This window comes from Bos mutus, chromosome 12, assembly GCF_027580195.1.
Source record: "Bos mutus isolate GX-2022 chromosome 12, NWIPB_WYAK_1.1, whole genome shotgun sequence".
In the NCBI taxonomy this organism is placed as follows: domain Eukaryota; kingdom Metazoa; phylum Chordata; class Mammalia; order Artiodactyla; family Bovidae; genus Bos; species Bos mutus.
Genome location: NC_091628.1, coordinates 79,718,055 through 80,623,809, shown reverse-complemented (window position 1 = coordinate 80,623,809; position 905,755 = coordinate 79,718,055). Strand labels below are relative to the sequence as shown.

Below are 905,755 nucleotides of genomic sequence, written 5' to 3'. Positions count from 1 at the left end.
CCATCCCCCCCAACCTATTGAGCAGCTGTGGCCACCGAGGCTGCTGTCAGTGTGCGCAGGGTAAATCATGACCTGTGGTTTAAAAACCACGGTTTTTCTGCAGCCGGAGCCCGCTTCTCAGAACACTGAAATCCAGGAGGACTGCTTGGAGGCAGAGGGAGGCTTCCTGTGATTTTGTCCTGCAGTATAACACCATCAGGATATCAGAAGCACTTGTTGTTCAATCGTTCAGGTGTGTCCGACTCTGTAATCCCATGGACTGCAGCACGCCAGGCTTCCCTGTCCTTCACCATCTCCTGGAGTTTGCTCAAACTCATGCCTATTGATTGGTGATGCCATCCAACCATCTCTGTCATCCCCTTTTCCTCTTGCCTTCTATCTTTCCCAGCATCAGGATTTTTTCCAGTGAGTCGGCTCTTTGCATGAGGTGGCCAAAGTATTGGAGTTTCAGCTTCAGCATCAGTCCTTCCAATGAATAGTCAGGGTTGATTTCTTTAGGATTGACTGGTTGGATCTCCTTGCAGTCCAAGGGACTCTCAAGACTCTTCTCCAACACCACAGTTCAAAAGCATTAATTCTTTGGTGCTCAGCCTTCTTTATGGTCCAGCTCTCACATCCATACATGACTACTGGGAAAACCATAGCCTTGACTATGCGGACCTTTGTCGGCAAAGTAACATCTCTGCTTTTTAATATGCTGTCTAGGTTTGTCATAGCTTTTCTTCCAAGGAGCAAGTGTCTTTTAAATTCACGGCTGCAGTCACCGTCTGCAGTGATTTTGGAGCCCAAGAAAATAAAGTCTCTCACTGTTTCCTTTGTTTCCCCATCTATTTGCCATGAAGTGATGGGACCGGATGCCATGAGCTTAGTTTTCAGAAGCATAGGCAGAGCCTGTCTTAAACAAAAGAAGGTGATAAAAGGCTTTCTTCGTTCTTTCTACAGGCAGCCCCCATTTCAATGCGGCTACCCTGCCCATCCTCACAGGCTGGTCCAGGTTAACCTCCCCCTAGCCCCAGGTTTTGACAGCATGAAAGGGAGACATCCTCATTTTCACCCCTGTTACATAGGCACCCCCCAGACCTGATAGGTGGACCTCCTAGAAACTGGGGGTCCTTGAGAGCCAAGGCCCCCACTCTAAGGGACCCTAGAGGCCAGGGCAAAGGCATACAGACATGGAGAAAAGCAATGATCTCAGCAGGATCTCCAGGTGGTCCTTAGAGCCGGGCCTGGCGAGGTCTTCCCCACCGCCATCCCCAGTGGGATCACAGGTTCCCAGACTTCGGGCCATATTGGACTAGTCACCACACCCTTCATCTCAAACCACACTTTGTTCCAACAAAACCACTTTGTTTTTTAAGTCTCCCTAAGTATCAGATTTATCATCTTTCTCATAACCCCAGGGTCCCAACCATGGTAAGCTCATGACACCAGGACCTACTCGATTCAAAATTCTGGGCCAAGGTCCCCACTCTCTGAGCACATACTTTAATGAGGGACCCAGAAGAGGGCTGAGTCAGGGTCAAGGAAGAACAAAGATGTTGGGAGGCTAGAGGTATCCCCACTGTTTTCATACCCACTTCTCTTTGGTGCCTCCGTGGGTTAAGGTCATACAGGGTGGGTAATGGGAGCTGGTGAGCTCACCCACCTTGGCACATGACAACGTCCAACCTGGGAATTCCTCCCATCTAGGCATGGACTGGCTATCAGAAGAGAACATTGCAGTAATTTGATTAATTAAAAACCATACCTGTTTCTATTTTATGCAGCTCATCACAAGCTGCTTTGCCATATTACCCCCCTGTTATTAATTCTTGGGGGCTAAATTATGGGTAACACTATTAAAACATTATCAGAACTAATGAGAAACAATTACTTAGAAAATGAGCCAGGACAAGATTGAGTTGAGAACATCAGTGGTGATCACCGCAGATTAGTTTAATAAATCATCAGGTGTAAGGCAAGACTGACTATGTATGCAAAGCCCCGTCACGGGGAAATGAAATTGAGATATTTTTTTTGCATAATTTTTTCATTAATCTCAATAGGACCCGTGTGGTGTAGATGGTTTTATCCCCTAATACCTTGCCTGAGGGGGGGTGCCCAATAATGTCTTCATTGTTTTTCTGAGGTCTTAATGACAATCTGTGACAACCTCATTTTAATGTATAGAGAATTATATCAGTACAATCATGTTTTATTGAAATGGTGAGGGGGACTCCAGCGGAGTCAGGTACAAGTTGGGAAGTTCCTGGACATCAGATTTACAAGTATTGAATCCCCAGCTGCCTGGATATCCTCTCCTCCAGGGACTGACTGGGAAAAGTGTCTTCTAGAACCAAGACTTGCCGCTGCCAGTTTGAATTTCAAAGTAACTCCTTGCCTGGCATATTTTGCTGAGTAAATGGAACAGACCATGTAGGGTTTTCTTTTTCTCTTCTAAAACATGCGTGTTATTATCATGAACGCCTCAGCCCCTAATAATTCTTTGGGACGTCAGGAAAATGATCTTCAACAGGGAGGATGAATTTTCTAGTGATGTCTTGAGAGCAGTTAATACACGTTTTTTCTTTTGAAGGGCATTCTGCTTTTTTTATCTTGGAAAGCTAAGTGTCTTCCGTTTTGATTTTGACTTTTTACCTCTGGTACTTGGAAGGCAGTTGATGCTACGAAAGGGGCCCTCAGAGTAACAGCAGGATCTTGTGCCTGCTAATGCTGCAGACGGTCACCGAACCTTCTGTAACCGCAAAGCCCGAACCCCAGGCTGGCGGACACTGTCCTCCCGGCGCGAGATCCATCCCCGCGAAGTTTCCGCGTTGCAACTTCGGGGGAAAGTAATTGGCAGACTTCAGCATTAAAATGTTAAAACCTTAGTCCTTCTTTCCGCACTTTATTTTAAATCGGAATGGGGTGAGGGTTAAGAGAATGAACAAAATGGAAAATAAATGACTTGCAAAGACCTTAGTACCTGAAAGCCGGCGCGGTGGGAACGGGCAGCTTTTTACTGCTCTGTGACGAATGGTGGTGGTGGTGGTTAGTTGGTTTAAATTCCAGTAACTATTTAGCAGCATATTTCCTTACGAATCTATAAGAGCTGCCAGCGACGAAAAGAAAGTGATTTGTAGGAGGAAACCGAAATCATCGTTAGCCCCTTCCGATCGAGCACAGATTTAGCTAAACGGGCTGAAGCCTGCAGAATGTTTCTTTACAATTTTTAATGTTTTACAAAATCTTCGAGGATTTGTTTGTTGCTCACGCATTTTTTTTTTTTAAATTTGATTTTCTTCCACTCTAAGCGACCCGCTAGGTTTTACTGTTTGCATCTTGCGACAGAAAGGGCGGCCCATATTGCCCCGTCGGAAGGACCTGCGCGCGCGGGTCCACAGCGCGCTGAGTCCGCGTCCCCGCCACCCGCGCTTCCCGAAGCCTGAGGTCCGGGCGCACGGCGCGGGGCCCGACCGGCGGGACCCGGCCGGCGAGGCCCGGCCCACGCGGTGGCCGCTCCCAAGGCTGCGCCGTCGGGCCGGCGGGCGGGGCGGGGGCGCGCAGTGGGCGAGTGAGCCGGCGAGCCCGTCGCGCAGCCCCGCTGCAGTGGTGGCAGATCAAAGGCTGCCCCGTGTCCCCGCGGAGCCCGGACAATCCCGCGCCTTTGTGCGCTGTTGCTAGGAGCCCGAGAAACTAAGAGAAAGTGTCAGGAGCATGTTAATCAGACTCGTTACAGTGCAACAATAACGTCTCTCTCGGGTCTCCCAGGCCCCCGCGCACCCCCGCCGCACCCCGCGCACAGGCCCGACACCTGCGCGGGGCCCTCGCGCCCGCCCCGGGGACCCGCCGGCCCCTGTGCTCTCCTCCCAGGTCGGCGCCGCGGCCGGGCGCCGGGACGAGGCCCTGGGGGCCCTGCTAGCGCCAGGCACGTCCCTGGTCCAGGAGTCCGTGACCGAAGCCCAGAGACCTGAGCCTGCCCAGCGCGGAGCCCATCCCTAACCGGGGGACCCTTGGCCGATCGGGGTCCCCTTGCTTTTCAATCATTGCAGGGGGTGGGAGGGACTGCCCTCTTATTAAGCACGATATTAGAATCAAGAGAAAAAGGAACATTCCCTTTCAGAGAGCTTTTTAGTGACTTGCTTCAAAAGCCTCTTTTTTGATTTTCTTATCAGATTCCATAGAGGATACTTTAAGTGATAATTCCGAGTTTCTGGAAGAAAAATAACCCAATCTTTGCTAAAGGTAAAGATTCCTCATAACTTTTTCGAGAGAATCACTTCATTCATTCACTTATTCATTCAACAAACACCTCTTGAGCCCGACTGGACGCCAGACAGCTAGTCTGAAAGCCGCAGGACTGGTTCCGGACGCACTTTTCTTTTAAAATTAAAATGTTCTTCTGTGAAGTGAAAAAAGGAGTAAAGGCATAAAATAATGTCAAATGTCAAAACAAAAAGAAGTGCCACTGGCTACTGCAGTGACAGTAACAAGAGAGGTGCGAATTAAGAATCTGAAGCCTTTGAAAAACTACACGCCATATGCTTTGAAAACCAGCCACTTTCCCCCCCACCTATTTCATCTCCTTCTCCCCAATTCTTTTGGCCCCTACGAGTGCAGCCAGGCTGCAGTCCTGACACCAGAGTCCTGCCTGAGGTCTGAGGAGTGAAGTCAGCCTTTCCGCATGTTTGTAAACAGCCTGTCAGATTTGCTAAGAGATCAAACACACTGGGTCTTGGCCCCGTTCTGCCCTTGGCCGGACACCGGGAACTGGAAAGCTGCGCTCAGTCTTAGGGCCGAGTTTGGCCAACTCAGGGTGTTTTTCTCCAATACGAGTTCTTGTTCGGGAATCAGAACAGACGTTCAGGAAGGGCAGAGGGGACCAGACTTCTTGGAGTACCACTGCCAAACCCTGAGTCAAAGACAAAGCTTCTCATCACCAGGAAGAACCACCCAGGCTCAGATCACCTGTGCCTACCTATTGACCCCAGTGGGGAATCCTGCAACTGCATCAGACTTCTCGGTTGCTCAGAATCAATTTCTCTGTCACACTGTGTGCAGCATGTAGACATAGAGAAAATGGGACGTGGTCCCAGAGGTTAGTCTAAGCCCTAGAAGGAACTTCACAGATACCCTTCATTATATCAGTAAGAGAGTTGATACACTGAACACCAGAGAAGACCAAACACCGACTATATCCCAACGTTAAAGTATCTAGCTAATGCTGATGTATGGCAGAAACCAACACAATACTGTAAAGCAATTATCTTTCAAGTTAAAAATAAGTACATTTCTTAAAAAAAAAAAAAAACCAAAAAAACCTAGCTAAGGAGGTGAACTCAGTGAAAAGAAAGCTGGGTGTTTTTTGTTTTTGTTTTTTGTCTAGATAGTGCCACATAGCTGGTTTGGGTTTTGTTTTGACTTGAAACAATCCATCCAGTTGCTCTGGTGATTCAGACACAGAAAAAGAGTCCAGAGAAAACTGAACGTTCCATCTGACATAGCTTTGTGGTGTGGAGACTTCCTTCAGAAGACTACGCACTCTCAGCATCTTACTTAATTTTTTTTTTCTTTTTAATGGGCTCTTTTGGGTTCCATGGAAGGAACAACATTAAACCAGCATGAACTTCTGGCTTAGAATCTCTGGGAAAACTGTTAATAATGCAAACTCCCAAATTCGGAGAGGAACACATCCGTTTCCTCCTTGGAATTTCCAGGGACTGGAATTCAGGCAGCGGCTTCCAGGGCTGCTCGGTGATGCTCCTCCCAGCGTGGTGCGAGGGAGCACCGGCTACCAGGAGCCTTGCCGGCATTCCCACACAAACCCAGCAACACGCTGCCTGCCCCTGGGGGGGCCCTGCCCCTAGTGCCCTGGCCACTGGGCAGCTGGACTCTGTCTGCCTGGTTTCAGGGCCTGACACTCCAGTGCAAAGGCTGTGCATGAGCCGTCACCCCTGCCTCTCTATGGTACCTAACAAACTCCTAACCATTTTGCAAGATGCAGCTTAAAGAGCACTTCTGTGAAGTCTTCCCAGCTCCCCAGAGACAACGTGCTGGCCCTCCCCCAGTTCTCCACTGCACTGGGTCAAGAGCTCTGTTGTAATACTTTGTGTGCTGGGGTGGCTGGGTGGCGTGGGGCGCTGAACAAAGGACACTGCCACACATGTCCAGATCCCTCTCCTGCCCATCGCTCAGCCCCCTGCACCCCCATAAGAGCTCACTAAAGATGTTTTCACTAAAAGTAGGCCCCGAGACCTCAGTTTCCTCCACCAGACATCCTGCCTCCCAGATGTGTACAAATATTGGCCCTTCCAGTGGACTTGCTCAAGGTCACACAGCTGGCAAAACCAAGAATTCGACCACAGTCTGGAAATGAAACCGCCGAACCACACGGGTGCACAACCGTGAACCCCCGTCATGCTCCCCACAAAGGAAGCGCCAGGGGAGTTTTTCGAAGCAATGAGAACATGGCTGAAGCCTCTTTTTCAACAGCTGCCTCCTTCAGAGATGGTGCCTGACCCTGGCGAGCGTGTGCGAGGTCCTCACATTTCAAACAGCCAGGGAGCCCTGCCACCACGCAAGCCCTTCCTCTAGGTAGGCTTCGTGTCCCCCCGAGCCGCTCCCAGACTAAAGAGCCCTGCACACATTTTGCCAGGATGGCCCCCTGAGAGGACTGGTGCAATGGCTGGACGACGTCTTGGGTGGTATCAGGAAAGGGGTTCTAAGAGAGGGCTGAAGGAGCTGGACCTGGACCCAAGAATGGGGTCTCCTCTTGGCCGCCCCCCACTCCTGCAGCACCCTCGTGGCCCCCACCCTTCTGTGCATCACCTCGCATTCCATCCAGCCCCTCCATCCACTGTTCTCCTTCTGTTTCCCTTTTTCTTATAATTTTTGACCTTCCTTCTTCTTCTTGCAAATTTGTAAACCAAAAAATAATGAACATAGGGAAGAAAACAAAAGTGGGTAAAAATTAATTTTTCCAATGACGTGTCTGTGTTTGGGAAGTGTTAAGTCGAGTGTCCTTAAGCTGTGAACTCCCCCCAGGACCCTCTGTGGTCCTTCATTTACTGTGAACCTGGCAGGGGGAGTTTATTGGCCCATTTCACTGCAGAGAGCCGGAGTGCAGAGGAGAGCTAACACTGTACTTTGGAACTCCATGGAGAAATGTCAGTGAGGCTGCTAATTACTCAGTAAACTAAACACTGCTGCCAAAGCTGCTATTTCTCATGTCCGGCATTTTGATCGCACCGTCTTAAAGCAGGGCCAACATTCAGATTCTCGTTAAGTGATCGAGAAGATGAGGATCTGGCAAACTGGTTACTCGTTCTTTATGTTTCAGGAGACATCATGTGAGTGTGCAACCTGCAACTCACGTGGGAACCCAGAAGGCTGCTTACGAATCACAGAGTTTAAAGAGATAAAAATCTGCTTTCTATCCCGTTCTTAACTTTATTTCTTCGGGGGAGGACATTAACAGAAACGTAACAGTAAATGATTATTTATAAAAACAGGTATTTTCAAATTATGATGAACATTCCACTCTGGATGACTGAGGGTGGAGTGCCCCCAAATTATTTTTTTCCTCCACAACTTGGCTTTGTAAAGAACTTTGTGAAAACCAGTCCATCTTCACATCATCTAAGGAATTTTAAATTGTGGCATTTATTTATGAGACTATTTCAGGCGAATATTTTCAAAATAAGTAGCAAATAAATGGGTCATGAATTTGCATGCACTGCCTGTGAAAATCAGCACATTTGAAAACAGTTTGCTCCAAAGGCACCATTGGCCTTTTTCCTTCCTTCTCAGAGAGCATATGTGTTGCATTAGTACTCAGAAAAGAGCGTGTTTCCATAGCCTCCAGTGCTGCGTTTATAAAAATCATGATGATTTTAGGACTGCACCTTCATTTTTTGAATTTTCAAAACTTGTCCCTTTTTGCTCTTTTATTTTCTTTCAACAAAACAAAGACCGGAGAACCCCTTTAAGAAATTTTATACATTCCCACAGAGTCGCAGTTTGTTGACCTTCAGGCCACAGAGTAAAACCTTCCTTTTAAGTCAAGCATTCCCCATTGGGAAGCGCTCCAGCTTTTTCTTTTTATGAGGAATTTTAACTGCTGGACTTAATTTAATTATTGTATTTTGTGCATACACCCAGAAGCCCCAGGGCATGAGCTTTACTTTTTTTCAAAACTTTCAAATGAATATCTTTAGAAATGCACATTTCTGATGGTAACCTTCCTTCTTCACTTGTATTTCTAATCTAAATACCAGATTTGGATGGTTCTGTTTCCTGACTTATTCGTGGAGAGGCTGCAATGTCACATGTCTTTGCAACAGACACTCTTCTCTGGTAGACACGGAATATGGTCATTTGAGTCCTGAACTTGAGATCCCAGACTTCATACCAGGAAAAATAAAAACCATCTCCAGTTGAGCTATATTTGAAAACTTGATGGTTCTGGGGACATAGTCTTCAGTGAAAAGGGTTCCTAGTTTGAAACCAGTAGCACGCTGGCCCCATGGTTGCAGTTTGTCCCTTTAGTTTCTGTGACAGAGTCCCCCACATCAGCTGCTCCTCCCAGATCTCTCTCTCTCTCTCTCTCTCACACACACACACACACACACACACACGGAATTGTCATCTCAAGCTACCGGCAAAGATTCAATATCTTCATTTCTCCTCTCTTATCCATAAACAGTTTCACTTGAGCCTTCTGATTTCTACTTGGAAACACTTTGACCACATTCTGACTCTCAAAGACAAAAAAATACTTTTTATTTTTTGGTATTGACTTAAAACTCATAGAGGAATATTGGAATCTGGAACAAACATAAACTTGCCAAATTCATAAGCTCCACCCAAAATATTTCATGAGGGTTGGACCACTTATTAAGTAAGTTTCATTTTAGGATTTCTGAGACCTCTGAATTTAGGAAGATGTTTTCAAGCAGAATTATCTGCTACATGAATCTGATTCTCTTATTTATTATGACTTAAAATTGTAGAAATCACAGCATTTTGGTGCCAAAGAAGGACTTTTAAGATCACCTTAGGCAAAGATCTGGACCCTGGCACATATTAGAATTATCAGGTGAACATTTAGTAAATACCCAAGTCGAACCCATCATTTTGCAGGTTAAAAAGAGAAACAACCAAATAAAACTCTGAAAGACACAATATGGCTTTTATATTAGAGGTCTAAGGTACAATATCGTAACATGATTTGGCAACTCCTGGCCATGCTAAACTTTAAAAAGCAAACTTAGGTTTCCATAACTACATTTTGGGCCACACGGCTTGAACAATAGTTGACTAATTCTTCCCACGATACACTTGGGAATTTTATCCACATGCACATCCCTGACTGGTCACAGAATAGGTTGGAATGGTCACAGCCTTGAGATGTCTCACTTTTAACTTTTGAAATAAGGTACACTTGTGTGGATGTCTGCCCTTCCTGTGAACTCACTTAAGTTGGCTCTTTTCAGTGGCAATGTCATGCTCCATGACTGATATTCTGCAAATTTATTTTTCCTACATATATTTAAAATATCTCAGCAAAAGCAGTATTTCTCCCAGTGTCATCTGATGATCTCAAAACACTCGAACCATAGAGCTTTACAACATACTGGTTTTATAAAAACAGAAGCAAAGGGATGTCTAATAACAGCTCATCCAAGTGAGTCCCAGGGTCCCTCGAAGGCAGAAGTGAGCTTAGCTGTCACCTCTGATGGCCTCAAGAGAGCAAGGGAAACCACGCTGAGAGCAAGGGCTCCTTCTAGGAAAAAGTCTCAGCTGAGGTCTCCTCGGCCCTTTGAGCCAGTTTGGTCAACACTGGCCGTCACCCCGCCTCCCCCAGGTACGGCACCCCTCCCCCTTCCCACACCTTAGCTGCCTCCTATTTCCCCTTCCTCATGCATCGGAGGTGGCATGCTTGCAGGTCACCAAGGGAAAAGGGGCACTCCAGTCTTTGGACTAGAGGGCCACGGACCTCCCAGGAGAGATCCAGGGAGCTTTGATCTCAATTATTTGCCTTGGGCTGAAAGACCTCTATTTGGCCACTCCTCAAGGATCCTAATAAGGCCAGGACCTGGGATCCCAGATGCAAACCTTTTTTCTTTTTTTTTTTAACAAAAGGAATGCCGAGATGCAATGATTAAAGCTATAGAGTTACGGGAGATGGCACGTTAATATGTGGCATACCTACATAGAACACGCTCATTAGTTCACTCCTCCGGCAGATATTAATTGAGCTTCTACAGTGTGGCTGCATAAGTGACGTCACTGTGTCACTGATGGGCTCAAAGGGTCATCCTGAGGCTGGCCCCAAGGCCCCCAGTCCAACAGATCCCTCAGAGTGAAAGAACGTGGGTGGTTAAAGCCTTTCTCATTCTGGTTCCCCAGCCCCCATCCTGTTCTAATTACTCTTCCTTATCCTTTACAACAAACGTGCACCAAGATCATAGCTCCAGGCCTGAGACCAAAAAATAAGGAAGAAATCAAGAGTATCTTAGAGGCAGATTCTCATGCAATCATAAAAAAAGAATGTTTATGAAAAGATTTTTAAAACATTTAATGACAAGAACTGTTGAAACATTTGCCCTTGCTTGGTTATTTCACTTTCTGCCCCTTTACACTTTTCTGTACCTTTCAAATTGGCTACAATGAACTCATATCACTGTGATAGCCAAGAAGTAAGATGAATGATAAAATTGTTGTTTAGTCGCCTCAGTTGTGTCCGACTCTTGTGACCCCATGGACTGTAGCCTGCCAGGCTCCTCTGTCCATGGAATTTCCCAGGCAAGAATACTGGAGTGGGTTGCCATTTCCTTCTCCAGGGCATCTTCCCTCTCCTGGGGTTGAACCCAAGTCTCCTGCGTTAGCAGGCAGATTCTTTACCATCTGAGCCACCAGGGAAGCCCAAATGTGGGATTTGGGGTTTTTCCTTATTTTCTAAAATGGATGTAAGTTTTGTAAACAGAAAAATGTTTGTTACCATTTAATTTTGTTGTTTTAAGTAAGGATGACTAGAGGTGAGCAAAATAAATCTAGGCAAAAATGGGAGAGGGAGAGGGTGGGGAGATTTGGGAGAATAGCATTGAAACATGTATAATATCATGTATGAAACGAGTCGCCAGTCCAGGTTCGATGCACGGTACTGGATGCTTGGGGCTGGTGCACTGGGATGACCCAGAGGGAGGGTAGGGGAGGGAGGAGGGAGGAGGGTTCAGGATGGGGAACGTGGGTATACCTGTGGCGGATTCATTTCGATATTTGGCAAAACTAATACAATATTGTACAGTTTAAAAATAAAATAAAATTTAAAAAAAAAGAAAAAAAAAGTAGTCAAAACTTTGCAACAAATTAAAAAAAATCAGAATTTGTTTTTTGTTTCTTTTTGTTTGTTTGTTTTGTTTTTTGTTTCCCACTCAAAGCTAGTGGGATCATAGTTCCCAGACCAGGGATCGAACCCAGGCCCCCACTGTATGCTGTGGAACCATGGAATCCTAACCACTGGACTGCCAGGGAAAGCCCCGAAAATCAAAATTTGGATGAGAGTGAAAGTTCATTATTATTACGAGTAGTCAGAAACTGGACCAGAGAAAATTTAAAGCAATAATATACGTTTTTTCACTGCTGCTGCTGCTGCTGCTAAGTCACTTCAGTCGTGTCCGACTCTGTGCGACCCCATCGACGGCAGCCCACCAGGCTCCCCTCTCCCTGGGATTCTCAGGCAAGAACACTGGAGTGGGTTGCCATTTCCTTCTCCAATGCATGAAAGCGAAAAGTGAAAGTGAAGTCGCTCAGTCGTGCCCGACTCTTAGCAACCCCACGGACTGCAGCCCACCAGGCTCCTCTGTCCCTGGGATTCCCAGGCAAGAGTACTGGAGTGGGGTTGCCATCGCCTTCTCCAAGTTTTTTGACTAGCAAACTAAATCATTTCTTGAGTGCAAACCTCCAAGGCCAAAGCCTGCCAAGGCCGGTGGCAGTGTAACTAGGTGTAGTCCTCCTGGAAACTATTTGGCAGTGTGTGTCCACAGACTTACTGTTATTTACTTTTCCTTTTACCTCTGGATCTGGGAAATCCTGTGATCCTAAATATAGAAAAAGCCTCATTCACAAACACAACTCACAGTTGTATCATTTAAATTAGAGAAGTAGGAAACCATGATGGAATATTAAGCAGCCACTTAAAGCTTGTGTTTCTGAATAAAATAAAGAAAAGCTTCATTTAACAACAGATACCAAGCTGTACATGTAGAGTCTGGAGCTGAACTGTCTGACTTCTATCTACTTCTTACATTTGAGGAACCCTGGGCAAGAAACTAGCCTCTCTGTGCCTCAGTTTTATTCTCTGTGAAATGGGGGTAATAGTGGTACCTATCTCATAGGATGGTTATGAGACTTAACAGAAAAGATGAGTACCTGACACATAGTATGCCCTCAATAAGTGTTAGCTGTTATTATTATTACAATGTGATTTCGTGTGTGTGTAGTCGATAAGTCGTGTCTGACTCCAGGCGAGATATTCTGGAGTGGGTTGCCATTTCCTTCTCCAAAGGTGTCAATAAGAAATCACAACAAAGAAAATTCACCAAAATGTTAGCAATTACTGTGTTTGGAGGTAGAGCCTATTGCTGATTTTCATTTTGACTTCTTTTTACATTTTTGTGTTTCCAAATTTTTCATGAAATATATATCAAAAATTAAAAAAACAAGTTGGAGCTAATTATAAACAGAATCTATGAAACACCGCTTTTGATGGTGCTGCAGTCACCTAGAAGGCCCTGGGTAGAGAGACCCCGGCAGGAAATTCTCATACGATCTAAAGCCTCCTGCTGCCAGGATGTGGGCACTGGGAGGATGGGCTCAGCTGCGGCCAGTCATGGACCGTGCCCAGGACTGGCATGAGAGGAACCTGATCCCCACCCCCAACCCCCGCCTTGGCCACCCACTCCTGGTGGGTTCTGGAGAAAGCCTGCTCCTTCTCCATTAGGAGGATCTTAATGCCATTAGCAGCCTCAGAGAGCTGGAAAAGCGGGTCGAGGGAATGTTTGAGATACTGCGGGAGGAAAAGCGATCCTGAACGCCGCTCCTTTCCAGCTGTCCACCCTCGGAATTCCCTCTCCCGGGGGGAGGCCTGTCTGCTCTGTTTACACACCTGGACCTGGTGCGAAGGGCGGTCTGCACGGTGGCTCCCAGACCATTTGTGGAATCGTTCCTGCTTCCAGGCAGCAGGCCACAGGCAAGCCTTCAAAGAAATCCCAGAAGCCAAGTGCACTCTCTGTCATCACTTAATAAGGCTTGAAGCTTTTCATATAACAAAAGGGGATGACGCGGTTCCCCCTCGCCTTGTGGGAACCCAATCACTCTTCCGCAGGCTCTACACCAAAAGGGCTCGCTCTTACCTTTAAACATTAGATCTGACTAACAGTGGGCTACCAGGGCTGCTGGTCCATAAAAGAGGAAGTAAACAACGGTTGGCGACTTGACTTCATCACACAGTATGGAAAGGTAGGAACTGCAAGTTACCATGACAGATAATCTAGTATTATTTCTGGCAAAATGCACAAACGTGTCAAAGTTAAGGAATGTCGGCATCATTTTTTTAATATCTGTTCTTGTGAGGTTGGAATTAAGCCACAGAGACAGAAATTTCTTCTACTTTGTTCATTCCTAGCACTAAGCATGATGCTTGTTCTTAATCAACTTTTGTTGAATGAGCTAATGGATTGATGAACTAATGAGAGAGGGTCTCCTCTCTATTGTGTTAGATCATGGGGATATAGAAAGAAATAACTCACAGTCCCACCCCCAGAAGCTCACTCTAGTGGTGGAACCAGACACACTAGTAGAAAATGACTCAAATACAAAATGACTGATTCCCCAAATCATACCACTAATAGTAGACATGTTTCAGCTCCTCCTGTGTGTCAGATACTTATACACAGTAAAATGTCATCCTAAAACAAATTGTATTTTAAAAAATTAAGAGATATCCCCAGCAGTCCAGTGGCTAAGACTCCACCCTTCTACTGAGAGGGTTCAATCTTTGGTCAGGGAACTTCAATCCTGCATGCTGCACAGTGTGGAGAAAAAAGAAATTAAATTAAATGTGATCCCTTCCTTCAAAATTCACAGTCCATTCTGGAAAACAAACATGAAGCATAGAAGGCACAATACCACAAGGAAAGCAAAACAGAAATGTGGACTCAGTTGATTTAATCAGGCAGACTGGCATCAGACTGCTTGAGTTCACAAAGCTATGTGACCTTGGACAAGTTGCTTAGCTTCTCTGGGCTTTAAAATGAGGTTAATACTAGAATCTATCTTTTAGGGTTGTTATGAGGAGTAAATGAGTTAACATCTGTAAAACTCAGGATTTTTTTTATAAGCAAGCTTGTACGAAGTACCATATAAATAAATATGAAATAAACTTTTCTGTGTTCTATGAATTTTAAATTCTCATTAAGAACTCTGTTTGACTTTCTCTTCGTGTATGCCTGATGACTGTCCCCTAATAGGACTTGTGACGAGGTGTAACTCCAAAACCGTGGACTCACTCAGGTTAATCAGGGAAGGAGAGGTAAGATTCCTGTTTGTGGAAAATAATAAGCATTTAAAGTGAAGTTGCTCAGTCGTGTCTGACTCTTTGTGACCCCATGGACTGTAGCCTACCAGGCTCCTCTGTCCATGGGATTTTCCAGGCAAGAGTACAGGAGTGGGTTGCCATGCCCTTCTCCAGGGAATCTTCCCAACCCAGGGATCGAACCCAAGTCTCCCGCATTGCAGGCAGACACTTTACAATCTGAGCTACCTGGGAAGCCAGAATAAGCATTTAACCAAAAGAAAAACATTCTCAAAGCCAAGACACATCTAAGTGAGGGTTGCAAATGCATTCTGAATAACTACTACTCCCTCTCCCTTGGTCCAGGGCAGACATGGCTAATCAACCTCAGAATCCTTTCCAGCTGAGTCCAGATGCAGGCTCAGAACTGCTTCCAAACAGGGCCCAGGCAGTGACTGCTAACCAGGGCCTGTCTTGTGTCTCTACCTCTGCCTCTCTGGCCTAAACCTTACCTTTGGATCAGCCTCAGGGTCCTTTTTCTCATTGAACATACTGGGTGGCTTCCTGTCCCCCAGAGCCATGGTGTGACTGCTCTTCTCCTAGGATTGAAGCCTGGATCCCATAGTGACCTGCCTAACCCCGACTCCTGAGAGATCACCACTGTTGTTGTTCAGTCACCAAGTCGTGTCTGACTCTTTGCAATCCCGTGGTCTGCAGCACACCAATCTTCCCTGTCCACTATCTCCTGGGGTTTGCTCAAACTCATGTCCATTGAGTCAGCTTCAGGGTCTTTTCCAATGAGTTGGCTCTTTGTATCAGGTGGCCAAAGTATTGCAGCTTTAGCTTCAGCATCAGCCATGAAATTAAAAGATGCTTGCTCCTTGGAAGAAAACCTATGACAAACCTAGACAGCATATTAAAAAGCAGAGACATCACTTTGCTGACAAAGGTCCGTCTAGTCAAAGCTATGCGTTTCCAGCAGTCATGTATGGATGTGAGAGTTGGCCCATAATGAAGGCTGAGTACCAAAGAATTGATGCTTTCAAACTGTGGTGCTGGAGAAGACTCTTGAGAGTCCCTTAGACAGCAAGATGAAACCAGTCATTCCTAAAAGAAGTCAACCATGAATATTCATTGGAAGGACTGATGCTGAAGCTGCAGCTCCACTATTTTGGCCACTTGATCACCAGTGGGGCCGGCTCTGTTAATACTTGGCCCTCCCTGTGGGTCCATGGTCACTGGCTGACTGTGACTGCAGCCAAGCAAGTCACTTACCCCTTCTCTGAGCCACCAGCTCCTTCTAGGTAAACAGACCCTCCCTCGGGTTGCTGTGAGGATTGAAAGTGATCATGTGTGTAAGTGACGCCGGCTCTCTGTCAAAAGTAGACGCCATCTTCCCACCAGCCGCACACAGAGCCTTCATGACTTCACCCCCAGGGTCCCGCAGAAAACAGGGCTGGGGCTTCTGTCTAAGCCACCAGTGTCCCATTCAACATAACTGTCAGACCCAGGGATCAAACCCGCATCTCCTGTGCCTCCTGCATTGCAGGTGCGTTCTTTACCCACTGAGCCACCTGGGAAGCCCTAAAAAATGTTAGTCCTTCAGTCATGTCCAACTCTTTGTGACCCCATGGACTGGAGCCCGCCGGACTCCTCTGTCTATGGGATTCTCCAGGCAAGAATACTGAAGTGGGTTGTCCTTCCCTTCTCCAGGGGATCTTCCTGACCCAGGGATCGAACCTGGGTCTCCCACATTGCAGGCAGATTCTTTACTGTCTGAGCCACCAGGGAAGCACCTAATTCAGACCAAGCCCCTCTATTTAGGAGCCTCTCTCATTACCTCCTCCAACTAGACCTCAGTATGGATGACTCAGTGATGAGCTTCTGTCTCCTCTTCAACTGGGAGGGTCCTTTGCAGTACTTGGATGCAGTCTCAAAAACGACAGAATCATCTCTGTTGGTTTCCAAGGCAAACCATTCACTATCACAGTAATCCAAGGCTATACCCCGACCAGTAACACTGAAGAAGCTGAAGTTGAACGGTTCTATGAAGACCTACAAGACCTTTTAGAACTAATACCCAAAAAAGATGTCCTTTTCATTGTAGGGGACTGGAACGCAAAAGTAGGAAGTCAAGAAACACCTGGAGTAACAGGCAAATTTGGCCTGGGAGTACAGAATGAAGCAGGGCAAAGGCTAATAGAGTTTTGCCAAGAGAATGCACTGGTCATAGTAAACACCTTCTTCCAACAACACAAGAGAAGACTCTACACATGGACATCACCAGATGGTCAACACCGAAATCAGACTGATTATCTTCTTTGCAGCCAAAGATGGAGAAGCTCTATACAGTCAACAAAAACAAGACCGGGAGCTGACTGTGGCTCAGATCATGAACTCCTTATTGCCAAACTCAGATTTAAATTGAAAAAAGTAGGCAAAACCATTAGACCATTCAGGTATGACCTAAATCAAATCCCTTCTGATTATACAGTGGAAGTGAGAAATAGATTTAAGGGACTAGATCTGATAGAGTGCCTGATGAACTATGGACAGAGGTTCATGACATTGTACAACATACAGGGATCAAGACCATCCCCAAGAAAAATGAATGCAAAAAAGCAAAATGGCTGTCTGAGGAAGCCTTACAAATAGCTGTGAAAAGAAGGGAAACAAAAAGCAAAGGAGAAAAGGAAAGATAAAAGCATCTGAATGCAGAGTTCCAAAGAATAGCAAGGAGAGATATAAGAAAGCCTTCCTCAGCAATCAATGCAAAGAAATAGAGGAAAACAATAGAATGGGAAAGACAAGAGATCTCTTCAAGAAAATTAGAGATACCAAGGGAACATTTCATGCAAAGATGGGCTCGATAAAGGACAGAAATGGTATGGACCTAACAGAAGCAGAAGATATTAAGAAGAGGTGGCAAGAATACACATAAGAACTGTACGAAATGGAGAAGGAAATGGCAACCCACTCCAGTGTTCTTGCCTGGAGAATCCCACGGACCGGGGAGCCTGATGGGCTGCCGTCTATGGGGTCGCATAGAGTCGGACACGACTGAAGCGACTTAGCAGCAATAAAAGGTCATAATAAACTTTGTGAATGAAAAAAAAAAAAAAAGAACTGTACAAAAGAGATCTTCATGACCCAGATAATCATGATGGTGTGATCACTGACCTAGAGCCAGACATCCTGGAATGTGAAGTCAAGTGGGCCTTAGAAAGCATCACTATGAACAAAGCTAGTGGAGGTGATGGAATTCCAGTTGAGCTTTTTCAAATCCTGAAAGATGATGCTGTGAAAGTGCTGCACTCAATATGCCAGCAAATTTGGAAAACTCAACAGTGGCCACAGGACTGGAAAAGGTCAGTTTTCATTCCAATCCCAAAGAAAGGCAATGCCAAAGAATGCTCAAACTACCGCACAATTGCACTCATCTCACACGCTAGTAAAGTAATGCTCAAAATTCTCCAAGATAGGCTTCAGCAAATCATGAACCATGAACTTCCAGAAGTTCAAGCTGGTTTTAGAAAAGGCAGAGATCAAATTGCCAACATCTGCTGGATCATCAAAAGAGCAAGAGAGTTCCTGAAAAACATCTATTTCTGCTTTATTGACTATGCCAAAGCCTTTGACTGTGTGGATCACAATAAACTGTGGGAAATTCTGAAAGAGATGGGAATACCAGACCACCTGACCACCAGAAACCCATATGCAAGTCAGGAAGCAACAGTTAGAACTGGACATGGAACAACAAACTGGTTCCAAATAGGAAAAGGAGTACATCAAGGCTGTATATTGTCACCCTGCTTATTTAACTGATATGCAGGGTACATCATGAGAAATGCTGGACTGGAAGAAGCACAAGCTGGAATCAAGATTGCCGGGAGAAATATCAATAATCTCAGATATGCAGATGACACCACCCTTATGGCAGAAAGTGAAGAGGAACTCAAAAGCCTCTTGATGAAAGTGAAAGTGGAGAGTGAAAAAGTTGGCTTAAAGCTCAACATTCAGAAAACTAAGATCATGGCATCCGGTCCCATCACTTCATGGGAACTAGATGGGGAAACAGTGGAAACAGTGTCAGACTTTATTTTTTCGGGCTCCAGAATCACTGCAGATGGTGATTGCAGCCATGAAATTAAAAGATGCTTACTCCTTGGAAGAAAAGTTACGACCAACCTAGACAGCATATTAAAAAGCAGAGACATCACTTTGTCAACAAAGGTCCATCTAGTCAAGGCTATGGTTTTTCCAGTGGTCATGTATGGATGTGAGAGCTGGACCATAAAGAAGGCTGAACACCGAAGAATTGATGCTTTTGAACTGTGGTGTTGGAGAATACTCTTGAGAGTCCCTTGGACTGCAAGGAGATCCAACCAGTCCATCCTAAGGGAGATCAGTCCTGGGTGTTCATTGGAAGGACTGATGTTGAAGCTGAAACTCCAATACTTTGGCCACCTGATGCAAAGAACTGACTCATTGGAAAAGACCCTGATGCTGGGAAAGATTGAGGGCAGGAGGAGACGGGGACGACAGAGGATGAGATGGTTGGATGGCATCACCGACTCAGTGGACATGAGTTTGCGTAAACTCCGGGAGTTGGTGATGGACAGGGAGGCCTGGTGTATCGCAAAGAGTAGGACACGACTGAGCGACTGAACTGAACTGAACTTCCCTGCGATGCTCAGCCTCTGGCCGTTTCCATCTCTTGCCTCCCCTACTCTGCCTCCTCTGACTCTTACCAACAGTCCTACCAAGTATGTGTGTGAAATCCCCCCACCCCGCTCCATCACACAGGGTCTGCTCTGGTCCCACCCCCAAATCCAAAAAACCAGCCTCGACCTCTTAGGACCCAGCCAGCATTCCAGCCCAGCGAGGGAATCAGGAGCCTGCACCCCTGACCCTTCACCCCATACCCACCACTCTTCCGGGCTCAGCCTGAGAGGCAGCTCCTTCAGTGCCCTTCTCTTAAAGCCTCCATCAACATTTTCAATTCAGGCTTCTGTTCAGTTTACAAGTCAACTAGGAAACACAATAAGCCCAGGCGGAAAGGTGCCTTTTACCAGGGAGCAACCCAGCCCAGAGAGGACCCAAGGAGGCCACGCGGCCTTGAAATCTCAGCCAACTTAATATCTACATTAACCACAGATTTGCGTGGGGAGCAGCCGCTTCTTTTAATTGCTCTGAATAAATCTGCTGGGTGATTTTCAGAAAGACGTGGCCTGCAGCAGCACTAGCCTGTATTACCAGGAAGTGCTTTGGGGGTATTGTGTGCTGAGAAAGGCGTTACATCAATTGAAACTCCTTTTTGCTTGGAGCCGAGTCCTGAAAGTTCATGCAGTGAGAAACACTTCTCACCATGCACAAACTGTGAATTGTATATAAAATTAAATTTTCTGATTAAAATCTGCATTGTTGGGTCTCCTGCTGCCCGCCACCATTTCGCCGAAATCAGATACTATTTGTGGTAATGGCAACAAGGGAAACCTGTTATCATTGATTGTAAACTGGCTTCACTCCTACGGCTTAAAAATCGAGAGCTTTAGTGTGCAAACATTGCATTTTCCGTACAAATATTACTGAGCCGAGTTTTTACTCCTGATTCATCAGCCAGGGTGCCAGCAGGTTTGCAGCCCGACCCCGACAGCCTTAAATCTCCTGCTCACCCAGCCGTGGGCTGCAGGCAGCCTCTGAGAGGTGGGAGGTGCCTGCAGGAGGGTGAGACAGGCATCCAGAACCTTCTGCTGGGGTTTTATTTAGGATTTTTTTATGTGGATCAGTTTTTAAATTCTTTATTGTTACAATATCACTTCTTTTTTTTTGTTTTTAATGTTTAGGATTTGGGGCCATGAGGCATGTGGGATCCTAGCTCCCTGACCAGGGATTGAACCCACACCCCCAGCACTGGAAGGCAAAGAGTCAACCACTGGACTGCCAGGCAAGTATCCCCCTCCTTTTTTTTTTTTTTTTTGAGATTTTTTTGTCTGTTGTTTCTTAATTTTTAAAATACCTTTCATGGCAAGTCTCAACCACTGGATCAGGAGGGGAGTCCCCCCCTCCTTTTTTTTTGGTCAGTTGTCCTTTAATTTTTAAATACCTTTCTTGGGAATTCCCTGACAGTCCAGTGGTTAGAGGTCAGGGGTTTTCACTGCCAGGACAAGGGTTTGATCCCTGGTTCAGGGGAACTAAGATCCCTCAACCCTGGTCAAAGAAAACAAAAATCAATAAAAGAAAAAAAAAATTAAATCTTTCTTCACAAGGGCATTATTATTTGAGAGAGGAAGGAAGATAGAGGGAAAAATGGGGCCTAGGAAGATTTGAATTTAAGAGCCCACTCTCCCCCCACCCCTGGCCGAGGAAACTGACAGGACTGCCTTCTATGGATTTACCTACCTCCAGCCCACCCTCAGCCCCTCTCCCTCCACCGCCAACCTCCAAGCCCCCGTTCTGAGAATCAGCCTCACAGAAATCAACTACAGTTCTGCACAGCATCACCGATAGAGGGGTGCAGGCTAATAACTTTTGTTTGACACATGCAGAATCTGAAACCAAAAAACAAAGATGGTTTTTCCCTTAGAAGACGTGCCCTCAGAATTAGAACCCTGAGAGCTGGTTTTCAGTTCACAAGTGAACGCTCCCCAGAAGTCAAGATCGGCCAGGTGCACTGAAATATTTTTTATTGCTTTCCAACCATTAGAATAGATTGTCCCTCTCTTTCATTTTGCAAATCATTTTGTGGCATGGGTAACACAAAATAGCTTTGACTTACAAAGGAAGACACGGTCATGGCAGGGGGAGGATTTAGCAAAATGATTGATCCAATTCGGTGCATCTCATATTTTGACAAAACAAAGCCAAAACGAACTGATTTCTTAAGGAACAACCCAGTGTGAAAGCAGTGAGCTTCACCAAATCTTTTTTGTAGGAAAGATCATGAAGGTTACTGCAAAGCCAGTGCTATAGAAGCTGTTGTTTAGTTGCTCCGTGTCCCACTCTCCACCACCCCATGGACTGCAGGACGCCAGGCTTCCCTGTCCTTCACTCTCTCCTGGAACTTGCTCAAACTCATGTCCATTGAGTCAAAGATGCCCTCCAACCATCTCAGCTTCTGTCGCCCCTTTCTCCTACCCTCAATCTTTCCCAGCATCAGGGTCTTTTCTGACAAGTGGGCTCTTCTAATTAAGTGGCCAAAGTAGTGGAGTCACTTCCTCTGAGGGAGGAAATGCACGGGAAGTGAGTTGAGGTGAACGGGTACTCAAAGAGCCCAAGTTCAAAGGTGAAATGGGTAGGATCCCATACACACCCCACGTGGGCTGAGTGTCCTTTTGCAGCTTCTTTGCCCTAACAGTCAACCCTAGGCATTCATATGCTTTCATCTAAGCTGTCCCACCTGTGAGGGAAATACCTCGGGGTTGAAACAGGAAGTGCCCAGTAGGGTTCCTGACCCAATCCACGCCCCCCCCTTATCTGTATTCCTACAGATAAGAGTTTGGGGAAACCACTATTATTATGCCTACTTCTCTTTCCATTGCATAGTTGCATAATGATTCAATAAATTGAAATAATTTGCAAATCTATGAATTAACTATCTTTGGAAAAGATTCCATCGGCTTTCTCTTTCTCCCTCTAAACCTCCCTTGTTTTCTAGTCCTTCGTCGTTTCCTTGACTCTAGTTAGCACCAACCTGAGTTTCTTATAAAGTCATCGTTGTTTGTTCAGTCGCTGTGTCACATCTGACTCTGTGATCCCATGGGCTGCAGCACGCCAGGCTTCCCTGTCCTTCACTATCCCCTGGAGTTTGCTCAGATTCATGTCCATTGAATCGGTGATGCCATCCAACCATCTCATCCTCTGTCACTGCCTTCTCCTGCCCTCAATCTTTCCCAGCATCAGGGTCTTTTCCAATGAGTTGGCTCTTCACACCATGTGGCCAAAGTATTGGAGCTTCAGCTTCAGTCCTACCAATGAACACCCAGGACTGATCTCCTTTAGGATGGACTGGTTGGATCTCCTTGCAGTCCAAGGGACTCTCAAGAGTCTTCTCCAGCACCACAATTCGAAAGCATCAATTCTTCAGTGCTCAGCCTTCTTTATGGTCCAACTCTCACATCTGTATATGACTACTGGGAAAAGCCATAGCTTTGACTATATGGACCTTTGTGGCAAAGTGATGGCTCTGCTTTGTAATACACTGCCTAGGTTTATCATAGCTTTCCTTCCAAGGAGCATGCATCTTCTGGTAATCCCCAGAAGGGATGGAAATCTCAGTCTTCAATCAAGGAAGAGATGGGTCCTCAGATAGGCATCTACAATTCTGATGGACGACCATCACCCAGTTTTCTTCCCCCATTGGTTCTCCAAAGAGAAAAATCAGGGCCTATTCTCCCATGAACCTCCTCCTCCATCACAGATCACAAAGGCTCCAGGTTGATCAGGCCAATAGCCCGGAAATCACTCTCTTTCTCAGCCAGTATGGGGAGTTGAAAACCTGTCACTCACCAGCAAGAAGAGGTGGGATCCATATCAGGTTCATGCCCCTTCTTCTCTCCCCATTCCCTCACCTCCCCACCCCTCCCTCTTGCTCTTGGTATGGAGTGTCTTCTTTCCATTTTCCTTCTACTTCTTGTCCCCTTCGAGTTCTAGCTCTTTCTTTGGGGTTGGCAGACACCAGAGGGCAACATAATCTCACCTACTTGTCAGTTCTTTCATTTCACCGGTAGAGGGAAGAATTTGAGAGAACCTACAAGAACTAGAAGGTGCGTGGAAATGATTTCTAAAACATGGAATTAGCTGGTGCAATACAACTGCTCTCTCAAAAGCATCTCGTGCCAAGGCATTCTGTTCCCGTTGGTAAATAATCTGTTATAAAACTGTTGCAATGCATATTAACTCACCAGAGCACGACACTGGCAAAATTTCCCTCCAGGCTACATTTTGCAAGGAGGCAACATTTTATGTGATGTGAGACCTGAGGTTAAACTAACAGAAGTCATGCATTATTCAAGGTAAAGCTGACACTCCACTCCTTCCTCACCACTTAGTCTTTTGAGATCTGGTTTTTGTTTTGTTCCTGAAATAATTGGTAAGGCATTTAGCCCTGAATGGCTTGTTTTGAGTACTTGTTGTGGTAGGAATCTAGGTGTTTTGAGGGTGCATAGCCCTGAGCTGGGCAAGTGAAGCTGAGTCACTCAGAACAATTGATTACAAACCAAGCAGCAGAACCTCTCAGGGTAGGAAGTGCCCAAGGAGCCCCTGTTAAACTTGCGGGAGCCGGCTTCCCCAGGGCCAGCCCATTCCCCCATACATACTGAGAGAATTCGAGAAGGTTCCTTTGGAAAATAGTTTGGAAGGGAAGGATTCTGAAATGAAATTTGTGCCTCTGCACTGACCGTTTACCAAATAATCACGCTGACCAAGTTAGCACTAATACCTTTAGAAAGTAGACAACATGGAGCTCAGCAATCTGCTCAACCATTGCAATCTGCTCAATTGCTTGGATCTAATTACCTGGACTGGATATTTTCTGCTTGGTGTCCCCAACCTTTGAACCATTTCCAAAGCGAGGGCTTTACAGACAGGGTCTTTGAAAACCCTTTTAGGTAGAGTTTGTGGTTCTGTCCTTCTTTAGATGGATTTTTTTTTTTTTTAATCCGAGTGTTTTTCCCAGTTTATCCACATGACTGTGCCTCCATTTCTTCATTAACATCCTTTCTTTAATTACCCAAAGGGAGGATTCTTATCCTGAGGTCCAGAAGTGGACTTGAGCACTTCATGAAGCCCTTGAAATTGTGAGTAAAATTCTATGTGTATGTACATGATGGAGGGCTTCCCAGGTGGCGCTAGTAGTAAAGAATTTGCCTGCCAATGCAGCAGACGTAAGAGACTTGGGTTCAGTCCCTGGGTTGGGAAGATCCTCTGGAGAAGGGCATGGCAACCCACTCCAGTATTCTTGCCTGGAGAATCCCATGGAGAGAGGCGCCGAGTGGACTGTAGTCCATGGGGTTGCAGAGTCGGACACGACTGAAGCGACCTGGCATGCATGCATGTACGTAATGGTTTTTCTGGGATGAGGGTCCATAAACTTCATCAGATTCTCAAAGGGCTCCATGAGCTCCATTCTGCAATCATGATGTTCACTGGGCCAGAATTTTCCCAGTCAGTGTGCAAGAATGGGTTCCAGGTGTGTGCTTGAACCTCTGATCTCCTCAACCCTTAGTGACCCTTAGCTTCCCAGGTGGTCTTCTCCTGCCAAGAGCTGCCCAGTTGCCATAAAAATATTATCTTCTTGGGACTTCCTGGGACTCCAGTGGTTAAGACTGTGCTTCCAGTACAGAGGGGCATGGCTTCCATCCCTGGTCTGGGAACTAAGATCCTGTATGCCTCGCAGTGCAGCCAAAAAAACTTTGAAAAATAAATAAATGGATAAATAATACTATTTTCTCTGTGTGCCACCATAAATAAAAGATGGGAAGCACTACCATAAACTTCTCACTTTTATCTCATCCACCATCTCTGCTCTGGGCATCTCTTCCTTCATCTCCATGGTCTGAATTATCTAGAGGGAAACCTGGCATTGATCCAGCCACTTGTGGTATAATCTGCATTTCGTGTACTTTGCCAGGAAAAGAAAGTGGTGTGGTCATCCGCTCTTCCTGAAAACACCGCCCCCGCTCCCCGCCCTGCCCTGCCCTGGCTACTACAGCTTGGAATGTGCCTTGCCCGCCACAAGGCAGTCAGGAAGATTGCCTCATTCCCCCATTTCCTGGGCAATTCCTTTGCTAATCCCAGGCACCTGCCCCTTTCCTGCAGTAGCTCGTCCGTGTGTCCAGAAGTATTTCTACGCCAGCTCCCTAAGTGGCTCCCAGCTTCATTACCAATATTCCTCAAAAGTGCTCTCATGCAAAGATTCTAGCCAACCAAGAAGGACATTCAAATCTTACACGGAACCCACATACAGCCAAAAACTCAAACATAACAGACAGGACGGGCAAATCCCTAGCACTCCTGGCTTACACAGCATTCCCGAAATAGGGTGACCGTCCAAGCCCTCCCCTGCCTAGTCCAAAACACACAAAATTCCTCGTGTTCCACGACCAGACTGGCCATCCACGATCACATTATTTTCCTATCACTAAAGTCACCATTTTGGTAAACTGAAGAAGCATGCCATTCACTTAGATTTAATTTCTGATTCAGATTTTCATCTGAATGACTTCAACAAAATTTGGCCACGCCTGCTGCACTTCCCCCAAATGTTAATCCCCTAATTCTTAAATATTCTTCTAGCCCACCTCGCATTTCCATTAAGAGAAAGAAACTATCTTGCCTCCTTTCTTCCAGTTAGCCAAGCTGACAGCCTGAAATGGCAACGACAGTTTCTAACATCTTCAAAACTTTCTTCCTCCTTTCTTGCCTGAACCACCGAATTCAGACACATCCCTTACCCTTAATTTTCTTGTCAATACATCATTTCAAAAATGTCTTAGTTCTGAGAGGAAAGAAATTGCTGCTACCCCATTAGGAACTGTAAGTGCCTGTTTCTTAAATATGTAAGTGTAGTGTTCCTGACCGGGAGGTCACATAGGATAAAGTAAGGAATGTAAGTAAGACGATCCGGGAGCCACGGGGGCATCCACACGCTGTCACCAGCCCAGAGCCCCAAGATGTGGGGACTTCACTCTGCTCTCCAAGAAAATCACAAGCCCACAGAGAAGTCTTTTCTTCAAACCTACCACCGCTAATTCTAAAATAAATTATTTAGAATATTTCCAACTGTAGTTTGAAGGCTTCCCACTGGGTGCTCTGGGCCAGACTGTCACACAGCACCGTTCACGAATATTTATACTAAGATGAGCTACTTCCTTCTTAATCAAACTGACAACCGGACTGAATTCAGGATCCCTTTGCTTGAAGACAGTAATCCGGGGTAAATCCTTTAAGAAAGCAGTCGTATCACTTTTCCATGTATTTCAGAAGCAGGGAAATATTTGAATAAATGCCTGAAAATCACCAGTGGTCTTTTTTAAAACCTATTTTTTTAAGACAATATCAGGAGTTACAAAAAACTTAGTGATGGATCCCTAAAATAAAAAACTAGAAAAGGTCACCTTTTCTTTTTAAAAATAAAATAGTGTGTAGATATACAAAATACCAAAAAAAAAACTTTGAATCTTGATTTTAACATATTTGTTGAGTTGAAGAAAATGAAATGCTTTGCTCCTGTCTGCAGCCATTATAACAGTGGGTTTACTAGCTATTATTCCCTAACCTTAAGTGTGTACTTTTTTTCTTTTTTACCTTTGTTTACTTTTAAAATTTTTTATTCTTCTAAGTGTGTCCTAACTTTTGAAGGGAGAGATGAATACACTTGGTGGGGAAAACATATTGTATTTTTTGATTACTCATGAGTTTAAAGTATAATGTTTTAACATGTTTTCTTTTTGATCAATCAAAGAGCTAAAGCTTTCACGTATACTTCTGTTGTTCGACCCTCTCTAAGTAAATATTAGTAAGAAGTACTTTCTACTTGATACTAACAAGTTTTTTCGATGTAAGATTCTTAAAGTTCTTTGAGCATCAGTTCGTTAATCCCCCACAGTCCCGGGATGGAGAAATGATAGGAAAACAGGTAACCCAACTGCTGTCCCCTGATATCCCGCGTGAGGAACGGGACCTGGAACCCTGGCTGGTGTAGTTCTCTCTTAAAACAAAAAACACCATAGGAAAATTAAGGAGAGAAACTTAAATTCCATATATATAATAGCAAGGTGGGCTCTGGACTCTGACACCTTTCAAACCCCAATTATTTGATACTGCAGCCAAGGTGAGTGAGCTGGAGTCACCTCCTCTTTGAAGCCTTCCCTGAGCCATCCCCCCAGTTGTTTCTGCATCCCCCAGACAGTGTACGATCTTCACGGCAGCACCTGGCGCATTTAAATTGTCCACATCCACTGGCTTCTACGTTTACATCCCTGGCCACACACCAGACTCCTCAACAGGAGGGGAAATGCCTCCATCACCTGCGTCTCCACTGACTGCCACAGCCATACGACCGAGAACGCGCTCTTAAACATGCAAAGGACATAATCTTGTGTTCTCCAAAATCCTCCTTTTATTCTCTAAACCCTACTTGGCACATTTAGCCTGAAGCTACTTGTGATCTAGAACAAAGATGAATCAAGCCTTTTAGATTTTCTAGTTAAGCTCCAGGTGGTGAGAAACGCAGGGACTAAAACTCAAAGTGGGAGGGAGCTGGCAAGTGGAGACACGAATGGGGGTGCAGTTCAGGACAGGATGGAAAGGTGAACAGGAGAGGAGACTCCAAAAAGGTCCCAGAGAGAGTGAGTGTCCTGGTTCCGGATGAAGCCACACGGGAGTTCTGACACCGACAGGAGAGAGGACACGTCCCCGTTCAGCCACTGACCCAGGAACAGAGGACCTGGTCCTAGGCCATCCCCAGCCCTTCCCTGCCTCTCCAGGCTGCCTGGTTTCCAGCTTCAGATCGTCTCCCTGCCTTTTCCCAACAGGATGGCCTCGGCCCGCCTTCCTAGGACTCCGTGCCCGGTGCCAGCCATCCAGGGCACTCACACAGACAAGCAGGCCACTCCGCCCAGCACCGCGTCTCCAAATCAAGAGGTAACCTTCCTGCTGGGGACGTTGGGCACCACGCCAGCCTGGTGAAGACCACCTTTGGGGCCGGATGGACATATTGATGCCCATAAAATCCCACTGCCAAGGTGGGCCACTGGTCTCCAAATAGCGCCTACCCCAGAGAAAGCTAAGAATCTAGTGAGCTGAGATCGCTTGGTCTGACGCACTCAAACCGCTAGTGCCTTAAAGGAGGGGCAGTTCTGAAACATTCAGCACACGCCAGGCACTGGGCCGGTCGGACCTTTTGTTTGATGACTGACTCTTTAATGATGCCATGAAAATCATTCCTCCACAAGGAGATGCCACTTCCCACCCATTAGGATAGATATTATTTTTTAAAAAAGAAAAGAAAAAACAGAGAATAGGTATTGGTGAGGAATAGTAAGTTAGAACATGTGTGCACTGTCGGTAGGAATGTAAAAATGGTACAACTACTACGGAAAACATTATGATCATTATTTTAAAAAATAAACCATAGAATTACTATGTGCTGTGCTTAGTCGCTCAGTCGTGTCTGACTCTCTGCGACCCCATGGACTATAGCCCTCCAGGCTCCTCTGTCCATGGGATTTCCCAGACAAGAACGCTGGAGTGGGGTGCCATTTTCTTCTCCAGGGGATCTTCCCGACCCAGGAATCAAAACTGCGTCTCCTGCACTGGTAGGCAGATTCTTTACCATTGAGCCACCAGGGAGGTCCCACATGTCACGTAGTGTGGCCAAAAATTTTTTTAAAAAAAGAAGAGAAATTTCAAAAACAAGTGGTTAAAATGGTAAAAATTTGTGTTTTGTATATTTTACTGTGGTACAATTAAAAAAAAAAAAAAATCAACCTCTTTCCTGCCATTCCTGAAGCCCATGCTGACCCATCCATGCATTCCACAGAGCAACCTTCTGGGGCTCGAACCCCACCCACAGCCTCGCGCTGTCCCTGGCCTGCTTCACGCGGGCCTGGGAACCCTCGGCTCCCAGCCTGGGGCTGCTGCATCTTCTCCCCAGTGTCTGAACCTGTGTTTCCAACACTGACCTCGAGTGCCTCGGCCTTCCGCCTTTCTGTGACCCGTGCTTGCGCTAGAGCTCCTGCAGCCCCTCTCCAAAAAAAAAACAAACCAAGAATAAACCTTACACTCCCCCAAGAGGGATAAGGGAACAAAAGAAACATCAAAAATCAACTTCCATCTTCATCTTTAGAAACACTCTGCTAATACAGTAAGTGCTGATTACATGAGCCAAGTACTGTGCTAAATGGTTTGTCAATCATGTCATTTTTTTTTTTTTCTTTTGGCTGTGCTGCAGCTTGTACGGCCTTAGTTCCCCCACCAGGGATCGACTGCAGGGAATTTCCAGTCACGTCATCTTACTTTCTTTTTTTTCCTGCTGAGTTGCACTATTTCTGGGTCTTAGTTCCCCTACCGGAGATTGAACCCATATCCCTTGCAATGGGGGGCCGCCAGGGAAGCTCCTCCCCTAATCACGTCATTTAATTCACACAACAATCTAACAAGTTAGTTCTTCTTGCTACCATTTCCCCCATTTTATAGAAGAAAAAGCTGAGGCTTGGGGATGCTAAGTAATTTGCCCAAGGGCCCAAAGCAGGAGAGATGCAGGTTTAGGACCTGAAACTGTACGGATTCACAGATCGTGTTCACCAGAATCCTTTTCTAAACCTCAGTCCTGGATGGCACCATCTTGATTCCCCCCATTCCCACCCAAGGTCAAAGTTAATATTTGGGGGAAAAGAGAAAATGTTTGCTACAATCTGACTGCTGCTCACCTCTGGAAAAGGATCGACAAAGGCCGGATGTCAGCTCCAGGCCCCACTGGGTGTAAAAAACAGTAAGAAAAATCCCCACATGACTGGATCATAATAGCCCATCCTAGAAAATTCTGAGACCCGAGGTTCAAAGCAGACTATTTCTGAGTTTTTTAAACAACAGCTCTGTCAGCCTGCTAGCTTCAAACTCGAGCATCTAATTTGAGATCCTTCGAAAGCCTGTTAGGAGGAGTTCCATCTAAAAGCTTCCAGCACAGTCACACTCTGGCCTTTCCCGAACACAGATCCACAGGACCAGGCTGCGTCGAGGTGTGTTTAATTTGGAATTTGATAGCTGCCTAAATTTCAAGATCTCCTGTGGGTGCCGCACACACAGAGTCCTCCATGGCCACTGGCAGAGATGCTTAGGAAAACAACCCTCCCGGTTGCTGGAATCACAGTCACCACTTTGACTGCCCACCTCCCTGTCACGGAAGAGGCTGTTGTGACTTGAATTACAGGGGCCCGTGGGGACTACCTGCGGTCCAAATGTGCGCGTGACAATGGACACTCCTCCGCCAGCCGGCGTGTTATTTCAGGCACTGTTGGACAGATGGGCTCCCTTGTGAGCGGACAAGAGCCACACCTCAGAGGGGACATGTTTTCTAGGTCTGTCCCCTCGCCGCTCACGAGTATCCTCATCACTTTGCCAGGGTGGGGGCGGAAGGGGGGCCAAGAGCCGGACCCCAGTATTTGCTGGTCTTCCCCCAGCGTCCTCTCTCCAGTCTCAGGGCCCGGATGTGATCTCGGGGATCCCAGTTGCTGGCCGGGCGCCCCACCCCCAGCCCCTCTGTCTGCCATGTGTGGGGCATATGCTTGGCCCTCAGCAGCTGTTGGAACACAGTAAATCCATTCACATACTGACATATCCCAGTGACTAACGCGGGCTTAGCGAGGGAACAGAAGCGTTTGGCAAGCAGAAACAACTGAATTCCTTTTAGAGGGGTGAGGAAATGACACCCCCAGTGGGCTTGATCTCGCCATTTGGTTTGGACTAGGGGGCTCACTGTGGGAGGCCAGCCGGATGTCACCCCAGCCACCCACCCTCATTAATTCTGAGCAGAAGAGGAGTCAGGCTGGTGTTTGGGGAACAGGAGCGAGAGGTCTACAGAGATGCCTCTTCATGCTGGACATGAAGAATCACTCAAACCCAAGACGTGCAGTGAGAGGTAGTCTCACTTTACAGTTTGGAAAGTGGGCTTTGGAATCAAGACAGAAATGGGTTCGAATCCCGGCTCTGCCACTTGTTCCATGATGAGCTGTGAAACTCCTAAGCCTCTGTTTCCTCCCTTGTAAAATGGGGATATGATCTTGGGGTTTCTATCTAAGGGAGCTCTTTAGGAATGAGTGAGACTGTTGGATAAAGCATTTAGTTCACTACCTGTGGGTATAAAGCCTGGTATATAAAAAGCACTTAACATAATGTGCTGTGCTCAGTCCTCAGTCATGTCCGACTCTTTTCGATCCCACGGACCCTCCAGGCTTCTCTGTCCATGGGAATTCTCTGGACAGGAATACTGGAGTGAGTTGCCATGCTCTCCTCCAGGGGATCTGCCCAACCCAGGGGTTGAACCCAGATCTCCCACACGGCAGACAGATTGTTTACTGTCTGAGTCACCAGGGAAGGCCCACAATACTGGAGTGGGTAGCCTATCCCTTCTTCAGGGGATCTTCCGGAACAAGGAACTGAACTGGGGTCTCCTGCATTGCAGGCGGAGTCTTTCCCAGCTGAGCTATCAGGGAATCAGAATAACACATTTTAAAGAAAGGACACTGAATTTTGTGTTTGTTCACATATGCAGGCAGATAACAGAATTCACCTTCCACTAACTGATGTAGCTCCTAAAGCAACGTGGAATCAAAAGGAAGCTCGACCCTTTGCTTCAAAACACACTTTCTCACCAAGACCCCCTCCACCCCTTGCTTCAGAGCCTGGATCATGAGGTGAGTTGGAGAATCATCTAGGGCTGGAAGATGTTGGGGTCCCTTCAGACTTGAACCTGACCTCAGTAAACACTCTTGCCTAATGTGGAACACCATTAAGAACATGTCCTCACCTTAAACCATAGAGCAACAATAAACACATGGATCTTCAGCCACGGCTTTGGGGGTTTCATTCCACAGAACCTCCTGGGTGTTAATAACAAGTATTATACAAATGGGCTTCCCTGGTGGCTCAGATGGTAAAATCTGCTTACAGTACAGGAGACCCAGGTTCAATCCCTGGGTTGGAAAGATCCCCTGGAGAAGGAAATGGCAACCCACTCTAGTATTCTTGCCTGGAGAATTCCATCAACAGAGGAGCCTGGCGGACTGTAGTCTATAGGGTCGCAAAGAGTTGGACATGACTGAACAACTTTCACTTCACTTTACTTCACTTTATTATACAAATAAAGGCTTCCAGGTGGCTCAGTGATAAAGAAGCCACCTACCAATCAAGAGTTGCAAGTTTGATCCCTGGGTGGGGGAGATCCCCTCGAGGAGGAAATGGCCTCCCACTTCAGTGTTCTTCCCTGGGAAATCCCATGGACAGAAGAGCCTGGCAGGCTACAGTCGATGGGGTTGCAAAGAGTCGGACACGAGTTAGGGACTAAACGACAACAATACAAATTAAGTACTCTAGACTACCTCAGTGCTCCATCAAGTGCACACAATTTTATTCCCGTTACTACAACCTCCACTTGTGAAGTGCACCCACTGACGATGTCCCTTTTGGACATCATAAGTCCACCATCGGAACCTAACAGAGCCCCCTCCTCCAGCCAGCAGAACAGGGGAGAATGACTTGTTCACCCCAACTAGCTACCCCAGGAAGCCAGCCAGGAAGGCCATGGCTGCGGCACTTTATAACAAACACTGAAAGAATGAAAATGAGGGTTACCCATGGTTGAGATCTGGACGGAAGGGAGAGAATATGACAAGGAGAGAAACATAAATCTGATGATACAAAAGGATGAAAGTGGAAAGCTCTGGGAGAACGCGTTTTGCTTCCTGGGTAGTTTTCTCCTGTGACCTCTTCCTGAGGCCACACGAGGGAGGGGCTGTGCTAAGCTGTCTACCAGCTAACACGAGGATGACCCTGCTTATCCTTCCCTGGTCTTCCCTTGGGCCTGTGGTCCAGGCATCAGGATTGCTTCGGTTCTTCCTTCAAAGTTCATCACTAAAAGGCCTCTTTTTTCTAGATGCCACAATTATGCGTTAATACACAATATCTGTTTTTCTCTTTCTTACTTCACTCTGTATGACAGGCTCTAGGTCTATCCTCATCTCTACAAATGACCCAATGTTGTTCCTTTTGAGGGCTGAGTAATAATCCATTGTATATACGTGCCACATCTTCTTTATCCATCCTCTGTTGATTATTTAGTTTGCTTCCATGGCCTGGCTATTGTAAATAGTGCTGCTTTGAACACCAGGATGCATGTGTGCTTTTGAATTTATGGTTTTCTCAGGGTATATGCCCAGTAGTGGGATGATGGTAGTTCTGGCTCATGTGGTAGTTTTATTTTAATTTTTAAAGAAACCTCCATATTGTTCTCCATAGTGGCTGCACCAATTTACATTCCCACCAACAGTGCAAAAGGGTTTCCCTTCATCCACACCCTCAGTGGGTAGGATGGGGAGGGTTGGGAGGGAGATCCAAGAGAGGGGGATACGCGTATACATATATTTAGCTGATTCACTTCATTGCACAGCAGAAACTAACATAACAGTGTAATTATATTCCAATAATTCCAATATATTCCAATAAAAAATCCCGCAAAGAGGTATCTTGCTTCCCCTGCCATGTTGTAGTTGAAGCTCGTATATTCTCTTAACGACACAAGTATGAAAACAGATGTCCGTCAGTGGCCCTCTCCCCCCGTCAGGTCCCAGCAGATACCCAGCTCGCTCTCTGGATGGGGCTCCCTGTCTCCTCCTCCCCCATCTCCACTGCTGACGTTCCTCACTTGCTCTGGCAGCTGAACACCCAGGGAGCATTCAAGTCTTGCTCTGAACGAGGATGACACAGGAAATACCTAGAGCTTCCAAGTTTCCTTCCAGCCTTCCCCCTCCATAGTTCCAGCCTCCTTGACTAGTTATAGAGACCAATGAGTGCCCCACTGTCTGAAGATGCAGGACAGAAGAAATTCTGAGGGCTGCCGCTTCCTTATACCTCCCTGAGAGGTGTCTTTGAGGATTGAAGGCAAGAGAATTATTGAAACATGTTTCCTTGATTCATTACTCATTGGATGGGCACAGAAAGTAGCGAGCATAAGAAGGCTGCCCACCCTGTGGTCACTGAAAAGCTTTTGGCCCAGATCCCGAATTTAGGCCACGAACGGGGGAGGGGGGGGTGGCCCAAGTGAGGAAACAAAAGGCCCAGAGATGAGACTCCGAGGTGAAGAGGAAGGCGCTTGTTGAGGACCGGGTGCGGGGACTAGGAAGCTGAGCCGGGGGGCAGGGAGGAGGCCTTCTTAGAAGCACAGCCGAAGTCTACTGTCCTGGGTGGGATCCAGAAAAATCTCGCTGGTCAACACGAATAAATGCCCACCGGCAGAAAGACAAACACTGCTTCTGGCCCAAGAAACAGAGGCCTGGATGACCAAGGAAAGCAGATTCGTATCTTTCGGGCAAGGGCCCCGCGACACGCCAGCTTGGAAATGCATCCCAGAGAAAGGGAGCATTGTTTCTGGCAGCTGAGCATCCCAGAATCTCCATCCGTGGAGGAAAACAAGGCATGTGGGGATGAGAAATTGGCACGTGCACACGCTCAGGCACTCACATGCGTGCATGCACACACACACATACAAGAAAATACAAATGTCAGCCTGCTGCCCCATCACACCCAAATAAGGCGGGCGTGCCCCAACCACATGTGCTGGGCCCCTTCCAGAGAACTCACTTGTTGTGGGTCGATTCCTGTATCTTAGTGGAATTTATTTAGGAAAGGGTGCCTTTCATCCTTGATATTCTGTGAATTGGCCAGAAGCAGGCAGATGATAATGAACATCACAGACCTGATTTTGCAGAATCTGATAAGCACCCAAGACTGTGGGTCTCAGTACTTCCTTTCTGCTCACCCAGAGTCCTTCTATCCTTTACTGATCAGCACAGGCATCGCTTGAGCCCCTTCTTAGGGCGCAGGACTGAATCCTACAAGAGATACCATGTGTTTTCATTCCCCAAGGATTTCACAGGTAAGTTCCAGGCTGTGCTGGGGAGAGAATGGGAGGTGATTATTTTTTTCAAACAGAAAGACAGTCCAGGTGCTTTTTCTGCTAGCATCCTTTACTCATACTTTGCCTGATCTGTAGATCAAACTCAGTAGCGGGCCTTTTAGGTAACTTGTAAAACCTAGGATACTGTCAGACTATTGGATGAACATGGGATACATCAGCTATTAGAGAAGAAAAAAGATGTGGGTGTTCTGTGAGATATGTGTCTTCAAGTAGTATCACTGATCCTCCTCTGAATACTGCCGCTGCTAAGTCGCTTCAGTCGTGTCCGACTCTGTGCGACCCCATAGACGGCAGCCCACCAGGTTCCCCCGTCCCTGGGATTCTCCAGGTAAGAACATTGGAGTGGGTTGCCATTTCCTTCTCCAATGCATGAAAGTGAAAAGTGAAAGTGAAGTCGCTCAGTCCTGTCCGACCCTCAGCCACCCCATGGACTGCAGCCTTCCAGGCTCCTCCGTCCATGGGATTTTCCAGACAAGAGTACCGGAGTGGGGTGCCATTGCCTTCTCTGCCTCTGAATACTAATTTTGAAAAAAATAAAAAAGACCCAGAAATTCTGATCAGCCTCTGACACAGGAGTATTTAACCGAACTATGATTTCAAAAGCAACCTGCTAGGCTGGAATGTTCATGTTATCAGGAAACTGAATTGTCTTTTGAAAAATTAAACGATGGTGGTTGCCAGGGGCTGGGAGGGTATAGTTGCTATTTCACGGGTATAGATTTTCAGGTCCGCAAGATAGAAAGTTCTGAAGATGTCTTTCACAACACTGTGAATATACTAGTGAAATGTGCAATTAAAAGTACTCAAAGATGGGGACTTTCATGGTTAGGGAAGTGGTCCAGTGGTTAGGACTCCAATCTTCCATTTCAAGGGTGTGGCTTTGATCCCTGGTGGGAGAACTGAAGATCCCACAAAAGAAATTTAAAAAGTGGTCAAGATGGTAAATTTCATGTTAACAATAAAATAAATGCAAATATTTAAACAGTTAAATGATCAAGAGGACCACAGGAAAGCAAATGTGGAAAAAAAGTGGAAACAACAGTGGGACTGTTTCCTTGCTTGTTTTCATGGCCAGTTTTGACAGCTATAAACCCCTGCCCACAGAAGTCAGGAGTACTTTCTCCTGGAAGGCATTCGGAAAGGCGATGTCACTAGCAACGTCCCCATTAGTCACCACAAGTGGTTTTGCTGATAGATGGCTACTGCCCGGCTTTCCCCAAACCACCGCCCTCCAGCAGGACATCACTGTAGCTTCCAATCAGAAAGATGAAGATTGGAGGGTGGAGAGGAAGCAGAGGAGGAAGCTGGCATTTACAGCTGGTGCTGGATCCTCATAGAAGCTATTGCATTTAATCTTTACAACAAATCAATGAAGTGCCTATTTACTACAGCCTTTCCATCCAGAGACACTGAGGCTCAGAGAGAGCGAATATCTTGTCCAGAGTCATGTAAAAACGACCGGACTTGTCTGTCTCCAGACCCCAGGCTTTTCCACCACTGTTTTGCCCTTGATCTATAAAACTACAAAACCAACCACCTAGAACTGAAGCCAACAGGATTTTTTTTCCCCCCTATGCCCTCTTTGAGAGCTTAATCAGAATATAACCCGACTTTTTCTGGAAAAGCGACCTCAGGTGTCCTCTCCAGACCTGAGATCCACCTGCCGCCCAGCGGCGCTGCAGAAATGGGTCCGGGGGGCCCCTCAGCCATCAGGCTGGCCAGGTTGCAGCCCGGGTCACAGCAATCCTTGAGCCAGGGCCTTTCAGATGGTGAGCAGCTTCGTCATTTACCCTGCTGGGTCCTAAAACGTCACTTCCTGTGAGCACCAGCAGTGACGAAACTTAGGAACCGCTCTGCCTTGGGTGTAGAAGCAACCCGAATTAAAACCCCAATCCTACTACTTCATAGCTGCACAAGTTTACCTGTGTGTGCCTCAGGTTCCAATCTGTAAACTGGCAATGGAAATAAAACTTTCCTCGTAGAGAATCAAATAATACAAACTATAATCAGAGCTCTCAGTGAACCTTCTAGAAGAAATCACCCAGCAACCATTAGCTGAGCCCATGGGTACAGCCTCAGACTGTGCTGAGAATAGCGCTCCCTGGAGTTGAGCAACTGTGCACCCCTGCCAGCTAGCTTTGCCATTTAATGAGCGTCTCCTACAGTCAAGCTCCAGCTTACTTCCTCTGCCACTAACCCCATCCCACTGACTGTCTTACCCATTTATGACCCCTCAGATTTTCCTCTGTGCTCCTCGTGACTGAAATGTTTCCCCTACTCTCCCCTGTTTCCATTCTTATTCAACGTTGTTTAAGACCCAGATGAAAAGTCACCTTCTCTCCCAAGCGTCCTCTGATAGCCCAGGCAGAGGTGCCTGCCCCCCCCCAAACCCCCCCTGCCATCAGTGTTCTCAGATGGCACTCCACTCCAGTATTCTTGCCTGGAGAATCCCAGGGACAGAGGAGCTTGGACAGAATCTCCCTCTTCTTGGTATGGACTTGGGTGACCCACCCTGCTCTGGTGGGCATACATGTCTGCAGAAGAGGAGGATGAGAGGCATTCGTGTTGTCAAGGCAAGGTGGCATGCAGCATGCAAGACCAACTTGGGAATACACGAAGTTGACCATGTCTGAGGGAGGTTCAGTTCCCCTGAGGATTGTCTCTGAAGGAGGGACATGTGGCATGAAGTACCCGGTCTCCTGGTACAGCCCAGGCACCAGGGTGCCAGCGGTTATCTATGATGGTAGGTAATCAAATCTGATTTGAGAGCAATAACCAGGAAATACAGCCCCGGTTTCTTTTTTGAAAGTCCTCCCTTCGTTAGTTTCGAATCTCACGTCTCGTGCTTTGTTTCAAGCTAAATATCAAAAGTCTTTTGCGTCTGTTATCTTCCTGACAGTTCTTCCATATACTGTATTAAAAACTCTCTGGGGACACACAAAATGCACTTTCAAGTGGTGTTTAGGAACTGGCCACCCTCGCCTTTCTTCATTTCTGAATCTCTCGGCTGTTTCATAAAACAAAGGAGGGAAGTGCTGCTTCTGTGCTAAATGCTTCCCCGGGACTTCTCTGTCTTACAGAGAAACAGTACAGACCAGCTGTTGCCCAGTGTCACAGAACTCACACCTGCCGACCGACCACCACTCGTGTTTGCACGAACTCTATCGCACAGACTCTCCGTGCATGGCCATTAAAGAAAATGGCATTCTCCTTGTCAAAATGCCCTTTCCTGTCTAGCCCACCCCACCAAACAACCACCACAGGACCCGAATTTAATAAGATAATGTTTCCTTTGTGTATACTCAGAAGTAGCTCTCTTGGGTTATTCAAACACTTCATTTATTTATTTAGTATTTCCTGAGTATCTACATCACTGTTGTTGTTTAGTTGAAAGGTTATGTCCGACTCTCTTCGACCCCATGGACTGTAGCCCATCAGGCTCCTCCGTCCATGGGGATTCTCCAGGCAAGAATGCTGGAGTGGGTTGCCATTTCCTTCTCCAGGGAAACTTCCCGACCCAGGGATCAAACCCGAGTCTCCTGTATTGACAGGCGGATTCTGTACCACTGAGCCACCAGCGAAGCCCATGCACCCTGCATAGTCATGGATTAAAGAGGTTCCTGCTTAGCTTCGGCAACAGGATTTCTCAACCTCGGTACTACTGCCACGTTTGAGTCAGATAATTCCTTGTCGCGGGGCTGTTCCATGCCTTATAGGATGTGTTTAGCAGTATCCCTGCCTTCTACACCCAAGATGCCAGGAACACCTACACCCCCAGTTGTGACAGCCAAAACCATCACCAGGAGACAGTGAAAAGAATTAGGAAAGGAGAGAGGGATGAAAAGGCGGAGCCCCGAGGATTTCTGGAGCAGCGCAACTATTCAGAAAGATCCCATCTCGGGGCTTATGTGTCATTACACAATCGTCAAAGTGCGGAGAATGCAGCAAGAGTGAACCCTCACGTAAGTCTCCTGCCCTGGGGACTTGGGGTGATAATGATGTGTCAGTGTTGGTTCATTAGTTATAACAAATACGCCAGCAAGTCCCGAGCAGGCGGCTGAGAGTGGGGGAGGGCAGAGGGTAACAAGAGAACCCTCCTTACTTTCCCCTCAGCTTGGCTGTGGGCCTCAAACTTCTCTAAAAAATGAAGTCGACTAATATTTTTTAAGTGGAAAAATAATTTCGTGCATTGCTAAATGCTTTTTATTTTAATGCATTGCCAAATTATTTGTTTTTCTTTTAATTTGAAAAGTTTTGGGATTTTTTCTTGGCATCCGGTGCTTGAGACTCTGCCTTCCAGTGTACAGGGTGCAAGTTTGATCCCTGCCTGGGGAACTTAGGTTCCCCAGGGACGTGGGGTAGGGTCAAAATTTTTTTTTAATAATAATAATTAATTAGATGAACCCAGGATTTAATTTTCTTAAAACATTTAAAAAATTGTATTGATGTACAGTTGATTTACAATGTTGGGCCCATCTCTGCTGTACAGCAAAGTGACTCACTTATACACATGTAGACATTCTTTTTTGTTAGTCTTTTCTATTATTGTTTATCACAGAACACTGAATATAGTTCCCTGTGCTAGACCTCGCTATGAGGACAAATTATTCTTCATCCTGTTACAGACATTATTTTGCTCACAACAGTACTTTTTAAAACATTAAGGTAAAATATACATATTATAAATTGTACCATTTTAACCATTTTTAAGTACCTGTTTCAGTAGCATTAAGTACACTCCCAATGTCCCCATCCATTCCCAGAACGTTTTCATCATCTAAAACTGAAGCTGTGCCTGGTAAACACTAAGTCCCCTCCCCCTCCCCCCGGCCCCTGATAACTTCTACTTCCTGTCTCTGTGAATTTGGCTCCTCTAGATACTACATTTCAGTGGAATCATACACTATCTGTCCTTGTGTGTCTTGCTTATTTCACTCGACATAATATCCTCAGGCTTCATCCATAGTGTAGCGTGTGTGAGAATATCCCTCCTTTTTAAGGCTAAATGATATTCCAGTGCCTGTATACCTCACATCTTGCTTATCCAGTCCTCTGTGGATGGACACGTGGGTTTCCAGCTTTGGCTCTTGTGCGTATTACTTCTAGGAACATCGATGTACAAGTATCTGTTTATATCTTCTCTTCAAGGTTGTCCTATTTTATTGGTACATAGTTGTTCATTGTAGTCTCTTTTGGTCTCTTCAGTAAGTGGTGCTGGGAAAGCTGGGCAGCCACATGCAGAAGAATGAAACTAGAATATTCTCACCCTGTCTGGCTCGTGAGTGAGAAACGAGGCAGAGGGTCCTCATGGAGCCCCACAGTCCAGCTGCCTATGGCAGAAGTCCCTCCTCAGGCCTGAAGCGGTCAGACTCACGGATGTTTCCAGTCTGGGTGGTACTCCCGGGCACACGGAGTAGCTAGGGCAGACCCTGTGTGGTTGCTGCCCAAGGTCTAGTCCCCTTACCTTCTTCCTCTCTCACCAAATCCTGACCGGGCTGGAGGGCCACCTGCTCAGTAAAATATTCCCTTCCCACACGTCCTGGCAGCTGGGTGTGCCCACGTGTGAAAGTGAAAGTGTTAGTCACTCAGTGCAGTCCAATTCTTTGTGACCCCATGAACTGTAACCTGCCAGGCTCCTCTGTCCATGGGATTTCCCAGGCAAGAATACTGGGGTGGGTTGCCATGCCCTCCTCCAGGGGATCTTCCCGACCCAGGGATCGAACCTGGGTCTCCTGCATTGCAGGCACATTCCTCACTGTCTGAGTCACCAGAGAAGTCCTGGCCATGTGACCCAGTTCTAATCAAGGATTTGGCTGCCCTGTGCAGTATGTGGGATCTAAGTTCCCAGACCAGGGATCAAACCCTTGCCCCCCTGCTGTGGAAGAGTGGAGTCAACCACTAGAGCACTGGGGAGGTCCCGAGGCTTCTTTTCTTAAACATTTTTTTATTTTCGCTTTGGGATAGAAAACATTACATGATTTGAAAGTCAAAAGTATGAACTAGGGTACACGCACAGTGGTCTCACCCCCATCCCTGTCTCCCACACTTTTTCCTTCCTCCCTCTTTAAATGTAGATGTGTTTGTTTCCCTTGCAAATAGAAGCAAATGTATGTGTATTTCTTTGCTTCCTTTCCTTCCTAATAGGATTTATATCAACATATCCATACATTGCTCTCCTTGCTCTTTTTTTAACATTTCATATTCTAGAATCTTGGAAATTATGCCATACCTCTACATATAGTGCTTTCTCATTTCTTTTTTACTGCATAATATTTGATTGTATGCCTGTGGGTCAGCCAGTAAAGAATCCACCTGCAATCCAGGAGACACAGGTTCGATCCCTGGGTTGGGAAGATCCCCTGGAGGAGGGCATGGCAACCCACTCCAGTATTCTGCCTAGAAAATCTCACGGACAGAGGAGCCTGGGGGGCTACAGTCTGTGGGGTCGCAAAGAGTCGGACACGACTGAAGCACCTTAGCACAGCACAGCACATTATGAACTATCCAAACAGTCCCTTATTGATGGACACTTGGGTTATTTCCAATTTTTTTAATTATCAGTAACGCTGCAGTGAATAATCTTTTACATGAGTCATTTTCTGTTTATTCCTGATCTGGAGTGGGGTCGATTCCTAGAAGTGGAATTGTTGGGTTGAAGGGAATATAATAATAGTGGTCTATCTTGCCAACTTCTCTGCTCCAGGAGTTGCACCATTCTGACTCTGCAAAGCTTTTTGTTTGCCCTTGGTTCATTTTCCATCTCCATCTCCAGTCCCCCCACTGCCCATCAGCCCTTCTCTTACAGGAGAAACATAACCCCTCACCTGTGTAGCCAGCTATTCAGCCAGCCTATTACTCACAGCCAAAGACAATCATAATAATTTAGATATTGGGTAAATCTAATTGAAATTATGTTAATTGAAAAGCTTGTAACTTTTTAGTAAGTTGGTATCCACTACAAGCCCCCATGGGCTTTCCAGGGGGCGCTAGTGGTAAAGAACCTGCCTGCCCATGTAAGAGACATGGGTTCAGTCCCTGGGTCCGGAAGATCCCCTGGAGGAGGGCATGGCAACCCACTCCAGTATTCTTGCCTGGAGAACCCCATGGACAGAGAAGCCTGGCGGGCTACAGTCTGTAGGGTCAGAATGAATAGGACACGACTGAAGGACTTAGCATACATACACACGCACTCCCCACGTGGCCATTTAAATTCAATTTAAATAAAATTAAGACATCAGCGCCTCTGTTGCACTGACCACCACCATCGTCACAGAAAGTTCTGCATCACATATACACGATTCAAGGTGGCCCTGAGGGGTCACTCTAGTGCATTCTGATGCCCTCCTACATCACTTTTTTTTTTTTTTTTAACCTTGGCTTGCAGGATCTCAGTTCCCCAACCAGGGACTGAACCTGGGTTATAGCAGTGAAAGCCCAGAATCCTAACCACTAGGCCACTAGAGAACTCCCTTCATCTTCTGAAGTATTACTAGAAACATAACTCTGTGTGAAATTAGACTTATCTATCAAACAGTTAATCCAGTGTCACCATATAAGATGTGACCTGCCTTGGCTTCTTCCATCATGGAAAACCCACCCTCTGTGGCTTTCTGTCTTCTCTCAGGGGCATCTGTGCTATGAGAGACAGCCTGGAGCGATGCTCCCCTCTAAGGTGTAGCCTCATACACAGTGTAAATGCCCCTTTTAGGAATAGAATGAATAGCCCTCCTGCTTCCCAGGTGGGCTAGTGGTAAAGAATCCGCCTACCAATGCAGGAGATGTAAGAGACGCAGGTTCCATCCCTGGGGAGGGAAGATCCCCTGGAGGAGGGCATGGTGACCCACTGTAGTGTTCTTGCCTGGAGAATCCCATGCACAGAGAAGTCTGGCAGGCTCCAGTCCCTGGGGCTGCACAGAGTCAGATACAGCTGAAGGGACTGAGCTCACTCCCATCCCAAATGTATCGATGACATCAGAAAACGCAGCAGAAGGACAATCAACATGTTTTGAAGAAGAGACAAGTTCATCAGCAATGCAGAAGAGAGCCCAGCACTAAATATGAAGAGCACCAAAGAGGTGAGCTCAGAGGAAATTTCTAAGTAGAGCCCAGAGCATTTGAGAAAGGGCCTTTCCGCCTCTACTTCAGTTGTGAAGGGAAAAGCAAGGGCTGAGAGGCAGAAAGCAAGGAGGACGTGTGCAAGTTCCCGAAGCTTCGGGGGATTTCACGCAGTGTGGATGCCCATATTGTGTGATCAGATAAAGCGGCATCATCTGTCAGCCTGCCTGCTCGCATCGCTGTGCTATTCACAGAACACGTACCTATTTCCCCAAATAAGCACCATATGCCTCTCCCCTTACCTCGCTGGGCGCGTGTATCCCAGGGCCCCGCAGTGTGCAGAGGGATGGGATCATGCCAGGTGACTCAAGTGGTGACTCATTCTGGGCTCTTCTGAAGAGCATTCTCCAGGATGAGAAGCGCAGTAGGGAACCATATGAATGACTCAATCTGAAGTGAGGTTTGACTCCTGCCATGACGAGGAAGGAAGAGAAGGAAGATGGCACCATCTCTGGGGCTCCAAAGATACCCTTCGGTCACTCTTCGTGACCCCCTCCAACCTCCTGGCTCATCCAGCCTGAGTTACGGGGTGCCCCATTGTAACTCTCATTTTGCAAGCACCCCTAACTCCCTTCCTCTCCTTTTGATCTCCAAGGCTGTGTGTCTCAACCATTCACCCGCTCCTTTTCTACACCCGAACACCGCTGGGGTGAAACACATCTGCTGTGGTTCCCAGGGGCTGAGAGGAGGGGTAATCAGGAGTTAGCGGTTCATGGATGCAGAGTGTCAATGTGAGACAACAAACAAATTCTGGAGAAGGATGGTGGAGATGGCTGCACCACAATTGTGAATGGACTTAAGTCCACTTGAAAGTAGTTAAAGTGGTAAGTTTTGTGTCATAGACATTTTACTACAATAAAGAATTAAAAAAAAAACTCCAAGTTGTTGGCTTGTGTCACTTCAATTTCAAGTACACAGATAGCTAGTAGACAACTGACACTGGCTGTTCCTGTGTCAGGAAGATCCCCTGGAGAAGGGAACAGGCTACCCACTCCAGTATTCTGGCCTAGAGAACTCCATGGATTGTATAATCCATGGGCTGCCAAAGAGTCGGACACGACTGAATGACTTTCACTTCACTCATCAATCCTAATATACTTCCCTGGCTTTTTCACTTTCCCACTCTCCAAATGACTGCTTCACACTTCCTCCAGGCTCCTCCTCCACTCTTAGGCCTCTCCTCACCTTCAGGCTTCAGTGAGAAAATGCAAGCTGGCGGATAGAAACCCCTGATCTTCCCATCGACGCTCCCACCTCTTGTCACGGTCTGCCTCCCCTCCTCTTACTGATGATTAGTTTCCAAGTCGTGACCTACTCTTTGGCAACCCCATGGAGGGTAGCCCACCAGGTTCCTCTGTCCATGGGATATTCCAGACAGGAACACTGGAGCGGGTTGCCATTTCCTATTCCAGGGGATCTTCTTGATCTAGGGATCGAAGCCTCGTCTCCTGCATTGGCAGGGGGATTCTTTACCACAGAGCCACCAGGGAAGCCTCTCTCTAGCAGGTACCTCCACATTAATGACTTGTCCCAAACCAGCTGAAGCCTTTATTTTTTTTAATGTTTATTTACTTGGCTGTGCCAGGTCTTAGCTGAAGCACACGGGATCCTCCACCTTCACTGTGGCACGCAGGATCTTTTAGTTGCGGCAGGCAAACCCTTAGTTGCGGCAGGCAGGATCTAGTTCTGTGATCAGGGATGGAACCCGGGCCCCCTGCGTTGGGAGCACAGAGTCTTAGCTACTGGACCACCAGGGAGGTCTCTCTCTTAAGACATTCTGATTGCCACAGTTTAGAGGGGAGGAGGGGACTACTGGCATCTAACGTGTAGAGGCTGGGGTGGGGGGTGCCAGGAGACTCCTAAACGTCCCACAAGGCACAGGAAAACCCCCAGACAAAGAATTATCTGGCCCAAAAGTGTCAACAGCCTTGCTGTGGACTGAGTATTTGTCTACCCCCAAGTCCACGTGCTGAAGTCCTAATCCCTAGTGTCATGATATTTGGAAGTAGAGCCTTTGGGACATAATTAGGCTTAAATGAGGTCATGAAGGTGAGGCCCCCATGATGAAATCTGTTCCCATAAGGAAGAGGAGACTCTCTCTTCTGTGTGAAGACACAGCAGCAAAAGGAGTTTTTTTGCAAACCAGGAAGAGGACTTCAACAGATACCAAATCTGCCCGGACCTTGATCTTGGGACTTCTCAGCCTTCAGAACTGTGAGAAATAACTACTCGTTGTTTAAACCACCATGAACATTTGTTATTTTGTCGTACTAGCCCAAGCTGACAAGTGCTGAGGTTGAGAAATCCTACAAATTGCTAAAGGAAGCAGACACCAATCTCCTTCCTTCCCCAGGGCCTTTGCACAAGCTATTCCCCTGGCCTAGAATGCCCTTCCTCTGCTCTCTGCACAGCTCACTCTTTGGCCTCCAGAGCCCACCTTAGGTCTTATTTTCCTAGAGGTCTTTCTGATCACCCATCCTGAAGTAGTACCTCCACCCCTCTCACTCCCTACCATAGCCCATGTTTGTTTTCCAAATGGACTCTCTAATTTGTTGTTCAGTCGGTCAGTTGTGTCTCTTTTCGACCCCATGGACTGCAGCATGCCAGGCTTCCCTGTCCTTCACTATCTCCCGGAGTTTGCTCAAACTCATGTCCGTTGAGTTGGTGATGCCATAGTTTTCTTTCTTTTTTTTTTTTTTACTTCATAGTTTTCTTATTATGTCTGTTTGTTTACCATCTGTTTCCATTAAAATTAAGTTTCTTAAGAGGAAGAATCTTTTCTGACTTGCTCACCAAGGCCAAATAGTGCTTGTGGCATAGTTTGTACTCAATACTTGGAGACCAAATCATTTTCCAGCTGATTAAAGCTTGATTTGAAAAATATGTTTATCAAGTATGTACACTGTATAAGCAACACATACTACATGACACTTAAAACTGACGGCACACAGTCACCCGACTCAAGCAGCTTGAGAAGGATGAAAATGTGATTTACACACCTTAGACTAATAGGAAACACACCACAAGGAGATGGTGTAGCATCATTCGATAAAGGGCATTCATCGCCTTGTAAGATAATGCATGCAAGATGCCTAACTGTCTAAGGGTCGAAAGGCAGTATCATTTAAGGGTCAGGAACAGACTCCAGAGTCTAAAGTAGACTCCAGAGAGTCTAGAGGTCCGAATCCCAGCTCAGCTATTTCCAACTGTGTCACTTTCAACTCGCTTCTTAATCTCTCTGTGCTTCAGTTTCCTCATCTGTTACATGGAGATAATGAAAGCATTTGCTTCATGTCCTTGCCATGGATTTAAATGAGTTACATTAAGTAAAGCATGTGGCTACAGAGGCTCCTAGGTATGGCCACTAGAGAAAGGAGTGATCACATCACATAGGACTAGAGACAGATGATGGAAGGGCTGACTTTTGAGATAAGGTGCATTTCCATGGAAAAGATGATGAGAGCCTTCTTGATGGAAGGATTATATTGCACATTAAAGAAGATACACCATGGCCAGAGTGCTACCTAGGAAGAAGTTTGGGCAAAGATCCACTTTTTCTGTTCATTCATGTGTGTAAAGAAGGATGCTTTTTTGAAGGAGAGCAGTGGATGGAACTATGCTCATACATCGATTCTGTTATATCAGAAAATGTGAGAGATCTGGTCACCAAATCACCTATCACTATCACTTTCTTTTTTTAAAAAATTTCTATCCATTATGTTTTGGTTAAAAAAAAAAAAAAGTGAACTTGACTCATTTGGGCTTTCCACTTACTACTGTGTGAGCTTAACCTTCTGAGTCAACTTCCTCACCCCTGAAACAAGAATAAACAAATCCCACCCACTCTACTGTAGAGAGGTAGTATGTTCATCAAATCGGTTCATACATGTGCCAGGCTTAAGAGTGTTAGGTAAATATAGTTAACAGCGATGTAGAATATTTTTATTTCTATGTTCCTTTCTCTAAAAACACCACGGGGGGGTTTACTCAGAAATATTATATGCATTTCAATGCCGAAGAAAAGAATGAAAGAACTTAAAAAAAAAAAAAAACTCTTTCTACCTGCATGTTTCAGAAAAGAAAACAGAAGGTAGGACTAAGAGGGCTGCGTTCCCAGACTCAGGCAGAGGCAGCCACAAGTGTCTCTGCAACAGATCCTAGAAGACTAGACACTGCTTCTATGACACCCTACCTTGGTGACATCTGTGTTCACCCTTTTAAAAAAGCCAAGCCAGACACAGGATCTACCCCCAAAGGGAAATGCCAACAAAATAGCTTCTATTTCTTGAAAGAAAAAATGGATTCCTTTTAGAATCTAATAAGCAGGAATCTGGGCAGCTCTGGCTCCATCCTATGCATTGTGATGTTGGGGGAAGATTTGAACTATCAAAATCCTAAAATCATTATCCCAGAAAGGCAAACCTGGGGTGAAGTGTGACTGTGAATCTCTTTAACTTGTAGATATTTCAAGACACCTTAATCCATATTTTTTTAATCCCCATAGTTTTCTTTCTCCTGGAAGCTAGGACTAAAGGAGACACTCTCCCGGAAGACTACCGGGAGAGCGAAGGGATTGAGCAGGTACGAAGGGAAGAACTCGGGCCTGGCCAGGCATGCTCCTGGTCTCTGCCTCTGGCAGGGAAAGCCCGGCGGAGCCGGACCAAGGCAGAAGGCAGGTTTACAGCCGGAGCTGAGCCCGCTTCTCCCAAAGCCCTGGGGCTGCGCACCCCTGACGCTGCCTTAGTCTGGTCGGGGGCAGGTGCGGCGGAGGTGTCCCCGAAGGAGAAGGGGGCGGAGGGCAAAGGTCAAAGCCAAGCTTCCGGCGGGCCGGGGAGCCCACACCCAGGGCAGGAGGGAGGGGTTAGGGCCGGCCGGGGCCGAATTGGGCCCCCAGGGCGGAATCGCGCCTACGGAGAGCAAAGCCTCTGTTATCTAATCGAGAACCAGATTAACAGCCGAGGAGGAAAAAAAGGCAAGAAGGTACCGCTCTCGCAGCTCTGGGAGGCGGAGATGATGGGGGCGGGCTGTCCGAAAAGATGGGGAACCCAGAGGGAGAGAGAGTTGCAAAACAAAACAAAAAAAATGCAAGAGTCGGGAGGGGAGGAGAGAGGGAACGGAGAGGGAAGCGAGGCCCGAGGGCCGTGGGGGAGGGGCCCTCCCCCCAGGCTGGAACCCCAGGAGCCAAGCGACGCCCCTGGACCCTGGAGAGGAGGGGAGACCGGGGGCCAGGCCCAGGGGCCCCGGAGGAAGGCGCTCTGTGTTTGAAGGGACTCCCGTCTTGGGCCGGTTCCCCAGTTTTTGTTCCCGGTTTAAAAAGAAGTTTTATGTCACCCGTGAGAGTCTGCATTTTTGTGGGATTCAAATATTCCTTAATTAGGTGTTGTCTCTTTACAGAAAGAAAATACGCCTTTTATTTCATTTTACTTTGCCGTTTTAATTTACTCCCTTTCGTGTTTAATAACTAGGTAGGGAAATGTTAAACAGCTGCTGTAAAATATTACAAATCCCGCTCCCTGGGAACGCGGAGAGTGAACTTTCTAGTGCGGTGTCCTGTCCCAGAGACGGGGCCCTTGGGAGGAGACCCACAAAGCCCAGCTTGGGGGTGCGGGTGGGGGTGCAGGGGGGTCGGTGTGCTCTCGCCCTCCCCCCACCTCGCGCCCCTCCCCCACTTCTGCCCCTCCCCCCATCGTACAATGTCATCTCCTCTTTCGGTTGCCACTGGGGGTGGGGTGGAGGTGGCACGGGTTGGAATGAGGAGCTGAGCGACACCCATCCGTCTACTCCAGGGGACGCCTTAAGCACCCTCCCCTACGGTTCTAAGCGGGGCTGAAACGACTTCCCCAGATCTAGAGAGCTTGCCCAGTGAAACTGGCAAATCAGGGGCAAAATCAATCCAACAGGAAAAGTAGAGGCGGCCAGGAAAATGTCTGGCCTTGGGCTACTGGATCCTGGCTTGCTTCTTGAGTTTTGAGAGAAGTGAGAAAGAGAAAAAGGAGCCATAGTTTTTCTACGGCTAAAAATGCAAGAGTGGGTGGGGTTTGCTATCTGGTTCCGGGCCGACCCTTTAGCAAAGGGTCAGTATTTGTCTGCAAACTGCAGAAACTCCCCAAGGGATCTGGAACACGAATTTGCAGGGCAGTGGTTTCCGTCTACTGAACTGTGTGTGATACCGGTACGCTCATTTTGCTGGCAAAAGAGCCTGTCATAAAATGTAATACTGACTATAAAACAAATCAGCGCTTTGAAACGACTTGCTTCAGATGTTTTCATAAATCCCTAATGGTTAAGGCACTGCCTGCTATTGATAATATTAATGTGTTAATAGTTCCTCTGAAGCAACAGCACTGGGTAGGGCCGGACACACACACACACACACACACACACACACACGCACACATGCACACACAGATGGGAATACCATGGAACTGGAAAACAATGCTTTAATACTCCCTTGAGATCCAGCTGCACTTTGTTGACCTTAGAAAACCAGATCCAAGTGAGAAATCAGATATTCTCAATTCTTGGCTGAAGCTCCCCTTTAAAGTGTTTTCCTTCGGTTCACAGAAAAGTATAATACACAGGTACATGGGTACATATAAAGGCCTGTGAGGACACCCATGTTCCTAGCAGCATTATTCACAATAGCCAAAAGGTGGAAACACCCCAAAGGTCCATTGACAGGTAAACAAAATGTTATGGATCCATGTATTGGAACATGACTCAGTCATGAAAAGGAGTGGAGTCATGAAAAGGAGGAGAGGAAGTGGAACAGAGGTTATCAGTGGCTGGAGGGGGATGGGAGGTTAGTGCTTAATGGGGACAGAGTCTGTTTGGGAAGATAAAAATGGTCCAGGAATGGATGATGTTGACAGCTGCACAACAATGTAAATGCACTTAAAGTCACAAAACTGTATATTTAAAAATGGTTCGGATGGTAATTTTTATGTCACACATATTTTACCAGCATGTTTTAAACAGAGAGAGAAAAGCACGTGAGCAGTGGACATGAGTTCTCCGCCCTCCGTCCCCTACTAGTGTCTCCTCCACCACGGGCTCACAGCGGCCTCCCCAGGGCCTTGGAGGGAGGCTGCCCCGCTCCCCCAGGGCGCACGCTGGGCTTCCTTTGCTCTTAAAGAAATGGGAAGTTTTATGTCTACAATTCTCCAGACAGGCATGCAGTCCAGGGAAGCCTTCCCATTAAAGGAATGTAAGAAGCCGGAAGGATATTTTTCATGATATTCCTCTGCCCTTTCCTAACAGGCATTCTTCAGATTGGAGGAATCTTAACTCAACACCCCAGTCTCCTTGCCAGTGGCCAAGGACACTGGTTCTTTTCAAGGCACGTTTCTACCTCTGGACCACCTCAGCCCTTGGATTTATGCGGTCCCTAGAAAGGTCTAGAAAGTCAAAGGTGAGGAAAATGGCGTCGGCCGGGGGGGCGGGGGGGATGGCACTTGCTGGACTGCAGCGTTTACCTGCACTTGCCGTGAATCACGTCACGATTTTGCCCCTCACAGATACACAGGAACCACCCATGCTGTCGGGTCTGAAAGCAGAAAGGGTGCCCAGATACTTCTCTCAGTAACACAGCAGACACTCGACCTTGAACACAGGTTTTCTAATGCATCAGTTTATGTAAGACATGGCCAGGGCGGTCAACAAGGAGACAAACAGTTGGCATAAGTTCGCAATTCCAAGTATCCCCTTAAATTTCCCTGGCCCTCCCTTAAATTTCCCTGACGTGCTATTACCCCAGAGCAGGCTCCCGGGAGCTTCCGGGTCAGTCACATGGGCCTCGGTCAGCTTTGTATCTACAGTCTGTCATGGCCAGCTCTCTTCTCCCTGCAGGTCAGGAAGAGGCATCCTGCGTCTGGTGAGGGAGCCTGTTCAGAGCCCTCAACGGGGACAAGGACACAATGTGAGCAGACTTCTATTCGTTTTCAAGGTGATGGGCCCAAGGGCGAGGACCCCAGACAAATAAGGGGAGTGGGCTTGGAGGGTCCCATACCTGCCAGGGAAGGCCCACTGGAAGGAGGTGGGGAGCAAATGCAGGGCTCCCACTGTGAAGCCACGGCCTTGGACAGGGCGGGGTGCCTGTGACACGCGACCCGGTAAAGACAGAAGCAGAACAGAGTGTGAGGTGTGAGCCAGCTGATGGGCTTGAAGCTGTCAGGACCTGGAGCAGGCAGAGAAGCCAGATCTGCCTATCTAGGAGAACTTTGCAGCCCAAGCATCCAGGTTTTCTACATCAGCTGCTTCACCCAAGTCACTGCCAGCTCATAAAGTGCTTGCCTGACTCACTGGCTTTTCTCCCTACAATGATGCTGTTTTATTAAATGTTGTTGAAGCTGGGGGAGGGCGGGGGAGGGGTCGCCGCAAGGTTGAGGGGAAGAAGCAGAGAGAGACAAGTCAGGGGTGAATTCCATGTTACTGTTATTTTCAAAAGGAGTCTTTCTCAGTTTTGCTTCCTTCAAGGCTGTCCCAAAATTTGGTTAGATGGGATGGGTAGGCCCTGATCATATACAAGGTTGTGTTTAAATGTGCTGGAACTCTGTGTCTGTTTGTGTATAGTCTTGAAGGATCAAACATATATTTAACCTGCATAAGTGTTCCTTATATCAGAGCAGAAACATGGCCAACAGGTTCTAAGGAGAGCTGGTGTTTACAGTGTTTGGAGATATGTGTGAGAAGATCGTGTTTTGCTTTATGCATACATATTTGCTTTGTCTGGTAATCCTTCTGGAAGCCTGACCGTTTTGACTACTTCAGCGTGGATCGCCTTGGGGGGTGGGAAGAAGTATGCCAAGTTGCAAAGTGCTCTTCTATTTTAAAAGGTGCTTCTCCCCGTGGCTGCCCTGCCAGGGGATGGCAGGCTGTTTTCTGGATACACTTCCTGTTTTTCCGGTTGACCCAAGTTCTCAGATAATCCAGGGTGGGTCAGCATCAGCTTGGGGGGGGTGTCCGTGGGGGTCTCTGCACCTCAAGGTGGTGTCATGGGTACAGGCTCTCCCAGCTGGAGGCCCCAGGAGAGCCCACCTGAAGGTCCCAGGCAAACAAAGCTGCCACTCCCAGGAGACTTACCACAGCCAGGCCCTGGGGCCACCCCTCAGCGTCCCTCCCCACTCCCCAGGACAGATCTCATCACCAAGCCCCCACCCACTGACGCACCAGGTTCTCTCTGCGCTCACACTGAGCCAACAGGGTAAAAACCACTGCCTTCACGCAGCCTCCAGATACCAACCTGGATTAAACAGGCCTGGCCACAAAAGCCGGTGGAGAAATTCAAGACCCTCTCCTCCAAAGTTCAGACAGGAGGGCCACCTGGGAGACGAACCTCAGGGACCCTCTGGGATCAGGGCTGCTTCTGGAAGCCCACTCCTGGGGTAGGGGGAGGGAGGGTCCCACGAGCCGGTTGCTAACCTCTGAGCTGTGCACACTGGCGGGCTCCTGAGAACCCGAGCCGGATCGTCAGTGACCCCTCGCCTCCCCCGCCACCCCCCCATTTCCTGCGCTGGGATCTCCCGCTGTAGTCGAGCGTGAGCGTTTCCTGTGCCGGAGGGACTTATGAAACCGCGAGCGGAAATCGGGTGCCCGGCGGGGGACGCGGCGACGTTTCAGCGTCGCCCACGTTTCTGGCCCCGGCAGCCAAGACCCCCACGACCTGCCGGCTTCTCGGCCGGCGCTGCGACGATGGGGAACGACAGTTACACCCGAAAGGAATCAACAACTCCTCGCAGGGCCACGACTCGCGTTGCTCCGCACGCGCAGGTTCGGGCCCGGCTTTCAGCAATACCCACCCCACCCGCTCCCGATCGCTAATCACTCGCTCGCAATTTGTGGGCTGCGATGGAGCTGCGCCCCGGGCTGCAGTCCCCCCCAAATGCAAGCCCTTTGGCAGCTCGGACACCCAGCGAGGTGTCCTCACGCACGCCAGGCCGGCACCTCCCGCTGGCGCTCGCCTCTCCCCGCCCTGTTCCCAGCAGCTGAAATGGATGTGATTTCACGCACACCCTGCGCGCGCACACACATGCACACGCACTCTCCCGCCGACGCCGCCGGCACACGCGCACGAGCCTGGACGTTTCCTTATTGCGCTCGCTTTGCGGGACATGCTTTCCGGCTCCGGGTTCCCTCTTTTCGCTCCTTCACCTCTTCTTCCTTCGCCACTTTCCTTCTGAGCTTCCCGCCCTCCCCGAACCTGGCCTGCCTCATTCCCCTCCAGCTGCCCGGTGGGGTCCCTCGCCTTCTCCGCGGGATGGAGAAGGGGCGACGGAGACGCGCCCTGAGCGCGCGGCGCGAGGGCCGTGCTACGCGCGCGGCCGGGACCGCAGGGCTGGCCTCTGGCCTGCGCCCTGTTTGTTTTCCCTTCGCCCTCTGAATGCTAGATTAAGACGTAAAGATTACCGGGGCCGAATAATGCCGGGAGTCAACACTCGAGCAAACAAAAGTGCTTGCACAACTCCGCCAACCCCGCTGGGACCCGGGCCGCGGGGCTCGGGGAGAGAACGCGCTCCTCGCTGCTAATTACAAATAAATGATGATGTGCTCACTAAGTAATTGATTTAATGAAGTTCCTATGAAACTATTAAACCCGGGTGGAGGTCAGGCTGGAGGCGCCCCAGAGCGCCCATTGTGGGCTGTTTAACTCCACCAGGCTCCTCGGAAAGACATCGGGGCTAATAGGTGAAGTCACAGCTGCTCACGCTGACTTCTCGGAGCGCCCGGCCGGCCGCGGGCACCCTCGCGCCCTCCTCCTGTCGCGCCCTCGTGCCCCGCCGCCCGCGCCCCGCGCCGGCCAGCTTACCCACGCCACTCCCAGCCCTGCCGCCAGCTCCCGAGGGCCTCTCCAAAGGGATCTCGGGTCTCGTTAGGAGCGGGAAGTTGAGCACTGAACTTGTGCGCACCCGCCAGCAGTCGGCGGCGCCCACCGCCGCCCACCCCCTCCCTCTTTACCCCACCCCCGCCACTTCGTGCAGGAACTTCAGCCAGTGTGCCACGCAGGGTGCTCGCGCGTTCTTGGCAAGGTGCCTGGAGCCCGGGCGTGTGCCCAGTGCGGGGGCGGGGGAGGGGCGCGGGGGGCGAGTTGTGCCTGAGCGAGTTTGTGTGTGTGTATGCGCCACCCTGGACAGTGTGTACCGGGCCAAAAGGCCGCGTTTTTGCATCTCTTGCCCTGACCTGCGGCCTGTTTGTGCAAAAAAAAAAAAAAAGTAGAGTCAGGAAGAAGGGGACCGAAAAAAAGATGAAGAAAGATGGCCCAGGTCAGCAACTGAGCACGTGAGCCCCAGTGTCTGGTTTTGCAGACCTGTTGCGCGAGGGGGCGGGGGGTGGGGGGGTAGGGGGGGGCTGGTCTGGCCCAGCCCCTCTCCTCCCCACCGCCCACATCGGCCCCCACCAGGCGGCTCCCCACCCTAGAGCGAGGCCTCCAGCTCCCGACTAGGTGGAGGGCGCAGGCCGCAGGCTCGAGTCTCCAGGCAGACTGATCCCAGCTACCCATCCCCACACCCTGGCTTGAACTGCTTCTCCTGCAGCATGGCTTTCTGGGAAATGTGACCTCGCCTTACCTGGAGGACCTAGGGAGCTCTTGAGGGGCACATCCCCAGGAGAATCAGATAATGTAAATGAATCCAGAGTTAAGGGTGCCAGACGCCTGTGCAGTACATCTAGGGTCCAAACCCCTCTCTCTCTCTCTCTCATACACACACAGACACAGACACACACACAGACACAGACACACACACACACACACACACGAAAGAGCATGTAACTGAGTTTCTTCCCACTTCCAAGGGACCTTGTGATAAAAGAGAAGGCCCATGTCCATCTGGAGCCCCACACCAGGAGACACGGGCCCTCATGGGGGCAATCTGGCTGCAGAAATCAATCCCCCAGAGTCTTCTGCCCCCTTCTCCGCAGCCAAGTCTTGTCTCTCCTTATGGAGAACTGATAGCAGAGTTTCTTAAAACACGCACTGCGTTTATGCCACAGTTAGTTGGCAGTAAAGGTTCATTTTTTTTTTTTTTTAATGTTAGGAATTTCCAGCTGCTGAAACCAACTTCCATTTGCTTTGAATCAAATGCCTGGGACTGGGGAGAAGGGGATCTTTGGCGTGGATGTTGGCACTCTTAAACAGAGCTCCTCCCAAATCTGGGTCTTCGGTCTCCATGAGGGCCTCTGCTTTCCACTCTTGAGCGGGAAAACGGACAAGAACCCTGAGCGTGGCCTGAGGTCTCAGTTTCACCGTCTGTAAAATTGGATTGGAGGTCCTGGGCCGAGGCCCTTGGGCGCTTTATTTGTGATCCGCGAAGGGGCGGGAGGGGGGAGGAGGAAGCCAGGAATGAAGCCGGTTTGTGCCAGGCCTTTGTCTTTCTTTGCAGAAGCTACTCCCTTTGTAAGAGAACTCCCCGCCAGACTGCCTACTCGAGTTTTGGAGGGCTGGGGTGTAGATGGTCCCCACGCAAGAGGAGACTTTGGAAAGGAGACTGGGTGTCCCAGCCCAGTGAGGCCCGCGCGGCCGATGTTTGCCGAAAAACCCTCTCCGAAAGGTGTCCAAAGCCGTGCACGCTGGCGGCGGGAGCTCGTCCCTGGCCCAGGGCAGCTGTTCCCATTGAGTCACCGCCTCCCCGCCCCCGGCCCCCAGCCCCTCGTATTCCTTTAACGCCTGCTGCCTACTACATCCCTGCCGCCCTTAATGCAGGATGGGCCCTTCACTTCAGCCTCCAAATGAGAAGTGACATTTGCACTCGGCCCAGCCAACGCGTGAGCAGAGCGCGGGGACACAGGCCCATTGACGGAGCGCGGCCGAGGGGCCGGCGGGCTCGGCGTCACCCGAAGCCGCCTTAATTAATACCATCTTAAATAGTCCAGCAGCCAGCGAAGACAAAGTTGAAGAAAGACTTTAAGGCTGAGTGCCCCCTCGACAAGCTCTTTTTCCCGTGTCATTCAATATTTAATGCGCCCGCTTCTAATGCTACTACTGGTGTTCCTTTCTCAGCAAGGACATTATTTTTTCACGGTGCCCATAGCCAGGGAAAGCCCTTTAGGCAAAGAAAATCAAAATGTTTGTTGTTTGGGATGACTTATAACTCTTGTTTAACACAAGCACTTTCAGGAAAGTGTAACAGGCGCAGCCTCCAAAGCAAACAACACAATCCTTGTGACAGAGTCAGACACAAAAAGCACATTGTCTTGCGGGCTCCCTCTTTTCTCTGGTGCTAGATGGGGGCCTGTCTCTCAGTGAACGCCGCGATGCCATTTCACTTTTGAACTATTGTTTTTGAGTTATGCCATGTGGTCAAAAGGAGCGAGAAGGGGGTTGTTTCCAGGCTCATAAGACAAACGAGTTGCCTTTTCATTGAAATCCCCCCGCGAGCCTTGAAAACGGAGTTTAAATGTCACCTCCGCCTTTCTAATGGGCGCAGGGCTGGAGGCGACCCTTCAAAGCGCCTGGGTGATAAACGACCCTTATTAAATATGGCCCGGGCCGCTGGGAACATCCCAGGCCCGGCCCGCGCGCGGGAGAGCGCCCCTCGCTGGAGTGCCTGGGAGAGGCCGGAGCTTCCCTGGCCGCCGGGGGTGGGGGGCCCGGGCCTGGGCTCAGGGGTCGGGGTGGGGGTGGGGACCGAGGGTGGGGGCCGTTGTAAGACAACTTATTATCTGCCGCCCCATCCCGCCCGGTGCGCCCCCGTCCGCGGGGACCCGGCGTGAAAGGTTGGTGCGTTTCCCCCTGACTTCTTTTTTGTCCGTGGCCCAGTGGCGTCTTCAAGTCTGAGCTGCAAGGTTACTGATTTGCAGGCTGCATGTTAAGGCAGCCCATGTAAGTAATTTCTGCGGGCACCCCAGCAAAGGAGAACAAATCGCTGACAAAGGCGAGCGCTTTCGATTCAGCGGCGTCGTTAAGGCAACCCCGAAGTATTCCTCCTATAATAAGTTCCACTTCAAAGGGTTTCTCATTCAGCGGTGACTGCTTCGCACTTTTATTAAGTCCGGGCTTTTTCACTCGGAGGAATCATCTGTTTGGTTATTTTTCATCGTGTTTATTTTTCACCATTCACACAGTACTTGTATTAAATAAACAAAGAACAATCGCTCTGCAAATAAAAGTACTTAGGTGGGGAGAGAAGGAAGAGGAACCCGGGCTGAGGCGCTCCTGCCCCCCTCCCTGCCCCCCTCCCCCCGCCCCCGGCCTCTGCCATCACCCACCCCCACCGGCCTTTCTCTCCTCCTCTCCTCATTCTTTCTCCTTTCTCTCAAGCTGGGAGATTCTAAGGGGGAATCTTAACAAAAAAAAGTGGATGGAAAGACACATATATGCCTGTACATATATACTATTACAAATAGGCAATGCGATATGGAATATGTATTTCTGATCAGGTGAAAATCGAGGGAGCTAACTTGGAATGAAAGGAAAGGTCACTGCAACTGTATCTTAATAGAGTGTCTCCAATACTGTGGACCCTCCTGCCAGACTCCCTGGCCCTGCCCATTGCCATAGCAATGCCTACACTCAGCGTGGATGTACCATAAAAGCAGTACTTTGAATTTCAAAGAACATGCCTTTGAACTTATCTGTGCCTGCTTAGGCACTCCCCTATGTGAATGTGTGCTCCGGAGTGTGAGTGGGCGTGGGAGATGACAAGAGTGTGAGTTTTTTGCGAGATTTTCCTCACAGAGGCCAAGCGTGCTGGCCACCCCAGGGCCCTGTCACCGTGGACCTCCTTCCCAACCCTCCAGCCCTGGAAGGATGGCTTTCTTGGCCACGTGTCTGTTTTGGTAGACTGCTGGTGGAGGGACCAGCGGGCAGTGTGGTGTGACCGGCTGAAAGTATTACTGTACGTCTGGGTTGTTTCTCTGTGCAGCTTGCTTTTCCTGTGACTTAAGGTGACCACTTGAGAAATCAGATTGTCTCTGCAGCTGCCACCCCAGTTGTAGTTCCCAGCCAAACTGGAATAACAAATAGTTCAGGTGAACATCTCTTGTTCCTTTTCATAGAGAAAGAGATAGATGATAGATGGATAGAGAACCAATATGGTCTCTGAAAGCTTCCAAATGCAATATTTGGGATAAATGGCAAAACTGTGATGTCACAGATCAGTTCTGACTTGGCTTTCAAGGAATTTGGGCGTCCTCTTTTCCTGTCTCCAGGGCCTCCTCTTTTCCTATCCCTCTTGTGTGGTCATCTCCATCTCTTTAAAAGAATATAATGCCTGCCCACCAGCTCTTTCTCTTTACTCTAGCATTTAGGAGCATTAGCTTTACCAAAGAGCATCCTAAATGGGGAAAAACACATATAAACAACAAACACTCCTGTGTTTGAAGATCCTCCCAGCCTGGAAAACAAAGGTAGATGATTTAAACAGCGTTCGCAAGGGCCACGAGGGCCACGTTTTGCCTAGGAAAGATAAAGTCTTTGATGATAGCCAACTTAGTGTCAATAGTGGCTTTCTTTGAGACATATTCAGATGGGAACCTCTTGCTTGCCAATTGCCATAGAAATCTTAACACACCATGAAGGTTGTCCAAGCGCCAAGCCTTCCGTTCTGGACTAAATTACTTTGAAGTGGCGCAGGACGAGCAGTGGTCAATTTCAACTCTATAGACTGGACAGAGACACTGGGAGTGGGAGATTGTGCGTTTTAAAAGCAGAAAATAAGAAGGGGAAACTTGTTTTATACACTCTATACAAGGTTCTGCTCATTGTCAGATATCTTTTATCTTTTATATTTCCCATGAATGATTCATGTCTTGGTGGCTTTGTGTCACCCCCCTTTTCACGAGAAACTTCATTAGAGAGCTATAAGTTTTTCCATTGACTGGGGACTTCATTTGAGTGTTTTTCTCCTTCGTCTTCTGGTTATTGTCATCTGGCTTCAAATAACCCCTTGCAACCTGTTTTCCCCTTTACTACGTTTAACTGAACCCGACTTTAAAAAAAAAAACAAGCCCACTCTAACCTTTTGGAGAACTGTTTATTGACATTACTACCGATTGTTTTTGAATAGTTGCCTTTTATCAGTTTTGTATCAGTCAGCTTAAAAACAAACAAGGATTCAGCCTTGTTAATATGGACAGCCAATCTTACTGCTCTAAGCCACTTGGGCATTTTGTGGCAATGAAGCAAATTTCTTCATAACACCTGCCCCAAAAGGCTAAATTACTTATCTCCACTCAACTTCCAAGTAAACCACAGTATAAGTGGGTTCTGATTCCCATCACCTAATAAATAGGTGTTTGGTGCCCACTACTCAGCTTCATTCAGGATGTTTTGAACTCCATACCCACCTTAGCTCCTGATTCTTTCAGCTTCTTTGTATCTGCAAACATCTCACTTGTCCTTTTCTCCATCTTTTCCTCGTTGTTATCCTTTTTCTTTAGAAAGAGGCTGGACAGCAAAGAAATGATAAAATTTGCTTTTCAGCTCTCCACTGATGAGGATCACTAAGGCTATTATTAATTTTAACAAATGGGCACAGTAACCCCTGAGATTTATGCCACTGTGCTGTGCAACCTGCAGGGCTTAGTCTTCATAAATATACTGTATTCTTTAGATTAGATTGTAAATTAGACCAAGCTGTAAACATATTTTATTGCTTGGGGAGGGTAAAGAAATAAAGAGATCAAGGGAAGAGAATCGAATGGTTACTACATGAGCAACCTGTTCTGTTTGGAAGAGAATGGCAGAGATGTGCCATCATGTAAAACATAAGCGATACATAGGAAGAATACTTTTATTAAACTCTTTACTTCATAATCATTCTTGCTTTCTATCGGAGGTACACATTTTAAGTTTTTACTTTAAGTGTATCAGAAACCAATAAATCTGTGGCAGAGTTAACCTACGCATGGCAAAATACATAAAATACATATTCCTTTGTTTCATAATAAATAAACCTGTAGCATAATAAAGAATAGTGCAAACTACCATTGAAAAAGTTGTATAAATAAAACAACTCATTATAAATCAGGAATATTTTGTTTGAATAAGTTTACGATACATAAATTATCCCCCCAAAGTTCATACCTCATCTTGTCTATTTGAAAGAGTTTTGAAAATGAATAATACGAAAATCAAATAAACTTTAAAGATGTAGAATTGTTTTATATTCAAGTTTTATGGTCTTTTTCTTTATAAAGGAGGGTCTGCATGTTTCATATTCACCATAACAATCTGAAGACAACATTGAAAGGCTTTCAAAGTGACAGCACCATGCACTGTACTAGTAATAGAATATATCTATAAACTATATATAATCTCATCAACACAATGCAAAAAAGAGACATGCAGGAAGAGTCCTGGTTTTCACATTACGTTGTTCATTCAAGTAAGCTTAAAAATATATTTTTCCCATTTTCTTTCCTTTTTTTTTTTTTTTAAATAAATCGTAGGTCATAAATGACCATCTCTCACCAAAATGTATAATATAATTCTTTGGTGTGCTTTGAACTCTTCCAGGAAAAAAAAAAAAAAAGGATGATGTCTGAAAATAAATTAATTCAACTGTACAAAGAATAGTGTTCACATACAAGTTATTAACAATGACAAGACTACATCCACCACTCACAGCACACAAAACAAATTTCTACAAACCCTGGGGAAGGGGTGTCTTCAGGGTCTCTGAGGATAAATTAGTGCTCTTTAGTCTATTTGTATGATGTTTATGATGGACTACGTTTTGCACATGAGATGTGTTGTACCAACCAAAAATAAATTGACTAAGAGTTATTGTCCTAGGTCCTTGACCTTTTTTATCCTAGCTTGACAGCTCTGGCAAAGGTCACACATTCATCAGTGTTTGGTGGTAGCTATAAACCTTTTAACAATTTTAATATGTATAGCAACTCCCTCCCCTCTTTTAATGTAAATCATACAGTGTAATTTTCAAGTGGGATAGAGTTCTGTATGCTCAGGTGGAAGAAAATGCATTAAAATGCAGTTTCCAGCGGTGAAAAATAAAGACTTTTTAAAAGGTCGATAAATAGTATAAAAGAGGGGTTGGCCTGTTTTTAAAACAATAGCTTTCCTAAAAAATAGGCATGTTGCCAACATCACACCTCCTTACACTTGCCTGTGAATTTTGGCATCCCAAGAACTTAGGATCTAAAACATAGTATTTTTATTACACAGGAAGTTTAGACAGAGTAAAGAGGCAGCAGCTGAGATTTTTGATTTAAAAAAAAAAAGAAAAAGCACTTGAATTTCTTCTATTTTATAAAATATCACAGTTTCACAGTTGTCTACTGCAGCAGTTCTTCTCTCCAGTTGCTTGAACAATCACAGTAACACAATACATGGAGATGTACTAGGCTGCTGCATCTCTTTTTTTCAATCATACAAGCAGGGTACTGAAGGAATAATCCTGTATAAAAATACTGTGTTATGGTGAGATCAATAATAAAAGAGTGGGAATGAAAAATTACAAGTATTAGAACTGAAAGGGTCTTTACAAATATTTTCAGACACAGGTACAGTCCAGGATCTGTTGGTGATGCAGCAAGTGTGAGTGGTTTACAATCAAGAGGCCTTTGCAGAATTAGGGCCCAGGCGGGAAGCAGAGGGGCTCCATTATGGTGTCAAAGGCAGTCCCGAGGCACTCTGGGAAGTGCAGAGGGCCTGTCGCTGTGTTGAGTGCTGACTTAATGCTCTTTTTCTCACCCTTGTAAAGAACTACATCTATTGCATTGGCAGTGTGTGTCTCGATGAACTACGATCTCTCCATTTATCTTCCTTGGCACAGTTTGCTCCCAGTCCTGTCCCCCTGCAACATACAAGTCCAGCTTGGTTGGGTTTGTTGTTGTTGTTTGTTTGTTTGTTTTCTAAGGGGGGGGGAAAGCCCAAATATCTTAATTAAATTAATTAAATGTACCAACACCATAGGGTTTCATACTAAATAAATAGGGCTAATTAGACCTGGTGGCAAGTCTGAGTCGAGGGTTTGTCTCAAGCTCGGCATTGTCTCAGGTTAGGATGCGGTCCAAGGGCTCCCACTTATTACTTTACTGATAGTGATGGTGACTGATCGAATCTAATGTATCGTCCGCACGACTTCAGGGTTCGCGTAGATGTCCTCGTCGTCAGACTCGGAAGTGGTTCCGTTGCTCGAAGGGGCGTGCAGGTGGCTGGGGGCCCCGCCAGCCTGGCATACGTACCACTCATTGAGGTTGGTCACCTGAGGGGACAGAGTGCTCGAGCGACTCCTGGTGGGGTCTAGCACAGGGGACAAGGGGTCGCCCACTGGAGTCCCCACTGATGAGTAGCCCAGGGCTCCTGGAGAAGGTGGCGGGGACTTGCAGTGAATCTTCATGTGTTTCCTCAGGGAGCTCGGGTGGGTGTAGGACTTGTCGCAGCCCCGGACCTTGCAGTAGTAGGGCTTATCGCTGGTGTGGACGTGGGAATGTTTCTTCCGATCGCTGCTGTTGGCAAACTTCCTGTCACAGCCATCAAATTCACATTTGAAAGGCTTTTCCCCTGCAAGAAAGCACAGTGGAGGTTAACAGGGGGTCTTCAGAGTCCTCTGAACTTGAGAGAATAATCTTCAAGCAGATGGAAGGATGCAACTTCCCATTCTCTTGAAGACCGACTCCCAGCCTAATTCCCAATTCCCAGGTTCCAGAATGCTACAGGGAAGGGATACTTCCAGGATGGGCCTGGTGTCCCCTGGCCTGGAGGCTCTCCTTGGACTTGGGTTTTGGGAGAGGCTGGATGTCGACCCTGAAGTACCATAGGGGTCAAGGCGAGAAGGGCTAAGGGCTTGGATCAGGCAATAACGCTGAAATTCAACGGGGACCCAAATACCTCCATCCTTGTCCCCCTCGGGTCTATACACACAAAAATTCAAACAGATCCCCCGTCAAGATAAATGCTGTTGAAATAACTTCCAAAGCCACAGCTTAGGTGAAGACCGTAAAAAAAGGAGAAGGAAAATAAACAGATACTCAAGTAAAAGTAAACTGGGATTGATCAGTAAAATTATAATAATGGCATTTTGTTTCAGAGAGTTCCCCAGGATTTCACTGATGGAAAGGAAAGGCAATACACCAAAACCCCGATCTCCCCAGAAATAAAGACATCTGTGAAAACCACGATCTGACCACTAGATTTTTTACAAGCCTAGCTGGGCACAGAATAGGCTCTTGGCCTCTTCCTTCTCCCAGCTCTTCTCACAACTTACTGGGCAGTTAAGACCCTAGCAGAACAGAACCTTAACAAGCATTAATAAAGACCACATACCTCAGCCAGAGGCTTCTTCTAACATACTGTTTGATAGTAAACAGGAAAAAAAATGCTATTTATCAGAGTCTTTGGGCCCACTGCCCCTTTAAGCTGTCCTACCCACCCCAGGAACACAGGGCCTTTTAAACACAAGGTCCTGGGTGCAGGCAGTAGAAATGCTAAGACAACTAGATAACCCAGTAGAGTTACAGTAACCTACACTCTACACTTTGGTCTTAAAAAGCAAGGACAGAAAGACAGCAGGTAGCAGTTATGACTTCCCCCCTCACCTTAGTATCCATGAACTTGATGTATTTGAGTCCATAATTGAACGTTATCTCATACATACTGTGGTATAGTAATATATTTATTCCTTATATTTAAATTATTTTAAAAGGAGTTTCTCTACATTTCAGCAGCTACTCTGCTGATATATAAGATACAGTCTTTTCCTTGTTTTTCAACAAATTGTTTTTAAAAAGCCAAACAACTATTAAGACAGCTTAGTGTACATAAATTTTCTGTGGTGGATTCTCCTATACAGGTATTTCGGTGTAATTTTCTCTCTTTTAACTTCAGCAATGAATAACTACTTCAGTGCCAAGAGTATATTAGCACATCTGAAAAGTATTCAGATGCCTGTAACATAACTTACCCTACTTGGAAGTATTGTTTAAAAATTGAGTTATTATTCATATACCTCCTACACTGGCCTACAAAGAGGGAAAAACACAACATAATGCGATGGTAGTGACACCCTTTAAAAATTCTCTGTGGAGGGGCTGCAACAGAAATCAAGTTTTATCAAAACACTGGTTATTTGTCCTGATTCCATATTCCACTTTAAGTTGGAGATAATACTAACTTAATATAGCATTCTTCCCCCTAAAAAGCATAATCAGCTTTTCTTCAACATGGAGGCTTAAGTGGATTTATTCACCCTATGCAAATGTTGCTTTTTAGAACATTGTGTTTCTGCACAGGCTAAGCATTTATTGTGCAAAATAAACGGCTTGGACGATGCAAGCTTCACCACTGCTCACGATAAAGAGAAGCATTAAGAATCAGGCCCAGAAAAGGCAGATACCATATGGAAAGAAAGGTAGAAAAGCCAGCACAAGGGGAGATGGAGGAAGAAAATAGAAAAAAAGGAAAGGGTGATAGAATTGCCTATTTTATTCGCGGGGTGGGCAGGTGGGAGAGAGCCAACTCTACCTGAGTAGGAAGGGTGAGAGGCCCCAGTGTTTACATTTCAGACGCTGACAGTGGGGTCACGTCGGAATTTAACTACTTATAGGGTTTTAGAGAGTGAGGGAAGCTATGTGTGAGAACTCCAAGTCAAGCTCCAAGAAAGGTTATAAATGGAATTGGGGGCACGTGGGTCAGGAAACGGGCCTTCTGGAGTGGTCGGGGGATTATTCCCTTTGATCAGCCTGTCCCGCGATCCCCGGATAACTGCCCGCTCCCCCCGCCCCTCCAAAAAGGGACAGCGTTGCGGTGGGGAGGGGAGTCCGGGCTGGCCCCCGCTGGACACGAGGATCGATGGCTCAGCGGCCCAGGGACCGCCAAGAGCACCCAGCGCGGATCCGAGCATCAAGGGGCGGGCGCTCGCATCCCTGCCGCAGGGACCCTGCGAGGCCCAGGCCGCCGCCGCGAGCCGTGCGGGGACGTAGTCCTGCGCGCTGGGAACCCGAAAACCAAACGGCCCGGGTCCCCGCCCCCGGGGGCGCGCCCTTGAGGCGGGCGGAGGGAGGCGGCCCGTCCCGGGGGAACCGGAGGGCCGGCACCCGCGCCGTGAGCTTCCAGCTCCGGGCGCGAAGCGGTAGAGCACGGCCCCAGCCCGGGGCAATCTCCGGGCCGGGAGGGAAGGTCCCCTCCCCTCGGAGGTGAAAAGGCCGCAAGGGCCCGAGGTTGCGGGCGCCGTCAGGGGGTTCCCCTTGCGGGGGGCGCTTCACCGCCACAACCCCAGGCCTCCGTCTGGTCGGGAAGTGCTGGGCCCCGGGGCCAGCCGCTGGCTTAGAGGGGCCGGGGAGGTTTTACGAGAGCCCGGTGGGAAATCTCCTTTTGGAAACATTTAAGGCGGGCCGATCCCGATGAGAAAACAACGTGGCTGGCAGACCGGCCTCCGGGGAAAACGGGCTCCCAGCCCGGGGGCATCGGCCAGGCCACAGGAGGCCTGGCGGTTCCCGGCGGCAGGAGGGAGGCCTGGGATTCCAGACTCGGGCCTCCCGGGCCCGGCTCCTCGCGCAGATTCCCCGCCCCTCCCCGTAGCCTCGGCCGCTGGCCAGGTGTTGGGGCCCCCGCCTGGCGGCTGCCTCCTCGCCACCGCCGCCGCCACCGCGCCGATAAATCAGCCAAGTAATTGCCAAACGTAAACTCCAGTTACTTAAGTGTCCTCCGAGGGATAATCTCGTCTGTCCCTATAAATCCCGACCGAGCTCGCGCTCATCGGCGCTCCGGCCCTGCGCGCGCGCCCGCTCCAAGGGGGCGCACGGCCCACCGGAGCCCACCCGGCGCCCGAGGCCGCAGCTGTCCTCACCCCAAAAGGGGGCACACCCCCCCCCCTCAAGGCAGGGGCGGGGCGGGCGGGAAGGGGCCCCACCGCGGGCCATGGGCCTCAAGGAGCCTCTGCAGCCCGCTCCGTCCTCCTCTCGGGAAAACCTTCTCCAAAATGACGGAAACCAATTTCTCAGCACCCTCTAGGGCCCGTGTGATAAAACGTGTGACGGCGCGTGTGAGTATAGGTGTGTATGAAGGCGTGTGAATGAGCAAGTGTGACTGTGTGATCAGGGCCCAAGAGTGTCCCAGCTCTGAGGAAGGGGTCAGGAAGAACACGGGTGTGTGAAGTTGTTGCTGGTGTGATGTGTGCGCGCGTGAACGTGTTCGTGTGGGGTGTGTAACGGTGGGCGACTGTGTAAGCGCGTGCGTGTGTGTTTGTGTGTGTAGGAGGAAGGTCTCCGGGGGGCGCATTCCTTTCGCACTCTACACCCTGCCCGGAAGGGACAAGACTCCCTTTCCTGTCCCGTCCCGGAGGGGTCACACCGCGCTGGGCCCCCCGCGGCCCCGATGTCACCGCTAACCCCCCCCCACCACGCGCCCCAAGCACGCCCGCTCTTCGGACACCGCGCGGGGCCTGCCATGCGGTGAGGGGGCAAGTGCCGCCGGAGCGGCTCCGGTCCTGCGCTCCTTCCCCATCGCCCTCCCCAAGTTTCTGGAGCCGGGCGGATAGGGGCTGCCGACCGTCCTGGGCGCCTTCCTGCTCTGGCGACGGCGGCGGCTTCTGCTCCGGGGCGGTGGCGGCGGCGGCGGCTGGAGCGCGTGGCCGGTCCCGGCGGAGCGGGCTGCGGGGAGCGCTGGAGAGTCGAGCGCGTAGGAACGGAGCGCGGGGGCCTGTGTGTGTGCTATCGAATTACTTATTCATAGAAAAAAAAGGGGGGGGGGAGGGAGAGAAAAACAAGAAGTCACATGTCCGGGTTATACAGATGCGAAGAGAAGCAGCGGAAGGAGGGGAAAACAAAAAAATGAAGAGCAGGAGACGAAGGAGGAAGAGAAAGCGGCGGCAGAAGCGGCGGCGGCGGCCGGGGACAGACACCCACCTGTATGAGTGCGCTTGTGGATCTTGAGGTTCTCGGAGCGCGCGAAGACCTTGCCGCAGCCCGGGAAGGGGCAGGGAAGGGCTTCTCGCCGGTGTGCACGCGGATGTGGTTGATGAGCTTGTATTTGGCCTTGAAGGGCTTGCCCTCGCGCGGACAGTCCTCCCAGAAGCAGACGTGACTGCTCTGCTCGGGGCCGCCCACGTGCTCCACGGTGACGTGGTTCACCAGCTCGTGCATGGTGCCGAAAGTTTTGGAACAGGGCTTGGAGCCGCCGGCCGGAGGCGGCGGCGGCGGCGGCGGCGGCCCGGCTAGCTCCTCGGAGTCGATCCACTTGCAGATCAGCTCCTGCTTGATTGGCTGCCGCATGTAGCGCAGGAAGGCCCCGGCCGCCCCCGGGAGGTGGGGGGGCTGTTGCGCTGGCGCCGGCGGCGGCGGCGGCGCCGGGGGCGGCGCGTGGTGTTGCAGGTGGGGCCCTGGTCCGGTGGCTGCGGCCGCCGCGGCCGCAGCCGCGGCCGCCGCCGCCAGGTTCAGGTTTAAGTTCACGGCTCCGTAGCCGTGCAGGGCGGCGGCCGCCGCGGCCGCCACCGCCCCGTAGTGCGCGTCTCCCGAGCGCGGCGCGAAAGGCGGCTCGGCGCGGCCGTACAGCTCCGCCGCCGCTGCCGCGGCCGCGGCCGCTGCCAGCCCCAGGCGCATCTGGCCGTTGAGCGGGTGCGGGTGGCCGCCGGGGCCTCCTGGCGGCTCGTGCAGCGAGGGGAAGAGCGCCGGGCCGCCGCCGCCGCCGCCGTCCGGGCCCGCGTAGGTGCCGCTGGCCGAGATGAACATGCCACCCGAGGCGGGAGGCGGGGCCGGGTGCTGGGGGGAGCCGGGGCCCGAGCGCGGCTCCCCTCCGAGCGGGGCCCCGTGCATGGCCGCCGCGGGGGCCGTGGCGGAAAGGTCCCTCCGGAGGACGAAGTCCCTGCTGTGGCCTTTGCCGCTGCTGCCGCCGCCGCCACTGTTGGTGGTGGTGTAGCCCGAGAGGGCAGGAGGAGGAGGGGTGGGGAGGAGGGGAGGAGGAGGGGGGGAAGGGGAGGGGAGGAGGAGGGGCCGGGGCGGGGCGCCGGGGACGGCCCGCCGCGGGCGCCCCCGCCGCCGGGGGCGGTGCGGGCGCCGGGGTGCACAGCCGAGGCGGCGGCGCGGGCGGCGGCCGCCGGGGACTCGGGCGGCGCCGGGAGCGCCTGGGAGGGAGGTCTGGGGCCGGGCGCGCCCGCCTGGGCCATGTGCTCCGGTCTGAGCGGAGCGCGGGCCACGCCGGGGTCAGCGACCGGGTCCCGCAGGCGGAGGTGCGCGGCCGAGGCGCGGACCCGGGAGTGGGCGGGCGCGCTGGCCAGCGCCGGGAAGCCTGTCATGTTCTGCAGCGGCCAGGCGCGAGCCGCGGCCGGATCCGCTAATCTCGGCGCGGGCGGGTTCCTCTTGCTCAAAGGGGGCTCCATCAGAGCGACACAGTCAGACCCATGGACTCTCCCTGGGGGTACTTTTTTCCCTTCTCGGCCCGCCCTCAAAAACATGTATGTGTTAGGCGCTCTTTAACTTCTTTGTCCTGGCCGCCTAACTCCGCTCATTCCCGTTCCCACTCGGTCCTCCAGCGATTGGCCGAGCGGACACCACCTCGGAGCTGCACAGTGGGACCGAGATTTTGGAAATGGCAAGGGTGGGATTGGAGGGAGCCGCGTGATTGGCAGCAGGCGCGGCTGCCGGATTGGCTCCCTTTCCGGCCTTCGGCCCAGCGGGCACGCGCCCCCGCGCTCGCGGCCGCCTTCGCTTTCGCTTCGCGCCCCCTCCTCCCCCGGAGTCCCGCGTCCCCGCCTCCCACGGGATGCCCAAGTTGCACTTGCAGAAAGTTTGCGGCCGGCCTGCGCGCGCAGCGCCTAGCGTTCCCAGTACGCGCCTTGCGGAGAGCGTGCGCCGGCACGCGGCCGAAGGGCGCCAGGCGGCCCTGGGCTGGGGGACCCCTTCGGGGAGCAAAAGGCGAGGGGAGGGGGAGCCCCCAACTTCAAAAGCATTCTCTCACGGCACACCGCGTCCCTTCCAGCATCCAAACACTTTCTTACCTCCTCCCTTGGAAGAGCGCCGGGCTGTTCTCTGGGGGAGGAGGGAGTGAACAGATGTATGGCCTCCATCGTGCTCGAGGACAGGATGGTGGAAACTTCTTATTTGGGAAGGCACTCAATCTGCCGAGCGCTCGCGGAGGGCGCACAGACAGTAGACGGAATGAGAAAGGATATTAAAATCTTATTGGTTGCAAAACACCAGGTGAAGTTAAAATACATCTTTCTCCAAAGGAACCGTCTTACCTAGACTTTTTAGCTCATGGAATCCTTTTCAGCATGGTTCAAAGGAGTCAGCTCGAAGTGTAATCTCACTGCTCATCGGTTCTAGATCTGCCACTTCCAATTAGATCTACGGAGGGGGAGGGGCATCGGGCAGTGATTCTAACTTTTGCTTCTCCGAGATACACTGGCAGGGCAGGACAGACAGCATCTGTCCAGGGGGAAGCGGCTAAAATAAACCATATCTTTTAAACAGAAGTTCTCCTTCCGGTGCAGAATGCAGTCCGCATGGGTGCCTCATTTTTTCCGAAAGGACCACAAGTTAGATTGAAGCCAATAAAATAATTATTTTAAAAGCAAGCAGTATCTTTGCACTTTATGTGCTAATAGAATAACCTGTTACCATTTTTCTAAAAAGTTCATCAAGCAGGAGAGATGCTTTCCTTGAAAACCATAAAAACTGGCTTTCAAAAAAAGTAAGCCTCACCCCCTTTCAAGCGATTTGCTATCAAATCTTTTTGAAGAGAGAAATAGGTCTTTGCATCACTTGGGAGGGGGCAGTGAAATGTGACATCCCTCACACTTAAGGGTTCTTATTGCCCTAAAGTGCCATTTAGTTTTTAAAAAGAAAACATCTTAAAATTTTGCCATATGCCATGGTGCTCAAAAATTAAAGTCAGGTTTTTAAATTGTTTCTGCTGCCCTACATAAAATTATTTTTTAAAAAGAAATCATGACTAAAATTCCCCCCCTCCCGGTTTGGGATACAGTAAAACATGTTACCCACTTAATTCGTTTGCTGTCCAAGTTAAAAAAAAAAAAAAAGACTCCATAAAGCCATCATCTGTGAGATCATCCTGAGAAGTGGGAAGAATTATTTTGATAAGAGCTGATTCCATAGCTGCATTTACACTGGTGTGAACAATGTTTAACAGGGAATTTCCCTTCGAGCCTTGAGAATGTCATTACTCTTATAAAACTGACAAACCAACAAAGAAAATAGTACAATCAGATTTCAAATGGGTATTTTCTTTAAGCTTCAGTGAAGCTCAAATAAGGTGAAATAAGCAAGGCTTGAGTGCAAACACAACAAAAAACAATTTAATAAACAATAGAGACAAAATCCATATCTGTATTTGGAGAGGAGGAAGTCTTTCACAATGTTTTTTCCAAGACTTAAAAAGTCTCAAGCCACCCAGGCAAGGTGAAGGAAGGACTGTGTCATCTCTATGAATGGTTTATGAAGAAAGCATCTTATTTGTAATTGTCCACTGTCTTCACTTCCTCTCAGAACCTTGCAAATGAGGCTCCTCTATTTGAATTTTTTAGCGATAATCATCAACAAGTCCATAATGGCAGCGTGGCATGCAATCCTGCAGGTTATAAGTAAAAACAAAGCAAAAAGAATGAATAAAGAAAGAAGAAAATAAGCCCAACCTAGCCTTTAATATAGACTGTTGAGCATTTTTATTGTGCAATAAAATGGGTACCTCCACCTCTTTCAAAATAGCTTTTCCTCAAAATTATAACTGCTTTGTTTTATTGAATTGCTGAAATTTAATGGTTTAATGGGTGAAGGCATGAAGGAGAGGCTGTAAAAATGTGAATAATGGTGCAGCAGAGCCTTGCCGGAATCTGGAACCCGCCTCCTTGTACAACTCTTGTTAAACACAGCGTGATATGTATCTGTCATCGATTTAATATGTCTTAATTCAAATATAGCTCCCTGATCAATTTCTTTTTATGGGAAGCTTTAAAAAAGAAAATCTTACTTAGGAAATGATAGAGGTTTGGATAGCAATGAGAAAGAGAGATACTTGTGAAATGTGTTTAATGAATATTTGCAAACTTATGACCAAACTCAGACCCTAAAAAAGATAATTGACTCAGGTAAATCGACTTGAGACGCTAATTCTTAAAAGAAAGAACTGGAAGCAAAATTTCAATCAACACCAATAAGGCGCCAATAAACCGCCTGCCAATTAAACCTGAGAATAGGCCTGGCTGGATGATCATCAGGAAGGCTCGCAGTGGATTTCCGGATTGCCTTTCTTTATAAAAGAGCTTTTTATTTTGTAGAGGCGCTTTTTGTTATTGTGATGACCCGCCTGACCCCAGGTGCGCTGGTTCTTTTTCAAGCCATTTTGAGAGCCAAATCAAAACCCCTTCACATCCCGAGTTTCTAAGGACCCAATAACTGTGTCACACTTCCTAAGTAAACACCAACAATTTCCAGGGGGTTGAAGAAAATAAATACTAGTGTGGTTTTTTTTTGTTTGTTTGTTTTTGTTTTTTTTTTTTTAAGCAAAAGGGTGTAGAAGTCGTTATGCCAGTTCCCCTGTGGATTTAGCCCCATATTTCCGCGGTGGTGCTGGTCGCCAGGGCAGAGCCTCCAAACCCTTGCTCCTCTCTGCGCGTTTGCAGCGGAGGTGCTGGTGTGGGGCCAGCAACGTGGCGATCCATGGAGATGTCCTTTCTAGGGTCAACAGGTGCTCCTCGGGGAACGTGGATTTCCAGACTTCTCTGCTGCACCCCGAACCCCAACCGGTTCCCGGCCCCAAACCAAGGCGCGAAGAGGGTGGGAAGACGCCGTCAACGCCGAGCCGGCCAGGCCGCGCTCCGCTGCCTGGAGGCGGCCGAACCCGGTCTCGGGGTGCCCAGGCGGGCGCTCATGGCTCCCCGCTGTTCCGAGGGCCGGGAAGGGGGTGTACTGCGGCTCCCCGGTACCCTCCGGTCGTCCCTGGACTCAGCCAAGTCTCCTCGCGATGGGTGTGGGCAATTAATAAATTCTATGGGAAGTGAATTGGACATTTCCTGGCTTTTGAGCCTTTGTCTGATTGTTTCGGCAGGCGGGGGTAGGGGGTGGGGAGCAGGGGGTACGCCGGGGACGGGGAGGTGGACAAGAAAGGAGCTGGGGGACCCACTGAGCTGGCCTTTATTGCCTTTGCAATTGCTTTATGGCTACCCCATCCCGCGTGGTTTCCGCAAGGGCGGCCTCCTTGCAGAAGGGCTGGGTGCCCAGCGGTTTGGAGCACCTTGCGCCATCTGGGCTGCGCCAGAGGCAGGTTCAAGGGCGGAGAGGGTGGTCGGAACCCCTCGAAGGGTCAGAGGACTTTTGTAGCTCAGCCCAAGTGCTCCCCAGTGGGTGCTCAACTGGGAGAAGGGTTTATTAGCAGACAGTGGCGGGGGTGGGGGGGGGTGGGGGGGGAGACCTCTCAAAAGCTGGGGCGAGGGGAGCACGGGGACCCGCAACACTGCGTTTCAGTTGAGCTCTGTCGTGGCCGGAAGTGATGAAGACTTCGGATTCAAGGGCTTTTCCCGAATCAAGCTCTCCAGGCCACTAGGCAGTGAGGTACCCGGCCCTTTGCCCTGCTCGCACTCGGCGGGTACCAGTTGCCCAGCCCCCAGTCCTCACCACTGGCGACCTGACTTGATGGGACCTGCGACCCGGCCCTGGGGCCTTGGGTGCCAGGAAGCAACGCTCAGGTCTCAGTTCTAAGAGTTTCTCCGAGGGTTCCCTCCGTTTCCCGCCCTTCTGAGCCGCAGCTGAATCCTCAGACTCCTCGAACATGTGTGAGGCTGAGAGTAGACAGATGAGTGCTTCTTGATAGTTTTTGATCCCTGTCCCATGAACATGGACTTCATGAGGATTCAAAACCAAACCAAAAAACCCAGAGGCCTGGGGTGGGAAGCCATCACTGGAACCTTGGGATTTGTTTATTCATTTGTTTTGGATACTCAAGAACTGGACTCATCCCATTTACACCTGACCTTAGTACTTAAAAACCTTGAAAAATTCTGCCTCTTTCGAAAAAAATCAGTAAGATTGACCTGTCATCAAATATTATCATTTGGTTATCATTTGTTATCCTGAGGGGTGGGCATTGTTGAATGGCCTTTGACCCACATTCAACTGTTAAGATTGGTAATTTCTTGCAAAATCCCTAATTGTCGTCTTTTAAAATATGTTCAGAAGGTCTAAACAGTAAGCAGAAACCCCCTTACCTGTTCACAGTTCATGTAACCACCCAATACTTCTTTATGTTGGCTCCAAGATGTATTTCTCCTCCTCCCTCATGCTTTACTCTTTAGAATGTTTTTGGATGGGGAATAAAGGAGAAGCAGAAGTTCTTTTATTTCTAATCTCAAATTTTGTGAGTAGTTTCCCCTCATTCCATACCCCTTCCAATATGTATACTTCAATATTTGAAGAAGCTGTTGAGATAAATCAAATACTGACACATTGACGGATTTACTTGTGTAAGCAATATGGTTGACATATGGCATTGTTATTTATGAATGACAGCATAAATTGTATTACAAAGTCTATTGCAATAACACTGCAGTTTATTGGAAAGCTGCTCGCCTGTCACCGGTATTCAGCCTCTCTGGCTGTAGTTTGCCTGGGAGCCCAAAGGATAACTGCCCTCAAAATAATTAAACACATTGATGTAAGCCATTGCCTTCTGTTTTGGGGGGTTAGTTTTGTTTTTGTTTTACAGCAGTAGAAACTCTCCCATCAGGAAAGGAGACAAAGTAAAGACAGTTAGTCCTCTCGTTTTGCAAAAGCACAACCACTGTCACCCAGAAATGTTGGCTTCTGTTTTTTTTTTTTTTTCTTTCTGAGTCCCTAATGACAAATATACAAACATTTGCATCTCTCACTAAACTGCTGGTGAACATATATTTTATAGAGAGAATTTTTATAAGCCCGGTTACAGAATAGTAAATTTTAACTGTAGAAAAGTTCTTTTAGCAGGCTAGAGAGGGCCTTATCCCCTGATACTCCCTGCTTCCACTAAAGCTCCCCCTTTTTAAAAATGGTATTTAAAAGTTACAACATTGGCTGAGATTTTCACAATTTCCCCTTCTTTTACATTACACTTCTCTAAACCTCGGACAAAGCTCTTTTGTTCTAGGTGGGTTTTACAGGGGAGGGGGTCCCCCACCACACATGTGGTCCTTCATGGGTCAGGGGTCGCCCAGCCCAGGAGTGACTGAGAGGCTGAATCAAAGGTGACCTGCAACTTAATATCCTGTTGATGATCTTGTTGAATTTATGAGTGTCTGTGATGCAGAGGACAGTGCTGAAATCCTGTGAAATCCCCCCACTTTTTTTTGGCCCAGTGTATATGGACAGTCAATTCCACATTTTTTCTCCCATCTCTTCCTCCATTTCCATCTTTTCCCTTAAGAGGAAAATTAGAAGGTTGAGTGGTATGTTCACCCAGTGTTTCTGCTTTCCAATATAAAGATCCCTTTTGTTTGCTTGTTTGTTTTTGGCTTCTCCTGGCCAACAAGATGTACCTGAGCATGTGAGTACCCTGTGTGTGCCTCTGCATTGTTTGTAGGCATATGTACACAAAATACTCAGCATACGACAAAAGAAGCCAGTCACCCGTTTACAGAGGCCCACAAACCGCAACGAGGTGTTCAGTGAATGAGTGCCCGGGTGTTTGATGGGATTTACTGGTGTTCTTGTGTGTTTTTTTTTGTTTTGTTTTTGTTTGTTTGTTTTGAAGACAATCCGAATTCTCTACTACACTGCCATTCTCTCCACTTGTTGGGGAAAGGGTTGCCAGCCCTGGGACCATCCATATACGGAGAAGCCTGGAGTCTCGCTGGCCTAGCCCTGTGCTGGCCCCAGGACATCTGAAAAGCTCAATTTTGGAAAACTTAGAAAGAGAGCAAACGTTTGCCCGATGGAGATGGTTAGGGGTCCCCGGGTTCTGACACCAACACGGCGGGCCCTTCTAGAAACCTGTTGAAAAACTGAATTTCACTCTCAGGGTGCGGAAGTCGGCTGGGTTTTTTTCCTTGGCCAAGGACCTCAAAGGTACTTTTGAGGCAATGACTCTGAAAGCCTTTCAGGTTTTTTTTCTTTTTTCTTTCTCTCTATCCCTTGCTTTCTTGATCTCTCTCTCTCTCTCTCTCTCTCTCTCCCCCCTCTCCTTCCCTTAAAAACAAAAACAAAAACTGTGTCTTGAAGCGAAGGAGTTCCGCGGTTTGTGGAGAAATAAAGCACTTCTAAGAGGAGACGGCGACGTGACTTTGAACTTGGCTCAGCTCCTGCGTGTCCTGCAGAGAGAGAGAGGTGAACTGGAGCCGGGAACGAAGAGCCAGGAGCGCCCAGGCCGCCGGATCCCCAGCGGGGATCAGCCGTCCGTCCCACCGCCCGGCCGCGCGGCCCCTGGATCCTGGGCCCGCGAGCGCCCAGCGGCTTCGGCCCGCAACGGGCGCCGAGAAGGGGGAATCCAAGCGAAAGGAGAGAACGGGGCGGGGAGGAGGGGACAGAGGAGGGCGGCGGGGGCGAGTCCGTGGGAAGGAAGGAAAACTTGGAGAAGTCTGATGGTTTGGAAGAAGAAGAGTGAGGTTTGCGGACATGCAGGATTGTTATTCTCACGACCATTATTTCTAAGAAAATATTTTCTTTGGGAAATACTTTCGGGGTAAGCTTTGCCAATTCTCCCCCCTCCTACCCCTCCATACAAATTGATGAATACAAGAAACAAGTGTGAAAGGCTGTGCCTTGGGCAGATTCACTGTATCAGGGCAGCCCTTCTGCCTGGCGTATTTCTCTCTCTCTTTCTCTCTCCCTGGTCCCTTTCTGCCTCGAGGGGCAGTTTGACATTTGCCTTCCCCTCCCCCCTGACAGAGGGAAAGGTGTGCGCAGAGAAGGAACATTTCCTTCTTTCAGAAAAGTCGAGAAGCCCCAGCTTCCGAGCAAAATCCCGGGCTTTCAGACAAGATGCCCGAGCTTTCCTCCTCCTCGCCCCCAGCCCCGGGGCAGGGGCAGGGAAGGCGGGCAGCCGGAGGGCACCGGGCCCCTTGTGCGCGGGGCTGCGGTCAGCTCGGATCTTTAGGGACCCGCTCAAGCCGGGAGAGGCTGCGTTGTGCGAGCGCAAGGGCCGGGTTCTGCTCCAGATCGCCTGCTGGAGTTCTCTTCCCGCGTTTTCTTTTTCTTTTTTTTTTTTTGATGGCCTTAATTTCAACTTGAAAATTTGAAATGCGTGTTGATTATTTTCTTCCTTGAATTTTATTTCAACTCCCAGAGATTTTTATTTTTAAAAGCAGTTCTTTCTGCTAGCTAGGCGAAGAAAGGCGCTGGCCTCGGGCCTTCCATTCGCACCTCCGCAGCCTCCGCGGCCCGTCGCTTCCTCTCCGGTTACCTCCGGAGCGCGAGCTTTCGGCCTCGGGACGGGAAACGTCCTCAGCGGCCAACCGGGGACCTGGGACCCAGAGAGCAGCCTCGGGCCCCGCCATCGGCTAGAGCGGAGGGCTGCGGGGGTGGGGGTTCTCGCTTCTGGAGAATGATTTATAAATATCTTCTAGGTTTGAGCCCTACCAGTCTGGAGATCTCTTTTCCCGGGACTCTGATGAGCCTGACCCTCGGCCGAACTCCAGCCTGAGCCTGGCTTGGCCGGGCGCCTCCAGCGTCCCCACACCTCCCACCCTACAGTGGCAGAGGCCCGGACTTATGGGCACCCACCCCGAGGGTGACACTGTCTTTAAACCGCTTCCAAACAATCCCCTCCCTCGCGGGGGCCGCTGCCCAGTGTTTACAGCCTTAATCAGAGAGGGACGCGAGCGGCCGGAGGAGTGGAGCGCGCCGAGCGCCGGGTGGGGGCCGCGGCCGGGGAGGGGGCGGCGTTTGGGTGAGTGTCCAGAAGGGTGGGAGGGAAGGGCACGTCTGTTTTTTCTAGCCACCCCCCTCCCCATCCTGCACCTGTGTGTTCACTACCCCAGGACAAGTCGACAAAAGTGTGTGTTGGGGAGGTGGGCGCGGATCAGGAGCGTGCCAACACGTCCGGAGATCTGCCCCTGAGCCGCGCGCCCCCCGGCGCCCTCCAGGCGGGGCACTGGGGCTGTAGCCTCCCGGCGCACAGAACCTCCCACCTCGCGGGCCCGGTCGCTAGCCACGTTCTCGAGCAACCAGAGGTGCCCGCTTTCGGTCCCCGGAGAAACGGTGGCTTCTACGGGAGGGCGTGGGCGCAGAGTACGCAACCAAGGGCACTGTGACCCCACCCCACCCCCGCGGCCCAGACCCTCGCTCGGCCGGCCACCGGGCTCGGGGGAGCGCCTCAGCCCGCAGGACGAGGAGCCGTCGCGCCCAGGCGCACGGGGATGCGGAGGGAGAGGCCGGCGAACCCGGAGGGCTGCCACCATCCGCGGCGGCTGGGGCCGCTGGGAGCTGCTGCGGCGCCCGGGCGGAGGGGGCGGGCCGGCCTCGGGGCGGGGGCGCTGGATTGACGGCGCGGCAGCGGCCAATGGTGGCGCCGGGCGAGTGGGAGGGCGGGGCTGGAGCCGCCGCTAAAGGGGCGGTGTGAGCAGGAGGCCGGTCCGGGAGCGCGAAGGAGGGAGGCTGGGGCGGGAGACGCGGGGGCGAGGGGGAGGGGAGAGGAAAAGGAGGAGACAAAAAAATAAAAAAATAAAAGGCTGCGGCTTTGGCTGCGCCCCGTGAAATAAACAGAGGCGGAGGCGGTGGTGGTGGCGGTGGCGGTCGGAGCCCACCGCAGCCCAAAGCGGGGACACGCACTTCGCCCTCCGCTTGGGCACTTGCTCCGAACTCCGCTCGGTTTTGGCGGGTGCGGCCGCCCCTCCAGGCCCGGGATTCCCGGGCCGATAGGAGAGAGAGAGGGAGGGAGCGAGCGAGCTGGAGAATACTTTTTTTTTTGGTATTGTTATTGTTTTTGAGTCCAGCCTCCCCCTCCTCCCCGCCTTCGCCTTCTCCCCTCCCACAGCCCCCCTTCTCCCCCGCCTCCTTCTCCCGCACAACTTAAAGAAAGACGGAGCAGCGCGGCAGCCTCCTTCATCTGGGGGAATCCGGGGCCGCTCGCGAGTTTACTACGTGAGGCGCAGCCAATGCCAAGCGCGGAGGACGCGGAGGGCTAAACACCGCGGCCGCCGAGCCAAACAATACCCGCCGCGCGCGGGGCGGCGCGGGCAGGGCCGCGGGGGAGGGAGCGGCCGAGCGAGCGCGCCGTGGAGAGGGCGCCCGGCCTCCGTCCGCCGCTCCCAGCACCCCTGCCGCGGCCGGGTGGAGCCGCGGGCCCCGCCGGGCTGGGCCGCCGAATCGCCGAGGGCTCCGCGGTCCCCGCCTCGCCCGCCTGCCCGTGCCGCGCGCGGCTGGCGCGCTCGGGCACCTTGGCCCTGCTGCGGCGGTGATCGCATTCTGCAGGCGCCGCTTGGCGCTGCCGGGCCCCGGGACCGCGGGGCGGGCGGGCGAGCGAGCGAGTGAGTGCGTGCGCGCGCGAGTGCGCGCAGGGGTGGGGGCCGCGGCGCTGCGCTCGCCCCCCGCCGACCCCCCTCTCTGCTCGGTTCCCCACGCCTCCCTCCTGCTCCCTCCTCCCGCCCGCCCTCCCCTGCCCTGCCCGCCCGCCCCCGCCGCAGCTCCTTTAATACACTTTGGTTCTCCGCCTGGCTTTGGACTCTTCTCCACCACCTCCTCCTCCTCCTCCCGCGCCTCCTCCGCCGCCGCCGCCGCCTCCTCCTCCTCTTCCTCTCCGCGCCTTCGCTCCGCGTCCGGCCGCCCGAGGCACATCCAGGCGGCGGCGGAGGCGGCGGGCGCAGGAGCGCCGCTCGCGGGACTGAAGCCGCCGCCACCACCGCCGCCGCCGCCTGCGCTTGGAGCCGGGCGGCCTTTGGACGCAGCCCCGCGAGCGGGGCGGGAGTGGGAGCCGAGGAAGCGCGGGGTTCGCCGGGGCCGGCGGGGCGGGCGGGCGCGCTGGCCATGCTCCTGGACGCGGGGCCGCAGTTCCCGGCCATCGGGGTGGGCAGCTTCGCGCGCCACCATCACCACTCGGCTGCGGCGGCGGCCGCCGCGGCCGCGGAGATGCAAGACCGCGAACTGAGCCTGGCGGCGGCGCAGAACGGCTTCGTGGACTCAGCGGCTGCTCACATGGGCGCCTTCAAGCTCAACCCGGGGGCGCACGAGTTGTCCCCGGGCCAGAGCTCGGCGTTCACGTCGCAGGGCCCCGGCGCCTACCCCGGGTCTGCAGCGGCCGCCGCGGCAGCCGCCGCGCTCGGGCCGCACGCCGCGCATGTCGGCTCCTACTCCGGGCCACCCTTTAACTCCACCCGGGACTTCCTGTTCCGCAGCCGCGGCTTTGGCGACTCGGCGCCCGGCGGCGGGCAGCACGGGCTGTTCGGGCCGGGGGCCGGCGGCCTGCACCACGCGCACTCGGACGCGCAGGGCCACCTCCTCTTCCCCGGCCTCCCGGAGCAGCACGGGCCGCACGGCTCGCAGAATGTGCTCAACGGGCAGATGCGCCTCGGGCTGCCCGGCGAGGTGTTCGGGCGCTCGGAGCAGTACCGCCAGGTGGCCAGCCCGCGGACCGACCCCTACTCGGCGGCGCAGCTCCACAACCAGTACGGCCCCATGAATATGAACATGGGGATGAACATGGCAGCGGCCGCGGCCCACCATCACCACCACCACCATCACCCTGGTGCCTTTTTCCGCTACATGCGGCAGCAGTGCATCAAGCAAGAGCTCATCTGCAAGTGGATCGACCCCGAGCAGCTGAGTAACCCGAAGAAGAGCTGCAACAAAACTTTCAGCACCATGCACGAGCTGGTGACCCACGTCTCGGTGGAGCACGTCGGCGGCCCGGAGCAGAGCAACCACGTCTGCTTCTGGGAGGAGTGTCCGCGCGAGGGCAAACCTTTCAAGGCCAAATACAAACTGGTCAACCACATCCGCGTGCACACCGGCGAGAAGCCTTTCCCCTGCCCCTTCCCGGGCTGCGGCAAGGTCTTCGCGCGCTCTGAGAACCTAAAGATCCACAAAAGGACCCACACAGGTAACCGCGTGGGTCGGGTCGGGGTCTGGGAGCAGAAGGGAGAGAAGCCGTGGTTAGCTGGCGGGGAGAAACGCGCCGACCGCCATCCCCTGCCCTGGAACGGGAGATGTTTTCGTGTGTGCGAGAGAGAGCCAGCGGCTTGTTGTTGTTGGCGAATGAAAGAATATTATTATTGGGCTGGGTTTTTTCCATGTGCGGAAATTGAGTTTTAAATGATCGAGGTAACATCAAATGCATGCTTCGGGTGATGCAACTGCTTCGTTGGCTCAGCTTCGGTGAATAATTTCCGTCCTAAACAGAACGCAGAAAATAAAAGTAGCCTCCAACTCGGTGCCCGGGAATCGAGCCTAGAGAGGATTTTGCCAGCTTGTCTGAATGTGCTTTTCTGCTCCGGGTGTGCGTCTGCGTTTTGAGTGGCTTATGTGTTTTTCCACTTTTTTTTTTTTTTTTTTTTTACTACGGGCCCAGACGTCCTTACCCGGACTGTTTCCCATTAAAAAATGAGTCTGGTGTGAGCCGAAGCTGTAAAGCGTTTCTCGTTTTTAAAGTGTTTTTAAAGCCCATCTCGAGGTGGGTCGCGGAGCTTTACGGTGGGTTCGCAGCAGTCTGTGAAATTCTCTTAAGGGGCACCAGAGGGTTTGCGATTCCAAACTTGGACCGACAGCCGGGTCAACGAAAGCCCGGGGCGGCGCGGCCCCGCGGGGCAATCGCGTGAGAAGAGAGCGCCGAGAAAGAACGCGCCTCTCGCCTCATAGATTATTCATCTATGACCAGGTCCCAGCCAAAATCGTGCCAGACGATTTCCTAAAAGAAAGCCAAATGTTTTAGCAACTTCCCCCGTCAATATTTACTCCGAAGTGGGGGTGCGCCAGCGGCCTATTGTTCTCTTCCGGGAAGGGAGGCAGCCGAGGTGCGAGACAAGCTTTTAACAAGGTTTAAAATTTGAGAAATATATTTGCATGAAATGCTCGCTTTCGAGTCCTGCGTCTGAGCGGATGTCTTTAAGAAACAATTTAGGTGCTAATGGAATTTAACGTTAAATGATCCCCTCTCCAAGTGGAACAATGTTGGAGTTTTCACACCTCTAAATGACTCCAAGCATTTGGAATTCTGGCAACAGAATGCGGGGACCGCCAGAAAATTTAAACAGGGGAGTTTCTGAAAGCCTTGGCTGATCCCCCCACCCCCACGGCCCAGCCTGCGCCTCTCTGCAATCTCTCTCAAGTGCTGCCTTATCTCATATTTCTCTCTTCCCCCAAGTTGTCTTCAAAAGGCTAGGAGTGCACCGAGAATTATTGGTTAATTCAATCTGCAGAATTTTGGATGGGAAAAAAAAAAAATGCTGGCTCAGTCGCTATCCACAGTACGGTCCCCAAACAACACACAGCATCTCCAAATGTAATTGCCTACTGGCCCCAGAGAGAAGCCGACAGCAGCCTGTGTGATTCTGATAATGCCCCAAATATTTTGTCATAATAACAGCTTCTCCATGGCGAGACCAACTTGTTAGAAGCCGCGAGTCCAAGAAGCCCTGTAAGAAAGGCAGTTAGGCAGGGCTGGGGGGTGGGGTGGGGGCTACCCCAACTTGATCAGAGATGTGAGGAAACGCGAGTCAGCCTAGAAGAAAAGTAAAATAGGAAGTAAAAGCGCGGCGGTCAGGTGGGAAGGCGCAAGGGAGCCCCAGGCCCTTGTCGCCCCTCTTTTCTCCTCCCGGAGGCCTGGTCCCCTTCAAGGCCAAGGGGTGGGGTGGAAGGTAGGGGTTCCCGGGGGCGCGGGGGCTGGTGGTGGTGGTCTCCGGGCGCGCCGGCAGCCAGCGCGCGTGTTCGTGTCCACAGGGGAGAAGCCCTTCCAGTGTGAGTTCGAGGGCTGTGACCGGCGCTTCGCCAACAGCAGCGACAGGAAGAAGCACATGCACGTGCACACCTCGGATAAGCCCTATCTGTGCAAGATGTGTGACAAGTCGTACACGCACCCCAGCTCTCTGCGGAAACACATGAAGGTACCGCCGGGCAGGCGCGAGGAGGGCGAGGCGGCCGGGCTCAACCGCCGGCCCCGGGGTGGTGGGGGAAAGCCGAGTGTCCCGGCCGGGCCCCCAGGGGGATAGGTTGGGGGACACTTCTGGGGATGGGGGGGCACTTCTGGTGGTGGGGGAGGCCCGGCCCCACAGCAGCTGCACTCACACCCAGTCCCCTTTGGTCTCCCCTCCCGGCTTTTGTCTTGCAGGTCCATGAGTCCTCCCCGCAGGGCTCCGAGTCGTCCCCGGCCGCCAGCTCCGGCTACGAGTCGTCCACGCCCCCGGGGCTGGTGTCGCCCAGCGCCGAGCCCCAGAGCAGTTCCACTCTCTCCCCGGCGGCGGCAGCGGCTGCAGCAGCGGCTGCGGCGGCGGCGGCCGTGTCCGCGGTGCACCGGAGTGGAGGCGCGGGCGGCAGCTCCGGTGGAGGCGGCGGGGGAGGCGGCGGCGGCGGGGCGGGCGGGGGCGGCGGCGGCGGCAGCTCCGGCGGGGGCAGCGGGACAGCCGGGGGCCACGGCGGCCTGTCCTCCAACTTCAATGAATGGTACGTGTGAGAGGCCGGGGCGGGGCTGCCTCGGTCCCTCTACTGGTAACAGCGCCGAGAGCACCCCGGTGATCGGTGTTAAAATTCCCAATCTGATTTTTATGATGATGAAAATGATTTTACCAGCAGAAGGATTTTTAAAAGTTCTTGTTGTTGTTGTTGGTTTTTTTTTTTTTTTTAAATAATCTAGGCATGAAAAGCAATGATATCCCTTCCGGAATCTTTAAAGCTAAAAATATAAAATAAATAAAAATAAAAATCATTTTAAAAAACCCATAAAAATATTGACCCAAACCTCCCCTTTGCCTCCCTCCACGCCCCTTTCCCTCCCCACGCCTTTCCCAGTCTTCTGACAAACTGTACATAGCGGACTCCTCTCTTCTCCGAGGTGGTTTTAATGGCTTCTTGGTGTATAGAAGTTTGTCCATTTGTAATTCTCCGGGATTTTGTTCCTCCTGCCTCTCTCCCCTTCCCTTCCCCAAGCGATGGGCTTCTTTCTTTTTCTCTTTTTAATTTCCCCGGTTTCTTTTTAAGTAATGTGGAAGAAAATGGTTTCTTTTGTATTGTGGTATTGAATATTGTGTTCCTTTTTATGAGGCAACTTGATTGTAAACTTCATGCAACTATAGACTGGAAAAAAAAAAAAAAAAAAAAAGCCGTGCCAAAGTCTCCCTTCTGTTTCTTCAACATGCAGATCCACAGCACTCACATCCACATCACCGCCACCAACGCTTGTGAATGTATTTTTCTGTTAGCTGGGTTTACATGTGATGTTTTAGTGCTTTTGCAAGTTCAATTTGTTAGTTCCTGTATGAAAGATTGTGGGGAGGGGGGGAAGTAAACGTCGTGCCGTTAGCTTTTTCCGTAATAACACCCTTCCTTCTGTAAATACCCGTTACCATATTTATCCATTTGTAATTAAATTATGGTATTAACTTGCTACAGAGGAAACAATATTTATAAAGAATGTTTCTTAACTATAAATATGTACAATTGTGGGCATAAACTGTTTCAGATTTTTTTATTTGAAGGTTTTAAGTGGTTTGATCATTTCTTGTGATATGTTTTGAGAGTAATGCATACAGAAATATAATAAAATGTGTTGAAACTGCACGAACATACTTTTTTTTTTCCTAGCAAAGTTACTCAAGGAAATGGGCAGGAGTAAGCAGAGGGCTGATAGGGGTCTGGGTCAGCTGCCTCATTGAATGGGAGGCACCACCTCGAATTCAGGGGGAAGGTGTATGCCTAGAAACTGGGCCAAACTGCCTCTCTGGCAGAAAGTCTCCAAATTATTTTGTATGTCCTTTGTTTCTGTAGCTGAGAGTGAATTACATTTTTGGACAGCCACTGCAAGGACCCGCCTGCAGGAACCTTCCGAGCTTCTAATGGCTCCATTATCTGAGGCGGTGCCTTTCTTTCGGCTGTTTGGACTGGACTGAAGAGCACTAACCATTTCCTTATTCTTTGTTTCCTCTCTTCCCTGCCCCCTTTCCTCTCCCTCCCTCTGAAAAGCGGAGGTACAGTTATTTTTAATTGCAGGTTTAAAACTGAGCTGAGTCCTTTGTTTTTGAACTTGGTTCAATGATGATAGTTTAAGGGCCCCTTTCTACTAAAAGTTTTTTTTTTTTTTTCCTTCCTTGAAATTTTAAACAGCTTGCTCAAGGCATCCTGCTTATCTGCCCAGCTACTGCTCACCCATAAGTGCGATGTTCAAGGGAGGAAGGTGACAAATAGACTACACTTTGATTTAGGAAAACCACCAACCATCGGCCCCCAATAAAAGAGAACCTCTTCAAGAATTCCGTGAAGTCAAATAGAATAAGCTGCAGAGACTGAAACGGCCAGGTGGAAATGAGTGAGGCAACAGGACCAACCACCAGCTTTTCTCTAAGGTTTGCAGCCTCACTCCCCTCCCCTGAAAGAGTTTCACAAGAGTTTTCAAACAAGATGCTCTAAGGGAGAAGGCAAAAATAACATTCAGAGTCAAAGGGTAGGAGTGGGGTCATTTCTTTTTTGAAATCCCTGAGGCTTCAGGACATTTCCATCTTCCTGGGGATCCGTGTTGCTCAGAGAGACCCTGGCAGGCCCGGAGTCACCACCCAGTGGTGAAAAGGTTTGGTTGCCAGGGGGGCGACACCCCCAGAGGATCCCCCAGCGGCGCGCAGGGCTCTGCTGGCTGAAGCTGATGGTGATGGGCGGGTGGCTGTGGCTGCTGGCGCTCCTCTCCCGCTCTGGCCCTGGGCTGAGCCGCAGGGACAGGCAGGGGAGGCTGAAGGGCCGCTTGGGGAGAAGGGCAACTCTGTCCTCCCAGAGGCCATGCTACCTATTCAATGGGGAAGGAAAGACATTAGCCTGGGGGCTGTGTGTGTGTCCAGGAGGGTGACAGTGGCCACCGGGCTAGCCCTCCCCAGTGGCCCAGCGAACTGCCTGCGCACCAGCTCCTGAAGAAATCAACCCCCTATTAAAATGAAATTTATAACCCCTAATAATATTAAGGAAAATTATTAAAATAATTGGCATATGTTACTGATCCTTGGGAGATTTCATTGAACACATTGTAAGCTGTGAGTTTTTTCAAAGCCCCCATCCCTGGGGGAGGGGGCGCATGAATCAGATTAAATATTCATCATAACTGTGCAAGAATGAGATGGTCGGTTTTAGATGTTTTAATGTTTTAGACTTTTTTTTTTTGGTGGGAATTATTGGCTTTGAGACACCTCCCAAACCTAAGGAGAATGTTGGTGAGGACGGTGCTTTTATTTTTTAAAGTATTAACTGGAGGCCTTGGATTTTTCCCTTTGGGGAAAGAAGGAAGGCCGGAGAAGAGGACAGTCTCCCAGCTTTGCATTGGCCGATGGCTTTGCAGAGCTGAAGTCAGAGAGCTACCTGGGGGCCTTTTAGGTCTGGGGGTGCTGATGCTGGTTGTCAGCAGGAAATAAAACTGGGAAGGGGCCTGGCCCTGAGGAGGACCACAGCCTGGGAGTGGTCTCCTGGTCCATCCTAGGATGTGAAGGGCAGAGAGGGGCGGCTTTCCAGCAAAACATCCCTAGGTTCTCCAGGCCTTGCTCCCACCGCTCTGTCCAGACAAGTCACAGATCCGACAGTGGGGCCGGGTCTTGGCCTTTCACGTCGACCCTATGCAACCCGGAGAGAGATGGGGGAGAGGGATAGTCAGGGTGTGAGACCATCAGAGATAGGCGTGGGGGGCAGGGCGCCCAAGATCTTGAGTGGCCCCGAGGTACCTGGGCTTGGGATGGAAGAGGGGTACTGGCGCCCTCACCCCCTCCCCTGCCTAAACAGACCCGAATCGAACCTGCCCTCGCCTGGCCTCCGGAAACACCGAACGGAGCCCAGTTTCCGCACCCCCTCAGGGGAACCAGAGCTGCACCCTTGGTTAGCTGCCCGCAGGGACCGGGTCAGGGGCTGGGGTGGGGTGGGGGACACGTTTCTGCGAGTCAACGCCGTCAACTTGAACTTCAGATCTCCCAAAATCGCTCCTTTGCCGCTGCGCTCCATCCACCACCACCGAATAAAACTCCCCGCCACGCGAGACTCGCTTTATCTGGAGGCAGCTGCAGCCCCCTCGGGAGAGACCCATCGTTATTATTATTAATTATCGTGATCCTCATTGCATTATTAATGACCGCAGTGATAACTGGCATCTCGGCATCTGTATCTCCGGGTTCAGTGATGGGACATCAAGCTCCGGGCCGGTGAGGCGGGGTGGAGAGGTCGGTGCTGGGGGGAGGTCACTCCAGGAGCAAAAGCCCAGGTCAGTTCTCCGGCCGAAAGGAAGCAGGTCACAGGCCCAGCAGAACCCGTCCCACGCTGTCCGCGCCCCGCTTTCTTTTCTTGGTGGCACCTTCTCTCTTCCTCCCCCCTCCCGCCCCGACCCGGTCCCTTTGTCTCTTTCTCAGACGGATGTTTTCAGTCTCAAGTGGCGTTTGTATTTTCCGCCCAAAACTGAGATCAAGGGCAGATCCTAGGCTGGACCGGAGATTCGGGTTTCCCTGGGCTCCCTGCTGTCCTCCGGAGACCTGGGGTGGGCTAGGAGGCCCCGGGCTTTCCAGGCGACCGGTGGTCCTCCCGGCTCGGCGGGCCTGGCATCGGGAGGGGGTTCTGGTAGGTCGTTGATGAGCTCCCCCGGTGGCACAGCGGGACCCGAGGGGATCCACCGTGTTCTCTCACTAGGGACTCGGGTCCTAAACCCCCAACACCATCACGCCGCGGAAATAACCCAAAGGGAACGCTAGGCCTGCGTCCAAGAGCTGGGAAATAAAGGCCTCAAAATAACACCCCACCAAGACTCCAGTCGAACCATGGGATGCATTTTCACTTTAAGGGACACGTGCCCCGTAAAGCGACCCTAGGGATCCAAAGTAGGCGTTCAATAAATACTTGCCGATTGATGGATTAGAGTTTGGTATCGCTCGCGTTCCGCGGGAACTTGGAGAGCCTGGGCCCACAGCTACCCCCAGCAGACCGCAATGAATGGTTTCTATTTTTAACTGGCAGCTCAGAACAGGGCCTGAGAAATGTCTCCCTCTTTTCTACCCTCCTCCACCCTACCCCACCCCCACCCCGATCCCCACCCCCACCAGGCCTCCAACAGATTGTTGCTGGGTTTTTTCTTTTAGGGAAGAATCTAGACCCTTCCAGACTGAATCGGGAATCTGGCATAAACCCTCAGGCGCGTCCAGCTGGGCTCCTGAGAACGAAAAGGCAGCGCTGGGCAATCTGAACAGGGTGTTATCAACGAGAGCTTCTGCAAACTAGAACCCGGGCAGCCCGAGGGTTCGAGTTCACGGTCAAGGCGGTGGAGCGACTGGGGCCGCAGCGCCCACGCCCCGCCCCGCCCCTGCACCGCCACATCCCAGATCTCGGGAGGGGTACCCGGGGGCTCGGGTCCTCCCCTCCCGCCCCGCCCCAGCAGGGCCCAGTCGGGGAAAGGTCGGTGCTGGGGCCCCCTCTTCGCCCTCGCAAGTTTCCCTTTTTTGTTCCCAGGGGTCGACAAGCTTTTGCAGAGCTGACACCTCCTGCGTCTTGCCCGCATCCCGCATCTCGCCAGCCCCTCACTTGGGATGAAGTTTGGCGCAGCCGCCAGGCTGGAGCGAGGGGCGCCCCTTCCCTCGCGCGCGTGCACACAAACGGGCAGGCTGAGTCTCTCTCTCTCTCTCTCTCTCTCACACACACACACACACACACACACACACACACACACACCTCTCCTCTGACATCCCCGCAGCCCCCACTGCGGGGCTCGCGTGAGCACGATGAGCCACTAAGATTTGGGGCAGGTGGTCTGAGGACCCCTGCAATGGATGCTCTCGCCCCTCGGAGCATTCCTGGCTCCCCCCGCTCCTCCTCCAGCCTCTCTCCGAGGGGACCCGGCTTGCCAGGCCCCGAGGCCCCCTCCTCAAGCCTCCAGCCTGACACTAAGTTGGGTGGGAGCTGCCGCAGTCCGGGTCCCTCGGACCCACTCCCCTGGGAATGTGATGGGCGACAGGGTCCCGCCTGCCTTCTGACCGCCGGGGGTGCGTTGTTGGGGGGGCGCCCCCGCACCTCTCAGTTAAACCAGGGGGAGCTGACTTTCCCCTACACTCACACAGCTCACCTCTCCAGCCTCTGCCTCAGTCCTCTCTTTTCCGAACCTCTGAAGCCAGTTTTTTGTTTCCTATCCCTGAGGCCAAGCCGGTGGTTCTGGGGAACAGATTGGCGCGCAGCGCCCCTAGAGAAGGTGGAAGGGGGTGTAGAAATAATACAATAATAATAATTTCAAATATAATAGTTGTGGCTAAGGCTCTGACACTGAGATGCCCCTGGGACGTCGGCCGAAGCCTGGGGAGGCTCCAGACCACTGTTGGGCTGGGACTGGCCTGGGGTTCTCTTTGGGAGGGGGGGCTTCGAAGAGGGCTCTTGTGTTGCCCCCCCGCTCCCCACCCCCAGCACCAAAATGTGGGGTCTGGAACCAGGCCGAGCCTGCAAGGGCCTGGCCGGGAGCGGCCCTGGCACTCCTGCTGCAGAGGCAGCTCGTTGGTTTTCTTTTCTTACTCCTGGCCCACTGGGCCCGTGGTGGTTGGTGTGGCCGGCTGTGGTTTCTCTAAACTCTTTGGAGTCGGTTGGGTCTGTTTGCCCACTGCTCCCCGCCACCCCCCGCCCCGGGCCTGTCCCCCCTCCCGCTCGTCGCTGGCAGATGAATGGTGGCTTTAATGAGCAGGGGCGCGGCGCTGGCCGGGCGGTTCTGAAGATGCTCTGACCTGTATGGAGGGCGAGAAAGGTCAGGCGCTCGCAGGGCCGGGCTTGGGCTCCTCCCAGGCCCACGCTGCTCGGATATTGATCCTGGGAGAAAGATAAACAGAAAAGCTGGACATTCGGTCATGAATACTAATGAGCCGGGGTAGGAGTTTTAATTGCTCTGGACTTCCTTTTTTATTTTTTTTTTTCCAGTTAATCTTTATTGCAGACTTCGGAGTCGGTCTTTCCGAGCTTCGTTTTGTCTCCTCTCTCCGCCTTCCTCCTTATATTTTCATTTGAATTGTTCAGGCGAAAGAGACCCATGTCAACTTGACTTTTTTCCCTCTCGCAGGGCTGGTGTGCAAGAGCCCACAGTTCGGGTTCCCAGCGTGGGGCTTCTGCTGCTCGCTAATTCTGGAATGTAGAGGAGCCTATAAAAGAAATTGTTTCAGTGTGGTTTTGGTGAGCCAGCTTCTTGACTTCCTCACCCTCATTGTTTCAGAGACTTCGTGTGTCCTTGGCCTTTAAACTTCCTCTTGACAATTGCATCTTTTCTCCAGGCATTGAGCCCCCTTTTTACTCCAAAGGGGTGGCTTCCACCTCCAAGGTTTCCCTTTTCTCAAGTCTCCAGCATTTGACACCGGCTTTGCCAACCACGGGGTCTAAGTGTTTCAATCTAGCAGTGAATTCCTAGGCAAGTGAGTCGACCAGATTACATAAAAGTAGTACTTTTCTTTGGTACCTATAAGCAATAGTGAAATCTGAGATGGGAACCTCAGGTAATTTCCAGAGATTTCTGCCTCTTTTCTTGATATGTATTTGATAACTTAGACTTTTTTTTTTTTTTTTCTGAAAATAAAAGCCATTCTTGAATTGAGTTTTCTCCTGAAGCTGTATAAATTGACTGGAAATCCCATAAAGCAGCTTCAGCTGTGTGATCAGGCGAGGAAAAAAAAAGTGCAAGCCCATTTCTATAACAGACTATGTAGAAATGTATTGAAAATGAAGACAGAAAAAAAAATTAGCTACACTAGAATAATTTCCAGTGTTATTCTGATTCTCAAAGTTTTGGACAAACTAAACCCATATTTCACATCATTGCCAATAGGTCCCAGTGTTGAAGTCTCCTGAGGATTCTGTTTCACTTACACTTCAGTCCAAACTTTTTTCCCTTCACACAATGATTTATTATGTAGGTAATTTTAGGGGATACAGTTTACAGCTTGAATTATTAGACTGAACACCTCTGGCTGACACTACGACGCCTTTTTTTTTCTGCCTGCAGCTGTGAGTCACAACCCCATTTTCATACCCAACTGCTGCACATTCCTTCACAATGTATATTTCCTTCTTGCAGAGATCAAACATGCTTTGGTCAAAGTGTTTATTTTAAAATACAGGAAAATTAAAACTAAACACAGCTTTACTGAAAAAATCCCCAAATGTATCATATTTTCCTCCTCCTCCGGTGCCCACAAAAAAAAAAAAAAAAAAAAAACAAATTGCACCACTTTCTGGAATAAAATTTCAAATCCAAGGAGAACACACAGGCACCTACAGACACAATTTTCATTTTACTATTGAAACACATCAGGAAACCTCTCTCTTCTCTTCATGTTTGGATTCCTATTTGGATGTCTTTAGTTTTTCTCTGTAAAAATGTCACATGTTAAAAACAACAAAGACAACAGATCCTTAAGAAGATGCTGACAGGCGTCTATTTTATTCACCAACCCACACACTCATTTCTGGTTCAGTTTCCCATCCTGGTATTTTTCTTTTAATTGTGTCTCCCAGAATATAACTTCAGGGGGAGAAGGATATTTTGAAGTATTTGCCAAAAGGAAGCAAAAAAAAAAGGGGGGGGGTGGTATTTCAGAAACAAGTTAACACTTCCCCAGCATCTCAGTAGCTCTTTGGTATCTGCATTTCCCTTCAAATGAAGGTGAACAATTACCAGGTAGAATTGCTCTTTGTCAGCACCTAAAGTAGATAAAGTCGATGTCAAATCTGAGGACAAGTTGTCCTTCTGCAGTTCGCTATCCACTGCTTTTTTTTTTTTTAGCTTCTCTCACTAACCAGCTGAACAGGATCTCGACCTCAGCCACCACTTCTCATAGGCAGTTTATACAGCTTCCCAAGTCTCACAGTTCTTTAGCGTGGCTGAGACTGTTAGGCTGTTTTTAATCAAGTTTGGAAGCTGAATCTTTTCCCTCTGATGACTTTGCCCAGGGGTGGATCCGGCTGAAAGTCTGGCGCTGCGGGCAGCGGGCTCGGCCACCCGTTTTTCAGACACAACACCAGAGAATGGCATTGAAATAACTGTGTGTGGTAGAACTGTTTCAAAAATGTTAACCTCTTTTACTATCCATGCTTCTGAGCTAAAGGGCAAGAGAAGCTAAAAGGAAATCTGAAATGATATTCATTTACCTACCTAAGGCAGATCAAGAAACTGAAAAGAGAAGACGCTTTGGAAATGTATGTTACAGAATCTTTCAAATTAGATGCTGCTTAGGATGAATGGTAGTAAAGATTTTTTAAAAGATTTGATTGGTCAAAAGTCTTCCAGATATGAGTGATAAATGAATAGTCTAGAGGTCTCCTTTGAGAAAGAATTTGCGGGGTATATGGAAAATAATCTATATATGATCTTCTTCCTATTCTTCATGGGGAGGCAATTATAGTACAAACTATTTGGATTTTTTTTTACTTTAGATAAAGAAATGAAAATATTTAGACTTTATGTATTATTGAAAATTTTTTGCAAGAGTGGAGAATCAAGGATTTTCAAGACCAATAACAAAATAAGGCATCAAATTACAGTCTGCCTCTAAGATACATTTCTTCCTCTGCTGGCTTTTCAAGTGATCTCTTTAGTGATTCTTTGTTTATTTGAACAATCTTTCCAAATTAAAATCACTGAATATTCTCCCCTAGATAGCTTGATTTTTGTCACGCAAATGTTTTTAAAAGTTCTATATGAAGAAGCAAAGACTTTTTATAAAGCCTTAGTAACAACACTTCATATCATGGCCAAACCAATTTATTGTGAACGTCTTTCATCTTTGGTAGATTATTTGATACATCGGAAAATCTCACCTTGAAATTGTCAAACCTTCTGTCAATCTTATGTGAGACTAATTTTATAGTATGCAGTTTGGGGTTTATGATTTCATTTCTATTTTTTTAACTCTAAAGAATTAGTTCAAAAACTGATTTGGTCTAGGAGGAGACTATCGGTGAAAAGTCTTAAAGTATAAATCAAACACATCTCAGCCACCTCCTGGCACATACATATAAACACCCTTTTTGAGGAAAAAAATCATCTTAACTGCAGACAGAAGTCATATCAGCCATTTGACTTCCAATGCCTTCCAAAAATGTCTAATGCAGCTATTTCACAGGATGGCAAAATACTGATCCAAAGTTTCAGGGTGACATGTTTCTAATTCTTCATCTGATAATTAACTAATTCAAAAATGCAAAAACAATTTAATGGGCAAAATATTGCTTCATCTATTTAACACAGACATCTTGCATAGCATGCTATTGTAATCTGTGTAGGTTCTCTTTTGTGGACAACTGAGTTCAATTGTAGACTGCGTACTATTCTCTCATGCCCTTAACAATTTTGCACTTGAAAGTGAATGTTGGGCACTCTGAGGTTGGAAACTGAATCGATTGCCTTTCCTGGGAGCAAAAGATGTCTCCTTCTGACAGATGCTACTTTGGGTGTCTTTTCTGCTAAGTGGATCTCAGACGTAAATTAGCTTCATCATTTGCGGCTCTGTTTTCCTAAGATTTGTGGTCCAAGTGGCAGCCCTTCCTGAAACACACCAAGGTGTCTTGTCTCATAGCCGCGAAGCCGCTTGTTTCTTTGCTTCAAGTTTCGTTTTGTGTTTAAAATGCAATAACCTAAGTTAAAAATCATTTTAAAGAGAGCACTTTCCAGAAGCACTTCCTTTCTTACTGCCAGACAGCGTTGTTCCCCAACGTCTTGGCTGGAACCCTTGCTTTCGATTTGTTTCACGCATTTCCCTAAAGAACCCGGTGCTTTGCGCTATTTAACTCTGCTTTAAAAATGCATCGCTTCTGCCCTGAATCCTCCTCTGAAACAAATTGCTATCGAAAGTGTATCAGATTCGTTCCAAATATGGGATTTGAATCAATATTCCCACGCTAGAAATATTTTAAAAATTGTTTTTGTCATAGGATTCCATGCTTTTGCAATATATTTTCAATTTAAGTAGGGCTGCCTCTATTTCTCGTGATAAAAAGTGGCGATTGCCGTCTGCTTAGACTTTCCTTTATTATTATTCTTAGCCCTGTGTGTCATTACCTAACTGGTATGTGTTCTTCTATCCAGCTCTTGATGATCTAGTTGAATTCTAGACATAGTGCCAAGAAGCGTATTTGAAGCAGATAAGTACGGATAATACAAATGCGTTTTGTTAGACCTGATGGATGCTATTTTTCTTTTAATAGGTTTGTAGCAAACTAACACAATAACACAATGTATTCCTTTTCAAGGTACATTGTTGAAACAGGTCTATTAAGAGCGCGTTGAGCTATTTCTCGCTTCTATTGAACAGTCTGTTGCTCAAACACAACAGCCAACAAACGCCAGCTGCCTCGACAAAAGTAGAAACCTAACCCTTTTATGTAATGTTTTAACAGAAAGGGTAGCTGTTTAATTAAAAACATTGATGATTCAGTGAAACAATGGAAACTCAAGTTCAAGTGGTGCTCTATTGATTTAAGATGATTTTTACTAGCAATGGGTATAATTCATTTTTTCCCCCCAGCTCTCTCTTGTGTAAAGGGGTTCCTTCTTGGGGCATTATCTGGGTGAATAGGAAAAGAGAGATGGCTATTGCCTTAGAAACCTGATGAACGTACACTGCTTTGAGGGTAAGGTGTTTAATTTATAAGTGCACCCCATATTTTTTGTCAGTTTATTCGCGGCGGGGAAGCTTTGAAAGTAGCTCCTCTCAGCAGGTTAAAAAGTGAAGTCTGCGTCCTGGCATTTAAATGTCTTTGTTATTGTGTCAAGCAAGTTTTTGAAAACCACATGCCCAGAATACTAAGGTTGGGCGGCTAGATGAGGCAAGTTGTGTGTGAGAGAGAGAGAGAGAGTGTGTGTGTGTGCGCGCGTGCACGCGCCCCTGGGCGCAGGGTTGTGTGCGAGGACAATTATTTTCATCAGCTGCTTGCTCGCCCGCGCCCGACTGCTCCTCTTTGCAGAACCGACGGCCTCCGGGGCTTTCAACTCTGCGAGCAAAGCAGGAGGAATTCCTGTATTGAGATTCCCTCCTTGAGAGCGTCCAACTCTGTCGGCCCTGGGGAGCCGAGAGAGGGAGTCGAGGGTACCCGGGTCGCCCCCCACCCCAGGCAGGGCAGCACTCGAGGACTGCAAGGCTCCGGGTTCAGGCCCCCGCGACCTCCGCGAGGACTGCCCGCGAGCGGCGGCAGCAGCCCCGGGGCCCAGGTGGGCGGGAAGCAGGTGCGCCCCTCCGCCCCCGCAGCCGGCGCAGTCCAGGCGGCGCTCGGCGGCCGCGGTTCACCCTCCTTCTTTCTGGTCGGGTCCGCAGGCCCCGCTTCCCAGCTCCCGGCCCCGGGCGTGCTGGGACTCGGGAAGACGCCGCTCGCGTCCACCTTCCCCGCGCACCACGGCGGCCACCAAGGCCAGGGGTCCGCCGAGCCGGCCGACAGGCGGCCGCAGGGCCTCCCTTCCTCCGTAGGGCGCCCTTTCCCGCCCGCTGAGGGGGAAGCCGAGGAGAACTGAAGGCCCGGGGCCATGGCCTCCCGGGGCCTCCACAGGGGTTAGAACGGTCCCCGGCGTGAGGCCGGCGACAGAGCACCTCAGGTACCGTTTGCCTCCCTCAGCCACCCCTGGAACGCCCCCTCCCCCGTCCAGGCCGCGACTGGCCGCTCGCGGCCCACTTCCGCCTGCTCCCGGCGTGCTGTGCGTCCAAGGTCAAAGGGCGCGGGCCCATCTTCCGGGGTCCGATCTCTCCATGGAGTCCTGAGCAACCGTGGGCCCTCAACACCGGGGGTGGGGGGGGGCGGGGGCAAGGCGGCCAGGACGTCTCAAGGCCACACAATGTCCGCTCCGGGCTGCCATCGCGGCCACCGTCCAGGCCGAAACCCGGGGGAGAACGTGGCCAGAGAGGGAACCGTCCGCATGGGCCCCGCAGGCCTAGAGTGAATTATTTAAGCTGTTCCTGGTGTTTAAAGAGGTTTTGCAGTTTTTAAAGAATGTTGTAAAAAAAATATCAGCCCTTGTTAACTCCCTCATTATATGCTTTTTTCCTCCCCTCAGCTGAACAAGCCATATTTCCTGAAACAGAGGAGCTATGTTAGGTGTTTAAACATGTGTCAAGTGTCTTATAAATAATGCAAATTCATAAAGAAGGGGAGGAAATTTCACTGATACCTAAAGTACTTGGCGCAGCCACGTTTCACTTGAGTTGGGTTATTTTTGGCTGCGGAATTGTAGAAAGAAAACTGTTCGGAGATGACTGGGCACCTCCTGGAGCCCTCTCCCTTTCTTAGCCTGCTCCCTTTGAGTCTGTGCTCAATCCCGTCTAGAAATGCTTTTGTCTCCTCCACGAAAGAAAGAAGTTCAGATGCTCTGCAGAGTATGTTTGGTTCAGGGTTAATACTCAATGCAGTATTTTGGAGTCACCTTTTCTGTCTTCTCCTCTCAGCCTCCTCCTATTCAAAGTTTCTGCTGCTGTAACATTTTGCTATGACACCCTCCCACCACCCTCTCAGTTGGAAAGAAAGTGCTGCTTCTGGCAAAAAAAAAAAAAAACACACAAAAAACCGGTAGGAGAGATGAGATCTGGGCTTTAACTTGAGATATGGGCTAGTAAATCATTTCAGTTTTTGTATTCATTCTCTTACCTAGGAAACCTGGAAAAAGGTGTTGCCCTAACATAATCTGAGAACCTCTAAGGAAGGTAAGTCCAATGGATCATTTTATAGTAAAATGAAAAATACCATTTTGAAATTGGATTTCACTTTAGAGTTAACTTATGTACTTTGGTTCCTTGGATGACATTTTTCATCTTGGTTGTCGTTCTGTGAAAGATTTCTTGGGCCTTCTGTTTCTAGCTGTTGTAAGTTGTATCCAACTCTTTGTGACCCCATGGACTGCAGCTTGCCAGGCTTCCCTGTCCTTCATTATCTCCCGAAGTTTGCTCCCGGAGTCATATCTTTCTGCCTTTTCATACTGTTCATGGAGTTCTCGAGGCAAGGCTACTTGAATGGTTTGCTCTTCTCTTCTCCAGGGGACCACGTTTTGTCATAACACTCCATTATGACCTGTCTGCCTGGGTGGTCCTGCAGGGCATGGCTCATAGATTCATTGAGTCATGCAAACTCCTTCCTGATGACAAGGCTGTCATCCATGAAGGGTTTCTAGCTGTTAAAATGTGTAAGCTGCAGGAAAGAGTAGGCATTTTTAGTTATTAAAATAGTCAAATGTTTTCATGAAATCAGAAATGTCTTCATTTTAAAATATCATATCATTGTGAGTGTCATTCAGAAAAATCAACTGCATTGCAAATTTGAGGAGTAGGTTACAAATTGACTTTCCCGAATAGTAGTCTCTTAACATTCTCAATTTGAGGCTTTGCGCTTCTGTCGCGTGTATGCACGCTAAGTCACTTCAGTTGTGTCTGACCTTACTGTTAAGTTCTCCCTGCTCCTTGTGCTGTATGCACCTGGTAAAATTCCATCCAAATGTTTCTAGGGTGCTCAAGAGGTACTGTAGGTATTTTCAATAACAAACCTGGTAAGCTGCCAGATTTAGTAGCTGAAAGTATTCTGTGTTTTCTCTCAGCTCTCTGATGATTTACCTCCCGTGGGGTTTTTCATGCATTTTGGTTGCTAGTTTTGCCGGGTGTTGCCCGTCTTGTCAGGCTCTTCTGTGTGCATTCTTTGGGATACAGTTGGTGAGGAATGCACTGGCAATGTGGAGAGGCCAGTCCTCTGCAGTGTTCATTGTTGATTACCTGTGATACACTCTGTCAGAGGGTTCCAGAATGATCTGCAGTGTGTTCTGTCAATGGTTTTAATAGAAAAAGGTATTTCCCCTTTGTGTTTACAGCCCTCTGTCTCCTTAGAAGCTAGATTTGAATCCACAGTAGTCTGAGCTAAGAATCCTGACCAGTCTCAACAACTATGGTACATTCACAATTACTCATCTCCTCTGAGCACCAAGACTTTGTTTCAAGATCAAGCTACCTAATCTTCTCTTTGCTCAAGATAGTAAGTTTACTTCCAGGAGTCTTCTCAGTCTTCCATGTAGATAGATTTCTAGTGGTGGTTTTCCTGTTCTTTCAAAAATTGCTCAGCTGTGTCTGAATGCCAGTGATGAAAGCAGCTTAGACTGTACATTTAGGAAATAGTTGGGACTATTCCCCAACTATTCACTCAGAGGCAGATCTATATACACACTGTAAATGACCATATTGGCAGATGAAAACTTTGCTGAACTTAGTGAATACCTTTTTGATGTTTAAACAATTTTTAGTAAGAATGCCTGTCATCCATTGAAAGCCAAACAATAAATTGTGCACATAATGGTCAATACATAGATAATGTACTCACTTGCTGTTTATACTTAAACATTAGCCAGTTGTCAACAAATTGATATCTAGGCACTCCCTGAAACAGGCCTTTGTTACTAACTCAGATAAGGCATTTTGATCTATGTCTTTTTTTTTTTTTTTCAATTGTACCACTCCCCATTCCACAAGAGAGCATGGTGCTTCTTCATAGGAAAAGATGCATAGCCTTTTATACACCATCAGGTAGTTTGCTCTCTAATGGGGAAGTCAAGGCAATTGTGTAAAATGACTAAACAATATGAGGTGGTGGTGGTGGTTTAGTCACTAAGTTGTGTTCGACTCTTGTGACCCCATGGACTGTAGCCCGCCAGGCTCCTCTGTCCATGGGATTCTCCAGGCAAGAATACTGGCATGGGTTGCCATTTCTCTAGGGGATCTTCCCGACCTAAGAATTGAATCTGGGTCTCCTGCATTGCAGGGAGATTCTTTATCAACTGAGCTATGAGGAAAGCCCTAAACAGTAGGAGGTAAGTAATACTAAAGCACGGGGAATGACTAAATACTATAAAGGATAGCATGTACCTTAAAAGAAATGCCAATAAATTCTTTTAGAGTCTTCAAAGATGAGCAAGATAACATCAGAAACTGTAAAAGATTATATACAAAGAAACAGCATTTAAGTTAACGGCATACTTTTCAACATTAACAAGACACATCTGAAGATAAAGAAATAATATTTTGAGAGGGCCAAGAGAAAATAGCTATAACTCAGAATGCCATATACCCAGCGAAGCTCTTATTTAAAAGTGTGGGCTTAAAAAAATACTTTTAGACAAAAAAGTGTGGAAATTTACCACTCATCTTGGATAATCATAATAAAAGTTGTAAGAGGTACAGGAAGAAGGAGTCTGTTAAACCTCAAAGGAAAACAGTAGATGGCAAGAAGAAATGGTGCATAAAGAAGTTGATGATCAATATGTGGGAACACCAAAACAGTTATTGCATGCATAAAATAATAATGATAATGACTAGTGTTGGGTGTTTAAAACATCATGGGAACACAACTGAGAGAATATAGTGTAGAAAATAAATAAGAGTAGTTCATGATAAACATTCTCAGTAAATTTAGGAGGCGTCTTTCTCAACTAGATTCTGCTGCTAAGTCGCTTCAGTTGTGTCCGACTCTGTGTGACCCCATAGACAGCAGCCCACCAGGCTCTGCCATCCCTGGGATTCTCCAGGCAAGAACACTGGAGTGGGTTGCCATTTCCTTCTCCAATCAACTAGATAAAGACAGCTATAAAAAAAACCACAGCTAGGGGCTTTCCCCGTGGCTCAGGGTTAAAGACTCCGCAGCCCACCAATGCAGGATACTTGAGTTCGATCCCTGATCGAGGAAGATCCCATGTGCCACGGAGCAACTCAGCCTTTGGCTGCAACTGTTGAGCCTGTGCTCTAGAGCCTGGGAACCGCAGCTATTGAGCCCACGTGTCGCAACTACTGAAACTCGGTGCCTGTGGTCCGCAACAAAAGAAGCCACTGCAATAAGAAGCCTGCGCAATGCAATGAAGAGTAACCCCCGCTTGCTGTGACTAGAGAAAAGCCTGTGCAGCAACAAAGACCCAGCACAACCAAAATAATTATACATTTTAAAAATTATAAAAAAACCGCAGCTAATATAATACTCAAAGGAAAAGACTGAACACCTTTCCCCTTGAGATTGGAAACAAGGTAATGATGTCAGTTCTCACCAGTTCTCACCAGTCTGTTCAACATGGTACTGCAGCCTCATCTATTCTTTATCTGATTCATTGCTTTAAGAAGAAAGAGAAGAGCATACAACTATTAAATGTAATTATTTACTTAAAAATTTCCATAGTGGATGGTGGGGGTGGTTCCCAGGTGGCACTCCTGGTAAAGAACTTACCTGCCATTGCAGGAGATGTAAGAGATGAGTTCCATCCCTTGGTTGAGAAGATCCCCTGAAGGAGGGCACAGCAACCCACTCCAGTATTCTTGGCTGGAGAATCCCATGGACAGAGGAGCCTGGTAGGCTAAAGAGTCAGACATGACTGAAATGACTTAGCATGCATGCCTGCACCATAGTGGAACACACCAGGCTGATGATGCTTTTAAACCTTTAAAGGCTCATGATGATTTTTAACTTTCAAGAAACAGGAAACTCCCATTTTATGCCAGCAGTTTTAATAAAAATTTAAAAAATAAGGCAAGTTTCCCAACTCATTTGATGAGGGTAGTAAAATTTAACAGGGATTATAAGAATTATGGTCTGGTTTCACTTTGTTTATAATGGAAAAATCCTAAATAAAGCATGAGCAGATCGAATATGTCATGTCTAAAAACCACTATCTTAAAAAAAATAAATAAAAACCACTATCTTAGTTAAAGAGGATTTATTGCAGGAATTCAAGGATGGTCTTCCATTAAAAAATTGAAGGCTATAATCTACCACAAACATTAGAGGAAGAAAATGATGTAATCATCTTAAAAGATTCAGAAAAAAGTTTTGATGAAATTTAAAACATACTTATAAGTTTACTAAGTAGGAACAATTAAAGAATTCTGTTAACATGACAAAGAAGCATTAGAAAGTGTTTCTCTTTAAGTCAGGAACAAGACTAGGATGCTTATCTAAATTCTGTTCCACATTTTACTGAAGAGTCTATCCAGGGCAATAAGAAAAGCAAAAGGAATGAAAAACTTGAAGACTAAATAAGAAAATTAAAGTTGTTATTATTCACCATGATTACCTACATAGAATATCTAATAAGACCAAAACATAAGGGAATCCCTGGTGGTCCAGTGGTTAGGAATTCTGTGCTTTCACTGCTGAGGGCGCAGTTTCAATGTCTGATCTGGAAACTAAGATTCCACACAAGCTGCTTGGTGTGTCAAGAACAAAAACCAAAAACATTAAAATTAATGAGAATTTTGAAAAATTGTAGATTATAGCATAAGTATTAAAGAAAAGAAGAAAGTGAAGTTGCTCAGTTGTTGAAGTCGCTCTGACTTTTTGTGACCCCATGGACTGTAGCCTACCTGGCTCCTCTGTCCATGGGATTTTCCAGGCAAGAATACTGGAGTGGGTTGCCATTTCCTTCTCCAGGAGATCTTCCCTACCTAGGGATTGAATCTGGGTCTCCTGCATTGTAGGCAGACGCTTTACCATCTGAGCCACTAGGGAAGTCCAAAGTATTAAATCCAAGTATTAAAAAGACCGACAATATTCCCACATGCCAACAACAGACAAAGTTGAACATGCAGTTAAAAAAAAATGCCATAAAAAAAAAATGCCATATGAAATGGCCCAAAACCTAAGGGGCCTTGGAATATATCCAACAAAAGATGTTGAAGATCTTTATGGAGAAAATTATAAAGATGTATGTACTACAGAGATGTAACATGCTCATGAGTGGGAAGACTCAGCTTTGTAATGATGTGATTTCTTACTCTGTTAGTTCATGAATTCAGTGCATCTGTATCATAAATCCTAATAGTTGTATATGTGCGTGTGTGTGTATAATTTGATAGATGAATGTTAAAATTTAGATGGAAGAGTAAAATGTCAAGAACTGCCAGGATAAGTTTGAAAAACAGTGAGGGATTTGTCTACTTGACTATTAAGATTTAGTATAAAGTTTTAGTAATCATAGCAGTGTGACAGTGGCACAAAGTTATAAGCACAGATCAGTGGAACAGAAGATCATCACGTGTCTCTGCTAATTTGGTAAATAACAGAGGTGATTATAAATCAGTGGGATGATTCAATAAGCAGTGCTGAAACAATCGGCCAATCTCATATGAAACTATAAGTCCTTACCTCACCTGTTCACAAACCACATTTCAGTATGAAAGCCTGTATTTGAAAAACAAAACTTAAAATTTATTTTAAAAACTCAGGAAGAATTTTTCTTATTTATAAAAAGGAACTTTATATTGTATACAAAGAATAATCAGCCTAATATAATTGCTATTGGTTTGTAGGGCTTCCTTGGTGGCTCAGTTGGTAAAGAATCTTCCTGCAATGAGGGAGACCTGGGTCGATCCCCGCTGGGTTGGGAAGATCCCCCAGAGGAAGGCATGGCAACCCACTCCAGTAGTCTTGCCTGGAAAAGCCCATGGACAGAGGAGCCTGGCGGGCTACAGTCCACGGGAGTGCAAAGAGCTGGATACAACTGAGCAACTAAGCAGAGCACAGCACATTGATTTGTTATGGTTTGTTATCTAAGAAATCCTTCTTAAACGTATTTGGCATATTTGACCAGGTATCTGTTAAAAAAAAAAAAGATACCCCAAATGCAGCAGCAAATAAGACAAATTAATTTCTCTTTGATCTAATGGTTCAGGGTAGGTTTATAGGCTTTGTTCTATGAAGCCCTCTTGGAGACCTAGACTAGTTGGGTAGCTCAACATATAGCTTGCAGTGTTGGTCTAGATTTTAACTTCAGCACGACAGTGTCAAGGAAGTTGAAGAGACAAGTGATCAAAAACATGCATTATTTTTAAGGCTGCTCCCCAGCAGCAGATACATTACTACCAGGTACATTCCAGTGTTGGCAACTTAGTCACCAAGCTGCAAGGGAGGCTGGGAAATACAGCTTAACTGAGTAGACATATCTGGCCCCCATTGTCATTGTGGAAGAGAGAGACAGTGAATTTTGGTGGACAACTTGCAGTCTCTGCAATAGCTACCTTAAAGTTAAAATTTTCTCATAATAGAAGATAACCATTTAAAAATGGAATACTCACACCAAAGATTGGTTGAAATTATTTTCAAAGCAAATAAATATCAAGAATATGTGTAGATCCCTGCAGTAAAGGGTGTGTAGGTGGGCCTCCGTGGTGCTCCAGTGGTCAGGAGTCCTTCTGCCAATGCAGGGACACAGGTTTGATCCCTGGTCTGGGAAGTTTCCACATGCTGGGGGCAGCCAAGCCTGTGCACCGCAACTACTGAGCCCATGCACCTTAGAGCCCACGGTCTGTAAGAAGAGAAACCACTGCAGTGAGAAGCCCTACTGCAGCAGTGAAGGCCCAGTGCAGCCAAAATTTTTTTAAATTTGTAGGTAACCAATTAGAAAAATGATGAAATAGTCATTTCAAAAAATAGGAAACTAGAATGGTTAATAGTGTTTATACTTGACAGTAATCAAGGAAATGCAAATTGAAACAACAGGGAGATACTATTTTACATCAGTCAGATTGGTAAATTAATATATTTGATAGCCAAAGTTATTGGAGAACATGTGGGGAAATTGGAACTCTTACTCATTGTTGATGGGGATATAAATTGGAATGACCTCTTTGAAGTTTTCAAAGAGATTTGGAAATACTTAAAATGGCAGCAGCTGTTGGTTGCTAGTTGCTTTCCGCAATACCAATATCTGTTTTTTCCTTCTTCCTTGGAAATGGAAGCCCTAATTTTTTGTTGGGTACATGGCCATCTAGAGTAAAGACTGCATTTCTCATTCTCTCTTGCAGGTGGATGTGGCCATATGACTTAAGTTCTAGCTAAGTTCTGATACAAATGTGTCTGCTTTAAAGAAATTTTTATACATCTGTGCAAGGAGACATGTTCAAGGATTTCATTACATCACTATTTGTAATAGCGTATGCAGGAAATATCCTGTAAATCAATAGGAAAATGAGAACATAAACTGTGGTTTGTTCATACAAGGGGCCACCATACAGCATTTAAAGTAAATGAACTGCATGTATATGATCAACATGAATCTCAGACAGATATGTGAAAAAAGTAGCTTTTAGAATGATACATGCAGTATATTATTCATATAAATTTCTAGAACATGATAGTCAACATGTGAAAGCCAAAAAATGCATGAGGAGAATACACAAAGCTTTAAGATAGTGGTTGAACTTACGGTTACCAGTGGGGAGGCAGGGTGAGGGGATAAACTGTGAGATTGGGATTGACATATACACTACTATATATAAAATAGATAATTAATAAGGACCTACTGTATAGCACCAGGAGCTCTTTTCGATAATTCTATAATGATCTACACGGGAAAAGAATTTAAAAAGAGTGAATATATGTATATTTATAACTGATTCAAGTTGCTGTACAGCTGAAACTACAACTCCATTTGAAGTCAACTATATTCCAGTAACGGAGAAGGCAATGGCACCCCACTCCAGTACTCTTGCCTGGAAAATCCCATGGATGGAGGAGCCTGGTAGGCTGCAGTCCATGGGGTCATGAAGAGTTGGACACAACTGAGTGACTTCACTTTCACTTTTCACTTCCATGCATTGGAGAAGGAAATGGCAACCCACTCCAGTGTTCTTGCCTGGAGAATCCCAGGGACGGGGAGCCCTGGTGGGCTGCCGACTATGGGGTTGCACAGAGTCGGACACGACTGAAGTGACTTAGCAGCATGCTCCAGTAAAAACCTTAGTGGTTATCTCTGTGGAGATAAAGAGTATACAGGTAAGGTAAGACTTCAGTTGTGGGAACTTCCCTGGTGATCCAGTGGTTAAGACTCTGTACTTTCAGTGCGGGGGGCGGGGGGGGGGAGGGGGTGTGGGTTCAATCAGCGTGAGCAAAAAATCTGTAACATTCTTTCCTTTTTTAAAAAAAGGTGATATACAAATATACAAAATATACAAAATGGTAATATCTTTAGGTATCATTTAATTTTCCGATACTTTATATATGTTTCAAATAACTCACAATTAAAATACTTTAAAATATTATAGAAATAGTGATAATTGTAAGCTGTTATGCTTTTGAAATGTATTTCATAGGAAGATTCAAAAATCACAGATACAGAAAACAAACTTAATGGTTACCAAAGAGGAAAGAGGGGAAAGGGATAAATTAGGAATTTGGGATTAAAAGATACACATGACTACTATATAAAACAGACGAACAAGAACCTACTGGATAGCACAGAGGACTGTATTCAGTATTTTGTAATAACCTGTGAAGTTATAAACCATATATACATATATCTGAATCACTTTGCTGTACGCCAAAGCTAACACAACATTGTAAATTGTACTTCAAAGAGAAAGTGCTTGACAGCTAATTTAGTGTGAAAAAGCAAAACAGTGCAAAATAAAATTGATGAGACAAAAGATGAAAGAATGATCACAGATTGCAACAGAATTCAGAAGGAGCTGTGGATTTTGGAGGAAGAGATGATGCATTCAGCTTAGGGGCATCAAAATTCACATTTTAGTTCTTTTGGGGTATCCTAATGGAAATGTCAGGAAGGCAGCTGGAAGTGCGCATCTGCTAAGGGCCGGTCACAGACTTCAGGGTCACTTTATGGCCATTGACGTCACAGGAGTGGATGAGATGCTCGATGCAGCTTGTTGTGTTCTGGGTCAAGCCCCCCTTTACTAGTCTCAGTGCCTGGTGGCCAACATTCAGTAGACCGTAGTAAAATTGGGCCCCAGTGCAAAGGCTTACATAGGCTTACTCCCAAGAACCATAAAAAGGGCTTTTTTTTTTTTTTTCATACGTAGCTATATAACTTTATCATCAAATAGCATTTGCAAATGATTTAAAAAATCCCCACAACTATATCAACACTCTTTGGAAACCTTAAGTTTGAAAGTAACTTTGTATGAAAAGAAAACATAAGGAACTTCCCTAGTGGTTCAGTGGTTGGGACTCCACACCCCTGACGCAGGGGACCCAGGGTTAATCCCTGGTCAGGGAGCTAAATCCCATCTGCTGCAACTAAGACCTTGGGCAACCAAATAAGTAAAAATTGTTTAAAAAGTAAGCACAATGTTTAAATTGTAAACAAAATAGTTTTTGTGCAAAATTACCTAAGTTATTTAGCTCCCATATTTTGAGTTGCTTGAATTTCTATCCTAATTAGTAGTAACTCAGGTGTTGTTGCTTCATTGTAATACGTTTTAATTAAAAGAATGCCTTAAATGACAAGATCCTAATGTATAGCACAGGGAACTGTATTCAATATTCTGTGATGAACAATAGTAGAAAAGAATATTAAAAAATGTAAAAAAATAGCTTAAACTTTAAAAAAAGAGAAAGAATGTCCTGCTATAAACACAGGTATAGATTTCTCAAAAATGAAATTCAGAAGAATACATGTGGGATAAAAAATGTATTCATGTAATAATTTGTAATTCTCAGCAAATTTATGGATTTTTAAATTATTTTCATGAATTTAAGTAAAGCAGTAAAGTTTGCTAAAATTGTGTTACATTACCTAGAATTTTATTTTGCCATCTTCTGTGTCTTTCTCACACTGGTATTTTCCTCCATTTGAAGTATCTGTACAGAAATAGAAGGCAATGGCATCCCACTCCAGTACTCTTGCCTGGAAAATCCCATGGACAGAGGAGCCTGGTAGGCTGCAGTCCATGGGGTCGCTAAGAGTTTGACACGACTGAGTGACTTCACTTTCACTTTTCACTTTCATGCATTGGAGAAGGAAATGGCAACCCACTCCAGTGTTCTTGCCTGGAGAATCCCAGGGACGGGGGAGTCTGGTGGGCTGGCGTCTGTGGGGTCTCACAGAGTCGGATATGACTGAAGCGACTTAGCAGCAGCAGCAGCAGTGCAGAAATAAGAAAGAAAAACAAGTTAACCACTACATTTGGCCCTTGAGATTAGGAAGCAGTCTTACTGGATTATTGATAATACTGAAACAGGCCATGCTGAAGTTTTTTGAATATGCAACACATATAAGAGGAAAACTTTGAACATTAAGTAAAAATAAGTTCAAATAATAAAGACTTAAGCATGACAATAAATAATCATCAGCAGTGTAAAAAGAAAAATGACCAAGTGGGAAAAATATCTGTAATTCATATTATAAAGAAGTAAGACCCATGAAATAGAAATTTTTAGGAGAAAAAACTAAAAACAAAGTAATAACACAGGAAAAAAAATTAGGAAAGATTTTATTTCATTTTAAAAGTTTTTATTGAAGTGCAGTTGATTTACAGTGTGTCAATTTCTGCTGTACAGCAAAGTGACTCAGTTATACATATATATATATGTTATTTTTTGTATTCTTTTCTGTTAGGGTTCCTCCCAGGATTTTGGATATAGTTCCCTGTACTATTACACAGTAGGACCATATCCATCCATTCTATATGAAATCGTTGTTGTATCTACTAACCGCAAACGGGACTTCACAGGTAGTACAGTGGTTAAGAATCTGCCTGCCAGTGCAGGAGATGCGGGTTCGTTCCCTGGGTTGGGAAGAGTCCCTGGAGAAGGAAATGGCAACCTACTCCAGTATTCTTGCCTGGAAAATTCCATGAACCGAGGAGACTGGTGGGCTACAGCCCATGGGGTTGCAAAGAGTCGTACATGAACTGAGTACACATATACACACAACCCCAAACTGCCAGTTCATCTCTCCGCCCACCTCCCCCCACGCCTTGGCAACTACATGTCTGTTCTCTGTGTCAGTATGTTTCTGCTTTGTTGATAGGCTGAAAATATTTTAACAGATAGTTTCAGCAAAAGATATCATATATATCAGCCTCACTGGAGAACTAGAACTATTGAGATAAATCATTTCTCACCTACTCTATGGGCAAAACTTCAAAAGTTAGATACCACATTTTGTTGGAGACATAGTTGAAAAATAGGCACATTGCTTGTAAAAGTACAAAAAAGTGCAAACTTTATGGAAGGGGATTTGTTAACTTGTGGAAAATTTGCATCGTATCTACCCTTTGTATTAGTTTCTGATTGCTACTGGAACAAAATATCACAAACTTAGTGGCTTAAAATAGCACAGATTTCTTATTTTTCAATTCTGGAGGTCATAAATGTAAAATGGGTCTGTAAGGTTATGTTCTTTCTGGAGTGTCTAGAGAGTATTTTTTTCCCTGTCCTTTTGAGCTGTTTCAAATCCTAAAAGATGATGCTCTGAAAGTGCTGCACTCAATATGCTGGCAAATTTGGAAAATGCAGCAGTGGCCACAGGTCTGGAAAAAGTCAGTTTTCATTCCAGTCCAAAGGCAATGCCAAAGAATGTTCAAACTGCTGCACAATTGCACTCATCTCATACACTAGCAAGATAATGCTGAAAATTCTCCAAGCCAGGCTTCAACAGTACATGAACTGTGAACTTCCAGATGTTCAAGCTGGTTTTAGAAAAGGCAGAGGAACCAGAGATCAAATTGTTAACATCTGTTGGATCATTGAAAAAGCAAGAGAGTTCCAGAAAAACATCTACTTCTGCTCTATTGATTATGCCAAATCCTTTGACTGTGGATCACAACAAACTGGAAAATTCTTAAAGAGATGGGAATACCAGACCACCTGACCTGCCTACTAAGAAATCTGTATGGTGGTCAAGAAGCAACAGTTAGAACTGGATATGGAACAACAGACTGGTTTCAAATCAGGAAAGGAGTACGTCTAGGCTGTATATTGTCACCCTGATTATTTAACTTATATGCAGAGTACATAACTTATATGAGAAATGCTGGGCTGGAGGAAGCACAAGCTGGAATCACGATTGCCAGGAGAAATATCAATAACCTCAGATATGCAGATGACACCACCCTTATGGCAGAAAGCGAAGAAAACTAAAGAGACTCTTGATGAAAGTGAAAGAGGAGAGTGAAAAAGTTGGCTTAAAACTCAACATTCAGAAAACTAAGATCATGGCATCCAGTCCCATCACTTCATGGGAAATAGATGGGGAAACAATGGAAAAAGTGACAGACTACTTCTTTGGGTTCCAAAATCACTGCAGATGGTGCCTGCAGCCATGAAATTAAAAGATGCTTGCTCCTTGGAAGAAAAGTTATGACCAACCTAGACAGCATGCTTAAAAGCAAAGACATTACTTTGCCAACAAAGGTCCGCATAGTTCAGACTGTGTTTTTTCCAGTAGTCATGTATGGATGTGAGAGTTGGACTATAAAGAAAGCTGAGCACCGAAGAATTGACGCTTTTGAACTGTGGTATTGGAGAAGACTCTTGAGAGTGCCTTGGACTGCAAGGAGATCCAACCAGTGCATCCTAGAGGAAATCAGTCCAGAATATTCATTGGAAGGACTGATGCTGAAGCTGAAACTCCAGTACTTGGGCCTGATGCGAAAAACTGACTCATTGGAAAAGACCCTGATGCTGGGAAAGATTGAAGGTGAGAGGAGAAGGGGACAACAGAGGATGGGATGGTTGGATGGCATCACTGACTTGATGGACAAGAGTTTGAGCAAGCTCTGGGAGTTGGTAATGTTCAGGGAAGCCTGGTGTGCTGCAGTCCATGGGGTCACATAGAGTCAGACACGACTGAGCGACTGAACTGAACTGCCCTTTTCTAGTCTCTAGAGGCCATCTGTATTTCTAGGTTCATGGCCCCTTCCCCCATCTTCAAAGACAGTCATATAGCAGCTTTCCTCCTCACTGACCTGGCTCCTTCTTGTAAAGATCCCTGTGATTACATCCAGCTCACCCAGGTAAGTCGGGGCAGACGTAAGGAGGTTCCTATTTAGTCATAGTTGTAAAGTTCCTTTTGAATGTAAGGTAATGTGTTCAGTTTCTTGAGATGAGGTTGTCCGCCCCTCATGAGGTTTGGGGGCCCCTTATTCTGTCTGCCACACCCTTTGATCTAGCATTGTCAGTTCTAGGCATCTACCCTACAGATGCATCAGCATACGTTAGGATGTGTGCTAAGTGTGCTAAGTTGCTTCAGTCATGTCCGACGCTGTGATATATTAGGGTATCATTGCTTATAATACATAGTGAAAGGCTGGGAACAATGCAAGTGCCTGGTCGTAGGGGACTGGTTAAATAACAATGGGATTATCTACAAAATACAATATAATGCAGGTGTAAAAGACAATGAGGAAAAGCTCATCATACTGGTGTGTATAGAGATGTCTAGGATATAATGAAAAGTGAAAAAAGAAAGAAGCTGAGAAGTTTATATATTGTTCTACCTTTTTGTAAGGGGGAAATACATTTTGTCTATGTTGCATAAAGAAATACTGGATTGAAATATAGGAAATTAATAAAAACGGTTATCTCTATAGACTAAGAGGGACTGGAGAAGTAGCTGAGACTTCTCAGTGAATTTTTTTTTTGCATTATTTTGGTTTTTGAATCAGGAAACTGTATAGTAAAAATAAGACCTTATGAAGTAGACAGCTTTTTTTTCCTAGACAAATTTTTTACAAGGCTTAGCTTTAAGAAGGTTGTGAGCCACTGGCCTGCCACTGAAGTACCTGAAGTTTCTAATTTGAGTCCCTGACCTCAAGTAAGGGGTTATGTTTAGTGGTTCCTAGTTAGAATGCTAACACAGATAATTACGCATTTGTAATTTAATATACTCTAGAATCTAATGTTTTGTTCTTTAGTTTCATGGAGTACTCAGGAAAATTCTGATGAAAGTCAGGGGTTGGGAAACGTCACAGTCAGGGTCCACAGTATGTTCTAGGGGACTGCTGGGCAACTGAGGGGCCACAGGAAAGTGTCTGGCTGCTTGGGGCTTGGGATAAGACTGAAAGATGTCAAACTCAAGGTTTATCTGAGAGACAGTTTTCCCTGTACGTTAGTTTTGGTTTAGTCCATACTTTTATCTTTTGTTTTCTCCTAATCTTTAAAAAAGTATTGTTGATTTACATTGCTGTGTAAATTTCCGTTACACAGCGAAGTGATTCATATATATATATTCTTTTTCATATCCCTTTCCATTATGGTTACATAGGATGTTGTATACAGTAGGACCATTGTTTATCCATTCTGTGTATCATAGTTTCATCTGTTAATCGCAAACTGCCAATGCACCCCTCCTTCAATGTCCCGCCCTCTTGGCAGCCACAGTCAGTTCTCTGGGTCTGTGAGTCTGTTTTGTAGGTAAGTTCATTTGTGCCGTGTCCTAGATCCCACGTGTAAGTGATAGCGTGTGCTTTTTGTCTTTCTGATGTAGTTTACTTAGTAGGATAATCTGTAGGTCCATCCATGTTGCTGCAAATGACGTAATTTCATTCTTTTTTATGGCTGAGTCATATTCCATTGTATATATGCCACATCTTCTCTGTCCATGCATATCTGTTGATGGACATTTAGGCTATTTCCTTGTCTTGGCTATTGTGAATAGCGCTGTTATGAATATAGGGGTGCATGTATCCTTTTGAATTTTAGTTTTGTCTGCATATATGACCAGGAATGGGACTTCTGGATCATATGGTAATTCTATTTGTAGTTTTCTGGGGATTCTCCATACTATTTTCCATAGTAACTATACCAGTTTACCCTCCCACTAGCAGTGTAGGAGGGTTCCCTTTTTTCCACCTTCTCCAATATTTATTTGTGGACTTTTTATTGATGGCCTTTCTGACCAATGTGAGGTAGTTCCTCACTGTAGTTTTGGTTTGCATTTTTCTAATAATTAGCAACATTGAGCATCTTGTTATGGGCCTATTAGCCATCTGTATGTCTTCTTTGGAGAAATACCTGTTTAGGTATTCTGCACATATTTTGATTGGGTTGGTTTTCCCCTTATCTTTTATCTTGAAAGTTTTTAAACATATTTGGCTGTCCTAAGTGACATCATGAAATTTTACCCCTAAAAGTGTCAGCATGCCCTTGCTAAGAATAAGGATATTCTCTCATATATATTACCATTATCACAACTTAGCTACTATCTGATATTTAGTTAATATTCAGATTTCTGTCATTGTTTCAACAGATATCTTTTATAGCTCAAAAAAGATAAAAAGTGAAATGTTTCCACATTGTTATATCACTTTATTTTTATTTGTTAATTTAGAGTAGTCTGTCACTTCTGATTTTATTACAGTAAGTTTTTGAAAGTTCCGGCTACCTTTGTTGTAATACCTCTCACATTCTGCGTTTATCTGATCTGACTGTTTCTTCATGGTGTCACTTAACTTGCTGTGTCCTTTTTCTTTTCTATAAACTTGATGTAGGTCTAGAGGCTTGATTAGATTTAGGTTCCATATATAATGTCAGCTTGTCCCATTATTAGTGATGCAGCATTTGGTCACTTGGTTAGGTTTGCTATTGCCAGTTCTCTCCTCATTTTCTCCATTGTGGTTGCAATTAAGCTGCAGAGTGATGCTTCTGCTAAGTTACTTCAGTCGTGTACAACTCTGTGCGACCCCACAGACGGCAGCCCACCAGGCTCCCCCGTCCCTGGGATTCTCCAGGCAAGAACACTGGAGTGGGTTGCCATTTCCTTCTCCAATGCATGAAAGTGAAAAGTGAAAGTGAAGACGCTCAGTCATATCCGACTCTTCATGACCCCATGGACTGCAGCCTACCAGGCTCCTCCATCCATGAGATTTTCCAGGCAAAAGTACTGGAGTGGGGTGCCATTGCCTTCCCTGGAGTGATGCTTCAGTACTGTGCAAATCCCTCTTCACCCAGTGAGTAAGCATGCATTTACCTGTCTTATCTGTCTTGCCCTAGTGTGGAGTTGGATTCATATTTCTAGGCTCAAGATCAGAAGACACCCCCATCTAGATCAGTGGTTCTCAACTGATCTCAAGTTGATTTTGCAACTCAGGAGACGTTTGTCAATGTCTGGAGGTATTTTTGGTTGTGACAATTGGGAGAGGTACCTGTTATTGACATGTAGTGGGTAGAGGTGAGGGTGCTGCTGTGTATCCTACAATGCACACCAAAGCCCCCACAAAGAATTTCTGGTTGAGGATATGAAGAGTTTCACTGTTTAGAAACTTTGATTTAGATATGTAATTAAGCTTCTCTCACTCACACAGTTCACTTCCATTTTGGGAGATGCCAGTAAAGTTTTAGAGCCTGTCTTCAACAATAGTGGAAACCAAGCAGATGTTAGAGTCCATCAGGATTTTCCAGTGTTTCAAACCATGCAGGTTTTTACTGCCCACCTGTTCTGTCTTTCTGTTTCCTTTTTTTTTTTAAATTTTTATTGGAGTATAGTTGATATACAATATTTTGTTAGTTTTAGGTGTACAACAAAGTTAATCAGTTATACGCCGATTGTTTCTTAAATCAGTCTGGTGGTGATGGTGCTCAGTTGCTCAGTCATATCTGACACTTTGTGACCCTGTGGATTATAGCCCACCAGGCTCTTCTGTCCATGGAATATTTCAGGCAAGAATACTAGAGTGAGTTGCCATTTCCTACTCCAGGTTTCCATTTCTTTATAGGTATCTTCTCCAGAAGGATTTAACTTGTTTTCCTCTATTCTCAAGAAACTAATAAAATAAGAAATTAAAAAAGCCCTTAGAATTAACACATTGAGGCGTTTTTGTCTGCTTTTGTGTTTCCTAGAAGATTTTGGAATGTCATCTTAAAAGCCCCAGAGCTAGGGAAAAGAAAATGGAGAAAGAGAAATATCAAGTTAAGAACTCACTGTTACAAAAATGGCCCAGAGAGAGTAACCAGAGTTCAGGAAGGGGCAGAGGAGTGCAGAGGGCATTTCCACTCTCACACCTGTAAGTTATTAATGACCTTTGAAGTGGTTGTTGATGGAAGCGCTGGTGCATTTGAGCTGCTTCATGTGTATACTTAGTGTATTCAGAGAGCTGCCCAGCTTCAGGAGCCCCGAAATATCTTCAGGCGGCATCAGAGATCAAACGGCAGAATCCATGACTTGGGAATATCATGTAGCCATGTGACATGTGGAAGGTTCCAGAGTGTGGGAACTGATGCCTAAATAACTACACTGTATATGTTTAACTCAGCGATTTCCTATTGCTTTTATAACTTTTAAAATGGCAGTCTTGGAAAATAATGGTCCACAGTTTCAAAATAAGGTAATGAGAGGTAAAGTTTTTACATATTTACTTCAGGTTCCTATTCTGGAAAGATTAGAATATAATTAAACCTATTTTCATTCAAATTGTCACTACATAGTTTATACAACGTTTGTTTGGTTTAGGTTTTGAACTGCTGGGCCAAGGACATTACCTTTCCCGTTGAGAACTGAGTCTACAGTCTTGTTTGTACTTAAAAAATAAAACTTTCAAGTCCAACTTTCACTTCAAGTCCAGCTTTCCTCTTGTGTACTGTGGAGCTAGCACGTGAATGCTTTCAGCAGCTGCAGTTAAACTTTTCAAGGAAGCAAGATATGTAGGTCTTTGCCTTTATTTTTTTCTATCAGTATTTCTTAAAATTATTTTTCATGCTTATTCATTGACATGTCTTCCTAAGTGGAATAACATATTAACTCTTGGCATGACATGGTACTAAGAAACAGTCCTAAAGAATTCAGTGGAAAATTATAGAGCACCATTTATTTCCAAAGTGCAGTTTTTACTCCTATTTAGTAGGCAAACTGTTTTAGGTAGATAGTTTGATTAGAAATTAGGAATTAGAACTTATGTATTTAATTCTATCATTATTTACATTTTTTTCCTATACTTGCTCAAATTCTACATAATATGAAAGCTTGAAGAAAAAGATGTAACATAGTATACATCATTATTCTTTTATATTATTCTCTGTAAATAAGAAGAGGGAATAAAAAAAGGGGAGTAGGATGATGGTAATTATTATTCTAATATAAGAGAGTAATTATTTTAGTATCAAGGATACTGTTTATTGTCACTCTCATTACTGTTTCTCTATGAAATTTTCATTATTCTTTATGAAAGAGATTGAGTTAAAGCAGCCCCCAAAGCTAACAAAGACAAGAAGTTAACAAGAGAAGAAACTTATAGGTGCATCTCATTTATAAATCCTAGAAAGGATCTTAGCAAACTGAATCCAGTGATGAATAAAAATGACAAATACATTATGACCAAATTGGACTCTTCCCAGAAATGCAAGTTAGTTTGACATTCAAAAATCCATTTTGTTACAACTAATATATGTAACTTACTAGATTAGGAGAATAAAGGATGAAACCCTTTATTATTAAGATGATCATATCTTAATTGCAGAAAAATAAACAGAGAACACTCTTAAAAAAAAAAGAACACTCTTAACAAGCTAGTAATATGAAGGAACTCCCGTAGTCCAATAAAGCCCTTCTCCAAAAACTGACAGCAAATATACTTAATTGTGAAATGTTAACATTTCTTTTGTATTAGGAATAAGACAAAGATGTCCCAAATCATCATGTTCATTCACATTTTGTATTGAGGGTTATTCTCAAGTAATGTGAGAAGAAATATAACATTTGCAAAAAAGAAGCCAACATTTTTAGAAATGATATGATTGTCAATTAAATAATAAATAATAATAATAAACAATAAATAATAAATTAATAAATTAATAAATAATAAATAATCAGCAGATGAATTATTAGAATAATGTTGAGCGAGGTCACTGGATACTCCAGCACTAATAAGAACTCAATTACTGTCAAACACTAGGAAAAAATCTATTAGAAATATAATTTTTTAAAATTCCATTTATTATAACACCAAAAATTATGAACTACCTTAGAAAAATGAAGAGTTTATTCAAGAGATCTAAATAAGTGTAGAGCTATTTTATGTGGATAAGCAAGATTCAATATTGTGTGAGAATGCTAATTCTGCCCAAAGAGTCACTGAAATTCCAGTTCCCCAACAGAATTTTGCTTTGAATTTGAGATGCTAAATCTGTAATTGATATGAAGGAGCAAAGATCCAAGAATAACCAAAACATTCCTAAGGAAAAATAGTAAGGTTACTACAGTGTCTTAAAATTTACCCTAAAGGCATAGTAATTGAGACAGTGTTGAACTGACACAGGAATAGAGAAATAGATGACGGGAACAGAATCCAGAATCAGACCCCACAGGTATATGGACAGTAAGTGCACTGCAAAGCAGTGACAGCAAAGACAGTTGTTTTAAAAAATGGCCCAAGAACAGTCCAATTGGAACAGCAATGTTATTTAAGAATGACTAAAACATAGAAGCAACACCATGTTCATCACTGGTAAGTTGGATGCAGAGACCATGGTATAGTCATACATTGACCTACCTTACAGTAATGAACATTAATGAACTTTAGCTGTACTCATTACTGTGAATGAATCTCAGAAATTTAGTGTTGAGTAAAAAAAAGCAAGTCATAGAAAACTAAATATATCATTTTGTTTTAGTCCATTCAGGCTGCTGTAACAAAATACTGTAGACAGTGGCTTATAAACAGCAGAAATTTACTGCTCACAGTTCTGGAGGCTGGAAGTCCAAGATTAGGGTGACCTGCATGGTTGGGTAAGAGCCAGCTTCTGGTTGCAGACTTATAGCCTCATATGGCAGGGGGTCTGGGGAGCTCTAGGGGTCTTTTTCATAAAAGACCAGTAATCCTATTCATGAGGGTCCCACACTCATGACCTAGTCACCTCCCAGAGGCCCCACCTCCTAATGCCATCACCTTGGGGGCTAGGTTTCAACATAGGAATTTGATGGGGGAGGACACAAAATTTATACCACAGTACCTTTTATTTGCTTAAAATGTAAAAGAGGCACATTTAAATTATACCTTGTAAAACTATACATACGTTTGTGATACAAAACATGAGGAAAAGAACAAGCATCACAAAATTCAGGATAGTGGAACACATGTATACCTGTGGCGGATTCATTTTGATATTTGGCAAAACTAATACAATTTGTAAAAAAAAATAAAATTAAATTTTAAAAAAATGAAAAAAAAATTCAGGATAGTGATTACTTGGAGTAGACTGATGGAGGTGTGGCTGGGAAAAGGCACGTGTGGGTGTGTGCTCAGTCATGTCCAACCCAGGGATGCAACCTGCGTCTTCTGTGGTTCCTGCGTTGGCCGGCGGACTCTTTACCCCTGAGCCCCTGGGAAGCCCACATGTGGGTGAGGGAGTGCCTAAAATATTGACAGTGTTCTGTTTGGTTAGATATGTCCTAGGTGCACAGGATTCATTTGTGTATTTTTCAAACCGAGTTTTCATAGTGATGCTTTCTATTTGTATGCTGTTTTTTTACATTAAAGTGATTACAAAGAAAGATTTGTTAAAAATCAGATCTGTGACTCTTGATCCCTTTACTTTTCACAGGGTCAGCAGTGAGACTTAGAAGAGAGCAGTTTTTTGTTTGTTTTTTTTTTAATAAAAAGCTTTTTATTTGGAAATACTTTCAAACTTATAGAAAAGTTACAGGAATTATAGAAAAAAAATCACCTATTTACCTTTTATCCAGATTCAGTTACTATAAACATTTTATAGTACTTAATTTTTTGTTAAAGAGAGATTTATTATCCTTCTCTATATTTTTCTAAATTATTTAAGAATAAACTGTAGGCATTATACCCCTTTGTTTCCAGATACTTCACTGAATATTTCCTGACGAAAAGGACATTCTCTTACGTGGCCCCAGTATAGCTGTTAACCTCAGGAAGATTTTTACCATTAGCAGTACTTTAAAATAATCTTCCATTCACTATCCAGTTTGTCAGCTGACTTCATAATGTCCTTGACAGCACTTGTTTTTTCCTCCACTAGAGGTTGCAGTCGACGTATTGCATTTAATTGTTTCTTTCGTCTCCTTTATCTGGAACAGTTCCTGAGCCTTTCTTTGTCTTTTATAATAATGATGGTTTTGAAGAATACTGTAAAAAAATTTTTTTAATCCAAGAGAACAGTTCTCATTTTGAGTTTTACTGTTCTCTCATGATTCTATCCAGTTTGTGATCCCTAGTCAAAATGCCACAGTAATGATACATTTTTTTCTTAGAGTTATCACATCTAGAGTACCTATCTATCTGGCTCTCATTGGTTATATTAATTTTGATAATTTGTCCAAGGTGTTGCGTTTTCTCCAGTTTAAGGGAGAGGAAGTTTTGAAAGGATTTCTTTGGAGAGAGCTGTTGGTGAGTGTGGACCCTGCTTCCTTCTCAACGGAGACAAGCAGGCATGTGATATCTCCCTCACCTCAAGTCAGAAGAGAGACGCTGCTTGGAAAGCTTCCTGTGTGTCCTCTGAAGTTATCAGGTCACAGCTAGTGCACTGATGGGTGCCTCCTTTTAAGGAAAGCCAGAGATGGAGGGCTGAAGCTGGCTTGCTGCTTGGAAGGGCGCAAGTAGTAGACTGTAACCAGCCTTTTCTTCCAGAGTTTGTTAGGCAATCCATGCACGAGTATTTCCCATGAATGAGATGTGGCGAGAGCCTGACTGGGGTCATTGCATAATCTGACCTAATGGCCATGGAAAGGGTGAAAGGCTCATTGAGGAGAAGTTGGCAGAGCCCCATCACAGTTCCAGTGGGTAGAAGTGAATAGACAACTTAAATAGAGTCCCTCCTTTCAGGTCAGGGGAATTGCTGGTGAAAATCCAACAGTGATCTGTGGGTAGTATCTTCTCAGGACGCACGAAGAGCCCCCAAAGGGGAAGAGCTTTAAATATCTATGAGCACAGAAAGTGTGAGACCGCCTCATGACTACTGGTGAAATAACACTTCTCTGTCCTCAGGGTGGAGTTGAGGAGGGAGGTCAGACAAGAAGGTTAGTAAAATCCCAGTGAGGAGGGGTGGACACCTGCAGAGGGGAATGGGGCCGTGCTCTCCTCCAGCATTGAAAGGGTATGCCCACCGCAGAGGTCGTCTGTGAGATGAGATCTCACCTGGTATTAACTTTGAAGCTCTCATGATTTTATGGGTTAAACATTTTATTTGAAATGGAATTGAGACTATGTGATTTAAAGTGACTACAGGACCTTTAATTATGTAAGCATGGTCAGAAAAATCATGTGACTGCTTTCATTTTCTTTGAGGGGCAAGGAAGAATATATCTGAATAATTTTTGCTTATTGTTTGAAAAATATATTCATTTTAAAAGATTTAAAAGAAAATTTTTAAATTTAAAAGATTTAAATGAAAATTTAAAAGATTTAAAGAAATCTTTGTTATGAAAAATATATAGCCACTATGAAGAACAAAATGGATTTTCCTTAAAAAGCTAAAAATAGAGTTACTATATGATCCAGCAATCCCTATCCTGAGCATATATCCAGAAAAGACCAAAACACTAATTCAGAAAGATACTTGCCAGTGTTCATAGCAGCACTATGTAAAATAGCCAAGATGTGGAAGCAAGCTAAATGTTAATTGGCAGATGAATGGATAAAGAAGATGTTGCACATATATACAGTGGAATATTACCCAGCCATAAAAACAATGAAATAATGCCATTTGCAGCCATATGGTTGGACCTAGAGATCCATAGTAATTACCTCCTAGTAATTGAGGTAAAGCCAGGCTAGAAAGACCAATATAAAATGATATCCCGTATATGTGAAGTCTAAAAAGAATGATACTAATGAACTTATTGCCAAAACAGGAATGGACTCATAGACATAGAGAACAAACATACGGTTACCAAAGGGGAAAAGGTGTGAGAGATAAATTAGGACCTTGGGATCGACAGATACATAGCACTGTATGTAAAGTAGATAAACAGTGAAGTCCTACTATGTATAGGACTGGGAATTATATTCAGTATCTTGTAATAACCTATAATGGAAAAGAACCTGAAAAATATATGTATAAATGTATAACTGAATCACTTTGCTGAATACCAGAGACTAATACAACATTGTAAATCAACTCATTTCAGTTCAGTCACTCAGTCGTGTCTGACTCTTTGTGACCCCATGAATCATAGCACGCCAGGCCTCCCTGTCCACCAACTCTCGGAGTTCACTCAGACTCACGTCCATAGTCAGTGATACCATCCAGCCATCTTATCCTCTGTCGTCCCCTTCTCCTCCTGCCCCCAATCCCTCCCAGCATCAGAGTCTTTTCCAATGAGTCAACTCTTCGCATGAGGTGGCCACAGTACTGGAGTTTCAGCTTTAGCATCATTCCTTCCAAAGAAATTCCAGGGCTGATCTCCTTCAGAATGGACTGGTTGGATCTCCTTGCAGTCCAAGGGACTCTCAAGAGTCTTCTCCAACACCACAGTTCAAAAGCATCAATTGTTTGGCGCTCAGCCTTCTTCACAGTCCAACTCTCACATCCATACATGACCACAGGAAAAACCATAGCCTTGACTAGATGGACCTTTGTTGACAAAGTAATGTCTCTGCTTTTGAATATGCTATCTAGGTTGGTCATAACTTTCCTTCCAAGGAGTAAGCGCCTTTTAATTTCATGGCTGCAGTCACCATCTGCAGTGATTTTGGAGCCCAGAAAAATAAAGTCTGACACTGTTTCTACTGTTTCCCCATCTATTTCCCATGAAGTGATGGGACCGGATGCCATGATCTTTGTTTTCTGAATGTTGAGCTTTAAGCCAACTTTTTCACTCTCCACTTTCACTTTCATCAAGAGGCTTTTTAGTTCCTCTTCACTTTCTGCCATAAGGGTGGTGTCATCTGCATATCTGAGGTTATTGGTATTTCTCCCGGCAATCTTGATTCCAGCTTTTGCTTCTTCCAGCCCAGCGTTTCTCATGGTGTACTCTGCATATAAGTTAAATAAGCAGGGTGACAATATACAGCCTTGACATGCTCCTTTTCCTATTTGGAACCAGTCTGTTGTTCCATGTCCAGTTCTAACTGTTGCTTCCTGGCCTGCATACAGGTAAATCAACTATATGTCAATAAATAAAATGATATGAATAGTGTACACTGAGAAAGCCTTCTCACATCTGTCCCCATCTCCCCAGTTGCCATTCTCCTCTTGTTCAGTCACCAAGCCCTGTCTGACTCTTTGCGACTCCATGGACTGCAGCACGCCAGGCCTCCCTGTCCCTCACTGTCTCCTGGAGTTCGCCCAAGTTCATGTCTCCTCTTGCAGGTAAACATTTTTATGTGTTTACTGGTTCAGTATTTCTTTATGCAGTAAGCAAATATGAATCTCCTATTCTTACAAAAAATGTAGCATACCTTTCAGACCTTTTTTTTTCTTTGCCATAAAACATGAGTCATATAAAATTTACCTTTTTAACTTAGACGGAGAATGATGGGGCGCTTGGTAAGTGTGTGTTTACCTTTATGAGGAACCGCCAGGCTGCTTCTCTAACAGTGACTGTACCATTTTACCTTCTGATCAGCCAGACAGGAGGGTTCCCGTTTCTCCACATCCAACACCTATTTTCTGTTTGCTTTTGATAATAGCAGTCCTAATGTTTGTGAAGTGGCATATCATTGTAGTGCTGATTTGCATTTCCTAATGACTGATGCTGTGCCTTTTCATGTGCCTTTTGGCCATTTGTCTTCTCTGGAGAAATGTTTATTCAAGTTCTTTCTCTGTTTTTGAACTGGGTTAGTCATTTTGTATTGTTGAGGTGAAAGAGTACTTTATATATTCTGGATATTAACCTTGTATCAGATATATAATTTGTAGACATTTTTCCCATCCTGTGGGTTGTCTTTTCACTTTCTCAATAGTGTGCTTTGATGTGTGTGTGTGTGTGTGTCTGACTCTTTCTGACCCCACAGACTGTAACCCATCACTGTGCATGGAATTTTCCAGGCAAGGATACTGAAGTGGGTTGCCATTTCCTTCCCCAGGGGATCTTCCCAACCCAGGGATTGAAACCATGTCCCTTGGGTCTCCTGCATTGGCAGGCGGATTCTTTACCAGAAGCCTGATGTACAAAAGCTTAATTTTGATGAAGTCATATTCTATTTATTTTTGTTTTTTTTTGCCTGTACTCTTGGTATCACATCCAACAAATCATTGCCAAATCTAATATCGTGAAGATCTTCCCTGGAATGTGGGCTGTTGTACCCAAGGCTGTTTGCTGAGGGGCTGAGGCGTGGTAACTGCTATGCAAGAGGTTAAACCACCAAAATTTACCAATCCCTTTGTCAAGCTCTGCTGCGAGTGTTGCAAGTGTTTGACTGAACTCCAGAGTTCCAAAATATTTACCTTTAGACAATTCTTGCTGGTCCAGTAGTTGTTAGGTAGAAGGATGGATTCCTGGATATCTTCTGTGAAGTCACGTGTGTGTGTGTTTTTTTTTTAACTTGGCAATGTAACTGGGAGATCTTCCTATATATCAGTATGTAGAGATCTTCTTTCTCTTTACAGTTCCATAGTATTCTAGAGTTCACGGTAGATGTACATAGTTTATTTAACCTGTACCATATTTAACCTGTACCATATACACCAGTACAGTTTATTTAAATATACCATAGTTTATTTAACCTGTTCCCTATTGCCAGATGCTTGGGATTTATAGTCTTTGACTATTACAGAAAGTAATGCAATGAAAACTGTGTGTGTATGTGTGTGTGTGTATAAATTTGTACATGTCAGGTTACATACACAGGTATATTGGTGGAACTCATTTTCTGAAAGTGGAATTTCTGGGCCAAAGGTTAAGTACATTTGGTAAATATTGCTAAAAGACCCTCCAGAGGAGTTGTACCCTTTAAACCCACCCGTAACGTATGAGAGTGCCTATCTTCCCAAAACATCAACAGCAATGCATTTTAAACTTCTGGCATTTTACCAGTTCAATAGGTGAGAAATGGCATCTCAACATAATTTTAATATTCATCTTTCTTATTATGAGAGAAGGTGTGTATCTTTTCATAGACTTAAGGGTCATTTCTGGAGAAAAAATTAAGAGGACACAACACAAATAAAATTACCTTCTAATTGGCATCCCTGAGTCTTGCTGGTTCAGTGTAGTGGGTATAGTTTTCCCTGGGGAAGCTGTCACTGGGAGCTGAAATTTGTTGCTGCTTCATCGTAGAAGACAGAACATGAGGTGAGAGGAAGGAAGAGCCAAGTGACGAGATGGGGTAGCAGAGACTTTTTTTAACACCAAATAAATATTGTAGAATGTATGTGAGGCTGCTGCAGAACTGGAATTGGATGGTGTTTCTCAGTTTCCCCCCTCCTTTTTAAAAAGAGGCTTTGAGAGAAGACCCAGTATGATTATTTTAGGGAGTAAATTACAGTAGGTTTTACCTGGGTTCCAACTGCACAGGATATTCAGGATTCTTCAGTGAGCCACGTACCATGGGTGTTCTAAGCCTTCTTCTGAGTGCTGTGGCTTTCCATATAGCCTGGATTGTAGCTATTCTCCTATTTTTTTTCTGGTGTTTTTAAAGTGTGTGTGAATTCTATTTTATTAATAAATAATAAACATTATAAAGGATAATTAGTTTGCCTACTTTTCTGACAGCATGACTACCCCCGTGCCCCCCACGCCCATAACCGCCCACCCCGAGAGCTTGGTTAATAAGAATCTGAAACAAGATGGGGGTTGGGGCACTAGGCAGATGAGAGGTTGAACGGGGATGGGGAAGAAGCAGAGGGACACACACAGCACATTCCTTGGGGTGGATCTGGCCAGGATCTGTCTGTATAGCCAAGGGAGGGAAAGAACAATAGACCCGGAGCCACTCCCAAGAAGACAGTGTCCTCATCAAGGAGCATTCTCTGCCTGCAGAGAAGATCCCTGCAACATCACCTTGCTGAACTCCCAAACTGCTGCTCTGAACGAGTAGCTATCCTCTGTCTCCCATTCTTCTCCTGTATGGATCCTTTGTGCTTCTCACCATGCGTGTTGGGTGTACGTGAGGAGGGTGATCTCAGTTCCTCAGTCGGTCGAGCAGCCGCACCAAAGGAGCTGCACCAGATCTGATAGAGCTCACAGAAACTGCACTCTGAGCCTGATACTGTAATTGGATAAAATAGCCAGATCTCAAAGCACCACATATTATATGGTTCCATTTATAGGAAATGCCCAAGGAGGCAATCTGTACACAGAAAATAGATTAGTGGATTGCTTAGTGGATATCTAGGACTCCAGATTCAGAGAAGGCAATGGTACCCCACTCCAGTACTCTTGCCTGGAAAATCCCATGGATGGAGGAGCCTGATAGGCTGCAGTCCATGGGGTCGCTAAGAGTCTGACACGACTGAGTGACTTCACTTTCACTTTTCACTTTCATGCATTGGAGAAGAAAATGGCAACCCACTCCAGTGTTCTTGCCTGGAGAATCCCAGGGATGGGGGAGCCTGGTGGGCTGCTGTCTATGGGGTCGCACAGAGTCAGACATGACTGAAGCGACTTAGCAGCAGCAGCAGCAGCAGGACTCCAGATTGGAGCTGAGTGTGTGCATGGTTGTTAATGGGTACCATGGTTTTTTAGGAGGTGATGGAAATGTTCTGAAATTGATTGTGGTGGTGATTGCACAAGTCTGAATGTACTAAAAAACTTTTTTTGTTTTACCTTTTTAAAAAATATTTTATTTTATTTTTTTTAATTTAGTTATTTGGCTGTGCCAGGTCTTAGTTGCGGCGTGCAAACTCTTAGTTGCTGTCTGTGGGATGTAGTTGCCAGACCAGGGACTGAACCTGGGCCCCCTGCTTTGGGAACATGGACACTGTACCACCAGGGAAGCCCTATTTTTACCTTTTAAAATAGATAGATTAGATAGTATATGAATTGGAATTCAATGAAGTTGTTATTTTTAAAAAATCAATTTCAGACTGGCGGCCAATGGTTGGTATAAAATACGTATAAAACATTTATCTTATAAAGGATTTCTATAGGTGAATACAAATTTAAGTTTATTACATATTCATTCAAATTGGTACTTTTATCACCATGAGTATCTGTCTTTATCTTCAGTAATATTTTTTTTTGCCTTAAAGTCTACTTGTCGTATCTCAAAATAAAAAGAAAAAAAAATATATATATACATACTTTTTTCCCCTCTAGCTGATCTGTATCATGATTGGAAATCAAATTTGTAACCATAGAAAGGGCTTCCCTGGTGCCTCAGATGGTAAAAGAATCCGCCTGCAATGCAGGAGACCCCAGTTCGATCCCTGGGTCAGGAAGAGCCCCTGGAGAAAGAAATGGCAACCTACTCCATTATCCTTGTCTAGAGAATCCAGGGACAGAGGAGTATGGCAGGCTACAGTTCATGGGGTTATAGAAAGATGTGTTTGCAAAAGTGAAGGAAAAAGAATACAGTATTTCTGTAAAGTTCTTTGTATAATTATGCAATATAATATTTTACATGTATTGTTATGTTTGTTTAGAATCCTCAAAAGGAGAATGACTTAGCTTTTAAAAACATCTTTCACTGAATAGTTTATAACTCTGATTTTTAGACTGTTTCTTTTATATGGTTTTATTTATAATCAGTTAAATAAAATCACTTTCATAATTAAAGAAGTTTACTTATCAGATATTAATATGAGAATACAAGCTTTATTTTAGCTAATGTTTTCATGCTTTTTCATACTAAATCACTACAGATGGTGACTGTAGCCATGAAATTAAAAGGCGCTTACTCATTGTAAGGAAAGTTATGACCAACCTAGATAGCATATTCAAAAGCAGAGACATTACTTTGCCAACAAAGGTCTGTCTAGTCAAGGCTATGGTTTTTCCTGTGGTCATGTATGGATGTAAGAGTTGGACTGTGAAGAAGGCTGAGCACCGAAGAATTGATGCTTTTGAACTGTGGTGTTGGAGAAGACTCTTGAGAGTCCCTTGGACTGCAAGGAGATCCAACCAGTCCATTCTGAAGGAGATCAACCCTGGGATTTCTTTGGAAGGAATGATGCTAAAGCTGAAACTCCAGTACTGTGGCCACCTCATGCGAAGAGTTGACTTATTGGAAAAGACTCTGATGCTGGGAGGGATTGGGGGCAGGAGGAGAAGGGGACGACAGAGGATGAGATGGCTGGATGGTATCACTGACTCTATGGACGTGAGTCTGAGTGAACTCTGAGTGTTGGTGATGGACAGGGAGGCCTGGTGTGCTGCGATTCATGGGGTCGAAAAGAGTCGGACACGACTGAGCAACTGATCTGATCTGATCTGATGTTTTTATATTTAAACTTAACTTGTAAATAGCATACAGTGTATTTCATCCAATCTGAAATCTTTGAATTGGACTATACAGTCCTTTTACATATAGCATAGTTACTATTATAATTGAATTTAAGTATATTGACTTTATTAGGTTTATTTCTGTTGGTTTTCTATTGATTCTGTTTTTGCTCCCATTTTTTTCTAGTTTTTTGCCTTATGAAATATTTGTGTTAATCTGTTTTTCTATTCTCTGTTTTACTGATAACTTTTTATTACTCTTTTAGTGATCACTCTAGAAGTGACAGCTTACATCCTTGACTTAGTATAGGCTATTTAAGTTAGTACTTTGAAGAACCTTACCAACAGTCTTTTCATTTACCTTTTCCTGCTTTTTGCCATTTTCAGTTCAGTTCAGTCGCTCAGTTATGTCCGACTCTGCGACCCCACAGACTGCAGCATGCCAGGCTTTCCTGTCCATCATCAACTCCCAGAGTTTACTCAAACTCATGTCCATTGAGCCGGTGATGCCATGGAATCAACTCGTCCTCTGTTGTACCCTTCTCCTCCTGCCTTCAATCTTTCTCAGCATCAGGGTCTTTTCAAATGAGTCAGCTCTTCACATTAGGTGGCCAAAGTATTGGAGTTTCAGCTTCAGCATCAGTCCTTCCAATGAATATTCAGGACTGATTTCCTTTAGGATTGACTGGTTGGATCTCCCTGTAGTCTAAGGGACTCTCAAGAGTCTTCTCCAGCACCACAGTTCAAAAGCATCAGTTCTTCGGCATTCAGCTTTCTTTATGGTCCAACTCTCACATCATTACAGGACTACTGGAAAAACCATAGCTTTGACTAGATGGACCTTTGTTGGCAAAGTAATGTCTCTGCTTTTTAGCATGCTGTCTAGGTTTGTCATAGTTTTTCTTTCAAGGAGCAGTGTCTTTTAATTTCATGGCTGCGGTCACCATCCACAGTGATTTTGAAGCCCCCCCAAAAGTAAAGTCTGTCACTGTTTCCCTTGTTTCCCCATCTATTTGCCATGAAATGATGAGATCAGATGCCATGATCTTTGTTTTCTGAATGTTGAGTTTTAAGCCAACTTTTTCACTCTCCTCTTTCACTTTCATCAAGAGTCTCTTTAGTTCTTCTTAGCTCTCTGCCAAAAGGGTGGTGTCATCTGCATATCTGAGGTTACTGAAATTTCTCCTGGCAATCGTCATTCCAGCTTGTGCTTCATCTAAACCAGCGTTTCGCATGATGTACTCTGCATGTAAGTTAAATAAGCAGGGTGACAATATACAGCCTTGACGTACTCCTTTCCTGATTGGGAACCAGTCTGTTGTTCCATGTCCAGTTCTAACTGTTGCTTCTTGACCTGCATACAGATTTCTCAGGAACTTGATATTTTACTCCATGTATTTTAACTTCCACAGATTTTATTGTAGTTTTAAGCAATCAACATTGGCTTATACTTACCTGTATCATGAAGCTTAACATATTTGAATCGAGCAGATAGAGCAGTATATTAATATTTTATGTCTTTGTCTCTTCTAGCAGTTTTATTCTTTCATCTGAGATCATATTCTTTCAACTTGAATAACTATTCTTAGAAATCAAGTCTGCATATGACATATTCGTTCAGATTTCATTTGAGAACATTAAACATATTTTTTTATTTGTGATATAAAACAGAACATAAAATTTACCGTCTCTACCATGATCAAGTTTAACAGTGTTATGTATACTCACATTGTTGGATAATGGATTTCCAGAATTGAAACTCTATGCCCATTAATCAATGACTGTTTATTTGCCTAGACTCTAGTCCTTCATTTAATTATTGTTGTTTGGTGGCTGACTTATTTCACTTAGCATGATGTCCTCAAGGACACCCATGTCATAACTTGAGAGAATTCTTTCAAAAATGATGAGTAACATTCTGTTGTGTGTGTATGCATTTCTTTTATCTGTTCATCCATTGATGGACATTTGGGTCGCTTCTACTTATTAGCTGTGTGAATAACGCTGCTGTGAACACGTGTGTGCAGATATCTCTTTTGAGATTCTGGTTCCAATAATTTGAGTATACATCCAGAAGTTCTTGCAATAGATTTTATTTCTGTATTAAACAAATACTGTACCAGTCAGAGTGTGGCTTAGATTGGTATATCTTTTCTTCCCCCTTGACTTTTTTTTTTTTTTTAAAGGAAGGGGCTCTTTAAGAGCGTGAAGGAGAAAAATTAGCTATGTATAACATATTACTGTATATATTCAAAGCTACCTTCTAAGAAATCTTTTATTTCTAAAAATTTTAACTGAACTTTTTATTTTAAAGTAATTATAGATTCATGTGCATGGTAAGAGATGATACAAAGAGATGTGCCATAATTTTAACCAGTTTCCTCAATGATAACATCTTACATAGTTATAGTACAGCATTCAGATTCATGTATCTTCTCCAGTTTTATTTTTTAAAAATTTTTTATCTTGTCTAGCTTTTATTTTGTGTTGGTGAGAAGGTGTATGTATCTTCCTTCACAACAGGCAGGGCACTTATCATCGACTTGTACGATTGCCCCTCAGTGCCTTCAAGATGAAGGTTGGGCATGTTGTACAGTATGTGTTTGTATACTCTGGTTAGTTAGGTTGGTCAAATGTGCTAAGTCACACTGCTGTGGTGTTATTGATATAGCAGCGTAGGCTTTGTGGACTCAGCACCGCTTGAGGCATTTCAGTGTTGAGCAGTAGCTCTCTATGTGTGTACATACGTATACACAGCAGTCACTTTGATGCTTGTTATATATTGTACAGATATATCGATTCATTCAGGAGGCTGAAGTACTGGTTAACTTTCTTTCAGTATCTGGGTTTGGGTGTATGCTTGATTGTTTTTATTGGCAGAAAGTTGGGTATATCATTAGTAGTATAGCTGTCTTCCAACAATATCTGCTGAAATTGAGTATAGAAATAAGCTTTCTTAGAATATACAGCAAATAGTTGTTTATTCACTACTTTGAATTTTGAGACTCATAAAACCTTTTTTAAGAAGTGCAGTATTCATACAGAAAAGTACATTCAGTGGTAAGTAAGTGTACAATTTTATGAATTTTAACAAAGCAGGCATACCTATGTGACTAATGCCCCAAACAAAAGGAGGATACTTTCAGTACAGCAGAATCATCCTTTGGCCCGCTCTCAGTTTTTATTTCCTCAAGGGTAATCACTGTCCTGACTTTTAACGTCATAGATTTGTTTTGCCTTTTTTAAAACCTAATGTAAATAAGATCACACTGCATTCTCACTTTTATCTGGCTTCTTTTTGTTCAGCCCAAAATTTGTGAGATTTTTTTTTTCCTTATTGTGTGAGTAGCAGTAGTTCATTCATACTCCATGAAAAGCCTTACACATGCACAGAAGCATACAGAATAGTGTATGCATTTTCTGTTCATCTTCAACAGTTATCAACTCATGGCCAGTCTGCTTTTAGTTACTCTCCTACCTGCTGTCGTTAACTCTCCAGATTATTATGAAGTTAAGTCCCGGGCATATTTTTGCCTGGGCGCTCAGTATATTTTTTTTTCTTACGTATTTAATAACTTTACTAAGTTGTGTCTTGGAGTTGATTGTTCTGAGTTGATTTTCTTACATATGCAGTATACCTTTTCAGTATATGACTTCAAGTCATTTTTTTCTCATTGGGACAGTTTTCTTGAAGTAGTGTTTTTAGGGAATTCCCTGGAGATCCAGTGATTAAGGATTTGCTTTTACTGCTGAGGACCCAGGTTCTATCCCTTGTGGGCAAACTAGGATCTTGCAAGCTGGGTGGTATGGCCAAAAAAACAAAAAAACTGTTGTTAGTATTTGTTCTCTACTGCTTTAGTTTTCTTCTTTGGGGACCCCCCTCTATGACCGTCTTATCCACCACTTTTTTCTCAAGTCTTTTAAAATCACTTTCTTATTTTCTTTTTGATACTAAACTTTTTCATTTCACCTTCTATTTATATAAGACTTCTTTTTAAATACTTGTTTTTATACTATTTCTAACATAATCTTGGAGAAGCAATGGCACCCCACTCCAGTACTCTTGCCTGGAAAATCCCATGGACAGAGGAGTCTGCTAGGCTGCAGTCCATGAGATCACTAAGAGTCGGACATGACTGAGCGACTTCACTTTTACTTTTCACTTTCATGCATTGGAGAAGGAAATGGCAACCCACTCCAGTGTTCTTGCCTGGAGAATCCCAGGGACGCGGGAGCCTGGTGGGCTGCCATCTATGGGGTCGCACAGTGTCGGACACGACTGACTCGACTTAGCAGCAGCAGCAGCAACATAATCTTCATTTCTGAAGATATAATTTTTGGTTACATTTGTTATTTCCTGAATTCTATCATCTCATTTTTAGTTTCTCTAATTTTCTTTAGTCCTGTTCTCTCAAATCTTCTATTATTTTGTTACTTTGTTTTAGCTTATTTAAAATTATCAATTTGTGGTTTTCATCTGTTTTGTGAACATGTTTTAAGAATTGCTTTTACCGCTTTTATTGTTTTGTGAACATGTTTTAAGCTTTGCTTTTATTGTCTTTTATTGATGTCACCCTAACATCTTTTTCCTCATAATAACTCTGAGATTTGATTGCCTCCCCTTTTGTTATTAATTTTCATGTGAAAATAACTTGCCCAAACTCTTAGATGGGAGAGATTAGTCAGGATAACTTTTGTAGCTTTATGTGTAAAGCTCCCTTTTCTATTATTTTTACAAAGTGTTCAAAAAGTATTGCCTTGTCCTTTCTGAGATCTCTCAGCTTCCCTTTTTATCTGGACAGTCTTTGACTTTTGCCCTCACGTCCCTGTTCTGGGCAGTTCGGACTCTACTCCCTGCAGTTTCGCTCATTGTGAGTCTTTATTCTGTCCTCTGGCTGATCTTTGCTGTTTCCCTTTTCTCAGGCCATAAGATGCCTTTGCTTCTACGTGCTTCCTCCTTCACAAATGCTGGTGCCATGCAGCTCTGTGACCTCTCTTGCTTTTGCCTGCCCACGTCTACTTTGGCGTCTGTGGGCATACGTGCTTCCTCCTTCACAAATGCTGGTACCATGCAGCTCTGTGGCTTCTCTTGGTTTTGCCTGCCCACGTCTACTGTGGTGTCTGTGGGCATACGTGCTTCGTCCTTCACAAATGCTGGTACCATGCAGCTCTGTGGCTTCTCTTGGTTTTGCCTGCCCACGTCTACTGTGGTGTCTGTGGGCATACGTGCTTCCTCCTTCACAAATGCTGGTACCGTGCAGCTCTGTGACCTCTCTTGCTTTTGCCTGCCCACGTCTACTTTGGCGTCTGTGGGCATATGTGCTTCCTCCTTCACAAATGCTGGTACCGTGCAGCTCTGTGACCTCTCTTGCTTTTGCCTGCCCACATCTACTTTGGCGTCTGTGGGCATACGTGCTTCCTCCTTCACAAATGCTGGTACCATGCAGCTCTGTGGCCTCTCTTGCTTTTGCCTGCCCATGTCTACTTTGGCGTCTGTGGGCATACGTGCTTCGTCCTTCACAAATGCTGGTACCATGTAGCTCTGTGGCCTCTCTTGCTTTTGCCTGCCCACGTCTACTTTGGCGTCTGTGGGCAGCTTGTCACTTAGTTTTGTTGCAGGTGTTTTTTAATGCTCTTGAGTTTTGTTACCCTGATTTGTCTCTTTGGGTGGATTTGGATTAAAAACTACATCACTGGGGGATTCCCTGGTGGTCCAGTGGTTAAGACTCTGAGCTCCCAATGGAGGGAGCACGAGTTCGATCCCTGGTTGGGAAACTAAGATCCCACATGCTGTGTGTCCAATAAATTAAAAAAAAAACATTAAAAAAAAAAAAAAAAACTACATCACCATCACCACCATCTTCTGTAATAGATTTGCAAAAGAATTGTTCTTTTGAATTCTCCTTACTGGGCTCAATAATTTGGTGCTAACTGGTGAAGTATGGATTTTTCTCCTTTGTTTTATCAATAAAACCTGTCGGTCAGAAATTAGCCAATCTCAGTTTTAGATTCCTTTAATTTCATGAATCTTTTTTTTTTCCTTTTATCAATAATACTTCTGTTAGTTGGTCAGTGATTAGCGAATCTCAGTCTTAGATTCCTTGAATTTAATGAATCTTCAGTATATAACTCACTTTTAAATTGGTGTCTCTGCTGGAGATTCTACTATCCCACATATTACTCTTGGGAAAGACAATTACCTGACTTTACCTATAATTCCTTGTGGGCTCAACTCTGTTCTCTCCTTTTCTCGTTTTAGTCTTCTTCCCCTGACTCCCCTACTTTCTTAGCACCATATACCCAGTCTCACTGCTTTCAAAAGTTTATAGTCTAGACAGTGCAGAACACATACCCAGAAATATATAAATATTATAAGAGAGATTTTATGTTATCACAGTGAAGAGGAAGTAATAATTTTGGCCAGAGAAATCTTAAGAAGGCTTCACACAGAAGTAATAACTGAGGGAGGTGGGTTTTGAGGAACAGACAGGAATTTAATAGATGTGTGAAACAACTTACTCCAAGAAACTGAATCTCCTGTGACAGTATTTCCCTATGGCAGTTGAACTCATATTGATCTTAAATTTATTTTCTCATAATCGCATAATGAGGTGAATGTGTCTAATAGAAGCCAGGGGAGTGTATGGTTTCACTGCTGAGAGTGGGCAGTAGATTAAAAAGAGTAAATGAGGAATGGGAACTACCTGTATTAAAAGGACAAGTAGAAGAAGACGGCCTAGTAAGGGATACTGAGATGTGAAATCAGAGACTTGACTTAAATGGTAAACCAGGAGAGACTGGTCTCAGAGAAGCCAAAAAGGAAGAGAATTTTAATAATGGGTCAACTATCAGCAATGTCAAAGGCAAATGAAGTTGAATGTGCCCGGAAGCAGGGCGTTGCATTTAGTAGCTAAGAGGACACTAACTGATTTTACTTGCTCCATTTTATTTTGGATGCTTAGAGATTTCTAAAATTTGATTTTGTTTTAGATCTATGTAGAATATTTACATAGTTTCAGAGTCAAGTATGCAAAATGTGTCTAGCTTCTGTCTCTGTTTCTTCCATCCTAATTCTTCTTCCACACCACTGGTAACCATTTCTTCTCAATTTTTTCTTTTTTCTTTTTTTGATGTGAGACTTTCATGTTTTAAATATTTATTTACTTGGCTATGCCAGGTCTTAACTGCAGCACATGGGATCTTTGATCTTAGTTGTGGCATGTGGGATCTAGTTCCCCAACCTTGGATCAAACCCTGGCCTCCTGCATGGGCAGCCCAAAGTCTTAGCTGCTAGACCACCAGGGAAGTCCCAGACTTTCATTTGTTTTTATGTCCAAGTAAGTCTGGGAGGTTGAGCCTCACTAGTACTCCTTCACCCTGCCCCCAGTCCCACCACCCGTCACAAGTAGAAGAAACACTTAGAGTCTGCAGCTTCAGTTCAGCTCAGTCACTCAGTTGTGTCCGACTCTTTGCAACCCCCTGAACCGCAGCATGCCAGACCTTCCTGTCCATCACCAGCTCCCAGAGTTTACCTGAACCCATGTCCATTGTGTCGGTGATGCCATCCAACCATCTTATCCTCTGTCGTCCCCTTCTCCTCCCGCCCTCAATCTTTCCCAGCTTCAGGGTGTTTTCAAATGAGTCAGCTTTCTGTATCAGGTGGCCAAAGTGTTGGAGTTTCAGCTTCAACATCAGTCCCTCCAATGAACACCCAGGACTGATCTCCTTTAGGATGGACTGGTTGGATCTCCTTGCAGTCCAAGGGACTCTCAAGAGTCTTCTCCAACACCACAGTTCAAAAGCATCAATTCTTCGGCACTCAGCTTTCTTTTTAGTCCAACTCTCACATCCATGCATGACCACTGGACAAACCATAGCCTTGACTAGACGGATCTTTGTTGACAAAGTAATATCTTTGCTTTCTAATATGCTGTCTAGGTTGGTCATAATTTTCCTTCCAAGGAGTAAGCGTCTTTTAATTTCATGGCTGCAGCCACCATCCACAGTGATTTTGGAGCCCAGAAAAATAGTCAGCCACTGTTTCTACTGTTTCCCCATCTATTTGCCATGAAGTGATGGGACCAGATGCCACGATCCTAGTTTTCTAAATGTTGAACCTTAAGCCAACTTTTTCACTCTCCTCTTTGACTTTCATCAAGAGGCTCTTATTTCTTCTTCACTTTCTGCCATAAGGGTGGTGTCATCTGCATATCTGAGGTTATTGATATTTCTCCCGGCAATCTTGATTCCAGCTTGTGCTTCCTCCAGCCTGGCGTTTCTCATGATGTACTCTGCATAGAAGTTAAATAAGCAGGGTGACAGTATATAGCCTCGATGTATTCCTTTTCCTATTTGGAACCATTCTGTTGTTCCATGCCCAGTTTTAACTGTTGCATCCTGACCTGCATACAGGTTTCTCAAGAGGCATGTCAGGTGGTCTGGTATTCCCATCAGAATTTTCTACATCTTAGAGAGCACCTAAGCTTTGTCAGCTGACTTGTGAATAGGTCGAGGTGCAGGCAGAAAGGTCAGTGGCATTGATCTGCTTTGGCATCCAGGAATTGATCAGCCTCTCAGGCTGGCCTGGGTAGTGGCATGCAATGATTTGAGAATAGCAATGGCTGTCTTTAGTCTTAGGAGGACTGAAGGGACACATTTGTCCTGCAGTAGCCATCCACTGCATCGTCAACCTGATGTTCAGTATATTTTTGTAAAAACCTAAACCAGAAATTCTCTTTAAAAAAATAAAGATTTTATTTATTTATGTTTTTAGTTGTACTGGGTCTTCGTTGCTGTGCACAAGCTTTCACTAGTTGCAGCGAGCAGGAGCTACTCTTCGTTGTGGTGCTTGGACTTCTCGTTATAGTCGCTTCTCTGGCTGCAGAGCAGAGGCTCTAGGTGCATGGGTTTCAGTAACTGCAGCACATGGGCTCAGCAGGTGCAACACATGGGCTTAGTTGCTCCTAGGCTTGCGGGATCTCCCCGGAGCAGGGATCAAAACTGTGTTCCCCATATTGGCATGAAGATTCATAACCACTGAACCACCAGGGAAGCCCCCAAACCAGAAATTCTTCACCGAAGATATCCCATTTCTGAAGTCTGATTTTGGTCACTTGGGGATCTCTTTATATATTAGGCTAGAGTCCTTAAATATCTCTTTCAGGAAATATTTTCTATCCTGTTCTTTGGTATTCTCATTTCTGGTAGTAGAGACAACTAATAGGAAGGAAATCAATGATCCAGGAATAGGATCTTCAGTTCAAGGCAAGTGGGCAGCAGTAGTTTGATCTGTGTGTAGAACATCAGACAGAGTTCCTTCAGACATCTCTTACTCTGTTTCTTGGCTTTCTTTCCCAGAATTTTTTTTTGAAAACATATGTATCCCTGTGTAAGTCTGTCTGAGCCTTCTCCAGAGAAGATCACCGTGGCATCTGTGCTCTTCCAAAGGTGCTTGGAAGTTCATTATCTCAGTTCATGTCTATAGAAGCATAGACTGCTATAATGTCATAAGTTTCCAAGTAAAACAGTACTTTGTGCAGGATCTGCATGCCTTACTCAGAGTTAAAAAGGACTTCATGGTGTTTCCTCCCGTATGATTTGCCACCTTTTAGCAGCCAGTAAATTGAGACTGTCTTCCAGGCAAGTTGCCGATGTCCGGAGCATACTCTACTGGGTACCTTTTAGCTGCTGCTGCGGCAGGGTGGCAGCAGCAGAGAATCTGGAATCCAAGTCTCCTGATTAAAAGCATCCAGTCCTTCTGTCTGTCATCAAATGTTTCTTAGTAGTGTTGACAAAGGATCCAGAAGTACGCCTGTATATGAAGCAGAAAAAAATAACGTGAACAAATTCGTTTCCCTAGACAAGCATTAATTGCTGTATTCCAGTGGAATCATAGCAGATGTACGTTGTTTGAGTTTCAGTTGTCAGCACTGTTTCCTGTCTCTTGCATCATCAGTTTTTCCCATCTTGTGGATCACTCATAGTATATGCATATCCATACATGCTGTAATGTTTCTGTTCTGTTTCTCACTCTCCTTTATTGCGAAAGTCCTTGAAATAGTTGTCCACACTTGCTGTCTCCAGTTCACCTTACCTGTCTTGGAAATTTCTATTTCAAAATCTGATAACAGTCTCTCTACACTGTTATAGAGGGCAGGCCGAAGTTCATCTCTATGGATGCAACTTTGCCATTTGGCTTTAAATCCAAAACTGTGTGCTGGGAAAAAAGGCTCCACTTTGAAAAAGGAGTTGTGGAGTGCTTCAAACTAGCAAGACCTTTAGCTTCTGAACACACAGCCCCAAATCCATCTTCTGTTGTGGCCATAAAGATCTGACTGCACAGGTGTCTCTCTGCCTAGCAACACTTTCTTATTGGTAGTATCCAAAAAAATAAATGTGTACAACCCATTTAACATACAAATTGTCTGCTCAGTTCCTCCTTTGCCATAAAGATAAAGGATTATCTCACTATCTGCTTTGGTCCAGTGATTAAATTTAAAATGGTGTTTTATTTCCTTGTGGTGAAAGATCTCACCATTGTAACAAACCTACAATTAAGGATATTTCATTGCTCAGATTGGCTGCTTTCCAAACGGTTGCTCAACTACTACCAGTCAGTGAAATCCAAAGCAGCAGCTGGTGTAGCCATTGACATTCTAAGGAGGAAATGCATCTGGACCTTTGTGTGCAATTTTCCTATTGGTCAGACACTTAGCAGAGGAGCAGTCATCAGAACCGAAGAGAATCCGAATGCCGCATGTGGTGCAGTGGACCTACGGGACCTCCAGCGTGCCCTGCGCAGGCTGGCACGAGCAGGGGCAAGGGTGGCGGACTGTCTGCATTGTTTGTTTTTCATATAAATGTTATCTGTGTATGTATATCTGGCTTCCCAGGTGGCTCAGTGGTAAAGAATCCGCCTGCCAGTGTAGGCTACTCGGGTTCGATCTCTGGGTTGGGAAGATGCCCTGGAGGAGGAAGTGGCAACCCACTCCAGAAGTGGCAACCCACTCCAGGATTCTTGCCTGGAAAATCCCATGGACAGGGGAGCTGGCGGGTTACAGTCCATGGGGTTGCAAATAGTCAGATATGACTGAGCGTGCACACAGGCATCTATCTATATCTACAGTTGTTTTTCTTAGATAAATGCTAACAACTTGTACACAGTTTATTTACCTGGATTTTTCTCTCTCAACGATATATCCTGGCAATCATTCCCCTGCTGTATATAGAGATTTTCTTAAAATTCTTATGTATGTATTTATTTTTGGCTGTGCTGGGTCTCTTGCTGTGCGCACTCTTTCTCTTTGCCGGGCGGGGGCCGCTCTTCACTGTAGTGTGTGGGCTTCTCACTGCAGCGGCTGCTCTTGTGGAGCACAGGCTGGGAGCCTAGAGTAGTTGTGGTGCATGGGCTTTGTTGCCCCACAGCATGTGGAATCTTCCCCAGCTGGGCTCGGACGCATGTCCCCTGCACTGTCAGGCAAATTCTTAACCGCTGGACCACCAGGGAGTCCTCTTCATTCCTTTTTACAGGTACAGAGTTCCCCATTTTATGAATGTTCTGGTACATTTTAAGATGGAATAAGATGGAATAAGGCTCTTAGGAAAGATTCAAAGCAAGGGAAACCTTATGGAAGAGGAGGCCTTTTATTTTGCCAACCTGTGGGACATGCAAGGGACCCATGGCAGCTAAGATAATGGTGCCAACAAAGAGAGGGCTGAACACACTAACACAAGATTGCTTTTGGTCCTACAAAATTAAGCCCCTTTGTTCTCTGAGCTAAAGAGGAGCTGGAAGGGTTTGAGGAAAGAAACTGGGTTTTCCTTTCCTCCTATATTTCCTTATTTTATATACTTTGTTATGCTGTTAGGTTTTACGGCAGGCCTGGAGTTAACCTGGAGTTTGGCTATCTCACAGACAGACAGCTGACAGTATCAGAGAAGTCCTGCTTTCACCTTTGGGAAACCACTTTCCTGATGCTTGGTATTCCTCCTTTGATTCTTGCTGGAATCAGCTCATTGGGCAGAAGAGATATTCTTTAGAAGTCTCTGAACGGAGTATAAAATGGTCCAACTCCAAAGCTCTGTTATACACTAGATCCAAAAATTCACTCTCGTCTATTTCCCGTTGTGCTTTCTGCTCAGCCACATCGTCCAGTAAAGCTTACTAAAGACAACGTTTGAGTGAGTGCTGCATAACAGCATAGCCAGCGATGTACACAAGCACAGATCTTCAGGGGGGTTCATGGAACTAAGATCAGGGAAAGCAGGACATAGGAGATGTTTGCTCTTCTGTTGCCCTTTCTGTCAGTCCACTTCCTCACCTGTCCTCATAGACATGAGTTGCTGATATGATTCGTCATAGTCAACTGACCTAGTCACACAGAACGGGGTCACTGTGCTTTGAAAGATTATGCACAAAGCCTATATGGGGAAGGTTTTGAAGCAGTCTTGAATGATCACAAAAGTAGGGTTCAACAAAAATAAAAAACACATTCCTTGTTCTTAGATAGAACCATTTAACATCATAAGTAAGTCAAACCTCCTGAGGTTAGTATATAAAATTAACATAATTCCCCAAAAAGATACTAGCAAAAATTTTCCTGGCACTGGATCCTAAACTTCAAATGGAAAAATAAATAAGGAATTTATTTGTATCATTCCTCCTTAGGAGTACCTATGAAAGGGGCTTCCCTGGTGGCTCAGTGGTAAAGAATCTGCCTACCGTGCAGGAGTCACAGGAGACACAGGTTCGATCCCTGGGTTGGGAAGATCCCCTGGAGGAGGGCATGGTAACCCACTCCATTATTCTTGCCTGGAGAATCCCATGGACAAAGGAGCCTGACGGAGCTGCTGTCCATAGGGTTGCAAAGAGTCGGACAGAACTGAAGTAACTTAGCATGCACCCACACACACACTCACACACCTTTAAAACTCTTCAAAAGGAAGAGCAATGAGAGGCGGCTGCCTTTACTCCATATTAAAAAATACTATAAAGACCCTATAATTCAAACAGTGTGGTGTTGATGCCTGGCTAGATAGACAAACCAGTGGAAATAGTTCCAAGTACCTATGGAAATTTAGCATTTGACAAAGGTAGCATGTTATATCATTAAGGAAAGAGATTAACTTAAAAAGTTGAAAATGGTGTTAACATGACTGGAGAGCCATTTGGAAAAATATATGTATTTAGGTTTACATTCCCTTTATACGTATATGTGTATGTGCTCAGTTGCTCAGTTGTGTCTGATCCTTTGCAACCTCATGGACTGTAGTCCACCAGACTCCTCTGTCCATGGAAGTTTTCAGGTAATAATACTGGAGTGGGTTGCCGTTTCCTACTTCAGGGGTTCTTCCTGACCCAGGAATCGAACCTATGTCTCTTGTGTCTCCTGTATTGGCAGGTAGATTCTTTACCACTGAGCCACCTGGGAATCCCTACATTCCCTTTAATTTTCGTTAAAATACACTCCAAATAGATGAGTTATTTCAGTGTAAAAAAATGAAAATATGCATTTAAGAAAAAAAAAAGTCCATCTGTTTATAACCTAGATATGAAAAAAGCATTTCTATTGTAATTTAAATCCAGCAGATTGATACATTTACATGCTTAGAGTGAGGGCAACTTGTGCCTAGTAACGGACAATTGGGATCACTCCCAGTTGTGGGAATGTTAGTTTTTAATGACAGAAATTAAATGCCTAGGCTGGTGCTGAGTTGTGCAGGTTTGTGCTGACAGGCGTTGATACCTGCCTTCTGCAGGCAAGATTGAGAAATGGTCTGCATTTCCCATCTACCTCCACTGAGAAATATTCTGCTTTGGAGCCAAACAAGGTATAAAAGGAATTAAGAGCTAGTTTTCAGCCCAAAATTTTCATGGGAAGTAAGTGTTCTCCTCGTTGAATCACTTGTCAGCTTGGTCCAGCGAGTGAAAGTCACTCAGTTGTGTCCAACTCTTTGCAACCCTGTGCACTATATAGTCCAGGAATCGAACCAGGGTCTCCTGCATTGGAGGTGGATTCTTTACCAATTGAGCCATCAGGGAAACCCCTTTGGTCCAGTGCCAGTGACTGAATTCATAGTAGAAAAATCATGAGCTAGATGTGAAACGAAAGAGCTCAGAGTTAAGCTTGAGTGATATGCCAGTCTCCTAAGGTGTGTAAAGGAGAGATAACCCCTGAATATACACCATCTGTTTCTTCATTTATTTAAAAATTTATTTTATTTATTATTATTTGTTCATGAGAACAAATCTCATGATTCACTGGGTCATAGAAAAATCCTTGGATCATAGAAAAAGCAAGGGAATTCCAGAAAAGTGTCTATTTCTGCTTCATTGACTACACTAAAGCCTTTGACTTTGTGGATCACAACAACTATGGATAATTCTTAAAGGGATGGGAATACCAGACTACCTTACCTGCCTTCTGAGAAACCTGTATGCAGGTCAAGAAGCAACAGAACTGGACATGGAACAAGAGACTGGTTCAAAATCGGGAAAGGAGTACGTCAAGGCGGTATATTGTAACCCTGCTTATTTAACTACTATGCAGAGTACATCATGTGAAATCCCAGATTGGATGAATCTCAAGCTGGGACCAAGATTGCCGGGAGAAATATCAGTAACCTGATATGCAGATGACACCACCCTAATGGCAGAAAGTGAAGAGGAACTAAAGAGCTTCTTGATGAAGGTGAAAGAGGAGAGTAAAAAAGCTGGCTTAAAACTCAACATTCAAAAAACTAAGATCATGGCATATGATCCCATCAGTTCATGGCAAATAGATGGGGAAAAAAATGGAATCAGTGCTCGACTTTATTTTCTTGGGCTCCAAAATCACTGTGACTGCAGCCATGAAATTAAAAAATGCTTGCTCCTTGGAAGAAAAGCTATGACAAACCTAGACAGTGTATCAAAAAACAGAGACATCACTTTGCCAACAAAGGTCCAAATAGCTATGGTTTTTCCAGTAGTCATGTACAGATGTGAGAGTTGGACCATAAAGAAGGCTGAGTGCCAAAGAACTGATGCTTTTGAACTGTGGTGTTGGAGTAGAGTCTTGAGAGTCCCTTGGACATCAGGGAGCTCAAACTAGTCAATCCTAAAGGAAATCAAACCTGAGTATTCATTGGAAGGACTAATACTGAAGCTGAAGCTCCAGTACTTTGGCTACCTGATGCGAAGAACCAACTCATTGAAAAAGACCCTGATGCTGGGAAAGATTGTAGGCATGAGGAGAAGGGGGCAACAGACTCAATGGACTCAATGGACACGAGTTTGAGCAAACTCTGGGAGATAATTAGGACAAGGAAGCCTGGCGTGCTGTAGTCCATGGGGTGGCAAAGAGTCAGACATGACTGAGTGACTGAATAGCAACAAAAACGTGAGAACAAACTTTACTGCGCATTCTGGATCACAAAATTTCCCCAATTCTCCATCTTTTATTTAAGACAAGAGTTATTGAGAGCTTGATGTGAATGAAGAAAATGTTTTGTTACACACTGAACCTTGATCACATTTCACATTCCTCTTTTCCAATCTTTATTGAGTTCTGAGAAAAGACAAATATTAAGGAGGAATAAGGAGAAATGAGAAGATTTGAAGAGAAAGTGGAAAAGTTGAGAAGTGAAAGGCCCAACATACAGATGGACGATAGCCAGATCACACTGAAAAACAGAAATCTGACCCACAAGCTGCTTCTTTGTAAAAAAAAAACCCCATTACTGTGAAAGTTTGGGCCTGCCTTGGTGGCTCAGCAATAAAGAATCCTCCTGCCAATTCAGGAGACTCGGGTTCGATTCCTGGGTCAGGAAGATCCCCTGGAGAAGGAAATGGCAACTCACTCCAGTATTCTTGCCTGGGAAATTCCATGGACAGAGTAGCTGGTGGGCTACAGTCCATGGAGTTGCAAAGAGTAGGAGACCACTTAGCAACTAAACTACCATGCAATTTTAGTTATTAAGACTGGCACCTCTTAAAGGTCCACAAGTGGATTCAGGAATCTCCCTTTCTAGTATAATATGACTGGAGAAGGCAATGGCACCCCACTCCAGTATTCTTGCCTGGAAAATCCCATGGGCAGAGGAGCCTGGTAGGCTGCAGTCCATGGGGTCGCTAAGAGTCGGACACGACTGAGTGACTTCACTTTCACTTTTCACTTTCATGCATTGGAGAAGGAAATGGCAACCCACTCCAGTGTTCTTGCCTGGAGAATCCCAGGGACGGGGGAGCCTGGTGGGCTGCCGTCTATGGGGTTGCACAGAGTCGGACATGACTGAAGTGACTTAGCAGCAGCAGCAGTACAATATGATGAGAGTTTTTTGGGCTCCAAAATCACTGCAGATGGTGACTTCAGCCATGAAATTAAAAGACACTTGCTCCTTGGAAGGAAAGTTATGACCAACCTGCTGCTACTGCTGCTAAGTCGCTTCAGTCGTGTCCGACTCTGTGCGATCCCATAGACGGCAGCCCACCAGGCTCCCCCGTCCCTGGGATTCTCCAGGCAAGAACACTGGAGTGGGTTGCCATTTCCTTCTCAATGCATGAAAGTGAAAAGTGAAAGTGAAGTCGCTCAGTTGTGTCAGACTCTTAGCGACCCCATGGACTGCAGCCTACCAGGCTCCTCCACCCATGGGATTTTCCAGGCAAGAGTACTGGAGTGGGGTGCCATTGCCTTCTCCAATGACCAACCTAGACAGCATATTAAAAAGCAGAGACATTACTTTGCCAACAAAGGTCGATCTAGTCAAAGCTCTGGTTTTTCCAGTAGTCCTGTATGGATGTGAGAGTTGGACTATAAGAAAGCTGAGCACTGAAGAATTGATGGTTTTAAACTGTGGTGTTGGAGAAGACTTTTGAGAGTCCCTTGGACTGGAAGGAGATCCAACCAGTCTATCCTAAAGGTGATCAGTCCTGAATCTCCATTGGAAGGACTGATGCTGAAGCTGAAACTCCAATACTTTGGCCACCTGATATGAAGAACTGATTCATTTGAAAAGACCTTGATGCTGGGAAAGATTGAAGAGGGGAGGAGTAGGGGACGACAGAGGATGAGATGGTTGGATGGCATCACCGACTCAATGGACATGAGTTTGAGTAAGCTCTGGGAGTTGGTGATGGACAGGGAAGCCTGGTGTGCTGTAGTCCATGAGGTCAAAAAGAGCTGGACACGACTAAGGAACTGAATTGAACTGAGGCAGTGGTGTGTTAGTAAATGTTTTACAGGAGATTCTCTGGGAGAGTGGGAGTGACTGGGGCCATGATTTGTAGTGTTTTCTGATTTCCATTGTGTTAATATTTCCACAGGCTGATTTCAGGCTACCAGGAATTTAACATCAGTCTGGCAAAATTCCTGACAGTTTAACAATCGATTTTCTTAAGCTGATTTTTTCTGGCTTTAGCTAACCATTGCTTACAGATAATGAGCTGTTTGCCAACAATTCAGAACCTTAAGCCAACAAAGGTGAAGGAAAATATTTAGGAAAATGAAGGAAACTTACCTACAGATTGAAGTGTGACAGTGTATAGCACCAGTTCCCTAACTGTTCATGTCTGCGGCTGTCTCTTTCACACGGACGTTCGTTTGTTGATAGTCTTCAGTGGAGGCTGTTTTCTGCTTCTGGGAGATTCCTAAGAACTCTCAGGTTGAGGTCTCTGCCAGGAACAGTCTTCTTGATTCAAGAGGGGCTGATTTCTCTTTACTTAAGAAACAAAGATGGAAGGATAGAGGCTGCAGAGTTTAACTGCTATGTTAGTTATTAATAGTGCCTGTAACGTTCTTTCCATTGCCATCAAGGGCAGTCTTTTTTGGATGTCTGTCAGAAGATGAAGCCTCAGTTTTAAAGAGTGAATAGGGTTGTTCTGAAGGATATATTAGAAAAGCTATTCGCATCTGGTTGATACAACTGTGTATTGATTCCACTTACATGAGATACGTAGTCAAATTCATAGGGACAGAGTAGAATGAAGGGTGCCAGGGCCTGGTGGGGGAGGTGGAGGTGAGGAATTGGTTTTTAATGGGTACAAAGTTTCAGTTTTTCAAAATGTAAGATATTCTAGAGATGGAAGGTGGTAGTGGTTTTACAGTGTCATTGTACTTAATGCCACTGAACTGTCCACTTAAAGTGGTTAAAATGGTTAATTTTATGTTGAATATACTTTAGCATAATTTTAAAAAAATTTCAAAACTGAGTATCACATGAGTCATTTGCAATATTTGGCTGTATCAGGCAGAGTCTATAATTGGGGCAACATTCCTAGGTAGATAAGATGCCTTAGGTTCAGAGTCAGTCCTGTCTATGGGACTGACTTCATTAAGACAAAAGGTCAACAAAACAGTTCAGGCCAAGCAAGTGCAAGAGTTTCTAAAAGTTTAACTAGAGTTGAGAATTCTGTTTGTCCTTTCTATATTGCTGGGGTCCAGCCCCAGCTGATCCAGGGTATTCGAAGGGAAGACGGCTTCGGCGACTATTTAAATATTCATCAAAGATATAAAGAGTAATAGAATGAGGATAGCTCAGTAGGAAAATTCAGTGGAGAAAGGAGGCTGAGTAGCTTGGTTTACGCGGGAGACCAATAAAACTTCAGGACAAGAAGTTTGCACCACTTACGTAGGCTGCAGGTGTCCTTCCGTTCTCCTGAAGGAGAGGAGACACTGAGGCCTCCCCGGTCGGATCTTAGAAGCCTAGGCATAATTAGTAAGCATGGCAGGTTCCGTGCTCCAGATGGAGACTCAGCCAGAATGAGAGAGAGAGCGACATGGGGAGACCAGTATTTCGAGAAACTGATCCCAGTTCTTTATTTTCCATGGTCTACTTTTATACGCTGAGATGTTATGCAAAAGTCACGCGGGGTCAGCAGTCCTGACTTTTATCAAAGTCATGTGCTTCATACAAATGTATACAGAGGTCTTAGGGGTGTTACATCATCTTCTGGCCAGGGGGCCTGCTGACAATTTATGACCCTCTCCTTGTGACAGCGGTCAGTCAACCAGGACACTTATTTCTCCAGGGGTGATTATTCTTAAAACAGATGCCACCCAAATAAAGTTACATTCCTATAGGGTGAGGGTGTAGTGGGTTTTAATTAAGGAAAGAATTTACTTAGCCTAAGGTCTAACGTGATTAATATCAAAGGTTAATACTTATTTCTTCTATATATTCATTAATGTGTATAAGGGCAGGGGATATGGAGTCTTAGCAACAAACATTGGCTCAACAAATGAAAAACCCTTCACCAATACAATTTCTAATCAGCCCACTATACTTATACTAATGGTTTTTTAACTTTTCTAAGGAACCTGTTTTTAGAAGGTTTAAAGCATCTCGTGCCTCTCACGGTTGGGAGGTTGTGAGCAATCACAACCGGACAAGCCTGTCAGGCAGGCCAGAGAACCTTCAGAGGAGTTTGTAGGTTGAAACACTCCTATCACGCCCAGGAATTATTATTAACTGGAGCTCTAAGTTAACTCCTCCGAAAGAGGTGGTGGGGGATAGCCCCCGTAAAGTCAGAGGTGTAGGTGAGAGCACAAAGTAGCAAAGTAGGCAGGCTCTGGTTATGGGGGTAGATGCTTGAGGATTTCCAGGGGGACTCCTGAGGCTTGATCCCACCTTTGCGTATGTCGAGCCTCCTTCCTCATGACCTTTGCCCCGGGCTGAGCGCCTCACGCCGGCCCCCAACACTGTATTGCCTAAGGATTGAAGTTCATCTGGGTGGTAAAGTTCGATCCCTGCTTCAGGAAGATCCCCTGGAGAAGGAAATGGTAACACTCCAGTATTCTTGCCTGGAGAATCCCATGGACAGAGGAGCCTGGTGGGCTACAGTCGGTGGAGTTGCAAAGAGTCAGATGTGACTGTGTGACTAACACTTTTACTTTCACGTATATTGTGAAAGGATTTCTGCTGATCTAGGTAATTAACACATCCATTACCTCATATATATATAACTTTGTGTGGTAAGAACAATTAAATTCTTCTCGCTTAGCAAATTTCAATTACATAATGTTATCAACTACAATCACCACGTTTTACATTAGATTCTTATCTTATTGCTGAAAGTTTGCACCCTGTTACCAGTCTCTTCCCCTGACAAATACTTTTCTGCTCTGTTTCTATGACTTTGACATTTTTTCTTATTTTTTAGACTTCACATAGAAGTGACACCATGTTGTACTTGTCCCTCTCCGTGTGGGGTTATTTCTGTTTATATACTGTATCTTTATCCATTCCTTTGTTGATAGACACTTAGGTTGTTTCTGCATCTTGGCTGTTGTGAATAATGGGTCAAGGAACATGGGAGTGCAGATATCTCTTCAATTTTCTGTTTTCATTTCCTTTGAATATATACCCAAAAGTGGCACTGCTGGATCACATGGTGGCTGTATTTTTAGTTTTTTAAGGAACCTCCATACTGTTCTCCATAGTGGCTGCACCAATGTATATTCCAGCAACAGTGTGTGTGGTGGGTGGGGGCTTCCCTTTTCTTCGTACCCTCTCCAGCATTTATTACTTGCTTTTTGACAGTGGCCATTCTGACCAGTATATATCATTGTAGTTTTATTTGCATTTCTCTACTAAGTATCAGTGATGAGCATCTTTTCATGTGCCTATTGGCCATCTCTATGTCTTCTCTGCATAAATGTCTACTTAGGTCTTGCGTTTCATTTTTCAATTTTTATTTTTGTTGTTTTTGTTGAGTATACTCTATAATTTTAAATGGAGAGGGCCAGGACATAAGAGTTGTGTTCTATTGGTTAGAGTGCGAGTTTGGCTACTGTAACAAAGGCAAAAGAGAATGCAGTAACTTAAATACTTAAATACAGTGTTTTTCTCCTTTGCATAAAAATCTGAGCAAACATTCCAGGGCTGACATGGCAGCTTCAGGGTCAGTACCTAGGGAGCTCCTTGAATATAGTTTTGTCTCCCTCAACACCTGACTTCCTTCTTAGCATTTAAGAGGACAGGTTCACCCCCACCCTTATGCCCGCTGTCTGGCAAACTGGGAAGAGGGGAAGGGAGAGTGGAAGGCATGTCCCTTCCCTTTAGGGACACAACCCAGAGGTTGCCCACACCCCTTCTGCTTACATCCCCTTGGCCAAAACTTAGTAAGCTAGCCACTCTTGCTGTGACCGTTGTTGCTTGGCTCAGTCGCTAAGTTGTATTCAACTCTTTGTGGCCCCATGGCCTATAGCCTGCCAGGCTCCTCTGTCCATGGGATTTCCCAGGGAAGAATACTGGAGTGGGTACCTTTTCCTACTCGAGGGGATCTTCCTCACCCAGGGTGCAAACCTGTGTGTCCTGCATTGGCAGGCAGATTCTTTACCACTAAGCCACCTGGGAGACCTCTTGCTGTGATGAAGGTTGGCAAAGGTAGTTCTTCCCTGAAGGCCATGTGCCCAGCTAAAACTGTGAGAGTTCTTTGACTAAAGCAGCAATAGAAAGATGGATATTAGGGGACAGCTAGCAGTCTCTGCCACAGTCCATCCCTTCTTCACTCAACAGAGTTATGCATGACTTCTCACTTTCTCACTAGTGTACCAGTCTAGGTTCAGTCAAGGAAGTGCACTTCCTTAAGACTGCTTTTATGAGGGAACACAATAGCCCTTTGGGTCTCTAGGAATTAGTGTCAATTCAGAGCTAGAAGTATTGCCTGAAAATTCTGGGATTTTCCCTTCCTGTAGTACATACTCACCTTCATCGGTGGCTGTAGATACTGTCAAGAGAAAGAGTGATTACACGAGTCTGCCTGAAGCATTGGTAGACAAGTTGGGACAGGTTGGAGGAACCTTGACAGGTGAGAAGCCAAGCCTGGCTGACTGCCAGATAGGAATTAGAAGAAGGTTCTCATGGAGAGCTGAGTGAGAAGCAATTGCTCCAGACAACTCACATGTCTGTGAGTCTGCAGCCAAGTGTCTGGGGGTGGACCTGGGTTGCTGGTGGTGAGTAGGGCCAGCAGTTGGGAAAAACAAGTTGGATGCAGACTGGAGGCTGAGGACACGTGGTCTTCTTGGAAACTGCTCATTACTTTACAGTAATAACCTGGGAGTGTTGGCTGCCGCTTCGCTCCTGCTTTCTGAGTATCTTAGAAGGCCCTCTTTTGGTTAACTCTACCAGGAATCATGTAGGGCAGAGGATCTGGGGAAACATAATTTCTACTCCTGTTTACCTAGTCTGTCAGTGCTCCCACTTAGGGAGGGCCAAATACATGTACATAGCTCAAAGTTGAGAGTCTCCAACTTTGGAATGATTCATACCATTTGTTGCCCGTGTGGCTGCTCATGTCTCCCTGATTTACACCCCAGCTTCCCTCAGCGCCACACCCACCACACAACAGTAGGGCCGTGTCTTGTAATAAGATATAAGGCATCACAGCAAAGATTGGCACCTGACTTCTCCAGAGCAGCTCTGCAAGTTAGTAGATGATGTAAAATACTTTCCAAATTCTGAGAGATTTATTACTTCTGGCAAAGGCAGAGTAAATGGTACCAGACTGATTGCAGCTGGGGTAACTGGAACCTCCCTACTATAAATAGGGTTTCCCTGGTGACTCAGACGGTAAAGAGTCTGCCTGCAGTGGAGGAGACCTGTGTTTGATTACTGGGTTGGAAAGATCACCTGGAGAAGGAATGGCAACCCCCGCCAGTATTCTTGCCTGGAGAATTTCATGGACAGAGGAGCCTGGTGGGCTACAGTCCATGTGGTCGCAAAGAGTTGGACACGACTGAGTGACTAACACTTTCACTTCACCACTAGAGATAAATAGAAAATTGGACCAAATATATGAAACAACTATTTTCAGACTGTGGTAACACGAAGTGGGTTTTGGAGATGATAAACATCACAGAATGCATGGCATAGCTCAGAGAAGGTACAGCTATTCAGCTCAAAGATGCCAATTATGCTCCTGGGAAAACACTGTAGTAGACTTACAGGCTCTATCAAAGGAGACGACAAGAATATTATTCAAGACTTTGAAAGACCATGGCATAAGGGGTCACCAGCATTCACCTTCTGGTTTGCTATATTGGGGTGGTCACCACTGAGTTATCACCATATAGATCAGGTTTCACATTTCAACGTTTCCCTTATGAGTTGCTGAGGGTACAGTTTTGGTTGCTGCAGTAAAGACAGAAATAGCATTGATTTAAACAAGATAAAAGTTCATTTCTCTGTCACATAATAGTCCACGTATTAAGCAGTAGAAGACTGATGAGATGGCTGCACAGTGTCAGGGACCTTGGCTTCTCCTATCTCATGGGTTAAGGTGGCTGCTCCAGCACTTCCAGGATGTCTTCTTTCAGGAAGGAGGGAAGAGAAAATGGAAGGCATGTCCCTACTCTTCTCTTTTCAGTTCAGTTCACTTGCTCAGTTGTGTCTGACTCTTGATGACCCCATGGACTGCAGCAGGCCAGGCTTTCCTGTCCATCACCAACTCCCGGAGCTTACTCAAACTCATGTCTATCTAGTCAGTGATGCCATGGAACCATCTCATCCTCTATCATCCCCTTCTTCTCCCGCTTTCAGTCTTGCCCAGCATCAGGGTCTTTTCCAGTGAGTCAGTTCTTTGCATCAGGTGGCCAAAGTATTGGAGTTTCAGCTTCAGCATCAGTTCTTCCAATGAATATTCAGGACTCATTTCCTTTAGGATGGACTGGTTGGATCTCCTTGCAGTCCAAGAGATTCTCAAGAGTCTTCTCCAACACCACAGTTCAAAAGCATCAATTCTTCGGTGCTTAGCTTTCTTTATAGTCCAACTCTCACATTCACACAAAGCTGTGGAAAAACCACAGCTTTGACTAGACGGACCTTTGTTGGCAAAGTAATGTCTACTCTTTAAGGGCACAGTTCTTCCACTCTCATCAGGTACACCATGGTCACAAGTCCACACTTTGTTAGGGAGAGCTGATAATGCAGCCTATAGCTGGGTGGCCATGTGCTCAGATCAAGTTCAGGGACTCTTTTACTAAAGGAAAGAGTGGAGAATAGTAATTATTGAACAATTAGTTTCTGCCACTGGTGCCTTTAAAGAAATGTTTGTAAGATAAAACACATAGGATCCAGGGAGAATCCATCCAAAGGGTGAAAAGGGGAGGGATTTAAAAAAAAGTAGGTATCCTGGGTAGGAAGTGAGTCCAGCTTTAAGACATCTAAGTGAGAAAGCCTGTGAAACTGATACTACTTTCTCTTTTGTGTGTCACGACAACTGTCACGACAGTTCCTACTTAGCATGTTAAAATTCCATTAAGTGTCACCTCTTGGTTGTCCTTAAACTGTTTGCATTCCTTTTGGTACTTGCCATGTTGTAAGACATTTCGTGTCAGTCCCAGCTTTGTAAGGCTGTCAAGGTGATGCTGTAGGAGAAGCAAAATAGTTATGAGGGAGCCCTTGACACTGGCACATATATATGTAAGGTGAGAGGATCTCATGTCTGAGATTTGCTTCAGAATACTGCAGCACAAAATAAGCAGGGGGGACAGATGAGACAAGACTAACAGAAGGTTGGTTTGTTGAAGCTGTGTCACATGTGCCTGGGTGACCATAGGGGTCTTTTTTTTCCTTTTGTGCACATTAGAAAATGCCCCTAATGAAACAAAAGTCCTATCCCTGCATATAGTCAGACCTGGATTCAAACCCTAGTTTCACTGAAAAGTGAAAGTGAAAGTCGCTCAGTCGTGTCTGACTCTTTGTCAGACCCCATGGACCCCATGGACAATACAGTCCATTGAATTCTCCAGGCCAGAATAGTGGAGTGAGTAGCCTTTCCCTTCTCCAGGGGACCTTCCCAACCTAGGGATTGAACCCAGGTCTCCATTGCAGGCGGATTCTTTACCAGCTGAGCCACAAGGGAAGCCCATGATATATAGTCTCAGAACTTACTAGTTAAGTAACTTTTTCTCTCTATAAACTCAGTTTCTCAAAATGGGAACTGTGTAGGCCAATAGGGTTCTTGCAAAGATTAAACAAGACAAAATTTGAGGCATCTAGCAAGGTCTAGCCCTTAGCAGTTGTGTTAATAAGGGTGCCCACTTGCAAGCAAGAGCAGTTGACTCTGGTTATGAGTAATTACTCAGACACACATATGTTAGTATTTGCAGCAGAGTTAGGGCTTGAGCTGGGATTTCTTATTTCTAGACCTAGAGCATTTTTTACATACGTTATAGCAGTGGTCCAAATACCTTGGTTTGGTGCTTTGCAATACGCACCTTCAAACATACAGGACCTTAGTTTGGGTACATAACTGGAACTTATTCTTGCCTTGAGAACCCCATGAACAGAATGAAAAGGCAAAAAGAAAGGACACTGAAAGATGAACTCCCCTGGTCGGTAGGTTCCCAATATGCTACTGGAGATCAGTGAAGAAATAACTCCAGAAAGAATGAAGAGACGGAGCCAAAGCAAAAAACAGCCAGTTGTGGATGTGACTGGTGATGGAAGTAAAGTCTGATGCTGTAAAGAGCAGTATTGCATAGGAACCTAGAATGTTAGGTTCAGGAATCAAGGCAAATTGGAAGTGGTCAAACAAGAGATGGCAAGAATGAACATCGACATTCTAGGAATCAGCGAACTAAAATGGACTGGAATGGGAGAATTTAACTCAGATGACCATTATATCCACTACTGTGGGCAAGAATACCTTAGAAGAAATGGAGTAGCCATCGTAGTCAACAAAAGAGTCCGAAATGCAGTACTTGGATACAATCTCAGAAACGACAGAATGATCTCTTCTTCTTTTGCAAGGCCAAACATTCAATGTGACAGTAATTCAAGTCTATGCTCTGACCAGTAATGCTGAAGATGCTGAAGTTTAGCGGTTCTTTAAAGACCTATAAGACCTTCTAGAACTAACATCCAAAAAAGATGTCCTTTTCATTATAGGTGACTGGAATGCAAAAGCAAGAAGTCAAGAAACACATGGAAAAACAGGCAAATTTGGCCTTGGAATACAGAATGAAGTAGGGCAACGGCTAATAGAGTTTTGCCAAGAGAACACACTGATCATAGCAAACACCCTTTTCCAACAACACAAGAGAAGACTCTACACATGGACATCACCAGATGGTCAACACCGAAATCAGATTGATTATATTCTTTGCAGCCAAAGATGGAGAAGCTCTATACAGTCAGCAAAAACAAGACTGGGAGCTGACTGTGGCTCAGATCACGAACACCTTATTGCCAAATTCAGACTTAAATTGAAGAAGTAGGGAAAACCACTAGACCACTCGGTATGACCTAAATTAAATCCCTTATGATTATACAGTGGAAGTGACAAATAGATTCAAGGGATTAGATCTGATAGAGTGAAGAACTATGGATGGAGGTTCGTGACACTATACAGGAGGCAGGGATCAAGACCATCCGCAAGAAAAATGCAAAAAGGTTGTCTGAGGAGGCCTTACAAATAGCTGTGAAAAGAAGAGAAGTGAAAGGCAAAGGAGAAAAGGAAAGATATACTCATTTGAATGCAGAGTTCCAAAGAATAGCAAGGAGAGATAAGAAAGCCTTCCTCAGTGATCAATGCAAAGAAATAGAGGAAAACTATAGAATGGAAAAGACTAGGGATTTCTTCAATAAAATTAGATGGAGAAGGAAATGGCAACCCACTACAGTATTCTTGCCTGGAGAATCCCATGGACAAAGGTGCCTGGCAGGCAATAGTCCATGGGGTCGCAAGAGTCGGACATGGCTTAGTGACTTAAAAAAAAAATTGGAGATACCAAGGGAAGATTTCATGCAAAGATGGGCACAATAAAGGACAGAAATGGTATGGGCCTAACAGAAGCAGAAGATATTAAGAAGAGGTGGCAAGAATATACAGAAGAACTATACCAAAGAGATCTTAATGACCCAGATAATCACGGTGGTGTGATCACTCACCTAGAGCCAGACATCCTGTATGCAAAGTCAAGTGGGCCTTAGGAAGCATTACTACAAACAAAGCTAGTGGAGGTGATGGAATTCCAGTTGACCTATTTCAAATCCTAAAAGATAATGCTGTGAAAGTGCTGCACTCAATATGCCAACAAATTTGGAAAACTCAGCAGTGGCCACAGGACTGGAAAAGGTCAGTTTTCATTCCAATCCCAAAGAAAGGCAATGCCAAAGAATACTCAAACTACTGTACAATTGCACTCATCTCACACACTAGTAAAGTAATGCTCAAAATTCTCCAAGCCAGGCTTCGCAATACATGAACTGTGAACTTCCAGATGTTCAAGCTGGTTTTAGAAAAGGCAGAGGAACCAGAGATCAAATTGCCAACATCCGTTGGATCATCGAAAAGGCAAGAGAGTTCCAGAAAAACATCTATTTCTGCTTTATTGACTATGCCAAAGCCTTTGTGTGGATCACAACAAACTGTGGAAAATTCTGAATAGATGGGAATAACAGACCACCTGACCTGCCTCCTGAGAAATCTGTATGCAGGTCAGGAAGCAACAGTTAGAACTGGACATGGAACAACAGACTGGTTCCAAATAGGAAAAGGAGTACGTCAAGGCTGTATGTTGTCACTCTGCTTATTTAACTTATATGCAGAGTACATCATGAGAAATGCTGGCCTGGATGAAGCACAAGCTGGAATCAAGATTGCCTGGAGAAATACCAATAACGTCAGATATGCAGATGACACCATCCTCGTGGCAGAAAGTGAAGAACTAAAGAGCCTCTTGAAGGTGAAAGAGGAGAGTGAAAAAGTTGGCTTAAAACTCAACATTCAGAAAACGAATATCATGGCATTTGGTCCCATAACTTCATGGCAAATAGATGGGGAAACAATGAAAACTGTGACAAACTTTATATTCTGGGGCTCCAAAATCACTGCAGATGGTGACTGCAGCCATGAAATTAAAACATGCTTACTCCTTGGAAGAAAAGCATTGACCAATCTAGACAGCATATTAAAAAGCAAAGACATTGTTTTGCCAACAGAGGTCCGTCTAGTGAAACCTGTGGGTTTTCCAGTAGTCATGTGTGGATGTGAGAGCTGGAGTATAAAAGAAAGCTGAGCGCCGAAGAATTGATGCTTTTGAACTGTGGTGTTGGAGAAGACTCTTGAGAGATCTCAAGGAGATCCAGCCAGTCCATCCTAAAGGAGATTAGTTCTGAATAGTCATTGGAAGGACTGATCCGGAAGCTGAAACTCCAATACTTTGGCCACCTGATGGGAAGAATTGACTCATTGGAAAAAACCCTGATGTTGCGAAAGATTGAAGGCGGGAGGAGATGGGGACGACAGAGAATGAGATGGACATGAGTTTGAGTAGAATCTGGGAGTTGGTGATGGACAGGGAGGCCTGGCGCACTGCAGTCCATGGGGTCTCAAAGAGTTGGACACGACTGAATTGAACTGAAACTCGGGACACTCAAAACATTACCGCGGCCCTAGGCCGAGGGGTGGTCAAGGGCGGAGGTGACTCAATGATGATCGCTGGTATGACTGCGTGCAGGTTGCCAGGCGGACACTGGTGCAGTCGGGGTTTACCCCAAGCAGGCGCGGATCAGCGGCAGCCAGAACTCTCGCGTGTCCTCCTGGCTTGGTTTAACCCGGGGATCAGGTCGCGTCGGCCGCCACCAGTGGCTGGGTGCCGGCCGGCGGCCGCGTCCTCTTGACTGCGGGCCCAGCCTCCCGGGTGCCTCCTGCTGCAGATGGGCTAGTGGCTCAGGGCCCCGCCCCTGCCCGCCTCGGGGCCGGGGACTTGGATCCCCGGCTCGTGATTGGCCGCAGCCGCGGCGCTCCCCTTCTCCGCCCCCTTCGCTGGGGTGAAAGGTCAGACGAGCTTTGGTCTGCAGGGGCGGCCATGGCGGGGTTCTGGACTGGGGCGGCGGCGCTGGCCACCGCGGGACGGCGCGGACGGCGGTGGCCGCAGCTTTTGATGCGGAGCGTGGCGCTGTGGACCGTGAAGGTGAGGAGCGACGGGACTCCTCATGGGCCTGGGCTTCGCTGGGCTGCCTGCCCCGCACCCCATGGCGTTGGCCGGTGCTGCACCCCCCATCCCCACCCCCGAATTCCTCCTCGCCGCGGAGCTCGCCCAGGCGCGGGTCAGAGCCGGCATCCCTGGTCCCAGCTGTGTCTCCGGGGATCACGGAGGACAGCGCGGCCCAAAGAGCCTGCCGGCGTTGAGTTTCCTGCTTCCTCGGGAGCCGCAGACAGCCACCTCGCTGTACTTTCCCAGCCCTTCGCGCCCTTTCGTTCTTGGGCCGTGCGATTTTGGCTTCTTCTGAGCTTTTCAGGTGCATTTGTAAGGGTCCTTATAGTTACCATTTTCTCCAGCCTTGTTCCTCCTTTGAAGAGACCCTAAACTGCTGCTCAGTTAGGAGTTAGGGTTTTGCGTTTATCTCACCTTTTAAAGTACCATGTCGGGATAGGCTACTACCTTTACTTGAATGGAGAGCATATTTTAATTGCATTACATCACATTATACTGTATACACATCTTGTGAGTTTTTTTGTTTTTGTTTGTAGTGGTTAGGCGGATGTTTGTGGTGTTCTCAGCGTCTCTGCGCTGTATTTCCTCATGTTTCAGGGTGGCAGCCTTAACTTAACACCTTGGAGTGTTTGTGACTCTTAACACTTTCTGTCTTCAGAATGGAGTCTCTTGTAATTTCTAAACAAATGCTACCTAACTGACTTTATTAATAGAGTTCAAGTCACTGGAACAAATTATTTAAAGTATTTCTCTTTTCTTCCTTTCTGTTTTCTTCCTTTAAAAACAAAATAGGCACATAACTTGATTTATTGTCATGGACCTTAGAATTGGAAGACAGTATAGAGATGATCTAGCCCATCCTACTCTACTAGAAGAAGAGAACTCAGGCCCAGGTGAGAAATGATGCAGCTGGAACTGATCGTGGAAGTGAAAGTCAGTCTGCACAGGGTTTAGCTTAGGGTCAGCTTTAGAATGCTGACACTCAAAATCCCTGGAGTTCTTTGTGCTGGTGCACAATTAAGACCTTTGTTTCTTAATCTTGATTGTTTTCTCATGTTTTAATGTCTTTTGGACTCCTCATTTGCAGTTGTGAAGCTCTTAAATGTAATTTATGTAGGAGGCAACATGATATGGAATGGCATGGACTTTGGAATCACACTGATGAAGTTTTGCATATTACACAAGTCACTTCTCAGCTTCTTGCTTACGGGTATTTTTTTTGTTTGTTTCCTAACAAATCTTTCTGGACTACATCCTGTGTTCTGTCTCTATAGAATGAATATAATTTCTCTTTTAGAAATTTTAGTCTGTTAAGGAGACAAGTGTAAAACGCCATTAGGGGAGAGGCTTTGGTGCTGTATCAAGAAAATAAAATGAAGGGATTTGACCAAGTCTAGAGTTTGAGATTTGTAGCTTTGTCCTAGAAACTGCTGTGGTATTCTACTTGAATGAACTTATTCAGTCCTTACAACAGCCATTTATAGATGAAGAAATTTTTTATGTGACTTGCTCAAACTGTGCTTAAGGTTAAGGGATTGTTTTCCTTTGGAAGTGAAAAGTGGCACAGTTTTGAAGGACATAGTGACTTTTTTCCTAGGCAAAAAAGAGAAGGAAGAAGTGTTGTATGTGACAGCAGTACATGCAAAAGGCCTGGGCCAGAGGGAATGCCAGGATAGAAGAACTGGAAAAGTCCGCTGGGGCTTTGGTATGGAGATTAGATGGTGCCCAGGAGGTAGGTAGGAGTCAGACCATGCTGGGCCTTACTGTAGACCCTGCTATCAGGTTTATGGGAAGCCATTTATGTTCAAGTTGGGAGGGATTGTTACACTGATATATGTTAGAGTGGAGAGGATAAGAGAGAAGGAATTTGTTGGGCTATTTACTGCTGTACACTTATTGTGTGACATATAAGCTTTGATTTTTCTTTACGAGTTTTTTCCTTTAAACGTGTTGGCAGAGCCTGCATCTTGTCTATTACTGTTTTCTTAGCACAGTGTTTGACAAAGTAGTGCTGAATGTGTGGCGATACTGAAGGAAGAGTTATTTCTGTGCCAGTAAAGGATTTCTCCTGGAGGTGGGAGAAGCGGGGAACTTGAGCTGCTTAGCTTCTCTCCAGGCTTCTTTTCTATGAACTTGAAACATGCATTACTGAGTCTGTGTTTGAAGCCGAACCTTTTGAAGATTTTATTCCTCCCCTTTCTCCCTCCACCCCTGTAAATTGTTTGGTTGGGTGGAAAGCAGACTAACTCTAGTCTAGAGAGTTCTAACCATTCTTTTAACCAGTTAATAGTTTGTTTTTAGGGGTGTGTGTGTGTGTGTGTGTGTAGGGTGTGTGTGTGTAGGGTGTGTGTGTGTAGGGTGTGTGTGTAGGGTGTGTGTGTGCATATGTGTGTGTGTGTAGGGGGTGTGTGTGTAGGGGGTGTGTGTGTGTAGGGGTGTGTGTGTAGGGGTGTGTGCGCGTGTGTGTGTGCGTGCATGCGCGTGCCCGTGCACTCACTCAGTTGTGTCTCACTCTTTGGACTGTCCTTCAGGTTCCTCTGTCCTTAGAGTTCACCTTTTAGTCTTATTTTGTTTTGGCTGTTTAAACACATTCTATTTAAATAACTAGTTTTTTTTCCCTTCTGTCTGCATTTTTCAGGGGCTCCAGGATGTTGGACTTGTGGTAATTGCTGCAGTTTATTGAACTTTTTATGCCTTATATGATTTTCAGACATTTCCTCTTAGCCTTGTAACAAGTAGGTAAAAAAAAAATTCCAACTTTACAGAAGAGGAAACAAAAGCTCAGAGCAGCTAAGTAACTTGCTTAAGGAAACGACTGGCTGAGGTCGATGTTGAACCTTGGATAGTATGCTGGCTGAAGGTCGGTCGATGTTGAACCTTGGATAGTATGCTCCCAAAGCCCTGCCTTTCCAGTTCGTCTCTCGTTTGGGTCATGGTCTCATTATATGGTGCATTCATGAAGTTCAAAGGCTCAAGCTTTACGTTCCTTAAAGCCCGTGATTTTCTTTTCTAGTCATGGAAGAGAATGTTTAAGCAAATCTGAATGCTTTAGCATTGCCTGGAGGTAAATCTTTCCACCTGCTGATAGATTTCTGACAATCATTTGGGAAAAAAACCTTCTAACATTATTACAGAAAGCAGTTTTTGATGAATGAAAATGTTTATGGACATTTGTGTATTTATACATCTGCGCTTTTTTTGGATTTTATTCTTAAGAGGTTCAGAACAGAGAAGTGATTGGTAAAACCCTTTTCTAAATAAGGGGAAGAGATGGTGACATGTGGATAGAGTGAAGAAACAGAAGTTAAGTGATTCCAGTTTTTAAGAAACTGGGTAAATGGGAGAACAGGGATGAAAAAGGAAATTAGGAAGGAAAAAGGTGTGTTTTTTTTTTTTTTTAATGGGGGTGGGGAGTGGTAGTGTTTCCTTTTAGGTATCTGGACTCAGAGGGTTCCAAGAGTCATGTTGATTTGCTGGTAGCACTGGAGTTGGTGAAAACTGGTAGGACTTGGGATCTGTTTTGGAACTAGAACCAATAGTACTTGCTGTAACCAAAGGGAGATAAAAGGAAAGAGAAGAATCAAGGACCTTTGAAAGATAGACACAAAGGGCCACAGAGTGTATGATCCCATAAGTATGAAATGTCAGGGTGGGCAGAGCCACAGAGGCAGAGGTAGGTCAGTGGTTGCCAAGGGCTGGGGAGGGGTGAGGGGGGAGATGGGAGTGACTGCTGACAACTGAGGGGTGTCTTTCTGGGGTGAAGAGAAAAAATGAGAAAGGGCAAATTAATACATCTCGGGGGGACAAAACTAGTTTGAGCTTCATAACAGTTATGGAAAAGAGGGAAGCGTTTAGGCTTTCCTATAGTAAGAAACATTCATTAATGAGGATAAACAAACCTTGTCCTAGCACTGAATGTGTAGAATTCATTATATAAAGGCAACTAGCAATCCAGTAAAAAAAAAAAAAAAAAAAAAAGAAACTTCTTTGTTACTCTTTTATCAAGGATGCAGTGATAACTCACGTCTCATTGATTGCTATTAATATAGCACTTTGTGAAAGTTACAGTGTGTAAAAAAAAACGTTCTGTACCAGTGGGATGATAAGGTTTCCCCGAAGCAGAGCCTGAAGAGGGATTTCGTGCAGGTGGTAGTTGAGAGGCGTAAAGAATGCAGGCTAGAGCAGGGGTTAAAAAAAATCAAAGCAAGGAAGGGGATCTAGGTGGAAACCAGATTCAGTCTCATCCCACAGGGGAGCCCTGGAGCCGTGGTTCTCAAAGCAGGGGACTCTAGCCAGCAGCAGCAGCATTACCTGGGTACTTGTTAGGAATGCACATTTTCTAGCTTCACCCTAGACCCGCCAAGTTTGAAACTCTGAGGTTAGAGCCAGCAGTCTGTTTTAATAAGCTCCTCCAGGTGAAAATGATGCATAGTCAAGTTTGAGAAGCACTGCCCTAGTGCAATAAAAAGTATAATGTAAGCTGAAAGTATAATTTAACATTTTCTAGCACTCACATTGGAGAAGGCAATGGCAACCCACTCCAGTACTCTTGCCTGGAAAATCCCATGGACCGAGGAGCCTGGTGGGCTGCCGTCTATGGGGTTGCACAGAGTCGGACACGACTGAAGCGACTTAGCAGCAGCAGCATTCACATTAAAAAAAATTTAAAGCAGTGAAATTACTATTTTATATTTACCCAGTGTGGCTCAGTGGTAAAGAATCTGCCCGCCAGTACAGGAGGATCGGGTTCAATCCCTGCATCCAGAAGATCCCCAGGAGAAGGGAATGGCAACCCACTCCAGTATTCTTGCCTGGAGAATCCCAGGGACAGACGAGCCTGGTGGGCTACAGTCCATGGGAGTCGCCAAAGAGACACGACTTAGCAACTAAACAACACCAATGATTTAACCCGATATATTAAAAATATTTTAGTATGTAAATCTAAAACTTTAACAAGGTTTCTGTTTTGTTTTTCATATGAAGTCTTCAAACCTGGGGTGTATTTTACATTTGGCACACATAGGACTTTGGCAGATTTCAAGTGCTCAGAAGCTGTCGGTGGCTAGCGGCTACCATATTGTACAGCCAGCTCTAAAGCACAGATTGCAGTACTAAGTTGAGCCCACCTTGAGGTTGAAGTGGGGGCAGCTTTTTGAACTTCATGATAGTCAAATCAGTGGTTGTGGCCTGGGAGGGATGTAGCTCCAGGCTTGAGAGAGAACTCTTGTCTGGTTGAGGCAGATGGGGCAAAGCAGGGAGCACGTGGGAACCGTGGGTAGTCAGCACACCAGTGGGGGCCTTCCCCGCCTGGAAAACGGATGCTGGATGTACACCCACAGCATCTGCTATAGGTGGGGTGGGAGGAATGGCCTGGCTGGGGGACTGTGTTGGAATGAAGAGGCTTTAGAGTTGATGCACACAGTTCTAGCTTACCGTGGAGGCACAACTGGAGAATCTTGACTTTTTTTTTTTCCCCTCCCTTAGTTTTATTGAGAAGTGAAAGTGAAAGTCGCTCAGTTGTGTCCAACTCTTTGCGACCCCATAGACTATACAGTCCATGGAATTCTCCCGGCCAGAATACTGGAGTGGGCAGCCGTTCCCTTCTCCACGGGATCTTCCCAACCCAGGGATCGAACCCAGGTCTCCTGCATTGCAGGCAGATTCTTTACCAGCTGAGCCACAAGGGAAGCCCAAGAATACTGGAGTGGGTAGCCTGTCCCTACTCTAGCAGATCTTCCCAACCTAGGAATCGAACTGGGGTGTCGTGCATTGCAGGCCGATTCTTTACCAACTGAGCTATCAGGGAAGCCCTAATATTGAGAAATAGTTGATGTAAATCCTGAGATTTTATCATCTCTCTCAAATATTAGGTATTCAGCCTAGCTTGCCAAGTGAAAGTCTTGGCAGACAGCTGAAGATTGGGATAGCTAGTGAAGTCCTGAAGGCTACATAGTCAATGTAAGTGAAAGAAAAGCTGTTTTTAAGTGGTAAGGCCTGACCTCACGGTGAAAAGGCCTGACTTCTGGTGGTGTTTTAAAGAGGGCGTTTTCCCGTGTCATTCTGGGTTTCTTAAAATGTTCAAAGGTTCAGTTGGCTCATGCTTACCAGCTCTGTGTCATGTAATGTGGGAGGAGAGCTTTTCCTGGAAATTTTGAAGATGAATCACTAACAAGTGTTTTGTTGTCCTTGGTAAGCTCATCTTACTCCTCCATCGGCCCATAGTTTTGAGGATGGCTGCTGCTTTGAAGTAGAATGCATTGTGCTAAAGAGTTAGCCTGTCAGTAGAGTTGTTCTAGTATTATTCACTTGAATGCCCCTGTGGTTATGTTAAGAGTTCTGGATTTGGTAGGGTTTAGTTTTTAAATTGTGCTTTAAGCTTGAATTTAGTGGATTTGTGAGTTTGGGCTGCCACCTGAGGCCACAAGCAGAAAAATGTGAAAGTAGGTGCTGGCTTAGGTTAGAAAAGGGTATTTCGCTGTTGGCAATGGTTGGAAGGCCTCTGAACAGTTTGTGTAAAAGCTGTACCCTTTTTTTGGTTAATAGTTAATTCATTCTTACTATAACGTACGCAAAATTGTGCAGGCATTTTACACATTCTTATTTAATCCTCACGTCAGCGTTAAGTCCTAGATAAGTGGTTTTATGCCCAGTTTATGTATGAGAAAAACTCTTGAAGAAATGGCTGAGCCAATTTCCCAACCAGGGCGTGAATCTGAGTCTAGATCGGAGCTCTTAATTACTCCATTATTACTCTAATGGTAACTCCCAAATGGTCTGGGATAATTTTAAGAAAAAAAGTTACAGCTGCATAATGGGATTTAGTTGTTGGGTAATACCTTACATTTCGTTGGTGCTTTACAGTTTATAAATGCTTGTGTGTTTTGGGCTTTTTTTGTTTGTTTTTTAAAGACAGCTCTGCAGGAAAGCAAGGGAGGTGTCGTGTTGTTCATTTTATAGATGAAAACTGGGCTCCAGAGGAATTATTTGCTCAGTGTTGTGTACCTGTGAAGCAGTGGAGTAAGCGCTGACCCAGGTCTTCACCTCTGTGGTGAACTCAGAAGGTCGTACTACTTCCATGTGCTGCCTTGTTAGCTGGTGCTTCTCATCTAAGTGTGGAAACTATAGAAAATCTTCATTCTTGCAGAAGAGAAGCAGAGCAGTATGTTCTCTGGAAGTCGTTTTGCACACACTGACCTTTCTCCTTTTGGCTGTGATAGGCTAAACGGTCTTTATAGATGGACTTGGTTAACATTTTTCCTTTGAACTCTTATTCTAGAACATACCTTTAAAGAATTCTGGACTGGGCTTGTAGCCTGTTTTTTTATATGCCTAACAAAAATAAGAAACATTAAAAATTCTATGTAGAGGTCCAAATTAGCAGATTTCTACCAACTCATTCCTTGTATTTTTTGAAAAAATTATGTTGTGGCTCTACAAAATTATCTGATTTTTGACTGGTGTACATTATAGCTTTGAACTTTGTTGAAGCTCTGCCAGGGGTAAACAGGAGCGTGAGAGAGTAGTGTATGGCTGACTGCAAACCACTTTGGGCTTGCTGTGGGAATGGCTCAGACTCCTGTCTTTCCTCTGTAGTTGTGTTCTGCTGCTAAGGTTCTGACTGGTTGCATCATTTCTTCTTCCAGGTACTTGGCTAATTAGGGGCACCTGTGTTTTTCAATTTTGGGGTCCAGTATCACAAATTCATTTGTATACAAGCTGTATGCTTTCTTTTTTTTTTTTTTTGATAATGGTGGTAAAATATAGTCTGTTAGATCGTCAGAACCAAGTATTTAAAAATAGCAATAAAAAGATGAAAAAACAAGCAAACCCAATTTGATTGATCGATACTGCTATAGCTTGTCTCCTGTGTTTTGGCCAGGTGTAATTTGTAATCGTGGACATGAGTTTGAGCAAACTCTGGGAGATAGTGAAGTACAGGGAAGCCTGGCGGGCTGCAGTCCGTGGAGTTGCAAAGAGATGGACACGACTTAACAACTGAACAATAGCAACGATTTGTAATAGAGTTTAGTTTTAGAGTTAATAGAGTTTGTAATAGAGTTTAGATTTAGTTTCAAGAACTGTGTGGTGTAGACATTTTAAAATTTGAGTTTTATGTTATTGGCAGTTTCCTGAGTAAGTGTAGATTACACTGAGTCAGCTGACCCAGACCTGTCCCAGAGCTTGGCCACTTGGAGATGTCTGATTCTTCTGGGTTAGAAACTGTCCCTTGAGGACCAAGTTCAGTTTAGTCCATTTTTTCATGAGCCCATCTGATGAGAGAATCCTGAGGCTTAATGAACTTCAGTCATTAAGTTCATGACTGAAACTTAATGCTTCAGTCATGTTTATTCGAATCTGTGAAATTAGCTCCATTTCTACCAAACAACTCAGTGTTTGTTGCTCTCGGAGCAGTCTGGCAGTGAGATCTGTGTTACCATCTTCTTGGACCACACGTTCAGTTTGGGTTAACTGCATATTCTTCATAATAATGTGTGTCAGATGTTCACACATGTTAGAATCTCTGTAATAAGCTTTTGTGTTTTGAATGACAGTGGTGTAGGTTAGTAGGGACTTAAGAGGAAACTGGGCTTCCCTGGTGACTCAGATGGTAAAGAATCTGGCTGCAGTGCAGGAGACCCGAGTTCGATCTCTGGGTTAGGAAGATTCCCTGGAGGAGGGAATGGCTACCCGCTCCAGTATTCTTGCCTGGAGAATTTCATGGACTGAGTCTGGTGGGCGACAGTCCATGGGGTTGTACAGAGTAGTACACGACCGAAGTGACTTAGCACGTGAGCACCTAAGAAAAACACCTGGGGAGTTAAAGTGGTTTGCTCTAGTCCTGAAAGTAGTGTCAGACTGAGCTAGGATTAGAACTCAGGCTCTTTGATCTCTTCTCCCAGAGTTCTGTTCTAGGCAGTATGCTGGGAAGTGTTCCCTTCCCCAGACATAAACATCACTGTTTACTCTCCCCAAAGCTTATAAGAATACCTAAAATGTCTACCCCAGATTGTGTTTTGTCTCTGAAAGACTCACATTTGGCTTTTGCCATCAGGAATCAGTTATGCCCTTTATTTGTTAGTAATTAAAGACACATGTATGATTTTTGTAAAATCCTTTCTTGTATATACTTTTGTGAAAGGATATTTTGACATATTCCTACAACTGCCTGTTATGTGCCTTATGATATTAGGGAAAATTGGTAAAACTGTAGTGTTCATTGTATAAAATTGTTAGGAAGCTGGTATGCTCTTTACTTCTTGTGTAAATATCCGAGTGCTGCCTTGCTGCAGACTAAATGTGAGAAATCCCAGGTAGCTTTTGCTTTTTTCTTTGTTGTTGTTGTTTAGTTGCTAAGTCGTGTCCTACTCTTTTGTGACCTCATGGACTGTAGCCCGCCAGGCTCCTGTGTCCATGGGATTTCCCAGGCAAGAATACTAGAGTGATTTGCCATTTCCTTCTCCAGGTGTTCTTTCCAACCCAGGGATCGAACCCGCCTCCTGCATACCGGCCTCCTGCATTGACAGGCGCATTCTTTACCACTGAACCACTACGGAAGACCTTTTCTTTATTCTGAGTTTGCCTTCTGCGTTGGCTAAGCTATAAACACAATATATGGTTTTTAAGTGAGGAGGTGTTACCTTTATCCTGTTAAATCTGATGTGAGAGTAAAGTTGCCAGATTATAGCTATTCTGCTGAGGGCAGTGGAAGACTGAATTTTTTTTTAATCACAAAAAAGTGGTTGTGTACCCCACTTTGTACATTTTTTTTTAAACACCAAATCATCTCTTTGCACAGATGTTTAGTATTAATGTGGAAGTGCCACTATTTATATTATCTCAAAAAAAAATTAATAATGCTTTTACCAGATCTGTGTTTAAATTTTCTTACCATTGCAGCCTAGACTTGACATTTCTGAAAAATTAAAATTCTTGAGACTCAGTTTTCTACATTGGAGTTTGAATTCACAGGGATGCTTACAGAAATGTAAGAGTGTTTTGGTCTGGGAAAGGGAGACAGTAGTGAAGTCAGTTTTCTTCCCATTTTCAGCTCATTATTCATCACCAGTCCTTTTTACTTGGTGTGGTAAGTTTTACTAGGTTTTATTTTGTAAAGTGTATTCACTTCTGCATAAAGATTACATTTTGTAATTTGGCGCTTGATACTTCTAAAAAAAAATAACTGGATTCATTTTTTTCATTTTAAAATGTTGTTATAAATTATTTGCTTCCTGTTTGAGTTGTTCGGCTGTTAGAACGTTCTGAGTACCTGTTGCCTTTTGCCACCACCCTCACCCTGCTTTTTTCTTGATTTACCTTCATCGGTGACTATAGGATAAATTATTTTCTTAAACCTTTGCTATAACCTTGATTAGTGATTCTTCTTAATGTTTTAAAGGCTTAAGATACACTTTTTTCCACATACGTATATGGTAATGAATTAAAGTGAACTTGATTATTAGTGTTAACCTTTTCATTTTTATCTGCCAAGCCACATTAATACCAGAATAAGTAAAATAAGAAATCATGTGTCAGACATTAGCAAATAAAAACTAGTTTGTTGTTTTCTGGGCCCTGTTAAAGTTGAAGCTCTTTGAAAGCCGACGCTTGTTGCATGCTGTATAAAGTTCTGTGTGGTGTGTGACATTCTGATCCCGCTGTGTCTGTCTGCGTGACCAGAAAGACTTCTCTTCAGATTTTATTTGACCCATTGACTCTTACACTTTTCTGGAGATTGTTTTGATGTCTTTGGATTCTCATGTGTGCCAAGGGAATGTGTCTAGTTGGGGTTTACCTTCTATAGTTAAGGTATATTGCTTAGAACTACATACATTGATTGAGGAAACACTGTAGCCAGAAGCATACTGGAAGAATTACCCTGAAAAATATTTTTAAAGCTCATTCAAGTATCTGTCGTTTATTTCACTTTCATTTTTTTTTTTCCCTTTCTTTTGGTAGCATGTTCCACATTATTCAAGACGGTACTTAGTGGTGTCTCGTACTCTCTGTTCAGCTGGATATGATTCTAATGAAAAAGTAAGTATTTCAAAAACAGTTTTGACAGCTAAGTTAAAATGTTTTGTTGTCTCCACATTGTGTTCACCGGGCAGGTTCCATTTTATTGATGCTGTGTCATTTTTTATTGCCATACATCATAGATTTTATAGGTGTTCAGCGTTTGTTCCTTTTTTCATTGTGGACCACAACCTGAGGCTTTAATTTTGTATTTGTACCTATATCGCAAATTGAATAAATTCCCAATGTATTTCCTTTGTTTTCAGCAGGATCACTAATACATTCTTTCTTAGACTAGGCAGTTGAGAGATTTTGATTAAACTATTAGTTTTTTTTTCATTTACTTAATATTTGTAACTATTTTTGAGTGAAGGCAATTATGGGTATTGTAAATTTGGGGACAAGGGAATTCCGGTTAAAATCTTGGTATATGATAATGTCTGAGGCCTGTAATGGAGGAATAAAGGAACTGGAAGTGGTGATTGGAGGTAAAACATGATTTGGTGACAATGAAGGCATCAAAGAGGCAGAAGAAGAGTTTTGGTTAAGAAGAGATGATTCAAATCGAATGTCATTAAAGTAGAACTAATATGAATGATTATTTGAGAATGAAGTGGTCTTCTAAATAGCCAAAGTATACAGAACTACTCAAAAGAATCTTGAAATTTGGAGAATAAAGGATCTATATTCACTGTAGCTCAATAGAAATGTAAAGTGGAGACAATTGGAGGACATATATAATTTTTTATTTTCTAATAGCCACATTGAAAATAAACAGGTGAAATTAACTTTCATATATTTTATTTTATTATTTTTTGTTTTTTGGCCATGCAGAGAGGCATGTGGGATCTTAGTTCCCTGACCAGGAATAGAACCTGTGCCTCCTGCAGTGGAAGTGTGGAATTTTAACCACTTGACTACCAGGGAGGTCCCAGTCCCAGGTCTTTAAATGACTTATAAATCCTTTCTTAATCGGGCATTTTTACCCCAGCTTTATTTGCCACAGTACCCCATACTGTGTTTTTTGCTTGAGCTATCTTAAAAATTACTTGTAGTTTTTTGTGTTACCATCTGCTTTCAATGTCACTGCCTTATTAACACATACTCTTCATTCTCTGCTTTTGCTGCCTTTAACACAGCACTTAACACACTTTGTTGTGATTGTGCTGTATTGTACATTGAAGTTATCAAATGCACTTGACATTTACCTGTACTTATTGATGCAGACGGGAGGTGTAAAGTTGGTTTAGGGAGTGCTCTGGTGGTCCAGTGGTTAAGACTGTGCTTTCTCACTGCCGAGGGTGAAGGTTCAGTCCCTGGTCAGGGAACTAAGATCCCACAAACTGTGTCATGTGGCCAAAAAAAAAAGTTGGTTTAAATTTATTAGTGTATATATTCTTTTATACGCATAGCCTATCTGGAAGAATATTCAGGAAACTAGTAGTAATTGTTGCCTTTGAGGCAAGGACCTGGGTGTCCCTACTATGTGCCCCCGTTTTTACCTTCTAAGATCTGAACCATATTCATTTGTTATTTAGTTAAAATCTTAAGTATGGAAGATTAATTGGTATTAGCTTTATTGAACTTGTGTACTATTGGTAATCCATTAATAGTCCTCTGTTAGGGTTCTCCAGAGAAACAGAACCAGTGAGAGACATATAGAAATTTCTTTTTTTTTTTTTTTAATTGACTCACCTAATTCCTGGGTTTCCCTGGTGGCTCATATGGTAAAGAATCTGCCTCCAGTGCAAGAGACCTGGGTTCAATCCCTGGGTCAGGAAGATCCCCTAGAGAAGGGAAAGGCTCCTCACTCCAGTATTCTTGCCTGGAGAATCTCATGGACAGAAGGGCCTGGCAGGCTACAGTCCCTGGGGTCGCAGGGAGTCAGACACAACTAGGCGACCAACACACCTAATTCAGGAGGCTGAGAAGTCCCTTGCAGTCTGCTGTTTGCAAGCTGGACACCTTGGAAAGCTGGTGTGTAAGTCTAGTCCAGGTCCAAAGGTCTGGAAACCAGGAAAGCTGATGGTGTAAGTCCCAGGTCCAAGGGTAGAAGACCAACGTCCCAGCTCAACCCGGCAGGCAGAACTAGTCCTCTCTTCCTCCACGTTTTAGTCTGTGAGGCCTCCATGGACTGGATGGTGCCTAGCCACACTGGGGAGGGCTGTCTGCTTTACCGAGTCTACTGATTCACACGTTAGTCTCATCTGGAAACACCATCACAGACACCGTCAGAAAAAATGTCTTACCTGGACACCTTGTGGCCCAGTCAAGGTGTGCAGAACACTCACCATCAGGAGCCCTGAACAGAGAGGAGTAGGAATGTGTCAAGCGCTGCAGTCATGGCTGGCACAGATTTGTCCCCGTGAGACAGAATCACACTCCTAGATTTGTAATCTGGTTTGCCGCCCAAAGGATCGAATAACAACACTCTAGCTAACACATACTGAGTATATAGTGCATGCTAGGCCCTACACTAAAGGCTTTACGGTGTGAATTCAGATTCCTGGAACCTCCGTGTCAGGTAGCTCTTACTCCCGTTTTACGAACCGGGAAATGAGTGTCCAGTAGGCTGGCTTGTCCACAGAGGAACACATGGTAGTGTTGGGATTCCAACTGGGCCAGGCTGGCTTCAGACTAGCTCTTAACCTTCATTCTACTCCTTCCATAGAAATTAGGATGGAATTTGTATTCCCTGTAATATTATTATAATTTGTTGTTAATGTGTTGCTTAACGTGTAAGTTCCAGTGTTTGTGCTGCTTTTATCTGAGGTAGTCTGCTTAATATTTAATCAGTGTTTGAAGATACAGTTCAGGGAAGTAGGAACAGGTTTTCTTAGTATATGCTTACTGTTTAGCAGGAATGGCATGCCACTGCAGTATTCTTGCCTGGAGAATCCGATGAACAGAAGAGCCTGGAAAGTGATAGTCCATAGAGTCGCAAAGAGACACGATTGAACACATACACACACATGATTTTACACACACATACATGATTTTACACACACATACATGATTTTACACACACACACACACACACGATTTTATAGCTCCATCCCAGTATTCTTGCCTGGAGAATCCCAAGGACAGAGGGGCCTGCTGGGCCACAGTCCATGTGATCGCAAAGAATCAGACAAGGCTGAAGCGATTTAACACGCACATACACACACTCACGATTTTATAGCTCCAAGCCCTAGGTGGGATTAGGGTGTTTTTTGGACCCAGGTGGAGGCTTGTCTCAGTTGGGTGTGATAGCCCATGTGTGGTATAAAGGTTCACTCAAGACTTTAAAGGCCTTTTGCAGTTCTGAGATTCTGTAATTTGCTCTCAGGTTAACATATTACTTTAAGTTATTCAAGAGTACTTTTAAGATCATATATACCTTTAACTTTTAGTAATATGACTAAAACTTTAAAAAAGAGTCCATTTAACATGCAACAGTTCACTAACCCAGCGATCATTGTGTACTAAAATGTATTGCATCCAAGTTACTTACAATTGTTCGTGTGCATTTCTTTAAAAAGAGTAGCTTGTTCAGTTCTTGAGTCAGGAGAGAACCTTGTTAAATAGTTTCCCACTAGAATGCTATATCAGTTTATTTATGTGGAAATCAAGAGATTGCAGTCCTGAGAGATGGATTTACTTAGAGTGAAATAGGTCATTAATGGCAGAATTGGGCTTAGAATTTAGGTCTCTCACCCTACACAAAATGGAACATCTTTTTCTATTATGTGGCCTTAGCTGTTTCAAAATGTGATTATTCAAACTTAACATTATACTTAATGTTATACTCAACATTTATACTCAATAGCATTAACTCAACATTATACTCAAATAGCATAACCTGTGTGGTCTGGAACTCTTTGGGTAAAAGTATAACTAGTTTATCTGTTCTGAGTTGTTGAAAATACCACTTAATGCTATGCCCCAATCCCAAAGAGATGGAATATAAATTATATCAGACTTGACTTTGAGAAACATAACATTTAGAATTTCTCTGAATTTAGAAAACAAGTAAACTCTCAAGCAATTTTAACTAAAGTTTTTTAGTTTTTTGAAACCTCATTTGAAGATTATCTTTTGGCAAGAAATGTAGTTCCTTTATGAATTATTGAACCTCATCATTTGATACTTTTTTGACAGGGTAATTATAAGGCCAGATCCTGCCAGACGAGTTTAGTAGTAGCCTGGTTGTAAGTGAACACGTGCATAGTATCTGATACCATGTAGGCAGTAGTGCTTGTTAGGGTTATGCCCAGTGGTAAGTGTGGCAGACAAAGCTTGATGTTTTCTGGTCTCATCGTGAGAGTTAACAGTTTCTTATGTGTTTGTTTTCCTCTCTTTAGACTTTTGATAAAATTCTTATTGCTAATAGAGGAGAAATTGCGTGTCGGGTGAGTGGGATTTTAATCTTATTTTTCATTTTACTCTGTGAATTTTACTATTAAATCCCTTTAAACATACATTACTATTGTAGATAACATTAATGTATTTTAATATAGGTTATTAAAACTTGCAAGAAGATGGGCATTAAGACGGTTGCCATCCACAGTGATGTCGATGCTAGTTCTGTAAGTATATTTGCTTTGTTTGAGTTAGGATCTTATTTTGGATCAAATGGAAAAAAGTGAAAGATGGAGGGTTTTGTTGTTGTTGGCCTGAAAAGGTACACAATTTAAAAAATACCTATTACTTTATCTTGTATTAAGCACAGTAGAAGCCTCATAATGTCTTCAATATGTGTCTTAACTATTTTATTTTCAAGGCTTTAAAAGCTTGCTGCTGCTGCTGCTGCTGCTGCTGCTAAGTTGCTTCCATCATGTCCGACTCTGTGTGACCCCATAGATGGCAGCCCACTAGACTCCCCAGTCCCTGAAATTCTCCAGGCAAGAACACTGGAGTTAGACTAGAATAAATAGTTTGTAGAGGGATTCTCGGAGAAGGTGATGGCACCCCACTCCAGTACTCTTGCCTGGAAAATCCCATGGATGGAGGAGCCTGATGGGCTGCAGTCCATGGGGTCGTGAAGAGTCGGACACGACTGGGTGACTTCACTTTCACTTTTCACTTTCATGCATTGGAGAAGGAAATGGCAGCCCACTCCAGTGTTCTTGCCTGGAGAATCCCAGGGACGGGGGAGCCTGGTGGGCTGCCGTCTATGGGGTCGCACAGAGTCGGACACGACTGAAGCGACAGTAGCAGCAGCAGCAGCAGAGGGATTCTGGTCGCCAGGTACATTTAGGCAGAGCATGAGAAAGTTAAAAGAGCTAGTTATTAATGAAATGTTTATACAGTGCTGCCTTATGGGAGCACATTTCCCCATAGGGTAATTCTGTGTCACTAAGGGGATGCTCTGACTGTTTGACATTCCTAAATGCTGTACTGTGTTCAGCTGAAAGTTTGATTAAAAAAATGGAAGACTGATGCTGATTGGACATGAGCAAAAGAGGGTATAGCGTAAAGTGGTGAATGAGAACTAATTTTATTGGAGATATTTTATCACAGCAGGCATTTGTAGCAGTAGTAAACTATGAATGAGGAGAAAAAAATCCCGTAGGAAAGTATATAAATTATTGGAACTGTGTGGAATGAAATGTAAGTAGTTGTACTTTGATAAGTTAACTCTTTCATACTACTTTTGATAACAGGACCTATTGGTAATGTCAGCTTTTATCGTATAGTAATTTAATGCAAAGACTTTTCAGTCTTTGTGACTTTAAAATTTTATTCAGAAGTTTAGTTCAGTTGCTCAGTCATGCCTGACTCTTTGCGACCCCATGAACCGCAGCACGCCAGGCCTTCCTGTCCATCACCAACTGCCAGAGTCTACCCAAACCTATGTTCATTGAGTCGGTGATGCCATCCAACCATCTCATCCTCTGTCATCCCCTTCTCCTGCCCTTAATCTTTGCCAGCATCATGGTCTTTTCCAATGAGTCGGGTGGCCAAAGTATTGGAGTTTCATCTTCAGCATCAGTCCTTCCAATCAACACCCAGGACTGATCTCCTTCAGGATGGACTGGTTGGATCTCCTTGCAGTCCAGGGGACTCTCAAGAGTCGTCTTCAACACTACAGTTCAAAAGCATCAATTCTTCGGCCTCAGCTTTCTTTATAGTCCAACTCTCACATCCATACATGACCACTGGAAAAGCCATAGCCTTGACTAGACGGACCTTTGTTGGCAAAGTAATGTCTCTGCTTTTGAATATGCTGTCTAGGTTGGTCATAACTTTCCTTCCAAGGAGTAAGCATCTTGATTTCATGGCTGCAGTGATTTTGGAGCCCCCAGAAATAAGGTCAGCCACTGTTTCCACTGTTTCCCCATCTATTTGCCACGAAATGATGGGACTGGATGCCATGATCTTCATTTTCTGAATGTTGAGCTTTAAGCCAACTTTTTCACTCTCCTCTTTTACTTTCATCAAGAAGCTCTTTAGTTCTTCTTCACTTTCTGCCGTAAGGGTGGTGTCATCTGCATATCTGAGGTTATTGATATTTCTCCCAGCAATCTTGATTCCAGCTTGTGCTTCCTTCAGCCCAGCGTTTCTCATGATGTACTCTGCATATAAGTTAAACAAGCAAGGTGACAATATACAGCCTTGATGTATTCCTTTTCCTATTTGGAACCAGTCTGTTGTTCCATGTCCAGTTCGAACTGTTGCTTCCTGACCTGCATACAGGTTTCTCAAGAGGCAGGTCAGGTGGTATGGTATGCCCATCTCTTTCAGAATTTTCCACACAGTCAAAGGCTTTGGCATAGTCAGTAAAGCAGAAATCGATGTTTTTCTGGAACTCTCTTGCTTTTTCGATGATCCAGTGGATGTTGGCAATTTGATCTCTGGTGCTTCTGCCTTTTCTAAAACAAGCTTGAACATCTAGAAGTTCATGGTTCATGTATTGCTGAAGCCTGGCTTGGAGAATTTTGAGCATTACTTTACTAGCGTGTGAGATGAGTGCAATTGTGCAGTAGTTTGAGCATTCTTTGGCGTTGCCTTTCTTAGGGATTGGAATGAAAACCGACCTTTTCCAGTCCTGTGGCCACTGCTGAGTTTTCCAAATTTGCTGGCATATTGAGTGCAGCACTTTCACAGCATCTTGCAGGATTTGATATAGCTCAAGTGGAATTCCATCACCTCCACTAGCTTTCATTTTGTTTTGTCTTCCTTTTTTGGCCCCTACATTTAAAATATTTATCTTTTGCTTAAAATAATTAAATCAAGCAATTAAAACTTGTTTTGCATACATATTGTTTGATTTTTTTTTTGACTATTCATTTCTGGCTTCTTTAGTAATAATTTGTTTTAACTGATAGTTTCATTAGTTTATATCTTTACAAAATATTCATAAAATAGTGAGAAAACTATTGCTTTAATGTCGTTCTTGATTGATAAACAAAGGCATTTACCAATAGTAAACTCCTCCAGAAAAAAGCTTGTGTAATCATCAAGCTTGTAGTAGATTTAAAATTCACTCTTCTCATTTAAAAAAAAATTTAATTTAATTTTAATTGGGGCACTCTTGTCATCATGTTTTTATTTTCAGTGTACCTAGCTCAGGCCGTGTTTTCATTCATAGATAAATTGAGAGAGAAAAGTGTCTGAATTGTGGACAGTCACTGTTTTTATTTCAAGCCTAACAGCAACCTTTCACTTATAATTTTCTTTTTCATATCATAGAATAGTTCATTCTTTATGCTGTGTTCTCCTGGAGGTGACTGTTGACGTGGATAGTCCAAAATTACTTATATTTTCATTCTTTTCTATTTATTTATGTTTCAATATTGGTGTTCCACCGTAGTCTGCTTCTGTAAGCTGTTACCTCAAAGAACATGAGTACTTTGTTCACTCATGTTCTTTGAGTACTTTGTTCCTAGCTTTGTGGACACTTTCTAAACTTTGGCAAAACTGCTTTCAAAAGAGTCGGTGTGAGTTTTAAATCTTCGGCATTTATCCTTCCTGAAGTAGAGGTGGTAGTTTTTATATTTTAAAAACTTTTAGCCACTTTTTTTTAACCAAAGATTATGATACATAGTTTAGAATAAGATTTACCAGGCTTCCCAAAGGGAAGCAAGCAATGCCTGCTCAAGTCAAAACTTCCTCTTAATATGACTTTCTGTAAGTTGGTTTCTAGAAAGATACTATAAGTAAAAACAGGATAATAATCATGATGGTTAGAGTGCTCAGAGCTTGATTTAAGCCTCGGCAATAGGGCCACATCCGCTGCTTGGTTTCTGCTCCAGTCCCAAGAAAGACAAAGACATGAATTCCTCTAACAGCATATTTTGCTTTTTTAACACTTGATCCCAAAGGTTAGCATCAGATCTAACCATATCTAGCCAGCTTTACAATGTTGATATTATGAACAAGGCATGCTATTCAGATATATATGTTTCAGTATTTATTTTCAAGAGGTCAGCATTTTGAATATTACTTGGAGTGGAAGAATCTTACATGCTTCATGTTCTAACCACTGGACCACCAGGGAATTCCCTGCCTGATTTTTGTTTTGTGTTTTTTTCTTGTGTATCTGAGTCATTCCATGTCTTAGTTATAGCCTAACTTAGTTTTAAAGTTTCTGTCATATTATTTCAAGTTCCTGCATACCTGTTTCTATTTCTGACTCTTCTCTCTCAATGGATTATTTCCTCATGCATGTAGATTTTGTCTTGTGATGCCATATTTGGTGTCTTTAACGTTGAATTCTGCGTGGTTTGGGTTGCAGATGTAATCCTGTTGGGTGTTGGTTCTATTGGCTTCTGCCGATCACTCCAGGGTGTCACTGACTAATTTTTATATTTGTTTCTTGGCATGAAGGCTGCTGAATTATTAGGATGGGCAAAGCAAGATGAAACTATACACACACACACACACACACACACATACACACATACACACACTCTCTCCCACACCCCTCCTTCTGTTACACAGGCTCATGATTTCTAATTTCCTGAGGAGACTTTTTCCTTAACCTTGAAGCACAGCTTATAGTATTTGTCTACGCCCTACTTAGTAGATTATTTATTCATTCTCCCACCCCTTGATGCCCCCTTCACTGAGGATGTAATCTTTGAGCAGCAAGGCCTTACGTAGGAGTTTTCCTTCAAATCTTCAGCTCACACGTGGTTCCTATCTCGGAGAGTTAAAACTCAAGTTCTCTAGTTTACCCAGATCCCCGCTTGCATTCTCCAAGATTAGTGGTGTTGGTTCTAGTGGATACTGTCTGACGTTTAGCTGCTTCTTTGTTTTTGATCCCTAGGGATTGCTTATGGTTTCTTATAAACCAGACTGTTCATTTAGAGGAAATTTGTTATATTTAATCTAGAATTTTTAGATGCTTCTAGGGAGGGTTTGTGGTTTTTCTGTCTAGTCTGCTTATTATTGGATTATCTTAAAATAGTATGCTATCCTGTTGAAGACAGTCTCTTGCTTTCTTTGAGAAGACTGACCCAGAGCAGTCTCAGAGGCAGGCATCGCCCAGGAGAACAGTTCGTAAGTACTGGTGAGGTTAGTGCAACTGCCTCCAGGGATGAAGCCAGAGTCAACAATAGTGTAAACTCCTCCAGTGGGAAATGGTCAGGACCAGAGAGAGCAAAACAGGGGTTAAGCCTCTTAGCAAGTTGTGAGTTGTCTTCTCTGTGTCATTCTCCAGGCCCTTATTACTTTGAAAAGATTTGTGGAGAATGGTTCATGAGCAGAAAATGGTCCTAGTGGGACACTGTGTCCTGCTGGTATTTCGGTAGGCATTGTGTGGTATCTGTGGATCAATTTGAGGAAGTATCTTTACCTTAACATTTTAGAGTCCTATATGTGAGCATGGACATTCCATCTGATGTTGTTCCACTTACTTATATTGCTTTAATCTCAACAGTTTTATAGTTTTCAGAGAGTGATTTTCACTTACTTGGCTATATTTATTCCTAAGTATTTTAGTATTACTTCTGATCTATTAGAACTGCAATTTCTTGTTTTCTCTCTGTTTTTATTGGTTGCACTGCATGCCTTGCAGGATCTTAGTTCCCTAGATTGAACCCGTGCCTCCTCTCTTGGGAGTGCAGAATTGTAACCACTGGACTGTCAGGGAATTCCCTAGACTTGCAGTTTCTTAATTTCAGTTTTTATTTTAATTGCAGGTATATAGGAATACAATTAATTTTCATATAGTGATTTGGGTCCTGCAACTTTGCTGAACTTCCTTATTATTTCTAATAGTTAAAAAAATAGATTTCTTAGGATTCTCTCTAGAAGATCATGTCATGTATAAAGAGAGAGAGATTTACTTCTTTCTTTTCTTACTGGATGCTTTTTATTTTATAGTCTTGCCTAATTTCCCTAGCTTTAACTTTCAGAATTATTGAAAAGTAGTGGTGAGAGCAGGTACTCTATTTTCCCCCTAAAATGAGGAACAAAACATTCAGTATTCCATAACTAAGTTTGATTTAGGCTCTGGGATTTTCATCAATTCCCGCTATTAGGTTGAGGAAGTGCCCTGCTAGTTTGTTGCGTTTTTATCATGACTGGGTGTCTACCGAGATGATAATGTGGTTTTTATCCTTTATTCCATTGATGTGGTATATTATATTAATTAATTAATTTTTGGATGTTTAGCCTTACCTTCCTGGGATAAATCACACTTGGCCATAATGTATATAGTCCTTTGTATATATTGTTGCAGTCAGTTTGCTGGTATTTTGTAGAGGATTTTTCATCCGTATTTGTAAGAGATACTAGTCTATACTTTTCATTTGATGTCTTTGTTTTGGTATCAGAGTTATTCTGTCTTCATGTTATACTATGGGACGTGTTTCCTCATCTTCTGTTGTTCTGGAAGTTTGTGAGTTGTCGTTAATTATTCTTTTAATGTTTGGTGGAACTCACCAGTGAAGCCATCTAGATCCAAGGTTTTCTCTGTGGGTAGTTTTTTTTTAACATTAAGAAAAGTTTATTTACTGGCCTCGGCAGTCTTAGTTGCAGCTCGAAGGATCGTCAGTCTTTGTTGTAGCATGTGGGATCCTTGGTTGTGGCTTGCAAACTCTTAGTTGTGGCGTGTGGGATTTAGTACTGTGACCAGGGATCAAATCTGGGCCCCATGTATTGGGAGGATGGTGTCTTAGCCACTAGACTACCAGGGAAGTCCCTGTGAGTAGTTTCTTGTTTACTAGTTCCTTCTCTTGATTTCCTGTTTCTTCTTGAGTTAGTTCTATAGTTTATTTCCTTCTAGGGAAGACATTTCATCCTAAGTTACCTAGTTTATTGTTAAATAATTGTTCATAGTATTTCCTTATTGTTTTTATTTCTGTAAGGCCAGTGGTAATGTCTCTTCCATTCCTGTGTTGTTTCTTTGCAGCCCCATGGATTGTAGCCCGCCAGGCTCCTCTGTCCATGGGGATTCTCCAGGCAAGAATATTGCACTGGGTTTGCCATACCCGCCTCCAGGGGATCTTCCCAACCCAGGGATTGAACCCAGGTCTCCTGAATTGCAGGTGGATTCTTTACCATCTGAGCCACCAGGGAAGCCCTTTGAAATTTTAGTTATTTGAGTTTTTTCATTTTTTTCTTGGTCAATTTAACTGAAGATTTTCTGTTTCATTGATCTTTCAAAGACCCAACTTTTGGTTTCATTGATTTCTCTCCTTTTAAACTCTCTGCTTCATTTATATTTACATTAGTTTTTGTTTCCTTCATTCTGCTTGCTCTGGATTTAGTTTGCTCTTTTAAAAAAGTTTCTTAAGATAGAAGACTAGGTTGTTTTGAGGTCTTTTTAATATAGGAGTTTCACCATACATCTTTCTCTTAGTGTTTAAGCTGCATCCCGTGTTTTGACATTTTGTATTTTCATTACTCCTGGTTGCCTTGTATTTTCTGGTTCCCCTGGTGATTTTTTCTTTGACTCACTTATTATTGAGGATTTTTGTTTGTTTGTTTGTTTGTTTTTGGTCTTGTTTAGTCTTACAAGACCTCCAAAAATCGGTTGGGTAAGATAAAATTCCCTTTCTTGGTTCTACTTGACTCAGTCTGCATGGTGGTACTGGAGACTAAGAACAAGCAGGACCAAGAAAGGTTGCATGGATTAGGATTTTTTTTTAATTCACATATTTATGAGTTTCCCAAATTTCTTTCTGTCATTGATTTCTAATTTCCTTCAGCTTTTGTCAGAGAATGTATTTTTTCTTTTTCTATCCTTTAAAAGTTTTTAATGTTTGTTTTATGGACTAGCATATGAACTATTCTGGAGAACGTTCCACGTGAATTTAAGATTATATTCTGCTGTTGCTGGGTGGAGTGTTCTGTAGTGTCTTTTAGGACTGGTTGGTTCATAAGGATATTTAAGTCATCTATCCTGGCTAATTGCCTGGTGGTTTAATACATTATTGAAAGTGGGGTTTAACATACTTTGGAAAGCCTTTAAAATTACTGAGTATTTTGTTTTGCTCAGTTTATAAAATTGGACAAGTAATTACATATAGATAGGCCCACAACCCTGTGCTTGAAAACGCTAAGGTAGAAAAGTAAGGTAGAAAATGACTAAAGAACTCTGAGTGTCTAGGCCTAGAGACTGTCACAAGGAATCTGTGCAATTTTCAGGAAGCAAGAAATTTTGACACTATTTATATTGTTCTAGACTTAGAGAAAGAAAAATAGATTTCCGTTTCTTTTTTCTGAAACCAGCCTAGTCACTTGGAAATCAAAATCTGGACAAAGATAGTAAGCAGAAAATAAAAAATGACTTACTATATATATTGTTAGAAAAATCCTAAGTAATAGGAACTAGAATAAAATTTATTTAAATAAAATGCTGCAGTCATGCAGAGTGTATTTGTGACATTTCAATATGGTTTCAATACTAGACACTATTAATTGAATATACTAATAGGTTAATGGAGGAAAACTGTATGATCACCTTGATAGAAGCCTTCAGTTCAGTTCAGTCGCTCAGTCATGTCCGACTCTTGGCAACCCCCTGAACCACAGCACGCCAGGCCTCCCTGTCCATCACCAACTCCCGGAGTCCACCCAAACCCATGTCCATTGAGTCAATGATGCCATCCAACCATCTCATCCTCTATTGTCCCCTTCTCCTTCTGCCCTCAATCTTTCCCAGCATCAGGGTCTTTTCAAATGAGTCAGCTCTCCGCATCAGGTGGCCAAAGTATTGGAGTTTCAGCTTCAACATCAGTCCCTCCAATGAACACCCAGGACTGATCTCCTTTAGGATGGACTGGTTGGAGCTCCTTGCAGTCCAAGGGACTCTCAAGACTCTTCTCCAACACCACAGTTCAAAAGCATCGATAGAAGCCTAAATGTCATTTAAAAGAAATTCACTGTCTTCCTCTTGTAAAATCCTTAGTAAGACAGGATCAGATAACTACTTCCATCCCAAAATAAAAATTAAGTCATACCTTATAGGAAGCATTTTCATAAAAGTCCAGATGAAGACGCATACATTTACTATCACCACTGATACTTAGTAGCATCCAAGAAGTACTTGGCGATGCAGTTAGGCACGAGTTATAAAATGGAGGACAGGAAAGGCAGAAATAATAAGGTAGTGCTGAGTTTCCAGTACAGTGGCAACCGATTAACTCTTCAGAAACAGTGAGGAAAGCCTCTTTGATAGTTAAAAAAATAAATACAAATAGCTATAGATTTCCTAAATATTAACAAGGTAGAAATACAACTTAAAAAAAATTTAACCTCATGGAAATAGTGCCGAAGATAAAACACTTTACGATATGAATTTAAAGTGAATTTGTATGACTTATATGAGGACTTCTTTTTTTATGGGGAAACAATATTGTAAATGCTACTTATTTCTAGATCTGTGTTTTTGTATTAAATCCTAAAAAATGTAATAATGTAATGGGGAAGGGGAATTGACAAAAAATATGCAAGAATAGCCTAGGAAATTTTGAGGAAAATCGAAGAGGTAACTGCACTGCTGCTGCTGCTGCTACTGCTAAGTCACTTCAGTCGTGTCCGACTCTGTGCGAGCCCATGGACAGCAGCCCACCAGGCTCCTCTGTCCACAGGATTCTCCAGGCAAGAATACTGGAGTGGGTTGCCACTTCCTTCTCCAAGATAAAGACTGCTGCTGCTGCTAAGTCGCTTCAGTCATGTCTGCACTAACAGATATTAAAAAATATTGGGGACTCCCTGGCAGTCCAAGAGTTAAGACTCCAAACTTCCTCTGTGGGGAGTGTGAATTCAGTCCTTGGTCAGGGAACTAAGATCCCGTATGCCATGTGGTGTAGCAAAAAAAAAAGTTGTAATACTTTATAAAGTGGAAATTATTAGGACCATTACATAAAATTTTGGAGCCAGAAGACACAGATTTACGGAATAAATTCATTCGATTTTAGGTAGAGGGCTGATGTGGGAGATTTTATTTGTTTGAGGACCTTATTAATATAATATTGATATAAAAGGCAGAAGTGGATTGTAGGGTTTTATGCCTAATGTGCTATGATTTGAGGTAGCCCCAGAGAAGTTAAGAAATAATAAGTAATGAGAACTATCTGACAGTTTTGGTGACCAAGACTTTTTAAATGGGAAGTCAGATCTTGCTTCAGTAGTTTGGTGAATAGTGGGAACAAATAATTATGAGAATTTAGAGATTGTTGTGTTTGTACTTCTCAAAATTCATGTTAGATAACTTAATTTACTTTTATGATAATTATGTATGTATGAATGTTTTCAGGTGAAAAGACTAGTAAACCTTCCCCTAAGAAACAGCAAAATATTGTTATATTTGTTTTAAACATGAAGTTAGGACTGTGAGGTTTTGTTTTTAAATGGGATTAAATGACTCTGAACTTCAACCTTTGACTGTATTTCTTATCTAGATTCCTAAATTGAACTTACCAATGTTTTGTTGCTTTGTCTGTGTATTGTAACATTGGATTTAAATGAGAAATACCTGATATTTATTGCATTAACACCAAAACCTAAAATCAGGGAAGGAGTCATTATGACTCACATGTTGGCCAGGCAGCCTGCTGTTTGAACTGTGCTTCCTGGTGAGTATTGTAGTCCTACCCTTAGGATTCGGTAATGAGATTGAGTGGGGTGCCCCTGTGAGCGCTCTGGGATGATTGACAGTAAGGTGGGGGGGAATCATCACTTAGCATGCCTACCCTTGGTATTATTTCCCTGCTGTCTGGGGAGGTACTGAGGACAAATAGGACTTCGTGATGTCTATGTAATTAGTGTATGTTGGTTCCAGCTGAACAAACTGGAGGGTAATGATCAGGTAAATGGAGATGGAATATATCAGTACAGGCTAAGGTGTAAAAGACGTTAGAGAAAACCTTTTAAAAATGTTATGGGTTGGTTAGAATGTTTTATATCTTTTCATATATATATATCTTTTAATAAACTTAGACCTGTTAGTATTTTTGTTTGAATATCTTTTGTCCTATGTAAACATAAAGAGTTGAAAGCAATTTAAGTGTCAAAACCTCAAGCATTTACCTTTTCTGTTTACTTCATTTACTTTTCAGGATATTTTGCAACCTTTCTTTCTTTGGAAGAGAGTTAAAGTTCTTAATAAAAAAAAATTTTTTTTTTTTTTTACAAAATTTTTTAATGGACTTATTTGCAACTTGTGTCATTATTAATCTTCAGATAGGAATCAGTGACCCGAGTCAGATTTGTAAACCTTTTTGGGGATGGTAACTGAGAAATCAGATGACCTTTTATCATATGTATGTGTGTAGTTGAGATGATGTATCTAATATTTTCTTCTGTTGTTTTACTAGTACAGAATATTTTAAGATAATGGCCATCATAGTCCATGTTTCCCAGTTGGTCTTAATTAGGTCAGAAACCTTCCCAGTCTTTTAGATTGCAATAGAAAATCTGTAGGATTCTTAATTCATTCTTGCAAAAAATGCTTATAGTTGTCATTGTTCAGGATGAAGTTTTCTTATCGGCAACGTAGAGTTCCATGGCAAAGCCTCTGATAGTGACTGTAATACTGCATTTAATGGGAAGGAAGGAATTGGTTTCATTAATATGATTATGGACCTTGGAGTTCTGGTAATTAGGTAATTAAAGGGTTTTTGAATGGCATACTCTAAAACTTGGTAATGCTCACTTTTCTTAAAACTTAGCTTTCAGTAACCTTTTTGGATTAAGAATACAGTGTATCTACATATGCATATTTAAAACACTAGAGTTTTCGGTGAAGAACAGATTATTCAGAAGGAATCGTTTAAGATGTTTAGACATTACTTTTCCCATCCTTTTTCTTTTATTGTCTTTGAAAAAAACATATTTTGCAGAGACATTGTACTATATCATTTTAAACTGTTTTGATTATCTTTGTCTTGACTAAATTACTTTCTCTACATATTTTTTTGGGAAAATGGAATAGGTTAGGATTCCTGGTAGGAATTTGTTCACATTAATATGGCTCATCAGGGACATTATATTTAATTGGAGATCCTGCAGAATAGTAGCAGGAGGCTGAAGAGAATTATTTAGCATTAGCAATGGCTCGTTTGGGAGTTATGCACTAATCAAGGAGCTTGAGTGTTAGCAGTGGGGATGATGGGAATTATGACGATTATGACATGTAAGCGTGTCTCTGTGCGAAGTGGACAGGCAATGAGTTAATCAAGAAGTATATTAAATGGCTCCCATGCTGATTCATTATTATCTACCATAGTGCCTGTCAGGTTATGTATTTAAAAAATACAATTATGGCTGAATTCAATATGTATAAATTCAACCACCATTTTTTGCTTCTCTGTAAAATAACCTCAAATTACCTAATACTACAAAAATAGAAAAATGTATCAACCCCACTGACTGTGTGATTTGTGTGTTAAAATACATATCTCATTTTGTTTTTAACACTTTAAAGTGAACCTTTAATTTCAGATTCATTTAAACTTTTGTTTGTTTTGCCTTTTCACGTGTTGTAAATACTCTTTGTCTTAGTTTCTACTGCATGAAGGGTTTAAATTCCAAAACAACTTTTACATATCTTTATTTTTCAGGATGAAAAAATAATTTCATTATTTCAAAAAGACATTAATATGTAACACATGAAGCTAATCATTAGACACAAGACAAATCAAAGCATCATTCTTTTCCACCGTCAGAATGCTGCAAAATCAGGGGGTGGGCATGGTGGTGGTAGGAATCGCCTTTGCCCTAGTGGGTGGCCTGTTTGTGGCAGGTAGACCCATTCTGTGCCCAGCATGGTTAGAGCCATCTGTTGTGAAACGACCGGTTAGAAATGCTAGAAATGTACATATTTTGGGGAAATGGAACTAATAAATTGAATTCCTTTTAGAAAATAAATTGAAATGCAGTATAAATTGATGAGCAGACTGGATTATATCAACAGGCAAATTTATAGAGTTCCTATACACGGTTCTTTCTTTCTTTTTTTTTATTGTAAGCACTGCCAAATTTAATAGAACTTTCTACCGAACTGTGACCTTCATGTATTAACTTAATTAAAGCAGTATTATGGGTACTACTCAAAGTGTTAACCTGTGGGTGGTAGTTATTGAAATCCATTATCTATGGAGCCAGTATTAGTGGTCAGCTATATCAGAAGTAAAATTTGCAACCAGGACCCTCCCTTGGGTGCTGGGAGCTCAGCAGGTTATATAGTCAAAACCTGTCAAAGCTGCTTAAAAGACTGATAGTTGAAGCCCTGTGGAGTTGGGGTAAACCAGTCATTCCAGTAAGGAGGGACTGTGACTATTGAGCAGCAAGGCAAAAATTATATTTGGACAGGAGCAAAAAAAAAAGGATTGATATCAGTATCTTTATGTATGAATTATTGTATTCATATGTTTGTATAATTGCTGTTTAACCTTAATAAAAGCATTACAATTCTTTGGAAAGTGACTTGTGACAGTTTTCCTTTCCAAAATTAAAAAGCGTTCCTAAGTCCTGAATTTTTGTTAGTAAGACCTTTATCCTTTCACTGATACTAAAAGTTTAGTTTAAAAACAAAGCACAGTGAAATACTGAGCTTACCTTTTGTTTTTGTATATCTGAAAGTTCCTGGTGACTTTAAACAGCATGGTCTGAAAAAGAATATTATGTGTTTCGTTGTAGGTTAGTACCTGATGTTATGAAAAAAAATACCTGATCGTAGATTTAGTTTTCTTTAAACATCTATTTACATAGGTTTAGAAGTTCTGTAGTCTTACTGAAAAAACATACAGAAAAAGATTTGAAAATATAGCTTACCTTTATAAATACAATATTTTTGATATTGCCACGTTTATGAGACTTTGACTTAACTCATTTCTGTTATAGTCTCATTAATTTAAGACTTCTTAGTAGATGGAGACATATGATCATTCTAAGAACTATTAATAAATGTAACTTATTGAATATCTGCAGTTTCCTAGAGAATCCGTGTTTATGTAAGGGAAGTGTTATTGTCATCATTTTAAGTTGAGAAAATTGGGGCTTCTGGATACAAACTAGGTTGTCAAAGATGGTTTAGCTAGGCCAAGCAGTGGAGCTGAAGTTCTAATTTTATGTCTCCAACTTGTACTATTTCCATTGTAGCATGTTGCTTCCCATGCTAAGTATATGGAGACGTCCCTTTTCTCCTCCAAAGAAAGTCAGGTTTCTTAGGGTTAGATGCTGTGCTAGGGGCTGTTGCAGGCCTGTTGTGGGCCAGATGCCATGCTGGTCACTAAAATTAGAATAGTGACTATGAGAAAACTGATTTTTGCTCTCATGGCACTTGAGTCTAGTGGTAGAGATAGATATAAAATCAGAAAACATGCAAACAAATAATTACAAATTGTCATAAGTGTTATGAAGGAAACAGACGAGTTGCTGAGAGAGAATAGTGGTGATCAGGGAAATTCTTTAAAAGGTAAGATGAGACCTGATAGATGAGAGTCAGCTCTTAACCAGGCAGTCAGCTAGGCAGATGGGGCAGCATGTGCAAAGGTCCTGAGCCAGCTAAGTAGATTGGTTCTTAATATGTAAATCATCATGACTCAGCCTGTGCAGGCGTTTCATTTACTTGCCAGCTCTTGATCTCAAGCAGTAGTAGCCAGTGGCTTGACCCTTCTTGGGACAGCTTCTTTTGCTATTTGCTGCTCCTCTTGCTTGACTGTCATAATGGCAGCTGCCAATTTGGAATAGCGAAGGGAGGAGTCCAGGAGGCATCTTCAGGAAGATATAAGGCTGTCTGAGTGACAATAGATTTATGTCTGATGTATCAATTTATCAGAGTCGAAGCCTAGCCTAAGGAAGAGAGGCTCCAATTCAGGTAAATCCTGTTATTGCCATCTTCGGTCATGCATCCATTCGATGTGTTGATGCAGAGCATTGTCAAGGTACTGGGAGTGGGATGTGGTCTCTCAGTGGAGGCTTGTGGGCTTGGGACAAAAGGCAGGAACCTTGTCTTTCTATGAGGGAGACAGTTCAGGTAAAACTAATACAGATAGTATTTTTAAATGTCTTATTTTATAAACATTTTAAAGTGTCTTCCAGGTCTTCCTGCAAATTAATCATATATTAGTTTACTTTCCAGGTCTATAATGTGTCCCCCAAATTGATACTAGATATTTTAGTGAAAAGGAGTTTATAATTAAATATAGTAGAATAACTTCAGTGAGCTATTCCAATTAAGTGTTATAGATCCCTAGGCTATGTTGATGAAACTCAGCAGGAATGCTCTGTGTAGGGGAAAAGAGTGCAAAACCACACAAACCTATTTGTGAAGGGTTTAATTTTTCCTCTTGATAAATGCTTTCACATATACTTTATTTTTTCTAAATACTTTTTTTAAACTGCAGTTTTAGGTTCACAGCAAAATTGAGAGGAAGTATAGAGTCTTCCTCTATACTCCTGCCTCCACACATACATGGCCTCCCCATTATCAACATCTAGCATCAGAACAGAGCATATATTGCAAATGATGAGCTTACATTGATGTATAATTTCCCAAAGTCCGTTGTTTACATTAGAGTTCATTCTTGGTGTTGTACATTCTGTTGTTCAGTTGCTCAGTCGTGTCCGATTCTTTGTGCCCCCATGGACTGTAGCACTCTAGGCTTCCCTGTCCTTCACCATCTCCCAGAGCTTGCTCACACTCATGTCCATTGAGTCAGTGATGCCATCCAGCCATCTCACCCTATGTCATCCCCTTCTCCTCCTGCTTTCAGTCTTTGCCAGCATCAGGGTCTTTACTAATGAGTCAGCTTTTTGTATCAGGTGGCTGAAGTATTGGAGCTTCAACATCAGTGCTTTCAGAGAGTATTCAGGATTGATTTCCTTTTGGATTGACTGGTTTGATCTCTTTGCTGTGCAAGGGATTCTCAAGTCTTCTCCAGCTCCGCAGTTCAAAAGCATCACTTCTTCAGCGCTCAGCCTTCTCTATGGTACAACTCTCACATCTGTATATGTGGAAAAAAAGTGATAAGTGCAAAGAAATAGAGGGAAACAGTAGAATGGGAAAGACTAGAGATCTCTTCAAGAAAATTAGAGATACCAAGGGAACATTTCACACAAAGATGGGAACAATAAAGGACAGAAATGGTGTGGACCTAACAGAAGCAGAAGATATTAAGAAGAGGTGGCAAGAATACACAGAAGAACTATACAAAAAAGATTTTCATGACCCAGAGAACCACGATGGTGTGATCACTCACCTAGAGTCAGACATCCTAGAATACGAAGTCAAGTGGGCCTCAGGAAGCATCACACGAACAAAGCTAGTGGAGGTAATGAAATACCAGTTGAGGTATTTCAAATCCTGAAAGATGATGCTGTGAAAGTGCTGTACTCAATATGTCAGCAAATTTGGAATACTCAGCAGTGGCCACAGGACTTGAAAAGCTCAGTTTTCATTCCAATTCCAAAGAAAGGCAATGCCAAAGAATGTTCAAACTACCACACAATTGTACTCATCTCACACGCTAGTAAAGTAATGCTCAGTATTCTCCAAGACAGGCTTCAGCAGTACATGAACCGTGCACTTTGAGATGTTCAAGCTGGTTTTAGAAAAGGCAAAGGAACCAGAGATTAAATTGCCAACATGCATTGGATCATTGAAAAAGCAGGAGAATTCCAGAAAATTTCTACTTCTGCTTTATTGATTATGCCAAATCCTTTGACTGTGTGGATCTGGATCACAACAAACTGTGGAAAATTCTGAGAGATGGGAATACCAGACCACCTGGCCTGCCTTCTGAGAAATCTGTATGCAGGTCAAGAAACAACAGTTAGAACTGGACATGGAACAACAGACTGGTTCCAAATAGGGAAAGGAGTACGTCAAGGGTGTATATTGTCACCTTGCTTATTTAACTTATATGCAGAGTATATCATGAGAAATGCTGGACTGGATGAAGCATAAGCTGGAATCAAGATTGCTGGGAGAAATCTCAATAACCTCAGATATGCAGATGACACCACCCTTATGGCAGAAAGTGAAGAAGAACTAAAGAGCCTCTTGATGAAAGTGAAAGAGGAGGGTGAAGAAGTTGGCTTACAACTCAACGTTCAGAAATCTAAGATCATCTGGTATTTAGTCCCATCACTTCATGGCAAATAGATGGGGAAACAGTGACAGACTTTATTCTTTTGGGCTCCAAAATCAACTGTAGGTGTTAACTGCAGCCATGAAATTAAAAGATGCTGCTCCTTGGAAGAAAAGTTATGACCAACCTAGTTCAGTTCAGTTCAGTTCAGTTGCTCAGTCGTGTCCGACTCTTTGCGACCCCATGAATCACAGCACGCCAGGCTTCCCTGTCCATCACCATCTCCCGGAGTTGACTCAAACTCACGTCCATCGAGTCAGTGATGGCATCCAGCCATCTCATCCTCTGTTGTCCCCTTTTCCTCCTGCCCTCAATCCCTCCCAGCATCAGGGTCTTTTCCAATGAGTCAACTCTTCATATGAGGTAGCCAAAGTACTGGAGTTTCAGCTTTAGCATCATTCCTTCCAAAGAACACCCAGGGCTGATCTCCTTTAGAATGGATTGGTTGGATCTCCTTGCAATCCAAGGGACTCTCAAGAGTCTTCTCCAACACCACAGTTCAAAAGCATCAATTCTTCGGTGCTCAGCCTTCTTCACAGCCCAACTCTCAAATCCATACATGACCACTGGAAAAACCATAGCCTTGACTAGACGAACCTTTGTTGGCAAAGTAATGTCTCTGCTTTTGAATATGCTATCTAGGTTGGTCATAACTTTTCTTCCAAGGAGTAAGTGTCTTTTAATTTCATGGCTGCAATCACTATCTGCAGTGATTTTGGAGCCCCCCAAAAATAAAGTCTGACACTGTTTCCACTGTTTACCCATCTATTTCCCATGAAGTGATGGGACCTGATGCCATGATCTTCGTTTTCTGAATGTTGAGCTTTAAGCCAACTTTTTCACTCTCCACTTTCACTTTCATCAAGAGGCTCCTTAGTTCCTCTTCACTTTTTGCCATAAGGGTGGTGTCATCTGTATATCTGAGGTTATTAATATTTCTCCGGGCAATCTTGATTCCAGCTCGTGCCTCTTCCAGCCCAGTGTTTCTCATGATGTATTCTGCATATAAGTTAAATAAGCAGGGTGACAATATACAGCCTTGACATACTCCTTTTCCTATTTGGAACCAGTCTGTTGTTCCATGTCCAGTTCTAACTATTGCTTCCTGACCTGCATATAGGTTTCTCAAGAGGCAGGTCAGGTGGTCTGTTATTCCCATCTCTTTTCAGAATTTTCCACAGTTTATTGTGATCCACACAGTCAAAGGCTTTGGCATAGGCAGCATATTAAAAAGCAGAGACATTAATTTGCCAACAAAGGTCTGTCTAGTCAAGGCTGTGGTTTTTCCAGTGGTCATGTATGGATGTGAGAGTTGGACTGTAAAGAAAACTGAGCGCCAAAGAATCGATGCTTTCGAACTGTGATGTTGGAGAAGACCCTTGAGAGTCCCTTGGACAGCAAGGAGATACAACCAGTTCATCCTAATGGATATCAGTCCTGAATCTTCATTGGAAGGACTGCTGCTAAAGCTGAAACTCCAATACTTTGGCCACCTGATGGGAAGAACTGACTCATTTGAAAAGACCCTGATGCTGGGAAAGATTGAAGGTGGGAGGAGAAGGGGATGACAGAGGATGAGATGGTTGGATGACATTACTGATTCACTGGACATGAGGTCAAGTCTGGGAGTTGGTGATGGACAGGGAGGCCTGGCGTGTTGCAGTCCATGGGGTTGCAAAGAGTCTGACTCGTCTGAGTGACTGAACTGAACTGATAATGACATGTGGACTTCCCAGGTGGTACTGTTCATGAAGAACTCACCTGCCAGTGTAGGAGATGGGAGATGTAAGAGGTGAGAATTCAGTCCCTGTGTTGGGAAGATCCCCTGGAGGAGGGCATGGCAACTCCTTTCAGTATTCTTGCCTGGAGAATCCCTTGGACAAAGGAGTCTGCAGGCTGTAGTCCATGGGGTTGCAGAGGGTAGGACACAACTGAAGCAACTTAGCATACATGCATAATGACATTCATCTGTCATTACTGTATGAGATAGTGTATTTCCACTCCTGTAAAAATCCTCTGCATTCTGTCTGTTCATTTCCTGCCTTCTGTGACAACCACTGGCTTTTTTATGATCTCCATAGTTTTCCCATTTCCAGAATATCATATAATTGAAATCATACAGTATGTAGCCTTTTCAGATTAGCTTCTTTAACTTAGTAGTGTGAATTTAAGTTTTTTTCTACGTTTTTTCATAGCTTTACAGCTCATTTCTTTGTAGTGCTGAACAGTAATTTTGTTTAGATTACTACAGGTTATTTAGTCATTCACCTACTGAAGGACGTCTTGTTTGCTTTTGGTGCTTATGGATAAAGCTGTTAGAAACATCTGTGTGTAGACAAGGGAGTGTGATTGTCAGATCATATGGTATGAACATGTTTAATTCTGTAACAAATCACCAAACTGTCTTCCCAAGTAGCTGTACCATTGTGCACTCTCAGCAGTAAATGAATGAGAGTTCTCATTGTTCCCGGTCCTCATCCCCCTTTGATGTTGTCGTCAGTGTTCTGGATTTTGGTCATTCTAATAGGTGTGAGGTGTTATCTTGCTGCTTTAATTTGGCGTTTTCTTGTTATGTGATGTGGAGCATCTTTCTAAGTGCTCTTTCGCCATCTGTGTATCTTCTTTGGTTAGGTGTCGAAGGTCTTGGGCTTGTGTTTTAGTTGAGTTGTTTTCTTATTGGCGAGTTTGAGTTCTTCATATAAGTTGGATAATAGTCCTTTATCAGATATCTCTTGCATATGTTTTCTCTCAGTCTGTGACTTGTCTTCTAGTTGTCTTGACATTGTCTTTTGCAGAGAAGTTTTTAATTTTAACGAAGTCTAGCTGCTTCTTTCTTTCATGGACTGTGCCTTTGATAGTATTTATCTACTGTAGAAAGTTACTGACATACCCCAGCTTGTCCAGGTTTTCTCCTTAGTTGTCTTCTAGGAGTTTTACGGTTTTGTGTTTTAACTGCTCTTTCTTCTGTGCTCTGTGGACCATTTTTCGCTAATATTTGTAAAGGGTATAGGGCCTACGTCTAGATTATTTTTTTTGCATGTGGATGTTGAGTTATGCCAGGACCGTTGGTTGAAGAGGCTTTCTTTGCTCCATTGTATTGCTTTTTTTCTTTTGTCAGAGATCAGTGGGGTATAGTTCTTGGCTCTCATTTCAGTTGCTTTGATCTGTTTGTTCTTTTGCCAATACCACCCTGTCTTGCTTACTGTAGGTTTATCATAAGTCTTGATGTTGAGTGTCAATACTCTGTTTTTCTTCAATATCGTGTTGGCTATGTGGTCTTTTGCCTCTCCTATAAACTTTAGAATAGCTTTGTTGATACCCACGGAATAACTTGGGGGGATTTTGAATGCACTGAATGTATAGATGAAATTGGGAAGAACTAACATCTTGACAGTATTGAGTCTTTCTATCCATGGAGATAGAAACTCTCTCCATTTATTTAGTTCTTTGATTTCATGAGTTTTGTAGTATTTCTCATGTAGATCTTGTACATATTTTATTAGATCTATTCCTGAGTAATTCATTATTTTGGATGTTCATGTAAATGGTATTGTTTTTCAGATTTCAAATTCCACTTGTTCATTATTGATATATAGGAAAACAAATTAATTTTTCTATATTAATCTTGTATCCTACAACCTTGCTATTGGATGATCATGTCATCTGAACAAAGATAGTTTTATGTTTTCCTTTCCAATCTGTATACTTTTTATTTCTTTTCTTACTGCATTGGCTGAGACTTCCAGTATAATGTTGAAAAACAGTGGTAAAGGGACATCCTTGCCTTGTTCCTGATCTTATGGGAAGTTTTCAGAGTTTCTCATCACTAAATATGTTAGCAACAGGTTTTCTTTTTAATAGATAGTCTGTTATGAACAGGTGTTGGATTTTGTCAAATGCTTTTTCTTCTCTTATTGATATGGTCATGTGAATTTTCTTTTTTTAGCTTGATGATATGATGGATTACATTGATTTATTTTCAAATGTTGAACCAGTCTTGCATGCCTGGGGTAGATCCCACTTGGTTGTGGTGTATACTTTTTTTTCTTTTAAATACATTGTTGAATTCAGTTTGTTAGTATTTTGTTGAGAATTTTTGCATCAATGTTGATGAGAGATACTGGTCTGCGATTTTCTTATCTTGTAATGTCTTTGTTTTGGTGTTAGGGTAATGCTGGCCTTGTGGAGCGATTTGCTTCTGTCCTCCAAAAAGACTGTACCTAAGAGGTGTAATTTTCTCCTTCAAATTTTGGTAGAATTCACCAGTGAACCCATGTGAGCTGGTGCTTTCTGTTGTAGAAGGTTCTTAATCATTGATCTAATTTCTTTAATAGATACATACCCACTTGGATTCTCCTTTTCGTTTGGTGTAAGTTTTGGCAGTTATGGTTTTGGTCCATTTCATCTAGGCTGTTAGAATTGTTCCTAGTGTTGTGGGCATAGAATTGTTCCTGCTGCTGCTGCTGCTAAGTCGCTTCAGTCGTGTCCGACTCTGTGTGACCCCATTGACGGCAGCCCACCAGGCTCCCCCGTCCCTGGGATTCTCCAGGCAAGAACGCTGGAGTGGGTTGCCATCTCCTTCTCCAGTGCATCAAAGTGAAAAGTAAAAGTGAAATCTCTCAGTTGTGCCCGACTCTTAGCGACCCCATGGACTGCAGCCTACCAGGCTCCTCCGTCCATGGGATTTTCCAGGCAAGAGTAGTGGAGTGGGGTGCCATTGCCTTCTCCGAGAATTGTTCCTAGTGTTCCTTTATTCCTTTAATGTCCATGTGAACAGAGATAGTTTTATGTGTTTCATTGCAGTCTGTTTACTTCTTCTTCTTGCATTGACTGGGACTTCCCGTATGATGTTGAAAAACAGTGGTAAGGGGACATCCTTGCCTTGTTCCTGATCTTAATGGGAATGTTAATGGGAATAGGGATGTCCCTTCTTTCATTTTCGATGCTAGTTGCTTTCACTCAGCAAAATGCTTTTGTGATTCATCCACATTATTGTGTGATTCATCAGTCTGTTCCTTTTAAAAATACTGAGTAGTATTGCATTGTATGGTATGCATACACTGTTTGTTTATCCATTCATTGAAAGTTGGATTTGGATTGTTTCATACTTTTGAGAATTATAAATAGAGCTGCTATAGACATTTATGTATCAATTTTTGTTTGAATATTAGTTTTTAGTTCTCATGGATAGATGACTAGGAGTGGGATTGCTAGATCATACGATAAGTGGATGTTTTACTTAGTTGAAAACTGCCATAGTTTTTCAGAGTTTGAGTACATATTACATTCCTGTCAGTAGTATGTCAGAGTTGTGGTGATTCTGTGTCCTTTTCAGCAGTTAGAATTTTTTAATGTTAATCATTCTAATAGGTATGTTGTGGTATCTCAGTGTAATTTAATTTGTATTTCCTTAATGGTTAGAGTGTTAAACATCTTTTCTTGTTCTTATTTTCCATTCTTATATCCTTTTCGGGCTTCCTTGGTGGCTCAGCTGGTAAAGAATCTGCCTGCAATGCAGGAGACCTGGGTTCGATCACTGGATTGGGAAGATTCCCATGGAGAAGGGAACAGCTACCCACTCCAGTATTCTGGCCTGGAGAATTCCATGGACAGAGTAACCTGGCAGGCTGCAGTCCATGGAGTTGCAGAGTTGGAGATGACTGAGCAAGTCACATATCCTTTTTGGTGACATCCTTGTTCAAGGTTCATATGTGTAAAAAAATGTTTGTTTTCCTGCTGTTGAATTTAGAGTTTTCTTTATGTAGTAGTCTTGATACAATTCCTTGTTGGGTATGTGATTTGCGAACATTTTCTTTCAGTTGGATAAATTGTCTTTTCCTTCTCTTGACAATGTGTACTGCAGATCAGATTTTACTTTTGATAGTCATTTTATCAGTTTTTGATTCTGTGGGTTTTGTTTTTTCGTGTCATGTCTAAAAATTCTTTGCCTAATTCTAAGCTCAGAAAGATTTTGTTCTGAAAGCTTTTAGGTCTCTTAGTAATATTTAGATATAAGATCTATTTTTATTTACTTTTTATGCAAGATTTTAAGTCTTGGTTGGGGTTTGTTTGCATATAGATGTTGAGTTGTTACAACACCATCTGTTGAAAGGACTGTGAAAGACTGTCATTTCCCTGTAGTATTGCTTTTGCACCGGTGTGGAAAATCAAATAGTGACTTCTGTGATTCTGTTTCTGAATTCAGTTTTCTAGTCTGTCGATCTGTATGTATGTCCATTTGGCAGTACTACATTGTTTTGATTACTGTGGCTTTATCATCAGTGTTAAAGTTGGATTCCTTCACCTTTGTTCTTTTTTATCCAGAATTGTTTTATCCAGTCTAGTTTCTGTGCTTTCCCATATAGAGTTCCGTCTGTGTTTATTAAAAATCTTCCTAGGATTTTGATTGCAATTGTACAATCAAAATCCCAGAAAGATGTTTACATGTTGATCTTTTATCTTGTGTTTTTGCTAGCTCACTAGTTGTAGGAGTTTTTTGGTAGATCCCTTTGGGCTTCCCCGGTGGCTCAGGCGGTTAAGAATGTGCCTGCAGTGTGGGAGACTTGGGTTCCGTACCTGGGTTGGGAAGATCCCCTGGAGAAGGGAATGGCTACCCACTGCAGTATCCCTGCCTGGAAAATTCCATGGACAGAGGAACCTGGTCGGCTACAGTCCATGGGATTGCAGTGAGTTGGACACAACTGAGTGACTCGTGCTTTCACTTTTTTTGATATTTTGTGAAGACGATTAAGCTGTCTGACACTAACAGTTCTGTTTCTTCTTTTATGATTTGTGTGCCTCATTTTTTTTCTTTTCTTATTACACTAGGTGGGAACGCTCCAGTATGTTTTGCTATAAGAGTGTTGATAGTACATATTTTCCAATCTAGTGGAAAGCAGTCAGTCAGTATTAAGTTTGATGTTATTTGTTGATTTTTGTAGATGCCCTTTATCAGGTTGGGGAAGATCTTGTCTACTTCTGGTTTTCTAACAATTTTTTTTCATCAATACTTTTTTCTGAATCAATTGACATGACTCTCTGTATTTTTCTCTTTTGATTATAGTATGATATTTTGCATTGAGTGGCTGATTTAAAAATATTGGACCAGTCCTTCATTTTGGGTATAAGCCTTGCTTGATTGTGGTGTATCATTCTTCGTTGTTCAGTCACTAAGTCATGTCCAACTCTTTGTGACCCCATGAACTTCATTCAGCATGGCAGGCTTCCCTGTCCTTCACTATCTCTTGGAGTCTGCTGAAATTCACTTCTGTTGAGTCAGTGATGCTATCTAACCATCTCATCCTCTGCTGTCCCCTTCTTCTCTTGCCCTCAATCTTTCCCAGCCTCAGGGTCTTTTCCAGTGAGTCAGTTCTTCGCATCAGATGGCCAAAGTATTGGGGCTTTGGCATCAGTCCTTCCAATGAATATTCATGGTTGATTTCCTTTAGGGTTGACTGGTTTGATCACCTTGTTGTCCCAGTGACTCTGAAGAGTCTTCTTCAGCACCACAGTTTGAAAGCATCAGTTCTTCGGTGCTCAGCCCTCTTTATGTTCCAACTCTCACACCTGTACATGACTACTGGAAAAACCATAGCTTGACTATAGGGACATTTATTGGCAAAGTGATGTCTTTGCTTTTTAATACACTCTCTAGGTTTGTCATAGCTTTTCTTCAAAGGAGTAAGCGTCTTTTAATTTCGTGGCTGCATGATGTACTCTGCATAGAAGTTGAATAAGTAGGGTGACAATATACAGGCTTGACTTACTCCTTTCCTAGTTTTGAACCATCTGTTGTTTCATGTAAGGTTCTAACTGTTGCTTCTTGACCCACATGCAGGTTTCCCAGGAGGCAGGAAAGGTGGTCTGGTATTCTGGTCTCTTTTTAGAATTTTCCACAGTTTGTTGTGATCCACACAATCAAAGGCTTTAACATAGTCAATCATGCAGAAGTAGATGTATTTCTGGAACTCCCTTGCGTTCTCTATGATCCAGCGGATGCTGGCAATTTGATCTCTGGTTCCTCTGCCTTTTCTAAACCCAGCTTGTATATCTGGAAGTTCTTGCTTCACATACTGCTTAGCAGCTCCCTTTTCTGCTTCTGGAGTCAGAAATACAGGGCTTCTGTCTCTGTCAGCACCCCAGTGCCCAGAGGAAAGTGCTGGTCTCATCGCTGGTTCATGGTCATTTGAATTCTGTTCTCCCTCCATCTGCCTGTTGCTGTGTTCTTTTCAGAGTTTACAAGTAGTTGGTTAATGTATTCTGTTCAGATTTCATAGCTGCATTCAGTGGGACAAACGGAATGGAATACACTTACTCCATTTTACCTGCAATTGGAATGGCCAGTGGTGTTAGTTAAAAGTTATTTAAAAATGAGTCTGGGTAGGATTTTGATATACCTGAATTTGTTTTTGCATCCTATATGTTATGCTGTATATCCTACATTATGGGAAAAATTTGGTTAGGTGACGTCAGAGGACGAGAAAGGTCTCTACTTATTAAGCTTCATGTGAGAGACTTGGAAGAGAAAGGAGAACATTTGCAGCTAATTGCTTGGAATGGCCCAACTGCAGCCGCATATAGTAAGCTGCTGTTCATAATGGAGTGTCGCATTCCTCATATGAACGGTTATCTTCTTTCCATGGAAGATAAATGTTGAGAACCACTGACTTCCCGGTTAAAGCACAAACTCTACTCTGGCATTCAAGATTCCTTGCAAGCTGGTTTTCCTGGTAGTCGATCTTTCTCTTCTACCATCCTCCTAGTGACTCCTACTCACCTTGTTTTCAAGCCATTTCACAGATTTCTAAATATGCTGGGGCCTTTCGCATTCCATGATTTTGAGTCTGCCCTGTCTCTGTTGATAGTTCCCTTCTCACTTTCTCCTTTTGATCAGTTATCCAGTTTAATAGTTCTGTAACTGATTTGTCATGAAACCATTTTTTGCATTAGCTCTTTATACATGCTCTTATTTATTTTAATTGCACTTGGTTTGGAAGTCTGTCTTCGCACTGGACTGAATTCCTAGAGGGGAGGAGACTGATTTATCAAATCTCTTTTTATCCTTCTGTGGTAGAGCACCTGTGATGAATGTTGGACAGAGTCAGGGAAGTGTTCAGGGTTTACTCAATGGTAAAAGGGATATGGTGGCTGGAACATGTGCTCTGTCGTGCCCAACTCTTCGCCATCCTTTGGATGAAGCCCACCAGGCTCCTCTGTGCTTGGGATTTCCCAGGCAAAAATATTGGAATGGGTTGCATTTCCTTCTCCAGGGGATATTCCTGATCCAGGGATCAAACCTGTGTTTCCTGCATTGGCAGATGGATTCTTTACCACTGAGCCACCTGGGATGCCCCCTGGGTGGAACATGGAATAGCTGAATTAGAAAAGAGAGTGGGGACAGGGACCATTATTGTGTAAATGGAATTAGGAGCTAACATTGGGAGGGAAATGTTTTCTTCTTTTGAGTTTTGGGTATAATACTCAGATACTCATTTTCCTGGTCTTTTAATTATATATAGTTTTTGTTTTTGGTAGGACAGCTTTTCCTATAGTCCTTCTGTCCAGAGAACGAGCTGCCACATGGTTTTGCTACCTTCTGTTGTCCAGATGTTCCTTTCAATTTGGATATATTTATTTACTCTTTCATACAAAAGAGGCGTGCCGACAGCTGCGCCAAGTGTTCTGTCCTAAGCCAACCAGACATTTGGATTTAGAGAAAAGTTAGATTTTGAAGCAAAAGCCAAGTAGCTTGCAGACTTATGCAGTCATATATATATATATATTTTTTTTTCCTAAGCCCATTGCTGCTGCCAGATTGGGTACCTTTTTACCTCTGTCTTTATAGCATCCTGTCACAAATTCTTTCCAAAATTAAAGATCTAATTCACTGTGAAATCTCTGTGAGATGAAATGAGCCTTTGTACAGGCTCGAGTCTGTACCTGAGTACTTCCGTGCAGCTGGGAAGTTCACTGAAGTTACATGCTCGGGATGTAGAGTGTGCCAGGCTCCTTGGAAGGGGCAGAACTCCGGAGATGAGTAATCCTTCAACTTAGCAGGTGACTTCATCTCTCCTGACATGTATCTACTTTCCCTATGTTTTGAGTCTTCTTACCCTTCACCTTAGATTAGGTGTGTCAGTTCCAAGGAAGGTAGAAGATGGGCGACTCATCTTTGCTTCATTCCTGACACCCTTGCTCTGTTTATCTGAGTTTCTCTGAGTCTCTAGACTAAGTCCCCAGAGAAGCACTTCTCTGCTTTCATTCATTTCCTGGTTGCCAGGCCCAGTCACGGAGTCATAGGAGAATTCACTGAGTGGCAAACTCACTTTGGATAGGTAACTGTCAAGGTGAATTGTTAGGCTTGAAATAGGAATTCAGAATAGTTTTTGGAGCTCCTTCAAAGTACTCGTCCTGTCCTCTGGCGAAGAAGAGTTTTTTTTTTTTTTTGGGGGTGTGTCTTGATGAGACGGAAGGATATTTTTAGAAAATGAAACGTTTCCCAGATTTTTGGGGTGGCTTCCTGTATCTTGTCCCTGTTATCGAGAATGACTATGCTCGTGAAAACCCTGAGCTCCCTGACGGCTTTTGATGCTCGCTGCTTCATGTAAGGGAGCTAACTATAGAGTACCAGGAATTTTCAGGGGAGCAGAGCATTGGGAAGGTTATTTTTGATACTCATCTGAAGCTCTTTGGAGAGAAACCAACCAATCATATGCTGTAAATCAAGGTTTTCATGCCCTTTGTGAACCCAGCCGCAATGCTGGACAGTTTGGGAAGTGGAATCTGAGGTTAGAAAGCCAGCTTTGGGAGCTCCTAGGAATGAGCAGACACCAGGTAGAATGGATGCTATGAAAAAGATACTCACCATTCAGATGCACAAAGAGAGGAATGGTAGCTGTGTTGCCTGCAGCCAGGTTGCATTTGTAGTAATTGAGGAGCTGGATCAGCATTTTCAGATTTTTATTACAAATTAGATTCTGTGTAAGAAACTGTTGATATTTTTCATGACAGTCCTAAAAATAAGTTCTATTAGAAAGCGATATTGGTCACAATTTTTGATTTTTAAATTAAAATATACTATATTTTCTATGGTAAAAAAAAAATACAAAATTTTAAAGGTCCTGACTTCTAATTGAGGCTGGTGGAGTGAGTCAGAGTTCTGTCTTCCCATTCCAAATTCCCAAGGAAGAGAAACAGTTAAGACAAATTCAAAAGAAAAAAGAATAACAAACCAGAATTTTGTTGTGAAACAGAGTGGGGAGTATGGTCCTGGAAATGATGAGGAATTTCTGAAAGACATAGAGCAGATGGAACTGTTCAGTAGAAAACCGCTGTCTACAACACAGACAGGAGAGGATGGCTGTAAAAGATGGGAGCCTTTCCAGAAGAGAGAGATCCAGAGGAGGACAAGACCTGGGCAGTGGACAGCGTGTCTGCTGAGGACACATCGTGATGGTCATCCAGATGGTGATTCCTCATGCTGCGGGTCCACCTGCAGGGAGATGGCTGGCAGACTGGAGGGCCATGTCTCAGAATTCTCTAGCAGTTAAAAAATAATAAGATAGATCTCTACATATTGATATAACATCTCTGAGACATTTTAAAGACTGAAAAAGAACATATAGAATGACATGTGATATGAAAATACCATCAGTGTGGGACTTCCCTGGCGGTCCAGTGGTTAAAACTCTACACTCCCAATGCAGGGTGCGATCCCTGATTAGGGAACTGAGATCCTGCATGCCACATGGCCTGACCAAAAAAAAACCCAACCCTATTAAGGTTTAACCCCCACCCTCCCCACACACACTCTGAAAAGTAGTATATGCATCATGTAAAAGCACAGACCAGGGGTTCTCAGCAGTGGCACCATTGGCATTTTGGGTTAAGTGATTCTTCTTTCTGGGGGCTGTCGTGCTCATGGTCTAATAGAATGTTGCGAAGTGTCCTTGTCCTCTGCCCACTGGACAGCAGTAGCACCCTTCCATCCCACCGTCATGACCAGCAGAACTGTCTGCAGTCGTTGCCAGCTGTGTCCTGCAGAACAGAGTTGCTCCCAGTTGAGATCCCTGGCAAAGGTCTAAGCTTGCATCTTCAACTGAGAAGTGATAACTGGAGAGAAAAAATGTGATGGGGTTGCAGGTGTGGTTGAAACAGTTGTTAGCTTAGCTTTGAACAAGAACAATGTTTTGGTGTTACATGTTGTTTAAAAAAAAAACCCAAAACCCAAAGATGCCTTTGTTTCTTTGTAAGATCTCTCTTAAATTAAAAAATGATCAGTGATCAAAAGAAGAAATGCAGATAGCTCACAAACCTGAAAATATGCCCAAAGGCACTCATAATTAGAGAAATGCAAATTTAAAACCAGTCAGGAGTCATTTTTCTTCATTAGATTAAGAAAATTAGATCAGCAAACAGTAAAAATGTTCAGTGGTGGTGTGGTGTGGAGAAGTTCATCTCTGCTCCGAGTGTTAATAGATGTAGGCTTTTGAGTATGTGGTTTATAGCCTTTACACTTTCAAGTACTTTTCTCATAGAAATATGCATAGAGAAATATGCATACATGTTTAGAGAATCCTTTTGCAGCTTGTAATATCTGCAGATGAGCCATAATATCCATTACTGGAGAAAAGGTTAAGTTATGGTTTACCCAGTCACTAGGAATGTTATATAGCAGTTAAACAAGTTGCAAGAATCATACACAGTGTGATGCAATTTATGGGAAGAAAATCTTAAGCTCAGTATAAAACCGTACACTTTTATGTCTGCTCTGCATATGAAATTAGCCAAGCCTGAAAGGACACATCCACAACCATCGACAGTTCGTTTCAGTGTAGGAAGTGGGACTGAGAGGCCTGAATGGGGATGAGAAGTTATGGTTATCTGTGTTGCTTAAACTTCTAAATTTTCTGTCAAGCCATTCTTACGTTACTTGGGATTAAAAAACTTGAGCACACCTGGATGACTCACTTGGATGTGTAGTCTTTATCAATCAGCAGCACCTCAGAAGCAGTGGTGGTGCTGGCCAGGTTCTAGGAGTTTTCGAGAGCTCCTGGCATTGGTGACTATTTGTATTTAAATTATTAGAACTGACATTTAACTGTTCGTACGGTTTGGGAATGCTTTAAGAAAAATATACTGCTTACAATGGAGGGTATTTCTTAATTCTATTCCTAGACTCTCACTGTATCATTGTTTCAGAAATCTGTACTCAGAATTACATATGTATATTCAAGCATTCATGACTAGAGTCTTAAATGAATGTGTGGTAGCTTTTCTTTAGTAAATGGAAAATGATTACAAGCTAGAATTATGCCACATTCTCATTATTGATATTTTCTTTTTGTGTTGTTTGTGTTTTTCCTCCCATGTTGAATTTTTTCTTCTTGTTGTTTAGTCGCTAAGTCGTGTCCAACTGTTTGTGACCCCGTGAACTGCAGCATGTGTGTGCACACGCCTGCACGTGTGTGTGTGTAGCAGACTATATAAGTTCTGAAACTACATTTTTTACAATTGCTTGTCAGTGATAGCCTGTAAGTTGTGATGAATCTACATAGTTTTTTAAAAGACTGTAAAATTACATAAAGTTTATCACTTTATTTTTAATTGTACAATTCAGTGGCATTGTGTGTTCACACTGTTACAACCATCACCACCTTCTATTTCCTGAACTTTTCCCATTGAGTCTATAAATTTTGTAGAATCTCTTTCCAGGTTGTCTTTTGTCTTCACAGCCGTGTATTTGGCTGCTGATCTTAGGGGCTTCTAGTCAGGTTTGTGAGCCTGGGCACACACACTCACATCTGTTAGGTATTTCTGTGAGGACATCTCCCTGAAAAGCTCTATCAAGCTGCAGTGAAGAAGTTTTATTGAATACCTTGTGTGTGTACTGCATCTTACCAACAGTTACAGAGAGAAGAAGGTAAGATCCTCTTGCATCCCCAACATTCCCTGGCATTACGGGTAAGCCACATACATGAGGCAATGGCACCCCACTCCAGTACTCATGCCTGGAAAGTCCCACGAACGGAGGGGCCTGTGGGCTGCAGTCCATGGGGTCGCTGGGAGTCGGACACGACTGAAGCGACTTAGCAGCAGCAGCAGCACATACATGAAAGACTAGTCATCTTCGGTTTGCCTTTCTTTTTTTGCCTCCCATTTGCTCTTCAACCGAGGGACGCCTGGCTTCTATTTCTGTTGTTCTAGTAAGTCCCCAAAGTTGCCAGAGATCTGGTTCATTGGATCCAATAGCTATTCTAAGTCCCTACCTTCTCTGGTCTGTCTGGAGCACATAGCACTGGTTCCTTCTGCTTTGATGCTTATTACTTCCATACCATTTTCATTCCCTCTCAGGCCTCCATGCATTTGGTACAGTGTTTGTACTGCTGGAATGCCCTTCTCAGTTGGCTTCTGTCTCAGGAATCTTCTTTGTCAGGTGAATCTTAACTTTCTCTTTATTGGTTAGTCATTAATCAAAAATTAATAGCATATTGCACTGTGCTGTGTACCAGGAGTAGTATCTCATTAGAGCTCACAGCACAGTGGATTTAAAATATTTTTATATGAAATTTCCTGATTTTATTTAACAATTTTATTGAATCATGGTGTACTTTTTAGACTTGTGCAACTCTCACCACTGTCCAGTTTTAGAATGTAGCCGTCACCCGGAAAGACCTCTTTGTGTCCGTCTGCAGTCACTCTTGTTGCCAGCTTCACCTCGGTAGCCACTGATACGCTTTGTCTGTAGTTTTGCATTTTCTAAAAATTTTCAGATACATCGAAATATTTAATAGTGGGCCTTTTGTGTCTGGCTTTTTCACGTAGAATAATGTTTTTGTGGTTGTTGTTCAGCCGCTAAGTTGCGTCTGACTCTTTGCGACCCCGTGGACTGCAGCGCGCCAGGCTTCCCTGTCCTTCACTGTCTCCCAGAGTGTGTTCAAACCCATGTCCATTGAGTCAGTGATGCCATCCAACCATCTCATCCTCTGTCACCCTCTTCTTTCTCCTGCCCTCAGTCTTTCCCAGCATCAGGGTTTCCTCCAATCAGTTGGCTCTTTGCATCACGTGGCCAAAGTAGTGGAATTTCAGCTTCAGCATCAGTATTTCCAGTGAATATTCAGGGTTAATTTCCTTTAGGATGGACTGGTTTAATCTTCTTGTTGTCTCAGGAACTCTCAAGAGTCTTCTCCAGCACCACAATTGAAAGGCATCACTTCTTTGGCGCTCAACCTTTTTTATGGTCCAACTCTCACATCCACAGATGACGGAAAAACCATAGCTTTGACTATACAGACCTGTGTCAACAAAGTGATGTCTCTGCTTTTTAATATGCTGTTGAGGTTTGTCATAGCTTTTCGTCCACGGAGCGAGTGCCTTTTAATTTCATGGCTCCATTCACCATCTGCAGTGATTTTTTGAGCCCAAGAAAATAAAATCTGCCACTGTTTCCAGCTTTTTCACATCTATTTGCCATAAAGTGATGGGACCAAATGCCATGATATTAGTTTTTTGAATGTTCAGTTTTAAGCCAGCTTTTCCACTCTCCTCTTTCACCTTCATCAAGAGCTTCTTTAGTTCCTCTTCACTTTCTGACATTAGTGGTATCATCTGCATATCCAAGGTTGTTGTTTCTCCCAGCAGTCTTGATTCCAGCTTGTAGTTTATCCAGCCGGCAGTTTGCATGATGTACTCTGCATATAAGTTAAATAAGCCAGGTGACAATATACAGCCTTGACGTACTCCTATCCCAATTTTGGATTTTTTGAGATTTATGTTACTACATTTATCAGTTTGTGGCCCTTTTTTTGGCCGAGTAATACTCTACTATATGAATCGAATACATTTTGCTTTGTCTATTTACCAGCTGCTGGCCATTTGGGTGGCTTCCAGTTTTTGATACTATGAATAAGCATGTTATGAACAATTGTGTACATGTGTTTGAATGGGCATATATTATCATTTCTCTTGGGTGTGTATGCTTAGGAGTGGAATTGCTGGGTCATTTGATAACTATCCTTTTTAGGTACTAACAGACTGTTTTCCAAAGCAGCTGTACCATTTTATATTCCCACTAGCAGAGTATGTGGGTTCAAGTTTCTCCTCATTCTCACCAATGTTTGTCATTATCTTTTTGATTATAGATATCCTGTTGGGCGGGAAGTGGAATCACATTGTTATTAATAGTGTCTTGGAAGAACAAAAGTTTTAAATTTTGATTAATTTTATCAGACTTTTTCCTTATGGATCAGTCTTCAGGAGACTGACATCTGTGGAGTGTATCTCTTTTTTTTTTTTTATTTCAATTAAAAAAATTTTAATTTATTTATTTTAGTTGGAGGCTAATTACTTTACAATATTATAGTGGTTTTTGCCATGCACTGATATGAATCAGCCATAGGTGTACATGTGTTCTCCATTCTGAAACCCCCTCCCACTTCCCTCCCCATCCCATCCCTCAGGGTCATCCCACTGCACCAGCCCTGAGCACCTGTCTCATGTGTCGAACCTGGCGATCTGTTCCACATATGATAATATACATGTTTCAGTGCTATTCTCTCAGATCATCCCACCCTTGCCTTCTCCCACAGAGTCCAAAAGACTGTTCTATACATCTGTGTCTCTTTGTCTGTCTCGCATACAGGGTTATCGTTATGATCTTTCTAAATTCCATATATATGCGTTAGTATACTGTATTGGTGTTTTTCTTTCTGGCTTACTTCATTCTGTATAATAGGCTCCAGTATCATCCACCTCATCAGAACTGATTCAAATGTATTCTTTTTAATGGCTGAGTAATATTCCACGTGTATATGTACCACAGCTTTCTTATCCATTCATCTGCTGATGGACATCTAGGTTGCTTCCACGTCCTGGCTATCATAAACAGTGCTGCGATGAACACTGGGGTACACGTGTCTCTTTCAGTTCTGGTTGCCTTGGTGTGTATGCCCAGCAGTGGGACGGAGTGTATCTCCTGAGCTTCCTTGACCTCTGCCTTGGGTTGGGTGTTTGAAGACAAGAGCAGGAGGTCAGGCTGCCTCTCCCAGCCCCACTTCCCTACCTTACTGCCCTTCTCACCATGGCCACATTCTTCTAGTTTAGTGTGGGGCCCCCGCGCTCACCAGCTCTCTGTGCCATCCACGCTTTGAGCCCCTCCAGGCTGTGAAGGCCATGGCCTGCCACTGCTGTCAGTCCCTGGAGACCTCGTCAGCCCCTGTTGGTTGTGCGCTGGGCTGAGCTTCCTGCGTCGCACAGCGGCTTCCCCCCCTGGCTCTGGTTTCCCCGTGGTGATGTGCTTATCTCCACGCCGCTCTCTCCGTTCGTCTTGCCCTGTCCTTGCCTCACTGTGTCCAAGTCTGTCCTCTATGTCTGTGGGGAAGAAACATCTTAAGTGCTGCTTGTCTGCCTCAGCTTTCTCATTCTCTGCTAGTTTGGTTTAGTATTTCAAAGCTTTCTTTCCCTAGATAGAGCTGATCTAGTCTATTTTTTTTAGTCTCCTTTTCACCTTAGGTGCAATTTATTTGATAAGATTAGGGCCCAAGCAGAGTTATCTTTTCATCATGTCTCAGGCATCTAACAGACTAATATGAACATTTCCATTAACTCAAAGTCTTAAAATTCAGACATAATTTTTAACCTATCTATGGCCAAGCATTTAATTATTTAAACAAAAAGTCAATAAGGAAGATGATTTTTTCGGTCCCATAAATTTAAAAACACATCTTTCTTCTGCTAGATTGTTATTTGGCCTAATATAAAAGGCTGATACAAGTAATTTTCCCCTATTTAAAGAATCAAAAAATTTCCAAGTGTTAGTCGTCAAATTGTGTCTTGACTCTTTGCGACCCCATGGACTGTAGCCCATCAGACTGCTCTGGATGGAATTCTCCAGGCAAGAATACTGGAGTGGGTAGACATTCCCTTTTCTAGGGCATCTTCCCAACCCAGGGATCGAACCCGGATCTCCTGTCTTGCAGGCAGATTCTTTACCTATATAAAAACTAATGCTTGAGGAGGAAACTAATAATCTTTAAAATAAATAAAACCCCATTTGGGAACTTTTCTATTGGAAAAGTTTGTGAAGACTAACTCCTTGACTTAGTACTTAAAATCTGATTTTCTATTTGAAACTTGCTGTCAGCAATATCCTGGTTAATTCACTAGTTCAGTTTCAGTTTTCCATTATTGTTATATTTTCATTTTACTATTGAAATATAAAAATGAAATTTATATTTTTTCAGGGTATTGACATTTTTAAGACATAAATACATCTAGTCAGTGTGGGTGATGCTGCTAAGTCATTCTTGAGAGGAGAGTCTGCACTGCTTGAATGCAGTTTGTTTTGTATTAATATCATGAGCTTCCCTAGTAGCTCAGCTGGTGAAGAATCCACCTGCAACGTGGAAGACCTCAGTTCGATTCCTGGGTTGGGAAGATCTGCTGGAGAAGGGATAGGCTACCCACTCTGATACTCTTGGGCTTCCCTTGTGGCTCAGCTGGTAAAGAAAATGCCTGCAATTTGGGAGACCTGGGTTCAATCTCTGGGTTGGGAAGATATGCTGGAGAAGGGAACAGCTACTCACTCCAGTATCCTGGCCTGGAGAGTTCCACAGACAGTATAGTCCATGGGGTCGCAAAGAGTCGGACACGACTGAGTGACTTTAACTTTGTATTAATATTATTAAGCCAAAGAAATCACTTTCGTCATTTAGAACAGTAGCAACCAAATTGAAATTGGGTTTTGAAAGTGTTTTAAACTGTTCTTTCCTGGTTGGCTCATGAGTATCTCCTTGGGCACTAAGGCAGCAGAATGTTCCTAGTTTTTTTTCCTCTCTCAAATGGTTTCACCACGTAGTTTTGCTAGTACTGAGCCTGTGCCAGACTGTGGACTTGAGATGCTAGTATATGCTTCTACCTTAAAGCAAGACTTGTTTCTGAGAAATAGAAGAAACCAACCAACCCTTTAGAAACAGCATGTTTTGCTTTTCTTTGTAAAGTCCATAGGCAGTTTTGACCTGCTTTTGATGTATTTATTTGAATGTTTATTCAAACAATATTAATGATCTGCTAAAACATGTTAGGCTTTGAGCTAGATTCTCTGTATGTTTACATGTAAGAGTTTGTGCTAACCTAGGAAGAGTGTCTGTTTTGATGATAGTTGAAAAACAAGGGATGCAACATTATATATGCAGTTTGGTTACAGAAGTATATTTAGAGAAAAGCCTGAAAGTAAACAAGTCAAAATGTTATTAGGGTTCCCCTCCTTTTTAATGCATATTTATTGTAGAAAATTTGGCCATACCAATACACATGGATGCGTGTGTATGTGTTTCAATCCCATCCCCACCCCCTCCACCCCCCACAATACAATCCTTAGTTTCCATATGGATTACTAAAATTGGAGAAGGTTTAATTTAGCATAGCCTTTTACCTCAAAGACAATGGCTTAACAGTGAAAGTTAAGTAGTCATTCAAGTGTATCTATAAATTTAAAAGCTTGTAGCAGTAAAACTGTGCTGGGAGAGATTTTTTTTTTTAAAGGAATTTAAGACAACTTCTGCATTGCAGGACCTTATGATCTGGCAAAGGAGAGTGTATAAATTTTAACAGATGTAATCTGTAAAGCAGTCAAAGTGACATTACTGGGCAGGAGGCGATGAAATGTTAAATTTTGTACCAGGTACTATCGAAGCTCCGATCACAGGAGATTCATCTGAAGACTCTGGTAGAAGTGAAACTTGAAACACCGAGTAGCACCTGGAGGGAGATAAAGGCACAGAATAAGTGTGGATTTAACTTTAAAAACTATCCCCACCTGATTTATGCATTCTTTTTAAAGGATTGTTCAGTATTCAATTTCTTTCTTATAGAGAAAACCCACAACCACAACTACAGCAACTAAATTGCTATTAATAGGGAGTGACCTGGGCAGAAGGCAGTAGAAGAGTGGACATTCTGGTCTGAGAGGAGAAGAGCAAGTTGAAGTTGGCAGTAAGCAAGGCATACAGGAGAGCCTTGCTTTGAGTTTGGGAATCTTTAGGATTCCTTTGTGAGCCCGGCTGCCTTTCCTTGGATATTATTAGAGAAACTGAACTGTGTAGATTTGAGTATTTGATGTTAAGATACTGATCTATGAATCCCTTGAGTAGTAAGTATTTTTAACCTTTCAATACACTATACAGTTTTTTGCATAGTTTGAAAATATTTAATTGAATTGATAAAGATAACTCTGAACTTTCTTCAAGATGACTTGGGTGGGTTGTTTTTGGTGTTTTTTCTTTTTTTGGTCTCATTTAAAACCAAGTGCTTCTTTAAAAACTACTTTACAGCTGGGGAATATAACTTAGCAATACCCAAATGTATTTTCCACCTTAGACTTTTTGGAAGAGGGTAATACATGCCCAGGTATATGGATGTGTTCCAGTTTTTAATGACTGCCTTGTAAAATAAATTTAAATACAGTTCCTTAACCTGGAAAACTGTTAGGAAAAGCCATTTCAAAAACATTATGAATCCCTTTCATCATTTTAAAAGAATAGATTGCTTTCAGAAGTAAGTAACTTACTCTACTCTATGTTGAATGCCTTGTGTTTCTTAAGCAAAAATAGGTTTGAAACACTGTGGACAGAATAGTCTTAAAAATGGAGCACATATTCTTAAATTTGGAGTTGATGTAGAACTTAATGCATGTATTGGTTCTTTTAGGAAGAAAGGTTAAAATGGATGAGGATCGAATGTGAGACTGTTTAAACGATTCTCAAGGTTTTCTGGCGCGTGTGTGGTGGTATTGAACTCTTCAGTCCTGAGCTTCAGTTTGTCCCTGGTGCTGACCTGATGCTGAGCAGGAACACTCACCCCATCCCTTCACTCTGTTCCTCTAATTATCTCCACTTCCTGGGGAGCTTGCTTAGAACTGGGCAAGAGTGCTTGTTATTAGTATATTAGGCTACCCTGGCTACATGTAACAGGGTCGTTTTTGATACAAGATTTATGTGGAGATGAACTGAATATGAATAGGAGGCTAAAATTGTTTGCTGTGATTTTACCTAATCAAATTGGTGTGGAAATTATCGGGTTAGACGGTGAGTTAGGCTTGTAATAAATGAAATCATGGTTAATACAGCCCCTGAGCTTATTTGCCACACCGTAGTTCCTAGTGCGTATTCAGAGAGAGAGGTGAGGACAGCGATGCCCTCGAGTTCGCCGATCTGTATATGCTTGCAGATGCAGGTAGTTCTCTTTGCTGGGAGGCCCTGTTAACGCAGAGATTTCTCCTCAGGTTCACGTGAAGATGGCGGACGAGGCTGTCTGCGTCGGCCCAGCTCCCACCAGTAAGAGCTACCTCAACATGAATGCCATCATGGACGCCGTCAGGAGCACCAGGGCCCAAGCTGTGAGTCCGAATGAATCCATCTGCTGCAGCTGTTTCATATGTAGTGAGCGGAACGCTAGAGTTTGTATTTAAAAAAAAAAAAAAAAAAAAAGAATGATTGAAAGTGCTGTTGCAGTTCATGTCACATGAGAGATGTGGCCGAATCCGCTACTGGGAGTCAGAGGCTTCATGGCATCTGGCAGGGTTGGTCTCTGATCTCGCAGGTGGCTGTTGGGTTCAGCTTTCACACTAGGGAGCAGTTTCAGTTCATTTCCAAATTTGCTAGGAGAAGGGGAAAAAAAAAAGAAATCCCAATTAGTTTTGAGTATTAACCCTTTCAGTGTGATAATAGTTTTAAAAAAGTGTTTTATAAATAGGATCCAAAAGACCCTGTCTTAAATTCTGTTTTAATCATTCATAAATTATCTGTGCCTCTTTATACTTCCAGAAATAAGATTGCAGTTGGTAATTATTTGGGTTTGGTGTCAATGGAATGTACATGATTTACATGGAGAAATTGGCAATTCTCCCCATCCCCAATTCTGTGTGAATGGAGTGGAATCCAAGGGAAAAAAAAGTTTCTGATTGGCCATAGTGTTTTATTAATATTGTTGCTGTGTGTGTGTATGTGTTTATCAGAGAACTAATTACATATAATGTTGAAAACCTCTGCAGAGTTATCTGAAATTGGATAGAAGCAGCCAATACCAGCAATTAGCCTGGAGTGCTCCAATTAGTGGGCACATTTCTTTTGGGAGAAAAAAAAAACTTTTACTAAGATGCCTGTTTGAAGAAAAAACTGAATTCATGAGCCCTTATTATAGATGTTATAATTTATTAGCAGAGTTAGTGAAGGTAAAACTCTGTTAACCTATAAAGATAAAACTGTGTTAACTCATAGTAAAACTATAGATTGCCAGGATACAATCTTTAGTTAAATGTTTATATAAAATGAAATTGTTGGAGTGAAACTCCTCTCATATGATGTAGTAGTGTAAATTACTCTGTACCATGTTCATAAAGCTTAGTTTAACATTTAAAAAATCTCAGATGTGAATATACTTATGTGGCAGCCTGGATGGGAGGGGAGTTTGTGGGAGAGTGGATACATGTATATGTACGGCTGAATCTCTTTGCTATCCACCTGAAACTATCACAAAGTTATTAATTGTCTATGGTCCAAAATAAAATAAAAAGTTGAAAAAATAGATTAAACTTTAAAATTGAGGGAAAAAAGATCCTATCCTTTTATACCAGGTTGATCATGTAATTGCAGAGAAAAAAATAAACATTCAGGTAAAAAAAATCTCAAATGCATAGATACTTCTAGATTAGATTATGATATTAGCTCACTTAGAAATTTGACATGTAGCAGAATTATTTTCCTAGAAATATGTTTAATACTAATAATAGAGTGACTAAATTTACGTTTGGTCAAATTTACTTGGTTAGAAGAGGATGGTAGAATTTAAGTTGTTGCAGTGTGGCTTGTGAGAGAGGAGAGCATGGAGTGGTTGTCACTGGCTGAGTGGAATGAGGAGGGGAAGAGGGGCAAATATTAGAAAAATCCAGAGTATGGTGAAAAAGTAAAGCCAAACGTTGATTTCAGTTAGGTTTGATGAAAACTGATCATTGGGTAGTGGCTGAGTATGTTCATAATATCAGGAATAAAATACATTCATTGGCTTAGTAGCCAGGGTGTTGGAAAGTAGCAGTTTTTCTGGTACTGTAAAGGAAGGGGAGCTCAGAGTTTCTCCTCCATCTTGTGAAAGGTTTCCTTTAACGTAGTTCTTTGACCCACCAAGCTTATGACCAAAGTTGGTCTCAGGAAAAGTGGGGGAGTTTCGGTGGGGTTGAGTAGCATAGCCAAGTGCAAGTGGGCAGGAAGGTGTGTATGTAGCCGGCCCTGGCTGTGGTTAGGTCCGAAGCAGCGTGCTGCCAGTGATTTCTTGGCATTTTGGTTTGAACTCGGAAACTGAGTTAGAGATATTCAGGATGTTAGAGAGGCCAGTAACCTTACTCGAGAGCCCTAAACAATAAATGCATTAACGTTCTCTTTGTTTTGCTTATTATAAAGGTTTTGCAAATCAGTAAAACTGAAAGTGCTTTTTGTTTTCATTTCTAAGGTACATCCAGGTTATGGATTTCTCTCAGAAAACAAAGAATTTGCCAAACGTTTGGTAAGTTTGTAATGAACGAGAAACTGTTAGCTTATAATTCAGAAAGCAGTGTGATTGTGTTGCTTTTGTAAATGTGGGTAGTGGTGAGTTACAGACTTTTAATTGACCCAAAAATGATTCTTTGAAAATAGTTTGGGAAAAGTGAAGACTTATTCTGTAATCTTAAGTCTTGATTTGAAGAGTAAAATATGGAAAAGTTGTAAAATCATCATTACACATAATGAATGATACCTAGTTTATTACACATTGTGTGGACTTTGACTTTTAAAATTAAATATTTCAGACTTTTAGCTAAATATGGCAGGGAGTCCAGTGATTTATTAATTATTGTACCATAAGCAGGAATGTGAAGCCAGAAGTAAGATTCTGGTATTTGTCCCTTTTATTGCCTATTATGGCATTTAATATTAAATCTTACTATGGCTTCTTTATTGTGGGAAAAGTTTTTTTTTTTTTTTTTTTTAATGATTTGAGTATCCTGCTGATACCATCATCCTGACTAGGTATGTGAACCTATATTTGCTTTTCCAAGTGTATTTACATCTACATTCAAGATGGTACTGAAACCTTAGTTTTTGAGTACTAAAGAATGATATTAAATAATGTTTCAAGAAACTCCTTAGATCAGTTAGGTATTAAGTTAACTTAATATTTTAGTACATTATACTTTGTTTCTGCAATATGCTTGTATTTTGTTCTTTTGATTCAAAATTACTTATGAATGCAATTACCATTTTGAAGATGTTATTGTTCAGTCGCTAAGTCATATCTGACTCTGTGACCGCATGAACTACAGCATGCCGGGCTCCCCTGTCCTTCACTATCTCCTGGAGTTTGTTCAAATTCATGTCCATTGAGTCAATAATGCTATCTAGCCATCTTGTTTTCTGCCGCTCCCTTCTCCTTTGCCTTCAATCTTTCCCAGCATCAGGGTCTTTTCCAGTGAGTCAGCTCTTCACCATCAGGTGGCCAAAATATTGGAGCGTCAGCTTCAGCATCAGTCCTTCCAGTGAATATTCAGGGTCAGTTTCCTTTAGGATTGACTGGTTTGATCTCCTTGCAGTCCAAGGGCCTCTCAAGAGTCTTCTCCAGCACCACAATCCAAAAGCATCAGTTCTTCAGCAGTCAGCCTTCTCTATGGTCCAGCTCTCACAGGTCTACATGGTGACTGGAAAAAACCGTAGCATTGACTATTTTCACTTAAAATTCATAAATTTAATTTGGACAAATCTAAAGATCATAGAGTTCTATCTCAAAATGATCTGTTTCAACCAATTTACTTCGCAGATTAAAAACTAAGGTCTAAAGAAGCTGTGACTTGAGCTCACAAAGATGGCTAATAGTAAGAAATGTCTGGAGAGGGCACATGAGGTATAGGTATCTGAGGGTCCAGATCTCCGAGGTTTTGTGCAGTGTATCCACATTTTCCTGTTTATCACTTTTTATTATCTTGTTTGAAATTTTGGCTGAGGTTCTGTCATTATGTAAGAAAATGATTTGAATATATTTTAAATGTATTTGTACAATATGACATATTTAAGTTTGTATGAATGAGGAGTCTCTAAACTATGGTCCATAGGCCAAATGCAGCTGCGGTCTGTTTTTGTATTATAAATTAAGTTTTATTGTCACACAGCCTTGCAGTGTCTGTGGCTGCTTCTGCTTTAGAATAGCAGGGTTGCAGAGCTGTAGTAAAGACTGAATGGCCTGCAAATAAATATTTATGGTATGGCCCTTCATAGAAGAAGTTTGCCAGCTCCTAGTACAGATGAGTCAGAGAAGGCAATGGCAACCCACTCCAGTACTCTTGGCCTGGAAAATCCCATGGACGGAGGTGCCTGGTAGGCTGCAGACCATGGGGTCGCTAAGAGTCGGGCACGACTGAGCGACGTCACTTTCACGTTTCACTTTCATGCATTGGGGAAGGAAATGTCAACCCACTCCAGTATTCTTGCCTGGAGAATCCCAGGGACAGAGGAGCCTAGTGGGGTGCTGTCTATGGGGTCGCACAGAGTTGGACACGACTGAAGCGACTTAGCAGCAGCAGTACAGATGAGTATCTGAGTCTGGGAGAAGTGAAATGCTAATATGTTCATTCATGCATTTATGCAGTCATTAAAAAGGATCAGTTGATATCTTATGTTCAAGGCATTTAAGAACGATATAAAATTGCATCAGATGTGTGTCTTGCTCATGAGCAGCTCACAGTCATGTTGTGAAAAATACGTCAGGTACCACATGACTTCAGGGAGGAAAGTGTTATGAAGAAGATCAGACTCTCTGTTAATGAGGATAAGATTGTGCCATTGGGTGTTTCATGTTAGAGTAAAGAGGATAGAATGTGTGACTAACCCTCCTTTCTCATTTTTCTATTTTTATCTCCTCCATTTTCCTTTTTCCATGCTATGCCTCAGCCAAGCCAGACTGAGCGCTGTTCCCAAATGTGGCTGGTTCTTCCTGTCCCATCCTTCTTACCACTGTCCTCAGTGGTCCTGCCTGTCCCCTCGCTCCACATTTCCAACTACCATCTCTCTTTGAAGGCACAGTTCATGTTACCTCTGCCAGAATAGTTTTCCATGTCCCTCTGGTGAGAACTAATCTTTTCCTCTGTCTTCTAGAGCATTAACATTTTTAAAAAAATTTCTTACTTGCTATACCACCTTCCCTATTATGTTAAAATTGTTTCTGTATTTTAGTCTCTTAAAATAAGTAACTTGGTCTTCTCATTCTTTGATTCTCTTTTGTTTTATCACCTAATGATTTCTGTGTAGTAAGTTCAATGAATGTTATGGAAAGATTCAGGAAATATTATTAGATGAAGAATCATAGAATAACCTGCAAGAAAACTTTCCTCCTATGACACAAGGGATGGTTTTGTAATGGGAAAGTGGTATTGCTGTGTGTTTTTATTCACCATGAAAACATGTAGTTGATGATAACTAACCTTCTCTTTTTGTACATCATGGCAAGATTCTTACTTGGGATATAATTTTCCTAGCATTAAAACTTTTCCCATTGAAGTGTGCCATTTAAATTATTCCTTTTGAAATGTCTGGCTATAGCTGCCAAATTCCATAAAAATAGCAGAATGACATAAAATTGCTTACTGATTTTGTTATGCATATCAACATTGTGTGGTTAGTGATGAGCCATTGAAATCTAATAGTTATTATCTCAAACTGGGTGTATTAGAATCTGTTTTCCAAGATAGTGGTGATAGACTACTATATTGGTGACAACCTTTGGCAAGAAAGATGAGCAGAACACGGAAAAGAAATTTTTAAGATTAATTACTGTGGAGTTCCTTTTACTGTAATAGTGTGAGTTATGTTTGAAATTTAATCAAATGTGGAGGGCCCCCACCCATTAATTTCTGGTTCTGTATTTGTTTTATTGCTGTTCAAAATCAGCATAGTATTTACTTTGTTGATAGAAAAGATATTTGTGCTTTATCATCTGATACATTGTTTTTAGTTTACAGCTTTGGATAAATGATTTCTTAAATTCTTTTCTGATTTATGCAATTTTTTTGCTTTAGAAAGTACCATGAATCAAATGTTAAAAGCATTCTAAACTTTATACATATTTTTTACAAGGCTAATAATTCTTTATGCTTAACTTATATGAAGTGGGATCAGATTATAGAGTATCCTTACTGCATATAATTTAAACAAAATCTTGTTTCAGCCCCTGGAAAGAGTGGTTTAAAGATTAAATGAGATTTAAAGAGATTTCCTGGGGCTTCCCAGGTGGCGCAGTTGGTAAAGAATCTTCCTGCCAATGCAAGAGACGCAGGTTCTATCCCTAGATAGGGAAGATCCCCTGGAGAAGGAAGTGGTAACCCACTCCAGAATTTTTGCCTGGGAAATCCCACGGACAGAGGAGCCTGGCAGGCTACAGACCATGGGGTTGCAAAAAGTCAGACCGAGCGACTGAGCACGCATTGTAAAGATTTCCTGGTATTCTGTTATCTTTCCGTTTTTTATATATGTATATTTTCATGTTATCATATCATATTTTAATGCAGCACAGCATTATAAGTTGCAGTAGTTACCTTTATAAGAAATTCATGTTAGATTTAATAATTTGTGTCTCATGTATGGGTCTTATCCATGTATTTAAAAGATAAGTGTATATATGCATATATACAGATAGTGTATTCTATCCACAATGCTCAGCATTGAGGGTGGAGAGAGGAACTGTGGGAAGCAGTTGAGGTGTGATGATTGTATTTTTTGTCTCTCTTTGTTGGAGACTTTTTAGTAAGATAAAGAGTACAACTTTCAAAAACAATAATGAGGTGGATATTTTAAATCCATTGAATTGACCAAACATTTAAAAAATAGCTATAATATCCAGTGTAGGCAATTGAACAGGAAGTGTCTTCTTGTTCATGGGAGTGTAAATTCTTTCAGCCCCCTTTTTTCTGTATTCCAGAAATTTGCTAGGATTACCAAAATTTAAAGCTTATATATTTTTTAACTCAATAATTCCACTCTTAAGAATTTCACCTACAAAGATATACTTTAAAAATGTTCATTGTAAGGTTGTTCATAGTAGCAGATTTTCAAATAGATCAAATTTTTTTCCTTTAAACTGAAGAGAATGACATCTACCCTGTAGGGTTGTTGTAAAGATTAGAAACCACGTGTATAATGAACTTAGCACAAAGTCTGGCATTACCAGGCAGATCACCTTATCCATTATAGGTGTTAGTAATTATTACTGTAGTCAATAGAGAGAGCTATTGAAGAGTTTTCTTTTTATTTTTTTTGAGAATGAGATAGTTAATATTAGCATTTTGGGGGAAATCTGATATTATTTTCATGTGTATTTTGTGAGCTTAGGTGTTTTTCCTGTTGAGATTAATAATCTGATAATATTATATTCCTGTACACACATGGATGATCCTGTAGTTTGCAAAATACTTTCACCTTGACCTATATGATTTCATTTAATTCATGCAACCATTTAACAAAAAGAAATAAATCTGAGACTCAGATGCAGTGATAGGCCAGCAATCGCACGCTATTGGTAAGGAACAGAATTAGGACTTGACCTCAGTGGGATGAGCGTAAGCACATAGAGCTTAAAAAATCCTGTACTGTGGTTGCTTAGTTGAAAAGCGTCAGAAGCCAAACATTGAAGACCGAATACCTGTAGGGAATCTAGCCAGAACACACAGAAATCTGTTCCCCCAGTTTATAATAACAGAGGTGGCACACAGTCAGCTTGTGTAGATAGAAATTCAAAGAAACCCTTTCGCAAGGTCGTAGGTCTTCAGTTGCAAGATTGTAATCCACAGTGTGTAGGAATTGTGAAGTGTGTAGTAAGTACTTGGCAACTGATACTAAAATTATAAAGCTAGCAAGGTTGCCAATAACTTTGTTTAATAATATTTTTGTTCTTAAAATATTAAGAGTGCATTTAAAATAATCCATTTTATGCCCTGTTCACTCATATTTGAAAAAAAAAAAAAAGCAAAGACCTTGCAAAGCCCAAAGGTGTTTTATAATTCTTATTTTATCTACATAGGTTGTGATCTGGGTAGCTCATGGAAGTATGTTTTGTGTGTGACTTAATTATGTATGTCATGGCTTAAAAAGGTTAATGCTACACTGTGTTTTATAGACATCTAATTTTAACTACACAGCTGCTCTTAACATTATTAGAAATTTCCGTTTTGGACATAGGTCTATGATTTTATTATACTAAAATAAAAAAGTTTTGAGAATGTAAAGTCTTAAGTCACTGTATACATTGAAAAGGAAGGTTTCTTCTATCTGTGAATGTCTGACCCCATCCCCTAGTTTAAATCCCTAGTGGCCACTGCTGCTACCAAATGTGTATTTTTCTAGAGTGCATGCATGCATTTGTGTTAGCCTGCTAGAATTTGCTTATAAATTTGTTATATAGGGCACTCATATTTGCTGAAGTAAGGTTTTGTTTGTTTTTAAGAAGAGAAGTGGGGCTCCCCAGGTGGTTCAGTGGTTAAGAATCCACCTGCCAATGCAGGTGTGACCCCTGGGTTGGGAAGATACCCCGCAGGAGGGCATGGCTAGCTACTCCAGTGTTCTTACCTGGGGTATCCCATGGACAGAGGAGCCTGGTGGGCTACGGTCCGTGGGGATTCCAGAGTCAGACTCGACTGAGCCACTAAACTAACAAGAAGAGAAGTGGCACAGAAATTTTCTTCCCTTCCCAAGACTTTTAGGAATAGATGTGGAGGAGAAGGAAACGGCAACCCACTCCAGTATTCATGCCTGGAAAATCCCATGGACCGAGGAGCCTGGTGGGCTACCATCCATGGGGTCGCAGAGTCAGACATGACTGAGCGACTTCTGTGTTTTTGAAGCTCAAAGGGATATGGGTCACTGAAAAGGATATAAACCAGGGCAGAATTTCTTAAAGAAGTAACAGATTAGTTAGTTACAACATCAAGATAAATGGAATTGAAACAGAGATGCTACCAAGAGAGTTGGGCAGTACTGCTTAAATAATGCTCAAGAGTTTGTATTCTTAAATTGTTTCCTCTTGAGAGAAGATGAGCAGCCCTGGGCCCACTCAGCTCTGCCTTTTCTGTTCCCCACTTTGGTTATGTGTTGTCACTTTCAGAATTGCACTTTTTTCACCTTGTCATAGTAGCTGCCAAAGTGTGTTTTTATAAACATGGGGTTCTAGAGCGCTGGCTTCCTGGGGCAGAGGAGAGAAAGAAATGCGTGTTGTACAAAATCAGTACGTTCATATGTTTAATAAAACAGTTCTATTATTGAAAAAAAAAAAAAGGAATAGATGTGGAACACCTACATGCAGATACTCCTGCAACATTCCTACTTACTCTTTCTGACAATGTGTGGTATCTTATGATTTATATCAAAGAGAACAATCTCAGATTAAGTGCCTTGCCCAATGTCACATGGCCCGAAAACGAGAGCATAGTATCTTACAGAAGTCTTTGTTAATCCCAGGCTCAGTAAATGTTGTGAACTGCTTCTAAGATGAACTGGAACTAGACCCGATTGTTAGTGTTTTGTTTTGAATTGACTGCTTTGGCATCTATTTTAACTGTTGGTGGAAACTGTTTCTCTTTTGACTCCCCTTCCCCCCCTCTAATTGGTGTACCATTGTTAAGGTCTAAAATCAGAATATATCTTTTGGTTTTCTGGTCTCCTGACCTTGGACATCAGTGAAAGTAATTGTCTTGGCTTGGATTTGCTGTTACAGGTAAAGTGAGTTGGGAAAAACTACAGAATAGTCACGGATGTCCGTGTCCTCTCAGGGATCTTTTGTTGAATTAACAATGTCTTCCTGAATTTAGAGGAGAGATCTGGTGACTGTGTCCTTCATAACGGACTGTGTGTGGGATGTTTGAGGACATGGCTGAGAGCGCGCTGGCTTAGAATTCAGCTTCGGAAAGATGACACGGCCTAGACATGCTCTAAATCGGATGCCTGAGAAGGAAAAATCTTCTGTTTTTAGGGAGTCTTTAAGGCAGATTTGTTTAGAATTGTGGGGCTTGGGGAGATTTCAGTAGGAAGGTTTCTTTCTCCCTTTGGCTTGAGGTTAAAACAGTTTGAATTTTATACTCACACTTTCCTCCGCCCTCTCCTTTCTGTCTGCTTGCTTGCTGGTATTACCACTGTCTGGACTCTGAGTTAAAATTCTTAACTCTGCCGCTTCGGAGCTCTGTGATCTTGGACAAGTTGCTTAATGTTTGATTTGAAAGACTGATGTCTTTTATGCTTACTGTTGGCAGGACTTGGTTTTCTCCATCTGACTCATGTCTCTTGTGGCCAGCGTGTAGTCACGCCACTCTTTTTTAATCCTTCTGATCATCTGTATTTTTTAATTGTAGTGTTTGGCCTTTTAAACTTTTTGGTTTGCCTTAGTCTTATTTTCTTTAAAGACAGCTTTTTTTGAGATATAATTTATATCATAACACTCACCCTTTTATAATATAAAAACAAGTTATATAACTATTGCCACTATGTAATTTCTATAGAATCTATTACCATTTAATAAATTACCAATATGACTGGATTTATGTCTAACATTTTATAAAATTTTGTGATTGTCTCTTCTTTCTCCGTCTTTCCTGTCTTCTTTGGGTTATTTTATTTTCTGGAATTCCATTTTAAATTGTTTAGTGGTTTTCCTAGGGATTACAGTATACATCCTTACTTTTTATGGTCTACTTAGACCTAGTACAGTATTATGCCATTTCATGTACAATGCAGAAATTTTGCAGTCTCATAGCCCACTATTTCCTTCTTTCCATCTCCATTCTCTGTGTTGAGTTTTTGTATGTGTTTCATCTGCATAGGCTATAAACTCCATGGGAAAATGTCATAATTTTTCCTTTAAATGTTTTTTGAAATGAGTTAAGACATTTCCTTCATTAATGACCCAAATAGCATTCAGTTGAAATTAACACTGATTTTTATTTTTGTTCTTTTTGTTTTGGTTTTGTAGAAGAATTATTAAGTTCATTTTTTATTATGTTTAAATGTGGTAAAATATACATAACATAAACTTTACCTTTTTATCCATCTTTAAGTGTACAATTTGGTGGTATTAAGTATACTTATTGGTACACTGTCTATCACTGCCTTCATCTCCAGAATTCGTTCATCATCCAGAACTGAAACTCTCAACCCATTAAATAGTAACATTCTGTTTCCCCTACCCCTGAACATTCTGAAATCACCCTACCCCTCCTACTTTCTGTCTCTGAATTTAACTGCTCTGGGTAACTCTAAGTGGAATCATACAATATTTGTCCTTTTATGACCGGCTTACTTCACTTTAGCATAATGTCTTTACTCCATGCATGTTGTAGCGCGGGTCAGGATTTACCTCCTTTTGAAGGCTGAATAATAGTCTGCTGTATGGATATATACCACATTTTGTTTATCCATTATCTGTTGATTATCACCCAGTTGGTACATGGGTAGAAGGTAGAAATTACCCTTTTTAGTTTTTTTGTATCATTCAAGAATCTTTCAGTACACGTTTGTTAACTATTCTTTAGATGAGAGAAGTTGCTGAATTAAAATTTGAAATTTTGAAAATAGAAAGGGTATTTGTGAAGCCTTTCTGTAGTGTACTGTTGTAATGCAGTTTTTAACTTAGTAACTTTGTGATCTCTTTATTTTTATCCATTTATTTGTAACTCTTATACTTAAAATTTAGTGGAGAAGATTGTTGTTCTCATGAAGGTAATAGATTGAGGATTTTGTGGGACTAAATGAAGTAACATTAATTATCATGGTTACATATAGTTAATGATTCTTACTGCCCCACATATATTCTAAAATTAGGCTTTTCAGTGCATGCTTTCTAAAAAGGGGCAAAGAGGCAGAAATAATGAGATGATTCTGGGGCTTTGTTTTCTGACTGGACCTTATCTAAAGATACTGTTACAAAGCTTTTGAGGTGCCATACTGAAAACTGTGTGACATGCTGATTTCCCTAAGCAGAGAGTGTTCCTTTCTTGTGTGTGTGTACTTCCCAACATGCTTAGGGCATGTCTGCAAATGTGTGCACTTTCTTAGCTTTTTATTCAGCCCTTCACATATGAGTTGGTTATTGAATGCAGTTTTTTAAGAGAAATAACCTTAATGACCCAAGTCAAATCCCTTATGATTATTAAGTGGAAGTGACAAATAGATTCAAGGGATTAGATCTGGTAGACAGAATGTGCCTGAAAAACTATGGACGGAAGCTTGTAACATTTGTCCAGGAGGTGGTGATCAAAACCGTCCCCAAGAAGGAGAAATGCAGGAAAGCGAAGTGGTCGTCTGAGGAAGCCTTACAAATAGCTGAGAAGAGAGAAGCAGAAGACAAAGGAAAAAGAGAAAGATATACCCAACTGAATGCAGAGTTCCAGAGACTAGCAAGGAGAGATAAGAAAGACTTCTTAAGGGAACAATGCAAAAAAATAAAGGAAAACAGTAGAATGGGAAAGACTAGAGATCTCCTCAAGAAAATTAGAGATACCAGGGAAACATTTCATGCAAAGATGGGCTCAATAAAGGATAGAAACAGTAAGGATCTAACAGAAGCAGAAGAGATTAAGAAGAGGGGGCAAGAATACATAGAAGAACTGTGCAAAATAGTGACCATGATGCTGTCACTCACCTGGAGCCAGACATCCTGGAGTGTTTAGTCAAGTGGGCCTTAGGAAGCATTACTAGGAACAAAGCTAGTGGAGATGATGGAATTCCAGCTGAGCTATTTCAAATTCTAAAAGATAATGCTGTTAAAGTGCTTCACTCAATATGTTAGTAAATTTGAAAAACTCAGGAGTGTACTGAGAAAAACACTGGAAAAGATCAGGACTGGAAAATGTCCAGTCCTGGACATTCCAATCCCAAAAGAAAGGCAATGCCAAAGAATGTTCAAACTACCATACAGTTGCACTCATTTCACATACTGCCAAAGTAATGCTCAAAATCCTTCAAGTTAGGTTTCAGCAGTAGGTGAACTGAGAACTTCCAGATATACAAGCTAGATTTAGAAAACACAGGAAGCAGAGATTGAATTGCCAACATCCATTGGATTGGATTGTAGAAAAAGCAAGGGAATTCCAGAAAAACATTTGCTTCATTGATCACAACAAACTGTGGAAAATTCTTAGAGAGAGTAATACCAGACCATCTTATCTGTCTTCTGAGAAACCTGTATGCAGGTTAAGAAGCAACAGTTAGAACCAGACATGGAACAATGGACTGATTACAAATTGGGAAAGGAGTATGCCAAGGCTGTATATTGTCATCCTGCTTATTTAACTTCTGTGCAGAGTACATCATGAGAAATGTCAAGTAGATGAATCACACACTAGAATCAAGATTGCTGGGAGAACTATCAACAGCCACACATATGCAGATGATACCACTGTAATGGTGGAAAGTGAAGAGGAACTAAAGAGCCTCTTGATAAAGGTGAAAGAGGAGAGTGAAAAAGCTGGCTTAAAAATGAACATTCAAAAAAACATTCAAAAAGATCATAGTATCTGGTCCCATCACTTCATGACAAATAGATGGGAAAAAAGTGGAAATGGTGACAAATTTTATTTTCTTGGGCTCCAAAATCACTGCAGATGGTGACTGCAGCCACGAAATTAAAAGATGCTTGCTTTTAAATAAAAATATTTCCTTACAAGTACAGTGGCTGAGAAATGTAACACATAATTTTTTCTAATGATATGCTATTTCTCTGGTTGTAGTTCAGTTGTTAAGTCATGTCTGACTCCTTGAGATCCCATGGACTGCAGAATGCAGTTTTCTTTTTAAAAGAAAAACTATGACAAACCTATGGATGTGAGAGTTGGACTGTGAAGAAGGCTGAGCGCCGAAGAATTGATGCTTTTGCACTGTGGTGTTGGAGAAGACTCTTGAGAGTCCATTGGACTGCAAGGAGATCCAACCAGTCCATTCTGAAGGAGATCAGCCTGGGGATTTCTTTGGAAGGAATGATGCTAAAGCTGAAACTCCAGTACTTTGGCCACCTCATGTGAAGAGTTGACTCATTGGAAAAGACTCTGATGCTGGGAGGGATTGGGGGCAGGAGGAGAAGGGGATGACAGAGGATGAGATGGCTAGATGGCATCATTGACTTGATGGACGTGAGTCTGAGTGAACTCTGGGAGTTGGTGATGGACACGGAGGCCTGGCGTGCTGCAATTCATGGGGTCGCAAAGAGTCGGACACGACTGAGCGACTGATCTGATCTGATCTGATGACAAACCTAGACAGTATATTAAAAAGCAGAGACATTACTTTGCCAACAAAGGTCTGTCTAGTCAAAGCTATGGTTTTCCAGTAGTCATGTATGGATGTGAAAATTGGACCATGAAGAAGGCTGAGTGCTGAAGAATTGATGCTTTTGAACTGTGGTGCTGAAGACTCTTGAGAGTCCCTTGGACAGCAAGGAGATCAAACCAGTCAGTCCTAAAGGAAATCAACCCTGAATATTCACTGGGAGGACTGATGCTGAAGCTCCAATACTTTGACCACTTGATGCAAAGAGCTAACTCTTTGGAAAAGACTCTAATGCTGGGAAAGATTGAGAACATGAGGAGAAGAGGGGAATAGAGGATGGGATAGTTAGATAGCATCACCGACTCAGTGGACATGAGTTTGAGCAAACTCTGGGAGATAGTGGAGGACAGACGATCCTGGCATTCTGCAGTCCATGGGATCTCAAGGAGTCAGACATGACTTAGCAACTGAACCATAAACAGAGAAATAGCATATCATTAGAAAAAATTATGTGTTGCATTTCTCAGCCGCTGTACTTATAAGGAAATATTTTGATTAATATAGATGCTGCTGTTGATTACAACAGTAGAAGAGTACAAGCAAAACAACTGTGATCTTGATGTGAATTGATAAGATTTCGACCTTTAGCAGTTTAACTTTTTGGAATACGTATTGTGTGCCAGGCACTATTCCAATCACTATGTGTACTGATTCTTTTGCTTTCCTAACAGCCCTACAGGTGGATAGTACTGTTTTCATAGGTATAGAAGGCAAAAGCAAGGTAAATTTATGCAGATTGCTGAACTAGCTCTTAGTACCTGGGCAAGGATTCAAGCCCAGGCATCACCTACTCTCCTATCTTCAGGGCTGTAGAAAAGATTATACAAATTCAGTTCAGTCAGTCAGTTCAGTCACTCAGTCGTGTCCGACTTTTTGCGACCCCATGAATCGCAGCACGCCAGGCCTCCCTGTCCATCACCAACTCCCAGAGTTCACTCAGACTCACGTCCATCAAGTCAGTGATGCCATCCAGCCATCTCATCCTCTGTCATCCCCTTCTCCTCCTGCCCCCAATCCCTCCCAGCATCAGAGTCTTTTCCAATGAGTCAGCTCTTCGCATCAGGTGGCCAAAGTACTGGAGTTTCAGCTTTAGCATCATTCCTTCCAAAGAAATCCCCAGGCTGATCTCCTTCAGTATGGACTGGTTGGATCTCCTTGCAGTCCAATGGACTCTCAAGAGTCTTCTCCAACACCACAGTTCAAAAGCATCAATTCTTCGGCGCTCAGCCTTCTTCACAGTCCAACTCTCACATCCATACATGACCACAGGAAAAACCATAGCCTTGACTAGACAGACCTTTGTTGGCAAAGTAATGTCTCTGCTTTTGAATATGCTGTCTAGGTTGGTCATAACTTTTTTTCCAAGGAGTGAGCGTCTTTTAATTTCATGGTTGCAGTCACCATCTGCAGTGATTTTCGAGCCCAGAAAAATAAAGTCTGACACTGTTTCCACTGTTTCCCCATCTATTTCCCATGACGTGATGGGACCAGATGCCATGATCTTCGTTTTCTGAATGTTGAGCTTTAAGCCAACTTTTTCACTCTCCTCTTTCACCGTCATCAAGAGGCTTTTTAGTTGCTCTTTACTTTCTGCCATAAGCGTGTCATCTGCATATCTGAGGTTATTGATACTTCTCCTGGCAATCTTGATTCCAGCTTGTGCTTCTTCCAGCCCAGTGTTTCTCATAATGTACTCTGCATATAAGTTAAATAAGCAGGTGACAATATACAGCCTTGACGTACTCCTTTTCCTATTTGGAACCAGTCTGTTGTTCCATGTCCAGTTCTAACTGTTGCTTCCTGACCTACATACAGGTTTCTCAAGAGGCAGATCAGGTGGTCTGGTATTCCCATCTCTTTCAGAATTTTCCACAGTTTCTTGTGATCCACACAGTCAAAGGCTTTGGCATAGTCAGTAAAGCAGAAATAGATGTTTTTCTGGAACTCTCTTGCTTTTTTGATGATCTAGCAGATGTTGGCAATTTGGTCTCTGGTTCCTCTGCCTTTTCTAAAACCAGCTTGAACATCAGGGAGTTCACGGTTCATGTATTGCTGAAGCCTGGCTTGGAGAATTTTGAGCATTACTTTACTAGTGTGTGAGATGAGTGTAATTGTGCGTTAGTTTGAGCATTCTTTGGAATTGCCTTTCTTTGGGATTGGAATAAAAACTGAGCTTTTCCAGTCCTGTGGCCACTGCTGAGTTTTCCAAATTTGCTGGCATATTGAGTGCAGCACTTTCACAGCATCATCTTTCAGGATTTGAAATAGCTCAACTGGAATTCCATCACCTCCACTAGCTTTGTTCATAGTGATGCTTTCTAAGGCCCACTTGACTTCACATTCCAGGATGTCTGGCTCTAGGTGAGTGATCACACCATCGTGATTTTCTGGGTCGTGAAGATATTTTTTGTACAGTTCTTCTGTGTATTCTTGCCACCTCTTCTTAATATCTTCTGCTTCTGTTAGGTCCATACCATTTCTGTCCTTTATTGGGCCCATCTTTGCATGAAATGTTCCCTTGGTATCTCTGATTTTCTTGAAGAGATCTCTAGTCTTTCCCATTCTGTTGTTTTCCTCTATTTCTTTGCACTGATCCATGAATCAAGGCAAATTGGAAGTGGTCAAACAAGAGATGGCAAGAGTGAACGTCGACATTCTAGGAATCAGCTAACTAAAATGGACTGGAATGGGTCAGTTTAACTCAGATGACCATTATATCTACTACTGCAGGCAGGAATCCCTCAGAAGAAATGGAGTAGCCATCATGGTCAACAAAAGAGTCTGAAATGCAGTACTTGGAAGCAATCTCAAAAATGACAGAATGATCTTTGTTCGTTTCCAAGGCAAACCATTCAATATCACAGTAATCCAAGTCTATGCCCCAACCAGTAATGCTGAAGAAGCTGAAGTTGAATGATTCTATGAAGACCTACAAGACCTTTTAGAACTAACACCCAAAAAAGATGTCCTTTTCATTATAGGCGACTGGAATGCAAAAGTAGGAAGTCAAGAAACACCTGGAGTAATAGGCAAATTTGGGCTTGGAATACACAATGAGCAGGGCAAAGACTATTAATAGAGTTTTGCCAAGAAAATGCACTGGTCATAGCAAACACCCTCTTCCAACAACACAAGAGAAGACTCTACACATGGACATCACCAGATGGTCAACACTGAACTGAAATCAGGCTGATTATATTCTTTGCAGCCAAAGATGGAGAAGCTCTATACAATCAGCAGAAACAAGACCAGGAGCTGACTGTGGCTCAGATCATGAACTCCTTATTGCCAAATTCAGACTTAAATTGAAGAAAGTAGGGAAAACCACCAGACCATTCAGGTATGACCTAAATCAAATTCCTTATGATTATACAGTGGAAGTGAGAAATAGATTTAAGGGCCTAGATCTGATAGATTGAGTGCCTGATGAACTATGGAATGAGGTTCGTGACATTGTACGGGAGACAGGGATCAAGACCATCCCCATGGAAAAGAAATGCAAAAAGGCAAAATGGCTGTCTGGGGAGGCCTTACAGATAGCTTGTACAACTTGTTACAGAACAATACAAAACCTATACAAGTTTTCAGCTCTTTTTTTTTTCTTCACCCATCATTATGTTTTCTTTGCCAGACTGTGTGTGCTCTGTCACTTGGTTGTGTCCAACTTATGACCCCATGGACTGTAGCCGCCCCCCAGGCTCCTCTGTCCGTGGGATTTCCCAGGCAAGACTACTAGAGTGGGTTGTCATTTCCTCCTCCAGGGCATCATCCTGACCCAGGGATGGAACCTGTATCTCCTGCCTTGGTGGGCCCATTCTTGACCACTGAGCCACCAGGAAACTATAATAAATTTAATAATTATGATTTTGTTAGGCCTGTTGATCTAAAGCTTATCTAAAGAGTTGTCTGCAAAAGTTAAGCTTTTCTCCTGAAAGCTGGAAGTGAGGAAAAGAAGCAGTTAAAATAAGAAAAGCATATAGGAAAAAAAGAAATGGAAAGCAGTGGTTGTAGTTTGTAGTGGAGTCTGTGGTGTGGAGGTCCTGGTTGAGCCAGTATGTGGCAGCTGCCTCAGCCACTGAGAACACCCATGTTGGCCGACTCCCTTTTCAGATGTCTTGGCCAGTATCGTTCTAGTGATTGGGGTGTGTGGGTCTTAGCAGCTGTAACAAAATTTGGTAGAGGTTAAAAACAGCATTGAGGGTGAGGAAGCTACAGATACTGAAAGATAATCAAGAAATAAGAGATAGAAAATAAAATAATCCTTCCGAGTTGTCAAAAATAACCAATAATGCAGAAGTGTATATCCTATAGAAGGTAGGCAATTGCTTGTGTCCTCTGAGGAAATCACCCAGACAAATGTGTATTTTCTTCATGGAGAAGGAAAGTCAAAAGTTCTTGGATTCCTGATAGATAGGCAGTGTACCTCTGAGTGACAGATGGGTCTGTTAGATAGGTCTCTGATAGGGGAGGAATGAAGACTTGGGTTCCTAGCAAAGTAATGAATCTCTTGTTTGGGGGATTGTTGGTGTTGTTCAGTCGCTAAGTTGTGTCTGACTTTCTTCGACCCCATGGACTGCTGCAAGCCCAGCCTGTCTGCAACCTTTATTCACAATAGTGAATCCTCACTATTTCTGGAGTTTGCCCAAGTTTGTGTCCATTGAGTTATTATCAAATAGTATAAAACGTGGTTGCACATGCTTCCTCCACACCCCTAAGCCGTATATAGGCTGTGGTATCACTATCTAAAGTGTGGATGAAGACACTGAATCTGAAATAAAATGATTTTCCTCATCTTATGCTAGTAGGTTGTCAGTTCTTTTGATTAAAGTTCATTGTGTTTTCAAGCCCTGAGGATTCAAAAAAGCTGGAGTTTAACTGCATGCCATTATACGGAAAACTTAAATTTAACCAGAAACCACAATGAGAAAATAAGCAGATTTTTAATTTTGTAACAAATGATTATTTGTTATTAACCGTTTAGGGCCTTAAGAGTCTGCTGTGCTTTTAGGTTATCAAAGAAAGATAAAATTGTATTCAAATGTGTTAATGTTGTGAGTGCTTACTCGTACTAGAGTATTCTTTGGAAAACTAACTCATAATAACTTAAAATGGTAAATTTAACTAATAATAGCCTTATTTTACTCATTCTCGTGCCACTTTTACTTTGAAATTTTCATTAAAAATTTATAAAGTTTATTTTAGTTATGAAGATTATATTTTAAAAGTTAATAGATACTAGATGTCTGTTCACATTTTGTTTCAGAATTTTCCATTGTCAATCTCCAATTAGATAATGGTTAATAATAATCTTTGCCTCTATATATATTACCCCCTACTCAAATAAACCAAATATTTTGCTTATTTTGAGATTAAATCATTAGCTTATACTTCTTTTCCTGACAAACTATATAATTTTCAGTCTTGCAGAGTCTCTGGTGAGTTTTAGATCACTAAGTCTAGAATTTGTTGACTGAATTAATGAATTAAGCAATAGATTAATAGCTTGTTGGTTTGTTTTTTTTTTAAACCACCAGAGATCTTATTTTCACTCTTCAGAAACTAATGATTCACAAATCTTAACCAAAGTGGACCACATTTACGATAATGTTTTGCACAACATTTTTAGCCGATGAAGTGTAAAAATTTCATGTTTGTCTTAGCTTTTCGGTCCCTGAGGTATTAAAAGTGGTGACAGGGCTTCTCTGTTACTGTTTTGCAGCTAGCTCTTTTAATTGATGTTGAATTGTGGCTTTCCATGCACACAGGGTTCAGTAAAAAGGTTGCAGTCATCTAGCGAGCATTTTTCCTTTAATGTGCTCATTAGTGATGGCAAGTCCAGGTTTCAGCACACGTCAGTAATTTACATTTCATTGCTGAGTGGCTGCCCTTGTTCTAGAGTTGTTTCTAAGCCCAGTGAATATATATTGGGAATAAACAGAGTAGAAGAATTGAAAGCCAGATACCCTGCCAGGCCTTTCAGTTGGTTCTGAAGCTTCCAGTGGATATCTGATTAGCAATGCATGAAGCAGGATGGAAATGCAAAGATGAGGCTTGCAGAAGTTGTCACAGGTAGGCCACTCCCTTAAATCCCCTTTTTGTGACCACCTTTCCATTTCATCTTCCTCAGGTTCTTCTTTCAAGACAGACTAGCTGTCAAAGTGCAAATACTCTGTTAGACCTCAGAGGTGAACAATAGAGGATTGACCTGGTTCCTTTACCCCTTCTGAGTGTTAAGCCAAGTCTGATTGTTATGCAGTGAGTCGATGTGAGCAAAGCCTTGCTAGGCCTTTAGAGCTCCTAGGGACCCCGTTATTGTGAGGGATCTCTGGGGTGATTCCTTCTGGGATTCATTTTCCCTCTTTGCCTGATTGGTAGCAGCTTGTTCTGGCTTTTGAAAGCTGGCTTAGATCATTCAGGGGTAATCTGTGAAGTCTGTGGGTCAGTGTTACTGCACATCAGGCCAGGTCTCTTGTTACGATGTTGTCCTCGAAACTGGGATGTTAGGGAAAATCCAGAAGTTTCCTTCTCGTAGAAAAACCTGCTATATTAGAAAGAAACATTTTTAGACCTTGGGATTTTATTCTAAGTTACTTTATGCATAGAAACAGTAGCATTAGGAAACACTAGCCTCACTGTCTTCAGAAGGTTAATAATGTAATTCTCTATACATTTTATTTACATATACATGGAAATTCAGGTTTCTTGTGAGAAAGTAGATACTAATATTGCCCGTTGGTTGTTAGTATGGTCACCTGTCTACTTATTTATTTTTCTGATGTTTTTCAAAACATTGAATTTAAGAAGTTTTGTTCAGAATTCATGGTTAGAAGCAAAGGTGAGTGAATTTATGACCAACAATACAATATTGAAAGATGATGAAAAATATGTGTTACTATTTTATGGTAAATTGAGTCGGATGTGATTCAGCTCTTAAACATGAACGTATGTTAAGCACGGTTTATTAAATCTTTATATTAGTTTTTTTTTTTTTTAAGCTAGATTTTAATAGAGGAGCAACATGGAACAATGTAGTTTTTGGAAATTTTTTTATGTGTATGAAGGTAAAGATGGGAATCTTGAGGATGTTAGCTTAGAAATGTTCTGATCAGTTTTTGTAGCCTTTGCAAAAATGTAACCATAAATTTACCTTCTAGATGATGACTTGAAACTATTCCTTTTGGATGCTTGCCAGATAAAAGCCCCATGGGGTTAAGTTCTGGAAAATCACTTGCAAATTTGTGGGGGATATCAGTGACTTTAAATATTTAACTGTCCAAACTGTCATCTACGTGCATTCTGTCTCTGCATTGAGTTAAAAAAAATGAGAAGTTTGCTAGCCAGTTAGAATTAAAGGTGACATCTGCTTTTAATTGGTGTTTTATTTTCTTCCAAGTCAGTAAAAATTCAGTAAGACATGAATTATCAAATTTTGCAATGCTAAGCAACTTGTCAAGTGACAGTCCTACCTTGAGCACTTATACAGATGGAAAGTGTTAAAACGTTGATTAATCGTTCTGAGTTCTGATTATGCTTTTAGAAGGCCAAAGCTTCCATAACCATTGCCAGCTTTCTTGTGTCAGTATTCATTTGTTAATTTTGTAGGCTTTTTTCAATTACTGGCAAATTGCCTCTTGTATAATTAGCACTTAACTAGTTTTAGTGATTCTTGGTTTAGTAGACTTGAGGTCAGATAAAGGCATTATAGAATTCTTATGTTTCTCAAGTCTTATTTATTTAGTAAACTTCTTTGTTAAATTGTTTATAGTAAAAAAAAAAAAAAAGAGCTTAAAAAATCTCAAACTGAACTTTAAGATATTCTCTTATATATACTTGTGTTGTTGAGAAGGGAGTATTTGATTCTTGACAAAGGTAGCCTTGCATGGACCCCCTGTTGAAAAAGGAAATTGATTATTTCTGTTTTTGCCATTTCCTAAACATTTTAAGATATAAAACGTAAGAGTAGAGAAATCAGTTCCTTCAAGAAGAGCATATAAAAATAACTCAATACTTCAAACATTCTCAGACCTAAAAGAGACCAAAGAAAATATTTTCATCATAGTGACTACATTTATATTTTCTAGTTACTGAAAATTTCATCATGGTACTGAGTAGTCTGTTTATAGAAAGTGTCCTTAAAAATTCAACCATGAGGATGATTTTTCTTTCTAATCGTTAATATGAAAGTAGATTTCCTCCTTTTCCTATTTGAATAGATCTGTATATTAGAGGTAGAATTGTGTTTAGAAAGTGGTTAGGACTTACAGCAGCATTTCTCAAATTAGTCTCTTAATATCACTAGACTTTAATATTAAGAAACCTTTAATTCAGGTTTCTTTTTAATTGTCTGCTTTAGAATATCTGATAAATGTTTATGTAGTAATGTGTTTTTGCTGCCAGAAGATGATTGCATTGTTTAATATGATTCAAAATCTGTCCTATTCAGTTACTTGGATGCTGTGTCAATTGTATTTCGACTTAATAACTAGAAAAGATGCTTATATAAATTAACAGTTGATAAGTAGCATCTTGAACCCAAAGGCCAAGTTTAGCAGTTTCTTATACATTTTTAAAAAATATGTGAAAAATAGGAAATTTAGCTCTTCTCTTTAAACTGTACAAAACACTTTTATAGTCATTTCAGTGCCTGATAACTTCAAGGTTCATTGCCCCAGTACATTTTTCAAATTATTTGCTTCTCAATACATAAGGCTTTAATTTACCTCCTACCGACAAACCCCAAATGGGTTTTTAAGAATTTTGAAGGTGGATTGCTACAGTTGGGTTGCAGCAACGGCTTTGATTGCTAACATGAGATTCTTTAAGACTCCCCAAATTTAGAAGGATGGATGGGAGGTTCAGGCAGCATCTTCTGGGCAAATGCTAAGGTGTTTTTCTTTTCAGTCACAGAATTCCTGTTTTCTATAATATGTTTCTTTGAAACCCATGTTAATGCCTATTTCTTTGAAAATATAATTTAGATGCAACATTTAGCTGTATTTTTTCCACTGTTAACTTAAATTTTGGTTTGTATGAGCTTTTTTAATCTTGAATTTTACCTAACATTAGTGAAGATAAATACAAGGTTTGTACCATGACGTACCCTAAAACAGTGCTTACTGCTCCTGTAAATAACTCTGATATTATTAGTAAACGTGGTTTATATACTGATGAGTAATACCACCTCGGGTTCTCATTCTCTTAGAGGTGCTCAGTGTGGCTTTCCTGTCATCCTTTCATGCTTGCGCTGCTGTTAAGAAATGAGAATAGTTGATAGATGTATTTTACTGGAAAGAAGACTGAAATTTATGGCTGGTATTTGAATTGGGATAATAATTTATTTCTCGGCCCCTAAATACTTACTCGATCTTTTAGGAAACTTGAGTTCACTGTAGGCTTGATTTGTTAATCATTTCTGTGTTTGTGGCTCAGTTTGGTCATTAATACTGAACTTGTTGCTTAATATTCTTGCTTTTCTTTGCCTCCTTGCTTGCAGTTGCTGTTGTTTAAATTGCCAGGCTCTCTTTATCATGTGAGCCTGTCACTCTGTTGACAGTTGATCAGATCAGGGATTAGCGTCTGACCCAAAGGCAGTCGATCTGCGGAAGGCCCTAGGCCCAGGGTGTGTGGGTGTGGATGGGGTCATGTGTGGTGGGGGTTGTGGGTGGCGGTGGGGTGCAGAGAAGGTTGTGACATTCTGAAAGATGAGAAGGAGCGGCCAGCACATGAGGATCTGGGGGTAGACCCTTTCCAGGAAGAGAGAGTGAGGAGGTGTAAATGTTCTGAGGCTGGAAGATTAGCACGTTGGGTAGAGGAAAAGAGGCCCGTGTGACAGGAGAATGCATGAGGAGGCATGTGTTACAGGATGTGGTTGGAAAGATGGGCTCAGGGCAGATCCGCGAGGGTCATTGTAAGAAGCTGGGATGTTAACATGAGCAGCTCTAGGGAGATGCAGTGGGGAATTTTAAGCATGTAGTGATGTAATGTGGTGTATTTCTATATTAACTGTAACAAATGCATATCAGACTGGAGAATTATGTGATTAAAAGCAGTTATGATAATGGGAGTAGGAAAAAATGTAAACTATATATAACAAGAAACAGCGCCCTAGAAGTTAGAAGTCTCCTGCTGGTCTTTCTGTAGAAATCTTCCCTCCTTAACTTTGTCTTGCTGCTCCTAGGACATATCTCCCTGTGAAAACAGTGCTGTCTTCTAATTTGTACTTTGCAAATCATCCCCTTTTCAGTAAGCCCCCCCTTACTTAGAAATTAGTCTGAGACCAAGAAACATTCCTCTTCCTGCAGTGACTTATTTCCTTAAGTCTTGATTATTCAGTCTTGAAAAACACCTAGTAAGACCATCCATAGTAACCCTTGACCCTTCAAGTCTTAAGGACAGTCAGGGGAGGGTGTGGATACAAAGGGAGTAGATGGTATCATAGTTTAAGGTGGCCACTTGAAATTCTGTCTCCTTTGATATCTTTCTGCCAGTGTTAATCACTGACGTGTGTGCTCGTTTATTTGGTTGTGTCCAACTCTTTGCGTCCTCATGGACTGTAGCCTGTCAGGCTCCTCTGTCCATGGAATTTCCAGGCAAGAATACTGGAGTGGGTTGCCATTTCCTTCTCCAGGAGATCTTCCCGACCCCGGGATTGAACCCGTGTCTCCCGGATTGCCTGCATTGGTAGGCGGATTCTTTAACACTGAGTCACCTGGGAAGCCCGTTAATTACTGATAAACTTCTTTACCTTTCTGTCTGGCTAGCAGGTGATGGTTATACCAAGCAAATGTGCTTTGTATACGGTAGGTGTGGACATGTGCACACAATCACTTAAATTCCAGTGGACAGTTTGCCTCTCTAACATTCTTTCCACCACTGATGATTTGTTTAAGCTACTTATAATCATGTTATCTCTTTTGACAATTATTGATTCAAGGATGAATCAGTGAAGGCTCAAGCCAGTTTGGATCAATGAAACAGAATGTGAGGCTTTTCTGGCATTCCTGGGAAAGAAGCTTTCTCATTCATTAGAGAGGCCGTGGTGCTCAAGCTGCACACCACCCACCCCCACCCTTCGGTGAGTGAGAGGGCTTGGTGCATCTGGCAGCCATTTTGTGAGTGTGAGGATAGCCAGCCAAGGACACAGCTGACTTACACAATGGGCCGGATCTGAAAGAGTGGCAGAGAAACCCAGACTTGGGAGATAACCTTTTAGAAGAGTTTGTCTTGGTTTTGAAGGGAGTGTGTGTTGGTGGAGGGGAGAGTCAGGGTGCTTCATGGGTTGACAGCATTTTGTACTTTGTCTCTCTTAGTCGCTCAGTCATGTCCAGCTCTTTGCGACCCCATGGACTGTAGCCCACCAGGCTCCTCTGTTCGTTGACTTCTCCAGCCAAGATTACTGGAGTGGGTTGCCATTTCCTTCTCCAGGGGATCTTCCCGACCCAGGGATCAAACTCGTGTCTCCGTATCTCCTACATTGCAGGTGGATTCTTTACCCACTGAGCCGTTGGGGAAAGCCCTTTTGTACTTGATCAGATATTTACTGAAAAGTCTTCCTGTCCCACTGTGCTGGACACTGAGAAGTTTAGTTTAGAAATAAAGTAGGGCACAGGACTTGCTTTTTCAGGAATCTTATTTATGGGCATTAGATTTTGATTCCTTCTGTCTCTCGTACTGGTTTTGCAGATTGAGAGAACACTCAGTTATTCCTATTCAGTTGAAACTTTCAGAACCAGAGCTTAAAGCATGAATCCTTAGGTTAATAAGTCAGGGGGCACTGTCAGATCTGTGAGTTGCTTTAACGGTGTTATTGGGCGGCTAGCCCCACAGTGCACATTGTCCATAGGTATTTTGAGGAATCCTGAGTGAGAAGATTGGGAGCTTTGAGGAAAGTATTGGAAACAGAGACTAAACAGCTGTTGGGTCTTTTGCTCTGTGTTCAGGCTTCATTCTTTGAAATCGTGCTGTTTCTGGAGGACCTATGACATCATCCTGAGTTGTTGCGAATAGTGAGTTAAAATATTTAAAAAAACTTTTTTCTATTTTATTTAGAAAGTTATACCTAAGTTGTTGATTATTTTGCTTATGTCTTGACTGTTTAGAACCAACAATGATTATAATTTTTTGTTTCCCAGAACTGTATGGTTTTTATTTTAAACCCATAAAATTATGCTTTTTTTCAGCCTAAGATCATTTCTGTGCTGTCTTCTTATCCAAAAAACCTGAAATCAACTTATATGTTGTTAATTTGCAAAGTCTTTGCTAGACTGGACAACCATCTTGGAAATGGACTGAATCTTTTTAGAGCTTTATTATAGGTAATCTAAGGAAGATAGGGGCTTCCCTTGTGGCTCAGCTGGTAAAAGAACCTGCCTGCAATGTGGGAGACCTGGGTTCTATCCCTGGGTTGGGAAGATCCCCTGGAGAAGGGAAAGGCTACCCACTCCAGTATTCTGGCCTGAAGAATCCCATGGACTGTATAGTCCATGGGGTCGCAAAGAGTTGGACACAACTGAGCGACTTTTGCTTTCACTTTTTCAAGGAAGATAGAAGACTTAATTTCAAATTACTTGCATTTTGTGATGTGTTGGCTTTTTATTTCTTTATAGGTCTTTAAACTATAGTCTAACCTCCTCTTAGGGCTTCCCTGGTGGCTCAGTGGTAAAGAATCCACCTGCCAATTCGGGAGACGTGGGTTCGATCCCTGGATCAGGAAGATCTGTTAGAGAAGGAAATGGCACCCCACTCCATTTTTCTTGCTTGGTAAATCCCATGGACAGAAGAGCCTGGTGGGCTGCAGTCCATGGGGTCACAAAGAGTCGGACACAACTTAGCGACTAAACAACAGCAGCAAGGCTTTTCTTAGGATAGTTGAAATTTGCTTATGATGGATTGGTATTATAGCATGAGAGCACTGTTTTCTGGCTGGTATGGTGGGTGGGTCTTAGCATGCTCTGAAAATGCCTTGACATGTCTTCCCAGGTCATGGAGTTCATCACTGATGACTTGTTTATATCTTCTCCTGACTTCTAATAATTCTCTTTATGCGATTTCTACTGTGGATACTGAACCTAAAAACTCAGACTTTGAAGTTTGTTGTTAAATAGCATTATTAAATCAGAGTTGAAGTCTTTGGTCAAGCTGAGTAATTGCTGTTTCAAAATTCAGTTTTGAAAACTAAAAAACATTCTAAATCACGGAGATTTATAGCATGAAGAGTAGTACTCCAACACACCCTTTTTGTATTAGAAATGAAGTTTTAAGGTAGTAGTAACATGAGTAAACTACTTGAAATCTCCCAGAACTTTGCAGCACTTGGCAGCAGTGATTATACAAGTAAATGTGTTCCCTGGTGGCTCAGCGGTAAAGAATCTGCCTGCAGCACAGGAGATGTGGGTTTGATCCCTGGGTCAGGAAGACCTCCAGAAGAAGAAAATGGCAACTCCAACATTCTTGCCTGGGAAAATTCCATGGACAGAGGAGCCTGGCGGGTTACAGTCCATGGGGTTGCAAAATGAGTTGAACACAACAGCGATTGAACAACAATAACAGTTTTTAAGGTTTCAAGTTCTGGGTAGTTTATCACAGGAAATTGTATTTGGTTTGGTACCTGCCTTACTGAAGACATTTCCATCCCATATAAGAGTGTCTCCTATGGAAGTCTCCCCTGGATGTCCTGCCAACAAGTCACTTATGTGAAACTTAAAATGAAACTTATTCTTGTAACCAAACCTGCTCTTCAGTTCCCTGTCCGAATTAAGTTTTTTGATCTGCAAACCTTACGGTCAACTTTGACTATTCCCCTTCTCTTGCACTTCCGAATTCTGTCTCCTCCCTACATCCGTTGCTGGGTCCACTATTAATTAGTATCATTGCAGCTCTTCTCGCTGCTTTGCTCTTCACTGAATTTCTGCTGCTGTCATATTACTTCCTCCCTCATTTCTCTCGCCTGGACCACTGATGACTTCGTCTACTTCAGCATTCTTCCGTGGCTTACTGCTGTCTGTGGAGCCTGTGTTCCTCAAGGTGGCATGCACAATAGTTGCATTTCTGTCTGCCTTCCAACACTGTCTGTGCTTACTTAGCTTCTCTGTAATTTCTGTTACCAGAGTCAGCTGGCTGCTGTAATTGTGTTTAGCTTTCATCTGAAGAGCATCTTTGCTTCTTTGAGAACAGTGGCTTGCTTGCTTGCCTCAACTTTGGCCATGCGATGGAAGGACAAGTAGATTTACAAGAGAGCAGGGTTTTAGGGTGAGAGGAGGAGGTGAAAGGTGTGGGGAAGAGGTAAGGTTAGCTGCTTTAGGAAGGGTTATACCGTCTCAGGACCAAGACTCTTGGAATAATTTAAACACCCGCATATGGGAAGGTGGGTGGGGAGACCTCAGCAGCCAACAGTTGTGAACTGTGACTTCTGGGTTCCTTCACAGTAGGGTAGCAGCTCCCTAGGGTTCCCTCTGTGCTAGGTGCTTTGCATACTGAGTCGCTTAAGCAGTGTTCAGCTCTTTATGACCTGTAGACTGTAGCCCGACAGGCTCCTCTGTCCATGGGGATTCTCCAGGCAAGAAGACTGGAGTGGATTGCCATTTCCTTCTCCAGAGAATCTTCCTGAACCAGGGATGAAACCCGGGTCTCTTACGTCTCCTGCACTGGCAGACAGGTTATCACTAGCGCCCCCTGGGAAGCCCAGTGCTTTCCACTGATGAATTAATTTAACCCTCCCAGATACAGGAACTGAGGCACGGAGTGGTTAAGTACCTTGTCCAAGGCCAACCATATAGTTGGTGGTAGGGTTGGAGTTCAGGCACCTCCACAGTCCCTGCTCTTAACCATTGTACTCTACTGTTTCTAATTCCTGCCTTCCATTCTTTTTTTTAAAAAAACTATATATTTACTTTTGGGTGTGCTGGGTCTTTGTTGCTGCGCTCGGGCTTTCTCTGGTTGTGGAGTGTGAGGGCTGCTCCCGAGCTGCTGTGCTTGGACTTCTCGTTGTCGTGGCTTCTCTTGTTGGGGGCACAGGCTCTCGGGTGTGGGGCTTCAGTAGCTGTGGCTCCCGGGCTCTTGAGCCTAGTTTCAGTAGTTGTGGCCAGCGGGCTTAGTTGCTGCTCGGCGTGTGGGATCTTGTTGGATGAGGGATCAAACCCGTATCTCCTGCATTGACAGGCGAATTCTTTTCCACTGAGCCATCAGGGAAACCCCTGCCTTTCTTTCGTACAAGAATATAATTTACACTCCTGCCTGACAATTGTTCTGTATGATGCAAGAGCCGTGGGAGGTGAGGGCTTTTAAAGGTGGTGTCAGTCATAACTTGAAAACTTTAAAAGGCCATGCAAGAGGGTATGAGTATATATTTGATGGGACTCACACTGGCTGGCAAAACATTGTAAGTATATAATTTTGCTGAAGTTAATGTTTATGTAGTTGGCATAAAATGATGCTTCATCTATTATATGTGATGTCAGTTTACCCCCTCTTCAGTCACAAGACTTAGACTGAAGGGCAGAGACTGCATTCTCAAGTTTCATTTATCTAGCAGGGTAGAAAGGCCCTGGGTGGACTTTCTGAGAAAGAAATATCCGGTGATATGAGCATGTTAAAATTGCAGCAGTATTTACATCTGAACGGAAGAGGGAGATTCTCTGATGCTGAGGGGAAGAATTTTTGTCTGGAAAGAATTCCCTTGCCTTTTGTTGTCCACGCTGTTGACAGTTGCATCATTGCCACTTTGTATGTAGAAGTATCATCACAGTAAACTTAGGTTGATTTGACTAACAGTTTCCCTGCCTATGTTTTTTATTCTGGTTACCATTCCTTTACCAGAGTATACTACTGTACTTCTGTGTCAAGGCAGCCAGGCTGTTTTGTGACTTTAATTGCTTGTGGTATCCTGTCCTCCCAGTTGGTTTGTCAACTAAAAGAGGGCAGTGGTACGTCTTTGTCTTATCCATCATCCTTTCCCTCGAATTAACACAGTGCCTGACACAGAATGGGTACTTAGCGGGTTTTGTAGAGTGGCCTTACGTGTATACTGAAGTATGCAGTTGGGATCTGATTGTTGTAAGGCTTAAGAGAAGGAGAGGAGACCTTTGGTTGTGTGATTCTCTAGATGTATCGTGATTCTCTAGAGACCATAGAACCTTTTACAGACCAGTGAGTGGGTTGTTCTCTTGAATACGTAAATGTTTGTTTTCCCATGCTGCTTTTTCAAATCCTAAAAATCCAAATTGTCTTTTTTTCCTTCAAATGGTATGCATTTCGTGAAGTCTTCCTTGATTCCCTGGCTAGACTGTTAACCGCGCCTGATGTCTCCTTACATGTTTAGTGCCTCTGCTATAGTCTCTACCATCTGCTGTTTTTAATGTTTGGGATGTATAGTTTGTTCTACTAGACTACCAGACAAGTCCAAACCGGCATGCTTTGGAGAGTGAAAGGAGGTGCTAGTCCTGTGGGTGCTGGGGTGATAGGTGTGTCCTGGAACTGTGTCAGGAGGCGTATGACCCTCCCCAGTAGTCAGCACGTGCCACCTGAACCCAGGGTGTGAGGAAGCAGCAGAGTTGCAGATAAAAAACGCTGGTTTGGGTCTTATCTTGTTTCTGCCATTTCACCTATTTAGGCATGGTGGATATTTGGTTGTATCCCTCAGATCCCAATTTTACTGACATATTAAGTGGAGATGACTAGTTATTTCCTGCTGGTTTCTTAGCCCTGTTTTTTTTTTTTTTTTTTGAGGAAAATGATTAAAGAATACAGTTTGGAAAAGATAACACACCCCAGTATATATAGCAGCACTTTTTACAGTAGCCATGATATGGAAGCATCCTAAGTGTCCATTAACAGATGAATAAATATGGAAGATGTGGTATATATGTTCAGTAGAACACCACTTAGCCATAATGCAGTTTTGTTGTTTGCAACAGCATGGGTGGACGTTATGCTTAGTGAAATAAGTCAGAGAGAGACAAATACTATAATTAGATATTACCGCTTTTATGTGGGTTGTAAAAAATAAACTAGTGAATATAAAAAGATGAAGACAGACTCACAGATATATAGAGAACAAACTAGTGGGAGAGGAAATGGGAGAGGGACAAAGGAGGGGGTAGGGGGTTAAGAGGTGCAAACTACTGCGTGTAAAATACATGAACTAAAAGCGTATATTGTGCAGTGTAGGAAATACAGCCATTATTTTATAATGACTATAAATGAATTATAATCTATGAACATGTGGTCGCTCTTGTGTGCACCGGAAACTACTACAATGTGAATCGACTACACCTCAGTGAAAAAAACTATGGAATGTTAGAGTAAGGTATTTTATTTCATATGTGTAATTCCAGAATAAATTGAAGACTTCCTAACTTTGTAAACCAGCTGGAACCTGATGTGACTGAAATGTTTATCTATAAAATGGTTTGTAGAGTAAAGTGAGCCTTACTACAGTGGTTTCCTAGACAGTGCAAAATAAGGAAGTAAATAAATACTTAGCATTGTTATTGTTGCCCCACGGGCATGGCTGCGGTCCTGGTGTGATTAGATTGACTAGTTTTCTGTGAGTATGGTTTCCTGTGGTCATGTATGGATGTGAGAGTTGGACTGTGAAGAAGGCTGAGCGCCGAAGAATTGACGCTTTTGCACTGTGGTGTTGGAGAAGACTCTTGAGAGTCCCTTGGACTGCAAGGAGATCCAACCAGTCCATTCTGAAGGAGATCAGCCCTGGGATTTCTTTGGAAGGACTGATGCTGAAGCTGAAACTCCAGTACTTTGGCCACCTCATGCGAAGAGTTGACTCATTGGAAAAGACTGATGCTGGGAGGGATTGGGGGCAGGAGAAGGGGACGACAGAGGATGAGATGGCTGGATGGCATCACTGACTCGATGGACGTGAGTCTGAGTGAACTCTGGGAGTTGGTGATGGACAGGGAGGCCTGGGTGCTGCGATTCATGGGGTCGCAAAGAGTCGGACATGACTGAGCAACTGATCTGATCTGATTGTTATTGTTAATATTAGTGCATTCCTCGTTCTTTTACTCTCTTCAAACTTTAAAAAATTATTTCCTACCTAAGTTTATTTCTACTTGGGTCATTCCGCTACATCTTATTGTCACTATCTCTTCATTGTATCCTTGTTAATAACCAGAATAAAGGGTGAAGTAACAGGTTGGCCACTCAGACTAATGCTGAGTAGGGTGAGGAATTACTTAGTTACTCTAGGCAATTAACTGAACATCATGATCTCTGCTTTTTTTTTTTTACATTCCATTCATTATTTGAAATAAGCTTTCTAATGTAGGCTGTACTAGAGCACAGCAATTAAATCTGCTAACAAGACAATCCTCACTGTAGGTAGAGCATGCTTTATTCAAACCATATGACTCTTGTTTCCATCCAGCGGTGGTATTGAAAACTTGATGTGTTCCAGAAAGCAGTAAATTTAGTACAGTATGTGGAAGGACTTCTAGTTGTAGCAAATTTTAAAAGAAATTCGAGTTTTCAAAAGAGAGTACATAATTCAGATAATGTGCCAGACTAATTGAAAAAGTTTAAAAATTAAAGTTAATATCTAATGTTTGGATTAAACACAAAATCTCTAGCCTTTCACAAGTTTTACCAGCTTACTACTAACAGTAAATGTTAATGGCTTATGAGGAATGAACAGGAAGGTGAGCCAGGAGGCATCTACATTAACATTCCCTTATGCTAATTGAAGTATTATTAAATCTTACTTTTTTTTTAAAGACTTAAACTGTAAAATTGCTCATCTAATTCCATAGTTGTTATAAGGTATATTCCAGAATTGAACTGGAAAAATTAGTTTTCAATCCAAAGTACCAATCAATTTTAGTATTCATGAAACAATAAAAAATAATTTGATCAGGGAAAAATGAAAGCAACTCATTTTTAATTTTCAGATTGTTGAGCTATAAAAGTATTTCGTGTGACGTGCAAAAGAAGGAAATTACATTTCATAACGAAATAATTCCTATGACCAGGAGAACCTTAGCAATACACAACCATATTTAATTATAAAGCTTCCGTGCTGGGATTCATGGGGTCGCAAAGAGTCGGACGCGACTGAGCGACAGAACTGAACTGAATCCTCTTAAAAAATACATCTAGAAGAAATACTTTAACATTTGTGTCTGCATCTTTTTTAAAAAAATTTATTTTACAATAACATTTATTAGAAATATTGGAGCACAGACATATTCCTACAGGTAGTCCTGTTAAATAGTAATTAAACTCTATATAATCATTGTATTTAAAATAGAATTTCTTATGGGTTTTAGACAACTGGGACTTCAAATCATGAGTGTCATAGTTTGTTCAATCCAGTACTTAATGATTAAGAGTTCAAGGTTTTACATTAATAATTTTATATGAACAAATTTAAATTTTTATATATTCAAATGTTATTTTATTTATTTAAATTATTTATTTACATATTTCAAACATCACGTAAGAAGATCAGTCTCTATGAAAATTCAACAAGAAGTTCACAATTGTGCCTGCATCTTTAATTAAGGCATTATTACTGTTGTTGTATTACAAAGCAAAAATAAGCTTAACTTCTGGAAAATGCCAGGTAGCTAAATGCTAACAGTTTCATCCAAGCAAATTTAATGTCATGAATTGATCATCAACATTTTCCTAATATTAAAAAGATATATATTCTAATATTAAAACCGGAGTTTCTTGAAAGAAAGAAGGCTAAATTTATCTCAAAGATCGACTTTTTAGTTAATTCTAATTTTCTGTGTTTACTGCTAAAGAAGTTACTGAATTCATTTTCTCTGGGTGTCTTCTCTTTCGCTTTTCTTTGATTCTGACCAGAGCAACCAGTCTGAGATTTTACATGATAAAGGAAGTCTGTGAAACTAATCCTAGAAACCTCTTTTCTGTTTTCTCACATAACACCTCTAGGCACCAAAAAGACGGAATACTTCATCTGCATTCTTAAACATTGGGAATTTAGAATGCTTTTTTCATCTGGAAGTGTTACTGCATTTACATTTCCTCGAAGATTAAAAAAAAAAAAAAGGTTAACAGCCCACTCAGGTTTCTGTTAACTCATCTCTTCTTAGTGTCCTGATCTGCACACAGAGAGTGTAGAATGTGGAAGCTACTACACAGCCTCTCCTTAACAATCATGGAGACTCTGGAAATAGTTATCAGTGCTGATTACCGGGAAATAAAAATAAGAAATCAGATGTGCACAAAAGCATGGCAGACACTAACAGACTTCACTCTTAGTCTTTTAAAATGAAAGGAACACTTCCATAATTAATAGCAGGCGGATTCTTTACCGGCTGATTCACAAGGGAAGCCCAAGAATACTGGAGTGGGTAGCCTATCCCTTCTGCAGGGGATCTTCCCAACCCAGGAATCGAACCAGGGTCTCCTGCATTGCAGGTGGATTCTTTTACCAACTGAGCTATCAGGGAAGCCCAGTACAGAATATAGAAACCTGAATTTCTAAAAGTAGAATGTTTTCCACCTGAGCTTAAAAAGTTTACCCACCCAAACACAAAGATATTTAGATATTTTTAGTTTGTTTATTTAAATGATTTCTATTAAATTAGTACTGAAAACCTCTTCTTTGCCCTAAGAACCTTTGTCAGAAACCCACATCATTTAGTAAAAGGCACTTAACAGTTTTTTGAGTTGACAATAGCTGAAGAATAGAAATGGAAACCATCCCACTCACTGTCAAATATTAGAAATAGAAATTGTCCTATTGCTGTTTTGTCTACTTCCTATGCATGAAAAGCAAGGTTTTATATTCCTTAACTAGAAAACCTGACTTCTGCCAATTGTTACAGTGTGAAAAGTTACCACTATTCTATTTCCCTAACTAAATATTGTACATGGCTATGATCTGGAAGTAATAACATCACTTGAGTGCATTGGGCCAAGTATACACTTAATACAAAATATACATTAGACTGAATGAAATCCGGATACTGGTCATATCACAAGAGAAGGACACAGTTTCCTTTGGTTAAACCAAGTCATAGTGTATACAGTGTACCCTCAGTTAAATGCAGCTTGTAAGCACGTCAGTAGATTTCAGGTGATCTTGCAGTTAGCATCCCAAACAAATTGAAGAACTTTGCTGGTTTATAAGTTTATGTTGAGAATTTTAAAGAGCCTTTTCTTCCCCTTCCACTATCCACCCCCAGCAACAGTCAAGTTCCTTAATATTCTTATCCTAATGAATCACTGTAAATTGGGTTCTTAATTTGCAGTGAACAGACTAGCGCTTGAAGAAAACGACTCCTACAAACGTAGGGGGTGGGGGCTGATGGAACCTTCTTCCGGGTGGTTCTTCACCTCTCTCATGGACGCCCTGCAGTCAGTGTGGAGGAAAGCGAATTAGGGTTTGTATCCTTATCTTCTCAAGTGTGCGCACTGTACAGCCTGGGACTCCCAGTAAATGCTCATGCACACCTTGGACCCAATACTGGGGGTGAAGACCCGGCCGACTGGTGTTTACCCATGACCGTGAACACTACGCTATGAATGTTTTTCCCATCTCTGTGTTCACATGTTCTCCTTTTTATTTCTAATTATTGTTTTGAAAAGTACCCTGAGGGTAGGTTCAAAGCCAACTACCCAGACAGGTTTCAACACTGATGTCATGATCTGAGAGGAGAACCCTTCCATCTTCTACACAGTAACTTGTTAGAGCCCAAGTGCCAACTTGGCTGAAATTCCTTCTTGGTACTGAATTGAGGTCTTTGGTTTTAACTTAAAAAGCTGAGTAACATTGCATCAAAATACCAGAAGTGGTCTCATTGGAAGCAAAAACTAAATAAATCAGTTTGTAGGTTGCATGTGTGACATTTGCAGTATAGTATAATATACTGTGATCCAGTGTTAGTTGCTCAGTCATGTCTGACCTTTTTTGACCCTGTGGACTGTAGCCTGCCAGACTCCTCTGTCCGTGGGATTTCCCAGGCAAGAATACTGGAGTGGGTTGCTGTTTCCTTCTCCAGGGGATCTTCCCGACCCAGGGATAGAACCCGTGTTTCCTGCATTGCAGGCAGATTCTTTACCATCTGAGACACCAGGGAAGCCCCACTGTGACCAAGAATGTAATGGAACGCAGCTTCTGGCACCTGATCCACAGCGAGCAGGGTTTGCCACCGGCAGTGAAGCAGAGGCAGTGAAAGAGAGGGGAGGACGGCTGGAGGACGGGTTCTCCCCGAGGGGTTCTGGTTTCATCCCAGATGGGACAGCAGTTCGGTCCTCCTCCACTGACGGACCAGTGTTCCACTGCTCAGAAAAAGCAGTCCAAGCTCATCTGTGACTTTAGCGGTGCTCATGGCCACAGGAAGGTCTTTTTTTTCTTTGCAAAGAACTAGTCAGACGGAATTCCAAATCAACCCTCCCTCCTGTCTTCTTGTGAGCTCTTCCCGGACCTCATCCATACAGCACGATCTGTGTATTCTGGAAGCAGCGATGCTGCCAAGGCTGGATGCTGTCCGTGTCATCCCGCAAAGGTGATGCTTCTCTACTTCATCACTGTTACTTTTTACCTAGAGTGGCAGCAGTTGCTGACAGTTCATCAGGCTTCAGTTTGTACAAAATAACCATGTACTGAAGCCTTCCAGCCAGACATGAGAATGCCCCTTCCTTCCCTGCCTTTCTCTCCTTCCTTTCTTTATTCTTTTTCTTCCTTTACTTCCCTCCTTTTCTCCCTCCGTCCCTCTCTTTTTCTTCCTCTCTCTGTCTCTTTCTTTCTTTTTCTTCCTTCCTTTTTCTCTACCTCCTTCCCTCCCCCTACCTTTTTTAAAAGCCAAAAACAGGTCCCTGAAGAGGTTAGCAAGCTTGTCTGAGCAACACCTCACTTCCTGGTCCCAGTGTTGGTTTTACTCCTATAAGCTGGTGGCTACTCTGAACACATTCTCAAAATTTTTATTTTGGAAATAAAAGGCAGATACAGAAGAAAACTACACAGAACACACGTGGGCTTGCTTAAGGCGAATAATCATGTAACCATTTTATAGGTTCGGATGTCAGACATCAGCCCCAATAGTAGAGTGCCTGTTTACATGACCCATCCCAATCCCAACCTCCAGTCTCTCCCTGTACGTACAAACTGCTTTGACGTTTACAGTAATCCTTTTCTGGCATTATAAAACAATCGTATTGTCCAAGTGTGCCTCCCTGGACCTTGTGATCTGTCTCGCCCATTTATTTTCAATTTTGATATGTCTTCTAAGTTTCTCTCAAGCCATAGCTTCTCCTTGCATACATTTCTCTTCCTTTATAGTTTATCTGTTGAATAAACCTTGGGCTTTTTGACCCATAAAGTGTCTCTCAGTCTTGATTTAGCTGATGGGATAATCATGGCATGTAATCATGGCACCCTTCAGTGTTTCCTGCAGGCGGGTCCCATCCCTGAATCCAGGTTGCCAGACTTAAGTTTCAGTTCCTTTAACCAAGACTGTAGGAGGCACAAGTCTTGTTAGTGGCTTTTAAGGTCTAAGCAGCCTTTGATGCTTACTGTTCCTTCATTAGATTGCAAAAATGGTGATATTTTAATTCTAACATCTTTTGCATTATTTAATTGGAGTATCTTTATAAAGAAGCTCTTCCCCTCATTGTTTGGTTTCCTAGTGGTGAAATTCATATAGAAAGAGCAAGATAGTGTATAATTCTTTACCCTTGTTTGTAGTTTTTGAGGTAGTAAGTTGGTTCCTTACTCGGTTAACTTCCTTCAAAGTTAACCAGGTCTTTGTAAAAGTATCACTATGAAGTCATAGATTGAGACATGTTCTGTAGGTTTAAGTCTGCTGAAATTACTAGTGAAGCTCCAGTTGCCACTGTTTGGCTGGAGGGTGCCTGAGTTGGCTCCTGATCTTCTTGACTTGACTCTCATAACCTTTTATAGCTTCTCTGCCCTGATAAGATATTGTAGGCTCAAGTACTGTATTTCTTGCTCCAGGCCTTTAATCAGGTGACCTTTTTAGATGCGTTGGTTTCTTTTAATGGTATTTGGAGCAATGGCACTCCACTCCAGTACTCCTGCCTGGAAAATCCCATGGATGGAGGAGCCTGGTGGGCTGCAGTCCATGGGGTCTCTGAGGGTCGGCCACGACTGAGCGCCTTCACTTTCACTTTTCACTTTCATGCATTGGAGAAGGAAATGGCAACCCAGTCCAGTGTTCTTGCCTGGAGAACCCCAGGGACGGGGGAGCCTGGTGGGCTGCCGTCTATGGGGTCGCACAGAGTTGGACACGACTGAAGTGACTTAGCAGCAGCAGCAGCAGAGGGTAAAGCGTCTGCCTGCAATGCGGGAGACCCGGGTTCGATCCCTGGGTCGGGAAGATACCCTGGAGAAGGAAATGGCAACCCACGCCAGTACTCTTGCCTGAAAAACTCCACGGCGTGTCGCCTGAGGAGTCTGGTAGCCGACAGTCCATGGAGTCACAAAGAGTCGGACGCGACTGAGTGACTTCGCTTCACTTTCACTTTCACCTTGTGTGGCAGGCATGATCATCGCTGCTAATAGTTGTTGTTTCTAGGCTTTTTTAATTTATAGGCAAAGCAAATAAAATGTGTATTCCTAGAATTTTAGCATGTTTCATGTTACACATGTTTATTACATATACTTTATGTTATATTAACTGTTATAGTAAAAGAATATATGACATCAATATAGTTAATATGTGTGTATTTAGATATAATGCTGACCTCAACCCCAAGTAGGGTATATATAACACAAATTTAATATCTAATATAGATGTAATAAATATCTACATCAATGAAATATGGAACAGTTTTGTAATAGGTGGTGATATCAAACTATAATTAAATATAGCCTGTATTTTATGTGAGATAGGAATACGAACTGTGATTGTAGTAATACTAGGTTGGTCAAAAAGTTCATCTGGGCTTTTCCATACGATGTTACAGGAAAACTTGAATGAACTTTTTGGCCGAACCAATACTTTCAACTAAAATTCATGATTATAGAACTTTTACTTAACCTCTTCTTTGTTAACTTGTATCTTTATCCTTCCATAGTTAGAATTCTGACTTTCATGGATAGAAGAAATGATATAATTAAAATACCTCCTAATTGTCAGTAGTACACACACAGCAAAGGATAACAATTATAATACCAATATAAAAATTTACTGAAAAATTTAAAAAGTTTTACACATCTCCCTATTCTCCTACACTTCCAAAAATAGTTCCACTGTATTTATAATGCCAGAAAATCCAACTATTGCACTTGCTATATTCATGTTCTCTTCTTAGCCTTCATTTAGGTTTGGTTCAGCGAGTAACTGCAGAGTTAGTCTCCAGGTTAGTCTCTCTGTAGCTGTTTTGGTTTCCTGAAGCTCATTCTCTAGTATGGGCAAACTGTTTCTGTGAAGAGCCAGATAGCAAGTGTTTTGGGCTTTGTATGCCGTGTGATCTGTCGCAAGTTCTTAATCTTATGGTGGGAGTGAGAGAGCGGTCATGCAGCGTGTAAGCTAGAGCGTGACTCTCCTCCAGTAAAACTGTCTTTCCGTTTCATGTAATTTTCACATGTCATGATATAGCACTCCTAAACTTCTTTCCCAAACAATTAGAAATGTAAACAATGTGAAATTGTCCTTAGATTGTGGGCCGGTTGGGAACAGGTCGTAGGCCAGGTTTGGCCCACAAACCAGTGCGCAAACCCTTGTTCTGTTGGATTCCTCAGAAGGCCCTGAGTTCTTGCTTGTTGTTACATTTTTCTCTGCCCTTTATACTTGGCGGTCAGTTGTGTTGGATTTAAAATCCTTGGCTCATCCTTTCTTTTCTTGAATGTCTTATTCAGTGGAGTACATTATTATATTTTGGCATGATTTATTGCTGTCAAATCTGGTGATAATTTAAACTTCTCTTTTGAACAGGTTACTTTTTTTCCTTTTTAAGTGGTCTTGCTGGAATGTATCATGGTACAGTTTGCTCTGGGTCGAATTTTTCAAGTAGGCTGTGATGTGTTTAATAGTTAACTTTCAATTTTAAGAAAATTTGCTTGAGTTTTGGGTTTTAGTATTTTTTCTTAGTTTCTTTTTTCCCCCAAAGACTCCTCTTATTCATATGTTGGATGGTCTCTGTTTATTTTTGATATTTGTCCTTTTATCTTGAATCTTAAATTTTTTTTTTTTTTAAGTTTCTTCCTTTGACTTCCTATCTCTTGTAAGGCATTATTTGTTTTCTTTATTCACTCTAATTTTCCTCTAGTTTAGTCTTGATTTCCAAAATTATTTTCTTTTGCCTTTCTAATTCTGTCTTTAGGTCTGTCACCTCATTTCTGAGCATTTCTGATTCTAATTTATGTTATTTCATGTTTTCTTATTTTAAAATGTCTTTCGGTTTGTCTTGAAATGATAGGTGACACTGATCTGCTGTGTTACCATGTCTTTCTCATGCTTTTTTCCTCCATGGATGTTGTTCTAGTTCTTGTTTTTTTCTCATGAAAACTATGTATGGGATTTTACCTAGACACTTTTATTTTGCTTAGTTTTATGTGTGAAATTAGTTTTCCCATATATTGCTTTTAAGAGAGCTATATGGTTTTTAAAATGGGTGATACATGCTTAAGAAGTTCAAATATTTGACAGGGATAGCAGGAAAAGATTTATTCTGAGGTCATGAAAAGATGAATTAATCTTGTAATTTCTTTTATTCTTTTTGATGCTCATATTGTTATCCACACATTCAGTGGGTAGCCGTTTTTATATAATACGTGCTTTTGAGATAACTATGTTAATTTTTTGAAAGCTTTCTCACTGACTCAGTTTTTTTAATCTCATGTGCTAACTTCTCTGCCCAGTCAGAGAAGGCCCAGAAACTGGCCTTTTCTACGAGAAATTCGTTTTTCTTTTATTAGGAATAAAAATTAAAATCCAGAATCTAGGTACTTTAGGCAATTTGGCAGTTTTTTCATAGCTATGTCTCCTGTCTGTCTGACCCTGTTTTTACAGTTTATCCAAGTAGTAATTCTTTATGAGTCTAAACTGTATACATGAAAAAAAGAATCTGAATTCATAGTATTGCAATTTACTGTCATGGAATTTCTAAGAATGAATTATATATCATACATTCTAATTTTTACAGATGATTATTTCTGTCCTGCATTCGTAACATAAAGCCTATTGTAAATTAAATCTTTTTCCTTAACATATTGCTCAGACTCAACCCTTTTCCCCATTTTTTATCAAAATACAACCAGAACCATGAAATAACAGAATTCAGAAGATGAAAACAATGTTTTGTTTTTTTGCCATTAGGAGCAGTGGTTTCAGCTTTTTGTAATTTTTTAACGTATTACTATAATGATGTGATGATGATGAAAAAAAATTCCTCTTTTTCATGACCATTATACATTTACCTGTATTTAGGTATTATATTTGTCATTCATGGTAAATTTAAATGGTCCTTGAAAAGCCTAGTTTGAGAAGTAAATTTTATTGCTTTGTCATGTCAAACAGGTTTGCTGGTGATTAAGGAAAACGAATAAGAAAAGATACAGGGTTAACAGTGGAGTATTGAAAGCTTATTAGTGCATAAATTTTGGCCTTAAGTTCTAAATCATACAAAGGACTCTGGTCAAAAACCTAGGACTTCTGAAACATGCTTTGCCACTTTGCCATTACCATACATCTTAGCCTTGCTTTTTTGGTCAAAGAATGATGGGGGTCAGGAGCTATGATACTGCTGTCTCAATTTGCCATAATTACATTTAAAGGCTAACCCAGGGAGTACTATCAAAACATAAGAAGATAAAAAGGAAGTTAGTCCCTTGAAACATCTGTTTGAGTAGTTACTCAGCGTGCCACTGGCTTTTTTTCTTTGTGTTGAACGGCAGTAAGAATAGTCACTAAAATGCTTGATGTGCCTGTTCTTTCTTGGTAATTTTGCATTTTGGGGTGAGTAATTTTCCTCAAATTAGAATGCACGAAAAAAGCCTAGTTAGTCAGTGGTTCCTGGCCGTTGTTAATCAGAAGTTTTACTGTATAATCGTAATGTATTTTGGATGTTCTCATTTTATGTCATTTCTTCTGCTCTTTGTGTGGGTATTCTGATTACTTGATTACATCTGCCTGGCACAGTGGTATTTAAAACAATTTATAGTAAAAATTCCTCCATCTTGGCAAGTCAAATGAGAATATGGAAAGACAATTGACAGTTGAAACACGATCGTTTCCTCTTGAGTTAGCGTTTATTGGGTGAGATAAAGAGAAGTGAGCATGACTGTTGCTCTAGTGCAAAGCGACTAGTTGATCCTTCCAGAGACACAGAGTATGTGGGGTGCAGTCCTACCATCACTTCCCCTCGAGCAGAGCGGTTCAGTTTTCTATGTGCTGTACGTTTTGGGGGTTTCACATATGATTTTCTTGCATAAGAAAATGAGTTTCTGTTAAAACTGCATAAAAGCATTCGATGGAGATGTACTTCATGAGCACCAGTTATGGCTGAGGAGATTTCCCATCTGGCATTCAGCTGTAGTGACACCGGGCTTCTCTGGTGGTTCAGATGGTAAAGAATCTGCCTGCAATGCAGGAGACTCGGGTACGATCCCTGGTTCGGGAAGATCCCCTGGAGAAGGAAATGGCAACCCACTCCAGCATTCTTGCCTGGAAAATCCCAGGGACAGAAGAGCCTGGCGGGCTACAGTCTACAGGATCGCAAAGAGTCAGACACGACTGAGTGACAGTTTCGTGGCGACACTAGTGACTGCGGGTGTTTGCATTCCTGTAATGCGCATGGGGTCCTGTGAACCTAGCTGTCTTCCTATTCTAGTGTTCTCTTTATCAGGACTTCTGGGTAAGAGGCAAGAACTAAGAGTTGTGGCACTCAGCTTCCTGTTTAACATTATTTTATTCAGTCCTTCCATCAAACTGGCAAGGTGGTTATTATCCTGTTATCCCCCTTGTCACACAAAAGAGGCTTTAAACTCAGAATCTTAAAAATTCCTCTTTCTTCTGTTTTGCTTTTGGGTCAGAGTGAGTGCCTGTGTTTTGCTTTTGGGTCAGAGTGAGTGCCTGAGTTTAAAGGCATTGGCTTTTCTGTACATTTTATCTGAGTGACTTTATCTACAATCTTTAATTTCCTCCTGTTAGATGCCTTTAAACATCCAAATCTTAGCCTAGACATATAACCTTATACATCTTATAAGGCCTTATAACCTCCAGATGTCTCTGTTTATCTCCTGAACATAGGCACTTGACTATCCCACACTTGACTGGCTCAGCCTTTGTAGAGTTGAAATTGTCATATCATCTCCCAAATATTTATCTCCTCATATATTCCCTTTGTTGATTCCCTGTTATCTTTGGATCTCCTGCTTTTAATGTTCAGTTGCTCAGTCATGTCCAACTCTCTGCGACGCCATGAACTGCAGCACACCAGGCTTCCCTGTCCTTTGCTATTATCTCCTAAAGTTTACTCAGACTCATGTCCATCGAGTCAGTGATGCCATCCAACCATCTCATCCTCTGTCATCCCCTTTTCCTCTTGCCCTCAGTCTTTCCCAGCATCAGGGTCTTTTACAGTGAGTCAGTTCTTTGCATCAGGTGGCCAAAGTGTTGGAGCTTCAGCTTCAGCATCAGTCCTTCCAATGAATATTCAGGGTTGATTTCCTTTAGAATTAACTGGTTTGATCTCCTTGCTGCCCAAGGGACTCTCCAGAGTCTTCTCTACCACCACAATTGCAAAGCATCAGTTTTTTGGTGCTCAGCTTTCTTTATGGTCCAGCTCTCACATCCACATAGGACTGTTGGGAAAACCATCGCTTTGACTACACAGATCTTTGTTGGCAAAGTGATGTCTCTGCTTTTTAATATGGTGTCTAGGTTTGTCATAGCTCTTCTTGCAAGGAGCAGACGTCTTTGGGGTGAATCCTCTTTGCCACGATGGCAGAGAGCAACCAAGCAACACACTGCAGCAGCTACTCTGGATGATATTCCCATCAGGAAAATGAAGCCAAGAGCCTTTTCAGGCTGCAGTGCCAGTAGATAGAATATGAGATGTTAATTATATGATTTATTCTTTATACTGACCGTGGCCAGAGATGGTGAGAGAATCAACAGTTAGGCACCTTATTCCAGTGATGCCCTGCTTGCAATCTGATTTTTGCTTTTTCATATCTAACCTCAATTCTCTACCCAGTGACCACATCCTTTACCTCAGCAAACCCCTTCTTTATTTCTCTAGATTGTGCTCTACAGTGGCACTAACTCCATCATACTCTGTTCTGTTCCTTATTAGTGTCCATGAGCTTTTTGTTTACTTTAATAACATTAACACAGAGAGATGGGCCTATTGCTGGGGAACTAAATGGGATTTTAGTAGCTTTTATTGAAACTGTTAACTCTACCTGGTAAATTGCTACTGTATTCTTTATTCAGTTCTTGTAGTCACAAGGATATTAAAATTCCATACTTTAATTTGTCTGTTTCTCTGAGGTACTGGTGATCTGTTTCATGTCCCCTTGAATTAATTGATATCCTGTGATTTTTGTCTAGGTTATCCCCTCCACTTAGCTCAAAGTCTGACAGAGAGTTGGTGTTCATTGAAAATGCACTGTTCTGTGGGTCATTGAGAATACAGAGATTTGTAAGACATTTGAGAGGTGAATTTACTGTTTAGATTAGGTGGCAGAGTACTAGATACAGCTCCAACACCATAGAATTTGCTTTTCCAAAGAATACTGTTAATATCACGTAGGAGTTCTTTTAATTATTTTTCTCTGACCTCACTTTGTTTCAGGTATCTTTGCACACTTACACTATATGAAATACTGTATCATGTATTGTAACGTGTTGGCTCAAATGCTTGCTTTTAAGTTGTCTGTGGCCTGTGAGTAACTAGTAAGTATACATACGGGTTGTCATTATGAAACTGTGACTCCATATCGAGCACTGTGATGTTTTTGTTACAGATTTCTACTTGCTTTTCTCCACAGGCAGCAGCAGATGCCATTTTCATTGGACCTGATACACACGCTATTCAAGCCATGGGTGACAAGATTGAAAGCAAATTATTAGCTAAGAAAGCAAAGGTTAACACAATCCCTGGCTTTGATGGAGTGGTCAAGGTGAGAAACTATTTTACTCTAATCTTTCCAGTACATGTCCTGAGACCAAACATTTTGTCCAAAGTGTAAGATAAAATGCAGTTTTTGCTTTTTAAAATATTCATGTTGGATTAAAAAAATCCATGTTGTTTACACTTGGATTATTTTGAGTGGCACAAGTTAAAAAGAGGAAGAAGCCACTTAAGCATTGTATTTAATGAGTATTTGACTTTCATAGGAGAAAATTTGGTGATATAGAAATGTGCCGTTAGCTATATGGATTTCGTTAATTGGTGGTTTTTCTTTAATGTTTGAAACATGATGTTGCTGTGTCTTTCCGTTGAGCTCCTGTCCATATGCATAAAACATAAGTCATACACGTGTTTCTGGTGGAGAGTGGTATAGCTGTGTGTCACTGTAGATCCCAAGGACATCTCCTCAACAGCTTCTGCAGCAGCTCCTTCTAAGGAAGAACGGCAGAAGTCAGAGTGTATGTCTTCCCTCCCTCTCTACACTTCTCCCCACCATCAAGGAAAAATTAATTCATTTTTTTTCTCATGAGAAAGGAGTCTCTCTGTAGACTTTCACCTTGCGATTTGAATTAGTCTGCAAGACCTTTTCATCTCAGTGTTTCTTATTACCCTTTCTGAACTGGGCGATTCTTCATCATTGTGCTGGGTTATCTCATGCATAACAGGATTGTTGGCAAGCTGGGCCCCTGATTAGGAAGTATCCTCAACTTCTTGTCCATATTTACCTGTATTTACCTTAATACGTAATCATCCATTTTTTTTCTTCTTTCGTCTTACAATGAGTAGGATATTTCCCATCCTCCATAAAGCCAGATGTCCCAGATGTCAGCTGTATCGCCCTCACGGGCGGCAGTCTTCACTGACGGTGTTTTCTCTCTTCCATGTCTTAAAACTCTCCTTGTCTTTTAGCACCCTTCCATTATCACTGCTGTTAAACGAGCTCAGTCAGTCAGAAAGGTACTGACCCCTGAGCTTAGTGAGTAGCGCGTGGTGATAAAAGAGGCCGGTGGTCCCTCACACCACGGTGCTTCCAGTTTGTGGGGAGAGAAATTGTCTTCCTCCTCTTCTGAGAGCACGGGAACCTCTTGTCGCACCAGGGCTGCCGCCTTAGTTCTCCGTCCTTTCACAGCCTTAGAAGAATTGTCCTCACTTGCTGTCGTTTTCACACTTTACCCCTTAGCTGTGGTCTGCATCTTTTACAATATAAAACTGTCCTCAGTGACTGGTCTATAAAAAGTGTAAGTAGGACACGGATTTCCCCAGTTATTTTTCTGGGCACTTACGCAACAACTTACACAATTTAATTTCAGAGATTAAAGATCAGGAGAACTTTATGTGCTAACATGTCATATCATACATATGTTACACTGTGTTTAGTTCAGTTCAGTTGCTCAGTCGTATCCGACTCTTTGTGACCCCATGGACTCCAGCACGCCAGGCCTGCCTGTCCATCACCAACTCCTGCAGTCTACTCAAACTCATGTCCATTGAGCCAGTGATGCCATCCAACCATCTCATCCTCTGTCGTCCCCGCCTCCTCCCACCCTCAATCTTTCCGAGCATCAGGGTCTTTTAAATGAGTCAGTTCTTTGCATCAGGTGGCCAAAGTAATGGAGTTTCAGCTACAGCATCAGTCCTTCCAATGAGTATTCAGGACTGAACTCCTTTAGGATGGACTGGTTGGATCTCCTTGCAGTCCAAGGGACTCTAAAGAGTCTTCTCCACCACTACAGTTCAAAAGTGTCAATTCTTTGGTGCTCAGCTTTCTTTATAGTCCAACTGTCACATCCATACATGAGTATTGGAAAAACCATAGCTTTGACTAGATGGACTTTTTTTTTTTTTTCTTCCAAAACAAGTGAAGGATTTATATGAAATTCAAACTTCAGTAATGCTCACCATTTAGTATAATCTGATGCAATTTTCATACCACAAAGACAGTATGGGTAATAAAGCCAAAAATATCTACCCCTGGCCTATGACATACAACAATGCCCTTCTAAACTGTATTTTTATAGTATAATAAACTTCTAAACTATAATTTTATAGTTTTACCTATTCTTCCCCCCTTTTCTTCCATATTGGGCATGAAAGTTAAGTAGCTCAGTCATGCCCGACTCTTTGCGACCCGTGGATTATAGCCTACCAGGCTCCTCCCTCCACGGGATTCTCCAGGCAAGAATACTGGAGTGGGTTGCCATTTCCTTCTCCATAGATGGACTTTTTAATAAGCTGTCTAGGTTGGTCATAACTTTTCTTCCAAGGAGCACGTGTCTTTTAATTTCATGGCTGCAGTCACCATCTGCAGTGATTTTGGGGCCCCAAAAAAGATATCACTTTAGAACTGCATATCTAGTTGCTACTTAGACAAGTTGACCTGATGACATTGAGACACCATAAAAGTAACAAGTTGGAAGCCCACCTCATCCTCTTCTCTCTAGCCAGGGACTGCCATTTGGTGGCTCCATGAACACCTGTTTTTGTAAATAAAATTTTATTGGAACACAGCCATGCTTTTTCCTTTACGAGTGTCTGTGACTGCTGTGCCATGACGATGGCCGAGTTGAGTAACTGTGTCAGAGATGCACAAAGCCTGGAATTTTCACTAGCTGGCCTATTCAGAAAAAAGCTTGCTGACTCTTACTATAAGCTTCTCATTTTTCATTCTTTCCTGCCTGAGAAAATGCCAGCATTTCACCAGCTAGAAACTCAGGAGTTCTTGATAAATATTGCTGAAGAGAATTACTTAAATATCTTTCTGATCTATTACCTTTTTTTTTTTTTTTTTGGTCCTCACGCTAACTCCAGGTTCCAACTAACATCATATAGACTGGATTACTTCACCAACCTTCTAAGTCCTCTCCTTGTAGCCAGTCTTGGTCCCGTTCACTTACTTTTTGACACTAAAACTTGAGTGATGTTTCACATATCCTGATTTGATCATATGCTTGTGCTTAGAAACTCTTCAATGATGACTGATTTAAATCCTTTGAATAGTTCTCCTGTGTTTGTCTCTTCAAACTGAAACTGTGTCAGCTTGCTCTTTGTATCGGATGAGCCAGTCTCCTGTGATATCGTTCAGATTTTTGAAACTTTTGTGCCTAGTTCTGACGTGGGTGTATTGATTCTGCTTCAGTCTTTGCTCTTGATTGTCTTCTCCACATAGTTTCGGTCTTGGCTTAAACATAACATTTCTCACAGAGGCATTGCTTGACTGTATGTATTACGTTAGGTCCTCTACTATATATTTTCCCTGAATTACCCTAGTGGAGGTGATGGAATTCCAGTTGAGCTATCTCATATCCTAAAAGATGATGCTGTTCAAGTACTGGACTCTATCTGCCAGCAAATTTGGAAAACTCAGCAGTGGCCACAAAACTGGAAAAAGTTAGTTTTCATTCCAACCCCAAAGAAAGGCAATGCCAAAGAATGTTCAAACTGCCGTACAATTGCAATCATTTCCAATGCTAGCAAGATTATGGTCAGAATTCTTCAAGCTAGACTTTAGCAGTATGTGAACCAAGAACTTCCAGATGTACAAGCTGGATTTCAAAATGGCAGAGGAACCAGAGATCAAATTGCCAGTACCTGCTGGATCATAGAAAAACCATGGGAATTCCAGGAAACCCTTTACTTCTGCTTCGTTGACTGTGCTAAAGCCTTTGACTGTGTGGATCACAGCAAACTATGGAAAATTCTTCAAGAGATGGGAATAACCGGTCACCTGACTTGTCTCCTGAGAAACTGTATGCAGGACAGGAAGCAACAGTTAGAACCAAACATGGAACAATGGACTGGTTCAAAATTGGGAAAGGAGTACGTCAAGGTTGTATGTTGTCTCTCTGCTTATTTAACTTATATGCAGAGTACATCATGCGAAATGCTGGACTGGATAAAGCACAGGATGGAATCAAGATTGCTGGGATAAATATCAGTAACCTCAGATATGCAGATGACACCACCCTTACGGCAGAAAGTGAAGAGGAACTAAAGAACCTCTTGATGAAGGTGAAAGAGGAGAGTGAAAAAGCTGGCCTAAAATGTAGTATTCAAAAGACTGAAATCATGGCATCTAGTCCCATCACCTCATGGCACATAGATGGGGAAAAAGTAGAAACAGTGCCAAATTTTATTTTCTTGGGCTCCAAAATCACTGTGCACAGCACAAAATGAAAAGATGTTTGCTCCTTGGAAGAAAAGCTATGACCAACCTAGACAGCATATTAAAAAGCATAGACATGACTTTGCTGACAAAGGTCTGTCTAGTCAAAGCTATGGTTTTTCCAGTGGTCACGTATGGATGTGAGAGTTGGACCATAAAGAAGGCTGAGCGCCAAAGGATTGATGCTTTCTAACAGTGGTGCTAGAGAAGACCCTTAAGAGTCCCTTGGACAGCATGGAGATGGAACCAGTCCATAAAGGACATCAGTCCTGAATATTCATTGGAAGGACTGATGCTGGAGCTGAAACACCAGTACTTCGGCTGTCTGATGCTAAGAGCTAACTCAGTGGAAAAGAGCAAAGGTAGGAGGAGAAGGGGGCAACAGAGAATCAGCTGGTTGAATGGCATCAGTGACTCAATGGACATGAGTTTGAGTGAACTCCAGGAGATAGTGGATAGGGCAGCCTGGGGTGAAAGACAGCTTCAGACAGTGGTGTTGCTAAGAGTTGGACACAGCTTAGTGACTGAACAACAACAATCCTATACTTCATTTATCGTGTTTAAAACTGTTTACTCATCTATTCAGTAGATATTTAACATAGTACATGCTGTTTTGTGTAACATTGTTTGAAGTGCCTGGATATAGTAGGGATCAAACTAGACCAAAACCACCAAACTATTCCTGCCCTCATATAACATATGCTATAGAAGGAGAAAAACAGTACACAAAAAATAAGAAACACAGGGCAGGGAATGGGGAAAGGGCATGCTCTAGGGTAGAGTTGACTCACAATTTTAACGAGGTTTTGCATGTCAGGTAAGGCCGTCACAGGGCGTGTCATGTGATAATCAGGGAGAAAAGCAAGGTTTACTGAGTAGAAACTGTTCACAAGTGCCAAAGTAATGAGGTTAAAGAGTACTTGATGTTGAACAAGCAGTATGGAATTACATGACTGGAGCGATCAAGGGAGAGAGAAGAGGTAACAGGGGTAAGATGTGTAGCAACAGCCTCGTTTTATAGCCCCTTTTGCCCATTGTAGAGGTGGGTTGAGTATCTACTTCCGGACAGTAAGCTGCTTGCTAACAAGGGTTGTGCTGTTTTTTACTGCATCGCTTGCACATGGTGCCTGGCACAGAGTGAGTGCTGACTAAGTATTTGTTGGATGAATAGTGTTCTAGGAGATACATTTTATACACATACCACTGTATATAAATTATCTGCCATTTAGTGCCTGTTTATTAGACACACTGAAAGAGGAGAACACCTAACTAGTAAAACCAAGAGAAACAGTAAAACAGACATTAGAATTGACCCGCATGTGCTGTCTCTCTAGATACTAAAATTGGCTGAAAAGACTATAAAATAAGTATGACTACTGTGTTAAAGAAATTTGGGGGAAATGTGGAGAAAATAGCTAAACATATAAAGAATTTCACCAGAGAATTTGAACCTACTAGGAAATTAAATAAATCTTCTATAAATGTAAATACTATATATGAAAATAAGAACTTTAGATATGCTTAATAGTAAGTGAAGCAGAATACAGGATTCATGTTGTAGCATGCATGAGTATTTCATCCCTGATTTTATGGATGAGTAATATTCCCTTGCATGACAATGCCACTGGGGTTTTTTTGTGGGTTTTTTTTTGGCTTGTTTTTGTTGCTGTAAGAAATGTATTGGGTTATTGTTTCTGTAGGAAATGTGTTTGTAATTGGTTAGTGGACATTTGAATTATTTTTAGTTTTTGGTGATCGTGGATATTGTTGCTGTGAACATTTGTGTGCAGGTATATTGTTGAACATCTGTTTGAAGTTCTTCTGGATATATACTCAGGAGTAGAATTGCTGAGTCATAATGAACCTTCCAGGCATTTGCGCCTTTGTGTAATCCCCTCTTCTTCAGTTTGCCTCACCTCCTTCACTCAGAGACTATGGCAAAGGGTGATGGCGTGTCACTCCCGTAATTAATTACATTATATGGCAAAGGTGATGAAATATAATTGTGTAATTGTGTTTTATCCAAAAGACTCCTTTCTGGGAGACGAGAGAACAGATTCTAGGTGTTGGCTTGATGATGAAGGCAGCCATATTGAGGAAACCCACATGGCAGTGAATGGCAGACACCTTTTGAGGATCAAAGTGAAGGTGATCTCCATTCTGAGCCAGCAGAAAGGTGGGGCCATCAGTTCCCCAGTCACAAGGAAATAAATCCTGCCAGTCCCTTGGATGATGTTGAATTTGTCCGCATTTGAGCCTCTAAGTGAAAGTGCCATCTGGCCCATACCTTGATCGCAGCCTTGAAAGACCCCAGGAAGAGCATGGTAAGTGTTTTCTTGAGTAGGGGGTCAGCTTTTGGGTTTTAGTCCTTCCTTACATTCTCATCTGAGAGAGTCTGAATGTGTTAGTTACTCGGTCGTGTACTACTCTCTGTGACTCTGTGAATTGTAGTCCCTCAGACTCTTCTGTCCTTGGAATTCTCCAGGCAAGAATACTCAACTGGGTAACCTTCTCCAGGAGGTCTTCTTGACCCAGGAATTGAACCTGGGTATCCTTCATTGCAGGCAAATTCTTTACCATCTGAGCCACCAGGAAAGCCCAGCCTTTGGGTAGTGGTTTTCTGAACCTTGATCTATTCAGCCCTAATACTTCTGCCAGTATAATTGTATGTTTATATACATACATAAATAAATATATATATATAGAGAGAGAACAAGAAATCTGGCCTTCTTGAGATATTCAGTTTGGGCTTGGAGTCCAAATTAATTTTGCTTTGATGAGTAACAGAGTCCTCAGGAGTTCAAGGAAGAGGTCATTAGGAGAGCATTTGATCTAAAAATTCTATTTGCATTCTTTCTTATGAGTCAATGAGTCTAGTGTCTCATAGGAGAAAGGAGAAGTGAAGTTGCTCGGGTGTGTCCAGCTCTTTGCGACCCCATGGACAGTAGCCTGTCAAGCTCCTCCGTCCAAGGGATTTTCCAGTCTAGAATATTGGAGTGGGTTGCCATTTCCTTCTCCAGAATGTTCCTTGAGTAAAGATTCAAAGCTGGTTACTGGCACATGGAAAATGTGACAAGTATTAGAGATACCTGTTATCTGAGTACTTTGTTGACACTCAGAGAGGGCATGTGTAACAATGGTGGGGTTAAGGTTGATAGTGTACCAGCAGTATCAGTAATTAGTAATTAGTGAAATTTCTCCTTTTGAGTTGATGGGTGAAATGGGTACTTGATTCACTTTTGAAACACTGTCTGTTACAGTTTTTTCCTTCATTTTCTTGGCTAATACCGAGCAATTGTTTACTGATTGTCACTTCTGGTTACAAAGTCTGCTGGTGTCTTTATCAGAAGACTATATTAATATCTGGAATGGGAGCATCTGATTTTATCTGTAAGGGCATTAGTTTATTCTGGGCCTTATTCTGCTTTTGTTTTGAGGCTCCTTTAAAATGTATAGTATGAAATTGAAGACCTGAAAATGTGGCTGTTTTCCATCCAGTTTTTATTCATGAAATTTCCCATTTCTGGTTTAAGGCTGCTCACAAAACATGAAGAGAGAGCTGGGGTTGCAAGTGCTTCAGGATCTCCCCTTGATTCCTGTCTTAGGGCATTAAAGAGGCCATCTCTGGTGTCTCCGAGGACTTTGCTCTCTCTGCCAGCAGAACTGCACTAGAGCCCAGCGTAACTTCACAGGCAGATTTTGGTGGTAGTCTCCCAGAGACCTTGCCCATCATGTACGGTTTCTCTAAACCTCTGTTTCTATGTGGTTAGGGGTCTCAAGTCACTCTCAGGGTCGTCTTCTTCTCCCCGTTAATCCACTATTTGCTACCTGAGGCTCTTGCTAGCAGTATGAACCAGGTGATATAAACTTGGGTACCTTAGCTTATACGCTCCTAGAATACTCTGTTTCTCTATAAACTTCTATTTTGTGGAGGCTTTGGGAAATCTTTGATACTGCCTCTCAGTTCAGAATGAGATCGAGGTTTACTTCAGCCATAGGGACTTGCCCTCATTTGACAGGTTTCTGGTCAGCCAGGAGAAAAGGGGAACAAGTCAGGGGAAGGAAGAACAGGGCAGGGGAGAGCGGAGGGACATAGAATAGAGAAACAGGAAGAGCAGGATAAAGACCAGTAGGTTTGAGAGAGTTGTAAGTTTTTTGTGTTTTTCATTTGGCTTTTTCTGTGCCTTTGCTGTTCTCTATGAACCTTGTCTTCCCTGTGAATTTCATAAGGAAACAGATTTGGCATTTGAATTTCTTCTGGAAGCTTCTTCATGTTGATTTAAAAAATGCAAAAACTCTAGATGTTTGAGAGTTTGCCCCCCTGTTTTTCCCTAAGGGGCATCTCAAATGAACCACTGATACCAAAAGCTTTTGAAAGAATCTATTGTAATTCTAAATTATGCTTGGTGAAATCATGCCATGTAGAAAGATAAGAACCAGAGTTTGAGTTACAGATTTCATTTGTTTGAGGAGAAGTACAGTACTCACAGCACAGGCAGCCTGAGGCAAACCTTCTGTGAACATCTTATACTGGCTCATCAAATTGTGGTTGGCCATCTCGAATCAGAGACCTGGCTGTGTGCAGGGCCTTGGTGGTTGAGCATTTGGAAGGGAGATCTACCAGCCCCAGACTCCCAGGGACAAAAAACAGAGGAACGTCCTCAAGATTTTCATATGGGTTTCAATGCAGATTTTATCCTGTTTGAACACCCTTGAAACCTTCTGAACTCACTGGCTCCTGGAGCCTGCATGAAGGTGAATTTCTAGGTCCCATGATCATATGCTTCCCAGTGAACTTGGTCTTATGGACTTTGAACAACAAAAAAAATGTTGATTCTTTTGGAGCTCTCCCCTATGTGAAAGTTTTCTTCATATTGTGGTTGGGGAGATCCCTGGGATGGCCCCCCACTTCAAAAACTGCAGTTTTTGAAGCTAGGATCTGGAACTGTGACTTTTAGCAGGCCTTGAACTGATCCCAGTGAAACCTCCAGAATTGCCTCAAAATGCTAGTGCCCTTTACTGTAGTAGGTGCTATTAATCATAAGCTTGGTTTTGCTTCATCAACGGGTGTTCTTGGTTTTCTTTTCAGGGAGGCGTCATTCGACAAACTGTATATGAATTTCCAACCTCCGTTCATTTGAAAAATAGGGAAAAGTAGAAAGTTGAGGAAAAGAAATCCACTGTTTTTCACTATTGTCTCCTTGTATGCCTTAGGTGATTTTTAAGATCCTCTTAATACTCTTAAATAATGATGGATTTTCATTGCCTGTGTAAGTTTGACTGTGGTGTACAGTTCCCAACACCGCTTGTCTGAATGAATTTGTTAAGCTGCAATCTGTAGGATATAGTTTTCAGATAAATATTTAAAAAATAATTTTATGGAATGCCTTTTTGTTTTTCAGATAAATTTTAATAGTAGTTTTATTTCTAGTTTGCTTTTAATTATTTCTGATATAAGAAGCAATACATTTTTTCTTTTAAATTTGATTATTTTAGAATCCCGTAGTAACTCCACTTTACTTCGAAACTGCACTACTTTTCACATTGTGTAGTTTAGATTTGTTAGGTAAGAGATTGTTTTTGATGGTGTCTATGCAGACAGAGAGTTGCTGATGCAGATAAAAAGTGTAAATTTTTGGAATACCTTGTAGTTTTAGCAGCTGCATTAAGCAGTACTCTTGCATTGGAAGACTGTATGTGCTAATTATAGATAATTCCATCTTTTTAAAATCCATTCTTTCTTCTCCCCATTGATCTGTGGTATTTTTAAGGCAGTTCTTTTTCTTGGCAACTATACTCTACCTTTTTCCCTTCCAAGTGCTTGAGTGGATTCATGTGGTTTCAGTTTGTTATATCTCTCTTTAAAACATTTGTTCCTTTTCTATTCAAATAATTGAATCTTATTTGGAGGTTCCATGGAGATGGTTTACCACATTCTTTTAAACCATTGTGTGTTGTACGTAAGGAGTCTTCTGGAATGATTTCCTTTTGTCTTGTTCTTGAGACTGGAAGAAGCACAAGCTGGAATCAAGATTGCTGGGAGAAATATCAATAACCTCAGATATGCAGATGACACCACCCTTATGGCAGAAAGTGAAGAGGAACTAAAGAGTCTCTTGATGAAAGTGAAAGAGGAGAGTGAAAAAGTTGGCTTAAAGCTCAACATTCAGAAAATGAAGATCATGGCATCCGGTCCCATCACTTCGTGGGAAATAAATGAGGAAACAGTGGAAACAGTGTCAGACTTTATTTTTCTGGGCTCCAAAATCACTGCAGATGGTGACTGTAACCACGAAATTAAAAGACGCTTACTCCTTGGAAGGAAAGTTATGACCAACCTAGATAGCATATTCAAAAGCAGAGACATTACTTTGTCAACAAAGGTCCATCTAGTCAAGGCTATCGTTTTTCCTGTGGTGATGTATGGATGTGAGAGTTGGACAGTGAACTAAGCTGAGCGCTGAAGAATTGATGCTTTTGAAGTGTGGTGTTGGAGAAGACTCTTGGGAGTCCCTTGGACTGCAAGGAGATCCAACCAGTCCATTCTGAAGGAGATCAGCCCTGGGATTTCTTTGGAAGGAATGATGCTAAAGCTGAAACTCCAATACTTTGGCCACCTCTTGTGAAGAATTGACTCATTGGAAAAGACTCTGATGCTGGGAGGGATTGGGGGCCAGAGGAGAAGGGGACGACAGAGGATGAGATGGCTGGATGGCATCACTGACTCGATGGACGTGAGTTTGAGTGAACTCCGGGAGTTGGTGATGGACAGGGAGGCCTGGCGTGCTGCAATTCATGGGGTCGCAAAGAGTCGGACAGGACTGAGCGACTGAACTGAACTGATTTTGATTTGTGATGTGGAAAATGGATTAGAGCAGTGCAAAGCTTGAGTTTGGTGGGCCAATTAGAATACATTTCCTTTAATCTAGACAAGAAATGATGGGGGCCTAAAATAAGGTGTTAGAATGGAGCCAAGTTGACAGTGTGGGGAAACACTGGAGGTTGAAGATTTCATGATCCCTTAGATGTCAGGGGTGAAGCAGAGGGAAGAATCACCAGTCGTTAAATTGCTTTGTTTGGTTCTAATACCTACCTTTTTCCTGGGATATTTATTAAACTTATTTGAGTTTCTGTTGCTCTGTAAGAGAGAACAGTAATATTTGCATCTCAAAGTTATGGTAAGGTAGTTGAATGAGGTTTATACTGTAGGTTCACAGTAGTGATTATTTTTATCACCTCATTAGCCAGATTTTCAGCACTGCACTTTTGCTTTAGTAGAAAGAGCCAAATAATAAGTACAAAAAACTGGTGTGAAGGGAATCATTAAAAAAACGAAAAAAGAAAAGCTCTTTCCTAGTAATCAAAAAGTATACTGTTAGACATCAGTATCCTTTTTCCCTGCTAAACCAAGAGTAACTTTCCTGATGATGCTACAGAGGCTTTATATTTTCGGGAAAAAAAATTTATTCAACCATGTTTATTACACAGCTTTATAATTAGAGAAATGTGTGCTAAAATTTAGATTTGCAAATAAATTAAGCAGAAAGAGTCTTCTGTTTGACTCGGAGTTATCTGGAAAACACATCATCAGTGGGAGCCTATTTCTTGAACCCAGGATTGCTGGAAGTTCTGCTTTATTTTTGTATATGACTTGAGGGTCTATTAAGCTCCAGGAGTTGGTGATGGACAGGGAAGCCTGGTGTGCTGCAGTCCGTGAGGTCACAAAGAGTTGGACATGACTGAGCGACTGAACTGAGCTGAGGGTGTATAGCTTTTTGTACACAGATAGAACATTTCCCCATGATGTCTTGAAGCAGTAATTTTTTTTTTTCTTCAAAAGCAGTGAAGGTTTTGTTCAAAAACCAGCTGATGTAAGTAAACTCCCAAATAGCTTCCCATATGGACGAGTAGCAGGACTTGGGTCCAGTGAGCCCAGAATTTGGGGTTGGTAAGTAGACTATCTGTGGTGAGAGAGGCAGGAGAGGTGTGGTCTGAATCGCAGGTGGTGGAGGTGGTATTTGACACCAACATCACTAGGAAAAAATGGGGTGTTCGGTGTCGGGGAGGACTATTTGAATCTGTCTTTGTTACAGATTTTCCTTCCCTTCTCCACCCAAGACAAGCCCCGCTCACCCACTAGGAAGAATACACAGATCAGCTGATCCACGCAAGTGTGCTGGAGGTTCCCCTAGACACATTTTTTGTGGTGGTGTAGCACCAGAATCCCAGGGATGGGGGAGCCTAGTGGGCTCCCGTCTATGGGGTCGCACAGAGACACGACTGAAGCGACTTAGCAGCAGCAGCAGCAGCACCAGTATTAGTTTTGTATTCTGTATCATGCAGTTTCAGAGTGAGTGATGATCCCAGGATAGAACACCCAGGGCCAAGCAGGAGAGAAGCACACTTGATAGTTGGGGGTGCGGGCTGCCCATTTTATCAGGTTGCCAACCCTGAGTGCTTGCTTGCTTCTTGCCAGACTCTGTTCTAGTATGTTTCATCTGTTACTGATTTCATCTTAATAACCCCTGTGAGATACTGTGTCCATCTTACAGATGAGAAAACCTGATCCAGAGAGGCATACTGGTAGGTAGCACATACACTGTCAGTGAGTCCTCATCGGAACCCATGCCTTTTGGCCCCAGCACCTTTGCTCTTAGCTGCTGGGCCTCACTGCCTCACAGGTGGGTGCTGTAGACCATTAACAGGTGCACTGTGGTTAGCTGCTCAGTTGCGTCTGGACTGTGGCCTGCCAGGCTTCTTTGTCCATGGGATTCTCCCCTGGAGTGGGTTGCAATGCCCTCATCCAGGGAATCTTCCCAATCCAGGGATCGAACCCAGGTCTCCTGCATTGCAGGCGGATTCTTTACTGTGTGAGCCACCAGGGAAGCCCAAGAATGCTGGAGTGGGTAGCCTATCCCCTCTCTAGGGAATTTTTCCTATCCAGCAATCAAACTGGGGTCTCCTGCATTGCAGGCAGATTCTTTACCAGCTGAGCTACCAGGGAAACCCAGCAGGTATATTAGGCTTGCAGAAAAGGCAGCCAGTTTTTTTTTTTTTAGCTTCTTTTTACATGTTTGTGATCTACTTACTTGGGGCTTCCCTGGTGGCTCAGTCGATGAAGTGTCTGCCTGCAGTGCAGGAGACCTGGGTTTGATCTCTGGGTCAGGAAGATCCCCAGGAGAAGGAAATGGCAACCCACTCTAGTACTCTTGCTTGGAAAATTCCATGGATGAAAGAGTCTGTTAGGCTATAGTCCATGGAGTCATAAAGAGTCGAACACAACTGAGCAATTTCACTTTCACTTACTTGGTTATAGCAATATCACCTACCCTTCCCACCATATTCTCTGTAAAACAGAATTTTCACTGTTTTACTCTTGGGTTGGATGATAAAGCTCTCTTAATGCAAGTTGTACTGAAATAGAGGAGTAAAAGAAATGGTTACTGGTTCTGTTGGCTTCTTTCCTCTATCTCCATTTCTTGAACTGCTGCTTTAGAATTTATAGCTTAATGCTTTCCTCCACTGCTTCCCTCATCAGTATTTCCATGCGTTAAATAACTTTAGAAACTGAGTTTAGTTCAAGGCAGATTGGCATTACAGAATGAATGACAGGAATTTTTATTGCTTGAGGAAGAGAATCAAATGATGTCATTGGATTGTTTCTCCTACCTCTTGAGTTGAAGTCATCAGGTTTATTCACTCAGTTCAGTTCAGTCGCTCACTCGTGTCTGACTCTTTGCGACCCCATGAATTGCAGCACGCCAGGCCTCCCTGTCCATCACCAACTCCCGGAGTTCACTCAGACTCACGTCCATCGAGTCAGTGATGCCATCCAGCCATCTCATCCTCTGTCGTCCCCTTCTCCTCTGGCCCCCAATCCCTCCCAGCATCAGAGTCTTTTCCAGTGAGTCAACTGTTCGCATGAGGTGGCCAAAGTACTGGAGTTTTCAGCTTTAGCATCATTCCTTCCAAAGAAATCCCCGGGCTGATCTCCTTCAGAATGGACTGGTTGGATCTCCTTGCAGTCCAAGGGACTCTCAAGAGTCTTCTCCAACACCACAGTTCAAAAGCATCCATTCTTCGGTGCTCAGCCTTCTTCACAGTCCAACTCTCACATCCATACATGACCACAGGAAAAACCATAGCCTTGACTAGATGGACCTTTGTTGGCAAACTGTGACCCTTCATTTTGAAAGCTAACTACCACATAAGGTTTGACTTTTTAAAAAAATTAATGAAATGTTTATTTAAAAATTCTTATGTGGGTAGCATTATATATTTCTTTTTAACAGCAGTTTTTTTTTTTTTGAAAACATAAGTTTCAAAACTTGAAATTGTGTGATGCAGTGAGAAAAGTGCTTGACTGAGAGAGAATTAAGACATGAAGGTGAATACCTGGAGTTGGTTTTGCCTAGTGTTGACAATATTTCATCAAAATGTTATGGCAGAACCCGAGCCTGTCTGGCTCTTGAGCCCCTGCTCCAGATTAATGCAGAGCACCCCCTTTCTGTGTGTCACTTAGATATGGGAATTTGGACAAGCCTCTCCGTCTCCTGGGATACAGGTTCACCCCCTTCTAACATCGATGCTCCTGAGATGAGAAGTGCTGTTGGCACTGGAGTCATCATTCAGGAGATTGTCTTGTCACAACAGACTGATTTCTTTGGAGGCTGATGGATGGTTGTTTATTCATTCAACAAGTAATGTGTTGATTTGCTAAGCTCTGGGGATTCAGCAGAGAGAGCGAGTGAGCTAGTCAGGTCGCTCCTGGAGATGAAGTGTGGCAGGGGCCGTCCTAATGGAGGGGCAGGGTGTAATGTGATCACAGGGCAGTGATGCCTAACCTGGCATAGGACTGGAAAGGCTTTCTAAAGAGAGTGATGTCTGCGTTAAGCTCGAAGCAAGCACCCCTCCCTTTAAGAGAAAATGGTCATTTGTCTCTCACCTAGACTGCCGCTTCCCGGCTGGACTCCACAGATCCCGTTCCCCTCTCTCTAAAGAATTCGTCTGTTCGTTCCTTCATTCCTTCTTTCACTCAACAGCTGTTTCTTGCATGTGCCAGGCATTGTTCTAGGCACTGAAAATATATCGCTGAGCCAGCAAGACAGACATTTCTGCTCTTCTGGAGCTTACATTTTAATGGGATCAGGGGCTACGCAGGGTAAGACAATACAGAAATAATATTAATAAGTAAATTCTATGCTAAAAGTCTGCCAAAGGCTGCCAAAGCAAGTCCCCTCATTTCCTTGCTCTTAAGCTGGAGTTGATGCTTTTTCATGAGGCCTTGCCTCACTGTGCAGTGGGCTGACGCTCAGGCCCCAGTCTCCCTGACTGTGTTCCACCATGATTTCATTTCCTAGGTCTCTTTTCAAAGTCACTGCGTCTGAGAGGCCTCCTGAGACCGTTTTTGAGTTCGAGATCCCCTGCTGTCCCGTGCCCTCTTCACTTCCGCAGCACGCCTCGGTGCTGGTTTCTTAGCTGCTCGTCTGAGAGGCCTCCTGAGACCGTTTTTGAGTTCGAGATCCCCTGCTGTCATGTGCCCTCTTCACTTCCGCAGCACGCCTCTCGGTGCTGGTTTCTTAGCTGCTGTGCAGTCATGGTTAAGATCTGTCTTTTCTTCTAGGCTATAGATTGCACGAGGACTGGGGTGTAATGTTGTAATTTTTTGCTTACGGAGGAGCTTTTCTCGTTCTGTCCTGTGCCTTCAGGGCCTAGTGTGGGCCATACAGTACTATGATTTGGTTTGGTGAAGGTGGTGAAGGAGAATAGAGTTTCTGGCTGAGCCAGGTTGGCTGAGGAAAGGCTGGAGGGAGTGCGTGGCGTTGGAATAGAGAGAGACTAGGATGGACTGGTGGCTCAGAATGACAGGAACAGGTATGGAAACGGGAGTGAAGGAGCTGAAATTTGGTTCTGAGGCAGTGAGAAGTCATGAAAATGTGAAGCAGATATTGGGAATATACTATATTTTGTGGGGCTTGCCTGGTGGCTCAGCAGTAAAGAACTCACCTGCCCGTGCAGGAGACCGAGATTCAGTCGCTGGGTTGGGAAGATCCCCTGGAGAAGGAAATGGCAACCCACTCCAGTATCCTTGCCTGGGAGAAATCCCATGGACAGAGGAGCCTGGTAGACTGTCCGTGGGGTCGCAAGAGTTGGACATGACTGAACAACTAAATCACCACCATCACTGTATTTAGTTAACAGTTAGTGCTCTGGAAATCACTAGTTAGATGATTGGAATAACACCTTCAAGTGTGGCAGATTGGCTTTCTAAAAAGGACTTATTTTATTTATGGCCCCGCTGGATCTTTGTTACTATGCATGGGGCTTTCTCTAGTTCCAGCGAGTGGGGGCTGCTCTTCGTCGTGGTGCTTGGGCTTCTCACTGCAGTGGCTTTTCTTGGTGCGGCTCCCAGGCTCTAGAGCTCTGGCTCTGTAGTTGTGGCGCACAGACTTAGGTGTCCCCTGGCTTGTGAGCTCTTCCCGGACCAGGGATCGAACCTGTGTCCCCTGTATTGGCAGGTAGATTCTTTACCATTGAGCCATCAGGGAAGCCTTGATTTAATTTTTGAATTATGAACGTAGTGTGAAATTTTTATCTTTATGTTTTTTTTTAAAGTTCAATGTGAAACTAAGGGTATGCAATGAGAAGTAAAATTTCCCCCTTTCCCCCAGCTCTCAATCCTATTTTTGAGCAGTTACTCAAGCTGAGTTTTTTAATATGTCTATACGTAGGTTTTTCTAAGCGCTGATGTATGTTTTTCTATCTTAATGTAGATGAGGTCTGTGTACTCTCCTCTAACTTTCCCTTCCTCCCACAGTGTATATTGTAGTTGGCATCTCTTTAGTGTGTGAGAGTTATCTTCTTGAAACCTAAATCTGAACCGTCTTTCTCCTGCCTGGTGCCAAGGCATTTGAACCGGGACCGAATCCCATAAGGTCCTGTCAGAGCAGAGCACAGCTGCTACCTGTATTGATGCTTCCTCCTGCCCTTTTCTGCCACGTCCTTACTGTGCCTCTGCACCAGCTTTCTAGACTAGGGTTTTCACGCATGTTGTTCCTTTTGTCTAGAATTCTTTCTTTTGAATCTTCCCATGGTGGCTAACTGCCGTTCCCTTTGGGTTTCAGTTTAAATTTTACTTTGGAAGTCCCCTGTCTGAGCGATCTTTCTAAAGTGGGTTCTCCCTCTTACTGGCTCCCTCTGTACCATTGGTTTCCATGGAACATTTATTTCAAGTCTCATTGGATTTGTTTACTCTCTTTTCTGTTTCACTTATTTGGCTGTATGTTCCTTGAGGGCAAAATCTATTTCATGTGGTATTTCCCTGTAAATATTTTCCTAATTAATGCACAAATGGATGAATAAGAACAGATGGAGCAATCTCAGTTTTTTAAAAGGCTGTGTAGTATTCCATGTTGATATGTGTACCATTTATGGTACCAGTTTACCAGTTTCCTTAGTTAAGGCCTTTTAAGTTTTTTTTTTTTTCTTCTGATTTTCTTTCCTTACCAAACCACCACCAACCAAGTGAAAATAATAAATGTCTTTATATATGTCTCTTCGTGCGTGCATGTGACTATATCTGTAGAATAACTTCTCCAAAATGAAATTTCTGGGTCGAAAGATGTATGCCCTCAAACTTTTGATAGATACTGTTTCTTTTTAAAAAGATTATACCCAATAGGGAGAGTAGTGCTAGTTCTCCTTCAGGTCACTGCTCTTGGCTCTTCACAGATGCTGGTGGATGAAAAGTACTGTCTTGTAGTTATGATTAAAGTTGAACATATTTTATATGTTACCCTTTTAAATTTCATTTAATGTAAACTTCTTATTTCATCCTTTGCTCATTTTTTCCTGATGACTGTTGGTCTTTTTCTTGTTGGTTTAATTTTTTTTACTAAGAATTGTTTTTCTACCTCTAGCTCTGTAGGGGCTTCCCTGGTGGCTCAGATGGTAAAGAATCTGCCTGCAATGCAGGAGACCTTGGTTCAATCCCTGGGTTGGGAAGATCCCTGGAGAAGGAAATGGCAACCCACTCCAGTATTCTTGCCTAGAGAATCTCATGGACAGAGGAGCCTGGCGGACTACAGTCCATGGGGGTCGCAAAGAGTCAGACACGACTGAGTGACTTATCAACTTCCCTCACTTTCAGCCCGACAAGGAAGTTACACTGTGGGATGTGTCAGTGCCATTGAATTTTGAGCTATATCGGGCTTTTTATCCCTTTAAAAGTAGTTTTATAAATATATGTGCTGAAGGAACATATTGGAACCAGGTATACTTAATAGTTTATTATTGAAACTGGTAATAGAGGTTTTTAGTGTCTAGTACATAATATGTTCTTAACAAAATAATTCTGCAATGAATTATTGACAAGTGAAAAGCTAGTTTTAAAGACTATTGATTTTACTTGGAAGGTCATTTAGTGAATTTGCTTTTCGTAGTAGGAAAACTTAAGCATTACCGATTAGTTAAGACACAAGATTATTTTGTGGTGGTTTATACAAGAGTTGGATTTGTAACAGCTGAAGAATTTTTAGAAGTTTTGCTTTGTGTAAATGATACCTCTCTCTGTACACAGTCCATCCCTAATATTTATATATAAATGCATGTTAAAATATTACTAATGAGCTAATATTTGCCTGTTAGTTCTCTCAAGGTAATGAACCTTTTAGATAGCAGGGTTTATTTTTTTCTTTGAATATCTTTTGCAAATATACTATTACTCGTTTGAAAGAAAAGACATGTTTAAAGTTTCCTTCTAGACTTCTTATAATCCAGTCTCCATCAGCCAGTACTGTTCCTGTATTTTGTTCGAGAGGCACTAATTGTCTGCATTTGGCAGGTTTAACACTTCCTGACAGAGAGGCTATTAAGGGGAAGTATTCTCCAATAACTGTCAGTGGCTTGAACAAAGAACCTTCAAACTCAATGTGTGGAAACCACTAACATTCTTAAATGACCCTTTTCATGGAATTTTATCCCTTTAAGCTAAAATTTGGAGAATGTAGGGTCAGCGAAAACAGCAAGGTGTAATAAAGCAGTAAACCTTGATTTTTTTTTTTTTTTTTGGCAGGGAGGGGATAGAATGGGAAGTATAGATTTATCTCTGACTTGAAAACAATTGTTATTTGGAAAATCTCATTAGCAGATGTGACTGCTTGGAGTTAAAAAAAAAAAAAGACTTAAAACTGATGTCGCTTTCAGGACCGCTTTGAACTTAACAAGCACCTATTTGGGGAGCAGACTGGCTAATGAAAGGAAATTAAATTTTTCTGACAACTTCCCCTGCCAGCCTCCTTATTCAGGGGATGTTATTAGGTACTGAAGACTTTTAAGGAAGATTTTTTTTTTTTTTTTATTAGACATGAATGAACCAGTTATAAACATCCCCCGCCCCCCATTTTGAGGGAGGATTCTGACACGGTTACTCTACATTTTTAAAGTATTAACGTAAAAGCTTAAAAAAAAAAAATACCAGCGTTTACTTTGATAGTTTAATGTTATTTTCCAAAAATTCAGGCTTTCTTACCAGCCAGTGGTTTAAAAACATTATTGTCATTCCTTGTGATAGTTTATGTCATCAAGTTATTTAAAAAGTTAAATTTATTAGGATTTACTTGAATTTAACATCTTTTCAGCTTTTCTTTGCTGTTTATGGGGGAAGTGTATCGGGAATGTCCTATGTTGGGCGTGTTAGGTGAGAGTCACTGATCAATGAAATAGTTTAGATTCAAGGCAAATTTCTGTGCATTCAATAGCATTGGTCGCTATTCACCAATGAATAATCCTTGCTTTCATAAACGCTTACCTTGTACTGTTTTATTTGTTACTGAAATAAAGCTGACTCACAGTGTTACTGTGTGCTGTTTTAGAATACATTTCCTTTCCTTGGCTTTTGGGAAGATCCCCCCCTACTAGATAGTTCATGGAATTTAAGATTTTTAATTTCTGTTGACAAGGTGCAACTGGTAAAGATAAAATTATGTACCCAAAAAAAGGACACAAAAAAAGTAATGGAGATTACTAAAGGAATTTTTTTGAGGGGAACAATTGGCAATTCCTATAGATACTGGAAATTTAGTTACTTTATTTCTGGAAAATCTGTCGAGCTCCTCCCAAACAATAGAGAATCAACTCCCCCTGCTGACAGAATCAAGGAAAACATGACGTGTAAATATCAGAGACAAATGAGCTAGCTGTGGACAAGCTTTAATGGTCTGATTTATGATTCAGTATTGATTGTAAACATCTAAATTCTGCCCTTAAATTCCAGCCACTGCACCAAATCATTTGACATTTCTGGTAGTGCTTCCTGCCAGCTCATTTCCAACTGCTTTGAGTTTCTTAATATAATAATGATGAGGTAGAATTTACATTCCACTTATGGTATTAATTTTACATTTCTCTGACTGAAAAGAGTTAGAAGGTTGTAAAATTGAACATTAAATGAATCGGAGGAGACAGTAGTGCAATATATGACTGCCCTAAAGACATTGTGCAATGGCTGATGGGATTAATGTTGAGTCTCATTTCCTGCTTTTTCAGGATGCAGATGAAGCTGTCAGAATTGCAAGGGAAATTGGTAAGTTCTTAAATTAACTTTGGTTGAGTTTCTGTGTCTTTCAGCAGATACGGTTGAGTGAACACGTAATACCTAATTCCCAGAGAGCAAATAGTACTTTAATAGTTTCAGGATTCTGATGAGTTGTTCCTCTGGAAGAATTTATCAGCAGCATCACCATATTCTATTATTAATGTGAACTTTAAAGAGTTAGTTTGACCTTCTTGATAGTTCTTTTGTAAGATGAAGTCACTGGCTAATTAAAAGAAGAAATTGTCTTAATCGTTCTTGAGACTGGATGGAATGTAAGTTTATACATATGTAGTAGACCACAAGTTACTTAAGGGCACTCATGATTAAAATGAGGATTTCCTCTTTGACAAGGCTCTTCAAGTTTTTACTTTTTCTTAAGATGTTAAATATCAACTTTATAATCTTGCTAGGAAAGAGAAAATAGAATGTGAGAGATTAGAACAGAATATTCTATATTGGAATAAAAGGTAAGCTGAAGAACATTTTAATGACTGTTTACTTGCCTGTTTTATGTATAATTGCACTGGGCCAGTGCTTCCTGACTTTTTATTTTCAAAAATATCCCTGGCACTCTTGACAACTAGTGTATTTTTAGTGCCTGGTAATTAAGAAAATGCAAGGGCCTACCGTTACCATGGATTAGTATTGCTGTTGAATAACTGTGGTGTTGTATTAATCAGTTCGTATTTGTTTACATTTGATAGAAATTTGTTGGAATATGAGAGAGATTAGATAACGTTTGCTAGCTGGGCATTCCCAGCATCTCAGCATTCCTGAGCTGATAGAGCCAAACTTTTCAGCACCCCACATTAACATTTCTTTAGTCCTGTTTTCTCACTAGATTGATTGTTTAGAGTTATTTTATTCATTGATTTGGCTGATTTGACTGATACAGGTCCTGGGGTTGAGACCAGACCCCAGAAAATCTTATTTTATCTGACTGTAACAGCTCTTCATTTAATCATTTCTCCAGGCTCATCAAAAAGCATTTCAGTACTTCACAGGAAGATTTGCTAGATTCTGAATAAGTTGAACTACATGGGCCTATTTTGGGGTTTATGCCTTTAAGAAAATCAACAGTTTCTCTCTGCGGTTTGAAATCACTGGCATTCCTCATAGCCTAAGAGGCTGTCACCTATCTGCTGGCTTTTGCAGACACCCTCCTAAAATAATTTTATTTCGTTGTGTACTTCTAAATGTCAAAAATCATCTTTCTAGTTCTCGTTTAGGTATTATTATTATCTATGTAATAGGATGTAATAGTAATATCACAGTAGTATCTACACAAAAAGAGCAGAATATTTGGAGGAATTTTTGAGAAATACAAAGAGATTAGGATAAAATCTTGAATTACACTGATTTGTCACAATTTAAATTGTGAATCTTCAGCTCTTGAAAATGTCCTTTGTGTAAATGACAGATTGCTTAGCTTGCTGTTTCATGTTTTGTCTTCCACTTAATTAAAAAAAAAAAAAAACCTGTAGCCTTTAAAATAACCAGTTAATCACAATGGGACTCTGACCAGTTCTCATCACTTGGCTTTCTTCCTTTAATATTTTAATGCTGTGCTTAACCGCACTGCCCCCCTCCCCCACTTCAGTTTTATACTTACTGAGGTTATTTTCAATTTGAGGCTCTTTTCTTAATATCTGGGCACATCCTTTATGGGCCTTCCTCTTTCCTATCTTTCCTCTAATTCTTCCTCACTTGCTTCTTCTCATTTGTGAAATGAATGATTGCCATCATGGCTATTAAATATAAGGGTGCTAGTGTTTTGCTTATGCTGAAAGAAAGGGAAGCCATAAAATTTGAGGTGAAATAAAACATAATAAAGAACAGGGCAGGGTCATCAACTTTATAAAGCTTTTGGAATTCCCCTGAAAACCCCTTCTGAATCACTCCGAAACCTCCCATAAAACCTTTTCCCTCAAGTGCCAGCTTCTAAAATAAGTGAAATTACATGCTATTAAAGTTTCTGGGTTTTCTGTACTGTTTGGCGATTCATCACTTTTATACTAATTTTATTGAGATATATCACATTTTAACTACATTTTGAGTTCAGTGACTTCTCGTGAGTTTGTCTAAGAGTTGAACTGAACATTGATTCCCTGGTAAAATATGTTCCCTTTTCTGAACAACTGAAATGTAATCATGCCTCTCACACCTACCCATTTGTAGGTTGTGGATGGTCATAACTATTCATAGATTCCTCTGTTTTACTGTCTTTCTGGGTTATGTGGTGAAAATGAAATTGATCTTTTCTGTGGTTTCCTTCTCTCTCACATCTGTGCTTCTTTTCTTTTCTTCTGTGCTGCCCAAGGAGGAAACTACTGGCTGGAGCACTGATGAATTAGGTGTCTTTTGCATAATAGTAGCTCTTGTTTATGGAGCATTTTTTCCCCAGTAGCAGGCAGTTTTGTGAATGTTATTTCTAATGCTAATTCTCCTCTTAATTATTTTCATTTACATTTAAGAAACAAAGGATTAGAAATGGTAAGTAATTTGCTCAAGGTCACAGAGCTACTGAGTGGTGGGTGCTTCAAATTTAGGTTCATTTAGCTCCGGGGACCATGTATTTTTCAAGATACTTTGGTAAAACTAATAGGATTAGAGGATGCGGGCTAAAATTTGAGTTGCCATTTTGTGTCAAATAGCACAAGGCATGTTATATGTGGAATTTAAGAGTCAGATAGGCTCTTATCATTGTCAGGGTGAGAGACAGTTAAGACTTAATATGTTACTTTTGTATACTTTTTTTTTGGTCTTCCTTGTCTCCCTCATCCTCACTCCTGATATTTTCCCTTTGACCTCTCTAAGTTGAAGATACAAGACCTATTGATCCCGAGTTTATCTTTAACCCTAGAGATAGACAACAGCAATCAGTGAGCTTGATTTGCATTACAGTTTGATCTGGATCAAAGGTCCTTAATACAATCAGGCCAAAATTGATTCTTGAAAGAAAAAGAAATTGTAAATTTCAACTCTGTCTTTAACGACTTCCAGATTATTCTAATTCCTTTTTTTGGCCTGTCTTTCCCACAGTTACAAATCATACCCAATTTAAGTGAAAATTTTTTGGTCCTCAAGTCATCATACTCCAGACCTGCTTCTCACCAGGGTTTCTACATCTGATATTTCACTCCACATACTCAGTGGCTAACGCTAAATCCGAGATCTATCGTGGTGCCCGTTCCCTGTCATCCTCTTGTCACGCTACCGATAGATACGGTCACTTCTTCATTCAAAATATCTCCCATATTCACTGCTCACTGTCTTGACTACCAACACTCTCCTCCAGATTACCATTATTCTGGAAGGGACTATGATAATAGTTTCTCTACTTCTTAAACCCTTTGAAGCCATTCTTCACATAGCAGTCGGTGTGATATTTTAAAACTCTAAATAATAAGGAAATAATAAGGACTCACCCCATCTCATTCCACCCAGTCAGTTCCTGCTTTAAACCCATTAATGTCTTTCCATTGCACTTAGATAAAATGAAAATTCCTTGTTGGGACTACAAACCCAGAATGATTTGACATCTGCCTTTCTCTCCAATCCCATTTTATACCACTCCCTTCCTTGCCTACCATACTTTAGTCACTAGCTTTCTTGAACACATCAAACTTAGAATAAGTTTTTGGGGATAGAGTGGGAAGTCTAGAACACTCTTGCTGATACCTTTCATATCTTGGCTTAAGTGTCATGTATTCAAGAGAAGACACTCTGACATTTCTAGTCAGTCATTCTGTTTTATAACCGTATTCTAAATCTCTGTAAAGTACTCATGACTTTTGGATATTTTTCTTGCTTCTTAATTTTTTCCTGGTGTATTATTTTGAAAATTTTCAATCAGACAATATTTTAAAAGAATTTTACAGTGTATTCCCATAGGTGCTATGCTGTGCTCACCTGTGTCCGACTCTTTGCGACCCCATGGACTGTAGCCTGCCAAGCTCCTCTGTCCAAGGGGATTCTCCAGGCAAGAATGCTGGAGTGGGTTGCAATGCCCTTCTCCAGATCTTCCCAACCCAGGGATCAAACCTGGGTCTCCCGCATTGCAGGCAGATTCTTTACTGTGTGAGCCACAGCAGGAAAGCCCAAGAATACTGGAGAGGGTAGCCTATCCCTTCTCTAGGGTAACTTTCTGACCTAGGAATTGAAACAGGGTCTGCTGCATTGCAGGCAGATTCTTTATCAACTGAGCTACCAGGGAAGCCCCGTGTACTTATATTCCCAACACCAAAACTCCATTATTAATCTTTTGCTAAATTGGCTTTATTGCTTATTTGTTTAACTATTTAAATTTTGGTGTATTTCATAGTACATTGCAAATACCAGTATGCATCCTGCTAAATACTTGAATATACATGTCATTAACTTAATTCAGTATTTGTATACAATTTGGTTATTTTAAGGCAAACTTTGTATACAGTTAACGTGAACACATCTGAAGTATGTATTTGTTGATTTTGATATATGCATACCCCAAACACCACCAAGATGTTGAACATTACTGTCATACTCAGTTGACGTTGAACATTCCCTCATACTCAGTGCTTGTCAGTCCTCACTCCCCCCACAACCAGGTTTAGAGACAACCTGTTCTCAATTTTTATACCAAATATTCTGTTCAGTTGCTCAGTCGTGTCCAACTCTTTGCGATCCCATGGACTACAGCATGCCAGGCCTGCCTGTCCATTACCAACTCCTGGAGTTTACTCAAACCCATGTCCATTGAGTCGATGATGCCATCCAACCATCTCATCCTCTGTCGTCCCCTTCTCCTCCCGCCTTCAATCTTTCTCAGCATCAGGGTCTTTTCAAATGAGTCAGTTCTTTGCATCAGGAGGCCAGAGTATTGGAGATTCAACTTCAGCATCAGTCCTTCCAATGAATATTCAGGACTGATTTCCTTTAAGATGGACTGGTTGGATCTCCTTGCAGTCCAAGGGACTCTCAAGAGTCTTCTCCAACACCACAGTTCAAAAACATCAATTCTTCAGTGCTCAGTTTTCTTTAAAGTCCAACTCTCACATCCACATGTGACTACTGGCAAAACCGTAGCCTTGACTAGATGGACCTTTGTTGGCAAAGTAATGTCTCTGTTTTTTTAATATGCTATCTAGGTTGATCATAACTTTTCTTCCAAGGAGCAAGCATCTTTTAATTTCATGGCTGCGGTCACCATCTGCAGTGATTTTGGAGCCCCAAAATAAAGTCTGTCACTATTTCCACTGTTTCCCCATCTATTTGCCATGAAGTGATGGGACCAGATGCCATGATCTCAGTTTTCTGAATGTTGAGCTTCAAGCCAACTTATCACTCTCCTCTTTCACTTTCATCAAGAGGTTCTTTAGTTCTTCTTCGCTTTCTGCCATAAGGGTGGTATCATCTGCATGTCTGAGGTTATTGATATTTCTCCAGGCAATCCTGATTGCAGCTTGTGCTTCCTCCAGCCGAACATTTCTCATCATGTACTCTGCATATAAGTTAAATAAGCAGGGTGACAATATATAGCCTTGACGTACTCCTTTCCTGATTTGAAATCAGTCTGTTGTTCCATGTCCAGTTCTAACTGTTGCTTCCTGATCGCATACAGATTTCTCAGTAGGCAGGTCAGGTGGTCTGGTATTCCCGTCTCTTTAAGAATTTTCCATAGTGTGGTGATCCACACTGTCAAAGGTTTTGGCATAGTGAATACAGCAGAAGTAGATGTTTTTCTGGAATTCTCTTTGCTTTTTATATGATCCAACGGATGTTGGCAATTTGATCTCTGGTTCCTCTGCCTTTCCAGCTTGAACATCTGGAAGTTCATGGTTCACGTACTGTTGAAGCCTGGCTTGGAGAATTTTGAGCATCACTTTACTAGCGTGTGAGATGAGTGCAGTTGTGCGGTAGTTTGAGCATTCTTTGGAATTGCCTTTCTTTGGGATTGGAATGAAAACTGACCTTTTCCAGTCCTGTGGCCACTGCTGAGTTTTCCAAATTTGCTGATGTATTGAGTGTAGCACTTTCACAGCATCATCTTTTAGGATTTGAAAGAGCTCAACTGGAATTCCATCACCTCCACTAGCTTTGTTTGTAGTAATGTTTCTTAAGGCTGACTTGACTTCACATTCCAGGATGTCTGGCTCTAGGTGAGTGATCACACCATCGTGATTATCTGGGTCATTAAGATCTTTTTTGTATAGTTCTTCTGTGTATCCCCTGGAGAAGGAAATGGTAACCCACTCCAGTATTCTTGCCTGGAGAATCCCATGGACAGAGAAGCCTGGTAGGCTACGGTCCATGGGGTCACAAAGAGTCAGACACGACTGAACGACTTCACTTTCTTTCTTTATGTGTATTCTTGCCACCTCTTAATATCTTCTGCTTCTGTTAGGTCTATACCATTTCTGTCCTTTATTGTGCGCATCTTTGCATGAAATGTTCTCTTGGTATCTCTCATTTTCTTAAATCTCTAGTCTCTCCCATTCTATTGTTTTCCTCTATTTCTTTGCATTGATTGCTGAGGAAGGCTTTCTTATCTCTCCTTGCTATTCTTTGGCACTCTGCATTCAAATGGGTATATCTTTGTTTTTCTCCTTTGCTTTTCACTTCTCTTCTTTTCACAGCTATTTGTAAGGCCTCCTAAGACAGCCATTTTGCTCTTTTGCATTTGTTTTTCTTGGGGATGATCTTGATCCCTGTCTCCTGTATAGTGTCATGAACCTCTGTCCATAGTTCATCAGGCACTCTATCTATCATATCTAATCCCTTGAGTCTATTTGTCACTTCCACTGTATAATTGTAAGGGATTTGATTAAAGTCATATCTGAATGGTCTAGTGGTTTTCCCTACTTTCTTCAATTTAAGTCTGAATTTATCGATAAGGAGTTCATGATCTGAGACACAGTCAGCTCCCTGTCTTGTTTTTGCTGCCTGTATAGAACTTCTCCATCTTTGGCTGCAAAGAATATAATCAGTCTGATTTCTATATTGACCATCTGGTGATGTCCATGTGTAGAGTCTTCTGTTGTGTTGTTGGAAGAGGGTGTTTGCTATGACCAGTGCGTTCTCTTGGCAAAACTCTGTTAGCCTTTGCCCTGCTTCATTCTATACTCCAAGACCAGATTTGCCTGTTATTCCAGGTATTTCTTGATTTTCTCCTTTTGCATTCCAGTCCCCTATAATGAAGAGTACATCTTTTTTTGGGTGTTAGTTCTAGAAGGTCTTGTAGGTCTTCATAGAACTGTTCAGCTTCAGCTTCTTCAGCATTACTGGTTGGGGCATAGACTTGGATTACTGTGATATTGAATGGTTTGCGTTGGAAACGAAGAGATCATTCTGTTGTTTTTGAGACTGCATCCAAGTGCTGCATTTCGGACTCTTTTGTTGACCATGATGGCTACTCCATTTCTTCAAAGGGATTCTTGCCCACAGTAGTAGATATAATGGTCATCTGAGTTAAATTCACCCATTCCAGTCCATTTTAATTCGCTGATTCCTAAAATAGTAAATATTAGATTTGTAAAAGTTGGGATAAAATTTAGATAGTATAAAATCCAGCCTTTCAAAGTGTACAGTCCAGTGGTTTTTAGTATATTCACAGAATTAGTGAATCTTCACCACTGAAGAGGAACTAAAGAGCCTCTTGATGAAGGTAAAAGAGGAGAGTGAAAAGCTGGCTTAAAACTCAACGTTCAACAAACTAAAATCAGGCATCTGGTCCCATCATTTCATGGCAAATAGATGGGGAAACAGTAAGAGACTTTATTTTCCTGGGCTCCAAAGTCACTGCAGATGGTGAGTGCAGCCATGAAATTAAAAGACGCTTACTCCTTGGAATAAAAGCTGTGACAAACTTAGACAGCCTATTAAATAGCAGAGACATTGCTTTGCCCACAAAGGTCTGTCTAGTCAAAGCTGTGGTTTTCCTGTAGTCATGTATGGATGTGAGCTCTGGACCATGAAGAAGGCTGAGCATTGAAGAATTGATGCTTTTGAATTGTGGTGCTGGAGAAGACTCTTGAGAGTCCCTTGGACTGCAAGGAGAAGGAAATCAGTCCTGAATATTCATTGGAAGGACTGATGCTGAAGCTGAAGCTCAATACTTTGGCCACCTGATATGAAGAGCTGACTCATTAGAGAAGACCCTGAGGCTGGGGGAGATTGAATGCAGGAAGAGAAGGCGATGACCAAGGACAAGATGGTTGGATGGCATCACCGACTTGATGGATATGAGTTTGAGCAAGGACCGAGAGATAATGAAAGACAGGCAGGCCTGACGTGCTTCTGTTCATGGGGTCTCAAAGAGTCAGACACGACTAAGCGAGTGAGCAACACCACCACCTACCACTCTAATGCCAGAACACTTTCAGTACCCACAAAAGAAACTCTGTATTCATTAATGTGTGTGTGTGTGCATGAGGGCATGTGCTCAGTCATGTCTGACTCTTTTTAACCCCATGGACTATAGCCCACCAGGCTCCTCTGTCCATGGGATTCTCTAGGGAAGAATGCTGGAGTGTGTTGGTATTTCCTCCCCAGCTATCCAATAACAGTCACTCCTTATATTCTAGCCCCTGGCAATCACCAATTTGCTTTCTGTTTCAGTGGATTTATCTATTCTGGATATTTCTTATAAATGGAATTATAAAACATATGACCTTCTGTGTTCACTTAGAGTTATATTTTCAAAGTTCCTGGATATGTATATTGGTACTTCATTCTTTTTATGAGCAAATAATATTCCATCCTGTTCCAGAATACTGGAGTGGGTAGCCGGTCCCTTCTTCAGGGGATCTGGTCAACCCAGGAATCAAACTGGGGTCTCCTGCATTGCAGGTGGATTCGTTACCAGCTAAGCTACCAGGGAAGCCCAAATGGTATTCCATTGTGTGTTTATAGTACATTTTACTTATTTATTTAGCTGCAGATGGACATTTGGTTTGTTTCCATATACTGAGTGTTGCAGATAGTGCTGCTGTGAATATGCATATCTATGGATGTTTGTGTATCTGTTTTCAACTATTTTGGTATATACCTAGTTGTGGAATTGCTGGTTTACGTGGTAATTCTATGGTTAACTTTTTGAGGAACTGCCAATCTGTTTTCCCCAGTGGCTGAATCATCTTACATTCCTACTAGCAGTGTATGAGGTTTCCAATTTCTTTTCATCCTTGCCAGTATTTGTTATTTTCTGTTTTTTTTTTTTAATATTATTGCCATCCTAGTATGTGTGAAATGATATCTCACTGTGGCAGATATTGGCAGAATGGATAAAAAAATCCAACTATATGCTGTCTCTAAGAAACTCACTTTGGATCTAGACACAGAGGTAGATTGAAAACAAAAGATTAGAAATAGATATCCCATGCAGATAGTAATCAAGAGAACTGGGGTGGCTCTACTAAAATATATTTTGTCTATCAGACAAAATGGACTTTAAGTCTAAAACTGTTGAAAGAGATGAAAGACACTATGTATCGACTGTTACAAACACGTATGCACCAAACAGCCAAGACCAAAAATACACGAAGTAAGTATTGACGTGAAAAGGGAAATCGATAGTTATATAGTAATAGTTGGGGACGTCAGTAGTACAATTTAAATAATGAGTAGAAGGTCCAGAGAGAGGATCAGTAAAGAAGTAAAGATTGTAACAGTTTAAACCAATGAAACTTTATAGATATATATAGGACACTCTACCCAATAGTAAAAGTATACACATTTGTCTCAAGTAATTCTCTGTTAAATGGAAGAGTGAATGACTGAGATATAAAGAATTGAGTTGTAAAGAATTTTTGATGGAAAAGAGAAAATAGTATCAAGCTGAAACAGTATCTCATAAAGTTTGTTCCTTTCCCTGCAGAATCCCAGGATTTAGTTTGATATGGAAATACTCTCTTGTCTCTTATACTCAATTACCTTGATGGGTTGCTCTTCTCTTAAAATAGTGTGGGGTTTTCTCTGCATTAAGTAAATTCTTTCTTTGAAAATGATTGTTTTATGTTCATTTGCTTAGTATTTTATAGTAAAATTGACAATGGGTTAGTTTGTATTTCTAGTTTCTAGTGGCTTACTTGGTAGCCCAGCTGGTAAAGAATCAGCCTGCAATGCAGGAATCCCCAGTTCGATTCCTGGGTCAGCAAGATCTGCTGGAGAAGGGATAGGTTGCCCACTCCCGTATTCTTGGGCTTCCCTGGTGGCTCAGAGAGTAAAGAATCCACCTGCAATGTGGGAGATTTCTAGTACTTAAGACAGTGAACATCACATAAGTATGTATTAAGTGAATGGTTATTCAGTGAATGAATCCAAATAGAGGTGTCTATATAAGTATGGAAATAAGTAGACCCACATTTTAAAGGTTTTTTTTTTTCACAGTATTTATAGATCATGATTTGACAATATTTTTTCTCATCCCCCCCCCTCCCCCTTCATCTCCAAATTTGTAATGGAGATATCTGGGAAGAGTAGCAATATTAAGTAAGCCAGGATAAACTCTCAGCTAACAGATAACTAAAAAAAAAAAAGCTAGGATTATTTAAGTAAACTTAGTATGTGATTGTTAATGACTATAGCAAGTCAGTCCATTTTGGCTGTCCTTGGATTCATTAGGCAGGACTAATGGAATTTTTAAGATTCAAACATAGGAGAGTCTTTTAATGAACCTTCTTGGCGTCACACTAACCTATGACGTTATATCTTACGTTCTCTGCAGGTTAGGCTCTCCCATAAATTTCTTCTTGATATTAGTCTTCCTACCACCTTGGCCCCTGTCTCTTAAGTATGTAGCAACTATATTATCTTTTCTTCTCTGCCCTGGCTATTTTTTCCTTTCCTTTGGCTAGTTTTCCTTTTGGCATGGTATAACGTTTAAAAAAGTTGCTCTTGTTTTTTTAATATAGAAGAACAAATTGTTCATGCTACGAGGGATAGAAATACTTAGCTAAGACCTCAAATCTTTTCTTTCTTTCATGCTGCTTAGAAAACTTTTCACATGTTGTATATGACTTTGTGGTTAAAGATATGTCAAGGAAGCATTTGAAAAAATATTGCAATTTGTATCTTTTCCCCAATCTTAACATCGTGTTAATTCATTTTCTAATTTGGTCCTCAGTAGAAGAGATATTTAATATTCATTTATTTAATTAGGAGATTTACTAAGAAATGCCTAAGGAAAAATTATGTTGAAGAAAATAGTGTTAAAGTATTCTCATTCTCATAAAGTATGAAAGAATGAGGTTTTCATTTTGCAGTTTTCATATTATTGAAGTCTTGTGGTCATTTGAGGTTACAATGATAGTCCGTGTTCTGCAGCCCTTCTCTCTTTTCTTCGTCAGTTGGGTTCTTCCGTTTTCTTTCGTTGCTCCAATATACACACTTCGGGTTTCCGCATTGTTTCACAAGTTCTCTCTCTGCATTTTACCACGTTATATGTGTTCTCACTGTCTCTCTTGTTGTTTTATTGCTGTTCCTTCTTGCATACCTTTTCTTTTTTTTATCACTCTATTGCAAAAGGCTCTACATAATGTTTGGAAACTTTCTGACAGCTCATTCTGCTCCAGTCTAGATGTTGAACCATGCTTTACTTCTGATCCCTGAATCAGAGTTAGAGATCTAGTATATTTTATTTGCCTGAGTAGAGGAAAGGTAGCCCAGATCAGTTTTCCCAAGAAAACCAAAAAAAAACTAATTGCCTCTCTTTGCCATATTTAAACAAATACTGTTATGTACTGGTTTACTTTCTTATAGCACAGCTTGATTAAATCTTTATGTGTATACCATTTAAACTCAGTGTATTTGTATAGATATCCGTGTGTTCATGTGTGCATAGCCGTCTTAGGAAAGGCAAAATGTCCTGTGCCCACTTTACACTTTTTCATTTTCCAGTGGTAAAAGCTCAGTGATAATAAGGATCACCTCTAGGTACCTTTTGTAGAGATTATGTTCATCTGCAGTAGTAGTAGATACATGAATAAATTATAGTTGGACTGTAACACATATATGTTTATGTTCTAGTTACTGGATAATTATAGGCCCTAGAGAAATATAAATATATATCACTTCAGTCTGAAGTGTGCTCTTCTGAAGATACACCAATACTAAATTGATAATGACTGAAGTAACTGTAACTAACTTGTAATTAAAAGGCAACAACAAAAAAGTGGAAAATTATGACCAAATAACAATATGGGAAACGCATTGATGATGGAATTTGTTTTTCCAAATTGTTTGAATTTGAACTATCTCCTTGTTTGTCTTCACAGTAGGAACTTTTCAGTGTAGCCAAGTGTTGCATGGCAGCCAAATTGCCTAGTAGATTTTGAATTATGTTTCCTTGGAAAACTTAGTAATGTGGTAATTCTTATTTGAGTCTGTGCAACTGTCATTCGTTTATCAGAGCTGTAGTGTTACACCTTTTTATTGCCCCTGCCCTGTAACCTTAAACAGCAAAGATTTTCCTCATCCTCCATGTTCACTTCCCGTTGGTAAGACTATGGGTGCATTGGAGTTCTATTCTATGCCAGCCTTGTCCAGGTATGAGGCTGATGGAGGTTCTGCCATCCACAGTGGCACGGATCATGGAGGCAGGAAGTAGAGGGGTCTCGATTTTGATCAGCAGTTCTCTGTAATTCAGCATTCACTACTATATTGCATTATGTGGTTTTGCAGTTTGTATATCATCGTCATCATGTCCTAAATCTTGAATTCATCCCCTTTTCTCCATTTATCTTGTGGTTCCATTTGTTCAAGCTAGTGTCATCTTTTGCCTAGATCACTGTAATAGCCTTCCAGATGGCTCCTCTGTCACAGACTGGATACCTGTCTTAAAGCAGACCCTGGAATTTTATTGGGGAATATTCTTGGGACCAATGCACATGAGGGAGTGAAAGAAATTGTGGACTGAAGGGGGATTTGAATTGAGTTGAGACTCAGACTCAACAACGGCCTTAGCTCTTCCTGCAAAGAGTTCTGCATATTGAAAAGTGGAAGTTACTCAGTCGTGACTCTCTGCAACCCTATGGACTATACAGTCCATGGAATTCTCCAGGCCAAAATACTGGAGTGGGTAGCCTTTCCCTTCTTCAGGGGATCTTCCCAACCCAGGGATCAAACCCAGGTCTCCTGCATTGTAAGCAGATTCTTTGCCAACTGAGCTGTCAGGAAAGCCCAGTATTGGCTGATCTTTTATATTAAATAGCTGTCTCAAATTGGGGCAATAAGATTGAACTGTTATACACGTATGTTAACTAAGCCTTGGGTGCAGGCTGCCCCTTGGAAGGAGTAATACAAGCTGAGGACAAGTCAGCTTTTGGTTGATGATACTTCCAGCAGCTGGAGGAATGTCCTAAAGTGGTGAGATGGACAGAGCTCTGTTTCATAATTTTAATATGTATTTTCCACAGTTGTTCATTTCTGAGTATTTTCAGAGTTCTGTTATGATTTTTGAATCTGGCTATTTAGGAATACATTAACAAACAGTTTCAACTTTTTGTTATATTTCTAAGTTAATTGCTTTCTGATTAGTGAATATCATCTTTCTTATTTAGAAACTTTCTAATTTGATGAGAATTGCTTTATGGCCAAGGAGTAAATCACTTTAAATACATCTTCCATGTGTACCTGAACAGAGTGTGTATTTTCATATTATTGTAGGCCATGTTTTGTAGCTCAAGTCTGCCTATTGGGATGTTCAAATCTTCTAGTGATGTTTTTGGCTATTTGATCAGTTTTTGAGAGTGGATTAGTGACGTTTTCTTGCTTGCCAGGAAGTTAATGGGTAATATAGCAGTGTAATGTGTCTTCTTGGCTAATTTTACTTTTTATCAAATATATGGCTTTTTTTGAGTTTGCTTTCTAATTTCATTTTATCAGTATTGTTATGCCTAAACCAGGTTATTTTGGTGTTTTCCTGTGTTCTTTTTTTTTTTTCCCCTAGTCAACCAGTAGTCTATTGATTGAGGTCTCTCTCTTGTAAGTGTATATACTGATGTTTTTCTTTTTCTGTTCAAGACTGGCACTGTCTTTTAACCACAGATTGCAGTCGATGTACATTTGTTGTATTTACTACTTTCTGATTTATTTATATTATCTTCTTTTTATTTTTGTTCCACTTCTTGGATTCTACTTTCTCTCCTTTCATGACTTCTTTTTGATAATGATTGCCTTTAAAATTTCTCTTCTTTATTCCATTCCCATCCCCCCCACTCCTTTCCACTGTGATAGAAATTTTATGCTTATTTCTATTTCAGGGTTTACTGTAGAAATTTGAATTTGGAGACAGTTCTTCAGGTGTTCCTCAGTATCCTAAACTTTTTAAAATGTTTACTTACTTTAAGATTCAATCTACAGTTTTTTGTCCCATCAAAGATTTCCTCCTTATATGCTTTCTTGTATTTTATTTCCTTAATTCTTTACCCCGCTAATTAGACATTATTACTGGGCTATAAATAGCTAATATTTATGTACCTTTACTCAAATATTTATTTTCTTTGTTCATTGTTCCTTCTTCCCATCCCTGAGTTTACAAATGGGATTATTTCTGTTTTTCCTGGAATTTACCCCTTAGAAGTTTCTACAGGTAATTAACTCAGTTTTTGTCTAAATGGGACTATTCATTTCTTTGTTAAAAGATGACTTTGGTGTGTATGCAAGTCCAGGTTGATAGTGGTTTTCTGTTAGCGCAGTGCTGGAATATTTGTACTATACTGTGCTCTGCAGCTGTTGAAGAGAGAGTTGTCAGTCTCATTTTTGTTACTCCTTTGTAGGCGGTCTGTTCTTTTTGTCCGGCTCCTTCATAAAAATCATTTTTATGGAGGAATGCTTTATGAAGAATAAAATCTTAACTATTTTAAGTGTATAGGTTAGAGAATTTTAGTACATGTCACTACAATTACTGCTGCTACTGCTAAGTCACTTCAGTCGTGTCCAACTCCGTGCGACCGCATGGACGGCAGCCCACCAGGCTCCTCCGTCCCTGGGATTCTCCAGGCAAGAACACTGGAGTGGGTTGCCATTTCCTTCTCCAGTGCATGAAAGTGAAAAGTGAAAGTGAAGTCGCTCAGTCGTGTCTGACCCTTAGCATGGACTGCAGCCTACCAGGCTCCTCCGTCTACAGGATTTTCCAGGCAAGAGTACTGGAGTGGGGTGCCATTGAAGGTATAGATAATTTCTGTTCTTTTAAAAGACATTGCTTCCTTCATTTTACACTTCCACCAGCAGTGTTTCAAGAGTTCTAGTTACCTACTTACTCCATGCTTGTGAATACTTGTTTTTGTAGTTTTAGTCATTCTAATGGATATGTAGTTATATTTCATTGTGATTTTGATTTCTGTTTCCTTAATACCGTGGAGCATATTTTCACATGCTTAATGACTATTCATTAATCTTTGCCAAACCAAAGGTCACTTAAATTTTCTCTTATTTATCTTCTAGACATTTTATTCTTTAGTATTATGTAGTTAGGGCTACAATCCACTCTGGGTTAACTTTTTGTGAAATGTGAAGGACTTTGTCTAGATTCACTTTTTGCCCATGGATTTCCAGTTGTTCTAGCGACATTTGTTGAAGTGATTGTCTTTTCTCTGTTGAGTTACTTTTGCTTTCTCGTCAAAGATCATTCACTGTGTTTGGGTGAGTTTGTTTCCGTGCTTTCCATGCTATTCCATTGATGGATTTGACTGTTCTTTTACCAGTATCTCGGTGATTTTATTACTGTAGCTTTATAGTAAGCCTTAAAGTTGGGTAATGTCAGCTTAATGGGGTTTTGGTTGGAATTGCTTTGAATCTATAGATCAATTTAGGGAGAATTGATATCTCAACAATATTTAGTTCATGCATGTGGAATTTTTCTCTATTTATTTAGTTAGATCTTCCTTAATTTCATTCATCAGAACTTTGTAGTTTTCTGCATATAGATACTACACATATTTTGTAGATTTATGCCTAAGTGTTTTATTCTTTGGGGTACTAATGTAAATGGTATTGTTTTTAACTTCAAGTGTTTCCATTGCTGGTATGTGGGAATGCAATTCAAATTGTAATTACATTAGTCTTAGAAGGTTTTTTTTTGTTCATTTGGGTTTTTTTGGTGGTTGTGGTTCTTGATTTTTTGAGATTTTCTTCATAGATGATCTTATTTCCTGCTAATGACATTTCTTCCTTCTTAATTTGTTTACCTTTTTCTTGTCCTATTGCATAAGCTGGGACCTATAGCAAGATGTTGAATAGGAGGGGTGAGAAAGGACATCCTTGCCTTGTTCCTGATCCTAGGAAGAGTTGGACATGACTGAAGTGACTTAGCATGCACAGTTCTTACATGTGTGGCTTACTCATCAATGTAAACCCTTACCATTTTAGGTAGGAGAGAGAAGTGATCATATGTATATATTAAAGAATTTTGCTAACCTCTTTATAGTTTGATGGGACCAACTGTATTAGTAGGGAGCTCTGTTAGGAGATTTCTGGTTAGCACCACCAAATTAGGAATTGGACATTTCTCAAGAAATATTTCACTTTTCCTTTCTTTTTACATTTCCTTCTCTATCAGTCATTACAGTCTATGAAGTTTTTATTGAAGAAGCTATAGGTGAAAAACTATATAAAATTCTTCATTATATGACTCATGATATTTATGTCATGAAGATGTCATTTTACCAGCCTTTACAGTATCGGATTATGCCCCTGTGTATAGGGGCAGGTTTTGCTTAAAGGGGTGTAGATTATGCACTGTGTGTCTTGTGCAGCTCAACATGGTGTGGTGGTGAAGAAATACAGTTAGACTTGGGATTCACAACTGAGTGGGAAAGCACCAAGCCGTAGAGGCTGCCTTCATCCACATCCTGCCTACACATTGTACTGACTCTACCTCTAATACAAGGCTAGGCCTTTCTCTTTCTCTGTATCGACAGTTAGGTCCGGGTTACAGCTCTCTCTCTACTGATGGTTTAGTCGCCAAGTCATGTCTGACTCTTTTGCGACCCTGTGGACTGTAGCCCTCCAGGCTCCCCTGTCCATGGACCTCTCCAGGCAAGAATACTGGAGTGGGTTGCCATTTCCTTCTCCAGGGGATTTTTCCGATGATCAGACCTGCAGCTCTTGTGTCTCTCGAGTTGGCAGGTGGATTCTTTACCGCTGAGCCACCAGGGAAGCCCAGTCAGTCAGCCTGACTTAGAGCCACAGGCAGACGTCCATTGAGAAGATGGTAAAGGTGAGGAAAAACGTGCCAACAGCACAGATTTGATTTTTTTTAAAAAAGCAATCTTACCATATCAGGAGATTTCATCTCGTTTTAAAAACCTTGGAGAATTTTATTTTGTTATGATAAGGAAGGTTGTTCTGTTTCAAACATACGTCAACTAAAGATTATAAATTTAAAGAAATGTGTTCTAGACAAAAGTTGAACAGAGGAATAAGTACTCTAATGGGTTAAACAATGTGAGAGAACGTTAGTGGATATTTCATACCCAGGCTGGAAAAAGTGAGGGGTTGCAAGCCATCAAACTTGATCACTTCTGATTTTTCTGGGAATGCCAACTTTTGACTGAATATGTTTTTTTTCCTTTTTCTTCCAGTTCCTGGCACCCCATAACTTACCCTAATTAGAGTCACAGACACAATAAGAAAGTGGGGATGATGGACTGGGCTTTTTGATACTATTTAGTATCATCTATGTGGAATATTTTTTCCCCTCCTTTTCAAATGGCTAGTTCTCATTTCTCCATGGCATGATGACAGCATAAAAAGATGTGCTGTCCGAAATTTAATGACTTACTTGGCCTAAGACTTTGAGTAGAATACCTTACTATTATATTATTTTCAGTTATAGCTCAAAAATTACATTGAGTTCATGACTGTAATGTCACCAACTTCTACCAGTTTCTTCCTGTCTCTCTGTCGTTTAATATTTGGCTTCTTAAATTCTTGTCAAGAAGTCTTCTCTTCTGGGTTGTGTGTATTCACAGGTCTATTGCTGCATCGCCTCCTTTGGGGGCGCTATGTTGCAATTGTCTTATTATATATTACCCCGATGCCTAACAGTGTCTCACCTCTTCTGAACATAAAATAGGGGAGCTTCCCTGGTGGGTCAGTGGTAAAGAACTTACCTGTCAATGCAGGAGGCATAAGAGACGTGGGTTCATTCTCTGGGTTGGGAAGATCCCCTGGAGGAGGGCATGGCAATCCACTCCAGTATTCTTGCCTGGATAATCCCATGGACAGAGGGGCCTGGGGAGTTACAGTCCATGAAGTTGCAAAGAGTCAGACACGACTGAAGTGACAGCACTGAACATAAAATAATTTGTTGTTGACAAATGATTTTACTTGTCTTGTTTTGCCATCTAGTTTTTTGTTACCAAGGAAAATTTCCAAATCTTATTTTGAACCTCACAAATCCCTAAATAGTCCAGGACCCATAGTAAATGACTAAGATGAGATTAATACTGGAATCAGAATAAATTTCCTAATCCTCAGTTGGAACTGGAAATGGTAGAGACATGAGGTGCGGATAGCATTCCTCTTGAGGTTTCCTGTTCACATGGATAAATAGTTTTTGATGGTAAATTGATAACATGTTTTATGGGGGAGTATCACTTTAATAAAGACCTTAAGTTGATTTTAAAAAGATATCTCAGGCCTGCTGATTTCTAATTTTTAGATATTGTTTCTTCATTGCTCAAAAACAAGCTAATTCTTCTTTACTGATTTCAGTCTAGTTCCTTTATGTGATATTCGTTGTGCAGCTGCAGTGCTAAGAGACAAATAATGTTCTTGTTACTCTCAAGCAGAATCTGTAGAATGCAGAAGTGTGTAGGATAATTTGCACCTAATTTATGTGTCCAGTTCTCTTTTCCTCTGCCATCCTGCAGATAAACTCTGTACTTCAGATGGTTTCAGTCCTTCCTTAAACCTGTCCTATGTTTCCCCACCTCTGTTTTGTTTCTGTTCTTCCTGCCTACTGTGTTCATATCCTGCTCATCCTGCTGCTGCTGCTACTGCTGCTGCTAAGTTGCTTCAGTCGTGTCTGACTCTGTGCGACCCCATGGACTCTAGCCCGCCAGGCTCCTCTGTCCATGAGATTTCCCAGGCAAGAATACTGAACTGGGTTGCCATGTCCTCCTCCAGGAAATCTTCCCAAGCCAGGGATCGAACCTGTGTCCCTTCTGTCTCCTGTGTTAGCAGGCAGGTTCTTTACTGCTAGCGCCACCTGGGAAGCCTCCTGTCTGTTGGGTTGGCCAAAAAGTTTATTTGGGTTTCTCCATCATATGTTATGGAAAAACCTGAATGAACTTTTTGGCCAACCCAATATAATATGCTTGTCTTAATCCCTTTTTCTCTTTCCTATGATTCCTTTCTGAATTCCTACTGAGAGAATTATCTGGGGTCCTGTGCCTCTTTCTTCCTAGATTATACGGCTCCATGTGTGAAAATAGCATATTCATCTTTCTTGTTCTTATTGCATCTGTGTTGCTTTTATAGTGCTGTCCCACATAAATCTATCTCACATAAGTGTAACCAGTACCCAAACTTTTAAAGCTGAATTAATTATGAAACACTGTTAACTAAGTCGAAGTTAAGAGTGATGTTCTGTGGCTCAGGGGTCAGATGTCCGTGGCATTTCGCCCTGTCTGCCCTTTTCTTCAGAGATCCCACAGCTAGAGCGCAGGGCTGACAGAGCATCACTGGGCGGGCGGAGTCCTTGAAGGGCTCCTCCCTGACCTCTTTCTTCACAAACGATCACAAACAAGTGGTCTCAGACATGTGTCTCCACCGTATTGTCAGAAACCCTCTAAACACAGAGACTTCACAGCTTTTCTTGGTCAGTCATCACAGATGACTCATGCTGTCAAAATTTTTACTTTATAACTACTCTAAATACTCATTCCTGTTTAATCACAGCAGTTTTTTTCTTTTCTCTTACAAGACTTTGGCTGGAAGCGTCCTCTGGTTTGGGCCTGATGTTGTATTTTTGTAATACTCCCACGTTTCAGCGTTTCATCCCCTGGTGACTGAATGGTATATGTTGGTAGCTTCTCTATGATGGCAGCAGGCCCTGCCTCTTCAGCTCCAGTCATAATAGAACAGCCATGGCTTGATTTTTCCCAGAGCCATCATGTCTTTCTTGCAGATAAAAACTGCAGGGGTTCCCTATAGTTTTGCAGATGAAAATACCTCAAGTACCTGTAAATCATTACTTTTGAAAACAAGGAATTTAATTTGTTACGCCTGCAAACAGCAGTTTGGGGGAATGAAAAGGAAAGCATGTGTTTGTGTGTGTGTTTCCTTAATGCTATATAAGTTGTTTCTTATATCTTTGGTTAATTAATACTGTATCTACTTTCATTTTTGGAATCCACTGTCAAATTATGTTTTCTTATTGGGGAAAATGTTGCATTTATTGGTACACACAGTCTTTTTCTTTTAAAAATGATCACACTCATTTAAAAATATATATGAAACATATGTAAGATCCTTAACCGGCATTATTTTCCTGATGCTAAAGAAAGGAACTTTAAAATAAATTAGTTATTGTCTTCTGTGTTACTGAACATGTGGTCAGTTGTCATGTTCATGCATCCAGATGATCGAAGCCTGAACTGCTGTCTCATTCTTCCCTGCTGTTAGGCTACCCTGTCATGATCAAGGCCTCAGCAGGCGGTGGTGGGAAGGGCATGCGGATCGCTTGGGATGATGAAGAGACCAGGTGAGATTCTGTCCAAAATATACTTTTGATGAAAATAGCAGTCACTGGAGTTTTATTAAACTGACAGGTAAACAGATACCAAAAGCATAATGGAATAATTAAAACAATCATCTAATTTTTACTCCTCTAGATGGGCAAAATTAATATTCGGCAGAAAAGTTTCTTATTTACATTTAGGTGTTTATCCTATTATAGAAAGTTTTCTTTTTTTACTATCTCAAACATTAATAAAGGATTATCTTTTATAGTGTATTTTTAAAGATTACAGTCATGATTCTGTCTTCTAGGTAAAAATTGCTAATGTTTGGCTGTTCTGAATATGATAGAAGATTTGAATCTAATATATTTGAAAGCAGTAGTAATTTCATCTGTTTATGTATTACTCAGTACTCATTTGCTTCCCCTTGATTATCTGTAAAAATCGTGAACTACTTTGATAACTTTAGTGTTATCTTTATAGTGTTACTGTATTTCAATATAATTTATAGTGTGAAATATATTTCCTTTTGAATTTGAAAGTATAGTATGTTGTTCATATGCAGTGTACTCTGTTATGTATTTGAACAGTTTCTTAGTAGTAGTTTCAGAAATTAAAAGAGACTTTGAAAACAAAATTTTATAAACTTAATGTATTGATAACATCATGGTGAGTAGAAAAATAAATTTTTTAACAACTGCCTTGTCCACGCAAGTTTTAGGGGACTCTATTCAGATTTTATTACATACTTCAAAGCTTGACAGTAAGAGAGATTTATGTCATTTTTTGAAGGAAAGGGATGAAAAAAATCACTGAATTATTATCATTAGTTGCCTTTCCTGCCCTTTCTCTACCCAGAAGTAATTTGGTCTTCCAAATGGTTAGTTCTTTTTTCTCCTTTTCTTTTCCTTTCCTTCTCATTCCCTGAAATCTCTGAAAGAGAGAGATCAGGAGTAATCGGTATGAAAGCCATCCAGTGCAAAGCTAATTCAGAAGTTAGGTTCTTTTTTTTTTTTTCCTTTGGTGCGCCTCCACCGCCCCGCAGGGTCCTGGGACACTGTGCGAGAAAAAATATGGACCGCTTCACGAATTTGCGTGTCATCCTTGCGCAGGGGCCATGCTAATCTCTGTATCGTTCCAATTTTTAGTATATGTGCTGCCGAAGCAAGCACAGAAGTTAGGTTCTAAAGTGAACTTAATTTACAAGGTAAAAATCTCTCAGGGGCAATAGATTACCCTAAAATGTGAGGGGACAGACACCACATTGCAGACTTGCACAGACAGTTTTAACTCTAAAAGATGATTGTCTCAAAACACCGTTGTTTCTTGGGTTGTATTCAGAGGTGGGGGTGATGATATTTGCCTAAGACGAGTCTTTCAACCCCAGCCTCATGCTCAGTGTTATGCTACCACATAGTGACCAAGGTCCCATCAGAGTCTCCTCTCCCATCTTACACTTACCCAGCATGAAGAAGCTCATTGGGTGCATTGGTGTGGTTATTGAGGTGTTTGATATTGGCAGCCTCCTATATGACAAGCAGTGTTTTAGTAAGTTTCCAGGAAGAGAGCCATGAACAGAAATATGCAATAGAGGGAACCCTCTATTCCTCCATAGCCAGTGTATGACGATCCGGAGTTCTTAACCTTTGAATTTACAGACGCATAAAGTTCAGGGATGTTCATGCACCTGGATAAGGGGGAAAAAAGTACGTGTTTCTTTTACTAGCCTATACCTGGAATTTAGTGTTTCTTCCAATACAGACAACAAGCTACAACAGTAGTAGTATCTGTGGAGCTTTGCAGCCTTCAGGAAATCCCTTGTATTTTCACATCACAGTTATTGCAGGTTCCTCTCAGTAACAGTGTAACAATTAGCAACAAGTAACAATTAGACTTGTTGTTGGAGCTTATTAACAAATAAAGAGCCACTTACAGGATATCCCAAATTTGTTTTTAAAGAATATCTTGATACCTTTATTTCAATATAATTTCTTATGAAACCCTATGCATACTCTTTTCTATGTTTCAAATCACTTCGAGCCATATTTTGACAAATGCTTCGTGATCCTGCCAAAGGCATCCGTGACATAAACAAGGTTTAGAAACCTATTCTGGTAGGAAGAGACAGTGAACAAGATGAAAATCAATCATATACTATTGTGGAGGATGATAAGCAATATAAAAAAAATAAAGGAGGAAAGGAAGAAGCATGGGGAGTGTTGGAAGGAATTCCTGTTGTAAACAGGACTGGCAGGATTGTCCTTGCTGAGTAGGTATATTTGAGTGGTGAGGTTAGAGTACATGGAGATGAGGACCAGGCTGGGGAAGAGCAGGTGTGGAGGCGGTGATGCAGGAGCAGGTCTGCAGAGAAGCAGGTGGCTAGGTGGGGGGGTCTGGGGAGGGTAGGAGGACATGGGGAACAGACTATCTGGGACCTTGTAGGCCATACTTAGTGAGACTTAGGCTGTTGGAGGGTTTTCAGTAGAGAAGTCACAATCATGGAACTTGACAACAAATTCCTCACCTTATTTACATGTTTCAAATTGTAGAAATTTTCAGGCATACAACAGTGTAGAAGAATGTAATGAACTTCTGTACTGTGTATCATCCAGATGAACCAGTTGTCAAGATTTTGTGACTTAAGTTTTAAAAAGGATGACTCTGGCAGCTATCTTGGTAATAGACTTAATGGGGACAGAATCATGAACCCCAGAATCAGGGAAACCAGACAGGGGGCTGTTGAAATAACTCAAGCAAGAAAAATGATGATGGTGGCTTTCCCCAGTGTAATGGTGGAAGTGGTAAGAAAGAATTTAATCCTGAAAGGAGAGGCAACAGAATTTGCTGAATGATTGGATATAGAGTTTAAGTACTTGAGGATGACTTACGGGCCCTGTTTAAGATATATATATATATATATATATATGTTTGGCTCTTACTGTCTCTTTGGCCTTGGTGGTTTAGTCGCTAAGCCGTGTCTAACTCTTGCAACCCCGTGGACTGTAGCCTGCTAGACTCCGTAGTCCTTGGGATTTCCCAGGCAAGAATACTGGAGTGGGTAGTCATTTCCTTCTCCAGGGATCTTCCTGACTCAGGGATTGAACCTAGGTCTCCTGCATTGCAGGCATATTCTTTACCAACTGAACTACTGGGGAGTTCATATATATGAATTAAATGGCTATGCTGCAACACTGCTTTACTTGAAAATTTCTTGGGAAGTGCTGAGAGGTTAAGGTCAGAATGAAGGCATTTATCTTCACAGTTGAAGAATGCTTAATTGAAGAAAGGTCTGCTTCTTAGCTTCTCTCTGGAATTCTTCTCCCCGTGTTCCTTTTGATGGTGGAGACTTACAGAGCATTGGTTACCTCTCTGAAACGTTGGCAATTGGGCTGGCTGGCTGCTGTGTGTGGGCGGAAGCAGGCTTAAGGATAAGAGGCATGCGTAGTCCCATTTTTACCACATAATTTGTCTTATTTGACTTTTATCTTTTGAAGTTCAGGTTTTGAAGCTATCTCTTGTGCTTTGTTTGTAACCCCAGTGATTTAGTGGACGTCTCCACGGGTTGCTTGGGCTTCCTCACAGTATGGTGGCTTTGATTTCTTATTTAGTGACCCAAAGGTCCAAGAGCATTTGTTTCAAATCCAAGAGAAAGCCATATCACTTTTTATGATCCAGTCTCAAAATTTATACACAGCATCCCTTCTACCATACTGTTTGATTATCAGTGAGCACAAATTCCCCCTGAATTCAAGGGGAGGAACGTTAGACTTCACTTCCTCATGCAGGAGTAGCAAGTTTCTTAGAAGAGCACGTTGAGTGGGAGATGCCACTGTGGCCATGTTTGGAAAACACAATCTGCTATAGTCTCTGTAGTAAAAAAAAATAAATACATTAAACACAACTTAATGGTTTTATAAGAGATGTGTATTTTGTGAACTCTTTTTTCCTCCGTGTTTTCCCCTTTTGTATAGCAATTATAGAGCAATTTCACTAAAAGTCTTAGCATTTAGTCTTTTTTTAAAAAAATATTTATTTTTTGGGTGTACCAGGTCTTAGCTGTGCCATATAAAATCTTTAGCTGTGGCATGTGGGATCTAGTTTCCTGACCAGACATGGAACCCGGCCCCCCCCGCATTGGGAGTGTGGAGTCTTGGCCACTGGACCACTAGGGAGCTCCTGCATGCAGTTTTCATTATGCTTCTTAGGATGTCAGGTTTTTTTATCAGTCATTTCTCCAAGGCTACTCTTAGTAACATATTCTTTTATAGTGAGATTACTCATCAGTTTCCTGACAGTCAGTGATTTTCACCAGTGGATTTTCACCAGTGGATTTGGTATTTAACCAGTGGATTTTAATTTAGAATTCAGTGTCTTCAGAAATCGCCATATCTATTCTTATATTGGGCCTCTTTGGTAAATAAGTTAACCCTTTCCTGGCTAGTAAATGGCATATTGTTTCAAAATATTTTCATATAACTAGTAAAAGTATGTACATAAATACTTTTCTACCTAAAATTATTCCCTTCAACTTGATAAATAAGCCATCTCTAAAACTGTACTGAGATTAACAAAAGTATGACATTATTTGATATAATGATATAGGATCCTCATTTTAAAAATTTGCTCTGTAACCTCTGTTAATTTGGAAAAATAGAAACTTTGAAAAAATTGAGGAAACAGTCCAGAAAACACCCATATATTGTCTTTCGGAGTCACCAGCTGTTGACATAATGCTGAATTGCATTTATTCCTTCCTTTCTCCTAACTTGAGGAAGAAATTTTTCACATATTCCACAAAAATTTTAACATTCCTCAGAAAATTTAGTAGCTGCTTATTGTCCTAAGAAGTATGTCCCTTTTGTAACATCTTCAAGGAAGTGTCATCTGTACTTAGAAGTTTTAGAACATCTGAAAGATTTTTTTAAAAGTTTACTTTTAAACTTTTAAAGTTGGTTATGGCATGCTGCAGTCCATGGGGTAGCAAAGAATTGGACACAACTTGGCGACTGAACAACCACAACATATTAAATTAGGGTGAAAGTCATGGAGGTTATTGAAAATAAATTCATATATTTTCACAATCTCTGGCTTCCTTTTCTTTACGCCAATTTAAATGAAATGTTGTGGCATGAATGGAAAATTAATCCTCTCTACATTTTGGAGTACCCTATGTGATTTCAGGTGTTGTGAGGGCAGTTTCTGTTTTATTTTTCTATCACATATATAATATATGCACCAGCCTCAGTTTCACTGTTAGTATTTATGGAATGATTGTATGACTGAGTGGTACAAATGATCTACATGCAGTTTTCCATGAATTCTAAAACATGTTGGTAAATGCTCTCAAACTTGATACTTTATTTGGGAGACTTTGATTTTTCACTTTTGGTATTTGTGATTTCAAAGCAAAATAAAAACTCTAAAATCATTAGAGCAGAGACAAACTGTAAAGTATTATGTTTTTCCTTTGTGAATCATTGTATCCCACCTAATAAGAAGTGGGTTATATGATACTGAAAGCAATGATTCATCGTGCTTTAGTTTCTTTGAGGTTTTCAGTCTCCTGAGATCTAAACTCCATTCCCTTAAATCGTGAAAGTAATGGAGGCCTAAGAAAACATGACACTTTTTCTCTGAGACCACTGAGAGATAGAAATACTTGCAGTATGTTTTGAAATTCATCTTCTAGTCAGTGTTTATTCGCAATGTTATATTTTTCAAGCACACAAACAAATGAGATAGTTATTTCTAATATTGCCAGATGAAGTGTTTGCAAATGAAAGGATTAAAAGAATTTTAATGTTGAACATTAAATACAGGTATTTGAAGTGTAAAAAACTATTAATTACATGTAAAAGGAATTAAAGTTTATATTCTATATATATCGATGAATGGAACATAAGATCCTCAATTAGTTTTAAGTAAGCAAGTCTGAGTTTTTAATAGACTGAATGAACTCATGTCAAAGTGTGTGACTTTAGTAAGCATATTTTAATAATATTAATAATGTTTAAGTTATTGTAGTTTGGAAATAAATGTATAACAATATTTAAATTCATGTTTTTATTTAAAAAATCAAGCTGTTCTCTTTTGTTAACTATTTTTGAGCAATTTTAAAGAAGATAAAAATTACAATGATCTGTATGGACGTGTGGGGGACCATTCAAAGTTGGGTGCTTAAAATATTTGGAAATGTTCTTGAGGACTTTCCTCTCCTGTTCTTACTGAGTTTATTTGCTGTGGTTTTGCCCCAGCTGTGCAGTTGCCTATGTTCTTTACATTTTTGTGTGCATTGTCTCACTTTTGAGTCAAATGGATACGCGTTTTTATATATTTTTATTAGTGGAATTAAGGTATATTAAGGTCAAAGAAATGAAATTTTACATGCTTTGATGGCTTATTAAAATGTCTCTTTTTTAAAAGCAGTTGGTGAAATAAGTATTTGGTATTTGTCTTTTTATAAAAATCTAAGATCAGGGAAATTAAAGCATTTACCCAGAGTCACAGTACTAGTAAGTGGAAGACTTGTTGTTCAGTCCGAGTTAATTGAGTTATTTGTATGTTCAGTGTATTTTTCTCTGCTCTGCTCAGAGGTATGCAACAGTAAGCCTTTATCTAGTTTTCCTTATGTCAGGGGCTGTGCTTGTTTTGTGTTCATGTGCCTCTTCTCTTTTTCTTCATAGGGATGGTTTTCGGTTTTCATCTCAAGAAGCTGCTTCTAGTTTTGGTGATGATAGGCTACTAATAGAAAAATTTATTGATAACCCCCGTCATATAGAAATCCAGGTTGGTACATTTTAAGATACTTTCAATAAAATAATATTACTTAGTCCTATTAGAATACATCCTGTCTTAAATTTTTGGGTGATTGTGAATGGTCTGTTTTTTATTGAGCCCATCTTTGCATGAAATGTTCCCTTGGTGTCTCTAATTTTCTTGAAGAGATCTCTAGTCTTTCCCATTATATTGTCTTCCTCTGTTCCTTTGCACTGATCACCGAGGAAAGCTTTCTTACCTCTCCTTGCTATTCTTTGGAACTCTGCATTCAAATGGGTATATCTTTCCTTTTCTCCTTTGCTTTTCGCTTCTCTTCTTTTCACAGCTATTTGTAAGGCTTCCTTAGACAGCCATTTTGCTTTTTTGCATTTCTTTTTCTTGGGGATGGTCTTGATCTCTGTCTGCTGTACAGTGTCACGAACCTCTGTCCATAGTTCATCAGGCACTCTGTCTGTCACATCTTATCCCTTGAATCTATTTCTCACTTCTACTGTATAATTGTAAGGGATTTGATTTAGGTCATACCTGAATGGCCTAGTGGTTTTCCCTACTTTCTTCAATTTCAGTCTGAATTTGGCAATAAGGAGTTCATGATCTGAGCCACAGTCAGCTCCCGTGTATGTATTTTGTATATATTTTGCTGACTGTATAGAGCTTCTCCATCTTTGGCTGCAAAGAATATAATCAATCTGATTTCAGTGTTGACCATCTGGTGATATCGCTGTGTGGAGTCTTCTCTTGTGTTGTTTGAAGAGGGTGTTTGCTATGACCAGTGCGTTCTCTTGGCAAAACTCTATTAGCCTTTGCCCTGCTTCATTGTGTGCTCCAAGACCAAATTTTCCTGTTACCCCAGGTATTTCTTGACTTCCTACTTTTGCATTCCAGTCCCTTATAATGAAAAGGACATCTTTATTTGGGTGTTAGTTCTAGAAGGTCTTGTAGGTCTTCATAGAACTGTTCATAGAAAGTTCCCAGTTCAGGCATCTTTACCAACATTTGATTTCTCAGTTTTTTAATGTCTAGCCATTTGGTGGACATGTAATAGTATCTCTGTTTTAATTTGCATCTCCCTAATGAATATTGATATTGAACATGTGTTTTTGTTTTTTTTTTTAAGTTGATTAACCAAAACTGGATATCATATTTTCTGAAGTGACCGCTCAAGTCTCATCCTTGGCCCTCCCCTCTCCCACTTTCAAATTTGACTTTTTAAAAATTATTGAATGTTGAGGGTTCTGTATCTGTTTTGTTATGAGTCCTTAAGGTTTTTATACTGATTATAGTTTGAGAGGGTAGTCCTTTCGGCCAGCGTGTAGTGGAGGTGATGAGAGGTGATCGAATTCAGGGTGTTTTGTGAATGCAGACTAGAATTTCCAAAAGATTGATGTGCTATATAAGAAAAATTAGGCATCAGAGATAGTTTCAGGCTTTTGGCCCAAGAAATGATAAGAATGGGACTGTCTTTTACTGAGATGGGAAAGACTGTGAGAGGTACATATTTGGGGGAGGAAATCAGGGTATGAAGATTAACAGATGAAGGCTGAGATGCCCATCAGATACCAAAATGTGGATTTGAGTAGACTAATTTAGGGGAGATATTAGTATTTGAGCTGTCCTTCCTGTAAGATCCTAGAGGCAAAATAGATTTTCCCCTTCTCTGTATTCCCCACCCAGCACTTATTTGTGCTATCAGAAGACCGCTTAAGCCATATTACCTTTAGCCATCTCATTTTTTCCACACTAAAAAGTATCACTTTTTTTTTACTGATACTCAATAAATGTTTGTTGTATTGTGTTAAATAATTATATTTCTACGTCAACTTTTAGCTTATTTTAATTAACCATGGCATATATTTATGTTGATATTTTTTTAACATAGGTTAAAGTTACAGTAACTTAAATAGGCAGCACAGGTGTTTCCCAGATCTGATCTGCACTTGGGAGTTGCTTTCTTTTTTTTTTTATTTACCTTCTTCATTTTAATTAATTACTATTAGTATGTGCACATGATAAAGGGTATTCAGCAGAAAGCAAGCCTTCTTCCATTCTTGTCTCCAAGCAACCCTGGTTTCCATCCCTGGAAGCCGACACTGTTACTGTTTTTTGAATATCCTGCCATAGTCGATGAATATATATATGTGTAGTGTTATTTTCGAAGGGAGCTATCACATACTTTGTTCTTTGTCGTGCAGTGGGAATGACACTGCTCTGTTGAAACCAGGGCGCTGCTGGCATTTTATGGGCTGGATCCGTGGATGCTGAAAGACTTGCATTATGTGAAGTGGTCTATTAACAAGGAAGCTTTTCCTAATAAACTAGATACCTGGGAGATCATTTTATAATCATAATCATTATCACACGTGTCTGTAAAGGGTAATATGGATAGTTTAAAAACCTCATGATGCATTGAGCATTAACTTCCTTTACAAGCACTTTTTTTTTTTAATAATGTTGTCCGGTTACTTCGTCTCTCAATTTGTTTAGTGGAATTCCCTGGTGGTCCAGTGGTTAGGACCCCGGGCTTTCACTGCTGTGGCCCAGGTTCAGTTCCTGGGCAGGGAACTAAGATCCTAAAAGCCACATGGTGTGGCCAGAAGAAAAACTATGCACAGACTTTAGAGAAAAACAAACTTGACTCTGTGACCAAAATGAAAAAAAAAAGTAGATCATTTATGTATATTTGAATCTAATATTTTACAGTTGAAAATGTTTCTGAGAATCCTTGATTGTTGTCACTTTATTTCTTGGAGGCTAAGTCTACTTTCACCGCTACATCAATTAGACTAAGAAAAGGTAGAATAAATTTAACATTTAAAAATAATTCTGGATGTAGTTCTATGGTCACTTTTGAGTCTTAGAAATAAAATTCCAACTTATTGGATTTCATTGCTGTAATGTTTCCCTTTGGAAGCATTCTTGAGGTTTGGATAGGTTTAAATTCCTAAAAATTAATCATGCAATCATGTATTAACTGTTCATTTTATTGTTTAATATATTGTTAAATCACTATCTTTTCAGTGTTTCCAGGAGCCATATAAAATATTAAGATGATATCTACTATTAATGATGCATGAAGAAACAGAGTGACTTGCCCAGAAAGATTACATAGCTGTTTAGAATTTAAATTAGGGCCTGCTCTTTTTGCTTCTAGAATAGCTTTTATCTCCATTAGCTTAAATATATGCATTCAGTAATATACACCTACTCCTTAATCATGAAAATTGATTCAGTTCAGTTCAGTCACTCAGTCGTGTCCGACTCTTTGCGACCCCATGAATCGCAGCACACCAGGCCTCCCTGTCCCATCACCAACTCCCAGAGTCCACCCAAACGCATGTCCATCAAGTCAGGGATGCCATCCAGCCATCTCATCCTGTGTCATCCCATTCTCCTCCTGCCTCCAGTCCCTCCCAGCATCAGGGTCTTTTCCAATGAGTCAACTCTTTGCATGAGGTGGCCAAAGTATTGGAGTTTCATGTTCCAATGAACACTTAGGACTGGGTTTTTTTTTTTTTTTTTTCATGGGAAAACATGAACAAAAAGCATGTTTTAGGGTTGCCAGGTTTAGGTAAGGAAATACATGTTAAATTTGAATTTCAGATAAATGGTATTTGTTTTTTTAAAGTAAAAGCGTGTCTCATTCAATATTTTAATATTTTTATTACAATTAAAAACTCTAGGGACTTCCCTGGTGGTCCAGTGGCCAAGACTCCAGGCTCCCAATGCAGGGGGCCTGGGTTCGATCCCTGCCCAGGGATCTAGATCCCACATGCTGCAACTAAGACCCAGCACAAATAGTAAATATATAAATAAATATTAAAATGAAAAGCTCCAGTTTATTTCTCACTATCCCAAATGGGAAAAACCATAATGGTATATACTAACCCCAAACTTTCTACTAGTTTCTTATAACAAAAATAAAACACAGTAAAAATATCGCTGTATAATAGAACAGACTGCATATCGGTTGTAAATGAAATAGCATTTTCCGATCAACAGACATTGCGGTATTAACAAGTAAATGTTTATCATAGCACCGTGGCTCTCCCAAGTGCTATTGAAATCTAAGATGTATTCCCTTTACTGATGTTCAGTATCCTTCACAAATTTGTACAATTGATTCTGATATTTTACCCAGTATATCGGAAATGTAACATGAAAATTTTTTTCCTCAAGTCTTTTTAATAAAAATGTTCCATTGAGTTTTGGAGTGGTAGATAATAAAATTTTCTTTCACTGATGTCAACCACAAGGAAACTGTATTTGAGTGGTGTCTTGTGTTTTAGGAGGTCGGAGTATTAAAAACCAGGGGGTGTTACATGGAGAAATGTTAACTGGGCATGTGTGCTGTGGATATGGCTGTATAATTTTTCAAGTGGTATTATTGCTGTTTCAGGTTTTAGGTGATAAACATGGGAATGCCTTGTGGCTCAATGAAAGAGAGTGCTCAATTCAGAGAAGAAATCAGAAAGTGGTGGAGGAAGCACCAAGGTAAGCGCTTCTCCTGAGGAAACTACAGAGTAGTCTGATTTTCTATATTTCTTATGATTCTTTCCCATTGTAATAAAAACTATTTAATAGAGCTGAAATTACTTTAACAGTAATAGTAGGATCTATTAGTTGTCCCACAGCATGTGGGATCTTGGTTCCCTGACCAGGGATCAGACTCATGTCCTCTGCATTGCAAGGCAGATTCTTTATCACTGGATCACCAGGGAAGTCTCTACCTCTGGGCTTTGAGCACAGTGATGAGCTTGTCTGCAGCTCTAAGGATCACTAGGAGAGTTTATGACAAGGGAATGAGCAGGACCATTCTCACCATGACAGGTGAGAGTAGTTTTACTCAGCTGTGCTTGCGATTATCCAGATGTTATGATGATAATCTTTAGTTGCACTTCCCTTTTTTTTTTTTTTTTTTGGTTGCATTAATTCTGTCATCCAGTTATTGTTGAAATGTCATCTATGCCTGAACGAGACAGGAAAATGATCAGATTTTTGGCTTAAAGAAAGCGAAGAGGACATTACCAATTAAAAGAATCACAAAGATGTAAAATTCAGTGGCTAGAACTTATTTGGATCCTGATTCAAAGAGATCAGCTATAAAAAAAATTAATGAGATAATCTAGGAAATCCGAATACTAATATAGATGTTAAAGCTATTAAGGAGTTCTTGTTAATGTTTAAAGTGTGATTGTTAGGAAAATACTTATAGAAATAGATAGGGAAGTTTTGATGGAAGAAGTGATACCTAATTTGGTATTTTCTTTAAAAAAAAAAAAAGGGGTGGGCTAGTAGAAAAGTAGGCATGCCATTAGACAGGACAGAAGTGGTTGTAAAGTAATAATTGTTACATATGGCAAACAGATACATGCAAGTTCATTATGTGCTTAGTCGCTCAGTCATCTCCCGACTCTTTGTGACCCCATGGACCATAGCTGCCAGACTCCTCTGTCCATGGGGATTCTGCAGACAAGAACACGGGAGTGGGTTGCCATGTCCTCCTCCAGGGACTCTTCCCAGCCCAGGGATGGAACCCAGGTCTCCTGCATTGCTCGTGAATTCTTTACCAGCTGAGCCACCAGGGAAGCCCAAGTTCATTATGCTCTTCCATAATAAAATGTTTATAAGATGTCATCTAAATCTTATATATTTGAGACTAATTTTAATCCACAGATAGAAAAATAGTCAATGTTTTGTTTCTCAGAGCCTTTCTTTCATAGAAACAAAATATATGAAAAAGTGGAAATGATCTGATAATATTCTTTTCAGGGTTCATTGAAACCCTGTATTTGTCTGTTGGAAGGTGCTTCTTTATTGTGAAGCAACAGTTGTGAGGATTTGTTAGATGTACTGTTGATTCTTATTATTTGTGGTAGTTATGTTTTATAAAGTCACAATACTGAAGTGTTACTCTCACAGGAAATAGAGTTAAGTTTCTGTGACCCTTGAGTCAGAACATTTTCATCAACCGATTAATGCATAATCTTGTTTTGTATGTGTTTCTGTTGAAAGACACCTTATTTTATGCATATTGTTGATTCATTAATGTTGTACTCACTATCTTGGTGAGCAGCACTGTAATACTTGCTTGAAGCAATCTCACCTAACATACCTTTTCTCCATAAAGCACATTTTCCAATCTTACTTGGAGAAATTCTGAATATATGTGTAAAATTTTACTAGTTGTAAACAACTAGTTTTGCTAAAGCAGCTGTATATTTTATAGATTGATTAAAGTTGCAGTATAATGTAGAAAGTTCAGATGTTCAGTTCAGTCTCTCAGTCATGTCCGACTCTTTGCGACCCCATGGACTGCAGCACGCCAGGCTTCCCTGTCCATCACCAACTCCTGGAGTTTGCTCAAACTCATGTCCATTGAGCCGGTGATGCCATGGAATCAACTCATCCTCTGTTGTACCCTTCTCCTCCTGCCTTCAATCTTGCCCAGCATCAGGGTCTTTTCCAGTGAGTCAGTTCTTTGCATTAGGTGGCCAAAGTATTGGAGTTTCAGCTTCAGCATCAGTCCTTCCAGTGAATATTCAGGACTGATTTCTTTTAGGATTGACTGGTTCAGATGTTAGTTTTATATAAAAATTTGAAGTTGGTTTATTTCAAACTGTTAGGCTTAATTAACAGTAAGCATATATTCTAAGCATATATAAAGCATATACCTTGAAATCTTAAGTCAACATAGATGATCATATCTGAGTAAACTTAAAGAAAATTAATGCACACAAAAGATTACTTAATTTTTGTTCAAAATGTAGGTGGTCACTCTGTGTATATTTGCAGCATTTTTCTAGATTCTGAGACGCGAAGAGCAATGGGAGAACAAGCCGTAGCCCTTGCCAAAGCAGTGAATTATTCTTCTGCTGGAACCGTAGAATTCCTTGTGGACTCAAAGAAGAATTTTTATTTCTTGGAAATGAACACGAGACTCCAGGTAATAAAACCTCTGTTCTTCATTCCTCTCCATGCCTCTAAACTTTTCCCTTTCTCACCACCCCTTTTGGTTTTATAAAAGTGAAAAACCAATTCCTTAAAGTGGGAAATAAAGATTTGGTTTTTATGTTGGTGCTAAGAGACCTGTTGGAAATGACAGATGAGTATCATGTTAATTTGATGGTCAGTGACTAGCCCCTCTGCCTCGTTACTGCTAATACTTTATATTGGAAATTCCAGTTCTTTTTTTTTTTCTTGAATGTTTCTTAATGAAGTGCATTAGTTAGGGTTCATATGCTGAAAAGGGAAACTAATCAAGATATGACTCATAGAAAGGGATTAAGTGCCTACAAATCTTTGGAAGAGACGGGGAAAGGAAAGGTATTGAGAGTGAGCTTTCGGGAATGAATCTCAGAACTGAACCATCCAACCTGGCTTCTAGCGGAATGGACACCTCTGCCACAGTTGTGAGATTGAGAAATTAAGTGGTCGCCTGGAACTGTTAACTTCAGGGACGTACTTGGTCAATTCCAAGCAAGGTTTCAGGAAGCCACTGGTATACTGTTAACTCACTGATGGCTTTATTTCCTTTCTTCTTCTCTCTTTTCTTTGATTTAAATTGTAAACTGACAAATTCAGAAAAGTATGTAGAATACAAATGTGTAGTTGAAAAAAATTATTAAAAGCAAAAGTTTATGGGAGCTCAGTTGGATCGAGAAGTACCAAAATGCCAGTACTTCTTACCCCTGCCCCTCAACTTCTTCCCATTCTTAGAGATCCTGCCTCCATCTTCCTGTTTATTATTCTGACTGAATTCTAAACAACATTTCCTTATATTTCTGGATAGTTCTTCCTTTCCTTTATGCATGCCTTGACAATAGAAATAATTTTGCCTGTTTCTTTTTTAAACTTTCAGTCCATGGGATTGTATTAAATATGAATTTTTTGTATATGGCTTCTTTTCTCAGTATTACGCTTATGAGATTATACCATGGGACAGATTTTCATATACTGTGGCAGAATTTGTGTATCTAGATGCATTTTGAGACCAAGGGTAATTCATATTTATAATTTGTACAATATTAACCTTAGTAGTTTTTGCTAAAAACTTACAGTACTTCTGTTTAAATCACTTTTTTAGCCTCTATCCTGTTGTTGTGGATATCTTCAGAATTGACAGACTTGTAGAGATTAATTTGATTTTGATTAAATATGTATCTTTATAATGAAGTATGTCTAATTATATGATTAGCTGGGAAATCATGTTTTTTATTAAAATGGAGACTTGATTATATCATGATGAGAATAATAGCTTTGTAATATGATCCTGAAGGCAATTTGAAGTGACTACAATGTATGTTTATTGTATTCAAGACTCAATAAATACTAGACTTTAGTTGGGATACTTAGCAGATTTTGCAGAATTAATAACCAGTGTTTTTTATTTTTCTTTAGGGCACTTTGTTATTATGTTCAATTTTTTTTTTTTTTAGAATCCTTTACTTTTTATTTGTTTCTGGCTCATGTATCTCAGCGCATAAGTTTTTTCAAGTTTGTCCCGTGGTCAATTTTGGTATAAGACCTCCAAAAATTGATATTTATTATCAAATAATTCTGTGTTGTCAGTCTAAATCATTTAGGTACCTGTGTTTACAATTTGTATCATGAGTGGCTTGCCAGGAAATTATGCTCAGTACCCTCAAAAAAAGATTATACATAAATGAATTTCAGGAAAAAATCTGATAGTGCCTAAATCTGTGCTATATAATAGCATAATTATTAATTTGTGTCTCCTGTTTAATGTTTAATAATATCTCATTTCTCTCTTTCATTTGCTTCCAGGGATAGTAGTCTTGTCAGTTACCAAACAAATTATTATTTATTTATTTTTTTTAAGAAACATCTGTGTGGTGGAGGGATATTTGGTGGTGGAGGCTGTGACTGAATGGGAGCATGAAAAAAAGAATCTTGTGTTTTATAGTATTCCCGAAAGCCATGCTTAGATATTTCAAAGGTGTCTTTCTGATATTGTTTAAACAATTCAGATGTCCTTTTAATGGTAGATTTTCTGTTTCAAATTTCTTTACTAACCTTAAATTATAATACTTAAGGCACATTCACCAAATTCTTTATCTTCTAAGATATATGTTATCTCTAATTAGTGTTTCAGTTTGAGGCTAGAGAGCTATAATTTTCTTTTCTTCTTTTTCCTTGAAATTTCCTGATTGAGTTGTCACTTTTTTCCAGCATTAGAACTTGTACACTTTTTTCCTGGTAACACAGTATGAGTAGCATCTTCACTTTGCTAGATTTCCTTAAGAGTGACATTTGAAATAAATACCATTTCTTCTTAAAGAGAAACACTGAGAAAGTCACTGGGTTTGGTGCATAAATACTGGTTTTATCTCTCTTTGGTGAGAATTTATGTATCAGGTTTATCTATGCCATCCTCATATGTTTGTTTTTAAAGTCACTGTTTTCTTTTTCTTAAAGATAAAATTCACATGCTTTTATGTTGGTGGTGTTCAGTGTTGTTAAGTCCTGTCTCTCTGTAATCTCGTGAACTACAGCAGGCCAGGGTTCCCTGACCTTCACCATCTCCCCGAGTTTGTCCAAACTCATGTCCATTGAGTCAGTGATGCCATCCAACCAGGTCATCTTCTGTTGTCGCTTCTCCTCTTGCCTTCAGTCTTTCCCAGAATCAGGCTCTTTTCAGATTGGCCAAAGTATTGGAGCTTCAGCCTTCAGCATCAGTCCTTCCAATGAATATTCAGGACCGATTTCCTTTAGAATTGACTGGTTGGATCTCCTTGCTGTCCAAGGGACTCTGAAGAGTCTTCTCCAGGACCACAGTTAGAGAGCATCAGTTCTTTGATACTCAACCTTGTTTATGGTCCAACTCTCACATCCATACATGACCACAGGAAAAACCATAGCTTTGTGAGATGGACCTTTGTTGGCAAAGTAATGTCTCTGCTTTTTAATATGCTGTCTAGGTTGGTCATAGCTTTTCTTCCAAGGAGCAAGTGTCTTAATTTCATGGCTACAGTCACCATTCTCAGTGGTTTTGGACCCCAAGAAAATAAAATCTGTCACAGTTTCCATTGTTTCCCCATCTGTTTGCCAAGAAGTCATAGAACCAGATCCCATGATCTCAGTTTTTTGAATGTTGAGCTTTAAGCCAACTTTTTCACTTTCCTCTCTCACCTTCTTCAAGAGACTCTTAGTTCCTCTTCAGTTTCTGCCATTAGAGTGGTATCATCTGTATATCTGAGGTTATTTTCTTTTTCCTAAAGATATAATTCAGATGCTTTTATATTACAAGTCCCTTTGCTCTGTAGCCTTAACCTCGCCTTTCTTTTTCCTGGGTTCTCTCTGACCTCTGTGTGCCTTTATCAGGTTTTACTCCCTTTGCTTGGAATGGTCCCCACCTCTTGTCCTAGTAGAAGTGTGCATATGTACCCACCGATGCCTATATGTTTCCTTCTCTGCATCTGAAAGATGGATAGAGAAATGGATAAATACCAAAAATACAACTTTATTAAAATCTTATTTTAATGAAATATGTAGTTTTGCTTGAATAATTTTCTTACTTTATTGAGTTGAAATACTAAGAAGTAGTAATCATTGGTTAAAAAAAAACCTAATATATCCATAAGACTAAACATTGGAAAAATAACTTCCCATACCCCATTTGTTATCACAATTGTGTATTTTTCTTGTAGAGGCAACCTTTGTTTTACTTAAAAATTGTCTTTTGTAGTGTTTCATACTTCAGAGAAGGCAATGGCACCCCACTCCAGTACTCTTGCCTAGAATATCCCATGGATGGAGGAGCCTGGTAGGCTGCAGTCCATGGGGTCGCTAAGAGTCGGACACGACTGGGCGACTTCACTTTCACTTTTCACTTTCATGCATTGGAGGAGGAAATGGCAACCCACTCCAGTGTTCTTGCCTGGAGAATCCCAGGGACGTTGGGGCCTGGTGGGCTGCTGTCTATGGGGTCGCACAGAGTCGGACACGACTGAAGTGACTTAGCAGCAGCAGCAGCAGTGTTTCATACTTAAAGTGTTATCTACTTCATTACGATTTTGAATATTCATTTGTATGAGTATGCATTTCACCAGTTTCCTATTTTTAATTTTTCCAGTATTTTGCTATCATAAATAGTGCAATTATTAAATACCTTTTATATTATGATTTTGCACATGTGAAAGTAGAATTGCCTGGAAAATGATAGGTTCTTGTATAATTTAGTGAAATAGTATCAAGGTGCCTTTTATAGGAGAACTTGCATGGCTAAAAGGATCTTTGCCTTTGGCTCTGTGTATGATAGTGAAAAATGGTACCATATTTTCATTTTGTTTTTCTTCTGAGTGAGGATGAATTTTTTTTCATAGAGTCATGTACATTTCTTTTGCCCTTTGGGTTTTCTAGATGGGGAAACAGTGGAAACGGTGTCAGACTTTATTTTTCTGGGCTCCAAAATCACTACAGATGGTGACTGCAGCCATGAAATTAAAAGACGCTTACTCCTTGGAAGGAAAGTTATGACCAACCTAGATAGCATATTCAAAAGCAGAGACGTTACTTTGCCAACAAAGGTCCGTCTAGTCAAGGCTATGGTTTTTCCTGTGGTCATGTGTGGATGTGAGAGTTGGACTGTGAAGAAGGCTGAGCTCCAAAGAATTGATGCTTTTGAACTGTGGTGTTGGAGAAGACTCTTGAGAGTCCCTTGGACTGCAAGGAGATCCAACCAGTCCATTCTGAAGGAGACCAGTCCTGGGATTTCTTTGGAAGGAATGATGCTAAAGCTGAAACTCCAGTACTTTGGCCACCTGATGCAAAGAGCTGACTCATTGGAAAAGACTCTGATGCTGGGAGGGATTGGGGGCAGGAGGAGAAGGGGACGACAGGATGAGATGGCTGGATGGCATCACTGACTCGATGGACGTGAGTCTGAGTGAACTCCGGGAGTTGGTGATGGACAGGGAGGCCTGGCGTGCTGCGATTCATGGGATCGCAGAGAGTCGGACACGACTGAGCGACTGATCTGATCTGATTGAGTTGTAGATGTTTTATGTTTTTTCAGGAAATTAGCCATTTGTGATATCATCAGGAAGCAATGCTCCATGAATATTTTCACATTTTTACAGAATGAGGGCTTTCTAAGCAAAGACCTCTGGCACCTGATTAAATGATAACAAGTCGAAAGATGGAGCTTGCTAGAGAGAAAGTCTTATCTTTCCCCAGAGCCATTTGTTGACATTCCAGGCCTTTCCCCTTCTCTCTCTGGAAAGATTTATTTACTTTCCAGAGTCAAGTTTGCTCTCTCTCCATGGCAGCATCGCTTATGTCTGTTTAGATGAATCGTTGTGGGGTTGCTCTCTAGTGATAGGTGCACCCCCCTCTGCCTGCACAGGGACATCAGACCGTGGGGAACCAGGGTGTGAGAAATGGTGTGAAGATGCTCTGTGAGTTAACAGTTGCCTCCTTCTCTAGTCCAGGAAACTGTTTGTTTCCTGGCAAGATAAGCAAATGAATGCAGATATAAAATATACAGATGTGATTCCTAGCTACTTTTCTCTCACCTTTTACCTGTCTTTTTTAGTTTGATGTAGTTTTCTTTCTAGGGAGAAAATTTTTGTTTTAAAAGTTTGCAGTTGAATTGCTAAATCTCTTATTTCTGATGTTATCACATACTTAGACTTTTCTACTCAATTTTTCTTCCTTGTTTTCTTTTAGTACTTTTGTCATCTTCCTTGGTGAAATTTTCATTTCACCGGAGATTTTTTTTCTTTCCAAAATGTCTACCTGTTTATCACAGCCATTACTGAATAATTATTCTTTTCGGTGTTAATCAAGTCTTCTTCGTTATGTACTGAATTCTCATATATATGCAGATTTTTACTTTACTGTTTTCTTTTTTTTAGCCTTTCTGTTATTTATGTGCTGGTACCACACTATTTTAGATGTTATATCTTTTTATTATAATACAGTAGCCAGTAGGACTCTTCTTTCTCATTACTCTTATTTTTCCATATTGTTTTTTGAATTAGCTCATTTTATTTATATTTAACAGAAGGAAAAGAAATTGAAATGATGAAATTGCTGAACTATTAGATAAATGTTTCTTATTTTCCACTGAAATATTAATTCCTAAAAGATGTTCTTAATGTGACAAATGATTATTGGAACTGTTTATATTTTTGTCATCGCATTTCTTCATATTCCAATTTGAAAGTATATTGTTTCTTTTTTTATAAAAATGAGTGGAAATTGGCATACTTATATTTAATCCTGATTTCTTCCATAACCCTTCATTTTTGCTCTTTTCATTGTCAGCTTTTCATTATTATAACATTACTATACTTGCTTTTCTGTAGTTCTGAATCTTCAGGTGTTTTCATCATACCTTGGTGTTTTAACTTGCTTTCATGGTCATAATCAGCATCTTACCATAGCTTTATGATTAATCAGTCTGCATTTTGATTCACTTGTGGTTAGGTGGTTCTTGTATCTTTTTTTTTAAATCAAGAATTTATTTTGAGAGGTATCCATGGTACTATGTTCTGACTTCTTAGATGGGTGATAATGTTCTCTGGTAGCTCAGGTGGTAAAGAATCCACCTGCAGTGCAGGAGACTCAGGTTTGATCCCTGGGTTGGGAAGATCCCCTGGAGAAAGGAATGGCAACCCACTCCAGTAGTCTTGCCTGGAGAATCTCAGGGAGCCTGATAAGCTGTGCAGTCCATGGGGTCGCAAAGAGTTGGACATGACTGACCAACTAACACACATACACACAAGGTTATCCTTACAGTTGAAGAACTTTCATCTCATAAAGGTGAAAGATTATGGGGCTTGAAAATTATGGGGCTTAAAACAGCTGGATTAACACATTACTGGCTTTTTGACCCAATATCAACCCCTGAGTAATTACCAATACCCACCCACCACTACCACCACCACCCCCCCCAAAAAAAAAAGAAAAAGAAAGGAAGGAAAAAGAAATAAAGGAGAAATGAGAAAACACGTGGAAGAGGGGAGCCTCTTTGAAGCGATGTGTGTGGGGACCTGCTGCTCTGGGTCAGGAACAGCCATGGCTGCTGAGGGAGGAAAAGGCTGGAGGAAGGCTCCAGCTTCTATGCCGCTGATTAGGAAAAATGAATCATCGCCTCCATCTCACAAGGGAGCCTGCGATTCACGATTCTGCTATCACTGTGTCATGACTTGGGTTAGCCCAGTATCGGGATTTTATTATGATCACAGTGTGAATGCTGTTCATAGCAGTCATGTTGTCTCTTAAGATTACTTTCACTCTCCTGCACCATTTTGCTTTCTCTGTAGCTAAAAACTGTCTTCTGGTTTGTCTGTGTGCTGGCTTAGGTTTCTATGTATTTATCACTGATTTATCCACATTCTTGATCTGTGTTTCATTATATTCAAACTCATTGAGCTTTTTTTTTTTTTTTTGGTCACTTTTGCCATGGTGTAGTAGTCTCTGGTTTCCTTTCACCCACTACGTTCTCTGCCTGTCCTGAGAATTTCTTCTACCTCTCTTTGTAAAAATTTCTTTTCTCCTGGACTTTTGTCTTAAGCACTGTTGGTTTATTCCTTTTTTTCCCCTACAGCATGTCTTTAAGTAGCTTCCTGAGGACTGGTGCATAGGAGCTAAATTATATGAGAATTTGCATGAGTGAAAATGACTCTATACTTTTTTTTTTTTTTAATTAATTTTGTCCCGTGCCTCGCAGCTTGTGGGATCTCAGTTCCCTGACCAGGGATTGAACCCCAGCCATAGCAGTGAAAGCACCAAATCCTAACCACTAGACCACCAGGGAACTCCCTATGTTAACTTAACTATTGAAAAAGAAATTAATAGTCTTTATTGTGGTATACTTTGTATATCATAACATTAGCCCATTTTAAGTATACAAATACAGTAGGCTGAATGTTTGTGTCTCTCCAAAATTCATATGTTGATACATTACCCTCCAGTGTGATGGTTTTGGGAGGTAAGGCCTCTGGGAAGTGATTAGATTATGAGGGGGTGCCCTCATGGGTGGGGTTTGTGCCCCAGAGAGAACCTTCCCCTCCTGCATGTAGGGACTCAGAGAGAAGGTGGCCGTCTGTGGACTGAGACGCGGCCTTCATCAGACAGTGAATCAGCTGTCCCTTGATCTTCAACTTCCCTCCCAGCCCCTGGACCTGTGCGAAACACATTTCTGTTGTTTATACGCCATTCTGTCTGTGTTACTCTGTTACAGCAGTGCAAACCACTAAGACAAGTCAGTGAGTGGTGGAACATTTACAAAGTTGTTCTATAAAGAGCAGGATCCAGTTGTAGGACGTATCATCACCCCATAAAGATCCTTATGTTATTTTATCCCAGAAAGTCTAATTGCAGGTGGAGTGGTGTGTGTGTGTGTATTCTTATATCACTACTCTTGGAGTTTCTAGGTGCCTTTACTGGTTTTTTGGATAGAGTTCCTTTTTTTTTTTTCTGTCCCTTAGCTGCTCTATTTCACTTAGCATTGTTGTTCAGTTGCTAAGTTGTATTTGACTCTTTGTGACCCCATGGATTGCAGCACAGCAGGCTTCTCTGTCCTCCACAGTCTCCTGGAGTTTGCTTAGATTCACTTGGCCTGCTGCTGGTGCTGCTGCTAAGTCGCTTCAGTCGTGTCCGACTCTGTACGACCCCATAGACGGCGGCCCACCAGGCTCCCCCGTCCCTGGGATTCTCCAGGCAAGAACACTGGAGTGGGTTGCCATTTCCTTCTCCAATGCATGAAAGAGAAAAGTGAAAGTGAAGTCGCTCAGTCGTGTCCGACTCTTCGTGACCCCATGGTCTGCAGCCTACCAGGCTCCTCCGTCCATGGGATTTTCCAGACAAGAGTACTGGAGTGGGGTGCCATTGCCTTCTCCATCACTTGGCCTATATGATCATTATTCTGAATTCCTATCCTTTCTCGGTGGGTACATCCTCTCCTGTGGTTTAGCTGTGGTTTTTTGGAGTGGTCAGTACCAAATCCTGTTTGTTGTGATATTCAAGTAGTTGGTGATAGGATTGTATCTACTCCCGAGGATAGAAGGAGCCTGTGTCCCCACCATTCTCCTTGTCTCAAGGATCCAGACATCAGCATCCAACTAACATACATGGACCACTTGGATTCATTGGCAAAGAGAACAGGGACTCTTCTGAAGCCTTGGTTGACTTTCTGTCCAGGGTGCGTGAGTCTCTGCAGGATCCAAGCCGTCTCCGTGACCTGTGCCTTTCACATTCTTCCCTGGACTTCTCTGAAGCTGGTCTCTCAGTTCATCCCAGCCCATGAGAGAGAAGAGCCTGTTACCTGTTGTCAGCTGTCACTGCCCCCAGATAGCAGTGCTTCACATGTCCCCTGTGTCTCACTAAGTCGAGGGAGATAGAGACCCTGGAGGGGAGTGAACCGTGTTGCTATTTCCCTCTTCCCAAACCAGAAACATCTAAGCTGGGTTATCTGGGCTTTTTAATGAGTTGGAGGGGAGTCTGTGAATCCTCTGAAATTGGACACACACTTTACCAGGGAGAAACTTTATGAGGTTCTAGACTCTAAAACAGTTCAAAACAGTCATAACTGACCAGTGGGAGCTCATTTAATCATTGTTTCCGTAAATTATGAGCATCCTCTGTTTTCACTCAGCACCAGTAAATCCTAGCCCTGCTCCTTCCTAGCTGTGTGTCTGTAAGCAAGTTCCTTAACTTCACTGTGCTTCATTTCCCTCATCTGTGAAGTGACAGTAATGTAGCACTTACTTGATAGGATTGTGAGCATTAATGAATGAATATTTAACTGCTCAAAATAGCATCTGGTTAATAGTAAGCACTCACTCTTCTTCCTAACTGTAGGAATCTTACCAGTAATATTCTGCATGCTATGTTGGTTAAACATTGGTTAATATGTTCACTATTACTGTCGTCATTATAATTTAAAAAGCGTGTAAGTGGTCTTTTTTTTTTTTCAGGTGGCAAACTGGGCCACAAATTAATTAATAATAACTTCCTCTTATTCTTTTGTCAGTTGATTGAAAAATTATTGTTGCAAATGAACAAACATAGTTGAAATACTAACTGCTTTGGAAGAAGTCTCTGTTTCATTGTAAGAGTTTTGTGTAAGAGAAAAATGGAGATAGAAATCTTTCTTCTGAACATGAAACTCACTAAAGGGTTACATTGATAAGCTATTTCTGCTTAGATCTTTGTGCTAAAATTAGTATTGTGGATCCTGACTATACCTTTCCAAATTGTGTGTATGTGTGTGTATGTAATTGTTAATTTCCAAATCCAAGTAATTATAGATTTTATTTTTTTTGAAAAGCAGTCTTAATATTGTCTACAAAGGCAAAAAAAAAAAAAAGGCTAGAAAACTCTCAAATAGAAAGGAGTAACATGTTAAATTTAATGCCCAAATATGGTCAGCTGGCTATTCCACATCTTGAAGAACAGAGATCTAAATTGTATCCCCTTTGTTAGATCTCAGTCAGTGGCTTATACTGATTGCAACAGTGAAGGAGGAATCTACTTTTGCTGTGAAAGAAAAAGTATAATAATAGTGCTGTTGAAATTCTCTGGAGGCCAGATACCCCCACATCTCATCAGAGATCCCATCAAAGACTTTTGTATCGTATGGAACCTTGTTTTCCAGGAGCATTTTAGGAAAACCTTTTTAGCATCTTGATTCTTACCCTTCACAGTTTCACACATTAAAAAGTTAAGAATTATTGCAGCCTAAATCTGATTTCTGAGAATTGACTATAACTGAACAAATATCTTTTTCTTATTTTCAGAGCAATTTTAAATTTAAAAAAGTACTTAAAGAGTTTAGCCTTTTATGGAGTTAAGGTGTTTGACTGAAAGAATAATTGGTGGAAATAGGAGAAATTACAGGGAAATGGATTTGTAATTAATTTGTAAAATTCCCTTCTTGCCAGGAGGAATATTTTAGATCTGGACAGAAATTGACATTTTGATTGTATTTGAAAGCACAGAGGCCAGGGTTCTCAGACTGGCTGGAGCTAGCCAGAACCGGAATATTCTGGAATATTTGAAGTTCCTTTCCTGGGAAACTGAGAACGTAAAGTAGGGTATGTTATGCTGTCACTTGATGTCTTTCTTTGAGTCTTACTGGAAAATTGAAGGAAAGAAGCTTTTGTTAAATAGACATGAATAGTTAAATTTGTCAGACATTTTTCATTAGTTTTTGTTTGGAAGCATTTTATAAACTATGTTGGTGTCTTTGAGTTCTAGATTCTTATCTAGAACCTTCCAAATTTGTTCCTGTATTTGTTTCCTAGGGTTACCACATCAGCTTATCACAGGCTGAGTGGCTTAAGCACCGTTTTGTTACACTTGTGGAGTCAGGAGTGTAAATCAGGGTGTGGCAGAGTGGCTTGGTCTGGAGGCCTTTCTCTGTGGCCTGCAGATTAGAACTTGGCGTCTTGGGTCCCCTTGTGGTCTTCCTTTCTTGCTGCGTGTCATCTGTGTATTCATCTCTTCTTGCAAGAACGTCAGTCACATTTTATTAGAGCCCTCCTTAATGACCTCATTTTAACTTAATTGCCTCTTTAAAGACCCCATCTCCAAACATAGTCATATTTTGAGTACTCGGGGTTAGGACTTAAATATATGAATTGGGCGGAAGTGAGGGGAGTACAGTTCAACACCTAATAGTTCTCTTATCCTTTCTTCATCTGACTGTTTGTGTGTGGGTCAACAGGAAAGCTCTATAATAAAATTTGTTCAGTTTTCAGCACCACCCTTGAATGTAGCCATTATTTTCAAGGTGAGTTTACAGGAATGATGTGTTGGGGCCTATTGCCCAACGTGCTTTTTTTCTTTGAGGCCTGTGGATCAAAATTTAATAACTTTAGATCTTTATTTTGAAATCCTGTATTCCCAGGAGGTAGAGTTTCAGTATTTTAATAGGTATATGTTAGATTCCATTTTGGACAAAGACTGTCTCTGACCTGAAAGCGCAAAACCAAAAATAATGACATCAGTTGTCCTTTCAGGCCAGAATAACAACAAACGAAAAAAGATAGAGATCTATTATGCCAAATACCATTATGAAACACAATTTTATGTAACAGGACAATTTCCTCATATCTCATCAGGTAATCATACCTATACTGCTTTGCTCAGTTGAATCGAACAAGTTCTTCTTTCAAAAGATGGCTTTCACAATCTGGGTCTTTGTAGTATCTGTCAATTAGACTTGTATTTAATAAAGAAGTTACTTTAAGTTATGTTAATTTAACATAATATTATTTGGATGTTAGAGCATTCTCTTACCACACACTTCTTGTGAGTATCTCAAGTGTCTTGTCCGTAAAATGACAGTGAAACAGGGAGCAAGTTCATGAACATGGAGAGGTTTGATAAATTTCAGTGCCATGCAGATGTTAGTTATGATGTGTACATGGGTCTTCTGCTTTTAGGGACAGCTGCTGCCTGGACTAAGCAGCTGGGCCTCCACTTAACACCTAAAAAAAAACCTACCCTCTGTTTAAGCAACTGTGAACACTTTACATCACCCTTTTTCTGTATAACGGCCAAGTTAACACATAGTTCATTGATCTGATGCCTCTCCTCACTCTTTTTAGGACTTTCTCCTCTTTTAAACTTGTGGTTGTTGTTGAGTTACTAAGTTGTGTCCAACTCTTTGCGACCTCATGGACTACAGCATGCCAGGCTTCCCTGTCCTTCACTGTCTTGCTGAATTTGCTCAAAATCATGTCCATTGAGTTGGTGATGCCATCCAACCATCTCATCCTCTGTTGTCCCCTTCTCCTCCTGCCCTGTTTTTCCCAGCATCAGGGTCCTTTCCAATGAGTCAGCTCTTCACATCAAGTGGCCAAAGTAGTGGAGGTTCAACTTCAGCATGAGTCCTTCCAGTGAACATTCAGGGTTGATTTCCTTTAGGATTGACTGGTTTGATCTTGCAGTCCAAGGGACTCTCAATTTGAAAGCATCAATTCTTTGGTGCTCAGCCTTCTTTATGGTCCAAATCTCATATCTGTACACAACTACTGGAAAAACCATAGCTGTGGCTATATGGACCTTTGTCAGCAAAATGATGTCTCTGCTTTTTAATACGCTGTCTAGGTTTGTCATAGCTTTTCTTCCAAGGAGCAAGCGTCTGTAACCTTGAGTAATTATGTAATTCTTTAGTAGGGTGGGTTTTGTTACAAACATCTAAATGAAGCACCCATTTAAACTTTTAAACATGCCTCAGTGTTAATATTCATTTGAAATTAACTTCAGTATGTAATTAAAATTTGCCTGAATCTTATTCCCCTTGAGGAATGCTTGCCTGTTATGTAGTTACCCATTCTTACAATCTTTAGAATTATTAGATAATCAGCATAATAAAGTATATTTAAAAGTTTAAGTCAGAGAAAACACATTGAGCAAATTATCTGCTTTTGGTTATTTAGCGCAGTGGAAGGGTTCTGATTGAAGAGACGATAATGTCAATCAAGTCAGATACCTTTACCTTAATAATGTTTCATAATATAAAAACAAAAACTTTGGTGATGTTGCTCTAACTTTTATTAAGTTTTATTTTACAATTATTTCTGATGTCTATAAAATTTCTAAACATTACTAAAAATATCTGAACACCCTTTACTAACATTTACGTTTGCTTTATTTTTATCCTATACCCATATCTTAATTTCTCTCTGTCCTCTTTACCTGAAACATTTCAGAGTAAGTTGTAGGCCTGGTGCTCCTTTACCTCTAAACACGTATCCCCTAAAAACAAGAAAGCTCTTCTACGTTGCCACAGTGCCATTACCAACATCAGAACACTGACAGTGACACATTGCTCTCCCGTCCACAGACCGTCTTCACGTGTCCCAGTTGTGCACAGATGTCTTTTATAGTAAAATTACAACACTTTAATATTGGTTCCGGATCCTGTGTTGTGTCTGCTTGCCATGACTCTTTAGTCTTTATCTGGAGCAGTTCTTTAGTCTTTTGTTTGGTCACCTATGACCTTGACATTTTTTAAAATGAGCACAGGCCATTTGTTTTATAGAGTGTCCCTCATTTTGTGTTTGTCTTTTTTCTCTTGAGTATATCCGGACATTGCATATTCAGCAAGAATATTACAGAAATGCCGTCCTTCCATGAGGACCATTATAGGAGACATGCAGTGTCTGTTGATCCCGTTACTGGTGATGTTGCCTTGGTTAAGGTGGCATGTCTTGGATTTCCCCACCGTAATGTTCGTGTTTCTCCCCTTGTCATTAATGAAGGTATTTTATAGGTGGATACTTTAGGACTTTATGGCTCTGGAAATACCTGTCTTCCCTGCACTAGTTTTGGATACTTCCTGATTGGTATTTAGGACTTCCCAGGTGGTCCTAGTGGTAAAGAGCCTACCTGCCAATGCAGGCGACTTGAGAGATGCAGGTTCGATCACTGGAAGATCACCAGGAAGATCCCCTGGAGGAGGGCACGGCAGCCCACTCTGATGTTCTTGCCAGGAGAATCCCATGGAGAGAGGAGCCTGGTGGGCTATGGTCTGTAGGGTCGCAAAGAGTTGTACACAACTGAAGTGACTTAGCATGCACGCACGCAGTTGGTATTTGAGGAGGAATAAAGCTAAAGATCACAGTGGCAGTGGCAGAATTTATGATTATAACTTTTACAAAGGCAGATAATGACAACACAATTCCAGAAACATTTAGCTTTTCTAAGTTTATTACTATTGAAATTTGATACATCAAGTACTCATGTGAAGTGAAACCTGGTTTACTTTGCCATTGCATTTGATAAGCTCAGTTATTCATTTTTGGGGGGGAAATACATTTGAAGCAAAAAATTAGAGGGAGTGGCAAGAAATCTAGACTCAAATACTGACAGTAGTGACAGTTTGATGGTGACTGAGAAGACAACTAAAGTAAATTTGCAAATAGATCTATAAAAAACTGGCCGTGACCATCTAATGTAGGCATATATAACTATACATACTCATAGATTTTGAGTGTGATTATGGATCTTAACATGGCATTTGATGATCGTCATTTGTACCTGTTTGAATAAAAGATTGATAACGAGGTTCATAATTGGCATTGCCAGTGCTGATTTATAAGCTCTTGATAGAACCTGCGAGACTTCCTAGGTGGCTCAGTGGTAAAGAATCCACCTGCCAGTGTAGGAGGTGCACATTCGATTCCTGAGTCAGGAAGATCCCCTGGAGAAGAAAACAACCCACTACAGTATTCTTGCCTGGAAAATTCCACGGACAGAGGAGTCTGGAGGCTACAGTCCATCGAGTTGCAAAGAGTCAGACACGATTTAGCAACTAATAGCAGCAGCAGAACCTCCAAGGTGGCATTGACCTGATAAATACATCCCAGTCAATAATTTGCCTTGGAGAATTAAATTCTGATTTGGATGGGCTTCCCTCATAGCTCAGTTGGTAAAGAATCTGCCTGCAATGCATGACATCCTGGTTCGATTCCTGGGTCAGGAAGATCTGCTGGAGAAGGGATAGGCTACTCACTCCAGGATTCTTGGGCTTCCCTTGTGGCTCAGCTGGTAAAGAATCCACCCGTAATGCAGGAGACATGGCTTTGATCCCTGGGTTGGGAAGATGCCCTGGAGAAGGGAAAGGCTGCCCACTCCAGTATTCTGGCCTGGAGAATTCCATGGACTGTATGTATAGTCCATGGGGTTGCAAAGAGTCGGACACAACTGAGTGACTTTCACTCTTTTTTGGGTTTGTGTGTGTGTGTGTGTGTGTGTGTGTGTGTGTGTGTGTGTGTGTGTATGTTTTCTCTCCTTCTCACTCGCTTTTTTGGCTAGGTATTAATTTTGCTGCCCAAACCCCAAGGTTTCATGTACTAGGATGTCAGTATATTACTCTCTAATGCACAGTCGTACTATCTGGAAGATCCTTCATTCATACATTTCTTGGAACTAGCACTTATTTCTTTGGGGCAGGAAATTGATGTGTGAAGACCAACAATTTGTTTGGCGAGGATAGAGTCACATAAGGGAATTGGGTTTTGTAGTGTGTTAGCCAGAAATTTTATTCAGGTTTTTCTGTACAATGTTCCAGAAAAACCCGAACAACCATTTTGGCCAACCCAGTATTTTGAATCTTTAAGGCATTGTTTCTAAATGTGTGTTCTTTGGAATTCTCAATCCATAAAGATTGTCTGCAAAAGGAGGAGGTGTGCAGTTAAATAAATGCTGTACAGTCTCCTTTCAGAGAGTCCTGTGGCGTATTTACAGATTAATGTGTTTGAGGAGTCTTTCAAAAAAAGCAAAAGCCTGTTTAACTTAGATTAACTCAGTGTTTCCCAAATAGAAGTTACTCAGAAACCTTGTCCTCCCCCGACACAGTAGTCCTCAGAATAGATGTTTATTAACATCATACTTTCAGAGGTTGTTTTTTATTCTAGGTTGGACATGATGAATTTGTTGGTTTACCAGAAGCCAGTGTTTGAGTCTTTTTTTCTTCTTATAACCTTTTGTTTCAGTTAACCTTTACTTTGCATTGATTTTACCCCCTTCCCTTCCTTTTTTTTCTTTTTTGTTTTATTTAATGATATTTTTAAAACATTTAATGAATTATGTTTTGGCATGGGAATGATTTTTTCTCTTTGTAACCTCTGTTCTTCTTAAGCATTGAGTTTAACTTGCACAGGGAAACTATTTTTAAGTTTTCAGGAATGGGGGGTAGACATGGTTATTTAGTCAGTGTTTTAATTATAAGATGCCTGATGATAATAATAATACAGGGTCTAAAGGAAATGCTTCACATATCCTGTTGAATAGCTTTGGAATTCTGTTAAAATGTATTTAGAAGGATTTCTCTTAAAAATGTTTAAATTTATGTTTTCCTTTAAAAAGACGTATTTCTGTTATCTGAAAAATTTAGGTATATCAGATTATTTTGTGTACTTTAACAATACTTGAACCTCAGTGGATATTTTTAAAAAATTCTTTAATGATTTTGTCTTTAGTAGGTAGCTGTTATTTTAGTTGTCTGCTGATTTTATTTTGTAATAATTGCGGCTCACTAAGATTATAAAATGTTGTGTTACTGTTATATAACTCTAAATTGGGTTAAAGTGGGTCCAATTTTAGATTCTATTCAATAGAAGTTTAATAAACTTTTTTCCTATACAGTTATAAGGAGTTATAAGGAGGTTATAAGTTATAAGGAGTAATAAGGAGGTTATAAGTTATAAGTTATAAGGAGTTATAAGGAGGTTTTCTAAGGTGTAACAGAGCCTTACAATGAATTTGGGTCTTTAGCCTTTCATAATCATGTATTTTATAAAAGATAACAGTATATAATTGTTTAGCTATTTATCTTTACTACATACTTTCATATCCATTTTTCCATGAGGAAGAACAGGCAGCTAATATCACCTCTGGAGGGATGAGATTCCAACCCTGCCTCTACTGCTTACTAGAGACATGGCTCTGAATTTGCCACTCTTTCCTTCATTCCTTTAATGTATATTTCCTTGTCTAGTATATAGTATGTGCTTTTCTGAGCGATAGATATAGAAGGATGAAATTAAATCATTTTGTGAGCTTTTAAAAATGTTTTCTTACTTAACAAAGGTAGTGGATAGTATTAATATAAAAAGCCCTTGGTCACATAGTAGGTTGAATAGTTAGGGTGGTAAGATGCATTCTCACGTGAAATTCATTTCCAGCAATAATAGAATGGGTTTACATTTGTTCCTTTCTTATTATATTTATCATACAGAACCTTGTTTCTCTCAAAACCATGTTTTGCTTTTAAGAATATAGATTCTAAACTATCTAATAAAATCTTTACTTAAGTGTTGCATATATTTTACAAAGGGTAGATGCTTATTTTAGTGATGATTTGTCATTAAAATTATGTCAAAATGTCTTAAAATGTTGTTGAAACTGTAAACAAACTCATAACACACACAGAGCTAATTATGGATGCCATCTGTTTATTTTTACAAAGCTTTTTTTTTTTTTAAGACCGTGGCATTGTCTGCTTATGATAAGCTTCAAGATTATTATAATGACTAAGTCCTGTCCTTCAATTAGTGTAGTTGAAGATGGAAAGACAATTGGTCTGTTCATTGACCTTTTCGCATGTCAGAGTGTATGAAATATAACATGTCATGATAAAGAAACTATAGTGAAGTGCTTTTAAAACATGCTTAATTTTCATGAGAAAGGAAACTGGTATTGAAGCAGCTGATGTGGCCAAAGTTGATATTCTCAAAACTTATTCAAGGCTTTAGATGGAAGGCAGAGGACCTGCCCTTTACCAACACCCTCAGTGGCTTTATTTTAGCTCAGTTAAGTTCAGGATCTCGTCAGCAATCGATCAGATTGATAACAGTGTGTCTGTTGGTATCCCTGTATGTTTGTGCATGTTTCTGTACGTGTGCATCCCGTGCGCTAGGGTGGAAGGCCAGGGATCCCCACGACAGCATCGTCCAAAATAGTTATCAGCAGTTTGCTGAGAGAGCAGTGATTTCACTGGCTCAGTGTTGCCATTGTGCATGCTAAGCACTCCCCACGCCGGTCTGGAGGGAGAACAACCTGCAGGATCCATCTGCTCCTTTCTGCTACACTGCATTGATGCAAGAGTACGCTAATCTGGTTGCTTGTCAGGACAGGTTAGTGAAAGCGTGCGAGTGGGTGAGACTCAGGCTGGACTAGTGCTGTGGAAAAGCGTAAGCTGCCTCTGCGGATGCCATGCTAAGTGTAGCAGAACAGGCTGATGATCAGCCACACTGAGGACGCTAGCTATAAATATGTAATCGTCAGTGAAGAATTAGTATAAAATTAAAAATTTTGAACCTGGTTGAACCCCATCAAAATAAACACTGGGAAAAGTAGTAGAGACAGTTTACAAACACTTTTGGGGTGTCTGTTTTTCTCACCCAGCTTTGTACTATATGGTATCGATGCTTTAATTTTATTCTCTTAGATAGTTTTCAAGTCAACTATGATTATAATTAACCTCATTTTACCCAGAAATTGCTGACATTGTCCCTGCTTATTTCTATTTATTTACTTTTCCTACATCTGTTGGAGCTTCCCTGGTGGCTTAGTAGTAAAGCATCTGCCTTCAATTCAGGAGACATGGGTTTGATCCCCGAGTCTGGAAAATCCGCTGGAGAAGGAAATGGCAGCTCACTCTAGTATTCTTGCCTGGGAAGTCCCATGTACAGAGGAGCCTGGTGGGCTGCAACCCATGGGGTCGCAAAAGAGTGGGACACGACTGAGTGACTGGACCACCACCACCACACCTACTGACGGGCAGGTCTTGTCCTTGTAGGTTGAGCATCCCGTCACAGAATGCATCACTGGCCTGGACCTGGTCCAAGAAATGATACGTGTTGCCAAGGGTTACCCTCTCAGGCACAAACAAGCCGATATTCCCATCAACGGCTGGGCGGTCGAATGTCGAGTTTATGCCGAGGTAAAGCGAACACTGGGAGGAGGGATGATGGGAGGAAGGGTGGTGTTTGTGTCCCGAGTCATGGGACCACGTATAACTAAACAACAAGGTAAAGTCAGCGTCCTGTAACTTGGGGTCAAGTATTTGATTATGTAATTCAGAGCTGAACCAGAAAAAGAAAGGTTAGATCATTTTGACATAACTCAAAATAGTTTTAAAGGATTGAGTTTAATTAATTTTCATGTGTTGTTTCTGGATGGAAGAATAGCTTCTAATCAGTTTAAGGAGCGAGAAAGAATTAGTTTAATATTCTTGTGCTTGAATGGACCGTGGGTTTTGTTTTGTTTGCTTATTTTCAAACCACATTGAAAATAAACAGGAGCATTTATTTCTGTGTGTATGTTAAAGAGCTACCCTAGTTACACATCAGTTGTTAATTCAGTGTTTAATTTTTTTTAACAGTTTCCCCAATACTTTTATTTCTTACATGAATAATCACAACTAAAATTTAAATCGCAAAGCTCTTAATTATAATTTTAATTATGGATTTTACTCATAAACTCTCAGTTCAGTGCTTTAATATTATTTTATAACTATATTAACCACATAATTAAGCAGCCAGCATCTGAAAATGCTTCTCTCAAATGACTAAAAAAAAATGCAAGGAAACATTAATGCCATCTCTTACTTTTAGACATTGAAGCCTGTCTGTAAAATAAAAAGCAAATTAGTAGTATCTGTGTTTTAACAATCCTGGACCTTGTTTTGGAATGCTTTTCAAGGATCTTGAGAAATAGTTCTTGGCTTAGTTAGTTTTCTTTGCATTATATTTTGAGTGGTATTCTTTTTCTTCCCTATTGTTATGATACTGAACTTACTTAATATTTATTCTGATGATCTAAGATATTTACAAATGGAGCGTTTATCCAGAAGCACATGCAGAGTTACTTTTCAGGTCTTTATTTGGAGAATCAGAACGCGCAAATCTTACCATATGTGAGCTGTTTTGAGAGTAAGAAAAACAAATATCTTCAGTGCACTACATTTGTTGTTCTGAACTTGAGTATGTTTTGATGTAGCGCCTAGGTTATTTTATTTTTGCCCAAGGCATTCTAAGAAGATTTATAAAAAGTTGGAATTTTACCAGTTTCAATAAAGTATGATCAAGGTCAGGCTAAATTCTGCTTTTAGTTCTGTTTGATTTTTTAAATACACTTCTAAGTTGTCTAGAGTGAGGAGAAGACAATAATATTCTGAAATCTGTGATTTGGTAAATACGCCCCAAAATGCTTCTTCATTGTATAAATATTTAACCTTACTTGTGCTGATTTATATTTCAAAGGCTGTGCTTCCTGTTCTTTGAACTTTCAGGACCCCTACAAGTCTTTTGGTTTGCCGTCTGTTGGGAGATTGTCTCAGTATGAAGAACCAATACATCTACCTGGTGTAAGTCATTAAGCTGCAATACCAAGTGAGAGGTTAAAATCTTGATTTATGTCATACTTTTATGTTAAAGCTTGTCAACACCAAAGGGTGTAAATTGAATGACAAGTGAAATTCATGGGGAATCACAGTTTTTTGTTTTTAATATTTTGTACTTTATGATGTGCAGGAAAGTCAGAATTCACCTAATAGGGAAGTCTGGAGACAACTGGCTTCTAAATAAATGATAGTTCCCAGTGTTCCCAGTTCTTCTGAAAATTGTAATGAAGAAGTTTGTGGCATCCTAAGAATGGGGAATGACTTTCCTATATTACAATTTAATCTTTTCAATAAATCTAATTCAGCTTCCCCTATATAGTCAGATGTCAAGAAATTCCAGCACAAAATCAGCTCGTTAATTGAAATGGATTAAGGAAAGCAAAATGTGCCTCATTCTGTTATGTGTCAAGGACTTTAAGAAGTACACAGTATGTATACCACTTACGAGTGACCAGTGCTCACTTCATTTATACTTCTGTATTTAATGGCTATTATTTAAATCATTTTTCTTGCATAAAAAGAACAAGGATGTACCTTTTCTGTTAATCAAGGTAATAAGTGTGTATATTTGTGACATTATGTTAGCTAGTGGCTGACAAGGCTGTACCATCTGTGAATATGATTATTCCGTTTGATTACTGGTATGAAGATGGTGAAAGATTACAGGAAGAATTCTGAATTTGAAGATGTTATTGGATATATGATTTATTTCACTTTTTAAATTGTTTTTGCCCATGTGCTTTCTAAAGGGACTTGACCCTTTCCAGGCTTGGAGACTCCATGCTGTGTTCAAAGCCTGAAGGCAGAAAAAAAAATTGTAAAGATTTAACAGGCATTGTGTGACATTAAATAGCAGATGAGAAAACAAGTATCATAGGGACATATCTAAGCATTTTTTTAATCAAAGAAAAAAAGTATTAAATAAGAATTCATAATGATTACTCGAGTTGTTAGAAGTTTTCACCATGTTGTAACAGCTAACAGGATGTCAAACATTTTGCCCTCGCAAGTTTTTGCAATTTGCAATTTTCAAACGTGAGACCTGTTGAAAGTACAAGTGATAATGGACAAACTCTACCCCCTACGGTCTTTGTCCCACCAAATCTTTCTTCAATTAATGCTGCAGCAGGAGTTTTATGTAATAACATTTGCAGTTGTGAGCCATCCATAGAAAGAAAAAACAATTAAAATGCCTTAAATGTTCTGCTTACTGCTGTTATTTGCTTGTGTGAATGTTGCATGTCAGCTGAATGGACCAAGGAATAGATAAAGTGACTGGGTGCGGGAGCGTGCACACGAGCTTTGTCTATCATTATTGCTGGGAGCAATCAACTTGAGGCCAGCAGGACAGTAGATGCGTCGACAGCTGTAATTATGTATCTCCATGGTGATCACTTTTGGCCTGTCATGGCGGCCCACGAGTCCCCTCCCTTGGAAGCATTTAATCAGATTGGGCTGTCACTTGTCAGGTAGACATGGCGGGCTGGGAGTTGTGCTGAGGGGGAGAGGTGAATCGAGAATGAAGGGTGGGACTCGGCTGGCAGTTTCACAGGGTCCACCGTGTGAAGAAAGATGTTTAAATTATGCCTGAGGTTTCCGAACGAGGGTTTGGGACTCACACACAGGTGCTTGGGCATTGGTGGTGATGGTGGGTTTTCTTCCTTTCTGCCTTAAACCCCATCAGTTTTAACTCAGGAGATCCTTTGCAGCGCTTACCTTTTTTGGTCACAAGAATACCTACTTCAGAGTTAACTTATGGTTTGTGCTTTTCACATTCTGTAAGTCTCCTGTTTGCTTATGTGGCAAAGGTGAAGAGTTTCTTCTTATCTTTGATCACTATATTTTGTAAATGTGTTATTTTCAGACCACAGTTTTGTTCTGCTCAGAAATTTGGTGTCAGTTCCACTTGACTCTGTTCCTAAAGGTTTTAGTGCAAAAGCTAAAATGTATTTTTGGTATAAGCTTTGTTTAATGGAGACTTAATTTGAATTTTAATTCATTATTAGAACACTTTTTAAAAAAGCTGACAATCACTTGGAAAAAGGCTGCATAAACAGTAAATTATAAATCAGAGTTTTCATGTTTTGTTACAGTTTTAAATTGGAAATGCCAATTTGCTTTACAAAGATATTTGTTTATTATATGTAATACATCTTTATTTTACCATATATATTTTTAAATGGAAATGATGTAACTTCTGTGATAATAATTTTAGCAAATAACAAAGACACAGTTATATCTAAGAGCCCTAGGTAACTTAACTTTTAGGATGGTGTTATTCAAGGTAACTAAAAATTTAGGTTATGAACTATAGATGAACGTAATAAATGCTCTTTATTGTCTGTTATTTTACCAGTGGATTGAACATCAAAGTTCCACACTAGTTTTGTAGCAGTTTTTGTAGTAAATGGTAGCATATGTTTAAAGTCAAAAGTTTTAATACTTGCACCAGTCTCAATTTTAAACACAGCTTTAGCAAGCATGCTATGATTTTAAATAATGCATACTGGTAAAATCATCTCCTTAACATTTTGCTACTAAAATTTAAAAAATGCAAGTTCCGAGATGTCTTTTCTGTTATGTAACTTGATCCACCAGTTGTCACTTTGGAGCCATTTAAATGTGGCCAGTAGGCAGATTATGATATTATTGCTTTTACAGCTGCCCTATTAATTCTTTCCTAGTTTTTATGATCACTGTGAATTTCATAGAGCTTCAACTTATTCCCTGAAGTGTGTTTTCAGAAAATAAGAAAGCCAAATACATGTTTTAAGTGTGCTGAATGACTTTCCTTTAGAATGAAGGTTTTTCTATATGAATGTGAATGCAAATATAAATATCTATATTTTTGCATGACACTTTTACAAGTATATACATAAAAGCACCCTGGGTATGTGCTAATGTTATCTTCCTAAACCTTACAAAGAAGATAACAGTAGTATGATTTTTTTTTTAAGAGAATGAAACCATGGCTTATCTTTTGATGTCACTGTTTAATAAAGCCATCATCGAACTCTCATGTGGATATCCTAGACAAGAGGGTCTACATGTGGTCCCTTGATAATTGCCTAAATTAAAATATTAAAGGCCTAACAGCCGCTGTGTTGACCTTTTTCTGCCTTGCTGCAGACAGATGAGCGGCTGTTTATGAGGCAGGCTTCTTCCCACAGGTGAAGAGCTCCGTGAATTTGCCTCTTCTCTTCCCACTCCTTAACCATGTTGGGCATCAAAGTCCTGCTGTTCTAGCAGCTTCCATTGAATCCTTCTATCCTCAAGACCCCTAGGACATGTTTGACTGTCTCGACTGTTTTGATTAGCTTTTAAATACTTCAGATTCCAAAACTTCAGCACAATAATGTAATAAATATTTCATCCTCAGCAACTGCTCATTTGAAAGTTTTACATGGCTAACCTTTGTGCCTTACTGCTGTCATCAAACAGGGAGATGAAAACAAGACTCAGCGATGTACTAACTAACTTGTTGGCTGGTTAACAGCAATCAGCTTCTTCAAAAGAATATTTTGAACTTGTGCTTTTTTCCCCCCTCCCATGAAAATGGCAAAATCAGAACTCTAATTGGGGCTGTGTCCTTACAAAGCAAAGCCGTGAGAAAAGCTGTGTAAACATTAAATTCTCAGGGGACTGACAGTAACAGAAAAAAAAAAAAAAAAGCGTTTTACAGTTGAGAGGGTGAGGCAGAAAAGGAAAGTGTTACAGAGATGAAAGCCACAGGACCAGCGTTCCTATGGAGCTGATGAGCAGAGCTCTGAGTCCTGATGCGTGGCCTGGCTGGGGACCGCACTGGAATGCCTGGCAGACTCATGCTCTGTTTCAGCTGGAAGGCACCCTCAAATTGCTCCAAACACATCCCACTATAGTGCTGTAGAAAGGTTGTTTTTTTTGCTCTTCCTTAGTTTCTTCCTTTAGTGGGTTAACAAAAAATATATACACTGAACTGTGTAATAACAGATAAAGATAATTTGATCTCTCTTTATTTTTAGATTGTTTTTCTACTTCCTGGAAGCAGAAATATTATTTGAGATTAAAATTATCCACCTGCCTCATGGAAATTAAATTTGTTATTAGAAAAGTAGCTTCACACTATGAACTCTCTTTTCTCTTCTCTTCTTTCTCCCAGGTCCGAGTTGACAGCGGCATTCAACCAGGAAGTGATATTAGCATTTATTATGATCCGATGATCTCGAAAGTTAGTTCGACTCTTAATGGTTCCTTTCAGTTTTCTTCTGAATGACAATGGACATATATAATTAAAAAGTCTGGAATGGGGCTTTTACCTGAATCGTGTGCCGTAATTAAACACATAGTTAGGGCCACCTAACTATGGAAAAGTGAAAGCTGGGCAGCTTTTCTTTCTCTTAAGAGAAATTTCAGCAGCTTGTTAGTTGCCAGCACTCCCCACTCCCCAGTCTAATCACACCGTCACCCCAAGCCCCACAGTAACAAACTTCTCTAACCAGTGGCAGCAAGCTAGCTCAGTACAGAGAGAAGGAATTACGTTGTTTCTTGACCAGTCGTGAGCATTGCCGAGATGAAAGTATGAATGACGGGGTGATATAAAGGAGTTGAGGTAATAGGCTGTGTTTGTTAAGAGGACTTTTCACCTTGTCGCTTCGGTTTTTATGAATCAGTAATTACTTACGTAGATTTAGCATAATTAAATTTTATGTGAGACTATGAGATGTCTTTTTGAAATTTGACTTTCCAGAATAAATTAACCAATCCACTTAAAATTTTAGATCTTTTAACATTTTTGAATCTTACAGAATGTAAAATTATGATGCTAGTGGTTGAAACTGGATTTTATTTAGAATATATATATATATTTTTTTTTTTTCTAAAGTGATGGACCTGTGTTGAAACCCCTGTTTCTTTCTTCTCTTTTTTTTTTTTGACCTTGCTGCTCAGTTTGTGGGATCTTAGTTCTCCAACCAGGGATTGAACCCAAGACCTGGCAGTGAGTGCACTGAGTTCCAACCACTGGACCATGAGGGAATTCCCAACCTTGTTTCTTAAGATGGTTTTTTTTTCCTTCCAAGTGTGCTTTTTCATGTAGTAAATGACCCATTTTTTCATTTTTCTTTTTTCACTTAAGTTTTTACAGTGATATTGTTAAAATGAACTTGAGGTGTTTTGTTAGAGAAACACTTTAATTAAAATAAAAAATACACAAAATATTATAGATACATGGTTTCACTTTTAGATAAATTATATTGCTATTCAGAAAAATGACCTGAAAATTAATTTCAACCTGGCTTGATATTGAAGCTAATTAAATGTACCAAAAACTTGCAAACTACAGATTGTCTCATATAATAACCAGAAAATTATTTTATGAATATTTAAGCTCCTGTTGCCAATTTGTATAAGGTCTAGAGCACATAAACAGGCCCCGAATCATACAGAACAGTAGGATTTTCTGTTTTTCTAACACAGGAACCCTTTGCCTCTGTGCTCTATTATTTGTTAAATTAGCTATTCAGGGTGTCAAACTTGAAGGGAGAGAAAAAACAAATCTTGGCTAATCCTCCACTATTCCAGATGTTTATATTCATCCCATCCTAAATGTTGACAATTTTGATAGCTTTCCTTTCAGATTTTTTTATGCTTGTTTTTGTTACATTTTGGTTTACCTCAAGTGACTCTTTTCTGTGATAGTGAAATCTAGGAGAAAAGTCTGAAATAGCTGGTTTCTGATATTTGTTTAGTTGAAAAAATCTTAATTGACATAGTTTGTACTAACAACTGAATGAATGAAATTTCAAAATATATTCTGGAAATGTGTTATGAAATCTTTTAACTTTTACTAGGATGAGATGTTTGACTTACGGGCAGATTGATCTCTACCTGTCTATATAAACGTTTGTTTGCTTGCTTTTAGCTCATCACGTATGGTTCTGATAGAACAGAAGCACTGAAGAGAATGGAAGATGCCCTGGATAGTTATGTTATTCGAGGTAAAACAAACACTTGAGGTTATGTTATTGTACCTGGAGCCTCGTACTGGGAAACAGCACGAAGCTTTATCAAGTAGAGAATTCACCAGAACGTTTGCTTACTACGTGTTTAAGTAGAAGTAAGAAAAGCTTGGATTAAGCTGACATACTAATTGAGAATAGGTATTTCATTTTCTGTAGCAATCCCATACTTTACATCTATATCTGAGATGAACTTATTTGATTGAACTTATCATTTATGACCTCTCCTGGATGAACGTTTAGTACTCTTCATTCTGGAGTCGCTTGTTGTCAAGTGCAGTTCAACAGCCAGTTTCGTCTGTTTCTGATTTTGTTTATTTGTTTGCAGTGTTTTGAAGTATGAAACTTAAAAACATATGCAGATTAAAACATTGTGACCTGTATTTGACTACTATAAGAGTACAGGGAATAGCTCTTCGTTTCTCTGAATTAGAGCCAATTGTAAAATATTTTCTAGCAAATGCCATTCTCTTACCTCATGTACATATAGAATGCATAACCAAGTGTGATCCTGCAAGCCTTCAGGGTGTGTGGTGATAATGGTATTAGGAGCAGCCATTAAATTTAAATAATTAAAGTTATACTTATTCCCCTTAAGGAGTAAATTACAGTATAAATTTTATTAGCAACTTTCATTAGTAATGAAAAGATCATTTTAGTTTAGCCTGACATAAATTATCATCGACTTCAGAATAATGGGCTTTCATATCAAATTTAAAGTGTGAAATATGAGTTCACTTTGAATTATGAATAAATTGTGTGTATCTAAGAACATCCTTCATCTTCTCTAGCATTCTGCTTCATCTTGTCTAGCATTCTGCTACAGTAACACTGGTCTTCCCTAGTGGTTCAGTCAGTAAAGAGTCTGCTTACAAAGTGGGCGACCCAGATTCAATCCCTGGGTTGGGAAGATCCCCTGCAGAAGGAAATGGCAACCCATTCCAGTATTCTTACCTGGAGAATTCCATGGACAGAGGGGCCTGGTGGGCTGCTGTCCATGGGGCCACAAAGAGTCGGACACAACTGAGTGTATTTCACAGCCACAAGAACGTCCATGAGAAAGACTGGCTGTACAGTTTGGCTCTTTTCTGGTGATTCACTATATATAGCAGTGAGGCTGGGAGGCTGAATTTTGGAGGTGGTAGGATGGTGATGGAGTAAGACAGTGGGGAGTAGACAGTCTCCCTCAAGCCCATGTGTAGCTTTCATACAATTTCATAAAACCTCCATCAGAGTGGACACAGCCTGTTGGTCCTAAGTCTTGACAAGTGACTGCAACTTCTTATGAATTAGAGAAAGTACTCCATTCTCTGGGTGTCTCCAGCCCTGAGACGCGGAGCCCAGCTTAGCAGTGGAGCAGGTCAAACCCTTACTTTGCCTCTTGACCAAGTGCCTTTGTGCAATGAACAGTCTGGACAGCTGTCCAGTAGCAGCCCGGGACAATTTAGTGACTCTGTTTTTACACATCTACTTTGCCCTGCTAATTTTCATCCGTTGGCAGATAAGTCGTGCAGCCATCACTCATGCTCATGTTTTCTCTTCCAATTTTTCTCTTGTTATAGCAGGAGGACTGTCTTCCCTCCCTTCCCTTTTACTGTCACCCTCTTTTCTTCCCATTTGTTAGCTAGTAAGTGACAGTGATTGTATCTAATCTCATGTACTGGTGATTCACCTCCATCTGTAGAAGGAAAGCTCCACAGTGAACCTAGATGTGATTGTTAACAGTGCCATCAATATTCAGAGCTTCTAAGAATTTGAAAAATTCCCTTCACATTCTTTCTAGCTATTTCCCTAGCTCCTTTTTAGCCCTAATGGTGTAGTATTTGCTGGTTTTATAACTCTGCTGTGTTCTACCATAAGCAGCAGATGCATATTTTCTCTGTACATTGGTTAAGTCAGCCTTGAGAGGTCTGTTGTGCTACAGAAGTAATATTGCTGCAAAATTATTCTAGTGCATATTTGAGACACACATCCAGTTTGGGTGTGTGCATGTATTTGTATGTGTTTAACTATACATAAGGAAGTGAAAGTCCTTCAGTCGTGTCCAACTCTTTGTGACCCAATGGACTATACAGTCCATGGAATTTTCCAGGCCAGAATACTGGAATGGGTAACCATTCCCTTCTCCAGGGGATCTTCCCAACCCAGGGATTGAGCCCAGGTCTCCCACATTGCAGGTGGATTCTTTACCAGCTGAGCCACAAGGGAAGTGATACATAGACATAATTAAGGTACTTGGCAAGATTATTCCCAGAGGACTTTAAAGTTGAATCTCATGGACAGAGGAGCCTGGTAGGCTACAGTCCATGGGGTCACAAAGAGTCGGACACGACTGAGCAACTTCACTTTCACTTTCTAAATATTCCCCCCGACACCCGCATTCCTGCTCCATCATTGCATTTTTATTGTGGTTGTTAAATTATTGTTGTTGTTTTAGGTGCTAAGTCATGAGACCCCATGGGGACTTTGCAACCCCATGGACTATTGCCTGCCAGGCTCCTCTGTCCACAGAATTTCCCAAGCAAGAATACTGGAATGGGTTGCCATTTCCTTCTCCAAGGGATCTTCCTGACCCAGGGATTGAACCTGTATCTCCTGCATTGGCTGGCGGATTCTTTAAGATAGTGGTTAATTTCACTTCAGTTCAGTTCAGTTGCTCATGGCATCATGTCTAACTGTTTGCGACCCCATGGACTGCAGCATGCCAGGCCTCCCTGTCCATCACCAACTCCTGGAGTTTACCCAAATTCATGTCCATTGAGTCGGTGATGCCATCTAACCATCTCATCCTCTGTCATCCCCTTCTCCTCCTGCCCTCAATCCCTGCCAGCATCAGGGTCTTTTCCAGTGAGTCAGCTCTTTGCATCAGGTGGCCAGAGTACTGGAGTTTCAGCTTCAACATCAGTCCTTCCAATGTGCACCCAGGACTGATCTCCTTCAGAATGGACTGGTTGGATCTCCTTGCAGTCCAAGGGACTCTCAAGAGTCTTCTCCAACACCACAGTTCAAAAGCATCAATTCTTCGGTGCTCAGCTAACTCTCACATCCATTCATGACTACTGGAAAAACCATGGCCTTGACTAGATGGACCTTTTTTGGCAAAGTAATTTAGGTTTCATTATAATGAGCTTGAATGGTAAATTCATGAAGTCAAAATAGTCTGAGTAAGAATATTTTGTCATATCACATCTCTATTGAACTTTGATACTGTAAAACAGTGGCATGGCACATGGGCAGTTTGTCAAAATATTAAATTAGTATTGGTCGCATGTAAGTTTTTTTTCCATTACACCTGTCTTCTGAAAGGAATATTCTTTTATATTTACAGAATACATTTTCATGTTTAATTGTTCAGTTAATTTATTTTCTGACTGAGCTGAGTTTTAATTGCTGTGCATGGGCTGTTTCTAGTTGCCAGTGAGCAGGGCCTACTCTAGTTGTGGCGCAGGGGCTTCTCATTCTGGTGGTTCTTCCTTGTTTCAGAGCACATGCTCTAGACCATGTGGGCTTCCGTAGTTGTGGTGAACAGGCTTAGGTGCCCCATGGCATGTGGAATCTTTCCAGACCAGAGATTGAACCCCTGTCCACTGCATTGGCAGGCAGATTCTTGGCCACTGAACCACCAGGGAAGTCCTTCATGTTTTATTTTTAAATGAACATGTTTTCCACTAATTTGCTTCCTGTACTCTATATGCAGGCATGCAGGTTACTATATTTTTAAACTAAGTGACTTAAATACAAAGTAGGCCTACTGCTATTCTTGGAAGTTTATAAATGTACCACGTGTAAAGCAAAATATATTTTATTATGCAGATACATTTTTCCAGGCTTCGTCTGAAATTTCTACCTTTGATTCACTGCGATAGAATAGAAAGAAATCAGACCGGCTTGGATTCCTACTGTGTCCTCGATACTGATAACCATGAAGTTTTGTGTCTCTGAATCTCACAGTCTACATTTAAGGAATGGGGTGTGAGTCTCTGCCTTATGAACTGGTGAGGAGGACTCAGTGGGTTAGGTACGTGGACGGTATTGGCACGGTGCTGGCTTGCGGAGTTCAGGAACTTTAGTTCCCATCTTCTTTTCTTCCTCTTCTCATTACAATTGTCAAACCACAAGTTTAGAAACTGTATGCCATCAATCATTATCAGTCCGTTGGTGTTGTGTGAACTGTATTAAACCATTAGTAAGGCATATTGAAAGCCCAGTGAGGCCATTCCTGGTACTGTGTGCTGAGTCACATGCTTTCATTGCACCGTGTTCTTCTTCTTTTTCAAAGCATTTACCGTAACTGTAATTAAAGTACTGGTTCTGCAGTTAATTGCTGTTGGATTTTCCCAAGAGTATTAGGTACATGAGGGCACTGGTGGTGTTTTTATCTTGTTTACTTGTGTATTACTAGTGCTAAGCAGTTCCTGACACATGGTAGGTGATTAGTAAATATTTGTTCACTGAGTGAAGGAATAAGAGAGAGATACTGTCTGTATTTCAATGAGTTTCTAGTATACTTTGATGGAAAATACATAAGTGAAATGTAAATTCATAGGTGCCAAAACAGTGGGAAATTAGAGGAGAAGAGGGTATCTTTTCACACCTCTCCCTTTTTGTCCTTTGAAAGTAATGTGAGTACTTTAGGACTCCTAGGGGCCACTCTTGAGAATATTTTACTTGTGCTTCCTTAAAACGACTCCTCAGAATAGCAACATTTTAAAAAAGACCGGGAACTCACCATGCTGGAGAAGTAAAGGCTCTGGGCACGCTCAGGCATGCATCCCTGAAGTGTGTAACTTGCTCTTGTCTTTTGGGAAAATAATCTAGCACCAGAAGTTAAAAGTAGGTGCCCTTTCGTCTCACTCTTCCGTTTTGGGGAATCTGCCCTGCAGTGTGAGAAGACTGAACTGTGAGATGCCGTTTACAAAGGCACTTACAGCAGTCTTGTTTGTCGTAGCCAGAATTCTGACGAGCCTCAGTGTCTACTCAATGGACAAATCTTCACAATAAAATACTGGGCAATTGTGGTAGCTGTATATGTTACTAAAATAGACAAGCAGTTTGGAGAGTAATGCATAGTGCAAACATTTAGTTAAAATCTTCCTGCCCTTCTGTTATGTTTGAACGAGCATAGAGAATAATTTTACATCATATTGAAATACATACATGTATATATTATATATATATACATATATAAAACTTATTTTAGCTCAAAAGAGGGGTTTTCTTTTAATTTTAGGTATTGCCCCAGATGTTTTAATTCTAGGTATTTTTCAAACCCAGAGGAAAGGTGAATGGATAGTACTTTGCACATTGGTCCGCTCTTCATTTAGATCAATGGTTAAGCCTTTCTGTGTTTGCTTTTTTCTTCATCTCTCCCTTTGTTCATCTTCTCCCTTCCCCCGCCCCTCCTGTTTGTTTCCTGAACTATTTGACAGAAAGTTGCAGGCATCCTGACACATCACTCCTAAATACTTCAGAAGGCACCTTAAGGGTAAGATTATATTTCTGCAAAACCACAGAATACCATTACCTCATCAAAGAAAACTGGCATCAGTTCATAATATCATCTAATGTACTGTCCATATGGGAATTTCCCCAGTTGTTCCCCGCATTGTGTTTTTTACCTGTTTTTTTTTTTAGCCCTAATACGGTCCATTCAAGGTTTTTATGGTTATATCTCTATTTTCTTGCCTCTTTCTATGTCATAACATTAACTCCTCATAAGAGCCAGGGGCAATTGGCATAGAACATCTCACATTCTAGATTGGAGGTTTCAGTACTGGCCCAGGGAACGTACTTGGGAAATAAGCTGGAAAGTTGGGGGTTACGGTTGGCCAGTGATGTCTATGTGTTTTGAATTGGTGACTTTGAAAGTGGCTCAGTTACTAAACATTAGGTGATTCCAGAGTGTGATTATGGAACTAGGTGGCTAAAGTGGGAGAACAGATTATTTGAGAGGTGATCCTAAGAACTGAGCTAATATTGAATGGATCACCTGCATGGGCGGTACGACTTAGGATCAGAGGAAAGGTCAAGAGTTGGGTAATGTAAATTCTTTAGTGAATATTGCATTGTGCCAGGGATGCTGAGAGATGATAGATAATTGAGAAGCTTCACTGACCAAATAAAATGAACCTTAAGGAAATGGAAGTTTCTCCAAGGATTAGAAGAGGTGATGTTTTGGAAGCGGCAGTGAGGGTCGCTGGAGAAGTGAGGTCCCTGAGGGCATTGAGGATTTCAGGTAATGCAAGGAAGTGGGTTGGAGAAGGAAATGGCAATCCACTCCAGTATTCTTGCCTGGAAAATTCTACGGACAGAAGAGCCTGGCAGGCTACAGTCCATGGGGTCGCAGAGTTGGGCACAACTAAGCAACTGGCCACTAAGGAGGTGAGTGGAACGTCCCATGAAGATGCTGGATCCGTGGTAGACGAACCAGTCAGTGGTCTCACCGGGTGTGGGCCAGCCTGGAAAAGAGGGAGTGGGTGTCTAGGGAGGGTGGGGTTGAGTCCTCTGAGGTTCCAAGGATGAGGGATGTGCAGAGAAGTTTGCCCTCTGGGTGGTGGATGCAGAGTTCTGAGAGTAACGGCGGTGAGCACTTGGGCTCAGAAAAGTGGTCTCAAATGCATTCTGAGGGTCTGTACACTTCGTCTGATTACGTTTTGATTCCACTTTCTGTCCCCTGGCCCTGGACCCCCAAGCCAACACTTGATGTCCCGGATGAGAGCTCTTGCTTCCTGAGTGGGTTTTCCATACCTCCTCCTTACCGCACCAGTCGACTCTTTAGTGGGTTGGTGTACAAAGTACAAACCCAGAGAGCACTCCCCTGCTTTATGTCTTCCCATTGCCTCTTTGTGGACTCCGCCGCCTCGTTTGCGCCACTGTCTCTCAGGCCTCCTTTTCTATGCTTCACTCTTGTCTCCGTTTCCTGGTTTGCATCATCTTCTCCCCACTTGATGGTTTTTCATAGTTAAGCCAGTCTAAGCAGTTGTAACAGAATCGAAAATAGAGAGAGAGATACAGTTCAATTTCTCTCCCAGGTAACAGTTGAGAAGGGAGGTGTCAAGGGTCAGTAGGGTGACTCCAGGATCATAGCAGATGGTTCTCATTTTAGGGCCCAGAGCAGCTGCTTTTCATGCTTCTCATCCAGGCTCAGCAGGAAGATAGCAGGAGCAGGGGAGTTCATGCTCACTGATTTTCAGGGCCTAACCCAGAGAGTACCCTCTATTTCTGCTCCTCTCCTACTGGGGGTGAGTCTAGGTGGTCATACCTAGGGGCTAGAAAGATGGGAGATGTAGTGCATAGCAAGGTGGCCATATCCTCAGCTGAAGCATAACACTTCTCTTATTAAAGAAAGGAAGGGAAAACAGATATTGGCAGACAGCTAGAAGAAATAAGAATATATAAATGTATCTGCTCTGTTTTGAAAACACACACACGCAAGGCCAGGACTAGTAAGATGACATTTTTGTAGGAGGTGGCGGGACGGTCTGGTGGAAATGATTAGGGGACGGGAAATAGTACATGGGATGAAAGGGAAAGACTTCTTAAATTATACATTTTTGTATAATTCTGACCTGTAGATCCATCTTAATATTTAAAAATGAATACATAAAATCATTTATGTTCTGGGGGAAAAACTCAAAGAGAAATCCAAGCAAACAGATGGACAGGATGGTATGAATAATACAATCATGCTGAAGGAGGTGGGGAGGGAAAGTGAATCTAAATAACTTTTAATAGTATTTTTACTGGATACCCTCAAGGTAGAGATAAAATACGTCTAAACAAACACTAAGCTCTAGTTAGTAGGTTTATTTTTCTTAGTTCGTGGTTTAGCAGCTCTGAAACCAGTTGATGTATATTCTGGGATTGAGGAAATAAATATATGTATTGCGGATAAGAGGAGCCAAGTTTCTCATTGTCAGAGAAAGGAGTTACAGATGTGGGAATGGAAAAGCATGGAATGAACCCTGCAGTGCTGAGTTGGAAGTTCAGGGTGACTTCATAGTTTTTAACATAGATTGAAAAATAAATAAATACATGTTACTACATTTGTAATTGTGTGTGTGTGTGTGTATACATACATATACACACACACACACACACACACACACACACACACACACTTTCTAGCTCAGAATTTCTCAACCTTAGCATCACTGATGTCTGGGGGAGACACGTATTTGTTGTAGAGCGGGGCTGTCCTGTCTGTGCACTGTAGGGTGTTTATCAACGTCCTTGGCCTCTCCCCACTAAATTTCAGTACCATCTCCTCGGTTGCGACAGTCATGGACTTCCAGACATTGCCATGTGTCCCCTGAGGGAAAGTCTTGCCCAGTGACTGAGGACCACTGTCCTGCTGAGAGGTCATGGAAGCACTGACACCCATAGCAAGGAGCACACCAGGCACCCAGATCTTGTTCTGTGAAGACCGTCCTCCCATAAATGGAACCTGCACTCCTTCAAAAATGGTTGCTTTCAGAAAGAGTAGAAGACGAGCCTGAGAGATCTTATATAAGAATGTAATCAAGTGGCTCAAGAAATGAGGATATGCCAAAAAAAAAAAAAAGACCCAGGAACCAGCTTTCAGGGGCTTCTGTTGGCAATTCTGGGAAAACCTCAGCAAGAAAATGAATAATGCTAGGAATAGATTAAAATCCATGAAATGAAGAGTCCATGAGTTTATGTGATACAAATAGAAAAGTGAATGAGGGTGGGGCTCACAGCTCTTCCTTACGGTAGATTTTTAACTGATAAGTGTAGAAAAATCAGTACTCGGCAAACACCAGATTGTTTGGATGAATCACCAGTGATTGATGTTAAAATTAGTGGATGAAAATACGATGAGAGACAGGTATTTGCTTAATTTATAATATCTCTTCATATGATAACTAATGAATCAAAACGGGAAAAATAGTACCTTTAAAATGGATAAACCTTGAAACTTACCCAAATGGTTAAAATTAATATCACTGGTAATGGAACAAATCAGGAGCCTGTGCCCCTTGGTTTGATGCACTGAAAAGTCCACATTCTTTCTGTGCTATTCTGGCCAAAAAGGTGTAACATGAATATAATCATGAGGAAACATCAGGCAAACCAAACTGAAAGAAAGTGTGCAGTATAAGTGGCTTGTACTCTTCCAGAGTGTCAAGGTCAAGAAACACAAAAACGGATCAACTTAGCTACATCAAAGCAAACTAAGGACACATGACAATTAAATGCAGCATGTGATCCTGGATTAGTTCCTGAACCAGGAAAAAAATGTTTTCCTTTTGTAGAAAAGGTCATAAATAGGACAACTGGTGGAATTTGAATCAAGTCTGTCGATGAAATGATAATACATTGTCAGTGTTAATTTTTAGATTTGGTCATTGTACTATGATTACGGGAGAGACTCGGCTTGGTTTTAGGAGATGTGCCCTGAGATACTTAGAGGTGTTTACCTGCAGCTTAGCCTCGAATGTTTAAGAAAAAAGAAATTGTGTGTGTATACATAAAGAGAGAAACAATGAATGACAGAGCAAATAAAGGTGGTCAGATGTTAACATTGGAGAATCTGGGTAAAGGATGTATATGCTCTTTGTACTATTTTTGTGAATTTTTTGTAATTCTGAAAATATTCCAAAATGAAAGATTAAAAAAAAAATAAGTAAAGGGGAGCATATGCTGCCCTTCTCCCAAAGCTTACCTTTAAGGGATGAAAATGGAGACGCGTTTGCGATACGTACTATATCTCATTCATCTGACTAATTCTAAAGGATTGCAGGCTTAGAAAATTGTTTTATGAGGAACAGTAGGTAGTTTGCTGTTTAGTTTGATAACTATTTAGTTGTTCAGATAATTTTTTTTTTTCCTGGAGCCGATTGTGAGCTTTTGTTACGATAAAGCTTCTTTAGAAAAAGATGTAATTTGGTTAAAGTTAATTTCTGAGCCCCCATGAAATAAGCGATGGCTTTTGGCCTCTGTTTGATCCTGACAGTGTGTGTAGCTCATGTCTGGCCCGTGTTTTGGAAGCAGCAGGTAGTCAGGAGAAGGCTGCTCCTGGGGGTCCTCTCTTCTGTGGCCTGGTCATGATTTCCCATACAGATGGGACCCCGTGAACTTTGGCAGAGGTCATCCTCAATTCCCAGTCCACATCTCACAGTCATAATTTTTATGAGTATGTGATTAATAATATCGTTAAAGTTATAAAACTAAGCCTGAGGGCACCTCAGCTATCCGCTTATTGTTTGAACAGGACCAGCTTATATAACGGCATTGTCGTAACTGGAACATGCAAAGTAAACTAAGAACAAAATGCTAACTTTCAAATATGTAGGGTATCCTTTAGTGGTTGAGTGCTTTTTATCCTTTATCTGGTCTTTTGAGCTTTTAGATTTAATAGCTTATTAGTCCCTTAATTGACTTTAGAATTAATTAATACAGAGTAGTTTTTGGAGCAATCAGTTGTGGGATCTGGATTTTGGTTGTCTGCCATTAACCCTTGTCTTGCCTTGGTCCTTAGGAAAAGATAATAGATAATTACTAGTAATATGTAATATTACATAGTAATGTATGATATTTTATTCAGAGAACATTAAAGGGAAAGTGCTCTTGTATATTAATTTTATCCCTAAAACACTATTAGCAGGGTAAAAGTCTATGTTTTCATGCTCTATTTACTAATCAAGTAGAAAAATTTTTGAAAGTCCATGCTTCATTTGTGTGGTTGAGTGGCTCTGTTCTTTGATGTCCAAAACATAAATTAATATTTGCTGATGTTTCCATTGAGTTACATTTTAAAAAATCACCTCTTTTTCAACTTTGAATATGGGATTGAAGTACAACATCATTTATCCTGTAAAACTGCATGCATTTTAAATTTGGAGGTGTCATGATCTTGAATTGATCACTGGCATCAGTAAATCATCTTATTTTTGTTCAGATTATCATTAACTGTTTCTGAAAGTTGTATTTTACTGAAGACAGAGCCCAGTGCCAACGATTCTGGCATTGGCCTCACAGAGGGCAAGAAAATTTATACTAGCATGAGACTATCACAGAAAAGCCAGTAAAGCTTAAATACAGAATATTGTGCATAGAAAGTGGACAGTATTATTTTTATTTAACTGGAGGAAGAAAGGACAAAATTGCTGAGAGACTGCCTTTCTAAGTTATTTGCTATTTACATAAAATAACTTACAAATCAAAACATCCTGAATTGTTAGAGTATTTCTGTGCCTGTGCTAATCGCTTCAGTCGCGTTGGACCCTTCGTGACCCCAAGGACGGTAGCTCTCCAGGCTCCTCTGTCCATGAGATTCGTGTCCAGGCAAGAATACTGGAGTGGGTTGCCATTTCCTTCTTCAGGGGATCTTTCCAGGGATCCATCCCCTGTCCCTTTCATCTCCTGCACTGGCAGATGGCTTCTTTACCACTAGCGCCATCTGGGAAGCCCACTGTATATATAAGAACACTATATTTTAGGAATGAAGTTACGACTACACCTTGATCTTCTCACATGCATCCTTTCCAGTCCCTCCTTTAAGATCTTGTTTTTTTCCAAAGCTTGCTGGATTGGTCTTGCCTGTCTGTGCTTCAGTTTCTCTTCTGGATTCCTTCATGTGAATGTCCACCTGCACGATCTCTGTATTCTGATGTGTGTGCGTTTAATCTGTCTGCCAGTCTGAATTCTAATGATTTAGACATTATCTACCCGTCTCACAGGCGTCTCTCATTTAACTTGCAAAATATGCATCTAGTTTTTTCCTTTCAACCTATTCCTTTCCTGTAAATGTTATTATCTGTGATGTTGCGGACTCAGAAGTTCGGGTGTTGGTGCTTGATTCACCTTCCCCATCCTTCCATCCCCTAAACCACCAAGCCCCATCTGCCTCCCAGACATCTCTTAAGTGGGGCTGAGAGATTTCTTTCTCCTGTCTCTTGTCTCATCTGCTCCCTAACTGTGGGCTGAGGCCTTACAATTTTCCAGCACATCTCCTGCAGTTGTCAGCTTGCTTTTTCCCAACTTCACTCTTGAACCTTCCCAATCCCTTTTGTAGCAGCACCAGAGTGATTCCTGGAATGCACAGATCTACTTATGTCTGCCTGTTTCAGCCATTCTGGTTGCTCTCAAGGTAAAGTGAAGTCTTTGCTAGGCTGTGAGACCCTGAATGTTCCTGTTTGACTTCTGATGCTCCAGTCCTCTTTGCTCATACCCTTTGGCCTTGGTGTCCTTCTTTTAGGTTTCCCAGATGGCGCTAGTGGTAAAGAACCAACCTGCCAGTGCAGGAGATGTGAAAGACGTGGGTTCTATCCCTGAGTCAGGAAGATCCCCTGGAGGAGGGCATGGCAACCCACTCTAGTATTCTTGCCTGGAGATTCCCATGGACAGAGGAGCCTGGTGGGCTACAGGCCATGGGGTCGCACAGAGTCGTCCTTCTTTTAGTCCTCTTCGTAGAAATGCCTGGTGGTATTCACTTTCTACCAAAATGAAAATTCTTAAATGCTCTTAAGTTCCTCTCTAATATTACCCATTTTTGTGTCCTTCTGCGTCTTCTTCTGTTTTCTTTCCCAGCCAGGTCTCTTTACTCTTCCTAGGACACTGCATCTGTCATTTCCTGTACGTATAAATCTCGCTGGCAAGTTGTAACTCTCTTCTTCTTCCAAAGTGATTTAGTCTGGTCTGTTTGTAAAACATAAGACAAAGGGATTCCTTTCCTCTGTGGAGCCTGAACTCTTCCATGGTGTCTTCTGTTTTAAATCCTTGCCTACCTAGTTTGTCTTTCTAAGCATCCTAACGCTTTGCTTTTTAATCAGTTGGTCTTTGTTTTTGTGTAGCAAACCATCACTTAGGGACTTCGATGGTGGGCCACTGATTAAGACTCTGCGCTTCCATTGCAGGGGGCACGGGTTTGATCCCTGGTCGGGGAACTAAGACCCCCATGGAAGTTAAAAAAAAAAATCATCTATAAGATAGGCAAATGTCAACTTTTGCAATGATTTGTTAGCTGTATTGGTGTAATCAGAAGTTGTTATACTTTTTTATAATTCCTTGTAGAGATATACATAATTACAAAAGCCCTTCAAAACATTAGTTATTCAGTATGGATGAAGTCATTATCCTCAAAGCAAGGTTGAGATAACTATGCATTTCTCCTGGGCATGTACTGTGAAAGATATTTATTAGATTACTGTCTATATGTGAAAACTTCTCCCGTGGAATAAATAAAGGAGTAGCATTAAAATTTGAATTTTGGAACTTTCTTTAAACGTTTTGAAATAGTTTGAATAGGTTGAAAATTGTATTTTATAAAATTATAGACATGATATCTTCTGACTCAGGGAGAGAGATGCTCAGAATTTTTCATATGGTTGCTAGTCTAATATAAAGAGATGGATAGAAGAATGCCTGGAAAGATGTATTAAATTGTTCATGTTTGTTGGCTCAGAGATAGCAAGTCATATTGAAAAAATGACTTTTTCTCCCCCATATGTACCCATTAGGGTATAGGGTAACCTGCTGGAACAAAGTGTCTTAAATCCAGTGGTATAAATAAGATAGAAATTCATCTACTTCTTGTTTAATGGTCTGGCTGCTCTGCACTGATGGGGCAAGTTAATATCCTGTGGCCATTATTCCAGGAGATACACAGACCTGTCTCTTTCCACCCCCACCCACCCCCTACACCTGCCTTGATTCTCCCTTTCATCCACATTGCCAAAGCGAAGTTCCTGCAGTATCAGGGAGCTCATGGGAAAAGGAAGGAAAGGAAGATCAAGCAGTTCTTTTTTTCATGTAAGTGAGACTGCAGTTGGATACATTTCTTTACCTTAGACTCTTTTTTTTCCTTGGAATTAGTCCGTCTAGCTGTAACATAGATGAGAAAATGGAGTCTGTGTAGGTGGTCTTTTGTTTAGTTAGCATTCTACCGTGGAAAGATAAAATGTAAAATTTACGGGAATCCTGCAGTTTGTCACAAGATACTTCTGTATTTAAAATTTTATTTGATATGTATTCAGTTCAGTTCAGTTGAGTTGCTCAGTCCTGTCGGACTCTTTGCGACCCCATGAATCGCAGCACACCAGGCCTCCCTGTCCATCACCAACTCCTGAGGTTCACTCAGACTCATGTCCATAGAGTTGGTGATGCCAGCCAGCCATCTCATCCTCTGTCATCCCCTTCTCCTCCTGCTCCCAATCCTTCCCAGCATCAGGGTCTTTTCCAGTGAGTCAACCCTTCACATGAGGTGGCCAAAGTACTGGAGTTTCAGCTTTAGCATCATTCCTTCCAAAGAAATCCCAGGACTGATCTCCTTCAGAATGGATTGGTTGGATCTCCTTGCAGTCCAAGGGACTCTCAAGAGTCTTCTCCAACACCACAGTTCAAAAGGATCAATTCTTAAGGGCTCAGCTTTCTTTACAGGCCAACTGTCACATCCATACATGACTACTGGAAAAACCACAGCCTTGACTAGACGGACCTTTGTTGGCAAAGTAATGTCTATGCTTTTGAATATGCTATCTAGGTTGGTCATAACTTTTCTTCCAAAAAGTAAGCATCTTTTAATTTCAGTCACTATCTGCAGTGATTTTGGAGCCCCCAAAAATAAAGTCTGATACTGTTTCCACTGTTTCCCCATCTATTTCCCGTGAAGTGATGGGACCAGATGCCATGATCTTTGTTTTCTGAATGTTGAGCTTTAAGTCAACTTTTTCACTCTCCTCTTTCACTTTCAGCAAGAGGCTTTTTAGTTCCTCTTCACTTTCTGCCATAAGGGTGGTGTCATCTGCATATCTGAAGTTATTGATTTTTCTCCCTGCAATCTTAGTTCTAGCTTGTGCTTCTTCCAGTCCAGCGTTTCTCATGATGTACTCTGCATATAAGTTAAATAAGCAGGGTGACAATATACAGCCTTGACGTACTGCTTTTCCTATTTGGAACCAGTCTGTTGTTCCATGTCCAGTTCTAATTGTTGCTTCCTGACCTGCATACAGGTTTCTCAAGAGGCAAGTCAGGCGTTCTGGTATTCCCATCTCTTTCAGAATTTTCCACAGTTTATTGTGATCCACAAGGTCAAAGGCTTTGGCATAGTCAGTAAAGCATAAGTAGATGTTTTTCTGGAACTCTCTTGCTTTTTTGATGATTCAGCAGATGTTGGCAATTTGATCTCTGGTTCCTCTGCCTTTTCTAAAACGAATTTGAACATCTGGAAGTTCACGGTTCATGTATTGCTGGAGCCTGGCTTGGAGAATTTTGAGCATTACTTTACTAGTGTGTGACAGATGAGTGCAATTGTGCGGTAGTTTGAGCATTCTTTGGCATTGCCTTTCTTTGGGACTGGAATGAAAACTGACCTTTTCCAGTCTTGTGGCCACTGCTGAGTTTTCCAAATTTGCTGGCATATTGAGTGCAGCACTTTCACAGCATCATCTTTCAGGATTTGAAATAGCTCAACTGGAATTCCATCACCTCCACTAGCTTTGTTCATAGTGATGCTTTCTAAGGCCCACTTGACTTCACATTCCAGGATGTCTGGCTCTAGGTCAGTGATCACACCATTGTGATTATCTTGGTCATGAACATCTTTTTTGTACAGTTCTTCCGTGTATTCTTGCCACCTCTTCTTAATATATTCTGCTTCTGTTAGGTCCATACCTATTCTGTCCTTTATGGAGCCCATCTTTGCATGAAATGTTCCTTTGGTATCTCTGATTTTCTTGAAGAGATCCCTAGTCTTTCCCATTCTGTTATTTTCCTCCATTTCTCTGCATTGATTGCTGAGGAAGGCTTTCTTATCTCTCCTTGCTATTCCTTAGAACTCTGCATTCAGATGTTTATATCTTTCTTTTTCTCCTTTGCTTTTCACGTCTCTTCTTTTCACAGCTATTTGTAAAGCCTCCCCAGACAGCCATTTTGCTTTTTTGCATTTCTTTTCCATGGGGATGGTCTTGATCCCTGTCTCCTGTACAATGTCACGAACCTCCATCCATGGTTCATCAGGCACTCTATCTATCAGATCTAGTCCCTTAAATCTGTTTCTCACTTCCTGTGTATAATCATAAGGGATTTGATTTAGGTCATACCTGAATGGTCTAGTGGTTTTCCCCACTTTCTTCAATTTAAGTGTGAATTTAGCAATAAGGAGTTCATGATCTGAGCCACAGTCAGCTCCCGGTCTTGTTTTTGCTGATTATGTAGAGCTTGTCCATCTTTGGCTGCAAAGAATATAATCAGTCTGATTTCGGTGTTGACCATCTGGTGATGTCCATGTGTAGAGTCTTCTCTTGTGTTGCTGGAAGAGGCTGTTTGCTATGACCAGTGCATTCTCTTGGCAAAACTCTTATTAGCCTTTGCCCTGCTTCATTCCGTATTCCAAGGCCAAATTTGCCTGTTACTCCAGGTGTTTCTTGACTTCCTATTTTTGCATTCCAGTCCCCTATAACGAAAAGGACATCTTTTTTGGGTGTTAGTTCTAAAAGGTCTTGTAGGTCTTCATAGAACCGTTCAACTTCAGCTTCTTCAGCGTTACTGGTTGGAGCATAGACTTGGATTACTGTGATATTGAATGGTTTGCCTTGGAAACAAACAGAGATGATTCTGTCGTTTTTTGAGATTGCATCCAAGTACTGCATTTTGGACTCTCTTGTTGACCATGATGGCTACTCCATTTCTTCTAAGGGATTCCTGCCCGCAGTAGTAGATATAATGGTCATTTTTCCAGTGGTCGTGTATGGATGTGAGAGTTGGACTGTGAAGAAAGCTGAGCTCCGAAGAATTGATGCTTTTGAACTGTGGTGTTGGAGAAGACTCTTGAGAGTCCCTTGGACTGCAAGGAGATACAACCAGTCCATCCTAAAGGAGATCAGTCCTGGGTGTTCATTTGAAGGACTGATGCTAAAGCTGAGACTCCAATACTTTGGCCACCTCATGTGAGAGTTGACTCCTTGGAAAAGACCCTGATGCTGGAAGGGATTGGGGGTTGGAGGAGAAGGGGACGATAGAGGATGAGATGTCTGGATGGCATCACTGACTCGATGGACGTGAGTTTGGGTGAACTCTGGGAGTTGGTGATGGACAGGGAGGCCTAGCGTGCTGCGATTCATGGGGTCGCAAAGAGTCGAACACGACTGAGCAACTGAACTGAACCATTATAATTTAGTGTACTAAACATTTGATGAATGATTTAGTCTCTTTGGATCACAGTTCTCTTATTTGCGTCTTCTTTTTCATGCTCATTTTCTTATTCTATCACTGGTTGCTAAAAGTTCCCCCAAAACATATAGCATAGAGTTTACTTTCATTTTGCTTCCTGTGATATCTGACTCCTACATGAGTAGTAGGTGTGGAGAAATTGCTAATAGGTATAGATTAATTTGCTTGGGACAACATTGTTAACACTTGGTTGCAGATATGGGCAAATTTTTGGTAAAGGGCCAGAGAAGAAATATCTTAGACTTTGTGGGTCGCGTGGTCTCCGTTGCAGCCACTAGGCTCTACTTTTGCAGCATGAAGACGACTCTGTATAAACACTGCTGTGTTTCAGTAAAACCTTATTTACCATCTGAACTGCAGGCCGTAGTTTCCTGATCTTGTTTATAGGATGAGCACACCCTCTGGGTAGAATTAGATGTAAGCTTAGGTTTGTGGAGCTTACATTCTTACAGAAAATGAACTAGAAGGTAGGTAGGTCAGTGCTATTTAGCTTCTGTCTGTTGTTTATTAATTACATGTTGTCTTCTGCTCTATATTTATTCTCATATAGAAGGATAATAAAGAGCACAATAATAGTCTTGAGTGCCCTACATTGTGGTAAACATTATTTCATTGGTACCTCATGACATTGATACTAAATAGATTTATTATTTATCACCATTTCACAAATGAGGACATTAAAACTTAGAGAGTTTAAATAGCTTACTCAGAGTGAGAGGTCAATCAGGTACTTGAACCTGAGGGATTCTTTGCCTATTTTGTAATTATTGTATAGGGAGGGATTCTCTAAGTCTTGAATAGCCAGAACAGAATCAGGCTTTCTAGGTTTGTTATGAAGCATAGTAGTACAAATTGGAACTATACATAGAATTCTACCTGGAGGGTGTGCTAATGACTGAATCATTAAAGAATTGAAAGGAATTAACAAATCTCTCTGTTTACTTCAACTCTGTAATATACTCCGGTTGCCCTTCTAGTGGATGCCTGATCTAATACCTGCTTTCCCTAATAGCTGGTTTTAAGATGCCTCTTCGCTCTACCTTTTATTCCTATTTAATATTTTTATAATATACCTCCTTCATAAACTTTGCTGTATCGTATATTCCTCCTTGTACCATTCATACCCCTCTGTAGTGGCTACCTATTTCAACTTCGCTTTGGAGTAGTCATTGTTTTGTTTTGTAGTTCAGTTGCCAAGTTGTGTCCAGCTCTTTTGAAGACCCATGGACTGCAGCCTGCCAGGCTCCTCTGTTGATGGGAGTTCCCAGGCAAGAATGCTGGAGTGAGTTGCCATTTCCTTCACTTTGAAGGAGTCATTGTGTCCTGGGCTCAGTTTTTCATTCTTGATCATCAGCTTTTTCTTCTCCTTGTCCTCTCTCCTCCGCCTCTCGTGTCCCCACAACTCTCCTCTTTCTTCTCTACTTATTTTGAAGGATACTTGACATATAATCAACTACTCATATTTAAGGCGTTCAATTTGGTGAGTTTTGACCTATGTAGACCTGTGAAACCATCACCGTAATCAAAAGACTGAACATTTCTATCACCTCCCAAAGTTTCCTCGTGGCCTTTGCAGTCCACCCTGTCTCTGACCCTGTCCTAATGCTTCCTGTAAGTTGCATTTAGTATGCATTATTTTTGGTCTTGCTTCTTTCTTTAATTCAGCATAATAATTTGAGATTCATCCTTGTTTTGTATATGAGGGGATTCACTTCTTCTTATCAGTTCAGTTATGTCCGACCCTTTGTGACCCCCATGGACGCAGCACAACAGGCCTTCCTGTCTATCACCAACTCCCAGAGCTTTCTCAAACTCATATGTCCATCGAGTCAGTGATACCATCTAACCATCTCATCTTCTGTTGTCCCCTTCTCCTCCTGCCTTCCATCTTTCCCAGCATCAGGGTCTTTTCAAATGAGCCAGCTCTTCGCATCAGGTGGCCAAAGTATTCGAGTTTCAGCTGCACCATCAGTCCTTCCAATTAATATTCAAAACTGATTTTCTTTAGGATGGATCTCCCTGCAGTCCAAGGGACTCTCAGGAGCTTCTCCAACAACACAGTTCAAAAGCATCAATTCTTTGGTGCTCAGCTTTCTTTATAGTCCAACTCTCACATGCATACATGACTACTGGAAAAACCATAGCTTCGACTAGACGTACCTTTGTTGGCTAAGTAATGTCTCCGCGTTTTAATGTGCTGTCTAGGTTGGTCAGAGCTTTTCTTCCAAGGAGCAAATGTCTTTTCATTTCATGGCTGCAGTCACCATCTGCAGTGATTTTGGATTCTTCTTACAGCCGAGTGGAATTTCCTTGTATGGACAAACCACATTTTGTTAATTGATTCATTATTGATGGGTATTTAGACCGTTTCCAGTGTTTCACTTTGTAAATAAAGCTGTTAACATCTGTGTGTAAGTGTTTGTATAGGCATATGTTTTTATTTTAACTCGTGTAGATAGTTAGGAGTGAATTATCTAATCATATGATGAGTGTATGTTTAACTTTTAAAGAAACCTTCATACAGTCCAAAGTGGAAGTAAACCAAAATGTACCAATTTATTTCCCCACCCCCCATCACAGGTTGTGACAGTTCCACTTGTCCACATATCTATTGATACTTCATATTATATTTTAACTTGCAACCACTTAAATTGGTATTTGGGTATATTTCCATATTTTTTTTTTTTTTACAGTGTTGAACATCTTCTTGTGCTTGCTGGCCATTTGTGTATATTTTGTGAAATGCCTGCTTATATCTTTTGCTTATTTAAACAAAAAATTGTTTTTTAATACCAAAAACACTTTGTATTGAGGTATAACCAACTAACAATGTTGTGATAGCTTCAGGTGTATAGTGAAGGGACTCAGCTATATATATACATGTATCCATTCTCCCCACTCCCATCCAGACTGGCACATAACACTGAGCAGAGTTCCATGTGCTATAGGATAGGTTTTTGTTGGTTATCCATTTTCAGTATAGCTGGTGTATGTGACCTCGCCTCTTTTCTTAAAGCCTGGTTTGTTTATCATCTTATTGTTGTAATTGTTCTTTATATAGTCCAGTTACAAGTTGTTTATTTGAAATATGTGTTGTGAATATTTTTTCTGTCTGTATTTTGCCATTTCATTTTCTTAACTAAATCCTTTGAAGAGCAGACTTTTAAATTTTGATGGAGTATGATTTGTTGGTATACTTATTTTTATGGTTCATGGGTTTTGTGTACTATCTAAGAATCTGCTCTCTACTTCAAGATTTTTCTCCTTTATTTCCTTTTGTAAGTCTTATAGTTTTAGGTTTGTGACCCAATTTGAGTTAATTTTTATGTATCCTGTGAGTTAGGGTTGAGGTTCATCTTCTGATTTTCCCAAATGCATATCCAGTGGTTCTACCATTTATTGAAAAGACATTGATGTGTCCCCATTAAATTGACATGGCCGTCATAGGGTTCTTGAGTTTACATTTAGTGTTTTATTGCTGCCTCAAGTTCAGATATTTTGTTATCACTTGAAATCAAGGAGATAAGCAATTTTGCCTGGTTTTTGCTAGGTCATAGGACATTAATAATACAGTTATGCATATCATAGGAATTATGTTTTTAACTGACTCATTGATTTTCAATTCAGTCTGTTATTTTATTTTTAGGTGTTACACATAATATCGCATTGCTTCGAGAGGTGATAATCAACTCACGCTTTATAGAAGGAGACATCAACACTAAATTTCTTTCTGATGTATATCCAGATGGCTTTAAAGGTTTGTATATATTGAAATACTTTAATGTATTAAAGTTATTATTTTTTATACTTTATTACAATGGATGCTTTCTTCTCTTCTGAAATTAGGGCTTTTCACCTATGTTGTGCTTGATACTAATATGTTAATACCTAAGAGTATCCTAGGCTATTGACATTCATGATTTCGAGTATTCATGAGTGACTCATGAATGTGTAATAGTCTGTAATTTTGTTGAGTGAGAAATTCAGCTAGTTTGTGGAATGTTGTGTTTCTGAAAGCCAATACAGATTTGTATTCCCTGCTGATAAGAATATATATAGGATCTCTTCTTTAATGTTAACACTGTATCTTTATGAAAATGAGCACTGAACATTTCAGACTACCAGGTGCTATTCCTATTAATGGAAATGGAGATGTCGAAGAAGATGAAGATTTTATCCTGAAAATTGAGTTTTGAGTAAAGTAATGAATGTTCTGTGAAAGTTAGCACTGCAGGGTTACCCGTGAGTGTTTCCGGGGAGCAGCAGTTACTCATCGGGTGAGAGGTAGAGAAAACCCTTGAGTGAGCGTCAAAAGCATGGTTAACACAGTACTAAGACCCTGACAGCACTTACTTGGGACTTACTAGAAATGTTCAAGTGAAGGCCAGAAAGCTCTCCATATGTTTCTAATGAACTTGGGTACATATGAAGCTTAGATCTTCTCTCACAATTTTTAAGTGTGCTTCATATCCATTTAAAGTGTTTTAATATATAAAATGACTCATTCATTTTAGGAGCTGTATGTAGATTCAGGCCAGCTTCATGTAGAGATATTAAATACATTTACATAGCAATTTCTTACCAAGGAATTTATTATGGAGTGTTTGTAAGACTAACTGGGGATTACTGATTTGATTGTTCTTTCAAAACTCTAGTGTTATAGACCTTTATCATTAGTACCAAGAAAAATAAAGTGTTTTATTTCGGAACTTGAAACAAAGACCAATGAGTCATCATGTTCTTTTTCCCGAACTTTTGAATTTTTATTTTTTTTAAATTTTATTTTATTTTTAAACTTTACATAATTGTATTAGTTTTGCCAAATATCAAAATGAATCTGCCACAGGTATACATGTGTTACAACCTTAACATGATTGCACTTTTCTACTTATGTGATTATTTCATTAATATCTCTTGGTTTCATGAAGTCAAATCCCACTTATGTTTTTGCTTTTTATTGTATCCATACAACTAAAGCAGACCCTAAATAAATATTTGTCAAATTAATGAAAGGAATGTTGCTCATAATGTAGGTGAGAAGGTGTCACCTTGACTATTTTGAATTAACTGTACGTGTATTCAGATTACAGATTTGTTTGGATCCTAAAGTTTTGGCTTCTTGTCCTGTCTAAAGTTTTAATTAAAAGTTGTTGTCAGTTGTGAAGTGGACTTGGATTCCCACGTGCTTTTGTGTCCGCCTGGCTTACATGAAACAGTAGGCAGGAGGAGATGACAGATCAAAATATTGTGTGTGTACATGGATATTTATGTATGCATTTACACATTTATATATGTGTTTATGCATATTTGGTGTCATATCCCATTACCATGGAGCACTTAAAATTTCTAATTGGAGTTGGTTACTCTGTGATATATATTTAGCAGCAATTGAAAATGTTCCAAATTCTCAAGAGACCTCAGAAGTTTTCTTAAAATCAAACATTGCAGTTTGTTGTAATAAGCTTAATATATTACACTTCTTTTTTGGGATGGATTAGCACAGACACTATAATTCTGATTCTTATGCATAATAGTTTTTAAATTGTGGTACGTTGTTAGAGGGCCTTAGCAGTTTTTAATTCAGCCTTCATTTTACGTATAAGGAAACCAAAGCACAGAAAGCCTGATAAAGCTAAATGATCAGTGACATAATAAAGCCGGAAATGAGAGTTTTCAACTTCTGTTTTAATAGTCATTCTGTTGTGCTAGATTTCAAATTCATAAGTCACAGACATTTTCAGAGTATGCTGTGTGTTGTCACGTAGGGACTTGAGAAGTGCACACCTGTGTTTGCCGTTCTGAACGTCTGCCACTGATTGTGTTCCTTCATGTTGTTTTCATGTCAGTTCTTTCTTCTCTGAGTGGCTACTATATCTCCTCCTCCTTCTTCAGATGATTCTACCTCTTCTTCCCAATTTTTCTCCATAGGAGGTCCTAAATATATTAAACTGTATCATCTTTGATTGTTTGATATATGTGCCTGAAAGAGACAGCAGGAAGTGGCAACTGAAGTTAATCCGGGATCTTATCCATATGTTTGAGGCTGGGTCATTTTGCCCCTTTGGGATTACCCATCTGCTTCCCATCTGTCCAGCTACCCCAGATGCTGTTCATAGGCTAGTGCCTGTTTTATGACTGCATTAAAATTTTCTATTATATATGTTTATTATCCCAAGTTTATTTGTAGACTAGGACAGTGTTACTAAAGACACTCAGGCTGAACTTTGAAAAGATTGTGTCTAAAATTTAAAAATAGAATACACAGAATTTGTTCGTCATGTCAACTTATTAGATGTTGATGTTGAAAAGGTATTTTCCTTTGATTCTGAAAAGTAAATGGAAAATGGAGGAGTAGATACTTTGACTTTGAAATAAAGGGAAAATGAAGAAGAAGATACTTTAAGAAATATTTCATTTAGCCTAAAATGGCAATTTCGGACTTATTTCTCTGCTGCCTTGCTGCACTTGAACCACCAGCCCTATCAAATTATTAGATATCTTTAGATATCTAATTATTAGAATTATTATCCCTATCAAATTATTAGATATATGATTTCTATTAGAAATTATTAGAATTATCTTTCTCTTCTGAAAAGTTGCAGAATGTTTAGAAAACTTTGATTCAACCCAAGAAGTCTACCATTAAATTATACTTCTCTTTTTTTCCCTCTGAATTTAATCATGTATTTCTGTACCTTTAAAAGTGTTAAATACATGACTGAAGTGTTGCCTTTAAAAATTCAGTCATTAAAATCATTCAACAAATAATTGGTATATGCAGTAGAAGAAAATCAAAGAGAAATAGTGTATTTTCCTCATCCTTAGTGTGGTTCTATCATTAGGGAAATAGACCAGTAAAGAACTAACTACACTACAGGACAGAATAGAAGGAGCACTAAGGTGAAGATATAAGCTGAGTGTCTTAGAGCGGAGAAAAAAGAAACCAGTTGTGATCTGGGGAGTCCAGGATGGCTTCAAGGGATAGGGAGTGTAGAATGTTAAATGCTCTCTCTGAGGACTCTATTCTGCAGGTGCTGGGGCCACAATACTGCCTCAGGAGAGACTCTGCATGTATCTCTTCCTGATCTTCCTTCTTTGATGCGATGTTGGTGGTTTGAAATAAGCCTTGGAGAAGGTATTTACAGTTAGGGAATTAGCACGTGCTTTTCACTGGGGCTCTTTTCCTTCCCACATCCCAACTGGTTATTAAACTTTTGCGGGCAAACCACTGCCTACACTTTGACCTGATGATCACAAGCACACAGAGCCATCTGCATACAAAGGAAGAGGATTTCCGCAGCCAGAGAGGAAGAGCCTAGAAGAATCCCTGAGGACAGGCAGTCCTCAGTTTTAGACCTGCGGGCATCGGCTGTTTCTCTGTGACAGGGTGACTGTCTTCTCCGCCCTGGCAAAGGCTTTGAGGTTCTTCGCGGTGGAAAACAATGAGGGCTTCCTAGGTGGCACTAGTGATAAAGAATCCGTCTCCCAGTGCAGGAGACATAGAGGCATGGGTTTGATCCCTGGGTCAGGAAGATCCCCCGGAGAAGGAGATGGCAGCCCACTCCAGTGTTCTTGCCTGGAGAATCCATGGACAGAGGAGCCTGGCGGGCAACAGTCCATAGGGTTGCAAAGAGTCTGACACGACTCTGAGGGACATGCCCTGAGGGACGTCGGGCAGAGAAGGTAGAGGATCAAGTGAAAGTGGACATAATGTGGTGATTCCTTCTCTCCCCAGCCCTGTTCTCCACTTGGTTCCCAGAGTGCTGGCAGGCAAATAGCTACAGGCACAATAGTAGAATATCCCAGAGAAATCTTACTGCTGTTTAGTTGCTAAATCATGTCCAATTCTTTGCGATCTCATGGACCGCAGCCCGCCAGGCCCCTCTGTCCATGGAATTCTCCAGGCAAGAATACTGGAGTGGGTTGTCGTGCCTCCTCCAGGGGATCTTCTCCACCCAGAGATGGAACCCTGGACACCCAAGTGTCCCTCTTGGCAGGAGGATTCTTTACTGCTGAGCCACTAGGGAAACCCCTGAGTAATCTAACCAACCCTTAAAGGGATTACCCAAAGATTCCCCCCAAACAAAATGACCCCCAGACTACCCTACCCATGAGGCCAGGGGTTGGCCAAGCCGCAGCCCACATGTAGAGCACGCATGGCTCAGGGTCAGGACACCTGTCAGCACTTTCTCATACACACTGCCTTAAAATGGAACCCCCAGGAAAGTGTCAACCACAAACGGTTGGAAGAAAACCACTTAGGAGAACACAGATGAGGCTTCTTAAAGCTAGGTGGGCGGGTAATAGCAGGGGCTTCACAGAGGCCCTCAACGAGGTGCTGCACCAGGGGCTTGACCTACAGTAACCACTGGAGTGGAGAGCGTTGACGTATTTGAGGGCTCACGGCTTTGAAGTTATCCCCCAGAAGGTTAAGAAAGTTTGTTGCTCAGTTGTGTCTGACTCTTTGCAAACTCCTGATGCTTACCAAAAAACAGGTGTTAGAAAGATATTTGATATATTCAGTAGCCACTTGGTAAAGAAACTCTTTCTAATAACGCATTTCTAATAAAAGTAAAAGTAAGCCAATTAAATTTGATTAAAAGGCTGCTTAATGAAAACTAATAAAAAGCATCATTTTACATGATGAAATGCTGAAATCATTTCCCTTAAAATCAAGAATGAAATGAGGTCAACTATAAAATTACTATTATTATTAAACACTGTTATAAAGGATAAAAAAGAAAAAAAGGAAGTAGTATAAATATTTTTTGAAAGAGACTTTTTTCCCCCAGGTATTATTATATTCCTAGAAAACCCAGGAGATCCTAGTTTTATTAATAAAAACTTCTAGACTTAAAAAGCGAATTTGGCAAGGTGGCTGAGTACAACAAGAAAGTATGCCAAGTCAGTGACTTGTGTGTAAGCTAGGTTGATATGAAAATAGAAAAAAACCAAACCTTTTCATATTAACCATAGTATCTTGTAAGACTGTAGAGAAAATGAAATGGGGAAGACATAGAACCTTTGTGAAGATAGTTGTAACTGTAAAATCTTGTCAAGGAACAAGAACAGAATCCGAACAGATGGGTAAAAAAATCAGTTATTGTTTGGGAGACTTGGCATTTTTGGGAACTGGTCTTTCTCAGATTAATACACAGATTTTATGTAGTTCCAGTTAGATTCACAAGGTTTACTACATAAATCATGTTTAAAGCTTGTATGTAATCATAGATTTCTGAGACTAGCCAAGATTATGTGAAAAATAAAGAGCAAAATTGGCTTCCATATATTAAAACATATTGCAATGCCTCTATAAGAAGTATAATGTAAAGGATAAAATATTCTTGTTTATGATAGTATCTCTGATACATTGTCTTTCTGGACCTGAATACCCCTCTTTTGACATGGCCAGAGTACCTCAAGAGTGGTCAGGACATTTATTTAATGTTTTAGGATGTCTAAGGGCTTCCCGGGTGGCTCACATAGTAAAGAATCTGCCTGCAGTGCTGGAGACCTGGGTTCGATCCCTGATTTGGGAAGATCCCGTGGAGGAGGGCATGGCAACCACTCCAGTACTTTTGCCTGGAGAATCCCCATGGAGAGGACCCTGGTGGGCTGCTGTCTGTGGGGTTGCAGAGTTGGACATGACTGAGCGACTAAGCGTGGTACAGGATGTCTAACTGCAGTCTAGATTGGTGATGTACAAGCGGAGGAGGGAATAGAATTATTCAATGTTAGATTGGAAAGGCCAGATCTATGGGTGGAAGTCACAAAGAAGCAGTCTCACTCAGTATAAGAACTGGCTAATGATTCAGAAATCCTTGTAAGAAGTCTTCATTCTCCTGTATTGGAGGAGTTCTGTGGGTCATATATAACCATCTGTCCCACACCGCAGGAGAAGAGACACCGCACTGCACTGAGGATGGAGTTGACGATCTTCGTAGCCCTTCTCTATTAAAATTACTTGAGGTTCTTTAAAAAACTGTAGAAACAGATTGAGTAGCAGAAGTCAAGAAGTTTTTAGCACTCTTATACCAAATTTATTGCATATTTATCACTGGCAAAATTTGAAAATCTGTTCTGCTATCAATAAAAGGGTTAAAGTTGTTATGCATTATATCAGTTTGCCTATGAGATGTGATGGAATTCGATTTTTACTTGGGAACCTCCTTTCTCAATATTGCCTGAGTCAGTGCAGCTGGTAATTTATTAGACCAAGTGAAACACAGGTTACTGCAGGGAAGCTAGCTTGAAAGGCAAATGGAAAAAAAAACCCAGATCTTTTCATATTAACTATAGTATCTTGTAAGACTATAGAGAAAATGTAATAGTGAAGATAGAACCTTTATGAAGACAACTGTAAAATCTTGTCAAGAAACAAAAAGTGCAGTCTGAACACATGGGGAAAACTCAGTTATTGTTTGGGAGATTCAGCATTTATGAGTGCTGGTCTTTCTCAGATTAGTACGCAAATTTTATATAATTCCAGTTAGATTCACGAGGCTTACTACACAAGTGATTTAAAAGCTTAAGGATACCTTGTTTTGCCTTTTTTTCCCACTCTGTTGGTGGTGATATATGACGTGCAGATGTGTCTAGAGAAGAGTCTACTTTGTGAACCACTGTAATAAATGTATTTTACATCATGACTTAGGATACACACACTCTGGATAATAGTGTGAGCAAAGTGCTCTCATAAGTTTTATTGCTGGTCTGACCCACAAACTGGTTTCATGAGCTATTACTAAGTGGTTTGTATTACACAGTTTGATAAAGATGAGTCGAAAACAGCTTCTATTCAAATGAGATCAGGAGACATGTAACTTCAGCATCACTCTGGAGCTTGTTATTAATAGAAATAAAGATTACTGGGCCCCACCTCAGGCTAACTACCAATCATGCTCCCCAGGTAGAGCATGGGAATCTGAGCTTTAATCCAGGTGATTCTGATGCACAGTGAGGTTTGAGAAGAAGGTCCTCTTCATACTCCAAAGAGCCTTTGTGGTTATATATTTGCTATGTTGTAAATTGGGCTTCCCTGGTGGCACTGGTGGTAAGGAACCGACCTGCCAATACAGGAGATGCAAGAGACGTGGGTTTGATCCCTGGGTCAGGCAGATCCCCCTGGAGAAGGAAATGGCAACCCACTCCAGTATTCTTGCCTGGAGAATTCCATATTTTAAATTAAAACTTAGGAGCTTTAAAAATAATTATTAATTCATTTTCAAAGTAACACTAATAAATCCATTATATGTTGACATCAGAGGAATGATACCATCACACATAGTATGTCTAGGTCAGGGAACCTCCACTATATACTCCTGAGAAAACAAGAAGGGGGAACAAACAGAAATCCTAGCATTATTATGAAAATAGTTTTGACCTTGCAGACCCCCAAAGGGTTCTTGGGGACTCCCTGTCGTCCCCAGGCCATACTTTGAGAACTGCTCTTGTAGATGGTATGTTTTTGAGAAGACTAAGCAAAATTTCTGTAATCCTCACTTAGGGTAGTTTGATAGAATCAAAGTAGAATGTTTCCATCACTGCTGAAGGGTTGGGTATGATTAGGAACTTTTCAAAGCCTGTAGGAATGTGGTTTATTAAGCCATTGAGGGTTCTGATAGATCTCACATTATGGAGCTTCTAAGTTTGTCTCAAAGAGGAATGGATTATCAGGTCGTTATACTCTAATTGTGAATAGTTTTAGTCTCATTTATATTTTGAATACTTTCTTAAGACCTAATGTTGAAATTGCTTCACTTCTTTCTGATAAATTTAAATAACTACCTGATCGTTTTTTTTCTGTTTTGAATTGTACAAATGGCATCTTAGTGCAGATGACCCAGCACTCAGATTGGCTGTGCTGCAGCATCTGTGAAGTCCATCATCTTTGTATAGCACCGTGGTAAATAAATAGTGTTAGACATTGCGGTGAGGTTACAGAGCTCACGGGGGTGTGTTAGCCCCGGCAGACCCTGGAGCAGCCGATCCTGCCTTGACTCTCACACGTCTTGAGGAATTTCTGCGCATAGAGCAGATTCCCCCATGAGCCACACTCAGCCAGACCGGGGCGTCTTCCCCCGGTTGTCAGGTGAGGCCTCTGCCCCCAGGTCCAGCTGTATGATGGTAAGAAGAGTGAATTCAAGAGGGAGAGAGAAATTGGTTGGTTGGTTGGTTGGTTAATTGGGATTCGAACCCTGACTGGGATTTTAGAGCCAAGACAGTCATGTACTTCTTTTCTTTTCATTCCTCACATTAGAAAACATGGCCCGGTCACTGTCCTTGACCAACAACACGCCTTTTCCTCACTTTTATCTTCTCTCTCCTTAGAAGTAAAATTGGGGTAGAGATTGATAAAGGGAAGCAGCTGTGAGGAGCCCTAAGGTTTTCCTAGAGATCTATGTTGATAGTTTGTTTTGTTTTGTTTTGTTTTTGGTAATTGTTCTGTTCTGTGCATCTGTTTAACATCTTCTTTCCCAAATTAGACTATAAGCTTGTGGTGAGCAGGGGTTGTTGTTTTATTTAAATAATCTTGCTCCCTCCTTTCCCTTGGCACAACCTAGTCCCTGGTACCATACTAGCTCCATAATAGACGTTTGATAAAATGCTTGTTTGAATGACTAATAGTTCTGTAATATAGAAGGAAAGATGTTAACATTATGTACGTGATTGATTTCCCTCAGGACACCAGTTAACAGAGACTGAGAGAAACCAGTTCCTGGCAGTAGCGTCATCCTTGTTTGTGGCATCCCAATTAAGAGCACAGCATTTTCAAGACCATGAAAGTTCAAGGTATGTGAAACCATTTAAAACAGAATAAATGAGCAGAGAAACTTGGGCAACATTGAGGAAGGCACTCTGAAATCTTATAGGAAATCCGTTCAAATAGTTTGTATTTATTACTTCTGTTTTCTTACTCTGTTAATTTTGAAAAATGTATTGAGAAGGGGGATAGTACTAAAACATAGGAAATAATCTGAACAGTTAAAAGTATGTGTATAAGAAACAAGAAAGAATTAACAGCAGATTGAGTTAGTTATTTGTGAACCCTAAGTGTACCTTTTTGCTTCCTAATAATCTAATAAGCAAAAGGGAAAACCTGCTTTATACCAGGGCAAATAAAACAAAATCATTGTGCCATTCATGCTTCTGAGTGACAGGATTATTTATTATGAATGTCTGTGTACCTCCTAGAGTAATCCTGCATTATTAGCAAGTACTATCCATTACTTGTTGGAGTGAAATGGGTAGTAAAATTGTGTTATATCAGCTCCTTTTCTTTTTGCTTTTCCTCAAGAGGAAGGGGCTTCCCTGGTAGCTCAGTTGGTAAAGAAGCTGCCTCTGATGCAGGAGACCCTGGTTCGATTCTTGGGTCAGGAAGATGTGCTGGAGAAGGGATAGGATACCCACTCCAGTACTCTTGGGCTTCCCTTGTGGATCAGCTGGTAAAGAATCCACCTGTAATGCGGGAGACCTGGGTTTGATCCCTAGGTTGGGAAGATCCCCTGGAGAAGGGAGAGGCTACCAAATCCAGTATTCTGGCCTGGAGAATTCCATGAAATGTATATAGTCCATGGGACCGCGAAGAGTTGGACACGACTGAGCAGCTTCACTTTCATTTTCAAGAGGAAGGATAATGATTAAAATAAAAGAAAAAAGATGACAGGTGACCGAGCAGGTCTGAAGGGCACAGATCAGAAATTGAGGTTACCCCTGAAGAATTAGGTAGAAGGAAAACAAAATTGGGCTTACGGTGTATATTTATGGCTAATGTTGTTTTAGTGAGAAAACGTTTTTTTTGTTATTTTTTTATTCAAGTTTAGTCGATTTACAATGTTGTGATAATTTCTGTGGTACAACAGAGTGATTTAGTTATACATATTACACACATATACATATATATCATTCTTTTTAACTGTTCTTTTCCATTATAGAATATTGAATATATTTCCATGTGCTATACAGTAGGACCTTGTTGTTTATCCATCCTGTGTATAAAAGCTGACACCTGCTAACCTACCCCCAGCCTCCCACTCCTTCCCTCCCTCAGTCCCTTCCCCCTTGGCAACCACAAGTCTGTACTCTGTGTTTGAGTCTGTTTCTGTCTCATTAGATAGGTTCATATATAAGTGATATTATATGGTATTTGCGTTTCTCATTCTGATTTATTTAGGATAATCTCTAGTTGCATTTATGTTGCTGCAGATGGCATTATTTCATTCTTTTTTATGGCTGAGTAATAGTCCAGTGTGTGTGTGTGTCTGTGTGTGTGTCTGTGTGTGTGTGCGTGTATCTGTGTATGTGTGTGTGTGTGTGTCTGTGTGTGTGTGTGTGTGTGTCTGTGTGTGTGTGTGTATGCACCACATCTTGATCCATTCATCTGTCCATGGACATTTAGGTTGCTTCCACATGCTGTTGATTGTGAACAGTGTTACTGTGAACTCAGGGGTGCATGTATCTTTTTGAATTATAGTTTTGTCTGGATATATGCCAGGAGTGGGATTGCTGGATCACATGGTAGTTCTATTTTTAGTTCTTTCTGGAACTTCCATGCTGTTTTCCATGTAGCTGTACCAACTTACACATTCCCAACAAGAATGTGGAAGGGTTATGTTTTCATCACTTCCTTTTCAGCATTTGTCATTTATAGATTTTTTTTAATGATGGCCATTCTGACCGGAGTGAGGTGTGGTACCTGATTGTAGTTGATTTGCATTGATTTGCATTTTTCTAATATCAAGTGGAGAGTGGGTAAATAAATGTGGTACGTCTTTATGATGGAATACTACTTAGCAATAAAAAGAAATGTGGTATTGATACATGAATCTACATGCATAACCCTAAAAAGAAAATTATGCTAAGAGAAAGAAACCAGTTAAAGAAGACTATACAATGTATAATTTCCTTTATTGGAAATTTATAGAAAGAACAGAAGTATAAAAGACAGAATAAAGGTCAGGTGATTGCCTGGGTGCAGGTGTTAACATCAGAGAATTACACCCTTATACAGTCTAGGTCCAAAACTATAAACCAATAATTATTTTAAATGCGTTAGTCTCTTAAATTATATAGAAAACAAAGCATGGAATTGCAAAACAAAGATAAAATGATAGTAGCTTTCACTCTAGTAATTTTTCTTTCCACTCTAGTAATTTTTAAATGATATTGTTCAGTCGATTCTTCGTGTTCGACTCTCTGTGACCCATTGGACTGCAACATTCCAGGCTTCCCTGTCTTTCACATCTCACAGAGCTTGCTCAAACTCAAGTCTATTTACTGAGTTGGTGATGCCATCCAACCATCTTGTCCTCTGTCATCCCCTTCTCCTTCTGCCTTCTATCTTTCCCATCATCAGGGTCTTTTCTGAGTTGGCTTATTGGAAAAGTTAAAATGATACTAGCTTTCACTCTAGTAATTTTTAAATGTATTAGGCCCTTAAATCATGTAGAGAACAAAAAAGTGAAGTTACAAGCATTGTTGCAATAATACTAGCTCTTAGGATTGTCCATATATTTCCCTTTACTGAGATGTTTATCTCTTCACGTGGCTTCTTGGTACCGTCTAGTGTCTCCATTCCACTCTGCTGGACTTCTGTTAGCATTTTTTTTGCAGGGCAAAAAAATGACTCCCTCAGCTTTTGTTTTATCTGGGAAGATATGAACTGCTCCCTCACCTTTGAAGAATATTTTTCCTGGATGTAGAATTCTGGTTGACAAATTTTTTTTTTTCTTTTAGCACTTTGAATATATCAGCCCAATCTCTTTGGCCTCCAGAGCTTCTGATGAGAAATCTGCTGATAATCTTATTTTCACTTGAAGATTCGTCCCTCTCTTTCAAGATTTTGTTGTCAGCGCTTGAAAGTTTGACTTGGGTCTTTGAGTTCATCTTTGGAGTTTGTTGAGCTTTTTGAATGTGTATGTTCATGTCTGTCATCAAGGTTGGGGTGTTTTCGGTCACTGTTTTTCAGATATTCTCTTTGCCCCTTTCTCTCCTTCCGGGACTCTCACGATGTGTATGTTGGTCTACTTGGTGGTGTCTGCACAGGACCCGTAGGTTCTGTTCACTTTTCTTAAACCATCTTTTTTCTTTCTATTCTTCAGACTTGATAATTCTATTGTCCTATCTTCATATTGACTGGTTTTTTTCCTTTTGACTGCTCAGATCCACCTTTGAATTACCCGAGTGAGTTTTTCATTTCAATTATTGTAATTTTCAGCTCCAGAATTTCTTTTTCATTTCTTTTTAGGTTTTCTGTCTTTTTATTGATATTTTTATTTTGCTTACACATTGTTTTCTTGACTTTTTCCTCCTTTAGTTCGTTTAGCATCTTTAAGACAGTTGTTTTAAAGTCTTTTTCTATTATATCTGCCATTAGGTCTTTTTCAGGGATAAATCTGTTGATCTTTTTTTCCGCTTTGAGTTGGCCATACTTGCCTGTTTATTTGTATGACTTCCGATTTTTGGGTTGAGCATTGAACATTTTAATCTAATTTAATAATGTGATGACTTTGAAAATCAGATTCTTCTTCTTCCCCAAGGTTTAGTGGTTTTCATTATTGTCTTTGTCATTTTGCTGTTTTGATGGTTGCAGACTGTCTCTGTGCCAAGGATCAGGCCGAGATGTAAACTTAAGTTCTTCTGAGGTCCTTTCTTAGACTTTCCCTGGGCATGTGCAGTCACTTGCCAGTTTTCCTTGTATATGCAGTTGTTTTAGAACATTTTAGCCTTTAAGGCCTAGCTCTTGAAAAGGGGAAAAAAGAAAAAAATGAAGGGGGGTGGCGGTTAGGGATACACTGTACTTTTAAATCTCCTGGAAGTCATTCCAGCCAGAGGAGGAGGAGTTTGCAGCAATGCTGGAGGTACAGTAACAATGGCTGCCCGCTTCTCTGTCTGCTCCTCTGTGGTCAGAAGCAGCAGTTACCAGTTCAGAGCTCAGATCCTCAATATTTCAAGGATAGGGTCCGTTTTTGCCCACCCGGGCTTCCATAAGCTGTGTGCAAGCTACTCCAGTGAACACACCCACAGTTGCATGCCAGGCAGCTTGAGGGTAGGAGGATGGGGAGCTGCTGCTGTACTAAAGCTGAAGTTGACCAGAAGTTATCACGATTTACCACCTGAGCCGCCTTCTGAAAGTTACAAAGTGGGGAACTCTCAGTTCTGTTAGACAGATTCTGCCAGTGTGATTGTTGTCTAGGTGGGGAGACAGACTCTTGGTGCTTTCTACCTGTTCTGTCATCTTCCTAGACTCCTCCTCCTGTTATATTGCTATTGAATTCACTACCCTTTGGACTTCCCTGGTGGCTCAGATGGTAAAGAATCTGCCTGTAATGCAAGAGATCCAGGTTCGATCCCTGGGTCAGAAAGATCCCCTGGAGGAGGGCATGGCAAACCACTCCAGTATTCTTGGCTGGAGAATCCCATGGACAAAAGAGCCTGGTGCAGTACAGTCCATAGGGTCTCAAAGAGTTAGACATGACTGAGTGAGTAACTCTCCCATTACCCTTTAGAAGTTGGAAAAAAAATTATGTTTATGAAATATGTAAGCCAAAATTTTGGTTATGTAGATAATTGTGGACATACTATCGAAATAACATTATTTTTGCTGAGTTTCTATTGCACTTACCATTTATTAAACAGACCCATTTATTGTAAAGTTGCTACCACCCTAGCAGCAAAGACCTATAACATTTATACCAGTCTTTTAGACAAAGCATAATCTTGTTTAGGCAAAGTGAATTGAAACTGTGTTGGCTTATTTGCTGAAGAGGTCCCTGACACCAGAGTTGATGTAAGCTGGTTGCCTCTTCCCATTTTGGCTTCACAGTCGTGTTTTCACTATGTTTTCACTTCACATTCACTATGGCCTGGGGAATGGAGACCGGAGCTGGCCTCCAGGTGTGGCTGTGTGTGGCTCCGTCACGGAACTGTTTTGCCTCCAAACCCAGTAGCCTGCAGCACTTCCTTTGTTCTGCTTGTTTTGGCTGCTGATCTTATTTTCCTAGTTTCTCCATGGATGGTATTCTTTCATCATTTATGACCTGGAAAAAAATTTAATAATATGTGCCCCTACTATTTGGATAGTAAAAAGATATTGCATTTTAGCAAGAGAGTAAAGTTAATGTCAGAGACATATAACAGTTTTGCTTTGTCTAATAAGGCAAATTAAGCTTTTGCATAAATACTTACTGTCTTAATATGGAATTATTTTGCTTTGTAATCCTTCTTTTCCTAAACACTTTTCTTGACAGAAGTGAATCATTAAAAGTTGGGTTGAACAATCGCTTCATGTTATTCGAAGATGAAATGATCTTGTTGGCATTGTGGTTTAGTATAGTACTTGGTTTCACTATCTGCTAATGATTGGAGGAGAAACTAGTACAGAAAATAGTTTCCTTCAGGAGTCTTTCATTTAGTTTGGTCAGAAGGCCTGTTTTCCTTGTCATCAGTCGCTCAGTCGCGTCCGACTCTTTGTGATCCCAGTGCACGGCAGCACCCCTGGCTTTCCTGTCCTTCACGGTCTCCCAGAGTTTGCTCAAACTCATGTCCATTGAGTCGGTGAGATTCAGATGTTGTCCACAGGGCAGAATTCCGCTTTCTGCACTTTGACACTCCTCTCACTTTACACTGGTTCAGGTCCAGCTCCACTTTTTACGTGATTTCAAAAGGAGCAGTCATAGAACCTCCTGAATCACTGGGATGCTTTTGGATTTAAGTAACAAAGCCTGATTCAAAAGACACATCTCACGTTGAGCAGGAGGCTCTGAGAGTGGAAAGGACAAGGCTCAGCATGCACATCTGCTGGCGCTGCTTCTTTGTAGTTCCTTAGCCCTGCTTCTGATAGATAGAGTGCCTGATGAACTATGGAATGAGGTTTGTGACATTGTACAGGAGACAGGGATCAAGACCATTCCCATAGAAAAGAAATGCAAAAAGGCAAAATGGCTGTCTGGGGAGGCCCTACAAATAGCTGTGAAAAGAAGAGAAGCGAAAAGCAAAGGAGAAAAGGAAAGATAGAAACATCTGAATGCAGAGTTCCAAAGAATAGCAAGAAGAGATAAGAAAGCCTTCTTCAGTGATCAATGCAAAGAAATAGATGAAAACAACAGAATGGGAAAGACTAGGGATCTCTTCAAGAAAATCAGAGATACCAAAGGAACATTTCATACAAAGATGAGCTCGATAAAGGACAGAAATGGTATGGACCTAACAGAAGCAGAAGATATTAAGAAGAGGTGGCAAGAATACACAGAAGAACTGTACAAAAAAGATCTTCATGATCCAGATAATCACAATGGTGTGATCACTGACCTAGAGCCAGACATCCTGGAATGTGAAGTCAAGTGGGCCTTAGAAAGCATCACTACGAACAAAGCTAGTGGAGGTGATGGAATTCCAGTTGAACTATTCCAAATCCTGAAAGATGATGCTGTGAAAGTGCTGCACTCAATATGCCAGCAAATTTGGAAAACTCAGCAGTGGCCACAGGACTGGAAAAGGTCAGTTTTCATTCCAATCCCAAAGAAAGGCAATGCCAAAGAATGCTCAAACTACCACACAATTGCACTCATCTCACATGCTAGTAAAGTAATGCTCAAAATTCTCCAAGCCAGGCTTCAGCAATATGTGAACCGTGAACTTCCTTATGTTCAAGCTGGTTTTAGAAAAGGCAGAGGAACCAGAGATCAAATTGCCAACATCTGCTGGATCATCGAAAAAGCAAGAGAGTTCTAGAAAAACATCTATTTCTGCTTCATTGACTATGCCAAAGCCTTTGACTGTGTGGATCACAAGAAACTGTGGAAAATTCTGAAAGAGATGGGAATACCAGACCACCTGATCTGCCTCTTGAGAAATTTTTATGCAGGTCAGGAAGCAACAGTTAGAACTGGACATGGAACAACAGACTGGTTCCAAATAGGAAAAGGAGTACATCAAGGCTGTATATTGTCACCCTGTTTATTTAACTTATATGCAGAGTACATCATGAGAAACGCTGGACTGGAAGAAGCACAAGCTGGAATCAAGATTGCCGGGAGAAATATCAATAACCTCAGATATGCAGATGACACCACCCTTATGGCAGAAAGTGAAGAGGAACTCAAAAGCCTCTTGATGAAAGTGAAAGTGGAGAGTGAAAAAGTTGGCTTAAAGCTCAACATTCAGAAAACGAAGATCATGGCATCCGGTCCCACCACTTCATGGGAAATAGATGGGGAAACAGTGGAAACAGTGTCAGACTTTATTTTTCTGGGCTCCAAAATCACTGCAGATGGTGACCGCAGCCGTGAAATTAAAAGACGCTTACTCCTTGGAAGGAAAGTTATGACCAACCTAGATAGCATATTCAAAAGCAGAGACATTACTTTGCCAACAAAGGTCCGTCTAGTCAAGGCTGTGGTTTTTCCTGTGGTCATGTATGGATGTGAGAATTAGACTGTGAAGAAGGCTGAGCGCCAAAGAATTGATGCTTTTGAACTGTGGTGTTGGAGAAGACTCTTGAGAGTCCCTTGGACTGCGAGGAGATCCAACCAGTCCATTCTGAAGGAGATCAGCCCTGGGATTTCTTTGGAAGGAATGATGCTAAAGCTGAAACTCCAGTACTTTGACCACCTCATGCGAAGAGTTGACTCATTGGAAAAGACTCTGATGCTGGGAGGGATTGGGGGCAGGAGGAGAAGGGGACGACAGAGGATGAGATGGCTGGATGGCATCACTGACTCGATGGACGTGAGTCTGAGTGAACTCTGGGAGTTGGTGATAGACAGGGAGGCCTAGCGTGCTGCGATTCATGGGGTCGCAAAGAGTCGGACACAACTGAGCGACTGAACTGAACCGAACTGAATCAGCTAAAGTAGCCACTTTACATTTCCTAATAATAACTCCCTGCCTGCCTTTGTATGGGTTGTATGATTTGTTTTTCTTGTCATGTTCTCCTGGCTAGCACTGCCAGTATAGTTTCAAGTATAAGAGTGCAGGCTTTTGTGCCAGAGAGTTGGATTTCTCCCTGGTTTTGCTATCTCCAGCTGCTATTCTAGGATAAATTATTTTGCCTCCCCTGGACTTTATAATGTCCCTATATTTATATTACCCTGTAATGTGAGGGTAATAGTGGTGCTTAAAGTGTTTGTCAATGTCACGTGAGATATAAACTACTTAACATGATGACCATTAACTTTTATCTATCCCTCCCGATTTTCTTTTTTTTTAATCTCTAATGACGCAAATTGTATTTCAAGGGTAGTAGAAATGATATATACTTGTTTTATTCCTGAATAACTCAACTACCTTGAGTTTTTCAACATCAACAGGTATGTTAGCTATTGGTTTGAAATTTTTTTTGTTAAAGATGTACCCTTCCATTCCTTATTGAATAATAAAATCAGATACGGATATTAAATACAACCATATGTCTTTGAAAATTACCTATTGATCATTATGAGAATTGAGTTTGAAAATTTAGAGAATTTAGCAGGGAACAAAATGATTAAAAAAAAAAAAAATCCTGCCTCCAATGAGCTTACATTTAAGTAGAAGTTAGGCAGACAAAACAGATGTAGGGCATCAAATGATGATAAATATTTTGGTGAAAAGCAAAACAGGGTGGAGGGGCTGTAGAGCATCCTGGGGGCGGATGGTGGGCTAGTTGCAGTTTTAATTTGGTTGCAGAGAAGTAGATGGCAGGATGGATTAGCAGGATGGGAAGATTAACATTAGAGCAAAGGCCTGAAGGCAGAAAGGAGTGAGTCATGTGATTATCCGGAGGAAAGATCCTCTGATGAGAGGAGACAGCAAATGTAAAGCACCCAAAGTCAAGTATGCCTGGCCTGTTTGAGAAACAGCAAGAAGGCAGATACTCTTGTTTGAGAGGAGGAAGCAAACCATAGAGTAATAGAGAAGGAGTCCTTGTTAGGTAGTCTCAGGACTTAGACGTTTAACCTTTGAGCAATGGGGAGACCTTGCAGGGTTTTGACAAAGCAGAGTTTGATGTGACATATGCCACAAGATCATTGGGCGCACACTATCGTAAACGCCTCAAGAGGGATAAGAGTGGAAGCTGGGAGATTAGCTGGGAGCAGAAGTCCCAGGCCTACCCTGGGACAATCCACATTGACGAGTCAGGAAGATCAGATGGATCCAGTGAAGGAGACTGAAAAGGAAGAGCAGAGGACATGGGTGGGAAAGTAGGCAGGCGTGGCGTTCAGAGAACCAACGGAAGGTCGGAGTGTTCAACTGAATTACATCACTTGTGAGAATGACTGTCGACCGTTGAGTTTCACAATGTGGAGGTCATAGGAGACCTTGACAGGTAGTTTTCAGGAATGTTGAGTGGGAAGTAGTAGTTAAAGTTAAACTGATGAGGGTTCAAGAAAACAGAGACATCGCTTTGCCAACCAAGGTCCGCATAGTCAAAGCTGTGGTTTTTCCAGTAGTCATGTATGGTTGTGAGAGTGGGACCATAAAGAAATCTGAGCTTCAAAGAATTGATGCTTTTGAACTGTGGTGTTGGAGAAGACTCTTGAGAGTCCCTTGGATTGCAAGGAGATCAAACCAGTCCTTCCTAAAGGAGATCAGTCCTGGGTGTTCATTGGAAGGACTGATGCAGAAACTGAATCTGTGACACTTTGGCCACTTGATGGGAAGAACTGATTCATTGGAGAAGACCCTGATGCTGGGAAAGGTTGAGGGCAAGAGAAGACAGGGGCAACAGAGGATGAGATGGTTGGATGGCATCACTGACTGAATCAACATGAATTTGAGCAAACTGAGGGAGAGTGAAGGACAGGGCAGCTTGGTGTACTGCAGTTCAGGGTATGAAGAACAGGGAAGCTTGGTGTGCTGGGGTCGCAAAGAGCTGGACACGACTTAGCAACTGAACAAGAACAACGAGAAAAAACGGAAAAAGAGAAATTGGAGCCTGCAAGTACCAGCGGCTCTCAGGGTTTCTGTATTTACATACATATGGTTAATGTCTTGTTTTGATTTTTTAGAAAATGTACCACTCTGCTTTTAAAGAGTATTTTTTATTTTTATATACCATTATGTTGTCTACATATCTCTGTAGTAGTTTTTGAAAAAGTGGTTTTTAAGGACTGTACAAAATTACTACTTTAAAAAAGTTAACATTTGATAGAAAACCTTGCTCAGATAGGATTGGTAAGTCTGGGAGTTAATTAGGTTGTGTGGGATTGGTGGTCCCTGGCAGTACAGAGTGCGATGGTGCAGCCTACATCTGGTCAACCCTGTAGACATGTACGCAGAGTTTCATGTAGCTTGCTTATTCTATTCATTCATTCAGGCTAGGAAAATTGTACCATCTTTGGTTCTTTGGGCTCCTTCATCTGGCACTGAAATGTCACAGCTCTTGGTATGGTGGGACCAGCACTGGGTCAGATGTTGGGAGTCAGAAGTGTGGTCTCAGCACCACTATTGAGTATCAAGGTGGTACAACTCTTTGTGTAAAATGTTTCAACTTTTGACTTCAGTTTCCTCCTCTGAGAGATGGTGGTGGTGGATTGGATGAGTCCTCCTGAAATCTTTTTCAGTTCTGATCCTAACCGAATCTGGGGCAGATCCTGTTCTTTATGGTTTCTACTTAAACTCTCTATTTTCTCTCTTGATATTTGAGCAGAAGTTAAAGATGTGGCAAAAGGAACACTTTCACTTTGGCCTATGATAATACTGATGAAAAGACTGCAATCAGAGCGGTTTTTAAAAACGTAGTGTTCACTTTTGTAGAGGATTACTTTGGGTGTATGGAGTCAGTGTATAACCACCACTTTGAGCTCCTACTTAGCAGAACATATGTATCAGGTATCTTGACTGGCTGTACAGCCTGCCATCAGTTTAACTCTTTTAGTCACAGTAGCATAATGGGAAAGTACTTTCACTTGAATTGCAGTCATTGTGTCTACATTTGTACAGTATTTTCTTTCCTCATCTGGTTTCCTGATAAAATGGAGAATCAATTTTTTAGTGATTTTTTTTTTTACCTGACAGATGCAATTATCTGCTTTTTTCTTGCTATTAAATAAGACTGTGCTTGCCTCATTTTAGATTTGTAATTCATTCACTCATTAAGTTTTCAATTAGATAATAAAAGTTTAAGGTTTTGAAATGCCATAATCAATGAAGTAAAACTGGGGAAGGAAACAGAAAAAAGTAGCCATTTGTAAATAATTCCCAAGGAAGAGCAATATTGTTGGCCACTGCATATTGACTCTTTGAATTATTTCTGAATTTAAAAGGATATATTGAATTATTAAAATTTACACCATCTGTGACAACAAATTAAAACTTATATCATACTTCTTTCATTTATGTTCTCAGGCCATTTCATTATGACAAGGGAGTTGATAGTCTGATAACTATATAATTAAAAATAGTACTTTGGGTATACACTCACAAGCATACCCAGCTATATTGTGCCTTTGGAAATAGCTCTTTAATTAAGCGAAAGCACCAAGAGGAAAGAAAATGTTAATTCAGTCTTCATCCTTTAAGCTTGCCTTACTTTTTGACATCTCTCTTATATTTTCAGTTTCTTAGTAAGACTGTATCTTGGATGATTTAGAAACCTGTGTGAATTTAGGCACAAAATATTAAGTGGAAAATATGTCATATTTATAGGCTTTTTGTTAAATATTACATTTTGAAATATTTTTCTTTTTTTGTTTTTCGTTGTACTACAAGAGCTGAATGGAAGACAGAATAGCCTCATTATTGCAGGAGAATGTCTCTGTTCCCTGCAATGATTCCAAAAGCTCTTGCACACTTCATCAGTATTATTGTGATTCTTTGGCTGCAGGAATATTTGGCAGCTGTTGCACCCCACTGGCAAATCCTATTCATTCTTCTCTCCCATTCACCCATTGCCATTGGAGAATTGATTTCTCTCTCCTCTACTCTAACCTTTCCCAATTCATTTTGGATTGTTCAATGTGAAACATTTTAATTTCATATCATACAGCTATTCAGCTCACAATCCCTTTTTTAACCTGTCACCAGGGTAACAGCATAGCATGCTTTCTTTTGGCAATCAAGTTTTTATTTCATATGCTTAATGTTGCATTAAATGTTTGCATTTTGTTTAACCCCCCTTAAATACTTTGAACTCAGGATATGTTTTATAGGATAGTAAAATCCTTGATTTTGGAACTGAAACTAAATCAACACTACCACTACATTCATAATAAAATTTAAAATGATTAATTTACATAGTTCAAAAATTATTATTAAAAACCCAAGTGAGCCAATCTGTGTAAGGCAATTTTCTGTAGGTGATGGAAGAATATTTGTATATAATTGTTCAGCCTTGTTTCAGAAAAAGATTTAAAGGTGGTTTAGAGAGGTTCATTAGTTAAGTAAGAATTTAAAAGTAATGAAATTGGTGCAAATTGGAAAAATAAGCTTTTTGAAGACATTTCATGATTTTTCAGTAAAAAAATTCTCTCTGTGTATTATAGTTAGTGGACATTGAAAATGCATTATGTTTATTTAGATCTTGATTCTTTGGTTTGAATAGGTTTGAATTTCTACTTATAGAGATAGCTTTTCATCTTTATCCCAATAATAGTTTCAGTAAAATTTATTCTGTGAATAAGTTTTATGAAATTTGATATATTGTAAGAAATATAAAGAAATGTATAAGAAAAGGAAAGCCAGCAACTAGTAACCCGTATTATTTGAGTGCATTTTTTCCAAAGATATTAATATAGCAGCTGTTTAAAGTATCTTTATCTTCCATTATTACACTCATTGAGGTTTTCATATTGATCAATAAGATAAACTCTGAATTAAGCTGCGTTTTTTGTTTTTTTTTTCTTTTAAACCACCTTTAAAAAAATCTTTTTATGATTTAGTGCATTTCTTGAATTTCTGGTTTCTCACAGTGTGTCAGACTGATTTCATACTCTGAATGTTCATTTGTAACTAACAACCCTGAATCTAGATAACACTGGTTTAGATGGCCAGTATCCTGACCATGTGCTTTACAGAGGTCACTTAACTTTCATCAGAGTAAACTCCTGAGTATGTATTTTAATGATGATAATTTTTTACCTTCAGAATTAGAGTTGTTCGATTGTTCCAAAAATAACAAATGGTGCTCCTTGTGATAAGATGCTTGGGCTTAGAGTAATAACAAAATTGTTCCTGTGCTTTAGGGAACTTATTGGCCTGGTGAGGGGAGAGAATCTCATTTGCAGGTGTGCCAATTTTCAATAAAAGGTTATAAGACATTCAAATAAACTTATACGTATGGCCCATTCACAGGATGAAAACTCAGTAGAAACTGCCCAAGAGGGGCCCAGACACTGTACTTACTATGCAATGACCTTAAATAACCTATTAAAATTATGTTTGAAGGACTGAAGGAAGTCCAGTATGAACAATTAAAGTAAATTATGGCAACCATATCTCACTTAATAGAAAATATTAATAAAAAGATAGAAATTGGTACTTCCCTAGTGGTACTTCCCTAGTGGCTAAGACTCCATCCTTCCAATCCAGGGGGCCTGGGTTTGATCTCTGGTCAGGAAACTTGAGTCCTGCATGCTACAACAAAGAGTTTGCATGCCACAACTGCGGCCTGGCACAGCCAAATAAATAAATAAATATATTTTTTAAAAGATAGAAATGATTTTTTTAAGCAAATAAAAATTCTAGAGATGAAAGTACAGTGCCCATAGTGGTAAAATGAACTGAGGAATTCAATAGTAGATTTGAGTGGCAGAAGAAACAATCAGCAAATTTGAAGATATATCAATCGAGGTTATCCAAAGTGAAGAACAGAAAGAAAACTGAAGAAGAATGACCAGAGCCTTGGAGATCTTTGGGACACTCAGATGTACTGGCATACATGCTGAGAGTCCCAGAAGCAGAAGAGAAGAAAGATAAAGGAGCAGAAAGACCGTTAAAAGAAATCATGGCTGAAAACATCCCAAATGAAAACCGAAATGAAAAACCTTAATCTGCACATTCAATAAGCTTAACAAAGTCCAAGGTAGAATAAACTCAAAAAGCTCAACAGCTGCACACATCACAGTCAAAACTGTCAAAAACCAAAAAGAATCTTAAATGCAGCATGAGAAAAGGACTCATCATGTAAAAGAGATCCTCAGTAAGATTAAGGGCTCCCACCTCATTAGATACCAAGGTGTCCAGAAGAGAATGGGATGGTATATATGAAGTGCTGAAGAATTAAAAATAAATGTCAACAAAGAATTCTGTATCCAGCAAAACTAACTTTTAAACATGAAGGAGACATTAAGACATTGAAAACAAATAAGAGAAACCAAAGCTAGCAGACCTATGCAAGAAAAAGTATGAAAGGAAGTTTTTCAAGGTGAAATGAAAGTACATTTAACAGAAACGTAAATATGTATGAAGCAAAAATAGCACTGGTTAAAGATTACTACATCAGTAAATATAAAAGACAGTATAAATGTATTTTTAGTTTTAGTAATCTTTCCCCCCTTTTTCTTATTTAAAAGAATTACATAATGCAGTAATTTTAATTCTAAGTTTACAGGCGTATCATATATACAAATATAATTTGTATGACAATAAGAAGGCAAATGGTAGAGAAAACAAAGCTATTGATTGCAGCAAATTTTCTCTATGCTTTTGCAATTAAGTTAGCATTAATCCGGCTCAGATGGTAAAGAATCTGCCTGCAATGCAGGAGACATGCTTACAATGCAAGAGACACATCCCTGGGCCAGGAAGATCCCCTGGAGAAGGGAATGGCTACCCACTCCAGTATTTTTGCCTGGAGAGTCCCGTGGACAGAGGAGCCTGGTAGGCTGCAGTTTATGGGATCTCAGAGTCAGACATGACTGAATGACTAGCATTAATCCATACTATAGTGTTTAAATATAAGGTGCAAATTGTAATCCCTAAGGTAACCACTAAGAAAATAGCTTTAAAAAATAGTGTATGAACCATCAAGGGAGTTAAAATGGTACACTGCAGAATATTTACTTAAAAGAAGACAATAATGGAGGAATAGAAGAACAAAAAAAGATATGAAAAGCAAAAAATAAAATGGCAGATGTAAATCTTGCTTAATGAAGAAGTGTATTTAATGTAAGTGGAGTAAGCACACCAATCAAGGGCAGATATTAGTATGGTGGATAAAAAAATAAGATCAAATGTAATTTCTCTACAATAGATATTCTTTGACACAAAGACACAATGTAGACTGAAGGTAAAAGGATGGAGTTAACAGACATACTATATTTGTAATATTAGTATAATTTTAAGACAGAAATTGTTACTGGAGACAGAGGGATATTTTATAATGATAGAACAGTCAATCCATGAGAAAGTTATAACAATTCTGAACATATATGTTACCTGATAATGCAGTCCCCAAGTATATGAAGCAAAACTGTGACAATTGAAATGAGAAATTAACAATTCACCAGTAATAATTGGAGATTTGAATACTCCACTTTCAGTAGTGGATAGAACTAGGCTTGATGAACAAGAAAGTAGAAGACTTGTATAACACTATAAACCAAACAGGTCTAATATATCTATGTAGAAGAATAGAAGATACCTATATAGAAGAATACAGTCAACAGCAGAACACGCAGCTTCTCAAGTGCATGTGTAACACTTGCCACGGTAAAGCATCTCATGTGCCAGGCCATAGAACACGCCCTGATACATGTAAAGGGACTGAAATATACCAAGTATGTTCTCCAAACACAGGTGAATGAAATGACAAGTCAACAAAAAAGGAAATTTGCGAAAATTACAAATTTGTGGAAGTTAAATAATTCACTCCTAAATAACAAATGGGATGAAGAAGAAATCAAAGAAATTAGAAAAATATTTTGAAATTAAAACAAGATCAGAACATTTAAAAACTTATTATGAAATGCCTCTAGTGGTTAGAGGGACGTTTAGAGCTGTAAACACATATTGAAAAAGAAGATCTCAGAACTTCCCTAGTGGCCCAGTGGCTAAGCCTCAGTGCTCCCAGTGCCAGGAGGCCTGGGTTCGATCCCTGGTCAAGGAACTAGATCCTGCGTGCCACAGCTAAGATCCGGTGCAGCAAAATAAATAAAATGAATTAAAAGAAGATCTCATGTCAGTCACCTCATCTTCCATTTCAGGAAGATTGGAAAAGGAGAACAAACTAAACCCAAAACAAGCAGAGAGAAGAAAGTACTAAACATTGGATAGGAAATAAATCGAAAATAGAAAAACAGTAGAGTTCAATAAAAGCAGAATTTGGTCCTTAGGCAGATCAGTGGAAATGACAAGCCTTTAGAGAGATTGACCAAGAGAAAGAGAGACTCAGATCGTTAAATTAGTGATAAAATAGGTATTGTACATACTGACCTTACAAAATTAAAAGTGTGATGAGGGAATAATGTGAATAATTATATGCCAACTTAGATAAAATGGAGAAATTTGTAGAAAGATGCAAGCTACCAACACTAACTTAAGAGAAAATAGAAAATTTGAATAGACCTGCGAGAGATTGAATTAGTCATCACAAAATTTCCTAAAAAGAAGAGCCCAGGGATAATGGCTTCACTGGTGAATTCAGTGAACTATTTAGAAAGAAATCAACTAATACTCATCTTTTATAAATTCTTCCAAAAAATACAAAAGAAGGACAGAATTTGCAACTCATTCTCCAAGGCCAGTATTATTATACTGTAATACCAAAACCAGAAAAAGATGTTAGAAAAAAAGACAACTAAAGACCAACCTCCCTCATACATTAATGCAAAAATCCTCAACAAAATCTAGCAAACTAAATTCATGAATATATAAAATGATTATGTACCATAACCAAGTGAGTTTTACCTTAGGTACACACAGTTGGCTTAACATCCAAAAATCATTCAATGTGATAAATCATATTAATGATGGGCAGAATCCACAGACTTATTTCAAGAAATGCAGAAAAAACATTTGGGAAAATCAAGCAGCCTTTCATGATAAAGCACTCAACCAATTAGGCATAGAAGGAAAGGAACTTCCTGAACCCAATGAAGGCCATCTACGAAAAATCCACAGCTAACATCATATCTATTGGCACACAATTGAATGTTTTCCTCTAAGGTCAGGAATAAGACACTGGTGTTTGTTGTTAGTTTTTCAGCATTTTCCTGGAGTTTCTGGCTTGGGCAGTTTGGCATGAAAAATTAAAGATATCAAGATGGGGAAGAAATAAACCATCTCTAATTTTGGTGACATGATCTTGTATATAGAAAATCTTAAGGAATTCACCAAAAAAAAAAAAAAAAAAACCGCTATTAAAATACTTTTGCAAAGTTGTGGAATATAAGAGCGGCATGTAAATATCCATTTATTTTATACAATAGGAGTGTTATGAACCAAAAATGAACAATTTTATTTTACAGTAGCAGCAAAAGGAATGCAGTACTTAAGTACAAATTTTTTTTTAAAAAAGTGTAAGATTGTATACTGAAAACTGTATAGAACAATTGTTGAAATAAAGACAAATAAATGGATAAACATCCCACATTCATGGATCAGAAGATGAAATGATGATACACAGATTTGATGCCATCACTATAAAATCCCAGCTGTGATTTTTGCAGAAATAATCACATTCCAAAATTTATGTGAAAGTGCAAGAGATTCAGCATAACCAAAACATTCTTGAAAAAGAACAACAAAACTGGGGGGACTCATACTTCCTGATTTCAGAGCATAGTGCCAGCTTACAGTAGCGAAGACAGTGTGGCACCGGTGTAGGAGTAAACGCTGGTCAGTGGGGTACAAGTCCAGAAGTAAAATTGGGTGTACGTTCATCATAGAATCTCCACTCTTAAGATGAAGATATATTTACCCTTAAGAAACGAACACACAAGTCCTCAAAAAATATTTGTTCAAAGAATATTTATAGCAGCTTTGTTCATGAGAGCCCCAAACTGGAAACCACGCAAAGGCCCGTCAGTAAAGGGTGAACTCACTTAGTGTGCTCACGTGCAACAGCGCACTCACCACTCAGCGGCCAAAAAGAATGAACGCGTCAACGTGAACGAACCTCAGAAACATCATTTTGGGTAAAAACCACACACAGGAGTACATATTTTTTGAAGTTTATGGGGAGCTTTATAGTTGTTGGGAAGGGGCAGATTTATTGGAAAGATAAATGATGGAACTTAAGATTTTTTAATTTCACTGTATTTAAATTGTATAGTATTGAATAGCAGGTTGTTGCAACAATAGAGGAGGATTTCACGTTACTGCACCAAACAAATCATGATAATGTTGATAGTGCCTCTTAATTAGCCTTTAATGTACCAAGCACCTGTCTAATCATTTTACACCTTTTATCTCATTTAATCAACATGCAAATTAAGTAGTCTTACTATTTTTGTCTTACTGATAAGGAAACTGATGCACAAGAAGTATAGTAACTTGTGAAGGTCATGTAACTTAAAAAATTATTGATTGGGTTCTTCTGTGACTGTGCTGGGTCTTTGTTGCTGCGTGGGCTTTTTCTTTAGTTGTGGCAAGTGGGGCTACTCTCTAGTTGCAGTGCAGAGGCTTCTCATTCCAGTGGGTTCTCTTGCTGCAGAGCACAGCTCTAGGACACATGGGCTTCAGTAGATGAGGCACATGGGCTCAGTAGTTGCGGCTCCCGGGCTCCAGAGCCCAGGCTCAATAGTTGCAACACGTGGGCTTAGCTGCTTCATGGCGTGTGGGATCTTCCCAGATCGGAGATCCACCCCATGTCTCCTGCACTGGCAGGTGGATTCTTCTTCACTGAGCCACCATAGAGGCCCAGGTCATGTAGTGATCCATCAGACGCTGCAGGGGTGATGGCTATACACTATCAGCATTGTCTTCCTCACTAATTGTACCTAGAGATCAGACTTAGAACCATAAAGCCTTACTGGTGAAAGAAAAAAATAGAGTTTGCATAATATTAAAATATACTTAAGATTATAAGTAATGTGGTTCATTTCTAGATTCAAGTGTCATTTGTGCAGTTATTTGTATCACTAATGCAGCTGGACTTGGGGATATTCTCTAACTCCTTCTAGGCACGATTTTGTGATACACGTTCTCCTCCACAGTCTCCTATATTCTCACGTACACATTTTAAATTGCATACAGGCAGAGTTCTGTTCCTCCACTATGACAAGTTCTAGCTTTGAAGAGGTTCTCTGAAAACGCTGCTTTTATCTTTCTTCTGCAGCAATGAACTTTAATGTTGGAGTGTTGTAAGTTCTCACATAATAAGGCTTAGATTTTTGTTTGGTTTGGCAGTAGACTTCTGTTTAAAATTCTTTTAATCTGTTCATTCCGTGCTTTTTCATATTCATTCTGATGGCTGATGGCTCTGTGAACAATTTTATGTGAATTTATCACACTAATAAAACTTTTATTTGTGACTCTTCCTCCATCCCAACTTGCTAAAAGTGGGCTTTTCAGCAAATTGTTGGATTTTTGTCTTTTTTGGTTTCCTTTCTTTTTTTTTTACCCCCCTCCCCCGGAGGAAATAAGACACAATTCATATGCCAGATCTAAAGTTTCATTAAAATTGCTTATGCCCTGTCTCAGGCATTTTAAGTGGGCCATCTGTCTAAACATCTCTCTCCTGTTTTTTTCTGATCATTTCCTCGACTTATTCATGAGCCATGGGAGGGCTCCTTTGTAGTCTCCATGTAACTGGTTCTGTCTACCCCCACTGAATACATCTATGTGCTTGCATAACATATCTTTTCACCGTGCTGGAAATTCTCTGAACTTGGTGCAGATGAATGGCCCACTTTTCTGAAGGCCTTTTTCTTCCTGCAAAGACTTGTATGCAGAAGCTGACCTCCGAGGCCGCGGAATGCTGCATATTATTCTTGATCATTTTACAGACCACCCACTGTGAAAGTTATGATGAAGGGTCGCGTAATGATTCTTTGAGCACTAACATTGTTTTAACTCAGTGTTTCAGTCCTAAATAGGTAATGGCACAATGGCAAACCAGCGTTTCTGAGTGTGTGATAGTATGGTTTTGAGATGCTTATGATCCTTGATAACAAAAGATGCTACTCGTTATGTTTACATGAAGCCTGCTGTAACAAATGACATGCAGTACTAACATGCTTGACTTAGTATTACTTGCACCTTTTTGAGTAAAAAATATTCCAGTAAATTTAAATGTTGTACCATTAACATTTGTGACGGTCAGCTGACAGCTTTTACCATAAAATATAGGATAATTTAGTTTTATTGAGCATACGCATTCTTACTAGCAGATGAGAATCAAAGTGGACAGGTCTGGGTAAGAGCTGTTATTTGATTTGCTTTGTGAGTAGCTGTTTATATGAATTCCTTTTTACTGTTTTGTGTGTTTGTTTTTGAAGTAGTAGCTTAAATGATATCAGCTTTCCAGTTACCTAATAAGTCACCCAGATGAAATTTTTCATCAAATGGCAATCTCTTTCACCAGACATATAGATCAGGAAAGGAGACTGTTTTCTGCGTATCATTATTGTGATGACTTGAGTAAAGCTCTAAGACTCTGCCCTGCTCCACCTTTTCAGAGAACTGTTCATAAAGTCCTCTTTCAGACTGTTTTGAATTTCATGAAGAAATATAATTTTTTTTCTAAAATTTAAAATATAACTTTTTCAGTGATTATTACCATTATGAACATGTTTGTGCTGGTGGCGTTAATATCAGTATTTTATTTTGAAGTAATTATTGTTAATGTGGTTTCAATAATTTTGCGTAAATAGAACACATATGCTTTCAGGTTGGTATGTATTACTATCTTTATAGTTTATACTTTATAGTTACAGATTATTTCCATTGCAGAACTTACTGATATTTACATTGGGCCTGTATGCTCCCAAACCCATCCATTTTATTTAAAACCAAAACAAAACTATTTTAAAACTTACTCAGAGCCAGAAGGAATCTTAACAAATTTTGTTTGTAGAAGAGTGAACTCCTGTAAAGAGATTCCACTGTTTGACCCTGTGTTCTTAGTGTCTCAAGGTCTTGCTTTCACAGAGGAGCCTCTTTGCTACATTGTTAGAGAACTGCTGCTTCAGGCGTCCTATGTGAGCTCAGCAGCAGCAGCAGCCTCCCCTGTCACCTCACTGTCCCTGCTCTGATCCTTATTTTAAAGCGTGGAAGTTTTGGCTCCAAAGGATCAGATGAGTTCCCTGTAACAATGCTAGTAGGATGAACATGCTGAGATGAGACCCTCAGCCTTTTAACTCAAAGAGCCTCTGCACGCTCTGCAGGTCCCTCTCGGGGCAGGTTCCAACATGTATGAAACATGTGGATCCAAAGAAAACAACAGAAAAATAAATAGCAGTTAGATTCTGAAGAGCAGCAACGACATCTCGCCACCATCCATAAGGTTGCTTTCCGTGGAAGACGTGTCCTGCTTTTGAAGAGGATGCCAGGATGAGCAGCTTCCCAAGATGCCTCTGGAAACAGAGGCACCACATTTACTGGAAAGAGTTACTGGGCCTCTGCATTGTGAAAAATTTTAAGCATAAAAAATACTTTGGCCACCTGATGCCAAGAACTGACTCATTGGAAAAGACCCTGGTGCTGGGAAAGATTGAAGGTGGGAGAAGGGGACGACGGAGGATGAGGTGGTTGGATGGCATCGCCAACATGATGGACATGAGTTTGAGCAAGCTCCAGGAGCTGGTGATGGACAGGGAAGCCTGGCGGGCTGCAGTCCATGGGGTTGCAAAGAGTCAGACACGAATTCTGACTCTTTGCGACCCCATGGACTGCAGCCCGCCAGGCTTCTCTGCCCATGGGGATTCTCCAGGCAAGAAGACTGGAGTGGGTTGCCATTTCCTTCTCCATAGGCCTAGAGGTGGGATAATATGAAATATTTATTATGAAACATTTCTAATAATAAAATGAACACTTGCCTGCATTATTTAATTTTATCCTCAACACACTGTGACCCAGACACTATTACTGTCTCAATTTTATACATAAGGAAACAGACTTTTCTGGAGGTCACAGCTGATTAATGACAGAGCTGGGTTTTCTTCTGTCTTCTCGAGTCACTGGATCCAGAGTTTGTAACCACTGTGGTTAGTTCTCCTGCTCGTGTCAGCTTAGCTCAGTTTGTTTTGTGAAGCAATTTAAGGCCTTGCCCCAGTCAGATATACAAGTCAGGGAATAGTCAAAAATAAATACAGAGTGGGGCCTTCTTTTATTTTAAGGAACTTGACTGATAGTTGGTTGATTAAGGTTTGAGTGTGTGTGCTAAGTTGTTTCAGTCGTGTCCGACTCTTTGTGACCCAATGGACTGCAGCCCTCCAGACTCCTCTGACCATGGGATTTTCCAGGCAAGAATGCTCAAGTGGGTTGCCATGCCCTCTTCCAGGGGATCTTCCTGACCGAGGGGTCGAACCTGTGTGCCTTGCATCTCCTGCATTGGCAGGTGGGTTCTTTACCACTAGCTGCATTGAAGTTTGTCCTGATGTAAAGTAGAAAACTACACAACAGTCCTGAGCAGGACAGTGATCCAGTTATGGCAGATAGCAGGTTCCAGAAAACTAGGTTGCATAGTAGTCTGTCATTGCGATACTCCTTGGTGGGGGACGGATGGGGGTGTTGACCTCATTTGAAGGTGAGCACCGTGAGGTCACCCCCGTAGTCTCAGGCAGCCAAGTGGAGCCTGGGAGCTCGAGTTTCTCCTTTGGCAGCTGGTGCTGTGTCCCTGGGGAGATGGGCTTGGCACCTAGTGGGTGCTCCTCTGATTCGTGCTCACCTCCACCGTTGGCCCTCCTGCCCCAGCCTGCACTGCGGTTTGGGGATAGAAAAGTAAGGCATGATCTTGGGCTTTTAGAAGCTCACAGGCCAGTGGGTGAGACAGGCATAAACAAGTGCCCAGTGGAAAAGATGCCTGGAGGCCAAGATGGGTCGCAGAGTGCCCCTCCTCCTGCTGCTCCTCCCGCTCCTCCTGGCTGCCATATGCCTCCATGTGCCTTCTCTCTCTTCCTCCTCCCCTGTGGGACCCTGTTGTTCTTTCAAGTTCTCACGCGTGAAGCTCTATCCTCTCAAACAGCCCTCTTCAAATGGCCAAAAAATAGTTTTCCAGACCTACAGTGTGCATTATTCTTGATTTGTTGATGCATTTTTAAAAACTTTTCTTTAACTTTCATCTGTGTAGTGTTAAAAACATTTCCTTCATCTCCAAAAAAATAATTCAGTAAAGAGTGTGCTGAATACAAATATTCACCTAAACTATTAATCATCCTCCGTTAGACATTGTGACTAGAGATGATTTGATTCTAGTCACAGTTTTTGTGGCTTTTTTTTTTTTTTAATTGACTACACAGAGACTCCTTTGAAATTCAGAGGATGTTAAAGTATTGGCCTGCAACATATTTTTAGAACTAAAACTTAAGGCAGAGTCTGGATACTACATGCTTAGTGCTTAGTCAGTATAAATAATGCAAATATGCCTTATTTAAATGAGGTTAATTCAGAAATCATTAAAATTTTGTTAGCTTAAAAAATTGGGAGAAACATTTGTATTCTGAAATGTTTGTTTGTCTTAGGCTGCTTGTCCCAATTTTTCTGGAGTGTGTACCATTCATCATCACAAGAAAAGACCTGTGTGCTAAAATTAGCATCATTGATGTTGTTTTCTCACCCAGACAAACAAACAAACGAAAAACTGAAACCAAATACATGGACAAAAGGCAGCTTTCGGAAATGATAGCTATGTTTTATTACCTTGATTGTAGTGAGATAACATGAGTGAATGAATATGTCCAAACTCATCAAATACATGTGCAGTTTTTTGCATACAAATTTAACTCAAGCTGGAGAAAGGAAAAAATTAGTATTATAAGGTTTTAAAAATAGTCTTGATAAGTAACCAAATACTGAAAACAAAATAATGCTTAAAGAAGGTTAAATTTTGAAGGAATGTAAAAATTAGGCAACTCAGATTCATAGAATAGATGATGGTACCACAATTTCCGCAGAATGACTGTTGTTGTCTTTGGAGTGTTTTTGTGTGCTAGTTTTTGCTTTTCATCTGTCTAGTTTGCATTTTGGAGAAGGCAATAGCACCCCACTCCAGTACTCTTGCCTGGAAAATCCCATGGCTGGAGGAGCCTGGTGGGCTGCAGTCCATGGGGTCACTGAGGGTTGGACACGACTGAGCGACTTCACTTTCACTTTTCACTTCCATGCATTGGAGAAGGAAATGGCAACCCACTCCAGTGTTCTTGCCTGGAGAATCCCAGGGACGGGGGAGCCTGGTGGGCTGCTGTCTATGGGGTCACACAGAGTCGGACACGACTGAGGTGACTTAGCAGCAGCAGTTTGCATTTTAAACCTTTTTTCCAAGAATAGAACCTTTTGAAATGTTCTGGAATACAGTGTTTGGCAGTTTTACTCTGCACACTTAATGTCAAAGGAAAATCAGTTTACTCAGAATAATATAAAATTATTAACTCTATCTTTTTTTTCAACTTCAGAGTGCCTATTGTAAAACCACAAGTGGCTAGCTGGGAGCTCTCAGTGAAACTGCATGACGAAATTCATACTGTCGTAGTATCCAGCAGTGGGCCAACATTCTCCGTGAGTTTTATTTTTTTTTAATTTTTGACTATCTTGAAATTATCTATGAATATTTACAACAATTTTAGCACATTCCACGAGTCTCATCTTTTGCATCTACAACATAGGTGTGTTTCTGTTTTCATCTTCTTTAGGAAGCTGAATGTAAATGAAATTTTTGTCTCTTATGTTAATGAGGAAATGTATGCCCAGACTTAGCCACATTCTAAATCCACTTCCTGTTACCTGATTTATTTTTCTGTTGTTACTGAGAAGGAATACTTCCGCCTTTGTTATAGAGAAGAGCATCTTTAACCATAATTCCAAATATACGATAGATCTGTTTCTTTTAAGACAAGTAACTTGAAGCCTCATGTAACATTTTCTTGAGATTTCATGTTGTTGGACATGCTTTATGCTGAATTTACCTTACAGTGACATTCTTTTTGTTTAGAAGACTTTAACCCCTTGAGTCATACCCATGAGAGAACTGCTTTAGTTTCAGTCTGGTCTGAACTGAACACTGTTCCAGAAGATTTATACCATGGTATGAATGACATGTTTCGATCCTGTGATTTAAATTGCCAGAAAAATACCATAAAGAGTTACTATTTTATTATTTATTTATTTAGGCCACATGGCTTGTGGGATATTAGTTCCCTGACCTTGGATTGAATCTGGGCCCTGGCAGTGAAAGTGCTAAGTCCTAATCCCTGGACCGCCAGGGAATTCCCAGGAGTAACTATTTTAACTTGGGTCCTTTTTAACTTTCAGCATGAACCACAGAAGCTGCTACATAGTTACATGGTTAGTATAATGAATGTTATATGTTGATTATATATATTATATGTGTTAGTATAATGAATGTTGTATGTTGATTATACATATTATATATGTTAGTATAGTGAATGTTGGGCTTCCCAGGTGGTGCTGGTGTTAGAGAACCTGCCTACCAATGCAGGCGACTTGAGAGATGCAGGTTCGATCCCTGGGTTGGGAAGTTCCCCTGGAGGAGTGCATGGCAACCCATTGAAGTATTCTTGCCTGGAGAATTCCATGGACAGAGGAGCCTGGCGGGTGGCAGTCCATAGGGTCACAGAGAGTTGGACATGACCGAAATGACTTAGCACGCATGCACATAATGAATATTAATCTATATTTCTCTTCTCATGGCTAAGTTGCACTGAGATGTCATTTTACTGGGTGGGGGAGGAAATGACTTTTCATCAAAAAATTTAAACCAGATATGAAAATCAAAATAATGTAATTTCATTGAAAACAGTCCTTGGAGAGGCTTGAGATATATGGTAGATTCTTATCCCAGGTGGAAAAATAGTTCAAGTAAGAATTAATGAGAATTCATTTAATCAGCAAATACTTACTGCATGCCTACTGTGTACTAGATAAGTGTAAGGCTGTTACACTGGAGAAGGTGACATTTTTATGTGATAGTCACAAGTAAATGAGATTAATTCCTGAGTTAAGGTTGGTCTCCTTGGTTGTCTTTCTTTTTCTTTTTTTTTAATTGGAATATAATTATTTTGCAGTGTTATGTTAGTATTCTTGCTTGTCTTTAAATTTTGTGATTCATCTATATGCCAGAATTGCTAAAGCATTTGTTACTAAAAGATATTTCACTCAACTGTCTTAAAACAAAAACTGTGATGGAATTAAACCATGTTCTTGTATTTTGTGATGAACTTATATGATTCTTTATATTTCTCCTTTCTATATGATCATTTGAAAAATAACTCTGTAAGTGGACACTTAACTATGCATCAAATTGAGTAGCAAATTATATGTGTTGAATATTAAAAGATAATGTAGTATAGTATTTTCCTAGGGGAAGGTTAGCTTTGCAAAAATGTAGACCTTAGCATAATTTTCAGTTCTGTACTGAGTCACCACTGAAGTGTTACTGTTAATCTGATACAGTGTTTTTCTAAGCGGTGCCTTGCCTTAATAAGAAAACTGCCCAGCTTATGTCTATGAGTTGTTATTTCTCTATGCTTGTTTCAGATTCCATGTTGGAAAGCTATAGATCATTGGCACAGTTCAAGTGATATCTGTCGAGTTTTCGTTGTAGAATTATCCCATTTTACTTTTCAGCTCATGATGTGTTTAAAAAACCCATCAAAATTAATACATTAAAAATTTCCCTGGAAAACATCCACCTTGATATATAGTACAAAAACTACTTCCTGTATGTATTGGCTTAGCTACTATCAGAAGCATCAGGCATAATAAAAATTGAGCATTCCTGATAGTATATCCCTTTTTCCTGACCATATTTGGATTGAGCTTCATTTAGCGTCAGTGTTATGAAAGGAGACAAGTTGAATAGTGTGCAGTAAGTAAAGGCTTTCATTGGTATTAGATTTTAATAGAGGGGAACTCCTGCTTTTAGAGTCTCAGAAGGGAGAGTTGTGACCATTTACTTGTTTTTCTAGATCACCCTCTGCCACATCAGTAGGAAATTAGCCAAGAGGTGACAGTCTAGGTTAATGACCCAAGAGGTAATACATATTTGTTTTCCTTACAGTAATGTGTTCGTGTTTTCTGAAAGTCTTTTATTTAATTAAAAATTTTTTAAATAATAAGATATTCAAATGAGGAAAATATAGCAAATTTACAAATCTCTATGTAGGTCGCCTATTAAAAAAAAGAAAAAAGTAGTAGATACAGCTAAATCTCTTCTTTACATCATCCCATTCTGCTCTCTTCTTCTCTAGAGATGACATCATTCGTGAAGGTACCATGTGTCTTTCTTGTACATGTTGTTACAGTTTCAGTGTGCCATAATAATAATGAAATATTTCATGTACCATAATAATGATGAAAAAGAAAGATGTGAAAAATATATATATCAATACTTAATGATATCATTTATGTAAGATTTTAAAATGCACAAAGCAAAAACAATTCCATTTACAATAGCATCAAAAAGAGTAAGATACTTATTAATAAACTTAAACATAGAGGACAAAGACTTGCACACTGGAAAATATAAAATGTTGCTGAAATAAATTAAAGAGGACACAAATAAATGGAAAGCCATCTCATGTTCATGGATTTGAAGACTTAATGTATGCTATAATGTCAATATACTCAAAGCATATAGATTCAATGTCATCCCTATCAAAATCCCAACAGAATTTTTGCAGAAATAGAAAAAAATCCAGAAATTCATATGGAATCTCAGGGATCCCCCAATAGTTAAAACAATGTTGAAAAAAGAAGAACAAAAGTTGGAGAACTCGCACACTTCCTGATATCAGATTTTATTTTAAAACTACAGTAATCAAAACAGCATGAACACCAGTAAGACAGCACACAGACCAAGAGAATAGAGAGCCCAGAAATAAACCTGTGGATAAGTGATCGAGTGATTTTTGACAGGAGTGCTAAGATCATTCCATAAGGAAAGGACAGTCTTTTAACAAATAGTACTGAGAAAAATTGGATATCCACATGCCAAAGAATGAAATTGGACCTTTTACCTTACTCCTTATGCAAAAGGAGTTCAAAATGTATTAAAGACCTAAATGAAAAAACTAGGACTTCAAACTCTTAGGAAAAAATAGTCATTACATTGGACTTGATAATTTCTTGGTTATGACATCTGAAACATAGGCAACAAAAGAAAAATAGGTAAGTTAGAGTGCGTCAGCATTTATAACTTTTGTGCATCAAAATCAGCGAATGGAAAGGCAGTGCACGGAATGAGAGAAAATATTTGCATATGCAGGATACATTTGTATATTACTCAGAAGGCAATGGCACCGCACTCCCGTACTCTTGCCTGGAAAATCCCATAGACAGAGGAGCCTGGTGGGCTGCAGTCCATGGGGTCACTACAAGTCGAACACGACTGAGCGACTTCACTTTCACTTTTCACTTTCATGCATTGGAGGAGGAAATGGCAACCCACTCCAGAATTCTTGCCTGGAGAATCCCAGGGATGGGGGAGCCTGGTGGGCCGCCGTCTATGGGGTCCCACAGAGTCGGACACGACTGAAGTGACTTAGCAGTAGCAGCAGCAGAATATATAGACTAACTTACAGATGCAATCTATTTTAAACATGGGCAAAGGACTTATTACAAAGTTAAAAATATCTACATTAGTAGATAAATAAAAGAATTATTAAGAAAGAAACAATTAGCAGGCAGTATAACGGAGTGATTTGGACACTATGTTGTGATTTGGTGTTAAGAGCTATCTGCTCTTAGGAAATTAATTCCTCTAAATTTCAGTTTCCTCCTCTGTCAAATGGAGATAAAGTATAATGTCTTTCAATTGGATAGAGTGAAATGATATATTTAAAGAGCTTGGAATGTTGTCCAGAACAAATTAAATGTTGGTTGTTAGTAGTGCTAAAAGTACTGCAATAAAAATCTAAATTATTACCAAAAATAAAGTGAAATAAATAAAAATGGGCAATGAACTTGAATAGACATTTCTTTAAAGAAGATACACAGATGACCGATAAACATGTGAAAAGATGCTTGACATCACTAATCATCAAGGAATCACAAATCAGAACTATAACTGGAGGCCAATTCATAGCAGTTAGGATGGCTACTATCAAACAAAGCTCCAGAAAATAGTAAGTGTTGGCGAGTATGAATGAAACTGGAACCCTTGTGCACCGTTCATGCAGCTGCTGTGGAAAACAGTACTGTGGTTTATGTAAAAAGTTAAAAGTTGATAAGATCTGGCAATTCCACTGCTGGGTGTTTATCCCAGACGATTGAAAGCAGGATCTTGAAGAGATATTCGCACACTCATCTTTAGCAGTCTTAGTCACAATAGCCAAGAAGTGGAACCAACCCAAGGGTCCAGTGCCAAGTGAATGGATAAGCAAAGTATATACATAAAATGAAATATTATTTAACCTTTAAATGGAAGAAAGTTCTGACACATTTTATCAGACTTCATACAAATGTGATACAGACTTTGGCCCCCTCATGCGAAGAGTTGACTCATTGGAAAAGACCCTGATGCTGGGAGGGATTGGGGGCAGGAGGAGAAGGGGACGACAGAGGATGAGATGGCTGATTGCATCACTGACTCGATGGACGTGAGTTTGAGTAAACTCTGGGAGTTGGTGATGGACAGGGAGGCCTGACATGCTGCGATTTCATGGGGTTGCAAAGAGTCGGACACGACTGAGCGACTGAACTGAACTGAACTGCAAATCAGTATTTTACTGAAAAACTTTTCAGTAGGGAGGATGAAAATTTGGGGAAATAAAGCAAGCAGTGAAAAAGCAGTAAAAGATATTTTATATATCTTAGGTTTTTATTCTAATGCTGAATATGAGTCAAAATGAATAGCATCATTAAGAAGAAAAGAACCTGATACGTACAAGGCTGAGATATTATTTTGGTTATTAAGGTGATAAACTCATATATGTAAAAACCAAATTTCGTTTATAGTATTTTCATGACTGCCTTCTGGATTCCCAGGATGTTTCCCATTTCTCTTTTATTCTGCATAATACAAAACTAGAAAATACTCATGTGTTGATGTTAAAGATAATGGACTTAAATTCAGAAGAATGAAGTTGGGTCCCTACCTCATATTGAATGGACTTAAATAAAGAAAAATGTCAGAGTACTCTTGACATGATGAAACTTAGCTTGGAAATTTGGGTTTCCCAAGGATGTAAAAATGAACACTGTACATGCTCTAAAAAATCTTTTTTGCCCAGTATTTCATGTTAACTACTAATAAACTGTTCCCTGGGTGGCTCAGTGGTAAAGAATCCACCTGCCAGTGCAGGAGATGCAAGAGTCATAGGTTTGATTCCTGGGTCAGGAAGATCCCCTGGTGCAGGAAATGGTAACCTACTCCAGTGTTCTTGCCTGGAAAATTCCCTGGATAAAGTAACCTGGCAGGCTACAGTCCATGGGGTTGCAAAGAGTGGGACCCAACTGAGCACACACGGCACTAATAAACTAGAAAAAAGTTGTAGTGTTCCTATTGAATTAGAGATTCTTTGTTACAGTGAATGACTGATAGAAATTTTTCTACGGACCTTGTGAAATGCTTCTTAAGAATAATCAGAATCCTTAGAGTATTGAATTTTGTCATATCAATGTAATTTTTATGTTAATGTTTATAAAGAAAAATCTAAATGATCTAAAATAACATTAAATATTAAGATCAAGAAAAAAAGCACTTTTTTTTTTTAACTTTTTTCAGTTTATTTTCCTAAATGAGATTTTTTTTTTTTTTTGCTTCTTATATACAGGTCAAAACTTAACTTTTTGATAGGCGTAAAACTTTGCTACAATTTTAAATTGTGGTCACAATCCTTTCTTTCTTTTAATTTCAAGTATGTTTTGTATTGATAAAATTTATACTAAAAGTTAAATGGCAAAGATTCATTTCTGGAACAGCAGCAAACTAACTATAATTGCTGAATATTATTTAAAAAATCTCTATTTACAGAATTATATGCTGTTGTATGTCAAAAATTCTGCAAAAGCCATTAAGAAACTGCCACAAATAATACAACAGGTTTAGCAAGGGTACAGGAAACAAAATATATAAAAATCAATAGTATTTCTACTCATTTTCAATGAGCAGTCCAAAAATAAAATTATGAAAACAATTTCATTAACAAAAGCATCCAAAGAATAAAATACGTAAGAGTAAATTTAGTAAAAGAAGTGCAATACCTATACTGTGAAATCTTCAAGCTATTGAAAATTCATGAATCTAAGTGACTTAGTTCATGAATTGAATGACTTAACATTATAAAGATGGCAGTACTTCCCAAATTGGTCTACAGATTAAACATAATTTTTATCAGAATCCAGGCTTTATTTTTGTCAGAAATTGATGCTGACATTCAAGCTAATACTTGAATGTATTAGCACTCAAATAGAAACGTAAAGAATCCAGAATAGACCTTATAATTTTGAAAAAGAGAATAAAGTTGGAGAACTTACTTCCTCCTTTCAAAACTTATAAAATTGTCTTGAAATCAAGACCATGCAGTATTTGCATAAAGAAACTTACAGATCAATCAGTAGAATAGAATTGAGAATCCAGAAGTCCATAAATGTATGGTCAAGTGATTTGTGACAAAGGTCCCAAAATTATTCAGTAGGAAAAGAATAACCTTTTTAACAAGTAGTGCTGGAACAATAAGGTATCCATGTATAAGAAGAATGAAGTTGGGTCCCTACCTCATATTGAATTGATATAACAAAATCCCACATGGATAAAATATGTGACATATGAAAGATAAAGCAACAAAACTCTCAGGAGAAGACACAGGAGTACATCTTCGTGACCTCGCACGTAGCATTGGTTTCTTAGATTTGACCCAAAAGCACAAGCATCAAAAAAAATTTTTTTGATGCTTGTCAAAATTTAAAACGCTGCTTCAAAAAATACTAGCAAGAAATTGAAAGGACAAACCACAGAGTGAAAAAAATATTTTCAAATAATATATCCAGCAAAGCACTTGTATTTAAAATATGTAAAGAACAGTTAATACTAAAGACAATAATAAAACTTAATAATAATGACAATGTAGTATAAAAATAAGCAAAGAACCTAAACAGACATTTCTGAAAGAAAATATCCAGTTGTCAATAAGCAAATGCACAGGTGATCAGCATCCTTCGTCATCAGGGATACGCACGTCTAAAGCGCAATGAGATGCCACGTCACACCTACAGAATGGCTGCAGTAAGCAAGCCAGATAGTAACAGGTAGGGCTGAAGATGGAGAGAAATTGGCACCCTCACACACTGTTGGTGAGAGTGTAAAATGATGCAACCACTTTGGAAAACAAGCTGATATTTCCTCAAAAAGTTAAACATCTAGGTTATCCAGAACCTCAGTTCTATCATGAGTATTTTATCACGAATAAGTATTTTTAGACTTACTTATATGTTTGTTACTGTGGTGGATGCATTTTACCTTTCAAATAATATTTCACATAATAATTTTTCCAAGTAATAGTTGCCAGGCTGCTGCTGCTGCTGCTGCTGCTGCTGCTGCTAAGTCGCTTCAGTTGTGTCCGACTCTGTGCGGCCCCATAGATGGCAGCCCACCAGGCTTCCCCGTCCCTGGGATTCTCCAGGCAAGAACACTGGAGTAGGCTGCCATTTCCTTCTGCATGAAAGTGAAAAGTGAAAATGAAGTTGCTCAGTGGTGTCTGACCCTTAGCAACCCCATGGACTGCAGCCTACCAGGCTCCTCTGTCCATGGAAGTTTCCAGGCAAGAGTACCAGAGTGGGGTGCCGTTGGCTAGATGTCAGCAACTAAAAGACAAATTAAATAGAAATATATATTTATTTACCCTGTCTACTAAACAATTTGGTAACATTGATATTCTTCAGCCTACTAATTCTACCTCTAGAAATTCATTCCAAGGAAGCAGCGAAAAATTGCTAATATGAACATGGTATTGTGTTGGGAAGGAAAAGATGAATTCATGGCAGAGATAGCCAGGGAAGCAGTCTCACTTACAGTAAGGAGACTTGAAAGTGATTGAGATACAGTGATAAATGCTTTAATGGAGGTCCCTTCAACTAGTTAAATCCATGAGAAAGAAAGAAGAAAGCAGTCATCTGCCTGGGGGAAAGGAAGGATGTAGGGGAAGATGCAAGTTTTCCTTGGCTGAGATGATTAATGAATAACCATTTAGAACATGATTTTTGCATAAGCCAGGACTTGAGTCTAAATCACAGCGTAAGAAGGTAAGGAAAAACATTGAGACTTGTTGGCGTGGGAAACCAAAGCTTGTGGAAAAATTAGAGACATCTTTTATAGATAATTTTGACTTTTTATTATGGGAATGTTTGCTTTCTTTATTGTTATTGATTTTCTATAAATAGTATAGTTAGAGGTTTTCTTGTCTTGTTCTAATTATATTTTTTCTGATACTTATTTTAGCCTATTCAAAGGTATCTTCATGAAACAGCTGATTACTTTGGTCTGTTCTGTAGAGTTTGTGCCTTGTCTCAAGCACTGTGTTAAACACTTGATCTGTGTTCTAAATGAGATGGTGATAAACTGCAAGGTCAATGTTATTAGCTTTAGTTGACAGAAGAGTTGGAAACTGACATTCAGAAATACTAAAGCCGAAGTCACACAGCTTAGGAACGTGGGATCCAAGATTAAACCCGTATCAGTATGATTCCAAGGCCTGTGAAATGGTACCTCTCTGCATCTGACTTTACAAAGTACTTTTGCTAAAGAAAATTCAGAGAAATAGTAGCACCAACTTGGAAAATTGGCTCTGTTAGACTCTGGACACATCTTTGTTAATCTGAGGAATAATACATTTCTAGTCAGAACAGTTTTGTCACATGATAATAGGAAGTTTCTTTGTGTTAAACATTGAGGCTCAAGTCATTCCATTTAAAGGCAGCCTAGAAGGCATCACAATAGCGTGAATAAATCATAGTATTACGTAATGTACAGTTTCACAAAGTGTACAGTTAGAGATACTGGTTAAGAGTAGTTTGTCAGAAAGCGTTTTCAGTGTCTCACTACTCTTGTAGATGTTGACATGTTTTTCAAGTTGTGTTAAAGTTCGAAGTACTGAGTTTTCATGGTAATTTTACAGTCTTATCCGAGCAAGTAGTACTTTTTAGAGCAACACAAGATTTGAAATACGTAAGATATTGCATCTACAAGATTTTGTTTGTGCTTGCATTTTGTTTTAATAATGTTCATTTTGGTTGATGTAAAATTGTCTCAACTTGAGATGCCTGTGGTGGAGGGAGGGAAATGTTTTGTAATAGTCATATTATTGAAATTACCACCTTGTGTTTTTCTTCTCAAAGGAAGAATATGGTGATGAGCATAAGAATAAAAAATAATAATTACATATGGATGCATAATAAGAAATAATTATATATGCATTGTGTGAAGTTTTTCTTTCTCTAGTATAGCCAACTCTTTCCCATTTTTTCCTACCACTATGCATTTTGTTCTAGATTTCCTGACTAAGAAAACATTCCACCAGAGTTTGTTTTGATATTTAGAGAACATTTTGAAAATGTAGTTTTAAGTGGAGCTGAGTATTTTTTATGTAACATTTTTCAAAACGATGAAGAATTAAAGGAACTTAGCATATACCAATAAATAATCTTGTGTACAAATTAACCCTTTCTTCATGTTTTCAAATGTTAATGAAAAGAATTTTTTTTTTTTAGTTTTACTAGTTTATTGCTACCAACCCATCTCCTTCCACCTTCCTCACGCATGCGTGCTCAATCACGTAACCCCATGGACTGCAGCCCGCCAGGCTCCTCTGTCCATGGACTTTTCCAGGCAAGAATACTGTAGTGGGTTGCCATTTCCTTCTCCAGGAAATCTTCAATAAGAGTTTATACCTTCAATTTACATATAATCTGGTTTTTATCTCATTTGCAGAGAGTAATGCTAAATCATGTAGGTACTAGAATTTGTATAGGGACATGGTAAGAATCATGATTCTTCTTTAAAAAAATAATTTTCAAATACCCTCCTTAGGGAAAAAAAAAAAACATTATTATTGTATCTGTCTCTCTTCCTCTGTGTCAAAGAATATTTTATTCCTGAACGTAGGAGGGGGTCAAATAAACAAGATTGTAGAAAAATAAAGTCTGAAGAGTACATCATGCACAGCTTGATCTGTTTACTTTTTAAATGCCACCTTGTTCAGTGGATCTGGGACTGCACTTGTGAACCATAGGACTAGATTTCACAAAAAGATGAGGCTCCTGCCCATGTAATCTGGAAAATTGCTTGTCTAATGGGGTGCCTAGTTGCACCTGTACCCTCTTGAGTGACTCAGTCGTGTTGTGCTCAAGAGTGAAGTAACTTGTTATGTGACTAAATGAAGGGGAAAAAGAAGTTATGAAAGCCAGCTACTTTGGAAATGAAAAGCTAAATGGTATTGGTTGTTATCACATTAAGGTTGGCAAATACTATAATTAAAACGTCAAGTGATTTTTGGTGTTACTGCCTGGTTTCAGCCACGTTCTGATAAATTTTATTTGGAATCAAATTTTCATTGTGGACACCAGATATTCAGGTTGAGTTCAGTTCAATTTTATAAGCACTTACAGATAATCCATAGTAATCCAGTAGCCTTTTATGGGCACTGGTAAAAGTTCTATCACAAAAATTTATTGTAAGTCATTTTATTTATTTTGTCATGATACTGATGGCCTCTCTGACTTATTTGTACATAAATAAACAGTGAAAACACAGTTGAGTGCCTTTGCTGAGTGACTTGACCATTAGATGAATTTCAGTGTATTTGTAGCCACTCTACATTTATCATTTAGCTGTAATATAGTTTCATGGCCGTTTATTGGATGCTTCAAATGACATAGTTCCTGGAGAACCAATAGGAATCAAGAGAGATGATGTCTGACTCTGTAAAATTTGTCATCTGTGGAGGGTGACGAGGACAGGCTGTCCTTCAGCGTACGCGACGTGTCTAGCGTTGTGCTTGAGACAAGGCGCATATTCTATAGAATAGACCAAGGTAATCCATTGTTTCATGAAGATACCTTTGAACAGGCCAAGATGAGAATATAATTAGAATGAGACAAGGAAATCTCTCTCTGTACTATTTAAATAAAGGCTGTGTCAGGTGGAACGAGTGGATGATGCCAGGGAGCGGCGGATGCTATGGAGGCCACCTGGTGTGGGGCGGGGGTCTGACCTGGACATGCGTGGCTGTGGGTGGACTTAGGAAGGAAATAAAGGCCAAACTGAGTCCTGTGGAAGTCCGCGTGGGGAGGGGAGGGGAGAGAGGTCAGAGTTTGAAAGCATACGTAAAAACTGTAAAAAGGGCTAAAAGATCGTTCGATATGGCTGGGGAAATGGAAGAGTTGGAACGTGGAAAGCTTGTCGGGGACCTGGTGGCAGGGAGGGAAGGTGGTGAGAGCAGCGGTGTGAGCGGTGACACCAAGATGAAGTGAGCAGAGGCCCAATGGTGCAGGGATGGGAGAGGAAGTCTTGCCACGTGTTCACGTGGAGAACAGCCCTGACCATCTCCCTGCTGGGTTGATACAAGCTGGGTTGAAAAAAACATTAATTTTTGTTAGAAAGTTGCCTACTATACCTGTACTGTACTGTACTTTGGAAGAAACAAAACACTTTTATGAATAGGTTAAATACAGGATAAATACCCACTGCATATCCTGTTTGAAAAGTTTTGAAAATTGGTTGTTGTTCAGTCGCTAAGTCGTGCCCGACTCTTTGTGTTAATGGTGTGGATTTATCTGGAGAGCAGGGAGAACCAGAGAAGGCCTTCCTTCAGGAAACTGGATCAGAGTTGCCTGTGAGAAAGAACACCCTTAGGCTACGCTACAGAGAGTAGCTTGCCAGAGTGCGGGGTGAAGGAGAAGTCTTAGTGTCCACTGAAGGCAGCATTGCAAATAGGAGGTACTAGTATCCTCAGCCGGAGAAGGCAATGGCACCCCACTCCAGCACTCTTGCCTGGAAAATCCCATGGACGGAGGAGCCTGGCAGCCTACAGTCCGTGGGGTCGCTAGGAGTCGGACACGACTGAGCGACTTCACTTTCACTTTTCACTTTCATGCATTGGAGAAGGAAATGGCAACCCGATTCAGTGTTCTTGCCTGGAGAATCTCAGGGACGGGCGAGCCTGGTGGGCTGCCATCTATGGGGTTGCACAGAGTCGGACACGACCGAAGCGACTTAGCAGCAGCAGCAGCAGTATCCTCAGCTCCAATTATTTTGGCAGTGGGAAAAAAATACATCGACGGTAGAGAGACTTAAAATGTAGAGTTAGCTGCACAGCATTTGTTGAGTAGTAATAATATTCTGAGTTGTTTGTTAATTCTAGCCCTCTCTTATCAGAGCAATTTAGAAGTATGTTCTAGAGAATACTCTTGATGGACGGAGGTTTCTAGAAAGTCTAAATTGTGTTTAAGTCCATAACTTGTGAGGATTAATAGACTCTGTACCTTGGTCACTGTTATGAACGAATAGATTTGTGTCGTTGTTCAGTCGCTCAGTCGTGTCCGACTTGTTGCGACCCCATGGATTGTGGTACACCAGGCTTCCCTGTCCTTCACCGTCTACTGGAATTTGTGTCATATTTTTGGTGAACACTTGTTTGCTGTCAGATTCTCTTACTTAACTACTTCTGGTGAAGTTGAGAGGTGGTTAATGGTTGTTTTTACCTGAGAAAGCAGTAAGGGAGTTCAGGTCTCTTAAGTGGCCAATTAGTCACTTGCTATCATATGATAGTATTTAATTCCTTCATTGCATTTATCACAAACTTTAATTATATACCTTCTGTTTTTCTTTTTCCATTTGATTAAGTTCCATCTTTTTACACTAAAATATAATCTTTATAAGGATGGGGACCTTGTCTTGGTGGTTATGCCTTGTACTTCTCAGGAAGTATTTGTTGAGAGAGAGGGATGGGAGGAGGGGAGGAAGGGCCAAAGAGGAGGAGAGGTGGGATTTGAGATTAACGGGAACATTCTGCGAGTAACAGCTGCTCTAATACTGCAAGGACCTAAAACTCCCACAGTTTGTCTCTTAAATGTTAAATGTCCTTTGTGGGTGTGCTGGGGCTCTTCCTGACCAGGAGGCTCATGCTGCCATGCTGCTGGTTGCTCTGACCAAGGGACAGAATGAGCATGGGGAGTCATGACTGGTTCTTGGAGCTTCAGCCAGCATCCTTCCGCTCATGTTCCATCCCATCGCAACAGTGGGTCGTGTGACCATGCGTCTCCTTTAGGGGATGGGAGATGGCAGTCTTATCATGTATCCACATGGAGAACAGCCCTAACCACCCACCTCCTTGCAAGATACCTTGCAAGTTGAAAAGCATTCATTTTTGTTAGAAAGGAAGTTGCTTACTATATACAGTAGTGTGCTTTTGAGGAAATAAAACACTTTTATGAATAGGTTATATGCAGGATAAATATCCACTGCATACTCAGCATTGACAGGCAGGTTTTTTGTGGGTTTTTTTGTTTGTTTGTTTGTTTGTTTGTTTGTTTTTTACCGCTAGCACCACCTGGGGAGCTCTAGTGGCTCAGATAGTAAAGAATCTGCCTGCAATTCAGGAGACCCGATTTTGATCCCTGGTTCGGGAAGATCCCCTGGAGAAGGGAATGGCTGCCCACTGCAATATTTTTGCCTGGAGAATTCCGTGGACAGAAGCCTGGCAGGCTGCAGTCCTAGGGGTTGCAAAGAGTCGGACATGACTAAGCGACTAACACTTGGGACACCCAAGATTGCTGGGTGATTAAAGAGAGCAAGGCCGGAAGCCCTGGGTCTCCTCATGGCTGGTCCTTCTCTTTATATCGCGCTCTCCGCAATGGAAAGAAACTTAAATTTAGCATCTATGCAGATGGTGTTAGTTTTATCTCTATAATATATTGGGAAAAAAATTAAAGTATTGAATTTCTCCTATTTGGGAGCTTTTTGCCTACTGTCACATCTAATATTCTTTCTTAAGGAAAAAAAATGGTGCAGCTTAAAAAAGAGTGATTCCTCTGTATATGAGCTTCCCACAACCAATTACAGAAGGTTTGACAGGCTTGGGGAGATAGACACAAACACTAAGACTGCTTCATTCTGTTGGGATAATATTTCAAATTCTGAATATAACTTTTTTTTCCCTACCACTTTACAGCCCAAATAATGGCTATTAAATGGGATATTTTGTCAAACCAGTGAGGTTTTAAAGCTTTGTGCGCCCTCTACGATCTTTTATTAACTACTCAAGAATCTTAATGGAACATCAAAATCCTGGTTTTATGTATCAAAAAGAAAGCAATAACCATGCAATCATGGTTAATTCATGTATTTTTTTTTAACAACTTCCGCTCAGCACATATATGAAGCACTTTAAATACTGATGCATCTCCTGTGTTATTTTTGAGATCTTGGAGAAGATCCACAAAACTATAGAGTTGGAAGCTGGAAAGAAATTTCAGGTAGCGATAAGTAAACATGTCCTAACTCTGATTCTTCAGTAATGAAATAGTGTAAACTCTTAACATTCCTTTTGTGGAGCTTTGTAGCCCATGAAAACAGCATTGTCATAGAGCCTCGATGTGCGTCATTTGTGACTGAAGGTTTTGATGTCTTTGCAAAAGGCAGACGGGTGCTTTCCTTTGAAATGTGTGAGGCGGTTTGAGATACGGCTCCTCAGATGGATTTAATTAGTCCTCCATAGGACTGGACGTCCGCTTGCTGCGGCTGAATTCTCATTTCATTCACCCATAACTAGAAACACCTCGCTTCAAACGGGTTTCTTCAAAGAAAGAGGGGTTTAGGGTTCTGTGTTTTACTGCTTTTTGATGTTGGTTTCCCTTTAACTGAGAAGACCTTATGTTTATACAACTGTTATTATTAAGAAAACATAGCTTTCTTTGCGAGGGTCCTTTTGTCTCAGTGCCGGTTATTGGTGGAAGTCGAGACCTGTGGAATAGATCTTGCTCTGTGTGTGTGTTTGCATATTTTACTTCAGAGAGGCCTGAACTGAAAATGGGGCATAAGCTTGTGAAAAAAATTCTCTAAACACGAAGTTTGAAAGCAGAATAAGGTGAAAACCGGTACCAAATACATTAATAAGGCAGATGTTTAATTCAGAAGCTTCTAATATTAACCACAAAAGCAGAGCTAGTCAACTAACTAGAGTTTCCATAACTCACATAGTAATTGTAATTTTGATTTATTCTGCCTACAGTGTAAGCTCATGGTATGCTTTCAATAAATACGTTGAAAGAATGAAAACATCTATTCTATGGTAAAATTATATATTAAAAAAATATTTGCTACTACTACTTTTTAAAATTATCCTTAAAACTTAACATTTCATTAGTAGAGCTACTTGAATTTCCCCTGAAAATAACGCCATTCTCCAGTTAGTGTGTCTAAGGGCCTGGCATAGTTCATCATCAAGGCAGCTTTTTTCTCCCATGCCCACGATTCTAATTACATTTCAGGGGGTTGTGCTCTCTCCCAGAATCCCAGTCATTCTTCAGGATGAAATGCTTCAGGGGGTTTGGGTGCTTTTCACTCACAGGCACAGGTTTGCATTCTCGAAAAGCTTCTCTTGCTCTATCTAACATGCTGATTTGTATAAAAATCCTAAAAGATATTCTTAAACTTCTTATTAATCTTTCCTTTCCTTGAAAAGACCAAGTTAATTTAGACTATTCAAGCTTAAAATTGTCCCAAAGCCACAGATCACACTGAAAAATACATATTAATATATCCCCCAAATTCTTTTGGTGTCTTGTTTCAGTATTCCATCCAAGAATCTGTAGAATCTCAGGCTTATATTTCCGTTTTCTGGAAGTCATAGCTGATCTTTCCCATCTTATTTATCAGACTCAGTTCTTAACTGTGCCAGTTTCCAAAACTCAAAGGTCAGGCATGTTCCGCCATTGAAGATATGAGAAAAAGATACACAAAGGCTTAAAACATTTTTAAAAAATACTCTGAACAGTGCTCACAGTAAGTCAGAAAGAGATTGCCCTGGGAGGACCAACATACTGTGGGAAAATGATCTCTGTTCTCTCTGTGTTTTTTGTGACTATTTTGTGGGATTCCTGGTGTCAGGAGAACTGTGGACACGTGGCTCAGGAATATTTTGTTACACACGTGTGAGTAGAATGATTTTATTCAATTTTATGGATGTGATTTATTTCAGGAGTTCTTTTAGTGGTTCTGACTTTGGTACAGTGTTCCATGGCTTCACAGCATTAGTATCTCTTGCAAATGCCCTAAAAATCTTGGTAGAAATAGAAAACCTCCAATACAAAGGACAGAACATTTGTGAATTATCTTGTATATACATTTGCAGGACAATATGTTAGGGAACCCTACTTCTAGTATTTGAAGTTAGTATCATATTACAGTGATCACATTTTCTGTTCTGCAGGCTGGGGTATTTTTATAAAAAGAAGCATCCATCACATGCATACGGGGACACAGGCAGTCATATGCCCCCTCCCTTATCTTCAGTTGTAAAATTAACTGTCTGCATTTACTAATAAGGTTTAGTTTGGGGCTCGGTAAGGGTGTAGTAGAGAAACAGTCATGTAACATTGTACTTGGGAAAAAAACAAAACAAAACAATTTTTGAGGACAGATGGTCCTTAACCTTTGGAAAAGCCATTTAACCCCTCTGAGACACTGCACTAATACTATTTTATATAAATGCCAGTGCAGAGGAGAATGTAAAGTCCTTGAGTCAAATGGATTTGAATTTAAATACTAGTCCCGAGACTGCTGGCTGTCAAACCAGCAGCAGTTACTTAGCTTTTCTGGGTCTTCCTTTTTCTCATCTATAAAATGGGTAATAATCTTCAGTGCGTGTGTGCTAAGTCTCTTCAGTCATGTTCAACTCTTTCGCAACCCCATGGACTGTAGCCCGCCAGGCTCCTCTGTCCATGGGATTCCCCAGGCAAGAATAATGGAGTGGGTTGCCATTTCCTTCTCCAGGGGATCTTCTCAACCCAGGAATCAAAGAGTCTCTTAGGTCTTGTGCATTGGCAGGTGGATTCTTTACAGAGTTTTGTTAAAATCAAATAAGATAAAGTATGTAAAGTCTCTAGTACAGTGGCTGGCATGTAGTAGGTACTGAAGGAGCCATCTCCCTTCCCCCTTAAATAGAGACAGTTTGCTTTTTGAAAGAATCTAAAATAGCGTTTACTTTGCAAACAGTTCTTTTCCATTCTGTGAAAAATTCGTGGAAAGTTTAAACAATAAGACTAAAATGAAAATGTGCACACATACTTTAGTGAGGTTTGTGGGTATCAATTTATATTCTAAGATTCTAAAATTCTTTGCTTAGAATTGTATTCTTCGTTTATTTTATGAAGCCCTTTTTGAGGCCACATAGAATACCTGGAGAGTGTTATAGAGGTAATCTTTGCCTCTCATGGTTCACTTTGGGCAATTTTCTCTGTGCGGCTGGTGAGCCAGTTACTGCTGTCCCCACGCCCGTTGCTGCCCTGGGGCCCTGCTGCGGTTTGAAAGCCCACTAGTTCTGCAGTTCCTCCTCCCCCACTCTAGGGCACACCTGCATGGTTAAGGTGCCCGGCTGACAGAATCCAGCTCTTCGGGTGGATCTGCCCTTCTTTCAAAGCCTTTCTCTCATCCATGGATTGTTGTTCCATCACTCAGTCATGTCCGACTCTTTGCGGTCCCATGGGCTGCAGCACACCAGGCTTCCCTGTCCTTCACCATCTCCCTGTGCATACTCTACCCATTCTGAAAAGCTCCAGGCACCATGGAATTACCACACAATTATTATAGTGACCATGCTTCTCAATAAAATATTGACCTTTGTTACTGTATTTTCCCTCCAAATGAATTTATCTACAACTATCCAAACTGGCTTGGTTGAGGTAATCAGATCAATCTGGGTTTGGATATGCTCTTTCACTAACTGTGGAACCATAAACCCATATTTAAATTCTCTGACCTCAGATTTGGCATCTATAAGTTGTGGTTAATAACATCCCCACTGTAGGCCTACTCTGAGGATTCAGTGAGTTTAATGTTTATTCAAATATCTGATACATGTTCGCCACTCAGTGCGTGTTCCCTTTCTTCAATTTAGGCTTATTTTTTCTGAACAAGGCTTCCTTGGTGGCTCAGATGTTAAAGAATCTGCCTGCAATGCAGGGGACCTGGGTTTGATCTCCTGGGTTGGGAAGGTCCCCTGGAGGAGGGCATGGCAACCCACTCTAGTATTATTGCCTGGAGAATCCCATGGACAGAGGAGCCTGGCTGGCTACAGTTCATGGGGTTGCAAAGAGTCAGACACAACTGAGTGACTAACACACCCTTTCTGAACAAGTGACAAAAGTTTAGCTGCAAAGAAAACCGAGGGGCGTTCATAACCTGGCTGTTACCGTCACTGGAGTTTCTAGTCTATTTCAATATTGTTTTCTTTTTTAAAGGCATTTTATCTCTAAGATAGAATTGTAAAATAAACCATGCCACTTGTCTCTAACTCGGTTTCAAATCTCACAACGGTAGGCATATTGCTTAAAATTTTAAGATTTAGTGCAAATGGCTTCGGGTGCGCTTTGCGTGGATGTTTTTGCTCTCAGCCCTGTTGCCACGTCAGCATGATGATGGGTTTATATTGCTCTTGCTTCATTTTGTTGCTTGGCGTTTTCTAAAACCTGACTGTGTTTAGATGTGCAATGTATGGTTACTTGTGGAACAAGAGTAAGGAAACCAGCTGGATATTAAATACGGCATAATCCTCTTTGTAAGCAGCCATGGACAAACTTGTGAGAAGCTACCAAATTCACCCAACTAGATAGAAAGTGCTTATGCTTAGCTTTCAAAATCTAATGATGACTACTTAAACACTAGCTTAAATGTTATCTCGGTTAATGATACATGTCCAGCTCAATTAATAGAGGACTTGTTGCTTATTGTTTTTATAGGTGTTTGAAATAAGGTTTAGAAGAATTTATGATTCTCTTTATAGACAGCTACTGACAACACCAGCTAAGTGTGAGAGTAGTGGTAACTGGCAAAGTTGCTGGTGGTGGGTGTCGTTTTCCATTGGTTTAACTTATCAAAGATTGAAGAAAGATCTGTTTTGTTTCATTCCACATACTGATTTAGGTACACTGATGGATGTTGCCACCTAAAGTTTAGTCTGTCAGTAATAAATCAAGGCTTTCAGGTGTCATCTGTTCTATTGGCTTTTAAATGATCATATATCCATATGATGCCACATCACACATTGAGAACTTCAGCTCAGTGCAGAGGGGTTTCTTTTTGTTGTTGAGTTTAGCATACCAGCTTGAAGTTAAGCTGCAGTACAAAAATTAGACTAACTTGGGCTTCCCTTGTAGCTCAGCTGGTAGAGAATCACCTGCAGTGCAGGAGACCCCAGTTCGGTTCCTGGGTGGGGAAGATCCCCTGGAGAAGGGGTAGGCTACTCACTCTAGTATTCTGGCCTGGAGAATTCCATGGACTGTATATTAATGGGGTCACTTAAGTTTAGCATACCAGCTTGGAGTTAAGCTGCAGTACAAGAAATACACTAACTTACCAGGAGGATATTCTTGCTTGCACTCCATATGTATCATTTGCTTATTCAAGCATGTAAAACTTCAACAAGGGGAGGTAATTTTGCTTGAGATTTCTTGATTCCAATTGTTCTACTACTTGGCACTGGGTGGAAAAAGGAAAAAAAAATCATATTGAAAGCATTGTTCTGTTAATGAAGTTGCTTGTCCTTTTTTGTGCCAAATTTGGCAGGTAAAATTACCATTTATTCTACTTGCTAGAGCTGGAGAATAGATTGTTGAGGAAAAGTAGCAATTTAAGTAATGACACTAGATAGAATGTGCTACGTTATATGCATCTCCCATACTTTTAGATATTGACATGCAATTTTTATTTCTCTTTAGTAATGCACTTTGCCTTTAACTACATATCACTCCCAGTAGCTTTTATCAGCTACATACCATTTGCTTCAGTTGTGAAATTTTAGAACATACTGTGTTGTTATTAATTATAATAAGCCAAAGTGAAACATTTTGATCTGAGGATAGATTAATGCTTGTAGTTTGTTCCTGATATTTCAGAGTTATTGCATGTTTATAAATTTAGGGGCAGTTACTTAACATTTAAAAAATAGAGATGCAAAATTAATTAGTTAAGATCAAATTCTAGATGTTCATGATTTCTTCCATGTTAAATATACCTTGACCTTTTATATGTGCTTTAATTTTTGGCTTGCAAGTTCTTAAAGAAACTTTAACCAAAAATCTGGTTCTAAAACTAAAGAATGAGTACGTGGTCTTTAAAAATTTGATCATGTGTTCAAATGAAAAGCATGAATTTAGCCTGAGCGAAACTTTGAAGTAACTGTAAGTAATTCACTGAGTTTGTTGTAAATTACATTCTCCTTACTTAAAAAACTTCAGGCTTTTAAAAATTATTGTTACTGCTATAGCTCACAACACAGTGGCTAAACCTTCTGTATAAAAGAAGAAATCCTCTACAGAAGCTAGTATGTAAAATATGTTTTTCTAAAAAAGCTGATTGGTGAACTTGTAGACTTGCAAATGTTAACATAAGAACAGTTAGCGTTTGGTGTTGCTGAAACTTGTAACCATCAGTCACTTCTTTCTGCCCACTAAACTAACTGGGTAGGCAGGTGCAAATGTTAAAAAATCTAACATTGCAATTGACACTAATTGGCATAGTTGTTGGCAGTCTTATCAGAAAGCAAAGGGCTGAATGGTTGAATGGGTTTAGAGAACTTGAATGATAATAAGCATTTTTATATGCATCTTGAATTACTTTTGTGACCCAGACTAACAGGAACACTTCATTGTGACCTCATCCTTCAATGAATAGAAATTATAGGAAGCATAATATGCCGTGTGCGTGTGTGATTACTGATTGTTCTTCGGGTACCCTTTTACAGCTCTCTGCCCCATTACCCACTTTCCACCTCTCCCTACCCGCCTTCCAGGGCTCAGAGAAACCAAAGTTTATGTGTGGAAGAGAAAAGAACTATATTATACTGAATATGAAATTATTTTTTGATTTTTTTGCCAAAAACTAGATGAGCATCATCAATAGTTTAGGCTAAACTTAAGAAAGTGTATTAATTGAGTTTATGGATAAAATGAGAAGACTGGGATTTGCTTCTAAGTGTTCTTGGAGCAGGCGGGGGGATCAACAGGGATATAGATGAAACAAGATCAGCTTTGAGTGGAAAGTTTTGAGCGTGAGTGATGAAACTGTAGAGGTTTATTAAGCTGTTCTGTCTTCTGCATATGTTCGAAATTTTCCACCACAGAAGGGTGCTTGTTTGTTGGTTGGTTTAATATGCTCAGTGACCTTACCCCCTACCGTTAGGTCTTCTATATTTGGCCAGATCCTTCGCAGTACCTGCTTTAAGATTTTTTCCCAATTCCTTTCATCAAAAATGACTTATTAAAGTCAGTGCTAATAACCTGATAAACCAATCTGTGTGCCCATGCACAAATGAGTTAATGTCTAGAGAGAGTGATTATAATAGGAGCTTTCTAAAGACGCTTCCTTAATCAAGAGAGACGACTCCGGGTGGAATTTTTAATCACTGGGGTGGGTCTTCTTGCCTGTTCTGTGTGGGGACCACCCTTCACAGAAGTGTTAACAATTGTAGTGTTGTGTAATGATTGATCTTAGCATTTTTGTGCTGGAGATAATGATGTACTTTCCTTCAGCAGAAATAATTTCCGTAAAGAAAATGTTTTTCTTTAGGTGAGTTAGGAGGGTGTGACTCTTGTGTATCTTATCTTTGTTCCTGTAGGTGTTTCCATGTGTTTTTGGTCCCCTCTCTATCTGCAAATGATTTAGAATTACCTGTGTTGAAAAGTAGAGTTGAGTCTTATTTCCTTGAATCAAAGGTCCCTTTGCAAAGGAGTATCTAGGGAGAGAAGCTTGCTAGAGACTTCAGCTTGAAAATTAGGGGCTGAAAACAGTTACTGTAACTGCTCTGTCTGTCTTCTGGTTATTACATAGATGAGTAGTTTATGTAAATTTTGTACTCTGGTTTTGATCAAAGTCCCCTTGAGATCTAATATCAAGTAAACATAACCTTTGTGTAAGGTGTTTTAAAATGTTGATTCTTGACTAGTAAGAGGTGGAGAAGCCAAGATACAATTTTAGACTGTTACTTCTTTTCCCATGCTTTTGGGCTATCCAGAGAATTGATTTGGGTTACTCCTTATTTCAAAGTAGCATTGCTTGAAATATTTTAGATTTTTAAATAACTTTCTAAGGAATTAAAATATAAAAACAATTTCACTATTTCTTTTTTAGTTTGTAGCTCTGGAGGAATGAGTGTTGTTTGCTCATTAATTTCCTATACCATTCTCAATCGTTCTCCATTCATCCCTTTCCTTGTTAGCTTTTCGTTTGGCCATGATGGGTGTATTGTGTCTGGTAACTGCTACCAAAACTGGTGTATTATATTAGCCCTGCCCTTTTTCAAGGCTCCTGGAAAAGTGCCAGGCTTATTCTCCTTTCCATTTGGGAGCATAGTTTTACAAATAAAAGAATGGTCTTACTTTGTTTGTAGTCATCAGAATTAAAAGGATTTATCTAACAATTTGAATGGATAATTTTATTTGGGTGGACATGAAAGTGAAACCCTAGAGATGGGATAGAATTTTAAGTAGCATTTTAAATTTGTTTTGAAATTTAGTCTGTCTCCAAATGAGATATGTTAAATGTGCTTGGGTGTATACGTGTGAGTAAAGTTTGGAGTGTTCATCTCTGAAATACTAGATCCTTTGTAGGTTTTGTTTCATAAAAGGGTTAGTGGAGTCCTTTATGTAGTTGCATAACTTTAATTTGCTATTATAAGCACATACGGATTTTAAAGTACGAGAGTTATCAACACTTTATAGGACATTATGACTAATCATATTTTTATTTAAAAGTTACTTTACTAGTTTTACCAAAAGCTGTCTTGGGTGTCAAGAATCTAAAACAAAAGCCACTTATCTGTATGACGTATATAACAGGTGCTTAAGCAAGTCATATGCTTTTATTTGCTTTATGTTGGGATATTTAAGTTAAAAACATAGTTTTGGGAGTTTTCTAGTAATTCTGTAATCATGAAAATAAAAGATTTTCTATTTCACTGAATTAGATCATTTTTGTTTTTAATAAATAAATATTAGTCTAGGACACTCCAGTCTTCACCATCAAAGCAGTGTGCTAAGCTCTTCACGATTGACATGAAGGAACAGGGCATTCAGTAGGCCTCATGAAGTGTTTTGGGAAGTGTTGGGATTAGTACACTAACAATTGTGACATAAGGCGTAATGTGATAAGTGCATAGAAAAAAAAACATGTTATAGAAATTCAAAGACAAGAAAGATGCTGTCCAGTTTAGCAGAGGATTAGAGATGATGTTGGTGGGTTCAGGGAGAATGGAGCAGTAAGACAGGAGCAAACTGAGGAAATAAAGAGCTTACATCCTAGATAATGAAGAATGGATGGTAGATGTCTATTGAGCCGAGTTGACTGTTTCACGTTTAGTAAACAGTGGGAATAAAGATCAGGGAATAGGGTCTTGTGCACCTCTGCTGAGTAAGGGAGAGGGAACGACAGGAATGAGAGGTTGCCAGATGGAGACATCAGTACCCAAGATCTTGAGGGCTGTGTTGAGACTTATATTTATTAAGCAACCAGAAGCCAAGGAAGATTTTGAGCTGAAGTTTTAAAAAACATGTTTTTGCTTTTTTTTTAAAGGACATAAAATGTATACTGATTTTGGGAAGAGTAAATACGCTATACTACAGTTTCTTAGTGTATCTATGAGGAATAATGTCACTGAAGGTTGCAGAGGCTGAGAGGACAGAACCACTGAATACTCTTTTATAGTAGAAACATAGAAAACAGAATATCAGATATATTTGCTTTAGGCTGGAAGAAATGGTCTATTTGGACAAACTCTGCGTGTCTCTGGATAGTTCTGGAATGTCGAACAGTCACAGAGAGATATTATATAATGTAGATAACAGCACAGAATAGCACATCACAGTGACAGCATATGGGAATTTAGAAGAGGGAAGACTTAAAACACTGCTGTGAAGTCCCGTAACCCACTGGGATCCTGTGGTGGTGAACCACCAGCTGAGGCAATGGGACTTTACTGGGGAATTATCTGAAAAGCAAAATAAATGCTAATAGGAATCAGGTGAAATCAAAAGGCTAGATAATGGAGGAGGTATTCATGGAAGAACAAACAAAAGTAGGTATGCTTGGAAACGGAAACAAACAGATTGAGAGTGATCAGTACTGTGGGAGAGTACATGTGTCAGTAAAGGGGACCACCGCCGACAGGTGGCATGTATTGAGGACTTTTGTGCCAGATACCGCTCTGAGTGCTTGACCTTTTCCTCACAACCGCTCTGTGAGAATAGATGTGACGTATGAAGAAACAGGCACGAATAATTGGGTGACTTGTGGAGCTGAGGTTCAGACACAGGCATTCTGACTGTTGAGGACAGTGCTACAGAGAAGACACCGGATTCCACCACCATTCGGTAAACTTGGAGAAGTTAAGTCAGTTTCAGATGCTTGACGTGTTAAGCTCCTCTACCTAGAGAGGTTCATTAAGCTGATCTAATTTACAACAGTATGTGCAGAGAATAACCCTTTCGACACCAATCCAAAAGAAAGTACTACTATAATTAAACTGTGAGCAAAATAATGTAGGATTTAAAAAAAAAAATCCAACTGAAATCCAAGTTGTTACTGATGAATTAACGAGGCTATAATTAAACAGAAACTAGTCAACCTGGCTGATTGTAGATCTGTACCTAAACTTTGTTTCGGCAGTTCACATCCTTTAAGATATATTTAATTACATTTCTAATACATTCATACTTAATGTAATCTTTTGTGACAGATTAACAGATCTTCATCATCATTATGTCTAATTCCTCTTGATGTTGATGTTTTTGTCATTATTACACATACACTTGGAAAAGAAATAAGACTTTCAGGGTAATAAGGAATAAACTCATGGAAAATGGTGGTCTCTGTTTATTTTCAGAAAACAAGTTTTCTCATTTCCCTCTAGAAGGGCAGGAGAGGTATCATAACCGTGTTTTAAAATAATAAAGTATTTTAGTAAATAGAGGAACAGGATAAAGAAAACCTACTCTCTTAGTGTTGTATTAATATTTAACACTATTATAGTCCATACTAAAATATTAAAAAATATTCCTTATTATAATAAAATGAGTTATTTTTCTCATAGTTTACTGGAGAAATAAATGCAGAGGTAAATAACTTTGCAAAGTTAATAGATATAAATGATACGAAAAGTAGGCCAGGGAAGCCTGGTGTGCTGCAGTCCGTGGGGTCGCAGAGAGTCGGACACGACTTAGCGATTGAACAGCAAATGTGAAAATTACGTGCTTCTTATTTTCAATATCCTAACTTCTGGAATTTTTTAAAAAGTATATTTGTATTCTATATATCCATCAGCAGTTTATGTGAAAGTCAGTGAACTGTGATAATGTTGGGTGGTGGTACTGTCCCACTTTAATCAACTGCGTCATGTATAGATTCCTTTGTTATTAGGGAGTGTGGATGAACCTCATCTATTTGACACACATCTAATAATCATATTTTTGTAAACAGTACTTACGAGATAAAAGCCAAAAGAACCAGTAGCTGTCTTTCTATAGAGCCGTTTTCTTTCAAGGTAAAATACACACTGCGTGACCACTGTGGTCAAACATTGTGTCTCAGTATTTAGATTTACTTTGGTTACTTTTGCTTTTGACATGTGGATTTCAGTCATACACTCAGGAGAATTATAAGATAGTTGCTTCTATAACTTACACACTTTGTATGGTTCTGTAATTTCCCAACACATGAAATAAAAGGAAGAGAGGGTTGGGCCAGAGTTTTCCAGGATCCTTTCTAGCGTAATAGTGAAATCAGAAAACTGCAGATCTTTTTCCACTTTTTTTTGCAGAGCGATTATTTTTAAGATTAACTCTGAAAGCCTATTAAAGGGGCAGGAACTAGTTATTCCTTTCTGAGAATTAGTTATGGCTTGATTAACAAGTCTTTCTCATCCTTCATATTGTTTCCAGAAATAGAATCAAGATACAAGATCAAAGTCTTTTTAAACTAGTGGAACACCTTGATTTTTATCTTCAATTTAACTCTGTGCTAATCAACTTAACATTTGATGACAAAAAGCGAATTTAGAATTTGTGTGTGACCCAAACAAAGACTTTTATGACAAATCACAAACACTTCTTACAGCCAGGATGGTCCCAAATTTTTATTATCTTTGGAAATGCTTTTTGGCAAATGTTTTGTTTTGTAGGTCTTACATTCCTAATGTTGAAAAAAACTGTTTAGCAGGTGCGTACTCCAATAGAAGCTGTAACTGTGTCATGAGGTATCTCGGAGGAAGTGCTTTTTTGTTTTTTAATCGTAAAGGATGTAAGTAATCTCTCTCATATGTCAGATTAGTTTAGGGTGTGTACTTTCTTTTTCCCTTATGATTACGTAGATAGGAAAATTGAATGTTCCAAACAACTCATGGAAAATATTCCACATCAACATTATCTGTACCACAGATACAGTAAAATGCTTTTAATGGAATACGAAGTTACAGGTAGATTTGCTAAACATGAGAAAATGCTTTCTTAAAATAGGAAAGACATTGTTTTTGAGCTGCTATTTTCAAGCATCGTAAATATTCTTACTATGAACAATTTTCAACTGAGCTGATCTCTTTGATTAAGCTGGGGAAAAGTTACCAGAAAAGAGTGTGTTGAGATGAATTTCATGAATTCCACCCACCATAGCCTTGCTCTGGTTAATCCAAGTTGATAATGTCAGTGTTTTAAATAGAATATAATTTTTAAATGATTACAGAATGTTGTGAAATATGGTATCTTTATACAGAAGATCACCGTGTTATATGTCTTTTTAAGAGTTTACAGTTTTCAAAGCAGGCAGGACCTCCATTGGGATATTCTAAGGTTGTTTTTATTTTCCCTTTATTTCTGATTTTGTAAAAGATCAGTTTTGTGATTATTCTGCTTATGGTGAGGAGAACCAATTATATATATGGAAGCATGTATGTGGGAAGGCTGGTCTCTCACAGTGGTCCAGGTGTGAGATGGTAGCACGTTTGGCTAAGATGGTAGTGGTGCAGATGGAGAGGAGGTGGGCAGTTTGAAAGCCTATTTAGTCATCTGTTAGCCTAAATATCCAGTCATCTGTTATCCTAAATCTCCTTTCTCTGTTGTTCAACATGAACTCTCTACTTGCTCTCTACCTTCTCCACTGTGCCTTTTGTATCTCTTGCTTTGTCATCAACAAACTCCCCTGGATTCTCAGCCGTTTCTCTGAATGTTTCACTTCTTACTTGCCTGAACAGAGGGAAATCTGGCAGGAGAGTTAAACCTGGCTGGAGAGTTTCTCAGACAGTGTGCACCTTGGAGCTGGGAGGTGGGACTGGTTTTCTCCCGGTTTCATTTGAGACCACTGTTCCCCTCCCTCTTGTAAAACCATTGTTCTTTGAAGCTCATATCAATGGTCTGCATCACCACCTCTCCCTCCTCTTGTCAACCTTCATGTTCCCTGCCCTGAGTCCCTCCCCTTGCAGCTGAAGACTAGCAGCCAGTTCAAGGTCTGTCTCTCTGCCTCAATACAACCATTAGTCCTTATGTTTGCCCTTCATTCATGGATTCACTCCTGTTTTTCTATCTATTTCTGCTTTATTGACTATGCCAAAGCCTTTGACTGTGTGGATCACAGTAAACTGTGGAAAGTTCTGAAAGAGATGGGAATACCAGACCACCTGACCTGCCTCTTGAGAAACCTGTATGCAGGTCAGGAAGCAACAGTTAGAACTGGACATGGAACAGACTGGTTCCAAATAGGAAAAGCAGTACGTCAAGGCTGTATATTGTCACCCTGCTTATTTAACTTATGTGCAGAGTACATCATGAGAGACGCTGGGCTGGAAGAAGCACAAGCTGGAATCAAGATTGCCAGGAGAAATATCAATAACCTCAGATATGCAGACGATACCACCCTTATGCCAGAAAGTGAAGAACTAAAAAGCCTCTTGATGAAAGTGAAAGAGGAGACAGGAAAAAGTTGGCTTAAAGCTCAACATTCAGAAAACAAAGATCGTGGCTTCTGGTCCCATCACTTCATGGGAAATAGATGGGGAAACAGTGGAAACAGTGACTGGCTTTATTTTTTGGGTCTCCAAAATCACTGCAGATGGTGACCGCAGCCGTGAAATTAAAAGACGCTTACTCCTTGGAAGGAAAGTTATGACCAACCTAGACAGCATATTAAAAAGCAGAGACATTACTTTGTCAACAAAGGTTCCTCCAGTCAAGGCTGTGGTATTTCCAGTGGTCATGTATGGATGTGAGAGTTGGACTATAAAGAAAGCTGAGCGCCGAAGATCTGATATTTTTGAACTGTGGTGTTGGAGAAGACTCTTGAGTCCCTTGATCCAAGTAGATCCAACCAGTCCATCCTAAAGGAGATCAGTCCTGGGTGTTCATTGGAAGGACTGATGTTGAAGCTGAAACTCCAATACTTTGGCCACCTGATGCGAAGATCTGACTCATTGGAAAAGACCCTGATGCTGGGAAAGATCGAGGGCAGGAGGAGAAGGGGACAACAGAGGATGAGATGGTTGGATGGCATCACCAACTCAATGGACGTGGATTTGGGTGGACTCTGGGAGTTGGTGATGGACAGGGAGGCCTGGTGTGCTGTGGGTTCATGGGGTCGCAAAGAGTTGGACACAACTGAGTGACTGAACTGAACTGGACTGATTGCTCTGTTGGCCAAATTGAAGTTTTAAAAGAACAGCTACCATTTATTATGTGCTATTAGTGAAAGATCTAAAGTAGGTGTTGATTACATGAGGAATTAGGCAGTTACACTTCTCCTCACTGGAAAGATTTTTAATATATAAAATACATATGCATATGTAATTTTGTAAATTTGTAAACTAATGTAAAATTCAAAAAGTATGAGTGGATTGGCAGTGAAAAGCATGCTTCCCTTTCCTGTTTCTCAGCTACTCTGATTCTCTTACACATCTTTCAAGTGGTGTTCTCTGTGTTTAAAACACAAACTTGGCCGTCCAGTGGTTAAGACTCTGCACTTTCATTGCTGAGGACACAGGTTCAATCCCTAGTTGGAGAACTAAGATTCATTCTACAAGCTGTGTGTGCACTGTGGCTATAAAGTGAAAAAAACAAAACAAACACACATTTAACATTTTTTTTCTTAATTAATGATAGCATATTATAAATAATATTCTGCATCTTCTTGGGGATGTTTTCATATCTATGTACAGAGATGCCTCATTTTTAAAGAAGGTGTTCATATATGGTGCAGGTTATGTTTTAGGATACACTCTTAAGGACAGGTTGGCTGAGTATAAAAGGAAAATGTTGGGAGACAACCTTTAATTTTTTTAGTACTTAGAGCACATTGCTCTGTGGTTTTCTGTATCAGTGTTGCTCTTGAGAAGTTTAGGCCAACCTGAATTTTTTCCTTGCTTGTGCATGATTTCTTATTTTTGCCTAAATATCCACATAATTCCTTCTTTATTCTTAAAGATAAGCATTGATCTACAGATTTAATATTTTGTTTATTTTGCAAAGCTTTCCCCCATTATATCCTTTAATCTACACTTCTTCCTTCTTTCAGTGGCTCGGGCTGGGCTGCACCACATGATTTGTGGAATCCTCGTTTCCTTACCAGGGATTGAACCTGGGCCCTCGGCAGTGAAAGTGTGGAGCTTTAACCACTGGTTTGCCAGGGAATTCCCTATTCTTCTTTGCTTGTAGTACTTTTGAAGGAGAATTGGTACAGTCCTTGTCTTTCTTTTTAGTCACATTTATTCTATTTTTGGTGCTTCTTAACGTTGCTTTTATCTCTATAATGTTATTTTTCTCTTCATTTTTTTCCTGAGTTCTACCAGCTTGATTTTCATTTCCTTCTGTTGTTGTTTAATCTCTTCTTTGAACCTTTGTTTTTCTTCTTTGAGCTCATTTTTTTTTTTTTTCAAAGAAGGGTCACGTTTCCTATGACTGTCTTTGAGACTTTGGAGAATTATTTATCTGAACTCTTCCTGTATTTCTTTGAGGAGTTCTTGTGTTGAATGCTCTTAATTTACCTTTTTTTTTTTTCCTCAAAATTTTGGGGAAAATTCTTTGCAGAGATCCAATATTGATTGTTTTCTGATTATTATTTATGTTGCAGTGGTGTAGGTGGTTGGCTGTACATATAGGTTGCTTGCAGCTTTTCCTTGTCAGGCCGGGTACCCTAACTGTGTCTCAGACCTGTTACTTCCTTTGCCCTCGATTTCATTTCCCCTCAGTTTTCAGCACTGAGATAACAGGGTGGTTCTTTATGCCAGGTTCTCAGTGTTGCACTAGTGAAATAAATGCCATTTAGCCTCTGTGTCTGCTGCTTAGTCACTTCAGCTGAAAAATTACGTGTGAACAGTATGTTTGGCATGGTAACAAGGATTCTTCATGTCTGCCTCCACCTCTCTGTGGTGTTGAACTGTGGTTTAAAGAGACATTCCCTACCTCTGTATGGCTTATACTTACATCTAGCTTCCACTTACGGAGAAGGCAATGGCACTCCACTCCAGTACTCTTGCCTGGGAAATCTAATGGATGGAGGAGCCTGGTAAGCTCTAGTCCATGGGGTCGCTGGGGGTCGGGGACAACTGAGCGACTTCGCTTTCGCTTTTCACTTTCATGCATTGGAGAAGGAAATGGCAACCCACTCCAGTGTTCTTGCCTGGAGAATCCCAGGGACGGAGGAGCCTGGTGGGCTGCCGTCTATGGGGTCGCACAGAGTCGGACACGACTGAGGCGACTTAGCAGCAGCAGCTTCCACTCATCTAATGACAGCATCAACAGAATCTGCATCTGCTGTTCAGAATTATGGTTTTCTGTCATTTGTTTGATGTTGTTTAGAAATCTGTCTGTTGCTTGGGGGCTGATGAGGTATATAATGGCTTTCGGCATGTTCTCATCCTCACTTAACATTTGCAGATCTGTTTCCTAGTTTGGGATTTGGAGCTGTCCCTTCAGTTAGATTGTGAGCATGCACGTTCACATTCATTACTTATCAGGTGTATAAGGAAATATAGTTTCTTTATCACATATGATCCTTAGTAGGGGGTGAGGGGGAAGAAAAGCTTGCTAATAAGCAGGGTCTTGGTCTCTTTTGGTTTGGCTAGCTCCTTCTAGGCACCGGAGTACTTTAGGCTTCTTCCCCTCTCTCCCCTCCTTCCACTGAGGCATGGAGTCTGGATACATGTGAGAGGGGCCAGTGGGAATGTGGTCACAGTGGCCTCATAACTGTGGAGGTGGGACAGAGAACTCAGACCCCCAGTGTCCCCACAAGGCTTTGCTGCGAGGACCTGGACCAGTGACTGCGGATCCTATTTGTCATCAAAGAGGCTTCTTGCTACCTGTAGCCCTGCTTACTGTTTGCCTTGAAGCCGTATAATTTGTGGTCTACTGTGACTGTCTTCTTGCAGTTAGCATGTTTTCAATGTTCATCTGTGTTGTAGCATGTATTAGTATTTCATCTGTTTTAATTGCCAAGTATATAATATGCTGTTGTGTGGATATATCGTGTTTTATTCAGACAGTCATACAATCCATGGGGTTGCAAGAGGCAGACATGACTGAAGCGACTTAGCACGCACGCACAACAGTGGTTTACTTCAGGGCGTAATAACCCGGCTCCTCCTTTAAGGGGATCTGAGTAGGTGAGATACTTTTCTCAGTTCCCCTTCATGTGCCCTAAAGACAGCGATTGTGGTTTCCTTGTGAGCCCGTCTGACTTGAAATTAATATCAACTACAAATTTTAAATGCTTATCATTCAAAAGCTTTCTTTACAACATCTAACTTTCTCTTTTTAACAAACAAAACTTCTATAATTGATTGGTGAGCTTCTCTAAACTTTTAAATTTAGAATTATTTTAAAGCAATATTTCAGTTTTAGAAGACATTTTTAGCATTTACTGTTTGTAAAACTCTTACTTTTGAGAACTTCTTTTGGAACTCTTTTATTGCATAAGGAGATACTTAATTTGGGGGTGAAAGCTGAATAGCATGATTTAAAGGATATTAGTGCTGCTTTAATCAAAACTGCAGCCTTTTCTGCTTCTTACATCTTTATCATGTAGTAGTTTAATAGTAAGTAATATATGAGTAATATATAAGTAATATATGAGATATTATTATCTGACCTTATTTTTAAAACTATTTTAAGGGTAGGACAATAAAATTATTAAGAGATAGGGGAAGAAAGAAAATATTTATGACCTACCCTGACAAGCATATTGGTTGAGACTTTCATATGTTAACTTATTTAGCACCCTCTCAGATAGCCATTTTTACTGTATTATGGTTTGGAACTGAAGCTCAGAGAAGTTAAATACACCAACTTAGTATACAACTTTCATTTGGTAAAACAGCAATGTCAAGTGAGTCCCAAGTCAGTGATTCCAAAGCCGTTGTTTTTTTCTTGCCTGTAACTGAATTCTACTTTGTGTGCAGAGAGGCCACTAAACCTGGAAATTCAAGCCAGTGCCTGATGTATGTCCTACTGATACTTTATTACATAGCCAGTAACCTTTGTTTTTAGACTTCATGACCACATTAGAGGGGAAATATATATACATAAATGGCTTCCCAGGTGGCTCAGTGGTAAAGAATCCACCTGGCAGTGCAGGAGATGCCAGTTCAATCCCTGGGCTGGGAAGATCCCCTGGAGAAGGAAGTGCAGCCCACTCTAAGTATACTTGCCTGGAGAGTCCCATGGACAGAGAAGCCCGGCAGGCCAAAGTCCATGGGTTCACAAAGAGTCCGACATGACTGAGCAACTGAGCACACACTCAAATAACTATCCAAATGTATAGGTAGGCACATATTCTTCTAAACAGTACAAGTCTGTGTGTCTTTGATTTTAGTGAGTATCTTTTAACAGGATTGGTAGTCAAAGAATTGTTAAGGATCATGTATATTTTCCCTTCCCTCTCATATTGAAGAATTAGGAAATGGGTGAATGAAAAGGAAGAAATGAGGAATGATACTTTCAAGTTAGCTTTGAGTTGTTTTTCCTTTCAATTGCTTTTATTTACTTGGCTATTAAAATGTTTCTGCTAAGAATATCTGTTTTAGAAGATTGTGGGCTTTGGGGGATAACTCCATGAACAATGACTTGATGAAATTAGTCATTTATGATGGACAACAATATGGCAGAAGTTTGCAAAGTTCAAATAGACTTTTAATATTCAATGCCAAAGAATTGTGCCTAATTAAAGCTTCGGTTTAATTAAGATAACAATGCATAGTCCTTCATTAAAATTAACACAGAAAAAGTTCTTTCTTGGTCCTTGGAGAGGATATTATATGCAAGCCCTGTTGTGTGGGTTGCAAAGTGTCACTGAAATTTATATGCATTACTTGTCTAATTGCGGTAAATGTAGCATGTCCAGATAGGTTTAGAGTTAGAAGGCTGTTTGTTACTTGCTGGAAATCACTCGAAACCTCAGTACCCAGAGGCAGCTGTGCCCAGGCCCTTCGCCTCTCCCCAGAGATGCCTGAGAAGACTCTCGCTGGACCCTGTCTTTCATGGCGGGAGCAGTAAACGTGACAGGCTGTTTGGGGAGCCATCTGTTTAGGATGGCTGCTGCTTTGTATGCAGCAATGAACTTGAGATCAGTTCTCTGTCTTTCTTCATGGTAACAGTCTTCTTTGGTGTCACAACAGGTGGAAGTTGATGGGTCGAAACTAAATGTGACCAGCACGTGGAACCTGGCTTCACCCTTGTTGTCTGTCAACGTTGATGGCACTCAGAGGACGATACAGGTAAACGTTCTGATGAGTTACTTAGAGGGCCCCGTCTGTATCCTTACCAGTAGCTGTGTCACTAATACTGACAGATACAGTAGGCGAAGCTACATTTCATCCGCCTCAGGCATCTTATAGTTGAGACATTGTTTCTTGTTTTAGAGGATCTTGAGTTGCATCCTGTTCTGAGGAATCCGCTTGTTCCTTTTCCAGGCAATCCAGGAAGGTTATGTATTATATTTTGGTATAAATGAAGCATGCTATGTGCTTTTCTAAAAATATTAGAAGATTAGCAGTTTTCTTTGCCATTTTGGGGTTTTAGTTGTAAAATATGACTTTGTTCCTTCTCCTTCCTCTGTAATTGAAATTGTGGGGTATTGGGTCAACAGAAACATGAGCTATTCAGGTTGACTTGCCATAGTACATGGGTGCCTTTTAAAAATTAAGTAATCTTAACTTGTTAACCCTTCTTTTTTTCCCCAATATAAAATTTGTTGTTGCATTGAGGATATGCCTTGAAATCTAGCATTGATTGAATGTTCTTTGAAATCGGTGTCCTATATGTGAAAGTAGAAAATTATGAAAACAGATTCTGCCAAAATTCCTTTACCTCACCACATAGTTGAGGTCCAGGAAAAACAAAACAGAATAGCACAGAACATACGGCTCTCACGTGCAAATAAAAATCGTAAGCCCTCCATAGCATTAAAAATACTCATTTTTTTTCGTTTCTATGAAAATGTTTTTGCATTCTCTTAACTTGATTTTACACAGGAAACTGATTTTTTCTAAAACCTAGAGAAATCAAGAAAGTCACAGATAAAGATTATATACCCCAGATTCATACATACTTCTATTAGAAACTGGGGTGCGGGGAATTCTAGACTCTCAATGAATATTAATAACTAAACTCATTTTTAAGCTTCTATTTTATTACCTTTGTGGTTGCAAGAAGCAATGAACTCTCAGTAATGAGCCCTCTATTTAGACTTTGGTTTTGTGACTTGCCCTGGTATGTTTTGTCTCTCTCATATTTTCTTTCTTCTTCAAAGTATGAGGTTAAACACTAAGAGACCCTTGGGAAAATTTCACTGCATAATCTCCTATCAGGGACGTCCAGTTATTCTGTCTTCAGAACACATGGTTTTGCTGCCCCTGTTTATGTGAATGGAATATGTTCTACCCTGGATGTGCTGTGGCTGACATTCATGTGCTTTGTTCTGGGGAACACAGTACATGACCTCTTGGTAGTGAGGAGAGAGAGATACAGAGTCCTGCCCTCCACATCTTTGCATCATGGTATTTTCAGTGTTCTTCTCAATGACTGCACAGGGGTGTCTTACCAGCATTTTTACATGCAAAGTTTCTAGATAAAAATAACACCAGGTATGCATTTGGAATAATCCCCAGAAATATTTTCCCAAGCATAGGAATAATGCTCATTAAATCTCTTTTCATTCTTCATAAGTGCTTTGTTTAAAAAAGAAGTGTTAATGTGACATAAATGGCCCTCAAGCAGACCCCCTTGACTTTTTGGAGAAGGTTATTACTTCTAGTTAAGTGCTCCATCATTGGGAAAAAAGTAAACTCGGAGAGATGAGTGGTAAACTGGAAAAAAAAAAAATCACTTACCTAGTAAAAGATGAGGAAAATTTTTCCTCATCAGAATAGATGAGTTTTACTTCCTTTCTGTGGGCGTTAATACTCAGTGTCAACTCTCTTTTATCTCTAAAATATAATGTGTTCCTGTGAAATTAATAATAATTATAGTAATACATAGCGCTTAATGGGTATAAGTACAGTTCTAAGCATAGCACATTATATTAAGTCATTTCCTTTTCACAAGAACTACACGAAGCAGGTGCTCTTATTTACACTTTGGTAAATGAAGTAACTGAGGCAGAGAGAAGGTAAATGACTTGCTTAGTGTCACACAGCTCTTGGGAAAGAGGACCAGCATTGAATTCCAGGCAGCCTTCTGTAGGATCTGTGCCGAGGCAAGCTAAGTGACCTCCCTGGGATGGCAGCGCCAGGGAGGAGCTGAGCGGAAATTTGAGCCCTGGCCCCGGGGCCCCAGCTTGTGCACTGCTAACCACTGCGCTGTGCAGTGCTTTTCGTTCTCCCACGGAGCTCTGCAGAGACTAATTCATCTCTCATTTATGTTTTAAACCAGTGCTGCTCAGACTTCTGGGTGCTTTGGAATCAAGTGGAAGGTTAAAACTTCTTGGTAAAACTCAAGTGGTTGGACCCACCTGTAGAGTTTATTCTCATGTAGTAGGTGTGGGTGAGGCATGCATTTCTGAGGTCCTAGGTCGTGTTCATGCTGCAGGGGCCACAGTGTGAGAATCACTGCCTTAAATTTACCTTTGTCCTGTAGTCACGTACAGATGTGAGAGCTGGACCATAAAGAAGGCTGAGTGCCAAAGAATTGATGCTTTTGAGCTGCGGTGTTGTTCAAAAGCAGTTTGAGAGTCTTCTAAACTGAATAGCCTCTTGATGAGGGTAAAAGAGGAGAGTGAAAAAGCTGGCTTAAAATTCAACATTTGAAAAACTAAGATCATGGCATCCAGTCCCATCACGTCATGGCAAATAGATGGGGAAACAATGGAAACAGTGACAGACTTTATTTCTTTGGGCTCCAAAATCACTGCAGATGGTGACTGCAGCCATGATATTAAAAGACACTTGCTCCTTGGAAGAAAAGCTATGACCAATCTAGACAGCATATTAAAAAGCAGAGATGTTACTTTGCCAATAGAGGTCCATCTAGTCAAAGCTATGGTTTTTCCAGTAGTCAGGTATGGATGGGAGAGTTGAACCATAAAGAAAGCTGAGCACGAAAGATTTGATGCTTTTGAACTATAGTGTTGGAGAAGACTCTTGAGAGTCTGTTGGACTGCAAGGATATCAAACCAGTCAATTCTAAAGGAAATCAACCCAAATATTCATTGGAAGGACTGGACTGATGCTGAAGCTCCAATATGATGTGAAGAGTCGACTCAATGGAAAAGACCTTGATGCTGGGAAAGATAGAAGGCAGGAAGAGAAGGGGATGACAAAGGATGAGATGGTTGGATGACATCATTGACTCAAAGGACATAAGTTTGAGCAAACTCTTGGAGACAGTGAAGGACAGGGAGGCCTGGTGTGCCTCAGTCCATGGGGTCGCAAAGAGACATAACTGAGCAACCAAACAACAGCAACAATCAGAGATTAAGCTCGGAGTGATGAGCAGAGTGACTAAGTAGGAGCCAAGGGTTTGAAGCCTTGTGAGTTACATAGTAGAGATTCTGCTTCATTCTGAGGCCAGTGGGGCCCATGGAAGAGCTTTAGCTAAGAAAGTGATGATGTGAACAAAATTGGAGTTCAGAAAGAGCGTTTTTTGTGGTAGCTGCCACTGCTGCTGCTTCAGTCGTGTCCGACTCTGTGCGACCCCAGAGACGGCAGCCCACCAGGTTTCTCTGTCCCTGGGATTCTCCAGGCAAGAATACTGGAGTGGGTTGCCATTACCTTCTCCAGGGGATCTTCCTGATCCAGGGATCGGACCTGGGTCTCTTGCATCCCAGGCAGATTCTTTACCACCTGAGCCACCAGGATATTTAGATACAGATTAAAACAACAAACAGTGTATTATTTAGTTATGTGGGTTCTTAGACTTGGTATCAATGGCACCGCACTGTCTAGGCTTCTTGGAGCTGCTTTCTCCTCCAGTGTTACACTTGTAGTTTGGTCCGTGTTAGTGAATGTAGTTTATTCTTTGCTATATGTTATTAAGTTATATTAATACACCACAGTTTGTTTATTCTTTCTCTGCTAGAGAGACATTTGTGTTATTTATTTTGTTAACACAAACAATGCTTCTGTGACCATTTTTTTTAACTGCACATTTCCTCTTGAAATAACTGTTTCTTCAAGGAATATACCAGTAGAATGTCTGGGTTTAGGGACTAAGCACCCTTAGTCTTACATGGTGATGCCAAATGGTTTTTCCTGTGTGGGTGTACCAATTTACATGCTACCAGTACTCTTGCCTTGCAAATCCCATGGGCGGAGGAGCTTGTGGGCTGCAGTCCATGGGGTCTCAAAGAGTCGGACACGACTGAGCGAATTGACTTTCACGTTTCACTTTCATGCATTGGAGAAGGAAATGGCAACCCACTCCAGTGTTCTTGCCTGGAGAATCCCAGGGACAGCGGAGCCTGGTGGGCTGCCGTCTCTGGGGTCGCACAGAGTCGGACACGACTGAAGCGACTTAGCAGCAGCAGCAGCAGTAGTGATAGAGATGATGATATTAGCACTATGAATAATGAGCTAACACTTTTGTTTCCTTTCCATGCCAGGCACTGACTCTTCTAAACACTTCTTTAGTTTATTTAATCCTCACAGCAGTTCAGTGAAGTATGTGGTGTTGTCATTTCTCATGTTGCAGTTGGAGAAACTGAGGCTTGTAGAGGCTCAATTGCTGGCCCAGGGCATCCTGCTAGTAAATGGAAGAGCCAGAATTCAAACACAGGAATCTCTGCCCTTAACAATTGTTCTTCATGTCGTTTGACCCCTTGATATCCAGGTGACTTAAGTTTTTCCTGACTGAGGGATTTACATAGTACCTTTGTGGTTTTAACATGTACTGTATTCCCTGATGAGGCTCTGGTGGCTCAGATGTAAAGCGTCTGCCTGCAGTGCGGGAGACCTGGGTTTAATCCCTGGGTCAGGCAGATCCCCTGGAAAAGGCAATGGCAACCCACTCCAGTATTCTTGCCTGGAATATCCCAAGGATGGAGGAGCCTGGTAGGCTACAGTCCATGGGATAGCAAAGAGTCGGACACGACTGAACAACTTCACTTTCATATTCCCTGATTAGTAACAGCATTTAAAAAATATTTTTATTGACAGTCCTGTTTTCTCTTCTGCACAATACCTGTTCATGGCTTTTGCCCTTTTTTTAAAATAAAAAGTTATTTATTTTTTATTTCCTGGCTGTGCTGCATCTTTCTTTCTGCTTGTGGGCTTTCTCTAGTTGTGGCGAGCGGTGGCTCCTCTGAGTTGCGGTGTGTGGGCTGCTCAGTCGGGGCCTTCTCTTGCCGTGGAGGCACAGGCTCTGGGCTCACGGTCTTCAGTGGTCGCAGCTCCCAGGCTCTGGAGCTCAGGCTCAGGAGTTGTGGCCCACGGGCTCCGCGACATGGGGGGTCTTCCTAGAGCAGGGATTGAACCTGCGCCCCCTGCGTTGGCCGGCAGATTCTTAATCCCTGGACCGCCAGGGACACCTCGCCCATTTTTTCATGTGACGGTCTTTTTCTTACTGGTTCACAGAAGTTCTTCCTCATTTGTGTGTCCTGAGTCCCCCGTCAGTTATTTGTGTTACAAGCAACTTCTCCCAGTCTGTAGCTCGTATTTTTTTTTACCTTTTTAAGTTCTACAAGTAAAGTTCTGAATGTGAGATTTAACATGAGAATTTTCAGTCTTCTCCTTTATGGTTTGTGTTATTTGTATTTATTTAAACAATCCTCTCAATACTCTCAAGCTCCTGCAGATACTTGCCTACATTTTCTTCTGTCTTTTATGTCGTGCTTTTCCACATTTAAACCCTTAATCCTTCTGGAATTGATGATTGTGTATGGTGTGAGTTAAGATCCAGTTTTAGGTTTTGAAATATGTTTAGTTTTTAAAATATTTTTATTTAAAACACAAAAACCGTCACTGCTTTTAGTCGTGTTTTTCTCTCCCTCTATTAATAGTCTGCCACCTTCTTAGCTTTCCAACCCCCAAATCTTTAAAAGGCTTTCTGTTTCTGTGAAATGTTTCTCAATTATGTCAACAGAAAAGTGACTTTTTCCATAATATGAAGCACTGGAACTGTATTTGCTTTTGTGAGCTGTCACTCTCATTTGTCGTTTATCTCTGGGGAATCCCTAGCCACTTAAAGTGTGTGATTTTGTGTGTGTCTTTTGCAGGCTAAGGGTCTCAGATGACATTTGAGATACTTTTGCATGTTCATGAAATGGGAGGTGAATGGGGAAGATTCAAGTGAGGAAGTAACGTGAGCTACACATGAAAATTAGGTTGGAGAAGCCAAGTTGTGAACAGAAGGTTAAAGAGTCTATGCTTTTCAATCACCAACTGAGATGTCATTGACACTTTTTGCAGAGGAAAGTAATGTCCATCAGAATGCTGTTGTGGGAGCTTGTGTCTTCACAATAAAAGAGGGGTTACGGGATTGAAGTGGGGAGTGGAAAAGTTCATTTAGAAGATATAATATTCGTATTACTTCACTCATGAGGTAATGGGTTCTAAAGTAGGGTGCTGGCAGTTTACAGAAAACAGAGGGCTGACTTTGGGAGAAGCTGATGATGAGAACTTGACACGGTTTGTTGAATTCTCTATGCATACAGTAGGGATTTCCGGATAGCTCAGTTGGTAAAGAATCTGCCTGCAATACAGGAGACCCCGGTTCAATTCTTGGGTTGGGAAAATCTGCTGGAGAAGGTATAGGATACTCACTCCAGTATTCTTGGGCTTCCCTTGTGGCTCAGCTGGTAAAGAATCCACCTGCAATGTGGGAAACCTGGGTTGGGAAGATCCCCTGGAGAAGGGAAAGGCTGCCCACTCCAGTATTCTTGCATAGAGAATTCCATAGACTGTGTATAGGCCATGGGATCACAGAGTCGGACACGACTGATTGACTTTGACGCACACATGCATACAGTGGGGTACCGTAGCAACCACAAAATCCTGTCTCCCATGAGCACTGGTCTTCTGCTTTGACCATTTTTCTTATTATTTTTTAAATTTGTTTGTATTGGCCTTGCCTGTCATTGTTAGATGGTTATCCTCTTAAAAACAAGGTTTTGAAAGTGAACCCTGCATTCCGTGCTTTCTTACATGCCAAGCCACCCATCATCTGGTGGTGGTGGTTTAGTCACTAAGTTGTGTCTGACTTCATGGTCCCATGGACTGTAGCCCCGCCAGGCTCCTCTGTCCATGGGATTCTTCAGGCAAGAATACTGGAGTGGGTTGCCATTTCTTTCTCCATGGGATCTTCCCCACCCAGGGATCAAACCTGCTTCTCCTGTACCAGTGGGTGGATTCCTTACCACTGAGCCTCCAGAGAAGCCCCCACCAGTCATCTACCAGAGTTCTATGCCAGCCTGAGATCAGATCTGCTGCACTTTTATCAAGATTTTTCTTCCTTCCACACTACTTTGTAACCTCAACAGGATTTTAAAAATTGTGCTAAAATAGACCTAAATTATTAAACATGAAATTTACTATTTTACCCAGTTTCAGGTGTGCAGGTCAGTGACATTAAGTACATTCACACTGGTGTGCCACCATCACCCACTGTCCATCTCTTGAACTTTCTGTCCTCACAAACTGAAACTCTGTTCCCTGAAACAGTACCCGCCCTCCCCGCCCCGTTCCCCCTCCTCACGGTGCTTGGCAGCCACAGGTCTGCTGTCTGTCACTATGAATTTGACTACCCTAGGCTCCTCAGGGAAGTGCGCTCACAAAGTGTGTGTGTGTTTGAACCTGGCTTATTTCGATGAGCATGTCTTTAAGGTTTACCCGTGTCGTGACACATGTCAAAATTAATTATCAATCATAAAGTACATATATACGTATCACATTTTGTTTATCCATTCATCTGTTGATGGACTTTTGGGCTGTTTCTGCCTTTTGGCTGTTGTGGACAATATTGCCGTGAAAATGGGTGTGCAGATACCTCTTCTAGTCCCTGCTTTTAGTTCTCAGGGGTATATGCCCACAATTGGAATTGCTGGATCACAGGGTAATTCTAGGGTAATCTTTTGAAGAAGCTCCATCCTGTTTTCAACAGCAGCTACACTATTTTACACTCCTACCAGCACTACTCAAGGACTAATTTCTGCACATTTTCACCAACACTGTATTTTCTGATCGTTGCTGTTGTTGTAATAGCTCTCCTAATGGATGTGAAGCAGCATCTCATTGTAGGACAGGATTTTCTGGATCGTCATTAAAAAAGCATTCAGGGTACTTCTCAATACTTACCATTTCTTTATTTATTTTACTGTGTAACCAACTCGTTGCATAAATGGAACTCTTTTGCTGCCAGTAGAAGTAACTGTCTTACAACCATTCTTTCAAACTTGTCATCTCAGTTTATTTTTTCCTCCCATGCATAAGCTCACATACACTTCTCACAGTGCATAAAGTTGCTATCAGGTCATAAGCAAAGTCATAGCCTATCTGGCAGAGAATGTGTCTGAAAGTTTAGTTCATTGTAATGTCAAAACTGATTAAAAAAAAAACTAAAACACCTCTCGATTAAAGCTGGTAAAATTTCTCAGACTGAGAAGTGTTTTCAGGGAATACAAGAGTGTTGCTTGCTTCTTTCTTGGTTTATAGCTTCCTCCACTTCCTACCTGCAGTTGCAGGATGGGGGAAGGGTGAGTAGTAACTTGTTGGAGGAACTAGGTTGACCAAGGCACATGGTATTCATTCTTCCCGGGCATGACAAGTGCCCAAAGCTGTCTGGGTCTTCTAGGACATTTTGTGGGTTTGGGAGGAATTCCTCACTTGCACAATGCCCTTAATGCCCTGCTCTGTCTTTTCCTGATTCCTGTCCCTCCTGGTAGGCAGAGTTTCTTAAAGTTACCCAGCGTGGGTCTCTTCTCTGTGATCCACGTCTGGGCCACATGTGTGCCTCACCACAGTCTTGTCTTCTTTCCCTGTTACCAGGAGTCTTGCTTATCCTCCCTAGTGAAAGTGAAAGTGAAGTCGGTCAGTCGTGTCTGACTCTTTGCGACTCCATGGACTGTAGCCTATCAGGCTCCTCTGTCCATGGGATTTTCCAGGCAAGAGTACTGGAATGGGGTGCCATTTCCTTCTCCAGGGGATCTTCCCGACCCAGGAATCAAACCGAGATCTTGAGCATTGCAGGCAGACACTTTACCGTCTGAGCCACCAGGGAAGCCCAAGGTGTCCCTCAAAATCCACGAGTCACAGAAGATCAAGAGAGTCTCATGAATTCCTTGAAGTTTTCAACCTTGAATTCTTAGCTTAAGAATTCATGTCCTCTAATTATTTTTTAACCTCTTTCCTTTTGTCTTGAAGTAGGAATGGGTAATTGCTGGTTTTGCCGTTTCTTAGTTTCTTGCCTAGAATGTCCTGCTAGGTAGCGTGGTCTACCATCTTGCTTAAGGATATGTGGGTATTTAACACCTCTCTAGTTTTATTGCTGAATCCCTGTGTCTACACAGTCTTGCCTGATAATCCGGGCTTCCCTGATAGCTCAGTGGTAAAGAATCCGCCTGCAGTGCAGGAGACCCTGCTTCGATTCCTGGGTTGGGAAGATCTCTGAAGAACGGATAGGCTACCCTCTCCAGTATTTTTGGGCTTCCTTTGTGGCTCTGCTAGTGAAGAATCTGCCTGCAATGCAGGAGACCCCGGTTCGATCCCTGGTTGGGAAGATCCTCTGGAGAAGGGAAACACTCCCCATTCCAATATTCTGGCCGGGAGCATTCCATGGACTGTGTAGTCCACAGGGTCCCAAAGAGTCGGACATGACTGAGCGGCTTTCACCACCACCACCCTGTATCTACGTGGAAAGAGCACTGAACATCTTTATTTGATTAGCTGATAAAATATTAATACTTGGGGAGGAAGCCTTACTTTTGCTTTAGTAGTTGGTTCCCTTCTCCAGTCAGGTTACATTTGTCCGTTCACTTTCCTTGTTTCCATTGGTAAGCCTCATGAATTTAATATTATCCGTTCATTTCCTTAAAAATAAATAGTATTTTGGCATGTACCATTATTTGGATAATGAATTTTATAAATGACTAAATTGTTTTAATTGGTCTGAATTACCTGTTTCAGTTTTGATTTGACCTTGAATTTCCACCTCCTTGTTGAGTTCCTGGCCCATGTTAAAGCTCAGTAACTGGACGAATGGTTGAGTGGGTGGATGAATGGGTAGTCATCGTTCATTTTTGCAATCTCAGAAATAACTCTGCCGTATCTGTACCTTCATTTTAAGATTGAGATTTCTTCTAAGCCTTCGTCAAATTAAGTTATGTGCATAAGATAGCCTTCTTAGCCGTTTTATCGATTCTCTTTAATTCCTGATCTTCCAACATTTGCGAAATCCGTTATCTGTTGGATAGCATGGCGGGTTGGTTTGTGCAGATACAGAATCACTGTATTCCCAGGAACTTGCCCACGAGAGCATCTTGCTTACAGAGCACGTCTCCGTCCAGTCTAGTCCCTGTTTGCCCTCATTGGCCGTGGGAGCCCCTGAGCTGGCGCAGACGATCAGTACCACCCATTGATGGTTATCGAGTAGGGTCCACCCAGGCTGTTGCTCATTGCTTCCTTTGCCAGGTGTGCACACACCTTGCTTGCACTCTCTCCCCTGGCATCACTAATTATTCATGGCACGTACCACCTCTTATTCCAGTATGTCCACATGTCTACATGGTACTTTCTTTTTTTATTATGTATTTTAAATAAGATTCGAGAGAATCATACTCTTGGACACAAATTTCCACCATTATTAATAACTTTAAGTCTAGAGCTAATGATACATTTATCTGATGGGGGAAGAGATCATATGTTTTGAAATAAGGTTATTTGTAATAAAGAACTGGGGATATAAACCTTAAAAACTCCTGAAGATACTTAAAGGCCCTCTTTAGAATTTTAATACTTTTAAAATCCATTTCTTCATCTAATAATTAAACATTTTCCTTCAAATATTATTGTTCAATGAAAATAAAATGATAATATTTCATGATTATTTTCTTTTTACTGTTGGAAAAGAAATGCAAAAAAGCAAAATGGCTGTCTGGGGAGGCCTTACAAATAGCTGTGAAAAGAAGAGAAGCGAAAAGCAAAGGAGAAAAGGAAAGATAGAAACATCTGAATGCAGAGTTCCAAACAATAGCAAGAAGAGATAAGAAAGCAGCCTTCAGCAATCAATGCAAAGAAATAGAGGAAAACAACAGAATGGGAAAGACTAGAGATCTCTTCAAGAAAATCAGAGATACCAAAGGCACATTTCATGCAAAGATGGGCTCGATAAAGGACAGAAATGGTATGGACCTAACAGAAGCAGAAGATATTAAGAAGAGATGACAAGAATACACAGAATAACTGTACAAAAAAGATGTTCACGACCCAGATAATCACGACGGTGTGATCACTGACCTAGAGCCAGACATCCTGGAATGTGAAGTCATGTGGGCCTTAGAAAGCATCACTACAAACAAAGCTAGTGGAGGTGATAGAAAAACATCTATTTCTGCTTTATTGACTATGCCAAAGCCTTTGACTGTGTGGATCACAATAAACTGTGGAAAATTCTGAAAGAGATGGGAATACCAGACCACCTGACCTGCTTCTTGAGAAACCTGTATGCAGGTCAGGAAGCAACAGTTAGAACTGGACATGGAACAACAGACTGGTTCCAAATAAGAAAAGGAGTACGTCAAGGCTGTATATTGTCACCCTGTTTATTTAACTTATATGCAGAGTACATCATGAGAAACGCTGGACTGGAAGAAACTCAGGCTGGAATCAAGATTGCCGGGAGAAATATCAATAACCTCAGATATGCAGATGACACCATCCTTATGGCAGAAAGTGAAGAGGAACTAAAAAGCCTCTTGATGAAGGTGAAAGTAGAGAGTGAAAAAGTTGGCTTAAAGCTCAACATTCAGAAAACGAAGATCATGGCATCGGTCCCATCACTTCATGGGAAATAGATGGGGAAACAGGGGAAACAGTGTCAGATTTTATTTTTCTGGGCTCTAAAATCACTGCAGATGGTGAGTGCAGCCATGAAATTAGAAGACTCTTACTCCTTGGAAGGAAAGTTATGACCAACCTAGATAGCATATTCAAAAGCAGAGACATTACTTTGCCAACAAAGGTTCGTCTAGTCAAGGCTATGGTTTTTCCTGTGGTCATGTATGGATGTGAGAGTTGGACTGTGAAGAAAGCTGAGTGCTGAAGAACTGATGCTTTTGAAGTGTGGTGTTGGAGAAGACTCTTGAGAGTCCCTTGGACTGCAAGGAGATCCAACCAGTCCATTCTAAAGGAGATCAGCCCTGGGATTTCTTTGGAAGGAATGATGCTAAAGCTGAAACTCCAGTACTTTGGCCACCTCATGCAAAGAGTTGACTCATTGGAAAAGACTCTGATGCTGGGAGGGATTGGGGCAAGAGGAGAATGGGACGACAGAGGATGAGATGGCTGGATGGCATCACTGACTCAATGGACGTGAGTCTGAGTGAACTCCGGAAGTTGGTGATGGACAGGGAGGCGTGTCATGCTGCGATTCATGGGGTCGCAAAGAGTCGGACACGACTGAGCGACTGATCTGATCTGATCTGATATGCTGGAGCATTCCTGCTATTTTCACTGTATATGTGGAATCCATCAGTAATAGTGCATATTAAATATGTCTTAATGATATAACCTGAGAAAATAACAATCTTTTCTCATTCTTTTGTGGAAAGATATATTCTCATTTCCAAATTACCAATTTTAAAAGTTATGAAATGAAACAGTTTGTCCAATAGGAATCTAATATGGGCCATATTTGCAGTTCTTGGGTTTTCATAGTAGCCACATTAAGAAAACAAGAACAACTGAAGTTCTTTTTTTAAATCCATTTATTTAATCCAGTATTTCCAAAGTGTTAACATTCTACCTGAAACAGTATTTAAAAATTACTAATATGATATCGGAAGTGAAATGTACCCCTGATATATATATGACAAAAAGTAATGTAGGTTGAATGATTAAAGTGGAAAACACTGAAACAATGAAGTTGTGTTTAAAAGAAAATATATATACTACTTCTGTATTTAAAATTAAATTATAAATTTATTTTCTCAGTTGCCTTAATCACATTTCAAATTCTCAGTAGCCATATGTGGCTAGTTAGACAGCTCACAAATAAAATCTTTTGTAAGTCAGATGGTGTTAATGCAAGGGGAAAAAAAAAAAACCCCACATTTTCAGAAAGTGCTCCTCTTTTCATTTCAACCACAATTTTGGTTTTTATCATTAAAAATTAGAAATAGATGAACTAAATTCATTTTTAAAGAGAAGATAAATTTCTCATCTAGGTGACAACCTTTTAAAATTTTTATTTAGAAGCTTAACGGAAATTAGAACAATTTTTAAAAAGTGAAGTGATTTCCCGTCTGGAACGTATAACTGAAGCGTTGAAACTAAACAGAAAATTTTGCCATTCTATACATGTTAAGCTCACTGCTTTTCTTCACACATCCAAGCACCTTCCTACTCTGGAACGTGCCGGATAAATAGAACTTCTTTTATTATTCATATGACTGTAGTCTGTTCCTGTGAAGTAATTTTTTTTTTTTTTAAGAAGCGCTTTAATTTTACCCTAAACAATTCAGTTTTCGGTTTCTTACAATGTAATTTGTCTGCTGGGATTTGATGTATTGTTTCTCGCTAGCGTTTTCCATAGTAGATTTTCATTTTGCGTAGTCACGTTGTTTGAACATTTGCAAGCAGAGCCCACTAACTGCTATTGGCCTGCTTCTTTGTGTGGCATGATTTCTTCTCCCCACCTGCTCACAGCAGGTTGTCTACAGGCCTGAAGAGTAGCTAAATACTTTTGAAAATATCTTGAGATCCTGCTAAGGTCTTAACAATTTCCGCATTTGTGTGATGTGCAGCTATTCATGGTGTACCTTTGAAGGCTGTTTTCTTTTTATTTCTCATATTCTTGCTTAAATATTTTCAAGAGAAGATAAATTTATTATAAATAACAGTACAAAGCTGATTGCAGTCCTATTGCATTCTGCATTGAATAGGTCATTGATATTCAACTAAGTGGAACAAATTTTCTATGTTAAAGCAGACAAATTTGGAATAGTGTCACATGCATCTCATGTTATTTACTACAGAATACCAGATTAAATGGATTACTTGTGAATTGATTGCAGTGTTAAATAGATGATATAACATGATAACTTAAAATGCTCAGTGGGCCTTTGTAATATAGAATCGTATACAAGCACAGGAATATAATAGAAGAGAGGTTATCGTGTTTGTTGAATGTATGTCTGTGATATATTTGCCAAATGCTTATCCAGAGAGAATTTGAATAGATTTTTAAGATTTAACCTTGAGTTTCTGTTTCTAAACGAAATGGATTTTCTCACCATTTCAGAAAACAAGTGAAAAATGTTATTTTCTTTTTTCTGGTTTTTAGATTAAAATAACTCCCACAACTTCTGAGAACAAACTTTAGTTTTAATCCTAATAAATGTATGAGTACAGGTGCTAAAATAAATATGTTAGGAATATTTTGACAAGAAAATTAAATGAAGTAGTAGCTTACATTTTGCTTATACTTCACCAGTACCAGAAAAAAGTGAATTTGAAAGTAATCGTCTACGTTTTTAGGCCCCAAATAAGTGTACCCCACATTTTTTAGATGTTCCCCCCCCCATTCCCTTAGAAGTAATTAGCTGTTATTTTTTAACTATATGCATGTGGTTACTCTGGAGTCATCAAATGTAATATGAAACCATCTATTTAGAATGTATAGGATATATAAATAAATAACTTGAAGAAGTAGAGGATGGTATTTTTTCCTAATGAAGTAGGAAATGAAAGAGTAATTATTAACCATATCCTTTTCACATTCCTGAAAACATCAATTACAGTTACACATCTTAGAAACAAGCCCACCAGTAGTAGCACAGAAATAACTCCTTTCACTGTGCTTCAAAAAATTTAATCACTATTTAACAGCTGGGATGTATTTACAGCCATAATTCAAAATATTAATTTCAGTGCAGGTCTGCCTGCTTTTGTAGTGTAGCCTAGAAGCTTAGCCATTTTCTTGTCTCTGGTGGCATGTGTTTTATGATTTGGAGTTGCTTTTAAAAATTTAATGTAATGGGAAAGTGTCTTTCTCAATCCCCTCCCCCCACACACACACACTTCTTTCTTCTCTACTATCTGTTAAGTAGAAAATTATGTTTTAGTAGCTGCCACAAGAAGAGGATTTTGAACAGTATAAACACTGATTATGGAAAATAATGCAGGCAGCTGCACTGAAGACCGATAAGAGCAATCCCATAGTAATGGCCTTTAAAACATATTATCAAGTTGGGAATCAGTGAGGGGAAAGAGACAACTATGACTGTTTCTTCTCTTACTGTTCAGCAAGATTACTTTTAAAGGTGAAACTGCCTCTGATTTTATTATCTGAGAGAGATCTTTGGAGCATTTTAAAACTTTGTGAATGTTTTTGCTTTTTTTGAGTGAGCAATCTTGCTAATTGTGCATGAATTTGATTCTAACAAATGTTGAAATTGTTGCATTAACAAAGTCTTCTTAAATATTCTTTTCTTTAAAGAAGGGAAAAGGGAGTATATTTTATAAATGTTGAAGCAGACTATTAGAATAAGAAAAGAAGGCCATTTTCGTCTAGCTATGAAGTGCCACTTAAAATAGAAAAGTGGGTGAAATATTTGGAGAAAATATTTTAGGATAGGATATGTTTCAGGAAAAAAGTTTTAAGTTTTATTTTATTTTTGCTCTGAGCCTATCAAGTGGCCAGTTTGTGTTTGTTTGGGCGTGCCTCAGACTCGTCGTAGGCATGGAGTGCTTTGTTCTCCGTGGATTCGTAAACCAAGTGGTCTCAATTCTACACTGTGAGAAAAGTGTGCATTCCTGTTTCCTGTAGCCAAGTAAATTCCAATTTTGAGTGAAATTTTATTTCCCTGTTTTCTATTACATCCGTCTTTATTGCTGAGATATGTCAGGTGTGGATGCTTTCAAGTACACAGAGTAGCTGTGGTGAGAACAATCTGAGACTCCGTAGATATGTAATTTTAACTTGCTTTCAGTTGAATGCAATAGGGTAACTTATTGGTGCTTATATGTATGGTTTACATATCATTGTTACAATTTAATTGTTTGTAAAAATATAAATTCTAAACCTGTTTCCATTTTACATATTGCAGAATTACTTCTGTTTGCCTGGGAATCAGCCCAGCCCTTGTAGGGTAAGGGAAAGGAACCATTGTATTTTGTAAATGTCTCCTACATAGAAAGTAATGCCAATACAACTCAGGCAGTGTACTAGACTCAGGAGATACAGTGGTGACCAAGACTCACATTGTATCAGGGGGATGTAGATGCCAAACATGTCAACACATAAAGAAGGTAACTTGAGTGCTAAGAAGGTCATGAAGACTGTAACATGATAATCATTGAAGATGAGTAAGGAGATGGCTTTAGGTAGGGAGAGAAGCTTTTGTTAGGAAGTCCTTTCTGAATAGCTACCATTGAGATGAAACCTGTGGGGAGTAGGAGGAAGCCTTACAAAAATCTAGGGGAGGAAAGTCCCAAGTGGAAAGAATGGTGAGTGTCAAGGCCCTGAGGAGGAACAGGACTGGTTTGTGTGGAGGCCAGAAGAAAGGTCAGTATCCCAAGTGTACTTGTTTAGTCACAGAGTCATGTCAAACTCTTTGCAACCCCGTGGACTGCAGCACACCAGGCCTCCCTGTCCATCACCAACTCCCAGAGTTTACTCAAACTCATGTCCATTGAGTTGGTGATGCCATCCAACCATCTCATCCTCTGTCATTCCCTTCTCCTCCCGCCTTCAATATTTCCCAGCATCAAGGTCTTTTCAAATGAGTCAGTTCTTCGCATCAGGTGGCCAAAGTGTTGGAGTTTCAGCTTGAGCATCAGTCCTTCCATTGAATATTCAGGACTGATCTCCTTTAGGATGGACTGGTTGGATCTCCTTGCTGTCCAAGGGACTCTCAAGAGTCTTCTCCAACACCACAGTTCCAAAGCGTCAATTCTTCAGTGCTCAGCTTTCTTTATGATCCAACTCTCACATCCATACATGACTACTGGAAAAACCATAGCCTTGACTAGACAGACCTTTGTTGGCAAAGTAATGTCTCTGCTTGTGAATATGCTATCTAGGTTGGTCATAACTTTCCTTCCAAGAAGTAAGCGTCTTTTCATTTCATGGCTGCATTCACCACCTGCAGTGATTTTGGAGCCCAAGAACATAAAGCGTGTCACTGTTTCCATTGTTTCTCCATCTGTTTGCCATGAAGTGATGGGACCAGATGCCATGATCTTAGTTTCCTGATTGTTGAGCTTTAAGCCAACTTTTTCACTCTCCTCTTTCACATTCATCAAGAGTCTCTTTAGTTCTTCTTCATTTTCTGCCATAAGGGTGATGTCATCTGCATATCTGAGGTTATTGATATTTCTCCTGGCAATCTTGATTCCAGATTGTGCTTTATCCAGCCCAGCGTTTCTCATGATATACTCTGCAAGTGTAGTTAGGAGAATGCTAAATATAGACAGGGACCAGGTCGTATAGGATCTTTGTAGACCCAGAAAATTGGGTTTTATTAAATTCCTACTGCAAAACTTTTGAAGAGTTTGAATAGAACAATGGTAAGACGTGCTTTAGGAGAAGGCAATGGCAACCCACTCCAGTACTCTTGCCTGGAAAATCCCATGAACGGAGGAGCCTGGTAGGCTGCAGTCCATGGGGTCACAAAGAGTCAGACACGACTGAGTGACTTCACCTTCACTTTTCACTTTCATGCACTGGAGAAGGAAATGACAACCCACTCCAGTGTTCTTGCCTGGAGAATCCCAGGGACAGGGGAGCCTTGTGGGCTGCTGTCTATGGGGTCGCACAGAGTCGGACACGACTTAGCAGCAGCAGCAGCAGCAAGATGTGCTTTAAAGGAGCTGCTGTGAGGCAGGTGGACTCATGGGAACAAGTAGTAGAGACAAGGAAATCATTTGTGTGTTCATGGCGGTCATCTACATGAGAGGTGCTGATGATGGTTTAGACAAAGAGTCAGTCAAATGCAGCCCACTACCAGTTTTTGTACAGTTCACTAGTTGAGTGATTTTTTAAAGTTTGGAAGTATTACACTTTAAATGGTTGAAAAAAAAAAAGAGTGTTTCATGACACATGAAAAGTATATGAGATTCAAATTTTAGGTTTGTAAATACAGTTTTACCAGACACAGCCGCCTTTATTCATTTTTATCTGTCTGTGGAGTTTTATCATATGTAGCAACTCAGTGCCCTGGTTTTTCCCTGTTGACAGCAGTTCAGTGGCTTAGGAGTTTGTTGGGATTTTTTTTTTTTTTTTTTTTGATGCAGGACCAAGATTGAACTTTTTCTGAACAGAAAGAACTGTCCTCAGCCACTATTATGGAACATCTTACAGCTTTGAAAATTAGCTTGTGCTGTGGACTTGATAATATTTCTTAATGAATTCACACTGAAATTGTAAGACAAAACAGCATTTACATGCAAAATGCACACTGTGGTCAAGTCATTTTGACAAATGACGTTTGAGTCACAGCTAGTGTCAAGTTGCTTTTTAGAGTCCGTGGGCTGTCAAAACAAGAAGTGGACTAGCATTCCAACAGGATTTTTCAAATCTCAGTGCAAAAGCAAAGAATATTTCCGTATTTTATAATCTACATAACTACTGTTGAGGATATTTCACTTACCCTTCAATTGGAAGTGATTAAATTGCAAAATAATGTTATGCTAAGGCAGATATCAAGAGAAGAATCTAGCAAAATCTGGCCCTTTGGAGAAAAAAATGGTCAGCCCTTGCGTAGACTAAAGTGGTAGTGGTGGCAACCACTTGAAGTGAACCAATTTGACATATATTTTGGAGGGAAGATAGGAAAGATTGGTAGGTGGATTAGATACTAGGTATGAAGGAAGTTAAAGAATTGAAGATGAGCCATGAGTGAATGATGATAGTATTTACTGAGATGGGAAGGCTAGGGGAGAAGCAGGCTTGGGGAGGCAGATCAAGAATTCTGTATGGACTTGCTAGGTTTAATATGTGCATTAGATATCCAAGTATTGATATCCAACTAACAGATGACTACATGAGTCTTGAACTCAGGATAAATGGGAGTTGAAAACGTAAATTTGATGATCATATTCAATAGGCTTTCTGTAAAATCTAATGGATTTTGTATATGGATCTGCCATATACGAAAGATTGAAGTTGGACCCTTACATTACACTAGATAACAAAAATTGACGCAAAGTGGATTAAAGACCTAAGCATAATGCCTAAAACTATAAAACTTCCATAAGAAAATGTAGGCAAAAGCTTCATGACTTTGGAATTGACAGTGATTTCTTGGATATAACTCCAAAATTGTAAGCAGAAAAGCATAGATACATTGGACTATATCAAATTTAAAGAAAATTGTTTATCAAAGGACACAATGGAGTGAAGAGGCATCCTGTGGAATGGGAGAAATATTTGAAGTCATACATCTGATAAAGGGTTAATATCCAGAATATATAAAGAACTCTTGCAGCTTAACAACAGGAAATTAAATAACCTGATTAAAAGTTAGACAAAGGCCTTGAATAGATGTTTCTCCAGTGAAGAAGCACAAGTGGGCAACAAGTGTAGGAAGAGGTGCTTGGCGTCTTACTTCATACGTGTATCTGCCCTTCATTCCTTTTTATGGCCAAATAATATTTTATTGCATGAAGATACCATATTTTGTTTATTCATTTATCAGTCGATGGACATGTGGGTTGTTTGGCTATTAGGAGTAATGCTGCTATGAACATTCAGGTACATGTTTTTGTGTGGCTGAGAATTCATTTTATGTCTCTTTTTTCCCCAGTGTCTTTCTCGAGAAGCAGGGGGCAACATGAGCATTCAGTTTCTCGGCACAGTGGTAAGTAGGAAAGGATGACTGCTTTATATGTTCTTTAATTTACAGAGAGATCAACTGGAAAAGTGATCAGCTGGTTTTAGCCCTTGTGTTTGAACTTGGCTTCACCGTGGTTTTGTTTTGCTGTTAAGTGAGATGTCTTTGTATAAGAAATGGATTCTTTAACATGTGGGGAAAATTCTCGTGATGGAGTAAGTTTAGCTATTTCTTACTAGAGACAAAATAATTTTAAAAATTATTTGCAGTTTGTTGAATCTTTGAAGTACTTTTTTCGCTGGATACTCTTTCCTTATTTTTGATAAAAATAAAAACAAATTTTAAAAAGATGCTTATGAATAGTGACCTTGGAGGGTTCCCTGGTGGCCTAGTGGTTAGGACTCTGTGTTCTCACTGCCGAGGGCCCAGGTTGAATCCTTGGTCAGGGAAGTAAGATCCCACAGTAAGCCAGGTGGCATAACCAAAAAACAAACAAACAAACAAACAGGTGATTGATATTTTATGTTTGGTTTGTTTGTTTTTTTTGCTTAGTTTTCCATCTAGCTTCTTCTATTAGGTCCACATTTCTAATGAAATTGAATAATAATTTCAAAATTATATAGCTCTACATAGTAAAAAGAAACTTATTTCACACTTATTTTTACTTATGAGTTTATAGGTACCATATTAGTAGTACTATAATTTTGCAAAATAATTTGGTGAAAAAGATACTTTATTGTTTTAATATCATTTCTCCACTTGTTGCTATTGTATTTGCATATTTCTCTGTGTATTCATCTGTTAGGTATCATTTATAATCTGTAAAATGGTTCATATCTTTTGGGTACCTTGTTTAGGTTGTATATTTACATTGGGTATTTCTGTTGGCTCTGTAACTTGAGGATATCAGCGGACAAGTTTGTGGCTTAGATCAAAAGAAAAGTGACTTTGCAACTGAGTTACAGAGGATATCAATAACAATGTCCATTTAATTCATGCTTTGTACTTTATATATGTATAGAGGTGTGGTATAGTTTACAGATTAAAGTGCATGTGAAGACACCTGTCCAATATGTACTTTTTAAGTGTTGTACCTAAGACTTGTAGTTATTCTTGCTTTTCTGATTAATAGTTTATAGTTCAGTTCAGTTGCTCAGTCATGTCCGAATCTTTGTGACCCCATGAATCGCAGCATGACACGCCTCCCTGTCTATCACCAACTCCTGGAGTTTACCCAAACTCACGTCCATCGAGTTGGTGATGCCATCCAGCCAGGTCATCCTCTGTCATCCCCTTCTCCTCCTGCCCCCAATCCCTCCCAGCATCAGAGTCTTTTCCAGTGAGTCAACTCTTCGCATGAGGTGGCCAAAGTATTGGAGTTTCAGCCTCAGCATCAGTCTTTCCAGTGAACACCTAGGGCTGATCTCCTTTAGAATGGACTGGTTGGATCTCCTTGCAGTCCAAGGGACTCTCAAGAGTCTTCTCCAACACCACAGTTCAAAAGCATCAATTCTTTGGCACTCAGCTTTCTTCACAGTCCAACTCTCACATCCATACATGACTACTGGAAAAACCACAGCCTTGACTAGATGATCTTTGTTGGCAAAGTAATGTCTCTGCTTTTGAATATGCTGTCTAGGTTGGTCATAACTTTCCTTCCAAGGAGTAAGCATCTTTTAATTTCATGGCTGCAGTCACCATCTGCAGTGATTTTGGAGCCCAGAAAAATAAAGTCTGACACTGTTTCCACTGTTTCCCCATCTATTTCCCATGAAGTGATGGGACCAGATGCCATGATCTTAGTTTTCTGAGTGTTGAGCTTTAAGCCAACTTTTTCACTCTCCTCTTTCACTTTCATCAAGAGGCTTTTGAGTTCCTCTTCACTTTCTGCCATAAGGGTGGTGTCATCTGCATATCAGGTTACTGATATTTCTCCCGGCAATCTTGATTCCAGCTTGTGCTTCTTCCAGCCCAGCATTTCTCATGATGTACTCTGCATTTAAGTTAAATAAGCAGGGTGACAATATACATCCTTGACGTACTCCTTTTCCTATTTGGAACCAGTCTGTTGTTCCATGTCCAGTTCTAACTCTTGCTTCCTGACCTGCATATAGGTTTCTCAAGAGGCAGATCAGGTGGTCTGGATATTCCCATCTCTTTCAGAATTTTCCAGTTTATTGTAATCCACACAGTCAGAGACTTTGGCATGTGCTTATTTTTTCAACTAAAAAATTTAAATTTTATTTAAATTCATAAGAAATTGGATTAGGGTTCTCCAGAGAAACAGAACCAACAGAGTATGTGTATTATGTTTTCATATGTACAGAGAGAGAGGGAGATTGGTTGGTTGATTGACTTTAAGCAGTTGATTCCTGTGATTGTGGAGGCAATTCCCAAACCTGCAGAGTAGTTACATTTCAAGTTCAAGATCAGTGTGCCTGTAGTATTCCTTCCTGCTTGGGAGGTTAATCCTTTTTCTTCAACTGATTGAAAGAGGCCCACCCATGTTATTAGAGGGTAATCTGCTTTACTCAGAGTCTACTGATTTAAATGTTAACCTCATCTAAAAAAGAAAAAAACAAAACAAAACAAAACCATGGCACTTTTCTGGAGGTCCATTGGTTAAGACTCTGTGCTCCTAATTCTGGGGGTGCAGGTTTGATCCCTGGTCGGGTAACTAAGATCCTGCATGCCTTGGCCAAAAAAAAAAAAAGAACAAAAAACCCTTTATAGAAACATCTAGAATACTGTTTGACCAAATATCTGAATACTGTTGGCTAGCCAGGTTGACACACAAAATTAACCATCGTCAAAGTGTTCATTTTATCCCTTAGAGGTTTTGAAGTTTTTAACAATAGACGTATTCTTCCAGAAACAGATTTACACATCTTTTCACGCAACAGTAAATTGTGAACATCTTCCTACGTCATTGCATAAAGATCCATGCCATTCTTTTTTTATCAGCTACCTAGACTTACATTATGGGTAGGGTCTTCTAGACCTCTTGTTCTCATGCTAGAAAGGGTTTTTGTGCTGTGTCTGCTATTTGTTATTGCTCCTTGCATTCTAATAGATTTCTCAGGGTTCAAACGTTGAAAAAAATACTTCTTGACAGCCACAACCTGCAAAAGAAAACCCAAACCAACATAAACTTCCTCCTACAATTTTTCCTGTCTCAGAAAATGGCAGCTTAAGCTAAAAGTTTATCTTTTCCTTGAATTCCCTCTTCCGCCACTCTCACTGCCCCCATCCTGTCCAAAGTCTTCATCACCTCTTGTCCAAATTGTTGGAGCAGCCAGTCTTCCCACCTCCACCCCTGCTCCCTGCTTATCATTAACATAGCGGTTAAAGTGATCCTTTTAAAATACACATCAGCTCAGCCAGCCTAGTTGCTCGTCTTCAAACATGTCAGGCGCTAGCATCAGGGCCTCCTCCCTTGCCTCTCCTCTGCCAGGCCCAGCTCTCACGCCTCATCTAAACCTGATTACCTCCCGAAGGCGCCACTGCCAAATACCGTGAGGATGGGGACGCCAGTGTATGAACCGGGTGGAGGGGACATGAGCATTCAGTCCATAATGTGCATTTAGCTGTCAAAGCTCTCCTCCCCAGAACTTTTCCAGGTGATCTGTGCCTACTTCAATTTGTAGATTGTCTGGGTTTTGCTTGTTTGTTTTGCGGACACATTTTTAGTGAAGCTGTGAGTTTGTGCATGTCAGATAGTATAAACTCACAAAGAAGCCGAAGAGGTTCAGTGTTTTACATAACCCAAATTCCTTACTTGAACTGTGATTCACAATAAGGACGAATATTTTGTTACTACTTGAAGAATACAGAAGTTACCATTTGATTCCAAATTTTGTACTGTAATCATTGCTTGTATTTAATTTTTTAAAAGTACCATTATGTTTAAAACATCACAATTCTAAGACAAACGTATCTGTGTAAGACTGAGGTTTTTTTGTGTGTGTGAAAACAATGCATATTGCCCGAAAGAGAAAATAACCTACATTGCGCTGAGCAGCTTCTTCATAGCTGTGCTGCTGGCATTCACCCAAGGACTCTTGAGGAACTATCAAATTATATGTCTTTGAAGCTTAGCCAGGGATCTTAATGAAACCAAATCACGCTGAACTTCTTAAAGCTAATTTAAATCTCAAATTGTACATTTTAAATTAAGTTTTTATTGATAATAAATATACTTTATTTCTTATTAGCCTTGAAAGCTTGAGTAATAATATCAGTAGAATAAACATGTTTTACAAAGATTTACCATTAAGAATGGTATTAATATGACCCTTGGTACGCTAGCACAATTAGATTTCAAAGTTAGCATTTACGAAGTAACAGCGATTAATGACAACCATCGAAAACAATTTTGAACTCCATCAGTTTAACTCAGGAGGGTAAACTTAATATGATAATTCATCTAGTTGAATTGTATCAGCTTAGCAGGAAAGTATGTAAATATGTGACCCTTACCTAGTTTCTAAATGGATGCTGTGCTGATAGATTTATCAGTTCCATTAAAGAACTTTGGGGAACTTTGGAATTTCAGCAGTTGTTCCCTTGGAGGCTGAAAACCCAACCTGGTCTCATACTGGGACCATTCTGGTCTGCATATTTCCATAATTTGCCTTTGCTACTAATATGACAGCAAGACACAAATAACTGTTTCTAATAATATCAGATGGAGTTGTGGAGGACAGCATTTTAATGTAGTAAAAGACCTCCCCGCGGGGTTGTTATTGCTACTATAGAACAGCAGCTACACAGTTGCAACTGTAGTCTCTTAATTGATTCGTTTAATTAGCAAGAGCTGAAGCTTGGGCTGTATCTTGTCATCTGATAGCACAAGTCCCAAATCTGCATCATTTGTATTTATAGATATAAATATGAACATCATCAAAAAGTTTCACTCTTTCTGAAAACTACCTTATGGATATTGAACTTGAATAGAGTAAACTCCCATTTGTTGAAAATCCAAATAACTGGCAAATGAAAAGAACTAGGTTTATTATTGTTTTCCTTTACCAGTGGGCTTCCCTGGTAGCTCAGACGGTGAAGAATCTGCTTGCAATGCGGGAAATCTGGGTTTGATACCTGGGTTGGGAAGATCCCCTGGAGAAGGACATGGCTATACCCACTCCAGTATTCTCACCTGGAGAATCCCATGGACAGAGGAACCTGGCAGGCTACAGTCCATGGGGTCCCAAAGAGTTGGACACATCTGAGCAACTCAGCACACATCTCCTTTACCAGTACTTTTTTGGGAAGTAACCTATGTCACGTTTTTCGTTATGACTGTCTTCCAAAAATAAACATCCAGAGAACTTCTTTGGTCTTCTGTACCGTATAAATCCCTCTGTCTACGTATCTGACTATCTCTAGTCTTCACTTGCCTTTTTCTCCCTTCTCTTTTCCATCTCTTGCTTCGTATCAGGGAGGTTTCAGAAGTGACAAGGTGGCTTATTGGGATTTCTTGCATGCTGATCCCGTGTCCCAGCGTTTGTAGCCACCCAGAGGCTTACTTTCCTGTGTAAACAGGGACATCTGAGTCAATTACCCCTGGGACTTGACCCGTTAACCCAAGGTGCCCTGGTCCCAGTTTCCTTGGATGGGGAGGAGAGGGATCTGGGAGGTGTCTGGCATAGAACCGCAGAGCCTACATCAGACGGGCACTTCTTCCCAATACTCACAGGGCTCCATCCCCACGGGATCAAGCTCTCGTTATTCCTGACGCTTTTCCCGTCCAGCTGTAGAAAGCAGCTGTGGCCACAGGCTTGACATTTTGTCAAGGGTTGATGAAGTCTCTCTGGTTTTGTTTGTTTGTTTGTTTTTCAGTTCAGTTCAGTTCGGTCGCTCAGTCGTGTCTGACTCTTTGTGACCCCATGAATCGCAGCACGCCAGGCCTCCCTGTCCCATCACAAACTCCCAGAGTTCACTCAAACTCATGTCCATCGAGTCAGTGATTCCATCCAGCCATCTCACCCTCTGTCGTCCCCTTCTCCTCCTGCCCCCAGTCCCTCCCAGCATCAGAGTCTTTTCCAGTGAGTCAGCTCTTCGCATCAGGTGGCCAAAGTACTGGAGTTTCAGCTTTAGCATCATTCCCTCCAAAGAAATCCCAGGGCTGATCTCCTTCAGAATGGACTGGTTGGATCTCCTTGCAGTCCAAGGGACTCTCAAGAGTCTTCTCCAACACCACAGTTCAAAAGCATCAATTCTTCAGTGCTCAGCCTTCTTCACAGTCCAACTCTCACATCCATACATGACCACAGGAAAAACCATAGCCTTGGCTAGACGAACCTTTGTTGGCAAAGTAATGTCTCTGCTTTTGAATATGCTGTCTAGGTTGGTCATAACTTTCCTTCCAAGAAGTAAGCGTCTTTTAATTTCATGGCTGCAGTCACCATCTGCAGTGATTTTGGAACCCCAAAAAATAAAGGTCTGACACTGTTTCCCCATCTATTTCCCATGAAGTGATGGGACCGGATGCCATGATCTTCGTTTTCTGAATGTTGAGCTTTAAGCCAACTTTTTCACTCTCCTCTTTCACTTTCATCAAGAGGCTTTTTAGTTACTCTTCACTTTCTGCCATAAGGGTGGTGTCATCTGCATATCTGAGGTTTTTGATATTTGTTTTTAAATGTATTTATTTATTTTAATTGGAGGATAATTGCAGTATTGTGATGGTTTTTGCCATACATCAGTATGAATCAGCCATAGGCATACATGTGTCCCTTCCCTCCTGAACCCCTCTCTCAGGGTTTTTTTAGGGTTTTTTCATACATTTTATAATGCTAAGAAAAAAGTAAAGCTTTAGCATCCCTTCCTGCATTTCCCTTCAGTATTCAAAACTTCAGCTAGAATAGGGGTAAGATAAGATTTGATAAGATGAGCTTCTAAGTACAATCTTAATCTTTAACATTGTTTCCATGGTGACGTGTTCTGCATATCCTGTACCTGACTTTAAGAAGGAACTTTTAGAATATGTTTACTTTCCAGCCTTGTGAAATAGGCATGCTGAATAAAATTCAAATATGCAGTTGTTAATATCTCATTGCGTGAAGCATTTTGAACAAAAAATGTAAAAGAAGTCGTGGACTGCCAGTTCCTAACTACATGCTAGGATGTGTGACAAATGAACACGACTTAGCTCCTGCCCTTCAGTAGTGCACTGGCTGCGGGGAAACACAGACCATGAGTGCGCAGTAGGTGGCAAGATGGGGTGCAGAGGCCGGTTTGCTGGCAGAGAAGAACAGAGATCTGTTTGATGTTGTTGTTGTTGTGTTGTTAAGGTGTATCCCATTCTTTGTGACCCCATTGACTGTAGCCTGCCAGGCGCCTCTGTCCATGGGATTCTCCAGGTGAGAATATTGCAGTGGGTTGCCATTTCCTTCTCCAGGGTATCTTCCTGACCCAGGGATCGAATCTGCATCTCCTGCATTGGCAGGCGGATTCTTTACCACTGAGCCACCAGGGAAGCCATGGATCTATTAGCTTTACTTTTTCCTTTCTGATACAAAAGCATAAAGTGTAAACCATAGGGTGTAGCTCTTTGAATGAGAACCTCCTTTTCATATCCTGTTAGTCATTAAATTTTTTTTAGGGAGCATACATAAAGCCTGGCATGTGTTGGTTGTCATGGTACTCAGTCATCTCACACTGACTGAGCATCTATTATGTGATGACACTGAGTTCTGGCAATTCAAAGGAAAAAGGCATCTCTGCCAGCCATGACCCACTGCCAACCCAGGGTGTTGAAACCCTAGCATGATGAGAATGATCAGAGCCTTGTGTGAAGAAGAAGTATTCTGGGGGTTGGAAAAAAGAAATAGGGGAATTATGGAAAGCTCCCGGTAAATATGTCCAGCTCATTCTTAGACTCTAGGGGTGAATAGAGTTTGAAGCAGAGAAACGGTGTTCAGATAGAGGGGAACGGCATCTGCAAAGGCCCTGAGGCAGCACGTTCAGAAACGGCTCTGCAGTGATGGTGGAGAAAGCACAGGGAGTAAAATAAGTGAAGGTAGAGAGGCATGAGGTCGTCCATGTATTTAAGGAAAAGCAGGCTGGCTAGCGAGGGTGGCAGTATCACCTAAGGTGTATTTTGTTTTTTCTGGATTTTTTTTTTTTTTTTTTTTTCCAGTCATACCACACAGCGTGTTGAATCTTAGTTCCCCAAGCAGGGACTGAACCTGGGCTCAGATGGAATAGATAATGAGTTGGGTTTTTGACCATTTTAAATCTGAAATGCCAGAGGGACATGCATGATGTAAAGGAAAGATCAGGGAAATGATAAAGGGTGAGCATGTCAGTGGGTGCCTTTGGACATGAAGATGTGGTATCTGAAGCCTGCAGTAGCTAAGATCACCTGAGGGGATGGTGAAGGGACAGGCCCGGAATGGACCCCTGGGGAATGCCCACTTCCAAGGGGGCGGCTTCTAGCATCTCTAATAGAATCATTTAAAAGTGACATTATCTATTGTCCAAATCATTTCTATTATATGTGGCTATTGGGAGCCAATTTAGTGCAACCTCAATCATGATTTCACAGTGTCCTAGGGTGTCCCTAATTATTTCAGAATGTCTCAAAATCCTGCTGCTGTCTGCCAAAGACCCTCAAAATAAAAATTAATTTTAATGAATAACATAATGCCTTACACTTGTGTGATGCTTTAGGGTTTTAGAATGCTTATTTGATTCCATTCAATTTCTAAGAGAGACAGGCCATATAGCACCTTTAGAGTTACTCTTTGAAATAGTGTCAGTTTAAAATATTTGCAATTACTCAGTTATATGCTCACAGAAATTTATGTGAGCCACCAGTGATAGCTTCTGGTGAGCGATGTCGGATTCCTGATCTCCAAAGAAGATTTAGCTTCAGGACCAGGGACCAGGCTTGATCACTTAAGAGCTTTTGTGTAACAGAGTTTTATTAAAGTGACAAAGGACAGAGAAGCTTCTGACACAGACATCAGAAGGGGGATGAGAGTACCCCACTTGCTAGTCTTATCAAGGCCTTATATACTTTTACCCACTCCTACAACAAACATCTTAAATTAACAAGATTAGAACTAACAATAGAAAGATCTTACCAGACCCACTCCCACAACATACCTCTTAAGATAAGATTAGTCAGAAGGTTCTTGGTAAAAAGGAAAAACATGTCCTTGAGCCAGATACATTGTTGTTACGTAATCCTTGGTACATAGCTTAAGGAAAAACATTGAGCTCTGGGCTTAAAAAAAATGTTTTATGTGACTAAAACAAGGAATGTAAGAGGAAAGAGGAGAGTGAAAAGGCTGGCTTAAACCTCAGCATTCAAAAAACTAAAGGCATCTGGTCCCATCACTTCATAGCAAATAGATGGGTAAACAATGGAAACAGTGACATACTTTATTTTCTGGGGCTCCAAAATCACTGTAGATCGTGACTGCAGCCATGAAATTAAAAGACGCTTGCTCTGTGAAAGAAAAGCTATGACCAACTTAGACAGCATATTAAGAAACAGAGACATTACTTTGCTGACAAAGGTCTGTCTAGTCAAAGCTCTGGTTTTTCCAGTAGTCATGTATGGATGTGAGAGTTGGACCATAAAGAAAGCTGAGCGCTGAAGAATTGATGCTTTTGAACTTTGGTGTTGGAGAAGACTCTTGAGAATTGCTTGGACTTCAAGGAGATCCAATCAGTCTATCCTAAAGGCAATCAACCCTGAATATTCATTGGAAGGACTGCTCTTGAAGCTGAAACTCTAATACTTTGGCCACCTGATGCAAAGAGCTGACTCATTTGAAAAGACCCTGATGCTGGGAAAGATTGAGGGCAGGAGGAGTAAGGGACGACAGAGGATGAGATGTTTGGATGGCATCACCGACTCAATGGACATGAGTTTGAGTAAGCTCCAGGACTTGGTGATGGACAAGGAGGCCTGGCATGATGCAGTCCATGGGGTCTTAAAGAGTCGGACACAATAGAGCGACTGAACTGAACTGAAGACAAGGAAAAAAAAAAAAAATTTGTCCTTTTCTCCTCCTTGAGAGCCCTGGACCCATTCCTCCTTGAGGGCCCTGGACTCCTTATCAATCTACCTAAGAATTAACTTTCTCACCAGCATGTTAGTGTTTTTTGGGGTGGGGGAGGGTTCTGGCATCTAGTAGGCGGAGGCCTGGGATGCTGCTAAACATCCCATAATGCACAGAGCAGTCTTCCACAACAAAAAACATTGCCTATCTCAAAATGTCACCACTGCCAAGGTTGAGAAACCCTGATCTAGGCCAAAAGTAAAAATGATCGCTGTCCTGTGGGTCTAAGACTTGATATAATTCAGACCAAATCTAGAAATCTAGAAAGGTCCAGCTGTCACTAGTAGCTCAAGTCTGTATCCTGAGATGTAGCTTTCCCATCTTTCATATGATGTAAATTCTCAAGGTTGTAGGGGACAGCTCAGGTAACGACTAAGGTGTCCGTGTTAATTACCCAGGTAATTACCAAGCATCCGGGGACATGTGAAACTGTCACATGCCCTTGTTTGAAATGGAACCGCTGCCTCATTTAAGGATGGGGAGATAATCCGTGTGTAAGTTCTCACAGTCCCCCTTGGAGTCCACTGTGTCCTAGAGCTCGGGCCACCACCCGCCGCTAAGGTGAGCACCCGTCTCCGCTGCTCAGCTGAGCGGCCCTTTAAGACAGGGGTGCCCAGGAGACAGCGCTCCCCAAGTGTGCCTGCGGTGAGCTTGTTGCTTTAGACTCGTGACCTGATTTAATACCTCCAACCATTGAGATCATTGGCAGAGCCCCCACCTCACAGATGAGGCCAAGTCTCTGCTGTATATTTACAGGTGGTAGTTGGTCAGCATGGCTCGTAGTGTGGGCAGCCACAGGTTCAGACCTGGACCACCGACACAGCTTGGCTTCCTCCCAGCAGCACGTTGCATGGTTGGGGTTTAGGTCCTGCCCTCTGCACCTCTGTATGATTCCTGACCACCTGGTGGAGAGTAGCTTGTGAAGTGGGGGTCGAGGGGACTGACCCTCCTCTTCTTCTTTGTTTGATCTTAGAGCCCACCCACTTAGCTTAGTGCTGGAGGTCTGCACCCCTCAGTTTCCTTGTGAGAATTCCTTTCATATTGGGGTTAGGGGGTGGTTCTTTTTTTAGAAAGGGTAATATTGATTGAAGTAACTATTGTAGCTATTAAAAATAGATTAAAATTGCAGCTTGATGCTCACTTTATGTAAAGCCTTTCCTCTGAATGAGCGTGTGAGAAGACCTCACTGACACTGCAGGTGGTTGGGGCATGGAGTACCAGGTGAAGTGTGCTGTGGAAGAGGCACTGTTGTTTTTTGAGTATTTAACCTCTCTTTCTCTACCCTCTGCTAAACAAAACTTTGAGTCCCCTTCAAGGGTTTTAGGAATAATGCAGTAGTTTGTGAAACACAGGTGCCTGGCAATATTTTGTGATATTGCACATCTAAACTGGTGGTTCTCAACCTGGGTGATGCTGCTCCCTGGGGGACCTTTGGCAATGTCTGGAGACATTTTGGTTGTTACAAGTGGTGGGCTGCTACTGAAATCTAGTGGACTAATTTCTTTAAATATATTGAGAACATATCTAACCCAAGAGGCTTCTGAAACATCCTACAGTAAATAAGACAGCCCTACAAAAGAATTATCTGCCTTAAAATGTCAATGGTGCCAAAATGTCCATGCCTAGATGATATTTATAAAGGGCACACAAACATCTGTGACCATCTCCCCAACCGTAAAGCTGGCTCAGTTCAGTTCAGTCGCTCAGTCGTGTCTGACTCTTTGCGACCCCATGAACCGCAGCATGCCAGGCCTCCCTGTCCATCACCAACTCCCGGAGTTCATCCAAACCCATGTCCATTGAGTTGGTGATGCCGTCCAACTATCTCATCATCTGTCATCCCCTTCTCCTCCTGCCCTCAATCTTTCCCAGCATCAGGGTCTTTTCCAATGAATCAGCTCTTCGCATGAGGTGGCCAAAGTACTGGAGTTTTAGCTTCAACATCAGTCCTACCAATGAACACCCAGGACTAATGTCCTTTAGGATGGACTGGTTGGATCTCCTTGCAGTTCAAGGGACCCTCAAGAGTCTTCTCCAACACCACAGTTCAAAAGCATCAATTCTTCAGCACTCAGCTTTCTTTATAGTCCAACTCTCACATCCGTACATGACCACTGGAAAAACCATAGCCTTGACTAGACGGACCTTTGTTGACAAAGTAATGTCTCTGCTTTTTAATACGCTGTCTAGGACTTCCCTGGTGGCTCAGATGGTAAAGCGTCTGTCTACAATGTCGGAGACCCGGGTTCGATCCCTGGGTTGGGAAGATCTCCTGGAGAAGGAAATAGCAATCCACTCCAGGACTATTGCCTGGAAAATCCCATGGACAGAGAAGCCTGGTAGGCTACAGTCCATGGGGTTGCAAAGAGTCAGACACGACTGAGCGACTTCACTATTCACTGTTCACTGGGTTGGTCATAACTTTCCTTCCAAGGAGTAAGCATCTTTTAATTTCATGGCTGCAGTCACCATCTGCAGTGATTTGGAGCCCAGAAAAATAAAGTCAGCGACTGTTTCCACAGTTTCCCATAATTTGCCTTGAAGTGATGGGACTTCTAATTAAAGCTGTCTGATGCTCCACAAACTTACTCTTATGTGCCCGTGGATAAGTAGTAAGCAGCTATTCCACCCTGTTCATTGTAGCTTGTTTCATGTTGGCATCTTGATTGTATTAAAGGAAAAACTAGTCCCCATACACATGTATGTCACATATATTAACTGTTTTTTCCTAACATTGATGACTCTCTTTGTATGCTTCTGTGTCTTCACCAAATTTTGACCATAATATCAATTTTTTTCAATGAAGTTTTCTCTTAATCAGTATCTGCAGTTATGATCCAAGGGATTTATACACACACACACACACACATATACATACATATATATATATATAAAATATTCTTGATTGTATCTACATTTCTTTTCAAAAAGAACGAAGTTTTTGCAGGCTCACCCATCAGTAGAGTTTTCTTGTTGGATCGTCTCTGTTAATGCTCCTCAGAGTAAAAGATCAATCAGATATTGTTGTATCAGTTTATCAATTTGTTGAAAATACACTTACATAAATACATGCTGTGTGTGCCACGTGTGTGCACAGTATGTCTGGGCTTGAGACAAAGCCTGCTATCTTCCAAGTGGCAGCTCTTGAGGTTTGAAGGCCAGCCTGTAAGGAGGTGAGAGTGGTGGGCCGTCCCTCACTTACAGCTCCCCCTGCTCCATGCCCACCCTGTGCAGCCTGTAGCCTGGCCCTCCGTGGGTCTGCTGGCCTGGTCTGCACTTGGCAGAGGGTTCTGAAATGTACCCGCAGGATTTTAATTTCTCAAGGTGACTTAGTGCCAACTCGGAGAGGTTAATGCCTACTGAAAGAATTCATTAGTTACACCTCCTAGAGAAGGGGTCCGGACGCCATGCCACACAGGGCCACTTAGGAAGTTCCAGGTTAGTTAGGAGGCAAAAAGGAGTAAGGGGAAAGCACAGAGTTGGGGGAAAGGGGTGGGGGGGCGCAACCTTTAGGGGTTTCTGAAGGAAAAGCCAAGTGAAGCCGGGTAAACAGGTTAGGACTGGCGAGTTTGAATAATGTCGGTGGGCTCTAGGAGTGGTCCTCCTTATATGGTACCTGGCCCTAGGGTGATTTGGGGCAGGAAACGATGCTTTGGTTTGTGTTAGGTAAAAGGTTTGGCTGGTGGAATATAAAGGTGTGTCCCCAGGCTCAGCCCTGTCTTCAAGAGTTAAGCTAGCCCTGGGAGGGGCTGGGGGCGGATGAGCAGGATCTCTCAGGTCCTTAAGGCCTCCAAGATTTAAAAATCATTGTAAGATACAGAAAATAAAAAACCCAACCGTGATGAATACACGGAGAACCTACAAACAGTTGGAAACAAGGGAACTGGTGTCCAATAACTAAACTCACGAAGACTGGATGTCTAAACCAGAATGCGTGTATGTTAATTTGAGGGGGCGAAGATTTCTTCCAGATCTTCAAATTTGCCTTCCAGAGCTTTGAATGATGGTTCGGGAATAATTGGGCTTCCCTGATAGCTCAGTTGGTAACGAATCCACCTGCAATGTGGGAGACTTGGGTTTGATCCCTGGGTTGGGAAGATCCCCTGGAGAAGGGAAAGGCTACCCACTCCAGTATTCTGGCCTGGAGAATTCCATGGACTGTGTAGTTCATGGGGTCGCAGAGAGTCACGACTGAGTGACTTTCAGTTTCACTTTTTTTCATGAAAATAGTTAGGAAGCTAGTTAGAATAATTTTAGAGCTGGTCTGGGTTATGTGATAACGAGAATGAAGAGAGATTGAGCGCACCTATGCTCTGCCGAAACCCGCGCATCACTGTTAACCTTCTGCCAGAACACCCTTCTGGATCCACCTCCGTTCCTTCTGTTTTCTGTGCCTTAGTGTGACGGTCACCTTCTTGCAGAGCGGACTCTTGTGGTCAGTCAGGCTGCAGGCCTCCAACTCTCATAACTGACTTGTACCCTGCAGAGTGTAGTTCTGTTTCCCTTACACTAATGTACACATTACTTGGACTGAAACTTTGAGTGTCTCCAAGCTCTGCGGTCGTATACGTCCGTAGTTGGTTAGTATGGCACTCCTGTGTGGAGTTTTACCAACACGGCTCCCAGAAGTTCCTAGGACTCTTCCATTTCTTAGGTGGCACTCTCTGTAGTACATACACTCAAGACAGGAGAAAAAAAAAAAACGTTTTGTGAAAAGAGCCTTGAAAGATCTCATTTCTAGCCCCAGCAATGCTTTGCCCTGGTGGTGTGACCTTCCGAAACCTCAGCTTTCTTTGTTGTAAGATGAGAGGTCGAGGTCGGCGACCTCCAAGGTCTTGCCTGGCACCATCCCGTTCTGAGAAGGATGACTTTTGTCACAAAGTGTAGTTTGCTTTGCACTGGTAGCAAAAACATCACATGTGTAACTTATTATCATTGTCTTTTGATTTTTAAAAAATGTCCTTGCGTCTCACGCGGGCAGACGTCCCTGGCTTATCAGATACGCGGTTGTGTCCTGTCACTCAGTTCCTGGGGACAGCACATCGTGTGGCTACAGGCTCCGTGCTAATAGTCAGGATGATATGTTCTGCTTGCTGTGACTTTTTTGCGGTTTCTGGGGGGGAAATACAGATGCTTTTCAATTATTCTAAGGGAATTTTGATTAACCCCCTGGGTAGAGTTCTGTGTACCACCTGCCATGGAGAAGCGAGTTTTATTGAACAGGAGGTATAGAGTTGAATTGTTCATATTTGTTTTCTTTCTGGTGCCTATAGTATTTCAAGCTAAAGCATTTTAATAAATATTTAATAAATATCTGTCTAAAATAGGTCAAAACTATTAGAAACTAAACCTCTTTTGTTATTCAGTTTCAAATCAAAGTTCGTTTGATTCTAAGTGGAATTTCCAAAGTAAAGGCTCATGTTTTTCTTTTATGTATGTAAAAAGTAGTTATTTTTGACTGCAGTAGTCAGCATCCTGCTTACTACTTAATTCTAATATTTGCCCTTAGAAGCAGTTTCCTTACATTTATTGCAACATTGCTATTTTTGTTGCTGTTTTTGCAGACGTTTTGCATTTTTACTGTTTTCTTCTCCTGATCCATTTTTTACCTTTTGCCTCTGGCCAAAATACAGGTGCTTGATTTACAGAGAATTTTCAAATGGCTGCCTCTGAAGTTTTAAGAAAACAAACCAGTTTTATTAGGATATAATTCCCATTGCACGCAATTCACCCACGGTTCCAAGAGTACAATTGAGTATGTTTTAGTCTATTCACAGAGCTGTACACCCCTCACCGTAATCAGTTTTAGAGTATTTTCATCACCCCCCAAAAGAAACCCCAAATCCATTAGCAGTCACTGTCTGTTTTCTTTTCTTTCACCCCTTGCCAGCCACTAACCTACTCTCTGTCTCCGTGTATTCACCCATCCTGGGAATTACATATAAACAAAGCCATACAACGTGTGATCTGTTCTGACTGGCTGCTTTCACTTAGCACCGTTTCAAAGATTTGCCCATGTCGTAGCATCAGCCCTTCATTCATCTTTGCCAAATAATATTCCATTCTATGGACATACCACATATTTTCCTTCAGAATGGCCATCTACTTGCTTGTCTTTTGAGCTATTATTCATGATGCCATTATGAACAATCCTTTGTATGTGTGTTTTGTGTGAATGCACGTTCTCATTTTTCTTTAGTGTATACCTCCAAGTGGGACTTCTGGGTTATGTAGCAATTCTGTCTTAAGGTTTTGAGGATCTGCCAGTCTTCTCTAAAGCCATTATACCATTTTACATTCCCCTCAGCGCTTAATCAAACATTATATAGTTTCTCTACATTCTTGCCAACGGGCTTCCCTGGTAGCTCAGACGGTAAAGCGTCTGCCTACAGTGTGGGAGACCTGGGTTCAATCCCTGGGTCGGGAAGATCCTCTGGAGAAGGAAATGACAACCCACTCCAGTATTCATACCTGGAAAATCCCATGGACCGTGGAGCATGGTGGACTACAGTCCATGGCATGGGGTTGTAAAGAGTCGGACACGACTGAGCATCTTCACTTTCACTTGCCAACATGTGTCACTATCTTTTTTTTCTTGAAGTGTAATTGACATATAATGGTATACTAGTTTCAGATGTACAACATAATGATTCAATTTTTGCATTGTTTTTGATCACCACAGTAAGTCTAGTTAACATCTAATGTCTTTTAGGTTCTAGCCACCTAGTAGGTATGCGGACAGGACTCCTTTTTTTCTTTTTGAGTTTTTAAATTCTTTATTTTATATTGACGTATATCCGAGCAACTATGTTGTGGTAGTTTCAGGTGGACAGCAAAGGGACTCAGCCAGACATACACATGCATTGATTCTCCCCCAAACTTCCCTCCCATCCAGGCTGCCACATAACACTGATTAGAGTTCCGTGCGTTATACAGTAGATCTTTGTTGGTTATCCCTTTTAAATATAGCAGTGTATACACGTCAATCCCAAACTCCCTAACCATCCCTTACCCCCCGGCAACCATAAGTTCGTTCTCTAAGTCTGTGAGTCTACAGGACTCATCTAAATAGGATTCCTCCTTCTCCCTAGCACTTATGGTAAATGCAAAAGTATCCAAAACTGTGTATTAGTTGTTTTATTAAAACAAATTTAACCCTAACAAAACAACAAAGCATATACATTTTAATTATTGTATATTTTCTATTACATTGTTATCTCTTCCTCAAATACAATGTTTTTATATTAAGCAAGCAGTTCCTTTTATTTCCCTAGGCTTTTTTTTTTTAATGGCAGCACATACTGTGCAGGAAGGTCGTTACATAAAGAGAAGAAAAAAGAATAATCAGCATCGAAGAGAAAGTTAACGTGGTTCGTATAATTTTTTAATAGGCACCTTGTACTGTTTTGAGATTTAAACCAACTAATATGTTTTGTGCACATTCCTGGGCCGTCCCCTCTGGTTGCCTGTGAACTGATGTTTTGCTTCAGAAACGCAGATAGTGAAAATATTTGTCAAAGCTTCAAATACCAGTGTTTTAATTCTTTAGTCATTTAGGTATTAATCCTGTTCTGTAGACCACCTACGTGTGTTTGTAAGGGCTGTAATAACTGACACTGTATTTAATTAGCACTAATATTGTGTAGAAGGAAAAACATATTAAGTATCTTTCCAAGTCACTAGTTCAAAATTATCAGAAGCTTGGAGGAAAAAGTCCTTGTCTAGGTTGCACTGATATTTTGCATCACATCACTGAGTCACTCAGTCGTGTCTTGACACTTTGTGACCCCATGGACTGCAGCCCATCAGGCTCCTCTGTCGATGGGATTTCCCAAGCAAGAATACTGGAAGGGAGCGGGTAGCCATTCTCTTCTTGAGGGGAATCTTCCCAACCCAAGGATCGAACCCATGTCTTGTGTCTCTTGCATTGGCAGGCGGATTCTTTACCATTGTGTCACCTGGGAATAACCGTGGAAATTTGTGATCCATTTCCAAATTCATTCATTCCTTCATTCACTTAACAAGATTTTGTTGAGTGTTATTATATGCCAACCCGTGCCCTAGGTGCTGGGGACACGCACCAGTTTCAATAGGACAGAAACAGAATCGCAAGTAGGTGGCGACCGACTGGCACACATAGTGTAGTAAGTGAAGACTGGTGCGCCCACAAAGTCAGGCTTTCGTGGCTTTTCATAGCGAAGCTGGAGGAGACCAAGGCACCTCTCAGAGGGCCCTGTTGGAGGGGGGGCAGGGAAGTCACATAAGGGGATGAAGCCTTTGGACTCTGGTGTTTGGCGTTCTTTTCTCCCTTCATAACGTTAAGAGCCATTTTTCATTCTCTTAAGTTACTTTCCCCAAGTGTAACGATCTTGCTTCCTTGCTTGAATTTCATGTTGGATTCTGTACTTATCACTTCACTTATGTGTATCCTTTCTGTTTGTACACAGAAAGTAATTTATGTGTCGATAATGAGGGAGGTTATACATGTGCCCAGGGAGGAGGTATATCGGGAATTGCATGTGCATGCTCAGTCATGTCCTGACCCAGGTCTCGAACCCACATCTCCCACATTGCAGCCAGGATCCTGGAGTGGGTAGCCGTTCCCTTCTCCAGGGGATCTTCCTGACCCAGGGATTGAACCCAGATCTCCCACATTGCAGGCAGATTCCTTACCGTCTGAGCCACCATGGAGGCCCAGAGAGCACTTGTCCCACTGAGCCAGCCAGGAGTTGAACTTGGAATCTTCTGATGGGTAGTCAGATGCATTACCCATTGTGCCACTGGCCCTGAGACTAGATTCGATACTTATTACTTCAGTTATGTGTATCCCTTCAGTTTGTACACAGAAAGTGATTTACAAGTTGATAATGAGGGAGGTTGAACATGTGTCCAGGGAGGGGTATACAGGAAACTGCACGTGTGTGCTTAGTCGTGTCCTGACCCAGGTAATGAGCCCATGCCTCCCACATGCAGGTGGATTCTTTACTGCTGAGCTACCAGGGAATATCTTTTGCATAATTTTGCTTAAAGCTAAAAAAAAAGGTGTTCTAAAAAATAAAGGCTATTTTTTAAAATGCAATGTACAGGTTAGTGATTGAGAACACATACACCTCTATAGGGTACCTACGATTTTGAGTCAGGCAGATACTTATTGATTGGCTATTCTAACTTTGCTTACTAATGCTCTCTAAGACCAGTTTCTTGGTCTGTAAAATAAGAGTAATAACAGCATCTACCTTATTGGCTATTATGAGAATTACATGAGAGAATGCATGCCGGCTGGGCTTCCTCGGTGGCTCAGCGGTAAAGAATCCACCTGCAACGCAGGAGACTTGGGAGATGTAAGTTCAGTCTGTGGGTTGGAAGACCCCCTGGAGGAGGAAATGGCAACCCACTCCAGTATTCTTGCCTGGAGAATCCCCTGGACAGAGGAGCCTGGTGGGTTACAGTCCATGGGGTTGCAATGAGTTGGACATGACTAAGCAACTAACACTTTCACTCACTTTCATTCTATTGATATAACAAGCTCTTCTATTTAAAAGACCAGTGTAAGAACAAGTGTATTTTACTTTACACTAATTTAGAGTTAAGTCATACTATTTTTAAAGCTATATGTACCATAGATGCTGTTTGTCATTTATTATCTAACGTATCTAATAGTGGAGTTAGCAAAAAAGCAACTAAATTATCCAAAGGTGACTTTGTACTATCCTCCTGCTTGGCTTACTCAACACCCCTGAAGGTCAGCAAGAGAGAAATTTGGCCCAGACTGGTCTTTTCCTACATTCATCACTTAAAAAGGGGGGAAAAAAAAGAATTGGGGAGAACAGGCCATCTTTTACTTTTATAATTTTTAATCCATCATTAAAAGTACAACTTGCTTTATGATCTAAAGAAATATCATCTAAGTCTTTATATTAGGAACAAAAGTGAGCCTTTCAGAAAAAAAGGAGCAGGGCTTAATCTGCATTAGCCCTTTGATGTATTTCTAGATTTTACAAAGCTTCCCGTCGTTCCCAGCCACACTGAGACAGACCTAGTCACATGTCCGGCAACGCCGTGTTCTGTCTCCTCAGCACGTGCTGAGCTGGAGACGCTGCCTGTGAGTGGCTGGGGCTGGACCGTTGCACCCGGGCCGTGTTAGCACAGGGGTGGCCCCGGTTCTTCTCCAGGCAATCATTCTTTTTTAAAAAAAGATTTTATTTTATGTTGGAGTATAGTTGATTAAAGGCAAAGATTTTTAAGTTAATGATTGGTTCGGAAAAATAAACGGTATCACCCTTTTATTCTTCTTTTGAATATTTCTTTAAGATGTAACTGTTATTGGTATATCTTGGGGGCTTTATTGATAAGTGGGAAAATGCCAGCTGAAAAAAAGGCATGTTCATCTGTAGTTTTGAAATAGGAAATGTAGTAGATAAATTTTGCCTTTAAATTTAAAAGATCCTATATTTTGAATTGTTGCCATTTTTTGTCCCTCCATTTCATCATTTCTGTAACGTGGTTTTATGTTAGAGGTTGCTGAACTTTATGTAACAATTTCTTTTTGTTTGGTTTTCTTCTGTGATTTTCTTCCTCATGTTTAATCTTATTAAAAAATTTTGTTGGAGTAGAGTTGATTTCCAACGTTGTTGTAGTTTTGGGTGTATGCAAGGTGAATCAGTTATATGTATATCCACTCTTTTTTTTAGATTCTTTTCCCATATAGGCCATTTCAAAGTATTGAGTAGAGTTCCCTGTGCTGTACAGTAGGCCCTTATTAGTTACCTATTTTATATTTATAACAGCTGCTTGTGTTGTGATGGTGATGGGTTGGTGTGTTTTTAATACCCTTTCTATTGATCAGCATCATTGCCAGAAGTGGCGCTTGGTGTCAACTAGCTTCATAGATGGGAAGAAAACAGTCCAGGTTTCAGTTTCACAAATGGGAAAAGAAACAAAAAAAACAAAACAAAACCTAAAGGGAAAAGGAAGCAATTCGTTAGCAGTGAGCCACTGTGCAGAGGAGGATAACCTGCCTTCAAAGATTTTTGTCTGGAGCACTGTAATATGGTGTTTAATAAATAGTTAACTTCAAAGGGCTCCACTACCAGAGAGCAGGCAGCTTTCCTGCTATTCTTGTTTCTGGCTCAGTTTTACTATAAGTGGCTCACATCCGGTCCTCTGTGGTTTCAGACAGTCATTCGTGTTTATGATCCTAAGGCTGACACTGTAAGAACTGTGGCCCTATTTTAAGTCAAGAGCAAGCACGCAGCGGTCTGCAGGAACTGATCAGGGCTCTCCCAAAGCCCTGACACCTTGACCCATCCTACGGAAAGTGCTCAGGCACTATAAGCCATATGCATGTGACCTTGTCCTCCAAAAATAAACTGCGTTTGCTAAGGAAGGACCAGAAAAACTCATTAAATGTACCCAAAGTTTTTGATGTATTGTGGTCACTCCTCGCTTCTAAACACTGTGTTCAATATCCTTCAGATAAAAGCCTGAGGTTACAAAGATCACTCGAGATGCTTTGAGTTTTTCTTCTTCTTCCTGTGGATATATTGGGCTTGTGTGTAGAACTTGAGGGGCCACTAGTAATATCAGGTTCTTCCAGATATTAGCCGATAGCCGGATGGACTGCAACAATAAGCTACTGGAACTCAGAAAACAGCTATGGGTTTTTTTTTTTTCTTCTCTTTTTCATTATAGATTTTAATGCAGTGGGTTATTGGGTCTCCATGGAGCCTGGGTGAATCCTTTTTGAAGAGGCTACCCCAGAGATTCTGTTGACTATCTCTGTATAATCACCACTATGAATTCTTGTTGAGTATGGTTTGGTTTGGCTCATTTTTTTATTGCTTACTATTGACTCAGTGATAGGACCTAGGGCCATCCTAAGAAAGAAAGGCTTGAGACCGTTTCACACTGGCCACTCGTGCTTTGGTGCCTATTTCTTCCTCTCACTCGCTCTATCAGTTCAGAACTAAAGAGACTGCACTGCTCTAAGATCTAGCCATCTGAGCAGAGGGGCAGAGGGGTGAAGGGGAAAGGGAGTGAGTGAGCACGTGGAAGGGAGAAACTGCCCCATCCCGTTGCACTGACACTAGCAGAAAGGGTTTAAGGACTGGGCCCGGTTTCTGCATCAACCTCATTGTTCTTTAAAGCACTGGCTGGTGGAGTCATCTCTTTCTGTTCCATCCTTTGTATCCTTGAGTCTTTACCCAGAACCAGCTCACTGACTACAGCCATGAAATTAAAAGACGCTTGCTCCTTGGAAGAAAAGCTGTGATAAACCTAGACAGAACATTAAAAAGCAGAGACATCACTTTGCTGACAGAAGTCTGCAGAGTCAGAGCTATAGTTTTTCCAGTAGTCAGTTATGGATGTGAAATTTGGACCACAAAGAAAGCTGAGCATCGAAGAATTGATGTTTTTGAACTGTGGTGCTAGAGAAGCCTCTTGAGAGTCCCTTGGACAGCAAAGAGATCAAACCAGTCAGTCTTAAAGGAAATCAATCCTAAATGTGCATTGGAAGGACTGATGCTAAAGCTGAAACTCCAGTATGATGTGAAGAGTCAGCTCAATGGAAAGGACCCTGATCCTGGGAAAGATTGAAGGCAGGAGGAGAGGGGGTGATAGAAGACCCCCTGGCATCATTGACTCAATGGACATGAGTTTGAGCAAACTCTGGGAGATAGAGGAGGACAGGGAAGCCTGGCGTGTTGCAGTGCATGGGGTTGCAAAGAATCACACACGACGTAGTGACCAAACAGCAGCAGAGCCACTGAGGGAGGCGGGGTGCTCTGTCGGTTTCCAGTTGTCTCCTGAGACCCATGCTGAACTTGGACACAGATAACCGCGCTACAGATCTTCACATCCTGGGTTCAAGCATGTCTAGTTTAGGTGTTCCATGGGTCAGTACCTTCAGAGGAGCAGTTCACACCAGTGGCCAGCATGCGTAATTTGTAATAGGAGCTTCTCCAAGAGAATTAGACTCCTTTTCAATCTGGAAATCCCAGTGCCAGGAATTCAGCCTCAGAAGTTGTTTTAGTTAGGTTTTTTTGCTTGCAGGAGATTCACGTTTCTTAAACTTAGCACCAGGGAATGTGGACAGAGGCCTTTGGAAAAGGCCAGTCGCCCAGGCCCCGGGGAATGCATTAGCTGGTAGTTTTCTGGGTCTGCTGGCTTAGATCATCTTCATCCTAATAGTATAATCTTGAGCACTGGCCCATGTTGAGCACACCACAGATCCGAGGCGTTTTGGATTGCCTTCTCTTTTCTTCTTCCCATGAGGTGAGCCTCAGTACTGATTATTGTTCACTTTTGAAATGAAGGACTTGAGATGCACAGGCATCAGGTCACCATCCAGGGGGACACAGCCAGTACCAGAAGCAGGACTCGGCCCAAGGGCTGTCTGATGGCACAGCTGGGCCCAGAGGCCCGTTACAAGCAGCTCCAGGATGGTCTCGCTCTGGGCACCACGGTTAATGTGACAGTGCCCCCGCCCAGGTCTGCCGCCACCCACCCCTGGCTTTGCCTTCCTCTGCTGGCTACAGTTTCTGCATATGGTAGGAGGACCCCAGTCTCACAGCCTCATCAGCATCTCTAGGCCATGCTTTCCCTGGAAGCTGCCTCATTCCTGAGAGCGGGAGGCTCTGACTGGTCCATCTCATCTTTTCTCACCTAGATGTTTGGTGGATTGCTGGGTCATCCAAGGTTTGCTGCCCTCTAATCCCATCAGTCAGTACCAGGGATAGGAAGTGGGGCTACACAAGGCCGTGGACTCCCGCTTAGGAGGACTCTGATGGGAAAGGTCCCAAGATTGAAGCCCACCCTGAGGACTGATGGGATGCGTTCCCAAAGATAGTTGTCTGTGATATTTATGTTAGCACAATCTTTGGAGACTACCAGACTGTCCATCAGCAGGGTGACTAACAGGATTACGATATTCCATGTGGTAGGACACTAATATGTAGCCATTAAAATTATGAGCAGGTCAGTGTTTACTAACATGGAAAGATGCTATATGAACTATAGAGTGACATGAGAAAATAAGGTTAAAATGGCACGTGCTGGGAATTTCCCCCACGCTCCAGTGGTTAAGACTCTTTACTTTCACTGCCAAGGGCCCGGGTTTGGGGTCTTCCAGGTCAGGGAACTAAGATCCCACATGCCAAAAAAAAGAAAGAAAAGTCATTTTGGATATTATTTTGTTTTAAAAACCCAAACTTGGAAGATTGAATCCAGGAATATTAAGAGTAATTTGGGTAGACTTTTCATCATGCTCTTTTGGTAACATTTAGTGTTTTTTTTTTTTTTTTTTTTTAATAATGAACATATATTGCTTATAAGTGCAATATGTTTGACAAACATATCAAGGTACAGTGAAAAGTAGCTGAAATGAAAAATATTGAAACAATGAAAATAAGACAGGCCACAAACTACAAATAATTACATTTACTCATATAATAGACAAGTTAAGGGGGCATAACTATGTGAACTTAGTTAAAAAGCAGTGTAATTACTAAGGAGATAAAAGGAGAAAACCACATTTCTTTAATATAGTAACACTCCAGGTTTCTGGAAGTATTTCACCATGGATTTTTTTCCCCACTGGGAATAATTGGGAAAAAAACTTGAGAATTGCTGGTTGAGGTGTCATTAAGTTCATGACTTTATCGACTCTTACGTATTATAGAATTCTCAGAATTTCATTTTGCTGATCTATGTGTGTGTAGGACAGTTTTTACCAAGCAATGTAAATAGTAGTAGCACTCCAAAAAAAGGTATTCTATTTCAGATAAATTTGGGAAGGGCTAGGTTCAGTTAAATAATGTTTTTTCTTTTACTTCAGGACTTCTCAGTCGTCATTAAACTGATATCCATTTTGACTCTCCAAGAGGAAATACGGAAGGTAGTATTTCTCAGACGTATTTTGACCACTGAGTCCTTTTATTCACTAGGTGTGTATTAGCCGTTACTAAAACTGGTTTTGTAGAAAATACGGGAGATGCTACCTTGGGACCTTTTAAATTAGGACTTGAAGGAAGCAGGATGGCAGAGAAGACTGAGAACAGAAATAATAGCTGAAACTCCAGTGATTAGAGAGGAGATCCCTTTCCCATCAAAAATAAACAGATAAATAGAAAAATCCCCAAACCCCCATAAAACTGTAATCTTATGGGTGATACAGTAGCAGGACTTAGAGGAGCTTGTCTCAGTTAGAATAACCTGTGTTCTCTATAGTATACTGCTATAAGCTGTTGTTGAGTTACTAAGTTGTGTCTGACTCTGCAACCCCGTGGACTGCAGCATGCCAGCCTTCCCTGTTCTTCACTGTCTCTGGGAGGCTGCTCAAACTCATGTCCATCCAACTATCCCATCCTCTGTAGGAATTATATATTATAGAATGGAATTATATATAACACATTGAAATGTTTCAAATATGTAGGTATTTAAACTATAATTAGTACTTAAAATATATATTATATAGCCTTACTAATAATTCTGTAGATTTTTAAGAATACTTTTAAGAAATAATAACTCTGACTTGAGATTTTGAAGTTTTGCGTGGGGTCTCTCTTGGAGATTCACAGTGTACATTAGTATTTTTAAGTCGAGAAGTACCATAGTAAAGAGGCCTGTTCCCCAGATTTTCCCAAATCTGTTTTACACAGGTGACTTCCTTATCCCCATATTTAATTTTTTTCACATACCTATTAACAAGCCCTAAAAGGTAGTGTTCCTTGGGATACCTTTGGGAGGCACTGCTCCAGATCAGGGGCAACGGACAGCCTCACCACTTACTTTTGTGAATAAAGTTTTATTGGAACACAGTCACAGCCATTCATATATGTTTTCTTTGTGGCTGCTTTCACATTGTGGCAAGAGCTTAGTTATGACATGCAAAGCCTAAAATATTTACTGTCTATCTGGCCCTTTATAGAAAAAGCATGCCCATCTCTGCCCTAGATAATTAATTGTATGTAGTTACGTGTGCAAATTAATTTTACCCTCTCTGTTTTGTACCACTAGCGTTAATACATGCAATTAAAAATTTAATATAGGTAAATGTATATGTGTTAAGTCACTTCAGTCATGTCCAACTCTTTGCAACCCTATGAACTATCGCTTGCCAGGCTCCTCTGTCCATGGGATTCTCCGGGCAAGAATTCTGGAGTGGGTTGCCATTTCCTCCTCCAGGGGATCTTCCCAACCCAGGAATTGAACCTGCGTCTCTTGTATCTCCTGCATTGGCAGGCGGGCTCTTTACCACTAGCACCATCTGGGAAGCCCATTAAAAATCGAATATAGGTATATGTATGTGTGTGCATATGTGTATATATTTTAAAATATTGTAAGACATCTTATCAACTAACAGTGTTAACCAAGAATGAGTAGAAAGGCCAGCCAAACTTGTTCATTATGTTTTTTGTGTCAAAACAAAATGCACTGGACAATCAAGAAGATAATTTTGTGTAGGCAGTTGTAAAAGGGAGAGGTTATTGATAAGGTTATCAATGAGGAATGTCTCAAAGGAAAGGGAGGGCCCTTGTTGTGTAGGGCCAGGTACTCAGGGGGCGTTGAGAGTCTGGTGGGATCCACAAGGCAGAGTGGATGTGAGTTTTGCCTGACTCCCTGGAAGGGAGAGTGGCTCCTTGCCTTAGCCATTTATCAGACACGGGTGGAGGATTCTGTAACTCTTTCTGTTTTCTAGCAACACAGGGCTCTGGGGAAAGTCAGCATTGTCAACTGTCAACCAAGTCAATAAATACCATCCAGTACCCACTTGTATGTAGTTCTGACCCTAAAATGTGGTTTTCTCGTGTTCTATCCAAGGCCTCCTCTGTCTCTTCCTGTATTTTGTTCCATCGCTTCTCTTGCCTATGTCGTAGTCAATACCTTTACGATAAGTCATTGCTTATTGGAATAGAGACAGCAATTATGAATTAGAGCAAAAATCCAACTTTTCTTCAAAAGGAAAGTAGTATCTATGGAATAATATAAAAGGGATTGGTTACATGTCAGTTAGCTGTTTCTGTGATATTACTATCATTTTATCCATCTGTAAAGTCTTTATAATAAGAAGGACTGCCACAGGCCTGCTTTACTTTTTGAGTCAGTCCCAGACAACAACAGTACAGGTCCCACTCAAGACAATAAGGCAATAAGACCCTCCCACTTTGAAGGGAGATTAGTGCCTTTTGGAACATGTATCATTTGATAAGTCTGTTTGAATGGCTACAGTGATGAGAACCATCATCTGATTACTTTAAACTAGGTACTCTTCTAAACATTTTAAAGTTTCTTTTGAAGTACTCTCTACAGACAATAACATTTACACCTGTGAGTTACAAGTTAATGAATTGTAGTAAATTTATAGAGTTGTGCAGCCATCACCACAGCCTACTTTTTGGATTTCCATCACCCGAAGTTCCTTTCTGCCCGTTTGCAGCTAATTCCTGATTCCAGCGCCAGCCCCAGGCAATCACTGTAAACATTTTATAGTTATTAACTACTTTACTCCTTGGAGCACTGCTATAAGATGGCTTACTGTCCTTATCTCAGTTTTACTGGTGCAGAAGTGAGACGGAGAGAGCCCAGGCTGTTAGGGGCCAGATCCTCTGAGTCACTACAAACCTGGGCTCATGTACAACAGAATCAGCTGGAGAGCTTGTTAGAGCTTGGACAGCTGGGCCCACCTGAGAATCCCTGGTTCTTTATAGGTGGGGTGAGGCCCGCAAATCTGTCTTTCCAACAAGTTCTCACTGATAATGCTGGTCAGGGGATCCTATTTTGATATACAATCTCAGACAACTTGGAAAAATTGCCACTCTTGCTTGCGATGGGTCTGTTTTGTATTCTTGGTGAGCAAATATTGCTCATTCTAGGGCAAGGAAATGTACGTCATGAGACTGAATTATCATCATAACCACTAAATTCCATCTGAAAAGTGATGTTTGCCGTCACCTTTGATGTGGCATGAAGACTGGTTTTGTATGGGCGCGCCATATCTGTCCATCATTTTGTAACTTGTAATTGGAATGAGTTAACATCATGTGACTCAGCTGTTGCCATCTCTGCCCTTTAAAAAGCAGACAGCTATTCACAGCAACAAGAAGCAGAGCCAAACTTTGTTCTCATGTCTCCAGTCACAGGCAAAAATGTAAAGGATAATTTACCCAAATAGAAGAAAAATAAAAAAATAATTAAAAAAAGACTGAAAGGCAAGTACTGACTCACTGCAGACAGCTGCAAAATGTTGCCCTTGGGATAGAGGTTAGCTGAATTGTGCAATAATGGCCAGAGCTCACACTCTTAATAACTTTTTCTTAGCCCTCGAGAAAGTGCCTCCATTTAATGTGAGATGCTTGGCAGAAGGTGCTGCTGTTTATTGGTTGGCTCAGCGGGGAGGCCCGGATTGAAAGCTCTCTGTTTGTACAAACTCATTTGCATTTGTAATGCTTTTTATTTTAAATCACCTCCAAATGTAAATATTTCGGTATCTTTTTCTGTATTTTTCTTTTAATAAAATGGTTTTAGTGACTATGAGTCCACGTAAAGGTGAGTCCGGTGGCTTTCCATCTGCCCCTCCCCCAAGAGACAAAGTGGAAGCCGTAGATGATGCCAGAGAGATGCGGAAGTAGCAGCCATCGAAGAACCCAGCAGAGGTCAGCCAGAGGTCCCGTTTCAGAAGCTTTTCAGAACGCAGGAGAAGAGTCACTGAAAAAGAGGTTCATTTGCTTGGAGAGGTGGTGGTCTGATATGTTTCTTAACGAAAAGTCAGCCGTTTGCTGCTCCGCGGTAACTGCTCCAGTTGACTGTCCTTTTTCTAGACTGCAAAGAACAGTGGAGTCGGTGGAAGGGTGTCTGCTGGCCCACGTGGCAGAGGGCACGACAAAAGTGGCCCTAGGACGGCCCCCTTGAACTTCTGACCATGGTGGGGGGCCCACCCGGCCTTCTGGGATGTCCAGAGGCCTCACGCCTGGCTGGACACAGGGTGGGTACCAGCCGTGCCACACCGCCAGCCAGCGCCTGTCCGGAGCCGGTTGACTCGAAATGGCCCTTTTAGAGCCTTCAGGATCCCATCAGCTCCTCTGAACGGAGCCTTTCTCAGTACATTTGCGCCACAGACCAAGAGGGGAACCGGGCTTCTTAAGGCTAATGCTCACCTTGATCAAATCCGCCACCCTTACTGATACTGTTATCTAGGCAGGTGGGTTTACTTGACACACAGCAAGCCAAATGCTGAGACGCCCAGGTTGGCAGCCCAGAAAGAGCTAATTCACAAGGCAGCCAAGCGAGAAGATGGGAGAGCAAGTCTCAGATCCATTTCCCTCGTGACCCCATGGACTGTAGCCCGCAAGGCTCCTCTCTCCATGGGATTCACAGGCAAGACTACTGGAGTGGGTGGCCATGCCCTCCTCCAGGGGATCTTCCCGACCCAGGGATCGAACCCACATCTCTTATGTCTCCTGCATTGGCAGGAGGGTTCTTTACCACTAGCGCCACCTAGAAAGCCCCAAATGCGAAGAGGTGGGATATTTATGGGATAAGCAGGGTAGTCTTAGGCATGGGGAGAGGTGAAGTGAATCCAGGTTCCTGTAGAACAACTGGGCTTCCTGAAGCTGGGAAGGTATGCAATTAAAGAGAGGAGGGAAAAAGAAAGAAAAAATAAAGCAAGTGTTTTCAGCAAAGGCAGTTTACAAGCAGAGGGGTTTTAAGAAGCTCTTCTGCTGTCTACTGCTCTGCAAGACAAGCTCGAGTCCCTGTGAGCCTTCGGTCTCTGTGAACTCTGTGGGCGTGGTTTCAGGACCCCGACCCCAGGGGTCTCACACTCCCAGGGTGACTTGAGAAAGCCCTTGTGGTCCCAGTTTGGGTATATAGAACCAGCTCAAATAAAGACTGAAGAAGTGGTCATCCACACCTGTGCATACCCCAGCCTTCTTGGCATGAGTGTGGCTTGAGTATCACGGGATGTTAACATTCTTCCATCTTTTAGGCAGTCCTGTGCCTGGCGACTGCTGTTCTCCTCCCCAGCCCTCCCCCCGCCACTTGGTGGCTTTCAGTTTCTCTTTAAAGTAGACTTTTTTTTTTTCCCTCCCATTCTTAAAAACGGCTCTATTTTATATTGGAGTATAGCCAGTTAGCAATATTGTCATAGTTTCAGTGCACAGCAAAGCGACTCAGCCATGCCTACACACGTATCCATTCTCCCCCAAACTCCCCTCCCAGCCAGGCTGCCACATCGCATTGAGCTGCGTTCTCTGTGCTGTAGGGTAGGTCTCTGTTGGTTCTGTATTTTAAATACAGCAGTGTGTACATGTCCCTCCCAAATCCTAAGGGATAGTTAGGGAGTTTGGAATCAAAGTGGACTTTAGGATGAGAGTCAGCTCTGAGCCATCCAGCTGTAGAGAGCAGTGACAGATAAGAAAGCAAACATGAAAGGTTTCTGAAAGAGGAGTAGGTAATACGATGCCAAGCTTGACTCTCCAGCACTCCATCCTTCTCCCAGAACGTTGTCTCTTCCAGGACGGCATTCAACACGAACTTTCCTGAGAGGTGGATAGCCCAAGATGCCAACCTAGGCAACCTTGACTCTAGATTCGAAATTCCTTCTGTGCATTACAGCGTTGATGCTTTCGAGCTGCAGCGCTGGAAAAGACTCTTGAGAATCTCTTGGACTGCAAGGAGATCAAACCAGTCAGTCCTAAAGGAAATCAACACTGAATATTCATTGAAAGGACTGACGCTGAAGCTGAAACTCCACTACTTTGGCCACCTGATATGAGGAACCAACTCATTGGAAAAGACCCTGATCCTAGGAAAGCTTGAGGGCAGAAGGAGAAGGGGACGACAGAGGATGAGATGGTTGGATGGCATCATCGACTCAGTGAACACAAGTTTGAGCAAACTCCTGGAGATAGTGAAGGACAGGGAAGCCTGCAGAGTCGGACACAACTGAGCGACTGAAAAACAACAACATTACAGATACTTCTAGCCTGACCTACTGCTGCTGAACGTTTCTGCTTGGTCAGCTGGCCTCCTAATGATCCCATGACAGGCTTTTCTCTCCTGGCTCTTCCACACCTGAATCGTAGCATCCCTGTCCAGGAAAGCTCACTGCTACCTCTGCCCTGCAGTGGAATTCTTTTACTCTAAGGCTTACCACAAGTCTTATCTTCTCTATGTTAGTCTTTGTCTGACTCCCATAGGCGCTTTCCTCTGAAATTCTGTATATTTAAGAATATTTCATTTTCTTAACACACAGACCCAGAGCAGTTTGCTCTAAGGGGTGCCTCGGCCAGGGACAGTTTTATCCTGGGGACATGTGGCAATGTCTGGAGACGGTCTTGACTGTCATACCGCTGGGAGAGGGTGCTGTGACATGGTGGGTAGAGGCCAGCCTGAGAAACCTGACCTTCAGTGTTCCTAGATCTAACCTACGTGACATAAGAATTTCTATCCTTGGAGTATTTGAAGAGGAGATCTCAGGTATATTTGAATATATTCAGTGGTGAAATGCTCCCTGCTTTGCAAGGCCACCCATTCTGTTGTGGGGGAGCTCCACTGGAAATCGTTTCCTTGTGTCGGGTTGAAGTCTGTCTTCTGGGGCTGGGCCAATGAATGGATTCCTTTCCCTTCGTGGGGTGTTTGCAGAGTGCTCCCGTGTGACTCCTGGCAGTTCCCACGTGCGTCCCTCCCTGGTCCGATGACTTAGCTCTGCAGGTGCACCTACCCCAAATGTCAGGGTGAACCTGCAGACGGCAGACGTGACGTCTCACTCTTCGGTTTCACAGCCCAGTAGCTAGTACAGCTCATCTTGTGATAGAAAATGCTAACTCTCTGCAATGACCAGCCCCGTAGAGTTGGTGCCGCTGCTGGCAGAGAGCATCCAGAAGGTATACGAGTTGTAATCGTGGTGCAGCTCATTGTCCCTTATATTTTGTAGGGTAGTTGTAGGATGGTTGCCTTTAAAGCAGAGATGGGGTTTTTACTTGGTAAAGCCTGTGAGAAGAATATTTGTTTGTAAAGTAGGTGGATAGCGCAGCATTTTTTGTGTGGTGTTCTTGCTTCTCATTCATGATTACATTATAAAGAAACTATCTTTTACTGCTCTGCTGTCCAGTTTGTTGGGTTAATTTGGGAGATAGTGTCAGTGACCTGGAATTGTGCCAACTTCCAATTAGCACTCTGTATAACCACTGATTTCACTTTAAAAGTAATTACTGCAGATTTTCTCATCAACCCTGAATGTATTAATAGCATGTACTTTTCTAATCCTGTGTTTTATTCTCATCTAAAAGGAAAGTTTTCTTTAGGTTTCTGTACTGTAAAATGTTTTCAGCTTACCTTGATATAATCTAAGACTTAGGGGAGAGTTGCAAAAATAGTAGAAAGAATGTTCATATAATTTCATCAGTTTCTCAAATGCTAACATTTTATTGTGAGTGCTGTATTGTGTTCTCTCACCCTGTCTGTATGATTGTTTTTCTCTGAGCCAGTTCAGTAAGTTGCTAACAGTACTTAAGTGTGTATTTTCTAATGAGAAGATGGCTATTGCCTTTTACAGTCACACGGCAGGAAATTAACATTGAAAAAGTATGATTGGCTGACCTACAAGCCTTTCAGATTTTTCTAGTTTTCCCACTGATGTCTTTTATAGCAAGAGAAGAAAAATATTTTTTATCTCCTGCTCCAGGATCTAATTGAGACCAGACTGCATTTAGTTTTCACGTCCTTCCGTCTCCTTAGTCTAGAAGAGCTCCTCAGTCTTTCTTTGTCTTTGACGACCTTTACATTTTTAAAGACAGACCGTTCATTTTGTCAGATGTCCCTCAATTTGGATCTGCCCGGCGTTTCCCCATCGTCACACTGAGTTGCCCGTTTGGGGCAGAGGCAGCACAGAAGAGACGCCGCGCCCTTTTCAGTGCATTATATCACGAGGAGGGGTGGGTTTCTGCTTTCCCCATTCCTGGCGCCATTGCACTGGTGACTTGGGTAAGGTGGCGTCTGGTTTCTCCACTTATGTAAAGTTACTGCTTTCCTTTTTCTATTTATCTGGTAAAGGAGCTAGACCCCTATCCTGGTCACTTCAATGTGATATGGTAGATAAGACAGGCAGATGGCCAGGGTGCTCTTGGAGCCTGTACGTGGAATTCGGGGAAGGCACCTGAGTTTATGACACCTTGACTAAGCCTTAAGGAAGGATTATGGGTCAGGCGAGCAAAGGGAAGTGGGGAGAATATTCTAGAAGGGTGTATTACCACAAACACAGTAATGGAGCTATGAAGCTGCATAGTATATTCTGAAATCTGCAACAGTCGGAAGCTTGAGTCCTCGGTTTGAATTCTCAAATCATGGAATTCCCAGGAGGGAAACTGAGGGCTCAAGGTCTCATGGGGAGCTGGAGGCAGAGGCCATGCTCTTTGTCAGGATTTGTGGGGTCTCTTTGCCTCAGAATTTCATAGCTGTCCCTCCCCTAATCCAAAAACATCAGAAAAGTGGGACATTGAGGGCAGGGGAGGAATCAGAGTACTTGGTAGTCACAGAAGTTGTATCATTAGGATACACAATTTATATTTATTGTACTGAAAGTTGCTTTTCTTTTCATGGTGAAAGTACAAGTCGCTTAGTTGTGTCCGACTCTTTGCGACCCTATAGACTACACAGTCCATGGACTTCTCCAGGCCAGAATACTGGAGTGGGTAGCCATTCCCTTCTCTAGGGGATCTTCCCAACCCAGGGACTGAACCCAGGTCTCCCACATTGCAGGCGGATTCTTTACCAGCTGAGCCACAAGGGAATTCCAAGAATACTGGCGTGGGTAGCCTATCTCTTCTCCAGCATTTCTTTTCATAGAAGAGAAATATTATCTTTGCGAAGAGTTGTCCCTATTTTCTTTCCTTTTTTGAATGTCAAAATTAATGAAAATAGAAAGATGAAAAATTGTGCAAATGAAACAAAAGACCTGATGTTAGCTTAGAAGTTTATATTGAGAAGCCTGCTATTCTTTAGCTTGAATAAGTAGTTAAAATTGTGGAATGGGAATGCATTGTAACCTCTTCTCTGCTGCTGCTGCTGCTAAGTCACTTCAGTCGTGTCTGACTCTGTGCAACCCCATAGACGGCAGCCCACCAGGCTCCCCCGTCCCTGGGATTCTCCAGGCAAGAACACTGGAGTGGGTAACCTCTTCTCTGACACTCAGTCAATTCAGTTTTTTAATTTTAGTGGCAAAATACACTGCCTTACCTAGGCATGAGGTAGCAGATACAGTCAGAGTGGCCAGGACTTTTCCAGAATCCGGTCAACAAGCTGACTTGCCAAGAGTGTTCAAATTAAATTCATGCCAAGAGACTTCCTCTGTTTCCCTGATCAATGAGGTCATCTCTGCAAGTTGAACATTAGTGATTCTGTTGGCAAGAAAAAGAGTATGAACCTCTGTCTAAATTTCAGCGATATCTGGGCAGAAATGTTTTCAGATGAATTCCTTGAGGTTTCCAGGACCCCTTAAATTTCTCTATAAGGGAAATCGTTGGGTTTGAGGTTAGTGTAATCTCTTTCTTTGGTGCTAAAACTTTTCCTAGTTAGTGCTTTTTGCCTCCTGCCCACATGGAGTCATGTATAGCTCGACCAAAAGGATTATAGAGTCTTTTCTTTTTTCCTTTACAGAATTGAGTGTCTTCTGTGTTCCAGACTATGATCTCTAGCTTGTGGGGGTTTTTACTCTCTGTCAGAGAAGACACAAAAAAGAGAACAGGCCAGCCACCAATCAGCAGCATCCATACTCATAACTAGAGAGCCTTGAAAGAAAAGCTGTACACAATTCATGTGGCCAAATATATTCTGTTTAAAATATTGAGTTAAAATTCACATAACATAAAATTAACCATTTTAAAATGTACTGTTCTGTGATGTTTAGCACATGAACAGTGATGTCATCTCTGTCTACTCCCAGTTTTCATTACCTAGAAGAGTGCCCTGTACCCTCTAAGCAATCATTCCTCATTTTGCTGTCTCCCTAGCCTCTGATAAAAAGAAGAAAAGTGTTAGTCACTCAGTTGTGTCCCACTCTTTGCAACCCCATGGACTGTAGCCTGCCAGGCTCCTCTGTCCATGGGATTTCCCAGGTTAGAATACTAGAGTGGATTGTCATTTCCTTCTCCAGGGGATTTTCCTGACCCAGGAATTGAACCTGGGTCTCCTGCATCACAGGCAGATTCTTTACCAGCTGAACCACCAGGGAAGCCCAGATTCTGATAACCACTGGTCTACTTTCTGTCTCTGGGTTTCCCCATTCTACAGGCCCTATATAAAGGGAATCATATAATATGTGACTTGTGTTTAGTTTCTTTCCTGTAGCCTAGTATTCTTTCTAGTTCATCTGTCATGCGATATATCAGCACTCCATTCCTATTCAGTTCAGTTCAGTCGCTCAGTCATGTCCGACTCTGCGACTCCATGAACCGCAGCACACCAGGCCTCCCTGTCCATCACCAACTCCCAGAGTTTACCCAAACTCATGTCCATTGAGTCTGTGATGCCATCCAACCATCTCATCCTCTGTCGTCCCGTTCTCCTCCTGCCTTCAATCTTTCCCAACATAAGGGTCTTTTCAAATGAGTCAGCTCTTTGCATCTGGTGGCCAAAATATTGGAGTTTCAGCTTCAACATCAGACCTTCCAATGAACACCCAGGACTGATTTCCTTTAGGATGGACTGGTTGGATCTCCTTTTCACAGCTGAATAATACTCTATTTCCGACTGTATTGTTTCAGATCAGATCAGTCACTCAGTCGTGTCCGACTCTTTGCGACCCCATGAATCACAGCATGCCGGGCCTCCCTGTCCATCACCAACTCCCAGAGTTCACTCAGACTCACGTCCATCGAGTCAGTGATGCTATCCAGCCATCTCATCCTCTATTGTCCCCTTCCCCTCTTGCCCCCAATCCCTCCCAGCATCAGAGTCTTTTCCACTGAGTCAACTCTTCGCATGAGGTGGCCAAAGTACTGGAGTTTCAGCTTCAGCATCATTCCTTCCAAAGAAATCCCAGGGCTGATCTCCTTCAGAATGGACTGGTGGGATCTCCTTGCAGTCCAAGGGACTCTAAAGAGTCTTCTCCAACACCACAGTTCAAAAGCATCAATTCTTCGGCGCTCAGCCTTCTTCACAGTCCAACTCTCACATCCATACATGACCACAGGAAAAACCATAGCCTTGACTAGACGAACCTTTGTTGGCAAAGTAATGTCTCTGCTTTTGAATATGCTATCTAGGTTGGTCATAACTTTCCTTCCAAGGAGTGAGCGTCTTTTAATTTCATGGCTGCAGTCACCATATGCAGTGATTTTGAAGCCCCCCAAAATCAAGTCTGACACTGTTTCCACTGTTTCCCCATCTATTTCCCATGAAGTGATGGGACCGGATGCCATGATCTTCGTTTTCTGAATGTTGAGCTTTAAGCCAACTTTTTCACTCTCCTCTTTCACTTTCTTCAAGAGGCTTTTTAGTTCCTCTTCACTTTCTGCCATAAGGGTGGTGTCATCTGCATATCTGAGGTTATTGATATTTCTCCCGGCAATCTTGATTCCAGCTTGTGTTTCTTCCAGTCCAGCGTTTCTCATGATGTACTCTGCATATAAGTTAAATAAACAGGGTGACAATATACAGCCTTGACGTACTCCTTTTCCTATTTGGAACCAGTCTGTTGTTCCATTAGGTATGTTTGAAAATTAACTCCTCCCTGTTGAATTGTTTCACAGTGATATTTCAGGGATGGAAATAGTTTAAAGACTCAACTTAAACTCAATTTATTTTAGCATACTTCTCCATAGTAGAGACAAGTACTGTATTTTGCCCCCATAAATAGAACATTTGAAACTTTTTGACAAGGTGTTGACTCAGTTCTCTGGTTCTAAGAACTTGGCGATGACAGCCAGCAAGGCTGCCGTCGGCATTGTGGGCAGAATGATTGCTGTCACTTCACACCCTGTGGAAAACCGTGAGTCAGGGCGATGGGGGCGCCTCCGCTGGCCCAGGTAGAAGTCCCAGGTGTGCAGTCTGCACGGAGCACGCTGCGTTTGCTTCCATTGTTCGTCTTCAGACTGCATCGCCGGCTCTCAAGTATTAGTAGCCTCCATTGTTCCCAAAAGAGGCTTGGAAAATAAGATCTTTCCCTTTGTCAGCATCAGTGTTGGCATACTGGAGACACCAGAGCTTACTGCCCTGGGAGATAGTCGTTGTCCCATGGGGATGTTGGGCCAAAATAAGGGGCTTTTCTATCTGCTGTTCAATGGGATATATAAGATATTAGTGAAATATTTGTTCTGATGTTGACGACTTCTAGTGTTTGACAGAGAAACTGCTGTACCTCTTTTTTATTTTCCTGGCTCACATATCACTGTTTCCAGGCCACATGGCTTCAGCCTCATCTTTCCAGTACTGAGTGACCTCTTTTATTTGGCAGGATGATAGGCAAGCCAGCAGGATGCCTTAAGACAGACCTTCACATTGGGACTAGTGACATTTTGGTAAAGTTGGGTCCAGCCTTTCATGCTGTGCCTGCTCCTGGCAGAGTGTGGTGGCCAGTGCCCCCCCGGGGGAATGGATGCCCCCACATCCACACTTCACTGCCGAGCCCTGTGCCACAGAGAAGCGCTCTGATCCATCGCAGTGAGGGACAGAAACAAGACCAAAGCTCATGTGACCCTGGTCATACTTGCTGATGTAAACAAATTTCAACTATATTTGACATTAAAAAAAATTTTTTTTTTCCTTCACAGAAGATGATTTTCAAAACAACACAGAAGAAGCCAGGAACAAAAAAAGTATTTTGTACATTTCTGATTCACAGATGGCCTGAGACTTTATTAGAGGTGTTAGTGTTTGATTGTCCCCAAGAGTGTCTAATGAAGAGTTTCAAAGGAATATTCATTGAACTCATGCCTCTGTCATTCAAGGGGGATGAATAACAGATTCATTTTTTAAAAATAAGACAGGCAGTGCTTGAAACCCATCTTCAGAACACTGTAGGTCTCAAATCACCTGTGAAATTAGTAGAACTAAGAGATTTGGCAAGAATGGAGTTCTGTCCAAAACATCTAAAATAATTCTAGTTCAATCCATTTTCTCCTAGGGACCTTTTTTCAGATTGAGATGATTCGTTTGAAAACAAATGGAGTAGCCAGACTGCATGTTCTAGTAAGGTTGTAGAAAGGTTGAAAGTTAAAAGCCAAACTGGTTCAGTGTATCGTCCTCTCTTGCAGATGCCAGACCAAAGGCAGCGGTAGTCTAGCAGTACAGTCATTGTCATTTGTTGAGACTAGAATTTTCCTTTGGGTATTTTAGAATTTTTTTTTTTAATATTAAGGTTTCTTTTCAAGGGTTTTGTGCTCAGTTAGTTTGTTTCATAACATATACATTCCATTGGAAGTTACCTTGCCAACTTTGCTAGGACTTTTTAGCTTCCCCATCGTTTTTTAATAAACCAAGAGATCAAATGAACACTCCCCCAGTTTCTCAGATATTGGGCAGTTACGCCTGGTTTCAGTCCATCTAAAACAGATACTCGTCTACAACAGAGAACACAGACAGTGTTCCCTCTCCAGAGAACACTTTGAGCCCAGGGCTGTTCTCCAGCCTCTGGACGTTGCTTGTGGATGCTTCATTTCCTGATCGCACCCTTACAATAATAATGTATATGGTCCAGCTAGGGTTAGAAGCATTGAGGTCAAAGAAGATTAATAGGAGGGTGACTGTAGACAGCACACCACTTCCAAAAGTTCAAAACATCAAATGGACAGGACTGAACACATGCAAAAGGTACATTAAAGGCATTCCTTCCGTGAGCAGAATTACGAGTCAGTTCAGACTGTGGCAACAGAGGACCACAGACCGGATGGCTTAAATAGCAGAAGTGTATTCCCTCACGATTCTGGAGCCTAGAAGTCCAAGGCCAGGTATCAGCAGGTTTATTTTTATTACTGAACTGATCTCAGGTCCACCCCCCAACCACATAGCAAAGCCAGTCTACTGATACTGGGTTGTGGTGAGGGAAAGTACAGCGTTTCTTGCTAGAAATTGTGCCAGACGATTCACACATACTATCTCATTCAGATCTTAAAAATAGGCCTGCCGGTTTTTATTTCCACAGAAAAAAATTCTGTAAGACAAGCAATATTTGGGAGTTCCCTAGGAATCCAGTGCTTAGGACACCCTGCTTGCACTGCAGGAGGCCCAGGTTCAGTCCCTGATGAGCGAAACAAAGATCCTGCAAAGCCGCCAGGTGCAGCCGAAAAAGGGCGAGCAGTGGTCTCCTTTTTAGTGGATGAGGAAAGAAACTGTAAAGTGAAGTAATAAGCATAAGCCACACTCAGTCAGAATCTGAACCCCAGTTTTACCAGCACTATACTCATAATGTCCTAGGTTTATCAGGAATTATCTGTATGAAGAAAGAGTTACTCAGAAGAAGATTTTTCTAAGTAGAACGGGAATCAGAGAAGCCATGTTATGTTCAGCTGAGTCTTGGGAAAGGAAAGCTTCTCAGCGGACATAAGCTAAAGTGTTAGTCACTCAGTCGTGTCCAACTCTTTGCATTCCCAGGGACTGTAGCCCACCGGGCTCCTCTGTCCATGGGCAAGAATACTGGAGTGGGTTGTGATGCCCTCCTTCAGGGGAATCTTACCAACCCACGAACCCAGGTTTCCTGCACTGCGGGCAGATTCTTTACCAACTGAGCCACCAGGGGACGTGAGCTAAGATCCCTGCTATAAGCAGAGCTTTGTCTCCCTGTCAGAGTCCATGCACTGAAACCTAATTCCCAATGTGATGGTGTTTGGAAGTGGAGCCTTTTGGAATTGACTGGCTTAGCGGTAAAGAATCTACCTGCCAATGCGGGAAACATGGGTTCAATCCCTGGGTCAATAAGATCCCCTAGAGAAGGAAATAGCAACCCACTCCAGTATTCTTGCCTGGGAAATCCCATAGACAGAGGAGCCTGGCGGGCTACAGTCCATGGGGTCACAAAGAATCAGACATGATTTACTGACTAAACAGCTAAAAGCAAAGAACATGAATGGGATCAGAGCCCTTATAATGGGACCCCAAAGGGACCTCTTGCCCCTTCTACCATATGAGGACACAGCAGAAAGATGGCCATCTGCATACCAGGAAGTGGGTCTCACCAGACCCTCACATCTGCCTGTGCCTTGATCTTGGATTTGCAGCCTCCAGAACAGTGAGAAGTCGTTGTCTGTTGTTAATGAACCACAAGTCTGTAGTATTCTGTTACAGTAGCCCTAAGGGTCTAAGACAGTCCCATCAGAAACCCTGCTCCCATAGCGGAGAAGCCTGCCTTGTGTTGATGCTTCTCCAAGTGTAGTTCCTGGGAACTCTTTAGAAATGTAAGCCCCAACCCATCCCCGAGTCAGAAACTCTGAAGGTGGGGTGTAACGCTGGGTTTTAGCAGGTCCTCCAGATGAGTTTTGACGCTTCTTCTTTGAGAACCACTGCTCCTGATATCTTAGTGGGGAACACTGCCTTCGATGAGCTGCCGCCCATTCCATATTAGTCAAACAACCGCTGACTGTAGCTCGGGTACTCACACTACCGTTAGGTGGTGTGCTGGCTCCCTTGTATTTCCGATTCTAAATTCATAAGATAGTTTAGGCATCAGTTTCTTATGAGCTTGACAGGGAATCAATCCAGTTGAGAATGACTGAATGATCCATTCTAAGCTAATAGAGGAAATCTGATTTCTAAGCCTGTGTAACAGAGGCCTAGAGCCTGATTCAGGGCAGATTAACTAAGATAGATGCCATGGAGGAAGCTGCTTGACAGCAAGCATCCCATCCCATCTTCCCAGGACTCACTGTTTCTAGTGTTTGCAACCCAGAGCAAAGAATCGCAGGTCAGTAAGGAATAGCTGAGATTCAGTACTCCTGGTGTCCCGGTTATAGACACAAGTGAAAAATGTCTAGTGTTACTTCACAGCTACTGTGTAGCGTCATTTAACAGTAATGGTAAAAGTTAAGTGTGCCTTTTTCAATTCGATTACACAGCTGCCACTTAGAAATTCGTCCTTAGGGAAGAGATCTCAACTTCTGTGACTAAAGCTTTTGGTGGTTACTTTTGGCATTTCTGGCCCTCCAGAGTCTAAATCAGCTGAGTGGGTGACAATTTGTAAATTTAGGAGAGTTTTATGTTGATCAGTATGAATATTAGCATTTAAGATAATATGCACTGGTATGCGGGTGACGGATAGAGGCTTCCACGAAATTATCATGAAGTCATTGCGACCAGGCAGAGTTATCTGTCATATACAGATAACCAGTCACGCTGTTGGGGATAATTAGAGAAAAAGGAAAAAATCTGAGAAAACGAGAGGGAGGTAGAGCAGGTGGCCGAGTCTGTGATTTGTCCCTGCAGCCTTGGGAAGGTTCAAGAAACTAAGGGGGAGCTTCCCCAGGGCCTTCAGGTCATATTTACATCTGGGCTTATCATTCTAGGGGACAGGGGAGCTGAGCCGTGGGTAAGAGGGGCTGGCGGGGCCAGGTTGGGGGTACTTGGAGACACTGTGGAGGTGTCAAGGGCAGAGTTTGTGTATTATGGAAGGGGGTTGGGAGTTTTCCCCCTGCTTCAGCTGAACTAAGCATGTAAAAGGAAGAAGAAGTGACCTAAAGTTCTTTCTGTCTTAAACATCTTTCATGTACTGATGAACCTGTTTGCAGGGCAGCAGTGGAGATTCGGGCATAGGGAAGAGTCTTGTGGGCACAACAGGGGAAGGAGAGGAGGGGACGAGTGGAGAGAGCAGCATGGACACAGTGTGTGTTACCAAGTGGAAGACGGAGAGCCAGTGGGGTTTGCTGTGCACCCCGGGGAGCTCAGCCTGGTGCTTGGTGACAGCCTAGAGGTGCGGGCTGCAGTGGGAGGGAGGCTCAAGAGGAGGGATGCGTGTGCACCTGTGGCTGATTCGTGTTGATGCAATGCAGAAACTGATACAGTACTGTAAAGCAGTTATTCTCCAATTAAAAAAAAGAAATTAGAAAAAACATCCAGAAAGAGTAAAAACAAAAAAGTTTATATAGAGTGAGTTAAGGATGGCAAATGGCAAAAACGTCATGGATTTCCTTGTTTTTAAATACACTGACATCGTTGTGTTTTACCCAGTGGAAAAGCATTTATAAACATAGATGAGTATGTTTATATTTTTATAGATGTACGTGAGAAGATTTTCAAGCACACTGTTACCAGGACTTGTGGGGAGTGGGATTGGAGGTTGTTGGGGGTGTGGATCGTTAGCTTGTTCTGCCCACCTCTTACATTGTGGGACGTGTGCAGCCGGCCTGTAACTGTTAAGTCCATAAAATACATCTTAAATTTTATAAGGGCTTTCAGGTTTCACTCAGTCCCTAGTTCTCATTTTCTAGTAAATCTCAAGTTCTTCAAATATGAATTCTCCTGCCGGAATTCAGAAACAGACCTGGGAATTCCCTGGCAGTCCAGTGCTTAGAACTCCAAGCTGTCCCTGCTGAGGGCCCTGGTTTGATCCCCAGTCAGGGAATTAAAAATCCCAGAAGCCGTACAGCATGGCAAAAAGAAAAAACAAAGACCCAAAGTCTAGGGAAAGACTGTGGTAGTCGGATCAGCATAGGTAGGGTAACGTTTCCAGTCTGGAGAAACCTCCGGAGAATTGAATGGAAGGCCAAGTTATTAGGCCGAACAATTTTATCAAAAGAAATGCCAAGTGAATTTCTGTGAGGGATTAATAAGCTCTATGTTTGTAAGATGTGTGCTCTTTGAGAGAGAGAGATTCAGACCCTTAGTGAGTACAGGTCATGCAGTCATGTCTGACTCTTTGTGACCGCACAGACTCTAGCCACCAGGCTCATCTAGGTCCATGGGATTCTCCGGGCAAGAATACTGGTGTGGGTAGCCATTGCCTTCTCCAGGGAATCTTCCTGACTCAGGGACCAAAGCAGGGTCTTCTGCACTGCAGGCAGATTCTTGACTGTCTGAGACGCTGTGTTTTCACTGATTGTAGACCTACCCAGAGGAGCCTCCAGTGTCTTCCCAGGGAATAGCCCAAGAATTCTGGCATCTGAATTTTGACTTGACATTGTGATTTATAGTAAAAAATTGTATGTTTGGTCTTTGTTCCATTTCTGGCACAGAACTCCTAAAACCCTTGGAATTTTACTGAGTGAAATGAGTGATGAGAGGAGTGTCTTTGTTATTTGTAACAAGTCCCTCTCAACCACACCAGAGCTTAGTGAGATGACTTTTAGGAAACCCCTGAGATTAAGAGTCTGGTTCCCATGCAACCAGCCGCGTGATTGAAGGATGGGAACTTTAAGCCCCCCCAGACTCCCACACCCCCACATACTCTCTCTCTCTCAACTGGGGGGGTTTAGAGAGCTTCCAGCTTGGTGAACAGGTGGGGTGCTGGGAGGGACACACCTGGAGAGACGAGGACATCCTGCAGGTGACAGGCCTGGACTTTGATTGCCGTCTGACATGGAGGACAGTCCTGTGAGAACAAGCCCTTAACCTGTGGGACCACAGCATCAGAACCGCATTGAACTGTAGGACTCCCAGCCGACATTCAGAGAGAGGCGTGGGAAATGCCCACACATATGGTGACCAGAAATACTCTGAGCAGAGCATGAGAAAGAAATGGGTGATTCCCCTTTTACTTAATTTCTCTTCTATCTGTTGCTGCTGAGTCGCTTCAGACATGTCCAACTCTGTGCGACCCCAGAGACAGCAGCCCACTAGGCTCCTCTGTCCCTGGCATTCTCCAGGCAAGAGTACTGGAGTGGGTTGCCATTTCCTTCTCCAATGCATGAAAGTGAAAAGTGAAAGGGAAGTCGCTCAGTCGTGCCCAACTCTTTGCGACCCCATGGACTGCAGCCCACCAGGCTCCTCTGTCCATGGGATTTTCCAGGCAAGAGTACTGGAGTGGGTTGCCATTTCCTTCTACAGGGGATCTTCCCGACCCAGGGATCAAACCCGGGTCTCCCACATTGCAGGTAGACGCTTTACCATCTGAGCCACCAGGGAAGCCCAAGAGAGTCTCAGGCGGGTTGTAAATAACACATCACCCTACCTCCCTGCTAGAGCGGGGAGAGGTGATTTGGACCCTCTCCCTTTTTTCTTGAGTCTGGCTAAAGGTTCATCCATTTTACCTATCTTTTCAAAGAACCAGCTTCTAGTTTTATTGATCTTTTTTTCTTGGTTTTTAGTCTGTATTCCATTTACTTCTGCTCTGGTCTTTCTGATTTCTCTCCTTCCACCATCTTGGGTTTGTTTACTCTTCTTTCTCTTGCTCCTCTAGGTGTAAGGTTCAGTTGTTTGAGATTGTTCTTGTTTCCCTAGGTAAGCTTGTAAACTTCCCTCTTAGAACTGCTGTTGCTCCATCCCACAGGTTTTGAATCATAGTGTTTTCGTTTCCATTTGACTCTAGGTATTTTTTAAATTTCCTCTCTGATTTCTTCGGTGATCCAATGGTGGTTTCTCACAACTTTTTGAAGTAGGCACTGTTATGAGCTACAGTTTATAAATAAGGAATCTAAGATGTAGAACCACAGAGCTAGAACTCTATAATTAGGCATTGCTAATCCAAACTGTGGTGCTGGGGAAGACTCCCGAGAGTCCCTTGGACTGCAAGGAGATCCAACCAGTCCATCTTAAAGGAGACCAGTCCTGGGTGTTCATTGGAAGGACTGATGCTGAGGCTGAAACTCCAATACTTTGGCCACCTCATGCGAAGAGTTGACTCATTGGAAAAGACCCTGATGCTGGGAAGGATTGGGGGCAGGAGGAGAAGGGGATGACAGAGGATGAGATGGTTGGATGGCATCACCAACTCGCACATGAGTTCGGGTGAACTTGGGGAGTTGGTGATGGACAGGGAGGCCTGGCGTGCTGCAATTCATGGGGTCGCAAAGAGTCGGACACGACTGAGCGACTGAACTGAACTGAATTCAAGATGTTTTACCATATGCAATAAAAAAAAAAAAAAAAATCCGCTACTGTCTCTTGAAAAATCTGAGATGTTTGAGAGACAGGAAATACTCTTTGGTGAATAGTTGCTGTCAGGCACTTCCTAGGTACAAATCTTTGTTCGTTTATTCATTTAATTAAAATCCTGATGTTTAAAAATGAAGAAATTTGTTCTGAGAAGTTCAGCCACTTGGCCCAAAAGTGATGGCAGACTGAGGTCGTTTGGCTTCCAAGCCTTGTGTCTCACTTCACCATCTCCAGCATGGCAGCCAGATGTCCTGTTCCTGAGATTGGCCACGTGGCTTGACAGGTCTTATCTACCTTCAGTAACGTGTTTTCTGTGTAATACACACTATGTAGCATGCAAGAAGTCCATTTAGTAGCTCTGCTTAAACTTCCTTCCTAAGATATGTCAAAATTCTAATCTATAAAATGGCTTAGCCACTGCTGTGACACCTGATGGGATTCATGCCCAGTCATTTAGACCAGTGGTCGTTGGGTTGTGGAGGGAAAGGAAGCTTTCTTTTCTGTCTTCCTATATAGTGCCTAGAGCATTGTAGACTGACGAGAAAAAAAGCAGATTATATTACTTTTACATGGGAATTCACAAAGAAATGTGACTTGAGGAGGCAGTGAGAATTTGGGGCTGTATACCATCTTAACAGAGGGCAATACAATGTGGAGAAGAGATTAGACAAAGGAGTTTGGGGGCTTCTGGGCTGGGGTGAGTTGTGAGCAGGTAACTAGGAAATGTATGACTTGTAGAAAGCTGTTTAGAAAGGTTTATTATGCAGAGAAGAGTTCCGCACAGGTGATGGGAGTTGTCTGTGGGGTGGTTCCTTTCCTGGTGTGGGAGACAGACACTTTTCCAGGGGACGTTTATGCCCGACTTTTAGACAGCAAGTGGAAGATGGAAAGGTCGTTGCTCTCATCCGGCAGCCATGCTTACGCCTCAGCGGCGTCTTCGGGGGAGGCGTGCTGTGCTCTCCGGCGTCGTTTCCTGCTCTGATCTCTTTGGTCGGTGGTTTACTCGCCGTATTACCGTCATCATTGGTTTGCTTTGTCTCTTCATGTTTGAATTTCTAAATCCACATAAGCCAGCATTTTGGTGTGTTAGATTGTGAGTTTCTTCAGTGAATGCATTATAGCAAAACTATTTTATCATTTTAAAAAAGCCCTGTAAAGGGACTTCCTTGGGGGTCCAGCAGTTAAGACTCTGCGCTTCCAGTGGCTTGGGGTCCATCCCTTGTCTGGGAACTGAGATCCCACGTGCCGCGCTCCCTGGCCAAAACACAGAAATAAAATAAAAAGAAAAGAATCCAGCTAATAAAAAAAAAAAATCCCTGTGAAGTCAAAGCATTGTTGAAGAGCCCCTGGCACTGGCACTGTCCCAGGCCTCTGGTGTTCCCTCTCAGCGCTGAAGAACTTGCACGGGAAGGCCCAGCTCCCCAAAGTTCGCTTATTCTGCTCCCGGGAGACCACTTTACTTTAACTTGAGATGACCAAAGAGAAGTTCACAGAGAACAGGAGGCGAGAAGACGGGCGGGGACCTAGCAAAATGATACACTTCCCTACCTGTGTGCTTATTTACATAATTGTGTTTTTATAACATTTCCTGTACTTTTCTGTAAGCTGATGCTGCCCTAATTATGGATTTTCAAGAGAACGTTTCATTGTACCCCAAATTATATAGTGCTTTTCAAAAGGTACCTTCTTACTGGTTTACCAAGTACCTTATAAACTCGTAATTACATAAAACAATTCAGGATACAGAATGGAAACCGCCTGTACTGTTAACAGATGTTGGCTGATATTGTTACATAATTGAGCACAAGGCTTTCAAAGATCTATAATATTTTTCTTGTGCAGCAAGGAAAGAAATGACTCATTATAGCCACAGTGTATCACGGAGGCTCCTGATCAAACAGAACGCGTATGTTCTATTTTGTGAGTTGCGTACAGCGCATTGTCAATGGACTTGCCTTTGTGGTTGGGAAAGTGCCACTTATTCCAGCAAATTGCCTTTGTGGCATATGTTAGACAGCTTGTGGGCACCTGGGCGAGGCAGAGGCTGAGCCCCTTTATCGAGGCACACCTGCACACGGCGTCCCACGGCGCCCAGCTCCCGGGAGGCTGCCCCGTTAACAGAGTCCTCCAGGAACCCACTGGTGACTTGCTCTCCAAGCTTACCTTCCCTGCAGACCCGACGTGTGGCTGGCTCCCTATACAGTAGCTCCCCCCACCCCCCCCCCATCATTTTCGGATCTGTATCAAGACACCAGTGCTTCAAAAAAGTAACCTCAGTGGAGACTAAGGAAATAAATCCTATTATTAAGTGCTGGATTTAATGTTTAATTAATTTAAACATTAAATTAATTAAACATTTCTATTTAATTTTCAGCACTATTGGTAAAAAAAGAAAAGAAAGAGGAAAGTTATTTATCTTAGGCTATTAGAATTGGAAGGACCCTTGTGTTTCTGATTACAAAATGTGATAAGAAAACGTTAGGTTCAATTTTTGCATTGTTGAAAGACAGCCCCATATTTTCTTCTCCAGAGAATGTTGTGTTTTAGGAAATAGCTGGAGATATACACAGACGTAACTAATCCCTTTCATCAGAGGTTTTGGTATTGGCCTTAAGTTCTTCTTTTCTGGAAACTTTTCCCTTTTTGGCCAGAATTTTGAAAGATGAGTTGCTGAAATAGATTCTGTGCCTTTCTGTTTTTCTGTTGGCATGTTCCTCCCTTTCTATTCCTGTGATTCTTCCCTCAAAAACTGCCCTTAATGACAGTGTTGCTCACTGCCGTCGAGGCTCCTTGCGGCACACTGAAGTTCAAGAACTGACTTAGCAGCTAAACAAAGAAACCTCGAGGAGAGGTTGATTCATAAACGTAGCCAGACGTGTTGAAAGTGATGCGTTATGTCACCGCGGCATATCAACATTGTCAATTACATATCCTTAAACAACTCACCTAACTGAATGATTTACTTTGTGTTTAACTGCCTTTTTCAATTAAAGGAACTGAGGATGCAATATCAGAAACCATTATATTTTCTCCTGTTAACACCAGCATTGTTGTCCCACAAGGTGTGTGTGTGTAGGGGGTATGTTGGGGTTGTCCTGGGGGCCGTGCTGCTCAGCTTTAAATGGTGTAAACAAGTGATGAATGATCAGGAGCGAGCCCTCACCCTGCTTCCAGATCTTTCCTTCAGTGCGTTTCCATTTCTGTCACCTTGCTGCACACTTGGGAGGCGATATTTCAGGGTCGTTCGCAGTGTTTCTTTTGCTGGCATTTCTTTCCATTTTGAGGGCCCATAATGCTTTTTGATGAGTTTTTGTCTGTTTTGTTTGTTTTTTAAAGTATTATTTAGCATTATGACCCAAACCTTAAACTGTTGAATTTGCAGCTGCAGTACAGGTGTTCTGTTGGCCCCAACCAAGGAGCTCTAGGTCCTACCCCTAGCCCCGCCCCAGGTTACAGGGGTGATAACTTGAACCAGACATTCTGGTTTCTTGGGGCCTCGTTTTATTGTCTCACACATTAATATGGTATTCTTGTTTCACAAGACTAAACCATATACAGCATTTCTTAAATGTGTATTTGCACTAGGTGGGTATATTAACTGTTACTCTACAGATGAGAATTTGAACTACTAACTGACCCCCTTTATTTGTTCTCTGTATAAAGTTTTGTTGTAACAGTGCTAATTACCAAACTGCTGAATTTGTGAAAAAGTGCACAGCAGTAATTTGCACCTTAGTGTTGCTTTGCCACTTAAAAAAAATTGTGAACACACACACAGGGTGCACACACTTGATTTATGAGCTTCCGAGGGGCACGTTTATCTGCGGTCTGTAACCACGAGTGTAGCATTTGTTGTCTGTGTTTGTGGACACTCATTTTATCCCGATAAGAGCTGTTGGGTGCTAAATGGGACATTTTAACAAGGAAGAGCAGCATTTTAAATTACCCTGTGCTTGTGTTTATTATTTTTCGCTAGTTTTAGAAAGAAAAAAAAAAGACAGGAAAAAAAGATCTCCTTTCTCGTTCCTTCCTGCCGATGTGAAATCATGAACTAGAGGAGTCGCATCTGAGGGTTTTGGTGGAGAGTCACCATTCTTCCAGTGGCAGATGATGATGGTTCTCTTCCGTTAGCTTCACGTCCCAAGTAAACGCTTCTACGTCATTAACGTCTTCTCACACACCTAAGCCAGCCCAGGTTCATTTTGTGTTTTCGTCTGTAAGAACAGCCTCTGTTGCTAGAGTTCGGTTCAGTCGCTCAGTCATGCCCGACTCTTTGCGACCCCATGGATTGCAGCCCAGGCCTCCCTGTCCACCACCAACTCCCAGAGCTTGTTCAAACTCATGTCCATCGAGTCGGTGATGTCATCCAACCACCTCATCCTGTCGTCCCCTTCTCCTCCTGCCTTCAATCTTTCCCAGCATCAGGGTCTTTTCCAGTGAGTCCGTTCTTCACAGGACAAGGACAGCCTCAGGTCTTGGGAAAATTTTGTTTCTGCCCTGTGGGCATGTCAGGAACATCCCCTCCAGGTATTGCTTAGTAAACCTGGGAGCCAGAAACCCAGACAGGGAGCTCTGACTATCTGAAAACTTTACACCTTCCATATTTTCATACGTGTACTTCAGATTAATTCCACCTGCCACTTAGTTGGATTTCTGGTGGCTAGGAACTTTCAAAAGATATTTGTGTTTTTAAAAAGAAATGCAAAAAATTAAATTTTCTTTCCTGATACAAGAGCTTTTCTGTACTTGTAAGAAATCCTCCTCCTGGGCAGAAAGGAAAGGTTTCAAAGGAGCCTCATCTCCATATGGTTTCAGTCGATAATCCTTTATCCACCATCTTCAGCCCTCATTCCTTTGCTTTCTTGCCTGTGGCTACATTTCTATCTCTGCATCAATTAGCACAGTGATTTATACAACAAGCAAGCAGTTTAGAGGTAATGGTACACAATTAACATCTCATTCCACCATAAAGGGTATGCTAAATACCCCAGTCACTGCTTTCTCTGCCTGGAATTGAAATAAGTGTTTGTCTTAATTCATATGCTATCTGATGTGAAGTGGGCCTGCTTTGTACTGCACTACACCATTAATCTAATTATAGATAGCTGCAAATGAAGTGCTGTCTGAGCCGGGAGATTGAAGAAAATAGCCTTTTGTCATTTAGCATGACTCTGTGAAGCAAGATCACACTTTCCAGGGCAATACTGCAAAATGGAGATCTCAATAATATTGCTGCCTGTTGCATCTTTTCTAATTACAACAAGCATTGTAAACACACCCCGGCGCTGATATAAATAGAGCTGTAGATACGCTGTCACGCGGGCCGTCGGAGAAAGTCCTCCGAGTGCTGTTGGATTAAATGATGCGTTCTGATTGACAGCTACCTTGAGACTGTGCTGATGGAGTTGTCTCAGTATTACGCTAACAGGCTGTCCGCTGCCGGCAGCTGTACCGGGCGCTCGGACTGCTGTCTCTCCATTTCGCCTTCTTCGCCAGGCCTGTCCTTCCAGGAGGACAGCGACAGGCTCCTCATCCTGTATGTTTTCCGCACCGTTCTGTGGACCGTTTCTGTTGGCTTGGTTTTGCAGGGCCTGATGCTGAAGTAGAAGGGAATGTGTTTCGCCTGGCTTCGAACCGTTGCTTTGTCAATTGTGTATTCCACGAAGAATTTAGGAAAGGAAAACAAGCTTGAATTACAGTCCTGGTTCCACCTAAATGCTGTATTTCTTGTGGGTTTTTTCCCCCTAGTTTTTTTAAACACCTTTGTTTTCAGAGATGCATCATCATTTCTGCAACTCGGCATTTCTCCCACTTTTGAACCATTGACAGTTTCCCTCCCTCCCGCTCAGGGTTAGGAAAGTAGACTTGGAGAGGAACATTTCAGCCTTAGCTCTCACTGCCACACTGTGGAAATGAAGACACAGCTTAACGTTGGAGACCTTTGGGGCAGAAGGTATAAAACTGTGAATGAGAAGAGATCCTTGTATTTGGAGAAATGTGTTTGCCACCTTACTCAGCCAGGGCCGAGGTGCGGTATAAGGCCAGTGCTTCAGGATGTTAAGATAACTGATGTAAAATAATTGATGGTGAAGCTTCATCGTTTATCCTTCAGTCCGTGATGGCTGCACAGGCCCACGGTTGACATGAAAACCACGAGCAGAGCATCAGCTGTACGTATATACAATTCTTGTTCTGGAAAGAATGACGCAGGGAGGAAGACCGGAGCTGAGACTGCTTTACGAGGAATGACAGAGGAGCCTCTGAAGTCACAACTGAAAAAAATAAGGAAACAAACCAGAAGCCTCATCTTGTGAGGGGACCCCCAGACCCCTGAGTCTTACAGGCGCGCGGGTGCATAGAACTGCTGGTACGTCTGGAGGCCTCGGGAAGAAGCACGGGCATTTAAGCCCTATGAGGGGATGCAGATGCTAAACCAACACCGATACCAGCAAGACAGTGCATTGTGTGACCATCTGAGTGCAGCGTGTCCACCAAGGGCTCTTTGCTGCCCGGGGCACCAAGCAGCGTGTGTGCTGGGCAGGAGTGGGCACACCCACTGGCAGGATGTTGCCATTAACCAAGTCTGGTTAAAAAGCATCTCTCCCCCAAAACCATGACGGGCCCACTCCTCCCTAGCAACCTCCCCACCCGGCACCCCCCCACCTGACCACCGTTCCCTCTCCTGATTCAGGTTTCCTGTTGAGAGCTGTATGTTCATTCTTAACACAGTCCACTGTGTTCCTTTTAATTGTCCATCTCTTATCGTTTTCTTCGTGATCCTTTTTATGTCTGGTATGATTTTTCTCTCTTTCTTTTGAACTTTCTAGGGAGAAATTTTCTTGTTAGACGTGGTTTTTCACTGCAGACACCACAAATGAATTTGCTTAAAAGCCGGGGCTGGGGTTATTTGACCATGATTCAGTTACTAGATAAAGCCTGGGTTGAGGAACTGGAGCTCCGGGGAGCACCTGTTTTCTGCTCCAACTTACACTTCGAAGTGTGTTTTCAGGAACTTAATAATTTGCCTGTGGTTTGGAGAGCACCTCCCCACACACACAAGGTGAGGTTCCCTCCTGATGGGCCTGGAGCCGCTCAGCTTCCAGCCTCCTCTGACCAGCAAGCAGCCTCCGCATCAAGCAGACATGTCTCCACACCTGAGGAGGGCAGAGCCTTCTGGCTTCTCTCAAGATTCTGCTTCTCTCTCTCATCCGTGAACCTTTAGCATCCTGGCCAGCCACCCCCAAAGCAGCGAACTGGTGGTCTGTCTGCTTGCTTAAGGCTCAGGCAGTCAAGAATCTGCCTGTAGTGCAGGAGACCCAGGTTCCATCCCTAGGTCAGGAAGATTACCCTGGAGAAGGAAATGGCAACCCACTCCAGTTTTCTTTCCTGGGAAATCCCATGGACAGAGGAGCCTGGCGGGCTATGGTCCATGGGGTCTGAAAGAGTCAGACACAACTGAGCGAGTAACACTCTCCTGCTTGAAAGTAATAACTTACCAGCAAAACTCTCCAGAAAAGTCCTATGGGACCTCTTAGGACTATTAAAATATTTAGCATAAAAGTGCACACACATCATAGGGTATTTTCCTGAAATCTCTCACATCGTTGACTGCTTTGTCTGTGCCCCCTAAGAATTCAGAGATACCAGTAAATAGCTGTTTTGATCATAAGCTCTGAAAGCCCTCGTGTACATTCTTAAATGGCTCCCTTTCTGGGGCATCAGGAAGCGTTTGCAGTTCTCACCACGCAGTTCACCCCGATGGGCCTCTGTGCTGCCTCTCCGCTCACCTCCCATCCTGGCTGGCTCCCCCTGGCCCGCCGCACTGCCAGCACAGAGATCGTTTCGAGAAGGCGTGTTTGTGTGGGCACGCTGAAGGGCCAAGACAACATCAAAGGTAATCTTAAAACGAGAACCTTCTCCTCCGCTGCTGCTTTTTCTATTCAGAAAGGTCATCTCAAAGCCAACTGTTTGTAACAGAGCCTCTCCCAAGGCGTTTACGCCCGTTGTTATTTTTTGCTTGTGATTACAATAAGTCGCTTATCCCCCAAACAGATTTAAGAACAATAAACAAATACAAAAGGAAAAGGAACATCTCATCAATAACAAAGACCGCATCCAAAGGCATTGAGTTCTGTGACTCTCTTACATCTCCTTCCAAGCAAAGCAGGAGTCCCATGGAGAAAGGAATCCAGATAGGAAAATCACAAAAATAGTAAAAAGGATCTGGTTGTACTCAGGACCTTGTCATTTCTGGGGTGCACTGGTGCTCAGGACAGTCCTGGCACTTTATTACCTGAAGGGGCTGGTTGGGATGCAGCTAACATTGGTTTTTAAGGGTATCCTCCATGGTGAAGTGTGATAAATCAAATTATCCTGGGTGTAGAAAGATAACCTTGCCCCGAGTTCACATTTTGAAGTCAAATTGTGCGAAACACAAGAAGAAAAGATCTGTATGCTCGGGGGACAACTAGCCAGCTGGACCCAGCGCTGAGCAGTCCCAAGAAGAAGCCACATGGGACGGTGTCAGCCAGACGAGTAACTTTGTTGTTGTTGTTGACTCTGATGCCTCTAGTGAGGTGGGATTTGCTTTTCCAAGGCATTCAGAGCGCAGATATTAAAACTGTGCAATTTGGTACAATTATATTCTCCACCCCCACCCCCCACCCCCGCAGTCAAGCCAGTGCCCCCCCCCCATAGATTTAATGAAGGACTTTGAGGTGCATTTTGTCTTTGATAAATAGCCCCTCTGCCCAGAATGTTTATTAGAGTGACAGCAGAGTGCATTCTCCTTGCTTTTTCCCTCGCCACTTATGACTCAGATGAATTTTAATAGGAGCAAAAAGCTTTTATTTGCGCTGTAATTTCACTTAAGGATCATATCCTTCAGAAACTGGCAGACACGTGTACGTCTGGATTGCAAAGCACACGCTCAGGAGTAAAGGAAAACATGCAGAAGACGGTATTATTCAACCTGTCACAGCGCCACGAGTCCGCTCGGAATTTAGGCCATCAGGTTCTTCCGTGGGCCCTCTCCCCGCCCCCAGCCTCCCCCACATGCCTTTGAAAGTGGGCCCTGAGAGCACACTTAGAGATGTCCACTGCCCCGGACAGGATGAAGGGTAATTCCATTTGGCTTTTGCCTCCCTGCCATCATGATGCCCAAGGAGCCTTTGAGCTACAACTGCTTTTTTCTAACAAAATGGAGCTGCCTGGTCACGCCATCTCTCTTGCCCCCAGGGGAGATGCTCTTTGGTAGGAATCAGAAAAATCTTCAGGTGGTGGTTCTAACTTGAGTAAGCAACACTTCCCCCAACCGTGTCTTGTCTCTGGACAGACCAAACCCTGGCTTGTGTGTTTATTCACAGAGATCTAGGATGGGCCCCCCACCCCCCATGCCGGGCAGAAATTCCTCGTATTAGAAATGTTCTGGTGGACTGAGCTGCCTTTCATGTGCCCCTCATCATTTGAGAGCCACCTAGAAAATGGGCCATTAAAGTCCTGGGCTTGCGGATTGTTTCCCTTCAGTGGTTTTAAAAATCTCGAGTTATTGTCTCTTGGTGTAGAGGATATTCACGTTATATTTCGTTTTCATCAACTCTAACCATCCTGTTAACGCTGGAAGGACCACGTAATGTTGTGCTTAAAAAGAAAAAGTAACTTTTTCAATCATGAATATAATTTTTTATGTCACTGGAAAAAACCCTGAATTTTAAATATTCTTTTGCCCCAAATGAACACCAAAACCTTTTGTCTTAACTTACTGATTTCACGGTCCAGCCGCTGTCTCCGGGGAGCCCGGGGTTTGACACAGCCGTCTGCTGCCACCTACCGGTGAGTGCTGGCAGCACCCGCCGCTCTGCTGGCCGGCCCAGCTGCAGAATGCGCGTCCACTGGGAAAAGTTTCTAAGGGAATACAGGAAAATTCTGTCTTCTTTGTAAGGTTTTAAGATGTTTTTCTTAATGATACAGGATGATTACTGTTTGTCACTAATGAATTACTGGACTCGTTCCGCTTTCGAGAAATTTCGTACACAGCTGACCCACAACACAGGGCAGAAGCAAACGAGCGCGTTTCGCTTCCGTGTGCAGTAGTGGAAAACCGTGTGACTTCAGAGGTGGTGTGACTTAAAAGCTGAAAACGGATTGTGAACAATCGCTGCATTGGAGGAGGAAAAGTTCATCATGTGACCTCACTTTTTTTTTCTCCCCCTTTGTAGTACAAGGTGCGTATCCTCACCAAACTCGCCGCAGAGTTAAACAAATTTATGCTGGAAAAAGCTGCCGAGGACACAAGCAGCATTCTGCGCTCCCCAATGCCTGGCGTGGTGGTGGCCATCTCTGTCAAGCCCGGGGACCTGGTGAGGACCGACCCTGTCTGCCGGGGGGCGGGGGGAGACCGAGGCAGGGTCCCTGTCTTGAGTCACGTCACCCCACAGTACAGCAGAGGAGCTTTTGCGCGCTCTTTGTCCAGCATTTCACATCACAGTCTCTCTCAGCGCCTCTCCTGCGCAACGACCCAGGGAAACTTGAAACAGAAATAAGGCCAGATCCATTGTTTCTTTGGCAAATTCAGCATCTCAAGAAGCATTTATTTAAAATTCCTATTTACTCTCTGTGGTTTAAGTATTCCTGAAGAAGTCATACCAAGAAATAGCCCCCTGATGGGGGAACTTTTGGCATGCATCCTGGAATAAACGGGAAGGGTGCTAAGGAAAGTTATTGCCGTAATCTGTGTGGTACCAGAGCACTTCCCAAATAAAATCTAGGATCAGAGGTTGAATTTTTATTTTGACCTTGTGACATTAAGGCACAAATCAAGGGTATATTATTAGTGTTTCCTCACATGTTCAGTCTCCAGGTCATTTGCTGTGGACAGATTGGTAGGATACAGTCATTGTCCTAGAACAGATAGAAATCTATTGATCAGCATCAAAAGTAGAAAGAAAACAAAGGTGCAACGGGAAGGTTTCCAGGGAGAACTTCAGTCCTTGCGTTTCTATTTCTGCGCTGGGAGCACAGCCAAGCACCGTGGTCTTCAGCGGATGATACGGTGATTCCATTTTGTGTCTCAGTTATGTCACAGGCCTTTATGCATTTTCCTGTCAAGATGACATGAAAACTGCCTCTCTGTTTCTTTATTAACGTAAGCAAATTAATGTTGAGAAAAACTAATGTAGTTGGTTGGCATTAGCTTCTAAAAAAGTACTTGCAGTAGGCAAATATTAACAAAAAATGATTGATTTCAGTTGTTTTAAAATGATTAGGCCTGAAACTGATAATGAGAAGTTGGAAAACTGACCCAACAACTGCTTTACTTGATGACACAGAAATGGAAGTACCGGTTTTTAAAAGAGGTTCGGAGCTGGGGATTGTTAGGTTTGAAAGCACTGACATCCCCAGAAGAAAGCCCTCTTTAGGACTGTTAGGCTACCTAGCGTCAAGGATTTGGGAGAGGTGATGCGGATTCAAGATTGGGTTGGATATGGCGGTGGGGGTTGCCTTGTATCACTTCCTTCTGAAGGCTTTGGCCTTGACATTGAGAAGGCCTATACCCACTCCATGAGCAGAGCAGTCAGTGGAATCTCCTAGCGACTAGGAGTGTAGGCTGGTAAACAGTGGGAGGGAGTTGGGCTTTGGTTGTTTTTATTTTTTCATTTTCCTCCTTAAGCTTTTTCTGGAAGCCACAGAGGCTGTGTACAGCCATCCTGAGCTTGTCAGTTCTAAGTACGTGGCTTTAATTATAAAACCACATTTGCACTCAGGAAAAAACAGTCAGTGTTTAACTGAAATCCTTGCTTTTCTAACACCTGAATCAGGGCCTTAGAGGAGGGAAGAGGATGGGGAGGCTGCTCCTGCTGGGAGATGGGGGTGGGGGTGGGATTCAGGCTGGCGGTGCCCTCCCTGGAGGACGGGGAGCCCGCAGCCTTCTCCTTTACATCAAGAGCTTCCTCCTGGCCTAGCTGCTCCAGAGACCACAAGGGTTTGGCCTTCATACTCTCAGTTTCCTGGTTCATAATTTAATGTGGGAAAGCACAGCATTTTAGTAAAATGGGACAGTGTGGTATTAGGTCTTGGTTCATTTGGGGGGAGCTCAGACATCGGACGGAGCAGGCAATGGCACCCCACTCCAGTACTCTTGCCTGGAAAATCCCATGGGTGGAGGAGCCTTTTGGGCTGCAGTCCATGGGATCGCGAAGAGTCGGACATGACTGAGCGACTTCACTTTCATGCATTGGAGAAGGAAATGGCAACCCACTCCAGTGTTCTTGTCTGGAGAATCCCACGGACAGGGGAGCCTGTTGGGCTGCTTTCTATGGGGTCACACAGAGTCGGACACGGCTGAAGCGACTTAGCAGCTTAGCAGCAGCAGCAGACATCGGAGACCACCACCGATAATTAAATGTGGGTATTCAAGAGTGGTTTGCCTTGAGAAGGAACTGGGGCCTCTGTTTTAAGGATTTCTTTAAAGACAGGGCACGTGACGGGCTTTCGGGGGAAGCCCACAGAATTGCCCCGGGCACCGTGCTTGTCGGTGTGCACCTGTGTGCCCAGGCTGCTCGTGGAGGGCAGGTGGCGTTTACTTTCTCTGTCCAGCTTCCGATGCCGCTTTTGGCCCTTGCAGGACTTCCTTTCATATCCTGTATCATTGTATTTCGATAATGCAGTATTCTCCCGTGAGTTATTATTTGTAAAAAATGTCTCAGACTGCTAAGACCCGAACCAGATGCAGGGGGTGAGACGTTTAGTTGCCTGCTCTCCTAACAGCTTCTACAATTAATGCTGCCTTCCTTGCGTAATGAGAACACAAGGAACTTTTCTTGGGCCAAAGGCACGGCCCATACCTGAGGACACGGCAGGGCACGTTGTCTTGTTCTTGGCGGTAACAATAACTTGGCTGGGGTTCCCCTCTTATCAGTAGAAAGATAGTGGAATTAGTCATCCTGCGTATTTGCAAGGAAAACACTGAGAACAAGGAAGGGCCTACCTGTATTCTGCTTTTCTTTGTAATGTTATTTCGTATAGTTCAAATGCCAGCTATCTGTAATTTTTATATTTAGTGTAAGTAAAATCTGATGCGTCTTGGAATGGTGGGCCTGGTACTGTAGCGTGTCACATAGGTAATAAAGGGCAAATCTGTTCTGCAAAGTAAAGAGTTTTAAAAGAGCATAAGGGCCTCAGGACAAAATGACCCAAGGTGGCCCTTTAGAGCTGGTCGGGCCGTTTAGAGGTGGTCAGAGAGCTCAGTGGGGCGAGGACTCGCCCTGCCCACCCCCCTACCCCACATCCCCAGCACAGAGGCTGGGTTTTACTCTTCAGTGCTCATTTTAAGTTCACACAGCAAAAGTCGCTAGTACTTTTTCAGTGTCTGTTACATGCTGTTTAACATTAAATGTGGTAGGAAATCAGTTTTTAAATGATTGTGTAATAACCTTTTTGAATATGTTGGGAGGGAATGCTAGTTCATAAGTGGTAGAATGCATATAAGCATGAAGTCAGGGTGGATTGGGTACAGCTAGAATCACACATTTAATTCAGAAAACAGTTGCCAGAGTGACTTTTATATGCCTTTCCTATGTGCCTTTTTCATCTTCCTTCTGAAAACAATCTTAAAATAACTGATTTTTCATTTTGAAAAATACCTACTTTTCTATACATTTAACAATATCATAAACCAGGGGCACTTCTATAATCAAAGCTGACATTTAAAAGATAACTTGTTTTAAGTTTTTAAACTACTGTCTTTATGATTTCTTGAACAAAAATATTAAAAATACATATTCTTTCAGAATGATGCTGAATACATTTTTTCCCCCAGCATTAGACTTAGTGCTGCTGAATTTGTGGTACAATTTTCATTTTGATTTTGATATCAGAAACAATAAAAATGAGGCAACCCACGGGGATATTTTAATATTGCATTTAAGTAAGATTCTAGTTCTGTTTAGATTCTACAGTCATCTCAGATTTGCATCAGAAATGCTCATCTAGTTTGATGGATATTAACTTATTGTGGTATAGTCGTTTCATGATATATGAACTTCAACTCATTTTGCTGTATACCTTAAATTTATACAGTAATGTATGCAGTTATACGTAAATAAAATGGGAAATTACAAGAAAAAAAAAGAATACCCGTCTAATACATCACAAACTGTGAGACATGAACCAGAAGCAGGCTGTATACCCATTTACATTTCCGTCTTTCTTAATTATTATTTTGTAAGTTACTAGTTTGTCAGACCAGGTAAAATCATAGATCGGTATTAAGTACCTGTTGCTGCTTTTTTTAACCACTTAGCCTGTTCAGTATTGGCAAGACAAGAGTTTGGAGTGGTTCATTGGGGCTGAGATGAGGAAGATCCACTTTGGAATGAAACTGACTGTTAGCAGGAGGGTACTTAGCTGTTGGAGATTGCCGCTCTCATGAACAATTATCTTGGGCCAAAAAAAAAAAAAAGGTATATTCTATAAAGTGCACAAGGAGAACATAAAGTGTGGAATCAGTAGTAGGCGGATCCCCCAGGACTCACGCTGGTTGACTCCTCCGAGCACGTGCTCCTCTGGGGGGCGGGGGTGGGTGGGGACGGCCACTGCCCTGGAGACACGCATGCGCATGGCGCTCAGAGACCCCGGCGTCCCTGAACCACCTGTGACTGCGCTTACTGCAGACTGAAGGAAGTCTCGAATGAACCTGCCAGGAGACCTTCCTCTTCGTCTGTGAGGCCGCCTCTGCCTGCAGGTCTCCCACAGGAGAAGGGCTGGGTGGGGTTGACTTCGTCCTCACGCAGCCCAGTGCTGAGAGCTACATCTCTCTGGCAGAGGACCGGGCCTGGATGTTGGATAGAGTCTCCAGTTTCTGGGATTTCCAATCCTGAAATAATTGCCGTCGTTGTTTCCACGTTTACATAGCGGTGGTTATTCAGTGTATTGGGTAAACTGCCAGTGTTTGGCCCACACCTGGCTGTATTCCAAGGCAGGTATAGCTTCGTGCGTTCATTCTGGAACATTTTTAAACCTTAAATTATGAAATACTACAGACATAGAGAACATTGCAGAGTATAATAATACACGCACTCATATGCTCTCTGCTCACCTTCACCGTATTTTCCTTCAGATTTTACTTATTTAACAAAAAATGGCCGATACGGAGAACGTGCCCTGTGGCCTCTGCCCAGCAGAATTCCTGCCCTGCCTTCTTCAGAGGAATGGCCATCCTGAATTTGGCCTTTCTGTCTTCTCCAGATGACATTTATTTTTGACTGTTAATGATGAGTTTTTGTTGGTGGTAACAGTTGGGGAGTTTTTACAGTTTTAACTTGACAAGGATCAATATAAAATGAAGTATTTCTGTGGACCAATCAGATATTGTAGGCATGTCTGCAGGTTGGCGTCTGATTTTATTTTTCAAGGGATGATCTCCTTGGGGTGAGGCAACATGTTTTCTTTGTTTTAAACATTTTTGAAGATGACAGTTCCCAATCTTAAGGAGATTCCAAATATCTTCTCTTGCCATTTTGCTAAAAATAATAGTAACAATAATAAATTTTAAAAGGTCATTGTCTCACAGAGTCCTTTAAAGCAACATACTTCACATAGATTGAGAATTCAGAGTGATTTGTTAAAGGTACCATCAGTGACATCAGTTTTAACTGGTTCTCTTTGTAACTTAGAGGTTCTGACTCCAGTTTTGAGTTCACTTTGGGGTGGTGGGAAGTAGTAATTCTCTTCATTTTAAGGAATTTCCTGAAAAGCTGGATGTGTTTTGTACTGGCCGCCTCTCTGTATTCTTGCCCCAGACTCTCAGCTCCCCACTTTGATGCCCAGCTCACGTCCAGGTCAGGATGGCAGCCTCAGGTGGGAGGGTGAGGGGGCACCTGGGGCCCCAGGAGTGCCAGGCTGGGCCAGTGCCTCTCCCCGCAGCAGCCTCCTGAGGGAGTCTTGGGTGCCCAGACCCAGTAAAGCAGGCCTCACGCTACAGATAAGGGCTTTGGCATCGTTTCCATCGCCTGCCTGCTCTTTCTTTGTAATCCGATGATGGTTCCTTCCATCACTGTTTAAACACTGCCCGGTCTCCCGGGGTCTCTTCTCCCACCCTCTTTACATGAAGATCTTGGGATGTGAATGCACGTCTCTTCTTCGGGAAATATCAGGGGATATTACCCAGCCTATCTTAGCAGCTCAGAAAGAGGAAGTTATTATAATCAGATCCTCGCATTGCCTTTTAACCAAATCTGAGATGCCTTTTGCTTGTAGCTGTTAACTGCGTCTGTCTTCAGATCTAAGGGCCTCAAAATGCACCGCATTCAGGCACCTGTGTTCTCAGTCGCACAGCCTTTAAAACCGTAATTGAAGGATTTTCACTTTTGTGGAGTCGGCAGCAGGGTTGACACTGATCCCCGCTTTCGGGTGGCCCAGCACAGCAGAAGGGGAGACCAGGGCGGGCCGCTGAGCCCTCCGAGCCTTCTGTCTAATTTGGCAGAAAAACACAGAACGTAGGACAACAAAAGAAGGCTCCCTTTTCCATAAAAATTCTTCTTCCCACCCAACCTTCTTTCCCCCCTCAAGCCCCCCCCCCAAAAAAAGGGATTTAATTTTTCAGCTGCATGCAGTGATTTGGTGCTCACTCTTGCATTGAAACAGTTGCTGTCTGAACAGGCAGGAAACACTTTTCTTTTAATTGCTGAAATCATTCGGAAGTGCTTCGTGCCCTGCTTCTATACAGCAGATGCTGTGCATTAATTGGCCTGCGTAGAAGTGACCCAGGGTTCCTTGCAGCGGGCCCAGTTTTAGGCAGAGGGCTTAAACAGCTTATTTATTATTTTGTATAATTTGGCGTACATTATGTGCTCCTGCACGTGTCGTATTTCATGGTCTGCAGTTTCTAATGTCATGTGGGTTTCAAAACCTGTGTTTCTCTGGTAATGTACTAGCAGCAGGTAAGCTCAAAATACCATCCATCAGGAGCTAATTTTTTATCCAGATACTCCAATGACTGATGAACCTGTCTTTTGTCTGAATGTTCAGCGCAGTAGAAAGCCATATGCCACTGGCGCAGTTCCCCATGCATCCTAGAGATGCTAGAGAGCAGGCCTGTGGGGGGTGGGGGGAGCCCTCCACGCCATTTGTGGCCTCTTTCCTCTATTTCCAGGATAACGCCTTAAAACAGCCCTGGTTGTGGACGACAGAAGAGGGTAGGGACTGTCTTAAAGGAAATCCGACTCCCACCATCCTTTTCTTCATCAGAAATATGACTGCACACTCTTAATAGGAAGCCTTGTTTTGTTACTCCCCGTCTGTTCAAAACAGACCTCAGCCCATTAGAAGGGCCTCCCTTGTGTGGAAAGACCACAGCTGTTACTGTAAATTTCATCCCGTCACTGTGTCACCCCCATTTTGTGGCTCTGAAGGATGAAATTGAGAAATGGAATACTGTGCAGTCATCCTTCACATCTCCAATTTTAGGCCTTTGCCATCATTTTCATGCTTTTATTCCAAATCAAATAACATTAGTGAGCTACAGCACCTTCTGATGAATGTCTGGTCCTGAGCGCAGCTTTCAAGTCTGGACTTGGGGTTGCGGGAGGGAGCTTCCTTTTATGTTTGGAGGAGCTCTTTCTCCCCTGTTTCTCCTCTCTTTCTCCCACTGCACCTTCTTGGAGCTTTCTCCTTGCCTTTGCAATTGGAACGATACAAGTTGCCAAATGCGTTCAGGCCAGAGCAGTGTCCCAGAGGGACACGTGCTGGAGAAGGTTCTGTGTCTTTTGTCTCTGGGGAAGGAGTAAAGCAAACCCGGTGGAAGGATATTGGGGGCTTTAATCAGAAATAAGAAGTGGTTTAAATCATTAGCACAACAAAGCCGACTATAAGCTTGAAGATAAAAGTCTCTGGGGAAAGAGTCCTCTGAAAATAAATGGAACTTGATAGATTTCCATATCATTTATAACTTCCCTTAATTACACTTGGAAGACTTGCCAGTAAAACTGGAAAATTGGCAGCCTATATCCATTAGAGTCATTTTGCCGACCATGGCAAGCAGCTGGCTTTACTGGATTTTATTTCCCATCACTCACAATTAATCATCAGCTGGAGATGTCTGAAACTCTTCAGCCCAGAGCGGTGCTGGGTGACATTCAGGCCTCCCAAACATGTTAAAATCTGCCGAGTAAATGGGCCGAGGTTTCTCCGCGGCTTACTCATTTCGGAGCAAGGCAGGCTCCCGCCTAATGAGTGCGCTCTGATAATCGGATGCGAATGTGAACCCTGACCCCGTGTCAAAGGAGAGGACGCAATAAGCCGGATGAAAGATACGGGATTCAGACCTCCAAACTTTACACCAATTAGACAGGGAGCGGCCAAGTACATCAGGCTGAGTAGGTTTATCAAAAAGACTTGCATGAGGCTTGTGACCATTTTGTAAGCCCGACATTGGAGACGTCCTGTCACAATCACTAAGTCTGTTATCAGATGATCCACCGGCGTGTCGGGGAAGTGTGCGCCCGCAAACCCCGCGGTGGCCCTGGCCCCGCGTGCGCGCTGTCGGGTGGAGACTCGGCCGTCGAGCGCCCTCTCTGCTCAGCCAGCTTAAAGCCGGCTTTCCGAGCACAGGGGGGAGATGTGGGCGGTGTTCCATTGCTCCTGGAGGTCGGGGAGGGGAGGGGGAAAGGCACCCCTGGACAAGGAAGGCACAAGGAAGGCACCCCTGGACAAGGAAAGGACACCCTGGACAAGGAAGCTTCCAGATTGTTGAGGCCTGTGTCCTACCGCCCGGGTGATTGTTGGCGCTGGACCCCGTGGGCCCCCAAGGTCGGGGGAGTAGCCACAGTCCCAGCCCCGGTCTGTTCTTTGACATCCGGCCTGTACTGTGTTCGCTTCCCTGCCTCAGAGTGGTGAGGGATGAAATAGCGTGAATTTAGGTCAGGTTCACGGGCGTCTAGACGGTTGCGTGCCGTGCGTGCGTGCGTGCATAACACGATTCTGCTGACCGCACCGCGTCTCACTGTTTGGTGGAGCATCAGGGAACAACTTATCCCAGAGTTTTTTTCCTCTTTTAGGGACCAAGGAGCAGAAAGCAAACCACAGAGCAGATTGTTGTGCGTGAATGAGTGAGCGCAGAAGGAGACATGAATTAAAGTTCCACCAGATGACACAAGTCGAGACCAGCAGAGGTGGGGGAAGAAGGAGGGAGCGCAGACAGGATGAGAAGAAAGAGGGAGTCTGGAGGGCCCCGAGGCAGGGCGGCACTCCGATCCGCGGGCACTTTCTCTGAAGCCCTTCTAAGCAACTCTTCTGGGCGTCCTTGTCAGTCTGGTCTCTGCCCCTGGGTGACCATTGGAAACCTCCCAGGTTCATTGGTTTCTTTTTCATAGTCGATCGAGAGACACGACCTGGGAGAAGGCGTGGTTCTCGCTAGGGGACCTGCCCACCTCTCCCGAGCATCTCTGCTGGATCAGAGGTTGTGTTTTTCTGGTGTGTGATTGGGGACCCACCCCTCGCAGCTGCCTGTACGTCCCCTCCTTGGCTGCTGGCACACAGAGCTGCTGGGACCGGCAGGTCACTGGAGTCCCAGAAGCTTCTGGCCATCTCCACTGCCGCCAGGCTTCAAGGCTCTGCTTGCACCTCCAGCGTAGCCGGCTTGAGCTGGACTGGGGCTGTGGCCGGTCCTCGCCCCGCCCTTCTACGCGTTTCTTCTGGGCATCGTCGTGGGCAGTCTGGGCTCCGCCCCCTGGGTGACCACCGGAAATCTCCCAGGTTCATTCGTGTCTTTTTCACAGTCACATTAACCGCGAGTTCACTTTCTGGAAGATCCTGTAGAGCAGCGGTGAGGGGCTCTGTCTGGCCGGCAGTGCCAAGCAGCTGCCGGAGGGGCACGCTGGTGCCCTCCGAGAGATGCCCGTGGGGCTGAGGACAGAGAGGCGGGCTCTAGGCACTCAGACACCAGCGAGGAAGCTCAGCTGGGCGAGGGTGCTATGCAAGCGCCCGCGGCTCCCTCTGTGAGGAAGGAGCTCCCGGAGCCCGGAGGTGGAGAACCCATCACAATTTTTTAGACGGAACTTCCATTGCCGAATTTCAGATCCACTTTCCAGAAAGTTCCGCAGGCCCTGAGGGCGGAACGCGCGTCCTGGATGGGAATGCTGCCGTGTGCTGCCAGCCCTGGACGCGCTGCCTCTGAGAGCCGTGGTCTGGGCCCGCTGGGCATGCGAGCGGGGCTCCTCCCATCTCGCCGGGTTCCTCCTGCCTCTGAAAAGAGAGAAAAAGGCTCTGAGGTGTCGCCTCTCGGGCTGGCCGTTCTGACACCCCCCACGTGGTGAGGACGGACCCCGCAGTCGGCTCTCGGCTCTCTGGAAGGCAGGCGCTGGTGGGTCACGGAGGGCCGCGGGCACCGCGTGTCCGCCTGGCTTTCCAGCCTCCGTGCCAGCCACCAAGCTTGGCATCCCCTCTCCTCCCACATTTCCCGTGCCAGGAAGCAGCAGCCCGCCGCCCGACCGGCAGAGGAGAGGAGCACGCGGGCTCAGGCAGCACCGGTGCCAGCGAGACAGCCTGTGCCGCGCGGGGGGCCGCGCGGGCTCGGGGGTGGGGTGGCGGGGGGGAGGGCCGCGGGGGCTCGGAGATCGTCAGGGGGTTTCGGGGAAGGAACATTCTCAGGCATTTCTGCCGCGCGGGATGGGCGCCGGCATCCAGCAGCCCCCCAGAGAGCCGGGTGCCCCGGAAGGTTCAGCTCTCTGATTTTGAAGACGGTGGGCTCTTTCCACAAAGAGACGAGGAGAATGTAGCCTGGCTCCTGGTACTGTCCCGTCAAGAGAAAGAAGACCCAGAAGGGCCCTTGTTCACCCTGAGGCCTGGGTGGGAGGGCCAGGTTGAGCCCCAGGGGTTTATATGGCAGCCCTGCCTGGATTTCCCCCACACCCACTGGCAAACAACAGTCAGTGCCCCTTGCAAGGAGGGGACAGGGCGCTAGGGGTCATTCCCTGGAGGAGTGACTCCCTCCCGGGAGCCACCTGCTTGTCTTGCAAAGGCTGGGACGGTGTCCCTGTGACCTGGATGCTTGGCTCTGGTTCCCAGGGCTCCAGACAGAAAGCCTGCCTTTTGATAACAGCTTTACCAGGACGAAGTTCACATACAATGCAATCACCCGGTAAGGTGTGCACCTCAGTCGTTTGGTCTCTTCACACAATCGTGCGGCCGTCACCATAGTCAACCTTAGAACGCTTCGTCACCCCCAGAAGAACCCTGTACCCATCCGCATGCACTCCCCTCCCCGCCGCTGGAAACCACAGGTCTTTCTGTCTGTAGACATGTGCTAATTCTGGACACTTAGATTAAGCGGAAGACATTCTGTTTCTGCCACATCTCTTTGGCAGAAGTTGATTCAGAGGTTCCCCGGGGAAGGCCCCACCAGCAGCATCCAAAACCTCCAGTTGTCAGGGATGGTTTTCAGATGACAACTTAACAAGGGAAGGGCCTTTGTCTGCGGTCCCCCAAAGATGTGCTTGGAATATAAAGTATCAGAGGCTACTTTTGTTTGTTTTTTTGGCTGCATGGCTTGTGGGATCTTAGTTCCCTGACCAGGGATGGAACCCAGGGTCCTTGGCAGTGAAAGCGCAGAATGGTAACCCCTGGACCACCAGGGAATTCCCAAGTACTAAGAGATTCTTGCTGCCGTTGAGATTGTATTTCAGAGCTTTGACGAAGACTCTCTCAACAGCCTCCCTCTTGAACGTTGTTGCGAAATTCGAATGCTTTTCACACGCCTGCCCACTCTTTGTGCGTTTTCCAGGTAGCAGAAGGTCAGGAAATCTGTGTGATTGAAGCCATGAAGATGCAGAACAGTATGACGGCCGGGAAGACTGGCAAGGTACGTCCCCAAGGGCCGCACCTTGACGGCAAGCGGAGCCTCCACCTTGGAGTCCTAGACGTCGGGCCTGGGAGAGTCTGTGCGACTCCCGGTGCGGGAGGGGGTGGGTTGAAGAACAGTTGTTCTTCACCTTAATGTCTTTCAAATTAAGGGGTCTTTAATTTTTAATGTTTACGTCTGTCTTAGAGGCAGTGAGTTATCTGAGACGTAGGTGACCCAGCAGGAGATGGTTTTGAGAGACTGCAGAAATTAATGCAACTCTTCCAGATCATTTCCCCACAAAGAGAACAATTCAGTTTTAGATCAAGAGGAGCTGAAAGGCCACATACACACGTGGGACTTCATGATTCAGGGAGGGGAGCAAAGGAGAGACATGTATTACTGAGATTTGTGAAAAGTAAAACTTCTTAAATGTACTTTCTGTCGAAGAAGATAGAAAAGTCCTTTTAAGCATAACTTCATCATTCTTCCTGACTTGAAAGGCACCGTTTGTAGCAGAATGATGCTTTCCTGAAGGGTGTTTTGCTTTGGAAGCACCGCACAGTGGAGCGAGGCGTGGCTTGTGTGTGGGGACAGCAGTGTAGACTGGCCGTGTTCTGCGCTGTGGTCACTCCCAGAAAGGGCGCTGGAGCCTCGGGCACAGTGGGTGTCCTGGCAGAGAGGTGCTGTCGGCTGCCCGTGGAGTTGGCGTCAGACACGGCCTCTGTCTGCCTCCCGCAGAGCAAGTGAAACCCGTGTTCAGGGACCAGGCCAAGGGGGACGCCCAGTCCCACCCCAGCCAGGAGGACAGAGGCCTGGCACCGGGCCCAGCTGGAGGGGGCCTCGAACAACCGCTCCCAGTCTCCTCCCAGTTTAGGGAGAAGAGACTGGTGCGATCTGAGCTCCAGGGGAATCCTGCTTGCCATACCTGATTCCTTTCTAAGAAGTGAACGAGAACGTGTTGGTTTGTGCTCCTGTAAAAATTGTTTTGTGCGTTCCTTGGGATTAGTTGACATTTACGCTGCATTGTTGTCACGAGATTTCCCTTCGTGATGAGAACCTGACCTCATTTGGGGGACCCAGAATATGTGTCTGATGCATGCCAAGGGCTAGTGTGCCAGGTTGGGGATCTGATCCTAAAATGAATGTGGCCTTAGCTCCCTCAGGGAGCCAGGAGCCTGTCCATGCACGTGGTTGATGTCTTCAGGGCCCAGAGTCTCACAGGGAGTCCCAGCTGCCGTCAGGGTGCTGAGGGGCTCTAGATAAACCTGCACGTTAGCCCTGCCCTGTCCGCTCAGTCCTGCCCCCCAGGGCGGAGGAGCGGGCCCGAGCCTGCGTGGGGCTGGTGGTTCTTGCTCTGAGAGGCCAGTTTTCCTCCCGGGGCCCGGTTCACAGTGGAAGCAGGCCCTCTACTCTGGAGTCACAGCATTATGATGGACACCGCCCGTCAAAACACCAGAGGCTCCAGACCTTAGAAAGCAGCCAGTTCAGTTTAGTCGTTCACTCATGTCCGACTCTTTGTGACCCCATGGACTGCAGCACGCCAGGCCTCCCTGTCCATCACCAACTCCTGGAGCTTGCTCAAACTCATGTCCATTGAGTCGGTGGTGCCATCCAACCATCTCATCCTCTGTCATCCCCTTCTCCTCCTGCCCTCAATCCCTGCCAGCATCAGGGTCTTTTCAAATGAGTCAGCTCTTCACGTGAGGTGGCCAAAGTACTGCAGTTTCAGCTTCAGCATCAGTCCTTCCAATGAACACCCAGGACTGATCTCCTTCAGAATGGACTGGTTGGATCTCCTTGCAGTCCAAGGGACTCTCAAGAGTCTTCTCCAACACCACAGTTCAAAAGCATCAATTGTTCGGCTCTCAGCTTTCTTTACAGTCCAACTCTCACATCCATACATGACTACTGGAAAAACCATAGCCTTGACTAGACGGACCTTTGTTGGCAAAGTAATGTCTCTGCTTTTTAATAAGCTGTTTAGGTTGGTCAGAGCTTTTCTTCCAAGGAGCAAGTGTCTTTTAATTTCATAGCTGCAGTCATGATCTGCCATGATTTTGGAGCCCAAGAAAATAAAGTCTGTCACCGTTTCCACTGTTTCCACATCTATTTCCCATGAAGTGATGGGACTGGATGCCATGATCTTAGTTTTCTGAATGTTGAGCTTTAAGGCAGTTTTTTCAGTCTCTTCTTTCATCAAGAGGCTCTTTAGTTCTTCGCTTTCTGCCATAAGGGTGGTGTCACCTGCATATCTGAGGTTATTGAAAAAAAGCAGCCACTTCATTGCAAACAGCCCCGTGGAACGAGGCCTTCCAAGTGTCGCTACGTAGGTTCTCTTCTTCCCGAGAGGCCCAGGCTGGAACTCGGGATGAAGGCCACTCTCACCACGGAAGGCCAGGGCACCCAACCCACAGCTCTGGCCATTTTGCCACTTGCCCAGACGGCCAGTGAGTTCTAACCTCATGCCTACTTCTAACCTAATTCATTCTCACGTCCAGGCAAGAACCGCCAAGTCAAGTGGGCTGTCTCTAGTTTTAACTGTGAACACAAATTTGGGAAAGCAAAAGCTGACTGAAATCAGGAGAAATCGGGGCACGGAGGTGATGTCGTGGAAGCCATAGGGTTTGGCCCCCGTTCTGAGAACTTCATTTCCCTTCACAGGACGCTTCGGATCAGGCCCGGGCGCTTCTGCTGTTGATTAATACCCGTTCTGACTCTTGGATAATTGTGTGTGGGGTTTGGTTTTGGTTTTCTTTTTTCCTACCATTAACCGTGAGGGAGCATTTCTCCAAACCTGAACCTGTGAGAGACCGGAGGTGGGGGCAGAGACTCACCCAGCGTCATCCCGCCGGTCTCGACCCTGGGGCACCGGGTGCAGAGGACCGCAGCAACACGGGGAGCAGCGGCTTCTAGGAGCCGAAAGGATAAGGAGGGGCGAGGGCCAGCCCCACCACACGAGGACGCCCTCAGTGAGGTCCCCTCGACGGGCCCCCGCCGCCAGCCTCCTGCCTGCACTCCAGCGCCTGCCCGGCTGCACCTTCCCTTCCAGAACCGGACAAGACTGCTTCTTCCTGGTTTGCTTAGTAATTCTTTATCTTCCCTCTTCTTTTTTTTTCTTTTTTAAATTCAAGGTGAAATCGGTACATTGTAAAGCTGGAGACACAGTTGGAGAAGGAGACCTGCTCGTGGAACTGGAATGAAGTATTTATAGCCTTTCAGTCATCACCCAATTTAATTAGCCATTTGTATTATTATTCTTTCACACTCAATTTATTCAGGCGTTCGGCAGGAACACCCCTGTGCGGCAGATTTTACATGGTCATATTTACTCTACATATAGTCAAAACCAACGTTCTGCCAAAAAAATCAGCAATGGAAATTTTTATTGATATAAATACTGGTACATATGATTTGTACTTCTGCTGTGAGATTTCCTAGTGCCCAAATGAAATCAATAAAACAGCACCTGTCTAATACTAGTTTGCCCTTTTTTTGCATGAAGACAGTGTACAGAAGAGGCTATGGGCTGTGCCAGTGCGCTTTGAAATACCAGCATTTCATCAGGATGCTTTTTAAAAATGTATATAAATCCCAGTTCTTTGCCTTCAGTTTCATTAAATGAGCGTTTGCCACCTTGTAATCTCATTACCTGCTTCATCCTGCTTGAGGCCCTGAGTCCCGCTTGTGGTTGGCTGGTCATGATCTTGAGGCCCTGAGCCCCGCTTGTGGTTGGCTGGTCATGATCTTGAGGCCCCGAGCCCCGCTTGTGGTTGGCTGGTCATGATCTCCGGAAGCCCAGACAGCATTCATGGTGGTCTGCCAGTGAGTGTGGGTCCCCTGAGCCTGCAGGTGTGACCCCCCAACCCTCCCAGGGCACCAGCATGGGCGCCAGTCAGGGTTCCCAGGGCCCAGTGGTGGTGGTGGGGCTGCAGAACCCAGCAACAGATTCCCATCCTCGCCTTTGTTGTGTTTTTGTGAAGCGAGTTTCCAATTACGAAAAAAGGGTTAAAAATAACAGTCATGCTTCTGAAGCAGATGCAGTAAGCCATCTCAGTCTACTATTAAGTCGACGCGTGAGCAAGCTCTCCCGACGGAGAACGAGGCTACCCAGACCAGCAGCTGCATCTTCATCAGGGTCTGGAATTCTCAGGATGCACTTCCTACTTGCTGGTGAGTGAGCAGAGGCAGAGTCGTGCACGGCCTTGAGGCCACCCTGACAGAGTATCAGATGGAGGTGGGTAGTAATTGGTACTTCGTGCTGTGCTAAAATTATTTTAAGTGCTGTTTGTATTTGGAAGCCAAGCTTTTTGTCAGGCCTGAAGAACAAATTACTAATGCGTTGCTGCTTCTCTGAAAAGCTCGTCCCCCTCTCCCTTCTGGGGCAGGGCCCCAGTGAGCCTCTCTGAAATCGGGCTGTTCAGCTGCCCTGCCAGCAAGTGCGTGCTTGTTATTGTGCTAGACCAGGAGGTCGTCTGCTAGACCACCAGACGGACTCAGAGAGAGGGCCGGCAGCAGCGCCAGTACTTTATATTCAGTTTCTCACTTGATATGATCTTTAATCATCTCTGTATAAGCTTGATCTAAAAAATTATAAAGAATGGTGTCATATATATTGAAAAGAACTCTAAAATACAGCATGTGTTTCTTGAGGTTCTTTTATTACATTGAGATGTCTTAAATCAGCTTAAAATTTTTTCTTTTCTCAGTGCTACAGGTCAGGATGAATACAGCAGGGCTGTTAAAATCTAGCAGTCACACAGGCTTGATACTCATTTTAAATGTTATCTTCAGATTAAAGCAAAGCAGAGCAAGGAAAAAGAAAAACCCAGCATAATCAGAAAAGCATGATAACATGAGTTTTCAAATGTCATTTAGGGGAATTAAAGTCCTGAGTTTTTCTCATCCAGTACATTCAAACCCAAGATGCTCTTTAAGCAGCAAGCAAGAAAGCAGCATAGTGAGACAGATTTCAGGAACAGCCTTGTTATCAGTACCTCCAAATTATTTGGGAAATCGGCTGCCACTGAAAAAGAGGTGTTCTCCCCCGCCCACCCCCGACAGATCGAGTGTTTGTTTCAAGTACCGGTTTCCAGGGGTGTTATCGCGCCCTCGTTCAGCGAGCGTGGCCCTTCTGGGCTGGTCCCCGGCCTCCCTCGCCCGCTGGGCTCATCTGTTTTCCCGCGGGTTGTAGCGGAGCCCGTGCTTCCCCTGCGAGTCGTAATCGTCAAGGTACGGCAGGTGGACCCACTCTGGCGGGTAGGTAGCCGTGGTGTAGACGAAGCACTCCAGGGGCACGCGTGCGCCCTCCAGGGCCACGTGCAGGCGGGTGCGCTGGTACATGTCGGGGCAGCTCTCGAACTCGTCCAGGAAGCGCAGCATCCGTTCGTCCACCTCGTAGACCTCACCGAACACACGGTGTCCGCGGCCCGGCAGGTTCAGCAGCCGCGGGATGTTGTGCTCACCCGCGATCACCAGCGGGTAGGGCTCCAGCGTGCGGGCCCGGCCCCGGAAGGCCGCGCGCCCATGGGCACCGTCCAGCAGGACCCGGTGGTTGGGCTGGCCCGTCTTCAGCGTCCCGTACACGAACACGGGGGCCAGGCGGCCGGAGCTGCGGGCAGAGGGGACGGCGGACAGGTCACGGGTGGGTGCAGCCGGCCCCGCTCCCCAGCGGCCGCCCTTCACGGACAGGGTCCGGGAGGCAGGGCCAGCTTTGAGACCAGACTTTGGGAGGAGACAGGATGTTTGGGGCTCAGGCCGTGTAGGGCTGCAGTTTCCTGAAGTTAGTTTTCAATAAAAGGACTTGACACAAATATTACAGAAAAACAAATAATAAGCAGATATATACACACACACATATAGACGGAGATATGTATGTGCTGTGCTTATTTGCACATACATCTACAGGGGTATATACACGGCACATGCATGTATGTGTATGTACACCTGTATGTAATAATCACCTGTCATCGGTACCACAGGGAGCTCCGGTTTCAGTAGTGCTCCATTTACATTCTGGCCCGGGCATGACGTTAACCGCACCTCTCAGTGTTCCTTCCTTCTTAAGGGCCCCCAAGGTTAAGGATGCCGGCCTGGGACTCAGCACAGTGGCCTCGGCTGCAATGAGAAGGTACGTATTTACCTGCTCCTGGATCTGGGCCGACTCCATTACATAATAGACCAAAAGTGATCGGGCATAAGGGACTCACGCAGAAATGGGGAAGTTCAGTGACCGGGCCCCTCCTCTGAGGCTGGCACCTCGACGACCCGCTCGCCCCCAACCCGCCAAACACTGCAGGACTCAGTCCCGATGTGCCAGGTGGGCCCTGCCACCAGCCATGTGGCTGGGAGGCCCTTGGGGAAGTCACACTGAACAAGCAGGACGGGGCTTTCTTCCCAGCAAACAGGAGCCGGTCTAGGGCTCCGGGCCTCGCCCCATCTCTTCAGGGTGTCTGCGGTGGATGGGCAGAGCCCGCGGGCAAACACGGCTGCCCACTCGTCCTCCCTGCAGCCTCAGCCACCTGCCTTGTGCACGGCAGAGACCTGACGGAGCTCAGCTCCAGATGGCGCAGGGAGGCCAGGCTGGCGTCGGGGGCGGCTGCACGGGTTTGAAAGTCGGGGTGTGAATGAGAACCTGGACTCGGGGTACAGGGGAGAGGGGACACAGGCACCCTACTGCTGAGGGGACGGGGAGGGGGTGGCGTACTTGGGGAGGACCAAGGCGGGGGGGGGCGGGGAGTTGGGGGCGGTAGGGAGGGGCGGCAGGAGGACCACCCAGCCCCGCCTTCCAGCACAATCTGCAGTAGCAGCTCCAGGTCGAACCCAGATGAACGCTCCCACCCTTGCCAGACCATCCCCCAGAACCCTAGTAGCCCGCAGCCCGGCCCGCACCAGCCTGTCCCCGGGGCCCCAGCAGGCCCTCACCCCCCGTTTCCAGGTGACCCCGCCCCTCCGGCCCCCCTTGGCCCGGCTTGCTCTCTCCTGGCTCCTCCTGGTGACCACAGAACGAGAAGAGCCGCAAGGGCACTGGAAACCACCCCGTCCTTCGGGGCCGAGTCCCAGGTCGGTGAGGACTGGGGTCACACAGCTGGGCCTGGCCGGCAGGGGGCTGCTCCTCTTAGCCCTTGGGCTCTAGGGTCCCTTCCCTTTGATTAAAGTTATTTAGTCGTGTCCGACTCTTTGCGACCCCACGGACTATACAGTCTATGGAATTCTCCAGGCCAGAATACAGGAGTGGGTAGCCTTTCCCTTCTCCAGGGGCTCTTCCATCCCAGGGATCAAACCCAGGTCACCCACATTGCAGGTGGGTTCTTTACCAGCTGAGCCACAAGGGAAGCCCAATGTGTCCATAAAGTGAAGTTAAATAAGTTTACAAGAAAAATAAAATCTCTACCCATTCCCACTCCTTGCAGAGACCCGGTTAAGCTTCCCAACTGTTGCATTTGCTGTTTATTAATATCTCCATATTGTTGGTTGTACCGTGGCTTCCTGACGTTTTAAACCGTCTGCCTTCCTACCCCAAAGCAGGTGAGCACAGTGTTAGTTTAAAGGACAGACTTTGGAACCAGGCTGCCGGAGTTGAAATCCTGGCTCTGCCACTTAACAGCTGTGTGACCTTAAGCAAACTGCGTCACCTCTCTGGGCCTCAGTTTCCTGGACTGTCAGGAAGTCGTGTCAGCCACCCGCCTCGGGGGACTGCAGTGAAGGCGCAGCAGTTGACATCGCATGCTCGGTAAGTCTGCATTAAATGCGCCTGTCACTCAGCCCCACTCCTCCAGCAGGGCTCACATCACAGACTTTGGTCAAGTCCATATTCAGTTCAGCATCACAAGTATGTAAACACTGCTCTCAGATAAAGCACAGAGTGTACTATGATTAATTTCCTTTCTTGGACAACTTTTTGTTTTTCTTGGAATTAAAAATTGTTTCAGCTATTTTTTTCTTCTTCTTTTTTTGTGCTTTGCTCAAGTTTCTGACAGTCAGTCCTTCGGCCTCATGATTTCTGGAAGCACCATAAGAATCCTTTCCACCCTGACCACCCGTCACCTCTGTTCTTCGCTGGGGCTGTGGCTCCGTGTCCCTCCTGCCCCGGCCTGGGTCTGTGGTGCCCTGGGCTCCCCAGGCTTCTCTCAGAGCCCCATCCCTAGGTCCCACGGCCCCCTCTTGGTTAACTCCCTCATTTGATTGAAGCTTCTTCTTTACCAGCCTCAATTAATAGTGTACGTAGGGTGAGAACAGAGGATGAGACAGTTGGATGGCATTACCGACTCAATGGACATGAGTTTGAATAAACTCCGGGAATTGGTGATGGACAGGGAGGCCTGGCATGCTGCAGTCCTTGGGGTCGCAAAGAGTCAGACATGACTGAGTGACTGAACTGAGGATGAGAATTCTAGAAATAATTGCCTTCAGAACTCTAAAGGCATCTCTTCTTTGTCTTCTGATGTCCCAAACTCATGCTGAGCCGTCCAGGGCGGTTGGGACCCACAGTCCTTTGTACAGAATCAGGCTCTTCTCTCGGGAGGCTTCTAGGGTGGTCTTCTCTCCTGTGGACTGTGAGGTCCCATAGTGAGGACCCTCCGTGCGGGTTTTTTCCATTCGTTGTGCCACAGATCTCCGTCTGAAGACTCATCGCAGATGCCAGGACCCTTCATCCCTCCCCTTCCTTCCTGCATCTCCAGAGCTCAGATGGTGCATAACCTGGGTGAATCTCCCACTTGTCTCTTTGTAGTCTACTTTACCTTCCAGTACTTCTATTATTTTTAAAACTATTTTATCATCATATTTATCTTCAGGATCTTTTTCTTGTTCCCTCATGTCATTATCTTACTGTTTCTTTCTCAGCATAATACCATCTCTCCTCCTTGGGAAGATAGTAATTACTGTGAATTTCTTTAAGTTTTTATCTTTCCCTGTATTGCTGCTCCTTCTCCAAAATTCCTCTTTTGTTTCTTTGAGAGGGTTCCTTCAAACATCTCAATACTCCTTGGCTGGCCTTTCAGGTTGAAAAGTAAGACACCCTATAGGAAGCTGTTGGGGGTGGTGGCTGGCGGGGGGCCTGGCTAACCACTGAATCCCCGAGTTGGTGGCCTTTCCCACCCTCCTGGTCTTCAGGGCACCCCCTCAACCACGCCCTCAGCTGTGCCTGGTCCCCTCACTACCAAGCTTCTCTAGACCATAACGTACCCTTCCCCCTGCTGGGGAGAGGGGTGATGAGGGTCTCTGCTCCCTGCGTGGACTGCCCCCACCCCCACCCCCGGCCTTGTCCTCCCCGGCTCGTGTCCAAGGCCCTGGTCGGCTGGCTCCCTGCAGGCACTTAGGTTTCCGGGCCCCAGGTGCTGTCAGCCACCACTTGTCACTGAGCTGTCTTCCAGAATTGCGTCCCCTCTCCCATCATTTGTCTTTAGGGGTCACGGCATTGGCATCTGGGGACAAAGCAAGGGTAAAGGAACCTGTTCCTGCTGCTGCACCACCCGGCCCTCCATCACAGGCCCTGGGGGTGGACAGGAAGGAAGCAGTGGCTGCTTGCAAGGAGGGCTGGTAAGAAGAGTTTATCAGGGTACAGGGTATGTCACCAAGGTCGCCAGGAGAAAGCCAGTGATGCAGCAACAGTGGGCACCAGAGAGGCTGGTGGTGGGGACCTCGCTTCTGCCAGGCCCGAGCAGGGGACCAGAGGCAGCGGCTGCGGGAGAGGGCACTGCTGCTGAGGCCCCGGGCTGAGCCCAGGGACACACGAGACACAGCCTGCCCGGTGAGAAGGCCAAGGGGAGACAGACGTGTTAACAGGCAGCTTCAAACAGAGGAGCCAGAGGGAGCAGAGAGCGCCCCTGGAGTAGGGGCGGGGCGGCAGGGGTGGCCTGCAGGGTCCTCTGGCTGCTGTGCGTGGGGCGGGGGCGGTCTGGAACCATAGTGCTGGAAGCGGCCTGGGCTGCGGAGGGACAGCGGGGAGGCGCCAGGACAGAGCAGGTTCTCAGCACAGGCTGCTCCCGGTTTTCATGACTCAGATTCAACCACAAAGTGAGAAAAGGAATATTTCACCCAGGAGGAGGGAGGGCAAGAAGGTCTGGTCAGAGAGACGACAGAGGACAGTGTGCTGAGGAGGGCTGGCCACGTTCGCAGCGGTGCTGGGGCTCTGCGGGCCCTGCGTGAAGAGCCTGGATGTCTGTGTGCACAGCTGCATCGACCCCGCAAGAGGAGGTGTCCTCCCTGTTGAACACTCGAGGGAACACAGGCGGCTCAGGTGGGGGCTCCGGGTCAGCACCAGGAACTGGGCCCAGGTGTGCTGGATGCCTGGGTGACCCGTCAGGTCCAGCCTCGGAAGGATTCAGGCTCTGCAGTGGCAGCAGGCGTTCATAAGGAACGCTACTTCTCTAGACTCTTCTCCCCCCGCCCCCTACTCCCCAACATAGAGGAAACATAGAGAAGGAATTGATTTCTAGATTTAAAAAGACTGTACAACACACAAAATGTGAAATGTACCATCTTAACCATTTCTAGTGTGCCGTTCAGGAGCACTAGGTACAGTCACACTGCTATACCACCTCCGCTGGTAGGCGTCTCCAGAACTTCCCCTCTTGTAAAAGTAAGTCCCGTTCTCCTTCCTGGCGACTCCACGCTACTTTTTGTTTCCATGAATCTTGACTGCAGGAGGTACCACGTTTAAGAGAAACACCTTTTTGTGGCTGGCTTCTTTCACTTGGCACAGCGTCCAGGGTTCATCCATGCTGGAGTGTGTGTCAGAACTTCCTTCCTAAATTAAGGCTGAATGATACTCATGCATCTGCCACATTTTGTTCGTCCACCTGTCAATGGATGTTTGGGTTCCTTCTACCTCGTCGCGATTGCAAATGATACTGCCATAAACATGGGTATGCAGATCTCTACAAAATCCTGTTTTCAATGTTTGGATATATACCTGGAAACATGCTGCTGGATCATATGGTAATTCTATGTTTAATTCTTTGGAGGGACCTCTGTACTGTGTTGCATAGCAGTTGCACCATCTTATGCTCCCACCTACAGCACACAAGGCTGCCGGGGTCTCCGCAGGCTCACCACTGCTTGGTACTTTCTTCCTCCTCCCTCCCTTTCTCTTTCTCTTTTAAATAGTGGTCTTCCTAAAGGGTGTGAGGTGTATCTCATTAAGGATTTTTAAAAATTTTTATTGGACTATAATTGATTTACAGTGTTTCAGGTGTATAGCAAAGTGATTCAGTTATTCATCTATTCATCCTTTTTCAGATTCTTCACTCATATAGATGAGTACAGAATGTTGAGTAGAGTTCCCTGTGCTACAAGTAGATCCTTGTTGGTTATCTATTTTCTATATAGTAGTATGTGTTAATCCTGTGTTTATAATTTATCACCCTCCCCAAGTTTCCCCTTTGGTAAACACAGGTTTATTTTCAAACCTTGAAAGTCTGTTTCTGTTTTGTAAATAAGTTCATTTGTATAATATTTTAGAGTCCACATGAGTGACATCATATATTTGTCTGTCTTAGTATGATAATCTCTAGGTCCATTCATATTGCTTACAGTGGTATTATTTCGTTCTTTATAATTAATATTCCATATATTTATACACACACACATATCTTCATCCATTCCTGTCAAGGGGACATTTGGGTTGCTTATATGTCTTGGCTACTGTAAATAGTACTGCAGTGAACACTGGGGTGCGAGTATCTTTTTGAATTAGTTTTCTCCAGATGTACGCCCAGCAGTGGGACTGTTGATTATGTGGTAGTCCTGTTTCGTTTTTAAGGACCCTCCCTACTGTTCTCCATGGTTGCGGCACCAGTGTACAGTCCACCAGCAGCAGAGGAGGCGTCCCTTTTCTCCACGCCCTCTAGCATTTACTGTTTGTATACTTTTTGATGATGGCCATACTGACTGGTGTGAGGTCATAACCTCATTATAGTTTTAACTCACATTTCTCTAATAACTAGTGATGTTGAGCATCTTTTCATGTGCTTTTCAGTCACCTGTATGTCATCTTTGGAGAAGTGTATGTTTTCTGCCTATTTTTGTTTTTTGATATTGGTGTATTTTGGAGATTAATCCCTTATTGATTTCTTCATTTGCAAATGTTTTCTCCCATGCTGTGGGTTGTCTTTTCACTTTGCTTCATTGTGGGTTTTAATTTGCATTTCTGTAATGATTAGTGATTTTAAACATCTTTTCATGTTGGCCATATATCTTCTTTGGAGAAATGTTTATTCAAGTCCTTTGCCTGGTTTTTAATCAGATTGTTTTCCATTGTTGAGACATAGGAGTTACCTGGAGCTTCTGAATATTGACCTTTTATTGGACATGCGATGTGTAAGTATCTTCTCCTGTTTCCCAGGCTGCCTTTCTGCTCTGCTGATTGTGGATTTTGCTGCACATAGTTTACATTCTGATGTCACCCAACTTCTGCTTTTATTGCCTGTAGTTCTGGTGTCATAGCCAAGAAACCCCTGCCAAGCCCAGTGTCATAAAGCTCCTGTTCTGTATCTTCTCCTGAGTTTTATAGTTTTAGTTGTTATGTTGAAGACTGAGCTATTTTGAGTTAATCTTTGTGTATCGTGTAGATAAAGTAGGGGTTCAGCTTCATTCTTTTGCATATAGATACCCAGTTTTCCAACAGTTGTAAAAAACTGTCTTTCTCCCCATTGGTCTTTCCACCTTTGTCAAAAAATCATTTGACCATACATCTAAGGATTTATTTCTAGGTTCTCTATTGTGTTCAATAAGGCTTCCCTGATAGCTCAGTTGGTAAAGAATCCACCTGTAATGCCGGAGACCCCTGTTCTATAACTGGGTTGGGAAGATCCATCCAAGAAGGGATAGGCTACCCACTCCAGTATTCCGGCCTGGAGAATTCCATGGACTGTACAGTTCATGGGGTCACAAAGAGTTGGGACACGACTGAGCGACTTTCACTTTTCACTGTGTTCAACTGAATTTGTCTTAGTGTCAGTATGATGCTATTTTGATCGCTGTAGCTTTGAAGTATGTTTTGGAATCAGGACATATGAGACCTCCAACTTTGTTTTTTCCTCTAGATTGCTTTGCTCTTTTGCAGTTCATTGAAATTCCATATGAATTTCAGGAGGGATTTTTCTATTTCTGAAAGAAAAATACTATTTGGAAATTTTGACAAGAACATTAAATCTGTTTAGGTAGTACTGACATCTTAATAATTTAAGTCGTAATCCATGAAGATGAGATGTCTTTCCAATTATTTGATTTCCTTTAATAATGTTTTGTAGTTTTCAGTGTACAAGTCTTTCACCTCCTTGGTTACATTTATTTCTAAGTATTTTATTCTTTTTATGTAATCGTAAGTGTAAAATTTGGGGGGAGAGTGTTCATTGTTAGTATATACAAATGCAACTGATTTTTGTGTACTGGTTTTATTCTGCAACTTAATTTTCTTGTGGAAATGTTAGGATTTTCTATATAAGATCATGTGAACAGAGAGAATTCCATTTCTTCCTTTCTAATTTGGATGTCTATAATTATTTTTTCTTTTATCACTATACTAAAAGTAAGTGGTAAAAGCAAACATCCCTGTCTTGTTCCTGATCTTAGAGAAAAGCTTTTTCACCATTAAGTTTGATGTTAGCTGTGGGCTTATCATACACGGCCTTTATTAGGATGGTGTAATTAGTTTCTATTCCTAATTAAATGCTTTTGCCATGAGGTAGTGTTGAATCTTGTCACATGATTTTCTGTATCAGTTGAGATAGTGTTTTTCCCCTTCATCCCGTTAATGTAGTATACATCGGACTTCAGTGTATACTGACTGATTTTCATACGTTGAACCATCATTGCATTCCACGAGTAAATCCCACTTGGTCATGGTATATAATCCTTTTAATGTGTCACTGAATTCTCTGTTAGTATTTTGTTTCAAATTTTTGCATCAATTTTCATCAGAGATATTGGTTTGTGTTTTTCATATAGTGTCTTTTTCTGGCATTGGTTATCAGGGTAGTGCTAACCTCACTAAATGAGTTTGGAAGTGTTCCCTCTTAAATTTTTGGGAAGAGTTTGAGGAGAACTGGTGCTGATTCTCTTTGCATGTTTGGCAGAATTCAACAGTGAAGCCTCTGGTTCGTATTTTCATTGTGGAGGGATTCTTGATTACGAAGTTGATCTCCTTGCTAATAACATGATTCCAGTCTTAGTGAGGTGCATGTTTCTAGGAATTTATCCATTTAGGTTACCAGTTTGTTGCCATACAATTGTTCATAAGTATTCTCTTACAATCCTTTTCATTTCTGTAAAATGGGTTGTAATGTTCTCGCTTTCATTCTGATTTATATCGTCTCTTTTTTTCTTAATCTAGCTAAACGATTGTCAGTTTTTTGCTCTTTTAAGAAAACCAGCTCTTGGTTTCATTGATTTTTCTCTATTCATGTCTGTTCTAACCTTTACTATTTCCTTTCTCTGCTAGCTTTGGGTTTAGTTTTTCTCTTTCGAGTTCCTTGTTGCCCTGTGCTCTGGTCTTTGTCCATCATGTTCAGCTGATTGCCAAGGGCTGCTGTGAGGGTCACGGCCAGGAGAACACGTCAGAGACTATTACATGGGCAGGTCCTCCCAGCCGCTGCAGGGCTACCTCAGAACACACCTGCGATCCACCGGTCAGGAGCACGCTGGGCCCCTCCTGAGCACCACCCCCTGGGCCAGTGTCGGAGGGGTGGCAGTGCCACGACGGAAGGGGACGCTGCCTTCTGTCGGAGGCACATCCCTGTGTCTCCCACCCCGTTCTCCTCCTGCCACGTAGCTCCTTCCACGGCCCTGGGTTAGGGTCGGAGTCTTGGATAAAGTGTAAGGACTTGGTTCAGTAAATAACATAGGCAGTGAGCCATTTGGGCTTTTCCAGAGCAACTGAAGACTGTTCATCTCTAACGTGAAAGAGGCGCTCCCAGGTCGGCCCATTGAAGGGCGCTGTGGCACAGGGGCGGGCCTGAATCAAACTCCCCCTCCGTCACCTAGCACATGTGGGCCTCTGGGCATGCTAAACTTTCTGAGCATCTGTGCCTATTGTTGAAAACTGCATTCATTCCTGTCTCCCTAAGAGCCAATCTCTCCTGACTGTGCCAGGCCTTGGGACTCAGCGAAGGTTAATCCCCTCTTCCCTGTGACTGTATTCCCACCTAAGTTCTCCATCCCAACTGCTTCCTATAGCAAGATCTTACACATCTGCTAGCTTATATTCTTATCAAGGAAGCCCCTTACAAATGAAACAGAAAAGAATATTCTACATAATAAATGGGAGAGGGGAATCAAGCATTAGTCATGACCTTAATTTTGCAGAGCCAAGGCAAATACCTGGGAAGGTGACATTACATAGAAATGATCATGGGTAGGCCAGTGTGTTGATTCCAACTCTGTAGAAAATCAGTTCAGTAACTTTCTTCTGCAGAAGAGGCTGGCTTATTTCCATAAAAGAAAACCTGGCAATAAAAAGTTAACCTTCTTTTCTAGGAAATACTGTAGCCTGATAGAATGAACGGATTATAATTCTCTACATTTTATCTACTGAATTACATCCTATATTAAGACTACCACTTATGTAATAAAAAAAATTAATATTGTGCATTTCTGGCTCCCTTCACAAGAAAAACATCATTACCTTTCTGATTGTGTTTTGAACAACACACAGCCTTCAGGAAGAGCCTTGTCCCTGTGGGGATTGAGAAAGGATCAGAGTTAAGCACTGAAACAAGCAATTAATTCCCATTAGAGGATTAAGGCACTCATGTTCACTTTGAATCAGAAAAATGAATTGCGAATAAAATCCTGTACAACCAAGAGGTTACTTGTCAAAGTTAATAAATTAGAGCACCGAAGGGCAAAGTGGAGGCACGGAAGTTGAGCGGCCACAGGAGGACTGGTGAGCAACTGGTGGGGTTGTGTTTTCACTGGACAAGGCCACGGCCGGGATGCTGTAGCGGTGTGGGGTGGGGGGTTGGGTGCTGTCTTTAATAGATGTATTCCTGAAGAGAAGCCTGAAGGGGTTTCTACCCTGTTGTGTCACCACCCCCCACGCATAGATTTCCCTCTAGTGTTTTACCGTTAATATAAAGAATCAATGAAAAGGGACACAAAGGAGTTAACATCCAACTTGGTGTATCTTACTTTCGGGTTTTAGAGCGGATTCTAAATGAACTCACGCAGTGTTTCTGTAGACAACGTTACTGATGTTTAAAGCCTGGACCGGGAGGCCCTGCTGTGATCAGGACTTAATCACCCTCCCCTCGGGAATCCTGAAGCCCAAAAGCCAAACCCTTGTCTCAAGTCCAACAGGTCAGGAATAATGTGGACGTCCAGGGGTCAGCCCAGAGGTGGAACAGGCTCAGAGAGAGTCTCAAAAAGTTTCACTTCAGCAAAATTTGGTGAGTTTAACATTGTCAATCTTTAAGAAAACAAAAACACTCATGGAAATGTCCATCTGGTCTGGCACTACTTGAAATGCCTGTCACTTATTCAGCAGTTTTCTTACTGAAACACAGTCCATCTAGAGTTTCCTGTTTCATTGCTGAAGCAGAAATTGAAAGTAATTATGAGTCCTCCGCATAATCGTTGGTTTTTTCCCTGCTTAATATTTTTTCTTAGCCACCTGGTGGCAAGAGTGTAAAAAGGCAGGATTTCATTTAAGAGTTTAATCTGGTTTACGAATTAGAACTGTTGTACACACTGGGACCACATTTAGAAACACACATGCCAGGTGAACCAAATAGAAAAGGGCTAATATTTAACTCTCCTTAGACTGCAAAAGGGTGTAAATGGGCACCAGCGTCTAACATGAAAACCACCTCTACAAAAGAGGCGTCTCTACAAAATATTCATGCAGGATTAATATTTTATGACACAAGGCAATGCTAAAGAGTTAGAAACGAGGACACGGAGGTCTTACTCTTTTCTCTAAGTGATAAATCCTTAAGCCATGAACAGCGCCCAACTGCCTGCCGTCAGGGTTAGATTAGACCGCGCTAGAAAAGGCAGGAGCAACGACCGGCTTGGGTCGCACAGTTAGGCGAAGCGGCTCTGCCATGGCCGGCTGGGCGCAGGACCAGCCTGGGGACGGCCACTCGCCGCGGCCTCCCCCGCGGCCGTGTCCTCAGCTCTCCTCGGTCGACCTCGTGCGTCACACGCGGCTCCCACCAGGCCCGTGACCCAGGACCTGCTTCAGCCACGCGAGGCGACGCCTGGGCCCGGCGCGGCCGCGGCCCTGTCACACGCGTGTGTGACGTGTGCTCTCTGGAGGGCTCGTCTCCTTGTACGGGCACCGCCTCCCCCCTCTAACATTCCTCTCCCCTGAGAGACGCCCGAGTGTCTGCTCGTTACACGGAAATCCCTCAGAAGTCCCTCGGGCTGTAGGAAACAGGTGGGAAAACAAGCCGCTCGACCTCTGCCCCGGCTCGGGCCGCCCCTCCCGGGCCCTGCGGCCGCTTTGATGCCCCTCCTCGCCTGCTTCCCTCACGACGGCCCAGGGCTTCCTGCTGCCGCCGCCGGAGGCCCCGGGCACGTGACAGCAAAGCGGCTTCCTGACGGCGCCCGCATTGGCGGGCACGGCGCCTCTGGGGTCAGCAGGCTGGTCCCCACTCGCGGTCGCCCCGCAGGTTCTGAGCCTCCCCGGGTCCCCTCGCCCCTCGGGGCCTCCCAGTGCGGCCTGGCCGCCGTCCTGCTCTGCCCACGCCAGACGTTCCTGAGGAAACTTAATGCCACGCCACTGTAACGGCCACCGTTGCCATCTCTGAAACACGGACCACCGGGGAGACGAGGTGGCCCCTCACCTGGGGAGCGCCCCAGGCCGGAGGAGCTGCGGGGTCAGAGCCCGAGTCCTCGGGGAGGGCAGGGGCTGAGGACCTGCGCCAGGAGGGCTCCCACGCCTGTCCCGCCTGCAGCCGGACCCCCAGGAAGCCCCTCCTGCCTGCCCTGCGGAGGCTGTGCCAGGTGCCCTCTCGGGGCCTCCCACCCAGACTCGGGACAAGCCCAGCGCCCAGCCCCGGGGGCGCCGGCCAGGCTCCACTTCCGCCCTCAGCCCTCCGGCACACGCCGGCGTTTCCCAGGCACGGGGCACCCACCAGGCAGCCTGCCGGGGCCCAGCACGTGCAGGGCCCCTGTCCTGGAATCTTAACGATCTGCTCTGAACCTGTGCTGCGTGAGAGAAGCCCGGGGCGGCACTTTGCCGCCTTCTGGCCCGCAGAGCAGCTCCGCGCAGCCCCGGCGGCTCACGGCGTCCTCGACACCCCAGGAGCAGAGTCCTGGTGGGCCCGCGAGGAGGCTGAGCGAGGCCGAGGCGGGGTCTCACATCCACGCCAGGTCAGCCAGGAGAGGACGCCTGTCCCTTCCAGGCAGAAGCCGCGCTGAACGCAGGAAGGAGGCACAGTGTTCAGGCCAACACCGGCAGGCAAACCCTACCTCCCCCCCACCGCCCCTTCCTTCCACGGGCCCTCCCGAACAGGCCGACCACCCACACGAACCCACAGGGAGGGCAGGGCGACCCGCAGAGACCCTGGTCCCCGTCCTCCGTCTCTGCTCCAGCACCGGGGGCCGAAGGCAGACTATCTGCAGAGTGTGCACGTGTTGAAAAGGGAAATCAATGCAGGTGAGAGAGTTCAGAGCAGAGTTTCTAGTTCTGACAAGAATAAAATATGTATGTATGCACGAATTACAAAATATTGTCATTTCTGTGATTCCACATATGAATTAAATGTTCCTATATTTGCATTTAAACTTAAAACTGAAGTTGTCCAATATAAAGGTAAAGGATAAATTGAAGGCTGAGAATTTAACATAATAGTAAAATAATATACAATAAAATGTAAAATAGCAACTGAAAAAACACGGTAAGTCAAGAGAGACTGAAGAAAGGAAAAGGCTTCCTACTGAAGACCTTTAACAGCACTTCCCTGCCTTCTGAACAGGGGACCCCATGTTTTCATTCTGCACTTTGTTCTGCCTGGAACCATTCTCTCTAAACTGTTTCTCGAAACCACAACACTCCTCAAGGGTAGGGGTTTAACATTCTCTTCATCTCATGTTTCCCACATCACCTAGCTCGGTTCAGGGTGTGCAGCAAGCACTTAATAAATACTTGCTGCAGTAAAGCAAGAGGTTTCCCTTTCGGTCCAGACTCCCAAAGAGACCCTGCAGCCTTCAGCGTGTTGGGAATCTCACATTCTCTGTCAAAACCACAGGCTCAGATGCCGCTCAGGGTGCAGACTTGTGAAAGCCACATCTAGACTGGTGGCTCTGTCACCGCCTCCTTCAGAAGCCAGACACGGAGGCACGGATCAGGGAGAGCAAGCGCTCTGGAGCCCTGCCCCAGCCTCCCCTGCGGTGAGCATCCATGCGCAATGAAAGGCCACCATCCAGAACCTAAGGAACCAACCTCCAGGGACAACACTCAGACCAGTGTGTGTGTCTGGGGGGGTGTTCTTATCTCTACCAGGGCAGTAGCTCCATGGGTATATACATTTGGCAAAATCATCCATCTTTGCACTTAATGTGCAAGCTTGCTTGTGTGTAAATTATACATCAAAGAAAACTGAGTGAAAAAAAAATTAAGTAGGATTGTGGAAAGAAGGCAATCTGTCGGCCACTCTGCCTGTAATTATTACCAGTTTATGTTTTCATCTGAGTTCAACACACTTCACAATCCCTCAGTTCAGTTCAGTTGCTCAGTCGACAATCCCTAATCAATAGCAAAAACTTCCCTTTGAATTTCCACCAGCATCCGAGTAGCTCTACAACAGCTTTGCAATGGCCTCCCTTAAAATTCAGTTGTTTTCTGGAAGCCCACATACAACACAACCAGGCAGACTTCTCTGAGGCTGTCACCTGGGCTCCTAGAAGGAGGGGCGAGAAGTCCGAGGTGTCACCCGGGACGCAGGGGCCTCTGCGGGACGGGGCCTGGGGGGAGACTCGGGCCTTGCTGGCTGCCGTGAGCCACCCGGGGGCCGGGCCACTGGCGGCCGACCAGAGACTTCCCACTGTGGCCATGCCGGGAGATGCGGCAGATGATTTGCCGCTCAGGATATTGTTCTGCAGGCCTGCTAGAGGAGCAGCTTTTAATTTGCTTGCTGGCAGTTGCTCAAAACATGTTTGTTCTGCCAGCAGCAAGCCCCTCATCAATGGGGAAGGAGTCAGGAATCTGCATTTGTGCCCCCCGACCCTTCATCCCCCTCCCCACCCCCGCCTGCAGGGCCAGCAGGTCTCTGTGAAGGTAGGTAACTCCCACCAGACTCTGTATGCCCCCAAGCATCTTTTTTTTTTTTTTTTCTTAGACACAATTCAGGCAGAAAGCAATGGCGTCCACTACCCATGAGTGGACTGTTTAAAAGGTTTTGTCTTTCAGAAACATTTTAAGGCTTAAATGCTTAACTTAAAGTGGTTTCTGACTGTCTGCTTTCTTATGTGAGAAATGGGAGTCTGGAAATGCAACTTAAATTTAAGTTAGAGGAAGTACAAAAGAACAAAGTCAGTCCCTTCTAGGTGGACAAAACGTCCCAGAAAGAAGAGAAATAGACCCATTTAAACAACTAGATAACCATTTTAGAAGTCAAGCTTCCCCTAAAGTGAATGAATAAATAAAATAATAATAAAACAGTAACAAATGCAGCTGAGGCCCCAGCTAGGCCCAGGTCCCCTATACTTAATGCAGTATTTCACAGCTTTGGAGGAACAAGAGGGTCAAAGGTCAAAGCTAAGCCACTGCCAACCTCAGAAGGGCCTGCATCACCCAGGCCAAGGGGGCCGGGCAGGTGGCGGGAGACGTGGGAGACACGAGCTCAGCTATCCGGGGCCCCAGGACCCACAGGCAAGCAGCCAGCGGCCAACACTGTGGGGCAGAATGAATTCCGGGAGAAGACTGGAAGACGACCGCCAACCCGCGGCCCCAGAAGAGCACCTCCACTACAAAGGAGCCCTGAGCCCCGTGCAGGAGGCACCAGCCCAGGACCCCACCGCGGGTGGGCACTGCTGGCCACGGCAAGTCGGGAACAACCGGACTCCATTTCCAGGGTTCTGGAATCCGGACTCACTGCTTCCGGTGGCAGTAACAGAAGCACCTTCAGAATTACTTTTTGCTAAGAATATGACTAAAAACCAGTTTAAGTTCTCTAGAAGGATGTTGGCTACCTGGAGGCGGTCAGGAAGGCAAGAGGAATGCAAACCTAGGAAAGCTCACGCCTCCCTCAGGACACACGAAGGAGAATCACCCCCAGCACACAGTGCACACACGCGTGCACACACACAATTCCAGCTTTAAAGATGTGTTGTTTTTTTAAAGAAGCCTTTAAAAAATGAAAATACAACTCAAAATTAAGCCTGATGGGTTTGTTGATTAGTTAAGTGTCCCCAGAGCATTCAAGGAGAAGGAAATGGCACCCCACTCCAGTAATCTTGCCTGAGAAATCCCATGGCAGAGGAGCCTGGTGGGCTACATACTGTCCATGGGGTCGCAGAGTCGGACGTGACCGAGCAAAGCATGCCGATCCTTTCAGTGCTTTTCCAGCCCAAGTAAAATTCAATTAAAACTGAATTACAAGCAAGAAGGGATTAGGGGAGGAAATTAAGGGCATATTACTGAACATGCGTTTAAACACTTCACATAAAGTGGATCCATTTATTCATATTCCTGTGAGTCTGAACACGCATCTGATCACTGCTCACCAATGGCAGTCAGAATATCTTGAGTCCAAAATTCCCAGAAATATGTATTTTGTTGAAGTGACGGCTTTGAAGGGGCTGGATGCACTGAGCCAAGTAAATCCAAGCCTCTTAGACACTCTGTCCCCAGCCAAACAAGCAAAGGCAAAGCCCACTGGGAAAGCTACGTGACCGCCAGCACCCACGGGAGGCTGACAGCAGCCTTCACACATCTTGGCCTCTGGCGTTTGGGGGTGGATATCAGGACCCTAAATGTTACTAAAAAGCATGATCTGTTCTACACTTGGCTTTTCAAAAGCACTTAAAAAAACAACAGGCAGGCCACTCCTGGGAGACCAAAATCCAGTTAAAATGTAAAAATGCCCTGTGGTCAGCAGAGAAGAAACGCTGCCACATTCAGGTTAACCGCTTTTTCAGACTTGTTTAAAAAATACCAGAACTGCTTTTCATCATGGGCCTTTTTCTCTTTTAAAATTAAGTTTACAGGGTTCTTTCAATCATAATAAAGAGAAAGACTTAGGGAAGCTCCACTGGGCTTATCCAGCCATTTTCCTAATTGAACAGCCCGATCATTTCAGTGAGGTGGTTAACAATTTTTTCTTTTGATTTATAGGAACTTTGTCTCCTTCCTCTCCCAAAACAACTTTCTTCTATAAAAATGAACAAAGCAATGTCAGCCAAGGACAAGAAAATCAGGTCTCTCTCCTCTCCCCGCCCTGTTGTGGGAGCAGCCCATGGAGGGGAAGATTACTGGAGGTTTCCCTGGTCTCTCAGGAGTCCCTCCCCAGAGATGAAAAGATGGGGATACCACGCATCCTGAAGGAGAACTACCTGAAGAGCAGAGTCTTCAAGGGGCAACAGGCAGGCACAGGTTGAGGGTGGTCAGGGGAGAGGGTGGTCTGAGCAGAGGGAACGGCCAGGCACCCCTGGGGGCTGGGAGCCCTGCAGAAGGCGCTAAGGAAGGCGGATTTCACCTCCATGTGATGGGGTACTGAAGGGTATTAGGTAAGCCTGGGAAGAGACAGGGTAAGTTGTGTGTTTTAAGAAATTGTCTAGTGCAACCACAGTGGAAGACCATTTGGCAGCATCTATAAAAGCTAAGCCTCTGCAGACACAACAGCCCAGCAACTCCACTCCAGGCATACATGACACAGAAATTTGGGAGCAGGTTCACCAGAAAGACTTGGATGAGAATATTCTGACCAGCGTCATTTAGAATGGCCCCAACCAGATACTACTGAAATGTTCCTTAACAGTAAAATGGGCTAATGAACAGTGGTAGGCAAGCTGAGGAACGAACACTCTACAGTGATGAAAATGGACAAGCCTGTTCTGCGTAGCAACACGTGTAAACCTTAAAGCAGTGCTGAGTGAGAGTCAGACCAGAACAGCACAGGCAGTGTGAATACGGGCTTCCCTGGTGGCTCAGGGGAAAGACTCCATGTGCCGATGCAGGGGACTCGGGTTCCACCCCTGGTTTGGGAAGATGCCATGGAGAAGGGAAGGCCAACCCACTCCAGTAATTTTCGCCTGGAGAATTCCATGGACAGGAGCCTGGTGGGCTACAGTCCATGGGGTCTCAAGAGAAATGTCTTAGAAACTAAAACAACAACAACTATGTGATTATATTTAGTTTTTCAATTAATTTTTTGGCTGCAGTAATTTCCCGACCAGGGATTGAACCCATGGCCCACACCAGAAAGTAGCAAATCCTAGCCACTGGACCACCAGGGAACACCTGTGCTTATAGTTACATGGCGGTAAATCACAGCCTGACCAACCTCTCTGCTGGATGTCAGGACAGAAGGACACCTGATCTAGGGTGTGTTCCTATTATGGACTCCATCAAGCTTGTGATCTCTACACTTCTCTGTGTGTTATGCTTTCATAAAACGTAACATTTAAAGAAAACATACACTATCAGAGTAGAAGACAGATTTGCTGGACAAGGCTTAAAACACACGGAAAACTCCATGAACAAGACAGATAGGTGATTAAGTGGAGGTCAGAAGTCAGAGGGGTTTCCCAGGTGGTGCGGTGGTGAAGACTCTGCCTGCCGATGCGGGAGATGCAAGATTCGATCCCTGGGTCGGGAAGATCCCCTGGAGGATGGCATGGCAACCCACTCCAGTATTCTTGCCTGGAGAATCTCATGGACAGAGGAGCCTGGCAGGCTATATAGTCCATGAAGTCACACAGAGTTGGACATGACTGAGCGACTGAGCACGCAGACGTCGGGGAGACCCAGGCAGCAGAGAAGTGGCCTGGTTTGAGCTGGACGGAGAAGCGGATGTTGCCCTGCCTGTAAAGTGGGAGGTGCCCCACTCAACACGGCCCCATGGCATGAGAGCTGAGGAAGGGTCCCTGGGAGGACAGAGGCCCCAAGACGTTTCACAGTGACTCAGACTGAAGAAGCTCTTTTCATGGAAGAACAAAGTCAACTGAAGCCAACTGGAAGCAAACAGTCAAACCCAGAATGTAGAACATTCTATGGGAGGAAATTTTATTAAAATGATTCATGCTGGATTAAGAGATCTAAGGCACGTAACAGCCCTGGGTAAGGTGCAGACCTTGTTTGGATTCTGATTTGAACCTATCAACTATAAAATGGCATTTCTGAGACAATCAGGAAAACCCTATAGGCATATGTATAAGTAAAAGATGACACCAAGGAATCACAGTTGATAGTTTTAGGAATAGCTAATGGCATATGGTTCTATTAAAAAAATGCTTACTTTTTAAGAGATGCATACTGAACTATCTAGAAGTTGTAAAATAGAACTTTAAAATACTGCAAGTAAAAAAAAAGGATTAATGAACTGTGGCAAAATGTGGATCATTATTGACTGGGTAATAGATATGTGAGAATCATTGTACTAGTCACTCTACTTCCGTGCTCTCCAACCAAAAAAGAAATTTGAATTATCAATATAAGAAATCAGAGGTGGGACATCTATCTATCTATATATTACAAACATTAAAGGGTAATAAATGTATATAGTGAACAACTTTATACCAGTAAATTTTAAACTTAAAGTAGAAAAATTCCTTTAAAGACACAGTCAAATGTCACTAAAGGAAAAAATAAGCTGAATAACTATATCTATGAACTTTTACTTGGAGAGGTACATGGCTTCATTGGTAAATTCTACCAAACATTTAAGTATAAAAATGTGAATATTAAATAAACTTTTCCAGAAAATAGAAGAGAAAGGAACCTTTCACAACTTCTTTTATGAGGTCAATATTACCCTGACAACAAAACCAAATAAAGACATTCATGGCAAAGAAGACTACTGGCCAATATCTTTTATGAACATAAACAAACAAAAAAAAAGGTCCTGAATAAAATTAGCAAATCAAATCCAGCAAAATGTAAAAAGGATGATACATCATTACCAAGGACTGTTTCATCTGAGGAATGTAAATTAAGCTTAATATTTGAAAACCAATCAATAAATTTAAACAGAAAAACCTCACAATGATCTCAACACATGCAGGAAAAATTATTTGACAAAATTCAACAATTCATGATAAAAATTATCAGAAAACAAAGAATAAAAGAGAACTTTCTCAATCTGATAAACAGCATCCCTACAGCTAACACCCCTTTTAATAAATAATCAAATACTTCTCTGTGGTAAAGAATCTGCCTGCAATGTGAGAGACCTTGGCTCGATCCCTGAGTTGGTAAGATCCCCTGGAGAAGGGAAAGGCTACCCACTCCAGAATTCTGGCCTGGAGTATTCCATGGACTGTATAGTCCATGGGGTCACAAACAGTTGGACATGACTGAGCGACTTTCACTTTTTCAGACTGGAAACAAGGCAGTGATTCCACTCTTCCCACTTCTATTCAACACAGGATATGGAGCCTAGCCAGAGTAAGAGTGGTGCCAGTGGTAAAGAATTCACCTGCCACTGCAGGAGAAGTAGACATGGGCTTGATCCCTGGGTTGGGAAGATCCCCTGGAGGAGGGCATGGCAACCCACTCCAGTATTCTTGCCTGGAGGATTCCATGGGCAGAGGAGCCTGGCGGGCTTCAGTTCATTGGATTGCAAAGAGTCGGACACAACTGAAGTGACTTAACACACATGCAGAGTAATGAAGAAAAGGCATACACTAGAGGAAAAGAAGCTATCTTTGTTCACAGCTAACATGATTGTATTAAAAATCCTAAAGAACTGACAAAAAGCTACTGGAACCAATAAGTGAATTTAACAGAGTCTTAGCATACAAGGGCAATACACAAAAATTAACTGTATTTTTGTATACTAGCAGAAAACTAGTGTATTTTAAAATATAAAATATACTAAAAACAGGAACTTTAGAAATCTAGTATCCTTTACAATAGCACCAAAAAATATGAACGACATATGGACATTAACAAAATATGACCTGTAAATAAAAATTTTATACAGTATTGAGAGAAATTAAATATATAAGCGGAGAGATAGACCATGTTCTCACAGATCAGAACTCAACACTGTAAAAATGATAATCCTCCCCAAACTGAATTATAGATTCAACATAATCTTAATGAAAATCACAATAGGTTCTGGGTTTTTTTTTTTTAAGAAATTGATGAGCTGATTTTAAAATATAAATAGAAGTTCAAATTAGAGAATAGAATAGCAAAAACTATGGAAGAAGCCAAACAAAGCTTGCACTTCTGTATCTACTACAGAGCCACGCAGACGACTGCAGAATTAGAGGCACACATCAAGATCACGAGAGTGCTGTGTCACAGACGTCCCTCAATTTTGTTCTCCTCCAACAACAAAAGTGCCCCTGGGGAGTCGGGGGGCCCAGCACCATTCGCCCAGGGACTCGGGAGGAGTCCGGCCCACCTGTGCATCGGGTAATGGGGGCTGTGGAACCAGCAGGGACCCGTGAGAGGCTCCACCCCTCTCAGCCGCCAGCTGGGAGCACCTCAGAAGACTCACACGGGCGGTCACCTACAGACGAGAGCGCCTGGTGAATCCAGCTTTCCAGGGAGGTTCCAGCGCCCCACAGAGCAGAAAACCACGTGCCTGGACACACCGGTGCTGTGTGGACAGCCTGCCTGGACTCCAGGAGGGGCAGGCTGACCATGCCAGCATCACCACCAACCCCAGGTTGGAGTACCCGGGGCGAAACAAGGCCTTCTCCCTCGGGGGAAAGGGAGAGCGCCCAGCTTGCCCAGCTGCGGGACCGTCAGAGAGACACTTCTCTCCTGCAGCACCCAGGGTATCAAATCAGGCCCTCCAGGACTGGAGGCAGAGACAGATGGGAACAAGAGCAGATTAGATTCTCGGAGGTCGTTAATTTGTGTCTGCATTGTGGACTCCATCAGGAAGCCCGTCTACAAACTGCTAGGGAAGCCTCACCCAAGGAGCCCCCATCTGGCCTGTGGGCACCCCCAGCACCCTGCTTGCCTTGCCCACACCTCCTTGACTCTCAGAACGGCTCCCTTTACATGCTCCTGAGAGCGAGATGTGGTGAAAGGCTAGGGGACACGCACAGAAAACAGACCAGGGAGAAAGCACAAACTGGAGCTGCAGCACCGATTTCCTGAAAAGGAGAGGCTATCAACAGCCAGCCTGGTGCCTTGGGAGATCAGAAGACGCACAAGCCTAAGAATCCTGCCACAAGGCAAGTGGGAGGTGTGGAGCTGGTGTGTTCATACGAGCTGTGAGAGAGCTTCGGAATCTATCGAGGCAAAGAAGGGAGGTGGTGACTGCTACCTCAAATGTGAAAGCAGCAACACGAAACGCCAAGAAACATGAACAATCAAGGACATGTGACATCACCAAAGGACAGCAATAATTTCCCAGTATCCAAATCCTAATACATGGAGCTCTACAATGTACTTAATAGAGAGTTACAAATAACTGTTCTAAGGAAACCTGAGCTACAAGAAAACCCAGAAAGGCAAGTCAATGCAATCACGAAAACAATATATGAACAAAATGAGAAAATCAGCAAAGAGAGAGAAATTATTAAAAAAGAACCAGAAAGAGGTTCTGGAGCTGAAGGACTCAGAGAAGGAAATGCAAAGTGCGCAGAGAGCACCACCAGCAGAACAGATCACACAGAAGAAGGGTCTGTGAGTTAGAGGAAAGGACTCCGAAAGACCCAGACACGGAAGGATAAAGAGGAAAGCGTGCAAGAGAGCGAAGAGAGCCTAGGGGAATTAGGGGACCCAGCAAAAGAACTGATATGTGAATTAGTGGAGTTCCAGAAAGACAAGAAAGGGAGAAGAGGGTAAAAAACTTATTTAAAGGGAAAATGGCAGGGAACTTACCCAACCAGGGAAAAAAATCTGGACATCCACGTTCATGAAGATATAGGTCACCCCATCATTTCAAACCCAAATGATCTTCGCTAGGATACACTATGATGAAACTGTTCAAAATCAAAGACAAAGAGAAAATCCTAAAAGCAGCAAGAGAAACAACTGTAATCTATAAAGGAACACCCATTAAACTATCAGTGCATTTCTCATCAGAGAGCTAGGGGAGCATGGGCTAATATATTCAAAGTGCTAGAACTAAAAAAAAAACAAACAAAAAACTGCCAATGAAGAATACTCTATCTGGCAAAATTATCCTTCAGAAATGAAAGAAAAACAAGGAATTATCCAAACGAAAGCTGAGAGAATTCATCACCCTTAAAACTGCCTTATTAAAAATGCTTAAGGAACACACTCTAATCAGTATCATGAAAACATATGAAAATATACAGGACACTGGTAAAAGTAAACACACAGCCAAATTCAGAATACTCTAATACTGTAATATGGTGTGTTAACCACTTAATTGTGGTACAAAGGTTAAAGGACAGAATACTAATAGACTTATATCTATAAGACGTTTTATATGAGTCCCCTGGCAACCACAAGCAAAAACCTACAGCAGATTCACAAAATATAAAGAGAACGGAATTGGAGCACACCACCAGAGAAAGGCAACAAGACAGGAAGAAACAAGGGAACTACACAACAGTCAGAGAGCAGTAAGATGGCATTAATAAGGGTTTGCTGCTGCTGCTGCTGCTAAGTCGTGTCAGTCGTGTCCGACTCTGTGCGACCCCATAGATGGCAGCCCACCAGGCTACCCTGTCCCTGGGATTCTCCAGACAAGAACACTGGAGCGGGTTGCCATTTCCTTTTCCAATGCATGAAACTGAAAAGTGAAAGTGAAGTTGCTCAGTTGTGTCCGACTCTTAGTGACCCCATGGACTGTAGCCTACCGGGCTCCTCTGTCCATGGGATTTTCCAGGCAAGAGTACTGGAGTGTTACCTACCAATAATTACCTTAACATGCAAACTGAATTTTCCAACCGAAAGACATGGAGTGCCTGGATGGGATTTAACAAAAGCAAGACCCAACTATATGTTGCTTACAGGAGATTCACTTCAGCTTTCAGGACACACATAATCTCCAAGTGAAGGGATGGGAAAGGATACTCCAAGCAAGAGGAAACCAAGAGGCCAGCAGTGGCGATACTTAAAATCAGACAAAACAGACGCCAACAATGATAAGAGACAAAGAGGGAGGTTAATTCATCAAGAAGATATAACAACCGTAAATATATATACGCCTCCAACCTGGGAGCACTGTTAAAGTTAAGCAAATAGGAACAGACCTGAAGTGTGAATTAAGACAACAGCACAATTAATAGCAGAGAACTTCAAGACCCCACTTTCATCAGTGGATAGATCCTGCAGACAAAAAATCAACAAGGAAACATTGGACTTGAGCCACAAAGTCAACCTAACAAACATATACAGAATAGTCCATCCAACGGCGGCAGAATAAACATTCTCAAACGCCATGGCACTTTCTTTAGGATCGATCTTATTCTAGGTCACAAAACAAGTCTTCACAAATCTAAGAAACTGAAATCATAGCAAGTATCTCTTCTGACCACAATGGTTTGAAACTAGAGAGCAACAAGACAAAACCTGAAAAAATTTATAAATATTTGGAGATTAAATAATACACTCCTGAACAATCAATTAGTCAAGAAAAAATCAAAAGAAAGAATTTAAAATTTTAATCCTGCCATTTGCAACAGTACGAATGGTATGAGGCACTATGATGGTAGTTATACTGCAGTATATTAAGTGTAATTGAACACATTGTACCTTAAATATAAACAACGTTATATGTCAATTATATCAGAGAATCTGGGGGAAAAAATCACTGAAACAGTCTTTTGGGGGTGATGAAAATGCTGTAAAATTAGATAGTGGTGGTTGTTGCATAATCTTGTGAATATACTAAAAACCAATGAACTGTACACTTTTAATATGGTGAATTTTATGGTATGTGATTTATATATCAATAAAAATAACTGGTAAAAACAATCAATGGAACAGAATAGAGTCCAGAAGTAGAGCACATTTGTATGGCTAGATGTTTCTGATATAAGTGGCAAGGCAATTCAAGAATGGACCGTCTTTGCAACAAATGATGCTGAACAATGGACTATCCATATGCAAGAAAAATGAACTACAGCTCTTATCTCACACCATATAAATATACTTAAACTCAAAATGTATCCAACTGCAAGAGCTAAAATTCTAGAAGAAAATCTGTTATTAGGAAACAAGAAGAACAAATAACTTAGATAAGCTGGACTTTATCAAAATCAGAAGACTCTGCCCTCAAAATGCATCCAGGATTACATGAAAAGGCAAACAGAGTGGGAGAAACTGTCTGGAAAACAAAAATTATGTGTCGGATAAATGACTTGTGTTATAGAGACAACTCTTAGAACTCAAGAAGAAAGCAAAAGAAGCCAATTAAAAATGGGCAAAAGATTCAAACAGATATTATACCAATGATATATGAATCTCAAGTAAGCACCCAAAAAGATGCTCAACATCATTAGTCATTAGGGAAATGAAAATAAAAACCACAATGAGATACTATCATACACCCACCAGAATGAGCAAAATTGAAATTACTGCTAATATCAAGTCGTGGTGGCAAAGATGTAGGGTAACTGGAACTCCTGTCCCTTGCTTCTGGGAATGCAAAATGGTGCAGTAACTTTGGGAAGAATCTTCATAGTTAAATATATATTCACCATATAACTGAGCAGTCTCACTCTCGGAAATACTCCCACCATAAAAGATTTCATACATCTATATAAAGATCGGCACATGAGTGTTTATGGCAGCTCTATTCATAATAGGCAATAGCTAGAAACAACCCAAATGCCCATCAACTTGCATATCCATAAACAAACTGAGGGATACAGATAGAATAATACAACTAAATCTCAAATGCATGTGCTGAGTAAAAGCAGCCAGGCACAAAAGGTGACGTGCTGTGAGAGTCCAAATACGTCTGGAAACGGCGCACCAAAGTGCCAGGAAGCGGAGCGGGGACTGCTGAGGGCAGGGCTCGGGGAGAAGCCCGACAGAGGAGCACGGGGGCACCTTCTGGGTTGAAGGAAATGGTCCCGCGTCTGATTATGGTGGCAATTCTGGGGATGCGTACATTCGTCACAACTCACTGAATATTTTTTAAAAATTCACTGAACTTTAATTATTAAATGGGTCTATTTCTTCACACCCAAATCAATAAAGCCTATTTATTTTTTGAAAGGCCTATCAAACATCAGCATTTGAACAAAGCCCTTTTATCCATCATGATTTTACTTGCTTCTTGTAAAACGTTCGTACCCTGTGAATTATAGGCCTTGTCTTCTTTGCCCAAGTGACTTGCCCATTCCTCTCCACTCCAATTTGAACGAAGATGGCTGAGAAGCCTTTCTCTGTTAGCTTCTGCCCAGGGGAGCTCCACGCAAGCCCGTTTCCAGAAGCAGCGCAGACGGCCCCGGGTCAAGTCCCAGCCTCGACAGGATGGCTGGTGGCATCACACTTCCCGGCTGCATGAAACCCCCTGGTCAGCCAGGCCCCCCAGAAGACGGAGTCCCCAGGGCAGCAAGCACCTGCGAGGCCCGTCTGCACTGTTCCCCGCATGACCCTCCCAGGTAAGGACCCACAGCCACTTCACCTGCCAGCGACCCCTGACCCTGCCAGATCGCGTCAGCTTGCCTGCCCGTTGGTTTGGTTGGTTTGGTCCGTCACAGGCATTTCATTTCTTCACAGAATGGACTTCTGTTTTGCTAGACTCTTGTCCAAGTTTTCTGTTTATGTGTAAGTGTGTTCCTGGGACACAGTGTCCTCAGTACAACTGAGTTATTTTCTAAAGAAGCAGGACATGTGATCGAGCAAGACTGATGCGTATGTGGAGAAATCTCTGCTGTCTAGAACATGGCCCACGGCCCAGGCTGCACCCTCCCCCGTCTCCTCCAGGGCTGGGGGTCGGGGGGTGGGGGGCATTTCATCGCAAGCACAGGCCCTCAGACTCCATCAGCCATGACCTGTCTCAAGTGCCCAGTCCCAGGAAGCAGGCCCCTCTTTCCTCCCTGATTTCGGACTCTGCTCAGCGGTGAGCTCTTGGCTATGCTCACCTCTGTCTCATTAAACATTAATGTTTCTGGGACACTTTCACCTCTCGGGTTTGGTATTTCTAGTTAAAGTTCTGATATTAACCCACCGTTACTTATCTAAACCTCCTTGAACTCACCATTAATTATTAATATCTAAGCTTTCTTGGACTCTGTTTTATTACTTTTTGTTTTCTCATATAAGCAAAATTTCCATAATATAGTCACACACTGCCCCTGTGAGCTGCTTATTCCTGATGGTTATTAAGAGGTGAGACCTACCTCTTGCCTTGTTACTCCCATTTCTGACCCAATTTAGAGCTTGTCTTGCCACTGAGGGCTCTTCTGAGACACGAGGCCTCTCTTCCCTGGTGATAGAAACACCTGAACTATGTGATTTCGAAACGATCTCCAAGTGGTCCTCCTTTGCTCTCTTCAAAAGGAAAACAGATCTCCACATCAACAGCCTCTTACTTAGAAGAACTTGGCCGCTTTGCTGCCGAGCTTGCTCTCCACACCCCGACCCGGGCCCCGGGTGGCGGGAGGGCTGCCGGTGGGGTGCCTGGCTTCAGGATCAGACCGGCCTGGGCACTGACGCCGCATGCGACGGGACCGCTGAGCCTCAGTGTCCTCCTCCGTCCAATGCTCAGTTGTGCCTCCCAGAGGCGGGTGGGCACGCTTGAGACGGCACAGGTGAAGTGCCCGCACGGAGCCTTCCAAGTACAGGGACCCAGCAAACAGGAGTCTGTCTTAGTCTGCTCTGAGAAAATTACCATGAACAGGCTGACTGATAAAGCACATTCATTCCTCACAGTTCAGGAGGGTAAGAAGTCGAGCTCAAGGCACCAGCAGCCTCAGTGCTGAGTGAAGGCCCACCTTCTGGTTCACAGAGGGCATCGCGCTGTGTCCTTGCCCAGTGGAAGGGGCAGGGAGCTCTCTGGGGCCCCTTTATAAGGGCACTAATCCCACCCATGAGGGCTCTAACCTCATGACCTAATCACCTCCCAAAGGCCCGACACCCAAATACGATCACGCTGGAGGTCAGGATTTCAACATATGAGTCTTGGTGGGAGGACACAAACATCGAGACCACGGACAGCAGAGTTACTCTGAATGACACAAACAACAAAGAATGCTATTAATTCTGCTCAAAAGATCACCCTCCAGAATCTCCCTGCCCTGAGAAGACAGCGGAAACAAGGCTCGTGGCCTGGGCCGTCTTCTAGGCCATTCTTGGCTGCAGGGTTCTAAAGGACTGTGTCCAGGGCCGCCCCTGGGGGACCGCACTCAGCCTCGCTGGGAGCAAACTCCCATCCTGACTAAGAGGCTCAGCCACGAGGTCAAATGACCAGAGGTACACAGAAGCACGGTTTAATTTTTCCATGACGTCTGAAGCCCCTGCCCACCGACTCTAGACATTCTATACAACAAAGTTCAGGGAGAGTAACACATCGATTTCCATCCTCATATACACACTTTAGTTCTGCATAAACACCACCCTCTCCAAAGGGAGGGTTGTGTAAGCGACAACCACAACCAGCGCTTAGACAGCACTCACTAGGAACCAGGTACACCTCCAAGAGCTTCGTATATCTTAACCAATTTAATCCTCACAGCAACCTTTGAAGCAGGCACCTTCATTTCCATCTTACCTATGAGAACACTGAGACGAGAGTGTAGGTAGGAAGTTCTGGACTTGCCCAAAGCCAGACAGACAGTAGGCGTGGACTGGCCGCCTCCAGAGTTCAGTGCATTTATCCCCTGCCCCAGCCCACTCTGAAAACACAGGGCAAAGTCAAAGGGTTCCTCATCCTGAATCGTAAGCAGTTTATCCAGTCGTACTTGGACAGATTACCTTTACATCCATTAGAGGCTGAATGAACTGTGTCCCTCCAAACTCACATGCTGAAGCCAGGCTGTGACTGCACCAGCGACGGGGTCTTTCAAGAGGTGACTATGTTAGCGTGGGTCACTGGGGACCTTACTGCAACAGGACTGAGGCCTTAAAAGACCTGGCTGCCCACGGGCACTGGCCTGAGGAGCGGCCACGTGAGCACACAGGGAGAAATTTTTTTCCTTCTGGTTACTTCATTTTTACTGTTTCTCCTGTTTAGCAAACACATCAAAGTGTACACAGATTTATTTCACACTAATACATGTATCTGGAAATTTCTGTTGAATAAACAGGAGATTCTTTTCAAATAGCCACCTCCTGGCTTCACGGCCAGCTCAGAGCCAAGGAGAGCAAACCATGGCGCAGCCAACCGGCCCTCGAGCCTGGGGAGGAGCCGCACCTGGATGTCGGGCCTGTGGCCTCCAGAACCAAGAGGGATGAGCTCCAGGGTCTGAGCCCCATGTCCGGGTGTCTCTGCCCCTGAGCAGCCTCAGGCACCCACCCCTCCATCCTCCGTGCGGAGAGCCCCCTCCCTCAGCCTCCACCCAGCACCCCGGCTTGGGGGCTGCCCCGACCGCTCCCCTGGGGGTACCCTGGCCCCTCGCCCTGGCCCGGCTTGAGCTGGAGCCCCCGCTCGCCTCTCCGCACCATCTCTTCTCCCAACTCTCCCTCATCAGCATCAGACTCCCCAGGCTGCCTGCATGGTGCCCTTTTCCTGTGGCCTCTGCCCGTACCCGCCTCCCACAGTTACATCCCCAGCCAGCCTCTCCCTGCATATCTTCTCGCCCACCACCCTCACCCCCGAGCCACACTGAGCTCCTGAGGCTGAGCGTGACGCCCGTGTCCTGTCCAGCTGTCGGGCAGCCCAGCCACGCTCCCTCCCTCCCATGACTGTGGCCTGAGCCCCACCAACTTAGCCCCTGCCCCCAGCCTGCCCAGAGCCCTTCAGTGAGAACCTCTGACAATTACCCGGGACCCCACACTGACACCTTCCCCCCAAATCCGACCCACCCTGCACTCCCCAGCTTGGTCCTGCTCCATCCCAAAGCCTCCTCAGTCCTTCGTATCTGAGCGTTCCACCCCACCTTCCAGTTATTCCCTCCTGCCAACCCTCTGAAGGGCAGGGACCCACTGGACTTGTTCCCCTGGAACAAAACCTGTGTGGAGAACGTGAACAGGCTCATTCGTCTAGTCCTAGGAATGCTCCTTTAGCCAACTGTCTCTATTTTGACCACAAAGAAATAAACGACAACAAAGCAGCTTCCCAGTAAATATTTGGTTGAAATATTAGCATAACATCCTCCAGGTTCATCCATGCTGCTGTGAACGGCAGGCCCGCCCTCTTTATGGCTGAGTAAATTTACATACATGTGTGTATAATCCCACGTATATAATGAAATGCTGTACACATGCATATACAGATACACACATTTTCTTCACCCAGTCACCTGCTGGTAGACACTTAGATTGCTTCCACACCCTGCCTTTTGTGAATAAGGTCTTTCAGTCTATATTGATTTGTTGAACAATCCCTAACTTATGGATTAAAGAGGATTCATCATGTTCTGTATACTGTAAAAACCGCGAAGAAAAGCTGATTTTCCCAAGACTTTCTAGCAAAGGTGTTCTCTTAGACTTCATCTATATGCAAAGTTTAATTAACAAGAAAAGCAAATTTTCCAAACACCAACATATGTACAAATATACATCTTTTCTTAGAAAAATGCTGTAAGTCCAAGTCATACAAAAAGGAAAACAGATACATAAAAACAAAGATAACACTGAATCAAACATATCTCAGGCTGACTATAAGGCGGCCCTTTTCAAATCTAGTGCTTATTAGTCCTCTGGATTTCCCTAGTATTTTGTGTAGCTATGAGACCATTCCCTAAACAATACTTCTGCGTGTACATTTTCTTTTTAATCTTTATTTTTGGCTGTGGTCTCTGTTGCTGCGTGGGCTTCTCTCTGGTTGTGGAGCACAGGCTCTTGGGCATCGGGCTTTGCAACTGTGGGCGTGGGCTCGGAGCTGCAGCTCCTGGGCTCTAGTGCACCGGCTCAGTAGTTGCGGCTCTTGGGCTTAGCTGCACTGCGCCATGTGGGAGCTTCCTGGACCAGGGATCGAACCCATGTTCCCTGCGTTGGCAGGCAGATTCTTTACCACTGAGCCACCAGGGAAGCTCTGAATATACACTTTCCTAAGTAAACAGTTTATGTTTATTCTCTTATGATTCCAGGCCGGCCTATGTATAAGTATGAAGCAACAAGACCAACCACTTTAACGCTGTGGGAGAGCTTACAGTTTCTACTCTCGACACCTGGTGTGACCAGCATAACACAGTGCAGGGCCATGCGTGGTCTGTGCCAGGTGTGCCCCTGGCGGCCACGGCCAGGCCCTCGCGGGCGGGGAAGCTCAGCTGGGTGTGCCCCCAGCGGCCACGGCCAGGCCCTCGCGGGCGGGGAAGCCCAGCTGGGTGTGCCCACGGCGGCCGCGGCCAGGCCCTCGCGGGCGGGAAGCCCAGCTGCCCAGCTCACAGCTTCGGCCAGCACCCAGGGAGCCGCAGTCTCAGGAATCACACAGGTTTAAAGGACAGTTTTTCACATTTGCTTTTTAATTTTGAACATAGTGATGCAAGGAAAAGGCTGGAGCGACATAAACCTGAAATACTCTTTCTCTGGATGTAACAGTTCATGAGTGATGGCCTGTCACCAACACCCTCAATCTTCTGGCCCTGTATGTCCCCCGTCTCCTCCCCAAATTCAGTTAATCTTTAGACTGGCTTGCTGATAACGTGACCAGAAACTAAATATCCAAGATCTGTGAATACATCATTCTTTCACATAATTTATGTTCAGGTCAGACTTCAAAGGGGGTAGATTTCAAGAAGGAGAAACACAATCCTTCCGACATCATGAGTAAAGGATGCAGTGCGGGCCTGTGAGAGGACGTGTGAGAACTGTGGAGCCTGGTTCAGCTGCCTGGCCACCGAATAATGCGTCTCACTACGGAAAGTCCAGGCTCAGTGGCACTTGTAGGATGAGACTGAAAAGTTACAGCCCCGGTACTTCGCGACTAGAAAACCTGTGTTAAAACAAGGTAACTGACTAGTAGCCCTCATGTGTTTCCTAGTACAAAGGGGTCCCGCAAAGCCCTCTCTGCAAAAGCTGGTTTCTCATGACTGAAATCCAGGAACAGATCTGCTGACTGGTCAGCAGTAAGAAAGCACGGGTAGTTTTGTACACGGTCCGCATCTCATCGGAAGATTCTGAAGACGATGCTGCTTGGCGGCTGCATGCGAGTCACTTAGGTAGCACTCAAACCACCTGGTCCTTCCCACCTCCTTCTCCTTCCCCTGACTGCTTGTTAACAACACCTCCCCCTTCCTCCCGCACTCGGTCACATCTTGGATGAACACCCCCAAGTGGTCTCACTGCCTCCAGGCTGCGCTCTCGAGTCCCAGCCTGGGGCTCTGGTGGGCAGCCTCTCAGATGACCCCCATGATCCTGCCCCTCGGGTGAAGGTTGGGTCCAGGGATTCTCTTCAAACAGAACACAGAGGAACTGATGGGCTGTCACCTCCGAGGCTGGGTTATAACAAGACCCTGGCTCCATCTGAGCCCCTTGCTCTCTGGAAAGCCAGTGACAAGCCTAAGTCAGGAGACACCCATGCGGAGAGGAACTGAGGTCTCTCAAGAGAGACAGAGAGGACCCAAGGCCTGCGGGCTGTCACGTGGGTGAGCTCAGATCCCCCCAAGTCAGCCTGGAGCAACCACAGTCCTGCCAGCCCAAGCTACAGCCACCCGGCAGAGTGGCCCTCCGAGTCTCACCCTCACCCCCCAAACTGTGGGCAGGTATGTGTTGTTTGCAGCCACTAAGGCCAGGGTAACACACTCAGAGGGTTCACAGTGGTCAGCCACTGTCCAGCCCCATCTCTCTCTGCCTCACACTGCCCTGGGGGTTCAAACTGGCCCCAGCTCTAGGTTTTTAAATCCCAAGGAGAGTCATGCTAGGTGCACAGGAACCCTCAGAGAAAATGACAGAGCACAGCCCCAGGACCGCAGGAGCAGCTGTTATTCCTGTCAGCAGGGGAGCAGGGCGCAGACTGAAGGACACATGCTTTTGCACTGGACGTGTTTCACTTCCTCATCAGATGAAATCCTGATGCTTTCAGCCGTGTGACTTTGCTCAAGGTGGTTCATCCCTCTGAACCACAGTTACATCACGTAAAAATGGGGCTAATAATGCCCACCTCCAAGACCGATGTATGGGGATTATACGAGACAATGTATTCAGTACATCAAAATTCTGGCACACGGTGATTTTAGTAAGTATCAGTCCCCTTCTGAGAGAGGATAAATCAAAGAATTATCATAAGGACTAAGCAACAGAATGTATCACAGATATGTAAGTACTTGGCACAGAGCTTGTGTCCAATAGATGTTAGCTCCTTTTTAACTCATCCATAAAAAAAGTCATATCCTAGTCATCTAGCCTGGTTGAATGGTGTCCTTTATGGTGAAGTTTAACCTTTTACACACAGAAAAAAAACTGAATAAATAAGGCCTCTCTGCATCAGTAATATATGCATTATATAATTATGAAATAATATTATAATAGGTAAGAGGTGGAAGCTCCCCAAGTGTCCATCAATGGACGAACAAACAAAATGTGGTCTCTATACATGATCATCAGCCCTGAAGAGGAAAGAACTCCAGGCACACTACAACATGGATGAACCTGAGGACAATGTGCTAAGTGAAATAAGTCAATCACGAAAAGACAAAGACTGTTACGATTCCTTATAGGAGGGACCCAGAGTCATCAAATTCAGAGAGACAGGAAGTAGAATGATAGTTGCCAAGGGCTGCAGAGAGAAAGAAACAGGGACTTGTTGACTGGGAAGAGTTTCAGTTCTGCAGGATGAAAGAGTTCTGGAGATCTGTGTGCAACATTATAAACACACTGAACTGCACGCTTAACAATGGTTAGGATGGTAAATCTTATGGTTTTTAAAAACCAGAATTAAATATAAGAAAATTAACTTTTAAATGATGCAACTTGTATCAATTATGCTTTCATAGTAACACACAGTCCCCACGTTGATTTATTATGGACTATGCTACAAACAGGTCTATGCAGCTCCTGGCCATGAATCAAATCTGTGTTAAGCTTCAACAGTTGCTCTGGAGTCTGCTTTCCTGAATAAATATCTGGGATTTTTTAGGATTCAGCTAATAAGGGAAGAAGTGGAACCTGATACATTTCACTAATATTTGTTGTTACCATTGGAGAATTTTAAGATGTTAAAACAGGAAGAAATCACATTTTAAAGTGGAAGAAAGTGAAATTTAGACTTAAATCAAACTACATTATTTGCCTGAGGTCATAATTACAGGTAGTAATTATGAGAAAAGCTGGAAAGAGAAACCATTTCCTGGCTCCCTCTACAATCCTCTTCTATGACCAATGGACTTGTGCCCTCCAGAACTCCTCTGAACCGCACTGTTTAATACACCGCCACCAGGGGGCAGCAGGTGCATTAGTCCGGTGTTCTAAACCTTGGACTTAGAGCCCCAATAAAATCCAACCCCCTCCAAAACATACATATATCTAAGACTTTATTAATACCAACAAGCATAAAGTTTAAAGAATATCCATAATAACTCTTAAAACAAAGACTTGGGTCCAATGGAGGTAACATCCTTACTAATCCTTCAGTATTTTTGATGTACTCCAATCTAACTGATGTAATGAAGGTCAATCAGTATGTTAGTTTTAAACCAAAAAATGACTTAACCACAGAAATCCATTTATTTTCATTTTGAAATGAATTTTCCTGGTACTTGGCCTCCGAGGCTTCAGACCACAGCAACGTGATGCCCTTCCGGCCATCTGTCCTCAATCTCCCTTCCTTGGTCAGACGCATTTTTCTTTCTGATGCGCTATGTCACAAAGGAAGGTCTGTCAACAGGTCTGACCCTCCAGCAACTTTCAAGAAGCAAAAGCAGAGACAGTCTGGTCACAAAGTAAGACCTACATGGACACTACTCTTCCAATTACATGATAGTAAGGTCCACTCTTTTTAAATGACAGGCTCCAAAATCACTGCAGATGGTGACTGCAGCCATGAAATTAAAAGACGCTTACTCCTTGGAAGGAAAGTTATGACCAGCCTAGATAGCATATTCAAAGGCAGAGACATTACTTTGCCAACAAAGGTCCGTCTAGTCAAGGCTATGGTTTTTCCAGTGGTCACGTATGGATGTGAGAGTTGGACTGTGAAGAAAGCTGAGTGCCGAAGAATTGATGCTTTTGAACTGTGGTGTTGGAGAAGGCTCTTGAGAGTCCTTTAGACTGCAAGGAGATCCAACCAGTCCATTCTAAAGGAGATCAGCCCTGGGATTTCTTTGGAAGGAATGATGCTAAAGCTGAAACTCCAGTACTTTGGCCACCTCATGCGAAGAGTTGACTCATTGGAAAAGACCCTGATGCTGGGAGGGATTGGGGGCAGGAGGAAAAGGGGAGGACAGAGGATGAGATGGCTGGATGGCATCACTGACTTGATGGATGTGAGTTTGAGTGAACTCCGGGAGTTGGTGTTGGACAGGGAGGCCTGGCGTGCTGCAGTTCATGGGATCGCAAAGAGTCGGACACGACTGAGCGACTGAACTGAACTGAACTGACTACCCACCAGAAGCTCAAACCACAGCAGCTAACGGGTGAGACCTGAATTTAAAGATAGGCTCTATCTTAGCGATGACCTTGTCCACCCCAAGACTTCACGGTTTCACCTAATGTGAGCAGTGAGGGACAACAACACCAGGGATATTCTGGTAATTAGTCCAGGAGTCAACTCCACACTTGCAAGCAACAGTGACCAGTGGCCATGGTCCTAAATCATCCAGTGGGAGATATATGAGCTTTATTCCACAGATCTCAAATGGTTTTCTTCCTGAGCTCAGCATGCTTTCAGAAGGAAAAAGGGATTCAAACACAAGCATTTACTGCTGCCTCAGACACACAGGAGCAGTCCATTTTTAAAGGACAACAGGGTTCACCTAGCTAAAAGGCACTCAAAGAAATCACTCTCTGCCTACATCCATTTGCTCTCATGGAATTAACTATTCACCAATCAATCTAATCTAGCATAAAACTGATGGCAAGAGAAATCACAGTGCTCATGATAAAAGCACATGTCTTTGGGAGCAAGACAAGCACCAGACACATACAATGAGTGATCACTGCAAAACGCATCACGGTCCAGACACTACTCCGCAAACCTCTGCCAAATACGATGTGTCAGTGGGTGAGAGTCAACGAAGACGTGTATCTGTAGAATAATCTGGGTTTAATCTAGTTATTTTCCGATACAGAATATTTAACATATTAAAATGGAGAATATCACCAGAATACCAGAAATATTTATAACGGGTATATAAAATAAATTTAGTTCAGTAATTTATTCAATAATTATTTAAAATATTTCTATGATACTCAAAAAACTGAAATCAGATAATTAAAAGAAAAAATAACACACCAATTAAGGTGGCTCAAATTTTTAAAACCTGACAATATCAAGTCCTGTCAAGGACACAGAACAACTGGAACTCTCATACATTCCTGATAGAGATATAAAATGGTGGAGCTTCCCTGGTGACTCAGCAGTAAAGAATCTTTCTGCCAAAGCAGGGAATGAGAGTTCGATCCCTGGGTAGGGAAGATCTCCTGGAGAAGGAAATAGCAACCCACTCCAGTATTCTTGCCTGAGAAATCCTCTGGACAGAGGAGCCTGGTGGGCTACAGTCCATGGGGTTGCAAAGCTTCAGACAACACTTAGTGACTGAACAGCAGCAGCCACTTTGGGAGACAACTTGGCAGTTTCTCACGAAGTTCAACATACGCCTACCCCCTGACCCAGCCATCTGGTCCTAGGGACCCACCACAGAAAGGGCAAAACTGCTGATCACACAAAACCCCGTGTACAAATGTTTGTAGCAGCTCTATTCATAACCACCAAAAGTTATGAAGAATCCAAATGTTCAACAGATGCTCAAGGTGGACGGATAAACTTGTGCTATGTCCATAAGATGAAGAAAGGATCCACATGTGGGCGAATCTCACAGATATCCTCTAAATGTAAGAAGCCAGTCTCAAAGGTTACATAGTGTATAACTTTGCTTATGTGATGTTCCGGGAAAGGCGAAAGTATAAAGATGGAGACCAAATCAAGGGTGATCAGAAATTAGGGGTAGGGTGAGGGTTTCACTTCAAGGGCACAGCATGAGGGAGGGCTTCTTTTGTTTTCTGGATATTTCTGGTGATGGGAGTGCTCTATCAGGTTACAGGAATCAATTTTAAAACTCAAAGTATTATACAACAAAAAAGGTCAATTTTACTTTATATAAATTCAAAATAATAATAATGACTGAAAGCATGAGAGCATGCAATGATGTAAAACAATGAGATAAAAACAAAAGGTAGATATAAGAGTAAGAGCATTCTGAATTAAGCTCAGATGGCACACATTCATTATTATAATTAAAACAGACTAAGAAATATATTAATATAAACCAAATACAATAAAAGAGCTTTGCTTTGATCTTGATTTGAATAAAACAGCTGAACAGATTATTTTAGACAACTGGGGATATTTGAATACAGCATTACACAATATTAAAGACTTTTTGTTAATTGTTAGGTAGCTGCTGCTGCTGCTAAGTCACTTCAGTCGTGTCCGACTCTGTGCAACCCCATGGACTGCAGCCCACCAGGCTCCTCCGTCCATGGGATTTTTGAGGCAAGAGTACTGGAGTGGTTTGCCATTGCCTTCTCCAAATTGTTAGGTAGGATTATAGTTATTTAGAAAGTAAATTTTTGAATAAAATTCAATACCAAAATATTTAGGGGTGAGGGATACTTCTGGTTCAAGATGGCAGAGTAGAAGGACACGAGCTTATCTCGTCCTGTGAAAGCAAATCATTGCCAGGAGGACGCTGGAACCCACCAAAAAAGATACCTGTGTCCAAAGACAAAGCAGAAGCCATATGAGATGGTAGGAAGGGCACAATCATGAAAAAATCAAATCCATACCCCCCGGGTGGGTGAGAGAGCCCACAGACCCCAGGGCTGGGTTGTCTCAGGCCAAAGGACTACCACAGAGGGAGCGCAACCCCACCCATAAGCAGATAACTGGATTAAAGTTTTACTGAGCAAGGCCCTGCGCACCAGAGCAAGACTCAGTTTTCCCCACCACCAGTCCCTCCCACCAGGAAGCTTACACAAGCCTCCTAGCCTGCTCCTTCAGATGGCAGACAGAAGAACCACAATCCCACAGTGGCTAAAACAAAAACTACATTTCGAGAAAACAATGGGGAAGATGCAAGAAATGTTTACCAAAGAACTAAATAAAAGAACAAACAAACAAAGATGAATAATACATGAGAAGGAATCAATAGCGGAATAACTGATGCAGAAGAATGGATAAATAACCTGGAGGACAGAATGTGGGAAATCACTTGCTGCAAAACAGAACATAGAAAAAAGAATGGGAAAAAAAAATGAAGACAGCCTAAGAGACCTCTGCTGCTGCTGCTTCTAAGTCGCTTCAGTCGTTTCCGACTCTGTGCGACCCCATAGACGAGACCTCTAGGACAACATTAGACGCAAGAACATTCGCATTACAGGGGTCCCAGAAGGAGAACAGAGAGAGGGGAAGAACCTGAGAAAATATCTGGAGGATAATAGCTGAAAACTTCCCTAACATGGGAAAAGAAATAGACGACCAAGTCCAGGAAGCACAGAGAATCCCAGGCAGGATAAACCCAAGGAGGAACATCATGAGAACACAGTAATCACACTGACAAAAATGAAAGACAATACAAAATATTAAAAGCAACAAGGGAAAAACCACAAATAACATACAAGGAAACGCCCTTTAAGACTCTACAAGTCAGAAGAGAATTGCATGATATATTAAAGTGGTGAAAGGGAAGAACCTACAACCAAGAGAACCTACCACCAAGAGTACTCTAGCGAGCCTCTCATTCAGATTTGATGGAGGTATCAAAAGCTTTCCAAATAAGCAAAAGTTCAGAGAATTCAGCACCACCAAACCAGCTTTACAACAAATCCTAAGGGAACTTCTCCAGGCTGGAAACACAAGAGAAGACCTACAGAACATAAATCCCAAACAATTAAGAAAATGGTAAACAGGATCATAGATATTGATAATTACCTTAAATGTAAATGGATTAAATGCACCAACCAAAAGGCAGAGACTGGCTGGGTGGACGAAAACATGAACATATATGCACTTCCACTTCTCACATCACTCTGCGTGACCCCCCAAATTGTATGTAATTATTTTATACTGTTAGGTTAATCACATCCCCATCATAGCTTGCAGTTGTAATTATCTTTTATTTTTTGTTTGGCTATTGTGAAAACTGATAAACAACATCTTTTACTATTGTGATTATGATTATGTAACTATTACTCACTAAATAACACTGAATCAGGATTGCTCAACAGAAAAATAATAGAATTCTATATCACAAAAACTACTATTTAATAGAAAAAACTATATCACTTTTTAAAATCTAGATGCATATCAATTATCTTGGAATTTTTTGAAAATACAAATGCCCAGCTATTTTTTTTTTCAAAACTTTTTTCCCTCCAAAAAAAGGAACTTTTTTTCCTCCAAAGTTCCAGACATATTTCTAATGAGAACCGTGTTTAAGAACCAGAACTACATGATGATCTTTTATTCCTATCTAGTTTGTTTCATTTATTTCTATTTCATATTCAGGGCTCCCACTTCACTTAGTTTATGTTTTCCAATTTCTCCATCTCTTTTTTTTGATGTTCCTTCTCAAGCCTTTATCAAGTATAGTATAAAAGCTTTGTATACATATGTAAATATGTGTTATATATACTTTAGAAAACTTACGAATTTTGGCCTAACTAAAAAACGTATGACATTTTGATTCCACTCGTTTGACTTAGTATGAATAGAATATTAGATTTCTAATTTAAAAAGTTGGCATGCAACAAGCAACAAAAGTTTACTGTATAGCACAGGGAACTATAATCAATATCTTATAATAACCTACAATGGAAAATAATTTCAAAAATAATATACGGGTATATGTATAATTGAATCACCTTGCTGTACACCTGAAACATTGTAAGTCAACTACACTCTAATAAAATATATATATTAAGAAAAAAAACATCTAGGGGTGAAATGACATAGGTTCTGACATTTGCTTCAAAATTCTCCAGAAGCAAGCCAATGAACAAAAACTCAAAAAGCAAAGAAAGGAGGGCAATTGAAGCAGGTATGGTAAAGCTAGGACAGTGTATGGATTCTGCCACCATGGGTTCACGAGGGTTTACTGTGCTCTTATTTGAGGAGGGCTGGAGATATTTATACCCTGATGCTGGGAAGATTGAAGGCAGGAGGAGAAGGGGTGACAGAGGATGAGATGGTTGGATGGCATCACTGACTTGATGGACATGAGTTTGAGCAAACTCCAGGAGTTGGTGATGGACAGGGAGGCCTGGCGTGCTGCAGTCCATGGGTTGCAAAGAGTTGGACACGACTGAGTGACTGAACTGAACTGGAGATGTTTATTAAAGAAATGACGAGAGGAAAAAAACCAGGGACTTATTTTTCATAAATACTCCCAAGAATGCCATCTAGCTGTTCTTTATTCACTTAGAAGATAGATTGTTTTCCCCTCACAGATTTTTAGGCTTTTATAATCTGCATCTAACTTTACAGAAAACTGAGTCAAGAGAGAAAGAGTAATTCAAAACAGATTCGTCTCAAAAATAATGGCTTAAAGAATGCTTTTAAATCTCATTTAATACTCATAAATAGTTAAGACTATCATCAGCTGTAGAAATATTAATAGTTTTCATTAATTTATCTGCTATATCTACCTAAGTGCAGATGACAACGGCAGGAAGAGGTAATTAACGCTCAAAAAGTTTTAAAGGCAGATGTAGGAACGGATAGAGAGAAGAACACAGCACGAGTTCTCTCTAATTTACTCTTTCTCTCTCTGCTTTCCTCTGGTGTAACTCCAACAGTCAGAGGTCTATAAAAGCACTCCCAACCACTGGAAACGAGTTCTTCTTCAGTGGGGGTCTGTTAGGAGCGAGGCCCAGCTCTCAGCCAGTCAGTATTAACGGAGAAGAAAATACTCAATACTGGGTTGGCCAAAAAGCTCCTCTGGGTTTTTCCATGAGACGGGACTGGAAACCTGAATAAGCTTTTCGGCCAACCCAATATCATAACACGAATTTTATTTATCATCTGGCAGTATTTAAGGCTAGTGTGCAAAAAGAATTACACAGGCAAAAGCAACAGAAAAACCAGAAGGTAACATAGCTGCAGCTGCGAAACCCCTGTCAGGGTGCAGAGCAGGAGTGACCTGGAGGGGACGGGTCACGGGGGCACAGGAGTCGGTCAAAGAAGATCCTGACCGCCGCTCAGTGGAGACAAACGGGGAGGTTTCACAGAAGCCCGCCCGCACAGCACCACCACCGTCAGAGAGGCCCCAGGAGCCTAGGAAGGTCGAGCAACCAGGATAACTGTCAGCACCTGGCCCGGAGCACATCAGATGGCCCAAATGTCTGGGGAGCCACCGCCAACCCAGCGAGGTGACAGCAGAAAGGCCCCCAAAGACGCCCTGTCCTCAGCCCCAGAGCCTGGTACAAGGGGCTCTATGGATTGCGTGCGGTTCAAGTGAAGGGCCTGAAGATGTGGAATTACCCTGGATGCTCCAAGGGGGCCCAATCGAACCACCAAGCTTCCAAGTGGAGCCGTTCTCCTGGCTTGGGGCCCCCAGGGACACACAGGGGCTCCCTTGCAAGTGGAGGCTGCGAGGTCAAGAAAACACATTCGCCCCCAGAGCTTCCGGTGGGGGGGGACACAGACCCCCCAAGACCCAGATTTCAGCCCAGTGACACCCAGCTGGACTCCTGCCCTGGAGAACAGGACAATCCATCTGGGTGGTTCAAGTTCCCGCAGGACCAGGAAACTAAGACCAAGTCAGACCAGCTTTCTTAAGGCACCGGGCCTCCGCCTGGGCCCCTGGCTGCTGCCACTTTGCCTCTTCACTTCCCCACAAAAGGGTGAAGTGAAGTGAAGTGAAGTCGCTCAGTCGTGTCCGACTTGTTGCAACCCCATAGACTGTAGCCTACCAGGCTCCTCTGTCCACGGGATTGTCCAGGCAATAGTACTGGAGTGGATTGCCATTTCCTTCTCCAGGGGATCTTCCCAACCCAGGGCTCGAACCTGGGTCTCCCACATTGTAGACAGACGCTTTACCATCTGAGCCACCAGGGAAGTCCACGAAAGGGTACTTGTGATTAAAAGACGTGGCGTCCACGCCTCACGTCTCCACTTAAAAGTATCCCCCCCACCCCCCGGAAACTCTCCCAACCCTAGACCCTGCTTAACCATGCCAGACGAGGCCAGGACCCCACTCCAGGCATTCTCTTAGCACCTGTTCCTCTCAGCTTAGGCCTGGCTTGACTGAATTCTTTCCTTCAGAGTCTACACTTATCAAGTGTTGACTAAATGCTAGTTCAGTTCAGATCAGTCACTCAGTCGTGTCCAACTTTTCGCGACCCCATGGACTGCAGCACACCAGGCCTCCCTGTCCATCACCAACTCCCGGAGCTTACTCAAACTCATGTCCATTGAGTCGGTGATGCCATCCAACCATCTCATCCTCTGTCGTCCCCTTCTCCTCCTGCCTTCAAACCTTCCCAGCATCAGGGTCTTTTCCAATGAGTCAGCTCTTCGCATCAGGTGGCCAAAGTACTGGAGTTTTGGAGCACCACACAAAGGAATTTTTGTGGGTTCTCTCATTCAAGCCTCCCCAAAACCTAGCAGGTAGACGCGATTATTATCCTCCATCTTTTAAATTAAGAAGTGCAAAATCACCCAGCCAGTATGTGAAGCCAGGCAGTCTAACACAGGAGGTGGTGCCCTTAACCATGCCATTAGCGTCTGCCTCTGACATGAGAAATGTGAATTCCAACATCTTCTGCCTTTATTAACAAAATACCCGCAGTATTCAGCACACAGTAGATAATTAATAGTTGCTGAACATGAACAAATAGGACAAAATGGCTTTTCTACCTACTATTCTTTTTATTTAAGAAAAGTTTTTCATTTTGGGAAGTCAAAGATATACAGAAGTCATGATATGATGGCCCCCAAAATACCCATCTCCCAACATCAAAACTTGTCAACGTAGGGCCCATCTTAAAGGCCAACATTTAATCAAGTTAATATTATACTAGCTGGTAGAAAGAGTATTATTTTTTAGAATCATATGTACCTAGTTTTCATCATATGCTTATTAATCTGTGTTAACAGATTTTTTTTTTTAAGAGCTTAAAATGGGCAAGTATTTCTTCATGAGACATAAAACAGGGATACTGTAAAGGGGAGATTGACATTTTTTCCCCTTTGTAAAATTAAATTTTTCCTCAGAGCATAAATACAAAGTTTTAAAAAATGGGGAAACAGTTGTAACATATTTGACAAAAGATTAGCATCCTCAATGTATACAGAGTTCTTACAAATCAGTAAGAAAAAGACCAATGGCACATTATCTAGGGAAAAAAAGGTTTCAACAGATTCACCACTATTCCTAAAAGACAAAAAGACAGGCCTTCCAACTGACGCCCTCTGTCAACACACTGTCTCTGGTGCTTTACAGTTTAGAACAGCAAACACTCCCGAAAAAGAGAAAAACAACTCTCACCTGTAAGCTTCTTTCTTCAAACCCACGGAGCCTTAGAATCCTGCATCAGAGGGAGCCTGAAGAGTGTCTAACCTCGGAATCCTTCCAAACAGGATGCAGGACAAGTAGTCCCACCTCACAGTGGGACCAGAAGTCCATGGACCAGGTGTCCGGTTCTCAGTCCTGCTGGGGGTGAGATGAAGAGGAAGGTGAGTGAAGAAAGCAGAGAGTTTAAGAGATGAAGGCTTAAAGGCTAAAGCCCCTTGGACGGCATCTCAGACCCTGGGTGTGTGGCTCGGAAGGAAGGGACTGCCATTCAGTGGAAAAACATGACCCAAGGGGCCAAAGGATGCCTAGAACAGAGGCAAGCTCGCACTGGTGTAGCAGAGGGGCCCAAAGTTCTCAACTTTGAGAAACAGCAGCTATAGCCTCTCCTTCAACTAAGGAAAACAAGAATGGAGTGTATCTTCAGCCATCAGGGTAAGATTATTTTAGGAATACTGAGTTTCCCAGACGTGGATTTGAGTCTTTAGAAAAAGATTTTTTTTTTTTTTGATGTGGACCATTTCTAAAGTCTTTATTGAATTTTTACAATATTGCTTCTGTTTTATGTCTTGGTTTTTTGGCTATAAGGCATGAGGGATCTTATCTCCCTGGCCAGGAATCAAACCCTCATCCCCCTGCATTGAACAAAATCTTAACCACTGAACTGCCAGGGAAATCCCCTCGAATCTTTTGAAAGTGAAAGTTGCTCAGTCGTGTCCCACTCTTTGCGACCCCATGGAATATACAGTCTATGGAATTCTCCAGGCCAGAATACTGGAGTGAGTAGCCTTTTCCTTCTCCAGAGGATCTTTCCAACCCAGGGATCAAACCTGGGTCTCCCGCATTGCAGGACGATTCTTTACCAGCTGAGACACAAAAGAAGCCCAAGAATACTGGAGTGGGTAACCTATCCCTTCTCCAGGAGATCTTCCCAACCCAGGAATTAAACCGGGATCTCCTGCATTGCAGGTGGATGCTTTACCAACTGAGCTATGAGGAAAGCTCAAATCTTTTAAAGTCCTAAATTAAGAACAACAACAACAAAAAAATTCAGGGACTTCCCTGGCAGTCCAAGGAAGATGGCACACTTCCAATGCAGGGGGCGCAGGTTCCATCTCTGGTCAGGGAACTAAGAGTCCGTATACTGCATGGTATGGCCAACAAATAAAATAGTGACTCGTTCAACAGTTAGAAAAAACATTCAAACCACATCTGAAGCATACTTGCCGTACATGGTGACTCTGACTCTAATTAAGCCTTTAGATCTACCTTGCAGTTTATGCAGACACAGTAGATAGAGGAATAAGCTAAACCACACTCTATGCAAAGCTGAATAAACCCAGAATGAGAGCCTTCCAGAGCCAACCAGGCGATAACAGTAAACCATGGCATTAAAGAAACCCACAGGACTGCTTCAGACCAGAGTCAGCAAACCACGGCCCTCAGATAACTCCCACCTGCAGGCGGAGTTTAAAACAAAAACCTTTGGAAACAATTTTCCTAGAACACAGCCATGCTCGTTCACATATCATCCATGGTTGAGTCTTTAGAGCAACACAGCTGAGTAGCTGCAACGGAGACCACATGGCCTGGGAAGCCTTAAAGAGTTAGTAACTAGCCCTTTTCATTGTCCGTCAACCCCCTGTCCTGGACTGAGAGACAACAGACACGCAGCAAAACACCTTGTGTGGCCCATTTTGAGTCACACGAGCCAAGAGTAAAAGTGCATTTCCGAGGCAATCAGGGAAATCTGTGGACTGGGTTCCAGAAAACATTAAGGAATTATTGTCACTTTGATAAAGAGATAACAATGGTATTATGGTTATACAAGAAAAATGCCTTTTTGGAGGTACAGACCACACTATCTGGGCCTCCCGGGTGGCTCAGTGGTTAAGAATCAGCCCGCCAGTGCAGGAGACCCGGGTTCGATCCCTTGGTTGGGAAGATCCCCCTGGAGAAGGGAACAGCAACCCATACCAGGATTAATGCCTGGGAAATTCCACGGACAGAGAAGCCTGGCAGGCCATAGTCCATGGGGTCGCAAAAAAGTCAGGCATGACTTAGCCATAACTAAACAAAAGCAACTACCCTAGACAGGGGTGAAATATGTTATCTGCAATTTAAATTTATGAAAGTGAAAGAGGAGAGTGAAAAAGTTGGCTTAAAGCTCAACATTCAGAAAATGAAGATCATGGCATCCGGTCCCATCACTTCATGGGAAATAGATGGGGAAACAGTGGAAACAGTGTCAGACTTTATTTTTTTGGGCTCCAAAATCACTGCAGATGGTGACTGCAGCCATGAAATTAAAAGACGCTTACTCCTTGGAAGGAAAGTTATAACCAGCCTAGATAGCATATTCAAAGGCAAAGACATTACTTTGCCAACAAAGGTCCGTCTAGTCAAGGCTATGGTTTTTCCTGTGGTCATGTATGGATGTGAGAGTTGGACTGTGAAGAAGGCTGAGTGCCGAAGAATTGATGCTTTTGAACTGTGGTGTTGGAGAAGACTCTTGAGAGTCCCTTGGACTGCAAGGAGATCCAACCAGTCCATTCTGAAGGAGATCAGCCCTGGGATTTCTTTGGAAGGAATGATGCTAAAGCTGAAACTCCAATACTTTGACCACCTCATGCGAAGAGTTGACTCATTGGAAAAGACTCTGATGCTGGGAGGGATTGGGGGCAGGAGGAGAAGGGGACGACAGAGGATGAGATGGCTGGATGGCATCTCTGACTCGATGGATGTGAGTCTGAGTGAACTCCGGGAGTTGGTGATGGACAGGGAGGCCTGGTGTGCTGCGATTCATGGGGTGGCAAAGAGTCGGACACGACTGAGCAACTGATCTGAACTGAACAAAAGGATAAGCAGATACAGCCAAAAAAAAAAAAACAAAACACAGAAATTGTTTTAATCAATCGTTAAATCTAGTTGATGGAAATATGGAAGTTCATTACACCATTCCCTTCCCTTTTAAATTTGCTTTAATAAAAAGCAAATAAAAAATCAGAGCTCTGATCAAAAACTAGAGTTTATCTCCAGAGGGCCTTTCTCTCTAGGCAGGCCTCCAGTCCCACCGTCCTTAAAGAGTTTCATCCCTATTTCTCCAACATGGTTACAAGATCCCCTGGAGCAGGAAATGGCAACCCACTCCAGTATTCTTGCCTGGAGAATCCCATGGACTGAGGAGCCTGGTAGTCTACAGTCCATGGAATCACAAAGAGTGGGACACCACTAAGCCTGCACGCACACAGGCAGTGTGCCACCAGGAATGCTGGTCCCCATTCCACTCCTCTGCCTGTAAAAATTCTACCCTGGGTCCAAGGTGAAGCCTCACTATGACCTCCCCCAGTCCTCTGGCAGGTATTCATTTCCCAGTGCTCTAACTGCCCTTGGGCACTTACTTCATCCTCCAGAAATGTTAGCTATTTACCATGTCTATTACCTTGTGATGTCATACAAACCCAAGACTTCTACTAACTGTAAATCAGTTGCAGGGGGTATATTATGGGGGCATAATAACACCTTCCACATTGTAATCTCTGTCTACTCTCCGCCTAGCTCTCAGATCCGATCTGGGCAAGGTCGTCTTGCCCCGAGCAGTTTTACTGACCAGAGAGAGCTTCAATTAAAGAACGAATTCCTGTTACACAAGATGCCGGCCCTGTTTAACCAACACTCTCTTCATAAAATCTCTAATCTGAGCGTTACCTCTTGGATGAAGAAGGTCCTAGAAAAGAGTAAGATGACTTGAATTTTGTCCTCCTGTCGTCACCTTCCTTGGGACCGTCCGTCTGCAAACAATGCCGCACTAATCTCCATGCCCACTGGTGCCCTAGCCCCTTGGAAAGGCCCAGCGGACTTGAGCACATAGCCCTCAAGTACAGAGCCTTGACTCCACCTGCAAGAGCTGACCCAGACTGGAACTTTCAAGATCTTACTACATAAAATAAGAGGGCAATGAACAGATCATTTTAAAAACTTAATACCACGTTCTATCTTTGCTCTATTCTTCTTCCCACAATCGGCTACCTAAGGTCAGCGTGAATAACCACCTTCTCTAGGTCTAGTGCTAATAGTCAGGACTCTGGTTTGCAAGGTCAGCCAGTCCAAAACACTTCTGTACAAAGGTCCACCAATTAGAAATTAATTTACCTTTGCAAACTCAGCTTTTGAAACACAAATGCTCTCTACCCAGGCAGTCTGCTTATTCAGGAACTTCTGGTTTCTCCAGGGAGTCGTTTTAGGAAAAACAAGGCATTTGGGGAAAATGTGGGCAACCTGCAGGGGTCTCTTATTAGCATTTCAATAAATTGAGTGAGACCAGGGAGAACAGTCTTCGGTTACAGGAAAAAGTACATAAAAACGTGTGTGTGAGACCTACACTTTATATTGGTCAAATCCAACTGATTTAGAGAGACCTTTTAGTTTTTAATCCAAGATTTCTCCCTGGGACATTAAGCAAAATTAATATCCTGCTTTAAGAAGACGTGGCTCCAAGTCTCATTTTCTTATCAGTTCAATATTAACAGCCTGGAGTCAGGTGTGTTTTTTTTTAAAAAATCGTGCACCAATAAACTTAATTATTAAAAAAAAAAAATCGTGCACCTCTTTAGCGTTACCAGTGCGGCTGCGGTGTTCTCTTTGGCCAACAGAGTGAAAGCTCAATAAGCGTATTTCCTAATCAAGGCAGTAAAAGAGATTTCTTCAAAAACAGCGGTGTCACTAACAGCTCCAAAGAAGCCCTAACTCAGAAACTGACAAGTGCCAGACGTTCTCTTTTCTTTTGCAGCTTTCTGGTCTCCTCGCAAACAGGGATCTCTAAAGTTAAAAACAGAAGCATCAGAGCGGGAGATCCTTTTCAAGGGGACCCTTCTGATGGGTCATCACGTCTTCCTTGGGAAGAGGAGGAGTCTACACCTGGGTAACTGGCCGAGGCGTCCGCGTCGCGTGGGCCCGGGCCCCGCCCTTCCAGCCGCTCCCGCAGGCGTCGCGTCCCGCCACGGCCGCGGCTCTGTCCCCGCCCTCCGTCCCCGGCTCGCGCGGGCCCCGGATACGCGCCGGCGTGCGACGCCCCCAAGCCCCGGGGCCCCCTCGCGGCGGGGGCGGGGACGAACAGGGGCCCGGCTCGGCCCGCGCCCGGCGACTCACCTGCCTCGGAGCGCGGCGCCCTTCGGGGAGAGCCGGACCGAGCGACCGAGCGGAAATCCCGGCCGGCCGTGGCTGGGGCGGCCGCCCCCGGGAGGCCGCCCCCGAGGGCGCCCCCTGGAGGCGGGACGCGGTACCCGCCCGCCCGCGAGGGCCGCGCGCACACCTGAGCACGCGCCGGAGCCCGGAGGGCGCACACCTGGGGCTTCTCTACCGAAGCGTGAGCTCTAAGGCGGCCCGCCTGGGCGTCCACGGTCAGCCTTGAGTCCATGTTGGACCCAGACTCGCCTGGGGACACACACACACACACACACGAGTCCACGTTGGACCCAGACCCACCTGGGAACACACACACACAGCCTCGAGTCCTTGTTGAACTCAGATCCATCTGGACACACACACAGACTCACCTGAACACACACACACACACACGCTCTAAGGTAGCCCGCCTGGGCGTCCAGGATCAGTCTTGAGTCCATATTGGACCCAGACCCACCTGGACACACACACACACACATACACACTCACAGAAATGAGCCCACGAATCCTGTAGGACAGATGGACAAGGTGATGACCAAGGCCACACTCCAGCAGCCACACTCCACTCGGCACTGATACTGGATACAGATAATCGTGTAACCTTGATACTGCCACTATTTACCAATTCTCCATTTTCACTTAAAACTGTGGTTAGAGGAGTTCGTGCTTAGTCACTTGAGTCATGTCCGACTCTTTACGACCCTATGGACGGTAGCCCACCAGGCTCCGCGGTCCATGGGATTCTCCAGGCAAGAATACTGGAGTGGGTTGCCATGCCCTCCTCCAGGGGATCACCACTTACCATCTCTTCCCTGGATCCCAGGACTAAATTTGAGCCCCAGCAATGAGAGGAGTGAAGACTTTTTTTTTTTTTCTTTCTAGACTTTGTTATTCTGGGCTTAAGCAATGCTACTCTGGGGACCTGGGTGAAAAGACTGGCAGAGAGATTGAGGGGAGCCACTTCTGCCCCCACCCCAAAGACCAATGCATAAGTACTAGTTGTTGGACTAGAAATAATCCCCCTTACTCATTTTCTGCCTTTCCACTCTCTCATGTATGGGGTTGGACCCATGTGGTTTTTACAATCTGGTTTCTACCCAAACATTTCCAATAATGCTGATGTGGTTGTGTTTTGAACAGATGTGCAATTCCTAAAGAAATCTAAAAGATCAGATTCATAAACCATAATTTTCACAGAGTTCTTTCTTGTGTGGGGAAGTCCATAATTAAATTTAAATTTATATTAATATAAAAAAGCCGCATCTAATGTATATTTTAACATACCATTTTTAAAGAGTAGCTGTAATCATCTTAATTTTTCTCTTCCAAAAGGAAGAGAAATTCCATTTCTATTAATTTTTTGAAGGAGGAAGGTCATGTCAGCAAAAGAAAGTGTGAGGGAAATAAATGAATAAATAATTCCGCTGATAAAGGAAGATTAAAGACGGTAAGGAGGTGAGTGTTAAATTGCATTTATTGCCAGATAAGGCTGGGAGAGTCTGATCCAAATATAGATTAGGCTCTGTGGGATGAGATATTCAGTTTAACTGTCAAAAAAATCACCCACAGAAAAATAATTTATAATAGTAATTTTCAAAATGTGGTCCCAGATGGGGCACCATGAGCAGCACCTGGAAATTCAGAAATGTAAACTCGAAGCCCACACCCCAAGCCTTCTGAATAACCAACTCTGGGGGTGATACCCAGCGAAATGAAATGCATTTTAACAAGTGCCTCTTTTTTTATATAATGATCATTTATTTTTCCCCCAGTTTTATTTTATAATTGTCTCACAGCATTATGAAAGTTTAAGGTAATTTGCATAATGATTAAATCAGCATAATGATTTGACTTATAGACATCATGAAATGATTATCACAAGTTTAGTGAACATCCATCATCTTCAGTTCAGTTCAGTTGCTTAGTCATGTCCGACTCTTTGCAACCGCATGGACTGCATGCAGCACTCCAGGCCTCCCTGTCCATCACCAACTCCCAGAGCCCACTTAAACTCACGTCCATCGAGTCAGTGATGCCATCCAACCATCTCATTCTCTGTCGTCCCCTTCTCCTCCTGCCTTCAATCTTCCCCAGCATCAGGGTCTTTTCCAATGAGTCAGTTCTTCACATCAGGCGGACGAAGTATTGGAGTTTCAGCTTCAACATCAGTCCTTCCAATGAACACTCAGGACTGATCTCCTTTAGGATGGACTGGTTGGATCTCCTTGCAATCCAAGGAACTCTCAAGAGTCTTCTCCAACACCACAGTTCAAAAGCATCAATTCTTCGGCGCTCAGCTTTCTTTATAGTACAACTCTCACATCCATACATGACTACTGAAAAAACTATAGTGTTGAGTAGACAGACCTTTGCTGGCAAAGTAACATCTCTGCTTTTTAATATGCTGTCTAGGTTGGTCATAACTTTTCTTCCAAGGAGCAAGTGTCTTAATTTCATGGCTGCAGTCACCATCTGCAGTGATTTTGGAGCCCCCAAAAATAAAGTCTGTCACTATTTCCACTGTTTCCCCATCTATTTGCCATGAAGTGATGGGACCGGATGCCATGATGTTAGTTTTCTGAATGTTGAGTTTTAAGCCAGCTTTTTCACTCTCTTCTTTCACTTTCATCATCTTTCACTTTCCATCATCTTATATAAATATAAAATTAAAGAAATAGAAAAAAATTTTTGTGTGGTGAGAAGTCTTAGGATATACTTCATAATTTTCCTACAGGAGTATTAATTATATTTATTATCTTGTACGTCACACCCCTAGTACTTGTTTATCTTACAACTTTAAGTTTTCAGTACCTTCATCTAATTCCCCCACCTACCCTGATGTAACCACAAATTTGATCCATTTTTTGTCTTTGTTTTTGAAGTGTAACTGACCTACAATACGTTAGAGAAACTACAACATTATGTTAGAAAAATCAGTTTCTCAAGGAAACTGATTGATCAACTCAGACAAGTCTTGGCTTCATTTTTGGGTTGGTGCGTTACACCAGAGCCCTTAGCAAGCCAACTGCTCTAGTGGGTTTAATAACTTGAGTTGACTCACAGAGGCTGTCAGTTGCCTGCAAATGGTACAGGTGAGTCCTTTGCTGGAAATGATTCAGCCCACTCTCAGCTGTTTTTCTGTTCTTTCTGGTCTGATGCTCTGCCGTCCACAGTCTCCCATACCCTTCAGGCTCAGGGTCAAGCAGCTGGCCAACTGCTACGCCCCAGGTTCAAAGCTCAACAAACGCTTTATCAACTCAAAGGATATAAACTGTCAAATCGTCTCTTACTGGAATTATCTAGTTTGGTCAGTTTGTTTTCTAAATACCAGCAGGTAATTGCCAAACTCTGTTTTCCAGACTTTGGTGTTAGAAAGTGAAAGTGAAGTCGTGTGCAACTCTTTGTGATCCCGTGGACTGTAGCCTACCAGGCTCCTTCATCCATGGGATTTTCCAGGCAAGAATACTGGAGTGGGTTACCATTTCCTTCTCCAGGGGATCTTCCCAACCCAGGGATCGAACCCAGGTCTCCTGCATTGCAGGCAGACACTTTACCCTCTGAGCCACCAGGGAAGTTGGTGTTAGAGGCTAATATATATTTGACTCAATGCACAGACACTTCGTATTATGCAAAAGGGGCCCACCTCATTTCCTTCTGACCCCTCCCCCACATCTCCAGCATTGCAAGTACCACACAGTAGATGGGAAAATATACTCTTCATCTCTTGATAAGATAATTTTAATGTGAAATAAGCAACAGAACCTGGGTGCTATGTACAGAGCTTGAAGTCTAACTGAATAACACTATAAAATCAACTGAAATGTTATCAAATCATTCTAGTTAATTATTACAAATAATTGTCTTTGACCCTAAATATCCTGTATCCTAAATCCAGGCCACCATTTGTTTTGTAAGCTAAGAATGAGATCTACACACCCTCAGAGCCCTGAGATGACTCACCAAACAAAGACGCAGTCAGGAGGTTTGGGGGAGGGAGAGGTTAGGTGGAATTTAAAGGTAATTGTGTTTTCACAGGCTGAAGGCAAAATAGAGCTGTGTGCCAGGGGTCAACATTAGGTCTGTGTTGTGGCCCAAGTGTGGATTGGAAAGGAATTTCCAGACATGAGGCAGAATGGGCTCAAGGGCGAGCCAAACCCTTTTGGGCTAGTAGCCAATTTCTAGAAGGCAATGGCAACCCACTCCAGTACTCTTGCCTGGAAAATCCCATGGATGGAGGAGCCTGGTAGGCTGCAGTCTATGGGGTTGCTAGGAGTTGGACATGACTGAGCGACTTCACTTTCACTTTTCGCTTTTATGCATTGGAGAAGGAAATGGCAACCCACTCCAGTATTCTTGCCTGGAGAATCCCAGGGACGGGGGAGCCTGGTCGGCTGCCATCTGTGGGGTCGCACAGAGTCGGACACAACTGAATCGACTTAGCAGCAGCAGCAGCCAATTTCTACAGCCTCAAGACAGAAAATTCCTACTAGAATGGGGGCATTAGGTGATAGGTTAGGATGCTATAGGGTGGGTAATAGGGTGGGTATTTTACCTAATACGGGGTCAAGTAACTGGCCGGTTTGATCAGAGGCTCATGGCAACAGTTGCTATGGGGCTTGGTCAGTTTCAGAGATTTTCATCCCGTGACCTTGGTACAGGGCTCCACAGTCTGGGCAGCAGAACCAACTGCTGGATCAGGGTCCTACAAACTTGGAGACTAAAAGTTATAAGAGATGTGAATAGGTGTGTCCAGAAGCGCTTTCCATGAAGTTCTGCACGTGGGTTGGAAAGTGAGGGTGCTTGTTCATGTCGAAATGACTTGGACTGTCCAAGTACAGTGTGATGTTTCATTCTTCCTAATGATTTAAAACAGCAACATTTCTGATAGTGCTTTTCCAGAAGGTTTCTCCATATATAATAAAGCAGCAGTCACCCTTAGAAGTGGGTTCCTTGACACATTACAACTTCAGCATTTCTACCAGAAAAAATGTGATTTTCTCTTCACTCCCCACTGCCTTCATCTGTGCTATGTCAGCCTGATGAATGGCAGAGCAGAAATGTCCTTTTTCAGTCTAAGGGACTTTTTAACCATATCAGAATATATCAGAACTAGAAAGCTTCAAAATATTTTATTTCGACAAGAGTGTTGGAATTTCAAACATTCTTACATTACACAACAGATTTTTATGAGGGTTTATATAAGCACCCAGGTCACTTTTATAATTTTTTATAGTGGACTTCTATATAAGAGTTAAGTTTTATATTTTAAAGGTAAGCATCTATGAATATTTGAAGAACACTAGTCCAACCCTCTCATTTCATGGAAGAAAAACTAATAACAAAAGCAACCACCACCATCACCACCACCACCAGCATTATTTTTATTAGAAGCAACTGAGGCATGCAGTAATTAAATGACTCATTTCAGAGTCCTGGTAACTAATGGCCGGATGGGAAGGGTTCACGTCTAATTGAACTGTTGAAGCTTAAAAAGATGACTTACACCAGTGAAGCTGGCCATAGGATAGCTCTCACACTCCTGGTCTCTGTTCTTTGCATCGTACCACCTTGTTTGCTGAGGTCTGCAGATTCCTAGACCAGTACTATAAAAGCTGTCATCTCTACCCATTATCAGAAAGTTCTAGAAATGAGCAGTTTTGAAAATTTTTGAGACAAGTCTCAAGTCTACTCGTCAAAATTAATGCTGTTGAAATTAACTGCTGAAACAAAACTTTAAGTAGTTTTTTTTTTTAAGTTTATTTTTGATGTGGACCACTTTTAAAATCTTTATTGGCTTTGTTTCAACATTGCTTTTGTTTGTTTGGCCACGAGTCATGTGGGATCTTAGTTCCCTGACCAGGGAAGGTGAAGTCTTAACCACTGGACTGCCAGAGAAGTCCCTGAAACTGGTTTTAAATGATAGGTAAAACTGAATTTAAATCTACAGGGAACGCATTTTCTCAAACACTTATCACCAGTAGGAAGCAGAAAGCTTTATTGGCTTCAGAAAAATGCCACATATTTAAAAACAAAATGATTAGAAACGCAGGACACTCAAGATGGTTTTGATAAACCGTGTTAACAGGTTTCAAGAACTCACAGAACTAATCAGACTTAGAACACAGGCGATAAGACTATAAACCTGAGATTGTTTCTGGGTGACTTAAGGTCTTGAGGATAAAAACCTCAAGTGAGAGTTAGCTCTCCTTCAGTTATTTATTGAGTATTATTATGTGCCAAGCATGGGTTTAGGGCTTTATATATGTTTTCTTATTTAAACTTTCCAATAAGTCTGTGAAAAAGGTAGTATTATCCACCATTTTAAGGGCTTCCCTGGTGGCTCATTTGGTAAAGAATCCATCTGCAATGCAGGAGACTTGGGCTCGATCCCTGGGTCAGGGAAGATCCCCTGGAAAAGAAAATGGCAACCCACTCTAGTACTCTGGTCTGGGAAATCCCATGGACAGGGAAGCCTGGAGGGTTATAGTCCATGGGGTCACAGAAGAGTTGGACACAACTTAGTGACTAAACTACCACCGTCCACCATTTTATGGATGAGGTTCTGAGTTACTTGCTGGATTGGATTTCTAAGGCGGCCAGGAAGTGCCACACACTGGGTGGCTTGAAGGTGGATTCTTTACCAAATGAGCCACCTGGGAAGTCCTTAAATTGGCGGATAATACTACCTTTTTCACAGACTTATTGAAAAGTTTGAATGAGAAAACGTATATAAAGCCCTAGATCCATGCTTGGCACATAATAATATTCAAGATCAAACCTGGGTGTTCCCCATTGCAGGCAGATTCTTTACTGTCTGAGCCAGCAGGGAAGCCCCAAAAGTGAAAGTGAAAGTCACTCAGTCGTGTCTGACTCTTTGCGACCCCATGGGATATACAGTCCATGGAATTCTCCAGGCCAGAATACTGGACAGTCTGTGTGCCGTGACAGACAGTTGCTCAGTTGTGTCTGAGTCTTTTCAACCCCATGGAATAGTCCATGGAATTCTCTAGGCCTGAATACTGGAGTGGGTAGCCTTTCCCTCCTCCAGGGGATCTTCCCAACCCAGGGATCAAACCTGGGTCTCCCTCATTGCAGGTGGATTCTTCACCAGTTGAGCCACCACAGAAGTCCCTAAATAACATTAATGTGGGATTTACCTGGTGGCCCAGCAGCTAAGACTCAACACTCCCAATGCAGGGGGCCTGGGTTCCACCCTTGGTCAGGGAACTAGATCCCACATGCCATAACTAAGACCCAGTGCAGCCAAATAAGTAAACAAATACAAATAAATATTTAACTAACAGAAATGTTGTTCTGGAGGCCAGGAGTCTGAAGTCCAGGTGTGGGTGGGGCCATACTCCTCTGCAGGCTCTAGTGGGAGGATCCATCCTTGTCTCTCCCAGCTTCTGGTGACTCCTGGCATTCCTTGACTTCACTCCAGTCTCTGCCTCCATCCTAGGCACAGCCTTCTTTGCTCTATGTATCTTCTCTTTGTTTTAAAAGATACCAACCATTGGATTCAGGGCCCACCCTAAATCCAGGATGATTTCCTCTCAAGATCCTTCACTAATTTTATCTGTAAGACCTGATTTCCAAATACAGTCACCTTCTGAAATTTTGGGTGGTTATGAATTTTAGCAGGGGACACTAGTCGACACTCCCTACACTTGCCTAAGGTCTGTGAGGTTCCAACTTGGGTGTAACACAGATTTTCCTTTCACACTCAAGTATTATGCCCCCAAAGGCCAACTATTTCTAGATGACCACCGAGAGAGCCGTACGGCATATAGAGTTTCCTAAAGACTTAAAAGCTTGCTTCAGAAGAGCCTGCATTGCACACCCCATCGTTCAGCCAACAATCCAAGCCTCCTGAGTTCTTTTCACTCAGCATTACTCTGGAACATCACCCCACAGCCTCTTCCCCACCTTTTGGGCAGAGCAATTTAGCGACTACTTTCCATTACCTGACTTTCCCATATGGTGTCTCTTTACCACCAAGGCACCTTATCACAGCTATATTATAAACTCATCCACGGCTCTCTTGAAGAAAGATGAATCTGTGATGTCACACGTTCCTTTATTTACAAATAAAAGTTATTTCAAATGATGCAGTAATTTACAAAGGAGAGCCCCGAAGAGGCCCCTGCAAGGGGTGGGGGGGGCTGGTAACAATGCTCAGTCCCTGATGTCCACACCAGCAAGCCCAACCTGCGCACACAGCAAGGGTTGAAGTAACCTGGATTGTAAGCTCCACAGGGCAGGAATCACCTGTGATCATTCATCATATCCTCAGCAGCTAGCACACTGCCAGTGCACAGTCTGTGCTCAAGAAGATATTTGGGAAAAGATAATAGCATAAAAGTCGTATGAGGGACCCTTGTGATGGGGCTCTTCTGTATCTTGCTGTTGTTCAGTTGCTCAGTTGTCTGACTCTGAAACCCCATGGACTGCAGCACACCAGGCTTCCGTGTCCTACACTCTCCCGGAGCTTGCTCAAACTCATGTCCACTGAGTCAGTGATGCCATCCAACCATCTAGTCCTCTGTTGTCCCCTTCTCTTGCTGTTAAGCTTTCCCAGCCTCAGAGTCTTTTCCAATGAGTCAGCTCTTCACATCAGGTGGCCAAAGTATTGGAGCTTCAGTGTCGGTCCTTCCAATGAATATTCAGGATTGATTTCCTTTAGGATTGACTGGCTTGATCTCCTTGCAGCCCAGGGGACTCTACTTGACTATAGTGACCTCACAAATCTACCATGATAAAATCACAGAGCTGTCCCCTCCACTAAAAAGTTCTCCACTGATCTTTCATCTAGTGATTTTATTCACTGCTGATCTTTGCCTCAATCAATTAATTCACTGGGGACAAAAAAAAAAAAAATAGTTTTCTAATTGCCATTCTTTCAACATTTATTAGCTTCAATTAGTCAATAGAGAAAAATATTTTCCCCCACCAGCTATGGCTATTTGGTAACCATGCAGTCATGACAGATAGGTCAGACCTGTCTGTTGAGAAACCTATACCTTTCTCCAAAAGTCTAGTCTATCATTTAAGGCAAGTACTGAGTCGAGCACCTCATTACTGGGAGGGAGGTCTTATTATGCCCACATTACAGATGGGAAACTGGAGTTGAAGCAATGCTAAATGACTTGCCTATGACATCAAAGCCCTAGAGCCAACTGTAGGTTTTTTCACCTCAAAGTCCAATAGGTGTGAATATGAACATACATGTCCAGTGCTTTACTGTGGGGCTTGGTCTATTCTGTGAGATTTTAACTCAGTCATCTGAAATAAAATGTACGGACCATGCTTAAGCAATGTGATAGAATCAGAAACCCAAAGAGCCCTGTGAGGGCACAGTGGGCTACATCTACATGGTGCGGGCCTTAAGAAATAAATGTAACACTGCGTTTTATGGGGAAGAGATGTACAGAGAAATAAAAAATAGCCCCAAACTATCTTCCGAGGCTTTGTGATGTTTACTATCAGGGATGTGAAGAATTATTTGGACTCTTATTTTCCAAACTGGCAACGATCCCTATGTTTGTTCTGATACCACCCCCACCCCCAACTGAATCCCATACCATGATTGAGTAATACAAACACAAGTTTAAGAAAAATATCAAAAACGAGGGGGAACTGGGAGTCAGATCTCCACTTTAGTCTTGTTAGAAGGGAAACCTAAGAAATGAAGAAGGTGGCTGCCTTAAGAAGGAAAAAAGGAGGACGAAAAGATGAACAGCATGGCCCACTTTCAAAATCTGCCATGATTAAAGGCTCCGTGAAATGTCAATCAGGCGAATGACTGTTTTCTCTGGGCTGAAGGCAGCTGTGATGGAAATCCTGAGATGGAGCAGTGAGAGCTATGGGGGTTCATTCTGCAGGCAGGGCGTCTTGATTTGACACAAGTTTTAGTATCAGTACCAAAAAAAAAAAAATCACAAACAGGCTGTTATAAGAAATGGTTTTCCTTTACTCTCAAAAGACAAGCACTGTTTTAAAGAAAGAAGTTAAAAAAAAAATCAACAAGCATATAGTACATCCATTATCTCCCAAGCTAAGCACTATAGGAACTTAATGAACGATAAAGCAGCTCCTGCTCCTAAGAGCTCTATAAACTGTTACTGTTGTTTGGGGACCATTTCTGAAAGGTTTGAAACAGCATTTTCTCTTCTGAGGACCTCAGCCGTCATAGGTTACAATTACTGATTCACAACTCTATGCTGGTTGGCCTCGGACCCCATCCCCCACAAGCCAGTGTAGACAATCAACTCATCTCAATGTGAGAGCTACTCAGCCCGTTTGTTGAACCTGGATGACTCTATTAATCGGTGCCTAAAACCAAACAGTGGAGGAGGAAACAGCAACCCACTCCAGTATTCTTGCCTGGGAAAGCCCATGGACAGAGGAGCCTGGTGGGTTACAGTCCACGGGGTCGCAAAGAGTCGGACATGACTTAGTGACTGAACAACAACAAAAACCAAATAGAAGCCATATTCTAGAAAGAATGAATTGGTCACTTGGATTTCAGTTTAAGGAAAGAAGACAAAGAGTCAAATATTGGGTTGCCCAAAATGTTTATTTGAGTTTTTCCATAACATCTTAAGGAAAAACCCAAACAAACATTTGGCCAACCGAGCAACTTGAAAATCATCTATTAAGCAGGCAAATGACACTTTTATACTGGTTTGTGTAATAATTTTACTGCATAAGAAATTACACAGATTGCATAAATCATTAGGTCAACAGCAAATACAGAAGAATAAAACAAAATGAATATGATTATTCTGACCCAATAAAACAGGATAAATAATCCAATTCTTAAAAATATCACAAACTCCTCAAATGTGGTTCCTTTTGAGAGGAAGTTTACCTCTTGCATTTTTTGGATATGACTGTGGTTCTATAAAGCTAAATGGAAAACAGCTTTCCAGCTAAACATATAAAAACGCAACTTACATAGATGTGTAGCCCTCTTAATACTGGATATAACAAAAATAAAGACATTAGGCTGCCTGTTTTTGTCTAAAGCACAGCTTGAATTTTCTATTAAGAGTGACAGTTTATGTAGAATACTACACAATTTTGCATGCTACAAATAGCACAAGTTGAAGAATCCAAAAAATATTGGAGGAGTGAATTTCTTCCTATGGAAAAAGTGTAAATATACTAGATGTTAAAATTTCCACTCTTCATTCAATTATTTGCCCTGTTCAAAACATAAAAATACAAATAAATATTTCCTTACAAATGAAGTACCTAGCATATTGTTTGGAAAAAAAATTAAAAAACCAAAAATCTTAATTTACTCATCATTAAATAAAAATTCTAATATACAGACACATTAGATATTTATATAAATGTAGGAGTCAGTTTGTCATTTTCTGTTCACAGTCAATGTTTAATAGCGTGAGTCTCTATACAACACGACTCATTCCAAATGCAGGTTTAATTCTGCTGTAAGTCCCTCAAGATAATTTTTTTCTCTTTTTCTTTTTCATTAAAAAAGACTTTACCCTTGGAATTTCAGAAGTTATGTTTGAATTGTCTGAAAAAATACAATTTCAATGCAAAAACCACATCAAGCATTCAAGAGTAAATTGCTGGTGCTATAATCTTTTTGCATGTCTTTGTTTCCACAGGAAAAAAAAACAATAAAGTAAACAACATGTAAGGACTTTAAATGGTTAAATGCAAGCACGAGATATGAACAATCTGCCTCATGCACACACACACACACACACACACACTCAAAAAATGAAGGAAAAAGGATCAGACGTTTTTCTTTTGCATTTGCCCCAGCTTTCTTCTTAGAAGACCGTAATTCTCCTTAGTTCCCGATGCTGTCGGGTCAAGCCGCAGAGAGATCTCGTAGTGTTTTTTGGCCAAGTCTAGATGGCCCCAACGATGATAGAGCACAGCTGAAATAGCAAGAGGCCAATTTCACTGGAAAGGCTTCTGAATACCTTGTGGTGTTCCCAACCACTTGCACAAAGAAACAGAACCTCTGCAAGCAGTTTCCCAAAACCGTTGTTTAAAACAGTACTGTTTGTACTGCCAACTTTATTTATTGTAATCGTACTCCTTGGTGATCGTCTGTTTAACCATTCCCAGTTACTCCCGGGGTTCTGAACCATCTCCCAACAGCAACATCGTTACAGAAAGAAGTAAAAGAAGAGTTCCCTAAGTTTGGTGATGCTGCCCTGAAATTTCCTGGAAGCCGGGCTGGATAGGGCTGGGCTGCCACACGGCTCAGCACAAAGCCACCACGTAGAAGACCAGCTGTTTGTTTGTTTGTTTGAATAATTTTTATTTATTCATTTTTGGCTGTGCTGGGTCCTAGAGGCTTCAAGGGTTTTCCTCTAGTTACAGTAAGCGGGGGCTACTCTTTGGGCTTCCCTGATGGCTCAGAGGTTAAAGCATCTGCCTCCAATGTGGGAGACCTGGGTTCGATCCGTGGGTCGGGAAGATCCCCTGGAGAAGGAAATGGTAACCCACTCCAGTACTCTTGCCTGGAGAATCCCATAGCAGAGAAGCCTGGTAGGCTACAGTCCATGGGGTCGCAAAGAGTTGGACACGACTGAGCAACTCCACTCACTCGCTCTGGTGCACTGCATGGGCATCTCATTGCTGTGGCTTCTGTTGTTGCAGAGCACGGGATCCAGGGCACCTGGGCTCAGTAATCATGGGCACACGGGCTTAGCTGCTCTGCAGCATGTGGGATCTTCCGGGACCAGGGATCAAGCCCCTGTCTCCTGCTTTGGCAGGTGGATTCTTTCCCACTGAGCCACAAGGAACGCCCCAAGACCAGCTGTTTAATAAAGATTCCCTTACACCTTTTGGCAACATTATAGCTTGTTTGTTGCCAGCTGGAATTCAGGGCTCTCACATCAAGACCTGACTATAAAGTGATAGTAAAATAAATCTACTTATTAGAATAGTAAGCCTCTGATGATTGTAATGATTTTCTAAGTAAAATGAACTTTCGATGTGAGCAGTACAGCAACCACTCATGCTTCATCACTTTTTTGCAAAGAGAAGCTACAGAATCTATAGGGAAGAGATTTGGTAGAAAAAATATTCACATGACTGAGCCTTCCAAACATCAACAAGCCTTGTTCTAAAAGTCTGAATTACCGGGACTTCCCTGGTGGCCCAGTGGTTAAGGATCTGCCTTGCAGTGCAGCCACATGCCTCGGGGAAACCAAGCCTGCATGCTACCTCTAGAGAGAAACAATTAAGACTTAATGCAGCCAAATAACTATTTTTAAAAAAAAATCTGAATTACTGAGATATAAAAATAGAAGAAAGGAATTCTAGGGAATAGATCACTGTAAATGCATTCTTAGCCAAGACAGAGAACATGCGAATGCAAGGAAGACCAGGTTAGAAGGAGGTCCACTGCAGAAAGGGCAAGCACACACAGGTCAGACTGCAAACTCCCAAAGCACTTCTCAGTTCACCAAGGCCAACACAGGCTAGATGTGAACAATAACTCTCCCAAGCGACTTTACAAGAACGTACCTACTTCACTAAGTGGAAGTGGCTCCGTCATGTCCGACTCTCTTCGACCCCATGCGCTCTACAGTCCCTGGAATTCTCCAGGCCAGAACACTGGAGTGGGTAGCCTTTCCCTTCTCCAGGGGATCTTCCCAACCCAGGGATGGAACCCAGGTCTCCCACATCACAGGTGGATTCTTTATCAGCTGAGCCACCAGGGAAGCCCAATTTTACTAAGATTATATAGAATTTCTGTATGTTTCAAGTTGAAAATTTTGCTTACCCAAATTGCCATGGTAACTTGCTGTATTTGGATGAGCTTTAATTGCTTTGAGGAACAAAGCTTCGGATTCCTAGAAGATGAAACATACACAAGATAAGGTACGCAGTGCAAAGGTCTCACGCACAGTTTTATCGCCTGTGGTTCTCAAACTTTGAACGTGCTCTTTCTGTTCCACCAAATCCTCCTTCTAACACTGAGGAGGCCCAGCGGGGCCACACCGCGTTGCGAAGAGGCTGGGAACGGTGACCCACCGCAGGGTGTGACGGGGCAAAGGTGACAGCAGGAGTCAGGACAGTGGCCGGAAAGAGGATGAATGTGCTAAGGACTCTGCCACCGGCCTCCCGGACGTGGCGGGGATCCTGCCACACCAAGCAAGCAGCTAGTTCAGGGTGCAGGGGAGGATGAACAAAGGTCAAGGCAGGAAAGCGCTGGGCTCTGACAACACCTGTGGAAGGGTCACTTTCGGTCAGCATCCGTGAACTCATTTCCGGGATTCTCCAGGTTAGGAGGTGGGGTCTGGGTAACCTCCCCGAAGAACCCACAACCCCCTGGGGAACCCAGAAGCAGCCCAGTCAGTCGGAGAAAATGAGCAGAGAGAATGGGGGAGAAACAGCTACAACTGGGTCCCCTCTGCACAGGCAGACTTGCAAAAAATAAACACGATACCCCTTAAAAGGTTATCGGTCAGCAAAATCTAGAAATTCAAAAGTGTATACTGAAGCTATGAAACTCCCTGAGTATTCACCTCAAAAAGGAGAGAAATGCATGAAATATCTTCCTGCGGTGTCATTACAGAAAATTATACTGACAATGCTATCTCTGCGGTTCATGGGGTCGCAAAGAGTCGGACACGACTGAGCGACTGCACTGAACTGAATGCGATCTCATGAGCTGGAGAGAAGTAAACAACATGGGACAAATGGGAATTAATCAGTGCTTCTAGGCCTAGTGCGATCAAAATCACATACGGTCCCTGATTCGGGAAGGAAGTACTCCTCTCATGAAAGGACTAAGACGCTGCTTCTAAAAGTGTGTTTTCTGTAACATCTGTGTTAGGAGGCCAGGATGCTGGTTAAAAATGCCTATTTGCTGACTTTACCCAACTGAGTCATGGGGAAGAATAAGCATTTGTAATCTCACAGGCTCCCTCGGTGGTTCTGACACACAGAATTAAAATCTGAGATCAGCGTCATTGGGAATGGAGTCCCCTTCAGTACACAGGGAGTTATGTGCCTTGTGATTCACGGTCTACTGGCCTATCCTGGGAGGCCAGCCACATACAGCTGAACCAGTTTTCATTGGTTAGAAACTTCTAGGGCTTTGCAGGCCATCTGTAACTTCCTGCAGGTGAGGAGAAACCTGGAAGCAGGAAGAACCAATCCTATCTCGCCTTGGGCCAGTGTTCTTTCTGTGCAAAGACCACCAGCCCCACTGCCAGGACAGCATCACAGCTCTGTGCTGGGGAGGGGTTTGGGGAGTCCGCCAGGACTCTGGGCCTTTCCTCCCCTCCCGCGTCTGAGAAACAGCGATGACGACCAGAAAGCACGTGGAGTTGGGGCCACAGAGTCACCTCTTGGGCAGCTTCTCCAGGATGCAGACGGACCAAGCCATGCTGGTAGGCAGCTAGCACGGCTCGGGCGCGCTCTCGACTTAACTAGGCAAAAGTTACGTTTATGGTTCCTGTCAGCTGCTGGCATTCAGTGCAAGAAATCACGACCTGGGGTCCACACACCTTGTATTTCTGGGACTTCCCCAGCACGTTTGCCAAGGAGAACATCAGAGAGTGATCATTAGGTATTAATTCCAGTGCCTCTCTGCCAACAGCTTCAGCTTGGGCTAAATTACCTATGAGCGAAAAATGGAAAACTTAAAAACACGTTTGCGCTATAGCAGTTTTAGTCTAATTAAAGGCTTTTGTGCATTATATACAATTATGAGTAAACTTTGTGATAAAATAAATGTGGAACATGTAACACACACACAACACAAACACACACTCACACAACACACACACACACAACCTACCAGCTGCAAAGCCATGATAGCCCAGCACAATTTTGATATAATATACTAACAGTTTTGGTTTAAATTCTGTCACAGCATGTAAAATCTAATTTTAATTTCCCTCCAGATACCAGGTCTACCCAAATAGGAGCAAACAAGCCTGCAGAATAAGAATATCCCAGCAACCCTTTAATAACCAATATTTATAGTATTGAAGCTCACATTCTAACTTCCTTTAGAAACAAGTGCATTTCTCTCTCCACACTGTACAGATGGCTGACTAGCTTTAAATTCTGCCAAATGAAAACTATCATTTCTTATGGGATGGTTAGATTTTTTTAAACTGGGGAACAGAGAAACTTCCAACTGATTCAGTCTCCCACATGCTAAGAAAACCAGATCATCAAGTTTATTATCATTGTATCAAAAACAAGGATCTCTGAGGGTGGGTTTGAGGGCATCTCCTTTGGGTATCATCCATGAACTTTAGAGCATGGACTTAGCACCGTCCGTTTCCTAAGCCTGGAAGGCATCCTTACTTGTTTCTGGGAACCTCCGGCATCCTAGATGAGGCCCGTTGTCACATGACAGGCTCGAGATGAAACGAGACGTCAGCGCACATTGGCCCCGTTACTCAACACCACCTCTAAGCAAAGGGTCACTTTCCCAAACATTCACATTCCAGTATGTCAAAGGAAACTCCATGTTCTAGATTTTATATTTGCCATGCAAAACACTGAACCCTATTTTCATGTAAAAAAAAACTCCAACATACTATTAAAACACAATCATCTCTATTCCTTAATTATCCAGTGGTGCGGTACTGGGACCGACTGAATCACTACTCCGCACCTGTGTTATCGAGGAGTATGATCATGTTATTCCAGGCCAGGCTGTGCTCTGGCTTCAGCACGGTAGCGTTTCTCCACGCGTTCAGTGCATCCACGTGACGATTCAGATCTGCGTACTGAAAAGAAAGCACGGACTCCTGGCAATCAATCAATATTCCAATTCTCTCTTGCTTTCTCTTTCCAAGATCTAACCAACCCAAACCAAACCAAACGTGCATGTATCGAGCTTCCAAATTTTCATATTAACTCATTTAATTCTCCAAACAATCTCAGGGATGAAGAGAACTATTTCCATTTCACAGATGAAGTAAACTGAGGCACACAAAGAGGAAGTAACTTGCCCAAAGTTCCACATCTAGATATGGGAGAGCAGGGAGTGGGACCAGATGGTTTAGCTCCTCAGCCTACAACCTTGTAACTACAACCCATAACTTAGTGATTCTAGGTGTCAGATTATGTTGCATACTACTGAGGAGAGGTAAGGAAAAAAACGAAATCATTAGTATTTTTCTAGAAAGACTTCATATAGTCTAGGTATTATTTAAGGTATTATTTTAAATGGCAAACAAAACATTTAATGTGATTAAGCTCCATGTGTCAAGCTCACCTTGTGAAAAATGGTCTTCCTGCCTCTATCTAAGCTTCCTATGAAACTGTGAGTATACCAGACATACTTTATGAACTCGCTGGAAAAGTCTTAAGCAAGAACGTAAATCCCTTTGTCAATCTGGAGCCTGTTTGCCTCCCTCAGGAAGGAGAGAATGATATACTGCTGTCTTTTGAGAGAGAATGCTAACATTGATAACAGAATATAAAATGGCTAGTTCTCAATTTACATAGTTAATAAAAGCACACGGAGGGAGAAAGTGATGGGAGTTTTTAGCAGGTGACCTTCTGGCCCTCTCTGAAAGTGACAGTTGCTCAGTCATGTCCCACTCTTTGAGACCCCAAGGACTATACAGTCCATGGAAGTCTCCAGGCCAGAATACTGGAGTGGGTAGCCATTGCCTTCTCCAGGGCATCTTCCCAATCCAGGGTTCAAACCCAGGTCTCCCACATTGCAGGCAGATTCTTTGCCTGGCCCTCTAATTCAGTTCAAATGCACATCTCAACTGAATGGACATGGTTCCTTTAACTGCAAACCAAGTGCATGTGATGACAATTAATCAGAATTTAAGGCTCTTTCCTTATTTACTATCAAGTCTGTCTTTTCCTTAAACAACAGAAACACTGTGACTTGCCCTGTGACCCACACGGCAAATAGGTGACATATTATGCCAGAAAAAGAAATGTTGAATGAATTACGGAAATATCTGTCAATATCCATTTGCTAAAGATGGTGTTGAAATCTCCCATGAGACTCATAACTCTAGTTAAAGTAGTTTAGCCCTTAAATGAGGAAATATGTAAAGTTAAAAAACTCCAAATAATTTAGGTTGCCTAATTATATCAACATTTAATTTCCTCTTTATATTTGATATTTCATTGATTTCTCAGTCAATTCTCCCCAGCAACTAACACGCATTTGAGTCACACGGACAAGACTCATAGGGATTTTCCAGGCAAGCGTATTGGAGTGGGTTGCCATTTGCTTCTCCAGGGGATCCTTGCGACCCAGGGATTGAACCCGGGTCACCCGCATTGTAGGCAGATGCTTTACCATCTGAGCCACCAGGGAAGTCAATTATATCAACATTTAATTTCCTCTTTATATTTGATATTCCATTGATTTCTCACCCAATTCTCTCCAGCAAGTAACATGCATTTGAGTCACATGGACAAGACTCATAATGACATTCTTTCTAAAGCACTCAGGAAAACCAGCATAACTTCGTTACATGAACATTCTTTATGTATTTTATTATTTATTACTATTTATTAAAGAGTAACACCTGACTGAACCAGATAACATTTACTCTTATTTTGCCTTGAACTGGCTCACACAGTAGAAAATCTGCCTGTAATGCAGGACACCCAGTTTTGATCCATGGGTCAGGAAGATCCTCTGGAGAAGGGAATGGCAACCCACTCCAGTATTCTTGTGTTGAAAATCCTGTGCACAGAGGAGCCTGGTGGGCTATATAGTCCATGGGGTCACAAAGAGTGGACGCGATTGAGCAACTAACACTTTTACACACTTGCCTTTTACAGCATCTATACAAAGTAAACATGCATTTTAAGTGAAACAAAGAAAAATGGTGATTTAACAAGAACTACTCATCCAGAAAGTAAACAGGTAAATAAGCATTCTTTTCCTAATACGTCTTTGCTTAGCTTTCTATGCTCTGCAAACTACATTTCCCAGGTTGCTTTGCTACATGGCTCCTCCCACTTAAGTCTCTGCCAATAGGAGTCACAACTGATGATCAGCTGGTTGGACAAGGAGTAGCCCTGTCCCCCATTCTTGCTTTCTCCTTCCTTATTATCCTTGGCAGCATCTCTACAGTGGTCATGTCCCCTCCTCCACAGTCCCAGGGCTGGACTGTGGTTGTTCTATCACCATCTCAGTCTTCAGTTCAGTTCAGTCGCTCAGTTGTGTCTGACTCTTTGCGACCCCATGGACTGCAGCACGCCAGGCCTCCCTGTCCATCATCAACTCCCAGAGTTTACTCAAACTCATGTCCATTGAGTCAGTGATGCATCCAACCGTCTCATCCTCTGTTGTCCCCTTCTCCTCCTGTCCTCAATCTTTCCCAGCATCAGGGTCTTTTCAAATGAGTCAGCTCTTCGCATCAGGTGGACGAAGTATTGGAGTTTCAGCTTCAACATCAGTCCCTCCAATGAACACCCAGGGCTGATCTCCTTCAGAATGGACTGGTTGGATCTCCTTGCAGTCCAAGGGACTCTCAAGAGTCTTCTCCAACACCACAGTTCAAAAGCATCAATTCTTCGGCTCTCCGCTTTCTTTATAGACCAACTCTCACATCTCACATCTCAGTCTTCAGGTGATGGTAATTCCTGAGATGTGCTGCCTTCCATGAGCTCTTAAATTCTGGGGGCACCACCTCATCCCGCTTGTCCCCCTAACCCCACACAGTTTCCTTTTACTCCCCGAATTAATATCATTTTTCCACAAGTGTTTTTCCAACAACTGTATAAGCCGTTCCTCGTACTGACTCTTCTCTAACATACTTAGCATGGTTTGGTTTTCCTGAATGGATCCTGACTGATACAGTCAGTCCTTGCACAATGAACTGTGTCCAGTCACCATTACCATAGTTCTCTGATATCAGTGATGTGTCCCAAATAAGGGCTTCCCTGGTGACTCAGACTGTAAAGAATCTGCCTGCAATGCAGGAGACCAGGGTCCCAAATACTCCAGCTCCTCCCCATTTCCTATGTCACATGAGAACTGCATTATATTCCCTTCTTATCTAGATCCAGACATCAAAACACATTTCTGTCTCCCACTACTAAAGAGTGACTAAGGAGGATTTTTTTTTTCCAAACAGAAACTCTTACGTTAAATCCCTATTATTTGCTAATATATAAATATACTGGTTGAGCTTTTAAAAATTAAGCTCTTAATGCTTTTAAGCTGTCAAGCAGGCAAAAGCTAGATAATTAAGCCACAATAGAGGACAAAATCTTTAAATAAGCAAGAACAGTTGGCAGGAGAGAATGCAAGAAGATTACTTCATGGTAGCACAATTAGTAAACAATACACAGAGAGTGGCAGAAGGTCTCCATACAGTTAAGACTACAGACGATCTTCTGCGTGAGAGTGGGGATGAGTTCCAGGGCCTGGAGCACATCGCTAGAATCCTCTAGTTTATATTCTATCTTCCTTTCTTTGAACGTTAACTTGGCTCATTTACCATAAATTCTCAGTTTTGCAAACCCCAAGGAATTGCAGCAACTGGCAGCTACTGCAGGAAGGAAGAAGACTGCTAAGTATTAGAGCTTTAAAGTATTAACCCAGGACTCCAGGCAGATACACTCACTTCACAAACAATAATGAGAAAAAAGAGCTGCCTCCAAAAAAGAGGAACAAAAAGGAATCAAAGAAGAATTGAGTGGGGGCTGGGGGAGCGACGGACTGGGAGTTTGGAACTAGCATATATAAACTATTATACAGAGAGTGGATGAGCAACAAGGTCCTATTGTACCACACAGGGAACCATATTCAATATTCTGTAATAAGCCACAGTGGGGAAAACAAAGAAGAATTCATGTGGATCTCAAGAATACTATATCAATGCAAGTCCTGGTGCAGACACAGTAAACAGTAATCTCTGCCATAACCACCAAGGCAGGTATTTGGATAACAGCCAACTTGCTTCCAGACCTCCTTCTCACTTCATGAGCTTTGTAAGAATCTACCCTGCATTATATGTGATTGGATTTTCTGGTCTCTACTGATATCATTACAGAGAAGTTGTACTGTCTCTCCTCTCTCCAAGAAAACGATACAGAAGACCAGATTATTTGTGTGTGTGTGTGTGTGAGTGTGTGTATGAGTGTGTGAGTGAGTGTGTGTGTGTGTGTTGGCTGCTCAGTTGTGTCTGACTCTTTGCAACCCAAGTACTGTAGCCTACCAGGGTTCTCTGTCCATGGAATTTTTCAGGCAAGAATACTGGAGTGGGTTAGTAACCAAAATTTCCATTAAATAATCTCAAAGCCCTTTTGTGGGCTCCTGAGCTTTCTTTTATGGGGGTGAGGGGTGGTTCCCTGTAAAAACGCAGGGAACCATCCCTTGAGACAGGAAAAAAGGAAAGCTCAGAAATCACATTATGGGTTTGTTTTTTTAAATTTCAGTTTTTATCCGTGTTTTAAAAAACAGAGAAGCCAATGTTTATCAGGAAGTAACCCCTTGGAACACCGTTTTACAGGGCACAAAGGGACTTGAAAAATTGTAATTTACTCCTTAGTTTAACCTGTTGCCTTTATGATCTCTTAAACTTGGCTAATTCGAGTTGGCTTGCTCTCTAATTAGAGCTTTAAAAAAAACCCCACATATTAGGAAACCAAATAGCTACCTTCAACTGAGATAAGTGTACGTGAGAGGACTTCCTAAGATGTAGAGGGCAAGAATGGGTGTTGCTATTCTCATTCTTTAAGTGTCTTTTAAAGAAATGACTTATTTTTGGCTGTGCTGGGTCTTCATGGCTGCTAAGGCTTTTCTCTAGCTGTGGTGAGTGGGGGAATCTGTCTCGTTCTGAGGCGAGGGCTTCTCACTGTCCTGGCTTCTCCTGTTGACCAGCGCAGGCTCCAGGGGGTGTGGGCTTCAGTGGCTGTGGTTCCCAGGCTCTAGAGCTCAGGGCTCAGCAGTTGTGGAAACTAAGCCAGATGCTCTGCGGCACGTCAGATCTTCCCTGACCAGGGGATCGAACCTGTGTCCCCTGGATTGCCAGGTGGATTCCTATCCACTGGGCCACCAGGGAAGTCACTCGTTCTGTTTTTTTCACTTGAATGAGTTTAATCAGTTTTGCTTCTTCTGAAGTAATACAATATTTCAAATGACCTAATCACTTTCTTCTGCCTGGTGACAGTCAATCCTATGAGGCCGGACTAGGTTCTTCCTGATCAATCTCTGTTTTCCCCCAAAGTACTGAGGATATAGTGCTAGGAAAAGAATCCACCTGCAACGCGGGAGGCCTGGGTTCGATCCCTGGGTTGGGAAGATCCCCTGGAGAAGGGAACAGGCTATCAAACTGTGGTGTTGGACTGCAAGGAGATCCAACCAGTCCATTCTGAAGGAGATCAGCCCTGGGATTTCTTTGGAAGGAATGATGCTAAAGCTGAAACTCCAGTACTTTGGCCACTTCATGCGAAGAGTTGACTCACTGGATAAGACTCTGATGCTGGGAGGGATTGGGGGCAGGAGGAGAAGTGGACGACAGAGGATGAGATGGCTGGATGGCATCACCAACTCGATGAACATGAGTCTGAGTGAACTCCGGGAGTTGGTGATAGACAGGGAGGCCTGGCGTGCTGTGATTCATGGGGTCGCAAAGAGTCGGACACGACTGAGCGACTGAACTGAACTGAACCCACTCCAGCGTTCTGGCCTGGAGAATCCCATGGATGGGGTCGCAAAGAGTCGGACACGACTGAGCGACTTTCACTTCACTAAGAGGGCAAGTACCAAACAGACGTTACAATGATAACTGTATAAAGGGGAAACAAAGTCACGCTTTTCCTCCGCAGCGGCAGGGCACCGTAAGCTCACCAGACGCCCCAGGTTGTAGTAACAATCCGGGTATTTCCTCCGGTGCTTGATCGCCGTCCGGTAACTTTGCTCCGCGGCTTGGAACCGCTTCAGGCTGTTTTGTACGATGCCTAAATTCATCCACGCGGCAGCGAAGTCTGGCCTGGAAGGTGAACGAGGCAAAAAGAAAGCATCAGCCCCAGGAGGCAGGAGCGCCCATCCTCGCCATGAACACAATTGTAAGAGGACGCTTACTGTATCTGTACAGCCAACGACAGCAGCTCCTCCGCTTCCTGAAGCTCGTTCCTTTCTTTCAGGATGTTTCCCAGATTATTCATGGCATGGACATACTTGGGATTTAATCTGGAAGTGAAAAGAGAAACCAAGCCCGCAGTCTTCCCCCAGCTCTCAGGCACTGGCAAACCTAAAGTAGAGGTCCTCGCGGACAGATTTTTAGCGCTAGAAAGTTACAGTAAGACACGGATACTGTAAAAACGGCAAGCCGCTCGCAGTACCTCACCGCTTCCCGGTAGTATCTGATGGCCGCGGTCTGATTGCCTTTATCAGCCAAGTTTTTGCCAACGTTGTAGTGAACCTGAAAAGAGAGGAAAACCTTGGCTGTCGGCTGCCAGGCTTCTTCGTTTGGACCTGGGAGGCCCATCATACTTCTAACTGAAAGCAAAGAATTGTTGTTTGGTCGCTCAGTTGTGTCCAACTTTTTGGCGACTCCATGGTCGCTCACCCCACTGTAGCCCACCAGGCTCCTCTGTCCATGGGATTTCCCAGGCAAGAATCCTGGAGTGGGTTACCATTTCCTTCCTCGGGGGATCTTCCTGACCCAGGAATTGAACCCATGTCTCCTGCATCTCCTTCCTGCATTGGCAGGCGGATTCTTTACCACTGAGCCACCAGGGAAACGGGTCACAAGTATTTCTCCATCATCAAACGTTCCTTTTGGAGGCATACAATGTAAAGGCCAATAGGAGTCTCAGAGATGATGCTACAGAAATGCACCCACCTGGTGAGTGCTGCGTGATGATAATGACAGTGACACAGGCGACCAGCAGGTGCTGACGCGCTGCTTTGGTGTCACTAAGCGTCTTATCCAAGGTTGTGGTGCTGGATTTGAACCCAGGCTCCAAAGCCTGTGTTTCTTCTCCCTGCATCACATCCATTTCTGAGGGGGCCAGATGAAGACGGGGCAGCTGCTCAAGGCAACTTCTAGACCCACTCACAAACTCTGCTATTTCTCTTCAGGTAAAATAATGCTTCTTTGGGGTGTTACGGGCTGCACTGTGACCGCAAAATTCATGTTGGAGTCCTAGCCCCTCGTACCCCAGAATGTGACTGAATTGAAAGACGGGGTCTTTAAAGAGGTCCTTAAGTTGAAACAAGGTTCTTTGGGCCCTGATCCAATCTGAATGGTGTCCTTATAAGAGGAGGAAACGGCGACACACAGGGAAACACCAGGGATGCCCGCGCACAGGGGAAAGACCACAGGAAGTCCACGTGAGGGCTCAGCAAGAAGTCTGCGAGCCTAGGACAAAGGCCTCTGGAGAAGCCAGCCCTCTGATGCCTTGGTCTTGGACTTCAGGCCTCCAGAGCTGTAAGAAAACAAAAGTCTATTGTTTAAGCCACGCAGTCCATGGTGTCTTGTTATGGCAGCCCTAGTATACTGATGTAAGGGCTTCCAAGGTGGCTCAGTGGTAAAGCATCCACTTGTCGATGCAAGAGACACAGGTTCCATCCCTGAGTCAGGAAGGTCCCCTGAAGGAAGAAATTCCAACCCACTCCAGTATTCCTGCCAGGAGAATCCCATGGTGAGGAGCCTAGTGGGCCCCAGTTCGCAGGGTGGCAAAGGGATTGGTCGCAAAGAGTTGGGGATGGGGGAAGCAGAGGAAAGCAGAGGGTGAGATGGTTGGATAGCATCACTGATTCAACGGACACGAATTTGAGCAAACTCCGGGGGACAGTGGAGGACAGAGGAATCTGGTGTGCTACAGTCCATGGGGTCACGAAGCTTCGAACACGACTTAGCGGCTGAACAGCAACAGCGGCGGACTGATACATGGTGAATTACAGTAATGGCTTGAGTATAGTCAGGTGGCATTATATCTGAACGTTCAAAAGCCCTTCTAAAAGTATAACCACATCCTGCCTCATCAATCTTCAAAAAATACTAAGATTTCTAGAAGGGTATAGAACAGTGCGATATTCCTTAAGCACATATGTAGCAGAGATTTGTTTTTTAACTCCCAATTTTAAAGTCTGTATTTCTATTTTTATCTCCTTGCACACAAGGAATCAGAAAACAGGAAAATCATGGGTGACAGAAATGTGTAATATTGTGCAGCACACTATATAAACTTCCAGAACCGAATTACTGTCTATCCATAGGTATCACCGTCTTCAAGTTACAGCTTGGAGAAGGCTATGGCTGGATCATGGGTTTGGAAAAGTGTGCTCTAAATGGTTTGATTTTGGGTTTGGCCCAGTCCCAGCCCCAGCCCCAGCCTGGAAGTGTTAACTTCACTCCTGTCCCGCACACAAAGGGAGACTCCAACCTGTGAATGTGGATGTGCCTATGGCCCCCGGAATACAAACACAGCTCCTACACAGACTTCAACTCAGCGAGCTCCTGCCACTTCCTGGGAAATTCTGTTTTCTCAATCAAATGCTCAAAGAGCTGAACTGCCCTCTGCAGTAGAGCTGTTGTTCTGTTAGACCAGGAAATCAGCAGAGGGAGGAGGGTGCCTCTGCAGAATCAGACTGCAGTGAAGTCAGTGGAACCAGTTAAAGATCAGAGAGCCGCCTAGAAGGCAAGCTGCTCATAATTACGACTGGAGAACAGGCTTACGCAGAGGCCAGCCTTATCCTATGGGTTATATGCAGGGACATATTTGAACAGAAAATCCACTTGAAAAACCAAAGCAAAACGCTCAGAAACAGTTTACTTAAAACAGTTTAAAGAATGATTTTTGTTTCCATGGAATGTAAAGGATTGAAAAAGCCTGCTGATCCTTGAACCTTCCCTCCAGTCTTTGTGATTCACACGCCAAGGCAACGAACCAGGACAGATAAGACCCCCAGTCAACGACATGTAAATACAAACGAAGTGAAAGCATCCATAGGGGAAGAAGGCACATTCAACACAGTGCTCAAACCACTGTTTCAAATTTCCTGTTAACACTTGATGTTAAAATGTTTTAAACACATAAAAGTCCTATAACCCCCCCTGCCTCATCCTTAAGGAAATACCTCATTGTGGTAAATGATCCCTTTCATTGTTTAACAAACTTTAACATTGTATCCCAGGATTGATATAAAATGCCACATACTTTCAAGCCTCGAAAAACGAAGAATGGCTGCAAGTATAATCAGATACTTGGTATCTCATCCGTAGTAGGAATTTAATTTCTATTTGGCTCAGTTCAGTTACTAATACCAGGAGTTCCTACCAGATGCAAGGCACTGTGGGTAATTCCAGTGCCTGACCAGGCTCAGCATGGTCGCATTTGTAAATCTGGGCCTGGTCTACGGCAGAGTGCCAACTGCTCAGTTAACAGTCAGTGGATGGAAAGTGGAATGAGTGCAGAAAATGCATCTCCTGCAATAGAGTTGAATGAAATCATCCTAAAGGAGATCTCTTCCCTGAAATCAACCTAGCTTTTTTCCAAGGGAAAAAAAAAAAAAGTGTAGAGAATTTTGATACACTTCAATTTATAGTCCCAAGTAAAACAACACCACCAAAAAACCCAAAACAAACAAACAAAAAACCAACTCTATCTTGCTCATACTAAATGTGCTTAGTTGCTCAGCCATGTCTGACTCTTTGCGACCCCCTGGACTGCAGCCCACCAGGCTCCTCTGTCCATGGGGATTCTCCAGGCAAGAATACTGGAGCAGGTTGCCATGCCCTCCTCCAGGGAATCTTCCCAAACCAGGGACTGAACCCAGGTCTCCCGCATTGCAGGAAGATTCTTTACTGTCTGAGCCACCAGGGAAACCCTATACTGAATGGAATCACTAAAAAATGTTCCTGGAAAGGCTAGTCACTATTGGGTGCACTTTGAAGATGAGATCTTATGTGTATGTCTTAAATTTAAAGACGAAAACTGCACCCACAGGCACACGATTGTGTGGGTGTCCGTCTGCACAGCCCCTGAGTTTTCTAGCCTGTGATATATGAAATCGCTCACTGGGGCAGCCATGTGGGCTCAGACATCACACGGTCCCATCCCCGCTTGTTCCCCAGGGTAATCTGGGTGCAGAACTATACCAGGTCTCTACCTACCATCTGAGTTACTAACCCAGATACCGTCAGCTCCATCTTTCTATGCTTCAGTGTCTCCCATTTGGAAAATTAAGGTACATAATAACCTCTCTCTAAAAGCCTTCGAGGGAGGATAATGGAAATTAATGACAGAACCTCTACAAAGAAGTGTGAGTTCCTTCTGGGGAAGAAGTAAAATAGAAGGGGTAATCACTGCTATTCAAACAGAAAAGTAAAAACAAAGCAAACCTATTAACATTTATGAAATTAAATCACAGGCTGATTTACTTTCAGTAGCATAACATAAATGGCTAGGTCAGCAAATCAAATTGACAATAAAAGGCTGAAGTAATTCACTCTTTTATCTAAGCCTCTTAACTACAGAATACGAACAGATTTTTTTAAACCAAGGGAAATACAAACAAGGAGTCAACACGTTTTATATAATACTATCCTTCACTCCAGGGTCACAGTAAGACATCGACTATTCATTAGATTTCTTCATATAGTTTCACCTGAAATCACTGCTTTCTCTTAAGCATAGAACGTGGAAATGAGATAGAACTTCATGGTGCTTCTATTGCCCCTGCTCCAAAGAGGATCGCTTTTAAGTATCTGAGGAAGTTCCAATCCTAATGACACCAAAAGACATCATTATTAATCACATAATGCTCTATGCATGCTAAGTTGCTTCAGTCGCGTCTGACTCTTTGCGACCCTATGGACTGTAGCCCACCAGGCTCCTGTGTCCATGGGATTCTCCAGGCAAGACTACTGGAGTCGGTTGCCATGCCCTCCTCCAGGGGATCTTCCTGACTCAGGGATTGAACTCCCAGAGTCTCTTATGTCTCCTGGGTTGGCAGGAGGGCTCTTCACCACTAGCGCCACCTGGGAAGCCCTAATAGAAAATATTCTCACCTAACTCCGCGGCCTCCCCTTTTGAGCAAGTATCATTCCCTTCTTTTCATGTAATGGAACAGCTGATACTAAAAGGAGCCTATGAAGACAAACATTTCTTGAGCACCTACCATTTTCTAAGTACCATGTCAGGGCATTTCAGAGACCACATTCATGAAGGCCTCACGACAAGCCCGGGGGACAGCCATGGTGCCCCTCCTTGTCACAGATAAGGCCGTTCAATGTTCAAAACCATTTTGCCCAAAGACGCACAGCTGGGTAAGTGAAGAGATGGAGTTCATCAAGGATACAAGTGAAACAAATTCCTACCAGACCGTGTCAACAAGAACACTGCCCATTTTAGAGTCTATGCATTTTATTTTTACCTAATCTGGCAAAAACAATTCCAGGCAGAGAAGCCACAGGTGATGGAAACGTGCGTACTGCACACCACATAGCATCCTTTAAATTCCTAAACCAAATTGCTGTCCGCTGGTAGGTATTATCATCTTCCAGTTATAGACTGGAGGAGGCTGGAGTGCATGTTTCAAAAAGTGTGCTCTAAGAGGTCTGACTGTCGGTCTCCCCAGACCTGAGCCTGAATGCATGGAGTTGCCCACCTTGCCACCACCTTGATCCATGATCGGACCAACTGGAAGATGAATAGAAACGTGTTTAAGAAATCTGCTATTTCCCTGACATTGTCTGGATTTAACGATTCCTTTTTAATTATTTTGGCTGAAGTGTAACTGTAATAAACTTTGTCAAGATCATGAAAGGAAAAAAAAAAGAATGAAAAAGAAAACCTCCAAGTCTATGACCAAGGTCATATTCCAGATTCTCCTCACTCAGCTATCGAACTTAAAAGCGTGGCAGCCAACATACCTTGGCATTGAGCGGACACACAGACAGGGCGCTTCGGAAAAGATGGTCTTCGCTCCGCCACTCGCCGCTGCGAACCACACATCTCAGCGTGTTTAGGAATAAAATTCCCAGGATGAGAGCAGCAATCAGTTTCTTAAGAAGAGAGGGACACAGGAAATGTCATTAGTAAACCCACCCACCGTCTTGGTCAGGAACGGCACCCACCTTGCTGGGCCAATACCTTTTTTTTCGTATGTTTACTGAGCGCTGCAAATCCAAACGTCAGTAGCATGCAGTAGCCGGCGCTGGGGAGGTACAAGACCCTCTCAGCCACCACAAAGCCCACTCGGAAGAACAGGTTACTCGCGGGAAGGAATGGGATAATGAGGAATCCCAGGCCCAGCGTGAGGATCCTGGAAGATGAGAAGTAGTTAGAATGGCTACTTTTAGAATTCTCAAGAAAAGTGTTCTACTCTACATGAAATCCAGACACCCCTTCCCTTTTTTCTCTTTTTTTTCATGCCAGCAGTTAAGAAGAGGTATCAGCAGAGAGGGTCTAACTGAGTACCATTAGGATAAGACAGAAAAATCTTACTAAGGCTACTTAGCATCAAGCATAAGAATAAATCTTAGAACTCCACACGTTCACATGAATAAAGTTAGAATGATTACTTAGAGCAGTCTTATGAACTTGCCTGCTTCTAACTATATCTCAAACCATATAGGTGTCAAATATATTAGCCCAAATGGGCTAATTGGGATATTGGTCCCAGTTAGTCCAATTTAGTCCCCTGACATTTAACAGAATGTATCCAGTGTTCTTGCTGGGAGAATCCCAGGGATGGGGGAGCCTGGTGGGCTGCCGTGTATGGGGTCGCACAGAGTCGGACACGACTGAGGCGACTTAGCAGCAGCAGCAGCAGCAATGTCACTTAACTGGTTTAAACTTTACAAGATCTGAAATAAACTCATATCATTTGGGGATGCTCCAGCGTAAATTTCAGTTGAGCAAAAAGAAAGCTGAGAGCAGCAGGACACTTGTGGAAGCAGGTAAGCATTCCCAGAGTCCCAGGTGATGTTAAGAGGGTGAATCAGAGGCTGGGTCAAACAACAAGGTCCTTCTGCACAGCACACGGAACTATATTCAAAATCCAGCGATAAATGGGAACAGAGAAGACTGTGAAAAAGAACACATATGTGAACTGAGCCACTCTGCTGCACAGCAGAAGCTAAACACAACCTTGTAACTCAACTACACTTCAGTACAATTAAAAAACCAAACAAAAGAAGCCCGGTCAAATTTGATAGCTCCTTCCCACAAACCTGTGCTTATCGTGGTAGAAAAATCCTACTGGCACATGCACAGCCAATTGGGACAGAGGTTTGTCACCCTTTAGAATTACGAACCAATTTAAGGCACAGGGTAAACTCAAAACTGAATTTATTTTGAGAAATTACTCATCTAATTCCAGAAACACTTATGCCTAAAGGAAATCATCTTAAATAGTTTTCTTTTCCACAAAACAGGTTTTTCCTCCCAATTATTTTCTCAATAATCTTCCCTCCCCCTGCCCCCTGCTTTTTTTGGTGAGAAATAAGTCTCTTTGGGGTGGCAGCTTATTTTGTACAAATAACAAGAGAAGGAATCGCTGTCGCATCCACCAGGGCTTTCTGAAGGGGAATTGTGAAAAGATGGGCACAACACACATCAATTACACTCTCTGTTCAGACCATAAATTACTCTCTACCACCTATGGCGAGAAGGATCTCAAAATGCTACATCATGGGGGAGAGGTGGGGAGATGAAGCAGTCATCGGGCGCCCCCTCCAGTCCACTCCCCACGAGTTGAAGCCAGCCATGGATTCCGAGTAGACAGAACTCATCCTGCCCAGACATGTGCATCTCTACTGAAACACCCGTCCTTGCACACAATCATTGCGGTGATCCGCAGTGCTGGATTTAGCAACACGCTCAGACTCCACCCAGTGCGGAAGTTAAAATTCAGCTCGGCCTCTTACCTTCTCTTGTGGCTGTCTTCAGAGCACAGGGCTTGGCATATGAGGCCAATTAGGCAGAACCAGAGTGCTGCCAGAGCAATCACCCTCCAGTCCCCGACGGACTTAATGAGGGGGATGCAACCCATTGACCAATCAAAACACAGCCACCAAGGGCACAGCAGCAGCCAGGCATTCAATGAATAGTAGTAATTATAGTTTATGGCCTGCCAGTCAAAAGAAAAACAAACATGTGATACTGAACTTGGAAAAAAAATACATATATATATCTCTCCTAGCTTCCCTTTGGAGGCCTTCACGTTTCTGCTCAAGGAGCCCAGCTGTATAAAATAAAATGTTGCTACTTTCTGCCCTGGGCACTAGGCTGAAGTGTGCAGTTGACTAAATGCATTGAGGTTTTTTTTTTTTTTTAATAGATAAAAAAATACAGTAAAGCCACCAGACTCTGCTTTACATTTGTTATATTTCTGGGGATGTTATGTCCCAATTATTCACTGATGCCCCAAGTCCGTGACCCAGGAAACCTGCTGTCCAGGGGTCTCTCACGTGTCTGACGATATAAGCAGAGGGTTTTATGGTCTTAGATTTCTGTCTGTATGAAATGCACAGCTAAGAAACCTTGCCTTCAGAAAAAGCAAACCTTGACAAGAAAGTCTGGACAGCGTTAAGAGTTTTAAAGACACCACCACTAGGGACTTCCTGGTGGTACAGTAGATAAGAATCCACCTGCCAATGCAGGGGACACGGGTTCGATCCCTTGTCCGGGAAGATCCCACATGCCTCGGAGCAATGAAGCCCGTGTGCCGCAGTTACTGATCCTGTGCGCCTCTCACCGGTGCTCCGCCACGAGAGAAGCCACCAGAATGAGAAGCCCGTGCACTGCGACTAGAGAGCAGCCCCGGCTGGCTGCAGCCAGAGACAGCCGCACAGAACACAGACTCAGTGCGGCCAGAGACAAACGACTTGTAAAAAGTCGTGCTAAACGGAGAAAGATACCATCAATATTATATTTTATCCTAACCTCAACACGTCAATTTCCATTATACCAAAAGTAGGTTAGGGGACAATTTAAGGAGTCTGGCAAGAAACCTGACGTTTTCTAAGCCACTCCTCTTGATTTCCTTTAGAGTGAAAGTGAAAACAGTAGTTGCTCAGTCCGTGTCTGACTCTTTGTGATCCCATGGACTTCAGCCCACCAGGCCCCTTGGTCCATGGAATTCTCCAGGCGAGGATACTGGAGTGGGTAGCCATTTCCTTCTCCAGGGGATCTTTCTGACCCGGGGATCAAACCCAGGTCTCCTGCATTGCAGGCAGATTCTTCACCGTCTGAGCCACAAGGAAATACAAAGACTTTACACCCTCTCAAAGCCCTGATAAAAACCTGGTTTCACCCTAGAACTTCCTTGGTGAACGGAAACACCCGTGGAGGTGTTCTGATTAAGGGGGGCTTTTGTGGGTATGTTGGGGAGGGAGGTGAGGAAGAGGAGGGAGGGAAGACCTGGGGATCTTGGTGGGCAAAGATGACCCAGTGGAGGATGGGACTCACCCTGACCAGCACGCTGTCGGCAAAGGAGGCAGGGTTGTCCACCTCGGTGAAGGCGGGTGGGCCGGTGCCCATGATCTTCCAGCGTACATACAGCACCCCGGCTCCGCCCAAAGCCAGGAGGGTCATTCTGAAGAGGAGGCCCCCTGTCCGGAGCATGCCAGGGCTCTGAAAGGACAGCGCAAGGCCCCCAGTGTTGAGGATTTTTCAAATAAAAGTGTGGCCAAGCCAGGTATAAATGTGCAGCAGTTCTGGCTCAACCTCGCTGACACTGGGCTTTAAAAGGCTGCCTGTTTTAGAATTCAAAGTTGCACGAAGTACTTTGAAAATGGTGTTTTAAGCCAGCGGGTACGTGACATTTTCCACATCTCAGCTGGAGACAAAAGCAGATACTCACCTCTAACGATCTGTCCTTACGGAGGAGCTTCCGGACAATTTCCAGGACATTTAGTTTGCCTATCACCAAGATGTCAAAGATGGCATTCAGACCCTAAGAAAGCAAAGCAAGGAATCAGCCATGGGACAGCCTAACTGATCAGGTAGCCAGGATACGCCACAATTCTATTGCAGAATCTAGACGAGAAGTGTCCTGATTAGATCACCATAGATAATCTCTTCAGCTCTAAAAACAAAACAAATCCTATGATTCCTATGAAATTAGCTCATGATATTTGTATCAAATTTACTTATTTATTTATTTAATTCTTGGTTACACTGGGTCTTTGATGCTGTGCACAGACTTTCTCTAGTTGTGGGGAGCGGGGCTACTCTGGAGTTGTGGTGTGTGGGCTCCTCATTGCACTGGCTTCTCTCGTTGCGGAGCACAGGCTCCATAGTTGTGACGCGCAGGCTTAGTTGCCTGTAGCATGTGGAATCTTCCCGGACCAGGGATCAAACCTGTGTCCCTTGCATTGGCAGGCTGATTCTTTACCACTGGACCACCAAGAAAGTCCCATCAGATTTGCCATCTGGTAAATCCCCTGTTAGTCACAGGTCCATAGCCTGCATGCAAGAGTATGATAAGATGCAGGAGAGCTAGAGCTTTGGGGCTCCCAGGAGAAGTTCTGCAGAGGCCCCCCTTACCATTTTTTTTTCCCCTAAAACTGTCCCAGAGTTGTAGCAGAGCCAGTACCTGTGCAGTGGCCATGCCTAAGACGATAAGGCAGCCAGCAACCTTGAAAACCCAGCCATGTAAGTAATTACACTTCAGGAACCTGGGGTGCTGCCTGATGAGGGCATATGCCCTGGAAGAGAGGGAACAGAACATACAGACTCTGGTGGGGCTGCAGAGACATCCCAGGCTCAGACTCCTCGTCACCCACCAGCTCTCCCTTCCTGCCTGGCACACAGCCAGCCCCACAGGGGAGCGTGGTCATGTGACTGAGTTCTAGCCAATGGGATGTGGGCAGAAGTGATTAGGCACCTCTTGGAGGTTTGGGCACAGACCAGAGCACACCCCACCCTTGGTTTCCCATCCAGTTGGCTGTGGAGGAGATGATGGAGGTGTCTGGAGTAGTACTGGAAACCACCCTGAGGATGGCAGAGCCCCACTGTGTGGAGGATGGCCACCTCTGCCCATGACTTTTAGGGGGATGACCAATAACTCCAATTATGACCACCTCTATCCATGACCTTTAGGGAGAAGGCCAGTAACTCCAATCAAGACCAACTCTACCCATGACTTTTAGGGGGATGACCAATAACTCCAATTATGACCACCTCTATCCATGACCTTTAGGGAGAAGGCCAGTAACTCCAATCAAGACCAACCGTACCCATGACTTTTAGGGGGATGACCAATAACTCCAATTATGACCACCTCTACCCATGACCTTTAGGGAAAAGGCCAGTAACTCCAATCAAGACCAACTCTACCCATGACTTTTAGGGGAATGACCAATAACTCCAAGTATGCAAAACCCCTGGCCCTAGGAAGTGTGATACTGTAGCTGCACTGATGCTAACAGCTTCCAGCAGCACCACCGCAGCTCCTTTCTAGTAGGTATGGCTGCTCTTAAAGCTCTGACACCTGTGGTTACAAGCTGAGGGCTCATCTGGCCTGGACTCTACCCTTTACCCTGCAGTGGACTTTCCATAAATGTGGCTGCTGTAGACAACGCCATGTAGCTGAACTCCCTGTTGGAACCAGGCAGAGCGGTCAGAATATACACTGTATGGATGGTTCAAGCTGCCCTTCTATGACATGGGGCCTTCGAACACAGAGCTTCATGGCAAAGAGGATCAATCATAAGTCGTCAGAAGCCAGTGGTAATTTGTGGTTCTCAGCACAAGGGTGACATCTCTCCTCAGCAACCCCCATACATGCTGGGAGCCATTAATTATCCAGTACACAGGCCAGCGCTGGGTTAATCACTTCACAGAATCCTCGTTTTATTCACCCGTGTGATGCATGGTTGTCCTGGGTCAGAGGACCACTTCTGCCCGGGTGTGAACCATTTTCTAGAAGGCAGGAAGCTCCCTGTTGAGCTGCGCTGTCTTCTTATGCCACGCGTTTTTCTGCCTGTGAGCAGCTATAGGACAGTCACCCAGTGCTGATGCGGTCAGGCTGTCATGAGGACTGAGCCCAACACGAGTCTTGGGCTCTCTCCCTTCCCATTTAAACGCGTCATCAAAATGGCCACATTCTAGTCAGATTTTTGGAAACCTGCTCAACATCACCCTATCTTTATACATGAAAATTCAACCTAATTTTTCAGTGCTTTTCTTAATGGAGGTGGGAGTCGCTTGGGGGCCTTGTGAAATGCAGGTGCCACAGCAGGCCTGTGGCAGGGGGAGGTCTGAGATCCTAAATCTCTAATAAGCTCCCAGATGGTGTCAACGCCACTGGTCCTCAAGCCACACTTTGAGACAAGCAAGATTCCAGGACGGCAGTTCTCACAGAATGATTTTCACCCCCTACCAGGGGGGTGTGCTTGGCAACGTCTGGAGACATTTGAGGTTGTCACAACTGAGGGAGGAGGTGTCCTTCTGGCATCTAGTGGGTAGAGACCAGGGATGTTGCTAAAATATCCTATGATGCACAGGACACACCCCAAAGAAAGAATGATTCAGCCTCAAATGCCAATAATGCCAAGGTTCAGAAACACTGGTCTAGAGCAATCTTTTAAAAAAGTAACTCATGAAGTTCTAGTATCTTTGCACAGCAATTCTTTCTATACTGTTTCCTAGCTAGCTGACCTTAATCGTACAGATTGAATCCAATAAAACCATTTATCTTTGCCTCAACTGGTGTCCAGCCCCAAAGAGCTTGGACCTGGGAAAGGAAGATCCTTTCCCAGAGCTTCCTACATGGGCATGCCCCATATCCCTAATGTCTTAGTTTCCCACTGATAATGTAAGGCAGGAAATTAGCTAGAACAGACAAAGAGTGCATTTCCATGCCTCTCCCTTCCAGGGGCTTCTACTCAGATCAGACGTAGGGGGCGCACATCTGGACTCTTCAGAGCCCTCTCCTGTTCCCCCTGACATTTCCGGACGAAGGCAAATGTAACATAACACACACCAGTGCTTGTTAATCAGGACCAGAGACAGCAGTAGGGTCCCAACATGGCTGTACTTAGGACTGCTGCAACATGAGAGCACCCCAGAAGGGCCACAACGCTCTTTCTTTCCTCCAGGATCTCTCCACAGGGGCCAGTCACCTGCTCTTCAGACGTGTCCCTTCTCCGTGCCCACCAGCTCTAATGAATCAACTGAGACACTCAGTTCCCACCTGAATCACCGGGAGCATGGTGGCACCTGTAACCGGTCCAGAGGCGGCTAAGTTGAAGACCGGCAACAGGGGTACAGCAGAGGGGTCCCGCCGGAGGGCAGTGCACAGTGTCTTCACGGGAGGGAAACGGGTGTAGGGAGCAGGGCTACCCCACTGAAGGTGCCTGGGGTCTTACCAGCACGGTGATTCCTTGCTCTTTGCACAGCATGGCCACTGCTCCCAGGAGGATGCTCAGCAACACCCAGAACGTGGAGTGGGTCCCCTCCTTGTTAGCTGCCGACCAGGAGAAATGACAAACACAGAGTCACACGACTCAGCTCAGTCTTGGGAGCTCCTGGAACTCAAATTCTCAGTGTGCACCTTCGACAGTCACCATTTAAAAACACAGTTTGGTATTCGGATGGCATTTCTCTGTGGGCCAGTGTGTTAGATCCACATTTCTGGTTAGATGGTGGTAGCTCAGCTGGTTACGGAGAAGGCAATGGCACCCCACTCCAGTACTCTTGCCTGGAAAATCCCATGGATGGAGGAGCCTAGTGGGCTGCAGTCCATGGGGTCCCTAAGAGTAGGACATGACTGAGCGACTTCACTTTCACTTTTCACTTTCATGCATTGGAGAAGGAAATGGCAACCCACTCCAGTGTTCTCGCCTGGAGAATCCCAGGGACGGGGGAGCCTGGTGGGCTGCTGTCTATGGGGTCGCACAGAGTCGGACACAACTGAAGTGACTTAGCAGCAGCAGTAGTAGCAGCTGGTTAAGAATCTGCCTGCAATGCAGGAGACCCAGGTTTGACCCCTGGGTTGGGAAGATCCCCTGGAGGACGGCATGGCAACACTTCAGTACTCTAGCCTGGAGAATTCCATGGACAGAGGAGTCTGGCAGGCTATGGGTTCGGAAAGAGCTGGACGTTTTGGACTTTTTTTGTAACTCAGATACGACTGAGTCACTAACACTTTCACTCTCTTCGTGGCATACACATCCCCTTCTCAAGGGTCCCCCAGCAGGAGCCCAGAGCCTTCAGGAGGCATTGCAATGCAGCCCTGGTACAAAGACATCTCAAGGCAGAGTTCCCAGGGGCGAGGTCCTTCTTCCCAGCCCACCGGTCACCTAACAGGCCGTTCTGCCAGCTTGTGCCGAGGACTCCCACTGGTGGAGGAGGCGCTGCATCTGGCTACCCTCCTCTGCTCTGAGAACCTCTACAACTCCCGGGGTCGGGATCCAGCACTGCTCTGAGAGCGTCTACCACTTCCAGGTGGAGTCTGGGCTCTCTGAACCCCAGATGCCTTAAGAACACCTGCTCTGCTACCAGCGTGGACGAGTTCTGAAGGATGCTGGACCACTGAGTGCACCTGCACGGATACTCAAGTATCAACAGGAAACCGAAACCTCAGCAGAAATGTGACTGTGGCAGTAAGCCACCTGCTCTGGGTGAGGCTGGGCTCCAGGAATGATCGATGGTCCCTGGACACCTTTTGATGATGGACAGGGAGGCCTGGCGTATGTGATTCATGGGGTCGCGAAGAGTCAGACACGACTGAGCGACTGAACTGAACACCTTTTGAGGAAAGAGGGTCTGCTCTCTACCAGCAGAGGGTGTGGAGGATGCAATTCCGGGACCAGAGCTGACCTGCTCCCAGGAGGAGAGGAGAGGGCACGTGCGATACTCCTCTCTGTTCTCTGTGAGGCCCTCAGCTCCTCACCGAGGTCGATGGTGAACAAACATTTTATAAAGACCTAAGTGTGAGGTGGGGCAAAGTGAACCTGCTTGGAGGAGGTGCCTCTGGGTCTTGGGTCAGCTCTGCCTAACCAGAACTCCTGGCCTAAATTCAGCACCACCGTTCACCACGTGACCTGGAGCAAGTTACTTCTGCAGCCTCAGCGTCCTCATCAATAAAATGGGTGCAACAATAACTGTATCTTCCCTACTCGAGTGAGAAAAAAGGTATACGAGAAATACCTGCCCATTTGTGTTGAAAGTTACATATAAAAGTTGCTTGTACATGCAAAACATATCCCTGGAGAACACTTAGGAAACCAACTCCAGTAGTTTCTAAACTGTTTTTTTTTTTCTGTACCATGCAGCTTAATCTTAGTTCCCTGACCAGGGATCAAACCCAGGCCCTGGCAGCCAAAGCGCCTGTGTCCTAACCACTGGAATGCCAGCGAATTCCCTCTAAACAACTTTAAGAAGAAAAATTTGGATAGGAGAGGGAAGAAGTCTTACTTTTCACTGCAAAACCTTTCATACAATGTACATTTTTAAAAACTATGTGCATGAATTAAAACCATACTAAAAACTAAACATCAAAAAACCAAACAAAAAACCTTGGTAGACTGCTGGGACCACAGAAAGCAGTCACTGTTTGTTGCACATAAATCAGCAAAACCACCCCAGGTTCAAGGGAGAGGGTCTCCAATGGGGCTTTGATGCAAGGGGGTGACTGATCTGTCACGATGTCACCAAAATGTTCCAAGCTCACTATGCGGTGACAAGATATACCGTAGTTCTCATTAAACTGCTTGAGCAGAAAACCAACAATTAAGGTACGTATGTGAGAGAGACAGGGAAACAGAGAGATGCATCCTGAATGAAGTGGCTATCTGGGCGTCATCAGCAAAGCCCCAGACCAAAGTCCTGGGCTCCCTGTCCGGGATCGGCTGCGGGGTCTGGATGCTGCTAACCTGGAGCTTTCCACGTGTGGCTGGAAACTCCTCTCAGGATGCTGAGGGGCTGCACCCAGCCAAGCCCTCTGGACTCTCAACAAACTGTGAGCAGGACTGACCCCTGTGCTGTCTGAGGGCCCAGTCGGCTGGGAAAACGTCCTCACTCACACATAGGCCTCGGGGGCTGGAGATCTGGAAGTCAAGCCAAAGGACATACAGGCTGACACTGTCTGATCTTTTCAGCTTTTCTTGGGAATCTCTGTCGGATTTCCGGGATTAATGTACAAACAGGCAGAACTGACAGAATACAAAAAAGTTTTATTTGGCTGTACAGTCGAGGCACCCGAAGGCTTTTCACCAGCCCAACTGACTGATAAAGCAGTAAAGCCTCACTGATTTGGACTCCACTGTCCCGAATCAACCAGCACTCTTGTTTTAAGTCTTTCTCATCTGCTGCTTCCTGCCGTCGACAGGATGAAGGGGTCCCAATGCTGAAAACAGCACTTAAGGCCTTCCTTACGGGGTGACACAGCCTCTCCAGGTTCCCTGGGTCTAAATTCCAAGCACACAGGCCAATCTACTCTCACTGGGCTTTGCATGTTCCCTTTTCTTAGGCTAGAACGCCCCAGAAGAATCCTGTGGCCGTCAAAGGTCACTTAGGCTGTGTAACCTACACTCCTGGGCAGCCTCCCTTCTGGTTCACTTGTTTTATTCACAGTTGCAACAACAGAAAATGGTCCTACTGTGTGCACGCCTGACTGCCCAGTAGCAGGGTCTGTCCCATGCACCACGGTGCCCCTAACTGACCCCCTACATTAAGTCAGGCCCAGCGGTAGCCCCCTAGACGGCCCTCAGCACAATCTGCCAGCGTGTTCTTCTCATACTTCACTACAAATGCTGACACGTGGGCCAGTTCTCAGCACTGTAGGATGCTCGGTGCCTCCCTTGTTTCTACCGCCCCGCCCCCCGAGAAGCCAGCAGCCCTCCTAGCTCTCAGCTGTGATGACCCAAAACATCAGGCTTTGCCAGATGTCCTGGGTGGGAGGGGATCACGCCCAGTGGAGACCATTAAACTAACTAGTGCCACTCACAGCGTGTGGGCCTGCCCTTGGATTTTCTAAGAAAGGCAGATGCTCAGGCCCCCCAGCCCAACCAGACCCTTGGACTCAGAGACTCGAGGGTGGAGCCTCACCAGAAGCCTGTTAACCAGCCATCCAGGTGATTCTGATGCCACAGGCTGAGGAGCATCAACCTCGGGGGGAAGCTTGCTCATAGTTGCATCCTGGGTACCAGGCCTGGCTCACTGGAGCATCTTCTCCAAGCACCAGAATCTGGGGCACCTGATTACCTATCAGGAGGGGCAAAGAACTGACAAATCATAGAGCCATAATGTAGGAACAGCTGGAGTGCTTCCAGGAGGTCGTGCCTGTGATCTCCCTGGCAGTGATGGCAGAGTGGGAATCCCTCCCAAGACGCTGCAGGCAGGGGGCCACATGGCTGTGACTTCGAGAACGGATAGTCCATTTCAGTTTTAACTTCGAGTGAGCTCATGCCTGCCTTCTACCTGCCTCCCACCGTCCTGAGCAGCATCTCTCCAATATCCCAGGTGGCACAGTGCCTAGAAGCCAAGTTGTCTTTATTGAAAACCATGGTATATCAGAGTATTTAGTTCCATCAAGCAAACTAAGGATAATTCCACTCGTAGAAATTAATTACACTATACATGTAACACCAAGAGATCACAATTACGAGCCCCAACCCCAATACTCCTGTTACATTAGACATGATTTCATTGGGGTATTCATATATTTATTGGGATTTATTATTTTCTTTGGGTTTCCCTCAATAGCTCAGTTGGTAAAGAATCCACCAGCAATGCAGGAGACCCTGGTTTGATTCCTGGGTTGGGAAGACCCCCTGGAGAAGGGACAGGCTACCCACTCCAGTATTTTGGCCTGGAGAATTCCATGGGCTGTATATAGCCCATGGGGTCACAAAGAGTTGGACATGACTGAGTGACTTTTACTTTGAGCATTTGCTAGCAATCAGCAGCAGACAAGTGTTTATAGACACCAAGGCATTGAGACCTTTAAAAAAATATGGCCAAAGTAGAGGTAAAGCTAATGGATCACTTAATTCCTCTTAGGATGTGATTTTGAGAAAAGTCCCACAAGTTTTAGCAGGTAAGCACAGGGGTCCAGGCCAAGCAGCGGCGTCACGCTCACTCCACATCACGCCAGAGCACGGCATCCCACGCCTTCTGCCGCACGACAGAGATAGGTGGAGGGGACCCCACAGGGCTCGCCCTCTCCTCTCAGTGTAGGGTGTTCCCTCAGCCCTTCCTCCTGTGACACGTCATGCTGAGTCTGCGGCCAACCACTTTCGGGATTTGCTCGTATCAGCAGTTTATGTGCAAATGTGTGTGTGCTCAGTTATGTTTGACTCTTTGCAACCTCATGGACTATAGTCCACTAGGCTCCTCTGTCCATGAAATTTTCCAGGCAAGAATACTGGAGTGGGTTGTCATTTCCTCCTCTAGGGGATCTTCCTGACTCAAAGGCAGGTGGATTCTCTACCACTGAGCCACCCAGGAGTCCCTTATATGCAAATAGATACCCTTTAATTATAAATGAACACATTAATTACCATGGAGTCTCCCACCCTGGCTCCTGTGCCCTTGAAAACCCCACACCTCAGACCCAGCCGTTGTTTTCATATCCACGAGGCATCAGGTTCAATAGTTCACTAGAAACCATGATGGAGGGACTTCCCTGGGGTCCAGTGATTAGGACTCCGGGTTTCCACTGCAGGGGGCATGGGTTCCATCCCTGGTTGGGGAACTAAGATCCAGTAAGCCACATGGAGTGGCCAAAAAAACCCTTCCAAAAACAAAAAAACCAAATGGACTGCTTCCCGCCTCATCCCTTTAGCGGAATTTGATTTTTTTAAGCTTCTCTTCCCACAGTTTGTGTTCAGATGTCTTGATACATACTATGATTTCCCAGTGTAATGTTCCCTGATCTTAACATTTTAGTCCCTTGATCATTTTACATTTCTTCCTACAAAAACTGAATTAGCTTGTGTTTTACTTGACTGTAACATGGATTAATTCCACCCCGCCCTCCACGGCTCAGTAGTTTTGGATAGAAAAAAATTCCCAGTTCCTCCATTAAAACACCCAAAGGACTGCTCTTGAAAGCACTCTGTGAACACAAAGGTAAACTACCCCAAGACTCACATTCCACTTGCCTGGAATTTAAAATGGATTTCTCCTTAGATGGCTCAATCTGAGATTTTACCAAAAAAAGAAGAAGAACACATTAAAAAACCACAACCTCCAAGTTCTTTGACGGCCTTCTCTCTAATCTCACCTCATAATTCCACCACACTGCTCAAACTCCAAGTTTCTTTAAGGGACTCAGGCTCCCTCCACCTCTCAAATCCTCAGCAAATTGTTCTGGGAGCATCCTACTCTTTAATTTTCCTTATACTTCTGGTTTGGTTCCAGTATGGAAACATGTAAAAGAGGACGACAATGATTCTGTGCTGAAGAAGTTTTTTCAGTTTCAGTGATTATTAAATATGAGTGTCACTTTCCCAGCAATAAAGAATCTGCCTGCAAGGCAGGAGACCCGGGTTCGATCCCTAGATCAGAAAGATCCCCTGGAGGAGGGCACGGCCATCCACTCCAGTATTCTTGCCTGGAGAATCCCGTGGACAGAGGAGCCTGGCGGGCTGCAGTTCACAGGGTCGTAACAGTCGGACGCAACTGAAACAAGTTAGCAGGAAGGCAGGTCACCTCTCAACAATGGTAATTTCAGGGCTCGTTTATAAACCAAGCAAAGGCTTTACATTCAGGAAAACCAACTCTAAACCACCACGGTCCAAGAGGAGGCACAGTGGTTGGGGAGCACTTGAAATTTACCTGGTCCCTACTGAGACATGTTGGAAGGATCAAACTCACTACCTAATTTTGAAGACTCCATATGAAAGAAGGTCAACAGCTCATAATCTGTATACTGATTACATGTTACAACTACAATATTTTTGATATATTAGGCTAAGAATCTATTGTTAAAATTCAGCTAATCTGGTTTTTTCTTTTTTGTATAACATGGGCTACTAGAAATTTTGCGATGACCTGAGGGCTCATACTGTATTTCCTACCACACAGCACTGTCAGCGTCACATGCTCAGAGGCCCAGCTCATCCATGAAATGATCTACACGGCTTTATAATCCAAGTCTGGCTTCGAAAACTCGGCAAATAGGAAGTGACTTGCTTATTAAAATTCACTTCTTTCTCCTCCAGCCCGTACCAGATTAGTCACTTGATTTGCTACCAGGAGTCATACGACAGCATGCACACACACTTCAGTTTTCCGCAATCCAAACTGGAAAGCTGAGCTGAACAGCTGACTCTTAGACTGGAGAGTTAGGGCCCAACCCTTCCACATAACTTCACAGTCAGCCCCCACTGTGTTCCTTGGTATTTGCTGGTCTGTATCCGTGGATTCAACCAACTTTTGGTTCTGCAATATTGAAGTGCATATTGAAAAAAATCCACCTACAAACGGACTTGTGCAGTTCACACCCATGGACTAACTATACTTTTAAACTACCTCATATAAATCAAAGGGGTCCTCTTTACAAATGTGTGGAAGGGAGGTGCATGATAAACCACGGCCAGCCTACAAAGTATTGATAAAGTATCCCTAGTACTGGAGACAATCAAGAAAAGCCTTATAAAAATTAAATAATCAACTGGGAAAGTGGTCCTGAGTTTAGGGACAGCACAGCCTAGTAGACTTATGGTCATAAGACCTCCTCCAGCATGGCACCCCACTCCAGTACTTTTGCCTGGAAAATCCCATGGACAGAGGCGCCTGTTAGGCTGCAGTCCATGGGGTCGCTAGAGTCGGACACAACTGAGCTTTTCACTTTCATGCATTGGAGAAGGAAATGGCAACCCACTCCAGTGTTTTTGCCTGGAGAATCCCAGAGAGGGGGAAGCCTGGTAGGCTGCCATCTATGGGGTCGCACAGACTCAGACATGATTGAAGAGACTTAGCAGCAGCAGCAGCATAGTTTTACCATGTACTTTGCCAAATTATTATTTTCTTTGAGTATTAATTTGTCAAAGTGAATAATGCGAACAGTTGCAAATATATACAGCATAATCTAGATAAATCCGGACTTGTGTTTTTGTATGTTTTTACTTAGTAACTAATGTAAGCTATTCTTTTATTCCCAACTTTGAGCATTTTATTTTATTTTTAAAAATTTTTCTTTTTCGGTCATGCCTCCAAGGCATGTGGGGATCTTAGTTCCCCAGCCAGGGATGGAACCTGCACCCCCTGCATTGGAGGTGCAGAATCTTAACCACTGGACACCAGGGAAGTTGCCTGATCATTTTAATAAGACAGTTGAAACTGAAAACAGTAGGCCACCTTGCATACAGCTGGCACTCAATAAATACTGGATGAGTCAACAGTTTTATTTCGATGTCTATTAGAAGCTTTACTATATTACTATATTTCAAAGGCAATTATGAGATGTAATTAACACCGAAAAGTTAGTAATTTGTTAATGTGAATAAATACAGCCAGAAGTTCTCTTCTCACTTTTTAGTCTTTGAACCTCCTCACAACGGAATAATCTCCGTCATGTAAGAGATTCTTTTTTAAAATAGTTTTTAAAAAATTACATAACATTAAAAAGACTTAGGAAAAATGGATCATTTTCATTTTAGAATTAACAGCTAAAAACAGTAAAAATAAATCCTGAGAGGTGGATATCACCTCCAGTACAACTGCATTTATGAGTACTTTTATTCAAACAGTCTTCTGCAAATAGGGAGTTCTAACTGATGCATTGTTCGTTGTTTACTTGCTCAGTCGTGTCAAATTCTTTTGCGACCCCATAGACTACAGCCCAACAGGCTCCTCTGACCATGTGATTTTTCCAGCAAGAATATTAGAGTGGGTTGCCATTTCCTTCTCCAGGGGACCTTCCCCACCCAGGGATCGAACCCGAGTCTCCTGCACTGCAGGCGGATTCTTCACCCCTGAGCCACTGGGGGAAGCCAAAGTGGTGTCAAACTCTATGTAAGTGTCTCAGGCTAAGAACTCTCCATCTCAAATCCATCCAGTTTGCTAAGCTGTTAAGCAACAATGGTCCAGGAGAGAAAATGAAAAAAGCAAACACAACAAAACCCAAAAAACTATTCTTACAGCATGCAACATCTCTCACAACTTGCTCTAGGAGTACTGTACAGCGTTCGCAAACATCAACCTTTTATAATCCAGAATTTCACAAAGACTGGCTTGGAAAATGCTTTCCTTGTTTCCGTGTCTGTCTCTGAGGTAAGGCAATCCCTTTAGTAAACCGAGGCAAAGCCTGAGGGGCAGCAGGGGCGGCGGCGAGGGGAAGGAGCACGGTGGGGGAAACAAAAACCCCACAAGCAGTAACAGCAAGACCCTGGTCAGCGCCAACACTCCCAAAAGCCTAACAGATGTGAGCAATTCAGGAAGGGCTGAGTGGCGGACTTGGCACGGCGCTCGAGTGGGGAAGCTGTCGTTTCAGGGGGGAAAAAAAAAAAGCATCGCACGCCAGTAGCGACCGTCTTCCCCAATCGACGCCCACGTCTCGCCGCCCGGAAGCCGGCGTGCGTCGCGGTGCGTGGGCGGAAGTCACTGGACTCCGTCAGGCTGCCCCAAGCTCCCTCGGTCAGACCCCAGAGCCGCACAACGAGCATGCGATTCTCCTTCCAGGAGTGGGAGCCAAGCAAGCGGCGCTTCCACCCGCGGAATGAGGCAACTCGGAGGCCACTCTCCTAACTAAAATAACGGGGGTGGGGGTGGGGTGGACATTTTGGGAGGATCGAGCCCGTGTAGCAACCCTGGAGAAAAGAGAACCCACGTGAATACCGCAGTCACAATTCAAATGGCAGCAACTCCAAATCTACAAAAAAAAAAAAAAAAAAAAGCGTCCTAGACTATGTGAGTTACACAGTTGCCCTCATTTATTTTAAGCTGTGTGACTTAACTTTGTGTAAGCCAAAGACAAACGTGTCTTGAATCAAAGTGGAAAAGAGCAGGAAATGAGATCCCAAGAGTCAACAGTTATCCTGTTTCAGCTGCCTGAACTATGGTGCGACCGTCTTGTGTTCAGTCGTGTGCGGTTCGTTGCGACTCCATGGACTGTATTCCTGCCAGGCTCCTCTGTCCATTGGATTTTTTCAGGCAAGGATACTGGAGTGGGTGGCCATTTCCTCCTCCAGGGGATCTTCCTGACCCAGGCATCGAGCCCACGTCTCCTGTGTCTCCTGCATTGGCAGGCTGGTTCTTAACCTGCAGAGCCATCTGGGAAGCCCTGAACTATGGTAGGGAGAGTGACTAGAGCAAATAAATTTGAAGAACTTAGAACAACTGAGACTTGAGATCTTGTGTTTCATAATAGCTTAGGATTTAAAACGGTTATTCTAGAAATGTACCCATTTCCTTTCCTCTTGAAAAGGTTCTCTCCTCCCCACTATATAAATGAGACTAATGAAATTTCTCTTTGTCATCCCAATTCCCATGAAACAATATTCTAAGGTATTCGTTTATAAAAGACATTGTTTTGGCTCTTCTATCAGGTTTATTGTGCAGAGAGATTATGTATGTGTGCATGCTCGGTGGTGTCTGACTCGTGACCCCATGGACTGAAGCCTGCCAGGCTCCTCTGACCATGGGATTCTCCAGGCAAGGATACTGGAGTGGGTTCCCATTTTCTTCCTCCAGGGGATCTTCCCCACCCAGGGACTGAACCCACATCTCCTGCATCTCCTGCATCTGCAGGCAGATTCCTTACCACTAGTGCCACCTGGGAAGCCCACGCAGACAGATTACCTTTTTCCAATCCAAAATATGCACTAGGCTTTAACAGAGAGAAATATTGACAGGATGTCTCATCATTAGAATAATACTTTTCATTTTGGGTGTTCAGAAATAATAACCAGCGCACCACTGACTTAGTGTTTTTCTTTCCTTTTCCCTTTAAAATAATTATCCTTTTCTATAAGGCTTTTTTCTTCTTTAAAAAAAAAAAAAGATTCTATTCTAAAAGAGCTCGCTTGGAGCTATTCTACATAAGTACAAAAAAAAAAAAAAAAAAACACAGAAATGTTACATGAGACTCTTTTTTCACTCTCAAAAAATGCCAGGATTCCAGAGGTTAGCACAGAATTGCTTGTTACAATAAACTCAGGCAGTTAAAAATTGTCCAGAGCTTTATAATACAGACAGTGCATCTATAAAGAAAGCTAATGAGGTTATTAAAAAGGAATGTATTCTCTGAAAGATCTTTTTACCTAGTTAAATCATTCACTTCAGAACACTCAGTTTTTTGTTCCCTTATAAAAAATATTAAATTTGTTCCTCTGTAAAAAACCTCTCTTAAACTTCAAGTTTATGAGGAATGAATGCTTGACTGTTCTTTGAATTGATGTTCAGATCTGAAAGAACAAAGACCAGGTAACTTAAATCATAGGTTTAAACCAAAAATATCATTTATTATTATTTGTATTCAGTAAGTACCAGACTGAACTTCTTCCACAAAAGAGCTTTGATTCTTGGCTGCACACCTACAAACAATATGAGTAGCAGGGGCTGTTCTTAAATCATACTTTTGATGTTTCTACCGTACTTAACACTTTAACAATTCATTAACAGAATTGAATGCACCTCCTATTTATTTTTAATGACTGTTTTGACAAGCTTGCCTCACTGGTCCCATGAGGACAGGGAAGCCGATGAAGACAATTTAGTTGGGGCTGGCTTTGAAGTGAGTTAGACATAGAGGGTGAACCCAGTTCAGCCATATATAGCCGTGTGATCCTGGTGAGTTACTTAAACTCTCTGTCTTACATGTGGACAGCAGGGAAAGTAATTCCACCTATCTTAAAGATACACAGATGACACCTCCCTTATGGCAGAGAGTGAAGAAGAACTAAAGAGCCTCTTGATGAAAGTGAAAGAGGAGAGTGAAAAAGCTGGCTTAAAACTCAACATTCAGAAAACTCAGATCATGTCATCCAGTCCCATCACTTCATGGCAAATAGATGGGGAAACAGTGGAAACAGTGTCAGACTTTGTTTTTTGGGGCTCCAAAATCACTGCAGATGGTGACTGCAGCCATGAAATTAAAAGACACTTGCTCCTTGGAAGAAAAGCTCTGACCAACCTAGATAGCATATTAAAAAGCAGAGACATTACTTTGCCAACAAAGGTCTGTCTAGTCAAAGCTATGGTTTTTCCAGTAGTCATGTATGGATGTGAGAGTTGGACTATTGGGAAAGCTGAGCGCTGAAGAATTGATGCTTTTGAACTGTGGTGTTGGAGAAGACTCTTGAGAGTCCCCTGAACTGCAAAGAGATCCAGCCAGTCCATCCTAAAGGAAATCAGCCCTGAATATTCATTGGAAGGACTGATGCTGAAACCGAAGCTCCAATACTTTGGCCACCTGATGGGAAGAGCTGACTCATTGGAAAAGACTCTGATGCTGGGAAAGACTGAAGGCAGGAGAAGAAGGGGATGACAGAGGATGAGATAGTTGGAAGGCATCACCGACTTGATGGACATGAGTTTGAGCAAGCTCAGGGAGCTGGTGATGGACAGGGAAGCCTGGTGTGCCGCTGTCCATGGGGTAGCAAAGAATCAGATACAACTTAGCAACTGAACTGAAGACTGTAACATAATTGCCAACCACACACACATATGTGTGACAGTAGACAGTCAAAAAATGGTAACTTATGTTAACAGGAAACTCCTCTACCTTCATGAGTAAAAAAAAAATTCGTGCTGGAAACTCCCTATTAATCTTGGCTAAAAAAATCTTTTGGAACCACTAGCAAGGTGACAGTTACCTGTCAGTCATCTGTCCCAGGAATTAGAAACTTTGCAAAGGATAGGCCAGTAAGAATTTCAGGCTTCGCGGGCCAGGCAGCCTCTATGAAAACTCCTGACTCTGCAAAAAGCAGTCCTGAGTGACCCCACTTCAACCAGCCCAGCAGAGACAGAATCCTGAATGAGTGGTCTGTCCTTGTTTATGAATAAGATATCAGTTTATAGGAGGAATCCAAGTATAAGCATTAGTACAAGAACAACAACATTCAGGCCCTGGCAGGGGACCAAACCTAAGCTTTGAGAAGTGCTGTGGCAAAGACTCAAGGAAACCAATGTATTACTATATCAGCTTCTGCTGAAACTGGCTTCCCTGGTGGCTCAGACAGTAAAGGATCTGCCTACAATGCAGAAGACCCAGGTTTGATCCTTGGGTCAGGAAGAGGCCCTGGGGAAGGAAATGGCAACCCACTCCAGTATTCTTGCCTGGGAAATGTCATGGACAGAGGAGCCTGGTGGCCTACAGTCTATGGGGCGTCACAAAGAGTCAGATACAACTTAGCGACTTTCACTCACTCTGCTGAAACAGCCCTGTCAAGCAACCCATAGGAATCGTTCCTCTCACTTTCCCTTTTCTTCTGACTTTCCCTTTTCAATTGATTGTGTTATATACGGAGAGAGTTCTACAGTCATGAACTGAATTTGTAACAGAAGTTGAAATTATAACACTGTTGCCAGGGCCAACATGTATAAATGTATCATACCCAATTTCTACTGTAAGACAACTGGGAAGGGATGATGTAACTTGGAGGTGATCAGAATTCATATAATTAGTAGAGTTATACAGGGATTCTACTGAGTCTCAATAAATGCATTGGTGCTAATAAACAGGCAGTTCAACCCCCGCCACTTTGCATGCATGTGTGCATGCGCACGCGCACACACACACACACACACACACACAACTGGTCATTTCAACTCCACTGGGTTCCAGCAACAAAGACTTTCTAAGTATCATTAACATGACAATGAAAAAATAAGAACCTCATGCTCCAGGTGCATATTCATAGCTATACATTTTTACAATTTTTCTATATTTTTCCTCCAACATGTTTTAATTAAAAATAAATGAATAACAAAAAGCTTTTCCCCTCTTCAATTTTACTGGAAAAAAAAAATCACAAAAATCAATCACAACTGCTTTAGCCCTAACAGCAGGAGCTCTTGGTTTCACTACTCAGCAAGATGCTTCCTGAACATTGTGAATGTTGAAGCACAAGCTTTGTGTCGTGAAAAAGCAACCGAGTAACAGACATCACTAAAAAGTTGACACCTTTGACCTACATTCCTTCAAAGTGATAAACTTATAGCAACGGACACCTTCCCACCTGTTAAAACACGCTCGACAGAACAGAAACACGAAGAAGATGCAAAGTTAAGAGGGCAAAACATCCTGCTTACTTTCTCTGAACGCTTTACAGTAGCCAAGGAAAGACAGCAGAAAAAACAGGGCGCCCAGGAGGTCTGCACGGCCGACGACACCAGCAACCTTCAAAGAGGCAGAGGAAAAAGATTTATGTTAAAAAACATTTACATGAAACTTTGGAAACACAAAAGCATCCTTAGAAACAGAAAGCCTCACGAGACTCGGCCATCTGTTAAAATGAACTCTCTGCCTGTGGTGTGATCTGACAACGGACTCTTCACTTTGGGTCTAGGATCTGGGTCAGCTGCTTCCATGGGAAGGCTGGGTTGACTCCGACCTACTGTGGCTCTTCTGTGGGTCGTACAGAGGCAGTGATGCCCGTGTGCAGGGAAGACTCCATCACTCGGCACTCTGTGCCCACAGCCCTAGAGACCTCTACCCTGAGCAGGTGCCCAGGGTGCACTTTTCCATTGGAAAATGTTATCAGCTCAAAGGGCATGATATTTAAGAAAGAAAATTTGACTGGAGACATGAAAGACAGGTGGGAAGTAAGTGTTACACATCATCAAGGAGAGAGAATAAGACACAGGGATGATGGTTCAAAGCCTCTGTCTCTGTCTTTCCCTCCCTTTAGACCAAAACCAATTAAGCGGGTTAGCCTGGAAAGTGGAAGGCTTCAAAAGAGGTTGACCAGTAAGATGAAACAGAGTACGATTTCCACCATTTCTTCTCTGCCCCTCCCCATTTTCTGCATCTGATGATGGCCCTTTTCTCCACCTTAGTGTAAAAGCAGCAATACAAAATGGGTGCTCCATTTCTTTCAAGCTGATTACTCCAACAATTGTTCTCCAAAAGTCTCACGTCAACCAAAGACAGAGAACGGTGCTCCCGAGTACTGGTCTGGTCTACGTGGCATCCTTTACTAACTAGCACCCGGACAGGACATGTATCAGAGCTTGCACTGTGACTCTCAAGGTTTCATTTTAGTTCCTGGGAAGCTCATCTTAAAGTGAGAAGTGTGACGTTGGATCCAAAGTAAAGTCTAGCCTACAAACAGAGGTAAGAGAGTATATTTCACAATGAATGTGAAAATCACATTTTACATTTACAATGTAAATATGAAAATCATGTTTACATTCTGTGCCCAGGTGCATGTACACGCCACAGCTAAAAGGAATGCCTTTTAGGAGCAGTTTCCATCCAACCAGTGTGGCTCCCGACGCTGGCGTGGCAATACCCATCCAATGGCGAGCTCCTGACGCAAGGGCACTCGATCACTAAGAAGATTGGCAGCTGAGTCCCACCTGTGACTGCCAGGCACGTGAAAAAACCTTCCCGGGAAGGAAGCTAAAGACAAATAAAGCTTCAACAGATCTGGGCCAAGGAGGCCAGTGTGCTGGAGGGGTAAATGGAATGATTACTTCATGAAGGCAGTAAATAGATCATGAGACTTCTGGAATCCTCTGGCCTGTAACTTGCTCAGAGATGCAGTGAAATCGAGGATGCAATGAGACCCCACAGACAGAGCCTGGCCCACAGTGGGTGCTGGTTCACTGTCAATCTGACAGGTACACATGGTTGGGGGGATTCGGGGGGACAGAGCAGCGGACCAAGTACATGGCAACTTAGGGAGAAGCAGGTGTGGGCTCTGCGGCTCCACGGCCAGCGATGGAGGAAGCAGCTGGTGCCGTGGGCCTCCCATCAGGACCAGAGAGGGGTGTGAGCAGCATCTGCCAGCTGCGGCTCTTCACAGGGCCCGAGGATGGTTCAGCATCCCACGGCCTTTCAGAGAAGACAGTAAGAGAAGCCAACTCAGAGAAGGGCATCCAAGAAGGTCCTGAGAGCAAGAGGGTCTGGGAAGCAGGGGCTGGGAATGTGGAGAGTCAGAGAACAAGGTTTCCTGAACTGAGTGAAGGGGAGGGAAGTGGCTTGGATAAATACCAGGGGTAGGAGGCAAAAAGGCCAGTCTAAACCACTTGTTATCTGAGTGGTTGAGGTACATTTAAAGACTCCCCCTAACATATAATGTTGTAAATCATCCAAATCTGGAACAAAAACAAAAAAGACTTCCACTAAAATGAACTTTAAATATCATAAACTCATTTTTAAAACAAACATTCTGCCTTTGGCTAAGTGAAGATACTCCCAGGTCTTAAGGAATGTACATTACATCATCTGAATGAAGAAAAACAGGTTTTAAAAAGTATGGCACTAATGAGAACCTACTGTATCGCACAGGGAACTCTCCTCAGTGCTCAGTGGGGACCTAACTGGGAAGGAAAGGCAAAAAAGAGGGGATGTGTGTGTGAGGATAACTAATTCACCTGCTTTACAGCAGGAAACTAACACAAAATTGTTGAGCAACTATACTCCAATAAAAAGTAATTTAAAGAAGAAAATAAGTCTCAACAAAAAGTGTGACAGGTGTTTCAGTGTACAGAGTATTTAGTCCTTCAGTGAATTTTTGGCAGAGAGATTCTAGATTCTATAGGAAGAAAATTTTAAAGGCTATTCCAAGAAGTTACTGAGTTGAATAGTTTGGCCAATGTGCATGGGTACAAAGAGATTTTTTCTTTTCTGTTATTTGCATTGATATGTATTTTCAGGCAAAGCTTTTTATAACGACTTTTTTTTTTTTCTTACAAATAACCTGAGACACTCCCATCAGAGTTTTCTGCAGAAGTCACCGCCATTCTCTGAATCCGTAACATACAAGGTGGTGGCGTTTCCCTACTGGGCACAATTTGCGCGGGAGCCATAGAAGGAATGAGGAAGGGAGGTGGGGGGTGGTATTTCACCACCTGATCCCTTCAGTATAAACTCTGGCTTCACTGGATGAGCAGGAGTAGTAAGGACACCTGGCCGTCCCTCTCTGACACTGCAGTCTGAACTCAAGCAATGTGAAATCCTCACCAACGCCTCGAGGAAAGAAAATCTTGCAGTGGCGCTAGTGTCCTCGGGGAACCCCCTGGGGCCGACATCCTGGTCTCTAAAAGAATAAGAGGCGAGGAAACGCCCTCCGTTAGCTCTCCTCCCTCCCCTGGGGACCCAGCCCAAAGCCCAGAGACTTTATTTTTTGGGCTCCAAAATCACTGCAGATGGTGACTGCAGCCATGAATTTAAAAGATGCTTACTCCTTGGAAGAAAATTATGACCAACCCAGACAGCATATTGAAAAGCAGAGACATTACTTTGCCAACAAAGGTCCGTCTAGTTAAGGCTATGGTTTTTCCAGTGGTCGTGTATGGATGTGAGAGTTGGACTATAAACCAAGCTGAGTGCTGAAGAATTGATGCTTTTGAACTGTGGTATTGGAGAAGAGTTTTCAGACTCCCCTGGACTGCGAGGAGATCCAACCAGTCCATTCTAAAGGAGATCAGTCCTGGGTGTTCATTGGAGGGACTGATGTTGAAGCTGAAACTCCAATACTTTGGCCACCTCGTGTGAAGAGCTGACTCATTTGAAAAGACGCTGATGCTGGGAAAGACTGAGGGCAGGAGGAGAAGGGGACGACAGAGGATCAGATGGTTGGATGGCATCACCGACTCAATGGACATGAGTTTGAGCAAACTCCAGGAGTTGGTGATGGACAGGGAGGCCTGGCATGCTGCAGTCCATGGGGTTGAAAAGAGTCGGACACAATTGAGCGACTGAACTAAACTGAACTGATAGGATGAAACTGAATACTGCTTATTTGCCAAGAAACAAGGAAAGGTGAACAGAAGCTGATTTGTTTTAGGAATGCTAATTTTTAATGACCGATAGCTTTTTCTCAAATATTTGAGTTTGAATGGCTGTCATGGAATGGAGGGATGGGAGATGAGAAGCAAGGTGGGGCAAATTCATGAGCAGGTCCCCGCAGGACGTGAGGACCCACCCACCAGCTCAGCTCGCAGCATGCCAACCTCTCCCTGGCAGGGGTTCAGATGACCAGATCTTAAATTCTGTCCCTATACCCCTCGGCCATGTGACCGACCTAGATTAAGTCCCTAATTTGTCCTCCCTGGCTGCTTCCTCTTCTGTAAAGTGGAAATTGTTATGCTGTTCCAGCTGAACCTACAGCGTTTTGGTGACTATCGTATGAAGTGTGAGGAAGTATTTTGGAAATCACAAAAGCTCTCGGCTAACAGAGGAAAACTGCATCAGACCCCTTTTCAGGAAAACAAGGAAGTCTCAGCCTCTGGCTTTAGGCCCAGAAGCTGGACAAGGTTCACCATTCACACCTTCCCAGTGTAGTCTAATAAGGGACACAGAGTATCGGCAGAGATCACACCACGTGGTCTTTATGAAGTCTCGGCCCATCGCGGACCCTGTGTTTGTCCTAAGGGGGACCTGCTGTCCCCACAAATCACCGCTCTGGGCGTCTGAAAGCTGGCCTTCTACAGCTGTACAATCAGCCAAGGGAAGCTTGTTTTAGGGAACAAACCAACGTGTGGACTGCGTCTATCTTACACAAGTGTAGAGACGGCTGGCAGACGGTACTTACACACTCGGTGTGCACCGGGTGCACGGCAAACAGCAGGGCGGCCAGCAGAGACGACCTGGGGGCCAGGTTCAGCCTCCTGCCCCTGCTCGTGTACTGCAGGCCCCCGAACAGCACGGAGAAGACGTCCACCAGCAGCACGCAGACGCCGCCGTGCAGGGCGATGTTGACGACGTGGAAGCTCACAGGGTGGAAGCCTCCCGACAAATAGTAGTTCATCCTGCAGGGAAGGAAGGTATTGACAGCGGAGATGCAGAAGCACGTGAAATAAAACACGAACCGGCTGGAGGGAAAGGCTGGCGTGTGAACATACTGGAGGAGGAGAGCGTGTGCACAGTTGATAAAAATAGCGTCAAGATAAATAATGCCTGTTAAGCTAAGAAGGGTGAAGATGAGCTAAGAATGTAATTAACTGCAGAGGGGAAAACGGGAGATAAGGACCTCTCAGAGGACTGGGACAGAAAATACTTGGAGAGGAAATGCCAAAAAAAAAACAAAAGACAATTATTCAGGTGTGATAAAGGCAAGGCTGTCTTTCAGAAAGATAAAACAGACCACACGTTACGCAGGCTGCTCCACAGGGAAGCACGGTCAAGTGACTTGTCTATTCTCCCCGTCCCCAACCCCCCAATATACCCCGTGACAGTCTGTCCACCAGCCTTCTGAACAAGGAAGCACTTCCTCCCTGTCAAGGATTCTTGTCTCTTTTTCAACTACGAGTGGTTCTGATTCATCCTTTCTATAATTCTTTTTGTGGCTCAGCTGGTAAAGAATCTGCTTGCCAGGCGGGAGACCTGGGTTTGATCCCTGGGTTGGGAAGATACCCTGGAGGAGGGAAAGGCTCCCACTCCAGTATTCTGGCCTGGAGAATCCCATGGACTGTATATATAGTCCAGGGGGTCGCAAAGAGTCAGACACGACTGAGCGACTTTCACTTTCACTTTTGAGGGATCTACACATAGGTTCTGGAGAAGGAAATGGCAATCCACTCCAGTACTATTGCCTGGGAAATCCCATGGACAGAGGAGACTGGTAGGCTACAGTCCATGGGGTTGCAGAGTCAGACACAACTGAATGACTTCACTTCGCTTTACTTTACTTTACACATAGGTTATCCAATACACCTGAGAAACAACTATGCATGGGAACTTCTGTGAGATCAATTAATCTATTTAATGCAAACAGCTCCCTGATTCATGGGGGGTGGCAAGATCATCTTTAGTTTCATTTTGTTTTTGGATATTGATGTGGTCACAGAAGTGAAGTATTAGTCGTTCAGTCATCTGACATTTTGTGACCCCATGAACCTGCCAGGCTCCTCTGTCCATGGAATTCTCCAGCCAAGAAAACTAGAGTGTGTAGCCATTGCCTTCTCCAGGGAATCTTCATGACTTAGGGATCGAACCCGGGTCTCCTGTGTTGCAGGTGAATGCTTTACCTCTGAGTTACCAGGGAAGCCTGATGTGGTTCACAGGAGGAAGATTTATAACTTACTTTTTTTATATAGTGAAAGCAAACACAATTTAATTAGAGGCTACCTGTTGCCTCGACATATTGTTTCCTCCAGCTTAAGTTGCAAAGGGTCCAACCTGAGAGGACTGTGCAAAGTAGGGACCGCTTGGTCAGAGCATCCTTGCCTTGCCGGGGGCCTGGCAGGTCTCCTCTGTGTGGCTGCCCAGGTCAGTGTCTGCACCGCGGCTGGTACGTCCGTCGGAACCCCTGACCGGGGCCCCACCCGGTGCAATGTCAAGCACAAGCCTCGGGTTTCCCCTCTCCCATGGCCATCCTGCGGCACCTCACCTGAAGGTCAGCACGGTCAGGGGGCGGTAGGACTTGTGGCTGGTGTTACTGCTCAGCCGGCTGCCCCAGAAGTCATGATGCCACAGGTCCCCCAGAGGCGTCTCTGCGCGGAGGTCCTGCGGGCAACACAGCAGACGGCGGGGTCGGGACTGCGCCCTCCCCCTAGGCGGAAGCCCTCTCTTCCCCATGTCTCCCACCGGTCCTGGGTCCAGCCACCAACACCCTCACACCCAGCACCAGCCGGGTCTCCTCAGGGCTCCACTGTGCCCCGCTCTGCGTGCTCTCCAAGTGACCTCTCCCACCCACTACGAGAGCCCTACCCCTTCCAGGACCAAGCCAACGACCTACGGGGACACCGCAGTTGGGGTGCTCTGGCCCCTCACCTGCACTCCGCTGGCACGTCTCCCAGACGCTGGCTCTCCTCCTGGTCTCTGGTTCCCAAATGGCCCCTGCTGCCACCTGCCCCAAGACGGGTCTGTGCCCGGATGGTCACCCCTCAGCTCCCCAGAGCTCAGCTCCTCCCACTCGTCGTATTTCAGCCACTGGGCTACGACGTTCCGGAGTTGATGCAATTCTCTTCCTGGGGGGCCCAGAGTATCCTCAACCTGTCTTCACAGTGTATGTTTCCCGGGAGGTTTACAGTCACGTGATGCTATCTGCCCCACTGTGCTGGGGCTCCTCCAAGGCCTGGGCAACCCAGTGTTTGGGGGGAGTGCACAGAAGGTGCTTGATCCATGCAAAATGAACAAATGGACCAAGCAGCTAAGTGAGGTCACTATCACCCTCTCTCACAGCCAGTATGTAAGGCTGCTGTTTAGCCACTAAGCCGTGTCCGACTCTTTGGTGACCTCATGGACTGTAGCCCGCCAGGCTCCTCTGTCCATGGGATTCTCCAGGCAAGAATACTAGAGTGGGTTGCCATTTCCTCCTCCAGGGGATCTTCCTGACCCAGGTATTGAACCCGTGTCTCCAGTATTGGCAGGTGGGTTCTTTACTACTAGTGCCACCTGGGAAGCCTTTGGTGCTTAATGACGCAAAGGGAAAAGCTTGACGATGTGGGACAGGGGCAAGCTGGTGACCTGACAACCACTTTGTGGGTGAATTTCACTTCCGGTGGGTGTCAGCTTCAGGGCCTTGAGTGCACACACCCGCCTCTAAGAGTCCAGTCGCTATGTCACGCGGGTCGTGTGACCCGCCTACTAACTCCGTTTACTCCATTACCCCATTGGGAGTCACGCACTTTTACGTTGTCCCAGAGCTACCTGCTCAGCTGTGGAGGGAGGAGCAAAGGATCTTTCCCTCTGTTTGACCAGAAAACAAACACCAATAAAGCTCTAAATATTTGATTGGGTGTAGCCCTCACACAGCACCACAGGAAGAAAGGTCAATTTTTCCTCCTAATGATTTCTAGAAAAGATGTGCTGTGTCTCAAATGCTTGCTGACTCCACTGTCTCAAAGAAAATCATCATCTCCATGAACAACTCAACACTACAAGGAAGCATCTGGAAACAGCCTTTAACACCAAGCAACTCCAGGCACAGCCTGTTTCACTTACTGCAGGCACGGTGCCGATGCACAGAGGAGGGCCTGTCAGTAGACAGGGAAGGGGAGAAGAGCAGGCTCGCAAGCGAACAAAGGGGCACAGTGTGACGCTCCTGAAAGCACTGCCAAGACGACTCACGGGTCACAGAGCGCTTCATCTGCCCTCGCTCCCAGAAGGAGAGAGAAGCACAACCTCGTCCCGGGCATCTCACACAGGACATGGTCCGTGTCTCCCCGCCTCACTCACCAGAGCTCTCCAACGAGGGTTCCAGAGTTGACACTTCATACATCCTCCGGGAGTGGCAGAGCCAAGAAACTCCCAGCAAATGGAATTAAAAAATAATAATGATAAAGGCAGACTTGTCTGGTGGTCCAATGATTAAGAATCTGCCTGCCAATGAAGGAGACACAGGTTCGATCCGTGGTCCAGGAAGATCCCACATGCTGTGAGGCAACTAAGCCCACACACCACAACTCCTGAGCCCACGTGCAGCAACAACGGAGTCCGTGTGCCCTGGAGCCCGTGTTTCCCAACAGGAAAAGCCATGGCAGTGAGAAGCCTGAGCAGCGCAAATAGAGAGGAGCCACTGCTCTCCACAACTACAGAAAAGCCTGCACAGCAATGAAGACCCAGCTCAGCCAAAAAAATAAAGGCACAGTCACATGTCCTCACTGGAAAGCAGCTATTAAGCCACGTATCCCGCTGGAAAATAGCTATTAAGCCACCCATGTGACACAGTTGCTCAGAGCTAACACATTTCTTTCGCTCCTAAGCGCTGTTGCAAAAAGGACTGAAACAGAAACATCTGCAGTAAACTGCTGGATGAACTTGAGGGAAATTACAAGTGAAGAACCTGGATTCAAAATAAACGCCAGGACTGAAGTCTGTGCAGTGGAAATGGAGCAAATCATTTACAGGATGTTACAAATGAAATGTCTGCCAAACGGTCACCTCCTTACCCCTCGCCCCCCTCCCCTCCACCCCCACCTAACTCACGTTCCTTGCACAGAGAATTTTCCTCAACACTTTTAATAGGAAAATGGCTTTCTCCACATTCGGGAAAATCTATGATTTCAAAATTTGCAGAGCATTAAATGCTACAAAGAGATGCCACGATTGTATCTACTAGAGAAAGAGAAAGCAAGAGGAGTGAACTCCTTCAGGTTCTCTTGGCCCCTTAAGGCAGACACAGAACATCGGCTGAGTAGGGATTGGTTTGCTTTAGTCACTAAGTCGTGGCTGACTCTTGTGACCCCACGGACTGCACCCCGCCAGGCTCCTCTGTCCATAGGATTTGCCAGGCAAGAATACTGGAAAGGGTAGCCATTTCCCATCACAAAGGTTCTAACTACATTCTTTCCACATTCTTTCTCCTCTGGGCTCTCTCTGCCTCCAAGTTTCTTGTTCAGATTTTCTTTTAGCTCAATGAAACCCTTTTCTTCCCTTCCCACAAACCGATTTCTTCTTCCCTACCTCTAGTCAGAGACTGAAAAAGAATATCATTTCCCCTGCACCCACTGGTGAGCAGAACTGGCTGGGGTTTTGCAAATTCAGCAAATCTGAGTCTCCACACATGACACAAGCAGGGACGAAACGAGCAGGGACGAAACGAGCAGGGACTGCAGTCTCCTCAGGCAGCGAACTCCGGGTCATCCGCAACTGTCAGCAGGATGTCCTGATGCTCCCAGCGAAGGACACAGAAGGGGCCGGCTCACTGCCTACAGCCAAGGACACACCCTCCAGTGGGGGATCAGACTTGCCCATCACTGCAGCAGGTGTGTGTGTGTGTGTGTAAATGCACAGGGTGTGTGTGTGTGTGTGTGTGTGTGTCTGATGGGGGCATCCTTCTGGCTTAGAGTTCTGTAAAATTTTCTCACAAAACCTGAAATAGCCTACAAGGTTCTGCAATACTGCGGCCTTGTCATGTTAGAAGAACGGTCTCTCTGATATGTCCATGGGCTGGGACCTCATGCAGGGCACCCAGCCAGGGCAAAGCCTGAGGTTAGGCAAGGCTGGGAGACCCTGCTGCCAGCAATAAAAGGGGCCCTAAATCAAGGAGATGCTCTCTAAAAGAAGATGGGAAATCTGGAGCACGATGGGGGCTCAAATAAAGGCTCAGCCAAAGTTCAGTGGAGCAGGGGTCCCCAACCTCTGGGATCTAATGCCTGGTGAGCTGAGGTGGGGCTGATGTACCAATCATAGAAATAAAACGTACAGTACATATAATGCACTTGAATCATCCTGAAACCATTCCCCCGCCGCCCCAGTCCAGGGAAAAAACTGTCTTCCACGAAGCTGGTCCCTGGTGTCAGAGAGGTTGAGGACCACGGCCATAGAAAATAACTGATGCAGATCATTACTGAGATGCAGGCAAGCCAGTTTACCAGACAGACATCAAGATACGGACCTTATTGTTAACAATGGCTTCAGAGTCATCAAAGACAAAGTCTCCATCGTAGCTCCGGGCAAAACACACGAGGGAAGCAAAACCCACGAGGAACTTCGCCCAGAAGGGAGGAAGCAGAGAGGATGGGATGACATGGTCCAGACTGGCGTCCCACTCGGCCATCCTGACAGCTGCGCCCTGCCGGCCTCTGGGTCCAGCATTCTGCTGGCTAGAAACCTGCGAGATAAGTGACACGACATCAGTACTCATCAACGCCTTGGTAGCAGGCTTATAGAGTAGGCGGGCTTCCCAGGTGGTGCTTGTGGTAAAAAACCCGCCTGCCAGTACAGGAGAAGTAAGAGACATAGGTTCGATCTCTGGGTCAGGAAGATCCCTTGAAGGAAGGCATGGCAACCCACTCCAGTATTCTTGCCTGGAGAATCCCATGGACAGAGGAGCCTGGAGGGCTGCAGTCTACTGGGTTGCCAAGAGTTGGACACGACTGAAGCGACTTAGCATACACGCACACACAGTAGGCATGTTTACCCCAAGTGAAAAAGAGCGAGGCGGTCAATTATTTACTTATGCTGTGACTTTATAGGGCGTGACCCTAACACCTTTAAAGTATGCTTTCAAAACTCAAGTGGGCAGAACCGTCACCTTGGGCACAGGGAGCTTCTCCTGGGCCCAGATGCAGCCGACCACGTCAGGAGTCCTTGGGTTTCTGATGCTGGATTATCCCTGAGAAACACTGATTTAAGGGAATCCTATGTTTATCAGCTACCCATAAGGCAGATCATTTTTATAGTCCTTGAACCAGTTTACAAAGTTAAAAAAAAAGGTACCATCTTGCTTCTTGCAATCAAGAAAACTCAATGCATATTCATTGTGGAGTCTTAGCACAAAAATTGTGTGTGTTTGTGTGTGCACGTGAAGCATGGTCCTGACTGTGAAAAGAGAGCTTCTGGTCTCTCTGCAGAACACAGACACTCCAGCCCATTCAATGAAAATCTGGGAAAAAGAAGTTTAACAGAGGTGAGGTGGCAGGCACACGGCCATGGTTCCCACCCAGGGGATAGAGCAAGGAGGGCTCATTGCAGACTGATGCTGGGGACAGCATTGTTACGCTGTGTCCTAAAGGAGAGTGGGGGGTCCTCTTCTAGGTGAGGACATGACCTCCAATGTTGGGAGGGAGTCAAGTTATAAAGACACTTATTTTAGCTTTTCTTTCAAATAGGCAAAACATTAAAATGAAATGCTGTCTCCCAGCCTTGCCATTTCTTACTTCGGTTGCCTTGCGTGTGCTGCCTATCTTTGAGTTCACGTCCTGTGCACTCAGCAAAACAAAAGAACTTCCCAGCAGTTGCCTAAGAGCTTCCTAACCTGGAATTCACCAATTATGAAACCACCTCCCCTCCCCATCACATTGTATCTGTCCCCATGCCCACCACACCTTCAGTAGGCACCCTCCTTGGTTTTACCAGGATCTTGTCTAGGTCTAATCCTACCTGACTTTGGCCAAGTTACTTCACCTCTCTGGGCCTCAGTCTCCTCACCTCTGAAATGGGGATGATACCCACCTAACATGGTTGTCATGAAGGGTAAGCAGGACACCCACCGAAAGTGCTTAGAAGCACTGGGTTTAATGGATGTCAAAGGAAGGTTAACTGTTATTACAAGCACTTTCTTCAAGGAAGAAGAAAGCACATTCATTTGAGAATAATTTGAGAATCCCCTAGAGCAACTGGTTGACCGGTAATAAGCAAGACTCTCGTCTTCCCTACTAAGGGAGCAGCCCCACTCCTTCACACTGAGATGGAAGAAAATTTCAGGCCCTTTGACTGGGAGTCACTTTAGATGTACAGATGACCCCTGAACAACTCGGTGGTTAGGGGCACTGACCCTCCTCGCTGTTGAAAATCTATGTAGAGCTTATAAGTTTGTATCTGCAGTTCCTTGCCATCCAGGGACTCAACTAACCACAGACCATGTAGTCTTGTTTTTTTTTTTTTTGGCTCCACGCGTGGCATGTGGGATCTTAGGTTTCCTGACCAGGGATCAAACTCACGCCCCCTACAATTTTGTTTTATCAAATTTTTTTTTTTAAAGTACTGAGGTCTTTACTACAGAAAATAATCTGCATATAAATGTACCCACACAGTAAGGTCAACATGAGTTTGAACCTGTATTTGTTTCCAGGTCTTCCAGGGAATGGATGGAATAGATGATGGAATCAATAAGTCAGTTCACAGGGGCACTGGACGTCACGGGCCTCTTTTCCACAGCCCTCTACCTGAGTGAACGTGCCGAGGATCCAACAACAGTCAATGGGACCCTTTCTTCTATGGCAGCAGTGTTCCTGTCCATGCCTGGGAAGAGGCCAGGTTTACCCCTAGAGAGGAAGGGCTTTGCAGCTCTCACGGTGCTGGGCCCTCAAGCTCCTCCACCTGAGGTAACTCATTTGTAAGTCATGCTTTCAGCAAGAACAGGGGGAATATTCCAGCCACTATGTGTCACTCCCCCCACCCTCCTTTTTCACTGAAAGGATAAGCTGCTGGTCAAATCCAAATTACAGTTGCAAACACAAGAGAGGTCACCACGCAGGCCCCAAACACTGTGTCTGTATTTGAGCTCCAGAAATTACTCCTGCTACAACAAGTGAAAATAGATTGAACAGTTAGGAAGCTCGCCTGACGTCATACGGAGGGAATACAAGAGTCCTTTGGTTCAGAAAGTGAATATGAAGGAAAGCAAATGGTTTATATTAGTTTCATATCAATTTTAAATGTGAAATGGAGCTGTGAGCTGACAGATGGTCCATTAACTGGTCTTCATGTTGTCTGCTTCAGGCCCAGATATTTGAGTTTGTTGTTCAGTCGCTCAGATGTGTCTGACTCTTTGCGACCCCATGGACTGCAGCATGCCAGGCTTCCCTGTCCTTCACCATCTCCTGTTTGTGCAGACTCATAGCCATGGAGTTGATGATGCTGGTATTTACAAGTGGATCTCTGAGGTTCAAATGGCCCTCTAGGAAGAGTAGTGCATCAGGAACTAATTTGTGCTCCTGAATTAGTTGCTGTGGCAGAGGATGAGATGCTTGGATGGCATCACCAACTCAAAGGACATGAATCTGAGCAAACTCCAGGAGATGGTGAAGGACAGAGGAGCCCGGCGTGCTGCAGTCCGTGGGGTCGCAGAGTCAGACACAACTTAGCAACCGAACAACATCATTAGTTGCTGTGCCTCCCTTTTCACCTCAGATTATCTGTAACACACACTAGCGCTTTTGGTACTCAGGCAAGGGCTGCTGAGATAGATGGAAGGCAGACTACAGACCTGAACACTGGGACCAGGCCTGGACTCTCGGGGGGTCAACAGGATGGATGAGCCCATCTCAGAAGGGTCCCCCCTCTGGCAGGGACATCAGGGAGCCTAGACTCTGCCCTGCTCCCCATCCTGCTGACTCTTCCCTCTTCATTGCTGCTCCCCTTCCCTGGTCCAAGATCCCCACTTCTCTGCTGCCCTCAAGGACACTCACAAATGCCCTTCCCATTTAAGGCCTGATTGCTAATGGGCAGAGTAGGGTAGCTCAGAAAATACTGTGGATCAGCAAATGCAATTCTGCTACAGTGCATCAGGAACCTTAGTCTAGCCCAGTGGTTAACAGCACAGGCCCTGCGGGCAGACAGACTTGAACTTGCTACCTACATGACCTTGAGTTGCCTGGTCTTTCCAAGGATCCATTCCTCATCAGCACCATAGGGTACCTGGAGGTTGTACTAAGGATTAAATGAGAGCATATATGGAAACAATTGGTTCCCACTACTGTTATTATTGGGCTTTCCTTGTGGCCCAGCTGGTAAAGAATCAGCCTACAATGCAGGAAACCTGGGTTCGATCCCTGGGTTGGGAAGATCCCCTAGAGAAGGGAAAGGCTATCCATTCCAGTATCCTGGCTTGGAGAATTCCATGGACTGTATAGTCCATGGGGTCCCACAGAGTCAGATACGACTGAGTGACTTTCACTTCACTTAATTATTCTGCAGAGATTAGTTCCCAGTGCCTAGTCCCCGATGTCCTCTCTTGGGATCACCCATGTTGCCATCATGTTGCTGAAGCTCCAGTATTTTGACCACCTGACGCAAACATCTGACCCACTGGAAAAGACCCTGATGCTGGGAAAGATCGAGGGCAAAAGGAGAAGCAGGTGGCAGAGGATGATATGGTCAGAAAGCATCACTGACTGAATGGACATGAGTTTGAGCAAACTCCAGGAGACAGTGAAGGACAGGGAAGCCTGGCGTGCTGCAGTCCATGGGGTCACAAAGAGTTGGAGACGACTGAGTGGCTGAACCACGTTGCTGTCAACTTTTATTCTTGAGGATAGGCTAGCCAACCAAGGCCAGCAGTAGCCCATCAGGTAACCTGATGCAATTGAGAGAAGGGCACCCTTCTTTTGGGCAGACCCAGGGCACTGGCTCCGTGACCAGGCATCTGTATGTCCTGCATAAACCACATAGCTGAACACATTAATCCTCCTCCAACAGTAGATGGACTTTTTTTCTGCAAGGATCGAAGGCAGGCTGGAAGCTGAGGTACAAGAAGCCCTGCCAGCATGAAGTGGCACCTGGAGGGAGACAGGGCCCTTCCGTCTTTTTGTACCAGGAGAAAGAAAATGGCAATCCAGTATTCTTGCCTGGGAAATCCCATGGACCAGAGGAGCCTGGTGGGTTGTAGTCCATGGGGTCTCAAAGAGTCAGAAACGACTGAGCGACTAAACAGCAGCATGAACCAGGAAAAGGGGCACATTCTGTTTCTCTCTCTGGATGGGCCCTGGGCGGCATCACCCCATTCGTCTTCCCCAGGGGATGTCCTGCTGCGAGCCCTGGCTCCTGAGCCAAGGAAGTTTGCCTCATGGACAGAGAAGAAAGGAGCAACATCATGGCCTCAGGTTCAGCCCATGCAGGGCTCCAGTTAGCTCTACCAGTGACCACACTGTTGATGGGATTCCTGTCCCATTCCTGTGCTTACCCCCATTGTGTTGAGAATTCAGTGGCGCCTGTATGTAGTTAGATTGGGAACTGAAGCACAAGCCTCTTTATTCTCAATATCTCAAACTCCTTATACCAAGCTTCTATTTTCAGGGGGTTAAAACCCATCAATCAATCGTCAATGAAAAGGTCAAAGAGACCTTAGAGAGGGCACACCATCCCTCAAAAACGAACACACAGCAGTCACTGAGCTCTGAACCTGGGGACTCGGTGACGCCTGACACAGCAGCCTGGACTGCAGTAAGGGGCTGACAGATGCAGATCAAACCTACACGATCCCTGGAAAAATCAGCAGTGAACACCTACTAAAAAATATTCTTTCAGCTGCACTGAAGGGCCTTCTGGCCTCAGACTGGCCTTTTCAGCTCATCAGTATTGATCCATTCACACACCGGTTGCCCTCTGCCAGCCCAAGATGAGAGTGCGTTTGGAAACCAGAATAAAGAACACAACCGTTCCTGACCTAGCACCTGGAGACCTGAGCTGGCTGCTCCTCTCTTGGGGCCCCCAAGGCACTGGAGACTCATCTCTCCAGCCCTCCCCCCACGCAGCGCTGAATACAATGCTACTCCGAGTAGCTTCCTCTTCGGATCACCTTCTCGGTTTCTTGATTCAGTAACGCGCGAGAGCCATGCCTGCCGACAGCCAGAATGACTGCGGGAGGTTCGACATTCCCAGTTCCACTGTCCCAGAAAGTTTCCAGCTTGCTAGCTTGTAGTCATTTTCCCATCGAAGTCAGCGGGTGATACTTCACCCCACCTCCCTCTGGGGCGCTCCAGGCGCGGTCGGGGCTGAGGGGACAGGGAGGGGCCCCCGTGAGTCCTCTGTTAACTGTTTCTCAAGAAACACTCCCCATCCATCTGCGCTCCAAGAGAAAGAGCAGCGTGGGATGACTCACGGGGCTCTGGCTAGCTCGTTCCTCTAACTCCTCCTTTCTTTTGTGTGCGGTTAAAAAAAGAAGGAAGAAAATACGCACAGCCTACAGACACAACATCAACAAGACGAGAAGCCCCGCGGAGTTCGCAGGAGGTGAGGCGGCGGCTGCGCCACCCGTTCGGCTTCCCCAAACTCCAAGCCCGGCGCAGGGAAGCGGCAGCTCGGTAGCGGCCCCGGGCGCCCCGGCCCAGGGCACGCCGCTCGGCCGGGCAGCCAGCGCGGGGAGGCTGGCACTCGCGGCGCGGTCAGGGCGCCGCCTTCACCCCTGGGCGGGCCGCCAGGCGGCCCGGCTGCGCCCAGCCATCGCTTGCGCGGCGGCCAGCTGGCGGGTGGCGCGGGGGCCCGCGGCCAGGTGTCCGCTCCGGGGGACGCGCCAGAGGCGCCCGTGCGCCCGGGGTCGACGGGGAGCCTGCGCTGCCGGGGCGGCAGTGAGCGCGCCCCCTCCACGCCGCGCCCTTTGTCCCGTGCCGCTGACACCCGGGCGCACGGCTCCAGGGCCCGCATCCGCCGTGACCCCGGCCCCGGCCGCAGCCCAGGTCCCGGAGCCAACTCCTTCAGCCGCGCCGCCGCCGGGCCCGGCTCGGACTGCCGGGGCTCGGGGCGCGGCGGGCAGTGGGGACCGCCCGCGTCCGCTCGGCGCCCAACTCCGCTTGCCCAGCCACGGTGCCCTCAGCCCTGCAGGGGCCGCCCCGCGTGTTACCTGCAAGGAGCCCGAGCGGCGGCCGCATCTCCCCGGCGGACGCGGGCAGTCCGGCGGCTACGGGAGCCTGCCCCGAGCTGGGCAGGGGGAGGGGCCGCGCGCGCCGCGCCCCCGCCCCCCGCCGCGTTCCCCCGCCCCGCGGCGCCCGCGCCGCGCGCTCGCCCGCAAGGCCCGCAGCTCCCCACGCGCGCGGGCGCCCCCCTCACATCTCCGCCGCCTCGGCCCGCCCTCTCCTCGCGGCCATTGGCTATACCTGCCGTCACTTTCGCGGGCGCCGCCGGTCCCTCTCCAGCTCATTGGCGGACGCGCCGGTGACGTCAGGCCAGGGGCGCGAGCCGCGGCGCAGGGAGCCGCCAGCGACTGAGAGGCGGACTCAGCGCCAGAGGAGGAAGCGGAGTCCTGGGCGTGGAGCCCCGGGTGGGGCTCCGGCGGCTGGAGGCGGCGGCCCCGGGCGGCGGGCTGCGGGGGCCGCCGCTGGCCTGTAGGCGCTTCCCCGTGCCCCTTGCGGCGCTGGAGCCCGTTCCCGGCTTGTCCGGCGCTCCTCTTGCTGCCGGTGGCGCTCGGCGGAGGGGTGCTGCCGCGTCCCTGCAGGAAAGGGAGCTGGATCGCAGCGACCCGGACGCTAGACTTCCTCTTGCCTGGGAGGAGCTGTTTCGAGTGTGTGTCTCAACTTTCTGCGTCTCGGGAAAGACCCGATGCAACTGCGTTCTTCCGTCCAAGGCCCTGCTGCTATCCCGCCTTTGTTTTTAGCAGACCCCGTTCCACGGCTCTAGTCTCGCATCTCCTGCTGACCCACGAATCCTGCCAGCTTCTGCATCCAAGTCATTTTTGTCCTGAACTTCCTCTCCCAACCACATTGCCACTCCGCGCGTTTCATAACCCCCATTCTTAGAAGATTTTTCTGCCTCCCGTGTCAAGGAAAAAGAGAAACTTTCTCCACTTGCCATTGCCAAACCTACAAAGTGTTAGTCGTTCAGTCGTGTCCGACTTTTTGAGGCACTATGGACTGTAGCCTCTGTCCATGGGATTCTGCAGGCCAGAAGACTGGAGTGGGTGACCATTCCCTCCAGGGGAGTCTTCTGGACCCAAGGATGAAAAGTGAAAGTCGCTCAGTCGTGTCCAGCTCTTTGCGATCCCATGGTCTGTAGCCCACCAGACTCCTCTGTCCCTGGGATTCTCCAGGCCAGAATACTGGAGTGGGAAGTCCATTCCCTCCAGAGGATCTTCCCAACCGAGGGATTGAACCCAGGTCTCCCGTATTGCAGGCGGATGCTTTACCGTCTGAACCACCAGGGAAATCTGAAACTTACAAAGCTACTACTGTTACTAAAAACATGGATTCTGAACCTTCCCTCCATCCTGCTTTTCCTCCAGTATCAGAGTCCTATCTTAGATCAGTATCTCCCTCTTCACTGGACCCGAGTCATAGGCATTTCATGAACCCCAAACCTTCCTCCCCTCCAGGTGCCCTTCCAGCTGCCCCTCTTGCCTTGCTCCTACTCTCTGTAGCTGAACTCCTTGAAAGGTTGTCTGCCCACGCTTCTCTGGTCTCCCAGATCGCACTCAGTTCTTGATTTCTGCATTCCACTGAAACTGTCTTGGCTACCTGCAGTTAGTAATACAAAGGACACTGTCCTACTTCGTTATACCTAATCTCTTAGCAAAGTTCTTTCTTCCTTCTTAGAACACTCTGGTAAGAGCGATAATCCACCCAGTTCCCCCTCCAGTCTCCTTGGCTTGCTCTGGGTCTGCTTCTTGATAACATACAAGTGATGTATTTGAAAGATCTCAGCCCTTTGCTTTGAAGCCACAATTTTTCCCTGCATGATTTAACACACTGCCAACATTTCAGTGAATATCTTCCAAATTTACAGTTTGGATCCTTCCTTCTCTGAGCTCCAAACCTGTGTATCTAGCTTCCTAATCAGCTTCTCCACTTGGTTGTCACCAGGACCTCGAATGGAACTCGTGCAAAGTGAGAGGCGTGCTCTCGCTGCTCGCTCCTCTTCAGGGCTCCCTGTCATGGTGACGCTTCCAGTAATTCCCCAATCTGCCATCACCCTTGGTATGTTAACAAGTCACCAAGACTCTACTTGTGACATGTGGATCAAATCTGAACAATTCTCTCCTTTTCACTGCTGTGTGTAGTGCTGTGCTACTGCGTGTGCTTCCTAACCCACATTCAGTGTTGTCACACTGGGAGATTGCGGTCAACCACTGTGGGAGTATCTCAGTTCAATTCAGTGGCTCAGTGGTGTGTGACTCTTTGCAACCCCATGGACTGCAGCGTGCCAGGCTTCCCTGTCCATCACCATCTCCCAGAGCTTACTCAAACTCGTGTCCTTTGAGTCGTGATGTCATCCAACCATTTCATCCTCTGTCATTTACACCATGGAAATTGGCAAACACAAATCAGGGCTTGATTTGATGTTTTGTCCACTTCCTTCTTTGCTAGATTTAAGAAAGTGATGGAGGAAATAATAATGCAGATGAAACTTAAAAATCTGTTGCGTTTAGTGATGACATGAAAAGATCTTAATTTAGTGGCCTTGATTCATACAAAGGTGAGACATAGTTGAACAGATGACGTATCAGATTTAATGACAATGAATGTATTGGGAAAAGAGCAGATTGAGATGCAATTCCATTTGTGAAATCATGGCTGAATTACAAGCATTGGTTGGATATAGACACAACCCCTTAGCAAAAATCAACAAAAGCGTTCCGTGAGATTCCATCAACTGCCAGCACAGCTGGAAGAATCTGCCTGCAATGCAGGAGACCCTAGTTCGATTCCTAGGTTGAGAAGTTCCCCTGGAGAAGGGATAGTCTACCAACTCCAGTATTCTTGGACTTCCCTGGTGGCTCAGACGGTAAAGAATCCACCTGCAATGTGGGAGAACTGGGTTCAGTCCCTGGGTTGGGAAGATTCCCTGGAGGAGGGCATGGTCACCCACTACAGTATTTTTACCTGGAGAATCCCTACAGACAGAGAAGCCTGGCAGGCTGCAGTCCATGGGGTTGCAAAGAGTACAAGCATTGGTTGGATATACACACAGTTCAGTTCAGTCACACAGTCGTGTCCGACTCTTTGCGACCCCATGAATCGCAACACACCAGGCCTCCCTGCCCATCACCAACTCCTGGAGTTCACCCAAACCCATGTCCATTGAGTTGGTGATGCCATCCAGCCATCTCATCCTCTGTCGTCCCCTTCTCCTCCTGCCCCCAATCCCTCCCAGCATCAGGGTCTTTTCCAATGAGTCAACTCTTCCCATGAGGTGGCCAAAATATTGGAGTTTCAGCTTTAGCATCAGTCCTTCCAAAGAAATCCCAGGGTGATCTCCTTTAGAATGGACTGGTTGGATCTCCTTGCAGTCCAAGGGACTCTCAAGAGTCTTCTCCAACACCACAGTTCAAAAACATCAATTCTTTGGCACTCAGCTTTCTTCACAGTCCAACTCTCACATCCATACATGACCACTGGAAAAACCATAGCCTTGACTAGACTAACCTTTGTTGGCAAAGTAATGTCTCTGCTTTTGAATATGCTATCTAGGTTGGTCATAACTTTCCTTGACAGAATGTGGTCCACTGGAGAAGGGAAAGGCAAACCACTTCAGTATTCTTGCCTTGAGAACCCCATGAACAGTGTGAAAAGGCAAAATGATAGGATACTGAAAGAGGAACTCCCTAAGTCGGTAGGTACCCAATATGCTACAGGAGATCAGTGGAGAAATAATTCCAGAAAGAATGAAGGGATGGAGCCAAAGCAAAGAACAACAGCCAGTTGTGGATGTGACTGGTGATAGAAGCAAGGTCTGATGCTGTAAAGAGCAATATTGCATAGGAACCTGGAATGTCAGGTCCATGAATCAAGGCAAATTGGAAGTGGTCAAACAGGAGATGGCAAGAGTGAATGTCGACATTCTAAAATCAGCTAATTAAAATGGACTGAAATGGGTGAATTTAACTCAGATGACCATTATATCTACTCTTATGCAGGAACCCCTTAAAGAAATGGAGTAGCCATCGTGGTCAATGAAAGAGTCTGAAATGCAGTACTTGGATGCAGTCTCAAAAACGACAGAATGATCTCTGTTCATTTCCAAGGCCAACCATTCAATATCACAGTAATTCAAGCCTATGCCCCAACCAGTAATGCTGAAGAAGCTGAAGTTGAATGGTTCTATGAAGACCTACAAGACCTTTCAGAACTAACACCCCAAAAAGATGTCCTTTACATTATAGGGGACTGGAATGCAAAAGTAGGAAGTCAAGAAACACCTGGGGTAACAGGCAAATTTGGCCTTGGAATATGGAATGAAGCAGGGCAAAGACTAATAGAGTTTTGCCAAGAGAACGCACTGGTCACAGCAAACACCCTCTTCCAACAACACAAGAGAAGACTCTACACATGGACATCACCACATGGTCAACACCACAGCCAGATTGATATACACACAAGCCTTTAGCAAAAAGCAACAAAAGTGTTCCATGAGATTCCATCAACTATGTAGAATTTGCAGGAAAAAGAGTATTTGCCTGCTTTTATCATTACTTGCAAACTGTGTGTTACAATCCTTTATGTCATTTGTAACATTTATAATACATAATAAAATAAATAAAATAAAGTGTCTGTCTACAATGCGGGAGACCCGGGTTCAATCCCTGGTTTGGGAAGATCCCCTGGAGAAGGAAATGGCAATCCACTCCAGTACTATTGCCTGGAAAATCCCACGGACAGAGGAGCCTGGTAGGCTACAGTCCATGGGGTCGCAAAGAGTCGGACACGACTGAGTGACTTCACTTTCACTTTCAATTCTCTACAGACAATATACTCCTTACTTCCGACCCCCAGGACGATTCCCTGCTCCCAGTGTTCTTAGGCTGAAGGCCCCAATGCTGCTGTCTGACCTGGCCCCTTGCCTGCTTCCCCTGAGTTATCTCATGGCCCTGTCACCTCTGTTTCCTGAGCTGAGCCATGTGGGCCCCTTCTAGTCCTACAGGGCGCTCTGCTCCTGTCCATCTTGGACTTTTCACATACCCGAAAGTGCTCCCCTCTGCTCACCTCCATGACTCTCGACTAATCCATACTCGGGTCTCTGTGCAAGTGTCCATCGCTCAGAAAAGCCTTCCTTGAATTTTCTCTTTCAACACCCTTAGGTGCCTCTGAATATGCTCTCATAGTTCTTATCACCATTGTTACTAACTAACCACATGCTCATTATATCAAGTCGATCTCCATCATTAGACTTCCATGGAGGCAAGGACCGCATCTTGCAGACAGTCCATGGTGTCTCTCAGAGAGAAGTACATTTCTGAAAGTCATTCTGCGTGTTACTAGCAGTGTTTGGAGTCAGAATTGGAATCTTCTGGCTTAAACCAGGGGTGTTGTGCTCCATGAACTGCTGAGCTAGCCGTGATCAAAATGATTTCATACTATGTACTGAGCACGGTGGCAGGCTCTGTGGAGAATATAAAGATAAGCAGGGTGCTGATTCTGCCTGTCACAATCTTATGGTTTAATAAGAAGTGTAAGCTACTCCCACCCCGGCCCGCCTCCAACCCGGGGTGGGTCGGGGCGGGGCGGACTGTCCCCAGAGCGCCCCTGGCGGGTCGCACCGTCGGGCCGGGGGGTCGCGCCTCCTTCGCCACGAAGCGAGCGCACGGGGTCCGCGGCGAAAAAAAATCGTAAAAATCTTTAAAAAAAAAAAAAAAAAGAAGAAGTGTAAGCTACAGAAAACGTCTCCCTGCTGCTGGGCCATCCACTGACCCCTACCCCCCAGCCCCAGCCCCTTGGGTAGGAGCTCCGGGGTCACCACACTCATGGAAAGTGAGTTAATGTATGCCAGGCACTGTGCGGATGCTTTGAAAATGTAATCTTATTTTATATTTTTAAAAAGACTTTTTATTTAATTTTTTGGCTACATGCGGGATTTCTCTGGTTGCAGTTCCTACTTCGAGTTTCTCTGTCTTTGTTATGGTGCACGGGCGTCTCGTTGAGGTAGATTTCTCTTGTTGCAGAGTAGGGGCTCAGGGCACGCGGGCTTCAGTAGTTCTGGCTCATGGGCTTAGTCATTCTGGGCAAGTGGAATCATCCCGGACAAAGGATCGAACTTGTATTCCCTACATTGGCAGATGCATTCTTGTCCACTGTACCACAAGGGAAGTCCCCTATCAGTATGTTTTATCAGATGGCACTTGGAAGAGCAGAATATCGAGGGAGATTTTTATTTTTTTAACCTCTCCACACAGCATGCGGAATCTTAATTCCCCTACCAGCGATGGACCTGTGCCCCCTCGCATTGGAAACGCAGAGTCTTAACCACTGGACTGCCAGGGAAGTCCTGAGAATTTTATTTTTAACACATAAAAGATTTGAATTTGTTTGTATGCTGAGAAGTAAGAACCAGAAGAGAGGGAGAGGCTGAAGATGAAGGAGAAAAAAAAAATAAATAATATGGATCATGGTCTCTTAAAACTAAGAAAAAATTTAACGCAGACACAGGTTAGAATAGATACTTGTTTTCCCACTGAACTAAAAAGAATTTAATGATGCTAAATAACATGAACTTCGCATTCGTGAACTGTCTACTTTTCTGAAACATCTTATATTTTGACCTGTTCACCCACATTAACCAGTTAGCAGTCTATCTGCTCTCTCTTAAATTAACTGCCTCCTGTCTTTATTTCTCCTGAGTGTTCCTCTTTTCAAGAGACTCACAATCATTTCTATTTTTAGAATTCCCTGATTTCTGTAAGAGTTGTGAGAACTTTTGTAGGTCAATCAATATTTGCCTGGTGTAGAATTTTTTTTTTTTTTTTGGTATTTTTATATGGATAAAAAAATGCTTTCGAAAGAATGCCAAAGGGTTTCATTTGCTTAATCTTAAAGCATCATATTTTTAACAAAGCATCATATTTACATGATATTTCTATACATTTTCATTTTTAATGTGCATTTTCAACATTAGGTCAGATCAGATCAGATCAGATCAGTCGCTCAGTCGTGTCCGACTCTTTGCGACCCCATGAATCGCAGCACGCCAGGCCTCCCTGTCCACCACCAACTCCCGGAGTTCACTGAGACTCACGTCCATCGAGTCAGTGATGCCATCCAGCCATCTCATCCTCTGTCGTCCCCTTCTCCTCCTGCCCCCAATCCCTCCCAGCATCAGAGTCTTTTCCAATGAGTCAACTCTTCAAAGGAGGTGGCCAAAGTACTGGAGTTTCAGCCTCAGCATCATTCCTTCCAAAGAACACCCAGGGCTGATCTCCTTCAGAATGGACTGGTTGGATCTCCTTGCAGTCCAAGGGACTCTCAGGAGTCTTCTCCAACACCACAGTTCAAAAGCATCAATTCTTTGGAGCTCAGCCTTCTTCACAGTCCAACTCTCACATCCACACATGACCACAGGAAAAACCATAGCCTTGACTAGACGGACCTTTGTTGGCAAAGTAATGTCTTTGCTTTTGAATATGCTATCTAGGTTGGTCATAACTTTCCTTCCAAGGAGTAAGCGTCTTTTAATTTCATGGCTGCAGTCACCATCTGTAGTGATTTTGGAGCCCAGAAAAATAAAGTCTGACACTGTTTCCACTGTTTCCCCATCTATTTCCCATGAAGTGGTGGGACCGGATGCCATGATCTTCATTTTCTGAATGTTGGGCTTTAAGCCAACTTTTTCACTCTCCACTTTCACTTTCACCAAGAGGCTTTTTAGTTCCTCTTCACTTTCTGCCATAAGGGTGGTGTCATCTGCATATCTGAGGTTATTGATATTTATCCCAGCAATCTTGATTCCAGCTTGTGTTTCTTCCAGTCAAGCGTTTCTCATGATGTACTCTGCATATAAGTTAAATAAACAGGCTGACAATATACAGCCTTGATGAGCTCCTTTTCCTATTTGGAACCAGTCTGTTGTTGCATGTCCAGTTCTAACTGTTGCTTCCTGACCTGCATACAGATTTCTCAAGAGGCAGATCAGGTGGTCTGGTATTCCCATCTCTTTCAGAATTTTCCAGTTTATTGTGATCCACACAGTCAAAGGCTTTGGCATAGTCAATAAAGCAGAAATAGATTAAGCCACAGCGCTTGTGTACCCTATGAGGTTATATTTGAACCTAAACTTTAAATTGTAAAATAATTGGTGAAAGCAGTGTGATATTAGAGGAGGAAATAAATAGCTAACCTAGACAGCTTGCTCTGTGCCCACAGCATCCTAGGCATGTTGTATATATTAACTCAAATAGCCCACCAAGCTTCTCTGTCCATAGGATTTTCCAGGCAAGAATACTGGAGTGGGTTGTCATGCCCTCCTTCAGGGGATCTTCCTGACCCAGGGATCAAATCTTTGTCTCTTAATGTCTCCTGCATTGGCAGATGGGTTGTTTAATGCTGGTACCACCTGGGAAACCCTAATGTATAACCTATTTACTGTATAAGGTAGATCAACTCTTACTACCCCTCTGCTGATAGATGTGGGCCTTGAGACACAGCAGAGTTATATAACAGCTGGACTTGGCAGAGCTGGGAGGGGAGGTCAGACAGCCTGGCCAGGAACAGGTCAAGATTTATCTGTTCACTCTCTTGCCCCCACATGGCCAAGAATTTCAAAACCTGCATCTTTATTTCCTCAGCCTTTGCTGTCTTCCTGCATCTTATCCTCTTCTCTTCATCTCAGCTGTCTTACCTTAAATCTCTATTTAAAATAAATATTATGCTAACATAACAGTGAACAATAATAACAGTTCACTGACAACTTACCATGTTTCAGCATGTGTCATGCTTTCATGGATTATTTTATATGAACCTAATATCCACCTGGAGTTTGCTATTATTACTGATTTTACAGATGTATGGGCCAAATGAGTTGATGTATACATCATGCCTAGGACAGTACGGGCACAGAGAATTATCTCCACCAGATATAACACATATATAAAACATTCGGATATAACTTTGCTGAGTTTGAGCTAAAATTGGTTAATGTCATTCAGGACAGTAAAATTGTAACCTTTTGACCAGACAGAAACAACTTGCATCACCAGTGGAGTGGTCTACAGATTAGATGCAAGGTCTACAGATTAACATGTAAATTCACAGTGATGGAACTCTTACCTAATAGTAAGTAGAAAAAGCAGCTACAGGCAGTCCCCTAAAAAAAGTCAGTAATACTTGGCTGAGTCTGTTAAATAATGCCCCCAATGTGCTAGCTTCCCAGGGCTGTTGTAACAAATTATCGTAAACTGAGTGGCTTAAAACCACGTAAAGTTTATTCTCTCACAGTTCAAGAGAAAAGAAGTCTGAAATCAGCGTGTCACCACCACCCGTTCCTTCTGGAGGCTGTGAGTGAGGAACCAGCATCTCTTCAAGCTGCTGGTGGTGCCTGGCGATGCTTGGTGTTGCTTGGCTTGTAGACACACCACCCCAGTCTCTGCCTCCGTCATCACATGGTGTTCATCCCTGTGAGCCTGTCGTTTCCCTGTGTTTCCTCTCGATAAGGACACCAGTCATACTGGATTAGGGTCCCATGGTACTTTAGTGTGACCTCATCTTGACTAATTCCATTTGCAAAGATCCTATTTCCAAACACAGTCACATTCCGAGGTTCCGGAAAGGGCATGGCTCTGAGAGGCAGGGAGGGGACACTTTTCAACCCAGTATACTCATTATGACGGTAAAAGGACATGCCACCTACTTTTGAATCTTATTTCCAAGTTTGAAAGACTCAGCTGTGGCAGTCACTAATTTTCCAAGTCTCTCTGTGATGTCAGGAAGCAACAGTTAGAACTGGACATGGAGCAACAGACTGGTTCCAAATAAGGAAAGGAGTACATCAAGGCTGTATATTGTTACCCTGCTTATTTAACTTATATTCAGGGTGTGTCATGAGAAATGTTGGGCTGGATGAAGCACAAGCTGGAATCAAGATTGCTGGGAGAAATATCAAAAACCTCAGATATGCAGGTGACACCACCCTTATGGCACAAAGAGCAGAAGAACTAAAGAGCCTCTTGATGAAAGTGAAAGAGGAGAGAGGAAAAAGTTGGCTTAAAGCTCAACATTCAGAAAACTAAGAGCATGGCATCTGGTCCCATCACTTCATGGCAAATAGATGGGGAAACAATGGAAACAGTGACAGACTGTACTTTTTTAGGCTCCAAAACCACTGCAGATGGTGACTGCAGCCATGAAATTAAAAGATGCTTTCTCCTTGAAAGAAAAATTATGACTAACCTGTGAAAGTGAAAGTCACTCAGGCCTGTCTGACTCTTTGCGAGAGTCAGGCCAGAATACTGGAGTAGGTAGCCTTTCCCTTCTCTAGGGGATATTCCCAACCCAGGGATTGAACCCAGGTCTTCCAAATTGCAAGCAGATTCTTTACCAGCTGAGCCACAGGGAAAGCACACCTAGACAGCATATTCAAAAGCAGAGACATTACTTTGCCAACAAAGGTCTGTCTAGTCAAGGCTATGGTTTTTCCAGTGGGCATGTATGGATGTGAGAGTTGGACTGTGAAGAAGGCTGAGCACCAAAGAATTGATGTTTTTGAACTGTGGTGTTGGAGAAGACTCTTGAGAGTCCCTTGGACTGCAAGGAGATCCAACCAGTCCATCCTAAAGGAAATCAGTCCTGAATATCACTGGAAGGACTGATGCTGAAGCTGAAACTCCAATACTTTGGGCACCTGATGGGAAGAGCTGACTCATTGGAAAAGACCCTGATGCTGGAAAATATTGAAGGCAGGAGGAGAAGGGGATGACAGAGGATGAGATGGTTGGATGGCATCACAGACTCAGTGGACATGAGTTTGAGTAAACTCCAGGTGTTAGTGATGGACAGGGAGGCCTGGTGTGCTGCAATCCCTGGGGTCACAAAGAGTCGGGCACGACTGAGTGACTGAGCTGAACTGAACTGACGTCTTATGTGTTTCAGTGTTAGTCACCCAGCTGCAAGAATCTCTATGCTTATTGATAAAATATAAAGGAGAGATACTTTGTGTGTGCTCAGTCGTGTCCAACTCTATGTGACCCGGTGGACTGTAACCCATCAGACTCCTCCGTCTATGGGATTCTCCAGGCAAGAATACTGGAGTGGGTTGCCATTTCCTACTCCAAGGGATCTTCCCAACCCAGGGATCAAACCTGTGTCTCTTGCATCTTCTGCATTGGCAGGCGGATTCTTTAACTCTGTCCCGAAGGCAGAGATAAAATAAGAATGCTTGAACGTAATGATACAAAAGCTTTATGTCCAGTGCAGGTCTCAGGTCACTCAGTGATCTTACTCGGGGGAGAAATCATTTTCTTGAACTATTTTGATGTGCAGCGTGCCCCTAGAGTCATTTGGGCAGATTCAGGAGAGTCAGTCTTGACTCATATTAAAAACGGAGGAGGGGATTTTAAGGCAGCTATACAAGCAGCTTCCCTGCCCTCCTCTTTTTGTTTAAATGACAGCTTCTAAATAGGATGTCCAGTTAGGCAGAATTAAGGATTTTATAACAGAGAAAAACTTCCCAGGTGGCGAAGTGGTAAAGAATCCACCTGCCAATGCAGGATATGCAGGAGATGGGGATTCGATCCCTGGGTGGGGAAGATCCCCTGGAGGCAGGCATGGCAACCCACTCCAGTATTCTTGGCTGCAAACTTCCATGGACAGAGGAGCCCGGTGGGCTAAAGTCCATGAGGGTTGCAAAAGAGTTGGACACGACTGAGGTGCTACTATTCTTCTAAGTTGTCTGTAACAAATCTCTTTAGAGTAGACTTTTGTTGTGGGGGGGGCGATTTGGGAAGTCACTTCCAAGCCTGCTGTTAGTGATATGAATGTTAGGTGAATAGGGATCCATTACCCTGGAGAAGCTTTTGGTGTAATTTAACAGGAGCTCTTTGAGACTCTGTTCCCCAAAAAAACAGCACCTGTGGTTTGGCAGAGATGGTTACTGAGTCAGAAGGCAGGTAAATGTGAGAGGAAAGCGACTGAGGCTTATTTCCTACACTTTCAGTGTTCGTTCATTTTTTAATTTTTAAAAATGTTTTGGCCATGCTATGTAGCATGTGGGATCTAGTTCCTTAACCAGGGATGGAACCTGCACCCCCTGCAGTGGAAGCAGAGAGTCTTAATGCCTGGATGACTAGGGAAGTCCCCCTGCACATTCACTATTGAGATTTCGTGTTCTACAGACTTTTTCTGATGAATTGGAGTGGCCCCAACCCAGCTGAAGTCTGTTGATGGGAAAACCCACCTAGGACTCAAATGGGAACTCGTGTATCTATCCATTCATCAGCCTGTCTGTATCTATCTATCTACCTCTCTATCCATCTACATTGATCTGTTTAGGAGGGAAGATATCTGGGCTGGTGAATTAGGCTCAGCACAACACAAATATTTGCGGGCTTCCTAAATCTAAATGTTCTGGACAAGACTCATGCTGGAGAAATGGTTGAGCATGTGGCTGAACTAAATGTGTTATCTCCTAAGCTCTAGTCAAGGGTACAGTTGTGTCAGAAACCAAGAAGCCTTAATTGCCAACTGGGCATCTATCAAACATGGTGATTTCTATGGAGCGAGGGTACCGGGCTTAACCTGCACAACTCAGGTTTTCCTCTGCCTGGTCTTTGGGGGCTGAGCAATTCAACTTTGAATTCTTGGCACTGAAATGGCAGGTATATGGAAGATTTCCAGAAGGAGATAATGACATTTCTGATGAATAGGGCGGGTGATGACTCAAGCAGGAAATGAGAAAAATAACATGGATAAGGATCTTGATTTTCTCCAGGTTGATAAAGTAGCTCAACCAGTTACAAGGCTGTCAGTGACATTTTTGCCTAATTTTCTTCTCGTTTCAAGTCACCACTAGGTAACTGAATCCTTCCTTTCCCCCTTGTTGTTATGAAAACTCTGGCTTCCTGCCTACAATTATGTCATTCTTATTTCTGGAGAATCATTCAAGAGAGTTGGGTAGAATGATCTCACTGAGAATAAATGATGACACGCATTCTATTAGTTTTCTTCTGGCGTTTGCCAAAGTGCACTGTGTCTTTTTCTTTTTTTTTTTTTTAGAGCATTTGTTTTATAAAAGGAAGAGATGCTGTCATCTCTAAGGAGTAGCTGATATAGAAAAGGTCTAGGTATAATGTGGAGCTGTTGCAAATGCTGTTATTGTTGCTGTTTTGGTAGCTCTTTTCAAAATTAGTTTTATGTTTAAAAATGTTACTTTTCATAAAACATTTAATATGAAGCAGAATAATAAAGAGACAAAACACTAGAAATTCTACCTCACAATGGTGACCATATTGGTGCACACAGACCTGTATGTACATATATGTACATGGTTTTTAAAAGTATGCTTTATATACTATGTATGTACACGGTTTTAATAAATGTATACTATACATTTATACGGAGAAGGCAATGGCACCCCACTCCAGTACTCTTGCCTGGAAAATCCCATGGACAGAGGAGCCTGGTCGGCTGCAGTCCATGGGATCTCTAGGAGTTGGACACGACGGAGCAACTTCACTTTCACTTTTCACTTTCATGCATTGGAGAAGGAAATGGCAACCCACTCCAGTGTTCTTGCCTGGAGAATCCCAGGGACGGGGAAGCCTGGTGGGCTGCCGTCTCTGGGGTCGCACAGAGTCGGACACGACTGAAGTGACTTAGCAGCAGCAGCAGCAGCAGCATACATTTATACATTGGGTTTCCCTTGTAGTTCAGTGGGTAAGGAATCTGCTTGCAATGCAGGAGACCCGGGTTCGATCCCTGGGTTGGGAAGATCCCCTGGAGAAGGAAATAGCAACCCACTCCAGTATTCTTGCCTGGAGAATCCCATGGACAGAGGAGCCTGATGGGCTACAGTCCATGGGGATGCAAGAGTTGGACAGAACTTAGCAACTAAACCACCACCACCATACTATACATATTCTATAACCGACATCATTACTCAATAATTTGTGATGGGCATCTTTCCATTTATGTAAATCTAAGATCTAGAAATCACTTACTATGGTTGGAGATTATCAGGTTGTCCGTACCATAATTTGCTTACTTTCCTTTCGAAGCCCACGTCAGTTGCTTCCAATTTTCATCATTATAAACAAGGCTAAATATCATTATGCCTACATTTTCACATTTTGTGATTATTATATTAAGATAAATTCCTTGAAGTGGGATTGCTAGTGAAAATATACAAAGATTTCTAGAAAGGTTACATCCATTTATATTTCTTGCAACAGTCCATGGAAATCTATTTCTCCATATCTTCCCCAAATATGTTTTACCAATATATTTCATCTTTGCCAGTTTGAGAGGCAAGGAAAGTTTAATTTTATTTCACAAATGTTACAATTATCAATGAACCATGAGTAAGCTGCCCTCATCACTTCTCCTACATTTAAGGCTGAAACAACTCCTTTTCTTTCTTCTCATAATTTATTCTCTCCCCTCTCTTTCTTCCTCTTCTCCTTCCTCTTTTCTGGACTCCTGGTTCTTCTCTCCTTCATCCCTTTGTACAGGAGATAAAATGATCCATGATGAGATTCCCAGTCGTTTTTTTAGATCAATGGAATAGCTGTTTTAAGTCCAGAGAACAAATTACCTCATTGCAGAACTGTGCAACCTGAGTCCATAAAAATAAGCTTTAGCTGATGGTGGAAATGAATTCATCAGTTGATTAACACTTCCGTTAAACATCTATTTTCTGAAAGGCACTGAGCTAGGCGATGGGAAGAAAGAAGAGATACATGAAATGGGTTCTCACTTTAGTTCCTCTCCCATTTTTGTTCTGAGCACCTTGTGTACAATTGTGGTCACCCTCGTCCTAGTGTGTTAATTCAAGCATGTTTGCGGTGCTCCCAGCTTGTCAGCCACTTTAGAAGCAGGCGCCTGTAGGAAACGTCTTTCTTTATACTCTTTCCTTGTTTCTGTTTCCCGGGGCCGTGATAACAAAGTACCACAAACCGGGGGCTTAAAACAATGGAAATATATTCTCTTGTAGTTGTAGAAGCCAGAAGTCCAAAATCAAGGCATTGGCTCCTTCTGAAGCCTCCAGGGGAGGATCCATTGTCGCCTCTTCCGGTTTCTGATGGCTCCAGGCTTTCCTTGGGTTGTAGCAGCATCGCTCCAGTCTCTTCCTCTGCCTTCTCATCACCGTCTTTTCCCTCTGTGACTGACTGTATCCAAATGTTCCTCTTCCTACAGCAGGAAGCATTGTAAAGCATTATTCTCCAATAGTAAAATAAAAACGGAAACAAATGTTCCTCTTCTTATAAGGATACCAGTCTTGTTGCATTAGGACCCATCCTACTCCAATATGGGAGCTTCGCTCAGTTGCTTCAGTTGTGTCCAACTCTTTGTGACCCTGTGGACTATAGCCCACCAGGCTCTTCTGTCTGTGGGATTTCCCAGGCAAGAATGCTGGAGTGAGTTCCATGCCCTCCTCCAGGGGATCTTCCCAACCTAGGGATTGAACCCACATCTCTTTTGTCTCCTCCATTTGCAGGCACATTCTTTACTGCTGAGCCACTCCAGTGTAACCTCATCTTAACCTGATGACATCTGCAAAGACCCTATTCCCTGGTGGCTCAGATGGTAAAGAATCCGCCTGCAATGTGGGAGACCTGGGTTCAATACCTGGGTCGGGAAGATCCCCTGGAGAAAGGAATGGCCACTTACTCCAGTATGCTGCCTGGAGAATTCCAAGAATAGAGGAGCCTTTCGGGCTACAGCCCATAGGATCACAAAGAGTCAGACATGACTGAGCAACTTCCAAATAAATTGCTATTTCCACTTTTGCTATTTCCAAATAAGACCATGTTCACAGGTACGGGGATTAGGATTTCAACGTGTGTTTGGGGTGGGTGGTCACAATTCAACCCACAACTCCTCTTTTCTTTCTCTTCTTTCTGATTAAACTTCTCCTTCCCATGATATCCTGCTGCTGCTGCTTACTTCCTTCCATTGTTTCTGACTCTTTGCGACCCTAAGGACTGCAGCCCACCAGGCTCCTCTGTCCATGGGATTCTCCAGGCAAGAATACTGGAGTGGGTTGCCATGCCCTCCTCCAGGGGATTTTCCCAACCCAGGGATTGAACCCAAGTCTCCTACATTGCAGGTGGATTCTTTACTGTCTGAGCCACCGGGGAAGTCCAAGAATACTGGAGTGGGTAGCCGATCCCTTCTCTAGGGATTGAACTGGGGTCTCCCGCATTACAGGCGGATTCTTTACCAACTGAGCTACCAGGGTAGCCCCTCCCATTTGTAACTTTCCCGTCTTTTCCACACGTCGGAATCCTCCACCTTAAGTCACCTCCACCACAGACCAGCCTCCTTTTCATTTCTCCAGCTGCAAATTGAACCCTATGTCTCTCAGAGGTGATGCTGGCTTCCCTGGAGGTGGGTCCTAGGGGCCCAGAGGTACACGAAGAGGGGAAGAAGTTTAGGCAAGTGCCTTTAGAGTCACAAGTGTCTTAGTAATTGTTTTCTCTCTTCCACCATCCCAACAGTCTCGAACATATCACCCGCTGATAAAAACTCTGAAAGGCAAGAACTGAGAAAAAAAAAGAAAAATAAGGATGAAGACATTCTCCAGATAATTACAGCAGGCAATTAATCTAAGTAAGCCAAGATTATTCAGTCCCTTTCTTAAGACCTGCCAGAATGTTATCAGATTTCCATGAAGTGCAGCAGTGTATTTAAAAAAAAAAAAAAGTAGAAAAAGATTATAGCTCTAAACATTGGCAACAAAACTCATAGTAAATCCATCAACTCCATCTCACTCACTCTCTGCTCCAGCAGGTCCTGCCTTTATCAACAGGAGAGGTTGCAATTGGACAGTACATCATTGGTGCCTAATGCTTGCGTGATTCCTTTTAGACCAACCATCAGAGCTGATTTAAGTGCTAACATATTCACTTTATCAAGCTGAGCCAGCCTCTGGTCTGGAAGAACCAACGCCTCTGGTGTCTTCCCTCAATCACACAACAGCGGGGGTTATGCTCAGATCTTAATGGACACTCGTGTTATCTCTGTTGTTGATGGATGCTCTGTTTTCCTCTGAGTCTCTCCCACAGGAAGGGACATCCGTGGACTTTAGCACCCTGATTTCTGGCATCCTGGGTGGGAAGATGAAGATGGTCATACTGTGGGGACACGTTTCAAGCCACGTCCTGCAGGCTGTGAGCCAACTCCCAGGCAAATAAGAAAGGCTGCTCTGTTGGTTTGCTGGAGCTGCCAGAGCAGAATACCACAGACTGAGGGGCTTAAACCAGACATTTATTTTCTCATGACTCTGGAGGCTGCAAGTCTGATTAAGGTGTCAGCTACTTTGCTTTTTTCAAGACCTTTCTCCGTGGCTTGCACGCGGCTGCAGACTGTCCTGTGGTTTTTGTGCACGCTGCTGGGGTCTCTGCATGTTCAGATTTCCTTTCCTTTGCCTTAAAAAAAAAATTATTTATTTATTTAGTTTGTGCTGAGTCTTTTGCTGCGTGCAGGCTTTTCTCTAGTTGCAGCGAGCAAGGGCTCCTCTCTAGCTGTGATGTGTGGGCTTCTCTTGTTGCGGAGCACAGACTCTAGGGTGCATGGGCGCAGGAGTTGTGGCTCCCGGGCTCTAGAGCACAGGCTCAATAGTTGTGGCGCACGGGCTAGGTTACTCCATGTCATAAGCAGTCTTCCTGGGCCAGGGATCGAACCTGTGTCTCCTGCATTGGTGGGTGGATTCTCAACCACTGAGCCACCAGGGAAGACTCCAAATTTCCTTTGTTATAAGGACACCTGCTGGGCCGCCCGCTCCCCCTTGTACCTCAGACGCCCGTGTCTCTGGCTGAGACCGGAACTGTTCTATTCCCAGACCACTCAGCTGATCACCAGGGCTGGCTGGGTCCACGTCTCTCTTTATGTGCGTGTGTGTGTGTGTGTGTGTGTGTGTATGTATGCGCACTCATGTGTTGGCTTGTTGACATTTTTGATCTGAGCTGTGAAACTGGTCAGGATTCGGGCAGGTGGAGATGGGAAGGCCTTGCCTAGTGACTTGGGTAGGATGCCAGGCAGGGAAGTGGGTAAAGCAGGCTCTGTCATCATCCACCCGAATCCTCCCGGGGCCTCCATCTTTTCTCTTCTTCCACCCCACCCCCGCCCCCTATACAAACAGTGGTGTGTTTTGCCTCCAACAGCTCTGTCCCTGGGACTCTGAGAGCCCTGTCCGGGGGTTCCCACAGCAGCTTTGTCTCCTCACACAGAGCTCCCCAAGTCTTCCCTCTGCTCCCCTGTGTCAGAAATCACCTCTCTTCCAGGCTGTTCCCCTCCCCTGTCTAGGTCCCTCAGCAAGTGACCTGCATGTGAATTCTCATCTCATGTGAACCCCACATGAGATGTTAGGAATGTGTGCAGGGAAGAAGCATAGCTCACTTTAACTGCAGAGAAGAAAGGTGAGTCAGGACCATGTTACAGATGGCTTTGAATGCCAGGCAAAGCAGGAAGGAGGCTGGAGGCAATAAGCTGGCTCCAAGGCTATTTTAATTATCCCGAGTTACTGAAGGCTTCAAATAATTTGTAGGATGTGGCAGCAGGCGGTGAGGGACGGGGTGCACGTGAGGGGTTCCGGAAGCTGGATTGGTTGATATGGAAACCGACTCCCAGGATGAGAGAGAAGAAGGCATCAAAACTGATGCCAAGTCCTGAGTCTTAGCGTCTCTGGAGAGACGAGGCACCAGGCACAGTGATGGGAAATGCAGAGAGAAGGGCTGATGTAGAAGGACATGGTGAATTCAGTCTCTGATTATGGTCTGCCACACTGAAGTCCTACATTTTAACCCGGAATTAATATTTCCTTCCCCTGCATGTTCTCAATTTATCTTTCAGGTGCAGACAGTCCTTTCCAGGTCATCATCTTTCCTAATTCTTAGATTGCTATGACTTAATTGGTGTTTGATCGTTTTTAGCCCTGGCTCTTCAACATCAAGGGAGAGTTTACAGGGGGAAAAAGAAAAGAAAAATCTCATTGCAGTGACAGTAAGTTAACACAGAGCCGTGTGTTGCCTTCTTTTCTAGGTTCTTCAGTGGCAGGCACTGCATTCAGATAACATGTAATGTCAGTCCAGCAGTCCATTGCAGAGAATTGAGCTCTTGCTGCTGCTGCTGCTGCTGCTAAGTCACTTCAGTCGTGTCTGTCTCTGTGTGACCCCATAGACAGCAGCCCACCAGGCTCCCCTGTCCCTGGGATTCTCCAGGCAAGAACACTGGAGTGGGTTGCCATTTCCTGTTCCAATGCATGAAAGTGAAAGTGAAGTCACTCAGTCGTGTCTGACCCTTAGCGGCCCCATGGGCTGCAGCCTACCAGGTTCCTCCATCCATGGGATTTTCCAAGCAAGAGTACTAGAGTGGGGTGCCATTGCCTTCTCCGACTGAGCTCTTAGATGGCTACATTTAATACTGGGGCTGAGTTTCCTGCATATTTAAAAGATGAACTGTGTCCTTCTTCATGCTCCTAGGAGACACTCATCAGTTTGCAGAAGCAGAATGGGTGAACTTGTAGACCCAGAAATTCTGATCAGTAACGATGCAATATAACCAGTGTATCACTGAAATCATTTTTATCAGATACGATACTGTGCTTTAGTGTCAGTGTTAATCTCAGACTGTATTTTGCTTGGGATAATGAGCCCTGGAACTACGAAATGGGAAATACCCAAAGGTGCTTACTTCCAACCTACACACCAGTTAAGTGGACCATCCTAAAGTGGAGGTATCACCATCGTTGTTGGGGCACCTGGGGTTTCTTTCTCTCCAAATTTACTTGTTCCTCCTGTTGGATGATAGTGCTAATGTCCTAGCAGCAGCTCTCTGACTCTCTTGTTTTAGAGAAGAAGGACCAAACTGCAGAAGGAATGAATGCCTTAATTAAATTATTCATAAATTGATTTAGACTCGCTGACCCTTATGTGCTAGACACAGTGCTAAATGCTAAACACTCAGGTTACACAGATGAAGTGTGGCCCCGACTCAAGGGGAATTGTAGGCTAATCAAGGTTTCAGATGTGAAATAAATGATTTCAGTCCAGCTTAGTCTGGTACCTGGAGGTCTCACGCGGCTGCAAAGAGGAGGAAGCCCTCGGGGGGTTATTGGAAAGCCCATTCTAGGTCTCTCTTCCCACGTGCGTGTTTCAATCAGATTGAGCATACCTTACATCAGTCCCTTTTGAGAGAAGATTCACTAAAAAATTTGGATATAGTATAAGTCTATGATCCAGCAATTGCACTCCTAGATGTACATCAAAGAGAAATGAAAATGTGTTCACACAGAAACTTATTGCAACATCATTCATATAAGCTAGAAGGTGACCAGCACAAATGCCTGTCACCTGATGAGCGGACTCACGGATATGGTCTATCCGTAAAGTGAGATCCGTAAAGTGAATAGGACTCAGCCAGGCAAAGGAATGAAGCATGGACACAGGTGAGAGTGTGGATGGATGAACCTTGAAAGCTTGAGGCTAAGGGGAGGAAGCCAGGTGCAAAGGGCATGGATTGTATGCTTCCATTGATATGAAACATCCAGAATAGATAAATCCAAAGAGACAGAAGGCCGATTGTGGCTGCCTGGGACTGGGGGGAGGGGAATGGAGAGCGTCTGCTTTTTAAGGTACAGCGTTGCCTTTTGGGGTCATGAAAATGTCTTGGGACAGGACAGAAATGATGGTGAATACAAGTGTATTAAATGCCACTGAATTGTACTCTTCAAGATGGTGAATTTTAGGTACGTGAATTTTAGTTCAAATATGTATAGAGAGGGGCTTCCCGGGTGGCTCAGTGGTGAAGAATCCGCCTGCACTGTAGAAGCTGCAGGAGACACAGGTTTGATCCCCGGGTTGTGAAGATCCCCTGGAGGAGGGCATGGCAACCCACTCCAGTATTCTTGCCCGGAGAATTTTATGGACAGAGGAGCCTGGCAGGCTAAGCCCATGAGATCACAGAGAGTCAGACACAACTAAAGGGAGTTAGCACGCAGGCATGTACTGTGCTTGGTTTAATGCTCTCTTGCTGCTGTCTTGAAATTCGGAATCATGTTTAAACAAGCAACGCTATATCTTAATTTTGTACAGGGCCCTAGAAATTATGTAGCTGGTCCTGGGTAGAAGAATTTACAGTACAGAAACTGGCAAATACCACGAATCAGGGGTTTCCCCTCTAGGAAAGGAGTTTCCAAGGTGTGGAGTTTCCAAGGTGTGATTGGACGTGGAAGGGAAAATTAGGGGTCAGAGGAAAAGGTCTGTTGAGTTCCTGGCCTAGATGATAGGATGACAGTGAGCTATGGATCCATTTATTACTGAATCAAAGAAATGTGATGACTGCCTTTCCTGCCTCAGGGACTTTGCAAAGACTAGGAACTAAAAAACACACAGAACTCAGACTTGGGGAAAGGGAGTCAGGAAGACTAGTTGTGAATCTGAACTATGAAGTTAAATAGAAGAGCTGGGCAAAGGCAAGTGAGCAAGAGACTCTGGGTCTTTCGTGGTGGTCTCCAACCTTTTTGGCACCCAGGACCGGTTTCGTGGAAGAAAATTTTCCCACAGACTGGGGGTGGGAGGGATGGTTTTGGGCGTATTATTTCGGGCATATCGTGCACTTTGTTATTATTACATCAGCTCCTCCTCAGATCATCAGGCATTAGATCCCAGAAGTTGGGGACCCCTGTTTTAGAGAATAGCACTCAGTCCCATTGTGGCTGAAGTTGGGTGCTTCTGGGGGTGTGGAGAAGAGACCAAAGATGTGGTTCTGGGTCGGTGCCAATCACCAAGATCATGGCTAAAATTTTGGTTTATTTGGCAAGCGGTGGGGGACCATTATAGGCTATAGGCAGAGTAATGCTATGTCTACATTTCATTGTAGAAAAATCCTCTTTGCGAGGGTGGGAAGTAGACTGGAGTCAGGGGACCAACCAGGATGCATTTAGGATATGTCTAGGATGGGGCTTATTTAACTTATATGCAGAGTACATCATGAGAAACGCTGGGCTGAAAGAAGCACAAGCTGGAATCAAGATTGCCAGGAGAAATATCAATAACCTCAGATATGCAGATGACACCACCCTTATGGCAGAAAGTGAAGAGGAACTAAAAAGCCTCTTGATGAAAGTGAAAGAGGAGAGTGAAAAAGTTGGCTTAAAGCTCAACATTTAGAAAATGAAGATCATGGCATCTGGTCCCATCACTTCATGGAAAATAGATGGGGAAACTGTCAAACTTTATTTTTTTGGGCTCCAGAATCACTGCAGATGGTGACTGCAGCCATGAAATTAAAAGACGCTTACTCCTTGGAAGGAAAGTTATGACCAACCTAGATAGCATATTCAAAAGCAGAGACATTACTTTGCCAACAAAGGTCCGTCTAGTCAAGGCTATGGTTTTTCCAGTGGTCATGTATGGATGTGAGAGTTGGACTGTGAAGAAGGCTGAGTGCCGAAGAATTGATGCTTTTGAACTGTGGTGTTGGAGAAGGCTCTTGAGAGTCCCTTGGACTGCAAGGAGATCCAACCAGTCCATCCTAAAGGAGATCAGCCCTGGGATTTCTTTGGAAGGACTGATGCTAAAGCTGAAACTCCAGTACTTTGGCCACCTCCTTCGAAGAGTTGACTCATTGGAAAAGACTCTGATGCTGGGAGGGATTGGGGGCAGGAGGAGAAGGGGACGACAGAGGATGAGATGGCTGGATGGCATCACTGACTCAATGGATGTGAGTCTGGGTGAATGCCAGAAGTTGGTGATGGACAGGGAGGCCTGGCATGCTGCGATTCATGGGGTCACAAAGAGTCGGACACGACTGAGCAACTGAACTGAACTGAACTGAACTGAGGATGGGGGTGAGGGTGGCTTGCCATGCTAATGTGGTGGCAGTGGAGAGAAATAGAAGGGAACTGAAGTATTTCAGTAAAAATGGCAGAATTTGATGCCTGGATGTGGGAAATGAGGGAGAGAGTCAAGGAGAGTCAGGTTTCTGGTATGGATGTCTACATAGAAAAATACAGAGAAAAACAGTTCAAGCGTCACTGAAACATCTCTTTTGTTCCTGAAACTGTCTTATCTTATTTTGCTTAGAAAGGGTGTGAAAGTCTCACATAGGCAATCAAAATCAAGACACAAAAATGTATAATTCAATGAAAATATGCTCCAGGAAAAAATTATACCCAGAAAATGTTGGTTCACTACAAGTGCATCTTGTTTTTAAGCCATTGTGGGAAATGTAGACAAAATTCAACTTCCTAACAACAATAAAATACGGATGGACAAACCCAGCATTTCATGGCCTGTTGCCTTAAGTTGAACAGAACTCAGGCCTGGGACGATATAGGAAGATGATGGAAGGACAGAGATGTAATTGAGGGCAGATTGGTCATAAGTGAAATTTGGAGGTTTAGCATGTGGAGGGGAGCCTTGCTTTAAATGAAAGTTTGTGTGATATCATCCATTTAGAATTTTGTGCTAAAGGGAAAAATAAACCCAATGACTGTACTAGGGAAAATGAAATGTATTCAGTTCACTTCCACAAATAGCTATGGATTCAGTTTTATTTTTAAAATATGTTTGTCTTAGACCCTGTACATTGAAATACAAAGAGTTAGTGTCTGCCCTCAAGGAGCTTATCATCATGAACTTAAACAGCCAGCTCCAGTACATGAGAGACAGTATACAAATGAACATTAACCAGACCTATGGTGTAAAATTTACAAAAATAACATTCTGATCCCAAATCTTCAGCAATCAGCCCAGGAAAACTGTCCACTATCTACAGTAACCAGTTCAGAAAGCCAGCCTGCTCTCTGTAAGTTAGACTTGTCCAAAGTAAGAAGGCTATTTCTAGGAACCAGTCCAGGAAGTCAAACAATAACAGCTATAAGGAACAGCCCCAAATGGCCAGGACTTGATTCATACCTGACAGTTTTCTTTTTTTTTTTTGGCATCTACTTTCACCTTCTCACCAATCAGTTCAGTTCATTTGCTCAGTCATGTCCAACTCTTTGCAACCCCATGAATCGCAGCATGCCAGGCCTCCCTGTCCATCACCAACTCCTGGAGTTTACTCAAACTCTTGTCCATCGAGTTGGTGATGCCATCCAGCCATCTCATCCTCTGTCGTCCCCTTCTCCTCCTGCCCCCAATCCCTCCCAGCATCAGAGTCTTTTCCAATGAGTCAGCTCTTCGCATGAGGTGGCCAAAGTACTGGAGTTTCAGCATCAGTCCTTCCAAAGAACACCCAGGACTGATCTCCTTTAGGATGGACTGGTTGGATCTCCTTGCAGTCCAAGGGACTCTCAAGAGTCTTCTCCAACACCACAGTTCAAAAGCATCAATTCTTCGGAGCTCAGCTTTCTTCACAGTCCAACTCTCACATCCATACATGACCACTGGAAAAACCATAGTCTTGACTAGATGGACCTTTGTTGGCAATGTCTCTGCTTTTGAATATGCTATCTAGGTTGGTCATAACTTTCCTTCCAAGGAGTAAGCATCTTTTAATTTCATGGCTGCAATCACAATCTGCAGTGATTCTGGAGCCCAAAAAATCAAGTCTGACACTGTTTCCACTGTTTCCCCATCTATTTTCCATGAAGTGATGGGACCAGATGCCATGATCTTCATTTTCTGAATGTTGAGCTTTAAGCCAACTTACCAATCAGAGAAAGCCAAATAGACACCCTAACCAATCACATGGGAACCCTGTTCCTCGTTGGCCCGCCCCCAGCTTCCCAGGCAAACAGCCTCCAGTTAGGGAGGAGCCCTCCCTGTTCTCTCTGAGGCTCTCCCAGCCCCTGGCTGCCCTGAGTTTCTGCCAGAGGCAAGTGGTGGTGGCTGATTCTCTTGCTACAACAAGTACTGGATAAACAGTCTTTGCCTGTTCTCCTTTGGATGATCTTCATTTATTTCCCCAGAGAGAAGGCAGAATAAAGTCAGTGCCAAAAATACCTAAAAATTTCACACTATGGGGGAATAAAAGAAAGAGTAATTCACTGTATTGGAGAAAACTGGGAATGGCAGAGCTGCAGCAATCAGCTAAAAAACCCCCATACACTCCTAAGTAACTTCTTCTTTTACGTTCTGGGACATTAATGCTAAAGTAAAGCGAAGTCGCTCAGTCGTGTCTGACTCTGCAACCACATGGACAGTAGCCTGCCAGGCTCCTCTGTCCGTGGGATTTTCCAGGCAAGGATACTGGAATGGGTTGCCATTTCCTTCTCCAAATGCTAAAGTAACTTGTAGACTTTTCACGAAGGGCGAGACAACCTCTGAAGGGAAAGAGTAATCTTGGCACATATGGTTTAGATCTGCCCTCCTGCTCAGGACTCGAAGACAAACTTAAATCACGGCAACCGACGGGAGTTCATCTAAACTTCAGGAATCTGTTGGATGTGAGCATAAACTATGGTTTGGGTGAGAAAGGCTGTGTGTTTTTGTTACTATTGGCTAAACGCCATTTTGAGATATTTGTGGGTTTTCAGCCCAATTTCTCCCCTTTATTCTCCTTATTCAGACAGGCAGCAGAGGCTAATATTCCTTGTTCAGAGAAAGCTTATGACCCACTGATTTGTTTCCAAAACATAAACCCATTGGGACTTCCTGGTGGCTCAGATTGTAAAGCATCTGCCTTCAATGTGGGAGACCCAGGTTCGATCCCTGGGTTGGGAAGATCCCCTGGAGAAGGAAATGGCAACCCACTCCAGTACTCTTGCCTGGAAAATCCCATGGACGGAGGCGCATTGTAGGCTACAGTCCATGGGGTCACAAAGAGTGGGACACGACTGAGCAACTTCACTCACTCACTCAAACCCATTGAGGAGATAAGGCTGTCAATCCCTGAGGGGAACTTCCAGTAAGAGGATTCTGCTTGAAGATCTGGTGAATCAGGAGAGAGAGGTGCAATAGAGGTCCCCCTGATCACCTGAGCCACTGCATACCACGGATTAGAAAGAGTTTGGTAAGAAGAGAGGAGAAGCTGGGGGTCTTTGAGGAGAGGGTCTTGCTTATGGCTTCCCGGAGGCACTGGAGGACCCCCAGGTGGGAGTGGCAGTGGCCTCACAGCTCATGTGGGCAGGTGGAACCCTACATGTGGATGGCAGCAGCAGAGCTCCATGGCCAGCCTGACATTGCAAAGAGAAGAGGCTGTCTCAGCCATAATCTGGGTGAACCACCCCCCCAACCCCCCACCAATGCTTGTCCAGAGGGCCAGTCCCAGAACCATGGCAAACCTCCATAGCTTTTCTGTTTGTTTTTTTTTTAATTTTAATTTATTTATTTGGCCATGCCGGGTCTCAGTTGCAGCACGTGGGATCTTTAGCTGTGGCATGTGAACTCTTAGTTGCAGCATGAGGCCCTAGTTCCCTGACTAGGGATCGAACTGTGACCCCACCCCCACCCCCTGCGTTGGGAGCGTGGAATCTGAGTCATTGGACCGCCAGGGCAGTCCCTCCATAACCTTTCGATAGCTCCAGGGAACTGTCTGGAAACTCTGAAAGTGGTTGAGTTTACATTTTTCTACCAGCCTTACATCATTGGCATTGGAATCAGAAATCAGGCTGATTTATATAGAGATGGGGTGCTTCTTGCACCTGAGTCTGTGGACTGTAGCTCACGTATAAATGTGATACTTACAGGAAGTTAACAAAAATGGAGAGACCTGAGAATCAATGCCTACAAGTAACCTCACGTTGTGTGTGTACAGGTTCAGGGTGGTCTGTGTGAATGGAAACACTCACGTCTTGGGGAGAGGAAACCAAGCCGGGGCGATGGTTCTGTTATCTAGCCACCCGGCTGCTAGGTGGTGTCCCGAAGCATGTCTGTTTCCAGTTGTGTGCTGATTTCTTTGCTCTTTCTGTCCCTCTTTCTTCTGACAGATTCTGCAGCTGCTCTTTGTGTCAGGATTCCATTTGTAAATTGGATAAGAAGTCAGACTCCCTTAGGGAAATGCACTGAGTAGGAGTTGAAAGCACAGTAGGAATGACGAGGAGGTTGGGAAACATTAAATCTTTGTTACAGGAATTCTTGTGTTTCTGTTACCTGGGCTTAGAGAGAAAAGGGCTAGAACATATTTCTTTTGGGAGTAAAATGTTTTGAAACAAGCAAGATTTCAGGGAGCATATCCACCATATCTATAAACAATGAAATGGGATTTCTTGAAAAATAACTAGACTGAATTTCAAACAGGAAAACTAACAGGTCCTAATTTGTGCCTTTACATAAGTGACCCCTGGGCCCTTCCGGTCACTCTCTGCTCCACCCCAAGGAACTGCTATCCTAACTTCTCACACCACTGGTCAGTTTGTTTATTTCTGAATGTTTTATGAATGGAATATGTAGTTTGGTTCCTTTTATTCAAAATCAGTTTTTGAGGCTCAGTGGTACCAACGTTTTAAGGCAAACCTATTAATCACACTTCAGAATGTTTCAATGGAACCTAAATGTCATATAATGATTTGATAAACACCATCATCCTTTACAAACACACACACAAATCTTCCTTAAACATTGGGAAAACCCTTATTTTCTCTTTCTCCTCGACTTGCATTTCCATTTCATTTTCACACTGAATTTTATCCTAATGTAATGCAATTTTATGCTTTAGAATCTTTATTGTTCACCCTATTATACATGTTTGTAATAAAATTATGGGGCTTTCCAGGTGGCTCAGTGATAAAGAATCCACCTGCCAATACAGGAGATGCAGTTTCCATCCCTGGGTAAGGAAGGTCCCCTGGAGAAAGAAATGGCAACCCACTCCCGTATTCTTGCCTGGGAAATCCCATGGACAGAGGAGCTTGCTGGGCTACAGTCCACGGGGTCTCAAAAGAGCTGGCACATGACTTAGTGGCTAAATAGCAACAGCAACAAATAAAATTACGCCTACTGATTGAAAATCTTTTTCCTATGACTCTCAGGCTCTTAGGGACAAGAAGTTTATTCTATATTTAGTTATAATTTAAATGAGAATGTAATTGAGCAAAGCAATAGTATACTGCACATTTTGATAAATAATTGTTAATCATAAAAGTCCATTTTGTTGGGGTCGTTTTTTAGTACATGGATTGGCAGAATACTGGCTACCCATCAGTGGCCACTCTTAATCTCCAGAACCTGTGTGGATGCTAGGTTACATGGTGAAGGGGAGTTAAGGTTTCAGAAGAAATTAAATTTGTAATTGCCTGATTTTGAGATGATCCTGAATTATCCAGGTGGGTTGTGTAATCACAAAGGTCGTTATAAGAGGAAGGGGGGCAGAAGAGAGAGAAACCAGAGAGATGGCAGCCTCAGGACTCTACCCGATAATGCTGGCTTTGCAGATAAATGATTGGGCCGTGAGTCAAAGCACATGAACAGTCCTTAGAAGCTGAAAAAGGCAAGGAAACCCGTTCTTCCCCTAGAGCTACCAGAAGGAACTCAGTTCTGATGACACCTAGATTTTAATGCTATGAGACCTGTTTTGGATGATATAGGGGCTTTCCAGATGGCCTAGTGGGAAAGAACCCAGATTCCCTGGTGACTCAGACAGTAAAGAGGGAGACCTGGGTTCGATCCCTGGGTTGGGAAGATCCCCTGGAGAAGGGAAAGGCTACCTGCTCCAGTATTGTCTGGAGAATCACATGGACAGAAGAGTCTGGTGGGCTACAGTCCATGGGGTCCCAAAGAGCCAGACAGGACTGAAGCGACTTAGCACACATACACTCTAGATGATACAGATGATAAGATGATCAGTCTGCCCTGTTTTAAGCCACTAAATTTATGTAAACTTGTTACAGCAGCAATAGGAAGTGAATCCGATAGTTGAAGATGTTGGCTAAACGAGACTGGGTGCAGCATCAATTTCATTGTTATTTCTTTTAATAGGAACTAGAGAACTGTAAAGAAAACTTCAACTATAAACTAGTCTGAGACGTGACTATAGTTGGAATAAAAATTTTGTAGTATGATTTCGTGAAATTCTGTAACTGCCTTGATCTGCAAGAAATAATGTAAAACTTCATTTGTGAGTTTTGTCAGAAACATGCTGAAAAAAATGTATTTTCAGAAAAAATTCAGTTGCATTAAAAAAATCACAGCACTTGCAGTTTTCACTATTTGAATGTTTTTCTTTCTAGCTACTGGAATATCCTAGGGTACAACTATTGAGAGCAGCTGGAAAGAATTGCTTATACTTAAAAATAAGCAGAAAAAGCCCCCTTTTTTTTGCATTCAGTATTTCTTACAAAAGCTCTGCTTTGCTCTCCTGAGAACTCTTCTTCAAGACAATATATGGCTTTGACAATGGTCTGGGGTATTAGAGGCGGCAGAGATAAGAAATGTTTTAGTCTCACCGTGCCTTTCCACTCCAGGTGTAAATTCAGTGTCCCAACAGGGCTCAAAATCCTTACTTTCTTACAAGAAAACAGTTAACAGAAGTGTGTACAATGCAGGAAAGCCAGGGAGCCCTATGGGACGTGTGTGTGTGTGTGTGTGTGTGTGTGTGTGTGTGTTCCTCTTTGATCTTTAGAGAAGTCTCTTCCATTTGGTACATGGAGGGTTTTTTGCTTGGATACCCACTCACACGAGCAGCTGCCATCAGCAGTTCCGCAGGGAAGGGAGGCAGCCTGAGAACCAACACTCACAGTAGGGGTGGATGCACCAGCTGGAAAAGGATGTGGGTGGGTCCCCTTGGCATCCATAGCCACTTCTTTTGTAAACTGAAGACAGTTGATTATATGCTTGTCTGTATGTGTTTTAACACAAAACTGAATGCTCCTTGTCGTATGCCCTGACCCTCCCCTCTTCAGTAGATTCTATCAGCAAGTCCTCTCGTCTTTCTCCTTCACCATCTCCACCCATACTTGCCATTGCTTCCACAAAAACCACGCTAATCAGGCTCCCACCACATACTGCCTGGACCCATGAAGTCGCCTCCAAGGTGACCAACTTACATCACTCTCCAGTCCTCTACTCTGGTTTATTTACTTTTAAAATAGCACCTGTATCTGAGGTTATACTACATACATATTGGTTTACGGTTTGTTTCTTTAGTGGGACATAAGCTTCCGATCCCTGTGTTGGGAAGATCCCCTGGAGGAGGGCATGGCAACCCACTCCAGCATTCTTGCCTGGAGAATCCCATCCACAGAGGGGCCTGGCGGGCTACAGACCATAGGGTCACACAGAGTCAGACCCGACTGAAGCGACTCAGCAAGCATGCTTCAAGCTTCATGAGAGCTGCTATGTGTTTCTAGTGTCTCTAGTAATGCCAGCACAAAGCATGCAGGTAATCAACAGGAAATTGAGCTAAAAGTAACCGAATCATAACTATTGACTTCACTGATACGTTTGGGTTTAGTCCTACTGTCTTAATTTGTGTGCCCTTAACTGAGCTAATCGATATATATATATTTTCATTTTCCCCTTCTGTAAGTTTGTAAGTAGTAAGAGGTAAGTTCACCTTACCTCTAATCTTCTAATGCTTAAAATGAATAATCATCTATAAATAATCTAGAATGAATAAACTTTTTCTGGAATTATCTTTATCCTCAGGCCTCCTCACTCCCACCAAAAAATGAAAGAACTTTATTGCCCTTTTTAGTTCTCCTGCTTCCAACCTCCCCTGCCTCCATGGAATTCAACACTGTATGGACATTTTATTTAAAACTTTTACTTATTTAATACTATTTTTTTTTTTCTTCTTTTCTTTTTCTGGCCTTGTTGCAAGGCATGTGGGATCTTAGTTCTTCAATTCAGTTCAGCTCAGTTCAGTCGCTCAGTCGTGTTCGACTCTTTTCGACCCCATGAATCGCCAGGCCTCCCTGTCCATCTGATAGATAGAGTGCCTGATGAACTATGGACGGAGGTTTGTGACATTGTACAGGAGACAGGGATCAAGAACATCCCCATGGAAAAGAACTGCAAAAAAGCAAAATGGCTGTCTGGGGAGGCCTTACAAATAGCTGTGAAAAGAAGAGAAGCAAAAAGCAAAGGAGAAAAGGAAAGATATAAGCATCTGAATGCAGAGTTCCAAAGAATAGCAAGAAGAGATAAGAAAGCCTTCCTCAGTGATCAGTGCAAAGAAATAGAGGAAAACAACAGAATGGGAAAGACTAGACATCTCTTCAAGAAAATTAGAGATACCAAGGGAACATTTCATGCAAAGATGGGTTCGATAAAGGACAGAAATGGTATGGACCTAACAGAAGCAGAAGATATTAATAAGAGGTGGCAGGAATACACAGAAGAGCCGTACATAGTTCCCCAACTGGGGATCAAATCCTTACGGAGTCCTAATCACTGGACTGCCAGAGAATTCCCAGTTATTTAATACTTTTTAAATGTAACAGTACATTTTACTTCTGTGTTTGATTTGTTTCTTTATAAATCTCACCTATTTCTCCTGGAGCCTCCCTCTCCCCACACCCCTAATTTTCATAACAGTTCTTCCCAAAAAGGTCATTGGGTAGCAAACTTTGAGAGCTTATACCTGTACGTGTCTTTATGCTAAAGAAGGTGTCAGCACTCTTTTTTTTAATGGTCCAAATAAGTGTTTTAAGTTTGCATAAGTTTTCAGTTACAACTACTCAACGCTGCCCCTTTACGCAAAAGCAGGCCCTGACTGTTTTTGTATATACACAGTCTTTCAATGCTTTGTTCTTATATGTCTATGTGTATAAAGACAACGCATAACTGAATAGGTATGCCTGTGTTCCAACAGAATTTTATTAATGAAAACAGGTGGCTGGTCCATTGGCCATCGTCTGCTGACCTCGGTTTTAAAGGATATAGAATTTTAGGTTCCAAGTTATTTTCCTTTACAAATTGGAGAGAACTGCTCCAATGTCTCCCGGTGCCACTGCCGCCGTCATGAAGCCTGAGGTCACCCACATTCTTTTTCCTTGTAGATGACCAGTGTACGCCTCTGTAGACGGTCTGAGGGTTCTCTTTTCATTTTAATGGTTTCCTCATGGATTTGCAACTGCCACCTTGCTCCCCCAAATTGTCTATTGCAAGCAAGTTTTTGATAAAGCAGAGGTGTTTATTAAACTTATGCAGGGACCAGTGGTTAAGACACTATGCTTCCAAAGCAGGGGGCGTGGGTTTGATCTCTGGTTGGGGAGCTGGTGAGTGGTGTGGCCACAAAAACAAAACAAATTGAAAACAAACAAACAAACAAAAAACCCTACAGCAGTAAGAGATCATCACTTTGAGAAGATCTTAGCAATGTCTCAGAAGGAGAAAATTTGGGCGAGATATTTACAGGATTTGTTGGGTGGGTGGGGGGGTCAGGGCTCATGTGATTTAGGAATTTAGGACAGCTCTTTCAAGGCCAGGGAACTGATTGGGACTAGGTGAAGCTCCTAACTAGTTGCTTAAGTTTAGTGGACACACCAAAGCACAAAGCCAAAACTGATACGTAAACTGTCTGATAAATGAGCTGTTTGCTCAGATGTAGACACGATTGTCCAGAGAGGAAAATCGTTTGCCCAGATGTACAAACCGTTTGCCCCGACAATTTGGTTTTCAGGAACTTCCTGAGGTAAGCAACAATTATCTGCTGATTTACTGTCTTATCTTTCTGGGCAAGGATTTCCTGGAAAAAATAAATCCTGTTGGAACAGGTGGTCTTAATTCTTGGTCCCAGTAGTTACGCTACGTGGGTACGATGAACCTTTCTGTATTCTTAGTTGTGTCTGATTAATTAAAAATTTATCCTGCTGGGTAGTGAGTAGTGTTTTGTTTTTTTTTCAGAGACCCCACGCCTTACTTTAGTTCTGTAAATTTCTAATTAATTATTTCTTTAAATTTTATTTTCTCTTTTCTTGCTTGCAATAGACAATTTGGGGGAGCAAGGTGGCAGTTGCAAATCCATGAGGAAACCATTAAAATGAAAAGAGAAATGAAAATGAAAAGCTCAGTCTCTGGGCTCTTGTAATCCCTATTATATGGATGCAGGAACTAGATTTATTCCATTATTAAGCCTCTTAATTTTGTCTTTTGAGCAAATTCTGTGGCTCCATTTCCCAAATGATTTGCTCCTTAGCTGTGCCTGTTCTGTTTTTTCTTTTTTACCCGTCATATTAAGTTTTCAACTCAATAACTATAATTTTAATGCCTCGTAGCTTTTATTGGTTCTGTCTCTTCATTCGCCCACATTGTTTCCTTAAAGCTTTGATATAGTTGTCTTAAAAAAAAAATCCTTCTGTGATCAGACTATTTAATCTGCTTCTTTAGTTTTCCTTTTTTCCTCCACATCCTATGATGTGGGCTTTCCCCAGATATTTGATTCTTAATTATGTTCCCTAATATTAAGATTCCTTGTTACAGCATCTGTAACAAATGATGCTTCCCTGGTGGCTCAGATGGTAAAGAATCTGCCTGCAATGTGGGAGACCCGGGTTTGATTCCTGGGTCGGGAAGATCCCCTGGAGAAGGAAATGGCAACCCACTCCAGTATTCTTGCCTGGAGAAACCCATGGATAGAGGAGCCTGGTGGGCTAGAGTCCATGGGGTCACAAAGAGTTGGACATGACCAAGCGACTAAAACAGACACAGGACAAATTATGCAGACTGGCCAAGCAGGTGTGGGGACTGCCACTAAGGCTCGTACTTACTGTTGTTAGCAAGCGTGGCAGGGGCTTCTGTGATGTGTCAGGATAAGGTGGTCTTTAAGGCACCCCAGGACACTGCACATTTCTCACTCCCAGAGTTTCTGTGCCCGCTGCCTTGCGGGAAGTGAGGACCACACCACGGCTGATGGCTCCCACACCCAGGGAGGAGGCTGGATGCTCGGACACCCAGCCGGCTCATCTCACCTTTCTGGTTCTGAGCTGCCCTCTCCTCCTGCCGGGTTCCACCCCGTCTCAGTCTGGGGGACCCTCAGGCTTTTTAGCAGAACTCTCCCACCTTCGTCCTGGGCTGTACTTTTTCCTCTTCAATCTATTCTTGCCTAAACTTTCTAACTTGAAGAAATTCTCCACAGTTTCTGGTTGATCCAGAGCTTCCTTTTTCTATCATCCCTGTGCATTTATTTGTTTACTTTTCAAGGTCTAATGTCCACGAATTTCACATTGGAAGTATTGACAATCTGCCACAAAACAGGTTCCTTATACCAAATTAAACTTCAAGCCAGCACCCTATCAGGTTGGCAAAAAAAAACTCAGTCACGTTGGGGTACCTTCATTATATAGCAGTATATATATTGTCCTGGGGGTCTCGTGTACAAAGATTGGTGTCCTGGGAGCTGATCTTTGGTTGGTCCTGGTCCCCTGAGAAGCCCATTCTTCCTTCTGCTACTTCATATGGCTGTGCATAGAGGTCTCATCAATGCTGTGCTCTGCGCCTGGGGTCCCGTCTCTCCATGCATGGCATCGGCCTCCCCTATCGAGGTCTGACCCCTTCCGTGGCCGTGAGGGGGTGCTTGGTGCTGGGCTGTAAGTTCTCACCTCTGCCCCTGCTCTAGTTTTCTAGTCTGGGGATTCTTAACTTTTTTCCATTCCTTCTACAAAACCACCTCCCCCACCCCAGACACTCTTTTTCCTTCCTTTCCATCCTTGGCATCTAATCTGCAAAAGAGTGATAGGGTTCTAGAAAAGTCTACGTCTATGAAAGGAGACACAGAGGCTTCCCTGGAGTGGGCAAAGGAAAATCCAGAGAATGAAATTTGTTGTTGTTGTTCAGTCCCTAAGCCGTATCTGACTCTTTTTCGACCCCATGGACTACAGCACACCAGGCTCCTCTGTTCTCCGTTGTCTCCTGCTCAAACTCTTGTCCATTGAGTCAGTGATGCCATCCAGCCATCTCATCCTGTGTCATCCCCTTTTCCTCCCGCCTTCAATCTTTCTCAGCATCAGGGTCTTTTCCCACGAGTCAGCTCTTTGCATCAGCTGGCCTAAGTATTGGAGCTTCAGCTTCAGCATCAGTCCTTCCAATGAATATTCAGGGTTGATTTCCTTTAGGATCGACTGGTTTGATCTCTTTGCAGTCCAAAGGACTCTCAAGAGTCTCTTTCAGTGCCACAGTTCAAAAGCGTCAGTTCCTCAGTGTTTAGCCTTCTTTATGGCCCAACTTTCACATCTGTACATGACTACTGGAGAAACCTCAGCTTTGACTATATGGACCTTTGTCAGCAAGGTGATGTCTCTGCTTTTTAATATGCTGTCTAAGTTTGTCATAGCTTTCCTTCCAAGGAGCAAGCATGGACAGTATGAAGACAGAATGGTTGCAATCTTATCTGTTTCAGTTACTATTGCCTTGTAACAAACCACAACACTCAGTGGTATAAAACAACCTTTCTACAGTGTTCACAAGTTCTGAGGGTCAGGAATTTGGACAGGAAAAACAGGGATGGCCTGTCTTTGCTGCATGATGTCTGGATGCTCAGCTGAGAAGATTGGAGGCTATAGAAAAGGTAACCTAAGGCCAGGGAGCTGTTGTTTAATGGATACAGAATTTCAGTTTTGCAGGATGGAAAAGTTCTGGAAATTGGTTGCATAACTATATGAATATACTTTACTGAACTGTACACTTTAAATGGTTAAAGTGGTCATTTTATGTTTTATATATATATATATATGTATACACACACACACACACACACACGTGTGTGTGTGTGTGTAGTTGCTCAGTCATGTCTGATTCTTTGCAAACCCATGGACTGTAGCCCACCAGGCTCCTCTGTCCTTGAGATTCTCCAGGCAAGAATACTGCAGCAGATTGCAATTTCCTCCTCAGGGGATCTTCCCAATCCAGGGATGGAACCCATGTCTCTTTGTATCTCCTACATTGGCAGGCAGATTCTTTACCACTGTGCCACTTGGGAAGCTCTCTCACGCACACACAATTAAATTAAAAATGTTTTTGATGTACTTCATTTCAAAACAAAAGGAGAGTGCTCCATGGTTATTACATCATGTTTAGAAAATCTAGGCATTATGTTTGTTTTTAGATTTACAGCACACAAGGCCCCTGGAAAGTCTCAAGAAAAACCCCAAATTTCTTCCTTGTAAAACCATTTTCCAGAATGAACTGACCACGGAGAACACAGTTTTAGATGGAAGTGAAGCTATAATCTCAAGAGTCTGCTGCATTTCTACATCCCGATTCTTTCCTGAGTATGAAGAGTCCACCCCAGACACTATTCTTTCTGACATTTATTTGCCGCCTTTTCCTAAACTCAGAGACTCTCTCTGCCTCAGATGTGTTTGGACAGTGACATATGGGACAGACTCTTCTTCAGTGACCAGATCTGTCTTGACAGCCTTGGGAGCCCCAAGTCAGCCGGCTCTATTTCCTTGGACTCCAAGTATCAGGTTGAGGGGTGGTTCCTCAAAATATTTGAGGATTGCTTGAATACATTTTATGTGTGAATGGTTTTCAGTTGCTTTCTTTAGTAATACTAATGTGGATCAAAACCCAGGGAAACATATTCCAAAGAACTGTTCAAATTCCCTGTGAAATTTTAGCGTGTTTATGGTATTTTGTTGGAATGTTCTATGGACTAGAGAATTTTTACAAGGGAGTTTTTTTTTTTTTCTTTGTAATTAGGTTTATTTACTATACCAGGAATCTGACTTGTGGTACTCTGATACAGACCTTGTACAGCCAAATTGTACATAAAAATTAGTCTTCCTAGATGTCCTTTAAAAGGTAATTATCTCATAATCAGGAAGAATCAGGTGGCGCTAGTGGTAAAGAACCCGCCTGCCAATGACGGAGATCTTTTGTTCGATCCCTGGGTTGGGACGATCCCCTGGAGGAGGATATGGCAACCCACTCCAGTATTCTTGCCTGGAGAATCCCATGGACAGAGGAGCCCAGCAGGCTACAGTCCATAGGGTTGCACAGAGTCAAACACGACTGAACCGACTTAGCATGCGTGCATCATGAAATCATCTGTATTAAGAAGTTCATTGCTTCCTACCTATTTTACTACCTAACGCTTGTGATTACTGACATCTATTGGGTTTATATTATGCAATAATAGTATATGATCCCATCTACTGTGCTTCTCTTCCCATATCCGTGTTCTGTGTCTCTTTCATAGCTTGGAATCTGCCATGGAACTTGACAACTGCTACAAGTCAGGGCTTGACTTATTGGTTTAATGACTGTCTAGACTTGAGATGGGGAAAATATTAATAATGCAGAGTAAAACTTAAAATTGTCACATCCACGGCCATCACATTGTGAATAGCACAAAAATTTGAGGAAATAATCTTCCAGCATTATAAAATTATCTGATTCAGTAAAGAAGTTGATCGTGCTGATAATCAGGTGACCCTTCGAGATACATCTTCATTGTTTCACCTGACTGGCAAAAATATCAACCAATATTCTTTTCAAAACTACATCATGTTTTAGCTGCAAGCATGGATTGACTAGAGATGTGAGAATTTGGAAAAAGATCAAGGAGAGAGTTCTGAGAATCAGTTGAGTAAATGGAATTCACAGTGAAGAATACTGTATACTTTATCAATTGTAAATTGTGTGTCACACATCTTTTTTTTTGCCATCTTATTTCACATTTTTACTTCCTGCTACCATTGACTTTTGTGAGTAGATCTATTTAAAAAAATGTTTTTATTGGAGGACCATCACTCTATAACACTGTGCTGGTCTCTGCCATACATCAGCATGAATCAGCCACAGGTAAACGTAGGTCCCCTCCCTCCTGAACCTCCCTCCCACGTCCCACCCCATCCCACCCCTCTAGGTTGTCACAGAGCCCTGGGTTAAACTCCCTGTGTCACACAGCAAATCCCCACTGACCATCTATTTTGCATATGGCATTGTACATGTTTCCATGCTACTCTCTCAAGTTGTCCCACCCTTTCCTCCCCGCGCTGTGTCCACAAGTCTGTTCCCTACGTCTGCATCTCCACTGCTGCCCTGCAAATAAGTTCATCGGTACCATCTCTTAAAACAAATACATTTTAGAGAGACAGTAAAGTTTAGTATATATATATTTGCATGTTTTTGGAGAGTGGTTGGACATTCACCAACACACAACTAGTTGAGTGGGATCAAAGGGGAAGTAAGGTAAGAAAACAAGAACCAGGGTGACTTCCAGACAGCCCAGCCCGAATCAGTTTGTAGGAGTGTTCTAGAATCCTTGTTCTTAGAAGCCCATACATGAAACCAGACTTTGAATCTAGCTTTGTGAGCCACTGTCCAGCCTGATCAGAGAAGTTAATCTTAACCCTGCTGATTTCTGAACACACCTAGATTGTCCCTCACCGGAAGAACTATGGAAACTAAGAGTCCGATAATTTTGATAGAGCATGTAATTTGGGTCATGGACCCGTCCATGACCCCAGTCAGTCAGAGCTGGTGACATGCTACAAGAGGCCTTTCTGACACTGAGAGTGTGGTGTGTCTTGCTGACCGTGCCCCAGCGTGTAGTGGGCTCTCCCCCTCCCAGAGCAGCTAGCCTGTTGGGGATCAGAAAGTAAAGCAAAGCATAAAACAAAAACACATCGAGATGGCAAAAGATGTTCTGGGATTTCCTGGGTCAGATTCTTCTTTATGAACTGAGGTCTTCATTGACATGTTTTATCCATGTAATTATTTCTTTTTCCTTCCCCTTAAAGAAAAAAAGATGGAATGAACAAACTGTGATCACAAGGTTCCGTATGCCCTTCCTTGAAAAATAGCTATCTTGGCAAAGGAAGAATGTGTAATATCTGTGAAATTCCTTAGATGGATTTCTTCTTTGCTCAATAGTTTTGGTGACTGATGGCGAATGAAGCCATTGGAGAAGGGCTGTCCATTAGACCTTGTCAGGTGAGGTCAGAGAGGGTTGACCGGATTTACCAGGGCTCAGGTTACCACCATGGGGGGACACAAAGAGGTCAGACAACTTCCTAGTCTGAAAGTGAAAAGTGAAGTCACTCAGTCATGACGGACTTTTTGCAACCCCACGGACTGTAGCCTACCAGGCTCCTCCATCCATGGGATTTTCCAGGCAAGAGTACTGGAGTGGGTTGCCAGTTCCTTCTCCATCCTTATGTGAAGCAGCTCCATAGAATCCTAGGAGAGGCCTGTTACTTGTCTGCCAAAGCTTCTGATTCCATTACCAACAGGAGCCCAGGCCTACTTGGATGTTTCTGAAAAAAGAAACGTATCTCACCAGCAGAGGGCTGAAACCAATGTGGATAATTTGTGAATGTTGCTATCATTGTCTTAGGTGGAGAATTTTTAAAAAGTATAATAATTGTTGGGGCTTCCCTCATAGCTCAGTCGGTAAAGAATCTGCCTGCAATGCAGGAAACCCAGGTTCGATTCCTGGGTCGGGAAGATCCCCTGGGGAAGGGAATGGCTACTCGCTCCAGTATTCTTGCCTGGAGAATCCCATGGACAGAGGAGCCTGATGGGCTACAGTCCATGGGGTCACAAGAGTTAGGCAAGACTTAGCAACTAAACAAACAAACCAACGTCATTGACTATTTTTAAATTTTTGGTGTATTGAAACTTTCATCTCATAACCTTTTGCCCTCCTTCCTATCATTTAATTAAAAAATCCTCTGTCTTTATTACAATTACCATGAATAAAGCATATTAATTTAATTTAGTCCTTCTTTATTAATGTAATATTTATTTTATATGTACCTAAGAAATTGAATATACTCCTTTATGACTGACATTAGAAACTCCTAGTTCAAAGAATGATTTTGTCTTATAGCATCAGTACTAAGAGGATTCTCATCAGTGAAATGTGTAAAATTGAAGGAGATGTGTCCTTTGGGACAATGTGAGTATACTTAGACCTGATCAAATGAAACATTTTGAGGTTAGAAACCTAGTAATAACCCTTATCTCTTTTTTTTTCTAACTGGATCTTCACCCCTCAAAAATAAAAATTAAACCACACATTCGACATCAAAATTTGTGGTGGTTACAACTCAATTTTAAAAATATTAGGCAAAGGATTTAAGTGGATGTTTGTTATTTATTGTGGGCCAAGTTGTACCCCCACATATTAATCTTCCCCATTAATATGTTGACAGTATTTGAGTTTTTAAAGAGGTGATTAAGGTTAAATGAGGTCATAGGGTGAGCCCTAAAGCAATAGACTCATGTCCTTGTAAGAAGAGAGCACTAGGACCCAGACCGGCACAGAAGAATGACCATGTGCAGGGGGTTGTCTACAAGCCACAGGGAGAGACCCCAGGAAAACCAAACCTGCTGACACCTTGACCTTGGACTTCTAGCCTTCAGAACTGCGACAGAATAAAGTTCTATTGTTTGAGCCACCCTGTCTGTGCACTTGGTTATGGTTATGGCTGTCCTAGCAAACTAATACCACATTCCCCAAAAAACTGTACAAATGGCCAATAATGCACAAAAGATGGTCGACATCACCAGTCATTAGGGAAATGCAAATCAAAACCACAAAAAATCACTTTATACCTACTGGGATAGCTATAATTAAAATTAAAAAAAACAGAAAATATGAAGTGTATGGGAACCCTCATACACGGCTGGTGGGAATGTAGAGCTGCTGTGGAGAAGAGATTGGTGGTTCCAGTGGTTAAGAATCTGCCTTGCAATGCAAAGGACACAGGTTTGATCCCTGGTCCAGGAAGATCCCACGTGCCAAGGAGCAACTGAGCTGGCGCACCACAGCTACTCAGCCAGTGCTCTAGAGCTCACAAGCCACAACCGCCCGTGGGCCCTGGAGCCTGTGCTCCACAACAAAAGAAGCCAGTGCAGCGAGAAGCCCTCGCATCGCAATGCAGAGCAGAGCCTGCTTGCCGCAGCTAGAGCAAGGCCACGTGCAGCAGTGGAGACCCAGCACAGCCAAAATAAATCAATACAGCACCTCTGTTTAAAAAAAAAGAGCTAAATTAACATATGACCCAGCAATACCACTTTTAGGTATATATCCAAAAGAACTCATACGTGACTCGAACAGATACTCGAAGGCCAGTGTTCATAGCAGATATTCATAGTAGCTAAAAGGTGGAAATAACTGAAGGATTCATCAACAAGTGAATGAATACACAAAATGTAATAAATACATATTTGGAATATTATTCAACCATAAAGAAGGATGAATTAAAAAAAATGAAATATAATTGATTTACACTGTTGTGTTAGCGTACAGCAAAGTGATTTGGACACACACAGACACACATATATCCTTTTCCAGATTCTTTTCCATTATAGGTTATTACGAGATCTTGAATATAGTTCCTGGTGCTATGGAGTAGGTCCTTGTTGTTTATCTATTATATATGTATATAACATATATATATATAAACACACACACATATATATATATATAAACCACACATATATAACATATATATATATATGTTACTCCCAAATTACTAATTTATTCCTCTCTCCCCCACCTTTCTCCTTTCGTGACCATATGTTTTCAATCCCTGTGAGTCTGTTCCTGTTTTGCAAATAAGTTCATTGGTATCATATTTTTTTTAGATTCCTCATATAAGTGATATCATATGACATTTGTCCCTGTTTGACTTACTTCACCTAGTATGATAATCTCTATCTATGTTGCTGCAAATGGCATTTATTAGGAATGAAATTTTATTGATAATTCATGCTATTAATACAGCATGGCAAACCTTGAAGATGTTATGCTAAGTCAAACAAGCCAGACACGGAGGGACAAATAGTGTATGACCCCACTCACATGAAACTTCTAGACTAGGCTAATTCATAGAGACAGAAAATAGATTTGAGGTTTCCAGGGGCTAAGGGGAAATGGGGAGAATGTGGAGTTATTGCGAAGCAAGTAGAGACTTTATGCCTTGGGTAATGAAAAGTTCTGGAGGCAGATGGTGGTGATAGTTAAACAATTTGAATGTACGTAATGACACAGAACTGTACCCTTGAAAATGGTTAAAACAGCAAATTTTATGTGTATTTTACCACAATAAAAATTATACTACCCCAAATGATTAAGATGGCAGATTTTGTTGTATGTACATATTACAAATTTTACAAGGAAATGGCAGCCCACTCCAGTATTCTTGCCTGGAGAATCCCATGGACGAAGGAGCATGGCAAGCTATAGTCCATGAGGTCACAAAGAGTTGGACATAAGATTGAGTGACCGAGCACGCACTGGTGAAATATCACAAACCAAAAATGCATTCAATTACACACTTTAAATGAGTGAGTTGTCTGGGATGTGATTTATGTCAGAATAAAGCTATTGGGAAAAAAACCCTAAATCCATATAGTGGTTGAGAAAAGGAAAGCAATAAACAGCAGACTAAATTGAGGAATTTTCCTGGAATTTTCCTCACTTTTTCTCCGAGATGCTCTAAGACCAGGAGGTGAGCTGACACCATTAAACAGGCTTTCCTCTGCTCTGGCCCTTCTTGTCCAAGTCTGAACAATTTCGAGATTAGAAGTCTGCATGTCCAGGGCAGACTTTTCCGGGCTGATTCGAGAATGGCTCATCCACGTGTCTGAATCAGCCTCACGGATGGCCAGGTGGCACCTGCTTTATATCGCCGCCACCCACTCTGCTAGACTCTATAAATATGGACTGAATATCAATAAAGAGCCCAGCTTCGGGCCCTCTGAGTGGGATCTGTATTTACTGTTATGTATTACAATTCTGCACCGCCAGCCCCGCCCCCCACTGCGCCGCCGCTCCCCCCCACTCCCCCGCCTCCCTGGGGCAGGAGGACTGTAGATGCTTTGGGGCCCTGATTGAAAGGTAGTTCTTCATGATCACAAAAACCAGTTGAAACCATCTCCTGTGATCCAGCCTGCGGCTACCAGCTGCACTCTGCGCTTTTATATTATGCATGATTCTTGACTGCTCCTGCGGTAGAAAAAAGATGCACAGTTCCATTAGCGCTTCCCAGCGTCAGGCTCAGCATTTCCAGGCTACTGCTGCTAATTCATGCTAATATAGAACTGCTCACATATTTATGTCCTGGTACGTGTGTCGTGAAGGTGGCTCAATGGTCCTCTTATTGGGCGCTGACGAAGCCAATTTAGAGCTGGTTGGAAAGCTGCAAGAAAGGCTATGCCATGAACAGCCTTGGCAGTGAAGTTTCACGTGACGAAACAGGAGAGCACCCACGGAGGTGACTTTCTCTGCCAGGGTTTCTGCCGCATGCACACATGCGCCCAGGCTATTTTGCGATCTTCCCTGCTCCTGCCCGATGGCTCAATGGCAAAGAATCTGCCCGTGATGCAGGAGACACAGGAGTCATGGGTTCAATCCCTGGATCCAGCAAGATCCCCTGGAGGAGGAAATGGCAACCCACTCCAGTATTCTTGCCTGAAGAATCCCTTGGACAGAGAAGCCCAGCGGATTACAGTCCGCAGGGTCACAAACTGAGCATGCCTGCACACACATCCCTCTTGCCACATTTACAGCATTTGATAACCAGTGTGGGTCTGGTACCTGCATCCATTTGTCCCACGATCTGTGTGACAAGCTTCACTCTTGCACATAAGTGCACATAATGGCAAAAAATAAACAGTGATGTCTCTCGTCCTTTGTCTTTCCAGCCTCCCTTTGTTCTGGTCTTTACTCTGCCTTTCCTTCTACTTAGAATGTGCTCTCTCCTCTCTGTCTAAACCTGCTCATTTTTCAAAGTCGGAGAGTAGAAATGAGGGGCCAGGGAGAGAGAAAGAGGAAGGAGGAAAAGCCAGTAGGAGGGAGACTTGTGGGAGTAGTCGCTGCTGTGGGCAACTGTATGAAGTCCCACTGGCCCTTCCAAAGAGCTGGAGCAGAATCTCTTCTGTGGCTCTTGTCCTGAGATGCTCCGATGAGTGTGTGTGTGTGTGTGTGTGTGTGTACATGCATGCATGTGGGCTCACGCTCAGTTATGTCGACTCTTCTTGACCCCCTAGACTGTATGTAGCCCAACAGGCTCCTCTGTCCATGGGATTCTGCAGGCAAGAATACTGGAGTGGGTTAGCATGCCCTCCTCTGGGGGATCTTCCCAACCCAGGGATTGAACTTGCATATCCTGCATTGGCAGGTAGGTTCTTGACCACTAGCGCCACCTGGGAAGCCCTCATAAGGAGATCATTAAGGTTAAATGAGGACATAAAAGAACCCTGAAATGATCTGCCTGGCATCCTTATAAGAAAAGAAAGGGACTCCTCTGAGTTCGCTCTCTGCCAAATGAGGACACAGGAGAAGGTGGCGATCTACACACCAGGGGAGGGCTCTCACCAGGAACCTTGATCTTGGACTTCTCACAGAACCATGGGAAGTAAATGCCTGTTGTGTAAGCCCCTGCACCTGTGGTACTGTGTTACAGCAGCTGGAGCAGACCAAGACACCACTGTTCTCTTGCAGGTCATCATGAAGGGCTGGGTGCCAGGGATCTGAATGGCTGAAGTTCCCCAGGTGACTCCAGCGCAGGTAAGTCGTGAGCCTGCCTTGTAAGTACAGACAGTTCAGCCCTCTCATTTGGCAGCTGAGAAAACTGATGTCACTTAGTCAAAGCTCTTGCATCATGACCGCGTCCCTGTGGTCCTGCCCTCAATCCATTTGCCATACCCCGACCACACAGATGTTTAAAAACCTAAACACTCCCTTAGTTAAACTCCATCAAGGGCCTGCCATTATACCTGGGAGGAAATCTAAAGCTTAACATTTTTTTCAATTTATTTTTTAACTTTTCAATTTGAAATAATTTCAGATTTTAGAAAATCATTGCAAAAATAGTACAAATAATTCCTATAAGCTCCCCTCCCAGCTCCCCTAAATGTTAACATCTTACAAAACCATGGTCCAATTATCAAAACCAGAAAGTTAACATCAATGCAGTAGGATTCTCAAATATGTAGACCTTAGTTAATCATCAGCAATTGTCCCACCAACTTCATTTTGGGGGTCTAAGATCACACATTTACTCACCTTGTCTCATTAATTTCCTTTCATCTGGAAATGATCTTCAATTTCTGTCTTTTGTGACCTTGACAGTTTTGGAAATTATGAGCCGATTGTCTTGTAGAATGCTCTTCATTTTGAGTTTTCCTGATGTTTCTTCATAACTAATGCTGATTATGGAGGTTTTGGCAAGAAGACCAGAGAAATAACATTATGCCCTTCTCAGTGCATCCTACCAGGAGGCATGGAATGCCTCTTTATGCCACTGCTGGTGTTAACTTTTATTATTTGGTCAACATGGTATCTGCCCGATTTTTTTCACTGTGAGCTACTATTTTCAAAATACACAAGTGGTGTCATGATAAAGGTACGCATCGCATAACGGACCTTATGCGATCTGGCCTCTGTCTACCTGCATCTCTCTGTCTCCTTGCGTGCTTCCTTTCTCACAGTTCCTCAGATTCTCCAATCTCCTTCCTACCCCACAGCCTTTGCTCACGCTGTGCCCTCTGCTGGGACTTCCTGCCCTCTTTGGTTGGCTGGCTCCTAATTTCGGCCTCAGGCTTTGTGGGCCCCACAATCTAAATAAAGTCCTTATACAACTCTTTCTCAAAGTGTCCTGCACTTTTTCCTCACATTTATCCACATTAAAAAAGTTTTTCTTACTACATCTAAAAATTTTGTTTTATTGAAGTATAGTTGAAATACAATGTTGTGTTAGTTTCAGATGCACAGCACAGTAATTCAGCTTTTTAATATATATATGTTCTTTTTAAGATTCTTTTTATGCGGTTACAAAGTATTGATTATAGCTCCCTGTGCTATACAGTAGGTCCTTGTTGTTTATTTTATATATAGTAGTGTGTATATGTTAATCCCAAACTCCTAATTTATCCCTCCCTCTCCCTTTTCCCTTTGGAAACCATAAATTTGTTTTCTATGTCTGTGGGTCTATTTCTGTTTTGCAAATAAGTTCATTTGCATCTTAAAAAAATTTTTTTTGATTCCACATACAAGTGGTATCATATATTGCTCTGTCTCTGTCTCCTTTCTTTCACTGCTCCTTTCTTCTGGCTCCTGGTGTGCACAAGGTTTGGTCCGTGCCCTCCAAGAGTCTGTTTCCCCAGTCCTGTGGAAGTTCTGTAATCAAGTCCCACTGGCCTCCATAGTCAAATTCCCTGGGCATTCTCGTCTGCTCAAGAATTAATGCCCTTGAACTGTGATGTTGTAGAAGACTCTTGAGAGTCCCTTGGACAGCAAGGAGGTCAAACCAGTCAATCCTGAAGGAAATCAGTCCTGAGTATTCATTGGAAGGACTGATGCTGAAGCTGAAGCTCCAATACTTTGGCCACCTAATGCGAAGACCTGACTCACTGGAAAAGACCCTGATGCTGGGAAAGATTAAGGCAGGAGGAGAAGGGGACGACAGAGGATGAGATGGTTGGATGGCATCACTGACTCCATGGACATGAGTTTGAGCAAGCTCTGGAAGTTAGTGATGGACTGGGAAGCCTGGTGTGCTGCAGTCCATGGGGTCGCAAAGCATCTGACATGACTGAGCAATTGAACTGAACTGTCTCTGTCTGGCTATCCATATTTAAATTCCGTATTCATTTATATAAAGTCTTTTTCCCCAGCTACATTCCAGGCTGCATGAGGGGAGGCACTTGGTCGCTCTTGTTTGCTATTGTGTATCTAGAACCTAGCACAGTGCAGAGTATAAATTTGAGACCCTTTCTAAACTTCAGCAAACAGACTATGTGAGGACCAGGAGTTTGGATTAATCACCCAATTTTTACAGTGGCTATGAATTGACCTGTGTACTTTATTAGGTTTATGCTTGTTTTTCTTAACAAAGTGCTGCCAGGGACTGAGTGGGCTGTGGTGGGAGCCAAGGGGTGCAATAGTCCTCATAGGTCACTGTCAATGACTTAATCAGATTGACCAGATCTAGGTAACAAAGCTTCCCTGGTGGCTCTGACAGTAAAGAATCTGCCTGCCAACGCAGTAGACCTGGGTTCAATCTCTGGGTTCGGAAGATTCCCTGGAGGAGGGCATGACAACCCACTCCAGGACTCTTGTCTGGAGAATCCCATGGACAGAGGAGCCTGACGTGCTACAGTCCATGGGGTTGCACAGAGTCGGACATTACTGAAGTGACTAAGCAGCAGATAACAAAGCTGCTGGCATTTCACAATGATGAAAGCAAGAAAATCACCTAAATGTGAATGATGATACCCTTCTACCTGTGCAAAGAATATTTGAAAATTATCTTATTTAACACAAATAACATCCTGCCCCTGCTTACCTCCAGGGTACACATCCCCCCCTCACCCCCCGCCTGCACACATGCGTATACACACACTCACACACAGCTGCCCAAAGACAGCCATCATGGTGGTTTGATTTCAGATCAGTGTGTTTCTCCTTCCCTGCCTCAGGCTCTTTGCTTTGAACAGAGATTTAGAAAACTTTTTTTTTTTTTAAAGGCAAATCCTTTCTTCTGCTACTTTTTCAACTGTGAATCAACCATTCCTACTGTGTTTTGATGCAAAGGAGCAAGTCTGCAGTCCTCCACATGAGCTTCCAGGCAGCTCCGCAGCTGAAACTTGGGCAAAAATAAATGACACCTACCATAGTTTCTTCCTGGCCTTTGGCTCCCATAGTCCTACCGCATCACCTGCCTCCTCCCCTTTACGAACTGTCTGGAGGTCTAGAAAGGTGGGGTGCCCCCTCTTTTCAGCCTGCACCCCTCTCTCTGTTCTCCCCCTCCCACCCATCAGCCGGGAACCCCGGGAGCCCCTCCCCACCTTCCGGGGTGCAGGGTGGGGGGCGCGGGGCTGCAGGGAAAGACTCGGATGACCTTCTGAGCACACCCAGCCCGTTTGACTTCTTCCAGAGCTTCCTCTGAAGGCTGCAAGGAGCTTGGACCGCCTCCAAGAGAGCGGACAGAGGTAGTGGACTGAGGTCAGAGAAACATTGTTTCTCATTTTCCTCTGCGGTGCTTCCTGTCAGCACTGCGCCCTTTGCCTGCTCACTGGGTGTGCATGTCTTTGCTGCCTTTGCTGAGGCTCTCAAGCTGTAGTGGTCACAGAAGCTTTCACCAGGTGGCATGGGGGCTACATCTGTGTCCACCGAAAGGGGGTTGCCGGCAGTCAGGCTGATGCTGCGGCTGGACCGCAGCTGTTCACAAGTCTGGTGGGAGCCATGTAAAGGGACACGACATGTGTCCCTCTGCCCTGGAGACCCCCGGGGACCCCCAAAGGCAGTGGGGCTTTTTCACTTAGCAGGATGATGTGACCTGAAGCCTGAGTATCTGCAGAACCTCCTCCAAGAACCCTGCCTCAGGCAGAACTGTCCCCATGCCAGCCCATGGTGGAGGAGGAGGGGCTGGCAAATGGCAAGTCCCTGAAGTTAGGAGCGTGTGGAACAGGTGTGGACCGAGGACCACAAGCTCTTGTAACATCCATCACAGCTGCTGGCTGCTCTCCAGTACTGCAGGCTCCCGGCAGCAGCGGAGTTGACTGGTATGTGGAGAGAGGATGCCCTTTGCATTGCAATGGACTTGAATCTTTAGTGAGGTCACACATTGCTGATTGGATGGCATGGAAGTGAGCAACATGGAATAGAGAGTTAAGGACCTTGTCCATATTGTTCAACTCACAGAAGACACCTTGGTCTAGTCAAAGTGAGGTCGCTCAGTCGTGTCCGACTCAAAGTGAAGTTGCTCAGTCGGATCGCTCAGTTGCGACCCTGTGGACTGTAGCCTACCAAGCTCCTCCCTTCATGGGATTTTCCAGGCAAGAGTACTGGAGTGGGGTGCCATTTCCTTCTCCAGGGGATCTTCTGATCCAGGGATGGAACCCAGGTCTCCTGCATTGGAGGCAGACGCTTTAACCTCTGAGCCACCAGGGAAGCCCAGTTGGTCTAGTCAGGGGGATATTAATTTCCATCCTGTGATACAGGATGTGCACGAAGGGGCTTCTACTGGGGGAGGCGGGGCCAGGTCTGGACTAGTGGGAAGGAACCCACATCTCTCTGTGGTGTGCATAAATAGCAGGTGGTCAAAGCACGTTGGTCAGAACATGGCTTCTCTGATGGGCTCAGCTAGTAAAGAATCCTCCTGCAATGCAGGAGACCCTGGTTCGATTCCTGAGTTGGGAAGATTCACTAGAGAAGGGATAGGTTACCCACTCCAGTATTCTTGGGCTTCCCTTGTGGATCAGATGGTAAAGGATCTTTGCGGGATACCTGGGTTCAATCCCTAGTTTGGGAAGATCACCTGGAGAAGGGAATGGCAATCCCCTCCATTATTCTGGCCTGGAGAATTCCATGTACAGTCCATAGGGTCGCAAAGAGTCGGACACGATTGAGAGACTTTCACTTTCAAAGTATGTTGGTGGAGGGGGGAAAGCAGGGGCTAAAATTCAGAGAGAAGAGTGGCTTTTGTAATTTATTCACTCAGAGGGTGCCGTTTTGTAGTTCTCACAAAAGTGACACCATGCTAGCAGTGACTCATGGCTGCAGCCTTGGAGAGAATTAGGTCATTGACCTACACTTCCTTCTGTAGAGTGCACGGCAGTATGTAGGCAGAGTTACAGGATGAGATTTATTACCTGTTTGGCGGGGGCGGGGGGGGAGGGGGTCATGGACAAAGAGAAGGATGATACCCTTTGAGAAGGTAGCCTCTTGCCTTTGGCCAAGGCTGTAAGGCTTAATCAACACACCTAGAGAACCTGATGTGAAGAGCTGACTCTTTGGAAAGGATCCTGATGTTGGGAAAGATTGAAGGCAAAATGGGAAGGGGGTGGCAGAGGATGAGATAGTTAGATAGCATCACTGACTCGGATTGCCCCTTCCTTCCCCCTCCACGTGAATTTGAGCAAACTCCCGGAAATAGTGAAGGACAGGGAAGCCTGGTGTGCTGCAGTTCACGGGGTCACAAAGAGTCAGACACAACTTAGTCACTGAACAACAGCAAAAAGTCCTACTCTACAGATGACAATTATACTAGGTGCTTAGGTAACTCTTGAGAGTCCCTTGGACTGCAAGGAGATCCAAGCAGTCCATCCTAAAGGAAATCAGTCCTGAATATTCACTGGAAGGACTGATGTTGAAGCTGAAACTCCAATACTTTGGCCACCTGATGTGAACAGCTGACTCATTTGAAAAAACCCTGATGCTGGGAAAGATTGAAGGCAGGAGGAGAAGGGGATGACAGAGGATGAGATGGCTGGATGGCATCACTGGCTCAATGGACATGAGTTTGAGTAAACTCCTGGTGATGGACAGGGAGGCCTGGCATGCTGTGGTCCATGGGGTCACAAAGAGTCGGACACGACTGAGCGACTGAACTGAGCTGAACTGAACTAGGTGACACTTATCAAATGCACACATGCACAAAGACATAAACGAGTGCCCCAAACATTCTGGGCTCTTTTTCTCTGGATTATTCAACTTGCTGTCGTCACCACTCACTCTTTTCACCTCATCTCAACTCCAAAGTGAAGTTCTAGTGTCGCTTCTCCCCTTGCGGTAGGCATCCAGGTAGTCCAGAAGACAAGAGCTGTGCTTAACAAGAGGGCTCTGTTACAACAGTGGGCCATATGACTTTCATTACTGGGGGCATTTTATAGAAGAGAATGGAAAATGTAAAATTTCCACTTTTGGTTAGGGATGAAAGGGTTAGACATTCAGTCGTGTCTGACTCTTTGCAACCCTATGGACTGTAGCCCACCAGGCTCCTTTGTCCATGGAATTCTCCAGGCAAGAATACTGGAGTGGGTTGTTCCCCTTCTCAGGGGAATCTTCTTGACCCAGGGATGGAATCCAGATCTCCTGCACTGCAGGCAGATTCTTTACCTTCTGAGCCACCATTGGTTAGGGATATATATCCTGAATTTTATGTAAATAAATACAGTTTTAAAAAAGATAAATTGTGATTCAAGTGATGCTTCATGTCTTTCTGCAGTTTCCAAATTGTTCTGTAATCGAATTGGAGGAACTGCTGAGAACAGATGCGAATCCATACCCTACACACGTCCTACAGTGAGAAAAATGACAGACTTTGCTCTACTCGCCCAAAAGCCATTTAAATTTTAAATTGCCTTAATTATCGCATATTTTTAATGCAATGTAGTGGAAGTTTACAGACAGATCCAATGGAAAACAGTGGGTTTTGTAAAAGGTTTCAGGGCTTTAGTGTGGGATAAACAGTAGTCACACCTATCACAGGCGACTTATTAACAACGGGAATGTATTTTGCATCACATTTTTTAATAGAAAATGTTATCACCTATATGCCTCACTATTATCTACATTCTAATCACCCTCTAGTGATGAGTTCAGAAGGGAAGCATTTTTACATTAGGCGATTTGCCATGGCAACTTGAGTTGGGTAAGGCCCTCTGCTGGTTCCATCATGGGCCAGGGAACCGAACTACTGGTTTGTTTTTTTTTCCCATTATCATTGACCTCCCACTAGGATGTTCATCTTCTGATGAGCTCTTGGTGGCAAATGGCACTAGAAAACTCTACAAATTCTCATTTGGAAAGAAGAAAAAATGGTTTGTCTGTAGTCATTGGAAGTACAATTAAATGTTGATAGACAACTCCAAGGCTGGAAAAAGCTGTAAAAACTTGTTTCATCCAACCCGAGACAGCTAAGTAGAGTATGTCACTGAATCCCGTTGAGTTTGCATTAGCATGGCAATCCTTATTGTCACATCTCTGGATTTTGAAAAGGGTTCTGGGTTTTTAACCAGTTGGCAGGAATAACTGAAATCGTTGGTAAGAATATCTAGCTTTGGTAAAGTAACTTTGTTGGCTGCTGTTAAAAAAACACGTTTTCAGGAATTACTGGGATTTGTATAACAATACATTTTATATACATTTTGAAGAAAAGACACATCCGCTGAAGAACAAATGAATATTGGAGCAGGTTTTACATGTGTCCAAGGGGTGGAGTGATTCTCTCATTACTCTATACACTCACTCCTTGTTTATTCAAAAGACTGTATACCATGAACTGGGTTCTAGGGAATCTTAAAATAGGCATCTGTATCTCTTGATTGTAGAATATTTCATCTATTATCTGATATAAAATTTACATTAATCTTAAGATTTTTAATATAAGTGAGAAGAGAGGAAAATAACAGAAAAAATAGGAGAAATATATGCATGAATATATATATATAAGGGCTTTCCTGGTGCCTCAGAGGCAAAGAATCTGCCTGCCAATGCAGTAGACGAGGATTTGATCCCTGGGAAGAGGTCTGGAGGAGGAAATGGCAACCCACTCCGGTATTCTTGCCTGGGAAATCCCATGGACAGAGAAGCAAAAGAGTTGGACCCAACTCAGTGATTACGCAACAGCAACAACATATACATGTAAACAGTGGTAAAGATATCCAGCTGTCAAAAGCATTATAGAAGTGATGAGAGTGAGCAGCGTTAGAAAGGGGCAATCTGATAACATTTCACAGAAGAGGTTGTCTTAGAAAAATTGGTCTTTAGAGATGACACATGTGTAAATATATATGCAGTTTAAATACCATGAATTAAAGTGAAAATCTCCTGTATAACCATGCCTTACCATAGTGTTGTGCAATAGCCCTGCAACTTTTTGATACATACCTGACTGTCTATTGAAAAAAATTCATTGCAAAGGTAAGAGCATAGTACACTCAACATTCTGCCATTTGCTATTCACAAAACAAAAATAGTATTGTGAAGTCCTGGAGGGCAATGACTTGCGTCCCTTGGGAGGTAGAAAGTGAAAGAACGTGAAATCGCTCAGTCGTGTCCGATTCTTTGCGACCCCATGGACTGTAGCCTATCAGATTGCTCCCTCCATGGGATTTTCCAGGCAAGAGTGCTGGAGTGGATTGCCATTTCCTTCTCCAGGGGATCTTCCCAACCCAGGAATCGAACCCAGGTCTCCTGCATTGCAGGCAGACGCTTTAGGATCAAATGGGTGTGGGGGAAGGAGGGGCGGGAAAGGACCTGTTGACAGGCGCCTGCTTGTTTTGCTAGAACCAAAAGAAATGCAGCAGCCAAAGAAGTAACTGGCTGGAGCTGGGGAAGCGCTTGCTCATTGGCCAGCCTCCATGGTTACTAATATGATAACTTACTAATAGGGCTTTCCTGGTGGTTCAGCAGTAAAGAATCTGCCTGCAATGCAGGAGATGCAGAAGCTACAGGAGACTTGAGTTCAATCCCTGGATTGGGAAGGTCCCCTGGAGGAGGAAATGGCAACCCACTCCAGTATTTCTAACTCGGAAATCCCATGGGCTAGAGGAGCCTGGCAGGCCAGTCCGTAGGGTTGCAAAGGGTCAGACACGACTGAGTGACTGAGCACACGTGCACTTATTAATAGGAGATCTGAGTTGATTTTGTGGATGAAAAAATTAATCTGTTCATCTAAGAAAGAGAGAGAAGGTTTTATTCGAGCTAAATTGAGGATTGTAACTTTGGAAGTAGCCGCTCAGAAAGCTCTGAGAACTGTTCTACCCATTAGAGGTCTAAGCATAGCTACATAAGGTTTTGAAACAGAGGGCTGTACACTCAGTGATATATTACTGACAATTTACACAGTACGGGTCTATGTGGTCATCGTGATGCCTTACAAGATTAATAAAACAGGAAAGTTATCTCCTAAGGTGTTATCTTATTACTGCTAGGAGAATGTTGATTTTTTTTTTTTCTTTTTTTGGTTGAGCAGGTATTTCTGCCAATGGGGAGGTGTGGTCCATACATAATGCATGAGAGAGGAGGTCAAAGGGCAGCGAAACATTTTTGTGTTCAAATTGTCCTTGACTTGTCTTAGAATACACATTTTTATTTCATGAATTTACATTTCAAGTTGGTTAAAAAAAAAAAATCAAACGGTGTTGCAGGAGAATGAGGCATGAGGGAAAATGGGATCTAACAGGTTCTAACCAGTTTTTGTCTTATCTTCAACATCTGCGTCATTCTTGTGTGTGTGATTCTTTTAATGCTTGTGCCCTGCCTTCTCTCGCTGACCCCCAGTCTCAATGGGAAGAATTATGGTGTTTGAGGAGTATGGTCCTGTTTACAAACTAAATAACGGAAGAGAACCAGAGGCAGGAAAACTCCGAGATGGACCCCTTATGTACCATTCCCGTGTGAGCAGTGAACAAAGAAAGGAACACTCTGTTTGAGCAAATTAAAATCCAGTGAAATTCTTCTTTTTAAACTATTTGCTCTTTGCCATTTCTTTTTCTTAGATTGCTGTGTCCTCCTGAATTCAGAGAAGATGACCCCTGACACACAGAAATGGTTCGGCTCCCTCTGGCGCTTCGTGTTCCCTCTTTCCTCTCCTGACAGCTTTGGGAGATGCAGAGCGCTCCTGGGGCTTCCTAGGTGGTGCTAGTGGTAAATAACCCACCTGCCACTGCAGGAGACATTAGAGACACAGGTTCAATCCCTGGTCAGGAAGATTCCCTGGAGGAGGGCATGGCAACCCACTCCAGTATTCTTGCCTGGAGAATCCCCATGGACAGAGGAGCCTGGTGGGCTACGGTCCATAGGATCGCAAAGAGTCAGACACAATTGAAGAGACTTAGCACGAACACACGAATGAGCTCTCTTTAGGAGCTTGTAGACAAAATCACACTGCAGGTTCGTGCATCCTTTGGAACAAATTCTTGACATACCTTTGCGGGTTTTCTGTTGGATTTGTGGAAATGGCTTCTTCATGACACTCAGGCAATCATCTGTAGCCATGCAAAAAGCTTCCCATTCTGTTTTTAGAGCCTGATCCCTGATTCAGTTTTCTGTTTATCTTGATTGCAATTCAAAATGTACAGGCTACAAATATCAGAGGGTCCCGTTCTTAGGCAAACAACAAAAATCCAAGTTGCTTTTGACTTTATTTACATGGGCTCCATAACTGAGTTAGTGAGAGAAGCATTTGTTGAAGGCATCTAAAATAAAACAGGCACTTATGGTAGCATAAGAAAAGGCAATGGAAAATACCACTTGCGCCAATTATGCTTGTGACAAGTGATTGAATGCTTGCTGTGGCATATTTGTCATATTTCTTGCAAGATTAACTTTCTTAAGTTTTCAAAGCAAAGGCTACACAATATAAAAAGATATGTATAAGATTTCCATTACTTAAGTACCAACTTGCAGAAGCGTTACCCTACCAAACTGATCAGTTCCTGACTCTAACACTGTATTTTTTCACTATGGTAAAAAACAAAAAAAGCCCACGATGTCAGGCCCTGCCGACACCTTGAGTTGGGCCTTGGAGCCTCCAGAACTCTGTGAGGGAATATTTCTGTTGTTTTACAGTTTTGTTGTTTTGCAGTTTGGGGTCCTTTGTTACAGCAGCCCTAGAGAACAAACGCAGTCCTTATGAAAGTTTTCACCAACCTGCCTCAAAGGCAGCTGCTCCGTCTTGTGCTTCTTACAGAGAAGATGGTTTTTGCCTTACGTGTGGTGACAAGTTTGACTTCAGCTGACATGCTAGCTGTAATATGATGAACGCTTGAAGAGTCATCGATTCAGGCTGCAGCCTGACCATTTCGGGGAACAAAACTGCTCTTCTCTTTTCTTCTTTTCTATTTCCTGTCCTTTTATTTTTTACTCGAAATTCCCTAATAGCAGAGTCTGATACAGAGGAAGCCGCAATAAGTGATCATTCTTTCACCCATGCACGTACCGCTCAGTTCATTCACTCTCCTTCTTTCACTGATGCTTTTTTAAAAAATTTATTTTTGTTTTTGGCCATGCTGCGTGGCATGTGGGATCTTAGTTCCTTGACCAGGGATCAAACTTGCATCCTCTGCTTTGGAAGCACAGAGGCCCAGCCTCTGACCACCAGGGAAGTCCTCACTGGTGCTTTCGACCTTCATCTTCTATGCTCTCAGACACAGTTGGTTTTCATTGTTAACCACCACCTTCTGCTTTATTTTCTCTCCTAACAATCTTTACCTCTTCCTCCCTTTCCTTCCTCCATTCCCTCTCTTGGTTCCCTGATGGTGATGCTTGACTTTGTCACTCTCAGGAAGCGAACCTCTCCAAGGTCACAGTGATTTCTTGGCATCTAACCTCACCTCCCTTGCCCTTTGCTCTCTCTCCTGCCCCATTCTATTTAAAATGTGTCCACTTCTGCTTAGTTATTTTCCCTCTTTTGTTTCTAATAAACTTTTTTTTTGAGGAGGAGTAATATACCTGTCAAAAAGTACACAAATTCTAAGTGATAAATTTTAGTAACTTTATTGACTAGAGTGGTTAAGTAGACCAGCGGTGGCAGATCCAGCCCTCCTGGTTTCTGGGGTCTCTGAGCCTTTCACAGGCGCACAGGTTACTTCCGACTGGGTCTAGGATACCCGCTTGTAGAAAAAGCATCAGCCTGGGGATGGGACTGTTTTCTCTTAGTGGTGACCACAGAATCACTACTACCAGGATGAGTGAGGAATATACGCTGCCTATTGGTACAGTAGGGGGCATTCTCCCTCCTCTACTATAGCAGAAGAGTATCCTAAAAAAATATTATTTTTATTAAGCTTCCTTTTTTAGAACCGTTTCAGGTTCACAGCAAAACTGAACAGGAAGTATAGAGTTCCCATTTATCCCCTGATTCCTCCTTCTAACCCATGTGCACAGCCTTCCCCATTATCTACATTTCCCCAACGTAGTACATTTGTCACAACCAATCTGTTACAATCCCTGGGTGGGGAAGATCGCCTGGAAAAGGAAATGGCAACCCACTCCAGTATTCTCGCCTGGGAATGCATATTCGTGAATATTTATTTCTTTGCAAATGCCATCTGACTGATGTGAAATCTACACAATGTAGCTTTGTATCCAGTTATGCAGACTAGGTAACTTGATATCAGTAGAGACTAGAATGAAGGTGAATATCAAAGGCTGGAGTGTGTCCCTCTTTTCTGATCAGAATACCGAGGAGTAAGATAGATTCAGTTCAGTTCAGTTGCTCAGTCGTGTCTGACTCTTTGCGACCCCATGAACCGCAGCACACCAGGCCTCCCTGTCCATCACCAACTCCCGGAGTTTACCCAAACTCATGTCCACTGAGTCGGTGATGCCATCCAACCATCTCATCCTCTGTTGTCTCCTTCTCCTCTTGCTCTCAATCTTTCCCAGCATCAGGGTCTTTTCCAATGAGTCAGCTCTTCCCATCAGGTGGCCAAAGTCTTGGAGTTTCAGCTTCAACATCAGTCCTCCCAATGAACACCCAGGACTGATCTCCTTTAGGATGGACTGGTTGGATCTCCTTGCTGTCCAAAGGACTCTCAGGAGTCTTCCCCAACACCACAGTTCAAAAGCATCAAGTCTTTGGTGCTCAGCTTTCTTCACAGTCCAACTCTCATAACCATACATGACCACTGGAAAAACCATAGCCTTGACTAGACGGACCTTTGTTGGCAAAGTAGTGTCTCTGCTTTTCAATATGCTGTCTAGGTTGGTCATAACTTTCCTTCCAAGGAGTGAGCGTCTTTTAATTTCATGGCTGCAGTCACCATCTGCCGTGATTTTGGAGCCCCAAAAAATAAAGTCAGCCACTGTTTCCACTGTTTCCCCATCTATTTCCCATGAAGTGATGGGACCAGATGCCATGATCTTAGTTTTCTGAATGTTGAGCTTTAAGCCAACTTTTTCACTCTCCTCTTTGACTTTCATCAAGAGGCTTTTTAGTTCCTCTTCACTTTCTGCCATAAGCGTGGTGTCATCTGCATATCTGAGGTTATTGATATTTCTCCCAGCAATCTTGATTCCAGCTTGTGCTTCTTCCAGCCCAGCATGATGTACTCTGCATATAAGTTAAATAAGCAGGGTGACAATATACAGCCTTCTCCGATTTGCAACCAGTCTGTTGTTCCATGTCCAGTTCTAACTGTTGCTTCCTGACCTGCATACAGGTTTCTCAAGAGGCAGGTCAGGTGGTCCGGTATTCCCATGTCTTTCAGAATTTTCCACAGTTTATTGTGATCCACACAGTCAAAGGCTTTGGCATAGTCAATAAAGCAGAAATAGATGTTTCTCTAGAACTCTCTTGCTTTTTTGATGATCCAGCAGATGTTGGTAATTTGATCTCTGGTTCCTCTGCCTTTTCTAAAACCAGCTGGAACATCTGGAAGCTCACGGTTCACGTATTGCTAAAGCCTGGCTTGGAGAATTTTGAGCATTACTTTACTAGCGTGCGAGACGAGTGCAATTGTGTGGTAGTTTGAGCATTCTTGGCATTGCCTTTCTTTGGGATTGGAATGAAAACTGACATTTTCCAGTCCTGTGGCCACTGCTGAGTTTTCCAAATTTGCTGGCATATTGAGTGTAGCACTTTCACAGCATCATCTTTTAGGATTTGAAATAGCTCAAATGGAATTCCATCACCTCCACTAGCTTTGTTCGTAATGATTCTTCCTAAGGCCCACTTGACTTTACATTCTAGGATGTCTGGCTCTAGGTGAGTGATCACACCATCGTGATTATCTGGGTCATGAAGATATTTTTTGTACAGTTCTTCTGTGTATTCTTGCTACCCCTTCTTAATATCTTCTGCTTCTGTTAGGTCCATACCATTTCTGTCCTTTATTGAGCCCATCTTTGCGTGAAATGTTCCCTTGGTATCTCTAATTTTCTTGAAGAGATCTCTAGTCTTTCCCATTCTATTGTCTTCCTCTATTTCTTTGCACTGATCACTGAGGAAGGCTTATTTTTCCTTGCTATTCTTTGGAACTCTGCATTCAAATGGGTATATCTTTCCTTTTCTCCTTTGCTTTTCACTTCCCTTCTTTTCACAGCTATTTGTAAGGCCTCCTCAGACAACCATTTTGCTTTTTTGCAGTTCTTTTTCTTGGGGATGGTCTTGATCCCTGTCTCCTGTACAATGTCATGAACCTCCGTCCATAGTTCATCAGGCACTCTATCTATCAGGTCTAGTCCCTTAAATCTACTTCTCACTTCCACTGTATGATCATAAGGGATTTGATTTTCGTCTGATTATTTCAAGTTCCCCAGGTTGGGGATTTGGCACGTGGGTAATGGAGACAGAGTAGGAAAATGGAAGCAGAGAAAGGCCTAGGGCGCTTTTCCTTCCAGGGAGGAGGTGAGCCTGAAAACGAATAATAGCCCCACAATAGCAATAACAGTAACAACAAGTGGCATTAGGAAACAGCTGTTTGGGACGGGCTATGAATGCCGGTTATGAACTGGGTGATTTCTGAGCTCCTTTCCACAGCATGATTCTGCAACAAGTCTGTTTTGTTCACAATGTGTCAGAATTTCTGTCTCAACAATTCCCTGTTCAATGACTGGGCCAGGAAAGGTCATCAACAACAAATAGCCAACGTTCCATCCATTCTCAGTTCTTATTTATTCATTTTCAATTGTAAGGGGTTTGTGTTCCTGTGACATTTCATTTTGGAAAAAAGAGGACTTCATTCTCCTGCTGGCTTAGATCCATAATCCCTGTGTTGTGAAGGCTGTGGGCTGTGCTGTTGGCCCTGAAGAGTAAAGCCTGCTGACACACACAGAGACAGTGGCCATTTGAAGGCTGAAGCTCCCCTCAATCAGGACCCAAAACTAAGGACATCTCCATGTCTACACCAGGCGGCGCAGAGATAAAGAATCCAGTCTCCGCCTGCCGGAGACTCAAGAGACACGGGTTTGATCCTTGGGTCAGAAAGATCCCCTGGAGGAGGAAATGGCAACCCACTTCAGTATTCTTGCCTGGGAAATTCCTTGGACAGAGGAGCCTGGCAGGCCTCAATCCATGGGGTCACAGAGAGTGGGACATGACTGAGCGCAAACGCTGAGGAAAGGGGATCAGGAGACAGAGGGCCAGACTTCTGTCTTGAAAGTTGGACATCGTTTTTCTAAATCCTGCAGAAGATCCACAAAGATCTCCACGCTGCGCCCACCCGCATTTAACTAAACTGAATCCCCTTGAGCACCAGCAGTCAAGATCATTTAAGAAGGATTTCAATGTCCATTTTATTTCTTTTTTGGAGACCGAAATAATCACACGAGCTGTGAATTTTTAAAATTCCGAATGTGTGTATATATGCATCTAGAAACACAGTAATCGAAACACCTTCTATAAGGAACCAGTCAACCCCCAAAGAAATCAACCCTGAGTATTCATCAGAAGGACTGATCTTGAAGCCTCAATACTTCGGCCACCTGATGCAAAGAGCCAACTCATTGGAAAAGACCCTGATGCTGTGAAAGATTGAAGGCAGAAGAAGAAGGGGCAAGAGAGGATGAGATGGTTGGATGGCATCACTGACTCAACGGACATGAGTGTGCGCAAACTCCAGGAAACGGTGAAGGATGGGGAAACCTGGTGTGCTATGGTTCATGGGGTCACCAAGAGTCAGACACAACTGAGCTGCTGAACCACAACAGTAAGGAATCTGGGAGCTTGCTAGCGTGGTGGCCTCTTCTTCTGTTGACAAGAGATCCATTCCTCTTAAGAAAGCCCATTCTCTGGCCGAACAATTCCGAAGTTAGAAGGTGCTTCTGTAACCACATATCTTCCACTTATGGCTTTACGCTAATCCCTGTGAGGAGTTTCAGAAGACTGACTCCCAAAGCTTGAGAACCTAATCTGTTTACCTTTGAGACCTCCCACAGTTGAAAATGCCTTTTGCTGCAGTTTGAAGACTGTAAGCTGGAAATCAGCAACCATCGTAATTAAAGAGACATACCTCTCCCATAAGCATTTAGCAGACAGAACTCTGCCTGCACTCTGAATAAAGCTGGTCCTCAGTTTGTGATCTCAGCAAGGCTGAGTTGCCGAGTGATGTGTTTGTCAGAGCCCTGGCAAGGGACTGGGAACTGAGGAAAACACACACACACACACACACACACAAACACACACATGGCCCCACTCCCCAGGCTACAACAAGCAACCCCTTTGATCTGTAAACAACCCCAGAGCTGATTCAATAGACCAGCTGGAGCAGGATGAATGCAGAGAGGGGCCAGTCTCCTTCCAGAAGGTACGCGGAGAGACGAGGAACCGGCCTTGAGTGGCTCTGGCTGTCCGCCAGCTGGCGGCCTCTGCTCCTTGGCTCCCAGGCGGTGGTCACGTGGTCAATCCAGTGTGGACGCGATAATGTGGGCTGTTACACGTGCAGCCTAGGGCCCCAGGAGAAAACCCTGATGACATGAAAGGAGAGAAATCTAGAGAACCCTCCCAGCATGGACACGTCTGGTGGTGGAAATCGCTCTCCAGAGACCTGCCTGCTGAGCCCAGAATCGGTACAAGCCGAGGAGGAGAATTCTATCATCTGCCTGAGGATTTCTTCCTCCACTTCATTAGGGAGCCACCTTCTTCATGTCCATCAGGCAGTGTTTTCCTTCCTGGGACTGTGTCGTATAAATGCTGCCAAATTCTAAGCCCCAGCACACCTTAGGATAACTTTTCTTATGCATTAGAGAAACCTGCCTTTTCAGGGCCCCTTTCCGTGTGTCATAGTTGTGATGACAGCTTAGTTTACTTTCCTTCCATTTTATGATGGTTACTTCTGGACACCCCATCAGTAAATTTTCTTCCCGTCACACCAGAGGATGGCTTGTTTCTGGGAATGTCCTAGGAGATGCCTAATTCTAGCCCTCATTTGCTACTTCTAGCAATTTCTCTCTCCATTCTGGAAGAACGATTTAGCTTCCCAGCTTGTAGCATCTAACAATGGCTCACAGTCCTTCTTTCATTACTTGTGTGTGAGGTATGTTTGTATGTGTGTGTTCAGAGCAGAAGAAACATGGTCAGATGCTTATTTCTAACACATTTATTATTTTTACTTCCCTGCACTGATTCTCAAGGTTGAAGATACTTTTAATTTCACTGTGAATTCTTTGCACATGGTATTTATGTCTTCAATGTAAAATGTGTTTATTATCATACACGAGTGGCGTAAATATTAAGCCTTTCAAAATAAAGAATCTCTTCCATTTTTAGCATTTGAGAAAACTGTGCTCTTTCTGGGGAATGATTTCTACAATAAATATGATTCATTTTAATTTTTGTAATAAACCATGCTTACAGTAGAGACCTCTGAGAGTAACAGTAACAGTTAATTTATTTTTAGCTATTATTTGCAGAGAAGTGTTGTTTGCAAATCATATGTGATCTTAATTGATATTCGCAAAAACCTAACAAGGCGGATGCCTTCATTCCTTCATTCTTTTACTCACTCAACAAACGCACATTAAATAACAGCAGGTTCTGGGCACACTGGGGGGTGCTGTTGGTAGAATGGTGAGCCAGGTTGATCTGGTCCTTACCTCGTGGAATTTATAACCAATTATGAAAGTGAATGTGAAAGTCGCTCAGTCCTGTCTGACTCTTTGCAACCTCATGGACTCTACAGTCCATGGAATTCTCCAGGCCAGAATATTGGAGTGGGTAGCCTTTCCCTTCTCCAGGGGATCTTCCCAACCCAGGGATTGAACCCAGGTCTCCCGAATTGCAGGTGGATTCTTTACCAGCTGAGCCACAAGGGAAGCCCAACAATTATGGTCAGGTTTTCCATCAAACCAGAGTTCAGGTAGATTTGTATTGGTCTGTAACTCAGAGTCTCTGAGTCTCATTCATATCTAACTGCCCGAGGGCTGGAGGGGAGCAAGACTCAAGAAGCCTCACGGGACATTTGTGGAAGGAGGAGCTGGGAAAGTGCTGGAAGTTGTGTTCAGCCTGTTGGGAAACATTCCTTTCTGGATGTGGATTCTTTATGAAAGGAGTTCAGGATAATTCTGATTTAGTTCTTCGCTGGGTGTCAGACTTTCAAGAATCAAAATTGATGTTCTGTGTATGTGTTTCTTGGTGTGTGTTAAGTCGTTCAGTCGTGTCTGACTCTTTGTGACCCCATGGACTGTAGCCCGCCAGACTCCTCTGTCCATGGAATTCTCCAGGCAAGAATACTGGAGTGGGTTGCCATTCCCTTCTCCAAAGGATCCATCCTGATCCAGGGATTGAACCCTGAGTCTGCTACATTGCTGGCAGATTCTTTACTGTCTGAGTCACCAGAGAAGCCCCAGAGAAATTGAATTTCTTCATAACCAGCCCAGTGCTTATTCCACTCAGCTGAGGGGAGGTGAGCTTGGTTTTGGCCTCATGAACCAGGCGGTCCGGGGGCAGCTGGGGTCTCTTGGGGAGGAGACCCGCCCCGCCCAGGGCAGGGAAGGATGGAGGTGCCCATCTGAGGAGGTCCCTGTGATGTTAGTGGTGACGTGGGTGGCTTGGTTACACGAGACAGGATATATTTTTTTAACTGAAGTTTAGTTCCGTCTTTTTTTTTTTTTTTTTTAATATTTCTTTTTGGCTGCACCGAGTCTTTGTTGCTGCCTGTGGGCTTTCTCTAATTGCAGCGAGCGGGGCTATCTTAGTTGGAGTGCATGGGCTTCTCACTGCAGTGGCGTCTCTTGTTGCGAAGCAAGGGCTTTAGGTGTGCGGGCTTTTTCATCTGTTTCAGCATACGAGCTCAGTAGTTCCCATGTGCGACTCTCGGGCTTCAGGGACTGCAGCTCGAGGGATCCAGAGCGCAGGCGCAATAGTTCCGGCACACCGGCTTTGCGGCCCTGTGGCAGGTAGAATCTTCCTGGACCAGGGATCAAATTCGTGTCCCCTGCGTTGGATGTGGATTCTTACCCACTGGACCACCAGGGGATTCCCCCATCTGGCTTTTGAAGTGCACATTAAGCCTGTAAAAAGTCACTGTGGCTGAAGGCACGTGGTCAGAGCAGCCACTGGCTGGATGCAAAAATCCGGAGGAGGGAGCACCCGGCAGAGAGCCGCTCCAGACCCCTCGCCCCACTCTCCGGGAAAGCTCGTGAGACAGGTGTGGTCAATCCCCTTGGCTCCGTCTCCCCGTGATGGTTCTGGGGTGTCCTGATGGAGCTTAGGAAGCAACAGTTAGAACTAGACAAGAAACAACAGACTGGTTCCAAATAGGTAAAGGAGTACATCAAGGCTGTATATTGTCACCTTGCTTATTTAACTTATATGCAGAGCACATCATGAGAAACGCTGGGCTGGAAGAAGCACCAGCTGGAATCAAGATTGCTGGGAGAAATATCAATAACCTCAGAAATGCAGATGACACCACCCTTATGGCAGAAAGTGAAAAGGAACTAAAAAGCCTCTTGATGAAGGTGAAAGAGGAGAGTGAAACAGTTGGCTTAAAGCTCAAAATTCAGAAAACGAAGATCGTGGCATCTGGTCCCATCACTTCATGGGAAATAGATGGGGAAACAGTGGAAACAGTGTCAGACTTGATTTTTTTGGGCTCTAAAATCACTGCAGATGGTGATTGCAGCCATGAAATTAAAAGATGCTTACTCCTTGGAAGGAAAGTTATGACCAACCTAGATAGCATATTCAAAAGCAGAGACATTACTTTGCCAACAAAGGTTAGTCTAGTCAAGGCTATGGTTTTTCCAGTGGTCATGTATGGATGTGAGAGTTGGACTCTGAAGAAAGCTGAGCACTGAAGAATTGACGCTTTTGAACTGTGGTGTTGGAGAAGACTCCTGAGAGTCCCTTGGACTGCAAGGAGATCCAACCAGTCCATTCTGAAGGAGATTAGCCCTGGGTGTTCTTTGGAAGGAATGATGCTAAAGCTGAAACTCCAGTACTTTGGCCACCTCATGCGAAGAGTTGACTCATTGGAAAAGACTTTGATGCTGGGAGGGATTGGGGGCAGGAGGAAAAGGGGACGACAGAGAATGAGATGGCTGTATGGCATCACCAACTCAATGGACGTGAGTTTGAGTGAACTCCGAGGGTTGGTGATGGACAGGGAGGCCTGGAGTGCTGCAATTCTTAGGGTCACAAAGAGTTGGACACGACTGAGTGACTGAACTGAACTGATGGAACTTAGGTGACAACTTGGCGAGCAAAACCTCAGTCCATGTCCAATTCATTTCAGACTTAGGAGTGCAAAGGCATCAGATGTATGACACCAGTTATCTAAGGATTCGGCACCACAGAGGGTGCTCTTTGCAGTTTAAGGGTCCTCTGGATGGGCTTTAATAGCAGCGAAGGTGAGCGGAGGCACCAACAGACACCTGTCACCCGTCCTGACTTCTTCACTCCCTGCACCAGTTTTTCCTGCCTGGCCCTCTCCCCGCCCCCTTCCCATTTCCTTTCTTTCTCTCCCCAATCTTGGCTCCTTTTCCAGGAAATATCACCTTTCCTTGACTGAGCCCACCAGTCCCTACCACAGAACCAAAGCCAGGCACGGAGGGGTACGGACTTCTGCGTGACCTTCCACAGTCAAGGCAGCAGAAATTCCCAAGTGGGGGATTCTGTTGCCAGGGTAACTCAAGTTCCATCACATAAGCTTGAGGGACACTCGCCAGCATTGTTCCTTGCCAACTGACACTCTCCTTGACCAAACTCAAGACAGGCTGCTCTGAGCCCTTTTTGTGACTCTGCCCCGTTGATGGGTGTTATCCTTCAGAGCCCAGATGTAGCAAGCATTTTGCTAAGTCAGTCTAGCGAGAATCCCCCACCCTTCCTACCTGATCACCCCAGGTATCTGACCAAATCTCATCCTCCACCATGCCGGAGGGCTCCTCTGATCACCCAGTCTGCCTACAACGAGTCCTGTTAGGTCTGTTTGACCAGAATCCCTTCTGTCCCTGCTATTTTCTCAGTAATTTCCCACCTACTGACCTCCAGGTGGCGCTAGTGGTAAAGAACCCACCTACCTATATGCAGGAAACAGGGGTTGTATCCCTGGTTTGGGAAGATCGCCTGGAGGAGGAAATGACAACCCACTCCAGCATTCTTGCCTGGAGAACCCCATGGACAGAGGAGCCTGGCGGGCTACCGTCCATAGGGTCACAAAGACTCCAACACGACTGAAGCGGCTTAGCACACACGCATGGCCCGCACCCTGCTCTTTGGGTGTAAACTCCCACTTATCTCTGTCTTATTTGGAATGGAGCAAGTTCCACACTGAGGTCTCGTTTGCATTATTGCAATATTTCCTGAGTAAAATCTGTTTTTATTGCTTTCCCATCAAACCTCGGTTTTCTTTAACCATTCCAATAAAGGCTGTGCAAACCATGATTTAGTTGTTATGGATGATGGCTGGGCAGTTACCTGGAACTCTTTTCACTCCTCCCACTCATTAAAAAAAAATTGTTTTTCTAAAGAAATATATCCTCCCTCTCCCTAATACAAAATTCCACTCATATACTTTTTTTTTTTTTATCACTTAGTCAAGCTTTCAGAGTCACTGGACTCCCAGAATAAAGAGAGAAGGCTATATTTATAGTTCAAATTATTATGTAGCAGTTGACAGCTCTGATTTGATTGAAAGTCTTGTCTCTGACAATAGGAAACAGGATCAGAGTTTATCTCTGTAAGGCTTTAGAATGGCCCTGTGATTCAAGGCTTATCTCAGGGAATGCATGGCTTTTAAAAATGTAAATCTTTCCTGAGCTGTGGTAGCTGCCATATTCTCCTATCAGATGAAGCTAAGCTAAGGATAAGAATGTCAGTTTCTTTTTTTTTCCATGTCCTCTTATGAGGACGGCATAAATTTGACCAAATATGTTTGCTCTAGATTTTCTGATGGAAGATCATTAACTTGATGTTTTGTTCGGTCTGGCTGGTTTAACTGACAGAGGTACAAAAAGCAGAGATGGTAGTTACATCTTAGCTTTGTCTTATGCTTGGATGTTACGGTTTGTGAAATAAAATTCGTATTTTATGGCCCGAGAAGAAAAATTTAAACATAAAATTTCTTCTCTGCACTTTGGTCACCTCTCTCACCACACCATGCATTGTTCATCTGCGTTCTGCATCGACCAAAACTCCTCCACCCCTAGCAATACCTGCTCAACCCAACATCAACAAGTGTGTGTGTGAGCTCAGTCGTGTACGACTCTTTGTGCCCTTATGGATGGTAGTCCGCCAGGCTTCTCTGTCCATGGGATTCTCCAGGCAAGAATACTGGAGTGGGTTGCGTCGCCTGCACCGACAACTCCTTAAAAATAGCGTTCCTTCTTGATCTTGTAAGAGGTCTCAAGACCCACCAGTATGACATTTAGATCTGGATTACGTAAACTGTCAAGAATACATCATTTGATGTACAGCCATTTGTCTCAAAAAACTTATACAACTGTGCCTTCATTTCTAACTGGTAGAGCAGTTCTCAGAGATTTTTCAGGTGCTCTGCTCAGTTATAATGCTCAAATTTGGCTCAAATAAAATTTTCCAGTTCTTTCCTACATCAACTGATTAAATTTTCTTTTTTTATCAGCAGGTTAAAGAGTCAATTTGTGTCCGTGATTCCTTTACAAAGCTCTTTGAGTCATATTTGTGGACACTTTCATTATGCCAGAAATATTCTGTATTGCTTTTATTGTTCATCGGTTTTCATTCTAAAAACCAAGAATGCCAAGCAGGTTTCTCCTGCAGCAACTGTTTATTTTCTTTCTTTTTCCCATGTGTCCTAGACCAGTGATCCCCAACCTTTCTTGGCATCAGGGACCTGTTTCATGGAAGACAACTTTTCCGTGGTGGGGTGGGTGGTTTCAGGATGATTCAAGCCTTCTACATTTATTATGCACTTTATTTCAATTATATTACATCAGCTCTACCTCAGATCATCAGGCATTAGCTCCTCGAGGTTGGGGACTCCTGTCTAGACTGTTCAGACTGCTGTAGTGAATACCATGAAAAGTGTGGCTTTAAATAACAGAAATTTCTCACAGTTTGCAATCTGGGAAATCAACATCAATGTGCTTGCGTATTGGGTGTCTGGTGAGAGCCTGCCTCCTGGTTCATAGACTTCTGTCTTCTCACTGTGTCTTCACTTGGAGGGAGGGGTAAGGGAGCTCTCTGGGGTCCCTTTAAGAAGGGCACCAATCCTATTCAAAGGGCTCCACCTTCATGATCCAATCACATCCCAAAGACCCCCACCCACTAACACCATCATACTGGAGATTAGAATTTCCACATATGAAGTGGAAGACACAAACACTTATAGCAGCAGGTTTGCCTGTCCCAGCTTGCCAGGAAGTACACACCTTGACTTCTATTAAGGCTGCTGCTGCTGCTGTTAAGTCACTTCAGTCATGTCCGACTCTGTGAGACCCCATAGATGGCAGTCCACCAGGCTCCCCTGTCCCTGGGATTCTCCACTGGAGAACATTGGAGTGGGTTGCCATTTCCTTCTCCAATGCAGGAAAGTGAAAAGTGAAAGTGAAGCCACTCAGTTGTGTCCAGCTCTTTGCGACCCCATGGACTGCAGCCTACCAGGCTGCTCCATCCATGGGATTTTCCAGGCAAGTGTACTGGACTCCATAAATCAGAGAGCAAGCATCAGACACGTTCCCTCAAGGTTTTTGTAGGCATCGTTTCTACACATGAAATAGAGTCCTTGTTCTTTAATAATGGGCCTTTCATACTCAATTAAATGTGACTTAAATAAGACATTTCTGCTTATAAATGGTTATAAATTTGGTTTATATTACATCCTGACAAAGATAGATTTTAATTGAACCTGCATAAATGACTACCCTGCCATGAGAAGTAAGGGACTCAGTGTAGGTACTCCAGACTCATCATCCTTATTCTCCTGTCAATTTATTAGCCTATAACTTATATAGAAATTTCTCATATAGTATTTCCTCTGAATTCCAAACAGAGATTGGGAGCCAGGTACCATTCTATGAGTGTTTTCTTGCAGTTTGCATAGTTTGCTAAATACTAGAAAGAAAAGATGGATTGAAATGAAAGAGTTTTTTTCCTATGGCTGTGTAAAAAGTTAATAAACAGACTTCTTTATTAAAAAATTAATTAAACAGACTAGAATCAAGTGGCCAGAAGGGGGAGCTCTGACACCCTGCAAGGATACTGTCCAACCCCTATTCAAAGACAGGGAAGGCTGGCGTGCTGCAGTCCATGGGGTGGCAAAGAGTCGGACACAACTGAGCAACTGAACTGAACTGAACTACTCAAAGGAGGTAGACTCCTTTCCCTTGGCAAGATTTCAGCCAATGAAAAGCCGTTCTTTGTTGATTACAACACTTCCAACTTCCTTTCCTCTCTATAAAAGTGCTCTTCCCTGGCTATGAGGGGCCTTGAACATGGATCTTAGTGGTTGCAGACCCTGAATTGCAATTCTCTGGTGTTGTTGTTTAGGGCTTAAGTCTTGCCAGACTCTTTTGTGACCCCATGGCCTAAGGTCAGTTTTTATTCCAATCCCAAAGAAGGGCAATGCCAAAGAAAGTTCAAACTATCGTACAATTGCGCCCATTTCACATGCTAGCAAGGTAATGCTCAAACTCCTTCAAGCTAAGCTTCAACAATATGTGAACTGAGAACTTCCAGATGTACAAGCTGGATTTAGAAAAGGCTGAGGAACCAGAGATCAAATTACCAACAATCGTTGGATCATAGAGAAAGCAAGAGAATTCCAGAAAAACATGTACTTCTGTTTTATGAACTACATGAAAGTCTTTGACTGTGTGGATCACAATAAACTGAAGAAAATTCTTAAAAAGATGGGAATAACAGACCACCTTACCTGTCTCCTGAGAAAGCTGTATGCAGGTCAAGAAGCAACAGTTAGAACCGGACATGGAACACTAGACAGATTCAAACTTGGGAAAGGAGTATATCAAGGCTGTGTATTGTTACCCTGCTTATTTAACTTCTATGAGTACATTATGCGAAATGCTGGGCTGGAAAACTCACAGGCTGGAATCAAGATTGCCAGGAGAAATATCAACAACCTCAGATATGCAGATAATACCACTCTAATGGCAGAAAGCAGAGAGGAACTAAAGAGCCTCTTAATAAGGGTGAAAGAGGAGAGTGAAAAAAAAATGGCTTAAAACTCAACATTCAAAAAATGAAGATCACAGCATCTAGTCCTATCACTTCATGGCAAATAGAAGAAAAAGTGGAAACAGTGACAGACTTTATTTTCTTGGGCTCCAAAATCACTGCAGATGGTGACTGCAGCCATGAAATTAAAAGATGCTTGCTTCTTGGGTGAAAAACTTTGACAAACCCAGACAGTGTATTAAAAAGCAGATACATCATTTTGCTGACAAAGGTGCATGTAGTCAAAGCTACCATTTTTTCAGTAGTCGTATAGGGATGTGAGAGTTGGACCATAAAAAGGCTGAGAGCTGAAGAATTGATGCTTTCGAATTGTGGGACTAGAGGAGACTCTTAAGAGTCCCTTGGACAGCAAGGAGATCCAACCAGTCAATTCTAAAGGAAATCAACCCTGAATATTCATTGAAAGAACTAATGCTGAAGCAAAGAGCCAATTCATTGGAAAAGACCCAATGAGATGCTGAGAAAGACTGAGGGCAGGAGGAGAAGGGGACAACAGAGGATGAGATGGTTGGATGGCATCACTGACTCAATGGACATGAGTTTGAGTAAGCTCCAGTAGATAATGAGGGACAGAGAAGCCTGGTGTGCTGCTGTCCATGGGTTGCAAAGAGTCCGATGTGACTTAGTGACTGAACAACAACAACAAAAACAGCAGTAGCAACATGGCCTGCAGCCCACCAGGCTGTTCTGTCTATGGGATTCTCCAGGCAAGAATACTGGAATCGGGTTGCCATTCCCTTCTCCAGAGGATCTTCCCAACCCAGGGATTGAACCCACATCTCCTTCATTGGCAGGCAGATTCTGTATCACTGAACCACCAGGGAAGCCCTGTAATTCTCTGCTGATCCCAAACAAACCCAAGTTTGCTAGAGAAACATCTGGCAGTCTATTTGTTTCTGGTCAATAGCTGTGAGAAAAAGGACATTAACCACAATTAAATTACGCTTTTCAGTTCCAGTTAGTGCTCCACAGTCGATTCCTGTTCTGCTGGATCTTGGGCTGGCAGCTGGCTGTCACAAAGTCACCTGCTACTGGCTGCTTTGTCCTGGGGATCCTAGCTCCATCCCAGGGACAGTCTGCAGGTGGTGACATCACCTCAGAGTGATGTCATGGCCTCACAAATGTCTGGAACACTGCTCTCTGGAAGCTATCTTTTGATTTTCTTTTCATTTTTCTGCCAGAAGATTCAATCCCTGACCTAGAGCTTACACACGTGGGAACGTGAAAGAAACAGGGAGCCACCTTTTGGTGATAAGCCTGAATGATTCTGGTTAATTGATTCTGCCAGTGTCAGAGGAAACCAGTGCTGGATGCTGGTGGCAAGGTAGCCTTTATTCAGACGATTGCAGTAGGAAAGTAAGAGTCCGGGGTCAATTGAGTTCAACTGCAATTAAGGCAAAGTGGCTGAGGTTTGTCAAGAGAGGAGGAACAAAAGGGAATTGTGGAGAAGTGAAGGCAGGAGAACAAAAGAGGGGCTGGGAGGGACATGGGGAAATGGGAGACTGCAGGCGAGTGAGCGGAAATTACTGATAATGACTTAGCAAAGTGAGTTGGGACAATGTACATTTCTCAATTTGGCGTGTGTGCATGCTCAGTTGCTCAGTCATGTCTGACTCTTTGCGGCCCCATGGACTGTAGCCTGCCAGGCTCCATGGACTGTAGCCCGCCAGGCTCCTCTGTCCATGGGATTCTCCAGGAAAGAATACTGGAGTGGGGTGCCATTTTCTGCTCTAGGGGATTTTCCCGATCCAAGGATAGAACCCGTGTCTCTTATGTCTCCTGCATTGGCAGGCAGGTTCTTCACCACCAGCACCACCTGGGAAGCCCCTCAATTTGGCAGCATTGTGTTTTCTTGAAGAAACATGTAGCATGGACGGCTGGGGTCACCTGTGGGACACAGCACAGTACAGGTAGAAGCCAGGCTGAAGTTTTGTCGGGTCCCTTAGCACAGGGCTCTGAAAAGTCCTTTGTGCCCTGTGGGAGTTCCCAGTGACCAGCATGATTTTATAATGATTAATTATCCTGAGCGCAAACACATTTACGTCATCAAGGAGACTGACAATTCTCCGGGATTTTCCTATCCAAAGTAAAGAATCTGTTATATTTTTTCCTACTTCCTTTCAAAGACAATGGGCTGCTTTTCTGGGTGCCTGATGTCCTCTGCCAGCATTCAGAAGTTGTTTTGTGGATTTTACTCAGTGTTTAAATGTTCTTTTGATGAATTTGTGGGGGAGAAAGTGATCTCCCTGTTCTATTCCTCTGCCATCTTAGGACTGCCAAAGAATCTTTTAAATATAAAGGAATTTTAAATCGAGGTGTGGAGAATCTTAAGCATTAATTGGTTAATAGTTAATAGGCCAATCTTTACATATCAATTGCTCTGATCCACCTTGACAGGTCTACAGTCATGAAAACTTTCATATTAATAATCTAGGTTTCATTTTACCTGATGAAATGGGCAATTGAGTTTCTCTTTTTGAGTCCATATTCCTCATATGATTGACTTGGTAAACGGGTCGCCTCTCAAGTGACTGCCAAGGTATTTAAAAATTGGAGGATGCCAACCTTGATTGTTTGGGCATCTTTCCTTATTCCCAAGGGTCCTGGGGTGGGTGTGGTCTCCTGTAAGTTTCCCTGCAGCCCAGAGAGTTCTCAGAATAGGGCTGAAGTATGTAGTTTCCTGGTGGCTCAGATGGTAAAGAATCCGCCTGCAATGCAGGAGACACAGAACCCCTGGGTTGGGAAAATCCCCTGGAGAAAGCTTTGACAACCCACTCCAGTATTTTTGCCTGAAGAGTTCCATGGATAGAGGAACCTGGTGGGCTATAGTCCACGGGGTCACAGAGTCAGAACCGACTGAGTGACTAACACTTTAACCTAGTTTCCAAAGATTCCAGCAGCCATGAAATTAAAAGACGCTTACTCCTTGGAAGGAAAGTTATGACCAACCTATATAGCATATTCAAAAGCAGAGACATTACTTTGCCAACAAAGGTCCATCTAGTCAAGGCTATGGTTTTTCCTGTGGTCATGTATGGATGTGAGAGTTGGACTGTGAAGAAAGCTGAGCGCCGAAGAATTGATGCTTTTGAACTGTGGTGTTGGAGAAGACTCTTGAGAGTCCCTTGGACTGCAAGGAGATCCAACCAGTCCATTCTGAAGGAGATCACCCCTGTGTGTTCTGTGAAAGGACTGATGCTAAAGCTGAAACTCCAGTACTTTGGCCACCTCATGTGAAGAGTTGACTCATTGGAAAAGACTCTTATGCTGGGAGGGATTGGGGGCAGGAGGAGAAGGGGATGACAGAGGATGAGATGGCTGTATGGCATCACCGACTCAATGGATGTGAGTTTGAGTGAACTCCGGGAGTTGGTGATGGACAGGGAGGCCTGGTGTGCTGTGATTCATGGGGTCGCAAAGAGTCGGACACTACTGAGTGACTGAACTGAACTGAAAGATTCCAGACCCTTCCTTCTTTCCTGACTCAGTTGTCAATCCCACCCCTTCCCACCTCTCAGGGCCCTACCTTTCCGTTTTCAGGTCAGCTGACCAAACATTTCATCCCTGAGGGGCCATCAGCAAGGGCTTAGATGTTTTGTTGACAATTCTCCCAACTTAGACCCCAATTAAGGGTCTTCCTACCTTGTGTCACGAGAGCCAACAGAATGAGCCTGAGTTTGGGTCAGAAGCAAAGGGAAACTTCCTTCTCTGATCAGAGAAATTGGAGGTGCGAGCTTGTGTTCTAGAGCAGCGGTCCCCAACCTTTTTGGCGCCAGGGACTGATTTCATGGAAGACAATTTTTCCACTCATGGGGAGTGGTGATGGTTTCAGGATGGTTCAAGTGCATTACATTTATTGTGCAAAGGCTTCCCTGGTGCCTCAGATGGTAAAGAATCTGCCGAAGTGCTGGGTTCAATCCCTAGGTTGGGAAGATCCTGGAGAAGGGAGTGGCTACATACTCCAGTATTCTGGCCTGGAGAATCCCATGGACAGAGGAGCCTGGTGGGCTACAGTCCATGGGGTTGCAAAGAGCCCATGGGGAAATGACTGAGCAAATTTCACTTCACTTATTTAGATTATTATTATATCAATGAAGGAGGAGAGGAACTTTCACTTCATTTATTTCAATTACTACTATATCAGTGAAAGAGGAGAGTGAAAAAGTTGGCTTAAGACTGAACATTCGGAAAACTAAGATCATGGCGTCTGGTGCCATCACTTCGGGGCAAATAGATGGGGAAACAATGGAAACACTGAGAGACTTTATATTTGGGGGCTCTAAAATCACTGCAGTTGCTGACTGCAGCCATGAAATTAAAAGACACTTGCTTCTTGGAAGAAAGGCTATGACCAACCTAGACAGCATATTAAAAAACAGAGATATTACTTTGCCGACAAAAGTCTGTCTAGTCAAAGCTATGGTTTTTCCAGTAGTCATATATGGATGTGAGAGTTGGACTACAAAGAAAGCTGAGCACTGAAAAATTGATGATTTTGAACTGTGGTGCTGGAGAAGACTCTGAGAGTCCCTTGGACTGCAAGGAGATCCAACCAGTCCATCCTAAAGGAGGTCAGTCCTGAATATTCATTGGAAGGACTGATGCTGAAGCTGAAACTCCAGTACTTTGGCTACCTGATGTGAAGAGCTGACTTGTTGGAAAAGACCCTGATGCTAGGAAAGATTGAAGGCAGGAGGAGAAGGGGCGACAGAGGATGAGATGGTTGGATGGCATCACTGAGTCAATGGACATGAGTTTGGGTAAACTCTGGGAGTTGCTGTTGGACAGGGAAGCCTGGCATGCTGCAGTCCATGGGGTCACAAAGGGTCAGTCATGACTGAGTGACTGAACTGAACTGAACTGAGCTTAGAATGGGGGTCAGTGTGCCCATCATTTTATTTTTAGAATTGTTTGTCATCGTTGTTTAGTTGCTAAGTCGAGTCTGAATCTTTTGTGACTGTCATGGACTGTAGCCCACCAGGTTCCTCTGTCAGGGGATTTCCCAGGCAAGAATACTGGAGTGGGTTGACATTTCCTCCTCCAGGGGATCTTCCTGACCCAACGATCGAACCCTTGGATTGTAAATTGGAAGGGAGACTTTTTAACCACTGAGCTACCATGGGAGATGTATTTTCAGAATTACTGGAAGCATTTGCAGTGTACACTAACTGAAGAGAGTTGTTTGGATTTTATTTTATGTCATATGCTTATCCTTCACTTATTCCTAACGAGACGTATTTGCTACACGTACCCACATCGTTGTCTTGCCCACATTTTCCTTGGCCTCCTGTCCAACCCTAGTTCTTTCCTGAGCGATCCTGCCCCATGGGGTGTGCTTCCTCCTCTTGGGTCCTGTAAGGACAACAAGCTGTCTCTTCAACGATACTCATCTCCTGATCTGTTGGCCTAACCATATCTGGCTCCCTAGGAATTTTAGGATTGCTTGTTCTATTTCTGTGAATTGGTTTTTGCTTAAAAGGGCTTTGTGACCTCTCCACTGGACTCCCAGGTCCTCATATAGATATATCTTTGAGTGTTTGTCAAAATGGATGTTTCTGTGGCGTATGAGGGTTGGAATCTCCTGTTTTGCCATCTTGCTGATGTCAGACTTCCCAAGTCCCCTCTTCATACTTGTTAGGAATCAGCATTTAACTTGGGGTTGGAGGACACTTGCCTCTGTGGCTCTCTAGGTCTGTAAGCTTTATGAGACCCAACTCCTCGGGTCTTATTTTCTGCCTCCCATTTATAAGAATTTTGGATTATATTACCTAATTCCTCTGATTCTATTTCTTTGCATTTAAAAATTTTATCAAATTCTCACCTTTGCCTAATTTGTGAACATAAATCAAGCAAATCCCCTATTTCTTTATCTTTGCTGATAGACAGCAATTGCAATGACTCTCCAGTTTGACTTTCAGGGCGCTCTTAACTCAAGTGCTTGTTCTTGGCAACTTCTATTTGAATACCTGTTAAAGCAGAGTATTTTTCCTTGATGATTTAATGGGTGGAAATCCTCTTAGTCAATAAATTTTCTATTCTCACTGCACATAAACACCTTGGCCCAGAACTTGGTGCCTCTCCTCTCACGCATGCGTGCACGTGTGCTCAGTCGCTCAGTCGTGTTCAAGTCTTTGTGGTCTCATGGACAGTAGCCAGGCTCCCCTGTCCATGGGATTTCCCAGGCAAGAATACTGGAGTGGGTTGCTGTTCCAGGGGATCTTCCCAACCCAGGGGTCAAACCCTCATCTCCTGCATTGACAGGCAGGTTCTTTACCCTTGAACCACCAGGAACACCTGGGGAATGGGGACTTACTGTTTAACGGGGACAGAGTTTCAGCTTAGGAAAGTGAAAAATTTGTGAGATGGATGATGGTGAGAGTTGCACAACCATGTGAAGGTACTTAGTGCCACTGAACTAAGTCAAGTATGGTTAAAATAGTATGTTTGTATTTTGTGACTTTTATCACAATAAAAAAAAAGACATTAAAAAACAAAGATCCACATGGATCCACATGGATCCTCTAGTCTATGTCATTACTCCCTTTATTCATAGGTGAGTGACTTGGACAAGGCTTGCTGTTGTTCAGTTGCTAAGTTGTGTTCGATTCTTTGGGACCCCATGGTCTGTAGTATGCCAGGCTGCTCTGTCCTCCACTGTCTCTTGGAGTTTGCTCAGATTCATGTCCATTGAATCAGTGATGCTATCCATAGATCTCCTCCTCTGCTTCCCCCTTCTCCTCCCATCCTCACTCTTTCCCAGCATCAGGGTCTTTTCCAATGAGTTGGCTCTTTGCCTCAGGTGGCCAAAGTATTGGAGCTTCAGCTTCATCATCAGTCCTTCCAATAAATATTCAGGGTTGATTCCCTTTAGGATAGACTGGTTGGATCTCCTTGCAGTCCAAGGAACTCTCAAGAGTCTTCTCCAGCACCACAGTTCGAAGGCATCAATTCTTCATGGCTCATAGTTTCATTGAGTTATGCAAGCCCCTTCACCACGTCAAAGCTGTGATACATGAAGGGGTTGGACAATGTACTTAACCTCTCTATGCCTTGGATATGCCATCTGTAGCACAGGAATGGGAGAAGTACCCCACTCCAGTACTGTTGCCCGGAAAATCCCATGGATGGAGGAGCCTGGTAGGCTGCAGTCTTTGGGGTCACTAAGAGTCAGACGCGACTGAGGGACTTCACTTTCACTTTCCACTTTCATGCATTGGAGAAGGAAATGGCAACCCACTCCAGTGTTCTTGCCTGGAGAATCCCAGGGACTGGGGAGCCTGGTGGGCTGCCATCCATGGGGTCACACAGAGTCGGACATGACTGAAGCGACTTAGCAGCAGCAGCACAGGAATGGTCAGTCCCCACTTTGGGTGGTTGTGTACTAAGAGCGCTTTGAGTGCTTGCCATATAGAAAGTGCTACAGAGACGTTGTTACAATAATAATCACGTAGCAGGTATGTGTTAGGACTCTTGGGTGCAAATGGCAGAACCAGCTTAGTCAAAAAATGGAACTGGTGAGTACTGTAAGGGCAGGGGATGAGCTAGAATCACGGTCCTTAAAGTCGTCTGAACGTTGGCTTCTGTGGATGCCTTGGGACCTTTTTATAAAATTTTGTTGCCTGGTGAACGAAATGAGGTCTTTCCCAAATCTTTCTCCTCCATCTCGGGCTGTGTCATAAGAACTTTTATCTTCTTCTCTACACCCGTCTTCCTACTCTGCTAAGGAAAAAGGGTGAGGAGAAAGTGAACATCGCTCGGTTCACAAAAATGTGTACAGTAAAGCTAACTTTAATTATTGAGAGGTTTAACTTGAAGCTCACACAACAGGAAACTTCTGATTTATGTGTATGATTCTCATTCCCCATCTGCCTAGTTTTCACTTTTGGTAAGCAATTTTTCGCTATGTTCTGAGGTGTTGTTTTGTCTCTTTTGTCATTCCCGTGGGCTCTGAAGTTGAAATCCAACGGCTTTTCTGCTCTTGTTTCTTTGTTTACTTTGCCACACAGGGCTTCGTTTTGGGTTATTAAAATAATGTATATGGTAGAACATTTCTACTGGAAAGATGAGAAAAGAGAAACAACACCGGAACATAATCTGTTTTCAATTTTGCTGTGACCTGTTTGCTTTTTCTCAATGTCATCTCTTGCTCTTGGTGAAAAATGGAACTCACGATAAATACAGGCTCATGGAATATACTATCACATTATTAAACCCCAACCAGTGGACAGGGCCACCCTCCAGGTCACCATATGGAAAGTATTCTTAGTTTTGGTCTCCATTTCCTTTTGCTTTCACTTTTGGCTATTTTTGGAGGAGATGAAATCACTACTCCATTCTCATTAGTAGACTGGGGAAATTATGTGACTAATATAGCTATTTTGTTTCTGAAACTATTTCTATGTATACTTGTGGAATAGAAAAATAAACAAAATTCACAGACGTGTTCATGAAAGCAGAGACGAGGGCAAGTGTACTAAGTAGCACTTTAGTAAGTAGCTTGTGTGCACACTTAGTTGCTCAGTCATGTCCGACTCTTTGCGACCCTTTGGACTGCAGCCTGCCAGGCTCCTCTGTCCATGGAATTTTTCAGGGAAGAATACTAGAGTGGGTTACCATTTCCTCCTCCAGGGGATCTTCCCAACCCAGGGACTGAACGCACATCTTCTGCGTTTCCTGCATTGCAGGCAGACTCCTTACTGCTGAGCCTCTGGGAAATCTGGGGCCATAAAGAAATGATAGCTTTTGTAGCCGTCGTTGTTCCTACATCTGCTTTGGAGCTTTGCCATATTAATACACAAAGCACCACTGTGCACATGTTCCTTCCGACAATTCAGGATTCATTCTTACTCTGATGGGATCTTTGGAAGGGCCTCGCTCCTTTTTAATTCTTTGCAGACTAGACCCAGGCCACTGTGAACAGAGACTGGTGGGATTGGTCAGCTGCTGTGTTTGCAGGTCAACAAAAATAATAAGCTTTTAAATCTGATCGTACCCCCCAAATATTGTTGTCTGTAGCCTCAGCTTCTGATAATTTCTGATAGCCTCAGCTCATTCTGTGGTTTAGTCCTCACAATTCACACAGAATAGAAGGAGATTTCTTTGCATAGAGCGGGGGCACTTAGACATCCCTGGCTATCGATGATGTCAAATAAAACACAAGTCTGTACTTAGTAGGGAGAGACGTTATTTCAAAGGAGTGCAGGGGTGGGGGGACCGTAAGGTCTGTGAGTGCCTCAAGAATTAGGCCAAAAGGGTTTTTCCTCTTGTAGAGAGGAGTCATCAAGACTAGAAGGATCGGGTTATGGGGAAGTGATAAGATCAAGGATCACAGAATGTTTGACCCAGAAGCCAGTCTGTTCTCTCTCACGAGGGATCGTCTGCCGTTCAGGCCAAGAGAGGGTCCACATTCAGAGCCTGGAGGAAGGAGTGAAGCTTAACGAAAGTTTGGTTAAAAAACATTTTTATCACTGGGCACAGGTGGTTCAGCCAGTCTCATGTGAGGCCAACAGGAGGACCTGGGAGGTCTGTGTCTGGCCTTGCCCTAGGTAAACGAGTGTTAGTTGCTCTGTCATGTCGGACTCTTTGCTACCCCATGGACTGTAGCCTGCCAGGTTCCTCTGTTCATGGCATTTCCCAGACAAGAATACTGGAGTGGGTTGCTATCCCCTTCTCTAGGGGATCTTCCTGACCCAGGGATCGAACCCGGGCCTCCCGCCTTGCAGGCAGATTCTTTACTGTCTGAGCCACCCCGGAAGCCCTAGGTAAGCAAGGGAGGTGTGCATGTCTTATCTAAGCCTATGAGGAGAGAGAGTGCTTTGCAGTAAGTCAGAGAGTGAGGGAAATTCTTAACCTTCACTGTCTCCCAGGATCTCTGGGCTCAGGTAAAACGCAGCGTAGCCAGTGGCTGGGCTTCTCAGTGAGCTGGTAGGTTTATAAATGCTAGATTACCACGGCATGCTCTAACTCCCCCAGGAGATGGTGGCTCCCTCTCCGCTGGGGACAAAGTGCTAACATTATCATAAGGAAAGTAAACCACAAGAGCAATTACACTCAAGACAGCCTTGTGTTTGCTTTGGAAAGAGAAAAACTCTCCTGAAACCCAACGAAAGAGCCAGCCAGGACCTTCTCTTCTCTGCAAAAGAGAAGCAAAGTTGTGCTCAATAAGGCAATTTTAACAGAGACTCACGAGTGGGGCTTAGATGGGCGGGGGGCGGGCAGTGATTCCAAAGCTGAGAATGGATATCATGGAAGACAGATTTTATTTGCATTTTCATTTGGGCTGTTTGTATTGCTGTTGATATTGTACAAACTGTTAACATTGCTTATTTGTGAATCTGGTCTGCATTTGCTTGGATAATTGTAAAATATACTCATATTTCTTTCACACATACGGTAAATAGAGTGGTCCCATATGTATTTGTTGCTCTGCCCTGGGTTTGATATATCACAGAAACTGGCAAGAATTCATCTCACAGCTAACAAAATCAGAGGCCACCCCAGAAGAAGACAAAATCTCTTTTGGGCTTGCCCCATCTCTAACCAGTAACAAGAATAGCAAGTCAAGTGTCTATCAACTTTTATCATCTGTCCTTGGGTTTGAACCTCTAACAGCATAAGCTTCAGGTGATACATAAAACCATAAAGACAACCTGACGAAGTCTTCAATACATGTGTATTGCCTAAATTCTGTTTTATGCAATTAAATAAGATAGTGATTTTATAAGGCAGTCTTTTAAAACTCCGGTGTGTGTGTTGATTACCAATCTTTCTGTGTCTTTGAGAACAAGCAGTAAAATTGTAACCCATCTTTTATATTTACATGCCACAGAGATCAATTTTAATATGCACGTTTTTGATAAAACTGTACGAGACCTTTATTCTGGAGTCTCCTTCCATGTCGCTATCAAAGCCATTTTCTCCTCTTTTCCTTTCTTTTTGTTTTTTTCCCCGCCTGGAACGTTTAATCTTTCATATCCCCTCAGCTTCAGTGTACGTGAATTGATGATTGAATAAATTAAGGATAAGCATACTGTTCTGTTCTTCTAAAACCTGTATTTATTGCTGTGATTTATCTGACAATTTACATAAAGCGCTAGTTAGTGCAGCCGAAATTATTAAGTCTTCAGAGAATGAGATGCTCAACTGTTTCCACAGCCCCGGGCAATTTTTCCACATTGATACGCAGGACTCACACAGACCACAACTTGTTTTTTGAATTAAAAATGCATCATTGATGCTAATTTTAAGGAAGTCTCTCTATTGCACTCCTACTTAACGAAACATCACATTTCCTCATTAAAATATCAGCATCCATAATGAAGGACTTTGCTTTATAATTTAAAATGTCCCACCATGTTGAACGCACATTTGAACATTTAAATGTAATTCTGCTAATGTACTGATTAATTTATGTTATTCTCTTCCACTCACGTGGCAGATTTTAATTGCAATTAGTTAGCTGCTGTGGGGTCTCAGCATGCCGAAGGGCTAGGGGGAAGTCTGATCACTGAGGAACAATTACTGGGTCTCCTGAGCAGGGCTGGTATTAGAGGGAGCAAGAGGAACCATCAAAGTTGTGAATCTTAATTCTCCTGGTAAGAGCTATGCTTGGGGGGCCAGCATTCACTTGGAGGAAAAAGCCAAACACGTGGGAATTACCCAAGCGCTGTAATACAATTAAGCTGTCACAACAACTTGGGGGATGAGCCTGTGCACTCTTTCCACGTCTGTCCCAGCTGCTGGGGGGTTGATGGGGCAGGGAGCGTGCTCACACCCGCGTCCTGGGCTTTTGATGTGTGTGATGTGATATACGCAGCTGTAACAAGGCATGGGGTACAACACACGCCTTCCACTTGGTGTTGTCAAGCTACCAATCCACGTAATTAATTTTAAAAAGCCATTACTTTGATCTTCATAAATATGCCCCGGAATCCGATGGAAAACCTCGAGGGGCATTTTCTCAGGATGATGATCGGGGCCAAAATGCAATTTCATTAGAGTCTATCGCTTGTTCCTAAATGAGCGCCCACCCCCACCCCCGACTCCCCACCTCCTCCTTTATCTCAGTGCCTGCTATTATCAGCTGCACTGTTGCATTATGCAGAAAATCTGCTTGCTTACCCTGCAAACAAGCGGCCTTGGTTCAATGAGCTCTTTGTAACGCTAGGCTAAGCTTTGTACTACATTGCTGTAATTTGGATTAAAGTACTTTTTAGTCCTTATGCTGGCTATATTGTCTTAACTATAAGGCATTGGTGTTTAGAAACGGGATGAAAACATAGTCTTGGCAGTGCTTCTAACTAGTGAGGCCCAGAGAGGGGAGCCCTTGGGCCCTTGAACTTGAACTTGGGTTCTAGTCCTACTTCTCTTATTTCCCAGTCTCTCTGGACCTCTGTGTTCTCAGCTCTTGGATGTGGGTAATAAGAAAAGACCCTGATGCTGGGAAAGATTGAGGGCAAGAGGAGAAGGGGACAACAGAGGACGAGATAGTTGAATGGCATGGCTAACTCGATTGACGTGAGTCTGAGCAAACTCTGGGAGATGGTGAGGACTGGGAAGCCTGGAGTGCTGCAGTCCAGGGGATCACAAAGAGTTGGACCTGAGCGACTGAACAACAGCAATAAGGAATGATTCCTAGCTCAGGGTTGTTTATAGGGAGCACGTTTCGAATGCAAGTAAAGGAGTTTTGTAAATATTACATTGCAAGTAGGTTTAAGCCTTGATGTTAGGGTAGCTTTACTTTTTGTTCTTGGAGGATTTTAAAATGTAACAAAAATGCTATCAGAAAGTGTTGAAATAAAAAAACCGCTGTTCTCATTCTTAAATATGTTATTTGTAGTAATCCTAAAACATAGCAGAGTTAAACAGTAAATTTTTTTATGATTTTTTAAAATTGGAAGATAACTGCTTTACAGTGTTGTGTTGGTTTCTGCCAAACAACTACACGGATCAGCCATGAGTATACATATGTCCCCTTCCTCTTGAACCCCCACTACCAAAGAGGAAAAGTTGAAATTTTACATAACCTCCTGCTCCTTCTGCCTCTGTAACTCAGCTTGCTCCTTGCAAAGTCTGGATCATGTAGGTCTCAGAAAGTGGGGAATCACAATACTAGGAACTGGAACTTATCTCACTCACCCTTGTCCTGCTCTTTGCAATCGCCCTAGCCCCTGCAAACCCGCAAACCCGCTTAATCATGCCCATCCGTGTATAAAAACTCTGTAATCCCTTTACTGGGGGCTCAGAGCTTGGAGTGTGAACTCCTCTGGGCCGATCGGCGTAATAAACCGGAGCTCTCCAACTCTCCGAGTATGGTGCTTGTTTTCTCGAGTACTGGTTTCTGTGACACTACCACCCCTCTGCAACCCTGCTCCTCCAGGCTGTCACAGAGTGCTGGGCTGAGCTCCCTGTGTCACAGGGCAGCTTCCCACCAGCCATCTATTTCACCATGGTGATACACATGTTTCAATACTGCCCTTTCAGTTCATCCCACTCTTTCTTCTCCTGCTACATCCACAAGTAAACAGTAAGAGTTTTAACTGTGGTTGAGTACTAGAGTTTTTGAGAGGAATCACGGAAGCTAAATCTACCCTGTGTTCAGTAAAATGAAGCACAATTGCAAGCAATCCCCAAATCTCAGTGTCTTAACAAACAGAAGGCTATTTTTAGCTCCTGCTAACTATCCAGGGAGCTTTGCTGTTTGTTGTCTTACAGGGACCTACCTTGGCTTGTACTGTTTAAAATTGTGGCAAAATATACCTAAGATTGGAGAAGAAATGGCAACCCACTCCAGTATTCTTGCCTGGAGAATCCTGTGGACAGAGGAGCCTGGTGGGCTGCTGTCCATAGGGTCGAACAGAGCTGGAAGCGACTTATCGTGCATACATGCATTGGAGAAGGAAATGGCAACCCATTCCAGTATTCTTGCCTGGGGAATTCCAGGGATGGAGGAGCCTGGTGATTTGCCGTCTATGGGGTCGCACACAGTTGGACACGACTGAAGCGACTTAGCAGCAGCAGCAGCATACCTAAGATGCAATTTATCATCTTAACCATCTAAAAATGTACAGTTCAGTAGCATTAAGTCCATTCACATCATTGGGCTACCCGGAGACCCTTTCCATTTCTACATGTGTTTTCAAGGCCATCATGGTGGGAAGCAGAGGTATGGGGACATGTGACAGGCCCTTTCATACTTCCTCCTGGAAATGATGCAGGAAGCCTCTGCTCCCATTTCATTGGCCTGTCCAGCCATGCGATCATGCCTGACTTCTAAGAGAGCTGGAAAGTGGTCCTCCAGGCCCCTGGAAGGGCACACAATTAGAAATATTGGTGGGCTGTGTGGATGACCACCACATTCTTCCTCTGTTGAACTTTATTTTAATCATTTTCTGTTTTTGGCTACTTGGCATGTGGGCTCTTAGCTCCCCAGCAAGGGATCAAAACTGTGTCCCCTACAGTGGAGGAGTCTTAACCACTGGACCACCAGGGAAGTCCCCCTCTGCTGAATTAAAAAAAAAAATGTGTATATATATATATCGGAGAAGGCAATGGCACCCCACTCCAGTACTCTTGCCTGGAAAATCCCATGGATGGAGGAGCTAGTAGGCTGCAGTCCATGGGATTGCAAAGAGTCGGACACGATTGAGCGATTTCACTTTCCCTTTTCACTTTCATGCATTGGAGAAGGAAATGGCAACCCACTCCAGTGTTCTTGCCTGGAGAATCCCAGGGTGGGGAGCCTGGTGGGCTGCCGTCTGTGGGGTCGCACAGAGTCGGACACGACTGAAGCGACTTAGCAGCATACATATATACATATATATATATATATCTCAGCTGGCTAGCTCTTGACAGCCTGAGAAGGGGCATCAGGGCTCAGTGAAAAGCTAGAGAATACATGTGGGTCCTAGAGCCAGAAGCTTTGAACTTTCACATGCCTCAGTTTTCTTCTCTATAAAATGGGGACACTAACAGCATGCACCTTCTGGGATTGCTGTGAAGATGAAGATGAGACTGCAGAGAGTGCTGCCAGGACACTGGATAAGCAGGAACTATTGCTGTTAAGAGGGTGGGATGCTGCCTTTGCCAGGTGGAGCCCGGAGTCTGGTGCTTACTGAGAAGTCAGCTGCGTTTTCCTCCCCCCTTGTCCACAGGCAGCAGGCTCCTCAACCCCTGGCCTCAGGCAGGTACTGCTTATTCCAGCCTCCCATGGCTGTGGTTTTCAGGAAGACTCAGCTATGGGGTGATATCTGCTGTACTGATGCTTTTGAACTGTGGTGCTGGAGAAGACTCTTGAGAGTCCCTTGGACAGCAAGGAGATGAAACCAGTGAATCCTAAAGGAAATCAACCCTGAATATAAACTGGAATTACTGATGCTGAAGCTGAAACTCCAGTACTGGCCAACTGATGCAAAGAGCTGACTCTTTGGAAAAGACCCTGATGTTGGGAAAGATTGAAGGCAGGAGGAGAAGGGGACGACAGAGGATGAGATGGTTGGATGGCATCACCGACTCAATGGACATGAGTTTGAGCAAACTGCGGGAGTTGGTGAAGGACAGGGAAGCCTGACATGCTGCGGTCCATGGGGTCACAAAAGTCAGACATGACCGAGTGACTGAACAGCAACTGCTGTAAAGAGGAGGAGATACGTGGCAGTGAGGGGATTCCTCCAGAGAGAGAGGGCTGAGTTTCCGTGGCCCCCTCACTCTCCAGCACCACGTGGGCCTGAGCAGTACCCTTCTGTGACCTTCTCAAATGCTCTCTTTTCTCCAAGACCCTAGGGGTCAGGTGATGAGAGAGTCTAATCATAAGTAGGGCAAAATTATCAGTTGCACAGAAGGGGACTCAGAGCCAGCCTTTACTTCATTTAAAGAAAATAGAAGCCAGGCCTTCCCTGGTGGTCCAGTGGTTAAGAATCCACCTTCCAAAGGAAGGGATTCAGATTCGATCCCCGGCAGAGAGCCCCCACGTCGCAACTACTGAGGCTGTGTGCTCTAGAGCCCAGGCTCTGCAAGAGAAGCCAGTGCACCGTAATGATGACCCAGCACAACCTAAAAGGAAATAAAATAGAGGCAGTGTCACCCTCCACCCACTTGGAGATCTGTGCAGTGAGAGTCATGCCGTTTTGCCAGCTAGCACCACCAGCTCTTCACAGATAGCTGGTTGACCACAGAGATTTCTTTATGGTAGAGGGGTTTGGATGCAAGAAAGAAGGCAGTAATCTGAGCCAGTGGTATCCTTTTCCCTTTTGAACTTTTCCTTAAATTGTAGCCATCCTCAGAGTTCCAAATTTCCCTGCAGTCAGAGAGCAAATGCAGTGGTGGGGGGGCCCTCTGTGTGTGTGTGTGTGTGTGTGTACGTGTGTGTGTGTGTACGTGTGTGTGTGTGTACGCGTGTGTGTGTGTACGTGTGTTCGTGTGTGTGTACACATGTGTATTCATTTGTAACAAAGAGCCCCAAACTGGGTGGCTCAAGCCATAGAAAGATGTTGACTCATGGTTCCTGAGGCCAGGAGTCTGAGATCAAGGTGTGGTTTCTTGAGGGTCTGTCTCTGCCCCTCTCATTTACAGGGACACCAGTCGCGTAGGATTGGGGCCTGCTCTGATGACCTCACTGTAACTTGGTTACTTCTGTAAAGACCCTAACTCTGAGTTGGGGCCCCTGCTGGGGTATTGGGGGTAAGGACTTCAATGCATGAATCTGGGGGGGACACAGTTCGACCCACAACAGCATGCACTCTGTGTGTGTGGGCTGGAGGATAGATTTTACTGAACAGTAACCATGATGCTAAAGCTGAAACTCCAGTACTTTGGCCACCTCATGCGAAGAGTTGACTCACTGGAAAAGACTCTGATGCTGGGAGGGATTGGGAGCAGGAGGAGAAGGGGACGACAGAGGATGAGATGGCTGGATGGCATCACTGACTTGATGGACATGAGTTTGAGTGAACTCCGGGAGTTGGTGATGGACAGGGAGGCCTGGCATGCTGTGATTCATGGGGTCACAGAGTCGGACACGACTGAGCGACTGATCTGATCTGATTTGAACCTCTTCGGGGGCCTCCCAGGCTAGACCAGAGGGGAAGGGGCCAGGCCAGCTGGGCCTCCTGCAGGTAAACTGGGCCCTGCTTTTTCCAAAGGCCTTTAGCCTCTCAGCCACGTACACGGTGGGGACATCTCCTGTGCTCCCCACCTCTCCTGTTTATTTCCAATCCCATTTTATTCAAGTTATGGGAATAAGAGGCACTGCCGGTGTCTCCTGACCACTCAGTGGGTGATGGGAACACCCTGCAGTCTGGCTCTCAGCCTCTGCCTCCTGGCCACTCTTCACCACCTCCATGGCTTCCCAACAGCGGGACTGAGCTTTCAAGCCTCCAGGGCCAGGCAGGTGTACAGGTGGACAGGTGGGGCAGGTGGACAGGTGGACAGGTGGGGCAGATAGACAGGTGGGCAGGTGGACAGGTGGGGCAGGTGGACAGGTGGATAGGTGGACAGGTGGGCACCAAGTAAAAGTCTCTATAATGGGGAGACTCTGTTCTCCAGCTTGCTCTTGCTTTATGGAATGTGAGCCTGTGTTGACAGCTTTCCTGGAGTTTTACATGAACCATTCCAATTTTTAACTTTGGAAGCTAATGAGAAAAAATGCCCCACTGTGTGGGCTGAACTGAATAGTACCTGCGACCCGCGGGCCAGTGGTGTGGCTGACAGATGCCGTCTTCCTAACTGGAGGGATGTCCTAATACCACGTACCTGTGCTGTTTGCTTACCTGTTTCCCCTGTATCCCTGGCTACTCACGCTGAGCCTGACCTGCTGGCCTGTCCAGACCTCTCTGAGGAAGAGTCCCCGGCCACTTACTTGTGGGCCATTCAACTCTCTCCTTCAACTCGCTGCCTCTCTTCCTCCTCCTCTCCTGGAAAGGACCCTTAGGCTTACACTGGGTTCCTCTGGTTAATCGAGGATTATCCAAGTCTGTCCCAAGGTCCTTAATTTGCTCATCCGCAAAGTCCCCTTTGCCATGTGACCCAACACAGCCACAGGCCCTGGGGATCAGGCTGGGGGTCCTTGGGGACCATTGTTCTGCTCCGCATGAGGACTGATGGGTGAGAACGCCTGCTCGAGACTAGAGGCTGCACCACAGCCTTTGTGCGCGTGCCCAGAGCCGTGAGGCAGGCCCTGTACTGTCCTCACAGACAAGGGCGTCCAGGCTGAGAAAGTGACCCGCAGAAACTGAGGCAGTATTTGAACCTGCCCTGCACACTAGAAAGAACACGGGTTTTGGAGCAGGACAGGCAAGCATGTGAGCTCAGGTTCACACCCTGCTTAGCTCTGTGACTCTTGGTAACTCAGCTTCAATTTCCTTACACACGTGTCTAATTTGCAAAATGGCATATGACCCTGATTAGGAGAACCATGCTGATTAAACACAATTGAGACCATTCCCAATTTTTAAAAAAAAAACTGGAAAAATAAGAACAAAGCCCAGACTTTGAATCCCACCCCTGACCCCTCAGTGTACTAGATGCTGGAAAAAACACAGGATTTGGAGCAAGACTGATTTGGGTTCTGGCAGGAGACCTGGCTTCAATCCCTGGGTTAGGGAGATCTCCTGGAGAGGGGAATGGCTACCCACTCCAGTATTCTTGCCTGGAGCATCCCATGGACTGAGGAGCCAGGTGGGGCTACAGTCCATGGGTTGACAGTCAGACAGGCCTGAGGGACTGACACTTTCACTTGCTTATCATGGAGCAGGCTCACTGGTGCTGGACCGGTATGTTTCCATTAGCTGATAAATATAAAGTTCCTTTTTCTTCTGGTAGTCTATTAATCACCTATTCAGGAGCAAGCTGGGCCTGGAGGATATAGATACGGGCATGACGTTTGCCCTCATCATTCAGAGGAGTGGGCGCCTGTATTTCCTGCCAAGTCTGCACCCCCTCCATCGTTTCAGGTTGGAGCGATGGACCAGAAAAGGCTGTGCCAGTCGCTTCCTTCCACTGTCTTCTAGAGCTTTTCGTGCTGCCTCTCATGCATGCTCCACGTATCCTAGTTGCAGGACCATTCCTCTCCCCTGTTCCTGGCATCTGGCCCATTTCACCATGCCCTGTCGAGTCTGCCTCCTGAGGGTCTCTTCTGCTTTCTCTCCATGCCCACTGTCTGAGGTCATCATCACTTCTTAACTGGGTGTGGATCTTCCTGATGGAGTTTGCTGATTTCAGACTTATCCTCTGTCATCCATGGCTCCTACTTTGTAGACTCCTGAGCTCTCTCTCTCTCTTAATGTTTTTTTATGTTGTGGTCACATCATATAAAACACACTGTTTTAGCCACATTTAACTGTACAGTTCAGTGGCACGAAGCACATTTGCATTGTTGTGCAATTCTCCCCATCATCCATTACCTGAATTTTTCACCTGCCCAAACTGAAACTCTGTCCCCATTAAACACTAACTCCCCATCCCTCTTCCTCACCACCCCACCCCTCCTCCTCACCACCCCACCCCATTGGCCCCTGGCATCTACCACTGCACTTTCTGACTCTATGAACTTTACTATTCTAGGGACCTCGTACAAGTGGAACCAAAAGTATATGTCTGCCCCATCCCTGGGTCTTTTCATACCATTCCTGAGGTTCTCAAGGCAAGAATGCTAACGTGGTTTGCCATTCCCTTCTCCACCGGATCACCTTTTGTCAGAACTCTCCACCATGACCTGTCCATCTTGGGTGTCCCTACAGGGCATGGCTCATAATTTCATTAAGTTACATGAAACTGTGATCATTTTGGTTGGTTTTCTGTGATTGTGGTTTTCTCTCTGTCCTCTGATGGATGAGGACGAGGCTTGTGTAAGCTTCCTGATGGGAGGGACTGGCTGTGGGGAAAACTGGGTCTTGCACTGGTGGGCGAGGCCAAGCTCAGTAAACCTTTAACCCAATGTATGACTCTCTCTCTGCCTCACCCTCCCTCCCTCCCTCCCTCTGCCCGTGAAGGCAGATGCTTTCTAAAAATTATTATTGTTGTTAATATTTTTACTTGCACGGGGGCTTCACATTAAAGAAATAAAAGCCCAAAGAAGTAGTTAGACTCAGAAGCTTATATACCATCTTAGCAAAGAGCAATAAACTGTGAGATGACTGTACAAAGAGAGGAGGGATTTGGGCTCCTAAGGAGGGTAAATTGTGTGAAGGTTTTATACAGGGAAACTAATGGAAGACAGGAGTTATTTTAGTGAGGTGTGTGTGTGCAGACTTATCTCAGGACTGATGTTCCAGTTTCTTTCTGGCAGTAAAAACTCCAGGGACAAGAGACTTATGGCAGTCCTCATTTCTCAGAAAATCCTGCTTTTATTCAGATAAGGGAAGTTCTGAGAAGGCTTCTTTCTACACCAGTTTATTCTCAAATGACTTCAACTCAAGATAATCCCTAGGCCAAAGTGACATATTTTGGGATGGCATTTTCCAATTTCTTTCAGCTCTCTCATATGGTCAAGGCCACAGTATTTTGCTAATCCGCTTTATCTGTTTCCTCCTCTGGTGGAGGAGCTCATCTAAGTACAGCATGATGAATTATTTATCTTTGTACCCAAACGCTGATCACATCCACAGATCCCGAGGCAATTGGTCAGGGGTACTGCCTGGGCACTGGGGTATTCAAAAACTGCCCCCATGATTCTAACCTGCAGACCGAGAACAACTGCCTCCAACAATATTTCAGATCCCAGTGTTTTCCCAGCAGTCTCACCAGTGCCTGAGAATTGATGTTGGAGATGGAGGGGCAGATGCTGAAACCAACCTCTGGCTTTGGTTTTGTTGTAAAGTCAGACTGTATGTGGGGGACAAGGTGGGTAAGCTAAGTAGAGACCTAAGATCTGATGGGTGACATATTGGGACCACCACTGCATTTCAGGCCTCACAACTAGAATTAATTTGGGGGTGTTCCCTAGACATCTGTTCTCTCAGTATGAGGCTGAGAACTTTGGTGGGGGTCTTTCTATTGAAGACCAACTAGATCCTAATTAATACCTACTTTTTGAAGAATTGCTTAGCTTGAAGGATGGAGGGGATTTTTCCTCCTGCCTTCCCCAAAGGAGCAAACGGTGAGAGCCTCTGAGTAGTAAGTTAGCAGGAGGAAAAGGGTCATCAGAGGAGCAATTGCCAACAGCAGCATCTTGGTCTATGAGTGGGTACCAACTGAGGGCCAGCAGCTGGAGGGCAGTTGACCAGAAAACTTGGCATTGATTCATTGGTGCTGTTATTGTCCCATCAGTAAGTTGTGTCTGATTTTGTGACTCTGTGAAGTGCAGCACGCCAGGCTTCCCTGTCCCTCGCTATCTCTTTGAGTTTGCTCAAACTCATGTCCATTGAGTCAGTGATGCTATCCAACCATCTCACACTCTGTTATCCGCTTCTTCTCCTGCCTTCAATCTTTCCCATCATCAGGGTCTTTTCCAATGAGTCGGCTCTTGGTGTTGGGTGGCCAAGGTATTGGAGCTTCATCTTCAGCATCAGTATTTCCAATGCATATTCAGGATTGATTTCCCTTAGGATTGACTGGTTTGATCTCCTTGCTGTCCAAGGGACTCTCAAGAGTCTTCTCCAGCACCACAGTTTGAAAGCATAAATTCTTCAGTGCTCAGCCTTCTTTATGGTCCAACTCTCACATCCATACATGACTACTGGAAAAACCATAGCTTTGACTATACAGACTTTTGTTGGCAAAGTGATATCTCAGCTTTTTAATACACTGTCCAGGTTTGTCATAGCTTTTCTTGTAAGGAGCAAGTGTTTTTTAATTTCATGACTGCAGTCACCGTTCACAGTCATTTTGGAGCCCAAGAAAATGAAATCTGACACTGTTTCCACTTTTTTGCCATCTATTTGCTGTGAAGTGATGGGACCAGATGCCATGATATCCGTTTTTTTGAAGTTGAATTTTAAGCCAGCTTTCTCACTCTCCCCTTTCACCTTCATCAAGAGGATCTTTAGTTCTTTTTCACTTTCTGTCATTAAAGTGGGATCATCTACGTATTGATTCATTGGAGTAGTGTTTATTGGGTAAAATGCACAGATTAAGGGAAGGGCAGAGCCAAATCTCACAAGGAGGACCTTGCCCTTGGGCTGGGGGGCTTTGAGCGACGTGCTTTGGGAAGGGATACAATAGCAATATGATGTGGCAGAACTTTGGCTCCAGAGCTGGACTGTCAACTCAGTGTTCATGGATGAAGAAGTGTAGCCCACCCCCTGGCATGGACAGAGGGCTGCAGGCCAAGCTTTGAGGTTGACTAGGATTGATTGCCTTAAGCACTGAGCTGGTGGCTGGCTTCCATGGTACTCTGCAGGCAGCCAAGTCCTTTTCTAGAAGGCCAACTTTCAGAGAATCTGTTTTGGACAAGTTAACCCTTACCAGTCATGGCGAAAGCAATGGGAGACATCAAGAATATTCAAGGAGATTCAGGAAAAAACAAAATAGAACTTCTAAAAATGAAAACTTTAATTGTTGGAAATAAAAAGAAAACTTCAGGGGATACTTCCCTGATAGCTCAGTTGGTAAAGAATCTGCCTGCAATGCGGGAGACCCTGGTTCAATTCCTGGGTCAGAAAGATCCCCTGGAGAAGGGATAGGCTACCCACTCCAGTGTTCTTGGGCTTCACTTGTGGCTCAGTTGGTAAAAAAATCTGCCTGCAATGCTGAAGACTTGGATTCAACCCCTGGATTGGGAAGATTCCCTGGAGAAGGGAAAGGCTACCCACTCCAGTATTCTGGCCTAGAGAATTCCATGGATGAGTCCACAGGGTCACAAAGAGTTGGACATGATTGAGGCCACTTTCACTTTCACTTTTGCAGGGGATAAAGAAACAGTGAGTTTGACAAAGCTGAAGAGGAAATTACTGGTCGATATGTTTGAAGAAATTACTCAGAATACACAGAGAAAGGAGATGGAAAATATGGCAGGAAATTTAAGAGGATGAATAGAATGACAAGTAATATGACAAGTCTAAGGGATTCTAGGTGAAAGGGAAGAGTGGATAAAGAGAAACAATATTTGAAGAGATTATTGCCAAAAATTTTCCAAAATGTTGAAAGAGATGAAAAAATAGATTCCATTTCTACATATAGCACAGTGAAACTTCAGATACTAAGGCCAAAGATAAGATTTTAAAATTGGCAGAGTAAAGATAGATTACTAAAAAAGACAGGCTGTTAGAAAGTAGATGTCACAATGGCCATAATAGAATAAATAGAGTAACATCTTTACGAGAAAAAATACGTATCATCTTAGAATTCTTATACCTAGCAAAATTACCTTGTAAAAGTGAGAGAGAAGTAAAGAGATTTTCAGATAAAAAATGCATAGGGTTTACCACCACCAAGTTACCATTAAATAGCCCTCTGAAAAGTATACTTCGGGAAGAAGAAAAATAATTGAAGAAAGAAGGTCTGAGAGGTAAACAGGAATTATCAGCCAGTAAAATGGTAAACAAATACGTTTAAGCAAAGTGTTTCTAGATAAGTGAATAATGATTACTTTTTGTCCTTAAAAAAGATCCAGAAAGAAAGCACTTGTTAACTGTAAGCTTCTTAACAATATTAGGGACCAAACAGTAAATCTGCCCTGAAGTTCTTGTATTTTTGGTAAAGAGCTTAAGATATAATCTATTACTAGAGTTTGTTAAGTTAAATGTACATAGTATAATTTCAAAGGACTCACTAAAAGAATAGGTTTAGGGTGCTTTAATTTCCAAGCTTGTAAAGGTAATATATGGAAAAGTAGTATGAACACAAACATATCCTCAGTCAATTCAAAATGAAGACCAAAGGGAAAAAAGCACTGAAAGGTGAGGAAGGAGAATAAATGATGCATGGAAAAGGAGAGACAAACAAAAATTAAAAAATAAGATGGTAGAAGCAAGTTCAAGTTAATCTCAAAAACAAGAAATAAGCTAGATTTATAATCTAAAAGCGGAGAAGGCAATGGCACCCCACTCCAGTACTCTTGCCTGGAAAATCCCATGGACGGAGGAGCCTGGTGGGCTGCAGTCCATGGAGTCGCTAAGAGTCGGGCACGACTGAGCGACTTCACTTTCACTTTTCACTTTCATGCATTGGAGAAGGAAATGGCAACCCACTCCAGTGTTCTTGCCTGGAGAATCCCAGGGATGGGGGAGCCTGGTGGGCTGCCGTCTATGGGGTCACACAGAGTCGGACACGACTGAAGCGACTTAGCAGCAGCAGCAGCAGCAGCACAATCTAAAAGAGATTTTCAGAAAAGCAGTCAGACGGGAAAAAATCAAAACAATTTAGCACTATGATGTTTTCACAAAACACATTTGTAAGAACAGAAAGGTTGAAAGAGGATAGAAATATACATTCTTGTCAAATACAATTAAAAAGACTGTTGGACAGCCAGATTATTATCAAACAAAAGGAGACTTTAAGACGAATGGCATTATCAGTGATTTATTAGTGTCATCACTTCTTAATGACAAAGATTTAGTTCACTATAAAGATTTAATATTTTAAATATGCATGCACATAATAAAATACCTTTCAAATATATAAAGCAAAACTGTTAGAACTAAATTGAAGAACTGACAATGCATCAGCACAGTGGGAGATTTCAACATATCTCTCTGAATTATTGATACATCAAGGAGACGAAAAGATGGCAAACAGGATCTGCATAATATAATTACTGTTCTTGATTTATTGAACACATGTAGAATTCTGTTCCGAGGTGCATTCTTTGCAAGCAAACGTGGAACATGTACAAAAACTGACCACATGGTAGACCTTCCGCAGATATCAGCCACTTTCAAAGAGTTGGTATTATTCAGACCACATTCTCTTTTCTCAGTGTAGTTAAGTTAGAAATCAGTAGTAAGAAGATGATGCTTCCCTGGTAGTTCAGACAGTACAGAATCTGCCTGCAATGCAGGAGACCTGGGTTCAACCCCTGGGTTGGGAAGATCTCCTGGAGAAGGGAATGGCAACCCACTCCAGTATACTTGCCTGGAGAAGCCCATGGACCGAGGAGCCTGGTGGATTACAGTCCATGAGGTCACAAAGAGTCGGATGTGACTGAGCAACTAAGCACACATAGTAAGAAGACTAAGTTGAAAAAACAATCCCTGTACATTTAGAAATTAAACCACACATGTAAATAGCCCAACGGATCAAGGAAGAAACCATAATGCAAATGACAAAGGCGATCTATAGTTGGGAGTTATCCAACCTAGAGCTGTATGCCCTTGGCCCAGGGAACCTCACGGCAGAGATGACCTTGAGGTTCTGACAGTGGCTCTGGGAAGCTTCCTAGGATTGACACTGAAGCAAAGGAGGCAAGAGCAATGGAATTGCTGAGCTGTGATTTCTGTTTTCTCTATTAATAGGTCAAATGGTTTAAATTCCCTCACTCGGGTTGCTTCTTCTGTAATTAAGGATAAAACATTTCTGAGTTGAACTGCAGAGCTCTGGGAAAACAGCACACTGAGCAGAATTTGGGAATGTTGGAAGGAGGCCCGACCTGGCTTTGGGCACGCCTGCTGGGGTGGGAGCCCTCAGTAGGCATCTATAGCTTGTTTTGTGGCTACTAACGCAGGCAGGGCCTAGAAGGCGCCACAGGAAAGGACACTTGATGCTGGAGGCCATTTGATGTCCGACTCTTTGCAACCCCGTGGACTAGACAGTCCATGGGATTCTCCAGGCCAGAATACGGGAGTGGGTAGCCTTTCCCTTCTCTAGGGGATCTTCCCAACCCAGGGATCGAACCCAGGTCTCCCACATTGCGGGCGGGTTCTTTACCAGCTGAGCCACAAGGGAAGCCCAATGCTGCAGGCAGCTCGCTGCGATTTAATCAAGAGGGTTCTCTCCTGCTCAAGTGTTCAGACTCACCCGTGAAATGACTTGGAACAGGTGAGCTACTGACTGCTATTTAGTCACTAAGTCAAGTCTGATTCTTTGCAACCCCATGGAGGGTATCCTGCCAGGTTCCTCTGTCCATGGGATTTCCCAGGTAAGAATACTGGAGTGGGTTGCCTTTTTCTCCTCCAGGGGATCTTCCTGACCCAGGAATTGAACCCACATCTCCTGCTTGGCAGGTGGATTCTTTACTGCTGAGCCACCTGGGAAGCCCTAAGTGAGTATCCTGGGCTTCTGTTTCTTTCCAGACTCCACATTCCTTCCTCCACTTTTGGCTCCTAGTTACTTTGGAGGAGGCCAGGATAGGAGAACCCCATATTTGTTTTCCTGCCTTAACAGACTGCAAGGAATGAGGAGGGGTGCGTCTGTGCCAAGCACGTTCAAACCTGCATCCATGAGCCCCTGTCATTTCAACTCTAATCCTCTAGTACGTCGACTGGAGCCCTATGCTGCTTTCTGCATCCAAAGGCCCATCTTGCCAAGGTAGGACCCACCAATCCAAGTTCTTTTTCAATGTATTCAAATTAGAACACATCTGAGGATGCTAGAGAATCTTTCCTCTATTCATCATTCACCAAGTCAAATTGCTTCATATCATTAACTGAAAAACTAATCCTAAATGATTAATCCTGAAATTATAATAGGGAGTGAAATGTTAGTCGCTCAGGTGTGTCCGACTCTTTGCGACCTGTGGTCTGTCCATGGGATTCTCTAGGCAGGAATACTGAAGGGGGTTGCCATTCCCTTCTGATCTTCCCTACCCAGGGATCCAACCTGGGTCTCCTACATTGCAGGCAGATTCTTCACCATCTGAGCTACCAGGGCAGCTAGGCCAATATATATATATATATAGAAAACAATGTCAAAGAGCCCACTTTCCAAGTGCAAATGATTTAATGCACAAATTGCTACATGGGCCCAAATGCTGATTATTTCAACATTTTATGAAAGTTGCATCAATATGAACTCTTTTAAACTGACTTTTTGTGCAGGTGGAATTGAATCTGTTAAAGAGTAAATCTGTTCTTCAACTGGAAAGCCCTGTTTGGCTTTCTAAATCTGAATTTTGAGGTATAGCCAAATTTCCTGGAAATTTAAGTGGCGCCTTTTCCAGGTGGTTAGTAGCTGATGTTTACTTCTCAAAATGGAATAAATTCACAAATTACATCTCTAACCAAATCCTGCAACCAAGTTAGGGTAAATATTCTTTCATTCTCCATTTCATACACAGTTCAAAATAGGCAGAGAAAAGAAACATCTCTCTGCCTTTAAAAGGCAATTTTCAAAAATGAATTGAGCAGAATAATAATATGTCTGAATAACGACAGTAAAAAGAATGGTACAGCACATCCTACAAGGAAATGAAGATATAAGATTACTGTGTCTTATTCAAAACATATCTAGGTTCTAGAATAAGAAGGTGGGAAAATACAGATGGATTACTTGAGGCAAGAAAGGAATCCAAATGGAGTGTTCCTTTGTACTCCTGATAAAACTGATATTATTTCCCTATTTTCCCACTTGCTCCTGGCCAGTACTGTAATTAAAAGGCCTCCCTCCAAGGAGCTCAATGTGCTTTGTGGACATGGTCTAATTAATCCCCCTCGCTTAGTCTGTAATGTCCACAAGCTCCAGGCCCTCCTCTGTCGAGAGAGGAGGCTGCCCGTTGTAGGTACGTGCGGCAACATCTCGGGCCTGGTTTATGTAAAGTGACGGCAGCTGTTGAACGCAGCCTCTATTTCCCAGGAGCTGTGAATGCAACTTCTCTTCAGCGCCAGGGCCAGTGTATGCCAACCGAAGGGCCAAAACCCGCCAGTCAGCAACTGGTGTACATGTCTGGCAAGGAGCAGCATTGACCTTGAGGTGTGCCAGTCACCTTCAACCTTAAAATCCCCAAAGGGCCAAGTGAGCCTGGACGCATTCCCCAGACAAACAGAGGCTAAAAATACCCAGAAGAAAGATATTTTCCTATGGTATTGACTTCATATTGTGTCCGACGTGCCTGTTCTTCGTCATATGGTAAAGTTAGAGTGATTAAGGTTTGGAAATCAACCCATGCTTTTCGGAGAAGTAACTTTAAATCACTTTGCTTGAGGTCACATGAGTCAGATCAGCAAAGTCACAGTCTGAGGCTGCATTTTGCTGCCCAAACTTCACATCCCCCAACCCTGGCCTTGGTCACTGAGGCGCAACCAAGCCTTGAAGGAAAGACTTTTACATTCACACTTTTAAATGTAAAACTGGAAGATTCACTCTTTTGTATAATGCTCTGCTTTCTCTATTGTGGCTGGAGGCAGGCCTGTACCTAGATAGTAAGGTACGTCAGAGATTTCCAGCCAATCCATCTTGCTGAATGAATCTTTTTCTGCGTTAGATGTTGCCCTTTTCTGCCTTTTTTCTAGTTTTATCTCTTGTGAGGAGGGACACATCATTACTAGGTTGACTGCATGGATGATGATTATGGGTTCTGTTTTCTGTGCAGTTCTGATCCTGATTGTATTAAACATTCTCTTGGCCATTTCAGTACCAACAACACGTTGGGCTAACTGGTTCCAGCAGCTGTGTCCACTGCAATGGTAGATTTGCTTCAATCCTGGGTAATTTGAGTCCATCTTAGAACCCCCAGAATGTCTGTCTGGTTAACTTACTCTTGTGTACTTTTTATTTTCCCATCTGTTATTTTCTCCCTCACCTATATCATTGTCTGAGGTCTATGAAGGTAATAAGACGCTGGGACAGGCTTCTAAGGAAGGGTCACTGGGCCAGTTCTTTCTGAAATCCTAAAGAATATTTTCTGTCCATATGTTGCTGTTGTTTAGTCACTAAGTTGTGTCTGACTCTTTTGCAACCCCACAGACTGTATAGCCTGCCAGGCTCCTCTCTCCATAGGATTTCCCAGGCAAGAATACTGGAGTGGGTTGCCATTTCCTTCTCCAGGGGATCTTCCTGACCCAGGGATCGAACCCTTGTCTCCTGCATTAGCAGGCAGATTCTTTACTGTTGAACCACCAGGGAAGCAGAACCAACAGAAAAAAAAAGAGCCTATTATATTTGACTCAGTAGTTCTGCTTCTGCAAATATATTTCAGGAAAATTTTCTCAAATAAAATGAATATTCCAGAGCAACGTGACTGTTTGGGTGATTAGTTTTTACTAGTAAGACAGTTTAAATACCCTAATATATTCAACAATGAGGTAATAGTTAAGCAGATAACATATTCTCATCCCTCAACAAAGCTGATGAAAGCATTCAAACATAATGAGCCCATGGACAATCGCAGAATGTTTTGCTGCCTGACACCCACTTACGTCTACTTTAACCAAAGAGCCTTGCCTTCTGTCTTGCTCCAGGGGGTGGGACAGGGGACACAGATTAAACCAATCGGAGACTGGTTTGGTCTCAGAGACTGGCCATCATAAGACCTAACTCAGTCTAATCATAGTGAATCTCCAGAAATATTCTGGAAATGCTCAGACTAAGATGCACGTATTTCCTGCTGGATGCAGACAGTCATTTGTTATGTTGACAACAGAAGCCTGGCCTAAATCAAATGCAGATGCCAAGGTTAAAACAAGGTTTAACCAGATGCTAGGAATGGCAACATTTTACTGAAGAGTTAACCACAAGAATGTTTTGGAGGCTGTGATGAGACTTGACCTGTCTCTTTGAGGTTATTTTGGGTTGTCAAGAAATGTCAAATCAGCACTTCATTTATGAATTAAATGAGTAAATAGAGAAAAGATGATTTATTGGGGGTGGTGGAAATTCTCCCCTAACTTTAAAATGTAGCTCTCCTATAGAACATACAACATTGAGAGGCTGGAACAAAATAATAACTGAAGGTTTAAAGTTAATCCGATCGTCACCCTCCAGAGTAATCTTTGTTAACTGAGATGGAAAAAAGTCACTTTCCTTCCAGACTTGGTTGAGCCTCAGTGACCAAAGCCAGGACTAGGGGACTGAGGCAGCAAAATGCAGCCTCAGACTGTGGGTTTGTTGATCTGACTTGTGTGACCTTAAAGTGACTCAAAATTACTTCTAAAAGCATGGGTTGATTTCCAAAGCTTAACCACTCTAAGCTTACCATATGATGAAGAACGGACACGTCTGACACAATATGAAGTGACTATCATAGGAAAAAATATATATGTTTTTTTCTAGGTATGGATTTTAGCCTCTATTTGTCTGGGGAATGCTTCCAGACTCATTCGCAGCTGTTTGGGGATTTTAAGGTTGAAGGTGACTGGCACACCTCAAGGTCAATGCTGTTCCTTGCAAAACATAATAAAAGCTTGTAGAAGGCCGAGGGCTGTGTGAGAAAATTAAGTATTGATTGAGGAGGAGATATGATGTTGTGCAATGTAGTTATTAGGCTCAATTCAGTGCTGTTAATTTGAGACCTCGCACTTTCTCAGAAGATTACGCCGGTTAACAATACATTATTGAAGTCTGGGGAGCTTTCGTCCTCTGATCGCTGTCTCCTCTTTTCTCGGCTGTGGAAGACTGCTTTGCCAATCAATATGCTTTTATTGAACATGCTTCATAGGAGCACTCCGCTCAGATAGCATCACTTTCAGGAGTTTGTGATACTTGGCAAAGTCAGCTCTCCTTCCAAGCACCCTCTTCCTATCAAGAAGTCAGTCATCCCCATTTCCTACTCCTACAAATTATAATGGGACCTCAGCAAAGGAGAAGAAAAAGAAATTCGTTCTTTTTTTTTTTTTTTTTGCTGACCCTCTCTCTACCTAAAACTATTTTTTTTTAGGGCAGTATCATTTCCAAGGAAGTTGGAATGGACAAGATTCGTGAGCAAGGGGAAGAGATTGGCGGTACCTGTAACTCAGAACAGCACATGGAAACTTATCCTCCATAAAATCTTAGAACTTTCTAGAAAGGACTTTAGAAAACACCTGGTCCAGTTACTTCATGTTACAGGTAAGTCCATGAGCAAGTCTCAAAGTTGCTGTGAGATGTTCAAACTTCTTAGCTAGTTAGTGGCAGGGCTGGGAAAGTACTCTGAGTGTCTTGACAGATTTTCTTCCTGAACAGTTGCCTTGACTGTGGGTAGGGAGAGGATCAGAGCCAACAATCCCTTTGTGAACATCTACGCTTATAAAAATCCAAATTTACATTAGCTGACTTTCCTCCAACCTTTTTAACTTTATTTTTTTTTACAAGTTTTAAAGTGTATGCTCCAATGACAGTTATTATAAAATATTGGATATATTCCCCACATGGTATAATACATCCTCGTAGCCTGTCGTACCCTCGATAGTTTGTACTGCCCACTCTGCCAGCCCTAAACTGGCCCCTGTCCCACCACTGGTAACCACTAGCTTGTTCTCTGTGAGTCTGCTTCTTGTTTGTCATATTCACTAGTTCGTTGTACTTTTCAGATTCCACATGTAAGTGACATCATACAGATTTCGTCTTTGACTTACTTCACTTACTCTAATGACCTCCAAGTCCCTTCAGGTTACTGCAAATGGCAACATTTTGTTCATTTCATTGGTTGAGTCGTGTCCCATTGTAAACATACACCACGTCTTCTTTGCCCATTCATCTGTTGATGGACACTCAGGTTGCCTTCATTTCTTGGCTCTTGTGAATAGCGCTGCCATGAACATAGGGTACTTTCCTCTAACCTTTAAATGTTCTATGCAGGTCATACATAGACTTCTGACAAACTTGGGCATGGTTTTATGGCATTTCCTCACAACTGTGTTTCATAGAGAGGTAAGCTTTTAACTGTACTCACTTCACCGAAGACAAAATTGAGAGCCAGAAAATATAAGTGGCTGGTCTCAAAAGGCAAATCCATTTATGGTAGGCAGAGTGATGCTCAGGCCTAGGTCTTCATACTGTCAATTCAGTGCTCCTTCTACTGGTCTACGCAGGCTCCGTGCCTTACTCTAAAATCTGTCTTCCTATAAGACTGCAGGCATTTACTTCTCTTATTGTTTCTCCTCCTTCCCCTAATCTGTATGCCCTGGCAGAGGCTAACATGTGCTTCATCTTTTAACATGAACTGTGACTTGACGCTCATGTTTAAAATTGAGGCGAGAACCATAATATCATTCCTGGCGTCTCTGGGCATGGCAAATATTGTGCTGATGACTTTCCTCAGTGTTTGCAATCTGTTTCATTACAGCTAATGTGGACCTGACATACAATATATGAGTCATTTATTAATCCCTCCAAATTTACACTTGCTGAGGCTTCTGCAGCCTGCTCAGTGAACACATCCGCTCTCACCTGTGATAGGAACCATGCTACCTTAGAGACCGATCCTACCCCCACCCCGGCCATCCTCCGTGACCAGCTTTCTTTCCCAATGAGAATCGCTCCATTGACAAGGGCATCCAGTGTGGAACTTCCCTCTGAAGTGATTGCAGTTTATCTTTCCAATCAAAATGGGAACAATTTGTGCTGTCTTAGGACTCCAGAGCTGCTGTAAATTCACGTAATAGATTTTTCAGTGCCTAGTAAGATAATTGCATTGGGGAGAGGACTGAAGCGAACGCTGGGAGCTGTGAACGCGGGGCCCCTCGTTCCATGCGGCTTCCAGGGTGACCTAGAAACTGGGGCTGGAGGAAGACAGTTTTGAATTCCTCATGCTAAATTAGTTCTGAGATGCTTCTGGGCAAAGACTGCCAGCTGAACTCTGTTTTGACAGTGGGAATATTTATAATGAAATGTAATGAAGTAAAACTTAAGTCCTAAATTGCCCCAACACGGAAGCACTAAAATTGCAATTCTGGGTATAGTGACACCTCCAGTTACCGAAATGTGAAGTTATTCTCTTTGGAAAATGACTTCACTTTGAAGAAATGAATACTGGCTAAGGGTTATGACACACACACGGGGAGCTTCAAATCCGCTCCCTTGGGTTATTGCTGACCTCAGATGAGCAAATTAGACTCACCGCGTCTCTCTCTCTCTAGAGGTAGTCACACTTAGCAACAAGCCTTGTTCTGGGGCTTATGCATTGGCTGTGAAACATAGTCAAACATTTCTAAAAATGTGAATACGAATATGTTTAAATTCAGTGTAAACCACTGAATGTGGTTTGGGAGTGTTTGAAGCAGTGGTAACAATTGATGGGTTGCAATTCTAAAACCTCTGTGCTATCACCTTTATGTAAGGACGCTCATTGCCGTTGCTTCAGAACTAATTCCCAAGAGCAAAGAAAATTTCTAACACAAGTTATTGGTTGCTTTGATCTTTAGTGAATGAATTAATTTCTTCCTTTATTCAAAGAATACTTACTGTGTACTCACTGCCATATCAGGTGTCACTCTTGATAAGAAGGCCTCAACTGTGAGTGTGACTAATGTGGTCATTTCCCATCCAGATATTAACAAAATAAGCAGTTCTCAACATTCAGGGCAGTTTTGTTTTATGGTCACTGCCAACAGAGAGTTAGCGAATACTGCGCCCATAGTGCCTAGGGGAAATACAGGGCTAGGTTCCTATGACACACAGATAACAACACTTTTGTTAACTGATCGGTCCATAATCTTGTTTTATGTGTATTTCTGTTTAAAGACTGTAACTCTCACTTGAATGAACATTGCATGCGAGCATGGTAAGTCGCTTCAGTTCTGTCTGACTGTATGTGACTATGGGCTGCAGCCAGCCAGGCTCCTCTGTCCATGGGATTCTCCAGGCAAGAATACTGCAGTGGGTTGCCATGCCCTCCTCCAGGGGTCTTCCCGACCCAGAGAGTGAACCCTTGTCTCTTATGTCTCCTGCACTGGCAGGTGGGTTCTTTACCACTAGTGCCACCTGGGAAGCCCCAGTTCAGTCAGTTCATTGCATCTGACTCTTTGAGACCCAATGGACTGCAGCATATCAGGCTTCCCTGTCTATCACCAACTCCTGGAGCTTGCTCAAACTCATGTCCTTTGGGCTGGTGATAACATCCATCTTATCCTCTGTTATCCCCTTCTCCTGCCTTCAGTATTTCCCAGCATCAGGGTCTTTTCTAAGACTCAACTGAACACATATTTTCTCTGTAGGCAGTAAGTACTTTAGGGCTGGAGTTGGGGCCATTTTAAAGGTGAAGCCACCAAGAGATAACACAAGGGATGTGAAAAACAAGGCTTTGAATATACAGTGACAAGGACACCTGCTTACAGCCTGACCTGAAATAAGAAGGCAGAGCATCACCTTGTTCTACCTCAACTGAGAATGTGCATGCCAGGCACCTTGAATTTCTGATGCTCTGAAGCATGTCCACAAATGATTGTGAAAGTGACTTGAGTATTGATTTGGGGCTTATAGATACATTTTAGGGGCTTCCCAGGCAGTGCAGTGATAAAGGAAGTGGGTCTTTAAACCAGGCTCAACTAATGTGATGCCAGCATCCTGTACAGAGATTCTGAGATCACAGAGCTTCCAATGTGGCAGCTTGTCCCAGTAGAAGCAGGATCAGTTTCTAGAGGTCACGATGTCTCTATTGCATGTCCCGGGCTGCTTTGTGTTATAGAGGAAACGAGTCCTCTCTGCATTAGTTTTTAGGGAGGGATTTAGCTGTGCTGGCTACTGCCAACCCACCTTGATTCCTGGTTTTGCAGCTGCATTGTCCAATGTGATGGATACAAGTCATACAATGGCTGTATAAGTTCATTTAAAAACTCAGCAGTGGCCACAGGACTGGAAAAGGTCAGTTTTCATTCCAATCCCAAAGAAATGCAATGCCAAAGAATGCTCAAACTACTGCACAATTGCACTCATCTCACATGCTAGTAAAGTAATGCTCAAAATTCTCCAAGCCAGGCTTCAGCAATATGTGAACCGTGAACTTCCTGATGTTCAAGCTGGTTTTAGAAAAGGCAGAGGAACCAGAGATCAAATTGTCAACATCCGCTGGATCACAGAAAAAGCAAGAGAGGTCCAGAAAAACATCTATTTCTGCTTTACTGACTATGCTAAAGCCTTTGACTGTGTGGATTACAATAAACTGTGGAAAATTCTGAAAGAGATGGAAATACCAGACCACCTGACCTGCCTCTTGAGAAACCTGTATGCAGGTCAGGAAGCAACAGTTAGAACTGGACATGGAACAACAGACTGGTTCCAAATAGGAAAAGGAGTACGTCAAGGCTGTATATTGTCACCCTGCTTATTTAACTTCTATGCAGAGTACATCATGAGAAACGCTGGGCTGGAAGAAGCACAAGCTGGAATCAAGATTGCCGGGAGAAATATCAAGAACCTCAGATATGCAGATAATAATAATATGCAGATTATGGCAGAAATTGAAGAGGAGCTCAAGTCTCTTGATGAAAGTGAAAGTGGAGAGTGAAAAAGTTGGCTTAAAGCTCACCATTCAGAAAATGAAGATCATGGCATCCGGTCCCATCACTTCATGGCAAATAGATGGAGAAACAGTGGAAACAGTGTCAGACTTTATTTTTTTGGGCTCCAAAATCACTGCAGATCGTGACTGCAGTGAAATTAAAAGATACTCACTCCTTGGAAGGGAAGTTATGACCAACCTAGATAGCATATTCAAAAGCAGAGACATTACTTTAAGGTCCGTCTAGTCAAGGCTATGGTTTTTCCAGTGGTCATGTATGGATGTGAGAGTTGGACTGTGACGAAGGCTGAGTGCCAAAGAATTGATGCTTTTGAACTGTGGTGTTGGAGAAGACTCTTGAGAGTCCCTTGGACTGCAAGGAGATCCAACCAGTCCATTCTGAAGGAGATCAGCCCTGGAATTTCTTTGGAAGGACTGATGTTGAAGCTGAAACTCCAATTCTTTGGCCACCTCATGCGAAGAGTTGACTCATTGGAAAAGACTCTGATGCTGAGTGGGATTGGGGGCAGGAGGAGAAGGGGACGACAGAGGATGAGATGGCTGGATGGCATCACTGACTCGATGGACGTGAGTCTGGGTGAACTCCGGGAGTTGGTGATGGACAGGGAGGCCTGGCGTGCTGCGATTCATGGGGTCGCAAAGAATTGGACATGACTGAGCGACTGAACTGAACTGAACTGAACTGAATGTTTGTTTAATGTGCACTAGCCAGACTTCAGGGCTTCCCTTGTGGCTCAGAAGGTAAAGATCCACCTGCAATGTAAGAGACTCAGTTTCGATGCCTGGGTCAGGAAGATCCCCTGGAGAAGGGAATGGCAACCCACTCCAGTATTCTTGCCTGGAGAATTCTATGGACAGAGAAGCCTGGCAGGCTACAGTCCACAGGGTTGCAAAGAGTTGGACAAGACTGAGTGACTAACACACCTCAGTTTCACAGCTACACTTTAAGTGCTCAGTAGCTCCATGCATGTTGGACAGTAAAGACAGAAAATATGTCTTATCATTGCAGAAAATTCTATTGGACAATGCCATGCTATAGCCTTCCAGTAATTTTGTGATTTTCTTAATATTCTTTCAGTCATGATGTTCTTACTTAAATCAGAGATTATTTCTGCAGCAAAAATTTGCCTGCAGCATAATCTTGATTGATGCTGACAGTATAGACATTATCAGCAGCAAAGTATTACTATGACTTACTCTTGGGGTAGGAAATCTTTTTAGGGTATGTGGCAAATGTACTTTCAGAGTTGAAATCAGAATGTGATGTGTACTCCTGAGAAATGGTCCCCTAATTTTGAGACTGATAATTTGGAGATGTACATTCAGGGACTTGAACCAATATATCTTATGTTGGAAACAAAATCCTCTCTGTGAAACTCAGATAAAGGTATATATCCATTGACTAGTAAGATGCTGCTTCTTCCAGGCCATTTATTGTTTCAGTGAAACATTTTGAATTGATTACTTGGAAAAAAAAAAGGGTATGATGCTTTGTAAAGCATTTTATCATCAGTTTTATTAATCACTTTTATATCCATCTCTCTGACATTTAATACAATCAACCCTAACAGTACAATATTTTCAACACACGTTACGAACAAGAAAATGATGTTAAGCCAGTTGATAAAATGAAAACTATAGGGGGATGCGCATTGTTGTGGATCCCTGAAAAGTCAGTGTTACCTAGGAGAATCTGATCTTATCTCCAATCATTTTTTTCTTTGTTTTTAAATCAAGGAAGCCAAGATTAGTCTTGTCCAGCTGCCAAAAGTCCTAGGTACCTTGACCTTGTTTTGCAAGAATTCAGCTTTGAGTAGAATCTGGATTTATTTGTGCCATATTTAAGGCAACATTTTAGTTGGTTATTCTTAGTAACATGCTCAAAAATATTTTTAAAGGAATGTATCCTAATTCGGCCTTACCATTTGCAAATATCATTTTCACATGTATTGACAATGGAGCCAAGTGGGTCTTTTATTTAAACTTTTTATTTTCTACTGGGGTATAGCTGATTAACAATGTTGTGATAGTTTTAGGTGGGCAGCAAAGGGACTCAGCTCTACATATGCATGTATCCATTCTCCCCCAAACTCCCCTCCCATCCAGGCTGCCACATGACATGGAGCAGAGTTCCATGTGCAATACAGAAGTTCCTTGTTGGTGATCCATTTTAAATACAGCAGTGTGTACCTGTCCATCCCACACTCCCTAACTATTCCTTCCTCCCATCCTTCTCCCTGACAACCGTAAGTTTGTTCTTTAAGTCTGTGAGTCTCTTTGTGTTTTGTAAATAACGAGCCTGCTGTTTTGATGCTGAGTAGCGTAAACCCATACCTTGCATGTGATATGAGAAGGACTATATGAAAAGGGGAATACACAGGTACAGCCCATCTTTATTATGGCTCAAGATATTTTCAAAGTCTAACTCAAGCAGGCATGAAGGATTGAACACTGTAGAGTTTTTCTTTTCATATTTCGTATCTAGTTTTCCCAAAGAAAGCTATACTTTCAAGTTTATTGTTCTACATGTTCTTTGCCAATGAAATATAAAATGGAACAATTTAGAAATACGTAGATCACCAGAACCACAATATTATGCATAATTCTGGGGGAAAAGCCCTGGTCAATGATGGCAAGAGCTGGGGAGAGTGGCCACTATGGAGGTCCGTGGGCGCTGAGCACGAGCGGCCGAGTCAGGTGTGAAGGGAGGCCATGTCCTAGGGAAACACCTGAGCTGTGACCTCTGATAGATTTCTTTGGGGGCCATGACTAACTCCTTGATTCTCTTGCCATGTCTCAAGAAAGCTCCTTCTTCCCATCCTTTGCAAATTGACTGACTGACACTCAATTTCCATCCCACTGTAGCAGCTTATATCTGAGTCATATATGATCTGTGTGTGCTGTGCTTAGTTACTTTACCACCCCATGGACTGTAGCCCTCCAGGCTCCTCTGTCCATGGGATTCTCCAGGCAGGAATACTGGAGTGGGTTGCCATGCCCTCCTCCAGGGGATCTTCCTGATCCAGGGATCGAACCCAGGTCTCCCGCATTGCAGGTGGATTCTTTACCGTCTGAGCCACCAGGGAAGCCCAATATATGATCTAGTTTCCTAAATGAAAGATATTCTTTGCTACGCTTTGAATGTTATAAAGCAAAACCATATTACTAGCCTCCTAGTGAATTAAGCAGCCACCTCGGTTGTATATGTTCAGATGATTTTTTTTCGTAATTATAGAATTTCTCTGCTATAGCACTTTTCCCTTCTTATCTCCTTTTGGCAGGGAAATAATTAGCTGTTAGTTTTTTATACATCTTCCAGTTACCTTAAGTGGAAAATTTCAGTTTGGTGAGAGTTTTATTGTAGCAAAATAGACACAGCATAAAGCTGATCATTTTAACCATTTTTAAGTGTACAGTTCAGTGACATTAAGTACATTTGCAATGTTGTACAATCATCACCACTCTTCATTTCCAGAATTTTTATCATCCCCTAATGAAACTCCATACCCCACTAAAGGGTCACTCCCCAATCCCCTCACCCCTTCCACTTCCTGTCTCTATGAACTTAACTATTCTAGTTACCTTATGTAAGTGGGGCCAGACAGTATTTATCTTTTTGTGCCTGGTTTATTTCACTTAGCATAATATTTTCAAGGTACATCTATATATATACTACTTTTTTTAAGGCATGCCTGTTATACTGTATTTTTTTGTTGTTATTCTAATTCTTCTCCAAATTATGAGTCCTTGGAAGGCAGAGATAATATATAGTATATTTTGTTTTCCCAACACCTGCGGAGTCAGAGGAAGAAAGGATAAATGGTTTTTATTGATAATTCAACTATATGTGTGTTTGCTCAGTTGTTCAGTCGTGTCCAATTCCATGAGATTTTCCAGGCAAGAATATTGCAGCGGGTTGCCATTCCCTTCTCCTGGGGATCTTCCCAACCCAGGGGTTGAACATGAGTCTCTTGAGTCTCCTGCATTGGCAGGTAGATTCTCTACCACTAGCGCCTCCTGGGAAGCCCCAGTTTAGTGATAGGCAAGGCGTTATAGCTCATTCATCACTTGGCGGCACTTGAACTGGATCTATAGTCCTGAAAGGTGAAGCTGCTATTTTCAGCTGGGCCCTAATAGGGCAGCCCTCTGGAGGTCAGAAGTTTGCCCCATCCCTGTGTCTTGGGGGAAGATCAGAGCATATACAGTTGCCATTCTTGTCTGGGGTTTTGGAGAGCTGAACATGAGGGAGGGCGTTGGGGGAGACAGAATTCAGGCAGGGGAGCCTCTGACTCACTGCTGTACAATGTTGGACAGAATGGTAAGTGCAGAAATAGATTCTGAAGTGAAATTTAATTTTTGCCTTATCTTGAATTTTGCAGTACCCTCCTTTAGCTCAGATAATCAGATGTAGCCTTTGGAGCACATTCAATATTGAATGGAATTAAATAAAAGTTGATTCTGTCAACTTAGTCAAAGACGGCCTAGTAAATGATACACCTCCGACTTTAAAAACAGAAATACAGAAGAAACTGCCAATATAGGAATCTCTGAGCTACTGTGCTGTGTGACAGGGGAAGATATTTGCTCAGGTCTTATAGTTGGGTGGGCTTCCCTTGTGGCTCAGCTGGTAGAGAATCTGCCTGCAATGCTGGAGACCTGGGTTCGATCCCTGGCTTGGGAAGATCCCCTGGAAAAGGGAAAGGCTACCCACTCCAGTTTTCTGGCCTGGAGAATTTCATGGGCTGTATAGTCCATGGGGTCGCAGAGAGTCGGACACAACTGAGCGACTTTCACTTTCACTACGGTTGGGTAGCCCTTTTCAACTTTTCCTGTCTGGGGCCCATGTATACATCTATTTCTGGTTTGATGACAGTCAGATACGATTTCATTAGGGCCAAAGAAAGCTCTGATGAAGAGAATTGAAGTGTATGGATGGCAAACCAAGGAAGGGTATGAAGGAAAAGAAGCTGTGACTCCCTGGGCGAGATGGTGTTAGTGTCTGGAGGCAGATGGATGCAGGTTTGAACTCCTGCATTTCAGTAGCTGGATGACAAAAGGCAAGATTCTTTCCAAGACTGCATTTCCTCCTTACAGGACTGCCTGGAAGGTTGCATGGAAAGAGTGCAGAAAAAGTAATTGCCATACTGCAGCTTTTACAATTTCTGGCAACAATTATTATCATAGTTTTGGATCTGTACGATGTGGTTTTCTATTGGACTGCTGCTGCTGCTGCTGCTAAGTCGCTTCAGTCGTGTCCGACTCTGTTGGTCTAGTCAGCAGCAAACACTGGAAATGTGTCTGACCTTTGGAGAGAAGGAATATGGAGCTAAGATACTATCATTCGAAGAGGTTCAGATAGATGCGGTTGCTAGATTTGGCTAATAAAACTTCAGGGCACCCAGCTAAGTATCAATTTCAGATGAACAGCAAATAATTTTTTCTTAATTTAAGTAATTCCATCAAATATTTGAAACATTATTTAGTCGCTATGTCATGTCTGACTCTTGTGACCCCATGGGCTGTAGTCTGCCTGTCCATGGGATTTCCTCCCATGAGGACAGGCTCCTCTGTCCATGGGATTTGCCAGGCAAGAATACTGCAGTGGGTTGCTATTTCCTTCTCCAGGGGATCTCATCAAATATTTGTAACATACCTATACTAAAATTATGTGTTGTTAACCTGTGTTCAAATTTAACTCAATGTTTTATATTGCCATCCTATAGGTAGGGTACCTTACCTAAAAGATCTCCTTTAGATTCATTCTTGAGGTTCTTAGAGAGTTTTTTTTTTTACTTTTCTAGGTCTTTTCTTTATTCACATATTGGTTTGAGCTTCATTAAAATAAACGCAAATAATGGCTTTAAAGATGCCTAGCTGAGAGCAAGGCAGTGTGGGGATGAGGTCCTAATGAAGTGCTGGGACTGTTTGGGGTGTGATGGCTCTGGGACTGGGATTGCTTTTAGTTTCCATACCTGATCTTCTTAAAGCAAGACAAATCGCTCATGTTCTCCTATCTGTGCTGGCCAAACTTGCTGAAAGTACCATAAAGACTGTGAAGGATTAAGGATTGTGGTAGGCAGAGTAATGACCCCAGAGATGTCTTCATTCCTCTGCGTGGAACCTGTTCTTCGACAAAGAGGAATTAAGGTTTCAGGTGGGATTAAGTGTGCTCATCAGCTAACCTTAAACTAGGGAGATTATTCTGGATTATTCAGGTGGGCTCAGGGTTTAGTTGTCAAGATTTAGTTGCTCATGGCTGTTGCTGGCGTGGAGGACAGAGCAAGAAGGACAGAAACCAAGGCAGGTGGGCAGCTTCTAGAATTCTCACCTAGAGCCACCAGAAAGGGAGACGGCTCCATCAACACCTTGACCTCAGCCCAGTAGAATCCATTTCAACTTCTAAACTACAGAACTGTGAGATAATAAACGCAGTAAGGCACAGGGTGCATGCCAATTTACACCAGCTGTAGGAATCTAATACATGGTCCAGAGCGAGGAAAGATGAAGCGGCCAATGACACGGCTTAAAGAGTAACTGGAGTTGGAAGGGGAGGTGTATGTACGTGGGTGTCTTAGGAAACCTAGTTAAGAGCACTGTCTAGACTCAGAAGGATGAGTGATTGAACACACATCCTACTCACATTGAACCATGAAATAGAGATCAGAGAATGTTAGAGCTGGAAGGAATCCTAGGAATATCTAGGCCAGCCTCTTCATTTCTCATATGATGAGAAAGGAAGGCTCAAAAAGATATAATGGCCAGAGTTCACAAAGCAAAGGACGGAGTGAGCTAGTATGCGAATTCCATTCTTCTGACCCTTGCGCCAGCATTCCCTGCCCCATGGCATACTCAAAAAATCATTATTTTACAGGTGGAGAGATTATCTAGTTAAACTTCAAAGAAATCTTGAAGAATATTTTGAGCCCTCCAATGCTAATTAGTTAACTGACTCAGAGCAAGATGCGAGTTCTGCCGTGGGATCCCCTCTCCACTCTTTTATTTGGACCCAGAGCTTTCTGTCCTCAATGTCACCTGCTCAAGGAGGGAGACTATGACATTAAGAGAGCATGTGTAGCGTAGGCACTGGGTTCAGATAGAACTGAGTTCTCATCTTTTTTTTGGCCCTGACATGGTATTTTGTATCCCTTAGAGCAATGTGGGTAATCTCGCGGAGACTCAGTGTCCTTGTCTGTAAAATGGGCATAATAATTGAATTTAATAGGATTCAATAAGATAATTCATATAAAATTTAGCACAGAGTCTGGCATGTAGTGTTCTTATTGAATGGTACCACATGGGGCTGTAATATGTAATTTACTTGAATGTCTCCCTGCTCCAGACTGTAAGTAACACATGGTCAGTAATTGGGACTTATGTTTGTACTTTCCAGCACCATGTGTAGTACCTGACTCAAAATTTAAACCAAAAAGAAAAAAAAAAAAAAAAAAGAATAGCTAACACTGAGTGCTTACCACCTGCCACTGTTATATGTACCCCACATAAAATTCACTTTATCATCAGGGTACATCTAAAATAAAAATACTGACACTCCCATTTTATAGATGAAGACACTGAGAGCTTAGGTTTTCCAGCCTTTTCTTTGGTTTCCTCCTTCCACATTTTCCAAGCATTTGTCAAGTTGTCTTTATCCTTCAGACACATCATCTTTCTGCTATGAGTTTCTAGAAAGAAATGTGGAGAGGTGGCTGCTGAAGCTGGAGGGGACAACTGCAAATGCTACTTATATGCAGGCATACAGAGGTTTTATTCTAGTTACTTAAAAATGTCTGTTGAATGCATTAATAAATGAAAAATACATATACTGAATAAAAACAAAGCAAATAATCAGCCAGCCAAACAAAAAGCAAATAGCCTGATGCAGCTCCCTTTAATACTCTGAAAATAGCTCAGTCTTTAATGTGGCCTCATTTAGAATTAAAGCATCAGTGTGAAATCTCCCAGTGTTTCTTGTCTAAATCCTGGTTGGCCTTTCAAGCAGAGCAGACAGGTAATGCCTACTAATTAGTTAGCTATTGATTTTTCTGGTTTAGCTTTCCCAATGTGGGTAAATGACATTCTCAGTGAGGATGGAAAGGGGTGATGCTTGCTTTGATTTCTATAAGCTCTCTTCCAAGATCTTTAGGATTCACTGTTTTTATATTATAGATGGGTTTCGTTAGAAATTCGTTATCTTGCTACTACTTATATTCTATGCAGTATTAGATAGTTAGTGTGGAGAGACTCCTGTGAATTCATGACACTTGGGTGTAACTGACAGTTCCTAATAGAATTTGGAGATCGTTATTGCTGCTGAGTTCTATCAGGCATGTACCATAGTCATCCAGGGAAGCTGCTGCTGCTGCTGCTAAGTTGCTTCAGTCCTGTCCGACTCTGTGCGACCCCATAGACGGCAGCCCACCAGGCTCCCCCGTCCCTGGGATTCTCCAGGCAAGAACACTGGAGTGGGTTGCCATTTCCTTCTCCAATGCATGAAAGTGAAAAGTGAAAGTGAAGTCGCTCAGTCGTGTCTGACTCAGCAACCCCATGGACTGCAGCCTACCGGCTCCTCCATCCATGGGATTTGCCAGGCAAGAGTACTGGAGTGGGGTGCCATTGCCTTCTCCGTCCAGGGAAGCTAGATATTCACATATTGTAGTTGGATGTGGAATTCTGTTTTCAATCGAACTCTGAGATTTGGAGAATATACTGATTTTTCACGGGCTAGAGAGAGTGAGATTTTTATAGTTTGGGGCATTGCAGAAAATTCGGAAAAGCACCTCCATTTCCAAGGATGAAAATTAGCAGATACCAACTAAGCTCTCTTGAGTTTTCTTTTGGCTGAAGATTCTAAGGCTGATATATGAGGAGACTTTCAGTGCATCCTCATAGTGGCAGGAGCGGGCTGTTCAAGCTGCTGGACTTGGTTTTATGTGGAAGTACAGTGAGATAACCTCATTTCACTCTCACTATGCGTTTCTGCGCCTTCAGTTCCAGGAACTTCCTGTGAGAGTTTACCATCAGCCGGGAGTAATTAATGTGATGGAAGCCATTTAAAAACATCTGTCTACAAACCTGTGCGGAGAGAAAGTAGCTGGAAAGGGCTCAGAGAAGAGTCACAAAATGATTAAAATCTTGGAAGAGAGGGCATGTTAGTCAGGGTCTCTAATTATTCACAAGACAAGACCAAAAAGACACAACCATTCTCTCGAAGTCTACTGGTTTCGCATACCACATGGGTAAATGGTCAAAGGACAAGCTTATTTTCCCGAGAAGAACTAATGAGTATTCTTTATTAAGAGTCAACATCATGAGTAATAGAAGATGAAAATGAAGAGAAAATGTAGACTTATTTTTCACATACCATGTTGGCAAAGATTGAAAAGACCTGCTCTCAACCGGAAGGCTAGAGTGAGGGGAAGGGTTACCACAGGTTACAGAAGTGGGGGAGAGTCTGTCTTTCAGTCTTCTCAGGCTGCCAGAACAAAATTCCATAGCCGGGGGCCTTAAATAGCTGAAATGTATTCTCTCACTGTTCTGGAGTCTGAGAATTCCAAGGTCAAGGTGTCAGCCAATTCACTCTCGTCCGGGCTTGCAAGTGTCTACCTTCCTGCTGTGTCCTCACATGCCAAGTTTTCTCTCTGTCTCTCCTGATAAGGGCATTAATCCCACCAGACCACTCTCATGACCTAACTCTCTCCAAAGGCTCCACCTTCTAAAACCTTCACCTTGAGGTTGAGGCTTCAACATGTGAACCTTAGGGGGAGATAAACATTCAGTCCATTCAGTCCAACTTAAAGAGGCCAGTTTTTTTGGAGAACAATTAGGCAATAAGTGTCAAAACTTTAACAAAGAGCTACTTTGCTCCAGCAATCCTACTAATAGGATTTTACCCTAAGGAAGAACTTGCGCCAGTGTTCAAAAGTATACCTACAGGTGATTCACTGCAGTGGTGCTTACCTTAGAGAGAAACAGGAAGTGCCAAGCACAGCCATCAGTCTGCGATGGACTGAGTGAATTATGATACACCTGAACCAGGGGTCAGCACTTTTTCTCAAAGGCCAGACAAAAATGTTTTAGGCTTTGGAGTCAAAATTGAGGATATTATATAGGCGTTAATATGATAATTTAAACTGTAACCATTTAAAACTATAAAAACCATCTTTGGCTTGTGGGCTGTATACAAACAGGCAATGGGCCAAACTTGACTCACTTTGCTCATCTTTTGTCTGTTCAGAAACAAAAGTCTGCCAATCTTTGATCTATACAGTGGGGTACTATGAAGCTATTGAAAATAATGGCATAGATCTATATTTATTGACATGGAAAGATATCCATAGCAAATTATTAAGGGGAAAAATGATATATAATATAACTATGCACGTACTGTGTGTGTATATGTACAAAGCACGTATAACTACTTCATAAAAATCAATTTTACAATGTACAATCAAAATACAAAGTAATAAACAAAGTCTGCTGCTGCTGCTGCTGCTAAGTCGCTTCAGTCGTGTCCGACTCTGTGCGACCCCATAGACGGCAGCCCACCAGGCTCCCCCGTCCCTGGGACTCTCCAGGCAAGAACACTGGAGTGGGTTGCCATTTCCTTCTCCAATGCATGCAAATGAAAAGTGAAAGGGAAGTCGCTCAGTCGTGTCCGACTCTTCGCGACCCCATGGACTGCAGCCTAAGTGGCTGCTCCATGCATGCGATTTTCCAGGCAAGAGTACCAGAGTGGGGTGCCATTGCCTTCTCCATACAAAGTCTAAAAGGTTACAAACCAAAAGATTAACTGTGGTTAACTCTGGGTTGTGGGTTTGGGTGATTGTTATTTTCTTTCCTAAAATTTTGTATTTTCTGATTTTAGGAAGGCCATGGGTTTATATCATTCCTATAAATTTAAGATAACATAAAACTTTAAAAAATATCCATAAACACCTCCAAGAAATAAACACAAGTAAAAAAGAAAGTGTTATTATACAGAAGATTGCTAATTGCTAGTATTATGCCTGAATTTGAGGGGAGCAAACAAAGAGAACTCAATTTATTTATTTTCCAGGTGATAGACTTGGGATAGCATTCTGATACTGAAAGAGTGAGGAGGATATTTCCCCTTTCATTTCCTAGAAAGTTATACGTGCAAATGTGAAGGCAGGATTAAACCCTCACTACCCTCTTCAAGTGTACACTCATTGCTATTCATTACATATCAAGTTTTAGAATCCCCACTGTAACAAAAATCTTATAGGACAACTTTGATGGAGATGGAAAATATATGGATATTTTCTGCCATAAAGAAAATGGAAAAATTGAAGTTTAATCTCAGCTTTCAATTTTTACACGAGAATGTGGCAAAGCTGGTAAAAATACTGTCATGTAGCCAGAGTGAGAATGTGACCAAGGAGAAAAATTTCTGAAACATGTCACTAAGCTATTCAGTGAAAATCAATACAGAACTTATTTTTCATTTCAAATGAATTAGTTACCCAGGTCTTGTAAAATATTCCTCTTGGATACATTTTGAAAAATTAGCTATTAAAGTTTTTATCACTACTGGGGAAACTCCTTCTATGAGTGGGTTCTCTGAATTGTTAGTTATCCCTAGTGATAGTGGCTCATTTCCTATGGAAAACGCAAGCATGCATGTATGTCCATAAGAATGTGTGGAATAAAGGAACTCCCTGGCAGTTCAGTGGTTAGGACTCCGAGCTTTCACTGCCAGGGCCAAGGGTTGATCCCTGATTGAGGAACTAAGATTCTGCAAGGTGCTAGGTGTGACCACAAAAGAAAAAAATTTCTCAGTTAAATTTTCCAATAGTCACGTATGGATGTGAGAGTTGGACTATAAAGAAAGCTGAGTGCCGAAGAATTGATGCTTTTGAACTGTGGTGTTGGAGAAGACTCTTGGGAGTCCCTAGGATTGCAAGGAGATCCAACCAGTCCATCCTAAAGGAAATCAGTCTTGAATATTCATTGGAAGGACTGATGTTGAAGCTGAAACTCCAATACTTTGGCCACTTGATGTGAAGAACTGACTCACTGGAAAAGCCCCTGATTCTGGGAAAGATTGAAGGCAGGAGAAGAAGGAGATGACAGAGGATGAGATGGTTGGATGGCATCACCGACTCAATGGGCATGAGTTTGAGTAAACTCTGGGAGTTGGTGATGGACAGGGAGGCCTGGCGTGCTGCAGTCCATGGGGTCACAAAGAGTCGGACATGACTGAGAGACTGAATTGAACTGAACTGATAATTGTCTTATCTAATAGTCTGTCCTCATCAGTCATTGGCACAAGTCATTGCCACAATTGATTGGCACAATGTCTTGGTCAGTTTGGGGACTCTATAGAATACCATACTAGACTTTATATAACACCCGCAGACTGCGTGTTAATGGGCTTAAACCACATTTATTCCTAGAGTCTGGAGGCTGGAAGGCTGAGTTCAGGGTCCCAGTGTGGTCAGGTGCATGGTGAGAGGGCCCTGGTTGTGTCCCCTCCATGGTCTCTTGTTGGCATACTGTCTTTTTATAAGACGGTATTCGTGCCATTGAACTGTGGATAATAATTCACTATCATGGCTTCATCTAAGCCTAGTTACCTCCCAAAGGCATCACCTCCAAATGCCATCATATGAGGGTTAGAATTTCAACATAGGAATGGTGAGGGGACACAGGGTTTCTGTCTATAGTGTAATATTAACTTGATCATTGCTACAAAACTGTATCTGAGAGGAATGTTATGAATCTTAGCAAACCATGATGAAACTGTTGCCCTCGGAGGAACTCAGTCTTTGTTATCGCAAGACAGCAGCCATGTGAGAGAAATAGGTGAGGGAGATTAAGAGGTATTAATAAAAACTTCCTCTTAGGAAATGAATGAGTCACAGGTGTGGAAAGAAGCCGGCAGCCGTGTGCACTGCCTCAGTGAACATTTGCTGTGATCACTCCTGTCCCTTCACAGAAGCCTGCTTCCAGCAGCCTGCAGTCCTTGGTGACAGATAGCTGCTCTCAGTTTCTGGCCCTTGATTCCTTCCTGATGCGTGGTAAACACTCAGCTCTTAGGAACCCCCTCTATGCGTGCTAAGTCGCTTCAGTCGTCTCTGACTCTTGGCGACCCCATGGACTGTAGCCCATCAGGCTCCTCTGTTCATGAAATTCTCCAGCAAGAATACTGGAGTGGGTTGCCATTCTCTTCTCCAGGGGATCTTCCCCACCCAGGGATCAAACCTGGGTCTCCTGCATTGCAGGCAGATTCTTTACCCTCTGAGCCACCAGGAAAGCCCAAACAAACAATACCCCTCTCTCTCCTTTGCACATTGACTCTAAAACACATGCCAATTTTTGCCCTTAAATTTTTAAAACCGGAAGTACCATTCATCTCTCCTGTTTCCTTGATGGTTGTTTTCCTTTTACCCAAGGGCAGGATCCATTCATTCACTTGTATTCATTTACTCCCTTGTTCCTCACTCAACCATTCACTTCACCATTATTTTCAATATTTGGCACCGAGTAGTTTCGTTCAGTCATTTTGTGACAGTATGCTTGTGTGATATGAGTACCTTCAAAATTCTTTTCTGAAACAGCTACGTTGGCAGTGTTTTTTGTTGAATAAAAATGATGATGACTGCATCTCCAGCTGTTTCGCTTAGGAGGTGGAGCACATGTGGATGGATCGTAATAAGGCTGATGTCCCAGGTCCGATGCAGGGTAGCTGCTGTGTTACAGCCATAGACTCTCTCACAAGGTGCCCAGCTGACATACAGGGTGAGGAGAGACCAGCAGATGTTCATTATCACGACTGTGAAAGTCCCCCAAGAAGGAGTCGGTGTATTTAGAACAACACCATCAGGTAATATTGTGGTGTAAGTCATCTGAATGCCCTGTAAGCAACTGTAGTGGAAGAAACACTGACAAATGTATCATCGGTGTATTTGCTGGAGAGAAAATTGGAATGATGCCTGTTATAGTCACTGGTAGGCAGCCCTTGGCTTATTATATTTCTCAGCTCATCCAGGTGGCCTGGGCTCCACCAGCGATGAGGAGGGAAGGATTGCCAGGTGGGAGATTAATATCTGTGGGGTTTTCCATCAGGCAAGAGAGAGGGAAGCAAAACATATTGGGCCACCTTAGGGAAGGAAGAAAATTTATGGGAACAAAATAATTATAGCAACTGGAGGAGGAAAAAAAAAGAAGGTAGAGCAATGAGCAAAGGCTAGATTAAAACTTGCCAAGATGGCTTTTATGGCCCCTGGGACTTATGGTTATATTCTCCAGGTTCCCTGAGTTTTATGAAATTTTACCATATTGGTATTTTCACTTCTATTTATTTGATGACAAGCTGAGCGACCTGCATGACTATCTTTTAATTGGGTACTGCCTAGAAAATGCAGGCTGGCACTTGCTTTCCTACTTACCATCATATTTGTACTAAACATGAGCCAAAAATGTGGTAGGATGCTGGATGAAAAAGTGATTTGGAAGTTGAATTAACACGTGGCTTATAGTTGCTCAACATGAAAGAACCAATATGTTAGAATATTGATTGATGTTGCTCTGATCCCGAATGTGTACATATATCTTTTCAATAATTTATTAGCAATGATTACAGTATTTAATATGAAATTATGAATTATTTTCTTTAAATGACAATGTGAAAGGTTCCACTAGTATTTTGTTTCTATTTGAAAGTATGTGCTTTCAAACTGTGATGCTGGAGAAGACTCTTGAGAGTCCCTCGGACTGCAAGGAGGTCAAACCAGTCAGTCCTAAAGGAAATCAACCCTAAATATTCATTGGAAGGGCTGATGCTGAAGCTGAAGCTCCAATACTTTGGTCACCTGATGCGAAGTGCTGACTTGATGCTGGGGAAAATTGTGGGCAGGAGGAGAAGGGGGCGACAGAGGATGAGATGGTTGGATGGCATCACTGACTCAGGACATGAGTATGAGCAAACTCCAGGAGATGGTGAAGAACAGGGAAGCCTGGCCTGTTGCAGTCCATGGGGTTGCAGAGTCAAATACGACTGAGCAACTGAACGATGACAACAACAGCATTGTCAGACCCCTCAATGAAATGAATTAGGGTTATGTTTAATTTCAGTGCTGGAAAGGAAAAATAGCAACAGGAGTAACAGTGAAATCTTCAATGAGGATCCATCTTTCTTAAAGTCAAGAGGTTCCAGAATAAGTGAAATCCAGAGGCATGTGTACATCTTTTCTCTATTAACCTCGAAGTTAGTGATTTGCTCTCAGTAAGCATCATCCATCACATTAATGACTTTTGAAAAATATTGGTGTTGTAGTTTTGCTTGTACTTGCTTTGTAAATTTATTTTGGTTGTAGAGTTGTCTCAGAGCTATAAGCACAAGGAGTTTATACTTCATTGTTTTTGTGTTTTAAAACCATTACAGTAAAAAATTATTATTAATTCTTGGGGAATTACTGAGTTTTCCTGGATTTCTATTATGTATACGTGAGGTACACATGTTAATAAGCTTCAGTCTGCTTTACTCTTATCAATCTTTTCCAAGTGGCATTCTCAGCCAAGAACTCAGAAGGGCAGAAGGAAAATCATTTTCCCTCCCCTATAGTTCTCATAAACTGTAGCAATATTGCTTTAGATTCTAGAGATAGGAGGAAAGCCCTACTGCTTTTGATGTTGTTGAATGAAATTATTAGCTACTAGTATACACTGAGAAGATTTCCCAGGTGACTCAGCGGTAAAGAATCCACCTGCAATGCAGGAAATTTGAGTTCCATCCCTGAGTTGGGGAGATCCCCTGGAGAAGAAAATGGCAACCCACTCCAGTATTCTTGCCTGGGAAATCCCATGGACAGAGGAGCCTGATGGGCTACAGTCCAGGCGGTTGCAAAGAGTCGGACATGACTGAACGACTAAACGTATGATGTATGTATACATTGATAACAAATGTTCTGGAACATTCTGGTAAAATTTTTAGATAAGGATAGGACTCGATATCCTGGAAGGTAGTGGCAGACTATTAGTAGAGGCAGATGTGGTATGAATTTAGTGCCCTCCAAGAGATGAGCCTTGTTCTCAAGCCTTTGGGTTGATCAGTTGACTTGGAGGAACTTTCTGCCCAACAGTGACTGGTTATGCGTTCCAGGGAGCAAAGTTATAGAATTCTGTAAACAGTCTCTTGAAGCTTACATAGTCACATACACATTCACAACAACAGCCACCGTGTCCTAAGTTACTATACCAAAACGTTAGACACTATTTCCCATTTTCCTTCCCAGCAATTCTGCAAAGTCCGTGTTATCACTCCCATTTCACAGAACAGGAAACTGAGCCTTGGTTACCAGAAAACTTTTTATGGCACTGGTGCGCAGCAGAGCCAAAAGCAGACAGAAATCTGTGGTTCCAAAGCTCACACGTCACCAAAGTTAACTCTTCTCTCTGTCACTTCACTGGCAGGCACTGTATTTTAGGAGGGACAATTGCCTTCTTGGCTATGTTCATAAGGGAACTCTATTTCCTTCTGGAGATCTCTATCTGCAAGAAAGTTCTCACTCTTTCTGAAACTTAGAACTTCACACATAGAGGTATTTTCCCCAGCATCCTTTAAGTATATAAAACATTTTAAAGCAATCTCAATAGCCAACAGTTAGTGGTGATACAATAACAAAATGGACTGTTGTATAGTTACATAAATTGCATTTATGAAGATTTTAGTGATTTAGAAAATAGTTTTTTTATAACATAAATAAGCTATGATAGAAAATTATTTATTTAGCCCATGTGAATAGTACATAGAGAAAAGACTTGAAGGAACTACACTTTCTTAAAATATTAAGCAAGATTATTTCAAGACTCAGGGTAATTTTTCAGTTCTTAATTTGCTTTTCTATGCTTTCCAAATTTTCTACAGTCAATATTAATTCTACTTATAATTTTAAAAGGTAGATGGAAAATATGTTATTTATCCTATAAATAATAGGTACCTACTATTCAACATTCAGAAAACGAAGATCATGGCATCCAGTCCCATCACTTTATGGGAAATAGATGGGGAAACAGTGGAAACAGTGTCAGACTTTATTTTTTTGGGCTCCAAAATCACTGCAGATGGTGACTGTGGCCATGAAATTAAAAGACGCTTTCTCCTTGGAAGGAAAGTTACGACTAACCTAGATAGCATATTCAAAAGCAGAGACATTACTTTGCCAACAAACGTTCGTCTAGTCAAGGCTATGGTTTTTCCAGTAGTCATGTATGGATGTGAGAGTTGGACTGTGAAGAAGGCTGAGTGCCGAAGAATTGATGCTTTTGAACTGTGGTGTTGGAGAAGACTCTTGAGAGTCCCTTGGACTGCAAGGAGATCCAACCAGTCCATTCTGAAGGAGATCAGCCCTGGAATTTCTTTGGAAGGACTGATGTTGAAGCTGAAACTCCAATTCTTTGGCCACCTCATGCGAAGAGTTGACTCACTGGAAAAGACTCTGATGCTGAGAGGGATTGGGGGCAGGAGGAGAAGGGGACGACAGAGGATGAGATGGCTGGATGGCATCACTGACTTGATGGACGTGAGTCTGGGTGAACTCCGGGAGTTGGTGATGGACAGGGAGGCCTGGCGTGCTGCGGTTCACGGGGTCGCAAAGAGTCGGACATGACCGAGCGACTGAACTGATCTGATCTGATGTGCTAGCCACTATTCTTGGCACTGGCAGTGAGAAAGACCAAGGTCTTGCCCTTGTTTAGCTTATATAATTCTTATTTAATGAAATCTGCTATCATTTTTTATTCATCCTTGGCAAGCTAACAGGCACTCTTGGATTCACAGGAAACTAAAACTTTTTTTTTTCCAAATGAAGTAAGTCATTCTTGTTCCTTAAAAGCAATTTTTATTTTCATTAAATAGGCTCAGTTTCCTGAGATGTTTTTACTCCAGGAGCTTTAATTCTGACAAAGAATGTATTAGTTGTATCTTCTAGTACTGAGACATTTATACATCACACAAGCATATTTCCTCTGACTTTTGTGTTGTTGTTTAGTAGCTAAGTCATGTCTTAGGGATTGAACCCATGTCTCCTGCATTACAAGCAGATTCTTTACCACTGAGCCACCAAAGAATCCACCTGCAATGCAGGTTTGATCCCTGGGTGGGGAAGAACCCCTGGAGAAGGAAATGGCAACCAACTCCAATATTATTGCCTGGAAAATTCCTTGGACAGAGGAGCCTGGTGGGCTACAGTCCTTGGGAGCCTGGTGGACTACAGTCCATGGGGTCGCAAAGAGTCAGACATGACTGAGCACACGGCACAGGCAAGCATGTTTTCTCTGACTTTGGTAGGGGAGGAAAAAAATCTCTCCCTCTTAGTTTCTTCAGCTGGGGCCCTCTAAATGAGACTTTCAGAATAAAAAAAGGAAAACCAACAGAGTTTTTTTTGACTTGTGCATGGTGCGTGTAACATATGGAGTACCCAGAGATGAGTAACTCAAAGGTTTGGTTAGAACTTGAGTTTATATAGCATCTTAGTGTAGGAATAGTAAGTTTTAAAAAATTAATTAATTAATTTTAATTGGAGGCTAATCACTTTACAGTATTGTGGTGGTTTTGCCATACATCGACATGAATCAGCCACAGGCGTGCATGTGTCCCCCCATTCTGAACCCCCTCCCACCTCCCTCCCCACCCCCTCCATCTGGCTTGTCCCAGAGCACCAGCTATGAGTGCCCTGCTTCATGCATCCAACTTGCCCTGGTCATGGAATAGTAAGGTTTTAGAGAAGTGAGAAGACAAAGCAAAAGGACCTTGTGGCCCTTGGGGCTACAGATGGAGGGACTTCAGATGGAGGGGATCCCAGGGACCAAGGCTGGTTGGGGGTGTCTATTCTGCAGATTCCTCTAGCGCCATGTCCAGGTCGAGGAGGGTCTGCAGTTGTCTTCAGGGATTAACTCTGGTCATTTCTGATAGAAAGGAGGCGGGACCCCTTTGCAAATCTATGTCCTGTTTTTAGCACACAGGGGAGGGTAGGAAGCTTTTTCTATGATTGCTGCCCCTTAATTGCCTTCAGCTTAAAAATAATTCGTATGTAAGAGGCATAGGTTGGGGTGACATATTCTGGCTTCCTTCCCTTTATTCAGGATGACCCTGCAGGTAATGATAGACTGGTACCAAGCCTGGGGTCAGAGTTCACCTGTAGGTCCCACCTTGGAGTCCCCGGAAGCCCAAGAAAAACTGATGTGACTGTTCAAACAGCTGGTTCATCTTCTGATAACGTCTGCTAGGAAGTCACGAGAGAGTTTTCCCAGAACCTTATTCAGAGTGAGACAAACTTACGGCATGCTGCTGCCAAGCCGTGTCTGTAACTCTCTCAAAGAGGGACTTAAGGGCAGCTGGGCACGCCGTGTTCTGAGAGCCCACATTGCTTCCCAGTGTTTGCTGCTTGTGTGCAAATGATTTTCTACCTATCAACCATCTATTAAGTGGTTTGGTATAGAATTTCCCAGTGAATAACATTAGATTCGCTTTGGGAATTTGCTTTTTTTGTAAATCAGAACCGTATTTTCCCATAACAAAGTCCTTGATGGGATGAACGGAGAACCACAAATACCTTGATAGGTGGTCCTTGAGATGAAAAATAGTCTCTAATCCTGATTAGTCAGAAGACCGTGTGTGTCTTGGCCTTTTCTCTGTGGTCCTGAAGGCCTTCAGAGAGAGGTGTGTTCTGTTAATTAAACACTCCTCATCTAAAACAAAGCTTGCTGGCACAGGGAGATTTCAGAACCATAAATGTGAATTTTATTTTGCATTTTAAAAGCCATGTTTTATGCAATTGACATGTCGGAGAAAAGATTGATAGGGGAACTTCTTAAGAACACGAGAGGGACTAGTAATTTGCATATTAATTTATGTATCCAAAGTGAACGCAGACAGCCATAAAATGCACTTGTAATAATTATACTACCATTGAACTGTGGGCTTTTAATTAAATGGAATGTTTTTATCTTGTGTTTTGCACGTTAGCCACGTTGCTATGGGTGTCAAGCTGTTGTTGAAAATCAAAGCATCAGAGATGTCTGATTTGGGCTTTCATTGCTCTGCGGCCCGAGGTGGCCTGCATTCCAGGACAGTGGCAGCTGGGTCCAGTGCTCCGGGCAAGCTCTGGGCACCTTGGCTTTATGCAGGCTTTCAAGAAGGGCACTGGAGACCCAGCTCAGACACACTGGCATGGGACAGGCATGACAAACCCTTTGGAAATGAGAAAGAAAGGATGCTTGCAACCCGAAAGCCTTTTAAATGAATCTGAAAACGAAACCCTGGGTGTTCTCCTTGAGACACTTCTGTGCTATTTGTTTGCCGGCGCTGTTTTGATCTCCATCTGCATTGTGGGCATCTCAGTGTTCAAGCCAGGAGCTGTGTTATACAAATGATCGTTTTCACACTTCTCAATGCGGCCACAAGAATGCTCTTTTCTCCTTCCCCCGCCCTCAAAAAGGCTGTTAAGTGGAGCCACTTGTGACTGAGGTAAATGATTGCCTTTGTGTTTTGATGTTCTGGGCTGGACACTGCTGAGCCCCGTGTTTTTTATCTGAGACGCACTGTCTCCACCTATTATCTTAATGGAGACAGGAGTGACTGGGCCCATCCCAGCCAACAACAACCAGGAGGGGCTGGAGGTACTCGGGTTGGGGTTGGAGAATGTCTGTTAATAGAAAGTGAGAGGCAAGCAGGGGAGGTCACAAGGAGGGTGACGTCACACACAGGCAAGGCATTACTGTTGATGATGGCGTTTGCTACAACTGACATGCCCAGGGACTTCTTACAACAGCTCTGTGCTGTACTGGTCTCTGGCTTTCAAGCAACAAAGCAACTTAAGTAAAAAAAAAAAAAGGAATTTACCATAAAAGTGTTAGGGGACACACACTGACTGAAACCATCCACCCTGGCCAGGCACCATCGTAACTATTTGCATGAGTTGTTTTAGACAGGAGGTCCTGGTGAGGAACACGGAACTAACTATTTGCATGAGTTGTTTTAGACAGGAGGTCCTGGTGAGGAACACGGAACTAATAAGCCACCACCAACCAGAAGAGTTCAGGAAAGGTTAAAAGGAGACACCGCATGTCCGACCACCTCCCAGAATCCTTCTCTCTGGCATCCATCTTGGCTGAACAAGCTGTGCACCAACAGGAAGGACTCTGAGTCAGAATGATTGGCTGAAGACAACCCTGAAACTAATCCCATCACCATGAAACCCGAGACTATGAACCACATGGCAGAGCTGTTCTCCTGGGTTCCCTTACCCTACTGCTCTCCACCCGGGCACCCTTTCCCAATAAAATCTCTTGCTTTGTTAGCACATGCATCTCCTTGGACAATTCATTTCCGAGTGTTAGACAAGTGCCCAGTTTTGGGCCCTGGAAGAGGTCCCCCTTCCTGCAACAAGAGCATAGGGTTAAACTAACTAAACAAGGAGGCCATAAGCCTGAGATGGCTCTAATGCTGTGTGTGGTGATCTAGTAAGCAAACCAAAATTGACGAAGCCTGTAAACGCCTCAACATTACAAAAGCAAAACCTAAGGACAAACCGACATCACTGACTGGATGCATGTGAGTTTGAGCAAGCTCCAGGAGTTGGTGATGGACAGGGAACTAAAGCCTAGTGTGCTTTAGTGGGGTGCTGGGACCCCATGACGTGCTGCAGTCCATGGGGTCACAAAGAGTCAGACACGACTGAGTGACTGAACTGAACAACTGAAGGACAATCAGTCACAGACAGTTGTGTGTGCTCACAAAACTCAGTTGTGTTGTCACTCAGTTGTGCTGACTCTTTGTGACCCTGTGGACTGTAGCCTGCCAGGCTCCTCTGTCCATAGGATTCTTCAGGCAAGAATACTGGAGTGGGTTACTGTTTCCTTCTTAGGAGATCTTCCCAACCCAGGGATCGAAGCTGCCTCTCCTGTGTCTCCTGCATTGGCAGGCAGGTTCTTTACCACCAAGCCACCTGGAAAGCCCCACAGACAGCCAAGTAGGCTTTAAACTCCAGCCAATCAGTCATTTCCTTGCTTTGCTGCTGCCCCAGCTCCTGACAAGACCACTGGACCCTCCTAACCAGGTTGGTGCTGCCTGAAATGATTTTTGCTCTTATAATCTCTTAAAAAATGTTAATATACATCAGTTTATCTTTTAACCACAGTCAGGGATATGTTGTAGAACTTAAGGTCAGGGATCGGCTGGGATTCAGAGACGATCATAGCAGGAAGCAGGACTCCTGCTTTAATCCCAGGGGATGTTCTTATCCATCTCTTGGTCTCTGTTCTGCTGTGGTTTGTCTTCATTTTTTCCTCTGGGTTGATCGGCTCTCCCTGCTGCTCTGTCTATGGGGCAAACAGAGCCAAGGCCACTGAAATCTCCCAAGTACAGATCCAGTCTCTATTGTTCCTTGGCCCTCTCGAATCGGAATTCTCAGAGAGGGGACCCTGGCCCTGCCTACCTGTAGTCCAGCCATCTGTGGCCCAGGTTGAGGGGCTGTGAGAATGTATATGCGTGTGTGCCCATGTGTACGTGGCAGCAGGCCAGGCTGACAAGTACCACCATGGGCCAGTGAGGACAGTTGATGACCCACACCAGGTGCCCTTGTCTCTCTGTTTCTGGTTCTTTTTGGGGTGACTCCACTAGGGATTTTCCTAAGCAGGAAGAGGATCATGAGAAGCAGGACCATGATGGTGAGGTCTGGGTGACACATATCTTTTTAAAGCAAAGGGAACTCAAACTATTTTTTTTCCAAACGAGTCACTTAGGAGGGTGTTAGTGTAACTGATCTGGTACACAGAGTTGACAAGCTAGCAGGGAGCAGAAAAAAGTTGTGATCTGTCAGACTGAGCCCAAGATGCTTCCGAGAGCTAGATCGAAGTCCGTTCAGCATTTCTGCATCTATAGAACAGAAAGATTTGGTCAGAGAGCCCTCTAGAATTAGACCCATCTTAGACTGAGTGGTCCGCATAAGGCAGCCTTTATTACAGCAATAATGAAAAATGTGAAGGCAGGGCCACGATTCTATCTGTGGCTCCTTGCAGTTTCCCAACGTTTAGCTTCTGCTTTGTCCTGTTATTTCAAACTCTCTTCTCCCTCTTTTTCTCCCAGTTTGTTGCAATGAAGTTGCCTGTTTTATGACTTCTGCACCATATTTTCTTGTCGTTCTCCAAAGCTGCAAACATTTTCTTAAAGCTGTGTGATCAAAAGCCGAGGAAGGAAAAAGCTGCAACTGAGAAGTTATAATTATTGCTACTATGACATGAATTATCAGAAAATAATCAAAACATAAATTTCTGTCTCAGCCAAGAAACAAGGTGAAATAAGAAACCACAATGGTGCCAGTGTTCATTTGGGAACATGGAGTTAATGTCATTTTCACTGTTCTAAATCCTGAGTGCCATTGTCATGGAAGATGCCTAGAGGTTGCCAAGGAAATACAAACAAAAAGGGCCTGGCTTTGGAATTTGGTTTCTGTGTAGATTTCATGTCTGGCTTTCTCTCTGATGGTCCTATAGCACTTTGTCTCTTTAGTGCCACGGTGTATTAAGCATTAAAGCCATGTATCATCATGTCTTATTTTCCCTGATAGACTGTAAGGTCCTTGAAGGCAGGATATGTGCCAAAGTACACAATGTATGACCATATAATTAGGAGTTGGCTTACTTTTTTCTCTCCTGTTTCCTCTATTCAGATGCTGTCAGTATCTTTGAGGGAATCTATCACACAACACCCTCTTCTCCATCTGAGTTTTGGACCCATTGGAACATAAGATACAAAGAGTTCCAGTGGGAAAATGCGAGCAACACCTTCATCACCAAAGGAGGCTGGGATGTGGACTGGAGGGTGTAGGTTACTGTCTGTGCCCAGATGGGCAGGCGCCTGCTTTTCCCTCAGTTGAGCCCTTGGACAGCCCTCTTGGGGGGGAAAGTCAGAGCCTTCAGGGTGTCTACACTCGACTAGAGGCTGTTTCTGTGAGCCACGTGGAGAAGAAAGAAGGCAAATCCCCCTCTGTGGGCAGATGTCCTCTGCCCACATCTTTGAGTTTAGCTTTGAGTTCAGCTTCACACAGTGGAGGCTTGAACCAAACCAACCAGGTAAGTCCTTCTGCCTATTCCATAGGGGTTAGTAATAGATTGGGCTTCCCTTGTGACTCAGCTGGTAGAGAATCTGCCTGCAATGTGGGAGACCTGGGTTCGATCCCTGGGTTGAGAAGATCCCCTGGAGAAGGGAAAGGCTACCCATTTCAGTATGCTGGCCTAGAGAATTCCGTGGACAGTATAGTCCCTGGGGTTGCAAAGAGTTGGACACGACTGAGTGACTTTCACTTTCACTTTAGGAGTAGACCAGGAGGCCTGGAGAGCTTGCAGTATGGTTTACTGGTGGAAACCAGAGGGGGAAAGCACAGTCTCCCCCACTAGACTGTGAGCCCCACAAGTACAGTAGCCAAGGCCATCCAGTCACCTCTGAAATGGAGAGGCTTCCTTTGCCCAAGAGAATCCTTCCAAACCTCCAGGAGATGTTAAACCAACTCCTATGGTCTCATCCTGGGAGAATGCAGAGAAGACAATGAAATGCAGCCTGGGTTCAGTTCAAGCTGCCCCTGTCACTGGTCATGGTGAATGCTCTTCCTATTTGTCCATGATGCTGGCCCTGTATGAGTCAGGAAATCCTGGCTGAGGGTCCCGTGATGAGTGTGCTGCTGAGGGGGCAGTTTCTCTGTCTATCTCCTCATACTGGATGTGTTTGAAATAGGCTTCCCTGGGCTGATTTGTGTTCCCTAGAAAGACATGTTGAAGTCCTCATCTCCTGTGCCTCAGAATGGGAACTTCTTTGGAAGTAGGGTCATTGCAAATGTAACTAGCTGCATGAGATGGTGCTGGAGTAGTGTAGTAGTTAGTCAGGTCAGTCACTCAGTCGTGTCCGATTCTTTGTGACCCTGTGGACTGCAGCACTCTAGGCTTCCCTGGCCATCACCAACTCCTAGAGCTTACTCAAACTCATGTCCATCTAGTCGGTGATGCCATCCAACCATCTCATCCTCTGTCATCCCCTTCTCCTCCCACCCTCAATCTTTCCCAGACTTAGGATCTTTTCTAATGAGTGAGCTCTTCACATCAGGTGGCCAAAGTATTGCAGTTTCAGCTTCAACATCAGTCCTTCAAATGAATATTCAGGACTGATTTCCTTTAGGATGGACTGGTTGGATCTCCTTGCAGCCCAAGGGACTCTCAAGAGTCTTCTCCAACACCACAGTTCAAAAGCATCAATTCTTTGGCCCTCAGCTTTCTTAACAGTCCAACTCTCACATCCATACAGGACTACTGAAAAAACCATGTGTGCTGGTACTTAATCAGCTATTGAATCTACTTCTTAAACCGGTAATAGATAGTACTTAATCTAATGTGACTGGTGTTCTTATAAAAAGATGGAGTGAAGACACACAGGGAGAAGGCCATGTGATGCTGGAGGCAGAGTTTAGAGGGGTACACCTGTGAGCCAGGGAATGCTAAGGGTTAACAGCCCCCACAAGAACCCAGCTGAGGCCAAGAAGGATTCTACCCAGAGCTGCAGAGGGACCTTGCATCTTAGACTTGAGACATTGATTTTAGACTTCCAGCCTGTGAGATCATACATCTCTGTTGTTAGCCAATCAGCTTGCGGTACTTCGTTATGGCAGCTGTAGGAAATGAACACAGAAGTGTTCTCTTTTTTGAGACTCTTAAGGTCTACACTCTCCAGAGCCTCTTAACGATCCGCTTTCACAAGTCAGGAGACTCAAGAGTCAGAGAGATTCAGTGTTCTTCTCAAATATATTTGAACCTGAATTCATCTGAACCACAGCCTGTGTGCCATTCACTCTCTGTGCCCCTGGGGAGCTTGACAACAAGTGGCTTTAGGCTCACTTTGACAAGCTTCTGTGGGGAAGGCAGTGCACACAGCCACAGCAGCTTCTCCTCTCATCTTGTCTTTAGTGGACACCTGAAACCCACACATGTGTGATGATTTTCTCCCGAGGACCCCATTAGTGGATCCAGCCATCAAGCGTGCTTTTGTAGGGTCGTTGTGGTAAGTGATGTCAAGCTACTCACTAGCCAGGCTAGGCATGCTCTGTGCCGCCATCTGCAATGGAGATGGGAGAGGCTGTTAGCAGAAGCCTCAGGCTCTGGGGCTGCTAAGATTTGGCCTTCTGTTCCGGAACTGAACCTTCCTTGAAAAGAGCAATTCCATTCTCCACACAGACTTATGACACCAGCTGGGTAGTTACCCAGCACCTCTGGTTCCTGCTCCACAGAGGTGAAGGGGAAGGGTTGGGTTTGGCTGAGACCAGGAGCCCTTCCCTTGGTGCCTGTGGATGTTACAATGATGCTCTGGTGTTCTTGGCAAGGGCCATGCTGGAGAGAAGGCATAATTCCTTACTCAGTTTCTGGCCTTGCAAATTCAGCCAGAGTTGGAATGGAAGGAAAGGCTGGCTGTTTCTCATGTGCTTTTCCCTGTACGAATTTGCCATAGCCGCGGTAACTAGGTACCACAGACAGGGTGCTTCAACAAGGGAGATGTGGAGCCTCACCATTCTGGAGGTGGGAGGCCTGAGGCCCAGGTGTCAGCAGGGTTGGCTTCCTCTCTCCTTCTTCAGCCTGTGTTCTCACGTGGTCTTCCCTCTGGCAAGTCTGTGTCCTAATTTCCTCTTCTTATAAGAACACCTGTCATATTGGATCAGGGTCCAGCCCCATGCCCTCAATTTAATTTAATCACCTTTTTAAAAGCCCTATTTCCAAATAGATTCCGAGGCACTGGGGCTTAGGACTTCAACTTGGGGATTTTAGGGGGACTCAGTTCAGGCCCTAACACCTCCCATGACCAAGGAGGACTCCTTGAGGGCAAGGACTGCATGGCACACCCTGGGATACCTCCAGAGCCTAATGTAGAGTCTGGTCCCAAGTCAATGCTCAGCCCTTTTGTTGAATGAATGTGCTTTGATTCCTATGTGCTCAGTCATATCCGACTCTTTGTGACCCCCTGGACTGTAGCCCGTCAGGCTCCTCTGTCCGTGGGATTTCCCAGGCAAGAATACAGGAGTGGGTTGCCATTACCTTCTCCATTGATTCCTATAGGGGAAAACAAAACAAAAAACCAGAAACAAATCTGGTGTTTGCTCCTGCGCTTGCTGTCCGCCAGCAGCCCCCGGTCCCAAACTGAAACCGGATCACGTGTTGAAAATGTACATATGGAAGCTGGGGTTAAACAGGGAAAAGAATCAGACCAGATGGGCCAGATGGGAAAGGTACGCGAGCGCGCAACAGTAACAGTAATGGCATATGGCCTGTTGCTGTTCTCAGCGTAGTTCTCTTATCTCTGTGTTGTTGCAAAATGGGAATATGCCTATGGATGTGTGAGGAGTCTTGTTTCATAGTCAAGATCGTGAGGTGGTGGAAAACAAAGAGAGAAAGAAGACATATTCCCCACCTGGGGCTTGCTGTGTGCAAACAGCCCCAGGCGAGCTGAGCCGCTCCAGGCTTTAACTCATCTCTCTTGCTTTGTTCTTCTTACCCCCTGGCTGGTTGCTCCAATCCAGCCAGCTCTACAGCGTTTCCAGGCCGACCTGTGGCTATCTCATTTTCAGAACAGCAAACTGCTTGCATGTTTGAATTAATTTTGCCCCAAATAGATTAGAAGTAGTTGCAGATATGTTCAACATTATTTTTGAAAATACACTGATGCCTACAAGAAAGAAAGGAGTCTTCTATTCATTTGAATTTCTTCCTTTATTTATTCATGCATGTATTTGATTTATTGAGAGCCTTATTGTTGTTTTTAGTTGCTCAGTCGTGTCTGACTCTTTGCGACCCCATGGACTATAGCCCACCAGGCTCCTCTGTCCATGGGATTCTCCAGGCAAGAATACTGGAGCAGGTTGCCATGCCCTCCTCCAGGGGATCTTCCCATCCCAGGGGTTGAACCCAGGTCTCCCGAATTGCAGACAGATTCTTTACCATCTGAGCCACCAGGGAAGCCTGCCCAATCAGAAGCCTACCCTGTGCCAAATACAGAGTTAGGCACCATATGTCTAGAAGATTTTTCCTCCTGGGAACGTGGTGTCCTCACTTCCTTTCCTTGCTTTCCCTTCTGTCCAGAAGCAGAAGAGTTGACTTTGTAAACTCTAAGTCAGTGCTGCCTATACTTTTCTGTGGGTGAGCTTCCCGTGGGAGCTTATTACAAATGCAGAGATTCCTGAGGTCCTGATTCAGTGGGTGCGGTGTAGCCCCTAGGAAGCTGGGTTTCTGACGAATCCCGCAGAGGTTCCCATACAGGTGGTCCCTGTATGAAGCCCTCTGAGCAGCCCTGCTGCCAGGCTGGCAGTGCAGGTTGAGATGCCATCTGCATTGGCACATTGCTCTCTACACTGAAGGTGCAGCCTGGGATACAATAGTGTTGGGTGGGACCTGCGGGGGGTTCCAGGGGGCTGGGGTGTCTGTGGGTTGGAGAAGGGGGTGGGTGGGGAAAAGGAAAGGAGCCTCCCTCAGCTGGGAGTTAGCTCCCTGTCCGTTTCCTCCGGGAAGCCTCAGGCTGCCAGGGCACAGCCATACATTCCTCTGTCAGCTTTACTTGACTCTAAGCACCTTGCCAGAGTCCAGAATTCTGTGGTTTTCCTTACTAGTGAAATCTGACTTTCAGCTTGTGAAAATATAATCAAACTGCACGGCCCTTTGACTTGGGCCTTAGAGCAGCTTCTTAGCGGTTGATACTAACTCTTCGGTGATATGATCCGAGATGCACCTGGAATTCCCACTGAGGGGTTTTCTTCGCTGCTCTGAGAAGCAAGCATTTTCACACCCATTATTTCCAGCTTAATCTAAACTGTTTGTTGTGGAGGGAAACGGCTGTTGCTTATTATGCTGAGAGGTCTTTTGTTGAGATCTGAGGCTTCTGTGTTTATAGAATGAATATTCTAGCTCAGATGGACAGTGATTTTCGTCCTCTTGCTAGATTGAAAACTAAATAGGAAATAAATCCTTGATGACTAATGGGGAACCACACCACCTATGGCAACTCACTTTAGCATATAAATTTGTTTTCTTTTACCTTCGACATAAAAATCCTTTGTAAGTGTCCCTTGGGAGTATCCAGAATTGCACGTCTGATCTTTTATTCGCCAATCACTCCTGAAAATACCCAAATACCCTGCAATTTCAGTGCTGTCTGGAGCAGTTACTGTCCATATTCTGTGTAAAGGTCTAATGAAGGAAGAGGAATAAATATTATGCCAATTATTTCTATGAGCTTTTATTTTAAGCGGCAAAGCCCAAGATTTCTACGGAGATGCAAATATATCAAACTGTATTTTTTATGGTTACATCTAAACTGGGCAATAAGAACATATCAATAAACTTCAACTACACTCAGGAAAATACTAAAAGGGAAGCTCTCGTGATACTCAATAAAGTCGACGGGCACATTAGAGATGTATAGAGCAGTGACATCCATCTGGTATTTTTCGGTGACTTCTAGTCAATTACTGCATTTCATCATGTGTAATCCTCTTTTATCTCCAGTTCCTGCTGGTGTGGCAATTCTCTCTCTGCTACATCTGTGGCTGTATTGTGAATTTTTATTGCAATTGGAGTCAGAGCACCCCTTAACGCCCCCTGGATGTTGTTGAACTGTGTGTGTTAGAGATTTAATTGCAAGGTGGTCCAAAATATGTATCATGGGGTGGCAAAGAGTCGGATACAACTGAGCGACTGAACTGAACTGAGGAAATATGTAACGGAGAAGGCAATGGCAACCCACTCCAGTACTCTTGCCTGGAAAATCCCATGGGCGGAGGAGCCTGGTAGGCTGAAGTCCATGGGGTCGCGAAGAGTCAGACACGACTCAGCAAGTTCACTTTCCCTTTTCACTTTCATGCATTGGAGAAGGAATTGGCAACCCACTCCAGTGTTCTTGCCTGGAGAATCCCAGGGATGGGGGAGCCTGGTGGGCTGCAGTCTATGGGGTCGCACAGAGTCGGATGCGACTGAAGTGACTGAGCAGCAGCAGCAGCAGCAGGAAATATCTAAAATGATTGGCAGCATATTAAAAAAAGTGGGCATGCTTTGAAATAAAAGATTGTGTTTCAGGCAAAGTATGAATTTCACCATAGCTTGTTTGCAGTGTTGTTTTTAGAGGGCAAAAAGTAAACAACAGAAAACAACAAAGAAGCAGAAACAACCCTGTCCAGTGGTGATCTTTTGGAAAGGACATTTTATATGTATGCTTTATGTATGTGTGTGAAATGTTTTATGTGTGTAAGAACATGTACATGTGTACAAATATTAAATGTGTAAGTCCATTTGTATAAATGTGATAAAAGAGTTCATATTTTGGAAAGTTGATTGCATTTTAAACTGTTTTTTAGAGCAGTTTTACATTTACAGCGAAATGGAGAGGGAGATACAGTCTAGGATTCTGCATTGCATTTAATCATCACGTCCCCGAGCCTCCTCCATCTCTGACAGTTTCTGACTTTCCTTTGTTTTTTTCAGGATCTTGGCAGTTTGAGGGGTACTAGCGGGCAGGAATCCCTCAGAAGAAATGGAGTGGCCATCATGGTCAACAAAAGAGTCCAAAATGCAGTACTTGGATGCAATCTCAAAAATGACAGAATGGTCTCTGTTCGTTTCCAAGGCAAACCATTTAATATCACAGTAATCCAAGTCTGTGCCCCAACCAGTAACACTGAAGAAGCTGAAGTTGAACAGTTCTATGAAGACCTACAAGACCTTTTAGAACTAACACCCAAAAAAGATGTCGTTTTCATTATAGGGGACTGGAATGCAAAGGTAGGAAGTCAAGAAACACCTGGAGTAACAGGCAAATTTTGCCTTGGAATATGGAATGAAGCAGGGCAAAGACGAATAGAGTTTTGCCAAGAAAATGCACTGGTCATAACAAACACCCTCTTCCAACAACACAAGAGAAGACTCTACACATGGACATCACCAGATGGTCAACACCAAAATCAGATTGATTATATTCTTTGCAGCCAAAGATGGAGAAGCTCTATACACTCAGCAAAAACAAGACCAGAAGTTGACTGTGGCTCAGATCATGAACTCCTTATTGCCAAATTCAGACTTAAATTGAAGAAAGTGGAGAAAACCACTAGACCATTCAGGTATGACCTAAATCAAATCCCTTATGATTATACAGTGGAAATGAGAAATAGATTTAAGGGCCTAGATGAGGTTCGTGACATTGTACAGGAGAGAGGGATCAAGAGCATTCCCATAGAAAAGAAATGCAAAAAAGCAAAATGGCTATCTGGGGAGGCCTTACAAATAGCTGTGAAAAGAAGAGAAGCGAAAAGCAAAGGAGAAAAGGAAATATATAAACATCTGAATGCAGAGTTCCAAAGAATAGCAAGAAGAGATAAGAAAGCCTTCTTCAGCGATAAATGCAAAGAAATAGAGAAAAACAACAGAATGGGAAAGACTAGGGATCTCTTCAAGAAAATCAGAGATACCAAAGGAACATTTCATGCAAAGATGGGCTTGATAAAAGACAGAAATGGTATGAACCTAACAGAAGCAGAAGATATTAAGAAGAGATGGCAAGAATACACAGAAGAACTGTACAAAAAAGATCTTCACAACCCAGATAATCACAATGGTGTGATCACTGACCTAGAGCCAGACATCCTGGAATGTGAAGTCAAGTGGGCCTTAGAAAGCATCACTATGAACAAACCTAGTGGAGGTGATGGAATTCCAGTTGAACTATTCCAAATCCTGAAAGATGCTGCTGTGAAAGTGCTGCACTCAATATGCCAGCAAATTTGGAAAACTCAGCAGTGGCCACAGGACTGGAAATGGTCAGTTTTCATTCCAATCCCAAAGAAAGGCAATTCCAAAGAATGCTCAAACTACCGCACAGTTGCACTCATCTCACACGCTAGTAAAGTAATTTTCAAAATTCTCCAAGCCAGGCTTCAGCAATACGTGAACCGTGAACTTCCTGATGTTCAAGCTGGTTTTAGAAAAGGCAGAGGAACCAGAGATCAAATTGCCAACATCCGCTGGATCATGGAAAAAGCAAGAGAGTTCCAGAAAGGCACCTATTTCTGCTTTATTGACTATGCCAAAGACTTTGACTGTGTGGATCACAATAAACTGTGGAAAATTCTGAAAGAGATGGGAATACCAGACCACCTGACCTGCCTCCTGAGAAATTTGTATGCAGATCAGGAAGCAACAGTTAGAACTGGACATGGAACAACAGACTGGTTCCAAATAGGAAAAGGAGTACGTCAAGGCTATATATTGTCACCCTGCTTATTTAACTTATATGCAGAGTACATCATGAGAAACGCTGGACTGGAAGAAACACAAGCTGGAATCAAGATTGCCGGGAGAAATATCAATAACCTCAGATATGCAGATGACACCACCCTTATGGCAGAAAGTGAAGAGGAACTCAAAAGCCTCTTGATGAAAGTGAAAGGGGAGAGTGAAAAAGTTGGCTTAAAGCTCAACATTCAGAAAACGAAGATCATGGCATCCGGTCCCACCACTTCATGGCAAATAGATGGGGAAACAGTGGAAACAGTGTCAGACCTAATTTTGGGGGGCTCCAAAATCACTGCAGATGGTGATTGCAGCCATGAAATTAAAAGACGCTTACTCCTTGGAAGGAAAGTTATGACCAACCTAGATAGCATATTCAAAAGCAGAGACATTACTTTGCCAACAAAGGTCCATCTAGTCAAGGCTATGGTTTTTCCAGTGGTCATGTATGGATGTGAGAGTTGGACTGTGAAGAAGGCTGAGTGCCAAAGAATTGATGCTTTTGAACTGTGGTGTTGGAGAAGACTCTTGAGACTTGAGACTTGGACTGCAAGGAGATCCAACCAGTCCATTCTGAAGGAGATCAGCCCTGGGATTTCTTTGGAAGGAATGATGCTAAAGCTGAAACTCCAGTACTTTGGTCACCTCATGCAAAAGTTGACTCATTGGAAAGACTTTGATGCTGGGAGGGATTGGGGGCAGGAGGAGAAGGGGACGACAGAGGATGAGATGGCTGGATGGCATCACTGACTCGATGGAAGTGAGTCTCAGTGAACTCCGGGAGTTGGTGATGGACAGGGAGGCCTGGTGTGCTGCGATTCATGGGATCGCAAAGGGTCGGACACGACTGAGCGACTGATCTGATCTGATCTGAGTCAGGTATTCGGAGAAGGCAATGGCATCCCACTCCAGTACTCTTGCCTGGAATATCCCATGGATAGAGGAGCCTGGTAGGCTGCAGTCCATGGGGTCACATAGAGTCAGACACGACTGAGCGACTTCACTTTCACTTTTCACTTTTATGCCATGGAGAAAGAAATGGCAACCCACTCCAGTGTTCTTGCTTGGAGAATCCCAGGGACGGGGGAGCCTGGTGGGCTGCCATCTATGGGGTCGCACAGAGTCGGACACGACTGAAGTGACTTAGCAGCAGCAGCATTTTGTAGATGGTCCCTCAAAAGCATCAATTCTTCTTGGCTTTGTCTGATTCTTTTTATCTCACGGTATAACTGGGGTGCTTTTGGTTTTGGGGAGGGGGACAGCAGAGGAGTGGTGTCCCTCTCACCACATCAGATCAAGGGGACATGTCACTTGCTACCAACGTGACTTCTCACAGCGGGTGTCAACCTTCATCCCCTGGCTCAGGCAGTGTTTGCCAGGATTCTCCCCTGGACTTTTTCCCCCCTTTTGCTTTTCTCTATTTCTTGGAAGCAGGTCACTCAGTGCAGCCCACACTGAACTTCCTGGAGGGGGGAATATCTATATAAGTTATTTAGGATTCTTCTATGTGGCAAATCTGTCTCTTCTTCCCCATTTATTTAGTCGATTATTTCTATCAGTATGGATTCATGCATATATATTTTATACATAGAGTTGTAATCCAACATGAAATTATTTTTTTTGCTCAAATTCTTCCAGTTTTGGCTATTGGGAGCTCTTTCAGGTTGACTCTGGTGTTCCTTTTACATAAACTCATCTTTATTTATTTATTTATTTATTTTTAGCACTTCTTGACTTCTGGCATTACAAGATGCTCCAAGCTCATCCTATATAATCCCCTTCCCATCCCTGGAATCAGCCAGTTCTTCAAGAAATCCTGGTTCCTTTCATTGGTCGGTGGCATTAGAAGCTAATAGAGCTAATAGGTATGCTTATTGCTCCTGGCATGTCACTGCTTCCAGGGCTTCCCAGCTGAGAGAGCAACAAAATATATGTGTGTATACTAATCCACGTGGGCTTCCCAGGTAGCTGAGTGCTAAAGAATCTGCCTGCCAGTGCAGGAGATGAGGGCTCCATCCCGAGTCGGGAAGATCCCCTGGAGGAGGAAATGGCAATGCCCTCTGGTATTCTTGCCTGGGAAATCTCCATGGACAGACAACCTTGGCAAGCTATAGTCCATGGGGTCATAAAGAGTGGGACACAACTTAGCAACCAAACAACAGCAACAACACTAACCTGTGAATATACATGTATCTAAAAACATTTCCATATGTATCTATCTGTAACTAAATAACCTAAACCTGAGGTCATATTGAAATGCTATTTTTAAAAGAAGATTATTATTACACATTTTTTTTTAATTACAAAATTTTTAAGCACATGAAGTTCAGTACAGTCGCTCAATCGTGTCTGACCCTTTGCGACCCCATGAATCACAGCATGCCAGGCCTCCCTGTCCATCACCAACTCCTGGAGTTCACTCAAACTCATGTCCATCAAGTCGGTGATGCCATCCAGCCGTCTCACCCTCTGTCGTCCCCTTCTCCTCTTGCCCTCAATCCCTCCCAGCATCAGAGTCTTTTCCAATGAGTCAACTCTTCGCATGAGGTGGCCAAAGTACTGGAGTTTCAGCTTTAGCATCAGTCCTTCCAAAGAACATCCAGGACTGATCTCCTTCAGAATGGACTGGTTGGATCTCCTTGCAGTCCAAGGGACTCTTGAGAGTCTTCTCCATTACCACAGTTCAAAAGCATCAGTTCTTCGGCGCTCAGCTTTCTTCACAGTCCAACTCTCACATCCATACATGACCACTGGAAAAACCATAGCCTTGACTAGATGGACCTTTGTTGGCAAAGTAATGTCTCTGCTTTTGAATATGCTATCTAGGTTGGTCATAACTTTCCTTCCAAGGAGTAAGCGTCTTTTAATTTCATGGCTGCAATCACCATCTGCAGTGATTTTGGAGCCCCCCAAAATTAGGTCTGACACTGTTTCCACTGATTCTCCATCTATTTCCCACGTAGTGATGGGACCAGATGTCATGATCTTCGTTTTCTGAATGTTGAGCTTTAAGCCAACTTTTTCACTCTCCTCTTTCACTTTCATCAAGAGGCTTTTGAGTTCCTCTTCACTTTCTGCCATAAGGGTGGTGTCATCTGCATATCTGAGGTTATTGATATTTCTTCTGGCAATCTTGATTCCAGCTGGTGCTTCTTCCAGCCCTTTGTTTCTCATGATGTACTGTCATATAAGTTAAATAAGCAGGGTGACAATATATAGCCTTGATGTACTCCTTTTCCTATTTGGAACCAGTCTGTTGTTCCATGTCCAGTTCTAACTGTTGCTTCCTGACCTGCATATAGGTTTCTCAAGAGGCAGGTCAGGTGGTCTGGTATTCCCATCTCTTTCAGAATTTTCCACAGTTTATTGTGATCTACACAGTCAAAGGCTTTGGCATAGTCAATAAAGCAGAAATAGATGTTTTTCTGGAACTCTCTTGCTTTTTCCATGATCCAGCGGATGTTGGCAATTTGATCTCTGGTTCCTCTGCCTTTTCTAAAACCAGCTTGAACATCTGGAAGTTCACAGTTCACATATTGCTGAAGCCTGGCTTGTAGAATTTTGAGCATTACTTTACTAGTGTGTGAGATGAGTGCAATTGTGCGGTAGTTTGAGCATTCTTTGGCATTGCCTTTCTTTGGGATTAGAATGAAAACTGACCATTTCCAGTTCTGTGGCCACTGCTGAGTTTTCCAAATTTGCTGGCATATTTTCCCCTGGTATCTCTAATTTTCTTGAAGAGATCTCTAGTCTTTCCCATTCTATTGTTTTCCTCTATTTCTTTGCACTGATCACTGAAGAAGGCTTTCTTATGTCTCCTTGCTATTCTTTGAAACTCTGCATTCAAATGGGTGTATTTTTCCTTTTCTCCTTTGCTTTTCACTTCTCTTCTTTTCACAGCTATCTGTAAGACCTCCTCAGACAGCCATTTTGATTTTTTGCATTTCTTTTTCCTGGGAATGGTCTTGATCCCTGTCTCCTATACAATGTCACGAATGTCCATCTTTCATCAGGCACTCTGTCTATCAGATCTAATCCCTTGAATCTATTTGTCACTTCCACTGTATAATCATAAGGGATTTGATTTAGGTCATACCTGAATGGTCTAGTGGTTTTCCCTACTTTCTTCAATTTAAGTCTGAATTTGGCAATTAGGAGTTTATGGTCTGAGCCACAGTCAGCCTGGTCTTGTTTTTGCTGACTGCATAGAGCTTCTCCATCTTTGGCTGCAAAGAATATAATCAATCTGGTTTTGGTGTTGGCCATCTGGTGATGTCCATAGGTAGAGTCTTCTCTTGTGTCGAAGAAGGTGTTTGCTATGACCAGTGCATTCTCTTTGCAAAACTCTATTAGCCTTTGCCCTGCTTCATTCCATATTCCAAGGCCAAATTTGCCTGTTACTCCAAGTGTTTCTTGACTTCCTACTTTTGCATTCTAGTCCCCTATAATGAAAAGAACATCTTTTTTGGGTGTTAGTTCTAAAAGGTCTTGTAGATCTTCATAGAACCATTGAACTTCAGCTTCTTCAGCATTACTGGTCGGGGCATAGACTTGGATTACCGTGATGTTGAATGGTTTGCCTTGGAAATGAACAGAGATCATTCTGTTGTTTTTGAGATTGCATCCAAGTACTGCATTTAGGACTGTTTTGTTGACTATTGATGGCTACTCCATTTCTTTGAAGGGATTCTTGCCCACAGCAGTAGATATAATGGTCATCTGAGTTAAATTCACCCATTCCAGTCCATTTTAGTTCGTTGATTCCTAGAATGTCAATGTTCACTCTTGCTATCTCCTGTCTGACCACTTCCAATTTGCCTTGATTCATGGACCTAACATTCCAGGTTCCTATGCAATATTGCTCTTTACAGCATCAGACCTTGCTTCTGTCACCAGTCACATCCACAGCTGGGTATTCTTTTTGCTTTGGCTCCATCCCTTCATTCTTTCTGGAGTTATTTCTCCACTGATCTCCAGTAGCATATTGTGCACCTATTGACCCAGGGAGTTTATCTTTCAGTATCCTATCTTTTTGCCTTTGCATACTGTTCATGGGGTTCTCCAGGCAAGAATACTGAAGAGCTTGTCATTCCCTTCTCTAGTGGACCACATTTTGTCAGAACTCTCCAGCATGACCTGTCTGTCTTAGATGGCCCCACACAGCATGGCTTAGTTTCACTGAGTTAGACAAGGCTATGTTCCATGTGATTAGATTGGTTAGTTTTCTGGGATTGTGGTTTCAGTGTGCCTGCCCTCTGATGCCCTCTCTCAGCACTTACCGTCTTACTGGGGTTTCTCTTACCTTGGACGTGGGGTATCTCTTTATGGCTGCTCTAGCAAAGCGCAGCTGCTGCTCCTGTCTTGGATGTGAGGTATCTCCTCATGGCCACCGCTACTGACCTTGGACTCGGGGTATCGAGTGGTGGCTGCTTGGTGCTGATACATTTATCAAGGGTGAGAGCTTTTCACTAAACCAACCTAGCAGAATTCTTGCTAAAGCTAAGCTAAATGAGCCAAGGGCACAGCCCAAGATTGGGGTCTGAGGGTTGAGAGGAATCTGACTAGTTAGGTCACAGAGAGAATCTTTGTCTTCCTCTCTTTCACTCCTACAACAATCTGGTTTCTCAGCAAAGTTTATCTTTGGCCCTTACTTCCAAAATATATCCAGAATCTTTTGACCACTTGTCACCACCTTGGCCACTCCTCTGTTCCAAGCCACCATTATATTTCACCTGATTTTTGCAATAGCTTCCCGTTTCTGGTTTTGCTTCCCTTCATTAGACTTGTAGCTCAGCAGCCAGAGTGACCTTGTGTGAGCCCAAGTCAGAGGGCTTCTCTCCTCTGATCAGGACCCTCCAGTGGTTGTGAAGTCACAAAACGTGAAGGCCAAGGTCCTCACTCTGACTCACGTGGCCGCTTGTGACCTGGCCCCCATCACCTTCCTACTTCACCTCACGGCCCTCTTTTTCTCTGGTCTCTTTGCTGGCCTGTCACTACCCACAGACCATTTTATTGTCTGTCCACTCCCACTCAAATGTAAATTCCATGAGATTACTGTCCATGTAATACTTTTCAGAATCTCTCCTTCCAGGACTGTGTAAGCAGGCATTGGATATTTCTTGAATTAAAAGAATTAATATTCGGAAAGCTTTGGAAAATATGCTTCAAGGTGCATGTTAAAACGTTTAAGGTAACTATTTAAAGAGTAAGTAACAGACATAGTTTCCAAGTAATTAGAGGAGAAATAGAATAAAGGAAATTTTACCAATAAGAGACAGGAGAAAAATAAAAGTTAAAAGGGTGCACACTAAACAGAAAACCAAAACAAGACAGCAGAAAGGGAAAAACAAGCCACATAGACTCTCAGAATTGAATTTTAAAATCATGTCATGAGCTGTTTACAAGAGGTAAATACAAAATCAAATGCAGAAAGTCTGAAAATAAAGGGAAAGAAAATTATATGCCAGGCAAATGTTAATAAAAATGAAAACAGGAGTAACAATGTTAAAATGACAAAATACAACTCAAGGGTAAAAGCGTTGAGAAGGAAAAAGGAAAGATGCATTACATGAATAAAACACCTACCAAGAAAATGGAAGAATCATAAAGCAATTTACAATTTTCATTATGGTTTTGAAATATAAATACGGCAAAGAAATCAAGTGACAATCTAGATTCATAGTGAGAGATTTTAACACCTCTTTCTCAGCACCTGGCAGGTCAAGTAGACAAAAATTGAGGGTACAGAGTATTTAAATACCCCATTACAAGTTTTCTGGGGTACCGGGTAACATTTGTTATAAATATATATGTAGAGAATCATAAGGACTTAAAAAAACAAGGAGACACATGTTGGACATGATTTTAAAAATCATATGTTGTATATACACAGTCTGGGCATGCGTGCTAAGTAAGTTCAGTCACATTCGACTCTTTGTGACCCCATGGACTGTAGGCCGTCAGGCTCCTCCATCCATGGGATTCTCCAGGCAAGAATACTGGAGTGGATTGCCATGCCCTCCTCCAGGGGATCTTCCCGACCCGAGGATTGAACCCACGTCTCTTATGTCTCCTGCATGGGCAGGTGGGTTCTTTACCACTAGTGGCACTGGGAAGCCCTTATACACTGTCAAAACATATTCAGTTGAGAATCCCAGTCCTTCGTCTAATCTTTCAACACAGGGGGATCTGGACACAACAGGGGTTCTCAAAATGAGAGGCCTGGTTCTGCACCATCAGCGTTTGTGAGAAATGCAGATTCCTTGCCTTAGCCCCAGAACCTCTGAGTCACCAACTCTGAAGATGAGCCCCAAATTAACACACCTTCTGGGGGGCTTCTGATGCCAACTCAACTGTGAGACCCACCGGCACACATCTGACCTCCGAAGCCTGCCTGCCTTCCTTGGTTTGGATGTCCTCAAGGCAATAGAAAATAAAAGCTTACACATGGTTCACATTTCTACTCCATTATCTCAGTGACGGTCTGTTTCATAATAAACCTCCAGGCTAAGATCATCCTGACAGTTTCCTGGGTGATTATGGCCTGAATCTTTATAATTGCATTTAAGTAAAAGGCAAAAATAAGTAGCTCTCATCCTGTAAATATATTAAAAAGTGTAAAAAGTTTTTAAAAGAAGAATTCAATGGAATAAAATCAATCTGTTATGACAATATGTCATGCCTGAATTTTATGCATTAAGAGCAACATTTCACCTATATCCACCTGTGGTTTTCCAGTGCTGTGTCTATAGTGGTGGTGGTTTAGCCACTAAGTCGTGTCTGACTCTTGTGACCCCAGGGACTGTAGTCCGCCAAGCTCCTCTGTCTATACTCACAGACATACCTAGGAGGAAAGACAGTAAGGATCAGGAAAAACTGCCGATAGAGGGAAATTAATTCCACGAGACCCCTTCTCCACTCCTGAGTGGCATTCTTTTTCTGCTTCCCTTCGGATGCATTATGCCCAAATGAAAAGGCTAAAACTGCTCCCCGAGTGCATTTGCAGCAGTAAGCGGGGCATGTTGTTTGGGGAATATTTGTTTAAAAAAAAGAGCAGTATCGTGTATGCAAATTTAATTTGCAAATGGCTATCCACTGGAGAAGGAAATGGCAAGCCACTCCAATATTCTTGCCGTGAAAATCCCATGGATGGAGGAGCCTGATGGGCTATGGTCCATGAGGTCACAAGAGTTGGACACGACTTAGCGACTAAGCCACCACCACATGGACCAATTGGGGGTTTCCCAGGTGGCTCACTGGTCAAGAATCTACCTGCCAATGCAGGAGACTCGGGTTTGACCCCTGGATCCAGACAATCCCCTGGAGGAGGAAATGGCAGTCTGCTCCAGCATTCTTGCCTGAAAAATCCCAGAGGAGCCTGGTGGGCTACAGTCCATAGGATCTGAAATAACTATTATAATACATCCTGAACAAAGAGGTATGATTAATTAAAGATCTATGTACTGAAGATCCTAAAGGAAAAATAAAAAGTAGTTAATGGATAACCTGGAGTGAATCCCTCCTCTTCTGGTCCTTCAGAGACCCCACCTGAATCTCATATCCTGATTTCACTGATAGGTTATGACCATTCCTGCCTGGAGAAAGCTGACCCAATCCCCCTGCAAGCCCCAGTTCTATTTCTCTCTGCTTCTGTTGCTGAAACTTGGCCTCTGTTCACCAGCACTGAATAGAAACACAGAGACAGAGTTTTGGATGAAGTAGAAAAGAACAGCTTTACTGCTTTGCCAGGTAGAGAGGGCCACAGTGAGCTAGTGCTCTCAGAACTGTGTGTCCCACCCTGGAGGGGATAGTGAGGGGTCTTTATAGTGTCCCAGGAGCAGGGCATGATCAGCTCATGGATATTCTTCTGATTGGTTGGTGGTGAGGTCATCGAGAGCCAGCATCATCAGCCTTCTGCTTCCAACTGGTCTGGGGTCCACGTGCTTGTGGGCAGCACAACAGTGAACGTCTTCCACCTGGTAGGGGTTTCAGTAACTGCAACACCACTCAGAGGACAAGGGTCAGAATATTATCTATAGTCCTTGAAGAAGAACTAAAGATTCTTGACTTTGTTTAATGGCTTAAGTATTATTATTTTGTCTCGCTTAACTGTTTTCCTTCTTTTCTACATTTTCTCACTTTTCTGTTTGAATTTATTCTTTAATTAACGTTTTTCCTAAAGACAAAATGCAAGCAAATGACACAAATGAGGGTCTTTTCCAGGATGGCCTCATAGGGTCTTGCTCGTTATGTTTCTGCTGGAGGGTATTTTAAAAACCAGATAGAAGATAACTTTCCATCTGTGGTCTGACCTTCACTAGAATGATCTATTTAAGTGCTTAGATGATAAAAGCTAATGCATATTCATCACTGTCATTACTGTCTCTCAGAAGATGCATGTTCACCATTGTTATTACTGTCTCTTGGCAAGCACTCATTCCGCTTTTTTCATCGGAGGCCCTGCGTTTTCAGACATGCAATGTTTCCTGTTCTCTCCTCCTTTTACATCCACTTCTCATGGTGGGTGGACTCCAGAAATTGATTTATCTACTAATTTTGATGGCAGTTCTTGGGGAGTTTAAAGTTCTTATTGCCCACTGCAAAACATTTATATGTAAACACTCAAGTGTGTAGGGAACTTACATGGGCTGGAGAGTCTGAAAGATGAAATTGGATTATTCTTTATTAAAAGCCTAGGTCCACAAGCTGATAAAGCATGGGGCAGGAAGTTTCTTTTAGAAATAATTCTAGTTTTTGAGAATGGAACTTATACAGGTGTAACTCATTTTATTACACTTTATTGTACTTTGAAGATACTGCATTTTTTGCAAATTGAAGGTTTCTGACAACCTGTGTCAAGCAAGCATGTTGGCACCATTTTCCCAACAGTATTTGCTCATTTGGTCATATTATGGTTATTTCCTACAGTATTTCAAGCTTTTCCATTATTATATTTGTTATGGTGATTTGTGAGCAGTGATTTTTGATATTACTACTGTGATTCACTGAAGGCTTGGATTACGGCTAGCATTTTTTAGCGATAAAGTAATTTTTAGTTAAGGTATGTACATTTTTTAAGATGTAATGCTTTTGCATTCTAAATGGGATACAGGATAGTATGAACATAACTTTCATTGGCACTGGGAAACCAAAAAATTCAGGTAACTTGCTTTATTGTGACATTTAGTTTATTGCAGTGGTCTGGAACCAGACATGCATTCTTTCTGAGGTATACCTGTATAAATTTAGAGACTAATTATAGGCTGATGTGAGCTATGGGCCTGATATGATTTTAGGCTTGGGAAGGAAAATATAGCCCAGGGTTTGGTGTAGGCAGCCATGGATTTGAATCTTAGCTAAGCTGCTTACTAGCTGTTTTACCACAGACTTGGTCCTTAGTCATTTTCAAATTCACTTTTGGCATCTAAAAACCAAGGATATTTCTCTCCATTTTACAGATTTGTTTCAAGAATTAAATGGGATATAAAGAAACTAGCAATGTGTTAGGTGCAGAGTAGGTGCTATGGCAAACCTGATTTTTTCCTCTTTAGTGGAGAGAAATAAGACTTTTACTAGACATTAAGCACAGCTTCCCAGGTGGCTCAGAGATAAAGAATCCACCTGCAGTGCAGGAGACCCAGGAGACTTGGGTTCGATCCCTGGGTTGGAAAGATCCCCTGGAGGAGGAAATAGCAACCCACTGCAATATTCTTGCCTGGGACATCCCATGGACAGAGGAGCCTGGTGGGCTACAGTCCATGAAGTCGCAAAGAGTCGGACATGACTGAGCAACTGAGCCCAAGCGTGGGATTCATGGCATCTTTCCTGCTTTTTCACAATGTGATAGCATTGCTTACAAGGGAAAGTGTGCATAGAAATGATATAGTCATTGCGGATTGATTTATTTTATGGGAACCTAGTAAGCCTGAGACCTGTTTCCAGTGGTTCTTAAAGTTGTGGACCAGGATCTTAATCTCAGTTATGAAGGTGGGTGAGAGAGAAATGAGTCCCCCTCCTCCTCTCCTTGCTCAGTCCCCCTCCCCTCCCTTCCTTCACAGCATACACTTAGGGGGATCTGTGTTATCATATCTGTTAAAAGGAAGCCAGCCTCAGCATCTCTCACCACTCTGAATTGAGACTCTGGGTGAGTCCCTTAATTCTTTAAAAATGAAGAGTTTGACTTCCCAGGTGGTCCAGTGGTTAGGACTCTGTGCTCCCACTGCAGGGGGATGGGTTCAATCCATGGTCAGGGAACTAAGATTCTACAAGGCACTTGGCCCTGCACCCCACTTCCCCTCAAGAAGAGAGTATATTCTGGAAAATCTCTTAGGTCCCATCTCACTCTAGCATTTTTCAATTCTGCCTTTAAAGAGTAATACCCTCTATTAATTGTGTACCTAAAGACTGTTCTTTGATCACGGAAAATGAATGTGCTACTTGGCTTTGCTACTCAAAGTGTGGCCCATGGACCAGCTGTATTGCCATAATGTAGGAGCTAGTTAGAAATGCAGAATCTCAAGTCTTACCTGGGCCTCCTGTATCAGAATTTTAACAGAGTCCCCAGGTGATGTGCACCCCCTTAAAGTTTGAGAAGCACTGCTTTAGAGAACCTCAACTCACTTTGGCTTGTTCATATGAAACTCACTGCCTTCACCTTCGAAGTATGTCCCCAGAAACCACATCATATCTCAGAAAATTCCCATGGAGGAAAATCCCATGGAGGCTCACGTTTTGGCCATGCTTTTAAAGGGAGACTGAGTCGGAGAAAACGGAGGGCTTGGTGAGAGACCTGGGATGGTGACTGTCATGAGGGATGTGACTGTAATCATGCAGAGACCGCTGTCACTGCTTCCCAGCTTGCTGTAGGTGATGCTGGGATTTCCGTTGGACACACGTCAGACTTTTGATACCTGAGCTAGTTAAACAGTTAGGATATACGTGTGTGTAATTGTGTGTGTGTGCGCGTGTGTGCACTCAGTCAGTCATGTCCAACTCTTTGCAACCCCATGAACGGTAGCCCACCAGGCTCCTCTGTCCATGAAATTTTTCAGGCAAAAATACTGGAGTGGGTTTCCATTTCCTTCTCTAAGGGATCTTCCTGACCCAGGGATCAAACCTGCATCTCTTGCATCATCTGCATTGGCAGGTTCTTTACCAGTGCGCCACCTGGGAAGCCCCGAACAGTCAGGCTACAGGGTATCATTTGCACAAGATGATACTGTTGGAAGCTGTCAAAGTTTCTTTGAGAGCCAAGAGATCAATTTGTCCACTGGTATTTTTAAGCCTTGATTAATGTCGTTCTGTTTATTTTGGCCACCCCTGGTCTTTAGTTATAAAATCATGCAGTTTGGAATGAGAATGTTGGTCCCCCATTCTGTGCCGAGTTTAACTGAACACATTTCTCTCTGGTCTTTTGACATGCTGCAGGCTTCAAAGTAAAAAACACACTGCCTTGCTCCTGACTCTTGACCTCCCCTTCCGTAGTTGGCAGTTATGATTCTTTTGAGCACAGATGCTGATTGCTGGTGCCGTGGCCGCCTGCCTATCCATCCGCTTTCAAACGGGCTGCTGTGGAGACTGACTTCACTTGGCTGCGAGGGGAGTGGGTGAACTTGACCTGCTTTCACACTGTTGACTCGGAATTTCTATTTTTCTTGGGGTGTGAATTCTCCTTCTCTAAAAGGAATTAGGGGTAAGCAATAAGAAGTGTATCCTAACTCACCAAGAAATGCATGGGAAAAATGGCAGTTTATGCAGATCTGACGATCAGATCTGGATGAACAGATCCAATACTTTGGCCACCTGATGTGAAGAACTGACTCACTAGAAAAGACCCTGATGCTGAGAAAGATTGAAAGCGGGAGGAGAAGGGGACGATAGAGGATGGGATGGTTGGATGGCATCACTGACTCAATGGACATGAGTTTGAGCAAGCTCTGGAAGTTGGTGATGGACAGGGAAGCCTGGTGTGCTGCAGTCCATGGGGTCAGAAAGAGTCAGACAAGGCTGAGCGACTGAACTGAACTGAACTGATGAATAGATTGGGGATGCGATGGAGGTGTTTTCTCTGAAAATCCTTCCCCTTATTCTCCACGTCCTGTGTAGCTTTGCAAGCTGCCTTGTCATCAGTTGGAGCCTCTTAAAACTCAGTTTTAAAAAGGTGTCCCTGGCCCACCGTGCTTCCACTCTTCATTCCGGAGCAACCAGAACAAGCTCTTGAGTAGAAGTCACGGGAAGTGATATCGGAACAAAGTCCATTTCAAATGCTTCTTGAACCAGATGGTAGCATTTAAAGACATATTTCCTAGACATGGTTATGTCAGATTTGGGAGTTTATTTGAAGTTACTATATTTCAGATTTCATCACTGTATTTATTTTTAAAATTTTTGGTTGCACTGGGTCTTCATTGCTGCTCGGGTTTTCTCTAGTTGCGGTGAGCGGGTGCTTTTCACTGCAGTGGCTTCTCTTGTTGCTGAGCACAGGCTCTAAGCACACGAGCTTCAGCAGTTGTGGGCTCATGGGCTCTACAGTTTGGGCTCTATAGTTGTGGCACACCAGCTTAGTTGCTCCGGGCATGTGTTTCCCGGGTTTTTCCTGGATCAGCGATCAAACCTGTGTCCCCTGCATTGGCAGGCAGACTCTTATCCACTGTATCACCAGGGAAGTCCAGGTTTTTATTAAAAAAAAAAAGATAAATGGAGGCCAACTTTAAAATCTTCACTGTATAGATGGTTTTGGTTTTCCATTCTTAAATTTTCTAAATAAAATTCTAGCATGCTTTTTAACACCTTGTCTCTAGTGAAAATGAAAATGTTGCTTAAAATCACACCATGGCACTTTTGTACAGAATATGAAGCTTTCACACTACTTGATGCTATTATAAATCATTCATATTCAGGGTGTCAAAAATGACTAGGGTTTAGTATCTTAAGAAATAAAATGCTCCCCCCTACTCTTACCCAGCGAATTCTAATGTAATTTGAAGATCTTGGGCGATGCATTTATTCTGTGATGATGAACATGTTCTGTATTTGTGTTACTCCATATGGCAGCCACTGGCTGCATGTGGTCACTGAGGACCCAAAATGTGGCTTGAGTGGCTGGAATTGAGAAAAGGAATTTTAAATTGTATTAATTTAAATGTAAATGTCCACTTGTGGTTAGTGGCTACAATATTGGTTTCGACCAGGAGCTGGTAAATCATGGCCCATGGGCCATATCCAGCTTCCTGCCTATTTTTGTAAAGAAAGTTATATTAGACTATAACTGCATTCATTTGTAAAATTTCAAAAAAAAAGTGAAGAGAGTGAAAGTACGTTTTCATGCATCAATAAGCATGTGTGCTGCAGAACAAATAATAATAATTTGTAGTGTCCCATCACTTCATGGGAAATAGATGGGGAAACAGTGGAAACAGTGTCAGACTTTATTTTTCTGGGTTCCAAATCACTGCAGATGGTAACTGCGGCCATGAAATTAAAAGACGCTTACTCCTTGGAAGGAAAGTTATGATCAACCTAGACAGCATATTCAAAAGCAGAGACATTACTTTGCCAACAAAGGTTCGTCTAGTCAAGGCTATGGTTTTTCCGGTGGTCATGTATGGATGTGAGAGTTGGACTGTGAAGAAGGCTGAGCGCCAAAGAATTGATGCTTTTGAACTGTGGTGTTGGAGAAGACTCTTGAGAGTCCCTTGGACTGCAAGGAGATCCAACCAGTCCATTCTGAAGGAGATCAGCCCTGGGATTTCTTTGGAAGGAATGATGCTAAAGCTGAAACTTCAGTACTTTGGCCACCTCGTGTGAAGAGCTGACTCATTGGAAAAGAGTCTGATGCTGGGAGGGGTTGGGGGCAGGAGGAGAAGGGGACGACAGAGGATGATGAGATGGCTGGATGGCATCACTGACTCGATGGACGTGAGTCTGAGTGAACTCCGGGAGTTGGTGATGGACAGGGAGGTCTGGTGTGCTGTGATTCATGGGGTCGCAAAGAGTCGGACACGACTGAGCGACTGAACTGAACTGAACAAATTCATGTTACCTCCTTTAAATGGTGTATTAAATGGTGTTTATTAAATGGTGTTAAAACATTTTAGAGACCTCAAACATTAATTTATCCCATGGCCAAGGTAAAAATATCACTTCAATGATCAATTCTTTTTTTTTAAATTTTCATACTCTCTAAGTTTTGTAATATTTATGTATAAATGTAGAAATGAGAATTCCAAGCATTTAGTTATGTTTGAAGCCTCAAGTAAAGTTTTATACATGTATATATGTCTACTCCAAATTTCAAGCATAAGAGTTTTGATACTATTTCTTATTAGTAATAGTTGAATATGAGAGGAAATTTATTTTTATTTTTTATTAGAAAAATGTCCTTAAGTATCTGGCCCAATGTTACATCTAAACATTTACAATAGCCAAGAAGGGCACCTAAGTGCCCATCAAGGGGTAAATGGATAAATAAAATATGGTATATAAATACAGTGGAATACTATTAAGCCATAAGAAGCTGAAATCTTGCCATTTGTGACTTCATGGATGGACCTTGCTGGTATTATGCTAGGTGAAATGAGTTGGTTGGACAAAGAGAAAAGTTAAACTTACTATTTACTCCTGCAGATCTCAGAACAAACAAAGAAAGAAAATGGGCATGTGTGAGAACCTTAGAAAAATCACACAGGCTTCTTTTCCAAATACTGGGGACAGGGTATACTGTATAATAAAGAGATTGATTCAACCAAATTCTTTGGGCACTGACTCAGTGACAGCTTTTAGGGCTGTAAGATAAAGGGACAGTATATATAACTTGCTTTGTGGTCTCTCTGGGTAAAATGCAAGACAGTGTATAATTAGAACTCATCCAATGTCAAGGATCATCTATTGTTCTTGCTCACTTTAACCTGTGCTCTGACATAAACCTTGGCTAGGCACTTTGATGAGAAGCTCAAGAGCAAGAAATGAGTCCTGCCTCTGGAGTTAATATCCTTTTGGTACACGGGGAAGATGAGAGACCTGGTGAGCACAGTGGAGGATAACACGCAAGGGCAAGGAAGCAGTGAAAGGCTGAATGACAGAAATGCAGAGGAGGGTCAGATAGTAGTTATATAGTAACATATGGAGGCGGGCTTCCCTGGTAGCTCAGCTGGTAAAGAATCCACCTCCAGTGTAGGATGAAAGTGAAAGTGAAGTCGTCGCTCAGTTGTGTCCAACTCTTTGCGTCCCCATGGACACCAGGCTCCTCTGTCCATGGGATTTTCTAGGCAAGAGTACTGGAGTGTGTTGCCATTTCCTTCTCCAGGGAACTTCCTGACCCAGGGATCGAACCCAGGTCTCCCACATTGTAGACAGATGCTTTACCGTCTGAGCCAACAGGGAAGTCCACAGTTCAATTCCTGGGTCAGGAATATCCTCTGGAGAAGGGATAGGCTACCCACTCCAGTATTCTTGGGCTTCCCTGGTGGCTCAGATGATAAAGAATCTTCCTGCAATGTGGGAGACCTGGGTTTGAACCCTGGCTAGGGAAGATCCCCTGGAGGAGGGCACGGCAACCCACTCCAGTCTTCTTGCCTGGAGAATCCCATGGACAGAGGAGCCTGGTGGGCTACAGTCCATGGAGTTACAAAGAGTCGGACACGACTGAGCAATTAAGCACAGAACAGCAGCAACATGTGGAGACCATCCACTGATGGAAACATCGCAGATTTCCATTTCCTCCTGTAGTTATCCTTTGCCAAGAATGAAGAAAATATTGACTTAAACTATATCGGAAGAACCGTCTGAGCTTGTATGAGATGCAACCATTTGGGAGAGGCTAAAGAACCTGCTTATGTGCAGTGTGAAAGTGAAAAGTAAATGTGTTAGTTGCTCAGTCGTGTCTGACTCTTTGCAACCCCATGAACTGTAGCCCATCCATGAACTGGTTTAGAGGTTACTGGTGACAATTAGTCTGGTGCTTACCTTGTGCCAGAAGGAAGTCATTTCAGCAAACACTGAAGTTGATTTGTGCAGGTTGCTGTAAATAACACCTTCCTTTGGCTGGAAATGACTCAGCAATGTCCTTCTCCAATCCCACCGAGACATTAGGAGGTTGTGAAGGAAACTTATTCCAGACTCCCCGGGGACAAGGTGAGCCAGTAATGAGGGAAGAGAATGCCTTTTCTTGGAAACAGGAGGGCCTTGTGAGCAAGGTACGGGCTGACAATGTGAAGACAGCAGTGTCCTGTGTTTCTGCCTTGGGTGGTGCTGTGTTTTGGGGAAAGAAATAGAGAGCCTTGTTGGAAGCCTAGGCCCTGATTGTATGATCTTGAGGAAGCTATGCAACCTCTTTATAGATCAGTTTCCTCTCATTTCTCTGCCCCAAACACCTCACATTCAACAAGAGGCGTGAATAATAATAAAGAACGCTTTAGGAATACAATTTATAAAAATACTCTATCACTAAGTAGTACACCTAAAAGTGAAAGTCACTCAGTCATGCCCGATTCTTTGTGACCCCCATAGACTATACAGTCCATGGAATTTTCCAGGCCAGAATACTGGAATGGGTAGCCTTTCCCTTCTCCAGAGGATCTTCCCAACCCAGGAATTGAACCAGGGTCTCCTGCATTGCAGGCAGATTCTTTACCAGCTGAATTACCAGGGAAGCCAGTACACCTGAAACTAACATAATATTGTCATTTGGCTATATTACAGTAAAAATTTTAAAAACCAAATGTTTTGAATAAGTAAAAACAACAACCACCACCACCACAAAAACAACAGCAACAAACCTATCCATAGTTGAGAAATCACCATTGCCCTAGAGAGATGTCCAAAGTTGAAGGTCAGATTGATATGACCTCAGGGGAGGAGGGGGAAGGGGTGTCACTTAGGACTCTCATTTCAGATGTGATTTAGATCCTTACTCCGGGAATCACTTTGGGATTAGGATCTATTCCATAGATCCAGCTGTTGTATTGACCCACACACTGGTAGAGTCTACAGAAAGTTCTTTGGGAAAAGCCCCACCCTGGGCTAACTTGAAGAAGTATCATCTTCTTCATGTATTGGTATGAAAGTGTGAAGTGTTTTTGCTGTTAGTGATATTCTTTGTGTTTTAAACTGTGAAGGGCAAGCTTGGGTTGATAGCTGTGGACATAGAGGAAGGAAGGCCAATGCCAAAAGCAAAGTCTGTTCAGAGCTTGTTATAGCGAGGGTCAGCCACTGTCACTTGCACTTGTAGGGCTTCAAGGGCTGGCAAGGGAGCGGGAGAGCTTCAGAGAGAAGAGGGCAGGCTCTCCATGTGCCCTGATTGGAGGTTGCTGTCCTGGAAGGCTGGAGGCAGGCCAATAGGAGCAGAGTCCCTATGTGATTGGTTGGGGGTCATGTTTGGCTTTCTCTGATTGGCCCAAGTTGGAAGTTAGGACAAAAATTAGAGAAACTGGCAGTTGCTAAGCAAGTCCTAGATATTTGGGGCATACTGTTGCAGCAGTTATTCTTTAGTTACCTGGATTGTCACTAGAGATGGCAACCTGGCTTCTGCAAGTCTGATTGACAGCAGGCGGGCTTCCTGCGCTGTCTGTTGTAGACAAGAGTTTGGCTTTCCTGGCAGGCTGCTGCAGGTTGTGGGTCAGAGTTCTTTGTTATATATGATCTGATTATTGTCCATTTTATATTCATTCTGTCATAGTTGAGACCAAACACTAACTGTTCTTGTTTTGCTCCAACTTGTGTGACCTTGAGCAACTCACTCAATTTCTTCTATATAAATAGGATCATAATAACCCACCCTGTCATGGCTCATAGGGTTGCTGGAGGTTAGATGAGTTAAACAAATAGCCTGATCTCTATGGTGGTAATAAATCCTAATGATGACAATGATAGAGACTAGTATGAAGTGATAGCTGTCCTCAATTTTCCCTTCCCTGCTCTAAAATGTATGAAACCATATTGTCATTGGTTGGAAAAGGTTATTTAATATTAATTTAGCATCTCTGGCACTCATTGAATTTTGAACCACTTTCTTCATGAAGTCTCCCCATTACTAAGTAAATAAGAGAAAATGCACTGTCTCATTATTATTCAACACTGTTGGGAGAACAGACTTGTTTGAGAATTTTATGAAAGTTATATAAGAATCCTCTTCTAGAAAAGTACTCATATATCCACATTTACACAAAACTTCAGAGTGTTCGTGCATGAGCATTCATAAATGAGTCCATTTGTGTGGACTTTTTGAGGGAGAGGTTCTCAACCTGGGTTGCATATTAAAAACATCAGGATAGTTTTAAAAAATCATGTGAATTTTTAAGCAGGCTGACTCTAAGCCAATTAAATCAGAATCACCTGGTATGAGACCCAGACATCAGTCATTTGAAAGTTCCTCAGATTTAAACCGTTGCTCTGAGGCAGTGGTTCTCAAGCTCTAATGAACATACAATAATCTGAATTGTGTGTGTGCTCAGTTGCTCAATCATGTTTGATTCTTTGTAACCTCATGGGCTGTAGACTGCCAGGACCCTCTGACCATGGAATTTTCCAGGCAAGAATACTGGATTGGGTTGCCATTTCCTACTCTAGGGGATCTTCCCAACCCAAGGATTGAACCCAGGTCTCCTGCATTGGCAGGCAGGTTCTTTACCACTGAGCCACCTGGAAATCCCTGTAATAACGAAGAGAGTTTGTTACACCCTGACTGCCCAGCCTCATCCCCAGAGTTTGTGATTTGGTGGGTCTGGGGTGGGATGCGGACATTTGCAGATTGAAAAAGCCTCTCAGGTGACTTTGATGCTCATCTCAGAGATTCATAGCCCTGGAGGATGGAAAATGGGCTCTAGCCCAAGACCTGGTAGGGTGGCTCAGCTTCCCTGATGGCTCAGACAGTGAAGAATCCACCTTTCAAATGCAGGAGACCTGGGTTTGATCCCTGAGTGGGGAAGATCCCTTGGAGAAGGGAATGTCTACCTGCTCCATTATTCTTACCTGGAGAATTCCATGGAAAGAGGAGCCTGGCAGGCTGCAGTCCATGGGGTTGCAAAGAAGCGGACACAATTGAGTGACTAATGCTTCACACTTCAGAGGTCAAACTACTGCAGCAATATACCATTCTTAGCATCTGGGGTACAGGGCAGCAGTGACTGCATATTCTTTGAGTGAGTAGTCACCAAATACCTTCTCTAAGGTTCAGCAGCCCAGAGAGGAAATGAGAAGTTAGAAAACATCTCCAGAGCTCAGTCCTAACCATGAATTTGCTAGTACTGTATGCTACCCGGAGTCCTTCCATCCTACATCCTACTTGTTGTCTCTCAGGCTGCAGAGAGGGCGTCCAGAACTGAACTGTTGGGGAAATAGAATTAAGAACAGAGTCAGAGAAGGAAATGGAGACCCACACCAGTGTTCTTGCCTGGGATTCTCATGGACAGAGGAGCCTTATAGTCACAAAGAATCAGACACAACTTAGCAACTCAACAACAACACACAATCAGGCAGATTGTGATTTGGGGTAACACTTCTTGATGGAATTGTGGCAGACAATGGAGAGTGAAGTGATCTAGCAATATAGAATATAGAGTTTTGTAAGGAATTCTCTTGGACTGCAAGGAGATCCAACCAGTCCATCCTAAAGGAGATCAGTCCTGGGTGTTCATTGGAAGGACTGATGTTGAAGCTGAAACTCCAATACTTTGGCCACCTGATGCAAAGAGCTGACTCATTAGAAAAGACCCTGATGCTGTGAAAGATTGAGGGCAGGAGGAGAAGGGGACGACAGAGGATGAGTTGGTTGGATGGCATCACCGACTCAATGGACATGGGTTTGGGTGGACTCAATTTGGACACTGGGAGTTGGTGATGGACAAGGAGGCCTGGTGTGCTGCGGTTCATGGGGTCGCAAAGAGTCAGACATGACTGAGCGACTGAACTGAACTGAATATTTGTGTATAGAATAATAGTTGCAAATATTCAAACAATAAACTCTGTGGCTAAAGGAAGAAAAAAAAAGTCTTCTACCAGCCCAGAGATCCTCTCCACAAAGGCAGTAGAGAAAGAAACCAGCTTTATTATTGAATAAGGATTAAATCAGATTGTGATGTATGTCATGGACAACCTGCTAAGAGATTGCAAAGCAGAAAGCAATCTCACCTTTCATATAGCCGAGAAGATACAACTCATTACAGACATATTCTGAAGATAAAGAATAACTAGTTCTCAAGTAGGAGGACTTGACAGCAGCATTTGTCTCAAACTTTATCTGGTAATTGGGTAACTATCTGTGTTAGCTGTGGTGCCAGTGGAAAAGAACCCACCTGCCAATGCAGGAGACTCAAGCGATGTGGGTTTGATCCCTGGGTCAGGAAGATCCCCTAGAGATGTAGGAAATGGCAACATACTCCAGTATTCTTTCCTGGAAAATTCCATGGGCAGAGGTATCTGGCAGGCTACATAGCCCACGGGGTCTCAAAGAGCTGGACACGACTGAGAACACGTGCACAGAGGGAAATCAAATTTATTGTTTCTTTATGATCAAAGGTAGCTATAGAGCTTGGAGCCAGATGCCAGCAGAAAATGGGAGATGGGGTGCCATCTGTCTTGACATGTTCATTTTTAAAGAGATGGGTCCCAGTCTTTGAGAAAGGCACTTCTGAGTCATAAAGCTGACAAAAGATCTATCTTGTTCTCGAAAGGATTTACCTATGTTTCAAAGAGAGGAGAAATTACTTACAACTTTAGGGTTTCTAAAGTAAATGAAAAAAGAAGGGAGGGCAATCTTTTCCCTTATTTTCTGCAGGGAGAAATTTACCTCCTATTTTAAATAAATTCCTTACACTTTTAGTCTGCTTGGGTTGCCTTTACAAAATTCCATAGACTAAGGGGCTTAAACAAGAAACATTTATTTCTCACAATCCCAGAAGCTAGGAACTTCAAGAATCAAGGTGTTGGCAGGTTCAGTGTCTGGTCAGGGTCCATGTATGAGTGATATCATAGATGTTTGTCTTTTCTAGAAGGTTGCAATACTGTTTATTTTAGGGATGGATGGTCCTTCGTTTGAATCCTTCTAATTGGAATTTCAGGAGCTGAGTCAAACTTTGAGCTATGCCTCATCCTCTTTATGAATGAATCCTCTTGTATTCATCCTCTTTAAGGTTGCACTTGGAAGTGTCAACTGATGGTGTCAGTTGTCGAGTGAAGATACGGCTGCCTTTGGCTTTAACGTGCAAAGGGCTACATGAAAAAGTTAAGTTTAGGGTGTTTGGTTTATCTGAGTCACTGTTCCTTCCAATCTCAAAAGGCTACTTAGAGATTAATTGGATAAAAACATGACATAATCGAGTGGTTGTGAATCGGAGGCAGTGAATCATATTCCTCTGTCCATGGAATTTTCCAGGCAAGAACTCTGGATTGGGTTGCCATTTCCTACTCCAGGGGATCTTCCTGACCCAGGGATTGAACCCAGGTCTCCTCCATCTCCTGCATTGGCAGGCAGATTCTTTACCACTGAGCCACCTGGGAATCCCTGTAATGACCTGGAGAGTTTGTCACACCGAGACTGCCCAGCCTCATCCCCAGAGTTTGTGATTTGGTGGGTCTGAGGTGGGAAGTGGACATTTGCAGGTTGAAAAAGCCTCTCAGGGGACTCTGATGCTCATCTCAGAGATTTACAGCCATGGAGGAAGGAATCTGGGGTCCAGCCCAAGACCCGGTATTAGGGTGACTCAGCCTCCCTGATGGCTTAGACAGTAAAGAATCCACCTTTCAAAAGCAGGAGACCTGGATTTGATCCCTGAGTGGGGAAGATCCCTTGGAGAAGGGAATGTCTACCTGCTCCAGTATTCTTACCTGGAGAATTCCATGGACAGAGCAGCCTGGCAGGCTGCAGTCCATGGGGTTACAAAGAAGCCGACACAACTGAGTGACCAACGCTTGACACTTCAGAGGTCTTCTATCTGTGTCTTCACAAGGCAGGTAGGAGGGAGGGAAAGAGCATGAGCTGCTGGCATTTCTTCCTATAAGGACCAGTCAATTCTAAAGGAAATCACTCCTGAAAATTCACTGGAAGGACTGATGCTGAAGCTCCAATACTTTGGCCACCTGATGTGAAGAACTGACTCATTGGAAAAGACCCTGATGCTGGGAAATGTTGAAGATGGGAGGAGAAGGGGATGACAAAGGATGAGATGGTTGGATGGCATCACTGACTCGATGCACATGAGTTTGAGTAAACTCTGGGAGTTGGTGAAGGACAGGGAAGCCTGGTGTGCTGCAGTCCATGGGGTTGCAAAGAGTTGGATATAACTGAGCGACTGAACTGAATCTTATTGATCAGGGCCCCACCCTTCTGATATCATTGAACATTAATTACCTCCTTGTAGACCCTGTTTCAGATCATCACACTGGGGAATAGGGCTTCAACATATGAACTTGGGACAGTGTTCAGACCATAGCACCCATAGTCTGAGGACTGTGCTCAGCACAACGCCCTTGTTTGAAGTGTTTTAGCTCAGTCCCTCTGTGACATCAGCACCACTATGGAGCTGCCAGGCCAGATCAACCCACTGGCATGGTTCTCTCTTGCCTCTCACATCCCTGCTTCCTCCTCCTTAGAGGGTAGCAGTCTTTCCTGTCATTTCTTTTCCTCACCATCCGAGGATTTCCAAGGCCTTATGGGACCTCAGCCAGATATTGACAACCTCCCAGATGAGTTTGGAGAGTTCTTTTCCCTACAGTCTTCTTCCCCAGTTAAAGTACATTTTTTTGTGAATTGTGCATGGATTTAGTTCCATCAACCCTACCGTTTGACGTGGTATCCAGGCTCCTTGAATTAAGGAAAAAGACAGACAGACAGCATACTGGGTTCTAAAGCCTCACTGGAAATGTAATATGTTTTGGAAATTGCTCCTTGCTAGAACTTCCCTCAGGGAACTGAGTACTCTCCTGGAGGTAAGACTGAGACATCCAAAGGGCACACCTTGTCACAAAAGTAGGCTATGAACTTTCTTTAGAAGAGGTGGCTTGGGTTAGCGGTGGGGATAATTGCTCTGCTAACCAGGGAGCCACTCACCAGAGCCACTATTCTCCTGCCCTCCCAGTGGTGGTCCTCCAGGTAAGTGAAGTGAAGTGAAAGTCACTCAGTCGTGTCTGACTCTTTGCCACCCCATGGACTGTAGCCTATGGGATTCTCTAGGCCAGAGTACTGGAGTGGGTAGCCTTTCCCTTCTCCAGAGGATCTTCCCAACCCAGGGATCGAATCCAGGTCTCCCACATTGCAGGTGGACTCTTTACCAGCTGAGTCACAAGGGAAGCCCCAAAATACTGAAGTGGGTAGCCTCTCCCTCCTCCAGGGGATCTTCCCAACCCAGGAATTGAACCGGAGTCTCCTGCACTGCAGGCAGATTCTTTACCAACTGAGATATCAGGGAAGCTCCAGGTAAGTGGTGGACAAATATTTAAAGTGTTCTGCTGGGGCTTCCCTGGTGGCTCAGTGGTAAAGAATCCACTACCAATGCACGAGACATGGGTTTGATCCCTGGTCCTGGAAGAGCCCATGTGCCTTGGAGCAACTAAGCTTGTGCACCACAACTGCTGAGACTGTGCTCTAGAGCCCAGGAGCCACAACTACTGAAGCCCAGGTGCTGGAGCCCACAGTCCACAACGAGAGAAGGCACTGCAGCGAAAAGCCCAGGCACGACAACTAGAGAGCAGCCGCCGCTGGCCCCAGCTAGAGGAAAGAGCCCACGGGGCAGTGAAGGCCGAGCACAGCCAAACAAGCAAATAAAATGAAAGAAATTGATCAAGAAGCCAATTGTGCTGGTTTGGAAGCTTCCAAATTATGTTTATTCCAATGTATCCATGTATCTCTCTGGCCCTTGTCTTTAACTACAGTCCCCCTGCCCGCACCCCAAGGCACACACTCCCTTCTCCAAGTAACTATGATCTTCTCGAGTTGATGGAAATCCTGTGTTTTTCATTCAAACTTTTCTAAACTTAACAACAGTATTATCTTTAAGACTACCAAAATCAAGGTAGTTGATTGAGGTATGACATTTGGCAACATTTCCCAAATTACTCTTTGCATTCCTTTAGCAAGAGTCTCTCTTTCTATACTTCTGTTAATCTCTTGGTCATCTGGCTTGGTACAAATTCCCATCCCAGTGGGACAATCCAGTGAGTCACAATGGTTGGACTAGGATTTAGGAACTAAATAGTTTTGCATTAAAGATTGATGAGCTCTCAGATTTCAACACCTCTTGGAAAAGCTCTAAAAATGTATTGAATCCATTGTATCAGTTCATTACTGAAAGTATCATATTTAACTTATGAGGCTGTCAGCAGAACTATTCATAATTCATCCAAGATACCTTTAGCTTATGATGACTCATGTTCCTTTGATGTTGAAGAGCTTATAAACTACAAAGGTTGACATTTTCAGCATCCAGCGAGATTATTTTCTTAATGTCATTGCTGTTTATATTCATGGTCTATCAAGGTCAAAGACTTGTGCAGCAATCAACACTGAGTCACTCTTATTGAACCCTTATCACGTTCCCAGAATCTCATGTGTGATATCTTTTTTAATCCTCACAACATTTTTTGAGCTAAATGTTATTAGCCACATTTCACAGAAGAAGAAACTTGTCTCAAAAAGTTAAAGCACCTTGCCCAAGTTCACATAGTGAGGTGGTGGTGGTGTAACTCCAACCAAGCTTTGTCTGATTCCCAAAACAAGCTTCTTCCCTGGTGACTCAGACAGTAAAGAATCTGCCAGCAATGCAAGAGACCCAGGTTCAGTCCCTGGGTCAGAAAGATCCCCTGGAGAAGGGAATGGCTACCCACTCTGGTATTCTTGCCTGGAGAATTCCAGGGACAGAGGAGCCTGGTGGGCTACAGTCCAAAGAGTCGCAAAGAGCTGGACTTGTCTGAATTGACTGAGCACACACACAGAGTTGATTTACAATGTTATGTTAGTATCAAGTGTACAGCACAGTGATTCAGTTATACATATGCATATACTCATTCTTTTTAGATTCTTTTCTCATATAGGTTATCACAGAATACTGGACAGAGTTCTTTGTGCTACATAGTAGATCCTTGTTGTTTATCTTCCTTATATATAGTAGCGTGCATGTATTCATCCCAAACTCCTGATTTATCCCTCCTCACCCACCACGTTTTCCCTTTGGTAATCGTAAGTTTATTTTCAGTGTTTCTAAGTCTGCTTCTATTTTGCAAATAAGTTTATTGTATCTTAAAAAAATTAGATCCCATGTATGAGTGATATATCATAGGATGTGTGTCTTTTCTAAAAGGTTGCAATACTATTTATTTTAGGGATGGATGGTCCTTTGTTTAAATCCTTCTAATTGGAATTTCAGGAGCCGACTCAAACTTCAAGATATGCCTCATTTGTATTCATCCTCTTTAAGGTTGAACTTGGAAGTGTCAACTGATAGCAATAGCTGTCGAATGAAGACACGGCTGCCTTTGGCTTTAGCATGCAAAGGGCTACATGAAAAAGATAGACTTAGGGTATTTGGTTTATCCGAAGTCACTGCTCCTTCCTGTCTCAAAGGGCTACTTAGAGATTAATTGGATAAAAATTGCAACATAATTGAGTGGTTGGAATTGGAGGCAGTGACTCATTTTCTTCTCAGTGCGTGAGTGCTCAGTCATGTCTGACTCTTTGGGGCCCCATGGACTGTAGCCTGCTAGGCTCCTCTGTCCATGGGCTTTTTCTAGGCAAGAATACTGGAGCAGGTTGCCATTTCCTATTCCAGGAGATCTTCCCGACCCAGGGATCACACCTGAGTCTCCTGCTTTGGCAGGCTGATTCTTTACCGCTGTGCCACCTGGGAAGCCCAGTCTTCTCAGTACCTGGCCTACATGATAAATGACGTCTTGTCCATGGAGGCTTTTGTGTCACTAGCTATGGGGGAGGGGGCACATTTTATATGGATTGAGTTTGAATGGAAAGAATAAAGGATCTGGGACAGGCTTTGGGGTTTGTGTGTGTGAGTGGTGGGGGGGATGTGTTTGAGACAGGCAAGTCAAGGGCACAGAGGTAAAGAATGACCTAAGAGGAGCAGCAAGCCTTAGGTGGAGCGAAGAGAACCCAAGAAAGCAAGACCAAAGGCCATCTTTGTTGGTCTTTCTCACCTTGGTGGACACAGAAGTCTGACTCTAAATCTCTGAGACCAGAGGATGGAGGTCCCAAGTTGGCTTCTTTCTACACTTTCCTAAGTATGAGCCTGAAATATTCTGTGTCCCAGATTCTGTTCTTCCACTGCCTCTTTCCAGTCTCAGATCTTGCGCAACCCTGAGACGAGGGGCTCATCTGCATCCATTTAGAAGTGGACACACATCCTAATGGTGCCGTCTCAGCCCTGCCCTGCCCTCTGGACACGAGTTCTAGGAGTCAAGCTGAGTGCTATGAAGCTGACTTGGTCACGCTTCCTGTTGTCAAGACACAAGCACATTGTATCTCTTAAAGATCATTTCATGACTGCAGTTTTTTGTTGAGGACATCATTGGCTTTGTCATCCCAAGGAGATGAAGTACGAGGGGAGGAAAATTCTGTCTTATACCATTTTTTGAGCCTTTGTGCTCTTGTTGTTGTTCAGTCCCTCAGTCATGTCCAGCTCTTTGCGACCCCATGGACTGTAGCACACCAGGCTTCCCTGTCCATCACCAACTCCTGGAGCTTGCTCAAACTCATGTCCATCGAGTCATTGATGCCATCCAACCATCTTGTCCTCTGTCATCTTCTTCTCCTCCTGCCTTCAATCTTCCCCAGCATCAGGGTCTTTTCTAATGAGTCAGCTCTTTTTAGCAGGTGGCCCAAGAATTGGAGCTTCAGCATCAGTCCTTCCAATGAATATTCAGGACTGATTTCCTTTAGGATGGACTGGCTGGATCTCTTTGCAGTTCAGGGGACTCTCAAGAGTCTTCTCCAACACCACAGTTCAAAAGCATCAATTCTTTGGAACTCAGCCTTCTTTATGGACCAACTCTCACATCCATACATGACTACTGGAAAAATCATAGCTTTGACTAGATGGACCTTTGTTGGCAAAATAATGTCTCTGCTTTTTAATATGCTGTCTAGGTTTATCATAGCTTTTTTTTTGCAAAGGGAAGAAAATTCTGTTTTATACTATTTTTTGAGCCTTCTTGCTCTTGGTGGCTCGAAATGGCTCCGTGTCTCCATGGTCACTGTTTTCTCCTTGCATGGGATATGGGACCTGCTAGAGTATTTAGAATTGTTTATGACTTCTAGGTCAATGTTTATTCTTTCCATCTCCTGCTTGATCACATCCAATTTACCTTGATTCATAGACCTAACATTCCAGAGTCCTATGCAATATTGTTCTTTCCAGCCTTGAATTTTAGGTTGACCACCAGACACAACCATAATTGAGCATCAGTTTCTGCTTTGGCCTAGCTGCTTCATTCTTTCTGGAGCTATTAATAATTGCCCTCCACCTGTGGCTTAGCTGGTAAAGAATTCACCTGTAATGTAGGAGACCTGGGTTTGATCCCTTGTTTGGGAAAATCCCCTGGAGAAGGAAATGCCTACCCACTCCAGTATTCTTGCCTGGAGAATTCTATGGGCAGAGGAGCCTGGTGGACTACAGTCCACAGGGTCACAAAGAGTCAGACACAACTGAATGACTAACACTCACTTCCCTGAAAGCTTTTTGGGCACCTACTGACCTGGGGAGTTCATCTTTCAGTATCATATCTTTTTGCCTTTTCATACTGTTCATGGGGTTCTCGCGGCAAGACTAATGGAGTGGTCTGCCATTCCCTCCTCCAGTGGACCACGTTTTGTCAGAAGTCTCCACTATGATCTGTCCATCTTGGGTGCCCTGCATGGCATGGCTCATAGCTTCGTTGGGTTACACAAGCCCCTTTGCCACAACAAGGCTGTGATCCATGAAGGTGTGCTGCAGTCCATGGGGTCACGAAGATCCCAGAGTTCACCCAGACTCACGTCCATTGAGTCAGTGATGCCATCCAGCCATCTCATGCTCTGTCGTCCCCTTCTCCTCCTGCCCCCAATCCCTCCCAGCATCAGAGACTTTTCCAATGAATCAACTCTTCACATGAGGTGGCCAAAGTCCTGGAGTTTCAGCTTTAGCATCATTCCTTCCAAAGAAATCCCAGGGCTGATCTCCTTCAGAATGGACTGGTTGGATCTCCTTGCAGTCTTTGTGCCTCTGTATAATTCTGCTCTTACCTAAGAGTATCAGAGCTGTACTCCTTGTGCTTTGCTGAAATGAAATCTTTGTTTTCTGACCTCTAACTAAGCAGGATGCTTAGGGTGAGATGAGATTTCAGCTTTTCCCTCTGTCATAGTCAGGCTTTTCAGAATGAAGCGTTAATGGATGCAGGCACACTTTAACATGCTTGGAGAACTGTTCTTGTAGGAGGAAGAAATGTAATGTTCCTTGTAGAAATCAGTCTAGTCTTTTGTGTGAAACCCCCCAGCACTGAAATTTCACACCTTGTAAACACCTACACCTTTCAGTTTGTGTTCTTCTGGCGGGGCTGTCTCTTTGCTGTTCACAGTTTTCTCCTTGTTACAGATGCCCTTGGGCTTATTTTCCTATTTTTAAAAAAATAACATTAACTCCTGAATGGAAACAATGACATCTTTCTAACATATTTGGGTTTGCATTTACTATAGTACCATAGAAACATACAAGTGTCTCAACTGTTTACTCACCTTCATGAAAAAGGATAAAAAGCTGCTGGGAATTGAATTTGAAACTCTGCAGATATATCTTGATCTTGCAAGATAATTTTCCATCAGTCTGCTTTGTGTGTGTGTGTGTGTGTGTGTGTGTGTGTGAAAGTTTTTCAGTCATGTCTGACTCTTTGTGACCCCATCGACTGCAGCATGCCAGGCTCCTCTGTCTCTTGGATTTTCCCAGGCAAGAATACTGGAGTGGGTTGGCATGCCCTCCTCCAGGGGATCTTCCCAACCTAGGGATTGAACCCAAGTCTCCTGCATTGCAGGCAGATTCATCTGAGCCACCAGGGAACCCTGTTCCAAACTCAAGTACTGACTTTGGAAACCCCTTTACCTTGCTGCCTCTCCTTTTTCCTTTCCCTGTGAAATTTACAGGAAGTCTCCTTTTCCTGGAATTAAAAGTAAACAGTTCATGTCCTAAATATTCTAATGGGTTTCAAATGTTTTGTAAATAAACATGTGGCAGAAATGACAACTTACCCTCAGCATCATCACAATATTTACAAAAAGACTTAGATTCTCATCTCAAAATCAGCACTTTTGGTCATTGAGAGCTGAGGGGTTGCTGTCCAGGCTAAGGGCCATATCTGTGCCAGAATTGCCTCCAATAAGGCAAAAACATCATGTGAGTTAATCCTCATAACTAGCTGAGACATAGGTAGTCATAATCTTAGTGTAGCTTGAAGGAGAAACCATTCTCAGATGACATAAAGAGTAGAGCCATTGGATTTTTATTGGCTAATGGCTTCTAGAATTTCCTGGAAGTATCTGAGGTTTAAATTGAGTGTGTATCTTATAAGTTGATGACCTCTTTCCTCATCCTCAGCCAACCCACCTTAACTGGAGGGGAAATGTCAGCATGTCCCCATTTTAGCCTTTTTTCTTCATCAAAGGTGTGCAATTATAAATTGTACTACTGATCTAAGTCCATTGATACTCCTTGGGAAAGTCCAACTTGTCTATAAAGTTGGAAGGAAAGATGGAAACCATGGAGAAAGACAATAGATTTTTATGGTATGGTCATGGATAAATGACAAATTTCACAGTTTATCTCACATAATGGAAAGAGACTGTTGAATAGAGAGAGTCTTCGATAGAGTAAAATTTTAACCCCGAATTATGCACAGATAGATAAATGGTACTTCTTTAATGAATAAGAGTAAGGGTAAACTTTAGGGTAATCTTTAACCCATAATGTTATGTTCAGTGCAGTTGATACAGAGGTGAAAACAATGGGCTGAAAAATGCAAAGCTTCCCTTGGAAGAAGTTCTGCCGAATCTCACCAATTTCTTTTGACATGCATCAGGAGTCATATTTCCATGGCAGGCTCAGAATTTCACAGCTTTTGTGGCATGTGACATTCTGATTTATTTGGAGATTAGAAAGGAACGACACACCAGGCCAGAAAAGCATGATCACGGAGTGAATGTGCCACAGTTGAAATCAAGGATGCCTCTTTCTTTCTGAGGCTCCACAGAAATACCTGTCTTACACCTTATGTTTTTGTCTTGACACCACAGGGCTTCATCAGTGTTTTCCTGATGTGTGTGTGTATGCTAAGTCTCTCCAGTTGTGTCTGACTCTTTGCAACTCCATGGACTGTAGCCCACCAGGCTCCTGTGTCCATGGGATTCTCCAGGCAAGAATGCTGGAGTGGGTTGCCATGCCCTCCTCCAGGGGATCTTCTTGACCCAAGGAGCAAACCTGTGTCTCCTGCATTGTAGGCAGATTCTTTACTGTCTGAGCTAAGGTACTCAATGTTTGTTAAAGTATTGATTAAACTCTAAGTGCATGAAAATCTGCTCAAATGGAGTCTCCCTAAGGCTGTTTCATGCCAGCTTCTTAAACTCTGCTTTATCTAGTAAGTGAAGGAGGTCTTTCTTCTAAGTTGTGATTTGAGGGGTGTTGGTGACTGCAGCCATGAAATTAAAAGATGCTTACTCCTTGGAAGATAAGTTATGACCAACCTAGATAGCATATTCAAAAGCAGAGACATTACTTTGCCAACAAATGTCCATCTAGTCAAGGCTATGGTTTTTCCAGTGGTCATGTATGGATGTAAGAGTTGGACTGTGAAGAAGGCTGAGCGCCAAAGAATTGATGCTTTTGAACTGTGGTGTTGGAGAAGACTCTTGAGAGTCCCTTGGACTGCAAGGAGATCCAACCAGTCCATTCTGAAGAAGATCAGCCCTGGGATTTCTTTGGAGGGAATGATGCTGAAGATGAAACTGCAGTACTTTGGCCACCTCATTGCGAAGAGTTGACTTATTGGAAAAGACTCTGATGCTGGGAGGGATTGGGGGCAGGAGGAGAAGGGGACGACAGAGAATGAGATGGCTGGATGGCATCACTGACTCGATGGACGTGAGTCTGGGTGAACTCCGGGAGTTTGTCATGGACAGGGAAGCCTGGCGTGCTGCGATTCACAGGGTCGCAAAGAGTTGGACACGACTGAGTGACTGAACTGAACTGAACTGTGGTTGTTAATTTCCTCATTCCCTGTGTCTTCAGTTTTCTTTAGAGGCTTTATTGGCTTGTTTGCGAGTTTGCCCTCTTTCTTCTGGTCTCTCTACAAGTGTCATAAACAGACTGAACCATGGTTCCCCATACTTTAGTGTAAGCAAGTTTGGTAGCTTTTTCCTCAGCAGCATAGAACATTTCATGTTTGAGAGTAGGCAGGAGGGCAAGAGAAGAGTGAAGATGCTAAGATTGACTTGATTTGAGGCATGATTTCTTTTGGATGGCCCCACCTAGAAGCATTATTTCTCACTAGTTAAGTACTACACTCATTATTATTTTTTTGGTTTCCATGATAGCTCAGCTGGTAAAGAACCTGCCTGCAATGCAGGAGACCCCAGTATGATTTCTGGGTCAGGAAGATCCGCTGGAGAAGGGATAGGCTACCCACTCCAGTATTCTTGGGCTTCCCTTGTGGCTCAGCCGGTAAAGAAACCACCTGCAATGTGGGAGACCTGGGTTTGATCCCTGGGTTGGGAAGATCCCCTGGAGAAGGGAAAGGCTATCCAACTCCAATATTCTGGCGTGGAGAATTCCATGGGCTGTATAGCACATGGGGTTGCATAGAGTTGGACATGATAGAAGCATTATTTCTCACTAGTAACTTACTACACCCATTATTATTATTATGGGCATCAGTGTTGAAGGACAGGTTTCAAAATGTGTCCTGCAGGGTTTCCTTGGTGGCTCAGTGGTGAAGAATCTGCCTGCCAATGCAGGAGACAGGGGTTCCATCCCTGATCCAGGAAGATCTCACATACTGTGGGGCAACTAAGCCTGGGAGCCACAACTCCTGAGCCTGTGTGTCGAAACTACTGAAACCCACGTGCCCTAAAGCCTGTGCTCCATGACAAGAGAAGCCACCGAAATGAGGTCATGCACTGCAGCTAGAGAGCAGCTCCATCTTGTCATAACTAGAGAAAAGCCTGCTCAGCAATGAAGACCCACCACAGTCCAAAAAACCCCCAAAATGTGTCCTGTGAATTGATGATCCTGGCAGCAGGCCCCCGCCCCAGTGTGTCCCAAAGAGTAAAGAGAGAATGGAGGCAAACCTGATCCCCCAAACTCCAGCCTCAGTGTCTTCCCGCAGAATAGCTGGGGCCATTGTCTTGATGATGGGAGGCACAGATGTTGCTCTCTGGGGAAGTGGAGGTGAATTCTTACTTCACTCCACATGGTCCCTGAAGGATAAGAAGTATGTGGGTAGCATTTTGAATGTTCTTGGCTTTAAAGCTGTATATTTTCTAATTTAGAATTTTAGTTGAGATTTCCCCCAACAGTTGGAAACTGGACTCACGAGAGAACTGAGTCCCTGACACAGGCCAGTTGATGCCGACCTGCTCCTTCCTGAATCAAGGTCAGGTTTTAGAGGCTCGGGGTAAGTGAGACAGCTTTGGGACCAGGGGTGGGGTTGTCTCTGCCCTTCTGGCCATGGTTTCACTAACCCCATGCTCTACCAGCCCCACCTACTACGTGGATGTGTTTTAAAGGTAAAACCCCTTCCAGCACTGTAGAGGCCATCTGTCTGTGATGGTCTTACTGACTTACGATGATCACAAAGAAGTATATTCATGGTTAATAAAAACAATGTGTCCCGTGGAGACTTAGCCTTCTGTAGAGGTGTTTCTGAGACTTCCACTCTCACTGAGTGGGTGTGGGCAGATGACCTGTGGGTAAGGTCCCAGGCCTCTTACTCCCACCCCAGTCAACCAGGATTCACACCTGGATGCACACCTGCCCCATCTGAGTCAGGAATCCACCGTTCCATATTTTATTCTCTATTATTTTATAAACGTTTATCTCCTACCTAGGAGAGATGGGCTCTACTTTTCCTTTCAACTATTTTGCACGTAGATTTCACAGCTGATGTCAGCTCAGAGGTAATGGGAAATTCTCAGTCTTAATTCTCATGCCCAGTCCTCCCTATTAGGCTCCTGGCTTTGAAGATCTACAGGAGGGGCCTAATTCTATTCCCTAAGATGATGCTGTTGTTTAGTTGCTAAGTCCTGTCTGACTCTTTGCAACTCCATGGATTGAAGCCCACCAGGCTCCTCTGTCCATGGGATTCTCCAGGCAAGAATGCTGCAGTGGATTGCCATGCCCTCCTCCAGGGGATCTTCCTGATTCAGGGATCAAACCTGCGTCTCTTATGTCTCCTGCATTGGCAGGTGGGGTCTTTACCACTAGCACCACCTGCCACCGCTGCTGCTGCTGCTAAGTCGCTTCAGTCGTGTCCGACTCTGTGTGACCCCAGAGACGGCAGCCTACCAGGCTCCCCTGTTCCTGGGATTCTCCAGGCAAGAACGCTGGAGTGGGTTGCCATTTCCTTCTCCAATGCATGAAAGTGAAAAGTGAAAGTGAAGTCGCTCAGTCGTGTCTGACTCTTAGTGACCCCATGGACTGCAGCCTACCAGGCTCCTCCGTCCATGGGATTTTCCAGGCAAGAGTACTGGAGTGGGGTGCCATTGCCTTCTCTGAGCACCACGTGGGAAGCCCTCTTTGAAGGCTATTTCACTTGAAAACAGAGTTCTGTTGCTAAAGGGAGTTTGGACTCCACTGGATCGGGAGATTAGTAAACTTGTTTCAGCTAAAAGGTGTCTGTGCTCTTATGAGACAATGACAAAGGGGCAGTTGCATGTTTTCCATCTTATGGAACATAAACTGTGGCTCATGAAGCACAGAGGGTGGAGCTCTGATGGCTTTGCCTTGGAACAGCACTCTCTTCTGTTTGGAAAAAGAGGAAACTCAGTCACTGGGAGTGCATGGTGTGCTCATCAAGGGTGCAGTTTAATGCCAGTGTCAGGGCAAACTTCCGCCAGCTGTCTAAACATTTACAGAACCAAATAATAGCATGCAAGATATATGGGTTTCAGATATATGGCATCTTAAAACAGCACTTAGTCATTAACTTAATCACAGCTGCTATATGCCAGCCAATGCATTTTGTTTGCAAACAACGTATCTGCTCCAGGCAGCCGACAGGAACTCTGCTGTGTGCTGTATAGCAGGCTGGTTACGCAGAGATGAGCGTCCAGAGCATTTGAAACAAGTGGGCCACATCTCAGATTCAGCCTGTTGATTTAAGTGGGGAAACAAAAACTTGAGGTTTAGTCTACTTCAATGCTACTGTGACAGACTTGATTTTCTTGGGCTCCGAAATCACTGTGGGCAGTGACTGCAGCCATGAGATTAAAAGATGCTTGCTCCTTGGAAGAAAAGCTATGACCAACCTAGACAGCATATTAAAAAGCAGAGGTACCACTTTGCCAACAATGGTCCATTTAATCAAAACTATGGTTTTTCCAGTAATAAGGTATGGATGTGAGAGTTGGACCATAAAAAAGGCTGAACGCCAAAGAATTGATGCTTTCAAATTATGGTGCTGGAGAAGACTCTTGAGAGTCCCTTGGACAGCAAAAAGTAAAACCAGTAAATCCTCAAGTAAATCAACTCTGAATATTCACTGGAAGGACTGATGCTGAAGCTGAAGCTCCAATGCTTTGGTCACCTGATGCGAAGAACTGACTCACTGGAGAAGACCCTGATGCTGGGAAAGATTGAAGGCAGGAAGAGAAGGGGGTGACAGAGAATGAGATGGTTGGATGACATCACCGACTCAATGGACAAGAGTTTGAGCCAACTCTGGGAGATAGTGATTGACAGAGAAGCCTGGCATGCTGCAATCCAAGGGGTCACAAGGAGTCGGACACGACTGAGCGACTTAACAACAACAACAATTGTGCTGTTAGGATTTTTCTCTCAACAGAATGAGATGTTCGGTCTGGAGAAAGGTCCTGATTGATGGTCCATGGTCATGTGTTCATTTGAAATGGAACATAGCCCCTAAATGGTTCACTATTTACCCTTTGCTATGGACTGAAGTTTTGTGTCCCCTGCCCAAACTCGCATGATGAGGCCTGAATCACCATGTGACTATACTTGGAGACAGGACCTGTGAGGAGGTGATAAATAAATGAGGTCATCTGTTTCTCCAGACCTGGTCTCTATTAGCACATGGACAGCTGACCTACAAGAACGCCGTTGGGGCTTCCTTGTCCTCTGGCTTCCACTTGGGTTTGGCCAAGAGAAATGTTGGCAGGACATTGGAGGGAGCAGAAGAATAAGGTCCTTCCCTGCTGTGAAGTCACATCAGGCTGGCTGTGACCGTGGAGCAAAGGTCATTTGACCCTTGATCAAAGGTCCATTGCTCATCTCTAGTGGCTTTCCCACAGGTGTCTCATCTTCCCCGTGCAGATGTCTCACCTCCTTCGCTCATCCTTTAGGCCTAGATGTGGTGCCAGCTCTGTTATCAACCCCAGGCTGCTGTGCCCTTGTGCACTGTGGTTCCCTTCTTCCTGGCCCAGGCGTTTGTAAATAGACCTTTTCCCTACAAACCTCCACAAATTATCTTGTTATGTGTGTGCCATCTTATTAACATTATGCTAGTCTATCACAGTATAAAATTGCATTCTATTTATAAATCTGTGTGTTTAAAAAAGATCAAATACATTGATTGTGGCCAACTTCTGGCATCATTCATTTCCTATGTACTGCCCTGAAATGGAAAGACTGGACGAGATGCATGTTGGTGGAGAATATTCCACACTGAGGAAGGACACAAGCTCTTAGGTTTAAGGAATACCCAAGTCCAAAAGGAATGGAAAAATCACCCCAGATGTATCAAAATTAAACTGTGAAGAATCAAGGACAAGAAAGGACATCTATGCCCCACCTGAGAGGGAAGCCAGGATGAATTAGAGAGACGTGGCACCTGGACCGACAGCTGCTTCCTCAAAGCAACAAGAGGTGCCTGAAGATCGTCTTTGAGAGGACGGGGGAAGGGACTTTGTTGTTGGTCCAATGGTCAAGAACCCATCTGCCAATGCGGGGGACACAGGTTTGATCCCTGGTCTGGGAACTAAGACCCAAATGCCAGGGGGCAACTAAGCCAGTGAGCTACAACTACCGAGGCCTGCACACCCCAACTACAGGGTAGCCCCTGTTCCCTGCAGCTAGAGAAAAGTCTGTAAGCAGCAGTGAAGACCCAGCATGGCCAAAAATAAATATTAATTTTTAAAAAAGAAGTTGGGAGAGAACACATATCATCCTGATCATCCAAGATCAGGTAAGAGTTAAGGCAAATAGAGACTTGCTCAGATCTACAAAAGAAAGTGTACAGCCCCAGGCCTCTACTGAAGGAACAAAAAAGGATTCAGCAACAGGGACATTAAAAAAATTCCAAATTATTACAATTGTTTTTTGGCTGCACTGCGTGGCATGCACAGAGAAGGCAATGGCAACCCACTCCAGTACTCTTGCCTGGAAAATCCCATGGACGGAGGAGCCTGATAGGCTCTTAAGAGCCTAAGAGTCATGGGGTCGCTAAGAGTCAGACACGACTGAAGTGACTTAGCAGCAGCAGCAGCAGTGTGGCATGCAGGATCTTAGTTCCCTGACCAGAGATCAAACCTGTGCTCCCTGCAGTGGAAGCACAGAGTCTTAACCACTGGACCATCAGGGAAGTCCCCAAAATGTTTTAAAGTACAACCTATCAATGCCTGTGGGTGAGTCGAAGCATTTACTTTTGGAGAAATTGGTGGCCTCGTATGCACAAACTAGAAACCAAAAAAAAAAAAAAAAACTGGAAAAAAAATGTGTCCAAATCAAGAAAATGGACTGAGAAAAACAGAGTAAACCAAAGTAGAAAGGAAAATATAATAAGGATATAATTAGAAATTAGTGAACAAGAAAACGAAATAACAGGGCTGTTTGGCAAAGTTATCTGAAGTTTACATAGCAGTCAAATGATCATTATGCAGAATATCTATCTATATAATCTAGGTATTTCTATGTAGGAGCTTCCCTGGTGGCTCGGACAGTAAAAAAAATGTGCCTATAATGTGGGAGACCCAGGTTCAATCCCTGGATTAGGAAGATCCCCTGGAGAAGGGAACAGCTACTGACTCCAGAGTTATTGCCTGGAGAATTCCATGGACAGAGGAACCTGACAGATTGTATGAATGAATGTATCTATCCTCTCTAGAAATCAATAAAAAATGATCTAAAGAGCAAATGCATTATGAGCAGACATTTCAAATGAAAAGAAACATGTCAGTCAGTTCAGTCTCTCCCTTGTGTCTGACTCTTTGTGATCCCATGGACTGCAGCACGCCAGGCTTCCCTGTCCATCACCAACTCCCGGAGCTTGCTCAAACTCATCATGTCCATTGAGTCGGTGATGCCATTCAACCGTCTCATCCTCTATTGTCTCCTTCTCCTCTTGCCTTCAATCTTTCCCAGCATCAGGTCTTTTCCAATGAGTCAGTTCTTCGCCTCACGTGGCCAAAGTATTTGAGCTTCAGCATCAGTCCTTCCAATGAATATTCAAGACTGATTTCCTTTAGGATTGACTGGTTTGAGCTCTTAAGAAATGTGTAAAATGGTTAATAAACATGAAAAGATGCTCAACTTCACTACTAATTAGGAAAATGGGAATTTAAAAAAATTGATGTAACATTTCACACCCATCAGATTGCCAAACGTTAACTGAAAATCTGTCACTGCAAGGAAGGACTTGGGGCAGCAGGAACTCGGATCCACTGTGGTAGGCTGTAAATTGGTTCAGGGACAATCGAGACAACCTGGCAGCTCTCTAGTAACACTGAAGTTCCACCCACCTGCATTTCTTCCAGTGAGTCACTCCTGTTCACTCCAACTTCGCTTTTGTTGCAGCAGAAAATTTAAAACCTAAATGTTCAGCTATAGAGTTATGGCTAAATAATTGTCTCTAATATACTGGAATACTATATAGTATTTATCATTTTATAGCATAAAATATGTATATGGAACACTATACAATATTTAGCTTCCCTGGTGGCTCAGACTGTAAAGAATCTGCCTGCAATGCGGGAGACTTGGGTGTGACTCCTGGGTCGGGAAGATCCCCTGGAGGAGGACATGGCAACCCACTCCAGTATTCTTACCTGGAGAATCCCATGGACAGAGAAGCCTGGTGGGCTACAGTCCATGGGGTCACAGAGTCGGACATGACTGAGTGACTAAACACACACACACAATATTTAAGACAAATGAGCTGGATCAGCATGTATCAATGTGTTGACATAAAAAGCATACTGTTGATGTTCAACACGACTAATTATTCAGTTCAGTTCAGTTGCTCAGTCGTGTCCGACTCTTTGCCACCCCATGAATCGCAGCATGCCAGGCCTCCCTGTCCATCACCAACTCCCGGAGTTCACTCAAAGTCACCTCCATTGAGTCGGTGATGCCATCCAGCCATCTCATCCTCTGTCGTCCCCTTCTCCTCCTGCCCCCAATCCCTCCCAGCATCAGAGTCTTTTCCAGTGAGTCAACTCTTTGCATGAGGTGGCCAAAGAATTGGAGTTTCAGCTTCAACATCAGTCCTTCCAATGAATATCCAGGACTGATCTCCTTTAGGATGGACTGGTTGGATCTCCTTGCAGTCCAAGGGACTCTCAAGAGTCTTCTCCAACACTACAGTTCAAAAGCATGAATTCTTCGGCGCTCAGCTTTCTTCACAGTCCAACTCTCACATCCATACATGACCACTGAAAAAACCATAGCCTTGACTAGACGGACCTTTGTTGGCAAAGTAATGTCTCTGCTTTTGAATATGCTATCTAGGTTGGTCATAACTTTCCTTTCAAGGAGTAAGTGTCTTTTAATTTCATGGCTGCAATCACCATCTGCAGTGATTTTGGAGCCCCTCAAGATAAAGTCTGACACTGTTTCCACTGTTTCCCCATCTATTTGCCATGAAGTGATGGGACCAGATGCCATGATCTTCATTTTCTGAATGTTGAGCTTTAAGCCAACTTTTTCACTCTCCTCTTTCACTTTCATCAAGAGGCTTTTTAGTTCCTCTTCACTTTCTGCCATAAGGGTGGTGTCATCTGCATGTCTGAGGTTATTGATATTTCTCCTGGCAATCTTGATTCCAGCTTGTGCTTCCTCCAGCCCAGCATTGAGAAATGCAAATCAAAACTACGATGAGATATCACCTCACATGAGCCAGAATGGCTATCATCTAAAGATCCACAAACAGTAAATGCTAGAGAGGATGTGGAGAGAAGGGAACCCTTTTACACTGTTGGTGGGAATGTAAATTGGTACAGCCACTATGAAAAACAGCATGGAGGTTCCTTAAAAAACTAAAAATGGAACTACCATATGACCCCGCAATCCCACTCCTGGGCATATATCTGGAGAAAAGCATGATCTGGAAATATACATGCACCCCAATATTTATTGCAGCACTGTTTATAATAGCCAAGACATGGAAGCAACCTGAGCGTCCCTCGACAGAAGAATGGAGAAAGAAGATGAGGTACATATGTACGATGGAATACTACTCAACCATTGAAAAGAATGAAATGATGCCCTCTGCAGCGACATGGATGGACCTAGAGAAAGCCACACTGAGTGAAGTAAGTCAGACAGAGAAGGAGAAATATTGTATGACGTCCTTTATACGTGGGATCTAAAAAGAAATGAACTGGAGAAGGAAATGGCAACCCACTCCAGTGTTCTTGCGTGGAGAATCCCAGGGAGGGCGGAGCCTGGTGGGCTGCCGTCTATGGGGTCGCACAGAGTCGGACACGACTGAAGTGCCTTAGCAGCAGCAGCAGCAGCAGATTTTTGTTTTAAATCCAATTTCCTGTGTCTGCGTGTTCTTTCCGCTCCTTTTACGTTATTCCTCATCAGTTTCATCTCTCTGATTCTCAACAAAACCCCTTCTGTGTATTTATCAACCTTCACATGGCAAGTGCAGGCCCCACGTCCCTGCACTTCCTGGTTGCGTCACCCAAACAGGAAGTCTCTTCCTTAACTTCCTCCCTGTCCATTTACCGCCGCTATCTTCTCCAGGCCTCACTTAAAACCCAGAACTTCCAAGAATTCACTTTTTGATTAATACACTGCTTTGTAATTGTTCTAATGTACTATTTTGTACTTGTTCTGATGTATTTTTCTTTCCTTCAACTATGCTGCTGCTGCTGCAAGTCGCTTCAGTCGTGTCCGACTCTGTTCGACCCCATAGACGGCAGCCCACCAGGCTCCCCTGTCTCTGGGATTCTCCAGGCAAGAACACTGGAGTGGGTTGCCATTTCCTCCTCCGATGCATGAAAGTGAAAAGTGAAAGTGAAGTCACTCAACTATGCTAACTGCTCTTAAAGACGTTAAGAAGCCTTAACTACCCTTCAGACACGTGACACTGTGCTTTATTTCAAATGTTCAGCAAATCTTTTTCATTTGACCTGCTTTCTTAATTTATTTTTATCTACAGTGTATGAAGGGAGGGTCAGATTGGATTAAAACATTTATAACCTTATTTCGACTTCATTCCAGTTTTCTAACATTGTTGTCAAAACACTGAATATCTGTTTCAGGTTGCAAATAAAAGTGTCTATCTTCTTTATAAAAAAAATAATAAAAAGAAATGGTACAAATACATTTACTTACAAAGCAGACTCACAGACTTCGAGAACAAGCTTGTGGTTCTGGGGGGAAGGATGAGGGAAAGGGATAGTTAGGGAGTTTGGGATGGACATGTACGTACTGCTGTATTTAAAATGGATAACCAACAGGGACCTCCTGTAGAGCACAGGGAACTCTGCTCAATGTTAGGTGGCAGCCTGGATGGGAGGGGAGTTTGGGGGGAGAATGGATACATATCCTTTTTCTGTTTGCCTAAACTATAACAACATTGTTAATCGGCTATACCCCAATACAAAATAAAAAGCTTAAAAAATACTGTTGAGATAGTAATAAGCAAGGACTTAAGGATAAATACCTGATTCCCCTTACATAGGCTACCTAGAGCAGGCAAATTCATGGAGACAGAAAGTAGAATGGTGGTGGCCAGGGGCTATGGGGAGGGGAAAATGGTGAATTATTATTTAGTTAGTACAGGATTTCTCTTTGGGATAATGAAAAAGTTCTGAGAAATAGCTAATAGCGATGGTCACAAAACATTGTGACTGTGATTAATGTCACTGCATTGAACAGGTAACATTGATTAAATGGTAAACTGCATGTATGTTTATGACAAAGAATCTAAAAATTATAATGTTGAATGAAGACTATTTGTAGAAAAATAGGTGTATATATTATTTAAAGACTGGTGAACCTGTTTATGATAAACACATGTGTTAAAACTATAACAACATGAATGGACAATTTTGAGATACCAATTTCCTTTGGAGAGGGTGGATACAAAATGAGAGACCTCAATGGTATCTGTGATGATTCTTAAAAAAGCAAAAATTCTGAAGGGAACATAACACGATGTTGACCCTTAATTCTCAGTGGTGATATGTGTTCATTTGAAATACTGGGTTGGCCAAAAAGGTTCGTCTGAGTTTTCCATAACATCTTACAAAAAACCCTGAATGCACCTTTTGGCCAACCCAATATCAACATTTAAAAAATGCCCCAAGTCAGAGTTTTTGGAGAATGTTCTGATCATTTGAGTTGACTCCAAGATTTACAAAACAGGAGAGCCATGGGATGGAGACGAGGAGGGAAAATGTCAGAGTTCAGGCACGACACATCTCTCAAATTCCTGTTGGCATCTTTCTTACTCCAAAGAATTTAATTGCTAGACATGTCCACGTATTGTGGTAGACCAGGTGCAACAAGAGTGGTCCCTGTGTTTCAATAAGTAAAGGTGAGCCAGTCTTTTGTGGAAGTCCTTTCACACAAGGTCCTCGAGTGAGGAAAATCACTTCGTGCCTTCTGGCTGGCGGCATTGTACACGGATTCTAGCTAACTGTAAATAACCATGAACAAAGAATATCTCAGTAGCCAATATTTTTCTCTGCTGGTATCAAATGAAATTCATTTGGTATCAGCTGGAGTTTTTATCGTGCTAATGGAAGTTATTTTCAGTTATCACGTCAGTCCGTAAGTATACAAAGGCAGCAATTTCACTGGTAATCTGGGGATCAGTTTGTGTGCAGGGGGTAAGTTTAAGACTGTGTCTGCAGTGTAAGCTTTTATCTTAAGAAATGTGTGTGGGGGGATCATAAATAAAGAGGGGATGATGAAATAGAACATCCAACGAGAGCTAGGGTTCAGCTTGGCAACATTTCCTAGCGTGAACATCTGAACTCCAAGAGGTGGTGGTGTCCAGGAGGCGCTGGGCGCGATGGGGAGGGTGTCCATCTGAGAACTCATTCCGCCAAGTGCTGGTTAGCTTCCCTCCTGATCTCAGTGACAGCTCTTTAAATACTGACAGCTCTTGTTTCTTGTTTCCTCTCATTCCACGGGGTAGAGGAACGGGAGCCGGAACCATCAATTTTTGCTTTTTTAATAAACTCGTGTAATTTTCCCATCTTCCCACCAGGTACAAGAAAGATGATGGAGCCCTGTAGATAAAAAGCTGCTCCCTGCAGGATTTTAATTATTTATATCCTTCCAGTAAACGGAGCCCTCATCTGTTTTGTGAGGATAGGGTATGTGGAGACTAGGGGATCAAAATGCAGTTGCTGACACAGTTAGCCTGGTGAAGGGCGATTTAATTGATCCCCTCTGCACACAGACATGGTGAAGGCCTGAGATCGTTGTACCAAAAATCATAACTGGTAGCATGGCAGAAAGCTCATTTTGCAGTAAGAACTCCAGAGCTTAAGGGATTTTTTTCCTCCAAAGGTCAAAGGCAGGGTCATCCGACTCCTATTACCATGGCAAGTGTCAGCTCTTGGTAGAAGACAGCACTGCTTTTAGAAGGGGTAAGCAAGAACTGGACACCTAAAAATGGTTAAAATGGTAAACGCTATGCTATATATATATTTTACACAATAAAAAATATGTAGAAAAACTGAGTAGGCAAGTAAACAGGGGATATAAATGTCAGTTAGGTGTGAGCAGGCTTCCTTGATGGCTTGGATGGTAATGAATCCACCTACAATGCAGGAGACCTAGATTCGACCCCTGGGTTGGGAAGATCCCCTGAAGAAGGGAATGGCAAGCCACTATAGTATTCTTGCCTGCAGAATCCCATGGACGGAGGAGCCTGGCAGGCTACAGTCCATGTAGTTGCAAAGAGTCTTTGGACACGACTGAGCAACTAACGCTTTCATTTTTTTCTAGATGTGATCACTATGACAGATAGGGGAATAGTCTAGATTCCGTGAGACAGAGATGCTGCCGGGATTCCTTCTTATACCAGCTTTCCATTAGAGTCCTTTCCTAGCTCTGAGTAGAGTACCTGGCTAACGAGGGGCAGACAAATATTTATTGAATGAAATAAAAGATATACTTTTGATCTCGAAGAATAGGGCAGAAAGGGCACTATTTTATTTTAAAATAAGATTTTAAGAGGAATTATTTATCTATAGATATATATCCTGTGTTTGAGTGTGCCTGGAAGGCACGGGCTGGGTCTTATGTTTGCATTCTCAGCCCTTAGCTAAGTGGGCACAACTGGGCCCCCACCTAAATCCCTTTACCAAGGCGGCATACACTTCCTCCAGCTCCTTGGAGACTTGGCATTTGCAGCTCGCCTCTGCCCTTGGTCAACCAAAAGCCACCCCCTAACCCCTTCAGAAGGGCATGATCTTGCCTGGTTCTTTTCTTCTGTCCTAGCTCACTATTCTCATTCTCCTGTGATTTATCATCCAATAGCGGAGCTTCTTGGTGGAAGATCAAGGGGTTTATAGAAGCGGTTTCAACTGGAATACATTTTTCAAGGGGTGTATCAGCCCTGGGATTTCTTTGGAAGGAATGATGCTAAAGCTGAAACTCCAGTACTCTGGCCACCTCATGTGAAGAGTTGACTCATTGGATAAGACCCTGATGCTGGGAGGGACTGGGGGCAGGAGGAGAAGGGGACGACAGAGGATGAGATGGCTGGATGGCATCACTGACTCGATGGACGTGAGTCTCAGTGAACTCTGGGAGTTGGTGATGGACAGGGAGGCCTGGCGTGCTGCGATTCATGGGGTCGCAAAGAGTTGGACACGACTGATCTGATCTGATGGCCAGAGAAAATTTTCAGGGAATCCTGAAATTCCATAGGTCCCCTCTGCTGTAACCCACTCCTGGAGAACTTGCCTGAATTTGCAGGAGTCTTTATTCCAGTTGATAAGCCAGAGCAGGTGCCTCACCCATCCCAAATCTTATTCACGGGTTGAAAATGTGCAAACCTCTCAGGATTCCAACAAAGGGAGGGAAGTCCTCTTTAAAGATTAATCAATGTTCAATAAACTCATAAGGATTCCTGTATTTCTCCATCCTGATGCTGTTCAGGGTACGGTTTGGTGTTTTAGACCAGAGTAGAATGTTCTGGTTCAGATATAGGAATACCGAGAGTTATGACAATTTGTTTAATGACTTTGTTTCTTGCCTTCCTTTCCTTCTGCCAAAGAATGTAAGATTCTGTGATAGCAGAAGCAGAGTGCACTGCAAGACACAATGAATGCTAAAAATGACCTTTTCCATGTACTTCACTGTAAGCAACTCTTTAGCTATTCTTAGGAATTTACCTTAGTCTGTTTTATTGGCTGGAAAGAAGAGAACTTTGAGCAGCTTGACAGTAAGTTAGTGCTGCAGAATCTTTAAATATAAGTGGAATGCTTATAGAACTACCAAAAATTTTATAATACATTATGTGGAGCCCTTGGGTAAAACTTTTATGTCATTTCGTATAGATGCAGGACATGTTTTTCAATTAGATGATTAAAAATAATTTTATCATACCATATTATAAAATATTTATTCTAGGCATAGTTAATCTTACTTCATGTTATAAAATGTTTAATATTTTCAACTTGTTAACATAAAATTATACATGGTAGCTTCTGAATGGATTGATTCAAATAGTATTGCATTAATAGATGATTTATTTCCAATAAGTTTTTAATAATGATTATTAATTATTTATTCAAGATTTCCCAGGTGGCACTAGTGGTTAGCTAGTGTCTCTGCCAATGCAGGAGACATAAGAGATGTGGGTTTAATCCTTGGGTCAGGAAGATCCCCTGGAGGAGGTCATGGCAACCCACTTCAGTATTTATTCAAAATTGAAATGCATTTATATATTGATCTGTTGTTCAGTAATAGTAATTTTAATGTAACACTTAGAACATTATAATCATAAGAAATGAAACAAATTTTTAAAATGCAATTTCTGTAAACATATTTCTGTTGAACAAAGAGTGATAATGTGATCAATGAATTCCAAGCATTAAACTTTATTACATTAGGGTATAAATCTAAAGGAAAAGCAATGGAAATATGAATAAAAGAAAGGAAATGTAAACATTTCTGAAAGTTTAAAAAGCTCATTCATGTTCTTTTATTATTACTATTATTATTTTGGCCATGCTTGTGGCATGGAGGATCTTTAATTGCTGCATGCAAACTCTGACTTGCGGCACATGGGATCTAGTTCCCTGACCAGGGATCGAATGCAAGACCCCTGCATTGGTCCACTGGACCACCAGGCAAGCTCCTCATTTGTGTACTGTTAAAATGATATGTTTTTTCCACTGTTAAAATGATATGGGTTTTCCAGTAGTCATGTATGGATGTGAGAGTTGGACTGTGAAGAAAGCTGAGTGCCAAAGAAATGATGCTTTTGAACTGTGGTGTTGGAGAAGACTCTTGAGAGTCCCTTGGACTGCAAGGAGGTCCAACCAGTCCATTCTGAAGGAGATCAGCCCTGGGATTGCTTTGGAAGGAATGATGCTAAAGCTGAAACTCCAGTACTTTGGCCACCTAATGTGAAGAGTTGACTCATTGGAAAAGACTCTGATGCTAGGAGGGATTGGGGGCAGGAGGAGAAGGGGACGACAGAGGATGAGATGGCTGGATGGCATCACCGACTCAATGGATATGAGTCTGAGTGAACTCCGGGAGTTGGTGATGGACAGGGAGGCTGGCGTGCTGCGATTCATGGGGTCGCAAAGAGTCGGACACGACTGAGTGACTGAGCTGACTGACTGAACTGAAAATGGTAGCAGTAGTGTCAAGGGTCATAAAGGATCGTACTACTTACCCCACAAACTAGCGAGTCAGCCTGCCACAGCTTCATTCATGGATGCTGGCAGAAGACACAAGCCTCCTGGGTTTGGGACAAAAGACTTCATTATTCAGGGCAAGTGGGCAGCATGTGCTCCAAGTCTGGGCTGGCTCCCCGGGCTCAGCAGGGATTATGATGTGGATGACTTTGTAAAGGGTTTGCTTGCTTAGGCTGGACTATGTCTCTCTGAATTTTCTTTCCTTTATGTTTCTGGTTAGGGTGGGAGAGTTGCAGGGCCCGAGGGGAGTGGCAGCTATTTTGTGATTCATGCACGTTGTTCCTGATCTACTGATGCACCCTGTTGGTTTGAGGCCTTTAGGTATTCCAGCTCCCCAGCACCCTCTCTTAGCTTCTGACTCCAGGGCCAGTTTGGGTGTTCACGTCTTGTGATGAAGGGCCCTGTTGCTGCAGGATACACTTGTCACCAGGGTCAGAAGCAATAAGAAGAAGCAACTGTTTCCTGACAGGTGGCTTTCAAACTATATTGCAAATTAGATTTCATTACATATATTTAAAAGGATGCCATAGCTTTAATTTCAAGATTTTAGCATTTAAAACCTGTTAGAATTCACATTCTTTACAACTCTTTAAGCTTATGAAGAAAGAAGTATAAATGTCAATATGAAAGTGTGCAGATGGGACACACTCTTTTTCAAATTAATTTTCTGGGGTATTTGAACAATTGAATTTGAGTCTCTTGGCTTACGGGAGGTCTGTGGGTGCCTGCTAAGTCGCTTCAGTCGTGTCTGACTCCTTGGGACCCTATGGACTGCAGCCCTCCAGTCTCCTCTCTCCTTGGGCTTCTCCAGGCAAGAATACTAAGTGGTTGCCATGTCCGTCTCCAGGGGATCTTCCCAACCCAGGGACTGAACCCACATCTCCTGTGGTTCCTGCATTGCAGACAGACTCTTTGCCTCTGAGCCCCCCGGTAAGCCCAAGATGTAGGACAGTCAAATGTAAGCATGTAGATCTCTTGTGTTTCTTCTCCCTTTTTTAAAGAAAAATATCTATTTACTTGGTAGTGTCAGGTCTTAGCTGCAGTACCTGGGATCTTCCTTGCATCATGTGGGATTTTTCACTGTGGCGCATAGACTCCCTAGTTGAGGCTCATGGGCTTAGTTGCTGCTTGGCCTGTCGGATCTTAATTCCCTGGCCAAGGATAAAACCTGAATCTGCTGCATTGCAAGGTGGATTCTTAGCCACTGGACCATCTGGGAAGTCAGTCCTCATGCTCTTGTGTTTCTGATGTCCCAGGTGACATCTGGAATCATGGTAGGCCTGGGGCCATCCATAATCCCACTTCCCCTCTTCAGAAACAGTTCTGTCAGATAATCCCTAGAGCTTTATTTTGAGAAGGAAGCAATTTAATATAAAGCTTTCTCGTGGGCTTCCCTGATGGTTCAGATGGTAAAGAGTTTACCTGCAATGTGGAAAACTGGGGTTTGATCCCTGGGTTGGGAAGATCCCCCGGAGAAAGAAATAGCAACACACTCCAGGATTCTTGCCTGGAGAATCCCCTTGAACAGAGGAACCTGGCAGGCTATAGTCCATGGGGTTGCAGAGTCAGACATGGTTGAGCGACTAACACTTCACTTTCTCATTTGAGCAAGGAAAAACACTGTTGATGATGGTGCTGATGACAAAAGTCCCCCGAAAAGGACATTATCAGAAGTAGTGATACAGAGCTTGTTACCGAGTGGTGAAAATGTGGACATTCAGGGAGACTGGCATGCCTGAGAGGGTATGGAAGGCCCATACCCCTTCCCATACCCGTTAGCCTAAGCATCTCTTCCCTCTGGCTGTTTCTGAATTCCATTCTTTTATAATAAACCAGTGACAGGTGGTACTAGTGGTAAAGAATCCATCTGCCAATGCAGGAGACATAAGAGATGTGGGTTCAATCCCTGGGTAGGGAAGATCCCCTGGAGGAGGGCATGGCAACCCATTCCAGTATTTTTGCCTGGAAAGTCCCATGGACAGAGGAGCCTGACAGGCTACAGCCCATAGGCTCTCAGAGAGTCAGACATGACTCAAGTGACTTCACACACATCCCCAGTAAGTAAAAAAAAAATAAATAAAAGGTGATATTACAGTAATAGGACCCTAGAATCGTTTAAGAATAGCAGGTAAGCCTGTGCCTACAGAGTTTGCTACAGGCAACTGAATCACATTGGACTCTTTATCAACTTGGACAATGAGAAGCTCTGTCTTAGGAATTTCTATCAGGATGTATGAACTGAAAGGCCTGATGTGAGTTACACTTTTGTGTGCCCACAGGCAAGTCATTTAATTTTTCTGACTGCCTACATCTCTAAAATAGTGGGATTAGTAGAGCTGTTATAAATTAACCAGAAAATGTATGTAAAAATGCTCTGTAAAACAAAAAGTGCTATAGAATTGAATGACTCCTGCTAGCTTCTCACCAAGCCTGTTTATGTGCATTCTTATTTAGGATTGTGTTGGAATATGGATTTGTGCATTCAGCCCCTGTATACCCACTGTATACCCTGGATAGAAAAACGTCTATGAATAACTATTGGAAGGTAAGTGGCATTGCCTCTTCACTGGGGTTCTCGAGGCAAGAATACTGGAGTGGTTTGCCATTCCTTCCTCCAGTGGACTTCTGGTGGCATCACTGACTCTATGGGCATGATTTTGAGCAAAGTCCGGGAGATGGTATAGGACAGGGAAGCCTGGCGTGCTTCAGTCCATGGGGTCGCAAACAGTCTGACTAAGCGACTGAACAGTAAAACAGCGGGGAAAACAGTTTCCTCTCTCCAGTTTCTTGGAGAACTAAGGAAAGAAAGGTGGTTCCCAAGGTTTCCAGAACCTAAGACTCTTGCTTGAATTTATTTTATTTTTTCAAGTTTTTGCCCATGCTGGGTCTTTTTGCCGTCCACGGGCTATCTAGTTGCAGCATATGGACTTAGCTGCCCTGTGGTGCCTGGGACCTTAGTTCCCCAACCAGGGATCGAACCCACAACCCCTGCACTGGGAGCCAGATTCATAACCATTGGAGCACCAGGGAAGTCCCTCTTGCTTGGATTTGTAAGAAAGCAAAAATGACGGTTAATGCAACGTGTAGGACGCAGATACAAGTTGAAATCTGCCAAGACGAGCTTCCAAGTTCCACACACATTTGTATTCATTTCCTGGGGCTGCCCTAATGAAGTCCCACAAACCGGGTGGCTAATTATAGAAATTTATTCCCTCTGAAGCCCAGATGTCCAAAATCAACAGGCTTGGTTCCTTGTGGAGGAAGAATTCTGAGGGAGAATCTGTTTCTGCGCTTCTCTCCTAGCTTCTGGTGGTGGCTGGCTGCCCCTGGCCATCCTTGGCTTGTAGATTCCTCATTCAAGTCTCTGCTTCCGTTTTCCCATGACCTTTTCCCCAGGTGTCTCTATGTCCGAATTTCCTTCTTATAAAGACACCTGTCATACTAGATCAAGAGCCCACGTTAGTCCAGTATGACCTCATCTTAATTTAACTGATTACACCTTAATTATCCTATTTCCAAATAAGGCCACATTCTGAGATTCCAGAGGTCATGACTTCCACTTGCTGTATCATTCTTGGGGGAGGGGACACAATCAACCCACAAGAATATCCAAGTGCTGTTGATTCCCCCACCTGAAATCCCTCCAAAGAGCCTAAGGTCTAAGTCAAGTGTTAGCTATTTCCAACACACACTTTTATATCCTGAAGTGCTTTCATTTTTGCAATTCCTTTATTGGAAAAAGTTAGGAAAGAATTTCTCAAAGATTTAATAATAGGCATTCAATTTGGTCATGCTTTTTACATACAGAAGAGAAAGTACTGATCTTGTAATAAAAGAACTTTTTTTTAAAATGGAAAGATTTGGGGATTTAAAGCTCAATGATTATAGCCTGAGGAGATATGGTTGTCTGCTGTTAATTCCTTTAAGTTAGTGAGAAATCTCCTATACGACCTTAATTAGAACTTCAATGATTCATTTTACTTTTATTTCCTCTATAGATTATCTCTTAAAAGCAGTTTGAGTTGTGCATTTGCAAGCATCAGATTTTTGGATCTGATGCTGTGACTATTGATCTCAATAGATATTTCATTTTCAAGACACATGGTCATTGAACTTTCATATTAGGAGATTGAATTTCTGGTGAGAAACAATTTAAAGAAATGTTCTTTGTGTTTTTTTGTTAGTTTTCAGCATGAAATAGATGAACATTAACATAACCATTTGGCCATAATTATAAATACATCAAATGTGATGCAATTTTAATTATACAAGACCAACTGAAAAAGTAAAACATGAATATGTGATTTTAATTAAGATACATGCATAATTACAAGGGTACTTCTCACAGGGAAAAACTTGGGGAAGTTTATTTTCACTCCTCCTTCCCCCTCTTCCTTTAAATGCTATTCTTGTTCATTAAATCCCCTAATATCCTCAGAAATGTTCTCTCCAGTTTTCCTTTATTGCTTGTAGACGTTAGGAGTTAAAGCTCAAATCCAGCTAAAAGCCACTATGAGAACCGGTCTGAGAGCTTTGTTGTGTTTTTAGGAGAATGGCAAAATGGTCCACGCTGTTTCATCTGTACCACCAGCAAGCAAAATCCAAACAAAATCAGATTTTGGGCCCATCCGTTGCTTACTGAAGATATTTATTAAACACACAAATAGAAGGAACTATATTACACTATAAATTTGAGAGAGTTTTATAGCATGGTTTAAAGATTGAAGGTTGTCCTTAACATTTATCTTTTTACTTGTTTACATGACTGTTCATATCTACCTATGTGCGTGCTAAATTGCTTCAGTCATGCCTGACTCTTTTCGACCCTATGGACTGTAGCCCGCCAGGCTCCTCTTGTTCATGGGATTCTCCAGGCAAGAATACTGGAGTGGGTTGCCATGTCTTTCTCTAGGGGATCTTCCCAACCTAGGGATTGAATCCGAATCTCCTGCATCTCCTGTGTTGGAAGGCAGGTTCTTTAACACTAGTGCCACCTGAGAAGCCCATTCATATCTACATCCTTAAATACACACATGAACTTTGCAGATAGTGAAGAAAGACTTCACAAATGCTCATATACTGATAATGCTTTAGAGTCACCTTTACTCCCCTTGAACTGGATATGATTGTATAACTGTTTACTTTATTCAGTTCAGTCGCTCAGTCGTGTCCAACTCTTTGTGACCCCATGGACCACAGCACACCAGGCTTCTTGTCCATCACCAACTCCCGGAGCTTGCTCAAACTCATGTCCATCAAGTCAGTGATGCCTTCCAACCATCTCATTTGTCATGCCCTTCTCCTCCTGCCTTCAATTTTTCCCAGCATCAGGGTCTTTTCCAATGACTCAGTTCTTCTTATCAGGTGGCCAAAGTATTGGAGTTTCAGCTTCAGCATCAGTCCTTCCAATGAATATTCATCAGTCCTTCTTGAATATTCAGGACCAATTTCCTTTAAGATGGACTGGTTTGATCTCCTTGCTGTCCAAGGGACGCTCAAGAGTCTTCTCCAACATCACAGTTCAAAAGCGTCGATTCTTCTGCACTCTACTTTCTTTATGGTCCAACTCTCACATCCATACATGACTGCTGGAAAAACCATAGCTTTGACTAGATGGACCTTTGTTGGCAAAGTAATGTGTCTGTTTTTTAATATGCTGTCTAGGTTGGTCAGAGCTTTTCTTCCAAGGAGCAAGTGTCTTTTAATTTCATGGCTACGGTCACCATATGCAGTGATTTATAAGATTAACCTATAGCAGCTATATTAAAACCTACAATCCCATGGAATGTTGCCTCCTTCAATGTTCTCCTTGAAAACAGAGGCCAGTGCAATTTCTCAAGCCATGGAGACCCATGATTTGGCCCATGAATCTAGTAGGTCTTTTTGGAAACAGTTCAGAACTTCTTCCTATTCTTTCTTCTCCCAGGCTGATCCCAGAGTTACTTTTATCTGCAGTGTTGACATAATGCCAAGTGCAATCATTGCCTATGTTTTAGATCACTGATATTTGATTTCCATGCATTATAGCAACAATTATGCTTATCATTAAATATTAGTCAGTGTTGGGATAAGATTTATTTATTGTTTCACAAAATTTGGTTCCCATATGATCAGTTCATATATTTTATTGCTCAAGCAAAAACTGTGCTCTACTGAGAAAAACAAATTAAGGGGACACACTGTCATTGGTCTGCTTAAAACTTGGTTTGAGATGATTCATGGAATTGCCTAGCAACAAACCACTCTCATTTTACAATACTGGGTGCAATTTGACTACTCGACGCACAATGAGAAGAAAATTTTCATTTGTCTGCTTAAAGATTTTCCACTGTTGCTGCAAATGTTTAAGTGGATTTCTCGGAAACACGTTGGAATTAAAAACAAAAACAATCCCCTTTGAATTAGTGCCTTTTTATCTTTTAAAGTGTTACAGGAGGGCGGTTTTGTTATTCAACACCATTTTAGTCAATAACACAATGATCATTATGAGGATTATTTACCAAAGCATTTATTAAAAGCTTTTTCCTGGATTGAAGAGGTCTGTCACCATGGAAAGGAAGTGGTTCATTACAGAGCAGCTTAACAATACGAAAGCATTTCTCCAACCTTCCTTGTTGCTTTCCCAAGGGTTTGGGGAGTCATTTTGACAAGCAATCAGCAGGAATTGGGGCGAGTGAAAAGTGGTTTGTAGTTTACCGCCAAACTTGATTTCCCAACATCTACTTAATTATTAGCGTCTAAGATGATTCTCTTTCTTTGTTGGTTTGCTGTATGGAAGTTCCAGGTGTCTGACTGTGGGTGTGCATTGGCTACAATCCATAGGGTCGCAAAGAGTTGGACACAACTAAAGCAACTTTGCACGCATGCACGCATCGACTCAGAAGGTGAAGAGGTGAACCACAGCAGTGCCCTCAGAGTGGACAGGTTTCTGGGGCATCTGAGAAGTCTGGCTTGTCACTGAATGCTTCGGCCCAGAGATGTCCCCACGCACCTGCTCTGATTGCTGGTGTGAGATCCCGAGAGATACACCTTTTTTTTTTTTTGGCAGCTCTGGGTTCTTAGTTGTGGCATATGGTTTCTTAGTGCAGCACGTGGGATCTAGTTCCCTGACCAGGGATTGAACCCTGACCCCCTGCATTGGGAGCTTGGAGTCCTAGCCACTGAACCACCAGAGAAGTCCCAAGATACAAATTTTTAACCCGAATGTAACCTGAGCTTGTGTGAGTAGTAAGGATGGGGAGTGAGCAATCTGCTTAATCAATTTTTTTTTTCATTCACCGAATATTACCGTAATCCAGACCTTGCCTTGTGTGCATGCTAAGTCACTTTAGTCGTGTCCAACTCTTTGTGACCCATGGATGGCAGCCCACCAGACTCCTTCTGTCCATGGGACTCTCCAGGCAAGAATACTGGAGTGGGTTGCCATACCCTCTTCCAGGGGATCATCCCAACCCAGGGATTGAACCCGGGTCTCCTGCATTGCAGACAGATTCTTTACCATCTGAGCCACCTGGGAAGCCCCAAACCTTGCCTTCCTACCTGTCAGTCACTAATTTTTCAAACAACTAGATAAACACTTTTCATATTGAAACAAAGTGGGCATCATTAGGGTCTGATCTCAAATCTTGCCTTCAGAAAAAGCCTTCCTGACTTTTCTGTGCAAAGTCACGCCCCTCTCCGGTTCCAGTCATGCTCTGTTTCCAGACCAGGCCAATGATAGGATGGCACGTGTGTGGGAGAAAAGGTGGACCTGTGATACGAGGGCCTTGGGTGTTGTTGAATCCTCACCTTACTGCCTCGTTCATTTCTTTAGCTTCATACTTTCCAGAGAACAGCTCGGGGCCATGTGACAAAACAGGAAGACAAGAGAAAGAAGAGCAACAATTCTGTTTGTCACTGGGTGACTTCTGTGACCTTCGTATATCAGCAGCTTATCCATTCCATAACAAGACGTCTTTTTCTTTTTTCTTTGACAGCCTCTCGTATTTTGCCTTTCAATCACAAATGTTTTCTACTTAAGAACCAGTTTTGGGGACTTCCCTGGTGGTCCAGTGTTTAAGAAACCACCTTCCAACGCAGGGGATGCGGGTTTGATCCCTGGTCAGGGAACTAAGATCTCACATGCCTTGGGGCAACTAAGCCATTTGCTCTAGAGCCTGTGAGCTGCAATTAGGGAAACCTGTGTGCTGCAATGAAAATCAAGTGCTCTGAAACTAAGACCCAATGCAGCCAAGTAAATAAATAAAAGTTTTTAAGTAAAAAAATAAAAGAACCACTTTTTGATCTTATGTATATATTTTTTCCTGCAGACATTTGATAAGTCTTTAAAATAAAATTTTTTGATTTCTTATGGGACTTTTGTTATTTTTGTTTACTTTTCTCAAGTATGCACTTGATATTGCATCCTTAACCCGTGTATTATTTTGCATTAGTGCCTTTTCACAAAATTGAATAATCAAATGGCTTTTCTCCTCATGGCCACATCCTTCCAGATATTATCATATTAAATTTGATCCTATTCTGAGAAAATATTAATGATCTATCTCAGTTACTCTCTAAGTCAGTTTTTATCTCTCAGGGCCTAGTCTAATTTATTTCTTTTCCTCTGGTATACTAAACCAACTTATTCTATGGAATAGTAAGTAACTTATCAAAACGAAACCAAACCACAACTTAACCTTTTATATTTGGCCTGGTGAATTTTTTTTCACTATGTAGAAATCTAAAATACTCCTTACCAGTAAACAGTCTAGTTCTGCCTCTTCTTCAATCTAAGCAAACATTTCCTTCTCATCTCATTGCTGGTTAGGTGGTCTGTGTCTGAGACTCCTGATTTGTGGACCATGAATTCCTCTGGGTCACAGAGTCACTTACTGAGTTCACAAACATCTGTTAGCTGAACAAGGGCATCCCCAGTGGCTCAGCAGTAAAGAATCTGTCTGCAATGCAGCAGATGCAAGAGACTCGGGTTCAACCCCTGGGTTGGGAGGATCCCCTGGAGGAGGGCATGGCACCCTGCTCCAGTATTCTTGCCTGGAGAATCCCATGGACAGAGGAACCTGGCAGACTAGGGTTCATGGGATCGCAGGGAGTCAGACATGACTGAAGCAACTGAGCATGCACACAAGCTAAATAAAAAATGTCTCGGGTATGTATGGATGAGTATTTTTCAAATGTAGGTAGATACGTATAATTAGTAAAATTCAATCATTTGAAAGTTTTGACAAATTTATAGCTTTTTGAAAAACGTGTTTTTCAATAAAGAGCTTATAAAAGTATAAATACTATCTTCTCTAAGAAAGGTTTTAGTGTTGAAAGTTGTCCTCATTTTCAACCTAAGAGACTCCATGTTACTTTGGTCTATTATAGTACACATAACTCTGATCCTCATTTTCTCCTATTTCTCTCTTGGGTTTAGAATTTATATCCAACAGTGTACCAGATGGCTTTGAAAAGTATGGTACCCATTTACTTTAATAGCTTTTCTTCCATAGCTTTCTATGGAAGAAAAGTAATAATATTTGCTCATCCATTTTTCATAGATTGAAAATGTGTATGGAGCTCACACTGAGTGGTTCTCATCCCTGGCTGAGTGTAAGACCCACCTGCAAAGTTTAAAAGGCTACAGACCAGATCTTCTCCCTCCCATGCCCCCCGCACCCACTGGATGAGCTTCTCCTAGAAGGAGAGAGTGGTTGGGCACCTCTGCTTTTAAAGAGTTCCCTAGAAGAAAGCTATGGAAGAAAAGCTATGACAAACATCAGTTCAGTTCAGTTCAGTTGCTCAGTCGTGTCCGACTCTTTGTGACCCCATGAACCGCAGCATGCCAGGCCTCCCTGTCCATCACCAACTCCCAGAGTCCACCCAAACCCATGTCCATTGAGTTGGTGGTGCCATCCAACCATCTCATCCTCTGTCATCCCCTTCTCCTCCTGCCCTCAATCTTTCCCAGCATCAGGGTCTTTTCCAATGAGTCAGCTCTTCACATCAGGTGGCCAAAGTATTGGAGTTTCACCTAGACAGAGTTTTAAAAAGCAGAGACATCACTTTGCCGACAAAGGTCCATATAGTCAAAGCTATGGTTTTTCCAGCAGTTATGTATGGATGTGTGAGAGTTGGACTATAAAGAAAGCTGAGTGCTGAAGAATTGATGCTTTAGAACTGTGGTATTGGAAAAGACTCTTGAGAGTCTCTTGGATTGCAAAGAGATCAAACCAGTCAATCCTAAAGAAATCAACCCTGAATATTCACTGGAAGGACTGATGTTGAAGCTGAACTCCAATACTTTGGTCACCTGATGTGAAGAGCCAACTAACTTGAAAAGACCCTGATGTTGGGAAATTCAGAGGGCAGGAGGAGAAGGGGATGACAGAGGATGAGATTGTTGGATGGCATCACCGACTAAATGGACATGAGCTCGAGCAAACTCTGGGAGATGGTGAAGGACATGGAAGCCTGGTGTGCTGCAGTCCATGGGGTCTCAAAGAGTTGGACACAGCTTAGTGACTGAACAGCTGGGAGTTTTCAAAGCATAGCAAGTGAGAGAAACAAGAGATGACTGAGGGCTCAGCGCTCAGCCTCACAGGAATGAAAAAACTAGACTTGAGTATCATCTCCTCTTCAAGCCTGGTCTTGGGAGAATCTTCTGGCAACTTCACTTTGAGGGCACTCAGCTTGTCACCAGTTGCACCAGGTAACAATACAGCTTGTCACCACTGTATTGCAATACCTCAAGCCCCTGTGCTCATCACATAAAAATGGTTTAATTAGAAAATTCCAGACAGAAGTGTTTGATTCTTGGCCTTCAAAACTCAGATACCAGACTGCCTGGCTCTCAACTGCATGCCTGGCAAAGTGAGTGCATAGGGCCTGGCACACGGACACTAATCGATAACGCTTGTGTTGAATGAACCAGCAAGGAAAAGAGCAGTGCTTGAATAAAGGGATTGTTTGCCAACTTCACAGTTCAGTTATGGGTAGTGGAGAAAAAGTGCCCAGAGGCAAAATTCCTGATTCACGGAAAGCAGTCACTTCCAAGCAAGGCTGTTTCTAATTAGTCAATACATCTCCCAAGTCTATTAAACTTCAAGCATATTATAATCCTTACTGCCAAATATTACAAATCATTCTTAATTCCGAGAAGAATAAATTAAGCTCGGGTTTCTTTCTATTGAAGCAGTTAGCAGCTTTTTCCATTTTTCTGAAAGGGGGCATTATTGTTACTGGTTCCACTTTTTTTTTTTTTTTTTTTTTTGGCAAGGTGAAGATGACTTTTATTCTGCTGTTTGCTTGTTAGATGAGCTTTGCAAAAGCTCTGTGCCCCACGTTTCCTCGTCTGTAAGATAGAAATAGCCACATGTACCACATCTTGTTTTAGGGCAATAGATGACATATAAAAACACATTTAACAGGATATGGAGAAACTGCTGGTGGTGGGTAGGTTAGTCGCTCAGTCGTATCTGACTCTTTTGACACCTTGTGGACTGTAATCCTCCAGGCTTCTCTGTCCATGGGATTCTTTTCCTGGCAAGAATACTGGAATGGCTTGCCATTTCCTTCTCTAGGGGATCTTCCAGACCCGGGGATAGAACCGGCATCTCCTCCGTTGGTAGGTGGATTCTTTACTGCTGAGCCACCAGGGAAGTCCACGAGTGTAAATTGGGTCCAAGGATCCTCCACTGTTCTCATTGTAAAGATAAGAAAAAGGAGACCCAGGTTGTTTAACCCATGTGCTCAAGGTCTGCAGCTGCAAGGGCTGGACACACGGTGGTAACTTGGTGGCAGAGACGGAGGCTGTGGAGAGGGTGTACCTTGATTAATAGAAAGCATCTCTAATGATAGGAAGGCAGCACAGGTATGACTCTATATCAAGGATTCATAAATCTATAACAAAATTACTGAGGATAGAAGTGAGGGTTCTGATTTTCAAACAAGTTATCCAGAGAGCGGCCTCAGGTAAGAGGCACACTGAGACTTGGGTTTTGAGGAGGGCAAGTGGGAGACCAGGAGGAATGGTGTATTGGTTTTTTCGGGATTGTGCTGCTCAACACACAGCTCCAAAACTCAAGGTTTAACATAGTAGGAATTTACTGCTCATGTGTCTGGGGTGGTTGACCAGCTGTCAGCTGATTGTGAACGAGTTCAGCTGGGATGACAGGGGTGGCTCCAGTCTGCTCCTGCATCTCTAACCTTCCATCAGACTAGCCCAGGCATCTTCTCATGGTCAATTCTTCAAATTGTGGGTTTTTTTCTGAGTGGTTCCCCAGTCTGTTTTCTCTAACACTTATCTCTGTCCTCTGAGATGTCCTTAGTTTTACTTCTTGACCGCTGCTGAAGAAAGGTTGGAAGATATACCCTTAGAACAACTTTCTCAGCCTGCTTCTTGTAGAAAGCTGGGTTTGCAGAAGCCTTAGACTTTTTTTTGTTTGTTTCATTTTAAACACTCTCGGTTTCTTTTAGTCCAGGGTACGCTGTGTGTCAAAAACTGAAACCCGCAATCTTTGGAGACACACTTCTCTGTCTCTATTTAACCTCTGACTCCTTCTGCTCTTTATATCGCTGTAGGATGGTTTCCTTAAGAATCTTGAAAGCCCTTTTGTCGAACCTAGTTGAACCTTTTGTTGAACCTAGGTCTGCATAAGTAGTAAGTGTGTTAGTCTCTCAGTCATGTCTGACTCTTTCGTGACCCCATGGACTGTAGCCCTCCAGACTCCTCTCTCCATGGAATTCTCCAGGCAAGAATACTGGAGCGGGCTGTCATTCTTTCTCCACGGGGTCTTCCTGACACAGGGATCAAACCTTGGTCTTCTGCATTGCAGGGAGATTCTTTTACTGTGGGTCTACATACATCTCCTTAACGATCCAAGAAGTGTTGACAAATGGTCTCATTGATTCATCCTTAATTTGATCTGTACCCGTGGCCATGTCTTAACTGGAGAATATTTTCCTGGCTGAAACGGCTGGAGATGAAAAGAGTTTTAGTTTCCAAATTAGCAGAGTATGGCACTGTTGTGTTTTGCATGCAACTTGCAAGTTGTCCAGTTATTTTCTGAGTTCCTCTTTTTCTTGTACTTCTTGGTTATATACACCCAGCTAGAGCCAGCTGATGCTTTCAAGCCAGCTGCCTTAAAATTTCTTTGCTGAAGCCCAGAGTTTCATCAGGAACATTTTCTATCTTACATTTCACACTTTGCCACTACAATAACGTGAGTCACCAACATTCCACCCTCTTATAACAGTTTTATTGCCACTTCTTCCAGGTTTCTACAACAGTTTTATTTCTGTTTTTTTCTAGGCTGTATCTGCCACCTGGTCACAAAAACAATGCCACATGTTAGATTTTTGTAGAAGGGGATGACAGAGGATGAGGTGGTTGGATGGCATCCTGGACTCAATGGACAGGAGTTTGAGCAAGCTCCAGGAGATGGTGAAGGACAGGGAAGCCTGGTGTGCCGCAGTCCATGGGGTCACAAAGAGTCAGACACGACTTAGTGATTGAACAACAACATAATCTTGTTAAGACCTCACTCTGTGTATCAACTTGTGAATAGGTTATTTATTGCTGTGGTAAAGCTACCTATCCACCAGCTCCAAATTCCATGGCTTAAAATAAAGTGTTTATTACTTGTGTTGTGTTGTGTGTATATGTGCTCAGTCATGTCCAACTCTCTGTAACCCTGTGAACTGTAGCCCACCATGCAACTCCGTCCATGGGATTTTCTAGGCAAGAATACTGCAATAGGCTGCCATTCCTTTCTCCAAGGGATCTTCCCAACCTGGGGATTGAACCTGTGTCTCTTGAATTGCAGACAGATTCTTTACTGTCTGAGCCACAAGAGAATGGCTACCCACTCCAGTATTCTTGCCTGGAGAATTCCATGGACAGAAGAGTCTGGCAGGCTACAGTCCATGGGGTCTCAGAAGAGTCCGACATGACTGAGCAACTAACTGTGGCAGGTGAGTCTGCCACAATTACACATATAATAGGAAAACAAATATGAAGTCTGTGGATCAGACTATGATTCACGAAGCATTATAAACAGATTTCCAACCCCAGCTCCTACAGACCTGCACAGTAAGTTACCTAGAATGCTGTAGTTAAACCATTAGAGGCCAAAGAAAAGTACTCTTCTTTCTGAGTGCAGCCAATGTGACCCGCTCCCAGCAGTGTCTGTAGGGTTAGGGGCTGGGAGGAGACAGATGTGACGTGGGGAAGGAAGGATAAACTGGGAACTGCAGGTTCTGGCTGCAATCTGTGGTCTCTGACAGCTTTCAAATCTCCTACTCTGGTGCTAGGGTGTCACCAGGGGCAGAGGCACCCTTTGTCAGCAAGCTGAATACTCTCTTGGCCTCAGAATCAAAGGAGTTGGAGGAGGGGATTCAGCAGGAGATAGAGCTGCTTCAGGCTGACAAGGAAAGTCAGTGTCAATGTCAGGGCGGCAACAGAGCATCCTTACAGCCATGCTCTGACCTTCAAATCCTGAACATCAGCTACTTCACTTCCATCTTCCTAATTACCAGCATCCCTCCCCCAAGCATATCTCTTTCTCTCTCTCACACACCCATAGACAAATGAATTCTGGGACATGTAGTCTCAGCTTTGTTAATTGACAGCCCTAAACCCCACGCCCCAATCTTTAGCCAACTCAGAAGGCACCTTTGATTATTCTCTTCATGAGGGTCTTTCATATGGGCTTTCAGACTGTTCCTAAATTGTTCAGCCTTCTCTTCTCTACAAGTAGCCACCCTAAGACCTCTCTCTATTCCTTCTATTTTTGCTTCTCTTGAATCAACCTCTTTCTCTTATTTGTATCCCCTGAGACTCCCCACCACTCTGTAGCTGATGTGGCTAAGTGCCAGGCAGTTCTCTGGCAAAGGCTCAGTCGTTCTCAGCTTTGGGGAATTAGAACCTCATGTTCCCCCACTTTGCCCTATTCTCCTATGAATTTTAAGCAGCATTTATGCTGAGTTAGGTTGTTGCACTTCTGCAGTCGATGGCACCTCGTCAGGAAGCCTGTCTTACATACATATTTACTGAACCTGGTGCTGACTGCATCCCCTGATTGCAAGAAGGTCAGAGTGTTTTTCTGAACAAAGAAGAGCTGTATGCTTTGGCACAGCTGCTTGGTATTTTTCCTAGAATGCTAGAAGGAAGCAGATATTTGTTTGGTTTTTGCCAGTCTCTCTTTGTCTAAATTATCCTATTTGGCTTGGCCTGTTGGTTTCAGTCTATTAGAACAGCGATGTAGGAAACGGTTCCTCTTGGTTTATGAGCTTGAACCCAAGTTCATCAACACGTGCCTTAGCAGGATAGAGATTTCTGTAAGTGTTTCTGGGCCATCAGATCTCTGTGAAGAGCATCTCCATGTTCCAGATGTAGGGTATGAATGTGCAAATCCCACGTGGAGATCACAGTTCACTAACTTGTGGATCGCCCCCCAGAGAAAAGAAGCGATTAAGTATAATGACTTTGCAGACTGTAGAAGAGAGACCCAGAAACCACTATTCTGTGGGTACCATTTAAAATTTGGGCAAGGGGCCACATTTTTGAGGCAAGAAGAGCTACCTCTTCCTTTTCATAATAATAACAAAAATACTCCACATTTCAGAATAAGCAATATTCATCTCTCAATTAGTATTAACAGCTAATCAGGGTGCAGCAGGGGAGTGGAGCTCTCATCAAACAGCAGGCGGCTGGTTTTATTTTTTTCAATGCCGCTTAAAGATTATTTGAAAAATCTCCTTCAGAGACCCATGTGTGGGGTGCAACATACTCCCAGTCAGAATTTAAAGTGATCCAAAATACAATATTAATGATTGATGCAGAAGCTCACAGTTTGGCGCTGGGGTTTAATTAGATAAGCATTGCAGCTGGGTTCAGGCAGAGGCGACCTGATGGGATGCATAAGCCATTATGTGACTTCTCGTCTATGGGGTATCTACTGAAGTGGAAACAGAAGCAAGCTACTAGGAATTATGATGATGACTTTTTTTTTCCAGTGCTGAAATGAGTAAAAGTCTGATTGTCGGGAGGGAGAAGCATTTCGTAATTAAAAAGCTGGGCTTGGATTTCGTATTTCATTTATTGATGAACTGAGCACTCGACAAAACCCAGCTAGAGCAGCCCCACCAAGTTCTGGCAAATCAAGTATGAAGTGCTTACAACGTGAGGCTCTTTGGGTCTATACCCCTTTGTGCATACAAAATCCTCTCATCTGAAAACCATCCTTCAACTTCCAAGCATCACAGTCGCATCAGGCTTTTAATATCTTACTCATGCAGAAAAATTCCTACAATAGTTGCTTTGGTTCACTCTCTCTCCCTGAAAATTTGAGAATGTAAATTGGGGTCGATAGCATTTCAATTCATTAGGTCAAAGAGATTGTCCACATTTAGTTAAGAGTTTGGAGCCTTCTGTGTCGCATGCTGAAAAGGACTGGAACACACAGTACGGTGTCTGTCTACAGTTCAGCTTCAGCCTGCGTGCCGACCTCTGTCGCATGAGACAAGCTAAGGAGAACAATTTATGGATTCTTACTGTAAATTAAATGGGCACCAGAATGAGGCTCAGAGCGTTGCACGTTTAAAGTGGTATTGTTAGATTGATCTGTAAAACATCACTGTGCAACAAAGAGGAAGTGTGTCTAGATGTTTTGTATTGTGGAATAATTACCACAACCATCTATGAAATTCTTAGTTGCTATTGTCAACATCTACAGAGTTTGAAGTCACACGTGAACACTGAATAGTATTATTTTTGGTGTGTAAAGAAAGTTTAATGAGCCTTCTCCTGATTGTTATAAATCAGGTTGTGATGGTTTTGAATACACTTGATGCTTCAATATAAGCAGGGGAGACATGAATCTTTTTGGAGGTACATTACCTTTCTCTGCGCTTCCCTGGTGGCTCTTATGGTAAAGAATCTGCCTGCAGTGCAAGAGACCCAGGTTTGATCTCTGGATTGGAAAGATCCCCTGGAATGGCTACCCACTCCAGTATTCTTGCCTGGAGAATACCTTTCTCTGGCTATGAAATTGTCATTCCTTGCCCTGAGAAGGGATTCATGCATCTTTCTTGTTAAAGAAGGGTGTGCACCCAGGAATCACAAAATTTGGAAGATTAAGTCCTGATTTGGCCATTTTCTAGCAGTGCTCTTGGTCAGTTTGTTACACCTTGAGCCTCTTTTGTCTTGTTTGCAAAATGGGAACAATAGCCCCCTTACCTCCTTCTCTTCCAGGGAAATTCTGAGCATCTAATCAGGTGGAACGCATCTTCAAGTTTAGACCCGAAAGTACGCGTGTCACTTGCAATGCATTAGTTGTTGCTTTGTGAGGCAGTTTTGTGGCAATCCACCCCATAAAGCTACTGAGAACAGGTGACTCAAAAATTTCCCAGTGAGCAAGGACAATGGCTTGGGTTTCCAAAGCTTTCCTAATAGTACTACTCTCACCACCTGCTTTTGGGAGGAGGTGAAGGAGAGTGTAGGCTTTTTCACACGTACACACAGATGAGGACAATGAGATTCTGTGTGTGAATTACAAGCCAAAGCTTGGACCCAGGCCTTCTGGTCCCAAAGTGAGCGTTATCCCCTTTCTACTGGATTGTCTCTGCAGACAGTCTGCAAATAAATGGAAATAGAGGGAAGGGTTGTCAAGGAAATGTGGTTAACTTTGAAATTGAAGAGTGCAGATGTCAACAAAGCAGGTAATTCATTAGAGCAGATCAATAAGCTTAACAGCAGGATTGCCATGAGATTCATTGTAGATAACTGCCTTGTTTATAGATGAGAGTTGGCTACATTGTGGATTTTTAATAAGTAGAACATACCCTTTTTAGTTGCATGCAATAATGATTGCTGATCATTTGCAAGTGATGCTACTGTACTTGTTCCCTTGATAAAATAATTGATAAACACATGGCTCCTTTGTGTCTTTTCTAATTGATGCTGATGGAAAAGCTGACAACAGTAAGTAGTAGGATTATTGCAATACTCCATCAGAATCTCTGAGGATAGAGATGTATTTTAGTGCTTTAAACATCACCATACATCCTAAAGGCAATCAATAAAAATTACTGATGAAAGATTGAATTGATGAATCAAAGCCTGGTGGTATGGTGACTGAAAGGCAGGCATGAGTATTTTGGACAGAGGCAGTTGGTGCAATGTGGGAAATGCTAGTAAAAAGTTAATGCACAGGTAATGAACACAGGCCTTGTATAGACAAGCACTTAACTTATAGAATAATAGTAATTGTGACAAATGATAATAGCAATTACTTTAAAAATGTAAATTTATTTATTTTTAATTGGAGGATAATTGGTTTGCAACATTGTGTTGATTTCTACCATATAGCAACATGAATCAGCTATAGGTATACATATGTCCCCTCTCTCTTGAACGTTCCTCACACCTCCATATTTATAGGTATTACCTGTTTGTCTTCCAACCCAACGAAGAATTCCAGCTTGGGTTCTCTTTTCTGACTTTACATATACTCTCCTTGGGCTTGCTGTCCACACAAGGCTACATTGATCATTTGGGCAACAATGACCCAACTCAAGCAACCTTGGTCTTGCCTTAGTCACACACACCTCTAAGTACTCCTATAGCATTTTTAACTTTCCTCCAATTTATTAGTCAGTTGAAATCATGAATCTGAACAAGCTGGCCTGGCGAGAGTAGATAAAATAAGATAGGGAGAGGATTAAAGAACCACAGCATCCTAAAGGGTAAGTCAATGAGGACTGTAGAGACAGGGCTAGGGAGAGGCCAGAGGAGTAGGAACACAATCAAGAGAGGGTGGTGTCACTGTGGAAATCCAAAGGAAGAAAATGTTTCATGAGGAAGAGTGGGGTCCATAGAACTGAGATGCCAGGAAAGATGAGGGCTTTAAAATGCCCACTGGATCAAGCCACGTGGAGGCTACTAGTAAACTTGGTCAGAGCTGTTTTGGTGAAAGGAAATAGGAGAAAATCAGATTTCAGGGGATTGAGGTGTGAGTGGGAGTTGAGTCAAGGGAAACAGAAAGTCCAACTATCTCACCTAGAGTTATTTTAGAATCCATGATGCCGTTCCCCATGGTTCCCTTGGAACCGTAGTGAAGACAAGCTGTGCAAGAGCCCGTCCAGAAAGACCTGTCATCCATCTGGAGCTCAGGCCATTTCCAGCACCTGGTGAGGCTCCTGGGAACCAAACAATCCTGTTGCCAGCCCACCTGGTCTTGGATTTCCAGGAGCAGCTGGCTCGTTCCAGAGATGTCCAAGTCCTTCGATCCATCAGAGACCTCAATCTGTCTGAGACTTCCAGGTCCAGTTCTTTACAAATTTCTAGGCCACTTGTTTTCCCCATGACTCATCCACATTTTTCATCCAAACTGAAAAAATGCTCCTCCAGTTACTATCTTGTCTGAAGTCCCAACCTCTTGTGGCTCTGTGCTTCCTTCTCTGAACCACATATCATTGTTGCCCTCCTAAGCTTCCCCACGATCCTTTTTGGAACCTCTGCTAGTGAAAGTGTAACTTGCTCAGTCATGTCCGATTCTTTGCGACCCCATGGACTGTAGCCTACCAGGCTCCTCTGTCCGTAGGATTCTCCAGGCAAGAATACTAGGGTGAGTTGCCATTCCCCTCTCCAGGGGAACTTCCTGACCCAGGGATTGAACATGGACCTCCTGCATTGCAGGCAGATTCTTGCCTCCAGGGAACCCAGCTGCAAACAATTCCCCACACACTCTTAACCTTGTCAGAGAGGCAGTATCTATTTCCTGGCTCTCCTGGAAGCCTTTCACCTCAAGTAGATACTTTCATTTGGGTTGGCATCTTCCTCGATTTCGAAGTCACTTGCAGATCTTTATCTCCTGGTCATGTTCTTCTATCAGGGAGCTCTTGGACTCATTGTCAAGCTTTTCATCTCAGGTCTGTAGAAGCCACCCTTCATCTGAGGCTCTTAACTCCTTTTCTTCTTTGACAGACCAGAAGCCTAGGAGGACCAGCTATCCAAACATATCCCAAGGCTAACTATTTGGTGCCTTTTCTGCTTCCACCCAGACCAAGCTCTTATGGTCTTCCACCTGAGCTGCCATGGCCTCATGAACCACCTTCCTCTTTTTCCTCCTGTCCCGTAGTCAATTTTCCACTCAACTACTGGAGGCGACTCCCCAAGATGTATCGCGCCATGTCATGTTCCTGCTCAAAACCCTCTAGGGGCTTTTCATCACACTCAACTGAAATCCAAGGCCTCTGAGGTCAGCCTCTATTTCCTTGCTTTGTCCCCACCGTATCCCCTTTGTTGAGCTGCTCTTGTCCAACTGGAACTCCCCGACTCTGCCAATCTCACCCCACCTCCCTGGAGCCCTGGAGAGCTCCCTGGAGGAGGACGACCCACTCTCGCTCCTCACTCTTTCAGCGCCTTGCTTGAGGGCCCTCTCCCCAGAGCGCCCCCTGAGCACTCGTCTGGAATTGTTCCTTCCTCTCCTCACCTCAACATTGCTCTCAACCGGGAGCTGGGCACACTGCGCAGCCGCGGTATAATGTCCACACCCCCATCAGAACCTAGCGCCTTGAAGGAAGGCGTTTGCCCACCTGGTTCGTCTCTGTCTCCTCAGCGGGAACTGTATTCACCACACCATTGTTGTTTTTCATCACTAAGTCCTGTCTGACTCTTTGCGACCTCATGGACTGTAGTCTGCCAGGCTTCTCTGTCCATGGGATTCTCCAGGCAAGACTACTGGAGGGATAGCCATTTCCTCCTCCAGGGGATCTTCCCCACATCATATATTATAAATAAACATGTGCTGAAGGAATGAATAAATAAGCCCTTCTTCACTTGCCTTGTCTTAAGGCCAGAAAACAAGTTTGTGTGGAGTCACAACTCAGGGTATGAACATAAAACTCACGTTTTTCTCCCTAAAACATAATCATTGAAGAGCAGATTTTTCAGTGTGACTCTTCCTGCTCATGCTTAGATCTCCAGTTCAGTTTAGTTCAGTCGCTCAGTCATGTCTGACTCTTTGCGACCCCATGGACTGCAGCATGACAGGCTTCCCTGTCCATCACCAACTCCTGGAGCTTGTTCAAACTCACATCCATCGAGTTGGTGATGCCATCCAACCATCTCATCCTCTGTCATCCCCTTCTCCTCCTGCCCTCAATCTTTCCCAGCATCAGGGTCTTTTCCAATGAGTCAGTTCTTCGCATCAGGTGACCAAAGTATTGGAGTTTCAGCTTCAGCATCAGTCCTTCCAATGAATGTTCAGGACTGATCTCCTTTAGAATGGACTGGTTGGATCTCCTTGCAGTCCAAGGGACTCTCAAGAGTCTTCTCCAACACCACAGTTCAAAAGAATCAATTCTTTAGCACTCTGCTTTCTTTATGGTCCATCTCTCACATCCATACTTGACTACTGGAAAAACCATAGCTTTGACTAGATGGACCTTTGTTGGCAAAGTAATGTCTCTGCTTTTTAACATGCTGTCTAGGTTTGTCATAACTTTTCTTCCAAGGAGCAAGTGTCTTTTAATTTCAGTCACCATGCTTAGGTCTTAGGGTGGGCTTATTCCAGTCCTGTCTTTTCTAATGTTTGTTCTATGATTTGTGGGCCTCCTTCTTACCTAGTGCAGGCCAGCTGGGACTCTAATCCCAGTGCCTTAGTCCATTCAGACTGTTACAACAGATGACCATAGGCTGGGCTTATAAACAATGGAAATTAACTTCTCGTGATTCTGGAGGTTGGAGGTCCAAGATCAACAGGTTAGTTTCTGGTGATGATCTCCTCTGGGTTTCTGATTGCTAGCATCTTTTTTTTTTTAAATTGAGCTGTTTTATGTTTTAGGATTAGTTATTATGATTTTTAAATAATAATTTATCATTATGATTTTAAAGCAATTTATTATGTTTTTAAATAATGATTTATTACAATTTAAAAGAATAATTCATTATTATTATTATTTTATATCAGGTCCTTACTTTTCCCCAACTAGGGACTGAATGCTTGCCCCCTGCGGTGGAAACGCAGAGTCCTAACCACTGGACCACCAGGGAAGTCTCGATTGCTGACATCTTGTACATATCTTATAGCCTGAAAGAATGACATCAGGGCCCCGTATTCTCAGATGACGGGGAGCAGAAAGGAAGCAGACTCTTGTGATTCTTAGGAGTCCCCTTTATGAGGCCCAGTCCCCTTTATGAGGGCTCCATCCTCAAGACCTCAGCTAACCCTGATTTTCTCCCAAGGCCTGTCTCCTGATACCTCGGCATGGGGTAGGGTTTCCACATGAGGGTTTGCGGGGACACAAGCTTTCAGTCTCTCACACCTGTGTGTTCCCTCCCCACTGCTGGGAGGGGCCAGCAGGGCTTTGGTGTGCGGCTGAGAAGGAGGCAGATCTTTCCCGCCCGGCTGCTGGCTGGTGTCCAGGTTGTTGGCTCCTCTGTGCTTCGTTTTTTCTCTTTGGAGACTTGCTTCCCAGCCAGCCTGAAGCGGGGGTAGCTGCCCAACAACTGAAGTTTCTCTGAACTTAAACGTGGGGTTCTTTCTTAGCACTTTTGTCGTCAGCTCTGCACCCGAGTTACAATTCTGAGAAAGGCAGAAAAAAACTTCACTGAGCCCTGGTGTCAGCCTTTCAAGCTATAAAATGTTTACAAATGCTAATAACCGCCAGGACAATGGTGGTCTGTTCTGGGGAAGACCCACTAAGAAGATCAGCTTTAGTCCATGCTCATCCAAAGTTCCAGACTCTTTTCTAAATGAGGAAACTGAGGGGCCACAGGTGGTGCCCTAGTGGCGGGCGGGTAGGAGCCAGCATAGCAGCGGGAATTAGACAGCAGGGCCTGTCTGCACTCAGGCACCTGCTGGCAATCAGCAAGTAACATGGCCTAAATAGCTCTCAACTTTCATCTGAGGCCTACTGCTTTAAAAATGGACACTGACCAACTGATGTGCTTTGCTAAGACACAGGAATGTCCTGACAAGGTCACTGATGTGTTTTGGGCATGGCTCATGCTTTTGACTCTGGGTTTCTCGTTCTTGGTAGCATGTGGGTTGGCTTCCACCGCATACCATCCTGGAATGACTTTGAAGGATACCGCCGATTCCAAGGGACCGGCTGCCTGCCAAAACCATGTTCCAGGAAAAGAGATGGAAGGGAAGCAGAGAGGTACAACCTTAGGGATTAGGAAATTAGACAGACGTGGCCATCTGTTACCGCTCCCGCCAGCTCATGGGCGGCTGTTATCGCAGGGCGATTTTTACAGGTGCATTTGTGTTCTGTTTGCCCTCCGCTTGTCTTTCCAGGTTTGTTGGGAAGCACTGGAGGCGATGCTGGAAGCCCTTTGGCTGTGCAGAACAGCAGGGTGGCCCAGAGCCCTGCTGGTGGGAGAAGGTCTGTCCTGACATTCTGGTGTGCTTCCACATCCAAGGATGGGAAGGGCCATTTGGTGGCGGAGGCGGGAGAGAGGACTCAACGGGCCTCAGATTTGGATGGGTGAAAGATACCAAGAAGACACCTTGGGTTACCTGCAAGATTGCTTCAGTCCCCCCGTAGGTGCCACACTGAAATATCGATGTTTCTGGGTCCTGCTGAGCCCAATCAGAATAAAACAATCCACATATGCATGGGCACGTGTTTCCACTTTTGTAATCTGACCTGCAAATGGTGGTACAGAACTCGCCAAGTCACCTGGACCTCAGTGAGACTTCTCTCCAGGATGTGGCTCCATCTGGCTTTTGGAAGCTTCCATTTAGAGGGATTCTCAGGTCACAAGATCCTGTGAGTTCCAAGCTTTCTCTCTGTTTGGCACACATTTTTATCATGTGTCTATGTTCTTCTCGTATTAAGTGCAACACAATTATTAAACATCCAGCAGACTGCGGGGGGACTCAGGGCTGGACGAAACGACCCAGAGCAGGAAACGGACAGCTTGGCCCACAGTCCAGAGAGTGTGACATGTGCTATCAATTAATGAAGGAGTGGGGTGTACCACTGAGAGAGAGAGAGACGGTGGGGGGCGGGGTTCTAAAGTCAGCCTGAGCTGCCAGAGGAACCTCATGCAGATGGTTCTGCCTGTGCCTAGATTCCTGTCTCCAGGAATAAGTGAATATCAGGAGGATGAAGGACATGCAGAGAATAGAATGGAGATCTGAGAATATGGGGCAGCCCATGTGGAGACCTTGAGGTCTGAAACAGCCTGGCCTGTTTTAGAGACAGCAGGGAGTTTCATAAGGGTAGGGAACAAGTTTAGAAGGGACAAGGGTAGGTGAGCCCTGGGATGAAGGTAAGTACCAGGTCATAAAGGCTTTCTTATGGCAAGCCAAGGACTTTCTTACAAAAGTAATGGGAAGCTGGTAAAATAGTGTGCATGAATGGTAACATGGTCAGATTTGCATTTGAGAGCAATCAGCCTGGTGGCAACCTGTGATAAACTGAAGGGCATTTGAGGCAAGAGGACCAAAAGACAAGCCTGAATTAACAGGATGTCGAGGAGGAGAGGATGATGAGAAATATTTAGAGAAGGGAGTACAGACAGGACTTAGTGTCTGCATAGACGTTGAATCCAGGGACAAGGAGAACTTAGGGATGACTCCCAAGTGTCTGTGTAGGGAGATTTGTGGGTGACGGTGTCACTAAGGGAGATACGAATTGAGCAGGAGAAGGTATGGAAGGAAGGGACAAGAAGAATTTCATTGTTGGAATTGTCCAGTGAATATTACTCAAATTTTGCTTTCTGCCTGATCATGCTCATCTCAGAAAGAACCCCACTGTCTGCAGAGTGAGGCTGGAATTTTGTATCTTTGAGAGCTGGCTCCTGACCTCCTCTCCTGTTCTCTATCCCCCAGCTCCTCTGCAAGGAGCCCCCTCATCTTCCTGTGACCCCCTGCCTCCTCTCTCTTGTCTGTGAGTCCTTTCCCCTGGAGCCCACTTGAAGCCTCACCATCATTCCACAACCTTCCATGAAAACCCACCTAATGGTCTTGTACCCGAGCAGCCCTGTATGACATCACACATTTTTTTCTGTGCGTCTGTGTTCTCCTTCTCTGCTGGAGGTGGGGACATCTGACGTGATGGGGGTGGTCGTGTGTAGCTGAGGGATGTGAACGTGGTTGGCTGAAGGAAAGCGGTCCACCTCCAGGCCACGGGCACTGCAGGCTGCTGAATGTCTGTTTGTAACATGAGATCAAACTAGAGATTTGGCCTTTGGGCTGGGAACACTCATTCTTCACGTCAACCCTCAGGGCTCTGCATCTCAGCTTTTGCCAGGACTCCCTGTGGGTTTGGGATACGGCTTGTGTCTGCAAAGGGAGAACCTGCAGATGTCCTTTCTCTCTGGGTCAGCTGGCCATCCCGACCTCACCTGAGGACACTCTCTTCACTCTGCTTGTCCACCCCTTCCCCACTTTCTGAAGTATGGTGAGCAGTCTGGGGGGCCCAGCTCTGAGTCTGGAGATCTAAGACACCTTGGTCATCAAGTCCTCCTTCCAGGAGGGGACAGTGCTGCGCCCACAGGCTGACCAGCACCTTGGCCTGGGTGTTGCGGTGGACGGTTACCAGGGTTCTTCAGTCTTCCATCCACTGGGATTGTCAGGCACTTGAGTTTCTTGATATTGTTATATGGGGCTCTGGAGATTTAATAAAGGACTATAGCAGGCTGTGTTTGCTTTTAAAGACAGAGACCCTGCCATATCCCTGTAGTACTTAGCATCTGGCATATAATAAATACTCAATGAATTTAAAGGCAAGTGGCTTGGTACATTCCCTAAAGTGATCATTAACCATAATATTTTATGTATACATATATACATAATGCATCCAAGTTTCACGATGCTGTTATTTTTCAGTACTTATTATACACCAGGCGTTATTACAGACACATAATTTATGTGTAACCTGCTCAATGCTTTCATTAAGTATGTTCACCTTGTTTCAGACAGATATTTATTGAGAGGTCACGAGGCTACCTGGCTAAGGCACAAAGAAGTCCTGAACTGGGATTTAAAAGCAGGTTTACCTTCAGCCACCTTCAGGCTCATTCATGACCTTATTCTTTTTTAAAATTTTATTTTTCATTGAAGGATAATGGCTTTATCTTTTTTACAATTTTTATTTTATATTGGAGTATAGTTGATTCACAATGTTGTGTTAGTTTCAGATGCAGAAAGTGAAAGTTGCTCAGTTGTGTCCAACTCTTTGTGACCCCATGAACTCTACAGTCCATGGACTTCTCCAGGCCAGAATACTGGAGTGGGTAGCCTTCCCCTTCTCCAGGGGCTATTCCCAACTCAGGGATTGAACCCAGGTCTCCCACATTGCAGGCGGATTCTTTACCAGCTGAGCCACCAGGGAAGGCCTCAGGTGTCTATGTGTAACTGAATCATATCCTCATCCTTTCCAGCAAAGGTCTCTGACAATAAAGTCAATTTGTTAGTCAGCCCAATCATCTTGTCCTTGGGTCATCTGGCTCTATCCTGTATTTCCCAGCAATTCTGCTTGCTTTATACATGTGCACACACACTCACCCCTTCCCCTTCCTCTGAATCACTCTACACTCCACGGGGCCTAGGATGCTTATTGTGGCATTAAAGTTCAGTGCTTTCGCCTGTGCTTTGTGTGTGTGTACATGCTTTTCTCTCTCATTAGAGTTTTAAGAGGAAATACTCTTCAGTGTCAGAGAAGGCAATGGCACCCCACTCCAGTACTCTTGCCTGGAAAATCCCATGGATGGAGGAACCTGGTAGGCTGCAGTCCATGGGATCGCTAAGAGTCAGTCACGACTGAGCGACTTCACTTTTACTTTCTCACTTTCATGCATTGGAGAAGGAAATGGCAACCCACTCCAGTGTTCTTGCCTGGAAAATCCCAGGGACGGGGGAGCCTGGTGGGCTGCCATGTATAGGGTCACACAGAGTCAGACACGACTGAAGTGACTCAGCAGCAGCAGCAGCTCTTCAGTGTATGAGATGCTCATCAATTGCCTTTTGCTAGTATTCAGCATTCCAGCTATTTAAAAAAAAATTTTTTTTAAATTGAAGGATAATTGCTTTACAATATTGTTTTGGTTTCTGCCATACATCAACGTGAATTAGCCGTAGGTATATAGGTGTATATACGTATAAGCCCTGCCTCTTGAACCTCCCTCCCATCTCCCATCCCATCCCACCCCTCTAGTTTGTCACAGAGCCCGGGTTTGAGCTCCTTAAGTCATACAGCAAAATCCCACTGGCTATCGAATTTACATATGGTAGTGTTTATATTTCCATAGTCCAGCTATTTTTGAAGAAAGAATGCAAGTTCTCTACAAATCACTTGGTTTTGCAATTTCTTTCCCTGATATGTTAGTCTTTATATTTCTTCTTCATTTTTTATTTCTCTTTAGAGTGTCCCTTTCTTCAGTATTTCCTTTTACATCTGTCGGGACATGAATATTGGGGTTTCCTTGGAGAGTTCTTACTGTAAAATACTGAGCCATTTTATTGTAGGGCTGCATAAGTACTGTGACTGTGGTAAGATCAATTTAATGGCAAAGAAATGCTTCTGTTCCAAGACCAATAATTACAACCCATTCCTCATCAGCTTCCTTGGTTCCAGCCTGGTTCCCCTGCAGTCAGTCCTTCATGCAGCTGCCAAGTTCATTTTCTCACCTGCTGCTCTGACGGTGTCACCTCTCTCCCAACACCCAGAGTGACTCTCTGTTTACCCTTCATTTCCAGTCGTACCCAAAGCCGTCCGCTTGGTTTCAAGTCCCTCCCTGTCCAGGGTCTCTCGATTTCTAGACCCATTCAGCATTCTGATGCTAATGCACTCTCCCGGTTCCTAGCACTCCTCCTCAAGATGTCAGGAGCCCATGGGGAGCATGCAGTGGATCCCAAGTGCATTTCTGAGTGCTGATCCCTTTGACTCTAAATGGGCTTCCCTGGTGGCTCAGATGGTAAAGAATCTGCCTGCAATGTGGGAGACCTGGATTTGATCCCTGGTTGGGGAAGATCTCCTGGAGAAGGGAATGGCTACCCACTCCAGTATTCTGGCCTGGAGAATTCCATGGACAGTCCATGGGGTTGCAAAGAGTCAGACATGACTTAGAGACTGTACAGCAGGATATATTTATATCTACTGGCTACAGGATATATTTATATCTACAGGATATATTTATATCTAGGTCTTTGCTGCAGCTTGGCTTATCTGGTTGCGGTGCATGGGCTTAGTTGCCCTCCAGCATGTGGGATCTTAGTTCCCCAACCAGGGATGGAACTCGCATCCCCTGCATTGGAAGACAGATTCTTTACCACTGGACTGCCAGGGAAGTTCCAATAAATGGATATTTCATAATGAACTGTGGAGTGCCATTTATTCGTTGACTGGTACAAACCCCAGAAGGGCTTCCCAGGTGGCTCAGATGGTAAAGAATCTGCCTGCAATGCAGGAGACCTGTGTTGGGAAGATCCCCAAGGGCATGGCAACCTACTCCAGTATTCTTGCCTGAAGAATCCCATGGACAGAGGAGCCTGGTGGGCTACAGTGTATGGGGTCGTATAGAGTAGACTCAACTGAACGATTAACACTTTCAGTTTCACAAATCCCAGAAGCAGTGGGAAAGATGTTAATCTGAAAAATTATGGAGTGTGGTTAGCTGAGTAAATAACCTAAAGTTACTATATTTTAGGTTTTACACATCTTAGCTCTTAGTCTCCATTTTTATGGCATTTATTGTAGTTTGGTGATGTCAAAATAATATGTTTGTGGTAGAAAATATGGGAAACACAGAAATGCGTGTGGGCAGCAGTTCGCTAGGTGAAAAGCACCGCCCTCGTTACAGAGAGGGATCCTCCACCGAACCGGAGTGTGTCTCCCACACCGCTCATGAGCTGTTCTGGGCTGGCGTGCAGCAGACCGTAAGGGGTGTTTTAATCTCTCTAGTTTGGGACATCTGCTAGACGTAACTCCTTTCCTCTCAGTTCACACTGGCCTTCCCTTTGACTCTTAGTCCTCTTAGGAGCAAAGAGATGGGAAAGAGGACCCCAAGGCAAAGAGCACCAAGGGCAAAGACTGTGCTCTAAAATGGAGAGCAGGATGGTTGAAGCCCCTGCCCTTTTCCAGACAGGAGGCTGATTGAGGCCACGCTGCAGAGCCAGAGACCTTTCTGCATGGAGACCAGGGTTTAGACGTCTTTTCTGGTCACAGTTAAGTTGCAGCACCAGCACCAGAGCTCTTCGGTCTTGACCTTGATCCCACTGCACAACCCCCTCCCAGGTGTGCCTGCACGTGGCCCTCATCTACTCTCAGCTTGTGCCAATGCTTGTGCCCCGAAGGGCTTGTCCTTTCTTCTCCAGTGAGGTTCGCCTTATATAACTCAGATTTTCTAAAACGTGAGCACTTCATAGTCAGCAAGTATGTTGCAAGTTTGCACTTCGGTTTTCTATCTTCAATCCCCAAAGACAGATGCTAATATAAACCTAGTTCTTGAAATGACTTCGCTATGCAAGAGGAGACGAGTGCAAAACAAAACATTGAAGAAAAGTCAGGCAATTACTCACCCTACCCCCTCACTTGCTATTTTTTTTTATATCTTCATCTGGCTCTGATGACAAATTCAATTGAAAAGGAGCTGATCTATGCACTTTCACTTCTAACAGCACCATGGAATTTCTCACACTAAAGCTGATCTGAAAAACCCAATCAACATTTGCTTAAAGAACACCTTAGAAGCACAGTTCTCATATGGAAGTTAAGGTCCCAATGGGATCAGATTGAAAAGCCAAGCTTCCCTCATTTTTGGCTCCCCTCGTTTTTCTTTCTCCAGGGTTTTATTCTTGCTGCCATCTCACCTTCCGCTTAATCCCTGACCTCCATATGCCATCCATTCTTTTTATTTGGGATCCAGGAATTGGAATTGGATCTCATCCTTACTATTACTCACAGCAGGTGGAAGAAAATGAAAGTAATAAAGGGATTTAAATTCCTTACAAGTCAGCAGTTTGCAGAGCCGAACTCTTGTTTCTCCTTAATATGGGGCAAGATGTATGCTGATAGAAGACTGGTGAGCGATCCTTTAGAAGGCTATTCATGCCCTTCGCTCCCCAAATTATCCAGGTACATTGTCACTACTACATCTTGTTCTCTAACAGAGTTTCTTCCGGTGGCTTTTAACACACAAGGCCGCAGCTTTTGATATAAACTCATGAATATGAATGAGGAGACCACAGGAAAGGGTCCCCATGTGACTGATGTCAGAGAGTGGACAGAAGAGAGAGGGCCTATGCTTGTCCTTTCAAGTCTCTCAGGTTTCGAAGCAAGAAGACCCCGCGAGGGACCTTAGCAGAAACACCCTGTGTGTGGCGGGGTGGGGGGGTTGCGGGGGGGTGATGGGTGGGAGCTGTCTGTACCAGCGGTCCCCAAACTTTTTGGCGCTAGGGACCTCTTTCATGGAAGACAATTCAGGGTGATTCAAGCACCTTACAGTTGCTGTGCACTTTATTTCTAATCTGAGGCTGTGGCCCTGAGGTTGGGGACCCCCGGTCTACACTACAGTGGTGTACCTTACTGAACACTGCCCATGTCACATTGGAGCCTCCCTAATACACCATGTGTAATAGAGTGAAATTAGAATTAAGGGGGTTCCTTTCCCAGTGGCTCAGTGGTAAAGAACCCGCCTGCCAATGCAGGAGATGCAGGAGACCCAGGTTTCAGCCCTGGGTTGGAAAGATCCCCTGGAGGAAGAAATGGCAATACTCTAGTATTTTTTGCCTGGAAAATTCCATGGACAGAGGAGCCTGGTGGGTTACAGTCCATGGGATCTCAAAGAGTCGGACACAACTGAGAAACGCAAGATAGACCTAAGCCAGGGTGTGTATGTGTATGTGTGTACACATAAGTAAAATCTAGTTCAATTCTCACACCTAGAAAGTATCTATTGTTATGCCCCTTTTACAGATTTAAAAACTGGGGGTCAAAGACATGGCGCAATTTGGTATCTCACTGAAGTATCGACAAAGCTGTGATTTGCACTGGGGTCTTCACTTGCAAAGCTAATGCTCTTTCCTTCTCTATCATGCCACTCCTTTGTCTGTAAAAACAATGATTATCTATCAATCCCTTACCCCATCATTTTCTCTCAGATAATGTCTATTTGATAATGGTTGCCCAACAGTTGTTAATTCCATTTCTTCTTTTTCCTCCCTCTCCTTTCTGGCCAATTCTTTGCTGAAAGCAACCATAGACTATCAAAATTCCCCAAACAGTTCAACCCAGTTCTGTGTACAAGCAAAATATAGAATCTGTCATATTGTTGGCCACCCTGAAATTATGTTTTTATACACTGTGCTTTTCAAATTGGGGCCAATCAACTTGTCATTCATTGGAATGTTTTCAGCTGAGATTATGCTGACACACGCAGATGCATATGTCACATTTATAGGAAAAGTTTTAAAATACGATCATTCTGCTGGCATCAATTCATTGTTAACCAAAGACAAGGTTATTCAGATGCACTGAGCGTGGTGCTTTTGGATCACTCGGCTACTTGTGATTTTCCCCAGGCTTTTAGGAAATTCTCCTACGAGAATATAAACCACAAAATTGCATCCTTCTGATCAAGTAGGAGAAATGGCTAAATACACTACAGATAGCAGAGACATGGCACCAAGCTCAATCTACTAGAATGTCACTTCATAAAATTTCACCTCATACTGTGTCTAAAGTTCTGGAATAGTGTTTCTGCCATATGAAGCTGGGCAACGAGCTCCTTGATTGAGGGCCCCATGAGGTAAGATGAAGGTGACTGGTTATTTGTCTTGGAAATAAGGCCAGTGCAGATTTGAGGGTGGCAGAAGGGTGCTGAGGATTTAACATCACTGCCGCATTTCTCATTCTGGAGGAGACCAAGCCATGGCTGTTGGAAGTCCGTCAGGTGGGAATGAGCACAGGCCAGGAGTCCCTGGAGCAGCCGAAGGATGTTTGCAGGGGTCCACACTTGCACACCCTCCAGCCTTCTCGACATGTCCTCCTTGGCGGATGTCTTACACTCTGCTCATAACTGACCTCCTGTTAGGTCTAGAACTGACCTCCTGTGTCTTCTCTCCAGACCTGGCCACTTAGTTTTATCCCCTTCAGTTCAGTTCAGTTGGTCAGTCGTGTCTGACTCTTTGTGACCCCATGAACTGCAGCATGCCAGGCCTCCCTGTCCATCACCAACTCCCAGAGCTTGCTCAAACTCATGTCCATCAAGTCGGTGATGCCATCCAAACCTCTTACCTCTGTCGTCCCCTTCTCCTTCTGCCTTCAATCTTTCCCAGCATCAGGGTCTTTTCTAATGAGTCAGTTCTTTGCATCAGGTGGCCAAAGTATTGGAGTTTCAGCTTCAGCATCAGTCCTTCCAATGAGTATTCAGGACTAATTTCCTTATTTATCCCCTTAGCGCTTGGCAATGCTGGGCTGAAGGTTACTTGGGTCAAAAACTTTAGGGCTATCCCTCATCACTAACTGGAAGAATTCAGGAAAGGTCAAAAGGAGACACTATGTAACCTACCGACCTGCCAGAATCCTCCTTGTTGGAATCCATCTTGGTTGAGAAATGCGTGCACCACCCAGAAGGACCCCAAGTCAGAATGGTTGGCCAGAGACAACTCGGAAACTTAACCCATCACCATAAAACCTGAGACTGCGAGCCATGTGGAGGAGCCATTTACCTGGGTTCCCTCACCCTCCTGCTCTCCACTGGGGTGGCCTTTCCCAATAAAATCTCTTGCTTAATAAAAAAAGCAAGACAAAACTTTAAGGCTATCCTGACTGCCCTCTTCCTCTTACACCGCACACCCAGCCCCTTGGCATATTCTGTTGACTTTGTCTTCACAGTGCCTCTGGATTCTGGTTAGTTCCTCTCACCACCACTGCCAGCACCATTGTCTAAGCCACCATCATCTCAAACCTCAATGACTGTAGCACCTCCATCTTTGTCCTGGACAGACTGTTGTTGGTCTAACAGCCTGTTCAAGCCAAGGGCAGATTCATGTTCCTGCCCTTTAAAACTCTACCGGCTCCTCTTTCCCCTCAGAGTGAAAGCCACAGCCCTTGCAATGGCCTGCAAGGCTCCACAGTCTCAACGCTTATTTCCCTTGTTCCTGGTACTCCAGCTGCAATGGCTTCCTTCCTCTTCATCTCAGCCATCAAACCTGCTCAACCTGGGTCTCAGTCTGGATTTGTTACTCTTATTTCATCAAGCGTCCTCATCCAGTGTCTTTTGAGCCTGCTTCAAAATAATCTCAACACCTTCGGAGAAAGTACAACCCATCCAGCCAGTTATCCAATGAGACAAATCAGTTCTACTTGCAAAAAATGTGTCTAATGGTTCTCTTTCATCAACTCATTACCAACATCATTACCAATGACCCCCCAGCCTCACTTGTGAGGACCACACATACAAAAAGTCCCTTATGTCTGCTTGGATGTCTTCCAGCTCTGTGTTTTCTCTCTGCCTGGAAACCTCCCCAAGAGATATTCGTATGACTAATTTCCTCACTTCTTTCAAGCCTGTACTCAAAGATTTCCTTCTCAAGGAGACCTATCTTGACCACCCCACTCAAAATTACAACCTTTTTATATTTTTCTACGAGAATGTGAACCTTGGGAAAGCAGACATCATTTTAAAAAACTCACATATACTTAAAACTTAGAACAATGCCTGGAAATAGCAGGTTCTTGGTGTGGATTAATGTAACGAGTGAATAAGCTGAAAAGTCCTAGTTCTAGACTTGGATGTGATATTGTGGGGCTTTGGGCAATACACTTCTATTTCCTGAAGTCCATTTTTTTTTTTTTTCCTTTCACATATGGAGAGTCTGGGGTCTGTAATTCCTACTTTATGACTTGAGGGTGTCTCTCAGATTTTCACGAAAACATTCCAAAAAATAGACATCACTATGCAAATATCACGCAGTGAAGAGGCAGCGGCTGCAGAGATGTAGACACCCAGTGGACTCAGGCCCAGCACTGGAGCTGCCTGACTGTCAGCTCTCACACTTAGTATTGTTCCTTTGAAAAATTATTGTTGTGATAAATTCTTGTCAAATTCCAGCTCAGGGCTAAGGTGTAGCTGCAGTCTGACTGAACCAAGAAAAATTTGGGCCTTTGGAAGAACGAGGCAGCAGTAATGTTTACATAATCTTGGTAAAAAGTCATTGCTATGGAAACTGTCTACTTCGCCTTACACTTATGGCATTCTGAGAGGGATTGGCCAGAACGCTATAGCTAGATCCTTGGAATATTGAAAATCACACTTCAAATTATTAATGTCTTTGTGCCTCAACCTTGCTTTAATGAAGTGACTGTGCTCTGAAATTTAAAAATATTGTTCAGTTCAGTTCAGTTGCTCAGTCGTGTCCGACTCTTTGTGACCCCATGGACTGCAGCACACCAGGTCTCCCTGTCCATCACTAACTCCCGGAGTCCACCCAAACTCATGTCCATTGTGTCTGTGATGCCATCCAACCATCTCATCCTCTGTCACCCCCTTCTCCTCTCGCCTTCAATCTTTCCCAGCATCAGGGTCTTTTCAAATGAGTCAGCTCTTTGCATCAGTGGCCAAAGTATTGGAGTTTAAGCTTCAACATCAGTCCTTCCAATGAATATTCAGGACTGATTTCCTTTAGGATGGACTTGTTGGATCTCCTTGCAGACTCTCAAGAATCTTCTCCAACACCACAGTTCAAAAGCATCAATTCTTTGGTGCTCAGCTTTCTTTGTAGTCCAACTCTCACATCCATACACGGCTATGGGAAAACCATAGCTTTGACTAGATGGACCTTTGTTGGCAAAGTAATGTCTCTGCTTTTTAATATGCTGTCTAGGTTGGTCATAGCTTTTCTTCCAAGGAGCAAGTGTCTTTTATCACCATGTGCACTGATTTTGAAGCCCAAAATATAAAATATAAACTCTGCCACTGTTTACCCATTTATTTCCCCATCTATTTCCCATGAAGTGATGGGACCAGATGCCATGATCTTAGTTTTCTGAATGTTGAGTTTTAAGCCAACTTTTTCACTCTCCTCTTTTACTTTCATCAAGAACTTCTTTAGTTCTTTGCTTTCTGCCATAAAGGTGGTGTCATCTGCATATCTGAGGTTATTGATATTTCTCCCAGCAGTCTTAATTCCAGCTTGTGCTTCCTCTAGCCTAGTGTTTCTTATAATGTACTCTGCATATAAGTTAAATAAGCAGGGTGACAACATATAGCCTTGACGTACTCCTTTTCCTATTTGGAACCAGTCTGTTGTTCCATGTCTAGTTCTAACTGTTGCTTCTTGACCTGCATATAGATTTTTCAAGAGGCAGGTCAGGTGGTCTGGTATTCCCATCTCTTTCAGAATTTTCCAGAGTTTGTTGTGGTCCACACAGTCAAAGGCTTTGGCATAGTCAACAATGCAGAAATAGATGTTTTCCTAGAACTTGCTTGCTTTTTCGATGATCCAGTGGATGTTGGCAATTTGATCTCTGGTTCCTCTGCCTTTTCTAAATCCAGCTTGAATATCTGGAAGTTCACGGTTAATGTATTGCTGAAGCCTGGCTTGGAGAATTTTGAGCATTACTTTACTAGGTGTGAGATGAGTGCAATTGTGTGGTAGTTTGAGCATTCTTGGCATTGCCTTTCTTTGGGATTGGAATGAAAACTGACCTTTTCCAGTCCTGTGGCCACTGCTGAGTTTTCCAAATTTGCTGGCATATTGAGTGCAGCACTTTCACAGCATCATCTTTCAGGATTTGAAATAGCTCAACTGGAATTCCATTACCTCCACTAGCTTTGTTCGTAGTGATGCTTCCTAAGGCCCACTTGATTTCACATTCCAGGATGTCTGGCTCTAGGTGAGTGATCACACCATTGTGATTATCTGGGTCGTGAAGCTCTTTTTATACAATTCTTCTGTGTATTTTTGCCACCTCTTCTTAATATCTTCTGCTTCTGTTAGGTCCATACCATTTCTGTCCTTTATTGAGCCCATCTTTGCACAAAATGTTCCCGTGTTATCTCTAATTTTCTTGAAGAGATCTCTAGTTTTTCCCATTCTATTGTTTTCCTCTATTTCTTTGCACTGATCACTGAGGAAGTCTTTTTTATCTCTCCTTGTTATACCTTGGAACTCAGAATTCAAATGAGTTGTTACCTGGGGTTTAAAAAAATTTAAAGAAGCTCTTTATTCAAATACTTGCATCAGAATCCCTTGTCATTGCCTCAAACTGATGCTTTGTAATTAGGGCAGATTCACTGGTGGATGGGATTTTATTTTAAAGAATTCTTCATCTTTAACATTTCCTAGCTTTACCCATTGTGTGATATGCCTTCATTTGTCCTAAATAAGATTTCTAAGCAGCTTAAAAATAAAATTTTTGATGTCTGCTTGCAAAAGGAGTCACACACTCAGCCACAAATATGAGGGTTTTTTTCTAGAGGGAAGAGAAATGATTTTTAATCATTCTTTTATTCATTCAACAGCTATGTATGGGGCATCTTTGTGGCTGCCCCATTGTTTAGTCAGTCAGTCATGTCTGACTCTTTGCGACCCCATGTAGCCTGCCAGGCTCCTCTGTCCATGGGATTTCCCAGGCAAGAATACCAGATTGGGCTGCATTTCCTTCTCCAGAAGAATCTTCCCAACCCAAGGATCGAATCCCCATCTCCTACATCTCCTGCATTGACAGGTGGATTCTTTACCACTGAACCACCAGGGAAACCCTACGGGGCATGTACAATGTTCCAAACCTTGGGTTAAAGGGTGAGGCAATGGTAAGCTGGGAATCCCTGTGGGCCCCGTCCTTATTCACAGAGTGGATAGGCGGGAGAGAAATCAAGCAGATAATGAGACATAACTTAGTTGTAATCCTGGTAAATGGCACCAAGGAAAAGCAGGAGATGAGACAGCAGGAGCCCTAAGCTGGTAAGAGGGGAGGCAGCAGGACCCTTGCTCAGCAGGCTCTCTTTCACCCGAGACCTGAGGGAGTCAGCCAGTTAAGGATGCAGGCTGGGGCTTGCAAGAGGATGCACATTCAGGAGCTTGGGAAAGCATGTGTGAAGATCCTGGGGTGAATAGGAATGAAGACAAGACCAACACATCCCGAACCTCACAGCTCCAGGGGGCCAGACCTTGCAGAGCCTTGTAAACTATGGGAAGAATTGTGACTGGTTTGAGGAGTCAGAGGAATTCAGGGAAAGGACTCAAGTGGAAGAGTGATGGGCCTGGATTCGGTTCCTTTTAAAAGGTCATTTTGGTATATGTCAATACTTTGTAATGGTCTATACGGGAAAAGAGTCTAAAACAGAGTTGCTATTGTTCAGTCGCTAAACTGGGTTCGACTCGTTGCTGCTAAGTCACTTCAGTCGTGTCCAACTCTGTGCGACCCCATAGACGGCAGCCCACCAGGCTCCCCCTTCCCTGGGATTCTCCAGGCAAGAACACTGGAGTGGGTTGCCATTTCCTTCTCCAATGCATGAAAGTGAAAAGTGAAAGTGAGTGACCCCATGGATGGCAGCCTACCAGGCTCCTCCGTCCATGGGATTTTCCAGGCAAGAGTACTGGAGTGGGTTGCCACTGCCTTCTCGACTCTTTGGGACCCCAAGAACTGCAGCATGCCAGGCTTCCCCGTCCTTCACCATCTCCTGGAGTTTGCTCAAACTCATGTCCATTGAGTCGACGATGCCATCCAACCATTTTGTCCTGTGTCAGCCCCTTCTCCCACCCTCAATCTTTCTCAGCATCAGGGTCTTTTCCGATGAGTCACCTCTTCCCATCAGGTGGCCAAAGTATTGTAGTTTCAGCTTCAGCATCAGTCCTTCCAAAGAACATTCAGGACTGATTTCCTTTAGGATTGACTAGTTTGAGCTCCTTGCTGTCCAAGGCACTCTCAAGAGTCTTCTCCTGCACCACAATTTGAAAGAAACAACTTTTTGGTGCTCAGCCTTCTTTATGGTCCAACTCTCACATCTCACATCCATACATGACTACTGGAAAAACCTACAACAGGATAACGTTGCTGTACACCTGAAACTAACAACATTGTAAATCGAAGATACCCCAATACAAATTTAGAAGGAAAGATCATTTTGGGTGGTTAGTGGAGGCTGAGCTGGGGGTGGGGTGGGTGTGGGTGGCAGCGCTTAGGAGGCTTCTGCGTTAGTTCAAACATAATGGTTTTGATGGAGGTGGTGGTGGGGATGGCTGTTGGCACTGAAGACAGAGAAAAGAGAATCCGGTTTCCAAATTCAACTTTGGAAGTTGAACCGAGAGTCTTGTCAGCAGATGGTGGAGATGTGTGGTTTATGCTTTCTCCAGAAGGTGATGAGATGATTTCTGGAGCAAGTTCAAAGGACACTAGATGAGGCCACTTGAGGGAACATTAATCAGGACCCAGACTCAGACCAGCGATGATAGATTCAGCCTCTGGAGGTGGCTGGTGACAGAGGCCTCGAAAAGCTGATTCCATCAACTCCTTGATGTTCCATTCGGGCTGTGGTCTTTATGCAGCCCTGCTTTCAATCACCAACCTCAGATTTTACATCTGGGCTGGTGCCTGGAGAGTGCTTATTCTCCTATGCATGTCAAAAAGGGCTCATTCTCCTCTGTTCCCTAAGAACAGATCTCTAATCTGTTAAAACTTTCTATCTCTTCTTGAGCCAGTTTTGGTAATGTGTATGTTTCTAGGAATTTCTTTGTAGATTATCTTAATTTGTTGGCATTTAATTGTTCATGGTATTTTTAAAAATAATTCTTTAAATTCCTTTAAGGTCTGTAATGATGTTCCCTCTTTCATAAATATTTTTAGTTATTTTCCTCTTCTCTCCTTTTTTCTTAGTCTAGCTAAAGTTTTGTCAATTTTGTGGATTTTTTTCAAACAACTAACTTTTTATTTCCTTGAATCTCCCTGTTGTTTCTCTATGTTCTTTTTTTTTTTTTTTTTTACCCCTAACCTTTATCATTTCCTTCCTTCTTAAGGCTTCAGGTTTGTTTTTCTTTCCCTGAGTTACTTAAGATGTAAAGCTAGATTGTTGACTTGAGATTTTCTTGTTTAATGTATGTGTTATAGAGTTATAAATTAATTCTGAGTTCTGCTTTCACTTCATCCCACAAGTCTTGGTATGTTGTGTTTTTATTTTCATTTGTCTCAAGGTATTTTCTATTTTTTCTAGCGATTTCTTTTCTAAACCCATTATTTGTCTAAGTGTGTTGTTTAATTCCGTATAGTTGTGCTTTTCCAGCTTTACTTCTTTTATTGATTCCTACCTTCATTCCATGTGGTTAGAGAGAAGGAAATTTTGATGATTTAAATCTTTAAAATTCATTGTTTTAAGACAGAGCATATGGTACATCTTAGGGAATGTTCTGTGTGCACTTGAGAAGACTGTGTGTTCTGCCTTTGCTGGTTGGGTGTTCTGTATATGTCTGCTGAGTCTATGGTTTATAGTGTTATCTAAGTCCTCTAATTCCATATTGATCTTCTGTCTATATGCTCTACCCATTATTAAAAGTGGAAAATACTGAAGTCTTCATGTATTATTCTAGAACTGTCCATTTGCCCCATTCAGCTCAGTCAATGTTTGCTTCAAATATTTTGGGGCTTTTTTGTCTGGTGCATATTTTTCAGGGAATCTATTTAAAACTTATTTTAAACAAATTTACTAGAGTCTATTCATGTTGCCAATCTAGAGATCTTGTTTTTGAGCCAGGTATAGCAGTGTAGCTGAATGCAGTAACTTCTATGGTCACCATTGCAGACTTGCCCTTTCTAGGCAACCTTTGAAACTTCTAACAAAATATCATGAAAGAGAAAAGGTAAATCAACTGTTTCCTTCCTACTTGCATCTAAGGTTATTGGCAACATTTTTCTGTGTAAATAAGAGCCCTTTAATCCTCTGTCAGCTTATTTCAGACAAGGCTTGAGGGTTGAAGAATGTGAGTTCCACCTTATGCCTAAGATTACTGTAGGAAAAATGGAGAATCCGTTCAGTTTAGTTGCTCAGTCATGTCTACTTTTTGCAACCCCATGGACTGCAGCATGACAGGCTTCCCTGTCCATCACCAACTCCCAGAGCTTGCTCAAACTCATGCCCATTGAGTCAGTGATGCCATCCAACCATCTCATCCTCTGTTGTCCCTTTCTCCTCCTGTCGTTAGTCTTTCCCAGCATCAGGGTCTTTTCTAATGAGACAGTGCTTCGCATCAGGTGGCCGAAGTATTGGAGCCTCAGCTTTAGCATCAGTCCTTCCAATGAATATTTAGGACTGATTTCCTTTAGGATGGACTGGCTGGATCTCTTTGCAGTCCAAGGGACTCTCAAGCATCTTCTCCAACACCACAGTTCAAAAGCATCAATTCTTTGGCACTCAGATTTCTTTTTTTATGGTCCAGCTCTCACATCTCACATACATGACTACTGGAAAAACCATAGCTTTGACTAGATGGATCTTTGTTGGCAAAGCTTTTTAATATGCTGTCTAGGTTGGTCATAGCTTTTCCTCCAAGGAGCAAGGATCTTTCAATTTCATGGCTGCAATCACCATCTGCAGTGATTTTGGAGCCCGATAAAATAAAGTTGTCACTATTTCCATTGTTTCTCCATCTATTTGCCATGAAGTGATGGGACCAGATGCCATGATCTTCATATTTTGAATGTTGAGTTTTAAGCCATCTTTTTCACTCTCCATTTTCACTTCCATCAAGAGGCTCTTTAGTTCTTCTTCACTTTCTGCCATAAGGGTGGTGTCATCTGCATATCTGAAGTTACTGATATTTCTGCTGGGAATCTTGGTTCTAGCATGTGCTTCATCCAGCCCGGCATTTTGCATGATATACTCTGCATATAAGTTAAATAAGCAGAGTGACAATATACAGCCTTGACATATTCCTTTCTCAATCTGGAACTAGTCTGTTGTTCCATGTCTGGTTCTAACTGTTGCTTCTTGACCTGCATACAGATTTCTCAGGAAGCAGGTAAGACGGTCTGATGTTCCTATCTCTTGAAAAATTTTCCACAGTTTATTGTGATCTACATAGTCAAAAGCTTTGGTGTAATCAACAAAGCAGAAGTAGATGTTTTTCTGGAATTCTTTTGTTTTTTTCTATGATCCAATGGATGTTGGCAATTTGATCTCTGGTTCCTCCAAATTTTCGAAATCCAGGTTGAACATTTGGAATTTCACAGTTCATGTACTGTTGAAGCCTCGTTTGGAGAATTACTTTGCTAGCATGTGAGATGAGTGCAATTGTGCAGTAGTTTGAACATTCTTTGGCATTGCCCATCTTTGAGACTGGAGTGTAAACTGACCTTTTCTAGTCCTGTTGCCACTGCTGAGTTTTCCAAATCTTCATGAAAGTGAAAGAGGAGAGTGAAAAAGATGGCTTAAAACTCAACATTCAAAATAGGAAGATCATGGCACCTGGTCCCATCACTTCATGGCAAATAGATGGGAAAACAATAGAAACAGTGACAGACTTTATTTTATCGGGCTCCAAAATCACTGCAGATGGTGACTGCAGCCATGAAATTGAAAGATCCTTGCTCCTTTGAGGAAAAGCTTTGACCAACCTAGACAGCATATTAAAAAGCAGACACATTACTTTGCCAACAAAGGTCTATATAATCAAAGCTATGGTTTTATAGTAGTCATGTATGGATATGAGAGTTGGATTACAAAGAAAGCTGAGCACCAAAGAATTGATGCATTTGAACTGTGGTGTTGGAGAAGACTCTTGGGAGTCCCTAGGATTGCAAGGAGATCCAACCAGTCCATCCTAAAGGAAATCAGTCCTGAATATTCATTGGAAGGACTGATGCTGTAGCTGAAACTCCAATACTTTGGCTGCCTGATGCAAATAACTGACTCATTGGAAAAGACCCTGATGCTGGGAAAGATTGAAGGCAGGAGGAGAAGGGGATGACAGAGGATAAGATGGTTGGTTGGCTTCACTGACTCGATGGACATGAGTTTGAGCAAGCTCTGGGGATTGGTGATGGGTAGGGAAGCCTGGTGTGCTGCAGTCCATGGAATTGCAGAGTTGGACATGACTGAGCAGCTGAACTGAACTGTCCCAATCCCTTGTACTTAAACCAGAAATTAACAATCGTGCCTATATATTAGGGTTATTGTGACAATGTATTTAGATTGAAGCTAGCACACTAGTATAACTTAAAAAAATTAAGACTATTGGTACTGTGTTTAGAGAACAAATAAATGTACCAAAATCTCAATCATCTCTAGCTTCTATGATTTTATTTTTTAACTTAGGGTTTCCTGGAAGGTCAGGGGAAAATATGGATGCATTGAATTAGATAATTCCTGAAATCTTATGAAATGTGGCTTTTGCTGACTAATTGCCAGAGTGCAGCCCTAAGAATTTATGATGTTCCAAAAAGGAATGAAATTCCCAAATAGCATTCTTATTAAAGACAAGTAGAAGCTGGGTGCAGGTAATGACTAAAATCTAATGACTGTTTGCTCAGTGGTAAAAAATCCACTGGCCAACTCAGGTGACCCAGGTTCAATCCCTGGGTTGGGAAGATCCCCTGGAGAAGGAAATGGCGACCCACTCCAGTATTCTTGCCTGGGAAATCCCATGGACAGAGGAGCCCCACAGGTTATAGTCCATGGGGATGCAAGAGTCTGACACAACTTAGCGACTAAACAACAAGAACAAAACCTACTTTTTAGTGACATCTGTTGTAGGAAATGAGCCTATTTGATTTCATTTAATACTCTAGATAATTCTATCAAATAGATATTATTTATCTCCCATTTATGGGTGAATAAAAAGTTTAAGAAATTTAAATTCACAGAGTCATTTAAACATTTAGATCTAGAATTTGAATCCAGGTCTGTTTGATGCCCAAGCTCATGGTATTTCTTTGCCAACATCCACCTACCTTGTCTAACACCAATCTTTAAAAGTCAGGGATCAAAGAGCCTAAAAAATGTCTGCTGCTGCTGCTGCTAAGTCGCTTCAGTCGTGTCCAACTCTGTGCAACCCCGTAGATGGCAGCCTACCAGGCTCCCCCGTCCCTGGGATTCTCCAGGCAAGAACACTGGAGTGGGTTGCTGTTTCTTTCTCCAATGCATAAAAGTGAAAAGTGAAAGTGAAGTTGCCCATGCCTAAATCAGTATTTTTTAAAAAATGTTTTTGTCTTTGCTGACAGTGGCTGCACGGGTGGGGAATTTCTTGGATTGGTTTCCCTTTGATCCCTGGTTTTGTGTCTTTCATCTTCCCTGAGGTGTTCATCTCACACATTTTCTCTGGCTTTTTCAGGATTCAGAGGAAGAATGAGAGTCAGCTGTGTACTCTGTTATTTAGATTATGCTGAAATCCACCAGCAGGACATGCATGATTTTAGCAGAAAAACAGAAAGCAGATTGCAGCTCACTTATCCTTGTATTTGCATCCTTTGGGGTGTGTGTGTGTGTGTGTGTGTTTGTGTGTGTGTGTGACTGGTGGCTTGATCTCCTCCTGCAATGATGGCTTTCTTTTCTGCTTGTTATTTTTATTTCCCTTCTTTCTGGGAAGAGATAAATTTCTGTTGGGGGCCAGAGTGAGGTACTCCGCCCGTGACAAAGGTCATGAGGAAGGAGGCTCGACATACGCAAAGGCGGGATCGAGCCTCAGGAGTCCCCCTGGAAATCCTCGAGCGTCTACCCCCATAACCAGAGCCTGCCTACTTTACTACTTTGTGCTCTTACCTACACCTCTGACTTTACGGGGGGCTGTCCCCCACCACCTCTTTCGGAGAAGGAGTTAACCTAGAGCTCCAGTTAATAATAATTCCTGGGCGTGATAAGAGTGTTTTAACCTACAAACTCCTCTGAAGGTTCTCTGGCCTGCCTGACAGGCTTGTCCGGCCACATGTGATCGCTCACAGCACAAGATGCTTTAAACCTTCTAAAAACAGGTTCCTTAGAAAAGTTAGAAAACTATTAGTATAAGTATAATGGGCTAATTAGAAATTGTGTTGGTGAAGGGTTTTTCATTTGTTGAGCCAATGTTTGTTGCTAGGTCTCCACATCCCCTGCCCTTACACACATTAATGAATATATAGAATTAACCTTTGATATTAATCACGTTAGACCTTAGGCTAAGTAAATTCTTTCCTTAACTAAAACCCACTACACCCTCACCCTGTAGGAATGTAACTTTATTTGGGTGGCGTCTGTTTTGAGAATAATCAGCCCTGGAGAAATAAGTGTCCTGGTTGACTGACCGCTGTCACAAGGAGAGGGTCGTAAATTGTCAGCAGGCCCCCTGGCCAGAAGATGATGTAACACCCCTAAGACCTCTGTATACATTTGTGTGAAGCACCTGACTTTAATAAAAGTCAGGACTGCTGTCCCCACGTGACTTTTGTATAACATCTCAGTGTATAAAAGTAGACCATGGAAAATAAAGAATTGGGATCAGTTTCTCGAAATACTGGTCTCCCCATGTCGCTCTCTCTCTCTCACTCTGGCTGAGTCTCCATCTGGAGCGCGGAACCCACCATGCTTACTAATTTTGCCTGGGCTTCTAAAATCCGACCGGGGAGGCCTCAGTGTCTCCTCTCCTTCGGGAGAACGGAAGGACGCCTGCGGCCTACGTAAGTGGTGCAAGCTTCTTGTCTTGAAGTTTTATTGGTCCCCCGCATAAACCAAGCTGCTCAGCCTCTTTTCTCCACTGAATTTTCCTACTGAGCTATCCTTATTCTATTACTCTTTATATCTCTAATTAATATCTAATTGAAGCTATCGTATCCTGACCCTCGCCGACGCCGTCTCTCCTTCGAATACCCTGGATCAGCCGGGGCTGGTCCCCGGCAAATTTCTAGTTTATTTGCCTTTTGAAACCCTCCCCCTCACAAATCTATCAGCATATCCTCACCTTCCACTCATCACAGTTACCTCTTCACAGTGTTCCCCCACGATGACAACAGCTGAGTCGAAACCATCTGCCAGTTTTCATGTCTACCCACAGTCAACAGCATGATATTATCTGATAAAAAGGAGAAGTTACCAGAGCTGAAGAGAAAATGTCTTTTCCAAGAGCACATCTCCTGAAACTCCAGAAAATGGTCTCCATAACGTCCATCTGTAAGAACACGAGAGATGCTACGTAAACCCGGAGCCACCTGGAGCTCCTTCCAAGTTTGATAACACATCCCAGGTTCACTTTGCATTCTCCCAGGGAAGGCCAGCACTAGAAGACATGACCCCAGTAACAAAAATAAAAGAGGAATATGGTGGCCATGGGTACCAGCGACTGCAACTAAAGTGAGTCTTGGGGACTCCTAGAACTCTTGGCGAATATATTTTTAGGGTAGCTGGAATTTCTGCAATTGTGGGTGGAGGCAAAATATTCTGTTCATATTGCCTAATTTCTTCAGAAATATTCTACGTGGGAAACACATATTGTAAGCCTGAACAACAATCACAGTGAAACACACCATCATGAAGGCAACCAGCGATAAAATGTACTGTGAGTAAGTACATAGGTTAAAATACCTATGCACATCATAGGTTAAAAGCACCTTGCCATGCAGATATTTCATGGAGTAACAAAGCAATATTCTTGCTTTCATCAATAGCAAGAAATTTTGTTATATCGCTAGGCAGCTCTGTTCATTCCTACCTCAAAATTTTCTGTATCATAACAATGCTATTAATAACCCTTCTTTCCCCTTCATAGGCTTTTAAAAACCCCTTTTTAGAACTGTGTGAGAAGTGAAGTTGCTCAGTCGTGTGCGACTTAGATCACACAGATCATGTGTGATCCCATGGTCTGTAGACTACCAGGCTCCTCTGTCCGTGGAACTTTCCTGGCAAAAGCACTGGAGTGGGTTGCCATTTCCTTCTCCAGGGGATCTTTCTGACCCAGGGATAGAACCCAGGTCTCCTGCATTGCAGGCAGATGCTTTACCCTCTGAGCCACCAGCAAAGACCTCCCCCCACCCCCTTAGAATTGTATCAGTTCAGTTCGGTCGCTCAGTCCTGTCTGATTCTTTGCGACCCCATGAACTGCAGCATGCCAGGCCTCCCTGTCCATCACCAACTCCCAGAGTTTACCCAAAGTCATATCCATTGAGTTGGTGATGCCATCCAACCATCTCATCCTCTGTCGTCCCCTTCTCTTCCTGCCCTCAATCTTTCCTAGCATCAGCGTCTTTTCAAATGAGTCAGCTCTTCGCATCAAGTGACCAAAGTATTGGCATTTCAGCTTCAACTTCAGTCCTTCCAATGAACACCCAGGACTGATTTCCTTTAGGATGGGCTGGTTGGATCTCATGCAGTCCAAGGGACTCTCAAGAGTCTTCTCCAATACCACAGTTCAAAAGCCTCAATTCTTCAGTGCTCAGTTTTCTTTATAGTCCAACTCTCATGTCCATACATGGCTACTGGAAAAACCATAGCCTTGACTAGACAGACCTTTGTTGGCAAAGTAATGTCTCTGCTTTTGAATATGCTATCTAGGTTGGTCATAACTTTCCTTCCGAGGAGTAAGTGTCTTTTAATTTCATGGCTGCAGTTGCCATCTGCAGTGATTTTGGAGCCCAAAAAATAAAGTCTGACACTGTTTCCACTGTTTACCCATCTATTTGTCATGAAGTGATGGGACTGGACGCCATGATCTTAGTTTTCTGAATGTTGAACTTTAAGCCAACTCTTTCACTCTCCTTTTTCATCAAGAGGCTTTTGAGTTCCTCTTCACTTTCTGCCATAAGGGTGGTGTCATCTGCATATCTGAGGTTATTGATATTCCTCCTGCCAATCTAGAATTATATACATAATATAAAATTTACTATATTAACCATTTTTAAGTGCATAGTTCAGTGGCATTAAGTACATTTGAAATCATCACCGTTATTCACCTCCACAGCTTTTTCATCATTCCAGACTGAAACTGTACCCATTAAACAATTCCCCATATTTCCCACCCTTCAACCCCTGGTAACTACGATTCTACTTTCTGTCTCTATGAATTTGCCTCTTCTAATCACCTTATATAAGTGGAATCATGCAGTATTTGTCCTTTTGTGCCTGGCTTATTTCACTTAGCATAATGCTATTAAGATTCATCCATGCTGTAGCATGCATCAGAATTGTATTCTTTTTTAAAGGTTGGATGGACCATGTTTTATTTACTCATTCATTGATGGACACCTGTGTTGCTTGCACCTTCTGACTATTGTGACTAATGCTGCCATGAACACTGGTGTACCAAGACCCATTTGAATCGCTGCTTTCCATTCTTGTGGGTGTATTTGCCCACATACACCTAGAAGTGGAATTGCTAGAACTGGCGATGGCACCCTACTCCAGTACTCTTGCCTGGAAAATACCATGGATGGAGTAGTCTGGTAGGCTGCAGTTCATGGGGTCGCTAAGAGTCGGACACGACTGAGTGACTTCACTTTGACTTTTCACTTTCATGCATTGGAGAAGGAAATGGCAACCCACTCCAGTATTCTTGCCTAGAGAATCCCAAGGATGGGGGAGCCTGGTGGGCTGCCATCTAAGGGGTTGCACAGAGTCGGACACCACTGAAGTGACTTAGGAGCAGCATGGACCTTCTAGGCTTAATTTTTTGAGGAAATGCCGTACTGTCACTAGATTTTATTACTGCTTGCTCACCTTCTCCTCACCCTCCTAAGGAGTGTTTGACCCCTGCCTTCTTGATTCTCAAGCTGCTTGTGAAGTAGACGCAGGAGAATGAGTAGAGGGAAGAACCAAATGGTGGGAAGAAAATGGAATGGGTTCCAAGCCACCTGGGGACGCTCTAGGTGTTCTTTTATGCTGGAGAAGAGTTCAGGGAGTGAGCAAGGGCAAGCAGAAACAAAGCCAAGAACTAGAAGGGTCTTTGTGAGAAAGAGAGAGGAGGTGAGTGGAGAGGCGCTGGGGCCGGAAGTGAGAAGCTGTGGAGGAGGAAGCTTTTAAGACGTGTTCCTGCTCTGGGGTGTGACCTGGAACTGCCCATTGTTCTCAGATCCACGGAACGCTGGGAATTCCTCCGAAAGTTTCTCTTGATTGTTGGATTGGGTTCCTGGCATTTGAGTCCCTGCAGAAACTGTGTCATAAGAAGCTCTCGGTAGGAATTCCCTGGTGGTCCAGTGGTTAAGACTCTGCTTTCAATGCAAGGGACTGGAGTTCGATCCCTGGTTGGGAAACTAAGGTCCCACATGTTACGTGATGTGACCAAAAAAGTATGTATAGAAAAGAAGCCCCTGGGTACATGGAAATTACAGCTAAGTTGCCTAAAGTTTCTGATATTCTAATAGCAAAAGCCCTACTACTTTAATAAATGAAAAAAGGGAGAAAAACCCCACAGAATGAGAGCCAGCGAAAGTGAAAGTCGCTCAGTCATGTCCAACTCTTTTTGACCCCGTGAACTGTAGTCCACCAGGCTCCTCTGTCCATGAAATTCTCCCAGCAAGAATACTGGAGTGGGTTGCCATTCCCTTCTCCAGGGGATCTTCCTGACCCAGGAATCAAACCCAGGTCTCCCCCTTGGCAGCCGGATTCTTTACTGTCTGAGCCACCTGGAATGAGAGACAAGGTTATAATAAAACATTAATTCTTTTTTTCTCAGTTCTTCAGGCTGTTAATAAAATAAATGTAGCTGTGGGAGGATTATTTTCATTGCCTGCAGCCCAGGCTTGCTCAGCTGTGGCTTTAACTGGAGTTGTCTGCTTGAATATTCATAAGCAGGAATCGCCAACTCACAAATCAGGATTATTTTCTATACAGGATACCCACTAGAAGCAAAGTCACCATTTATTTGGAAAAAACAATATGGTGTGTGGGATGGAATGAGGTTATGGTAACACAGTTTCCCTAACCCCAAGTTGGGCTGTATTCTGATGCACCATCTGAAAAGGCAAAATATTTTTAAGCAGTAGAGCCTTGCAAAACCAGCACATATGGCTGCCTTAGTTTTTGGTGCTAAAATAGGATTCCTTATGTCGAGGATGGAGGAAATCTCTCCCTCCATCCTTCTTGAGTTCTTGTGTCTGGACTAATAATAAAATTGACAGGATGGAGCGATTAACAGGAGAAAAAAATTTCATTTTGAGCCCATAGGAGATCATAAAATAATGCTTGGTGGGTGACCAAAACAGGCAATTTTAATATCTTTTTAGACAAAGAAACAATAAATTTGTGAAGATTTGAGAGGATAAAGAAACTTTAGTTTGGGTGCTTAAATGAATGAATGAAGTCACTCAGTTGTGTCCAACTCTTTGTGACCCCATAGATTGTAGCCCATGGAATTTTCCAGGCAAGAATACTGGAGTGGGTTGCCATTTCCTTCTCCAGGGGATCTTCCTGAGCCAGGGATCAAACTCGGGTCTCCCACATTGTAGGCAGAGGCTTTACCTCTGAGCCGACTTAATTAGTAAAAATTTAGGCAAGGTTTGGGCTTGTAAATTGGTGAAGAGGTAACAAGGTCTTTGTTCATAAGCATCTTGGCCCTGAATTTTCATTTTTCTGATGATAAAAATGTTTTTCTACTTCCTGTCCAACGAGAGCACCTTTCACAAGGGAGATTTATTTCCCGCTTTCAGGGACCGGAGAGGAGAGTCAGAGTGTTCCTCTTGCACTGGTTCTTTCTTAAATCATTTTGATTTGAAATAATGAACATGGCACGGAGGCATAGTTTGGGGTGGTCTGCCATGAGGCTCAGCACTTACTCTGGGATGATCTTTTCTATAAATTGAACAGCATTACCCCAGAACATTCACAGGCTCCTTGATTTATCGATTCAGTTGCTTCCTAACAAGGTACAAAATCTCTTCAATATGTGTTTCAGGTCTCTCCTTTTGAGTCCGTCCTCTCCCACCACCTACCTTGCACCCATTCTGAACTCCTTAGTTAACACGGTATGTGCCATGTTCTCCGTTCTTTGGCCAGTGTAGGTTCTTCTCTGGGGAATGCCCGTCCCTGCCCTGGGCCCAGATGAACTCTGCTAATTCTTCTAGACTCTGCTTAGGCATCATCTTCCAAGAGAAAGACCTCTGCTATCACTTCTCACCCTTGTGTATTTGTCACAGTGCCCTCTCTCTGCCTCTGGGTGATCCCTGTGCACCTCCGTCATAACAAGGTATTTCACATCACGACTGTAAATGATGGTTTCCTTCATGTCTTCCCAGGAGAGAAAGCTGTTTGAGGTTGTATTAGCTCGCTAAGGCTGCCATAACAAAATACCAAATGGCTTAAATGACAAGAATTAATTTCTCACAGTTTTGGAAGCTGAAAGTCCAAGGTCCAGGTACCAGCAGGGTTGGTTTCCTCTGAGCCTCCTCTTTTCAGCTGGTAGGTGGCTGCCTCCTTGCCTCGTGTCATCACAGGGCCTTCCTTATGCACAAAAGCATCCTTGCTATCTCTTCCTTTTCTTATAAGGACACGGGTCATACTGAAGCAGGGCTCCACCCTTATAACCTTGTTTAACTTCAATTACCTCTTTCTATGTCCTATCTCCAAATATTGTCACACTAGGGTTATGGCTCCAACACATTAAATTTGAAGGGGACACAATTCAGTTGGAGCTTCCCTGGTGCTCAGATGGTAAAGAATCTGCCTGCAATGCAGGAGACCAGGATTCGATCCCTGAGTCCAGAAGATCCCCTGGAGGAGGAAATGGCAGCCTACTCCAATATTCTTGCCTGGAGAATCCCATGGACAGAGGAGCCTTGGTGGACTACGGTCAGTGGGGTCTCAAACAGTCAGACACGACTGAGCAACTAACAGCTTCAGTTTCAATTCAGTTAAGGACAGAGGACAAGGATCATTTATTACAATAATTCATATCTCTATGTCCTATCAAAGTGCTTGGTACTCAATAAACAATGAACAAATATGTATTAAAAGAATCAAATAACAAATGGGAGAATAAATGAATAAAATTATAAAATTATAGCCTTAGTGAACTAATACAACCTCGAACAGCTTTCTCTCCTGGGAATACATGAAGGAAACCATCATTTACAGTCATGATGTGAAATACCTTGTTATGACGGAGGTGCACAGGGATCACCCAGAGGCAGAGAGAGGGCACCGTGACAAATACACAAGGGTGAGAAGTGATACACAGGGGATCTTCTGGACTCAGGTATCACAGGACTTAAGATACTCAGAGCTGGCAAATGAAGCTGTAGTAAAGAATATGATCAGAGAGAAAGGGAGTCTGCAGAGAAATAAAAATAAAGGAAAAACGCTGCAAAGTGGTTGGGAAATATTGCCTGCCTTTTTTTTTCCTTTGGTTCTTATATAGAATATCTGCAAGCAAAATCTTTTAGAGCAAAATCTTTTTTTTTTTTAAGACAATATCCTTATAAAGAAAGGATAATTATTTTTTAAAAAGAAAGAAAAACATTAAGTCAGATGATGTTGATGATGGCCTGGTTATTATTTCTGAACACCCCAAACAAAAATTATTATTCTAATGAAGATCTATCCTGTCAACATATCTCTCTCTGTTAAAGCTTAGCATGGGACTTCCTTGGAGGTCTAGTGGTTAAGGCTTGGGCTTCCAACACAGAGTGTGTGACTTCGATCCCACACACCATGTGACACAACTGAAAAAAACTCCCAAATACATAGATTTAAAAAACTCTAATTTAAAAAATTGAGGAATAATAGAGGGATATGGTGTGATGGGAAAGATGATGAAGTTCAGGATGTACTGAACCTGAAAGAAATGAGTTTATGATATACAGAAGGGCATTTACAGTGTCAAATATTGAAAGGGAATGAGGCTGCTGGATTTATTCATAATACATTAAAAATCACTGATGCACATCCTCCAGAACTGCTAAAGTGAAAAAGATTTTTAAAATGATCAAATGATGATGAGGATAGGAGCAACAAGAATGTGTGCATACTGCTAGTAGGGGTGTGAATTGGTATGACCACTCTGTAAATGCTTTGGCCGTATCTATCACATTAACACTGCTGCTGCTGCTGCTGCTGCTGCTAAGTCACTTCAGTCGTGTCTGACTCTGTGTGGCCCCAAAGACGGCAGCCCACCAGGCTCTGCTGTCCCTGGGATTCTCCAGGCAAGAATACTGGAGTGGGAAATGGGTTGCCATTTCCTTCTCCAATACATGCATGTATGCTAAGTCACTTCAGTCGTGTCCAACTCCCCCATGGACAGCAGCCCACCAGGCTCCTCTGTCCATGGAATTCTCCAGGCAAGAATACTGGAGTGGGTTGCCATTTCCTTCTTCAATACATGCACGCATGCTAAGTTGCTTCAGTCGTGTCCAACTCTGTGCTACCCCATGGACAGCAGCCCACCAGGCTCCTCTCTCCATGGAATTCTCCAGGCAAGAATACTGGAGTGGGTTGTCATTTCCTTCTCCACACATTAACACTAAAGATATGCATAGACAGCGGCCCCCCAGTGCCACCTCTAGATATATATTCAATAGAAAGGTGTACACGTGTTTACTGAAAGAGTCCACAGCAGTCGTCCTCATGGTTCCATAAATAGGAATTCACGTCTAGATCCCATCAACACCAAGAGGCCCAGGACATTTGGTCCAACAATTTAGTGCAAAAAATAATAAGGGATTTAAAAAATGGATGATTCTAAGTGAAAGATCCCTATGCCCCTAGAGAGTTATAGCCAGAATGGTTTTCCTAATCCAGAAGCCAGGTCCCTCATTTCTAAATAGACAGTCAGATACGTTCTTTTCATTTTTTAAAAGTAAATTTGAAAACATCACCTTTTTACTAATGGAACCATAGAATCGAGGCTCATTTTACCCCTTGGGTTATTAGCCCAACCAGTGTTTCACACAGAGCTGGGTTTTTATCCACACATAACCCTTCCATCACCATCACCATCATCATCCTCGTCCGTTGCTTCTACCCCAATTTCTTACATTACACACTTTTAGCATCATTACCCCAAATTGGAGAATTTCAGGCAGAATCATCTGCGAAAATACCAGAGGTAAAAATACGCCATTACGGACTGTTGATGTCACACCGAGGCCTTGCTTGCTACTTTTCTGCTCATTTTACTGCACTTAACCCACTCGAAAAGGAACTGAACTATAATCAACAGCAATTTATCTGTGCTAATGGAGGATGGGAGAGGCACTGTAATAAGTGGGAGTGGCAAGTAATAAGAGAGACAGAGAGGAAAAAGACAACATGGGCCCACATGCTTTTCCGATATTACACATACTATAAATACCTGCCATAATAACTTTTATTCAGTTGGGGTGGCCTGTGGCCTGGGATGAGGAACTGAGACTACCACCTTTTGTATTGTGGTCATTGGCCGAAGCAGGGAGAGCTGTACAACAAGCCAGAAAATTGAGAGCTGATTTTCAGCCAATGACCATAGACAACAGGTGGCTGTTTGTGAGCCAGGTTCATACATCATGTCCCATTTTTCCATTTGAAAAAACTGCCAGACTAGTTTTATTCTGTAACTGTTTTTTCAATGAATCACCTCAAAGTGGACCTTACTTCCTGGTGAACTCCAGGGAAAATTCGAATTCAGTATGGCCCTCAAGTTTCACTCCTGTAGAAATGGACATGAAGCTTGGCATGTGCCAGTCTGATGAAGGAACCTTGATCTTGGCCGCCCTTGAAGGATGCCCATGGGTCAGGCTGTGGATAGCACACAGCATTCTTTGCATCTGGACATCCCATTTCCGTAGGAAGGCATAGATCATTTTGCTAGGCTCTGTGGACAAGTCAAAATAAATCAAGATCTTCTTTAGAACCAAAATCTCAATTACTTTTTTCATCAGATTTGCTTGGGCTATACATATATAAATGGGAAAAAAGGCAGACACAGAATGTTAAACAAACTTTTTCTTCTTTTGTACTGTAACTGTAGCTCAAATCAGCTTTATAAGAGCGTATGGTCTTAATGACTCAGAAAGGAAGGCAAAGCTGATCATTTTTCACAATTTTCACCTTTCTAAAATGTCATTTCCTCCCTTGTCCTTAACTGTCACGTACGGTGTCATGTTGACCCATGACACACCCTTCACCCTTGAAAGCTCATTCTCCAGAGTCACAGTTTCTTAATATTTGTTAGGTTAGGTGCCACCTTCCAATACCCAGTTATTACCGCAGCCAATTAACTAGTTCACTGGCTCATGAAAGCTGCAACACTCCTAGAAGCAATAAAATTAAAGCACAGAGTTCTTTTTAAAGGCAGAGAAATTTGGCAGGACTTTTTGTTGTTGTTGTCATCGTTGTGAGCTGCCCTTCAAGTTTGAGAAGCCTTGAGCTGTAAAGAGTTGACTATATCCTTTGATGTATGAAGAATCCAATTTAGAGCTTAGCCTGTGCACATTTTCTAGAAACTAAGCCAGGTGTTTAGATAGGGGAGTGATATTTCACAGCAGAGATGTTTGGCCCTAATAAATGAGGCAGAAACTGGTTAGCTCTTAATCAAACCCACTCTCTTTCCTCTGAGCTGAGAGTTAGTTCACATTTTCCTTACAGTGAGGTAGGTGTATTCACATGATTGAGATGTAGCTGAGAGAATGTGCTAGAAATCATGTTCATACCTGTGCACCTGGCTCCACAGTCTTTCTCTTCTGACTTGATGCAGGCAAATGTGGTAACTGAGAACCTGGTGTTGAAAATGATGGATCCATAAGGTCCCAGAGTTACCTCTTGGTGGCAAAATGCCCACAGGTCAGGAATAAGCTTTACTGAGAAAAATAAACTTATGTTCTCTGGAGCCATGAGACTTAGGGTTTTATGTTATATCCTTAATTCTTCCTTAGCCAAAACTCTAAACCAGCATATGCCCAAGTTTAATGCATATTGACATTTCAACTCACTGCGGTAAGCAAGTTTAAACTCACCTTTGTTAAAACAAATAAAAGCCTGTGCGTTTGCAGGAGTTATCTATTCCAAATCCTTGCAAGATAATAGTTTCTTGACAGTCAGTTATTATTGGTGATTAGAAGGCCTCTGTGTGCAAAGCTCTCTTGAAGGCGTTGGGTAGGGACATTGGTCATAGACTAAACACAATGCCCAAGGCACGTAGGAAAACAAAGAAAAATGAAAAAAGCATATAGACCTTGGAGGCTGGCCACTAAAAAAAATACCCACAACCGAAAAAGTTGTAAGGTGAAGTGAAAGTCGCTCAGTTGTGTCCAACTCTTTGCAACCCCATCGACTATACAGTCCATTGAGTTCTCTAGACCAGAATACTGGAGTGGATAGCCTTTTCCTTCTCCAGGGGATCTTCCCAACCCAGGGATTAAGCCCAGATCTCCCACATTGTGGGCGGATTCTTTACCAGCTGAGCCACAAGGGAAGCCCCTAAAAAGTTGAGTTAGGCTTTATTTGGTGGGAATGTTAGGACTTGAGTCTGGGAGACAGTATCTCAGGGAACCTGGAGAGAGCTGACTCGAAGGAGGCAGGGGAGGAGCCAGACTATAAACAAGTTTGCAGTGAGGGGCAGGTAATCTGAATATTAAAAGATCACTGTTAATTAAGAGAAAACTAAATCTCTCACATAAGGAGATTTAGCAATCTTCTATGTATGGAAAGCTGCAAGCATCTGGGCTTGCTGAAATCACTCCTTTCATATGCATCCAGCTATGCGGGGCCAATCCTGCTTTCTTTATTGTTCACATATGAATTCCTTGTTTAACATAAGAGATGGTGAATGTGGTGGATGGCTACCTCTCACATCCCCCACCGCCCCAGCTCCTCAGTGTTTACTGGGGAGGAATTTACCTGATGGCTTCCAAATAGCAGACTTTGTTCCACCTGGGCTCAGAAATCTGTATTTGGATAAGGCTTGTTTACTGGTAGAGTGTAGAGCAGAAAACATTTTATTTCACAAGGCTAATCCTCAGAGCTCAAACAATTGTTACAGGAGGGTCTGGGGAATTTTGAGACTTGCCAAAGCCACACTGAGAAGTGAAGTGAAGTGAAGTCACTCAGTCGCGTCCGACTCTTTGCGACCCCATGGACACCAGGGTCCTCCGTCCATGGGATTTTCTAGGCAAGAGTACTGGAGTGGGTTGCCATTTCCTTCTCCAGGGAATCTTCCCGACCCAGGGATCAAACCAGGTCTCCCGCATTGTAGACAGACGCTTTACCGTCTGAGCCACCAGGGAAGTCCGAGAACCAGGAGCCAAATTGAGATGAGGAACCAGTGCTTGAATTCATAGAGCTGAACTGACTCAGGTTTCCTTCTGAGGCTGCCTCAGGCCCAGGGAACAGAGACGTGGGTTATGGTTACAGGCAAAGTGACAGAGTGTCCTCTGAGGTCTTTTCATTAAGCTCCTGAGATATACCTTAGACCTTTCAGTTTATTTTTGTGGAAATAAAAACCAACCACATGAGAAAAATGGGCTATTTGTTTTGAGCTTGCTGTAGCAAGGGAGGCAGCCACATCCCTTGCCTCTGGCAGAGACTCAAGGGCAGGCCGGGGAGTGGGAGAGCCTCAGAGAGGAAGCCAGGAAGGCCCCTCCCTGATTGGAGGCTGCTGGCTTGGGGGCGGGCCAACCAGGAGCGTGGCTCCTCTATGATTGGTCAGGGTGCCTATTTGGCTTTCTCTGATTGGTACTAAGGTGGAAGCAGGGAGTGAAAATTAGGGAAACGATGATTTGTTAATCAAGAATTGGCCCTTCGGGCAGATTGTTACACGAATTATTCTAAGTCCCTGGATTGTCGGTAGAGATGGCAACCTGGCTTCTGGAAGTCTGTGACAGCAGGCTGCCTTCCTGGGTTATTTATTGTAGATAGGCAGTTGGCTTCCCATCAGGTTACTGCTTGTGGTGGGTCAGAGTTCATCTGTATATATGGTTTGGTCATGATCCCTTTGTCTATTCAGTCTCTATTTTTACAATGACTTTTTCTAAACAGACCACTTTCTTGAGGTGGTCTTCCTTCCTTCTACTATCTTATTTAAAGGTCTCCATCTCACCTCACCATAAACTTGTCCCTGACAGTGGGTACCCTCCCTCAAAATCTTCCCTCCCTGGAAGCTAGACCCTTTGTCCCCTAGGACACCTTTTTGATTGAAACTTGGAGGTAAAGTTTATCTCTGCAGTTTGGCCCCTTGAAAGTCTTAATCACATCAGTCCTTAAAATCTTTTTCTTATTTCTGTTTCTCTGAGGGGATGTAGCCTTCTTGTGCAAACTAGCCCATTGGTGGCAACTTACTTTTGGCTGGCCAGGCAGACTAGGCCGCTCATTGTGTGTGTGCTAAGTTGCTTTTTGGGCTTCCCTGAGAGCTCAATTGGTCCAGAATCCACCTGCAATGCAGGAGACCCCAGTTCAGTTCCTGGGTCAGGAATATCTGCTGGAGAAGGGATAGGCTACCCACTCCGGTATTCTTGGGCTTTCCTTGTGGCTCAGCTGGTAAAGAATCCATCTGCAATGCAAGAGACCTGGGTTCTATCCCTGGATTGGGAAGATTCCTTGGAGAAGAGAAAGGCTACCCACTCCAGTATGCTGGCCTGGAGAATTCCATGAAATGTGTAGTCCATGGGGTCACAAAGAGTCAGACATGACTGAGCGACTTTCACTTTGATTTTCTCTAAGTCGCTTCAGTTGTGTCTGACTCTTTGCAACCCCATGAACTGTAGCTCGTCGGCTTCCTCTGTCCATGGGATTTTCCAGGCAAGAATACTGAAGTGGATTGCCATGTCCTCCTCCAGGGGACCTTCCCAACCCAGGGATCAAATCTCTTGGGTCTCCTGCATTGGCAGGTGGGTTCTTTACCATTAGTGACACCTGGGAAGCGTCAGGTCTCTCATTATATTGAATTAAAGAAAAGAATTAAGATTTAAAAGCTCTGCAAACAAATGAGAAAAACTATTTGATATGTATATATTTGTGCATGTTTTTCTTTTTGAGCTTATTGATTTATTCTGCTTTTAAATCAGAAAAGAATCTGGTCAAAAGAAGAAAATAAAATACATTTCTTCTCATGCCCCACTTTCAGCTGTTTTAGGCTAATGGCAGACCCCACACGCCCAATCTCAGTATTCTATGCATTTAAAAGAGCCTCAAGTATCAACTCTTTGGAAGCCCAGTGTCTTTAAATTTGAAAAATATGCAGGCAGGGCAGGATGCCATGATTTCAGCTCCCTGGACTCATTTCAGGAGCTTGATTAACTCTTCGGTTGGGCTCAACAAGGGGAAGCTGAAGTGTCTGCTTAGGGGAAGAGGTAGGGGGCATTCAAATGAGGGCTGTCGCCATTTGAAAACGTCTCATCACAGGACCTTCATAGCTGCAGCACCAACTTGAAGCCTGTTTGCTCACAAATGGCCCCTTGAGCAGTCTTAGGGCTGTGTCTGAGCCAGGGAGTCTTTGTTTCAGAAAGTGCTTTCCACTGGGAGGTGGGAATGTGAAGTGAGGGAGCCCTCTTTTGGAGGAGGAAAGCTAAGGAGAAAAGTCAGAGCCTGGGGAAGACCGCAGACCAGAGATGGGAAAGAATAGGCAAGCTTAGGACTCTCAGGTAATCTTTATGGGCAGGTAGGTACTCAGGAGGGGCTTCCCTGGTGGCTCAGTGGGAAAGAATCCACCTGCCAACGCAGGAGACCTGGCTTTGATCTCTGGATCGGGAAGATCCTCTGAAGGAGGGCATGGCAACCCTCTCCAGTATTCTTTCCTGGAGAATCTCATAGACAGAGTAACCTGGTGGGCTACAGTCTATAGGATCGTTAAGAGTCAGACATGACTGAAATGACAGCCCACACACAGACTTGGGTTTAAGTTTTGGCTCTGCTGCTTTGGATCTGGGTGGGTTTGGACAAGTGGCTTGATTCCCAGCAGGCTAAAATCTCCCCACGGTTAAATGGGACTGAAATAATTAAATTCCACCTTGTTTTCAGGATAAAATGAGGAAATGTAATGCCCTTGACATCTAGTAAGCATTCCAAAAATGTTTGACCTAGGATAATTCTTTTCGTAGACTCATGATTGTTTTACTTAATATGTGTTTAAGTTCCTTTGCGTAATATACTTTGTACATAAACCTGTACCTAAGTTTCCACTCATTGGAAAAGACCCTGATGTTGGGAAAGATTGAAGGCAGGAGGAGAAGGGGACGACAGAAGATGAGATGGTTGGATCACATCACTGACTCGATGGACATGAGTTTGAGGAAGCTCCGGGAGATAGTGAAGGACAGGGGAGCCTGGCATGCTGCAGTCCCTGGGGTCGCAAAGAGTCAGACGCAACTGGGCGACTGAACTGAAGGGCCAGTCTCCACTCAGTGACAGCTCACTTCATCAGAAAAACCCAGTCAGCCTGGTGCTGTATTTTAGAATTCTCATTCTAAAGAATAGCTAATACTTATTGAGGCCTCCCTGGTGGCTCAGTGGTAAAGAACCCGCCTGCCAATGAAGGAGACACAGGAGATGAGATTTCAGTCCCTGGTTGCAGGAAGCTCCCCTGGAGAAGGAAGTGGCAACCCGCTCCAGTATTCTTGCCTGGGAAATCCCATGGACAGAGGAGCCTGGTGGGCTACAGTCCATAGAGTCACAGAAGGGTCAGACACAACGCAATGACTAAACACCAAGAACATTGAGCGTTGAAGAGCCAGGTGCAGGTTTAAGCACTTTCTATGCACTGGTTCATTAATCTTCACAATTAGCACTCAAAGAAAGGAGTATTATCTAGGAATCGGGAGCTGAGGCACAGTGAGGTCATCTCGCCCACAGTCATTTAGCTGGTAAGCGGTGGAATGGGAATTTGAAGCTCTTAGGCCAGTGGTTCTCCAGTGAGGGGTGATCCCCAACCCACCCTCCACAGGGAACATTTGGCCACATTATCAGCTGTCACACAGGGCAGGGGGAGGATGCTCCCGGTCCCTAGTGGATAGGAGGCCAGGGGTGCTGCCAACAAGTATTTATGTAACACAAATGTCAGTGGCGCCAACATTGAGCAGTCTTTCCTAAGTTTATGTTCTCAACTATTTCTTTATCTGGTTCCCATGTATTTCCTACAGCTAACACAAAGATAATTTAAGACCACATAATAACTCTATGCTGGCTTCCCTGGTGGCTCAGAGGTTGAAGCGTCTGCCTCTAATGCGGGAGACCTGGGTTTGATCCCTGAGTCAGGAAGATCCCCTGGAGAAGGAAATGGCAACCCACTCCAGTATTCTTGCCTGGGGAATCCCATGGATGGAGGAGCCTGGTGGGCTACAGTCCACGGGGTCACAAAGAGTGGGACATAACTGAGTGACTTAACTAACTTTCAATAACTCTATGGCTTTCCTCAGGTCTTGCATGCTGTGCTGTGCTTAGTTGTTCTGTCCTATCCAACTCTGCGACCCCATTGACTGTAGCCCACCAGGCTCCCCTGTCTATGGGGATTCTCCAGGCAAGAATACTGCAGGGGGTTGCCATGTCCTCCTCCAGGGGATCTTCCTGACTTAGGGATCGAACCCAGATCTCCTGCATTGCAAGCAAATTCTTTCCAGCTGAGCTATCAGAGAAGCCCCAGGTCTTGCATGCCATTCTGCAAAACTTTAGGATAAGTAATTAATCTGAGAATTTGTTGCTGTTTAGGGCTTCCCTGGTGGCTCAGCTGGTGAAGAATCTGCCTGCAATGCGAGAGACCTGGGTTAGATCCCTGGGTTGGGAAGATCCCCTGGAGAAGGGAATGGCTACTCACTCCAGTATTCTTGCCTGGAGAATTCTATGTATAGTCCTTGGGGTTGCAAAGAGTTGGACATGACTGAGCAACTTTCCCTTTCACTAGTTTTTCAAAGAACTGTGGAATAAACACTTTTAAAAAATCCAAATGTAACATAGTACCAGAAAAAAAAAAAAAAGCCTTCTCCTTTGATTCAGAAACAGCAAGTTTCTGAGAGTGCATGGTGAACCTGAAAGGGAATGCTTAAGTGATGCTTCAGTGAAAAGTGCAAAACACTGGTGGGGATGGGCTCCGGGTGGTGACAGGACCACGAAGGAGCAGAGACTCGAAGCAGATGGTCGCCTGCTTTCTCCCAAAGCCAAAGAACCAGGAGACAGAGAACAGAAGGACCTGGGTTCGATCCCTGCGTTGGGATGATCCCCTGGAGAAGGAAATGGCCACCCACGCCAGTATTCTGGCCTGGGGAATCCCCAGGGACAGAGGCGCCTGGGGGGCTACAGTCCATGAGGCTGCAAAGAGTTGGACACAACTGAGCAACTAACGCTTTGACTTTTTTTTTTTTCAGGAAAACAAAACACCTTTGCGGCAGAGGTGTAAGACCTGAGAAGCATCCTTAAATTTCCTTGGCTGGAAGGCTGCTTATTCATCCCTCCACCATCTATCTGTTGACTGTTCTGGGACAGACAGAGATGAAGGAGAAAAAAAAGTTCTTGCCCTCGGGGCTTATGCTTTTGGCTGAGACAGAAAATTTAAAAATGAACAAAAAATATATATACTTTGATATTTGAGGGTGACAGTCCTAGGAAGAGAAACAGCAGAGGCAGGTGTCACAGGAGGCAAGGCTGCTGTCATTCACGTAGGGTCTCTGGGAAGACCTTTCTGAGGAGATGGCATTGGAGTAAAAACCCAAACAAAGTGAGGGGATGAGTCACGCAAAGACATAGGGGCAGGTGTTCCAGAAAGCGATATAGGCACTTTTTTTTTTTGTCTTCCCAGAAGAGCAAGAAGCCCAGTGTGGGAAAAGGAGGGGTGAGCACTGAGAGTGGATGTATGTATATGTGTAACTTCCATTTTCCTGTACAGAAGAAACTAACATAACATTGTAAATCAACTATATTCTGGTAAACATGTTTTAAAAATTCCCATGTTGAAATGTGGACTCCCAAGGTGACGGCATTCAGAGGTGCAGCCTCTGGGAGGTGATTGTAATGGTGGACTCCTCAGGATTGGGGTCAGTGCTGTTGTAAGAGACCCTCAAGAGTCCTCTCGCCCCCCTTCCACCATGGGAGGACAGAGGGAGAAGACATCTGTCCCTGAACCAGGAAACAGTTCCTCTCCAGACTCCGAATCTGCCTTGATCTTGGACTTCCCAGCCTCCGGGAATGGTTAAAAATAAATGTTTTCTGTTTAAGCCATCCACTCTATGGTATTTGTATTATGCCATCTCCCCAGGTGGCGCTAGTGGTAAAGAACCTGCCTGCTAATGTGGGAGACCTAAGAGATGTGGGTTCCATCGCTGGGTAGGGAAGACATCCTGGAGGAAGAAGTGGCAACCCACTCGGGTATTCTTGCCTGGAGAATTCCAGGGACGGAGGAGCCTGTCAGACTACAGTCCATGGGGCTGCAAAGAGTCCACACAAATGGGAGTCATTTTGATCAGAGAGGGCATTGACCGCCACCACGTACAAAATGGCAATGGTCCCCCAACACCAGGCACCCCAAAGCCCCGTCACGCTATGTCTCCCTCAGCTCCATCAGGGGTGCGAGTGCTGTGAAGGCAAGGACGTGCTTTCTTGGGCTCTGCTAATCCTACCGCTTACTGTGGCATTTGACCTAAATACTTATGTCTCAGCTGATATCTGATGAACAAACCCTTTTGAAAATGAATGCCTTTGTTTGAGGATTTATTAAAATTGGGGCCTTGGATTTGAATGCTTGGAAGTTCCAAATATTGAGCACAATGAAATCTTCAACTGCCATCTAGCTAGTGGTCAGGGCTGACTTGGTGACTATGCTTAGTTCAGCAAGAGGCTGCCTTACTTATTCATTACCTAATGATATCCTTCCCAAGTCTGAATGGTCCAGTGGGGTGGATTATTTTGCCTGCATATTATTCTTCAAACTAGAACAGACAAGAAAATTTGCTCTGTTTTGAGGATCTGAAAATCCTTTAAAGACATATTTGTGGATGAGGGGGGAAAAAACCCCAAAAAACAACCCTGCATCTTTCATTGTCTAGTATGTGAATTTGGGCTCAGAAATTGATCATCAGAAGCAATTCCTCCTAATCAACCTGACAAGAGAAAGTTCATAGGACTTTATAACTTAAAGTCTCCCAGGATACCCCAATCCTCTGATAGTGATAGAAATTTATCCCCAATAAAATCACATTGACCTGAGTAAAAAATAGGATATTAATGACCCTGAAGGACTGAGGTTATTACATGGTTGATGATGTTCTTGTTTTCCTCCTATCTTCCTTGATAGGTCATCTTTGCCATTAGCAACTGGAACAAAAGTTAAAATGCGTGTGGCATTTCTAAAATGCCATCCCTTGCGGAAAGGTTAGCACCATAATGAAGTTTCAGGGAAAATACAAGGCCATCTTTTTTGTTTTCTGTAAAAATGTGTCATCCATAGGCTGTCTTCAGCCGAGCTGAAGATTGCAAGCCAGTGAAAGCTTGGTTTCTAAACATTCAGTGACCTGATACTAGGAATGGTTGGGGTGTTTGAAGGATGAATAAGGAATCTGGACTGTAGGAGCCTCGAATATAAGATATATGTAGAGGTGTTTCATGGTGATTGAAATAATTCCCTTTGAATGTCATGTCATAAATATCATGTCATAAAGTCCAACATTCAAGTTATATGATAAAAATTAAGTCATTTGCATGAGAATAATTTTACATGGAATGTGCCTGTGCGCTCGGTTGCGTCTGACCCTTTGCAACCCTATGGACTGTAGCCCTCTAGGCTTCTCTGTCCATGGGATTTCCCAGGCAAGAATACTGGAGTGGGTTGCCATTTCCTTCTCTTGGGGACCTTCCAGACCAAGGGACCGAACCCACATCTCCTGCATTGGCAGATGGATTCTTTACCACTAGGACCTGGGAAGGCCTTACATAGAATAAGGTAGTCCTTTAAAATGTTTCCTTTGACTATGAAGAATTCATGATAGAAAATATGTTAAAACTGGAAGATGATAAAATTGGATCACAGCCGCCTGTCCCTCACAAATCAAAGTTCAAGGTAATTGCTATTTCATTTTTTAAAAATTTGATTTTTGGCCATGTTGGGTCTTCTTTCCTGCCCATGGACTGTCTCTAGTTGCAGTGAGCAGGGGCTACTCTCTCACTTCTCACTGTGGTGGTTTCTCTTGTTGCAAAACAGGGGTTCTAGGGCGCATGGCAGGCTACAGTCCATAGGGTTGCAAAGAGTCAGCCACAACTGAAGGAACTTAGGATGCACAGCAACAGTTATTGTCAAAGATCATGGAAGAGTGAAATGTATAGAATTTATGAAGCATTATGCAATGTAGTATGATCGGTGGCACGTGAAACATTAACTATATAAACATCAATATTAAGCATTTTTTACTAGATGAAGTGTTTCACATCTATTAGGGTACTGAACACTGAAATCTGACATTTATCTCCTGTCCAACTCGCAGGTGCTCAGGGAGCCTAAGGGAGGCACATTCCTCTTAAGCGGCAGAGCCTGGAATCCCTGGGTTTTCTTTTTCCCATGTTATGCTGCATATTCAAGTCTGGCAAGCTCCTTGCTTTCACCTGAGGTCAGATGTTTAATACTAGGAATTGCAGGTGTGCAAATGAAGAGGCCAGAAAACACTCACATTACCTGCAAAGAGATGATAAATGTTTTAAAATCACCCGGAAAGCCACTCTAGAGAATGAGTCATGCCCCAAATACTGAAAAAAGAGCAATTTGGATCTAATCGTGTGACATTTACTTGAGCTACTTTCTAGACTGAAGTGGGCATATTTAACCTAAATTTAAATATCTGTTTTTTTTTTTTTAATTTAAAAAACAGATTAAAAAAATCTGTTATTCATGAAGGCAGCTGAAAAACAGGAGAGTACAAAAGGGCTTGTAGGGAGAAGCAGTGGGCCCTGATCACGGTTTTCTCTGCATTCTCCTCCCTCTGCCACCCCCTGACTTCGTGGGCACTGCATTTAATTTAATACTGCTTTTTTGCTGATGTTTACCATCTGGGTGAAGTCTCTGGTGCTTTGCGTATAGATAAATGATAAATAAATGTGTACAGATAAAACAACAAACCCCAACTTCCTAACTGGTCTCTGCTTCCAGTGTTGTCCATTGTAGTCTGTTATTAATGTTGCAGGCTGCATGATCTTGTTCAAATCATCACTCCTCCAGTCCCATTCCCTGCAAAGGCCCTCATTCACTCAGGCTAAAAACCAAAGTCCTTCTAAAGCTTACAGAGCTTCAGACACGAGCCCCGCCCCCACCCTCCGCCCCCTCACCATCCCCATCCCTGCACTCAGCTCTCCTCTTGCATTTAAACCAGGAGAATGCAGCTCAGGAGAGGAAGGCGCATTATTCATTCTGTTTCTTATCTTGTCTACTGATCTAGCCCAGGTGCCTTGACAATGCCTGGCACAGAGTGGATACTCGGCAGACATTTGTTGAATGAATAAGTACGATTTCCATTCTCTCCATGATATAAGATCAGATCAGTCATGTCTGACTCTTTGTGACCCCATGAATCACAGCACACCAGGCCTCCCTGTCCATCACCAACTCCCGGAGTTCACTGAGACTCACGTCCATCGAGTCAGTGATGCCATCCAGCCATCTCATCCTCTGTCGTCCCCGTCTCCTCTTGCCCCCAATCCCTCCCAGCATCAGAGTCTTTTCCAATGAGTCAACTCTCTGCATGAGGTGGCCAAAGTACTGGAGTATAAACGCTGCTTATTGAGAGCTAAGAATCAAGTAGCTTTTGATCACACTGCTCCCCTAAGGTTCCAATGTCCTGACCCCCATATGCAACTTAAGAAAAAATGTTCAGATTGATCCATTGAACATTTCTTTCCTAGATGTGAGAGCTGGACTATTAGAAAGGCTGAGAGCTGAAGATTGATGCTTTCAAATTGGGTGTTGGAGAAGACTCTTGAGAGTCCCTCGGACTACAATCCTAAATTGTACAAACCAGTCAATCCTAAAGTAAATCAGTCCTGAATATTCACTGGAAAGACTGATGCTGAAGCTGAAGCTCCAATACTTTGGCCACCTGATGAGAAGAACTGACTCATTGGTACAGACCCTGATGCTGGGAAAGATTGAAGGCAGGAGGAGAAGGGGACGACAGAGGACAAGATGGCTGGATGGCATCACTGACTCAATGAACATGGGTTTGAGGAACTCTGGGAGACAGTGAAGGACAGGAAAACCAGGCGTGATGCAGTCCATGGGGTCACAAAGAGTAGGACACGACTGAAAAAAAAAAAATCCTAGTGTGTTCCAAAGCAAACGAATTAAGTAGAAGAAGGCATGGCACCAGTATGAAGCAACTAAAAAGTGGCGTGATTGTTAAGCAGTTGTTCTTGCTTCATAGCATCTACCCCCATCCTCCTCCTTTCTTGGATGTAATAGATTCTCATATTAATTCTCATATTGAAACCGATTGGTGTCATTTCTGGGGGCTCTACAGAGCTCCGGTACCATAATCCTTTGTCTCAGTGCAGAGAAGAATTCAGTGAGAGCAAAGTGGTAGATAAGCAGTGATTTATTAGGACAGGATGCTTATGAGGCTTGTAAGCAGGTGAATGAGGAACACTGCACCCCAAGAACTTACTGGGCTACAGTTTCATAATCAAAGCAAAGTGGAGAGGGGGAAAAGTCCTTCTTTGTCTTTCTTGAGTAGATGTCATGCTTCCACCATCAGCTCCTCCTCCAGGCTGAGCAGGGGAGTTTTCTTGTCCCGGCATGGTCAAGCTAGGTCCACACATAATCATTTTTCATGTCTGCAGAGAGCATGTCGTAGGGAGCATTAACTTACTGAGCTCACTGGACAGGATGTGTGTCTCAGGCCACCATTGTTTTCCTGTTTTGGGGTACCTCCCATGCTTCTGTTTCATGGGTTTGTTGCCAAGCAAGCCTGCTTGGTTTCATGGTTAAGCAAACCTGTTTTCTTGCGTAATCATTAATTTACAAGGGATTCTCATTTTTTTCTATTTACAATCCCCTAGTGGGATTAACTATATAATCAGCTATTTTGTCCCTAGCAATATTAATATCAATTTTCATGTGAATTAGGAATGTGTGTAAGCTCACCTCCTTTTCTTCTGGGATTATCTTTTCGACATGATTTGTCAGGGTGGTTTTTTTTTTTCTTGCCATGCTTCAGGCTTCCTTTAGCTTTCTGGTCATTCCTGCAATTCCATTGGCCTTATGGAAACACTGACTAGTGCTCTGTTTTCTTGGTGGGATTTGTCAATTGGCAGAAATGTGTCTTTTGGGGTGGAGACCTAGTGATGAAACGGAGGGTTACCCTAACACTGGAATGTGGGAGGACTTCACCCTGGGATGACAGAGTCCACATTAATTGTTTTGATTATCCCTTGGTAGTTTTCTGTTTCTTCAGGTGAAAACACTTGCTGTTTTCTTTATGAGTGAGTATCTGGAGGCTCAGACAGTAAAGGATCTGCCTGCAATGCAGGAGATCTGAGTTCGAGCTCTGAGCTGGGAAGATCCCCTGGAGGAGGTCATGGCAACCCACTCCAGTATTCTTGCCTGGGAAATCCCATGGACAGAGGAGCCTGGCGGGCTACAGTTCACGGTGTCACAAAGAGTTGGACACGACTGAGCGACTAACACACACAATTCTGCCTGCCAGACATTCTCCCTGGGATTGGGGGTCTTTGACCATCGCAGACACAGATGTTTAATTAGCCCCCTTACCCCCTGCCGCTGTCCATCACGGCTGCTCCCTGACTATGGAACTGCTCTCAGTGTCCCCAGAAAGGCTGGCTCCCTTAGCTGCAGCCACCTCTGCGTATATTTCTAGTTTCTTCTAGAAATTCCTTCAATCTCTTGTTTTATGCTGTCTCCCTTTCCTGTTGTTATTTACTTTGTGGGTTTATACTTTTAAAAATGAAACCACTGCTTTCTTAACCTTTTAATGGACCTTGGGAGAAAGAAGACAGGACAGCTATTTACATGCAGAATGTCGTTTTGAACAAAAGTATATTTAACCATGAAGTGGCTTCACGTCCTGCAGGCTGAGCATGCAAGTCTGGATTATGGCTTTTTGATGAAAGAACAGGAGGGTTGATGCTGTGTAAGCTCGCTTCTCTTTATTCCCATCACATTCCACTCGTTTTGCATGAAGTACATTCCTCCTGTGTCTCCCCACCAGAAAATCTGTGTCTGCCTCCATTCCTCATTAGTGTCTGGAGGATGGGGACTATGTTTTATTCATTTCTAAGTTCTTATGCTTACCCTGATGGCTCAGAGGCAAAGTCGCCTGCTAATGCAGGAGACATGGGTTTGATCCCTGGGTCGGGGAGATCCCCTGGAGGAGGAAATGGCAACCTACTCCAGTATTCTTGCCTGGAGAATCCCATGAACAGAAGAACCTGTTGGCTACAGTCCCTGGGGTCGCAAAGAATCGAACATGACTGAGTTAATAAATGAACGGATGAATGCTTACCCTAGCTGCAAAGATTTCCAGGAAATAATTGTTGAATGAAACAGAGCGAAGTCTAAGTAATAGTCCAATACTTTTTTATTCTAAACTTTTATCAATTACTGCTTTTCTACACGTAGAAGTTTGCATCCTAGATATATACTCTTCACAAGAACAAGCATCAACACGCTACATCAATATACTGCAAGTTATAAGCATCAACATTATCTAATCATGTGCTCAGTCACTCAGTCATGTGTGACCCCGTGGACTGTAGCCCACCAGGCTCCTCTGTCCATGGGATTCTCCAGGCAAGAATACTGGAGAGGGTTGCCATTTCCTTCTCCAGGGGATCTTCCTGACCCAGGGATTGAACCCACGTCTCCTGCATTGGCAGGCAGAGTCTTTACCACTAGCGCCACCTGGGAAGCCCAGTTATCTAGCCATACTTACTTGGCTTGGTCCTTCCATTGGTTTCCCTGGAAACCTCTCATTGCCTTTGCTGTATTGTAGAGCTCGTCTAAATACAGTTGAGTGTGCCCATCAGAATTGCCCCAAATATATTCCTCTCATATTTTGCATGCTGTGTAGAATTCATCTCTTAAACACCACGTGGTATATTGTATGAATTCCTGCTCATCCTGCATCAATGGCCTTGTCTCATTTAATGAACTTTTTTGTTTTACTCCCTAACACTGAACAATAAACCGTGAGTGGAGTAGGGGATATGAGTTGGCCTGGATAAAATTTTTATAATTTAATAAACTTACTAAAAACCTGAATTTTCTGCTCTTGGCTGATGTGTCAAATTTCCTTCCTGGCAGTTTCACATTGCAAAAGGTATCAGATGTTTCACTTGACACCCGCATCCTTGTTCTCAGAGAAGAACTAGCAAGAAAAACAAGTCACAGAGCAGCATCTCTATGGTGACATGCAATTTGCCACGAGCCTGACAGTTTGTCGGTGAGTCTCCCTCTGAAACTCATTCCTGTCTCTACTTGAATTTTCCTCGTTAACAAAACCCTCCACACTTTTCTTGAGAGTCATTGTTCTTGCACAAATGTCTTATTTTTCAGACTGTACTTTTCCTTAGTTAGGATATCATGTCTGTATTATAAAATGTCTTTAATTCAAGCTATTTTGTGATGGAGCTGTTGCAGGAAGGGGGACCCCTTCCAGGGCCCAAAACTGGGTTCTTGTCTAACAGTCGGAAATGAATTGTTCAAGGAGACAATTTTATTTTATTGGGAAAGGGCACCCAGGTGGAGAGCAGTAGGGTAAGGGAACCCAGGAGAACTGCTCTGCCGTGTGGCTCGCAGTCTCGGGTTTTATGGTGATGGGATTAGTTTCTGGGTGGTCTTTGGCCAATCATTCTAATTCAGAGTCTTTCCTGGTGGTGCACGCATGGCTCAGCCAAGATGGATGCTAGCGAGAGGGATTCTGGGAAGTGGACGGGCACTCGGGGTCTCCTTTCGACCTTTCCCGAACTCTTCCGGTTGGTGGTGGCTTGCTGCTGCTAAGTCATGTCAGTCGTGTCCGACTCTGTGCGACCCCATAGACGGCAGCCCACCAGGCTCCTCTGTCCATGGGATTCTCCAGGCAAGAACACTGGAGTGGGTTGCCATTTCCTTCTCCAATGCATGAAAGTGAAAAGTGAAAGTGAAGTTGCTCCGTCATGTCCGACTCAGCGACGCCATTGACTGAAGTCTACTAGGCTCCTCCATCCGTGGGAGTTTCCAAGCAAGAGTACTGGAGTGGGGTGCCATTGCCTTCTCCTGGTGGTGGCTTATTAGTTCCCTATTCCTTATCAGGATCTCCTGTCCTAAAACAGCTCATGCAAATAGTTACTATGGTGCCTGGCCAGGGTGGGCGGTTTCAATCAGTGTGCTTCCCCTAACAGAGATAGTATAGATTCCTATAGACTGTTCCACTTTGAACAGTTTTTTGAAAGCTGTCATGATGTTCTTATGGCATGAACTGAAGGATCAGAACTGTAGTCTCCTTCTTTTGATTACCTGCTCCATGCAAGGCTTTTTACACACGTAAGCCTGGTGTTCTGACCCCTTCCATCTACCGTGTGAAGGTCAAGTGTAAACCCTGTCCCTCCTGATTGTTTCTGCATAAGATATAAATGGAATCATACAGTTTGTAATTTTCTGCATGTCTGTGTCTACTTTAGTTTTTGAGATCATTAGTGTGGTTAAATGTTGTATGTTTTCATTGCCATATATATTGTATATAAACCACAACTTAAATTTATATGAATAAAGCATAATTTAAAAATTAATTCTAATATGTACACTCTCAGATTAATAGACATTACCTAAGAGTTTTCATAGACCCCACCAGCATGAAGTAACAATTCCAATCACTCTATATTCTTGCCAATATTTGCAGTTCTTAGTCTTTTAAGATTTTACTCATTCTAACAGGTGCGCAGAGGTATCTCATTTGTAGTTTTAATTTTCATTTTCTTGATGACTAATGAGATTGAGCGCCTTTTCTTTTTTGTTCTCAATTTGTATGTGTGCTAAACTGCTTCAGTCGTGTCTGACTCTCTGCAACCATGTGGGCCATAACCTGCTAGGCTGCTCTGACCATGAGATTTTCCAGGCAAGAATACTGGAGTGGGTTGCTATGCCCTCCTCCAAAGAATCTTTCTGACCCAGGGATCAAACCTGAGTATCTTATGTCTCCTGCGTTGCCAGGCTGGTTCTTCCCCACTAGCGCCACCTGAGAAGTCTGACTGTTATCAATTTGGATACCCTCTTTTATGAAGTGCTGCCCATTTAAGTCTTTTGTGCAATTTTCTATTATTTATTTTTTGTAAGAAAACTTTAAATAGTCAGGATTTAAGTCTTTTGAGTTATACTTTGCAAATATATTCTCCCACTTGTATTTTGGCATTTTATTAACTTATTGTCAATTTTTTATATACCAAAGTTCTTAATTTTAATATAGTCAACATTTAAAAATATTTTTCTTTAGGGTTAGTGGTTTAAGCACCTATTCAAGGGATCTCGGCTACCTCAAAAGAGAAGAAATATATTCTTCTATGATAGCTCCTAGGACTTTGAAATTTTACCTTCTACACTTGATCTATAACCTAATAGGAATTGATTTTTGCTTATGGTGTGAGGTAGGGGTCAAGATTAGTGTTTTCTTCCATGTGGATATCAAATTGATCCTGTACTTATCCTGTGAATTGATAATGCTGGTGGTAATGATAATTTTTCAGGACAATATTTGGGAAAATATATCACAATAAAATGAGCAAAACTAAAATAGTATCTAATAAACAGTAAAGACCGAGTGGTTGGCTATGAATGGAGGCCAGTTGGGGGCAAATATGAACGCCTCCAAAATTATACCCCATGTGGCTGGGAAAGGACATAGGTACACTTTTTGAAGAATAACCTGTTTAATTCATCACACCTGGTATCCCTGTGAGCATAACATTACACAGGTGTTCAGAATTTGTAACCATACGTAGTCTTATTCTTTCCCTGCAATATGCTCTTTTTATATCATAGAATATCTTTTATGTTAATCTAAGGTTACTGCAAGGAGATCCAACCAGTCCATTCTGAAGGAGATCAGTCCTGGGATTTCTTTGGAAGGAATGATGCTAAAGCTGAAACTCCAGTACTTTGGCCACCTCATGTGAAGAGTTGACTCATTGAAAAAGACCCTGATGCTGGGAGGGACAGGGGGCAGGAGGAGAAGGGGACGACAGAGGATGAGATGGCTGGATGGCATCACTGACTCGATGGACGTGAGTCTCAGTGAACTCCGGGAGTTGGTGATGGACAGGGAGGCCTGGCGTGCTGCAATTCATGGGGTCGCAAAGAGTTGGACACGACTGAGTGACTGAACTGAACTGAGCTGAAGGTTAATACTCTATTTCCAAGCTTTATGCAGAATCAAATAATTTATCACTCTTTGTGCCCTATTGTGGGAGATGAAGGGAAAAAAAAAACCTCTTGTACAAAAATGCACAAAGAAAAGAATTTTAAATTCTATTTTGCTTATTAGTTCAAGAGAGTGTATCCACTTTTCTTTTTTTTATTGAATTTGGAATTGCTATTGTGTAATACATTTAAATTCCCCCGTGTATTATTAGAACTGTAGATTAAATTATGTATTTCTAAAAGACGTACCCATCTCTTTGCATATGAATATTATGTAAAACGATGGTTACACATTTCATTTGCTCACTACAGTGTGACTTGCGGGGGTACAGTTTGTCTCTGAGCATTTAAAAACTGGATACAGGCTAGTGGATCAGATCCAAGAACAAAAGAGCTGAGAGCTGATGAAGTGCTGCTTTTTATTAAGGATAATAAATGTGAATGTATGTTTTGAATATCTTCCTGACTCCTGCATATCAAGGGGCTAGAGGGAGCTTACATAGAATTAAGAGTGAGAAATTCTGGTTGTTCACAGTGGGGTTTGTTAGGGGTGGGGGTGGGGAATCCTTCAAGAATGTCTTTTTTTTTAATAGATGTGTTTATTTTTATTTTTTGGTTGTGGTGGGTCTTTGTTGCTATGCATGGGTGTTCTCCAGTTGCAGTGAGCGGGGGCTACTCTCCGTTGCAGCCCACTGGCTTCTCACTGAGGTGGCTTGTCCTGTTGCTGAGCACAGACTCTAGGCACCGGGGCTTCAGTAGGCTTCAGTAGTTGTCCATGGTCTTAGGTTCCCCGCAGCATGTGGGATATTCCCGTGTCCACTGCACTGGCAGGCAGACTCTTAACCACTGTGCCACCAGGGAAGCCCCCTTCAGGAAAGAGTTGACCTGTGGGTGTGTGGTGCTTTGTGAGATGGCTGAATGGCATCACTGACTCGATGGATGTGAGTCTGGGTGAACTCCGGGAGTTGGTGATGGACAGGGAGGCCTGGCGTGCTGCGATTCATGGGGTCGCAAGGAGTCGGACACGACTGAGCGACTGATCTGATCTGATCTGAGAGGCTCTGGGAAACCCGAATGGAGGGGCATGACACTGTGGCCTTCCTTTTACGTCAAGCTCAGCGATGGGTGACAAGAAAAATGATCTGCAGCTTTTCCCATCAAAAAGGATCTTTAGTGACTTCAAGAAATCTATCCATTTGGTCAGAATTTGGGCATTATTTAATAGAAAGACTGAAAAGGAACTTGCAAAGGAAGTGAGAGCATTCAAAAGGTAGGGGATTCTTCTTCCTCAAGCGGTTTGAGGAGCCATGTCTCTCTTGAATGGCATGTGTTGAATTTAATTCAGCATTTTTGCTGTCTTTGCTGGAGCCGACATCAACATGGAGTGTAAAATTAGGGGTGACATTGATCTTGGACTTCATGGATATATTAGCCACAACCTTTATGACCCACTACAAATAGCTCCTGAATGAAAAACAAACAAACAAACAAAATTACCTCTATTCAACAAAACTTCTCTAAAACTTATGATCTGTACTTTTATCTGACCAATGAAAAATTCAACTATTTGTTTTTTTTAAAGTCATATTCTGTGTTTGAGCTTTCTCTTACCTTCTAAAGTTATTTCCTTGATCACATTTCTCTTCATATCTGTGGCTCATTCCAATTCATTAAAAACCAACAAACAAAAGCCTCAAGTGTTCTGTATATTTCCCAAATGTGTCTTTGCCACCTCCCTTTTTTACTTAATTTAAATTTATCTTATTTTCCAACATGACATACAAGTCTAAGTGCAGCTGTTTTCATACAGATTTGTGATCTGCTGTTTACCATAGGATTAAGTTCTGCAATTGTTCTGTTGACTGCGTCGCTGGTTTATTATACCTGGATGTGCAGGATTCCCAGGTGGTGCTAGTGGTAAAGAACCCTCCTGCCGATGCAGGAGATGTAAGAGATGTGGGTTCAATCCCTGGGTCTGGAAGATCCCCTGGAGAAGAAAATGGCAACCTAATCCAGGATTCTAGCCCGGAGAATCCCATGGACAGAGGAGCACGGCATGTTACATACAGGGTTGCAAAGAGTCAGACACAACTGAAGCAACTTAACACACACACATGCGCGTGCACACACACACACACACACCCCTTGATGTACAGCCCTGAATTATTCTTCTAGCATTTCATGTGTAATTATTTCAGTTGTTACTGAAATATTATGCCTGAAGTGAACATCCCTTAGCCTCCTGGAATATATATATTATATATGTTGTTGTTGTTCAGTGGCTAAGTCATGTCTGACTCTTTGAAACCCCATGAACTGCAGCACATCAGGCCCCTGTCCTTCACTCCCCAAGTTTGCTCAAACTCATGTCTGTTGAGTCCGTGATGTCGTCCAACCATCTCGTCCTCTGTCACCCACTTCTCCTGCCCTCAATCTTTTCTAGCATCAGGGACTTTTCCAATAAATCAGCTGTTCCCATCAGGTGGCCAAAGTATTGGAGCTTCAGCTTCAGCATCAGTCCTTCCAATGAATATTCAGGATTGATTTCCTTTAGGATTGACTGGTTTGATCTTGCTATCCAAGGAACTCTCAAGAGTCTTCTCCGGCACCACAGTTCAAAGGATCAATTCTTTGGCACTCAGCCTTCTTTTTGATCCAGCTCTCACATCTGTACATAACTACTGGGGAAAAAAACATAGTTTTGACTATGTGGGCCTTTGTCAGCATAGTGATGTCTCTGCTTTTTAATACACTGTCTAGGTTTCTCAAAGCTTTTCTTCCTAGGAGGAAGAGTCTTTTAATTTCACGGCTGCAGTGACGGTCCGCAGGCGCTGGGCTTGTGGCTCTGAATTCCACCAAGAGGAAGATGCCTTCAGAAGTGGCACTTGGCGATTTCCAGGAAGCTGTCGGGGGTCAGGGTTTGAGCTGAGAAGGGAAGTCTTCCCTGGAGCACGGAGTTGGAATGCAGCCACATTCAGATGCTTCTGGATCTTGCTCCCCCATCAAGCGTGTGGAGTCCGCCTCAGGGAAGTGGACTACTTCTGGCTTGCTCCATGGCCTCTCCTCAGCAGCCAGAAACATTGTGCTGACTGGGGACCCATTGACTGTCAATTAGCATCATCTTGAAATAACAAGCTAGGGCTCCAGTATGTCATCCATCTCCCTTCACTCAGAGATGCTGCCTGAAGGGTCTAAATTCACAACCGTTAATTAATTCCTTCCCAGCGTCCAGAGCACAAGGAGATCAAGCCCTCTCCTCCTGTTTCCCCTCATCGATGCTGGCAGGGTAACGCCATGCAGGTTTCTTTCTTAGCTTAGCAATGTCTTGTTTGACAAGTGTCTAGATCACTCTCACTTGCTCTTGTTTTCTTGAGCAGAAGAGAGAAAACAAGAGATCAAGGCGTTGATGCTTCAGCCCTGTGGAAAAGTGGCAAAGATCACAATAGGTTATATTTAGATCCACAATTTGCCTCAGGAAGATAATTGGCAAATTAGGTTTCCTGGTCAGGCAGTCAGTCCTTCTGTTTCTGTCGGGTCGTGTGCTGTCTCAGACATGTTCAAGGCTTCTATATCTTCAGGCACTTGTAATTAATTTAAAAAAATGGGAAGATGCTGTGTGTAAACTGCCTGTAATTTAATGAGATAAGTCAAAAGGGGAAGGAAAGGGGGAATTTCTTGCAGTAATTGGTTGATACATTTTCCACATGGTCTTTCTCTGAACGGATGAGAGTTAGGTTTTCAGATCCTAGAAGTCCATGGCAATGAGTGGTACTGAAGATAAAGAGACAGAATAAGTTTTAGCTGCCCCCAGGGAGACTTGCAGGAGGTCAGCAGCCTCCCAGCCTGCCTTGCTGTGGCCGGGGGAGAGGGTTGGACTTCCCAGAGGAGGTAAGACTTCACCACAGTACACCTCAAATTGTAGTTGGAATTTTTCAGGATTAGATTTTCTGAGAACCCCATTCAGCCAATCCTTCAACAAAGGGAATAAATCCTTTCTATATGGAAACAAGCCAGAAAAGAAATGTCCTCTCAAGTAACGTCATCTCTGAAAATGAGGAAGAGACTGTAATAGAACAAGACAGAGAGAAGACCACTCCAGAATTGTACCGGACAAGATGCAGAGCAGGACACTAGCAATTCTCCCCAAATAACTAACCATTCCACTCTTCCCACTAACATGAAAGACTATCACTTCTTACTGGCGATCTCTCCTACATCCAAAACTCCTGCCTCCTTATTAAAAGTGACCAAGGTGACTGGTCATTGAGTTGGGTATGCATCCTGATGACGTTCAGTCTTGAACTGGTCTTGCCTCCTTAAACTCTGTGGAATCACCCAGCCCAGGGGCAAATACTACAAGACAGCCCTCTCAATTCCCCATGACTAAGACATCCCATAGGACTTCCCCGATGGCTCAGCGGTAAAGAATCTGCCTGCAATGCAGGAGACGTGGGTTCAGTCCCTGGGTTGGGAACATCCCCTGGAGGAGGAAATGGCAACCCACTCCGGTATTCTTGCCTGGGAAATCCCATGAAGAGGAGCTTGGTGGGCTACAGTCCAAAAGGTCTCAAAGAGTCAAACATGACTGACTGACTGAGCACCCACGAAGACATCCCATGGGTCCTCGGAAATAAACAAGACCACCCAACCGAGAACAAGAGAAGGCTGTCTACCCAGAGTTTGCTATGGGAAGAGAGTCAGCCACCATCACTAGTGTTTGGCAGACTCGGTGGGAAGCAGGCTTTGTTGAGAATAAGAAGAGAAAGCTTTGAGGGTGCTCTGATGAGCATCTGGGGAAGCTGGAGGTGGAACAACTAGAAACGTGATTGCTTAGGGGAGCATATTTAGCTTTCTCTGCTTGGCCCTGATTTGGAGGTGGGGGCAAAAGGTAAGGAAGCTGCTAGCTATTAATCAGTTCCTGGATGTTCTGCTTCAGAGGTTGTGGTTTGGCTTCCTGGGCTGGTGGTTGCAGGGTGTGGATCAGTTCTGCTGTGGTATGTGGTCTGGCCGGCATCCGTCCATCTCTTCAGCTCAGTTCTCTACTCTGAATCCCCCTTGCTGCCATCAGCTAAATGATCTTGAATGTGGGTTTTCCCTGGAGCCTCCAGTTCTGCCAGCACCTTGGTTTGGACCTGTGAGATCCAGCAGAGAACCCAGCTGAGACCACCCAGACTTGTGACCCACAGGGCTAGAAGATGATCAGTGGGTATTGTTTTAAGCTGCTAGTGTTCAGTTGTTCACTCAAGTCCGACTGTGACCCCATGGACTGTAGTCCACCAGGCTCCTCTGTCCATGGGATTCTCCAGGCAAGAATACTGGAGTGGGTTGCCATTTCCTTCTCCAGGGGATCTTCCCAACCCAGGGATAGAACCCAGGTCTCCTGCATTACAAGCAGATTCTTTACCATCTGAGCCACTAGGGAAGCCCCATTTTAAGCTGCTAAGTTTAAGTTAATTTGTTTGACTGCAGGTGATTCCTGGTGGGTTTTGGTGACTGGACTTTCATTTTTAACTTTTGTTTGTTTTTCTGTGTTGGGGTATAGTTGATTAACAATACTGTGATAATTTCAAGTGCATAGCGGAGGGACTCAGCCGTACATATGCATGTATCCATTCTCCCCTAAACGCCCCTCCCATCCAGGCTCACACATAACATTGAGCAGAGTTCCCTGTGCTCTTCAGTGGGTCCTTGTTGGTTATCCATTTTAAATATAGCAGTGTGTACAGGGGCTGGTGGCTAGACTTTGACAACTGTGTGAGGGGAATGACAACTCTAAGAATCACACAGTCAGCTGGGTTCAACATCACTGAAGCCTTAATAAAAGAAAATGATACCCTTGGATCAGCCAGCTGTCAACTTGCGGCTCTCTGTGAAAGCTGGAGGCCTCTAGGGAGGATTTAGGGAACCCACAGTCTCCGACAGCCAAGGGCAGGCTGGAGATTCGTGAAGACCTGGCCTGGGGCCAGTCCTCCTCAGGATGATGCCCCTCCTTCCCCCAGAGGCCACCTGGATCACCTCCGGACCAGTGACCAGGATCAGGACCCAGAATCCTGCTGCCCTGCAGACACTGGGATGGAGCCGATTCGGGTCACCATTCAGCCGAGGGTTCTGTTCCTCTTAAGTCTGAATCAGCTACTGCTGCAAAACAGCTGGATTCTGCATTTTCCTTCTCTAACTTAAAATGTATTCTCAGAGCAGGGAGCAAGCAGCATTTTTTTTTTTTCTGGTAGAAGCCCACAAAGTAAATCTTTTCATCTTTGTAGGATATTCGGGCTTGGCTGCCTCGCCTCAACTCTGCCACTGCAGCAGCTCCTGCGGTACATAGAGGTGAATAGATGTGGCTGTGCACCAAGAAAACTTTATTTACAAAAGCAGGCAGTGGCCAGACCTTTCCCACAGGCTGTGGTTTGTCAACCTCTGTAGCTAATCATTCCATCTCTCTGGATTTCTGAACTGTCCTTCTATAGGTGTGAAATAGCCACACCTATAGAAGGAGGGTACTGATCTGAGGCAATGCTTCTTAGACTTACACTGAAAGTGTTAGTCACTTATTTCTGTCTGACTCATTGGGACCACCATCAGGCACCTCTGTCCATGGGATTTCCCAGGCAAGAGTATAGGAGTGGGTTGCCATTCCCTCTTCCAGGGGATCTTCCCCACCCAGGAATCGAATCCATGTCTCTTGCTTGGCTGCTGCTGCTGCTAAGTCACTTCACTCATGTCCGACTCTGTGCGACCCCATAGATGGCAGCCCACCAGGCTCCCCCGTCCCTGGGATTCTCCAGGCAAGGACATTGGAGTGGCTTGCCATTTCCTTCTTCAATGTATGAAAGTGAAAAGTGAAAGTGGAGTTACTCAGTTGTGTCTGGCCCTCAGAAACTCCATGGACTGCAGCCTTCCAGGCTCTTCTGTCCATGGGATTTTCCAGGCAAGAGTACAGGAGTGGGTTGCCATTCCCTCCTCCAGGGGATCTTCTGGACCCAGGGATCGAATCCATGTCTCTTGCATGGCAGGCAGAGACTTAACCAGCATTAGAATCCTCTGGAAAGCCAGTGCAAGCACAGATGCCTGTACCTGCATGTGGATACTCTGATTCAGTGAGCCTGGAGGGGCCTGGGGGTTTTAATTTTAACCCTCTCCCATGTGAAGCTGCTGTTGCTGGTCCAAGAACCATGCCCTTGAGAGTAAAGTCTGAAGCCATATACTTCTCATCCCTGGCTGCAGAGAGGAGATTCCTTGTAAGAACTGATGTCTCTGTTCCAACTGAGACCAGTTAAATTAAAAGTGGACCCTGCTTCTGCGCATTTTATGGTTCCCCTAGGAGATTCTGACGTGTAGGCAGGATTGGGATCCATTGGAGGAATTGAGTTCCAAAGCCCTGCACCCCCCAACCCCCCACCCCCTAGCCTGTGAGCCCCAGAGCAGCGGCACCAGCATCACCTGGGAGCTTGTTAAAAATGCAGAATCTTAGGCTCCACCTAAGTATATGGCTTCAGACTTTACTCTCAAGGGCGTGGTTCCTGGACCAGCAACAGCAGCTTCACATGGGAGAGGGTTAAAATTAAAATCCCCAGGCCCCTCCAGGCTCATTGAATCAGAACCTGCGTTTTAACAAGATCCTCTGGAAATCGATGTGTACCTTAAAATTTGAGAAACGCGGCTCCAAAGGAAGCAATGAGTTTCGTATTCTCAAGTTCTTTTTCTACTATGCACCAGTAGGCTACTTAACTCACTTTATCTGCAGCTTGCCTGTGCTATTTTCCTTCTGCTGCCTGAGCAAATTAACATGAACTTAGAAGCTTGAAACAACACCCCTTTATTGTCTCACAGTAGCCGGACAGACTCAATTGGGTCCTCCTCTGAGGGTGTCACAGACCCAAATCAAGATGTTGGCTGGGCTCTTTCCTGGAGGCTTCGGGGAAGAAACCACTTTTCAGTTGATTTCAGCTGTTGGCAGAATCTGTTCCTGTCATTGCAGGACCAAGGTCCCTGTTTCCTTGTGGCTTAATGGCTAGGGGTTGTTCTCAACTTTGAGAGACTATTCTGAGTTTCTTCCTCTTCCATGATAACAACCATGCATCAAACCCTTCTCTTGTTTCCAGTTTCTCTGATTTCCCCTCTGGTGCCAGCTAGAGGGAACTCCCCACTTTAAAGAGCGGGCATGATTAGATTAAGCTCAGCTGCATAATCTCCAATTCTACCCACTCACAGCCAACCGATGAGCAACCTTACAATCCCTTTTGCCATGAGTGTAATATCTCATCACGGTCATAGTCCTGGGGATTGGGGCTGAAGATCTGGGGGCCACTTAAGGCTTCTTCCTGCCGCATGGCCCAGACCACACAGTTTACAAGTAAGGCTTAGAGCAAGATTTTGAATCTAGGTTTATTTGAATCCAAACCTCATAGTAACTATTTTGTTAACTTGCCTCTCAGGGGTAAAAATAAATGTGTTATAAAGAACTTTATTGTTATCCACGTGCTTTCACATTTATTGTATCGCTTAGCCTCATTAGAAATTCCTTATGAGGTATTTCTATTTCCTTTCATGGAGGATACTGGGGATTGGGGGTGTTTAACTATTTGTTCAAGATGTTATAGACAGAAAATAGCAAATTAAGAACCGGAGAACAACTCTCCTGAGTTCAAATCCCATGCTTTTCCCTTTACATCATCCCAATTTCCTAATTGCTTGTTTAGATCATCCTTGTTATCTATTTGGGAAATCAATCTGCTGGGATGCTGGATGCAAATATTTGAACGCTGCAGCAGGCGTGTGCAGAAACATGGGCCCACCTGTTACGTTAATTGGAAGACGAATTCTGCCCAAATGCAGAGAAATACTCTATTCAAGTCTTAAAAATTACTGTCCATAAAGCAGATAGTCAATGAATTTTAAAATGTAATCTAGAGAACAACAAGTTTGTGAAGTGAAACTTTTTATGGAAATTGCCAGTCAATCAAGTAATTATTTTTGAGAAATGACAGGCTTTTGGCAAACAGGGTGGGTTTGTCTCAACTTCGTGATTTGGAATTAGTCCCTCCTCAGAGAAAGCTTAAGAAGAGATCATAGAAACAGCCTCCTACCAGTGACTATCCTTCCGTTTATTTCCTTGTTTCTAATGCAAAAAACCCCCAAACTCCCAACCAAAAACCTATGTGGCCTGAAAGAACGTCCCTCCAAGTAGAAAGCTTCAAGATTCTTTTAGAAACCAGAATGATGGCTTCTGGTTAGGGTTTTTCTGGTCTGGCCAAGTAGATTGCTGACATATGGGATGGTTTTCACCTGATTCCTCAAATAATTTAATCATTTTGCCCCCTTTCCTCTTGGGGCAAAAGTTCTAATTACTGAGAAATTATCCTTATACTGACAATCACTGTATGTTTAAAGAATAACCAGGACTTTCCCTGGCGGTCCAGTGTTTAAGACTCTGTGCTTCTACCGCAGGGGACATGGGTTCAATCCCTGGTTGGGGAAACTAAGATTCCATGTGCCACACAGTAAAGCTGAAAAATTAAAATAAAGTAAAAAGAATGGCCAATTGTTTATTCAGATGGAAATAGGCTAAAAATTCAATAATATCTTGGGCCTGTTTCCTTGTCATTATTTATAGATGCAAGGAAATCTGTTACAATCTGGGATGCAGTCTAAGGTTTAAACGACAGATTATAAAAAGAATTAGGCCTTGGTCAGGTCAATTCTACTAAAAGCCTTTAGGTCTTGGAGGATCAGTGAAGGCAAGAGAAAGGTTAACCCCAAGGGCTCCTGTTTGGTGAGCAAATACATCAAAGAGAAATTACATTTTTCCTTTGGCCAACTTTTGACATTGCTTTTGACATTATACAGATAATTTGAAGAGATGTGGAATGATAAACACACACAGGTTATAAACAAGGAGCTCTTTCATTGCTTCTGTTTAGTAGGGGGTTTAACCCTTAGTTTTTCATGAGATGGGGTTATTTTAATAGCAAATGTTGGTAGCAGCAATCAACATGCAATCTGTCATTTTCAATGCGGTCTTTCCTAAGAGAATATTTCTAGCATATTTGACAGAAAGCATTATCTGTGTATCATTTCCTCAGTCCACTGTGGTCTCATAAGCAGAAAAACAAGGAGAAAGTAAAGAAGGGCTGGAGAAGTTAAGTCCATTATTGTGAACTCTTCATATTGGTTTGAGAGGATCTGGTCTTTTCCAGTCATGTATTCGAGGGAGAAGCAGGTATAAAAAGAATGCTGATGTTGATGGAAAAGTGGAAGGTGGGTCATAGTGCTAAGTAACCTGCGAGACAAGTAGTGATGCTGATGTCCTTATCTCAAAGTGCTTGTATCCATGCCTAGCAATTAACACACGCTAAGCTAGTGAAGACATGGTCCACTCCGTCAGTAACAAGATTAAGCTGGATTATTATTCTAAATTTAATATTCTAGACTTGATCACTGAGGGAAGGTATTTTGTGTCTCCATCACAGTCATTTAAACAAATGCATAGGGACTTCCCTGGCGGTCCAGTGGTTAAGAATCTGCCTGCCAACGCAGGGGACACAGGTTCCATCCTGATGTAGGAATTAAGATCCCACTTGAGGTGGAGCAGCTAAGCCCATGTGCTGTAACTACTGAGCCCTCAGGCCATGACTGGAGAGCCCATGCACCCCAGGGAAAGATCCTGCACGAGGCAACTGAGACTCATTGCAGCCAAATGAATAAATATTTAAAGATCCCAAGTGCATAAAATGGATCTTCTCTCTAGAACATTTCTAATGAAACTGCTTCTGAGGCTTACAAATTGGGGCTCAGGAATCTGTTGGAAAAGAGTTTGGGGTATTCATTCATGAAATCGAATGCAAAACCTGTCATATTTATTTGGGCTTTCTTCATAGCAGGGAGAAGTATTAATAAACCAACATAGCACTCGTTCTGAATCTAAACTTGATATTCCATGTGGAGGAAAATTCAAGTGAGCTCTACTCTCATAAATCGAAAAAAAAAAAAAACCCAACCCAGAAACAAACAAAAAACAGGCCCATATAGCAGCAGCGGGCTGTGAGCCCTGGCCAGTCAATACAAGAACCAGCTGGTGCCCTCGCTCAGACTTTGCCTTTCTAACCAGAGGTTGTTAGGTTTCACCCTCTATCGAGTCAATTGCTTGAGGGGGAAAATGTTCAAATTGCCTTGCATATCACTCATTTCCCTTTCCTATAGATTCTCCCCCTCCCTCCCCTCTCTTCCAAGGACATCGATTTTTCTTCCTTGGGTTTTAGAGAAAGCTTTGCTCCCCAGGGATCTCCATCTGGCCTGCTGACCGCAGCGTTATTCACACTTTCCAGACAGCCGTGTGTGACACCTGCTGCTGGAGCTCAGCCTGGCTCCTGCCTCTGGAGGACGACGGTCCGAACTTCTGATGGGAGAGAATGGAAACCTTCAGAGGAAAGAGATTTAAGGTCTCTGATCTCAGAGAACGGCTCACAGTGCTTGCTTCATCTATCACTGCACGTCAGATGGCGCCTTCTGTGAGATGGCTTACAGGCTGGGAATGGGCTGGGGGAACCTGTGCATCTTGAGGTTTCTTGCGGGGCTCAGGGCATGCCCCCCAACCCGCCACGCCACCCACACAGCCAGCTCGTACTTCTGGCCCTGAAGAAAGGAGATTTTGTGAAGAAGGGAGGTTTGATGTCAGTGAGGGTGATCTCTGAAACCTATTGTGAACAGAGCTGACGGACCTTTACCAGAGCTGGTAAGAGCCCACACTGCTCATGTGTGCTCCTTGCTCTCGTTCAGTCGCTCAGTCGTGTGTGACTCTTTGCGACCCCATGGACCGCAGCATGCTAGGCTTCCCTGTCCATCACCAACTCCCAGAGCCTACTCAAACTCAGGTCCATCAAGTCGGTGATGCCATCCAAGCATTCTTGTCCTCTGTTGTCCCGTCTCCTCCTGCCCTCAACCTTTCCCAGCATCAGGGTCTTTTCTAATGAAAAGGTCAGCATCAGGGTCTTTTCATGTGTGCTTACAGGCTCACAAACATCTCCCATGACTCTCACAGTCTTAGGCAGAGGCAGGTGAAGGAGGTATCAATTAAAAAAAAAATTTTTTTTTTACTGTGGTAGAAGTCACTTAATACAAAACATAACTATTTTTAATCATACTTTACTGTACAGTTCAGTGGCCCCAGGTTCTTTCACATGGTCGTGCAACTCTGAGGATCATCCATACAGGATACATATTAACATCAGGTGTCATTGGGATCTCATTTTACAGAAGAGAAAGGAGAGGGTGTGAGAGGTGGGGTAACTCGTGGGGAGCCTGCCCTGTGCTCTGGGGAAACAAGATGCCAGGACACCCCTCCCCAACCTCTCTCCGCCCCTACAGTACCCCCCCACCCCTTGCTCTGGAAAATTGCTTTCTGCTGAGAAACATCCTTCCCCATAACTTGGATAGGACAGACTTCCCTGGTGCCTCCGTGGTAAGGAATCCACCTGCCAAGGCAGGAGATGCAAGAGATAAGGGTTTGATCCCCGGGTCAGGAAGATCTCCTGGAGAAGGAAATGGCAACCCACTCCAGTATTCTTGCCTGGAGAATCCCATGGACAGAGGAGCCTGGTGGGCTACAGTCCATGGGGTCATGAAGAGTGGGACAGGACTTAGTGACTAAATAACAATTCCAACGTGTTTTGTTTCCTGTGACCATGTCAGACCATCCAACTTGCCTCATAAGTGGTTAGCTATTTGACTGTTTAAGACAAATTATCTGCTATCTTGACTAAGTCAAACTTTCCTCTGACCTCCTTACCCTAGACCCTTGAACTTTGACTTACCCTAAGCCTGAGCCAAAGGGGAATGTGGAAAATGCTCCTTAAAGCTGACCTCAGGGGAAAGACTCCTCCTGCTCAAATATCGAATCCTGTTATCCACTCCTCACCTCTCTTCTCCACTCCCCTCTCAGTCCCACCTCCAGCCATACCTCGTGCTAGCATTGCTTACTTCTCCCTGCTGCCTGACCTTGGAGAACTTAGTGAGAGCCTTCTTCCTACTCCGATGGTCTTTTCGAATACAGTCCCTCTTTGCCTAAGTCAGGATTTGGGTTTTATCTGATGGGTCACAGGCTAAGATGAAAGGTGGCCTCCTGTCATCCAGCCTCGGTCACCCACGTGGTGTGACTGTCACACTGGCCAGGGGTGCGCGTTGAATGGTGGCCCTGAATCCAGACCCCACTTATCCCAGGCTTGGGTCCCCGCTGGGTCACTCTCTGTACTCCTGCAGCCCTGCGCCCTGCTGGAGTCTCTGGAATAAAGCTCTTTTACAAGAATGGAAGCCATCTCAAACATCTGGGTGGGGCCCAGGGCAGGTTTAGGCTACTTTGTCCCACTGGTGTTTAACCTTAACCTGAGAACAAGCTGTCTGTGTTCTACCAAAGAGTGAGTTAAAGGGAGGAATGGAATAGGGATGAAGGAGGGAAAAATGAGAACTCTTAACAGGGGTTGATGTTCTGGGATAAATGCCAGAGATATGAGACATTCTTATTTGCTTGCTTAGTCGCTCAGTTGTGTCTGACTCTTTTGTGACCCCGTGGACTGTAGCCCACCGGGCTCTTCTGTTCATGGAATTTTCCAGGCAAGAATATGGCATGGGTTGCCATTTCCTACTCCAGGGGATCTTCCTGACCCAGGGATCGAACCCTCGTCTCTTGGATCTCCTGCATTGCAGGCGGGTTCTTTTCCACTAACACCATCTGGGAAGCCTCATTCTTATTTGTAGGTGGGTTACAAAATTTCCAAAGCAATTCCATTTTTTGGAATGGAAGAACCACACATGTGCCAATAGGCTCTTTAGAGATGCTAGAGCTACAAAGATGGACAGGTCAACCAGCCTTGCCCGTCTGGTCTCATGGAAGATTCAGATTCATTATCAACACTGGAGAAGCAGGTTCCAGGTTACCTGCACAGCGGTCCATGGTAACTTTAGTGCTTGGGTAGTGGTCTCAGTAATGGTGTAATTTGTTGGCCCACGTCATACATTTTTCTTTTCTGCAATACCAAGAATAGAGGAAAAGGCCTTTATGTAGAAATTCTGAGCTTCATTTTATGTTGCTTTGTCCTGATGATTATCTATGAACTCTGCAGCCAATATTTCTATAGCTTGTTGGTCACCACACACAGTATATTCCCAAGCTTACCCTGGAGAAACCTTCTCAGTGAGCCACCTGCAACATTACCGGCTTTTGTGGCTGGATTCCTTAAAATCCAATATGTTCTGAAGGATGTGATCAATAAGCAGATGGCTCAAACCTGTACCCGGGCCAAGAAACGAGGCATCTAATTAGCAGTTCGCCCAGGGTGCGAGGCAACTGCGGAGAGGCGTGGGAACCCTGCCTGGGCTGGGAGGCTCCTGGCTGGGACACTCAAGGCTGGCAATGTGACATGTCGGCACGAGGTGGCTGTTGGAAGTGAGAACACAGCCAGGACCTTCCGGCTGTGCTCATTAGGGCTTCACAGAATTCCCAATTATCTCTTGACCTGGTCCAGAGCAATGGCCCCTTTTCACTGCCCTGCAAAAAGAGCCAGTGGATCGGAAAGGACACCTGATTTGAAGTTCTCCACTGGGGCTTCCCTGGTGGCTCAGACGGTAAGGAATCTGCCTGCAGTGTGGAAGAATCAGGTTTGATCCCTGGGTCGGAAAGATTCCATGGAGAAGGAAATGGCAACTCACTCCAGTATTCTTGCCTGGAGAATCCCAGGGACAGAGGAGCCTGACACTGGGCTGCAGTCCATGGGGTTGCAAAGAGTCCGACACAGCTGATGGACAGACACTTTCACTTTCATGAGTTTGGCTCTTCAGTTGAGTTGGTAGAACACAGAGATGCAGTGTTCACTGGGATGAGAGTGTGGAGGAGCAAAGGTAGGCTCTGGAGCAGGATGGTTTGGAGCCCTGCACGGGGCTCAGGAAGAGATAACCTGTGAGAAGAGCCCGATGAAGTCCTGGGGATGTTTCAGGGAGTCTGTGGGTCCCACCTGAGGCATCAGGAGAGCCCAGTCTCCTTCCTGACCCTTGACTCTTGGCCCAGACAGGAGCAGAAGGAGGTCTTTCTCCCCTCCGTGCCTGGCGGGGGTTGGGGGATGGGGTGGCAGGCTGCTGCGGAGCGTGCCCGGAACCAGAGAAGAGAGCTGAGTTCTCTGTGGTACCACCCCTGGGGTCGCCAGCCCACTGCTGCTTAGCTCTGTCGTTGTGCTTTCTGTGTTCCCCAGGGTAGGGGCCCTCCTTGCTGTTCCCAGAATGAAATGCAGACGCTGATAAAGAAGACGCTGCCTGGAGTCTGATACACCTCAAGACAGCTGTCCTGATGCTCCTGGGACCCATGAAGACCCAGGAGGTCCAGCCTGTGCCTGCGGCGAGTGACTTGTTTCTCAAGTCCTTTGAAGTAGCCTTGTGAATCAGGATGAGCGCCTTGACAACAAGCAAACACGCTAATTCAGGCGATGGTGGCGAGACGCCCTCATACAGCTTTTGGAGACTGTGCTCACCAAAGATGAATGACAACTCTTCCTGGTATTTCTGGCAGCTGTTTTTTTACCAAACTGTGTCCCAAGAATTCTGTGGAATATACTTTGCTTCCTGTGCAGATAACCAAAAATATCATTAAAAAAATAATTTCCACCTCATTAGTGGGACCTTCATTTTATTGGCAAAGTTTTTCAGAAAGCTTTTAAAATGTGTTTAAACCATTTAAGTCTGTCAGTCTAGTCCTGAATCTGTCATTCTCTAATGACATCTCCAATTGAGTTATTTTGATAGTTATATACGGTATTGCTTAGACGGTTAATAGCCACATGTAAAGCCATAACACAAATAAATAATCAATGCTTCTTTAAAAAAAAAAACCCTCTAACGTTCAAATGGGACTTGAATATTTACTCAGCATAGTACAGGAAGATTTTAAATTTTGAATGAGTAACACACAGTATTGGGGAAAAGAATAGACTATTCAATTTAAACCAGATATACTGGTCAAATACAGAAAGCAAGCAGACGTGGAAGCATAATTTAAGTGTGGCTTTGGAACTGTTTTGCTATTTCAATTTGGCTCCTAGGTTTTGGGATAAGATGGTGTGCGGCATATGAAAAATGAGAAAAGTGTTTCATTTTGATAAAATGCATGTAACAAAACTTACCTTTTTAATCAAGTGTACAGTTTAGTAGTGTTACGAGCATTCACATTGTTGCGCAACCAATCTCACATTATTATGCAAAACTGAAACTATATCCACTGAATGGCAAATCCCCTTCCCCCAGCCCCTGGCAACCATCGTTCTACTGTTACTATTTTTACTACTCTTGATACCTCTTATAAATGGAATCAGTATTTGTCTTTACGTGGCAGGCTTATTTCACTTAGTATAATGTCCTCAAGGTTCATCCGTGCAGAATTTCCTTACTTTTTAAGTAAGCTCTCTCTTGTCTTCTTATAAGGACACCAGTCATACTGGATTAAGGGCTCACCCTACTCTGGAATGACCTCACCATAACTTAACTCCTTGCATCTGTAAAGACCCTGTTGCCAAAAGGTCACATCCGCAGGGATCAGGAGCTAGAATTCCAACACATCTTTTTTTGGGGGCGGTGGACAGAGGGGTGACACAATTCAGTCCATAACAAGGGAGAGATGGGGACACGTGAGTGAGGTTCTCACCTTCACCTGAATTTCAACTAGGGCTGCCTTACTTTGCCAGCTTAATACTTGGGGATCCTTCGAAGGACTTGGAGGAAGGGTGCCATTGGTGGCAGCGTACTGAAAAGCCCCTGAGTGTGGTGTGTGCCACTTCCTACAGAGAGACAAACATATCTTTCAGCTGGCCTAGA

The 905,755-nt window shown here is 43.3% G+C and overlaps 5 protein-coding genes, 1 long non-coding RNA gene, 1 other non-coding gene and 2 pseudogenes across 16 annotated transcripts; 3 read left to right on the top strand and 6 right to left on the bottom strand.

The window, feature by feature from the left end:
* Positions 1 to 62,372: 62,372 nt before the first annotated feature.
* Positions 62,373 to 68,647, bottom strand: ZIC5 (Zic family member 5). The gene is given in 4 exon segments (XM_070380869.1): positions 62,373 to 62,823; positions 67,164 to 67,241; positions 67,244 to 68,270; positions 68,273 to 68,647. Coding segments are annotated over 4 exon segments (1,908 nt in total). The 5' UTR covers positions 68,633 to 68,647; the 3' UTR covers positions 62,373 to 62,380.
* Positions 68,648 to 79,199: 10,552 nt separating this feature from the next.
* On the top strand, positions 79,200 to 82,836 carry ZIC2 (Zic family member 2). The gene is made up of 3 exons (XM_070380868.1): positions 79,200 to 80,271; positions 82,107 to 82,270; positions 82,495 to 82,836. The coding sequence occupies exons 1-3, from the start codon at positions 79,200 to 79,202 to the stop codon at positions 82,834 to 82,836; spliced, it is 1,578 nt and encodes a 525-aa protein (XP_070236969.1).
* A 51,013-nt stretch (positions 82,837 to 133,849) lies between these two features.
* On the bottom strand, positions 133,850 to 135,326 carry LOC102275995 (asparagine synthetase [glutamine-hydrolyzing] pseudogene; annotated as a pseudogene).
* A 170-nt stretch (positions 135,327 to 135,496) lies between these two features.
* On the bottom strand, positions 135,497 to 136,906 carry LOC138983913 (asparagine synthetase [glutamine-hydrolyzing] pseudogene; annotated as a pseudogene).
* Positions 136,907 to 154,117: 17,211 nt separating this feature from the next.
* Positions 154,118 to 514,654, top strand: PCCA (propionyl-CoA carboxylase subunit alpha). Of its 4 annotated transcripts, XM_005899255.3 has the most exons (25): positions 154,118 to 154,259; positions 165,240 to 165,317; positions 169,643 to 169,690; positions 169,799 to 169,867; positions 208,107 to 208,220; positions 210,326 to 210,379; positions 253,148 to 253,279; positions 273,998 to 274,034; positions 294,657 to 294,735; positions 301,396 to 301,498; positions 305,886 to 305,980; positions 308,282 to 308,432; positions 327,771 to 327,914; positions 329,265 to 329,339; positions 333,514 to 333,582; positions 335,275 to 335,350; positions 356,208 to 356,318; positions 365,245 to 365,353; positions 390,034 to 390,136; positions 390,890 to 390,922; positions 424,450 to 424,548; positions 444,225 to 444,278; positions 499,561 to 499,701; positions 511,119 to 511,196; positions 514,310 to 514,654. In XM_005899255.3, the coding sequence occupies exons 1-25, from the start codon at positions 154,155 to 154,157 to the stop codon at positions 514,376 to 514,378; spliced, it is 2,226 nt and encodes a 741-aa protein (XP_005899317.1). In that variant the 5' UTR covers positions 154,118 to 154,154; the 3' UTR covers positions 514,379 to 514,654. The 4 variants fall into 4 exon arrangements, with proteins under 4 accessions (XP_005899317.1, XP_005899318.1, XP_070236877.1 ...); XM_005899256.3 differs by lacking the exon at positions 390,890 to 390,922; XM_070380776.1 differs by lacking the exon at positions 499,561 to 499,701.
* Positions 295,780 to 295,884, bottom strand: LOC138990291 (U6 spliceosomal RNA). The gene has a single exon (XR_011466407.1). It is a non-coding gene; the product is annotated as a U6 spliceosomal RNA (small nuclear RNA).
* A 1,594-nt stretch (positions 514,655 to 516,248) lies between the features above and the next one.
* GGACT (gamma-glutamylamine cyclotransferase) lies at positions 516,249 to 565,253 on the bottom strand. 6 transcript variants are annotated; one of them, XM_070380779.1, is made up of 7 exons: positions 565,152 to 565,253; positions 559,980 to 560,144; positions 555,203 to 555,356; positions 554,080 to 554,203; positions 526,801 to 526,851; positions 517,139 to 517,292; positions 516,249 to 516,786 (listed from the first exon to the last, which is right to left on the bottom strand). In XM_070380779.1, exons 6-7 carry the CDS (start codon positions 517,201 to 517,203, stop codon positions 516,345 to 516,347), a joined length of 507 nt encoding a protein of 168 aa, XP_070236880.1. In that variant the 5' UTR covers positions 517,204 to 517,292; positions 526,801 to 526,851; positions 554,080 to 554,203; positions 555,203 to 555,356; positions 559,980 to 560,144; positions 565,152 to 565,253; the 3' UTR covers positions 516,249 to 516,344. The 6 variants fall into 6 exon arrangements, with proteins under 6 accessions (XP_070236880.1, XP_070236881.1, XP_070236878.1 ...); XM_070380780.1 differs by lacking the exon at positions 555,203 to 555,356; XM_070380777.1 differs by lacking the exons at positions 554,080 to 554,203; positions 555,203 to 555,356.
* An 8,021-nt stretch (positions 565,254 to 573,274) lies between these two features.
* TMTC4 (transmembrane O-mannosyltransferase targeting cadherins 4) lies at positions 573,275 to 632,352 on the bottom strand. 2 transcript variants are annotated; one of them, XM_070380774.1, is made up of 18 exons: positions 632,174 to 632,352; positions 625,508 to 625,723; positions 621,557 to 621,672; positions 619,760 to 619,976; positions 615,309 to 615,396; positions 601,475 to 601,572; positions 597,964 to 598,056; positions 597,570 to 597,734; positions 596,027 to 596,229; positions 594,249 to 594,420; positions 594,029 to 594,160; positions 588,489 to 588,568; positions 588,229 to 588,336; positions 587,995 to 588,136; positions 581,824 to 581,938; positions 580,700 to 580,812; positions 578,968 to 579,037; positions 573,277 to 577,105 (listed from the first exon to the last, which is right to left on the bottom strand). In XM_070380774.1, exons 2-18 carry the CDS (start codon positions 625,667 to 625,669, stop codon positions 576,957 to 576,959), a joined length of 2,223 nt encoding a protein of 740 aa, XP_070236875.1. In that variant the 5' UTR covers positions 625,670 to 625,723; positions 632,174 to 632,352; the 3' UTR covers positions 573,277 to 576,956. The 2 variants fall into 2 exon arrangements, with proteins under 2 accessions (XP_070236876.1, XP_070236875.1); XM_070380775.1 differs by lacking the exons at positions 625,508 to 625,723; positions 632,174 to 632,352 and adding an exon at positions 623,347 to 623,497 and having other exon boundaries at positions 573,275 to 577,105.
* On the top strand, positions 631,143 to 732,714 carry LOC138990236 (uncharacterized). Its single transcript, XR_011466359.1, has 3 exons — positions 631,143 to 631,566; positions 676,467 to 676,532; positions 732,551 to 732,714. It is a non-coding gene; the product is annotated as an uncharacterized lncRNA (long non-coding RNA).
* Positions 732,715 to 905,755: the final 173,041 nt, after the last annotated feature.

Coding starts and splice junctions, on each gene's coding strand:
- ZIC2 (XM_070380868.1), top strand. CDS start 79,200: ATGCTCCTGGACGCGGGGCCGCAGTTCCCGGCCATCGGGGTGGGCAGC. Junction 80,272..82,106: donor CCACAAAAGGACCCACACAG/GTAACCGCGTGG, acceptor TCGTGTCCACAG/GGGAGAAGCCCTTCCAGTGT. Junction 82,271..82,494: donor CTCTGCGGAAACACATGAAG/GTACCGCCGGGC, acceptor TTTGTCTTGCAG/GTCCATGAGTCCTCCCCGCA.
- TMTC4 (XM_070380774.1), bottom strand. CDS start 625,669: ATGGCCGAGTGGGACGCCAGTCTGGACCATGTCATCCCATCCTCTCTG. Junction 619,977..621,556: donor CTGACCGTGCTGACCTTCAG/GTGAGGTGCCGC, acceptor CCTTCCCTGCAG/GATGAACTACTATTTGTCGG. Junction 577,106..578,967: donor AAGTTACCATGGCAATTTGG/GTAAGCAAAATT, acceptor TTGCTATTTCAG/CTGTGCTCTATCATCGTTGG.
- PCCA (XM_005899255.3), top strand. CDS start 154,155: ATGGCGGGGTTCTGGACTGGGGCGGCGGCGCTGGCCACCGCGGGACGG. Junction 294,736..301,395: donor TGGGATGATGAAGAGACCAG/GTGAGATTCTGT, acceptor TTTTCTTCATAG/GGATGGTTTTCGGTTTTCAT. Junction 356,319..365,244: donor ATATCCAGATGGCTTTAAAG/GTTTGTATATAT, acceptor GATTTCCCTCAG/GACACCAGTTAACAGAGACT.
- GGACT (XM_070380779.1), bottom strand. CDS start 517,203: ATGCCCGGGCCAGAATGTAAATGGAGCACTACTGAAACCGGAGCTCCC. Junction 516,787..517,138: donor CCCTGTGGTACCGATGACAG/GTGATTATTACA, acceptor CTCTGCCCGCAG/CTCCGGCCGCCTGGCCCCCG.